At 45.9% G+C, this 1,153,433-nt stretch overlaps 4 protein-coding genes and 1 pseudogene across 7 annotated transcripts; 4 read left to right on the plus strand and 1 right to left on the minus strand.

Moving 5' to 3' along the window:
- Positions 1-244,677: 244,677 nt before the first annotated feature.
- On the plus strand, positions 244,678-725,584 carry GAB2 (GRB2 associated binding protein 2). Of its 2 annotated transcripts, XM_085623240.1 has the most exons (11): positions 244,678-245,118; positions 417,538-417,636; positions 575,000-575,300; positions 629,339-629,558; positions 675,114-675,697; positions 697,847-697,941; positions 705,054-705,342; positions 708,395-708,485; positions 718,066-718,168; positions 720,443-720,568; positions 722,397-725,584. In XM_085623240.1, exons 1-11 carry the CDS (start codon positions 245,047-245,049, stop codon positions 722,538-722,540), a joined length of 2,124 nt encoding a protein of 707 aa, XP_085479366.1. In that variant the 5' UTR covers positions 244,678-245,046; the 3' UTR covers positions 722,541-725,584. The 2 variants fall into 2 exon arrangements, with proteins under 2 accessions (XP_085479366.1, XP_085479367.1); XM_085623241.1 differs by lacking the exon at positions 417,538-417,636 and having other exon boundaries at positions 244,722-245,118.
- Positions 725,585-769,409: 43,825 nt separating this feature from the next.
- On the plus strand, positions 769,410-867,865 carry ALG8 (ALG8 alpha-1,3-glucosyltransferase). Of its 3 annotated transcripts, XM_085623244.1 has the most exons (14): positions 770,503-770,595; positions 779,969-780,047; positions 785,899-786,033; positions 786,148-786,341; positions 801,516-801,625; positions 802,446-802,513; positions 804,172-804,298; positions 812,290-812,393; positions 835,884-836,004; positions 837,258-837,397; positions 840,166-840,305; positions 850,738-850,835; positions 856,927-856,999; positions 866,180-867,865. In XM_085623244.1, the coding sequence occupies exons 4-14, from the start codon at positions 786,238-786,240 to the stop codon at positions 866,412-866,414; spliced, it is 1,320 nt and encodes a 439-aa protein (XP_085479370.1). In that variant the 5' UTR covers positions 770,503-770,595; positions 779,969-780,047; positions 785,899-786,033; positions 786,148-786,237; the 3' UTR covers positions 866,415-867,865. The 3 variants fall into 3 exon arrangements, with proteins under 3 accessions (XP_085479369.1, XP_085479368.1, XP_085479370.1); XM_085623243.1 differs by lacking the exons at positions 770,503-770,595; positions 785,899-786,033 and adding an exon at positions 769,410-769,428; XM_085623242.1 differs by lacking the exon at positions 785,899-786,033 and having other exon boundaries at positions 770,431-770,595.
- Positions 867,866-878,713: 10,848 nt separating this feature from the next.
- Positions 878,714-879,553, plus strand: LOC146805905 (uncharacterized; annotated as a pseudogene).
- Positions 879,554-918,003: 38,450 nt separating this feature from the next.
- Positions 918,004-954,198, plus strand: NDUFC2 (NADH:ubiquinone oxidoreductase subunit C2). The gene is made up of 3 exons (XM_085623245.1): positions 918,004-918,244; positions 945,554-945,697; positions 953,990-954,198. Exons 1-3 carry the CDS (start codon positions 918,112-918,114, stop codon positions 954,037-954,039), a joined length of 327 nt encoding a protein of 108 aa, XP_085479371.1. The 5' UTR covers positions 918,004-918,111; the 3' UTR covers positions 954,040-954,198.
- A 19,684-nt stretch (positions 954,199-973,882) lies between these two features.
- Positions 973,883-975,551, minus strand: THRSP (thyroid hormone responsive). Its single transcript, XM_085623246.1, has one exon. It carries the CDS (start codon positions 975,095-975,097, stop codon positions 974,711-974,713), a length of 387 nt encoding a protein of 128 aa, XP_085479372.1. The 5' UTR covers positions 975,098-975,551; the 3' UTR covers positions 973,883-974,710.
- Between the last annotated feature and the right edge of the window lie 177,882 nt (positions 975,552-1,153,433).

The raw sequence follows: 1,153,433 nt of genomic DNA on the forward strand, positions 1-1,153,433 counted from the left end.
TTGGTACGTAATGGATGATACCTCTGCACCTGATGGCATTGGCTGGCACATAATGGCTGGTATATGGGCAAGTAATGACGTTGCTAGCATATACATGGCACTTCATGGCAGTTACTTTCATTTAATGGTGACACCTGGGTATCGCGTTGTCATCTCAAAGGACATATTTGGGTACATGGGAGAAGTGTGGTGCAGCGGCCAGGGCAGCTGACTTCGGAGCACCGGGTTCAGGGTTCGATCCCCAACGGCAGCTCAGCTCAGCACCATGTAACTTTGGGCAAACCTCACTTAATTTCCAAGACGGCCCCTATCGCCTTGAGACCCGCAAGGGTGAGCAGTTTGCACTTTACAAATACGTATTTTTTTTAATTATTTTTTATTATACATGATGGCATTGCCTGGCACCTGATGGGTGCTCCATGGGCATATGATATAATTGACTGCCATATGAGGATACCTGGGCACATTATGACATTGGCTGACTTATGATGTTGACGTGTGTAGGTGACTCAGATCTGGTGGGGGAATCCTGGGTCCACTCATGGTATCGACTGGTGTGTATATGAGAAACCTGGGTACACTACAGCAATGACAGCCATATGATGTGATGGATGGCATTGGTCCTATGGGGAGATTGTCTGGCATATAAAGGATACCTGTGCACATCATAACACTTTTTGGCATATGAAGAGATATCACAGTGCACTTTGCGGCATTGACTGTCTAATGTGCTTAGATGGACATATATTAGGGCATTGGCTGGCTCATGATCGGTACATGGTGCCATAGATTACCATCTGTTGAGGATACCTGAATTGTGTCATTAAGTGGCATTTTGTGGATGCTTAGGGGGCATCATGGTGTTCCTGTACATATAATGGCAATTAGTTTGCAAAGTATTGTATTCAATAGCATATGATTGTGGGTACTTGGACAACCGATGGCGATGATTGACAAACAGTGGAAATGCATGCTCACATGATGACTTTCTCTGACTCATCATGATAGGTATGTGGGTGCACAATGGTAATGACCTTCATATGATGCAGGTACCGAAGGTCACAGTGATGTATGGGGATAGCATAGGCATATTAGTGACTAGACCTGTATATTATGTGGGATACCTTGACTGCCATATATTTGGTCAATCTTAACACTGTGTGGCTTAGTCTGGCATACAGCTGATACTTTGGTGTATTATGACATTGCCTAAGAAGATAGAAGCATTAACTGGCATATGATGGTGGATTTCTGGGCACATGAATGCATTGAGTGGCAAGTAATAGAGGGCATCCTGGTTTTCACTTGCAAATAACAGAGCATGTTATGGTATTATCTGATAGAGACTTCTAGCCACAGATTCCTTACCTTTGAATTTCCCCAGGCATTAGAATGGATCCGGAAGATTTTTCATGAGCAGTGCCCTTGTGCGCTGGTAGGTGGCACCAGTCTACTCCATGTGGCTTCGTCCGTGCCGGAAGTGACTTCTGTGTCAACTATATAGGCGCCACGAGGATGGATTCAACCCAGATCTATGACTGGGGGTGAGTGTTTGAAAAGTTTCAGGGCTCCGTCCATCGTCTCCTTGGATGTGCTTTGTTTGCCCTAAGTTGGCAGGGTGTGCTCAGACGTGGGTCCCTTGCTAATTTTGTCACTGGATTCAAGTTAGCCTGGCTGATGAGGGGTGTTACCCCAAAACTATTCCCAGGATGCTTGTTTCCTGTCCAGGTTAAGACCTGGCTTGGCAGTTCGGGCTGACTGTTACCATAAGGAACAGGGTCAAGACTGATTTACATATAGCTGGGTCTGAACTGGGGTGGCAAAGTGGGCTCATGAACCATTATGGATTCAACCCAGATCTGTGACTGAGGGTGAGTGTTTGAAAAGCTTCAGCCCTCCATCCACCGTCTACTTGTGTTTACTATGTTATAGTTGATACCTGTGCATAGGGTGGTAATGATTACTGGATAGTGGGGTACCTGATTTACTATAGGGATGCCACAGAACACGAGATTTAATTGTTAAAAAATGAAAGACGTGCTTGGGTCTCAAACTTAGCATGTTGCCTGATAATGACAGACTGATACTTGGAGACAGGTTCCATTTCAGAAATTAACATTGCTGTGGGCTTGCAGTGTCAGGCCCATGAGACAGCAGCACCTCCTCCCCTAGATGCCTGTGTTCTCATTACATAGCCTATATTCTCTCTGGAGAATTAAGGAATCGTATGAGTTCACTAGTGATGATCCAACTGTTTTCTGTCTCTGCCATCATCTGAGCAGAGCTCTGATAACAGGTGGACACTCCAAATATTCCCCTTTCTGAGTAAGAGTGGCTACTGGCCCTTCAACAAATGCTATTCAGTGACTGGCTGTGCTGACAGAAGGTTTGTAGTCCAGGGACAGAGGCCTTCATTGTAGGGAAACTGCCCACTCACTCTATCTTGTTAAAGGTCCTGAAACCTGTTCTACCTGGTTGGTGCAATGAAGTCATAGCCAATTCATTTGTCCAGAGTAGGTTTCCTCCAGTTTCTTGTTTTGATGCAGGTTCCTTTGCCGATGGGAACAAATACTGGTCTCTGAATTGAATACCAAGCTGGTCCAACCTGTAACTCTTGCCTTCAAAGCTTGTCAAAACTGGACCACTGAAGAATGCACTTCTCCATGATTTGAGGAATGTGTGCATTTTGTAGGTGAAAAGCTCTTAGTGTGACAGCTGTGCCCAGAAGTGGGTTCCATTACTCACTGGGACCAAGGCTAAATCTACAACTCACTGATTTGCCCGGTAAGACTGGAATATTTATGTGATTGCTTTTGTTCTTGTGTGGAAGTCATGTCATCCAGCATTTTGAACTGGACTGTTGCTACTGGATGAAGACCAACGCTCCATGCTATAAGGTTGATCCTTGTCTCCAGTAGCACAGTGAGCAAAAAGAAGAATGGGCTGAAATGTGGCTTGAGTAGTTGGCAGAGGCTGAGATTAATTTAAGCAGTGCACCCATCACATTTTTTGGTTTATTAAGCAATTTGTAAAGCACAAAGATTCTTTTTGGATCTGGCTTTCCACACTGGCCCCTGGATGAGTTTGTATACAGCCCTCTTCAGCCAGTACTTAGTCACTGAAGATCAGATGGACAATGAGGAGTCCTGCACACCATGTAAAAACAATACATCTGATCAGGAGTGGAACATCTGGGTTTGTACTCGGCATTCGGACTGAATGTCTTGGATGCCTATGTGAACTCTTGCTGTGGTCTGTTGAGAGAAGGAGAACTGGCCTGAACGTGGAAGTGGAGTGTGCCTATCAGGAGAAGCCAAGGAGCACCTGCATAAGGCACCGCTGACTGGAAGATGTGTGGAAGATGTCTTGATGGATGAGAGTCACCCAGGAGAAAGTAGATCCCTGCAGTGCAGCTGGCAACACTGAGAGTAAGTCCTCCTCAAGCACTTAAGAAGAAGGCAGTAGTCTACCTTCACATACCCATAACATCCACTTCTATTGGGTGAATTGTGTTACCTTTATTCTGAAAACATTTGTACTATAATTCTAGCTTGCCTGGCTCACAGCAGGAAATAGATTCTTTTTTAAATGGGCAGTCCATGCTTAACCCAGAAGTCCAGTTCTCTTTTGGGACTTTTGAAGCTGGTGACTGCAGTGGGTACCCTCAGTCCCATGCCTCCCAACCGTGTTACACGCCTCTGAAGTTTTTATTACCATTGGGATTTTATAATGGGTTCTTGCCCACTACATTTTAATTGTATTGAAAGCACAACTATCTGGTTTTGAATAGGTTGTGGGGCTCCAGTAACATTTGGACAGTGTCTCTAACGGGACACCAGTTGCTGTACTCGGTTCATTATTGCCTTTATCACTAGATCTTTAGCAGTATGATTTAATTTGTTTAGGATTTTTGGGGGACCTTAAAATATTGCAGAACTTGCGTTAGAATAGAAGTCACCAACTAGCTGTGAAGCTGGCATTCTTGCTATTTTTAACTCTTGATCCCTGAAATTCTCCCATTCGTTCTGGTTACTGTGTAAGGGGCCTCTAACCCCAATGGATTTACACACTGTAGATTAGGTGTCTCATGGTTACCTTATCCGAGTACTGATAGTAGAGACCCATTAGTCCCCTGCCAGAAAGAGCTAACTTTGTACTCTAGATCCAGCAGGAGCAATTAACTGTTCCACCACTGATGTCAGCCACCATCAACCACGCACAATAAGGGTATAGTGGCCAATGGTAGAAATGGGGTAAAGGGAATGGGATAAGACTGAAAACAGAGACACTTCATATCCAACTTGTCACTCTGCTATGCACTCATATCTACAATTTAAGAGATATCTAAACACCAGATTTTATACCTCAATATTCTGTAATTAAAGGAGAGCATCTAAAATTAATTTCTGCTGCAAACCATGAATGAGGCTTAGAGTGACCCTGGAGTGTCTACTGATGGTAGAGTGGATCTCAGGAATAATTTCTGGCATGCAGACAGAGCCTAATTGGTTTCCAGCAAGTAACTTCAAGATATTTTCCTCCCAGGATATTAGTACTGTTGAAGCACAGAAGGACATCAGATTAGTGCAACACTAACCGTCCAATCTTACTCCTTAACCTAGAAACAAAAATCTTCACTAAGGTGCTAGCAAATAGGCGTGATGATGTGATTACATCATTGGTGCACCTGGACCACAGAGGATTGATGCAGTCAGGATCACTAGGCATTCCATCAGTGGGGGTGTGGTGGAGAGTAGTAGTGGGGAGTGCAAGTGGTCTGGCCCAAGCATGTGAGTTTTCGGCACCAGTGCTTTGATGTTTGTGGACTTCAAAAAGCTTTAAACGCTTTCAGCTGGGCCTTTCTGCATCAGGTACTTCACCAAATGAATTGAGGCTTTTATTTGCTCACCAGCAACACAATCCTTTACAATAAACTGAGGGCTTGTGTTAGACTCTATGGAATGCTGTCTCCTTCCTTCCCGATTGGTAGGGGCGCCAGACAGGGGGCCCCTTGTAACCACTATTATTCACCTTGGCCATTGAACTACTTGCAACTTGGATCAGACATTATGCGTTGTTTCAGGGCTTTTAAAGGGATGTGGGGTATTGAGGACCATGCGTCTCTATACGCAGATGACATGCTCCTCTTCCTGTGATAACGTAGGTGGACTGGTCCGAGATTTTGGAAAAGATCGTCCGGAGTTACGGCGGCTCATTGATTTTGGAGGTTAAATGAAAAGTCAACTAAATTTCCAGTCAGTATAGGGATGGATGCTGTCAATTCGCAATCCACACTGCACATCTAAAGGGAAAGTTTTAAATATCTTTTGATTATTTGTAAACACAACCCAGTGCTCAAAGCTTAACTTGTCTCCCTAGTCCTGCCTTTGATTTAAGACCTAGCAAGTTGTAACAAACTGCTGATCACCATCTTGGGCACAGTGGCTCTTTACAAAATGATTGCACTTCCCAAGCTCCTTTTTGCCCAGAACAACCTCCCACATGGGATTGAACAGCAATTTAGTTTTTTGACAGGCAGCAGGTGAGCGCACAGACCTTAATTTGGGCAGGTGATTACCCACGATAAATTCACTCACTCTGTCCACAGCGAGGTACTGGGAATGGCAGATATTCGCTTGTACTACTCGGCTGACCAACTGGTCAATTTAAGCAACAAACTGTATGGGGAAAGGAAAGACCCAGCAGTTCGTCATGAATTAGATCTGTTTGAATGGATGCAGTTTTACTAGTTTCTTTATAGTGTTCCAGCACATAAATCCCTTCTCCTTCCAAGTGACAATAGTAGTTCAGTACTGCTGGTCCACACCCCTCAAGTGAATAGGGTGGCTGAACAGATGGACACTAGAGACTCCACCATGAACAGCACATGGCTGCTACACCCTGCTATTCTGACTGTTTTTTTTATTTGAGAAATGGGACTGAATAATGATTCCTGCAGTAGGAGATGTGCGGTAACAGACGAGGGGAAAAAGACAAACCCTAGGGAACTCGGAAGATAGTCAGTATTTTCTTGTTCCTGGAGATTCCCATATGAATGAACTGGTGTCGGTTGGATAACCAAAGAGAGAACCTGTGAAGGGCCCGTCCAGTGAATCCCAATTGAGACTTCCAGGTGTGGATGAGGGCAAAGAGTAAGACCATGTCGAAGGCAGCAGAAAGGTCCAGTGATAGCAGAAGGTAAAGTTAATCTTTTTCTCTGGTCTGGAAGGCATTGTCTGTGATTTGTAACGTACGGAGCTCTATGCTGCAGTGTAATCTGAAGCCAGATTGATAGTTGTGCAGGAGATGGATGGTGATAATATGATCTTGTCGTTTTGGTTAGACTGTTTTTTTTTCAGTGAACTTGTTGATAAAGAGTGATGGGCCAGTAGTAGGTTGCTTCAGGTGTATTAGAATCTGTCCTGTCTTGAAGGTCTTGTCGAGGAGCATGCCTTGATTGAGAAAGGTATTGACAGGTGAGTAGGGTTGAGAGGGCTTTTCCAAAAAGTGTTTTAATGAAGCATGTGCGGCTGCCTGAGGCCACCGTAGGGGGCCACTCAGGAGAGCGGCCCTGTAGTGGCATCGGGCTCCCCCCCCAACTTTCCCCCCCCCCTTTTCCCCGGGGGGGAGGGGGGTTGGCTTGGGGAGGAGTCCCCACCAGGTCACGGGTGTTCCGCGTCTTGTCCAGTGCGCTGGGCAGGGTGAGGGGTACATAAGTCCCCCCACCATCTTTTCTGCCTCTTGTGCACCGGACGTGCCGCGGACAATACGTTTCCTAACAAGGGCAAGCATGGAATTGGAGCCGTGCCAGCGCCCGGCAGACTATGGGTGTCTAATGGTTAACAATTTTCTCCATCATCCGCACGCAGGGTTCATCAAGATCCTCCCCAAGCCCCACGACAACACGAGCATCGCCAGGATAAGAGCGTAGCAACTAACAGGAAGTAAGTAAGGGGTCGATGGATTGGGACCGAGCGTCGAGAGCCAGGACAGGAATGTCGAACCGGCACCAGCAGCTAGGTCTATGGCTTACAGTTCAATTTCTTTTCCAGGTGGGCTGTCGCCAAACCGTCCGAATGAATAGCCAGGGATCCCCTCCGCTTTTCTCGCTGATGTCCCAGGTGGAGGATTCCCAGCCAAGAACCTCCCAAGATGCGCAGTTGTTGGCCGTTATGGAGATGGTCAGGGTTAAAGGAGTGGCTTGGGCCACTGAGCTATTGATGGCGCATAGTCCGGACGACTCTGGTATCGCCATGCCTGCCCCATGCACGAGTCAGGAACCCGCCAAGGAGAACGGTCCCACCAGATCTAAGAGTGTTCGCAGGCCCACAGTTAAAGACTTCCCAGCAGATCCGCTGCAAGCCAAGAGCCAGACCACGGGCAATGCGCGGACTGTGACCTTGCCGGTGGCCGATGCACCACTGCCCCCCGCAGTCGGACCGGTGGCTCCCCTGGTCAACGTAACGCCGTCGCCGAACTTTGCCACACGTGACGACCTGGGTAAGCTGACGGACACGTTATCGAACTTCATGACGGAAGTCAGAGCTGGCCTCCTGGCTGCTAGCAACCCCAGCGTGGTCAACATAGAGAACAGTGGCGTGGGGGTAGCTAGACCAGCACCACCCGCTCAGGCACTGGGTGGCCCATCGGTCACGCACGTTTGGGGTGGAGGCGGGGGGGCAGTCAACGAGCAGAGTTGCCACACGGCAGCCTGCAGCAGGGGGTCACTGTGCCAGAGCCAGAGCCCGGGGCAGTTGAGTACACACAGCACTCCTATGGGAGCCGGAGCATTAGGGGGGACCACTCCTGATCTAGGCTGCCAGCCACGGGCAGAGCCAGCCCTCCCGCCCACAGCCACATGCTCACCTCCCGTGGTTTCTGCTTCCGCCGCGACCCCGCTGCCCGCGTCCCCAGCAGCAGGCACTCCCAACCCCCCCGCTGCGACACCTCCCGCGCTCCCTGCTCCTGTGCCACTGGTCACATTGGCCCCCCTGATGTCAGGCCGGTGCTCACTAGCGTGGGAGGTGCCACTTGCGGCCAAAGAAGGAATATGGAGGAGGGAGTTCATCGATATTTTTACGCTGCTGTTGCACGGGGCAGAAGGGGTGGACAGCAGGAGAATGGGTGGCAAGAAAGAGGACAAGAAGGTTCGCTTCTAGGCATGGCCGGAGAAAACAATTAAGAGATGGGGGCAGGCCTTCGCTATCCTGGCAGCGGTGGTGATGGAGCGATACCCCGAACAAGAGCCTGGTTTGTTCCAATATGGCGGCATCATCACCGATGAGGCAGAGACTAACAGCGGGATGGGCTGGTACAAGTACGACTGTGAGTTCAGGGAAAAGATGGCCATATGCCCGGAACTGGGATGGGGCCAGTTGGAGGTGCGTCTCTGGGTACAGCACATGGGCAAGGGCAGGGTTGAGGCCGGCGAGAAGTCTAGCACTAACGTGAAGAAGGGGGAGACGAGCAATGGCCAGAGGCAGGACAGGAAGGGTCAGTTTAAGCAGCCCTTTCGGGGAGGCCGTGGTAGGGGGCAGAAGCAGGGACCCAGAAGAGTCTTCAGTGGGACGTGCAGGCTGTTAAACGCAGGGGCATGCTCCTGGGGCAAGGCCTGTCGATTCTCCCACACCTGCAGCAAGTGCGGCTCCTCACACTCGGCCACCTCTTACGACAAGCCCGAGCACGCCTCAGTGCCGGTCCGACACGACAAATAGACCTCTGGCCCGGCCTTCCTTGGCCAGGTCCTCCCCCCCCCTTTCCCTTCTGGACAGCCCGGCATGGTCCCCCCGGGGTGCCCCTACCGGGGACCGCCAGGGCAAAGGTCTGCCCCCCATTGTCATCTCCAACCTGCTGCCTCTAGTAAGGGATTACCCCAATGCTAAGGATAGAATGTCTCTAGCCCACGGGTTTTTGGAAGGCTTCAGAATTCCCTATCAGGTGCCATTGGTCAACAGGGATTCTGAGAACCTTCGGTCCGCCAGGGACCATCCTGAAGTCGTAGGGGCAAAGATTAAGAAGGAAGCGGCCCTGGGGAGGGTGGCGGGCCCCTTCCTGCAACCCCCTCTTCTGAACTTTGTGGTCTCTCCCTTGGGGGTGGTTCCTAAGAAGGAGCCAGGGGCTTTCAGGTTGATCCAACACCTGTCGTACCCGGATGCGGATTCAGTGAACCACTGACTGGAGGAGGGTTCTTGCTCGGTCTCTTACTGTTCGCTCGACATGGCAGTTGACATGGTCAGGAGGGCGGGCAGGGCAGCGTGGTTGGCCAAGGCTGACATTGAGTCCACTTTCTGCCTACTCCCAGTCCACCCAGAGAGTCAGCACCTTCGTGGATTCAAGTGGCAAGGGGAATTCTTCTACGACAAGTGCATGCCAATGGGGTGTGCGGTGTTGTGTGCCTACTTTGAGGCCTTCAGCTCATTCCTTCAGTGGGCACTCTCAGGGAGATTTAACGTAGAAGGGCTGACCCACTACCTTGACGATTTCTTGTTCAACGGGGGTGCGGGTACGCAGGAGTGCAGCAGGGGGCTACAATGCTTTCAGGAATTGGCACGACACCTTGGGACAGAGGGTCCTGCGCAGGTTCTCACCTTTTTTGGCATCGAGCTGGACACGGTGACGGGCATGTCTAGACTCCCTGCAGAGAAGGTGCAGGCTTTGCGACAGGACATCCAGTCACTGCTGGGGAAAGACAAGGCTCCTTTGGGTGTCATCCAAAGCCTCTTGGGCAAGCTCAACTTTGCAGCCAGAGTCATCCCGGTGGGGCGAGTGTTCGCCAGGAGATTAGCCAGGGCCTCAGCAAATGTGTCCAAGAAACACCACCTGGTTAAGTTGGCGACAGGCTTGAAGAAGGACCTGGTCATGTGGGGGGAGTTCCTGTCTCACTTCAATGGGACGGTCATCTGAAGGGCTCCCTGGCGGACAGCCCTGAGCTCAGCCTTTTCAAGGATGCATCTGGGAGGGAGGGCTTTGGGGCAATCCTGGCCGAGGAGAGGTGCGCACAGGAATGGACCAACGCCTGGCGCAAGCGCGGCATCACTGCCAAGATCACAGTTTTGGAACTTTTCCCCATTGTCATATCACTCCATCTATGGTCCGCGATCCTGTCAGACAGAAAGGTCCTATTATGGTCTGACAACATGGCGGTTGTACAGGCCATCAACGGCCAGACAGCCAAGTGCCCGCTGGTCCTCTGCTTGCTCAGGGAACTCGCCAGAGGGAACCTGCGCTGCAACTTTGAGTGTAGGGCTAGACACATCGAGGGGGTCAAGAATGTGGCAGCTGACGCTCTCTCTCGTTTTCAGTGGCTCCGTTTCCGGGAGACCTGGCCGCAGGCGAGAGCAGAGATGACCCCCTTCTCGGCATCCCTCTGGAGGATCTTGGAGTGGAACAACAGTTGAGAGCCCTGGGGAAACGGGCCTTGGCCCCTGGTACTAGGAAACGGTACCTGGCCCACATGACCTCCTTCAACAAAGTGGCGGATGCCTTGGGACTGCCCGGGCAACCCATGGAGGGCAAGGTACAAGCGTTTGTGGTATGTGCTAAAAAACCGGGGAAGAGCCACTCATGGGTTTGTGGGCATTTAGCGGCGGTCAGCCACGATGTTAAGCTGAGGGGAGGACAGGACCCAGCCAAGTCCGTTGTCATCAGGGCGGCATTGAAAGGGTGGGCCAGAGACGAGCCCCGGGTTCCAGACAGCAGGTCCCCCATCACCTTCCCCATCCTGCAGGCTATGTTAGATGTCCTAGGAGGAGTTACCCACTCGCCCTATGAGGCTTCCCTCTTTTCCACCGCTTTCTGCTTAGCGTTTTATGTAGCGTTCCGTATCAGTGAGTTAGTGGCCCGGTCCAAAACAGATAGGTCAGGAGACGCTTTGGGCATATTGGATATTGGGTTGGAGGGTAAGTTGACTATCCACCTCAGGAGGTTGAAAACGTACCAGAAAGGGAAGGGGGTGGAGGTGGAGTTAATGCCTTTGGGAGACCCCAGATACTGCCCGGTTTCCAAGGTCCGGGAATACATCTCACTTCGCACAGTCGCACCTGGTTATTTATTGATACACACCGACCTGGTTCCTCTAACCAAATTCCAGGTGGAGCGTGTAATGGGGGCTTGCTTTTCCAGGGCCGGCCTCCTCCAGGCAGATAAAAAATATTCAAGCCACTCTTTCAGGATTGGGGCAGCCACCACTGCATTCACATTAGGCTTGTAACCTGCACGTGTGAAAAAAGTGGGGCGCTGTAACAGTGTTACAGACGCTATATCCGCCCTTGAAGGCGCCTGTTTAGTGTAAATAGTGCTGTAGTGTGCAGTGTTGTGTGCCACATGTTTTATGTGTTGTGGTTTTAAGTGCAATGGCATATTGTTTGTGATTAATAAACATTTTGAGTTGAAATGTGTCCTTTGTTTCATCAGGGTCACGAGTATGCGTCATTGGGCACTCTGCCATCTCCCGGTTGGCCCGTTGGGCATCGATCAGGAACTGGATGCATCGATTCTCGCGAACAAAGTTTGAGTGGTTGGGTTTTCCAGGGATGAGAAGGAGCAGCCTCATGAACAGACTGGAGCACTCGCTAGCAGCGCTGGGTGCCCCGCCTAATTTTTGGGTGATCCACCTTGGGGTCAATGACCTTACTACCTCTGGGAGGACTTTGCTCCTGCATGCCATGAAAACTGACTTGGGGGGGAACTTTGCAAGCGCTTGGGTCAGTGCGAGCTCTGGTGGTCAGAGATTGTGCCACATAGGGGTGCCAGAGCCGAACCCCAGGAGCCTCATGGGAGGTTCATGGAATCTATGTCGGCGCCCCGTTAGTCCTTCGGGCGGTTGTGGGCCTGAGCAACCGGGGGCTTGCCTAGCTATGCTCCACCCCGAAAGGGGCGTGAGTATAATGGACCAAGGGCCAGGTGATCCGGGAAGGGGATCACCAGAAGGTGCAGTACAAAGTGGTTCGCCACGGTGCTGCTAGGCTCATCAGGCGGGCAGGTGGCGAGAAGGCTGCCTGCCCTTGGATCGCCCGTAAGCTAACCCACCAGATTACATAATATTGTATGTAATAAACCTGCAGCAGTGTTTTTCTCAAGTATAAACTTGTGTGGTGTGTATTTATTTGCGGGCATTCATGCTAAGGGGGGGGGGGGGGGAACTTTTGCCATGATGGTGCTGTGCGGCTGCCCGAGGCCACCGCAGGGGGCCACTCAGAAGGGCGGCCCTGTAGTGGCATCCGGCTTCCCCCCCACCTTTCTCCCCCCCCCCTTTTCCCCGGGGGGGTTTGGCTTGGGGAGGAGTCCCCACCAGGTCACAGGTGTTCCGCGTCATGTCCGGTGCGCTGGGCAGGGTGAGGGGTACATAAGTCCCCCCACCATCTTTTCTGCCTCTTGTGCACCGGACGCGCCGTGGACACCACGTTTCCTCACACGCTGTGTCCCACCCTACCGCTTACCCGGCGTGTTGGCAGTAGGAAGCATGGCTGAGACTTTGTAATGTTGTACTTTTTCGTTGCAGGCAGAGTTACAGGGCGATCTGGAAGCATATGGGTACAGAACGGTACCTCTGCGAACCCCAGGAGCCTCATGGGAGGTTCATGGAATCTATGTTGGCGCCCCGTTAGTCCTTCGGGCGGTTGTGGGCCTGAGCAACCAGGGGCTTGCCTAGCTACGCTCCGCCCGAAAGGGGCGTGAGTTTAATGGACCAAGGGTCAGGTGATCCGGGAAGGGGATCACCAGAAGGTGCAGTACAAAGTGGTTCGCCACGGTGTTGCTAGGCTCATCAGGCAGGCAGGTGGCGAGAAGGCTGCCTGCCCTTGGATCGCCCGTAAACTAACCTCCCAGATTACATAACGTTGTATGTAATAAACCTGCAGCAGTTTTTTCCCAAGTATAAACTTGTGTGGTGTGTATTTATTTGCGGGCATTCATGCTAAGGGGGGGGGACCTTTTGCCATGATGGTGCTATGGGTCAGACGTCTTTAGAGGGAGTTGGATTGCGGTAGTTGATGATGTTGGTTTGGTCTTTGAGAAACAAGTGTTCGAAGATGACCAGTGTGAAGAGCAGCACAGGAGTGGGTATTTGAAAAGAAGCATAATTGGTTGTGTCGATCTTCCGTCATATCTTTTGTGTTTTGTCATTTAATAAGCAGTCGATGAAGTGTGGGATAGGAGGGTTGGGCAGGGGATTGATGCTGTATTTGATTGTTTTGAAGAGTGTTCTTCTTTTATTGGCAGCTTAATTGATGATGGCTTTGGCTAGTCTGATATGTTGTTTACATTTTGTGTGGAGGTACTTCAAGTGCGGGAGGTTGTCTGGATTTTGTATGTCTACCATTACCTTGTCTGTCTGAAGACGAGGTATTTGTTGTCAGCGAGGTCTATTGAGTACCAAGGTGCCGAAAGGTTTGGCTTGCGCTTTTTGGATGGACATTCAACAATTTAAGGGGAGGATTGTTGCATTCGGATGTATTGTTATCTTGCATGCGCGCTCTGCCATGCTAATTGTATTCCAGTGCAGGTGCCATGTTTTCTGAAGTATGTATTCTGTTTTGATTTAATATGCAGTTCATCCTATGTAAGGCGTTCTAAGTTCCGTCGTTCGGTTACTGATCGGTTGTTCCCCGAAGGCACTCAGTTCCTGGATCGCGGAGATAGAAGTCTTAAGAGGATGGGCTTCTGGATCTGACATAAGGAAAAGAATAAATGGACTTACTTTACTTTAACACTTGTGGGTTCTTCTTCGTTTGCGAAGATATCGGCACCACATATTTATGACGACAAGAATGGTTTCCTTCTAAGACGGATTTTCCGAATCAGCAGGGCAGACTGGAGTTACGCACTATTGCGCCGCACCAATTGGGAAGTTTTGATGCGACGTATGATTACAGCGGCCGACGTCAGGACGAAAAGATTTCCTGAAGGCCAAGTGGGCGGAGTAATGCTTGTATACACTGCTGTAATTTGTGCTGTGCAGCGGTGACTTCTGTCACCTCATTTGCAAGACGTTATTGCTTGCATATACGCACCTCAGTTTCTTTGCTTGTGTTACTCCTTGTTGCACTCTGTTATGAAGGAATGTGCGTGACAGCTACTTAAATCTGTCATCTTCTTACTCGTCTTCACCTTCAGATTCATTTTTTCAACGTTGTCATCCTGCATCACCTGTTATTTGTTTTTTACTTTCGCAGTGATATTTTTAGGTCTCGCCTGACCCAGCGCATGCGCTGCTCTGGCGAGACATTTTGTGAGGGCTCCAAAAAGTGCTACCAGGCCAGCCTGGAGCTGCAGTGCATGTGCACGGGCACGCGCGTCGCGCTTTACCGAGATTACTTTCACTTTCACGGCCGCTTTGATGTTCTCGTGAGGCTTCAATAGATTGCAGCAGTTAAAACAAGCATTGGCATAGCCAATAGGTCTCGCTTTTGGGACCGTATAAGTGTTTAGTTATGCAACTGTTGCATGGCTAAACACTTATAAGGTCCCAAAGGCGAGACCTATTGGCTATGCCAATGCTTGTTTAAACCTATTTATTGAAACCTTATGTATACTTTATTCTAAACCAGCCTGGTGTGCAGTTTGAAGCATTTTTGAGCTCCTCTATATTATATTTTACAAAGTTGACAATCCAAAATGTCTGGAGGAAGTAATGCACATCAACAACCTCCTTGATTTTTAGATAGTTCTAGCAAACCAAATTTAGAATGGAGGTACTGGTTTTGGGTGTTCAAAAATTACTTGGTGGCAATAGATGGAGCGGAGTATAGTTCTGCTAGGAAACAAGCCATTTTGTACTGTTGTCTAGGTACAGAAGGACAAAAAGTGTTTGACAATTTGCCAGAAATTCCTGCTCCAGGGTGTTAGTCTGGGGATACATGGAATGTGTACATCGAAGCAGAAAAAAGACTAGAGAAACAATTTACTACTTAGCCTAACTTAGTTTTAGAACATTTTAATTTTTATTCCAGAAAACAAAATTGTGAGCATTGATCAATATGTGGCTGCTCTCCACATTTTGACTAGTTCCTGCTGCTTCGAGAATGCTAACGATCAATATTAAGAGATCGAATTGTTCTGAATTGTTATTCCAGAAAGGTACAAGAGCATATGCTGTGTTGTACTAATCCTACTTTAGAACAAACAGTTAAAATTGCCCAAGGTATTGAACGTTCTGTTCATTCCGTTAAAGGTTTAGCCAATGCATCTGCTATATCTAGCATTGTAAATAGCACAAGTGTGTTTGCTGTGAAGAATGTCGAGAGCAGTAAGTTTGGCAAATCTAGTGCATGTTACAGATGTGGGTCATACAATCATTTAGGCAATAGTCCAAATTACTCTGCTATGGGTAAAAAGTGCAGGAAATGCAGGAAAATTGGTAATTTTAAGAAAGTGTGCAAGTTCAGTTTCTAATGCAGTCAGAGTAAATTGTGTGCCTTAAGGTACACTGCAGTATTCACCGGAAGATGATGAGAGTGTTAACACTATGACCATTTTAACGTTGGAAGTAAATTGCTCTGATGTTGCCTCACTCTTTGTTGATGGTGATACTGGCAGTATTGCAAAGAAAAATGGACTGTTTTGCACAGAACAAATAGGGATTGTGAATTTACAGATTATGGTGGATTCGGGTTCACAGTTAACTATGTTGCCTGAAGAAACGTTTGAGCTACATTGGGGTGCTAGATTGCTTGAAGCCTCTGATAGTAAAGCTGTAACTTATGGGTTTTCTGAGATTGTTACCAGAGGGTATTTTGTTGACACCTTTGAGTTTTTCTGGAAGGTCTATTTCTACCAAGATATATGTTGCAGTTCTTGGTCATGACATAATGGGTTGGATTGATCAGGGGAGACTGGGTATTGTACTGAGACCCGGTACCAATGTTCCGGTCATGCTTGTAGAGAGTTATGCTAATGAGGTAGATATAGTTCTGTGGAAGTATCCTACTGTTTTCGCTGATTCTACTGGAACTGCTTGGGATTTTGAGAATGAAATAATTTCGAAACCAGGTGCTGTGCCTGTTAAGCACAAAGTCAGGGATGTTCCCCTGTTTATTATGAACGATTTGAGGCAACATTTAGATCAATTATGTGCTGAGAAGGTTATTGAACCTGTCAATGCTGCTGAATGAGTCTGTGCAGTTGTGATCCCCAAGAAAAAGGATGGAAAAAATCTATTTATGTGCAGATGTACACTCTTTAAATAAAAACATTTTAGTTGATTGTTATCTGCTTCCAAAAATAAATGAATTAATTTCTACTTTGGAAGGGACAAAAGTTTTTAATAACATGGCTTTAAAAGCGGCTTATCATCGAGTCTTGCTTAAAAAAGAATCTCAAGCTCTTTGTACCATCATTACTACTTTTGGAGTTTCAAATACTTATGGTTGCCGTTCGGTCTCGCATCGGCGGCACGTATATTTCAAAAAATAATGTTTACATTATTCAAGGATGTATCTTAAGTTTTAGCCTTTCAGGATGACATCCTTATTTTTACTTAAGATGTTTTAGAGCACCACTGAATTCTGGACAAAGTTTTATACATTTTGTCTAAGCATGGCATGACCGTTTCAAAAGACAAATGCACATTTTTGAGAGACAATGTTGAATATACAGGTCATTGTATTACTGCACAAGGTATCCAGAACTAAGGAAGACCTTATCAGAGCTCTGAAGTAAGCACCTGCACCCTGCAATAAGGATGAACTGAGATCCTTCCTCGGGTTAAGCGACTATTATTCCATATTTGTTTGTAGTTATGTTACACTCATGGAACCACTTTAAAAAATGTTGTGGAAAAAAGAACAATTTTGTTGGAGTACGGTTGAACATATTTAACAGGATATAAAGGACATGTTATCTAAGGTTCCTGCGTTGAAAACACATGTGAGTGGTCACAAATGCATTATAATTGTAGATGCCAGTGCTGTAGGTTTGGGCTCTGTTTTTTGTCAGAAAGTGGGTCCACCTGAAACAACTGTTGCTTTTGCTTCCAGAGTCTTATCCTCTACTGAGAGAAAGTATAGCATCATTGAGAGGGAGGCATTTGCCTGTGCATGGTCAATAGCTACATTTAGAACGTACGTATGTGGTCTCCCTTTCACTCTGTGCACGGATCACAAACCTTTAATGTATTTATTGGGTGATAAAGGAACATCATGTGCTTCTTCAAGACTTATCAGAATGTTATCTAAACTGAAAGAATATAATTTCAATAAGTATATACCTGGAATCACCAACTCTAGAGCTGATTGTTTATGCAGGTTGCCTGTACCAGAACAAGAAGGACGTTTTGGGGTTGAATTGTTTGAGAATGAGTGTTGTGGCTAGCATGGATGTAGTACATTTGTGTGAGGGTACGCTTACTGAAATGGAGTGTGAGGCTGCGTGTGATTCCGATGTTGTTCTGAAGGAGTTCAAATGCTTTGTTCAACAAGGTTGGTCTCCAGTTAAAAATTTCAAGGGGGATTTATTTGTATTTTGGCAATTAGCTGATAAACTTTCTGTTGAAAATAATATCCTCATGAGGGCTGGGAAAATTGTGGTTCCCAGTTGTTTAAGATCTAAGATTTTGGAATTTGCCCATAATGGACACTTAGGAACTACTTCCACTAAGAAAACGTCGAGGTGCTATTCTTGGTTGTCTTACATGGATTCAGAGGTTGACAAGTTTGTAAGTAACCGTCAAGAATGCATTTTATCCAAACACATATCAGCCAATACCAAAAGAGGTATTCATCACAATTGCTGATTGTGGTAAACGACTGGGAACACATGCTGCGAGACCACCCCACATATACACTGGAACGCACGCAATTTGAAAAGCGATCCCATATACACTACCTCTATGATGGGAAGGGCACTGCAAAACTTTTAATGGCCACACAAGTGGTGATAATAACGTGGCAAAAAGCGGAAAGGCAAATGAAATGGAATAACCGAGTCACAAGGGAAACCCCTCTCTGGGTGGGGAGGGGGGGGGGGGCGACTTAAAGAATTTATCAAGCTGACCGGATTTGGGAAATGGGACCTGCTGTGGATCTCGCAAATAAAAGACATATTAGACCATAATGAGTTTGCAACATTTCCCTTCCTACATACAGAATACAACATGCACCAGACACAATACCATAAATACCTGCAGTTGACACACGCTTGGAGGGCACAGGGTATAGACACAGACAATCTCCCTGAATATGCCCCGTTGGAGGGCTGACTCTTAATGGGTAAAATCAAGGAAAAGGCAGTCTCCTGGACATACCAAACCATAATGAATAACAAACCAGACTCTCTTGAAATTGAGAGCGAAATGGGAGACAGAACTAGGCGAGATTGACGACGTGGACTGGGAAATTGCACTGATGTACCCTCGGGAAGTGGCTATCAAGTCCCGCCTTAGACTGATTCAGTTTAAGTATCTGCATAAGACATATTATGACAGAGCTCGACTCTACCTTATAGGGAGGGCTAATACACCCAACTGCCTCAGATGTAACATGACCAATGGCACTTATTTCTACACAATATGGGAATGGTAACACATACAGAAATACCGGGCGACTCTACCGAAGGTTAGAAGACATCCTAGAAGATAAGATACCCTAAACCCCAAGTTCGTTTTGCTGGGTATACATACAGAAGTAGATCCCCCCCCCCCCTAAAACAAAGCTACTGCTGCCTAATTTGGGACTAGTGGTGGCTAAACGAGATTTGGCACATAAATGGGGTACACCACAAACCCCCTCAGTGGATGAGTGGAGAAGGGGAATGACATGTATATGTCAGGGGAGGAAACAACGTACATAGCTCAAGGCTGTCCCAAAAAGTTCCAGAGAATATGGAAACCATGGATAAAACATTATAGTCTCCTGATAAAGGAAGCGCGGTGAGCCACCAGGACGTGTAGTGGCTCGGGGGGGACCTGGGTGACGGGGGAACTGAGTTATCAACTCTGAAAACGTATTTGTGACTGTCATATATATTGCTGCCGTTAAATAACAATGTTAATGTAATGCTGAACGAGACTTTGCTCTGTGGAATTCTCCACTGTATCCGTGCTGTAATCACAAAAACTGCCAATAAAAATATATATATTTTTAAATGCATTTTATTTAAAAAGCATTGGAAGACCCAGGATACTTCTTTAGTCACCACTCCATTACCTCAAGGCCCATGGGGTAAAGTGGCACTAGATTTTGCAGGCCCTATCATGACGCTACCTTTTGATGCCAAGTATGTGGTTGTCATGATTGACTATTTTTCAAAGTGAATATACTTTGATTTTGTACAAGAAACATCCACCTCAGTTGTCATTAAATATTTGAACAACGTTTCTGCATTAGAGGGTTATCGTGAGGAATTAATCACAGACAATAGAGTCCAGTTTGTGTCTGAAACTATGGAGGATATAAAGCACTGCAATGTTGCACTGTAGTCACCTGAATCCAATGGTGCTGTTGAAAGGGCCAATAGACTGATCAAGGAGGGTATTCTAGCAGCTCTTCCATGCAATAAGGATGTAGTTAAGTTTGTCCAAGACACAATTTGTGCTTACCATAATACCCCTTATAGCATCACAGGAGCCTTGCCATTTTCCCTATTGAGAGGTAGACAATCTCTTACTGGATTGTGTCCCATTTGGTTGAAAGATAAGTCACCAAGTAATCTGGGTGAGTTTGTGGATTTGAAAGATATAGAAATAAAAAGTTCAAAATGCACAAATAAAAATGATGGCGTATCATGATAACAAAAAACATTTTGCACTGGTGTTGTCAATGCAGGATCTTGGGTCAGGCTGAAAAACATGAGACCTAGAAGGTCCAAAGTAGAGGTAAATTCTTATGGGCCTGTTAAGGCTATAAGGGTTGCTTGTTCTTCAGTTCTCTTGGAGGATGGGCGTTGGTGGGCAAGAAGAAATGTAATGTTATAAAGCGAGTTTCAAAGCACTGTGGTAAGAAACAATTTGCAGCAGCAACAACAACAACAAAAAACCAGTGACTTATTTTTGCCGTCATTGGATTCCAATACCACTGATATGCATAATAATTACTCTGGCAATCATGAATCCCAACCTGTAGAATCTAGTAGCCAGCATTCGTTGGTAGGGGATTCCGTAATCATCCAGGGAAATTCTAGAGTTCTCAGTGATACTAGGGAAGAAAAGAATTTTGCTTTTTATAATAAAAATGTTACAACAAAGAGTGTCAGGGTTTCTAAAAAACCTGTGTATGTGCAAGAATTTACTGTTTAATTGTTGTAAATGTTGTATGTGTATATATATATATATATATCCAGCACAACATCCTCCGTTTACTGGGGGCCACCGACTCTGCAGGGTGGGCTCAAAGGTTGCAGGAGCGGAGAAGCCTGCATATTCAATGCTTCAAAAATAAAGCCCCACTCCGACTTCTGTGCAAACACAAGACTTTATTCGTCTGAAGCAGCATATATATATAACTCAAGTCCTGACCGGTTTCGGCGTCACCACGCCTTGCTCACAGGTGAGTTCAATATTTACCATGTGGTCACGAGGCCATAGGATCAACTACAGCCCCCAGCATGCATCATCGTTGCTTTGTAATCACGAGGCATTGCTTAGTATTCATGTTTTGCCCAAATAGCGTTTTATGAACAATGTCCCAACAACGTACCAATTTGTAATGTGCACGCATTCCTTCTCACAGCAAGTGCACTTTTATGCTGCCTCTGTCCATGATAAGGGTTAGCACTGCGGAGCTTCCAAGAGGAGAAAACTCCCCTATTCCCTTTCTCTCTGATGCGCTACCAATACTTCTGGCAGTCCTTCGTTTGGTGCGCGAGAGCGTGTCATGCCCCCTCCATAAAATCCAGCACAACATCCTCCGTTTACTGGGGGCCACCGACTCTGCAGGGTGGGCTCAAAGGTTGCAGGAGTGGAGAAGCCTGCATATTCAATGCTTCAAAAATAAAGCCCCACTCCGACTTCTGTGCAAACACAAGACTTTATTCGTCTGAAGCAGCATATATATAACTCAAGTCCTGACCGGTTTCGGCGTCACCACACCTTGCTCACAGGTGAGTTCAATATTTACCATGTGGTCACGAGGCCATAGGATCAACTACAGCCCCCAGCATGCATCATCGTTGCTTTGTAATCACGAGGCATTGCTTAGTATTCATGTTTTGCCCAAATAGCGTTTTATGAACAATGTCCCAACAACGTACCAATTTGTAATGTGCACGCATTCCTTCTCACAGCAAGTGCACTTTTATGCTGCCTCTGTCCATGATAAGGGTTAGCACTGCGGAGCTTCCAAGAGGAGAAAACTCCCCTATTCCCTTTCTCTCTGATGCGCTACCAATACTTCTGGCAGTCCTTCGTTTGGTGCGCGAGAGCGTGCCATGCCCCCTCCATAAAATCCAGCACAACATCCTCCGTTTACTGGGGGCCACCGACTCTGCAGGGTGGGCTCAAAGGTTGCAGGAGCGGAGAAGCCTGCATATTCAATGCTTCAAAAATAAAGCCCCACTCCGACTTCTGTGCAAACACAAGACTTTATTCGTCTGAAGCAGCATATATATAACTCAAGTCCTGACCGGTTTCGGCGTCACCACGCCTTGCTCACAGGTGAGTTCAATATTTACCATGTGGTCACGAGGCCATAGGATCAACTACAGCCCCCAGCATGCATCATCGTTGCTTTGTAATCACGAGGCATTGCTTAGTATTCATGTTTTGCCCAAATAGCGTTTTATGAACAATGTCCCAACAACGTACCAATTTGTAATGTGCACGCATTCCTTCTCACAGCAAGTGCACTTTTATGCTGCCTCTGTCCATGATAAGGGTTAGCACTGCGGAGCTTCCAAGAGGAGAAAACTCCCCTATTCCCTTTCTCTCTGATGCGCTACCAATACTTCTGGCAGTCCTTCGTTTGGTGCGCGAGAGCGTGTCATGCCCCCTCCATAAAATCCAGCACAACATCCTCCGTTTACTGGGGGCCACCGACTCTGCAGGGTGGGCTCAAAGGTTGCAGGAGCGGAGAAGCCTGCATATTCAATGCTTCAAAAATAAAGCCCCACTCCGACTTCTGTGCAAACACAAGACTTTATTCGTCTGAAGCAGCATATATATAACTCAAGTCCTGACCGGTTTCGGCGTCACCACGCCTTGCTCACAGGTGAGTTCAATATTTACCATGTGGTCACGAGGCCATAGGATCAACTACAGCCCCCAGCATGCATCATCGTTGCTTTGTAATCACGAGGCATTGCTTAGTATTCATGTTTTGCCCAAATAGCGTTTTATGAACAATGTCCCAACAACGTACCAATTTGTAATGTGCACGCATTCCTTCTCACAGCAAGTGCACTTTTATGCTGCCTCTGTCCATGATAAGGGTTAGCACTGCGGAGCTTCCAAGAGGAGAAAACTCCCCTATTCCCTTTCTCTCTGATGCGCTACCAATACTTCTGGCAGTCCTTCGTTTGGTGCGCGAGAGCGTGTCATGCCCCCTCCATAAAATCCAGCACAACATCCTCCGTTTACTGGGGGCCACCGACTCTGCAGGGTGGGCTCAAAGGTTGCAGGAGCGGAGAAGCCTGCATATTCAATGCTTCAAAAATAAAGCCCCACTCCGACTTCTGTGCAAACACAAGACTTTATTCGTCTGAAGCAGCATATATATAACTCAAGTCCTGACCGGTTTCGGCGTCACCATGCCTTGCTCACAGGTGAGTTCAATATTTACCATGTGGTCACGAGGCCATAGGATCAACTACAGCCCCCAGCATGCATCATCGTTGCTTTGTAATCACGAGGCATTGCTTAGTATTCATGTTTTGCCCAAATAGCGTTTTATGAACAATGTCCCAACAACGTACCAATTTGTAATGTGCACGCATTCCTTCTCACAGCAAGTGCACTTTTATGCTGCCTCTGTCCATGATAAGGGTTAGCACTGCGGAGCTTCCAAGAGGAGAAAACTCCCCTATTCCCTTTCTCTCTGATGCGCTACCAATACTTCTGGCAGTCCTTCGTTTGGTGTGCGAGAGCGTGTCATGCCCCCTCCATAAAATCCAGCACAACATCCTCCGTTTACTGGGGGCCACCGACTCTGCAGGGTGGGCTCAAAGGTTGCAGGAGCGGAGAAGCCTGCATATTCAATGCTTCAAAAATAAAGCCCCACTCCGACTTCTGTGCAAACACAAGACTTTATTCGTCTGAAGCAGCATATATATAACTCAAGTCCTGACCGGTTTTGGCGTCACCACGCCTTGCTCACAGGTGAGTTCAATATTTACCATGTGGTCACGAGGCCATAGGATCAACTACAGCCCCCAGCATGCATCATCGTTGCTTTGTAATCACGAGGCATTGCTTAGTATTCATGTTTTTCCCAAATAGCGTTTTATGAACAATGTCCCAACAACGTACCAATTTGTAATGTGCACGCATTCCTTCTCACAGCAAGTGCACTTTTATGCTGCCTCTGTCCATGATAAGGGTTAGCACTGCGGAGCTTCCAAGAGGAGAAAACTCCCCTATTCCCTTTCTCTCTGATGCGCTACCAATACTTCTGGCAGTCCTTCGTTTGGTGCGCGAGAGCGTGTCATGCCCCCTCCATAAAATCCAGCACAACATCCTCCGTTTACTGGGGGCCACCGACTCTGCAGGGTGGGCTCAAAGGTTGCAGGAGCGGAGAAGCCTGCATATTCAATGCTTCAAAAATAAAGCCCCACTCCGACTTCTGTGCAAACACACGACTTTATTCGTCTGAAGCAGCATATATATAACTCAAGTCCTGACCGGTTTCGGCGTCACCACGCCTTGCTCACAGGTGAGTTCAATATTTACCATGTGGTCACGAGGCCATAGGATCAACTACAGCCCCCAGCATGCATCATCGTTGCTTTGTAATCACGAGGCATTGCTTAGTATTCATGTTTTGCCCAAATAGCGTTTTATGAACAATGTCCCAACAACGTACCAATTTGTAATGTGCACGCATTCCTTCTCACAGCAAGTGCACTTTTATGCTGCCTCTGTCCATGATAAGGGTTAGCACTGCGGAGCTTCCAAGAGGAGAAAACTCCCCTATTCCCTTTCTCTCTGATGCGCTACCAATACTTCTGGCAGTCCTTCGTTTGGTGCGCGAGAGCGTGTCATGCCCCCTCCATAAAATCCAGCACAACATCCTCCGTTTACTGGGGGCCACCGACTCTGCAGGGTGGGCTCAAAGGTTGCAGGAGCGGAGAAGCCTGCATATTCAATGCTTCAAAAATAAAGCCCCACTCCGACTTCTGTGCAAACACAAGACTTTATTCGTCTGAAGCAGCATATATATAACTCAAGTCCTGACCGGTTTCGGCGTCACCGCGCCTTGCTCACAGGTGAGTTCAATATTTACCATGTGGTCAAGAGGCCATAGGATCAACTACAGCCCCCAGCATGCATCATCGTTGCTTTGTAATCACGAGGCATTGCTTAGTATTCATGTTTTGCCCAAATAGCGTTTTATGAACAATGTCCCAACAACGTACCAATTTGTAATGTGCACGCATTCCTTCTCACAGCAAGTGCACTTTTATGCTGCCTCTGTCCATGATAAGGGTTAGCACTGCGGAGCTTCCAAGAGGAGAAAACTCCCCTATTCCCTTTCTCTCTGATGCGCTACCAATACTTCTGGCAGTCCTTCGTTTGGTGCGCGAGAGCGTGTCATGCCCCCTCCATAAAATCCAGCACAACATCCTCCGTTTACTGGGGGCCACCGACTCTGCAGGGTGGGCTCAAAGGTTGCAGGAGCGGAGAAGCCTGCATATTCAATGCTTCAAAAATAAAGCCCCACTCCGACTTCTGTGCAAACACAAGACTTTATTCGTCTGAAGCAGCATATATATAACTCAAGTCCTGACCGGTTTCGGCGTCACCACGCCTTGCTCACAGGTGAGTTCAATATTTACCATGTGGTCACGAGGCCATAGGATCAACTACAGCCCCCAGCATGCATCATCGTTGCTTTGTAATCACGAGGCATTGCTTAGTATTCATGTTTTGCCCAAATAGCGTTTTATGAACAATGTCCCAACAACGTACCAATTTGTAATGTGCACGCATTCCTTCTCACAGCAAGTGCACTTTTATGCTGCCTCTGTCCATGATAAGGGTTAGCACTGCGGAGCTTCCAAGAGGAGAAAACTCCCCTATTCCCTTTCTCTCTGATGCGCTACCAATACTTCTGGCAGTCCTTCGTTTGGTGCGCGAGAGCGTGTCATGCCCCCTCCATAAAATCCAGCACAACATCCTCCGTTTACTGGGGGCCACCGACTCTGCAGGGTGGGCTCAAAGGTTGCAGGAGCGGAGAAGCCTGCATATTCAATGCTTCAAAAATAAAGCCCCACTCCGACTTCTGTGCAAACACAAGACTTTATTCGTCTGAAGCAGCATATATATAACTCAAGTCCTGACCGGTTTCGGCGTCACCACGCCTTGCTCACAGGTGAGTTCAATATTTACCATGTGGTCACGAGGCCATAGGATCAACTACAGCCCCCAGCATGCATCATCGTTGCTTTGTAATCACGAGGCATTGCTTAGTATTCATGTTTTGCCCAAATAGCGTTTTATGAACAATGTCCCAACAACGTACCAATTTGTAATGTGCACGCATTCCTTCTCACAGCAAGTGCACTTTTATGCTGCCTCTGTCCATGATAAGGGTTAGCACTGCGGAGCTTCCAAGAGGAGAAAACTCCCCTATTCCCTTTCTCTCTGATGCGCTACCAATACTTCTGGCAGTCCTTCGTTTGGTGCGCGAGAGCGTGTCATGCCCCCTCCATAAAATCCAGCACAACATCCTCCGTTTACTGGGGGCCACCGACTCTGCAGGGTGGGCTCAAAGGTTGCAGGAGCGGAGAAGCCTGCATATTCAATGCTTCAAAAATAAAGCCCCACTCCGACTTCTGTGCAAACACAAGACTTTATTCGTCTGAAGCAGCATATATATAACTCAAGTCCTGACCGGTTTCGGCGTCACCACGCCTTGCTCACAGGTGAGTTCAATATTTACCATGTGGTCACGAGGCCATAGGATCAACTACAGCCCCCAGCATGCATCATCGTTGCTTTGTAATCACGAGGCATTGCTTAGTATTCATGTTTTGCCCAAATAGCGTTTTATGAACAATGTCCCAACAACGTACCAATTTGTAATGTGCACGCATTCCTTCTCACAGCAAGTGCACTTTTATGCTGCCTCTGTCCATGATAAGGGTTAGCACTGCGGAGCTTCCAAGAGGAGAAAACTCCCCTATTCCCTTTCTCTCTGATGCGCTACCAATACTTCTGGCAGTCCTTCGTTTGGTGCGCGAGAGCGTGTCATGCCCCCTCCATAAAATCCAGCACAACATCCTCCGTTTACTGGGGGCCACCGACTCTGCAGGGTGGGCTCAAAGGTTGCAGGAGCGGAGAAGCCTGCATATTCAATGCTTCAAAAATAAAGCCCCACTCCGACTTCTGTGCAAACACAAGACTTTATTCGTCTGAAGCAGCATATATATAACTCAAGTCCTGACCGGTTTCGGCGTCACCACGCCTTGCTCACAGGTGAGTTCAATATTTACCATGTGGTCACGAGGCCATAGGATCAACTACAGCCCCCAGCATGCATCATCGTTGCTTTGTAATCACGAGGCATTGCTTAGTATTCATGTTTTGCCCAAATAGCGTTTTATGAACAATGTCCCAACAACGTACCAATTTGTAATGTGCACGCATTCCTTCTCACAGCAAGTGCACTTTTATGCTGCCTCTGTCCATGATAAGGGTTAGCACTGCGGAGCTTCCAAGAGGAGAAAACTCCCCTATTCCCTTTCTCTCTGATGCGCTACCAATACTTCTGGCAGTCCTTCGTTTGGTGCGCGAGAGCGTGTCATGCCCCCTCCATAAAATCCAGCACAACATCCTCCGTTTACTGGGGGCCACCGACTCTGCAGGGTGGGCTCAAAGGTTGCAGGAGCGGAGAAGCCTGCATATTCAATGCTTCAAAAATAAAGCCCCACTCCGACTTCTGTGCAAACACAAGACTTTATTCGTCTGAAGCAGCATATATATAACTCAAGTCCTGACCGGTTTCGGCGTCACCATGCCTTGCTCACAGGTGAGTTCAATATTTACCATGTGGTCACGAGGCCATAGGATCAACTACAGCCCCCAGCATGCATCATCGTTGCTTTGTAATCACGAGGCATTGCTTAGTATTCATGTTTTGCCCAAATAGCGTTTTATGAACAATGTCCCAACAACGTACCAATTTGTAATGTGCACGCATTCCTTCTCACAGCAAGTGCACTTTTATGCTGCCTCTGTCCATGATAAGGGTTAGCACTGCGGAGCTTCCAAGAGGAGAAAACTCCCCTATTCCCTTTCTCTCTGATGCGCTACCAATACTTCTGGCAGTCCTTCGTTTGGTGCGCGAGAGCGTGTCATGCCCCCTCCATAAAATCCAGCACAACATCCTCCGTTTACTGGGGGCCACCGACTCTGCAGGGTGGGCTCAAAGGTTGCAGGAGCGGAGAAGCCTGCATATTCAATGCTTCAAAAATAAAGCCCCACTCCGACTTCTGTGCAAACACAAGACTTTATTCGTCTGAAGCAGCATATATATAACTCAAGTCCTGACCGGTTTTGGCGTCACCACGCCTTGCTCACAGGTGAGTTCAATATTTACCATGTGGTCACGAGGCCATAGGATCAACTACAGCCCCCAGCATGCATCATCGTTGCTTTGTAATCACGAGGCATTGCTTAGTATTCATGTTTTTCCCAAATAGCGTTTTATGAACAATGTCCCAACAACGTACCAATTTGTAATGTGCACGCATTCCTTCTCACAGCAAGTGCACTTTTATGCTGCCTCTGTCCATGATAAGGGTTAGCACTGCGGAGCTTCCAAGAGGAGAAAACTCCCCTATTCCCTTTCTCTCTGATGCGCTACCAATACTTCTGGCAGTCCTTCGTTTGGTGCGCGAGAGCGTGTCATGCCCCCTCCATAAAATCCAGCACAACATCCTCCGTTTACTGGGGGCCACCGACTCTGCAGGGTGGGCTCAAAGGTTGCAGGAGCGGAGAAGCCTGCATATTCAATGCTTCAAAAATAAAGCCCCACTCCGACTTCTGTGCAAACACACGACTTTATTCGTCTGAAGCAGCATATATATAACTCAAGTCCTGACCGGTTTCGGCGTCACCACGCCTTGCTCACAGGTGAGTTCAATATTTACCATGTGGTCACGAGGCCATAGGATCAACTACAGCCCCCAGCATGCATCATCGTTGCTTTGTAATCACGAGGCATTGCTTAGTATTCATGTTTTGCCCAAATAGCGTTTTATGAACAATGTCCCAACAACGTACCAATTTGTAATGTGCACGCATTCCTTCTCACAGCAAGTGCACTTTTATGCTGCCTCTGTCCATGATAAGGGTTAGCACTGCGGAGCTTCCAAGAGGAGAAAACTCCCCTATTCCCTTTCTCTCTGATGCGCTACCAATACTTCTGGCAGTCCTTCGTTTGGTGCGCGAGAGCGTGTCATGCCCCCTCCATAAAATCCAGCACAACATCCTCCGTTTACTGGGGGCCACCGACTCTGCAGGGTGGGCTCAAAGGTTGCAGGAGCGGAGAAGCCTGCATATTCAATGCTTCAAAAATAAAGCCCCACTCCGACTTCTGTGCAAACACAAGACTTTATTCGTCTGAAGCAGCATATATATAACTCAAGTCCTGACCGGTTTCGGCGTCACCGCGCCTTGCTCACAGGTGAGTTCAATATTTACCATGTGGTCAAGAGGCCATAGGATCAACTACAGCCCCCAGCATGCATCATCGTTGCTTTGTAATCACGAGGCATTGCTTAGTATTCATGTTTTGCCCAAATAGCGTTTTATGAACAATGTCCCAACAACGTACCAATTTGTAATGTGCACGCATTCCTTCTCACAGCAAGTGCACTTTTATGCTGCCTCTGTCCATGATAAGGGTTAGCACTGCGGAGCTTCCAAGAGGAGAAAACTCCCCTATTCCCTTTCTCTCTGATGCGCTACCAATACTTCTGGCAGTCCTTCATTTGGTGCGCAAGAGCGTGTCATGCCCCCTCCATAAAATCCAGCACAACATCCTCCGTTTACTGGGGGCCACCGACTCTGCAGGGTGGGCTCAAAGGTTGCAGGAGCGGAGAAGCCTGCATATTCAATGCTTCAAAAATAAAGCCCCACTCCGACTTCTGTGCAAACACAAGACTTTATTCGTCTGAAGCAGCATATATATAACTCAAGTCCTGACCGGTTTCGGCGTCACCACGCCTTGCTCACAGGTGAGTTCAATATTTACCATGTGGTCACGAGGCCATAGGATCAACTACAGCCCCCAGCATGCATCATCGTTGCTTTGTAATCACGAGGCATTGCTTAGTATTCATGTTTTGCCCAAATAGCGTTTTATGAACAATGTCCCAACAACGTACCAATTTGTAATGTGCACGCATTCCTTCTCACAGCAAGTGCACTTTTATGCTGCCTCTGTCCATGATAAGGGTTAGCACTGCGGAGCTTCCAAGAGGAGAAAACTCCCCTATTCCCTTTCTCTCTGATGCGCTACCAATACTTCTGGCAGTCCTTCGTTTGGTGCGCGAGAGCGTGTCATGCCCCCTCCATAAAATCCAGCACAACATCCTCCGTTTACTGGGGGCCACCGACTCTGCAGGGTGGGCTCAAAGGTTGCAGGAGCGGAGAAGCCTGCATATTCAATGCTTCAAAAATAAAGCCCCACTCCGACTTCTGTGCAAACACAAGACTTTATTCGTCTGAAGCAGCATATATATAACTCAAGTCCTGACCGGTTTCGGCGTCACCACGCCTTGCTCACAGGTGAGTTCAATATTTACCATGTGGTCACGAGGCCATAGGATCAACTACAGCCCCCAGCATGCATCATCGTTGCTTTGTAATCACGAGGCATTGCTTAGTATTCATGTTTTTCCCAAATAGCGTTTTATGAACAATGTCCCAACAACGTACCAATTTGTAATGTGCACGCATTCCTTCTCACAGCAAGTGCACTTTTATGCTGCCTCTGTCCATGATAAGGGTTAGCACTGCGGAGCTTCCAAGAGGAGAAAACTCCCCTATTCCCTTTCTCTCTGATGCGCTACCAATACTTCTGGCAGTCCTTCGTTTGGTGCGCGAGAGCGTGTCATGCCCCCTCCATAAAATCCAGCACAACATCCTCCGTTTACTGGGGGCCACCGACTCTGCAGGGTGGGCTCAAAGGTTGCAGGAGCGGAGAAGCCTGCATATTCAATGCTTCAAAAATAAAGCCCCACTCCGACTTCTGTGCAAACACACGACTTTATTCGTCTGAAGCAGCATATATATAACTCAAGTCCTGACCGGTTTCGGCGTCACCACGCCTTGCTCACAGGTGAGTTCAATATTTACCATGTGGTCACGAGGCCATAGGATCAACTACAGCCCCCAGCATGCATCATCGTTGCTTTGTAATCACGAGGCATTGCTTAGTATTCATGTTTTGCCCAAATAGCGTTTTATGAACAATGTCCCAACAACGTACCAATTTGTAATGTGCACGCATTCCTTCTCACAGCAAGTGCACTTTTACGCTGCCTCTGTCCATGATAAGGGTTAGCACTGCGGAGCTTCCAAGAGGAGAAAACTCCCCTATTCCCTTTCTCTCTGATGCGCTACCAATACTTCTGGCAGTCCTTCGTTTGGTGCGCGAGAGCGTGTCATGCCCCCTCCATAAAATCCAGCACAACATCCTCCGTTTACTGGGGGCCACCGACTCTGCAGGGTGGGCTCAAAGGTTGCAGGAGCGGAGAAGCCTGCATATTCAATGCTTCAAAAATAAAGCCCCACTCCGACTTCTGTGCAAACACAAGACTTTATTCGTCTGAAGCAGCATATATATAACTCAAGTCCTGACCGGTTTCGGCGTCACCACGCCTTGCTCACAGGTGAGTTCAATATTTACCTGAAATTCTAGAGTTCTCAGTGATACTAGGGAAGAAAAGAATTTTGCTTTTTATAATAAAAATGTTACAACAAAGAGTGTCAGGGTTTCTAAAAAACCTGTGTATGTGCAAAAATTTACTGTTTAATTGTTGTAAATGTTGTATGTGTATATATATATATATATATATATATATATACATATATACATACAAACACCAGGCGCATTCTCCCACTTCCAGGTGGGCGAAGAAGAAAGCACACGGACACCAAATCGTGCTTCGAAGGGTTTTAATAGAAGCCAGCACCAACACAGCACGTCATTACGCGTTTCGGCCACAGGGTGGCCTTGATCACATAAAGTAACCGCCATTATTAGTACCCTTATATACCTAGCACTCTATGATCATGTGATAGTTGTGATGAAGGACATAGAAGAAATCTATGGTAAGTAGTACTTATACAAAATATACTTGTAATTACTACGCAGAAAGTCTGTAACAGAAATCCTTGGTATGGGCTGCAAATTTGTCTTTCTCTTGCCATAATGAATTCATGGAAAAGTGCAAAATAGCATGAACAGTCTTATTACAAAGTGCAAATGCTAGTTGTGCAAAATACGCAAATTAAAGTGCAAGTTGCAATGGCATTGTTGTGCAAAATACGCAATGATAGTGCAAAATGCAAACACCCGCATAGAGTATATGCAGAGTGGCGATATTGTCAAAAATGCATCTATTTTTTGGTAATTGACATGAGGACTTACAAGCCAATTAAAGTGAAAACTGCAAAGGTTTTGTAGTGCAAAATACGCGATAATAGTACAAAATGCAAACAATCGCATAAAATATATACATGACAACAATATTATAAACCAAATGCAAAATGTTCATGAATACATTCAAAGACATCTCTCTGAAAGTTGGCAAGGAAGCAAGAGATAAAAAAGACTAGTGAGCAGGCCCAGGATTCTGCGAAAATCAATTGCAAATACGTCGATCATAAAAACATTATCAAAAAGAAGTGAAAAGAGTGCAGATGTGAATAATAAAAGGATGGAGAAAAGAGGGAAAAAGGAAATGTGGAAATGCTGGAGTGCATAGAGACAAACAGCATATGTGCACAAATTCAAAAGCTGATTTGACGTTCATGTGTAGAAACAGAGATTGTACAACTTCTGTTGAGGTGATCCCACATGGGACACGGCTGGCAAAAGCCGGAAGAGCCAAACTGTATGGGACATCAACTAAAGAAAACAGAAGTCGCCGGCACCAAGGAAAATATGAAAAACAGAAAAGGAAAGAAAAGAAGAGAGAAAATGAGCAAATTTCAACAATAATAAACCAAAGTTTCAGTTGTCAAACAATCATGGAATAAAAACATATTATTATGCAACATGTATCTTGATATGACCCCTATAATTAGTATGGATAAAGGACCAAGAACAAGGAACAGAAAACATCCGCGCGAGTTGTTGATTGATTGTCTGCTGGTATCTGGTGGAACACTAAAGGATGCTACATGTAGTGAACTGCCTGTTTTCAGATAACATTTTGTAAGTCTTCAGTATTGTTGAGCCCTGTGGGTGCTTTGCTGTCGAACTCAAGGATATACCTTGTTTCGAGCTGTCTGAGAAGCTTTTCTCTGTTTCCACCTCTACGTTGTACGGGAATGTTATCGATAACGAAATATTTGAGGCAGCTAAGATCATTGTTGTGGCATTTCTTAAAATGTCGCGCTACAGGGTAGCTAGAATCGTTGTTCACGATCGCTCTTAAATGTTGAAGAATTCTAACATGAGCTTGAAGTTTGGTGCTACCTATGTAGTTTAATCCACATGTGCAATTGAGGACATATACCACGAAATCAGACCTACAAGAGTAATGGCCCTTAATTTGCCTGATGTTGGGGCTAAAAGGAACAGAATATTCAGTGGTGTTCTGGCCAAATTTACAAGCCCTGCAGCTGGCACATTTAAAAAATCCATTTTTGGGTTTGAGCCATGTGCCGCTGGAAGAGCTCTCAGTATTAGACCTCATGAGTTCTCCTTTCATAGTCTTAGCCCTTCTGTACGTGAGAACAGGTTTAGAGGGTAACGTGGGAGCCAGAACACCACCAGTAAGCAAGATGGGCCAATTTTTGGTGACAATGGCCCGATTGTATGGTGTTGCTTATTGTAGATCGTGATAAAACGTGGTGCGTCAGGGAATGGGCTATTTGACCCATGGGCGGGCTCATTAAGACTTGAATTGTTGGCTTATCATTTAGCAGTGTATCTCTAGAAATGGATTGCACTTTTTTGTAGGCGTCCCTCAGAGTCTTCTCAGTGTAACCTCTTTCCTTCATTCTCATTATTGCTTCCTCTGAGCATTTAGCCCTCTCCTCCGTCGTGCTGCAAATGCGTTTAATACGGAGGAGTTCCCCGTAGGGGATGCTTTTTATGAGGTGCTGGGGATGAGCACTGCTGGCGTGTAAGATTGAATTGCCAGCAGTGGGTTTTCTATAAAGGGTTGTCTCAATCTTGTTGTCAACAATCATAACTTTAGTATCTAGAAACGCAACAGAAATTTTGCCAATGTGAGTAGTGAATTGGAGATTAAAAGCATTGTTATTAAAAATCTCGATAAAGTTCATCACACTAGTAAAATCACCATTCCAGACCATAAAAACATCATCAATATATCTGAACCACTTAACAATATTGGAATTAAACACATCAGCATGGGTCCCCATGAGAACCTGCTCCTCCCACCAACCAACATGGAGACATGCATAGCTGGGGGAGAAGCAAGCTCCCATGGCGACTCCCCTCTTTTGAGAATAAAGATCATTTCCGAACATAAAGTGGTTATTACACAAGGCCCACTTGATCAGTTCTAAAAGCATGGCGTTGTGGTTATGAAATTTGATAGGTCTAAGGTCCAAATAATGTTTGGTTGCGGCGATACCAGTGACGTGTTCGATGCTAGTATCAAGTGACTCAATGTCTAGGGTCACCAAAAGGAACCCCTCTTGCCATTGAATATTGTTCAGTTTCCTGATAAAATCCCCAGTGTCTTTAATGTAGGTAGACAAATCTTGGACTAATGGTTGTAAAAATTCATCCACATACCTACTTGTGTTCTCACTGATACTTCCAATGGCCGAGATGATGGGTCTGCCTGGTACCGGCTTCACTCCTTTGTGAATCTTTGGTATAAGGCGGAGCGTAGGGATGATGGGGAATTCATTGAATAAAAAATTGAATTCGTTGCTTGAAATCAGTCCCTGTCTTTTATAGGAATGCAGCATTTTCTTCAAAGACTCCTTGGAGGTGTTGTAAATCTTCATATTTATTTTTTCATAGCAGTCCTCATCGGAAAGCTGCCTTTTGGCTTCGGTCACGTACTCCTCCCTGGGCCAAATAACCACGTTGCCCCCCTTATCGGACGTGCAAATCATCAAACCAGGGTTGTTGTTTACAAATAAGATTCTTGTATTGTAAATCCTGTTGATTGGCCTTAACGTTTTTATGACTGGTAGCCTGATAAAGATTTTTTAAATCGTTGATGACCATCTCCTGGAAAATGTCAATGGCGTCCTTGGGCATCATGGGGATGAAACTTGATTTCCCTCTGAACGGGCTGAGACCAGCACATGAATCTGTGTTGATAAGGGTTGAGAGCCTGTCCTGTGAGGACCGTGTATCATTGAACCAGCTTGAAGAATCGGCCTCCGTGTTGTTAAGTTCAGCCAGGGTGAGGAGCAAATGGGCATCCGCTACTGCCAGATTATGATCAATAATGGCAGCCGTGGTTTCGGAGGAAGCGTTTGATTTATTGCCGCCTTTGATGGTAAAGAATTTCTTGAGTTTTAATTTTCTCGTAAAGCTGAACATGTCAACTTTGGTCTTGCAGTAATTAAAGTTACTGCCTGCACAGTAAGAGAGACCCAAGGATAAAATGTTCTCTTCTGCAACGGTGAGAGCGATTTTAGAAAGGTTGACTATCGTGTTGTTGTTATTGCGTTTGTTTAGCGTCGTCGCCATTGTACTTTTTTGCCTTTTTGCGCCATGGGCCTTTCTTCTGGCGTTCAGTTTCTTGTTTCGTTTGACCCTGCGGATGCTTGCGGATTCCGCGGCCTCAGGGTCTGGCGGCGGTCCTCGGCTATAAAATTTAGCTCTTCTCCTGGTTGCAAAATACTTGACATCATGTTGGAACCTCTGCGGTCCATTTCTTCCCCCTCACTGCCACTGGTCAAAGAAACAGAATCGACTGTGTCTAATTCTACCGGCGTGGAGTGTCCACTTGTGGTTGGTACATCCCGTATGGTGGTAGCCAATTTGTCAGAGCGTTTTTTTCTGGCATTGTCATAACGACGGGCGAAGGTGAAAATCTGCCCTAGCTCGTAGTCCTCTTTAATCCCTTGTGAATTTGCGTATTTTTCTCTGTTTTATTTTCTCTTGTTGTTTTTTAATTCTGTCATCGATCTCCTTTCTCTGTTTGAGAATTTCTTCTGTTTCAGATCGTTTATTGAGTTGCTCATTAATCTCCTCGATTTTCTTTAAAAGCATGTCACGGTCGATGCGGGCATATTTAATCAAAATTCTGACTGCATTCATGGAAGCGCTAAGATTGTTATCCGCCCATTCGACAAGCATTTCTGGATGGATGTTGTCAAAATTGGGCGCTAGCATGATCCTCAAACCACGTGGGACCCGACCTGCTTCCTCGTATTTGGTCAGCGAAATCTCCTCCCACCATTTCATCATTTCGCTTCGTTGACATTTTTCGAGTGCTTTAAGTAGGGTTTTCATATCAGGGTTGGGATCAATAGCTGCATTCATACCCTCATCCATCCGTCTCGTAGATGCCGTGATCAGATTTCTTAACAATTCATCATCCTCCGCCTCGCGTTCTCGTTGGGCGTTACTGGACATAGCTGTGTAGTGCTGGCGATATCCTCTTGGGCAGTCCGAATCTTGATTAGACCGCAGAAATAAAGAAACACTGCCTCTACACCCGTGTTCGTCTGGAATCTAACTTGCCCTTACGTGGAAGGATCACCGGGGAGTGCGTCAGGAGACAACATCCGGCAGCAAACCTCAGGGGAAGTCTGGGATATGTAGTCCACACGGGGGGCCGTCACGAATTTCCGTATAAGAAAAAAGTACATCGGGTGGCTGAGAGTGGCGGCCAACAAACGCCGAGGGGATCCGTGAACGGTAGCAGACCCACTACCGACAAAACGATGCAAACACCAGGCGCATTCTCCCACTTCCAGGCGGGCGAAGAAGAAAGCACACGGACACCAAATCGTGCTTCGAAGGGTTTTAATAGAAGCCAGCACCAACTCAGCACGTCATTACGCGTTTCGGCCACAGGGTGGCCTTGATCACATAAAGTAACCGCCATTATTAGTACCCTTATATACGTAGCACTCTATGATCATGTGATAGTTGTGATGAAGGACATAGAAGAAATCTATGGTAAGTAGTACTTATACAAAATATACAAACATACTTGTAATTACTACGCAGAAAGTCTGTAACAGAAATCCTTGGTATGGGCTGCAAATTTGTCTTTCTCTTGCCATAATGAATTCATGGAAAAGTGCAAAATAGCATGAACAGTCTTATTACAAAGTGCAAATGCTAGTTGTGCAAAATACGCAAATTAAAGTGCAAGTTGCAATGGCATTGTTGTGCAAAATACGCAATGATAGTGCAAAATGCAAACACCCGCATAGAGTATATGCAGAGTAGCGATATTGTCAAAAATGCATCTTTTTTGGGGAATTGACATGAGGACTTACAAGCCAATTAAAGTGAAAACTGCAAAGGTTTTGTATATATGTATGTTTTTTTTTTGTTAGAAAAAAAGAGAGATGTGTTGTATTCAGATTTATTGTCATCTTGCACGCACGCTCTGCTGTGCTAATTGTATTCCAACGCGGGGGCCATGTTTTCATTGCCATTTATTCTGTTTAGATGTAATATGTAGTGCATCCTATCAAAGACGTTCTATGTTCTGTCGTTCCGGTTACTGATTGGCCGTTCCCCAACGGCACTGAGTTACTGGATCACAGAGATAGAAGTCGTCAGAGGATGGGCACCTGGATCTAACATAAGAAAAATAATAAATTACTTACTTTACCGTTACACTTGTAGGTTCTTCTTTTGCGAAGAAATCGGCACCACATGGATGTCTTCCAGAGGGAATTTTAGAAACTTAGACTATTCACTCGGACATTGAAACTTTGAAGCGTCCTGATGGCACCCTCCAATAAATCTGTGATATCACTTATACCAAAACCTGGTAAGGGCCCTTTGTAAAGCGCCACCTTCCATATGATCTCTCTGATCTATGTGGATGTTATGCTTTTGGCAAAAACACTGGGGACCGAATTTGGGAAGGTAATACCTGACTGCATCCATGAGATTGAGGTGGTGATAATTCAAGGAAGGTCTTTGAGGAACCATCAAAGGATCCTATCACAACATGTATCTCATATATTACATATCCCCAGAAGAGACTATTGCCATGTTACTTGATGCATTAAAAGTGTCCTACCTTGTCAAGGAAGGGTCTCTTCTCAGGCCTCCTGATAGGGTGGCTAGGAGCAGGTGTCTATTTCTAAAATTAGATAGCTTTGTGATGCCCCACATGCCTAGGTAAACTTTTGAGGATTTTGATCAGAACCATTTCACATTCGAAGAGACACAAGACTGTGTTGCCACATCGTTAGATCTAGAACACCAATCTGCCTCCATTTATACAGAGGGCAAGATATTTCTTCTAGACTCTAGCTTACATCGAAGATGTAATTTTGACGTTCATCACATTGTATGTTTTTTTACAGTTTTATTTGTCTTTAGTTCTTGTCTCTTACCACTATAGATTAAGTAATGCTCCTTGGTGGCAGAAGATCCATTTCGATCCCAATCCGTTATGGTTAATCAATTATCTATGCACTGTGGTAAAATGGTGTGCCTGTGCCCTTGGTCAAACAGCCCCAAACAGGCATGCGCAGTGATGCTAAGCACCTATACAGCCAGTTTAGGGGCCAATTGCATTCTAATGATGCACAAAGTCCTGCGAATAGGCATTATTCTAGTTAATGCAGTCCTGCATGCAATGAACCTTGGAGGTTAAATAGAGGGAACTATGTAGCAAATGTAGTTGTGATGGATATATCTAGCCACAGATTACTCACATTATGAATACGCTTTAACCTCCAGACTTCATCCAGAAATGTTTCTCAGCATTGCTTGCCCATGCCGGCAGGTGGTGTTGTGTGGCCCCACATCTGCTTTCTCCAGCCCCAAAAGTGACATTGTAGCCACATTTCAGTGCCACTCTTATGTACTTCTGTCCGTTCCTTTATTTCCGCACCTTAGGACGCAGTTCTAGACCTCACTCCCAAATGTTTTCTTTATTTTTGGCTATATTTCCTACTACCAAAATATTCAACAGTACCCCAGACCTCCATTAGGCATGCCTTCAAGCCCCAAAGATCTGAGGGTACCTCCATACAAGTTACTGTTGCTGAGCCATCCTCAACACTGTCTGAGCCACTTGGATCTGCTGCAGGGTCTGCCCCAGCTCCGGAGTCTACATCAACCTTATTTCAATCCCAGCACCATCACCCAAACCAGTCCCTGCCACATCGGACCTATCATCTCTGACACCAGAGGACTCCTCAATTATTTTTTCCAACTCTGAAACTAATCTCACTTGACTGAAGAAAGTCACATCAAAGCCACAACCGGTCCAACCGCACCTCATTCAAACTCAGACAGGACACTTCCCTGACGGGAAATTGTCCACAAGCCCTCCACAACTTCTTTGGATCAGACTCTAACCAAAGCCAACAAAATATAGAAGATGACAAAGGAGATGATGGGAAGATGCCCAGTATTATGATGATGTTAATCTGTTCATGGATTTACAGGAGTACAATGGTCTGGGCATCTCCTCCTTTGACACTGGGTTGAGAAACCCCAACTGCCCCTCAACAGAATGAACAGCTTCTTTTGCTCTGGTCCTTCAACAGGCAGCTGAAGTTTGGACCTACAGCAACCATCCACTGAGGTCAAGAACAATGTGCTGACAGAAGTTCTGCAATCCGTAAAGGCATCTATGGAGCTGCTTCTCCTAGTGTCATAAAGCTGTTCGAGGATATAGCTGACAAGATCCAGCCCGGCATGGGGAGCGTGCTGCTCAGTCCCTTGACCCCCCACCTCACCGCTTCAGCTTCCAAATCACTTTAGTTTGCTCTCTGTGGCACATGGCTCCCCAGTAGGAGGCAGGGGATAAGTTATTACCTTCAAGGGTGACAAATGGGTGCTCAAAACCATTCAACAAGGATATGCCCTGCCATTCCTGTCGGTCCACTCACTTATCTCATCCAATTCGGAGTGGCTTTTGGAAGACCATTTTTCCATTCTCCGGCAGGAAGTATAACCTCTTTTGGACAAAGGAGTCATAGAGAGGGTGCTGATGCCAGAAATAGGGACTGGATCTTACTCCTGTTATTTCCTTGTGCCAAAGTAGGATGGAGGACTTAGTCCTAGTTTAGATCTCAGCCCTCTCAACAACTTCTTGAAAAAGGATAAATTCAGGATGCTCACACTGGCCCAAGTCCTATCTGCCCTTGTTCCAGGAGACTGCACGGTAGTGCTCTATCTGCAGAATGTCTATTACATATTCCCGTCTAGCAGCCCCACAGGCGTATTTACAGTTTAAGGTGGTCCAAGTGCTTTTGAAGTTTTCTGTGCTGGTTTTCAGCCTCAGAAGTGCCCCTCTGGTATTAACGAACATGATGGCAATGGTCGCAGCACATCGGTACAACTGGTTGTTGAAGGTGGGCTCATCATAGTCAATGGTAGATCACCTCCAAATGACGGCAGAGCTCCTAACATCTTTGGGGTTCTCGATCAACGTGCCAAAGTCACCTCTGACTTCTTCAGAGAGGCTCCCGTTCATAGGAGCCATTCTGGATACAGTGTGGTTTTGAGCCTTCCCTCCAGATCAATGAGTTAAGGACATTCAGGCTATGATCCTGACGTTTCAGTCTTGTTCCTGGCTCTCAGTGAAAGTGGTTCTTAGACTCATTCATCTCCTGCATGCCCGTTATAGACTATGCCAGATGGATGGCACATGTGGGCTCTGCAATGGAATCTCAAGTCTCATTGGGCTCATCACCAAGGGACCCTGTAAGATTGTATCAAGGTTTCAAAGCAGGCTGCAAAAGACAGGCAGTGATGATTGACCGACTGCAATTAGAGCAGCATCAGACCCATTTCCCTTCCCCACCCAGAGCTGACTGGTGACATATGCATCACTGCTAAGGAGAGGAGACTGCATGGGAGATGTTGAGGTTAGAGGACTCTGGTCTCCGATGGAGGTTTGGCTCCACATTAACTTCTTAAAGTTGCAGGCCATTCTCTTGACGTCTGTAAGGGCATGAACCAGCCTGCCCTTGATGATCGGAAGGAAGGCTTCCGATCAACAAGGGCAGGCTGGTTCATGCCCTTACAGACAACACCACTGCCATGTGGTATGCAACAAACTGGGCAGAATTAAGTCTTTCTTGTGCACGGAGGCTCTATGCCTATAGACCTGGGTGAGCCGTTGGGGCATTTTCCAGTTTGCAAACCACTTGGTGGATGTTTAAATGCCAGGGTGGATGAATACAGCCGCTGACGCCTAGCAGATCACAAATGTCAATTACACCCAGAGTTGGCACAGGGCAGCTTCCAGCAATACGGAGGTCCCTGGCTCAATCTTTTCTCCACTACCAAGAATGCACAATGTCAACACTTTTGCCCACTGGAGTTTCCAAGCAGAATGTCTCTGAGATGCGTTCCAACCTAGAGTGGAGCTCAGGACTCCTGTTTGCCTTCCTACCTCAACCTCGCCTGTCCTGAGTTCACAAGATGATCTGGTATGACTGGGCCTTGGTCATCCTAATGGCTCTGAATTGGTCCAGGAGCGTGTGGTATCCGGGCCATCTGGGCATGAGCATCTGTTCTACGATCAGGCTGCCACTTCGGGAGGATCTTTTGTCCCGGCAGCAGGGCGGGGTCCTGCACCCGGGCCTGCACAATGCACTTCTCCATGTGTGGAAATTAAACAGCAAAGGCTGCCTGCTTTTGACTTCCTTCCCAAAGTCGTGGATGTCATTCTAGTGGCTGGGCATCTAAAAATCTGTTTATGCTGGATGCTGGACTAGGTTTATCGCCTAGTGTAGTTCCTGCCATACAGATTCATTGCAAAGAAGGTTATACAATGTTTTGCTTTTTATGCTGTCTTTAGCCCAGCAAGGACTTGCCTTGGTCTCTGAAAAAAGGTTACTTGTCGGCCCACTTGGCCTGTTTGTTGTTGCCATACCAATTGTCTTGTTTAAATCACAAGTTGTGATGCATTTTCTTAAAGGATTAGTTCATATGTTCCCACCCACACCTTATGTGATGCTGGAGTGATGCCGTAATTTGGTTCTCACTGTAGGAGAGTAGGATCTGCTTCACAGGTTTACCCACACTTTTTGCTGGTGTTTCACTGGTTTTTGACTTTAGTCTGGCTGGGACCCTGCTATTCAGGGCCCCAGCCTAGCTGCTTCCTCACTAAATTGACTGCATGTACTTTAGGTAGACTCGATTGGATTCTGGGATTCTGTGAGTCCCTAGCATATGGTATACTATGTACACAGGGCATAGGTACCCCAGAGGCCTACCAGGGGCTGAAGCATATATTGTGCCACCCCTGGAAAGCCATGCAAAATGACACCACAGGTCTGCTACTGCAGCCTGAGTAAGGTGGTACATGCACCCCTTACTGAGGTATGGGTTCACTATACCTCACCTATCACTGCACATAGTAACCTATCAGTCACCCCTATGGCAGGCCTTATCAATCCTGAAGGCAGGGTGCTTGGTTATATGTGAGAGGGTGCCCAGGCATGAGCTGAGCCCCTCTGCAGCCTTCGGAATCTCTTCTACGGGGTTGTCAGTGGTGCAGCCTGACCATATACTCTTAAGAGCATTATATCTAAAACGGTTAATGCTAACTTTGGACTGACTGCACGGACACATGTCGTGTTTGGTGTCAAACACCTTGGAATCATACCCCCACATCAGTTCTTGATGTGAGGATATGATCCCACCCTTCTAGAGGGAGAGACATGGCAGTACTGGTATACCCGGTAGAAATCTAATAGAGCCCCGGTATCACAAAATGGATGCTGCAGCCACAGCCACTGGTCTGGCCTCCTGCTGCTGACCGAAGCTCCGGCAGGGGAGGTCTGGACAGTAGGTTTCCTGTCACAGGGAGGTGTAACCACCTCCCAGACAGGCTTATGTGTATTGGGGCTGGGTGAGAGCACTCTCTGAGTGCCTTGAAGTCCTGCACTGGGGGCACATTTGGTGTCCCTGTGCATAGTCCAGCTCAAACCGGTTCAGGGGCTTCCAGCCCCTGCTCTGGTGCGAAACTGGACAAAGGAAATGGGTGTAGCCACCCCTCTTTCCAAACCCTCCCATAGGTGGGTCCCCAGAGTTAGTCCAACCCCTTCCTTAAGTATAAGTAAGGAACCTCTGTAACCAGAACTTTAGATATCCCTGGACGAAACTCTGAAGCTGAATCCTGGAACTTCGACGCTCTACTAACGACTAGAGGACTGAAGAAATCTCTCTTGGGGTCAAGGAGTGACTCCCCTTCTTGGCAGGCACCAACAAAGCATTTTGCCAGTCTGCATCTCCGAAGCTCCCGCCGCACTCCGAAGTATTTGCAGCCCAGGAAGAGGATTTCCAAACATCTCAGAGGCCGAACCGAGTCCCCAGCAAAGCTGAGACCCGCTGCCCTCGTGAGTTGCCTGGAAACGGAACTCCTGGTCACTGTGCACTTTTGCAAGTGCATTGACTTCTCGACATCTCTTGAAGTCGTGCATGGGGTTACTTGTAGCCCCCACCTCGAGCAGAAGATCCATCGAAGATTGTCGGCCTAGTCACCCCGAGTGACCTGTGGGCCGCCATTTTGTGTTTCCTCTGGAGGTCCCTTCGCGATCCCTGGTCCGTCGACTGGTGGGTCCCTGAGGGGGTAACTTCGAATTTCCTTGGGCTTCCCTGGTTGCTCCAGACGTGCTCTGACTCCCAACCAAGTGGTGAGTCCCTCAGACCTTGCTGGTCTGCACCGAAGCATCTTTCTCCTTTCTGCGTGGGTTGCTGTTGCCAAGGCTTGTTGTGTCCAATCCGGGCACAGACGCTGCAGTACTCGGCATCCTTCGTGGGATAGCTCAAATCCAGCTCCTGGTCGTCCTCGACGCCTCCTGGTCCTCGTGGCTGAAGAGTCAAGCTTCACCTTCACCTGAAATCACCTGACATCGGTGGGCATCCGCCTATCGCCTTCCTGGTCACTGGCAAGTGACCCAGACTCTGTCCTTTCTGCTTTCAGGTTCTTCTCGACTCCGATCCAGGCTTGGATCTCTTTGGACACTTCGCATCTTCCCGGCAGCAGCACTTCTTTGCCAGTTCCCATTGAAATCGACGACGCGACCCAACACCATTTGACACCTATGCACCCGGCTTCCCTGGGTCAGGTAACTCAACTACTCCGGTGCTCCAGTGGGTGTTGGCCCTAGAACTTCCTAAGTCCAAAAGGGTTTGGTCCTGACTCATTTCTAAGTGTCCCTAATCTTTAAAAATCGAACCGCGACTTTCCCATAGAAGCTAACGGGAGCTCGCGGCTGTGTTCTCACACTGCACACGGCCCCGTGGGTCCCCTGTGTCACTACCTTGGGTGGTTCCTTGGGGTCCCAGCGATTCTACAGGCTCTAGGCCTTGTGTCTAGTTAAGTCGTGGTTCTTATACAACTATTTTAGTATATGGTTTGGCCCGCTCCTAGTGCCTGACATGTATTTGTGCTATTTTACTGTGATATTTGAAGTGTAACTTATGTGTTTTGACCTCTAGTCTCATAAAGAGTCTAGGAGGGTGTGTTTAGTAATAAATACATATATTTTATATATATACCTGGTGTGGTTGTCTTTCATTTAGGCACTCAAGAGATTATAGACTGGTAAAACTTGGCGCCCAAAAGAGCCCTGAAGTTGGGGGCTTGGTGAGCGGCCGAAGATGGTGAATGCGTGAGCGCTGAGCTCCGCATCGGTCCAACAATTATCCAAAACAAAACGGAGGGGAAAGCTTAGCCTGGTTCATTGGGCGGGGTCGCCCCTAATGCAGACTATTACGGTGCAGCGCAAGAGCTGCAAACGGGCGCCCTGACCCCGCTGCTGGCGAGAGGCGGCCGGGTGCGGTGGGAAGACCGGGAGCTCTGGCCCTGAGTACTACGACAGACCGGAACCTGCCCCGGACTCCCCTTTGCGAGTGCGGGCCTGAGGTGTGGAGGAGCTTCAGGCCCTGGCTAGAGACACACGAGTGACGGACCTGCTCGGACCGGGGGGCCGGGCGGACGGAGATTAGCAAAGACACCTGGGGTGCCGGCTGCCGGCCTTGGGACTGGGGCGTGGCGAAGCCCGCTGGAACTGCCTGCCGGAGACCACGAGGCGGGCTGGCTGAAGATCCTGGTGTGCCGGTGGTGCTGCGCTGAGTAGGACCCCACGGGGGAGCATTGCTGGGTATGGAAACTGAAAGTGCTGCCCCAAGTGAGAGTCCCGGGCATGCAGAGTGCCCAGCTGGTGTGGAGAACGGCTGAACACAATAGCGTGGCATGAGGCCCTGGCTTAGAGTGTTCGACTGAGGCGGGGCCCGTTGGATATATATGGTGGTGGACACGGCATGACTGCAAGGCCAAGGCTGACTGCAACAGGCCGGCTGCACCAGGGACCTAAACCCCAACACTGCTTCTGAGGTGAGGAACTGGCTGATACACCTGGGGGTGGCTGAGCTCGACCGGCGTCGTGTAGCATAGCTGGGAAGCAGAGCTCAGACCCCTGTGCATGGATTTGCGAAGCCATCCAACAGAGGCAGCCTGGCTGTGAGACTTGATCCTGGGGGGACAGGCCCATTGAGATCAGACCCCTGGACATTGCAGGGGGGGAACACTGACGGAACCCGGAGTCCTGCGGTGATAAATTAAACTGTGCAGCCTTAGGTAGCGCTGAGCTGCAACACGCGATTGAGTCTCCTGAAACGGAGCAGAGACTACCACCACACGGCGGACTGAGGGAGAACCCAGGGAGATCCCTGTTGTATGCTTGGTGTGCTGCTTTTTTGGTGGCCAGTTGGAACCCTGAGGCACGGTGCTGCAGCTCTGGTGGGCAGAAAGGTGGCCGAGACCTGAGGGGGACGGACAACACGCAACTGTGCATCAACGAGACTTACACGGTGGGCCATATTGAAGTACACTGGTTGCCGTAGCCCCTCCAATAGGATAGAGACCGGTCCTGGCAGCCCTACAGAAACGTGGGAACTTGGGTGAGAGACTAGGAGGAGCACGTTAGGGCGGCCTGGAGTCTGGAGGTGTGCCTGGCGCAATCTCTTGGCTCTGGTACCTTGGGAAGGCAGGCAGAATATTGGATATTGGTGGCGGCTGGGGGATTTGTGACCCAGTGAAGCCAAACTGAAGGCTTAGGCTGGGCGCTGGAGCTTGGAGCCCCACCCAACATCAGGACCCGTAATGATGGGGAAGACATGGGGGAAACAAACTGGCACTGCCCCCGAACACGAGGATGAGCGCTCCGACCGGCGGAGGTGTAGCCCTGACCCTCCAACACGACCCGATCCCATCCAGCAGCAACTGGCCAAAATACTGGAAGCCATTTCAGATACCAAGGCCACGCTCCATCAGGACATAAGTACGGTCTCAGTGGGGTTGGGCCTCCTCCGTGCGAAACACCACAAACTCAGCGAGAGGGTTAAAGAAGTGGAAACAGGACTTGGAGAATTGACACCCGAACATAAAGCTCTCTCCCAGCAGGTAACGGAACTTACGGATAAGGTCCACATTCTGGAAAGACGGGCGGAGGACGGAGAAGGTCGCAGCTGTCGCAATAATGTAAGAATTTTGGGCCTTTTGGAGGGGATGTGGCGTATCTTGAGCCGTGGCTCAAGGATGTGGTGGCCCCAGAAGCGCTGATTCAATTCTTTACACTGGAGAGGGCGCACCACGTGCCTGCACGCCTGGTGGCGCCGGGCCGGCCCCCAAGACCAGTGGTGGCTAGGATGCTCTTCTACTGGGATAGGGACATTTTCTTAGAAAAAGCCCGCACGAATGGCCCCATCATGGTCAACAACGCCAAGGTCTCCATGTTCCCGGACTACACATTGGAGGTCCAGCGGAAGCGGGCCTCGTACCTCGAAGTTAAGAAAGCACTCAGGGAGGAAGGGGTCCAGTACTCCCTCATGTTTCCGGTCAAGCTCTGCATTGTTCTTGATGGCAAAACTCCCTTCTGCGAAACTCCCCAAATGGCTTGGGATTGGATTGAGTCATATTGCACGGAAAAACCAGGCCAAGCTCCGAAACCCCAGTGGACGGCGAGGGCCCGGAGATCAGGAATGCGCTCCCAAAGACGATCTGAAGGAATAGGAGCGAAAAAGCCGAACTCCTCACAGACTGAACTTGAAAGAGCGGCAGCGCTGCAGGCGGTGGTGGAGATCACTCGCGGAAAGGCAACACAGTCGGAACAGGGTTCCAGATCTACGAAGGGGGCCGGTGACTCAGAATCGGAGTCCTCTGGCAAAGGTAGCCTGGAGCTCCCGGTGGTGACTCCGCACATGGCGGATGACATTATATAACTCAAACAGGCTGCTCTGAGTGATACGAGACTGGGCCGGTGCTGCGGATGGTGTAGTAGTGCTCCCAGAAAATGGCCTCTATCAAGTTGTGATAGATTTGTTATAGTAGCATAACCACGACCCCCCTAGAAGTCCACACTCCATATGGTTTGGACCTTCACTATTTTGAAGTTTTGATAAAGGGAAAGTTTGGGCAGATGGCCGTTGCCAGTATGCCCTGGGGCTGGGGAGTTGTTTTAAGTTTGGGATTGTTACAAATGGTCAGTCCTATTTTCAGTGCATGTGAAGGTGTCATATTGCTGACTTCTGCTGTCTTATGGGGGGGTGGGGGTGGCTGGGAATGGCAGCCTGTGAAATGTAAAGATATGCAATAGCGTAACAAGGGGTGAAACTGCTTACTTGGAATATCAGAGGCATGTGTTCCATGTCCAAATGTTATAAGATCTATAACTATTCGAAAAGATGGGGAGTGCAGATTGCTCTATTGCAGGAGACCCATCAGACCAAAAGAGAGGCTGAGAGGTTGAAACTGCAATGGCGGGAGCAACTCTTCGCTACTGGCTTCTCTGCATTTGCACGAGGGGTGTTGGGGTGGGTTCGATCGGGAGTTCCCTTCCAGACAACCCGCACCCTGATAGATATAGAAGGGCGGTATGTTCTAGTGGCGGGGCGCTTATTAGGACAGGAGATAACAATCGGTTTTTGCTATGCCCCCAATCACGATCAACTGGCGTACTTGACCTCCCTATCCGCACATATAGCAAGTATGGTGACGGAGCAGTTGGTCCTAGGGGGAGATTTTAATTGTGTGGCTGATGTCCAACAAGACAGGTCTCACCCACCCTTGATAGAACAGCAGTGGGGCTACGGGATTGGATGGCACACTGGGATCTTCATGACATATGGCACGTGCAGCACAGCGGGGTTAGGGAATATTCTTACTACTCGCACTAGCACCATCTTCACACGAGAATAGGTGCATTTTGGTGCTCACAGACCTTCAGCTCTCTCATCCAGTCTACTGAATATCTGGGCCACACGTATTCAGATCATAGCCCCCTGGTATTAACTTATTGCCCCGGAGGCGTAGACCTCTGATCCCCACATGGTGACTAAAACCTGTGGCCCTGGAGGACGTGCCCTTTGCGGAGTCCTTATGCACTACAGTGGACGCATACTTTACTGAAAATACGGGCACTGCCTCCACAGCATTAGTCGAATGGGAGGCTTTTAAAGCAGTGGTGAGGGGACATTGTATGGGACAAACCATTGGGATACAGAGAGAACTTTATAGAGAACTCACCGGGATTGAGGAAGGGTTTACAGATTTTGGATAATAAGCAAGGGCCGGGGTTACAGACTCGTGAGCAATTGTTGGCAAAACGAAAGCAATACGATGAGGCACTGGAGAGGCTTCGCTCACTTGACTGTAGAGCCTACATGGGGGCGGTTACCGGCATGGATCATTAGGCCTGAATCGTGGGGATCCCCGATCACCCACATCAGAATGACAGACGATAGGAATGAGTATGACCCAGATAAGATAAATGGAGCCTTCCAGACATATTATGAACAATTCTATACGGCCCCGCCATGCGCCTCACAAGACGATATTGACGCCTTCTTGGCCCCTCCGGCCCTGACGGCAGTTGAGGAAGAGACTATGGAGTAACTGGGAGGACCGGTCACTCTCCAGGAAGTCAGGAGAGCCTTGGCTCTGCTGGCTGGGGGTAAAACGGCAGGCCCTAATGGCCTGCCCGCAGAGGTGTTTGTGAAATATAGGTCTGTATTGGTCCCCTGCCTGGTTACTTTGTACAACGAAGCCCTTGAACTGGGACAACTGCCGCCCTCTACGCGTTCTGTGATGGTGATACCGCTCCCCAAGACCGAAAGCCCAGAGGCAGGGGTGAGGGATTATAGACCTTTGTCCATGCTCAACACTGATTTCAAAGTACTCAGTAAAATACTGGCGCTTAGATTGATGCCACATATGACAACTTTGATCCACTCTGACCAGAATGGATTTGTTCCCTTCCGAAACACTTCGTATAATCTGCGTAGTTTATATTCGGTGCTGTACATTCGGAGGCCCAGAACTTACTGCGAGCAGCTCTGCTGTCTGTGGATCTGGAGAAAGGATTTGACATAGTCAGCTGGGACTACCTCATAGGAGTTATGAAGAAAATGGGAATGGGACAGGGCTGGCAAAAATGGGTTCAACTATGTTATACCTCCACGACGGCAAGGGTCAGAACGGGCGGTACCATCCCTCCAGAATATGCGGTCTCCCGTGGGACACAACAGAGATGTCTGCTGTCCCCCCTGTTGTTTGCACTATTGGTTGAACCACTGGCGGAACTCTTCCGTAGTGGAGGAGAGGGACTTGGAATACAGGTGAATGGCAGAATGTACATAATCTCCCTATATGCTGACGATCTGTTGATCTATTTGAACGATGCCTGTGCAGGAACATCCACCACTTTTTGAATGCTCGAGAGCTTTGGCCAACAATCAAGGCTGCTAATTAATCGCCATAAGACACACCTGTTTCCAGTGGCCGGACCTCTCCCTAGGCCCAGAGACCTTCTGGAAGTCTATAATTGGTCCTTGTCCTCCTTTAAGTACCTGGGAATTCAGATCTTCCATTCTTTGGAGGATATGAGAGAAGGAAATCTGGGAACGGCGGTCTGTTGCTTACGGTCTAGTGTGGCCTTCTGGGGCTCGCTGCCACTACCATTAATGGCTCAGATCTTGCTGACCGAGATGGTTATGCTGCCTAGGTTATTATATTATTTCATAATTCTACCAGTGATGATGCCTGCAGGCTGGTTTAGACCCCTGGAAGCACAGGTATGAGATCTTATTTGGGCAGATGGTAGGCGTAGGGTTGCACTGCGAACCTTGCCACGCCCTATGAAGGAGGGTGGATTGGTGGTCCCAGACTTCGAATTTTACCAGCTGGCTGCCCAACTTCAGTGGGTTGCACAGAGGTTGGAGGGAGTGAATCAGGAGGGAACGTACCTAATGGACCCTGGGCAACACCCACGATTACTGCTCGCTAAGCTGTTAAACCGGCCACAAAAGTCCCTTACACCTCGGTTTTGCAGATTACGGCTTTGCAGTGTTGGAGAAGATGCATAGCTAGATTGCCAGTGGGTCCGAGGTACACGCTGGTGTTGCCATTGATAGGGCTACCATATGGTGAACGACAGACTGTTTTGGAGGCAGAACAGCTGCTGGCCTGGGCGGGGATTGACACAACTGGAGATCTGTTTCAGCAACACTGCTTACTCCCTTTTGCAGACCTGGTAGAGAGTTCTGGCCTTCCTACCGGCCAATTCCTTATGTACGAAATGCTAGTGAGGATGTTTGAACGGTTGTGGGGTGTGGGAAGAGAGGAACCACCTACACATGGGGTTCTTCACTCCTTGATAACACTGGGTACAGCTTGCCATCAAATTAAATGTTTTTATGCCTCTCTTTTAGAGGCCTCGTTGTCCCCGATGCTCGTCCTTCACGGGAAATGGGAGAGAACTCTTAACCAAACACTTACAGATGCAGACTGGCGCTGCGTGCTGGAATCACCTAAAAAGAATCCCGCAATACCCACCTGAAATATCTGCAGTTTAACTATATCCACATGACATATATGACTCGGCACCGCATACAAGCTGCATTCAGTGGGGAACCCAGAGAGTGCCCAAGATGTAAATACTTAGATGCTGACTTCCCCCACATGACATGGAGTTGTACGATTGTACAGAGTTTCTGGGACGCAGTAATGACTAAAATTAATAACACACTGGGGCACACACTAGCACACACAGCTGGGGTGTGCCTCCTCGGGCTCTACCCCAGACCACCCAAACACAAGGTGGGACACCGTTTCATTGATCTGTCCTTGGCATTAGCCAGGAGGCGCACTGCGATAACATGGAAATTGGCACTGCGACCACATTTTGGGGTTTGGAACCAGGAGGTGACGAGTTGGGCAGCGGCGGAGGGCAGAGCCTTACATAGAGAGGAAATAAAGGGTTTGCGCAGGCGCCCGATCGCTGAGGCGTGGAGGGAAGTCTTACACAATTGGGAACATCCGAGTTGCCCCGCCAGCGGCCATGAGGGGGAGGGAGCTACATCGATTGGCTCAGACTGATAAACCCTGTGGCAGGCTACTCCTCGCGCCGGGGTTCTCCCTCGCACCGCCCTCCCTTTCCCCCTTGCCCTTCTTAATCTTGTTAAAGACCAATGAGACCCGAAGGCATCTGCAACACCATTGATATTTAGATGATCCCCAGCCAACCCGGGCTTCCCTACTGAGAGTTTATCTTCCATTGTTGATGGAGGTGACGACAGAGACACCCACATGCACAGGCTGACACTGTTTTAATTGTTTAAGTTCACTTGTTTATTAAGGCACGGGCATACATAATATGATGAAGAATTACATTGATTACAATGAATGCACCACGGCAGTCCTCATGATCGGCCCCAGGAGTGAATAGTTAGAGACATAAGTTGCATGAGGGATAGATAAAAGAGCAACACTGCTCATACACAGAATACAATAGACCTAGCTGTTAACTGCATGAAGGAATGGAATGGACTGTGTATGACCTCTGGAATAGAATATACGTCTAAACTACTATTGTCTATATACCCATTGGCCAAATGTGCAGGAAAAATAACTATGTAATTGATAACCGTTATTTCTAGATTTTGAATATGTCAATATAAGAACGTATGATTACAAATGCCAATAAACATATTTACAAAAAAAAAAGAGCCCTGAAGTTGTACATGGATCGTACGGGGGACCATCAGGTGGATAATCAGCTCTGTGTGGGATTCTCTGGGACCATGAAGATAAAAGCAGTCCAGTCAAGGTCATACCGAGGTGAATAGTTGATATGTTTTGCATTGGCTAGCCTCCGTGGGTCTGAGGGCTAATTCAACCAGCCCTACCACTGCGTTGGCATGCTGAGCACCTACTTTGGGCAACTCTCAGGCCACGACGTGGGCATCAAGTTGCATGTTAACCAAGCACTTTGCCTTTGTGGTTTGAGCCATTTCACAGACCCGTCACCTTGAGAGGTACTGCTTTGATATCCATTCATAAGGTGAGGAATCTGGGGTTAGAAGTATCCATCAGAAAAATAACCGCAGATTCCTCACTGCAATCACACCTCCCATTTCTGTGGAATGGCCTCTTTTTCTTTCTATTATAAGGTCCCAAACTAGACATCTGCACACTGTAATATCTGTTTATTTATTGGGCTCCACATCAGAGAGCACGGATGGAGAAAAAAAAAACTGACTTCAGCGTGTAGGGTGGCGCTTCTCTGTGACTCACATGCCAGTGTGCAGGAGCAATGCTGAGAAAAATCTCTGAATCGAGTTTGGCGCCTGGCAGTATTCACAAGGTGAGGAATCTACAGCTAGATAGAATATCCCCCAGAAAGAGCATTATCGTAGGTAAATAACTTGTTGAGAAAAGAGATCACCTTTATTAAAACAAATTTAAAATAACCATAGCTGTGCACCAGTGGTCGAAGTGCATTTTAAAAAGTATGGGAATTGTGATCCGGCGTGAAATAGGGGTGGGGTGAGTGGGCATGGTCAAAGCCATGGCTAAATAAACCAAAATATTCTGTAACTTTTTTTGGTCTTTCGCCTTCAGGTAACTAGATATAAAATAACACTTAGCTTAAATGAAATTTAAATGCAAGTTATGTTAATCAGTGGGAACATGCACTATTGTGCATTATGAAACCTCTGTTAGTTAATACACTGCACCAGAGAGCCAGAGTGTATCTGTAGTGCCACAAGATCCAATTCTGTGACAGAAAGCACTGTGAAAAAATAAGTCATTTTTTTAATCTTGCATTACACACAGTATATGATAGGCTGCTGCGAAATGTGCATAAAGGATAAATATTTAAAAGAAGTGCTTCAAAAATATAGAATTTAGTAATACCTGGACTGTACATAGTGCATTTTTCTTATAATTGTCTTTTAAAACCACAAACTTCACATCTTAGATGGTTCCTCCCTTACATTGCCTCTCAAAAGTAAATGTGTGTCATCAGGAAGCTTTAAGGGATTCCACCAATTGAAGCCAATACCGGCTTCCAAGCACCCTTTACCTTTACAGAGTGACCAGTTGCTCACGTTTACACTTCTTTGAGGGAAGCAGGCACCCTGGCAAGAAGGCTTGTTTAGCTGTCTGCCCCTCCCTCGTTTTCACAGCATAGGAAGCTTACTGCCCTACACTTCAGCTGAAGCATTTTAAATGTCGGAATGACACATCCCTGGACGGTTGTCTTTTCACAAAAAGTGAGGTATCTGTATTTCTCAATTTAAAAAAGGATGGGAACGTCGTGCCCCTCAGATCCCCCCCCCCCCCTTCACTTCGACCACCGCAGTGCACATGAACATTGTATACTGCTCACCCTTGACTCGCCCTAAATAGCAAATCACAATAAAACATAAACAAAAATATGTGCTACTTCCTTAGGACAACTGTTGCTGTCGTCTGAATAGTTCATGTTCACCTGACGTCAGTAAAGATTATGCCCAAACTCCTTAATAATGTCCGTTCTAAGATGGCGGCCAATTGGCAAGTCACACTTTGCCTAAAGGCTTGTACAATAGCACTACTTCTACTACAAGCTCTTCACTTTCGACATATCTATGTATATACTTTATATAAATGTCAGTAAAAGACTTACCATAGGCAACATTGTGTAAGACTCCTTTAAAGGTTTCGTAATCTAGCCGCTCCCCCACCCAAGTGGTAATAGCTCCAGAAATAGACTGGCAAGATGGGAAGTTGAATCTCTGTTTCTGATTAAATGTTTGTGACTAGAAATGAGGAAGTTCCCCTTTATTTACACTAAATAAATTGAGAAATATGATAGTTTCTAATTGTGCAGGACGAATTCAAATTTTCCTAAACGTTGTAAAGACCTGATTGCATTAAAGACATGGAAGTTAGCATTTTCTTTCATTTTTATCAGGCATGGAGGTGAGTATTATGTTTACAGTTTTCTTTAATTTGAATGTTTTGTTTGCATTTCTTGTAAAGCACAGCCTTCCCCCAAATGTGACCTTTTGTTACTGATAGACTACGAAAAAAAGTGATGGGCGCCATGCTTAAAGGGATCTTAGCCACTGGCAATTACTCAGGACCACATTCCTTGTATTTGCTTTTATGCTCTCTGTGCCTCTGCAGTCAGAAAACCAGCATATGCAAATCAACCTGGATCCTGTAATATTAGGAAGAGATCAGAGTGAACTTCTAGGCCATGCCCCTCCTGAATGGGAACATAGGGCCAGGTGTACTCGGAGACTGATCACAAGTGGTCGATAATAGGGCACTGACTTTTTGTGATTTGTCTTGCAATGTGACTTATGTACTGATAACATCGCAAAACCACTGGCACATGAAAAACAGAATTGGAATCCGGAGGAGATGTCCACATTTTTGATTCTGTGTGAGTGACAAAACCCAAACTCACAAAATGGATGAAATACATACCTAAAAGTCGTTTTGAGTCTCAAACCCTGTGATTTTTGTCAGCTGCACAGTTTGTGATCGCACAATCTTGTCCCTAGAAAACAATTGAAAGAAATGTCCCTCGATGTGTTAGAGGTTGCTTGCTCTGGCTAACTTGCAAACTCACACAATTCAATGGGTTTTTGAAAGAGTAGATGTTCTTTATAACCTTGTAAATGATCAGATCCTGCTTTCCTGCCATGATAGGGCTCTGCTTGCTTTCTACTTCATTTAGGTGGAGCTAGGATGGTATCACCATTGCACAGCTGAGAAATTATGCGCCTTTTCTTTAGATGGAGCTATGCGGGCTAAATTAACTGGTTTAGGCAAAGACAATAGGTCTACTTTGCATTCTGAACCCTGACTTTTGTTTAAGCCTGTTGCAGTGGAAACACAAAACAAAAAACATGTCTCTATACAATGCATCAGTGACATAAATAATTTAGTGTTTGGTGAATCAGTGTAATTTTGAGATGGTAAAGAGTCTCCCATGCATTGCAATTCAAGAGGCGGAATGATAATACACCAAACAACTAGTAGCATGAGACAAGGGAGAAATATCTCCCTTTTGGAGCTAAAACCCACAATATATATATTTTAAAGACCAGGTAATAATAGGTCTGCAGACAGGTGCTCTGCTGAGCTAGACTTAAAAAGGCTCATTTGCATTTCAGTATGCATAGTGTAGAGAACAGATGATTCCAGTCCCCTGAGCGAAGATACGTTCTGGCTGGGGTGTTTTAAAGCCTTTCCATAAAGTTCAGTGGGTACAATGGTGGGCACAAGTTAGTCCCTTTGGCATAGATACTGCCACTACATTTTGAGCCTGCCTGGACAGTTCTCTAATGGAAATCTATTTGTAATGGCGGTATAGGTGGAAAAAGGCCAACCACAGTACACTTGCCACTCTTGTGCTTAAGAGATTCTTCTCCAGAAACATCAACTGCAGGTAAGATCACAGAACTGACAGCCATATTTGTTTATGTCAACACTATCAGGCACCCCTCTCGCCATTCTCTCTGTTGGTCTTTCATTATTAAATCAATGTCAAAGCAATTGTTACTCATCCATTGTGTTCCTTTCAGCTCATACATTGTGTTCCTTTAGGCTCCACCTTAAGGCAGTATTTGACTGGATGAATGCAAGCTGCTTGAAGCTTAACTCAGATAAAACTGAGATTATTTTCTTTGGTACCAAGGCCTCTCCTGAATACAGTATCTGGTGGCCATCTCAGCTGGGTACCTCACTCCTCTCTGCACCAATAGTAAGAAATCTTGGTTTGAAATTTGATCCAAACCTTACTTTTGAGCTCTAAATAAAGGCGATCCCCCTGACCTGTTTTGTCACTCACAGGACTCAATGAAGGATGTTTAATCTCATATCCGAGGAATTTCGTATAATGATTATACATGCCTTGGTTACGGCTCGGTTGGACTATGCCAATAGCTTGTACTTGGGGTGGCCTGTATTTCTAATCCAGGGTCTTCAAACTATTCAGAACTCTGCCCCTCGATTAATTCTCAGGATTCTTCCCCATGTTTCTGTGTCTGGTCACCTACGACAATGTCATTGGCTCCCAGTCAGTAAGAAGATCAAATTCAAGGCGCATATCTTTGCATTTAGGGCCTAAACTCACAAAGTTTCCCTCTATCTTAGGATCCAATTTAAGCCTTACTTCCAGGTGAGATCACTGAGATCTAACAACCTAAACCTCTTCCAACGCAGATTATTTGTTTTCCTGGCCTCCAAGTTGAGGGATGCTCTTCCTCTTGGATGGGACAAGTGTACATAATATTAACTTGGAGCATGTTTTCAGTACACTTTTGTGTCCTTTTTAGATATTTGGTAGACATGCCCCTTTCAGACATCTTTCTTAAATTATTTTTAATATTTTATGTATGTACCATGTTTTGTGACTTGTATATGTGTGTTGGTCTTTTTGATTGTAGTATCGCCATGTATTAAGTAACAATATTTTTTAATACACTGCCTCTCACTGTGGCGGGACGAGTAGCGATATCTAAGATGGTGATGCTACCTCGCCTGCTTTACTATTTTGTCAACATCCCGGTGATCTACCCCGCTTGGATCTTCCGAGAGATAGATGTACTGCTGACCTCGTTGGTCTGGGACCCGGGGAGGCGCATGGTGGCATTGGCTAAACTGAGACTACCGAGCGGCGCTGGGGGGATGGGGGCGCCCGACTTCAGGGCGTACTGCATTGCGGGTCAACTGCAATGGCTGGCCGGGAAGAACCTGTTTGAGATTGGCTACACCCCGTCACTGCTGGCACGCGGTGCATTGCAGTCGCTGTTGTGCCCCGGTGCCCCTAGACCATCGGATCCCCCGGCCCTCTTGAAAATAGCACTTCATTATTGGTCATCGGCATGTAAATATGCTAAGATTCACAATCCATATTCCCCTAACATACCGCTGTGTGGTCTCCATACGAGGCAGGGAATTCTGAGTGCCGGGCGAGTACGGGGTTGGGCACAGGGGGTGGAGACAATTGGAGCCTTTTTTCAGGAAGGCAGTCTGATGCCACACGTGGATTTTGTGCGGGTGAATAGGGTACCCGATACCCAATTTCTGCTCCATGCGGCGATCTCCCGGTACATCCTGGCGCAGTGGAGGGCGACACCTGCAGAACCCTCAACGTTTCACCTCCTACGCTCCCTGCATATCATGGGCCATGGGCGCTTCCTGGTTCGCTGGCTGTACCGGGGACTCCGGGACCACACACAGATCTCCTTGGCCCCTCTTAGGCTGCGGTGGGAAACAGATCTGTCCCGGGCATTTAGTGATAAAGAGTGGTCCTTTATTCTGGAACACCCCAGGAAAGTGTCCCGCAATTGCAGGTTGAAAACGATCCAATTATTTATCCTCCATAGGGCTTACCTTACACCCCATGCGCTGTGTAAGATGTACAATGCGGCAGTTACGGCCTGTCCTCGCTGCCCGGTGCCGGATGCGGACCTGATGCACATGCTGTAGCAGTGCCCGGAGTTGCGTGGATACTGGGGTAGGATAACACAAATCTTAAGTGCAATCACCGAGCGCCCCTCCTAGGACGTAGCAGAGGCTTGTTTACTGGGTCTTTTACCAATCCCCCTTAAGGCGAAACTATTGCGTTGTTTTGCCAATCTGTCACTCGCGCTAGCAAAGCGCCTAATAACACAGCGTTGGAAATCCCGTGCTCCGCCGCGGGTGGAGACCTGGGGAGAGGAGGTGTTGAGATGGGCGGTGGCAGAGCGCGAGGCCCTATACCGTGAGGCTGCGAAAGCGTCCTATATCCTTGGAATGGGCGCACCTAACTGAGCTGTTTTGGGGTGAGTTGGGGGAGGTGGGGGGGTCTGAGGGGGCCACCCCCCGGGATCCCCGGTGCCCCCCTGCGTGACCTGGGATGTATGTGGACGATTGGGTTTGATGCTTGCTGGAACCAGTCCCCTGGCATTAAATGAAGACGTATCCCGGCTGATGGAGGCCGCATGCAGGTTGGGGGGGTCGAGCCTCCTGCCTCCGGTCCCCCCCCCCACCCCTGGGCCCTCTGGGGAATTTTCATTTATCTAATACTCCCTGAATGTGGCATGGTGTGGATGACTTCCTTCCCCAGCTGCGGGCGCGGGATGTGGTTCCCTTCCCCTCTCCTCCTCTTCCCCCCCCTCCTCCCCCCCCCCGCTCCCCCTAGGGAAATGCCTTGCGGCACTCAGACTGATTTTTAGTAGTGGCATGTTTTGGTATAGTGGGTGGGTTTAGGGTGGGGTTGGGAGTTTCGGGGGTTGTGGGAATGTTAGACGGGCAATACCCCCCCCAATGGGTACGATATACTGAGAGATGGGTATACCATACATTGCAATGTACCAGGTTGCTGGACCTCCGGGGGTCCTGAGGTGATATGTGGCTGCAATCCCATACTTACAACATTTATTCACAGGTTTGACTTTTATCACCTGCATTTTCTCCCCTACCATCTATATGTTTAATGTGATAAATGCAATTTGTAACCCAATGCTCCTTCTCATGAAAACTTAATAAAGTGTTTTTAAAGAAAAAAAGTAACAATATTTTTGTTGCATTTGTAGCCTTTTACATGTTGTTTTGTCATTTATATGTGGTTATGTTGCCTGTTTTCAGCCTTGAAGAAGTTCCGTTGTGGAACGAAACGCGTTGGCTGGTTCTTATCTTTTGATACTAGAAGAAAATAAAAAGGATATACTAAAGAATACCTGCTTGGATTTGAACTTTCTTTACTGGTGCACCTTCCTCGTTTGCTTTTGTTTTCCTCATCTGACCCCCAGTGGAGTTGTTCTACGGCGTACTCCGGAAGACTTGTGCACAGGAGCATATACCACCTTGAGACTTTGGGATTTTAAGTGCTAAGCCAGTAGTCAGCCGTAGTTCGTTTGTTTTTAGCATTAATCAGAGAGAATCTGTCTGTTTATCTGGGCTCGCTCCCTTCCCAGTCCAGATCTTAATCCAACAAAGCAAAGGCCTGAGAGCAACAATGTCTCCTATATATTTTACACCAAGCTCGTCATTAACCGAGAAGGCCAGGGTTACTTTTCGGTGCGTGCACAATGCTTCGTAGAAACATATTGTCTACAAACTGGATCTTAACCATACTATATCCCCATACCTCACAGCCATATAGAACCTTGGAGACGCACTTGGCCTGATAAAGGTTGACTAAGGTGCTCGGAGACCAAGAGCCCAACCTCTGAGCAAAACTAGCACCGGCTTCTCAATCAAGGGATCCAATACTTATTCACATCAAATAGCTCCCGGAGGTAAGAAAAAGCTGAAAGTTTGGCCAATCTGTGATTTCCCACATTGAAAGTTTTAGAACTGGTGGACCGGGGACCATCTACCGTAACATAACATTTTGTAAAGTTTACTGCAAGGTCCAAACTGTCCATAAAAGAAACAAACTTGTCCAGTAATGACTGCAGTTCCACCAGAGTATACCATGAGGGCCACATCATCTGCGTACAATAAAACCGAGAGCAATCTAGCTCTCGCTCTTGGGCAATCGTCCTGCACTGAAAGAAGAGCATGTTCAAGCCCTTTAATATAAATGGTAAACAGTGAGGGGGTGAGTATGCATCCCTGACAGACTCCCCTATTGCTGCTATAATGCTGGGTGTGATCCACCCTTTGTGAATACCTCACCAAGGCCTAGGTGTTAGCATGCAAGTTCGATAAAAGTAGCACTATATCTGGGTCCACCCCCATTGCAAGAAGCAGGTCCCACAGCTTCCTGCGATTGACCTGTCAAAGGCAGGCATGAGATCCATAAATGCCAGGTGAAGTGATCATGGCCAAGCAACGGTATACGTGTTTATGATCAAATATAGATTTAAACTTGATCCTTTGTTGACTTGCCTGGCCTAAAGCCACTCTGGACCTCAGAGAATATACCACTCGCGTCTGCCCACAGCATCAGCCTGTTTAATAGTACCCTCCCAAGGACTTTCACTGCTGAATGAGTCCGTGATATCGGCCGATAACACTGGGGGTTGTCCTTGTCCCCCTTCTTAAATATCGGGACAATTATGGCAGTGGACCGAGAGTGCGGAGCACCCTCCCTCCCTGCGGCATTGAGTACCATTGTTAACGCTGGCCCCCAGATCTCAATGTTGTCCAGGAACAAATCTATACCATCGGGTCCTGGGGACTTGTTACGAGATCATGCCTGAATGACCTGAGAAACTGCATTTAAATAATAAAACACATTAGCTCTGCCCAACTATAAACCTCACTGGTCCTCCACAACTTCACGGAGTCCAAAGTTTTAGACCCCTTTAAAATGATCCACCCATTGCTGCTCTGAAATGTGACGACATAAAGCTGGTCCAGTTGCGTCAGCAAAGCAAGGTCTATTTATCACCCTTCAAAACAGAGAACTGTCTCTAGTTTCGCTAGCCTGGGATAAATTCTCCCACGCGCTCTTGCATAAGATACATTTGCGTTTTGCTATGGCCTTCTTGTATTCCTTCTGACAGGAGGCAACTTGATCCCTATCTATGGGGGCCTGCTTTAAGGCAACCAGTAAGAGACGATGGGTCTTAGAGCAGACTCGATCAAACCATTTTGGGTCCTACGAGCTAGTATTTGTCACAGAGGCCTTCAGTAATGCTGCCACCTTCTGAGAAATGCACGCAAATGCAGACAAGATAGCCCACCCCCGCCCCGAAGGCTTCAGATCTAAGCAAGTGAATATCTCCTGCCAGCACACAGTAAAGAGTGGCACTTTAAATTCCTTTGGCTGTACCTGAGATCATCTAAGTCTCTTACCTTGGACAAAAAGTTTGGGCCCACCTTGTATCTCAGCGCATGGCCTAATACCACCTGTTACTCCACCAATGGTTAAAGACAAAGGAGTGTGGTCTCTCAAAGGGCTTTGAACTATATTAAAATTAGAAATAAGCAAAAACAAAGGGGCTGATACAAAAATCAAATCTATAATGGACTCCCCCCCACCCCCTTTAAACGTGGGGAAAATGTATGGCTTAGCCAAGACGAGATTGTGAGTGCTTAGAAATATATTTAGCGCCATACCCTCTTTTGTGTGAGCCATATGGAGCCCTTTTACCAACATACATCTGGGTTTGGTGTTATCCAGCAAACCTGTCTTATTGTAGAATACTCACAACTACTAATTTGGCAGGTACTAAAACTATGATTAATAATTCCTTTATGTGGATTGGGCCAGACATGTTGACCTGCAAATTCCTTAGTCAGGCGGTTTACTGTTTTTTAAAGTCCTGAACTTATTTTGCTCAGATGGGTGAAAATTGGTTAACACCTTATTAGAATTTAATTCTGACACACGTGGCTTCCCCACACACTCGTCCCACAGGCGATCATTCTGAATCCCTTTATTTAGATGTAGTATCTTGATGTCTTCTATTCTCTTTACAAAGAAGAAACCTATTATATTGCATCACTCTTGGGTCTGCTTGATATCAAAGGAATTCAGCAACGCAAATTGATGTAAATATCTCATATAGGAAATTGTTATGTTCTGCATTATAATGTGGATTATATTTTCCTCTCTTTTAGGATCTGCAATTTTCGTAATAAATAAAAATTCAGACTTTTACAGTAGATATGGATTTCGTATCTACAGCCTGCAATATCCCGCTACTCTATTGCTGTTTGTCAATGAGCTGGATCAGTGCAAGCATAGAGTACCTTGTAAGAACAACAGGAGTATAACCCATAGACCAGGTTGAGATCTGGGTAGGTATGCAAAAAGAAACCACAATATCTCAACTGGTATGATTAAGGGAGTCAATTAAACAACACGAGTGTCACAGGGTCGGGGCTTCCAACCTCTGGGCTAGGATGCCGTGAGCGAGGATCGGCGTAGATGGTTCTTGGAGGCATGTGATTCTGGAGCCTCAGCATGCCCCAGGAATTGGGTGCGGTTGGGAGAATCGTTAAGTATGGAGTAAATCCAGCATGTAGGGCGACGCTCCGATGAGCGTAGAACCGCCACAGACGCCGATCCTCGCTTATGGCATCCTAGCCCAGAGGTTGGAAGCCCCGAGCCTGTGGCACTTGTGTTCCCCTCCTAAGGACTCCCTGAACTCCACGGAGCCTCCACGCATCAAACCGCCCCACACTGACAGCCTTCCCATCTGGGTTGTATCCTCTTCCCACACTGTGGACACAGGACTGTGTCCATCTCAGCCACTGGCTCGCCCTCACGCAGACGTTCGCTGCGCCACCTCTAGACCCCATTCCACCTTGTTCTCTCCACCCAGCCTGACCCTCAGCACTGCCCATCCGTCTACCTGGTCCTGAAGATGATCCTGATTCACTAGGATCGAAACGTCGTCGACTCCTCAGCGCAACTTACGGCGCAAAACCTCTTGTGGTTCAATTAAATCGCTCAGTCATTACCTACCCAACCATTGTAAATCATTCTTTTGAACCACAAAGTTCACTGTACATATTTCACAATTTTGTCACAGTGCGCCTTTTCGCGGATTTCACATTGTCACTTGCGTCGCCACTTATTTGTGTCACAAGCACAATTGTGCACCAAGTCCAATTCGGGCTGCCTTTGCATTCTATGCCTACAGTGCTGTTACAACTGTATCATTTCCATGTGTTATTTTAAATATATGATGCCATGTGCACATTTCAAAAACGTATCAAGAGTCTCCCTTCCTCTTTCCTTGTAATGTTTTGCACATACTTGTTTAATTGACTCCCTTAATGATACCAGTTGAGATATTGTTGTTTCTTTCAGCATAGAGTACCAGCATATTCCCCTAGATGCAGCTTTGTTCATGGGGTCAGTTGGACATGAGCCATCTTGGGACCTTAGTCGGCGGAGTAAGAGAATTCATTACTAAAGTAACTGTTATGTCTGGATGCGGCGATTTTTATTTTCCCAACGAGGTGGAGTTTCACTCTATTGATACCTCCAGCCCACAGACAGCACAATGTATCAGTGAACTACCTTGACACCACAATAGGGTGCTTCTGATAGACTTCTAGCCACAGACTCCCCACGTTTTGAATATTCCCTAGGCATCAGAGTGGATCCAGAAACTTTCCTGCAGTACCTCTGCACACTGGTAGGTGGTGACCTATGACTCCACACCAATACCGTTCGTGCAGAGCCTCTATATACACCACTTACATGTACTGATGTCAGTTCCTTTTTTTCTGCGCATCTTGGCGGGGATCTGGAGCTTTCACTGATCTCTCAGACACTTTACTTCTATATTTTTCTAAAATTCTCCAGTGTGCAAGGAATGCCACCCCTACTCTCCTCCCCCCAAAAAACATGTAGGGAGTTTCCCAAGCAAATGTCTGTGGCAGATTCCCATCAGGTGTGCCTTTGCTGTCTTGGGTTGAGACACGACTCCAAGGCCTGCAGTGACCGTGCATCGATGAACCCAAGACCATCCAGGACAGCTAGGTGAAACTTTACATCTCCAAGTATTAGAGGGCTCCTCACTGAAATGACGCTAAGTTGCGGTCCAAGTCCAAGGTTCAGTCCCATTCCCACTCCATGAGTCACCGAAGTGGCTTGTGGGGCCTGTCTCCCTCATAATCAAAATCATCTGGTAAGTCAAAAAAGAAGCATAAGATATCTAAGCGGGACTCGGACCCCACTTGCATTTGCATGAGGAGGCACGTGGGGAGTGCCTTTGTTCCCTACCTAAATCCCAGAGTTGGCCAACTTCAGAGCCGATCCCGCAACTGATTCTGGGGCCATCTGCCATCCCACAACAGACAAAGAGTTCCCCGCAGCTATGCTCTGGCTCTTTGGATCCTTGCCGAATCCCTCTGCCTTGCCTTTGGGCCCCAACGAGCCGAGAGGCCTTCCACTTGGAGTACCGCCTGTAGGTTCAAACTCAGCACCAGTTATCCCCTCTCAGTTCGTTACAACATCTTTGGCTCCAGTCCGAACCCTGCCACGGCTGCCAAAAGCCACACCAGTCCGCTGGAGTTCAATACCACCACCGAATCCATCAGTGCTGGACGAGGAGCTACCCATAATACTGTCTGACTCTGAGATGGAGTCGGTCTGACCTTGGCCAACACCGCTCCTGACAACAGTTGAGGCACCGCTACCTCCGCTTGCTCTGCCACCTTACGCCATGGTAATGCGTAGGGTGGCAGAAGTCCTTGACATCCCACCTTGTAGAAGTTCCATCTTGAAGGTAAAGCCTAACGTTTTGACAAAAGTTCTCAAGTGGGGCAAACATCTTCTGAGCTCCTCCTGCCATTTAACAGACACCTTATTGAAGGCATAGTCTAAACCATGCTCTGATCCACCAGCCAACCACCAAATTGCGTGACACTATCGCTGTGCCCTGAGCTATCCCATTTTTCTATCTCTGCACCCTTCCCCTGAAAGTTTGGTGGTGCAGACATCTGCAAGTATGACCAATCCCAACATGTTCCCAACTACTCCTCAAGACAGGGCATCAAAACATGTTAAAGACTTTGGTAAACAAGTATTTTCATCTACCAGCTTAGCGCTTAAGTCAGTGAAGGCCAGCTGCCTTCTGGGGTGCTAATCCCATGCCCTTTGGGACTCAGTGGCTAAAGTCCTCAGAGGTGTCCCCAAAGATCTCCAACCTGCCCTTAGCCATGCCATTTAGGACAGGCGGGATACTGCCAGGTTCACAGTTTGTTGTGCCTTGGACACCACCAATGCCATTGGTAGCAGTGTAGCCATTCGCCAACGCCCCTGGCTGCAGTCCAACAGTTTTTCAGATGATGTCCAGTTGTCCCTCATGGACATGCTGTTGAATGGGACTCCTCTGTTTCGGAACAAGGCAGTCTCCACTGTCGAGCAGTTTAAGGTGAGCAAGGGCATGGCACGCTCCTTGGGCTTAGTACCACACTTTGCCAGCCGTATCAGCCCTACCACTCCTTTTGCAGTTATGACAGGAATACAGGATACCTGATACCACCAAGTCAATCCAACCCCAGGATGGTGCCCACCAGTTTTCCAGCCATGGTGCCCACTGCCCTCGAGGCCAAGGACAATAGACTGCCCAGTCCCTTGCAGCCCCACCTACAAAACCCCTTTAGTATGCCCATTAGTGGAGCATGGCCACCCAGTTAGTGGCAGGATCCGACGATTCTTGCCGCATTGGCAGGCTATAACATCAGACATGTGGTTCCTGCAAATTGTTTGGAGGGCTATGCTCGTCCCTTCCTTTCTGCACTACCGCACCTTCCAACATCTCCCTAACAACTGATGGATGACCATCTTTCCATTTTGCTCAGGAAGTGAGCTGGAAATAGGAAATTATTGTTACTCCGGCTACTTCCTGGTACCCAAAAAGGACAGAGGCCTCTGGCCAATTTTAGACCCACGCCCCTTCAGGCCCTTCCCTAGGAAGGATACATTTAAAATGCTCAAACTGGCCGAGGCCTTGTCTGCCCTATACCCCGGAGACTGGGTAAAAGTGTTGGACCTACAGAGTGCCTATTTCCATGTAGTTGTCCTGCTGGCCCACCAGCATTTCCTGCGGTTCGTGGTGAAACCGGAACATTTTCAGTTAGCTTTGCTTCCTTTTGTCTCACCAGTGCCACCCTTGTGGTCACGAAAGCAGCTCACCTTCGGAGGTCAGGGGTGTCAGTCTTCCTCCTACCTTGACAACTGGCTGTTGAAAGCAGGCGCACTCCAGGCAGTCTTCAGCCACCTCCAGACTATGGGGATCCTCCTGTCATCTTGGGGTTCACTATCAACTGGCTGAAGTCATACCTTGCTCCTGCTCAGATGCTCCCTTTTATCGGAGCCATTGTGGACATCGTTTAGTTTTGTGCCTTTTCCCTGGGAAAGAGAGTCCTGGATGTTCATGTTATGATACCGATCTTTCAGCCTCAGTCTTGGATTCAGTGAGGTCGACTCTGAGGCTTCTGGGACTGATGGCCTCCTGCATGCTGCTGGCTGAGCACCCCCGATGACATAATTTTCTTCCACAGCAGTCACATACTTTTTCCTGCAGAGTGATAGAGAGAAAAGATTTTGGTCCTGATTAATTCCATTCACCTCACCATAGGGTTTCCAGATTGGCAGAAACAGTTGGACCATTTCATCACTAGTGGGCAGTGGCAACCAGTAGGTTTAGGAGGGAGGGGGGCGGGCGGCACACTCACGCACATGCACACATACACACTCACAGCTATGCATTTTTCATGCGCGCACACACACAAACACATCCATTCACAACACTCATTACCAAACATTCATACATACACGCATGCACCAAACGTTAATTTAAAAAACACACACACACACTTAACTGCGGCTCTGCTTAGGCAGTCCCAGAAGCCCTGGGACTGCTGCCTTCCCTCATTGGCTTACTAAGGTCAGCCAGTGAGGGAAGGCGGCAGTCCCAACGTCACCACAGCGTGGGATGGGGTCCGTGAGGCTGCTGACCCCACCCCACTCTATGACGAAGTGTTGCTGATTGACACTCGACCCGGGGCGCTTCAGGGCTTAAAACTGAGCTGCCCAGGTGCGAGGCAATCAGTGACGCTGCCCCTCGTCACTGAGGCGAGGGCCTCAAGGACCTTTGCTGAGGAGGTCACGCCCGCAGGAGCTGTGATTTCCTAAGCCCAGCAAAGCTCAGCTCAGACAGCCAGGAGCCTGCGCATTTAGCGCAGATCTGGCTCCTGGCTGCCTGACCTGATAATGAACAGTGTATATCAGGCTGACCTTTTTTGCAGCCTGACAGACACTGTTTGTGAGGGGCAAAAGGAGGGGGGGCCCTCAGCCCCAAAGAACAGAATGAGGCTACTAGTGCGTTGAAGTCGCATCACCCATATATTTTAATATACCCCTTGGGGACATACAATAAAGTTCTTACTTATTCCACCAAGAGGTATTCTTAACTTGTGCACTACCCACACTACACTCTGCCACACCCTACCCACACCTTGAAATGCACATAGTGCCCATCCTCAAATGAAAGACCATAAGAACTCCTTCCCGATCTGGGGAGTTGTAATCCACACCACCTACCTCCAGCAAGAGGTATGAGGAGGATCCCTATAATGAAGCATGCCACCCAAGGATGGGTGAGGGCTCTGACCTGAAAATAGAGATTTCTCTTAAGCAAGAGAAAATCAGTCTGCGATCTATCCAGAGTGACTGGTGCCTTTGGACCTGATGCATTCATTTTCTGTTTTTGTGGTATGTTTGTAGGAATGCATCACTGGTCTCTACATACTCTATACTGACCCTCTGTGTGATTTGATGACCAATTACTGCACCAGCCACCGGATAAGTGTATACCTAGGTTGTCAGAGGCTATCCGCACCCTGTTTGCCCTTATCTGGGATCCTAGCTCTTCTTCCTCAGCCCTTCTTCAATTATTTGGGTCTATCCTATCCAGACATAACTCTGCCAAGCTGTCATGTTTTCTCTTGCCTTTTCCCATCTTTCTTTCCCTGTTGTTTCTACTTTCCCGTACTATTTTATTTATCGCATATTATTTTGCGCTGCTCTTTCTGCCACGCGCCTAGGATATTTACATATGATTCTATAGAGAAACATTTGGCTGTTGCTGATCTGTGCCCATTCAGATGATATTTCAACAAGTCTGTCTCCTGCCAATCACCTCCGTGGCTTCATAAGCAGTGTTCATAAGAGCCAATTAAGTTCTGAATTGCACTTTTTACAAAGGAACAACTTTGCTTGAGCACTCAACATAATATGCTATAATAATGTGTTCCGAAAACAGTTTAGCTCTAGCTTTTTGCTAGCTTGAATGCAAACTCCTAACGAAATATGTTCCATTCTAGACGTTCTTTTGTGTGTGGGCTGACATCTCAGTCAGTCTTCTACGTCTATATGATTTCAATTACTTTTACATTTATTCTTTGACCTGTTGTGGGAGAGAGGATCTTGTTGCTCCCTCATTCCCTTTGGCAGAACACTAATGGCACCATTTTGAAGCTATAACATACAAAAGGAGAGAAAAAGGGCACGGATGGGCTCACAAATTGGACGAGTTAGGCTCACTCATGTAATGTGACATGCTTAATCATTTGCCACCTCGTCCCACCCTGGTAAGAGGGTACTACCAGGGCCGTCTCAACCCCAGGAGGGGACAGGCCTGATGGAGTTCTTAGAAATTATTTTATTTTTTCTGGATAAAATACTTGGATCCAGTTTCAAAGTTAAAAAGCCTTAGGATAAACCACAAAGTATCCTTTATTCAAGTGGTATCCTAGGCTTGTTTAAAACCACTAACAGGTATTATCAGGAGGCATATACAGTTATGATGACCTATATGCATCACTGAATTGGTTAACACTATCATGCCAACATGTTTCTGCATAAAGTTAGCCATTAGGCATTCGTCAGGGTCAAATCTATGTGTCCCTACACCACAGTAATGTCAGTGCAGACTCCCATAGAAGGTATGTAGAGAGACCCTAACTCTCTAATGAAATTTCCAGGTTATATAACCTAGTTTTAAAATGCTAGTTGCCGCATCGTCTGTTCGGGGTGGGCGTCTCCTATTGTCACACTTTCATCAAGGTAGCGCATCCACTATGCCCCAGAGAGCAGCCGTCATACCAGTCGGGACACATAGATTTGGCCCTAATGAATGCCTAAGAGCGTTTCGATAATATATAGACAGAAACATGATGGCATGATAGTGTTACCAATTCAGTGACGCATATAGGTCATCATAACCTTATTTACCTACTGATAATATTTCTTGGTGTTTTTAAACAACCCTGGGATGCCACCTGAATAAAGGATACTTTGAGGTTTATCCTAAGGTTTTTTTAAACTTTGAAACTGGATACAAGTATTTTATCCAGAAAAAAAATAATTCTAAGAACTCCCTCAGGCCAGCTCCCTCCTGAGGTTGAGTTTGGCCTTGTAGTACCCTCTTACCAGGGTGGAACGAGGTGGCAAATTATGAAGCGTGACACATTACGTGAGTGAGCCTACTTCATCCAATTCTTGGAATTGCCCTTAGTATAATAGTAGATACCATTTCAGAGCTCTCTTTGCGTCTTCATAGCCTTGGCCTGGCCCTGATTAGTGTATATTACGTGTCCGCTGTCCTGGATCTAACTACTTTTGCTGGTTCCATTCCATACGTATTTGTTTATTTTTGTGATTTTATATAGCGCAGGCATGTCCAGTAGGCATCAGAGTGCTTTACAATAAAGCAGAACGTATCAATAACATTGAAAATATACATGTACATTAAGGGTAGAGAGAACAGCAGGTTAGCCTCCCCATGAGGTAGACACCTGTTCATTGTAAAACATAGCATTAACAAGCAGGTGGTACAGTACCACAAGATGGACGTCATCGTAGGTGCTGGTTGAGGTTGGCCTGCTCTTAGAGAAGCGTGAGGGGGTAGAGGCAGATTCCGCCTGGTATCGTTCAAAGAGAAGAGCTTTGATGTCTTTTTTGAAGGTGACCTGACGTGGTCAAATGGAGGCTGGTCAGGGGAGGTTCCATAATCGTGTGGCTCTTCCGGGAAGGGTTGGCTCATGTATCGCTCGTGCTTGAGGGTGGGGGTTTCCAGGAGGAGCAATTTAGCATTTCATGAGTCTCGGCCAGAGCCTGAGATTTTCAGTTTCTCTGAGAGGTATGAGGGTAAAGCAGAGTGCAGAGCTTTATGAGTGACCCTTGCTTGGGACTTGTCCTCACTCTGACACTGGACTACTAGACCGTTTTTTTCATTACCTTTCTTGCTGCCGAAGTTCCTCCCCTCTTCATTAAGAGGAGGTTTTATAGGGTTTATTCATTTTCAATCCGCACATTTTTCAACTGATTTTGTTGTTCAGTTGTTTACATTAGTTGTAATGCTTTGTCTTATTACATGGGTTTTTACTGTTTTTTTATTCTGCTTTTCTTACTATATTCTTTAGCATACGTGGAGTTATTCATTGTATTTGTAACATCTCACTAAAATAATTGTGAAGTCCTTTATAGATGTTATAAACAAAGATTGTTCTCAGTGAGGGCCCCCCAATGTGTCTGTGTGTGTGGTGCAGCCCCTCGAAGCGCCTCGCCTCACACACCACAGGGCAGGACTGCATTATCACACAGATCAGAGTGACTTATGACTGCGCCTCCATCATGACTGGCTAAAAGCTGCCCCTGGGTGCCAAGCCGAGGTCGATAAGAGAAATGAACAAAACGCACAGGCAGGGAGAAGCTTACGTTACATCCTATCGACGAATCAACATGACAAGTATACTGTCACGGCCGTAAATAGAAAGGCAACGTTTGCTGTGATGTAATCGATACTTAGACGCATGCATTACAAGAAACTACAGTGCGGAGTTTACTTCCGCGAGACGCCACTGTAGGGGACGGGTTGTTTAATCTGTGTCCTAATCAATGCTAGTGATACTCAGTTAATGTCTCAATTGGTTAGGGTGTTAAATTGGGATCTTCCGCCCATAAAAGGCATATTTTTTCCGCGTGCAAGTTTCGCATACCTAGGGCACAAAAATCACGCAAGACACCATCGGGTGAACCTTGACATTGAAGAAAATGTTTCGCGACTGTGGCACGCACGGTTACCGCGGGACATTGTTTTTCCGACCCGGTCTTTCACAGCCAAGCCTTATGCAAAATATTATAGCAATGAAGAAAAGGTGAGGAAGAAACACAATCTACTGTAGAATTTCGCGAGATTACGCTTGTGTTTCAAAAATGTCGCCTGGGCCTAAGGAACTCTCAGAAGCAAAGCTATCTTAATTATGATTGGGGTTGCCTTTTTACCCAACCAGGGATAGTATCTAGTGTTAGCTTTTTATTTGAAATAGTACTGAATTTCTACCAAATTATGTTGAAGGGTGACTAAATTATGCTGCAGGAAAAGGCAAATTATGCAATATGATGAAGCACATTCCGTGTCAGTATTATTTCACTATTTTGACATTTTTACACACATTAATACTGTCTGGGCAAAGTTTCATCTCATTAGTACTGTTTAACACTTGAATACAGCAATTAGCCACTGGCAGGTGACTAGTTAATCTCTGCAAAGAGTTTGCCACTAGGCAGCACCTTGTGGCATTTTGTTGTAACCTTTGATGCATTTGAGTTCCAAAAAAAAAGGTTTTATTGAAACCTGCAATTTAAGCCGATGGTGAATTATGTGGCAAGTGCAGTCACTGATAAGTACGCAGAAAACAGTGTGGCTGCACAATCGCATAATTCTAGTCATACTGTTATACCTAGTGACCGAGAATACAATCTGTTGACGCTTCACTCCGAAGAAAGAGAAAGAGGCATTACTTATTGAATCAGGCGAGAATTGAAATTCAGAGAATAACTGAAATCCAGCTTCGCCATATGCTGCCACGAGAGGCCGCGGCACATGACTGGTGACTCGTGCTCCATGCAGTTAAATCCAAAATTGGGTAATCCATTAACTGAGCTAGGGCACCCTATTATTACCATCAGACGTGTTCCAATCCACCTTCTTTAGGGCATGAGTTGGAGATTCACCTTTCCGCTGGGCACCTCTGGTTTTACCCCAGGGGCTCGCTTATGTAAGGACATAGAAAATGTCCATCCATCAACCAGAAAAGTCAGTGTGGAGTGGCACTGCGTTGCCCTTCCGGGTAGCCTCAGGCATCTGCAATATTTGTCAAGTATGTTCTTTAACATAGCCCTTTTGGTCAATCGACAATGCCATTTGCCCTTGTAAATCAGACTTGGGAGTCCCAAGTATTATTATGTTTCTTATAGGTATCCCAATATAGGGTCAGGTAGCAACCAAACTTTTCACCTATATTTTCCCTGCCATTACACTACATAACGGTTGTTGGGACTGACCTTTTGCCTAGTTACGGTACTGCTTACAGGACATGGGGTTTTCCCTGAAAACTCGCCTCATTCATTATGCATGAGGATTCTTGGAAACTGAGCTGGACTACCTTCTAGTGCATAATAACTATGTATAAGGGTCATTCCTTCCGTCATCCTAAGTCCGACATGACACAGCAAGGTAGAACCCCTGGAGGTATCTTTTGGGTATATAAACACCATATCTTTGTTGGGGCAGGCAAAGGAGAAAGACTTCCATGCTGACACACTGACACGAGACGCTGAGGTTCCTGCTCGAAGACACTCCAGCACGCAGCGGTCTGACATCCCTTGCAGGGTGTCCATCTCGAGACCAAGACGGGGTCCCACAGTCTCACTTCAGGTAATGGGGTTGACATTATCCTAGAGGGATTCTTGGCTCTACACCTACATACATGCTAGGTACACTTAGGTACATCTAGTTAGGGTTGCGTCATAGGAGTACGCATTATTACTATCATGTATTTTTATACCTGCTTGTATTCATTGATTTAGCACTATGGTAGGAATCTACCATAATTTTACTCTGTTGGTCCTTATAATCATTTATATCTGTTTCTGTCTTATGGTTGTTTCCGCGCACCTACTTTACACTAGAATGATGCTGGTTCAATAAAATGCTTATTGAAAAACGTCCCCACCGTTTATTCTGTGTATCTCTCTGAGACAAAGTGAGCATGAGTGACTGAGCGAAAAGTATTGCACTGTTTCACGATCCCTGATGGGACAGAGTTGTCATGTTCGATAGTTGCCAAGAACTATTCTCTCCTTGGTAAGAGGAGTTTACAGTGGCACTGTGAGCTAGCTGGTATACAGGCAAACATACCCAGTGGGGGTGTCCGGAATCAGTCTGGACACCAATCCCACAGTCTATGTTGTCTAAACGCGCAGATCCTATATAGGGTTATAGGAACTACACGACAGCATGCTTTTACCTCTGCATGAAAGTGCCGAAAGTTGAATTTGCAGTCGTAAGTCATTTTACTCCTGTGTAATATTACCCGACGATTGTCGAGTACAAGCTAGTTCGAATTTATCCTAATGCCCACACTAAAGTCGAATCCTTATCTGGATTGAAACCAGTGTGTGGTTAAACCCCAAGAGGGAAAATGAGGAGAGAAAAGAGAATACACCCTTATCTCTCAGTCATGGCGAAACTCTCTAAGAGTTGAGTCAGCAGTATGACAGGTTGGTGGGGTTAGGCCACTGGAATTATCTGATTCTGCTGCCCTCACTTTTTTTTGCATAATTATGGATTTACTGCATTTGCCACATAACCCGTCAATTGCTGCATAATCTGCAGATTTTAACAAAAATATTTTGTTTTCTAGCTCAAACGGCAAAAAAGTATTTAAAAAACATTGACAGACATATTTCTGTGGACTAGAAGGCCCTCCACAAAGGTTGACTGCTGAGCTATCATTAGCTTGTTGCTTTAATTGGGAGTTAAATTGGTACTAATAAGGTCAAATCTTTTCCCAAACAGTGTTATAACCGGTGAAAAAGACTAAATAATGAAGTAATACTATCACAAAATGTGCTGCATAATTAGCATTTTCATGCTGCATAATGTTTTCAGACCTGCTGCATAAATTGTTCTCCTCTGTCACATAATTCCAGTGCCCCTGCACATGGCATAGTCTCATACATTAGGTACAATTATAATACCACAAGGAAATCAGATAGATGGAAATGGTATTATGCAGCTTGCCAGCTTCAAGATGCAGTCCCCTGTAACTAGTCTCCAAGAAGAACTGGATACCACCTCTGAAACGAAATTGGAGTCCTGTGAAGTCTGCAAAGTAATGGACACAGACAGGAGAGCATAACATGCTAAAAGCAGTTTATGACTACAGACATGGAGGCCAAACCCTAACCTAAAGGAATTGGAGATGGGGAAGAAAACGAAGGTAAGGAATGGAAAACGTGTCTAATAGGGAATAGCAATATATACAACAGCCAAAGTTGCCATACGCCGAGCTACATGCTGCAGTGCAATTTATGGTAAAACATCCCCTGGTTACCCGGAAGTGCAAGCATGACACATGAGTTTTCCTATTAATTCCCCTCATGTCTATATATCAGTCTGGAAAGTCATTAATATTCACTCATGCAACGTAGTAAACGAGTGTGTGCAGATGTATGACTTTAATTGTCAATCTTGTTTCAATAATGCTCGTAATGTGAGGGCATTAAAGAGAATTGTACATCCTTACAGGAAGCCCCCAAGAAAATTTACCTAATTGTTGAAACAGCATCAGTAGTTGATTACTGATGGCTGCTCCTGGCCGAAACAGGTAAATGAGATGTATAAATATCATCTGTGTTGCAAATAGCACCTTAATATGAAAACAAGCATCTTACTCGGTTTTCTTTCTGATTGTGTCCTGCATTGCAGGTGTTGCTTTAGGTCCATCTGAGATTAGCAAATTGAATTTACTATCTTTTTGTGTTTTGTGATTTGTACTATAACATACAAATCAAAGAAACAGACTTACAATAATATCTTCTATCTTAGCGACATTGGCATTTACTCTAAAATATTGATCTACCTAATGAAATATATATAGGTTGCGGTAAAATTAATCATATCCATATATGTAGTTGTTATGAAAAAAAAAACTTTTTACAAAGTAGTAAAGCACTGCCTTAATCAGAATTGGAATTTGGATTCAAAAGTAGTGTGACGGAACGTGGGTGATCCAGGCTGGATCGAGGACAAAGGAACACTAGACCGCTACCTATAGAAACACCAAGTGCAGTCTATTTGCCCTAGAAAGGTGGCAGCTAAATGTTACTTGAGTCAGAGTGAGTACAATTCTTTCACCGGCTCGTAGGTGACCCTGTGGAAATAACCCCTGGTTCTTAGATAGTTCATAAACTCAAAGGACCTCATTCACAACTGTGAAGGATTTGGAAAATCCTCAGATAGATTGAGAAATATCCACAGCCAGTGAGAAAATCCACACCATAGCTGCCAAGTAGCCCCATGTCATTCATGATACCATATTTATAATGTTAAAATTGAAACTATAAGTCCCAGAATGCAATGTGCTTTTGATATGCGCTCACTTGGCATCTGTGCCAGAGAGAAATTACTTCACATTAGGGATAGAATGGCAAATTGTCTTCAGATTTAGCCCTTCCTGCATAAACTGGATTTACCAATACCTCTAAACTCTAAAACAGACCCTAAGATTCAGGCTCACTCTCTGAGAGCTGCCATGTATGGCAACTAAAGAGTCAGTAGCTAATCCCTAACATTTTCTTCATTAATGGTACACTGTGTTACTAAATCTGTTGGTTTGATATGTACAATGTGAGTAACTCCCTAGCAGCAGTGTCAGCCTTCTTTTTCTTCTTGCACCACAGTGGGTTAAGAACCTGATCTTCTGTCCTCATCATGACTTCTAATCAGTAACACAATGATTACCAGACTGCCATTTGATGTCATCAATTAGTAATGCAATGACTGCAAGAGCAATCCATTTTCATCGATCAATGAGATCATGGCTCAAAAGGCAAATAATGTTTGAAGGATGAGTAGGACATTTTTATTGCAGATTTAAAAACCATGGACCAGGTCCAACGTGAGGCATCAGTGCAGTAAACATAGTCATCAACAAAATAGTTTGTAGATAATATATATGCATATATTTATACATATATTTATTCAATGAAAAAACAAAAGTTACAGGGACGTTATAGTTAGGCTCAAATTGCACTCGTACAAAACTGGTGAAATTCAGCAGTTATAGTTAGCTAAGGTAACTATAACGTATGCCCCCACAATGCAGTGCTTATAACCTCACATATTACATCACTTAGGACATGGTCAGTGATATCACTGATGACATCACTGGTGACACCATCCAGCAATTGTGAGTGTTTTCTAAATGTTTATGAGTGTTAAAGATATGTACTAAGGTACTACAAAAGTAAAAAATATTCCTTCTTTGTGTACTACTAATGAGTGATACTATTTCTAACATATATTATGTTAGTGACTGTGTGTATCCCTGTGTGGTGTGGTGTATGAGTGACTGGGTATGTGAATAGTTGTGTGAGTGGTTGTATGGGTGGATAAGTGGGTGTGTGAGTAGCTGTATGGGTGACTAAGTGGATGTATGCATATCTGTATGGGCAAGTGAGTGACTGTGTGAGTGGCTGTATGGGTGGGTGAGTGGTTGTATTGGTGTCTGAGTGAGTGACTGTATGGGTAAATGACTAGGGGTGTAAGTGGCTGCATGGGTGAGTGAATGGGTGTGGGAGTGGCTGTATTGGAGAGTGGCTGTATGAGTGAGTGAATAGACGTGTGAGTGCATGTATGCAAGTGTGAATGGGTATGTAAGTGGTTGTATGGGTGTGTGACCACCAGCTACCTGGGACTTAAAATTAAAAATGATATGGGGTGGCCGTGCGCCCCCCCCTGGCCCAGGGCTCTGGGGACCACCACCTCCACAACTTAAAAATGATATAGAGGTGTCGCATGGAACAGGCGGGCCATGCAGCATGCCCTCCCAGGTCATTTGGCCCTAAGGACCACCACCTTCCGGGGCATTCCTGTGTGCAATAGCAATACTGGCCCTCGCAGAGGAGCAGGCTGGGACCAGGAGGCCTTGAGGCTCCCCCATGGTCTCATAGTACACTGGGTGATCTGGGTAGGCTCCAGAGCACCCAGGGAAACATGATCGCGCCTCCTTACACCCTAATATAACCTTTCATACACCTACCCCAAAATACAGACTACCATTCTTGAAATCATACTCACACCAATACCAGTTAGTACATACCCACTCACTGATTCATAGGTCTACACGCACATCCACTCACCCATACAGTCACTCATACATGCAGTCACTCATCAATATAGCCACCAATCTATGCACTCATAAACCTATACAGATACTCACACACCGCCACTCACCCATTGAGTGACTTACACACCTAGTCAGTCACCGAAAGAATCAATCTCACTGCCATTTACTCATTATACAGTTCTACACACACCACCAAACATTAACCCATAAAGACACTCATGTAGCTATTCACCAACCCATGCTGCCACTTACACACCAACTAACAGACTGATACAGACATTCACACAAATTAGTCACTCACCTATGCATTCAGTAAGACACGTTTAATCACTCACTTATACAGTTAGTCAGGCACCTACTAAATCAGCCATTCAGTCACTCCTACACCCACTCATTCTTCAATACACCTTGGCGTATAAATATATATATTTATATATAAAACATATATTTAATTTTTTTCAGACACACACACTCGCTGGATGATGTCATCAGTGATGTTATTTGAGATGTCATCAGCGATGTCATCAGTGATGTCACTGGCCATGTCATGAGTGATGTAATATGTGACGTCATCAGCATTGCATTGCGGGGGGGGTGAGTTATAGTAAGCTCACCTAACTATAACAGCCGAATTTCTCTGGTTTTCTACGAGTGAAATGTCCAACTAACTATAAGGTCACTGAAACCGGTGTGTTTTTTCAGTGAATTTCTAAGGTTTTTTAAATGCTAATTTCTAACTATAACGTCCCAGAAACCTATGTTTTTTTCATTGAATATATATATATCCAACTCCAATTCCGAAACTGTTAGCATCCAAACAGTCGGACACAGACTCCAATTTTATACTTGCTTTTTATTTCTGTATTGTTGCCATGTCCATGATGCGTTTCGGCCGCTAACAGCGGCCTTGATCACATGTACGCAGCTCCATCATTCCACTTTTTTTTGTACATCTTAAGCACCACGTGATTATTACTCATCTACACAGACTATGGACATAAAGGAAAGACTACACATCCTTAATGAATTAAAAATCATCATGAATTCCAAAGCATACATACACTAAAAACCTTGTTTCAGAAAAATCTTATCGCCCAGTGCAAAATCAAAACATGTTTTTTCGATATTTTGACCATATGTAAACTTCAGTTTCCAAATTACTTATATGCATAGTCAAATCGATGTAAACTATTGCCCATTGATTCAAAGGTTACTGTCAATGTACTGGATAAACCATTTGCTTGATAGAATATGAATTCTAACTAATCTTTAAAGAAACTTTTTATATGTATAACCATTGTGCACTTATTATGTGTCAATGATCAAAATTGAGCCCCTGGTAGGCTTACAAACTCATTAACTAATGTTCTCTTAAGACTGAGGTATAGAATCATATAACAGTGTTATGTTTAAACAGATCGTATCTAATTCAAAATGCCATATCGACAACTCAATACACGTTGTTATATTGATAGGCAAATGTCAACGCTGTAACAATTTAACTAAAGTGCTAAATATATAAAGTGCTTCCATATAAAGTGCTTGTGCCAAATAAAATTAAATAGAAATAGAACATCAGCTGTGTCTGTATTTTCTGAATTCATATTGTAGTTAGTTTCCTAACTGTTCTCCCCCTAGCCCCCTAGTAATAGCCCATAGTGACTTGGCATAGACTGATAGTGAGTATAAAACCTGTACAACTACCCATCCAAATCAGAATAATTATAGAATAATTTTATAAAAAATTATTTGTTATAACAAAACTATTAACAAATCCTTTATTATTATAAAAAATTGTGCAAATCCTCGCTAATGTTAAGACCTTGTGGGGTTTTGGAATAAAGTTCTAATATGTAAGGGGTTTCTAGCTGTCGTTTGCCACCTCTTCTCAAACTAGGGACGTCATCAAAAACATAATACTTCAAATGACTTAAATTGTTATTGTGAAATTGGTTATGACGAGCCACTGGGTTTGTAGGATCAGAGTTGAAAATAGCTCTCAAGTGTTGTAATATTCTCAAATGTACCTGTAGCTTGGTAGTTCCCACATACCTAAGCCCACAGGTGCATCCCAACACATAAACAGCATACTCTGTCCTACATGTGTACAATCCACGGGTTTGGATCGAAATGGTGCGGTAAATTGGGTAGTGTTAGTCCCCAACCAGCAAGCCCTACATGTACTGCATTTGTAAAACCCCTTCCTAGCTGACAACCAGATAGTTTTAGTAATCATTTGAGGGCTACTTCTGACAAGTGCATCCTTCATCGAAAATGCTCGACAGAACGTTATGACTGGTTGTTTCGATAAAATGGGTCCTAATGTAGAATTAGTGAGTATTATTGGCCATTGCTTTTTTACAATAGATCTAATAGCTCTCTCCTGTTTCCTGTATATTGCAATCAGCCTAACTTCTAACTTGTTGATTTCACTGATTTCACTGGCATTTGGTGGATCCTGTTTTTGCTCAGCCAACTCCGTCTCCCCAAATAAGATCGATTCTCTAGATTTCTCATTTGCCTTCACAATTTCTAGATCGATTGTTTTATCCTTATATACATATATTCACTGAAAAAAACAGAGGTTACAGAGACATTATAGTTAGGCTAACATTTGACTCGTACAAAACCAGAGAAATTCAGCCGTTATAGTTAGTGAGCTAACTATAACTCACGCCCCCACAATGCACTGCTTATGACCTCACATATAACATCACTCATGCCATAGCAAACTGTAATGTCCTGGGGGTGGGCACCCCAGGATATTGCTGAAGCCGGCCCTGGGGTGTAGCGGTCCCCAGGGCCAAGAACAACACAGGAGGGGCTTCCCCCTCACTTTTTAAAAGAATTTTCCCCAAGGAGTTGGTGGGAGTCCCCGGGGCGCGAGGTGTCGCATGGGCACCTCCTAAATTACCACATAAACTGCCCGAGGGCCTTTATCTTCGTTTTTGCGGCGAGAGTTGCGGATCCAACGTGACTCCTGTTGAAAATGTTTCAAAAAATGCTTTTTGGACCTTGAGGCCCAGGGGGTCAGGGTGGTTCTACCCAGTCCTTTTTTTTGTTTTTTACCTTTTTTATTGTCACTTAGTTCAACTCAGTCACAAGATGGCTGCCAATACTTCCTGGTTTGAAGTGTTGGCAGTCAATCAGATCTCAGGCATGAGATCAAGACGGGTGGCGGATCCACCCTGTCCCTTTATATACAACTGGAAATTTCTTTAAATTTCTCAGTAAGTACTGAACGGATTTACACCATCAAAAAGGGCACTTTCTGGACCAGGAGTTACCTTTCTGCCAAATTTGGTGTAATTCCGTTCAGCAGTTCAGGCTGTAGTCGTGTCTAAAGTTTCCTATGGAAATTAACATGAAGTAAAAGCGTTTTGGGACTCCCTTTTTCTCGCCCCCTGCTTGACGGATCACTACAAACTTTTCAAGATAGCAGCTGAAGAGGGGAGGTTGGAAACCAGGGCAACAGACAATCAGGTGCTTACGGATTCGTAGCAAGGGTTAAGGAGGGATATTGGCAAAGTGGAATAGGGTATTAATCTGAACCTTCTTATCAGTAAATATACCATAGCCAAGCAAAGTCATATCCATCTTTGTTTTGCAGACTTGAGTAGTGCATTCGAATTTGTAAATCATGCCAAGTTGTGACAGACTTTAGCAAAAATGGGCGTCCTCCATAGACATTATCTCACAGTTGTCACAGCTGAATGACCCCTTGACTGCCTTAGTATGGTACAGAACAAACGGGTAATGTACATCAAGTTTCAGGGTCACAAGAGGCATCAGACAAGGGTGCGTTCTTGCCCCTTTTTTGTTTTCGCTTTACATTAACTGGGTGGACAAGATATTGCAACAGGTGAATGCCAATGCCCCAAGAGTTGACAAGCAACCAACCCCTGTCCTCCTATACGCAGACAATGCAGTGCTGCTATCTAGAATTGCACCTGATAGATTCCTTTGTCGCTCATATACAGGAGTAAAATTTGAAACTATATTTAATGAAAAACGTTATAATGGTATGCCGGAAAGGAAAACTAAAAAAGAAAACCCTTTATATTTTAGGTCATGAGTTAGAAGGAATACAAAACTTCACATACTTCACTTCTCTCACAGATGACAATGTGGCCCCCAGCTGAGAATTGTGAAATTGAAATTTATAAGGTCATCTGAAGCCCTTTTTAGATTTGCCACAAAAAGTGGTAATAAACCCATCAAAGAAATCTTGCAATAAAACAAAAGCAAATACTTATGGGGCGCTCTTGTGGGGCATGGCAAACAGTACAATTCTACAGATGCAGGAGAACCTCTTTTTGTGTATACTCCTGGCAGGTCCACGCTCAACATCGAGCTACATTGTTCACAATGTATTAGATGTAGCCTATCTATAAGAGGAAATTCAGATAAGTCTGATCACTATTTGGCATAGCATCTGGAGTAAGACAGGTACCAAGTTCATCAAGGAAATTATAGAAGACTGCCTATCACTTGAGTACAGTGCCAAGATTCCATGGCTGGCATATGTGAATGACTTATTAAAGGAGATCGAGGAATAACATTAGTATAGTGGACCCAACAAACGTTTTCTGCAGTGCGGCAAAAAGGAATTAAAAGTGGTCTTCATGGAGAAAAGGGAAGGCAAAAGGGAAATTAGAGAGAGACCTAAAACTACAGTTTTTAGATATCACTCAGGATGCGTACAACAAGGCATCCAAAGATATTTGATAGCTGTAACAAATATACAGAATAGATTTTATGTCACTAGATTACAGTTAGGCATTTTGCACTTTATGGTGGCCTTCCCCAAAATGAGGGCATGGGATGAAAAATTACCCAAATGCCCATGCGATAGGAAAACCACACAGTCTACATTGCCTTTTATCTTGTTCTGTAAGTTCTATAAATATATAAGGAAACATTATTTACAGCCAATATTTTTGCCATTAAAATGTGTTTACCATCAGGATGCTTTTATCTTTCTATATAAACTTGGCGATGCATGTAAATGTCACATAGTTTCCTCATACATTTTTTCTGCTATTAAGAGAAAGAAATCCTATTCACAGCTAGCATGCCTAATATATTTGGCTGAATAATGAAGACATTTCCAGCCTGTCCATACATCTCCTATGTTTTTTACCCTATCACTCACACGATCTTCTATATTCTCTTGTCCCTAAATGTATTTTACTTTTATAGTCTATCTTTAACTCTTGTGATTTTGTGCTTTCGACAAGGTCATTATATGAAGTTGGCAAGATGATAGTTCTGGAAAACATTTTTATATTCATTTTTGTTCCTTCAATTTTTTGCACACATGATTGTTGTGCATGACATGTCTTTTATTCATCCCAGGCTGATAATGTCTCTTGTTTCATCAATGATGACATGATGTCGATCTATGAATTCATATTGTGACAATGTTTAACCATGTGATCTGTGCACATGAGATAGTTTTGCACTACCCACATTCTATGTAAATACAGATTATTAAAATACTTATTTTTTATTTGATTGTGCTATGAAGCCCACAAGGTGTTAGATAATGATTTATTACATTGCTTTTATCTTTGCAATTCTGTGAACATGCTAGTGTACTGTACTTTATGTTATATATGTACATTATACCAATGATCTATAAATTCATATAGTGACAATGTTTTGTGACAAATGTATAGCATTTTTATTCTGGTTTTTTTCTTGTATTGATTCTTGTTAATCTGATTAAAGGTTTATGATGATGACGACTGCAGTGTTCAATATCAATACAATAGATGACAGAAAGCCAAAAAAGTGAATGTCAGTTAAAAAACAAATGCCCTACTATGGACAGCTTTTATCTGTATCAAATCCTTGACACTCCACCGAACCTGCATTGAAAAATGAAGTTGATATGAGCTGAAAAGTAGGTACTGTAAACTATTTTTTCCTCTATAGCGAGAGTTTACGCTGTATCACACTGTTTGCAGACAGTGAAACTCTCATGCGAAATGCAACAGAGATTATTTTAAGAAATCGATTAAGAACAGTGTACACTCTATGCAACAATTGTCAAAAAAACACCATTTGCTGAAAATAGCCACAATATGAAGGTGCTAAAGAACATACTACTTGTACCCTTCACACTGTGGTAGAAACTTTACAAATAGTTCATCTACTCTATCAAAACTAGCACATGTGCATATCTTAATTTCTGGTACACACAGTGTTCTATGTGAAGTACAAATTATCATGCTGACAAGATTATTTCTGATAACTCGAGGCAGATAACAAAAGTTAATATCTAATATGTAGAATCTTTCTCCTTTAGGAAACCTTTTCTTTAGAACCCAAAACCTTGTTTGAAACATAATGAACACCAGTCAACTGTCACCTGCACACAGAGTTACTTTTCAATAAAAGAAAACTATAATGTTTTCAATACCTCTACAGAGCTATGGTGCATTAGGAACACATACATTTTGTAAATACTTACAGGCATTAGCGGAATCCAAGCTGTACAAAGATAGGTAGAAAAGTAACATGACAGCTACCTGTCACTATGTAAACTATAAAACAAACTTGCACACTCCATTGGATGACGTCATCAGTGATATCATCAATTATGTCATTTGAGATGTCATCAGGGATGTCATAAATGATTTCATGGAGCATGTCAAAAGTAAAGTTGTATGCGAGTTCATAAGCAGTGCATGTCGGGCGAGAGTTATAGTTAGTGCTACTAACTATAACTGGTATTTTTTTAGTTAAAAATGTTAATATTGTCACTGAGAAATTCACCTAACTATAACATTACTTTAACCTTTGTTTTTTCAATGAATTTCTAAGGTTTTAAAACAAAAACATATTTTTATCACACCTAACTACAACATTACTTTAACCTTTGTTTTTTTCAGTGATTTCTAGTTTTATTTTTTTAAAGTTTTTTTTAAAGTATATGTATGGTAGAATAACTGAATAATATATCCTGTGTGCAGACATTATTCTGAACGGAAATTGCTTCCGTATTGTAACCTAAGAGTAAAGGGCGCACGCTTTGCAAGATGCTTTATAAAAAATGATGTTTGAGTATACAAAAAGAGTAATACGGCAATATGTGTGATGAGTTTGTCTATCTCCTCAGTTCTTCTGCCTCTTATATAGAGACATTTTACCGGCAAGTTCATTAGTATTGTAAAGTATACTTTTCATACCCTTTGTATGTGTTTTTACATTAAAGTCATAATTATAATTCAGATAGAGTATTCAGTTTGTTGAATATTGTATACTATAAAGTTTTCATTATATAAATCTATTTTTTAAGTGTATGATTACTCACTAGAGTTCTATATTTTGTTTTACTCTACTGTTTAGCGTTCTTTTTCATGTTCTCAGTTATTATTTAATGTAAATCTGTAAATAGAGAGTCCTTGAAATATGTTTGTAATATTCTTTTTTTTTTTAAAGATGGTTACTCTCGCGAGACGCTTGCAGGAGTTGAACACACAGTCCCCTGCATGAAAAACCTAGGGGGATGTTCTTCCTGGTTGGCTCTCACATACTTTTGGGATTAAGTTAAGAGCAGTGTTTTCCTGTAATTCTGAACAAAGTAACAGATTACAGAAGTTGATTATATTAGTATAAATTGATAATGATTTGTGCCAATGAATATATAAAGCAATAATATTTTTATGATCTCGCAATACGCTCACGGGTATCTCGCAAGACGTCCAGGAGAGGAACTGCACGCTAAGGAAGAATTGCGATTGGTTCTTATGGATGTCTTTATTTAGAAGAGGAAGATTCCACTCTTTTTACTTTGTTTCACTAGTGGATTTTTGTGAGAGTAGACATATTTGGCTTGCTGTCCTTTCCTATTTGCCTCTCTTCAGAAAGATGTCAGATTCTGGGGCTTCTGCACCAGCTCAGCCATCTCAACCACCCAAAAAATCCTTGGTGTGGCAATTTTTTGAAGTGAGGAAAGTTGCCAAGAAAGTGTCTGCGAAGTGCGTTACCTGTAAACTTGTAGTAAAGAGTTCAGTCGGGGGAGCATAAATAAACACTATAGCATGAGTACTACAGGGATGTGGAGACACCTGAGGTCATAAAGGCTTGCCTGCACAGAGTTGGCTTGTGCTGCTGAGCTAGACAACTCTACAGTGGCTTCAACATCATTTGCTCCAGGAGATACTGTCCCTGCACAGGTTCTAAGTGTAGAAGCAGATACATTTTTTCATCAGAGCCAAGCAGGTCCGTCCAGGAGAAGCTTATTCAAGAGCACAAATGCCTCCCCTAGGCAGTAGTTTATTTTTAACAGATTTTGAAAGTTTTTCTCCTTTTTGTTATTAAGGCGATGCTGTTGATATTCGTTTAAGACTTCAAGGTTATGTTTTTGTCATACACTTTAAAAAAAAAATATCAAAACAATAGAAAAAATATTGGAAAACACCAAAAAAGTTAAACAGCTATTTTCAGAGCTACCCTGTAGTTTTATGATCTATCTTGTTTTTAGTATGTTTCACTTTTTTCCCTTCTCCAAAGTTCTCGCGAGAGCAATGGAGGCAATCCTTTGTGTGCAGTCCAAGGGAGTAGTGTTTCCTATTTTGCACTTGTGAGCCTCTCGCAAGAGCTTACTTTTTATAAATGGACTTTTCATTTACACTGAATATATCCTGGTGTAGTATGTATAATTTGCATACACCAAAATAGTAACAATGTGTTTAGTTTAATGAAATGCAATTCATTACATAATTGTGTGGGAAAATTAATCGCTTAAATTTATGAAAAAAACACAGTTTTATCTGCATGAGACAAACATTGGTGCATAGCACACAATGATACTCATTTATTTGTTTTATGTTAATTTATTATTATTAGAAAATGTTCGATCACTACTCATTTTTTGATCCCACAAGAGTCTTGTGACATTGTAAATTAATTTCGAGGAAAAAAAATACACTTTTCTTTATTACAGTATGTATGCCTTTTATTTCCCACTGTTAGGATGTTGGACAAAAGTAGACTCTCAAATGAGACCTTTTCACAGTATAACAACAGTGAACGATAGGGTGTAAGGAGGCACTGGGATCACACTGATTCCACTCAACAGCCTAACAACTATGTATAGTAGACTATGGGGAGGGACTGACCTCTTCAGTGAGACCTTGCATGAAGGTAACCAGTGTGTAGAGTAGGGTATAAAGAGACACTGCCTTTCCACAAGCACCTTTCCCCAGACTCAGCAGTATGCATGGTAGGGTGGGGGAAGGTACACACTTCACATGTAAGACCTTAGGATTCCATAGTATGTATAACAAGTACAGGCCTCTCCACTGAGACCTCTCCCCAAGAAAATGACCATATATATTAGGGGTGTGGGAATTAATTTGACTGTCCAGTCACAGCTCTCCCAGGATGACAGACATATACAATAGTGTGTAGGGAAACATTTTCCTCTCCACTGACACCTATCTTCAGAACAACATGAATATGCAGTACGGTGTTGGCAAAGAGTGGCCTCTCTGTTGGCACCTCTCCCTAGACCAACCGGGATATGCAGTGGTGTCTGGGAAGGGAGTGACCTGTCCACTCACTCATCTTACCAGGGTGAGAGGTGTCTGTAGTAGGGTATGAGAAAAATTAATCTCTCTTCTCATACTGCTTCCCATGCTGACAGGTATGCATAGTAGACTGTGGGGAGGAAGTGCCCTGTTTGCTGACACATCTCTCCTGCATGATACGTCTTCCTAGTACATTGTGGTTATAGACCGGCCCTTTCCCTGTGACCTGTGTCTTTGATGATGGGCATGCAAATTAGGCTATGAAAACGAGCTGAACTCTCTGGTCACAGCTCTCCCCACGATGACTGATGTACAAGTAAGGTGTGGGAATGAAATTACCTCTATGCTGAGAGGTTTTGTCTTGCATACCAACTATGGAGACTATGATGTTTAAACGCACTGCCCTGTCGTCTGAGACATTTCCCCAGAAAAATATATGTGCAATGTAAGCTGTGGGTAGTAGCGTATAGAAAGTGAGTATCCTCTCTGCTCAGAACTATGTCAGGGTTGATTGGTGTGGATAATGGAGTGTGGGGACACTCACCTCTTTCTCAGAACTCTCCCCATCGGGAAAATAAGGCATAGTAGGGTGTGCACAGGGACAGACTACTACGTTGAAACTTCTCTCCAGAGTCACAAGAATATATGGCAACATGCAAAAGAACTGCCCTCTCCACAATCACATCTCCACCAGCTGATAGCAGTGCGTAGTGGAATATGAGGATGCGCTGGCCTCTTTGCCAAAACCTCTCTCTTGTATGAGATGTCTGTAACTACAGTGAGGACAAGGACTGATTTCTCTAGTGAGACCTCACTGTTGCATGACAAGTCACCATACCTGAGTATTCAAATAATTGTCTTCTCCATTAACAATTCTCTGTAGCATAAAAGATATGCATAGTACCACATAGATATATATACGTGCAGCAGCACTTCTTCACTCTCTGAAGATGGAACTATCAGTTTTAGTCAACATGACAATACTGTAACAAAATTCAAATCTATAATATCTATTAAACAAACAAATCAGTAGTAACTTTCATCTTTTTTATTACAAAACAACTATTTAACAACATTTTAAAACTACAACAACAACTACATTAACAAACTATCTCAACAATTCTAAAACAAACAACTTTATTAATGTATAATGTCTTACATCACATTACGATGAGCAGCCTGGTGTAGCTGCACCACTTCAGCCACCACAGCCTGGCAAAAAGTCTTTGGTATGGCAGTTTTTTTAAGGACAGCTAACAAAAAAGTATCAGCAAAGTTTCTCATATGTACAGTTTTTTAAAAGGAGTTCACAAAGCTAGCTTGGGCAGAGTTAGCTTGTGCTGCTGAACTACAGAGCTTTTTATGTGTTTCCACATCTTTCAACCTGGATACACTGTGCCTACTCAGGTACTCACTGCTGAACAAGACAATAATCCTGTTTGTCTAAACAAAGCTCATTTTTGCTGCTTATGTAAGCAGATAATTATTTCCTCGGAGACAAGTAGACCTACCAGCACAAGCTTGTGTGTGGTCATAAATGTCCCCTTATGCAATACAAATATTATCACTTCTCTAATTAATAGTTTGTTTCTCACTTTCCACAGAGTATTTATTTCCTGTTTTTTCAAAATTGCATAAGACTTCTTTTTCTCCTCCATTTATTTTCTCAGTTTTCTTGTTCACAACTTCTGTTTTCCATTTTGCTCCTACAAAAAGAAAGAATAACCAAAAAACTATAAAAGTCAATCTTCACTATATTCTGTTAAGGTTTCTACATCTTTTACTCACAATCACATGTTTATATCTAGTGTACCACTAACTAGTTATTCCTTTCTCAAGAAAACTTCCACACCCTCAGACAGTAAAAAATTTTCACAAACAAATTATAGTATGCCATCAAACCTGATTTCATACAAGTTTATAAAGTAATACCTTCCTCTAGAGACACATTTGCTAACACTGAGCAGGGTGTTTCACTCTAGAAATAGCAACATCACCACTCAAACATCTCATAGGACTAAAATGTATGTACAGTGGGGCTTGTATTAACACATTCAGCATTCTTTGTTTTATAATTTTGGAAACACTGCCCTTACTTACAAGTATATAGAGGTGGAACACTTCATTTTTCAACACAATCTGCAATACTTGCTAGTATATCACTACAGTCTAATGTCTAACTTTCCAAATATATATTAAGGGAGCAAAGCTATATTAAGAGATCTACAACTCCCCATACTGATTTTCATTCTGTAAACATGTTGTAGAATAGGTTTACCAACATTAGTACACTTACTGACACTTCACAGCAAAGTTTATATTATATATTATTAAAGACCTGAACTTGAAGTTATTTCTTAAATGCATATGAAGACCCCAAACTCTTTCAGCTCCACATTAATTCACTTCTGCTGAGCACAACTCAAACAGACTTCCTTCACCTCCAAAGCACCAAGGACAAACTGAGCAATCTCTGGTTCTGTACCCAATCACATCACAGCATTTATTCAACCATATAATAAGAATTGTAACTATTGGTTGACCCTTGGCCCTTCTTTTTTTTTTTACTCCTCACAGTACGATCTTGCGAGACTCTAGTGGGATCGTAAAACACTTCATTACAGGCTGAGAAATTCCCCATGCAGGTTTCTCGAGATGTCCGCAGGATCAAATTAGCTTCATGCAGCAAGCTTCACTCCCTGAAGCTTGCATTCTACTCTTGCAAGACTCTTGCGAGATCACAACAGTATCATAGGGAAATAGTAGTATATGGAAGGAATTACCTCTCCAATGACAATCCTCTCTTGCATAATGAGTGAGCATTAAAGGGTGTAAGGAGGGACTGCCCTCTTCTTTCAAACGTCTCTCTCGTATGACAGGTATGAAAAGTAGAGTGTGTGTAGGGACTGGCCTCTCCTTTGGGACTTCTCTCACAGATGACAGCTGTGCATAGTAGGGTGTAGGAAGACACCGGCCTCTCAGTTCAGACCTTGCTGTCAGATGATGGGTGTGCATAGTACTGTGTGTGGATGGACTGACCTTTCCTTTCAGACCCGCTTTCAAATGATGGGTGTGCGTAGTAGGGTGTGGGGGAGGGACTGGCCTCTCATTTCAGAGCCCTCTCTCAGGTGACAGGTGTGTGTAGTAGGGTGCGAAGAGGGACTGGCCTGTCCGCTCAGACCTCTCTCTTGGATGACGGATGTGTGTAGTATGGTGCTGGAGGGACTGGACTCTCCTTTAAGACCTTTCTCTCAGATGATGGGTGTGTGTAGTAGGGTGTGAAGAGGGACTAGCCTGCCCGCTCAGACCTCTCTCTTGGATGACGGATATGTGTAGTAGGGTGTGGGGAGGGACTGGGCTTTCCTTTCAGACCTCTCTCTGGGATGATGGGTGTGCGTAGTAGGGGGTGGGGAGGGACAAGCCTCTCCTTTCAGACCCTCCACTCAGGTGACAGGTGGGCATAGCAAGGTGCAGAGAGGGACTGCCCTGTCCACTCAGACCTATCTTGGATGATGGGTGTGCATAGTAGGGTGCTTGAAGGACTAGCCTCTCCTTTCAAACTCCTCTCTCAAATGACGGGTCTGGATAGTTGGGTATATGGAGAGACTGACCTCTCTGCTGAGACCTCTCTCTGCAATGATGGGTGTGCGTAGTAGGGTGTGGAGAGGAAATGGCCTCTCCTTTCAGACCTCTCTCTCAGATGATGGGTGTATATAGTAGGGTGTGTGGAGGTACTAGCCTCACTGATGATGCCTCTCTTTGTAAAGATGGGAGTGTGTAGCAGGGTGCGTGGAGGGACTGCCCTCTACTGTCAGACCTCTCTCTAAGACGACGGGTGTGAGTAGTAGCTTGTGTTGAGGGATGGGACTCTCTGCTGAGACCTCTCTCTGTAAAGATGGTGTGCATAGTAGGGTGTGGCCACTCCTTTCACCCCTCTCTCTCAGGTGACAGGTGTGCATAGTAGGGTGTGTGGATAAGCCTTAACTCTACTTATAACTCTTCCCAAGCCATTGGGCATAAATAGTCGTCTCCAGTAAGACCACCCCTTCCTACATTTCACGATCCTGCGAGAGTCTTGCAAGATCTTAACTTTTTAAAATAAGAATTAACTATTTACTCATCACAGTACTTATCTCTTACACACTTCCTCTCAAATCTAAAGACCAAAATATGCATTTCTACTAATAGAGTATATTGACAACTCATCTACTCCATTTTACTATTGGTTATCCCGCGAGAGTCCCTTGAGATCTTAAAATTTGGTTAAAAACAATACACATTTATTATCTTCACAGTAGTTATCCCTTAGATACCTCCTCTCAATGTCTACGGGATAGCATGCCTTTCTGCGGCCCCCTTATGAAGCGTTTTTACTTCATTTCCATAGCACCTCTAATTTTTCACAGTAAACAGTGATGGCGGCCATTTCATTTTTAACATTACAACAGCCAACCAAATAGAGCGCTCGCTCTCATGGGAGCCTCCTGCTCCCGCAAGAGCATGAAGGCTCACAGGAAAAACGGGCCTCTCGACCAATCACAGTGCTCCATTTTTTATTTTGCGCTCTTGTGGGAGGCTCACAAGTCTGTCGTAAGCCAAACTGCCAAAGTATACAATTATTTTCATCCTTCATTTATCAAAACTACAGAACGGATTTACACCAATTCACAAACAGGCACAATCTGCGGACCAAGGTCTAGCTTCCTGCCAAATGTAGCGTAATTTTGTTCACCAATTTTTGCTGTAGCCGTGCCTAAAGAAGTCTATGGAAAATGCATGGGGATTTTAAGTTTTGGGACACCCCTTTTTATCTCAGCCCCCTCCTGACAGGTCACCCCGAAACTTTCCAGGAAGGAGCTGAGGTTTATCAATGTTTGTTTTGGAAGGTTTCATGAACATTTGTCAAACTATAACTACCTAATGGTAATGATGGATATATATATATATATATATATATATATATATATATATATATATTTATTTTTTCACAAAAAAAACATAGGTTTCAAGGACGTTATAGTTAGTTGAACATTTGACTCATATAAAACCAGAGAAATTCGCCTGTTATAGTTAGTTGAGCTAACTATAACTCGCGCGCCCGCAATGCACTGCTGATGATGTCACATATTACATCACTCATGACATGGTCAGCGACATCACTGATGACATCTCGAATGACATCACTGATGACATCACTCATGACATCATCCAGTGAATGTGTGTTTCTATAAAATGTAAATATGTTTTATATATATATATATATATATGCCAAGGTGTATTGAAGAATGAATGCATTTACAAGTGCCTAAAGGAATTATTTCATATGTATGTGACTGACTGTATAAGTGAGTGATTGAATGTGTCTTACTGAATGCATGGGTTACTGACTAAACTGTGTAAAAGTCTGTATTAGTCTCTCTATTGGTGTGTAAGCAAATGTATGGGTTGCTGAATACCTACATGAGTGTCTATATAGGTTATTGATTTGTTGTCTGAGTATCTGTATGGGTCCCTGAGTGTCTGTGTGGATGGGTGGGTGTATGAGTCTGTGCATAGATGTCTGAGTGGGTGATTCAGTGGTTGTATGGATTAAAAAGTGCATCTGGAAAGGGCTGTATGGGTGAGTTAGTGTGTCTATGGGTGTGTTGGTGAGTGAATAAATGTCTCAGTAGTATATCTGTGACTAGCTACACATGTTTTAAGCCACTATATTTGAGTGTTGGAGTAAATAAAGGAGTATACGTGAGACTAAGTTATTTCAAGAGTGGGTGTATAAATAAGTGTCTGCTTCTATCAGTGATTGTATAAGACAGTAAATATGTGTTATATCTGTATAAATAAGTGATGTGGTATGTCTAAAAATAACGAATTTGGTGTGTATAACTGTATACATGATTAGACAGGTATGTGATTCATTCTTTGTATTACCGTGTGAGTAACTCTATGAATGACTGGCAGCATATGACTGCATGTATAGTCCTCTATTGATGAGTAACTACATGTATAAGTGACTGTATGTGTGTGAAGGCCTAGGAAATAGTGAGTGCTATGTAGTATGTGGCATTCTTCTATGTATGGGTTCAAAAATAGTAGTCAGCATTTTAGAATGGGTGTATCAAAGTTTATATTAGAGCATCGGTATGTGCATCAGATTGTCACGTGGATGATGTCATGAGTGATGTCATCAGTGATGTCACTGACCATGTCATAAGTGATGTAATATGTGACTTCATCAGCAGTGCATTGCGGGCGCGCGAGTTATAGCTAGCTCAACTAACTATAACAGGCGAATTTCTCTGGTTTTATATGAGTCAAATGTTCAACTAACTATAACGTCCCTGAAACCTGTGTTTTTTTCAGTGAATTTCAAAGGTTTTTAAATATTAATTTCATATTTTAATATTTATCAAACCTATTTTTTTCTATTATATTTTTAAATATTTTGGAACTCTATTATACTTCTTGTTTTTAACTTTAAAAATCATGTAATGTTTTATATCTTCCCCAAAAAATATGTATATTTTTTTTGGGGGGGAGAAAACTGCAATTCCATACCGGTAGCGTACCAAGCTCCATCACCACATGAATCCTATCCGCCATATTTCTAAACTCGTAAATGATGCGCATTTCGTATCCGACGAGTTCGTGGCACCGCGTCCCGCGTAACATCATTACGCATGCAGTCACTCCAGGTACTACTTTGGTATCCGATGGGTACTGTAACGCCCTGAACGTCTCAGGATCGTTTAACAGACACGATAATGAGGACGCAACCACTTGTGAAGGGTTAGTTATTTTAATGAAGGCAAAACTAATACAAAGAATAAACAAAAGTTATAGTCACTGGAATCCTCCAGGCTAAGTACGTTACAAACCCACAGCACGGATGGTCCTAACCGTCCTCTGCATATACGCCGATCCCGGCGTATGCCAACAGAGGGCAGAAATGAAATGGCCGACAATGCCAATCGGTAGGCTGTGAGGGGCACGAAGAGTGTTGGGGAGAATCGAGGAGTCAGGGAAACACCCAGCCGGGGTCTCTACCTGAAGGGAGCAGCCGCTCAACCTCTTCCTCAGACTGCACCGGGGCGCGGAGTCACCTCCTGGTGATGCGTCACCGATACCCCACTCAAAAGCAAGAAGACTGAACCGAGAGCAGCCGCTCGATCGATCCTGTGGACTTCCGAGTCTGTAACGCGGCAAACACCTCCTGGTGCGCGTTACAGCTGGCAGTCCCTGTATCTCTGGTCGGGCTGGGAGTTACGACTCCAACCAGCAAAAGCGCCACTGCGCCTTGACTCAGCCGAGTCAAAAAGCGAAGCTCAAAGGTTGACCGGTAGAGCTTCCGGGTCCTTCACAGGTGACGATGGGGCAAGACACGGCCCAGGGAGTAACGACTCGACCTACCTCCGTTCTTGCCTTACTGGAGCACCACTCCGGAACACTGCTCTTCACGAAGCAGGTACGTCGGTGTAAACACAATATCCGACAGCGTTGTACCTCCCGGTTCCTCCCTTTATAGGGCGTGTTTTCCTTGAGTTACGTAACAGCTCTCCTGTTTACATAAGGGAGTGTTTTCCTTGAGTTATGTAACAGCTCTCCTGTTTACATAAGGGCGTGTTTTCCTTGAGTTATGTAACAGTTCTCCTGTTTACATAACCTCTCAACCGCTAAGCATCCTGGGAGATGTAGTCCGTTTTCGCCGGTTACCGTTTTCCTCCCCTCGCATGACAGGAATTCTTGACAGTACATCCTCCCTCTCAGCGGCTCCCCACGGGTCCAGCGCTGGCAGGAAAACGCCGATGGAACAAGGAGACCAGGCGCGGAGCATGAACCCCTTCAGCCGGTTCCCATGATTGCTCCTCCGGGCCATAGCCCTTCCACGCAACCAGGTACCACAGCCTCCCCCTGCGCCATTTGGACGCCCGTATGCCCGACACTTCATACTCCACCTCCGACTCCACGCATACCGGCCTAGGTGTCCCAGACGGATTGGAGGGTGCTGGTTTGAGCAATGATACATGAAAGACAGGGTGTATCCGCAATGACTGGGGCAAGCACACCTTCACGTTCACGGGACCCATACACTTGGTAATTCGATAGGGGCCCATGTACTTGGGATGGAACACACCGTTCTTTCGAAACCTCATGTTTCTTGTGGATATCCAGACGTAGTCTCCAGTGCGGTACAGTGGCCCGGGCCTTCTCTTCCTGTCTGCCGCAGCCTTGTATCTTCTCTTGGCCTCTATTAGGACAGCCCTTGAGCGCATCAACGTGTCTTTTATGTGTGCCACCCTGTCCGCTGTGGCTGGAATCCTGTCCTCTCTGAACGGATGTAGAAATGGCAAGAACCTGGGATGGTGGCCATAGTTGCTATAGAACGGAGATGACTGTGTGGAGCTGTGAGTGGCGTTGTTATAGGCTATCTCTGCAACCCATAGCAAGTCGACCCATTCTTCCCTGCCCTGGTCCACAAAACAACGCAGATACTGTTTGAGCGTTTGGTTCAGGCGCTCGGTTTGGCCGTCCGTTTGAGGGTGGTAGCTGGTGGACAGGGCGGTCTTAACATGCAGCGCAGTGCACCAAGTCTTCCAGAATTGCGCAGTAAACTGCGACCCCCGGTCCGACACGATCACCCCAGGTAATCCATGCAGTCGTACCACATTCTTTAGGAGTAGTGACGCCAATTCCCCGGCCGTAGGGACTCTCTTGCAGGGGATGAAGTGCCCCATTTTCGTCAAGTAATCCACCACCACCAGTATTGCCGTCATCCCTTGGTCTACCGGTAGGCCTACCACGAAGTCCAGTGATATGCTATCCCATGGTCTATCCGGGGTCGGAAGTGGATGTAAGAGCCCTTGGGTTCGGCCATGGTCGGCCTTCATGGTAGCACACGTAGGACACTCCTGTCCCCACCTCCTGACATCCACTCTCATGGTCGGCCACCAGAAATGCCGTCCCATGCTAGCCACCGTTTTGTCAAAGCCCAAATGACCTGCGCATGGAGAGTCATGGCACCAGATGAATGCTTGTTTCCTTAGCCTAGGCGTGGGTATCAATAGGCACCTGCCCTTCAGGGGTATCCCGTCCTTCAGCTGCCATTCTCTGTGACTGAGGAGCCACCTCCGCCATGCGAATGACCTGATCCCTCTCTTTATTCCCCTCAGGAAAGTATCCGGTTGGATAACCCCCAATACCATCCTCGGGGAAATGATGGAACGCTCGGTCGCAGGCAATGGTTCACTAACTGCAGATTGACGGGACAGGGCGTCCGCCTTCCGGTTTTCCGTCCCCGGCCGATATGTGATGCGGAAGTTGAACCCCGCAAAGAAGATCATCCACCGCAGCTGCCTGGGAGAAAGGTGTCTTGTGGCCGTCATGAACTGTAGGTTCCGATGGTCCGTGTACACCGAAACCACATGTCTTGCCCCCATCAACCAATGCCTCCATTCGGTGAAGGCGTCCTTGATTGCGAGAAGCTCCTTCTCCGCAATATGGTAGTTGCGTTCGGCGTCGCCGAGTTTGCGTGACATGTACGCAACGGGATGAAGCACCCCTGTGTCGTGGTTGCGTTGGGACAAGATAGCCCCCAGCGCCACATCCGATGCGTCCGCTTCCACCACGTAGGGGAGATCCGGATCGGGGTGAGCCAACACCGGCGCCTTACCAAAGGCGCTTTTCAGGGCCTCAAAGGCTTTGTTCGCTTCAGGGGACCAGACAAACTCCTTGGACTTCCTCAGTAGCTGTGTGATTGGGGCCACCAATCCTGAAAATCCATCTATAAACCGCCTGTAAAAGTTGGCGAAGCCAATGAAACTTTGGACGTCCTTCACGCTGTGGGGCACCGGCCATTCTTTCACCGCCTTGATCTTTCGTTCTGCCATCTCCTGTCCCTCCGGACTCAGCATCACTCCAAGGAATTCCACGGATGTGACGTGGAAGTCACACTTGCTGAGTTTACAAAACAGCAGGTTTTCCCTCAGCTTTTGGAGCACAGCTTTGACGTGGTGTACGTGCTCCTCCACACTGGACGAATAGATGAGGATGTCGTCGATATATACGACCACGTAGATATCCAACTCCTCTCTGAATACCTCATTCAAAAAGTACTGAAAGGCTGCCGGGGCGTTGCACAGACCGAACGGCATGACGAGGTACTCAAAAAGGCCGAACCTGGTCTTAAAGGCGGTCTTCCACTCGTCTCCGTCCCTCATGCGCACCAGATGGTATGCCCCTTTCAAATCCAACTTGGTGTAGATACGAGCTTTCTTGACCTGTTCCAGAAGTACACTGATGAGAGGCAAGGGGTACCGATTTTTTATGGTTATCGCATTCAATGCCCTAAAGTCCACACAGGCTCTCAGCTCCCCATTAGCCTTCGGGATGAAGAAGAGCGGCGAGGCGGCCGGAGACTTGGACGGGCGGATGAATCCTAGCTTGAGGAGTTTATCCAGGTACCCCCGGAGATGCACGTTTTCAGGCTCCGTCAGAGCATACAGCCTGCCGCTGGGAACGCTGGCCCCTGGCACCAGGTCGATCTGGCAGTCAAACTGCCTATGTGGTGGTAGCACTTCCGCCTTCACCTCATCAAATACGTCCGCAAAACTGTGATAAGCATGGGGGAGAGCCACATCTTTTTCTGCCGCTGTAGCCACCGTCTGTCTCCCGCTCTCATCTGCGTCAAGGGATTCCGTTCTTATTCCACAATGCAAGATGCAATACTGTGACGTCATTTTGATGCGATGTGTTGGCCAATCCACAGCAGGGTTGTGTTTCTGTAGCCACGGCAATCCCAATATGACGCCATATTGGGGCGCTCGGATGATGTTAAAATCGATTTGTTCCAAATGGTTCCTCCCATATCTCATCGGAAGGACCCCCGTGTGTTGCCCGATGGGTCCCGTCACCAATCGCCTTCCGTCTACAGCATAGACGTCTTCGGGTACAGCTTTGGGAAGAAGCACTAGCCCTAGCCTGCATGCCTCGTTGTGGTCCATAAACATGCCAGTGGCCCCTGAATCCACCATGGCCACAACGGGTATCCACTGGTCATGCACTCCCACGTGCACCGTGAGAAACAGGTGTTGTTGTCCTTTCGAGACCGAGTTGGAAAGTGAAGGGATGGATGAGTGACTCCGAGATGCCCCTTCTTTGGTCTGGGAGTCCTCTAGTTTTCCGCCGGTATGTCCACCACGGCTGTTACCGACCGGTTGGCCCGATAACGTGACGTCTTCGGTTTGGCAGGGCATTCACGTACGTAGTGGCCTTTTTTGCCACAATATAGGCACAATCCTTGTTTACGGCGTGACTCTTTCTCCGTGGCTGTGAGGCTCGCTCGTATTGCGCCGATGTCCATGGGTTCTCCCTTGGATGCGGTGGAAGTTTCAGGACTTCCCACCGTTACATAGGATGGAAAGGATTTTCCTTTTCTCCCATGATCCCCCTTTCTTTCACTTAGCCTATGTTCCAGCCGTAATACCAGGTTGATAAGGCCCTCACATGTCTTGGGTTGAGGGTCAATATGAGCCACCGCGTCCTTGAGCTCATCGCACAGCCCTTGATGGAAGAGCGCCGTCTGTTTTGCAACAGGCCACTTGGTTTCCGCAACCAGCCTTCGGAACGCGTTGAGATACTGCACCAGGTCGTTGGATCCCTGTCTCAACTCAAGCATTTCACGGTCCGCCGTGTACGAGTCAGCCCTTCTGTCGAATACCTTCAGGAATTCCTCGAGAAAGGCACCCCAATCGCATAAGATGGGGTCGTCCCTGCTCACCAGAGGTACTGCCCATTGTGCCGCGTTTCCAGCCAAATAGGAAATAAGGAAAGCCACACGAGCCTGGCTCGTGGGGAACGCCTTTGGTTTGCACGATAAATGTAGCGCCACTTGTGTGAGGAATACCTGCACTGTGTTAGGATCCCCATTGTACCTCTCTGGTGTTGCCAAGGGGATGGCTACCGGCATTTCCACTACTACCGCAGGGGTCTGGTTCGTGAGGGAGGTGCTGGGCGTGAGCGGGTCCAATTGGATAGCATCCAGTCTGGCTTTTACATCGGCGGTTTCTTGCCTAGAGGCAGCCACTTCAGCTTGCACGGTCGCTAAAGCAGCCAGCACATCATCAAGTGTTGCCATGTCTGTTATCGACCGGGAGACAGTTAGTGTTATGCTGGTCGGATATTTTGTAACGCCCTGAACGTCTCAGGATCGTTTAACAGACACGATAATGAGGACGCAACCACTTGTGAAGGGTTAGTTATTTTAATGAAGGCAAAACTAATACAAAGAATAAACAAAAGTTATAGTCACTGGAATCCTCCAGGCTAAGTACGTTACAAACCCACAGCACGGATGGTCCTAACCGTCCTCTGCATATACGCCGATCCCGGCGTATGCCAACAGAGGGCAGAAATGAAATGGCCGACAATGCCAATCGGTAGGCTGTGAGGGGCACGAAGAGTGTTGGGGAGAATCGAGGAGTCAGGGAAACACCCAGCCGGGGTCTCTACCTGAAGGGAGCAGCCGCTCAACCTCTTCCTCAGACTGCACCGGGACGCGGAGTCATCTCCTGGTGATGCGTCACCGATACCCCACTCAAAAGCAAGACGACTGAACCGAGAGCAGCCGCTCGATCGATCCTGTGGACTTCCGAGTCTGTAACGCGGCAAACACCTCCTGGTGCGCGTTACAGCTGGCAGTCCCTGTATCTCTGGTCGGGCTGGGAGTTACGACTCCAACCAGAAAAAGCGCCACTGCGCCTTGACTCAGCCGAGTCAAAAAGCGAAGCTCAAAGGTTGACCGGTAGAGCTTCCGGGTCCTTCACAGGTGACGATGGGGCAAGACACGGCCCAGGGAGTAACGACTCGACCTACCTCCGTTCTTGCCTTACTGGAGCACCACTCCGGAACACTGCTCTTCACGAAGCAGGTACGTCGGTGTAAACACAATATCCGACAGCGTTGTACCTCCCGGTTCCTCCCTTTATAGGGCGTGTTTTCCTTGAGTTACGTAACAGCTCTCCTGTTTACATAAGGGAGTGTTTTCCTTGAGTTATGTAACAGCTCTCCTGTTTACATAAGGGCGTGTTTTCCTTGAGTTATGTAACAGTTCTCCTGTTTACATAACCTCTCAACCGCTAAGCATCCTGGGAGATGTAGTCCGTTTTCGCCGGTTACCGTTTTCCTCCCCTCGCATGACAGGAATTCTTGACAGGTACGCAGTACCAAGCCATGCGTTACGTCATGTACGTATGGGGTCGCGCCTGCTGCGCGTTGCGTATTCGATGAGTACATGCTGCCAGGCCCTGTGTTATGTCACAGACATATAGTATTGCGCCAGGTACGCCGTTCCCTTTTTTTTTTGTCTCAAAAGTATATCTAAATAACTTTAAACAGTATATGAGAGCACGCGAAAATCTAAATTATTTTAAACATTTATATATTTCTAACTGTAATAAACTTATATTATGATAAATATGTTTTGTCAAAATCGCGTCGGGTGCGGCCTCCTTGCGCGCTCGGTGCGCGATTGCCATATGACCTTAAAAAAAGCATTTGATTGGTTCATAACATTTCCCACTGTAACAGTTGTACGACCGTACCCATTTTACTCATTCTCTCTACAGCGTTTGATGAGAGACACCTCTTCTACTTAGAAAGCTTATTTGAAAAGTATTTTCCTGTGTACACATATCTTATACTACACACAACATGCAACGATCATCTTGATCAATATTCATGCTCTGTACATTAGCCTTCCATGTGTGACTGCCATGCATCTCAAACGTTCCATCAAAAAACAAATATGTGTTACACGATGCCCCAGGTGTGTGTGTCTGCACATTATTGTGCTGCCTTTCGGCCTGGGTATTGCTGGCTCTAAGGAGCATCATCAGCCACGGGCAGACTGCACATCCTAGATCACATGCCATCTCATTAACGATAGTTTCCGCCCTCCTGACACATGCTACACTAATCTAAATTGCACACTCTGCGAGGTCAAAACTACAAAAGAAACGCACATAAGTACACTTCCTGGCCAGGCAGGAACTGAACAACGCCCTAGGCCCCGGAATAATTATTCACACCCCTACGCTGGCCTGGCGTACGCAAGCCCAGCCCACTTTGCATATGTATAAATAGGATAACCACGACGCCACACGTTCCTCTTCTTCCACACTACCTCAAATGATTTGCCGCATCCACCTCGCATATCACAATGCGCAATAAAAAAAAGAAATGGATCCATGAGGTGTACTCCATCCTGCCAATCAAAACGGGCTCTAAATTGTGAGCCCTACTGCCCGTCGTCTACGAAAGGGATCCATGAGGTGTACACTCTACTGCAATCAACACTCCATCTGAATTGTGAGCACTGCTGCCCCTAGTGTTTGCTCAAACAACAATGACAGCAGGTAAGCAGAGCGGCCTGGATGCACAGGGCCTCCAATTGAGCACGCTGCGGCAAGAGGAGTGGGGTGCTTCAGCCTAGCTGCGCAGGTCTGAACAAACAATATTGCCATGTGTTATGATGTGATCTTTGACCTCATTCAGTCACATCTCGGTCTCATTTTAAAGACCTGCTGGACTGTACTGTAGGTCTGAGCCAGTGGGCAGCGCTGCCCTACAGACACCTCTTCAGCACGGTGCTGCAGGAGGGATGAGATGCATCAACCAGACTGCGCACGTGCGAATAAGCGATATTGCCATGTGTTAAGATGTGATCTTTGACCTCATTCAGTCACATCTCTGTCTCATTTTAAAGACCTGCTATACCATAAGGTAGACCTGAACCTACAGGCAGTGCTGCCCTACAGACACCTGTTGAGGGCGGTTCTGCGTGAGGGGTGGGGTGCATCACCCTGAGTGCGCACGTGCGAAAAAGCGATGTTGCAGTGCGTAATGATGTGATCTCTGACCTCATTCAGTCACATCGGTCTAATTTTTAGGACCTGCTGAACCGTACTGTAGGCCTGAGCCAGCGGGCAGTGTTGCCCTACAGACACGTGGCGTTGGATTTTAGGTCACTGTAGTGAGCTCCTTACTAAGTGTACATGCACACAGGCTCCCGCAACTGCATTACACGTGCACATTATGCTTCTAGGATGCGCTCTGTTCCTTTGTATGTGAACGTTGGCATAACATATTATTATTTAACCTTGTGTATTCTCATGCACTCCAACTCCTCTTTGAACCATGATTACCACTAACAGTTGGTAGATCGTACTTCAAAAACGAAGGATGCACTCAACTCCTATTTTCTATCAAGCTTGAAATAAACCTTCATTTACTTCCAGACGTTTCCACCATTATGTTATTTCTCCCTTTCAGACATTCCATTGATTGCCACAAGAAGGGAGGAGCGGGAGCTGACCCTGCATTCGGACTACCTTTCTTTTCCTCTTCCACATAGCACACATACTTATGTTTCATTTTTGTCCTGCAGGTTTCTTACGCTGCTTCCACTGGAGTCCAACCCACGTTTTTTTTTATTATACTGTTCTATTAAAGTTACATTTCTATTTATTTCTGTTTTAATAAAGGTTACTTATTTTTTCAAATAAATAACTGAGTGTATAGGTCTTCTTTTTCTAATGACACTTGTCTATTGTTTATTGTGAAAATCATCTGTTTATAGGAGATTTTAAGGACAACATTATTTAATATTAGAGTGCACCTACCAATCATAATCTAACTGACTATTAGACAAATGAAGCCTGGGTAATTGTACAACTGCAAGAGTTCTATGAGTGTATCACTTTATAACACCATAAGTACTGCCCGTGTTATTACAGAACAAATAAGGCACTGCCTAGGACCACCGAGACCTCATGGACTACCGAGGCCCACCCTGCATATTTAAATAAAGACCCGGAGTGTGGCGATCCCCGGACTTCAGTTGGCCTCGAACCCCCCGAACAATTGGTAAACAATACCCGGGAAGGTGCCGCTCCCCTAGGCTGCAAAACGTCTCTGTGCCCTTCCGCGCCTAATTTACATGTGACATTAAGATCCCTAGTCCTACAGAGACTCCGCAATATAATAATTGGATTGGCCACAGAACATTACCCACCCACACTGGGCCTCATTTAAAAGAACGGGTGAGACCCCGCTTTTTTTTGTTTGTTCTTTTCTCTCCATTTTTAACATCCGCATCCCCTCTATTACAGCAATACGAGGTTTTCCTCCTCTCGCTTCAAGTAGTCGAACAAGTATTTGCTATCACAGGGTGGAAACCATGCACCACCCTCTAATAGCAAACACAAATGTCCAGAGAATGCACAACCCCGGACATTGTATGAGCTGCGCCTGAGAGGTCGCCCTCCCTGCTACCATGATGCATTTGTTAGAATAAACGTATACTAACACTACTTACACACGTGTAGTACAGCGACCAGAATGTAGTGAAGAAGCAGAGGAAGCGCAAAATCTAAAAATATAAATCCTACCAGAATCCGGATGACATAGTTCAATGACTATATGACTTATAACTTAGAACTTAGCCCTGCTATTTTAGGGCCAGATAACGCCAACTCCCGCACCCTCGCCCAAATTTATTCTCCACACAGCTGTGGCGCAGCAGCCAGACCATCTCACTTTGCAGCACAGAACTCTCGCTTTGATCCCCAGCTCTACTCACCCATAGGGGTGAGTAGTTTGCGCTCTACAAATACCATATTGATTTACTTTTGCACTCCCTATACAACACCACCTAAGCACCATACACAAGCTACAATGTTCTAAACAAAAGTTCATCCAAGTACCTATAACTACATGCTGACACTACTTGCACAGATGTGGCACAGCGGCTTGATCACATGAATTCACAGCATATGACACACAGTTTGGGCTCACGCTTTAATCCCTGACTCCGGCAGCAGCTCAGCTTAGCAACATGAGACTCTAGACAATACCTCACATATATTCCGTACCCCAGGACTTTCATACCAGTACGGGTCAGTAGTTCGTCCTAGTAGTTATAAACACATCCGGACACTACTTCCACAACTGTAGTGCAGCGGCCACGGCACATGACTTCACAGCATAAGACACACAATTTGGGCTCACGCTTTAATCCCCGAGTCCCACACCAGCTCACCTTACCCACATCAGACTCTACCCAATACCTCACTTAATTTCTGTAGCTCACCACTTACACACCGGTAGGGGTAAATACTTCGCTTCGCACCCCCTCTATAGCACACCCTAAACACCCCACAGAGGTTACAGTGCTCTAACCCTCCTATTTCCCACTTCTTTCCCCCTTGTTTCCCCTTTTTTCACCTTACTTGCTTCAATGGAATCACAAAATGGTGGCCAACACTTCCTAGTTGCAACCGCTCGCACCGCTCGCAGCCAATCAGCAACAAGCTCAAGCTCGTGCTCGTAACGCCTCAGCCAATCATATGGCAGAATTCCCAAATATCGATATCTGTAAATTTCAATATTTCTCAAAAACTACTGAACGAATTTACACCAAATAAACAAAAGCTTGCTTTCTAGACCAAGACCCTCCTCCCTGCCAAATTTGGGGTAATTCCGTTCACCCGTTCGACCTGTAGCCTTGTCTAAAGTTTCCTTTGGAAATTAACATGGAGAAAACACATTTTGGGACGCCCCTTTTTTCTCGGGCCTCCCTTGATGAATCACACCCAAACGTTCAACATAGGAGCTGATTTCAACAAAGAATTAGTTTTGAAAATTTCGCAAAGATTCGTTAATCGACGCCAAAGTTATTGCGAATAGAATGTTGCAATTTTCCTATAGTAACTAGGTCCTAACTAAAACTACCTACTGGCGACCGCCAGTAGGTAATATATATATATATATATATATATATATATATATGTCCAAACAAATGAGCCCTCGAGCTTCAATAGGGCACACACGCTCTCCCCCACCATCCGGTTCTGCTCGCCTTGCTGATGCACGCACAGCAGCGTTCCATTCAGTAATTCTCGAGTCCGACGCGTTTCAAGGCTGTTCCGCCCCTTCCTCATGGACTGTGAACATGGGGACACCATTTCACACCACTGTATGTTTCCATCCTTTTATTAACGGAAGCAAACGCCCCAGGTGGGCGTGGCACAGTTTGAAGAACCCCCAGCAGCATGCTGGTAGTTGCGGTCCTTACAGGGTGAGTGCAATATTAACCTTAAGTAGGCTGGGTCCCCACGTTGTGGATTGCACATATTTAAAACCTATAGTAGGCTGGAAGCATTCTGGTGTGCGCGCTGTTTTCACCTGAGAAGAGCGTACTCCACAGATAGGAAAAGTTTCCCCTCTCGAGTCTTCCCATCCTCACTCCTTTTCTGGTACTTGACAAATCACCCCGAGACTTTCAGGGTAGGAGCGTTGCGTAGCGCCCCATTAGTTTTGAAAATTTCGCGAGGATTCGTCAACCGGTGCCAAAGTTATTCCAAATAGAATGTTGCGGATTTCCTATGGAAACAGGGTCCTAACTATAACTATCTACTGGCGACCGCCAGTAGATAATATATATATATATATATATATATATATATATATATATATACACACACACAAAAAAGAAGCAACACTAGATTTGCTCACCTCAAATATCTGCTTTTCTATCAAAGTCTTTAAGCATAGGACTAGCACAGTGCCAGCCATGCTGCGGCTCGCATTGGGGAAAAGAGGAGTGGAAAAGGGGGACTGCGGAGACATACGTTCTACATGAAAATCGTAAGGAGTGCGGGTAAGGCAAGCAAAATGGATGTTTTCCGCTGGCTGAAGGAGTAAAAAATGCATTGTGGGAAGGAAAAGTCAAGATTAAACAGGTTAAAAAAATGAACATTGCATTAACTTAGAGTTTTCATTTAAAAACATGATTGCAGCATTTTTGTGATAGTGAATGCATATGTTTAATCATGCTGCTGTCTATTTTTTTAAAAGTCACACCTGTTGGTAATTGTACTCTGGAAGATGACTGAACCGCAGTGTTAAATCACGTGGCCAGTCGAAAGGCAGAGACTTTACCAGTGATCAAGCCTCTCAAGAGGAGAAACGCGTTGGGTTTTCTTTACCTGTGCAGCTTTCCACATGGATTAAAGCAATTTTTAATAACCTCTAGCAGGCGTCGGTGTGCCTATCTTCAGGAAAAGGGAGGTGGTGGTTGGATGTTTCTACAGGGGGCTCCGGTCCCGTAACACTGATCCGCCCTGCAGGGTCTGAGGCTTATTTCTAGGAGCAGTTTTTGGTGGTATATATATATATATATAGATAATTATATATAGATATGTAGACTTTTATCTACAAGAGCATTTACAACAACTCACATCTTACATCTGGGACACGAGTGACTTTCTATACAAGATGCTGAACTTTACATGGCAAAGTGAACACCTACTTATCACCCTAGATGTGACTTCATTATATACATCTATAAATCATCAGGATGGGCTAAGGGCATTGAAGTACTATCTAGCGCGTAGAGGTGTCGAATTTACACAACACAATGTAATGTTGACAAACATGGTTGAATTTTGCCTTACTAACAATATATTTTTGCTTCAAAACAATTCGTACCAGCAACTTCGAGGCGTGGCAATCGGGGCCATCTTCTCCCCAAGCTATGCCTGTTTACACATGGGGTGGTGGGAGGAGCTAGTCCTACTAAAGGAACATACGACAATTGTGAAAAACAACATCAAAGCTTGGTGAAGATTTATAGATCTCTTTTTAATATGGCAGGGAACCAAAGAGGCTGCAGAAAGGTTCATTGCCAGACTTAATGTCAACCAGCTTAATTTACACTTAACTGCGACGGTTAGCACAGAGAGTGTGAATTTCCTAGATGTACAGGTCTTTATCAAAGATTGTAAAATAGAAACCAAAATTCACAGAAAGCTAACAGCAGGCAATGCAATATTACATGCGAGGAGTGCACACCCCCGGCATCTAATACACAATAATCCCTATGGGGAGAGGCTCCGTTTAAGACGAATCTGTAGCTGTGAGGAAGATCTGATACAACCACAAGCTAATAGCAGGAGCAGATTCCTAGATAGAGGTTATATGACCCACTGCATTGATGCAACAATTAAACGCAGCAACTCAGTCCCCAGGGAAACCCTCCTCAAGAAAACCACAGAGAGAGAAAATGAAAAGAAACAAGATGCAAACACCTTCAGGTTTATTTTAGGGTACATCAAACAAGAAAAACGGATCAGAAACGTCATCAAAAGAAATTGGCCCCTAGTAATAGGAGATCCCACAATAGGTCACCTACTTCCCAAGAGGCCAGCCATTACCTACAGCAGGACACCCTCAATGAGGGATGCCCTGGTACAAAATGACTGAGGCGGCCAAACCAGCGGGACTTGGCTTTCCCAAAGAAAAGGGTTCTTCAAATGTAAGACATGCAAGGCATGTCAATTTGGAACTAGTCGAACTACTTATGAAACACCCTTTGGGGAACAAGAAAGACCTATCAATAAGGCCCTTACCTGCAAATCTGATTATGTGGTTTATGTGCTGGAGTGCCCATGTGGCCTACAATATATAGGCAGTACTATACCGCAAGGACACAAGAGGGTACTCCAGCCCAGCACATAAGGGATCCAGCCTACCCGGTGGCCAGGCATTTCCGTGAATTTCATAATGCAGACCCTAAAGACCTGAAATACTTTTTGATTGGCCCCATCCCCCCAATCAAAAGAGGAGGAGATAGAGAGAAAGCCCTTAGACAATTGGAAACGAGCTACATTCTCAACCTCGATTCCAAACACCCAGGAGGTTTGAATATTACAGAGGAATTATACACTTGCCTGTAAACCAAATAAATGTAATGTAAGGCGGCTTTTATATAGCGCAGACTACCACTCCGTAAGGAGCATACTGGCTCTGAGTATTCGGAGGTAAGGGGGGGCCCTAAGATGACTAAATAAGAGAGAGGCACAATTTGTCTGGGGCAGCGAATATCCAAGTCTTCAGGGCCTTCCTGAATTGTGTCTCTGTATTCAGCAATCTCAAATGGAGTAGTAGTAGATTCCAAGCTTTGGATCCTAATACAGCCACTGTTCTACCGCCCCTAGTTTTGTATTTGAAGATAGGTTGTTTGAGGAGGTTGGCAGTGGAGGACCTGTGTTGGAAACCGGGCAACCGGGTTAGCAGTCACCAGGTTCCCAGCACAATGGTAGCTTGGCTCGAGCGGTCGGGGGTCAGGCACCGTGTTAAGCGTACGTCACACCCTCACAATAACCATGCGTTCATCCGTTCCAAAAACGACACTACACCGTAAAAATTATGAAAGAAAGTAGTTTGTCTTTATCTTATTTTCTCTTAGTTGCAGGTTTCAAAACACACATACAATACCATAAGACTTTTCTTGAAAATAGCAGGTCAAATAAATAATACCACAGTGGGGTTTCAATAAATAGGATCAGGTCATAAATAAACACGGAATAAATATAGGTGCAATAAATACAGATGGCAAATAAATACAGTCAGGAATAAATACAGTGGAAGACAATAAATAAAGCACCCTCGGAGGAGGAGCCTAGCCCGCATCCAAGATGGTCGCGTGAGCACAGGGCTCCCCGGACCCTCGCTGCTCCTCGGAACTTATCCTGACTTTATCCTGACTTGGTTGACGGATTCTGGAAGATGAACGTTGGCTGAACCTTAAACTCTTTTCAGAAACCAAATCGGACCTGGGAGACCTGATCTATGGTGGTTTGAACTTTTGAGGCCCGACTGATGGCTGTGCCCGGTGCGAAGGTGAACTGTGGAGCCGGGGCATAGTTGAACAACAACGGCATCGGGGCTGCGCCAGCGGCCGTCTCATCACTTTCGGTTTCACTTTTGGATCTCTGAGTGGCTGGACAGTGGAGTGGCTTTGTGCGGCTGGGTTTTCACTCGGCCTTCGCTTCGTGCCTTTGCCTCCGCCTGAAACCAGTGTGCCCATTGACTTTGATCCTCTCGCACCGCCACATTGCGGTCCCTGGTACGGCCCGTGTCGGCTTCGCCTGTGCCACTTTGACGCTTCCTCGGTGGTCCCCTTCGGCGAGCGTGGTTCAACATGGGAGGCAGAGGGGATCCCGAGAGGCGTAAGACCAAGACATCCTTACGTGGGGGACCGGTCCAGACCAACAACATGGACCGCTACACTCATGGGAAAGGGTCCCCTGGGACGGCCAGTGTTCTCCCGGATGACGCTGGGGGTGTTCCGTCATCCCCTCCGGATTTGTCACTGCAGGACATCATGGGCGCCATTAATGGCATCAAGGAGACCATCGCTAAGCAGTACGAGGCCTTGGCCCGTAAAATCGACACGGTGGCCATTGATGTTACGCTAATTCGGGCGGATCTCTCTAAGACCAATGAGAGGGTTCAATCGCTGGATTTGCGGACGTCCACCCTTGGTACGGATGTGTCGGATCTGCAGACTGCTCTCGGCGACCTCAAGTCGGCCAACGACCTGATGGCCCGGCGGCTGGAGGACTTTGAGGGACGGGCTCGACGCAATAACATCCGCGTCATAGGTGTTCCAGAGACCTCCGACAATCGCCCGGTGGATCTTGTGGTTGAGGAACTCATCCTCAAACAGCTTGCCCCCGCTGGCCTGAGTAAGTTCTTTGCCGTGGAGCGGGCCCGTCGAGTCCCGGGCGGTCGGCCGCGACCAGGAGCTCCCCCGAGGCCTATTGTCGCAAAACTTTTTCATTACAGAGACCGCGATGCGATTCTGCAGGCCTCACGGGTACATGGCCCGGTCCGATATGAGAACTCATCCGTTAACTTTTTCCCGGACTTCACCCAACTTGTCCAGAAACAGCGGATGGGTTTCCAGGGGGTGAAGCGCCGTCTCCGGGACCTGGGTCTTAAGTACTCGATGCTTTTTCCTGCTAGGCTCCGAGTGGAATACGAAGACCGGACTACCTTTTTGGACTGCCCTGCGACTGTGAGTGACTGGCTGGATTCTCTGCCGGACCGGGGTGACCGGCCTGGGCCTTCTGGTGGTGCCGAGGGTGGTGGACCTCCTTCGGAGTGACTTTTGGTCCTTGACTCTGACATTTTGTTTTGTTCGGCTGGGTTCTACTTCTTTTGTACATTTTGTTTAATTATGATCTGTGTTGGGGGCGGGCAGGGACGGGTCCCTTTCCTCCTCCGGGGTCTTTTCGTAGAATGGGGTTTGTAGGGCGACAGGCACACTGCAAGTTGGGGTGGTTTTCTGGACCGCAGGGGTGCAGGGTGGGGGGAGTTGAATTTGGGGGGGGGTTGGTGGGTGGGTGGGGTTGTTTGGATTTGTGTTTTTTGTTTTCAAGGCGAGGTATTGGCTCTGCTTCAGTTTCTGGTGTTGCGCTATTTGCAGGGGGACCCTTGATCTACTGGAGGGGATGGGGGGGACGGGTTGAGACCGATGTCGTGGAACGTCAACGGATTGGGGGATCGTATTAAACGGGGTGTTGTGCTGCAGTATTTGCGTCGTTTGACTCCTGATGTGGTATTCTTACAGGAGACGCATCTGGTGGGTAATGTTTGTCATGCCATGAACAGGGGGGGATACCGACTTGTGGCCCATTCCGGTTTCACCATTGGCTCTAGAGGGGTGGGCATTCTTCTGCGATCTTCACTTCCGCTAGAGATCACCAGGGTTGTCCTAGACGATAGAGGGCGCTATGTGGCTCTGACGGGGAGGTGGGAGGGACAGTCCCTTTCCTTGGTTTCGGTTTATGTTCCCCCGGGCCACCAGAACTCCACTTTCTCAGACTTGGGTCGTATGCTGCTTGAGCTTCCTGACAGTCTTTTGCTTATGGGTGGGGATTTTAATTCGGTTGTTTCGGGTGATTTGGATCGCCACCCGCCCAGGGCCCTCCCGGCTGCCCAGGCGTGGCTCGGCGGACTCTTGGATACCTTCGGTCTGGTGGATTGTTGGAGGTTAATGCATCCGACACAGTGTCAGTATACATTTCACTCTGGGGCCCATGGGTGTCTCTCCAGATTGGATTATTTTCTTATGCCCGCGGCCCAGACTGCCCGGATTCGAGAGGTGGAGCACTTGGCCCGGGGTATCTCTGATCATTCCCCACTGTGGTTGCTTTTCGACACCGGGATGCGGTCCGCTGGGCGGATCGCCCCTATTAACCCCTGGTACTTGCGAGACCCCAAGATTCGTGATAGCCTTGTTAAGTCGATTGATCAGTATTTTCTCGAGAATGAGGGGTCGGTGGTGTCCTCAGTGTCCCTGTGGGAAGCCTTCAAAGCAGTGCTCCGCGGACATGCCCTATCCCAGATAGTGGAGGCTAAGAGGGTTAAGAACGAGGCGGTGGTGAAGCTGGAGACTGAAATATCGGGACTGGAGGCAGCTTTGGAGACGGGGGTCACTCAGGATGGGCTTCATGCCCTCAGCTTGAAGCAGTTTGAATATAAGTCTCTTGTCACTGATGCTGCCAAGATCATGTATAGGGAGCAACAGGGTAGGTTGTATGATGCCGGGGACAAGGCGGGTAAACTGATTGCTTGGTTGGATAAGAAGGAGAGAGTGAACCGTGTGGTCCCGGAGCTTCGGGTTTCGGATGGAGTGTGTGTGACGGACCCTGGTGAGATTGTGGAGTGTTTTGCTGACCACCTCCGGGCGGTGTACTCCCCGGTGTCTGATAGAGATGAGGACGACTCTCGTCTCTTGCTGCGAGATATTGCCTTGCCCGGCCTATCCGTCGAGGACCGTGAGCAGATGGATGCCTCTCTGTCTGTCGACGAGATTGCTACCGCGATTCGTTCCCTTCGCTCGGGCAAGGCTATGGGCCCCAACGGACTGCCGATTGAACTGTATAAACTACGCCCGGATAAAATCGCGCCCTTCCTCCGTCGTATGTTTCTGGAGTCGCTCGAGCGGGGTTCCCTTCCCGACGACCAGCGTCTGGCTACTATAGTTGTTATTCCCAAGGACGGTAAGCCACGAGACCACTGTGCCTCATATAGGCCTATTTCCCTACTAAATGCCGAACCGAAAATCCTTGCCAAGGTCCTCGCTAATCGCTTGCTGAGAGTTATATGTGATTTGATACATCCGGATCAATGCGGCTTTATCCCTCATCGTAATACCGCTCTCAACATGCGGCGTCTACATGGCGTCCTCGCTAGGGCGGAGTACTTCTCTGAACCGGCCATATTGGTTTCCTTAGACGCCACGATGGCCTTTGATACCATCGAGTGGCCATTCCTTTGGGCCGTATTGGCGAAATTTGGCTTAGGGGAGGGATTTATTAGTTGGGTGAAGCTCCTCTATGCTGGTCCAATGGCTCAGGTTGTTGTTAATGGGCGGGTTTCTCGGCCCTTCGCTCTCGGGAGGGGCACTAGGCAGGGGTGCCCGTTGTCCCCTCTGCTCTTTGCTCTCGCCTTGGAACCGCTCGCTGCCTGGCTCCGCTGGGAGCCCTCGATCAGAGGGATCCGGTGGGCCCCGGGCTTCGAGGATCGGGTCTCGTTGTACGCGGATGATATTCTTCTGTACCTCACCTCGCCGCGGGAGTCGCTCAATGTGCTTTTTGATGTCCTTACTTCCTTCGGGAGAAACTCGGGTTTGATAATTAACTGGTCCAAATCTTGCGTGTTTCCTATCTCCGGTGGCCTTCCTCTCCTGCCGCCGCGGCTTCCGATCCAAACATCTCCATCCGGCTTTAAATACTTGGGGGTATACGTTTCGTTGGATCCGGCGGTCCGCTACGAGCAGAATCTCCTGTCTCCCCTCCGGCGTTTGAGGGCGGATACGGCTCGGTGGTGTACGTTGCCCTTGTCTCCACTTGGTCGCGCAGCACTGTTTAAAATGATGTCCCTTCCCAGATTTCTTTACGCACTCCAGAACTCCTTCGATATCATTCCGGCGGCCTACTTTAGGGAGGTGGAGAGTTTGCAGAGGAGACTGGTTTGGGACGGTCGTGCGCGTATCGCTTTGGCAAAGCTGACTCTTCCCTGGTATGACGGGGGCATCGCGCTCCCTGACATTAGAAGGTACTATTGGGCCTCCCAGCTGTCTGCCATTAACCATGCTATGTACGCTCCTGGCTCGAACCCGGCTTATGAGATGGATAAATTCCTGCTTCCCGGCGGTAACTATAACAGAGCGCTTTACTCCCGATCTGCCGGAGGGACCCTCACGGGCCCTACTAGGATTGCGGTACGTGTGTGGAAGGCGGCGAATGTAGCTGTGGGCTGGAGTGAGCGGTTGACGTGTGCTACTCCTCTGTTCGCCTCAGAGCGCCTGGGAAGCCTCTGGACAACGAAAGGCTTTGAGCACTGGGATACGATCGGCATTAGCAGAGTGGGGGACCTCTGGGTTAAAGGCGCGGTTAAATCCTTCGCGGCGCTTCAGAGCGAGTACGAGCTTAGTGAAAGGGAGTTCTTCCGCTATGCCCAGGTTCGGCACGCCCTACTCTCGGTCTTTGGGGAGGGGACCACGGTCCCTGTTTCTTCACCTCTCGAGGACCGTATACTCGACGGACACGTCCCCGACAGTACTATCTCCCTGATTTATAAAAAACTAATAAATAATCGGGCTGACCTCTTGGTGCGTCTTCGGGAGGCATGGACGGGAGATGGGGTTGAGTTGGACGACGAGGACTGGCAGTCCGCGCTGTCATCCCCTAAGGAGGTTGCCATCCCGGCCCGTCTCCGTCTGGTCCAGCTTAAGATTCTCCATCGTGTCTATGTGACGGGTCCCCGTTTGGTCTCGATGGGGTTTTCTGACGACGGGCTCTGTAAGCGTGGCTGCGAGCTCAGTGCCACCTTTCTCCACATCCTCTGGGAGTGCCGCGAGGTGGCGGAATATTGGCGCCAGGTGCATGATGTTATGAAACGAGTCACTGGGGTCGCTCTGCTGCCGGAGGTGCGCCGATGTGTTCTGAATGTGTGGGAGCCCAATGACTATAATGCGGCCCAGGCTCGGTGGGCGGCCCTTGGGAACATGATAGCAAAGAGAGATATTGCGCAGCTTTGGGGTTCCCAACGGCCTCCCACCGTGTCCGTATGGAAGGAGAACATGGACTGGTGCATGTTCAGGGAGAAGACGGTGTATGTGGCTCGTGGTAAACCCGGGGCGTGGGGTAGAATCTGGGGTCAGTGGAATGTGTATCGAGGGTCTATCTGTTCTCCCCCCCTGGTGGATACGTCTGATGTTGCCTTGTCCCCCTGATCCTTGACGGTTCCTTGCTTAATTAGTTCATCTGAGTATAGATTTGGTTTGCCCGTGGCCCCCCCCCCTCCCTCTCAGACCCCCCTTTTTATCGACCACCTTCGGGTGGTCCTGTGTGGAGTTCCTCTGCTATGATTAGACGCCCTTCAATGTTTCTCGCCTTGTTTTTTTTTTTTTTTTTTTTCTTTACTTTTGTTGATATTTATGTTAAAAGGGTGTATCCTGACTTCCTGTAGATGCAGCCTGATCTCCTGTCATTTAGCGGAGCCCCTGCGGGCCAGCCATTGTTTTGGCACTGCTTGATCATTTCTGCATACTAGCGGCCGGCCCAGGAGGTTGTAGGCCCGTGCTTGTACCCTTTTTCTCTGCACAATAAAAATAAAAAAAAATAAAAAATAAAGCACCCTCAATAACTTAAATAACACAATCAATGACAATTACAGTTCACAACCCTTTCACGAGGTAGTTTGGTTTCACTTTGCCCAAGTACAGGTTGTGGTCATCTGGATGACATGGGGGGTGTCCCACCTTGATTGGTCAAGGCTGGGCCTGAACTGAGGTAGAATAAGGGTAACCTAAGGATCTGGCTCTCCCAAAAATACACAACCCCTCACAGAGGTCACTGCACCAGTCTCAGTTCACCCCTGGCACTCCCAAGCTGGTTCTAACACCCCTCTAGCCCCTAGAATGGTCTTTTAGGGCTCCACGGGGCCTCAGACGCCCCCTCTACCACTTACTGCCCTTTTTCACGATGATCGGCTCCGCTCGGCGCCGGGTCGACGTCGCTGGACGGCTCCGGTTCGATGTCGCTGGGCGGCCTCGGTTCGGTGTCGCTGGGCGGCCTCGGCTCGATGTCGCTGGGCGGCCTCGGCTCGATGTCGCTGGGCTGCTCCGGCTCGATGTCGCTGGGCGGCCTCGGCTCGATGTCGCTGGGCTGCTCCGGCTCGATGTCGCTGGGCTGCTCCGGCTCGATGTCGCTGGGCGGCCTCGGCTCGATGTCGCTGGGCTGCTCCGGCTCGATGTCGCTGGGCGGCCTCGGCTCGATGTCGCTGGGCTGCTCCGGCTCGATGTCGCTGGGCGGCCTCGGATCGATGTCGCTGGGCTGCTCCGGCTCGATGTCGCCTTCCGGCGTCGCAGGGTCACGGCCTCCCCGCTTCCGGGTGTCTCCGGAGTGCGACCTCCACTCCCGACCTCAGGCGCGCTTCACCTCAGATTCCGGCGTCTCCGGAGTGCGATCTCCACTCCCGACCTCCGGCGCGCTTCACCTCGATCTCCGGCGACTCCGGAGTGCGATCTCCACTCCCGACCTCCGGCGCGCTTCACCTCGACCTCAGGTGACTCCTTACTCGACCTCCGGTGCCACTCCACGACCTCCGTCGGCGCCCTCTCTCGACCTCTGACGGCTCCGGGTACGACATCTGCTTTCTGTCAGCGCCGCTTCTCCTCCTCAGGCCTCAGGTCTCCAGGCTTCTCGACGTCAGGACTCCAGGAGGACACCGCTAAACAGGTCAGGAGCTTGCTGGTCTTCTTCTTTAAGGCCTCTTCACAATATGTAGGTCCTTAAGATGGTTTTTCTGGTCTTGGTCCCACACAGGGCTCTAGGCTGGGCTTGGTCAGTAGGGACTAGCATCAAGGGTGGGTTTCTGGACCCCACTCCAAGCACTGGTTTCCACCTCTGCTGCCTTACTCCGACCTCCTTCTGAACTGGTCCTCTCTCCTCTCTAGTCAGATGCCAACTGCCACTCTGATATGGCCTCCCAACATTCTAAACTGCCTCCCACTGTCACAGGGTTCTAGAATGTTCTGGAAACCTCCAGTGAGTTCTGGTGATGTCACAGGTGACAATAGGTGGCCACCATTTTGTGTCTCAGGCCCTCAGACAGAAGTTCCAGGGGTAGGGAAAATGGCTCCCTGACCCTGCATCAACACTAAAAAGTCTGGTGGTTCCCAAAAAGGAAAAATTATAACAGGGTTTGAGGCAAAAGTGGGACAAAATAAATAATGATGAGGAGGGACCACCCAAAGGGCTGACAGGTCTAACACGCGTCCCCCTCAGCTGAAAGTGGGGAGAGCTACCTAACCCCTTGGGAGTTCTCATCACTAAGGCGGAAATACCTTGAGAGACCGTCTGCATTGGCGTGGTCCACTCCAGGCCGATGTTCCACCTGAAAGTCCATTCCCTGTAGGGAGATAGACCACCTTAGCAACTTGGGATTCTCCCCCTTCATCTGCATCAGCCACCGAAGGGGTCTGTGGTCGGTCTGAACTAGGAAGTGCGAGCCAAACAGGTATGGCCGCAACTTCTTCAGAGCCCATACCACTGCAAAGGCTTCACGCTCTATTGCACTCCACTTCTGTTCCCTGGGAAGTAGTCTCCGGGATAGGAAGACCACGGGTTGATCCAGACCCTCTTCATTGAGTTGCGATAACACTGCCCCAATGCCATGTTCCGATGCATCCATCTGGACAATGAACTCCTTGGAAAAATCTGGGGCCCTTAAGACCGGGGCCTTGCACATGGCTTGCTTCAGTTTCACAAAGGCCTGCTGGCAAGCCTCCGTCCAGACTACCCGTCGAGGTTGTTTCTTGGACGTAAGCTCCGTGAGGGGGGCCACAATGGTACCGTACCCCTTCACGAAGCGGCGGTAATATCCGGTGAGGCCCAGAAAAGCTCGGACCTCAGTCTGAGTCTTGGGGGGTTCCCAGGCCATGATTGCCTCGATTTTCACCTGGAGGGGTTGCACCACTCCCCTACCCACCAAGTGTCCAAGGTACACTACCGACCCCTGCCCGATCTGGCATTTACTGGCCTTGATCGTTAAACCAGCGTGTTTCAGGGCCTGGAGAACAGCTTGCAGGTGACGCAAGTGATCCTCCCAGCTGTTACTGAAGACGGCAATGTCGTCCAGATAAGCAGCAGAGAAACTCTCCATTCCAGTGAGGATCTGGTTCACCAGATGCTGAAACGTGGCAGGTGCGTTCTTGAGCCCAAAGGGCATCACGCAGAACTGGTAGTGGCCCTTGGGCGTGGAGAAGGCTGACCTTTCCTTAGCTCCATCAGTCAGAGAGATCTGCAAGTACCCGGAAGTAAGGTCAAAGGTACTCAGATATTGGGCAGCTCCCAGCCGGTCAATCAATTCATCCGCTCTTGGAATCGGATGAGCATCAGTCTTGGTTACTGAGTTCAGTCCCCGGTAGTCCACACAGAACCTCAGTTCCGGTTGGGCCCCCGGTGGTGCAGCTTTTGGTATTTGTACCACCGGACTGGACCAGGGGCTGCTGGAAGGTTCAATCACTCCTAGCTCCAGCATCTTAGTGACTTCACTGTGAATGCTGGCCTTCACCTTGTCTGTCATCCGGTAGATCTTTGACTTCACAGGTGGGCTGTCTCCTGTGTCCACGTCATGGACGCACAGGTGAGTCCTACCCGGAACAAGGGAGAACAACGAAGAGTACTGCCCCAGGACCTGGCGGCAGTCCTCCTGCTGTTCAGGAGTTAGGGACGGGGAGAGAATCACTCCCTCCACCAACCCATCCTTCTCTTGAGACGCAAATAAGTCGGGGAGAGGCTCGCTTTCCACGTCCTCTGCTCCGTCAGTCACCATCAGCAATATGACTTCGGGCCTCTCATGGTGGGGTTTGAGGCGGTTGGCATGCAGCACCCGTAGGGGCTGGCGAGGGGTCTTCAGATCCACCAAGTAGGTAGCCTTACCCTTCTTCTCCAACACCTCAAAGGGTCCTGACCAGCGATCCTGGAGGGCGCTATGCTCTCCTGGTTCGATCACCCACACCTTCTGGCCAGGCTCCAACTCCACCGGGTGAGCATTGTGGTCATACCACGCCTTCATCACTGCTTGGCTGGCTTCCAAGTTGTCAGAAGCTTGCTTCCACAACTTAGCCATTTGGCTCCGGAAGGCCAGCATGTAGCTCACCACGTCCTGGGGAAGCTTTCTGGGAGTTCTTTCCCATCCGTCTCTCACCAGGCTGAGAGGTCCACGCACAGGGTGCCCATACAAAAGCTCGAAGGGGCTGAAGCCCACTCCCTTCTGTGGCACTTCCCTGTAAGAAAACAGTAGACAGGGTAGGAGGACGTCCCATTTCCTCCGCAGGCTTTCAGGCAGACTTCTGATCATGCCTTTCAAGGTTTTATTGAACCTCTCCACCAGACCATTGGTCTGGGGGTGATAAGGAGTGGTGAACCGGTAGGTCACTCCACACTCCTTCCACATGGCCCGCATGTATGCTGACATGAAGTTGGTCCCCCTGTCGGACACAACTTCCTTGGGAAAACCCACTCGGGTAAAGATTCCCATCAGGGCCCTAGCCACAACAGGTGCAGTAATGGTCCTCAGAGGTATAGCCTCTGGGTACCGTGTAGCATGATCCACCAGAACCAGGATAAACCTGTGACCAGCTGTAGTAGGCGGATCTAACGGACCCACAATGTCGATGCCCACCCTTTCAAAGGGGGTGCTAACGACAGGAAGTGGTTCCAGGGGAGCTTTCAGCTTCACCCCTGTTTTCCCACTGGCTTGACAAGACACACATGTCCGGCAGTAGGTGTCGGACGACACTTTCATTTGAGGCCAATAAAAGTGTGGGACAAGACGGGCAAAGGTCTTGTCTTGCCCCAGGTGTCCTGCCAAGGGGATCTCATGAGCCAATTCCAGAAGGAAGGCTCGGTAACGTTGAGGGACAACCAAGGCCCGTGACGATCCGTGCATGGGTGCCTTGGGTTCACTGTAGAGGAGGCCATCCTCCCAGTAAATATTGTAGTTGCCCTCAACGTTCCCTGCTGCCTGGGCTTCGGCCTGTCGCCTCAGTCCCTCAAGGGTAGGACACTCCCTCTGGCCCTTGCAGAATTCCTCCCTGGTCGGCCCTCCCTCCACGTGCCACTCGGCCGGGATGGGTAGGTTCTCCAGTTTGGTAACATCCCCCTCCGCGGACTCCTGGTCCACCACCTCCGGTGGCCTATCCGTCACACGGGGCGCGGATGCCGGGGCAGGCTCCTCCTGCCTTCGGTTCTTCCCTTGATCGGCAGCCGGCGGTGCCTTTGTTCCAGGCTCCCGCCTAAACGAACTCCCCCTCCGGGTAGTCGCAGACCTTGTGCTGACACAGGCCCAGTCAGGTGTACCCAGCATCTCAGCATGAGTCCGGTATTCCACCTCCTTCCAAGCATTATGCTCCATGTCATTCCCCAGCAGACAATCGACTGGCACGGCAGGGCTTACGGCAACTCGAAGTAACCCTGCAACCCCTTCCCATTCAAATGGAACCTCGGCCACCGGATAGTGGCCCATTCTGCCGTCAGCCATCGCGGTAGGGTGGAGTACATGGGGAATCACCTGCTCTGGAGACACCAGTTGACTACGTACCATAGTCATACTGGCTCCTGTGTCTCTCAGAGCCTCCCCTCTTTGGCCGTTGATGGTGACCCACTGCCCATACTTTGTGGTATTTGGTGGCACCTGGATCTTAGGAACCATCTCCCGTTCTCCCAGGGACACTAAAGTGACGCCCACCCACTCCCTCCCCTTATCTAAGGGCATCTCCTCCCCGAGCACTACACTAGCTACTCCGGGGGCCTTTCCTCCGATGGGAGGGGGTGGTCTTTTCGGGCACTTCACATCTCCCTTATAGTGTCCGACACCACCGCACTCAAAGCAATGGACAACCCTTGGCTGCTGACTCTGGCCAGGATTAGGGTTTCTGGGGGGGTTAGCCCTAGGGGTGAATCCTGTTCCCTTCCCTTGGGAACTATTTTGGGGGCCTTTAGAGAACTCCGCTTTCTTTTCCCCTCCCTCTTTCTTCTGGGGGGCGCCCTGTCCGGTCTTTTGAGAGTCCCCTCCGGTCCCCCTTGTGGACACCCGGGTACTAGCCCAAATGTCCGCCTCCTCAGCAAGCTTCCGGGGATTGGTCAGCTTGCTATCCACCAGGTGTTGACGCAGTTCAGGGAAACATTTTTCGAGCAGGTGTTCCTTCAACATTAAATCAAACAACCCCTCGTAGTTCCTCACCTCACTGCCCTGTATCCAACCCTCTAATGCCTTCTTTGCATAGTCCAGGAAATCCACCCAATTCTGTGTGCCCAGTTTGTGGCTACCCCGAAACTTCTGTCTGTACTTCTCGGGTGTTAGTCCAAACTTTCTCACGAGCGCCACTTTCATGGTGGGGTAGTGGGTCTGCTCATCCTGCTCTAGGGACAATAATGTATCCCTACCAGCCGGAGGCATGTATTTATACAATCCCCCACCCCAATATTTCTCTGGAACCCCATGGACTCTTAAAGAGACCTCATAGGCTGCTAGCCACCTGGCGATATCATCACCCGCACTATAGCTAGCTACTATGACTTTTGGCAAATAGGGTTTGGATTCCCTGGTGATTTCTCTTTCTTCGCTGCCACCATTAGGAACAGTGTGTGCCCCGACCCGTAGGATCTGGAGATCTATCTCCCTGAGCCTCAACTCGTGAGCCATCCTCCGTTCCTCCTTTTCTTTCTCCAGCTTCGCCAATTCCCATGTGAGCTGTCTTTTCTCCCTCCGGTCAGTGAATTCTGCTTCTAGTAAGCCGTGGCTAGAGACACTGCTGCCCTTCCTTGAAGGTGTTCTGGGCCCCGCTACTAGGTCCCCCACCTCAGGTTGGTACAAACCAGCCCCCTCGCTGTCAGGCTCTCCATCCCTGTCCTCCTTCTCAACCTTACTTTCTCGCCGTGCCTCCCCCCAAGCCCTCAAGCTGGTCTGGAGTTCACCCTTCTTTGCACCTTGGGGACAAAACACCCCCTCTCGCTAACAAAACTCCCTGAGTTGGGCCACAGTATAAGTTTCCACATCCTCCAATACAAACTCCATTTTGCCCACTCAGGTTAGAAGACAGTTGCTTACAGAAGCTATGCAGGGGGGTACCTTTTGTAATACCTCCTCCCACCACCAGAAGTAAATTTGGAAAAAACAAAACTCAAAATTAGGAAGTCCGCTTGGAGAAAACTCCCGGTGTAGGCCTATGGACTACCCACAGTTATTGTCGAGTAGACGCAAGCACAGCTCTATCCCACCACTGAACACCAATTTTATGTTGGAAACCGGGCAACCGGGTTAGCAGTCACCAGGTTCCCAGCACAATGGTAGCTTGGCTCGAGCGGTCGGGGGTCAGGCACCGTGTTAAGCGTACGTCACACCCTCACAATAACCATGCGTTCATCCGTTCCAAAAACGACACTACACCGTAACAATTATGAAAGAAAGTAGTTTGTCTTTATCTTATTTTCTCTTAGTTGCAGGTTTCAAAACACACATACAATACCATAAGACTTTTCTTGAAAATAGCAGGTCAAATAAATAATACCACAGTGGGGTTTCAATAAATAGGATCAGGTCATAAATAAACACGGAATAAATATAGGTGCAATAAATACAGATGGCAAATAAATACAGTCAGGAATAAATACAGTGGAAGACAATAAATAAAGCACCCTCAATAACTTAAATAACACAATCAATGACAATTACAGTTCACAACCCTTTCACGAGGTAGTTTGGTTTCACTTTGCCCAAGTACAGCTTGTGGTCATCTGGATGACATGGGGGTGTCCCACCTAGATTGGTCAAGGCTGGGCCTGAACTGAGGTAGAATAAGGGTAACCTAAGGATCTGGCTCTCCCAAAAATACACAACCCCTCACAGAGGTCACTGCACCAGTCTCAGTTCACCCCTGGCACTCCCAAGCTGGTTCTAACACCCCTCTAGCCCCTAGAATGGTCTTTTAGGGCTCCACGGGGCCTCAGACGCCCCCTCTACCACTTACTGCCCTTTTTCACGATGATCGGCTCCGCTCGGCGCCGGGTCGACGTCGCTGGACGGCTCCGGTTCGATGTCGCTGGGCGGCCTCGGTTCGGTGTCGCTGGGCGGCCTCGGCTCGATGTCGCTGGGCGGCCTCGGCTCGATGTCGCTGGGCTGCTCCGGCTCGATGTCGCTGGGCTGCTCCGGCTCGATGTCGCTGGGCTGCTCCGGCTCGATGTCGCTGGGCGGCTCCGGCTCGATGTCGCTGGGCGGCCTCGGCTCGATGTCGCTGGGCTGCTCCGGCTCGATGTCGCTGGGCGGCCTCGGATCGATGTCGCTGGGCTGCTCCGGCTCGATGTCGCCTTCCGGCGTCGCAGGGTCACGGCCTCCCCGCTTCCGGGTGTCTCCGGAGTGCGACCTCCACTCCCGACCTCCGGCGCGCTTCACCTCAGATTCCGGCATCTCCGGAGTGCGATCTCCACTCCCGACCTCCGGCGCGCTTCACCTCGATCTCCGGCGACTCCGGAGTGCGATCTCCACTCCCGACCTCCGGCGCGCTTCACCTCGACCTCAGGTGACTCCTTACTCGACCTCCGGTGCCTCTCCACGACCTCCGTCGGCGCCCTCTCTCGACCTCTGACGGCTCCGGGTACGACATCTGCTTTCTGTCAGCGCCGCTTCTCCTCCTCAGGCCTCAGGTCTCCAGGCTTCTCGACGTCAGGACTCCAGGAGGACACCGCTAAACAGGTCAGGAGCTTGCTGGTCTTCTTCTTTAAGGCCTCTTCACAATATGTAGGTCCTTAAGATGGTTTTTCTGGTCTTGGTCCCACACAGGGCTCTAGGCTGGGCTTGGTCAGTAGGGACTAGCATCAAGGGTGGGTTTCTGGACCCCACTCCAAGCACTGGTTTCCACCTCTGCTGCCTTACTCCGACCTCCTTCTGAACTGGTCCTCTCTCCTCTCTAGTCAGGTGCCAACTGCCACTCTGATATGGCCTCCCAACATTCTAAACTGCCTCCCACTGTCACAGGGTTCTAGAATGTTCTGGAAACCTCCAGTGAGTTCTGGTGATGTCACAGGTGACAATAGGTGGCCACCATTTTGTGTCTCAGGCCCTCAGACAGAAGTTCCAGGGGTAGGGAAAATGGCTCCCTGACCCTGCATCAACACTAAAAAGTCTGGTGGTTCCCAAAAAGGAAAAATTATAACAGGGTTTGAGGCAAAAGTGGGACAAAATAAATAATGATGAGGAGGGACCACCCAAAGGGCTGACAGGTCTAACAACCTGAGATTCCTAGTTGTGGTATAGGGAGTGAATCTTGCAGAGAGATACTTGGGTCCGAGTTTGTGCCTGGCTCTAAAGGTGATTAGAAGGATTTTAAAAAGAATTATTTTATGCACGGAGAGCCTGTGAAAGGTTTGTAGTGCTGCGGATGCTGAGGATCTTCGTGGAAGTTTAAGAACTAATCGAGCCGCGGCATGTTGGACGACTTGTAGCTTTTTTAAGGTAGATTTGTTGGATCCTGCCAATAGGCAATTGCAGTAATCAAGACGCGAGAGTATCAGGGCAACTGCCACTGATTTCCTTGCTGTAAGTGGAATTGGGTCAAATAATTTTTTTAAAGATTTAATAAGGCTGAAGCAGGTCCCTGCTACTGCCGTGGTGTGTGGGAGGAAGAAGAGTGCAGTGTCAAACTGTACTCCTAAATTTTTGGCTACATTGACTGTATCGGGGGGGGGTGTCCCTTCTGGCCACCATTTACAAGGCTGGAATAAGAAGTTTTTCCCTATGGGGAGAATTTCAGTTTTGTCTGTGTTGCATCTAAGATGGTTATCTCTCATCCACTGAATAACTGCGGTTAGGCAGTGTTTGAAGTTAAGTTCGGTCATAGTGGAGTTGTTATCCAGGGAAAGGATCATTTGGGTATCGTCTGCGTAGGACATGACTTCAATCCCAAATGATCCTATCAGGGAGATGAGAGGGGTCATGTAAACGTTAAACAGCAGTGGGCTCAAGGTTGAACCCTGTGAAACTCATGTGGTTATGTTACGTTCTGTTGAAAGGAAAGTACCCAGGGCAACCGCTTGTCTGCGGTTGGTAAGGAAATATTTTATCCAGTCCAGGACGGTGCCGGAGATGCCGCCACGTTCGAGTCGCTTCAGGAGGATACTGTGCGAGATGGTATCGAACGCGGCCGACAAGTCGAGTAGAATCAGAACAGCTTTCTTGCCGTTGTCGGCTATAGTTTTTAGTGCATCGGTTATTTCAAGTAGGGCTGATTCTGTAGAATGCTTGGGGCGAAAGCCTGATTGTTGAGGTGAAGGATATCATTGTCCTCAATGAATTTAGACAGTTCTTTATGTACAAACTTTTCTGTAACTTTTTCTAACAGTGGGAGTAGGGAAATAGGCCGGAGATTAGAAAGCACAGAGGGGTCAATGTTTTGTTTCTTTTTCAGTGGTTTTACGAGAGCGAGCTTCCATTCATCCGGGACTATACCTGTGCTGATGGAGGAGTTAACTATCTGATTTATCACAGGGTTAACTATATCTATTATTCTATGAAGAATCATAGGAGGGCAGGCGTCCAAGGGTGAGCCTGATTTGCATGCTCTTATGGCCTTGTAGGTCTGTTCTAGTGAAACTTGTTTGAAGGACCGAATAGAGTGAACGGACATTGGCTCGGAGCTAGCATCCTGATCTTGGGGAGGGTCCATAGGGAAGTCCTTCTGATTTTTTTTTTATTTTATCTTCGAAGAATGTTGAAATTTCATCACAGAGATTTTGTGAAAGGGGTATCTCTTTCTGTAGTGAAGGACTTTACGACGAGAAGATGATTTTTTGGTCTTGATTAGCCTCCAGAATTTTCTTGGAGAAGTACTCTTTTTTGGCGCATTTGATCTACTGATGATAGAGACAAAAGAAGGGGTTCTCCAAAAAGAGTGACTTTAACTCAAAATATAAAAATTAAAACAACTAAATACAGATCATCCAAACGCCACAAAACTGAAAACATAGTGGTTTTTATGTCAACCGCCTTGATAATTCCCCTAGTTTTTAAAGTTACACAGGATAGATAGGTTTTAACACTCAATTTTACACTAAGCGACTACTGCACTTATCACTTTAAAGTTTATATTTTGCACTAGCACTAATCACTTTCAGTCATAAAGTTTACATGTTAATTGTTTACATCATTGAGTACTGTAATTTGTACATGCACTGGTTATATTTCGTGAATATCAAAGATGTTAAAATTTGCACAGTCAAGTAGAGGTATTTACACCTGGACGTGTGCAACTGGCAATATATGCCACGAGATTCATTCATTTTTTAACGACTATTTGAGTTGTTTTTAAATGTCTTTTAACATCCAAATAGTACTGTATTTAACTTTATGGCCCTCTTTTTAGACTTTGGATGTATAGGTTCAATGACATGTATATTTTAAGGTATTCATACCTGGATCATCGCATGTATTTGTAACCCTTTACCAAGTCTACTGATTACCATTAAATCTGTTGTCTATTTCCATGTTTTTACCTTATGGCATCTGGCACTTTAAGTCAAATCACATGAAAAAATTGTTTAAAAGGAACCTACCTCCCGGTAAGCGTGTCATGTGATCAAGACCCTTGTTGGGTCGAAACGCGTCATGGCTGCCTAGGCTTCATGAGCTGTAAATAAAAAACAGATTTTCGCATCAAATTGTGGTCTGTGCTCCCTTCCCTGCAACAATTGGGATGTCAATGGAGTGTTGCTGATGTGTATGTATATATATATATATATATATATATATATATATATATATAGATAGATAGATAGATAGATAGATAGATAGATAGAGATAGATATATACATATACATACAAAAAAGAAGCAACTCTGGGTAGTTCTAAAGTTTAGGTAGAAATCAGCTCCTCTATAGAGCACCCTCAACACCAGCGACACTCTAGATTTGCTAACCTCATATATCTGCTTTTCAATCAAAGTCTTTAAGCATAGGATTAGCATAGTGCCATCCACGCCGGGATAGAAAGGGACAAAGTCTATTGCCATTTCTACAGCAAAGTCTTTAAGCATAGGACTTGCACAGTGCCATCCATGCAGCGGCTCGTATTGGGGAAAAGAGGAGGGGAAAAGGGGGACAGCGGAGATAAAAGTTTTTTTTACAAAAGAGGCGGGAGACTTCTAAGATAAAAAAATAAAACTTACCTGCTGCCCTCCAGCATCGATACATGCTCTTCCGCTCCTCTCCGCCGCTGCAGGCAGGCACATGCTCCCATCCTGCCCTACGGCCAATCCTGAAGCTGCTCTCACATGAGAGCAGCTTCAGGATTGGCCTGAGTGCCAATGATGTGCACTCCAGGACGGACTGGGAGTCTGTGCCTGCTCTTTCCAGCCCCAGCAATGCAGCTCAGGTTGGAGGGGTCACTGCGCATGTGTTTTTTGGCCGGTCAGCTGAAAAACACGTGCACAGTGTAGGTAGAGCACACCACTCCCCCTCCAGCCTATCATAAGCCTAGCTCGCCCCAAGCCCAGGCACAAGCTAAATTATATGATATTAAAACGGGTTTTTAACCCATTTTAGTATCATTTTATTTTTATATTTTATAAAGTGCTGGCGGGGGGGCGACGCTCATCCACCATATCGGAGGAGCCCGCGCTGGCGGTCACCAAAAAAACAAAGGTTACTGGTATGTTATACATAGTTTCAGATTTTACACACACAAAGAAATTCAGCAGTTATAATTACCTAAACTAACTATAACATATGTCCCCACAATGTCATAAGTGATGTATTGCGTGAGGTCATAAGTAGTGCATTGCGGGGGCGTAAGTTATTGTTATCTTAGGAAAACATAACTGCTGAATTTCAATGGTATTGTGTGTAAAATCTGAACCTAAATATAACGTCGATGTAACCTTTGTTTTTTTCTGTAAATTTCTACGTTTAAAAAAAATTCTATTTCCTAACTATAACGTCCCCTGTAACCTTTGGTTTTCTTGTGCATTCCACCTGTTTTAAAAAAAATATAAATGATCCTACAATTTCACCTAAAAGTTCAATTTAGTTTTATACATATTTACAAAGTTTATAGATACATTTTATTGACACATTTATTATTCTACAATTTAAAACAAACAATTAACAAATTAACATAACATAACTTATTAAACTTTTTACAAATGCAAAACACAAAGGGCCACATTTAGAGGCTTTTACGCCGCCATTGCATCACTTTTTGTGATGCCACACTGCGACATATTTACAATGGGACAGGTCTAGGCAGATGCGTCACTTTGTAAACCCCTGCGCTACATTATACCTGTGACAGGTATAATGTTTCGACGCAGAAAATCCTTGTAGAAGTAGTGCTGTGAAATCTATGAGATTTCACTGCGCCACTTCTATGGCGTCCCTGCGTCAAATCCTTACGCCTGAAGGGGTGACACAGGCCTTTTCACATGGGACATGCCCCATGTGAAATGACACATTGCTGGAGTTGCGTCTGTTTCCACACACACTCCAGTAATGCGCCATTTTTACCCCAACAGATACGTCCGGATTCTTGACGTATCTGTAAATCCTTGTGATATGGAGCGCCGTACAGTTATTATGGCGCATTCATGGTGTCGCAAGGAGGGAGCACTGAAAAGTGTTGCATCGCTGTTTCACCCCAGCGATGCAACAATTTTCATAAATAAGGTCCAAGTCTTTCTCTGTTTTCCATTCATTTTATGGATCCGCAGATTTGCTGCTATGCCACCAAAAATCTGGCCACCCTTCTACATTGAAAACCATATCCTACATCCCGTGATTCCTAATCTGTGCGCCGCTGCACCCTAGTGCGCCATAAAAACTAGCCAGGGGCGCCGCGCACCAAGCGCACAGTTTGGGAACTACTGGTGCCTTTGAAGAAGCCGTCAGCGCACTCTTAATCTGTGTTTTTGTGAGGTAAGAAATCTAGGAAGCTTCGGAGATTAAATAACATAAACAAAAACCATTAAAGGACACTTGCTCCTTCCTGACTTTCTGTTCCGATGTCACATGCTCCTATGTATGCATGTGCATGTGTTCCTCGATAGAGAAACAGATGTGTAGTTAGGCAGTCGCTTCCACACAACATGCTGAATGTTCGAGACACCTATTTTTAGACCACCGACCATTACATAGTGAGGCAGGGCTGCAAAGAGCAGTGTTGGTCCCTTGAGAAAAAAAACAGTTAAAATATTTTTTGCGTTGTCTTAGAAATAAATTCTGCCCAAAACTGGGCCGTACGCAAGCCTGTTTCTCTAAAAATTCGACATGCATTTAATTGTTGAAATCAGCCTAATTCTCTTTTTAGTCAGTTTAAGTCAAATCACTGCATTTTTGCAGGTAGGTGCCTGATTCAGGCCTTAGGTGCAAGGAGAAATTTAATTTTTATGGGAGAAAGTAAGGTAATATGGGGATTCTGGTAGTCTTTTTTGGAATCTGCTTTTGTAAAGCTTGTTTCTGCTGCTAGTCCTACTGTCTCTTTTCACATGCTACTCTGGAAAGCAGCAGAAGTGACTTTTATAATTGTGGCTAGATCATCCAGTGGCCTCAAAGCGTGAGAAGAGGGTGGCCAGGGCGTGGCTAGTTTATAGGCAATTTTGTCGTTCCCAGCGCTGTGGTTCTAGTATCAGTCCCCATGCCGGGAGTCTTACTAGCACCCACAAAAGACACACTGGTAGAGTCTGGATATTCATATTTATGTGTAGGACTTGTATGGCAACTCCACTTGGATCCCTTTTGTGGTTGCCACCATTCCATGCTTCCACAATTTCACATGCCTCAACATACAACCTACACGAGCACACTATTCAGCCAAGATGCCACATTCCCTTCATCTATGCAAACAATGCAGTTTGTTGCATAGTGCAACATATGTTAGTGACAGAGCACCACACACACATGCACGCATACATGCAAAGTCTGGTGTAAAAGCAATAGTTCTTCAAAACTCATTTGTGAGTGAAATGACTACATGCAAGTACTACCTCAAAGGTCTTACCATGACTTGTCACAAACATAATAGCCTACTATCGACACACTTTCACACCGTCATCACTCTAACTCCACGCAACATAATTTGAACATCAACACATGAAACTCCCTACTTTGTCAAACATGACTTGGAACAACCCGCTATGCATCAGCACAGGATACATACCATGCAGTTTCTCCCAACGTTTGCAGTAGAAAAAGTCACAAGAACTGGCTCTTACATTGCCTAAAACCACATTGCTGTGATATGCGCTTCACAATGGCAATGATAACCTGCAGCAGGTGAACTCCAAGCATAAATAATAAATACTTCACTACCCTATCACTAAAAGTAAACAAGCTGAGACTTACGCCAAATAAATCGACTGACTGTGGACACCCAGAGCCATTTAAAAGTTTGGAACCCAAGCTTTGCGCTGCTATCTATCAGTAGTCAAATATCTCACCAAGGGGCATATCAGCAAGGGCCGGCGATAATTATCGCTCAGCGCTCTGAGCGTGAGGGTAATTATCGCTGGCCAACTCTGAATTTTATCGCGGACATAGCGTGCTATCAACAACGCTTATCTCCAAAGCGATAAAATTCAGAGCGCAAGCTGCCAATTGTGAGATTATCGCTGGAAATACAGCGATAATCCCACAAGGTTTGGCGATAGCTTGCTGATAGGGATAGACATACTTGGCCATGATATCCACCTTACATAGGATATCAAGGCTAAGTCAGAAAAATACCAGACGTAAAAAAGCGTTAACCGCAGTTAGCGCTGCTTTTTTATCGCTAACAGGTTTATCGATATCCTTGATAATAGGAGAAGTGTCGCTTAGCGACATTTCTCCTATTATTTTACTCTGGAACGCCCCCTTTGCATCTCATTAGAGATGCAAGGGGAAGCGTAGAGTAAAAGGGTGCTAACATGCGAATTTGCATGTTAGCACCCTGTTGCTGATAGGGCGCTAGTTTTATCTCTGCTTTTTTGGCTTTTAAAGCCAAAAAAGCAGAGATAAAGCCCTTGTTGATAAGCCCCCACGTGTTTAAAATGGCTCTGTGACAAAGAAATGTATGACATCAAATCGTCATCCCTTAGCCATGCCCACACATCCGGAAGTCTGCCAGCAGGTCAGATGGGAGACTTGTTATCGCAGGTAGGTTGAGGCCTTCTAGCAACATCACTACGTAGTGTCCTCCCTGGAGACGCAGGGCTGTTAACAAGCGACAGTAGGTAGCAACTCTTGGCTAGGGCATAAAGGGAATTCCACCTCACTAGTTGCGGCATCTTTACACAACTCTCCTAGGGGCATATTAACAAGGTGGCGCTATAAAATTATCGCCGCTTTTGCGCCCGTTTTCGGCCGAAAAGCGGCGATAATTTTATCGCCTTATCAGCAAAGACACGCTATCGCGTCTTTTGCTGACTTACCGCCCGTTTCCAGGACCCCTAACTTTGCATCGCTAATTAGATGCAAAGTAGGCGTGGCTGTGAAACCAACCAGGGAAAATATCGCGAAGGCAGCTTCGGGATATTAACAAGGAAGGGTAGCGATTATTTAAATCGCGTTAAGTATGCCTTAACGCAGGAATTTAACGTCTGTTAAATTCCTGACTAAGGCATACTTAACATGGGGGGTGGATTCTGTGGCTAAGACCACAGGCCCTATCATCTAGGATATCGCTGTTTTCCACCATGGAAAATGGCGATATCCACACTATCTCTGGAATTTTTATCGCCTTGGCGATGCGCGTTGTTAATAACGCGCTAACCGGGTGATAAATTCCAGAGATAGCCGGCGATAAATATGCAAGCGCTAAGCGTGCTTTGCGATATTTATCGCCGGCCTTTGTTAATATGCCCCCTAGTCTTTCAAGAGAACGTGGGCTAAGGATGCTGTACATCAAGATATTCCGCGGCAGTTCTCACCAGGACCTATCCCAGAAGATCTGTGACCGCCTGGGACAAAAGTTGGACAAGGTGTTGCCCAAGACGTTCAGCAATCAAGAGACCTGGGGAGTGCAAGAGTAAACTGCACCAGCTGGCAGCTGCCAAGAGCAACTTGCTGTGTTTTTGGGAAATTAAATCTTTTTTTTCTCCTTGCCTGTACTGTCGGAAGATGGTGGCTGCAGCAGGGTTCTTCATGGCCCATCAATGGCAGGCGCTGCGAGTTGCATAAAGAGATGGCTGCTGATAAACGTGTGCTGTGGGTGTTTCCATCTCAATCCACTAACCCAGGGTTTTACTACACACTGAAAAAGTGCTTAGACGCCACGTCAGGGAATGTAAGCGCTATAGTATTTACAGTATAGTTACTACAAAGTAAACCACAATGCCTTTGAGAAGATGGCACCTTTTAGAGGAGGCGGGCCTAGGCGGACGGCTATCTGAAGAACCACAGAATGGGGCTCTGTTTGCTACTACTTCTTCGACCTGTGGGCCGGACCTGTCCAAGACTAGACGCTAGTTCCCCGTGGGTGTGGCCTTAGATTTGTGGGCATAATTCCAGAGCAGTCGGTGTGTTTCTAGGCTTTCAGGCCATAAATGATTATAATACCTTCAGCAGCTTCTCCCAATAATTTTCAGGGAGAAAAATGTAAGTACACCCGAGCCCAGTGTACATCCCCCCAACCCACCCAAAAAAAGTAACATAATGGGGAGTTTCAGCCAATGCCCAATAGGTCAAGGTAGCGGTGGACGGAAAAAGTTTGGGAACCCCGCCCGAAATCAGTTATTTCAGTTTCACATCTCTCTAGAGACACAGCTCCATCGTATTTCACCCTTTCCTTCAAAAGAAGAGAGTTTTAAAGTTAAGATCTCTTCTGCTGAAAAAGGAAGAGAACGGAAAGAGCTGGTCAAAGAAGAAGACTTACCACCTGCAAATAATTCCTCCTTTAAAAATATTTCTCCATTCCTTCAGAAGAAATGAAAGTTCTCACAAAAACTGTCCAATGCAATCTATGCAGCAATAAACTGTCAAGAGCTACTCTGAAGAAGTGGTCACATGGCACATCATCTTTTTCGAAGCACCTGAAAATGATACATACAAAGATGTATCAGAGGATGATAAGAGAGAGGGAAGGTGGTTCATCATCATCAGCAATTGGACCATCAGTGGGACCCTTAACACCTAAATTATAATGGAGAGAGGGGGACCAGGAGCTAGGTAATGGTCCAGTGCCTATGCTCCGAAAAGTCAATGAGGTAATCACACAGGAGGCACTGGTGAGTGTGGTCGAAGGACAACCTACACATACAATAGGGTCAGGGGTGGGAAAAAGGGAGAAGTTAGGTCAGGGACTTGGTACTTGAGGTGGGGAGAGGCATAAGTTGTCTCTTGTTGCCCTCACACACCCCGAAGGATGTCATGCTTCATCATCGGGCAGTTGCTCCTCGTCGGGCCGGCGGTGCAATGCCCTACGGGTCCCCCGAAGGGTCTCTTTAGCGGAGATCTTTTAGAGAACTGCCGATGGGTGCATGTGGGTATGTGGAAATAAGTACCAAATGAAAAGTGAAGGTAGTGCGTGCAGTGTAAGTTAAAAATACCTAAGGGTTACCAAACAATGTGTCTAGATTACCCAGACACATTACGTCTCTACTGGTAACTGTTAACCTACTGGTTTTTTACTTTACCAAGGGCACCTCTTTATTAAATAACTCCTCTGTGTTTGGTTTATAAGTGCCTGTCTAACTGTGTGAGTGGGTGCAAATACATACTATTAAATTACATACTGTAAGCAAGCACTCACATCTAATTTCTAACATATACATTCATACTGGCTTAATAAAATAACTATATTTTCAGTATTGCAAGTCCTCTTCCTCCATTGCTGCTCACTATATTTTTAGTTAATTTTCTCATCTAAGCTCCCTTCCATTTTGCCTTTTGCTCTAGTGTCTAGAAGCTACACATTTTCTTTCAGCTTATGTACACTCACGCTTTTTTTTTTAACATACTTTTTTTATAGTACAACCTAATACCAATACCTATAAAATCTCGTTGCCATCTTTTTGTGTATTATCTGTTCACATATGTTTTCCACTGAATATCTCAAGCCAAAATTATGGCAATCCTCCTCCACTCTCAGTAGAAAAGTACCTACAAAAGATGCCCTTTCCCATGTACTCTTACTCATACTTCTAATATTAGCAAATCACAGACTTCCTTTCATCTTTTATTTTTGTTGTACCACTCCTAAATGTGTACTATTTTTTAACCCTTTTAATGTTGGCGGTAAAGAAGCCTGATTTAGTAGGTTTTTCACGGATCCGCTGATCCACCACGGCGCAAAGCACGCCACCCCCATGTAAATCCACGGTGGATCCACAGATCCACACAGAAGCCCTAAAAAGCACTTAACAATCTGCTGTTAATGCTTTTCATTTATGTTTCATTTTGTAAAATATTCTCAATTACAAGACATACACTCTGTACTGAGCAATATATATACACCAGTCTGCTTTTCAGTTTCACAATGCAGTCACTTTTGATCCCTACACCCACACTCTTTTACCTCCATTTCCATAGTAATCATGTTTCCAGTAGTCTCTGCCTACCAGTAGGTAAAAAGTTCACAAGAATTTCTCTAAATAGCCGACTAGCTTCACATTAACTGTAGCAGATGTGGTTGACCTTTAGTAATTCCAAGCAGATCCCAAACAACATCACTTTTTTAAAATTTTCCAAAGCCAATCACAGAGGTAGTTACTATTTTAGGTCTCGCCTAGGCAGTGCATGCGCTGTCTCTTCGAGACATGCTGTATTCACTCTAAGGGCTTACAGCCCGTCCATCGCTTTTGATTATTTAATTAGACTGGTGTTTGCAAAGCTTGCTTCCAGGTGGTTAATTTGTTATATGTCCCTCTTTCTTGTGTCTTACTCCCTCCCATGGAGCACTGGCCTATTACGTGTATCAGTTCACTTTAGTGTATTTAGCTTTGTGTGAGGTTCTGTTTTCTTATGTCATATTGTTGCCGAAGATTGTGGGACATGGCTTCTAAGCTTTTTCATTTATTAAGTGTGCTTTATTTGTTTAGTAAGGCTTCCCCTTGTTAATGGTGTTTTTGTAATTTATGTGGGGTTTTTTTGCTATTTTTTTTTTGCTACATGCGAACTCCATCCAAAGGTGTCAGAGCGCTTTACATAAGCACCAGTTGCATTAGACACAGGGCTACATGCTCAAGCACTGAGAATTAACAGGCATGGAGAGATTTAGGGATTTAACCTAAGCACAGAATGTTGAGACTCCTGTAGAGACTCAAACCGATCTAGCCCTAGTGGCAAGGTCAGCCATTCTAGCCCTTATGCCTCAACCTCTCCCCTCAAGATCAGCATATAAGAAGGCTGACATTCCTTTGGAATGCACCTGCATAATGCATTCCCATTATGTGTTCCAAAGCAGCACCGGACATCTTATTTTCTACTGATGCAGCCGAGTTCAATAGTGTGTGTATGTTTCTTCTGGGTAAAAACCTGTGTACTCCAAAGGGGGAAATGGCTCTCAGTGGGATAGGTAAAGAAAAGAATCAGTAACAATGCCAAAAACATTTTCGTTCTGATTTCTAGACGAGACAACCCAGGCATCGCACTAGCTCCACACCCTAGTGATGAATCGTCAAGTGCAATCAAAATTAAACAATGGTCTTTACGGACCAGAGATTACTGGAATAATGGTAGATCTTTCCACATGACAAGCACTTTAAAGCTATGCAAGTAAATTAGTGAGTCTAGTTATGAGCTAAAGTTCAACCAGAGCCTAGAACTGGAGGCTGCCAGTGCCACAAACGGCACAGTAAACTAAAGACAGCCCTGCGCCCTGACTGTTGCACTAGTCTCTCACGTATCTTAACTGGATGCACACTGCCATAACCATGGCAACCAGTAAAAGCTTGAAAACAACACTGAAATGTATCTCCCGTCATTTACTTGTTTTGTTGCATCCACTAGCATCACCCCATTAATTGGACAGATTTGAATGCTTTCTTAAATATATTGCTGTAGTGTATTTTCTAGCTTTAGCTAACACCTCTGTGTTGAAATCCGATAAAATGTAATGTTTTTATTTTTCCCAGACAGAAACGTTCCATACAATTTTTGTTCTCACTCACAACACCTCTTGAAAACACTTAGTTTATTCAGTGGGGCTACAGTAATCTGGCATTGCTTTAACCCCTCTTGCAATCCGTGTGCTATCTTAGATTACCTTTATTAATTGACTGTGTGCTGGTCACACAAATCTCTTTGCGGCTGGCCCCAATGTGTCTTTCAGCCGCCTGCCCAGCGCTCCAAGTTCACTGTGTTTTGTGGATAGAGTGTATAACTCGGTAAATTATTTTAAAAAGCGTAACTGTCTGGATGTAGAGTTATGCATAGCTACATTTTCCTTTCATGGTATTTAAGCATCAGGGTTGGGTATCCAAGTTGGTCAGTTACTTAAAGTCTAACTCGTTCTTTTTGATGGTGTAATATTTTGAGTGCCTAGTGATCCTGGTTCCTTTGAGTTCTGTAACATTCAAACATATTTTATTAACACAAACTATCTACACTTAGTATCCACACAATTACTGTAGAAGAGAGAAAACAAAAATAAAACCTCCCGCAAAGACAAGACTTATTGGCTTTGTCAATGCTCTCTGTTAAAGTCACTACCTAATTTTAGTTACCGGCACATCTCCACCATACAATCAAATATGTTCTTTTATATTTTACTTGCTATCCTCCATTTGCACTGCCTTTCATCTTTAAAACTGTCTCATTCTGCTGCAGCCTTTTCCTGTGTGCTACTGCTGCTTGTCTCCAAAATGATCAAAGTCTGGATTGTGAGCTATAGTTTTGTGTTTTGGGCCAGAGAGAGTGCTAGATAGAGTGGCATTGACAGGGAGCTAGGTTTACCTAATGTAGACATACCTTAGTTTGGCCAGAGAGGTTTAAAGTGGCATCAATTGCTGCCTTTGGTTGAGAGCACTGCGGATTGCCAACATCCAGACCTCATGATAGTGCACTCTGGTGGCAATGACCAAGGCACAATTACTGGAGTAGGACTAGAAATCCTAATGAAGGATACTTTTGATAAATTAATGTCATTTTTCCCGCATTCTGCCTTGGTGTTCTCCAACATTTGCCAAAGACAGAAGTGACATTGGTCAACCTAATTTTGTCCAGTTATAGAAATCCAGGAAACATGTTGATAAAGCTGTTTCTGCATTTCTCCGAGATACAAAATGGGTGCTATATACCATAACAACTTACGCTTCGACATGGATGGAATATATCAAAAAGACGGGGATCCATTAGGATGTCGGGCGGTGGCACCACCGCGGTGCTGGCGGTGCGGAATTTTTTTTTTCCGCCCGCGAGCAGCGGTCCTCACGCCAGCCATATTAGTATGGCCAAACATAGCCCATTTGTCGACCGCCACGGTGCGACGCGCACCGCCATCAAAGTGTGCCCGCCACTGCGTAGGTGGGGCCAATGGAGACTCTCTGCTGTGCGGAATGACGTCCACCTGTCAGGTTGTAAACAGGCAACCCACTAACCTGTCTCTCCGAATGCAGCAGGAACGATGGATGATGCTAGATAACCCCGTCCCCCACCACGGAAACGCCCCCGAGGTTTCGAACACCCCTCAAGGAACGACTCCGCACGGGGGAAAGGGATAAAACGGGACAAAGGAAAGAAGAAAAAAAAGGTGCAGCTACTAAGTCCCACTCCAGGATGGGAATGAAGCGAACCTCCGTTGGTGTCGGGAGCCCCTGCCAGCTAGCCCTGTTTTTCCCTGCAGAGAAAGAAGCACAGTCACTCAAAGATCTTATTTGGCACGCAGGAGTAATGACACATACATAAGTCTACTAGGTGGCAGATCACTTACGGGACAGGCAATTGCAGGCAACCCAGTCTGAGACTCGAGCTCATGGAGGAGGAATGTTAGACACCTTAGAGCCCACACAGCTTATCATAGACACTTGTCCTGACTTATGCTTTCAGCAGCACGTCATTATCTATGTTCAGCATCAAACAAAAGAAGGCACTTAGCTGACGGACGGCAGTCCCGGAGTTCTCTGACGCAGTGTCCGTGCAGAACGGTCTCCGTAGTCCTACAGGCACCCAGCGCCTTTACTCAAGCACCACGCCTTGTGTCCAGCCTCTACGAAAGAAAATGAAGGAAGTAACGGGTCACGGGATCCGAGCCTTTCAAGCGGCTCGCCGACGAGCCGTTGCTCGTGAAGGAAAATAACGTGGCCGGTTCTCGGGGAGTACCACTGCGGACTCGCACCCGTGGAACCGGGAAAGGAACAGCGTTCGCCGTGTGCTACAGCACGGTACGTGAGGGCTGCACGGTAGCAGCAGCGGCAGCGGGTTCGGGTCTCTCGCACGGTTCCGTGCGTTCGGAATGGCAGTCGGCAAGGTTCAGTGACGCCCACTCTCGGAGCGCGCCTCGGTACTTCAAGGAAGGATTCAGACACTCCAAGGTAAGGAATCGTTCGTAGCCAGGAAACGGAGAGGTACAGAGCCTCGGGGAAAATGCTCGGGAGCTTTGATTGACAAGCACCGCTCAAGGGGGAGGGAGGTGCTTATATACCCTTCCGATGCCTGTGTTACGTGATGGCCGCTTGGCCTTATGGGAGATGGAGTCCGGAGAGGAGCAGCATTCATACGGACACTCATACTTGTCGATTTCCCCCCCACTACCTATGCCGAAACGTGACAGTACCCCCTCTCAACGACTGGCGACCCGCCGGTCCGCCAGGTTTGGAAGGGAAGCGCGCATGGAAGCGTCGAATTAGTACAGGACAATGTAAATTGCTCTTGGGTTCCCAGGAACGGTCCTCCGGACCGTACCCTTTCCAGTCAATGAGATAATAGACCCTCCCCCGCTGCACCTTGGAATCGAGAATGCGTCTAACTTTGTATTCTTCTTCCCCATCTATCTCTACAGGCTGCGGCCGAGGAGGTAGTCTTGTGCTGGGAAGGCAGGGCCGTAGCAGGGAAACGTGGAAGACGGGATGTATATGCCACGAATGGGGGAGTTTTAATTTCATGGCTACAGGGTTGATTACTTTATCCACTACATAGGGACCCACGTATTTCGGCTTTAGCCTATTACTTCCCCTGAGTTTTAAATGTTTTGTAGCCAGCCATACCCTATCCCCCACTCCATACGATGGTTCTGCGGAACGTTTCTGGTCTGCATTGGCCTTGTCACGGGATTGGGCGGTGCTTAGTTGTGTTCTAGCGGAGTGTAAGACCTTACGGAGGTGCGCATGATGCTCCTGAATGGTAGGGTGTTTTGACTGAGCAGGCCACTCGAAGGGTAATATATTCGGATGGTGACCTTGTAAGCAGAAGAATGGTGCACACCCTAAAGAGGAATGGTTGGCATTGTTGTAAGCGAATTCCGCAGTCCAGAGAAGTGTACTCCATTCCTCTTCGTGTTGTAGGGTGAAGCACCTGAGGTACTGTTCCAATGTTTGGTTCAGTCTTTCGGTTTTGCCATCTGTTTGCGGATGGTAACTCGTTGATAACCGGGCATCAATTTTCATGGATTCACAAAAGGCCTTCCAGAATCTGGACGTGAACTGAGTCCCCCTATCGGTGATGAGGACCGCTGGGATCCCGTGGAGACGTACAATATGTTGAAGAAACACTTGAGCCAATTCCGCTGCAGAGGGCACCTTGGGGAGGGCGATGAAGTGACCCATCTTAGTAAGGTGATCGACTACTACCAATATGGTGGTCTGCCCTTTACTGGGTGGCATGTCGACGATGAAGTCCATTGACAATGTGTGCCAGGGTGTTGGAGGCATGGGAATGGGCCGCAAGAGCCCACTAGGTCTTTGATGTAGGGCTTTTCCTTGAGCGCAAACCGCACATTCGGAGACATAGGAAGTGGTATCCGCTGACAAGGTTGGCCACCAAAAGTGTCTCTTCATTGCTTGCATGGTTTTGTGGATTCCCAAATGTCCTCCCAAAGGTGAGTCGTGTATCCATTGCATAGCTTGTTGCTGTAAAGGCCCGTCAGGCACAAATAAGTTGTCGTCCTGGTACAGCAGTCCATTTCTACTTGTTCGTCTTCCTGGTGCTTCGTCGATCCATGCTTGGGCATCAAGTTTCAGGACATGATCCTTTACTCGCTCTAGAAAGGCGTGGTGAGTCGTGGAAGCCAGGAACGTGTCTGGAAAGGAAGCGTGGTGTAGGATTACTGGGGGTTCTTCTTGTGGCACTAGATTCACTTCTGGTGGCGGAGTTTGCCGCAATAGGGCATCAGCCTTGCCGTTTTGTGGCCCAGGTCGGTACTTGATTACGAAGTTGTAGTCGGCGAAGAACAATGACCAACGGAGCTGTCTCGGCGTCAGTGCTCTGGCAGTCTTTAGGAACAACAGGTTTCTATGGTCCGTAAAGATCTCCACGGTGTGCTTAGCTCCTAACAGGTAGTGTCTCCACTCTTCGCAGGCTCTTTTTATTGCTAGCAGCTCCTTGTCAGTGATGCTATAGTTGACCTCGCAAGGAGTGAGTTTTTTAGAATAAAAGGCCACCGGGTGGAGTTGACCTGTACTAGGATGCCGTTGAGAGAGAATGCCCCCTATGGCGTAATGTGAGGCGTCTGTTTCCACCACAAAACGAAGAGCCGTATCCGGGTGTCTTAATACTGGGGCTTGGGTGAAACATAGTTTAAGTTCCTGGAAGGCGTGTTTTGCTGCTTCTGTCCATTGAAATCTGGCTCCTTTCCGGAGTAGAAGCGTTGGATAATGCGAGAGAATTCCTTGATGAACCTGCGATAGAAATTCGCGAATCCCAGGAAACTTTGCAGAGCCTTGACCGTAGTAGGGGATTCCCACTGCACTATGGCTTGGGTCTTTTTACTGTCCATACACAGGCCATGGGGTCCTATGATGTACCCTAAAAATTCCACTTCCTCGGCGTGAAAAAGACACTTTTCCAGCTTAGCGTACAGAGCATACCTCTGTAGTCGTTCCAGTACTTCTGCCACATGACGTACATGTTCTTCCTTTGAAGAAGAGTAAACAAGGATGTCGTCAATGTAGACTATGCATGAAATGTCTAGGAGTCCTCGCAACACCTCATCCATAAAATATTGAAAGGCTGCGGGTGCGTTGCAGAGACCGAAAGGCATGACCTGATATTCATAAAGCCCAAACTTTGTTCGGAAGGCGGTCTTCCATTCGTCTCCGCGTCGCACCCGCACCAGATGGTAGGCTCCCCTTAGGTCCAACTTGGTAAAGATAGTGGCTCCTTTAAGTTGATCTAGTAAGACGGGTATCAAGGGTAAGGGGTATCTATTCTTTATAGTCACCTTATTGATGGCTCTGTAGTCTATGCACGCCCGCAAGCCTCCCTCTTTCTTAGGTATAAAAAAGAGGGGGGAGGAGGCTGGAGAGGATGAGGGACGAATGAATCCGTTAGACAACATTTCGGCTAGATACTGCTGTAAATACGTTGTTTCCGCTTCCGTGAGAGCATATACCCGACTGCATGGTATTAGTGCTCCTGGTTCTAGTTCAATCACGCAGTCGTAGTTCCTGTGTGGAGGCAACTTCCCTGCCTCTTGTTTGCTGAACACTGCTTGGAACTGTAGATATAAGTGAGGAGGTCTTGTGATCCCTGTTTAAGGGTGAGCAATTCCTTGTCCAACGATAGGTGGTGTGCCTTGCGGTCAAACAGCTTACGTATGTCATCACAGAAGTCCGAATAGTTATACAAGACAGGATCGTCTCTTTCTATTAGTGGAAGGGCCCAATTTGCAGCATTGCCCCCTAAGTAGGACATGATAAAGGCCGTCTTGGCTTGGTCGGTGGGAAATACCGCAGGTTTGCACATGAAATGTAGTCGGCACTGACCCAGAAAAATACCGAATTTCTTTGGGTCCCCATAGAACCGTTCAGGAGGCGCCAAAGGCAAATGCATTGGCTGTATCACATGCACCGAGGGGATTCCCGCACCCTGTGTCCCCCCTCCTTGTGTGTGCGGTATGGTTCTAGTGGCCTGAGTGCGATCTGTCACTGGGGGTGGTAAAGTCCAATCCCTGGTGTAGGAACCATTCCCTCTACCCCCTGTAGGGGTGGTTCTAGTGAGCCCAGCTACCTCCCTTCTCATGGATCCCATTTCATTTCGTAACTCCTGATTCTCTCCTCTGAATGCATCTACCTCTAAACGCAAGGCAGTCAGGGTTTCTAGAACGGACGAAAGAATCGTGGATGGATCCATCGCTCAGGCTGCAAGCAATCGTGGGCTTGTCAATCTGTCAGGTTGTAAACAGGCAACCCACTAACCTGTCTCTCCGAATGCAGCAGGAACGATGGATGATGCTAGATAACCCCGTCCCCCACCACGGAAACGCCCCCGAGGTTTCGAACACCCCTCAAGGAACGACTCCGCACGGGGGAAAGGGATAAAACGGGACAAAGGAAAGAAGAAAAAAAAGGTGCAGCTACTAAGTCCCACTCCAGGATGGGAATGAAGCGAACCTCCGTAGGTGTCGGGAGCCCCTGCCAGCTAGCCCTGTTTTTCCCTGCAGAGAAAGAAGCACAGTCACTCAAAGATCTTATTTGGCACGCAGGGGTAATGACACATACATAAGTCTACTAGGTGGCAGATCACTTACGGGACAGGCAATTGCAGGCAACCCAGTCTGAGACTCGAGCTCACGGAGGAGGAATGTTAGACACCTTAGAGCCCACACAGCTTATCATAGACACTTGTCCTGACTTATGCTTTCAGCAGCACGTCATTATCTATGTTCAGCATCAAACAAAAGAAGGCACTTAGCTGACGGACGGCAGTCCCGGAGTTCTCTGACGCAGTGTCCGTGCAGAACGGTCTCCGTAGTCCTACAGGCACCCAGCGCCTTTACTCAAGCACCACGCCTTGTGTCCAGCCTCTACGAAAGAAAATGAAGGAAGTAACGGGTCACGGGATCCGAGCCTTTCAAGCGGCTCGCCGACGAGCCGTTGCTCGTGAAGGAAAATAACGTGGCCGGTTCTCGGGGAGTACCACTGCGGACTCGCACCCGTAGACCGGGAAAGGAACAGCGTTCGCCGTGTGCTACAGCACGGTATGTGAGGGCTGCACGGTAGCAGCAGCGGCAGCGGTTTCGGGTCTCTCGCACGGTTCCGTGCGTTCGGAATGGCAGTCAGCAAGGTTCAGTGACGCCCACTCTCGGAGCGCGCCTCGGTACTTCAAGGAAGGATTCAGACACTCCAAGGTAAGGAATCGTTCGTAGCCAGGAAAAGGAGAGGTACAGAGCCTCGGGGAAAATGCTCGGGAGCTTTGATTGACAAGCACCGTTCAAGGGGGAGGGAGGTGCTTATATACCCTTCCGATGCCTGTGTTACGTGATGGCCGCTTGGCCTTATGAGAGATGGAGTCCGGAGAGGAGCAGCATTCATACGGACACTCATACTTGTCGATTTCCCCCCCACTACCTATGCCGAAACGTGACACCACCCCACTCCACAAATTAGGATGACCCAAACAAGCAGACTCACCGCAGCGGAGAAACCGCCCAACCAGAGACGGCGGAAGCACGACAGCGGAGCGCGAAACCTGAGTCCTGGTCCACATCACCCGGTCACAACTGCCATGGACCCAGCTCTAAAAGTCTTTCCGGTGCTGTACCTGCTACATCACCAGGAACTCATAGACCGCCGCGGACGCGGCCGCAGGTATGCAATAACACAACACACAACACATGGGCTGACAAAGGGTCCAAATCCACGTCAGACACCATGATGGGGACAGGGACACATCCACAAGAGCACCCACACATCACCCACCTGCCACCAAGTCACCCCTCTGCATCCTGGACACAAATCTACCGCCACCATGCAGCAATGTCCCGGTCACATCACCGCAGCGGTGAACACAAGGAAATACATGCGCACAATGCAGAAGGCAAGGCCAGTGCCAGGCATGGGCAGGGCACAAAGACCACAGGGCCACACCCCCTCCTACCACACACTAGCACACCCCATGAAGGCACATGCCATGTGCCCCTCCTGTGCACCCCAGGCACAACAACAAGCCAGGTCAATACACATCCTGCACCACACAACAAACAATCATGTAGACAGACACTGCAGGAGTGGTTGCACAGGAACACACATCGCACAGTAGCACAGGGCCAGGGAAACACACACACCACCACAACACCACACTCAGGGAAACAAAAATGAGGACAAGCACCAAATGAACAAATACAAGGAATAAACATCTAAATGAACACACAGCCTGCATAGTCACACATACATACCACAGAGTGACACACAGACACATACACACCCCACATGCCAACAGCAATGGAGCACAACAAATAGGAAAACCAAAGTGGGATGCACACAAATGGAAGGCCAAGGAGACACACAACCAGCATGTGTACATCACATGCAAGACAAGGAACAGAGAAGAACACCCTCACACCATCAGAGCACACATGGCTGGTACAGTCAGTGAGGACAAACCACAGACATCACAGTGCAACAACACAGGGAGACAGCAAGGCAAACCATGTAGCGGCACAAGGATGAAAGGAAGGCCCTGAAGTCAAACTGTGAACAGCCACACATCTATACAACTACTTCACAGGAGTACACCAGCAGCACTACACACAGGGACTATTGACACATGCCATGACTGCCAAACACCAGTAGGAATCCACACACATACCCCCCTCACACCAGCAGCAAACAACACCAGTGCCAAACACACTGAAGGCTGGCAATACTTGCCAGTCAACACACACACAAACATTCACACACCCTGGGGGTAGCCACAAACATCACACACACACACAGGGATGCCACAACAAATATGTGCACAAAAACAACACACAAACACATGACCCAATAGAAACACACACAGAACAACAACAAGAACAGACACGCCCTGTACATCTAAACTGGGGAAAGGCAATGGGAGCACAGACACAACAGGAGGGCACAACATCATCACTCAGGAACAATGCACAGATAACATACCACAACACACACAAGAAGTGCACCATCACAGAAAAACACAGCCACATCACACAAACAACAGATGCACGGGCACAAAAATCACACAGCAAACACGGCAGGACATCAGGGGATGCACACCAGGCAATGACAAGGCAACAGACACACACAGCACTGCATGCACAACAAGCAGTGTGTGCACACCAGGCATACCAGCCACACACAGAACTCAGTGACAGAACAGCAACCCACACAACACCATACAGCTCAGCACAAAGACAACAGCACACCCAGGAAGTGAAGCAATAACACAGACAACACACATACATCCAACACAACACCAACAGATGCACAGGTATGGGACACAAAGGTGGAAAACAACTTGACCAGAGGACTGGGCAGCACACACAGTTGGACTGCATAGGAGCAACCATGACTACCAAACAGCACCAGCACATCACATACAAACCATTGGGGAAATGCCCTGAGTGACACATTGACCCTGGACAAAGAACTGCATCACAAAGCACAGTGGCACTAATGAAGTGATGGGGAGGCACACACACATTGAAACCAAGGGGACAGCTGACACCAAGGTGAAGTGTACTGCATGCCAGTAGGGGACATGGCAGGAGTGTACCATACACAAAGAGAGGGAGTGCAGACCCACAATGGGTAGGCATCTGAAGCACAGAAAGGGGATGGCATGACAACACACACAACATGCCACACTGGAGGCAAGAAGGCACCATCTGACAGCAAGGCATGAGAAAAAAACAACCACAATGGCAGTGTGGAACAGCAGGTCTGCACAGTCCCCACAAACAGCCACCAGACACATGGATGTGCAACAAAACACAACACCGACTCGCCAGTCACACACTCTGCATACTTACAAGTGACAAAAGCAACAAATTAGAGTCAGACAGAACTGCAAGGACACACCAACACACTGTACAGTGCACTACATACAACTCACACATGTGCATACAACCACATCCACAGGGCTGAACAATCAGAACAACAGGCATACAACTCCTGGGTGACGTGTGTAGTTCACATTGCAGGGGCATGCACACATCAACACTCCCCACAAACTCACCCCCTTCACACCGCACACCACCTGACCATCCAAGAGCACACATGGAAAGTAAGCCATGGGACTAGGATGACTGGCCATCACAAGATGACCACACACATACACCACTGGGCACACATAAAGGAAGAACACACATACATGATGACCCTGGACAGCGTGCCTGCAAAACTGTGTGCAGAAACCCACTCTGTGCCGGCAGTGCCCCCCAACCTGACATGTCTACAATATAGCCAACATGAACTAATCAAGTAAATGACAACTGCTGCACATTGTAAAATTACACCATTGCCCCCACAAGTATCTGGTTCAGGAAGAATTGAAGACCTCGTCACCCCAGAAAACTGATTAGTAAGTGAGCCCAAACATTGACCATGTTGAAGTGGCACGCAGAGCATGTGGCACAATTAACCATATACACACAGCAAAATACCTTTATTCGGTAAGGACACTGACAAAATAGACAACAGGAGCAACTGTCTTTATTCACATATTGCACAGATAGGCACCATGACAAGAGAAGAGCAAGGCACAAAATGCAGAGCATGTCCATGAGAAGCTGCACAGGCAGGGGGCACACAGCAGTGAACGACAAGGCCAGTGGCCAGGACAAAGTGCAGACTGAGTCCATGAGAAGCTGCACAGGCAGGGGGCACACAGCAGTGAACGACAAGGCCAGTGGGCAGGACAAAGTGCAGAGTGAGTCCATGAGAAGCTGCACAGGCAGATGGCAAAACACAAGGCCAGTGGCCAGTCCAAGGTGCAAACTGAATCCATGAGAAGCTGCACAGGGAATGTGTGCAACTGTACCTTTCCATGGTCAGCAACACAGTCAGGGGGTAACAATGTGCAGTACATGCCCACCTGTGTGAGAGAAAGGTGTGTGAGGGTAACTAACACTCAGACTTGGCTGTCAGGCGGACTAGGAGCTGAATGTGTCTTGGGGACTGTCAGGGCACCTGAATGGGGAGAGAGCAGAACAGCTGAGGTAGAGCTATCAGTGGCTTGGCAAGCTGGAGGGCTCCTTGGACCAGGTGGTGTAGTGGCACGTGGAGGTGGAGACATGCAGACGGGAGACACAGTGTGGCTTGGAGATTGTGGAGGGGTGCCTTTCCACTTCTTGGGGATTCTAAATGGCTTGCCTGACTTTGGATCAATGGGAAGTGGTGTGGGCACAACAGGCACACTCACCACCAAAGCTGCATCAGGTGCAGGCGCTGGTACCCCCTCTGGTGATGTGCTGGACCCAGCGGAACGCTTTGCCTGGTTTCGCCTCTACCCCCCCCCCCCCCTTCCCCTGTTTACTAGGTGTCACCCCTACAGTGCATTCCGGCCCCTGCTTCACTGGGCTTGGAATGGGAGTCGAGGTGTGGGTGAATCTGCCTTGGAGCCCTTCCTAGGTGTACCCTTGACATGCACCACCTCCTTGGTGGGCACAGACACTGTATGCTTCTCTTTACGTGATGCTTTAGGGGCAGGAGAGTCCTTGGATGGGGATGCCTCTGAAGCATGTGTGCCTGAGGCCTGATGCTTTGCTTTTTGTCTACTGGTGTCGCCTGACGGACTTTTCTTCCTGCGCTCTGGGGTGGCTTTGGTCTTCTGTGGGGATGGTGTCTGCGGCCGGGACCGCTTGGATTGCTGCTGCTGTGTGCTCCGTGTGCTGTATTGTGACTGTGATGTATGTGGACCGTGGTCACTATCGTCAGACGTGGCCACTGCCAGGGGGGTGGACAAAGGGACCGGAGCTGGACTGTGAGTATGTGCCTGTTGAAGGGCAGACGTCACTGTCGATGACAAAGCCTGGACTGTCTGGTGCAGCCCACCCACGTCAGAATGTATGCCCTCCATGAAAGCAACCACCTGGGCCAATTTTTTGTCGTGGTCAATGAAGGCATTGAGGAGAGCTGTCTGGCCTACACACAGCTGGTGCAAAAGGTCCACAGACTCAGCACTGATGGCAGCAGGGGGGACAGGGGCAGGGGCAGCGGTGCCAGGGGTAAAGGACACTCTTCCCCTCTTACTGAGGCAGACACGGGCAGCACCAGAGGAAGTGGCTGGGAGGGTGGGCACTGGCTGCTGTGTGGTGGAAGACGATGCAGAGTCCCCGTTCCCTGTGCCCTCCAACATGGATGCATCCCCACTGGTATCAGATGATGTGGTGCTTTGAGTCTCAGGCTGGGATTTCTCCAGCAGGCTTCTGTCCCCTCTGAGGTGCTGGTGACATCTGTGTCACTGGGCTCCTGTGCAGCTGTTGTGCTTGTTTCACCCCCACTGGTGTCCGTCTCCTGTCCCTCCGTGACCACAGGAGATGCTGCATGAGAGAGAGAGATGTAGGGTCAGGTCAATGACAGCAACAGCAACAGAACAAACATATGCAAGCAATGCATTACAAAAGATGATCACATATACATGTTGCACACCACCCTGTGCAATCACATCGTGCCAACTCACTATATAGACTCAAGCAGTGCGTGGAAACTGGACACACAGGCATGAGTGAGCCATGTGATGACCACACAGCACAACACCCTGCTTGTGGCTCGGTTCAACCAGACACGCAACTAGCTCGGAGCACACCAAGGGACATGATGGGGGCACACTACTTGTTGCCAATGGCAGATCTGGATGGAACAGGAGGGGACAACACAGACCCAGACTGCAACATGACAGTCCACAATTGACATTAGCCCATGCCACCCACCATGTTGTACTGTGGGGACAATAGAATGGTGCACATTGCTGTCAGATGTGTAGGCCTCCCCAATCTGGGTGCATGCAATGGATGCATTGATGAAGGCACAGTCAGATCGGGCACACTGCCGTTCCCTCCCATGGGATTCCCAAGACTTACCCAGTGCAGAAGAAACCTGAAGAGCACAACTCAGAATGGAATGTAAATGCACAGCATCCAAATCACCGTTGTCAGTACAGGTAGGGCAAATGCATGCCACCGGCACCCAGCCCAGCAGCCACTTACATGCCACAGCATCACACTAACAACATCACATAGGCCAGCGCTGGCACAGGCTCTTTACACATGCAGCCACTCCCAGCCAAAGTCACCCTCCCCAAATGCTCACCCCTGGCTTGCTGCTGATGCTTCTTCAAATGTGCATTCAGCTCAGGCTGTGTTACCGCCAGTGGTGGTGGTGGTGTCATGCTGTGCCGTGCCAAACGCCCAGTGCGAGGAAGCAGCCCCAAGGTCATCTCCGCCACGTTCTTTGCCAGCCGGCTGATGTCGTCCCACCTCTTGTGGCAGTGGGTGCGCCGTCGGTTTGAGACCCCAGAGCTCGAACATTTGCGGCAATGGCCCTCCACATGGCCTTACGCTGGTGTAGCTTGAGCTGCAGGCATGGGAGACAAGAGGGGGAAATGATCAGGGACACAGTGTTATGTACCGACAGCTATCAGTATTGCAGCAAGATACAAACTCGTCACTTATCCAACGATATGTCTATCAGAGACTAGAGTATATCTCACATGGTACATCTGCATGAGAAAAGCTGATGTGAATGCATGCAGGTTTGAGGGGGAACACAGTCCCTGCACATCTCACACACATGCAGGATGCCAGCACTGGAAAACCTATGTAGCCTGCCCACATCTCCAGTCCATTGTTGGGTTGACCAACACATACATCACAGATCAGCCTGTGGGGGGTGACCCACTATGTGCAGGACTGCGCAGCCCCAATGTCCCTGCCCTGTGAATAGATAACTGTGTCATGGATGTCAAATTGAGGGACATGATCTCACACCTACAAAATGCCGTTCACAAGGGAGGTTGTGTGCAATCTACAGTGCTGAGATGGCCCATAGCTGGAGTGCAATGTCAAAAGACTGATGTCATACGCTGTAAGTGAAGTGATATGTCCTTGTCTTTGTAGACAGGGACTGTGCTGCCCAGCTGGGCTCACACTGAGATGGACTACAGGGGAACACAGAGCCATCCAGCCAAGCAATCACTGTCCTGACTACAGCATGAACAACCTTCTGTGTCACTGTATGGCTGACAACACAACACAGGTCACTCATGCATACATGTGCCGGCAGGGAAACCTGTGGCATTGGGTACACACACCCTCCCCCTGGAGACAGCATGTCATGCAGTGCATAACACTACCCCACACTCCCAGGCACATACTACATCAGTCCAACTACATGTTTTGCCCCCCTGCCGACCCCGCTGTTGACGACTTACCACGACATTTGGGGCACCATATAGCCTTGGGTACTGTGTGAGCACCTCGTCCACCAGGACCTCCAGTTCCTCGCTCGTGAAGGGACTGGCACAGATCTTCTCTGTCCTTGCCATCACTGTGGACATGAGACAACAGCGGCGTAATTAGGTGGTGAGGGGTCTCTGGCAGCAGTCCCTGGAGGCAGCAGCAGGTGAGGGGTCTCAAGCAGCAGTCCATGGAGGCAGCAGCAGATGAGGGGTCTCTGACAGCAGGCTCTGGGAGCAGTGGAAATGTGAGGCTCAATTCCACACAAATATAGCCCTCTGGGGTCGTTTCAAAGGTGCCAAGCTGCAGCAATTGGTGGTCCAGGTCTGCCTCTTTCAAATGCATCCAATGACCGCCCCCGCGGTGGCGGAGCATGCCTACCGCGATTTTCAAAATTGCATCATGCCACCACTAAAGAGCTTTCCATTGGCTCTAGGGCAAGCTCCATGGCGGGGACACACCGCCGGGGCCCGGTGTGCTCTAGCGCTATGGTGCATCTTTCACATGCATCCAATGACCGCCTCCGCGGTGGCGGAGCACGCCTACCGCGATCTTCAAAATTGCATCATGCCACTGCTATCGAGCTTCCCATTGGCTCTAGGGCAAGCTCCATGGCGGTGACACACCGCCGGGGCCAGGCGCTAGCTACCGCGATATGGGTGGCGGAGCATGCCAACCGCCATCTCCCCATGTTTCCATGCCTATGACTACCGCACATGTGTGAATGGGGGTGCTGGTGACACACCGCCGGGGCCAGGCGTCAGCTACCGCGATATGGGTGGCGGAGCATGCCAACCGCCATCTCCCCATGTCTCCATGCCTATGACTACCGCACATGTGTGAATGGGTGTGCTGGTGACACACTGCCGGGGCCAGGCGGTAGCTACTGCGATATGGGTGCCATTCAATCGCAATGGTCATCTGGCAAACATCAACAGTGCGCACATGGTCAATGGCACATCATTGTGCACACAATGCCAATGTTCCATTTACTCCACTGATGGCTACACATGCCATGTTTTTGTGTGTGATTTCGTAGATTGGCCTGTACTCACTCACATGTCACTTATGGATTTGATGGTTGGGTGGGCAGGACAGTGTTGTTCTGGACTCTACAATGTTTACACATGTCAATGTGTTGAGGTGCAGTGACAATCACAGCAATGCTCGTCTTAATGAATGATAATCCATTTTGCATTGCCTCTCATGTCTGCTCATGCACACATTCGTCATTCCGGCGCCGACGGTGGTCATTGTGTGGTGGATGTGCGCCAGGATGTAATGACGCATTAAGGTGTGACAGGTACAGCAGCTAGGTATGAGACAGTGGGTTTGATTTGTTGCACATATGCTGGATGCTATACTCCCAGGCGTGCCCATGTGAAATGTAGCCATCTCTCTATGTGCATTCACATTGACCAAGGTGGTGTTTGAGGTACTTGTCTTGTGTAAGTTGACAGGTGTGCCCTTTGTGTAGCTGAAGGTGTCCCTACATGCAAGCTGGTCTGTAACTCAATATTGATGGCAGTCATTGTTGTCGTTGTGTCATCAAGAACGTGATATGCTGTGCACATCTCATGATGTATTGCATTGACATGTGTCCACTATCATCTCAAATAGGAGGAGGCCAAATTTGATTCGTCACTTGACGGTGCTGGAGGACATGGAGGATGTTGCGATCATCCAGAAATGCCGTCTGGATAGAGCCACCCTGAAAGCCCTTTGTGATCTGTTGGAGCCCCACCTGCAGCCTCGCCGGACATATCCAACAGCTTTCACCCCTACTTATAATGTGATGGCAGCCCAGCATTTTTTGCCACTGGATCATTCCAAGAGACAGTGGCCAGCGCAGGTGGGATGTCACAACCGATGTTCAGCATGGTGCTTCGTGATGTACTTTCCGCCATGATGATATACAAGGACAGATACATCCATTTCCCCAGGGGTGCTGAATTGCCAGCTGTGAAGGGAGACTTCTATCCCCTTGGACACATCCCCAATGTTGTTGGTGCCATTGATTGCACCCATGTCGGGCTTGTGCCACCACAAGCAAGTGAGCACATTTTCAGAAATCGCAAGCATTACCACTCCATAAATGTGCAGGTGGTGTGCCTGGCAGATATGATCATCTCCCACGTGTGTGCCAAATTCCCATGCTCGGCCCATGACTCCTACATCCTGCGGAACAGCATTGTGCCCCAGCTGATGGCTAATCTGCTTCCAGAGCGTGCATGGATTGTGGGTGAGTATGCCTAGTCGTATTGCGTGCTGGGTGTGTGAGCTGCTGCCCTCAGCCTCAGCGACACTGCAAAGTCTATTTGTGTTTGTCATACCTAGGTGACTCTGCATATCCCAACCGTTCCTGGTTGCTGAGCCCACTGAGGTATCCCAGGACCCCAGCTGATGTCCACTACAATGAGGCACATGGGAGGACACGTCGTGTGGTCTGCTCAAGTCACGTTTCCGCTGCCTGGACAAGACCGGAGGTGCACTGGCATACTCGCTTGGGAAGGTGTGTCAGATTGTTGTGGCATGCTCCACAACCTAGCCATTCGCAAGGAGATTCCCCTGCTCCTGGATGATGGTGAGGACACAAGGCCCCAGCCTGCAAACCAACCTGTGTCCAGTGATGAGGACAGTGGAGAGGAGGAAGGTGTTGACTTGCATCAACAACTCATCACACGCTACTTCACTTGAAGGTGGGTGACAATGTGCAACATACCCAAAGGGGCATGTGAGAATTGTAACAGCAGCCAGTTGTAGACCCAGCGGTGTTTGGCAGTGTTTCTGGGACAGGTCATTTGGGAACATCTACAGGATGTGTATGTTGACCCTTGTTGGCCATTGTGACGTGTGCATGTTGGGTTATCCTGATGGTAGGGGTTGTGTGATGCCTGTGATGCCTGTGATGCCACACCCAGACCAGTGAAAGTAGTTCTTTTGTGTTTCCCTAGATGCCTTCAACTTGTCCTTGCCTACATGCAGCCTATGCTCCTGGTACATTGTGATCATGTTGAAGGCTGTACATCCTGCAATAAAGATGGAGCAGACACAACAACATGTGTGTAAGGATATTTTATTTGCAATGGTGAGATGCGAGGGGGGGTGTTCATTTCCATGGTGGGGGTGGAGCAGTGAGTTGACAGTTGTGGTAGATGAGATAATCGAGTAGTCACCACATTGATGCTATTCACAAGGCAGTGTGGGGGAAGGACTGTCCAAAAAGTCAATGCAGTGATGGAGAGGGTTGCCATCATGGCTGGCTCCGTGACTGGCGTCTGGCAGGTGCTTTGCCTCCAGATACTCCCAGGGTCTTTTTGGGACGGCACCTTCGTCATTTGGCGGGGGCCAGTGGGGTCTGAGGACTCACCACTCTCTGTGGGCGCAGGGGAGGATGGCGAACTGTCATCCTGCGGCCCACCAGAGGGAGGTGGAGGTGTTGTCTGTGGCGCATGCCTGTCCCTCTGTACCACCACTTGCTGGCCCAAGAGGTCCACGATTTGTCCTATGTGGGTGTCGATGGACCTCATCAGCAGGATGAGCTCGTGCAACAGTTCATTCGACCGGCCCGTTCGTCCCTGGGCCTGTTTGTATGCGCCCAGGACTCTGGTGATGTGTTCCAGGGATTGGGTCCCAGCCTCCTGGTTTCCGTGGGTGACCCTGCCCCTCTCACCTGCCCTGCTGCCATGGACCTGTTGCCTCACCACTGTGGGAACCCGCATCCTCTCCCTGCCCTCCTCCATCGGTGGTGTGTGCTGGTCATCCTCTGGGACAGGGAGGGTGTCGCAGGCAGCACTGGTGGTGGTGGTGGTGGCCGCACAGGCCGTGACAGCAGGGGTCTGCTGTGAAGTTGTTGTTGCCGCAGATGTGGTGGGGGGACGATGTGGTCCTGGGACCTGTTGTTCCCTGGCACACCAGATGGGCGGGCTTCGAGCTCATCGTCCATGGAATCCTGGGAGCCAACATCCGAGAGTCCATGTACCGGGGGGGGGGGAGACTGGCTCTGCAGGTTGCTGGTGTTGTCCTCTGCAGTGAGTTCTTGGTCACCTGTGAGTCAGATGGGAAATGGTCATTTTAGTGCAACCGGCAAGCTTTGTGTTAGCTGTGTGTCATTCACTTTTTGTACACTGCACAATTGACAGATCATCACATTGTTTTCTATGTGCACTACTGTGCTTCCTGACATGATGCAGTGGTGCATGCAGTACTTGTCCATAGTGTGAGGTGTCAAGGCATACCATTCGACCCGTGCACAATTAAGGATTACAGGGACTTGTTGCCATCTAGGGCCTGGCACAACATGTGTTTAATTGAGAACTCATTGTTGATTTGTCTGACCTAGCAGGCGTCACATCTGGCCATGGACTGGCCATTGTCATCTCCTGCATACCTTTGTCCTGTCATGTGCATATCTTGATTTGTACCACCGCATATGCTTTCATATTTTTCGAATGGTCCTTGTTGCACATGCCCCATGGCGATGCACATGTAAACAGGTGCTGTGCATGATTGTGCCCTGACTTACTTCTACTTGTGCATTGGTGTGTCACACTTTGGTAGCTGTGACAGTTTCCTTAGCTTACCTGTGTGCACATTGCTTGGCAATTGGGTAGGTATGCCTCTTTGTGCAATGAGAGGGCTGGTGTTGTCATATGGCACCATTTAATTTATGACAAATGGGTGGGTGCACATACTGGCTACTTACCTGTAATGTGCCCACATTTGGGTTTGTTATGTCACACGTGTGTGTGCGTGGTGGCGGCTTACATCCTGCTCAGTGGAGTCACGGTCCAGAATCATATGTCTACCTACCTGTAAGTTTGTTTGGTGTACTGCAATGGCTTCCAACTTCTTCTGGGTGGGGTGGGGGGAGGGCTCCATCTTGCTGAGGTGGGGGGCAGGGGGCATGGTGGGAGTAGTGGTACAGGCCTCCCACCCACAAACACCCTCCCAGGGAAGATGGCTACCTACCTGTAAGTTGGTTTGGTGTACTGCAATGGCTTCCAACTGCTTCTGGGTGGGGGAGTGCTCCATCCTGCTCAGGTGTGGGACAGAGGGAATGGTGGGAGTAGTAGTGCAGGCCTCCCACACCCAGACACTCTCACTGTGAAGATGGCTACCTACCTGTTAGTTTGATGAGTGTGATGTACTGCCTTCCAACTGCTTCTGGGTGGGGTGGGGGGAGGGCTCCATCCTGCTGAGGTGGGGGGCAGGGGGTATGGTGGGAGTAGTGGTACAGGCCTCCCACCCACAAACACCCTCCCAGGGAAGATGGCTACCTACCTGTAAGTTTGTTTGGTGTACTGCAATGGCTTCCAACTGCTTCTGGGTGATGGAGTGCTCCATCCTGCTCAGGTGTGGGACAGAGGGAATGGTGGGAGTAGTAGTGCAGGCCTCCCACCCACAAACACTCTCCCAGGGAAGATGGCTACCTACCTGTAATTTTGATGAGGGTAATGTAATGGCTGACACATGCTTCTGGGTGGAGGGCTCCATCTTGCTGATGCTGTGGGACAAGGGGGCCTGGTGGGAGTTGTAGTGCTGTCTGTCTATACACATGCCCCCATGGTAATGTTGGTAGCTACGTTTGGGGTGAATGGGAGTGGATGAATGTTGGATCTGTGAAACACGTTTTTGTGAGTGTGGGGTGCAGATGGATGGAATTTGTCCTAGGTGGTGTAGCTCTGTTGTTGTGCGAGACAGTACATAGCAGAGTGGTGGTAGTCATTTGTTTGTACTTACCAGCCTCCACTCCCACAGCTACTCCTGTGAAACTCTCTGGATGCAGTATGGCAAGCACCTTCTCCTCCCATGGTGTGAATGGTTTTTGTGGAATGGGAGGGCCACCGCCAGTCTTCTGAGCCAGCTCACGGTTCTTGCTCCTCTCTCCTTGACCACTCTCTTCAGATCATGCCACTGCTTCATGATCTCCTTTTGGGATCTTGGGGTGGTCCCTACTGCATTGACCCTTTGGACTACCCTTGCCCACATTTGTGTCCTTGTGGCTAATGGTGTCTGTTGGACCAGGCTACCAAAAAGCTGTGGCTCCACTCTGACTATCTCATCTACCATGACTGTCAACTCACTCTCTGTGAATTTGGTCATTTTCTGTGTGGCCATGGTGTGTGGTGTGCAAAGTGCTTGTGGGTGCAGGAGTGGTGGTTGTGATGGTGTGTGTTGTGCAGGGGGTTAGTTGTGCATGTGTGGAACTGGTGGTGGTGCTGTGTGGTGTGGTTAGTGATGTTGTGTCCTTTGCCTCTCCTGTCAGCTGGGGTGTGTGTCCCTTCTCTCATGGTGTATTGCAAAGGATTATGGTCAGGGAAGGGGCTGGTTTTATACTCAGCTATGTGGGTGTGTCCAATTGGGGTATTGCTGTCAGGTGTGTTGTCCTGGGATTTGTATGTTTCTTTTTGCCACGTGGTTGTGTCATTGGGGTGTGTTTTGTGTATTTGGGGGGCATGGCTAGTTTTCTGTGTGCACTTTTTGGCCTTCTTGTGGGTTTTTTGCTTCGTCCGCCATATTTTTTACGGATCGTCCGAAGCGGTGGCTGTGCTTCAGCTCTTCCGCTGGCTCTCCCATTCATCCCATTGTGTGGCCGCGGCGGTCAGAGACAGCAGTACGTACTGCGGGACCGTCTGGGATATCCTAATTTCCCGTGCGGTGTCTCTATACTTGCGGCGGGTTGGTGTTTTTCCGCCGCGGATGCATTTTGGCCATTTCTGCCCACTACGGGCAGTTTTTCTTGGCCCCGTTCCGCCGCGGTCGGTGCTTTTTGGCGGATGATCCTAATTTGGCCGCCGGTTTTCCCACGGTGCCGGCGGGCGGTTGTTTTCCGCTTCCATGGCGGTCGGGGTGGTTTTCCGGCCGCCATCCTAATAGGCCCCACAGAGTCCATTTCACAGGTAACAGGGTATTCCTTAACAACTTAAAATACTTCATCTGTTCTATGTGTAATTATCATCTACACAACAATCAATGAAACTGAGCTTACTACCAAGAGTCAGAGCATCAAAATGCCCTTCTCTCAAGTTTTGCCATATTGACCCTGTGAGCACTGAAAAATGGCTGAAACATGTAGACCTAGAATGTGGGAGATCATGATAATCTCACATCACATCCACAATCACTATTTTTAATCTTAGCCAAGGTGTCCACGATTAAAATAGCTGTGAGGGGCGAATTACCTTGAGGTATTTTTTTTATTTACTAATTGTCACAAACTCACCAAAAAAAACGCTCCGCTTTTATTCTAGATGCATTTTGATGCTCTGACTCTTTGGCAGCAAGCTCGCTTTCATTGATTGTTGTGTCTATAAACAGAAGAGAAGCAAGCTTATCTTAAGTCTCACTCTCCTGCTTTATCTTTTGTTATCGTCTACACACTAAACATAAAGGCTTTTTTCAGAGTAAACCCTTTTCCCAAACATCGTTTTTTTTGTTTCAAATCCTTTTTTTAAATTTTGCTCTTGGATCTGTGGATCCCCCTCAGATCCCCGGCCAAAAAAGGGGTCTGCCAGCTATGCTGTGGCTGGATCTACGGATCCGTCTCCAACCAAAGGCACACATTCAGTACAAAATAATAGCACTTTTACTACAGTGGGTGTGTGAGTGGATGTGTGAGTGGCTATATGGGTGTGTGAGTGCCTGTGTGGGTCTGTAGTTGTTGTGTGAGTGTTTCTCTGAGTAGATGCATCAGTGACTTTATGGATGTGTGAGTAGCTGTATGGAGCTGTGACTGGATGTGTGAGTGTCTGTACGGGTGTGTGAGTGGGCGTGTCAGTGATTTTCTGGGTCTCTGAGTAGGTGTGTGAGTGGCTGTAAGGGTGTGTGAGTGTGTGATTTGTTGTGTGGGTGTGTAAGTGGGTGTGTGAGTATGTGATTGGTGGGAGTATGACTGGTGTGTGAGTAGCTGTATGGGTGAGTGAGTGGCTGTGTCAGTGGTTTTACTGTATAGGTGAGTGTATGGTTGTAAGAGTGGCTGTGTGGGTCTGTGAGTGGCTGTGTAAGTGGCTGTATGGGTGTGTATGTGGCTATGTGAGTGGGTGTGTGAGTGCCTGTGTGGATCTGTGAGTGGGGTCTGCAAGTAGATGTGTGAGTGATTGTATGAGTGACTATATGGGTGTGTGAGTTGGTGTATGAATGTGTGAGTAGGTGTGTGGGTGGCTGTGTGGAGGTGTGAGAGAGTGTGTGTGTGAGTCTGTGAGTGGGTGTATTTTTTTTAATTGGGTCTGGAACCATGGATCTGTCGCAGATTCACACGGGGCAGTGATGAGCACCGCGGATCATCCCCCAAAAAATGTCTTGCCCATGAGGGGTCCATCACAGACCCCTCCATCAGTCCTATGTGATCTGGGGTACCTCTAGTCTGACCTCATCTTTCAATTTTAACTTTTATTTTTCGCAACCCAGGACCGAGTCCCGATGCACAAAATGGCAGCCGCAACTTTTTTCTTTAATAACTCCAAAACTACTGAACAGATTTTCACCAAACTACAACAAGCATTTGCAATGCAATAGGTCTCGCATTTGTGAAAGCTAGAGCTCTTGGTGTTAAAAATGACAATGTTTTTTACTTTTTTTTTTGGTATGCAGTGGAGTGATGATATTAGCATAGCGCTATTTCCATTTGTATGACCTTGCGGCGCTGGAGAACCAGAAAATGGTGAATAGGTTATGAGGGAGGGGAGACCATAGTAATATGCTGGCCGGGAAAAAAAGTAACAACATCCTGGAAATAACAAAAACTCATAGGAAATGCAATATTAACTAAAGCATGTGAAATGTAAGCAGGAACAATATAGTTACCTTAATGCTTTTGTTATTCAGAAATCATTGCGTGTTTTTGCCTGGGAAGTTAAGAATATGACTACAGGGCTGGAAGGGACCTGCTGCATGCCTGGCAGTCAGATTAAATGAGAATTCCTTGTTAAGAATACTATTATTACAGTAGTCAGTCTGGCGGCCCAATAGCATTACTAAGAAGCACCTTTAATGTGTGGGCCCTGTGCCATTATTCTCATTACTTTTAAAACGTTTCTGCTCACAAAACCAGAACTTTCACCACAACTGCCATTTGTATGCAAGACAGATACCTCTTGCGCAGCAGAACAGGCAGGGCATCAAACGTCGGAACTGGCTGCATATTTCAAATGCAGAAATGCTTCGGTTCATTGTGCACCTGCAAGAACCCACCATTGTGTCTTGTGTTTTTTTCCTGTGTTTTTTCGTCACAGTCTTTGTGCCACAAATATGAATGAAAAAACTGCACCAAAAAGCGTCACGTATTAAAGCGAACTACACAAAGTTCTACCATGATCTGATTGGTCTCCAGCCTAGCCCCGTATTCTCCGTAGTGAAGACGTCTAGAATTTCACTTCAACTCCGATAACCCGATGAACTTAATTAACTCTGTTGGAGCAGACAATGAAGGTTTTCCTGTTTCACCTTCATTTTCATTCAAGTAAATGAAGAATTAAGCCACTAACCTCGGCGCAGTGGCGTAACGAAACTTGAGGGGGCCCCCTGCAAAACACATGGAGGCCCCCCCCCCTGGCGGCCCGGCACGCCACCTACCACTTTGCCCCACCACCCAAAAATCTGGCATATTTTGATTTGAAACCTCCAACGTTAAAATGAAATGCCTCTATAGTGTCTTTCTCAAAGTTCTAATGAGAAAGTGTGAAACCCTCTTAACATATAAGCTACGCCATTTGAACAATAATGTCAAAAGCAGGTATTTTAACTGAGGCACCAATCAGAACAATGCCTAAAAGCGATCCTATTGTCTCAGGAACTGCCTATGGCTGAAGAATAACTATGAAGGGTCTGAATTAGAATTGACATTAATGGACAATAACGTGAAACTTTGAAAGACAAACCAGAAACTGCAATTCCATAAAAACTCGACTGACAATATACATGAGAAGTTCTCAAGATATAACTCAGTATCCTGCAAAAGGCAAGACAAATAGACTAGTTAATTATCTGCATACCACACACTGGCGACTGTCAAGGGTTGTGTATGATAATAACGTGAACTGAGGAAGCAATTTTAATTCCTACAATCATGTATTTATTAGTAAGCATTACAAAGCAGGCAGGCAAACGAGCCTGAGGATGAAAACTGTTTGGATGCTTCAGAACATTGATGCAGATGTTGGTCTGTTTTAATTTATCATTTCTGTAGTATAAACAATGCTAAATACAAGATCTAAGGCACACATATTACAGACAAGTGCAAGCAACACCATAAGTAACACCACATGTAGAATAAAAACAAACCATATCAGATAGTACCTAATGACAATATATAGAAATTGTAGTTGGTAAAGCAAAAGAAAAAAAACAAATACCTATACCTCATGCCGGGAAACAGAAATCAAAGGTTTTTGCCAACCTACGGGTTGGAAGTGTGTTTTGTCAAAAGCTATTAGGAGTGTTTTAAAACACAGAGCAGCTGGGAACACGGTTTAAGCACATGAAATGGCTTGTGGTACACATCATGACCAGTGTGGAATCCCCCATGTTGTATGTGGGGGTAAAAGGAATATTTAAAACACCGCCTGATACCTAATCTGCACATTCCCAGGCAATTTTATGAAATACAAGATTGCTGCCTGCTGCAGAGGCGCCCCTAAGATTGCCAGCCTTTGCCCGCACTGGGCCCCCTCCCTGCCAGCAATCAATCAGGAGAGCACCAGGACTCCAGGGCCTCTCTCATCTTAGCTGCCTAAGTGTGACACAGATTCGCGCACGGACAGGCACCATACTGCATTATCCTCAGGCTGAGGCAGGAGCTGTGCAGTAATCTCATGGCAAAACCAACATCTAGTATGACTGTCAGAAGAGACCCACCTGTTTAAAATTATTACCCCAAGGATACAGCCGAAGCACGGCTGCCAGAAAGCCGGCTGCATTTGCCAACAAGTACTTGAACTAATGTCCACACGTACCTGCGGCATTGCTGCCAAGTTTTTAAGATTGCTTTTGTGCGACATTTCAATTGTGATTGCAATCGCAGAGCCCACCGAGGCACCAAAGGCATGTATTATGCACAAGTGGTCTCGGAAGTGTGAGAAAGTGCACATAACATTCCCAACTTTCAAGGTTGTATGAGGCTTTAAACATATCCCAGCTCTACACATTGTTTTTTCAGAGCGCAAAAAAGCAAAAATCATTGAGAAAGGCCTTTTCCAGAAAAGTAAGGGAAGATGTAGAGCTACCTCTTGTAAGCCTATCGCTTCAGTGAATCAGGTAAAACATCAGAAATTGTCACAATGCACAGGACCCTATCTATGTATGCTGTAAGGTATGTTTCTTTGGTGACTATGCGGCCGCCCATTATTTCTTGACTGGAGGCCCATATTATATGCTCTCACCTTTGATTATGTTTGCGGCTTGCACACTGTCGCGTGGCTGCAATAAATCAAAAGTTTTACTCATCATAATTGTGACAATCATCATGATTAACATTTTTGATTTATTGCAGCCAGGCGACGGTGCGCAAGGCGCAACCACAATCCTCGCACTGGAGCAATCGTCACGGTATCCGTCTCCGCTTGCAGAACGGAACCGGGGCCTATATGGCCTTTTACTTTTAATCCCGGCCGCCCGCCCGCCCGCCCCACGATGTATCCCATTCCACCTCACCCTCTGACACGGACTGCTTGCTCCTCGGATACGGACATACTTAAAAGAGATGTTGCTTGAAAGTGAAAGGGGGTGAATGGATGTAGATGTAATGATATAATGTAGCAGTAATATAGATTATGAGGTGTAAATTCTAATATTTTGTAGCAGGTATAAATATTGTAAGTAGTGTGGAAGTTATAAGTATTAAATTGCTTAGAAATATATTGTGCAGTAGTATACTACGGTAATTTTGCAGTCTACTGCAGTACATGCTGATGAGAAGGCAGTATTCGATTGGCTAATGGCTGTCTTTACAAAACGTAAAAGGTGGCTATGTATTTTTCAGCACACTTTTTCTGCGCTCTGGTATAGGGCCTTATATATAGGTACGGATTTGTTTTTATTGTTGTTCCCTAATGATAGTAATACTTAGAGTAATATATTTAGAATTTTTTATATATTTTTACAGCAATTTAGGGAGAACTGAATTTCTTATTTAAGCAGCGTGTTAATTTGTAGGTACTACGCCTGTACTCCATAGACATTTTTGTCTAAATTAGAATACGTAAAAAATTATAAATACACTGTGGTACGCTATGGGTGGGACATATACTCCTTTCCGCTAGCTGAATTGGTGGAATTTTGGCCACTCCACATTACGCTTGTAACATGGAGTTCCAGAAAAATTTCGCCAACAGCCATGGGGTGGAGTTTTTCCTCTCGCATGGCTCAAAAGTGGTAAATTGGCGAGCGCAAGTGATATTTGGCATCCTTCAGCGAGACTTTCGGTTGCTAGGAGGGCCCCTGGTAAGATGTCTCCAACGCAGGTGGTCACAACCATTCCTGGTCAGAAATCTGTTGCTTGAGTAGAAAATAAACCTAAGAGTGCGCCCTCTAGCGTGCTCATGGTGCTGTTCGCACTGATTTATCAGCTCTGAATGAGCTCCTGTCGCTACCTGACAATGCAAGCAGCGCAACGTGATTATTCTGCCTATTTGCGAAATTCCATGGAATCTTTTGGAGTTTTTGGTGTAACTCTGCCAGTCCCGTGTAGTGTAGTACTGTTTATTTTTAAGTTTTTTACTTTTTTTTTTTTTTTTTTAGGTACAGTGCTATTTCTTGGAAAGTACTGCAGTATTCCATACATTCTCTTTAAATGTATAGAAACGTATTTAAAAAATGGTGCCACTGACTGGAAAGAGACCTGGAATCGGGTGTCACGCCGGAGAAGCTCCATCTGCTGAGCCTGAAGCAGCACGACTATAAAAAATTGACTTCAGAGAGGGCCAGGTCCCTGAGCAGGGAGCGACAGGGCAGACTCTATGACCTGGGGGAAAAGGCCGGGAAGCTCATAGCGTGGTTAGACAGAAAGGAGTGGGCCAATCGATTGGTCCCGGAGCTTGGGGTGCAGGGAAGCGTCACAATCACTGAGCCGCAGGACATAGTGGACCGGTTCGCGGACCACTTCCGCTCAATATATACAGCGAATTCCTCCCACTCAGTGGAAGATTCTCAGAACCTATTGCGAGACATTAAAATTCCTTGTCTCTGCCCTGATGACCGAGATTTTATGAATAGCCCCCTTACTGCGGACGAGGTCGCACTCGCGATCCGCTCTCTGAAATCTGGAAAAGCTTTGGGCCCGAATGGACTCCCCATTGAGCTCTACAAGCTGAAACCAGATAGGTTAGCCCCCTATCTAAAGTCTATGTTTGAAGAATACAGAGAGGTGGGAATGCTGCCCTGGGAACAAAGGACAGCAACCATTGTCACTATCCACAAAGAAGGGAAAGTCAAATCCGACTGTGCTTCATATAGACTCATCTCCCTTTTAAACGCTGAACCTAAGATCCTAGCCAAACGCCTGGCTATCCGTTTGGTGAAGGTGATTGGCAGCCTGGTGCATCCTGACCAATCTGGTTTTATGCCGCACCGAAATACAGCCTTGAACCTACGTAGAGTCCATGGAGTCATAGCCAGAGCCCACACTCTTCGGGAGCCGGCCGTGATCGTATCATTGGACGCCACTATGGCCTTTGATACCATCGAGTGGCCATATCTATGGGCGGTCCTGGCGAAACTGGGACTTGGCCCGAAATGTATTCAGTGGGTACGTCTTTTATATGAGGAACCATTGGCTCAAGTCGTAGTAAACAATAAGGTTTCAGCCTCCTTTGTGCTTGGCCGTGGAACTCGCCAGGGTTGCCCGCTGTCCCCCCTTCTCTTTTCCCTGGCCCTGGAACTCCTGGCCCCCTGGATCCGTTGGGACCCAGTGATAAGGGGTCTGCGGTGGTCTCACGGCTGGGAAGACCGTATATCCCTGTATGCGGGCGACATTTTACTCTACTTGGCCTCCCCCAGGGGATCGCTTGCAGCGTTGCTTGACATTCTGGCAGTTTTTGGGAAATTCTCCGGATACTCCGTTAATTGGGGCAAATCCCTATTGTTCGTTCTTAGTGGGGACCCTCCAGTCCCTCCGCGGAACTGCCCAATACAAACTAGCTTGGATGGCTTCAAATACCTAGGGATCTTTGTTTCCCTGGACCCCTCGGTCCGTTACGGCCAAAACCTCATTCCCCCGCTCCGCAGACTTAAAAGTGACATCGCCAACTGGAAAACGCTCCCTATTTCTCTTCTGGGCAGAGCTACCCTGTTCAAAATGATGGCACTGCCGCGGTTCCTGTATGCCCTGCAAAATACCTTAGATCCAGTTCCGGCACAATACTTCAGGGAGGTTGAGAGTTTACAGAGAGATCTACTATGGGACGGAAGGCCCCGAATTGCCTGAATAAGCTCACGTTGCATTGGTATGATGGGGGCATCGGCCTTCCAGACATCAAGAAATATTATTGGGCCGCCCATATGGCAGCTATCAACCATGGCACGTATGGAAGGGCGGATGACCCAGGTTATGCCATGGACAAGTGGCTCCTTCCGGGTGGCACGTATGGCAGAGCATTATACTCCCGCCCACGGCGGTTCCAGTTAACAGGCCCCACGAAGCACTCGGTCCAAGTCTGGCACGACGCGACTAATTCTCTCGGGTGGAAAAACAGACTAACGCTAGCCACCCCTCTTTGGGATTCAGAAAAGCTGGGCGACTTGTGGAGGACGAAGGGGTTCGATAAGTGGGACATTATTGGGATCTCAGCGATGAAGGATGTCTGGGGGAAGGGGGAAATCAAGTCCTTCAGTGCGCTTCAGAGTGAATATGACTTGGTGGATGCTGAATGTTTTCGCTATATGCAAGTATCGCACTCGCTTCAGTCCCTATTGCCTAGAGGAGCTGATCCCCCGGAGGCCTCCCCCCTGGAGGATAGAGTCTTGGATGGATATCTCCAAGAAAAAACGATATCATTAATATACAAAAAGTTAATCAATCATATGGCAGACTCCCTCGCGCGTTTGCGCGAAAAGTGGCTACACTATGGGGTGGAGCTCGATGATGAGGATTGGCAAACGGCGATCTCCTCCCCTAAGGTGGTGGCCATTCCGGCGCGCCTGCGGTTGGTCCAATTGAAGATCCTCCATAGAACTTATATAACAGGGCCTAGATGGGTGCACATGGGGTGGTCAGATGCTGGGGATTGTAAACGGCGGTGTGGCCTAACCGGCACATTTCTGCACATCATTTGGGAATGCCCGCATGTCAGCCTCTTTTGGCGTCAAGTGAACGACACAATTAGTAAAGTATTGCAGGTCTCCCTCCGCCCTGAGGTGCGAAGATGCCTTTGGAATATCTGGGAGCCCACGGACCTAAATGCATCACAGACCCAATGGGCCACTCTGGGGTACATGCTGGCTAAACGAAATATAGCTCAACTATGGGGGGCAGCCCATGCACCCACGTTGGAGGACTGGGAGAGGAATCTCGACTGGTGTATGTTTAGGGAAATACAGTGTACTTAGCAAGAGGGTGCCCTAGGAAGTGGTCACTGGTTTGGAGCCCGTGGAATACCAGTAGAGTGGAAATATGCACGCCACCTCAAACTGTTGACCATGATGACCCTAGTTTGCCGTAATGTTCCACTCATATGTACGATTTGTATATCCTTCCAATTATGCACGTTGTAAAATACACACTGCTTGGCTCCTCTGTAATGTACCAATCTTCGGTTACTGTTCAATAAAAAGAATGATTAAAAAAAAAAAGAAAATTGCGCCACGTCGAATACAAAAATTGATGGAAAATGTGTTGGTAGACAAACGTGTTTTGTGACGAACCCACCCCTTTTTAGGTCTCGCCTGACCCAGCGCATGCGCTGGTCTGGCGAGACTTATTGAGAGGGCTCCAAAAAGTGCTACAGTGCATGTGCGCGGCCGCTTTGATGTTTGATCGTGATCGCGATCACTTTCACTTTTGCGGCCCCATGGCCGCTTTGCATAGCCAATAGGTCTCGCTATTGAGACCTTATAAGTATTTAGTTATGCAACTGTTGTATGGCTAAACACTTATAAGGTTCCAAAGGCGAGACCTATTGGCTATGCCAATGCTTGTTCTCTGTGCACCTCCTTGACCAATCACTTTCTTAAGCTTTCCATCCTCTATCAATGTAGAAAAAGCTATAGCTCTGGAAAGGTTGGGGAGATTCATCAAACAGGTGCAAAGTTATTAGCGGTCAAAATTCCAAGGAATTTTTACGCCTTGGAATCCTAACTATATATATATATATATGTGTGTATATATGAGATACTTGGGAGCCTCCGGTTCCCGTATAAAAGTCATCTGTATCTGTGAATGGGCTACACAATTTGCATTTTTGACATATAATTTAATTAACCTATAATCACTGTTATTTTAAATACATCTCTCATCACATATGCAATTTTATTTGGTAATTCAGACAAAAAAAAGACGAAATAGATCATTTGATCTGATGCATCACAAAAGCATGGAGACTTTTGCAAGAAGAGCTTGTCTGATCCTCATCTGTGCCCAGGGTTGGACTGGTCTTTAGGGCAGTCTGGTTGTGGGAGAAGGCTGGTCTGACAGTGAGAGAAGGGTGATCTACCAGTGAGCCTTTTTGGACAGTTATGGGGCCTGTTTTATGGTCGGGTGAGCCCGTTTTTATATTGAATTCCCTGATTATGCCAGACAGGTTGCCTGCAGCAAGCTGGAATGCCCGCAGTCTCCCAAACTCTGTAAACATCTGTACAGGTGTTATTACAGCTTCAAAACTGCTTAAAGTTGGCTCACTTTTTTAAATAATCTGATTCGCCTATGGGGGCACTTTTATCTAGGGCCATGTTCTGTCCCCGTCTGACCATGATGATCTCTCCTCTGATCTCCATCACCCACCCCCTCTTCCCCGCACTCGGTCCCGAAGACTCACTCACCGCAGCTTAGCTCATGGACATTGAGGCAAACGATCGCACAGAGAGGCCATCAAATGTTTGGTCATTGCTATCCACATGTTTTAAAATTAAATCCCCACCACGAAATAAAACATTTTTTAAAAAACATATGGGAATTTCTCGTGGAAGGGTACTCACCTCTCTCGGCCTTGGCTCTAGCGTCTCCCTCCCCTCTCGGCGCTTTAGGAATGATAGCTCACAGGGCAAGAGTGGAGTGCCAGCCTCTCTACCAACTCACCCACGCAGCAAACCATGGTGAAAGAAGACACAAATCTCTCCCTTCTTGTTGGCTACACCAGTGCGATGCGCTGTCATGCACACTTCTAATTGCGCGATGCGCATGACTGAAGACCGCTCAGCCGCGGACATGGAGACAGCTGCGCGCCGTGCACCAATATGTAGGGGACATGGTGAGTTGCTGCTGCAACGAACGATGGTGTTGCACCAAGCCTTTTTTTAATTATCAAATACCCGACGGATCTCTAGTGCTTGCTGGCTCCGCTGAGGGTGCACCTGGAGCGCGGAGCCACCCCTCAATGCGGGGCCTGTGTTACGCCCATGTCTGCGCTATCTTAGATGAGTCAAAACTGCCACTAGACAAAACTCCCATCTCTCTCCGACAGGTACATTATTCACTGGAGTTATTGTGACACTTTTATTGTTGCCTGAAAACTGATCAACATACAAGGATCTTTGTAGGGCTTTTAAAACTGCTGCACTGCTACAAAACTGCCCCCCACCCCCACACTTCCAGCCTCTTGGGGAAACGCCTGATGCCCGTACGGCCAGTCTGGCCTTGCCTAAACCTTGCTTTTCTTGGCTTCTGCGACCTATGTGAGGCAAGGTTACAAATCTGTGTTGCAAACCTTCATGTAATGTACACGAAATAAGTTTGGAGCACAACCTGTTAGCCCCATTTATTCGTGTGCCAGCATAAAAATTATTACAATCCACTTTTTTCCTGCACACAACTTTAGTCCATAAGACTGTGAGACTGTCTTTTCTTTGGAATGTTCTGAAAGAGCCCAGAGGCTGCACCGCTTGGAGCTGTGCAGGTAAGTGATGTAGCACCGTGTGCCCTTGAACAAGCAAGGAATATGGGCCCCTGGCCAATTGTCGCTTAGTAAAATAGGGCAACAATCAGGTTTCAGTGGCAGTACAGGCCCCGGCGCCACTGCGCCTGTTGCACCATTGACAGCAGCGCCACTGATGCGAATTGTTGGCAATGGACACAGATTGGTGATGGCGGTATTTGACATTGCTGGGGGTAATAGTTGTATTTTCGGCTGCTAGCTGTAAATCGCACACTGCTTGATGTTGGTGTCAGTTTTCTGACCACAACAAATATGGTACTTCTGATTTGACAACAAACGTGTTTGCCACTGAAACGTGATTCCGAGCGGTGAGAGGGACGAGACGCTTTCAAAAGCTCCTTTCCCTGTGCAGATTTCATGACATGAAACATGAGTGGCGGGAGGAGGGGGGGGGGGGTGGTCCACATGGGTGAAAAACATATATTAATCGGTGCGCGCTCGAAGCTCACATCCACTAACACAACCCTGTTCCTAAAATGCGACAAACCCCAGCAGCAACCAAATTCCCATGACAGTAAACTGCGCCATGTCCCCATGATGCACCGCGCTTGCGGCACTTTGGGGCGGGAGTCTGTTGAGGTGTAAGTTTACCCCCATACACGATTAAGTAAGGAAACAATCTACACGTGACGTGTGCCATCAGAAAACGCTGTATTTCTGATCAATCATCTTCTAATCGCTTTTTGCCATTAAAGTCTTTGCTTGTGCTTAAAGTCAGTTTTTACGGTTTCACCGGTTTCTTTGCTTTTAATGGACATTGAGGCAAACGATCGCACAGAGAGGCCATCAAATGTCTTGTCATTGCTATCCACGTGTTTTCAAATTAAATCCCCACCACGACATTTTTTAAAAAAAACATACTCGCACAACAATTCACGATCCACCACTTCTTTGATTTAGCAAAAAAGGCCACTTTATTAAGACAGGTGTCAAGTATATATTTTTCCTCTGAAACACAATTGCCATCATATGAATAAACAAATCCCAATTTTATCTTGACCTATCTATAAAAGCATAACCCCCAATATAGCCCCCAAGCAGAAACAGAATAAATGACTCCTGTTGCTAGATCCCCCTCATTCTCATTTCCCATCCCTGTGACTGAGCCCCCTCCCCTCCCCCATTGGAGGATGGACAATCCCGCTCCAGGCTGCCCACCCCCCACAAAAACCCGCCAACCAGGAAAACCGAAAGCGTTTTCCTGCCCCACCCAGTAGACAAATCAGGACTTTGGGTATGAGCACCAGATACACTCTTTCCAAATTTGAGAAATCAAGTCCCGTAATTCCAGTAAATAGTAAGCTTGCCCCATCGTAGCCAAATGCACCCCATCTTACCGAAAGAGATGCCCTTCAGTGCTCCGTATGTGAGAATGAGAAAGAACCTTTATTCCCATGCCCTCACAATAAAGTCTCATGGCTCTATTAAGCTTCCGACGCGCTCTTTCCATAGCTGCATGGTTTCGTGCTCCTTTCCAATGCAGCCGCGTTATGAACTCCGTCCAAACCACCGTGGTACCTTTCCAAGTAGATCTGATGACTGTCAAATCACGCTGCATCAACTGTATTAGAGTCAGGCCAGATAATGCAACTAGGTCCTTTTCACCCAAATGAATAATAAGCAGATTTGGCGGGCCCTTGTTGGAACACATCATGGATAAAAGGGAGAATAAACCTCCCCAGCGCATTCCCTCTTTTCCCTTCCATACAACCTCATGGCTAGCACTTTGAAGTCCAAGCGATCGCCCACAAATCTGTTGCTCAGCATACACAGCGGCCCACTTTACGAAGGAGTGTCCTACTATCCATGTTGTCTTTTTTTGCCAAACTCACAACCCCGAAGTCTTACCTAGGTAGAAAAACAAACATTAAAAAGGAGACACAGTATAACTGAAAATTATTTCCTAACATATTTCTTGCAACATTTGGATTTCCATCTCCCAATACAACGTATTTTGGACCAGGACCACCCCAAACGAGCCGCCTCTGTTGCTGCCCTAAAACGGAAAGAGTGAGTACCAAAGCATAAGGGATTCTCCCCCAAGATGACAAGCACTTTCCTCATCACGGCCAACAACTGTGCTACCGAAATCTGAGTCCCCTGAACATGGCGAAATATGGCCCCAGGAGAAAAGTAAATAGAAGCCTTGAAAACCTCCCATTCCCTCACCGGGCAGCATTGACCCACCCCACTCCTATTTAAGAAAACCCATTTACCCCTGCCCAACTGATCTGTTTTGGATACCCGCAACCAAAGCCTCAACCTGTGTTCTTCTAGAAAAACTTCCTCACCATTGATACCTGCCCTGTGGCGTAAACCCAAAAGCTCAGACGCCCTGAAAGCCCCCAAAAACAACCATACAAAACATAACCGAAACAAACCACATTCAACCTCATTATAACAGCAAGACGGCAACTGCAACAGCATCCTTTGCAACAAGTCAAAAGTCACAGGCCGACGCAACTGCTTGTTGCTGGCCTGTACCCTACTCAAGCCTCTCAGTACCCTCTTCACCAACACCTCCCCTACCGGGTCCCTCCCCCACCTCAACTGCCCATAAAAAGAAATCCCCGCCAATTTACCAGAAATGGTATTGTGAGAAAAACCTTTATCTATCAGGTGTAACACAAAACTTAATAAAAACTGCTCATCATCCATCCTCCCCGTACTCCCAGCACACATGTTGCCATAGCATAGGAACTCGCTCCATGCTTGCTGGTAGCTCTGCCGCGTGGAGGCCGCTACTGATTGCTCTACTAAGTCGACAATTCTTAGTCCCCCCACTCCCAGACACACTGCGGGACCTGAGTCTTGAGGGGTTCGGCCCCAGGAGCCAGTCTGCGAAATTTCTCCCACTGCAAACGAGATAGAGAGTCTGCTATACTGTTGTTGACTCCTGCAATATGTCTTGCCTTAAAAACAATGTTAAGCTGTAGACATTTGGGCATAAAGGCACGCAATAAACGTAAGACTCTCAAATCCCTGGCTTTCTGATGATTAATCAGCTCAACCACCGCTAGATTGTCAACATTAAACAGCACTGAACGGTTCTGAAATTCCGCACCCCAGACATACAAAGCCACTAAGAGAGGGAAGAACTCTAAAAAGGCGATACTGCGCCCTTGTAATAACCAACGCTCAGGCCAACTTTCCGCGCACCAACGCCCCTCCCAGAAAATGCCAAAACCTTTTGCTCCATACGCATCCGAGTAAATCTGTACCTGCCAAATCATGTCTTCATCCGCAAAAAACAAAGACACTCCATTAAACTGTTCCAAGAAAGTCAACCAAATGGCCAGATCAGCCCTAATGGCTGCAGAAAGCCGCACTCTATGGTGAGGGAGAAATGCCCAGACATAGCCATCCCCAGCCTCCTACAGAACGTTCTCCCGGCCCTGACGACCCTACAGGCAAAATTGAGGTAACCCAACAGCTTTTGCACCTTCCTGAGCTCCAAATTGCGTTCCCCTATCACAGAGGACAAAAATTCCGAAATCTCCTGTACTTTCGCCGCCGGCAACCGGGCTACCATCAACACTGTGTCAATTTCAATTCCTAAGAAAACCATTGTTGTACTGGGACCCTCTGTTTTATCTGGAGCCAATGGCACCCCTAGCTCCTGAGCCAGCCGCGTGACACTGCCCTGTGCTCTGACCTCCAATGAACAAGAAATCATCTAAATAATGACAGATGAGAGCATGACCTGTAATGTGGGTAAAACGCCACTGCAAAAATATGCTGAAGGTTTCGAAAATCGCACACAAGGTAGAACACCCCATGGGCAGCATTTTATCCACATAAAACACCCCTTGAAAATGCATTCCCAACAATTCAAAGTCAGAAGGATGAATGGGGAGTAGCCGAAAAGCAGACTGGATATCACTTTTAGCCAAGTGTGCAGCCCTCCCGGCGGAGCGGACTAGACGCAGGGCATCGTCCACTGACGTATAGGACACACAAAATCATTAATTGAGGAACCTTCTGCCCACGACAAGTGGTGTATCAAACCAAATTACCCAGGTTTCTTTTTGGGCACCACCCCAAGTGGAGAGACAATCAAATTGGGCATGGGACATTGAATGAAAGGACCAGCCACCCTGCCCGCATCCACTTCAGACCTTAACTTCTGCATAACAACCTGAGGGAACTCCTTGGCCGACTTCAAATTATCTGACCACCTTCTCTGACGTGGGTCCTGGTAACCAATCTTAAAACCCTCCTTGAAGCCCCACCATAAACGATTGGCAGCCGCAGTGTCCGGATACTCCTCCAGCCATTGTCCCAAAACATCCAACTTAATTGGGGTAGGATCCTTTAGACACAAACTGTAAAGCCTGTCCTCTACTCCGTGTGAGGGGATGTTTGCCACCACATTGTGAGCACTCGTGCTTGTACCTGCAAAACTGTCTGCTGCAAAAACCCCTGCTGAAATTCCAACAGGCCCCAAACGTGACTGACTGACCCCTGCCACTAAACCCCGCCCCTGGCTGAGCGGGATGAGATGGAAAGGGCCAATAAGAAAACGGTAACCCACTGGCAGTATGAGTGGTAGTCGGCGGCTGAGAAGACGTCATCCATTGCAACCATAGCTCGGAATCCACATCACCCCACGGTCTATCAGGAGAAACCCTCATACGAGCTCTGAATTCCTCGCCGTAGGACAACCAAGCATAGCCCCCAAAGTAACTCTGAGCCTTCCTGATAATATCCATGTACTTAAAAAGTGCTACCACTCTATCCTGAAATTTTTCACAATATATGCTAGCAAAAATAAAAAATGCAGAAGTTCAGTTCTCAATAGTTTTGGGGACCCTAGGATGCCGCGCCAACTCCCACTCCTCCTCTTTGGATCGTTCCTTGGCCTGAATATCCCGATGCAATAACTTAAAGACATCGACAAATTCTTGACGCCAAATTCTGCTCTTTGTCCTATCCGATAAATGCGAGCCTAAAGGCATACCAATTCCCATATAAGGCAGTTTTTTGTGGATATTTTTGTCTTCTTCTACGGGCTCCTTGACTCCCCCACCCATCTCCGTGACTGCCGTAGCACCTGTGTCAGAGTCGCCTCCCACCCGTAATGCCCCTTGCACATTACAGGGGCGTACATCCCCAGAAAGAACCGTCTCTCTCAATGATTCCCCCCCAACTCCAATGGACCTGGTTGATTTTGGTAGGTTACCCCCGTGGTGCCAAGCAGACCACCATCTTGTCGTACCTTTTTGCAACTGAGACGCTCTGTGTTTGCCGTCTTGCGGGTCGTCCCGTGGGCGAGTGTCAGATGCATGATCCCTCAGCAATGCTTTGTCCGCACTTGACGTCTGCAAAAGACTAAACACACTGTGTTGCCCCGGAACACCCCTCTCCTCCCCCAAAGCTGCCCCAAATTGTTCTCCTTCGTCCCCACCATCCCCTTCTCGCAATTCCCCTTCTTCAAGATCATCACTCTCGGTGTCCAATACCAAATCATCCCCACCGCCGCTGTAAGGTGGCCCACTGCACCCCGGCATGACCAAATCACCCCGTCCTCCAGCACCAAAATTCCAGGTAACAGGTGCCGCAAGTGATGGGTTACCTGTATGGGAAGGTAAATCCGCTCCAGATCGCCCTCCCTCTATAGGCCCCCAAGACGGAGCCGCAAATAGCTCTGTACGCGATACGCGCCTGCCAGCCACCTTTCGCTTTGACGGAAACGGCATGGTGGCACTCAAGCCGCTCTGACCGTATACTTCCTTAACTCCAGAGGAACTTCCACGGACCCCAAGCGCGCCACCCTGAGTCCCGCCATAGGGGCCACCGCTACCCACCCAGACCCACTGACCCGCCCGGGGCTCCTGTACCACCTTCTGGGAAGACCCCACCAAGCGCACTTCTGAGGTTACCGGCCCTACCGTGGGACTGAGCAATTGACGCGCTGCCTGTCCACTGCCCTCAGCCAGTGGCAACACTGGGCCCGGCACTTGCAAGTGGGGGGAACCTACACACACTTTAACCTCCTCCGCAGCGCTCTGCACCTTGGCCTGCATCACAGTGTCTCTCTGCAAGAATGGGGGCCCGGACACAGGGGTACCCTGACCCAAACTGCCGCTCCCTTGCCTCAACAGCCCTGACTGCTCCACCAATGGGGTCTCCAAAGGCACGTGGGAGGGGTAATCACATTCCACTGGCGGGGCAGGGCTCAACATATAACGCCGCCCGTTCACCTGAACCAACTGCGCGCCCCCTTGCCATACAAAACTAACAGGCTCTGTGTCTGGGGAAGGAACATGCCCTACAAAGGCACCGGAACTAGCACCCCTGCACTCCACGCCCGCTTCCACCCCTTGCCACTCTGAACTCTTGCAGCTGACGCCTCCCGGCTGAGCTGAGGGACCGCCCCCTCCTACCACCCGCTGCAGCGCGCCGTCCGCCTAATGCGAGATGGGCAGACGCACATACCTCCGAGACAGCTGGGGACAGAGCATGCTGCACGACGTGTTCCTCCGTGCCAGCCGCCCCAACTTCCGCTGTCCTCACCGGTACCTCCGCTGCACCTTCTGCACCGTCCGTGTTGTTGGGGGACATGCAGGCCGCTACCGCCCTCGCGACTCCACCGGCCGACTTCCTGGGCCGGCGCTCAAGGCCGACCCATGCCTGCCCCGGAACGCCCAGCTGTAACAAATCTGCTCTGCCCACCGCACAGAGCACCCAGACCGCCTCCCTGACTTCCGCTGGTGACGACATCCCCCAACTCCCACAGTACGGAGCTCGAAACAGTATAAAAATTGCTAAACCCCCTCCTCCCGGCTCCCCTGGGCGCAACCTCCTTCCTGTTCTAACCAGCCTCTATTTATAGGCTCGCATCTCGCGCCTCCCGCCTCCCTGATTGCCCCCACCTTCACCTGCGTGGCCGATCCTATTGTGTGAAAACACCCAGGGGGAGACCGGCTCGCGCCCAGCTCCCCCTGGGTCCCCCCTGGAACTTCTTGTGGAAGGGCACTCACCTCTCTCGGCCGTGGCTCTAGCGTCTCCCTCGCCTCTTGGCGCTTTAGGAATGATAGCTCACAGGGCAAGAGTGGAGTGCCAGCCTCTCTCCCAACCCACCCACGCAGCAAACCATGGTGCAAGAAGACACACATTTCTCCCTTGGTGGTCACACCAGTGCGATGCGCTGTCACACGCACTTTTAATTGCGCAATGCACATGACTGAAGATCGCGCAGCCGTGTACATGGAGACATCCGCACGCCGCGCACCAATATGAAGAGGCCACAGTGAGGTGCTGGTGCAACGAAGGATGGCGATGCGCTTAGCCTTTTTTTAATTATCAAATACCCGACTAGTCTGTAGTGCTTGCTGGCTCTGCTGAGGGGGCCCCTGGAGCGCGGGGGCTGCGGGGCCCTGTGTTGCGCCCCTGCCTCTGCGTTGCTCAGTGGAATACCGTGCAGAAGGCAGATCCAGGGCAAGCGAAGCATCTGGAATGAATGAAGGCTTTCTCAGGAGCTAACGGTGCTGAACAACTTTTTGCTGTGACGTCATTGCTTTTGTGACGTCTCTTCTCCTCCAGCAAGACTATACGAGGTCACTCTTGCTTTCTGGTGCATTAGCGCTAGACACAAGCTGACAGTACGCGGACTCCACAGTAATGAAAATAATTCATAGAAAGTGCGGAGGGGGCAGGCAGAGGGATTAAAAGAGATCACCTTCACTGAAAAGGGAGAGGTGTCAGGAAGTTGCGAGTTCTCTAAATATGTGGGAAAAGAGAGCATGCCTAACGGTAGAGTGGTGTAGGAGGGGTGGCAGCTACGCCAGCGCTGCACGCTTGGGGCAGACTATTCGCACAGAAAACACAAAAAACTGTGGGAGGTGCAAGGTACTAGAGATGTGGCAGGAACCGAGCTCGGGTTTAATGACGAACAAAATAACACTGCTCTTCAAAGTAATATTATAATATAATAATACAGACATGAGTAACACATTGTAAAATGAACTCGGAGGTCCAATGAAGGTGGCAGACAGGTTACCCGAAGGACTAGACTCCTTACCATGTGTTCCCCAGATTAAATACTGAAAAAATAGAGTTTACCGAGTGGCGTCGAACAAAAGAAAGGTGCGGCTCACTAAACTCTATTTTTTCAATATTGTAAGTTTTCGTAAGGAGCGCAGCACGCCACCTGTGCAGCGCTACATACTTAAAGCATGTAATATTGAAAAAAAAGAGTTAGGCTGACTGCGCCGTAGAAAAGAAATGCACAACTGCCATTGTTAAAGATCAAGGTGTGCCTCGCTGCTTGCAGTTAGGTCATGAGCACTATTTTATTAATGACTTTCTCCTAGCTGCTGTTACAGGCACAACAAGATTGTTGTGCCTGCAACAGCAGCTAGGAGAAAGTCATTGATAAAATAGTGCTCACAGACTGTAAATAAAACATACAGAGTAACAACACATGTTACTGGGGCAGTCCTTATGAGAGATTACAAAAGGAGAAAAGGCAGTATTAAGGAGGGACTACTAAGCCTATTCACGAATCAAAAGTCACCATTTACAAAGGACAGAAACCGGAGCCAATTGAAAAGATGATCGGAAAATGGGCGGAGTTTCAAGTCCATACCTGAATACAGCATGTGTTGAAGAGGCAGAGCAAGCACTGCCTAGTTGAGACCTAAATAGCATTTTTCTGGGCCAAGATCTACCTTTCTGCCAAATCTGGTGTAATTCTGTTCAACAGCAATAAAGTTATTTACAAAAAATGCTCTGTCTATGGTAAATTGGAGCCTCATTTATGGCATTTTGGTGTAGGGCAGTGCAGCAAGGCAGCTTGCTGTGCTACCCTAAGCCAAAGTGAAAGGGCAGGAATGCACTATTTTTAAGCAATACAGTGCATTCCTGTCCTTTCTGCCTACGCTGGAGACGTTTCGGCTGCCTTGTGCCAATGTAGAAACCCTTGCACCATGTTGCAAGGGTGCCTCCATTGCAGGCAGGATTGCTTTGTGGAGTAAGGGGTACCTTCTTGCACAAACACAATCCTAAGAGGTGTTTTTCTCTTTCTATGTGTGCTACAAAATTCAGCACTCATGGAAATAGGAGAAAACTAGGAGAAATGAAGTTATTTCTCCTTGCTACGCCTTACCTGAGGAGGCGTCCGGATTTGACGCTTACTTAGGTTTACATGCTTTAGTAAATCTGGGACAGAGTCAAATTCCATGGGGGCTGCATGGGTAAGCCAACTGTAACTCCCATGGAACGCCTCCCAGGCGCAGAGTAAGGCGACGCATCGATTTGCGCTGCGTCACTTTACTCAAGATTAATGAGACCATTCAAAGCCACACAGGGTGGCATTGCATGGCTTCATTAATCTTTATGAGAGCCCTGTGTCCCACATGTACCACTTTACATAGGGCAACTGTGATGCAGGGCTCTCATAAATAAGCCCCTACGTTCGAAGTCTAACTAGCTATGTATATGTGTGTGTGTCTGTGTATATGTATATATATATATATTACCTACTGGCGGTCGCCAGTAGGTAGTTATAGTTAGGACCCTGTTTCCATAGGAAATCCGCAACATTCTATTTTGAATAACTTTGGCGCCGGTCGACGAATCCTCGTGAATTTCTCAAAATAGGTGGGGCGCTACGCTCCGCTCCTACCCTGAAAGTCTCGGGGGGATTCGTCAAGCGGGGGCTGAGATAAAAGGGGGTCCCAAAACGCGTTTTTCCCATGCATTTTTCCATAGGACCTTTAGACAGGGCTACAGCCCGAACGGCTGAACAGAATTACTAGAAATTTGGCAGAGAGGTAGTCCTCAGGTCAAGGAAGTGCCTTTTGTAGGTTTGGTGTAAATCTGTTCAGTAGATTCTGAGAAAATAGCTTTTAAATCAATATATATATCTGAGCCAGCTTACGGTACGCTTACGGTACGCTTACCGTACGCGTACGGTGGCGTGCGCGAGCGCGATTCTGATTGGCTCTTAGATCTTAGTAAACATTCGAATCGGCCGAAACCAGGAAGCGGCGGCCGCCATTTCGTGTGTTTCACTCAGAAAAAAAGAGTGATAACAAGAAAAGGGGGCAAGGAGGAGAGTTACAGACCCCCTTACATTTGTGAGGGGGTCAAAGAAGGACAGAAAAGTACAAAGAAAACATTTATTGATTTAAAAAAAAATCACGGGGTACGCGTACGGTAAGCGTACGGTAACAAAAAAAAAATAAAAGAAATGAAATTCAGATTTAAGTGTTTAGTTATTAGGGGGCTCTAAAAAGAGCCGTTGTGTTTATAAAGTTCTTTTTTAGTGGTACCTACAAGTAAGTACCGATGCAGAGTCTAAGGTTCAAGAGGAAGACTCTGTTCCCTTCATCATTGAAGTGCACACCATCTCCTCTATAAATGTCTTGCATGTCGTAACGCAAGTTGTTGTGGTAAATGGAACCCATACCATAGTCACGGAGGAAAGCAGAAACAGATTTGTTGACGTGCTTTCTTGCTTTGTCAATCTGCGGACAGAAATGATTGGACCAGTTCCATTTTTGCCTTTGGCATATGTTGGAAAACACAAAGGCAGTTTTAGGGAAAAGTGAAAACAGTTGTGCAAAGGTGTCCTTCATAAGCATTTCCAGACCTACCCCAGTCAAAGTGCCTAGGTCATTGCCACCACAGTGCACTATTATGAGGTCAGGGTGTTGGTTTTGCATGAAGGATTTCACCAATGGCATCAATTGGTGCCACTTTAACCCTCTCTGACCAATCCATTTAATGTCTACATTTGGCAAAGCAAGGTCTCTCACCATACCTGTTTTCTCTGCAAACTTTTCACTCCAGAAGACATAGCTGTGCCCTACAATCCACACTGTGAACATCTTCAAAGGAGATCTGGATGCACTCAGGAGGTGTAATTCAGTAGAATGGTAAAAAGAAATGAAAGACAGTTTGGAAATGGAGGCATACATATTTTTTAAATAAAAAAAAGAACTGATTGGCTGTTTCATACCATTCTACACTAAAAACTAGGCTGTATGTGTAAATTTATAGAAGCATGTTTTGTATTGGTACAGAAAAATGTGTTACCAAAGAACAGTACTATGGATTTGCTGTTAGGTTTGAAAAGTCAAGCACTCTTGCTCTGTGGAATTGAAACATTGTTTGGTGAACTTCTGACCTGACTCCACACAGCAGTGTTCCATGAGCTGTTGCTATGGTAGCAGGCAGAAGTCAAGTTGGGGGAAGGGTACTAGGCAGAAGTCAAGTTAGGGGAAGGGTACTTTTGGAAAAGGGTTGGTTTTCAACCAATAGAAATGTGTGATTACATTTGAAAAAAAGGGGGAAGCACTGAGATTTGAAACTTACATGTATATGTGTGGAAAAATAGAGGGAAACTTTGCCATTATCTGGTTCTGCTGAGAGGAGAGAGGTGTAGAGAACAGAGATCCTGGCTCTGATAATCTGCTGTTTGAGTGCCACATTTCTTTCACAACTAACTAATTTTAAAGGTGAGGTTAGAGTTTGAGAGGAGATGTATATGGTAAATTAAGAAATGAATAATAGAAATGTAATTCTTTTTGTTGAAGTTGCGTTTATTATTTTCTGTTTTGGGAGAAATTTCAATGTGAGGAACATGTAAAATAATATGGACTATGTTTTCACGATAAATTAAGGTGTATTGGTATAAAAAAAGAATAGTTTAAGGGTTTGAGGTTGGACTCAGTAATGCAAATACATTCAGCATCACTAAGGCTGGTTACCCTTGGTGGAATGTAGGCAGTCACCCAGGTTACACATGTTGGGAAATATAGGCAGAGATTTATTGTGTACAACTCTGGTAATTTTATATTTGCATTAGTAGGAAAAAGGGGGAGCGATTTTTTGGTGCAGAAGCAGACTCTTAGCACACACCCAGCTCCTTTCCATGTATAATCATGCACAGTATTTACAAGCGAGTGGGGTTTGAGGTTTCAGTCTGTAATGCAAATACATTCAGCATCACTAAGGCTGGTTGCCCTTGCTGGAGTGTAGGCAGTCACCCAGGATACACATGGTGGTGGTCTGAAAAAGCAGTTTGGACATGGGCTTTTTTAAAAATCTGAAAAGTGGATTCATAATGTGTCAGTCTGTAAAAGTGATTATCACTTGCCAAAAAAAAAGAGCAGTAAGTGTGCATTCAAATTGGCAAAGAAATTTCGTTTTGTGACTAATGTGAAAACATGACTCTGTGTGCAAATAGGAATTACAGGCAGAGATTTATTGCGTTTTGCTCTGGTGATTTCACAGTTGCATTAGTAGGAAAAAGGGGGAGCGATTTTTTGGTGCAGAAGCAGACTCTTAGCACACACCCAGCTCCTTTCCATGTATAATCATGCACAGTATTTACAAGCGAGTGGGGTTTGAGGTTTCAGTCTGTAATGCAAATACATTCAGCATCACTAAGGCTGGTTGCCCTTGCTGGAGTGTAGGCAGTCACCCAGGATACACATGGTGGTGGTCTGAAAAAGCAGTTTGGACATGTGCATTTAAAAAAATCTGAAAAGTGGATTCATAATGTGTCAGTCTGTAAAAGTGATTATCACTTGCCAAAAAAAAAGAGCAGTAAGTGTGCATTCAAATTGGCAAAGAAATTTCGTTTTGTGACTAATGTGAAAACATGACTGTGTGCAAATAGGAATTACAGGCAGAGATTTATTGCGTTTTGCTCTGGTGATTTCACAGTTGCATTAGTAGGAAAAAGGGGGAGCAATTTTTTGGTGCAGAAGCAGACTCTTAGCACACACAGCTCCTTTCCATGTATAATCATGCACAGTATTTACAAGCGAGTGGGGTTTGAGGTTTCAGTCTGTAATGCAAATACATTCAGCATCACTAAGGCTGGTTGCCCTTGCTGGAGTGTAGGCAGTCACCCAGGATACACATGGTGGTGGTCTGAAAAAGCAGTTTGGACATGGGCTTTTTTAAAAATCTGAAAAGTGGATTCATAATGTGTCAGTCTGTAAAAGTGATTATCACTTGCCAAAAAAAAAGAGCAGTAAGTGTGCTTTCAAATTGGCAAAGAAATTTCGTTTTGTGACTAATGTGAAAACATGACTCTGTGTGCAAATAGGAATTACAGGCAGAGATTTATTGCGTTTTGCTCTGGTGATTTCACAGTTGCATTAGTAGGAAAAAGGGGGAGCGATTTTTTGGTGCAGAAGCAGACTCTTAGCACACACCCAGCTCCTTTCCATGTATAATCATGCACAGTATTTACAAGCGAGTGGGGTTTGAGGTTTCAGTCTGTAATGCAAATACATTCAGCATCACTAAGGCTGGTTGCCCTTGCTGGAGTGTAGGCAGTCACCCAGGATACACATGGTGGTGGTCTGAAAAAGCAGTTTGGACATGGGCTTTTTTTTAAAAATCTGAAAAGTGGATTCATAATGTGTCAGTCTGTAAAAGTGATTATCACTTGCCAAAAAAAAAGAGCAGTAAGTGTGCATTCAAATTGGCAAAGAAATTTCGTTTTGTGACTAATGTGAAAACATGACTCTGTGTGCAAATAGGAATTACAGGCAGAGATTTATTGCGTTTTGCTCTGGTGATTTCACAGTTGCATTAGTAGGAAAAAGGGGGAGCGATTTTTTGGTGCAGAAGCAGACTCTTAGCACACACCCAGCTCCTTTCCATGTATAATCATGCACAGTATTTACAAGCGAGTGGGGTTTGAGGTTTCAGTCTGTAATGCAAATACATTCAGCATCACTAAGGCTGGTTGCCCTTGCTGGAGTGTAGGCAGTCACCCAGGATACACATGGTGGTGGTCTGAAAAAGCAGTCTGGACATGGGCTTTTAAAAAAATCTGAAAAGTGGATTCATAATGTGTCAGTCTGTAAAAGTGATTATCACTTGCCAAAAAAAAAGAACAGTAAGTGTGCATTCAAATTGGCAAAGAAATTTCGTTTTGTGACTAATGTGAAAACATGACTCTGTGTGCAAATAGGAATTACAGGCAGAGATGTATTGCGTTTTGCTCTGGTGATTTCACAGTTGCATTAGTAGGAAAAAGGGGGAGCGATTTTTTGGTGCAGAAGCAGACTCTTAGCACACACCCAGCTCCTTTCCATGTATAATCATGCACAGTATTTACAAGCGAGTGGGGTTTGAGGTTTCAGTCTGTAATGCAAATACATTCAGCATCACTAAGGCTGGTTGCCCTTGCTGGAGTGTAGGCAGTCACCCAGGATACACATGGTGGTGGTCTGAAAAAGCAGTTTGGACATGTGCATTTAAAAAAATCTGAAAAGTGGATTCATAATGTGTCAGTCTGTAAAAGTGATTATCACTTGCCAAAAAAAAAGAGCAGTAAGTGTGCTTTCAAATTGGCAAAGAAATTTCGTTTTGTGACTAATGTGAAAACATGACTCTGTGTGCAAATAGGAATTACAGGCAGAGATTTATTGCGTTTTGCTCTGGTGATTTCACAGTTGCATTAGTAGGAAAAAGGGGGAGCGATTTTTTGGTGCAGAAGCAGACTCTTAGCACACACCCAGCTCCTTTCCATGTATAATCATGCACAGTATTTACAAGCGAGTGGGGTTTGAGGTTTCAGTCTGTAATGCAAATACATTCAGCATCACTAAGGCTGGTTGCCCTTGCTGGAGTGTAGGCAGTCACCCAGGATACACATGGTGGTGGTCTGAAAAAGCAGTTTGGACATGTGCATTTAAAAAAATCTGAAAAGTGGATTCATAATGTGTCAGTCTGTAAAAGTGATTATCACTTGCCAAAAAAAAAGAGCAGTAAGTGTGCTTTCAAATTGGCAAAGAAATTTCGTTTTGTGACTAATGTGAAAACATGACTCTGTGTGCAAATAGGAATTACAGGCAGAGATTTATTGCGTTTTGCTCTGGTGATTTCACAGTTACATTAGTAGGAAAAAGGGGGAGCGATTTTTTGGTGCAGAAGCAGACTCTTAGCACACACCCAGCTCCTTTCCATGTATAATCATGCACAGTATTTACAAGCGAGTGGGGTTTGAGGTTTCAGTCTGTAATGCAAATACATTCAGCATCACTAAGGCTGGTTGCCCTTGCTGGAGTGTAGGCAGTCACCCAGGATACACATGGTGGTGGTCTGAAAAAGCAGTTTGGACATGTGCATTTAAAAAAATCTGAAACGTGGATTCATAATGTGTCAGTCTGTAAAAGTGATTATCACTTGCCAAAAAAAAAGAGCAGTAAGTGTGCTTTCAAATTGGCAAAGAAATTTCGTTTTGTGACTAATGTGAAAACATGACTCTGTGTGCAAATAGGAATTACAGGCAGAGATTTATTGCGTTTTGCTCTGGTGATTTCACAGTTGCATTAGTAGGAAAAAGGGGGAGCGATTTTTTGGTGCAGAAGCAGACTCTTAGCACACACCCAGCTCCTTTCCATGTATAATCATGCACAGTATTTACAAGCGAGTGGGGTTTGAGGTTTCAGTCTGTAATGCAAATACATTCAGCATCACTAAGGCTGGTTGCCCTTGCTGGAGTGTAGGCAGTCACCCAGGATACACATGGTGGTGGTCTGAAAAAGCAGTCTGGACATGTGCATTTAAAAAAATCTGAAAACTGGATTTATAATGTGTCAGTCTGTAAAAGTGATTATCACTTGCCAAAAAAAAGAGTAATAAGTGTGTTTTCAAATTGGCAAAGAAATTACGTTTTGTGACTATTGTGAAAAGAAATGTAGTAATATATTTAAATAAAATAAAGGAATTTTTTTTAGTTTTTTTCAGGTATTGCTGAAGAGCAGTGAACAAAATTTAAGATGCCTACAAAATCCAGAGTTCAAAAAACTCACAAAAAAAACCTATATTTGAAGACAACTGGAGGACCAAAGTTAGTAGAAGATGCTCATGTTGGGAAAAAGAAAAAATCTTCTGGTAAGCAGAAAAAACAATTTCTAAAAAATATATTCAAAAGAATGAAAAATGTACAAAATGTCTGTACTGGAAAGAATGTTTTGAAAAGAAAAGGACAGGAAAAAATTGAGAATTTAGTTAATGCAAATATACCTTCTGCAACTGAAAAGATTTACATAAATAGAAAAACAGCGTTTAAAGAGATACGAAGAAAAATGTTTCAGAGGAGAGTTATGTCCAATTTGATAAAGGATGTGAAGAAATATAAGCAAAAGGCAAAGTTTTATAAGAGAAAAAAAGAAATTGAAGCCATTGCAGCAAAGGCATTAGAATTAAAAAGGAAACTATTCATTTTAATTTTGAATAGGATGCGTACATTAGACAAAATGGTTAATGTACTGAAATCACATAGCAAAAGGAAAAGAGTAGTGAACAGAACAAACTTTTGTAAAGTGTTTTTAGGAAAATGGATGCATAGTTCAAGTAGTGAACCTTTTTTTAATGAAGAGAGTTATTTTCAAAGTAATAGTTTGCTGCATGCAGTTGACACCAGAGGTCGTGCTTATGAAGTGAAAAATGGTTGCATAATGGAGAAGGAGATAATGGTTCCAAGAGATGAGGTACAAGTGATGGCGGATGAGGCTATGGGGAGACGTCCTAAAGCCCCAGTGTACACTTGGAATTGTAGTAGTATTTGCACTGTACGTCAGGAATCTATTGATAAATTTCGTGAGTTTCTAAGAGAATATAGCAAAAAAAGTGTGAAACAGAAGATTAAGGTGCTTCAAAGTCTAGATCCATGCAGAGTGAGAGAGAATACTGGTTTGCAGGGTCATTCTCTGGCTTGTCTATCTAGAAAAGTGTGTAATAGTGTTTTCCATCATTTTAGGATGCTGGCTGTTCATCATACTGAAATGAGAAAGTTTGTGAGACGGTTGTATTTTGCCAAAAGTCCAGCAATAAAGTTAAATGAATTGAATAGGGCTCTGTTCCGAGGAACGGTATCAGATGTAGAGAAGGTTGTTGATGAAATTCAGTTTTGTTACTTTGGTCCTGAACAAAACAGTGCAGAGAAGGACACAGTAAATGAGGAAGAAGTGGAAGAGAATGTAGAACCCTCTGTAAGTAACACATTTAATGATCACATAACAAAATTTGCAATAATCTCTAATGAAAGACCAAATTTTACTTGTATTTGTTGCCGCAGAACTCATTATAGAAAACAAACTAGGAATGTTGATCTCTACAGAAAGAGTGAAAATGAAGATAATTATAAGTGGAAGGATTTTGCCACATATATATTTCTTGAAAATTGTTTTGATTTGGGTGAAGATCAGCGTATTTGTAAATACTGTTACACCAAGTTAGAGGAAAATAGAATGCCGACCAGAGCTGTACATAATAATTTAGAATTGGATGCTATTCCTGCTGAACTTTCTGAATTAAATACATATGAGTCTATACTCATTCAATGTGTTCATCCCTTCCAGACCATAGTACGTATGGAGCCCAAAACTGGTAAATTACCTCCTTCAGATTTACTGAGAGGTTTAAAAGGTAGAGTGGTGTATTTGCCCTTGGATTTGAAAAAAAATATGGAAACTATTGATGCGGATACTTTGGAAACTGAACCATTAATTATTCTGGTTAATGGTGTACCTACAAAGAATAAGAAGATTTGGCAGGAGCTGGTAGATGTGCGGAAAGTACAAAGAGCAAATTTGTATTTGAAAAGGAATAACAAATGGTATGAATCAATTTATATAGAAGAAGAAGAAGAAGAAGAAGATTTACAAGAAGACACAGAAACACCAACTGGACAAATTGAAAAAGTGGACAAGTCAAAGGAAGAAGAAATTTATGAACATTTTAGCATACATCCTCTTCATTCAAAAGAAGTTATGGGAGACAATATTGATCTCTTTCAGATGAAGAAAGCAAAAGGAACTCCCGTGAGTGTATGGGAGGAGAGCTTGGAAGCTCGATGTTTTCCCCAGCTGTTTCCTAAAGGAAAAGGAGGACGATACGATGAACGTCCGGAACAGATTCCAGCTTCTGAGTATCGGACTACAAGACTATATGCTGAAGATCCCAGATTTCGACAAAGTATTCCTTATTTGTTCCATCTTTTATTTGAAAGCGACTTGTCTGCACTGTCTTATGCAGTAAATCACATTTTAAAAAGTGGAGTACATTTACAAAATGTGTCTGCTAAGGATTTTATGGAGAAAGTGCAGCACCGAGATGATCATTTGGAAACACAACTGATCAATCTGATGGCTTGTCAGCGTGGGACAAATGAATATTGGTACCGACGCCATGGTGAATTAAAATGCATGTTATGGAATTTAGGAACACCAACATGGTTCGTTACACTAAGCTGTGCCGAGTACGCTTGGGATGATTTACTGGATTTTCTACGAGAGGCAAATTCAAACATTAAAAACATCGAATACAAGACAGCAGGAGAACTGTGCTCATTGGATCCGGTTAATGTTTGCAGATATTTCAATCATAGATTTGAGGCTATGATGTCCTTCATCTGCAATAAAAAAAATCCACCTCTTGGAGAAGTAGTAGATTTCTTTTGGAGAAAAGAGTACCAGGCAAGAGGTGCTCCTCATATTCATATGCTGTTGTGGATCAAGGATGCCCCAAAGTTTGGAACAGATACTGATGAAGCAGTGTTATCTTACATTGAAGAATATGCAACATGTGCTATACCAAAAAGCACAGAAGAGAAAAAGTTAAAGGAGCAAGTTTTACGTTTCCAAAGTCATCGGTGTGGAAAATACTGTCGACGGAAATACAAGAGCAAAGATAAATACTACACTAAATGTCGATTTGGATTTCCTAGACCTGTTCTTTCAAATGGAAGAGTAAACAGTTTTATGTCAGCTGTGAGGCATACTATCACAAGAAAATCACCTAAGAATACCTACAACCTTAAAAGAAAAGAAGAATCAAAAAATATAAATGACTACAACCCAGTCATTTTATCCATGTGGAACGCTAACATGGATATACAGTATGTAGCTGACAATTCCATTGCTGTTGCTCGATATGTAACGTCTTACATTACGAAATCAGAAAAAACAGAATTGAAGGAAATGTGGGAAGAGATTTCTCACGAGAAGACTGTCAGTAAGAAGCTGTACAGTTTCAGTTTGAAGATGTTATCGCATCGAGAAATTGGATCCTACGAATGTTCAGATAGGTTATCTTCTGCAAGTCTCTACTCGAAGTCAAGAAGAATAATTTGGGCAAGTTTAGGCCTTGCAGCAATGAGAAATCGGGTACTAAAATCTGTTGGAGATATTGAATATTTGGCCGAGAATGACCCAGAAAGTACAGATATTTTGAAATCAAACATGTTGGACACATATTATCCCAAGAGAAGTCAACATCTGGAGAACATGTGTCTCTATGAAGTGCTGCAGAACTACATTTATTCACGGAAAGCCGCAGAAGACATCAACAATGGAAAATATAAAGTCATTGGTGAGGAAGGATGTTTGGTGAAGCAAACAAAAGGAAGTTTGATAAATCACAGGAAGCTGAGTTGCGACACTACTGACAAGAAGGAATTTTACTACTTGGCTCTTTTACAGTTGTTTAAACCATGGCGTACAGAGGATGAACTACTGGGAGAATTTCAAAGCTATGAAGATTCTTTTAATGCTTGCAAAGACACCATACAATGCAGTACATTCTCAAGTTATCTGCAAATGTTAAATGAAGAAATTGAACAGGAAACTACAATTGCAGCAGAAATAGCTAGAGACAGTTCTCAGGACAGCCAAAGTTCAGAAACACTTAGTCAAGATCCCCTAGGACAACCAATCGTTGAAAATGAAGCATCAATAGCCATGAATGAAGTGGAAACGGCTATGAATCAAGCTCAAGAAGAATTTATAGACTTACAAAATTTGGAAAGACAACTGAACGAAGAGCAGCAACAAATTTATGAAGAGATCAGAAACAAAATTGATCACGGATTTCTACATGAAAAAAAAGAGTGCTCATGCACATCATTTCATCCAATCAGGATGTATGTAAGCGGACAAGCTGGAACTGGAAAAAGTTTCCTAATTAAAGTCATCAGAAGCTACCTACAGCAAAAAACGGATTCTACTTTGTCTTGTGTGGTTACTGCTCCAACTGGGTTAGCAGCATATAACATAAAAGGAATCACTTTACATCGTTTGCTAATGTTACCAGTGGAGCATGAGAACAAAATACAATACAACAAGCTAACTGGAGAAGCATCCTTGGAAGTTTCAAGAGTCTTCAAGAAGATGCAAGTTCTCATTATTGATGAGGTGAGCATGGTTTCAAACTTAATGCTTGCCTTTGTGCATTTAAGAATGCAGCAAATTCTGAAGACAGACTATGACATGTTATTTGGTGGAAAACACGTCATAGTTTTTGGAGATCTTTTGGAACTTACTCCAGTTAAAGGACAACCAGTGTTTAATACTGTCACACATGAAGACACGAAGAAGTCATTGGGAAGCATCGGAAATACAAATATTTGGTCCTTCTTTGAGTACAAGGAACTTACTACTAATATGAGGCAAGCAAGCGATGAAGAATATGGAAGTATTCTGAAAGATATCAGAATTGGACTACTCACAGAAGTTGGCAAAAAAGCATTACAGAGTCGGCTGCTACATAATTTATTTCCAAAGGAAGAAATAGTTGCAGAGAAGATATACAAGAACATTGCAGAAAACAAAAGTATCATCTGCTTAATGCCAACTCTACGTGAATGCTCAATATTCAATGAGGAGCTTTTGAAATTGGAAAAGGAAGAGATCAGGAAATTAGAAGCAGTGGACAAAATTGAGGATGGAAGAATTACTGTCACATTAACAGGCACACTGAAAAATAAATTGGATTCACTAGAGAAGAACATTTCCAAAACAGCTGGATTAGAAAAAAATCTATATGTTTGCATGAACTGTAGAGTATTTTTAAGGAGAAATTTGGATGTTGAAAAAGGTTTAGTTAATGGAGCTATGGGAAGAGTTGTGGGTTTTATTAATTATCAGAAAAAAGATGGAATTGAATGTTTAAAAATAAAATTTGATCAGATAGAAGAAGTTAAAGACATTTGTCGTTGTTCAGTTCGTTTCATGCTTGTGAAAGACTTATATGTACGTAGGAAGCAGTTTCCGTTTTCGCTAGCATATGCTGTAACTATTCACAAGTCTCGGGGGGGGCGGAGCTTGGCTCGCAAAGAAGATGGCCGCTTGAGCTCGGAGCTCCGGCGAGCCACGTCCAATATCCATAAATAATCCTGACCCCGACGAGTCCCAGCGCAACGGTCGGCCTCGGCGGAACGTCCCAGGGTGCCGGGCAGCTGAACGCCGCGATTTCCGGCCCGATCGAGCGACCGGGCGACCTCCGGAGCCGGCGACTCGTGCGGCGTCCTGGGCCGCGGATCCCCGGCCTCGGGTGGAGGAGACAGCCGACGACGTAAGGAGACGTGCGGCCAGCGGACCTGGGGTGCGCGGCGGAGGACAGCGGCGACCAGAGGCAGGGTCCGCCGGTGCACACGGAGGCAGCGGACAGCACAGACGCCGATCTACTGCAAGTAAGAGAGACCCGGGTTGCATCACACGGCGCCCGCAGTGTGGAGGATCTGCGATACCCCCTGCGCGCCATACGACAGAGAGACTGGTGGCGAGGCGCGTTTGTGGCGCTCCTGGGCATGGTTACGGCGGCAGCCGGGAAGAGGGGCGCTGGTGAGCCCTGCAGCGGAGGTGCGGAGGAGGCAGCAGGTCGGGAGTCACCACTGGTGAGACGCCTCCGAGGCTGAGCTGAGCGCGGACGCCACGAGCTTGGTGGCCTTGCTGCTGGGACGGGGCGGACGGCCGGCTGGACGCCTGGAGTGGCCGTTGGCGGACTGGTGCGCCGGGTGAAGACGGAAGGAGCAAATTGACCTGCCGAGACGCCTGCGGTGGGCTACCTGCGACTGTGCCACGGCTGGGTGGTGCCGGGGGACTTGCCAAGCCGAACGGCGGCGCGCTGAGCGGAGTGGGGACACAAGATGGGCAAGGCGGATAAAACTCAGTCGAAACTAAAGTTTGAGCAGCGGCGCCCCCAGCCGCAGCCGCCCATGGAGGGTGCTACGGGAGGCGGGCCTGACCCCGCGGAAGACGACCGGGACTTGAGGGGCCTCTTGTTGTCCATGGAGAAGGGACTACAGAGCGGCATCACTGCCCTGGGCGCCAAAATCGACGCGCTCTCCTACCGAATGGACCGCATGGGAGAGCGCCTGGACAGGCATTCGGAGCGCCTAGACCAGGCTGACAGCCGCATATCGGAGGTGGAGGGCGCGCAGACGGCACTGGACAGTGACCACAAGAAGCTCGAGCGCCAAATGCAGATGCTGCAGGACAAGACAGAGGACTTAGAGGCCCGTTCTCGGCGCTGTAACTTGCGCATCACTGGCCTGCCGGAGTCCACCGCCACAGGCCGCATGGAGACCTTCGTGGAGACATTGTTGGTTACATTGCTGGGGAAGGAAGTGTTCTCCGGGATGTTCGTGGTGGAGAGAGCGCACAGGTCCCTGGGCCCAAGGCCCCCGCCGGGAGCACCGCCCCGACCGGTCATAGCTAAACTTCTGAACTATAGAGACCGGGATGCGGCGCTGAGAGTGGCCCGGGAAAAGAAGACACTGTCCTACGAGGGGTCGCCTATCTCGCTCTACCCGGACTTCACAGCCCGGGTGCAGGAGGCCAGACGACAGTTTGCCCCAGCCAAAAAACAGCTCCGGGAGCTCGGGGTGGACTATGCCATGCTGTACCCGGCTAAGCTACGAGTCAACCGACAGGGCAAGTCGCACATATTCCAGGACCCTAAAGCACTCCAAAAGGCGCTGAAGGGCTGGGCGAAGGAGCAGCGTCGGAGCCCGGCGACGTCACCACGAGGGGACGAGAGAAATGGCGCCCTGGACGCACAGGACTGACCAAGAGGGCAGGACTCATCTAGTTGGTATTTTGTCGTGACCTGCGTGGCAGCAGGGAGGTAGGATCTGAGGGGCACGGGTGGGGAGCGGTTAGACGATATGGTTATGGGGTACTGTACAACGTGAGATGCACTCCCCACCGGACTAGTCGCAACAGGGAGGCCCGTGGACAGCGACTTATCCCCCTGTTGCTTAGCTCCTTTATAGCATTATAGAGTATGCTGCTGGGGACAAACACCTGAGAACGATGTTAAGAAGTTGTATCAAAGTGCTGGGAGGGGTCGAGAGACACCATAGTGGCTCGCTGGACCGGGCGGCGGCTGTTGGGTGCTAGGTGCTTCCACACTAACGTGTGAGCGCAGAGCGACCTCCGCCCGCGTGTGCGTTCCACTCCGTTGAGAGTTCGACAGTTAAGGGTGGGGAGGCGGGAGGTATGGGGTGCCCAAGTTTGGGAATCTGCAAGGCCGAGTTGGGGAGGGTCTGCTGTGGGCGGGGGGGAAGGGGGGGTTTGAGTTCTGGGGGTTTGAGGTCACTAGGTTGGGGTGTGAGTGTGGCACTACTAGTATGCTCCTGCGCTTGGAGGCGCGCTCAATTGAGGGATTTGCGCCCAAGAGAAAGCTATGGCGAACACCGGAGCGGCCATGCCTGAGAAGCGCGACGCACTAAGAATCCTCTCTTGGAATGTACGGGGACTGAATGATTACCGAAAAGCCCGTAAAGTGCTGCACTACCTTAAGAGGCATGAGATAGATATTGCACTCCTGCAGGAGACGCACCTTCCCACTAACAGCCCTATCCTGCGCACCAGGGACCTGAGGGAGGCACATGCAGCGGGGTTCACTACACACTCTAGAGGGGTGCTTACATGGGTCAGCGCGCGGGTGGAGCACAGGTTGCAGTGCATTGCCACAGACAATGCGGGCAGGTATGCGCTCACGCGCTTTCAGGGAAAGGGCATGGATTTACTGCTGGTTAATTGTTATGGGCCGAATTATGACTGCCCTGAGTTTTTCACAGCGCTGGCGGGAGCGGTGGGGGATACAGGCGCGCGGCAGGTACTGTGGGGAGGCGACTTCAATGTGGTGCTAGACCCGGAGCTTGATAGGTCAGGAGGCCCGAACCGAGCGCACCCTGCGGCAGCAGGGGCGATCACGCGGGGTATGCTATGTTTGGATTTGGTGGATTTGTGGCGCACTCGTAACCCGGCAAAGGGAGGCTACACGCATTACTCGGCATACCATAACTTGCATACGCGGATAGACTACTGGCTACTGTCTGCGCCCCTCGCTTCGCAGATTCGCGAGTGCGCGGTACTCCCACGAACGCTTTCTGACCACTCGCCGATACTGCTCTCCCTGGCGACGCCCAGAAAGGCCCCCCCGCCGTTCCTTTGGCGATTCCCCCCTTACTCGCTGCTGGATCCTCTGTTCAAGGAGGAGCTACTGGCTGCGATCGAGCAATTCTTTGCCACTAATTTGGGCTCTGTGGAGGATTTCCAGACTGTCTGGGAGACCTTCAAGGTCCACATTCGCGGAGTGGCGATGGCTAAACACTCGGGGGTACTCCGGAGTATCCGGCGCCGCCTGGCGGCGCAGGAGCGTAATCTGGCAGCGTTAGAGACAAGACTGCTAGAAGAGGGCGGAGATGACACTACTGAGGAGATAAAGGCTCTACTAGCAGAGTATCACGAAACGGCCGATGCAGAGGTGTTACACCTGGGGAAGTACGCTACGGCCAGGGTGTATGGTGAGGGGGACAGACCGGGGTCGGTATTAGCTAACCTGCTCAAGGCTCGCAGGCGCAGGACCGCCGTCACGCAGGTCAAGGCAGCGGATAGCTCACTGCTCACAGAGGAGGAGGACGTGGTGGAGCGATTTCGGTCGTACTACGCTGGACTCTATGCTTCTAAACAAACCGGCATGGAGGACGGCATAGGGGACTATCTGGACCATATAAAGTTGCCGTTCCTCCCGAACGAACACAGGGAGTTTCTCTCCCTACCTATTGAGAGGGATGAAATTCTAGAGGCCCTTGCGAGCATGAAGGCGCAGAGCGCCCCCGGAGCTGATGGCCTCACCGTCGCGTTCTACCGAGCTTTCATAGACCAGCTCTTACCACACTTGTCGACGCTGTTTGACGATATGTGCACGAGGGGGCATATGCCACCGTCCATGCGCGAAGCGCTCTTAGTTGCTATACCGAAACCAGGCAAACCGCCCGAGGAGTGCAGCTCCTATCGACCGCTGTCGCTACTCAACGTGGATACGAAATTATATGCCAAGATCCTGGCCACGCGGCTGGCCCTTCTCGCTCCCGAACTGGTCGCCCCAGAGCAGGCGGGATTCATGCCGGGCAGGAACCTCACATATAATTTGCGGACGGTGTTTGGCGTCATGCAACACGTTCGCCCCGAAGCGCGCGCGCTCGCGGTGTTTCTCGACATGGAAAAGGCATTTGACTCTGTCGAGTGGCCATTTATGCGGCAGGTCCTGACGCGCATGGGGCTCGGTCCGATCTTCCTACAAATGATAGGAGTACTATATAATGGCCCCACGGCGCGAATACGCTTGGGCGACCGAGTCACGGACCCGATAACAATTACGAGGGGCACGAGGCAGGGGTGCCCCCTGTCACCTTTGTTGTATGCCCTGGTGGCAGAACCGCTGGCGTGCGCTATGCGTGAATACCACAGCCTTCGAGGCATCAATTTCCCTACTTACAGAATAACGATCTCCACGTATGCGGACGACACCCTGCTATATGTCAGGGACCCGGAAAATAACCTAGCCCCAGTGTTGAGGGAGGTAGTCCACTTTGGAGCGCTCTCCGGGCTGACGGTGAACTGGGATAAATCTATTGTGTTCCCGCTGACGCCAGTCACGACCCCCTTTGCTATGGAGTACCCGTTGCACTGGTCTGAGGAACCGGTTCGGTACCTGGGGATCCAGCTCCATAGGGACTCAGAGGTGGTGCTATCTGAGAATTACGGACGGGCCATAAGTAAACTGGAAGACGACGTGGAGACCTGGATCAAGCTGCCCCTTTCGTTATTGGGACGCATATCCATTATGAAGATGGTGGTGCTCCCTCGGTTCCTGTTTCTTTTTACGAACATCCCCATGGTGCTCTCGCGTGCCTTCTTCGCGCGGCTACAGGCAACATTGCTGAGGCTGGCGTGGGCTGGCAAGCAGGCGCGGACCAGCTGGAAAGTGCTGACGCTACCTTACCAGATGGGTGGCCTTGGGGCACCCGACATGGAGCTGTACTACCGAGTGGCGCAGGGAGCTCAGGCGCATAGCTGGATACACGGGGGCGAGGCTGTCCCGTATCTTAGACTGGAGACATTGTTTGCGGCGCCGTTGCCGCTCCCAGCGGTAATTTTTGAGCATCCGGACCGCCGCACGGGATTTCTTGATTCCTTGAACTCCACTAGGCATGCCTGGAACTGTATACTACAGTGCGACTCTGGGGCGCAGCTGTATTCACCGGCAATGCCCACTGCCTGGGCGGTGTGGCTGACCCCTTGCAAGGAGGAGGGAGTGCGGCGAGCGCTTAAGGAGATGGGAGTGCACACAATGGGTGACATGTTTGCTGACGGCCAAGTCAAAACGTGGGCGGCGGTGGCAGCCTCGGGCGCGGAGTGCACACAATTGCAGCGTTTTCAGTATTACAGAGTCAGGCAGGCCTGGAGACAGTTGTTGGGGAGGGATATGGAGGAGCCGGCGGAGGTTCAGGAACTGACATACATAATCAAGAATGATAGCCCCCGCGGGTTGATCTCTAAGTTGTACAGAATGGCGCAATCGCATAGAGTGCACGAGTTCGCAAAATGCAGACTGGACTGGCAAAGGGACTTAGGGATTACCATTGACGATGCAATGTGGGCGTACTGCTGCACGGGGATTAGACGCATCTCTCTGCATGGCAGACACCGGCTGGTCCATTTCAAATTCCTCAACAGGTACTACTACACGCCGGAGCGCTTGCATAGATATGGGCTGCGTGAAGACCCTGTATGCGAACGTTGCAGACACCCGACGGCTGACTTCCTCCACCTGGCGTGGCAATGCCCGGGCATATACAACTTTTGGGTGGCGGTATGCCACCAGATAGTGGGGGTGACGGGGGTGGAGCTGGCTCCGGATCCGGCGGTGGCGCTATTGGGGCATTCAAGAGGTGTGCCAAGGGCTGCCAGACGCCTGGTTGATATGGGGATGCTAGTGGCGAAACGACGAGTGGCGATGAGCTGGATGCGTGGCCCCGTGCCCACGGTGGAGCAGTGGAAACGCGATGTGCTGTACTGCTGCACCCAAGCGGAGAGGTTCAGCGAGTTGCTGCCGCCGCGTAGCAGGCCTAAAAACTTCTGGGAATTGTATGAGGAATACCTGAGCAGGCGGGGGGCTGCAGCAGGAAGCCCGGATGGGGGCCCTGACACGGATGTTGCAGAAGAGGGAGCTCCCGTAGGAGGTGTTCGGGCGGGTGACACTAGATGAGGAGGAGTGGCGGCTGAGTGCGGGATGCGAGCGATACTGCGACTAACTTAGGACCTCAGGGGTTTGGTTGGGGAGGGTGGGTTAGGGGAGTTGGGGAAGCGTGAGGGGAGGGAGGGGGTTTGGGGGTTTTTTTTTTTTTTTTTTTTTCTTTTGGCCATAAAAAAGAGTGACTGTCCCCTAAGCTTTGGGGAAAGGAGCGCGTTAAAGCCTGACCGCAGACAGGGGGTCTGCCCCGCATGCAAGTGCTGAGCGGGAGGGACACTCGGGAAGCATTAGGTGTTTATTCAGTTTAGCACGGTGATGCCCGGCCTCCGGGATGTGGGATAGCCGATGTAATCGATTGCGAGATGAGACAAAATGGCGGGCCTTGGGTTGATGGCACTCGGATCTGTATATCACTGTTCCTTGTATGCAGTCAATAAACACATTTAAAAAAAAAAAAAAAAAAAAAAAAAAACTATTCACAAGTCTCAAGGATTGACTGTAGATTGTGCATTTGTGAACATTGGTTCAACTGTGTTCAAAGAAGGTATGGCATATGTTGCTTTGTCACGAGTGAAAACATTATCAGGTTTATTCATGATAGACTTTGATGACTCAAAAGTTAGTGCTGATACAAATTGTGTAAAGGAGTATAATAGATTAAGAAGAAGCTATGCTCCTCATTTAGGTCAGAATCCTGTGTTGGAGAAACGTGTAGTTTCTCGTAAAAGGAGAAATGAGAATATCTGTGATGAAGATGTACAGAGGAGGAAAAAAAAGAGGAGTGATGTAATTGCAAGCAAAAAGAGTAAGGAAAAAGAAGAACAGGTTGTAGGATGTCATTTTGAAAATAGCTCTGGGGTCAACTGCTACGCAAATGTAGTGCTGAATGTTGCATTTTATCTGGAAAGTTTGCAAGAGCAGATAATAGTAAATCAGGGAAAAAGATTCTGTTCAGAGCTGAGTCTCCTTTTTCAAAAGCTGAGTAATGATAAAACTCAAATAGAAAGTGCTACTGGAATTAGAAAACTTTTAGATGTATGTTCAGGACGAACACAGTTTTCTCAAAATGAACAGCAAGATGCACACGAATTTTTGATGTTTTTTCTTCAGGTACTGGAAGAAGAAGAAGTTGCAATTGATAATTTATTTGGTCTCTCTTATAAATGGGAACATAGTTGTGAAAACTGTTATAATATATGTGGCTCTAATGTTGATAATGAAAGGTTTATTTTTTTGACATTGCCAGAGACTAAAACAGTCACTTTAGCTAAATTAGTTAAAGATGCTAATCATAGCATGCAATGCGGTGAGTGTCAATCTGACATGTTTTCAACATTAATTTTAAAGGAATACGGACAGTATGTAATTTTAATGATGCAACGATGTAGAGCTGATGGTTCAAAATTGGATACTTTAATAAAGAAGTTTACAGGACAGCAATTATCAATTTCAGGAAAAACTTTTGTAACTGTTGCAATAATTTTCCATGAAGGACCTACTGTTACTTCTGGACATTACACAGTTTATCTTAAATGTGAAAAAGGCTGGACACTGTGTAATGATTCCCAATTGGTTTTTAAGCAACGTTTGCCTTTTGATTTAGCAAATTCCTATCTAATCTTCCTGAAACCTAAATTTTAGAGAGACTTGGCAAGATCTGGACAAAACAATTTTACCATTTTATTGGATTACCATTGGAATTTTCAAAAATAAAGATTTTTTAAATTATCATTTGGCCTAATGGAAAGATAACCAATTGTAATGTGGACTTTTTTAATTTTTAATGAAACTTTCGAAAACCAAAAATTTAGAGAAAATCGGTAACATCTGCACAATTTAAATTTTGGAATGTTATTGGAGTGCCATTGGAAATTTTTTTTAAAAAGATTTTTTAAATTACTATTTGGCCATGTGGAAAGGTAAACAATTCTATTGTGGACTTAATAAATTATTAATAAATATTTAGGGAACCAATATGTTACAGAGAATCGGTGAGATCTGTACAAATAAAACTTTAGAATTTTATTGGATTACCATTGGAAATTTAATCAAAAAAGAATTTTAAAATTACTATTTGGCCTAAAGGAAATGGAACCAGATGTAATGTGGAGTTATTTGAGATATAATATTGTGATTATTCTTCTGAAACAAACATATCAGACGGTATTTTAAAGAAATAAGTATTGATATTAGATGATATTTTTTTAGAATATTATGCATTTCTATAATGTTAAGTTTAAGTAAAAAGAGATTCTGGGCTTTTTTAATACAATCTTTGAGATTGTTATTTTTTTTTGCCCGCTGTAAAATGATGAATGCAATTGCTTTCACAATTTATAGTGAAATGCAATATATTCTGAAAACAGCAAAAATAAGGCAAAAATATTTTTTGATAAATATGTAAATATGTGTACTGTATTATAAAATGTTTTAAAAATATTAATACTTTTTTCTTTTTTTTCAGATTGATATAGAAAATTTTCGAAAACTAGAACCATTTTTAAAGCAATTTTTTTAAAAAACAAATGAATAAATATTTTTTTGAGTGGGTATGGTAAGTCAATAATAATAATTGTAGTCTCTCAAAGACCTTGTAATGTGATAATTGATTTTTAGTGTTTTTTAAAAAAAAAATAAAAAAATACGCGTACGGTAAAAAAAAAAAAAAAAAAGTTTTTAAAAACATATATAAAAAAAAGATGAAAGATAAGGTTGGCTCTTAAAAGAGCCGTTGTGTTCATGCAGGGACAGAGGAAAGAAAGATTGGGAAAATTAGTCTCTGCGACAAGTGTGCTGATCTATTTTGAGGTTCACTAGGGAAACACTGGTCTCCCTATGACAAATTAGATCATGACAAGAGGCGCATCGAATATCAACCCTCAGAAATCGAGGGTTAATTTCCAGAGGGCCAGCAAAAGGAGATGCTCCCCCCACAGATGAAGGGCTCACCTGACCTGCAGAAGAAGGACTCAGCCCTGCAGATGATGGTCCAGGCTGAGCTGCTGTGGATGTGCTTGGTTGACTTACTGAAGGGTTACCTCCAGTAAGTCGAGCATGTGTCCTTTTGTGTACATCCTTGAGGTGCCTCATCATGGTATGATTCCCAAAGGAATACTTCCTATCAGGATTACCTCTTGAAAGTACACGCTGACACAGCTTACAAGTTACTAAGGGTGCATTTACCTTTTGCTGGCCTTCAGGAAAAGTAAAAATAATCCCATACATAAGAGGTCTTTTGTTTCCTCGCTCTCTGCCTCAAGGTAGTGCTGCTAGTGCTAGCCTCATTCTCAGAAGGGCTCTGCTGTTCTGCCATCGTATCACAAAGACAACCCAGCTCCTTCTCCTAAGGGATCACAAGCAGAAATGAGGGGAATGGGTGTGGTGTAGGAGAGTTCTAGAACTGAAAGTAGTTTCAACCAATCAAAAGTTGTGTTTCATGATCACATGACCTACCGTACGCTTACGGTACGCTTACGGTACGCTTACGGCAAAAGTACGCATGCGCGTAAAAAAGACACGCGCTTGCGCGCATGCGTTTAACAGTCACTCCCCGACACTTCCGCGTAACGTGCGCGTGTAGCGTACACGCGTACACGTCCCGCGCAGAGTACGCGCGGCTACGCAAATTGCGTAAATATACGCAAACAGCGTAGATAAATTACGGACGTAGCGTAAACCGTACGCTTACCGTAAGCTTACGGTACGCGTACTAAAAAATAAATTAAAAAAAAGGAAAAAATGTATTGCTAATAAATTTTACATGTTTATTTTATAAAATATATTTAAAAAAACATATTATAGAATTTTAAAAATTTAACCATAGTCTTTAAAAAAGGATAGAAAATTAAAATAAAAATATGTAAAAAAAAATAGAAGAAAAAAAACAAAAATTAGCATTTAAAAAACCTTGCAAATTCACTGAAAAAACCATGGGTTTCACACACGTTATAGTTAGGAATTAGCATTTAAAAAACCTTGCAAATTCACTGAAAAAAACATGGGTTTCACACACGTTATAGTTAGGAATTAGCATTTAAAAAACCTTAGAAATTCAATGAAAAAACCAAAGGTTTCACACATGTTATAGTTAGCTGGACATTTCACTCGTAAAAAACCAATGAAATTCCCCCGTTATAGTTAGTTCAGCTAACTATAACTCGCGCGCCCGCAATGCACTGCTGATGACGTCACATATTACATCACTCATGACATGGTCAGTGACATCACTCATGACATCACTGATGACATCTCAAATGACATCACTGATGACATCACTGATGACATCATCCTTGTGATAGAGTGGCAGACCACCTCTGCCCCTAACATAACCTTTGACACACACATTCAAAAATAGAAATTAAAATTTTAAAAACAATGGACATACCAATACCAGTTACAACAACCTATTCAGTAATTCTAAGATCCACATACACATCCACTCATTCACCAACAGTCCTGTACAGTCACTCATACATGTACTCACTCATCATATGTACTCATACATGTATACATCCTGTTACACAATGCCACTCATCCATAGAGGTACTCACACACATAGTCACTCATGCTAATAAAGAATCAAACATACATTTACTTGCATATACAGTTATACACACACCGCCACACTTACTTCTACAGAAACTTACACATACTTAGTCTTTTAAACAATCACTTATAGAAACACATACTTATTCATACAGGAACTCTTCCAATCTCTCACTCTCACATATACTCGCTTATATACACCAATTGTCACATATACTAGTTTAAAACATATGTAGTTACTCATAGAGACACTATTGAGACAGTCATTCACTCACTAACACACCCATGCACACACTCATTCACCCATAGAGTCCTGCACACATGCTGTCTTCAACACATACAAAGAGTGAGTCATTCATTCATGCACCTATGCACTACGTAATACCCCCCACCGAACCATACAGACATCAGACACTGATACTCAAAAAACCAACTAATAACCTATATAGACACCCATGTAGCTACTCACCAACCCATGCAGCCACTTATACACAAAGTGAGAGACTGATACAGATATTTACATATTTAAACATTACTCACTAAGCCATGTATTCACTAAGATACACTTAATCAGTCAGTTATACAATCAATTTTTCAAAAACAATTCATCCATTTAGACACTTATATACCCATTTATTCTTCCATCGACCTTGAGATATACATATATAAAACATATGTAATTTTCTGAAAAACACACATTCTCTGAATGATGTCATCAGTGATGTCATCAGTGATGTCATTTGAGATGTCATCAGTGATGTCATGAGTGATGTCACTGACCATGTCATGAGTGATGTAATATGTGACGTCATCAGCAGTGCATTGCGGGCGCGCGAGTTATAGTTAGCTGAACTAACTATAACGGGGGAATTTCATTGGTTTTTTACGAGTGAAATGTCCAGCTAACTATAACATGTGTGAAACCTTTGGTTTTTTCATTGAATATATATATATATATATATATATATCCTCCTTGAACGCTGCTCGTCAATTCCTCCGCTCTTCACACAGCGGGTGCAGCGGCCGCGAGGGCAAACTCGTGTAATAGATTAAAACTAAGTTCAGAAACGCTGCGCACTCTGGCTGCAATTTTTGATGAATAGTTATTGAAATAGATGCAAACTTGGGCATACTGACAAAAGCAGTTTCAGCCTTCTTCAATGTCAGTGAATTCATACAAAAGGCTGCCTTATAACAATTCATTTTATTGGTTTGCAGCAGAAAAGAAAGAAAAAGAAAATCAAAGAGGGGACTTAATAGTTAAACCACACTTCAACAGCAATTTTAACACTATAAGAATTTCATGGCAAATATAATGCCCAATGATACCCACATGTAGCGAAATATGTAAATAGGGGGTTCACAACATTTTGGTAGGATGGAATTCACATTATGGAAATGTTATGCATGATTCATAAAGGAAGAATTAATAGCCCATCAATCCAATATTATTGCAACAATTAATCAGCAAATACTATGACTTGATCCTACAATCAAATTCCATATTCCAATATGCCATTACCCCCCAAATAGCATCAAAGGTACAATAAAGCTCTGAATGAGCCTAGTTCACCAATCATAACAAGATCCTATCATTCTTTGAATAATATCTCACTGTCTCTATATGGTACGACAAGGTGGGAATTCATTGAAAGGATTAATTTGTTTACTTGAACTCAAGGGGATGGTTCACAGGCTCTATGATCTAACCAAGGTAAGACCACAGTTCTTCTTCACAGTTCAACCCCCACGGGACACGGTTGTGTAGATCCACTATATACTTGGCCTCTGTCTGCCTCAGGAGTTTGACCCTGTCTCCTCCTCTTTCTTTAGCAGCACCTCTGTTGGGGACCTCAGGGGAAGCCTTAAGTCCCCTGAGGTCCCATCTGGCTCCCTGCCTCCTGCGGGAGCTGGCATTGCTCTGACAGACAGAGATCTGCTGAACAGCAGCTCCCTGTGTGTCAGGGCAATTTTTCATCTGTTTCTCTGCACGCATATTTGCGTGCAGGGAAACAGATGAAAACTCTGCTTTCTACAAACTGGAGCTGTTGACAGTTCTGGCTTGCAGAAAGCGGAGTTATGTTTGCTTTTGCTTGGTGGGAGCTACAGGAGGTTTTAGCTCCCACCAAGCAAAAGCAAACAGCTACCTCCCGAGGGTGGGCACCTCTCGAGGTAGCAGAAGCTGGCCCTGGGATGTGGCCATGGAACCCTAAATGGTTCCACGAGGAGGGCCCTCCATGAGACAATTTAGCCCCAGAGAGGTGGTGGTCCCCGGGGTGTTTCAGCGGTTTGCCTTCCTCAGTGTTGGCGGCCGCCGCGTTCTCGCCTCTTTTATTCACATTACATCCACTATTTCTAGGTCAGGCAATTATTGCCTCGCCATCTTGGAATGGTGAGACATTACGACAGAATACATCATTGCTACGGCTTCCGCATTATCAAAGAGTTACACAGTTCACTTTTTCAAAACATGGCACTTATGATTTATATATCTTATATGTTTCCCTAACATTGGTGAAATTGAATATCTCTTTTCACGTTGCCGTCATTAATCTCATATCACTTTTGGTGCGGTGAGATAGAATTAAGCCCTGGATGGGCTAAATATACACATTCAAAAATTAGCCCCTAGATGGGTGCACTGTGTACGTTGATCACCCGCTAATATAGTTAATTAACCAGAATTCAGCAATCCTTACAATAAAATACATCATTGCTGCGGCGTCTGCATTCTCAAAGAGACTATCAGTTCAATCTCTCACAACATTTATTTCCCGATTAATTAAAGTCGCCCTACTATTACGGAAATTTCATATCTCTTTTCACCTTGCCACTTCTTATGGCTTGGTGACTTACAATTAGGTCCTCAATGGGTTGACTTACACATCATTCACCTTCTGTCTCCCATATAAATGACTGCCATATTATTGCGGACATTCCATGTTTTAACTCACTCAATTAATTATCCAAAATTGAGCCCTCGATGAGCCAACGCCATTCTGAACAGATTAATCTCTCACTCATTCATTGTAAATTCATATAATAAATTCAGCCCTAATTGGGCTAATTAGAACCACCTTATTGCCTTCTTTCATACTACTTACAGGTGCACCCCTAGTTCCTCCCCAATATTCAGTCCCAAATGTGATTTGGTTACCATATCTAGAATATATCGTGATTCCAATCTACACAACTTTTTTTCTCTCTCTATCACCCCCTCTTCGGTCTCATGGTACATGATCAATACAGAAATATTTAAGTACATTTCTGTTGCTATGATGATGAATCTGAAAATGTCTTCCGACAGGGTAGTCTTTATTTTGAATCGCTCTCTGGTGCTCTAGAATGCATACTTTCGCTGGATGAATCGTGCTGCCTACATATTCCAAATTGCACAGGCAGATTAGGCAATAGACTACAAAGGATGTATTACAATTCATGAACTTCGTAAAACGCACCGGGTCTTTTAGACCTTGAATTTTATACACAGTGACCTTGTTGCTATTTGCACATGCCTTGCACCTACCACAGGGGTAACAACCTGGTATTCCCTGTAGGCCTTTCTGCACTCTTACTGGTGGTAGGAAGCTTTCTTTTATGGATCGTGTCTTCCTGAAGGTCAGTGAAGGGTGGGATGGTAGATCCTGCCCTATCACTGAGTCTGATTTCAGTATGCAACACTTATTCTGCATTATTCTCCTCACGCCGCTGGCCGCACTCAAATAGTTTGTAATCAGCCTAAAGTTATCCTTCATATTAGGCTCTTATGTTTTGGACTCCTCTCTCAATAAATCTGTCCTGTTCTTCTCTTTAACTCCCTTCATCGCTTTCTTCAAAACTCCCCTTTGGTACCCCCTCACTTCAAATCTTTGTATGCTCTCCTGTGCGTCTTTCTGAAAATCTTCCTCCCTTGAGCTGTTCCTTTTTATTCGCAATAATTCTCCATACAGGATACTATTCTTTAAATTAATAGGATGGCTACTCTCCACATGCAACACCAAATTTCCTGCCGTTGAGTTTCTGAACAAAGCCGTATGGACCTCGTCATCCTTAACAAATACCCTCAGGTCCAAAAAATTGACCTCTGTCGAAGTGAACTTCAAGTTCAGATCATTACAGTTGAGGTATTGGATATACTCTTTGAATAATAGTTCAGACACAAATGGAAAAAGGAAATAGTCCACATATCTGGACATATTCTCCATCAAACTACCAATTGATTAAATTATTGGTCGTCCCGGTGGATTCAATCTGTTTTTATGTACATTCGGCAGGTGAGAAAATGTCGGTATTCGTGAATTCGGGATCGATAGGTATTTATATTCCTCTGTGGAGACCTTGCATACCATTTCGAAATCAAATTCTCATACTTTGTTATACTACTTGTGTATTCCGTGATCATGACTGGTAAATAGTTCTCTTGGTTGGTGAGTTGTTGATACGCCTCCTTACAATATTTGTCTTTGGTTTGCAACACTACTTTTCCGCCCTTGTTTGAGGGCTTAATCACAATTGATTCGTCTGCTTCAAGATTCTTGAATGCCTCTCTTTGTGCATAAGTGATGTTCAACGTGTTCTTCAATTTGTCCTCCTCCTCCCGTAGCTTGCGAAGATCCTGATTTACTCTATCTGCGAAGATGTCAATTGCATCTGTTGGTGTTACGGATAGAACTGTCCCAAAATCCATCACAGTACACAATCAACAATACTGAAGCCTGACTCTATGAAAAACTGATGTTTATTCAGTAATCCAGTGGCAGCATGTCCTTGTCCTGACGCGTTTTGGCTGACCTTCAGCCTTGTTCACAGGTGAGTCAAATACCCGGCCAATGTTCACGTTTTATAATCCTGTCAATATGTGACTGCCAAATGCTCCTACGATTCCCAAAATGCACTGGTGATGAAATAGCATAATTTGGAAGATTGCAGTATCAAAGTGTGTCACTATAATAGCTTCTAAATCAGTCTTTCAAGTAAATTCTAAATTCCAGTGCACAGTGTCAATAAATCAAAAGTCACGTGTCTTTAAAAACATTCCCGTTTTCTTTTGCTGTACTTATATTTGCTCTCTATATATATTACCATTAGTTCCTATGAGGGGTTGTTTTATTGTCCTGCCACTATTGTTTTCTATGTAAGTGTGTTGTAGTACTAGTGAGTGGCTATGCGTGGTTCTTGACTTTCTCCAAGGATTGACTGGAGTGCATTTACAGCTATTTTGACACCTTGAGGGCTGTACTAACTTTAGAAGTTTTGTCTCTGAATAGCAACGGTCTTTCCCTTTTGCAGATGTGTGTTTGTATTAGTATGTCTCTTCCTAAACCCTTCGTTAGATTTCCCTAAATCCTTATGAATTAAGAGTAGGCATTCCCCATTGTCCAGCCCCTCCTCTTTATCTCTCCTATGTTTAATACTGTCACATATACCTATGTTTGCTGTGATCTTTGCCCGAGTGACAGGGATTGCCACACAATAAAGATAGGAAAGGCGGATGCATTTGGGTTTGTGACTAGCATTTGGTAGTACATGAGTACTAGTACTGTAGTACTGTTTTACATACTACAGCATGCAGTGTGTGAATAGGCCCCATAGCATTCACGAATTATGTAACTATAACAACTCTTTTCAGAGTCTTGTGGCTCAATGGGACATGCAGTCCTTCCTGTCTTCACTCATGTGTTCAGTGTAAAGTCTCAGTTCATACATAAGTAGCATCTTTCCAGACGGTGGACACACTTTGTGTATGGGAGAGCTGTGGCGCAGGTGTGGCAGAGCGGCTAGCTCCAGAGCGAGGGGTGCGCGGTTCGATCCCTGGCACCAGCAGCAGCTCAGCTCAGCATCATGTGACTTTAGGCAATAGCTCATTTAATCTCCCTGGCGGTCCCCAGCTCCTGGATACACTTAGGGATGATAGGTTGCACTTTACAAATCTGGAATTATTATTATTATTTGTGCACCCTGATATCCTCTTCTGCTCCTGAAGTCGCATATGTTCAATCGATTCGGAGTGACATGTCTCCATTAAAATACAGCATGCAAAGGTAAGCATGTCCTGCATATTATGACAGCTCCTTTGAGATCTAATTTTGTGATTATCTTTGCATTATGGATCTGATACAACAAAAGAGATATCAATGGCAGTGGGTAATGATTCTTCACTAAGATTCAGTAGGGGACTCTATAATCTGTCCATGTTCTTAATTCACCCCTTTCATCGGAATACAACATAATGGAGCATGTAAGGGTGACTCTGAGTTTCTTATGAACCTTTTAGCCAGTCGAAATTCTGTTTTATATATACTTTTTCTGCTTAAACTTGATCACGTGTTATTGGTGAACCAGATTCCACTTTTGCTTTCATTTTATCAAAGACATCCCTGAGCCCTCGAAAGTAAGAGGCTAGAGAGGGCTATTGCCATCAATGGACTTTAGGGTATGCTAATGTCATAAAAAATCTATTGAGGATATCATTAAGAAAGACACTCCTGACACTTTGTCTTTTTCTGCAGAACAGAAAATGTTTTTTGTGTCAAGGTCTGGTCTGTTGAGTACCTTTATAGATTGGCAAAGGAAAGAGCAACTGATTATAGTAGCCACCATGCACAGAATAATATATGTGAAAGGTCTTATGTGTCTCCTTTACGGGTCACAGATACAGGAAAATTCACAAAAGGGAAAAAAACGTTTTTAGCAATCTTGTAAATTTTGATAAAGATGGAGGTTGCACTGGAGAAATCAACAACGCACCAAATTCCTCCTAATATCAGAAAGAACAAAAGAGCCAGGTTATGCCAAGAGAAGATTGCAGAAGGAAAATTATCCAACCAGCCTGAAGCAAAAATCAGGGACAAAAATAATATGAAGGGGTGAAAATAGCGACGGAAAATGAGGGAACAAATTTCATTGTGATACAACTTCCTCTCAGAAATCCTCCATTATATGTACTTAAAACAGGAACTGCAACATCTTGGACCCGGAGACTCAAACATCCTGCAATGGACAGACCACCATCATGGAAAGTACTATGTAAATGATTTATTTCTGCCCCCTACCCTGGAGCTCATGGTCTTCATTCAGATATGAAGAAAATGCTCTTTCGCGCTCTATGTTCCACTTATTTTGATAGATTGGAAAAGTTTGGATGTCATTATTCTTCTTCTTACTGGAATAAAGTGCACCATGAAGGGAAATAAATCCAGTCAACTGCTTGGCCATTTGGTTAATCTCTGCATTTCTGCCATTACCGCTGTTCTTATAACACTGCCATCAGGTTCCGTAGCTGCCACCAAGTCTGAAATTAACAATGCTTTTTATGCAAATTATAAAGAGCTCTATTGTGCCCTGATCGCAACTTCAGATATAATCATTAACATCTTCATTGCTTCGATTCTGCCACCCCCCCCCCACTTACTGAGGAATCAAGACAGGCCCTGGACCTACCACTTACACCGCAAGAGACTAAAAGGACAACAAGACCCCTGTCTGAGATGGCATTCCGACTGAGTTTTATTCAACTTTATACCCGCAGATAGTACCTAAATTATTGGTGCTTTGTGAAGCAGCCTTTAAAATGGTTGCCTGTCCTCCAAATATGAATGAAGCAATTATTTCCACTATGCTGAAACCCCTTATAGACCCTACAGACAAGGCTTCCTGTCTAGGGCGGGTGGAGCTGGTGAATCTCGCGTAGCGCGACTACACGGAGGTCCACGGAGTGGGGAACAAACTCTGTGGATCTCTGCTCCACTCCGCCACCCGCCTCCACCCCCCCAATAAAAAATATGTACAAATTAATGTAATAAGAAATAAAAAATACACTTACCTGTACTGCGGCGTCCCCAGGCTGCCCTCCTCCTCGCTGATGTCGGACGTACATCTTGCGAGAACTGGTCATGCGCGCGCATGTGCAGTTCTCGCAAGATGCCTTGCGAGAAATGCCACGCGCATGCGCAGTTCTCGCAAGATGTACGTCAACGTCAGTGAGGAGGAGGAGGCCAGCCCGTGGTCGACACAGTACAGGTAAGTGTGTTTTTATTTCTTTTTACATTAATTTGTACATATTTTTATTGGGGGTGGGGGTGGGGGCTGGTCAACACTGCTCTGCTGCGGAGTGGGAGTTTTGCTCCGCGTTCTCCGCGGAACGCGGAGTAGGCAAATCTCCGCACACTCCACTGGAGGAGCGGAATTCTCTGCCCACCCTTAAACTTGAATACAGATTACAAGATCTTAGATAAATTGCTAGCCACTCGTTTATTACCCATGCTTTCTCATTTAAAACACGATGACCAGGTTGGATTTATTCCTTGGCGTAATACCTCTCTTTACCTTCGATGACTCTGGAATATCAAGTGTGATGCACCTGAATTATTCCCAAAGGCAGCCTGCATCGCCCGTGATCTCGAGGAGGCTTTTGATTCTCTTCACTGGGCTGTCACCAGGACACCCAGGGATCCCGACATCCATTACACAAGACTGAAAGGGGACACGAGGTCTGGTGGTCGCCTACCATTGAAAGACTTGAACTGTCTTCCTTATCACAGGCAAGTCCGAGAAACATGACACAAAACGAGTGGGTGTCCCCTTTAACTAGCCGTATATCGTCGGAGAAAACGCCCCCTCAGATGATGACGAGGAAGCGGACCCAATCGCTGAACGAAGCGTCAACAGAAAAAGGGGAGGCGACCCTAGAGAGCCGGGAAACCCGGAAGAGAAGGAGAAAGAAGCGGACGTGAACGGAAGCAGACGAGAAGCAGAGGACTTCGACCAGCGGCCAAGACCCGGCAGACTGCACCAGGCGGAAAGAGAGCCAGGAGGCCAACGGTCCGGCGCTTCGCCCAGCCACACCTCTGGAGAGGTGTGGCTCTCTCAGGTACAAAGCCGCGTAGCGGGTTGGGTTGGGAGGCCGGCTTGGGGTGCGAAAGAGAAGCGCTAGCCCCGTAATCTCGCCTGCCTTTACACATCACGCCTGAGCACTCCTTTTGTATATAAGTGACAACACGGACACTGTGGTGATCCCCCCTCCCCTCACTACCTACCCTTGGGCCCCGTAACAGGATAGCTGTACCCGAAACTGACCCTATCCTTTCGTTTGTTTTCTTGTGGGATGTTCCCGCCAGACTCGGCCTGAATGAAGGAGACGCTCCCAGACGAGTGAGGGATACCCCGAGGAGGCCTCAAATCCAGAGACGTTCATTGCGCCCATACGGAACCGGGAGAAGATGACCCCACTCTAACCCTACAGACCGGGTCGGGAAGACCGGTTAATCGGACTCGGATATTGGAGTTTCCGTTCCATACCTATCCAGCTGTTGAAAACACGAATAAAGCATTACCAAAACAACTAGAACCGTACTCCTTCTTGCTACCAATACGATCCCCTCACCAAAGCCCGGTGACATGGGCATACATGCATTGGGTTCTGACTCGATTTGGAATAGGCTCCTTTTGGGGTAAATGTATTCAGATCCTCTATGCTAATCTGATGGCTCGAGTAAAAATAGACCAATATATATCAGACTCTATGGCAGTAGGCAGAGGCACTCATCAGGGTTGTCCCTGACCCCACTACTTTTTGCTGTCAATCTGTTAAAATGTAAAATCTTATTCTCTCGTTTTTTGATTAAGCTATACCTCTATCTTTGACACCGCATCTGTATAAACATGAGTAAAGAATCTAGATTGAGGCATTGTAGGCTGTGTATACATGCAGAGTCAGCGCAAAAGAACAGCTGGCGTCTGCATGGGGTTTTTCAGACAGTGGTAAAGCCTCAAGTAAAGTTTGCTCAGATAACATATCTTGTTGTGCAGCTTCAAGACGCGACACAAGGCACCAAGGCTGTTGATTCTTACTGATTGTTTCATTTGTGTGTTCTTCCCAAAGCTCTATTTACCTCTGGGCGACCCTTGTTTGTGATCTTTGCTATAAAAACCCATGTAACCATCGTTTGGTGTGCTCTCTCCTTGAGTATCTCTATGGTGCTTGTCGGACAGAGACCCATTCATGAATGCTAATTAAATGACATATGGTTTGTACTTCGCTCCAGTGTTGATTCTTCCTTACTTGTTAACCGCTTAACTGCGGTGCGAATTCCACGGTTTGAAAAAGTGGGTGGGGCGCGTTGGCCAACAGACGTGCGCAGCAATAGCCAGGTAGTGCTCGCGACAGCCGTTGGCCGATGGGAGGACGGAAGGGGTTAAGAACCCGTAGACTAAAGGGTGACCCTGCACCAGTGGGTTGTTAATAATCCACTTCCACAAATTGGTGCCCAAACGTGGGGCCCCATCAAGGGCTTGCAGTCGGACCAGGGGAGTAGATAGGGTCGGTAAGACAAACTTCGCTGAGGGGCGCCCCACCTGAAGAGACTAGTGTTGCTCGTGGTCCAAGGTGATTTTTAAGCTCTCCGACTCTGATCTTCCTGGTGGCTGCTGACCTTTACTGGGGCCCTCGGACAGTCATTCTTTTGGATCAGAGAGGATCGACAGGTGGAAGCTGAAGACTACACATAAGGTAAATCTGTATTGAACCGGTTCATTTGGTTGGAATTTGTTTTGTATTTGCCTTGGCATTTGTTTGGTATCCGTTCGGAATCTGCTTGGTATCTTGGAATTTAGAATCTGTTTTGTAACTTGCTATTTGTTTTGACTAACATTTTTTCTTACAGGTAATGTGAGAATATTTTTTATTTCTCTCTGTTTATAAGTTTTTTAAATCTTATATAACATGCCTGTGATTAGCACTCTTTGGAAGTTTTGTTGTTGCTGCTGCGATAAGCAGAGCATTTTGGAAGCAAGTCAGCCAGCGCCACCAGAAAATACGCCAAATTTTGAGATGTACATGAAATATGGTATTTGTCCCATCATGTATAATGCATTATGGAACAAATATACAAAAGGGGATCCCCAGTTGCAATGGCCATTAGAGGGAACAATGGACCCTCACAAACTCGAGTATCTAGAGAAACAATTGTTTTAAAGAAAGTTAGGCCAGCTATGTTTGACAGTTTGCGTATGTGGAGGAAAGAAGTGTAGGAGCGGAAGCTCAAGGCAGAGAAGGTACAAAGGAAACAGGAAAGGAAGACAGAGTATCAGAAGTATAAGGAATTGAAGGATGAGGAAATTCAGGAGAAAAAGGAATTTTTAGATAGAGAGCATAGATTATTAATATCTAAAGAATATATAGGTAGACCGACAGTAGCAGTTCAGGTACACCAAGGGGATGTGGATTCAGACATTGATGGACTATTGATCAAATGACCCCCACCCCCATATGTACCCTTAACACCTCTTCCCCCTGGACCACCAAATGTCGTTCCCCCTGTACCTCGGGTTCCACCTCCTTTGCCCGCGGTTGTCCAGCTCCCTATTTTCCAACCAGTATCGGTACATCCTCTACCCCCTCCATCCGAGGGACTGCGCCTCCATCCAGGCCACTGCGCCCCCATCCCAGGCCACTGCGCCCCCATCCCAGGCTACTGCACCCGAAATGACTGATGATCCTGTACTTTCTGTATCTGTCCAATTCTTCGTTCTACTGTATCTCAATCACGTCAGGATGCGATAAGATTGATGGTGTTAAATTGGTTGAGTGATCTAGAATTGGAGGTAGGAGAAATGATAGATCAGATACAGGGTTTTTCTGAGTGTGAGCTTCTTTGTCTCATAAGTAAGCTTTCTCATCAACTTATGGTCCAATGGGAGATGACTACAGGACAGTTTGGCCCTGATGATGTTAGAGCTATTAATCAACAGTGTCAGATAGGAGCCTTCACTGTAAGTAGGATTGCCACTGCCATAGCAACGATAATTGGATATCGTAATGAACTCTCTTTCTCTCCTCGAATAAGACCTATGAGGGAAGCTGCGCCACAGTTCATTCCTGGAAGAGGGAATGCAGATAATGATGACCCTAATAGTCCTGATGCTAGAGGTGGGACATTGGCGTTCCGAATGTCCTGTTTTAGCTGCTGGTGGGAGAGGAAGGGGACAAGTGAATGGTAGGCGGGGGACTTCAGCTTCCCGACAGCAGCTACAGCAGATTCAAGCTCCAGAGAGAAATAGGTCAGGAAATTATTTTGATCAACAAAATAATCAATATTCTATGGAGGTTGGGAATCGGAGGAAACTGTGGGAACACATTTTGCCTAGGGCAGCTTAGGACAAGGAGGACCAGTTGAGATACCTGTAGACCAGTCAGGGCCCTATATAACAGCCACTATCCTTGGGCAGGATCAGAAATATTTAGTGGATACAGGGGCGACACGTAGTGCAATATCTCAGAAACTGGTCCCTGGGACACCCTTGTCTGGCCAAGTGATTACATCAATAGGATTTGATGGAACACCAACTCCTAGCCCTGTGTCCCGAAAACGACCTTTGCAGGTTAAAAATGTCATCACTACAGCCCCCTTTTTACTTCCCCCACATGCTCCAGATAATCTGATGGGACTCGATCTTTTGAAATATTTCCATGCTACTATACATTGTTCCCCATCTGGAGTACGTGTCATTTTTGGGAAAAAGACATTGCCTAAACAATATAATTTTTCTGTATGTTCGGACCTTGATTCTGTCCCTTCATGTGTTTGGGCTACTGCTGACACTTATGTGGGAAGAATGGGCATTTCCCCAGTGCATATACAGGTTCGGGAGGATGCTTCCTTACCAAGGGTCCCGCAGTGTAAAATATCAAAGGAAGGTGAGGATGCGCTGATATCTATCATTGATGACATGATACGTGCAGGACGGGTTGAGGAAGCTTCCTCTATAGTATGCAATAGACCCATTCTCCCTATCTTAAAACTGGGCAATGGAACAGGGGATAAGATTTACCGATTCGTGATTGATTTAAGAGAAGTCAACAAAATAGTGATTCCTCAATATCCTTTCGTCTCTGATATTACAACCTTGTTGACATTAATCCCACCTACAGCCACTGTATTTTCCGTTATCGACCTCAAGAACGCCTTTTTCTCTATTTCTATACATGAAAACAGCAGATATCTTTTTGGATTTTCATTACGGGGCCGGTCATTTTGATTCTGTAGGGCTCCACAAGGCTATACAGAGAGTCCTAGCATTTACAGTCAGGCACTTAAACGACAGTTGGATGAACTTCTTTTGCCACCAGGAGTTACACTTGTGCAAAATGTCGATGATATTTTGCTAGCCGCAGACACAGTTGAGCATTGTAAAGAGGCCACTCTCTCCCTATTGCATCATCTTGCTGTTAAGGGACATAAAGTTTCTAAGAATAAGCTACAATATTGTCAGTCTGAGGTCACTTATTTGGGTCACCTCTTGTCTAAGGAAGGACGCACTCTGACTAAAGACAGGATTCAAACTATCCTAAGAATTCCTATTCCAAGTACTCAAAAAGAAGTCAGGGCACTTATTGGTATTACTTCCTACTGCAGACAGTGGATCCCAAACTTCTCACTTATCATCAAACCTCTTTTGTCCCTTGTTACTAAAGACACTCCCTCTCCTCTACCATGGACATCTGAATGTCAGGAAGCATATCAGCAGCTTCGTGCATCCCTTTTCTTCTGCTCATAGTGTTAGGCACTCCAGACTATGCAAAACCTTTCATACTATATGTACACGAGAGAAAAGGATGTGCATTGTCCGTCTTGACAACCATATGGTCATAAGCATTGTCCATGTGCTTATTTCTCAGCTGTATTAGACCCAGTGGCCAGAGGACTTCCAGGTTGTCTCAGGGCAGTTGCTGCCACCGCCATCTCTATACGACAATCTGAAGGGATACTGTTGAGTAACAAGCTTATGGTTATGGTACCACATTCTGTAGATGCGCTCCTGACCCAGACTAAAACACAACACTTGACTAGCGCTAGACTCACAGGATACGAACTTACACTTTTGGCACCTCATATCACACTCAAGAGATGTTTGACATTAAACCCAGCTACATTGTTACCTTTGCCAGCTGAACAAACTCAAGATTTACATGACTGTATTTTACTCACAGAAGAACAAACTAAGGGAAGAATAGATCTTAAGGATACACCTTTGTCAGATCCTGAGGGAGAACTATGGGTGGATGGCTCTTGTTTAAAACTACGTGATGGCACTACCCCTGCATCCTATGCTATAACCACATTGCAAACTGTGGTGGAAACAGCCTGTATCCCACAAAAATCTGTCCAAGCAGCTGAACTCATTGTGCTTTTAAGGGCTTGCGAACTCAGTCAGGGATTATCAGTAAATATTTATACGGATAGCCAGTATGCATTTTGTGTGGCACACAATTTTGGCAAACTTTGGAAGGAACGGGGATTCCTAACCTCCCATGGGTCTAAAATACAACATAGCGAATTGGTAAATAGTCTTCTTACTGCCTTGACATTGCCAAAGAGTGTAGCCATTATCAAATGTAGTGCCCAAAAGAAAATTACAGACAAGGTGGGACAAAGAAATGCTTTCACTGACGAAGTTGCACGAGATACTGCAAGTGAACTCACGAGTAAAGTATATGTACTACGATCCCAAGCTGAAAGATGGGAAAACATGTATACAGAAATTAAGGAAATACAGCAGTCAGCCACTGAACAAGAAAGGGCAGAATGGCAAAAGGAAGGAGAGTTAGATGATGAGGGATGTCGGAGGTCAAAAGATATGTCAAAATGCAAGTTGCCCTATGCCTATGTATTACCTTTTGTGACTATGGCTCATGGACCTGCTCACGTTAGTGCCAAAACCACCATCTCCCAACTAGATCAGGTCTGGGATAATCCACTCATTTGGAAACGGCTGAGCATTTGATTAAACATTGTATGATATGTTTACAGTAAAATCCTGGGAAGGGAGTATCAACCCCTACTGGTGGAATTTCTCCACCTCAAGTTCCCTTCGAAGCACTTCAAATGGATTATATTCAGTTAGAGCGCTGTAATAATTTGAAGTATGTGTTAGTTGTGGTTTGTTCCTTTAGTAAGTGGGTAGAAGCTTATCCCACCAAAGACAACACAGCCTTGACAACAGCTAAAGTTCTGTTGAAGGAGTTCTTCTCCCGTTTTGGAATTTGTAGAGTCCTATGGAGTGACAACGGCCCCCACTTCACTGGCCAGATAATAGAGTACCTAATGAAGGGTTTAGGGGTAAAACAGAAATTTCATGCTGCCAATTATCCTCAGGCAGAAAGTCTGGTATAAAGGTACAATGCCACATTGATGTTGAAACTAGCAAAGATACAAGCAACGACGGGCCTTAATTGGCCAGATGCCTTGCCTCTAGCATTGTTGTCTATTTGTTCCATCCCACATAGTAAGATTGGACTTTCTCCCTATGAGATAGTCTTTGGTAGGCCTATGAATGTATGGGGACCCCCAAGGCCAAATGTAATTACAGAAATACAGTACCCTGTTTTGAGTGATTACCTAAAAAACTTGACTGCGAAACTGTCTCTGATTCATCAGCAGATGCATGAGGCTATTCCAGACAAGTCAGAGGGTCCGGCTCATAGTCTTCAACCTGGTGACTTCGTCCTCGTAAAACACTTCCAACGTCCTAAAAATTTGGAGCCTCGCTGGAAGAATCCGGAGCAGATCCTGCTTGCGAGGCGAACTGCTGTCCGTGTCACCAACGGACGTCATTGGATTAATGCAGCACACTGCAAGCGTATCCCAGCAACTGTTCTCCAGCCAGAAGGCAGAAAGGATCTGAAAGACATCTTACAGACTCAGAAAAGTGTTGCTCTTCTGAACGAAGACACTTTATTTCCTGATCAAACTACCCCTTCAGCAACAAGGTACGATTTACGACCAAGGAAGGGAAGGAGCAGATAGAGATACCGGAGGACCGGTTTCAATTAGTGGAACAGTTTGGCTGTGACACGGTAGGATCACCGAATCGACTGAACTAGGTTCAGAGGGGATTGTGATACGTGTTCAGTGGTGCCTGGATCTCTCTCCGACCTGTGGTTGTAGCGATACCAAGAAGGAGAAATGCAGAAATTGGGATCCAAGTTGCGAAGTAATGACACGACTCTGTGTATTGTGACTCTGATCATATTGTTGCTAATATTGGCAGCAGTTTTTTGGACAATGGAGAAAGTGATTCCGGCTCGAACCCTATTGCCTGCTACTACTCCTGTCCCCACGGAACATTATTACTTCACTCTTCCCTATCATGAACAGAAACATTGCATGTCCTACCTCAATAACACTTTCATCCAAATGTTACATCATACTCATAATGCTACGAACACTACCAACTGCTGGGTATGTGGAATGATGCCAGCTCATCAGAAGAAGGGAGGAACACCTTTCATTCCCTTGCCATTTTCACATAATGGCTCCTGTAGAGCCTGGTTCGCACTTTTGTGGGCCTCTGCAATTAGTAATATCACTCAAGCTGATGTAGGAAGACTCAATGCCCAGCTAAACAAGGTTTGTTACCCTGATGAGGAAGGGGATCCACAATCCAAAGGAACTGTATGGGAAATGGAGGAGTATCGCAAAGGGAATTCCTCCACAAGATATGTTTTTCCCAACACTCGAACAGCCAAGGGTAATGGGCCTCCTGTTATCGCTGTAACCAGAGCCCGAGCTAACTTTGTGTGCGCAGTATTGGCAGTATTCCCGTGGGAAAAAGTGACTGTACTACAGTGTTGAATATCACTGGAACGAACAAAAGCAGTTTTTTATCTTCCCATAACACTTATTTCATTTGTGGAAACAAAGGTTATTATCACCTACCAGTCAGTAGGTCCGGCATCTGTTATGTGTCCTTTTTGCTTCCCCCTGTGTTCTTAGCACCTGCCTCTTATCACAAAGACCAGAAACTGTTTAATGACATTTCTTTGAATAGGGTTAAAAGAACTATAAATAATGATGAGGTAGATCAGACTGATACAGAATTACAGCAATACATTGATTTTAGTTTGGGACTCTTTTTCTTTGTTGGTGCGGCCCTAAATAGTAGAAAGATTAGACGCCTGACACGAGTGGTAGAAGCAGTGACTAATCAGACAGCAATGGCTCTAGGAAATATTACAGAAGAGTTCCAAATTACAAGGATTGTAACACTTCAAAACAGAATGGTGCTTGATGTAGTACTCTCCGATCGTGGTGGAGCATATTACATCATCGGTAGTAGCTGTTGCATGTTCATACCTGACCACGCCCCTTCTGTCTATGACTCCATTTCCAAATTACATAAAATAGCTACAGAAATACATCAATACCGAGGAACATGGTCCTGGTCTGAATGGTTACAGGGACTTATTTCCACTTGGAGTTGGAAATTATTACTGGGAATAGTAATTATAGGAGCCATCTTTCTCACTTGCTGCTGCTGCATTCAATGTGCTCCTATGATATGTACAGCTCGTATAACCACTTGTAATCAAATTAAACCTCCCCCGATTAATGTTCATGAATTGAATCGAGAAATTATTTTTTTTTAAATATATTTTTATTCATTTTGCAAACATAACAATCAGAGGCCTTTTACAAAAATGCGGCTTGCGTATCCACTAGCATATCATTTAGACAAGATCGGTGTTACAATCAGTCCATAGGAACCTAGTTTTCAGTTGGAAATCATAATACAGAGCATTAAGTCATGCGAATACCAGTTTTCTACAGAAAAGTCTGACCGAAAGCATCAGTCCAATCTCAAGGAGATCCATGCAAGGATCAGTGCGGCTCCTATACTGAAAAACCAAATCAAATGACCCCCCCCCCAGTCCGAACAGGAAATCCCTCCCCCCCCCGTTCCCTCCCTCCCACCCTACCAGACGTGGCACAAAACAGGAGAATCTATCAAAATAAAACACAGTAGCACCCGAAGACATCCTGGTGGTTTAATAAAGCACAGCGATAGAGCCCCCTGAATGGTAGCAGGCTCTAAAATGTAATAAGGCATGGCACCCAGCAATCCCCCAGAGTCTTCGGAGATACAGTACTTGAGTAATCATTAGGGAGTGGCAAATCAATCACTGGTAATAGAACTCGACTCCGAGCTCATTTCTGATGTTCTCAATAACAATGGAAGGGCTTCCCAAGCCTGGGCAGATTCTAGCACTGTTTCGCTCTGCGCGCGGCTTGCTGCTTGTAATCGCGCCCTGCCTCACATTCAGCCCATTTGGTAAAGACCACCATCTCTGATAGCTCAGGCCCCTCTTAGCCTTCCAATGTGCTGTTATCTCCCTTTTAGCCAACAGGAGTCCCAAATCCAGAAATTTACTGGTGACTTTCGTTTTGGAAGTGTGAGGAAACCAATAAAGCAAGCATGGGCCTGGGGCCAGGTCAATTCTGTGCTCAGTAACCTCGCATAACAGCTCTAACACCTCCGTCCAATATGGTCCCAACGTGGGACAATCCCATAGCATGTGTTTAAAGTCTGCCCCCTCTTTGCCGGATCTAGGGCATAGTGCTGTGGTCACTTTAAAGTACTTATTCATTTTTGCTGGAGTCAGATACGCCCTATGCAAGATAAAGAATTGTATCAATTGGAATCTGGTGTTCCTAGTGCATTTCCAGGGTCTTTCTATTAGTTCAGCCCAAACCTTTTTGGGATCTCAGTGCCCAAGTCAGCCTCCCATTTTTGTTGCAAAGTCGCTAGAGGAGCAAGTCTCTCAGACGTCATCCGCCTGTATAGGCACGTTACCGCCTTTATGGTACCCGCTGCCAATACCACATATTGACAAACCAGGGATGTCTGTAGCTCAGACAGGCCCTCCTGCCAATATTTTTGTATGGCCGTCACCAATGCTGAATGTATAAAATAGTCCCCTCGAGGTCAATCGTATTGCTCCCTCAGGGTCTCGAATGTTAAAAGGGCGTTATCTTCATACAAATTCCCCACTGATGTCAGACCCAGTTTGGCCCACTGATCAATCGCCGTCCAATTCCACCCGTGTGGGAGTGCAGCGCACATGGTAATGGGAATCTCAGGAGCATAGGGTTGTACTCCCTGTACTCTCCGTATGCTTCTATTCCAGCATAGTCTAAATGTCTTGATCTCCGTAGAGAGTGGTCCTAGGCGCATCGGCTGTCGTAAAATGATAGAGGCTAAGTTATGTCAGGGCATGCGCACTCCCCTGTACTCGCCCACTTGAATCGAGAAATGATGATGCACACTGAAATTTACAAACTTATGAATATCAACATTCAAGATTAATATATCTACTTTTTTAGAATGGATTCAGCATAGCTGAAAAGGAAGGACTGTTAAAATGTAAAATCTGATTCTCTCGTTTTTTGATTAAGCTATGCCTCATCCATTTCTCACCCCTGCTCTGCGTTCAGCATGGCTCTATCCTTGACACCGCATCTGTATAAACATGAGTAAAGAATCTAGATTGGGGCATTGTAGGCTGTGTATACATGCAGAGTCAGCGCAAAATAACAGCTGGCGTCTGCACGGAGTTTTTCAGACAGTGGTAAACCCTCAAGTAAAGCTTGCTCAGATAACATATCTTGTTGTGCAGCTTCAGGACGCGACAGTTACACAAGGCACCAAGGCTGTTGATTCTTACCGATTGTTTCATTTGTGTGTTCTTCCCAAAGCTCTATTTACCTCTGGGCGTCCCTTGTTTGTGATCTTTGCTATAAAAACCCATGTAACCATCGTTCGGTGTGCTCTCTCCTTGAATATCTCTATGGTGCTTGTCGGACGGAGCCCCATTCATGAATGCTAATTAAAAGACCTATGGGTTGTACTTCGCTCCAGTGTCGATTCCTCCTTACTTGTTAAGAACCCGTGGACTAAAGGGTGACCCTGCACCAGTGGATTGTTAATAATCCACTCCCATAAATCTAGCCCCTTGCTGTTCGATTACAACTCTCTGGAGTTCTGTAGGGGATACAGTTGCATGGAGTGAATCACACTGTATCATTATATGCTGATAATGTGTTGCTGTAAGTCATGTTGCAGAGGCTGCTTTGTCCCCTATTGCATGAATATTGAACAAATTTCTCTGGTCTCTGTGTGAATTTCACACATGATATATTTTCCCTTTAAGGTCAGGCTATAATCTCTCTTCTCTCATGCGATTAGATCCCAGGTTAAAATTTGAATCAGTATCATTTTGATACCTGGAGATCAATGTCTACCACTTACCTGAAGACCTACGGGATGGTAATTTGGGTACAGCAGTACGAGCTATTCGAGGACAATTAACTTTACGGTCCACTATTTCCATGGCGCTTTTGGTCGAATTGTCCTGATTAAAATGATGGTACTGCCCTGCCTGTTATATTACTTTACTAATCTGTCATTACTTATACCTTGTTCATTTTTAGAGACCTTGATAAGTTGCTTGGTGGTTTAATTTGGTGGGGTGACGCAGTACAGTGGCTCTATATACCCTTAAATTACCGCTGGAGGCAGGGATCTAGTCCTTCCAGAATTTGAACAATATTATCTTGCAGCATAGCTACAATGGGTTTCTCAATGACTGATAGGCCGTTCTCTTTACGAGACGTGGGTCGATCTATCTAAGTACAGTGATGGCTCACTGCATTCATCATTATTTTCCACCAGACATCCTCAGTTGTGGCGCCCCACAATACTTCGCATAGCACTATTGTGTCTTATTCTTACTTGAGCGATCACCAACCCAGTTTTGCCCTATGTCCCAGCAGTTCCTCTGCTAGAACTTTCCACACAGATTGGGTGGCTTTACCTTGGTCAGGTTCACTCCTGGAGTGATTTGTGTCTGTCCACAGTAAGGGATTCGTTTGTCAGTGATAAATTATTAGATTTTCCAACACTTATGGAGATCTATAATATTCCCCCTGGTGATTTTCTCACCTATGAGCACATCAAAATGAATACTCCAAAACCAAATTCAGGTATCAGAACCTATCACACATGATGTGTATCAGATATTTTACAACAGGGGGGATGTAAGTAAATTGAGTAAATGGATTTATAGAGATTTTGTACAGTTTACGTATGAGGCTAGAACACCCCTTCGACTCTTATGGGAGACGGACTTGGCCAGGCCATTTCATGACGCCGGATGGCTTAAAATTCTGAAAACTCTGCATGTGGTCTTACAAAATGCCCAGTTTGAGTATTCAATTTAATATCTTGATTAGAGTTTATCTGACCCCTAGATGTATTAACAGAATATTACCCGGGTGGTCTTAAAGTGCCCCTGTTGTCAACTATCGGATGTTGACCTTCTACACATGCTCTGGTCTTGCCAATTGCTCTTGGCCTACTGGATTAAGATTGTAGAAATGTTAATTTGATCGACAGGTTGCATTTTGGCAAACTCCTTGGAAGTGGTTTTATTAATTGGGTTTGTTTTCTCACCCTAAACTAGAAAATGCCTCCACCAAATTTGTAGATCTTGCTTTATTTCTGGCTAAACAGAACCTCACTATCCACTGGAAAAACCCAGGCCCCCCCTTCCATGCTTACATGGCTCTCAGTCCTGCTTCCTTGGTTAGAATTTGAAAGTATACTTCTGCACAGAGAAGACCGTGCTGGAATGCAGCAGCACTTTATAGCCCGTCTCCTGTGACATTTTGGTTGAATAGTTCGAAACCCAAATTAAAATCTCCCTCCATGATTTCACTCTCTATGATTCCCTCACTTTTTATTGTGTTTCTGATTTAAATGCCAGCCAAAGGTTTGCCCTGTATCTGTATTGTCTATTATACATGATGGCACCAATAAAACATATTTTAAAAAAATGAAGAAAATGTTAAAGTTTGACATCCTGCACACTGGGCACAATTCTGGGGTCCTGTTGCCGCCGTTCACATGCTACAGGAATCACAGAAAACCCCTCTAGATCATCCTGAGATTGGAAGACTGTGAAAGATACAAGAGGAGATGATGCTCAACAGTGGTCCGAGTGCACTGATGGAGAGAGCACACTACTGTTCCTTCTGAACACAGGTGGTCCCAGGCAAGCTCTTGTTATTGTCCTCTGTAAGGATGCCAGAATGAATGTAACTGTTGAAAGGTTCAAGAATGTATTATCTGTTATGTTATGTTACAGGGTTTTATATAGCGCTCGATTCAGCGCTGGCTGAAGCACTTGTTTTACATCTGCCTGATTATTCAGAGCCTTTTACATTGCATTGCTATGAAAGATAGCTCTTCAGTGTCAGAATGTTAATGTGCGACCATTGTGATTGAAGAAACCTATTGCTTATTTTTCTGCTGGTCTTGATGCTGTAGCAGCGGGGCTACCTCCATGTTTGCAGGCTGTGGCAGCCGCTGCCCATCACTTTGAAATGTACAAAAAGAAATTGTACAGCTCACTACTTTCTGTTGCTGCGCCTGTCATTACTTTATTGTTAACTGCAAACACACAACACTTTTCAATGTCCAGATTGTCAAGGTTTGAGAGAGGTCCTTTTCTTGTGTGCCACCCTCAATATACTACTAAGTTGCAGTGTTATATCCTGCCTCTGAGTGGTGAATGCCAAGTAGACCACTCAGTCAGTGTGATCAGGGTTCAGCACCATTCGCTTGTAGAATCCAGCCGCCACGTCTTCGCTTCGGCCGCAGGTAGCAGTGCGAGCAGTGTGAGCGGGAGGACACCGAACTGTTGCGGTCGAGACTCACGGCTCCCCGCCAACTTCAGCTCTTCACTGGGGGTTCAACGACCATTCAGCCGCAGGCCACAGTCAAGCGCGACTGAGTGTGTTCAAACCTCGGCCCTCCCTAGTGCTCCTGTTGGCTTTAATTCTTTTGGATAACCCGTGTCGCCACACTTACCCCCGTCCCACAATGTGTTGCAGCAGGAGAGCGGACGTAACCAACCGGCACTGGAGGAGAAGCTGTGTGCTTCGAGCCTCAAGCCTTGAGCCCAGGTGGGAACCCCAGTGGCAGCAGTGGATGCTGAGCACAGCTTAGCAGAAGGTGTTTGGTGTGGCTTGTGAGCGAGGCCGCCATTAGCTGGCGGCTGCTAAGAGTGAGCCCAGGGTGAAGCGGCAGAAGCGGCCCAACTAGGTTGGGTGCAGCTTTCAGCTCCACCCAGTGTGCCCAGCTCACAAGGCCCCTTCGATTTACCGTTTCAAACCATATTCACCCCACCCTCAGGGGGGCAGCAGCCACAGAGGCAGCCACCGAGGCACCTACACCACATTGTAGTGACAACCAAGGAGTGGGCACAGTTACGAAAAGTATCAGCAACTAGGTCACTGTGACACAATAAGCATCCCAGCGGCAGCATCCTGAGTGTGGTAAGGTGTGACAGAGGAAGCAGTGGGTGGTCGGCTGTGAGCGCTGCTGCCATTAGAAGGCAGCGGCTGAGTGCGTGCCCAGGCGGGGTAGCTGAAGCGGCCCAGCTAGGTCTGGGTGCGGCTTGCTGCCTCGTTGAGTGTGCCCTGCTCAACAGTGTCTCCCTCCCTCACACCAGTGCACCCTGTGCCAGTCATACCTCCCCTAGCCATAAAGTGATAACGCTTCCCTTAAAACAGGAGATCGCCACAGGCTTGGACTGTTAAACCGGACGAAGCAGTAAGGGTAGAAATTCACCATCTTAATCACTGTTTATTAGTCTAGGCTAGCCCTGCCCAGACACCATCAACTAGGCAAAGCAATGAGATCAGGCAGGACAAGGAAGAATCCACCACAACCAACAAAGCGGAATTATAAGTCAAAACGAAATCCCAAAGGACCAGCATCCCCCCAGGGTGGTTCACCAAAGTTATCGCGGAAACAAGGAGCAGCACTAATTTCACCAACCTACTCAATCTTTGGTTCAATGCATCCAACTGGGAAATTTACCTTTCTAAGGGATCCTACTGCAGCTATTTACTCTACGCCAGCAAAGGTCAATGGCCTCCTTAAACCACTGTCGCCATATAAATTAGTCTCCACACAGAATGAGGACAAAAAAGTTAATGCATCACACAAGGCGATAGCAGCTACTACGAAGGTAGCTCCAAGCATTACCGGGTGCAAAGAAGCCCTTTAAGTGACAGAAGGCACTGAACAGGTGGTTAAAAAACCGTACTGTTGGAGCAATAATCTGCAAGTAATTCAAGCGCAAGTACACCCAAAAACTGAAGTACACTTCAAGGAGGAAGTTTTAATGCATAGCAACAGTACAGACGCCATCCCGAGGACAGTCGATGCTGACCAAGAGGCTACAAGACCAAACTGCCAGAGCAGCTTGGTGCAAACAGCGCAAATGCACGCATACCTGCACATAGACCTGGACTCAATGTCCAGGACTGACGCAAGGTCTGACAATAGACTGGTTACTATCAGTGACGCAGAAAACCCTAAAAGCCACTCCACTCCAAGACAACAGTTAAAGCAAAACAAAAAGAATGAGGATACCCATAATACAGACAAATTCAGTGACTCTTGGGTGGAGTCTCAATCAATACTGAACAATAAGGATATATTTCAGGCAATAAGCATCACATCGAAACTTCCAATACAAATTTGTAGGGCGCCAACGCCTCAACCGGAAGTACAATTAACAACAGTAGAAATATTAAGCGCTATGGAACAGGCAAAATTAATGACAACAAACCAAACAAACAATTATACAGTACAAATACACAACAATAAACCTAGCAACCAAGAGAGGAAACCAGAGAAAGAAAGCAAGGCTCAGTCCACTACGTCAAGACAAGTAAACTTAGCACAAGAAATTAGACACATTGACAAGAGTCCGACGGAGGGTAACCTAAGGAAAGCATTGATACAGTGACTAATACAAAACAGTAAACAATAATCACTATATCTAGCTCACCTGAGCAGTCAGGAAAAGAGGCCTCTCATCAAGCAATCAAAGCTCATGACAAAAATAAAGTCACCAGCGAACAGAAGACCCACATGGAAAATATTGTAGACAAAAATAGCACCGCCTATCTACCCAGTAACGTCACGGAGCGGAACCATCAGGAGCATCATAATATTACTAAACATCTAATGGAGCAGAACCAAGAATTGGGAAAAAAAACAGGAAGCCCTTTCAAATCTGCATGTTTCCCTAGTGAAAGCGCTGCAAACATCAATTAGTGCCCTTAACATGCAGTGAGATAAACTTGACATCCAAATCAATCTAATGAATGTCATAGCAGAATACATTTCCGGCATAAACACCAAACTTGACTCCATGATGGGCCAATTATTTTCTACTAATCAAAATACAACAGGTTCAAGGGTGCAAGCTCTTAATTGTGCATGCTGCGCAATACTGGAAAAATTAAGGGATCTCCCAACAATACTAACAAGCATTCTTCGCGAATGCAAACAGGCAAATCATCTTCCTGAAATAGAGTAATCAACAAAGAGCCACTGAGTGGGGAAAATAGCTCCCAAATCATTGCCTTACCAAATAACCAACAGACAACCCTTTTGGCAACTTAAAAAAAGACCAAAGCTGTGGAATCAAGTGACGACTTAACCATTGCCGATTCATCCGCATTACATCCTGCTATCCAGATCAATGCCTCATGAACCCAAGTGGTCCAACAACCATCTATCCAAGCCAGCCAAACAATGAATCGCCCCCCACTCTCTTTTAACGAAAAGACAGAAGATACGTGCCAGGAAAGCAAGAGATCGTCCTCAAAAAAACAGTAAAGTATTAAAATTACAGGCAAAGGATAATTACACAATCTTTAATTTCAATGGCGGTAAAGACCGGTTATTAGCAGCCACCAGGCAGAATCAAGATCTCAAAGAGGAAGATGATGCATGCTGCACAGATCAGTCAGGGACAACCGAGTCACTAGATTCACTGCAAAGGGCATTGTCAGCGCCAAACAGCCCAGTTTCAACTATTCTGATCTTTGAGAACAGTGGCTTTTCGTCATCTTGGAAAAACATAGAATAACCCAAGTCTGGTGTGCATAGAGCTGGGTGCCCAGGGGATAATGCAAAGAAAACAAAAAATTCTAAAGGACTTACAAGCCCCCAGCCGAGCACAACCACAAGCACGCAGGAAAGGGGCTGCTCCTACAGGAGCCTAGGTCCTATCTTACAAACTCATACCAGAGACAAAAGAGGAGACAGGGAAGTCATCTCAAAGAAAGGCCAGCAATCAGGTAGAGCGAAGAGAGACCAGAAACTGATAAAAATAAACTTGCAACTTGAAAATGTGAACTGCAATGACGAGAGAAACTGGTAAGAAATCAAAGCTTCAGACAGGCATCAGCAATTCACTCACATAAAAAGAAGCCTAAACTAAACTTAAACAATAGGATCTATTTTAAACCACATTATTCCTCACAAGGACCACAAGATTACTTAAATAGAGAGAACATCTTGCGCCTCATGGCTGTAATACCAACTTTAAAAAATTTGACATCTACAGATTTGTTGGCAATAGAATTCATCAGCCAAGCAAATAACACCGGAAGGGAAAATACCCTAGTAACTTGGAAGACGGAAGAAATGGTGTCAGTCATCTTAAAAGATGCCCTAAAGTTCGAAGAGTGGGGTACATCTCTCTCTACTCCTTTGAAACAACGCTACCCGTCACCTCTTTTATCCTCAAACAAATCCTTAAATAACAATCCAAGTACAAACTTAGTTCCCTCGGTTCTACAAGGTGCAATAGGTGCAGATGGTAAAAACTCACAACAACAGAGGTTGCAAAAAACAACATAACAAAGTCTTCAAAGACCAGACCTGCAAGGAGAATGACGTGCAACTACGCAATGTACATCAGAGTTCCCCCCAATTAACATCTTGTCCTGGAACACAGCAGGAGCAAAGAGAAGCCTACTGGAAAATGGGCCTCCTGAGAACTGGGATAACTACAAAATCATTGCCTTCCAAGAAACATGGCTGACAGCTCCAGTGGAATTACCAGGGCTGGTCCTCCACCACGTGAACGCAATACGAACGCAGCAGTATGGTGGACCTAAAGGCGGCCTCGCCGTCTACATTTCCATGACAGTAAACATGTCCTCTGTCCAGCTGTCAACAACGACATCCGCTATGCAAATAATAAAAATGGAGTTGGGCTCAAATCTAGGGGTTAGCACCGTAATTTTTATCAATATCTATGCACACCCGAAACAAAAGATTAAGAAAGAACTTTTTTAAAAACTCATCGCCACCATCGCAGAAATCCGGTTTGAACGGCCATCCTGGGAAATAACCCTAACTGGAGATTTCAACTCAAATCTATTATACACTCCAGAAGAAGACGATACCATCACTGCAGCAAACGCAACCTGGGCAGTCCAAACACAATCTTTTTCCATCGCAAAACGAGCTGACAATGTAGGACAGCAGCTGGTAACAGACCTCGAACACCTAAGGATGCGTGTACTAAATGGCACACTACCGCACATAGCTTCGAGGGCGAAAAACCTGATGGTGACCCTTGAGTCACAAAAAAACTTGACGATTGAAACATGGATTACTTTCCTGGCAAGTCTTTCACAGTCAGGGGCATCGACAAAACTGCCAAGTAAAAAGAGGACAAATCATAACAGACACCTTAGTCAAAATGCCCGAACTATAAGGAAACAATTGAGAAGGGCAGTTAAGTTGACATGGCAACAAAGCCCATCCTCCACTACATGGGAGCAAGTACGCCAATTAAAGAAAAAATATAAAAAACAAATTTGGGAAGACAAAAAAACACAACATAATAACTTTTGGACAAAATTATTATATAATGCAACGCAATCGAAAGCAAGAGCTTTCTGGGACCAAGTGAATTCTCTAACTAGAACGCCGAAAGTCATAAATGCGACTTGTCACAGAGCCTGCTTGGGTACAACATCTAATCACCATGTTCTCAGTGTCAAACGAGGGTGGGGCAAACTCCCTTGAAACCATTTTTAAGGTAGAGCAAACAGCTTCAGTGACCCCAAATAAGCACAGCAAAAATTCTCCAAAAAACCAAAAACACCAAAACAACAGGAAATGGCATACCGCAGAATGGGGAAACACATCAGCCATACCTACCCTATTCTGATGAAGAAATCTTAAAAGTTATTGTAAAAAGTAGGCTTGATGTGGCCCCGGGCCTGTTCAATTTGAAATTTCATTTCTGTGTTGCTTAAGCCTGAAATGCTCCTCCCTTGCACTTATAAGCCATGTACCTCCTTATGTTAGCATTGATGGCGCCATTTTTAATTTGTGCCTTACTGTACTATGACTGAAGATCGAGCTTTCTGTCTCATGGTGCTTGCCTCAGCGGAGCTGCTGCTCCTGCCCCCTTCCCACCTCCTGTTACTCAAGGCTGAAATCTTGCTGCCCTAGTCAAAGTATTATCTGTTTTGCATACCTTTGCTTTTGGATATGTTCGTTCCCACATCTTACAATGGTAGGCCATAGCCGAGTGGTCTTGGGGTCGAGATAGCCTGTACCTGGCTATGTAACATGACCCTTGAAGGTGTATGCATGGTATAATTGTTATGCCCAAATTGGGGTTAGTCAGTCCCTCAGCTGTCCTCCCAGGAGACAGGTCAGACTGGGCTCCGTTGCAAAGCAATTACTAATAAAAGAGTGATTTGTATCCTCCTCTGTCTGACCAACTCTTCATTATTGAGAAGGCATAGAGGTAGTCCCAAGTGACTCAAATGACCCGTTTTTCGGTCATTTCCTTCATTTGGCACCCGAACAGGGACTCCATCATCCGGATCTCCCATCCTCGACCGTAATCGGGGGCGGTGAGCGAGGGGTGCGTTGGGTCGGATAGGCGGATCGGGGATTCCCACATGAATGAGCTTAGTTCTCGCGGTTGCCCCGCGTGTCTGATCGGGCGGTTCCTCGTCCAGTGGTCACCCTAACTGGAGTCCTGAAAGGCAAAATCCTGGGAGCTGACCGTTTGGTCCGGAGAGTCGGCAGTGGAGAATAGCTTTGTTCGACCTATGTGCACCAGGTGAGTTTCTTTTGGTCCTTGGAAAATATGGCGTGTCTGGAGTAGTTTGAATATGGTCGAGAGGCCATTTCTTAGTCTGTTTGTGAATGCGGTGGGTCTGCCGACCGTTTTGGGGAAGACAGGGTGTTGAGCACGGCCTTGGCCCTATTTTGTTTAGTACATTGTGGCACAAGTATACAAGGGACAATGCCGAGCTGCAGTGGCCCTTGACGGGCACTTTTGATGAACAGAAATTGAACGTCCTGCAGGACAAATTGTTTGCGAAAAGAAGTCGAGTGTCGATGTTTGATAATCTCCGAATATGGCAGAAAGAAAGTAAGCAAAGGCGGATCAGAGCGGAGAAAGAGGCAAGGAGGGGGAAGATGCAGACAGTCACACAAAAGGCAATAGCGTACGAGAGAGAGAAGGTAGAGAAGGGCATCAAATGTGTTGATCGAAGGCTCAGGTTGCAATGTGATAAGTCTTATGTCACTCGTGAAGACGGTGACCCGTTTGTGGAGGATTTGTTAGATGTATGACCACCACCTCCTTACGCCCCGCAAAGTGCAAATGTGGCGGCACCACCTGCCCCCCGTCCTGCTTACTCTGTTTTCCCCGCCCCTGATTCGGTCGCTCCAGATGGAGCAGTTTTGTTGCCCTCTCCACCCCCACCGACAGCGGTTGCCGGAAAAATAGGCCAACATGATGGATCTTTTGCCCCTGGTTTTTCCCTGTCCCTCCCCGCTACACCTACCTCCCAGTTGATATTTTTCCCATTACCCAGCCCCGGGACATCTCTGAGCGCACCCCCACTCAACTTCCTCCCTCACATCTGCCCTACGATGGGACACCGGCGAGGGGTCCGGTAGGGGGAGATCGGGAGGCGACTAAGGAAAGAATAGGGAGAGTGTTGATGCGATCCGATGTGAGTGATGTGGAGAAGAAGATGGTGGCTGACCAGGCCTCTCAGTGGGCCCGGAACACAATTTATAGTGTGGAAGATGTGTGGAGTGTTCTGAAGGATTATGAGCCGTTTGTGCAGCAGCATGCCCTTAAACACATGTCGGCCACTTTAATTGGACTATAGGAGCAGTGTTTCAATGGTGTGACCCCGCAAATTATTTATGACATTCGAGACAGAGTGTATGCAGCTGGAATGGCACCCAATGAGGTTTTTAGTAATGTTACTACCCTGATTGGATACTGAGGTAGATTGGTCCAACGAAACCCGATTGCTATTTCCCAGTTCCCCATGAGGGAAGTGCATCCCATTTATCACCCTGAAACACCAGAGCTCCGAGATGGGAATGATGTTATTAGGCAGAGAGTGGAAGCCCGTTTCCAGGAGCAATTGGAAAAGAAGTGAGGTTTTGACCCTTAAATCTCAGTTACCCGACCCTAGGAAGAATCCAACAGCATGTTATAAGGAGTTGACCGAGGCAGCGTCTTCGACTGTGATGAACCTGGCCGACATTGAAATGTTTTTTGGATTGCTAGTCCTGGTTGACATCTGGCAGCAGGTGCATATGTAGGACCATGCAGGGGAGTTAGGGGGTACATGGGATCCGATTATGGCATGGGACACAGAGTGGAAGCCTGGTGAGAAGCCTAAGGCTGAGATACTAGCCTTCCCGGGCAGAATAATAACGTATATGCACTCTTTGATCCCACCAAGGAGGGTGGATTGGGACAAGTTGGCGACATGCCACCAGAAGAAAGATGAAAGTGTGTCTGACTTTTTCACAAGATTCACAGGGGTGTTTTTGGATGTTAGTGGACAGGACTTATCGGTGGAAGGAGGAATTCGCCTATTAACAGATTTGTCACAAACTTGCTTCCTGAGATTGCGACTCCGTTGCAGGCTTCGGAGAGCACATGGATGACTTACTCTCCGTCGGTCATATTAAGTATGGCCCAATACTACGAGCACAGGGAGAATTAGGACAAAGAGAAAGTAGAGCAGAATAATAAGGATCTGAAGACGAATGTGTTGCTGCAGCAGGCGTCGAGGACGAATGGAAATGGACGGGGCAGAGGAATGGGTCCGGCCCGGCAGTTGCCCCGTACTACTGGGAACATTGGGCCCGTGGGGCCGAACCAATGTGTGTATTGTAAGGAGGAGGGGCATTGGCATAGCGAGTGTCCGATACTACTAAAGAGAGTGGAGGCGCCCCGTGGAAGGTGATACAGAGGACGAGGTGAGCGCAAGCAGGGACAGGCGGAGACAGGCAAGGAGAGGATGAGCGATCGGGTCAGTCTAGCCAGAATTATTTTGATGACCCGAGGGGGCACAGTATTACGATGACCATTACGATCTGGATGAGGTGACGGGATTCTCACATGGCTAGGACAGCCAGGGGCAGGGTGAGGGACCAGTCCAGATCCCTGTGGATCAGCGGGGACCATATGTTACTGCTGATCTGCAGGGCTCAACGAAAAAAAAAATGGTGGACACAGGCATAATGAATAGCTCGGTTTCTCGTTCACTGGTCCCTGGGGCAGCTCTGTCTGGCCAAACTAATGTCTCAGTAGGCTTCTCAGGCATACCGGTTGTGAGCCTCATCTCCAAGCCGCTGGGTCTGACTATAGGTCCTTTCACAGTGAATTTTCCCTTCTTATTGACCTCTAATTGTGGGGAGAATTTAATGGGTTTGGACTTGTTGAAAGAGGTTACATGCCACTATTTCATGCTCCTAGTGTCTACATGACAATCGGACCCAGAGTAGTGAATTACAAGCAGTGTTTTTTGAAGAATGAACCCCTACCTGCAGAGTTTAAGGCGGTGCCTTCAACATTATGGGCCACAAGTGACACAGATTCCCCCGTCTCCATTAGAGTGAAAAGTAATGCAGTTCTGCCCCATCTTCCTCAGTACAAAATACCTAAGTCTGGAGAGGAGGCGCTGTTACAGATTACACAGGATATGATTGAGTCTGGAGTGGTGGAAGAGACGGATGCCAATGTGTGCAACAGCCCCATTCTCCCCATATTAAAGAGGGCACCCTCAAGCTCCCCCAATGATCGCCCCGATGTCTACCGTTTTGTCATTGATCTGCGCGAGGTGAATAAGTTTGTGGTCCCTCAGTTTCCGGTTGTTCCAGGTATCACTGCCCTTTGGACAATGATCTCGCCCTCAGACACATATTTTTCTGTCATTGATTTAAGGAGCGCTTTTTTCAGCATTCCAATACACCCACAAAGCAGGTACCTTTTTGGGTTTTCCTTAGCCGGCAGAAGTTTTAGATTCTGTTGGGCTCCTCAGGGCTATACTGAAAGTCCCAGTATCTACAGTCAAACTCTAAAGGCACAATTGGACTCCCTGGTCCTTCCCTCAGGGAACGTCCTACTGCAATATGTGGACAATCTGCTAATTGCTTCTGATACGAAAGAGGGCTGCAAAGATGCAATGGTTACATTATTGCTGCATTTGGCAAGCAAAGGACATAAGGTGTCCCTTTCGAAATTTCAATATTGTCGGCAGGAGGTCACATATTTAGGTGACCTACTGTCGAAGGAGGGAAAGAGACTAACACCTGAGCGCATTTCGGCTATTACTAAGATACCCATCCCCAAGACGCAGAGGGACGTGCGGGCTTTAATAGGCATGTCCTCATACTGTCGCCACTGGATCCCCAATTTTGCTTTACTAACAAAGCCCCTGCTTTTCTTAACTACTAAAGATGTGCATGAACCCCTCCCTTGGACGCATGATTGCCAGCTTGCTTTCGAACAGCTAGAGGCAGCTCTTTGCTCTGCACCTGTGCTTGGTACTCCTGATTACGTGAAGCCGTTTGTGTTGTATGTACACGAAATGGCTGGTTGCGCGCTTTCTTTCTTAACACAGGCTTTTGGTGGTAAGCAAAGACCATGTGCATCTTTCTCTGCTTTGCTTGATAACGTCGCCAGAGCTCTCCCGAGCTGCCTCAGAGCTGCCGCAGCCATCTCTATCAGGCAATCAGCAGGGCTCGTCCTTGATACCGATCTCACAGTCATGGCCCTGCCTGCTGTGGACACACTTCTCAATAGGACGAAGACACATCACCTTACTAGTGCACGTCTGACCAGCTATGAATTGACCCTGTTTGCACCACACGTCACCATCAAAAGATGTACCACTCTGAACCCAACCACGTTAATACCCCTCCCTTCAGAGAGTGACGAGGCAAGATGTACACAATTGCATTTTCCGTATGGAGGAAGAGACGAAGAGACGGGAAGTCCTGACTGATGTTCCCTTATCTGAACCCCAAGGGGAACTATATGTTGATGGCTCTTGTTTTAAATTACCAGATGGTACGACAACTGCTGCTTATGCCATCACCACCCTACGCACTGTAGTTGAGACATCACAGGTTCCCTACATGTCAGCGCAAGCAGCGGAGTTAGAGGCCCTTATCTGGGCATGTGAGCGGAGTGAGGGACTGGCTGTGAATATCTACACTGACAGCCAGTATGCCTTTGGAGTGGCTCATAATTTCGGGCGGCTCTGGGCAGAGAGGGGGTTTCTAACATCACACGGTTCAAAGATACAAAATGGCCCCTTGAACCATAGACTCTTGCCGTCTCTGGCACTCCCTGTGAAATTGGCAGTGATAAAGTGTAGTGCACACAAGGCGATAACTGATGATGTTGGGAGGGGAAATGCATTTGCAGATCAGACAGCGAAGGAAACAGCTCAAACTAGGATGAAGAGGATGTTTGTAGCGGGCCCGGCTAGGTGGGTACCTGAGAATGGGATGTTTGAGGACACCCTAGAAAATGTGAAAGAGATTCAGAGTGAGGCGACAATTGAGGAACTAGCAATATGGCAGGAGAGCACAGCTAATTTGGATGAGGATGGGTGTTAGACAGACAAATCTGGGAAGTGGAGGTGGATGTTCCCAGATGCATATGTTCTCCCTGAGGTTACTATGGCACACGGACCCGCACACATTAGTGCGAAGGGGATCTGTAAGTTACTAGATCCCGTGTGGCGGAACGACAACATTCCCAAAGTTGCAGTGCACTTAGAGAAAAATTGCATAGTTTGTTTGATGCACAATCCTCCTGGAAAAGGTACCCCCACTCCTGTTGGCAGTTTTGCACCGCCTTCCTTCCCTTTTGAGGTTCTACAGATGGATTACATCGAAATGGAATGAGTCAACAACTTGAAATATGTGGTGGTGTCTGTGCATTCAGTAAATGGGTTGAGGCTTACCCCACCAAAGAGAATACCACCCTGGAAACGGGGAAGGTGCTCTTAAAAGAGTTATTCCCCACGCTGTGGTTTGCCCCGTTTGATCTGGAGTGATAATGGCAGTGACTTCAATGCCAAGGTCATCCAGTTGGTCTGTGAGCGGTTACATCTTCGACAGAAGTTCCATGCAGCAAACCACCCCCAGTCTGCTGGGCTGGTGGAAAAATACAACAGCACCCTCAAGTTAAAGATGGCCAAGATCAAAGAGAGTACAGGATTGCAATGGCCAGATGCCTTACCCCTAGCATTGATGTCTGCTAGGGTCACAGCCCACACTAGGACAGGAATATCCCCTTATGAGGTCGTGTTTGGCCGCCCTGCGAATGTTTGGGGCGTCCCGCGGCCTCGCAAATTCTCTGACATCAAAAACCCTTTCTTGATAGATTACCTTTACGAATTGTCTAAAAATCTCCGCTCTATTCATCAACAGGTTGCGGAGGTCTTACAGCCCCATCCGGAGGGACCGGGCCATCAGATACAGCCGGGCGATTGGGTCCTCGTCCGGAACTTCTCAAGGAAAAGCAGCTTGGAGCAACGCTGGAAGGGACCTCTGCAGGTCCTTCTGGCCACCAGGAAAGCTGTGAAAGTCTACAGTCGGAAGAACTGGATCCACAGTACCCATACAAAAGGGTCCCTTTCCCGCTGCCCTATGACCAACGGGTCGCAGACGGGATCGGGGATTGTAAAGGAGAGCAAGTACCTCGGTTCATCCCTTTCTCTGACGACACCTCACCTTCGTACCCACGGAAGAAGAAAGTCAGGCTGTGCTGAATGAGGCAGTGCCACCCAAAATAAAGGCCATCCAGGAGTCTCTGATTGTTGGTCCACCGGTGGTTGAGCCACGTTACTTTGGGTCTCAGTCCATTAATCAGTCTGCATCTAACCCCTTGCCTCTTGATCCCCTTGAACCCGACCCTGCTGTACCTGGAGCACTGAGGTACAATTTACGCCCCCGCCACAAGACTAATGCACCAGTAGGGACAGTTTAGTGAACAGGGATTGATTATATTCGATAAAGACTTGGGATGGACTGCATTGCTGAAGACTAGGATGTGCGTACCCTGCCCGTGGTGCGTGAAATAGGTTAGGGAGCAGGAGACTGGTGCAGTTCCCATTTTCTTTTCCTCTCGGACAGTCACTGATCAGGGCAAATGAACTGTGTTTTTCAAGAAGAAGATTTTTGCCCTGCTACGTGGGATAGGGATCTGAGCTGGATGAACAGCTCAACCGCCAGTGCTCAACAGCGCTAACACCCTATGAACATTAGATAGATTTTGGATCTTTTGTGGCTATTCCAGCTTGGTTCCAGGTGTAAGACTTTTCCATTGTATAATAAAATGTATCCCTTTGGTCGCCCTATCCATGATGAGGAGCAGCCTTTTGCGGCTCCACGTCCCGGTCCAGATGGGCCTGTTTGGTCCTCTTGGTCTACAAAGAGTAAGATAGTGTTTGTAGTAATAATTTTAATTTCCCTGATATTGGTACTTGGGGTGATGTTTTTCCTTGAAGAGAAATACCCTGTGCACGCCTGCCCCCCCCCCCGAGCATATTTTTGTCACCTTAGCACCCCACAAGTCTTATAAGGACAATGTCTTTATCCAAACCTTGCACCAAGCCCATGCTGCCTATAATACGACAAAATGTTGGGTGTGTGGTTTGTTACCCTCTGTAATGCACTGAAGTGAGAATTTGTTGCCTATGCCTCTGTCCTATGTTAATAGTTGTGAGGGGTGGTTCACTTTGCTTAGTATGGTCCGCTCGTTCCCTCAAGATGACAGCCTGGAACGTAAAGGTACTAGTTTTTGCACCCTGACACAGAATGTGCGTTTTCAACATAGGGTCCCATCTTGCGTTTCCCCTGGCAGTGAGCAGTTTAGTCGGTTGTTCTTGAGTTCTTGTCTCCAGGCATCAGACCAGGGAAAGAAGGGGAATTGGTCAGAGGTGGAAAGTGAAAGATTCTCGCAATTTAATGCATCAGAGTATTACCAATCCTTTCACGCCCGCAATGTCACAGAAGATAAGCCCATACCTCTGGCAGTGGTGGATGTCAGGGGACAGGAGACATGGAGGGGGGGGGGGGAGAGCCGATGCAACGCCACTTATACATTGAGGGTATCCAAAAGTCCACCCTTGATTCCGCCGCCTAATGTTTATTTTGTCTGTGGAGTCCATGGCTACATGTGGCTCCCTGAGGGCTGGTCTGGGCGATGTTACCTTTCCTACCTCCTGCCCCCAGTATATATAACCCCTCCCAACTACCACAAAGATCATTGCCTACGGCATAGAGGTGTTCCAGCCCCTCCGAGTTAAAAGAATGAATAACACAGAGGATATAGATCAGACAGACACGACCCTGCAACAGTTACTGATGCGAAGAAAGGCATTTTACCCTTCTGGGGCCCTATGGCCAACAGCCTCAATATTAGACGACTCACCAGGGTGGTAGAAGGGGTTATAAATATAACGGTGGGAATATTGACGAATATTACAGTAGAGGTCCAGGCCACAAAACTTGTTGCCCTTCAGAACCGGATGGTTTTAAACGTTATCTTAGGTGATCGGGGTGGGTCCTGTCACGTCATCGTAGCAGCTGCTGCGTTTACGTCCATGATCACGCCCCCACTGTGTACGCTGCCATACAGAAATTGCACAAGATAGCTTCAGAGATACATCAGGAGAATGGTACCTGGTCCCTTATGGGTTGGTTCTGGGGCCTGTTCACTACGTGGGGTTGGAAGATTCTCATTTTCCTGGTAGCTATAGCAGGCATTATCCTGACTTGCTGCTTATGTATCCATTGTCTTCCAGCTTGCTGTACCTGTTGTGTTTCAATGCTAAAAGTACGTCCCAGGGCACAGAGATCTGACTCAAATGCAAAGGTCATGATGATTCAGGGTATTCAGTAACCCTGGGCGTGGTTCACGTAGTAGTGCTACAAGTAGCTACGGGAAGTGCACTTCGCACCACGCAAACTACGCGTACCTACGCGAACTGCGTAGTGCACTGTAAAAAATGCTGTTCGCACTGATTGCACAGTGCCGGATGCTTGTCCGCACTGTGCAATCATTGCAAATGGCATCTTGCACAGTGCAAGCGGTCGTTTTCTGCCGCTCGAGTAGATGTGTACTCGAGCGGCAGTTTCCTCAACGCGAACTGGTAGTTTCTCAGCGCGAACGGTCGCGAGCATATGTGACCACTCGCAATGAGAAACCTGACCTCCCCGCATTGAGAATCTCGCCGGGAGGTTTATTTTCCACGCTCGCGATCGGCAACTTGATATTGCTGATCGCGAACGAGGCAAAAGTCTCGCCGGGATGTTATTTTGCTCTTTCGCGTTCGCCAACTTCACATTGAGGGCCGTGAGCAAGCAAAAAATGCCCCAGACGCTACGCATTATTGCACTGTGCTACGTGCAATTCGCGTAGCACGTAGTTGCGCAAACTACGTGAGCGTAGCGTAGTCCTACGCCCAGGGTTAGTATTCAGGACTTGCTCAACATTGATGAGGGTATTTTCGCGTAATAATTCAGTAAGTTGACATTTTATGGTGCTAGCCTTAGTAGACAGTTTCACTTTATTACTGATGACATATATGAATGTTTAGTTTTGATGTTTTAGAATTGTAAAGACCCTACCTGATGGCACTAATAAAACTTTTGCATGCAATGCCAAAAGGAGGGTCTGTTAGATTTGGAATTTCATTTCTGTGTTGCTTAAGCCTGAAATGCTCCTCCCTTGCACTTATAAGCCGTGTACTTCCTTATGATAGCATTGATGGCGCCATTTTTATTCGTGCCATACTGTACTATGACTGAAGATCAAGCTTTCTGTCTCATGGTGCTTACCTCAGCGGAGCTGCTGCTCCTGTCCCCTCCCACCTCTGTTCCTCAAGGCTGAAATCTTGCTGCCCTAGTCAATGTATTATCTGTTTTGCATACCTTTGCTTTTGGATATGTTCATTCCCACATCTTAGAATGGTAGGCCCTAGCCGAGGGGCCTTGGGGTCGAGATAGCCTGTACCCGGCTCTGTAACATGACTCATCCTTGTGTGCCTCTTTTGTTCATCCTGCGCTGAACTGGAATTTTCCAGCCTAGGCGGACCTTTATAGGTGCATGTATGGTATAATTGTTACCCCCGAGTTGGGGGAGTCAGTCCCTCGGCTGTCCTTCCAGGAGACAGGTCAGACTGGGCTCCGTTGCAACGCAATTACTAATAAAAGAGTAATTTGTATTCTCCTCTGTCTGACCGACTCTTCATTGTTGGAAAAGCATAGAGGTGGTCCTGAGTGGCCCGAATGACACGTTTTTCGGGTCATTTCTTTTAGGCCCGAATGGAGTACCCCAAGCTATTTATAAACAAGATCCCAATTTTTGGGCAACAAAGAAGTACTGCTTGTTTCATCTGGTAGGCACAACCAGCCACCTCCCGGAAAGCTGGAGAGGCTCAATAATTAATCGAGTATTTAAAGGAGGATATCACACAGACCCCGCCAATTTTATACTGATCGCGTTAATTGATGCCGAGGCCAAATACTATGCATCCTTGATTTTAGCAGACTTGACAAGTTGGTCTGACGTGAATAAAAAAATCCCCATCAACCAGTCGGTCTTCCGCAGGGGCACAGGTACAATGACAAATGCCCTAGCGTTAGGGCTAATTTCTGATAAAAGCCTACGGCAGCGACAAAAACTACATCTATGTTTTGTGGATTTTAAGGCGGCGTTCGACCGTGTCAGTAGACGCATTTTGTGGGGCAAATTGAAGCAACCAATGATGGATTTATATACAGACACCTGTATGCAGGTAAAAATCGCCTACGGACAGAGGCTCACCAGGAAGAGCTACACCAGCGAGGGTTTAAAGCAAGGTTGTGTCTTGGCCCCACACTTGTTCAACCTATTTATGGCCGACTTAACACCAAGGCTAGACGTGGTTAACTCGCACCCTCCGCGTCTGGGTACACTGTCATTAACCCACGTGTCCTATGCGGATGACGTCGTCCTCCTAAGCCACATGCGAATTGGCTTGCAAAGAGCAATTTACAAGCTAGCTGACTTCGCCAAAACAAACTCGATGGAAGTAAATACTACAAAAACAAAAGTCATGATCATAACCCACAGTCTTCATAATCAAACGATGTGCACAATCAATAACGTGAGGTTAGAAGTGGTGAGCAGTTATAAATATCTTGGGATACATTTGGATCGAAGTCTCTCCTTTTTAAAACAGAACGAGGCCATACAAAACAAGCATTTACAATGCAATGGTCTCGGCATTGTTAAAGTTAGAGCTATTGGCATTGCTCATGACATTATTTTTGTTTTTGTTTTTAAAACATTTAAAGAAACGGCATTGTTATTTACAATGTCAATAGCTTAATCACTCTCAAATGCGAGACATATTGCATTTGCACCCACACACAGAGCCACACACACAAAGCCACCCACACACACCGAGCCACTCACATAGCCACCTACACACACACAGAGTTACTCACACACAAAGTCACAACGCATGGAGCCACCTACAAAAAAAGCCACCCACACAGAGCCACACACACAGAGCCTCCCACACGCACACAGAGCCACCCACACACAAACAGAGCCACCCACACACACACAAAGCCACCCACACACACACACACACAGCCATCTACGCTCCCTCAGCCGGCTTGTGAGTGTAACGTCCCCTGTGCTTGTGCTGGCGTCACTAGGATAAGCTAGTCCACATTATTATTTTTTCCAAATGCAGCTTTTGGAAATAAGATGTCAATATTAGTAATAACTAGTCTGTAAGAGACAATAGGTGATGGCCGCTGCTTGATTAGCTCACGCCAGCACTGCCACACACACCACTAGACCACTTGGTGACACTTTGCAGGACCCGGGAGAGAGATATAGGCTGGGATCTGACACAGAAGGAGTGGGACAGGGTGCTTCTTCACCAGTGGAAAGTTTCTCGCAATGCCAAATTTCAGTATGTCCAGTCAATATATTACACTGGGTTTATTACAACCCATCCAGAATCAACAGAATTTCCGGCTCTCCTTCCAGCTGCCCGCGGTGTCACGCCCTGGATGCTGATATGGCACCTATGTACTGGCTCTGTCCTGTAGTTATGGACTAGTGGCGTGATGTAGCACAATACATTAGCTGGCTGAATGGGAAGAGCTGACCTTAACACCATGGCAAGCAATTTTTTGGGGCTGTTTAGGCGTAGGAAAGCGGGGAGCACTACAAATCACTTCTTGGACTTAGTGATGTTAGTGCTGAACAGGTTAATTGCCATGAACTAGAGGGCAGCCGTGCTGCCTATCTTGGATCACTGGCAGGCGCCAACACTTACATGGGGTAAGGCAGAGGCAGTGGCATTGCGTCGGGAGGAGGCATGCAGGTTGCGTAGGATGCCAAATGCAGTACAATAGGAGGGCTCGATGGACGAGCTACAGATGGCACATGAGGGGTCCTCTGCCCATAACACATTTGGTTTGTTATATACCTGGTTGCATCCTTAGAGACGTTGCATGTCCTCCCCCTCTTTCCGAGTTTGTTGGACTGGCGGTAAGAATTGTTGGAGGGAATCTGCGAAGTCACAGAAGTATGCTTGTGACCATAGAAAGGTAGTAGGCAGCGACTGAGTCATCCTACCACCTTATTACCCATAAGCTGGGGATCGGGGGGCGGAGCTAGCCAAGCCTGAAGATGGCTGAGAAAGCTCGAAACCCCGGAAAACGAAATCGGAACGACATACCTAACGATCGACCTAAGTTTAGTGAAAAACACTGCACGGGTAAGACCGAAACGGAGTTGAACGCTGTACGGCGCTGGAGAGGCCTGAACACAGGAGGGCGCAGCGCAGCCGCTGGCTAAAGTGAAAGCAGGCGGGGCAAGTAATCGGCGAACCTAGGTCACAGACAGCTGCAGTCGTTACTGACAGAGGCCCGTGAGAAGCGCAAGCAGTGTGGGAGGGAATGGAATGCTGCGCCCCGTGGACAGCGGAAGGTGAGCGGCACGCTTGAGAGCAGAGTCGGGGCCCCCGGGACCAGCGTCTGCACTCTACCACGGTGCGAACTGTGGGTTGAGGGCTGGTCCTCCTCCCTTGGCATCACCTATACCCACCGAGAGTCAGATTAGAGCGCCACTGTAGTTTGACGCCAAGGCTGTGCAGGCAGAAATTATCGAAGCGTGGTCAGGAGATTTCGCTCATCAGGCAAGTGCGAGAGTGCAATTGGGGATATACGCGGCAGCGCCAGGAGAGCAGCTGGCAGGCATACCTACAATAAAACCACACACTGCTGACCCACTGATACTGCTGCAAGATAGCCTGCACCATAATTGCACTGCCGCATCCCTGGATATGGCCCATTTGCACCACGCGAGTCTACAGCGTGTCTTGCTCACGCTGCCTGCACGCGCCAGTAGGCTCTCTGATTGGTTGACAAGGTCCACCAATCACAGTGCTTATTTGGTAGTTGCCAACCAATCAGAGAGCCGACTGGCGCGTTTAGGCAGCGTGAGCAAGACATGCCGTAGACTCGCTGTCTTATGGACGTGTTTTAAAAAAGCGAAAGATTTGAAAAAACACGCCCCCCAATCGCAAAAGGACGGGGCTTGTTTGGAGAGACAAACCTCTTCTCCAATGGCTGACCAGCATTTCAGAGGCCAGCCAATGGAGAAGAGGAGAGAAGAGGGGCGGGTTAAAGCCCCACTACTCCAAGTCATTAAATATCACGAGCGAGACTGCGCAAGCGCAGCCTTCGCTAGCCGAGACCTAAAAAGGGCAACGCCCTAACATTCGCATTCTGTAGTTTATCAAAAACCCTGAAAGGCCCACTGTTTACCCCATTACTAGCAGTTATCAAAGCTAAACTGCTTCCAACTATTGCATATGGAAGTGTTGTTTAGCATGGAAAAAATGCTGCAATCCTGGACAGCATTCAAACACGAGTGTACAAAATGGTATTTCCTTGCCATGTGACTCCTCATCAGCCCAGGTTCGATTAGAGTTTGGGCTGCAACAACAACTATACAGAAGGTATGAGGCGATTAAAACTTGGTATAAATTCTGGCTTAATCGTGGGCTTGAGATCAATAACGCGCTTTGGGACGCCCTGCAAGGTGACCCTCAGTCTGTCTACGCAAAGTACTTAGAGGCTTCGCTACAAATCACCAGGACGGCTGACCTCTGGCAGCGGAAACTACCTCTGACCTAGTTTCAGCTTATCATGAAAAAGGCGGTAAAAATGCACTCGCTACTAGAAGATAAAGCAATGTTAAGTCGACGAGCCCACGCTTGGATGGTATTGCATTCATATGCAAATCCTGAGCCAGCTGCATATCTGTGTCTTTCATTTTCCCCTTATTTAAAAACAAGTTTTTAGAGTTACGTATGGGGAAGTGGCCCTCCAACGCAGACCTTCCCAGCTGGAAGTATCAGGGTTCAAAGCATGTGTTTCTCTGTGGGTCACCAACACAGGATTTTATACATCTAATATGCATTTTCCCAGCCTTAGGTGCTCATCGCTGTCATCTGTTGAGGAGACAGTTCAACGAAAGAGGCATCCGCCCCTGTAGAACTGCCATATTAAAATGCCTTGACTCTAATGATCCACAACTCATTTGCCACTTAATAAAATTTTAATCTCTTATAAGAAAGTAATGACACAATGAAATTGATCACATAGTCGCTCAGTGATCACCCTTCTGCCTTTTAACAACAATAATACTGTAAATAGAAATAATCAATTAATTTTAATGAATTAAACAAAAAAGGTGGTGTATCACCCGGTCATATCAATCTAAACCTTTCTGATAGAATGTTTAAAGCAAAGGAGGTAATTATAAGTTTCAACATGTTTATGTGTCGGTGTGCTTTGATTGGCACAATGCATTGGGTGGTTTGGGAACATTGTTCTGTTTTTAATTAACTAAACAATAAAAAAAAATCAATTTCATATCCTGCCTCATTGGGCCACCCCTCTCACAACAAAGAACCACAATTGTATCTTCACCACTGCCCATGTTACTACCTTGTGTTGCCATCACTGGTGGCCCTTTGTATAATTGTGAGATTGTGTTTTATGTTGATGGATCTGTCCTGAGACGCAATGATGGGTCATTGGTGGCGGGAACCGAAACACGAAATAGGAGTCGATGTTTATTTACCTCAAGCGCACTCTGCTCAGGTCACTGAACTCGCTGCTGTCTCTGGTGCTTGAACTTTGGCTAAACAGAAGAGCGTCACTCTCTTTATTGACTCCAAATATTTTTGGGGTGTGGCCGCTCTTTGAGCTCTTCTGGATGCTTCCTTAAGTCCGCAGTTCCCCCGACCTTCTAATGGCAGAAGAGAGTTGATAAATGGTCTGGGGTGACCCTCAAAGGCCCGGCCCAAGCGCATTTGGTGAAGCATCCAAGAATCTTGGGCACAGGTGTGATGTGAGCCCTTAGGGACTCACTGAGACATGCCCGGGTAGATAAAGACGAGCTGCATGGGAACCGACAGAAAGAACGGTGAGGCGCTGCTCCACTCCAGGTTTTTTTCTTTTTAATTCTGCGATTTGCAACCTTGTAGATTCCATGATAAAATAGGAGAAGGTCCCAGAATGTAAAGGTAAAAACGTGGACTGAAGCAGCACATCACTCGTGGTCCTGGGAAACGTGGCAGCTATCGCTTCTTGGCTGCATTATTATGCTAATTTCTAATTTCTAATTTAAAACATTTATAAAGCGCAGCGTGCACCGAACGGTTTCTTGGCGCTAGTGGAGGGTATTGGCAACAGAGGCAAAGTAGGAGCCTGTGGTAGAGCAGGGGGGGGGGAGGTTACACAGGGAAGGCCTGTTTAAAAAGAAACGTTTTTAGTTCCTTGCGGAAGGACACATAATGGGTAGCCGCCCGGAGATGGTCAGGGAGGGAGTTCCAGAGAGTGGGGGCCAAGGTAGAGAAGTTGGTCCCTCCCCACTTTTTACGTCTGAAACGTGGGATTTGAAGGAGGGACTTGGAAGAAGAGCGAAGCTCTCTGGTGGGAACGTATTCTTTTAATAATGAAGAAATAAAGGCGGGGGCAGTGCCTTGACGGGCCTGGAAAACCGTGCAGGCGGTTTTAAAAAGGGAGCGTTCCTTGACAGGAAGCCAGTGGAGCTCCCTGAGAAGGGGTGTGGAGTGGTGGTAGCGTGGGAGACCAAAGACCAACCGAGCAGCCTGGTTTTGGACCATCTGGAGCCTCCTCAGGCTGTATGCTGGTATGCCGTTGTAGAGGGCGTTGGCGTAGTCCAGCCGTGATATTACCAATGCGGCCATGATCATTTTGAGTGCCTGGGGGGAAAAGAAGCGAGAGACAGTGCGGATAATTCGGAGGGTGAGGAAGCAGGAGGAGACTACAGAGCTGATTTGAGAGTGGAGGGTGAGCTGATTGTTCATTTTGACCCCCAATGTTTTGACCGTGATAGAAGGAATAGGGGCGGGACCAAGGGAGGAGGGCCAGAAGAGAGAGTTCCAGGGACTGGAAGAACCCCTGGTGAGAACCAACTCGGTTTTATCCGGGTTCAACTTGAGATGGTTGTGGTTCATCCAGTCCCTGATGGTGGACTGGAAGCTAGAGACAGAGAAGGGAGAGGAGGATAAGTCAAAGATGAGCTGGAGGTCATCCGCGTAATTGTACACGGTAACCTCCAGCTGCTGAAGAGCGAAAATGAGGGGAGAGATATAGAGATTGAATAGTAAGGGAGACAGAGAGGAGCCCTGGGGAACACCACAAGTGACGGGGAGTGAGGTGGTTGTGAAGTCTCCCAGCCGGACCGCCTGGTTACGGTCCCTCAGGAAGGAGGAAAGCCACACCAGGGCTGATCCCTCAATTCCAGCCGCCTTGACACGGGACAGTAAGATGGTGTGGTCCACCGTGTCAAATGCGGCTGAGAGATCGAGGAGTACCAGCGCCTGGTGTTTGTTATGATCCATACCCTTCCTGAGGTTGTCAAGGACTGATACCACGACTGATTCAGTCGAGTGCCTGGGTCGGAAGCCAGCCTGGCGGGAAGCCAGTCCCCCATTGGCCTCTACGTGGGCGCTGAATACCGCGGTGACATGGCGCTCCAGCACCTTGCCCAGATAGGGCAGCAGGGAAATGGGGCGGTAATTGGCTGAGATGGACGGATCAGCGCCAGGCTTCTTTAAGATGGGCACTATGGTAGCTGATTTGAGCGCAGGGGTCACTACTCCCTGCGCTAGAGAGCTATTGAGGAAAGTGATGGGGGGTTCAGGGCAAGAGGAGTAAATTTGTTGCAGGATTCGCGCCGGACAGATGTCTGCTGGGGAACCAGACTTAACTTTGGGGAGTATCTCCAGAAATACCTCCTCAGTGAGGGGAGGGATGGAGGTAAGATGATTTTGGACAGTAGGAGGAGAGGGATCAACAAAGGCAGACGAGGGGGGGGGGGATGTTGGCCTTGATGGTAGCGATCTTGTCGAGAAAGTAAGTGTTAATTTGGTTGCATAGAGGCTGGGATGGGGTGATTTGGGATGAAGCTCTGTCGGAATAGGCCAGGTCATTCACTATACCGAAGATTTCCCTGGGTTTATTCTCAGCTGACATTATTTTTGATGAAAAATAGGAGGTTTTGGCGGCAAGGATTGCAGTCTTGTATTCGGCAAGTGATGTAAGATAGAGGATTTTGAATAAGGGGCAGTAATTTTTTCTCCAGTGCCTCTCTGCCTGTCGAACAGACAGTTTTAGCTCTTTTAGGTGGTCATTGAACCACCTGTTCGACTCCTTGGGTCGCCGGACGGAAATGCGACGCAGGGGAGCCACTGAGTCACAACCTCTAGCCAACCAAGCATTAATAGTGTTGGCTTGAGAGTCGGACGGAAGACCAGAGAGGGTCGGAGTAGAGTTCCGAAGGTGAGAGTTCAGTGTGGGAAAATCAACTCTGTTCCAATTCCAATTCCAATTATGCTGCTGCCTGCCCCTCGCAGCCAGGGTTAGCAGGTGTCTCAATGGCAAAGGCACACAATGTCCAGCCCTATGAGTCCTTTCAGCAAATCATTGTTTTCTGTGCGTGTGTCGAACCGGTTGGATAGGACCGGAAGAAGACTACAAATCCCACAATGCACTGAAGTGCTCAGTGATAGTCCTTGGCTGGAAACAAGGAGCGTATGGTAAGCCTCCGCACATGTTTACGAATCTCTCTTTTCTCCCAATCCAACAGAAATAGTGCACTACAACATTTGTAAAATTACTAAAAAATATTACCACAATTCTGTGCTTATATAATGAAGAGCTGTAGTATTTCTACAGAGGGAGAGCGCCTGTTATCTAAGAGGAAATATATCTGATTATTTCCAGGGAGATGCGTAAAGAGCAGGCGCTGAGTCCTACAAGACGGGGTCCGCCCTGCGCTAAATCCTACGGGACGGGGTCCGCCCTGCGCAAGGCACCCCACGGACGCCGCTCTGCGTGTTTGTGTCTTTAAGAGTCTCTCGCTCGCTCCGGCCTCCCCGGGCTGGCTGTGGGTGTGGTGTGTGCGGAGCCCGTGCCTGGGAAACAGCGGAGCAGTTTCCTGCTTCAGCGGCAGCTGGGGGCTGAAAGTGCCAGACAAGAGGAGACAGTATTCGGCAGCGCTGTCAGAGGCCAGCACTGCGCGTAAAAATAAAACCCGAGGGAGAAACCCCCCGGGAGGGACTCGGTGTAGCGTGGGGCTGTCTGCAGGGCGCGGCGCACGGGGGGACCAGGGTGGCTGGATTTGACAGCAGCGGTGCCGGCTGCACCCAGAGAGCGCAGGAGGCTGCTGTGTGGAGCCCAATGGGTGGATTGCAGAACTGACACTAAACGGAAGGACCCCTTTTGTGTCCCCCCAACGCCTCGTCGGATGCCTGTGGATTGTTAAGGGGAGAAGCACGCACCACGGAGCCTGCAACATGAGCGGAGGGGAGGTGATCTGCTCGGGGTGGCTGCGAAAGTCCCCACCGGAGAAAAAGTTGCGGAGATATGTAAGTAGTGCTGGTTTCTGCAGCCGGTGGGGACACCGGTCTGTGGGGGGCGGACTTCACTGACTGTTCATCTGGCTTTCAGAGAGGTGTCGGTGGTGAGACGTGGTGGGGAGGTGCTGGTGGTCTGTTCGGTCGGATGCCGAGGGCTCTAGTCTGTGGAGCTTGCCATGCACTTTGGCGGACTTGTAGGGCGCGTCCCCTGGATCTGGTCGTCAGGTGTATGTCATTGGGGGCCCCGCTGCCCCCAGTGTGCAGTGGTTTGTGTTGGTGAAGTGCTCGCTGCAGTTGATGGTCTGTAACCAGGAACACAACAGAGGAGGTGGCGGCCTGCACCTGCCACCTACCAGGTGCACAGCTCCGGGGGAGGTAAACAAGGAGCCAGCATGTGCGGCGGCGCTGACAGTGAGCGCAGCCCTCAGTGTGTGACAATGTCAGCTGCACACTCGGGGATGAGCGCACCGTAAACTGCACGCACCGAGGGCTGCGCGCTCATTGTCACACACTGAGGGCTGTGCACACTGTCAGCTGCACACTCGGGGATGAGCGCACCGTAAGCTGCACGCACCGAGGGCTGCGCGCTCATTGTCACACACTGAGGGCTGCGCGCACTGGCAGCTGCACACTCCGGGATGAGCGCACCGTAAACTGCACGCACCGAGGGCTGCGCGCTCATTGTCACACCCTGAGGGCTGCGCGCACTGGCAGCTGCACACCCAGGGATGAGCTCACCGTAGGCTGCACGCACCGAGGGCTGCGCGCTCATTGTCAAACACTGAGGGCTGCGCGCACTGTCAGCTGCAAACTCAGGGATGAGCGCACCGTAAGCTGCACGCACCGAGGGCTGCGCACTCATCGTCACACACTGAGGGCTGCGCGCACAATCAGTGCGCAGCCCTCGGTGTGTGACAATGATAGTTAGCGCAGCCTTTGGTGCGCAAACTGACAGCGCACCTAGCCTTCGGTGTGTGAAGCTTGCAGTGCGCGCAGCACTTGGTGAGTGTAGCTAACTTTGCGCGCAGCCTATTGTAGACAGCTGACCGCGCGCGCGGCCCCTCAGTGTGTACTGCTGACAGCACGTGCAGCTCTGGTTTTGCAGAGCTGACAGCCCTCACGCCCCTTCTTTATGTTCATTTGCAGTGCATACATCTATCAGTGTGAAGAGTAAGGGGGGCATGCAGCCCTCGGTGTGTAATGAATATAGCTGTCAGTCTGCGGTGTAAGGCATTGTCAGTGCACCGACAGTGAATTAAACTCAAGATGCACTACTGAAATGCACACATCTCCCATACTTTACAGCTGAAAGGTCCTCGGTCTGTCACGCTAGTTGTACACAGCCCTCAGCGAGCCCCCCTGCCAGTGCATACAGCCATCAGCGAGCGTCACTGCCAGTGCATGCATCCCTCAATATGCACAACTGTCAGTTCATGCAGCTGTCGGTCGGTGTACAACTGACAATGTAGGCCTCGCTTTGCAGCACTGATAGTGTAAGCAGCCCGCAGTGTGTTCCACTGACAGTGTTCACAGCACCACAGTCAGTGCACTGAGCCTTCCGTGTATACAAAAGCTAAAAGTGCAGTCAGCCATCAGTGCACGGCGCAACCGTTCTGAGAGCACACTCGGCCCTTAGTACAGAACTGCAGATGACCCTTGACCACGCCTTCCGTGAGGGCGTGTGACAGTCGTCACAGCACTTAGTGAACACGCGCAGGCTGTGCACAGAGCCCTCATAGCGCACACGCAGAGTCAAGCACGGCAGAAGACACGCACATTCATTCTGAGTTAAGCGGGCAAAGAGTGCGCACCTCAAAAGTGCATCAGCAAAAACACGCACAGTCCTCAGTTACAACTGCCTGCATCACACGTACCCTTAACTTGCCGAAATGTGACCGTGCACCCAGTCGTGCGTGTACAGCAGAGCTGTTAGTACACAACATCGGTACAAAAACAGCAGAAAACCTGTGAGTGCATACACAGCTCTTGGCGTACAAAGGAGCCTGGGAGTGCACGCAGCCCCAGTGTGCAACAGAATCCCTGCCAATGCATGCCACATTAAATGTGCAAATATCTACTCACAACAGTCGGAGCACACATCGCACACAGCCCCAGGGTACAGCAGAATCCCTAACATTACACATCTCATTAAATGTGCAAACAGCTGCAAACTGAACACGCAAACTGTGCATGCATGACTTACAACTCTACGAAAAATACGCGGCCCAAGTCATTACAAAACCGTGTTTGTGTAACAGCACATACAATACAGGTACTCAGATGTCAGAACGCAGGCAGCTCTCCCAGAACAACACTATGCACTCTTCTAAGTGCCCCCCTCTGTCTGCAACAGTGTACTGTACACAGGCTTCTGTGCAGTGAGATCTGCCTTACACACTCCGTGTTCGTGAGAGTGCTCGTGCACTACATCAGACAGTGCTTGGCGTGCAGCAGCACACGTGGGGTCAAGAGTGTGCAGTGTGAATAGCGCTCCTCGGTTTGCGGCTCCACTTTCTCTACACAACTTGCTACGCGCAGTGCTTGAAATGGTCCGTTACTGTCATATGTGTAGTATTAGCCGTGTGAGCAGACAGTGTGCAGCGGCGCCTGCACCGTGCACAGCCTCGTGAGCAGATAGTGTGCAGCGGCGCCTGCACTGTGCACAGCCCCCTCAGCAGACAGTGTGCAGCGGCGCCTGCACTGTGCTCGACCCTTCGAACAGACAGCGTGCTCGCCCCCTGTGCGCATACTGTGCCGAGGGGTCTGCGCCGTGCCCAGTCCCAAAAGCAGCAGATAGTGCCGCACCGTGCACAGCCCCACGTGCAAATGCTGTGCGCTCCTCGTGAACAGATAGTGCGCTCTCCCCGTGTGCATCCGCAGCCCACCAGGCCGGCCGGGGAGGGGCGGGCTCCTTTCATCTCCCAGCCGGTCCCCGCTCTCACCTCCCCTGGGCCGCCCCGCAACTTGCACCGGAGTTCTATCGACTTTTTGAGTGGAAGCTATCTGATCCCTGCAGCCAGCGGTTATAAATAGCCGGGGAGGGGGAAGGGGGCCGGGCGGGAGGGGGGGGCTACAGACAACAATGGGAAGAGGAGCAATGGCTGGGCGTGGAGGGAGGGACAGCACTGCGGAGATGAGAAAAGGCTGGGAGTGGAGGGAAAGGGCATGGAAGAGGCTGGGCGTGGAGAGTAGGGGAGTGAGGGGAAACAGAATGGCGTGGAGACAGGACCACAATGGGAAGAGGAAAAGTGTGGCGAGGCCGTGGAAGGACAGGACAACAATAGGAAGAGGAGGAGAGACAGGGCGTAGAGAAACAAGACAACAATAGGAAGAGGAGGAGAAAAAGAGCGCGGAGAGACAAGACAACAATAGGAAGAGGAAGAGAGACAGGGCCTAGAGAAACAAGACAACAATAGGAAGAGGAGGAGAGACAGAGCGTGGGGGGACAGGACAACAATAGTAAGAGGAGGAGAGACAAGACAACAATAGGAAGAGGAGGAGAGACAGAGCGTGGGGGGACAGGACAACAATAGGAAGAGGAGGAGAGACAGGGCGTGGAGGGACAGGACAACAACAGGAAGAGGAGGAGAGACAGGGCGTATAGTACCCCCAGGGGCACCCCGCTGTCCCCTCTCCCCCAAATAGGTTACCCAAATGACACACACAAGACAGTTGGTGTTGGGTAACAATGCTGCAGGTTTATTACATAATTCCAGAATATGTAATGGGTGGGTTATCTTACGGGCGATCCAAGGGCAGGCAACCAACTGGGTCGCCTGCCCGCCTGATGAGCCGGGCAGCGCGGGAGTGATGCCCGCCGTTGCTGCCCTCCAGGTGATTCTTTCTACGATCACGTGCCGTTGGTAGTTATACTCACACCCCCCCTCTCGGGGCGGAGCGTCGCATAGCAAGCCCCCGGTTGTTCAGGCCCACAACCGCCCGCAGGACTAGTGGGGCGCCTACACGGCTTCCGGAACCTCCCTTGAGGCTCCTCGGTTTTGGCTCAGGCACCCCCTATGGTGCCGCGCCGAGGTACCCTTTGTACCGGCCTGCTTCCAAATCGCCCTGTAACTCCGCCTGCAACGAAAAAGAAAACATTACAACGCTCAGAAACCCCCCCCCCACCCAACGCCTACGCCGGGTAAGCGGTAGGGAGGGAAATGGCGAGGTGGGTGACAAAGAGGTCGCCAGGAGGGTGGGTGAAGGCTAAATAGCCTCCCCCTCACACCAGGGCCAGGAAGTGACATGCATTGCGCGTCACTTCCGGCCAGCCCAAGGAGGGGGGCTCCGGTCTGCGTCCCCGCCCCCCTCGGGGGTGTGGAGGGGTGACCGGTGCCCCGGGGGCACTAAGGCGCCGACCGCCGATTGGCCCCCTGTGGGGGCCGCGGTCAGCGGCAGAGAAACAAGACAACAATAGGAAGAGGGGGGAGAGACAGGGCGTAGAGGGACAGGACAACAATAGGAAGAGGAGGAGAGACAGGACGTAGAGAAACAAGACAACAATAGGAAGAGGAGGAGAGACAGGGCAAGGAGGGACAACGCAAGACAACAGGAAGAGGGAAGGGAAAGGGCGGAAAGAGGATGCGTGGACCGAGGACAAAGGAAGAGTTAAAGCACGCAGGGTGTGGACGGTGATGGGCATTCGGCATAAGCTGTGAAGATCCGGGGGAGAATGTGAAGAGCATAAGCAAGGGGTGATGACACGAGAACCATGGGATGAGCATCATGAGCAGAGCTAAAAGGTACAGGGGCATAAGAGATGAGCTGCATAGCAGCGCATAAAGACACAGGTGAATAATGAGATGAGCTGCATAAGCAGAGCATGAAGACACAGGTTAATAATGTACAGGTAAATAATGCGATGAGCTGCATAAGCAGAGCGTTAAGATGCAGGTGAATAATGTGATGAAGGAGAAAAAAGTATGAGCAGGGCCTGAAGACACGGGGACAATGGGAACAAGCATTTACAATGCAATGGTCTCGGCATTGGTAAAGTTAGAGCTATTGGCATTGCTCATGACATTATTTTTGTTTATGTTTTTGTTTTTAAAACATTTAAAGAAACGGCATTGTCATGAGCAATGCCAATAGCTCTAACTTTAACAATGCCGAGACTGTTGCATTGTAAATGCTTGTTCTAGCTCGTTTGGGGCAGCTTTAGGAAATTCCCCGCGTGTGGTGAACTTGTATCACTTTTTTGTGTTTCAAACACATTTTTTTAAAAAAATTGGTTGTCCCTAGCAAGTCCCAAGAGTCGATACAGTGCAATTTTTCCCAAAACAGACCACTCTTTTTAATGTTATACATTGATGAGTATCAGGTGTTGCATATGTGCCATTTTAAAACTGGGAAGAGGTATATATATTCCCCATTGACTTCCATTAAAGCAGAAGCAATTTTAGACGGATGACAGCTAAAGTAAAAGTCATTTGGACTTCAAAAATCGCGAATCCCCCGTTTGAATCGGTCTGTTGGGATGTAAGGTGTTAATTTTACTGCGTCGTTAACATACATTCAATATGAATTACTTATACTTTATAAGTAAAAGTGAAGCCCTGACATTATACCCTTCTCACCAGTTTTGGTACACCCCAGGCTTCCGTCCGGCACGTACAGCGTAGTAAAACATCCTGCCGAGCAGAGAGAAGCGTGAAGGACCGCAGAGAAGGGAGCAATAGCCGATTCTAGCCTTAAAGAAACTCAACATGGGATAAGATAAGAAGCACATGCATGTCCAGCCGCCTCTCTTACCACCCCTCGAATCCAGCCCAAACATCAGGTTAACCCTAAACGGCCACGCCCCCACGGAGATGGCGCTGATTGGTCCAACATGGTAAGGCCCGCCCAGATCTACTTAATCGTGGATTTACAACACAACCATTGAACACAGTATCGGCCATATTTGCCTAGTATTGAAGAGAAGGAGCTGGGTACCAGTCATGGAAACAAGTGACGATGACGGTCTAATATTGTTCCCAGTTTCAGAATGGTGTGCGCCCTGCGTCTTGGACATCTCCGGAGAGTTCATTTTTACTTAGTTTTGCAGTTGTATGTACCGCGAGTATGACTCAAGCATTAGAACGCTTTTACAAAAGAGTGGCAGTTCGAAACAAAAGAAAATCAGACATTTAAAACAAGCATTTTCAGTAGAGATAATACAACGGGATGAGGAATTGGGGAAATACATGGAAGAGACGTATTTATTTGTCTCAGGAATAGAAGAAATGTAAGTTTCCAGCTGTCCTAACGACATCTTGGTGACATTCGGAAACAAGGGGGAATCTACATACGAGGGGGCAGTGAGGGGGCAGTGCGAGAGGTGTAGCGGTAGGAGACATCCTGCTAACAAACACACCACCGCCTTTCTCCGAGGCAGAGCAGAAATGCCTCGGAGAAAGGCAGCGTCGTTTTCGGATTCGGGGGCGTGGTTTGCTGTTGTCTCCTCCTTGAGACTTCTTGCAAAAAACACGCCCCCCGATCCGAAAAGGACGGGGCCTAATCTGAATGACTGACCTCTTCTCCAATGGCTGGCCAGCATTCAAGAGGCCAGCCAATGGAGAACAGGGGAGAAGAGGGGCGGGTTCAAGCCCCTCTTCTCCAAGTCATTAAATCTCGGAGCGAGACTGCGCAAGCGCAGCCTTCGCAGCCGAGACCTAAAAAGAGCATAAGCAGAACCTGAAGACACAGGGAAAAACTGTGGAGAGCTGGGTAGGTAGCCCCTCTCCCCCCCCCCCCCTCCACACACACACACACACACACGGGGATTAGTGGGATTAGCAGAACAAGCAGGGCCTGAAGGCACAGGGGAACAAGTGAAGAGTTGCATAAGCAGGAATGTGGGTTTGTCGGGAAGGGGCACAGTGGGTTCTTAGACACTGCGCTCTGGTTACACTTCTCTATGGAATGGGGCACAGAGGAAGGGTTTGGCCTTCTGTGCGCTAGAATGAAGTGACGGTGGCACATTATGTGACGATGAACAGAAGTGGGCTGGCGTGGGGCAACCGTTGTGCATGTGCCGTGCAGTAGTCCTCAGGTGCAGGGCTGGCTAGTAGCCGCTTCCAGAAATGGTGCTGTTCAGGGTTGGCAGGTCTAACACAGTGGGGCGGGTCCCTCTAAGCCTCAGACCAGGCAGTACTGCCTTTGAGACAGGTCCCTATCATTCATGTCCTTAACTTTAGAGACAAAAACACCGATTGATTACTGAACAGTGATGGTAAAAAGCTTCAAAGTAACCCATGCCTGCTCTGTAGTCCCTGGTTACATGTCATGTTTTACTTAATCTTGCATTCCCCAGGAGTCTTTGCGTTATCCAGGAACTGTGTGTAGTGTGAACTGTCCCGCCTCTAGGGGCCCCTGTGAGTTCAGGTGGTGGGAGGGTGTTTATAATGGGACATGACTGAGCGCGCTGGAGTTGAGGCTGAAGGAGGTGCCAGTTTCTCACAGTGCCTGTCAGTGGGGCATGAAGGTGTTCCGAATACGTGCTCATCCAGTCCTTGGCCTCTCGGCAGAGCGCACCGAGCAATGGTCAAGTGCGCCAATTGTAATTGTGATTCTATGCAAAATGTGTGAAGGAGGCACTCAGCTGTCGAAATATTGGCAAAATGAGCACAAAAGAAAATGCAGTGCTTGCAGGAGCGTGGGAAAGTTCTGTGCGCAGGGGGATGACAAAGTGAAGGAGGTTCAAGAAAGTGCATGCAACAACGAGTGAAAAGAGGGTGCTGAAGAGGACAGAGAGCAGGTGTGAGACATGCAGATAAAAGATTTCAGAAGAATGGGACGCACATCCTCTTCTACAGACCTTATAATGTTTTAACACACAGTCTGTTTACAGAATTGAAACCGTTTCAATTCTAATTACTCCTAACAAAATCACTGATGCTACTGTTTTATCTGATACTGCTAACAAGCACTGGATCTGGCATAACGGCCAGAGCTGCCAACTTTGGAACTGGGGGACCAGGTTCCAGTCTCGGCGTCTGCTCAACATCCTGTGATTCTGGACAAATCACTTAATCTCCCCGTGCCCAACAAAAATGAATGTGTCCTTCTGTAATGTAACTGGTGCTCATGTAAAGCGCTCCAATACGTTCGAGTCGAGCTCCAACTATATCAAACTGCCCAAAAAAAAGCAAACCAGGTTGGCTTGTTTTAGGTACATGTCTATTACTGTGTGTTAGGCTGGATGGAATAACAGAAAGCTCACAGAAAGGGACCACAATACGGGTGGTGTGGTAGGGAAAGGGCGGGATATTAGTTTACATGTTTTAAGCCACACCCTTTTTGAATAGCCTATCGTAAAAAGTGCGACAAAACAAGCACTGACAGAGCCAAAAGGCCGGCAGCCAACACCAGACCTATTGGCTTTGCCAGTGCTTGTTCTTTAAATTAGCAACATGCAGAAAAGAATCTCAGCACCAGTGTTCGCACTAATCCACAGATGACTAAAGTTGCTGATGCACATGCACGATATTGCTCTAGGATGTCAATTTTTTTGAAGATACCTGTGAATGTGCTGCACACATTATTCAAAGTATATCAGCAGTTTAGAACGAACAAATTAATCTTATTTTTCTAAATCTGAATCTGTTTTTAGATTATCATGAATTTGTGTATTTTTATGCGCTGTTATGTGAATTGGGGTCTTATGTAAGAACACATTTTCCCATAGACACAGAATGGGCAAAACGCTTTGATACATCTGGCCCTTCCTCTTTTGTGGAAATGTTTTTATCCGAATAAAGTAATTGAATTGAATTGTAATTCTGAAGTTTGATGGAAACCTAGATTTTAATACGATAAAAACAAATCAAGGCTCTTCATTTGGTGATGTGCAAATGATAAATAGTCGTGAAGCCCGTTTTTCACACATTATTATGTGTGTGAAATATAGTTCTAAAACTGCATGTCTGTGCACATCAGTCTAGTGGGCATTTTGATGTAAAATGTGCTGTCGGTAAATGACTGTGCACTGCCACACCTTGGTGTGGTAACACAGGCTTGACAGTGTGCTCCAAAGTGCACCACCAGCTACATACCACAGCTCACCACTCCCCAGCGGAGTGGGCATTGCTCATTACTGAATGTACACTGTAGAAAAGAAGGTGATCTCCCCTCTCCTGCAAGCTGTCTCTCTCGTCCTCAGCAGTGTTTACACGGATCAGCTGCCGCAGACGGGAAGCGTGCTCTGGAGGGCTGGCCCCGCCCCCTTGCAGTGACACGCCCACCCAAGGGCACAGGCGTGGCAGTGAGTTCAGCCTCATCAAAGGCCTGGGGACTCGCTGGAGAGGAGACCACAGACCAGCTACTGCTTACAGGGAATCATGCAGTGTGGAGCAGGGCCGCGCCTCCCCGCAGTGCCCCACAGATCAGCTGCTTCTACCAGGGACTCATGCAGAGCAGGGCCCCAGCAGTGACTCACAGACCAGCTGCTGCTGACTATGCAGAGTAGGGCTCCCCCTCCCCATCAGTGCCCCACTAACCAGCTGCTTCTAACAGGGAATCCTGCAGTTCAGGGTCCCCCTCCCCCAGACCAGCTGCTGCTAACAGGGAATAATGCAGTGCAGGGCAGGACCCCCTTCCCCAGCAGTGCCCCACAGACCAGCTGCTGAAAACAGGGAATAATGCAGTGCAGGGCATGACCCCACCGGTGACCCCCAGACCAGCTACTGCTTACAGGGAATCATGCAGTGTGGAGCAGGGCCGCGCCTCCCCGCAGTGCCCCACAGATCAGCTGCTTCTACCAGGGACTCATGCAGAGCAGGGCCCCAGCAGTGACTCACTGACCAGCTGCTGCTGACTGTGCAGAGTAGAGCTCCCCCTCCCCATCAGTGCCCCACAGACCAGCTGCTTCTAACAGGGAATCCTGCAGTTCAGGGTCCCCCTCCCCCGCAGTGCCCCACAGACCAGCTGCTGCTTACAGGGAATCATGCAGTGTGGAGCAGGGCCGCGCCTCCCCGCAGTGCCCCACAGACCAGCTGATTCTACAAGCGATGCAGAGCAGGGCCCCAGCAGTGACTCACCACGGACCAGCTGCTGCTGACTATGCAGAACATGGCCCCACCCCAGCAGTGACCCCCAGATCAGCTGCTTCAACAGGGAATAATGCAGTGCAGGGCATGGCCCCACCCCCAGCAGTGACCCACAGACCCTCTGCTGTTAAAAGGAGACTCGTGCAGTGCAGCTTCTCTTACATATACTGTAATACATATCAACTTACGACCCTTGTTAAGAGCAGTCACTATTTGACAATAACTAATATTATTAGAATGTAGGAAAACCACAGAGAATAACAGTGAAATAAAGTAAGTTGTTCAGTCTACGACTAGAAAAAGTACGAACGGGGTAGTTAGGGAGCAACTTTATTTGCAGAGAGGGCTGCTAGTTATGCTGCTTTCGTATGCAGGGTGTACACAGTGCATGCCTACAGCAGAATAACACTTGCACGTCACTGCGCATGCGCGAGCTAAATTCCTCGATGGCTGCTTACAATCTGGATCCTTCATGTTGCTGTGACCTTCCTCGACCGAGGCGGCCCGTGAAGGGTTAATGTCGTCTACTCACTGGGGGCCTCGTGTGTTTGAAGTCAGTTCTGCTTTCGTTATTCCGGCGGGTAATACCCAAACCTGACAGTTTGCTGACAGAGGCCCACGTGCAGTGTAAACACGCTCCCTTTCTGTGAGCGGCGTGGCGGTGTTTGCAGTCCGTCTGGGATGATTCGACGGGGCAGCTGCCGCATCGCTGAGCAGCCGTGTGACCTTGTGCTTTCAGTTACCAGGTACCGTTGACGCGAGGCAGGCTGTCCGCTCCAGTCCTGTTTCACATCTTAAACCCCTGCATTAGTGCACTGATCAAAAATGCATCATCTCACGGGCAGAGGCACTTAAAGCAACAGCTTGTAAAATAAATACGTCCAAAAAGTTGTTTTTACCATTCCTCAAACAACGACTAAACATATTGACACCTACCTTCATCTGTTGAGATCCTGATTCCCTCCTCTTAGCCCTCCACACACCCCTCTCCGTTGATCCTCTCGTCTCCCCCGGATCTCCGTGTGTAGATGAGTTGTGGTGTGACACTTGTGTAGTGTACTGTCTGGTGTGTAGATAAGGGGCCACACAGGCCTAACTGAGTCACCGTATTGTAATGTAGTGAGTATGTATTCCCTCCTAGGTGTTTTACCGCTCCTTCTGGGGGCGCTTATCTGCACCCAAGCGAGCCCCACGTTGTCTCTCATTCAAATTCTCTTCTCTTGCTGTCCACACCCTGGGGCGGGGGAGGGGGGGTCCAGGGTCTAGGCTGTAAACCTTGGAGTCTTGTAGGGTCTTAGGAGGGTCGCCAACTGGCAACAAGGCACATTCTGGGCTGTGACTGCAACATCTCAGGACAAAAGTTACATTTTATGGACACACCTGAGGAGGTTGCACAATTCTAAAATAGTTGGATGACAGAAGGACTAGTCCAAACAGGCTTCTGGTCTTTGGTGTCTATAACACACATAGGAGTGTTAATCAAACCTGCACATTTAGTCCGACTTCGCTAAAGATGAAAAATCTAACAACCAGATGCTCCCAGGCATCAGGCACCGGAGCCAGAATTCTACCCCCGTACCACGAATGATGGCGCCAGGGGCAGCGCTCTGTTGGTGAACGCGGGCGGCACTCATTTTCATTTTGCTTTCTGACTGTAAACTTTTTATCAGTGTTTACAGACTTAACAAGTTCTCCTTTCTCGAGAGAAGTTGCTTGCCAGAGAGTTCAGGTGTCGTTAGAGTGGTCGGTGCGAGAGAGGGATGACACTGTGGAAGTGTTAGGTGTGAGATGGTGCAGTTGTTGAGGGCAAGAAAGTGCAGGTGTTGGAGAGCGATGACGTGGCGAGAGTGCTGAGCGCCAGAGTGCTCTAATGCTGTGAAAGTGTTGGGTGACCGAAAATGCTTTTGCTATGAGAGTGCTCGTGGAGAGAGACGCCACTGTGACAGCATCAGGCGAGAGAGTGCTCTGCACACAGCCAACATGTGCAGCTCTCACACCCAGATCGGCTCTCTCTAATGCTGCGCGTGAAAGTGTATTGGGTGAGAGAGCTGTACTCGTGTGTGTGCTGGGAGACATGGACCCCTTGCCCTGCCACCCCCCACACACAAACACTTACTCGCATACTTTTGCTCAACCTATCTCGGGTGGAACTCTGAAATTCCATATTTACTGCAAAGAGTGCTTTTTTCCCAGCAGACATGTAGGTAAATCCAAAATCTGATGTGCTTTGGGGACAGTGATAGGTGAGGGCTGATGGGCCAGAGGGTGCTAAGGGCACTTTAGCATCACCAGCAGCTGTGCCTGCTACTGCTACCACCAGTGCTTAATTTGTAAATAAATAAAGTGCCAGGGCCCTCGCCAGGAGGCCACAGCAGCTTGCACCACCCATTGCCCCTACCGACGCTGCCAGTGACAGTACCAACACAACTACTAACCATCACACACCTACAGGTTTGGCAATTTAAATGATCCCAGGCCCACACTGCTTCAACAATGGCTTGGGCTGCAGGTATTCGTCATTTTTTATGTATATTTAATGATGAGCAACAGTGGCTTTGCTGATCTTCAAATTAGACAAACAGCGCCACCAGGTGGAAGACTGTCAGAAGTGAAACAATTAACTTCCTGTGCCGAGCACCAGAAACCACCGGCTCAAATTAAGCACTGCTGGGAACAGAGCTGGAGCGCATCCTAGGACAGAGAGAAAGTGAAGGGAAGTATGGGATGGGCACAGAGGGCAGTGATAGGTGAGGGCTGATGGGCAAGAGGGTCCCGAGGGTTATTTTGCATCACCAGTAGCGGAGCCTGCTACTTCTACCACCTGAGAGGGAAGGTGGAGAACCTCCTAAGAGAGAGGGAGAGAAAGTGAAAAGAAGTGCGGGAAAGGCACATAAATGGTGTGGGAAATGGAGAAAGCGAAATGATGGTAAAAAAAGAGGCGAGTGGTCCATATACAGAGAGGGAGAGGCGCAAGATTTGAATTTTAAGAGTGAGAGAAGAAAAGCAAGCAGGGGGTCCGCCAGATGAGGCAGAGAAAACGGGTGGTGAAAGAGAGAAGAGCGGATCATAGTGTGTGATGGGGCAGAAAAATGCAGAAAGAGATACAGAACGATGCTGAGGGTGACAGAGAAAATAATGCAAGAAAAAAAAGTAGAGGGGCAGACAAAAGGCGAGGTAGAGGGAACAGAGAGAAAGAGGAAGCCTTTGGGAGAGCAAGAGATGCAGAGGTGGGACAGGGGAGGGAACAGATAGTGAAAAGGGAACGTGGAAGAGGTCGAAAAGGAAGTAAACGGAGAGATTATGTGAAGATTCAGTTTGTAAATTGCACTTCGGAGGTTAAAAATCCCAGCAGCTTACTTTGCCAAGGGAGCTGAGTGGGATAATGCACATGTATGAAATGAGACTTCTAAAGCGCACAGCTGCTCCCTGGAGTGTCCCGGCGCCGCACTTCCAGTTGACTGCAAAATGCAACCACATCAACTGTACTTTTCTTGAACAAGTCAGGGGATGCTACTGATTTTAGCTCCAAAGGGAGTTTATTCCAGGCCACCGATCCAAGATAGGAAAGAGTCCTTCCGCCCATTCTCATGTGCCGGACCTGAGGGATCCTTGCCAAGTGGCCATGGGCTGACCGTAGATTTCTGGAAGAGGCACAGAAGCTAAATCTAGCCCTAAGATATCCTGCCCCAGAATGGTGCAGTTTTCTATGGACTAGCACTATGAAGAGAATTCTCGTCTTTATCGGCAGCCAGTGTGGTGCACGCTGGTGCGAAGACACGTGTGTTCTTGGGGGCAGGTTAAGTAGAATACAGGCTGCCATGTTTTGGACCACTTCTAGCTTGTGGACCAGATAGTTTGGAAGACCTATGTATAGGGCATTTCCATAGTCCAGTTTCGATGTTATGAGTGACTGGATCACTACCTTTCTTGCGGGCAGGGAAAGAAAGTGTATAAACGTTTTCAAAGTCCGCAAGAGCCCAAAGCATGTCCCGACCACTGACATGATCTGTGGCTGGAAAGATAAAGCATTATCAAATTTGATGCCCTGGTTTCGACTCCTCCCCCCTGAGTCCCAGGGGGTGGGGCATCCTTGGGTCACAGCACCTGCTAGTCTGGGGTATTAGGGCAGAATAAGATCTCGGTCTTTTCTGCATTGCATTTTAATTGTTAAGGAAATCCATTGAAAGACCGAGGAAAGGCAGGTTTTAATGGACTCTCCCCAAATCCCCTCTCCCCTTCCACAGGTAAACAACAACTGCATGTCGTCAGCGTAAGTGGTCACCTTGGTACCCCGGGCCTCTGCCAACTGTGCTAGAGGAGTCCGGTATGCATTAAATAAAGTGGGGCTCAACGCCGACCCCTGCAGCACTCCTACGGTCAACTTGAATGCTCCCAATAAGTATGGGGAAACCCATACTTCCTGCCCTCTATCCTTCAAGAAGGAAGCTATCCAATCTAGAGCCACCCCAGCTATAGTAATGGCTTGGAGGCGAGCTAAGAGCATAGAGTGAGGGACCGTATCGAATGTTGCTGATATTTGTGCAGGGCGCTTCTCGGGGGTCTTGCATAGAGGTCAAAGTGGACAGCATCTACTGGGACCTCGAGCTTTTCACCAAAACAGTTTCCATCCTTCTTGCCAAGCCACTCTAGAATGGTTCATGCTGATCCTAAGTTGCCCCAGGGTGAAAGGCAAAGAGAAGGTCTCCTCTACTGAGAACCCAGAGGAGGGACAGATGGCCAAAGAACCAATCCTTCTCTCCAGGGTGCCTGTTACCTGAAAAAATAATAAATGTGTGCAATTAGTTAATCTGCTAATCTAAAACCTGCTGGGGAACCTAGCTTATAACGTGTGTGATACATTTGTTTAAACAGCAGTGGGCTATTTTGTAATGTGTGTTTTTTGTACTATGTAATCACTTGCAAATTCACAGTGCTTTCTGTCACAGGCTGGGACTTCACAGCACTATATTCATGTCATTATTCTTCAGTGCAGCAAGCTGGAGTCAAACCAGCGACTCCCCAGTTTGATACACAAACATTTGAAGTGATTGCATTATCTAGCCAAGCTTTCCTACCACAACAATACATTTACCATCAATTAATTTAGGTTATGTTTTCTTTTCATTTATGGTGGATGCATTATATTTAAGTGAAAGGCCAACCAAATAGATGCATAAAATCTTCTTTTTTTGGGCCCCGTTTTCCATGGCGCCCTGCCTGCTGCAGAATAAATACCATGGCTCCTCACAGGGGATTGGCTGCAGACCGGTCCGACACACTTCCTTTCCTCCTCTGAGCAGTGAGCTCTCTGTGCCTTTTCAAAGGTCCGGCCGGTCTTAGATCTGCTACTGCTCACTGCAGCTTCCATAAGCACAGACAAAAGGCGTCTGTAAAAGGGATTATGAATGATTAGGGCTCCTGGTTTTTATGTTTTTTAACATTTCCGTCTGTATTTATCCATATTTATTTTTGGGCCGTTTCATTGGTATTTATCCATATTTATTTTGTGTTTTGTGAACAGAGGAGGTGATAACTCATATATTTCTGCATTTATTTAACAGATAAATGTGGACTCATACTTTGATGTCTGTCAGGTTTTAGCACATTACACAGACAAAAATAATAAAATGATAAACCTACATTAAAACAATTGCGTAATAACTAAGGCTCCCTGTTTTCCGTTTTTACTGATTTTTACACATAAATACAGACCGAAAACATTTATTTTCTTGGCTGTATTTATTTTTAAATGTGGATAAAAATGGAAATTGGGTTGCTTTTTGAGTAATTCTAAATACTGTCTGCCATGACTGCTAGGCCAATAGCCTTGTGAATTGATAGGTGAGGGGGTTAAAAAAGAAAGGGATCTTAGCATAGAGGCTTTAACAGCAGTAGATATGCACAAGGTTGATACTGAAATGTGCATATTTTCATATATGTGCATTGATTTATCTTCTGCGGGTGTTCATATCACTGAAATCTGGCAGGCATTCAAGCATGAGTGCATATTTATTGGTTAAATAAACGTGGAAATATACTAATTTCAGCTTCATTTTTCCACAAATCCCAAAATAAATATGGATAAATACAAATACAATTAGCAAAAAATAAATATGGATAAATACAGATGGAAATGTCAAAAAAATAAATACCATAAAACCGGGAGCCCTAGTAATAACACATATACATGTTGAGATATGCGGTATTTAAATACATCTCATTGAGCTTTGTAGCTCCCTATGCTGTCATTATGTACAGCTACTGGCCTGAAAGTCAGTCATCTCAGCATGGTGAATCATTCAAAAGCAGCATTTTCTGTATTTTTCCACTTTTAAAAATAAATGCAGGCAGTAGAGACAGTGTTTTTTTGTCTGTATTTATCTGTAGAAGTCAGTAAAAATGGAAAACAGGGTGCCCTAATTATGATGGACAATGGACTTGAGTCAGAAATAATGGACACTCTATGAAATTTAAGGATGGGTGGGCATACTAGGGTCTAGTTTCCTCACAGCAGGACATCAAGCTTGCCCTCTGTTAATATAGTGTAAGCCCTAGGCCCCCTTTCACCTTCGTTCCCCAGCTGCTCTGGTCCACGTGCCTCTCCCACCTGTAGTCCTGCCTTCCACTGTGCCCTTCTTTTGTTTCCCGCTCTGCTGTTCTGTGCTCTGTTGCTTTGTAGCCGGGTTTGAGCAATGCAAGTCCCAGGTATCCCTCTCTGTATGCAGGAAGGCTCTGCAGATGTGGCGTGGTGCCTACTGAAAGGCAGGCTTCCACTGTTCACGCTACCATGATTATGCAAGATGTCCGCCCAGTGTCGTAGCTTCGGGAGGGGGGTTACACACCCCTAATAAATGTATCATTTAGTAAATAGCTGGGTACAGGAGCTTTCAGTCGGGTATGGTGAGTTGTCTGTCGGATTTCACCTGGGATTTTTAAAAACTCGCTCAGGCAAAAACACACATGCACACACACACACACACACAACCACAATCCCTCCCCTCGTTTTGAAGGTCTTAAAACGTGGTTATTTTACAAAATACTGTATTTTAAGTACTCCTCCTTTCCCTTTCCATTGACCCATAAGCCCTCCTGATGCGCTCCTTCTCATATCATAATTTACATGATCTGCCAGGGTGATTGTCGGAAACTCTGAAACTCACTCTCCTAGTCTTACTGACCAAATATGAGCCCTCTGGCTGTGTAAATACTAGATTTTGTGAATCGCACTTTCTTTCATTCACTCCCTCATCCTCACCTCAATCACAATACCCTCCCCCTTCCCTTCCCCTCCTGGGGCACTGTTTTAACACTGTGTTAAAAATGTTATGAATCATCGTTAGTCCAGAGTGATTAAACAACACTATACACGAAGCTTAATACGTCTCTCTCATCTTTTGCTTTAAGAAAATTGTTTTTCTTCATGTATATTCAATTGTTCACCGGGACCACTGTTCCAATGTACTGTTTGATACCCAGGTCCCAGTGACTTTATTTGAGTTTACCCTTCTAGGTAACTTTCAGTTTCAGGTCATAATTTCACCTCTGCGCTTTTTGTCTTAAAAAAAATAATGGTCCCCAAATTCAGGAATTTGCGCTGGGGTGGAAAAGGTTTTGTGATATGTACTGCTAAATTGTGGAATTCGCTTCCCCTTTATCTTAAAAATTCACAAAATCTTGTATAATTCAGGAAAGCCTTGAAAACATGGCTCTTTAACCAAAAGTGGTTCTCTACTCTGCTAGATATGGGTTATCTTCCCAAGGCAGCGCCAAGACACCTTAGGTTTTGTATAGCGCTCGAATACCCGATTATTATATAGCACAGACCACGTCAGTGTCTAGGACACAGCACTTTGCAGTGAAGAAGGCGGACATACAAAGAACTACTTTAAACCAAAATGTCAGCGGGTAAACGTATGATAAGAAAAAGCCATGGAGACAAAATTGAACAAAAGATAAAAATCAACAGTGAACATCTTACCAGCAGGGGCGGCGGGGTGGCCCCAGACACTGGAGGGGGCCCCTCAAGCACCCATGCGGTGCCAGTACAATCTGGCAAAATGAATAACAGCAAATGCTGCTCCTTATCAAAATCCTACCCGTGAGATGTGTTTGATTGATTGTGTTTCTTTCAGCAAATTGCCAATCAATCAATCAGGATTGGTAAAGCGCAACTACTCAACAGTGAGGGTCTCAAGGCGCTGGGAACTTTTATTGATTTATTGTTGCACTATAGAAAATCCCAGGGAAAAGGCACCGGTGTGAGTGTCCCTGTGTCACTTCACGTGTGAGGGAAAGTAAGAACAGAGTGAAAAAGAGGGAATAAACCCCCAGGGAAAAAGAAATGATAAGGAGAGAGAACATTATGAAGAGCTCAGAGAGAGTAAGAGAGACGCAAACTATAAAGAGGTGAGCAAGAGACAGCTGAGTGAGAGAGAGAGAGAAAGAGAGAGCAAGGTAAGGCTATAATGAACAAGCATTGAAAATGCAATAGGTCGCTCCTTTGATTAAGTTAAAGCCATTTTCTTTGCTAATGGTATTGTGTAGCAAAGCAAATGGCTTTAACTTAATGAAAGGCGAGACCTATTGCATTTTTAATGCTTGTTTTTAGCGTACGTGTTTAAGCCACGCCCTTAATCACATCGGCCACGCCCCTTTGAGAGACCCCTCCGTTTTTCCATCCCACATAAAGTCCTGCACAGGGCTACTGAGAATGGGCCATTTAAACCTACAGTTAAGCTGTGCTTTGTTTATGGACAGTTTTGTAGTACTGTCGGGGCAAGAAATACATTAGATACTGGACTGAGTTGGAACCCGTCACTAGGTACGAAAGGAATACTTTGGTGAGACTCGGTGCTTTCACTCTAATGAGTTATACTAACAACCAATGGACACGGTCAGAGTTAACCTTCCTGTGAGAAGCGGCTGGTCTTAGCATAAATATCTCAACTTACAGCTTCTGTACTCGCCTCTCGACTCGTGTATTCTTTATATCAAACGTCCTGCGTGGGAAAGAGTCTTTATTTCTTGCTTAGCAAGTTTCCTGTAGTCACTAAAGAAGTGCAGTGTACATTCAGGACTGCCAGTTTCAATAAATATAGCGCTGTGTGCCTTAAATGTGCCTGTTGCAGAGGCTGGGGATGCTTCAATAAGTGCGAAAGTAAAAGCATTTCGCTTGCGCTTGGAACAAGCCGCGCCAGAGAAATGCGCGGTAATACCAAAAAAAAAGTGCTTAGCGGCTAATTAAGAGACACTGTCTCCCGCCGCAAGTAAAAGATCCAATCCCGGTGGGCGGGGCCAAAAGTGGACAGGGTGGTAACCAGGAGGGACTAAAAAGCCTCCTAGACAATCATAACACCCGGTTTTGCATAATTGGTGACGCAAAATGATGCGCACCAATGGGAAACACGGGCGAAGCAGAAAGCGAGCTTCTGGAATCGTATTGATTCCAAGAAGCCCTCGCATGGCGAGAGCAGCGCATGCGCGCTGCTAACGCCAGACGAGACCTAAAAATAGAAACCTCACACAATTACACTACTATGCTGACCCATTAGAAATTATGAGTCAGATTTACGAAACCTATGCTGAAAAAAGACCGAAATTCGCTCTATCTTAGGTTTGGAATAAATGTGAACTTTTAAAAATATCCAAGAGATATACTAAGTACTCCCGAAAGCAATTGCTTTACTGCTTTTCTAAAAGCACGACATGTAACATTTACCAACCTTTGCATGCTTTACTTCCCCATTCAACTCTCGCACCCTGGGAGCACCCTTGTATTGTACTGTAGTATTTACATAGCGCTTCAGTGCATTTTTGGATGGGCCGCAAACTACACTCTGGGGGGACTGCACGCGATTGGCAGTGTTGCATTTATTGTGATCCTTTGGGGGAAGTGTTTGGTGTCATGTGTGCGTGACCAGAGAGGTGCTCTTATCTTGTCATAAAGCACAGCACCTACAAGTTTGATGGCAGAGGAGGAGGTGTAACAGGCACACATATCATATTTATAGTTAGGTCTAATACATATATGCATCTATGCAGCACCAGACTAGCCATAGTGTGTTACGTGAATGCACACCAAAAAAAGGGGATAATCAGAGAATGCTCAGCAATCCATATGGCAACATGTGCAAGGTGCTGTTAAATTAGTCAAAGAGCGCCACATCTAAAAGAATGAAGTTATTGGCATGAGTATGCACAAACTCCCTGTCTTAAAGGCAGGGATAGTGCCTTCTGATGTACAAAAACACTGTATGAATGTGGAATGAGGTGAAAGAGCAATCGAGGTTGAGAACTTGGGCAGAAACTACACAATCTTTATTAGGAGCAGGATATGTAAACTGGATTCCTCCTACACCTGCTATGCGGGAGGAAGCTAGAACTTTGAGCAGAGGTTTCTGCCTCAAGCCCCTTTCACGCTCCTGGCAGCTCTTAAGGGCAGAAAAGCACAAGCAGGCCACACTAGTGCACTACATGTAAGAATGACATGAAGCACAGAAGAGTAGTAGAGAGAGTAGTAGAGAGAAAGTAGTAGAGAGAAAGTAGTAGAGAGAGAGTAGTAGAGAGTGAGTAGTAGAGAGTGGTAGAGAGTGAGTAGTAGAGAGTAGACTGTAGTAGAGAGTGAGTAGTAGAGTTAGTAGAGAGTGAGTAGTAGAGAGTGAGTAGTAGAGAGTGTAGTAGAGCATGAGTAGTAGAGTAGTAGAGAGTGAGTAGTAGGGAGTGCGTAGTAGAGAGTGGTAGAGAGTGAGGAGTAGAGTGTAGTAGAGAGTGAGGAGTAGAGTGTAGTAGAGAGTGAGTAGTAGAGTTAGTAGAGAGTGAGTAGTAGAGAGTAGTAGAGAGAGAGTAGTAGAGAGTGAGTAGTAGAGAGTGGTAGAGAGTGTAGTAGAGTGTGAGTGGTAGAGAGTGGTAGCGAGTGAGTCGTAGAGAGTGAGTCGTAGAGAGTGAGTCGTAGAGAGTAGAGTGTAGTGGAGAGTGAGTAGTGGAGAGTGAGTAGTGGAGAGTGGTAGAGAATAGAGTGAGTAGTAGAGAGTGAGTAGTAGAGAGTGAGTAGTAGAGAGTGGGTAGTAGAGTGATAGAGAGTGAGTAGTAGAGAGTGAGTAGTAGAGAGTAGTATAGAGTGAGTAGTAGAGAGTGATAGAGAGTGATTAGTAGAGAGTAGAGTGTAGTAGAGAGTGAGTAGTAGAGAGTAAGTAGTAGAGAGTAAGTAGTAGAGAGTAGTAGAGAGTGAGTAGAGAGAGAGTAGTAGAGAGTGAGTAGTAGTGAGTAGTAGAGAGTAGCAGAGAGTGATTAGTAGAGAGTGAGTAGTAGAGAGTGGAGAGTAGCAGAGCGAGAGTGAGTAGAGAGTGAGTACATCAGCAGCAATTTATTCACTCACCCATCACCACACCCAATTACGCAAACACACCCACTGGTTAACACACAAAGCGCAATACTAGCACCAGAAGAGTACTTCACTGTAGACACAAACTGAACTAAACCTGAAGCTGTCTTCTGCACCTGCTCAATTTCAAACACTTATTTCAGATATGGAGCCACACTGCTTCTGGCCAATGCAAACATTGACTTTGAGCATTTTCATAAAAGGTACAGTTTAGATCTGGGTATTGCAGTTTCAGGTGTGTGATGAATTCGCAACTGATAAGTCACACTGAAAACTGAGCAGACAAGGATCATCTTTTACTTTGCAACCTGAGTTGTGTTTGCGAACCATGAATTCACCTACTGCTTGGCATGCTCTCTCCATGAGTCCGCACACTGAATCTAACACTTACTTACTAGCTTGAAACATAAGGAAAACCGCCGGAAAACAAAGCGCCGTGAAGTACAGCTTACAGCAAGCGAAACGGCTGGTTGAGGCTGCCCGCGATAACAAACGCATGCGATGTCTTAAAAAAAAAAAGTGCAGCAAGCTTACAATAAACCTACTGTGTCACGCCGCTGGTGAGAGATCCAATCCTGCAGGGCGTGGATTAAAGGAGACAGGGTGGCAACAATCAGCGAGTGGCATGCCTTCAGTGCAATCATTGCACTGCCTTTAGCATAATTTGTGACTCCAAAGGACGCGCACGAATCAAAACTTAAGGCGGAGCTGGGAGGAGGCTTCTGGAATCGTATCGATTCCAAGAAGCCTCGTATGACGAGACAGCGCATGCGCTGCCTACGTCAGGCCGAGACCTAAAAAGGTGAGCAAAGTAGCTGAATTTGTACATAGGAGACAGAATGGAGAGAAACACCAGAGAGAGAAGAGAGACATGCAGACACCTAACGGAGGGAGGGAGGGAGGGAGAGAGAGAGAGGGAGACCAAGGGATGGGCTCTAGAGAGACATATTGGAAAAAGAGCAAAGAGAGAGGAAGTGAAAGAGAAGAAAGGATAAATGTAATTCGGCCCTGATTACGAGTGCCCCAGAGGCGTATTCAGTATTTATTGCACCTGATAAAGTCCAACACCCCTGAGGACTGCTGTTGAATGAGAAATAACGTTTTTAGAAACATGTCAGAGAGAGGCCTTTTCTACGCTTCCTCCACATGGTAAAAGATGTATCTTTTCATCAATTATTTTCATGTATTAAAACATTAATGGTAATAATGTTTGTCGAATATCTTCTCAAAATAAAGCATTGTAATCTATGACATGTTTGGGTGCTGTTATTGCACACGTGCAGAGGGTTTAAAACCCATATTTCACAGGGAACTCCCAAACCACATTGCAGAGTTTTACCACTGTCAGGGTCACTAAACTTATGCGGCAAATTAATCTAAATTATGTGACAACAAAGTGCAGCACATTCTATTGCAGTATTATTGTAATCACTTTGAGTTTGGGACGCATGTTTTGTGAAAAGCTTTCAAATTTTGTGGCATATATACATCAAAAACTAAGTGGTAGAGGCTGCAGAATCTCATTAATTCATTGGCCCTCATCATTGTCTATTGTTTTATCAACAATATATTCATGGGGGGGGAGGAGCCTAGCGCGCATCCAAGATGGTCGCGTGAGCACAGGGCTCCCCGGACCCTTCCTGCTCCTCGGAATTTATCCTGAGAATATCCTGATGTGGTTTATGGAATCTGGGAGATGAAGACCAGCTGAGCACATATCTCTTTTCAAAAATCAAATCGGACCTGGGAATCCTGAGTTGTCGTCGTCGGAACTTTTGGGACCCACCCGACGGAGGTGACCGGGGTGAAGGTGACCCGTGGGGCCGGGCTGCAATTGAACAACAGCGGCTTCAGCGCGGTGCCAGTTGCCGATCCACCACTTTCGGTTTCGGTTTTGGACTTCAGGAGACCAGCTGGCGGGTGCGCTCGGGGTGGCGAGGTGCTTCCTGGGCCTCTGCACGAGGTTTTCCTCCACCTGCCACTAGAGTGCCTATCGCCTCGGACCCCCTATACCGACATTTTGTGGTCTTCTTGCTGGTGCCCTTACACCTCTTGATTGGAGGTCCCCTTTAGTGACCGTGTTCACATGGGGGGCAAAGGGGGTCCCGAGGGGCGCAAGACCAAGGCCTCCCTCCGCGGGGGAGCGGTCCAGAGCAACAACATGGACCGCTACACCCAGGGCAGAGGGTCCCCTGGCGCTGCTGGCCTCCCCCCGGACGCTGCAGGGGGAGGCACGAACGTCTCTACGGAACTTTCCCTGCAGGACATTATGGGCGCCATTGCTGGCATCAGGGAAACCATCGCCACGCAATACGAGGCCCTGGCCCGTAAGATCGACACTCTCGCGATTGATGTCACCCTGATCCGGGCCGACCTCTCCAAAACTAACGAGAGGGTCCAGGCCCTCGATACACGGACCTCCACCCTCGGTGCGGAGGTGTCGGATCTGCGGGCCGCGCTTGGAGACATCAGGGTGGTCAACGATCATATGGCCCGGCGGCTTGAGGACTTCGAGGGACGGGCCCGACGCAACAACATCCGCGTCATAGGTGTACCGGAGTCCTCCGACAGCCGCCCGGTTGACCTCGTGGTCGAGGAACTTATCCTGCAACAGTTGTCCCCGGCTGGCCTAAGTAAGTTCTTTGCCGTGGAGCGGGCCCATCGAGTTCCGGGCGGCCGGCCACGGCCGGGGGCCCCCCCGAGGCCTATCGTGGCCAAACTATTCCACTACAGGGACCGCGATGCTATTCTGCAGGCCTCACGGACCCACGGCCCGGTTCGTCACGAGAACTCGACCATCAATTTTTATCCGGACTTCACGCAACTGGTCCAGAAACAGCGGATGGGATTCCAAGGGGTGAAGCGTCGTCTCCGCGAGCTGGGCCTAAAGTATTCGATGCTCTACCCTGCAAAACTCCGAGTGGAACATGGGGATCGGACAGCCTTTTTTGACTCTCCTGTGGCCGCAAGTGACTGGCTGGACTCGCTGCCGGACGGAGGTGGCCGTCCCGGACCCTCTGCGGGCACCGCAGGTGACGGGTCCCCTTTAGAATGACTTTTGGTCCTTGATTTTGCCGTTTTGCACTGTTCAGTTGGGTCTTACTTCTTTTGTATATTGTGTTTCACCAGGACCTGTGAGGGGGGCGGGCGGGGACGGGTCCCTTTCCTCCTCCGGGGTCTTTTCGTAGAATGGGGTTAGTGGGGCGACAGGCACACTGCAAGTTGGGGGGGTTTTTTGGCCCGCAGGGGTGCAGGGTGGGGGGAGTTGGACTTGGGGTGGGGTTGGGGGGGAGGAGGGGCTGTTTTGTTGTGTGTTTTTTGTTTACAGGGCGAGGTATTGATTTTTGTCCACATCTGGGAACTGTGCTGCAGGCTGGGGGACCCTTGATCTATTGGAGGGGATGGGGGGGGACGGGTTGAGGCTTATGTCATGGAACGTCAATGGGTTGGGGGACCGTATCAAGCGGGGTGTAGTGCTGCAATATTTGCGTCGTTTGACTCCTGATGTGGTGTTTCTCCAGGAGACGCATCTGGTTGGTAATGTTTGTCATGCAATGAACAGGGGGGGATATCGCCTCGTAGCCCATTCTGGTTTCACAACTGGTTCCAGGGGGGTGGGCATTCTCCTGCGAACCTCCCTTCTGGTGGAGATCACTAAGATAGTCTCGGATGACAGAGGGCGCTATGTGTGTTTGATTGGGAGGTGGGAGGGGCAGCCCCTTACCCTGGTTTCAGTCTACGTCCCCCCGGGCCTCCAGAACTCCACCTTCACTGACTTGGGTCGAATGCTGCTTGACCTTCCGGACAGCCTCCTGCTCATGGGCGGGGACTTTAATTCTGTGGTTTCGGGTGAACTGGATCGACACCCACCAAGGACCCTCCCCGCTGCCCAGGCATGGCTGGGTGGGATGTTGGAGACCTTCGGCCTGGTGGATAGTTGGAGATTAATGCATCCGACCCAATGTCAGTTCACCTTTCACTCGGGGGCGCATGGGAGTCTCTCTAGGTTAGACTACTTCCTTATGCCCGCGGCGCAGACTGGTCGGATTAGAGAGGTCAGGCACCTGGCGCGGGGTATCTTCGACCATTCTCCGCTGTGGCTTCTTTTTGACACCGGGTCGCGGTCTTCAGGGCGGATCTCTCCCATTAACCCATGGTACCTGCGAGACCCTACGACTCGCGACAGCCTGGTTAAGGCTATGGACCAATACTTCCTTGATAACGAGGGGTCGGTGTCGTCTGCAATGTCCCTGTGGGAAGCCTTTAAAACCGTGATCCGCGGACACGCCCTCTCCCAGATAGTGGTGGCTAAGAAGGTCAAGAGTGAGGCAGTGGTGAGGCTGGAGACTGACATCTCGGGGCTGGAGTCGGCCTTGGAGGCGAATGTCACTCCGGACGGGCTCCATGCCCTTAGCCTGAAACAGTTTGAATATAGGTCCCTGGTCACTGACGCGGCCAAAACTATGTATAGGGAGCAGCAGGGTCGACTGTACGACGCCGGGGACAAGGCGGGAAAGTTGATTGCGTGGCTGGACAAAAAGGAGAGAGTGAATCGTGTGGTCCCGGAGTTGCGTGCTGCGGATGGTGTGTGTGTGACTGAGCCGGATGAGATTGTGGAATGTTTCGCCGACCACCTCCGGGCTGTGTACTCCCCAGTGACTGACAGAGATGAGGACGACTCTCGCCTTCTACTGAGGGATATTGCCTTGCCCGGCCTGTCCGTTGAGGACCGTGAGCGGCTGGACGCCCCCTTGTCGGCGGATGAAATAGCGACCGCGATCCGCTCCCTTCGCTCGGGCAAGGCTATGGGTCCCAACGGTCTGCCCATTGAGCTATATAAATTGCGCCCTGATAAGCTTGCGCCCTTCCTCAGTCGCATGTTCCGTGAGTCTCTTACGGCGGGTTCCCTTCCGGCTGACCAGCGTTTGGCCACGATAGTCGTGATCCCCAAGGAGGGCAAGCCGCGAGACCGCTGTACTTCTTACCGGCCTATCTCACTGCTAAATGCAGAGCCTAAAATCCTGGCGAAAGTCCTTGCCAATCGTTTGTTGAGCGTCGTGTGCGATCTTATTCATCCGGACCAATGCGGCTTCATCCCGCACCGCAACACCGCTCTTAACTTGCGGCGTCTTCACGGCGCCCTGGCCAGGGCGGAGCTCCTCTCCGAACCGGCCGTGCTGGTTTCTTTGGATGCCACGATGGCTTTTGACACCATCGAGTGGCCATTCCTCTGGGCTGTCTTGGCTAAATTTGGCTTTGGGGAAGGATTTATTGGCTGGGTGAAGCTTCTTTACACGGGACCCATGGCTCAGGTGGTGGTGAATGGGCGGGTCTCTCGGCCCTTTTCCCTCGGCAGGGGCACGAGGCAGGGGTGCCCGTTGTCCCCTTTGCTCTTTGCTCTCGCCCTGGAGCCACTCGCGGCTTGGCTCCGCTGGGAGCCCTCGCTTAGAGGGATCCGGTGGGCCCCGGGCTTCGAAGATCGGGTCTCGTTGTATGCGGACGATATTCTCCTGTATCTCACCTCACCGCGGCAGTCGCTCAACGTCCTCTTTGACGTTCTGACTTCCTTTGGGAACAATTCGGGTCTCACGATCAATTGGTCTAAATCCTGCGTCTATCCTATCTCTGGTGGTCCTCCTCTCCTGCCGCCTCGGCTTCCGATCCAAATATCTCTGAGCGGCTTTAAGTACCTGGGGATATACGTTTCGCTGGACCCGGTGGCTCGTTATGAGCAGAATCTCCTGCGTCCACTCCGGCGATTGCGAGAGGACACGGCCCGGTGGTGCAGGCTGCCCCTGTCCCCGCTGGGTCGGGCCGCGCTGTTCAAAATGATGTCCCTTCCCAGGTTCCTCTATGCACTCCAGAACTCCTTCGACGTTATCCCAGTGGCCTACTTTCGGGAGGTGGAGAGCCTGCAGAGGAGACTGGTGTGGGACAGGCGGGCGCGTATTGCTCTTGCTAAGCTTACTCTCCCCTGGTACGACGGGGGCATCGCGCTTCCTGACATTCGCAGGTACTATTGGGCCTCGCAGCTATCGGCCATTAACCATGCCACGTATGCGCCTGGCTTGAATCCGGCGTATGAGATGGACAAGTTCCTGCTTCCCGGCGGGAACTATAACAGGGCACTTTACTCCCGCTCGGCTGGCCGGACCCTTACGGGTCCTACTAAGATTGCGGTGCGGACCTGGAGGGCTGCCACTGCGGCCACGGGCTGGAGTGAGCGACTAACATGTGCTACTCCTTTGTTTGCCTCCGACCGCCTGGGCAGCCTCTGGACTACGAAGGGGTTTGACCAGTGGGATACGATTGGTATCAGCAAAGTGGGAGACCTGTGGCATAAGGGCACGGTTAAGACTTTCGCGGTGCTCCAGGCCGAATACGAGCTTACGGACAGGGAGTTCTTCCGCTATGCCCAGGTTCGACATGCCCTGCTCTCGGTCTTTGGGGAGGGGACCAAGATCCCGGTTTCCTCGCCCCTCGAGGACCGCATACTTGACGGACATGTCCCTGACAGTACTATTTCTTTAACTTATAAAAAACTGATCAATCATCGGGCTGACCTCTTTGTGCGCCTCCGGGAGGCTTGGACGGGGGATGGGGTGGAATTGGACGACGAGGACTGGCAGTCTGCACTGTCGTCCCCCAAGGAGGTCGCCATTCCAGCCCGTCTCCGGTTGGTACAGCTTAAGATTCTTCACCGGGTGTATGTGACGGGTCCTCGCCTGGTCTCGATGGGATTTTCCGACGACGGGCTCTGTAAGCGGGGTTGTGGGCTCAGCGCCACCTTTCTCCATATCCTGTGGGAGTGCCGCGAGGTGGCGGACTACTGGCGCCGGGTCCATACGGTTATGGGACAGGTCACTGGGGTTGTGCTGCTGCCGGAGGTGCGTCGCTGTGTCCTGAATGTGTGGGAGCCCAATGATTACAGCGCGGCTCAGACTCGGTGGGCGGCCCTGGGGAACATGATTGCCAAGAGAGATATAGATCAGCTTTGGGGCGCCCAACGGCCGCCCACCGTGTCAGTATGGAAGGAGAATATGGACTGGTGTATGTTCAGGGAGAAGACTGTGTATGTGGCCCGTGGTAAGCCGGGGGCATGGGGTAGAATCTGGGGGCAATGGAATGCGTATCGCGGGGGTATCTGTACGCCCCCCCTGGTGGACACCGATATCGCCATGTCCCCCTGACCCTTGATGGTTCCTGGCACCTTTTGGAATAACTACATATGGACGTTCATCTCCCTTGACCCCCCCCCCCCGTCCCCAGCCTCCCGGTACTCCTTCCTTTTGCCGGCTGCTTAATGGTCTGAACTGGAGTTCCCCGGAGGAAGCCTGACCCGCACTGTTTGCCCTTATGCCTCGCCTTTTGTTTTTCTTTTAGTTTTTGTGTCTGTTGGACTTAAGTCTCCTGTTCCTTTAGAACTATCCGGAGCCACTACGGGGCTGCGCCCCGGGAATTGACTGCAGCCTTGATAAATGTATATTTCATTCTGTACCTAGCGGCCGGCCCTGGTGGTTGTAGGCCCGTGCTTGTAACCGAATTATTGTTCAATAAAAATTTTATAAAAAAAAAAAAAAAAAAAAAACAATATATTCATGAAAGTTAAATCTAAACATTTTAATTCCAATTAGTGTCTGTTATCCCAGACTTTGACGAAAACAGCCTTTTCAAGTTAACTACCTTAAAATAGACGCGTAATGTAAAAAATGTGAATGAGTAATGTATAATACGGTTGCATATTGCCATCTCACAGTTCTAGTGACATTGAAAAACTAATCCGGCCTTCAGCTTTGTAGTTCTTGATGCCACCAGAACACCTCAATGGCAATATTGGACCAATTTATACGGTTATTGCCTATGTATCCTCTATGTACTGGTATTTATATTACACTCTCCTACTTTTTTTTTTTTTAACAAACTTTATTAGGTTTGTAAATCAAGACATTAGCAAACTGTCGATTCCTGGGTCTAGCATTCCCCCCCTATTATACCTTACATACATACAATGCTAGGTACTTTAATGTAGGCCCATGAATCGATACATTTCAATGCAACATCGCAGAATAGTTGACTGGATTATCAAAAAGAGTCTTTCTTGTCTCAAGAAAAAGTAGACGCGGATCAAGGAGAATAACCTCTAGCGCTTAACAGTGCCCTTAAAATATTTCTACTTTCCTAATCCTAACAAATCTAAACTAATACACTCCCAAACTTCCCTCCCCCACCCACCCCCCAGGCATGTCACTTCCAATTATATGCTGTACTATCAACAAACATAGCTTTACGTAGTTGTTGGGATTCATTATTCTAACAATGCGGGCATGTGCAGGTTGCCATTCCAGACGCACGTATCGTGTATGTAGCTAATGTGGTTTTATGATTACAGCTATGTGCCGTTAAGTGTCTATTCTGTCTCCGGTGCTCCCGGTTCAGTGTCGTCCTCACTATCCGTGTCTGGGTCTCTCAATAAGCCCACCAATTGCTCACATGCCCTAGCCGCCTCCAGCGCCCTCTCACTCCCCGTTCTCTTTGCTAATTGTAATCTAACTATCCCGTTGTATTCTGCCCATTTGATGAACTCACTTTTCCGTCTAGCTACGCCCGGGGACCTACTCGCTTTCCAAAGCATCGTGATTTCCCTCTTGGCCAACACCAGCCCCATATCTATAAACTTGCTGGTGACCTTGGTTTTGGCCGTATGGGGGAACCAATGCAGTATACAAGTCCCCAGTGCCAGATCCAGCTCTCTTTCCGTCACAGCCTTCAATAGTGCAATTGCCTCATTCCAATAACTAGCTAGTAATGAGCACCCCCAAATCATGTGATGAAAGTCCACCCCCTCTCCTCGACACCTCGGGCATTCATCTGTATCCGTATTGAAATATGTTTTAATTTTTGCCGACGTGAGGTAGGTGCGATGTAAGATATAAAAATGAACCAGCTGAAAGCGAATATTCCTAGTGCTTTTCCACAATCGCGCCACCACCTCGGCCCAGGCCCTAGCAGATATCTCGCCTCCCACATCCACCTCCCACTTTCGCTTAAGTACGTCCAAAGGGGGCATCTTCTCTTGAGTAATACGCTTATATAGACATGTGACTGCCTTATACTTCGCCGCTGCAGTTACAATATATTGACATCCTAAAGAAGCTCTACGTTCCGCTTGCCCTCTTTCCAGTGGCAAGGATAGCCACAGTAAGCGCCACGTGGAGCAAGAAGTCCCCCCCCCTCGTAAATCAAATCGCTCCTGCAGAGCACCAAAGGGCAGCATGATCCCGTCCTCGTATAAATCCCCAATAGTGGTCAGCCCCCTCTCATCCCAGTCACTCAGCTCCCGCCAGGAGCCCCGGTTGGGGAGTGTCTCACACATAACGAGTGGTATATCAGGGGCATATGGCACTTTCAGGCCTGCCCTCTTGAGATTCCGCCTCCAACATTGCCTCGCTGTCTTAACCCCTTCGGTGCTCATGACGGAACGGTTCCGTCATGAGCGTCGGTAGAGCTGTGCTCATGACGGAACCGTTCCGTCATGACCACGCCCGCGCAAGCAGCGCTCAGCACAGCGGGGGAATCCGCCCCGCATGGAAGGGGTTAAGGTCCTCCGGGAGAGCACCAATTCGAACCGGGTGGTCCAACAAAATTTGAGAGAGCAGCTGCAGCTCCGGGGCTCCCCCTCTTTCATCTTCAGGGCCACGCAGCCTCAGCGCCACTCTTGATATTCAGCTTCAGATACCATCCCACCCGTTCTAACCGGCGCCGTAGAGGACTTATAAAGTAGCGCCGTCCATGCTATAAAGTTGTCTCTCTGCCCAAATCGGGCCATGACCTGAAACTGGTAGGGCCATTCCAAACTGTCAAATGGCTTTTCTATATCAACAGCAGTGTCTTTGGGGTAAGAATCCACTTCGAGTATCTGCAGCAATCGCCGAACGTTTAAGGACGTATTCCGAGTAGGAATAAAGCCTGACTGATCCCGATGGATTATGGTTGACATGTGGGGCAAGAGGCGGGTAACTAGGATACGACTCAATATCTTATAGTCTGTAGTGAGCATGGAGAGCGGCCGGTACGCCGATCTGTCCCATGCCGATTTACCAGGTTTCAGGAGTGGAACGATAACCGCCTCCCTTGTGGATACAGGGAGATGGCCCAGGTGTCTCGCCCTGTTAAACAAAGCTACTAGGCGCGGTGCCAACTGTTCAGAGTAAGTAGAGTAAAACTCTATCGGAAGGCCATCCATTTCCAGCGTGCCATATGTTTAATACCCGCCCGCACTTCTCTCAATTCAATATCCCTGTCTAGTGCCTCCGCCTGATCGTCATCCAGTTGTGGCAGCTGGAGCTCGCGTGTAAATCCGCCTAGGTCATCCCCCGTTCTGACTGTCTTGCTCCTGTATAACTCCTTATAGAAGTAATGAAACAGCCTGTTTATACCTACCTGAGTGAAGCAAGCGTTCCCCCGAGCGTCCCGGAATAACACTCTCGTACTTGAGCATAATTATCTGTGTTCGCACCCGACTAATTCCAGTAAAATGGGTCTGAGTGGGGAACACGAAGGGGTAACCAATTAGTTGAGGGCATTCCCAATTTGGACTTATAAATCTATAGTCTATAGTGTCTGTATATGGTACAGGCTGCATAACGTTTACACATAACAAAGGCTTAAGCTAAAACATGTATTCTTGGTAGAATATGCAATATTCATATTGAACTAAAATGTAAGGTATATTGTATCATGTTCGAAATGGTGTGAAGATTGCTGCAAAAAAAAGTAGCTTTGCGATCAGGTAAATGAAGTAGTTTTTTTTATAAAAACAAGTAGTTAATTGCCAGTCCCTTTTGCATTCAGTTGGGGTAACCTTTTTTACAGCATAAATAAATAAATATATATATATATATCACAAGTATCCTTCCGTTTACTTGCCAGAAGTCCTCCTGAAAAACGGACACGGACCCAAAGCATTTGTGGAGGTTCATTTTTTCCTCATTCGTCGCCATTACGCGTTTCGGCTCGCTTGAGCCTTGATCATATATATATTCACTGAAAAAACCATAGGTTTCACACATGTTATAGTTAGCTGGACATTTTACTGATAAAAAACCAATGAAATTCCCGCGTTATAGTTAGTGCAGGCAACTATAACTCACGCGACCGCAATCCTCTGCTGATGCTAATACTGTATTTAGACACTTATTTGCCTATGTCTTCTTCCATTAAATTTTAGCTATACATATATTACAAATATTTTTTTTTCATAAAGACACATATGTCATCAGCAGAGGATTGCGGTCGCGTGAGTTATAGTTGCCTGCACTAACTATAACGCGGGAATTTCATTGGTTTTTTATCAGTAAAATGTCCAGCTAACTATAACATGTGTGAAACCTATGGTTTTTTCAGTGAATTTGCAAGGTTTTTTAAATGCTAATTCCTAACTATAACGTGTGTGAAACCTATGGTTTTTTCAGTGAATTTGTACGGTTTTTTAAATGCTAAGTTACTTTACGCCATTCGTGGCGTGCGCGCCCACTTAACGCAGTTCGTTCCGTGCGCGCACGGTGCGCTTCGCGCACCGTGCGCGCACAGTGAGCACGCGGTGCGCTTCGAGCACCGCGCGCCCACTTTACGCAGTTAGTGCCGTGGATGGGCCATGTACGCTCGATGCGCTTTGCGCACCGTGCGCACGTGGTGGACATATTATGCGCTTCGTTGTGAAAGATAAACATTTATATTCAGTTTAAATTATATATAATATGCCATGCACAAATGGTGCCCTTCGGGCATCATTTGCACACGGGGTGGGGAGAGTGTGGATAATTTTTTTTTTTATTAATTATTTTACCGTACGCGTACGGTAAGCGTAATCGGCGAATTTTCGTAAAAAAATAAAAATGAATTTTTGGCCTTGGGGGTTCTGTGGGGACACATTTAGCAAGCCGAGGTGGTTGGGAGCTGTCTAAACAGTCCCTTTACATGTTTATTCTCTTTGTTTTTCATCCCCCCCTCAGAGTCCGAGAGAGAAAATGGCGGCCGCCGCTTCCTGGTTTCGACCGATTCGAATGTTTACTAAGATCTAACAGCCAATCAGAATCGCGCTCGCGCACGTCACCGTACGCGTACGGTAAGCGCACCGTAAGCTGACTCAGATATATATATTGATTTAAAGGCTATTTTCTCAGAATCTACTGAACAGATTTACACCAAACCTACAAAAGGCACTTCCTTGACCTGTAGACTACCTCTCTGCCAAATTTCAAGGAACTCTGTTCAGCCGTTCGGGCTGTAGCTGTGTCTAAAGGTCCTATGGAAAAATGTATGGGAAAAACGCGTTTTGGGACCCCCCTTTTATCTCAGCCCCCGCTTGACGAATCCCCCCGAGACTTTCAGGGTAGGAGCGGAGCGTAGCGCCCCACCTATTTTGAAAATTTCGCGAGGATTCGTTGACCGGCGCCAAAGTTATTCAAAATAGAATGTTGCGGTTTTCCTATGGAAACAGGGTCCTAACTATAACTACCTACTGGCGACCGCCAGTAGGTAATATATATATATATATATATATATATATATATATACACACACACACACACACATATATATGTATAGTATACATGCAGATGCTCACGTTGTAATATGCTATTTGAGTGTATGAAGGGGCTACGCCTCGCGAGAGGCGAATCCTCGAGGGAATTGTGATGCCGCTCCGCCTTCCTGAACTAAGGAAACAAATGGCATATTATACTTTAGTGCATCTGCCTACGTGGTTTATGCTATGGCATTTTCCATGGGTTTCTGTTCGAACAAATGTATTTAACCAAAGCCAGGATGCAAGGGGTTAAATTTGTGCCGCAGGTAAAACCACACTCATGTGACTATTGGAGAGTGGTTTCTGGCGCAAAGTAATTGTTACATGCAATCTGTGAGGCAGTACGTTTTTTGTCATACTGTTTTGCAGACCTTGAATTTGACCTTTGCACTTTATTAATAAGTGTGTGAATGTGCGTTTATTAGTACAGTTGTTCTAAAAAAGTTTTATTTAGCCACATCTATTTTCATTGCTGTGGGATATAAATATATGTCTTTACAGCCCCTGGTTAAAATCTGTTTTTCCTTATTGATCCTGACAATCTATTGAAGGGGCGTCCAACATAGACCCAGGAGTGTCTGCAGATCCAGCCCTTATTTTCAGGGTGTTCGGTGGTTCTCCTGAAAATCTGGCGTGGATCTGCCCCTTCTGAGGATTCCTTTTGGGACAAAAGCTTCCACTTGATTAAACACTTATTTATGGAGTTCTGCAGGACAAAAAAGAAAAGCACTCTCTACCTAATCATTATCCCAAAATTGTGGCATGGATCCACCCCTGATGTAGAATACATTTAGCAACACGTTCTTTCTAAGACACTACAAGCACTTTCAGTACAGAATGTTTACTTTTCCTCCTTGACATTTAGTGAATACTTTCCAAATTACGCTAATTTAATTTCTTAGCGCAAAGTGCTTCAGAGATGGTCTTATTTTGGTACAAATTCAGTCACCACCAGGAGAGCCTATATTTAGGCCCATCTGCTGGTGCGCCCTATTGATCGGTCAATTAGAAGACTGCATGGGAGCTTCTGGGGAGGGGGAGGCGCTGGAGTTACTCTGTAATGGAGAAAACCATAGAGGATACGTAGCCGTCCGCGAGCTCCCATGGGCCAGTAAATGCATGAAGCGGCATCTGTGCAGGCTGCACGCCCCACATCACATAGCCTGTTTATCTCTATGACCGCTACCAGCCTGGTTCTTGCCTGACCTCCATTTTCTAACAAATCCCATCAAACCAGTTGTTCAAGGCCAACATTGGGAAGGACACACTATTGGTTTGGGAAGGACACACTATTGGTTTGAGTATGCGTCTGATGACGCACCACAAGACATTCCTGATTATGCTACTATTAATGAGGCTGCTGAAGAATGGTCATGTGAGGGTGAGGTCCTCAAACAGATCACATTTCAGCGTCTTGAGACCCTCCCGTGTGAGTAGCTGCGCTTAAAAAAACACTGTTTCATTGATTTCATACCAGACTTGCTGAGAAAGGGAGCTCCTCCCACAGTGATGTCAGAAATCAAATTTGTATTGCATAGTCGCGCCATGCAAGCCGGGCCCACTGTAGACATTTCTTTTTGCTTTCTGGTTTTTGGACAAAATCACCCGTCCTTTGGTAACTTGGGAGACGAGGCCTAAGTTAACCTAACTGCAACATAATTTTATCCTTGGAGAGTTGAAAAATCAGTGTCAAAGCAAATTGCAGTGGTTTTAATGCTTCCATTTTACTAGCAAAGAAATAAATGGCGGACATTGGCTTATATGTGCAGTTTCTATAAACTACGCCTTAAAGACATCACGAGCATAGATAATGGGTTTCAGTTTTTAAATACTGAAATGACTCACAATGACAAGCACATAACTATGTTATACAAAATGGTAGCAGATGACCTCATGTTGTCAGGGTCACCAGTGCTATGCTTTGCTTTTATGAATCATTGCCCTCAGGTGGCCCATCCCAGTTGGTTGGTTTGCCGCCGCACCCTCCGCTTGTGGCATGTGGGCCACATTGGTTCCTTGTGTGGTCAGTTTTGCTTCTCACATTAATGGCACCCTAGGAGGAATGCCCTGCTGTAGAACTCACCCTTTCCTTAATCTGAAAATTATGTTGTCTCATCACTGAATTGGGCTCCTCCTTGCAGTAGGTGTGGCTGATGACGGGTAGAAGATTCCACCTAATACGCAAGGTGCAGTGGTGACCAGCGGGGCCTCCGATGGTAGGAACGCTCTGCGACTGGAGTTTCTGCTACTTACAGCTACTGGGCTGATGGGACCACATCTGCAAGGGAGCATTCCCAGCGCTATTGTATCCCACCAGCAGCTTAGATTACTGGTCGGCATTACTGATCTCGTGGTATAAATATAAGCCAGCGTTTTGCATTCTGAATCGGGGGAATGTCCATAAAGGACTGTTATGTTATACAGATTTGTAGAGGGTTGTATCACGTTACAACGCATGCCATTACCTCGCATGCCGTTGCAACGCAAATCTTTACCCTGACTTGCTGTCGGGGGTGCGCTGGAAGCTGGAATAGTATCATTTACTATTCCAAATCCAGTATGTGCAACAGTAGGGAAGGTGTTGGAGTTAAATCCAACACCTTCTACCCCCTGCAACAAGCCTTTCGCGTTGTAACGACATGCAGGGTAATGGTATGTGTTACAATGCATCCGTTGTAAAGGCTGTTTCCCTTGTAGAGCACACCTTCACATGAGAGGGTATTCTGGTGCTGAGCAGGTGTGAGTCTAGCCACACCTAAGGTCTAGTGGGACTACTCGAAGAGCCAGGACTTCAGCTTAATGCAAAACTCAAGAAGTGAAGAGTAGGCTCTTATGTGTAGCAGTAAGTTGTTCCACGCTTTAGGAGCAATGACGGCCCGACCGCCAGATCCGGTTTGCCGTATGTGTGGGATTTACGCAAGTAGCAGTCTGGACGAGCAGAAGTGTCTGGAAGGTTTGTGCAAGCAGATGCGATCGCTGAGGTATGCTGGACACGTGTTATGTAGTGCCTTGAAAGTGGGGGAGGAGTTTGAGTTGTGCTCGTTTGTGAATGGGGAGCCAGAGGGGCTCCTTCGGGTGGGGTGTGATGAGAGCGCAACGTGGGAGGTTGGGACGGATTTTGGCCCTCTGAATAGTCTGCAGTTTTCTCGGGAGTTTATTGTCAATCCCGGCATAAAGGGTGTTCCTGTAGTCCAGTTTGCATGTGACCAGGGCGTGCATGAGTGTTTTCTGGGTGCTGATCGGTAGCCATTTGAAAATCTTCTTCATCATCTTCAGGGTATGGAATCATGAGGTGGGGACGACATTGACTTTGGCGGTCATGTCGAGTTTGCTGTTGATGAGGATTTCTATGGCACCCCTCGTTCGTCAGAATGTGGGGGAGAGCTACAAGTGGACCTATGGCTCCTCAGGGAGAAGAAACATATGATGTCATATGACATTCCGCTACACAATAGCTGGCTTGACGCGTTTCGGAATGACCCTTGTTCACAAGCCATCAGCTAAGGACAACAGGACGGTTTATGCCTAAAAGTGAGTGACTTGCTACAGCAGTGTTTTGACAATTTCCGCTGGCCCACTGAGGATTTTAATGCTTGAATATTGGGACACATGATAACACCCACTTGGGAAGTAATGGGGTGTTGAGACTGCAAAGACCACAATGCTTTGTTGCATACGCCCACTGAGGCAAAGGACATGCCCATCTGGGCTTGGTTCGTTTAAATAAACGCAGGTGATCTACACTCATGTTGCCGTGTTGTCCTTAGCCGATGGCTTGTGAACAAGGGTCATTCCGAAACACGTCAAGCCAGCTACTGTGTAGCGGAATGTCATGAATGCTGCAGTCTTCACTTTAAGAGGCTCCGGGAGGGCCTCCTCACACTGGGTAACCTTTTTTGACTATATATATATTCACTGAAAAAAACATAGATTTCAGGGGCGTTATAGTTAGCTGGACTTTTCACTCGTACAAAACCATTGAAAATCCCCCGTTATAGTTAGTTCAGCTAACTATAACTCACGCGCCCGCAATGCACTGCTGATGACGTCACATATTACATCACTCATGACATGTGTGACATCACTCATGACATCACTGATGACATCTCAAATGACATCACTGATGACATCACTGATGACATCATCCTTGTGATAGAGTGGCAGACCTCCTCTCCCCCTAATATAACCTTTGATACACACATTCAAAAATAGAAACTAAAAATTTCAAAACAATGGACATACCAATACCAGTTTCAACAACCTATTCAGTAATTCTAAGATCCACATACACATCCACTCATTCACCAACAGTCCTATACAGTCACTCATACATGTACTCACTCATCATATGTACTCATACACCTATACATCCTGTTACACAACGCCACTCATCCATAGAGTTACTCACACACATAGTCACTCATGCTAATAAAGAATCAAACATCCATTTATTTGCATATACAGTTATACACACACCACCACACTTACTTCTACAGAAACTTACACATACTTAGTCTATTAAACAATCACTTATAGAAACACATACTTATTCATACAGGAACTCTTCCAATCTCTCACTCTCACATATACTCACTTACATACACCAATAGTCAGATATACTAGTTTAAAACATATGTAGTTACTCATAAAGACACTATTAAGACAGTCATTCACTCACTAACACACTCATGCACACACTCATCCACCCATACAGTCCTGCACACATGCTGTCTTCAACACATACAAACAGTGAGTCACTCATTCATGCACCTATGCATTACGTAATACCCCCCACAGAACCATACAGACACTCAGACACTCATACTGATACTCAAAAAAACAACTAATAACCTATATAGACACTCATGTAGCTACTCACCAACCCATGCAGCCACTTATACACAAAGTGAGAGACTGATACAGATATTTACATATTTAAACATTACTCACTAAGCCATGTATTCACTAAGATACACTTAATCAGTCACTTATACAATCAATTTTTCAAAAACAAATCATCCATTTAGACACTATATACCCATTTATTCTTCCATCGACCTTGAGATATACATATATAAAACATGTGTAATTTTCAGAAAAGCACACATTCACTGGATGATGTCATCAGTGATGTCATTTGAGATGTCACCAGTGATGTCATGAATGATGTCACTGACCATGTCACGAGTGATGTAATATGTAACGTCATCAGCAGTGCATTGCGGGTGCGCGAGTTATAGTTAGCAGAACTAACTATAACGGGGGAATTTCAATGGTTTTGTACGAGTGAAAAGTCCAGCTAACTATAACGCCCCTGAAACCTATGGTTCTTTCAGTGAATATAAATAGAATGTTGCGGATTTCCTATGGAAAATAGGTCCTAACTATAACTACCTACTGGAGACCGCCAGTAGGTAATACGTGTGTATATATATATATATATATATATATATATATATATATATATATATATATATATATATATATATATATATATATATATTCCACATTATAGTTAGATCGGGTAACTATAACTTGCGCGCCCACAATAAACTGCTGATGACGTCACATAGTACATCACTCATGACATGGTCAGTGACATCACTCATGACATCAATGATGACATCTGAAATTACACATTGTGGATTGCGGTCGCGCAAGTTATAGTTACCTGATCTAACTATAAAGTGGAATTTCATTGTTTTTTTACGAGTGAAATGTACAGCTAACTATAACATGTGTGAAACCTATGGTTTTTTAAGTGAATTTGCAAGGTTTTGTAAATGATAATTCCTAACTATAACGTGTGTGAAACCTATGGTTTTTTCAGTGAATTTGCAAGGTTTATTGTGGGCGCGCAAGTTATAGTTACCTGATCTAACTATAACGTGGAATTTCATTGGTTTTTTACGAGTGAAATGTACAGCTAACTATAACATGTGTGAAACCTATGGTTTTTTAAGTGAATTTGCAAGGTTTTGTAAATGATAATTCCTAACTATAACGTGTGTGAAACCTATGGTTTTTTCAGTGATATATATATTCACTTAAAAAACCATAGGTTACACACATGTTATAGTTAGGTAGATATTTCTCTCGTAAAAAACCAATCAAATTCCCCCGTTATAGTTAGTTCAGATAACTATAACTCGCGCGACCGCAATCCACTGCTGATGACGTCACATATTACATCACTCATGACATGGTCAGTGGCATCACTCATGACATCACTGATGACATCATCCTTGTGATAGAGTGGCGGCCGCGCGAGTTATAGTTATCTGAACTAACTAAAACGGGGGAATTTCATTGGTTTTTTACGAGAGATATATCCACCTAACTATAACATGTGTGAAACCTATGGTTTTTTTAAGTGAATTAGCAAGGTTTTTTAAATGCTAATTCCTAACTATAACGTGTGTGAAACCTATGGTTTTTTTCAGTGAATTTGTACGTTTTTTTAAATGCTAAGTTATGTTATGTATTTTTTTTTTATATATTTATTTTACAATAAACTACGTATTTAAAAAAAATGTAATTATTTTTTTTGGTTTTTCACCATGCGCGTACAGTGCGCGCACCCCCGCGATTTAAAAAAAAAAAAATTACAATGTTTTTTTCTGCCTTCGGGGTTCTTCAGGGACCCCCTGACAAAGGCTAGGGGCTCAGGAACTCTCTACCCTGTCCCCTTTTCACGTTCGTCACCTTCCTTTTTCACTCTCGCACTGAAAACAAACAAAATGGCGGCCGACACTTCCTGATTTCGACCGATTCGAACGTTGACTAACATGTAACCACCAATCAGAATTACGCTCGCGCACGTTAGGGTGCTCGCACGGTGCGCGCACGGTGCTCGCACGGTGCGTGCACGGTGCGCGGCTATAGATATGTATGTGCTTTTAACTGCAATTTTCTCAGGAACTACTGAACAGATTGACTCCATATATGCAAAAGGCATATCCCTGAGCTGAGGACTACCTCTCTGCCAAATTTCAAGTAATTCTGTTCAGCCATTCGGGCTGTACCTTGGACTAAAGGTCCCTATGGAAAATTGCATGGGGAAAACGCGTTTTGGGACCCCCCTTTTTTCTCAGCCCCCGCTTGACGAATCCCCCCGAGACTTTCAGGGTAGGAGCGGAGCGGAGCGCCCCACCTATTTTGAAAATTTCGTGAGGATTCGTCAGCCGGCGCCAAAGTTATTCCAAATAGTATGTTGCGGATTTCCTATGGAGACACGGTCCTAACTATAACTATCTACTGGCGACCACCAGTAGATAATATGTTATAATAAACCTATAATGAACTGAATTTGGATATAAAATAACAATACATTTTACGTAAGTCAGTAGTAAAAGGATGAATCGTCTTTCTTAAGCACAATAACAATTCTGTTAAGTACAGAGACCTGTGCACTCTCACCATGAAGGTCATGACACATTGTCCTTGATAATGTTGGTTTCATTTCTGGCCACCAAAGCAATCTTTAAAGATGAACAATTATTGAAAAGCAAATAAATTATTGTATTTTCTGTTGCGTGGATGGTACTGGCTGAATTTCTCTTTATAGAAGTTAGTATTTGCTGCCTAAACACGCAAGCAATGTGCTCCCAACAGAGGCCTTCTCTTTTAGCCTAGATTGTTCTAGATTGGCCACACCTCTTCTTAGTTCACCCACTCCTAATTGTAGCTTTAAAGTCAGTGCAGTGCCCTGTATAACAAAAAATCCAAAAGGCCGCCCTGTGAGCCATGTGAGGGAAGCTTGCAAATATTGAGCGGCTTCTTTCATAATTGATTTAAGTTTCAACCTACTGGCAGCATATGTACAACTCTTAACTGTAAGGCAGTATTTGTCATTACTAGTCTATTGTTTATTTGCCAGCACATTAACTAATACACACATATAATTTCAATTAGAACTTTGGAATGTTGAGAGCTCAGTTCGGGCTTGTGGTCTAAGCCTTCTGCTCCAGCATTCCAATGTCTGTCTTTATAGTGCTTCTTTCTAATTTAGAACATTCTATCCTCAGTGGGTGGAATACAAAGTAACAAAGAGTGTTCTGCTAGCAATCTCACCCAGAGAGAACTATCCTCGGTGGGTGGAATGCAAAGTAACAAAGAGTGTTCTGCTAGCAATCTCACCCAGAGAGAACTATCCTCGGTGGGTGGAATGCAAAGTAACAAAGAGTGTTCTGCTAGCAATCTCACCCAGAGAGAACTATCCTCGGTGGGTGGAATGCAAAGTAACAAAGAGTGTTCTGCTAGCAATCTCACCCAGAGAGAACTATCCTCGGTGGGTGGAATGCAAAGTAACAAAGAGTGTTCTGCTAGCAATCTCACCCAGAGAGAACTATCCTCAGTGGGTGGAATGCAAAGTAACAAAGAGTGTTCTGCTAGCAATCTCACCCAGAGAGAACTATCCTCGGTGGGTGGAATGCAAAGTAACAAAGCGTGTTCTGCTAACAATCTCACCCGGACAGAACTATCCTCAGTGGGTGGAATGCAAAGTAACAAAGCGTGTTCTGCTAGCAATCTCACCCGGACAGAACTATCCTCGGTGGGTGGAATGCAAAGTAACAAAGCGTGTTCTGCTAGCAATCTCACCCGGACAGAACTATCCTCGGTGGGTGGAATGCAAAGTAACAAAGCGTGTTCTGCTAGCAATCTCACCCGGACAGAACTATCCTCGGTGGGTGGAATGCAAAGTAACAAAGCGTGTTCTGCTAGCAATCTCACCCGGACAGAACTATCCTCAGTGGGTGGAATGCAAAGTAACAAAGCGTGTTCTGCTAGCAATCTCACCCGGACAGAACTATCCTCGGTGGGTTGAATGCAAAGTAACAAAGCGTGTTCTGCTAGCAATCTCACCCGGACAGAACTATCCTCGGTGGGTGGAATGCAAAGTAACAAAGCGTGTTCTCACCCGGACAGAACGATCCTCGGTGGGTGGAATGCAAAGTAACAAAGCGTGTTCTGCTAGCAATCTCTCACCCGGACAGAACTATCCTCGGTGGGTGGAATGCAAAGTAACAAAGCGTGTTCTCACCCGGACAGAACGATCCTCGGTGGGTGGAATGCAAAGTAACAAAGCGTGTTCTGCTAGCAATCTCACCCGGACAGAACTATCCTCGGTGGGTGGAATGCAAAGTAACAAAGCGTGTTCTCACCCGGACAGAACGATCCTCGGTGGGTGGAATGCAAAGTAACAAAGCGTGTTCTGCTAGCAATCTCTCACCCGGACAGAACTATCCTCGGTGGGTGGAATGCAAAGTAACAAAGCGTGTTCTCACCCGGACAGAACGATCCTCGGTGGGTGGAATGCAAAGTAACAAAGCGTGTTCTGCTAGCAATCTCTCACCCGGACAGAACTATCCTCGGTGGGTGGAATGCAAAGTAACAAAGCGTGTTCTCACCCGGACAGAACGATCCTCGGTGGGTGGAATGCAAAGTAACAAAGCGTGTTCTGCTAGCAATCTCACCCGGACAGAAAGCACATTGGGCTGAACACCCTGCTGCTGCCATAGCACAGTACTTTAGCATGTTTACACCAAAGGAGGAGCAGTTAAAGCTATTGATGGGTAAGTTGGGGCAAGATATAGGTCATAAACACACCGCTATTATCCTGAATTATACAATATTGCTCCTACGTCAGTTTGCTGTGTACTCTCCCTGTTGTACGTTGTAATGCCTACAGCCCTCGGTTGCCATTGGCTGTCAGGCCGCCCTCTTTTGTGACTTATGTGACTAAACCAGGTCACTGGCAGTAATTAAGAAGATAGGCGTGCATTATTTCTTTTTACATCAAGTTGCTAACCACGCCATCAGTTTAAAGCTAATAACATCACACTGCATTTTCTTTTCATGGTTGACCCACCATGCCTTAAAGCAGTAGTGCCCTTTTAATTTCAGTTTGCATTTTCATCTACTATAAAAATATAAGTAAAGCATTGTGTATGTCTTTTGTAAAGTGCATATTTCTTTGCTAGATTAAGACCTGAATTTAGCAAAAGCCACGCAGCACCGAGCAGCCATTTAGGTTGCTGCCCTGCGTTGTGTGAAAGGGAGAGAGCACAACAGTGTCTAAGATGTGGTGGTGTTCACTCTCTCCCGGCTTTGGTGCTCTTTATGCAGCCATGCGCCAAAACTGACACCTTTGCACTAAGGGGTTCCCTTCCAGTACAAAACCTATGCTTTTTACAATCTCTGTGTGTGACGTACAGTGCAGCACACATGCAAAGTTGGAAAAACGTGGTGAAATTTAAATGTTTCCCCTCGTTGTGCCTGGCTCGAGGACGTGCGGGATTTTGGTACAAATCCCTGTCTACAAATCTTTGTCGAAAGGGATTTGCATCAAAACCCATGGGTGGGTGCATGGGAATGTCCATGCACCACCCATGGAACGCTCCCTTGACGCAAAGTAATGCAAGGCAGCGCGTTACTCAACTTTGCGTTACTTTGGTTACTGTCCAACGTAAATCACAATTTACGATGGATAGTAAATTTCACCTGAACACCTTGCATCAGGTTAGCATTAGAAAAGTAATGCAAACCCGATGCAAAGCATTTGCAAATCTAGGCCTAACCTTTTTTACATATGAGTCACATAAACTTACGTGAACGTAGGTAAACGGCAAAAAGTGACAAAGAGGGATTGAAAAAAGAAAGAGGACAGTGTTAATTGGCCACTTTACGCCCTGTCATTATCAACACCCCCTACTCCACTTTACTCCCTTTCATCATGACCACTCACAAATGATTGTCATCAGGGGCATTCGTCTGATTACTTCAATGGAAGCAAATTAACACTAACACACCCAGGCTATATCAGGTTATCACATAAAACCCCAGAATTGGAGACAATATCCATAATATCTTGGCGTAAGGCGGGCCCCCTAACCACGCAGAAATACATGACTGAATGGCCTGGCGCTTCTACAAATACAGAAGTATTTTGTCAGCTTGTTTAATTTCTCTGACCCACTGGTTTTCTAAAAGATGCTTGATTATTTTATATCTGAATGCAAGTTTTTGTACAGAAGTTTTATCTGTTATTCACAGTAACAACATGTTTTGAGTACTACGAGGTCCTGTGTCATCGATAAAATTGCTGCTCTGAGTCCTAGCAGGGTAATTGTTATACTTAATGTGATTCTTTGTATAGGTTTGGTTTTTTTGAACCAGTATTGAGCGTATTCTTTCAGAGGTTACAGAGCCCAACCTGTATGGAGCTGAGGGACCTTCCTGGGTGTTACATGAGATCAATCCTGGAGGAGGAATCTCCTGGGTTTCCTAGGGTTCCTCCTGTGCGTATTAAGCACTTGTAGTTCTTGTAGTTGGAGCACCTTATGAGGTGTAGTTTTCAGTTCTTCCTGATTGATGGAAGTTTGTTATAGGAGGGTATTGTAGATTTTTGGGATTGAAAATTAGAGCTGTGGGTGGTTGGTTCAAGAATAGTACATTTATGCAGTTCAGGTTTTAGTCCGGGGAACATAAAACTGCTTAAAATTGGGGGGGGCGGATTGAGTTCCTGGTGGTGAAATGGCTTTTGTTGTGGTGGTATCACAATGTGGTCAGAAGACACTGACCTCCATGTTTTACTTGTCTGCTGTTTCATTAGGTACTAGTCAACTTCACATGAAGTTGTGAACCTCTTTATGCAAAAAAGCTATGTTGAGTGAGATTTGTGAAAGGCTGCCCTGCTGTTTCCATGGCTTCACGGCGATGTTGTGTTCAGGTACCTTCACACCCTGGTCTCGAAGATGCCTTCGCACACTGGAGCCTGTTTTCTGTTTGCATCAGTAGGATCATCAGTAACACGGGTGTGGTTAAGATTACTTGTATATGATTGCTAGCTGGAGATCTTCAGCAGTTTGGGTGTATGCCATCTGAGCTTCAGGTGTGTGTATGAGGTCATTTCGACTATGATGTGCTTTGGGGGTTTTACGCTAAGTGTGTTTTTTAAACAGGATGGGTTGTTACTGACTGTGTTAATACATGATTCGTCAACGCACTCTTCATCGACTCATGAAGCATCACTTCCACTTTGAGTTCATTGAGGGCATTCTTACGTGTGCCGAAGTATAGCAAAAGGCTTGGTCTTTTGCAGTCTTTGATTTCAGGGAATTGGTACCAGATCTTCCCTGGAAGGTTGTGCTGAAAATGCGTGCATTTTTCAGGTTCTGCAAGTGTTATCCCAGGAGTTCTGACAACAATCTGCCTTACTCCCCAGTGTGTGGACCAAAAAGGATGCATCAGAGAAGGTCAAACAGCAGAGAGGTAGGGGAATGGCTGAGAGAGAGACAGAAGCTGCACGTCCAACTCTTCTTTTGTATGTCCCTCTCTGGTGTTGCATCTCTGGGCACCGTATGGATATTCATGGAGACTCTCAGGAGGGAGAATGACCCAGCAACCAAACGAGCATTGAAAATGCCAATAGGTCCGACTTTAAAGGAATGTTGTATGGTAATGTGAAGCATTATAAGTAGACAACATAGGAAAGTGTATGTATTTGTGACACTTTAGTAGCATAATAATGCCATGTGTGTGTCCCTGAAAGTTCAAGCTGAGGCAGCTGGATTGATAAACAAAATTATCACAGCTGTGTGGAGGGTAATCAAGTTTGTGTGGGAGCACACAACTTCTGCCCAATCCAAACCTGTACTCCTGGCTCCCAAAATGTGGGCGGAGTCAAAGCTTTTCTCAGTGCCTGACAACAGCTGCACTATCACACCAGACCGTAAAAAAGTACTGCAGCACTTCAGTGTGAATCAAAAATACTCGATGTTCCAATACTCAATTGTGTAAGGTGAGGGTATCCAGGTACGGAGGTCGAAGAATGGAGGAACCGTAAGAGGAGAAAATAAGAAAGGTGTGGAAGGGGAACTGTGGACAGACTAGCGACAGCAAAGACCCAATACAGCACAACGTTGCCCGGCAACTTGCTAGTGTCTTCCTGAAGTTGAAATACTGCTACTGCTTGTCATGACCCAGTAGTCCCGCCCTTGAGCCAGGCTATTCATGGTGCCCCGGAAGCCAAAGGCTGGTACAGCGAAGCCTTAAAGGGATATACCTCACCAGTCATTGTAAAACCCCTGACACCCTGCTGATTCCTGCCAGTATCAACACGTTTTTGTTTCTGTTTCCTTCATTGTATCTTGCTTGTTTTGTTCTGTGCCTAGCTGCATGTAGGCACAGTAAATCCATGTTACTTGACTGGACAATTCTGCCCTCATTGTGTACCTTCAGCACACTGCTGTAACTGGCAGACCCTTTTTTATTATTTCCCTTAGATGTTACATGATTTTGTTGATTCATGCCCTGCACATTATTTTCTGATTCTAGAAGTTTCACTTTAAATAAAATATTTTTACTAAGCATTGTCTTCATTGAGGCGCCGAACTTTGGGCCACTGCAGCCCTTTCTGTCTCTTGCAGCAATAGATCCTGGTCAGTGTTTTCATTGGTGCCAATATGTCGAGAGGAGTTAATATGTTGCGTTTCCCACATTGACTGTCATCATTCGGCCATCTTGATCTCCACGCCTCACTATATGACTTACTACTGCTCTACCATAGGTTGGTTGTCAGTTTTATCTCAGGTATTTTACTGGCCTTGATGATGTCTTCTTTCAAACCTTCAGGTCTTATTTCTGATCCAAGTGACATATTAGCAAAAGTGGACAAATAAGAGAGAATCTACTTTCTTTAATCCTTGGAACTCATGCTCAGCATGGATCCAGGACACGTGGCTGCAGAAGTTAAAATACTCCCTTATAGTAAAACTGTGTGGTGGATTCTGAAAAATGAAATATCTTGAGAATGATCTTTTGATTCAAGCTATTAATTAGATTTGCCTAAAGCATAAAAGCTTCAGTTTTTTCATTATTGAGAGTAGTTTTCGTGAGAGGCTTTAAACTTCTTCATTAGGAATTTTCGTACATCTTTTGTTTTTTACTGAGTGTGTCTCACTAATTCGCTTTTCCTATGCAATCTTTTTGGCAGATTCTTCTCAGTTCCTTTGCCACTGGCACTAACTGTGCAATACATGTTTATTTCAGCTATGCTTTTATTGTTTATATTTATGTTTGGGGGCTTTATAGAGCGCAACAGCTAATCATAGAGTGTCCCAGCTCTATAGTGGGCACAAATACTCGATATCGTGGACCGCAGTACGCAGAACTGAAAAGCCAGGTTTTGAGCAATCTTTTAAAAATGAAAATATCCTGTGCAACCTGCAACTACTGTGGAAGGGCGCTCCAGTCTTTGGTGGCGAGGTTTGAGTAGGAGCGGCCACCCCATCTTTTCCTTCTAAACTTGGGGATTGCCATCGAAAGAGAATTCGAAGATTGAAGGGATCTAGGAGGAAGATAGGGGGTGGTCCTTTTAGATAGATATTGGGGGCCCGAGTGGTAAAAGGCTTTATGGGCCATAATAAGTCCTTTAAACCTCACACGCTCTTTGATGGGTAGCCACTGGAGGTCTCTCAAGTGTGGTTGGGTGTGAGTCCTTCTAGGGAGCTTTAAGCGAAGATGCGCTGCCGTATTCTGCACCAGCTGTAATCTCCTAACAAGATAGGCCAGTAGACCTAAATACAGGAGCTTGGCGTACTCCAGCCTTGAAGTAATCAATGCCTGGATCACGGTTTTCTGCTGCTGGGTAGGAAGAAGCTCTTTGAAAGTCTGGAACAAACCCTGACAACACTCTCTCCCTGGGAGGCAGTTCTGACCAGTGTGGACCATCGAGTGTAGGAAAGCAGGTCTCTAAGAGGGCTGCTGGGTTGGCAGTCTGCAGGCCATTTCCTGCTGGTCAGCGGTGTTCTAGAAAAACTTTCAGTCAAGCCTTTGGTTATGTAGTCCATTGTAGACACCATGCATGACCCTGTCAATCATACAGCACTCTTGTGCAAATCCCTTAACAAGCTTGCTGTTGATTGACACCTGAATTTAGATAGAATTAGTGACAGTTGCAGCCAAACCACTGCTGTTTGCAGAGATCCTGCATCTGCTGCATTTTCCAGATGATCTTTGTCAATGATCTAGACATGGGGGGCACGGGGGAAGGGAGAATCTTCAGTTTACCCACAGGGTACCCTGGGGCATGAACGAATAGTACCCCGCTCGGAGGTGGGCTTTTTGCCAGTTTTGATTGGAGGGGACGGGTACCTGGCTAAAACAGCGATTGGATGCACAGCACATCTCTTTCCAGCGGTTGGGATGTGAGGCTAAGACGCTGTTCTTTGTATCTCAACCCGACACGATTGCTCAGTGAGTTGAAATGTTCACCTCTGACCTCTGCTTTGACCTGCAAGCCCTGATTTCGAATCCCAGAAAGGACGGCTCATCCTTTCATCTTTCAAGATTGGCCGGTTGGATTCAAATCTAAAAAATAATTATTGTGGCAAGTTAGGCTTCTGACCTGTAAAATAATAGGCCAAGTTTTAAACGTCGTGTCATTTCAGGCCTATTCTGAAAAAGCATCCATATTCACGTCCCAGAAGCCAGTGTCCTTCTGGGTGATTTTGCGCAGTTCCTTCTAGAGCAGCTGCACTCCATAATTGTGACTGCTACGACTTGAACAAAACACGAGCACATCTTTAACTCATAAGCAATTGGTAGGAAACCACACACCAAAGTGTTCCCAGAGCAGTTTAGTCCCGGCTAGAGCCGTGCTTTGTGCTTGTCCCCAGCAAAATGTAAGAAACCTTATGATCGTCACTTGCAGCAAGAACCTTGGGACACTTATAATCACCATATACTCCGCCTGCCGTGGGTGATGCCATTGGGCACAGAGGTCATGATGTGAGCCGAGGTCTGAGTATTTGTATTTGTATTTGTATTTGTATCTGGGTTTTGTATCGCGCCAACTCACCGACAGGTCTCAAAGCGCTACTGACCAAGTACAGAACAAAAATGGTAGAGATAGAGGGTGGCGGGTCTAGCAGTTCAGTTATTGAAGTGGGAACGCGATCTTGAAGAGTAGAGTCTTCAAAGACTTCCGAAAGCGGAGGAGATTGGGCTCTCTACGAAGTGCCTCTGGCAGCTTATTCCAGTTGATAGGGGCCTGCACTGAGAACGATCTGCCTCCTTTGGTTGTTAGCTTAAAGCGTGGTTGAGACAGTAAGAAGGAACCTGACGATCGCAAGATACGTTTAGGTTCGTGGAGCTCGAGCCTTTCCTTTATATAGGCTGGCGCCTGTCCGTGTAATGCTTTGTGGCAAATACACATGCTTTTGAACTCCACTCTCTGCAGCATGGGTAGCCAATGTAATCGATGGAGCAGGGGGGAGGCATGAGTCCTCCTCGGCACTCCAAAGATCAGGCGTGCTGCGTCGTTTAGAATGACCTGGAGACGGCTGATGGAGTACTTCGGAAGGCCGAGGTACAGCACATTTCCATAGTCAATTCTAGACACTATTGTGGCTGACACAATAGTTTGCAGCATATTTCTCGAGAGCAGGGGGGCGAGTTTGCGTAGTTGCCTGATTAAGTTAGTGCAGCAGCCAACTACAGCAGAAACTTGATTAGCCATTGAGAGATCTTGATCGATTTTCATCCCAAGACTCTTGACATTGGGGCATGATTTTGGGGCAGGGCCTAGCTCTTGGGGCCAGTATAGATCGCTCCAAGGGGACGCAGCAGTTGAAACAACCAGGACTTCCGTTTTATCCGGATTGATTTTCAACAGATTAGATGACATCCAGTTCACTGTGAAACGTAGGATGTCTTTAGCCACTGATTGTGCCGATGAAGTGTTGTCGATGCTCAGCAATAGCTGAGTATCGTCGGCATAGTTAAATACTTTGCACTTCATCTTTGCCAACGACTCTACCAGTGGTTGCAAGTAGAGGTTGAATAGGAGTGGCGAAAGCGCTGACCCCTGCGGAACCCCACAAACTAACCTGCCCACTTCTGAGACCTGGTCTGCCAATTGGATCCTCTGCGTCCTTCCTGTTAAAAAGGCTGTGAGCCATTTTAGAGCCTGTCCCCCTATCCCGAACCCGGCCAGCCTATCCAAGAGCAGTGCATGGCTAACAGTATCAAACGCTGCTGAAAGATCTAATAATATCAGCGCGCATGGCTTTTTACTGTCAGCCATGCATCTTAGCTCATCCAGTACCGACAGCATTACTAGCTCCGTGCTATGGTGTGCACGGAAACCTGCTTGCCGGTCATGGAGAAGATGGTGACATTCCAGGAAGGCTGACAAGGACTTAAGTACATGTTGTTCCAGTACTTTTGACAGGAATGGCAGCTGGGAAATTGGCCTATAATTCTTCAGGCTAGATGGGTCGGCTCCCGGTTTTTTTATCAAGGGTCTGACACATGCCTCTTTAAAGGTGGATGGCAGAAGTCCAGTGGCTAATGAGGTGTTTAAAAGATCTAAGATCTGGTCTTCAAGAAGCGGTATTGCCATCCGAAGGGTGTCAGGTGGGCAGGGGTCCGCGGGGGAGCCGGATTTAGTAGACGCTACTAGTTTCCTCAAAATACTAAGGTCAATGTGGGGAAAGTCAGTAAAGTTAGAAGAGGGAGAGTCTGAGAGGGGAGGTTGTTTGACATGAGAGATTGGCATGTTCTTCTTAATCTCAGTCAAGATGGTCGCTACCTTACCCAAGAAATATCCTTGAAAGGTGTCGCAATCAATCTGGGTAACAGTCTTTTCCTCTTTCTTACTTAACTCTTTCAGTATTTGAAAGGTCTCTCTCTGTATATTGGTGGCGTTGTTAATACGCGTCTCATAGTACTCCTTCTTTGTTATAACAATAAGCTTTTTGTATGCTTGGAAAGACTTTCGGTATAGCTCCCTTTCAATGGCCCTTTTAGATTTCCTCCAACATCTTTCGAGGTAGCGAAGCTTTCTCTTATTTTCGCGTAGACCTTCAGAGAACCAAGGGGCTCCTTTCTCTACCCCTTTTATTTTTTGTACCTTTTCTGGAGCTAGTTCGTCAATGGTTAACCTAAGGGCAGTTGTTATTAGATAGTACTTGGAGTCTAGATCGGTGCTATCAGCAGGGGATATAGAGTTCTGTATGTACTTGGGCATGGTCTTGGATAGAGTCTCGATGTTCACCCTTTTCCATTGGCGCACTTTTTTAGTTTTAATGGGTAGTTTAACCTGGCAGATGTCTTGCGGTAAATCATATAAGATGAGGTAGTGGTCTGACCAGAGGCAAGGTGAAACGCTGGTGATACATGCTTTTGGGGATGAAGACCAAACAAGGTCTAAAGTATGGCCTTTTATGTGGGTTGGAGCTTCCACTAATTGTTTCAGTCCAAAAGTAGTCATGATGGTCTGTAGCTTCTGAGCTGATAGGTCTTGAAGGCTTTTATCCCAGTGGACATTAAAATCACCAGTTACCAGAATGTTTTTGTAACGTGTGCAAAGATCAGAAATAATTGGATGGAAGAGATCGTTGAACCCAGGTGTGCTTTGGGGGGGGCAGTATACCGTTAAGATGATGAGACAAGAGTTATTCATAGTGATTTTTATACCCAGTAGATCAACGGTATTAGTTGTCTCGGCTAGGATCTTTGTTACCCTAAATTGCTTTTTAAAGATCGTTGCTACCCCCCCACCCCGGGTACCCTCTGGTCGGTTGTGCCAGACCATGTCATACCCGCTGGGAAGGGCGGCGATGATATCCGGGGAAGAGGCATCACTCAACCAGGTTTCAGTGAGTGTCAGGATATCAATGGTCTCATCCTGTAGCAGGGTAAAGATCTCTAAGTAATGTTTCTGCAGCGACCTGGTGTTAAGGGTCGCTAGCTTCACAGGGGCTAAGAGGCTATGGTTCTTATAACTAGAGCTATACAGGATGTTAAGTTCCTTGAGGGTGGCACCTGTACTCGGGGATAGGATATACCTGTCGGAGTTCAGTCCGAGAAGGTCCGCTGATGTATAACAGGTGCGTGTGCCAGAGTCCCTAAGCCCTAAGCCCGGTCGTGCGCGGACGGGCGCAGACGGGCAGGACTCTGGCACGACTCCGGCGCAGCTCCGGCGCGTCCGCTGATCGCGTCCGCTGCGCGGAGACATCCTAGCCCGTTTTTATAGCGCTGACGATGTCCTGGCTCACCTATCCCAACCCAAGATGGCCGCCAAACTCGACGCCCAGCGCTCTCGGCCTCGAAACTCAGGCGTGAGCGGGACAGGAGCTGGAGGGAGGGGGTAGGGGTGAAAATCCAGGCGCTGCTGAGCTCTCAGGGGTTATGGCTCATCAACAGCACGCCCGCCGCAAAAACATAAAAATTCACGGGACCAAACAATATCCCAAGGTGAGCTGTTAAAAATGATTCAAATTGTGGCAAGAATAGATAGGAGACCTCCCGGCTTCCGCCTCAGGAGGGAAAGGGGCGTACAATGTCAGGAATTGCTGTTGCTCTCTGTGGTGCGACACTGAGGTTGTGTCTGCTTTTAGGACTGTGAGGCAAGGAAATGTTGTAAAAAGTCTGATAAAACCAGGGCTTCCATGGACCAGGGCACTGCCACAGTCCATGAAAGATGAAGCCAAAATGTCGAGCTTTTAATAAAAACACTGTCCAGGACCTCCTCGAATGAAGTGAAAATCTGTTCCCACTAGCAGAGCCAACGTGTTGAAGGCGGGCTGTAATGACGGTTAATGTGTTTTTCTCCTCAATTGGTATTAGTCATACAGTCACAGACGAGAAGTCTGGGCCCAAAAGTTGCTGCTATCCCATATTTCCTATTAGTTCAAGGTTGCACAAGCCACACAAATGCAAGCATTCCCCTTTCAGTAAATAATACCTTTCATATTGTTTTCTAAATAATTTTCCAGAGTAGAACTCCTGTAAAATAGATTCTCCCTTCCTCACTATCACTTAAAAGAAGGATTTTATTCACACAAATAGAAGTAACATCACTTGGGCTAGTGACCTATTAAAAGAAGACCATCTTCTGGATATAAATAATGGTTTTAGAAAAGCCTCTTTGTCCTAGAGGACTTGGAACAGAAAGTCTTAGTTTTGCACAAGGTCGAAGGTCAGACGCAATTAGATGTGGACCAATACCCCAGGCAAGCAAAGCGACAATTCAAAAAAACTGGTGGTCGTTGCGTCTCCACAGACTGAGTTTTTCCGGATCCTTCTTGGGGGACTTTTAAGTAGCCGTGAAATCCGTGGCTTCAAAGGTCAGCTGGAAAGTCTGAAAATGAATGATTCTTTTATTCCTGCCCCCGCTTGATGATACGCAAGTGCGTGCTGTCAAAATGGCCGGCCTGATCTTCAGGGACACAGGATTATGGGCACTAGGTACTTGCCCTGTTCTCTTATAAAAGAGACAGGTTTGCCAGTATTCGTTCCCTCCTTGCAAGATAGTGTTTTTATTGATGTATAGTGTAGTTAGTCGGTGGGGGTAATAAAGCGCCTTGTTATAAGGAAGCCCCGCTGGTCATTCGATGTAACAAGAGAGCATTAATCAAATCTTCTCTTCCTTGTCCATGGTGATTATTCCTAGCTCCCAACATCAAATATTCTTTAGACTATTAAAAATCACACAGCTTGTCCAGCAGCCACCAGCTAAATGCACAGCCTGTGAGATGTTCTGATTTATGCACAGCCAATGCACAGCCTATGAGATATTCTGATTTATGCACAGCCAATGAGATGTTCTTATTTATGCACAGCCAATGAGATGTTCTGATTTATGCACAGCCAATGAGATGTTCTGATTTATGCACAGCCTATGAGATGTTCTGAATTATGCACAGCCAATGCACAGCCTATGAGATGTTCTGATTTATGCACAGCCTATGAGATGTTCTGGTTTAGACAGTGTCCCTATCCAGATTGCATTTTACTGTGACTTGACACTGCTTGCGGCTGGGTATCAGCGTGTTGTTTTTTTTTTTTTAGATTTAATAAGGTTTTATTTTGTGGTAAAGTGCAAGAAGCCTCTCTATGCGTGGGTCTCATCCTTTAAGCACTATAATTCTTTGTATGTGGCACTGCTGAGTTTGGAATGAGTTTCAGAGCTTGGCTTCGTGCAAGCAATACCCTATTTTAGCTACTCTTAAGGATCACGTCAGCACAAAAGCCAGGGGGTTTGTGTGATTTACATGAGATCACACGACGTCAGTGGAGAACTGGAACTTGAATTCGCACCTCCTTGTTCTACGCCTAGTGACTCAACCAAACTGTTGCGCACCATCGGTCTGTCTCATGCATGGAACACAAAGACAGGCTGCAGTGGCTACATGGGCCACCCCCTACATGCATCTAGCAGTCGAGTATGGAGCAGTGGAGTATGGATTGCATGGATGCAAAGCTCAACCAGCCCCAAGGTGTCGCAACCAAGATGATTCACACGTAACACAAACAAGCATTGGCATAGCCAGTTAGGTCTGAAGCTCATACTTCAGCTCTGAGAAAGACAAAAGAAATGCCTGATGCAGTGGAAAACAATGAATAACAAGATTTGGCAAAGCCAGTAGGTCTGGCATTGGCTGCCAGTCTTTTGTCATTGGTCAACACTTGTTTTGTTGCATCATTGCTTTTGTAATACTTTAGCTGCCGGGCACTCACCACTATTAAAAAATATAGTGTCTAAACGCAAAAATAGATTTTTGGTCTCAAAAAGCTTATATTCCCGTTGGAGCAGTGGTGTAACGAAACTTGAGGGGGCCCCTCTGGACTCAATCAGAAGCTCTACAGAGAAATTAACCAATGGCTGAAGTGGGCTGACTAATTACCCCACGACTCCTGGTGGCCGACTGCACTAGGAACAGTCCCAACACCCACCAACTACGCACGCAACCTAGGGGTCATCCTCGACTCCTCCCTCTCCATGACGAAGCAGGTCAACGCTGTCTCCTCATCCTGCTTCAACACCCTCCGCATTCTCCGCAGGATCTACAAGTGGATCCCCACCGAAACAAGAAGCACGGTCACCCAGGCCCTCGTCAACAGGAGACTGGACTACGGAAACACCTTCAATGCAGGAGCCTCGGCCAAACTCCTGAAACTGCTCCAACGCATCCAGAACGCCTCCGCACACCTGATCCTCGACATCCCTCGCCGCAGCCCCATCTCACCCCACCTGAGAGACCTGCACTGGCTCCCCGTCAACAAGAGGATAACCTTCAAACTCCTCACCCACGCACACAAGGCACTCCACAACACCAGACCAGCGTATCTCAACAGCCGACTCTGCTTCTACACCCCCACCCGCCAGCTCCGCTCCGCAGACCGCGCCCTCGCCTCTGTTCCCCGCATCCGAAGAGCGACCGGCGGCGGCAGATCATTCTCCCACCTCGCCGCCAAGACCTGGAACACCCTCCCCATCCGCCTATGACAGACCCAAGACCTACTGACCTTCAGTAGACTCCTCAAGACCTGGCTCTTCGAACAGTAGCAGCATTCCCCCCCCCCCCCCCCTTAGCGCCTTGAGACCCTCACAGGTATGTAGCGCGCTTTACAAATACTATGATTGATTGATTGATTGATATAACAGTATGTCTGTTTGCTATGAATGGCGTAAGCCCCATTAGAATTTGAACGTAAAAAGGCGTTTTTGTACTCTAAGGCAGGCGGTTTTCTAGGTAATACTTTAAAGAATATGCTGAACTGTAGTAGTCATGAGAATCGAGAGACTTTCAGAGAATTTGTTGTTTTTTCGTTTCTGTAATTAATTTATTTTCCACTCTGGAATTTGCATATTTAGACAGCCAATGTGTGTTCCGTCCTCCTGGACTTTGTCAAGGCTTAAAAACCCCATGCTATCTAAAGTTTCAGCATATAATTAAGTTAGATATTTACCACAAAATGCTGCCTACGTTTTGTTGGACACATCAGATTTAATGTATAAGAACTTTTGGGAAATGTAAATTTCACCAGGCTATTCCAGTTATTTTATTTTTTTCCAAGCAGTATGCAATTTCCTAGGTGACTCCTTTACCAGTGTGGTTTGCCTCTCGTCTACCCAATAGATGTTTTTAAATGCAAACAATACCTACAGTTCAGCTCCCTACCTTTTGTTTCAAGTGTACAGAGCTTTCTTTGGTGTCATTCAAATGCTTTCTCAAAATTAGATGGGTTACCACCAACTTCAAACTTGACATACCGCTCGCATGGACCTTTAATACACAGTTGTATCATTATAGGCCAGTAATAGGACTACAATCTCACCTTGGAGTTACGGTGTTAATGTTCACTCAGTGGCTCCGCCCCCACCCCTTTCCAAACCCCCATGCACCCCGACCCCTCAAAAACCTTGGAAATCACTTTACTGCTGCAGACTGGTTGGCCCAACCTTGCTTATTCTGCTATGAAGTCAGTGCTTAATTTGAGCCAGTGACTTCTGGTGCTCAGCACCTGTACTTAATTGTCAGCACCAGCACTTATGAAAATCTGCCACATGGTGACGTCTTTTGTCTAAGTTAAAGCTGTTTATTAATTCAGTATACTTTAAAATGACTCATTACTGCCACCCTTATAGCTTTGGGGGCCTGGAAAAGACTAAAATGTTACACTTGTAGGAGTGAAATGGTTGGTACTGTCATTGGGAGTGCTGGTAGAGGAAATGGGTGCTTCAAGCTGCAGTGGCCTCCTGATGAGGGCCCTGGCACTTATTTATCTACAAATTAAGCACTGCATGGAGTCCATAAACTGCAGGACAAAGATGTACCCTTGATTCTGCTGCAGAATGGCCATCAGGCGAGTGATTAACTTATGATCCATGTGCTGCTAATTAGCAGAACTCAATTGAGCCCTTATTTAATACAGCATGAGGGCATCACATGAGCATTACCCTGCTGCCGCCTTTTTGGCTTTCGGTTATTACCTGTAGCCTTCCTTAATCCCCAAACCTCCAGGCCATTAGGAACCTTTAAATTTAGAGCTGCTAAGGACAAGTGTGAATTTTACATTGTTTGTCATAGACCTGGGCGGCTTATTATTTATTCAGAATTTTCGTTCTTCGGATTGATGTTGATTTTTTAAATTTCATGAGAGTATTCAAAGCAGGTAGCGTATAGGATCTCGGAACTGTTTTATCATTTGTATGGATATTTTTGTGAAAAGCTGCTAACCAGGGCTTTGGGGCACGTTCACGGTTTACGTGAATGGATGAGTAGCCTGTAATGTATATTATACCTGGTTGTGTGTGGTCATTCGCCAGAACAATGTGCCAGGGTGCGCTGTATCCGTGCCTGGCCCTCACCCGCAAGGGTCGTTTCCCACTGTGGACACAACAGTGATGAGCGGAATAGTCCAAGATGGCTGCCACTCTGTCTCGCCTTGCCCAGGTCACCACAGAATAAAGCTGGCATGGGACGTGCTTATTATTTTGCCATGGACCTGGCCTTGATCACATGAGTGCAGAAGACTCCTGGTAAAGGGCTCTGTTCTTAAGGTATTTTAAAATATTTATGACCATTCTTAGGTTGAATTTTATTCGTTTTCCTTGGGATGGGGAAAATTATACTCTAATATCGCCCACAACACAAATCCTGGATATACACTAATGGGGTCTTTTACTTCCAGGCGTACGAGCCGTCCCTGCTATGTCCGCTTGTAAAACTTGTGCCAAGGATGTCCTTCTCCCTTCTTAAAAGTGGTTGCAAAATTCCCTATTTTGTTTGCTTTTGCAATATTAGTGTACAGCACTAGGATACTAAGATGCTTTGATGACTAGAATGGGACATGGTCTTTCTTTTTAAAGAGTGGGCTAAGCCGCACTCTACCTTAATGTGAGGTATACTGCTGGTGGTGCGTTTCCTTCCGTTGACCTTTGCAGCACTACACCTCTGACGGAAGAATCTGACAACCAGCGGCGGATGCTGCCAACCCGACGTGGGGGGTGGGGGGCAATCGCGGGAGATGCAATAATTGAAAAAATGAAGACCTTACCTTTCACCGGCCTGATCTCTTCCCGCGACACGCTGCTCCTGGCACTGTAATTCCCATGAGCCCAGGCTCCCAGACTCCCCACGCAATCCCAGTGCTGCCTTATGCTATTAATCCCATCATGAGAAAAGCACCGGGATTGGGCAGAGCCGGCTGGTTCCACGCTGCAGCACGAAACAGCTAAGAGATGTCCAACTACGCATGTCGGTTTGGCTGTCCTAAGACAGCTGGCCAAAACAAAATGCACACTTTCAGTGCCTACAGAACCTCCTCCCCCTGCTGCAGACGCTATGACGTGGCCCCGCCCTAGACTCGCGGACTGGAAGCGGAAAATAAAATTACAATAAAATAGTTTTGTCATTTTATTTTTCTTCTGTCTGCTGCCTTTCAGCAGTGAGGCGATGCTCCGCCGCCAGCGCGGAGGAGCTGCCCCTGCCGACAACGGTGAGGTGTAGACCGCGTGATGCAGCTTGTGTCCTTTTAACGGAAGGGTGGTGTAAGTCCCTCTGGGTAGTACCAGTGGCGTAACGATAATTCAGGAGCTCCCCGCCCTCAGTGCTGAGGGGGGCCCCTGGAGCTTGGGGCCCCCCGCACTGCGGGGGATGCGGGGGCCTGTGTTACGCCCGTGTGTAGAACCTCTTAGAGCCTGCATGTCAATGATAAAGGCATCTTTCTTTACTCTTGTTACAGGTATTCAGCATCATTTAATATGGCTATAGCTTTGGGGGGGAAACATCCTTAACCACGAAGGCTTTTCTACGCGTTACGTTTACAACGGTACACTTACCACGTAAACGTCTTTACCACGCGTATGCCTTCAACGACCGTCTTTACCACGCAAGCTGGACTGGATCGTCTTCATCTTCGTCCGGTTCAGTAGATTTTTTTATGTCGGCGAAGACGTGTGTTAAAGGGTAACATTAGAAAAAGGGGGTTTGGGGGGTCGCCCCCCCCCCAAAAAAAAGAAAAGAACCAGTTGAAACATCGGGAAGTGGTGACAATCGGCGTCATTTTAGAGGAAATGGAATGACGCTTTCTCTTTACGACGTAGGACGTCAACCAGGAAAATCGAGGAGAGGACGTGAAGAGGTAAGGGGAATAAAAGTATAAAAAATATATATATAGATTAAGGGTAACGCGCAGGGGTAATTATAATAAGGATTGGGGGGTCACATAAGGGTACAGGGGAGGGCTATAACCTTTACCAAGAGTATGCCATTACCATGCAAGTATGCGTGGTAATGGAATATTTGTGGTAAAGGTTGTCCGTGGAAAAAGCATTCCATTGTAACGCATGCGTGGTAAAGGCATGCGTTGCAACGGAATGCGTAGTAACGACATACAACCCTTTAGGGCAAATACAGTTTATTCTTTAGTTAGCCTTCCCTGAGAGAATGCTTCTCTCGTGCATGTAGGTGGTTCATACTCTCCTGAAACATGGAATAAATCCTACTGTTAGGCACTAGTTACTGGGCAGCCATGCAAGAGTCAGGCATTGAGCGAATGGGAGCGGCCTCCTGAAGCCAAAGGTCTTCGAACCCGACAACAGAATCGCCATCTTTGAACAGGACATCCACGGCCAGGTTCTCAGGGACATTTTGAATTGGACATTAAGTGAACAGTGAGTGTTCTGGTGTCCCCCACACCAGCCGCGCGAGTTTAAGATGCTATGAGCATGTAGTAAACAGCGATGGACACACAAACAGATGTGGTCTCTTTGAGGCTTGAAAGAAAATTCCACCAATCACAATTCACTGTAAATGCCAATTTTCAGCACCTAGAACTCTCTGCCAACATGGAGCGGGCCTGCTTATCCACAAAAGGAGGTTTTTTGAAAGGTAAAGGCCAGATATACGGAGCTTTATTCTATGAGTTAGTGTTAGTACGTCACACCTAAACACAGAAAAATATTTGTGAAACTGACTCCGTGTCCCAGGTGTGCACATAGGATGCAGCATGCTAGACAGAAATACATCATCAATTATGCCCCTGAACTCTATACATCATGTGAGTGAATCTGCTAAGTACATGTTCACCCAGAAGGTTATCTTGCCACCGAATAACAGATATTTTTTTTGTTATCCAACTGAATGGTACTGATGTTATTCACCTCAGAAGGATGAAAGGCTGAATTGACCCGTCAGTGTTTCTACCAGTGACGTGAAGACAAATACAGGCCCTTCAATGGATGCACAAGTCCACTGAGCTACCAGACCCGGCGATACTGTTGCTGTTTGGCTGGCTGCATCGTATCTGTGGCACACTTCCCTTCTGGACACACAATACTCACCAGATTACCATTTTAAAATCAATATTTTGCAGTCCGAGTTAAGTTATGCAGCGGGGTTGACTAAATTATGCTGCAATAAAAGGCAAATGATGCGGCATAATGAGGCACATTAATTACCAGAGTGTCTGTAAGAAACTCAAAAAAAAAATGCTGTCTGCGCCAGCCGCCCTTCACAGTTCACTGGGTGCGTGAGAACCAGGAAACCAGCACAAAAACGTATCATCTCCCGCACACGAAGGCAGCGAGCTGCGAGGGCAGGCAGCACGTCTGTCCCGTCACTTACCTCAGCTCTCTGGAGGTACCCGTCACGCTGAGTCATGTGCTGCTGCTGTGTGTGGGCATCCCTAGGGCGCTGCTGCCACACACGCAGGAGGGGTGCGCGCCTCGCGCTCCGCATGTCGTCACTTGCACGTGCGCCTGGCACGCTGCTCTCCTTGGTACTGACGAAGACTCCTGCGCAGGTTTTCTGATCCCACAGATCGCTAGTCTGACACACAGACAGTGGCGGTTTGTGGACTTGTGAAATAGTGGGGCGTAAACTGCCACACCAAACTATAAAAAGTGTGCAGGATCTAACCTGGTCATGTTATCACTCATTGGAGGCTGCTGACAGCCTCCAATGATTAACCTGAGGACCACAGCCCTTAAATAAACACGGCCATCACATGCGACACAACACCATAATGTGTGCAATCCTGAGATTAATAGTCTGAGGACATTATGGGTAAAACGTGCAAAACAAGGTTTGGCAAACACAGGAACACAGCATTAAACTTGGAAACCCAGAAAATAAGCACACAGAGCTACGTGAATGCAGCACACACAAACCAGAGAATACGTGTCAGTGGAACAAAACACTGCCACATACTAGTGCATTTGTAGTATCATGTTACAGTATAAACAATGCATCAATTAGCATATGAGCACAATACGTTTGTGCTCCAAATCCCCCGACTAACCATTACACTGCAGCACTTTAAATCCAGGGATTACTGCCGGCTCACCACACCGGAGAGACCCAAGCCCAGGTCTTCTATTGCAACAGAGATCCGGCAGGCTGAAGCAGGGCTATGCACCGCCGCGGCACTTGTGTGACACAAACCCAGCCCCAGTGTATGCTGAGCGCGCAAGTACACGAGTCATGACGCCTAGTGAAAACATGGCCCCGAGTAGTGCTGCAAGATCCCCGGCATCCACTAGTTTGAGCAGTAGGAGCAATATCTATTTGTATTGTAACTACCCTCGAACTTTTCAAACATTTCACTCAGCACTTTTCTACATATAGTAGTGCTGCGAGGCAGTCATAAAGCAAAGGACGGACAGCGCCATAAAAAGTCGCGGCCGGCATTATGGGCGGGTGGGGGGGTGGAAATGGGTTTGTCGCGCCGCGGGGGGAAGGCGGGAGTGGTTTAATGGAAAAAATATATATAAAATAAAAGTTACCGTCCCGCGCCATCTTCTGGATGGATCCTGACTCCTGCGTTTTCCAGTTCCGGGCCGGCTGGCTGCAGCTCTCCTCGCGTCATCAGGAAAGGCAGCCTCCCTCCCTCCCCTCCGCCACTCGGAACTGGTGAGGCGAATCTGAGAGCGCCCCAGCCGGGCCATTTTCTCTATGTAGGCTGCTGCATGCAGCAGGCTACATAGAGAAAAGGGAGAGTGGGCGGTCCTGCTCGAGGGCGGGGGGGAGTGGCTTGCCCACTGTTGTGGGTATTGACTGTTTGGTCGGCCCCAGGGTCGACCAAACAGTCAGTATGCACAATAGTGGGCAAGCCACTCCCCACCTGCCCTCGAGCAGGACCGCCCACCCCCAGCCAGGCACTTCTGCTTTCTCGCAGTGCGAGAAGGCAGAAACATAAATGGTAGTTATTACCATTTATGTTTCTGCCTTCTCGCACTGCAAGAAAGCAGGGGGGGCGGCGCCACTGCACACAGACCTATTTAAAAGGCCGGAAAATGACGCGGCCTAGATTTCCTCCTCAGATATGTATGGAGTTTTCAATTTTTAGCAAGTTTGCAAAAATCTCCAGGAGCAAATCTGGCCTACTAGGGTGGGCACTCAGCAGGAGTAAGTCTAGTGGCCCCGTGCAGAGATTATTTTCATAACCCCCATGAGATGCCACTTCCTAGCCTGGAAATGCATCTATTTTTTTTGTAAACAAATTTTATTAACTTTTCCGTTAAGCAATACAATAATATAACAGCGTGACATCACCCGCATCTGACTTTACCCAAATTAGCTTATAACATATATCTTTCCAAGGGCGATCACGCCAGAAACATGACTTTGCAACCTATTCCCATGTCCCCACTGCTAACTCAGTTGTATCTCACATATTCTCAGTATCCACTGTAACATTGCATACATATAAGTCTCATCACTCTTACACATTTTCTAAAACTTACCCCAACTGCACCCCTCACCCTACCCTCCCGCCCAGGCGTGTCCCTTTAGTCTTTTACCTACCCCGTCAGTCGCCGGGTATCATCGTTTGACTTGGACAGTTGTTAACAGACACTCGGGGGTCTTCCTCCCATCCCGTGGGAGTTTATCTAACATGGGGACTATGCGCTTAGTAGGCCGAGCGCAGGTGAATCAGACATCCTCATCTTGCTCTTCACCCTCCTGGTCACTTTCTCCCACAGCATCAGGGTTTTTTAATAAATCAAGCAACGCTGTCCATGCTCTAGCCACCTCCAGCGATTTCTCACTTCCGGTTCGTTTAGCTATTTGCAGTCTAACAGTATTTTCACATTCGGCCCATTTAATGAACTCTTTTTTCCACCTAGATAGACTAGGGCCAGTTCTCGATTTCCAATGGCTGGTAATATCTCTCTTAGTCAATACTAAACCAAGATCTTGGAACTTACTCGTTATCTTGTTTTTAGCAGTATGGGGGAACCAATACAACAGACAGTAATCTGGAGTATTCACTATTTCCTTCTCAGTTACTTCCGCCAATATTATGGTTACCTCCTCCCAGAAGTCCCCTCTGTTCGGGCATCTGCAGAACATATGCAAGAAATCAGCTCCTATTGTATGACATCGTGGACATGCTGCTGTTTGCATATTAAAATATTTATTGAACTTATCTGGGGTGAGGTAGGCCCTGTGTAGCACATAAAAGTTTATCAATTGAAACCGTGCATTTCTGGTACTCTTCCACGCTCTTTCCACCAGCGTCCTCCAATCCTTATCCAGGTCTGTGTCCCATTCTCTATGGATCTTAGTCAGGGGAGGGAGCGTTGTGTATGTATGACGCCTGCACAGACATGTGACTGCCTTAAAGGTGCCCGCCTCTGTGACCATATATTGGCATCCCATCGAGATTCCCGGCTCAGTGAGACCCTCCCTCCAGTGTTTCCTCATGGCTGCCATAAGTGCTGTGTGCAATAGAAAGTCTCCTCCCGGTATATCGTGACGCTCCCTGAGGTCATTGAATGGGATCAGGGTGCCCTCCTCATAAAGGTCCCTTCTCGTAGATATTCCCAGATCCGTCCATGCTCCCAACCTACGCCAGTCGTCTCCATAGGGGAGTGCCTCACACATAATCAATTGGATTTCCGGCGCATAGGGATGTTTAATTTTGGCCCTTTTCAGGCTTCTATTCCAGCATTTACGCGCTGTCCTTGGGGAGGTCTCTGTCTCGGCAAGGAAGTCTCAGAATTATTCTCGACAGGAGTCGCAAGTCTGGGGCCTCTCCTCTCCTTTCTTCTGGACCCCTAAGTTTATCCACCACCCATTATGTGAGCCATTGCAATTGCGCAGCTATGTAATAATGTTCAAAGGCAAGTGCTGCCAACCCTCCCTCTATTCTCGGTCTCATAAGTGTAGTGAGTGCTACCCTCCGTCTGCCGGGACCCCATATGAACGCCGTCACCAGTGAACTCAGTTGGGCGAACATTCGGGTTGGGATCCAAACTGGTAGCACTCCGTAATAATATAGCAGCCTCTAGAGCGTCACCATCTTTAGGTGGATAACTGTACCCGCTACCAACAAGGGCAGAGTCCCCCAAAACTTAAAGCTGCTTTTAACTCCCCGTAAGGCCCGTCCTATATTCCCTTCTAATAAGTCTTCAGAAGAGTGATAGATCTGGGTGCCCATGTAGGCCAAACAGCGGGATTGCCATTGTACCCCCTCTGTTGCTAATGGGACATCCATACCCGCCCTGATCGGCCGACTTTGCCCAGTTCACTTTTAAGCCTGCTACTTCCCCTAAACCATGCAGAAGACTCTTCGCCCCTCTAAGTGCCTCTCGCGCATCCGCCAGAAACAACAGAAGATCATCTGCATAGAGTGCAATGTGGTGAACCTGTCCGGTTACCTCTAACCCCTGAAAGTATAGCCCGTACGGGCTCTTGCTGGCAGTGGCTTCATGGCCAAGGCAAACAGGAGAAGCAACAAAGGACACCCTTGTCGCGTGCCCCTTTCTATTCTACAACTTCCAGAAATCAGTCTGCCGTCTTGACCCGGGCAGTAGACTCTGCGTATAGCAGGGCCGTCCTCTTAATGAATACTGGGCCGAGTCCAAATTTTGTCATCACCTCGAATAGGTAAGCCCATTCAAGATTGTCGAAGGCCTTTTCAATATCCGCTGCAAAAATGGTCTCACCACCCTCGCAGTCGGAACTCGCTTCTAGGATCCGAACAAGATGTTTAATGCAGTGTTTCTGGTGTGGACGAAGCCCGCCTGGTCCTGATGGATTAAAGTGGACATATGGGGGAAAAGCCGAGTCGCCAGTATCTGGCTCAAGACCTTATAGTACAGGTTTAAAATGGACAATGGCCGGTAGGCTGCCGTGTCCCAAGCTGGTTTCCCGGGTTTCAGTAACGGAATAATTACCGCTTCTCTCGTTGTACAGGGGAGGTGACCTTCCCATAGCGCTTGGTTATAAAGTTCTACCAGTTTAGGAGCGAGTAAATCAATATAGGTCAAATAGAACTCCACACCATCTGTACCTGGTGTCTTGTTTCTGGCCATGGTTTTCATGGCCCCTCTCACTTCAGTTAACCCTATTTCACCCCCCAGATCTTTTGCTATTTCTTCCGACACCACCTGTAGTTCCACAGCATTGACAAAGTTAGCCAATTCATTGGGTGTTGGCGACTGCTTGCTCTTAAAAATTCGAAGAATCATTTGTTGATGCCCTGCTGTCGGTACAGAGGTTCTTCACCTCGTCCCCTTAGTCCTAATATCACCGACCCACTCGAGCCGGATTGGCCAGCCAGGCCAGGGAGGCCCCAGATTTCTCCCTTTCAGCATGGGCCCTAGCTATATAGTATCTGGAAATGCACTTATGCTATGAATATGTGTATAGCTCTCTAATCCCCCGTGAGGGTATTGAGGCGCTTTGCAGGGTGTTAGGCAACTGTCTCCTTGGAGAGGTTATTCAAAAAGTCAGGTCTTCAGATTCTTGCAGAGATTAAGCAGCGAGGAGGTGAATCTGATGTGGTGTGGATGGTCGTTCCTAGTTTTGGGAGAGATGTAGGAGGAGGCGTGGCCTCCAGTTGTGGCTTTGCAGATGCAAGGTACGTTTGCTAGTGAGATTCCGACTGACCAGAGGTGCCTGGGGGTTGGGTGGAAGTGTATGGGTGCAACTGTTGACGTCGGACCGGCCGATGTTATGGAGTGCGTTGTATGTGTGTGTGTGTGAGCAGCTTGAACTAAGTGCGTTTGTGTATGGGGAGCCAGTGGACTTCTCTGAGATGTGGGGTGATGTGGGTACGGCGAGGTAGGGTGAGAATGAACCTTGCTGTGGCATTTGGGCTGGTTTAGAGCCTGTTCAGGAGCTTCTTTGTGATTCCAGCATAGAGTGTGTTTCCGCACTTAAGTCGGCTGGTGATCAGGGACTTAGTACACATTTTCCTTGTGTTGTCTGGTAGCCATTTGAAGATCTTTCACAGCATCCTCAGGATGTGGAATCAGGTGCAGGTCACTGAGTTTACATGGGCTGCCATGTCCAGCTTGTCATCCATGATGATTCCCAGATTCCTGGCATGGGTGGAGGGGGTAGGTGTGGGACCAAGGTCAGCTGGACACCAGGTGGAGCCCCAAGCAGAGGCTTGCCTTCCAAAGATCACCACTTCCATTTTGTCTCTGTTGAGTTTGAGGCCGTTGGATTTCATCCAGGTGGCTACCGCGGTCATGCAGGCGGCGATGTTGGTTCTTGTAGTGGGGTTCTTGTCTAACAGGGAGACTATCATTTGGGTGTCCTCTGTGTAGGACAGAACGTTGATTTGCTATCATATGGGGTCCACCAACGGGTAATGTAGATGTTGAATAACGTCGGACTGAGAGGTGATCCTTCGGGTTCTCTGCATAGGAGGCTCTTGGCCTCCGACATAAAGGGTGACAGGTTAACCTTTTGTTACCCTGCCCATTATGGAAATTACTTTAAATGTGTTTCCAGTATGCGAGCACCCATGCAAAGGGACTGTGAAAAACCACAAAGTTCCAGCTTTGTTGACATTCCAAGCGTTTGCACCTCCCTTTCTCTGCTCCCTAACCTTTAATGTACCACTGCAGAAATTGACCAAACTGACGTGTTACATAGAAGTGCATGGAACTCACAGTTGTAAAACTGTGCATATCTTGATTCGGGTCTGTTTTTAACCTTGCTTCTGCAGGTGGCGGAGAGTCTGCCTAGGGGCTAAGTTGCCGACTTTGAACCTGTGGACCTGGGTTTGTCTCCAGCGTTCTTTCTTGATTGTAAATAGTGTGGTTCTGGGCAAATCACGTATCTCCCTCGGTGCTTAATCTGGAGAAAAAAAATAAGTGTCAGGGCTCTCGTCGGGAGGCCACTGCAGCTTGCATCACACATTGCCACTGCCAGCGCTGTCAATGACCGTAACAACACAACTACTAACCATCACACTCCTACACGTGTGACCGTTCAGACTATTTCAGGCCCCCAAAGCTATGAGAATGGCTTGGGTGGCTGGTAATAGTCATTTGTAATGGGGGGGATAAAGAGATGCGCGTTGGTCTTTTGTGGAGCTGAGATGGTGGTCGACTAAATGTCTGTCTGCCAGCAGAACTGTGGCACTTTATCACCGAGAGCCCTCACCAAGGAGTATGCTGGCCTGATGGGGCCCCTTCTGGTAGACCCGCCCTCTGGAATGTCCACTGAGGCCCCAGCAACTCTACTTTACTTCTGCCTGCATGCACGACTCCCCAGCCCTCCACTTGTGTCACGTAGACCCGGCATTCCTGATGGGCTCCACCAGGCATTTCACTTTCCAAGTCAACCTGCATGTGGGAGAAGTTCACACTCCTTTCCTCTTGGAGCTTAAAGTCCCCCTGGCCACCAGGTACAGGCTAAAGTATCGGGATGACTTGTTTGTACGTATTGTGAGAAAGTGGGTTTCTGTTGCAGTAACCCCCCCCTTTTTCACACAATAGCTGATGCACTTTTCCTTGTTGTGCCCTGGGCTCCTGCCAATCAGGTGCCCAGGGCCTGTGTTCCTTCCCTAAAATACAAACTCCCAATTGGCAAACCCTGGCCACATGTCAGCCCCTAGTAAATGGTACCCTAGGTACCCAGGGCCTTGTGACCAGGGAAGGCCTCTAAGGGCTGCAGCACTCATTGTGCCACCCTTAGAGGCCCTGTACCCTTACACACACTGCCTTTGCAGGCTGAGTGTCTGGGCGCAGGACAAAACAAAGAGTCGACATGGCACACATCTCTGTGTGCCATGCCCATCACCTACACTGCCAAGGCATATGTCAGCCACCCCTCTGGCTGGGTGCCTTATGCCTATGGTGTGGGCACAGGAGCAGGAGCCCTGTGCCCCTACAGTACCCAGGTCCATTCCTGGGCACTGTAAGTACAGTGCTGCCATTTACAAGTACATGGTGCTGAGAGCTCGTCAAACACGAGCTCCACAGCACCATAATGGCAACACTGAAGACTGGGAAGTTTGGTATCAAACTTCTCAGCACATTAAACCCACACTGATGCCAGTGTGGGATTTAATGTACTAAGCACCCCAGAGGGCATCTTAGAGATGCCCCCTTACAGCTAACCTACAATCCACGTCTGCTCTGAGGCTGCCCAGGCTGCCACACCGCAGACACGTTGCTGGACCCCTGGGTGGGAGAGCCCCTGCTCTCCCGGGCCTGCAACAATGCACGTCCTGGGTGAGGTGATAAATCTCCTCCCCCAGGATGAGCCAAGGGAAGCTTCAAAGGCATGCCGCCTCTTGGAGATTCCCCAGGCCTCTGCAACCCCCCACTCTGGAGGGAAGCTTGGCCGGAAACCCCATACAAGGACAGGGAATGTGCCAGCCTGCCCACCCCACCCCTCAGGTGGGGGAGGCGAGGTGAAGCACATCTCCGGGCTATCGCCATCTTGAAGATGGGGGGCCCTACCCTATCAGGATTAGGCTACTGCCCCCCTCCCACAGGAGAGAGGCAGGATAGGGGGTGTACCCACCCCAGGACAAGGACCCATTGGTCCCTGGCCTTCACCTACCTGTAACGCCCCTAAATCTAGTATTTAGGGGCACCCTGAACCTTCCTTCGACAGATCCCAGATTTGAAACTACAAGAAGAGCAAGAAGAACAAAGACCTGCCCTGCAGCTGCTAAAAAGAGGAAGACACCAACTGCTTTGGCCCCAGCCCTACCGGCCTGTCGACCCTCGAACCTGCTCCAGCGCGGCATCGCTTGTGGCCAGCAACCTCAAAAACCCCGGAGGACCTGGCTACCTTTGAACTCTGATTCCCTGGGACTCCCATGAGTAGAGGCTCTACTCAGAAACCTATCTCTAACCCCTGGCAGCAGCCCGGAACCGCGAACCCAGCACACTCTGCACCAGCCAAGCCTGGCCAGTGCCGGAGTGAACAAAGACCCTGAGGACGACCCCACGGCGACTGTGACCCCGAGTCCGGCACCCAAGGACCCCCCTCGACATTCCTGAAGAAGCCTGCAGCCTCAGAACCAGGTGCCCCCCCCAACCGCGATCAACAGAGGGTAAGATTTCCCGACACCAAAAGGCACCCCTGCACGCGGCGCCCTGCGGCCCCCTGTGCCCAATCCCGGGGTACCCACCTAACCTACAACTACCCAACTTACCTCTCAAAGTGGTGGTGGCACCTGAAGCATCCTCGTCCCCGAGCTTGCAGCCTTTTTCCTAACCGGAACATTCCCATTGATTTCCATTGAGCGCCCGAAGGCTCAAAAGCACCCTGCACCCAGCCGCCCGAGTGGCCCTGGCAGTGCACTCTCTACACTAACCTACTGCCCCACTTGCCCTGAGTAAGTGACCAGGAGCCCAGCTCCCACAGCCGCGTGGCTTGCCAGACAGCAGCCACCAACCAAGGCCCCCCTATCCCTCATAGGATAACATTGGGCCTAACTCTCTCTGCACCCGGCCGTCCTGAAACCGCTGAGGGTGAACCAACTGTACCTACCTGACACTGGGGGACCCCTGAGTCTATGCCTGGAATTTCAACTCTGCCAGTCAAGTACTTACCCTTAAACCGCTAACTTCATTTTCCTCATAGGGTAACATTGACTGGCTTTTTCTTCAGAAATCTTCTAAGTGTGAACTTTTCAAAACTGCAAATATTCACCAAAAATCAGCCAAGTGACAAAAACGAATTTACTCACCTGCTCCTAGGTGAGCTCCCAGTGCTGGATCTTGGTGCCCAGCCCTGACTCTGAAAAGTGTCCACAACTATACTTACCTCTAACTCATTTTTCTCCCATAGGAAACCATTGTCTGCTTTTCTGTGAAATTTCTTCTAAGTGTCTACTTTTGCAAATTTGAAATATTCTTTTAAAATCGTACCATTTCTGCAAACGAAATTACTTACCTGTTTTTGATAAGGACCCCAGTCCTGGGTCTAGGTGCCCAATCCTGGATTACTAAAGTAACGATAAAGTACTCTACCTGCAATTTGAATTTCTTGCCGTAGAGATCCATTGAATGTTTTCCTTGAAATATTTTCTAAGTGCTAACTTTTGAAATAGCTAAATATTATTTAAAAATCATTACAGTTATTAAGTCGACTTTCATCACTTGATTCTGAATACTGACCCAGTGCTGGATCTAGGAGCCAGACCTGGAATTCCAAAAGTAATCTGAAAAGTAATTTATTACAAATAACCTGAATTTACCATTGAGCTCAGTGCATTGTTATGTTTAGGAAATAGGATTGTTTATTGCAACCAACTGTGACTGTTTATAACAATTTATTGCTCAAGACACAAGTATTTGTATTCAACCTCTCATTCTGAGAAAGTATATTTTTATCCCCTTTGTGGTTCTAAAAATAAAACAAGCATATATTTTATATATATAAACCATTGGCCTAGAGTTCAGTTATTGGGTGTGTGAAACCGTTTGCTGACTGAGTGTGTACAATAAATGCTTTACACTGTCCTCTGGTACTGCCTTACTGCTCGACCAAGCTACCACTTTTGAGAGTAAGGTCATACCTAACTTTGACCTCTATCAGCCTCTGGGGGACTGTGGACTCTGTACACCCTGTACCTATTAGGGAACAGTATATACAGAGCCACTTTCTCACACGTATGTATGGGTGTTAACATGCCATAACTAGTTAGTGAAGAGTGGAGAACTGTGGGTAACTGTGAAGGGTAAGGGAGTGAGTTGTGTTTGTGTACACTGTCAGAACCAATGTCTCTGCAAGGTATGGACTTTCCAACATTAGGTCACTGTGACCTCATATATCAGCGTAAGTTTAGCCGTGCAAGGAACACTGTGGACTTGATTCACAAAACTTTCTCGGTCAGAATGTTTTACTCCCGATAACACATGAGCGAGACTCACTAAAGTCTGGAGTAAGAACCAACTACTGGTTTTGTGTCCCCAGTAGTAAGTCGCCCCTAAGACAGGGGTAAGACATCTACTTACACAAACACATTTGAGAATTGTTCCCGAATCCTTTCCGATCTGTGTGTGAACCCTCGGTTGTTGACGTGTAGGTGTTCCCCTCCTCTCCACTGCATGTGTTGACACTCACCTGAAAACCCACACTTCTAAACGTCTCAATTAGTCATAGGAGCCCGGATGTTTTATCATGGATGACACACTGCCCTTCCCCATTTTCCAAGTCTATCAGACAGATCCTAAGAAATTCTTCCTTGCTTAAGTCATAGTTCACACCTACAAATATTTTCAGACCTGCTGCGGCATTAGACCGTATTGCTCATTGGTGTCTCCCCCAGAGTCGAAGGTGTAGCGTCTGTACCCCCAGGCCGGTCCTGTGACTGTCGAGCCCCGGGGTTTGGGGTGGGGCACCGGGGGCGTTGGTAAGACCCAACTAGAGGGGAGCATATTATGCGTGCTTGGCGAACAGGGCGTGCCTTAAGGCCATTTGTTTGCGAAGAGAAAATCGAATTTTGCTGCTAATTAAAAACAGACGTCTAACATCACTGTAGCGGATTACTTGTTTATGCCATACTGGAGGGGCGTGGCTCCGTACACGCACGAGCCCCGTGGGAGGAGTACGTACACATCTTCATGGACACTTCGTGTTCTCCTAACATTTACGCCTTTTTTAGAGGCCATCGCCCTACATAAAGGCTTTTAAATGGAGCGCCTAGAAACAGGACATAAACACGAACAGAAATGTTAGACATGGTGTTCACGGGGTCCTTTTCTGATATAGAATTAGAGAAAAGCTGAATTGGGAACTGGATAGAAAACAAAGCCTCCTAGCACTGTGTGTAAAATTTGGTGAGTGGTGGTGGTGTTTTCGCAGCCGCCTTTCTGACACCCTACCTTTAAGATGCATTGATTATGTCTCGGAGTAAAGACTGGGTTTGTCCATGTTGCTGCCCCTTATTGATGGCGGCACCTGTATCCTTTCTGCATGGCTTGCCCACGGGGCAAAAGATGTGGGCACTAACCAAGTGAGGCAGTATGTATGTAAGTGACATCACAGTGTATGACATCACGGTGCTTGACATCACACGCGGCATCCCAGGAGAGGCATCACAACCCATGACCTCAGAGGAAGTGACATCAGATCTTAATACCTCAAATATGTTTAGCAGTACTATCATGGGTACATTTGAGTGCATTACAATATTTCACAAATTAATTTTGCATTGGGGTTTTGCCAAGAATGAATTGACGCAACCCGTATGCACAATCTGGGCCTCAATTTATACATTTATTTTTGAAGAGCCTGCCACAAAGAGAAATGTGTTTCAACCAAAAAGGGGGGTTTGCCCTAATACTCCACACGCACCTGGGCAATATAAACAGCAAAAAACATTGAATAATGCGGCGGAATCGATCAAACAAACAAGGTAATTCTTAAACCTGAAGGAAACCTTAATTAATCCCTCAAGCGAGAAAAATTCTCTTCAAAACCATTTATCTTGTTAGAAAAGCACTTGCACCGGTCTGGGATCCAGATGTTCATCTCTGTGTATATATTTGTCAAAAAGCACATCAAATATCTACATTTACATACAAACAAATAAAAGAATAATACAAACAAATTAATACACACAAAAAATATGTACATATACGTTCAGCATACACAAATAATCATATAGTGTCTTCTGTCTCACAAACAGAATCCTTGTTGCCCAAATTTCTTAAGGGGCTGCGATAAACAATTTTTTCAAACAACTATAGTTCTCAACCCATATCATTAGCCGCTTCCGTGCTCATGACGAGCCCAGCTCGTCATGAGGCACAGTGGAGCTGTGCTCATGACAAGCTGGGCTCGTCATAACGGTCGCGGCCCGCTCACGCATGATTGATTCTCCCGCCTGTGCGGGAGAATCAATCAGTGGACGGGGTCGTGACGAGCTCAGCTCGTCATGAGCACAGCTCCACTCTGCCTCATGACGAGCTGGGCTCGTCACAAGCACAGCACCCCCCCCATGCCGCAGAGGATTTACCCCCGCGGCAAAGGGGTTAAGATAGCCCTTATATCAACACCAATCGGGGTAGTAATGAGTCTCAACACCTTTCTATATTCCATGGTGTTGTGAAATTCCTTTTTGTAAGAGTCAAAAATTGTAAGGGCTTCTTTCATCTATCAGGTCAAAGAGAAATGTGGCAGTATATCTGTTCTGCCTAATTGATTCCTAAGTCTGTATTTTAGAATATCGTATGGGGTGAAGGACCTGCTGCTGAGCTCTTTGTGTGGCAGCTACATCTCAGGGAATATTAATGATGGTAAGATAACTCTGAAGAGTAATGTATTTGCTGGAGAGATCCGTTTTTTGTCTAGTCCAAGTTTTAAATCAAAGTAGCATAGAGGGTTAACAAAGTCTCCTGCGAAGTACATTATGTAACGCACAGATGACAGATTTTTACTTTATGTAAATGGGTAAGTGGGTTACTACTTTTAACGCGGAGATTCTTTTGTTACTTGCAGTTCATAAATTGTCATCCTACTGCTATACCACAGTAAGCCATGAAGGACATGTGGCTGCTACACCTTGTAACCCTCACTGTCTAATGTAACACACCCTTTACTATAATTTATTGTCAGTTGACGGGTACGTGTGTGGTAAAGTGCTCCGACACCCTGCATTGATATGAGTAGTGCTAAAGCGCTATAAAAGAAATGAAACAAAATAGTGGTATTTCAGTTGTTATTTGCGTAAGTACTGGGACAGACCAACACATCTGTCAATCAGGATCTCTTATATACAGCGCTGAACAAAGTCAACTGTGTGCCTCTCTTAAATATCTGTGAAGTGATAAGCTGTGTGCCTTTGTTTCCCCACCATCGCATCTAGGTGTGAGGTGCCCCATAGCTCCCAGCTGGGATACTCCAGCTAAAGGAGGCCTGATGGCCCCTTAACGTTGGCTTTTTTTATGGGCGCAGCTGGAATCCGATAAGCCCCTTCCCCCACCTGCAGGCAACCGGTAGGCACTGCTGAAAGTATCCTGGTGTCTGAAAACTACACTGGGACAAGTTTAGCATATTACTGTGGGACCCAACCTGTTAGCCTTCCCCCTGTGAAAATAGTGGGTACACATCATTAACCCTTGTGTACCAACGACGTGGGCCCTGCTTGTATACCTGTGAGACACATGAGGATGTATCGTCCTTTCCCATTGGCTGACAGGATTGAGCTGTGCCGGTAATTGGACTCCAGGGCACTGGCATTATGCAGCAGAGGAGGACTACATTATGCGTCAAGAAAAGGCAAATTATGCTGCGTAGTGTAGCATTACTTGTACTAGTATTACCTCATTATTTTGTCATTTTTAAATATGTGAAGACTTTGTGGGCATAGGTTTTTCTTCATTATTGCTAGTCTGCCACACAAAAACAGCAAAAAGTAACAGAAAGATTAACAGTCCACCTTTGCGAAAGGCATTCTTCTGTTCGTCCACACAAGTTGCTGCTTTTTTAATAACGTTTGGACCATTTAAGGTAAAAAGTAAAAACCCCTGTTTTTGTTGAAACCTGTAGATTATACAGCAGATAATAGATTATGTGGCAAATGCAACATATCCATAATTATGCGGAAAATGCTGCAGCTGCAAAATTGCATAATTCCAATGGCCCTGGAGGGGACCTAGGCAACTGGTGGATGTGCACAGCTAAGTGATATGAGAGTCACCGGTGGGGGTGTCCGAACCACAAAACTGCAAGGAGCGAGGGTGATAGACGAAGGGTAGCATGGGAAGCTGGGTAATTGTTGTCTTCTAGATGAACCCCTATGTCTCTCTATTTCTTTAGAAAAGCCAGCAGAGGAGCAGTAGAGCACAGGCTGCATGGGCTGAGAAGAGCCACCATCGCCAGTGATGAACATATCATTGAGGCAGTGCTTAATTTGTGCTGGTGTTTGCCGGTGCTCGGCACTGGCACTTTTTTCTAAACACCAGCACTTATGTATCCACCATATGGCTGTGCTGTGTTCCTATTTTCTTATCAGAATTTTTCAGTTGTGATTTAATATTCTTTTTTAAAACCTGGCACATAGGTACTACTGTCACTGGCATGTGGCAGTAGTAGCAGGAGCCGGGGCGGCACCAGCTGCAGCGGACTCCTGAGAAATACTTTGGGACCTGGCATTTAAGTTTTTACAAATGATTGACTGCTTCCAGGATGATTTACGCACTCATCTACGTGGCCTCTTTTCGGGCATAGGGCCTCCTCGTGAATTGATAGAGCGACCAACTTTCCCCTCCTTGTTTCTGATGTTGATGGAAATCTCTCAATCAGAAAATGCAAAATGCTCTCCCATGCCAAAACGTAGGTTTCCAACAGGTGCCTGATACTGTTCCCGCTGACGGGGCTGGTGCTAGGACTTTCACCTTTCTATTAAAATGAGCTTTTTGACAGATATTGGGAACCAGGTCTGGTGGCTTAGTGGACTAATGTGCCCACTGTAAGGGCCTGTGTTAGACCTCATGATCACAGGTTCAAATCCTGATGGGCCCACTCTGCCTCTCATCCTTCTGAGGTCGATAAAATGAGTACCATTGAGTTGGGTAACATTCAACGTCTGTTATTCAGCATTACAAATATCAGCAATAACCAACTGAAATGTGACCACTCAACCTTTGCGAAGGGGCATATAGCAGTGGCCCATGCAGGTAAGAGCGATGGGGGGATTTCGACGAGGGAAAATTAATTATTTTATTTAATTTTCCCTAGTTTTCGTCCGTTGAAATCTCCCCCACCGAGCCCACCACGCTTACCTGCACGGGTCTCGGCTGGGGACATACACTGCGGGGCAACATATAGCTGCTTTTTAAACTAACTTTAGCTCCTTTGAGTTAGATTTTTTTTGTTGAAATATTAAATTACATAGCAGATCGTGGATTATGTGACATGTGGTATTTCCAATGCGGAAAATGCGACTGTCGCAGATAGGGTGACCAACCGTCCGTAAATTTCACGGACAGTCCGTAAAATGGACCTCACGTCCGTGAGGATCCTTTTTACGGACGCCTTTTGTCCGTAATTTTAGGCATTACAGAGAACTGATCAGTTCCACTGCGAGCGGCCTCAGCTCCCTGATGGGGCCGCTTCGCACTCCTCTGAGTGCAAGAGCAGCCCCACCCCGCCCATTGTCATTCTGTGTGGGGCTGATTGCCACACACAGAATGACAATGGCTCAGTCTGGGCTGGCACAGCATGCGGTGGCCTCCTCCAGCCTCGCTCCAGGGCAGGGCTTTCTGTCACCTGGAAGTGCAAAAACGCCCGAGCTACTGCTAACTGAGAATCCAGTTAATCGAAGGAAGGCAGTGAAAGAAGCTCAAAGGAAAGGATTATAGTTATAGTATAGCAGCCATGGTTGCTGCTTTTTTATTTTATGCAACAACCATTGACAAAGCCAATAGTTCTGGCTTGTTGTAGGTGTAACGTTACTTGTTCTAAGTGTAACGTTACTTGTTGTATTATATATCTGGATGCAATGACACAAGCAACAAAAATACCAGTCGGCGGCACATTATATTAAGCACAGATTTTTAGCTTATGTGTTTTAAGCCACGCATTTTATTACATTAAACACCCTTTTGGAGAGCCCCCCCTAGTTTTTACATCCCACTTAAAGCTCTGGAAACAACACCATGTCAAAGTCGCCCCACGTCCAGGTACTGTGCATCATGCATGACTCATGCCTTCCACTTTTTCAGATTGCCTAAGTGCAGGGGCATAGTGAACCCTGCCCCACCCCACCCCTTGCTTTAGGAACTGCAGCGAGGGTGGAGTTCTTGATGGGTCTCATAATTAATGTGAAAAGGTGAGTGAGTGAGTAAGTAAGGGATGGGTGGATGGATGGCTGGATAGATGAGTGAAATGATGGATTGATGGATGAGTGAAAGGGTGGATGACGGGCAAGAGAATGAGTAGATGGATGAGTGAAATGATGGATGGATTGATGAATTGATAAGTGAAAGGGTGGATTGCTGAATTGATAAGTGAAAGGGTGAATGGATGGACGGATGAGTGAAAGGGTGGATGTAAGGCTGGATGAGTGAGTGAAAGGGCGGGTAGATGGACAAAAGGATGGATAGATGAGTGAAGGAGTGAAAGGGTGGATGGATGAGAGAAAGTATGAATGGATGAGTGAAAGGATGGATGAATGATAGGTTCAATGGATGGATTCATGAGTGGATGACTAGATGGGTGGATGGAAGGATGGATGGCTAAGTGAAAGGGGAATTGAAAGTGAAAGGGGAATGGGTAAATGGATGGCTGAACGGGTGAATGGGTGGAAAGATGAGTGACTGGATGGATGAATGAGTAAGTGAAAGGATGGCTGGATAGGTAAATGGCGGGATGAATGAGTGAATGGATGGATGGGTGGAAGAGTGGATGGATGAGTGTACGGATGGATAGGGTGAAAGGGTGGACGGATGGATATTGGATGGATGAGTAAAAGGGTGGATGGAGGGATGGCTGAGTGAAATGATGGATGGATGGATAGGTTTGTAAATGGTTGAATATGGACATGGAGTGGCACACAGATGGAAGGACAGAATGAATGGTGAAAGACTGAATGATGGATGAAAGTATGATTACACATTGTAAGCCCCATTATCTTAAGCAACATTTCCTATACATTGACTTTCACATTTATGAGTGATTGTCTCTGTATAATATGTGTGTGTTGCAACGCACTCCAACACTCTGCCCCACAGACTTGGGATGATTAGCACTATAGAAGAAATTAAATACACATGAGAGAGGGTCTATGTGAAGATGAGGGGCGCCATTGGAGGGTGGTATCAAAGCCGGACTGGCCGGACCGGGCATCAGGCGTTTTCTCTGGGAGCTGGAAAGGTGGGGTGGGGGCGGTTTTGTTACCACAAAAAGACCTGCACATTTGCTTAAAGCTGCGCGCACACTGACAAACCATAAAGTGCACAATTGTCTCAACCTAATGTAAACTTATTTTCACTTGTACTTTAGAAGTTGTCTATTTACTTACTTATATACTATTGCGCAACCTTCTCTGATGTGTCTATAAAACGTACCTTTTGTCCTGAATTTTGACCTCCTGTCCTGAATTTTTGTCCTGAATTTTGACCCCTTGTCCTGAATTTTTACACTCACTGTCCTGAATTTGCACCCATGTCAGTTGGTCACCCTAGTCGCAGAATCGCATTAAGCCATAATGGCCCTGGCCTGAATGCACCTGCTTTGGCCTCATCTGCAGCCTCCCGCAGTTCTTGGGCGCACTGCTGCCCTTGTAGTAAAGGAGGCCTGGCTCTGCCCAGAGCCTAGCAGCGAGCTGCTGGGGGGCGCGTGCGTCTCACAGGGACGGATCATAAACACGGAATATGATATCCCCCATCACGGTGCAGCGGGTCCATTTTGAAGACCAGGCCGACATTAAAAATGCAGAGGCCATTTGTTTAGTCTGAGCAGGGTGGTGATAGGGAGTGAGGCGGCAGGACCCGCTGCTTGCTGGGAGCATGACTGCGCGCGCGGTTCGCGGAACCTGTTGTGGCCGCTGCTGCGTGTGACCTCACCGCGGATATAAATACTGAGGCAGCCGTGGCATGTGCTGAGAAGCCGAACCGGTCCGTCTGCTCTCGGCGCCTCGAAGGCTAGTAGGGCGCGCAGGCCTTCATGCACGGTAAACAGCAGGCACCTAAAAACAGTCGTTGCATTCGCCCCACCCACAGCAAACGTAATCATTATTATTATTTGCGGTTTAGTGCTGACATGGTCGGGGAGCTTCAGAGCGCTTTACAGGAGAGCAGTTACTAAACAATCACAGCAAAGGTAATCTTCCGGCACAGTACTCATCTTACCCATGATCACGAGATGTTTTTAAGTCACCAATACCTTGTCAGCAGTTTCTGTTTCAGAAAAAAATGTTTGTTTACTTCACGGCTACTTGTAAACCCAGCGCGTGTTTTGATTATTGGGACCTAAGCCACGCCCACAGCCACGCCCACACTCGTTCTGCTGGAAGATTGGACCTTAGAACTTCTGCTGTTCCCACGGGGAAGGGTGTGTGGGTGGCATCAGGGCCAACGGGGACAGCGCATAACAGCTGTTGACCGGTCTGAAAAAAAATATTATACAACCAACTCGAAACCAAATGTTCAATACAGGGGAATAGTTTGGGATTATTACATAGGTAGGGAATATCGTGTTGTGTTTAGTATTGTGCGTAATTGAAAAGGAATGCCAGATATGAAAGTACCTTCATTAACATTCTCTTGTGTAGTTACTGCTTACAAGCAGCAAGGGGTGTGTGTCAGAGGCGCAACTAGAGCCAAATTTCGGGGGGGGGGCTGAGCAAAAATTTCGGGGGGGGGGGGCTGAATCTTTAAGCAATAGGCAGAGTGGAGCTGCAGGGGCTCTTAGAATGGGTGAAACAACAGCAAGGCCTCATTAACATGCAAATGGTCTTTTAAAGACCTGTGAACTGCTCGGGTGCGGCTTCTTTTTTGCCCGGGAAGGTGTCTCATCCTGGGCTGCCACACACGAGGGGGGGGGGGCTGAAGCCCTGCGAGTCCAATGGGTGTTGCGCGCCTGGTGTGTGTGTGTATGTGTATGTATGTGTGTGTATATATCTATATGATATATGTAAGTAATACCCTTTCACCATGTGTGTGTGTATATATATGTAAGTAACACCCTTTCACCAGGAAGCTGCTTTACCTTTTATATGCATAGGATTTAAATAATGGGGCCCTAGCCACATATGGTATCAGGGCACTCTTCAAATGCATACCACGAGAATGCATAGAGCCACCGCACTATAGACGTCCGGCCATGATTGGCTGAAAAGAGCATGATTCTTGGTTTTAGCAGAATAGGTTCTCTAAATATTCCCTGATCAGGATAGTTTTTGGACTTGCCACAAAATTAGTTACTTTTATACTTTACTTATCCCTCAGCTATTTTATACCTTAGGGTACGACTTGTTATTGGGACGTAAACATATAAAGTTATTTATTTCAGAGTTTGAATGCATTGAACCAGATTGGTGAGCTATCACACAGTTATTACATTACTTGCGTTCAGATAGTCCCTAACGGTGCCCCAATCAAAGGCCTTCTTGCTGTAAAGTGCTATCTTGTCCCTCCTTCCTTTTGGTTGGAAGTGGACGTTGAACTCCGTTCCATAAGTGCAGTAGCCCAGGAGCAAGTTTAAGTGGCTTCTTTCTTGCTGCTCCGTTGCACACCTATTTGGTCTCTGGAAACAAAACCCAGTCTTGAACCTTGCAAGAATCGGTGGACAAGGTAATCTCAGGTGGCTTTCTAAGGCATCAGCAGACGGGGCGCCAGGTTGTCCACAGTGCATAAATATCAATCCATCGTTTTTTTTTTTCCACCATGCCACCCCAGTTTGGACCCAGTCATAAGCAAATCACTCTTGACCCTGCTACCCATGGGAACAGTCCATCCCAAACTGCCAGGCCTCCCCCTGGACCGGAAACCAGCATCGTGGGACCGGGTTTGAAGATTCACCCCTCATCAGCCAGGCTAGCTTAAACCCAGTGGCACGGTTAGCCCGGAACCGTGCCTGGGTAAACCCAGTGCACTTAGGGTAGCAAATGTAAAAACAAGAAGGTGATGGATGGAATGCTTGATGCTTGAATTATCCCAGCCACTGGCATTCGCTCAGGCCACACCCCAATCCATTGTTTTTTTACTCCCCATTCCACCCCAGTTTGGACCCAGCCATATATGCAAATCAGTCTTGACCCTGTTCCTCATAGGAACAGTCCAGACGGAACTGCCAAGCAAGGTCCTCCCTGGACCAGAAACAAGCAGCCTGCGACCAGATTTAGGGCGTCACCCCTCATCAGCCAGGCTAGCTTGAATCCAGTGACATGGAGAGCACGGGACCCAAGTCTGGGCATACCCTTCCGACTTAGGGCGACGAAAGCAGAAGGAGCAAATGATGGACGGTGATGCACCGAAACCGGTCCCAGAACGCTTGCTTCTGTCCATGGGAACAGTCCAGCCCGAACTGCCAGGCAAGGTCCTCCCGGGACAGCAGACAAGCATCCTGGAACCGGTTTACCATAGTACAGTAAAAATGTAAGCAATGCTTTGGACAAACAGTGCACATCTAAAATAGCTTAACTACTGTAACACTATAGTATTCATATCTAGTTTAGTAATGTTAGCAATAATAGTTTAAGGAGCTTTAAGGGGTGGGATATGAGAAACGGATCACAGATACAGAAATGTATTTAAAAAACAGAGGTTTCTACATTGACTTTAACTCCATAAAGAGTAATCTTCTTTGCAAAGTGTCTTTCAAACCATTGCAATTTTTTTAGAAAAGAAAGTGATTGTGTTGGCCCTTTAAGTGGGCGGGCCGTGCTCACCCACGTAGAAAGATTGAAAGCTGCCGCGGGCACGTGCAGTCATGTTTCCTGACCGCGGTATTGGATGTATTGACATTTAAGGCGAGAACTGGGGCTGAGGGCTTGGGGATGGAAACGAGAGAATGAATACCTCTGAGCACGAGCTGACAGTATGAATTCCAAACGCGAACTTGCATTCATAAATCCTGCCAGTTGCCCACCTACGTTGGATGTGGGCAGGCAAATGGCGGGGTGAATCCAGCCCACAGTTTCTGACTGCCGCGTGGTCACCGAAGCAGAAGAAAGATGAAGTTAGCTGTATGTAGTGGTCAAAGTGCATAAAAAAGTAATGGAACTGTGATAATGTGCACAATGAGGGCGGGGGAGTAAGATTGGGGGCAGGGTCATAGGCGTGGCCAAAAAACCAAATATTCAGTAACTTTTTTCGGTCTTTCACCTCCAGGTAGCTGTATATAAAATTAGGCATAGGTTAAATGTAAAATAAATGCAAGTTAAGGTAATCAGTGGGACATGCACTAGCCTACTTTATGAAACCTCTATTAGTTAATGCACTGCAGAGGTCTGTGTCTGTAACCAGAGAGCAGGGCCGGCCTTTAGCATAGGCGAGCTGGGCCCAGGGCACCGATATTCTGAGGGTTTCATGGAGCTGTTGCATTAAGGTTATGCCAACAGCAGTGCCCCTCTCGTCTTGCTCCAACCATGTCCTTGTCCCTGCCTGTTTGTTTCTTTCTGATTTGCCAGTTTAAAGTGGTTTTAGTCCTTCATTATCATATGGCGGGCAATGTTTTTAATACCCCTTTCGCCCCCTTCCTTGCCCCCCCCCTTTAACCCCTGGCACACATCAACAAAACCATCATCTACGTGAGGCAGCTGAGCTATCAGAGATTGAGGTGAGCTGGGGGAGGTTCTGGGATGTTTGTGTTCAAGAGCCAGTCCCTGCTCAGCCAAGTACTGACCAGCGAACACAAAAGGGACCCCCTGCTGCCTCATTTAATTCACCGCCATCAGCAGGGGCATCACATTTCTCTTCGCCCATGCCCAGGGCGATATCTTAGCAAAGGCTGGCTCTGCCATATAGCAAGGGAATTGAATCCTAGTCGGAGAAGTGGAGAATAGCAGAGGCATAACACAGGCCCCTCCAGCACCTGCGGCTGCTCTCACACCAGCTCCCAGTGGTAGTGCACGCAGCTGCTCTCACACCAGCTCCCAGTGGTAGTGCACGCAGCTGCTCTCACACCAGCTCTCAGTGCTAGTGCACGTAGCTGCTCTCACACCAGCTCCCATTGGTAATGCACGCAGCTGCTCTCACACCAGCTCCCAGTGGTAGTGCACGCAGCTGCTCTCACAACAGCTCCCAGTGGTAGTGCACTCAGCTGCTCTCACACCAGCTCCCAGTGGTGGTGCACGCAGCTGCTCTCACACCAGCTCCCAGTGGTAGTGCACGCAGCTGCTCTCACACCAGCTCCCAGTGCTAGTGCACGCTGCTGCTCTCCCACCAGCTCCCAGTGGTAGTGCACGCAGCTGCTCTCACACCAGCTCCCAGTGGTAATGCACGCAGCTGCTCTAACACCAGCTCCCAGTGGTGGTGCACGCAGCTGCTCTCACACCAGCTCCTGGTGGTAATGCACGCAACTGCGCTCACACCAGCTCCTGGTGGTAATGCACGCAACTGCGCTCACACCAGCTCCCTGTGCTAGTGCACGCTGCTGCTCTCACACCAGCTCCCAGTGGTAGTGCATGCAGCCGCTCTCAATCAGCTCCCAGTGGTAGTGCACGCAGCCGCTCTCACACCAGCTCACATTGGTAATGCACACAGCTGCTCTCGCACCAGCTCCCAGTAGACGTGCACGCAGCTGCTCTCACACCAGCTCCCAGTGGTAATGCACGCAGCTGCTCTCACACCAGCTCCCATTGGTAGTGCACGCAGCTGCTCTCACACCAGCTCCCAGTGGTGGTGCACGCAGCTGCTCACACCAGCTCCCAGTGGTAGTGCACGCAGCTGCTCACACCATCTCCCAGTGATAGTGCACGCAGCTGCTCTTACACCAGCGCCCATTGGTAGTGCACGCAGCTGCTCTCACACCAGCTCCCAGTGGTAGTGCACGCAGCTGCTCTCACACCAGCTCCCAGCGGTAGTGCACGCAGCTGCTCTCACACCAGCTCCCAGTGGTAGTGCACGCAGCTGCTCACACCAGCTCCCAGTGGTAGTGCACGCAGCTGCTCTCACACCAGCTCCCAGTGGTAGTGCACGCAGCTGCTCCCACATCAGCTCCCAGTGGTAGTGCACGCAGCTGCTCACACCAGCTCCCAGTGGTAGTGCACGCAGCTGCTCCCACATCAGCTCCCAGTGGTAGTGCACGCAGCTGCTCACACCATCTCCCAGTAATCGTGCACGCAGCTGCTCTCACACCAGCTCCCAGTGGTAGTGCACGCAGCTGCTCTCACACCAGCTCCCAGTGGTAGTGCACGCAGCTGCTCCCACATCAGCTCCCAGTGGTAGTGCACGCAGCTGCTCACACCATCTCCCAGTAATCGTGCACGCAGCTGCTCTCACACCAGCTCCCAGTGGTAGTGCACGCAGCTGCTCTCACACCAGCTCCCAGTGGTAGTGCACGCAGCTGCTCTCACGCCAGCTCCCAGTATTCATGCACGCAGCTGCTCTCACACCAGCTCCCAGTGGTAGTGCACGCAGCTGCTCTCACACCAGCTCCCAGTGCTAGTGCACGCAGCTGCTCTCACACCAGCTCCCAGTGGTAGTGCACGCAGCTGCTCACACCAGCTCCAGCTCCCAGTGGCAGTGCACGCAGTTGCTCACACCAGCTCCCAGTGGTGCATGCAGAAGGAGCCACCTGCCTGCTGCTGCCACAGACAGAGAATCCCCATCATTGACGTTATGTAATATCAACAAACAAATCCAGGTCCCCGCAGGCGCCAAGGCAAACAGGACGCTGCCGCTAAGTAGAGCAGGTTCTATTTATTTCAGCGCGTAGTAGCCTTGTGTCAGTCTGCTTTTACCGTCTGCCCTTCAAATGCAATTGTTTTTCCTACACAATACTACCAGGGCTTTCTTGTCCACGACGGAAAAGACAGAAACCAGCAGGCATGGGAAAGCGAGAAGGATGTGTTTGAGTCAACGACACGTGCTGGCTGCTCCACGTTTACAGATCGGGTCACCCTGGCAAGTATTTGTATGGCATCGGGTGTCAGACGCCTCCCCGAAGTGGGGGCATGTGGAAAGGGCATGCAGACGTGCTGAGCACAACTGTTTCATAGCCTGAGATGACCTGTAATGTGCTTACTCCAGACCCCATCTGCGCTGCAGTGTGATATTAGTATGGAAGTGAAATACTAATACAGACAGCACAGTGTAAACAGGCGTGTTACTGCTAAGACCGCACACAAGGCGCTTAGTCATGCTGACGGTTCTGCTAGTCCTGGCCCCTTTCCATACCGCCATAAAAAAAATTGTTGTCCAGAAATTTTCATTTTTGATTTGGGTTTTTGTATCATTAGAGAAGTAATTTAGCTTGCGTAGATATTGCTAATCCAGGCCAAGTTTTTCTTGGACGACATTTCTAAAAATGGCGGATGCGTTAAGTGATGATGTAATATTCCAGGAACCATCGGAGCTATATACTTCATTTTGGTATCAAAACATAGGTTCTGGGGGTCAAGTAGTCTTATAGAGACAGAAAATAACTCATCAGAGCAACCCTTCTGCCATTTTCCAAAATGGTGGCCCCGTAGTGATGCTTTCTAGCCATCATATTTGTAATTTATTTTATTATTGTTTTTGTTTCAGGTTTTCCGTTGATTCCAATTTGTAAACATGAGCGAAACAGGTGGTAGCAAAGGATCTTTACCTGGTGACAGAGTGTTGCTTACTTTAAAATCTGAGGACTCCTTCAACAAATTAAAATGTATCATACCCGGACTGGGATCCCAAAGCAGCCCTGGCAAATTTTGTCAGACCAGTCCCCATATGGTGTGTAGCGAGGGAGCGCACCCAGCAACCCTGACCACTACAAGTCGGATTGGGGGTTTTCTCGTCTCCCCACCCCCCAAGAAAATGTTGGAACAAAATTACAAAAATGGTGGAACACATTTTCATTATGTATTCAATTGTATTGGCTTTTAGCGCACAGTAAATGAAGACTTTACAGGGCACCAGGGTACGACAATCTTTGTTGGGGCCTTTCAATGATTGCCTCACCATCATCCTCCAACAGTGCCTCTCATCGCTCCATAGCACCTCTTACGTGTATTTTATTTGTTTTATAGTGCCTCTCATACCAGTGTAGGGTGTCACAGCACTTTACATCACACACACATACAGAGACAATGAATCATACGTGTGTAAATCAGTGTTTGGAAAACCTTACATAAGACAAAAGGGAATACAATGTGTAGGATTTACATGTATGTCATCGATACTGGTAGGCATTTGTTATGAGTGCTTGGTCTGGAGAAGCACACACTCACTATTCAAAAGATAACACAGTAGTTGGATTTACCAAGAATATATTTCTTCCCAAAACAAACCTACCTTAGCAACATTAGAATAATGAAAGACTGGGGAAAAAACACAATGTTCGAACCTATACCATGCACTTTGCACGCAGCTCTTTGGGGGCAGTTCACAGCTCACTGTGCTAAATTTATTACATTTGCAAGTTATGATTTGCAAGTAACTAAAGGATCTCTGTGACAAAAGCAGGAACCCACTGAGCTATGCTCATTAACTACAGTTCTGTGATCTGTATGGTACATGTTCTTTGCTGCAAACATATTAACCCTCTGCGCTGCAAGTGAAAACAAAACTCTGCTCTCTCCAGCAGGAAGCAAAACCAACAGAGATATCAATCTTTAAAAAAAAATATTCCACAACCAATTTTTAGTATGTTTTAGCAATGAATCAAGGATTGTGGTAAGAGCCCCCTTGAACATTAACAACACAAACTTGCACAGTCGGTTCCAATTATCCCACCCAAGTACCACATGCCACTATGAATGCCCTTAATCAGTACCTTGTGTCCTGGCAATTTTGACACTTGTATTGTTGCCTGAAAACTGCTGGGTATTCAAGGAACTCTGCAGTGAAAGTCAGAAGTGAGTCATTATGCTGGACAGTCCAGATGATTTAGTCACTGGAGGCCCCTAGTAACAAAACCAGCCTGCCACCCCTCCAGCCTCTCGGGGAAGCTCCTGATGCCTGGTATGGCCAGTCTGGCCTTGACCCAACTGCACTAAGGCGCACTGCGGTTAGCGTCACAGTCCGCACGCTGCACAGTGCTGAATCATGCTGACGGATACACCCCATTGCACTGAAGATTGCCAGAGTTAGCGTCGGTGTCGCCCAACTGCAATGTGCAAAGTCCTTCTGACCCATTGTGCTGAGGTGCACCTGGGCTAGCATTGCAGTCTCCCAACTGCAAAGAGCTTAGTTGCGACAATAATATTAACCCATGGCGCTCAAGCACACTGGGGCTAGCATCCCCATCAGCAAACTGCAAGGGGGTTAGTCCTGCTAACAGGTCTCTCCCACTGAACTGAGGCCCGCCAGGGTTAGCATCTCTGTCAGCCAACTGACAGCCGCTCAATCATGCTGACGTACCCACCCCCATTTTGCTGATGCGCAGAATGTTTTGCATCACCATCGCCAAATTGTAAGGTGCTTAGTCAGCGGTGTAGCCAGGAAATTAAGATACCCCCCACTTTCAACTTAAGCTCTGATGGCACCAAAAAGTGAGGCATGTGAGCCCAAAACTACCTAGAAGTGCTTCATTGTCTTTTCCATCCAAGATTCATCCTTTCACACTTCCATTCACACGCCGATATCCACCATTTCACTTTTACATTCTCTCATCCATGCATTCTTTCATCCATCATTCCATTTTTCAAGATTCCATCAATCAATCAATCAATCAATCATAGCATTTGTAAAGCGCACTACATACCCGTGAGGGTTTCAAGGCGCTAAGGGGGGGGGGCTGCTACTGTTCGAAGAGCCAGGTCTTGAGAAGTCTTCTGAAGGTCAGAAGGTCTTGGGTCTGCCGTAGGCGGATGGGGAGGGTGTTCCATGTCTTGGCGGAGAGGTGGGAGAATGATCTGCCGCTGGCGGTCACTCTTCGGATGCGGGGGACAGTGGCGAGGGCGCGGTCTGCGGAGCAGAGTTGGTGGGTGGGGGTGTAGAAGCTGAGTCGGCTGTTGAGGTACGCTAGTCCGGTGTTGTGGAGTGCCTTGTGTGCATGGGTGAGGAGTTTGAAGGTTATCCTCTTGTTGACAGGGAGCCAGTGCAGGTCTCAGTTAGGTGGGGTGTGATGTGGCTGCGGCAAGGGATGTCGAGGATCAGGCTTGCGGAGGCGTTCTGGATGCGTTGGAGCCGTTTCAGGAGTTTGGTCGAGGCTCCCGCATAGAGGGCGTTTCCGTAGTCCAGTCTGCTGCTGACGAGGGCCTGGGTGACCGTCCTTCTCGTTTCGGTGGGGATCCACTTGTAGATCCTGCGGAACATGCGGAGGGTGTTGAAGCAGGAGGAAGAGACGGCGTTGACCTGCTTCGTCATGGAGAGGGTGGAGTCGAGGATGACCCCTAGGTTGCATGCGTGGTCGGTGGGTGTTGGGGCTGTTCCTAGTGCAGTCGGCCACCAGGAGTCGTCCCAGGCTGAGGGGGTGGATCCGAGGATGAGGACCTCCGTCTTGTCCGAGTTCAGCTTCAGTCGGCTGTTCCTCATCCAGTCGGCGACGGCCTTCATTCCTTCGTGGCGGTTGGTTTTGGCAGAGTGGGGTTCCTTGGTGAGGGAGAGGATCAGCTGGGTGTCGTCTGCGTAGGAGATGATGTTGAGGTCGTGCACTCAGGCGACGTGGGTGAGCGGTGCCATGTAGATGTTGAACAGCGTTGGGCTGAGGGATGAGACCTGGGGTACGCCGCAGATGATCTCGGTGGCTTCGGAGCGGAAGGGGGGTAGGCGGACGCTCTGTGCTCTACCAAAGAGGAAGGAGGTGGTCCGGTCCAGGGCCTTCTCTTGGATCTCGGCGTCATAGAGGCGTGTTCGTAGTGTGCAGTGGCAGACCGTGTCGAAGGCAGCTGACAGGTCCAGGAGGTTGAGGGCCGTGGTTTCTCCGTTGTCTAGCAGGGTCCTGATGTCATCGGTGGCGGCGATGAGGGCAGTTTCGGTGCTGTGGTTGCTGCGGAACCCGGACTGGGAAGGGTCTAGGATGCTGTTCTCCTCGAGGAAGCTGGTCAGTTGTTTGACGGCCTTCTCGATGACCTTCGCAGGGAACGGGAGCAGGGAGATGGGTCGGAAGTTCTTGAGGTCCTTGGGGTCCGCCTTGGGTTTCTTGAGTAAGGCGTTGATCTCTGCGTGCTTCCAGCTCTCCAGGAAGGTCTCTGTCTCGAGGGAGATGTTGATGGCTTTCCGGAGATGGGGTGCAATGGTGGTGCAGGCTTTGTTGAAGATGTGTTGTGGGCAGGGGTCTGACGGGGATCCGGAGTGGACGGTGTTCATGCTCTTGATGGTGTCGTCGTCGTTGATGTTGGTCCAGGAGAGCAGGCGGTTGGTGCGGATGGTGGTCGTGGGGGTGAGAGTCTCAGTGGTTGCCGGGGCGGTCGCGGCGTTGAAGCTGTTGTAGATGTCTGCAATCTTGCGGTGGAAGAAGGTGGCAAGCGAGTCTCATAGGTCTTGCGAAGGTGGGACGTCGTTGGTGTTGGAGATGTGGTTTGGAGAGTTCCTTCACGATGTTGAAGAGCTCTTTGCTGTTGTGTGTGTTGTTGTCTAGGCGGTTTTTGAAGGAGGCTCTTTTGGCGACTCTGATGAGGTGGTGGTGTCTGCAGGTGGCGTTCTTGTGGGCTGTGTAGCTTTCCGGTGTTCGTTCACAGATCCAGTTCTTTTCCAGCTTTCGGCAGGTTTGCTTGGAGGCCTGGAGGTCTTCGGTGAACCAGCTGACTTTCTTGCTGGTGTGGCTGTTGGAGGGCATCTTGAGCGGGGCGAGGGTGTTGGCGTGGTCATTGATCCATTGTCTGAGGTTTCGAGCGGCGGCGTTGGGGTCGATCGGGGCAGTGGGTGGGCTCCGGGCGAGGGTGGCGGATAGCTGGTCTTCGGTGATCTTGTTTCAGTTTAAAAAACCTGCCCTGCATGCAGAGATACACTCTGGATAGGCATGCAAGACTCCCATCATTCCTAAGCAAAATTTGAGTATCCTCTGCATAGATGAAAATTTGTATTCCGGATGATGCAAAATAAAATGGATTTTTGGTATACAGGTAATTTTATAACAACTTGGTCTAATAGCTTTGGGAGTGGAGATGACTTGGGGAACAAAAATGAAGACATGTCCAAATATGTGTATCTAAGGTGGAAGGGAAACTGGGAGAATGAACGGGAGGTCCGATTCGTCAGAGAGTATTGATGGTGACATTGGTATTACGAAGGTAGTATTAGTGGTTGTAGTATTGTACTGATGGCGCTATTGGTGATGGTGGTATTAGTGATGTTGGTGGTGATGGTATTAGTGGTTTTGGTGGTGCTGTGGAATTGGTGGTGGTGGTATTGGTAGTGTTATCGGTGGTGGGTTTGATAGTATGTGGGACTGGTGGTGGTGTGGTATTGGTGGTTGACTGGTATTGGTGGTAGTTTTTATGGTATGTAGGTTTGGTGGGGGTGTGGTATTGGTAGTCGTGGTCCTTGTGGTGGTATTGATGGTGGTGGTATTATAGCGGTTGTATGTGTGTTGGTATTGGTAGTGTTATTTGTGGTGGTAGTGATATAGTAAGTATAGTATACATAATTGAATGTGACAAAAAAGTTATGGTGAGTGTACTCTTTAGATGTAAAATAGTCCCGAGATAAGTACAATGTAAGCAATGCAGGGGAGGCAGAACGATTCCTAATGTTAAATTCTGCTCTATGCATATTTTAAAGAATTGCTAAGGTCTGGTATGGAGATCAGGCTGTCCACAGGTAAACCTAAAATGCAGTGACCTGTAAAGTGAAATATATCTCAGGCATAAATAAGGAGAGCACCCCCTCCTCATCAGCTTCCTTGTGGAAAGAAGTGGGCTTGTTCCCACCAATGTGCTGCACTTGAGTGAAGACAATAACATAAAAAAGAGTGCTTCATAAATAATAAACAAAATGTTCATTACCAACATGGCACAGTATGGCAACTTTAAACCCAAGGAGAGGCAGGCTAAGGACCGTCTGTAGGAAAAGAGTGGAGTTGCAGCAACTCATTTCCCAAAAGGCACCCAGAAGTCTGAATCCGTAGGATCAGCTGTTGTAGGAAATGTCTGTTTTAGATTTTCATATGAGCTGCTGTGTTATTACCAGACCATATGCACTGGCATGTGGAAGGAATGGCAGCAGAGAGACCTGGGGCACTGTCAGCTGATTGTGGAGATGATACCCTCTGAGATGGGTGGACAGACTAGAGAAAGATACAGCCATTGAAAGTTATAATTGTACCTGCTACATGCGTCATTATTTTTTTACTTTAGATTTAATAGTATGGACTGTAGCTAAGTATAACTAAGACCATCAAGTCTGCTCCTGTCCACGCCACCTGTAAGATGCAGACCCTAGTTTCTCCCCTATTACATGTGAGGCAGAGAAGCATCATGTATTTATAGGAACCGTTAAACAGCGGTGGCTACTACGCTAAGGTGGAGGAGTGTCGCCCCCTCCTGCCAGCACCCTCCAACACCTGAAAAATAAAACGATAATTAAACGGGTTTTAAACCCGTTTTAATATCGTTTTATTCTTCTTTGAAGTGTGCCTACTCAAGTCTTGGGGGTGGGGCCAGGGGATGACAGGCACTGAGGGGGGAGTGGTAGGGGCACTGCCTTCAGTGGGCATGTGGGTTTGGCTGGCCGTTCCAGGACGGGCAAACCCACATGCGCACTGAAGCTGTCTCCAACCCAAACTGCATTGCCGAGATGGAGGCAGCAGTCACAGGCTCCCTGAGAGCCCAAATCGAGGGCGCTCAGGCCAATCCTGATGCTGCTCTCATGCTGTGACAGCAGCGTCAGGATTGGCCGCAGGGGATTCTGGGAGCCTGTCTGCAGAGGAGGTGTAGAGCGAGATGCGGCTGAAGGTAAGTTCTTATTTTTTATTATTCCGTTTTTTCCCGACCTAGACCACCCCTGCCCTGCCCTGCCACCTGCCACCACTGCTGTTAAATGCTGACTCCTCGGAGTGAGATATTTGTTGTGTCTTGTGTTGATGTGCATGAGGCCTCTAATGGTCTTTAGGAGACTCCTTACAAGTATTATGTAATCTGGTGGGTGAGTCTAGGTGTGGTTAATAAAGTTTGTGACGCACTTAACGGCTGCATGCTGAAGAATAAAGACGTGCAAACCAGAACTCCGTGAGTGGCATCGTCTGTTGCATGCTGCTGGGCTGGGGAAGACACTACAGTATTTACTGCATCTTGTAAAAACCTCTTATCCCGAGTATAAACTCTGAAACAGAGAAAATTCCTCATGTTATATCCCATTTCAGAGCTCAAACTTAATTACACTTGACAAATTTTCGGGGGGCATTGTTTACACACCCGATAATTACTGGTTGCAGTAAACTCTGCATTACTTGGAATTCCCATCTTAGTACAAACAGGGCTTGTGTAGGGATCAGAATTTTAGATCTCACTGGCGATGAGGACCAAAGACTCCAGTACCTTTTAGCTCCCAAATAGAGCAAGATTTTCATAAGGTCATGTAGGCAACCGCCTTAGGCAGTCAACTAGTGAGGGGGGGCTAATTGCTCCACAAATGTTTATTAATTGAAGTAAAAGTATGAAATATGGGTAGGACCAGTGCCTGCTGACTAGGCCCGGGCAAAATGTAAATTATGCCAGTGCAATTCATGTAATTTTAGAGATTTGGCATTATACTGGTTACGTAAAATTCCAGAAATTATGCCACGTAGCGTACTTACGCCACTTTTGTGGTAAAATAATGGTGCCGTGGACAACCGCTCTATTTATCAGAAGATAATTAGTCCCACAGATGTCCAACTTCATTTCGCGAAACACTGCTTTGAATTATTGCATGTTCACCGTAATTTTCTTTAAAAAAGGAATCATTTATTAATTTTCAATTTCTTTCAAGCATTACTACTTATTTTGTCATATTATGTGACTCAGTCTTCATAGTCCATATTTGTTCCATCACAAACATAATCCTTGTATAGTCCAGCTCATGGACTTTCCCCAATGCGTGTCCTTCTTTAGAGAGTTTTTATATTCCAAAATCTAATGTGCCCTGCTATACCCATTGGACCAGGTGAAACAAACGGAATTCGCCTGCTTAGGGTTAATCATGCTCAGACTGGTCTCATCTCTGGTTGCTAAATTATAGCGCTAAGATGCAGCAACAACACGAATGACCGGAACACGAGCTGTAGTTGTTCATGATTCTTGTGGGGGGGTTTTTTAGCACAAAATGCGCATTTTGTGCTAAAATGTAGCTCTAAGAGGCAGCTTTGCATTTTGCATAATTACGCGCAATTTCGAGTCATTTTTGTGAAATTTCACTTAGTTGTATGAAAGCACGAGAGGTGGATTTTTCACACCCCTATTGTTGACCCTGCCATCGGGTAGCCAGTCTGAAGCCTCTTGCCTCTGTAATCCACCACCTTAGTGCGCTAGAGCCTGTTGTGCGGTGCTAGCGTTATAAGTGCCTGCCTCCTAACTGTTCGGTTCCTAAATAAAAGTGGATAGAAGGAAAGCTCAGGCAAGGGTGGGGCTTCTGTGTAAGGTGTGAGTTTGACCCAATCAGCCTTCAGCTCCCTAACTAATCGCATCGACCCTGTGACTGCGCCATTCCTAGAGTGTGCAGAGCTGAGAGCCGGGGGCGTTTGTTTATAGCTGCCAGCTAGGTCCTGCTTTGCAGTGTACTGTGTACATCTTGTGACTTGATGCAGGCAGTGTTGCTGCTTTCTGCGTTGAGTTCTGTGGTAAAGTGACAGGCTTGGGCTGCACTGTTGTGATGTGCATGCCATGAATGCTCTATGAGCATGGCTGGACAGGCCTTTTATTCCACCAGGCATTTCCCCAGGGGGCTGGAGCTCTCAAAAGCCCATTGTCACTCCTGGTGCCTCTGTCACTTTCCCCAGTTCACCGAGGGTAATTGCAGCAGGCACGGGAGGCTTCAAGAGTGAGAGAGATGGATGGAGGGGGGAGTGTAGATAGAAAGCTGTTCGAGAAGGAGAGGAAATGGATGGAAAGAGAGAAACTGTGCAAGGAGAATAAGGGAGCTCAGCTGGTTTCAACATTTTTTCCAGGCCTTCTTTGGGTTCCTCAGTCCGATCCTGTCTGAGTGCCTGAGACGGGCGTTGCACAGACACACAGCATCTCCATCTGCCTATATTCAACCCGTCATGTTGGATTTGCTCTGGCTGGCCATTCACATACTCATTCCGTCCCATGCAGGCAGTCTTTGTTGTGTGCCAGGGGGCGCCCCCTCGACTTTCTTCCTTGTGAGCTCATCGTCTGTCCTTTCATTGCTTCCAGCATTAACTCTCTGCTGGGGGACCGATTCAGTCACCTGTTTCATCCCCATGTCCCACAGCGCTCCCTCTCTGGTCCCATTCTGGTGGGGCAGGCTGATGTGCTTGAATTAATGGTAAACGAAGACTGAGAAACCACATTGGAGGAACCCAAATAACGGGAACATTTTTTTAAGGAAAGACAAATTTAAGGAAATACAAAAAAAAATAGAAAATTAAAAGAAACCTTTTAAAGGAAAGATAATTTTAAGGAAAAATCTAAAATTATATTAAACTTAGGTGGAGTTTAGGACTACTGTGCTGTTTTTGGGTTCAGGGATGGATACCGTTTAGGGTGATGAGGGGTTTTTAGGGCTCAAGAATAATTGAAGTTCAGGCATAGAAAGGAGTTTTTAGGGTTCGGATATGAGTGGTGTATAGGGGTGTGAGTTGTTTTTAGGTTAAAGGGATGGGTGGTTTGTAAGGGTATTGTGGTGTTTTAGGATTCATGGATGGGTAGAATTCAGGGCTGGTGAATGTTTTTACGGTACAATAATGTTTAGGGGCTGGGGTGGTGAAGAGTTGTTAATGTTCAGTATGGAGTTTAGGGTGCTGAGGGGTTTTAAGGATTCAGGAATTGGTGGAGTTTAGATGGAGAAAGGATTTTTGTAGAGTTCGGGGATGAATGGTTTAGGGTGATGAGTCATACATGGCTGGTGTTTAATGGCAGTGAGGGTTTTTTAGGATTCGGGGATTGGTGGAGATTGGATGAGATGAGGTACTTTAAGGCATATGGAATAGGTGGGGTTTAGGCATAGAAAGAGGTTTTTAGGGTTCAGTAATGAGTGGAGTTAGGGATAGTGAGGGATTTTATGGTTCAGCGATGGTGGATCTTTGGGGTAGAAAGGGCTTTTAGGTGTCAGGGGTGAGTATAGTTTAGGTGTGGTGAGGGATTTTAGGGGGAAGGGATTGATGGTGCTTTGGGGTTGTGATGGGTCAGCGATGAATGCTGTTTACGGGTGGTGATGGGTCAGCGAATTAAAAAGCATCCAAAGTAATTGACAATGTAAATGATATAAATATGAAATAATGTCCTCTGAAATAGCACAAAAATAAATATCTGCAACAAAACCGTTACTGAAAGTAAGGCCTGCAACCATTGTATTTACACTTAAAAAATAAACAATCAAAAGCCACTTTGGACCAAAATGTCATTCTATGAATTAGTTTCTACGAAAAGGTAAATGCCATTCATTCTGAAAATTTCCATTAAACAGTTTAGATGAAATGGTTTCTCAGTAATGGTATTCCATGAAATCGCTTTTCTATGAATTCACATACAATTCGCACACTTTTACCCGATGCAGTGAGACTGCATCTCCAAGCCCATATTGCTTTTCCCTCCTGCATATGTGATTACATCTCATTCATTACCAAAAGGCTGAAGACTCAGTGTGTGCCCTCTGACACTAAATTAATACCTCCGCCTTTAATAGTAGGATGTAGATCAGCTACACATCTCCCATTTGGATGATCAACCTGTAACTGCTTATGGGAAAAGAACTATAGTAAATATTAGTGCTATTTTCCCTCTTTTTAAATTTTACAACACAATGCCCCTTTCTATGACATGTTGTATCTCTTCCTTTGCCTCAATGGGAAGTCTTTGCTGCTGATTTTTGTGTTGTACCTGCTGTTTGTGTCAAAATGTCAGCCCAGCAGTTTCTCTTCAGATGTTCCATGGCTCTGCTAACCTGGATGTAGTCACATGAGGGGTGGGCTACAGAGAGGTTGTTTCTGGACCCAAACCTCATGGACTGCCCTCTTGGAGTTTATCCACCGGTTCATCTTCTTCAGACCCCCGTGTGTCCTGCCATTGTGCTGGGCAATAGGACAGTGGAGCATGCCTGTTATTTTAGATGACTGTATTACCACTTTGGTGTGAATGTCTTCATTTGAGATCAGATTTGTTTGGGCAGTGTTATATAGTGCGGGCATTGGCACTGGAGCACTTTACTTGGGCACCAGTTACATTACACAAGGTCAAGTGTATGTTTGTATTAGACATAATTAGTTAAAAATCATAGCATGTTAAGCTGATGCCATGATTCGGAACCTGATTCCCCAGTTCCAAAGTCTTCAGCTGTAGCCGCTAGGCCACATCCTCTCCTGCATTCTACTCCACTCTCTTCCTCACCTTGCCAATTAGTCTTTGCCTCCTGGATACATGCATTGGCAAAGCGAATTGGCTTTGCCAATGTCTTTTAGCCATGTTGTACAGCAGCGTGACTGCTATTCAGCTTGGCTAAATGTTGTTGAGGTGGAGTGGAGTAGTGTAGAGAGGAGTGGAAGGGAATAGAGTAAAGTGGCGTGGAGTAGAGTGGTGTAGAGTGGTGTAGACTGGAGTGGCGTAGAATGGAGTGGCGTAAAGTGGAGTGAAGTAGAGTGACGCAGAGTGGCGTAGAGTAGGGTGGAATAGAGTGGTGACTGGAGTAGAGTGGCATAAAGTGGTGTGGCACAGAGTACAGTGGAGTTTAGTGACATAGCATAGAGTGGCAAGGGATAGAGTGGAGTGGCTTAGAGTGGCATGTAGTGGCGTAGAGCAGCGTGGTGAGGAGTGGCATCGAGTATTGTGGAGCGGCACAGAATAGACTAGAGTAGAGGTGAGTAGAGTGGAGTTGTGTAATGTAGAGTGAAGTGACATGGAGTAGGGTGGGTTAGAGTGACATGAAGAGGCGTAAAGTGGAGTGGCATAGAATGGAATGGAGTGGTGTAGAGTAGAGTTGTGAGGACTGAAATAGAGTAGAAGGGTTACAGTGCAGTGGGGTACAGTGGAGTGGCGCACAGTTGTGGGTGTAAGTAACTTAAACAAAGAGCCAAATTAAAAATCAACGCAATGGGATTAATGGCTGGAAGGCAACAAAAATAGGCGCTCAGTGGCAAACATCATGAAGATGCAAATTTGTTGTTAGTGTGGCATTTATACATTAGACCACGTAAAATGCCATTTTATTTTAGTTGTACGAGTAAGCCAAAAGTTACAGGCATGGATACACAATGTCCAAAAATGCCTTTGAAAACAGAACAAATGGAACTTGAAACAGAGGAAGTGTCTCGAAATGTTTAACTCGATCACAGCATGATCGGCGGAAGAACCCTAATTAAGTTGAATCAATCTGTGCTTGGTCCATGCTCCACAGAAAGAAAAGATAGTTATGCCTGGCGTGCGCTGGCCAGTTAGGAGGCAGCAAAGAAGTGTGACAATGAAGCCACTGAATGGTTAGCAATGAGTGGGCCCCAAGCCTTTTATTGTAAACAGTACCCCTTGCAGGCGAGAACGCTGTCACAGGCGCGTCACATCTTGAAATTTCGTTTAATTTCCACATTTTACAAAATTATCTAATCAAAACTGTGTTTGCCTATTTTATACGCAAAACCTAAAATATATACCAAACCTGCTGAGAGGGGCTCAATTAACTTCAGACACTTGTGAATATTTAGCTAATAACGCTTTGCAGTCTAGAGCTTGTAGTGTTGCTTTTCATGAAGTATGGACTGTAAAATCCTAGGAGCAAAGTACTGTTTCCCGATGATTTGGGACTAGCTGAAGACATCTGGCATGGAGCCACTAGAAGGCTATGAAACTCTATTTGCATATTTTGTAGGAGCCCATTATTTCATTCTAAAGGTGGGCAAACTCCAGACTCATAGAAGAGCTGAACCGGACTTTGTCTTTACCCTAGGAGCAAAAGAACAAGGCAAAAAAGCCCCAGTCGTAGTTTTTAGCTGGGTGATAACTCAGGGTGCACCCCATTTTTAGAGAGCAATTCAGTCGGTGCAGGAGCTGATTGCCTGAAAGTGATTAATTTGTTAAAAATAGAAATAATAATAACCACATTACCCAATGGGCTTTTAACTTATTAAGAGCCCGTCTACCCTGACCCTGGCTGCCAGAGTTGTCAAATACCAACCCTGTCTCGTCTTTTTTTTATCATATCTTTTTATTGAATACATGACATTAGAGAAGTAACATTCCAAACAGCAGTATCGGGCTATTGTGAACATACATAGTAGAAACAGACTCTTCCCTTTCCCACAAGTTGAGAACTCGACAGCATCACAGATCTACATCACTACATTCAATTGTGGCTACATTTCCGCCCATGGCGATTACAGAGGGTCTCCTCCCCAGCTCCTGCACATAGGCCACCCCTATATTCATTCCAGCGGCCCCAAATCTTTTCCCACTTACGGGAACAACCACGACTTTCATAGATTACCTTTTCCACCACCATACACCAGTCCATATCTCGTTTCCAGTCGGTGAGCTGTGGTTTGTAATTAACCCGGCCTAGTCTTGATTGCTTCTCATGACTCATTCTTCTTCCACCCTCCCCTTTCTGTCACTTAATGAAAGTGATGTATGTTCTCTTTCATCTCTGCTTCTCTTTTGGTTACTCCTTTCCTACCTTCCTCTTCTTCCTTATTTCTCCCCTTTCTGTCTTCTTCTTCATTTTCACCATTAAGATTTTGTTCCAGAGCAAAAAGAGAAGTACTGTTCCCCCAAAAAGAGTGGCCGTCCCACCCCCTGCGGCCGTCAGCACAAATTGAGCACTTTTGCCTGCCACATAATATATGTGCAGAAAGTAGCTGACTGTAGCAATGCTGTTAAATGCCTTAATAGCCTGTTAATTGCATCATTAAAGCCTTTCATCTATAACATCTCATAAACTGCTCACCAAATTCAAGAATGGATAAAATGCAAATTGAACTAACAAGGTTTAGAATAGACCGCTGACCTCGAGGCACTGCAAGGGGGAGGAGAGAGCCGACAGCTGTCAAGTGAAGTAGACTGCAGCAAGCAGTACTTAATTTGTAAAAAATATTAGTGCCAGGGTCCTTGTCAGCAGGTCATTGCAGCTTGTACCACCCATTGCCCCTACCAGTGCAGCCAATGACATTGCCAACACAACTCCCAACCATCACACTCCTACAATTTGTGACAATTTAGTAATCTACATTAAACAGGGAGCTGCTATACCTTGAAAAGCTGGCTACCCACCACGTGCCCATGAGGAACTTGAGAGGCAAGCGTGCCGGCCAATATGTGCCAAAACCAGTTGAGAGGAGAAAGGTTTGTAGGATGAACTCTCAAAGTCCTAGGATCCCACCTTTGAGACATACCGCATCTCTCTTGAGATGCCCGCCAAGTTACTACTGGTTTAGAAAAGACCAGAATACCAAACATGCTCTTCAAAGATGATTTGGCGACATTAATGTTGGCACAGGACCATCCCCTACCACACACCATTGCATTTAAAGGATAATTCCCCTGAACCTAGTACCTGCAACTTGAACACCCCAACTGGGAGGAGATGAGTCAACACCAGATCATGAACACCTTGAAGCCAAATGTCAGAGTCTTGAGGAACCATCACTAACTCAACCACGCTTACGGAGTGGGTTTTCTTGCAACGAAGGGAAAGATCCTAAACGTATCCGACACCCAGTGCTCTCATTTGGCACTGAGGTGCCTTCTAGAGATGATATCCAAAGCCTCCTAACTAATACATACATTTTTTTATTAGGTACTCATGAATGCCAATGATAAAACTCCGATTTACGCTTACCTAAAGGAATTAAGATGGATCACGTATGTTGTAGATTTAACATTTCTTTTGCAAAAAAGCATAATTGTCTGAGTATCACATTAATAATAACTCGCGGAGTTTGCAGACTTTCCACACTCCGCGTTACGCGGAGCTTGCAGAGTTTTTTTCCTTGCTCACGTTCGTTAACGTCAAGTTGGCGAGCAAAGGAAATCAACCTCCTGGCCAGAGTTTTCCTCGTTCGCGATCGTCAACATCAAGTTGGCGAATGCGAGCGTGGCAAATCAACCTCCCAGCGAGATTTCTCAACCCAAGGGGGTGGGGGGGTGTCAGGTTTCTCATTGCGAGTGGTCGCATCTGCTTGCGTTGAGAAACTGCCCGTTCGCGTTGAGAAAGCTGCTGCTCGAGTAAAAATCTACTCAAGCGGCAGAAAAGGAAAGCAATGACCGCTTGTGCTGTTCAAGGTGCCGTTTGCAATGATTGCACAGTGCAGACAAGGATCCGGCACTGTGCAATCACCGCAAACGGCATTTTTCTATCGTACTCTGCCGCTTGCGGAGCTCCACATAGTACGGCGGAGTATTTTTTGCACTTCGCAGAGTTCCGCGTAGTGCAACTCCGCGAACTCCACCCAGGGTTAATTAATAATATTTCCTCATCTATCTATAAACAACAGGAGGGCACCATGAAATGCGCATTAACTGAAGCAGGTGTCTGTGTCTGAGTGCAATGGTATGTCCTTGAGTTTAACCCAATTTGCTGGGACATCTTTAAGTTGAACCTCAGTTACTCAACAGCTGTCTCACCCTTGTGCCCTCTGCGGTGCTAGATGGCTCAACCTGCTTTTGAACCCGGGGTTTCAACACAGAGTTTGAAGAGTGGTTGGAAAGCGAAATCTACCTTCTCTCTCCCTCTGATTGCTGACAGTGCTATTAAAGCATTTAAGGAGCTGGTTAAAAGGAATTTGGCCAAGGAACTAGTTAGAAAGGATATGTGCCCAACAAAATATGTGGAACTATGTGCAGGCTACATCACATCCCAACTCATACCGCCAATCCACCACAATTGGGTACTTCCAAAAGCCAAGCCTTCTCAAACTCTTTCTTCGTTTCTGCCTGAAAATGACTTCACCCAACACTCAGTGAAGCCTGCGAGTATCAAAGGGGCCACTCTGGGTTTGATTATCACTGAAATAAGACCTTATATGCATTGCTGGACCCATCACTACCAAATCCCCTTTGACTTCTCCTCCAAATTTATAACATGTGGACAGGCCAAAGGCTACTAAATCTTGACTAGTGACAGTGAGAACATCAATGAAGAAGTCCTAGCAGTCAGGCTCTCTCACTCGGTGGAGCAGCTGGGCGTAAATACAGCATTTAATTACTCCAGAAACACCTTAACTACAATCATGGATGATGTTGCATCGCAGAGAAAAACAATCAATAGAAAAATATTAGAGCTTTTGTCCACCACTGAACTATGACATGTTTTAAGCTTACGGGGACTCTCTACTTCCTTTGACGAAGGTCGTGGAGCCGACTGAACGCATCAGGCTTTTCTGCACTGCAGCTTGCACCAGCACTTTATTGGACAAATGTTTGAATTGCTACCTTAACAAGGACTTCATAAAACTGGATGTATTCCTTTATATCCTGGCTTCCGGTGTGATGTTTGCCTCAATTACTGTCTGTGTTCTGGGGCTCAGAGCTTTGCCCATTAATGACTGGGTTGCCCTGGGACCATTGTTCTCAGGTCTTGAAAGCCATATACAGCAGGAATTGTGTTTGGCCCAAAATCTGACCCATCTTCTCTTTCCTTGAACTAAGTTTCCAGCTCTGCTTCAGAAGCTCTGGAGACCTGTGTGCGCAGGTCTCTGCTACCAATCTTAAGAGCTGCACAGACACACACACACACACACAAACACACACACACACGCATTCACTCACTCACACACTCACACACTAACTCACATACAGTGAGTTGTTCGATATAAACGCTCATAGAGCAAATCCTTGTAGCCGCACACAATTGACATAATATTGTATGGTACCTTAGAGTATGAAACTGCAAACTAGTCATCAGGTCACTCGACCAGATATAACATTCAGTTGATGTTTCTGAAAAGCAGCTACAATGCGGGCCACAACTCTCTTCAGGCAGTCGCGCGATTCGCCCACTTCTAGTCTGTACTGACACTAATTCTACGGGGATCCAAATTAAAAATGAATATTGAGAAGGGCAAACTCATCGCTCATTAGTGCTAATTATATCAGTGTTGCATAGAGGTGCCCACTCTCTGTACACGAGGGAGGACATGGCCTTTGAGAGCCAGGAGGCACTAGAACATTGCACTGTAAGTATTTCAGGCACTGAGCAGCAAGTGTATAAAGAATGTAAGATGAAGGCAAGCAGCTGATGCATCCTGGGTCAATAAAATAGCAACAATAAACATCTGTCATAATTATTTATTAGAGGCTTTTGTAGAGTGCTAGTAACCACTCATTCGGGACCTCAGCTCTTATGTAGTGCTTTAAACCCCATGTAAACCTATGCTTTACAAATACGTGTTGTGTTATGATATGTTATATTATCTTAACCCCTTCAGTGCCCATGACGAGATAGTCTCGTCATGGAGTGCGGTTGCGCTGTGCCCATGACGAGACTATCTCGTCATGAACCCCGCCCGCTAATGCAACGCCCGGCACAGGGCGGGGAAAGGGCGGAGCACTGAAGAGGTTAAAAACAGCATATTGTATTGTGGCGCCCACTTGTTGTGGTATGTTTTAATAGTGCAGGAGGGAAAACTTGCATCAACATGCTTTGCAGATACACAAATAGGAAGTGGTAGGGTAAGGGTCTGCTACCAGAGTAGAAAGGTTTTCTGGGAAATTCTGTTTCAATCAGACTTTTAAATGATGGTAGACTGTCCTCAAACCCCATTAAAAGGAGCATTTAGTTGCAAATTACTTACTGTTCACTAGAGAATCTTTGTTGCACCTTGTGTTTGGCACACACCCCAGTGAAACTGGCATTAAGTTCCAAGTGAGTTAGAATCTCTTTCCTCTGCATGTTGTACATGATGGGCCTCTCATTTTAGATGACCGGTTCCCCTCCACGGCACTGTTCAAGATGTTTCTCGACAGTTGGTGAAAGGGATATTACATTCCAAATCGCTGACCCCTTGATGGTCGATGGAGAACCTCTCTGCTGTTTCTGGTCCTGTAAACTACTAAAGCATCTCCTCAACGCTCGGTGAAAGAGGCACGAAGTTCTAGATTCTTGACTTTTGGATGGGGAATCCATTTTTTTACAGGTCTTCTTTTGTGGACATCTCAAGATGCTCAAAGGGTATACTCTCTGGCAGAACATAAATCTGGTGCTGAAAAGGAACGTCCTGATTGGCCGTTTTCTCCAGTTAACACTTACGCCACAGTGCTATGGAGAATTTTCAGGAGAGACAGATATATTCCCTTCGATCCGGCCAAGGTGGCAAAACATAAGAAACATGCGACAAACCTAGAGCGAGAGTTAACATAAGGTCACCATATTGCCAACTTTCTCACCAAAATGTCACCTTTCGTAGTCATTGCAGCGTTTGTATCAACCAGGGGCGCAGTTGGCAGTGATGTCAGAGTTTAAAGTTTGGACTTTGTGTGTGTGGCAACGCCTGTAGAATGTGACCTGATCTTGCTAGCATCAGTCAGTGTTGTTGCCCTTAGCTACAAGGAAAAGATCTCCTTCTGAAATGCTAATATTCAAAGAATTCGAAGAACCCTATTGCATTCTCTCCTGTGTCTGAGTGAGAGAGACCTTTGGTCTGCTTTTGAAAGTGGCGACCTCTGCAGAGAAACCAAGATGGAGTAGAATTTGTTGTCCTACTGGCTGTGGAACAGATCACATAATACACTTTTAGCATCACTGTATTGGTGTTGGATTTTTTGGAGGTGTTGGATTTTTTTTTTCTTTCGCTTTTCATTGTGCTTGGGTTTGTTCGTAGTTGTCAATTCTTGGAATCTTTCTTTATGAAGAGTCCTTGTTTTCTACCTGTATATCGTCTGATGCTCCCCTGCAAAGGTCTCACTAGCTAAATATTTTTTAGATAGAATGTAGTCTTTACATGAGCATGCCAGTGGAGTGGAGTGATGATTTCAGGCGTTCATGTAGTCATTAAGTGTGTTTCTGCTGTGGTGAGTACTGCTAGTTCGCCTTATTGTATATGCTGTACTTTTGACTCCAAGCCAATAGCTCCCCAAACCAATTAATGGACCTCTGAGCAGTTATTGAACTGCTTCTTGCCCAAAATGTGCTTGATAGGTTTATGGGTGACTCCAGTGTTTGCTGACACCATCCTCCTCCAGCCCTGATGTCATCGTTCGCCAGGGTTGAGATCACACTTCAAGAAATTGCTTATGTTGCTGTGTCCTGCTCTGATCTCATCAGTGATGAGCTAATCTGGTTAAGTGACTTCGGCTTGTGTTGTTTTTTTATCCTTAATTGATCTAATGAAATTGCCTTTCCTAATGTTCTGTCCTTTTCCTGCACTTAACTTTATTAGGTATGATGCTGCACCTCCCCATAATAACAATACCTGTCCCTGTCAACTCAAAGCATACCGCATAGCTTTAGACTGTTTTTAGATTTCAGTAGCACACAGTGAGTGAAGGTTGTTTCATCTGGTGCCTTGGAAAAGGGGAAAAGATTAAGTCTTAGATGCCTTAATTCAGAGTTTCTGTGGGATTCTCTCTCATATGTTTTTGTGTCCTCTTCTGATTGCTCACGGCGATTTATTTATTTGCTTATTAATTTATCGTTAAGTATTTGATATAGTGCATATCTGTTTCAAATGAGCACTTTATAGATAAGGTTGTCTCTTGCAGCAGGAGCACCTTAAAGCTGTACATTAAAGGGTGTTTTGGGGTGTATTTGAGTTGAAACATAATTGCAAAACCAGGATATGATTGGGGGACGAGGTGGGAAAATTTAACTGAAGTGCACAAGGGGGGCGGGATAGTTACTTTTACATTCTTCTTATTTATATAATTCCAACTTGCATCACAGGGAGATAAAATGATTCTCCCAGATTCACATGATTTTGGGCATAATGTCGAACTTAAGATTAGAACTCAGGTTTTGTAACTCTGGTCTTCTTAACAGAAGGGGAACAAGTAAGCCACTGTACCAAGCAGGGCCGGCTTTAGGGCAGTGCGACTGGTGCGGCCGCACTGGGCGCTGACCTGTGGAGGGGGCACCAACCTAAGGGTTGGGCGCTGTGTTTAGCAAAAATGTATGATTGGAGAGATGAGGGGCACTTATGCCCAATCGTAGTGAGAGAATCCGAGGAGGTGTTCATGTGGTGTGGAGGCGCTAAAAATTATTCTCGCACCGGGTGCCACCAGCGCTTAAGCCGCCCCTGGCACCAAGTTCCGGCCCTGCCAAAGTGGCTCCTTAGCGTTCCCACTTTCTTAGATGGTGCTAGACCTATGGGACACATAGATTTTCTGTGGTCTTATTAATGCTGAGATTTAGAGCTGAGGTTCTCAGTTTTTTGCTAGTGGTTCCGTTATAATTAAGGCTGCCTGTTTTCTGTTTTTACTGATTTTTACAGATAAATATAGAAATTGGGTTGCTTTTTGAGTAATTCTAAATACTGTCTGCCATGACTGCCAGGCCAAGAGATGTGTTGATTGATAGATAAGGGGGTTAAAAAAAAAGGAATTTTAGTAAAGAGGCTTTAACAGCAGTAGATATGCACAAGGTTGATACTGAAATTTGCATATTTTCATATAAGTGCACTGATTTATCTTCTGCAGGTGTTCCCAGCACTGGAACCAGGTAGACATTCAAGCATGAGCGCATATTTATCTGGTAAATAAATGTGGAAATATACTAATTTCAGCTAAATTTTTCCACAAAACCCAAAATAAATATGGATAAATACAGATGAATTTACCATAAAATAGATATGGATAAATACAGACGGAAATGGCAAAAAAATAAATACAATAAAATCGGGAGCCCTAGTTATAATCCCGTCTTTCTGTCTGGCCAAACTGTGTGACCTTCACAAGTTGCTTTATCTGCCTGTAAATCACTCTCCTTACTTGCCAGTGTAGGAAGGCCTAGAAACCAGATACGAAGCTGCATTTGGCCATGGCATGAGGGTTATCTATAGACTGTCTTATTTTCACAGTTAACAGCACCAAGCCTGCTGAGACTTGCAGCTTCACTTTTCCCATCAGAAGTGTGTTCCTACAAGTTCGAGCATATGTAGTAAAGTTGGCTCAAAAAACAGAACTGGATAAAAGTCATGACACACAGCCAGATGACCTCTAGGTATATGAAAACTGGATAGAGAAACTGCTCCTCCATCAGTGTAAAATTAAGGAACAATATAGTTTTCGGCTACACCATTCATCCTATCTCTAACCTTTCTTCTGAATTATGGAGTTATTAAACACTGGTGGGTCTACTCACAAAGATGTTTGTTTGTTTAAATTTGGCATAAATATGTCAATAGCCTTTTCTAAATGTAAAAAAACTTATAAAATTCTCAAAAGTTGATTTTATAGTTGATCTTAAAAGTATTTGTTCGTTCAAAGGTTTCATGTGAGCAAATCTTCTCACAGTAGCGGGGAATGAGCATTCCAGACCTGGAGTGTCCTTAAGGGTGTGCACAACCACAAACCTATACATGTGTGGGTACTATCAAATTTCTCTCCAGCCCCTTACCACAGTGGAAAATTTGGAAATTTTACTTCTAACAAGGGCAGGAGTAAATCTCTTGAGTGTGAAGGGGAAGAGACTGCCCTAAAATCTATCTGGTGGAGGTTTATAGGAAGAGGTTGCTTCATGGAGTAAAAGTATTTTCACGGAAAATTAAAAAACAGTTAGTGTGTGCATTTGCACTTGCGAACCAAATTTGAGTATGAGAAAATAAATATGTGTTGATGGTAAGGTGGGTTCACAGCGGTCTTCCGGAAGTACGCTTTGAAGCTCGTAACTGTCGTACGTTTCTAGTTTCACTTCCAGAAATGTTTATGAATTCCTGAAAGTCACCAATATGTAGCATTCAAGACAGTTGACCTGTGACTGCTGATTCATGACTTTCTTTGAAAAGCTGAACCCCGTGTGCCAGGCGGTGCATTGGCAGCTACTTCTTCGGCTTTCAATGCCTACGTCAGGACTTCCCAAACTTTTGACTCTAGGGACACGCATATATTCATTGCTAGGACCCAAGGAGCCCCACTGAATCATTATTAGAATCCGGGGACCCACATTGTCGATGATTTGAACTGCAAAACAATACACAAAAAAGCATTCATCAAACAAATACACAAATGTTGCAACATTTGATTTAATTTGCAAACACATACAAATAAAATGTAACACTTTTAAGTTTAAGAGAAAGGTTGGAGCATTTCTAAATTCAATTGAGGCCACTCATCGTCCATACTATATTCTGTTTGATGCACCTCCACTGCTCTCACGAATCAATCTGAGCTACTAATTTAATTTTTAGTCTCCAGTTTCAAATTCCTTTGTGTTTACAGTATGTTTAAAAATGTTCAATTGTACATTTAACTTCTTTATTTATATACACTTTATTATTCTGTTCATATTACGTAATTATCTAAGTAGTCGGGGACCCCCTCAGGAGGCTTCGCAGACCGCTAGGGGTCACTGGACCAGAGTTTGGGAACCACTGGCCGATGTTATTTTCACCCTTGAAATATCTTCTGTGATGCTAGACTTCTTTTCAGCCCTGTTGATAAAGCTGAGAGCCACTCCGACCCCAGAGATTCAGCCATGATGGAGTCCTAGCAGGGTGCTTTTAATTGGCCTATCCGTGTAGGTTATACTGCATATATCAAAATAAATGAGGAATGTTGAGTCTTTGAATATGATGTTGGCATGGAAATTAAGGTGGACCTGGAGAAAGATTCATTTGTGTTAAATGAGTGCTGGCATGGCAAGGGTATTTTTGTTTCAAACAGGCATGTCAACGCCACCAATCAAATAGGGTAAAAAGATCAGTGCTTCCGCATGCCATTCGCTTGTTCCCGCCTCTTGTTCAAAATGTTTTCACTTCCTCTTAACCCCTTCTGTGCCACGCCCTTTCCCCCTCCTGTGCCGGGCGTTTCATTAGTGGGCGGGTGTCATGACGAGATAGTCTCGTCATGGGCACAGCGCGACCGTGCTCCATGACGAGACTATCTCGTCATGGGCACAGAAGAGGTTAACCTTCTTTAAGGCGCTGTCTTTGACTGCCCCTCCTTTCTGCTGTTATTGACTTTAAAGAATAAAGGCTCGTTTTAAAAGCTGACTTTTTGCAAGCCTCATTACAAATTGCTCACACATTGACAATGACAGCTAGATGGGGAACACCCTAAATTGTCCCTGTGACAGAATTAACTCCCTGGTTACGACACAGAGATGTACATGGTAATGGAACACTACGTTTCGTTTGGCAGGGTGTGTGCTGTGCTCACATTTTGTGTTTTTTCCAGCTGCTGATTTCCTAGAAAGTAGTTTTTGGGTGTGTCCTTATTTTATTATTAGTTTTGTTAGGAGTGAAGTGGTGTGGCTTATGGCACATGTTGTTAGATTCATAGGGTATGACCCACAAAAGCATTCCTGAGTAAGGGAAGTGCCTTTTATTTTGTGCTCTTACGTGCCTTCCAAATCACCCCAAAACATCCAACTGCCCATAGGTAAAAGGGCAAAGATTGCCCAGTCCTTTCTATCTGTTCTAATTGTATATGAATATTCCGGGAATATTGCCACAGTACTCCCATTTTAGATGTATTGGGACTAATTCATAAAGGCTTCTAAGAGGACAGTAAAAGTTACGTTAAAGAGTACTTCAGGAATACTACTTAAAATACTATAAAAAGCTTTTGTGAATAGGCCCCAAAGTCATCCATTTGTACAACACCTAGTGCTTATTTTTTTTTTTTTTTTTAAATGACGGGATCTCGTCTGGTGGCCACTGCCTCTTGCACCACACATTGCCCCTGCTATGCTACCAATGATAGAACCAACAAAACTACTAACCATCACACTCCTACACGTGTGACAATGCAAATTATTTCAGGCCCCCAAAGCTGTACGAATGGCTTGGGCTGCAGGTAATAGTCATTTTTAATGTATGTTAAATTAATAATTAACTGTTGTTGTGGTCATCTCTAAAGTAGCCAGACAGTGTCACCTTGTGGCAGATTGTCACAAGCTCCGGTGTTGACAATTAAGTGTCGGTTCCGAGCACCGGAAACCACCAGCTCAAATTAAGCAGTGACAACACCTTGCAGTAACTTTGAATAGGTCGAGTCAAATATGCCCACTTTGTTGGTTCCGTCCCTCTACAAATGGGACTCAAAGTCTGAATTAAAATCACAAAGTCAGTTGGTGTCCCCACCAGCGACATGTGGCTAGCCCTTTGTTGCTCTGGCTGTTGGCCTCATGGGCCATGGAGTCTGCATTTAGAGAAGAAAGTAAGCAAGGCTTTCTGTGTAATGTTTTCTTTCTAGAGTTCCCACTTCATTTCCTTACCTTAGACCCTAAGCAGCAATGGAAGGCTGTCAAAGGGTTTGGGGTGGAGTCAGTAGTCAACGGTGTGATGTCAGCAGCACTGGTGTAACGAAAATTGAGGGGGCCTCCCTGCACGGTATGAAGAGGGGGCCCCCTCCAGGCTCAATCAAGAGCTGTCTGGCCAGAGTGCAGTGCCGAGGGGGTCCCCTGGAGCTTGGGGCCCCCCTCACCGCGGGGGCTGCGGGGCCTGTGTTACGCCCCTGGTCAGCGGGGGTCAAAGTGTGCACAATATCACTTCTGCAAGCCTGGTATTTTAGTGTATTGACAAAGGCCGACTCAGTTACATTCAGTTATAAAACTAGTTGTAGGTAAATGAGTGAATGTATAGCATAAGGCCCTTTTCTCGTCTTTCCCTCTAGACTGCTGTGATACGATGCCTTGTAACTTTCTCCCTCTTCATTGTAAAGGAGGGAGATGTTGTAATTTGACACTCAGCCATTATGAAAGTAGTTTAGAAGGTTGGGATGTAGAACGTTAGAAAGTAAGCTGTTGTCAGTTACTGAAAGGACTGAGCACCATACAGGCTGCTCCTGGTGGGGCTCCCACTTATTCCTTATATAACTTATCTCCTAAATAAACCTTCCTGAAAATACCTTGACTGAAGAAACTTCATTTCATTACATTTGGTGAAAGACAGCCGCAGACAGAAAAGTTACAAGGCATCACATCACAACAACTGCTTGTCTGGAAGTGCAACGATACTTCATAGTCTCCATGCACACAGCAAAACCCGCCAGGTGATGATTAGATTAATTCAATAGATCACACTGAAAAATAAAACATTTACCAGGCTGTGTCTGTTATGCTATTTTCTGCCAGGAGTGTGGCATCTCAGCTTCACATCTGTAGGCCATGAGCCCCATAGCGGGAGATTTGATAAATGCCACCATGCCTGATTACAGTCACTGGCTCTCGGTCACTGACTTCGCAACTCATGCATTCATTTGTCCCCACCCGGGATCTCAAGCGCACTACCAAATACTTTACATTTGTTACTATAGCACTCCTAGACAATGTTACTTTTATGATCGATTCTCGGTTTTTATTACAGCTGCAATTGAAAGCCCATGTTGACCAGTTACAAATACTTTATTCCAGTGCAGAATGTATACATCGTGTGCTATTTAGAAAATTCCAGTTACAACTTGGAACCAGATATTGGAACCTGGTCCATTTCACTTGGTAATTCTATTTAATCTGTAAAAATTTCCACTTGATTTATACAGCCTAATGTCTTGAAACCTATATGCCACATCGGAATCCTCGAGAAACCATTAGCAATTGACCAATGGGTGTTTCCATCTGGAAAGACCAGCATCTTTAGAAATAAATATATAATGTCCATTTTTTTCATCAGGCATATTCTGTAGCTGCAAATAGAAAGGCACTTCGGATGAATGGACGTCTCGGGAGCTGCTTTATGCACAGCACAGACGGCCCGACGTACGGCTTCATTTTCCTGAGTGGTTGTACAATTCAATCAGCCCCTATAACAGGAGAGCGTGCATTTGCTTTGGGCAGAGTTCATTCACAAGTCAGTTTTCCCTCCCCCTGTCTGGGGAGTGATCTCACGCAATTAGCTAATTGGTTTTGGGAGGTGACCTGTCAGTGACTCCAGAAGGAAATCTCGGCCCCACTCTTGGACATAAAGAACATGTTTCAGGCCGCGCCTGACAGCTGAGCCATTACGTCATTTAATCGCGCGTTCGAAATCTTGTACAAGATGGGGGGGGCATTTTGGCAGGGCAAGAGCCATCAGGGTGCTGCAAATCCTAACCTAGGACAGAACAAAGTCTGAAGCGAAATTAAATATATCCATATTTTAGGGATTGAAAGCAAGGGACTTCCTGAATTAAAGAGCCTTCAGCCTGGCCTCGCCAAGAATTCTGGATTTTTGTCAAGTATATATATATGTTTTAATTATACATCTAGTTTGAAAATTAATATTTCATATGTTGCGTTCAATATATGCGGCCTGACTTTCTTTTCAGTTTTTCGTGAGGATCTTGTGTTTTCCTCGACTGCTCGCATAAGAGTGATATATTCTAAGCACTCATTCTGTGCCTCTGTGCATATTTGATTACTGACATTGCAGGGTTCAGTTTTCACTGGTTGCAGTCTTACTGCTTCATTCCATGTTCCACTCCTTAGAATGGTCGATTAAGTAATCGTTTTCCCATGTTCTGAGTTTTTTCACAATATTTGAGTTTTTCCATGCATACATTGTGTCAGTTTTTATTCCGCTAATTTTTTTCAAGGGGTGGGGGAATCTGCAATTGGGAGCAAGGTCAAGTCTGATTTGCATATCACCGGGTCAAAACTGAGGGGGCATGGTGGGCAAAAGAATGATGGGATGGAATGCTACCCGGAACAATTACCATTGGTTAGACTTATTGGAAGCATTCATCCCATCATCTTTTGCGTCTTTAAAGTTACATTGCTACATATCCTACTTTTAAATACCATGCACCCTGCCTTATGAGCAACAAGGCCTACATATGGGTCACTTATAATTATTTAAAAAGAAGGCTTTGATCTGTCAAAAAGGGTTATTTTGATGGGTTGAATTTGCAGTTTAAAAAAGCTGGGCTAGAAATGGTAGGCCTGCCGTCATGTTTGCACTGTCACTGCAATGGGTGGCACAATGGGTGCTGCATTCCAGTAGAGACATTTAACCTTCAGGACTTGGGTACACTTTGTACCCTATACTAGCGACTTACAGGTATGTTAAATATGTCAATTAGGTGCATGCCAATATCATTGTGTTGAAAGGGGGAGTGCTGGCACTTTATCACTGGTTAGCGGGGTGTAGTGCACGTGGTTCTACAGCCAGCAAAAATATAGGGTCCAGCAAAAGGCGAAAATCCAGGGTGACCCAGCAGAAAGGGCTAATGTCCTACAGTATTGCATTGAAATAGGATGTATATAGCGCTTACTACCCCTGATGAGGCATTGGAGTGCTTTACAGTGTTTAGCATGCTGCTCCAGAACCCAAGGTTAGTGGTTATCATTAGTTATTGGTTATTCTTGGTTAATGGGATTAGTATTGTGCTCTCAAAGAATTCACTCAATGAATTTGCTCTAGTTTCTTCGTGGTAGATTAAATGAATATGAGTTATGTGTGATAGTGGGTGCTGTGTGTGTTCTTGTAAGTGATTGGTGGGATTAATAGATAGGCTAGAATAGAAGATATTAGGCATTATTAGGTTGCATGAATATGGTTTAAAGAAGGGGAAGCTGTGACCTTTGAAATAATGTGTGGGCAATTTGCAGAAATACCATGAAAGGATCAGAAGAGAGACAAATATGTGAGTTAGAGAAGGGTATACTTCGAAAGACGAAGCATGCGCAGAGGGTGGAGCTAAGGAGAGGGCCATTCCAAAGAAAGAAGATGGAACGGTTGAAGTTTTAATTAAAGGTCAGGTTTTCATGAAGGGGTTTAGAATAAAGCAGGAGTTATTATGGACTCCAAGGAAGTCATTTACCTGGCCTACCCTCAAACAACCCAAACTATAGTTGTCTTGATTTGGTCACAGCTTGATTAAGCAAAGTTACTTTTTCCAAGTTTTCATTGTCCAGACTACGGATCACATCAGTAGAGCACTTCGTATGTGACCTCATGCTAGGTAATCTCACCCGCTGGCACATTAGCCTATCCACCTACTTCTTCATGACACCTACCTTCAGATCCACAGCCATTGCCAACCTTAAACTTGCCAGGGTTTGGTGGGTGGATACAAGTCCTACCCAGCGGCAACACCCTCAGTAAGGTCTATCCGCAGCACTCCTGCTGATCGGCCCTTCAGGGTTCTTCCAAGCGTTAACGCGCTGTGAGTCTTGCTCTAAACTGATGGCGTCTACTACAAAGGAGTCTGCAGCTCACACCACAACTACACATGCAGGGCACGGTGAAAAAAAGCTGTCTGTAAACATTTTATTTTTTTAAATAAAACAAGAAAAAAAACCTGCAACATAACGTTTTTTCTTCAAATTAGAAATACTTTTATAATATTCTTCCATGACGCAAGTTACATCTTTGCTCCCTCTAGCTGTCTCTTCTGATTTGTCTGCCTCCATAAGTCCTACCTCACCTGCTAATATTAGAAAAACATGGGTAGTTTCTGGGTGTGGTGCTGTACGCATTCTAGCCTACTCTTGTTTTCTGCGTTAGCTGATGTACCAAAGATCTTTGTTAAGGATATATATTTGTGTACAATTGAGTGAGTTTCAGCAGGTTATTTTATTTTTAACTTCCTCAAATGCCACAATAGATTATATAGAAATTATAAAGAGATATGACGGAAGAGCAGATGGCAATACGTGCTAAATATATGCGGAACTAGTTAAACACCAGTACACAGTTTTCTGAAAAATGTGCATGCATAACTTGGGTGACTGTCAAGTGTCATCAGATTTGAAGCGTCATCTGTAGAACATCTCGTCTCGCTTACCGATAAGGCATTCACGGCTCTTCCTAACACCACATTTTCAAAAGTGCACCGAAGACACGTGACCAGGAGGTAGGGCTTCTCCACTGAGGTTCATGAGGCACGAAGTACTAAAGTTGTTCTTTTTTTCGCTCTGGTAACACCTCCTTGAGACATGCATGGAAAGGGGCCATCTTTTGATAAGATGAGATATATGCAAGTGAGAGCAGATCTGGGGTCCTGATTGCCTCCTGTAAGTTTGAAGTGTAGGCAGATGGTGTGGTGACCTTCAGGTTAGCAGACCCAAGTGGTGTTCTTCTGAGTGAACATGACAAGTTTGGCTTCTTTGTACAACAAGGGTTTACTAGGGACACTAAAAGGTGCAGTGCATTGTGTATGAATATATTATTGACTGACTGTAATTTTATTTTTGATCATCTGGTTTATTTGCTAAATCTATACTGGGGCAGGGCACTGTGATTGAACAGCTCATTGACTTACATGTGTTGTGAAATATTCAAAACACAATACAGAATATTAATGTAAAGCTGTGACTATTGTAATGTGAGTTTGCGGTCAATCTCCAGAGCCAGGCAGAGAACCAAAGGAGACACTGTACTTGTCGAAACCCTCATGTGAATAGGGTCTCTCCTGGATGTATGACGTTACAACGCACACTTTTACAACGCATGCACTTACAACGCATTTTTTACAACGCATAATCCATTACAACGCATGACATTACAACGCATGACACTACAACGCATTTTTAAAAAATACCTTTACAACGCATTTCCATTACAACGCATACTACCTTTACAACGCATACCATTACAACGCATAATATTAAATTACATTTAAGGTAAGTATTAGATAGTATAGGGGTCAAAGTTACTTTTCTAACTCCAGGGGGTGCAACAGTAGGGTAAGTGTTGGATAGTATAGGGGTAAAAATTACTATTCTAACTCCAGGGGGTGCAACAGTGGGGTAAGTGTTGGATAGTATAGGGGTAAAAATTACTATTCTAACTCCAGGGGGTGCAACAGTAGGGTAAGTGTTGGATAGTATAGGGGTAAAAATTACTATTCTAACTCCAGGGGGTGCAACAGTAGGGTAAGTGTTGGATAGTATAGGGGTAAAAATTACTATTCTAACTCCAGGGGGTGCAACAGTAGGGTAAGTGTTGGATAGTATAGGGGTAAAAATTACTATTCTAACTCCAGGGGGTGCAACAGTAGGGTAAGTGTTGGATAGTATAGGGGTAAAAATTACTATTCTAACTCCAGGGGGTGCAACAGTAGGGTAAGTGTTGGATAGTATAGGGGTAAAAATTACTATTTTAACTCCAGGGGGTGCAACAGTAGGGTAAGTGTTGGATAGTATAGGGGTAAAAATTACTATTCTAACTCCAGGGTGTGCATCAGTAGGGTAAGTGTTGGATAGTATAGGGGTAAAAATTACTATTCTAACTCCAGGGGGTGCATCAGTAGGGTAAGTGTTGGATAGTATAGGGGTAAAAATTACTATTCTAACTCCAGGGGGTGCAACAGTAGGGTAAGTGTTGGATAGTGTAGTGTAATATTATACGTTGTAATGGTATGCGTTGTAATGGTAGTATGCGTTGTAATGGAATGCGTTGTAAAGGTAGTTTTTAAAAATGCGTTGTAGTGTCATGCGTTGTAATGTCATGCGTTGTAATGGATTATGCGTTGTAAAAAATGCGTTGTAAAGGTAGTGCGTTGTAAAAGTTGCGTTGTAAAGGTTGTTCCCCGTCTCTCCTATATACATGCGCTTTGATTTTTGGTAGGGTTTACACTGTGGGCATCTAATTCTTAAATGAATCGCGAAAGGAAAGCAGCAGATATCTTGCCACGTCTTAATTCGCTCGCCAACAATGAGCGTTCCATAATGCTCCTTTGTTCCGTTACGTCTTCTTGGGTTTTGATATATAGTGTTACATCATTCATCGGCTGAGCCCTTTAAACAATGCCTCTATTCCATTCGAAGATCTAGTATGCAGCTACATGCATCGCCCATGCACATGGATACAAGTGCAGGTTGTATTGTGCACACAAGTGCCAAGTTTATTAGTGTAGGTCACTTTTCTGAAAGCTGCACTTACTTACACACTTGTAAATCCAGCAAACGGAGGATGCTGTCATTCTAGAAGCTCAGTGGGTCCCTGTTGGATGCATATACACCAATGAGTCACACCTCTCTGGCGGCCTATTTGAGAAGGTGCCTCAAAGTAATTCTCTGCTAATACGCACATTCCCCTTGATTTTGGGCTGTTTGTAGTTGGTGTGGTTTACGTCACAGTGGAACATTATGCTGCACTTTAGCCAGTCGCCTCTTGCCTCCTAGTATGAGAGAGCTGTTGAACCCTCAGGATGCCAGCAGCCACGTGGGCCGCAAAGTCAATACTGTTGGGTTCCCGTCAAGGTCAACTTGGACAGATGTACCACATAGGCCATGGCAGGAGCTCAGCGCAGAGGTGTAGGAGGAACATACATGGCTGCTTCCTCCAAACATTGTACAGAACAGAGCCTGTGAGTGGCCAAATGCAATAGAATGTGTGTCCCAATCCTGGGAAAGCCGGCACCTCGAGTGGACAGACCAAAGGTATCCAGAGTAGGCTTAGGGAAATAGTATCCATCCCACGTTAGTAGAATATCAATTTAAGATAAACGTGGATAGACTGAGTCCAAGTAGACCTTTTGCTTCCCTGGCGTAACAATGTCGGTAACTGAGATGGTGTCTGGTACGCCATAAGGTGACAGAGAATTTAACTCCAAAGCACCACGCTTACTGTATGCATCAGGAAGATGGAGCTATGTTTAGAGCTGAGAATAGGCAAACTTTACCAGAGGAAAAAAGCCGTATTAAAGCCAACATTTTAAAAATGTTTGTATAGCAGAAAGGAACCACCCAATGGTAATCACTCTTTGCACAGGCCCCCAAAATGGGCGGTGTGGCCCGAACGAATAGGCCAGACCCCCTGCTAAAACATGCTTTTGGTTGTTTGCGGTCATATTTAGGGTGGACTTAGCTCAACAGTTCCGGCTAGGATACAGGCATCCAAAATGCGGTGCAGCTAGTAAATCAGTGTGTTTCTCATAGAATGCTCTGTGCTACTAATGTTGGTTTTCCTGGACTTCCGGGTTCATTTGTCTCTTTTGCATGTTTTAGGCGGGGCGACGTGATGGGTGCCTCAATGTTCAACCTGGATCTCTTAGGTGCCCAGTACCACCTGCTTGATCTGACCTCCAGCATAATAGATAGGTGTGCAGGGCATGGGATCTGAAGAGGGTTATCTTTAAATGAGGAAGTTGGCAGAATAGTCTATTTCATTACAGGACTTTTATACCCTGGTGGCAGCACCCCACATTAGAGCGGCAGGACTTTCCTGTACGCACCTGCTTTCGTGTCTGCAGTTTCCACGCGTTGACCTATATACTACGACTTGCAAATATATCTAGTACTGGTACTAGAGCACCCATCACGTGATCGGGACATGATTGTACGGAGGGTGTTTTAAATAGAAACGTCGAGCTGATTCTGGCGTTTGGTTGATCGGACGGGAGATAATGCCTGCTTCAAGTATAAGCTGAATTGGACACTGCTTGTCTCTTCTTTGCTATATTTTCATATTGGAATTGCTTGGCTATACATTGCCCTAAGAATTTGGTTATCAAGTAATTTTTTGCCTTCGGATAGCAAAGTGCCAGTGTAGATGTGTATCTGACATCCTTTATTTATCTATGGATCTTTTGAAAGTATCCTCAATAGAAACCACTGGGTTATTAATAGAATCTACGCATAAAATTGCTGCGGTGATATGGATATACAAATACTTTGAATCAAGTGTGGCAGGTGTGCCACTATTTTGCTCTGAAGAAGTCCTAAGTCAACAGGACAAAACGTGTCGGCTGATGAGAAAAAACACCGTTATTGACTAAAATGAAACAATAAAAACAGAAGAACGAAATGACAAGAATTTAATTTACTCTTACTATTCCTGCATGATCACAGATTTTGATTCTCTGTTCTGTGGATGATTTGTGGTGCTGAAACCATATTTGTGGTTGTTAGTACTGGAACCTGTCTAAATATCTGGGTGCAAAAAGGGGGCCCGGAAATGGCTGGAATGGACACACATCAGAATTTACTTTTCTTCCTACTTCTGGCGGGTTGGATATACCCCTTGACAAAGTCACCAGGACAAAAAACATAGGATATTTCTTGGTTTACTTAAAAATTCGCATTTCACTTTTTTGAACCACTTATCCCAAAAAACAATTTCCTAAAATCTTTCTGGAATCGGGAATGCCAGTATGGAATGAATCCTGATTTTACTTACCTTCATTCTCAAAATGATATGCATGTCTTCACTGAGGCTTCTGGTTGTCTTGGGTTTTGTTGTTCCAAGAAACTTTTCTTTCAAGATTCATTATATTGCTATTGCGTTGAAATGCATGCTAATTTAAAGTTAGTTTTTTGCTTCAATATTATCAATGCAATAGATAGGACAGGTTTACATATAACCTATCTCACAAATAGGCAAAGCCTGCACAGAGTACACCCAAGAGGGCTCTCGTCCTCAAAACTCTATGCACGGTAATCGGAGGACTGGTAAGGTTATAAGACTACATTATTTACTTTTATCTGCTGTTGTATCCTCTATTACAGCGGTTCTTAAATTTTGACTCCGGTGGATTCCCATTGAATCATTACTGGAATGCGGGGACCCCCACTGAGTCCTTATTAGAAGCCAGCCCCCCACGTAAACCATTTCGATAACTTGAATCTTGTCATATTTGGTATGTGTTCAAAGACAAACCAGATGTCAGGCTAAGTCTTCTGACAAATTTAAAATAGAGAGTGGTGTTTACTTTTCTTTCTTTGACTGCAAAGTTAGTAGATTTTGTAAAGCAAACCAGCTGACAATCTTGCTGGCACACGGAATATGAAAGGAGATGCAATTTTTTTTAATAACGTTTATTACACAAAGACATTTAAATGCCTGTAAATGAACTGTACATATATTTTTAAAACATAGCAGTTAGGAAAGCACAAATGTAATTCTGTAATTTGTTTTATTCTGAAGTGCGATGAAAATAAAGATTCAATAGGATCAAAGCAAACCAAGACTTGGTAATGCACAAATGATAAATATTTGCAGAAACTCGATTTTGACACGTTATCATTTATGCGCTATATAGTTTTATCAGAAAAACTTCGTCTGTGTGCATTTTTCACAAGCACTATAAATTTGGTGATGTAACATTGATGACCGCACCCCCACTCTGATAACTGGCCCTGATGTACCAAAGGGGATATGATGTGGCTTAACGGCTAGAGTGGCTGACTCTGAAGTTGGGAAACCATGTTCGAGTCTGGCGGGAGGCTCAAATATCCTGTGATTCTGGGCAATTCACTTAATCTCCCAGTGCCTAAAAAAGAAAAGAAAAAAAACGTGTCCGTCTGTAATGTAACTGGTGCTCATGTAAGTGCTCTGATACCTTCGGGTTGAGTTTGCGCTATATTAAACTGCAACAAAAAAAAAAGGTTTTTACCCATTTTTTGTGTATGGGCAATGCCCTGATACTTAAGGGCATAGGTTGTTTCAGGGCAGAGGTGAGTCCGTTCCAACAGAATATTGTGGCCGTGGAATGAAGTTGTCAAATTTTTATGGAAGTAATATAGCTGAAGAAGTGATGTTGTAGTAGAAATTTGCAAAGGGCTCTGATTTATACAATTGTGTACTCTAGTTAGGTATTTATATGGCTCAGTGGTTAATTTGTAAAAAAATAAGTGCTGGGGTTCTCGTCAGGAGGTAGCTTGCACCAGCCCATTTCTACTGTTAGCGCCACCTAAAACAGAAACAGCTACTAACCAGCAAAGTGGGGAGAGGATGTGGCGTAATTGCCAGAGCTGCCGGAGCTGGGGAGCTAGGTTCGAGTCTCGGTGTCTGCTCAACATCCTGTGATTCTGTGCAAACCAATTCCTTTCCACAAAAATGAATGTGTCCTTAACTGGTGCTCATGAAAAGCACCGTTTTTGGTGATTAAGTGCTGGTGCTGGGCTCCGGAAACCACTGGCTCAAATTAAGAACTGATATGGCTGTATCTTTTTTTATCTATTGATTTTATTACAAAAAACTCTACTTTACTTTGGGTCTGGTCAGGTGGGGGGAGCCTGTAGGCTCTTTGAAGAGTTTTAGCATACAGCCTGATGTGCAGAAGGACAATGCACACCTGTTTTCTTCCCCTTGGGCGACCTGTTCATGTTGAGTGGGTTGGAGTCTGGGGAAAACTTTCCTCGATACCGCGTCTCCTCCTCGTCTGGCGGCCAGAATACCCTCTAAACACAAAATGATTTTAATTAAATCAATAGTAAAAGGCCGGGATTCTAGTCACAAGCTTTTAGGAGACCGGTTCTCGGAAATATAGAATGTAAATAGAAGAACAACTTATAAATAAAGATTTCCTCTGCCTTGCCACGTCACTATTTGTACTTCAATCTTAATTTGATTATATTGAGAAGATGAGGCTGAAACCAAACTAAGTCAAACTGTGAGGTGGCAAAGTAATTTTCACATTTGCTGTATAGTGAGTAGTAGTACTATTCCACTACTGAGTAGTACATTTCCTGCTCAGCCTTCCTCGCTGCACTCTTTGACGCCGTCCACTCCTGGTCACTTGGTTGAGGTGCAAGAAAACATACAAACATGGTAAGGAGGATAAAACTGCAGGTAAAGGCAAATAATCTCTTGTAACCTTACTGTAGAGTTATGTGTGTCCTTTGTGCTGGCTTTGCCCATTTGTGAGATGCGTTGTATGCAGGGCCACTGGAATTATGCGATTGTATGGTACCGAGTGTTTTTCGCATGATTATCGATTTGCCACATAATCCATCATCTGCTGTGTAATCTGAAGATTTTAGCACACAAAAAAACCAATTTTGTTTCTAGCTCAAATGGTTCAAAAGAAACTAAAAACGCAGTGAAACGTGTTGCCACACAGGCCCTTTCTAAAGGTTGACAGTTCACCTTTCTGTTGCTTATTGCTATATTTGGCTGTTGTACTGGTACTGATAAGGTGCAACTTATGCTCAGACAGTGTTAACAAGTGTAAAAATTACAAAATAATGGAATAATACTATCACAAAATGTGCCACACTATGTCGTATAATTTGCCTTTTCTCGCCACATAATTTACTCGACCCTGCCGCATAATTTGGCCATCCCCTGCCACATAATTCTTGTGGCTCTGGTTATATGTAAAAATCTCCTAGCTGTGGCACTGATAATCATAGGAAAAAACGAAGTTGAAATTAGCATGCGTTTTAATGCAAAAATAAAAAGAATCATAATGAACCTAAAAAAAGAGTTTCTGACAACGGCAAATACCAAGACAAACAGCTATCTTAGTAAAGACATGCATATGATTTTGACAGTGAAAGTAGGTCAAATCAGGGAATTCCGCAACCCGTATACTTCTGTACTTTCATAAAAATTAAGATGAGGAAGTATCCCATCTGGGCACCCACTGTCGCAAACACTGATTTTTAAATAGTAGTAGTTTTGGCAGAAATGCAGCGGAGCAGAAAAGAAGTAGCTTCAGACCAGGAATCATGGTGTCCCTCTCGCCAGCCAGCTCCTAAATGACAAAGATGGAACCACACTAAGTCAGAGTAGAACAGATATTTCAAGAACTCTTCACAAGACCTACCCTTACATGTAACACTTTGCACAAGCATCAAAATAAAACAGGAAAAGTTAAACTTCCCAACTCCCTCAAAAAAATAAGAAACCAGAAGAAGCAGCATGCACATCAACCCACAGGGTTGTTTTACACAAACCCCTCGTTTTCCTGTCGCTGTCACCTAACTTCTGTTTTGCTTCTGACCTATCCCTCTGTGCCCTGGAAGAATCTTTTTCTCAACTTCTGTTGGCTGGAAGAAGAGAGATTTCCCTTGAAGACAACTATTCACTTCAGCCTCTGCGATGACTCATTGAAATGCATAGTGGAGGAGAAGGGAACCCCTGCTGGGAATTTATGCTGCAGGTGTGCTGGTTGGCAAGGGGACGTGGGTCTCCCCATGGCATCCAGAAAGGGTTCCTGTTTGATTTTTTTTGGTCTGGCTTGACTGCGCAGCTCTCGCCAGACAATTAATTGAGCATCTCTAGAGAAGGGCTTTGACTCTGCCCCCATATTGTGAGCCAGGAGTACAAGTTTTGATTGGGCAGACGTCATTTCCTTCTATCAAAGTGCTTTCCCTCCACACAGCTGTGATCATTTTGTTTATTTATCCAGCTGCCTGAGGTTGAACTTTCAGGGACACACACAACAATATAATGCTATTGAAGTGTCTTAGATAACTAGATAATATATGGTGTTTTTCTCTGGCAGCAGAACAAATGGTAGAAGGGCAGTTCTTAACCTACATTGATTTTTAGGTCTGGATATATAGTGCATTCATAATCCATACCTATTGACATCGCCAATGTTTTTTCTTTTTTAGTAACGCAATTCTAATATTTTTCTTATCTAAATAAAGCTGACTATTTTTTATTTAGTATTTTGTTGTTTCCTTACCATTTCCATATTCTATATCCCGTGAAAGGCTGGATATGCTCTACTGCGATTAAGTTTCTGTAACTGGCCTCTGCACTACTAACAACATAGAACAACTCAAATAAATCCTGAATCCTGGTTGAGAACCTTAATTCCATAGGCCCTGATTAGTAATAGGATAGATGTAAGTGCAGAAACATTTGGGACCAGAATTTATGATTCCGGGCATTGTCTCCACACCTAAATCCATCTATCAAGAGATAATCTCCATGGATGGTGATACCCTCGGGTCTGGCTAGCGCTATATAAAACTCCTTAATAAATAAATAAATGAATGGTGAATTTGAGGGTTGTATTGCCTTTTGCATGGGATCATTTACTACTTGGTTTGAGCAGGTGGTAAATGAGGCTGGGTGGGCTTGTGCAGGAGGTGCTCTTCTGTGCCTTCAAAGTGGGTCAGGCAAGACCAGAGCTGAACTGCCCTTTCAGCGCAATAACAAAAAATCACTTTACCTGTTTTGTGATGTTAAAATCGGGCCCAGCGTTCCTTCACCTAGAAAATTGAACCCTACCCTGCTGTGCAAACGCTGCATCATTCATTCTTTTCACTCTGAATACAGATGATAGCCAAGTTTTTGAAGGAGAATTTCCTGAAACAGGAGAATAAATGTGTGTGCATAAAGCCAAGTCACAAATTCTATTTATCAATTAAAATTCAATGATAGAATTATAAACAGGACATCTGGTAAAGGAAATGTAGTCACCATTCCCTGTGTTACAGCTTCGTGATTCATCACTTGTCGCAGCAGCAACAAGGGAAAAAACATCAGATCTGTAGAGAAGAGATTTAATTCAAACAAATAGGCAGGTATCTTTGCACTTCTTTTCTAGAAATTGTTTACAGATCTCTTTATGCATCGTCTAAACTGCGTGAGTGTCACTGGTCTGGATGTGAACTTGACCTAAATGCAATTAAAACTCTAGCAACCTTGCCCACATGCAGTGTATCAGCCCAGAATTGAACATTTAAATAATACTGAATTGTAACTGATAATCTCTATCAAAAGAAAATATTTGTGTGAATTAACCAGTTTAAAACATGTAGTGTGAGAAAATACCAAGACACCTTTGTGATTTCTTGAAGGTTTACTGTAGGGAACATAAATCACAATTTCCCATTCTTTTTAACTTCTCCTTGCCATCTCACACTATCTAACCTCCACCACCCTATATACTCACCCCTCTTTTTACACGTGCATTACCTCATCTAACAATTATACCTCATTTCTATTAATTTAATGCACCACCACTTGAAAACGGAAGAAATTCTTCAGTTTCTTTAGATCACAAGACTAACTCAATAACCAGCAAATATATAATAATTAGCAACCACTAGATTAACTACTAACGTTAGGCTGCAGAGCACCGTGATACCCACCATAAAGCGCTCAAACGCCTCATCAACGTGAGGAAAACAGATTAAGCAGTCTCTACCCACTTAAACTAAGATTTCAGTTAACTTTCTAAAAAAATGTTGGCCTTTTTATCACTTTAATACAGTTATGAAAAAGGATGCTCTAACCAGACAAACAACAGATTCAAATGACAAATTTCACAGCAAAAGCAGCCTGCCCTTACCAACTTTTCTCTGCTCTCTGGGCTGCTTAGATCTGGGGGCACAAATTGAAGAAGGTTACCATTGGTTCCCTTTTCCCAAACCTAAGGTAAGGGATGCTCAGAGCCGAGGGCATCAATTGAAGGTTCCCTTTCCCACACTTAATGTAAGGGCTGCTCGGAGCTGGTGGCATCAATCGAAGGTTTCCCTTTGGTTCCACTTTACCAAACTGTAGGTAAGGGCTGCCCAGACCTGCGGGCATCAATTGAAGGTTCCCCCTTTTCAAACATAAGGGAACATGAAAGGGGGTAGGAAGGAGGAAGGCCTGATTAAGGTGACTCTGGGCCCGGCTCAATGACTTGGCTTCCAACTGGTGTGCTAAGGAGTATTGTTATACTTTTATTGGAAGAGTACCCATCCTTCTCATCAGCACCGCTTACACTCTCCGCATATGATGGTTCTTTCAGAAGGTAGTGGGGTGCGGCAGAGTCAGTTACAACTCAGGTACAACTTGCATCAGACAGAGGATCTATCAGCACTAGGGTGATTAAATGGACAGTGGTCTGTCGCAAAATACGGCATATGGAGGTGATGTGCCTGCTGCAGAGATGTTTAATCTGCTGGTACAAAATGTCTGCACAAATGAGTTAGTGGAGTCGGTTAAGGCTCCTGCTGCAGAGAAGTCTTAACGTTTCACATCGCTAGGTTGGTTGTAATATGTTCAGGGAGGCGGTGACCACACAGGGCTGCTAGACGGCTTCACTGAACAGCAGCTAAAATTGTTATGGGGCAGCCCCCGCACTTCTTGTCACAAGTGATTTGCTGCATAGTTGAATCTTTCCTTGGGCTGAAAATCTCATATTTAAAGAATGAGCTGGAAGGCAAGATGTTGTGGTGTCAATAAACCAATAATTAATTGAATAACAATCTGCCGCATAGCTGAATTTCTCACTGCCACCGGGTGCGCGTGTTGTTGCTCAATACAAGTGACGAGTGAAGCCTATTGGATTTTCGGTGATTGTTTTGATTTGCTACAGACTGTTCCTTTCTTATATCATGTGCCTGCTGTACCCTTAAATCACAGAGCAAGGACTCCACACACACATACATATTCTCCCTTCCCCTCGGCTGCTTCTGTAAAGGACAACTGGGGATCAGGACAGAGGCATCTGATTTTGTCCCCACTTCCCCCACTCCAGGATGATGGGCATAAAATGGTGTGGTCCTAAGAGGGTGAACTGTGGCTAGATGTATGGATTTTATTTTAGGTGCGGACAGGTGCTGGTGATCTATTAATCGTTAGGGAAGTATTTAAACATTTTGTTATTTTTGATTGTTTCGGAGGGAACTGGAGGGCCTATCTTTTACCAACTAGCTGGTGGGGCATGACCCCCTTTGCACATAGGATCTTGAGGACTGGTAGGTCCAGGATGGGCAAGAAGCACAGCAGATCTTGGATACTTGACCAGTTGGTAACAAGTCAATTGAAAGTCACCAGATGGGGATAGTAGGTCTGGGAAGAATGACTGGTAAGTCAGATGGGGTGGGATGTCCATTTCAGTGGCAAGGGAAGAGAATTACTGCAGTATGTATCAGTTTCCCTGACCAGGTCGTTTTATAAGCAATGGACTTGGTGGTAGCAATCTTTGTAAACTCAGACCAATCAGATTAAAACTGCCTTTATAGGTATGTGGTTTGCCAGACGTTGATTATACCCTTTCACGTATCGAGGTTGCCACGATGGTGCACCAGTAAAATTGGTGTTTGAGTGGGTGACATTTCTTCATGGTAAAGTGAAAGCCCATGACAGTTTCTCTTTGTCTAAAGTTTTTTTGCAATAATCCACTTCCTAATCTGCAGCATGAGTGTGAAGTTCCACTATTACCCCTTGTAGATAATAACACCATTATTTGTAATGTGTTTAGGTTTGTCTTGACAGTGGAGCTGTCTGCAAGAGATACTTGGTCTGTTGTACTTGGAGTTTTTTTCCTATCTCAGCCGCTCTAAATTGCTCAAATTCAGGGCTGGCGACACCAACACTCCTTGTACTAAACCCATTGTACAATTCTTAAAAGTTTTCCTTATCACAAAATGGATTTAGAAATGGTCTCTGATTTTGTTTTCGGTGTGCCTTCCAAATACCAGACTGGGAACCTGTGTATCAATAGTTTGCGACCGGAATTCCATTTGCAAACCATTGATAAGTAACTGACTCACAAGGTGGAGTGGTAACTCATTTGCAAAAGGGGAGGGGTCACTTAGAGACCCCTTCCCCTTTGTGAAATGGGGTGGGAGTTTCAGAAGAAATAGGCAGTGGCCCAGGGGACCACTGCAAGTCTCACTTAAGTTTTCAAAACGGATTTTTTTTTTAACGCATGCTCAGTTCCTTTAATGAAATCGGACTGCTTAAAGAAATAGTTTTCAGTTTTGAAATGCAAAAACAGGCATGGTAGTCTGCTGTCCGTTGTGGGCCACCATCCCTACATTTCAGGCAGACAGATGGAGTTGTATATTGCTAATCATTTCATTAGGCAAATCATTCTGTGACAGACCCCCAGATCATTATTTTATTAACTGACCTATCAGTACATAGCTTGGTTGGCAAAATAATTTAGTAGTTCCAAAATGTGGGTATGCAAATTGTGACTGCTTTTTGCAACGATTTTAATACTTAAGCCCCATTGTTGCCAGTTCTTTCAAATATACAAAGTGATCTTTGGCTCTCCCAGAGGAGAATTGCCCTCTCACCTCATGCATTGGCTTTCTGGAGTATCTACGGCCTTGCATAACGATGAAGGGCGTCCTGGACTGCATGAGGGGCTATTTTACATATAAAAAGTAGACTCCATTAACTCGCTATTTGTCACAATCAGTTATTTATAATCTATATGACTTCTATACACAAAGCAATCTGTTTTTTCAACTCCTCCACCCCCGTCCCGTCCCCCCACCCCCCGCAATTTCAAAGTCAGTATGGCAGGGTGTGCACAACATGTCATATCAAGCCAGGCATATTGGGTTTGGCAGTGCTTGTTTAAATCCCGACATGTCTGCAGCTGTGGGGATTGCCAGCACAAGCCAGACTTCAGTTTCGTTTCGTTGTTTGCATACACCTGGCGTGGTGCGTGCAGGCCTTGTCATTCCAGTTACAGGCCCAGGATGGTTTGTGACTGGACTGGTTTTACCAGAGAGCCGCGCGGAGCCAGACGTTGACACAGCTTTGACTTTGCATCTTTTTAAGACGGGGGTTTAGTGAAGCGCTGATGACTATCGGAGAAGCGTGGCTGCTATTGACTGTACACGCAGCTGTAATAGCAGGGGCGGATGGGCAGGCCGGTGTTTCTTCCAGAAGGGTACTTGGTATTCTCTGGAGGTGCCGCAGCTCGCGAGGGTTTCCGATCTTGAATCTTGTCCAGTGCAGCTGCATGGGCGGCAGATGAGTTGCGGCGTGCACGTCGCACGTGCGGCAGCGGCGGCGTGGTGGCGTGCTCGGCGCACGCGGGCAGTGCATTGCCGGGGTTATGCGCTTCTCCTTGATTTTCAAAAATATCTGCAGGTTCTGCAGAAAGGTACATAGCCTGAGACGGGGGAAAGGTGGGCACAAGCAAGTGCAAGGCCTCCAGGTTAGACCAGTTTGATTAAACTTATAAATCGTTCGTTTTTAGGTCTGGCTTGACTCCACGTCTGTGTAATCTATTGTTACCAATTATTTATATTATAGACAGAGGGGGCATTGACTCCACAAAGAGGAGTATTTTATTTCTCTCACCACATGATCTTGGTTGTTTGGTAAATCATTCCGCCGCTTTTGGACTCCTTGTATTGCAAAGCGTGAGGGACTGCTTTGCTTCTGAAAGTACACTGAATCATCACTTTAAATTCTGTATCTCAAAGTTGGAATGCCTAAAGAAAGTAATAATTTCTTACTTTCTTCTTCACTGCAGCAGTCTTTTTTAATGTGTTAGGACAGAATGCAAGCCAGAACTGTTGGCTTTGCCACTGCTTGCTAAAAAAGTAAGCAACTTGGGGTGAATCCGCACTGGTCATCACACATGACATGGAAACACTTCCCACATAGGATCAAAACAAAGACAGCATCCTTCTAATCACACGCCCCACACAGTGTAGCGTGCCACTCATGTAGGAAAGCGCTTCAGCACCCCACTTATGTGTAGTAAGAGCTATATAAATGCTGCAGCACAATACCATACAATACAGTTGATCCTATAAGGATCACTTAGGAGATTGGTCTTTGTCCTTTATTTGGGGATTAAAATGACTGCCATAAAAAGCACCAGGCAGGTTGCAGGTGCCCATCAAAGTTCGAGCTCAGTAAAAATCATTGGAAATATTTTTTGGGGGCGGGTGGGTAGGGTGGGAGAGTTTGGGTGCAATTATTTGTTTTTTCAATTGTATTTATATAGATCTTATGTACATTTGTACAGCGCTTTGCCTCCTTTTGTATGGTCCTGTCGCACTTCCGGAATCTGAGCATCCTTTCCAGTTCAGGGCTATTCGTTAACCCTAGTCAAAGTGGTCCTTTGATGCCTTAAGACCATTTCTGAAAACAGCTAAATGTGAACTTGGCTGCAATTTCCTTCATTTTGTGAAAAATGCCAATGAGTAATATTTGTGAACATTAATAACGGACGTTCCGTTTCGCATTTCTTGTTAAAGTGAATTATGAGCATGGCAGCTTTTTCCATAATAATCATTACTCTGTCCACGCACCTTGTTCCGCAGGAGGTTCTGTAGAAACTTAGTGATGGAGCTCCGTGGAGGCAGAGGTACAGACTGATGACTGTAGGCTCCCGGCTAACGGACGTAGGTGCCACCGACAGAAATTGATTATACCAGATCTCTCCACTGCAGGAACGTGTGATTAACTATTCTAGATTTGGTTGTAAGGTGTTCCTAGGCTGTACATCTTAGATCCTGGTAAGTCCCAAACTCCAGTGGTGGATGGAGGCTCTATGCAGATCAAACGTGGTCAATTCCATCTTGTTAGAATTAAGCTGTAGCCAGATTTCCTCTACTCACATTGTAACTGGTGACTGCCATTCAGACAGTGGCGTAAGGAGAAAGTGTATCTTTGTCATCATATACTTTGCCGCTGGATAGTATAAATGGCATAAGAAAGAAACAAAAGGGGGAATGCAGCAAACCCAGTTACCTTCATATGTCGGTGGGCACCTCTGGACACATGGTCTTTCCCGTTAGGTTTTGGCTTATGGGGCTGATTGATCATACCTCTGGGGACACCCCAAATACCATAATTCCGTTACTAGGCTCTTGCTTACAAAGTTTATTGTTCTTACTCTGGGGACACCTCGGAAGCCGCAGTTCCATTGCTAAGTCCTTACTTACTGTGTCATTCATCGGTCCGGGGATGCCTCCGAACCCATAGTCCCATTGCTTGGTCCTTGCTAGTTAGTGTCTTCATTCATAAGTCTGGGGACGCCCTCAGAACCCATAGTCCCATTGTTTGATCCATACTGATAGATGTCATTGTTTAGACTATGGGGATGCCTGGGAACTTTTAAAAATGTTATGTTTATTTTTTTAATTGGATTCCTCATACATGCACCTTAAAATAAAACTTCTGCTTATTTGCACAGTTCCTTACCTGCCTTGCGCTCTTCCTGCTTTTCTCCCTGGTGCCACAAGGAACCGCCATCTTGGAGAGTTGGCGGTCTAGTTCCTCTCGCACCCGGGGCTATTTTAATGCGCGTCAGCCGGAGGTGAGCGTCGTAGGGGGTAGTCGTGCCTCGCACTCGCTTCACGCTGCTGCTGAACGTTGCTAACTTTTAAAAATTGTATGTTTATTTTTTTAATTGGATTCCTCATACTTGCACCTTAAAATAAAACTTCTGCTTATTTGCACACGTCCTTACCTGCCTAGCGCTCTTCCTACTTTTCCCCCTGGTGCCACGAGGAACCGCCATCTTGGAGAGTTGGCGGTCTAGTTCCTCTCCCACCGGGGCTATTTTAATGCGCACTGTTCGGGCGCTCCAAAGGCGTGCTTAAGGCAAGCCCGTCTGCGTCCCGAAAGTGGCCAGCGCCAGCCATGCTGCCCGGGAGCCCTCAGGGATAGGATGGAGAAATACGGTGGCAGCTTTACGGGCCCTTGACCACACCAAACATTGTCATACAGGGCGCTTGGATCTGGCTGAGGCATCAAAACATGCTTGCTATTTTTGTGGGTTTAAGCTGTCACTGGGTCAGGTTCCTTCAGATGAGACTGGCAATTTACCTGAGCAGCGGCCACAGGCTCCCTTAATTCGGGCTGCCTCTATCAACGTGCGCTCTCTTAGGAAACATCATGCAGAAGTCTTTGAGCTATTAGAGTATCACTCATTGGATTTATTGTGCTTAACTGAATCCTGGCTAGATCCCTCTTCCGACCCGATTGTCACACTGGCAACACCCCTGGGCTATAAAATTTCCCGAGTTGATTGTCCGGTGGGGCGAGTGGGTGGAGTTGTGATTATATATAAAAATAAGTGGGACTTGCGTAGGGAAGAGGCCACTTCTTGGGGCAGCTGTGAAGCCTTAGATTTCAGCATTCGGCTTTCAGCGCATTTTACTTTAGGAGGCTCACTGATCTACAGGCTTCCGGGCCCAGTGGGGCCTTTTCTCCAGGCCTGGGGTGATGCAGTCATTACTAGGGTGGTCAGACTTGTCCACTACATGGTCCTGGGTGACCTGAATATACATTTTGACCAGGCAGATAGTAAGGACACGCAAGACCTGCTGGATGGGCTACAACTGGCCCAGCTTAATCAGCATGTCAGCTTTCCTACGCATCAAGCTGGTCATGTTCTTGATCCTATTTGCACTAAGTTCCCGATTTAATTAAAGGACCCTTGTCCATTCACCTGGTCGGACCATTTTATAACCCACTTCTCTTGGTAAGTGTCCAAGGCGGAGCCTTTGGCACACCCTGGCTACAAATCAGCCTCTGGCAAAATTGACCCTTTTGAGTTTAATTTGGCCTTGGCAGCCTCTAAACCTAGACTGGTAGAAGAGCTTGAGGACCAGGTTGCGGGGTTTTCCAGCTGGGTCTCGACTGCAGTTGCTACGGTGGCCCCCCCCACGCTCTACCAGGCTGGCTAGAGAATCTCCGTACAAACCCTGGTTCAATTCTTCTCTTAAAGATTTGAAGCACAACTGTAAAATCCTTGAGCGGGCGTGGAGGAGGAGTGGCTACTGCCCAGTTGAAAAGAGCAAGCTTGGAGATAAGCAGAAGACATATTATGCAGCGATCAAGTTGGCTAAAGGGCAATTCTACTCAGCCCGTATTGAATCTGCCAACAATAACTCAAAGGAAATGTATGCGATTGTCCAGAGTTTCATGCCTCCTGTGGCCCAAGCAAGCGTATTGCCATCTTCACCTTCTTGGTGCAACACTCTTTCTCGGTCTTTTAGAGGTAAGATTTTGGCAATTCAAACAGCCTTCATCCCCTGCAGTATCTACTCGGAGGCATCTCTGGAGTGTCCACCGGCTGATATAGGACCCTTACTGTCTGATTTTAGGCCAGTTGATCCTCTGGAATGTTTCAAAATTCTTAAAGGTTTAAAATCAGGTTCACCTTCTGACCCTTGTCCTGCTAGGATTCTGGCAGCGGTAGCTGAGGTTGCTAACGCAGAAGTGAATTCCATCATCAATCTATCCCTCCAGAGAGCGGTGGTCCCTTTGGCTTGGAAGGAGGCCAAGATCTTGCCTCTCTTGAAAAAACAGTCACTTGACCCCCTTTGCCCGGGGAACTACCGGCCTATCTCCCTCCTCCCTGCATTGGCAAAGGTGTGCGAGAAGGTGGTAAACAAACAGCTCACCGATTTTGTGGAAAAGGAGGTGCTCCTACACCCAGCTCAATGTGGGTTCCAGGCGTCAAACAGCACTGAAACAGTACTGGTTGAGGTGGCGGAAGCTATACAGGACTGTCTGGACGCGGGCAGGAGGGCGGCGCTAATCTGGTCTGTCGGGTACTGTGTGGGGTTGATTCCGTTCTTTCTTGGAAAGGCGGTCCAAGCAGATCTGGATTCCACCATCCTCCTCCTCTCCTCAGCCGGTAAAAACGGGTGTCCCGCATGGTTCTTCCCTTAGTCCCCTCCTATTTATTATCTATATGACACCTCTGATAAACCTGGCAGAGGAGCTGGGGGCTAAGGAGTTGGCTTATGCGGATGACACCCAGCTGCTTTTTACCTGGGTCAAAGGTGCAGACTCTGAACTTCTGGCCCAACATTACCTTTCATCAATCTTTAAATGGCTGGCGGAGGCACAGCTCAAGTGCAATGAAGGGAAATCGGAGATTCTGCTCTTCGGCACATTTCCCTTGAACTTCAGAGAGCAGCTCTGGCCTCCTGAGTACCCACGGCTGACCTCAACTGGGAAGCCAGCAAAAAATCTGGGGGTCTGGTTTGATGAAGACCTTTCCTTTTCAGTACACATCAAGAAGCAGGCCGGCGGCTGCTTCGGCCTGCTTAAATCTTTTAGAAGATTTTTTCCCCTTTTGCCACCTGCGGCGAGGCAACCGATCACGTGTGCGTTGATCCTGTCTCGGCTGGATTACGCTAATGCCCTTTTTGCTGGCATCCCGGGCTACCTGTTGAAGAAGTTACAGGTAGTCCAGAACACTGCAGCCAGACGGCTATCGGGCCTGTCGGCCAGGGACAGTGTTCATCACTAGTTGCACTCTTTTCACTGGCTGCCCTTGGCAGCCAGAGTGAAATTTAAACTACTGATCTTGGCCCACTGTTCACTTCATGGGTGTGGCCCTCTTTACCTGCAGAGGCGTGTTTCCTTCTATGTTCCTGCGTGCTCTTTGCGCTCTTCGTCCCTATGCTTTGCCCAGGTCCCATGTTTCAAGCGTCAGAGGATAGAGGGCAGTTCTTTTTCAGTTAAAGCAGCAGTTGCATGGAATGCTCTTCCTCTGGTCCTGCGTACCATCCAGGATCCAGTTGTATTTAAGAAAAAAATGAAAACTCATTTATTTATCTGAAGCCCACTGCCGCACCCTGCTGGTCTTGCTCCGGGACACTCACAAGTAGCCGTGCGCGTAATAAATTCATATAACATAACTCATAGTCCCATTGCCTGGAACTTGCTTATGGTGTCATTCATAGGTCCCAGGATGCCTCAGAAACCATAGTCCCATTGCCTGGTCCTTGCTTATGGTGTCATTCAAATATCCCAGGATGCCTCAGAACCCATAGTCCCATAGCTTTGTCCTTGCTTATGGTGTCATTCATAGGTGCGGGATTGCCTCAGAACCCATAGTTCCATTGCTTGGTCGTTGATGATAAGTGTCATTTTTCATACGTCCGGGGTGCCTCGGAACTCAGTCCCATTGTTCCGTGCTTATTCGTTATTATTATTCATTGCTCCTTGCTTATAGATGTCATTGTTTATATGTTTGGCGACGCCCTCAGAACCCATAGTCCCATTGCTTGGTCCTTGCTTACAGATGTCATTGTTTATATGTTTGGGGACGCCCTCAGAACCCATAGTCCCATTGTGTGGTCTTTGTTTATGGATTTCATTGTTCGAATCTCAGTGGATGCCTCTGAACCCATCATTCCCAGGTTAGATCCTTGGTTATGGAGCTCATTGATCAGATCCCCTAGAACACCTCAGAACTCATAGTCCTATTAATAATTAAAATAATTAGGTTTAATTTTCGCCTGGTTACTTCTTAACGAAGTGTCCCTGCGCTAAGGCTAATCACTCAGCTCAATCTCAACGACCCATTTTTTAACTTCCTGCAAAAGAGTAGTTCCGATCTTTCCTGTCTGAGTGATGAAGGTAAAAAATTCTACATTTTATCGGCCAGAAAGCTAAAGGAGAACCCTCCTGTGAGTACTTTTTTCACCGCAGGAATGCAGGCTAAGAGGGGCCCTGCAGACCTGAGATTTCTGCTGGGGAGATGAGGTTTAACAAAGGAACGCAGATAGCGAGGACCATTGTTATTCAGAATTCTATGACAGTAGCACATGGCTTTGAAAGACACCCTTTTTTCCAAGGGGAGCTAGTGCAGTTTAGAGAGGACAAGACCCGTGGGGGATCGCCTCATAAGATTCAGCAGCAAACGAGCTGCCGCATTCTGCACTCTGGAGTCTCATTAGTCTAGATCGTGAGACTCCCAGGTACAGGGCGTTGACATAGTCCAGTCTGGAAATTACCAGGGCCTGGACTATTATTTGGTCCTTGCTTATAGAGCTCATTGTTCATGCCTCGTTGGATGCTTGGGAACCCTTATATGCCTCATTAGACCCAATGCAAACTGGAAGACTGATGGGCACTACCCATGCAAACTTTTTCTTGAATGTTTAACCCTTTCTAGGTCGCCAACTGTACGTGTGATATTCAAACTCCCTTACACTCTAGCTTGTCTCGAAAATCTGTTTTGGTCACCAATAAACTGAGCCGGGCAGTACTTTAATACAGCCAGTTTTGTTCTCCCTTCTTAACGGTAGTTCCCAGGGACACAGAGGCACTTTGTGTATGATCGATGCATCTGTTGGCCCAGTGCTCTACCAACCCATGAGCTGGTGCAAGCGGAACTCCATGTTAAAGCAGAGGAAATATCATGGCCTTTGACTTAAAATTGTAGGGCTCTAGACTTTCAAAGATATGCAGCTCTGCGTGGGATTGATCTCACGCTGTTATTCTAAAAGTTGACCTGATGCATTTTTGGGGGGGAGTTTTATATAGCGCAAACTCGACCCGAAGGTATCAGAGCGCTTTACATGAGCACCAGTTGCGTTACAGACGGACACAGACATTTTGTTAGGCACGGGGAGATTAAGTGATTTGTTCAGAATCACAGGATGTTGAGCGTCCTAGCCGAGACTCGAACCCAGTTCCCCAGCTTCGAGGTCGACCGCTCTAACCTTAATTATGCTGTAGTTTGACGTGTAGTTTCTCTGTAAAGAGTAGAAGAGGTTATCTGAAGACAGTTCCCTGATGATTATGTCGAGACTTCACCATTCCCACCCTTCTCAGTTATGCCAGAAGAACATCACTGAATCCTCTTACGCGAGATTCGGGACCACAGCCCATTACACGAGGCCGATAAATCACCCACCCATCTCATCCATTATGGATGATACATGAGCTCATCATGTGCCTGAGCTCCCATAACCTGGCAGTGGTTTCTTCACAACCCTGGCTATAGTTTGTCAGACATAGAGACTTCCTTGTGTGCTGGTGATCAGAACCAGACTGTGCAGGGTGTGCAAAGCACCACGATTCCGCCATAATGTGGGAGCTTCCTAGAATAATGAGGATATGGTCCTGCCTATAGGACTTGATGGTCATGCATAAAGGAGATTTGAGTTAGTACTGCTGTTTGCCCGAGCTGCGGGGATTACCCTGACTGCCTTGTGCCGTCTTTACAGCTCGAATGCCATGAATGCAGATGCGCTGCTGCTACAGATTCCTGGTGCCTTATTACACATAGGGCCCAGGAGTGCGACGGGCATCTGCTACCACTTTTTGTTTTCCCAGGGCACTTTGGTCTTACAGAAGGGGTCACTGATGCTTCTGAGGCTCATGCATAATATATATTGCACTGGTGCAAAATTAGACTTTGCGATGAAATTTGCATGCGGTTGACAGAATACCTTCGCCTCTGCACCCAGATCATAATACAGATGCACACAAAAGGAAAAACAAGTCATTAGCTGGTACACTGAGGTGGCACAGTCAGTGCTCCTTCTGACAACTTCCATTGTCAGAGGGGCACCAGTCTCAGCGGTCCCCTAAACATCCTCCTGCAGACGGGTGCAGTCAAGTAGTGTATACGTATGCAAGGGAATCCCTGCTTCCTCTTAAAAAGTGAGGCCTGGTCCACTTCCACCGAAAGACAGACACACAGTTTCAAACTGCGGATTTGTCTTTCGCTGATGGTCTCTCTCACGGCCAGGCGCAAACGGCCTGCATTGGGATTCAGCATGTTTTTTGGCATCCGAAACACTCAGTGGCGGCTCTACCATTTGGGCGTGCGGGCGTCGCCTCACTGCTTTCTCGCCGTGCGAGAAGGCAGAAACATAAATGGTAATAACTACCATTTTATGTTTCTGTCTTCTCGCACGGCGAGAAAGCAGAAGTGCAAGTGCCTGGTTGGGGGTGGGCGGTCCTGCTCGAGGGCAGGGGGAGTGGCTTGCTCACTGTTGTGCATACTGACTATTTGGTCGGCCCTGGAGTGACCAAACAGTCAATACCCACAACAGTGGGCAAGCCACTCCCCCCCGGCCCTCGAGCAGGACTGCCCACTCTCCCTTTTTCTGTATGTAGGCTGCTGCATGCAGCAGCCTACATAGAGAAAATAGCCCGGGTGGGACGCACTCCTCTGCTCCTCACCAATCACAACGCTGCCATTGCAGCGTTGTGATTGGCGAGGGAAGGGAGGGAGACTGCCTTTCCTAGATGACGCGGAGAGCTTCAGGTCGGAATTTGAAAATGGTGGACGGCAAGTTTTATTTAATATTTGTCTTTAATTAAACCCCTCCCGCCTCCCCCCCCAATGAACCCAATTCCACCCCCACCCCCCACCCACCCGTCAGGCTGGCCACATGGAAACATGTTCAGTGATAACGTGCTGCGCCATTATTAGATGATGTGCTTAATGGGATGAAAGAACGAAGCAAAGTGAATTTAATGTACTCTGTGTGTGATTATAATGCTTCTACCATCTCCAGGATTCGGGGAAATTGATTGGTTGCACCATCAGATGATCCGCGCCGCCAAGAGAACTGCATTCAAGGACCGGCTGGACAACAACGCACACAACTGCAAGGAACTCTTCAACATCGTGAAAGAGCTTTCCAACCCCAGCGCAGGAAGCAACGACATCACCCCATCGCAAGACCTCTGCAACTCCCTCGCCTCATACTTCCACAACAAGATCACGGACACACACAACAGCTTCACCAACCAACCAACGCACACCACGACCGAACAACCACCCCCCACCTCCACCCTCCACGCCTGGACTCCAATCAGCACCGAAGACACCATCCGCACGATGAACTCCATCCACTCGGGATCGCCGACCGACCCCTGCCCTCACCACGTCTTCAACAAGGCCGACGCTGTCATCGCACCCCACCTGCGAGACATCATCAACACATCCTTCGACACCGCCACCTTCCCTGAGAGCTGGAAGCACGCCGAACTCAGCGCTCTACTCAAGAAACCCACAGCGGACCCCACCGAACTCAAGAATTACCGCCCCATCTCGCTCCTCCCGTTTCCAGCCAAAGTCATCGAGAAGACCGTCAACAAGCAGCTGGCCGCCTTCCTTGAGACGAATGGATCCCTCGACCCCTCACAGTCTGGCTTCCGAGCCAACCACAGCACCGAGACCGCCCTCATCGCCGCCACCGATGACATCCGAGCCCTGATGGACAACGGAGAAACAGCGGCCCTCATCCTCCTAGACCTCTCCGTGGCATTCGACACTGTCTGCCACCGCACCCTAGTACAGCGCCTCAGCAACGTCGGAATCCAGGAGAAGGCACTGGAATGGATCGTCTCCTTCCTCGACGGAAGAACACAGAGAGTCCGCCTACCACCGTACAAGTCAGAGGCCACCGAAGTCATCTGTGGCGTCCCGCAAGGATCCTCGCTGAGCCCCACCCTCTTCAACGTCTACATGAGCCCCCTCGCGGCCATCGCACGCCAACACAACCTCAGCATAATCTCCTACGCCGACGACACCCAGCTGATCCTCTCCCTGACCAACGACCCCGCCGCCGCCAGAGCCAACCTGCACGAAGGGATGAAAGAGGTAGCAGAGTGGATGACGACCAGCCGCCTGAAACTGAACTCAGACAAGACGGAGGTCCTCATCCTGGGCTCTTCACCATCCGCCTGGGACGACTCCTGGTGGCCTCCCGCCCTGGGCACCGCACCCAAACCGACAGACCACGCACGCAACCTAGGCTTCATCCTGGACTCCTCCCTCTCCATGACCAGGCAAGTCAACAACGTCTCCTCGGCGTGCTTCAACATCCTACGCATGCTACGGAAGATCTTCTGGTGGATCCCCACCGAGACCAGGAAGACCGTCACCCAGGCCCTCGTCACAAGTCGACTGGACTACGGCAACCCCCTCTACGCCGGTACCACCGCCAAGCTCCAGAAGAGACTCCAGCGGATCCAGAACGCCTCAGCCAGACTCATCCTCGACATCCCACGAACCAGCCACATCTCCGGACATCTGAGAGACCTACACTGGCTCCCCGTCAACAAAAGAATCACCTTCCGCCTCCTCACCCACGCACACAAAGCCCTACACGACCAAGGCCCGAGCTACCTCAACAACCGAATCAACTTCTACGCTCCCAAACGCCACCTCCGATCAGCCAACCACGCCCTCGCCGCCGTCCCCCGCATACGAAGAGCGACCACAGGAGGAAGGTCCTTCTCCTACCTGGCCGCCAAGACCTGGAACTCCCTCCCGACCAACCTGCGCCTGACCCAAGACCACCTCTCCTTCAGGAAGAAGCTGAAGACCTGGCTGTTCGAGCAGTAGCGGCAACCCCCTCCCCCCAGCGCCTTGAGACCCTACGGGTAAGTAGTGCGCTCTATAAATGTCTTTGATTGATTGATTGATTGGTTTGTGGCGTACTAAAAAGCGTACTTTGGGATCTCTAGAGCAGTATTCCGTTTTTTTTTTACTCTAAATACACAAGGCTTTTTCTGTCTTTCTTTTGTTGGAACGGTTCCTTAAATTAACATTTTATTTGGAACACTATAACCGACACCAGTGTGTTTGATTAATATGGATACTACAATCCCGTCGTACAAGACATATCTCACACTTCGGCATGCTGCTCCCACAGCAAGAACACGATAATGGCGTCACAAGTACATTCCTAAAATATTTGAATTTCGTACTCCTATGATCTGTGTCAAGGTTTTAGATGCAATAACACATATTGCGATTGAAACAATGCGTGGACCATTACGTCAGTACGTACCCATATAGTGATTCATGTGTCTTCATTTTACCACCTGTGCATTTCATGCCCTGATGTCGAATGTGTGCCGTTTTTAGGTCTCGCCTGACCCAGCGCATGCGCTGGTCTGGCGAGACTTATTGAGAGGGCTCCAAAAAGTGCTACCAGGCCAGCCTAGAGCTACAGTGCATGTGCGCGGGCGCGCGCGCCGCGATTTACCGCGATTACTTTCGCTTTGATGTTTGATCACGATCACTTTTACTTTCGCAGCTGAACGGCCGCTTTGCATAGCCAATAGGTCTCGCTTTTGGGACCTTATAAGTATTTAGTTATGCAACTGTTGCATGGCTAAACACTAATAAGGTCCCAAAGGCGAGACCTATTGGCTATGCCAATGCTTGTTTATACTTACCTGGTAGTGCCGGCATAGTGTGCACAATAATATTGTGTCATGATGTCTGACTGAAGCATAGGCCTTTCTCTTATTGCACCCGATGTGTCGTGAGGAGAAAGCTATGTAGCATTATGAGAACGCACTCAAAGTCCTGGCGCACGCTTTACATTGTCTGCACTTCCTTCAAATGCGAGAAAAGGCGCAGAAGACCTCAGTAGGAATGACGCCGTGGATTATTTGAGGTAAACTAGCTAGTGGGTTGTAAGGTCTCAGTCAACATCCTGTGATTCTGGGCAATTTTAATAATCTTCCTGTGCCTTTAAAAAACTGGTGCACTACTGTGTGACTGCAGATAGAAATGTTTCCGAAGGCAGTTGTTGGGCCCTGCTGGCACGCACGTGCACCTCCGAGAAGCATTGCAGCAGCGTGTATGCTTCTCGGTGCGTGCCAGCAGGGCCTACCTTCAGAAGCATTTCTATCTACAAGAAATGTTATGTACTGAAGCTATGGCCCTGCTGGCTGGCACGCTGAGAGGCATGCACGCTGCTGCAATGCTTCTCGGAAGTGCATGCCAGAAGGGCCATAGCTTCAGAAACATAACATTTCTTGTAGATAGAAATGTTTCTGAAGCCAGGTCCTGCTGGATGTGGCGTGCCGATATAGAATCAGCCACTACCTAAAAGAGATGTTTGCAAGATAACTGGCAACATAAAACATAACAGAGACTAACCCTTTCTTTCATGGTCCAATTGTTCAGACAGTCATGGGAGGTCCGAATTTACAACAGTTTTACTAGTCCTTGGCACAGAAGACCCTCCAAAAAAATCTAGTATTGCCTGTGTCCGGTCTTTTCGAGCTTGTATACCAATTATGCATTCTGTTGAAGGATATGAGAAACTGAGGTATCGTGATAGGCAGATCTTTAATTACATTTTTTAAATGCATAGGAGTGTGAGATCTCCCTATAAAAGCGTGTCACTTTTTAGGTCTGGCAGCTTTTATTTGTCTATTGTCAAAGCCTATTCTGCACAATACCAACGCTTAGATTGGTTTAGGATGAGCCTGTTACATTTTAGTGGTTGCCTTTCTTGTCAACTTAATTTGCCGTAGGGTTGTTCTGGCTCACTTGCCGCGGTGCACTCCTTCACAAATTTTACGCCCTACCACTTTCAAATGACACCAGCTGCCACTGGAAACACTGTCCGACTCTTTGCCAGGTGCATCAATTTTGGCATCTGTTGCGTCACAGTGTGGAACAGTGTGCTTCACACGTAATTCTTTGCCTAGGGTCTTTTTGCACTAATCAATATAAACGTCCGTGCATACTGCCACTAGGAAGAACTCAATGACCAAAGAAATGATGGGTTAAATGCGGTCAAGAGTAATTACTAGATGGATGAAAGTAACTGAAGCTTTCCACCCATCACTGTTTTTATTTTGCTAAGTGAGACGCCCTATGACTCAAGCTGCACCTCACTGATGAGACCCAACTAGGCCAAAGCTGATCTGAGGTCGGTTTTGTTCCTGTCCAGACGGGAGGTGGCTCGCGGTTCGCATATGATTGCTCTTATTGGAGCAGGACCAAACCTGTTTTGCATGAAGTTTATCCCGGTCTTTAGTAACACACTGAGACAAAAAAGATGGACAGGAATTCGGCTGTGATTCATACAAGATTCCACCCAACACTTTTATGTTTTTCTTAGTGGCCCACAGCGGCACTGCACTACTTTGCGCCTTATAAAATCTTGCCCCTGATGCCAGCCATAGTGTGGCACTGACAGAGGGCAGTAGACTGAGTCTGCTTGAAGTCTAGTCCCAGTCTTTTTTTTTTTTAAACAAAGTTTGTTAAGAAATTTGATATTCAGAAATTAAAATACATGCTTTATCTGTATTTTCAATGATTCAAGCTAGATCCTGATGGGTGTTGGTATAGCTGCTGATATAGCTGTTGAACAGGTTCCACATGCATTCCCTGGTGATTGGAGGTCGGTGGAATCCATATCCCATCTCGGGGTCTTCATCATCCGAGTGATACCCTAACATGGACAAAAGTATCAGCCTTCCAGGTTTTCGGATAAATGTGTGCTGTCATAAGCCACAATATCTTGTACTTTATAAAGTTGTTCCTTCTAGTGGGCATCATCTTATCCATCATGGCCATTTTTACCCACCTGAGGTGTAGGAAGGGATTCCGTGATGACGTCAGGTGTGGGCCAGAACCCGTCCCACTCCTAAGAGGCAGTAAGTACGTGATGCTTTTGTTTGTAGGTGAGCCTTGTGGGAATTTGTTGTTACCATCTGGGAAACTCAACAGTGGCATTAGCAGATCAAGTCAGATGGAAGTACTGTTAATGTCCCTTATCAGGGAAAGGAGTTGACTCCATGACGCCTGTGTGGGTGCGCATGTCCATCATACGTGGCACCAGGGTTTTTTAAGCCACCACTGCAAAACACACACCACACCCCCAGACACACAGTTACATTCTCAGCAGCATAAATGCTAATTTGAAAACTTGAACAGAAGTGGAGTTCTCAAAGGGATCCTACCCTTAGCCACTCCAAGCAGACCCTTAGGATGTTGGCAGTGAGGAGGCAAGAGTGGTGGGAGAGATGAATCAAGCTATCTTAATATGGCATCAGTGGCATCTAGTGCAGGCCAGTGATGGTGTGTTTTCATCCTTTGATTTTGTTTTGTAAGTGTTCAATTGCAAGATTTTGTCTCTGATTAGTACATCATCACAAAACCTCTCCACCAACTGAGGGGATAAACCGACCTAGGGCCGCAGAGACTTTCACATCACAGGGTGGGTTATTAAGGTAATATATGAAGACTAGGAAAGGGCAGTGGGTAGGTGACAAACTGAAGAGAAGGCCATAGCTCAGCATGGGTGTGAAGCAGAAGTTGCCTGCCTCCTTATCCCACAACATTTGAGATCAGATCCTTCTGCTGGCATTGATCAGCCATTTGTAATGCTCTACAGGGTAGATAGGAATTGATTATTGTTCTCGTAAATTGCTGCATTACCAGGAAGGCGCTGCAGCATGTTTATGAGCTGTGTGAGGAAGCGGGATGGAGAGGGGTGGAAATAAGGCATGTGTGTCTTAGTTCCGCATTTTTGTCTGCTATATGGGGGATATGAGCATCTCCCTCGTCTTTTTGTAGGGTCCGAAAAAGTACCATTGAGAGCCTGACTGATAAAGTGATGGTTGGTCATGAAAGCTTTCAAACAATGATGTTGTTAGCTTCATTAATGTATCTCTTAGGTGCTTTCTTTCGATAAATGATACACGTGTATATAAGAGAGAAAGCAAACAGGCACTTTTGCTGTTGCTGCTAACTGGTCCACCAGGACTGAATGAGCTATGGGGTCAGAGGCTACGAAGAGCGTGAGTGGTCAAACAATAACGAGAAGTGGACCATCGTCATCTGTCTGGACCAAGATGTACTCCAAGAGAGTCATGGTCCAAGTCCATGTTCTGGAGTCCACTGTTGTTAGTAAACCACAGCAGCGGGGGGAGGACTATCACTTTCCTTTACATTTTGGAGACAAGAGGTAGGTTATCAAAGGAGAAAAGGGGGGTGGGTAAGAAGTCGCAAAACCAGAGCTTTGTTAATAAGGACCATTTCCCACCTCTTGGTAATGGTCACGCTTTTCCTTCCTATGGTGGAGCCTGACTTTGATCGTAGAGTGTGGGTCAGCTAACATGGTTTGGGGGCGTTCTCCCACAGATGAAAGGTTTTTTGCCACAGGAGCTTTGTGAAGTAGGAATGCCATCGGAAATCTAAATCCTTGCCTTAAAAGTCTTGGGCTATGTACAGATTGCAGATGTGTTCCCTGTAACTTTTATACATCTGGCACAGTCATGCTCACTGATCGCCACATGGTGGTCGAAGGTCTATAAAGACCTCTCTGACCTGATACAGGTAGACAACAAACGAAGCCCGTTAATAAGCCTATTAGGATACATACTGATGCTACCGAAATAGTTCTGCAAGTTAGCCACAATAGCCCTTCCCTTGGCCAAGAGTGGAGTGGCTTATAGATGGACTCGGGGTCCATCTCTAAGTAGCATAGACTGGCATAATCATTTACTCTACTGTAACGAAAACAGTCCTAACAGTGCTAACCTACAATCTCCTACATCTCGAGCTAGAGATATATGGGACCCCTTCCTTACTACTTTCCTCTTACGAACGAATTCTCCGAGCTCTATCCATGAAGATAGACTCCGGGACTCGGCTTGGAGAGCTGGAAGTGTTGCATCCCAATGCAGCACCCCATCGTTTTACTCTTGGAATAAGTTCAGAAACTACAAATTGGATTTTTGGGGGGGAGGGGGGGATCTGGGTGGTTGTATTTGCTCAGGAGGTGCATGTACATTGAAGAACCATACTCCAGATAGCGATGGTCAAAAAACGTAAGACTTTAAGGTCCATGGAGGACCCATGCACTATTGAAGAAGCATCTCTCTGGCGCCCCGCCATCTCTGCCCAGCTGCTGGGCTCACTGTGGTACCCTGGCATCCATACACCAGCAACTGTGTTACTCAATTCAGAGGTACAGCTGATGATGGTGCATGAGCCGCGGTCTCTCTGCGGTGATGAGGCAATACTTGCGAAATTTTCAAAGTTTAATCCTGAAAATAAATCTTGCGAGTACGTTTTGCTGTGCAGGGAAAGTTTTTTATTTCATTGACCTTTTTTGACTTGTAGGGTTATATTTGTCAGCGCCTCTCCTCCCCATGTTATTGTCAATGATTTGCTCAACTCTGTAGAGATTTCTTTAATAATTAAAAACAGTTCTGTTGATATTGAGCTTGAGAGTGGTGTGCAACTCTTGTTGCTTTTGCTCCACCCGTCATAGTCCCAGCGGTTGATGCAATCTCGTGAAGTTCTAAAAGCATCTGTATTTTAGTGAGCACAGCATTTACCTCAGGGATGTCCCGCCTAGCTCCAGGAGGTCAGGATCCATGCCAGATGTTGACTTTAACCACAGGCTGTGTGAAGACTTTCTGTTTAGCTTAGCTCCGTGTATTTTGAGTGGAGTTCCTAGAAATCTGTTGGGTCTGGCCCTCCTGGACTTATACTGGACTCCACTGTGTTACCTAATTTACCGAAGGATGTTTTATTAGAGCAGCCCACCCGTCTGGTCGGTCCCTGTCTGCCCCGTTCGTTGAGTCAGTTGCCCTCTGTCCCCCCCACACCGGAGCCACTTCTCTGCGATCCACATCTACCCTTCTACCTATCCCTCTACACCACTGTCTTCCATCTGCCCTTACATGCAATTTCCACCTACCCTTCTACCTCTGCCACTGCCCCACCATCTCCCACCTGCCCCTTCACCTGAGACACGTCTCTGCAATCCTCTCCTGCCCTCCTACTTATGCCACTCCCCCATCTCCCCCTCACCTCAGACACTTCTTTTCAGTCCCATCTACCCTCCTAACAATGTCTCTTCCCCACCATCTCCCATCTGCCCCCTCACCTCAAACACTTCTCCACAGTCCCATCTACCCTCCTACATATATCACTGCCCCTTACCACAGACACATCTCTACAATCCCCGCCTGCCATCCTACCCATGCCACTCCCCTATCTCCCATCTCCCCCTCACCTCAGACACTTCTCTGCAGTCCTATCTACCCTCCTGCCAATGTCATTCCCCCTCACCCATCTGCCCCTTACCTCAGACACAGCTCTGGAATCCCCACCTGCCCCCCTACCTATGCCACTCCCCACCATCTCCCGTGTGCCCCTTCAACTCAGACACTTCTCTGCAGCCCTATCTACCTTTCTACCTGTGCCACTCCCCCACCTTCTCCCGTTCAGCCCTCACCTGAACGGGAGTCCGCCAGTCTTCCTCCGCCCCTTACCTATGCCACACCCCCACATCTCCCATCTCCCCCCCCTCACCTTCTCCCCCAGTTAACTGGTGTCCATGCACATACAATAATTTGTGGGCTAAAATAGCTCAGTATCAAGGTATATTTTACACGTTGCCTCAATGTAAATATATTGCATGTCGAACAACATATTAAAGGTAAAGAAAAAAGTAGAAGTCAACAATTGAGAATCTGTCTGTTCAGGGTCGGCTTTAACGCTGGTGGCGCCCGGTGCGAAATTGTTTGTTGGCGCCCCCCCAGTAACCTCTTCGCCTTTGATTACCTCATTACCTAACAGTGCCCCTCAAGTCTCCATAACCACCCTCTCTCACATGCTTTTCTTTTGTTTTATAGCTCCACATATGCCAGTGTAGGGTGTCAGAGCACCTTACATCACACACACATTACACAGAGACAATTAATCATACGAGTGTGAATCAATGTATAGGAAATGTTACATCAGACTGAGGACTACAAGGTGTAGGAGTCACGCATCATCCATACTGGTAGGCAGTATAATGTAAGAGTGCTTGGCCTGGAGAAGCATAAACTCCGAATTTAAAAAGTAACACCATGGTTGAGAGTTGTCCTTACTAAAAATTGATTTCTACCCAAATTAACCCCTTTTGTGAAATTAGGATAATGAAAGGCTGGGGAAGAAAACATAACTTTCCAACCTATACCTTGCAGTTTGAATGCAGCTACTGAGGACAGTTAATAGCTCACTGTTCTATGTTAGGATTATAATTAGGGCTCCCTGTTTTCCGTTTTTACTGATTTTTACAGATAAATACAGACAGAAAACACTGTCTCTACTGTCAGTATTTATTGTTAAAAGCGGAAAAATACAGATAATTTAGCTTCTTTTGAGTGATACATCATGCTGAGATTAATGACTTTCAGGCCAGTAGCTGTACATAATGACAGCATGGGGAGCTGCAAAGCTCAATGAGGTACTCAAATTACTGCATATCTCAACATGTATATGTGTTATTACACTATTTTTTTTAAAGTGGATTTATTATTTTTGGCTGTGTAATGTGCTAAAACCTGACAGACATCAAAGTATGAGTTCACGTTTATCCGTTAAATAAACGCAGAAATATACAAGTTATCACCTCATCTGTTTACAAAACACAACATAAATATGGATAAATACCAATAAGATGGCCAAAAACGAAATATGTATAAATACAGATGGAAATGTTCTAAAAATAAATACCATAAAACCGGGAGCCCTAATCATAATTTATAAGCTGCACGTAACGAAAGGGTCTCTCTGACAAAAGCAGTAATCCACTGAACTATTTACATTATAGGCACTTTGTGATCTGCAGGGTACCCTTTCTTAGCAGCAGGCATATTGACTCTCTGCGCTACCTTATGATGAGTCAAAACTTCTACTAGATAAAACTCCATCCCCCTCCTGGAAGAACATTAATCACTGGAGTTGTCTTGACATTTTTATTGTTGCCTGGAAATGGCTGGAGGCAAAGAAGCTGCAGCAGGTACTTTTACATCCAGAATATATTTGAAAACGGGGCACCACCGAAGCCAGCACCCAATGCCCTGGCACTGGTCGCACAGCCCCAGGGCCGGCCCAGGCTGTTTTTTTCTGCAGGGAGGCTATTGGTTTGAAGACACCCTGAAGCTGCCTCCTTGGTGGTTTGCTGGTGCTATTTCAGAATCTCGCATACATAAATACCTGTGAGTAAGCTTTGAATAATTCGGAATCTTAGAAATGTTGGAGCAAATCCCGTAAGTAGGCTTCATACAGAGCCTTTTTGTCCAGCTGATAAAGCTCCGTGTATTAGAATTCTCAGACACACTCTGAAGATTGCATTTGCTTGTGTTTTGGTCCCTGGCCTGGTGCTTTGTGCCTTTCTGTCGGTTGTATCTTTTTCACTACACATCTGCTGTGTCATGTTGAATGCCAAATGTCATTGGTAGTAAGCATTCACAGGGTTAGCATCATACCTCGTGCTCACATGTTTACTGTCAATCTAAAGGTAACACACTTGTTTTCTGTTCGAAATTTCTGTTGCATTTTGTGTCTTTTTTTTTCCCCATGCATGAGCTTAAGGGATCATCTACAAATAGACTTCGCTCTTACTAAAACTGATATTAACCAAACGCTGGGACTGGATTACAAGTGCTGGTGCAATGCTTGCAGGTGGATCAATAAACTTACTGGAAATCTGCGAAGATCTATATTTAGCTCTGAGAAACACCCCACACATTGAATGATGTGGAACTCGCTTCCTCTTTCGCTGCGCAGCACTGTCAATTTGTTCCAGTTCAGGAAGAGCCTGAAGACCTGGCTTTTTAATCTTTAGGCTGTTCTTATTGCTTCAGTTTCAGTTCTTTTTTTCATTTTTTTGCTGTGTTGTGTTATTTTTATTCTGAGATGCAGGTGGAAAGCGCCGGGACACTCTTTTCGAGTAGCCGTGCGCTATAAAAGAATGCTGTAACATAACATAACATAACATGTCTCATCAACCAATATCATAGATTTGTAAAATCCAAATGTATTCCTTCCCGTCAAGAAACTAGCGATATTTTATAAGAGCACCATGGAATTGTAATTTAGGGCCCTAATTCAGTCATTATGCAAATGTGAGAGATATGTCTTGCTCATTATGCCATCTTCCCGCGCATTTCCCAGCGGCCGGAAGAAATATTTCCGGTAACCAATGTAAACAGCGATCTCTGGAAGGTCAGCCATCTTGTCTGTGAACCAGCGCGCTAGGGTATAAGCTTTTTGCATACATGCCAACATTTCAGAAGAGCAAAGTGGGAGATTTAAAAAAAAAAAATCGGGAGGATGGGGCCTTCAATTGGGTTTCAGTCATGTATGGACTTTGGAAGTGTGCTGCTGCAGGATCGGACATTTGAAAGCAAATTCACATGTTTTTTTTATCACCTTTCAGAAGCATGGAGCGCAATGGCAGGCAGAGAAAGAGGGGGATGCAAGAGTCGTGCACTGGCCTGGCAGGTTGCGGTCAGTGCAAACACCCCCCCTCCTTCCCCCGTCAGCCCGGGCTGAAACAGCTTCCGGGCACACACACAGCCGCCCCCCCAGTACTTCACAGGTGTTTAAAAGACCATTCGGTTGTTAATGGGGCTTTGTTGGTTTTTCACCCCTTCTAGAGCCCCTGCATCGCCATTCTGACTATTGCTGGAAGAATTAGCACGTTACACATTACCAAGCCCTGTCAGCTGAAACCCCGTGGAATCGGGTTTTTGCTTGCAGGAATCGGGAGGCGGGAGACTAGCCTTCAAATCGGTAGTCTCACGCCTGAATCGGGAGTGTTGGCATGTATGTTTTTGTGATGCTATATTTTCTTTTAAACGAGATGATGAATGAATGTTGGTTCCCCCGTGTGCATCATTATTTCAAGTGGCAAGCCACTCTGTAACCAATTTTTTTTTAAGTTTGTCACAAGTATCTATTAAGAAGATGGTTTTGCATAACAGGTTTGCGAAAAATACTAGTGTACTCTTGTGCTATGCCATTGTGCATACACATATGTTGCAAATGTAAATTTGCAGTGAAGAATTGGGCAAACTTTTGCCAGTTTGTATAGCAAAGCTTTGCAAAAGTTAAACTTGAACAAGAATATTTCCCTATGGTTTGTTCTCCTTGCCTCTGGACGCTAGAGTAAAAGTTATCTCCGATGTGCAGCCTGCCAAGTGCCACGCATTGTAAGTGACACTAACAAATTTCAGCGTTGGTTCCCACATCACTGCATTTAAATGCATTATCACGCGTTTACAGCTCTTCTTTGCCCCTCGGAGTTGCTTAAGGCCTTCTTAGCCCCAGGGCTGGACTGGGAATGCAAACCAGCCTTGGCAATTGGGTCAGGTTGGCCGCGAGTTGGGATAATAATAATAATAATCCACATTTGTAAAGCGCAAACAATCATCCGTAAGGGTCTCTAGGCGCTGGGGGCCGTCGGGAAGATTAAGCAAGCTATTGCCCAGAGTCACATGGTGATGGGTTTATCTGCTGCCGGCGCCGGGGATCGAACCGTGAGCCCCCGGGTTCTGGAGTCAGTCACCCTGGCTGCTGCGCCACACCTCTTCCCTTGGGGGGCGGGGGCAGGGAGGCGCGTGGAAAACACTGCAGCTGCTTTTGTTTCAGGGGGGCGATATTGCAGCTGTGCTGCAAACCGGCCCCCGGTAACAAAACCGGCCCCCACTCTGGTGGTCCACCTGGGAAACGCCCGGTGCCCGCTACTGCCAGTCCGGTCCTGCTTGGCGCGTCGGTGTGATTCCCACTGTATGGTATGATTCCCAGTATCAGTTGTGAGCCTGCAGCCCTGGGTACACTGCCTGAGCCTCCGAGCTCCAGAAAAGGAGAGGTTGCCATGGATAAACTGACACCTTGTCATGAAACGTGGTGGTGGCTGAGATTTTGGCTCAGTTTCTCCCTCTTCGCTTTATTGCTGGCCAACTCTGGCAGTAGGAATTCATAAACATTGCAGACTCCTTTGGCCTTTGTGCACACAAGGAACCTGTGCTCTATCCCTTGACTGGCTGCTACAATCCTAGGATCCTTTGTTATACGTGTCCTCCAGCAGTTACAAAAGGCTTATACTTAAAGAGGAGACTTCTCATGTAAGTGGCCTAGATTTTTATTGTAGATGGGGCAAAATGATATTCCATTAAATAAAACCAAGAACGTTTTTGTACAGCGCAGATTATGAACGCACATATTTGAAGAAGCTCGAATATGTGATCATGAAGAAAAAGGAGTAACAGTGATATTAAGTATTTGCTTAGGATCACACAGTTTGGTGAAGTTGGGAAGCCGGGATTTCACATTGCGTAATTTAGCCACTAAACAGGGCTCATCCAGTGCTTCATAATGCTCAAATGGGGGGAGTTTACACTGTGTGTCTGTTTTAAGAGACTTCATAGTTTGGTTTACTTGTGTTAAAATGTCACTTGACATGTCACACATTCGGCAATGGACGGTCACTCATATGTACACTGAAGTCATGGAAATGTCACACATGAGCAGTCTGAATACTTGGCAGCTGTGCATGTGGTGAAAAGTAAGTCAGAAAATAACTTGCCTCGTGCAAAGGTGAAACTTTGCAACTTTCACATAAACCGAAAATCAGGAACTTCTGAGGGGGAAAAAAACCAAACTTTGCGCACCCCTAGACATAACCCCTCACTGAAGAGGAAATGCCCTTATGGATTCATTAATCAATAAGGAGTGGCCGAGAGGGAGGGAGTTTCCTGCGAGCTAATGGCTGGCTTGTGTTGCTGCTCTGGCCGGGCATTAATTAACAGGAAATGCCGATCGTGAGGTCATTTTCCGTAGTATTAGCATCAAAGCAGATATGAAGCAGCTATTTGTGTGTGTTACAAAGGGGCTGGCAGGAAACCCTGATCTCGAGCACGGCGTCTCGCGGATGAAAAGACATTGCACGCTGTGCTGTGGGCGCGTGAGGCTGAGAGCGGAAACAGGCCGCTGTCCTCGCGCGCTTCCTACTTCCCATGGACGCGCCAAGGGCCCCCATTCCAGGTGCGGAGATCAATTCCAACGAGTTTGCGCAGAGATCAGAATTCAGAGCTGGGTGTTTAAATTGCACTTATATTATATAGCGCTTACTACCCATGACGAGGCGCGATAAAGATAAGAAACCTGACCCATTTCACCAGGAGAAACACGGCAAGCCTTTGGAGAGGGTAAATGGCCGATAAAAAGGAGAAACAGGCAAAATTCAGTTGTGGAAAATGTCAATTTCAGACGTTATGCCTCATTCAAGGCATAAACTCAGAATGGACATCATATACCGCCCTGGGTAAATCCTACAATTCCATGGTCATACTATTTACAGGTTGGAGTAAATACAGCTCCTGTTTCGCAGGGCCTACAATCAGAGGTTTCCTCCATTGCTGAATTCCTGTGATTATTTCCCAGTGTGATTCTGGAATTCTGGATAATTTCGAAACAACGGCCCTTACCAAAAATTGTCGATTACTCTGAAAGTTGTATGGAGAAATCGTCAAATCAACAGTTATTGATAATGTTGCAATCTTAAAAGTTCTTTGGAGGGAGGAGGTTATTTTTAGAAATGGGCTGTGACTGCTAATAATGCTTATGAGATTTCAATGTTTACTTGAGCATATATACACCTGTATATTTGCTCATGCGAAGAGGCCTGCTTTGTGTAATTACTAATTTTTTTGTTTTTTTCTCAATTTTTTTCATGGACAAACCCCTTCCCCTAAATTCCACTAATTTTGGAGGTAGGTGTTCCCTTGCTGGTCCCATTCGAGATGCACATTTACTTCCGCCTTTCACAGGAGTAATGTTCCTACAGTGTCCAGCGCTGGAATGGGCTGTGAAAAATGTTCTGAATGGCTTCAAACATGTAGGTTTTTGGAAGATCTCAAAGTTCCTTGGTCATTACCGCCCGGCAGCACACATTCCCTACCCCTGGGAGCATATTTACTCAAATGCACAAATACATATGAGAAATTATTTTTACGCGTGCGAACCACGCTTTGTGAACCCCAAACACGGATTCCTTTACACTTGTAAAACTGGCCATTTATTTGAGTACTTGTGTCCTAGTGCGATTAAGGTCGGTGAACAAATGTAGCCTTTTGTGAACTGTGCCCTTACGTTTTGTGCTGGGCCGATTGCCAGTTCCCAAGCTTGCTGCTCCAGGTTTAATAGTAATCCTGCGTGGGCGTGGAATGCTGTGCCATTTAGTGGTCGTGCTTTGCACCTTTCCTTGTGAGAGATGCAGTTTCTGTGACTCAGGTGTCTCAGGTGAGGGGGCAGATGGGAGTTGGTGGGGCAGTGGCATAGATAGGTAATGCTAAAAGTGTCCGAGGTGAGGGGGCAGGTGGGAGACGGAGGGGCAGTGGCATAGGTAGGAGGGTAGATGGGACTGCGGAGTGGTGTCTGAGGTGAGGGGGTGATGGGAGATGGTGGGGAGTGGCATAGGTAGGAGGGCAGGTGGGGATTGCAGAGAAGTGTCTCAGGTGAGGGGCAGATGGGAGGTGGTGGGGAAGAAGCATAGGTAGGTGATGCAGAGAAGTGTCTCGGGTGAGGGGGCAGGTGGGAGACGGTGAGCAGTGGCATAGGTAGTAGGGTAGGCGGAATTACATGCAGAGGCGCAACGGGGGGGGCTAATAAAAATTTGGGGGGGCTAATTCTTCCAGCAATAGTCAGAGTGGAGATGCAGGGGCTCTAAGAAGGGGTGAAAAAGCAACAAAGCCTTGTTAACAAGTAAATGGTCTTTTAAAGTCCTGTGAATGACTCAGGTGCCGCTGCGATAAGACGGACGCCAGGCCAGCCCACAGCAGCTCAAAAACGATCCGCGTGTGTGCCCGGGAAGCTGTCTCAGCCCGGGCTGACACACACGACGGGGGGGGAAGTTGAGCCCTATGGGCGTTGCACGCCTGATTGCATGTAAGGGCAGATGGGAGACAGTAGGGTAGAGGAATAGGTAAGAGGGTAGACTGGGGTTGCAGAAGGGTGGCTCAGGTGTGGGGGACAGAGGGCAACTGACTCAGATGACGGGGCAGACGGGACTGACCAGAGGGGTGTGCTGCTCTTATAAAACATCCTTCAGTAAATCAGATAACACAGTGGAGTCTAATGTAGGTCAAGGAGTGCCGGACACAACAGATTTCCTGGATCGCCACCCAAAATACATAGAGTTAAGCTAAACAGAAATCCTTCTCACAGCCTCTGGTTAAAGTCAAACTCTGGCATGGATCCTGTCCTCCTGGATCTAAGCGGGACATCCCTGAGGGAAATGCTGTGCTCATCAAAAAAATAGTGAGGCTTTTAGTACTTTATGAGATAGCATTAGCCACTGGAACAATGATGGGTGGACCAAAAGCAGCAACGACAAGCGTTGTACCCCACTCTCAAGCGCCATGTCAACAGAGCTGTTTTCATTAATTCAATAAATCTCTACAGAGTTGAGCAAAGCATTGACAATACTATGGGGAGGATGGGCGCTACGGAATAGAGCCCTACAAGAAGAAAAAAGGTCAATGGAATGAAAACAATTTTCCAGCACAACAAAACATACTCACAAGATTTATTTTCTGGTTCAAACTTTGAACATTTCGCAAGTATCTGATCTGTATAGCCAAAGATCCCATGGGGAGGGGGGGGTGGGTGAGGGGGGTCCAACTTTGGTATAAGAGGACTAGGTCCAGGCCACCTTTTCAAGCTAACCATACAGACTGTTTAAAGATTCTGAATTCGTGTATATTATACTATTTCATGTGGATATCCTGAAAATATGGTGTGGACCAAGGCTGTACACCCTTGGCTTACATGTAATTAATTTAATTATCCACCTTACCGAAAGGTTTCAGCCTTTTCCGGTAACTACAGGGGGTGAGCAAACACATTAAAAGGGAGATCTGAGCCAAGGGCCTGGCTTGGCTCTTTGAGTTTGTGCAGGAGCCAAGCCCTGAAACGTTTGGCATGTAAATCATGCATCAAACATCATATAAAAATAAGATAAACATATCATGGTTCAACCACTCTATGGGGATTAGGGAAGCGCATTACAAGATCGCATATGACTGGTGCCTTTACCCCACCAAGCTGCGGACGATATTTCCAGAGACCTCAGATTTGTGCTGGCGGGGCAGTGGACTGCAGGGAGATTTCGGACACATTTGGTGGGACCGTCCAGGGATCCGCCCGTTCTGGGAGGAAAAACTGGCCCATATAAAAGACATAGGGCCCGATGTAGGTAAAACCGAAATACTAAGTCCTTAATAGCGAATTTTACCGATTCGCTATTAAGGACTCGCAAAATTGAATGTAGGTAGGTATCGCTAAAATATTAGCTATTCCTTAACATTCCTTAATAACGAATCCCTAATTGAGATTAGCTAATAAAGAATACCTACCCATTCATTCCTATGGGCTAGGAGGCCCATAGGAATGAATGGGAAGATATTCACTATTTGCGATTTTGTATTAAAGAATGGCAAATATCGGACGCTATTTCAAGGGTGCCAGGGTGTCAAAGCACACCCTGTTGCACCCCAGAAATGTGCATGTGTGCACATGTGGCGCACATACATGGCCTAAGGGCATGAATGTGTGCCACATGGCACTTTAAACAAGCATTGGCATAGCCAATAGGTCTCGCCTTTGGGACCTTATAAGTGTTTAGCCATGCAACAGTTGCTTAACTAAATACGTATAAGGTCCCAAAAGCGAGACCTATTGGCTATGCAAAGCGGCCGTGAAAGTGAAAGTGATCGCGATCAAACATCAAAGCGGCCGTGCGGCCACGAAAGTGAAAGTAATCGCGGTAAAGCGCAGCGCGTGTGCCCGCGCACATGCACTGTAGCTCTAGGCTGGCCTGGTAGCACTTTTTAGAGCCCTCTCAATAAGTCTTGCCAGACCAGCGCATGCGCTGTGTCAGGCGAGACCTAACAAAGCAACAAAGAGCTTTTTTAAAGGAAATCGCTAATTACCACCAACTTGAAGTTGGTGGTAATTAGCGATTCCTTAAGGCTAAAGTGCACTTACTTTTGTGCTACTTACATTGCATTTAAGGAATCGCAATTACTGATTCCTTAAATGCAAGAGCAAAATAAGGAATTGCAATTTTGTGATTCCTTATTTTGCTAGTAGGTTTGAACTCACCTACATTGCACGCAGCCAAATAGCGATCGGTAATGCTGGAATTCTGCTAATTTCAGCGTTACCAATCACTATTTGGCCACCTACATGTGGCCCATGCCGGATTATCCATGACCGGATACAATAGGGTGCAAACTACTGGGACTTTGGGATGACTCTTAAATACCAAACTACTGGAGATCGATCTATCCTATGGCTCTGTCTTGGGACGGTGAAAATGGCAATAGCGCAGGCCTGGAAAAAGAAAGAAGCCCCATCATTACTTCAATGGCACGCTAGATTGTGCCAGGCACTCGCAATGGAGAGAAGGGCAAGCATTTTTATCGACAGCTATACGAGTTTCGAATATACTTGGGGTCTCCAGAGGACTGCCTTTCACGGCATGCCCCCCTCGCAGAAGAGCGCTTCACCTCTTCCAATACTGAGAGCCTCCCCATAGAATCATCTTAGACCTTGTGAAGCTGGTAGTCTTCCCACCACATGACCCCGCCAGGCCTAGGCTCCCACATCGCTCCACACCAACTTGATATGTATAGCTAGACCATCCCACGAACCAACTGGTTAGGACTTTATTTTTAGGTCTCGCCTGACCCAGCGCATGCGCTGGTCTGGCGAGACTTATTGAGAGGGCTCCAAAAAGTGCTACCAGGCCAGCCTAGAGCTACAGTGCATGTGCGCGGGCGGGCGCGCGCGCCGCACTTTACCACGATTACTTTCACTTTCGCGGCCGCCTTGCATAGCCAATAGGTCTCGCTTTTGAGACCTTATAAGTATTTAGTTATGCTACTGTTGCATGGCTAAACACTTATAAGGTCCCAAAAGCGAGACCTATTGGCTATGCCAATGCTTGTTTTATTTTGGGAAGGGGGTAGGAGGGAGGGAAATCTGAAGACATACAGATGTATTGATCACAGTTGCCACACTGTAAATGCAGGAATGCCCACTGAGACTTGTAGAAACTGTATCTGGAAATGGACGTGTGTGCCATCTGAAGAGGGCAATATATGATTAAGCTGTGACGATATAGCTATGGAAACTAATAAAAACAAGTTTGACAAAAAAAATAAGATAAAATCTCTTCCGAAGTTCAGTTTAGAAGCTTTACATCTTAATATATCAGACTATAACACAGCATTGAGAAGCATTTATTAAAAGCATTGGTTTTAAAACATGAACTTGCAAAACATGACCGTGCACGCTTTCGTGTCCTGCCCTAAACACCATGCCATTAGTGAATCAGTGGACAAGCCAGTCGTAAGGTGCACCCGATTTGTGTCCTAGATTCTTCGTATACATGGAGCAACATTACAGTCTACTAATTGAAACACACAAGATATTTTGTGCAGCACACCCCCTGAACTCGTTATTTCAAGATGCTCTCATATGCAATAATGAAGAAAAAAGGCAAGGTGTATAATATATTTGCAGAGGGTCACACAGTTTGGTAAAGTTGAAAAGCCGGGATTGATCCCAGGTTTTCTTGCTTCACATTGTGGAATGCAGTCACTAGAGGGGTAGGTATTTAATTCTCTCTCCTATTTTTCTTCAAAGGTTAAGGTTTGTCTTCAATTCTCAGTGCAGGAGGTTAGAGCGTGGGTGGCAGGCAGAAGCAACATACAAGCTCGGCTCGTTTTGTGCTTGAAAGTCTAAGAGGAGCTCGAGCTGAGAAAGAGCCAGGCAGCTGGCTGGAGCCTTTAGTGGTTTGCCCACCTCTGATCACAACAAAAAGATGCCATGTCTTTCTATGTAACTGGTTGTGTGTCCTTAAGAAGATGAGAATCGTCTTTATGTTCTTATCCGCTGAGTTACATTTAGGGAAAATGTTGTGTGTTATATTTTGATCCTTTTGTAAACTACATGCAAAATATCAATTCTGCACAGGGATCATCGGCTGAAGATGGCGCGACCTCCTCTCAGCCGTGTCGCACTGGGAAGCCGCCAAAAATTGGCATGTGGCGCTATATACAATGTCCACGTGAAGTAACTATTAAGACACACACATTCATTTTGTGTGCAGTGTACCTTCACGCAGGAAACTGTTATTGTAATCTACCTGTTCATGTAGCAGTATCAGAATGCTGAAAGTGAGTGACAGGTTGAAATGAACCTTCAAGAAAGTGCACAGCTCCATGAAGTCATAGCAGTGACAGACGTGTGCTATATATAGAAATACAAACCCATAGAACAGCGTGATTTTATCATACGAAACCTCACATACAATATGCTTTATATCTGATGGCAATGGTTAGCAAGACCATTTTCTCATTACACTGCTCATAATTGTCCTTTAGGCCTCGTTCTGTTGAATGGGCAAAGTGAAAAACGGGGTGCAAACACCCAGTTTTTCACTATGCACACATTGCACGTGTATTTTCCTCCAGGTCCTATGTGGAGGAGGTTGCACAGGCACTCCCGTAGTAGGCAGAATGCACAGCGACAGCCCTAAAGTTTCCTTGCCCCACGCTTGAGTAGCTCATCCAGTCCAGGCGTTTTAAATCCATTCTGTGATTTTGAGTCCCTCCCTCTGGACTACAAGTCCCAGAATGCAAAGCGAAAAAAGCTGGTCTGGATGAACTACGTCTACGACCATGGAACAACTTTATTCATTTATAAATCCGGGAGCACCTGGTGATGCAAACCATAGCTAAACTCAAACAGAGAATGCGCTGTGATGCCATAACCAATGGTAGATAGCGCTATACAAACGCAAATAACGTAAGTGATCAGTGTGAAAAGCAGTCAGACCCAATCAGTGATTCGATTGGTTGCGATGACAGGAACATAGAAAACGCGAAATGAAAACAAAAATGCGCCTATTTTCGGATAAGAGTGTCATCTGCTTTTGACCCAGTATTGCAACATGCCTTCGTGTGGAAGCAAACCGAGGGCAAGAACACGCCAGCTGAGAGCCAGACTTCTGCTTCAAAACAGGTTTGAAGGCTGCCAGGAATGAGGCCCAGTCGCTTGTGGAGGCCGCTGGCCGGGCCTGTGGTAATCTCGGTCTCACGCGCCGAGCCTCGTGAACCCGGGTCCCCTCTGCCCTGACGCCACATGGTCAGTGACTGGCTACCGCCCTCCCCCTATGACCACACCACCCCCGGACACAGCACCCAGACGTGGTATCTTTGGAAGGCGGGGGGTCGCGAAACCCCCCGGCCGTATTTATTAAGTACAAAAACAATAAATTTCAAACTTGCATGATAAACGGTTATACAAAATTCAGCAGGACATTAGATACATAATTGTCAACAGGTGTGAGTGTCTATCCTTAACAAAGACTCTAATACAAATTGTTTCCTAACCGAATCTAACATCCTCCTCTGCAATTTTGTATACTAACATTTCTGGGCCATATGGCAAGGTCGCTAACCGGTGTCAGGTCCTACTAGCTGCGCCTCCCCTACAGGTGTGCGCATGCGCAGCCGGGCCCGGTAATTACCCGGTCCACGCCGTGAACTTCATTTACCCACTAAAGGAGGGCCCTTACTCTGCGCCATCCGGTGACGTCATGAGTATGCGCGCGCGGGGTGGCTACCAGCCTAAGGAAAGCGTGACTCCCCAACCCGCGCCCCTTTGAAGCACCAGTTACCTTGCCCCTGAAGTTCTAGGAGGGGCCAATGGCCCCTCCCCCTGGGCGGGCACCTCCGTAGGATGATGCCCGCCCCCTCAGACCTTCAAATAGTTGCTCACCGGTCATGACCTTACCGCCACGGGCCAGCATTGTTAACCGACGATCTGGCCTCCCCCTCTACCCAGACATAAACCAGGAGCGCGCCTATTTTTTAAAAACCCCTCCAACCAGGCCCAGACATTATTAGACCACAGGACATTAGCTGACTCGGTCAAGTGCACCCCGTCCCTCAAGTAAAAATGCTCGCCCCAGATACACCCATGTGGAATCGTCTGCAACTGGGGGGTCCGAAATAATTTGTCCAACTGTGTGTTGACCCTCCGTACCGAGTGATTCAATGCCCTGACCGAGACCCCCCCTCGCCACTGCCACCGAGGAATAAGTTGCGACCAAACTACTGTGGAACCCGGGCAAGCCCTGGCCACCCACCCCGCAGTGGAAATGATCTCCTCAATGAGCACGCGCCTCCCCAATTTCGCCAAATCATTCTCCCCCAGGTGAAGTATCACCACTGACGGGGGGGGCCGCTGCTGAGCTAAGATTCCCTGGAAGAAACTCCGAAACTGGCTAAGGCATAAACCCCCCCTCCCGAAGAATGAGATATCCAACCCCTTTTGCGCTGCGCTCATCCTACGGTCTCCTGAAAGAAAAACATGTTCCGCGCGCCTAACATAAGAATGGCCCACAATCCAAGTCACCAGCTTCTTGTGTCCTCCGTGCTGTGCCGATGTCGACCGTTGTCGCCCGGTGACGAGTTCCTCCCCTGCGTGACAGGTTTGAGAAACTGTAAACAAAAGAAACATACAGGGCGTGAGCACCATCATGTCACAACATGTCAATTCGTACATAACTCTTGTAACGTTCAGACGACCATCTTCCCAGTGTCTTCACACTCTCCACTGAGAGACCCCTCGCCACTGCCTCGGTTGCTGCCCCAATCCTAAACGAATGGGTGCCAAATTCCTTTGGATCGAACCCTGCCAGACTGACCGTTAGCTCCAAAACTCGCTTAAACTGGTACCTAGTCAATGGTGTACCATCGGCGTGACACAGCAGTGTGTCCCCCGCCGTGCACTCCCGCTGCCTACAGAAAGCCTCCACGTGGGAAACCGGGCAGCAGGGGTTGGCCCGCGCCCGATGGAGCACTATGGTGTGACCCCGAGAGTCCTGATCGGTTTTTGATTTCTGAAGTGTTATTCGCATAACGTCTTCCTTGATCTCAACCCCGGCCCGCTGTAGTCCCCCCACTTTATCAGTTTTTGACCCAGCAACTAACTCCCCAACCCTCAAAGCCCCATAAAAGGCCAGGGAAAATGCCACCTTGAACAAGATAACCTCCCACTGGGAGCTACAAACCGTTTGCAGTGCCCCCAATAAAGCCGTCAGCCGTGCCAATCCAATGGGCCTTCTCCTATCGCCCCGGTAACCCTGTACACGGCGCCAACCCCTCAATGCCTTGCGCACCAGAAATGTGTTAGTGGGATCCCGCATACCCCTACTCTGCGCAAAGAAGGAGATTGCCGCCCTATGTCTGTTCGCAGTCGCAACTGAGCGCCCTTCCTTGTGCATTGATTCTAGGTAAGCTGCGAAGCTGTTCTCCTGCGCCCACCTAGCCTCCCATTCCCGCCCCAAGAAAGCCCGATAAGACAAAAACGCCCCTTCGTAAGCTGTCTTGGTCCTGGGGGCTAAGCTAGCGACCACGAGGTCCTGTAATCTGGGGCACCAATCTGCCAGAGTACTGCCGGGAATTGCGCCGGCTGGGGATCTGCCGCCGGAAGGTGTTCCCTGAAAACCTGCATTTTAAAGCGAGAAAGGGAGTCAGCTGCATTATTGAGGATGCCAGGGACATGCTTGGCTCTGAAAATTACATTCCATTTTAAGCATTGCAACACAATCTCCTTCAGTAAGCGGAGTATGAATGGACAGCGTGCCCCCTGCTGATTTATGCATTCCACCACCGTCATGTTATCCGACCAGAACACCACGGATTGGTTGCGCAAGTGTTCCGGCCAGACCATCAACGCTACCCATATCGGAAAAAGCTCGAGAAAGCCAATATTGGTAGTCAGACCCTGTGTCCTCCATTCCGCTGGCCACCGCTGGGCGACCCACCTGGTACCCAAAATGGCGCCGAAGCCGGTACTCCCAGCAGCGTCCGTCCATAGGCCCAATTCCGCCGATGTGGAGGGAGGACCCGGCCACACTACTCTGCCATTAAAATCCTCCAGAAATGCCATCCAAATGAGCATATCCTGGCGAACCTCAGATGACAACCTCGTGTGGTGGTGTTTCTCCCGTAGTCCTCTCATTGCTTGGGCAATAGAGCGTGAAAAAGGGCGTGCCATTGGGATAACCCGAAGCGCAAAATTCAATTGCCCCACCACCTCCTGTAGCTGTTGCAATGTAACCTTGTCTTTGCGTAGGCATTGCCGTAGGGCTGCTCTGAAGCTAGCTACCTTAGCCCTGGGTAACCTGAAGCATCCCTCCACGGAATCAATTTCGATACCGAGGAATTCCAAACAAGTGGACGGGCCCACCGTCTTCCCCGGGGCTAGCGGGACACCAAAAGCCCGCATGAGCGCGCAAAATTCCTGCAACGCCCAAGCACACTCCTGAGATCCCGCCGCACCCAAGAAAAGGAAATCGTCCAGATAATGCATCACCTGCCGATGCCCCGTCACCTCCCTCATGACCCATTCCAAAAATGAGCTAAACGCCTCAAAGTACGCACATGAGATAGAACAGCCCATGGGCATACATTTGTCCATATAAAACTTGCCATCGAAAGTGAAGCCTAAAAGGTGATGATCCAGAGGATGAACTGGGAGGAGGCGGAAGGCAGATTCTATGTCAGATTTTGCCATCAATGCCCCTGGCCCCAGTGCCCGCAATAAATCCACTGCCTGGTCAAATGATGCATACTTGACGCTACAGATTCCCTCATCAATCGCATCATTCAGTGACGCACCTCTCGGAGCCGACAGGTTGTGGATCAATCTGAACTCACCCTTCTCTTTTTTGGGTACCACCCCTAGTGGAGAACACACAAAATCGGGGACAGGCACCTCCTGGAAAGGACCAGCTATTCTACCCAGGGCCAGTTCCTTGCTAATCTTAGCAGCCACCACTGCGGGGTTATGTTGCACCGACAGTTGGTTCCTGCAATGCGTGCTACCTGTGTAGCCCCCTGCCGGGATCCTAAAACCGTGAGAAAAACCTTCTTGCAGTAGAGTGGCCGCTGTGTGATTCGGGTACCTATTCAACCAAGGGATCATTGCCAAAACATCTATAGGGGTTACGATATCCCGAATATCGGCCCTACACTGGCTTCCCCCTCCCCCTCTGGCTGTGGTTGCCCTGCTTGGACCTGCAAGATGACTCGGGGTGGGAGGGATGACCACAGATCGCACATGCATGTCTAAATTTACAGGTGCCCGGGGCCCTCGTGCAGGTACGCTTATTAAAGTCCCAACACACCCCTTTTCTCTCGAACCCCCCCCCCCCTACCCCTACCCGGGACCTCACTCCCCTGAGCCGCCCGAAAGGGGTGCTGAGGTCTGGTGAAGTATCCCCTGCCCGCAGTGGCAGACTGTAGTGGGGCAGAGCTCCCAGAGAACTGCCTATGCCATGACACAGAGTCCACCTTATCCCATGCCAATGACGCGTCAAATTCCCTAGCTTTCCTGAAATTCACATCATACTCCTTCCAGGCATCCCCCGGGTACTGCTCGCTCCACCCCACGATTCTACTCTGGTAGCAAGCCAATGCCGCCTGCACATTAGGAGGCCGCTCGGCCATGATGGTCGTGAACACTGCAAAAGCCCTAACCCAGTTGAGCAAAGATTCTTCAACCCTAAACCTAGCACACTGTGCCCTCCACTCACTTGGAAGCATCCACTCCTTTAGTGTCTTTGCCTGGTCCATCTCCCTGTGATCCAGTAGTAATGAAAAAATGTAAACATATTTCCCCGCCCAAATGCATTCCTTCGTTGCCTGGGACACATGTTGTGCCAAATTCTCAGACCTAGAGGGCAATGACCCATCGCCCAAGAGGGGCAGTGCCACCTCCTTACCCTTTTCCTGCGCCGCGACCGGTTGACCACCATCTGCCGTTGGTTGGGCGGGGCTGGAACCTGTAAGTGAAGAAGAAGGGGGAACCGCAGCTCTATCCGCTGCCGCCGCTGCTTTAATCTTTTCAACCAACTGTGCTGCTTCAGCTGCATGATCTGATGACGCTGGTAAAACCCCCCCCTTTTTTAGCCAAGGTAATAAAGCCGCTATCTGAGATGCCAATTCAGGCGGGACCGAGTCTGGGCTATCTGGTGGGACTACGGGCCCCCCGGGAGGCATAGCCGGTGGGGCTGGCCTGGTAGGCGGTGGAGAGACCGGTACCGGCAGACCCGGCACTGGGATCGGTAGCATGGGCGGGGGGGTAAGCCCCCCAGGAGGTGGCGGCAGCGGCATGGCAGGAGCCAATGTAACGGGTGTCGGGACAGGTACCAAGGGTACTGAATCAGAAACCACGGGTGTGATTGAAACCGGTACCACTGGGGCTGGGGCACTGCGCCTTCGCTTCTTAGCCTTGGATGACTTGGGCGGGCTAACAAAATCCCCCCTGGACAAGGGTGCCTTCCGCTGCCGCGCGGGCCTGCCTGCAGACGCTGGGGGGTCAGTAAACCTTTCATTCAAGCGCGCTTCCAATTCATCCACTTTACTCAATCTCTTATTGATGCTAGTCATCTCCTGCATCATGGCCTGCAACATGGCCTCCATCCTGGACCCACCTTCGCTACCCACTGGCCCCGCCATGACTTGGGTGCACCGACCTACACTAATACCTTAATACAGGTGTCAGTACGCTTATTACCTTCACTAGATGGAGGATCTACAGGGGGCTGTAAGCACCATGCAACCGTAACCGCAACGCCCCGGCTTATCCGGTTTGTCAGGGGTGAGTAAACTCTAACGTAGACCCACCCGGCGGCTACCAGAAGCAATGTAATGCGAGCCCCCCGCTCTCCTCTTACCGATCGAATCCTGCGTACTCCCAGCCGGAAGTGAAGGTACCTGCGACCACCACCGCTGGCCACCACTCGGGGCTTACCACAAGAAATTACAGGGACGTAGAATAACACCTGAAATAGAAAATGTATTAAATCCCGGTAGGTATGAAAAGCAGCACCCACTTCCTTTAACTGCCTACCTAAGCAACCACCGGGCGCTTCAATATTAATGTGTACTACGAGTACATAAAACTGTGCTCAGTAACAGACTTATTGGCACCTATGATCGACCAATCCTTGCTTTTGTTATGCACGGGGAGATTAAGTGAGTTGCTCAGAATCACCAGAGGGCCTGTCTTCAAGTCGAGGCTAGGTAAAACCACCTTAATATATAGCTGAATGGGGTCCTGGTCGAGTAATGCGTATCAAACCTCCCCCATCAAACTCGACATTAATATATTGTCCCTCTCTTTCAGGCTCTCTGTACGTCCATTGCCCGCATTAATTAATGTATGTGAACCTCAGATTCAGGCCTGTTGGCTATGTCAATGCACGTTTAAAAAGAGGGCGTGTAAACTAACAAAATGTGCTTCCCACCTCTCTTCACATGCAATGTTACGGGGAAAATGTCCTTAGCTTTTTTTTTTTTTTTTTTTTTTCAAGTACACGTTAATTATTTTGCACCAGTTCAATCAATTCTCATTTCATAAATTTAAAGTAAACTGTCCTTCCCACTAAACATCAACATCTGCTCTGCGGCGTAACATTCAATTAAAAACTTATCCGCCTGGGACCTCACACGCACAGCGCACGATCGCAGGAGGGGCGTGCCACCGCCTCCCTGTACCTGCTACCTTCCTTGCACCCTGCCGACGCCGGATCACCGCTCGGTTCCCCTCTCGCGGACCACAGAATGCCTCCGTCGCTTCCGGATCGCGAGTTCGTCTCCCAGCAACACACGATGCCTCCTGGCAGACCGTACGATGCCGTCCGGCGATTCTTCAGGGCTTCCGAACGCTTCCTCTCTGCGAACGCGAATCCTCAGCTACGAACCTCCGTACCGGCGAACCTGCAGAGTAAGAAAAAACAAACGAAAAGTTATCAGCCCCGAGCGCCGGGGCACGTCCTATGTGGGGGAGCGTCCAGGGAACAAGGGGGTCACCTGGGCGCTCCCCACCGCTTTATCCCCCCCCCAGTGGCCCGCCCCCCTCCCTTCCGACCCGGATGTCGATTAACGACATCCGGGTCATCCAGGCAGCCAATCGGCGGTAGGGCGCGCCCCCTAGTGACGCGCCCCACCACCGAGTAGTCCGGGGGGAGGTCGCCGCACAGCCATGCAGGCGGGGGGGCCAAAAGCCCCCCCTTTCCATTTGCTCTAGTTTCTTTCTGCTTTGTTTTTGTTGTTGTCGCGCGCGCCCAGCTCTTGGCGGGAACTTGCCTGGCTCTGTGCTGAGTTTAAAGCCTTTCTCCCAGCACATTCTGAGTTTCAGTTGTTTCCCTGACATGACAGTGAACCGCAACCAAGTAACGCAAATAACGTAAGTGATCAGTGTGAAAAGCAGTCAGACCCAATCAGTGATTCGATTGGTTGCGATGACAGGAACATAGAAAACGCGAAATGAAAACAAAAATGCGCCTATTTTCGGATAAGAGTGTCATCTGCTTTTGACCCAGTATTGCAACATGCCTTCGTGTGGAAGCAAACCGAGGGCAAGAACACGCCAGCTGAGAGCCAGACTTCTGCTTCAAAACAGGTTTGAAGGCTGCCAGGAATGAGGCCCAGTCGCTTGTGGAGGCCGCTGGCCGGGCCTGTGGTAATCTCGGTCTCACGCGCCGAGCCTCGTGAACCCGGGTCCCCTCTGCCCTGACGCCATTTGCTCTAGTTTCTTTCTGCTTTGTTTTTGTTGTTGTCGCGCGCGCCCAGCTCTTGGCGGGAACTTGCCTGGCTCTGTGCTGAGTTTAAAGCCTTTCTCCCAGCACATTCTGAGTTTCAGTTGTTTCCCTGACATGACAGTGAACCGCAACCAAGTGACGCTATCCCACAAGTGACACCTTCAACCAGTCCTGGCTTTTGAGGCCTGCACGACCAGGGCATGGAATTAACTTTCTTTCCACATACGATCCTCTCCAGAACTGCTGTCTTTTAGGAAAGCACCGAAAACTTGGCTTTTTAACAACTAGTCTAAATTCTGGCATTTTATTTTCGTCCTTCTTTGTTAGACTGACTACTTTTTTTTTTTTTAACATATTTATATAGCGCGAACTCGACCCGGAGGTATTGGAGCGCTGTACATGAGCACCGTATTTACATTACACATTCAGGCACAGGGAGATTAAGTGATTTGCCCAGAATCGCAGGATGTGGATGCGACCCCGAGGCTCGAACCCTGGTTTCTAGCCGACCGACCACATCCAGTCACCTTTGAGCTAAGCGCCAGGACTCCTTTGGGTAACCGCTGCGTTCTATAAATTTATATAACAAAACATAACACTGTACATTTTAGTGAAGCTTTAACAGACCTGCCAACTTACACACTGCCACTGTGTGTCACAAATCAGCAGTCTTGACAGGGTCACCCAGCAAAGAGCAGATATCACATGGTAAACATAAGGACACCCCTGTTACTTGTAGTTTATAAAGGTACAAAAAGTGCTGCAAGTACCAGCATGCAAGAAATCTGGCTTCGGTGAGCTACCCATGAATGGACCTGAGAAATTTTAGAGCTCTGTCAAAAGCGGCATATGACCAAGGACCTCTGGGCTGTGACCGCAAAACAAATGCAGAGTATAGGTATTTTTTTTTAGTTCTGGGTATTGTTTGTTTAAAAACAAATATATCCATAATATACATACATAAAGGAGCTTTTGTTCAGCTGGCTTCATTCATTGATCTGTTAAATTGTCATTCACATTTTGCATCTGCCCGCCTCAGCATGTATTGAGGGGAAATGGGTCAGCTTCCTTGGCTTGGAGCGAATGCACAAAGCCTGTACACATTGTTCGCAGCCACTGAAAACAGTTAATTTCTCTTCAATGCTAAACCCTGTTCCACGTTTGCTTTTCAATTTGTTATTTTTTTTGTGTTAACTTTCAAAATTAGCTATTTATTTTTCCTGCACTCAGGTGGCCAGATAGATTGTCATTTATTTTGTGTCTACTTTTTTAAGTTGTTGAGGGCCCGATTACGATGTCAGGTGGATCGCAACCGAGCGACCGTTGTATGTGGTCCGCCCGACACCTGCCATTGCGTTCTGCCAACTGCACTACGATGATGCGGGCGGATGCATCGGGCCGGGGGACTGTCCACCACGCTTTGAGCCCTTCGGAGCATCGAAAACACAGATAATGACGGCGGTGCCAGCCTCGGCTCCGCCGTCAGGATTATGATGTCACTTTCCGACAGCCTTTCCATGTCGGCCTTTCCGACATGGAAAGCCTGTCTGAAAGTGACTTTGGGGGCCCCTGGTAGGATCCCCGTCCCTCCGAGGCCTCCGCAGTGGGGGCCCCCATAAACATCCCTGCACCATGTGGCACACGGTGAAGGGATGTTTAACATCCATTTTACAATGGTAGCTTGTGCTGCGAGCCTTTTCTGCCTGCCGCACAAGCTACCATTGTAAGATGGATGTTTCCGACCTCCCATAGAGCGGTTGCATCCAAATTGTGTGGTCGGAACCGCCAACCTGTGGTCGGGTGGTTCCAGTCCCCTACGGTGTGGGGCGGACACAACTCATCCTGACATCGTAATGATGTCCTAAGTTTAAGTGGCATTGTAACATTGCAGCTGCCTGTGATTTGAGGACTTGGTTAGGTGGTGATTTATTTTTGTCTTTTTCATAAATACAAATAATAAAATTCCTGGCACAACTGAAAGGCTTTTTATATTTATTAAAAAAATCAGCACTAAAATGACCATATTGGTGAAATATTTTAAAATTAAACAATTCCAATGCATACTTATGGTGGCCACGTTTAGATGGCCACATGTTTTCTTTTTTTCTTTTCTCTTTGTAGCACATTCTCTCCCCCCCCCCAAAAAAAAACCTAACCATTGCATCAGTTTGCCAAGATCAGATCTTCTGAATTTACCGGTGCTTGTTTAATTTGTAGTGATTTAGGCCCAGAAGGCTTTCATGGACAGACCATGTATCTGACTGGTGCTCTTGTTGTGTAAGTCGTATATCCACCCTAGAGGAAACAGAGCTGTCAGTCGGTCAAGTGGTTTGAACCTCTATTTTTAGTCTGTTTCCTGCAGCACTGGCTGTCAGGAAGTCTTTTTGTTTTTTAGGACATGTTAACTCATTTCCTGGACCTTTCCTTTGTGTGTTGTTTTCTTTTAGATGAACCAAACCATTTTTTCACCATTACTTTTCTTTATTTAGTGTCACTAAACTGCTTAGCACTTCTTTACTTAAACGTTTATTGGGCAGGATTATGGTTTTGTGTGTTACTGTGAGTGTCAATGACCGCTAGTACTGCTCAACTCTAAACCCTCTTTAAAAAGTTCAGTTTTAATGACAATTGGCTTCTTATGATGTAATTTTGGGTTTTTTGAATATTAGTAATGTTTATGTACATAACATTTATGAGAATGCCGTAGTCTTGTTCATCGGCAAAAATAAGGAAGTACTTAAATGCCGCTAATATAAAGGGAGTTAGTGGTTTTCCATTCATTTTGATTGGGTGAAATACTGCATTTTAAAGCATGCAGGGCCAGTAATATTAGTAAAACATCTAATAATGTTCATTGGTTAATATAAAGTACATTAAACTCATCTTCATTTCAAAGCTCAGTAGTCAATAATTTGGTAAAATGTGATAAGATTTAAGAGTAACTTTACAAGGATAATTAGGGATTCCTCACATTCCCCAGATAAAGCCTGGTGCCCGGCAACAGCAAATTAATATTCAGATGCCCATCCATAGGTATTCCCTATGTCCATACACCCAGCAAAACATAACGTTAGCCTCACACGACCAGCAGTAGGTTTAGCCAAGCTCTACATGCTCTGTACTATGTGTCGCGGCCTTCATATGACCTGTATCTGGATATGCCACACTCTGTGCCCAGCTACATGTAATACCACACACCACATGCCCAGCAAAAGGTAATGCTAGTCTCATAATACGGTCAGCAGTAGGTTTAGCCAAACTCTACATGCTCGGTACTATTTTTCAGCCTTCATATGACCTGTATCTGGATATGCCAGTCTGTGCCCAGCTACACGTAGTACCACACACCACATGCCCAGCAGCGTTTAGGTCCTGCCTCCTCATGCCAAGCCACAGGCAATGCAAGTGTCCTCATCCAAAAAACAAGTAGTGCCCAATAGTCTGAAAATGCCCAGCAACATGCATGGTCAGCCTCCACATGCCCACTAATATATGTGGTGGCAGCAGGACAGCAACGGGTAATGAGCAGTATGCCCTGCTGTTGATGTACCCATTACAAACTAATGGGGTAACCCAATAAACGTCAAAGGACCTGGGTATAATGCAATGCGAACAACAAGTGGTCCTAACCTACCTCCTCGGACAGACCCAAGAAGTTGTGACTCTCATAATTGAATTAGCCGATTATAGGCCATGCTTTGTCAAAAGCAGCACACACCTCTGAATGAAGTACATCAGAACATTTCAGCGTTATAATGTGGTAAGGATATTTCATATTTTAATGTGGCGCTGCTGCTATCTACTTTTTATATCCAGACTTGTACAAAAGCAGCACCCAGTCCATCAGAGTTGCAAATGAGGCACTACACTGTCTACTTACACTTAGTGGGCATGCTCCTAGTACACTGTCCACTTACTAGTGGGCATGCTGCTTCAATAACCCTGAGATTGGTGCCACTTGGAAGGCAATAGATTTGCAACAGAAAATACTGCAAGACTGTCCTTTGGTGCTCCACATTTAAAATAGCCTTCAGCACCTTCCATGTACTGTAAGCAAATCAAAGAGACATTCCATGTCAAAGAGGAACTGAAGAGAGATGGGTGTCGGCTAACTAATTTGCATACGAGAGCCCATGATCCTCTGCAAACATCACAATGTGATCGCTTCCTAGCAGTGCATGATGGTGTGTGTTATTGTAATGTAATGTGTGGGTGTCAGAGCGCGATAGCTAGTGAGAGAGTGTCTGCGGTGGCAGTGTGTTTGATGTTGCTTACTCTACGTTGGCAGGGGATTGCCTCTTAAGACTAGCTGGTTGTGGAACAGGTTTGTCTAGTCACATGTGTGGTTTTTGGGACAACAGCATTCTTTGCACAGACTAAACAACTCATTAGACAATTTTTCAGTCTGCTTGCCTCATGGGTGAAGGACTACCTTCTTATGAAAGCGCAGAAAGGGCGACTGAGCGGAGGCAATTAATAAACATAGAGTTAACATGATTGAAGACAATTTCTTCTCAGTGTTAAGCATGATTTTATTTAGGTCTGACCTTTCAAATGCAAAAATCTTAAAAATCTCTCTCTCTCTCTTTCTCTTTCTCTCTCTTTCTCTCTCTTTCTCTCTTTCTCTCTTTCTCTCCCCTGGCCCCCTCCCACCTCTTCATCCATTGGTTTGTTGTAGTGTCATTTATATTTTGTTTCCGCCTACCACATCAGACCGCATGGCACAATGGGTCAGTCCACTTCATCCATTGCCTCTCTTCACTTTAAATGATAGCATTTTGCCTGTGTAGGTGTGCGCAGCCACTCAAAAAAGAATACTCTTTTTTGCCAGGACTGGTGGGCCATGCCATTGTGTTTTCAATAACTGTTATGTGTGGATTGACAGCATATAATGTTGCTTTTAATGCAGACAATGCAGCTTTTCGACAAGATGCCATAACCGAGTATAATTAATGATTCTCCTCAAGCAACAGTTCCGTGTTTTGTTTGCCCATGCAAACGCTCGCATGAATTTCTAAAAAGATATTTCATTAAAAAACCTGTTTTAAATGTTCCTTTATGATGCTATATGGTGCTTTTTAGGTCTCGCCTAAGACAGTATATGCTCTGTCTGTTGCAGCACATGTTGTTATCTTACAGTGGTCTTACAGCCCGCCCACTGCTTACTACTGGTTGGCTTCATTGTCACTCATCTGCTTGCTTCTCATTCGTCAGCTTCCGAAAGCTTTCCTTCCTCTTCTTGACTTTATTGGAGTGTGGATGCATTACCTGTGTCCTGCCACTGCTATTTTTTAGGGCTCTACTTTTTTTGTTGTTGAAGTGCTCTATATGATGGTGGGTGTATTCCAGCTATCTCCCTTGTGTACTTCTCCCTCCCTCCGTGTTCCTCTTCCTTGCCCTCCCCAGATGTCATTCCTGTCCCCTCCTCGCCCACTTTTTCTTGATTGCCCATTGCCCCCTTGACTGTTTGCACCCCAGAGTTGTCCGCCCTCCCACCTTAGATGTCCGTTTGCTCACCAGGCCCTCTCGCCTCCATTGTTTGTTTCTCCGACCTCTCCCAGCCTCCCTCTGTTGTCTGTGTGCTTCCCAGCCCCGCCTGCCTGCTGTCCTTTGTCAGCTTGCTTCTCCAGCCCCAAACACCCACCCACCCTTGTGTATCTTCATTGTCTCTTGCATGTCCTCTCCCCCACCTGCGTTCTTTTCTCTTGCCCCCGGTTGCCTTGTCCTCCAACCACTTTTGTTTGTATTTTAACGCTAGCTGCATTGTATTACTTTAATAAAAAGTATTTTTAGCCATGCTGCGTGCGCAGCATAGCTAAAAATCATTGCCAAAGGAAATAGCTTTCACAGGCGTGACCCATTTGCCTTGTCAGTGCATGTTTGATATTGTGATACAAATATGATCTTTTATGTTTATTTCTGTCCCACCATCATTTCCGTTTTTTTGGTATTCATCGCTATTCACATTATTGCTTCGATCAATTGGATTACAGTTGAGATATATGTACCCTTGAAAAACCACTTGACACTAAGCACATTTTGGCTCCATTGGCAAATAAATCAACAAATATGTTTCAGAATAATTCAGCATTGCTTTCCTGCCTTTTTCTGAACTTTGCCATTGTTCTCTATGGCCCATCACTCCCGACACTCTAATTAGGCAAGTAAGGTTGAATAACAAATTGTGTTGATTTCTGTAGGCATGTGTAGTAGGGGAAGTAATGTCACCGCATCCTTGTCTGCCACAAGCAGGGGTTGTGTTAGCCATCCAATAAGGCTGATCCCATTTTTCTTCTAGATCAGAAGTCCGACTGCCAGTCAACCAGCAGCTCGCATTCCCGAATGTGATTTATTTGCTGTTCTGCTGCTGCCTTCTCACTGGTTTTTGGTAAAAAAGGTATGTTACTGATGGACAGTAGTTGGTGTTGGTGGCAAAGGCTGGGTATTCTGCTGGCTTCAGCTTATCCATATATTTTTGCTGAAAATGTCTTTCGCCTTTGGCAGAAGTCCTGAAAAACCTATCCGAACCTTTAAGGCAGGCATCCTTGCTTCTTTCTGCTTACCTGCAGCATGTATGGGGAGGCGTTGTGGTCAAGAAGAAACATTCACTTGTTTATCTATGGAGTCTCCCAAGCTGGAGAAAGTGCTCCCAGCCTCTATAACTTAAAGGCTTTCCCTCCATTTAAGATATTTAAATCTTGCCCTAGAAGCACCATCAGCACAGTCCTGAGACATGGCTGACAATCTAGACCTCTGGAGTAGCATACAGAAGAATCCAAAGCGAAATCCAAGCAAACAAGCATTTGTAATGCAATCAGTCACGCCTTTGGGACGTTATATGTATTTAGCTATGTAGCACATTAGCCTGGGTGTTGAAACATCTACTGTTCTTCAACATTGATGGAAAGTAAGCACCAAACGGCGTGACACGCCAGGTATGGGAACACATGGAGAGAAATATTGCCTTTCAGCTGGAAATGGTATAGTCCAAAGCTCTGTTTTTAATATAAAATCAGGGCCTTCGGTGGTCATATCACTGAAAATACAAGATTTGAAAAAAATATTATTGACTACGGGTGTTCGTGGAAGACAATTTCTATGGACTGGAATCTAGAGAGTGCTAAAGTGATTCTGGTATTTTACTGACCTCTGCTGGTCGTTTTCTATCAAGAAAGTTAAATAGAGGCAGTTGCCAGAAAAATAAAAAAAATTAAGATCCTCAGCAGAAAGCAGTTCTGGTATTTTACTGAACTCTGCTGGTCGTTTTCTATCAAGACAGTTAAATAGAGGTAGTTGAACTGAAAAAGAAGTCCCTAAGTGGAAGCAGACAAGTCCTGATCTCCAGAGCCCACAAAGTTCATATACATACAAGTATATAATAAGTATAGTATATACAGGAGGTCTCGATGCTCGACCTAAAAATGAGATCAGAATAAAACAGAAAGCTGGGAGCGATGAACCAGTTGAAAAACGACTACTACTGCATTTCGACGCAGAACGGTGTTCTAGAGGCATTCTTAAATAGGGCTATAGAACTGAAAGTTTCAAACAGAAAATGTGGCTGACATCTTGGATTGGTTTCATAACCTAGAAAATATAGCAAGACATCGAGATAGAATGGTTTGTTAGAAAAGAAAAATCTGGAATGGATTTAGAGTTCCATTGTAGAACTCTACAAGCTGCAGCTGCAAAATAACCAAGAGAACCCTCCCACTTTCCCTGCCATTGTTCACCCAGGAGTGACATTCTGCAAGAAGTGACATTCTCTCGAGGTCACAGTAGGCCACAAACCCACCCTAAGAGGAGGAACCAAACAGACACCATACACTTGCAGAATTTGGGGCAGCAGCAACAACCTGCTCCCTAGCTCGAAGAGCAGTGTGTCTTCTTTCTGTGAGGGTAGCACATCAGGCAGTGGCCGTGAGCCACCACCGCCGAGGCTTGACAGTACGCTTCCTCTTGCATAGTCAGTTGTTGCAGCAAATTAGCATGTAGGGCATACTCAGTCAAACAAAGTGTGAGTTTCTTGACATTTACCTTTGAGGACACAAAATGGGTAAACCCTTTGATACACCAGGCCTTTGTACACACTGCTTTTGTCCAAGAGTATGCCTGACAGTCTTTGAAACTGAGAAGTAAGTCATGAGTAAGTCACACCTTTCTACAGGCGTTATGAATCAGTCCCTCAGTAATAGGTCTCAAAATTCATTGCTCAGAATGGATTAATAATATGCAGAATTCCCTCTGTTCTGCTATGAAGATGTATATATAAAAACATCTGAACTCCACTGGAGTTCACTACGAAGTACCTGGAGACACTCGGAAAGCCTCTCTAGCGTACAGCGTGTTTGCAACAGGCGCAAAGTTTTGCAGAGCTATTTTTAGGGTTGATTCATAGTTTGTCTTCTGATGTCAGCCGCACAGATGCATTTCACTGTTGAGTTTAATACACCTAATTATTAAGAACCTAAATCTACAACTGACGTATGATGCATCAGTTACACTCCAATATCTCAAAGAGTGTAAACCGCATTGGGAGTGAAAGGGTTAAAAGGCAACGAAACATGGCATGCAAGTTGCTGTCAATTTGTATGCAAGAAATAGAAGGGTTCCTGAACTGCAAGTATTCAGCACAACTGCATGTACTTAATTAGTAAAATGAATGAACAATTAAATTAAAGGGGCCCAAAGTTTTTCTTCGGAGTCCATCTCCCATGCTGCCCAATGCCAGGGCTGCGGATTCCAGGGTTTTCTTGTCTTCATGCCACCTCGTGCCACTTTCTTCTACTGCCCTAGTCCTCCTAGCTCTTACTCTTGCCTCATTTTCATCCTCACGCTCTCCCTTTGTCACCGCTTTTCAATCTTTCTCCTTCGTTCTCCATTGTCTGCCTTTTTCTCTCTTACTCCAAGTCAATGTCCAGGTCCCCGAGCAAGTATGCCGGTACATCCCCGTGTAACCACCGGCTCAAATTAAGCAATGCAGCTGTACTGTTGTCAAGTGTTTGTTTCAGAAGGGCTAGGAACAAAGAAAGAAAATCCATGTTTGAAATGTGTCTTCTATAGGACAGCAGCGTGATTAGTGTCAATATGTTTGGGTTAAGTGCGTCAAGAAGAAAATGATGTTTTGTTGCAAAAATCTTATCTAACACTCCTATTGGCTGCTTGATTGATACATACTCATTAATAAGAAGGTATGGAAGCTGTGATGCAATATCCTTATTTCTGGAGCATTAAACTGGCGACTAATGCACATTTTAAGGATCTCCCGTTCTCCGCCACAGCATGATTAACTAATGAAAGCACGGCACTGGGTAGTTGAGGTAGGCAGTGATAGCCAGAAGAGGACATGAGATCACGAGTATATGTAATGCAGGATGGGTTAGCAGTTTTGGGGCCTGTTTTCGATCTTGGCGGACAGGTTGCTCCGTCACAATGGTGAAGGATACCCCGTACGCCGACATATAAATCCCATAGGTTATAATGGGATTTAAATTTCAGTGGATGGGATATTCTTCACCGTTGTGACCTAGTAACCCGTCTGCCAAGATCGAAATCCGGTCCATAGTCATCAGAATTAGTACCTACAAGCATAAGTGCCCTTGTTGGAATCTTTCTACATGTCAATAAAACAGGGGGTGGAAGGAGAGTAAGTGCATGATGAGTGGGAATAGAGTGGACTCAGTCATAGGGATGTGAGCTCCTGGTCTGAATATCATATCCGGTTTAAGCTTGCATAGACTTCAGATTTCAAAGGACAGTACTGCTCTCAAAACTTTCATTATTTGCAAACATTTGTTTCCTACTCCTTGTGTTCAATTTTCAGTATATATTTTCTCAGTCTTTGACTTGAATAAACACGCCGACTAGCTTGTACTAGTTGAAGTTGTTTAAAACAAATGTTTTGCATTGATTTGTAAACTGTTTTTAATTCAATTACTATTCTTGTATTGTGTGGTGGAATCATGTGACAGGACACAGGACATACTGCACATTCCACGCTCTCTGCATGGAGTCCATTCTGTGCCTCCCCTGCATTCCTCACGTCATTTGAGATTCTTTCTGGATAAAGTCTTTCCAATTCTGCTTTTTCTGGTGAGCTGTTTGCATTATATAAAATCAGATGTTTGAAAATACTGCATCTTGGCAGGCAGGCATCCAACCTTGCCAGCCAATATTCTTTACCCTCACCCTAAACAGGAGAATGTAAAGCCATGCAGCTGTGACGATGCCTTCAGGAGTTTAGATCAATTGATGAACTGAAATGAATTGAAAGATTCCATACTGGCCTCTAAACCAGCCTTAGGAAAGGAGTGGGTAATATTTATAGACCATAACATTGTAAGTCCTTCCTATTTCATTTGATGAAAATGCAGTAATCCTTTCTAATTGGAATTTGAACCCTATCTATTGTGTTTCAGTGAAATAAGGTGAATTATAACCTTTTCTAAATCAGGAGAACGGGCAGCATATTTTATCCATTTAGAGTGCATAACCAGCAGAACCTTTCTAGTTTGATGTTAAATAGTTTTTGTTATAATAATAAAAATTAAAATTTAAGCATTTTGTGTTGAAAACGAATGTGCAGTATAACTATATTCATAGGTGAGATTGATCACTCTTTTATTCTAGTTTCTGTAAGACAGTTACGCTACCGCTGGAAGTTGACGCTTTTATACGATTTCAATGACTGTATATGAAATTATAATGGTTTTAACAAAAAGCAATAAGCATTTATTTAGTTGGAACAGACTTGTCTTTTGTTAGCAGCTATCCAAAGGAAGAACATCAACAATCATACCATTAAGGACAGGCCTCTGCCCTTAAATACAAATCGTTTTTAATGGGAATGCAACAGTGTGAAATGTGTCGGTGTCTTGTGCCTTACTTGTGTACCTCAGTTGGAAAAGAAGAATTAAAGATTGTGATACATAAAGATATCTTACATAAAGGAGTGTTCTGCCTCATCTACCACCAGCCCTCCTTGGAAAGGTGGTAACATCTCCTACTCTCATTAGATCCTATTAAATTTATCTCCAAGGAGGTCTACCATCCCCGGGATATTTAGAGGCCTTGAAGCTCGGCGGGCATGGAGTTTAGTGTGGAGGAAATAAGTACCCCTCCCTGTTGTTGAGCATCACACCAAGAAAGCCCCTCCCAGGCCTGTGGTACAAAACAACAACTTAATATAGTTTTACAAAGTGATCAGGATTTTATGTTTTTAACAGAAAACTGGTTAAGGAACTACCCAGCACCTGATGTAGCAAATGCCATTCCACGAGGGATGTAAAACCCTTGATCTCGATCGAGCCAACTAGTTGAAGGGCGAATCGCTATATTTTATTACGAGCATTGGCAAGTTTCACTGTTGAATGCTATAAGGAAGAATAACTTTGATGCCATGGTGTGTGGTTGTGCTGTCTCGCCAGTGAGGTTAGTAAAATGCCCCCAGTCATGATATAGAGACCATATCTGAATTGACTGAACACATTTGCCAAATATTTCTCCTCTATTTATTTATTTGAAAGATTTTATATAGCGCGAACATGACCCGTAAGGGTATCTGAGCACTGTACAGCAGAAAGAGGATACGATTGGTCACTAAAAAGCAAAAATAATAAACTTTTGTAGTTAACCAACCCAGTTACAGAAAGAGCAAACCAAACATGTGGAAAAAGTAGCGTGAACATGAGTTGCATACAGAAAATGCCTCAAAGAATGAGATAATCCTGTTGTCAGTAAGATATTAAAGTTAGTTATGTTGTCATCAGGACTATTGTTACAGCTGGTTATTCAGGAGAAACCCGTTGACTTGTTTTTTGAATGAGGAGGTCGAAGGGTTAGAACGGATATCGGGCGGAAGAGCATTCCAAATTCTTTGGGCCAGACCCCAGAAGGCGCAGTTGTAGGTTCTTTTCTTTTTTAATGTGAGGTTTCAGCAAGAGGGTGCTGGAGCGTCTCAGAGTCCGATGCCTACCAAAAAGGTTGAGCTTTTTTGCCAGGTATGTGGGGATCATATAACGAAGAGCTTTGTGTGTCAGGCAGGCACTCTTGAACCTCATCAGCCAGTTAAGCAGTGATAGCCAGTTAAGCTGAATTAGGTCAAGTGTGATGTGACCATGTTTTCGTGAGCCCGTGATGAGTCTGGCAGCAGAGTACAGAGTGGCCCTGAAGGGGGGCCAGTCTAGCTTTGGGCAAACCAGCCAAGGTCCCAATTCCATATTACACTCTGGAGATAACTAGGGACTGGACTGCAAGGTGTAGGTCCACAGGAGGCAAGCACGGCTTGATTTTCTTAAGTGTGTTGAGATGGTGGTTGGCTCCCCTAGTTGTTGCACTGATGTGATCTTGCATATTCAGGTATTTGTCCAGCATTATGCCTAAAGATCTTGTGGAATCAACAACATGTGGCTCGCAGTTGAGAACTGTAAGTTGTTTGAGCCAACCTTGAATGGGTGTGGAGTGGGTGGGCGGGGCAATCGGGAGGAATTCGGTCTTGAGAGTATTCAGCATAAGGTGATTGTGAGTTTTCAGAAGAACACAGTTCAGAGTGTTGATGTCTTCCAGAGATGCCATTTTCATATAAAGTTTGCATGTCATCAGCGTACATGTGGTATTTTATGTTTGAACATTTCAGGATTTCTGTGAGGGGTTCCATGAACAAGCTGAAGAGTGTAGGTGAGTGTGGAACCTTGAGGCACTCCAATTGAGACCGGCGTACTGTTAGCAAGGTAATGGTTCACTTTGGTTCTTTGCGTTCTGTTCTGTAGGAACGAGGCAAAGCAATTTAAGACCAGACCCGCTATCCCCATCCTTTTTTCCAGAAGATCAATCAGGGTTTCGTGTGTGGCCGTGTCAAACGCAGATGATAGATCAAGAAGGATAAAGTAGGAAAGGATCGTTCTGGTCAAGTAGTCTCTAGGCGTCATCAACAATGTGGTTCTAAAACCAGATTGGTATTGGTCAAGCAACTGACACTTTTTGACGTGATTGCACAGTTGTATGTGTATGCATTTCTCAAGAAGTTTAGCTAGAGGCATGATATTGGAGATTGGACGGGAATTGTTGGGATCTGATAGGTCTACATTAGGCTTTTTTGGAATGGGTGTGACTTGTCCTATCTTTAGGCAGTCAGGAATCCTACCCTGTAAGAACGATTCATGGATAATCAAGGGCCAGAGTGGGACAATGGCAGATCTAAGCTCTTTGAATAATTTGGCATGCAAAGGATCAAGGAAATGATTAGAGGGTTTTAATGATATTATGATTTTTCGAAGCTCGACATCGTCAGGAAGTCTGAAGTTGTTCCATGATGCATTATTTTTTGGAGTATGGTCTGTGGCTCTGGAGGATGGAGCACTCTGAGTTTTGCCATGTCGATGTAATGGGCTTTATAAGAAGATTATCATTTTGGGGGATTTCAATGTACATATAGATGAGAAACATGATCACTTAGCTGAATGATTCAGGCCTGGCCTAGCAGCATATATCTTAGTAGAGCTAGTGGGCTTCCCAACCCACAGGATGGGGCACAATGTTAGACCATATTTGGACTTAGGAAGACCATATTTGGACTGTGGGAGAGATGCTGAAATCATGTGATGTTCTTCCACTTTCATAGACAGATCAATTTCCAATACATTTTGCCAGGGAATTTAAGAAAGCTAAACGGCCGGATCAGAGGACTCATTTAGTTCTGCTTCAGGCCTGAAAGAAAATTAATTTGAGATGGTTCATTGAAAGCCTTGATAGCGTTTAACTTATCCCCAGAGTTTGACGCAGTTACTAACACATTAAAGTGTTCCCACAGTAATCATTCAAATTTGTTGAATTCATTTATTACAGTGAAGGGAAGAATGTAAAATTGCATAAACCCCAAAATTAGTGGTTTACGAAATATCTGAGGGAAAGTCAGCTAGCTTTGGCGCAAGCAGAAAAAAAGCGGAGGTTGTCATATGATCCTAATGACGTATTAGCATATGAGGACAACCTCAAATCATATATGAATGTGTCCTTGTATAACTTATCTGGTGCTCATTTAAAGCGCTCTGATACCTAATACCTTCGGGTCAAGTTTGCGCTATATAAAACTCTGAAAAACAAAAAAAATGTATAAAAACGAACTTTTCACTGATAAATCATCCTAACTGAAATACCATCTTAGACTAATGTACTATCACTAGAGAACTCTTTGTAAAACTGTTGACCTAGGAGGCTCAGCGGTCTTGTTGCTGCAAAATCTATTTACAGCATTTGATAAAAGATTTTTTTGTTATGTTTTTTGTTTTTTTGATTGATTGCACTGAAATAGTAGCCTTTCCACCATTCCAGTCGATTCTTCAAGAAGTATGTAGAATGCCTCTGGCATCTACCCACTCACCTAGTTGTTTAATATCAATATGAGATTCTGCTACAGCTGATAAGATCTTTTGGTTGTTGGGTGATATCCAGCTGACGTCCATTTGGGCCAGTAAGGGTTCGCCACTGTGGAGAATTCAACAAGCTGAATTTCAGCAGTACACATTTGGGTGTCCTCTAAATCCTTCCAATCTAACGGTAATAAAACCAAAATTTTAGAGATGGTTAATAAAACTGAAAGATTGCAAAACTTGCTCTGGCATGGCTGTTTCAGAAAACTTCCCTAGCTGTCATTCAAGGTCAAGTCCATGGGAACTCTCAACTCCTTTTCTCTCTATATATGGAAAAACAGATGACTTGATCTTGTTTTTTCCACCGGAAAATATAAAAAAAGTTACTTTCTTTTTTACCTACTCAATACCACTCTCTAGAGGCTTCTGCCTGCATAATGGCCAGAGTTGACTACTGTAATTTGCTGCCTTTTGGTCTTCTGGAATCCTTTTTGTCGCCTCATCACAGGATTCAAAACATTTTATACGCCTCATTAATGGACTAGAGAAAAGTTAACGTTTCACAAGTACGCATGTCCTTTCGCTAGCTATCCATTAAGCAGGGGATTTTATTTTAAACCCTATGTTTTATGCATAGAGTCTACTAGAAGACTGAAAAATCTCCTTTGGTCTCTTGCTTCAGCCTCTGTAATCCTCGGCTTCATAGTTCCTATTTGTTTTACTCTGAGCAAGGAAATCAAGAACTGGAGGGAGTCCTTTTCTCTCTGCTCAATTTTAAGCTCCCAGTAGGGATTCAAGAAAGCACTAAAGACCTATGTGGTCTAACGGCGAGTGCTACTGTCCTTGGAATTTGGTTCAAATCTATCATCAGCTCAGTATTCTGTGATTCTCTGCATATTACTTAATCTCCCCATGCTCAAAAATGTGTAAGATCAGGTTCTCATGTAAAGCACTCTAACACGCCGGGGGCGAGTTTGTGTTCTATAAAAGTGCAAAGTAAGAAGGTTTGGTATTGTAACCTATGAGTATTCTCGTTTATTTAGCACCCAGATGCCAAGTTGGTGAAGCTCTGCTCCAAAAATAACCTTTTATTGTATTGGCACGTTGTGAAATATCAACCTCATCCACAAGAACATTGATCCATTGGAAAGTATCAGCCGCCTCCCATAAGCAAGCAGATACATACTAAAGTATCAACTCCTCTCATGAGCAGATTTATTCATTGTATAGTATCAATCACCTCTGATAAGCAGGTAGATACACAGTACTGTAACTGTTCAACTATAATTCTGTTAAAATATGCCACAGTAATTGCTTGATGTGTAGTTGATGGTGGAGAATTGTGGCTCATGGGGGTCATAGATTCTTAGCTGTAGTAATTCATGTTGTTTGTAAACTTGTGTGATTAACGAGTAATGGATTGTTAATTTGTGGTCTCTGAGGGCCCAATTCACAAGGATAAATATACCTCATGTATATTTACTTATGCATATACTACTACACCCAGGTGTAACTCCACACTTTTTTTTTACTTTTCACCATTTCTGAGTGTTGATTTACAGCGAGGTGTAGACTTGTATGTCTCCACCCCCTACAAAGAAGTGGGTGGACCCTCCTACAGCAGGATTTCCAAATGTAAAGTTACTTCTAGTAACTTGACACACGTAGGTGGAGATCTCTACCACAGTGGCAAAGATTTCCCCCATAGGAATGTAAAAGAAAAATTATTAATATTTATTATTCTTTAAAAATATGCAAGTATAATAGAATTGTAAATTAAGCTAAAATATTTATTATCAACCTAGAACTAATAAAATTAAATGTTGCCTCACAAAAGCCCATTACATTATTTGTGTTAATTAATTTGAATATAGTAATCTAATTTAAGATTACATTTGACAAAATAATTTTATTTTTGTTTACTATGTAGTACATTGTTTTAAGTAATGTGTTGAACTAATTTAAACAAATTTTAGTAAAAGTTTAAACATCTAGGTTTATTATTAAGTTTTACAACAATTAAAATAATCTATAATTATATGTGTATATAATTATAGATTATTATATATATATGTGTGTGTGTGTTAAAAAAAGAAATATATATATATATATATATATATAGATATAGATATATATATATATAAAAAACTTCAACTCCTTTTCTCGCACTCGCTTTCGCCGCTGCAGACAGGAGCTCGGACCACAATTTGGTGCTTAGAATCTTATTTTATTGTCTGCTCCAAAGCACAGCCATTACGCGTTTCGAGCCCAAAGGCCCTTGATCATATATACATCGTGTGGCTTTGTGTCTGGCTGCCAGACCGCCGGTTGTGCAGGTAAGAAGCGAATGCCACGCACACCCCTTTTAACATCCAAAACCTTCTCTCCAAATCCAAAAGAAGCCCACACTCTCGTTCAGTAGAGGATACCAAATGTATTTGACTGGCAGCATTTTGTTTTACAATCAACAGGAACGCGTTTTGGCTGTGCTTGTAGCCTTTGTCAACCTGAAGAGTGCACAAATTATTTCACATTTTAAATATATATATTGAAAAAACCAAAGGTTAAAGTAACTTTATAGTTAGGTGAATTTGTCAGTAACATTAAGTTTTGAACAAAAAAAACACAGAAATTTACCGGCTGTAGTTAACAGCGCTAACTATAACTTGTGCCCCAGGATGTCCTTTTTATGACCTCACATATTACATCACTCACGACATGTTCTATGGCATCATTTATAATATAACTGATGACATCATTGAGGACATCACTGACATCATCCAATGAGTGTGCTAGTTTGTTTTATAGTTTACATAGTGACGACTAAGACTAACCCTGTGTGCAGGTGACAGCTGGCAACTTGTGTCCATTATGTTCCACAAAAGGTTTTAGGTTCTATAGAAAAAGTTTCAACAGGGCAAAGATTCTACAGACAACATACTAAGGGCCAGATTTAAACAACACAAATCAAGTTTATCTAACACTACCGTTGTATAGTGTAGCCAGTCTATATATAAATGCCCATGTAGTAGCTCACAGGTAAGTAATCCAACAAGTCAATTCAAGTAAAAAAAACATTTTTAAAAACATTTTTTAATTTACTGACAATATTCCATTTCTATTTGTGGTGACCTCATATTTAGCAACACAGTCCAAGTATAATAACAAGCAGTTACAGGTGTTCTTATTTATAATTTCCCGGAGGTCCTGTTCATATAGCCTCTACGTTGTCTTTGATGGAAACAACCTGGCTACACTATACAACGATAGTGTTAGATAAACTTGAAGAGTGCCGAGGTAAATTTGTGTTGTTTAAACTAAGCATAGGAGTCCTTTGGTACTTCTATGGGTTCACATCCGTGGTAGCGGGGTGTTTCATATTCCCCTGAGTGGCACCAACACTGGTACGTGACTAAGGAATAATCTCAGAAAGACACTGTTTTATAACCGCTTCCATACTCTGTGCTTTGCTAAACTAGGGGCCAGATGTAGGATGCGCAAAATAGCGCCTCGCAAATTGCAAGTCTTTTGCGACTCGCAACTTTCGAGGCCTTATTATGCATGTACAACAGTGTTATTACACTGTTTTGCGATTCCCAATGGAGTTGAAAATTGCAAGGCTCATTAATATTAATGAGTCTCTCGCAATTTGCGAGCCCATTCGAAATGCCAGCCCTCCCAGGGATGGTGGCCCGCAGGGCTCAGCAGACCACCATGTCTGGGACTGCTTTTTACAAAACAAAATGCAGCCCGTTTTCCTTAAAGGAAAAAGGGATGCATTAAAAAAATTTAAAAATGAAACGTTTTTGTTTCAATTTTTTAAGGCCATGCAGTGGTCCCTGGGACCACTGCCTGCAAAAATATTTTCCCCTGCATTTGCAAAGGGGAAAGGGTCCCCTCGGCACCCCTTCCCTTTTGCGACCCCATTACCACCCTCTTGAAGAGGGTAGTAATTTGCAAGTGTTTTGCGACCGCAATTGCGGTCGCAAAACATTTGTGCATGGGGTTGCGCTCACTATTAGGAAGGGATCGCCCCGTCCTAATAGCGACTCGCAATTCCAAAATAGCGAGTCGCAAATAAATTGTGACTTGCTATTTTGGAATGGTACATACCCCTATTGCTTTTCGCATGCAAAAACCGTCGTACATCTGGCTCTAAGAATGGTAAGCACCTGTTAGGTATTAGTCAGAATTGTGTCAGCATGACCATTTCTACATAAGAAGAAGACTGTGTGCACCAAGTATTAAGCTATGTGCTCGTGCTTGTTTTGCTTCAGAAGATGGGTTTCTGTGAAGTTTGCACCTCAGTATGAAGGCTGCAGGTAGTATGATCTTTAGCACCTTCGGACCTTGGTCAAGTGAAGAGTTTTCTTTGGACAAGTTCTGCATAGAGTGTGCACTGTGCTTGGAATATTCTTTTTAATACTCTGTGGTGTATTTCTCATGAAAGTTTCACTGTCTGCAAACAATGTGGTACAGAGTAAATGCTCACCATAGAGTAAGCAGGGCCCACTTGTCTACTTAATGTCCACTTCATTTCTGAGTGTAGGTTCAGTAATTTCAGGGGTTTGAGACAGGTAAAGAGTGCCCGTAGTAGGTCATTAGTTATATAACAGAGCTTGAGTATCCTGAGGAAGTTGGTTTCCCCTCAGCAGTTGTATACAGACTGAACACAGTGTTCAGGATAGGTTACCCTTTCATCGCTGGTTCATAGGCAACATGAATTTGGCTACCCATGAAGTGCATGGTATAGGTCAATGTTGAAAATAACACAAGCTTCCTTTACTGCTACCATACATACAATCCCCATAGGTAAAGACAGTATATATTATTCCGAGCTATTTCCCATTTACTTTTATAGCTCTAATAGTGTACCCGTTAACAGAGCAATGTGTATAAAAAGTTTGGATGATGTCATCAGTGATGTCCTAAATGATGTCATAGAACATGCTGTGAGTGATGTCAAATGTGAGGTCATAAGCAGTGCATGGCGGGGGAGTAAGTTATACTTAGCTCTGCTAACTATAACTGGTGAATTTCTGTGTTTTTTTTAGTTCAAAAGGTTAATGTTGTCACTGACATATTCACCTAACTATAACGTTACTGTGACCTCTGTTTTATTCTGTGAATTTCTAAGTAAAAAAAAAAGATATTTTTATCACCCCTAACTACAACTTACTTTAACCTTTAGTTTTTTCTGTGAATTTGCACGTGCCCCCACTCTCCCGACCTAATTCCGCCTCAGAACCCCATCATCCAGAGGCTGGCATAATTGTGTGGGGGAGGGGGCACGCAGCCCGAGGACTCCATTCTCTGAAGCCACTTAATAAAATAAAGGAGAAGGGGGCCACGCTGTCCCCCTCCCTAAGCCTTGTTAGACCATGGGGACCCAATCCCGGAGGGCCATTTTGAAACGTTTCTAAAAATAAGGGGAGGTGAGCTGTACCAAAACTTTCCAGGAAAGAGGTGGATCAACTTTTTTGGGAAAGTTTTGTGAAGATTCGTCAAACGGGGCAAAAGGTATTAGCAAGCAAACCAAAAAATGCTCCATCTATGGAAAAACAGACCTAACTATAACTACCTAGTGGCGACCGCCACTAGGTAATATATATATAATATTTTAAATGTCAAAACAATTTAACTAATTTAACATTCATTCCTATGGAGTGTTATTTTATTCTCTGCCCCCTTGTTTTGCCTGGGAGTGTGTTGCAATACCAGTGGTTGTCCATGTGTGATGCTTGACTTATACCAAGGCTGGTATCTATTTTGACACCTTTAGTTCTTTGGTAGTTTGTGAATGGCAGTGATCTTGCTCTTTTGTTCCAGTGTTTGCAATACTATGTCACTCTCTAAACTCCTTACATTTTCCTGCCTCCCGTCCATTTAGTAGTAAGTATTCCCCATTCCCAGCCACTCCTTCTTGTTCTCCCATATTTACAACAAAATGTATACCTACATGTGTTGTGACCTCTGCCACATCGATAGAGCTCTCTTGAAGAAAAGATAGGATAGGTGAAGGTGAAGGGCTCCGGGCCGTAGGTTTGATTACAGCATTTTGTAGATTGTATGTAGTACAATGTTATATACTACAAAATGCAATTTGTGAATCAGGCCATAAAGGTCTGCAGAGAACCTCCGCCAAGCTAGCAACCTTGTTGTTGGGTTTGTGACACTTAGGACCACCAACAGGCCGTTGGTGGCGGTCCAACTGACCGACAGTCCTTCGGTCCGACTGCCAGATTACACTTGAAGTGGTCACACCCTAAACGATTGGGGGAAGACCGGCGCCGCCGCCTCCTACAGGATCAATGATCCCATCGGGGGCGGCAGTCGGAATCGCAATCATGAATGGAGGCGATGCCAAGGCAGGCACCGCCGTCTGGATTAGGATATCCTTTTCGGACAGACTTTTCATGTCGGAATGACTGCCATGAAAAGCCCATCGGAAACAGATTCTGGGGGACCCAAACAGGGCCTCCTTCTGTTGTGGGTCACAGTGGCCCAGGAGGCACATCTAGTGCCCCCATGTACCTCCATGCACTGTGTGCCATGCACCCAATGGGGCTTGGAGGTGCAGGAAGGGCTCCTTTACACTGCAGCTTGTGCTGCGCCGTTTTACTGGGCCGCAGCATAAGCTGCATTGTAAAGGAGCACTTCGCAACCGCCAGCCCGGCGGTCGCATGGTAATGCAGTAGTCGGACAGTCTTCTGACTGCCGCGATAACGGTCGGCGGTCCGACTGACCGCCATCATAATAAGGCTCTTAGTTACAATGAGATGATGCATGCAGTTCCTATTACATTTATGTATACTTGGTTGTGAATTCAATAAAATATATATATTTTGATAAAGAATCAGTGGATCTTTTTTAACATTTGATGAACAAATTTGCTAATGAAGGAGGGAGGAGTTTATTCTATGCCTCAGTTTTGGTATTTTTAGAAAAGCACAATCAGCCAAAGAAAATATAAACAAACTTTGCCTGATTGAGCTTCTCTTGTACAATTGGAATGGGAGGAGCTGAACAGCCATCTGTGGACCGACAACTGATAGAGAAGGGACTGAGGGAGGGATGCAGGAGGATGGAGCCATTCGTTTCGCCCAAGCATTAGTGTGGGAGGCTACTCATGACTCTGCAGTGCTTCCTATTTTGGGTGTGGTGGGTACTATTAATCTTGTAACCTCAACTGTAGTTCAATATCAGCTGGTAATTACCTGCAGCTTGGGCTCATACCTACAGGGAGTGAAACTTACAGCTGTTATTGCCTGGAGGTACAGGCAATAACACTAAATAAAATTACAGGAAGACACAACCAGTTTTTTCAATCAAATGTACAAATAAAGGCCTCTAAGTTGAATAGAGAACCTCTATACCCTGCATACACCTTTTATGGACATCCACTATGCAGCAAGTGTAAGAAGGTGTATGCCTTTTTAGGTCGAGGACTACCGGTCTGCCGAAAGGCAGAACCGGAAGTCGGAGATTTAATGACTTGGAGAAGAGGGGCTTGAACCCGCCCCTCTTCTCCCCTGTTCTCCATTGGCTGGCCTCGTAAATGCTGGCCAGCCACTGGAGAAGAGGTCAGTCATTCCTATTAGGCCCCGTCCTTTTTGGATCGGGGGGCGTGTTTTTTGCGAGAAGTCTCAGGGAGGAGACAACAGCAAAACACGCCCCCGAATCCGAAAATGCCGCTGCCTACAGCTCAACACACCAACGTTTACGTAGCAGACGACCCTGGTTTCCTTTTACAGATGTTTAAAGTGCACAGCTCGTTGCGGTGACATCCTAACAGAGGCTCACAGCTCGTTGCGGTGACATCCTAACAGAGGCTCTTGTTAGGAAAATAACATTTTCTTTTAAAAGAACGAGTTTTGTCTAAAACCACACAAATACGCTGGACAACTGTACTCAATAAAACTTATATTGGGCACAAGAGGTCTGACCTGAAAGAGGCACCATGTAAGCGATTACTGTTGCTGGCGACTATTCATAGCACTCCATCTCCCGTAGCATCTGTCAGTCCCTGGCTGCCATTCATTGATCTTCCCCGTCCCCTCTGCGGCACGAGCTGCCAGCTCCCGGGTATCGGTTGCGATGGTTCCGATGTCAACAACGATCACTTCCAACCTAGGGAATCTACCAGGCTCCGCCAATCTCAGCACTGACTCACAAAGGTTACGGGGCAGTGTGAAAATATTATATTGTAAACTGCAATAATAGAGAAATTGCGAATTAGGAGCTTGAAAGCGGCCAACTAGAATAGCAATTTTAAACTTCATTAGTAGCAACATGTTTTTAGGATCAGAAATAAAATGCACTTTCAAATTTAAAAAATAATATTTTACATTAGTTTCTTTAGAGCAACATAGTAAGTTAGAAGGCTAAGTATAAAAGAATCAAATTGTGTAAATAAGTGTGCTTGAGAAAGGTTGCGTATGTTTTCCCTATGATTTTATAATGAGGAGGACACCATCTTGAAGTTTCAAGATGGCCGTACTGTTTGACGATGTTCACCAATAAGGGGAATCCATAGGCTATGTGTATTTTCTGATCATTGGCTATCTTCGGAGCTCTGTCCGATTGGATAGCAGCTCCATAACCCCGCCCATACAGGGAGCAGTGTGTAAATAATGTTACTCAGTGCTGCTGCGCTTTGAGGCTATATGTCCGTCCCTTTACTGATTTGGATAGCCAACCAGTGCCATAAAAGCAAAGGTTTTAGATCGCTTACTGATTTGGATAGCCAACCAGTGCCATAAAAGCAAAGGTTTTAGATCGCTTATGTATGACATTTTCATAATTTCAGTGTGATTTTGAGTTACATTCTACAATTATGAGTGACACCATCTCGTAACCCAGCCTCATTTCATCACTGTACCTCACTGACTTACTCCGTGACGTCATGTCTGTGAATCTGTGCCGCGGGTGATTAGAAGACTATTGGGAAAAATACATTCTCCCGATTATGTTTGTCCCGCTTTCCTCCTCTAAAATGTCGGTATGTATGCCTGATGGGTGTCCTACTGCTAAGCAACTGTCTGTTGTTGCCACGCTGTAAGCTAAGAAAGTGTATGGACATTTTTACAAGTGACTGGATATACTTCTTGCGTAGCGCCCACTCGATAGCCTTGAAGCACTTCCTCCGAATATTCGAGTTGGTAGATCGGTACCTGGGAATTGTCCACACCAAGACAAGTTTGCACGTGCACAGCAATGTGTCAAAAGCCTTTCTAATGCTAAAACTCTACTTTCGGCCTCAGGATTACTCTTTTAGTTGTGGCTGGTTTTAGGTTAAACCTGGGCAGCGCCCGCTGCTCTGTGATGCCTGCAGTGGTCGAAGTGGGGAAAAACAAGCATTTACAATGCAACGGTCTCAGCATTGTTAAAGTTAGAGCTATTAACATTGCTCATGACAATGCCGTTTCTTTAAATGTTTTAAAAACAAAAACATAAACAAAAATAATGTCATGAGCAATGCCAATAGCTCTAACTTTACCAATGCCGAGACCATTGCATTGTAAATGCTTGTTTTTCTCTTTTACCGATGTACGCCTCTGCGGCTCAGATTAGACTGGAATTAGGGCTCACCAAACACCTAGTAAGGCAGGGTGCTTATATAAACTGTTGGCACAAAATCAGGAATCCCCCCCGAATCACTTTTAATGACCTACTTTGGAAAGAACTACAGCACCGAACGACATCCCTGGCCAGAAGCTTTTTAAATATAGTCTGACAACTACAGATCCCTCCCAACTCTGGGACACTCTAACCACGTACGCAGTATTTGAAACAACCAGTGCAAAGAGCCACTAGGAGCATCTCTTTAATAGAAGACAAAGCTGCCTTTACAAGAAGAAGCCACGCTGGGGATGACAATCAACGGTCACAAAACACCAGGGCCGGACTGGGAATCGAAACCGGCCCTGGCCAACTGCTCGGCCCACCCCCCCTGGGTGGGGGAGGGTTGGTGCGGCTGAGCTTTTTGCTAGGGCCATTTTCAGCCGATTTTGTTACAGGGGGCCGATATTTCCGGGCCCGGTAACAAAAACGGCCCCAGAGGCCCAACACCAGCCCCCACACTGGTGGACCACCAGGAAAATGCCTGGTGCCTGCTACGGCCAGTCCAGCCCTGCAAAACACTCCACATAAATATATTTCAGCCTAGGATGTACGAGGAACCGGCTGGGAAAACATTTCTAACCCTAGCAGAAGACAAACTGCAAAGAGCCTGCGTAGACATGTCCCCTTCTGTCCTCCTGGAATGAAGGTAGAGGCATGCCAAAATGAACTAGATTGAGACGGCTGTCACAGGACCCACTACTTTTAAATATGTATTATTATGCATTTAATTATCTGTTTTACTAACGTCTTAGCATATCGACTGATTATTTAAAATATGTATCGTAATGGTTTTAATTACCACATACAATAAAGGTTACTTACACACTTACTACAGGGAGGTACATTTACAGCTGGAGGTACAGGCAATACCGCTAAATAAAATTATAGGAAGACGCAGACATTTTTTCAAACAAATGTACAGAGAAAGGCCTCTAAGTTGAATAGGGAACATCTATTCCATGCATACACCTTTTATGGACATCCATTATGCAGCAAGTGTAAGAATGTGTATGCATTTGTCTTCTCTTTTAGCAAGCAGTATTATTTCCTTATCTGGATAATGGCACACAAGGAAAGAGACCTCGAGGAGGAAGCTTGTTGGGTTTGAGTCAGTATTTGACATGTGGAGGTGGCCAGAGGGGGGATTGCATGGGGAGATATAAAGCACGAAGGGCGAATGAACACTCTTGATTTTCTGTTCAGGGTTAAAATTGGACCTTTGGAGGGACAGACCAGTTTCTGCTTGTTAAGGGTGGCACACAGGACTAATTGATGATGTGAGTAAGGATGCACATATCAGTGAGTAGAATCAAAAAGATTTGTGAGTAGAGATTGCAAACACAGAGTGATGGGCAGGGAGGAGGGTAGGACAAGAGAGAGGGTTGGACATTTTGAGTAGGAGAAAAATTGCACTAGTTTGGGATCGAAGATTGTTGAATGTTGAGGGCGGTGATGGGAGATCACATTGAACACATGGGCAGCGCCCCTACTGGCAGGTGGAGGGATGCACATTGAGCGCAGGAGCTATTGAGGGTTGTATTGCAAGCAAGAGACGAGCGCCATGTTAAAACCCTCATCCTAAACTAGTGGCTCCCAGTGCCTTTCTCGTTTTGCTTGGAGGTTGTTACAACTCCAGTGCAAATAGGTGCTTGCGTAGTAGTGCCTTATAAAAGTGTCATCATTCACCCTTGGGAGTCAATCAGTCCAGCAGGTGCCCAGCCCTCAGGGCACCCCCTGCTGGAAACCCTTCAGCACAATTGAGCATTCGACATTGGCCCTTTATCTTTGTGACGGGCATTGGGTGGCAGCCGCCATGTACTCATCCATTTCCCATCAAAGGTTGATACCCTGCATGTTGTGGGACCAGAGTCAATGTTGATTTCCTGAAAGATGTCTAGCGCCACCAGGTTTATGCACCAGAGCTTGGAGGCTCATTGCATCAAACACTCCTGTGACTTGACTCATCGACTGGTACCCTTGGCCAACCAGTTACTCCCTTATTTGTGGTTTGTGATGAAAGTCACTTTTGGGCGTTCCTCTAATGGGTTTTGGGCATCATCACAGCACCATTAAGTCCTACTTCCCTACCTTACCTGCCTTCGATGAACACTGAGTAGCAAAGGAAACTAGAAGAAAGGGCAGATCTTTCACAGCATCTAGGACACTGTGTTACCATCCTTTCACTAGAGTGTATTGCATACAACTAGTATTAAGCCTCAAGGCTGCAGGAAATGAATGAAAGACTTGAAGTAATGCAGGCCTCACTGATCACAGTTCAAGTGTGAAATATATTCACTCACTATGGATGCAGCCCGTATCCACAAAATGACTTCAAACATTGGGCCTGGATCGGTATATAAAATGATTCTACCCTTTCTGTGTCTTTGGGAAAATGCACTTAATACATAAGGACACTTGTCTGTTTTCTATGCAACCAAGTAAATTAGAACATGAATCATGACTGGTGCCTCTTTAAGGTAGTTTTGATATGTACTTTAGCATGTCTAGGTGCTACATTGCACCATTTGAAGGTGGGTGTGCAGACATTTCCAGTGTCAGTAACAGTAAAGACGGCCCCAAAGTACTGTTGTAATCCTGAGATTGTGCAGGCATCGACCAGAATGCACCACACGAGACGCTGTAATTGTGCCTCATATTTTATAGTTTTTGTACAGAGGCGCTATCGACTACTAAAATAGCGACCTGCGCAAATATGGACTCCCCAGTCGCTACCACTGCTCTCTTGTCAAGGTAAGTATATACAGGGAAGTGTGGATTTATTATCCTAACTCCACCCCCACTTACATTGACGATATAGTGATAATTGGGTTACTGGACATGTGGGCCCGATTTAGACATCAGAGTACAGGGAAAGGCATTAATAGCAGCCGCCAGTCAAACTTTTAACACGTTTTTGTTCCTTCAAAAATAAAATCCTAAAGCGGGATTTTTAGTTTTTAAGAACAGATTTTATTTGTCTAATAACAAATATATTGCAGAGCTGTAACTCAACAACTCATGCATACAAATTGCATAATAAGATACCTTTGACAATTGTAATAATAGGACAGGACAATTGAAGAGCAATACATTAGAAATAATAACACAGATTAAAAGAAAACAAGCCCCCCTAGCCCACCCCCCGTCGCACTTACTCCTACTCCAGAGCAACACCATACAAGAACAGTCATATCAATCCAGACATAGTACACCAATATCCCAAGGGCGATAATACATATCGACTATAGTTGGAGGGACGCCAAGTCTGTAGATCTGGCTGCCGGAACTGGTTCTAGTTCTAGGCCACGGTACTCTGCCCAGCGCCGCCAGATTTTATAATGTTTAAGCGGGCATCCCCTGGCCACAAAAATGGGGATCTCTAGTCCCATACAGAAATCCATGCCATTTTTCCATACTGATACCGAGGGTGCCCTCGGGGCCTTCCAAGCTGTGGCGATATCTCTTTTGGCTAAGGTGAACCTTAGCAACATAAGATGACGTTTATATATGTTACCTCCCACATCATCCAGAACCTGCAACAGGACCAGCTTCGGGCAGCTGGGGAGGTCCCATCCCAGAACCTCGGAAAGGCACGACAGAACCCCCCCGCCAAAAGCGCGCTAATGCGGTGCAGTGCCAGACAGTGTGAAGCAGGGTACCCTCCTTGTGTTGGCATCGGAGACACACCAGGGAGGCCACCGATCCTGCCCTCCATAGCCTGACCCTCGCTAAATAGACCTGGTGGGGATATTTGAACTGGATAAGGCGAAGGCTCACAGCAATTGCCGAACTCCGCGGGGAAGCCAGGAGGGATTTTTAATTTTGTTTTTAAAACAAACGCTCATTGGAATTTTCTCCAATGGTGTGCGGGTCCTTTAAATGTTTTTACTCTCTTACCGCCACATTTTTCACAGCAGTAAAGGTGAGTAAAAACTCGCAATTCGGTCGACCACTCTCAATCAGGTTGGCAGTCGAATGGCCAAACTTTAGATAGCCCGTATTACAATGGGATGTTGGAAGAATATGTAAGCGCCAAACCTTGAATTTGGTGGAGAGTATATTCAGTCGCCGTTGTGATGGAGTACCCCATCAGCCAAACTCTAAATCAGCCCCACGGTTCCCTGTCATTACAAACTTTTTGGGTAATTACTACAAAGTGAACCAGTACTACTGCCTATTGTTTCTTTCCAGGCATGTGTCTGGTGTCTCCAGATGCTTTTGGATGCCAGAGGTGGCATAACCTGCACTTTGGATTCAAGGGGCTTCTAACTGCTATATAGCAGATACTTATTGTTACCCAACTCAGCAGCATTCAGTTTACCTCCTGGGATTAAAACCTGGGGTTAAATCACAGACCCATGTATAGGGTGCGTTCCGTGTGGCCACCAGATATATGGTTATGACCAGAAAAAATTGTGTTTTTGTCGGTTTAAATCTCTGGACATCTTTAGATTGTGTCAGAAATGGCATGGTATTGTTAATACTGGACTTCCCATTTCTTCTGTATTTTACGTGGTGGTCTACGCTGGGCCTGTAACTCTTGGTTTTAAATTAAGCACACCTTGGTTCTGACCCCTACTTTGCCACTTGCTCAAATAGTGTTTTCCTAGACGACCATCCCTTCTCACTTCCCCTTTTTTGAGCAAAATTGAGTGGTTATTTATAAAAAAAATCTCTAGTGTAAAGCAGGGTATGAAAACGCGTTTTTATGTAAATTTTTATTACGTTAAATCAAATGTGCTTTCAAAGCAAGAAATGGAAAAGGGAAATATATAACAACGCATACGTGTGAGCGCACATTTAGTGCACCTGCAAGCGGGAGAGAGGTAGATTTTGTGATAAATGTTCATTTCCTGAACTATCAATGGACTTTTTCCCCGACAGAGGAAATTAATGCAGATATGGTGGGCAGTAGAATAGCCAGTGTGTTATGGGCCCTAGTTCAAGGAAAGACGAGGGTCCCTGAGCTGCTGTTTGAATTATAAATTACAGCAATAATCAGAGTTCAGTGGACACCTCAGGCCTCCGGGCCCGGTGCCACTGCACCTACTCAACCAATGAAAGTTACGCCTCTGATGGTGGGGCATAATTCTTTGGGGGGGCATGTGAAATATCTTTACTTCTCCCATCACCAAAAAGTAGAAAATATTCCCGTAATGAGTTTTTATTTATTTTTTGGATTTTCTGTTAATGACTGGTTTTAAATCGCTTCAGGGAAAGCGCCACTGGGAAAGTGTGGCCAAGTTTCTCTTATGTAAGGCCGACATTAGATTTGCCCTTTTATTCTCCGATTTTATTTTGCATAAATCCAACTTCCTTCTTTATTTTAGAGAGGATAGTGTTCAGTGAGGAAAGACTAGGTCATAAACCACACAGTTTCCTGGTGTGTCCTTGTCTCTCAGCTCACCTCATTATGTGAGCCCAGTAGGTTTCAGATTGGAACCTGGAGAAGGGAAGTCACTTCACACATCTGCAACAGACTTTAAATCGAGGATGGAACAAAGATGACCAGCACTACAGGTGAAATATAATTTATCCCCATTAACCTTTAGAACAACGCATTACCAGTTGAGGAAATTAATCCAGCAGGCCAGGCATGAGCTCTTTTGTTGTTCAGTATGGATTTTATGTCTTAAAATTGATCATTTTGCAAAACTTCAGGCCAAATGTACGAAATAGTGGTTGCAAAATACGTGACCAGTGGGGAAATTTGTGGTCTGACGGTCATAATAATAGGTCGGTTTGCAAACCAAGCTTTTGGCCTATGCAGGGGACATCCTGGAATCTGCACGCTGCTTCTCAGATTCTTCTCTCAGTTACCAGGATTAAACGTGCTACGCTAGGGGCGGGGGGGGGGGCGCTGCTACTCCTACCTGGGTGCTAAAACCTGGAGCTCCCAGCCATCAGATATTGGGAAGATCTCTTCTCTCCTAATCATTAGTAAACATACATGGCTCTTCATTCTCTACGTCTGTGGCCTTCCTTCCACTGTACCTTGTGCTTCTGCTGAGCTGAGACAAGGGGTGTTTGCAAGCTTCAGAAATCCAACTTCATTCATGCAGACACAGACTTTCACAAATGCTTTTTGTAAGTGTTGCATACACAAATGCTGTTTATCAGAGCCCTTTGACTTGGCCAACTCTGAGGAAAAAGTAGCAAAAAAGTGTTTTGCATTGCTGTTTTATGATTTATGGATTATGCTCCTAATCATACTTTGCAAATATCAGTGGTTTTTCGGTTTTAATTCATAACCGTAACTGCACTTTAACTTTGGTTTGTAGGGGATTGTCTGAGTTTAAAACAAAACATTTGTTGAGTTGTTAGAACCAAAGATGACCATCACGTCACTTCAACTTTTGGTATTTTCAGTGATTTTTCTTTTTGGATCATGTACCATATACCACACCCAAGAGTTCCATGCACCCAACGCTCCGTGGGTGACCAACCTCCGCTGTGGCTGTGCGAAGCTGGGTTGGGTACAGGGCCTGGGCTCTGGTTAGGCCATGCCCCCTACCTTCTCTGGGCCCATGCCTCTGCAGCCAGCCATTCCCATGAGCCCTTTGACTGTGAATATTGGCAGGTTGACTGCACGGCTTGGACTGTGGGTAGGCCATGCTCCCATCCAGCGTGTGCTGCCAACCCCTGTGTATGACCTCTGGCCAAGCCCAACAGTAATGCACTAAACTTTCCCAATCTTTATTTACTGAATTTATTTACATCCTGAGGCCCAGTAGGAGCTGGGAGGAGGTCCAAGGTTTGTGAGTCTAGCATAGGTTTGTGAATCCTGTGGTAAAAATATTTTTTTCAAGTCATTTTATTCAGGAGCGGCCCGTGGAGGGAGTTCGGTGGGGAGGGGCAGGGTGGGGAACTGTAAACACCGGAATATGGATGAACACAGGTAAGTACACATTTAAATAAATATAACGAATTTCGTTCATCCATATTCCGGTTTACAATTCCCCACCCTGCCCCTCTCCTGCCCCGCCTCACTGCCCCACCGAACTCCCTCCACGGGCCGCTCCTGATTTTATTGCCAAGTGAAGCTCACTTTGGTGCTGTCCTCCTACATGGTCCTACAATTCAGGGTAGATTCATTCTGCCCGCGTACTCCCTTTTTCTCTTTAGTTGGTGTACCGTGTTGGGTAATAGCAACTGAAAACCAAATATTTCTGCGATGGCTTGCCTATCAGTGGATCCTTGAAGCCAATGTGGACAACAGGAGAAATAGCTCCAAAGTCCAAGAGTGTACCTTTATTAATATAATTGAATTTGCAATTCCCTGGTGGATTTAGAAGTTCAGATATCGCTAAAATGTAACCTTGTCATGCCCAAACCAAGCACCCTTTTAAATGCTAATTTCTCAAACACTGCTGAACGGATTTACACAAAACCAAGAAAAGGTACTTCTTTGAGTTAGCTTCTGTCATGCAAAATTTGGTATAGATCTGTTGGGCCTTTTGTATCGCATGGGAAATAAGATGGGAAATGGCACCTCCGATGACACCCTGTTCTTCTTCGCCCCTGCATTATGGATCTGCATAAATCTTCAAACCTACAAAAGGTGATGGGAGGAATGCTTGCAATAAGTCTAACCACTGGCAATTGCTGGGGATAGCATTCTGCCCCATTGTTCTTTTGCCCATCATGGCACCTCATTTTGGACTCAACTGTATGCAAATCAGTCTTGAACCTGCTCCAATAGGAACAGTCCAGCCCGAACTGCCAGGCCAGGTCCTCCCTGAACTGGAAAAAGAGCAAGCCAAGACACTTGACTGAAGAGCCCAAGTGAGGGCGAAACCGGTTTCGGGTTGCTTTGTGGAATGGTACCAATGTTTTTAAGAAAACAAAAAATGCCTTTACAATGGAATCTCTAATTTAATAATAACTACAGAGGAGCTATCATTGCCTCTGTAAACTCTCTCTTAACATATCTATCGATATATCTATATCTATATATATCTATATCTATATTCACTTAAAAAACCATAGGTTTCACACACGTTATAGTTAGGAATTAGCATTTAAAAAACCTTGCAAAGTCACTTAAAAAACCATAGGTTTCACACAGGTTATAGTTAGGTGGACATTTCACTCGTAAAAAACCAATGAAATTCCCCCGTTATAGTTAGTTCAGATAACTATAACTCGCACGCCCGCAATCCACTGCTCATGACGTCACATATTACATCACTCATGACATGGTCAGTGGCATCACTCATGACATCACTGATGACATCATCCTTATGATAGAGTGGCGGTCGCGCGAGTTATAGTTATCTGAACTAACTATAACGGGGGAGTTTCATTGGTTTTTTACGAGTGAAATGTCCACCTAACTATAACCTGTGTGAAACATATGGTTTTTTAAGTGAATTTGCAAGGCTTTTTAAATGCTAATTCCTAACTATAACGTGTGTGAAACCTATGGTTGTTTAAGTGAATTTGTACGTTTTTATTAATATATATATTTTTTTTAAGGTTTTTCGCCGTGCGCGCACCGTGCGCGCACGTTGGGCGCACCGTGCGCGCACCCCGCAATTTTTAAAAAAAATATAAAATCTTTTTTTCACCCTTGGGGGTCCTTCTGTGACCCCCTGACTAAGGCTAGGGGGTCAGAAACTCTCTTCCCTGCCCCCTTTTCACGTTTTCCACCTTTTTTCCACCTTTCCTTATCAGTGCGACAGACAAAATGGCGGCCGACACTTCCTGATTTCGACCGATTCGAATGTTGACTGACATCTAACAACCAATCAGAATTACGCTCGCGCACGTTAGGGTGCGCGCACGGTGCGCGCATATAGATATGTATATGCTTTTAAATGCAATTTTCTCAGGAAATACTGAACAGATTGACTCCAGATATGCAAAAGGCACTTCCCTGACCTGAGGACTACCCCTTTGCCAAATTTCAAGTAATTCTGTTCAACCGTTCGGGCTGTACCTTCGACTAAAGGTCCTATGGGAAAATGCATGGGGAAAACGCGTTTTGGGACCCCCCTTTTTTCTCGGCCCCCGCTTGACGAATCACCCCGACACTTTCAGGGTAGGAGCTGAGCGGAGCGCCCCATTAGTTTTGAAAATTTCGCGAGGATTCGTCAACCGGCGCCAAAGTTATTCAAAATAGAATTTTCAGATTTCCTATGGAAACACGGTCCTAACTATAACTATCTACTGGTGACAGCCAGTAGATAATATATATATATATATATATATATATATATATATATACACACACAGATATATATGCATACATGTTGTGTGTATGTATATACATATATATTTCTATATATGTGTATACACACACAGATGTGTGTGTGTGTGGATATATATATATATGTGTGTGTGTGTGTATACATACACATATCCTTTCTCCAGATAAACAGCACCTCAGGAGCAGTTTGATGTTTTAATATCAAGTAAAAAAAAAAGGGTCAGTGACAAATTCTGACACATTTCGACCCCCTAAGCTCTTGCTCAAAATTATTGTGTTGGGAATCATCTGGACTGGCTCACTCGAAACAGCACCAGCCTAATTTGTTGTGTACCCCGAAATATTAGAAGCCATACAAAACACGAATATATATATACATCCCTCTGCAATCATTGGTCTGTTCAGCTGTCATTCATGTTATGTGTCAGCCCACCGCAGGCTATTGTAAGGGGTTATGGGTCAGCCTACTTCAGTCAATGGCCCTCTTCACTATGAGTGATGGCATTTTGCTTTTGCACATGTGCATATCCACCTAAACAGTAGTCGACTTAGGTGACAGGGTTGGTGGGCGAATTTCTGCTTTCATTCAATGTATTTTTGCAGTGGGTTGTTTTTAGGTCCGGCATTAGCCAAGGACATTTACTTTTAGTAAAAAGATATGTACTATACACACTTACCTATAGGGGCTTTTAGTATGCCCTCTTCATCCATTGGTGTGCTGTAATGTCATTCACATTTTGCTTCTTCTATATCATACAGCATGGGCGGGGTCAGCCCTCTTGAGCTATTGGCTTACCTGAATGACAGCATTCTGCCTGTGCACAATGTGCACAATAAGTAGTTGCCTCAAAGGAACAACTGGTGCAATCTGTGCTTTTACATTTAAAATAAAAATTAGTTTTAAGGCAATGCTAGTTTGACTGGCTGCTTGGGTGTCACGTGTCTTTATTCCAAACCCTTCACATCAATATATGCATTGGCAAAGCCAAAAGGTGACGAGCCAATGCCAACCTATTGGCTTTCTGGTTAAACAACAGTATACCCATAGACCCAGTTGAGATCTGGGTGAAAGTCGTATGTAAGTATTTCTTTGTTCCCACTACAATGTCTCCACTTTGCGTATTCTCAATACATGATGCCTCTGGCACTCTATCCAAATCATTGAGTCTCCCTATTTGTTTTCCTTGCAACTAAATGTGCATGCTCATTTACTAGCCTACGAAATAATACCTGTTGAGATATTGTTGTACTTACAAACCTATTGGCTTTGCCAGTGGTCGGTCACTTACTTCTTTTTGCAGACATATGCACACCATCTTTAAACGTGGACATCATTGCTTATTAATTCTTTCACACTTTAATTGCTATAGGTTATTTTGAAAAAAACAATAAAACAAAAAAATGTAGCACATGTCTAGACCAGATCCAGTGGTTTTGCCAATGCTTAATTAAGTCGCATTGCTCGCTGATACAGCAGCTGTGGACTCTTGTCATCTTGTCAGCTGATGCATTCACTACCAGTCTGTGATCTCAGTGATCCCCTGAATGGCCCCATTGTCATGGCACAGTAAAAACGGAAATGTGTAGGGCGCTTCTCACTGCTTCTTTGTAATGTGCCAAGCAATGCATAGAATAGAGACCTATCCAGTGAGATCCACCATAAATCAGGGGTGTAGCTGCCATGCGTGCAGCAGGTGTAGAGGCACCAGGGCCCAGAGCTCTGAGGGGCCAATTGAACCCAGATAATTGCTGTATTTTACTACAAAGGGCCCATTTGTTTTCTTTGCCCAAGGGTCCCTGGCATCCTTGCAGCATTTCAGCCGGAAATGTGCTCCAGTGATGCAGTTATTTAGATACAGAACTAATACTGTGCATGAGTAAGTTAAAATAAACTAGGAATAACATATAAAGTGCTTCATACCACACTTAGAGAGTTCAAAGGGCTGAAAGTGCAGGAATAATTATTTTTTGTGGGAAACCGTTAGATGACAAGATAACCAACCGCCCAACCCGCCACGCATCTCAGGGGGCGTTACTGCAGGTTCGGCTGGCACAGGTAAGAGCGGTGAGGTGGGGTGGGGCAGGGCGGGGCAGGGTGGGGGTGCGGGGAAGTCGACATACGACGGGATACGTGAAATTAAATGTAAAAAAAATAAAACCACTTACCTTGCGCTCACTTTATCACCGACTCGGCGAGCGCAAGGTAAGTGGTTTTATTATTTTTTTTAATTTAATTTCACTTATCCCGTTGTATGTCGACTTCCCTGCCCCCGCACCGCCTCGCCGCCTCACTGCTCTTACCTGTGCCGGCCGCCACTGGGCATTGGCCCTGTTTATTTACGCTCTGAAGGCTTGTATTTGTAGCCCCTACAAGGCAATGGAAAAAGATAAGGTGCAACTTTCGGAATCCAAAGGTCTGTTGCTAAAATGGAGCAAGATTTCTACATGGTGGTCATTTCTCATTATAAACCTAACAGTCCTATTCCCAGGTTTCCAAAGTGTGTCTTGTGATTTAAATGTCTGTGCCTCCATTGTGTGGGTGGTAGAGAGGGGCTGAAAGCAAACAATTAACTCGTACGGTAATTGCATGTATATTTACACTTATCTGCAACCAGAATTACTGCTATTCCGCTCTGTTGTTAAAGTACAATGTTTCTCTGCCCCTAGGCTAGGTTAGCATTATATAAAAACTTTATGAAATGAATAAGGTGCTGCATATGTAGAGTCTAGAGTCCCTTTCAATCGAAATTGTAAAAAAATCCAACTTTAGAATAACATGATTGGAATAACTTGATAAGTAGAGCTACTATAAACAAGCATTGGCAAAACCAATGTCTGCCCACCTTTTGGCATTATCAATGCTTTTTTGTTTATCATGGTTTTCAGAAAACTCCTTTGTTGGGGAAGATGTTGGGCCCTTGCTAATCTTAAAAAAAAAAAAAAAAAAAAAAAAAAGATTGGCTAAAAGGAAAAATATCATTTTGGTCTCCAAAAGCACACATAGCCATAGTAGTCCTGGGCACTTAAGGGAACTACTTTGTGTGGATGTGCTCCTTGTGAAAGCGAAGAATGCTTTTACTCACAAAGAAATTAGCCAATGGCTGAAGTGGACTGACCCTTTGCCCTATGCTGCACGCTGTAGTGGGTGGACGTAAAATATGATTGATACAGTGACAGACCAATAGATGAAGAGGGCCGTCTGAATGTATCTATACGTAAGTATGTTCTACATTATAATTTTAGTAAAGTCAAAAGGTCTTGGATAACACCTGATCTAACAAGCATTGGCAAAGCCAATAGGTCGGATGTTGACTACTAACCTTTTGGCTTTGCCAAAGCTTGTTTATGTTCATCATATCTTTTGTAAAACTTTATTGTTGAGAGTGATGTCTGTTCCTCATCAATATATATATAAAAGTAGCAGTTGCAATTTTGAGCTATTGGGATTTAAAATACAATGTGTTTTAGCTATGTAATTTACAGGTATGCATACATATATGGACACCTTGCTATCCCTTAAACTCAAAACCGGAAACATGGAGCACTTGCAGCATTCCCCGGTTGCATTATTTTCTGCACAGTGTGTGATCTAGGTGTCTTTTATGGTATATTACATCAGTCATGTGGAAAGTTTAAAATGTAGCAAGTGAAATAGTGGGTCATTTTGAACCATCAGAAATAAAAAGGAGCCATCAACAAGTAGAGAGTTGATGGTAGCAGTGGGAAACTAACATTTGACAGGATTTACATAACATGAATTTGCTAAATCGGCTCAGCGCGAGCCATTTATTGGGCTTGCTGTATGTTGGCATGTTGCTTAGTTTGTTCTAGCTGGAACCGATTTAGAGCCCTTCAGTGTAATAGCTGACAGTCAGACGACAGAGGCGTCCATCTTTACATTGAAATATTGTTCTTAATAAAAAAGTCTATATTTTAATGCCTACATTTCTAATAAGTTAGAAAAATATGTGTTTTTTTGGGGGGGAGAGGAGTTGGCCTAACGGCTAGGGTGCTCGACCTCGGACCAGGAGAACTGGGCTCTAGTCTCAGTAATGACGCTGAACTTCCTGTGGTTCTGGGCAAATCACTAAATCTCCCCGTGCCTAACAAAAAATGAATATGTGTCCTCATGTAACCTAACTGGTGCTATGTAAAGCGCTCTGATACCTGATTGGATTCGGGTCAAGTTTGCGCTATATAAAAAACTCTGCAAGGATTTAATTGTTTTAAAATCATAAATCACAAAATGTTTGTAGATTATAGTTGTTAATTCATCTTTATTTATTTCTTCATTTAGATGACTCTCTACAGACTGATTTTTCTCTGGGTGTCCGTGTTAAAAGGAGTAATTATTCTAGGCGATAACCATAAATCCCGCGGGACAGTCCTCATCAGAGCTGCTGTATTTACACCGGGATGCACTTCTCAGAATATACTTTTTATGTGCGTCACACACTGCACAGGGATGCAGTGCCTGGTCACAACGACCAGGGTCATCGCCTTGCTTTGATTACACTGATTTACCATACATGCTTCTCTGTTTCCCCACTGGGGGCTTTCTGCAAAGGGGTCATTTCTGTGCACCATTGCTGTAATGCCCTCTTCTCGCCATGCTATAACATTCGCTGACTCTCAGGGTCTCCATATAAACTAAAGGAACTGAGTTTAATTCGAAATCGTCACAGAACTAAGAAGGTTTTTCAAAGCATTTGTCTAAAACGATTACAATCAGGAGCCAGTAAATTCAAGTACTAAAGATAAGTGTAGTCTCCGGGTTATTGGCGCAATGTGCCAATTTCCACTTCCTTAAAAGTGTTAGTTGGCTCTAATTTGGACCTTATTACTTTGTTAAATAATGAGTCCTCCCCTATTTCTGTTCTAGGTGCCTTTGATTGCCTGAATGCCTCCTTTAGATCTGTCATGTAAGAATTTGTCTGGGCCATGCCGGGCCACCCAATCTGGGTGGTTCGACAAGCATGTAGGGCGGCGAATAAGCACCTCCAGGAGGCCCTCAATGCTAGGCCCCGAAATAAGCAAAATATTGTGGCGGCTAGAGCGGCCTATAAGAAAGCCGCCCAGAGAAGGAAACTAAAAGAGGCATCGTGGGAGCCCCAAGTATCTACCTGCAAAGTCTGCAATTTTTACTTGAGTGATCTTTTGTGTTTTTAATTTTTTTTTTAATTATGTGTTTTTTATATTGTATGTGGATATCTTTTATGATTATATTTTATAATCGAATAAAGATTTTGTACTCATTCATGTTCACTCAAAGTATGTTATAAAAAATGTATATAATTATAAGGGTTTGGCTAACGTCACATCTGAAAATCATACTACTTGGAGATATATAGCGACCAATCTGAGCCCAAACATGTTCTGCCTTTTTCGCTTTTTAGATCTGTCACAGCTATCCTCAGGCTAGAAGAGAAGCAACACATTGGCCATTGGCTTGCTAGATTGCCTTGGCATCGGGTCCCTGGACCCTGTTGAGTATGCTCAGCCATGTACCCGGTAATTTCTAGGAAAATCCCTTCTTTTTTTCCATCAGCATCTCTCCCAAGCATCCATCCTCGCTTCCTATGCTCGAGAGGCTGTGATGCATGTGAAGATTCTAAAGGTTAGAATGGTGAAGCATAGGGTCCAAACAATGTGCCTTCAAGGCACTAGCCCTTGTAACAAACCACCACCAGAGCTGTACAAAGCAGCCGCCCATCTCAAATTCAGGAAACTGTTTAAAGGGAAATATTTTGTAAGGCATTTCAGTAAGGCCAGATGGGTGTGAGGACCACCTTTGGGCTGTTCGGTCTCACGGCTTTACACATCTGGCATGGGACCTCATCAGATATATGGCTAGGAAATGAAAATACGAGTAGTGAAGTGCACTACATAATGCATATAATTCATGGATTATTATTATTATTACGATGGGAAATGATTGGTTACGGCATTTGTTGCCTTGTGCATAGATTATCCACTTATTTGAGTATAGAAATGGTGTAATCGCAACGTGAATTCCTGTCCCAATTTCTACTGTTCCCACTCTACGTGTACCACAATGCAGTGCAGTAATTGACTAGATGGAAAAAGTCGTATGAAAATGCCTATTATAAATAATTTTAATATGGGTAAACTTCTGGAGGAAGCCTGAGGAATCCGGCAAAACGTTCCTGTTTCAGTCTACTTTTTCGCCACTTTTTCATGGAAGTTTGTGAGTACAAAGAAGAAATGTAACTTATTAAACACAGAGAGTTGTATTTTACAGTACAAACTAAAATTGAGTCTATGGGGCAAAAACAGTGAAAACTCTTCTGGGATATAAATTGTGCAGCCTTTGGGAGAAACCTTTTCATGTCTCGACAACCAAACAGCTTTTTAGTTGTCTATAGGAAAATCCTCTTGTGGATCACAGCAGAAACTTGCCGTGGGCTTGGAGCCCGCCCATTGCTTCCCATTGGTTGGCTTTATTGTCACTTGCATTTCCTTATTTCTTATTCGATGTCTTGCCTTCCTCTTCTTGGGTTTGTTCTTTCCATGAAGCATAGACCCTTTCCCGTCTTTTTGATTAGATGAATTGTATTCTTCCACCGCTCGCCTTCAAGAAACTACGTTTTTCTTTTTTATCAGGCTTCAGTGACCGAGGTCGTGTTTTCAATTTCTCCTTCTCTCTCGTGTGTGCTGCTTCCTCCCCGGAAACACTTATGCACGCTCTGTGTTGCTCCCTCATTACACCTCAAGCTTAACCATCGTTTTCAACACCCCCTCTAACTCCCTCGTTCAGACGGGCAGCATCAAATATCTTGCATAGAACCTCATGTGGAAAATGAATAGTAAATGAAAATGCGAATAGAATATATCACATTTTTGTCCCCCCAGCCTCCAGCACCTCTATTTCTCTCACACCTCCTGTCCACTCCCTGTTGCTTCCTCCTTGACCCCACCTGCTCCCTCTAGCTGCTCCTCCGTTGCTTCTCCATCCCCCATTTTTTGAGGCAGGCCCTGCCATTTGCTGTGCCTTACAAAAAGTTTTGTCTGTCAAATCTCAATTTATTTAACTGCACTTGCGTAATTTTTATTTATCCGTACAATGCTGCAGATCATCAGCCCAAAACTGTTTTTTTCTGATGGTGCACAGCATCTTCAAACAGCATTGACAAAGTCAGTAGAACCAAAAGGAGCGACCAATTGGCTTTGTCAATCCTTGTTCTATCCATTAAACATCATCATGTTTTTAAGCAGCTTTCCGCACACATGTCCATGAAAAGCATTCGTCACGTAGAATCTCCACACAGATATCCTTGTGACCTGCTTTGGGCCTGTCTAGTGATCTAAAAGATGCTTAAAGAGATATACCCTTCCTGTCATAATTGTTAAACACTAAAATCATACACCTATAGCTCAATAAAGAAGACATAGCCAACAAATCTAAAACAGAGCTAGAAACATTAACATAAAACATCAACACAAGCTGGATCGGTCTCGGATTACCAATTGTGCCAATAACACAACATCGTGCAATAAAAGACCTGACATAAACTACTGCCATAACTTCTCCGACTTCGCTTCATAGTTTGGAATGATCATTTACGTGAACGCCTTTTCATTTTTAAGATGAGACAATACAAGCTGTCAAAGATGCTATCTACTGTCTTCTTTCAGAGTCACGCGTGGTGCTCCTTCAGACATGGCACTGACCTGGCCAACCATGAAAATTACATCCTTAGAGATACAGCTTTGTGAAGGAATGAGGGTGTCTGGGAACTGCTAAAGAGACCACATCTGTGCAAAATCAGACCAAGCAAACATTCACCGGGTGCCCCAATCTTTGTGCATCTGTGCCTCAAATTTTGGCTCCTTCATGTAGATCCCTGCCCTTGTTCTGGCATGCCAGTGATTCCTGAATTTATCTGCATTTTTCTTAAGTCCACCAAATGTCATACTCTGGCACAAATCATTGAAAGTTAGGGATCTACCAAGTAGAACATTTTAATGTTGGACATTTCCAATTTCCTTGCTGACTTGTATGGAGCAAGGAAAGTATTTGGTTTCCCAGAAGTGGAAAAATTATATATCTTGAAGTTGAGCCAGGTATATATTTTTTTCAAATCCATGGCCTACCACAAAGCTGTTTGATCTGCAATACATATTCGTTGTGTCTTCGTTTTGTGCTGTGCTAGAATATTGTCAAATTGTTTCGGAATTTTTCGAAATTGCTAATTTGCAGCGATTTTCCAGTGGAAAGCACTGGGGAAATGAAATTCATATCTCGGAGAGAAGAAAATTACTATGATCTATAATTGGGCTGCGATGGTGCACCCACTGACTAGCAGCAATACATATGTGTGAGGACAATTCACTTGTGAACACTATTTACATATTTGTAGGTCATTGTGGAAACTCAAGAAAATTGTACTATTTAGTGGCTCAGACACCTATCCCTAATCTGCAATACATTGATTGACTTTTCTTGTTTACATGATGAACACAACCGTGTGTCGGTGATGAGTAATGTATGACTCAGAGGATGCAGAGTCTTAGTCAAAATCAACTTTCAGGGACCGGTTGAGTGGTAAGGGAGAACGTGGTTGGAGGATGAAGGCGGAAGTCCCGACGCTGTCTGGACAGTTTGTACTGAAAACACAAGAGACTTCTTTGTGCACGCCATCTTTCTCATTCAATGCTGGCTCCGCATCAAGGAAGTTATTGTTCCAACATTCCTAATTGATTGTCGCTAATGAGGCCAGGGAACCCAAACGACTATAAAGACATCCAGTGATTCTTCTGCTGGTGTGAAAATTCAGGGGTCAGTGCTGCTCACAGGCCGCAATTACTACAAACATCCGTTGTAGCGTGTGAGGCGCTACATATCAAAATGTATTGCCGGTGGGTTAGGTCATCCCAAATTTAGCTCCACTGGTTGGATTTAGTGTATTGTTATTTGAGTGATTTTGGCAAGATCCCGTGGTTGACATTCATATAGTTAAAGAAGGAGGTATTGATAGAAAATTGTTGCACAGCACTGCTCTTCAGCATTATCTCTGCACAGGGCATCACTGTGGGGGAGGGGATACACATTTGCACAACTGTTATATATATGGGTTTATACACCACTGCTTGGAATTAATTATCTACTGTATGTTGTCCTAATTGTCTCCCTTGACTTAATAAATGTAAGTCTTCCCGGGGTTGCAATCTGTACTGTTAGCCATAGCCCATAGCTCTCAAAAGCTATGATGCGGCTCACTTTCTAGGTATGGAAGTAAAAACAAATATTCATATTAAGGCACAAATGTCTTAGCAGCATGGTTGTTATGGATAATAGAGTCTACAAAGGATGAAATCATGGAGATGATCTGGATGTGTTGCTAAAAAGAATGTCCGCCCCTCCAGATGATCATTGCAGGATGATTCATTTATTCACCAGGGAGGCAGAGAACTCCACACATAAAGGTAGGACAGGCCTATCTTTTTATGTGTGGAGTTCTCCACTTGAGTGTGGACTCTCTGCAGTCGTAAAATTACTATTAAATTGTAGTTTATGCATACTACAAAAGAGTAAACTTTCACAAAAGTGTACGCTTACCTTTGTGAATGAGGCCCATAAAGACTTTCCGGGGCGTGACCATACGTGCACGTTGGAACAAATACTCGTATCCCTCCCCACTCAAGTCATCATGGGGGATCTTAAGAGATCGCACTCCCTTAGATCCGGACCGATTTTTAAATATACACTGACCCGGCTACCCATTCTTGGTGAACTATGTCTCCGATTTTGGAATCTGTTGATGTTGCATACAAATGCCCAATCTTCCACATGTCTGTACTGTCACCACATCTCCTACAGACTTTGTTTACTGCAAAGCACTGCTTGGGTTCTGAATTGATCTGAAACTTCCACATCTTGTACGCCCTTTCTGATATACATTGTTACCTATGCCGCTAGGTTTGTTGAACCCCCACGTCCCCTCTCTTATTCTATTCTATTGCCCCTTCACTACTGACAACATTCAAACCGCTTATGAAGTCAACAATTGTTGCCACAGCAACCTTTTTTTATGTTCTACATGTCCATTTCTCTCATGCAGTTGCTACATTCTTCCATATTTTTGTCAATTTCAGTGGCTTCCTCTAGGGTCGGGTGTCTTGCTGCCCACAATCTCTCCTGCATCTTCCTTCTTGAACATTGAATGATTAGTTGATCCTTTATATAAGTTCATCTGTCATGTCCTCAAATAGGCATTTGATTGCAATTTCACACAGCCTGGGGACAAACGTGTCTGCACTTGCATTATCTCATTTTTAATTAATTAATTTTTCATTCGGGGGTGTGTACAATTTATGCGTGATCATTGCTACATTATCAGATTTGCAAACCTGCCATCCATCCTAATTTTGGCTTTCCAGTAAACATTAGCAATTTCTTATCCTGGTTGATCTTTGGCTGTTGGCAGATCTTTAAAAATGTGTTGACTTTCTTGTGTCCAGTGCGCTAATTAAAAGAGCTTTCTTTCTGTTTGTTTGAATTAAAGTTGACACCATCAAGAGCAACCAGATAATTGTTTAACCCATTCTAACCAGCCTGTGGGTGGAGGACTAGATTGTATTAAGGCAAACTGTGCTTCTAGAAGACTCCACATTGGTACAGCAATATATAAGATAGTACATCAGGCAGCCCAAAATAACAGGAAGATTCCTGCAAGCTGCGAATTGCACTCATTTAATCATTGGTGGCTATGCAATGTCATCTTTCACTACAAAATAGCACTGTTGTCCGGAGTTAGAAAAACCTCCAACCAGCTAATAGCGGTACAGTGCAATGCAGTTGTTGGTTGGTGTATCCTTGAAAGAGGGCGTTTCCTCAGTAATTTGACTGACTGACTGACTGACTGAATGTGTGCTAGTGATTCTTATTTGTTTAAAAATGCCTTATTAAAAATATTGAAAGGAAATACAGCAAAATCTATGGAGAAACGTAACATTGAGATGTCATATAGAAATACGCATCAGTAAATGAAAGAGGTAAAATGTGCACAAAATCTTATTATGGAATATAAGACCGATCTCGTGAAGAAAATATAGAAAACAAAGTTGCAATATAATACAAATAGCATTTTATAAATTTGCAGATTTTTCTGTGGGGAGAAGGGTATAGAAAAAAAAAAGAGGGGGGACTAAAGAGTATATGAGTTATAAAGAAAGAGGGAGGATGGCAATGAAAGGAAAGTAATATGATAACCAGAGGAACACAAAAGGCTATATAAGGGAATAAACACATAGAAAAGGCAAAAATCGATTCATTCAAGGAGGTTTGGTTACTTCAACATGTTCAACACTAGGAGAGAGGACAAGAGAGATAGGAAGTGAAGGGGAGCCAAAATTAATCCCTCTGCATGGCTATGTGCAGTGAGGAGGAGTGGGAGGGATCCAATTCTGACGTGGGTCTTTAGGAGGTTCTCAATGCCATCAGGCATTAGGTATGCTTCTTTTAGGCTGGCCAACTCGCCGCCAAATTATGTAGTAAGGTCACAATGAGACAGGCTTGACAGTAAGTTTTTATTTACTTTTTGATGCACAGCAACAGATGGTACATCTCTCCTGGTCAACCAGATCCAGATGACCAGGTCATAGCATTCCATTCTCTCCTGACATCACTGATCATTCCTATAATCCCTCTTAAAGAAACAGTATTATTCAAATTGTACCATTCTTTACAGTATAACAAGAAAATATTTTTTTTTCAAGTCTCTAGGATTGGTGAAGTCCGCCTGAGGGGTGGGGGATGTGTAATATTGTACATTTATATTTAGAGCACTCTCGTGCCGATGGCACGAGAGTGACTCGAGCTGTTTGTATATGGTTAAAATTCATTCCATGATCGGGCGCAGAACGATGTGTGCCAGGATTCCACCAACGTTAATCAGTTGGTGGCGATCCTGGTATACAGCGGGAGCGCCTGGCTGTGGGTGTCAAGTACTTTGAATAAATTTCTCTACTTACCAGATTGCCACTTGTAAAAGTATTCTTACTTCATTTGGCGACGATCGGGAGTCCACCTGCGCATCTGACACCCACCAGCTGACCTCCGCTTTTCCTGGTTTCGGTGACCTGCACTCTCCACACGACGACGAAGGAGCGAAGGGCTGTCTTTCCAGAAGGGAAGACACGAGCAACCCGACTGCATCCCTGCGCGGATCACCCTGACGATCGTTTGTATATTTTATCGGCTTACATTGGGGATTGAAGGTACGTTGCGCCACCTCATTTGAAGTTATCTGCTGCTGCTGTGGACGCACGCTGTTCCCCTCAGGTGCAATATCTTTCCGACACCGCACTTTGCCTAAAGAGGAGGTTACGCTGCACGACTGCCAAATAAATTTTGATCTAAAAGGGCAACCCCGCGCTTGTGCTAGAGACCTCTCCAGTTGTCCATGATCAAGGCTTAACCTGCTTACAACTGAAAGCGGCCATACAACAACATTCAATCCATAGAGTTAAAGCGGCAACACTCCTGGGTCCCACAGACGCTCCTTGCCAATTTCACAGCTGATTCTGACGCAGGTGTGATCCAGCCTGTTTATTTACACGGTGACAGGCACACCTTTTAGTCTTCATTATTTACAGAATTTATTCAGCTTTTGACTATTATTATATGGTGATAGGCTCACCTTATTCATAATTTACAAAATGACTGTGTTTATTGAGCCTTCCCAAGGTGATAGGCTCACCCTATTTATCTATTATTTTACTGTTTACTCACATTGGAGCCTTCATTTTTGATGATAGGCTAACCTTCATGATATTCGTTAGTAAAATTGCATTTACAATAATTTTTACGTACAATTCACTTGCTCGTTATTGTTATTTATTGCTTATTCTCTAAAAGTTATGGCTAATTCTCAACAATTTGCTAAACCTCCTCCATTTTTTACAACATCCTGGCACACCCAGTATTCCTTGGCGTCAATGGGTTAAAACTTTTGAAAACCATATTGTTGCCATAGACGCTGTAAAATTTTCTCATGATCGCAAGGTTGCAATTCTTTATGGATGTTTAGGACTTGCAGCACAACGTGTGTTTGAAAACGTACCCAGGTTTCCCACTCCTCCTGGTGAAGCTGGGGATGCAGATCATTGGAATCCTTACAAAGAAGCTTTATCTCGACTTGCAAGACAGTATGATCAAGAACCAAACATTATGCTTGAAAGACATAACTTTCATAGAAGAAAACAACGCGAGGATGAATCAGTGGATGAATACATTGCAGCCTTACGAGTCCTCGCGTCAACTTGTGAGTTTGAGGCAGATCCAGAGATATATATCCGTGATCAATTTGTTTTCTCTTGTCATTCAAGAAAAATACAAGAGCGTCTTCTCAGCTGTAAAAAACCTTCTTTACAAGATACAATTGACATTGCAAAAAGCATTGAGAGGTCGATTGTTACTTTCAAAGTACTTCAACAGGATCAATCCATCAACTCTTTCAAGTCCACTTCATCCGATTATGGAAACTCCATCAACGTTGTTAACATGAACAAATCATTTAAACAACCTTTCCAAAAAGTGACCACAATTTGCTACAGATGTTGTTCCAGATCACATCTTGGCAACTATCCCATGTGTCCTGCCTCAGGAAAAAAAATTGTTTTTTGCAAAAAAATTGGTCACTTTCAAGGTGTTTGTAGATCTGCTAAGAGACCTACCAGAGTTAATAGTATGGAATTTACAGAGTCTGTTGAAGATTGTACAGAGCAATTTCATGACATGATTGTTTCAATTGAATGTAATTCAATTTTTAAAACCCACTACGTCAAAGGTCCATTAGGTGCATTATTTGGGAAAATTGAGATCCCTATTATGGCAGATTCGGGTTTGCCTATAACTATTTTATCTGATGTCATGTTTCTTGAGAAATGGCTAGGTTCCATTGAATTAACCAAAACTGACATCAATCCAAAAGCATTCGGAGAATTCGATATTGAAATGATGGGTTACTTTAATTCAAGGTTAGAATGTCTAGGAAGGTCCATCTATACAAAAGTCTATGTCGCAGTTAGAAGACGTAATATAGTTGGTTGGCAGGATCTTGCTAGAATGGGTTTACACCTTGTTCCTGGGTCAGACAACCCCATTGTACTTGGCGCTCCTCCTCGAGGTTATTCCCCAGCTGGTTGGTCAGAAAAGGAAGAAAACACATTAAATTGTATCAATAGTACTGATCATTCACACGATGTAAAAATAAAATTGGACTTGTTTCCCAATTTGTTTTCCAACAAGTTAGGCACTGTCAAAGGATTTCAACTTCAAAAAAAACTTAAGCCTAATGCCCAACCTTTTGTACACAAGGTCCACCCTTTACCCCTTAGTGCCAGGGATGAACTTAAGTCAGTACCAAAGAAATTATGTGATGAAGGGGTCATTGCACCATGTGATTCTTCAGAATGGGTTTCCCCCATCGTTATTGTCCGGAAACAATCTGGTGAGGTCAGGCTATATGCTGACTTACGCACCTTAAATAAAAACATTCTAATTGATTGTCATCCCCTTCCCAAAATTCATGAACTTCTGGCCAGCTTAGGGGGTGCCAAATTTTTCTCCATAATAGACCTTCGCTCAGCTTATCACCATATTCAATTGACAAAAGATTCACAAGATTTCACCACTTTCGTCACACCCTTTGGGGTCTACAAATACCTCAGACTTCCTTTTGGCCTGGCCTCCGCTCCGTTTTTCAGAAGATGATGGACAATCTTTTTCAGGACATGCCGGGGGTCCATGCCTATCAAGACGACATTTTAGTTTTTGCTAAAGATTGGGAAACACATTTGAAAAATCTTACTTGTGTTTTAGGCAAATTGAACGATGCAGGCATGACCATTAGATCTGATAAATGTCAATTTGGTACACAACAGTTAGATTACTTAGGTCATACTTTGCCATCTCAAGGAATCAAACCAAAGTCGTCGCTCATTAAGGCTATCAGTCATGCTGTTCCTCCTCAAGACAAAGATTCCCTTCGATCATTTTTGGGATAAGCAGAATATTAAGCTCGTTTTGTCAAGGGATATGCACAAACTGTTGAGCCTTTGTGTGCCTTATTGCGCAAGGGTTCGAATTTACTTTGGTCTGATGAAGTATCTTCTTCATTTGATCAAACCAAAAAACTCATTGTTGAAGCACCCGCACTTCATGCTTTTCAAGATGATTCCAAATGTTTCATTATGGTGGATGCCAGTCTCACAGGGTTGGGTGCAGTTCTTGGTCAGTGGGTTGCTGGAAAGGAACACACTGTAGCATTTTCACCGAGAATGCTCAAGTCTTCGGAGACTCATTATAGTACAATTGAACGCGAGGCACTCACCTGCGTTTGCGCAATTGAGAAATATAGAAATTCCATTTGGGGGCGTGAATTTGAATTATTCACCGACCACAAACCCCTTACACATTTACTCAATGGGAATGGGCTTGGGAGGACCTCAGCCAGATTGGTCAGGTTACTTTCAAAATTGCAAGAATTTCATTTTTCAATCAAGCATATTTCTGGTGGAAAGAATTTCAGGGCCGATTGCCTTTCACGCATGACATTTCAAGATAATTCAGATGTTGAAACTATTGACGACACAGAGTGTGTTGTAGCGGCACTTGATGCTGTTAGAGAATTCCCAAATATTTCTGAACAAGTTTGGTTAGAAGCTTATAGCAAGGACGATACTCTTAAACTTGTCATGCAATATATCGTTAAGGGTTGGCCTAAAAGCAGGAAACTTTGCAATGAGCTAAAAGCATTTTCAATGCTTGCCTCTGAACTCTCCTTGGTCAATGGCATGGTTATGAGACATATGTTTTTATTCCCCCATCAAGCTTAAGAGAGGACCTCATTAAATGTGCACATCATGGTCACCTAGGTATTTCAAAAACCTCGCAAATCATTAAGTTGAATTATTGGTGGCCTTCTTTAGAAACGCAAGTCAAGTTTTATATTGATTCATGTCCAGAATGCCTTTTGTCAGATAAAAAATGGAAAGCCATGAATACGCCTTTGCATCCTGTTCCATTTCCGAACAAACCTTGGGACAAGGTTGGAGTTGACATTTCAGGTCCATCTGACCATTTATCTCATGACTTAAAGTTTTTCATTTTACTGATTATCATTCCAAATGGATTTATCATATGTTTTGTGATTCTCCCAGTTCCACCAATGCAATACATTTTTTGAGGAAAGTGTTTTCCATTGAAGGTTCACCTTCCGTTGTGGTTACTGACAATGGTTCACATTTCATTTCTCAGAAATTTTCTGCATTTTTAGCAGAGAAGGATGTTAAACATTTTAAAGTTGCATTATATTCACCATTTTCAAATGGTCTGGTGGAAAGAGCAAATAGATTAGTTAAGGATGCCATTCAAGCAGCCCTTTCCTCAAGGAGGGATGTTCAAGATTTTCTTGATGGCAAGTTATGGTCGTATAACATTTCGCTACATTGCACCACTGGTCTTTCTCCGTTTTCTTTGTTAAGAGGTAGAAATGTTCACACTACTTTGTGTCTCAGTTGGTTGCAAAGTAAACATGTCAAGAGTACACCTATTGATAAACATCTTATATCTCGAGTTTTAGAGAAACAAAGTTACATGAAATCTGTTCATGATCAAGGGAAAATTTCCAACTATACCGATTTGAAAGCTAATGATGGGTTCTTATTAAAAATCCAAAAAAGTGATTAAGAGGATGTCTAAGTTTTCTTCTCCTGTACTAGTCACAGATGTGAGCAAAGGCTCTGCACTACTTGGTTCTAGGGGGTGGTGGAACAAGAGATCCCTTGTGCGGCTTTCAGACTCATAAGTTACCTCTTTACTTAAGTTATCCAAACAGGAAGTGGAACAATGTGACTGGTCTAACTGGTTGCATGATTCTTCATCTCAAGAGGATTCTGCGAAATCTACTGGTCAGTGTTTTAATATACAAACCACTTTGCATGATTCTACTTTTCTTGATATGACTAGGTTGGCATCTTCTTCACATGTTGATTTGAGTACTCGTCAAAGGACATTGCCTGCCAAATATTATGACTATGTAATGTCTTTAAAAAAAAAATTATTTTCTTGTTGTTACATTATTTCACTTTTATTCATCATTTGTTTTTCTTTTCAGGTTTTCGTTCAACTTTGCATTGTCATAATTTCTCTTGTTGTGGAAAGAGAGAAGTTGTAATATTGTGCATTTATATTTAGAGCACTCTCGTGCTGATGGCACGAGAGTGACTCAAGCTGTTTGTATATGGTTAAAATTCATTCTGCAAAACGATGTGTGCCAGGATTCCACCAACGTAAATCAGTTGGTGGAGATCCTGGTATACAGCGGGAGCGCCTGGCTGTGGGTGTCAAGTACTTTGAATAAATGTCTCTACTTACCAGATTGCCACTTGTAAAATTATTCTTACTTCAAGATGGGCACATGCCTTCAGTGGAACCCTGGCCTGGTAAATTTAAAACCACTTTCTGTCAGCTGCTGCTCTGAGCCCAGCTGGTTTGGAGTTTGGAATAATGTGTGGATGCACCTTGAAATTCCTTAGTCTAACCCTCAGTTTATGACTTTTAGTATTGTGGTGGTTATCTTGAAACTCTAGCATGGATCAGGCTCTCCTGCACTGGTCCTGAAAGCCCCTCCTTTAAAGCAGCAGAACCTGAACTCAGCTCATCTAGAGCTGCACTCAAGCATTTGCACTCACTGACCTCAACACAAACAACCAAAGCATTCTATGGCGGTGCTACTTGCTCAAATCTAACTGGCCTTACAACATTTTCCTCGACTATTTCGGTGCTTTGTATGTCACAAATTATTTCTTGTGTGTGTGGAACATCAAAACAACAAAAGATGGGTGGAGGCTTGAATCAATATCAGATATTGACAATTGCTTGGGAGGCATTCCAGTGAATCATTTTATTGCTCACTGCACCACTCCAGACAGGGAACATCTACACGCAAATGTTTCTTGGTCCTGCTCTAACTTCCAGGCCATGTCACCTCCGAATGGGGGCACGAGCAGCCCCGACTGGTTTCAGCCTTCTTGAGCCCCATCAGTGAAGTGCAGCATGAATCCCATAGCATAACAAGCATGGGACCCACGTTTGGGGCTACTTGTGGCGAGTAGGGTGTCTGCATAAGGGGGGCTACTTGTGGCATGTAGGGTAACTGCATAAGTCACTTTACAAGCAAACAACCTAACAAGTAAATGTGTGCAGTGAGCTTAAGTCTTTTAATGAGGTTGTCATGAGAGGCTGGTCAGGTGTTCAAACATGCACCTTCTGGGGTTATAAGACCACAGTTGAGATAAAGCCCTCAAAGACGTCCTGTGTCTCTGCCTCTGGGGTGGAGTGGTCCACCTCCAGCAGCTGGAGACCCTCCAGTTTAGTAGATAACTTAAATCTTATGTCTCTCAGGCTCCCATTTCAGTTTGATTCTAGCAAACCCCAGTTAAAATGGGTTGAGCCATGAATACCCTACCATCCTTAGGTCATCTCAAAAGCAGCTCTCGGAGGTGTTCGGCTTTTAATTATTTAATCCATAAAGAATTCAAAGTTTTTTCGGGCTTTATGTTATTTGGCTTTGTAAAAATGAACACTGGGTCATAATAAAATGTATAAATGCTGTATGTTCTAAAGAAGTAGATTTTATTGACTTACAATTTTAAGTTGTAATCAAAATAAATATTTTTGTACAAATCAGGTCTGTCCATCAAGGCACACTTTGAGTTTACATCAGTTTTCTTGTTACAGATTATTTAAATATTGATCAAAAACATTACAGACATATTGAATTGAGGGCAGTTCCACTCAGAAGAGGCAATCCTCATGTACACGTGCATTTTGTGAAAGCGAGCTTGAAAATATCCTGTTGCCTTGTTGGGGGGAGAGGCAGGTTGCCTTTCTGCTCCCCTGTCCCCCGTAGATGTTTCACTGGTCTTAGTTGGCTTACCTGTCTGCTGGCTAACAGTCCTCTCTGTAGCCAGCTTTATCCCTGGTACACGCTGGAAAGGAAACTATTTAAAGTGCACCTAATTCCAAGACTTTTGAATGCATGGGATGAGTCCCGACCTCAATCCAAATTTTAAAAACAAAAAATAAGACTTAAGGGCTTATTACGAATATGGCGGTCCTGGGACCGCAGTACTCGCTTTGGTGGTCTGACCGCCACCACCCTGGTGGTCCGATCACGGTATTATGAGTGTGCCGGTGGGACCGCCACAAGACCGCCCCCTCCCTTGGGGTCAAGGATCCCGCTGCGGCGGTGGTGCGCAAAGAGCGTGAATATGCTAGTGATGCTGATGCCGGCACCGCCGAGCATATTATGACCTGCTTTTCAAGACTTTTGAATCCATGGGATGAGGCTGGACCTCAATCCAAAGTTTAAAAAAAAAAATAAGACTTAGGGGCTTATTACGAATACGGCGGTCCTGGGACCGCAGTACTAATGTTGGTCGTCTGACCGCCACCACCCGGTGGTCCGCTCCCTGTATTACGAATGTGACGATGGGACCGCCACAAGACCACTGCCTCTCCCGGGAACAAGGATCCCCCTGCGGCCTGCAAAGGGCCTAAATATGCTAGCGATGCTGATGCCGGCACCACCGTGCATATTAAGACCTGTATTTCCACGGCCCATTTCATGTTGGGGATCCCGCCATGAAAAGGGTGGCGGAAATGCAGTGGGCCTTGTTAAGGAGCCGAATCAGGCCATGAGGGTGTGTGCAGGTGGGCACATATTGTGCCCTCCTGGAATTGCACCTTTGTTTGTGCACAGCGTGGCATGCACAACATGGTTGGTGCATGCCACACTGTGCTGCAGGCTCTCTCACGGTGGCGGTATGCTGTTTAGGCTCTCCTATGAGCCTAATATACTGCTGCTGTGAGACCGCTGCACCGTCTGTCCACTCTGGATTCAACTCATAATCTGGCGGGCAGGTACACCAGGGGTTTGGCGTTCTTCGTGGGAATGTGGTGTTTTGGTGTTTAGTCCCAGACAAAGACTGACAAACTTGTAAAAGGTCCGTACTCTGTTTTCTGACTGACAGCCAGCAATTCTCTCCTGGTGACAACAATGCATCATGCTTGCCTCCTACCCACCTTGCTTCTTGCCTCTGTTATGGTGCAATGTAAGGACCCTCCACTTTGCAGCCTTTTCTGTGCATGTAATTACCCCTTGCCTGGAAAATGCGGGAACAGGACTTCTTTCTTGTGTTACACCATCCAAGAAAAGGGGATTGGGTCTGGGCAGGGGTGGACCTCAAGCTTCTTTTTCAGGAAAATTGTCTTTTCCTGTTAATAAAACTCTGCCCATTTGTAATAATATTTTGCACGCACATGCCCCTGTATCCCCCCCATAGATGCCAGCTGCCACTGGTTATCGGGTTTTCTTGAGACCAGGTCCTTTGTCGTCAGTCCCATGACAGCACTGCTTCTTGCTCGCACTTTTCATTCAGCCTGCTTGGGAGCAGTGTGGTCTTGAATGTGTGCAGATGACTCTGCCCCAATGGAGAAAAATGAATAAAGTATGTACTTAACTTCTGAGAATAGTTTTTCTTTTACTCTAATCTGTTTAATGTTCTCCAGTCCTGACATTTGCACCAAGTTAATAGTTATTTATTTTAAGAGCATAATTTTTTTTAATGTGTTTTCTCACAGAGCAGTTTGTGATTGCATTTGTAATTCATTATGAGCTAACAAGTGAGAATTTCAAAGAGGGTTACAGAGTGGAATGTTTTCTGACCGAGGGCGTGATGCTGCTAAAAGCCCCCACATGGTTCCTTTTTATTATTCTTGCTCTAAGCTTTTAATAGCTCGTTCTGCAGCCCCTGTACTCATCAGAGTTCAACATTGTGTTTCCTCTAGCTTTTGGCTATGTATTTCATAATCTTCTTATTGCAGTTATTAAATCATTATTTGCTGTATTTGGCCCCTGTCGTCAGCCCTGAAAATATGCCCACCAGTCACACGTCCCTGTTAAGGTCTGTTTAAAACTGGAGTTCATGTGGTTTTATATATACAAAGTATATATAACGTTTCCACCGTTTGACAAATCTCCACAAACCTTTGCAGAGCTATTGCTGTTTCTACATTGGCAGACGGTGCACAGTTTTGCAGTTATTTATCAAGGGGGTGCAAAGAAAAAAAGATGGAGGGGTCCCAACACATGTTTTTCCACCAATGCATTTTCCATAGACTTGGGTGTAGCAGCAAAACAGGCAGTCAAATAACAATTAAATTTGGCAAGCATATAGTTTATGGCATGTAAATGATCCTTTGTCGTAGTAGAGGTAAGTATTGTAAAAGTTATACAGTTCTAAAATGTAGTGATATCACAGGCTACGGTATACCGTGATACTTTTGCGGTAATTTCACAGTACTTGTCGAAGACAAGGCAGTTTTAAATTGCCTAATGACTTCCTTTTACAAAAGTTAATGGCAGCCATGTTGCTTTTACCAGACCTAGGCTGTTTTCTGAATTAGGGCCTTAGATATAGGTAAGTAGTAAGTTTTATACTTTTCCCTACCTTTTACCACTTTCTTAAAATAATAATAAGTAGGGGAAATTATTTATATTTTTCGATATATTTTTTTTTAAAGTTCACGGCGTAACGTGGTACTATCTTGGAAGTACCACGGTACTAAATAAAAGTTTTAAAAAAATATACAAAAATGAAAAATTGACTGTACTACACTATTCTTTGCAAATACACTGTACTGTACTGTTTTTTTATTTCTTAAATGTGTTATTGTAAAAAAAAAAATAAGTACAGTGATACAACCTAGAAATTACTGTGCTATATACAAATAATAAAATAATTAAAAAACACTACTAGATTATATTTAAGGGGAAATATACTTAGTAAAGTGTTTTTTTTGTATTTTTCCATGTTTGTTTTTTAAATTTTACACTTAGTCTGCCTCCTGTGTTTTAAGGGGAAATATAGAGTTGTACAGTGTACTTTTATTTCTTAAATGTGTTATTGTAAAAAAAAAAATAAGTACAGTGATACAACCTAGAAATTACTGTGCTATATACAAATAGTAAAATAATTAAAAAACACTACTAGATTATATTTAAGGGGAAATATACTTAGTAAAGTGTTTTTTTTTTCCATGTTTGTTTTTTAAATTTTACACTTAGTCTGCCTCCTGTGTTGTAAGGGGAAATATAGAGTTGTACAGTGTACTTTAAAAAAATGTAAAAGCAAAAATAGGTTCAAAATGTGAACAATACTGTACTACACTATATTTCCCCTTAAAACCCAGAATGTATTCTAAGCATGATCTTAACTATGTTTTGCACTTTTGATTTTGGTAGGGCGAAATATTGTTTACAACACACTTGCTCTGTGTTCTGGGTTTGTATCTAAAAAAAAAGAAAAAACAAAGAAAAGAAAAAATATAAAATAACCGTGTACTACACTGAATTTACCATTAAAACCCAGAACGCATACTAAGTGCAGTCTAAACAATATGGTAGTACAGCAGTATTCTTCTAACTTGTTCTTAAACTATACAAAGCAATAGAACATTTTTACTTACCTTTACACACTTATATAAACGTACTTATCCCTTCCTACACACTTATAAAACATTAGAAGACTATATTTACAATTAAGAACCAGAACACAGCCAAAGTCTTATGGCTACCTATTACTTTGGTAAGGGCAGTCATTAGCCAATCATATTGTCATTTTCATGTACCACGTTTTACCTCAAAATTACCGTGGTATACCACGGCCCAATATATGAATAACTTTTTGTGACTTATGGGCCTGATTGATGTACACTTTTGTGTGTGTTTACCATTGTTTGCTATTCACAAAGGCATTTAAATGGTAGTATCTCTATGCCTGCGGAGCTGCAGCATATCAAAATATAGGACTGTCCTATCTTTTTATATGTAGTAACTCTGTTGTCTTAAAGACACTACTCGTAAAATACAGTCGTGAATATCAAAGAATTGTTAACTTATGCAAAAGTGCAAGCTTACCTTTGTGAATCATGCACTATAACTTTAAAACTACACTAGCAGTTTAGATCTACTACCAAAAAGGAGCCTTTACACCACATAATCTATATTTATGACACAATTCTTCTACATCCCCTTTCACACTAAATCTTTTTAAACAATACTCTATAACACGCCACTCCACTATATGACACGTCACTACACACTATAACACATCACTCCATTGTATGACACTCCATTCCACTCTACGACAGTCCAGTCCACTCTCTGACACTCAATGCTACTCAACTCTATGACACGACACGCCACTACACTGCACAACATGCCGCTCCAGTCTTCCACATGCCACTCCTCTTGATGACATGGCACTCCACTGTATGACACTCCACTATACGTAATTTCACTCTGTGCCACTCCACACTACGGTATTCCACTGTACACCACTCTACTCTATGCCACCACATGGTACACCACTCCACTGTACGCCACACCACTTTATGCCACTCCAATCTACGTTGTTCCACTCTACAGAACTACACTCAACTCCAATCCACTCTACGCTATTTTACTTTAAGCCACTCCACTGTATGCCACTCCACTCCATGACCGTCCACTCTGACACCATGCTCTACACCACTCCACGCCATTCCACTCTACGCTATTCCACTCCATGCCCCTCGGACTATATGCCACTACACACTATGGTATTCCACTGTACGCCACTCCACTCTATGCCACTGCAATTTATGCCACTTCTAAGCCGATCCACACTCTATGCCACTTCACTCTATGCCACTCTATTCTACGCTATTCCACTGTATGCCACTCCACTCTGTCACTCTACTGTACACCACTACACTTATGCCACTCCACTCTATGCTATACTACTCTGTTCCACTCAACACTACCCTTCTCCACTGTACGACACTCCACTCTACGCAATTACACTCTGCGCCACTCTACTGTGCACCACTCCACTCTACAATACTCCAATCAACTCCACTCAACGCTATTTCATTTTATGCAATTCTACGCCCCTCCACACTATGCTGTTCCACTCTACGCCATTCCACTGTATGCCACTGCATTGTACACTATTCCACTCTCCACCTCTCCACCACACTACTGCATGCCACTACACTCTATACCACTCCTCTCTATTCCCCTGCACTCTATGCCACTCTACACTACTCTACTCTACTTCATTCTACTCTATTTCATACTACGCCACTCCACTCTATGCCACCCCACTCTATGCCACTCTACGCTGCTCTACTATATGTCACTCCACTCCACTCTACCCTATTCCATTCTATGCCACTCTGCACTACACAATTCTAATCTGCGGTATTCAACTCTACGCCAGTCCACTGTACGCTATTCCACTCAACGTCACTCCAGCCTACTCTATGCCACTTGACTCTATACCACTATGACTTTCCATTCTACATTATTCCACTCTACGCCACTCTTCTCCATGCCAGTCCACTGTATGTCAGTCCCCTGTACTCCAGTCTACTGTACCCCAACCCACTATATGCCTCTCCACTCTACTCCATTGTATGCCACTTCACTGTAAACCATTGTACACATCTCCACACTACGCCACTCCACTCTTCGCTTTTCAACTCTATGGCACACTACGCCTCTCTACTGTACGCCACTGCACTCTATGCCACTCCACTGTATGTCCTTCCCCTCTAATCCACTGTACACCACTCCACGATTCTGTACAGCACTACACTCTACGCTATTCCGCTCTATGCCACTTCACGCCACTCCACTCCACACTATACCACTTCACTCTATGCCCCTCCACTCTATGCCACTCCACTCTGTCATTCCACTCACCGCTACTTGACTATATGCCATTCTATGCCATTCCACACTACGGTATTCCACTGTACACCACTCCACTGTACACCACTCTACTCTGTGCCACCATTCTACTATACGCCACACCACTTTATGCCACTCCTGTCTGTGTTATTCCACTCTATGGAACTACACTAAACTCCACTCCACTCTACGCTATTTCACTCTAAGCCACTCCACTGTACCCCACTCCTCTCTATGCCACTTGACTATACATTACAGTATTCCGCTGTACGCCACTCTACTGTATGCCACTACACTCTAATCCACTCCACTGTATGCCACACCCCTCTATGCCACTGCACTCCAATCTACGGTATTCCACTCTACACCACTACACTCAACTCCAATCCACTGTATGCCACTCTACAGCGCTTTATGCTACTCCACTCTATGCCACTCTATGCTATTCTCCTCTGTTCCACTCATCTCTACCCTACTCTATTCTACTACACTCCTCTGTACACCACTCTACGCTTTTTCACTCTATGCCACTCAAATCTACGCCACTGTACTTTACGACACTCCACTGTATGCCACTCTGCTCTTCCTTATTCCGCTGTACTCCACTGCACTGTACGCCACTGTACACCAATACACTCTAAGCTATTCCCCTTTATGCCACTCCATGCCATGCCACTCCACTCCACTCTTGCAAAAAACACATATACAGTGTGCCTTTACAAGTTCAAAACTGATTTGATTTGCTCATGGGGGGGGACACACCATTTTAGTTTCCTAATTCACTAATGGGGGGGGGGGGGCATATTGTTTTTAGCTTGGGCCTATTTTCAGTCCCAGTCCGACCCTGGACACTGGTCTACCTAAGTGAATGAAGGCTCCCTGTTCACATCTGGGTCTAACCCCATATGTCATGGCTTCTTAACTCATTAGGATCGACTCATTGCCATCGACCACCATTAAATTGACTTAAAACGGTTAAGTGCTATATTTGTTTAAACCGTGTTATTATAAAGAACACAAAACAACCAATTCCCTTCTCTGATTGCAGCAGTTGTAAGTTGCAAGTGTAACTCCGGCCGCATGCTGGCATAAAGTAAAACAGGGTAAATACATGTAGCAAGAGATAGTGCTGCGTAAGCTGCTGTTTTTCATGATGGCGGATGGCTTCCCCCTGAGGGGGACTGTTCCAAGGAAACAGGAAGAAGGAGAACAAAGGTTGCAAATGATAAAATTTGCAAAAACAACTTTTTTAAACAGCAGTGGGGCACAGTTTGGGAGGCACAGCACACCCAGTTCGGTGGGGGACATGGGGGAGATCTGAGAATGCATCGGTATCACGTTGACCCCTGCCAGGGGGCTGTGTTTATTCGATTCCAAGTACTGTTTTCCATCATATCATGGAACCCTTTCAGTCCAATATGTTGTTTTGATTTTTTTCCGACACAGCAGCAAGCTTTGAAGAAAAACATTACACAATGTGAAAAGTAACAGCAGGGTCAGCGTGGCTTTAAAGACGTTATCTTAAGCATTCCTGTGTGTGAGATATCTTGTGGGGGGCATGGGAGATCTTTTGTCAAAGGAACATCTTGTATAGACTGCCTCAGTAGATAATAAATCGTCTCTATTAAAAACACATCTATTGATCCACTCCAGAACCAACAAAGTGTTCTTGTCTGTCCAAACCACTGCTCAAAGTTTCCAAAAGAATGCCGTGTCCTTGCCTTGAGATGGTGGGAAAAGCAGTCTTATTCCAGTGACTGACTGTGTTGTAGATTCGCCAAAATATCAGGGGTAGCGTAGGTGACGTCACACACCCTGCGACTCTGATGACATCATAGGGTGTTCTACTAGCTCCATAGCAGTAGTGGCCAGTGGAAGGGCGGGAATGAAGCTCTGTTTCTTTTCTGTTCCTTCCCCTGTTGCCTTAATGACCACTGCTTGATACCAGTGGGGGGTGGAATTGAAAGAGGGCTTGGGTAACAAGAGCAGTGCCAGAGTTTCCAAATGACAACCAAGTGTAACATTTGGCTACCACTAATTGACGGCCAGGCTTTACTGAGACGGCAAGAGCTTATGGTAGTTTTTAATGGCGTAGCATTTCTTTTACGGCCCAGCAACGCTATGATCTCTGCTTTCGGAAGGAGCGCTTGAATGGTAGGTAGACATCCAAAAACAGTGGTGATAACAAATGTGTGTATCTCCCGTCACACCAGTATAAAGAGAATGCCGAAGTGAAAAACGACTTTGGAGCTTTTTACTACCAAGACTTGTAAAACTTAAATACACATGTCCTACTTTTTAAAATACCATGCACCCTGTCCCATGAGCCTTTAGGGCAGGGGTACTCACAAACTTTCTCTCAGGGCCCAAATTTACAGAGTGGTCTGTGGCCGAGGGCCGCACTGGTGGGGGCGGGGTCAGTGGGGGAGGGGGGCGGGGCTAGAGCATAAAAAACTGTCTCCATGAGGTTGAGCACAGACCCCTGCAGTGGACGCCTTTGTCCACTGAGCCACCAAACCTGGCATACGCACATCTCTCTCTCTCTCTCTCTCTCTCTCTGTCTGTCTGTCTGTCTCTCCCTCTCCCTGCCTGTCTCTCCCTCTCCCTGCCTGTCTCTCCCTCTCCCTGCCTGTCTCCCAGGCGCGCAACACCCATTGGACTCAAAGGGCTTCAGCCCCCCCCCCGTCGTGTGTGGCAGCCCGGGATGAGACACCTTCCCGGGCAAAAAAGCAGCCGCACCCGAGCACTTTACAGGTCTTTAAAAGACCATTTGCATGTTAATGAGGCCTTGCTGTTGTTTCACCCCTTCTAAGAGCCCCTGCAGCTCCACTCTGCCTATTGCTTAAAGTTCAGCCCCCCCCCCCCCCCGAAATTTTTGCTCAGCCCCCCCCCCCGAAATTTGGCTCTAGTTGCACCTCTGCTGTCTCCTTCTCTCTCTCCGTCTCCCTCTCTCCCTCCGTCTCCCTCTCTCCTTCCCTCTCCCTCCCTCCCTCCGTCTCCCTCCTTCCGTCTCCCTCCCCCTTCCTGCCTCCCTCCGTCTCCCTCACCCTCCCTGCCCCTCCCTCCGTCTACCTCCCGTCTCCCTCCCTCCCGACGTCTCCCTCTCTCCCTCTCTGTCTCTCTCCTTCCCTCTCTCCCTCTCTGTCTCCCTCTCCCTCTCTCCATCTGCCTCTCTCCGTACCTGTCCCTGTCTCTGCCTCTACCTGCCTTTGCCTCTGCCTGCCTCCTGCCTTTATCTGTCAGTCTGTCCCTGTCTATCTATATCTCTCTCTGTCTCTGGGCCTCGGGCAGTGCACACTTCTGTGTCTACACGTCCCCGACATCAGCCCAAAAACAGGCCCCCCTCTCCCTGTGTAATGTAAAAGCCAGCTCTCAGACCCTGCTGCCCTCCGTCACCACACCTGGCTCTAACTCCCTGCTGCCCCCGTCACCCTCTGCCATTTCACCCGGCTCTCACTCCTCGCTGGCTCTCACTCCCTGCTGCCCCCCTCACCTCACTGGGCACTCTCACCCTGCTGTCCTCTGTCACCTCACCCTGCATGTGTGGCAGCCCGGGCTGAGACAGCTTCCCGGGCTGACACACAGCCTCACCGGAGAACTTCACGGGTCTTTAAAAGACCATTTACTTGCTAATGAGGCTTTGTTGTATTTCACCTCTTCTTAGCGCCCCTGCATCTCCACTCAGAGGCGCAACTAGAGTCAAATTTCGGGTGGGGGGCTAAGAAAACATTTCGCGGGGGGCAGCTGATTCTTCAAGCAAAAGGCAGAGTGGAGCTGCAGGGGCTGTAAGCAGGGGTGAACACCATCAAAGCCTCGTTAACAAGCAAAAGGTCTTTTAAAGACCTGTGAAGTGCTCGGGTGCGGCTGCGTGTGTTCCCGGGAAGCTCTCTCATCCCGGCAGCCAAACACGACGGGGAGCTACAGCCCTTTGAGTTCAATGGTCGTTGTACGCCTGTCTCCACTCTATCCTGGAATCTCCCGGCCCCCATAGAGCAGTCTCTCTCGGAGTCCGGCGGTGTTTGCTGACACACTTTGAAAAATACAAAAAGCCAAGGTACGATGAATGCATGGTCCGCGGGCCACCAAGGAAGGCTTACCGGGCCGCTGGCGGCCCGCGGGCCGTACTATGAGTACCCCTGCTTTAGGGCCTACCTTAGGGGTGACTTAGTATTAATAACAAGCATTGGCAAAGCCAGTAGGTCTCGCTTATGCGAGAAATACTGGCTTTGTCAATGTGTTTTAGCCATTATGAACACCAGTGTGGCTGCTGTTTAGCGCGGCTAAAGGTTTGTGGCATGGAGTGGGGTTGGGGCAGAGTGGAATTGGGTGGATTGGGGTAGAGTGGAGTGGGGTAGATTGGTGTAGAGTGGGGTTGGATGGAGTACAGTGGATTGGAGTAGATTGGTGTGAGGTGGAGTGGGGTAGATTGGAGTGGTGGAATTGGGTAGATTAGTGTGGTGGATTGGAGTGGGGTAGATTGAATTGGGGTGGAGTGGGGTAAATTGGGGTGGAGTGGGGTAGATTGGAGTGGAGTAGATTGAGGTAGATTGGAGTGGGGTAGATAGGAGTGGGGTAGATAGGAGTACTATAGACCAGGGTATACTGGGATAGAGTGGAGTGTGATATATTGGGGTAGATTGTAGTGGAATGGGGAAGATTGGATTGTGGATCGTGGTAGATTAGAGTGGAGTGGAGTAGACTGGAGTGGAGTCTGGTAATTTGGAGTGGAGTAGATTGGGTGGGTTATAATAGGGTAGAATGGAATGAAGTGGGGTTAGATTGGAGTGGAGTGGGATGGATTTGGGAGTGGGGTAGACTGGAGTGGTGTAGGGTAGACTGGGATGGGGATGGGTAGATTGGAGTAGAGTGGAGTAGATTGGGGTAGATTGGAGTGGGGCAGATTGTATAGAGGTAGATTGGGGAAGAGTAGAGTGCAGTGGACTGGGGTAGATTGGAGTGGAGCGGGGTAGATAGAAGTAGAGTGGGGTTGATTATGGTGGAGTGGGGTAGAGTGGAGTGGAGTAGGATAGAATGGTGTGGGTTAGATTGGTATCAGGTGGGGTAAATTGGAGTAGGGTTGTTTGAGTTGGAGTGGAGTAGGGTAGATTGGAGTGGGATGGAGTGTGTTGGATTGGGGTGGAATGGGTTATGTTGGACTGGAGAGAGGTAGATTTGGGTGGCATGTGGTAAATTAGAATGAAGTGGAGTGGGGTAGATTTGGTAGAGTGAAATGGAGTGTGGTAGATTGGATCGATTGGAGTAGGTAGATAGGGATAGAATGGAGAGGGATAGATTGGAGTGGCGTGAGCTAGATTGGGGAAAAAGTGGATTAGAGTGTGGTAGATTAGGGTGGAGTTTAGTGGAGTGGGGTAGATTGGGTGGATTAGAGTAAGATAGAGTAGAATGGGGTAGATTGAATGGGGAAGATTGTAGTGGAGTGGGGTAGATTGGTATGAAGTATGGTAGATTGGATGGAGTGGAGTAGGGTAGATTGGAGTGGGGTACATTGGGGTACATTGGAGTGGGTTAGATTGGAGGGGATTGGGGTAGAGTGGAGAGGGTTTGATTGGAGTGCGGTAAGTGGCGTGTAGTGTGAGGCCGTGTAGTGTGTGGCGTCGATTCGCGTGGCGTAGAGTTTAATAGCATAGGGTGGAGTGGCATGTTACTGAGTAGCGTGGCATAGAGTGGAGTGGAGTGGCGTAGTGTTGAGTATGCATGGTGGGGTAGCACACTTTACTTTAGACTCATTTGTATGGCGCACAAATCATCCCAAGGGAGATCTCTCAGCGCCAGAGAGGGAAGGCTAAATGTAAAATAAAATCTTTAGAATAGCCAGGTCTTGAGCATTTTTTTAAATTGTGGAAGGTTAGGGCAGGCATGGATTTGTTCAGGGAGCTCGTTCCAATGTTTGGGGGCCAGATAAGAGAACGCACAACCACCTATTTTGACTTTCCTTATTCTCCTGCTACAGAGCAGGCTGCGATTGCTGGATCTGAGTTGTCGTCCAGGTTGATAGCGTTCAATTTTATTAGTCAAGTAAGCCGGACCCGTTACGTGCAGGGACTTAACGACCATGCATAGCAGCTTGAAGATAGCTCGTTTCCTAACAGGAAGCCAATGTAGTTGGCGTAGGAGAGGAAGGGAAGGGGTTTGTGATGGTTTATTAAGGGCAAGACGAGCTGCCGTATTTTGCACAACCTGCAGTTTGGATAACATGTCTTCCCTAATTCCTACCAACAAACAGTTGCCATAATCAAGGCGACTGATTAGGAGCGATTGAATGAGGGCCTTTCTGGCGTTTAGCGGGATCCAGGAGAAGATCTTTCTGAGCATCCGCATGGTCCGGTAGCAAGTGCCTGCAAGAGTCTTCACCTGTTCTTCCATTGATAGCTTATTGTCTATTCTAACCCCTAGGTTCTTAGCCCACCTTCTTGGGGAAGGAGCTTCTCCTAGTTCTGATGGCCACCAGTCAGAGGTGCACAGTTCTTCTGCCTTACCAAACAACAAAATCTCCGTTTTGGAGGAGTTACGTTGCAGAAAATTCTTCCTCATCCAACTTGCTATGCTAGTCATACAATTTATGAACTTAGCTTTTGTTACTGCAGGGTTGTTCTCTATGTGCACTATTAGCTGCGTATCATCAGCGTAGGATATGGTTTCAGACCCACAATTTCTGATAATTGAGGCCAAGGGGGCAACATATAAGTTGAATAACGTGGGGCTCAATATAGAGCCTTGTGGAACCCACTTATCCACTGCTGCTGTATGTGACACAAAGGAGTCCAACTGGACGCATTGTGTTCTGTCGGACAGATGATTCTGAATCCATTTAAAGGCCAGACCTCTGACACCAATCTCTCAAAGCCTGTTCAACTGGATACGATGAGAGATGGTGTCAAAGGCTGCAGACAGATCGAGCAGCACTAACATAACTGGAGAGTCCTTATCCAGTGACATCCTTAGCGTATCGGTAACCTCTAGTAAGGCGGCCTCGGTGCTGTAGGATGCACGGGAGCCAGACTGGGATGGATCTAGTATTTTATTCTGTTCTTGATAGCTAGAAGATGTCGGTTGATTAGTGTCTCCATGATTCTAGAGCAACAAGGGAGAAGGGAGATTGGCCTGTAATTCTGTAGATCAGTAGGATCTGCTAGAGCCTTCTTGAGCAAGGGCTTAATGCGTGTGTTCTTCCATTTGTGTGGAAAAGTGGCCGTCGCTAATGAGAAGTTACAAATGTCTGCAGGTGTGTCCGCTAAGACCGTGGTTAGCTCAGACATAACCGCAGGTGGTATCGGATCTAAAGCAGAACCCGATTTCACCTGAGATAGTAGAGCACGCACCTGCTCACCAGTAATGATGGGGAAACATTCTAAGCTCAGGGAGCGGGGGTTTCCCTGGAGGGGGCTCTCTGCCATTACAGACAACACATTTGCATTTGATATGACCATTACATTTGCACCGAAATATGGGTTTAATTGCACACAAAGGATAATGTATGCAAGTGTCATCATCTAGTGTATTGATGTGTTCAAATATTTGTTTCCACTTCACTTCAGAACTACAAAAAAAGTTGCTTCATATGTACTAATTCTGATAAATGCTGAAACATCTGCAGAGTTAATTTAAGTTTTTTTTGTTGTGTGCTAGAAAACAAAACATTATACACCCTCTCCTGTTACATGGATACTCAGCAGAATTGTCACATAAATTCTTTCACTTTGAAAGCAGAGAAAGAAAAGTAAACACCAGGCTCCCTCTGGAGAGAGAGCTTGTCATTTGACCTCTGTCTTTGAATGCAAAGCAAATGTGACAAGATAAGAACAAGATTTAAAGACCTGTTTACTTAAAGCAAATTTGTGGAAGAATACAGTAAACAAGATTTGGGCAATGGGAGGGACAAACTGAAGCTGGACAGCCTAAAGCAAATAAAACCAGCAAATAGAATGTCTGAATATGTGAGTTACAAACCACAAAGCCAATGGTAAGCAATGGGTGGAATGCATTCCTAGGTCTGCTTTCTGAATGTCTCAAGATGTCTTTAACAAACCAGACAGCTGCACTGCCTCGTTAGGTGCGACCTAAAAATTTACATTTAGGCCTGTCAGATGGTTTATTTTGTCAGGTGGAAATGGCAGTTTTAAAACTGCACGCACAGACTGCAATGCAGGCCTGGACATGTTTTGTTGTGCTACCTCAGGGGAAGGCACTCTAGTAGCATTTAATTTACAGGCCCTGGGTGCAAGTAATAAATACCATTTACTAGGGACTTATAAGTAAATTAAATGCACCAATCAGGACTGTACCAATGTTACCATGTTTGTACGGTAGAGCACAAGCACAATCACTGGTTAACAGGAGTAAACTGCACAGAGTTCCAGAGACATCAAAAACGGGTTTCAGCAAAAATCTGGGGGAATAACATGCAAAAGATGGTCATTTCCAACCCTTCCCACCAAGCCAATGGCCGATGGGATAAATGGCCAGTCCGGGCCTGCCCTTGTCGCTATTCGGTTTGCCAGCAGAGGTGGGATTCCCAGATGTCTAGTATGATGATGCACTTTACCTGTGTACACCCGCAGCACTTTCCGTCAATGTGCAGTGCGCATGCGCTCATGAGCCTGGCAGTCACACTGTGTTTTATTCTCTCATCCCTGTCCCCATAGAAAGTCTCGTCTCGCGTTCCCTCGGTGGATGCCCTCACGCTGGTGCCCGAGGAGCGTGGCAGGAGGCTGCATGCTGGCACTTGCCTCTCTCGCCTCACCGCCTTTCTTTATTTCTCTTCTGTTTATTTTCAACAGGAACAGGTTAAGTGGGTCAGCGAAGGGGCATCTGTTAATGCAGAGCACCATAATACATTTATCAGAATGGAATTTTAAGTAATGCAGGAAGGAAGGTGTCTGTTTACAGAACTGATTTTCACGTAGTCTTATTATAAAACCGGGGCATATTTGGTGTGCCCTATCAATGAGGGCTCTTCGAATTCAACACCATAAAAGCGTTTGGATCTGAAACAAGCAAGTGAGACTTGCTGATATCCTCGTTATGTTTTTGTTTGGTGGACAATTAATTCTTTAATAATACATAATTACATGGCACCCACAAAGGAATGTATAAACTGGCTGCAATTTAAAGGTGTGAAAATCTGAGGTGTTAGATTATTCACTTCTGCAGATACATATTTTTTGTTTTGACTAAATACTTTTTTTTAAAAACTTTTTTTTAGGGAATTTAAAGAATGCCTTTGTAGGGATTCTATCTGCCTTATCGGTATCCCCTTAAACGTTTTAACTTTCATGTCCCCTGATTTTTTACTCCAGCGTTCCGAGGCCTCCTCTCCTGTTTCCTCTTGTACATCACACTGGTAACACGATTGAAGCCTAACATACGTCAGCACTACTAATGTTGGCAAAATGACTTTGTTTGTAGTAAAAGGACATCTTTTTTGGTTGAGCCTACTTGACAGTGGAAGCTGTCTGGTTGCAAAAGAAAAGACATATTGTTTACTTACCAAGAATGTACTTGAGCTCACAGCCAGCCCTTTGCTTACCATTGGTCAGCTTTGTTGTCGCTCTCATTTGCTTGCTTCCTATTCGATGGATGTCATTGTTCCAGCTTGTCCATCTTGTATTTGCCTTCACCTGGGGCATAGCCTCTTTACCATCTCTCTGATTGGCTGGCTTCGATATTTCTCTGCGCCCATTTAGGGAACTGCTATTTTCTGTTTGCTTAAGCAGTCCATAAGAGTTCATGTACTTTCGGGCTCTCTCCCTCCCCAACCAAATACCTAAGCCCCTATGCTCTGTGTTACTGTCTCCCTTCTGTGTGCAACTATCCCTGGTGAGCTCCTCCCCGCCCACCAAACTCCCTGCCCCTGCGCTCCTTGTTGCTTTCTCGCTCGTGTGCTTCTCCTCCTCCTCCTCCTCCTCCTCCTCCATGTTCCTCAGCCTTGTTTCCTGCCTTTCCCCTCTACCCCACTCACCCCTTTTGCTTCCCTCAACCTGGCCCCCTGTTGCTCCCCACACCTAATGTTTTAAAAAGAAAATTGGGAGAGGACCAGGTGACAAATTACTGTTTTTCACTCTGCTTAACAAAAAAAACAAAAAACTTTTGTGCTACTTCTTTTTTCATCTTTTTTATTTACTGCTCCAACTTGGATCGGTCAATAAAAAAAATGGCTGTGTCATTTTGTAGGCACACATGTATAATAGCACATGCACGCGCATACAAAATGATGCAGCTGTCGTCGCTCCTTTTTATTTTTTATTTTAATTGATTTTTTTTGTTTACTTTTGAATAGTTTATGAAATAGTTTTTCATAAGGTGTTTACAAAAGCAAGTGTGTGCTATGGGACAGCTGGATATCACAAACAGAGTGGAATGAGTGAGAGCAGGAGGAGCAAGAAGAGAGAAAAGGACAGAAATAGTTGATCAGGTACTGCAATGCAAGGTCTTGCGTTACCAGTGAAAGGACACAACTCATCCAATCAAAACACAGTGAGACGGTACTGCTCCTCTGGGTCTGGCAAACTGAGGGCTAGACAGGAAATCAACCCAATCAACATATAGATTCCCTGATGTATGTATATGTGTGTGTGTATATATATATATATATATGAGAGAGAATATTAAAGCTATGTAACACGAGCAAGGGGAGGAGCCACTGTTGACTCTAACTACATTGGTTTACAATAGGTCTGTTACCAGTAGACTGCTTAAGTTGTCTAGTTGTCTGTAGGCGAGATGTAATGAAAAATAAAAATAACAGGAGCCTGACATATTGTAGGACGGTCAACGGCATAGTGTCCACTGCGAGACCCTCTCGCTGCAAATTGTCCTCGATCAATGTGACTCTTTCCAGTGTGATGTCTGTATGTGCTCATTGAGAAACAGTCACCACATGCCGTCAACACAAAGCAGCCTGTTCAGCTTCCAGATCTCATATGTGCGTCATGAGAACGTGAATAAACTGTTCCCACCAAAAAAAACGCTTGCTGCAACGAAGGCACAGTATTCTGTTATTTAGTCTCTGTTTGAGTACATTGTCGAGAAAGCATGAAGCCTTTCTTTTCCAGCAGGAGGCTTTGTTTTTGTGTTGGACATTTGGAAACTCTTATTTGTCAGCATTCTCCAACCAGAAACAAAGAGCCCGCTTCACAAAGAATCAAGATGACGTGTGGAAAAGCAGGCAGAGTAGATTTATTTGAATGAGTTGTGTAGATGTGTACTTGTCAGTAGATTCACAGAAATCCCCACATAACGGAAATTAATGCAAATCGTAGATTTCTCCGTAAACGCCTGACCATAAACTGGAATTTCAGATAGTGAAAATTTTGACCGGTTTGCCGCTGCATGTAAGATGGAAATGCAGCCTAACTTTCTTTTTTCCTATTACTATCCACACTAAAGTATTTTTCCTCTGAGAACCCCCTTCTCATGCAGTTCCCTAAAACAGAGGGCGTTAGTGTGTCCTTTTTTTAAATTTTTTTTTTTTTTTATTGTTTTTATTTGCTTTCATCATCATAAAATCCTCATATTTTGGCATATATTACATGGTTATTAACTGCCTGCCGCCCATTAATTTCAGAGTTGTTATCCATTCCAAACATAGTATTACATATTGTTATCTGGGAAGCCATTTACAGTTTCTCGTGGCGTATCAACAAGTTAGTGTGTCCTTAACACCAACTTCACACACATGCCCCAGACTTTGCCAAAACTAACCTTAATTGGGTATGAAAAACATCGGCAAAATTTGTGAATGCCCAAACAGTTTCAACTAAGATGTTGTTCGCTATTTCCCCAATGGCTCTCTCCCTCAAAACACCCATGTTCTTGGTCCTACCTCTAAACTTAGTACCGCAGACAGATTTTCACTCTCCTAAATTCAGTCTGCCGCTGTAGATTTCTGGGAATCGGGATTCTATGAATCAGGCTCTCGGAATTTGCCCTCTCATATTAATTTATTTTACGTCCAAGTTCATATTTAGTTTTAGCCTAAATATTTGTAAATCCGGCCCAAAGGTATTCCAAAAGCCTGTTTCTGGACTCAAGATAGAGCTTTGTTGGGGGATTATTTCACATCCCACCTTGGCAACTCGAGACTACAGCATTATCTCAAAGAGTAAAAAAGTAATTTCTCTTTCTGTTCGAAGTATTTTATAAGTGGTGAAAATGTCAAATTAAATTTGTAATCTTTAAAGTATGAATATTTTTGTTATTTAACCAATGTTTTCCTTACAACTAGATATACGTATGCATTTTTCACGTTAAAGCCCCTCCTTGGTGCAGATAGCAACCGTAGGGGTGCGCCTCCTTCTGGTACATCCGGGTTCACGCCAGAGATCCGGACATATTGCTAGACCTTTGTTAGAAGTTTGTGTGTCAGTTACTCCCTAATTTTACGTCTATCTTGGAGACAGTTTGTGTGTGTGTGTGTGTGTGTGTGTGTGTATATATATATATATATATATATATTCACTGAAAAAACCATAGGTTTCACACACGTTATAGTTAGGAATTAGCATTTAAAAAACCTTGCAAATTCACTGAAAAAACCATAGGTTTCACACATGTTACAGTTAGCTGTACATTTCACTCGTAAAAAACCAATGAAATTCCACGTTATAGTTAGTGCAGGCAACTATAACTCACGCGACCGCAATCCTCTGCTGATGATGTCAGATATTACATCACTGATGACATATGTGTCTTTATGAAAAATAAATATTTGTAATATATGTATAGCTAAAGATACAGTATTAGCATCAACAGAGGATTGCGGTCGCGTGAGTTATAGTTGCCTGCACTAACTATAACGTGGAATTTCATTGTATTTTTACGAGTGAAATGTACAGCTAACTGTAACATGTGTGAAACCTATGGTTTTTTCAGTGAATTTGTAAGGTTTTTTAAATGCTAATTCCTAACTATAACGTGTGTGAAACCTATGGTTTTTTCAGTGAATTTGTACGGTTTTTTAAATGCAAATTTTTTTTGTGATTTTTTTGTAAACCTATGTATAAAATAATATATGTACTATTAAGGGTGGGCGTAGTTCGCGAAGTAGCACTTCGCGAAGCTACGCAAAGTGAAGTTCGCACTACGCGAGCTACGCGTAGCACTTCGCGAACTGCGAAGTAACATGTTCGCACTGTGCAAGATGTTGTTTTCAATGATTGCACAGTGCGGACAAGCAACCGGCACTGTGCAATCATTGAAAATGGCATCTTGCACAGTGCGAGCTGTAGTTTTCTGCTGCTCGAGTAGATTTTTACTCGAGCTGCAGCTTTCTCAACGCGAACTGGTAGTTTCTCATCGCGAGCGGTCGCGAGCATACGCGACCCCTCACAATGAGAAACCTGACCTTCTCGCGTTGGGAATCTCGCCGGGAGGTTTATTTTCCATGCTCGCGATCGCGAACAAGGAAAAAGTCTCGCCAGGATGTCATTTTGCTTGCTCGCGGTCGCCAACTTGACGTTGAGGACCGCGAGCAAGCAAAAAATGACCGCAGCACTACGCAATACTACGCTACGCGTGTTCGCACTGTGCTACGTGCAGTTCGCGTAGTGCGAAGTAGCGCGAACTTCGCAAACTACGCGAGCGTAGCGTAGTGCTTCGCCCAGGCCTATGTACTATATCCTGCATTATGACAAGGTTTTTTTTTTTTTTTTGCATTTTTTTCCGTGCGCGTACGGTAAGCTGACGGTACGCGCTCCGTACGTCATAAGTACGGTGCGCGTACGTAATAGCATACGCGTACGGTAGGCTGACGCTACGCGCTCCGCACGTCATAGGTACAGCGCGCTTACGTGATATGTGCGTGACGTACGCGTACACGCGGAAGCAACGTCGCGGTTACGCAGGGGCGTGTAATGCGCATGCGCGAGTGCGTCTTACGTACGCGCTCCGTAAGCGTCACGTTTGCGCATGCGTACTTGTTTACGAGCACGTACCGTAAGCTTACGGAGCGCGCACGGTAGGTCATGTGATCCACAAAGAACACTTTTCATTGGTTGAAATTACTTTCAGTTCCAGAAACTTCCCACAACACACCCATTCCCCTCATTACTGCTTGAAAGAACACTTTTCATTGGTTGAAACTACTTTCAGTTCCAGAAACTTCCCACACCACACCCATTCCCCTCATTACTGCTTGTGATTCTCTAGGAGCAGGAGCTGAATTGTCTTTGGGATACAATGGCAGAACAGCAGACCTCTTCTGAGAGTGAGGCTAGCAGCACCACCATCATCCAGAGAAGGAGGAAACAGAAGAATTCTTTTATATGGGAGTATTTTACTTTTCCAGAGGGGGAGAAAAAGGTCAATGCTCCACTGGTCACTTGCACACTTTGTGACCGTGTTTTATCAAGAGGAAATCCTAGGAAAAAGTATTCCTTTGGAAATCACTCTATGATGAGACACCTTAGGGATAAACATCCCAGGACCTTTGCTCGACATACTGGAGAAAACTCTTCAGTAAGTCACCAGAGCCCAGCCTCAGGAGCTCAGCCGAGTACATCATCGGCAGCTCAGCTGAGCCCTTCCTCTGAGGTGGGAGCATCACCTTCTTCTGCCCCTCTGGATGTTAACCCTCGTTTTGGGAGGGTTGTAATGAGGTGTATAACATGTTCTGGTCTTATTGTTTTTGGGGAGACCAGTGTTCCCCTTATTAACAATAAGATAGACCAGCACGTTTGTAGACGCTCATAATATTCCCATTCTTTCTTTCCTCCATCCCTCTATGAACCCAACGGCTCTTTTAAGAGCCAACCTTACCTCACAATTTTTTTTTTTTTTTTAAGCTTTCCTTTTTGAAAAAAATGTTTTCCCGTGCGCGCACGGTACGCGTAATTTCGCGAATTTCGCGGAATTTCTCCGTTTACGGCGTACGCTACGCGCATTCGGCGTTTAAAAAAAAAAAAAAATGTAATTCATTTTTTGCCCTTGGGGGTCCTTCTAAGACCCCCTGACAAAGGCTAGGGGGTCAGGAACTGTCCAGCCTGCCCCCTTTTCACGTTATCCACCTTTGTTTTACACCCCCTCAGACTGCGAGAGACAAAATGGCGGCCGACACTTCCTGATTTCGACCGATTCGAATGTTTACTGACATCTAACAACCAATCAGAATCGCGCTCGCGCACGGCACCGTGCGCGTACGGTAAGCTTACGGTAAGCGCACGGAGCGCGCTCACAGATATATATATTGATTTAAATGCTATTTTCTCAGGACCTACTGAACAGATTTACACCAGACCTACAAAAGGCACTTCCTTGACCTGAGGACTACCTCTCTGCCAAATTTCAAGTAATTCTATTCAGCCATTCGGGCTGTAGCTGTGTCTAAAGGTCCTATGGAAAAATGCATGGGGAAAACGCGTTTTGGGACCCCCCTTTTTTCTCAGCCCCCACTTGACGAATCCCCCCGAGACTTTCAGGGTAGGAGCGGAGCGTAGCGCCCCATTAGTTTTGAAAATTTCGCGAGGATTCGTCGACCGGCGCCAAAGTTATTCCAAATAGAATGTTACGGATTTCCTATGGAAACAGGGTCCTAACTATAACTATCTACTGGCGACCGCCAGTAGATAATATATATATATATATATATATATATATATATATATATATATATATAGATACACAAAAAAGTTTGCTCTGAAGCAAGGACGCAACTTCCCAGCTGAGTTGCTTTTCAAAAGCCTTTACTGTTGAAAACCGGCATTTTCAGCTCCAAACATTTACAAATTCCTGACGCGTTTCACACCCCCCAGGCTCTTTCTTCAGAGGATGACACTGCCAAACTGAAATGCAAGGTAGGCACCATTAACTGCATGCATTACATATATACAGACCACGTGGGCTTCTCATGCGAGTCACAATTGCAGCATGCTGGTACCTGTAGTTTTGAGTCCAAACCTGAGTTCAAAGGGGGCCGAAGAGGTTTTGAATTTTGCAGAACTTTAGGAACAGCTGTGTCCTAAGAAAAAAAATGGAGATTCTATTCCGCAGCCCACTGGGGCTGTATAAAGTCAAGACACGGAATTGAACTGAACCCACTTGGGAATTATCACACTACAAGCACCAGCATGCTCTGACCGGAAACGCACCTGCTAGGTGCACTGGGAAAAATAAATTGCTTGCATGCAGTGAGAGGTGCTGTTTGAATAGTGCAGTTGTATCCAGTGTCACTCTCTGAGGAAGGAGCCCTTGCGATCTGAAACGCGTAAGAAAATGACTTTTATTGTTGGAGCTGAACTGCCGGTTTTACATTAAAGGCTTTTTAAGCATGCAGCAGTTTGGAGGCGTCCTTGCATCAGTGCAACTTTTTTTGTGGATATATATATATATATATATATATATATATATATATATATATATATATATATATATATATATATATATATATATATATGCACACACACACACACATACATTTGGATCAACACTCTTGATCCACTGATTTGTTCGACTGTAAATCACATTTTGCTTCTACCCACTACAGTTCACAGCATGGGGCGTGGTATCCCTTTTAGGTCTGGTTTTATAGACCGCTTTAGCTGTTTAGCCAGCCTCATAGTTTCCCCAAAACATTATAATAAAAGTCCCTACATGTATACATACTTACAGTGGCTTTCTGGTCAGCCTTCTTCATCTGTTGATCGGTTCTACTGCCTTTCTGCCCACCAAAGCATTCAGTATCGGTTAATGGGTCAGCCATCTTAAGCCATTGGCTCCCTTCACTGTGAGTGACAGCATTCTGCCTGATCCCATATTTTACAACTGAGTGAAAAGGAGTGTGCTTTAGTGCCAGTGCTGGTATGCTTGTGCTGATGAGCCATTCATTCATTTTTATATTGTTGATTTTTTTTTTGCATATTGAACATGCCTACATTTTTTTTTTTAAGCATAACAAACTTGCTAAATTGCAACCTATTGTCTTTGTCAATGCTTGTTTATTTTTTTATACTCGCCCTTGTGTATTTTAACTATGTGTGTTTACAGGTTCTTCATTTTCTTAGCACCAATAACAATCCCGTGTTCCATGATGAGTTTTAAAAGTAAAAAGGGTTTCTATACCTGTTCCAAGTACACCCCCCTGACAGGAAGAACCTCTACTACATCAAACGTATATGGAATGCTTACTTTTTTTATTTAAGAAAAAAAAAATGCAATCACATGACTGCCACATTTGGGCAGTGACTTGTGTTCTTTATCTTCTTGTTTTTATTAATGGCATATACTTGCAATAAAAACTATAAAATTAACCATTTCACCAATTTGCCAAGGAAAGGCATATTGGCTTTGTCCATGCCTTTTGTTTGTGTTGGCAATTAATGCTTCATTACCAGGAGGGAGAGCCAGTGTGTCTCGCAGGATGTCACACTTCCAAGACTGCGAGCTGCCATTGGTGTCCACAAAGTTACGTGTCGCTTGGCAGACTGTGGCGCCATGTTTCATCAGCGTCTGAAAAATCCTGCTGAGTCAGCATCTTCTTTTGGCAGAAGGGGATAGAGGCAGGTCCTGTGGAAGTATTGAAGAAAGCAACATCCAGGGAACAAGCTGTGCGTGCTTTGAAAGCCAAGGCCCACACATATATCTAATGAAAAGAAGCAGGGGTGCAGGGGGAATCGTTCGCACCCCACACAGCATGATGGGTGTGTTGCACTTGGCCTCTCCTTCCAAACTTTCCAAAGCAAGCCTGGGGCCCTCACCATGTGGTGGGGCTGGAGGGACTGCTAGGGCAGGCATAATCTCCTGCTAACAACCTCTACTACTGTTGTCTAGGGAGACTACATGCTACAGCGAAAGCCCTGTGTCCTCCCCTTGAACATAGTGTGCAATTGTGAGCAAACCACTTCCTTTCTCCATGCCTTACTACCCCTATTTGTAAATGCTTGAGAAAGGCTGAGCATCAGATGGCATATATCCAGACGTGTATTCACAGTGCAATCCTTTGGTTCTGTTGGCGTGTTCCATTGAAAGAAACCACTTCTCATTACATGCTGCCGCAAGCAGGAGGAAGCCGCCTCTGCTTCCTAGTGCCAGAGTAGTCTGTCAGTGGCGGCTGCTCCGCCTTAGCGTTGCCCCACTGTGACAATAACGTATTGTTTTTATCATTTTATTTTTCCTATTGCATGCAGTCAGTGGCCTGTGTGCGGCGGGGCTGGCCAGAACACGGGAGGAGTAGTTTGCACACCCAAAGTGCGCATTAATTGTTTGGCCAGCCCTCTTGGGCTCACCAAACAGTTCATGCGCACTTTGCATGTTCCCCACCAGGCTGCATTACACAGCCTGGTGAGGGACATGCACAGGCTCCCTGTTCCCATCCGAGTGCTGAACTTCGGCCCTCAGACCAATCCCAATTCTGCATTGCAACATTATGATTGGCTCAGGGGAGCCTGTGTGCTGGTTGCTTCCTGCTCACGGCTGGACTGGAGAAAGGAAGAGGACACAGGGAAGGCGGCAGCCAGCTGTTCCAAGGTACGTTTTTGTTTTGTTAATTAACACCTTTATCATCCCTCGCAAAACCCCATCCAGTAGCAGCCGCTACTGGTCTCTGTTGCCCAGCTTGCCAGGAGAAGCTATTGCCCTACCCCCACCTCTTCCTCACCACTTTAGAATCCTATCCACCTTCTTAACAAGGCCAACTTCGCCATAGACTTCAGTTGGATCAATTTTCTGAAGTTACCATGTGACTGCGTGTCTTCAGAGGCCCCTTTTAACATTCCTGGGCTTTTCGTTACAAACCTAATGCAATCTTGGTCCTTGGAATAAGAAACCCCATAAAAATGATTTGTGGAAGAAAACTTTAGGACTGGAACCTGGTGTCCATGATGACACAAAGTCACCTGGTAAACTTGTGCTCATGGTAAGCCCACATGACCATCCCAAAACGTTTGCTTCCATTGAGGCTGGGCGGATCTTTTAAACATCTTACGTGGTCTGTGACATCCTCTCAGAGTTGCCCAGTAATGGATAACACACATAAGGAACGCTTGGCCAGACAGGCAAGAAACGCAGGGTAACACCATATCAGTGCCACTGCCCGTCCTCTGGCTGGAATGATGGACAGAGCTAACGGGTGCATCAATGACCATCAATGCCTATCCCATTGGTTGGAGGGCTTCTTGCTCTGTGTGGCCTAAGACGCCAAACTGAGATCGCACAGTAGCATAATGATTCACTGTAGAAAATAATTTCATATCTAGAAATGAACTCTTTGTTTGATGCAGTTTTTCTGTAGTTGGTGGTTTTATCTGGGTTCACGTGGATGTGTCTGACAGTTGTTTTGAAGTGGGTGATCGGTGGCACTGCTTTAAGCTGTTTCTATAAGTCAAGGGAATTGTTTGTTCATAAATGTTGCGGAAAAGGTGGTGCCTTAGGGATCACTTTTCATGATTTATAGTAGGAGGTAAGTTGTAGAGTGGCTGGAAAGTGATAATTGAGGGTAAAATTGTGAACAATTAGTCTAGAACAAAGTTAAATGGTAAGTAGCTAGGTGAGAAGTGCTGAGGCGCAGTATTGACAGCAAAGTGCAGTTGTAGAGGTCACAAACAGTGAAGGATCTTGGCTCCTCATTGGCTAACCTGATATTATGCAGACAAGGACAGTGGAAAGGTTAAGAATGAATGCTGCATGGGGGGAGAGAGGTATCTGTAGAATTGGATATCATAGTGCTGCTCTTAGTAAGTAACCTTCTGAACTACTGCCGTAAAGGGCTCTTCTTAAGCATTATTCAGATCACCTCTTGGGCATTCCTCGGTGACAATGCTTCATCATTGTTGGGATCCACACACTTAAAGGATCAATTGGGTTACTGCTATCTTCACTGTCAGCAAAGAGAGGCATGGCAGCCATGGTATTGAAAGGCCGGGAGAGTGAGCATTGACCGTCTCCTAGCCCCTTCAGAAACCAATAGTTGATAGTCCAACTTGGATTGGATGACAAGGCCTCGTTTGTCATCACTTGGGTGTAAATTACATGCTGGTATCCAGCGGAACAAAAATACTTTGAGGCTTATGCACCTTGTCTATAATGGGATAATTTTTTATACACCCACATTCTACCTCTCCCTGTGTACAGGATCTTGGAACACATTTAATTGGAAACATTTGTTATCTTTCTTCCAGAGTAGCATGCTACTCGCAAAAAAAAGCACTTCAACACCTCATCAGGGGTAGCAAGCGCTATATAAATGCAAACCTTTTTATCTCTTTTACCCCTACGCTATTCTTCTCAATCCAAATAACTGACTAACATATCCACCACTCAAATTACTTTCATATTTTCACTATACTAATTCACTGCTAATCCTTTATGGATTCCGAAGAAGCGTGCTACTCGCCAAAAAAGCGCTTCAACACCCCATCAAGGATAGCAAGCACTAAATAAATGCAAACCTTTTTCCCTCTTCTATCCCTCAACTATCCTCAATCCAAATAACTGACTAACACATCCACCACTCAAATTACTTAAAAATGTCCCTATTCTTATCCACCACTAATCCTTTATGGGTTCCGGAGTAGTGTGCTACTCGCCAAAAAAGAGCTTTGGCGCCTCATCAGGGGTAGTAAGCGCTATATAAATGCAATTACAATACAATTCAATAGAATCATTGTTTGACAGAGTAAAGATAGCAGGTTATTTGCTGCTTTCATTTACAAGCAATCTATCATGGGTTCACTATGTGCTCTACATTCAAAGTGATATCTTTATATCAACAATCATCACCTGCCTTGGTGACCATTTGTTGGAGGACATTTACATCTTTACTGATCGACCATTCACACCGGTACCATCCAACAGTACATCCAGTCAGGCATGCCAGGTGGCCGTGCACTAGAGTTAGCCATGAGGTATCGGAGGGGGGCAGAACAGCATTCCACAAAACTGACATTCTGCATGGTTGCGTGCCTGGAGCTAAGATAAACTGTGAAAAAATGGTCCACCTACCACCCCCATGCTTCAGCTTTCGAAACCGTGTTGATGCGGTTGCTAGGTGACCGGTATGTGTACACATTCCCTGATAGTGTTCAACCCGATGCTCTTAAATCATTGATAAGGGGTCGCCTCTTCCACTGGAGAATGACCTTCTCTCTGGGCCTGGCTGAGGAAGAAAGCACGAGGCAGTCTGTGCTGACAGGTGCTCAAATACTTACTTTACCTCACATGCTCAGAACTTGCCACCCTAAAGACGTAAATTCACTGTATTGAATAGGTAGGATATACTGGCTGTTTAGGAACATTTTTATTAATCTTTCTTTAGGTTTATCAAAATCATAAGTATTAAGAAAATGCGGTGGCAACAGTAGCTATTGCTGGTATGGGGCCAACTGATCCAGAATTAACTCTTTCTCCGTGTTTGTAGAACATATAGAATTATAGATTGGTAACAGTGAATTGGGGGATGTTTTTCTCCAAGGGGTTCTGAGTGACATCAGATAGATAACGAGCGCAAAGTAATTCACTTTTTACCCATCTATAATTTTATATTATGTATGGCGCCCAAAGTCATCTGCCCCTGCTTTCAACTGCTACGCAGTGGCAGAAGAGAAAGGGGGGAGCCATACATAAGATGGACTCTGATGTGTATCCCTGTCCTTGAGCAACCCCCACCGCCTTCCCTGCCTTCCTTCCCCCTGCAGCAGCTGAGCTTTCTGCTTTCATTCAAAGCAGACAAACAAAGCTGTATCGGCAGGCTGTCGGAGGGGCCTGCCAGCCTGGCCTGGAGAGCCTTTATCAGGTAGCACCAGTGGTTAACCTCTTCTATGCCCATGACGAGACTATCTCGTCATGGACCCCGCCCGCTTAATACAATGCCCGGCACAGGAGGGGGAAAGGGCGGGGCACTCAAGGGGTTAAGGAGTTTTGTTATCAACTGATGCTACGTCATAGCAGTGAGTTATGACATTTAGGAACTGCAATAAACTATAGAGGTTCTCTGTGAGAGCCATACATAGGAATAGTATTAAAGGTTGTGTGCTGGGAATGCACTAGTGATTACATGCCCTCTCTCGTGTTATTATGAAAAACAACATTTTTATTATAATCAGAAAATTGGAGCATTTTAAAATGTTTTATTTCTAAAAGACCAGGCAATATGCTAGCATATCATTTTGACCCTTTTTGCTCCAAATGCATGTTCTCTTTTTACACCAATGCTTCAGTTGAGGACACAATCTGCCCCACTAAATTCCCTTTGCTGTACTTGCACTGCTCACACAAATCAAGATAAGGACGCCAACTTAATTATCTAGCCTCCAGTTTCAAATTCCTTTACATTTACAAAGTGCTTTAAAAAAATCACTTATTTTCTTTTTTGCCCATACATAGTTTATTTATCTGCTACTTTGATTTAAATTCCGAAACCATCTCAGACCCCCTGAGTAGGCTTTGTGGACCCCCGGAATCAATAATCGCTGATGTACTCTGTACGACACAACATCTGCTGGATACGGATAGAGAATGGTAAAGATAAGGTTGTGAGCTAACACTGAACTCTGACTACTTCTATGCACGGTAGGTGCACAGAAGCAAGCCAAGCCATATTTTTAAAGTGCTCCTGTCTAGAAGTTTGGTAGCATGTGCCAAGCTCAAGACTAACTCATATGGAAGTGCTGGTGAGTGCAAGAATCCGCGTTTAAAAAATAATGATAAAGAACGTAGGCTCTAAAGCATGGGTACTTGCAAATATTGGCTCAGTGGCCACAAAGTACAGTCTGTAGTGTGACCGAGGGCCCCACTGATGCCAGCAGAGTGGCGGTAGGGGGCCTGGGTGGGTCAGGGATTGTGTAAGGAGATCTAAAAAAAAAAATCAATAAATGGGCAAGTATTGATTTGCAGGTTAATAAATGCTTGCCCATTTATAAAAAAAAAAGAAATTATAAATGTTAGTGGTTAGTAACTAAACAGCAGCGTGCTGCTGTTCAACAGGGGGGCCGAATGTAAAGGTCAAGAGGGCCGCAAGTGGCCCCCGGGCCGTACTTTGCGTATCACTGCCTAAAGAATACTTTAATGATCTCAGTACAGTAATAACTGTAGAACAGAAGTATGAAGCCGACATTTGCAACATGAACAGTATGTCAACCATTGTCGGCTCCTGCTGTTGAGTCTCATTATTCCCAAAAGCAGCTGAGCTGTACTGATTTGGAACAGTTGCAATTGTAGTTTGTAATTGTATTTATATAGCTCTTAATAGGCAAAGACTTTTAGCTGGAGCCACCAAGTAAATTGCATTCCCATAGTACAACAGGGAATGGGCCAAGGCATTCCTAACCATCATGTGCAATTGTGTGCCAGTTACACCTAGTATGTTGTTTGGTATCTTGAGTTGCAGGAAACTCTTTTGGAGACCTTACGGACTTTATCACTGAGGATACGTCAGCAATGGCCTAGAGCCCTAGACGGTTGCTCCTGGGACTAAAAGTGACGCAGTAAGGGGCAGGGCTAAAGGGAGCTATGTGAACAATTGGCCACAGGCTGTGGAGGAGGTGTGGTGTGGTGTAAACATCTCCACACGACACAGCTTTGTGGGAGACCTTTTCCGTGGATCCTGAGAGTCGTACTTACAGATTGCCGATGCCCGGATTTTGACGTGGAGACTCTTTTCGTGTTTCCACCGTTATCTGTGGTGGAATCCACTGCCGGCCCGATTACATCGCTTTAAGGAATTTATCGTTTGTCTTCCAACTACACCCTGAAACATGAATTTTTAACATCACACCTGGCATTTGGCAGAAACATTAGTCTATCCAGAAGATCCTCATATAAAAGACACAATAGAGAGTGGACATTGTCCTCTTTCCACTGAACGTTTTGCGCTGTATCCATGGAGTTTCAACAACCTCTTAAAAACTATTATATTCACACACGCTTTTAGCTGTGATGAACTTCTAACGATTTTGTGACTATTGGGTGTTCTCTCCGTACTTAGCGCAGCAATCAGTTTCAATTTAAGTCCCATTGTCAGATGATATACCACATTTGACAAGATTTTATCAGACCAACATGGCTACCTGATGAAGGCATACCGCCAAAACGCGCGTAGAGATACGAATTACGTTAGCCATGACCACACAGTTTGGTTGTCTAAAACAATATATGTATTGAATTTTTTGCTTTGATTCTATTTTTATTATATAAGGTTACGTTTAAAATCACAATATCAAGTGTGACATGCTTCAACAAAATATGATGCATCATTAGGCCATGTATGAATGAATAAGTATGCGTGAATACTGTAAGCAACAATCATATATTCATTTTGTACTTAATACATAGGACAAGAGAGAAATTGCATGTCTATCAAAACTGTTATTGGTGTCTTTTTTCAATGTCTCTTTTCTTATTACATAAAAAGATAAAACATTTAAAACATTTACCACAAAAAAATGTGTTTTCCTAAATAATAAAAATTATATTTTTGATACTTTACCTTCTCTGGTCACATATTGTTTCTGTTCATTATAGGTCCACCTTTTTACTCATTTCCTAAATAGTTTATTCACATAAAAAATTAATAATACCTGCCTCCCCAGCCATTGCTTTAGCTTTTGGGACCTAGAATAATCTTAACTGTCGCACTTGCACGCAAGAGAGATTATTAGTAGTTGTTTTAGTACCATCACTGGCAGCGTTGACGGGCGCAATGGGTGGTGCAAGCTGCAGTGGCCTCCTTTTCAGGGCCCTGGCCCTTATTATTTTATACATCAAGCACTGATAAAAGACATCTTCTGGACTGTTCCGTGCATCATCGGGCCACCTGCGCATTAGAAAAGTTTTTGCAGAGAGTAACACGTTTCTGTCACATGAGTAAACTTCATCGACTTGTATTCAGATAAAACATATACATACTAGGTTGATTTTCCATGAATTTTAGCACCAGGCTCCGACTGACTATTTTCTGGTGATAGCCCTGGTCAGTTAAAATGTCAATTGTCCTTTATTTTTCGCTGTGCTGCTTGCTATTTTGCATCAAACGCTAGTTGGACTTTAGGCTTCCTGGTGTGTCACTTAGGTGATAGACAAGACGGGCTTCATTTGACATATATAACCGGTGGAAAGGAGGGTAGACGTTCAGGGGTGGGACACACGGGACGGTAAACTAGCATTGGCATAGCCAATAGGTCTCGCTTTTGGGACTTTATAAGTGTTTAGCCATGTAACAGTTGCATAACTAAATACTTATAAGGTCCCAAAAGCAAGAGCTATTGGCTATGCCAATGCTTGTTTCTGTTTATTACTGCTCTGTAGTAATGACGGTGCACGGGTGCCACCATTACTACATAGAAGTAATAAACAGAAAAAAAAATACTGGCTCACGGAGAACATCGAAGCGGCCGCGAAAATGAAAGTGATCGCGATCAAACATCAAAGCGGCCGTGTGGCCGCGAAAGTGAGGCGCTCGTGCCCGCACACATGCACTGTAGCTCTAGGCTACAGTGGTAGCACTTTTTTGAGCCCTCACAAAAAGTCTCGCCAGACCAGCGCATGCGCTGGGTCAGGCGAGACCTAAAAAGGGGGAAGGGGAGTGATTTAGTTAGCAGGTACTGGAGATATTGAGGGAAATTGAGTTGGGGGGCAAAATTGGGTTCCAGAATTGCATCTTGGTAGTGGGATGAGAGAGGTTAGATTAGTGTGTGGGCAGAAGAAGGAACTGATGAGGGGGAAGAAAGGGTGAAGGGTCGGTGACAGCCATGGAGACGTCTATGGTGCAGGCCTGCCTCGTTGGAGCGGCCATGCAGAGCAAAGGCAAGGATTGCTAGCGCAAAAGGTCAGTGGGATGGTGCAGACTTTGGTAGGCTTTCGAATGGCTTGAGGACACCTGTCTGGAGCGAGGGAAAGGTGTGGTGTTGTACAGCTCACTTGTCAACTGCGCCAATGAGGGGACAATATTTCTTTTCAATATGGAGTGTAAGTGAGAGGTGCCGAGAAAGAGTAGTGTGAGGGTGACAGGAACAATTGGTAGAAAAAACATTGGGCGGAACTGGGCCATGACGTGGGTGGGAGTCCAGAGGGTGAAAACAAGGAGTAGAGGAAGGTTAAGCTCCTTTTTAGGTCTCGCCTGAGCCAGCGCTTTAGCGCTGCTCTGGCGAGAGCTATAGAAAGCGGGATTTGGAAGTGCAAACTAGTGCTTTTCAGGCCGCCAACTACAGTGCACCATTTGTCAGCCTGCTGATCACTTTTGCGGCCGCTTTGATGTTCTCAGTGAGCCGCGCGGCCACTGAGAACATCAAAGCGGCCGCGAAAGTGATCACCATTTGCCACCCCCTCCCTTATCCCACTTCCTGCTTGTATTTTTGGGCTTACACTCTCATGCCCTCTGGCTCCTTCGTGCTGCTTTACCCTTCCCTCTGCTTGTGCTTCCTATCTCCTCCCACTCCTGCTGTTCTTTCTTTTTTTTTAAAGTCCTTTTACTAAGCGCCAACGCGAACTGAAGGTATCGGAGCGCTTTACATGAGCACCAGTTGAAGCACCAGTTAATTGTACAAGGATTTAGGACGGGTAGATTATGTAATTTGCTCAGAATCCCATTCTGTTTAACGAGCGCCGGGACTCGAACCTGGCTCCTCAGTTCCAAAAGCCAAAGGCAGCAGTTTTAGTGGTTACGCCACACCCTCACCCCTATGTTAGTCTTGTACATGAGAAGAACGCTTACCCCATTAAGCGTCTAAACGTTCCACTTCGGCTCATCCAATCCCTATGCTCAGGTAAAAATGTGCATTTAAAACAGATTCACCAACGTTTAGGAAGAAGTTGGAAATCTATCCCTCATAAATTGCAGCCCTTGATGTGCTTGCATAGATTAACCGAAATAACCGTCGGTGCGATTGAAAATCTACATTAATTGGGACCCACTCTGACCAAATGTGGTTTGTGCCTTTCATCCTTCAAGTGTCTATTGTGGCTTGTGGGTCTCGGGGAGCCAGCAATCTGATGAAGAAACAGATCGTCCGTTTTTGTGTTTTTATTCAGTGCTTAAAGCCAGTGGTTTCCAAGGGCTTGCAGTTTAGGCAAATAACGGAGATAAGGGGGAAAAAACGCGTATTGCTCAGGAGCACACAATTCAGGCAAATGGGACTTACAACCTGTGCTCCTTGTGTCATAGCGTGCGATGCAATAGATCTGAGCTATTGCCATTGTAAATGACAATGCCTTTTATTTATGTTTTGGTTTTTAAAAAGAAATAAAAGGCATTGTTATTTACAATGCTAATAGCTTAAACTTTTGCAAATGCGAGACCTATTGCATTGCAAATGCTTGTTAATGCTATTATCATTGGATGTGACTATGTACTGCATGCTGTTTACATACAGCAGGGGTATTGAGTTTCAAGGGTCGGTGTTGCTCATTACGTGGGATTTACGTTGTGATTACGGCTCCCAGTTTTCCATTTTTACAGATTTTTGCAGATAAAACAGGGAGAAACCCATTTTTTTTTAAACGTAGTTTATTGGTTTTTTGTTGCACAACCACATATAAAGCCTTACACAAGTTGTTTCACCATCCACCCTGCAAATTAGGCACAAGCCCCCGCCAATCCTACCCTACCTAAAGCAGGGTCATAAAAGGTCCCTCCCGGCCTATACAACGCATAACCAATAAGCTGCATAACAAAACCTCTATTTTCAGGGAGAAACCCATATATGTTCCAGTCTATTTATTTGTAATTTTGGATAAACACTGAAATTAGGTTGATTTTGAGTGATACTAAATGCTGTCAGTCATGACTGACAGGTGTGCAGATCGAAAGGGAGGGAGTTGAAAATGAGATTGAGGTTCCATTGAGTCTTAAAAAGCTGTGGCTTTCCAAAAGGCTGCCACTGAAATGTGGATGTTTTCATATGATTGCAATTATTTATCATCCATGGTATTCATATCATTAAAGTGAACGTGTACTTTAAAAATCAACATGCTGAGTGAGGACATAGATAACAAAATATCACTATATGCCGATGACATCCTGAAATATATGGCATCCCCCCGTTCTTCCCTTAATAGTTTATTTAATGTCATCACTAATTTCGGCAGGTACGCGGGCTACTCTTATCAGTTGGTCAAAGTCTGTGCTATATATGCTCCATGGTCCACCACCTCGTCTCCCTGGTGGATATTCAATCCAATGCACAACAACAGGTTTTAAATACTTAGGCATCTTTATCACACCCGACCCCAAACTATTCTATGAAAACAATCTCCTAGGCCCCCTGAAGCGGCTACAGGAGGACGTGCGACACTGGCGGTCGCTGCCCCTGTCTCTTCTTGGCAGAGCGGCTCTATTTAAAATGCTTTCCCTTCCCCGATTCTTATATGTTCTTCAGAACTGCCAATTCCCCATAGCAGATAGGTATTTCACAACCATAGAAGGAGAGCTCCGAACCTTGTTATGGGATGGGAAAGCCCCACGCATCGCTCTTCAGAAACTTTCCAAGGGATGGTATGACTGCGGAATAGCCCTTCCAGATCTCTGCATTTACTACTGGGCCTCCCAACTGGTACCCTCAACCACTGGGTCCATGGACCCCCGACGAACCCAGCCTTTCATCTAGAGAAATATCAGACAGGCCGAGAAGGTTATATGGGAGCTCTCTATAGCAAAGTCCGCAAGAGTCGATACGTGGGTCCCATGTCGCATACAGTAGTAATTTGGAACAAGGCCAATAAACGCTTGGGTTGGGCGGACACATTCACCAAAGCTAGGCCGTTGTGGTCCTCGCAGCAGCTAGGATCACTCTGCTTTCATAAAGGATTTGATAGATGGGATACTATCGGAATCACTCATTTGGGGGACCTAGTTGCCAAGGGTAAAATCCTCACATTCAAAGAACTGCAAACCAAATACTCGCTCGCACAAGGAGAGGTCTTCCGATACTTTCAAATCCGACACGCAATTCTCACTAATATATCCGACCTCTCTTCCCTACCAGATGCCTCCCCTTTAGAGGACCGCTTACTTAAAGAACCACTTCTGACCAAAGTCATTTCTTGCACCTATCGCAAACTCTGCAACAACCTACCTGACACTTTTCAAGCTCTGAGAAACTGCTGGCAAACGGACCTAGGGCAACTGGACGATGAAGACTGGCAAACTGCCCTAATGTCCTCCAGAGAAACAGCTGTGAACCACCGCTTCCGTCTCATACAACTAAAAATACTCCATAGAACATACCTCTCTGGCATCCTCCTGGCGAAAATTGGTACCAGAAATGATGCGTTATGCCTGAGGGGATGCGGACAAGATGGCTCCTTTTATCATATTCTCTGGGAGTGTCCCCACATAAGTCCGTTTTGGGTTAAAGCCACCACCAAGATGAAAGATGCTTTGAGCAAACACATTCACTTGTCGCCAAAAATGGGGCTCCGGAATATCTGGGAGCCTACTGATCTAACTGAAGTAGAGCAGCAATGGGTGGCGTTGGCATACTTATTGGTTAAACGCACCGTAGCAATGTCCTGGGGTTCCAGCTGACTGCCACTTACCCATATGATAGGTAGCAGAAATGGACAAATGCTTGAACGCAGAAAAGGAGGTGTACAAACGCAGGGGATACCCTAAGAAATGGGATAAAAAATGGGGAGGATGGAACGCCTTTAGGGGGGGTAATATGTACTTCTCCCACAGAAGATATGGTGATGAGACGGCCCCAGATTGACATTCCATGATGCCTTCAAGTGTGACATGTTCAATTTCAAATGCTGTGCTGCTTACGTGATATACCCCACAAATGTATTGTATTAATGATATCGTGTGTTGATTCTAATAAAGAAATTAATCCAAAAAAAAAAAACATCAACCTGCTATTTTATTTAGCAAATGAACAGCAACTAAGCAGCATTTTTAAAGACTGAAATGCTGCTTAGTGCTGCAAATTTATTCCAGATTAGCATGGTAACTAAAACAGCAACTGCAGTTGGTGACATAAGCAGAGTGGTCAATTTTCGGCAGGGGTTTAGACTCCACACTCCATTCATGCTTTTGAAAGTTACCAAGGGTGGACGCGCTCCAATTCTCCAATCTGGCCTGGGTCTACTCTCCAATCTGGCCTGGGTCTACTCTCCAATCTGGCCTGGGTCTACCCTCCAATCTGGCCTGGGTCTACTCTCCAATCTGGCCTGGGTCTACTCTCCAATCTGGCATGTGTCTACTCTCCAATCTGGCATGTGTCTACTCTCCAATCAAGTCTGGGTCTATTCTCCAAGCTGGCCTGGGTCTACTCTCCAATCTGGCCTGGGTCTACTATTCCTATCTGGCCTGGGTCTACTCTCCAATCAAGTCTGTGTCTATTTTCCAAACTGGCCCGGGTCTACTCTCCAATCTGGCCCGGGTCTACTCTCCAATCTGGCCCGGGTCTACTCTCCAATCTGGCCTGGGTCTACTCTTCTATCTGGCCTGGGTCTACTCTCCAATCTGGCCTGGGTCTACTCTCCAATCTGGCATGGGTCTACTCTCCAATCTGGCATGTGTCTACTCTCCAATCAAATCTGGGTCTACTCTTCAATCTGGCCTGGGTCTACTCTCCAATCTGGCCTGGGTCTACTCTCCAATCGAGCCTGGGTCTACTATTCCTATCTGGCCTGGGTCTACTCTCCTATGTATTCTAGGTCTACTCTCCAATCTGCCCTGGGTCTACTCTCCAATCTGTCCTCGGTCTACTCTCTAGTCTGGCCTGGGTGTAATCTCCAATCTGGCCTGGGTCTACTCTCCCTGCAGTCTGGCCTGGGTCTCCAGTCTGGCCTGGACCTCTCCAATCTGACCTTGGTCTACTCTCCAGTCTGGCCTGTGTCTACTCTCCAATCTGCCCTGGGTCTACTCTTCCAATCTGCCCTGGGTCTACTCTCCAATCTGCCCTGGGTCTACTCTCCAATCTGCCCTGGGTCTACTCTCCAATCTGCCCTGGGTGTAATCTCCAATTTGACCTTGGCCTACTCTCCAGTCTGACCTGGATCTACTCTCCAGCCTGGCCTGGATCTACTCTCCAGTCTGGCCTGGATCTACTCTCCAGTCTGGCCTGGATCTACTCTCCAGTCTGGCCTGGATCTACTCTCCAGTCTGGCCTGGATCTACTCTCCAGTCTGGCCTGGGTCTAATCTCCAGTCTGGCCTGGGTCTAATCTCCAATCTGGCCTTGGTCTACTCTCCAATCTGACCTGGGTCAACTCCCTTGTCTGGCCTTGGATTAATATCCTATCTGGCCTGGGTCTTCTCTCCCTGCAGTCTGGCTTGCATATACTCTCCAGTCTGGCCTGGGCCTCTCCAATCTGACCTGGGTCCACTCTCCAGTCTGGCCTGGGTCCACTCTCCAGTCTGGCCTGGGTCCACTCTCCAATCTGGCCTGGGTCCACTCTCCAATCTGGCCTGAATCCACTCTCCAATCTGGCCTGGGTCTACTCTCCAATCTGGCCTGGGTCTACTCTCCAATCTGGCCTGGGTCTACTCTCCAATCTGGCCTGGGTCTACTCTCCAATCTGGCCTGGGTCTACTTCCCAGTCTGGCCTGGGTCTACTCTCCTGTCTGGCTTGGGTCTGCTTTCTAGTCTGGCCTGGGTCTAATCTCTAATCAGACCTAGGTCTACTCTCCAATCTGCCCTGGATCTACTCTCTAGTCTGGCCTGGGTGTAATCTCCAATCTGGCATGTGTCTACTCTCCAATCTGGCATGTGTCTACTCTACAATCAAGTCTGGGTCTACTCTCCAATCAAGTCTGGGTCTATTCTCCAAACTGGCCTGGGTCTACTCTCCAATCTGGCCTGAGTCTACTCTTCTATCTGGCCTGGGTCCACTCTCCAATCTGGCCTGAATCCACTCTCCAATCTGGCCTGGGTCTACTCTCCAATCTGGCCTGGGTCTACTCTCCAGTCTGGCCTGGGTCTACTCTCCAGTCTGGCCTGGGTCTACTCTCCAGTCTGGCCTGGATCTACTCTCCAGTCTGGCCTGGATCTACTCTCCAATCTGGCCTGGGTCTACTCTCCAGTCAGGCTTGGGTCTGCTTTCCAGTCTGGCCTGGGTCTAATCTCTAATCAGACCTAGGTCTACTCTCCAATCTGCCCTGGATCTACTCTCTAGTCTGGCCTGGGTGTAATCTCCAATCTGGCCTGGGTCTACTCTCCAATCTGGCATGTGTCTACTCTCCAATCTGGCCTGGGTCTATGTGAGAAGTTGGCCTGGTATATGATGCTCACTAGTTAAAGTGATCACCTTGTACCATGCCAAGCAACCCTTATGGTGTGGTTGTAAGTCAATCTTTTCGGACTAGCTGCCCTAGTGGTAGCGTAGGCTAAGCAGTCTTTGAGGCTAAACTCGTGAAGCGTGTTAAGCCAGCTGTTTTACCAAATGCAACCCCCTTTTATACCAATGAAAGGACACCACACAGATATATATTCAAAATATATATGTATTTATTTCTCAAAGTAACCCCTAGTCTCTTTATGAGCACAGGAGCACAAATCGTCAAACAAGATTACAGTAGAATACACAGAAGTTGCACTTTATATGGATAGGCCCTGGTGGCCACTCAAACCATATACTAAAATAGTGGTATAAGTACCACGAACAGAAAAGGGAAAAGGCCTAGGGCCTCTAGAATCGCTGGGCCTACAAGGAGCTAACTTCAGTTAGTGACCAGGAGGTCCACGGGTGGCGTGTGCAGAGCAAATAGTCACACGCGTGCTCCCATAGGTTTCAATGGGTGCGTAAAAAGTACAAAGTTACTGCAAAGAGGATCTTCCGGATGGACTAGGAACTCAAGATTTGGAACACAGGCACTAGAGATGTAATACTACACTTGGGCACAGGTGTGCCAGCTTTACCTCACCCACAGGAAGCGGGTGCATAGGCCTCGAAGTGCGTCGGGTTTCTTCTATCTGTTCCGTGGAGCCTGAAGACAAAGATGCTGCAGGCGGTCGGTCCGGGAGAGATGCAGTGGATCCAAGAGTGGATCGGAGATGTTGAAGACCTGTAAGCAGAGGGGACAGTGTTCACAGTCACTAGCCAGTGACCGGCGTGGCACCAGGTGGGTACCAGGCAATGTCGGGTGCAAACAGGAAGAAAGGGGTAGCTTGTCTCTGCAGCCACGTGGTCCCTGGAGGTCGACGACGTCCAGGAGTCGGTTCACGAGCTGTCCCACGCAGGCTCTCGCTGTCGGCGGTGTCGGCGACTTGATCGAAGCAAACAAGCCTTGGCAAAAGCAATTGTTGTAGGAAAGGAAATAAGCTGATGGTTCTGACCAGCAAGGTCAGAAGGACTGCTCCTTTGGAGGGGAGCAAGGGCCAGTCTGGAGCAACCAGACCAGCGGTGTATTTCTTGAAGTTTGTCGCCAAGAGGGCTACTAGCCAGCGGCCAGCAACCGGTTAGGCGCGTCGAGTGGCAAAATGCAGAAGGGCCCCACGCAGATCGTGGAGATGCTGGAGGGCTCACCTTTGGTGCAGATGCTGCTCGGGTGTTGGGCTTCTCAGATCCCAAAGCACAACTTGGAGGGAGCCTCGGTTGTTGCACTTGTCAGCTTGTCGTAGTCGTTCCAAGATGGCCGGCTCCACGTGTCTCGGTGCCTCCACGGGTCTCCTCTTTTCAGGGACTGTGGATCGGGCGGTGAGAGGTCTGGAGGTCCAGGTCTTGTCAGTCTCTGGGCTCGGGCTCCGGCGGGAGGCGGCGGCAAAGCAGACGTTGATTCGCTGGATGGTGCTTGCGTTAGCAAGGTGGTCACTCCCTGACCACAGGGGAGATTGGCTTCAGTCCTCTGTGCAGCAGAGCGTCGAAGTTCCCGTCTTCTTCTTAGTGTTAAGTTGATTCCAGGATGTCTGAAGTCTTAGGACACAGCTCCTACCTTTAAGCGGATTCTAGGGGCCGGACTACCTGCTAGGTCCCTCCCTATGGGTGGGACCAGGAAGGGGGGTGGTTACACCCCCAATCCTTTTCCAGCTCGCCCCAGGCCCGGGACTGGTGTGCCCCAGGACCGGTTTGAACTGGCATATGCACCGAGGCTCCTTGTGAGCCACAGGCATGTCTGGTTTCTTTCAAGCCCTACCTGACCAATACACAAAATCCTGTCTGGGGTGGTGCACGCACCTCCCCTGGCAGGAAACCCTTTGTCCACACCTCCCAAGCTGGAAGGACTCCCAGCAGCAGGAGGGCAGACTTGTGTCTGTGGTGGCAGCATCCATTTTGTGGAGCTGAGGCTATGTCTGATTTTACCCGGGTTTCAGGCACTGTACATGTCGTGTCCCTCTAGAAGGGTGGAATGCTAACCCCGTCGCCAGAATTGGCGAGGGGTTAGTATTCCAATTCGTATGACACCTTACTCGACATGTTTTGATAAAGCCAAACCAAAGATAGCATTTAACCGCGAGGTTCATAATGCACTTAAGAGTATATGGTATGACGATATCTGGAAACAGTAGAAGGAAGTTGTTCCGACCACTGCAGACAGGCTCAGCTCATGCCAGAGCACCATCTCACATGGAACCACGTACTCTGCCTCCAGGATTGTTAAGGCCTGCCATAGGAGTGACTTATAGGTTACCAGGTGTCCCATTCAAGGTTAGGTATAGGTATACTACACCTAAGTAAGAGGTGATTACACCAACTTACCCCAGCTGAGTGATCAGCCAGTTGTGTCAAATTGTTAGGCCAAGCCTGGGGTGGCATAATACATGCTTCAGCCCTTGGCAGGCCTTGGGTACACCAATGCCCTGGGTACCTAGTGTACACTGGTACAGGGGCTGACAGGGTGATCCACTTCCAATTGGTTATGCACCTAGGGTGCATAGTTTTAATTTAGTAGAGAGAACAGCAGGCTGGGGGTCTGATTGGCAGGCCCACAGCCTCAATATGTCAAAAACCAGTGAAGCAAAAAGCAAAAATTTGGGGTGACCATAGGATAGCAGACCCTACTCTCCTACACAACCCCCCCCCCCAAACGCTGGGACATTAAACTAGCCTTGACCAGTCTCATCTTCATGTCCTAAGTGGAAGTACCTGGAGAGACCATCTGCATTCCCATGGTCAGTACCTGGCCGGTGCTCCACTGTAAAGTCCATCCCCTGTAGGGAAATGGACCACCTAAGCAGTTTGGGGTTTTCACCCTTCATCTGATTTAGCCACAAGAGGGGCTTATGGTCGGTCTGAATCTTGAAGTGAGTGCCAAACAAGTATGGCCTCAGCTTCTTCAGGGCCCACACCACAGCAAAGGCCTCCCTCTCAATAGCTGACCAATTTTTCTCTCTGGGGGTCAACCTTCTGCTAATAAAAGCAATGGGTTGGTCTTGACCATCTACATTAAGTTGTGACAGCACAGCTCCCACACCCAACTCAGAAGCATCTGTTTGGACAATAAACTCTTTGGAGTAGTCAGGACTTTTCAGGATAGGTGCAGAGCACATGGCCTCCTTCAGGTCATCAAATGCCTTTTGACAGCTTACTGTCCACTGAACCTTTTTGGGCATCTTCTTGGATGTCAGATCATTAAGAGGAGTCACAATGGACCCATAGTTCTTAACAAACTTCCTGTAGTACCCAGTCAAGCCCAAGAAAGCTCGAACTTGAGTCTGGGTGGTTGGAGGGGACCAGTCCTTGATGGATTGTATCTTACTCTCCAGTGGTTGAACTTGGCCTCCACCTACAAGGTGGCCCAAATATACAACCTTACTCTGCCCTATCTGGCACTTTGTAGCCTTGATAGTGAGGCCTGCCCTTTGCAGAGCCTCAAGAGCCTTCTTCAGGTGGATCAGGTGATCCTCCCAGGTGGAGCTAAAGACAGCAATGTCATCCAGATATGCTGCGCAAAAGTCATCCAACCCAGTAAGGACTTGGTTCACCAGCCTTTGGAAGGTGGCAGGTGCATTCTTCAGACCAAAGGGCATCACCACAAACTGGTAGTGCCCACCTGGGGTTGAGAATGCTGTTTTGGCCTTAGACTCCTCAGCTAATCTGATTTGCCAATAGCCAGCTGTTAAGTCAAATGTGCTCAAAAACTTTGCAGAAGCTAGTTTGTCTATGAGCTCATCTGCCCTTGGAATGGGGTGTGCATCTGTCCTGGTGACAGCATTGAGTCCTCTGTAATCCACACAGAACCTCATCTCTCTCTTGCCATCTTTGGTGTGAGGTTTGGGGACCAGAACCACTGGGCTAGCCCAGGGGCTCTCTGAGGGTTCAATGACACCTAATTCCAGCATTTTATGTACCTCAGCCTTTATACAGTCCCTGACGTGGTCAGGTTGTCTGTAAAGCTTGTTCTTTACAGGCAGACTGTCACCAGTGTCCACCACATGGGTACACCAGTCAGTTTGACTAGGTATCAAGGAAAACATATGTGAAAATGATTGTAGAACCTGTCTACATTCAGTCTGCTGATGGGCAGTGAGGTTGCCTCCAAGGGTCACTCCTTCAACTGAGCCATCTTCAGGGTTCTGAGACAACAGGTCTGGGAGAGGGTCACTCTCTTCCTCCTGTCCCTCATCTGTAGCCATGAGCAAGCCCATGTCTGCCCTGTCAACATATGTTTTAAGCCTGTTAACATGGAGTACCCTGTGGGGACTCCTGGGAGTTCCTAGGTCGACCAAGTAGGTGACCTCTCCCTTCTTTTCCAGGATTGTATGGGGTCCAGACCATTTGTCTTGGAGTGCTGCTGGGGCCACTGGCTCCAACACCCATACCTTCTGTCCTGGCTGAAACTCAACCAAGACAGCCTTTTGGTCATGCCAAGCTTTCTGTAAGGCCTGGCTTGCCTCAAGGTTTTTGGATGCCTTCTCCATATACTCAGCCATCCTGGAGCGGAGACCAAGTACATAGTCCACTATGTCTAGCTTAGGCTTTTTGAGAGGTAACTCCCATCCTTCCTTCACCAAACACAGTGGGCCTCTCACAGGGTGCCCAAACAACAATTCAAAGGGGCTGTAGCCAACTCCTTTTTGTGGGACCTCTCTGTAAGCAAACAGAAGGCAGGGTAGAAGGATGTCCCATCTTCGCCTGAGCTTTTCAGGTAATCCTTTGATCATACCCTTTAGGGTCTTGTTGAATCTCTCAACAAGCCCATTGCATTGTGGGTGATAAGGGGTGGTGAACTTGTAGTTGACACCACATTCCTTCCACATAGCTGTCAAGTATCCTGACATAAAGTTGGTACCTCTGTCAGATACTACCTCCTTAGGAAACCCCACTCTGGAGAATACTCCCAGCAGGGCCCTGGCCACAACAGGAGCTGTAGTGGTCCTAAGGGGAATTGCCTCTGGATACCTGGTGGCATGATCCACTACCACCAGTATAAATCTGTGCCCAGATGCAGTGGGAGGATCCATGGGACCCACTATGTCTATTCCCACTCTTTCAAAGGGGACCCCCACCACAGGTAGTGGTATTAGGGGGGCCTTTGTTGTGCCACCTGATTTGCCACTGGCTTGGCAGGTAACACAGGAGCGACAAAACTCCTTTGTATCTTCATTCATGTGAGGCCAGTGAAAGTGAGGGACAAGTCTGTCCCAAGTCTTGTTCTGGCCTAAGTGTCCTGCTAAAGGAATGTCATGGGCCAAGGTAAGAAGGAAGCCCCTAAATTGCAGAGGTATAACCAACCTCCTGGTTGCACCAGGCTTGGGGTCTCTAGCCTCTGAATAAAGGAGCCCTTCATCCCAATACACTTTATGGGTATCTTGAGCATTCCCAGCAGCCTCAGCAGCAGCCAGCTGTCTGAGGGGTTCAAGAGAGGGACAGGATAACTGAGCCTGCCTCAAGTCAGCCCTTGAAGGTCCCCCTGTCCCCAGAAACTCAACCTGATCAGGTTCAAGCTCTTCAGGGACAGTTCCTTCAGGGTCCTCTAGATCAGCTTCCTGGGAAGGCTGATCATCACTCTGAGGCAGGGGGGAAGGCACAGCCTTGACCATCCTGTTCTTCTTCTTGGTAGGTGCTTGGTCCATTGTTCCAGGATCCAAGACCTGAGGTTCAGTGAGGCACTTTTTGGCCTGTGACCTGGTCACAGCAAGGACATGTGATGATATACCTAACATCTCTGCATGAGTCCTGTACTCCACTTCTGACCATAGAGAACTCTCTAGGTCATTGCCCAACAAACATTCTACTGGGAGGTCTGCACTAACCACAACCCTTTTGAGGCCAGTTACCCCTCCCCATGAGAAGTTAACAACTGCCACACTGTGTGAAGTAGTGGCATTGCTGGCATTGGTCACCAGGTAGTTCTCACCTGGTATGTACTGTCCAGGGTCCACAAAGCCTGGTGTCACCATAGTGACACTGGCACATGTGTCCCTGTAGGCTTGAGCCACTTTGTCATTAATTAAAGGAGTCTGTCTGTACTTGCCCAGGTTACTGGGGCTCACAGTCAGGGACAAATCAATGTCCCCATCACAGATCAAGACTGCCTGTGTCAGGGTTCTGTCTAAGTCAGAATCTCCTTCAGTTCCCATAGTGATTCCCACTACACCCTTCGTCTGGGGACCAACACTGCTAACAGTAGTACTGGGAGCAGGTGCCTTAGGGGCAACAGTGTTGGGGGCTCCACCCTTTTTGCAATCACTAGTCCAGTGAGTTGTATTTTTGCAATGATTGCACCAGGGTTTCTTTTGACCTTCTTTCTTCTTTTTGGACTGTTGTTGGGACCCACCCTCCTTAGCAGTAGTTTGGGGCCCTGTTGAAGACTTCTGGTCTTTAGATTTCTGATCTCCACCCTTTTGGTCTGTTTTCTTCTGATCACCCCCTTGGCCCTGGTTCTGGTTCTTTTGCTTAACCCTGGTTCTGACCCATTTGTCTGCCTTCTTTCCCAATTCTTGGGGAGAGGTCAGATCAGAGTCAACCAAGTGTTGATGCAGTTGCTGGTTTTGACAGTTATTTAAAATCTGTTCTCTCATCATCAAATTATACAATCCTGTAAAATCAGATACCTTACTTCCCAGCAACCAACCCTCCAAAGCCTTAGTGGCACATTCAACATATTCAGACCAGTCCTGAGTCTGTGTCTTTTGGGTGTCTCTGAACATTAACCTGTACTGTTCAGTGGTTAAGCCTAACCCATCTACCAGAACACTCTTCAGGACTCTGTAGTTTCTGACATCCTCTTCTCTAACAGTGAGGAGTCTGTCTCTGCCTCTTCCTTCAAAGGAGAGCCAGAGGATTGCTGCCCACTGGTCTTCAGGAACCTGCTGTACTTTGCAGGCTCTCTCAAGAGCAGTTATCCATTTGTGGATGTCATCCCCACTTTTGTAGGGGGGCACAACCTTAGACAGGTTCCTATTATCAAAGACCCTATCTTTGTCCTTAGGGACAATGCTGCCACCAGTGGGTATAGACCCACTCTCTCTAGGTTGCCTAGCCTTGTTCAGTTTTTCTTCCATCAGGGCTACTTCTAGCTCCTGCTTCCTGATCCTCAGCTGGGCTTCCTGCATTCTGGCCTCATGTTCCCTCCTCTGAGGGGTGGTCATCCTTTTCCTGGAGTGACCTTGAGAGCCTCTAGAGCCATGAGAAGCATTGGAGTCACCTGAGCGATTCCTTTGCCTCCCAAGCCCTGTGTTAAGTCCACTGGGGAGATCCAATGGGGTAAACCCATTGTCAGTCCCCAATAGCCTTAGTTTAGCTGGGCCAAGTATAATACTTGGCACTGGGCTAGTTCTCCCTTCATCATCACTACTTTCTGTATCCTCACCACTTTCCTCCCCTGTAGTATGATTCTCATCTAAGGGATGGCTATTGGTACTGGGTACCTCTGTAGCATCTTCAGAAGGGGGGCCTCCTGTTCCTGATCCTAAGGGGGCTAACTGGGAAGCTTTCTTGAGTTCTCTCTGATTCTCATCATTCTGTAAGAATTCTCTGAGCTCAGCAGAGGTAGGGTTCTTGGGCTGTTTAAGGCCTCTAAGAGTTGCCAAATGCCTGAGCTCATTCTGATTAAGGGTAGAAAAGCTGGATGGTGCCCTCTGGGGGTCACTCTCAACAGAGATGGGTACAGTGGACCCCTCTGCCCCGGCCATTGCTCTTAAGTGTGGGTGGATGTGTTGCAATCTACCTACACTTGGGTTTACCTACTAAACCTATCTAGTAGTTGTAGTCAGGGTGTGCTACTCCCTTTGCTCTACAACAACTAAGTTCAGTAGAACTTATGTATATCTAATCTTGTTTTATATGTACCTACAGGTACCTATGTGATCTTTCAATTGGTAACCAAGAGATTACAATGGTAAAACACAGCAAGCTCAAATCCAACCGCTGCTCACCAATGTGAGAAGTTGGCCTGGTATATGATGCTCACTAGTTAAAGTGATCACCTTGTACCATGCCAAGCAACCCTTATGGTGTGGTTGTAAGTCAACCTTTTCGGACTAGCTGCCCTAGTGGTAGCGTAGGCTAAGCAGTCTTTGAGGCTAAACTCGTGAAGCGTGTTAAGCCAGCTGTTTTACCAAATGCAACCCCCTTTTATACCAATGAAAGGACACCACACAGATATATATTCAAAATATATATGTATTTATTTCTCAAAGTAACCCCTAGTCTCTTTATGAGCACAGGAGCACAAATCGTCAAACAAGATTACAGTAGAATACACAGAAGTTGCACTTTATATGGATAGGCCCTGGTGGCCACTCAAACCATATACTAAAATAGTGGTATAAGTACCACGAACAGAAAAGGGAAAAGGCCTAGGGCCTCTAGAATCGCTGGGCCTACAAGGAGCTAACTTCAGTTAGTGACCAGGAGGTCCACGGGTGGCGTGTGCAGAGCAAATAGTCACACGCGTGCTCCCATAGGTTTCAATGGGTGCGTAAAAAGTACAAAGTTACTGCAAAGAGGATCTTCCGGATGGACTAGGAACTCAAGATTTGGAACACAGGCACTAGAGATGTAATACTACACTTGGGCACAGGTGTGCCAGCTTTACCTCACCCACAGGAAGCGGGTGCATAGGCCTCGAAGTGCGTCGGGTTTCTTCTATCTGTTCCGTGGAGCCTGAAGACAAAGATGCTGCAGGCGGTCGGTCCGGGAGAGATGCAGTGGATCCAAGAGTGGATCAGAGATGTTGAAGACCTGTAAGCAGAGGGGACAGTGTTCACAGTCACTAGCCAGTGACCGGCGTGGCACCAGGTGGGTACCAGGCAATGTCGGGTGCAAACAGGAAGAAAGGGGTAGCTTGTCTCTGCAGCCACGTGGTCCCTGGAGGTCGACGACGTCCAGGAGTCGGTTCACGAGCTGTCCCACGCAGGCTCTCGCTGTCGGCGGTGTCGGCGACTTGATCAAAGCAAACAAGCCTTGGCAAAAGCAATTGTTGTAGGAAAGGAAATAAGCTGATGGTTCTGACCAGCAAGGTCAGAAGGACTGCTCCTTTGGAGGGGAGCAAGGGCCAGTCTGGAGCAACCAGACCAGCGGTGTATTTCTTGAAGTTCGTCGCCAAGATGGCTACTAGCCAGCGGCCAGAAACCGGTTAGGCGCGTCGAGTGGCAAAATGCAGAAGGGCCCCACGCAGATCGTGGAGATGCTGGAGGGCTCACCTTTGGTGCAGATGCTGCTCGGGTGTTGGGCTTCTCAGATCCCAAAGCACAACTTGGAGGGAGCCTCGGTTGTTGCACTTGTCAGCTTGTCGTAGTCGTTCCAAGATGGCCGGCTCCACGTGTCTCGGTGCCTCCACGGGTCTCCTCTTTTCAGGGACTGTGGATCGGGCGGTGAGAGGTCTGGAGGTCCAGGTCTTGTCAGTCTCTGGGCTCGGGCTCCGGCGGGAGGCGGCGGCAAAGCAGACGTTAATTCGCTGGATGGTGCTTGCGTTAGCAAGGTGGTCACTCCCTGACCACAGGGGAGATTGGCTTCAGTCCTCTGTGCAGCAGAGCGTCGAAGTTCCCGTCTTCTTCTTAGTGTTAAGTTGATTCCAGGATGTCTGAAGTCTTAGGACACAGCTCCTACCTTTAAGCGGATTCTAGGGGCCGGACTACCTGCTAGGTCCCTCCCTATGGGTGGGACCAGGAAGGGGGGTGGTTACACCCCCAATCCTTTGTCCAGCTCGCCCCAGGCCCGGGACTGGTGTGCCCCAGGACCGGTTTGAACTGGCATATGCACCGAGGCTCCTTGTGAGCCACAGGCATGTCTGGTTTCTTTCAAGCCCTACCTGACCAATACACAAAATCCTGTCTGGGGTGGTGCACGCACCTCCCCTGGCAGGAAACCCTTTGTCCACACCTCCCAAGCTGGAAGGACTCCCAGCAGCAGGAGGGCAGACTTGTGTCTGTGGTGGCAGCATCCATTTTGTGGAGCTGAGGCTATGTCTGATTTTACCCGGGTTTCAGGCACTGTACATGTCGTGTCCCTCTAGAAGGGTGGAATGCTAACCCCGTCGCCAGAATTGGCGAGGGGTTAGTATTCCAATTCGTATGACACCTTACTCGACCTGTTTTGATAAAGCCAAACCAAAGATAGCATTTAACCGCGAGGTTCATAATGCACTTAAGAGTATATGGTATGACGATATCTGGAAACAGTAGAAGGAAGTTGTTCCGACCACTGCAGACAGGCTCAGCTCATGCCAGAGCACCATCTCACATGGAACCACGCACTCTGCCTCCAGGATTGTTAAGGCCTGCCATAGGAGTGACTTATAGGTTACCAGGTGTCCCATTCAAGGTTAGGTATAGGTATACTACACCTAAGTAAGAGGTGATTACACCAACTTACCCCAGCTGAGTGATCAGCCAGTTGTGTCAAATTGTTAGGCCAAGCCTGGGGTGGCATAATACATGCTTCAGCCCTTGGCAGGCCTTGGGTACACCAATGCCCTGGGTACCTAGTGTACACTGGTACAGGGGCTGACAGGGTGATCCACTTCCAATTGGTTATGCACCTAGGGTGCATAGTTTTAATTTAGTAGAGAGAACAGCAGGCTGGGGGTCTGATTGGCAGGCCCACAGCCTCAATATGTCAAAAACCAGTGAAGCAAAAAGCAAAAATTTGGGGTGACCATAGGATAGCAGACCCTACTCTCCTACAGTCTACTATTCCTATCTGGCCTGGGTCTACTCTCCAATCAAGTCTGGGTCTATTCTCCAAACTGGCCCGGGTCTACTCTCCAATCTGGCCTGAGTCTACTCTCCAATCTGGCATGGGTCTACTCTCCAATCAAGTCTGGGTCTATTCTCCAAGCTGGCCTTGGTCTACTCTCCAATCTGGCCTGGGTCTACTCTCCAATCTGGCCTGGGTCTCCAGTCTGGCCTGGGCCTCTCCAATCTGACCTTGGTCTACTCTACAGTCTGGCCTGTGTCTACTCTCCAATCTGGCATGGGTCTACTCTCCAATCAAGTCTGGGTCTATTCTCCAAGCTGGCCTTGGTCTACTCTCCAATCTGGCCTGGGTCTACTCTCCAATCTGTCCTGGGTCTACTATTCCTATCTGGCCTGGGTCTACTCTCCTATGTGGTCTAGGTCTACTCTCCAATGTGTCCTGGGTCTACTCTCTAGTCTGGCCTGGGTCTACTCTCCCTGCAGTCTGGCCTGGGTCTCCAGTCTGGCCTGGGCCTCTCCAATCTGACCTTGGTCTACTCTACAGTCTGGCCTGTGTCTACTCCCCAATCTGCCCTGGGTCTACTCTCCAATCTGCCCTGGGTCTACTCTCCAATCTGCCCTGGGTCTACTCTCTAGTCTGGCCTGGGTGTAATCTCCAATCTGGCCTGGGTCTACTCTCCCTGCAGTCTGGCCTAGGTCTCCAGTCTGGCCTGGGCCTCTCCAATCTGACCTTGGTCTACTCTCTAGTCTGCCCTGGGTCTACTCTCCAATCTGCCCTGGGTCTACTCTCTAGTCTGGCCTGGGTGTAATCTCCAATCTGGCCTGGGTCTACTCTCCTTGCAGTCTGGCCTGGGTCTCCAGTCTGGCCTGGGCCTCTCCAATCTGACCTTGGTCTACTCTCTAGTCTGGCCTGTGTCTACTCTCCAGTCTGGCTGGATCTACTCTCCAGTCTGGCCTGGGTCTACTCTCCAATCTTGCCTGGGTCTAATCTCCAGTCTGGCCTGGGTCTAATCTCCAATCTGGCCTTGGTCTACTCTCTAGTCTGGCCTGGGTGTAATCTCCAATCTGGCCTGGGTCTACTCTCCCTGCAGTCTGGCCTGGGTCTGCAGTCTGGCCTGGGCCTCTCCAATCTGACCTGGGTCAACTCCCTAGTCTGGCCTTGGATTAATATCCTATGTGGCCTGGGTCTACTCTCACTGCAGTCTGGCTTGCATCTACTCTCCAGTCTGGCCTGGGCCTCTCCAATCTGACCTGGGTCAAATCTCCAATCTGGCCTGGGTCTACTCGCCAATCTGACCTGGGTCCACTCTCCAGTCTGGCCTGGGTCCACTCTCCAGTCTGGCCTGGGTCCACTCTCCAGTCTGGCCTGGGTCCACTCTCCAATCTGGCCTGGGTCCACTCTCCAATCTGGCCTGGGTCTACTCTCCAATCTGGCCTGGGTCTACTCTCCAATCTGGCCTGGGTCTACTCTCCAGTCTGGCCTGGGTCTACTCTCCAGTCTGGCCTGGGTCTACTCTACTGTCTGGCTTGGGTCTGCTTTCCAGTCTGGCCTGGGTCTAATCTCTAATCTAACCTAGGTCTACTCTCTAGTCTGGCCTGGGTGTAATCTCCAATCTGGCCTGGGTCTACTCTCCCTGCAGTCTGGCCTGGGTCTCCAGTCTGGCCTGGGACTCTCCAATCGGACCTTGGTCTACTCTCCAGTCTGGCCTGTGTCTTCTCTCCAGTCTGGCCTGTGTCTACTCTCCAGTCAGTCCTGTGTCTACTCTCCAGTCAGTCCTGGGTCTACTCTACAGTCTGGCCTGGGTCTACTCTCCAGTCTAGCCTGGGTCTACTCTACAGTCTGGACTGTGTCTACTCTCCAGTCAGTCCTGGGTCTACTCTCCAGTCTGGCCTTGGTTTACTCTCCAATCTGACCTGGTTCTACTCCCTCGTCTGGCCTTGGACTAATATCCTATCTGGCCTGGGTCTACTCTCCCTGCAGTCTGGCTTGTGTCTACTCTGCAGTCTGGCCTGGGCCTCTCCAATCTGACCTGGGTCAAATGTCCAATCTGGCTTGGATCTACTCTCCAATCTGACCTGTATCTTCTCTCCAGTCTGGCCTGGGTCCACTCTCCAATCTGGCCGCGATCCACTCTCCAGTCTGGCCTGGGTCTACTCTCCAGTCTGGCCTGGGTCTACTCTCTAATCTAGCCTGGGTCTAATATCTAATCTGACCTGGGTCTACTCTCCTATCCAGCCTGGGTCTACTCTCCAATCCAGCCTGGGTCTACTCTCCAGTCTGGCCTGGTTCTAGTCTCCAATCTGCCCTGGGTCTACTCTCTAATCTAGCCTGGGTCCGTTCTTCAGTTGGGTCTGTCTACTCTCCAATCTGGCCTGGGTCTACTCTAAGATTTGCCCTGTAAGGGTAATTATGCATTTATGTAGGTGCATGTCGACTTTTTCCACATCCAATGCTAGGCAAGGGTGCAAGAGTTAGGTAATTTGGCCTAGAGGCGGTAGTACGTGGGCATTTCACTGTGTACTTTCAGGACAAGAGTTTATTCCTAGGCACCCTTTTCAACAAAGCACCATTCGCGTTGTCTCATCAAAAAACACACAATGTATTGTTGTACGAACAGCTTAGGCTCAATGTTCGAATAGGTCAAGATAAAAAAATATGTTGTCTTTGCATCCTGTTTGATTCAATAACAGAGCGATAGTCTGCCAAGCCCCTGTGCTTTTTCCAAGGCAAGCAGCAAAACAGTTTTTTCAATTTAGACGAGTATGTATTGCAACAACAAAACATCAGATGGACTGTTTGAGATGGATTTGTGACGCTTAACATTTTTCCAAGACTCACATTCCTTCCTATAAAGCACATATCAGCTCTGATAAAGGTTTATCCAGAAAGACAGCGCATTGGCCCGCTGCCATGCATACTGCTGCAGTGAAAATGCCTTTTGGTGCATTTTTCAGAGGTTGCTAATCTGAAGTCCTGTTGTCACATCCCTCACAGCTCATCCTCCCCAGGGGTCAGTGCAGATCAGTCAGTTAAGTGAGAGACACAAATAATCTCGCCATAGCCATATGCGTGCAGACATTCCCTTTCAGGCATGGATTCAGCTGAGAGAGATGACATGTCAGCTTGGCCATACCACCGATGCCTCTGTTTCAGATGTGCTTTGGAGATTCAGGGCACTGGTTTATGTCTCTAGTTTTGGATAGATATATATGATTGTTATCTAATGTAAAGTGTGTCCATGTACTATTTCCTCATGCTGAAGATAACCAGAGAAAATGTTGTTCAGTAGCTGGTTTTATTGTTTATTCTGTTATTCAGTGTGGATACTGCTCATACGTGTAGGAAGAGAGCATTTTCCAACACACCACAAGTGCCATGGTCTTACCTCTCCTGACACCTACATTTTAAGGGAATCCTTTGTATTCAAACGTTTGTAAACATTTTCATCAATACATCATTTTCTGAAAAACATCTTTTACACATTTCCTATAGCCTTCAAATATGTCATGCAGTATAAAGTCAGTATATTTTTCTTTATATATGTGTTCGGGCTAGAACGTTCCTGTTGAACTAGGACCAAGACTGGTGTGCCTATGGAAGGTGTCTTTCTGGAGTGGCACAGTGGGCAAAAGATAATAGACTGGAATGTACCCCAAGTTATCGCCAATGGCTGATCACCTTGTTGTTTGTTGCAGTAGCAGCCATCAGTGTGATGGGTTTGCCTAGAAGAGAGTCCCTTCCTCGCGGTGCTACAGGACATAATCTATACCTCACTGGTGAGGCCTAAATATGACACAACCAGTCTTGGGTTGCTTGTGTTCCCATCTGGAGGGTGCCTGGCATTTCATGCTGGACTGTTCCTATTTTGAATATGGCAGGTCTCTGTTTAGAGTGGCACAGTGGTCTAAAAAAGATGGACTGAAATGTGCCTGATTGATTGCCAATGGCTGAGCATTCTTTCCATCACCTTGTTATTTGTTGCTCTCATACCTCTGTGGCTTCTCTTACAAACAAGCACTGCTGTTTTGTATGTTGGCTGCTGGGGCAACCACTTCATTAAATGTGTACCTGTACTGAGATTTTCGTAATCTTAATGCATCCCTATGGGGAGTGTGTGTGAATCTGAGCTCTTCGGTTTATCAGGGGTACGAGGCACCATGACAATACTGCAATGCAATACTTATATGGTTTGCATTGCCCAAGCCGCAGTCTTAAAGGCTGCTAAATAATTGTCTGTGCACTGTTGACCTTCCAGTGCAACCAAAATGTGAACTTCATATTTGTGCACTTGGGTACTTATGACCTGAAGACCCCCAGTCTGTCCCCAGCGCCAAGATGCTGCTCCTGCCGTTGCGATGGCCACAGGAGAAAAGGGGGTAGCCAGGGCCAGCACGGCCTAAATAACCCCCAGCCATCGTTGGGGCAGGGGTGTAAGTGACGCGTAAGTTGCTCTTGCTATATCTGCTTCCTGACACCTCTCCTGCGACATGTGAGATGGGCGACCGGAAGCCAAAAACCACCACCCCCCCACCCGTGGTCCATAGGCAGACACTTGCGTGAGCAGGAGGGGCGGCATGGTCCACGGTGGTTCCGGGAACTAACGCCGCACCCCTTTGAAGCGTGGCACTATGGGCATTTGGAAGCTGCAGTGGATAGGGTTTGAGGGTGAAATAAAAATTGCCATAGTTGCCCTCCAATTGCCCACACTGGCCCTCTATAGTATAGCATGAGAGTTGTGGTTGCTTGTACTCAAGAGCTGTCTTTCTTCTGAGATGGGGTACCTGGGCAGGGTGCACGGTGCAAAGAATGGTAAGTGAAGGTTCTCGTTTTCAGGCAGAGCTCGGCCTAGATGCTTACTTACTTGGTGTCAAAATGGTTGTCTTCGGTTTGAATTGTCCAGCGGGGTGTCAGACCGCATTGCTCTCTACGCGGATGACGTCCTGTTTTTCCTGACGGATCCCAATAGGACAGCCCCGAGACTGCTCCGAATCATGCAGGTATTTGGCAAGTCATCGGCCCTCTTGATGAATCCCTGAAAATCCACACTTTGGCCGCTAAAAGGTGCAGACGAAATAGGCTCCTGGGCATCGGAGGTGGTGAAATATCTGGGGGTCTTTTTGTCGGCTTCGCAACCCATTGCCATGCGAGAAGAATATCGCCCCAGTGTGGGCACGAGTGAAGGAGGAATTGAGGACGTGGTCGCACATGCCCCTGTCTATATATGGGAGAACAGCCATATTTAAAATGGTCTCTCTTCCTCGATTGCTTTATCAGTTGCAAAATCATCCTCACCTGGTCCCGCAAACATGGTTCAGACAGGTGAATGCGGCATTGGGACAATTCTTATGGGAGGGGGGTGCGGCCCGGGTGGCCCTGTGGACTTGCTACCAATTGACGTATTGCGGGGGACTGGCCACCGCGGACATTCAATCCTACTATATAGCGTCACACCTTCTGGTACTCAAACGAGTGGTGGTATGGGGACAGAGGGGACCCGGCATACGCAGTGGAGCGGTGGCTGATGGGACCCTGCACACTATTCTGTACTCAGGTCCGAACTCTACCACCCGCATCTCAGGAGGTGTTTAGGTTGTGGAAACAATCTCTCCGTAGGGTAGGATGGTGGGGCAAGCTAACTGGGGAGACTCCACTGTGGCACAAAGGGAGACTGCCACATTTGACTACACTGGTGGGATTTCGGGGCTGGGATAACATTGGAATTTCGACTCCTGGGATGTCATGAGAGGTTCAACACTGAAATCATTTCAGGGCCTTCAAAAAGAATTTGACATGCCTAGAACCCAGTTCGTCAGGTACCTCCAATTTAGACATGCTATCTTCCCCAGTATCGCGGAGGTAGACACCCTCCCCGAATACAGTCCAATTGAAGCGAAGGTGTTTATGGGGGACCTAGCCAAAATGTATCAGTCTCTGGCGTGCTTAGCGGAGGTGCTGGGCTGGGATATCCCTGTACCACCGAGATTAAGTATACTACACATTATAGAGGGTATTGGGGGAAACCTGTATAAACGCCACCTTTTATTGTTAGGGCTTACCTTAGCCGAAAGGGACATTGCAAAAATGTGGAAGGCAACGGCCGTACTGAAACTTTCTTCTTGGAAAAAGGGGCTGGACTTTTGTATGGGCATGGAGCAACCAGTGTTCAAGGCTAGGGGGTGCCCGCAGAAACATGCGAAAATTTGGAAGAAATGGGCTGAATACCGGGGCCTATGGTTGGAGCCAAGGGGGAAATGATGCTTTGACATGGATATCGGAGGATGCGGGAGAGAGTGCTGTGTGAAGAGTTCTTATGTGGCTTCTATGGGGTGGTTCGGTAGTTTAAGAGATTGGGGGAATGAGTCGGTTGCAGCACAGTGGGGGGGGGAGTTTACAATGGGAAAAGTTTATTGCTTTATACTTGTTTTATATACCAATATTGCAAACAAGATGTCAATTTCAATATATTGTGGTCTGATATATGTTGATGGCTTCCTGAGATAGGGAGCGCCAAATGTTATGTAACAATTGACACAATAAAATATGTTTCTAAAAAAAATGGTTGTCTTCTCTGCTGAGGTGTTTTTTGGGGACACTGGGTTTATGAAGGTTATCGGCCCACAGAGGCCCATTTAGTAAAGAAGGGAGATATTAGCACTGATAAGATGGTATTGTAAAGTTTTGATCATTGAAGCTGTTCTCTCTGATTGGAATAAGGCATTAATATTTTTAAACCAACGAGAAACTTTTGCCCTGTTTACAAATTGCCCAGGATTTTGAGAGGTAATAACTTTACCCTATAAATGCAGATTTTGAAAGGTTTGGTATTTCCGGGTGCAGTATTGCCTCTACATTCGAAGTTCTGCAGGACAGAATAGGGATGACATGGTAATACTGTGTATTTTCCTTTGTTCTGAGCTACAGAAACTCAGAATCTTGAATTTTTCCCATGCAGGTTTCTCTGGCTATTACCAGGCAAAATGTATGTGTGGAAAACCCACTGGGAGTAAAATGTATTCACCATTGGTTTCCTTTTTCTGGGGTTTTGTCTGCATTGCTGGGGGGCTTAGAATGAGGGTGTTTGTCTTTTAATCTAGCCAAAGTGTAAACATTCAGTGATACTGTTGACGAGGCTCAGGCTTTGCTTATGGAGCAAGCTTTGGTTACTGAGGTGGGGTATATGTTGTAGCTTCTCTAAGTGCATTGCAGTGCACAAAATGAGGGGAATTCTGGTGCCAGCTGCTATTTCTTAGTCGGATTGGAATCTGGGATGGACCCTGTGAAATATGCTGAATTTGTTTGTGTGTCATTTTCTTACAGCAAGACACGTTTCAACAGTGCCCATATGTTGTCTGCTTTCTATTTGGGGCAGCATCGTGCAGGTGGCGAGGGGGCTTTCTTATTTTCTTTTCCAAGCGGGCCCAAACCAAAAGCATGATTTAAAGGGTCACCAGCCCTTATTTTGTTCCGGAATAACCTTGATTGTGAGCTAACTGGAGCCCATCACCTAGACTCCAATGCAATGGAAGGAAACCAAGGCACACATCGTGTTATCACTTCACAAGCAATTTAGAGAAACTACAATTTGGAGGCAGGATTTTAACTTTGTTCAACCCCCCATTTAAGAGATATTTCTTACAGTACATAATGTCATATATATCTATGTGTGTGAGTAATTCCACAAATAATTTAAATGTCACTTACTAATTTATTTTTTAATTCTTATAGAGTACTACTTATCCCTGGGTCTGGTGTCCGAGCTCTTTACAGCACACACAGAGACATTAAATCACACAAGTGTGTTAATCAGTGCACAGGAAATGCCACTTAAAACAATGAGGATTATAAGGTGGAGGAGTCACATACATAACACAGTTGTTAGGGTTGGGTGTACTAACATTACTTTATTACTCCCCAAAGGAACCCTTCTATACAAACTTAAAATAATAAAAGATTAAGAAAAAAACAACAAGAATCTAAACCCATGACTTTCAGGTTGTGTGGAGCTCCTTGATGCCGGTTAATAGCCCACTGGGTGATATTAGAAGGATTACAACTTTTTTTTGGTAAAAGATTTTATTAATTTTTCACACCCAGGGTCCTGCAGACCAACATTACACATATGACCAGCAGACGAAGAATCCCCCCTCAAAATACACATCAGGAGAAATCCGTTCCACTGCATTCCTACCCTACATCCCCCACCCACCGCCCCCTCTACCCCCACCCCCCCCAGTCAGTGTGCCCGCAGTAATTCCTCATCAGCCACCTTCCATCTGGCCCTATGGCCTGAGACGTCCCAGCTCCGGGCAAACCCCTGCTAGTATTCAGCCCGAGAGAGAGGGCCCCGCCGTGACCTCCCTCCGCAGCCCTGTTCCCACCTGCGCTCTTCAACCGCTGCCCAGGTAGAGTGCAGATAGCAAGTCCTCCATGAGTGTAACTAAGTGACCCCGTCCTGCATGTACTCCCCCGTGGCCCCCACCGACCCCGTCCCAGGTTCCACTCCCCCAGCCACGTCTACAGAATCCCCATCCTCCACAGCCTCCACATTCCTCGTCTCCCAGGAGCGCAGCTCTTCCACCAACACCCCCCACGCCCTCGCCACATCCAGCGCCTTCTCATTAGCGGTCCGCCTGGCCATCTGAAGCCGAAGCGTCCCTTCGCTTCCCGCCCAGGCCAGGAAACTCCCCCTCCATCTCCGAAAACTCGGGCCGGGCTTGGCCTTCCAATGCAGAGTGAGCTCCCGCTTCGCTAGTATCAGCCCCAAATCGCAAAACTTGCTTGTGACCTTGGTGCGGGGGGTGTGCGGAAACCACAACAAAAGGCAAGTCCCCATCTCCACCTCCAACTCACGGTCAAGAAGGATTACAACTTATGAACTGGAAGTCTCGAAAGGATTTCTGTCTCAAAAGCAGTGACCCAATTACCTATTGACTTAAAATACAAATCTGTTATGTGCATTTACAAGATTGTAATCGAAAATGTTATGTATATAGCACTTACTACCACCGACGAGGCAAAGTTCTTTCAGTGAGTAGCATGCTACTCTGGAACCTTGGGTGGATTAGTAGAGGGAAAATTATAATGAAGAATAGGATAACGGAGCAATACGATGTGCTTTGCAGCAGGCATGTTAACCCTATAAGGTATTTTATGCATAAAAAATGTGACTAGACAAAACACAGATCTCTCCAGCAAGTTCATTAACCACCAGAGTTATCTTACCATTATTATTGTCCCCTGAAATTTGCTAGGCACACAAAGATCTCTGCAGCAGGCACTTTAAACCATAAGATATTTTAAACTGCACCCTCTTTGTCAATTAATTAAGCAGAACAGATTTATCCTCACATATTTCCTTATTGCCCATTTTTTGCAGCAGATTTGAAAAGAATAAATGTATAAGTTGACCTCTATCGGCTTTCATGATTCCGTCTCTCCCAACTCCATACCCTTTCATCTGCCACGCCTTGATCCCTAATTAGGTTCTCAATGCACATTTGTTCCAATTCCAACAATGGTGCATTGACATATTAATGCACATCTATTTATACAAAGATTCCTGCTACCAGCATTGTTGACCATTATATAATAAGCACAAGGTTTGTTCATAAAAGTGGACCGGGGACAGAGAGATTAAGTAGTCACCGACACATTGCCAGCAACAGCTTCAGGACCGGTTCAAGGCAGAGTCGCAGAGGATAAGACATGCATGATAGAGAGGAGGGAAGGCGTCTGTCAGCGAGTGCGCGCGCGCCACATGGAGAAGGCGGGAATCGAATGACTTGACTCCTGTCGTCCCAGGTAATTGAAGCTCGTTTCTTGGCGACTGTTTGGGCGCGCTGTGAGCGGAGTTTCATCTGAGGCGACACTTAATGTTATTAAGTTTGTCCAGTTGACCCGAGCGCTGGCGGTGGGAGGCGATGGGCCGTCGAGGGCCGATAAACATCACCGAGGGACAGACGTCCCGCCGGCGAGGCTTGGAGGGCTGCGTGGCCGGAGAAGGCCTCGGAGCCGCGTCCAGACCCACCACCACGGCAATGACATAGAATCTGTGCTCGTGGAGGGGGCGGAGGGCACGTTACAGCTGCCATTCGCTGATAATACTTAGGAAAGATACACAGGCGACAATTGGATAGGAAAAAGCCGAGCCGGCCCTATCGCGTCTGTCCATTATCAACGGCATTACGTGTGCGGCCTAATCACGCGACAGGACGTTTGTCGACGCGCTCTCCTCGGACCTCGGAGGATGTAGATTACACGGTGGGGAGAAAACAGCATTGGAAAGGTCATGGTATTTTGTAGAAGACGAATTATTCACGGTCACTGACAGCGTAGAACCGGTATGTCCTCAGAGGACCCAGGACCCCGTGCACAGATGTAGGAGAGAAACTGTGGACTGGCAAAAGCCTGAAACCGCCACATGTACGTGATACCCCACATAGGGCAGGCCACAGAGTTCAGCCCAATCCAACATGGATATTTGGCTTCATATCATCTCTTTTAGTGTCAACTGTTTTGTGCCACTCGCTGGCCCCTGTTTTGGGACGGTGGGTGGTAATTGTCCAAAACGTTTTCACAGTAATTTCTGCTTATTTCTAGCTTTCGTTTTCCTAATTTTACATATTTAACGGTTTGGACATTTTCCTGATGTTCAACGACTCTACTTTAAATGCGGACAAGTCCAGATGTGTTTTCACAGACGCGTATGGATTGGTTTTGTAAGTTTTCATACCTTTGATAAATCTGCGCTTCCTCAGGACATCTCTTTGCGTCCCCTACCTGCTTCCGTCACAACTGCCATTAAGTGGCGTAACGAGAGCTATGGGCCCTAGACGTCCTTCACATTTAACATGGGCTTCAATTGGAATTCCATAGAGCATATTATCAAGCTCATTATCGCCGTTTTAGCTCCGTTTTCTGCCGCTAAAGCGGCGATAATTTTATCGCCTGGCTTGATAATATGCCCCATAGGCTCCAAAATAAACTAGTTTGGCAGTAAAATTCTGTAGTAACTGGTGTAAAATGTGCCTCTACGTTTCCTGGTTCCTGCACCACTGGTAGCTGTGCCCTTGACATACATCTGCCTAGTCTCACCCAGGGACAGCACACAAACAGGAAAAGGAAGTAAAAAAGAACACTTGGCCTATCTAACACTCTCGCTGAATTTAGAATGAAGTCATACAACAGGAGTTAATCTCAGCATTCGAATAATTGATCTAGTTGCAGCATTCCATATGAGGTGATAGTCAAGCTTAGGGTAGTATAGGATGCAAAATTGGGATGCTCCTTGGCATTCCTCAGTGGGGAAGGACTGGCACAGTCACCTCCGTAAGAGAATACCACCTACTAGCAGTAACCCTTGCTCATTTTTCGGCTGCAGCCTGGTCACCAAGTATGTCCTTGGAGCTGCTGGACACACACCGGTAAATAAACCACCATTACCCAAGTCCCCATTTCTGCGCTTAAAGGTGTCAGCGATTTAAGGCAACTGGAGTGCTGCAAATTAAAAGTATTGCATCTAAATTTAGCAGCAATAATCTTACCATGTGTAAGAAACAAAATGGGATGTTTGACGATGTCAATGAGGTCTAATTTCCAGGCAAAATTATAAAAGTAAGTAAACTGACAAATAGTCTAGTTAGTGACCCACCACTTCTTAAGAACATGCTTGATACATGTTGATGAACTCAATTGCACTGGGTGGAGTCCAAACTCATTCTTCAGTACATATGAAAAGGCTCAGTATGTAATTGTTTTTCCATGTAATCACAAACATAGTGTACTTTTATTATAAAAGTTTTCTCAAGTTTGCTTGTTCCATAGTTCTGTTCAGGTTATTATCAGCCTTATTCTGACGCAAACCGGAAGTTGTGTGAACTTCTATAACACATGCATCTGTTTCTATACCACCCGAAACAGTGAGCTGTTTTAAATACTTCCTGTCAGCAGCATGAGCTCTACTGGGTATTTCGCCATATTGACTTCTCTGTGATAATCAGCTCTTCTGGACACCCGGACTGAGCTGTTTTTTCTATGTTTCGCTAGACAATGTTGTTCAGGGTGTTTTCCAACATTTTATTTAGCAGTTACGGGTGCCACCATAATAAATTGTTTTCTATACACCCCAGAACCCTTATGAACTGTTGCAAGTACTTGTCACCCATAATGCGCTGTTTAGGTTTATTTTTCTCACCATAAGTAGCTCTTTGGGTTCTTCATCCCCATCATGAGCTGTTGTGGGCTCTTCTGTACAGTTATGTTATGGGAACTTTTAGACCACACGATTACCCGGAGGTGTCCTGGCGCTAGTTACTACTCCTTAATGCTGAGCTGGAAAAAAAGAGGGTTTATTTATCAAAAAGCCAGGTCTTTAACCCTTTCCTGAAAGCTAAAAGATTGGTGGCATTTCTCAAATGGAATGGCAAGTCGTTCCAGGCCTTTGCTGAGCTTTTTTTGTTGGTGGAACTACGACCAGCTTAGCTCCCAGAGATCTAAGAGTTCTTGTGGGTGTCTACCATTGAAACTGGCGCCTTTAATGATCTTGTCCTAAGCCTTGAAGTGCTTTAAAGACCATGCAAAGAGATTTAAAATGCACCTGGCTCCTCACCGGGAGCCAGTGCAGTTTTTTTATCTCTTTGGAAATTGGGGAGAACTTGGATGTGCCCGTAAGTAATCTGTCCGTGGCATTTTGTAGCTGCTGAAGTTTATACAGAAGTCTTCGTTGTATGTTTAGAGGCTATTCTCCCTGTTTAATCATGATGAGCTGTTGTCTGAATTTTGATGCCATCATATGCTGTCCTGGTACATTCTCATACCACAATGAACTGTTCTTCTCTCCTCCCCATAGTGAACTTTTGCAAGTACTTAATCCTTACAAAATGAGCTTACCCTTATATGAGCTTCCAATCGCATTGCATTGAATAAAGCTGCCTATCTCCTCTAGAGAGGTTAAGCTCACATTTTTTGTTCACTGTAGATCTAGTTATGATGAGAGCGCAAACCCGTTGGTGTGCATGGCGAGAGTGGGCGGGACACCACATGGAGCCGTGCCCCTTCCCTGCTCTCACAACTCGCTGGCCCAAGGAAGGGGAGGCACAAAGGGGGGCAGAAGTCAGACATGAATACTGCATCACTTCCTGTTTGTGGTGTCGCTATGGTGAGGGGGTATTTATTATAGCCGATTCCCGACCTCGCCTCTTTATGGCGCAATCACAATGCCGTGACCAGGACCACCCCAGCCCCCTAAATTTACCCAGCCACCTAAGCTCTTTGACTGGTGGCGGACTTGCAGCACGCAACAGTGACTCCTTTCAGGGATAGAAAGCTTTCTGCACCAAAAATACCTCCTAAGACAGCATCACGGGGTTGGAGAGCAATACTTAGTTCTGTTGGAACATCCACATCAGCTTGTGGGCATAGCCTCATGGTCGCAAGTGCAGAACAAGAGGCTCTAGCCCAGTGGCGTAACGATAATTGAGGGGGCCCCCCTGCAAGGTATGTGGAGGGTCCCCCTCCGGACTCTTATCACGAGCTCCCTGGCCAAAGTGCAGTGCTGAGGGGGCCCCCTGGAGCTTGGGGGCCCCCCGCACTGCGGGGGATGCGGGGGCCTGTGTTACGATGCGGGGGCCTGTGTTACGCCCCTGCTCTAGCCCCTGTCCTCTCAGTCTACCCCTTTCGGCAGCTTGGTGTACGGGGGGGTGGGTACCATGGCAGGTGGACCAGAGCACAAGGCGTTGCCGCCGCCTCCCAGGTAAATAGGTGGTTTCACCTGTGTGGTCCAGGCAAGGATGCAGAATTCTAAGATATTATTGCAGTGAAAACTCAGAATGGCTTTGTTATAAATACATCATTGCTATTGTTTGCACATTTTTTCTTAGAAGTGTTATTCACACATTTTCTTGTATGCTCGTTAACTATTACCATGGTTCTCAGATTGTTTACATTTTGCTACTTGATTTCTATGAATGTCATGTTTCCGTGAGTTTGCTAATAAACATTACCTTTTCACCCATTGTTAAGTAATAGGATCTTGTCATTGATTCGGTTGAGTTGAGGGGCGGGGGGAAAAGGGTAATGGTCGAAGCTGGGTGGTCTCCGGGCACTAAAGTACCTACTGCTTTGGTTGTGAGTATGTAAAGTATGTTGCTTCAAACTACACTGCTAGTCCTCTGGCTTATTTTTTGCTTCTAAGTTCTAACTTGCTGATAAGGTTGCAGTGAAAACCCTCTCACGTTCATTCATAAAGCCTCATACTTGCATTCTCGGCTGTAGCAGACTTTGCAGTTGGCTTATATGGTGGCAGCTCAGTGCTGGAAGCAGGCTTTGTGGGCGGTGGCATGTTGGCATATTTAGTTTACCAGGAGCTGACACACTTTCTGGGGAACTACTCAACCTAGGGAATTCACTAAAGTTCTCCTTGTAAACCTCTCGGTATTCATAAAGTATAAGATAATGTTCAATTGCCACCAGGTATAAAAACATGCATTTTTCAGAAGTTACCACTGGCTGCACAATAGCAGCTTACGAATATTGTCACACAAGTAGCAGCGTACATTGTTGCCATGGAACGGATGAGGCTTGTTGCATTGCTGGGCACACAGCCAGTTGCTAAACTTATGAAGAAGGCTCCTCTCAAGGTCTTGTTCAGTTGTTAGGGACCATAATCCTTCATATTCGCTGTGATATTGGCCACATTTCTTTACCCAACTCTTCCATTACATGAACTGTCTATTATCTGTCTTTTCTAACTGGTGCATGGTTGCACTGTTACTTATTCTGGAGCGGGAAAAAGCCAGAGCCTGCATGTGTAGTTGGAGAGGTGTATGGCTGGAAGGTGCCCAAGGTTGGAAGATTTTGTTACGTTGCAAGGATGTCAAAGATGTTATTTGATCGTGTCACAGTAGACTTGTCTGTGGAGCTAGATGCCTCATGTGGCACTTCTAACCCTTACAAATGAGCAGGCTGGTAGAAAAGGTTCACAGGTGTAAACCTGTAAGGGTGTTTGTTGTATCGAGAGAGAGAGAGAGAGGCTGGTGAAGTGGCTTCCAGGTGGGATTTGCAGTATTGAGCAGTTGTGCAATCCTCAATGCCTTTGATAGTATCACAATCTGCCCAGCTATGCATAAGATCCTAAGAAGCTGGAAGCACTATGCTCTTGTCTACCCGTCCGGTCGACCGAGAGATAAGCTACAGCCATGGCTTGTGCTTGTGTTTCGGTGGTACAATCCTAGGTGGCCTTTTCTCCACTCGGTTGTGCTTCATGACAAATTCTGTGTAGCCCTGGTGTGCATTTCCATCAAAGAAACTGCTTTCAAGATGGCCTGTCTCAGGAATGCAGGCGTAGCGCATCTTAGTACACATCCGTGTCCTTTCATGGCTACTGACACAAATGCAGGCTTTCTTCCGTACATGAAAACAATGCAACCATTCACGCTCTGTGTAGTCTCTTTACAACATTGACGAATTTGGGTCTTTGAAAAGTGCATTCTTTGTAATATCTGCCTTGTGATTCTTGCGTAGTCCAATTAAAGTTATCAAGACCTATTGCTTTTGAATCACAGAGCTTGACTCACCATAGCAGAAGAACATGCACGTGGTAGTGACTGTTGAGTGATGTTTGCATGAGTATACGCATGCAGTGATGAGCACTGACTGATCATTGCGTTGATGCGTGCAGAGCTAATATGATTAGCTCAAAGATCTCAAGCACGCTCTCAGATGCATCAGTACCACCCCCAAGGCTCCCGTTTTCTTCCCCAAGTGATTAAATGCTGCAAATGATGATGCATCTCAGAGAAACCATATTATTGCACCATGATCTGTTCCAGTGTAAAATGATTCATCCATTCGGCGTCTCCCTGTGTCCCTCCTTTCATAGAGTGTACCAACAGCACCTGATTGTCAGAGCCCCGCACTCACGCCTGTCAGGCCCTTCGTGTGGCGGGCTAACACCTCATCGACCACTGCCGCCCACAGCCCTTGTAATCCATCAGCCTGGCAGAAGCTATAAGTGGACCTCGTGCCCAGCCTGAGGAATGCGCGAGCGCCAGGCTGCTGGAAATGCCCTGCCCTTCGTAATGGGACAGTGGCTGCCCTGCAGTGTCAGGATCGATGGGCATGTCAGCGATGCGCCCACTGTCTGCACAGCCCAGACGGTTCAATATGCGGCAGCAGCCCTAATGGGTTTTCTCTCCAGACAGGGGAGAGTCTTGCAAAGGCCTCGGAGCAGCATTGGAGGTCACAGAGGAGAGTTTATCATAACATGTGGGGGCTCAAACACTTACGTCTGATATGTTATGGGCTTGAAAGTGCTTTAAGGGGACGTACAGGCCTGAGTTTCTATACATATATATTTTACGTTTGGCTGCTCTACAGTGCGCTAACATTGATTTCTGCATCCATATTTACAGGGATGATGTCATACCCATGAATAGCTTCCCATCATCTACTGAATCATTCTGGAGAGTTGCGCATTTTATCCAGTTGGGGGTGGGGGAGAAAAAGCCCTACTCTGATTTCCTTGCTATCAGCCAATTAGATGGTGAAATAAAGTCACTCTGCCTAGCATCGCCCTTGCACTTTTTAATCCGCATAATCTTCAAGAAAGGTAAACAAAGTCTCAACCTTCTAGTTGGAATCCAGGCCCATTGTTAGCTGTACCTGGCAGAGAGCAGCCTGAAAACCCCCTCACTTCTACAGAATGGGCTTCTCAGCAAAGCAAAATATGTCTTCAGTGAACTCCCTGCAGAACAACATATTTAACAATTTATCTCTACTTTTTTACTACAGACGATTTACTTCTCAGCTAACGTTTCTTCGTAAAAACATAACGACATTCAAACTGCACCAAAGTAAACCTGCAATATTATAGGTGTTTCATTCACAGCATTTACTATGGTCCAACAAAGACAGCTCGTGGTTCTGGTGATGTTTAGAAAGTATGATCTATGAGATATATATATATATATATATATATATTCCTTCAGGTGCCCCAGAACATGAAGACGCCACTCCACGGAGGATGATTTACAAAACCTTTTATTGCAAACCACGGAAAGCAGCCCAGTCCTTGCTGTCCCTTACGTGTTTCAGTGTAACAAACACCTTAATCATAGGGGGAGGGGGAACTTGGCAAGATCCGGTGAGTACTTCACATCTTTTTATCCCATAGCGCAGTCACTTTCCAGTAAGTTGCATGCTGGGTAATGAAGTCAAAATTAAACCTTCCAGTAGGGTCCGTTTTCTTGCCAAAATGTTTTTAACCCCAAATTCTTTATCGTTTTGCACAGCCCTCCGGTGGGCTGCTGGGTTGCTTTCCTGATTCAATTTACGCATCCCTCGTGCTGTCATTACCCAGCAGGCAACTTACTGGAAAGTGACTGCGCTATGGGATAAAAAGATGTGAAGTACTCACCGGATCTTGCCAAGTTCCCCCTCCCCCTATGATTAAGGTGTTTGTTACACTGAAACGCGTAAGGGACAGCAAGGACTGGGCTGCTTTCCGTGGTTTGCAATAAAAGGTTTTGTAAATCATCCTCCGTGGAGTGGCGTCTTCATGTTCTGGGGCACCTGAAGGAATATATATATATATATATATATATACATTTATTTTATGACCTGTTAATTTTGATGTAATTAGTATAATTATTCTTTTTCACAAAAAGGAACATATGTGCTGCTAAAATGTAAATGTAGAAGAATAGACAAGTGTTGAAGTTTGTTGTGGTGAGGAGATGATGAGGTTGAAGTTAGCTCTGAGGATGTCAGTTTATAAATGATTGGTCATGCTCAGAGGCTGCTGGGCTTAGGAGAAGGCCCCTTGGACATTCTGAACTTCCTGTGGATGGTGAAGAAAGGATGCAAGGGAGAACAAGTAGGCACTGCTAGCAAAATCCAGCCACAAAATAATAAGTACCGCTATAGCACGTAATCTGTAGGGGAGAGGATGTGGTACAACGGCCAGAGCTGCCGACCTTGGAACTGGGGAACCAGGTTTGAGTCTCCCTGTCAGCTCAACATCCTGTGATTCTGGGCAAATCACGTAATCTCCCAGTGCCTACCAAAAATGAATGTGTAATGTAACTGGTGCTCATGTGAAGTGCTCCAATACCTTCGGGTCGAGAATGAGCTATATTAAAACTGCATCAAAAAAAAATCTGTGGGGAGGGCTAAGGTAGGAAAAGATTCGCTTAAGGGTCTTCGGGTGGAGAAGGCCAGTCTTTACCGCATTGAAAATCTGTGGCTTAAGTTTTAAATGGACATCTGTCACCACTCCAAAGTTTTTTACTTTCGGGAATGGGACAAGTTGTACCAGCCACCTACAGGCTCACTGCAAGGTAATCCATCTGATAGTGGCCCCGATTCCATGGAATTACCGATACCACGGGCATCGGTAACTGCAAGGGGCAGAACTACCATGGATAGAGGTCGCACTCAGAGGGCTTCCTTGGAGATGAGGAATTACTAGGAAACTCTGTAATTCTAGCCCGAGTTCCTGTGTTTGTATCTCATTTCCGGCCCTGTATTTCACTTGGAGACCCAACAAGCCTCCAGGTGAAAGAACCCGGACCTGAGGTGTTTCTGTGGGACTCATACATCCTGAAGAAGCCAGCGCCTGGATATCCTCATGGGGGACAAGTAGCGCTCTGCAAATCTACCGATTGATTGATTGAAGATGCCAGTAACTACGGAGACCAGTCTAATTGAAATTAAAAGGGGACTCCTAACGGAGCCCATATTGGGCCTCCATAAGGACCTGCCCAAGCACTGCTATTATTTTTTATCTTTATGGGGTTCATAATGGACATTGTACACTGTTCTTTTACACTTGGGGTAACTTAAGTTGTTCTGACGTATTTGCATACTTTGTTACGTTGTTGTTTTGCACCCTCACAAAGACTGCCACTTGGTGCAAATCAAATGTTGTGAAGGTGGAAAACAGTTAATAAATCAGGCCCCGACCTTTGGAGGGGCTGGATTTGATCTGGTGGGTGGAACTACACAGAGGTAGGTGGCAGGTGTAGCACCAGGGTAAACGGAGACAGAAACTATAGTTGTTCAGCATCACTAGGCAGAACTCCAGGCGGCAACCACCACGTCAGGGGGCAGCTGCCAACGGGCTGCAGACAAGACTAGATGTCGATATGAGCTGCGAGCACATGCCTCGGCCCCCGATGTAATATGATTCATGGCGCTATTTCAATGATAGCCAGGCTAATTTTAGATGCAGTGATTCGGCAGATTGGATTTCTTGTTATCTGCAGGGATACTTCTCGGCAGCAGATGGGACGCGTGCTCTGCCGTCTTCCAGTCCGTTTCTTAGAGACAGAGATGGGGCTATTGTTAGTGCCCCAGGTGCAGAAGCATGCTCTAAATGCTCAGGGTATGTCCAGACTTGGGTCCCGGGCTCTCAAGATTCAAGGTATACATCAAGGCCGAAACTGTTCTGGGGTTGCTTGTGTTTCCCCCTAGAAGGGGTCTTGCCGGGCAGCGTGGGATGGACTGGGTCACAACTGATTTGCATAAGGTGGGTCTCTGTCTAGAGTTGCACAGTGGGTGAAATACGAGTAAAATGATACCTATAGCTGTGTGCCCCAAACTATGGGTTGCCACCCAGTGGTGGGCCTTCTGCCCTTTTTTGATGGCTCACTAAAGTCCAAACAATAAATAAAGATGGCTTTTCTGTATTTATCGTCTCACATTTGCTGCACTTCAAAGACAGGGGTCAAATATCAGGTCACAGCTCCTGCTGCTTTTTTTTTTTTAACATGGGACTGGTATTTACAAACTCCTCTCACTTTACAGTGAGAGAAAGGGGAAAAAAAGTGAGTTATGTGTCATTTTGGCTTACAACAAAATCTAAATACCTGTAAATCAACTGTACACAGTCAGCAGTTGTAATTCTGAAGTGTGATGAGAACAAATATTTTAATAAGATCAGAGAAAATCTAGACACTTTACTTGTTGATGCACAAATAATAAATATTCACTGCAACCGGATTCCCACACATTGTCATTTGTATGCAATATAGTTTTATCTATAAAATTGTTGGTGCAAATTTAGTGATCATTTCAGTGGACAATGTGCTGTCTGCAAATAACAATACCTTACTACATGATGCTCTGGTTACTTTAAAAAAATCACACACCTCATGTATATTAAATCTAGGTGAGTTGCAAAAGTTTGTCGTACTAAAAAGTAGATCTTGGTTCTAAAAGGTTTGGAAAGAACTGACCTAGAGCAATTGCCAGTGGTTTAGACTCAGTGGCAGAGTCAGAATGTCATGGGCCTTAGTGTAAGGCAGAAAATTGCCCCCTACCCCCCGTTTAAATCGCAAAATACAGAAATAATCAGGGTTCAGTGACTCCACAGGTCTCTGGGCCCAGTGCCACTGCACGTGCTGCATCATTCCCCTGTTTAGACTATATGAAAACATTTCTCCCAATACCCCCTGTGTGTGTTTGTGCTGCAGTGCGTCCAGGGCCTATGGTCCTAGGGGGCCCACTGAAATCCAGTATGGTTGTCTTTTATAGCCTAAACGGAAGTAAGGAAGACTGTTTTAATACCTGTCCAATCACCCCCTTTTCACCCTCCTGATTAACAAAATGCCTCCGTAAACTTTAACAGAACTACCTACTTTTCAAATCTTTAGCACCCTCAAAAATGTTTTAATGCTCCATTGACCATAATGGTGTCTCCCTCTTAAACACCTGCATTTTTGGGGCTAGAGTTTGACAGGTATGCATTTTTCTGCTTGTGGTAAGGCCATGCCACTGTGCCACTGCTTGCAGAGGCACATGCATTAGGAGTAGACATTGTGGTAGGGTATCCTGGTTTTTGGACGTATGTCCCAGTGGCCTGATAGTTTTCTTTTGATAGTTTTCCTCCATCTAAATACAATCCCCGGTTTAGGAACGGGGTCAGGTCAGCCGGGGCTCTGCACTTGAAATGCTGCTCATAGAGCTGACCCTCTAATGATAATTCTTTCAGCACGTTCGAAAGGCAGGCATCTCTTTTTTTAGACATAACAAGCTCTGGAGGTCTCCCTGCATCCGCCCAGCTAACCTGCTGCCTGTACTTGCCTGATAGCCTCTGGTGGAGTGAGTTCCTGACCCCTAAGAGGTGCCCCTCTGGTCCTAACCCTTGGTGTAGCATCAGTTGACTTCCTCTCTAAAGAAAAGGAGAAATCCTGTAGCTTTGCATCTTCACGACCGAGATCTTGCCGCCTGCGCCAACCACCAACGTGAACTGACTTTCTGCTACAGCGACCGCCAGTGGTAAGCAGTATCGCGAGCTCTGTACTTCATGCTACAGCATCAACAGCCTCCGGTGACCGCCAACGCGAAGCTCCAGCAACGACCGTCTACAACGCCCGACAGGATCCTCATGCTACAGCGAGGACTGTCCGCGGCATTCTCCCTGCTCCTTGTGGCCTCCTCAACTGCAAACTAAACTTTTCGCACCGGACTTTAGAAGGTAACTTTTTAGCAGGACTAACCTGGTCCCTGTATCCAGCCCATGCTCTATTGCTGTCGGGCTGCACTTGTGAACCTCACTCAGTCTCACACAACCAAATAGCCACAAGTGACGCTTTGTGCCTTTAGGTATTTTACTTACCTGAAATCTTTTCAATTGAATAGCTCCGGTTCTACTGGTTGAATTTATATCATTTTGGTGCCAAATAATTTATTCCGTTTTATTCTATTTTTCTAAATCAGTGTGGGATTTTTCTTGTGTTGTGTTTTCACGTTATTACTGTTTAAAGTGCTGCATAAATACTTTTCACATTACCTCTAAGTTAGGCCCGGCTGCTTTTGTGCCAAGCTACCAGAGGGTTAAGCACAGGTTAATTTGGAGTTTTCTTGTGTCCCACCCTGACAGAGATTGTGTTTGCTGCTTGAGTATGGTTTCGCCCTCCTTCAACCAGTAACCTTAGTCATTGCCATCTTTTTATGGCGTAATATGATTCAGAGCATTTCAATTGATGTCCTCTCTGATTTCCATAAAAATGCCTGTCTAATATTATGTCATTAGTTTTGCTTTTAGTATAACCATCATATGTGCATAACATTGTATCTAGCTTGGTATGTTATTGTAGACAAGGGCTCTTATTATTAGTTGCACTGTACTGGGGTAAGGATAAAATCACATGCGATTTTACTGTTACCGAGCAGTAATTTCCCACCAGTACCATGGAACTACAAGTTAAACGGCATGGGGTTTTATTGTATACGTTTACCATCTGCTCTAAACAATTGGTAAAGATTTGTGCATGCCTGGTTGTGTGATAGAGGGCATGGGAGGGGTTAGGGGAGAGAAGCTGAAGCATTTTTAGGTTGCGACTCCTGACATCGCGAATGCGCTGTCTCGAAAAGAGACCTGTTGTATGTACTTTATGTGCTTCAGCCCACCCATAGGCTTGTCATTTGCTGGCTCCTTCGTCTATCCATTATTCGTTCTTCACATTTGCCCATGGCAATGATGTGTCATGCCTCTTCTCGTCTTTAGCACTCCTCGAGAGCAGCCAGAAATTACTGCTAAACATACGCCGGGTCCATTTTAAAGAATTGTTTCGGGACTACTTTTTTAATACTTTAAGAGGTTTTCTTCTGTTTTTACTTGCCGTTCTTTGTTTTCTTTTCGTACCGCCTTGTTGTTTCTTTATTTCTCTTTGCCTCTCCCAATCTTTCTATTATGCTCTCTCGCTCCCCGTTCTCTCTCTCTGTTGTTGCATACTTTCTCGGTCTCCCACTAGTGTTTTTTTGTTGCACTTTTGTTTTATAGTACTAACTCATTCCTTTCTTGGTAGCCCCGGTTAGTATCTTTGGTTGTCAATCAAGTTGTTCTTTCATATGAAAAGAAAATCCTTCCAGTCACAGATGGCCCCTATGTTCAATAATAGCTGTGCGCACTTTTGTCAGCTGCCTGCCACATTAAAGCTTGTTGTGGCTGATGTGTGTCTCACATCGCCTTCTGCCAAGATGGTTACATTATATACACACAAACTGTAGGATACGGGTCTGCACGGGTCGCGCTTAAGGTAAAGCGGTGCTAATGCACACCCACAGTGTCAACGCAAAGTGAAATCACAGACTTGCAGAATAAAAGCGCATCTTTTATTGCAGCAAGTGCAAACACTTGCTGGATTCAGCATATATTTTACACAGACTATCTTACTCTGGGATATAGAGGCCAGGGGTGTTGTAAATAGAATGTTCTTGTGCTTCCGAGCAAGACAACACCATTATTTGTGGTTAATAACCTTCTTAATGGAATTTGGTGAAAGAGTGCCCTTTCATTTCACAATCAAAGTTTGTATTTTGTATTGGGCTGGTATCCCTATTGTATCAGTGTTTGTTAATAGCACTGCCACAGAATCTGCCTCACAGCACTGCCTAAAACAATGTGTGTTAATAGTGCTGCCACGGAATCTGCCTCACAGCGCTGCATAAATCAATGTGTGTTAATAGCGCTGCCACAGAATCTGCCTCACACCGCTGCATAAAGCAATGTGTGTTAATAGCGCTGCCACAGAATCAGCCTCACAGCGCTGCATAAATCATTGTGTGTGAATAATCACAGAATCTGCCTCACAGCGCTGCATAAATCAATGTTTGTTAATAGCGCTGCCACAGAATCTTACCTCGCAACACTGCATAAATGTGTGTAAATAGCGCTGCCACTGAATCTGCCTCACAGCGCTGCATAATTTGCTTTTTCTTGCCACACAATTTAGTCAGCCCTGTGACATTATTTGATCCTTTGCTGCCGCATTATTCCAGTGACCCCCGTCCACCCCATGCTTGGTTCTGCAGTGACCTGCAGTTCTTGAGATGAAATCCCAGCTGGCTCAGGCTTTCGGCGGTTAGTAAATTAACACCTGTTATTTACAGTGCTAAGGGACAGCAGATGTTCAGTATGAAGCGCTTCATGAAAACAAATTCTTGTTCTAAGCAGGGTAGTCTGAGTATGGAAGAAGTCACCCAGGAGTGAGGTACATTTGCTTAATGCCTGCTCCTGGCTGCTCCCAGATGTTTCTCTGGTGTGTCGAGAGATGCCATTACTGGTGTGCTGTTCTCAGGGCACAAGTCCTAAAAAAGAAGTGGGGGGACGCTCGAGTTAGGTTGTGTCAACGGAAGTGACGTCACAACAGGAATTGTCACGAAATTTGCTGGTCTCCGTCTGAAATGCGTGAATACATACAAGATACAAGTAGAAGTATAATACTTCAATAAGTGGCAGTCACTCAAAACACAAGAACACACTATACACAGGACCCATTCCTCGGATTACACGGTTATTACAGACTCGGGCCGTAGGCAGTACGGGCATCTGTCGGGGTCCCTAGAAGTGACATGCTCGGCGTGTTGATAGCGCAGCTCCTTGAAGCCTTGGCGCCTCGGCTTGGCTCTAAGAAAGGCTGGCAAGGTGAGGGCGCGAGGTGGAAGGGGAGATTATTCTGAGCCTCGGGTGCATTTGAAAGGCATTCATTCGCACGTAGGTGCAGACTCGGATACCGGCTACATCTTTTGGGCAGGGGGGACGGCGTCCACCCGGTAACAACCCAGTAAAATAAGTGGGGGGACGCCGTCCACCCGCGTGGTACCCCGACTCGAGCCCTGGCTGTTCTAGAATAAACTGCAGACGGATCGGTGGCACCAGTGCAGGGGTCACTCTATGGGCCCCAAGTGAGAGCGAAGCTGCTTGTCCAGGGTGATGGGGAAACTTCTCCTTGACCACACGGGCCTTGTAACACTGGCGAGGCTCTCGATTCCCTGCTTTTAATGTGGCTCAGAGGACAGCGCAGAGGGCTCCCAGCTCGTCACTCTGGGGTTAGGGCTGGATCTGTATTGGCACAGTGTGTGCTTACAAGGCAGGAGGTGAAGGGTTCCTGAGGGCACTGTGTCCCATTCGGCGCACTCCGTCCACCTTTGTAGAAGTTTTCATGAGCACTCGAACAACGCGATGTAAAATGTAGCGCCCATTTACCACTGTAAAGGCTGCGTACTCCTCTCTAGAGTACAACACAAACTGGAGTAAATGTGCCCCCCTGGAACCGTTGGGTCCCAGACTTTGCCTTCGTGCAGCAAGCTCTTCAGCATTCTCTGCTTTGAGCTCATAAGCCTGCCGTTCATGCCCTGCAGTGAGCTTCTAAGAATGCCTAGTAATTTGCTTGGAAACGCAGTGCCCTGCTGCGTGCTGGTAAACGTGTTCCACAGCGTGCTCGTAAGTGTGCTCTGCGGCGTACTCTGTGGTGAGTCTGCAGTGAGCCTGCAGTGTGCTTAAAAATGTAATCGTAAGTGTGCTCTGCAGTAAACCTGCAGTGTACGGGTACGTTTGCTCTGCAGTGAGCTTATAAGTCTGTTCTGCAGTGAGCCTGCAGTGTGCTCGCGGTTCTTTCACTGTCTGTTGTTGCATCCTTTCTCTGTCTCCCACTAGGTTTTTGAATGCACTTTTTTGATAGCACTAACTCAACCCAAAAGGGTTGGAGCGCTTTACATTAGCACCAGTTACATTACTCAAGGATACATTCATTTCTTTGTAGCCCCGGTTAGTATCTTTGGTGATCACGTCGTTCTTTCATATGAGTAGAAAATCCTTCCAGTCACAGATGGCCGCTACGTTCAGTAATAACTGTGCACACTTTTGTCAGCTGCCTGCCACATCAAAGCTTGTTGGGGCTGATGTGAGTCTCACAGCACATCTACCAAGACGGTTACATTATAAGGTAAAGCAGTGATAATGCACACCCATAGTACAGACACAGGGCCCGATTTCGATGCAGTTTGGAAATCTTCATGACCGAATGGGTTTGGGAATGGTTTCCGGCCGACTCGGATAGGGAGAGTCCAACCTACTGAGTATGATGCATCCGGATGCTTCCAGATACGATTCGGTCGGACTCCGATTGACTTCAATGGGAGCCTAAGTTCCGACCCAATATATAGGCTCCCATTGAAGAAAGGGGTGGCTGGGAAAAATCGGGCACCCTGTGGCGGGCACCCCCTGGTGCCTGCCAGACTGTGCATGACTGGTAAGGGGGGGTCCCATGGGTACCCCCACGGGCCCGATTAGGAAGGCTCTGGGTGCAGGGGGGCCCGCTATGGGCCCCCAAAGTCTTATTCCAACTGCCGATTCAAATCAGACGCCACGATTCGGAAAGGCTGTCCGAATCCAGCTTCGTACTCGGTTGTTCGGAAACAGGGCCCGTAGAGACGTATGATTCTGCTCCATAGGGCTCGGTCATTCCAAATGCCGTTGGGTTCAGATTGGGATATTCCTAACGCCTAACTCGCATCGTACTTGGTTGGTCGGAAACCTTTCCGAGTCGGTCGGAAAGACACATTCCCGATCCGATTCGGAGGCCTTCCTAACCGCATCGGAATCAGGCCCACAAAGTGAAATCACTAGGATGCGCAGAGTAAAGGAGCGCACCTTTTATTGTGTGAAGTGCAGATACTTGCTGGATTCAGCGTATATTTTATATATTTAAGAAACCCAAGGCGGACCCCAAGGACCTCAAGAACTTCCGATCCATCTCCCTGCTCCCGTTCCCGGCGAAGGTCATCGAAAAGGCTGTCAACAAACAACTGACCAGCTTCCTCAAAGAAAACAACATCCTGGACCCGTTCCATTCCGGGGTCCGCTGCAACCACAGCACCGAAACTGCCCTCATCACCGCCACCGACGACATCAGGACCCTGCTTGACAACGGAAAAACCACGGCCCTCATCTTCCTGCACCTGTCAGCCGCCTTCGACGCGGTCTGCCACCACACACTAAGAACACGACGCCAGAATCCAAGAGAAGGCCTTTGACTGGACCACCTCCTTCCTCTCCGGCAGAACTCAGAGCGTCTGCCTCCCCCCCTTCCGCTCTGAAGCCACCAAGATCATCTGCGGCGTCCCCCAAGGCTCATCCCTCAGCCCAACGCTGTTCAACGTCTACATGGCACCGCTCGCCCACGTAGCACGACAACACGACCTCAACATCATCTCCTACGCCGACGACACCCAGCTGATCCTCTCCCTCACCAAACACCCCCACACCGCCAAAACCAACCTCCACAAAGGAATGCAGGCCATCGCCGACTGGATGAGAAACAGCCGACTGAAGCTGAACTCGGACAAGACGGAGGTCCTCATCCTTGGGCCTCCCCCCTCTGCCTGGGACGACTCCTGGTGGCCGAATGCACTAGGAGCCCACCGACCACGCACGCAACCTAGGGGTCATCCTCAACTCCACCCTCTCCATGACGAAGCAGGTCAACGCCGTCTCCTCCTTCTGCTTCAACACCCTCCGTATGCTTCGCAGGATCTTCAAGTGGATCCCCACCGAAACGAGAAGGATGGTCATCCAGGCCCTCGTCAGCAGTAGACTGGACTACGGCAACGCACTCTACGCAGGAGCTCCGGCCAAACTCCTGAAACAGCTCCAACGCATCCAGAACGCCTCTGCATGCCTGATCCTGGACATCCCTCGCCGCAGCCACATCACACCCCACCTGAGAGACCTGCACTGGCTCCCCATCAACAAGAGGATAACCTTCAAGCTCCTCACCCACCCACACAAAGCACTCCACAACACCGGACCAGCGTATCTCAACAGACGACTCAGCCTCTACACCCTGCCCGCCTGCTCCGCTCCGCAGACCATGCCCTCCCCACCATCCCCCGCATCCGAAGAGTAAGCGCCGGCGGCAGATCATTCTCCCACCTCGCCGCCAAGACATGGAATACCCTCCCCAGACCGAAGACCTCTTAACCTTCAGGAGACTTCTCGAGACCTGGCTCTCCGAATAGTGGCAGCATCTCCCCCCCCCCCCCCCCCCCTCCCCCCAGTGCCTTGAGACCCTCACGGGTATGTAGTGCGCTTTATAAATACTATGATTGATTGATTGATTACACAGACTATCTTACTGTGGGCGCCAGAGGCCAGGGTGGTGTAAATGTTATTGTGTGTCCAAGCAAGACTACACCATTATTTGTGGTGAATAACCATCTTAACGAGATTTGGTGAAAGCGTGCTCTTTCATTTCACAATCAAAGTTTGTATTTTGTATGGGGCTGGTATCCCTTTTGTATCAGTGTGTGTTAATAGCGCTGCCACAGAAACTGCCTCACAGCGCTGCCTAAAACAATGTGTGTTAATAGCACTGCCACAGAATCTGCCTCACAGCGCTGCAAAAATCAAGGTGTTAATAGTGCTGCCACAGAATCTGCCTCACAGCGCTGCAAAAATCAAGGTGTTAATAGTGCTGCCACAGAATCTGCCTCACAGTGCTTCATAAATCAATGCGTGTTAATAGCCTTACCACAGAATCTGTCTCACAGTGCTGCATAAATCAGTGTGTGTAGATAGGACTGCCACTGAATCTGCCTCACAGTGCTGCATAAAGTGCATAAAGCATTAGTCAGCCCTGTGGCATTCTTTGATCATTTGTTGCCGCATTATTCCAGTGACCCTCTGTCCCCCCCCATGCTTGGTTCTGCAGTGACCTCAAGTTCATGAGATGAAATCCCAGCTGGCGCATGCTTTCATCGGTCTGAGGTTAGTAAATTAACACCTGTTATTTACAGTGCTTAGAGACAGCAGATGCGATTTGAGGCGCCATATAAAAACAAGTCTTCTTCTAAGCACTGTAGAGTGAGGAGGGCAGAAGTCACCTAGGAGTGAGGCACTTAATGCCTGCTCCGGACCTCTCCCATATGTCTCTGGTGTGTCCAGAGATGCCTGCCTGATGGCTTGTGTGAGGTCAAACGGGGAGAACACTGTGCCCAGAGGGCCAAAGGCTCTCCCAGCTCACCGCTCGCTCTCTTGTTTTTCTCACCCTGACGTCGCTCCCTAACTTGCTCTCTTCTGCAGGGTCACACAAAGCTGCAAACTGCCGCCCACTGTGTAGAATCCAGGAGCGCAGCTATCGATAGGGCGCCAGATGCAGTGGCAACAGGGCCAAATGTTGGGAAGGTCCCACTGCACCCCTGTTGTGCCTCTCACTACCCTACCAATGAGAGAGGGGGTCGGGTATTTTACCGGCTTGCATTCGTGCCCTTGCTTCCCCAGTGGGTGAGTCTGTGCCATGTCACACAGAGCTTCCTGCTCTGTATGCCTCCAGACAACAACTAGCTATTGCTTCACCTTGATTGACACCGATGACGTCTAAGGCAACATGCGCTCTTCACAGATCCATGATCAATAATCTAATGCTGGCAAAAGGACATCAAGTACCAGGAACAAGAAAATGCACAAACTTTTAATTTTGGGGTCAACTGAAGTGCTGCTCAAAGGAGTCCACGTCAGTCGAACGAATAAAACCAAAGCCCACCTGGACAGGCAGACTGGTCTAAAACTGGGTGCAAACCAATGTAAATTGATACTTGTATAGCGCACTACTCACCCGCAAGGGTCTCAAGGCGCTTGTACGAATACTGCTGTGGAACCCATCCTGGGCACCCCCAAGGTGGAGGCCAGGCATCCTTAGCGTTGTGGGGGCCGTTGTGGAGATTAAGCAAGCTATTGCCCAGAGTTGCAAAGTGGGACTCCATGATTGGAATAGGCACCGAGGCGAGAATTATCAAGTCTGTGGAATTTTGAGCCCAAGACCCGCCGAGGCGGGGAATTGAACCCTGGTCCCGGGCCAGACCTCTGCATCAGGGTCTGCCGCTCTAACCATTGAGCCATACTTCTCCACTCAACCAATGATTGCTTAAGTCTTTTCTTCTTGGCTTCGAAGGGGTGATGCGATAGGACTTGGTTGTATACTCTAGTTTTGAAACTGATTCTATTTGGCAGAGAAGAGAACTGTCATGCTAGAAGTATGATGCTAAGCTGTTGCGCAATCTACTATATTAAGCTTATTATGTGACATTCAATGCTCGGCCAAAGCCCTGCTGCCAGAAAACGAACAGCTCACAGAGCGGAGACAGGCTGCAAGTAAAGCATGAAAAGGAAACCTTGGCAAAGCCAATTGGTCTCCTATACTTGTATCAAATTTGTAAATGTTTTAGCCATGTTGTACAGCAGCACAGCTGCCGTACAACATGGCTCAAACATTGAAAAAGCCAATACCTCCCGTAGGCGAGACCCAATGGTTTAGTGTCCAACGGTCCTTTAAGTCAAACCGAGTCACATACTGATTTGCATATGGCCATGTCTGAACTGGGGTGGCAGAGTGGGCTAATCATTTCCTTTGGTTTTTGCTTTGTTCGCCATAAGTTGGCAGGGTATGCTCAGACGTGAGTCCCTTGCTCACTTTGCCACTGGATTCAAGCAAGCCAGAAACCGGTCCTAGGAAGCTTGTTTCCGGTCCAGGGAAGACATGGCTTGGCAGTTCGGGCTGGACTGTTCCCATGAGGCACAGGGTCAGACTGATTTGCATATGGCCATGTCTGAACTGGGGTGGCAGAGTGGGCTAAAGAACGGTGATGGATTAAACCCAGATCAGTTGACTGGGGGTGAGTGCTTGCAATGTTCAACACTCCGTCCATCATTTCCTTTGGTTTTTGCTTTGTTCGCCATAAGTTGGCAGGGTATGCTCAGACGTGAGTCCCTTGCTCACTTTGCCACTGGATTCAAGCAAGCCAGAAACCGGTCCTAGGAAGCTTGTTTCCGGTCCAGGGAAGACATGGCTTGGCAGTTCGGGCTGGACTGTTCCCATGAGGCACAGGGTCAGACTGATTTGCATATGGCCATGTCTGAACTGGGGTGGCAGAGTGGGCTAAAGAACGGTGATGGATTAAACCCAGATCAGTTGACTGGGGGTGAGTGCTTGCAATGTTCAACACTCCGTCCATCATTTCCTTTGGTTTTTGCTTAGTGTCCAACGGCCCTTTAAGTCAAACCGAGTCACATACTGTTCGCCTCTTTGTTTCTCATATTTCTATGTTTGTTTAATTAACTTAGTTGTAATTTTGCACCTTCAAAAAGGCAATTATGTCCCTTTCAGTGTAATTCAACCAAATACTTTCTCATGACCAATCCCTTACTCCTAAGATTTGTGTCTCCCTGTTACTTTCTTTTTGCAGTTTAATGTTCGATGTTTCACCCCACGCATGTTTCTTTTTAACACTTGTTATTATTTAAGACACATCACTGTCACTGGAGCATCACTTAAGGAACCAAGTATGGCTAAAAGACATTCACTTTGACAGCACCAATAGCTTGGGCATTCCTGAGACCTTTTGGCTTTGCCAATGCTTGTTCTTGCATAGGAAGCATTGTATGTTGCTGCCTGTTAAAAAAAATGCAAAATAAAGACTTGGCTGCACACTCAGCCAAAGTTTTATATGATTTTTGTTCCAGTCTATTTTACTGACCAAAAACACCGCATTTGGGTCCCCCACACCTGGTAAACCGGGTGAGGAAAAACATTACAACTTTTAATTAGGTGACGTGAAATAAAAGCATTCGGTTATTTCGGTCGGCCTAGGTTACAATCCAGGGTCGGATTAGTAACACGGGCCCTCTGGCAATGCCCTAGGGGCCGGTACCCGAATTTCAGCAGTGAGCTGCTTTTTTGAGCAGCCTGGGGGGCCGATTTGGGCGGCTTCTGGGTTGTTCAGATGCCGCCAGTGGGACCGGAGTGGCTTTTCTGGAGGCAACTGGGCGTCCATTACCTCCCTTTTAACAACAGGCAGAGGCGTCACTCCTTTTAGCTCTCTGGGCCGGTCCATTAATATATGCATATTGAGCGGGGGCAGGGGGCCTAGCAAAAGTAGCCGTACTTGTTTTCAGGTGTGTTTCACCAGTGTAAACTTTTACAAACCCCCTAACTGCCCCCCACCACCACCTCCGCCCCCCCCCCCCCCCCATTTTTTCCGTACAATTTTGCCGAAGCAGTATTTTACGGAAAGGTAACATGCAAATGTGGGCCACTTTATAGAGGGCTATAGTGCCCTACTTCTATGTTTATTTTATATAGTGCTTGCATGGCCTATAGGCATCAGAGCGCTTTACAATAATGCAGAAAGTATCAATGTCGGTGAAATGTCCCTGTTTTTGGGTTAGAAAATCTGGTCACCTTACATTGGGGTGGTTCTGCGAGCGAAGCGGGGGTGTCTGTGTCGACTGGGTCCACTCGGCGCGGAATGTCCAGGGTTCGTCCTCTGTCGTCTTACACGAGAGCTGGGCTCGGGGCTGATAATAACTATATGAGGAGCGGCTCAGACTGTCTGGTGCACTCGGACGTTCCCACGTAACCCCCGTGCCCCGCAGGCAGAGATGCCTAAAAAACGAACGGCGCGCCAGTTATTTTCTCCTTAACGTGACTGGGTTTATTACTAAACCACGGGTCGAGCAAATGAATAGTCTGCTTCCAGGGCGAATGCTCCGCATTTCACCGCGGAGCTCTTGAGATCGGCGCGCAGCTGAGCTTCGGTTAACATGTGTGACCTCGGGGTGTGCTCCTGGCGTGCAGAAGTTCAAGAGTATGCAGCGTTTGTTAACGTGGCTTTTCAGTCTACAGGGGTCGGTAGCAATGTGCTACCAGAATATGTCTATTGATGGAGGTCATGACCCTGGGATGCAGCGATTTGCGTGCCGTACGTGCCACTCACTGTGTTGTTAGGCAGTCATGGCGCGCGCTTACAGAGGATATTAGACAGAGCAGCACGTGCAGTGTTCGGAGGCGCAGAGAGGTGTAGTGCAGCGCAGGGGAGGGGCCCACTCCTTCACGGGGGATCACCCTTTCAGGAGGGCATATTTAGCCGAAGTATTGGCATATTTGAGAGATATTGGTGACTAGGGGACCCTTACTATATTCCGCAGGCGGGCCACATCATTTTGTGTTACGTCACTGTCTTTTTCATGTGCGTGTGTTCGGTTGAAGTGCCTAGAAAAAGTGTGGGAGCACAACGGAGGTAGGGTCCCTGAGCGTGCGTACGTTGTCAGAGGCATCATTAAAAGAGCAAATTATTCAGTAAATTTACTGTTGGACTTTCACCTTGAGGTATAAATATATAATACACACTCCTTAAATGGAAAACAATAACTCCAAGTTAAACCAATCTTCTTAGTGCAGGTTACCCCCTTCCTTCTCTTCACCCTGAAGCAACTCATAGTCATCGTTCGTTAACCGTGCAGGAACGGTCATTCTGATGCAAAAACTTTGGGGGGACGCTGGTCCCCACAGATCGCACCCACTTCGACCTGTTTGCTCGAGTCATAGCTCCTCCAGCGTCACAGGGGTCGATAAACCACTCTGGGCATTTTTGTTTATTCATTTACTTTTGAAAGTCCACGGACATTTCTGAGCCCATGTTTTCCCTCTGAAAGTTTCATAACATAGCTGTGTACACATGGCATAATCAGCCTACCATCTGCATTCCGTTAATAACTTTTAGTACCAGATGTTGAGCTAACAATGATTAATAGGAAAGGGGTTTACTGTTTTTACTGTGCACGACACTGCAGTGCATTTTATTATTATGTTTTTTTTATTTGATTTATTTATCAGGTGGGCGCCACAAATTGAATTGCCTCCAGTGGTGGGAGGGGCGTTTGAGCATCCTGGCTCTGATGTCTGCATATTTATCCGGGTGTACCCGCAAGGCCCGTGGCTGTCGCATCTCGATTGAATAGAGTTCATGCACCGGTTATGAAAGGACAGGCATTTTCCCTGCACGCCAGCTCCTTTGTGAGATTGGCTCGCACAAACCTCGGGAATTGAAAAGAATGTCTGTCTTTTAAGGGAATGGGAGGGAAGTCTGTCTGGCAACTGTGCTGCAGGTTAAACAAACAAGAAAGAATCTGAAACTCAGCATCAGATGTAATTGGCATGAACTACTAAGATCTTCGTGATGAGCAGTGCTTAATTTGAGCCGGTGTCTGCAGGTAGCGCCCACCGGCATATACTTTTGGGGACCAGCACTTATTTTTGCTCAAAAAACTTTGATCAAGAGAACGAGAAACTAAAACGGGGGAGGTGGTTTGGGGGGAGGAGTTAGAGAAAGATGGAATACAGCATCAAAGAGAGAAAACGGGTGACAAACTGTAAGAGTGAGCTGGGGGGGGGGGGGTTCTGGTGGTGGATTAAGGACACATGAGGCAGTCTTGGTATTTTTTATCTCGATATTCGTCAGCGTCGGCTGTGGGTTTCTGAACAAAACGTTGGGTCCGGGCACTTATTGTTTTACAAATAAAGCTGATTATAAAGCTCCCTCCTGGCTATCTCGTCTCAGCGCTTTCAGCAACCGGTGAAAGTGTGTCTAACACTCTAATATCGTCATCTGTTAAGGCCCAGGTGTGTTTTCAATCGTTAAATGCTTAATTTGTAGACAAATATATGCCAGGACTCGCGTCAGGAGGCCACTGAACCACACATTGCTCCGGCCGTGCTGCCAATGATAGTAACACCATAACTACTAACCATGACACGCGTACAAGTGTGACGATTCCAGGCCCCCGGAGCTATAAGAACGGCCCCCCCCCCAAGCCATTCTTATAGCTTGGGGGCCTGGAACAGTCTGAATCGTCACACTTGTACGAGTGTCATGGTTAGTAGTTATGATGATACTATGAGCAACATTCTTGTCACAATAGACCTTTTTGGTGTAAACATTTTAAAGAATTCTTCATTGTTGTCCGCACAACAGAGCATTTTTAAGCTGGAGTTATTTAGCTGTTTGCTCTGGCAGGACAGCATGATTTATATTTCAGAATATTTGTGTTGTTCCTCATATCATTATTTGTGCTACTACAGTCAAAATAAATGTGGCCCAATAGCGTGTTAGTTACAGCAATTGTACAAATAAACTGATGTTCACACAATACTACACTGCAAAGGTAAATTTCCATGTTATCACAATACAGCGAAAATGCCCAACAGATTGCATGTTATAGTGACTTTACACAGGGCACCAGGGGAATAGGACACGTTACAACGCAAACATTTACAACGCATGCTTTTACAACGCGGTTATTACATCGCAACATCCATTACAATGCATGATTTTACAACACGTCATCACAACGCATTCCATTACAACGCATACCATTACAAAACCGAATACTTTTAGGGCAACAGTAGGGTAATTGTTGGATAGTGTAGGGGTAAAAATTACTATTCCCATGTACCCCAAAACCCATACCCACCCTAAAACGTAAAAAATCCCCATTACTTACCTTATAATGCGTTGTAATGGCATGCGTTGTAATGGCATGCGTTGTATTGACATGCATTGTAATGGCATGCGTTGTATTGACATGCGTTGTAATGGCATGCATTGTAAAGGCTGCTGCGTTGTAACAGCCGTGTTGTAAAGGTAGTGCGTTGTAATGACTGCGTTGTAGTGGATGTTTCCCCACCAGGGCTCTTCAAGATGATTTTTCTTTACTGCCTAAATCTAACTCCTTAAACCTCATTTTGTTTAAATATCTTTTATTTAAAAAAAAACAGAAAAACAGAAATAACCTTGAAAAATGCCATGGCATAACATTATACACTCTGTGCATCTGCATATATTGTTTATCTATTGCCATTGTTGGGGGAAGGGCGTCATGACCCCTTAGAGGCCTTGTCTTTCAGAAGTAATGGCCCCTCCCCACATTCAGCATTGATAATAAATTGTATATTACTAATTTTTTCACTCTGCTTCCACCTTCCATCCCAAAAATTGAAGGGACTCTTTAAGAACCTTAAACCCACCGACGATCCTATGGTTCTAGCCCTTACACGGGTATTTAGAGAGTACGCTCCCTTGTTTGCCCTCTTAATTCAACTTCTGATTAGGTGTTTGCTCCTAGAGGGCTTTATACCAGCTAGTCTGAAGGACTGCATCACTAAACTCCACCCTTATTAAAGAAAACGAATTTGGAACCTACTATCCTCTACAATTTCAGGGCTATCACTAATAGGTTGGTCCTGTCAAAACCATAAAGAAATTGGTGTTCGCCGCCTCCAACTATTTTTGGAGAAACAGAAGTGTCTTTCAGGCAAGTTTAAGGCCATCTGTGATGATGCTCCAGGGTGGATAGACAGGGGATTGGGTACCCTCTAGGCCATGGTGGGCTTGTCTTTGGCATTTGACACTGTGAATCACCAGCTCTTACTACTAAAGTTGAAAGAGGTGGCATGTGTTAGTCCATCAGTTATTAGCTTGTTTAGACCCTTTCTTAATAGAAGGACATAAATCATGAGTGCATTTTGGTTCCTTTGGATCATTACCAGCTTTCCATACCCGCAAAGTCCCTTAGGGTTCCCCGTTATTGACTATTCTATCTAACATCTGTACATCCTCGTCTTGGACCTTTTTGTCATCTCAGAACTCAAAGTACAAGCCTATGCTGACAATACTCATGTGTATATCAACAATTTCCCCTATTATCTGCTAAACTAAGAGCTTTAGTGGTAATTTGCTAGATCGGTTGTAGGTTGGATTATTGTAACAGCCTGTATTTCCGCCTACCATCTAAGACAATTTTCAGGCTAGAGAGGGTTCAAAAAGCTGCAGTTAGAATCACAGTAGTGCGGGGCCACAGAAACTATATCTCAGAGGCCATGCATACAGTTCATTGACTCTATGTTCTACCGTACTCGCTTCAAATAGTTTGTTGGAGGCATCCATTTTACCACCAACAGGGTCAATTTACTCTTAGGTCACACATCTTGTTACAACTAAGTCTGGACTCTTAGAGGGCCAATTATTGTTATCTGTTCCCAGATACAAATGCAAATTTAGAGGTTTCTCCATTGCAGACCCTTCTTTGAGCAAGTCTCGTCCTCCGCATATTAGAGAAATATCATCAGCTTTAAAAATCTGGTGAATGATGCCACCTTGGGTCTCAAACCCAAGCAGACATCTTAAAATAAAGGAGTGTTCTAGAACAGGCTTCTCCAACAAGTAGCTCATGCGTTACTGGTAGCTCTCCAGCTACCTGTACGTAGCTCTCCTGTGTGTAGCCCACTCTACTAAAATATAAACTTATGCTTTAGTGAATTTATATATGTATCCCAAAATTGAAAGAACTGTATTTGAGATGTAAATGTGTGTATTTTCAGAACTCATAAGATAATGTTTGGAAAAAATGGTTACATTTCAAAATAAATTTGAAGCTCAATATTTGATTCCTAAATAATAGGAGAGACTTATTGCTAACATTCTCTTGGTGCCAGCTGTGGGTGTAAGGTATTAGCCATTTAGAGGCATTCCAAATTGATGAAGGCTCTTTACAATATAGCTGGCCACCCTGCCTGATGCGCCAAGGCCATTATTGGTAATCTTGCATGCGGTGGCCACTTAAGTAATCTTGTGTGCTGTGGGCACTATTACAACAAAAACAAACAAATGGAGGAGTATAGTCAGAAGACCAATCAAGAGGTCTCCAAAAAGCTGGGAAAACAGGGCGCGAAGAGTTCTCTCTTTAGTGTGGCACTATTACAACACCAATAATTTTCATTGAACATAAGTAGTTTTTATTACAGAAAAGGTTAGAGACTCCTGTTGTAGAATGCCGATTGGTAGTGATTTAGTGATGCAGTGGTGGGTAGAGAGAACTGTCAGTGGTGGGTAGAGAGAGCTGTCTTGTTCCTCTGCAGTTATTGGCCATTTGAAGGCAGTACTAAACCCCGCCTGTTCTAGACCATTTAGAAGGTCAGCAGCAAGAGAGCGCTTAATGTGTTGTGCACACTATATAAACGTCCTTCTTCATTCACAAAGGGTTAAATCCGTGCACTGAGATACAGGCACAAGAACCAGGCCTTGTGAGCATGGCCCCAGTTGGTCTCGTCTGTAAAGTGATTGCAGAATGGAGTCGGTGACACACCAAGCACATGCGACTCCGTGTTACTTAATACACTTGTTCCAAATAACAAGTGTTATTGGATTGGACCGCACCTATTTTCATCAGCATGGCATACATACAGGCAGAGGCGCAACTGGAGCCAAATTTCGGGGGGGGGGGCTAAGAAATTTTTTTTGGGGGGGCTGAATCTTTAAGCAATAGGCAGAGTGGAGCTGCAGGGGCTCTTAGAAGGGGTGAAATAACAGCAAGGCCTCATTAACAATCAAATGGTCTTTTAAAGAGGGGGGGGGGGCTGAAGCCCTTTGAGTCCAATGGGTGTTGCGCGCCTGCATACAGGGCTTTAAGTGGGATGAACAAACGGAGGTCTCTCAAAGGGGCGTAGTCAATGTAATTAAGGGCGTGGCTTTAAAACACCTAAAAATCTGTGCTTAGCATAGTGGGCCGCCCGACTTGTATTTTGCTGTTTCGATCATTGCATCCAGATATATGATACAAGTAACATCATACCTATAACAAGTCAGGACTATTGGCTTTGTCAATGGTTGTTAGTTGCAAAGGATAAATAGGCGGCAACTATGGCTTGTATATAATATTGAAAAAGCTTCCACTTAAAAGTCCTGGTGACACTACAACAATGTTGCTGCTCCGGAGTTTAAAAAAAAGAAGGGAAATCCAGAGAGAAAATGATTCTCTTGAAAGGATTTCCCTTCCCCTACAACGCTCACCTGGCATCATGACATCATGCCGTAACTTCTCCACTAGTGAGAAGTGAGCAGTGTGAGCACACGCACATCGATGTGCCTGCTGTCTCTAAACGGGTCTCTACCAGGCTCTGTTTTGTGCCCTGGCACTTTTTACCGGACTGCAGTGACAGCAGACTGCTGTCACTGAAGTCCGGTAAAAAACAGACCTCCTGTGCCAGGGCACAAAACCGAGACCGATAGAGACCCGTTTCGAGGCCTCCTTTAAAAAACTGCCGGTGCTCAGACCCGGCCCACTGAAAGCCCTGCATACATATATGATATTATATATCCGCGCATACTCTTCCACAGACAGCAGGCTGAGAGAGGGGTGAGATTGCGATTCGTGGCACTACAACTGTTTATCTATCTGGAGCCGCCGTTCTGTTGACACAGGTAGTAACCGCGCAGGTGTTTGTTTGCACCAGCTGTGGCTGCTGGCGTGCGTGCGATCTGATTGGTTCTAGGTCACGTGGGTGCTCAGGTCACGTGGGTGCTGGAGGCCGCCTGTTTGCACACAGAGTCGACACCGTGTTTATTCTGACTTGTAAAAGCAGGAACTCGGGTGCATGCTTGACAGAAGGTGACTCTGTTCCTTTAATTGTAAAACGCGCGTCACCTTTCAAAACAGCAGCGCTCCTGCTGAGCAGGTGGCGCTTGTTTGATTTTCGTTCAGTTTTCTAAAGGTTATTCGCGTCGCAAATCAGAATCCGATAACGGTGCGAATATAACAGGCTGAAGTAATAAACAGGTGTTTGAAAACACAAATGTTTGCTCTGCGGGTATAGCACAGAGCCGTCAAGGTAGCTCGGTGAGTTAATCGCTTGCCCCCTCCTCCCCCCAACGCTTGTTGTGATCTTCAGGCCTCAACTCACGCCTACGGGAAAGGCGTATTCAGCTTTCCATCCTTCCTATGTCAGTAAATGGAGTACCATTGAAATCGGGTATTTGTAACACCTATTGTTTATAGTGCTTAGAAACGACAGGAACGTGGTATGACGCGCCATGTAAAAAAACAAGTTTTCATTATTGTACTTCACAGTTGGCTTGCGTTTAGATTGCTGGTATGCGGAGTAATCGTGTTTGGGGACAGTCACAAGGCTGGCAGTCTCTAAAGATGCTGCCGAGAGAGACATGAGTAATGAGGGCTCAATTGGGCGGGCGGGCTTTTAGATTTGTGGCAGCTAAACATTGGAACACTCTTCCCCTGTCGCTGAGAAGCTCCGGGGACTTTTCCTCTTTTAGGAAGGAACTAAAAACATTTCTCTTTCCTAGGTTTGATTAACTCCTTGTGACTGCTCTGTGTGGTGTTGGTATAATTGTCTGAAGCGCCAGGATACCCTTCGGGTGACAGCTTGCGCTATACAAATACGCCATACATACATACATACATACATACATACATGCAGCTTAAAGCGCGGTGCCAGAACTCTCCCACTGGACCTGGATGCAGAAATCCGTAAGACAACCTCCCTATGATGGAGAAAGAGGCGAGGAACCACACTTTATTTTGGTGTTCTCTGCACCTCACTTAATCGACCAAGGACATGATTAGAATTCAAAAGGAGTCAATTTTGGTGGGAGCGCGCACCTGAAAACTATTCAAATCCTCTAAAATGATAAATCATGTAAAGTCCAAACAAAAGAAACTTTAAAAATGTTATAAGTTTATAATTTGATGCCACTCTGTGGAAAACCAAGCAATAAGGTCCGTGGGAATCGAAGGTAAAACCGGAGAACAAATTGTTACTCCGTGCTTCTGTAAAACTTAATGGACATTGGGAAACTGACCAAGTGGGCATGGCCAAGAAAAAATGACCAGATGTGCCTGGACGTGGAAAATGACCAGATGTGCATGGTGAACCTTTAGTGCTGATGCTCTAAAGCTGAGCCAACTGGAAGGATATCTACCCAACCTGCTGCAGAGTGTGAGATGCAAGACAAATGTACCTTTTCTGGAGAAATGTGCCTTTGAGCAAGAGCTGTGCGCTGAGTTTGTTGAAAAAAAAAATAGCGTACCTATATATTCAGTGCTTTAAATGGGCCGGTACACACCGGTACGGAGAACCGTACTTCTCAGTGTTCTCCCCTTAAATATCAGAACTTCTCTTTCTGCTTGGAGAATACAGTACTCCCGAGTGGCAACTGGGCTCAGACTCTGAGGTATGATACGTGCAGCACAAGTGCTGCTGAAAACGAGGATTGAGCGAAGATTGTCTATGAGCTGCTCTGACTGTCAATAAATAGTCAGTGTATTCGGGTGCGGGGTTGCTGCTGCAGCCTTACATTTAATTGGCAGTGCATAAGGAATACATAGAGATGTGGTATAACGGCAAAAGCTCCCGACATTCAAACTGTTGCGCTGTCAGAGTGTGAGGTAGCATCTGCAACCCAGCGTGAGAATACACTAATATTGACAGTCAGAGCGCCTGATGCCCTTCGGCCAAGTTTGAGTCATATGTGGAGTGCGTAATTGGTACTTTTTGTAGTTTTTATATAGCGTGAACTTAACCCAATGGCATTAAAGCGCTTAACATGAGAAGCACATTTTCTACATGAAAGCATACTTTTTTGTTTTTATGGCATGGGGAGGTCAAATCCCAGCGTCTGGTCAACATCCTATGATTCTGGGCAAATCACTTAATCTCTCTGTGCCCTAAAAGCAAAAAAAAAGTATGCTTTCTTGTAAAACTTCTGCATCTCTTGTAAAGTGCTTTAATGCCCTTTGGCCTAGTAGGCGTTAAATAAACCTGCAAAAAACCTCCCAAGTACGTCTTGCATATATAAGCTGAACTTGGCTGAAGATCACTACAGCGCTTTACATGGAAAATGCTGATATTATTAAATGTCAGCCTCACAACATGCCCTCCCCCGCCCCCAAACAGTCCCCTACCAGACCCTTAAGACCCACCCCAATCAGTTTGGTGAGCACCTGCACGTCACTTTTTCCATTTGAAGCACTGCCTATATTGTATGCTTGTGGACGACCATGGTTGCCCATCCTGTTTTTTCATTCCCACATGGATAACATTAGATGGCCCCTGTCCTAGATCATCCCTTTTACTAGGGGTCGGGGTCAGGTTTCTGACAGGATAGAGATATTTGAAACAAGTGATTTCCCAGAGAGGGAGCTGGTTCCATGCAGCTCCAGCGCAGATGCAACATCCTCCACGTGTCCCTATGATGGATCTCAGCCAACCTCCATGTCCAGACATACATTTAGCGTAAGCTCAATCCATTCCTAATTTACGACCTAAATATCCCAAAATGTTTTTTTGACATTTACAATCTGCTGTGACTGGTTCAGGGGTGTACATTCTGCTATAGGCTTCAACAATCTGTAGAGTGGCCCATTTGTATGAAGAACTGGTGCTTCCAATAGCTCATTGCCCACACTGGCCTTCAGACTTACTATGTCGTGGTATTAGATTAGAGGTAGCAGAGGCCAGACTCTGCTGTCGAAACCACCAAGCACACGACAGTCCGCGCATGAGATGCCCCTCGTAAGGTCCAGTCCAAATCTCAAAGCTGCCGTCTTCACACCTTCGATGAGCTGCAGAAAAGCGCATCCACCAGTGATCCACATATGTATGTATGTAATGGTACTCGTACGCTGTGAACCTTGATAACAAGCAAAGGAGCTTTGAACAAAAGGAAGGGACCCAGAATAACAATACAGATGTTTACAGTGAGGCAGGGAATGCATGACTGCTACTGTATAGAGTTGTAGTGCTCCTTAAACAGCTGAGTCTTCAGATTTTGACAGAGTTGGAAGAGAGATGGAACATTCGGAGGCCCATGGGGATGATGTTCCGGATGATGTTTCAGATCTTGGGTGCAGGAATTCCTTCTTTCTGTTTTTTTCTTTCTTGCTCTAGTTTTTCCAGTCTGGCAATTTCATGGCTCCTGGCGTGGTGTTGTCCACTTGTGATGGTCAGTTTCTTGGCTAAGTAGGACCCATCACAAGGACAGGTTCAGTATTTCTTCCATTTTTATATGTAGGGAATGGTACCCAATGTGATTTATTTTCATTTTCCCTAAGAGACTGCGTAAACAAGATCCTGGAATCTTACAAAGCTGCCCTTAGCTTGAACGAGCCTAGCGTTCCTGTGCTGGAGATGGATGAGCTGATACGTATTAGAAGGATAACTGGCAAGCTTTTTTAGTCCAAGTCAAGACACTAGGGGATTCCGTTTCTGAGCATCCTTCCTGGCGGATTTAGAGGACAACAGAACATTAGTATAGTTGGAGGGTTCTAATCACAGGCTGAGCCAATCTAGAATATTTCTGTGGTCCTAGACAATACGTCCAGGGATGGGGAGGTAGGGGTGACTAACCTAAAGTTACACAAAAAGATACCAAAGCAATGTTTAGTCTACTCAGTTGACCTTTAGATTTTCTCCTGCTTCTTGTTCCCAGAGTAGACCGATCAATAGCGTTTGGTGGATGGAGTTTAAACAAAGCCACCATGATGTGCATTGAGCGATTTAATAGTTGTGGTTCCTATGTCTAAAGATGTATCGGTGTGAAGTTATTTTTGCTGCTCTGGTATCAGTAAGTAATGTTGTAAGGAAATGGCTTATTGGTCAAGGGGTGAGGGGGACAATCCATCTTAAGAATCACAACCCTTGTTTGGGTTAACCTTCAATGTCATTAACTTAACCTGAGCTCAACCACCTGTTAGCTATTAAGGAGCCTTAATTTAGGGCGGTGTGTAAAGTATTTATGCAGTACCAAAACAATAATAAAGTCATAGAGATGCAGAAGTCCACCCGTGGCATTTAACATCCAGGTCCTTGGTATGCTTTGCAGTTTATATAGGAGCCTATATAGCAATTAGTAGTGTGCCAATTCGACTATGTTAAAAGGGGGAGCGCAGACAGTTTACTACTTAATAGCAAGGAATCACAGAACAAATGTCAGTGGCAATATAGCACAGGCCAGCACCTCCGATATGTTTTTAAAAAAATACTATACTAAATATGTACCGTAGTGCTCAATGTGAAACACTGTGCCATTACCCAGTGTTAACATATACAGAGGAAAACTAGACTCACCCTATACTTTTACGCTACAAGATTGATCACAGAGCACAACCACAGAACTGTCAAGAAGATCTTAATATCAGGTCATTTTAATAAGCATCACACCATGAAAAATTGTAAATTATGTAACCATAAGAGTACAGAAACAAATTGGAACACAGATGTTCTTGGATGTGTTGACATGAAGTCTGAAGTGTTGCTAAAAGGCAGCCGACACGTGTTTCGTCGTTTTATACGACTTTTTCAAGGCTTTAGTAATGTCCAAAAAGAAGAGATAACAAATTTATACAATTCCTTGAATGCTTCGAGGTATAGAACAGCGATGGCAGAAGTCCGAAAAGTCCGGTAGTTATTCTAATATTCAACTTTTAGGTGGTAGATTTCAGTTGCACTTGTCAAGATAAATTAGGGCGCAAAAAGTCAATATTCTAGTAAAGAGTCGGTACAGCTGCGGAGGTTGTGGCTGTACTAAACCGGGCGTAAGATCGCGTGTCCTGCGCATCCGGAGAAAGCAGTTTTGAAAAACAAATGGTCCTTCAAAAACAATTCAAAGTAGGAGAAATAAATATAGACCAGAATCGGCTCTATATCAATGTGCAATGTCCAGCCGGACATTGGAATTTAATACTCAAAATGATAAATGATTGGACATACAAACAGATATTGAGTGGGACACAGTCCTGCGTCCTTTAACAAACAACATAGTTACGAACAATCACAAAAAACATTTTTCAGGCTAACGTGTGAAGCTATACGCCGATAGGGAATAAAAAGGCAAGCTTTCAAAGCAGTACACAATCATGCACAAGTTTTTAACACATGTGTTTAACATGCATGTATGTACAAGAGGTCGACGGCGTTTCGATCTATTCAAACAATATATAGATCATCATCAGGACAATTATATAACAAGCCTGAGAAAACAATTCCACGCGGTTTGACGGGCAGTTTCGTTGCATCCAACCGTGGGATAGGTTGGGCTTGCTTCAAGGAATTACGGCCTTGAGGGGGATTCAAGGAATAACCGTGCAGTAGGACAATTGTTCATGGATGCCGCGTCAATAAAAGGATTCGCGTGGCAGGAACCGACGCCGTTATAAGGTGCTGGGCGTCCGTATTGAGGCAACTTGTCGATCCAAGGTGTGCCGGAGATCCGATGTGTGTGTGAAAAAAACTGGCCTGGTCACTAGATTGAACTCCTCTTTGAAGGCATTAGACAAAGTTATGAAGAAGCTCACACTTTCAGTTCACTTTGAACTGCTGTGCCAACCCAAACTGGACTACCCAGGAAATAAAGTCAGTGGGCGTGATTCACAAGGCCTGTAGGGCCCCTGGCTTACTCTCAAATTAAACTAATGAGGAGGAGTCTGGGCTTACACCTGGAATTAATAAGTTAGCAGTGCTACACGATACTACTCGAGCAAGACACTTGGGTATACGTTTAATTGTATGTGATTAAAATCATGTTACAGTAATTCCAAATAAAATATTAAAATTGTGTATTACTGCAGCTCATACAATGTTTAAACCCAATACATGAAATCAAGAGATATAATTAAAACTCCCCGAATGTGAAACTTTCCAATTTCTCACAGCATGATTACTTTTTGTCTCGTGATCGATAATTACTACGGTATAGCTCTACATATCGGTAGTGAAAACACAAGTTCCTTTCTAAAATCTTTGGAGATTGGTTCTAAAGTCTTGGGAGGCAGTTGTGAACCCACTAGCTTCAGGTTAGCCAGACTTGAAATCCAGCATCAGGCCTTCTCTTTACTTGCTCCCATATTAAAAATAGGATGCAAGCTGTAAACCTTTTAGTGGGAATGATGAATTTAGATATAGCCTGTGCCATTGGGAAATATATAAATAAAGTTAAAGTGTTCCTCAAATGTAATGAGTACTGATGAAATTTAAGATCTTTTAAGTTATCAGGAGAATGAGTTATTAAAGGATAGAAGTATTGTGTGAGACATACTTGAAGGACTATGTGCCTCAAAAATGGAATAGTTGGTTTTAACAAATTTTAAGATATTTATCTCCTATTTTAAAGAATATGTGAATTATAGGCTTAAGAAGATGTATTACATATTCTATGATTCTGACTTGCTTATTTTATTTGAATGATATGCTGTTTATTGTATACTTTTATGGTTGTAAAAAACCGAATAAAGTTTTATTGACTGACTTACTCTGGAATACTCTCCCGTGCAGCTAAGACTCTCCCCTCCTCACAGAGCTCCAGGAAGGATCAAAAGAGTAACTTTTTCACCATCTACCGTCCCAAGTTCTATCACATTTTTCCCTTCATACCACACACATTCGTCTTTCTTTAACCCCTTGAGTGCCCCGCCCTTTCCACGCCCTGTGCCGGGCGTTTCATTAGCGGACGGGGCTCATGACGAGATAGTCTCGTCATGGGCACAGCGCAACCGCGGCCCATGACGAGACCATCTCGTCATGGGCACTCAAGGGGTTAAGTCTAACTTGCACACCACTGTTTTGTAAACATCCCTAGAGGCTTCTGAAATCCTCCTTGTGATGCTGGTATTCATGCTGTTTGAACTGGGCTGTGCTGCCCTCTTGGGGCGAGGTGGTGCTACATAAATACCCGCACCCATGCCCTCCAAAAAAGAATTCAAAATAAAATATCTCACTTATTTCGAGCATTCGATAGTCCTCTAGGCACTATTCTTCAGAGAATGTTTCTTTTATGGTCATCTGATCCATCAGCCAGGATTGGGCCTGGCACTGCTGGTACCGATGTACCTATTTCCTTAATAAATGATTTATTTGTACCGAATGCAGTTGGTTTCTCTTGGAAGACGGATGCGCAGCAATTTTTGCGTTTCTTCGTGTGATTGTGCCCACCAGCGCACATCTCTACCAGTTACAATAGATTGGCATGTTGGGACCACCTTAATGTACACAAGGTTTAAAAACAGAAAGAAGGAACGTGTCCTTGGGAATTGGAGCTGCAGGAGACAGTCTTCCAGCACACCATTGCCCAGGTGCTGGCCACTGGGTTGTGCCAGTTGGAGGTGTCACCGTTCTCAAGACTCAAAGTGGTTGGCATCAACTTTATCATCCATTACTTATACAATTGTTCCTTGGTACTGTTAAACAGTGTTACCAATACCATCCCCAATGGTTTTAATTTCATCATTTTTGGAAGGGTGACACTTGAGCCCTCTTGCCATGATTGACAAAGGGGCCTCCAGATCGCTCCCAGATCTCCTTACCAGTGCATTAAACTAGTTAGCTATCTTGACGACTATGAGTAGAGTTCCTAAATCTTAAGAAAGCACCAGAGGAGCTGTTAGTAAAATCAGTTTCACAGGATTACCCGTCTTCCCTTGCTTCCTCTGGTCTGGTGAAATGCTTTAATTCTACTTTTCGAGCTATAGTGGTTTGAGACGAGTTTCGGTTTAATTGCAAAATGTTCAAAGTGCCACAGAGGCTACTCACGATAGGGAAATATGTAGGACTACAAATGAGAACCATGCTACGTTATTGTATTGTAGCTGCATTCATATAGCGCTTACTCCCCCTGAGGAGGCGTTGAAGGGTTATGCATCGGGCAGCAGACTGCTCCAGGATCCAAGGTTAGTGGTTAATGCGGTGGTTATTGTTGGTTACTGGGATTAGGCTTGTGCTCTTGGAGAGAACATTCCAAGTATTTCCTCCAGTGTCTTTGTGGTGGATTAAATTAGTAGGCGTTAGGTGTGGTCATTAGTGGGGTAAAGGGGTGCGCGAGTTCATGCAGATGGTTGGTGGGATCAGTAGATGACCTACAGGAGATCAGGTATTGCTAGCTTGCAGTGAAGACTGTCAAAGAAGTGCAGGTTCTGATCTTTGAGATGAGATGGGTCATTAGGGCCAAAAGGCAGGCTCAGATGAGAGCACTGTGTTATATGACAATCTTAGTGTTTTTCAGGAATCGCAGTTTTTGCATGCCCCTTTTAATTTAGTGGGGCCGCTCTGCACCCTGGAGTTGCAGGGTTTTTTATGTGCTTGCTGGATGGGTGTAAGGGCAAAGACAGCCTCAAAACATTTCTTTTGGCCCAGGTGACACAGTAGGAAGTGACATCAAATAACAGGAAGTGCACCAGAATTCTCCCTTGGATTGGGTATTCTGAGCAGTTTTCCCCACCACCAACCCCCCGCTGAAAAACACCCAAGCCCTGGTAAATGGATGCAGCATCCAATCAGAGCCATGCAATTCAATGTAATATCTTCCTCCTCAAACTAATACTAATAAATTGAAGCAGTCAGGCAGTCGATTGTAGTTGACACGGGCTGCATAATAATTCCCTGATACTGCTTGACTCTCTTATACTCTGATAACATAAAACTCCTTTTGGCCATATCCTCAGGTACTGTCCCAGCCCACGGCAGGTAAACCACCCATCATCCTGTGAACAGGCATGAAATAACTGAATATCATCTGTCACAGCCGCTGGTCAATTTAGGACTTTAATTTAGTCCACCACTGCAGGTCACAAGAAGCTAAATAGTACAATTGCTATTTAACATATCACAATGACAGTCAGATATGGGATGAGGTTAACAAAGTCCATCCCAGCAGCCCTCCCCATCATTTCTTCCCTCAACTAATGCCTGCTCGGAACCATAAACGTTAAATAAAATATCTCAGAATGAATGACCCAGTGCAGTAACCCGCTAAGTGGACTATAGTCATAAGAAATACCATAAAGGGACCCGCTGAGCTGTTCAAAGTCTGCCAGCTTACAGAAAACCTTAAACAAAGCGTCTCTCTCCATCTCTCGCAAACTTCTTCATCCATCGAACTGCTGTGTCCCATACTGCAATAACAGCACCTCGGTGGTCATCAAGTGCACTTCCCACATCGATCAAAACAAAGACAACACACTTCCAACAATGCATCCTACACGGTACAGCCTTCTACCCATTTAGAAAAGTGCTTTAGCGCTCCACATAGGGGAAGTAAGCTCTATATAACTGTTGTAGTGCAGTACAATGCCCTATTGCAAACACAGTGCCCATACATTGCAATCAAATCACCTTACGTCCCAGCTCAACGCTTTATAATTGCAAGCTTAAAGCCTATATTTTAATACCCAGTCTACTAGAAGCCCAAGGTCACAGTGCCAAACTTCCATTTCTGCAGTTTGCAAATAGCAGCATATCACAGAAGGTTCATGATGCATCTGCATTATAGGTAAACGTATAGACTTGCTGTTTACACAAATACAAGGTCACCTTCTCCAGACCACAGTCTCAACCTCTGCAGTAGCTCTTATCCACTATATCTCCTGCTGCTGGTGAGCAAGGGTTTTGGAGACATGAAAGGCCAAATCTCCTAGCTTCCACCAGAGCCGTGGGGTTGACGGCCTGCGGAGGGACATGGAGGTGGGACGGCACGGCTCTGAAGTCTCCAGACTCAGTCTTCCGAGGGGCTTCTTGATGCCAGCTCTTGAAGGGATTCCAACCCTCCTCAAAGGCTTTCTTGTCCTCAGAGGCAATTCTGCCCATTTCGTGTACTCTGATAGACTGCCACCTCTTAGATGACTTTCCATACTATGGTGCGAATGATTAAAATGAGCGCATTTACTCATGTTTCACAACAAATTGAGGCTTTTCTGCTTATATAGATGGATTCTTGTTTTGTGATTTATTTTTTATATAAAACCCCGATCACCTCTTGTCATGCCCTGATATATCCCTTTTTCTCAATAGAGAGAACTAAGGTAAGAGCTTAACTCTGGTAGTAGAATTTATTTAAAAAACACATACATCCTGTCCTCTTATAAGATATAATTTGTCTTTGAGGACGCATTTTGCTTGGGCGCCAATGGAAGTCAGATGCCAAGTTTTATTGAATGAGAACTCCCTCTGCATTACCTCATGCGCTAATGCTAAAGTGAAACTACTGCCTGACATATCAGGCGGCAGATTTACACGTGCCATGGTTTTATGCCAGTCTTTATACTTCCCTGAGGCACGATAATGTCTTCTTTAATTCTCTGTCACATTCAAATTCTTGAGATGTTAACCTTCACTCCAAAAACTGACCCTAAATATCAACCTTACACAAATGTCTCCCTCAAAAAAATTGATCTGCGTCTAATCCCACTTCTGTGCATTTGGCCCATATATTGAAGGGTTGGAGTTGGAATAGTAAATTACTCTTGTGGTAGTACAGGCGGAATGCGAGTGTAGTTACATTTAGGAAGTAAATACAGGTCAAGATGTTTTGCTGGATACTTCTGTATGGTCGACATATCAACATTCTGTATTTTGGTGTATATGGTTTTTGCAAAATATGTTTTTGCATTCGGCATCTTCATATGAAATCATTGCACCATGCACAGGACACTCAAAAATTCAGCACTTGCTTAGTTAATGTATAACCTAATGTCGTTAGACACTTGCGCTGACCTTTCTAGCATAGACTTAGAAATAAATACATCTAGAGTAAAGGGCTTCATGTTGGTGTTATCCAATATAAGGACTACACCATTAGAACATTGATGGTCCATTGACGTCTTCGTGTCTGCCAATAGCAGCGCGGAGTCCCCATGCTTGCATGCTTCCTGAGAGCAGTGGCAATGCCGCTCCTGTTCACTACTCCAATTATACTAAAACCATCCTCCTCCTCCTGAGAGTCTCTAGCCTGGACCCGCCCCTGTGATGAGTGACCTGCCAGTTATACTATTATTGCAATTTATGGGTTTTTCTGCCTAGAGGAAGCTGGATTGTGAAGCCGGGGGAAGAGTGGTCACCGGCTTTATGTGAGCTGGGAAGGAGCTCCCACAATGCATAGACAATCTATCTTCTGCTCCGTAAACTGGTTTCTATGAGGCATAACTTGTCCAAATTCGTAGTTGTCTGAGGCAGCACGGGTTGCCCCTGAGAAAAGTGCACAAAGCATGGTGCCAATTTAACAAAACCGCCATGGAGTAAAAAAGGCGAAAGTGAAAGGTTCAAACCACATTGGTTAAAAGGATAAGACTTAGATAACAAAATGCCACCAAAATGTCATGTCGGGATCAAAAGGGAAAACCAGAATTGTAGTACAAAGCCAGTTTTTGAAGGCAGAACCATCCACATCAGTGTGCTGGCTGTGGTTCTCAAAACAACTTTAATTGTGTTTGGCAGTGAAAGAAGATTTTATTCCGGGCAGACATAGCTTCTTTGTCTCCAGGACCTTCTATGCTCCTCAGCCGCAGAAGAGACATGTCAACAGCAAGCAGACTCCCCTGCGCAGGTCGTGGACCACTTTGTGGCTCAATAAGACATTGCCTTCCCCAGCCCTTGGTGCAGCTTTGCAGCTCTAGAGATTCAGGGTAAAGCTGGACAGTCTCTCCTCTGTCATTTACCGGGCAGATGGGGCTTTTTCCCAGCAAGCAGCACATCACCTTCTTCTGTTCTGGTCAACTCTCTGCCTTCAACATGCTCTGCAGCAGGTTTTAAAAAGTGAACACAGCTGTGATTTGTAAACACACCTAAGTAACGTACTGTGTGTTCTTGCACTTCCTCTACATCAGTTTTAAAACAGTGCTAGCTCCTTCCTGCCACATACAGGGGACTTCTAGTAGCATCTGTCCCAGAAGCTTTGTGGGCCAGATGACAAAGATGGCAGACCTAAGCTTTCCCCAGATTTCACTCTGTCCACCTCCAAGCTCTGCCCAAGGCCGGTCCACTCCTGCCACGAGTAGACCAAAGAAAGCCCCCACCCCTTTTGGACATATCAGTCCCTAACTCATTCTCTGAATGGTTTATTTAAGTGTGGAAGGTTCCTTCTTGCAAAGAGAACATGGTTCATGGTTCCTATTGTCAGGGAGATGTTGCCTGGTCATGGGGGCCAGAATGTCAAGAAGCCTGTTGTGTCACAATCCTTTTAAGTAGCCACTTCACTTAACCACAGGGCTCCTGGACAACGAGGCCTAAAAGACAGCAATTATCTCTGAGCTGCAGTGAGCATTGAGGTGGAAAGGAATTAAAAAGCACACGTTTTATCGATTTTGTTATTTACCTACAGGCAGTAAAAATGGAGTTTGTAAATATTTATTAAGAAGAAGTTAGTGAAAATGGGTTTTAAACACAATGTTGCACATTACGTGGCATCTAGCTCTAGGTGCTTGCTCAAATATTGCTTTTTTAGCCGATACTAATTCGTTGAATAAAGGACATTTTAATTAGCCATATAAAATTGTTAAATCTTGCATTTTAATTACAACAATGGCGTTCTTTTCCAAAATAAACACAGGCTAAAGATGTACACGTGGCACAGTTTTCTCTAGATGTCAGTGGGGAACCCCCCTGCAAGCTTACAAGAGAGATTTGACCTTTGTGCAGCCTGCAACATTTATGAACATAGATTATTTTCGACATTGTAAATTAGTTAACTAACTACAAAATCGTCTTTTCATTTTAGGGAAGTGCACAGGCAAATAGAGGCAGTTTATTCGTGTCATTAGCCCAGAAATCCAAATACTAGATGTTCAGAACCCAAAGATAAACCAATTCGCAGGAAACACAGCAAGTTTCCTGCTAGGGCTTCCCATCCCTCACCATTGAGGCTAGGGGCAGGAAGGAGAGGTGAAGAGAGCGGCACCTCTCTTCTGTGTGTTTGATTCTGGAAACTTTGTCTAGAGCAGGGTTCTCCAAAGTCGATCCTGGAGGGCCTGATCCATGCCAGATTTTTGGCTTATCTCTATTTAGATAAATGTAGTTGTCTTAATAATCTGGCATGGATCCGGCCCTCCAGGACTGACTTTGGGGAACCCTGGTCTAGAGCGCTGCACTGAACTCAAGGCATGCACCCCTTCCATAACCCCTCACTCATTACACTCTCTCTTCAGTTCCACCAGTAGCACTGGTGCAAGGATATTTAGCACTCCAGGTAAAACAGACATTTCCCTTTCGTAGACCAGGTGTAGATTTACCTCCACTTTTATTAAACGTAATACTGTACCCAGTCAGATTTGGTGGATGCATTGTTTGAAAGTAGCTACTTGTTAGAGGGCCATGATCGTTCACTCACATGCTTTATTTAGGGTGGTAAACCGACCAGGATCCTGGTAAAAGATTAAAAGAAAAGAAAAGGTATGGTTTCCTGGTACTCTGCAGGCTTGATAGAAAACTGGCTTCTCTTAAAAGTATTGTGTTGTCCAGTTACAAATTTGAAGAGTCCTCTGCTAGAAGTCACAAAACGCACCATTAATGCAGAAGGTATTTCAATGCTCGTTCAGGTTTGGACTATAGTATCAAAAAGTTTATTCGTAGGTGCAGTGAAAATTGTATATTTCAATTATTCATTGATACTAAAATTCTAAAGTACTACAGTAAATTGAACCTCTTGAATCACAACTTGGTGCTCCAACTATAATTTTAGTTTCCCTTTTATGTGAGTTTGGATATACGGTAGTATACCAAGGCTGCACCTTAGCACTAAGGGTGGGCGTAGTTCGCGAAGTAGCACTTCGCGAAGCTACGCAAAGTGAAGTTCGCACTACGCGAGCTACGCGTAGCACTTCGCGAACTGCGAAGTAACATGTTCGCACTGTGCAAGATGTTGTTTTCAATGATTGCACAGTGCGGACAAGCAACCGGCACTGTGCAATCATTGAAAATGGCATCTTGCACAGTGCGAGCTGTAGTTTTCTGCTGCTCGAGTAGATTTTTACTCGAGCTGCAGCTTTCTCAACGCGAACTGGTAGTTTCTCATCGCGAGCGGTCGCGAGCATACGCGACCCCTCGCAATGAGAAACCTGACCTTCTCGCGTTGGGAATCTCGCCGGGAGGTTTATTTTCCATGCTCGCGATCACGAACAAGGAAAAAGTCTCGCCAGGATGTCATTTTGCTTGCTCGCGGTCGCCAACTTGACGTTGAGGACCGCGAGCAAGCAAAAAATGACCGCAGCACTACGCAACACTACGCTACGCGTGTTCGCACTGTGCTACGTGCAGTTCGCGTAGCGCGAAGTAGCGCGAACTTCGCAAACTACGCGAGCGTAGCGTAGTGCTTCGCCCAGGCCTACTTAGCACCAGTCCAGTTCACTCACACCCCTAAAGTTTATATTGACCTCAACAAAATCCAAAATGTCCATCATTGCATGACAGCACAGGCAGACACGAGTGGCCATTTTGGACGGAGTTTTCTAATAAAAGAAAACCATTCCAAGATGGCCTCTGATGCTCATTGAGTGACACATAGTGATGCATAAGTGCCCATTTTGGCATTTTTAAATTGCTGTTCCAACATTCATTTTAAAAGGGTGAATTAAAAAAAAACCAACATGCCAGCACTCGGCTAGAAAGAAATATGTGGCCTGGTGGCAGTGTGCAGCAGCCAGAGCACCACAGCAAAAAATAGAAGAATAAAATGTAAAGTAAAGCCAGTAATGGGGGGGGGGCATGGAGGAAGTGTGTGGGGGGCCCAACAGGCACAGTGGAGGAAGTGTCAGAAAAGCAAACGTAAGCAAGCACACAAGGCAAAGAGAAGGAAAAATGTATACACCCCCATGAAGTGCTGAAAAAAAAGGTAACTCCCTCATTGTAAGCAGTAGATGAATACCACTCATCCTGTCAGAAAACGTTGTAAAACAGGTATGCTCCAGGGGAGAGAAACACAAAAAGGGGAAGGAAAGCCATTGAATAAGAGGCAAAGAAAAGAAAATTGACAACAAAGCCAACCAATGATGTGCAATGGGATGTTCCTCCCTGTGTATTGCATTATATTCAATAGGTCTTAGCCAACAGGCAGCTGAAAGCAGTTTGTAGGCGAAACCTAAAAAAGCTCCTAAATTGTCCGTGCCAGGTGCAAGATATTGGGCCACTTCTTTTAACACACATGGTCTTACTGGTACTTGCAGTTCTACATTCCTCATTATAGATGCTGGACTGCAAGCACCAGCAATGATGCTGTTATGATGTAAGAAGCCAGGACTAGCCCAGCGTCTTTCTCTTGAGACCTCCGCACATTTCCTCCTGGCTCATCATACCACCTGCACATTTCCCTAGCCTTGTGGTTGTATCTATCTGGTAACCATGGATAAACCCAATCAGATTTCAAACATTCATGATGACCAACTATTTAGGACAGCAGTCTGTTTCCCCGCTCTGGATAACTCAAGCTTTGAGTTGGGGTTTGGCAAGAGGCGCACTGTGTAAGTGGCCGCACAATATAAAGGGAAGTGTTACTACTTTAAAAAATGCTACATACATAATAGCAATTACTTCTTTTTATTTAGCTTTTCATACCACTCTTCTACTGTTTCAAAGCACTATAATTAACAGGCGTTCCACCAGTAGCCTCAAAGGAGGATGACTAGTTTTTATACCTATTTTCGAGTTGACTTTTCAGGATGAAAATGATCTGTTTCTCAGCCGCATGCACCGAAAATTTAGCATCATAAGCATGACGCGACAAGCCAAAGGACACAGATACAGATTAAACAGAAGTGGAGAGGGGCAGCGCCCTGCAAGACTGTTTTGAATGGCATTGCAAAGGTCACAATCCAATGAAATGCCAATCCTGAGTCGCTGATCTCGGGCAGACGTGACAGCAGGAGTCATGGGAAAGGACTTCTTTTCCGTGGCCCATCCATGTAACAACTAATAAATCACGTGCTCCATGTCAGATCTTCATCTGTGGATATTTATGACCGCAGATGGAAATTGCTACCTAAACTATCTTTTATTGACGGAATTTCCAGGCGTTAATGTGGCACGACTGGGTCCTCTGCCATCTTGGCTGTGACTTGCGAGCATCTATATTCTAGGGGAAATTTCACGTATACTCGTGTCAAATAGTGGGCTAACCACCATCCATATTGGGTGTACATTTGCACTGGCAATGTACTCTCAAAGTGAAGTGGGATTTCCGCCGCCCATGCGTCGTGTGGATTTTCACTGATTACGTATTATGTGCTTTACATTCTTAGGTTTCCCAACATAATAGTAACACTGCTTACTTTTTAGGTCTCGCCTATGTAGCGCGCATGCGCTGCTTAGGAGGACCTTTAGCCGTCGTCGTTCTGCTCTTTTTCGAAGTACATACTCGTGCTTGTGGCGGCATCCACCTTGTGGGAGCGCGTAGGGGCGCGCCACACGCACGAGTATGTGCTTCCAAAAAGAGCAGACTGCGCGCGCACCACTCCCGGGCTCACCTCCTGCTCCCCCCCTCTCTCTTTCACGTGCGCTCCCAGGACAGTACTGATGCATACTACAAGCAGAACTTGGATTCGTGTCTCACTCCCGGGCTCCCGCTCTCTCTCTCCTCTCGCGTTCTCTTTCTCTCTGCCTCTCCCTCTCTCTCTTTCTCTCTCTCTCCCCCTCTCTCGCTTTTTTTCTTGGCCGGTGCATGCCTTAACTCTTTCCACCCAGTGCGTTACCTTTTCTGCGAGACGTTGCTGTCCCCCACTCCACCCTTTATCTTGTTCTGTTTGTTCGCTTTTTCTATGTCCCTGTCTGTGTCCATTAGTTCACATCTACCCCAGTAACCTTTTAACTGCTTCCCTCCCCATTGCCTCACCCCACCCCCATGCCTGTATCACTGAACTCCCTCTACCGCGCTCCCGCTCACCGTGTACACCCGTCTCTCGGCACCCATCCTATTGTGTATGTTTCACCAATCTTTGTGTTTCTTTCTTTGTATTCACCGCGGCACTTCCCATTCTCTCCGGGTTGTCCCTCCATTAGTGCTCAACTCTCTTCAGTTTGTCTCTTTCTTTTGTTCGCATGTCTTGCCTTGCTTACTTTACTCACCTTCTTCCTATTTTCTCTAGGCCATCTCCTGGTTTCAATTGCTCCCCTTTGATCTCCCTGGAATCAATCGGCTCATTACGTGACCAGTCCATTACATTTCCCTATCTGCGACCATCTTTAACAGTCCCCCCTAATCTTTGTGCAAAACAGCACTGTTGTCCGGAGAAGAAAGCGGAACACTTCGATGTGGTAGGCCTCCAGGCTTCCAGCCCACGGCAGCTCACAAGGGGCCAAAGGAAGGTCTATTAGCACAACAGTGGTTGCGCCGTGCGCCTAGTGCACGTGCCAATTCGCCTTGTGTTGAAGGTAGCTTATTTACAAGCCACTGCCCCGCAAGGGCGTCACTTTAAAATGGGAATAAGTGATGTACCACCGGCGCAAGGGACTTGTAAATAAGCCCCCATGTATTTAAAACGAAAACTGAGAAAACTCCACGTTTTAAATTAATATAAAAGCTCTGCGCTTTCCCAGCAGCACCATAAGCAGAACCCCGTGAATGGAACATTTATGATATGACGGGACTTCCAATGTGATGTCACGGGGTCCAGGGAACGTGCAGAAGGGGGGCCTCTGCCATAGCAGAGAGAAAAGGAGAGGCCACTGATGAAAGAAAGTCGGGTAGGATGGGATCGTCTTTTAGTTTCATCGAAGGATCATTTTGTGATTAAATAGTTTGTTTTTAGGAAATTTAATTCAATCGTTTCTTGCCTGCCCCCTCATTAAACAGAAACGTATGGAAGCACCCGTAAACCGATGACGTGTGAGGGATGACATGTTGAAAGTCTCCATTGTGACGTGTCCTTGGTATAGAAGGCTGGTAACCAGGCAGCTGCAGCAGTGCACGCATGGACACCAGACAGGGAGGATCACTGCTGGCGACCGCAGCTGAGGCCAGCACGTGTACGAATTTTGAGGCGGCAGACTACCCCCCTTCCCCCCCAAAAAACGGGGGCCAAAGTGCTAGCTACGCCATTGTTACGAAGTTGCAGGAGGCCGATCCGGCTCCAAAAAGGAAGGGAAAGAATGGGTTTAAGGGCACAAGGTGAGTACATAAACCAAACGAAAAGCGAACTAAAAACCGACATGAAAACGAACTGAAAACTTACTTGAAACTGGCTTGAAATTCCAATTCCCTTCCTTTTTCTTCAGATCAACTTCCCTGCACCCTCCCTATTCACTGCCCTCCCCTGCCCTTCTTTTCCCTCTTTCTATTCCCTTACGTTTTGTCCTTCTCTTCCTTACATTCTTATCTCTCCTCTTCTCTTTTCCCTTTTATTCCCAACCATTACTTTCTCCCCTACTACTTCTATCCTTTACTGTTCTTTCACACCTCCCTCACCTTACCCGTGCCTTTCGCTTTCCCTTCCCCCTCACCATCCTCCTTCCCTTCCATCTCTTTCCATCTTTGCCACCCTTCTTTTCTTTCTCTCCCTTCTCTTCCCTCACCCTTCCCTTACCTCACCGACCCCTCACCATTCCTTTCTCCTTTCCATTCCCGCTCTTTCCCCCTTCCCTCCCCTTGCCCTCACTTCCCCTTTCCTTCCCATCACCATTCCTTACCCTTCACCATCACTGCACCCTTTCCTTACCTTCCCCATTCCCTTGCCTTCGTAATCCCGTTCTCTTCACCACCCCCACACTCCACTTCCCCTCTCCCTTCCCTCTCCTCCTGCCCTTCCAACCCCTACCCTTCCTTCATTTACTTTTCCCTTCCTCCCCTTTCCCTTTTCTTCCCTTCTGTTCCCCTCCCCACCCTCCCACTCCCTATCCTCCTACCCTTCTTGTTCCTTCATTTCCTTCCTATCCCATTCCCTTTCCCTTACATTTTCATTACATTCCATTCCCTTCACCTTTTCCTTCCGTTCCCCATCCTTCAGCCTCCCTCTTTCCCTTCCCCATTCCCCTTCACCATCCCCTCCCCCTCCCTCCTCTTTCCCTTCACCCTCTTCCTTTCCCCTCCTCTTCTTCCCTTCCCTTCCCTTCCCTCTCCTTTCCATCCCATCCCTTCCCTTCCTTTATCCTTCTTTTCCCTTCGACCTTCCCTCATTCCCTATCCCTCACATTTTTCTTTCTTACCCATCCTACACCATTCCCCTTCCTCGTCCCCTTCCTATTCCTAAAAAAAAAACCTTCCCCATCGCCTACCCATTCCCCTTCACCATCCCCTTACCTTACCCTCTCCTTTCCCCCCTTCCCTTCCTTCCCTATCCTTCCTTCACCCTTCCACCTTCCATAACCCTCACTTCCTCTCCCTTTCTGTCCGTGACCTTCTCTTTCCATCCCCTCTCCTCCCACCTACTCCCAACCCCACCCCACTCCACACCTGCCTTCACTTCCCATCTTCCATTCACGTCCCCTTCCCTTCCCTCTCCCCCTTAACTCTCCATCACACCCTTTTCCCCTTTGGTTTCCATCTTCCCTCCCCCTTCACTGTTTCCCACCTCTTGCTTTCCCCTCTCCTTCCTTCTTGTTCCTTCAATTCTCTTCCACTCATCCACCTCCTCCTCATCACTTTCCTTCCTTCTCCATCTCTCTCTTCCATGTCCTTCCCTTCTCTACCCCTTATCCTTCCCTTCTCCTTTCCCATGACCATTCCTTGACCTTTTTCTTCCCTTTCTCTCCCCTTACCTCTACCTCCCCACCCCCCCTCCCTCTCCTTTACCCTTTCCTCCCCTTTACCCCTCCCTTCACCTTTTGTTCCACTAAACCTTCCCGTCTCTTCTTCCCTTCCGTTCTCTTCCCTTCCCCTACTCTCCCTTTCTGTCCCCTTCTTTTCCTTTCCTTATCTCCCCTTCATCTTTCCTTTTTCCTTCCACTTTCATCTTCCATTTCCTGTCCCCTCCACTCACATGTCCCACCCTACTCTTCCCTTTCCTTCATTTCTTCTTTTCTATGTCCTACGTTTTTCTTTCCATGCTCTTCCTTATCCACTTTTCCCTCTCTTCCTCAAGTTCATATCTCTCCACTTCTGTCCCCTTCACCCCCTTTCCATTTCCCTTTCCTGCCATTAGTTTTTTCCCTAACTCTTCTATCCTCACTCCCTCTGTCACCCTTTCCTTTCCCTTCCCCCAATCTTCCTTTCTCCTCCTCTTCACTTTTCCCTTCCCTTCCCCCTCCCTCCTCTCCTCTCCCCTCCTCTTTCCATTTGTCCTCTCCCTCCACCTCCCCTTCTTCCCTTCTCTACTCTTCCCTTTCCATCCCATCCCTCCCCTCTCCTCCCCCCTCCTCCTCTCCCTCCCTTTGTGTCAACATCTTCCTGTCCTTTCCCATCCCCTCTACCTCACTCCACCCCTGCCTTCCCTTCCCCTTCCCTTTCCCTTCCCATACCCTCCCCTCCTTCCTCTTTGACATTTCCCTTCCCTCTTAATGGTCTCTGAAAACAATTAAAACAAGCATTGGCATAGCCAATAGGTCTCGCCTTTGAGACCTTATAAGTGTTCAGCCATGTAACAGTTGATGATGTTGCACCAAGGATATTGTGCTGGATAACTAAACACTTATAAGGTCCCAAAGGCGAGACCTATTGGCTATGCCAATGCTTGTTAATGAAAGTCCCACACCCTCCTTATGGTGGTCTTTCATGGTACAGCCTCTGCCATACACAATGATGGGTCTGCCATTGCAGACAGGGGAGACCAACTTCCACCATCTTTGGTGCAAATAGCACAGCTTGGGAAAGGTGTTTCCCCCAGTGGGATGTTCCTCGTGTACAGAATTCAAACTGGTGGATAATCCACAAGAGGCGTGGGTGAAAATGTTGATTATTTGAGGCATCTTTCGATCACTCCTTCTTCTACTTAGGCCCACAGTAGCACGCAAAACTGACCAGCTTGTTGAATTACTCATAACTACGTATGAGCTCGGGCTTGAAAGGGTTTGAATAATTCTCTGAATCTGGTGAATTGCAAGAGGGTTTTAACTGTGGGAGCACAACACCCCTGAGGTCGACACATACCTTCTCCGTAGCCAAAAACGAGGAACCTTAGGAAGACGTATAGAGTATACGCTGTTTCTACACCCAACCCTCAATTGTGCACCCACATCTCAGAAGTTTGCACACACCATCCTTGAGAGGAGAAACCTGGGGATCTATTAACTTCAACATTGCTGTGATGCTGTTTTTTAAACACGCGTAGGAATCAATTTGTCAACCACATATCACCGGATCTTACATCAGAAGTCCAGGCATTCATTACCTTTTGGGGTATTCCAGTTTTCTTTGCAGACGTGTAACATCCATGCTCTTTCCTTGCAATGTACTTAAGTAACTATGCCTTCGACGCTTCCATGGTAGCGATGGCCCACTTGGAAGAGGCAAGAATGGGTGGTGAAGAGAATTAGTTATTAAATGTGTAGTCAAGCTGATGCCATGGAGAGAGATGCTCACAAATTCAACAATACACTGGCAGAAGGGTGTGGCACTGCTCAGTGTCCTGTCATCACGGCACCATCTTCTGGCCGACTGTCCACTCTTCCCTAGTAATGTCCGGCATCTTTAAGGATACGGTGCAGTGCAATGAAAATTGGTAATCCTAATTTTGCAAGTATCCGAGTCTACTAAAATTCAGTAATTGAATCCTGGGCAGGCACTTTTCTGGTTAATGTGTCCTCATGTGCAAGCACCACTATACCAGGGTATGCGGGTGTGTGTGCATGTGTGTGTGCGCACCTGTGATGAGTAACAACAATGTTTTATGTGCTAATACACAATCAGAGCATTCTTACGCATTTGGACAATCCTTACGAGTAAGTATAGACGAGGAGTATTGCTCATGAAAATCTGTGTCTTGCATAGGGTTCCGAGAATATTCCGACGGATTTTATGGAATCTGCTGAATTCTGCTCAAATCATAGGACTCAACCTAGACTTAAAATAAGTAGCTTTATGACATTGTAGAGATTTTTTTTTTTAATCTCTGCTCGTTTGATGACCAAGCATTCTAAAGGAACTTTACAACCGATAGTTTTGAATGGAAATAACTACATAAGCGCCCATGATACTTTGGGGGATTTCATAGATATTGCAATATAAGAATTACCAAGTGGGATCGAAGTTGACAAGAGTATCAATAATGGTTGCATTTTCAAATTTCAGCAGTCTCTAGCAAAGGAGAGTAATATTTTTAATTCAGTGCAAGAGCCTCGAAATGCAGCGGAAAAAAGATAAGAATTCATTGGGTATAAATAGTCCCTGCCAAGGGTTGGCGGAAGTGCAGAAGGTGCGAATGGCTTCAAGACTGAATTTCAGTAAAAAGTAAGCTGTATTCTCATTGCAGTATTTCTTTTTTTCAATTTATCGTCTAGATATTGTTCTCAAAAATCAAATTGATTGTCTCTTAATATTGAAGATTTAAAAATAAAAATAAAACTTCTGCTAGTGTACCACTATAAAAATCACAATTCTGATAAATCTTAGTTATAACGTTCTGGGAGCATTTCCCTTACTACATGTGTCCCTATTTCAACCTTTCAGACAGGTAGTAAGCCATCATGAAAAAACAGGAAGTGTGGTGTGCTCATAGCAAGTCCACAGGGAACACAAGCAGCGAACTGGGGTAGCAATAGAGAGCTACCCCTAAATGACGTGCTATGCTATTAGGCGCATTTACATAGGTTTCATTCAATAGCGCATGTACTCATTGCCAAACATGTATGTGTCAGTCACGCATGCACAAAGTCAGCCAACAGGGAGGAGTCTGCACTATTCTGTTTGTTGTGAGACGTGATGGCTGTGTCAGATGTCTGGTGGAAAGTCCACAAATGTTAACACCTGTGACATGTTAGCCTTCATTTCATAAAATCTGCAGGAGTTTTAAGAAATAGCTAGTCTAAAAAGTAATCTCAAATGTAAGTTTTTCTTATACCCACAGTACATGGGTAAAGTAGTGGACGGAATCTTGTTCTGGAGTGAGTCTGAATGGATTTGGGTGGCTCATTAGACCAGTCCAATTGGACCAGCGTTTTACTGGGCCGTTGAGGCTATTAAGGGTCTGCTGTCTAATCAGCTTGCTATGACGGAGGGCACTCGCAGGCAATAAAGCAGACTATATTCACCTTAAGTTGTAACAGGTGTTGTAATATATATCTACCAGCCAATCAGAATGTGACTTTCGCCTCATGTTCAGCTTTTGCTACTTAGCGCTTCTCAAAGTACTCAATATGATGTCACACGCCAGTGCCTGTCCACCAGTGTTGCTGAAAATGAAATTAGGCAAAAATACACAATTTATGTTTGCTTTTTTAAAATTAAAGACTCGGAGTTAGTTTTCTAAACTGCAGCAGCTTAGCATGTTCTAATTTCATTCTTGAACATTCTGTAGGGCATTATCATTGAGATAATTGCCCTTCACTCTTGTGCTGCCACATAGCTTGGAAGGAAATTAATTTTCTCCGGATAATGCCTTGGAAACTTCATTTATGCTCTGATACCATCTTTAGACTTGCATACTTTTTCAACTTAATGTAACCTGTTGTTTTTTTCTCTTGACTAGGCATGGAAGAAGCGTTGGTTTATCCTGCGCAGCGGAAGGATGAGCGGTGACCCCGACGTTCTCGAGTATTACAAAAATGACCACACCAAGAAGCCCATCCGCGTTATTAACCTCAGCTTCTGTGAGCAGGTGGATTCAGGACTCACCTTCAACAAGAAGGAGCTGCAGGACAGCTATGTCTTCGACATCAAGACCAGCGACAGGACCTTCTACCTCGTGGCGGAGACGGAGGAGGAGATGAACAAGTGGGTTCGCAGCATCTGTCAGATCTGTGGCTTCAACCAATCGGAGGAGAATGCAGGTACTGAGACAAGAATAGTGTAATAGCTCTTTCTATGTGAGCTCTAATCTTTGCTGGTAAATTTAAAAACAAATTTGCACAATGTGTACAAATGATGTCTTGGTGGACAACATCCTCTCCAATGCTTCTAAACTGAGATTGTTTTGCTAAAAAAAATCAGATTTCAGAGCCTCAATGCAGGTTGATTCTTTGGACCACGTTCCCTTTGGCTAACAGTATTTCTGCGTGGGTTTTCAGTTCTGATAACTATTTTGAAAAAATGTATTATTCACTCTAATGCATGGTAGGTCTGGTCCCTCTAGATATTATTGGGTTTTAGATGTGAGCTCTAATAGTTTTCATTCATTCCTTTTTGCTGGTAATAATATTTTTTGTTTTTCTTTCTCTTACGGTATCTGCATGGTCCCACTACTTAATTGCTTTCCTGTAAGTGTGCACGCCTAGTCAGTGGGAACCTGCAGCGCTTCTAAAAGAAACTAGCATTGGCAAGGCCAGTAGGTCTAGCCTTGGCAGCGTGGTGCGATGGTTACATTTTTAAAATGTTTTTATTGCAAGCCTAGGCCACACAAATAAAAACAAGGGAACAAAAAACCATGTTGCTGCCTAAACATGACAGTCCTATGCTTGTACTAAAAAAAAATTGTTTGGAAATAAAAACCATAGCATAAAATTTTAATAGAACAGTATTTGTGCTTCCTAGAGGCCATGTGTACTTAGAACAGATATAGAAATCCGTTTTAGTTTTAATGTAGAAAACTGAAGACTGTGATACTTATTGGTGTAAAGAAACGTTATTAAAAAGGATGATGAGTGGCAAGAAAAAAGCACTGCCAAATAAAGTTTTGGCCTAATATCCCTGTCACTGAAGGGCACTACTTCCTATTGGGCAGCTGTGCACATTTGATTTGGCAAAGTGCCATCACAGTGCAAGCTAGCCAATAGCTGCAGTGGGCTGAGCCCATACTGCATGCTATGGCATTCGAAAGGAAATGCAAGTAACAGTTGAGTGGACCAATGGATGGAAAGGACTGGTTCTAATATCCTCTCAGCCGCCGCCCGTGCGGGTAAGAGCTTTGGGGACTGGTTGGGGGGGATTCGACAAACGACCACAAGGGAAAATTAAATAAATAATTAAACTGCCCTCGTCATAGTCTGTCGAAATACACCTCCTCCACCCCAACTGGCCCACCGCTCTTTCCTGCACTGGGCATGGCTGCCTCCCAAGTCTTTTGATGTAGACAACAGTTCTTGGTGAATATATATCGAGAAAGCCATATGGCATCCTTGCAATATTAATGGCACTGACATTTTTCTCATGAATGTATTCTACTGTTCCTCTCGAACCTCTGCGTAAAACAAGGTAGCATGCACAGGCATCCTGCAGGATCTTGTAATTCTTTTGGGTAGCCTCAGGTAGGTTTAATCTATTAATCTCATCTTCTAGCGTTTCTATTTCTAGAAGTATATTGGCTCTCTTCCTTTCTGTGTGCTGGATTACAATAGTCATCATATTCTAGGATGAACTATGTAGCAGACTTTCCCAATCCAGTATTAGGTCCTTATCAAGGTCATCAAAGGAGGGAAAGATAATTCTTAACCCCCTAGGGACCAGCTTCATATCTAGATACTTTTCCAGAATGGTGTCATCCCACCAACGTGAAGATTCCTGTTTGCGTCATTTTTCTAGTTTTAGATCGAAGACCATCATTATTCTCCTTATTCCCTGTCATTCTATCAGATTCCTCCCTTGAAAGAGTTCCTCTAGGAGTTTATCTATGTCATCTCTAAAGTTGGCCATTAGTTTTGCCAAAAGGTACAGCTATTTAGCTAGTGAGACAGAAACAGCAATTATACAGTGCCTAATAGTTCAATCTTTTGTGTTGTTTCCTACTTTCTGGTAGTGCCTAGCAGACCATTATATTCAAACATACAAACATAGAGGATGACAATGGTAAAGCAAGGATGCCAGCACATACACAAATTCGGGAAAGTACAATACACACTTGTAGAGTAGGTGTGCTCAATGGGAGCAAGGACACTATATCACCCCTATAGTGTCAAGTATAGGAGGAAAAACCCATCTATACAGCCTAATTAAAAACAATGTCCAGAGCACCACCAGAGAAGACAATATGAAGGTCCGTCACTCTAACGGGTCCATACAGATAAGTTCAAAAACATGCACAGGCATCATGCACAGTGCATAAACATACCAATCCAATTCAGTTTTTAACGATAAGCAATCCAGTCGAGTGACACAGGTTGCCTTTCATGGTAGGGCCAAATGATGTTAGCAAATTGGGTAGAAAACTGTAGCCCTGGGGTGGCAGCCAGGGAATGGTACTTGCAGAAAAATAGATACGTTCTAGCCCTTTATAATTGATCAAATACAGCAAAGAAGGGATCTTGAACATGGGCAAAATGTGAATTCAAAATACGTTCTCAAACTGTAACACAATTGCATTCACTGTCCCTAAATTAACCTCACTAGATCTGTTTAGCCGAAGAGCCAGGTCTTGAGGGTCTTCCTGAAGGTGTTCAGGGACGGGGTGCGCCTGATGTCTGCCGGTAGCTCGTACCAGGTCTTGGCTACAATGTGAGAAAAGGATCTTCCGCCTGCTCTGGCTCTGTGGATGCGCAGGGTTTCGGCCAGTGCGAGGTTGGAAGATCGGAGGTTTCGTTTGGGTACGTGGAAGTTGATTCTGTTGTTGAGGTATTTGGGTCCGTTGTTGTGTAGGCATTTGTAGGCGTGAGTGAGGATTCTGAAAGTGACTCTTTTCTCCACAGGGAGCCAGTGGAGACTTCGTAGGTGTTGACTGATGTGTTTGTGTCGGGGGATGCCGAGGACGAGTCTGGCGGCGGTGTTATGTATTGTCTGGAGTTTGCGAAGTAGGGACATGTTGATACGGGTGTAGAGTGCATTTCCATAGTCCAGTCTGCTGGTGATGAGTGCGTGGGTGACTTTCTTCCTTGACTCAGGGGAGATCCACTTGAAGGTCATCCGAAGGATGCAGAGGGTGTTGAAGCAGCTGGAGGTGACGGCGTTGACCTGTTGGTTCATGGTGAGTGATGAGTCGAGTACGATGCCGAGGTTCTTGGTGTGGTCTGAGGGGGTAGGTGGGCTTCCGAGGTAGGTCGGCCACCAGGTGCTATCCCATGCAGAATGGGTGGTAACGAGGACTTCTGTCTTCTCGGCGTTGAACTTCAGGCAGCTATTGGTCATCCAGACTGCAACGTCTTGCATTCCCTTCTGGAAGTTGAGTTTGGCAGTGGTGGGGTCTTTGGTGAGGGAGAGGATGAGCTGGGTGTTGTTGGCGTAGGATACGATGTTGAGGCCGTGTTGTCAGACGATGGCTGCGAGGGGGGCCATGTAGAGGTTGAAGAGGGTGGGGCTCAGGGATGAACACTGTGGGACTCCGCAGGAGATTTTCGTGGGGTCGGAGAGGAAGGGTGGGAGTCTGATCCTTTGGCTTCTTCCGATGAGGAATGATCGGATCCAGTCCAGGGCTGTTCCTTGTATGCCTGCGTCGTGTAGTCTGGCGACTAGTGTGCGGTGGGTGACGGTGTCGAAGGCCGCTGACATGTCGAGTAGGATGAGGGCTGCGGAGTGGCCATGGTCCAGGAGGGTGCAGATGTCATCTGTGGCGGCGAGTAGGGCGGTCTCTGTGCTGTGGTTGCTTCGGAATCCGGATTGGGACGGGTCGAGGACAGCGTTCTCTTCAGTGAATCGTGTTAGTTTCCTGTTTGACTGTTTTCTCTGCAACTTTGCCAGCGAAGGGGAGAAGCGACATGGGCTGATAGTTCTTGAGGTCGGTGGGGTTAGCTGAGGGCTTCTTGAGAAGAGGTCTGACTTCTGCGCGCTTCCAATCGTCTGGGAAGGTGCCTGTTTTGAAGGTGGTGTTGATGGTGCGTTGTAGTTCGGGTACGATGGCAGCCGCAGCTCTGTGGTAGATGTGAGGGGGGCAGGGGTCGGTGGGGTCCCTCGAGTGGATGCTTTTCATGGTTGAGGCGGTGTCTTCGGCCGTCATTGGTGTCCAGTTGGATATGGTGGGCTGGCTGGTGTTTCTGGGGGTCGGGGGGCCATCTGTGGCGCCTGGTGGATGGTCGATGAAGTTGCCGTAGAGGTTTTTGATCGTGAGGTGGAAATTGGTTCCAAGCTTGTCGCAGAGGTCTTGGGATGGGGTGATATCTGTGGCTTCGCTGCGTGGGTTGGTGAATCCTTGAATGACACTAAAAAGTTCCTTGGACTTGGTGGAGTTGGCCAGGATTTTGTTGTGGATGAAGTTCCTCTTGGTGGCGCGGATCTGGTTGTGGTAGTCTGTCATGGCGTCCTTGTAGGTGGTGTGGTTTTCGGTTGTCTTGGTGTTTCTCCAGTTCTTCTCCAGGCGTCTGCAGGTGCGTCTGGCTTATTGGAGAGTGGTAGTGAACCAGGTGGCTCTCCTGGGGCGTTGTCTGTCGGGGTTGCGTAGCAGGGCGAGCTCATCTGCGCAGTCGGAGATCCAGGTGTGGAGTTCTCTTGCTGCGTCGGGTGCCCAGGTGTGGTTGTCTCGGGTGAGGGTGGAGTTAAGTTGCTCGTCGGTAACCTTGCTCCAGTTCCTTCGTGGTGGGCGTGGGGTTTGGGAGCCTTGGGTTTGTTGATGGCAAAGTGTACGCAGTGGTGGTCGGTCCATGGCGGCTGCGTTGCGTGGCTGAATTTTATCGCCACATTTGTGAATAAAAAGACACATTGATACTCAAAAATGTTTTATTGACTTTTGTGGGCCGTGTTTTTGAGTATTTTTATCATCCTTCTTGCCTATCCTTGTGAGATGCACAAGTATAAGATGACTATTACAAGATAGCGCAGTGAGTGCAACGTCGCACATAAAGACATCACCCACACGCCACCACACACGGGGTAAGGGCAACTAATTAAATAGATTGCTCCTCTCTCCTGTGATGTCCAAATCCTCAGGTCTCCCTCTTTGCGAGCCTTAGGATCCGGTGCCGCTTCCACAATGCAGGCCACCTAAGAGATTCCGCTCTGTGTCTGATTCCAATCTTGGGATTACGGGACGCCGGTGATAACGCATTGGCGTTCCATCTATGATAAAGTATGACATAATGATAAGCTCTGCCTTTATTATTTTCCCCACCATTTCCTAAGGTACATTGAAGGACTACTGAGATACATTTAAATAAAATACATACTCCATGTGGAGTGTTTAAATATAAGATACTGTTAAGGGCATAGATATCCCTGAGAAATTGAGTGTTTATGTACTTGGCATAACAAATAAACAAGCAATTAATAGTGACACAAATGGCATTCATTGATTATTTTTCAGTAACTTCTACCAGTGACAGATTTGTTTTGTGGCATTCTGAACCTGGTATGAGATTCCCCCATTGGGTTAGGGTAATTGTATACTTGCTATCTGTTTACACAAGACTGGTGTGTATATGTTTGAGGATTACCAGTCAGTTCTCTTGCCCCCTCATTTTTCAGATGCTGCTGAGAGGCACCTACAATAAACTGATTAGTCCTCTATTGGTGCTGGTGAAATTGACACAAGTTGTGTTGGCAATGGAGCATGTCGACCTTCATTAGTACAGGTCCTAGCAAGTCCTGAATCCTTTAACACATAGAAGGGATGCAATAAACATAAAAAAGGGATAGGCCTAATCCTAATCTATTTTTAATAGAGGTGTGCGAAATTTGCATAATTATGGGAAAATAATTTAGCTCTATATTTTAGCTCGACATGCGCCCGTGCATCCATTTTTGATGAAAAAAAGTATTTTGCATTTTTTTAAAAATGAAGGAGAAATAGAGGTGGGCGGAATTTGCGTAGTCGCTCTATGCAAAGCTCCGCGAAACGGCAAAAATCTCCGCGAGCACGCAACAGTTCCGCGAACACGCGGAATTGCTTGTTCCTGTTCGCGATGCTTTTTTTCCTATTCGCGAACACTGTTTGCATGCTCGGGGAGAAATATCTCACGAAGACGCAATTTAAAAGCACAAACAAGCAAAAATTCCGCAAACGGAATTTCCGCCCAGGCCTACGTAGAAACACAATTTACGCATGGGACAGCAGTTTGTGTTATTCCTTTGCCATCAGTAAATTTGTACTACGAATGGTGCGTAATTGCGTGGCATAATTTAATACATTTTGCATATCCAGGGTAATGCAAATTTCTAAAATTACACCAGTGTTTTTTTAAATATAAGTGAAGACACACACCATAGTCCAACTACTATCTGACCTTCGGAATACCTAGTAACATTAAATGGGGTGGTCTTGAAGGGGGGGTCGTCAATCTGAAAACAGCTACCTTATCCCATGGTACTCACACTAATCATGGTGTTGGTTTGACCTCAAGTATGAGTGAGGAGCAGGGATATGAAGCCAGGGACACAGTCCCACCTTTATCTGTTGTCCCTGTGTCCTTTAAAGTGTGTCCTCATAATCAAGTCAGCTGCAAATAGGGGCTGCTTTGTCCAAAAACTACTTCTACCCCTGGCGGATTGTTGGAAGGTGTACAATTAGATACCTCCAGGCAGTGACAAAGATGTCCAAGGCACAGCTAACTAGGACCTTTACTAGCAGCATTCTAAAGGGCCAAGACGTATCTGTTTTCTGTGAAGGGAGTGATCCTCTCCTGGTATTGTAAAGAACAGGATGAGAGCCATAGACCTGCTGGCAGATGTGTACAGGGCAGAGGATGAGTGTGACTTGGGTTGGTCCCAGTGCTTCTGGTGTGAGTGGGAGGCCTACGGTGGATGCTGCCAAGTTAAATAAATAAATAAATAAATACACAATGTACAGTTATCAGACACACGGCTCACAGGCAACAGACGCGTGGCTTAAAGATACAAACATGACCGGCTATACACCGAAATCCCACACAGCTTCCCTGGCTGAATCTGAATTGGAAATGGGAAGGTGTGACCAGAAGTGAAACAAAGGCAAAAAGCCAATGGTGTCATGAGTTGGCAAACCTGCAATTTTTTTTCTATCTATTTATTAGACATTAAAAGTGCAAAATAACTTAACGTGTAATAACAACTTAGTAGCAATGTCTAAAGGTGGCAATCATGTACTTGCCAAAAAAGTAAATAAAAAGTAACCTATTACAAACATGATATATTCGAAAAATAAATGAAAGAAGTTAAGTGAAAGAAGAAATACAAGCAGAGATAGGCTTACCTGCCCTAGTATTGAAGCAGAATACTCTGTAGGCGTATGTGGACATGTGGAAGCAAAGCTGCCGAAGTGGGCTGACCCATTGCTCAGTGCTGATTGCTGTGGAGGGGGGGCAGAAGCAAATTGTGAACTACAGACTACAATTGAGTAGACTAATAAGTGAAGGGGTTTTACTGCAAGCCCATGTAAGTATGTATGCATGCATGTATTTTACTATGCATTATTTGGAAGCTATGAGGCTGGCTATATTCTTAGAGTTGCCCCTAAGTCGGACATAAAAAGGATAAGAGTGGAAGAAAAAACCCTGACAAAGTTAAGTGCTAACCCATCTAACACTGGAGTGACCTTCTATTTAGCCAGATGTGCACATGAGATCAGCGAAATGTTGTCAGCCATTGTGCCTGAAGTCAATGGCAGAAGTGGGCTGACCCATTGCTCCAAGCTATTGACTACAATTGGCTGAAGCAAAATGTCGCAGGCTTATTGGACTGACCACAGCTGCGTCCACTTCAGCTTCAGAAGAACCACGACCCACCACCACGCGCAACAGGTTCCTCGCCGGAGCTGGAGCAAGATCACCACCGAACAGCTCACCACCTCCCTCAGCCGGAACCCTCCCGCCAGCACAATGGACCCCAACGAAGCAGCCAGCAACCTCACACAGTGGCTGACCGCCTGCGTCGACGACCTCGCACCACTGAAGAACCCTCACAGCAGACCCAGCAGCAAGAAAGCCCCCTGGTTCACCGACGAACTCAAGGACTCCAAGAAGAACTGCCGCACCCTCGAGAAAGCCTGGCGCCACGACCAGACCACAGACAACATGACCGCCCTCAAGCACGCCACCCGCAAGCACCACCAGCTGATCCGCACCACCAAGAAGACAGCATTCAAAGAAAGACTGGACAACAACGCCCACAACAGCAAGGAACTCTTCAGCATCGTCAAAGAGCTCTCCAATCCCAGCGCCGGAAACAACAACATCACTCCTTCACAAGACCTCTGCGACTCACTCGCCTCGTTCTTCCACCGCAAAATCGCCGACCTACACAACAGCTTCGGCACACCTACCACGCACCCAACCGCCGAACCAACGCCCCCCACCACCACACTCTGCGCCTGGACCCTGGTCAGCACCGAAGACACCACCCGCACGATGAACACCATCCACTCCGGATCTCCAACCGACCCCTGCCCCCACCACGTCTTCAACAAGGCCGACTCCATCATCGCACCCCAACTCCGGGACATCATCAACACCTCCTTCCACACCGCCACCTTCCCGGAGAGCTGGAAGCACGCCGAGCTCAGCGCCCTCCTGAAGAAACCAACAGCGGACCCCACTGACCTCAAGAACTTCCGCCCCATCTCGCTCCTCCCTTTTCCTGCCAAAGTCATCGAGAAGACCGTCAACAGACAGCTCGCCGCCTTCCTCGAGACGAACAGATCCCTCGACCCCTCGCAGTCCGGTTTTCGAGCAAACCACAGCACCGAGACCGCACTGATCGCAGCCACCGATGACATCAGATCCCTGCTCGACAACGGAGAAACAGCGGCCCTCATCCTCCTGGACCTCTCTGCAGCATTCGACACTGTCTGTCACCGCACCCTAGTACAGCGCCTCAGCAACATCGGGATCCAAGAGAAGGCACTGAAGTGGATCATCTCGTTCCTCGCCGGAAGAACTCAGAGTCTCCGCCTCCCCCTATTCAGATTCGACGCCACCGAAGTCATCTGCGGCGTACCACAAGGATCATCACTCAACCCAACCCTCTTCAACATCTACATGAGCCCCCTCGCAGCCATCGCACGCCAACACAACCTCAACATCATCTCCTACGCCGACGACACCCAGCTGATCCTCTCCCTCACCAACGACCCCGCCACCGCCAGAACCAGCCTCCAGGAAGGGGTGAAAGACATCGCCGAATGGATGAAGAACAGCCGCTTGAAACTGAACTCCGACAAGACGGAAGTCCTCATCCTGGGATCATCGCCCTCCGCCTGGGACGACTCCTGGTGGCCCCCTGCCCTGGGCACCACTCCCAAGCCAACGGACCACACACGCAACCTGGGCTTCATCCTGGACTCCTCCCTCTCGATGACCAGACAAGTCAACGCTGTCTCATCATCATGCTTGAACACCCTGCGCATGCTCCGTAAGATCTTCCGATGGAGCCCCACCGAAACCAGGAGGACGGTCACCCAGGCACTCGTCACCAGCTGACTGGACTACGGGAACACCCTCTACGCCGGAACCACAGCCAAACTTCAGAAAAGACTCCAACGCATCCAGAACGCCTCCGCACGACTCGTCCTGGACATCCCCCGACACAGCCACATCTCCGGGCACCTGAGAGACCTGCACTGGCTCCCAGTCAGCAAGAGGATCACGTTCAGGCTCCTCACCCACGCACACAAGGCTCTCCACGACCTGGGCCCCATGTACCTCAACAACCGCCTGACCTTCTACATGCCCACCCGCCAGCTACGATCGACCAGCCTCACCCTCGCCGCCGTACCACGCATCCGCAGAGCCACCGCCGGAGGAAGATCCTTCTCCTACCTGGCAGCCAAGACTTGGAACTCCCTCCCCATCCACCTTCGGCTGACCCAGGGCCATCTCTCCTTCAGGAAGCAACTCAAGACCTGGCTCTTCGAGCAGTAACGGACCCCTCTCCCCCAGCGCCTTGAGACCCTTCCGGGTGAGTAGCGCGCTATACAAATGCTATGATTGATTGATTGATTGATTCATAATGATACAGCAAAACAGACTTCTCTGGCTTTAGTGGCACTACTTGGTCGAATTTGTGTGCCACCTCTATGCAGATTTCTTCCTGTCCCATAATTCCTATACACACACACACACACACACACACACACACACACACACACACACACACACACACACACACACACACACACACACACACACACACACACACACACACACACACACACACACACACACACACACACACACACACACACACACACACACACACACACACACTAGGGTGAGGTTTTTTTCCACATCAGTGTAAGGGAATGCTTCATGCCCCATAAAGTAGTCAACCGAAGGCTGAAACAATACTTTATCTTTTGCTAATTGCTGGAGACACCTTTCCTCCCTTGACTGACTTTACATTGGACATCAAAGGTAGCAGATATTTAGTTCTGATGCCTTTGTGTCCCCCTCTGTAGGAAGGAGCTTTGTATCGTGAGGAAGAAGTGCTGAGCAAGCAGGAAACTCCATAATTAAATGTTTGAGAGTTAAGGTCCACCCAGCCTATATGCAAGTATAAATTATCATGTGGGTTCATTTGAGAAAGAAAACCCACAATAAATACTGTAATGAATTCATTGCACATCAGCATCAGCGGTTGAGAGTTTTCAGGCAGGTCATCATCTTGAAAAAGAGTTTCTGAGCTTCTCCTCCTCTGGGCAAGTTTCAGCAAGAGCCTGAACTTAAAACCATTGCACATTCCAAAACTGACATCACTGCTGCTGATGTTACCAAGTTGTAACTCCAGTCCAGCCGCCTGTGTTGACGTCAGTCACAACTCCTCAGAGGCTGCTTGTACTTTGCTATCTGTTGGCACCTCCCTCGGAGACTTTGTGTTCTGGCCCAAGTGCCTAGCCAGCTATGTTTATTGGAAACAGACTATCCCAGAAAATAGTATACAGCGGCATAACCACCCTTAACGACTAGGGAAATGTAGTTTGTTGTGTAACGGAGCTTCCCAAATAGTAATGAAATAAAAAGGATGTACATATTTTTTTTTTAAATCTGGACATTTTCTCTTAGAAAGACTGTGTAAAGTTGTTTTGTAAAATGTATTGCCAGCTCCTATCTGAACTCAACAAACCCGACTCACTAAGAGTTTGATACAGTTGTTTACTTGTACGCTGCTGTTGCCTTGAGAAAGAGAGACTTACTGAAATGGGAAAACGCAACTCTCAGTTATTTAAGGATGGGTACTGAGTGGCTATTATTGATGATTGTATGATGTGTTTACAGTAAACAGTCACTACTTCTGAAAGGGCATAACCGCACCCAAAGACAATTCCAACCACATATTATATAAGAGATAAAGTACCCCCTTACTTACATCATAAGGATATTACAAGTCACCAAGGAGTTGCATAACCATATAGAGGAATGAGGCCGAAGGCCGAGTTCCCTTATAAAGATATGAAGTCCCTTGGTATGGCAGGGAGTACTTTACCCTATGTAATACATGGTCACACCATCCCCTTTCTCACAAACCAATTGAAGCTTGGTGCGTAGCTCTTTCAGAAGAAGAGTGCATGTTTGCAAACATGAGGGATAGAAAAAGAACTTCCAGTGCACATTTAAACACATTAAAAACCTGTTAGATATTTTTTGCAAAAAGATATTTGAAATATTTCAATACATGTCAGCTTACAAAAAATAAAGAAGCTGCAGTAACTCGGAATGTGTAGAAACCTGCAGAAATATTCTAACTTTTCTATAATTATCTAAGGAGGAGAAATGTATAAACATGTTCTTTCTGCTTGTCACTGTAAGCCAGAAAAATAGAGCAAAACAACGGAAAGCAAAATTTTGTTTTAAACAGCTGCTTTAATTTTGCTCGCTGACCCAACCTTCCTTTCACCGTGGCTGCTGGCTCTGGCATCAGATATTATGATGTCAAAACTCGACTGTAGTAGCTTATTACAATTGAGTTCTGACATCATTTCTTTATATTCGGCGACTGGGTGCCTCACAAGTTAGAGACCAATATTTATGCAGGGATTGGTGAATCCCATGTATTGTTATGATCTAAAGTGAATAGACTTATTAATTCAGTGAAAAGTCTACATGCAAATTGTCTTAAATAGCATGTGAGAACAGCGGGATATTAGGGCACCGTAATAAACTCTGGCATCGGAAAAAACAGATCTTGGTAGCAGTAAATGGACCACTCTGACCTGTCGTCCCATTGCTGTGTTTGTGTTTAACCCGTGTTGTCCCTGTGTCTGAAATTTGGCTTGGTTTTGATTTCTGGTTATAAAGATTTGTCTGTTCCTTCTAGATATTGTGCATTGCAGACCTGTCAACTTAAAATAACATTTCACAGTGTGAAGAAAAGGCGTGGTCTTGAAAGGGGGTGTAGTCTGCCTCGTGCCAAGAACTACCTATGAGGCACTTCTTCCTCCTCCCCCACCAAACCATCCCTCCTCAAAAAAAAAGCTTGCAGGGGCTGGTGCCGATATTCTGGGATCTTTTCACACCCGTTAATGGACATCTGCTTGTCAAAGCCTCGAAGATGAGCTGGAAATGCACTCTTTACAGTGGTCTCATCTTGTTTTTCCTGCCACCATATGATATCAGCTGCTCACCGGGTCACCGTGTGAAGGGAGACGATATTACGTGACACACGGTGTCGCCATGTGAGTTGCTGGGTCTAGCGTTGGGTCCTTGGAATAAACTTTACTTTGTGTGTTTTTGTGTGGTCCACATACGTTGGCCTAAAGTTGAGGACCAGAAACTAGATTAAAATTTAGCAGCAGGGTGTGCATCCATTGGAGTTGGTGAAGTTCATAGTTCATGCTGCAACTATGACCAATCGCCTCGTTTACATACTTCAGACACACGTAATGGTCCAATCTTGTTCTCTGACATTGGCTTCACTCAGCGGTCGAAGTGCAAAGAAAAAGTATGGGAGCTGTGACCCTAAGCACAATGGGGGCAGTGTGAGTGAGCATCCACAACAAAAAGCATGCACCCTAAATGAAAAACAAACCCAAGTTAAACTAATCTTAGTGATGGAGATTCCCTCCTTTCCTTTCAACTTGAGGCACCTCAAGGTTGTCATTGACTGCGCAGAAATGGTTATTCTTTGAAAAGAAGTATGGGAACGTTTATAATAAAATAATAAAAAGTTTGGGAACGTTGTTCCCAATAGATCCCGCCCAACTTGACCTCTGGCTGTACTTACAGGCAAAATCTTCTGTATCCTAACATTTATCACTCGACTTTCAGCCACTTTTTGTCACCTAAATTGGAAGTTTAGTCTTGTTGGTCAACTATCGTGATGGGGAATAAGACAACTCATTTATTTGTGTTTTTGTTGACTGCAGCACAGGCCAGTGTATTAATCAAACTGGTGTATTTTTGTCATGCCACAACAATACATGAATACTAGCAGGCGCAGTTTGTAGTACTCGATCCTGCAGTATATAAGTAGCTTATAAAGATTTGTTGGCTAATAAGAGACCCCGGCCATGTAGGTGTCATTCAGGTATTAGAATTCTGGTCATCCTGCCAGATTACTTCTAAATAAATTCTCCTGGGTGAGGAAGGAGCAGTGCTGGAGTATCTCTGTCGCAATCATACCGTGGTGCAGATCTCCACCCGAGGGCCTGTGCACATGAAACGTATAACTGTTACAAACTGCTTAACGCTGCAGGTGTCTTGTGTCGCCTAAGTGTTAAACATTGTTACCTGAGGAGGAGGACCATAGTAAAATATCTAAGGAACATTTGTTAGACAAGTAGCCTAGATAATATTACATGATCTATAATTTATAGTTTTGGTGTAACTTCCTTCCTACAAAAAAACGAAAACTCTAAAAACGCTTTATTCAACATTCTAATTTACAAGGAAATTCAATGATAGCTTCTTGAGTCCTTTTTTAAAACAGAAATGGTAAAATTGTTCAACCATTTCCAGATACAATAAAAGATCATGAACTTGTTTTGCTGTTGATCTTTTTTCCTGAACAAATGTACATAATTATACTGCATACAAAACCCTTCTCTTAAGATTGGCGTTGCTTTGGAACACGTCTTACACACATTTAATCGGAATATGATGATGGTACAGAAAATAAAATTATAAGACCTCTGGATAGGTCAGGGTACATATTAATCTTCAAGAGATTAATACATTACAAAATATTTAGAAGCACAGATCAGATTAATATGATTAATGATTACACTGGAGGACTCAGTTCTTTGCAAATAAAAATGAAATCTCTGTAGTTTTAGAAGCCCACCTTGAATAGTTACTGTGAACGCGGAAGTTGTGGAAGTATGCTGGAGACCACATTGAAATTCAGTGCTTTAAATCAGTTGTCTGGAGGTCATTTGCAGGTATCAATTTTCTAATTCTGCATCACAGGTTTAGCTGAAAAGAGCTCCCTTCACTCCAGTTTGCTAAGAAAAAGACTAATTGCTGGTGGAATAGCCTGTTTTGAAGGTGGACGTACAAATGCAGAAATGTATCAAAATGTCAGAATTACTGTACTCGTTTGTTTACCGTTAGTGGCAGAATGGTGTTCATTCTTGGCAAGGGTACCGAGCTAATGAAGGTGAACAACCACAGATTCTTAGGTTTGTGGTAGTTTACACCTTTTTAATGCATGTACATTTTCTCCTACCCAAAGAGTAGGCATGTTTGGAGTTTGGGCCTGGCTAGGAAACACCTCCATATATAAACAGTGTGCTGGGCAAGGGGGTTCCAACAAGGAAACCACTTCCAGAGGGGAAAATAGTGTGTCATACTTTCACACAAATAATTTTCTACCTGGGGAATATTCTACAGTTACAAATGTCAAGCAGTATGCCGGGAAATCTACAACTGTGTTAAGTATCCTGGTATACACCTGGGATTCTTTGTGATTTCCCAAAAAGTCGGATATTTCCTTCAAACATAAGAATATTCCTATATGTGCTAATTACCAAATTTCCTCCTTTGTGAATCAGAGGCATTCTTTTGGGAGGATTCTTATTAGTTTAGTAGTCCTTTGAGACAATTGATGTACTTCCTTGATTAGATTTTGGCAAACAGTCAAATTACCCTGCAAAGGTCTGGCTGTTCCAGTGTTTGGTTAGCTCACAGTGGAAGTTAGGGGATTTGTTTTGGGCTTGGTTGATGTCTTTGATTTCATGATTATCCATATTTATTCTTGGGTCATACACGTGCGGACCACCGGGGAGCTATCAAAGGCAGTGTTTACTGGTTGATAATAGAGCACAGTTGTGTTATGGCTGATAGATGACTTGTATTGGTTATTTGTTCATATAATTTGTAAACAGGATACAGGATCCTGCCAATGTGTGGGTTTGAGGGCATATCGTGGTGCCCGTTGTTTGCTGTTATGCCTTTGGCTGATCGATTCTGTGTTGACTTACTAGCTTGAAGGAGGCATGTGTTCTTTAGTCTCTTGCTTTACCGTGTGGGATACAGGGGTCACAAGGCATTTGTAATAGGGTTAATATGTGCCACGGTTTTTACTTTATTTCCTTTTTCATTTAATTTTTTTCCCCTGTGTTCGTAGATTAGCTAGTGTGTGGTATTGAATCTCCTGTGTTTGTCTAGGCTGTAAATGGGTCTTTGAAGGTTTTCGGGGTTTTGACTTTTAAGACCAGCGAGGCTAGAGTCTGGTATGGAGAACCACTGTTGCCTCATTCCAAGAGGTCCCTAATTCCATGGTGGGGCCGGTAGTCTTGCCACCGGCCCTATTGGGATTACAGGGTCTGCAGCAAGCATATGTTTCCTCTGGAGATGGATGAAATCTTACAGACAAAATTTTAGGAGGAAATTGTGGGGGCACTTGGGAATTACCAGAGGATTTTGCAGGGTCTACCCCCCCTAACCTTAATGTGCCACCGGTATCGTTTTATCAAAGGGTGTGTAATTAATACCCTCGCATCCGGGGACTTTACATTGAGGCCTTGTGTGCTGTAATGGCACACAATGATTTGAGAAGTAGGGAACATTATAAAGAAAATACCTCTGCTGTCCTGTGCAGTGTAAACTTCTTACAGTCTTTTTCAACATCTATTTTTACTTTTCTAGCCTCGTGGTCTTGCTTCATCCTTTCACTTTCCTTTTTCTCTTTTATCTTCATTTCATTGTCCTGTGCTTTTTTTTAATCACTTTTCTTCCTTTCACTCTTTCACTTCCCATTTTCCTGCTCCTTTTTATTTCTCCATTCTATCTCACTTTTAGGCCACTGTCACTTTTTCTTCTTTCTTCTTTTATTGTATTGCATCCCATTGATTTACTCTACTTTTTGTTAAGTATCTTACCAGTTCATATGTCCTATGTTCCTCTCCTCTTCAGTCGGCTACAGTCATCATTTATTTTATTTTCTAGTTTTTCCTTTTCTTCTCACTCTCTTCATTTATCCTTTTTCATCACTTTAGTGCATCATTCTGTAGACAGTGCTATCATTTGTTCATTGCTGTTCTTTTATCTCTATATTTCTGAATGTTTGAGCTTCACATCTTGTTTTGGTTTTCCATGATGCTTCCCTTTACTAGTATCCGGATTGCTGTATACTTCTTATTGTTTTGATCTCTTTCCTCCAATCGTGGCTCAGCAAATATCTGTCCATGAGACAGCACCGTCCCCATGGACTGTAGCCCCAGATAGCCTCTACCGGCTGCCCAGCCACACCTCCCGTTGGCCTCAAACAGCAAAACAGAGGCTCCTGACTTATGAGTCATTAAGTGTTGTTGTGACCCAGTTCTTCTCCTATGAGCCTTCTGCCAGGGTGGACGGAGTATCGCCACCCACCTCCTCCTCCCTTTCTGAACCCAGCAATTTCCTTGGAGCTTGCACAGGCTGTGTAGACTCCTTCTGATCATAAGCGGGTGGCTTAAGGTATCGGAGATGGTTGCCTAATTCAAAGATGGGTATTAGGGTGAGAAACTCTGATCTCTTGGAAATGTTGTTTTTCACTATCTCCTATCCACCTCTCTTGGGAATTTTGTTTTTCGTAGGGAACTGTGCCACTAAAACGGGAGAAGTTGCTGTGGTTGAGTGAATTGAGTCTCTGAGATGTAAAAGAGACAATGGTCCTAGATATGTAAGCTGCCTTTTCATGTAGAAGAACTGCTAGAGGAAAGGATTGAAGTCCTCCTGGACAGGATTACTCATTAGGTCGAGGCTATCCGAAAGGACAATGTCTGTGGCGTTCCCTGCACCTCTCAGATGTCACCTCCACAGTTTTTAGAAAGGCTCTGTTGTATTGTCTACTAGCTATTTTTAGAGATATTGTATGGGAATTTTATGAATATGCATTAAAAGAAGAAAAAAAAATATTTTTAAGCAAAATTGAGCATGTGTGGATTGCTACATTACCGGGTGCATCATTCCACTTCTTTGTAAATTCTATTTTTAAAGATACTCGCTCTGATAGACCTTTAATCAAGCTTGTAACCTCTGTTTGCTAGTCTAAAAGAGGATAGTTTTAATTTCCTGCACAGGCAAATTAATTGTAATATCACATGTTTTTTAAACTGTTATTTTTTTTATAGCACAGAGAAAAAATGATTTCTGCCATTTTCTTACCAGTCTGTAGCAATGACATCTTACATCAATGATCAATTCTTCCCAATCCCGCCATAGCCCAGTGCGACCTGTCCCCGCGGCTCCTCGCCCCCTCCCTCATTCATGATATCACATGCTTGATCAAGAGTGGAGTCGACGGAGGAGCCAAGATGGCGACCGGGACGGCAGCGTAGACTCCCGGCTCCGTGAACCTCCGCATCCCGCACGGATATCCTGCAAGAGATCCTCAGTCTGCGCTATGCGATCGTGTTTGTGAATGAGAGTGGCACCCGATCGTGTGACTCCGAGGTTTCTGGCTGCGGTACCGCCGGAGAAATGTGCATTTGAACTTTGCGGCCCGTGCAGCCCTGGAGCCTGGACCTCGAGTGGACGCCTTGGCCGGGTGGCAGTTCAACAACAGCGGCCTGTGGTGACTGGGTGGAGTCGGTAGACCGGAGCGGTGCTAACCTCGGCCTGCATTTCGCCGTGATCGCTCCCACTGCTAAGCGTAGCGGACCGAGGGCATGCCCGGGGGTGCAATTCTCAGATTCCCCGGTGATTGCCCCTGCCTTTGACGGTGAGCTGCCCGGACGCCGCCCGTAGCTCGCCCTGATCCTAGCGGGCTGCTCCCGGATTTTCGCGGGAGCTGGTCCGTGGTGGGGACGACTGTTGCCCGTGACCACGCAACGGATAATTTTTGCCTGCCCCCGGAACCCTGTCTCCAGCGACGTGGACCTCGAGGCGCTTGTCCCTGGGTCCCGGCCCCAATACGGGTCGGGCCTCCCCGGCGGCCATCTTGTTGCGATGCAGCCTACCATCCTGTCCATTGGGTCGCAGCGGGATTGGGAGTGTGGGACTTTTGGGAGTGTGGCGGAGCGCTCGCGGAGAGCTGTGCTGGGGTACGGCGACCTCCTAGAGGCCCTTGGTGCCCTTCATTTCTCCTTGGTTCGTGGCGTCGGGGTCTTGGGGAGTAAGCTCGATGGTGTGGCATCAGTGTTGGGACAGTGGCGGCCTGCCTGTCCTCAGGTACACAGGGACTTCCCACACTGCACACAGGAGGACAATGTCGCGGCCACCCCTGCGATTAGTGCACAGCTGGACACTCCGGACAGTATGCTACCGTGTGATCGGCTGGCTGAGGGTTTGATCTGTTCCGGAGGTATTGGACCTGAGTGGGAAGTGGTGGCCTCGTCCCGTGCACGGCCTCCGGTGACCCAGGGACAATTCCGGCAACAGTTGTCTACTTTGGCTGATTCCGCCTTCCTGGACCTTGTGTGCAGTGCAGATCCTGGGGCAGCACTGGGAAAGACGTCCCTCCATGATGCGGACTGTGTTGGTACTCAGAGACTTCCACCCCACCTGTGTGCGTCGCTTCCCGGTAGTTTTTGGACACTTCTATACCTGGGAACATCGGACATGGCGCTGGGTTGAGGGGTAGGCATGGGCAGAATTGCAAAGAAAGGTCAAGGATAAGGCTGATCCTTCGGGGGTGGTCATCTAGTAGACGGGCGGACTCAGGGGTTGCGTACTCTCATGACATAGCTATTAGCATATTAGGTGCATATATGCTCCCCATCTCTCTTTGATATGGTCGCTTTTGTGCTGCTTATTGTTTGCTGTGGGGAGACCTCACCGTGCGGGAGGGAGAAGCCGGGGGTATGTTTTGAAGGCCCTCCTCCAGTTTATTATACTTTCTCTACCCCCCCGTCTGGTGGGGTTCTTTTTTTACTCCTTTTTCCCTGTTTCTTCTATATTTCGGGTCTAGTTCCAGGGCGACAGGCACACTGCTGGGGGGGGGGGCCGTACTCATTTGCAGAGGTGCAGGGTGGGGGGTTGGGGGAGGGGATTCTTTAGTCTTTCATCTCTTTTTCCATGGCCTCCTTTTTCTTCTCCGCTTCTTCTTGTTTTTTCCTTTTCTGGGATCAGCGTGGTACACCTCCTTTGTTGTGAATCGTTGCCTTCTCATGTGTGCCACAGTTTCCGGGGTGTTCTCTGGGCGTTAGGGCGGGGGCCTACAGGCGCAACTGTTTATGATATTCTTCCCCATCCTGAATTTTCTGTGTTTGCGCCATTGATCCAATAGATTGCTGTTTATTGCTTACGTCTATTATTCTGCCTGCCTCTTATCGCTGTTGGGAAATTGTTTGGCACCTGATCCTACTGTTTCGTTCCATTATAAAATGAAAAACCCTTTTTCTCCTGGTGTCCTACCTGGGCTGCTCGCTGGCTGGACTATACTAGCATGAAGACTCTGCTCTCCGAGGTGCCGCCTGTGTTCACATTTGATTTTTATTGTTCTGATTGCTTAGCGGCCGGCCCCGGGGGGTTGTAGGCCCATACTTGTTATTGATTGAAATGTCAATAAAGGTTTTTCACAAAAAAAAAAGAGTGGAGTCGACCAGAACCATCAAGTTAAATGGACCATTCAGTGTAGATATATTCATTTTTTGTCGTTCGAGTGAGGTTAAAAGATTGTATAGCAAATTTTATCAGAAGCAACATAAAACAAACAAGATAACATGTTCAAAGATTAAACTTTATTCAAGTGTATATTAGACACCTTCTCAGGACAGGAATATTAAACATAAGGGGAACAAAAAATAGAAAACTAGCTTTCCAGTTAGAAAAATACAAAAACTGTGGTAAAAGAATGATTTTTATGTACACCTCTGCTTGTTCCTTAAAGCTGGGAAGATGATGATATTGGCACAGCAAACATTTTGCTATCTCGCACAGCACAGTTTTCTGATATTTTTCTTTTTCTTTTTTTTTTTTATAATCAAATGTTGTTGTTTTTTTAACAAGGTACACCAGTAAAAATCAAATACAGCACATTCCAGTAATGATAGGTCGTTACCACATTATGTCTTTGGATGTTATATACTTTGCAGTCCATGATCCCATGAGGCCACATGCAATATACATAATCAGTGGAATGGAACATATTTATTCTATCTGACCCAGCCATTTGCCCCAAACCTTCTAGTGTTTAGCCAGGCATCCCCTGGCTTCGCACAGAGGTTTCTCTTGTGCCACGCACCAGTCCCCCCCCCCCTGTGCCATTTCGTTATACTAGGTGGGATAGGGTTTTTCCAGTTGTCAGCGGTCTCTTTTAGCTACCACCATGGCTGTGTTGAGGAGTTGCTTGTCAGCCCTGGAACCATCCAGCCCGTCCGTGATCCCCATGAATGTGTTCAATGGATTGTGTGGGGCCTCCCAACCCATGACTTCTGTGAGTTCCCTTTCTATAGACTCCCAATATTGTGCTAGGAGGGAGTACCATGTGAAAGAAGTCTGCCTGGTCTTGCTCGCAGCGAGTGCAGGATGCAGTCCGCTTCAGGCCAGCACTATGGAGGCATTTTGGGGTTAAGTAGGCAGCATGCAAGTAGTACAGTTGGACCAGACAGAGCCTGAATGAGGTTGTGACTGTTTTGGGTGCCATCAGTGCCTCCCTCCAGTCTTCGAGGTCTCCGCCCATCCCAAAAGAACTTAGTGACTAGACTGTCCAGCTCTTTCAACCAGGTCCTTGGAAAGTGGAATGGGGTGTTTTGGATCATTCTTTTTCTTTTTTAAATCTAAATGTTACTATATTTTGGATATTTTCTTGGTTCCCATCGTGGTAATCCACAAACCCTGGAAATCTTTAGAATTCATAGGAAGTGGAGAAAGAAAGGACACTGGTTTTACCTCAAAACCATTTGTGGGAAAATAAGTTATGATGGCTTAAGGGCAAGTTGCCCCAAACATCAAAAAAGGCTCAGCATCTGGTGGGAACCCCTAGCAGTCAAGGGGTCAAGAACCACCGCATTTTAGGACTGGTCAGATGTCTTCCCTTTACCTGGGCAGCCTAGGCCGGGGGCTGAAGTGTCATAGCACAGTAGAGCTGGTGATTGGTCCAGACTGGAAAAAACAATCAGCTCTGGAAAAAATGCGTAAACAGGTCCCACACCTCAGGTGGTCGCAACTAGAATGGGGACCTGGGGGCATGATTGGGTCACCCATCTCTAAAAGCAGCCTCTGACCCTGCAGCCCTGGGGAAAATCCCAGCGTGGCAGAATGAGCAACCCGGCTCTGCATGGCACCGGGGCCATGTGTAAATGACAGGCAGGTCTCTGGAACTAAGCGATTTTACAGCCACAGCTCTTCAATAAGGCAGAGGAGCACCGCCCCAATGTGCAAAAAGGAAAATTAAAAGGATAATAACGAAATATTATCATTTTATTTTTCCACTGAGGGAGGTTTTGCGGGCCCAGGCTGTGCTGTCGTCACAACCAGCAGGGGAGGAGTGGTTGAGGCACTTGAGTGCGCATGACGGTTTGGCCGGCCGTCTTGGGCCAGCCAAACCGCCATGCGCACTTTGCATGTTCTCCACCTGATGTAATGCAGAGCCTGAGTGGAGAACATGCACAAGCTGTCAGTCCCCGTCTGAGCGCCAAACCATGGCGCTCAGACCAATGACGATGCTGCTGTCATTGTGACAGCAGCGCCGTGATTGGCTTAGGGGAGCCTGTGTGAGCTTCCTGCTATAACAGAAGGGGACGGAGACGCGGCAATGCGGCTGCTGGCCGCCAGGTAAGTCAATTTATTGATTTTCTACCTCCTCCCCTCGCTCCACCTGGTAATTTTCACTGGCAGCCACTACTGTGAGCGAAGTTGAACTAAGGAAGCAAACAGTTGTCAGCCTCTGCAAATAAAGACATTTTGGACATTGGAAGTTAGAACACTATGCGCATGCAGCCGCCTGTGAAGCATCCCTGCTCTGTGGTTGTCAGAAGCGCTTCCTTTAACCCCTTCAATGCGAGTGACGGAGCGGTTCCGTCATGCGCGTCGGTTGCGCTGTGCGCATGACGGAACCGCTCCGTCATGGCCCCGCCCGAGCACGGAACCTTCAGCACAGCGCGGTAATCCGCGCCGCGCTGAAGGGGTTAAGAGAGCTCAGTGTGCCTCGAGGGAGTTAACATGGCACATCCTTTGTTAGCAGGTGTGCAGATGGCAGGTCAGACTTTTAAACGAGGCATTGTAAATATGAGGCAGGTTCACCTCCTTGGACTCTGACCTATTTACTAGGTACTGCCTTGGACAGCTAGTGTAGTAGAATGAGGCCGTGGCCCTTTGTTTACGCTTGTTATGAAACAGAGCATCAACAACCGAGCAAGTGGCTGTTCACCGAATATAAGCCTGACTACTTTCTTTTCAACTAGGGACTCACATGTGTCCCTGGCTAAGCATAGAGGGTTTCCAGTCCCCAGAAGTATTCCAGTTGTTTTTTTAAATGTTCATTGCGCAGAAATAACCTCACACAAAGTGTACTTTTCAAGACTAACTTGTCAGAGTGATGTCACGGAAGCCAAAGTTCAGTTATGGGTTTTGCAGCGTGTTGGGCCCGACAGCCTTAGGGGGGTCTTCCGCCCAGCCTTTTTGCCTTCCTCCTCCACTTTTCTGACCTTGTTTTGGCTGGTACTAGGACTCTGTGCACTTTACCACTGCTAACCAGTGCTAAATAAACTGCTTGTGCTCTCTCCCCTAAACACGGTAATATTGGTTCATCCCCAATTGGCATAGTTAATTTACTTATGAGACCCTAATAAATTGGTAATACATGTACCCGGGGCCTATAAATTGAATGTTTCTAGTGGGTCTAAAGCACTGATGGTGCCACCCACTTGAGGGAGTCCTTTAACCATGTCTCAGACCTGCCATTGACCTGGCAAAATAAAACTTTTATTACAACAAAGGGTCTGCAGTTCCTTATAGTGGGAAAAGAGAGAGAATATCTGGTCAGTCAAAAACTGGGGAGTCGGACTGGGGGGTCCAACACATAATAACTGCATTTACACCCCGGCTGTTATATTACTTCCGGACACTACCGATCTGGATCCCACCGACCACGTTTCGACTATTACGGTCAATGATAGTCGGATTCCTTTGGGGCTCGGGCCGCTGGCGGGTGGCCCTCAAGACCCTGATGAGGCCGAAGGAGGAGGGTGGGCTTGCGGCGCCGGACTTCGAAAAGTATTACTTAGCGGCGCAGCTCCAGACCTTCACCCAGGAGATCGCTCGGGAGTTCCGGGGCCCCGAGGACAGGAGGGGAACGGGTATGGCCAGGCATGTTCTCTCCTTCATAGTGATGAGGCAACGATTGGCCTTGCAGGACTTGTCCATGGAGGAGCGGACTGTTCGCCTGTGCTGGAACCGGGCTCACGCCCGGGGCCACCAGCGAACACCGTATGCACCCGAAATACCGCTGGGGATGCTAACGGCTTTACCCCATGGGGGTGATTGGTCGCGGCTGGCGACCTGGGAGGACGCCGGGCTGCAGCTCATCGGTGATCTCTACGAGGACGGGACGATCTTGCCATTCCAGGAGCTCATTGATCGCTTCGGGATTCCCCGCGGCGACTTTTTGCTGCACTCGGCCCTTGTTCGAGCGATCCAGGCGCACTGGAGGTCCGGGCAGGCAGAACCCCTTTTGTCCCCAGTGTGCCAATACGTGATGATGTCCGCGGGCACGGTAAGGGCGGTCACATGCCTTTACGGTAGACTGCTCAAGGAGGGGCTGGCTCCCCTCACCACCCTGAGAAACCGATGGGAGGAGGACATTGGCAAGGAGATCCCAGAGACGACCTGGGCTCAGCTGGTGCGGCGAGCCTGGAAGGGCACGCGCCACGCCCGCTTTCAATTAGTCCACTATTATGTGCTCCATAGAGCATATTTGACCCCGGTGAAAATCAGGCGATATTTTGCGGCGGCCTCGGCGGAGTGCCCCAGGTGCCCGGCCCAGGAGGCGGACCTTCTCCACATGCTGTGGGCCTGCCCGGGATTGTCGGCCTATTGGGAGGAAGTGGGGAAGACCCTGGAGGAAACGACGGGGAGATCCCTTTCGTTGGATGCGGCGGTGGGTCTCCTGCATTGGTTCCCTCATACCCCCAAGAATAAAATATCTAGTAAATTCATCGATTTGGGGCTGCTCCTTGCTAAACGGGAGGTGACCAGGAATTGGAAGGCACGGACCGGCCCGACAGGGAGCCGGTGGCACAGCGAATTTTTGAAGTGGGCGGCGGGGGAGAGTACGCTTAGATACCAGCTAGCTTGGAGGCAGCGTAACGAGAAGGCCGAGGAGACAGCGCTGGAGTGGGAGATGCTCGTGCAGACCCTTAGGGAGTATTGCGCCCCCGGCGATGCTGAACGTGAGGAAGCGGCGCGCCCTGAGTCCCGTTAGACGGTTGCACTTCTCAGCTTTATTGCTTTCCCCATGGGTCCCCTAGAAGATCCGGTTGCGGTTGATGCCGCGCGCTGATGGCGGGGGGGGGGAGGGTTTTTCTGGGATAGGGGGGTTTCAAGGGTGGGGGGTGTTTTTGGAGTTATAGGGTGGTTTAGAAAAGCAGATGAAGGACAACGAATCCTCCGGGCCGACCTCGACAACCTCCTGAGCCCCCATGGACTTTTGCCGCCCGACCCCAGAGTTGTGGGCTGAACGGCTGTGTAAGCAACTTCCGGAGGGGGTCGGAGGGTTGGGTTTCAACGCTCCGGCTTGAGATGTAATGCTGGCCGATTATGTAAAGATTTACTAATTCCTGCAATAAAAATAATTTAAAAAAAAAAATAAAAAAAAAAAAATAACTGCATTTACACGGTGACACGCCCCTGCAGTAAAAGCTATATTGGGATGACCACAAGACCGGTCAAAGTAAGAATCATGGAACATCGCAGCAGCAATCATTGCAAAAGAATTTGTACAAAAATGTGCACTCATTTCCTGACTGAAGAACGTTCACCTGTCATTAAACGGTGGACTGTCTTGGAGGCACACCCTCAAATGAACAACGATACCCTGTTTAGAAGGGAAGTAGGTTGGATTTTCCATCTGCCGAGTCATGTGAGTGGACTCAACAAGGACATTCCATGGAGGGAAAAGAATAATGGAACTTCCTATGACTACCTCCATGAGTGCCGTGTGGCCATCCACATATACACTCCACCCTCACTTGACTTTGTAATTCTGTTATTCAGAATAAGGGTACTAACAATATTGTGGCAACAAACACTGGTATACAGGCATTTGCTGAACACATTGCTCCACCATCTCTATGACCTCACACCTTTGTACAAGGATTGATGTGGCTAGTTATCCATTGGCTCACAATAAATTACAGGCCACAGACATTCAGGCTTCTAATAAGTAATTCGTTCCACCAGTTGCACAACTTCATATCTTGTTTAGATAGCCATCTGGTCCTGTGGCACACCCAGCAGCTGTCATTCAGGGCGAGTCCTTTGAAATTCCTTTTTAATCAACTGCCCTTTAGTCTAGTGCACTACATTTTTGTCGGTACACACCGACACCCACAACCATGATATCAAAAATACAGCTGTGTGTATATGATATTCTCTTATACTATTTTTATATGTGGAATTCCCCATGCCCCACAATCCGGTATTGTTTTCCAGTACACACTCAGACCCACGATCAAGATAACGTCAGTAACGCTGTGCTTATAATATTCCTATACATGGCATTCCTTTTAATTCTAGTTGTATTTGCCCAGTTCTAATATGGCGCTTATGGAGTGTCCGGTTACGCACTTTGACCATGGTGACACGCATGTGCGAGCCACGTGTTCCCGTTATCATGCTTTAGTCTATCAGTGGAGCCGGGCCTAGGAGTCTTGAGAGGTAGGATCACTTCACCGATCACTACCTTTTCCCGTTATTGAAATTTGAGCACCAACTTCGTCCTCTTAGCGACCACCTCCCTTTCCAAGATGGCGCTTGTACTGGCACTCCTGTGACACTGTCTAGTTGTTCCGTGATCTTTGACTAATTCCACCTGATAGTTATTAGCTACTGGTTATGGGTAGTAAGATGACACTCCCCAAAGGAATCCATGCCTTCACTTCTTCTAACAGAATCCATGTCTACACCTCTACTTTGAGGTGACTAGCATAAACTTATCCTTACCTCTCTATTCTAGCACGCTAAGTCAGCCTTAACTCTGCTTCCACTCGAGGAGACATTACTGCTACCCAAATTGGGTTCGTTTTTCATCCATTGTGACATAGTGTCTGAAATCTGCAAATTACCTATGAGTTTGTCACTTGCTTGCTGTATGTGTGGTATGTTTTTCACAGTGTAAAATGCACTTGCCTTGATAGCAGCTTGTTGAACTATGTCATACATGCCGCACTGGGATGAGAATATGCTTATGGCTACTTGTGCTACACAGGTGGCTTGATTTACGTTTTTAATGTCTATTACAGGATGGTCTTTTTAGAGAACACTATATGAAGATATCTACCTATACCAAATCTGGGTTACTTGTGATTGGATTATCCCTGGAATGACATTACCCCAGATTCCAACCACTGTGTAGCTTAGTGATAATTCATCCTGACGAATTGCAAACTGATCATTATTGACTTACCAATGGCAAGAAATATGTTGACCCTCTGAGCTTTTATAGATCATTGCCTCTCTTGATAGCTATCACGTATTTAATTGGACAAGTAGACTCACCTATTAAAATTCCATTTGAGGACCGCTAAGTCTATTTTAACATGCACTTTCTTCACACACATACACTCTCCTACACCAATCTACATGAGCAACCCTCCACCCACACGTCACATATGGCATTGGAGCAAAAGATCTCTGCTAAAGTACCCCCTTGGGGGGGTCCGTTGGTTATTGCAGTGCCAGCTCGATGAGCATGCCCTATAATGAAGCATGACACCCATCTGGGTGCATTAGGGCTCCTGTTCCTGAGGAATCGGACCCCCCCACTCCAACTCCCCAGTTTATGACCAACCTCACATTCTCTCTCTTTTCCCACCATAAGAAACTGTATACCCTTTGTTGTGATTTTTTAGCCCAAAAGAAGCATGTATGCTGGACCTTTAAGTGCTCCTGGTCCCTCTCTTTGAAAAATATAAAATAAACTTTTGCCAGACCCAAACCTTCCTTTTTTTATACATTTAAGTCTAAGGTAGGCACTGGACAACCCCTAGGGCAGAGTGCAATGCATTTAAAAGGCAGGACATGTACTTTAAAGTTTTACATTTCCTGGTAGTGAAGAACTCTCATGTCGTTTTTCACTACTACAGGGTCTATCTATCCCATAGGATAATATTGGGATTACCTTATTACATTGTATAAATGTAATTTCCAATTGAGAAGAGATGATCCCTTCAAGTCTGGTGTCTCTGAAATCACAGTTTTTAAATCCAAACATTGGGGAAGTCGGATTTTAAATAGCAATTCTGAAAATGCCACTTTTAGAAAGTTAGGACATTTGTCAGGGAAATCTCCGAACAGCTGGGGACGAGCCAACGGCTGAAAAATCGCCTTGTACACAGGAGTGTGAACAACCGAAACTCAAAGTGGAAATCCGTGAAAGAGGGCGGTTAGTCCAGTACAACTCCTACTCGAAAAGCTGGTGCTCAAGTAGTCATGCAACCCGATACTGAGTTCAGGAGAGGGGGAAGCCTCTCTGATCCAACACATTGTTCCATACAAATGCTCTTATTAGCTTGCAGCCCGCTCTGTTGGCTCGTCCCCAGACCCCACTGTTCGAAGATTCCTCTGAAGAAGGGTTATTGTTTATGCCCGAAAAGCATTGGGAATTGTTTAACCAACGTGGGAACTGAGTAAATACCATCTAACTCATGTGGAACAAACTTCCCTGTGACGTGCTTATGTTTGTACAATAAAAGATGAATGAGCTACATTCATCGCTTCAGTGATGATTGAATTATGGACTTTTGTACATTGGAATGTTGCTCTTGGTTTCAATTTTTGAACAAATAGTGTTTAAGCTTGTTTATTACCTGAATGTAAATGGTATACACTATTCGAGTAAATCATAGTAGTGCACCTTGTGTCTAGGGCATAGGTCCTAGTTTTCTCCTTCACTTGGAATTGGGTGGACGGGACGAGCCTCCTCAGAGGGTGCACACTTTAGAAATCTAGATTGTTTCTCCTGCACACATTGTATTAAACATTTGTTTATCAGAGTGCAACACAGCTGGAATTTTGCTTTTTTACTTGTAGTTGGCATTTTCTTGCTTTAGCCATTTGGTGCCTGTATCCTGTCTCTGATCACATGACTGAGTGTAGTTGGCAGCTGGGTTTTGTGTATTCCTCTTAGACAGCCACACACAATGGGATTTAAGGTGTACCTCGATAGACCATTTCTAGCAGAATGGGGGGGGAGCTTGACATAGCCTCACTTACATCTGAATAGGCTGTGTCCTGCCCACACTCAAAGGACCGCATATCCCCCTGTAGTGAGTCTGGAGCCAGGGCAGGAAGGGGGACCTTTGTGGACTTCAAAGGCATGTCTTAGAAGTCTCTCCCACTTCAGAGGCACTACTGGGTATAAGTTCTGGACCTCAGATACCAGCACTTCAGTACACTTCTGGATACTTTGCCAGGAGGAAGGACTGTTGTACTACTGAAGGACTGCCACTCGGCTGGACTGCACTCTGCTGGATTCCTGCTTTGCTGATTTGATGCCCTTTTGCCAGGGTGAGAGGACTGGACCTGCATCTCTTGACTCCAAGGGCTAGCTCGCTGGCCTCCTGATCTGAAGCCTCATGGACATAACAGGCTAACAACCTCTGCACCTGGATTCTGCCATCTGTGAGACTACCCTGCCAAGTGGTGCCACCCCAGCCCTGGACCCTTTGAAGTGGCCCTAAGGTGCTTGCCAGCAAACCAGTGCATCTTCTCTGCTGAGTGATGCATCCTCGAGCAGAACCGACTCATTGCCTCTACTTTGTGGATTGGACCCATTGCAAAAGACTTGCATTGCCACTGTCTCCTGCTTTTTGGGACGACGCATCGTCTTTGTACCTGCCACTGCACTACACTTTTCTCTGCATAAGCTCCTCACATCTCTCATGGACGGCAGCCTCGATGATAAAACTCTGCATAGCAGCTTTACGGCTCATCATAACAGACACATTGCTTCGCATCCTTGACACCGGCCTTTGAATCGCAAGCCCTGTCAACAGGATCTTTGATATCGATGCATCAGAACCTAGCGCTGCAGTCTCGCCACATCTCAGAACTGATGCATCGCCTCGGCTGCGCAAAGCATCTTCAGCGCAACGCTGCACACCAGGATTTAAGGTACCCTGTTCACCCGATCGATCTGAGTCCCTGTAGCAGACCTGCACTCCATTGCTTGAACTTGTGGCTTTGTCCCAGGGCGGCGCGACCAGATATCCCCAATAGACCTTTTTCTTTTTTGGCTCCATTTTTCACTCTAGACTTTAAAACTCAATATCTTCAGTTCTACTAATTGGATTTGTGTCATTTTGGTCTTGGTCTATTTATTACAATCTGATCTATTTTTCAAATTTGGTGCGGAATCATTTTGTGTGGTGTTTTCACTGATGTACTGTTTGAAGTGATGAACAAATACTTTCCATACTGCCGCTAAATTAAGCCAGACTGCTCTGTGCCAACCTATCAGAGGGTGAGCACAGGTTAATTTAGGTTAATTTCGGACCCTGACTAGGTTTGTGGTTTCTGCTTAACCAGGGCTCATACCCCAGTCAACCGACGACCCAATTTTTAACACAAAGAAAATAAACACATTAAAAAAGAAAGTAACCTGCTCGACGATACTTTAGGGCATAACTCACAAGAAGGCTGTCCCATGAGCTGAGCCTTAAAGGGGCGAACCAGGATTAGCACATTTTATGAGCTGACGTAATAAGAATGTTTTTAGTGTAGCCATTCTTCCTTGTTCTAAGTGTTATAAATAACTAGTGTTACCACCATCCACTTTAGTTGACCGTGTTGGGATTCGAACTTGTGAACAGCACATTACCACATATCTCAGCAGCAGAGCTGGCCCTTGCTTTGAAACCGCCCTGGGTGAAAAGAAATTTGGCACCCTTCCTGCAGCAAGTGCATAAAATTAGATAGCAGGGGGTCCATTTTGTATTTACAGGACATTCACACGAAGCAGTAACTGACCCCTGAGCACAAACTTCTCGGCACCGCCCCCAAATATTCGGATTCACTCAGTGTAGCTCGATCACACTAGTGCCAAGCTGTTGGTGGTGCGAATGGCAGTGTTGGTGTGTGTCAGCAGGGGGTAAGAGGGAGGTGGGAGGGAAGAAAGGTAGCTAATGGCGTGCAAAACGGCACCAGGAGCTAGAAAAAAAAAAAAAAAAAAGATTAAAAGCAATTTAGTCTGAATCATTGGAGTCAAGTGAGACGGACGGTGCCGACCCTGCCCAGCAGCGAGCGTCTTGCTCCGTAATCAATCCTGCTGGTTTAGCAGACCCACATCTACTAGTTCCTATTCACAGCACCACAGGGGCTCTCTTTCACATCCCTCCCTTAGGAGCCCCCGAGCTCCTTCAGTGACAGGGATATGAGTCTTGTGCCCAGCTGCCAGGCCCATGCTTCAGGTTCCAACTCCAGAAAATATAGTCCAGTTGGTTGCATCTGCAGGCTGTCCAGCTGTGGGCCCCTGCTAAAGACCCAACAGCAAGCGTCTCTGGCACTCAGTGCCAAGGGTCTACCACTTATGGTCTCTAGCGTAGCCCGAAGAGCGCCCTCTCCTTTTGATCGACCAAGTGTGTCTCTCATAGGAAGGGCCACCGGAAGTACTCGATGTTGACGCCGTGGCATTTTCATAATTAGCAGTTATCAACAAATTATCTCTTTTGTAGCTCAAATCGATCAAAAGTTAAAAAGCAAGAAATGGCACACTTGCAGAAAGTATGAGTGCCCCGAGTTGACGGACCGGAAAAGTGCCACATGAAAAAGTTATTTCTATATTTAAATGTAATATGACATGATATGTTGGAAATAATTCTTCTTACTTTGTCATGATGTTTTGTCTTGTTATTCGTGCAGATTCACGGTACACCACAGACACTGCTCTCAAAGCAGCAGTGAGTTCAATTGGGCAGGCAGACAATCCCAAACCTCTGTTTTAAGGTCTGGAGTCATACAGAGCCTTTTCGAGTGACCCGTTATACATTTGTAGTTCACAGTATTGCGTACAGAGCTTTTTATTCGTGGAAAGAAGGGCCTCTGCTGGCCCATTGTATGCAAAGAGAGTAAACTCAAAACCGAAGACAGCGCTAAAACATGAATGGAAGACGCAGAATGAAAGCGGCACAGCTTTTGTTACAAGAAGTGGTACATGGTGGCTTGAATTCTGCAACATTATATGTTTAACACAAACCTTTTGCACTGTCCTCATGCTGGGAATTAGAATTTGTTTCTGAACTTCCAATCAAAATAAAATCATTATCTTTTGGCCCATAACATTTTCAATGGGATCAGGTGATAGTGTATACTTTCTTGGCACTGGGATCCTCTCTGTTGCAATATATATTAGAATGGAAATATTGCAAGATAATATAGAATGTGGCGCTCCATGTCGTATAATGCCTATTAACATTGGGATATCGTTTCCAAGATATATTATATTTGTGAATGCAAATTGCATTTCACTCAGCCCTGGCAATGACTATTCCCATCATACCTCAGTCTTGACTTATTTATTTAGGGCACAGAAAAGAAGCCCACATCTTTAGACCTGCCAACGTGAATGTTCAAATGTATGTTGAAGTCACACCCTCCCTGTGATCTGGCCTGCTGACCACAAAAGCACAGCAGGTTTTTACCATTGATTGCCTCAGGTACAAAGACCTCCTACAGAAAGGACGTGTCTGTCCTGAGGGGCCTCTTATAATGCCCTTAGTACCACAGCCTGCTACAGAAAGGAACTCTCTGGACCTGAGTAACCTCCAGTAATGGCCTTTGGCACTGAACCTGCATCAGTAAAGTGCAGATGGCAGTTTTTCAAAACTCGTATGTGAATGCATTTGACTCAGGGTGGTTTTGTGTTCTGTGTCTTATGTTTGTGTCAGGCACTGGGTACAAAACATTAATTAGTGGGACTGAGCAAGGAATATGAATGAGTATTACTAAAGCCAATGAGTATGGACTGCATTTTCTTTTTTTTTTTTTTAAATCTTTTTTATTTATTAGGTTTAATAATTCATGGCAATACATCACAAATGTAGGTCAGTATGGTCCCGCCCCACCACTTTCCCGCTTGTACTTCGTCTGATCCATCCAATGGTTGCATATTCCTCAAATATGACCGACTATCAGTCCCAGCACCCTTCTATATCCGTCCAGCCCTGTATAGCCTGCATTTTCAGTTTTATGCTAGACCTATTGGCATTGACAGTACTTTGTAAAACAGAAAGATGCTGACCTGTTGGCTTTGCCAATGCTTCTTAGTTTTAGGTGGGGGAATTTCAATCTTTCACCACAATATTGTTACCATCATGGGCTGAGGGGTTCATCCTGGAGTCCACTGAAAGTTAGTTCATGAGCAGTGATCAGGCAGACACCCCTGTCACACTTGAGCAGTACCCTATTTCCTTTACATTTCTTTTACCAGATTACAACAAAACATGTTCTGTATGTAATGGTCTGGAGCGAGAGTGCAGCCTTGTTGGTTTTAGAGACTCACTAGCTGCTACTTCATTTTTTCTAAATGGATCAATCTATTCATTAATTTACTCCTTTCTGGCCAGCGTGGGCTTGCAGTCACTGATTTTGTTTTTCGTGTCAGTGCATGGCAACAGATTCCTTGTAAAATGCTCAATCTCGAATTTATTTCTTAATCCAGCCCTCTCTTTCCGAGTGTTGCCCACGCCTGCTCGGTGCGTGACGTAAGTTGATAAGAGGCACAATATTCCCTTTCAGGAGGGCATTGTGGAGGCGCAGCGACTTCCGGCAGCCTTTCCAAACATGGCAGAAGCATCCTTCGAAACACAGTCAACCCTTGTTGTCCTGCTATCTACAATGTGACCAATGGAGCTGATACCAAGGGGGCCTGGACGTCAATGAGGAGTGGCCAGGGCAGTGCTTAATTTGTAAAAGAAGGAACTATTGAATGTCAGCATGTGAAATACCAAGACTGCGTAGTCTTGATTCCACTTCTTGTCTCTCTAAAACACCACCAGACACTCCTTTCCCTTTATCTCACTCTTACAGGTTCTCTTTTATCCCTGCTCCATCCCTTTCTCATGATTTTTTCTCTGTTTCACTTCCATCTTTCTCCCGTGTGTTTTTGTTTCTCCTGTTCTGTGTCAAAGCCCGAACAGGGAAAGTAAGTGCTAGTCCCCAAAAATAAATGCCGGTGGGCCCCACCTGCAGCCACCGGCTCAAAATAAACACTGCACCAGGGGCAACACCTTCCGCTCCTGACTTGCCTCTTGGTACCTCTGACACTGCCCTTTCTACCATGGTCTCCGAGATTAAGAAGTTGATTTCATGTCATCTGATCAGATCAGATTCATTCAGGTCTTATCCCATTAGGTTTGATACTTTACTTCCGATGGCATTTAGTTCAGATTAATTGACTTGTGTTTAATTCGGGGCATGTTCAATTAGTCTACTTTGGTTATAGGTTAGGTTATTTTACATATACATACACACACCGCCCTGGCCATGATATGTCAAGGAAGTGGGCTGTGAGCAGAAGATTAACCGCTGATTGAGACGCTTTGCCAGTGAATGCAACAACCGCTGATCCTGCCGCAAGTAAGGAGTGGACAGTCTGGTAGCTGACGCCAGTCAAGGCATCATCGTGTGCACGGGCGGGCTATTGAGAAACGCCTAGCAGAGCATTATGGGCCTTGTAGTGTCCTTTATCTCCAAATGGAGCGCGCAATGTTGCTACTGTGACATTGAATGCCCCCAGATGGGCCTCGGTATGCCGGTGGATATGCTAAATCCGTTGCTGCCCCACGAAATAGGCCTGCTCGATAACAGACCGCGTGGCCCCCGCATCCTGGGGTGGTGCTCCTTCGTGGCAGGGTGTGCCTCGTATTTATCTAAGTACCCAACGTACAAGGAGCACTCGAGCGGCAACATGCTCCTAAAGATTCTTTATGGTATACAGTCCACCAGTACAACGATAACTTTCAGGCATTCCATGGCATATTGAACTGCTTAAAGTTATCATTGTACTGGTGGACTGTATACCATAAAGGCTCTTTAGGAGCATGTTGCCGCTCGAGTGCTCCTTGTACGTTGGGTACTTGGAGATATATATATATATTCTCATTCTCTCTCTCTCTCTCTCTCTCTCTCTCTCTCTCTCTCTCTCTCTCTCTGTCTGTCTGTCTGTCTTTCTCTCTTTCTCTCTCTCTTTCTCTCTCTCTCTCTCTCTTCTCTCTCTCTCTCTCTCTCTCTCTCTCTCTCTCTTTCTCTCTCTCTTTCTCTCTCTCTTTCTCTCTCTCTTTCTCTCTCTCTTTTTCTTTCTTTCTCCTAAACACTATTCATCCTTGAACCCTAAACAATCCTTACTGGCCATGTACACTACTCACCCGTCAACCCTAAAAGTCCCTTACTACTTCGATACACAACCAATCCCTGGAACCTAAAAACTCCTTACTACCGCTATAAGCTGCCCACACCTGAACCCTATAACAGCAGAAGGAGCAGAAAGCAAAGAGAGGACTTGTGATTTTGCAGTTTCCACTCCCTGTCCTTTTGTTTGATCGGTAAAAGGCTGTTGGGTGCTAAGTGAGCAGGAGAGGAGGGTCAAACCTGTGATGTCACTCAGGTTGTTTGACATAATCACGCATGCTTTTACAACGCGGGCAATACAACGAACGTGTCGTTAGCACGCGTTCCATTACAACGCAAGTCCTTACAACGACTTGTCTCAGGGACGCGCTGTACTTTGGAATAGTATATTTTACTATTCCAACTCTAGTCTGTGCAACAGTAGGGAAAGTGTTGAATTAAAATCCAACAATACATTCCCTAAAGCAAGTCATTGTAACAATTTGCGCAGCAATGGAACGCGTGGTAACGGCACGTTGGTTGTAGTGCTTGCGTTGTAATGGCACTGCATAGTTCTGTCTGCATTGTAAACGCTGTTTCCCGTTACTCGCAATGTGAGTTGAAGGATGCCTCATGGCACTCCCACTAGCATTGACGTTTCGACGGGTCGCATCCATGCTCAGGACACCTGCAAAGAGGATGTTAAAAAAAGGAAATGAAAGAACAAAGGGTGGCTGTACAGAAATGGGCTGAAGAGGCAGCGAACAGAGCAGTCAATGAAGAAGGCCTGGTCACAAGGTGGCACCAGGGATTGCGTCACTACAGCAGAAGACAAGGCACCCACACAACCCTGGGACAAGGCCTCATTGGCAGTGGGCGGGTGAGTTCCCTTCATGTGTCCATGATTTGCTATCCATCTGCACTATGGACCAGGGTTCGAGGATAAGTATTCTCCCCAATAGTTGATACTGCCCAATTTGCAGATGTCATGGGTTCCATCAACAGAACAGAGCAGAGTTCTGTTCAGGTCCATGTTGTTAGGCCTTTGCAGAGTTCAGCTTGTAGGGCTTCTTAAAATGTGCCCTCTCAATGCATGCATGTCTTTAGTATGTTGGGCTTTACTTCTCAACACGTTGAGCTGCACCCCTGTAAAGTGTTGTCACTCCTTCAAGTTTCCGACATCAAATGATTTCTAATCCACTAGAATTCAGACGTGCTCCCATTTGCACCCCACCCTGTGGCTTTTATAGTGCACAATATGTTGGTGTTTACCCTATTTCTAGGTAATTGAGAGAGAGAAAGTGATGTTCCCAGGATCACACAAATTCTCAAATGAATAAACCTGAATTAGGATCCACTGTTCATGGATCTAGATCTCAGGGTTCCACAGTGCTAGATGCAAGTTTCCAGGTTTGAGAAAGTGTTAAAGCGTGGATATCTTCTCCTCCCCACCCACCTCTGCAGCCTGCATAGGGAGTGGAGATGCCTCTTTGTAGACTAGGTCCACTGATGCACTGCACACACTACCCCTCTTGACTATGTTGACAAACATGAGGGTCAGTGATGTGCAACATGGCAGACTGAGGGCATCTGAGTAGCACCAACCCTAGAGCTTTGCTATCCACGGTGATAGTGCCCAGGTACCCCCCATGCGACACCACTTCTCCCTGTCCCGTCTTCCCCTCACACACATAATACACATAAAAAAGAAAACATTTTAAATCATACGGAAAGTAAAGCTTATATAGAATATTTTGCTTATATACGTTTAATTGCCTTCAATTGTGAGTATTCGTGGATTCTTTTTTTGTGGTGGATTAAAGTAAGTACTTTGCCTCCAAACTTCGGAAGCAACTTACAGGAGTAAATTGACTTTTTTTTTTAATCAATGGGAGTGCATGACAATAGTTGCAAAAGTGACACCACGGTAAAGATTACTTTCTCGTGATGGTTAGGTAGGAACGAAGGGCAGAACAGGTAGAGTCGGTCGTTTCTCTTTACTTGAGAAGACACCGGTGGTGGTCTTAACACAATGTTTTAAGTTTTTGATGTGTGCTTCGACCAAACAGGCTAATCCGCTTATGACTGGTCACTTATCTAATATACGAACAATATTCACAGTGAACCACATTTGTTTTAACGAGAGAAGGATGTCTCCGATTTTATGTCTTAGCGATCAGTTAACTTTCTGTTTCTGGAAAACGTTGAAATTGAAAACAAGAACCTTCTAGGCATCTGCATCTCACGTGCATCTCTAAGTGGTGAAATAGCAGCGCGTGATTTCCATTTACATATTGGAAGCATTTAATAAAAAGTAGTCCTCCTACCATAAATCTAGTGTCATTGAGCAATCCCAAGACAGGAACAGAGACCTTTCGGAGCACACTAATTCGAGAAGAGAGCTTTGCAATTGAAATGCTTCAGTGCAATAACTTTTTATATTTTGAGGCATCTTTGTTCTGGCAGAGAATTTAAATTGATGCTCGTGTGTTTTTTTTATTTAAATTTTTAAAAGAAAATCCTCCTCACAATTGCCTGACGTCCCAGGAGAAGTTTTACATTTTGAGAGGTCCAGTGTATGTTGGAATAACCTTGCCCGCCACTGAGGCACTTAGGTTCATTCATTTATTCACCCATGTATTCAGTGTCATTGGGTTGTCCTCTCTTGTTAGCCTCTTATATTAACGACTATTTTTCCTTTTGGGAATGTTTCCGCATTTTCCCATATGGCTCCACCCAATTGATGCGGGTTAATGGAGCTAGGAGATGTGTGTTATTGCTAAATTGTGCCACTGATGGATAGACCATCTTTGGAGCCTGGCGCCATGTTCAATGACTGCTAGATTGCATTGCTTGGTTAGAGAGGTAATGGTACAGTCATAGCTGCAATGAGGGGAAAATTGATAATCTCCCTTCCTACTGAATGTGGCACTGCACGCATGTTGCATTTGAACGGCGGAAATCCTGGATGTGCGAATGCAGCCGAGAGATCCAGTAGCACTAGGGCGGGAGCATTGCCTGCTCAGCCAATCATCTCGGGTCATTTAGGACTGACACCAAAGTTATCTCTCGAACTGTGTCTGGGAAGGATCCCAGATTGCACCTCATCAAAAATTCTGTCGTCTTCAAAAAAGATAAGAGCCGGGCTGGAAATTCACTGTATTCTTCAGAATGCTTATTGGTTAGGGTAGGAGGGAGATAGGCTGGAAATATCCCATCACGTTAGGGATCACATTTGCATTTTTCAACAGAGGAGTACACATTCCCTGCTTCCAGGTTTTTGGTACAACTGCAAGCTACGAATACTTGTTACAAACAGCCATCAGTGCCTGAAAGATCATGCTAGGCTCCTTCAGAATGATCTGGGGGGCCAAGGATCAAAGGGGGACTGTGAACCAGTCGTATGCAGAAGTTTAGGGAGGAAGACCAAGTTGACAGGCCCAAATGCCACCAGCTTCTGTTCCACATTCTCAGAGAGTTTAACAGTATATGTTTTATCCTCATCCAAGATCTGTTTCTGGAGGGAAGGCCTTGCATATGGTTCTAATTTTGTTCCTAAAGAACCCTAAGAGATTGTCACAGAACAATAATTTCTGAACTGAGAAAACTTCTCTTAAAGGATTTTACTCTGTTAAAATTATTTGAGCCAAATAAGAAGCCTTAGGAGCTATAACTTTCTTTTTATATTCCCTTAGATTATCTTTTAGATACCCCGCGAGGGGGGCGGGGGGCCTCCAGCTTTCGGATCTTTTAATGATTTCAGAACTGAGAAAACTTCTCTTAAAGGATTTTACTCTGTTAAAATTCTTTAAGCCAAATAAGAAGCCTTAGGAGCTATAACTTTCTTTTTATATGCCCTTCGAGTATTCTTTAACTGCCTTCTCAGCTCCGGATCAAGCACTCTGCTTTTTTGCAAACTAGTTTTACCATCCTTGGCCCCGCTGAGTGCCAGCGGCAAGTCGGTCTCTTCTGATGGGAGCAAAATTTAGGGGCTAGAAGAGTGATGTGACATGCAAAATGTAACAATCAATTACATTTTTCAACCTCTTGTTTCTGGGAGGGATTCTCCCAACTTTAGAAGCATGGCAGTAATTTTGGTTCCCTGGGTCCTTGCACTTGAACATATATGGCCTTAAACATGGTGGGGGCTAATGACGTGAGAGCAGCAGTGACCTCTGCTTGTTGCTGTTATAATGGCTGTGCTTTACTGAGTGGGTTCCCGGGCAGGGAGGGGGGAGAGTGTACCATCACGTCATCTACCGACATACTTCTATTCCAAACAACATTATGTTTCTGATTTATTTTCTATTATTTGATACTTTACAAAGAGTTAATGAGTCACAGGGATACAGATATTGATCATTTCTTTATCTATCCAGTGTGGCTAAGCAAAGATTACATTTTAAGTCAATTGAAATTGTGTATCAATCACAAAAACGAACCTTGTCTTTTTAATGGCTTCTCTATTACAAACATCGATGGTTTTGCTTTAAAGAACACAGGGAATGACTTATATGAACTCTTCGACAACCCATGTTGTGCAAAAGAACCCTGTAATCTTAAGTCAGTTTCTTAGAAACATGTGGCAATACTGCCACCTTACGGCAGCACCGGGACCACACCAAAGCGAGTGGAGTGTGGTGTGTGTGTGTGTCCCTCACCTGCACACCCTCGCCTTGTATGTGCGTCCCCTCCATGCGCCTCACTGTCGCTTCCATTTTTGCACAGGGACAGGTGTTTTTGTTTCACCAGGACAAATCTATTTTCACTGGTTCTGACATCACTAAAAAGAGCACTTTCTTTAAAAAAAAATAAAATATCTTTGACTCATCGGTTCTCTGCAACCACAGATCTATCACCCTGTGCCACTGGTTAGTATCTCGGGGGGAATAGTTGTAGTTCAGTCACAGAAGCTTCTCGACCCTACAACTGTCTGTCATCACTACAACCGGGATTCTGACCCGGACAAGGAACTGGGGCGGCGGAAAGATGAAGGTAGACTTGGCTGTTATTTAACTTCAATTAATCTGATACATTTTGATACATTTTTATTTCCAGTTAAGGTTGTTTAGATGTGGACATGATGCTGAATGGCGTTGCCTGGTGGTTGCATCCACCCTAGTCTCTGCGACAGGGGGAAGGATGTTGATTGGTGGACAAACTTGCACCGAAGACCCACCCTGCAAACTGAGTCACTCGTATGCAAGGACGGCTGCCACCGGAGAAGCCAGAGAACTTCTCTAAAGTGTAAAACAGCAAAATACACTGGGGTATAAGACGGGGTTTGCATACAACGATAAGCAAATAACCACCACATAGTGAAAACAAACACTGGCAAAACCAAGTGATCTGGGTTTAATGTGCTAAGCAAATTAGAGCCACATACACGGAAAGGCACCAACAGGAGCAGACCGTGAGAGCTATAGTTGTAAAGTAGTACCTCATGCAGTTCAATACAGTTACTCAAGTGCAGGGGAAAGGACGCTCCCAAACAACCAGTAGCATTGTGTGCAAGATGTGAATTCTCCACTGGGCTGAGCTCAGATGTGATTGACATAGTTTTAAGCCAAAGGCTAACAATCCAATGGTTGAAAGGGGTGGGCCCAAAGCCACTCCATGTACATTTTTACCAATAGGTCTGTTTTACAGCTGTCTCATCAAAGCCCAGACCTAAACAATAAAGGGATGATATGTTAGGTGGATGGGCGTGTCAGTGATCCAAACCTGAAAAGAAAAATGCAAGAGAGCAGAGACGGAATCCTTTTCTCTGAAAACAAAAACCCAATAATTCACATTTGAAAACAAATCTGATGTAAAGCCAGTTTTTGTCACCCGATGTTGCAACACAGATCCATTCGTCTCCCTCCCAGTAGAGTTCAAGGTGCAGAGCAAAGCGGTGACAGAAATGGATAACATTCGACAAAAGATGATTTCGAAACCATCATAGAGGCCACAGCTAGAGGTCCTTGGGTGAAGCACCAAGGTTAGACCATATTCTATATGTGTCTGGAAAGAGACGTTTTATATACGTCCTAAAGTTTTTTAATTATTTTGTAATCCCTTCCCACTGCAGGTACACTCATCTGCTACCTGGACACATAATTATTAGCTGTGTAAACTAAACAGTCAGCTGTACAAAAGGCTACAGACAAGTGAATACAATTATTGCTTTCTCTGTAATTGAGCAGAAATAATTTGTTCTAGGAAAATGGGGCAGGTGGGTGTATCCCTGAGCTCTGTGAGCAGTGTATACATTAAATGCATAGCTAGCCTTCGATGCCAAATAAAACGCTGTGCCTCGCCACATCAATTGCCAATCTAATGAGTGGGTTCAAATTTAAGTTAGAACACTAAAATGTAAACATACAAGTGACAGGGAAAACAGACTACTTGGCAGGTACAGGGTTTCTTCTCCAGCATTCTAATATGTTTTTGTTTTTCCCTTTTTAATTTCGAACAACCTACCCTCTGTGTGGGGTGGGAGAGTCTAAGAGCATTACAGCCCTTCGGGGTACAACGCAGTTAAAGGCCCTCTCCAATGTGCCAAGCCTTTGCCTGCAGCTCAGGCCTAAAATTTGGGGAGAGGGCCTTTAACAACTTTTACAGCCTTGGCAATGTCTTTAATGCTGTCTTATGTATTAATCCATGTTTGCTTAATTTTCAGCATGTGATATGTGTTGAGTTGTGTTCTGTAAGAGAAGGAATTGAAGTCGGTATTCCCCAAAAACGAGTTATGGAGAGTAATTCACTCTCACCCAGGGTAGCCAAAGCTGATGTAGGGATAATTCTGGGACAAACAGTAACAAGGATTTGCAATGCAATAGGTCTCGCATTTACGCGAGTTTAAGCTATTGGCATTGTAAATGACAATGCCTTTTATATATGTTTTAAAAACAAAAATAAAAGGCATTGTTATTTACGATGCCAATAGCTCAAACTTGCGTAAATGCGAGACCTATTGCATTGCAAATGCTTGTTTTTATTCTGAACACATTGAGCAAGGATTCTCCTTCCGTTACTATGCAGGAATATGTTGCTCTTGCAATGTATGTTATGGTGCAGGATAATTCAGTGACCCGCAGCACATGGCACTGCCCACGAGAGTGGCTTTGTAGATTTTGTTATTTTCCCGAAAAATCCCTTTATAGGTCCACAATGGGCGTTTCAAGAAAGTGTTGTATGAAGATGTGGACTTGAGTCAACCCATTGTGTACACCAGTGTTTTTGTATTAGGACTGTCGCATAAAATTAAGATTAATATGTTTGTTTTATAACGTTGAGTCTCGTTTGCGGCCTAATTTAAGATCGAGAAGGATTTTGCTTTTATGTGATGGAATATAAAAATTGCCGTCCCCCCTCACCTGCATTGGCACTTACATGACGATGTGACAAGGAAGCTGGAAACTTTTTTTTTTTTAACACCATTGCTGCCGCTTCCGGAGGCTGCGCAATTCATTTGAGTGCACTGTAAAGCTGAACCACCATTGCAGTGCCAGGAAATGAAGCATTACGTCTGTGACAGGTCGCGAGGAGGGTGGTTAATTATGTAACCAGATCATGGCAGCAGGCTGCTGAAACTGAGGGGTACAAAGTAAAAGCCCATGCATAAAGTTTAAAACGGGGGTGGGGGGGGGTCTCTTACCCTGTACGTCCAAGGTGAGCTTCTTCCAGATGGGAGCAAATTTCTGGCAGTGTCTGCACCAGGACGCGTAGAACTCGGCGAAGCAGGTGCTGCTGAAGTTGAGCAGGTGAGAGCGGGCCGAGTCGGAGTCCAAGATGACCAGCGGGTCTTCCAAGGAGTACATGCCGGCCCAGCCGGGGGCCCACAGGGCCCAGAGGAGCCACAGCACACGCATCTTGGACATCATTTAGAGAGAAGACATGTGGAAAGCGGACCGTGGGCTGAAACGCCGGAGGGAGGGACAGTGAAAGCATGCCATGCACACGTTGAGGGAGACGAGTACGCATGCACTGGCTGGGGGCGGCTGGTTCGTGTGTGTGTGTGTTTGTTGGCTCAGTTACTGCATGCAGCTGGCTTGCGTGGACGGAAGGGGGACAGGAGATGTGCACATCGCGTGTGTCTGTACGTGTGTGTTCACGGGCGCGTTCACATTTGCAGTCTGTCCTGCGCGTGCACATCTCCTGTCTCCCTTCCGAAGCAAGTCGGTAACAATAGATCTCGCTAGCGACAGCGCTTTGCGCTGCATCGCTAGGCGAGACCTAAACATTTCCTAGCACACTTATAATAGGCTCCTTATGGAGTGCTGACTTCCTGCCTTCACGGAGGAAGTGGGCTGTGTTGACTCCCGCTTATCCAGTGGAGGTGATAAGCCACATGCAGCTACCGCGTTCTGTTCGCTCCAACCTGGTTGGGGCTAACAGCCTAGAAATGGGTGGGTCAGAGGCGCAAGGAGCGTTGGGCATCTGATGAAGGTCACACTAACTGTTTCAAAGGTTCAGAGGCCAGTGTGAGCATTTTATTTCATCCTGCACAGGATGCTTCACCACTGCCACCAGCAAGGAATGACTTTGCGCAAGGCCAGTGGTGCCTTGCATCGCTTTTTGCCAGCTCTCTAAACCACCTGTGATGGGGTAACTTACCAAACGTACCATGTAAAACCCTCATGACGCCACCTGTGCGCGAAGCTTCCAGTCTTACAACCTGGCCTTGCTTGTCTTCTTACAGAGCAGCAGTAATGCTGTCCAGCCCTAGAGTTTTATACTTCATTTTAACATTTGATCTAGTATTTGTTGAGGTAACTGTCTTGACATTTTGATTGCTCTGTCTGCACCGGTGATCCCAGGCCTGATCCCAGGCCTGCTCTGGCCATTCCCAGTGAAGGTAAAGTCCGTGCAGTGTGGATTCAGAGAACAGGCTGTATCTGCATCTCTGAGTGCACGCCCAATCAGAGAGGGTCCTTGCCTGAGTAGCAGAAAGGAAGGAGGAATGGCTGGAACTGAACAGGCAGAACTGCAGCCTTCAGTATAGGCTGACCACTGCTGCCACTCAGAGTGCTACTTAGATTGTAATGGCCTCTTGAGTGAGTAGTAGACTCCTCTGCCTCAGACCAACAACATATCCTGCACTCCCTACCATTATTTCACTTAATTGGGGGATGAGGAGGTATGTGATGTGATGAGTGTGGGTGTGTACGCATTTGTGTATATGAAAGCTTTTTTGTGTGCGTGCAAATGTTTCCACTTAAGGTCACAAATATTCAATCTGAGCTGGTGTATCTGACAGGCGACAGTAGGTCTGGGTCAGGCTGCCCACTCTTCTCGTTGTGTATTTCCGGGGGAGAAAGGATGGGTGGCGAGGAGGGCCATTACACCAGGCTTCTCCAATGTGTAGCTCATGAGTTACTGGTAGCTCTCCATCTAAATGTAAGCAGCTCTCCAGTGTGACGCCATGCTTACTAAAATAGAAGCTTTTGCTTGGTTGAACTTCAAATAAATACCAAAACTGAAAAGCATGTATTTGAAAAGAAAAGGTGTTTATTTTCAGAAGTCTTTAGCTAATTGATGGAAAATATCAACTGAATTTCCAGTTGAATTTCCAATTCGACAATCCCAACCACTGAGTTGGATAATAATAAACATATGTTTTTCTAGCGTTAATTTACCCTTGATGATACATATTCGATTACAAATCCAGATTTTATTTTCTATTTAAAGCTAATATTTGAGTGATAATTCATGCAGCGTTGGCGGGCTTATTATTTCTATGGTGCCGGGGGCACAACGCTACAGCTGTTATGTATTACCCATATTGAGCCATTGGAAATTTACATTTGTTTTTACATTACTGCTGACAACCCTGCCTGATGCATTGAGGTGATCACTGCTGATAATCTTTATTTTTTTAAATTTTTTTTAAGTTTTATATAGCGCGAACTTGACCCGAATCGGGTATCAGAGCGCTTTACATAGCACCAGTTGCATTACACGAGGACACGTTCATTTTTGTTAGGCACAGGGAGATTAAGTGATTTGCCCAGAATCACAGGATGTTCAGCGTCATTGCCGAGACTCGAACCCAGTTCCCCAGATTCTAGGTCGACCGCCCTAGCCGTTAGACCAACTCCTCTCCCCAATCTTGAATGGCGAAGCCACCTATATAAACTTGTATGATGATGTCATTATTACAGCGCTAATTTTATTAGTAGCTCTGGAAGACTTTCAGTGAACTTAAGTAGCTCTTACGACAGAAAAGGTTGTAGACCCCTGCATTGGAGGCTGGTTTTTAAAGGCCCAGGGCTGCTTCTAGTCCTTCAGAAGACTTTCCTACTGTGCCTTCCTATTTATTGCAGCAGGCACAGTGGGGCAATTAAGGGGATGGAGGGTAGAGAGAACGGAAAAAGAGAGGGAGGGAGAAGAGAGAGAATGTATGGATGGGAGGAAGGGAGCGGGGGTGGTTGGAGTTTTTTTCGCCAGAGATACTACTGGTTTCCAGTTGGTCCTGCTCAAGGCGGTCTATAAGATGTGCCTGAGGTGGACAGAGAACTGGCGTTCTCAGAAAGCCTTCTTTCTAAGCATAAATGATGTTGAAAATAAACAGTGTGCCAATAGCTTTATTGTAAGTTGTACTCGTGTTTCAGGAATTACATTGAAAATAATTTGTATGCACTTTTACGGACTAATTAAGATTTCCCTGCAGTTTCAACCTTTTCTTCTCCCATAAATCTGAGAAGAACAAGTACTTTGCTGCAGATATAAACAGACGCTTGTTCTTCCCTTTTCCTTGGTGGGGCTTCAGTTTAGGACCGGCTTGACAGTGCATCTGCCACCAGAGGCAATATGATTGACCCAAAAAAAGAGCTTTCAGGAGCACTACAGAGAGGGGCTGCGGCTCCGCTTGCATGTTGGTAGCGAGGAGAACATGCCTTTATTGGACAGAAGTTTTGTGCTTCCAAAGAAAACAAGCATTTGTAATGCATAGGTCTCGCCTGTGAACTTTCTATGTATTTAGCTATGCAGCACATTACCCTGGGTGCTGAAACATCCTCTGTTCTTTAACATGGAGGGAAAGTAAGCACCAAACTGCGTGACACGCCAGGTATGGGAATACATGGAGAGAAATATTGCCTTTCAGCTGGAAATGGTATAGTCCAAAGCTCGGTTTTCAATATAAAATCAGGGCCTTCGGTGCTCATATCACTGAAAATACAAGATTTGAAAAAAATATTATTGTCTACGGGTGCTCGTGGAAGACAATTTCTATGGACTGGAATCTAGAGAATGCTAAAGATATTCTGGTATTTTACTGGCCTCTGCTGGCCGTCTTTTTTATCAAGAAAGTTAAATTAGAGGCAGTTGCCAGAAACATTAAAAAAAAAAAAAGCAATTCTGGTATTTTACTGACCTCTGCTGGTCGTGCTCTATAAAGACAGTTAAATAGAGGCAGTTGAATAGAAAAAAAAGTCCCTAAGCGGAAGCAGACAAGTCCTAGGGTTGTTCTTCAGAGGCCACAAAGTACATACACATATAAGTATATACTAATGTATAGTGGAGAGGTGTGGCTCACTGGTTAGAGGCGGCAGACCCGTAAGCAGAGAATCGGCCAGGGACCAGGGTTCAATTCCCGACGCGGCAGGGTTGTGGACCAGGGTCAAAACGGACTCGATAATTCTCGCCTCGGTACCTACTCTAACCAGGAACACACTCGGCAACTCTGGGCATTAAGCTTGCCTCATCTCTATAACGGCCCCCCACAGACGCCGGGGATGCCTGGTTTCACCTTGGAGATACCCAGAAAGGGACCTTCTCACAGGGATAGCCAGGACGGGTTCCCCAGCGGTCTATAGCGCCGGGACACTTCCGAGTAGCTGTGCGCTGAATAAATTAACATAACATAACATATACTAAAGTATATACAAGATGTCTCGTATGCTCGACCTAAAAAGTGCTTTCGTATGCAGCCTCACTACTACGAATACTTGCGATCCAGGCAAGTGCCAGTGGCCCATCACCCCTCTTCAGGAGGGCCACATCATTGTGTGTTACACCACTGCTACACACGAGCCCCTAGCAAGTCCTCCCCTATTCTTGTGTCAAAGCCCAGCGTCCTACATCAGTGTTTCCCAAACTTTGGGTGGCGTGCCGATTGGGGGGGTCATGAAATTCTAAGCAATAATTGAAGATTAATTTAAACTCTGTATTTAACTTGTCACATCTTCTGCACTTCAGAGACAGAGGTCAAATGACGGGCTGTGTTTTTTGAAAAATTGCTGCTTATTATTTTAACAAAGTGATTGGTTTTTACAAGCTCCTGTCACGTTGCAGTCAGAGAAAGAAAAGTAGAGTGAATTGTGTGACAATCTTGCTGAAGTACACAGAGTGTGAATGGAAAGGCCGTAGGATCTCTTTTTTTTTTTGTAACACTCAACAAAAAGTAAATGCCCGTAAATGAACTGTGCAGATTCAGCAGATGGGGAAGCAAAAATGAAGCACATTTTTCGTAATTCTTAAGTGTGATGCAAACAAATATTTTAATAGGATCAAAACAAATCAAGACACTTAGGGGTCTATTATAATGGCGGGCGGATCGCCACCGCCTGTATGGCGGTGGTGATCCGCCCGCCATTATCCACCGCCCGCATGCAATTTACCCTCCGCTTGATTATGTTGGCGGGGTGTACCGCGGCGGACGGGAAGACCGTCTGCCGCTTTTCCGCCCGGTGAGCCGACCTGGTGGAAAAGGTTTGAATATGGTGGCGGTGTCTGTTAGACACCGCCATCCATATTACTATGCATGCGGGGACCAGCCTTTACGTGGCGGAAAGGCATGCGGATTTCACAGTTGGGGGCCCGTTGCGGGGCCCCAGGATGTTGGTGGGGGGCACATGGGGGTACCTATGGTACCCCCCTGCATTTGCATGCACAACATGGCAGGCACCGCGCAGTGCCTGCCACGTTGTGCATGCAAATGCACAGTGTGCAGCCACAGCATTGTGGCGGGCGGTGCTGTGTGCACCGCCCACCACAATGATGTGGATGGGGGATGCTAATTGCCGGTGAGGGACTGCCGCACCACTGGCGGCTGGTCCCAGCACCGCAAGGGGCACGCCATCCTAATAGGCCCCTTAATTTGGTGATGCACAAATGATAAATATTTTCTGAAACTCGATTTCCGCACCTCATTTGTGTGCAGTATAGCTTTATCAGTAAACCTGCATGTCTGTGATTAGCGGTCATTTCAATAGAAACGTGCTATCTGTAAATGACAGTGCTCTCACTGCCACACAATGCTTGGGTTACATTACAAAATCACCCACCTCATGGCCATTAAAATTACTTAGGTGGGCCACGAAAGTCTGTAATTATGAGAAGTGGGTTGCGGTTCTAAAATGTTTGGATAGCACGGTCGTACACAATATTTTGATATCCGGGATTTGCTTGAAACATGCATCGCCTGTTCAGGAAGCGAACAATGCGCCTCCCGCCTGCCATTACAGAGCACATCCGCGCCGCTAATGGCACAGCCACGCGCCACTCCACCGCCATTAGAGCTGTCGGGGTCCAGGTCACTGCGGGATCTCTGTGATGGGAATTCATTTTGAAAATCAATGAAAGTGTCACTGAAAGAGCTTCCCCCAGGGAGGGGCCGCTGCACGCTTCCACTCTTGTCCGACATTGGCCTCATTTCATGTTCCGTCCCAGCCCAGACAATGGCCGCCATAATTACAAGGTAATTAATCCGGGGGCGCCATGCTTTTATTTTCTATCCATTTTGAAACTTTTCTATCAGATTTTGTTTTCCAGCCTCACAGTCCTTTATAGGTTCACAATGGGTTGACTTGTGTATGTGAGCGCCTCGTGCAGCATACACCAGCCTGCTGTCCTGGTAGCACAGCGTGCTGTGTTAAACTTGGCAATGCAGCCTTTAAGCTTTAGAAAGTTTACAAAGAAACAGGCTGCAGATGTTCCATAAAGCAACCATTTCCTTGTTTGGTAAAGCCTTCTTTTTAACGTTTCACAATACCCTTTTAAAGATAAAGAATTCTTGCAGGACATGACATTTACGGATACAAAAACCACATTTTTGGATTCACTGTTCCTCTGTAACTCTAACAACCCCTGCTGAGTTTTAGTCAAGGCCGCGTGAGAAATCTGGGGTACAGCAGAACAGATTCGACTAAATTATTTGTGATTGCATGCAAAACCATTTCACCTAAGTCGAATGGCAATGCAGTTATGTTTTGTGCATTAACCACATGCAGAATGTGGATTTATTCTCGATTTTACATGTATATACTGGCATGATGCTATTGCACTTCCTATGACGTATAGAAGGATGTTATTCTGGCTTTATTTCAGAATTGATAAAATTGTGGGAGCTACACGGCACCCCAAAATGTAGGCATCCCAAAATGTACCTCAATTAGAGTTCCCACATTTACTGGATCGGGTAAGTGTTAAACCTCAATTTCTTGAGGAAATGTGTCCCGCATTAACTCACCTTCCAAAGCTTCAAATTCAGAAATATCTATTCATTAAGTAAATAGGAAGAATTGAATGGCCCCACCCAATAACTGAGTTCTAGATCAAATACAAGATAAACGTTTTATAACAGAATTAAAAAATAAAGTGCTGCAGAGTCGATGCCATAAAGACTCTCAATTGAGAGCTATACAGAGAATGCAGAAATGATTCATTTTGCTGTTTTTTGCCTTGTTGGGAGGTGCTTTACCTCCGGACACATTACCTCATGAAAACAAGTTTTATCACTGTCTCCGATTCATCAACCCGTAGGTGTCCTGTTGAGGTAAACTTTTGAGGTGGTCAATGTTAGGATCCCCCGCTCCCACAGATTTTGATAGCAGAGAATGGATGACAGTTGAGAGCACCTCCTTTCTACTTTAGAAATGATCTTTTTGCCCTGTACATAGTATTAGTGCATTTTCCAGTGTAGATGTTCCTGATGGGTTTTGCTGAGTCCCTGACTTCCAGTGCTATTCCTGAACAGAGAGAATTGTAAGTATGACTAGGGCGGAACGATTTTGTTGACTCGGTGTGTTATTGAAGTCTTGTGGTCTATGTTGCGTGTTGGCTTGTTATGCTGCATTTGAAGTTTTCAGTTATGTGATGTTGATTTGTGGTTGCGATAGTGGCTTGAACACTGAATTTGATGTATTCTTCTCATTTGTGATTTGCATCAGATAGGTTTTGTTTTTATTATTGGTTGGTGAACTTGACTGCATTAGAGGTAGTGTGTTTTGCGAGGCGCCGCATTCGCACTGATAGGACTTTTTTCTGTTTTAACAGGTTTCCTTTCTAGGGTTTGCATGCGTAGTTAAGTTGATGTTATTTACTCTTCGGTGCGCTGGAGTAAATACGCTAGCCAGGAGTGGATTGCTGCTGGGCGGGAGTCTGCCTTAGTGTGAATGGAGTTTGAGAAGTGCTCTGAAGGCGCTAGTCTTATTACTGTCATTTGTGAGATTCTTTCATTCTAATTTGTTTATTTTCTCTCATTTAGGTTGAACAGACCAGATTTATTTAGGTTTATTAGTGTGCGTTCTTTGAGAAAGTCTCGCAATTGTTTTCCTATATACTATGATTGGTTAGTCAAAGAAGGAGTTGCGCTGGGATTGGTGTGACATCACTACAGTGTCACTCTGTCATTGGTTGGTTGCTGTCAACGTATCACTGTGGGTTGGCTGACTTTTGGCAAAGTACACTAGGGTGGTTGTTGTTCACTAGCTTGTTTTGTGTGGTTTTTGGATTCTTGTGCGGGAGAATAATGTGTTTTCCGTTAAAAAAGCCTAAAGCCCCTAGCGTACCTGCTACGGAGGTACAGAAAATACCTACAGAGTGTTCTCCTGCGTACAAGATGTTGAGGAATGTTGGGTTTTATATATGAACCTGCATTCACGACTGCCACCGCTGGTGGCGAGAATTTGCAATTTCCTTTGGAGGATACCATTAACATTAGAAAGCTAGATTTCTTGAGACATGCAAGAAATGAGAGGAAACCTAAACCTAGACCCACACCGTTTGAGGCATTTAATAAATTGGATCGAATGGCTACAGACAAGGAGAGGAGGAAAATGAAGCAAATAAAGGGTTCATTCAGACAGAGGTTGTAAGACAAGTCGGATCATCAGGAGAGGTGTTGCAGGGGAGGATATGTTAAAATGAATAGTCAAAGACACAACAGACAAAAAGAAAGACGATGATGGATAAAGAGAGAAAATCAGAGTTGAGAAAAGTATTTGTATGAGGAGGATAACTTTTTTAATGATCATTTGAATTCCAGGCCTCTTCCCTATACTGATGTTATCCAGAGACGGGTGCAGGGGCTCGCTGTACCTGATACGGGTGCAGTGGGAGAGGGTACGCGTATACAGGCACAGAGATTGGCCGCTCCTGCAGTAGTGGGTGTGTCAGCGAGTGCCTCATCTTCACCAAATACTAGCAGACATCCTTCTGTTGTCTCTCCAGTTTCAGATGACATGTCTGCTGCTGTTTCTCCTGAGCCTCCTAGAGAGAGATATTAATGTTAGGCTTTTAAAGATTGAATTTGGAGACATTTACTAGGGACAATTGATTTAAACAGACTGATGTCATAAAATGTGTATGAAATTAGATATTTGATCAGAGAAGCAGCATGGTGTGCAAATGGGGCACATGATAAGCTTTAGGAACTAGCTGATGATTGTGCGGTTGACATCAGTAACATGAGGAGTGTGGAGATAAATTATAAAATGGGTTTCACTACTGAGGAAATAAAAGAATTGGGACTGGTAACATTATGAGCTCACATTAGCGATCGAGTTGACAAAATGAAGGAAGGAGTTGGGGAATTTGAAGGAGTACATAGAAAGGTGGAAGAAGAAAGTTACAACTAAGAGAAAGCGAAGGGGTCCGTTAGCGATTCTGAGTTAGAGGCAGATGCATAATTTCGTTTGAGACAAGTACATGGAGGGAATTATGTGGCTGTGCCTTGGACAATAGGTGATCTTTATGCTTTTATGACAAATTTTCCAAAATTGCTAGAGAAACCTGAGAAGCGATATAAGGAAGTTCATATATTAACAACAGTTTTGAAAATGTTTGGGCTGATTTGGACACACTATTGGAGATTGCTGTTCATAGTGAATTATGGACTGAATGTAGAGTTGTGAATAATAATAATCAACGTAAGTAGAGAGCAGTGATGGAGCATTTGAAAAAGAAGGTGCTTACAAAGTAAGTTAACTGGTCTAAGATCTTGAGAACTAGGCAAAAGGTCAGTGCATGCTTATCATGAGAGGCTTGTGCAGATTTTTAAGGAACACAGCATAGTTGAAGATTCCGAGAATAAAGGTGTGAGTGATTTCATATCTGCCTTTAAAATGGGTTTGCATCCAGAGCTGGGTTTGCATACTCCATAGAGTGTAATGTGTTGGCAGTCTAAGGATATTGCCGAGAATACAGTAGTGACTGGCTCGATGTACGGAAGAAAAGCAGTTTTGGAGAAGTGGCAAGAATCAAATGATGGGTTCTGATTTGGGTTTTGTATCATCAAATTCTTTCCAGTAGTCAACAAGTGTTTCATCGGGTTTAACTACTTCATCAGGGCTGATTATCTCTCTGTGAACCAATAAAAAGCACAGCCGTGCTATATCAGGGAGGCCGAAAGACCACCATGATTCCTGCCTCAGAGCCGTGTATCAATATCCCAGGGCAATAACATAAATCCAATGGTATTATACTTAATTGAACGCCGAAGAGGTGACACAAACTGACCTGGCACAATTTTATCAAGAAATCTAGCATTCTACTTACTTTGGGCACATTACGGATGAGGAAACGTCTGGTCTTGAACCTGGACCATTGGATTGATGTTATTGCCCTGGGATATTGTTGGCTACTGGAAGGAATTTGATGTTTTGAAAACTGAAAAAGATCTATAATAAAAGATCTCTGGAGTCCAAAAGATTTAGATTACTATAAACTTTCATGTGGAAATTGGATTTACTCAAGAACATATTTTTGATGACCAGGACACTGTGAAAAAACTCTAAATATATAAACTGTACATAGTGTGTGCCTAAAGGGTTTTGTATGAAGCGCAGCAGCAGGGCCTGCTGCGCGGCCCTACGGCAAAAAACCCATGAATGAGGCCCTCAGTGTTTTAAATCAAATCACATGATACAAGAGTTCAGTTATTCCCAGTTCTGACAAAGAGTGATCTACCTCTGGATTTAAGATATACTGTCAAAGAAGAGGTATGGGATTTCACAAAAAAGGTAAGTGTATGCTTAGCATCTGTCTCTGAAGCATTACTTGAGGTCGCTTTCCAGGCTAGAGTAGTTTTTTTAATCAGATGTTTGACTTACAAGGCTGTGTGACCCTTGTAGCCCTCCTTACAAAGTATTACTTCTCACAATATTCAGAAGAAACAAGGGCCTCCGGAGCCAGAACAAACACTCCACCTGGAGACACCCGATCAGAAAACATCTCTGATGCTAGAACAGTCCCTCACAGGAGCTCCCTCCCTCCCTCAAGCCACAACCAGCTTATCACCTTCAGGAACATTTGAAAGCTCATCTATTTCGATTTCACCTCATATCATATTAAATTATTCACTTCCATGTTTTGATTTCTCTACTTTTCCAAATGCTGATCCGGTTAATGTTTCTCTCTAATTAAAAGGTCCATGTGATATCTCTGTATTATGTTTGTGCATACATATAACACTCGCTCATGTCTTTACAGGAATAGCAGTGCAGTGGAAAATTGGGAAAAAATAAATAATTGATAAGTTGTATAACTTTGAAACAATGCTTAATTAATTTGAGATGCTCAGGCAATGGCCATGTCCAGTAACTGCATAACGCTATGCATAATTATTAGTTGATTAAAGTAACCTATTGTACAGCTCTCAGAAATCTGATCTGGCTACCTATACAAGCAATAAAAACTGGCAATAAATGAATTATTTAACTGGTAAAATCTACAGCTTTCTGATAGTCACTATGGATTTATGCTAACGAAACATCTAATGAAAATGGCACAAAAGATAATAACAGTTGTTGTTTTTGTTACTGTTATTTTAAATGACCCCCCAGCCTCTTGCCAACCTCACAGACAATGAAAAAATATTGATGTCATATAAGGAATTACGTTTTCCAAGATAAATTCCTTGATGTATGTTGAGTTTTCACCATAGTCCTGTTTTATTCTTTCTCTTACTGATGCTATATAAAATGTCCCCTTAGTGAGCCATGGTCCACGATCCTCCCCTGCAGAGCTGAGCAGCTCCAACCAGCTCTTACTGCGGGAACGCAAGTCTTCAGCTCCGGCGCACTCCAGCCAGCCTACGTTGTTTACGTTCGATGCGCCTTCCAACCACATACACCAATCCACACTGTCGGCCAGCGCCCCACAGGACTATCTCTTCCTGCACCAGTGCATGAGCAGAAAAACTGAAAACACAAGGTAAGGAGTTTACTCAGGTCATACTCAAGAACATGTCCATCTGAGGTTGTGGATTTCCACCTCTTTAAACCAAGGATAGAGTGGATTGATTTGTGTAGCTGCTTCGGCTGATTTAAAACAATCTGCCGTGATACTTAATATCGGTGGTTTTTGTCAGTCTGAGAAAAGGCTAGAAACCCTGAATGTAATGATTCGAATGAAGTTGGTCTTCAAGCTGTAACCGTAATGCACTTTTGGGGAAATAACACAGTTATAGGCATTTAAGATGTATGTATGGACATTTAGGGCTTTATGCAGTATTAGATATGTTTTTATTTTGACAGAACTGAACCAACAACTAAATGGTCTGCTGACCCCAGTTTTATATCCCAAAGGGATTTTATCTCTGCACTTTATCTGAAAGGCAAAGCCATGGAAAAGATTCAGACAGACTAGATGATATACATAGAAATGATTCATAAATGTTTGATCCGAACGATTCATGTGGAATATGTCCACTCACATGTAGTAGTTTCGCTGGCAGGACTTTGCCTTGTAAAAAAAACTACTCAAGGCTTGCAACACATTTACAAATAGCATTTTGTATGTTGTGAACAAGTCACTTTATTCTTCGCACTTCAACATGAGTTGATTCCAGGATTACTGATTTTAACATGATTTTAAATTTGGCTTTCAAAAGGTGTATGGTTCAATGTTGACCTGTCCTCCTTCCACCAGACCTCGTAGGTCAAGTGAAGGACTAACATCAAATGTTTGACGGTTCTTAGGATCTTGCCACTGCTGCGTACAAAATACCAAATGGATCTGTACTGGGCGTCAATTCTTTTTTTGACATGGCTACTGCAGCAAAGTCCAGGCTGGAGCATCTACAAAGACATGTAAAAATGTAGAGGATCCCAAAAATAGGGACCCGGAATATGGTTCAAACAGAGAAAGGTTTATCACCTCATATCAGTGGTTCCTGGTGGAGGAACACATTTACAATTTTATACCTATTTTTAATGTCTTCATGAGAAATGGGCTGAATTACTTTGAAAACTGGGTCATCTTTACTGCTGAATTTTAAACCATCACATTATACATACTGTCGACTTTATATGTAGATATTGTCGAATGCATCATGTTTATAAATATCGGAGATGAAACTCATACTCATTAAATAACACTCGTGCCCATTAAATAATAAAACTCATACTATTAATCTCTCAATTGTTATCCTAGAGAGAGACCCTGTGGCACTGTCAAGAGCTAGAAGTAAGCACATATTGTTATCCCATTGCCCTTTGTTAACTTTATTAGCTGCTCTCACACCTCCACTAGGTACATCATAGTTTTTTCAACCTGTCCATTGCAAACTGCGAGCTCCACTTGACTATCATATGTCAACTATAAACTTGCCCTCACAATATCTAGATGTGTTCTATTTTTAGGTCTCGCCTGAGACAGCGCGCATGCACTTCTCTGCGAGACATTTAGCTAGGGCTTTAAATTCCAAACACACGCTCGTGCGTGTGTTTTTTTTATCACTTGCTATTGGATTTATGTGCTGTCTTTCTAAGAAAGCAATACCAAAGGGAATGATGGATGAAGCGTTTGAGCAAATCAAACACTCACCCCCAGTCAACTGATCTGGGTTTAATCCATTATCATTCTTTAGCTCACTCCACCACCCCAGTTCAGACATGGCCATATGCAAATCAGTCTGACCCTGTGCCTCATGGAAACAGTCCAGCCCGAACTGCCAAGCCATGTCTTCCCTGGACCGGAAACAAGCATCCTGGGACCGGTTTCGGGTTCATAACCCTCATCTGCCAGGCTATCTTGAATCCAGTGGCAAAGTGAGCAAGGGACCCACGTCTGGGCATACCCTGCCAACTTAGGGTCGAACAAAGCAAACCTAGGTCCTAGGATGCTTGTTTCCAGTCCATGGAGGACCTGGCTTGGCAGTTTGGGCTGGACTGTTCCCTTGAGGCACAGGGTGAAGACTGATTTGCATATGGCTGGGTTCAAACTGGAACGGCATGGTGAGCAAAAAACTATGGATTTAGGCCCAGATCTCTGTACTGGGGTGAATGTATGACATTGTTCTGCATTCTGTCCATCAACTGTTGTTTTTGCATTGGTCTTTCTAAGAAAGACAGCACGCAATTGGCCCAAGGCGGGTGTATGTCCCGCCTTCTGTGTCCTGTGGCCTAGGGTCCTCGGGAGCGAGCAGCAGCGCGGCCAGGTGCCAGCTGACTACTTCGTTGCCTCAAGCACTAGTCAATGCCAGCTCCTTCACCACGAAAATTCACACTTTTCTCTCTTCAGTGGTCAGTCTCTGTTCCTTCCGTTTTTTTTGTGAATGGGCAGTGTTGTAGCCCTCCTGCCAATGGCAAAGCCTGTCTCTGACAGCTTACCATTGGTCAGTGCCATTTTTCCACCCTACTAACGTGCAGGGCTTTTCCACCATGCTGCCACCACTCCCTGCCTCCACCTTGCCACCGTCCATTCCATCCAACCCATATCAAGTGCCTTGTGCTTCCCACAAATGGAACAAGCCGTGTTTACATATAGTGCTTTATATCTCCATGCTTGTCTTTCCTAAACTCAGTTCATAACAGATGTCACAATTACCATTGTAAATGTACTCAATGCCTCGATCTCGTTAGTATTAAAGAGGGAGTCAGCCCTGCAAGGAATAGGACTTGTGGCGTACAGGTGAGACATCTGTCAGCAGCAAGAGTGTAACTCTGAGCTATCCTGAAATCTGTGCCCCCTTCACAGGGCCCCTTCATCCTGCCAGTGTCCAGACTGCTCTTGCATTGCAGCCATAGAGTCAGAGTCCATATGCAAAGCCCTCGCTGTAGTGCTGAAGCCAGACAGGGCCTAGTCACGTGATCCCCTCCTGTCCGCCCCCAGACACACACACACCCATGCCCTCCAATGGAATGCACAGGTAGCACCTTCTTTGCAAACAGTCTCTTACCACTGCCTTGTGGGAGGCACAGGGTGCACCTGCACTGCAAACACCGGCTCCCTTTTATTTCAAGAATCACAGGGGATCGCATGGCGCGTGACACCAAGCACCGTCTCATCTTCAGAACAGACGCCGCCCCTGCCTCAGGCCACGTGCACCCATTCACTCCTTCCACCCAGAGCCACAGGCCTGCGCCACAAAGCACGAGGACCCCCCACACTTACTTGATGAAGTAGATAACCCGCTTCGGGGTGGAATCCATCTCCCAGCCAAGTGGCAGATCTACGGCACAAACAGAGAGAAGAGAGAACAACAGAGACACGTTTTAAAAAGCGATATATACAGCCAGGAGCACAGAGAGCAGTGGGGAAGGGATGGGCGCAGTGAGAGAAATCGGTGAGGACGAGATGCGTCACCTCTTCCCCATGCGCAAGTAGTATCTGCGTTTCCACCAGAGAGGCCCGCGCACCACTCAATGCCAACCTGGTGCAGCCCTGATATTGCAGATCTGGGCCCGCACACTACTCTCCAAAAGCACCTCTATCCTGACCTGCAGCCTGCTCGCTTTTCCACACTGCTCTGCCAATGCACCTCACTCCTGGCTGACAGTGTTCGCCGATTTGTATTTCTGGGATGCACTCACTCCCCCGATACTGACTAGACTAGAGTAGCCATTATATTTAAGTGCTATTAATGACAATAAACAGCTCTGCCAAAGCAATCCAACCCTCCCTTGAAGACCCCCACACACAAAACTCTGGCGACACAACTTCACCCGCACTCTCTCTGCTTTTTATCACCGCAAACTCACACATGGCTGGACCAGCGCACCTTCGAGCCAGACATGAGGCGCCCCCGCTATCGCCATACATGGACACACGCAGCTGTCGATGCTCTCAACTCCTGCCGTAGAGCACCTCCTGCCACCCGAATACTAGAAGCAGGCACAGCTCTGCCAAGCCACCTCCGCCCTGCTGGGCTGTAAATAAAAGGAAACGCTGCTACACTACAAAAGAACCAAGAGAGCTCAAAGTGTGTAGAAAAGTAAAGGGCATATATTTACAAGACTGTACAAAACTGATATACAATAAACAGTTAGATGCAACCTGGCCACATGCAAACTATTCATTTGAATTTGTAAGGAGAGTTTCCTTAAGGCTGTAAACGGGGGTAATGGGGAAGGGGAAATTGGTCCAGGTGCGGTAGGGGGTAGCGTCGACGTTTCGATCTGGCTTATCAGCAAAAGAGGGACTTTAATACCTCAGCTATGCGGATCTTCCTCCGGACAAGGGGAGGGGTGAAGTGAGCCTCATCAATCTTGCAATGCTCTATTGGAGTCCAAAACCTGGTTACACCAATGCCCGTAAAGTGGCAAGGGCCAACTAAGGACAAATCCCGTTATTCAGTAGATATAAACCATGGCGGTGTTGCCCAGACCATCCATGGAACGTAATATTCAGGCCCGTATGTGTGCCAAAAGTTTGCTGAATGGATCAGGCAGTCCAGGGCACAGCGTGATTTTTACAACTGGAGATGATCTGATCGACGTCCTTACTCCGTCGCAGTAGCTGCCAGATGGAGTAAGGACCTATTTATTGGATATCAGTTTTGTACAGTCTTGTAAATATATGCCCTTTACTTTTCTACACACTTTGAGCTCTCTTGACTCATATATATACACTTGAGCACTCCTTCGCACACGTTCCCTAGAACATTTTTCTACCTTCTTGACCCTCTAATGATTGTTCCTTTAAATGACTAAATAAATATATTGTAATAATACCTAGTGATTTTTCTGCACATTTATTTTCACGATTTACAGATGTTTGGAAGCTGATTAATGAAAGCTCAAATAAGTTGACAATTCTTTTAATCTAACTCTTCCTTGAATAATTGGTCCGGGACCATTGTTTCTTTATAATAACCGATACCCAGGTCCAGGGACCATTTGGGAATATCCCATTGTTTATAATGACAGTAAAAAAGAGGCCCCGCAGGCCACGGAGCATATATTACCCCCTCACAGGGGAATGGATAGGAGGTGCCGCCAGGGACTGGAACACGTCACCAGGAATCTGTGAGACTCCATGCTAAGTGGTACACAGCCACTGTTTTTTCAGTTTTGGGGGGGCTTTGCAACTCTGCTGTGGCTTAAGGACGGCTACACAGGCTCTTCCACAGTGTGCGTGGCCGCTCCTTCCCCCATCTTGCTCCAAAGCTATGGAACTCACTGCCTATCGAGCTATGGATGGTAGCTGCTCAGGAAACTGTTAAGAACATGGATATTTCCCAATTAATTAACATCTATTCATACGGATCCCTGCTCAGCACAGGTGTTCTAACTGTAGTTCGGCTAGTGCTGAGAAGCTTAGGGTAGCCATGCACTTTAGAAATTTGCATAGTATAGTTTTACTTGGAAGGCCGAGTCCTTCGCTGTCCGTGCAGCCTTTGCTGTAGCGCACCTGCGTCTAGGAGATTAGAGCAGAGAGCTAACACTGCACCGTGTATACAAAAAAACATTTCTCTGTTTTCTACCAAGGAAACCTCAACGAACAGCGATACCCTTAGCAGCTTTTAAAAAATATTCATCCACGGATTATTTTGCCACACTTTTAAGAACCCCTCTCTCTATTTATTCAGAAGGTGTTTCGTTAATGTGTGCAGACCAAAATTTCAAAACTTAGTAGCGATATACAAGTTAAAAATGCCAATTCTACTACAAATCAACTTTACATATGGCAACATTAAGGTTGCTAGAGAAAGTAAGGGCAGTTACAAATATCTACCGCTAGGGACTAGGAAACAGGATATACTGTGCTCCTAGTGCAGAACTTTGTTAGTCACGCAATATGCCAGGTCACTACACTGTAAATACATATTTCAGAAAGTAAATTAAAAGCATAAACTTCTACCCATTTGAAGGTGGAAGCTTGGGATTTCATTTAAAAAACCCATGTGCGTTTTACCTTGAACCCACACATTAGTAATTGGATTTAAGACTGCAGTTTTAATGTTTAATAAATGACCTGTGCATTCATTCATTACTTTCCCCGGATTAGCGAGGCAGTGGAATAATGGCTATTAGGACTGGCTAGAAGGTGAATGAGTCGAGTTGGTAGTATACCACTAGGAGCGGTACACAGAAGGCAGGATGGGCAAGGAACAGTAATAAACCCTGTGCTGATCCCTCTCCATTCACAAAGTCTGTCTGCAAAACACATCTCCAAAGGACTACTGGAGGGCGGCTAGTTTCATTCACAAGAATATGTGGAATGACTCTGATTCTTTGTGAGAAACATTTCGTTTTTGGGCCAAGAATTCCCCTTCGCAGTAGTATTACATTTCATCCTTTAACGGTTTTGCTCGATTTTTGTCATTTTTTTCTTAACATGTGATCTTTTTACTTTACTTGAACTAGGTGTGGACATTAAAAAAACACAAGCATTGCATAGCCAATAGGTCTCACCTTTGGGACCTTATAAGTATTTAGTTATGCAGCAGGTCCCAAACGCTAGACCTATTGGCTATGCCAATGCTTGTTCTCATTTCAGTAGCCTTCCACCAAAGCCTTCTAACTGTTCCAAACAATGGGGATAAGAAATAAATGTGTTGCAGGGGTTCCTTGACAGAAGCTTATATGGGCACACCATCTGATAATCCAGGACCCAAGTCCAGCTTCTTCTTTAGAATAATCAATAAATAGAGATATTCTTCATGCCCAAGCTAACCTTTTGATCCATGTAAGTGGTAATCGCACCCCCTGCGCTATCATTTGTTATCATAGAGCATTGTTGTATATCCCAGGGTGAAATGTGGGATTCCAGGCTGATCAAGCCAGTTGTGTGGGAAGGTTACGCGGAAAGGAGGGTGCACACTTTATTAATTCATTGGGCATCTATCTCAGTGAGGTATCTAGCTTTCCGTCCTTCACAGCGGTCTTGAAGATGATCTTGCTTACAGAGGTCATGCCCAGATCTACAATTTCTCTTGAGATGGGCCCATTAGGACGCACGAGTCTCAAGCCCTATCCTTCATTAGCAGGCTCCAGCTAGAGGTGACCTTTGCAGCCACAGAAGAGACCATTGTAACTGTTTGTACCCTTCGGAGTCTATGGCTCTTTACAATGTTTATGCTAACCTTTATTGTTACTAAGTGGCAGTCGGGTAACATACAAGACATAGAAACACCTGAATAAAGAAGAAATATACAAATCTTGAGACTTAACATATTATGACCTTTTCAGGTCAGACCTCGATAGGGAATTTTGATTTTGATATGGTGAATAATATATATATTGTATTTAGAGAGAGAGAGAGAGATTATTTAGAGGTGGGAAGTGAGACAAGAAGTCCAGGGCTCGCTGCTTTGTCCTCATAGAGCCTTTACATTAGAAAAAGTCTCTGTTTACAGGTACAGAGCACTTGATGTGTGTGTGCTATTAAAACCGTTGGCTCAGAGCCATTGCTGAACACGTAGTGCAGTTGAATGCTGGCCATGATTAAAATATGCAGCTGTACAACAACAGGGTTACTCATAGCGAAAGGTACCTGTGTCGATATGCATTTACATATTTACATAACAAGGAACATGGGTTCCATAATCAGATAAAATGTATTATTACCCAACGACATAGGCGTTTAGCTCCATATGTAATAAGAGAAAGACCCTTTAAGATCAGTCTAACACAGGACACATGAACACAGAGCCATGTTTGTATGACTGTATTTCAAGAGCATGTCATTTCATACATAGCCTCATAGAGTGACGTGGTGCAAACGAAGCAGTGCTAAGTGCGAAAATGGAAACGCATGCAATAAAATGGAGACCGCTGTTATTTAGAGAGAAGCTTTAACCCTCATAAAACAACACGTGGCAAGCTAATTTGAAAGAGCCCATTTGCAGCATGAAACTGTGGTGGCAATGGAAGGACAAGAGCAGACAGGGAGCCTCGGCAACCCCCGGCATTTCTAAAACCAGAGCTCCAGGGTAATCCCGGGTGGTGCAGCTTGATTGATACCACAATGTCTTCTAACAGAGAATGCCCTGCAAACCCTGAACTTTGGGTACAAATCCACATTTTCTTAAATGTATATGGTGGAAAATTCAAGAATTTGTGGTTCACAACAAAAGTCCTACCATCCAGTGTTCCCACATTTCTCAAATATAAACTGCACCTGACGTGTGGGTGGGCCTATCACATATGACAGGATAGGCTGAGACACACAGCACGTGACTGACAGAAACAGTGCTGTGAAAAGGTCAGTTTTTGCAAGGTTTGACAGCTGCAGTCTTCTGGGTTGTGGTTGGCGGATACCCAGGTAAACCTACCAATGCCAGGCTGCCACAAAAGCTGCTCTTGCAAGTAATTCACTAGCCTTGGAGACTTCGTGGAAAACTGTAATGAGCCATGATTAGTAAGGTCAGTTTTTAATCTAAAGGTAGGAAAAGGTTTGTGTAAGTGATGTGTGGGATGTCAGTTTATCTAGCAGGGGTAAGATGTGTGTTGTTTGACAGTGTGACATCAGTGGGAAGTTACAATTTAGTTGAAAGAGATTTTTTTTATTTACCTGGCCGGTTTTGAGAGTCCCCGTAACAGGCAGGCTATGTAGCCGGTCAGGGTGGATATTGGAGAAGATACGTGGGTGGGAAGGACATCGAAACAAAGACCGGTTCCGGGTCCATCTCCAGGAAGACCCTTTGCTAATTGTATCCTGGGAAACGTCTCCTTCACCCAATTGTAAAGCGCGCTGATACCCTACTAGGGTCAAGTTTGCGTCATATAAAACTTTATAAATAAAAATAAATCTCCTCCCATCCTTCCACTTTTTCTTTAATTCCCCCACAATGTGCACCTCCACCCCCAGTCGTATCATGGAATCTGTGAAGTCCCACCACACGCTGTCGGTCAAATGATCTGTGCTCAATTTAGAATGTATAAACTTGTATGGTTTGTGTACATACGGGCCCAGGTGTGGCCTATAGCAGGATGCCGATCTTCACAGCGCTAAGAAATTACCACAATCATCACAGATAAAAAAAATGACCTGCCGGGTGGGGGAAAAGGTTTTGACAGACGACGAGGCAAAATTATTTATGCATTTAATTTTCCCTTGTGGTCGTCTGTCAAATCCCCTCCCCCCCCCCCCCCAACCCGGCCCCACCGCTCTTACCTTCACGGGCTACAGCTGCCTCTATAACAGGCAGAAGCCTGTCCCAAGGGGGTTTTGGAAGTAACTGACTCAGTTTATCTCAAGACATCCTTTCTAGAGCCTCTCTTTGATGACTTTAGTTGGGGGGGGGGGGGTGTTGGGGGTTGGACGGCACTCTGCCACCTTGGCATGGGCCTACCCAGGGGCACAGCTATTAATGGTGCATTCTGTGCAGTGGTGCCTAGGCCCATAGTGGAAAGAGTCTCAGCCTGCCCTGCACTTAGGTAAGCATTTGAAAACTCCTATTTTGATGTGCCCCTGCCTCCTGCCTGCCTGTGGCCTGGCTCCCGGTTTGTTCTGTCGGGGTTAACAGGCTGTGATCCATGCCCGGCAGGTTCTGACCCATCGGATTCTGAGCCATTGCATGCGAGGGGGTGTATACTTGCAGAAAGAAGCTGTAAGCGAAGGCTTCTGCCCTTTGGTGAATGAGCTGATTTGTGATTGGCAGACTGTAGAGGCAGTCATCAGTCGACCAATTACACAGCAGCTCAGCGCACGAGAGCACGTTAAGGGACGGCGTGTTAACACTAGCACATAGCGTAGCTCACCTTGCGAAACGCGTGGCACCACTGAGAAATTCGTTTTCAAACTCCTAGAAGAAAAAAAAGTTGTCCTTAAGTTTCATGGTCTCAGCTGTCCTTTGGCAGAATAAGCACATTCTCCAATATATTCATGAAATCCATACAGCTGAAGGGATAATTATAGGTTTATGCAGTGGTGGAATCTAAACCCTTGACTATTGCTACCGTCCAGCTGGCACTGGCTCTCATGGGAACCACCGACTATAACGTGCGGATTCAGTCCTTGGCCTTTTCATTGAGACCAGTTCTACGAATGGGGTCGTTCGTGCAAACGAGGAGTCCAGGAGTGGCCTTGTGACTGTAAACTGTTCTTGGGTTCCAAACCAGCGCACGCAATGCACAGCACCACAACACGCCCTACAGCAAACCACCTGCCTAAAGGCGATTTGGTTTTCAGGGACCCAGACCAAATAAGACTGAAAAAGATAGAAAATGGAAAGATAGTTCTATTAATTAATGTATGAGCAGAACACTGTGTGTACCTTAAATAATATGTTTGAATTCTGGCATTGCCCACTCAGCCTTTGATCCTTGTGCGGTAGATAAAAGGAGCATTTGTGAGTTGGGCAATTGCTGTGTATGTGATTACAGTGCATGATTAAACAACAATTAATGCACTGTTCGCCTGATCCATATGAAATGCAGTGTTGAGTCACACCCCTCCCTGCAGGATGGGCCCTGCCTGGGAGCCTCCTGCTGGTTAATGGACTGCTGGAGAGAGATTGGAGGATCGGAGAGTGTTTAGGAAGGGAAGACAGAATGCACGCGCTTCACAGCAGGCACCTGGCAGAGCTGTGTGCATGTAAAAGGGCTGCTCTGTGTCTAAACAGCCGAGAAAAGGACAAGGGAGCCCAACTCACGAAGGAACCTGGGTGGGTAAATTATTGTCAGAAACAATGGTTTCTGTGGAATAATAGAATCATATATAGATAATAAGGTGCACAATCGCAATGGAAGGGTTACAATGATGTAAGAGGGCGAAGAAACCACAAACACCTATGATTTTGGTTTGATAAAATCGTATTTTATATTTCACAAACCAAATTCTATATACAATCAAAAAGAAAAATGTGTGTAGTGTCTCCAGTGAGAAACAGGAACTTAAAACATTGGTGACATAATTGTGACAGTGTTTTACAAGGTTTCCGAGGTATTCAAAAACGTCGACCATTTAGCTACACAATATACAGCAGCTATACACAATAATATGCACTGTTAATGGTTCGCTTTCTTTTGTTGCTGCCGACGTTTCAACCCTATACTTGATCTAGGGTCTCATCAGGACCTATGGATTTAGGGACATCTAGGAAAAGAAAAAATAATGAAATAAGCATATGGCCCATCTACCGGCACAAATGCGACCAATTGGATAAAAGGTCAGAGCATAGCGCATCAACCCTAATAATTCCTTCCTGCGCACATTTTTGGTGCAAATCACAACTGGATTAACTTGTGCGCTGGAAGGCATTATTAGCATTGATGCGCTATGTTCCCATTTTTAACAGAGTTCCTCATCACCGTCTTCATACACGTCTCTGTGTATCATCAACACAGTAACAGTGCTCAGCTACTCACAGAGTGCCAGCCTTCACTCTCACTTGGGGTAAGGTTTCCTTAGTGTTATCATTAGTACAGATGGCCCTTACAGCACCTCTAACATCTTACCTGCCGTCCCTATACTTAATATTCTTCTCTTTGTTTTTCTTCTCACATAATCGGTACCCGGCTGGGTGTCCTTGTGAGTATCTCGTTTTCCTCTTTCTCTATCACCCACTGTTGGCACGTACACCTCACGCGGCTGCGCAATCTACCCGTCAGGTACTCTTGAGTTTTATGACCTTTTATCCAATTGGTCGCATTTGTGCCGGTACATGGGCCATATGCTTATTTCATTATTTTTTCTTTTCCTAGATGTCCCTAAATCCATCCTGATGAGACCCTAAATCATGTATAGGGTCGAAACGTCGTCCGTAACAAAAGAAAGAGAACCATTAACAGTGCATATTATTTATATTGTGTATTGACTTACTAAATGGTCGACGTTTTTGAATACCTCGGAAACCTTGTAAAATACTGTCACAATTATGTCACCAATGTTTTAGGTTCCTGTTTCTCACTGGGGACACCACGTACATTTTTCTTTTTTATTGTATATAGAATTTTGTTTGTTAAATATAAAATACGATTGTATCAAACCAAAACCATAGGTGTATGTGGTGTCTTCGCCCTGTCATCATTTTTTAACCCTTCCATTGCGATTGTGCATCTTATTATCTATATTTGATTCTATTATTCCACAGGAACCACTGTTTCTGACAATTCTGTGTCTAAACAGCAGCACAGAGCTTAACTGACCTCCAGGAACACATGTGCATCCTTTGTCGGTGCTTTGAAAGTGTGTGGAGTATTCCCAGATAGTGACCTGTGTCCTGTTGAAGGTTGTGTATATCCCTGTGCTGCGATCTATGTGAATTTATTCAAAGTGGTGTATTGGCATCTCAGCCTGTAGGAGACTGTTAATCCCCCAGAGTTGGCAGTGCCATGGGAGAGTTTGCATACATTTGTCATACTTCAGTCGCACATGAGGCTCTGTATAACCCATCAGACTGAGGTGACTGCACGTGTGAGGTGATGTACAAGGTACTGTTAGTCCTCTGACTATCGGAGGTTCTGTCTATCCCTGCATGACTTTAAGTGACTTGTATAGTAATGTCTGAACTCCTAGCCTTTCGAGATGGCCGCCTCTGTGTTGAGGTGGCTGGAATTCAAAGAAATGTGTGCAAAGTGCGTTCAAATCCTCCTACTTTGAGGGTGTTCTTTCTGTTTCATGAAAGATCTATGATAAACGCCAGTTTATTCCTGGTGGCTTGTTATTGGTGCAGCCATAATGGGTGCACCAAGAACTTCAACAACGTTTGTTAGACAAGGGGACTTAAATCCATGCAAATCGCTCGCATCAGATAGTTGTGTTAAAACTACATTAAACCAGAGTACTCCCTACCATTTGCCTGTCCCTACATATCGCCCTCTGCATCAGACTGATGCTCCACTTCAGTGATTCTCCACTCTTGGCGCTTGGAATACCTCTCCTAGAACATCCTACTCTATTAACATTGTAGACGCCTAGGTCAACGTTTTGACCCTAAGGGACACATCAGCAGCTAATGGAGTTGAGGAGGGGAGAGGAGTTGGCCTAATGGCTAGTGCTCTCGACTTCGGACCTGGGGAACTGGGTTTGAGTCTCGGTAATGACGCTGAACATCCTGTGATTTTGGGCAAATTACTTAATCTCCCCGTGCCTAACAAAAAATGAATGTGTGTCCTCATGTAACGTAACTGGTGCTATGTAAAGCGCTCTGATACCCGATTGGATTCGGGTCCAGTTCGCGCTATATAAAACTCAGTATTGTCTGGAACCAGTGTTGTTTAAATAAGTTAATTTATTTAAGTAGAAATGACAACACACCATACGACAGGAGTTCTCCGTGCAGGTTGCTAGCTGGAACATAAATGTCTAACTGTGAAAACATAACTGTCAACTGTCACATTTAGAACGTATCAGCTGAGAACATTCCAGCTGATGTCCTAACGAGGCTCGCGTGAGGGCAGGGACCCACGAGAAAGAGGGAAGGATGCCTATAGTAGGAAGGCAAGATAAAGATAGGAAGGAACACGGGGGGACGCTAGGTGGCGCGCTAGCGAATGGACGCCTTCTTGTAGGGCTCCCGCAGTCCGGCGCAATTAATCCGTTAATTTATCCTTTTGGGCGCATACCTGGGAGCCGTCCTTGGAGTCGCGGGTCCAGTTGGTGGTCGAGAGTAACTGGTCCGGCGTAGAGGGCCCTGGCTGCTGGGAGACCGACGCGGGACCGCCTGCAAGCTGCGGCGGGAGCGGAGCTGGAGGCTGCCGTGCTGATGTTCCGGATCCAGCCGGAAGGCGAGGCCGAGGCTGGTGACGCGGTGCAAGGCCGCAAACGGCAGAGACGATCCGGGAGGCCCCTTGGAGCTCATGGTGACCTGGCTGGCTGAGAGAAGCGGATCGGACGGCCACAGCGACGGGTGAGGGTCCGTGGGGGGCTGCTCCTCTACCCCCCCCCACCCCCTGTCCCCCGAAGTGATTGCGAGGCCTGTGTGCCTGGGGCGGATCTTGTGCCGGCTTGTGGTGGTGCGGGGCCCCTGAGGGACGGCCATTGGTGCGCACGGCGGCGGCGGAGGCATCGATCTCTTCCCTCCCTCCTTCCTGGGGGGCCGGGTGAAGCGGAGGCAGTGCCAGCTTCGCGGTAGGCCCGGTGGGCTACGGCTGGCGTCGAGCGCAGACGACACCTGGAACAATCTCTTTGGGCTTGGAGTGCTACCCCCCCCCGGGCCGGAGGATCGCTGCTTGAGCCCCTTTGCTCGCAGAGTGGTGTGTTTTTGCCGCGTCCGTCCTGAGTGGCAGAAGTGACACTGGCACAGCGGTGAGGACGCATCACTCGAGACCTGGATGCGGTAAGGCCTGCCAGCATTGAGTGACGAGCACGGGGATCCCCCTGGACATCTGGAGCGGCGCAGGAAATAGCAGTGAGGGATCGTGGGGAGACGGCGTGGGGCCCACACCGGTGGTGTTGGAGAGCTCTGCCCTGGCACAGAGATGGGCAAGACGGACACTAGACAACCCAAGCTTTCATTTGCGGCTCCTAAGAAAGCATTAACGCCTGGGGAGAAGTTGAGCCCTCCGGATGGGGCGCCCGAAGCATCGGGGGGAGCTACGGAGGTGGCCACGAGTATACAGGCAGTGCTGTGTGAGGTGCGCCAAGGGTTCGCGACAATCGCGGACAAGGTGGATCGCCTTTCGTCACGTATGGATGCGGTAGTGCACAAGCTCGATGCGCACGAGGGTCGATTAAAAGAAGCGGAGCAGCGCATATCGAACTCGGAGGATGCGGTGACCCAACACTCGTCGCAGCTATCTCGAATGGATAATCTCCTACGGGTCATCGCCGCTAAGAATGAGGATTTGGAAGCGAGGAGTAGGCGGAATAACATCCGCATCGTGGGTATTCCGGAATCTACCAATGTGGGCAAAATGGAGGAGTATGTCGAGAAGATGTTGGTGGCGGCGATCGGCTCGGAGGTTTTTTCTGCACACTTTATCGTGGAGCGGGCGCATCGGGCACTGGGTCCCAGACCGAAGCCAGGGGCGACGCCTCGGCCGATCATAGCCCGGCTGCTGAATTACCGGGATCGCGATGCGGCCCTGCGGGCGGCACGAGGTACGAGATCGCTGTCGCATGAGGGCAACTCCTTCACGTTGTATCCGGACTTCACCCCGCTTGTCCAGGAGGAGCGTCGGAAATTCCTCGCAGTTAAGGCTAAACTGCGCAACCTGCAAATAGACTACGCCCTGCTCTACCCTGCTCGATTGCGGGTCACATACCAGGGCAGGCAGAAATTCTTCACCACTCCACAACAGGTGGAGGACTTTCTCAAGCAGCACAAACGGAATAGGCGGCTGGAGACGGGAGCGGACGATGATCTGGCCCCTGGTCAAGAACAGCTCGATGATGTGGACCCGTGAGTAAGCAGCACTGTTTATGTATATACACTCCTGGGTGAGAGGGGCCGTTGGGCCATGCTTGGACCTTATTTAGGATGGATATTGCCCTGAACTCCGGGTGGGAGTTGTAGAAGTGGAGGGTGGGGGGGTATCCTGCGGGCCGATCGTTGCCGGGATCCCCCCTGGCGTGGACCTCCTCTTGGCCTGCGCAGCAGAACTGTATTGTTGCACCTGCTTTATGGACATCATTGGATGTGGACGGTGTTCCTCAGGTTTCCGCTGTTTATGGCGCCGGACACCCCCCTCCTGGTTGCCGGGCTGGGCTACACAGGTTGTGGTTCGGACGGGCTTGCATGGAGGGGGTCATAGTGGTGCCACCTAGAACTGTTACCCGATGGGAATTACCCTAGCATACGTTTTTGGGGCTGAGGGCTGGTTTCGCCCTAGTTGTTGGGATTTGTACGGGAGGGATGGGGAGGGAACGCTGCTGGCAGGTTGGGGTTTGCTTCAGTGGGAGGGGGGTGGGTACAAGGGTAGTTGTGGAGGTGTGTGTGGGTGGGGTTCACAGAATGAGAGGAATGCAACCAAAAAGTACGGAGTGGGTCGGCCGGGGAGTAGGCGGGAGATTGCAGGGTACGGAGCTGCGGCTGCGGGGGTTCTTGGAGCAGTAGTGGAAGTATGTTGCCCGGGATTTAGCTGGGGTGGCCAATCCTTTGGGACATCGTTAAGGCTGGGTGAATGCCGCGTGAGTCATGGGTGGCTAACTGGGGATGGCTGACCGGGATCGTATCTCTCGACTAGCTGTTTTGTCCTGGAATGTCCGTGGACTGAATGATGCGAGGAAATGCCGGAGGGTGGTGGCCTATTTGGATCAACATCAGGTGCAAATCGCCCTGCTGCAGGAAACACACCTTAGCCCCCGGGCCAACTATACCTTTGCGAGTAGATGGGCAGGTGTGCGCTGTTTCTCCTCATACTCTGGATATGCCAGGGGTACGGCGATTCTGATTAAAAAAACTGTGCCGTTTGTACGGATGGGTGAACGCAAGGATGATGAAGGTAGATTTGTATTGGTGTGGGGTAGATTGGGCACTGATACTGTTACTATTGTCAACTGCTATGGGCCTAATGTGGACACTCCTGAGTTTTACACCAAATTGTGGGGCGAGATACTCAATGTGGGGTCCATGCATCTCGTATGGGGTGGAGATTACAATGTCACGCTGACGCCGGGGCTCGATAGATCGGATGGTAGCCCCCAATATAACAGAAAAGCGGGAGAAGCAGTGGAGGGTATAATGAGGGAGGGCGAGCTAATGGACAGTTGGAGGTTTATGCTTGCTGGGGTTCGTGAGGGGACGCATTTCACGGTGTATGCCAACACCTGGGCTAGACTTGACTACTGCCTACTATCCCGGGGACTGGCGGTTGACCTGGGCAGGGTGACCCACTTGCCGCGGTCCTACTCAGACCATTGTCCAGTGTTGGTGCAGGTAGCCATCCCGGGCTACGGCGGTGCAAGGTCGCGGTGGCGCTTGCAACCCACGGCACTGTTGGATCCATTGTTCCAGGCAGAATTGGGGGAAGAGATCGCGGACTTTTTTCCACGCAACAAAGGAACTGTGGCAAGTGTTGAGACCATCTGGGAGGCGTTTAAGGTTACGGTCCGTGGCTTTTGCATATCTAAGTGCTTTGGAGTTTTACGGGTCCTACGGGGCACACTCACCAGGCTAGAAGCTGAGCTTAAGGAGCTGGAGACTTCCATGGCCCGTGAGCCTATGGGTCCACTCCACAAGGAATTTAGGGAGAAGTTATCGCAATATGAGCGAGAGGCGGAGAGAGAGGCCCGCTTCAGGGGGAAACATTGGCAGGCCCGGCGTTATTGTGAAGGGGAGAGACCTGGGCGGGCATTAGCGGGCATCACCAGGCAGTTACGGGGCGCCTCACACATCTTAGCGATACGCACGCAGGACGGAGCTCTGCATCATGATACCCAGGGGATCTTACGCCGGTTTACTGAGCATTACGAGGGACTGTACACTGCCCGCAACGTGGGTGATGTCCAGTTAGGGACCTTTTTAGACGACGTGGCGTTATGCTGGCTGAGCGATGAACACAGGGAATTTCTGGGGGCCCCGTTTGAGCTGGATGAGATACGGGAAGCAATTATGTCATTAAGTAATGGTAAGGCACCTGGTCTGGATGGCTTGCCAGCCGAATTTTATAAAAGTTACATTGACATAATGGCTCCGGTATTACGGGAGGTGTATGAGGACTCTCTAGAAGCGGGCATTTTGCCGGGCTCGATGAGGGAGGTGGTGATTACCTCCTTGCTGAAACCGAACAAGGCTGCGGAGGACTGTGATTCCTACCGGCCGCTCTCCCTGATCAATTGTGATGCCAAGATTCTGGCGAAGGTACTGGCCACGCGACTCTCCCTCTTGATGACTAAAATTGCCCTCCCAGACCAGGCAGGGTTTGTCCCGGGTAGATCCACCGCTAATAATCTGCGTACGCTCTTCTCATTGATTCAAACGATCGCGCCGGAGCTGCCTGTCGCGGCAATATTCCTTGATGCCACTAAGGCGTTCGACTCAGTTGAGTGGAATTACCTGTTCACTATACTGTACCGAATGGGGTTTCCCAAAATCTTTGTCGCTTGGATAAAATTACTATATACCGGCCCGGCGGCTAGAGTATTGGTCAATGGGGAACTGTCGCTGCCGATACAGTTGACTAGGGGTACCAGGCAGGGGTGCCCGCTATCCCCGCTGTTGTTCGCCATAGCGATTGAGCCTCTGGCATGTCGTATCCGACAACTCCACAAGGAGAGTGCCTTCCGGTGTTGTCAGCGGCAGATAGATGTGTCCTTATATGCGGATGACATAACGCTCTATGTGGTGGATCCGCAGAACAACCTGAACTCGCTGCTCCGCGAATTTGTGGCGTTTGGGGGATTGTCTGGGATCCCCATCAACTGGAGGAAATCGCAATTTTTCCCCCTGACGACGGCGATCGGGCGCTATGCACTAGATTACCCGTTGGAGTGGTGTGACTCTGATCTCCGATACCTGGGGGTTCGTATTTCGACGAACCGGGAAGAGACATTACGTCTGAATTATGGTACGGCCATAGATAAGTTGTCGGATGATGTGTCGCGCTGGATCTCGCTGCCGTTGACGATGGCCGGCAGGGCCTCATTGATAAAAATGGTAGTGCTGCCTCGCTTTCTCTATTTCTTCCAAAATATTCCATATTACCCAGGTGCCTTCTTCTTCCGAACACTGCGCTCTGAGTTGCTGCGATTGTTCTGGGCTGGTAAGCAGCCCAGGCTGGCCTGGTCGACTATTACCTTGCCATACAGCAAAGGGGGATTCGACGTTCCCGACTTTCAGGTGTACTATATGAGCGCGCAGGCGCACTTTGCATATCATTGGTTTGTCCCTACACCCTACATGCCGCAACTAGCGGTTGAGGACTGGCTGGCGCGCCCTTTGCCGCTCCAGGGCCTCATCCATGGTCCAGTCACTGCGCTCGACACACCGCTCACCACCGTGACCAGCACGATTGATGCTTGGCAGCGCTTAATGCGCAGGCTATCGGCCGGTCTACTTTATGCCCCGCGGCTCCCGTTGGTTTATCATCCGGGCCTCTCTCTTTTGCAGGAAAGCGGGTTCCGGATGTTATGCGCTAAGATAAAGGTCAGCTGTTGGGGGGATCTCTTTGAGAATGGTCAGTTCAAGACAAAGGAACAATTCTTTGCGGGATATCAGCCGAATCCACTGGAAGTCTTTTATTATCTCCGGCTGCGGCAGGGGATGCGACTAGTGATACCGCACTATCCGGAGGAGCCCGAGGTGGTGCATCCGTTGCAGATCTTGCTTGCCTCTGCGGACGGAAGGCACCTGGTCTCACGGTTATATGGCAGTATTCGCGGGTGTGGTGGAGACGTCGGTGGCAGAGCGCTTCATGGCTGGACGGTCGAGTTGGGTAGGGCCATTACGGAGGCGCAGTGGGTGTATTGCTGTGAGCTCACCTCCCGGATCTCCTCCAGCTGCAGATTGCGTATTATCCATTATAAGTTTCTACAGCGCTGGTATTACACCCCTGTGAGGAAGTATCGATTTCGTTTGTCGGACTCTGATCGATGTGAGAGGTGCAGTTCGGAGGGAGCTGATTTCCTACATTTAGCTTGGCTGTGCACGGGGGTGGCTGATTATTGGACACAGGTCCATGCTGCTATTACGGCCATGGTGGGAGAAGTGGTTAAGCTTGACCCGCTTGTGATGTTGCTGGGTTATACAGCGTCGGTGCCTAAAGCATACCGTAAATTTGTCAATATTGTGTTGCTACTCGCGAAACGGCGAGTTGCGTGTCGTTGGGGCAGGGGTCGTGCACCTAAGTTCAAGGAGTGGTTGGGGGATGTTCTGTACTGCCAGGACCAGAATGTGATATATGCCGAAACGCAACCTTTGAAGAGCAGAGCCAAAGACATCTGGGATCCGTTTAAAGCGTATCTAGCAGCCCAGACTAGCTCCGCTGAGGAGGAGGGTTAGGTTACCGGGATGCGTTGCGTGTATGGTTGGTGTATCTAACCTAGGGGGGTTTGTTGTGGTGGGGCTGTATGGGAGACGGGGTGAATGGGGTTGTCTGCGGCTGGGTGAAATGCCGGCTTGCGCAGAGTGATTGGTGCTGAGATGACCCCAGATGGGCTCCGTGGTCGAGCTCTGCCCCCCTGCGAGGGAGGTGTGGATGGTATTTGACCTAGGTGGGCTTCCAAATTGCTCCTTCCCGTTATCCCTCCAAGCTAACCTATCTTCCGACCCATTTATGTTCAGAGGGTTATTTATACCTGTGCCGCCGGACCCCCGGGTTGTCGGCTAAATGGCTGTGTACATACTGTTTGAACTTTTACTACATGGTCTCTTTGAGCCGGCCGGAATGGTTGTAGGCGAATGGATGTATGGTTGCTGAAAGTTGCAATAAAGGTTTTTGAAACTTAAAAAAAAAAAAAAAAAAGGAAAATATCTATATGCACCCAGTACAGATATGGAAAGTAGGACAGAAGTATGTATTTGTCCCACCTATTTCCAAAATCTAATAAAAACGTTACTTACATTTGGAAAAAAAAAAAAAAAAAAAAAAAGATAGGAAGGAACACAACACAGCTCCTCCCCTTGAGGAACCCCATAAAGGGAAGCTATAAAAACTGGAGAATAAACAGTAAAAAGAAGGAATTACTAATCAAACAAAGTCTTTATATTTGCCAGGTTTAACTACGCTGCGACCATATCTACTGGTGCTGCATGCTTCCTCAATAGTGTCTCTCTCTGGAATAAGTTCAGACTCTGACGTAATGTTACTCTCAGAACCCAGGGAGCTAACTGTCTCTCTTGTGATAAGATCTCTCTTCTCAGCAATCAGTTCCAGCGATTCCTGTTCTTCCTCTGATACAGTAATACTACTTGCACAAGGTGATACCTCTGAAGTACCAGTGCTCAGGTCTCTGTATTCACCAATAGACTCTGAGTTCCTGGTCAGGACCGTCACTAGTTCCATTGCTACTTGATTGCATAAGTGTGCTATCTCCTTCTCCATCAGATTGCGATGCTTCATGGAGCAACCAGTCAAAGTTGTCATTAATACCAACATCCTCCTCTTCGTCGTAAAGCTGCAGTTTTGTGGTGTCTTGATTGATAATACGTACACTGGTGCCAACGTCGGATCTGGCACAAACAGAAATCACGAAGGCATGCCACACCCTCCCATCTCTGAGAAGGGCAGAGTTACAAAAGACTTATTCTACCATTAACGGCGCTGTAAACCTATTCTGTCCTTTTTCAATGTGGCCACTCCTTTTGACACTCACTCTATCTCCTTCCTTGATGTTGATTTGTTTGCAGTTATGTTTAATGTCAAATTTCTCTTTGCACGCTTTTTGTGCTTCTTGGATCCTTTCTCTGACCATTTCCGCCGACCATTCTGCTCTCCTAGCTGTTCTAAGCCATCCTATATTGTCTTTGGATAAGGGTGTCCTGCCTCTCATGATTTCAAAAGGGCTGAAATGAGTTTTCTCCCCTGGTGTTATCCTGTAAGCCCGAATCATTTTGTTCACTTCCTTCCTCCAACATTTCTCATTGTTGTTCGCCAATTGAATGGTGCCTTTTATTACCCTATTGGACCTTTCCACAGCACCGCTTCCCGCAGGCTGGTACACGGAAGTGGTTTTGTGGATAATTCCGTTCCTGTCTAGGAACTTTTTAAAGACATCAGAGGTGAACTGACTTCCATTATCGCTTACAATAGTTTTAGGTATACCTTCTCTCGTGAAGATGTTGTCCATGAATGTGACTAAGTCGAGTGCTTTGACCTTACGGCAAACTTTTATTTCAGGCCACTTCGAGAAATGGTCTACCATGACCAACATGTACACTTGTTCCTCCTGGAACCTTATAGGTCCCATTATATCAATCCCCACTCTCTCCCATGGCATGTCGGGGCAGTTCAACGGTTGTAGAGGGGGGTTTGAGAGTTTTCTGAGTTTTGTCAGAATTCTCACACTGTATGCAGCATCTTACTGCTCTTTCAATTTCAATATCACAACCTGGCCACCAATACCAACACTTGATTCTTTGTTTAGTTTTGTTAATGTCTAAGTGTCCCCCATGGCAAATGTTGAGTATTCTTTTTCTTAATGTAACAGGTGGTATGACTTTGCCCTGTCTCAAGATGAGGTTACCTTCTACGGACAACTCATTTCTCAGTTCCCAAAACGGTCTTAACTCTTTTTTTCACACTTTTCTTACTTGGCCATCCTTCTAGAATAAGTTTATGAACTTCTTGTAAGGTTCCATCTTTCAGATACTTATTCTGCCAAGCCTCTCTCTGTATGCTAGGGAACTCTTTGTTGAAGCTGGCAACGCAGAGTTCTTCTTCCTTTACTCCTCCCTCAATGTTTTGTAGGGGTAGCCTGCTAAGGAAATCTGCAACCACATTTTTGGCTCCAGGTAAGTATTGCACGTCGTAATTGTAATCCAAAAGTCTTATCGATAAACATGCCAGTCGGGGTGATGCATTGTATAATCCTTTAACTGTGAGTACTTTAGTCAGTGGTTTGTGGTCACAACGTAATATGACCCTTTTTCCCCAAATGTACTGGCGGAAGTGTTCCAGTCCCCATACGCAAGCTAAAGCTTCTCGCTCAATGACGGAGTATCTTTCCTCAGTGGGAGTTAATGAGCGAGATGCAAATGCGATGGTGACCTCCTTACCGGTGCTCCCAACTTATGTGAGGCCTGCTCCAATACCCCTTCCGCTAGCATCAGTAGTGACCACACAATTGAGATGCGTGTCAAACCCTTGCAGGGGTGGTGCATTACAAATTTCCTGCTTAAGGTCCTTAAAGCTTTCTTCGCAACACTGTGACTTGAACTTGTTCTTAGACTTCAAAAGTGTTCTTATGTTATAAGTTTTGGCTGAAAAGTTCCTTACAAATTTGGAGTAGTACTCCACTAGTCCTAAAAATGCCCTAAGTTCCTCCTTGTTATGTGAAACTGGAGCATCCCTGATAGCCTTGAGTAGTTCTTTCTTGGGTTTTATCCCCTCAGGTGTTATTTCGTGACCCAGGTAGGTGACAGTTTTATTACTGAATATGCATTTCTTGTACTCTGCTGTCATACAGCACTTTTCCAAGATTTTTAACACCTGTAACAATCTATGGTCGTGATCAGTCTGATCTTTTCCCATTACGAGAATATCATCTTGAAAGATGAGCAACTTTTTGACCCCTTTAAAAATTTCCTGCATAAGTTTTTGGAATAATGCAGCAGCTGACGCTAAACCAAATGGTACTTTTTTGCACCTGTAACACCCAAATGGTGAAATAAAGGCGGTGAGGTGTCTGCTTTCAGGATGCAAAGGTACCTGGTGGTATGCTGCAGCTAGGTCAATAGTAGAGAAAACTGTCATGTCTTTAGTGAGGGAGAGCATCTCGTTAATTTTTGGAAGTGGGTATTGGTCTATCAGGATATTTTTGTTGAGGTCGCGCAAGTCCATGCATAACCTCAACTTACCGTTGGGTTTTCTTGCAACAACCAAAGGTGCGACCCATTCAGAAGATTCTGTTGGTTCAATGATGTCAGCTTTGAGTAATTTGTTAATTTCAGTTCTTACCTCCTCCCTGAGTGTTAACGGAATGTGTCTTACCTTGTGTAAACAGGGAACAGCATTATCTTTTAGTCTAATTCTGTGTTGAAATCCCTTCAATTTTCCTATAGTGCTATTGAATACTTTCGGGAACATATCAGTCAGGTTAGTACTTTTTACCATGTCCTGCTGCATGATTAGTACAGGTTCTAAACTATTGGAGTTTAGCGTAATACCCAATTTACCCTGGTCCTTCCATCCAAGCACAGAAGGACCAGTTGCAGAGACGTACAACTTGCTGATAGTTTCTCTCTCCTTAAATGTAAGTTCCCTGAAACCCATAAGCTCAATAGGTTCCCCGTGAATGTTTTAAGTGTAATATCAGGTGTTTCCATACCCCTTCCTAAAGTTTGTTGGAATTTGTCTCTCCACACATCACGGTTGATTATTGTGCAGGGTGAACCTGAGTCAGCAACTATCTCAATGCTCACTCCTCCTATCTCCACCATGCACATGGGTTTCTTCGTTTTGCCTTTCTCTTTTTCCTCATTTTCTGTTCCCTCAGTCACATTGAGCACACACAAGTTGTACTCTGAGTCATCCGAAGAGTTCTGCTCTTGTTCATCCTCATTCTCTACAAATTTTACTTTCGCTTTCCTTTGACATGCTTTTTGGAAATGCCCCACTAGTCCACATTGTGTACACTTATTGTTCCTAGCTGGACATTTCCAGTTGTTCGCCAAATGCTTATTGCTACCGCAACAGTAAAATTTTAATTGCGCAAACGTTTTTACCCCTCCTTTGTATCCTGACTCTTCAGTGTCTCTGCTCTTATGAGCCATAAACTTCTTGTTGCTTCCGCTTATTTTAGCCACTACACTCGCTTCATCTGTTTTTGTTTTATTCTCATTGATAACAGCTTTAGCACATCTACCAGTCAATTCCGCTTTCTTCACAATTTCTATTACTTGTTGAAGGGGTTTCTCACCTTTGGCCCACAGTGCGTCTTGTATGTTGGAATTGGCAGCACACATAACAATCTGATCCCTAATAAAATCATCGTGCATGTTTTCAAATTTGCATGAGAGTGCTAAGTTCTTTAAAGCGGAAACATAGTCCGCTAAACTTTCCTCTTTACCTTGTTTCGTTCTGTAAAATTTATATCTGTGTACAGCGACACAGACTGTCGGTTCATAATAACCATCCAAGTTCTCCATTGCCTCAGCAAAAACATTCCTCTCTTCTCCTTCTCGCACCTTCTTAGCAATGTTGTTGTACACTTTTAAACCACCTGCCCCCAAACAATGTAGTAGGATTTTTTTCTTTTCCTCTGGTGGTAGCGGTTCATCTGCCTTATCAAAAGTAGAGAGATAGTTACAAAAGTACTCTCTCCATTCTTCCCATTTAACTTGAGGTACTCCTGCGACTTTTAAAAACGCTTCTGGAGGCTGTAAATTGTAAATGTTCCCTGAAGCCATTGTGTATTACACTAACTTTAAAAGTTCAACAGATATTCAATGTGTAAGTACACAGTCAAAACAGTTTTGTTCTAAGGTTTCTTTACAGTAAGCTGCCTTAATAAGATTTTTCAAATAATTTTTAACTGTAAATTTCACTTTTATACTTATAGAACTTAAAGCGCTCTCACTTGTATTGAATTCCAGCAAAATGGTCTTGCGTAGTCTTCTTTGTAGCGTGTGCCACTGAAGAGGTAAATTCTCCTGTGCAGCACTCGTAGCGTACAAGATTAATCAATTACTTATCAAGATGGCGGCACGCACGCTTCCTGTGCGTAAGAACAAAGACTAGACCGCAATATTTGCCAGTTCCAAAATGGCGCGGGGTGCATGTTATGCCACCGACGCACAGCAAGCAAATGCGCCACCACTTCTGAGGAGATTCTTATGATGCCGGTTAGCCGCTTACTTGGAATGTTGACAACCTTTTGAATATCTCCTGTCGTATGTTTCACTTCTGGGCGAGATGTACCAATTTCACATCCATTAAAGCAGTAACTCCTTAATCGCTTCTCTTCTGTAACTTCATCTGCACATTCACAAGACTTGCCTTAAGGTTTTTCTCCAATCGCTGTTGTGAAGTGTACCGTTAACATTTCTTGAATTCCCCAGGCTGAAAGTCTGCTTCCCCGACTTCGTTTCAAAGTATAAATTTCTTTAAACTTCTCGAGGGTTCTTCGGTGTGTCGTCCTGTTCACCTCGTCGCCATAAATGTAAAGTATTGTCTGGAACCAGCGTTGTTTAAATAAGTTAATTTATTTAAGTAGAAATGACAACACACCATACGACAGGAGTGCTCAGTGCAGGTTGCTAGCTGGAACATAAATGATTAACTGTGAAAACATAACTGTCAGTGTCAACTGTCACATTTAGAACGTATCAGCTGAGAACATTCCAGCTGATCACCTAACGAGGCTCGCGCGAGGACAGGGACGCGCGAGGATGAGGGAAGGATGCCTATAGGCGGAAGGCAAGATAAAGATAGGAAGGAACACAACAGCGCGGCCTGGCTTCTTGAATGGACACACGTTTTGAGACTGCTGGTGTTCATCTACTATGGCCATCGTTTGAATTTTACAGGATTACATTATGTGGAGTTTCATTATATAAAGGGACGTGGCAGTAGCTTTCAGGCGACTTGTCCCGGTGATACCCTACAAATATTCTTAGGGTTGAAACACCGAAACTTAGATCCTCAGGACTAGACCTTGTAATTTGTTGGAATATAAAACTTTGAATCATAACCGGATCCAACTTGATTGTTTAAAGAAGTCTGGCACTACCATAAAGAGCTGCTATTGTATTTATATATATTCACGTTGTGCACTTTTACACTGTGTTGTCTGCACGTTTGTCACTATGCAACAAGCTGATGTACCTACTTGATGATGAAATGTAAATATAAATGACTAATAGAGCAAAAAGAAGGCCCTGATATTGTATTAGAACATTGAAATGATGATAGCTCCATTGACAACAATGGAGTGCTCCGGGCTTCTAATGGCAAGTAGAAGTCCTGAGCTCCAACATTCCAATGTTTGTTCACAGCTGTTGCTGTGAACAACGACCCCACGGAGCCGGACGGGATTTCAGTCTCCTTGAGCTTTGTGAGGCCTTTAATTTTACAAATGAAAACATTCTGCCCTCTAGGGGCGGAATGTTCTAATAGCCTTCTAGCCCTCCATAGCGGGCTTTATCAGCCATTAAAGGCCTTCTTCATTTTTTAAGGCCCTCCCCTTCGGCTTGGGCCTTTAAGATGTAAGACCGTTCCCGGCATTTGAGATAGAGTCCCACAGGACCATTGTGTTTGTTCATATTAAAACGTCTCTGGTCCAGGTCCACACCCCGCCCCCAGCTGAGTTGTTCTAAGTTTCACAGGGGCGGAATGGCTTAATGTCAGCATGGCCGCGCTGTGCATCTCAAGGTAGTGTGTGGATTTCATAAGGTTTGTACAAGACTAGTGTGATTTTTGGTACTAAACCGAGCATGTTTTTACTTCTAAAATACATGCAGCCAAGGCCTTGTACATCCAGAGCCAGAGAACGCAGCCAGACACTGAGACATGTGTACTAAGTAGTCCCTTCTAGCACACCGTGAGCTCCATGAGGTTTACACACACTCTGGGTCAAGGATGGTGGACAGCAGTAATGTCAAAGATGCCTTGTGTAGTAAAATTGTAACAGTCTCTACTACCAAGAAAAAGTGCCCCTGCCAAAACGAATAACTAGCAAATTATGTCATCTCCGTGTATAGTTCGCAATCATTGTTGTGAAATTAAATGTTTCTATCAGAGTCAAAATAATACAGTTAATCGCCTCGTGTCTCTTTCCTTCAAAATAGTAAAGTGTGGGAATTTAACGTTTTTTAATTTTTCTGAGGGATTTTAAGGGCCAAGACAAAGACGGGGGCAAAGTCAGCGACTGAGTTGCTTGTCAGGAGAAGAAGCGCCTGAGACTGACTGGACGTAACACCCTCCCCCCCCCCCCCTAACTTTGGGAAAGACTGGCACGTCACGAAATCTCTGGATTTTCTTAGACATTTGTAATTCTATTAAACTTGTGTTTACATTCCAGGCAATCTTTGGATATGAGACATGACTTATGCATGCATCTCACAGTGGTGTGAAGTGGTGTGCTGGCACTATATGAAAGCTGACTGCAAAGAGTCCTCCTTTCCTGCCACATTTACGGACAGGTAGAAACTCTTGACCCGAGGGACATTAATCAGGGACAAATAACACAATTCACACACATTTGCCAATTCTACAAGGCAATGCTAAAATGTGTCAGATGTTTTACTAATGTGCTCAAATATATGAAGTTGGGACTTACTAAATGCTCGGACGAGGAATTTGGTGACGTAAGAAGGGTGGAGATAGGAAGGGGGAAGTAGTGAAACCGAATGAGAGTGAAATAGGGGCTGGCAGCCTCTGAGTCAGTCTTAGAAAGTCAGTAAAAGAGACCGCAAATGAAAGCAGCATACTGAGTATAGACTTATTTATGATTCGTGGGGCACATTTTAACTGATTTTGTGTTTATCCAAGCAGTTTGTTTTTTACAACCACTCATCGACAATTGGTGGCTCATAAAAAGCATTTTAATAGGCATGTAGAATGTTTGGTTTCGGACCCATTGGAGAAAAATAGCCTGGAGCCATGCTATTGACTTTGCCAACGCTTGTTTTTTCTGGCAGACTTCGTGAGTTTTTATCTTTAATCCCCTAAGTACAGGCACATTTACTTTCGGGATGATCAGAAACAATAAACCAGCATTGGCAAAGCCAGTATGTTTTGCCTAGGTGAGAGCTATCGGCTTTGCCAATGGCTTTTAGCCATGTTGTGCAGCAGCGTGGAGTGGAGTGACATGCTGTAGAGTGGCGTGTCATACTGTAGAGTGGACTGGGGTAGGATAGAGTGGCATAGAGTAGAGGGGTGTAGAGTGCATTGGCAAAGCCAGTAGGTTTCGCCTATGTGAGAACTATTGGCTTTGCCAATGTCTTTTAGCCATGTTGTACAGCAGAGTGGAGTGGAGTGGAGTGGAGTGGAGTGGAGTGGAGTGGAGTGGCTTAGAGTGGCTTAGAGTAGAGTAGAGTGGCTTAGAGTAGAGTAGAGTGGCTTAGAGTGGCTTAGAGTAGAGTAGAGTGGCTTAGAGTGGCTTAGAGTAGAGTAGAGTGGCTTAGAGTGGCTTAGAGTAGAGTAGAGTGGCTTAGAGTGGCTTAGAGTAGAGTAGAGTGGCTTAGAGTGGCTTAGAGTAGAGTAGAGTGGCTTAGAGTAGAGTAGAGTGGCTTAGAGTAGAGTAGAGTGGCTTAGAGTAGAGTAGAGTGGCTTAGAGTAGAGTAGAGTGGCTTAGAGTAGAGTAGAGTGGCTTAGAGTGGCTTAGAGTAGAGTAGAGTGGCTTAGAGTGGCTTAGAGTAGAGTAGTGTAGAGTAGAGTAGAGTGGCGTAGAGTAGAGTAGTGTAGAGTAGAGTAGAGTGGCTTAGAGTAGAGTAGAGTAGTGTAGAGTAGAGTAGAGTAGTGTAGAGTAGAGTAGAGTAGAGTAGAGTAGAGTAGAGTAGTGTAGAGTGGCTTAAAGTAGAGTAGAGTAGAGTAGAGTAGTGTAGAGTGGCTTAGAGTAGAGTAGAGTAGAGTAGTGTAGAGTGGCTTAGAGTAGAGTAGTGTAGAGTAGAGTAGAGTAGAGTAGAGTAGAGTAGAGTAGAGTAGAGTGGCTTAGAGTAGAGTAGAGTAGAGTAGAGTAGAGTAGAGTAGAGTGGCTTAGAGCGGAGTAGTGTAGTGTAGAGTGATGCACAGTAGAGTGCCATAGACTAGAGTGGACTGGCGTAGTGTGCAGTGGCATAGAGTGGATTGACAGAGAATGGAGTGGAGCGGAGTACACTAGAGTGACATAGAATGGAGTGGCATAGAGTGGAGTGCCCTGGAGTAGAGTGGGGTAGAGTCAAGTGGTATTGTGTGGAGTAGAGTGGCACAGAGTGGAGTGGAGTGGCGTGGCATAGAGTGACGTTTAGTGGAGTGTCATAGATTAGAGTGGACTGGTATAGAGTGCAGCGGCAGAGAGTGCAGTTGTGTGGTGTGGAGTAAATTAGAGTGGCGTAGAGTGCAGTGGCATAGAGTGCAGTGATGCAGTAGCAGCTGCTCCCGGACAGGGGTGGTGGAGTGGCAGTGGCGGGAACGGAAAAAAAAGAAAGACGAGGACTTACCTGGAACGGCTGGCCGCCACCTCTCCTCCGTCTATGTCCTCTTCAGCTTCTTTCTTCATGTCTCCAGTACCGGCCGGCAGCAGGAAACACCCGAGCACAAGGGCTCCCCCGAGGCAATCACAATGCTGCAATGCAACGTTGTGATTGGGCTGAGCACCGTGGTTCGTCGCTCAGATGAGGACAGGGAGCCTGTGCATGTTCCTCACCAGGCTGTGTAATGCAGCCTGGTGTGGAACATACAAAGTGCGCATGACTGTTTGGCGGCCCAAGAGGGACGGCCAAACAGTCATGAGCATTTAAGGAGTGCAAACCACTCCTCCCCCTGCTCTGGCCAACCCCTCCTGCCCCTGACTGCGATGGGAAAAATAAAAATGATAACGTTACGGTATTGTCATTTTATTTTTCCTTTTGACCAGTGGAGCGACGCTCCTCCACCTTTGCGGAGGAGCTGCCACTGCAATGGTGTAGAGTAGCACAGTGGCCTAGAGTAGTGTGCAGTGGCATAGAGTGGTGCAGAGTAGAGTGTAAGTAGCACAGAATGGTGCAGAGTAGAGTGCAGTGGTGTAGAGTGCATTGGTGTAGAGTGGTGTAAAGTAGAGTCGTGCAGAATAGATTGCAGTGGTGGAGAGTAGATGCAGTGACGTCGAGTGCAATGGCATAGAGAACCGGGTAGGGGTGGGAGGGAAAAGAAGCAACATGGAATGGGGAATGTGTCTTTACTTCTTCCAGGGAACCCTTTTCGATATACCAAGGAGGGTCTTTAAGGTCCTTGATTATCTGGTTATAGAACTGTTATGGGGCACGGGGAGACGTAGAGTCAGTTTAGCAACACTAAAACGTACGTGGAGCAGGGGCGGCCTACAGGTACCATGCTTGGAGTATTATTTCCTAGCCTCACATCTTCAGCATGCAGTACACTGGCTGGACGGGAATGAAAACTGGGAGCGCAGGCTACTGGAGGGTCTGTGTGGCGTATATTTCCTGCCTGAGGTCCTAATATTGGGATCTAGGGCGCCTACCTGGATGCCCCACATAGTCCGGATGGTTAGCGGAGTGTGGGAAAGGACGGTCAAAACGGTGTTGAAGAAGGCCCCGTTTGCATCAGAGTTGAACATCTCGTCCCAACATCCATTTAGGACCATTGGCGATAGCATGTCACTGCGCAGATGAAGGGAGGGAGGATGCGAAGACCTCTGGGGATCTTTATCCCAACAATCAGTTTATATCCAGAGAGGAGGCCGCTGAGACATTTCAGCTGGAGCAGGGGCAGTATTTGAAGTATGCCAAAGTGGCAGCTATTGCAAGAGAGATCTGGCTGGTATTTCCGGAAGCGCCTGGGGCCTCTCGAACGCTGGAAGCAATGCGGTCAATGGTCAAAGGCGGAAGATTGATCACCTTTATAGAGCCATGAGAGAGGACGCCCCCACGACAGTGCCTGTGGTGCAGGATAAATGGGAGTCCCATCTGACGGAGCCCCTGGGCGCACATGCTGGGGAACCAATACACGAAGGGGTTAAATCCACATCTACGAATGCGTGATTCAAGTTAATACAGTACAATGTGATCCACCAGGTCTATCTGACGCCTTAGAGGTTACAGACCATATACCCAGAGGGTCGGCGGGATGCCCCAGAGGTGGGGAACAAGATGCAGACTTTCTGCATCTGATGTGGAGATGCCCAGAGCTTGATGGTTTCTGGTGAGCTGTCATTCAGAGACTACACTTGGCTACGGGTTGGGGCATGTCCCATTCTGGAAAAAAAAAAGCTGAGCAGGAAGTTTCTTGTTTGTGGATTAGCCCTGACTAAACGTGGGACAGCGATAGGATGGTTGTCCCCTAAATGCCCGAAAGCGGGCGACTGGTTGAAAGATATGGCAGAGCGGGTCAATGCAGAGGGATGCCACATGAAGCTGACACGCAGGGGTGAGAAGCTGGAGGATGGCATGAGGGCATGTACGGCAATGCACACTGAACTGTTGATGCCTCCAGATGCAACGCCACCATAGACCATAACATCTTGAATGTTGAGCATGACTGAGGTATGCATGGCCAGAGAGATTAGAAAGTACATTATTAGCAGCTCCCGGAGGGAAATGGGAGGTGGCCCTGTCCTGAGCTGGTGCACGCAAATCAACTTTAGCAAAATGCTATTGTGTAACATCAGATCCGAATACATTGAGACGAGGGGAGGGAGAGGCGAAATCTGAAGGGAGATACTATTCAGAACTGATGTTACATGTGGCTCGAGTTTGTTGTATGTTGCTTATGTCTTCAAAATCCAATACATATTATATATTTTTTAAAACATGGAATGGGTAGGAGTTAATAGAAGCAACATGGACGGGGATGCGGAAGACTGATTGAAAACACAAGCACTTATATGGAGTGCATGCGCACAAGGAAAATAATAGCTCCAAATGGGTGCAGTGGATGGAAACAAGTAATTGGTCCAGGCTCCAAGGGGAGGAGAGCTAAACACAAGAATAGGACATGACACCTACAAGCTGTGAAAGACTGGGACGAAGGGAATAAGAGCGACGCTGAAGCTAACGACCCAGTTGCACACATCTCTAGCTTGGCGTCTTTGAGGGTCAGCGTGTCTCAGCAGACTGCGAGACAAGCTGCACGGCTGCTCAGGCACATGGGCAATACGGCAGAACGTTGCTAGGTGTTTCAGCAGCTTGAGATGAGCTCTTGTGCTAGCTTTTAGAAAATGCCACTCATCACTAATGTTCAGTAAACCAGAGCGGAGATTAAGGATAAAAGCACTGTGCATTATACTTGGAAAAATATCTTTCTTATAAATGGCACTCATAGAGAACCTTATTTCAGTTCCTGAATCGCATAATCAACAGTTGATAACTAAACTCATTGCCCATTGTTATGACGTCATAAAGGCCTTCCAGGCCAGGCTGACCGGGCTCTCTGAGAGCGCATCTCCGCACGACTGAGATCAATTGGCATGAATGTTACATTCTAAATGCGATAATTCACTGCAGCAACAGTGGGTTCTCGAGCTCATAACTCTCTCTCTCACTGTTGTTATGTCATAAATGAATTCCAGGCCGCTCTGTCTGGGCTCTGTGAGAGCCTGTCAGGCCAGCACAAGAATGCAGGGAGCACGGCTTCTGAAAGAGAGGCAAGGGAAAGCACGGAAAGTGGTGGGGGTGGCTGACAGGAGGTCAAGTATTTTTGTTTTTTATTTTGGACAGTGAGGAGAGACCATTTTATGTATGCCCCCACCCCATTATTCCCCAGCCCTTGCATAGCAGTTGAAAGATCTGGGGGGGCCATACATAACATAAAATTATAGATGGGTAAAAAGAGCACTAGAGAGAGGTTTTTCACCTCAGGTCTTGAGTGACATCACAGACTACTAGAGCTTCACTCTCGTCTATTTCATGTTACTCCAAACCCCTCGATGAAAAACATCCCCGTAAATCACTGTTACTCATCTGTAATTCTATAAATAGTCCTTTGCGGAGGAGATACCACTTGTCTCCCAGCAGCTTACAGTTAGAAGAGGGTCTTTGTGGCAGTGCGGGTGGCTGCCGGCATCTCTCTCCAGGTAGGATGGTCCAGGCAGAAGTGCTCTCCTCCCTCGATCATAAACTCAGCTCCCATGTCAAGGATCATGGTTGTCATTAACAACCTTTCAAAAATCATAAAGTTGACCTTGGAAGCAAATGGCTGAGAGAGAAACTTGGGCAAAATGTGGCCAGCCATCAGGTCTGGAAGAGGCTTGAGTGAGTTCAGGTTCCAGAACTGTCCAGAAAATACTTCATCATGCACGTTGAACACGTTGCAGGACCAATACTTAGCTCTTCCTTAATTCCTCCGCAGCATAATCAAACAAATGCACCTGATCAAGATGATCAATGTGTCCGGCTCACCTTCTTGTCCATTCTTTGATTATGCATTACTTTGCTTTTTTTAATTTGCCCTTTTTATTCTCTAAATTGTAACGCCTTACCTTGTTGAGTCTGTTTGATGCTCTGTATATATCTGTTGCACAAAAGGGTTACGCAACAGAAAAGTATTAAATACAACTTATGTTAAAATCATCAAACTGGTCTTGAAAGTGATCAACAGCAGTGGCACAAAGAGTGCACAGTGAGGAACTGAGCAGCTTTTCAACCGAGCATTCATCTCACTTCAAGTAATCGTCTCGCAAGTAATGGGCTTCAAATACGGCCACTAGGTGGCGCTGCTGCAATGCAAACAAACACTTTCAACTGTCGCTTGAATTTTCAGCGTGAGTTTACTCTACTTCCAATGAGAATTTCAAGTTGTATGAATCACGTCATCCATTTGTCAGTATAATTTAAGAATGTTTAGTCTGGAGAAGCACAAACTCAGGATTTAAAACCTACCCGAGTGGTTGGCTTTCTAATAAGATTTTATGTCTACCTAAACGAAGCCTTTTTAGCTACATAAGGATAATGAAAGACTGAGGAATATTCAATTCCAAGAACTTAATTCGGTTATAATACAAGAAATAACCATAAAAGTACAGTAGTAGAGCCCAATAATCGTTCATGAATAGGAAAAGAAAAAAAAAAATATTGTATATGTATAAAGTTCTTATCATAATTGATTTACGAGATTTAAAAATATTTTTTTTAAAAGCAATAACAGAGGCGATAATAAATACATTGTCTAAATTCTGTATCGCCAAAAAAGCAGGACGACACCCTCTTAATTCCAATCTTTTTAACACAGGGAGAATCCACCTTTTTCTGGGTATGGAGTAAAATTTACAAAAGAACATGTTATGTATGGACGACTGAGCTGAGATGTTTTCACATGGGCAGTTACAAAGTGGTCTTGACCAATCATTTACCTCAGGAAAACTTAAAGTTCTATGCAAGATGTTAAGCCTGAGGCGCATTAACATAAATCTATCAAAATCCTTGGTGGTTAACAAAATATAAGGCTGTATGTTAACAGTAATCAAGGTAAGGTGATGTGCCACCACCGTTGTTTTGGTCATTTCACCAGAAATTCTAGACTCGCTCAAGTAAGACATACATATATTTTTAAGGTCCTTTCTTGGTACCCGAAACATAGAAGATGGGTCATTAAAATATGTCTTGTGGCCTATTTGAGTAAGAAACTTCTCAACATAGTTTAGCCATCTTATCTTTTTTACCCCATCAGTTCTTAAAACATCCTTTAAAATGTGCCCGTTAAATGCAGACTCTTCACTGGTCCAAGCCCTGTGCCACAAAAGTACAGGCTGTATCTTAATCACATCTTCAAGATATGGGATACCCAGTTTAGTGTGGCAGGTAAGTGTAGAAGTACTTTCCGGTACTGCCAAAAGGTACCTGAGGAAAATGTTTTCTGCTACTTGGAGTGAATTAACGTTGGCATAACCCGAGATACCTGCCCATAAGTGGCAATTGCTACACATTTTGCCCTGTAAATACTGAACAGTTCCCCTTGTGAACGTCTGCTCATTTTCCTGCTAAAATTAATTAATGCCATTAAGGACTTAAAAAAATAGGAGTCTTCTAGCTTTAATTGCACTGCACCAGGAGCCTGTCTGATCAAATAAAATTCCTAGGTATGAGAATATATTAGTATTCTCAATTGGCTTAGAACTAATAAAAATGGGGATTTTTTTTTTATTTGCCCCTGGCCCGCATCTCATGGAAAATGTTTTGGGGCAGTTAATAGTTAAACCCAGATTTGTCATAAATTGTGTGAAGGTGGTTACAACCCTTTGCAAGCCGATGGGCGTGCGGGCCATCAGGACTGCATCATCTGCATAAAGGAGTGCAGGGATAGGACGTGTGGCTGCCATTGGCAAATCCCTGCACTCCTTGATTAGTGTACTTTCGAGTTCATTAAGATGTAGCGTAAATAGGAATGGGGCAAGGACACAGCCCTGCCGCACACCTTTCATGATCGAAACTTTTCTGGTACAGTCCCCATCCTGTCCAAAACGGACCCTTGCCCTGGCCCCCGAATAAAGCTGCCTTAAAAATAAAACTATGTTGTTGTCCCCCGCCCATGAGAGAGCAAGTCCCTATTCATGGAGTTCTTTTGCCTGGTATAAGTTTTTTTTTTATGTTGTTTTCTTTATAAAATAGTTAATAAGAAACCTTTCTGTAGTACAATGTTCAGTTGTGGGCGGCTGCGGCCGTTATGCGTGCGGCTCGCTCCGACTCCTGTGACTACTGTATTATTGTCTTACATTAGCGGCCGGCCCATGCGGTTGTAGGCCCATGACTGTGAATATTCAATGTGTAAATAAAGGTTTTAAAAAAATAAATAAAAAATAAATAAAACTATGGAGTCATCCACTCCCAGCCCTTCCAAAATCGCCCAGAGCTTTTCATGTACAACACAATCGAATGCTGAAGTTAAGTCAGCAAACGTTAAAAACAGCCTCTCCCTTTTTGCCTTTGAATATTTTTCGAGAAGAATATGAAGGTTTAGGCCCTGATCAATGGTACCTAGGCCCTCGCGGAAGCCGTATTGGAGATCACTTATAACGGAATGCTCCTCCGCCCATATTTGAAGTCTGTCTAAAATCACACGCCCTATGATTTTTACTGTGGAATCCAATAATGAGATTGGGCGATAACAGGCTGGGTTTGCCCTATCGCCCTTTTTAAAAATGGGAACAATAAGGGATTCGTACCAGGACGTTAAAAACCCTGTGGAGCAACAGGCGTTAAATAACTGCGTTAAGAGTGGTCCCCATAGAGCCTCATTGTTTTTGTACAGGTCAACCGGGACACCATCCGGGCCCGGTGCCTTTCCAGCCATGCTAGATTGTATAGCCCTAGTCACCTGACTCCGAGTGAAATCCATACTAAAGTTACGCAAGGTGGGGCAAGACTCTGGATCAACCTCAGTCTCCTCCGATAATTGCTCATCTACTATTTGGGTAGTATAGAGTCTCGAATAATGTAATACCCACTCATCCTCAGTAATAGCAATTTCTATAGTTGCTTTGAATTTGTCCGCGAAGAAGGGCACATTATCCGCCTTCCAGAAGGCAGCAGGGTCACGGTTTAATGAAGCCTCATGCAGGGCATCCCAGGCTGCCTCTTTTAGCACAGTCTTACTTACTGCGTGTGCCCTCTTATAGCTCCGTCTGGCTTCCCTAATAAGATCATAATCCTTAACTTTAGCTTTTAAGGCATAATGCAGTCTAGTATGGGCCTTAGTACAAGTGGAATCAAACCACCCCTCACTATATTTATCGCGTTTTTTTGTATTAATCCAAAGGGTTTCTTTAATATAGGCTAAAATAACTCTAACATTGTCTGCAATAGCTGGGTGAAAGGAATTTTCATCAAGACAGGCATGAAAATTCTGTTTACACTTCTTCACTAATTTTGTGAGAAAATCCTGTGGGTTCACCTTAATCCACTTCAGTGCATACCCATTTTGTCTACTCAGCAAGATATTATTTAAAAGCTCCCCAGATTTACCTTTACTATTAAAATCTTTATTAGACACCGTAATATCGATGCTTAGCGGGAAGTGGTCACTTAGAGCAATATCGTGTGTGATAAAATTCTTAACTCAAGAATAATGTCTGCTAGATATCAGGATATAATCAATTGTTGAGAAAACACCTCGACCATTAAAAGTTGGACTAAATAAAACCTCTGGTGAACATAAACTATTTGCAAACCCCATGTCACTGGTGAATTCAATATCATTCAGAAGCTCACCAAATGAAGAATGAGAAAAATGCGGGAAACTAGTATCTTTTCCATCGTTAATTCCACAGACCCCTTTATCCCCCTTGTGACATAAGAGACAATTAAAGTCCCCACCCCAGATAACAAAAACATCCTTAGTTTTCAAGCTTTGCAAATTATTCATTTCCCGGCTTAAATTTCCAGACAATTCCTCCATCATTCCCGAGGAGACATTATTATAGAAATTCAATATAATCACGCAGAGTTTCTGGTCCACATACATTCTAACAATATGGTAATAGCTATTGCTAACAACTAATTGGATTTTCCTAATTTTTAAGTAATTAGAGATATAGGTACAAAGTTCCCCTCTTGCTCTACCATGGGTCGGTCTAATTGCTGGGGTGCGAAATGTTTTTTAGCCACACAGATGAATTGGCTCCTTAACCCAGGTTTCTTGTACACAAATTATTTTCATACTTGTTCACAAAGTCCACCCACAGTTTGTTAGTAACTTTTGTTTTCAATCCAGCCACGTTCCAAACAACACTGAGGAATAAGCTATACCATGCAATCTGCGTGCAGCTCTTTGAGGACAGTTCACAGGTCTCTATGTTACACTGGGTGTGTAACGTAAGAACTGCAAGTAAACCACTTGTTATCTTGACATTTTTACTGCTTCCTGAGAACTCAGTGGCTTAGCTAGGCCTACTGCCACCCGGGGCGGCCCCAGAGTTTGCCACCCGGTGCAGGTAAGAGCGGGGGTGGGTGCGGTCTACAGACGACTTGTTCTCATGGGACCGTCCCAGCTACGCCCACTGGCGGCTGCCATGGATTGGGGGTGGCGGGGGAAGGGAGTAAAGGAGAAAAATTGAATCTTACCTCCTCGCTGTGTTGCCCCTCGTTGCCGTCCGTATGCTCTGGAACAGGAAGCAGCCAGGCTTCCAGGCTCCCCTAAGCCAATCACAATGCTTCAATGCAGCGTTGGGATTGGTCTGAGCGCCGTGGTTAGGCGCTAAGCCAGGGAATGGGAGCCTGGGCCTGTTTTCCACCCAGGCTGTAATGCAGCCTGGGTGGAGAACATTCATAGTGTGCATGACTGTTTGGCCGGCAAAATTCGTGGGCACTTACAGAGCGCCCACCACTCCTCCCCCTGCTCCCCAGCAGGAGCAAATAAAATTATAATAACAATGAGTTATTATCATTTTTATTTTTCCTTTATTTCCCCTGCTGAAAGCAGGGGGGCCGACGCTCCTCCGCCTTAGCAGAGGTGCCGCCACTGGCTATGCCACTGTGACAACTGCTGGACACATACAACAAACTCTACAGCAGGTGCTTTTAAGCCCATGTTATTTCTAAACAGGGCGCCACTCCCAGGTCAGTGCCAGCTGTGGCTGCACCAGATGCACCACCCTAAAACCGGCCCTGGCTACATTAATACATTTACTAACGAGTGATGTTGTAAAACGTCTAATTAAAGCTATCATTGTTACAGGTGTAACAATTAAGTGAAAGGATAAAACAGTTGAAAATACAGAATGGTTTAATTGAAGATATTTCTTTGCCATATGATTATTATAAATACATCAATAGAAGCAGAAAGATAGAGCAGATAATCAGACCGTCTTTTGTTGCCGGTCTACTCCTGAAGTGTTGTCACTGAGCATGACCATATGCCTTGTGATGCGCTTACGTGTTGCACTTACAATTAGCATGTCTTTTTTCGAGCCGCGTCCTCCTTTGAGCTGGTCTATGCTGGCTGACCACACGTAATACAAGCAAATTCTAGGCAGGGACTTTTTCCACATAATCCACCTGCTTTATAATCTGCAGATTTTCACACAAAAATATGTTTGAAGCTCTAACGGAGAACAAAAAAAGACTAAAATTGCAGCAATACATGTTGCCACACAGTGCAAGTCCATTTGAAAAGGTTGACTGGTCACCTTTCTGTTGCTTATTGTTCAATTAGGGTGTTAAAACTGTTACTAATGAGGTGAAACCTTTGCTCAGACAATATTAACCTATGTAAAAATTACAAAGAAGTACAATTTCAGTCTGGTTGTGTCTTCCCGGAGGAGGAGCATCTCTGGGAGGGCAGCTAAATGTGACCTGGAATCCTTCATGCATGCTAGTGCCCCCTTTTCACTTGGCAGCCGCGCTTAAACCCTTTACATTGAGTATTAGATACTTTAATGCATTGCTGAGTATGGAGAATCGTAGGGCTGAAGTGTTAAAAGGTGTCTCCAGACACCTCAATAGCTTGTACACACAATAATCGCTACAAGCTGCATGTTCTCCGAGCCGTCTCACTGGCTGCTGTCTCAGTAGCAGTGACTGATGCGCTAGTTAAGGTACCTGTAGGCTGACTTAGTGGCAGCTTTTTATAGCATCGGGTCATTAGACACACTCTGTACATCTAAAACACAGCATCAGGGCTCTCTTTTCTTCAGTGATTGTCCTAAGTGATTGTAAGGACATCTGCATCACGTTTCACTTTTTAGATCTCACCTGCACAGCGCAATCGCTGCGCCTGAGGGGCACATTGTTTACAATAGTGGGCTTCGAGCCCTCCCATTGCTTACCATTCGTTGACTCAATTGTCACTCTTCTATGCTGCCTTCTAATTGGCCTGCACGTTTTAGGCATAACTTCCTTTTCTTTCTGTGGAGCAAGGACCAAGAACAGATTGATTCAACTTAATCAGTGTCCGTCCGCTGATCGTAAGGTGATTCAAGTACTGTTTCTTTCTCTGCCACCACCTGGCTCCATCTCCTTTATCCCCAACTGCTGTGATATTTGTTGCTCCCATCCCTCCCTAAAATGCATTTATTTGTAAACAAACCAGTTCTCGCAGAAGCATTGTACATACTTGCAAGCTCCTGCATTGGATCAAAGGCATCAGGTGTTCACATCAAAATATGTTCATTTTTGGATAAACACATACTTAAAACTTTATCAAAAATTGAGCATAAAAAAATATAATATAATCTTTTTGGCAAATACAACCATACAATTGAACCTGGGCAGATAACTCTGCTCCACCAGCCGAGTAGACAGAGTTCCGTTCCGTTGTGAAAGCGGAGTTTAGGCAAAACTCCGACTCCGTGGCGGAGCGGAGTTAGCCGGCCCCTCCACCCTCCCAAAGTAATTATAATGTAAATAAAAGGCATTTACCTGCCGTGGCTGCCTCCTCCTCACCATGGCCGCTCTCCTTCCTCGTCCTCGCCATCCTTCTTCTTTGATAACCCCTACACTGTACGCATCCAGCAGTCCGTAACTTTTGTACCACAACCACCCCCCACCCCTTCCCTACTCTACTACAGATTGTATCAGTGCCATGAGTGTCACCGGCTGGTATGTGTGTGCCCGGGATTCCATATGGGAAGAAAATCCCTCCGTAAAGTAAACTAGACTCAGGCGCCTCAAACTATATTAAAAAAAAAAATATATATATATATATAATAACTCTAAGTCAGATGCGTGAAGCACGATTGCTGCTATCAAAGTATACATACAGACTGCAATAGAATTATTTATTCACCCAGCCCTACTGCCTCCACCCCTCCTCCCCCCGCCGCATCAGACCACCCACAGAGCCGAGGAACCACTACTGGCTGCGCGTGCCCCAGAGTTCAACGGTTCACGAGAGAACGAGCCGATTTAATCTGTTATTAGCTGCGCAGCTCATAACTAGGCCTGGGCAAAATTTCCGTTCCGTTTGCGGAATTTGCGATAATTTGGCATTTCCGCGTTCCGCGGAGAGCGCGGAAATGTCAAAATTTCCGCATTCCGCAGCTTTGCGATAATTTGGTTCTTGCTCGCGCTGTAAAATAATACATTCTCGCGCGCGCGCGATCGCCTTACCTGAATCCCCGCGTTCGCCGACAATTTTTCCCGATCCGGTCGCGTTCTCCATGAGATGTTGTATTGTTTTAGCCATTTGCACTGTCTCGCGACAGTTCGCGTCCGCAGTGACGTCATGCGTCGCGCGATCACGTCTTTCTTCTCGCGATCATGCACCGCGAGACAACTGAAAACAAGATGGCCGCGCCCGCGAGCAACCGCAGGGGTAAGTTAGCGACCCGCAACCATGCAGAAAATATCGCGAACGGGCGGGAAAATAACTTCCGCATCTTCGCGATATTTCCGCTTGTTTGCGGAGATTTTTAACATTTTCGAGATAATTTGCGAAAGTCGCTTTCGCAAATTCCGCCCACCCCTACTCATAACCAGATTGGATGGGAACGGAATAACCCCATAGACCAGCTGCCCGGGAGTCAAGAGTCTGAAAAATTACCAGGGGGGGCAGGGGAGGGAGCCCAGAGAGGTGGGATTAGAGCAGTGTGTCAAACGGCGGCACTCCCAGCAGCAGGCGCGGTGGGCAGGGGCTGGTAGCAGGCAGTGGGCTCATCGGGGCGGCCGGGCTCTCTCCAGGATATTTGACAACTCGCAGTACCCGTACAACTGCTTCAACTATGATGGAGAGGACTACCCGACGTGCAGCTCTGACGAGGAGAAGAAGTTCACCCGGCCTGCGTACAGGTATGTGTGTCACCTGGGTGGGATGTGTGTGAAGGTCAGGACGATACCAATGTGTGAGGGTTGGCGTGCAGGAGAGTTGTAGCTTGGCACTGAAGTGTGAGAAGGACTTTTTGTTTCTTTACCTAACCTCTGGCAGTGAACACTGACTATAATCTGAACTTTGTTCTGTGCACGTAGATATGTTTACTGCCTCAAATTATTTCACCCCTATACCTCTAGAGCTTCTACCTCCCCTACTCTTGTCCCGCTATTCCCACCGGACAGAGTAAGACTCTCAGAGTATTTCCCCACATGGTGGGATTAAAGAGATCCTTATGGCACCTCCAAGGCCACTATGAAGGGGTTACGACGCCAGCACAGTGGCATCACCTGCCGTAGTCCTTGATGTATTGATGGTGCTTCAGATGCCGCCATATTGCCGGTATCTACCTGTACCCTTGACGGGCCTACCGTGTAGGTGTATGCATGCCAACACTTTGTAGCAGGCAATTACAAGAATAGTTTTAACCCTGTTGTAGAAATCTGTAGTTGAACCCCATTACTGTCTACAGTATTTCGTTTTGCTGTGCTATGAAAGGACGTCTCTTTTTTTAAGCCAATCATTTGGCTGGGCAGTACTCTTTTATGCCTGATGTTCGACTGCTGAGTTCTGGATTTGTCATCTATCTCCCTGAGGTGCCGTTGAATCTTCTTCCCCAGTAACCGGAGAGTCGGTTGTGGAAAAGATGCACTTTGCCCTATTGAGCTGCACGAGGGACTACTTTACAACCTCTGAGTCCTAGTGTTTTGTTACGGGAAACAGCCTTTACCACGAAGCATTTTCTACGCGTTACGTTTACAACGGTACACTTACCTCGTAAACGTCTTCACAACGCGTATTGCTTCAACGACGTCTCTAGCACGCAAGCAACGTCATCACGGAAAAACGTCTTCCTGGTCGGATAAAAAAGCGTCAGTCCTTCGTTAGTGTCGGCGAAGACCTAAGAAAAAGGAAAAAAAAAGAAGAAAGGGGGCTTGGGGGGGGGTCTCCCCCCCCCCAAAAACGAAAAAGCTGGGTAAAGGCAAGATCGAGGTAAGGGCAATGCGAAGAAAAAACATTTAGTTGTAACGCATGCGGGGTAAAGGCATGCGTTGCAACGGAATGCGTAGTAACGACATATATTCTTTTGTTACAGCATAATCGGTACGAATCTAATTAGTGCGAATCTGATTTATTGTGCGGTTTTCGGGACCAATGTTAATGGCCGGGTGTAAAATAAACCCCTAACTGCAGAATTGCAGAAATAGCTGGCTTGGGGAAAGAGTGTCCTTTTGATACACCTTGCATTCACGTTTGTTCCCCAGGGTGCTTGTTTACCAGGTGTGTTGCTTTCTGATGAGGAACTCTAGCTATTCTCTTTGGCAATCTCTAGATTCCAGTCCATAGAACTTCTCTTCCACAAGCACCCGTAAACAATAATATTTTTTTAAAATCATGTATTTTCAGCAATATAACCACCAAAGGCCTGATTTTATATTAAAAACAGAGCTTTGGACTATACGATTCCCTGCTAAAAGGCAATATTTCTCTCCATGTGTTCCCATACCTGGCATGTCACACAGTTTGGGGCTTACTTTCCCTCCATGTTGAAAAACAGTAGATGTTTCACCACCCAGGCTAAGGTACTGCATAGCTAAATACACATAAGGTCCCAAAGCCGAGACCGTTTGCATTGCAAATGCTTGTTGTAGATAGGCAACACCTCAGAGACTTTCCATGACTTAGGGATTGGCACTCCCTTGCCTATAGCGTTGCTCAAGAATAGGATATACTCGACCCATTTTGCTTTTTCAAATAAATGGATCACCAGGGATGCCATCTGGTCCGGGGGCTTTCCCCGGTGCAGTTGCACCCATTGTAAGTTCTACATCCTGGAGATCAAATGTCTCCACAAGATCTGGTTGATCTATAATAATAAAGACCTGATCTTCTCTGATACTATCTGTCTTGTCTCCATTAAGTTTTGGTCTTATGTTTAACTGAGACCAAAACTGAGACAAAAGTCTAACTTTACGATTTTCGGTATTCACAAAGGGCATTTACGAGCAGTAAAGTTAGACTTTTCTCTCAGTTAAAGGTAAGACCAAAACTTAAGTTTAACTGAGACAAAAATCTAACTTTACGATTTTCGGTATTCACAAAGGGCATTTACGAGTAGTAAAGTTAGACTTTTCTCTCAGTTAACCCCTTCCATGCGGGGCGGATTCCCCCGCGGTGCTGACCGTTGCTTGCGCGGGCGTGGTCATGACGGAACGGTTCCGTCATGAGCACAGCGCAACCGACGCTCATGACGGAACCGTTCCGTCATGAGCGTCGAAGGGGTTAAAGGTAAGACCAAAACTTAAGTTTAACTGAGACAAAAGTCTAACTTTACGATTTTCGGTATTCACAAAGGGCATTTACGAGTAGTAAAGTTAGACATTTCTTTCAGTTAAAGGTAAGACCAAAACTTAAGTTTAACTGAGACAAAAGTCTAACTTTACTACTTGTAAATGCCCTTTGTGAATACCGAAAATCGTAAAGTTAGACTTCGGTCTCAGTTTACCTTTGTGAATCGGGCCCAAAATCTTTTTCAAAATGTTAGTTGAAGTCTGTTTTTTAAACCTGTATGATTTAAATTTTTGTTCAAGAACGTCACGAAATAGGTATGTGTTTATGATCGAGTGAATGCATCGTATAGACATTGCCATTAAACTAGTCACGCTGCGGCCTGCTGAAGTGAAAACGGCATAAACGGCAAGTGTGTGGCTGGACTCTGGAATTTGGCCCTCAAGTAGCTAGTCACTTATAGATAGCGGAATTTAAGGGCATCCGTTTCCAGAAGCTGAGGTAAGCCCTCCATCCTCAGAATAAACAGGAGCATGCACACCCATAACCAATAGAAAACAATCCTTAGCACACGTATTAATTACATATGCAAATAAGTATAGCGTGTTTCCACATAAGCTGCATACAGATACACACAAAAAAGGGAAATTTGTCCTTCTTCTTCTTGGTTGTTCTTTATTATGTGCAAATCTCCTCAGTTATTCTTTAACAGCCTCAAGCCAACACGTGTTTCGTCGCTACAAGGGAATGTTGTCCCGCGACTTTTTCAAGGCTAATTCCTGCTTTGAAAGTAGCATTTAATAAGCGGTGCTAATTCCAAACCGCCAATGGTTTCTGGTGTGGCGGCGTCACACGTATCAAAACGACTCTGGTATCCTGTCCCTGTGTTTTCAATCAACCTCTCAGTGCTTATTCGACTGATGAGTAAGTCCCAACGTGACGCCTGCCCATGATTTATAATGCCGAGTGCGCTGGTGTGTTTCATTTAATTACACCCATAACCAGGTATCTACAGGCATTATTGACTTTGTGCAGAAAGGGAAAATAGCAATAAGAGCGTGGTTTCTTGAGAGGGACTAGAATGGGTCATCGAGGGAGTGGTAGAAGGCTGCTCTCTATGACTACAGTGGGCCTGATTCACAAAGGTACCTACATATGGTAAAGTTACGAGTGTGGAGTCTCCACACTCGTGGCAGAGTCTCCACACTCTGGGAGAACTGGGGTGCAAAGTTAACATTACTACACGGAAGTACCTTTATGAGTCGGGCCCGGAGTATTCACATAATTTCTGAAAGTGATGAATAACAGTGATCTTTTATGCTCTTTCCTCTTCCAGGAGTGCTAGCTTCTCCCAAGCCACAAGGACCTCCTTCTTCATGAGAAGTGACACTGCTGTGCAGAAGCTTGCCCAGGGTTATGGACATTGTGTAAATGGTGTGGGGGGACACGTACATGGCTTCTACAGTTTGCCAAAGCCAAACAGGCACAATTCTGATCTCAGGGACAGCGCCTACGATCTCCCAAGAAGCTTTGGCTCCGACACGCCTAACAAATCCAGCCTTACCGGACTAGAATCCGAAAGTGAAGACATGCTAAGTAACTATAAAACCCCCAATAATGTGCTTTGGAAGGAGTTAAGTGAACTTTCTGCAGACTCCTATGATCTCCCCTCAAGCCCGCTGGCAGTTTACCAGATCCCAAGAACATTTACCTTGGACAGGAATCATAATGCATTGGACATGGCACCTAGTGACTCTCCCACTGCCCCTCCTCCTCGTCCCCCTAAACCCGGGCAGGCAGACTCAAGATGGGGGAGCCCACCGCAACAGACACACAATGGAGAAAGTGTGGACATGTTGTCGGTCACCAAACCCCGACGAAATACTCTGCCTGCAATGGATACTAGCAGGCTACATCGAGGTAAGGAAAACATAATTGTAATTCTTAATGGCAAATTGCAATGATATCGGTCTGGTACCCCGGTGGTCTTTTCTACCGTGGGCCTCTCAACATCCCGGTGATTGGCTCAGAAGTTGAGGTAAGCATGGAAAAGGTGTCTCTTTGATTGACAGGAATCCTGATACAATGGAGTTAAGATTCCGCTGCAGTATTGTTGTGTAAATTGCCGTGTCATAACACTGAAATTATTTATTTAGGATTTGTATAAAGTGCTATTGTATTCGGAGTTGTGTCAATGTACTTTACAAAGAGCAATTAGCCAAAAAGACTTAAGGGCAGATTTAGAAGTTGACGGATGGGGTACAGCCCACCAGGGCGGGGAGGACATTACCTCTGCCCTGCCGATGCTTCTCTGTCGGTCAGATTTAGAGGTGGCTGCCGGCCCAATGGTCATATCTGCACCAAGAAAGGAACCGCCGTCACAGGGGTTCCCTTCAAGGTGTAAAACATTTGGTGGAAGGGCACCGTCTGTTTTAAAGGGGGAAAAAAGCCTCAAACCCGTCTTCTCTAAATAGAGGGGAAAATGTGATGGCTTTACTGCAACAGCCCCTCCTTCGTCGAGCCGTTGGAATAGACTTTTTGTCAACAGCTCCGGCAATGGAAAGCGTACGATATGCCCTTCTGTACGTGAGGTGGATGAACCGAGAGTTTGGTGGACAGGGTACTCCTTCCCTTTTGCGGCAGTGTGCCCGGTCTGGCCAACTCAATATCAGCCCCTTAGCCTCGGTAACACATTAGGATATGTGAGAAGCGATAAAGCATTTAATGTGCAAATGTATAAAAACCATATGAGGGGAGCGGGGATGGGTCGGTGTCTGTAGGACGGGAAAACAGAGAGCAGACGAGCTCAGAAAGAAGTGTGGTGGGGGTTAGCAGGTGTTGATACATATTCATTGATAATGTCTATTGATTAGCCTTTGGGTGCAGTTCAGCACGTGATAAGACAGAATGGCATATCCAGGTGAAGTCCTATCGGTAGCGGTCCGGACTCTGGCTGCATGGCTATGCAGGTTTGTTCTAACTCTTGTTGGTTTTGCTGCCACCTAATGTACTTAGTACAGATTTTAATTACAACAGGGGTTTTTATTTTATATTGTTTTCTGGTGCCACCTAGAGAAATTGATCCTCCTATGCATCACCTAAAATTTTATGTAGATCTGGCTAGGTGTTTTGCATACAGCCACACAGAATGTTTTCAAGACAATTCAACCTTCTCTTGTGAAACAGGGCTACGCTCTCCCTACTAAAGCCATGTAGAAATAGAAAAACAGGTGCTTACTGCTATTTTAATCTGAATCAAGATGCAACCCCATACGTTGAAGAGTCCCTCTTTCCTGGAACAGGAGGTTTTCTGATTTGCTAGTTTACATTAACAGTTTTATTTTCTTTCTAGGTGTAATAAGAGTCATAGTCGCTATGACCAGTATGTCAGGGCCATTTGTGCTTAATTAGTATAGAGCAGGGGTCTCCAGCCTTTTCTGTAGTTAGAGCTACTTCTGATCAGTGAAAATCATTGGGAGCTACTGAAGGCCAAGCCCCTCACACAATGTTACCAGACACCCCCACACCCAGTTTCATCGAATCTAAGCCTAATGTCCTTAGAGCCAAAGGCGAGAGTTTGAACGAAACACTTTGCCAAGGGCACCTTGACCGGGCTGCCATTTGTGTCAGTGAGAGTGTGGTCTTTGGGGATGTATGAACATGTGTTCGTATGAATGGGATGTATGTGTATGGGTGAATGAGAGACTGTGTTGTATGTACTTGTGGGACAGGATATACCTTTCGCCATAAGTGGCACTGTTACACATAGCTGCCACGGTTTCAGATTGCCATGTGTGACATTTTCATAATTTCAGTGTAATTATGAGTGATATTTCAAAGACTGAGTGACACTTTCTCACAAGTAAAATTAAGCAGTGAATACGAGGGAAACATATATATATTAGAAATTACACCGGAGAGTGAGGCTGAGGCACGCATAGGTAACAGCCAGGCTGTGTTTTATTATGTAATACTAGTTTAGCAGCCTCAATCCCAGGGGTTCAAGTGGGTTGAAAAAACTGGGGGGCGGGCGTCTCTCAAAGGGGTGTGGCCGATGTAATTAAGGGTGTAGGTTAAAAACACGCAATGAGAAAAGCTGTGTTGGCACAGTGCGCCGCCCGACTGGCGTTTTGCTGCTTCTGTCATTGCATCCAGGTGAATGATACAACCAGTAACATTACTGCTACAAGAAGTCAGGACTATTTAGCTTTGTCAATGCTTATTAGTTGCATAAGATAAATAAGCAACAACTATAGCTTCGTTGTAAATAACATTGAAAATGCTTCTGTTGCGACATGGTGAGACTGTGAAATAAACATGACGAGTATCTTTGAAGTTACATCAATGTCAGAGAAGGGTGTTATTGCTGTAGAATTAAGATTTTTTTTCATGGTGACGGTAAGGGCAAAAATGATAGAGACCCGTCTCGGCTGCTTTTCAGAACTGCCCTAATAATCATTACCCCAAGGCGAGAGGTCTGCCTAAGGTGGCAAGTGGAGCCGCTATGCTCAGCCCTGCAGCAGGCACCAGCTCGCACCAGCCGCAGGCGGGCTGTCACAGAGCTACAGACAGTCTCTGCTGATAGTGATGCTCCGGCTCAGCGCTGAAAGCCCGGGCGACCGGCACCCAGGGCTAGGGACCCAGCACGAGGGCCTCAGACTCCAGATCCAGCCACTCCCAGCTGCACCATATTGAAAATTGTGTTAACACTGACACCATATAATTGTGGTAACACTGACAAACAGGGTGGCGGGTGGCAAGTGGCTGAAACCACGATCTGCCTACTTGCTGTGATCATTTTCAGCTGGAAGCGTGATTGGTATGTCAGTGATTCGCACTGCAACAAGGCTGCTGGGTGCTCATGCCACGAGTGAGCTACCACCATGGCAATCTGCCTTAGACTTCGGTCCAGGTTGCTGCTGTCCTCACGGAGACCTGTCCACTGCACAAATTCTCTCTGCCGGCTCCGAAATTGTAACTGAATGCTGCGGCGGCTTTGATTATAATGGCCTACAGCAGAGTGTGGCCGGGCCATCACGTGCAAGGACTGGCTCTGCCCCATAATTATTTGCGGCCGCCTTCGCGCCTTCCTGAAGAATAAACTCCCCGCTCTCGGAGATAGCAGGATGTGACATACCCCCGCGGAGCCCTAGCTTGGGCAACGGACGTGACGCCAGGCAGGCTGACACAGAGCAGCGCGGCCAAGACATTGTAGCGAAGAGCCCGGGACTGGCAGGCGCTTAGCTGGGATCACTGCCTCGAGAAGACCATGGAAGCAGCGCGCCGGCGCAGGCAGACCGCAGGCAGTGCCTGCAGCCAGCTGCCACACTCACGTTTGCAGCCATCAGAAAATGTACATACACCTGAGACTGCCACTATGCATTATGCGTGATAATGCATTTCAGTGCGGTGATGCGGAGCACCACACTGAAATGCGTTAGTGTCACGTCTGATGCGTGATACTTGGCAGGACTGCTGTTACATGTATAACACAAACATACAACCATTGTTTTCAAATGGGCGACATTTAAAGTGCAGAAAAAAAGTTCTAAATGTATTTTCATGATATTGAAAAAATGTCTGCACTTTAAATTTCTCCCACTTAAAAAAATGGCTTATCTTCAGTTATATATAGGGCACTGTGTCTACCAGCCACTGGGAGCAAGGTGCCTGCTATGTGTAAACGCGACACTTTGAAATGGGAGAAAATTAAACTGAAGAGAAAAATTTGTTTATGTAGATTCCATAAAACTCATCATTTAAATATTTTCCAGTTTCAAAGTGTCGCATTTACAAACAGCAGGCATCTTGCGCCCAGGGGCCTGTAAACATGGTGCCATATGTATAACGGAAAAATACATTCATTAAAAATTCAATAAGAGGAATTTAAAGAGAATAAACATGATATATAAAATATTAAGATGTAATTGGCTTAATTAAAAGTGAAGAGAAACACTGACTCAATGTTTCATAGAAATATTTTTATCCTCTTTAAATTTATCCCATTTGAAAAAAACATGCCAGTATTTTTCAGTTATAAATATGGCCGTGTCTACTGGCCACTGGGAGCAAGAGGCGTGTTCTTTGAAATTGCAACACTTTGAAATGGGATAAAATTAAAATAAATAGATAAATTAATCATTAAGTTAATTCTTCATTTTAATTTTCTCACATTTAAAAGCATTCAGAAACATCACTTTGTTCTCATTCTCCAATAAAGAGTTAACAAGGACTTTTATGTAAGATTTAAATACCTCAGTGTTTCGGTTCCTCACCTCTGTGCCCTGGGTCATAAATCTGACTCCAGGACTGCTCTTTACCAGGCCCTGCTATCTGCAGCCTGAAGACAATAATGTAAAATAAACACAGTGTTCCCTTAACTTTAAAAGGAAAATGGGACCCTGTGTTTATTTACAAATGAACTCAAGACTGTGAGCTGCTCTGAAGAGGTCTGTGAGCTGCTGGTAGCTCACCATTGCCTGGTATAAAGTTACTGGCCTCTACCAACAAGACTAGAGAAGCTCCATTGACAGTGGATGTACGCTTCTCAGAGAGACTGGACTACAAAATCCCCCGATATGTTCCATTAGGTTACATACCCGTTTTATATGGTTAAAATGAGAAAGCTACTGGTATAAAGGGTACCGTCAGGTGCTTGGAAAGCTTTAAACTGTATTTATTACAAAGGCCTGCAAAATGACTTAATCAAGTGTTGTCCAAGCCCTAAAGCTAAAACATTTTTAATTATGCATCCTTTTCAGAATGTTGCAGTTTTCAGACATGTCTGGTGATGGTTGGCCCATCTCCTTCAAACAAATGCATCTTAAGCTGATGAAAACTGTTGTAAAAGTGGGTAAACCTACAATTTCCAGGGTATTTTCAACAAAATCCTTTGGGAAGGGATGGCAGACCTGCACAGTGTTGCACGTAGGGATGCTGGTGTATGGAGGCTAGGGAGCATACCAAGCCATCATGTACTGTGGCTCTCCAAGGACCACAGATCTCATTCAGTATATGCGAGTCCAGTTACCAATGTCATCCTGAAACGTAGGGGCAGATTAACTTCCTACCTTGCACTCGCCACAAGTAATGAAAAAACACCCGCTTCAATTCAATGCTGTTTAAGCCAGTGACCTGCAGATCCACCATTGCCCTGCAAATTAAAGAGGATGAGGGAAGATGAACACCACAAAGTTACTGGGGCACATTTATTTCTTTGTGAAGCAAAGTGTCCTTCCTTACTGCCGCAAAATGGGAATCATGGTGCGAAGGCTGAGACACCCCTTTTTGTGTGGCTCACAACCATGAGGCTCACCAGTGCAGGAGCTTGAGTATGACTGCATCCTGCACCCTCCCGCCAGTCAACTGGACAAAGAGATCCTTGATGCTAATTCGACCTCTACGTGCTCCCCAAAATCCTGCAAACCGCTCTGAATCAATATGCAAGAACCCTGTTTATGTTGAGCTTGGTCTGTTGAAATGTAATCTGCAGTGGCCTCACTGAAAATCTCAAAGGTGCAAAGTCAGGCAGCTAGACTCATCCTTGATTAGATGCAGCACGCTCTCTTTTTGTATGCCCTTGAAGCCCTCTTTTGGCTTTCAATCAAATTCTCTACAGCGTGTAAGTGGGGTGTTGAGCAAGGGCTTAAGTTATCTGCAGAAGCTGGCCGTAGGCTGCATGTGACCCACCACCTCAGATCTGCAGACACACACACATCAATCAAAGGTTTGGTGGCCACAGGCTAGGCAACTCCTGATCGAAGAGATTCTGGTATCAAAGGTTGACCCTCGTACACAAGGACTTGGATTAGGAGGCCCACGTATGGCTGCCGTCATTGATCTCTCCTTATTACAGTCAAAGAGCTCTCAATTCCTTCCCTTTAGTCGGTTATGGTGAATGTGTAGAGGGTTAGGGAGATTCAGCCTGTACCGTTATCCAGTTGTTTGTTCAGAAATGTTTGCGGAGTGTATGGTGGCTTGGGGGCAGGAGAAATCAGAAAGAGAAGATGTGCTTTTGCATAGTAAAGAAAGGATTAGGATGGGCCATGCGCCCATGAGACGATATCTTAGTCATGTATTGCATGGGTTGAGTAACCTGGTTATCCTGAGTCTTTAAAGTATACATCCATCATAATTCTGAGATACATACCTGACCTAAAATGTCAAAAGAGGTGGGCGGCACAGACATAAAACCTTCTGTGTATCAGTTTGCCCATTGTTTTCATTTGGAGTCTTGATAAGCGTGCTTTGCTGCCCTGTACTGTGAGGGTTTATTGACAGTCAGCATCCCACATTTTAGCTTAGTTTGCCTCGATGATGGCAGCCTATTTTCCTATTTAAAACTGTAATAGACTTGCAGCAAATTCAGCTTTGAATGAATGAATGAATCTGCATTTCTAAAGCGCATGGCTACCAGAAGGCATCCCAGCGCTAGGAGCGGTGTCATCGTAGAACTACATACGGTCTTCAAGGAAACAGAAAAGTTTTCATAAGTTTTCGAAAAGTCAAATAGTTATCCTCAAGATGAATATGATTAGGTAGCTGGTTCCATAATTTTGCAGCATTGTAAGGGAACAGACGTCCACCCCTCTGGGACCTTTTTATCCTGGGAACTACTGCAAGATGCTTATTCCCTGAGCGCAAGAACCTATTGGGACAGCAGGGAGAGATGATAGACCGGAGAGTAGGTGGCCCCTTAGATGACATACTCTTATGAGCAATGCTTTAAACTGAACTCTTTCCGCGACAGGGAGCCGGTGGAGAGTGGCAATAGAAGGCCTTGCAGATTCCCGATTGGGGGCCTGCATAAGGAGGCGTGCAGCACAATTTTGTACAGTCTGCAATTTTTTGATAGTTGAACACGGAGATCCTAGATAAAGAGCATTGGCGTAATCAAGTCAAGAGAGAATCAACGCTTGAACCAATAGTCTCCTGGCATTGAAAGGCAGTAGGGGGAGGAGTTTCCTTATCATCTTAAAAATCCCATAACAACTACCTGCCACCATACGTGCTTGCTCCTTAAAGTTTAGATTGTGGTCCAGCCAAGCACCAAGGCTCTTGATCTGTTCTTTAGGGGGGAGCACTGGGCCCAGACAACTGGGCCAGAATGAGCTAACCTTCAGGGGGAGGCTTTGCCCAAGAACATCAGCTCTGTTTTAGCCCCATTGAGTTTCAAGTAAGAGCCTTCCATCCAGGCAGACACCCTTTCAAGACAGCCCACTAGATCAGATTCAGCTTTATCAGGTTGGTTGAGGGAGACAATCAGCTGAGTGTCATCAGCATAAGTGATAATCTGAATGCCAAAGGGCTTAACAACCTCAGCCAGGGGGCTCATGTAAACATTAAAAAGTGTGGGGCTCAGGGATGAACCCTGAGGAACCCCACATCTCAGTGGCATACTTTCAGAGATAAATTTATCCTCAAATACTTGAAATGATCTATCCTTTAAGAAGGACTCTAGCCACTTAAGTGCCGCCCCCATCACTCCTACCTCTCTGACTCTCCGGATAAGTAGTTGATGGTTAACCGTGTCAAAGGCTGCGCTGAGGTCTAAGAGAACAATTGCCGCAGAGCCGCCGACATCCAGGATTTTTCTGGCTTCTTCTACTACTACCAGCAGGGCAGTCTCCGTGTCCTGTTGGGGACTGAAGCGGTACAAAAGGGGGTGGTGATGGACGGAGCATCAGAACCAATCAAACACTCACACCCAGTCAATAGATCTGGGTTTGATCCATCACCGTTCTTTAGCCAACTCTGCCACCCCAGTTCAGACATGGCCATATGCAAATCAGTCTGACCCTGTGCCTCATGGGAACAGTCCAGCCCGAACTGCCAAGCCATGCCTTCCCTGGACCAGAAACAAGCTTCCTAGGACCGGTTTCTGGCATTTCAGCCGTCTTCAGCCAGGCTTGCTTGAATCCAGTGGCAAAGTGAGCAAGGGACTCACGTCTGAGCATACCCTGCCAACTTATGGCGAACAAAGCGGTACAAAAGGGGGTGGTGATGGACGGAGCATCAGAACCAATCAAACACTCACACCCAGTCAACAGATCTGGGTTTGATCCATCACCGTTCTTTAGCCCACTCTGCCACCCCAGTTCAGACATGGCCATATGCAAATCAGTCTGACCCTGTGCCTCATGGGAACAGATCTGTTGACTGGGTGTGAGTGTTTGATTGGTTCTGATGCTCCGTCCATCACCACCCCCTTTTCTACCGCTCTGTTGGGGACTGAAGCCAGTTTGTGAAGAATGAAAGCATTCATTCTTCTCCAAGAAAGCAGAAAGAATAGAATTGACATATTTTTCAGCAATTTTTGCAATTCCTGGCAAAAGCGAGATCGGACAGTAGTTTGCAAACACTTCTGGATCCAAATTCGTTTTTTTCAGAAGGGCTTTGACCAACGAGCCCAGTAGAGAGTGAGATATTAATCAAGTCCTATATGGTTTGGGAGACCGTACCAAAGGCCTGATTTAAAATGATGGGGGGGGGGGGCACATCTATGGGGGAGCCAGATTTCCATTGGTTGTGAAGGTTTTTTTAAAAATTCAAATCCATGGGAGGAATTTCCGCCACGGAGCAATCTTGGGTTGGAAGCTCGTTAACCGGAGGAAGAACATAAATATAGGAAAACTATTTTGATCATGCATTAGAATAAGAATGGGATTTACATGCAAACGAATCACTGCTTAATTGGTGAATGTAAGAAAGTAGATTATTATATGGGGTTGGCAGTTGCCCATTTTAAGGAATAAAACATTAACTTTTCACTAACTTGAAACCTAAAGTCACTAACCTGAGCTCAATCCCCTAATAGTTATGGTACAGAGTAGACAGACTTAACTAAGGGCAATGTGTTAAGTATTTATGCTGCACAAAAACAGTAATAAAGTCAAAACACCAAATAAAAAAATCCCAAACTGAATTAGAAAATAGAGTAAACAGAATGACAAAAAAATGAGAAAAAAATCAAATAAGCAGAACTAGAGATAAGAATTTGTAAAGTTTTAAATAAATATAGTGCTAAAAAGCACTAGTAGCCAGTGCTAGACTATGGAAGCAGTAGACCGGGACCTAGAAGTGATTTCAGGCTGTCCACAATGGAGTGCGAGTCCGACTCACCAAGTAGGTTCGTGCTGGTCAAAGATTTTACCTTCTGACTAAGGGCCTGATTCTGAGTTTGGCGATGTGGCAGCGGGCCGCCAGGTCAGCTCTCCGCTGCCACACTACTAAACCTGTACTGAGGCCGCCCATCACATTCCGACTGGAATCCAGGGTGGGCGGTCCTGCTTTGGCGGTCCCTCGGTGGTGCAGTGCTAAGGCTCATATGTGAGCCTTAGCAAGGCATCGCCTTGGGACCGCTAAAGCGCCTTCCTGCACGGCATGGACTCGGAATATGGCGGTCGGACCACCACCATGGGTTTGGCGGTCCAGGCCCTTAGTCTTTTTATGGAGATCAAAATTATTGAGCGGTGCAAGTCTGAAGTTGTTCCCAACGAAGGTGCATTGAAATTGGACTTCTTTGCTGTGAGGTCCCCGTGACAACTACAGAGATCTTGGAAGTACCAAAAAAATCTAAGATCCCTCCTTTCTGGGTTTCTGGAGCTGATTCTCTAGGTCATCTCTAAGGTTCACAGGACCTCAGGGACAACACTTGGGGGCCAGGACTCACTCCATCAGAGGAAACCAGTTGGTACTGGTCACTTCTGGAAAAAAAGGCCTCTTGCAGCTTGTTGTGTCCTTGTTGCCACTTCTTTGCCCTGGGTATAGGATGGAGAAGGTCCAATCCTTCTGGGCTTCTCGCAGCTTACAGGTAGCAGGTCTAGTTCTCTTCTGATCATCCACAGGTTCAGAAAGTGTTCTGAGAAGGGTTCCTTAGAGTGCCACATTTATGGTTCACACTAGTCATCAAAAGTACTTTATTTCGGTTTTACACTATAAAAGCAATAAACAAAATCCATAAGAGTACCATCGAAAATGTAATATTGCTAAGAATAATCAATCTGAAAACATACAGTGCCGTTTGGATGCATCCTGGGGCTTTGATACAGTGCACAAAGATTTCATATGACCATAAACCAAGTTATTCTGTATACAAAGATAAAAAAAAAATTCCAAGAATACTCCGACAAGAGTTCACGGAGGACTATGAAGGTTCGGCCAAGTTTGGGAGAAAGACACACTTATATACCCACAAATAACCTCTACATAAACTTTCAGCTGTCAAAATTTGCAGTTATTGTGCATAACATTTCCCAAACAGAGGTAGGCCATATCAGCAAACGTATACATTTAAAATTGAGCACAGCATAAAAAAACAAAGCACGTAAATAGACATGGGAATAGAATAGGGCCTAGACATGAATATTTCACATGTGCTGTCAGATGGACATAGTGCAACATTTACACACATTGGGAAAAAAACAGCCAGGGACAGAGCATGATCAAAACAATATGTGCTAAAGTGCGGAATATTCATGCCAAAGGGGCGCAAGTGAGTAGCTAAAAATACTGAGTGCAACAGGTTGTTGTAGGATTATAGTGTTCACACGAATCAATGTAACAACTTGGCGACAGCACACACTATTGCCTCGTTTATCAACACACAGCAACCTGAAAGCAGTGAGACATTGTCTTGTGCCAAGTTTCATACATATAGGAACAATCTACCTGTTCCTAGGTCCGATATAGGCTGTACAGAACAACAAGTAGTGAAGAAGTAGTGAAGGAGTGTCTACCTGGAAGCAGGCGGGACACGAAATGTCACACATGGGCTGGCTAGACCACTTTTGACAGGAAGATATCACAGGAAGGGAACCAATTCTGAACTATAAATATAGTTTTTCTGGCTGTCAGACAGATATATAGCCCAGGAAAGGTTCAGACCTGTAGTTATACTTAAAATGCATAAAATCAACAGTGAGTGAGTCTAGTCTCTTATCCCATAACTCCGTGCCCCACACATATGTCCAGTAAAGCTCTTTGAGATGGACCTTTGTCAGATTTCTCTTTGAGGGCTCCATATCCCAAATATCACCTAAGCCAATTTCGGTTAAAAGTGACCTGAGAGCGCCGTCTGAAGATGGCTGCGGAATAAACTAGCTCCGGGGACGAGGTTGACTCCCCTCACCATCCGTGCATGATCCGCGATATAATCCGCCCTTGAAGGTGACCAGCGCTGACCAGAATTGCCGGTGACCCGATCGGTCTAATTCCTGAGCGCCTGAGACACCAGAGGGACCGGGTGCGATGAAGCGGCTTAACCGGGAAACCTAAGCCAGTTTGGGAGGCAGTATATTCAGGAGCGGCTGGGAGAGAAACGGCCGCGACGCTGGATCCTGCAGGTTCGGTGGGGAGGCAAGCCCAGAGAAACTCCGATTACAGGATGGTCGTGTGCCCTGCTGATGCGGTGCCCCATGGAGTGAGAGGGAAGATCAGTGAGTGAGGGCAGATCGGGGGTGGAATCGGACCCCTGCCCCGGGTGGACGTACAAACTGAAACTAGCAGGGTGTTGTAGAAGCATGTAAGGGCACCCACCGGCGGAGGACCAGAGTTCGGTGGACATAGCGGGAAACCCTTCACCCCGGACCCCGTCAATAAGGGCCCTCTTCTACCTGAGCAACGTGGACCCGGCTGAGGGACACCGGGGACACAGGGGGCGTCCCTGAAGGCCAGATAAAACTACCGTCGCCACGACTGGGGGTCTCGGTATTGGCCTCGGTGTGTGGTGGCTGCACTGGCACGCAGAGAGTGCTGTGGTTTAGGCCGGAGAGCCCGGGCTTTTCTGCGCCCAACAACTGGTCTTGGCTGTCGGGGCGCCCGGAGCGGCTGTCGGGGGTCGCCGGATCGGGTGGAGTGACCCCCCCCACGTGGACAGTAAATTTAAAACTAAAACGACACCTTTGGCAACCAGATCCCAGCCACATACAGAACTCTGCGCGGTGGGAAAACCGACAGGCCGCGTGTGGAGGTAAGCTCCAACAGCTGGCGGCGGCGATTACCAACCAGCGCAGAATAACTCAGGCGTAAATGGGGGGCAGGGGCCAGCGCGCGGCCTCCCAAGGCAAACTGGACAAGTATGCTTACGTGAAAGACTCAGCGGACCGCAGGGAGGTGCCAGATAAAACCCCGGAGGCAGAGAACTCCAAAAGTGACGTTGGAAGACATAATGGCCGCTCTGGCCGATGTAAAATCAACGGTGGGCACCATCTCCACAGATGTCTCCTTTCTGCGGGCCGACTTCCAGAAAATGTCTGCGAGAGTCACGGAGGTGGAACAGGTAACGAATACCCTGGTAGGTGACACAGCAGCGTTAATTAAAAAAGTTATCCTCCTCGAGACTGAAAACAAGCTAATGGCGGAGAAGTTGGATGACCAGGAAGGGCGTTCCCGTCGCAACAATGTCCGTCTTACGGGTGTACCCAAAAGCGAAAGGGGCCCGGACATGGACCTTCATGTCGAGGACCTGATAAAAACAAGACTCCAGCCAAGGGGGCTTTCGGCCTGTTTCTCAGTGGAAAGGGCGCACAGGGTGCCGGGCGGGAGGCCTAAACCTGGGGCACCTCCTCAACCAATCCTGGCCCGGTTATTCAATTTCCGCGACCGGGATGCTATACTGCAAGCAGCAAGAGTGGCCCCACCACTTCGCGTCCAGAACTCTGTAGTCTCATTCTTCCCGGACTATACGGCGGCAGTCGCCAAGCGCCGTAGGAGCTTCCTGGAGGTTAAAAAAGAGCTTTGACGCAGAGAAGTTCCCTACTCCATGTTATATCCGGCAAAACTGCGTGTGGTGGCGGAGGGAAAGATCTGGTTTTTTGACACTCCGGACGAGACCCATGAGTGGCTCTAGGGATGGCGGCGAAGGGACGGATCCGGACGATCTGGAAGAGGTCAGCAACGGCGAATGACGGAGAGGCAACCCGAGGAGAGCAGTCAGGAACAGGACGAAGAAAGCGCACCTGGATTGGAGGCTAAAGACTGATCATAAGGGACATTACACGGATTGACACACCTGGCCTCCCAGGGGGCCCCCAGGGGCTAACACGGGGGGACGCAGCGGGGCCCGGCCGAGGGCCTGGCTGGGAGACGGCGATGAACCTCGGATGAACAATATACTTCAAGGAGGGGGGAGACTGCGCTGTTCCCCGGACTTCTCACCCCCGAACCGCAAGTACTGTTATAGGGATTGGGGATTAAGCGCTCTGCAATGTTGGGGTGGCGGGTAGTTCTAAGTCCGCTAAGCAGGGAGGCAGGGAGGGGGGTGGAGGGAAGGGGTTTGATGTTTTGGTTCCGAGTTTTGTTGGTAGTATGCACCACGCAGGCACAAATAGGTAACATTTTCCAAGGCACAGGATGGCAACGGCACGGCCCACGTAAGCTGGATACCCTCCATACACATGATATTAGCAATGGCGGCACCAGATACACGGACCCCTGAGCGAGAGCGCGCTCCCGGCACGCAGATGGCCACTTTGGCGCTGGTGACGTGGAACGTGCATGGACTGGGGGACAAAATTAAAAGAGGGTTAGTCCTGCAGTATCTTAAGCGCAGCTCCCCGGCGGTGGTCATGTTGCAGGAGACACACCTCACTGGCACCGCCTGTCGGGCAATGGACCGGTGGGGGTTCAGGATGGCAGTCCACTCAGAATTTACAACTGGCTCCTGAGGAGTGGGTATTTTAGTGCGAAAACAGTCACCACTCATAATACACAGAACGGTAACGGACAGGTGTGGTCGCTTTGCAGCTATTGTGGGACAGTGGGAAGGGCACCCAATCAATATAGTGTCAGTTTACATTCCCCCGGCGCTACATGCAGTTACACTCCCGGCACTCAGCAAGTTCCTTCTTGACCTACCGACAGGAGAATTATTAATAGGGGGGACTTCAATGCCACGATAGATGGGACATTAGACAGAAACCCCGCAAGGGACCAACCTCGAGGGGGGTCGCAGCTGGGGAGTTTTTTGGATGCATTGGGGTTGGCGGACGTGTGGCGGTACCGCCACCCTACGGCGCGTCAATTCACCTTTCACTCTAGCGTGCTTGATAGTTTATCCAGAATAGACTATTTTCTTGCATCCCCAGATAGTCTGAAGAAGGTGGACAAGATTGAAATTAGACCTCGGGGCATATCGGATCACTCCCCAGTCCTTTTAACTTACACCTATTGTCAAAGGGAACGGCAGCGTGTTTTCCCCATCCTCCCAGGTTACCTGGAGGTCCCCAAGATCCTAAAAACCATGGTCACTACAACGCGCCATTTCTTCCAAGAAAATGTTGCGTCGGTCCAATCTCCGACCCACTTGTGGGAAGCATACAAGACTGTGCTGAGGGGGCAGTCTATTGCCGCTATCACTGGACATAGACGTGAGCGGGAGCAAGAGCTCACTGCCATTGAATTAGAATTGCAGAGAGCTGACGCCAGGCACTCACGCAACCCAACTCCGGCCACAGCCCGGCACTTACAGCTACAACAAACGCGGCATAAGGAGTATCTCGCGGAGAGGACTCGCCTCCGACTCATGGCCACGAGACACAAGGTATATGAGACCGGCGACAAAGCCGGAAAGCCCCTGGTATGGCTCGATAAACGGGAGCGAGACCGAAAGTGGATAGCGCAGCTTCACACGAGCGATAACCTACCAGTGACTGATCCGCGTGCTATAGTACAAATGTTAGTGCAGCACTTTCGACAGGTTTACACGTCGCTCTCCGAGATGTCTGTGGAAGAGGCGTTGACATATATAAAAGATATAGCGATGCCCAAGCTAACACCAGAAGCGGCCCTTACACTAGAGGCAGACCTTACCACTGATGAGTTGCAGGTGGCAATTGGCTGCCTACAATCTGGAAAAGCGTTAGGGCCAAATGGTATACCCGTGGAGCTTTATAAAAGGCTGGCGGGGAAGGTGGCCCCGCATCTGCTCAATATGTACCGCAATTGCTTGCAGAAGGGTGAGCTCCCGCCGGATCAGCGTTTGGCCACAGTGGTGGTGATTCCGAAGCCCGGGAAGCCCCCGGAGGAATTCACCTCCTACCGCCCCATTTCCCTGATAAACGCAGAGGCCAAAATTCTTGCAAAGCTCCTCGCGATTAGGCTGACCCCACACCTTGCCACCTTAATTCACCCGGACCAGTCCGGCTTTATGCCCAACAGAAATACGGCACTGAACCTAAGGCGCCTGCACGGAGTGATGGCCCGCATACCATATCTTCAAGAGCCAGCCGTTCTTATATCGCTGGACGCCCGTATGGCGTTTGATATGGTGGAGTGGCCTTTTTTGTTCGCGGTGCTGACGCACTTGGGCTTTGGCCCAAAGTTCTGCGCATGGGTGCGTCTCCTGTACACAAACCCGCTGGCGCATGTGACTGCGAATGGTCACATATCCCAAGACTTCCCGCTGTCCCGGGGCACGCGTCAGGGCTGCCCCCTGTCACTGCTATTATTTGCCCTTGTCTTGGAGCCGCTAGCGGCATGGGTCAGATGGGAGCCAATGATCCGGGGTCTTAGGTGGACGGACAGCTGGGAAGACCGCATCTCATTGTATGCAGACGACGTCCTATTATATTTGACTTCACCCAGGCGATCCATTCTAGTGCTACTGAATATATGTGACCAGTTCGGCTGTGCGTCTGGATATACAATAAACTGGTCCAAGTCGGTGCTCTTTGTGCTTCGGGGCCCACCACCGCAGGTCCCAGGGGACTGTCCTCTACAGATCACGGATGACGCCTTTAAGTATCTGGATGTGTATGTCACGGCTGATCCGGATGACTTTCTAAAAAGAAATCTACTGCCCCCGCTGGAGCGCTTGAGGAGAGATGCAGCTCACTGGGGGACATTGTCCTTGACACTGCTAGGGAAGGCGGCGCTATTTAAAATGATGGCGCTGCCTCGGTTCCTGTACGCCCTAGAAAATACACCTTACCCCGTGCTGGCTGACTACTTTAAAAAGATAGAGGCCCAGGTCTCCGGACTGTTGTGGGGGAACAGGCCGGCGCGAATAGCGCAGCGTAAATTGACCAAAGGGTGGTACGATGGTGGCATTGCACTCCCCGACATAAAGCTATATTATTGGGCGGCCCAATTGAAAGTAATCAACCAATGGATACACGCCCCACAGGCAGATCCCGCTTTCAAGGCAGACAGGCATGGGCTAGGAAATGAGGGCATGATGTCTGCACTATATAATAGAAGACGATCACCGGCGGTGATTGGTCCCACCAAACAGACGGTCAATCTGTGGTATGAGGCACATGCCAAACTGGGCTGGAAAGGGAAGATAACCCAATTAACCCCCTTATGGGAAACACAACGTCTGGGCGGCCTAAAACAGTGCAAAGGATTCGACAAATGGGATGCCATTGGCATTTCCACGGTGGGGGACCTATGGCACAAGGATGGAAGAGATGCCCTTTGAGCACCTTCGGACGCAGTATGACTTAGTACCATCAGAGCTTTTTCGATACCTGCAAATCAAACATGCATTGCAGGCGGTCCTGCCGACCGGCACTGAGGTTTCGGAGGCTACTCCCCTGGAGGACAGGCTGCTGACGGACTACATGCCGAAGCGGGCGACCTCTTTGACCTACCGTAAATTCATAAATAATTTACCCGATCCACATGTAGTGCTCAGGGAGAGGTGGTCCCGAGATGTGGGAGACTTTGACGAATTCGAATGGAGGGAGGCGCTGGCGTCACCGCGAGAAGTGGGAATACCCTCCACACTTAAGTTGGTGCAACTTAAAATCCTACACAGAATCTACTACACGAGACAAACTCTTCACACGATAGGGTCGGCGTCGCACCCATACTGCTTGAGACGTTGTGGGGAGGTGGGTACATTCTTTCATACGGTGTGGGAGTGTTCTAAGATCAGGGACTATTGGGTAAAAGTAATGAGGACCATATCACAGGCGGTGGAGGTGTCTATGACGCCGGAACCCAGAAGATGCTTACTAAATGTTTGGGAACCAAACGACCTCACGCGCCCATTGCAGGAATGGGCCACGCTGGGGATGCTAGTAGCAAAGCGCAACGTCGCACAGAAATGGGGGGCGATGGAGTCGCCAACGCTGGCTACATGGTGTAGAGATCTGGACACTGCTATGATGGCCGAGAGGGCAGTTTTCATTCATCGAGGATGTCTGAAAAAAGGGAGCAGAGTGTGGGGGGCGTGGAATAAATTCAGGGGATTTATCTGTGAGCCTCCGGGGATGCGGGCGGAGGAGGACTCTGAAGACAGGAGCGAGGGAGAGGCTGAAGTTTGAGGGAGGGGACGTTGTTCACAATTGGGATGCCTGTAATATCCCCGTGCGGTTGCCTGGAAAAACAAAGATGTCTGGAGATATTGTCATTATGTACTGTTTTTTAGGCATGTGCCAAACTTCATATACAATAAAAAGTGTATAAAAAAAAAAAATGACCTGAGAGATGTCAACATTTAATATTCTTTCCCTTGTCCAAGGTCACTATCTCTTAGTAGCTTTCGAGAGCTGGGATGGGACTCCGTCTCCACCAGTATTCAATTAGCCTGAGTTTTGCTTTGTCTGCAATTGGTTTGACACCAGTTTCTCAATGAAGGGAGAGAAAAGGAGTGCTCTTAAGGAGGTCTAAAATATATCTTCAAAAAAATATCCCAAGTAGACAAGGGTGAAAGCCTCATGTGCCCTGATGGTTCGTCCCCATACAGAGCACTCCCCACTCTCTTAGACTGGTACATTTTAAGTGCTGGGGAAAACTGTTTGGTAGTCAGTGGGAGGGGGCGACTCCTACCTAACAAATGGGGTAAAGGTTCCCAGGGGCCCACATTTTCAGCAGTTCCTGTTTGCCCTTTTTGCAAACAGTCCCACAGTGGCACTCTTTTCTAAAATCCGTTATTCCTTGTGCAGATCTCGTGTGTCCACCCATAGTTGTGGGCAGGGAAATGAGCAGTCCCCTTGTTTGTTTCCACTTCAATCTAGTTCTATGAGTAGCTTCACTCCCCCCTGGGTTTGGAGCCTGTCTGGCTAGTGTGGGCCCTATACTTGGTCTATCCTGTCACTAGTCCAAAGCTATTGTTCTGCTCTGGGAACAGTTTTCACACAAAAAGGTAACTTTCTGAAAGCTACTTTCCCTAAATATTTATTAAAAATCTAAATTTGCCAATTAATTGGACTTCTATTGAATATAAAAAATAATCTTTGAATGACTATTTTAGTCGTTTACTGTCAAGTGTTACAGATTAAAGTTTATAATCTGTACGTTTACATTTTCTAGGATTCAAATAGCTCCCAGGTGATTTGCCGCGATTTGCCAATCCTGATTGATGCTATATATGCTGCCCATGTATTGTGCTGCTCTGGCACTTAAATGTGCTACAGTGAGTGTTTGGGGGGAAGATAAGTAATTGTACCTGAAGCTATTAGTAGTATTCAGCTGCATTTCAGTTGAACAGATTTATTGTACTTTATGGTTCGCTACTAACCACTAAGTGACTTAGATACTTTTACAGTTTAACTCTTTGTATTACTCAATAGGATCTTTCTAATCCTGAGTGAGACTCGTTGACTGCTTTTATTTTGTATCTGTGGCCTGTGTTATTGAGACATCATCCTTAATTTCCCGTTGTGTTCATGGCTGGTGTTGAGCCACCACCTCCATTTCTACAGCTAGCTGGAGAACCTCCTAAGAGTTAGTGCTACGGTTGGATGTTTAACTGGCTTATGGAGAAGTTGTGGAAGGTATGGACCGCCCAGCACAAAGAAAATGTTCTCTGAACAGACATTGTCTTTGGGGTGGTGGATTGCTAAGAGATCAAATTCGTATTAAATTTAAAAGTAATAAGGTTCAGGAAAGACTTTGAGCCAGCACAGATTTTTCTCCTAATGTCATCATTTATATTGCTGGAGGGGTTGAGAAAGCTGGGCTTAACCTTCACGAAATTTGATATCGACCAATTACAGAAGTAAGTATAGTTGACAAGAAAAGTTGCATTAAAACAAAAAAATGGGCAGTCCAAAGACAAAAGGATGGAAACTATAAATGTAGCAGTAAAAGTGATGTAGGAAATGTTAAGTTCTCTCCAGCTTCTCCAAACGTTGTGGTAAGAAGGAGCATTTTAGAAGAGTTTGTATAGTTCCTGTGTCAACAAGGAGAACTTAGTTAAAACTGAGGTGGATGAAGAGGATGTGTTTGGTCTTGATCCCATGGTAGTTCTGGCAGTAGGAGGAAAAAACTGAAAGGGCACATTTTTATCGCTGACAAGGAAAGGTTGGTTATGGTGGATTCATGTGCATGGTATGACCTTCTAGATGCATATGGTGAACATGTTGTCGAAGAACAGGAAACTATTCTTGACATGAAACCAGGAGGTTACACAGGGTAGAGTTGACTGGATGTTTTGGGTCAGAAATTAATCTCCAGGAAATAAGAACTAGAGGGAAACTTTACTTTGCCGAAAAAGGATAGGCCACTTTGGGATGGCTGCTTCAAGAGGAAATGGGCATCAGACTGGATCCTAGAGCAGGTCGCTGAGTGTATGGTATACAGTTGAAAGTAAAGGGGAGTGAACTGAAGGAAATGGAAGGCAAGGCAAAAGCACATGACGGCACATGAAAAACTCGCAAGGGGAAACAACATGAGAGTTTGTTGTGAGCAGTTGGGGAAGTCTGTCTTAAGCACAGGATAATTCTTCAGAAGGGTGATGTTCCTGTGTGACAAAGTGAGGAGCGTGCCCATAACATATAGAGTTAAGTTAAAGGATTTATTGACGCATTTCCATGGACAGGCTCTTTTAGAGCTGAATGAGTCCTCTTCATGGTTATCTCCAGTGGTGATATCCCCAAAAGTTCAGGAGATTTAGGACTCCATTGACTTAGTAAACTCAACTCAATCTGGGTAGAATAGTGAACCTCCACCAAGTATGCATGATATGTTGTCATCAGTGTGGGGCGGCGGTGCTACTGTTTTTGTCCCCTGGACATTGTGAGTGTGTTTCACCAGGAGGAACTTAAGAAGTGTCCCAGACATTTAAAAGCACTTGTCGGTCTGGAAATTTTTTAAAGAATTATTCTGGCAAGACAGAACCTTTCAAGAAACTAGTGAAGAGGAAAACAAATTCGACTGGGTGGCGGAGCAATCTAATGATACAGAAGGAAATTATGAGTGCACCATATTTGAAGTCATTCGAGAGTCATGAATGTGTGGTAACTGTGATTTGGGGGTTGTAGTGTTGCAAAGACATAACAAGGTTGAGTGGATTGTTTCATATGGTTTGAGGGCACATAGGGAGCACAACGTCATTATTTGATCACCAAGTGTTCTCTTATTAACATGTACCTTTGCTGTTGAACACTTAATAAGGTTCTTGTGGGGTACCAAGTTAATGTTGAGGACAGTTAATAAACTCCCTGTGAATATTTTGGTGCCAAATGTTGGTAGGAGTTTGGTTGGGAAGGCCAGGAACTTTTAGGTATATTGCTGAGAAATAACATAACTAGCAGATTGTATGCCCAGAGTACTTGCAGATAATAACTCCGCATGTGTGAAGAAGGATAAGCGTGAGGTAGCTTTTCAAAGAAAGCGATGTAGACTTGGGGGGAAATAGATGAAGCTTTCTTTCCAAAGAAAAGGTGCGAACCTAACATGAAGATAGGTGTGGAATCTGAAGAATGTTATAGGATAGCTTCAGAATAGATTCCTGGACGAATAGAAGTTAATTGGACAAGAGAACGTGTTTAACAAACTAGGGGATTTAACTAACAATTGAGGATAGAGTAGTGGTAAGAGGGGACAGAAATAGTCCACCCTTTGGGTTGAGGAGTAATATTTAGCAGTAGGAGCCATTGCCCGCAAGATTGGATTAATATACTGTATGCTTCTTATACACTGCTGACTGTATAGGGTTATGGGGGGAAAGGGCAGGGTTCTAGTTAGTCACAAGGATGGTTCATCCAGTTTCTTCCTTAGTGTACTGGAGAGAGATTTGGTTCCTGGAGGTGGACATTAAATGTGACCCAGGTGTCTGGTGAGATATGGTGTACGTGGACGAGGCTAGAAGAGTCAGAGGTTGAGGACGTTGCCCACTATATTTGCAGATCTACCTGTTGCAGTAGTTTTTCTGTTTTCTGTTCTAATTTGTTTAAGTTAGTTGTTGATTGTAGGGGCAATTGTGTGCGTACATGTGTGTATTTTGTATGCAAGGGAAGGAGGTAAGGGGTGTCAGATTTCTTACTGGCATAAGTGTGTATGAATTGTAGGTGAGTTATGGGATGTGTGAGGTAAAATGTTGTGGATTAAATGCATGGTCAGTTGGGTTAGCACTAACTGATGTGGTTGCTCTCTGTCACACCAGTGCACCTGCTGAAATCAGAGCCGGACTGGGAACAGCAACAAGCCCTGCTCGACCGGCCCTAGGAGCAGGGGGAGGGTGGGGGTGAGGTAGCCACAAAGCCACACTCCCGCTTTTTTTTTTTACAGGGGGCCGATATTGAAACTGGCCCCCTGGAAGAAAAGCGGACCCTGCAACCTCACAACTGGCCCCCACTCCTCCAGCACACCGGGGAAATGCCCGGTGCCCGCTATGGCAAGTCTGGCCCTGGCTGAAATAAGTCATCTCCTTTCAGACCTGTGGATGTCTTTGTCTTTTTTCACTGAAGACATGGTAGGGGTTGCAAGAAGATGGGACAATTTTAGGAAGAGAAATTAAATGGGGTAAATGACTGGAAAGGTAGGCTTATTCTGCTAATATAATAATGGCAAAGGCAAAACTCTTTGGATTTGACCTGTCACATCAAACAGAATCTGCTTTTTTATCACTACAGTACAGAATTGTAGTGGGCAGGTTGGCATGCCTCAATCTTTGAACAGAGTCAACTGGCAGGCATGGCACTCAGTATGATTGTCAAAATAGTAAGAAGGTGAATCAGTCAAAAGAGTGGACTCAGCTGCATGTGGGGGCAATCCACTAGGGCTGACTCATGTTCAATTCAACCAGAGCACCATAGAACCTAGAGTTCTGACGAATATTTGGAATTCTTTGAAGCTAAATGCATACTTTCACACCCTCCCTATTTATGACTGTTTCAGCTTCTTCATGTGAAAATTACGCCTACCCGCAGTATGGTGGCAGCAGTGTTGGGCAGTCAGTGGAGTCTGTCAATGATGGGTTCAACTCATACCTGGTAAGTTGGCACTAGCCATGTAACACACTCACACCTTTTCAGCCATACTTTTTCCCCCCCTAGCACTTGCAAAGCTAAGTGTTACAATAATGCAGACCATTTAAGATTCAGTTTGAGGTGCATCTGATTTGTATATATTGTTGCTGTTTTATATGGCGTGGGCTAGTTCTAAGCAGGCTACACAGTGCTTTACATAGAAACACGAGTATACATCAAGTGCAAACGTGAACATACAGTCAGTCAACAGAACAGCTCCAGGCATAGTGGCCAAGCTAGCTCACAACGCACTGTGACAACAAAAAGCAATGCACATATATTGGTTCATATGCAGTAAATGATCTTAGGTAGTTAAAATAATTTCAAAGAAAACAAGAAAAGCACATGCAGGCATTAACCCATAGCCATATAGATGACTAAAGACATTGCTACAATGCAAATGGTGGGGTGGGGTACTTTCATGGAAGTTGGACTTTATAATCATATTTACACACAATAGCAAGCCTCCATTGCAAGCTTTCACAATTGTTTTTATGAATGTTTAATACTTCAAATCTTGAAGAATATGTTGTCACCTTCTCATTCTACTAACAATAATAATCCACATTTTGTAAAGCGCGAACAATCACCCGTAAGGGTCTCTAGGCGCTGGGGGCCGTCGGGAAGATTAAGCAAGCCATTGCCCAGAGTCACATGGTGCTGGGCTAATCTGCCGCTGGCGTCGGGGATCGAACCGTGATCCCCAGATTCTGGAGTCAGTCGCCCTGGCCGCGGCGCCACACCTCTTCCTCAATGTATCTTTTAAAACAAATGCCGAACGATAAAGATAACAATGTACGATTGACACACTGCCTTTGAAACATTAATTGATGTATTCTTTGGTTCCTCCTAATTTAATTATGTGAAGGTTTTCTATGGAGGTTTTCTAGTGCATATGTATATAAAGACTTCACTATGGCAGGCAGGACCATCGTTGACATGAAGAGCTTCAAATTTGCAATGCTGTTGAAGTTACAGACATGTAAGTTCCTTTTTGAGCACCATTTGCCAGGTTATTTCTGGATGTTTTGAGGGCAAGGGGGTTCCTTACATTGATTGCAACCCCAAAGGTTTGCTCAGGTTTTCTTATTGTTGGAAGATTGGGTTTCAAGCAGGAGGTTTTCTGAGCTCTGGTGGGAGAAGGGATCTCCTGAGATGATCAGTTTATGGGCTGTATAGTTCAGGGTTCCGGAGTGGAAGGTTTGGTATACTAAAGAGGCCAATTTGAGTATGTTCTTGCCTGCAGTATTATATTGCACTATTATAGGGTGCCCGCGGGTATGCGGTCAAACCACCTGGTGTCGGAGACTAATCTTACTGCCACATGAAGGGCAGTCTTCAAGTGAGCCAGTGTAAGTGTGGGGATATATAAGTGTAGGCATCTGTAGTCAATCCTAGAGAACAATATCCAGGGCACAAGTCCTATAAAAAGAAGTTGGGGAACTGACCTAGTTTGGCAGTTTGCAAGTGACATCACGGCGCACGACATCATGGCGCACGTCATTCGGCGCACGACATCACAGGAATTTACATCATAGAAAGTGGCATCACAAGCCACGACTTTACAGGAAGTGGCATCACAAGAAGTGACATCAGATCTAAAGCCCTCACATATATGTTTAGCAGGCCTATCATGTGTACGTTTGAGCGCCTTGCGAGGATAATAGCACAATATGCTATGGAAGATGATGTGTGACTTCTACACCTTGCTATCCCCCAGTTTTATGTAACACATCCTGTACATTCATTTACAAACTTATATCATTTATGTACATGTAATATGCACGTGTTGATGTAAACGCTCTGACACTCTGCATTGGAATGAGTTGGGCTATATAAGAAAAAATAGTGGTACTTAAATTATTTCAACACCTCCTCAGGGAAAGTAAGCTCTATATAAATGCAATTTGCTTTGTGTAAATACTGGGAAAGGCCAACACATCTGATATTCTTACAGTGCATGCGTATCTCCTTAACAGGGACTGAACAAAGTGAAAAGCTGCCTTTCTTAAGGATGGGTGAAGTGCTAACAAGGTGTGAGCCTTTGTTTTCCCTCCTCTTCATTTGCATCAGGTGTGAGGCTCCTGACTGCTCCCAGCCATGAGACTCCAACAAAAGGAGGCCTGATGACTCCTCAAATTCACCCTTTGTTATGGGCCAACCAGGAGTCTTAAATAAGAAAGCCACGTCCCAGACTGCACACGTTGTTGCTTGCTGCAGATGGAAAGCAGACAACGTGCAGGCGCTGCTGAAAGTGTCCACGTGTTTGGAAATTACACCGGGACGAGTTCAGCACATTATTCTGTGGGACCCAAATTCTTGGCAGGGTGGACGGCGTTCATCCTGTGAAAAAAAGTGGGTGGACACTGCCCACACGCGTGTACCCCCAACTCATGCCCTGACAATATCGATTAACCACCATTACCAATAAACATCTGTTATTCAGCGCCAAGATACCCTTGGATGAACATGTGCTTTACAAATGCACGTTATGTTACGTTATTTCAGGTAATCATATAAAATTTAAGTTTTTCGCCCCTGACAGTCTGATGTGAGTTTATGCTCTTTTGGCAAAGCAGTTGGACTCGCAAGATCGGGTTTTTGCTCAGCATAAATCCTAGAGATTTCACACAATCAGTGATGGAGACTTTACTTTCAAACATGTCAAGTGAGTTGAGCCAAGTTCGCAAAGTGATAGTACATAGAGCGGGGAGAGGCGCTTAGACGGGACTCCATATTAATCTGATTCGTGTTTATGTAACTGGTACATATCCCAGATAGGCTCTTCGTGAGTATCGGGGTGAAGAACGCAATAACTTTAAAAAAAAAAAAGCCTTTCATATACAGATGGGTGTCAGCACAGATGAGGAAAAAAAGGTTGAAATATTTTTGGGGTCATTTGCTAGATGTCCTAGCCGTTGAATGGGTGTAGCGGACCTCCGACACATGTTTTGACCTGCCCAACATTAGCATTATACTGGACTGGTATATTTAGCTGTATTAAAGAGGTTACCAGCCTTGAGCTGGAGTCAAGTTTGAGGGTCTCCCTTTTGGGTCTCCACCCCAGATCAAAACCTCATAGGTTGATATACTGGTTTGCAAATCTTGCTGCATTGCTGGCTGAGAGGCAGATAGCAAAGTGTTGGAAGAGTGGTGCAGGCCCCTCCTTGATAGGTGGAATGAAGAGCTGTGTCAATGTGTGGACGTTGAGCCCACAGTGTTAACCGCGCTGGTGTAAATAGGGGAGTCACAGCAGAAAATCAGTGAATGTGACACATCTTTTACTAAGTGTAACAATACAAGCTATATCAGACGCCCATAAATGCTCCTGGTTACCCCGTAAGGCTCAGGAATGCTTCATACAAGGACGAGATCAGCTCAGGTTAATATCAGAGTAGAGCTCAATGCCAAGCTTGAAAAGGCCCTGCAAGAAGCATTAATTCATTTTAATCTCTCTTGCCTGCTTGTAGCACCATCGCCCATCACACATTGCTGTCCAGACCCTAACCTAAGCCTAAACTCAATTAGACCATTCCCTTGTTGTTGCACTCACCACTTAAACATGGGATTATCAGAATACACTCTTGTAAATCACTGTAGGGTGTGAACCAAGTGGGTGCCGCCTTCTCTCTGTAGTTCCACTGCTGCACACGCACCCTCATCTGTCATCTGCTGGATCCACATCCAGATGAATGCTGTTGACACACAAATCTATGTCTGGCTGAAAAAAGACTGCACAATGTTCTTCTAACAACTAATTACTTTGATTATACTCAAGATTGTAGGAATTAAATCTACCATTAGTCTAAACGGAGAAAAATCAAGAATATCAGTCCTAGCGAGGACTGAACCCTAAACTATTTCTTCCATTTACTTCTAGATTGGGATCTGCTCCCTCCAAAACTCACAAACTTAACACAAGAAAGGCAGATAACCTTTGACTGAAATCTTTCACTTCAGCTAAAATTAGTGGCGTGTTGTGGATGTTGTCATGCAAATAACCAAGCTTTAGAGACTCCTTCACTTCTACAACCCTCCAATCAGGCTGAGCTAAAATATCTCTTATCCTGGAGGATTTAGACTACTGCATTGCACTTTACGCAGCCCTCCCAAAGTATCCTAATGGCATGCTTCAAAGAGTGTGAACATTGGATTCATATGTATGTTCATGAAATAGGATAGTCGACCTTATAATGGATGGCACTAATGATAAATCTTCTAAACAGGAAAAATGTTTGTTTTGCTTTTTGATAATCAATATTTACCAATGGTTGAATGTCCTGATAATTGGTTCCTGGTCATAAAACCCATTAGTCCTGAAGGTGAAGAATAAAAGTGAGGTTGTTTTTGTTAAAAAAAAAAAAAAAAAAAGGACTGCTTCATACATGTCAGATTGATAATAATTTGAGGAGGAAGCCTCTCAAAAGGGAAGGGTACAAATGGTGTAAACTTTGTTGAGCTCTTCCAGATATGTAGCAAGTTTCTTTAGGCAGAGGGGTGCTATGTGTGTTTTTATGGACATGCAAGGAATACCCAAGCATTAAAGGGATGTTAATAACATTGGTCCAGTGTTAGGCATTAGAGGTTACAATATTTTTCAGGAAGTTAGCGCGTATTATTAGGTCCAGGAAGTGGGAAGAAGGTTTGAGCTTCAAGATAGTGTGGATGAGTTCAGATTGGGTGATTTCTCTTAAAGGCGACATCTAGTCAATTTCAGGTGGTTGGCGCCTGGAGCTCAGTCTGTTTTGGTTGGGATGAGAGAGAATTTTCCACATTTTCAATTTATTCTTTTGACACCTAGATAAAATAATAGAATCAAGAGGGGAGCCTGGCGATTTACCTTTAACAGAAAAAGAGGGGGATACGAAGATAATGTCTGAGAAGGGACAATTAGATACATATCTAAGTTTTATTGATAATTGTGTAAGTTATAATTGGCAAATCAAGGCATATTGCATAGATAAAAATAAATGTTTTCATAAGCTATCAAATCCCAAAAAATGTGGTACAGTGAAAAGGACATTCTCCAATTTCATTCCTGTAAAACACAATAGTAACACAACAGATCATATCATCATACAAAATATTACCCAACATCACACCATAACCCATGCTCCCTGTCCTATCCTCACTGCACAACCAAAACATATCACAATATACTATCTAACAATATCACACCTACTCATATGGTAGCAAACAACACAATAAAATGGGTGGTAGAGGCACTCCGAGTTCGTGTTTGAAAAAATGTTTTACTCGTTTAACACTTCTTTTGAATAGCGACACAATGGCACATCAGATTACATCCCTATACATATTAAGTTAAACTAATAACCATGCTACACTTAACTATATGAAACCCAGGAGCACAAACATAATACATAAGGTTACAGTATTATTAAAAAAATTAAATGCCTTCAACACCACTTTGCACTGTTGAACAACATGCTCGCCAGTCACTTCACACTACACAATCATGATATATCATCCTATCCAGCACACTTTAAACACTATATCATACTGCTCTCCATCTTGTCCAACCTACACCGCAAACCACACAGCATCCAGTGTGTCTAATTGAAAGATAACATTCTGACAAGCACACAGAGACATATCTCCCTGGTGTCAGAGGACTGCGTTGATAAAGGAACAATCTTCTCATCTCAATGGGCCTACGAGGATGAAAACATATACAAAGTCCTTGTTACTCATTCACCAAAGATAAATAGATCGATGCATATTTGACAGATTATCTGAAGAATCGAATGAGCCTACTCTTTCCTCTGCATTTATTAGTCTGCAATGCCCTTATCTAATTCAAGGACAATGCTGTTTACACTCACCTCTTTTAAAAAATACATCAACAATAATAGTTTTATGTAGCAATTAAACAGTTTCTAAGCTCTCTAAATATCTGAAGTTATTATTACACAATTTGGTGGTACTCAAATTTGCCAGCCTCTAGAAGGATAGAAGGCTGAGTTGACCTTGCCGGGATATGAACTGGGCATTCATTTCACTGCATCATCCCCCCAGCATGAGGACTACAAAACAACCTTAGTCAACCTTTTACAGGTTGCAGCAGCAGGAGGCCCATCAGCCCTATCCCAGCTCTGATCACTCACTGTTGTTGAACACCAAGTCTAATTCAGTGACTTCTACGAGGGAATTTACATGTGTGTTACCAAATAAAATTTAATTTTGTTAGGCACACACCCAGACCCACCCTAACCACCAACCATCACAACCAACCAGTCACCACATCCAATAACCATCACCACCAATCACAACACCCACCACAAACATCACCACCACTGCAGCAACCACCCAGGGGCACCAATTGTATCTGAATCATCTCCGGACTCCTGCTAGGGCTACCATTTAACTCTGTTTCAGAATACAAAGAAAGCTGTATATTGTGAAACCAAATGCAGGTTTTATTCTGGCCTGTAAAGTTATTCAACATTGGTAAAGCCACTAGAACTCTAATAATAACAGCGCACAGTCAATGAAATCCATATGGGACAATACCGGCCAGGCTTCCCTGTCACTGGACCAACTAACACTAACAATATTTTGCTATTTAGTAGTATTGTAATTATAACATGTTGATGTTATCCAGATCATGCAACTCATTTTATGAATCTTGGAAGGATGGGGGGCTGGGTCTCACCTGCCAGGATTCAAATCTGTAACCTTCCACTTGCATACAGAACTCACCACTAATGCTTACCTCGCTGTGCAGCACATTTATCTATCTTACTTGCATGATCACCCAATGTTATGAGCAAACAATGAATTAATTGCAAAGAAAAACAAATTAATGAATCATAATACATGACAATGTCAAACAACTTCATGCAATGCCTACGTTTCTTTAACTGTTGAACCATATGTGAAGGACCTGATGACCATGACATGAGTGAAGGCACTTAAGATATATCTTTGAGGATATGTGTAAAATTTGATTTTAAAAAAGTATTTCACAAAGAGACGGTAAGTGTTAAGTAGAATGGTGTTTATGCATGCATAATTGTTGACTCTAATTCTCCTGTCTTTTTTTGTTTCATGAACAGCAAACCAAATGCAACATTGCCTGTGCCGACAGCGCGGATTGTGAAGATAACTATGTCCCAATGAATCCAGGCTCCTCCTCCTCGTTCAGCATGGAGAGAGTAAACGACAATGCCCAAAATGTTTACATCCCCATGAGCCCTGGGCCACACCACTTCGACTTCCTGGGATTCTCCTCTGCGACGCTACCTGCCCGTAAAGGAAGCACCGTCTCGCTTTGCCACCGGCCTACGCGGATGAGCGAGATCCAGCCTCCACCAATAAACCGCAACCTCAAGCCAGACAGAAAAAGTAATGGAACTTGCATCAAATTGATAAGATGGAAGCACAGTTGTATTTCAGTTTCTGTTTGTCATTGAATTTTGTTCAAAGATTGCAATTCTGCCTTCTACTTAGGAGGGTAAATATGCCCAGACACATCATGAGCTTGTCGGTCCATAATAGGTTGCATTTGACACCAGAGTGGCCGAGACTTGATTACGTTTTACAGTTTTTTATGAAACCCAACATCAAAAGCGAGCAATAGATGCTATTGCTCCCTAATGGGTATTCATTGACATTAGCCTCTTCTGTGCAGATCATACATTGAAGCCTAGGCAGAACTGGTGGTTATTGCTCACTTTGGAGATTCAGGACACTTGGTTTGGCGACTGAGTACATGTCGAGTGAAGGATCAGTTGCCTAGGACTAGACACTAGTTTCGTGAGTGGGTCTAGTTGGACACAGCCACCCAGAAGTTCCTGGCCAGTGCCAGTTTCACAAGGTAGTCAGACACTTTCCCCAGTAGTCAAGTCAAGTCAGGGACATTTATATCGCGCACAAATCACTCCAAAGAGTCTCATGGCGCTTCAGTATGCAGAGAATTGACACCTGTGATCCATGACTGTCCAGTGTAGATAGGTTCAGGAAAAGCTTCCTGGCTCGTACTTTAACCGTTGCAATCAGCTGGTAATTGTTTTGGGGGGAAGGGAGTGCTGTATAATTATGTTGCGGTAATGTAAGGTAGTCATCGCTGGAACTAACAGTTCTACGTGATGGGTGTCCTGGAGGAGCAGACAAGATTTAAGCAGCTATGACATGTGAAATTTGTGTCCCCCTAATACCTCCCCCCCCCCCCATTTAATTAACGATCCAGCTGTGATGTATGTGTCCTCTGATTCCCAGGTTCTTACCTTTCTGTTTGAGGGTTCAACACACTTCTCATATATTTCCTATTTCCTTATGAGATACATGTATTGGAATCCGGTTTTGTGACATCACAGCTATTCTGCTTCTTTTTGACGGACTGATAAATACCATGTAGCATCCCTCTGGGTTGTTTAGGAATTTGTCACTCAATCATTATCCTCCTATAGTCTTCAGTTTACACACTGAAATGATGCTGCAGGTCTAGCACGGCTTTTGATGCTAATTAAGCTGAATTATTCTAGTTGAATTGTAGTACCAAAGTCCGAATGGGGTTGATTTTGGTGAAATAAGACTATTACTCCAAGTATGTAATGGTTGTTTAATGGCAGCCTGGTACTGATAAATTGTAATCCTGATGACATAGAATCATATAGCAACCTTAAGGTGGAGTGGAGTCAGAGGGTGGGGTCCCTCTACGCGCTGGTCTGTGGCTGCCTGGAAGGGCTCTTATCCTTGCATAATGTTGCTATTGTAAGATGCCTCTTGTAAGGTTTGAATGTAAAACAATATTACTTACAATGTATGTTTCCTGATCCTATTATTGGTGGAAGGTTACATAAAGGATGTCTGTGCTGTATAGCTTTTGGTGATGAGACAGCCACCATTCTTCTCCAGTTTGAGGTTACACTGACAGAAAATGCTGGTGCAATATGAAGTTTTTATTAAAATTCATGGATGTCAATTACTGTATGCATGTAATGTGTAGAGAGTATTTATATAGCTCAAAACTAACTGTAAAGCATATTTAGAGGGCTGTGCGGGTGATGAAGCCAATCAAGGCTAGCACTTAGTGTTGGGAGGTTCTCTTCATTGGTGCAGGCTGTTCATGTGGTTACTTCCAGGTTAGGTGCTCCTTAAAAAGGAGGTCTACAGCTTCTTCCTGAAGTGGCCACAGCTGTTGGGTCTGAGAGGAGTTTCGGATCCAGTGTTTGTTTCAGTATATGATTGTTTTCTGTTTTTCTCCTTCTTTCACTTCTCAAGGCTGGCAATGTCTAGGCTGCTCGTGTTATATCACCACCCAAACTCTTGATCTTTTTCGCTAATTAGAGTGGTGGTTTGGTGGTGGCATTTTGTGACCATCTTCCTCCACGTCATTTTGAAAGCTGATTTAGTCTTGGACTTTGTGTGTGATAACCTAATGTACTCTGGGTGTTGAGCTTTGTTAGGTTTCCCCTGAATTAATTAGACAGATGTTCCTGAAAACACTGATTTGTGGGTGAAAAGTCCAGGACTGGGAACAGTGTCCATAATGAACTGGAGTGAGGTGGTCACCCAAGGTGACAATCATTAACATGACAGGCTATTTTGAAGGAGCTTCTGGTTTGCGGGTAGAGCAATTGTAGTTCTTGTAGTATCCGGGTGAAATGCTTGTAGTTTGTACTCGATGAATGAATGATCCTTGCTGCTGCCATCAGGGCCTTCTTCAGTGACTTGAGCTGGATGTCAGGGGAACGGGTGAGCAAGAGCTTGCCTCCATTTGGATTCAACAGGACCCTGGATACGATGGCATTTGTTTAAGGGTGATAATTAAAATGAGTTTTAGATAAGGGCCAGACGCTTGAAAGTTTACCAAAACAAAACAGAAGTTGGTTAGTTGATTCCACAGTGTTCAATCTTCACAGTCAGGAGGCCCATGGATGTTCAGACTATGCCTACGAAGAGGCATGAGTCAGATTCTGGTTACTATCGACTAACAGCCAATGAAAATGCAGCATTTTGCTACTGCACAGCCATTCTATCTTCAATGTTCTAGGTATGTGCGTTTAACCACAGAGTCTAACCTAGCATTTGGTTTGTTCTATGCAGGGTTACCAAATATCAGCTTGACACAAATTTTTGATGCTTGCCAAAACCTTACTCAGCTGCATTATTCCAAGGCATCAAACTTCATTTAGTCCCCAACCAAATTTTGCACCAGACTTTGTTTGCATAGACACCTCTTCAATTCCTATGACCTATCCAGACTCCTGCACAGTAAGGACATGGTTGTGGTCAAGCTTTCTAAAAGCAAACTGCTGTGATATGGAAGAAGATTGATGCAATCAAAGGAGCCCTGCTAACTATTCTCCCTCTCGTGCGTTAACGTCATACTTTTCATAGTCTGGTGATGCATCTTCCAGCCTGTTACTGATAGAGTTTTTGGTTCCTCCTACAGCAAAGCCATCCCCTCTGGACTTGAGAAACACCGCAGTAATTGATGAACTTCCTTTCAAATCACCAGTCACCAAATCCTGGTCTCGGCAACTGTGAGTAGATATTATAAGTGCACGATTTGTAAACGTTCGAGAGTATAATTAAAACTATTGCAATAAAATGTATTTCAATGAGAACCTGCTGTGCTTTTAAGAAATACTTTTGATTATTTAGGGCAACCTTGTGAAAATAATGGTGTTGGTTATGAGGATCTCAAACTCGACTGCTTCAGCCAAGAAGCTTCGGGTGTATTTGTATCCACAGTTTATCTATAACTCCAGTGATTCTGGCAGTGGTGCTTAACCCCAGTTGAGCTGGTCTGGTGTTACTGCTTTGCTAAGTCCTGTGATGAAAAGTAGTTCAATGTCCATGTGTGACAAATATTAGTCTGGTTCTTGTTTAAAGATTCTGCGTTAATAGGGACACTGTAGGAATTGATTAGTAATCTTCGGTGCTATTAGGGAAATTGTAGTATTTAAGAAGATTAGCTTGGATGGAAGGGGAGTCATTCACTGATTCAAGCTCACTAAGGCGTGAAATCACAGTATCGCGAGGGGATGTTAAGGAGGAGAATGTGAGAAGGAGGAAGGATGGTTGAAATGGTGGGCCTTGGAGGGTGGAAGAATATATGCAAGGTCAGGACTTATAATAGATGAGAAGAGCTAGGAGACGCAAGATGAAAGATAGGATAGGTGCAGTAGAGAAATGCGGTCTGGAATTTGTAGTCGTGAGCAACTTGATGTTTGCTCTGGAGGTTTCAGGGGGTGTAAGACGTAGAGGAAGGACAAAGTTATAAAAGCAGAGAGAGCACTGCAGATAGGAATACGGTTAATGCCAGAAGAGCGGCCAGCAGGGGAGGAAGTAGTGGGTAGGGCAGAGAGAGAGGTCTACAGGGAGGAAATGTTAGTGTGAGATGGAGTGTGAGTGTGTGAAAGCAGGCAGATGGGGAGGGAGGTGTTAGAGCCAGCAGAGTAAGGAGGATGGATGAAGAGGTAGAGAGGAGGAGTGAAGGCTGGGTTTAGGTATAGAAGGGGCGATGGAGGGGAAAGTAAGTGGCATGCACTGAAGTAGGTAGAAAAAGTTTGCTGAGATTTTCTATAATGCTGAGATTTTTTTTTCCATATTTATATCTTGATGTTGACTTGGTTGGCAGTACACTCTGTAGCCGTGAGGTTAGCTTTCAAGTCCGGGGTAATTAAATGTAGGTATTTCTGAGAGGACCAGGTTGACACTTTGGTGAATATTCTTTGGCGTGCATTCACTAGATCTGGTCAGGCGGAAGCTAGGTGTCAGTGTCTATGGTGAAGGTTCTTACTTTGAGATGGTTAATGCTGGAGTGGCAACCTTCCCCCTCCCCCCCCCCATCAAGATCATGAGAAGTTCTTAAGAGCAGGCTTGATGGAGGTTAAGATTCTGTGAATGGGATGGTGATCTTAAATCTTAATTCAGGGGCTGTGGGATGTACGATACCAGGTTCCACCAGAGATCGAATGGGGAAAGTCTTGCAGTTTGAATTCACGAAGGACCACTATTTTTGTTGATTGTTTATTGGTAATTGATCAAGCAATGTTGATCCCAGTTACCAAAATAAATTTCACTGTAGTAGGTCTGCTGGTGAACCCAGAGGAGGATAAGGCAGTATTAAAAGGACACTAAGGTAGTGTATTTATTGGGGTTGAACCAGGACAGCTAAGATGAATGGCTTGAGAGTTCAGCAGATGCCACAGAAGTGGAACTGTGGTGATTAACGCATGAGCAACTGATACATTGCCTTGTCGTTCAAAGAGTTACAAACTGACTTGTGCAACAAATAGTATGCTCATTTTCAAAACCTGGCGTGATCTTTATAACTTGCTGTCTGGTTTTATTTTGCACTGCTTGTGCCGTAATATGAAGATGTTCGACTGCATGATGTTAATTATTGAATTGGAGCTTTTACCGGTTTGAGTGGTCGTTGGAAATCAGCACAAACCGATGTTTTGATTGGTGGTCCTTTTATACTATACCGTCTAGAAATAGGATTATTTCCGCGAGGCAGCACCTCTTCGATTGGCAGCAATAAGTATGGCTTTTTGCTAGTTTCGTGCTCCTTCCTGGTCGATATTAAAATTGTTGGCCATGCCTCATTTATCAAATTTACACAACTGCAGGACCGGAAAAATTTGATTGGCTGACTCTTGTGCTTTTTAAATGTTGAGTAAGACTTCATTGAGGAACTGCCATATCAACTTTTTTTGTATTTTTTCAATTGTGGACACAGTTGAATGTTTGTAGATAATGATCATAACTGTAGTGTCAATATTGCCCAGTGATTCAGTTGGCACACTGTCGACCTTGTACCTTTATTTTTCTCACTAAAGGCCATTCGTGCTTATGACCTTTTATGTAGGATGCTGAAAAGAAAGAACAGTGCTATGATGTGGTCAACGCTGGCCTCATCATAGCTCGTTTTTTTCTTGAGTTTAAGCCATGTTGCACAGCAACTTGCGTGGATGAGCAACATGTCAAAAAAACAATTGACAATGCCACTCGATCTCTCATAGGTGAAACCTGTTGGCTTTGCCAATGCTTGTTTTAGATAGCATCTTCCCACAATACCATGGCCTCTGGTACCCTGGTTATTCGGCCCAGATCTATGACTGAGGGCGAGTGTCTGAAAAGTTTCAGTGCTCCGTCCATCATCTCCTTGTGTTTACTTTATTCGCCCTAAGTTGGCAGGGTATGCCCAGACATGGGGCCCTTGCTCACTTTGCCACTGGATTCAAGCTAGCCTGGCTAATGAGGGGTGTTACCCCGAAACCGGTCCCAGGATGCTTGTTTCCGGTCCAGGGAAGAGCTGGCTTGGCATTTCGGGCTGGACTGTTTCCATGAGGCACAGGGTCAAGACTGATTTGCATATAGCTGGGCCTAAATTGGGGTGGCGAAGTGAGCTAAAGAACGATGATGGATTCAACCCAGATCTGTGACTGGGGGCGAGTGTCTGAAAAGTTTTAGCGCTCCCTCCATCATCTCCTTCCTTGTCAAGATGTCTCTCACAGACTATTCCAAATGGGAATTGAGCACGTTGGCATAGAATTTTGCAAAAGTTTTTACAATCTTCTCGTTCACTGCATCATGTGACCTTGCCTGTCACTAAATTCCTGTTCTTAGTGCCTTTTCTACTCTACTTGCCGTTTTCCTTTTTTCTTTTTCTAATTTCCTGTCTTATTACCTGATTCACAGTCATTTTAGTGACAGCCTTAATTACTGCCTAGATTCCTTCACAGCTAAATGTACTTATACATTGCTCGTTATATTCTGATGTACAGGGAGCTCTTCTAGGGACACCTTCATACAACTTCCCTTGCAGTGGCTCAGGGTCCTTTTGAAGATCACAGTGGACTTCTCTCTAAAACTGTCTCTCTGTCTTGGGAATCCTATATCCGTACCTTCTAATGAGAGCTTGGAAGACTCCCACAATGTAACTTCAGATGCCTAAAGTCACCTTGAAAAGTTATTTAATGTCAAACTTAACTGAAGTCAGCACTTCTGTATCCAATACATGATGTGCATTTTACAGTCATCTTTTCCTCATGTAGGGCCCCCAGTTAACATTAACGTAGGTAAATTATCTTATGTTCATCCGATTTGAATGTCCATCTCAGAATAACATGAGGGTTTGCGGTTAGGGTGAAGAAATAGCCTATCCCTGATAATGGACAGCACGGAGGGTGACAACGCTTTTTCTAGGGGGGTTCTCCTTATATACTGCAGCCTCATTTCATCAATGAGTTTGTTCAGTTTCTTACTCTGGCAGTGCCTGTCGCCATGGATCTGTCTTCTTCTTATCCATAACCTCACTGAAACTTTCTCCAAGTAACAGCCTCCCGACTGGGACTTCTGCCAGTAATCCTCCCCCACAGATAACACAGCAATGTACATACATTCAGGGTCATCCATTCTCCCCCCCGCTCAGAGGTCTCAAAGACCGTACCATACCTAGCCTGCCCAGGCTAGGTATGGTACGGTCCTTGAGACCTCTGAGCATGAGGTGTAACATCCTCGTGAGCACGAGGTGTAACATCACTTGTGTATATATCATCCCTCCTAGGAAATGACACTTTATTCACAACTGGTAGATCTGTTGCATCAGTGGATTTTATGCTTCAGGTTGCTTAATGTATTTGAATTACACCCCTCTTTGTATCCTGTCCCTAACACCATACACATTCCTGGGATATAATGGTCGCTAGGGTGGGCTGCCAAGTCTGCGGTACAATTTTAGCATTTTGTATCTCTCTAAATAGGCTCCTTTGTCTGGATTTTTGTCAGTCCCCACTCCAGCCTCTTCAACCACAACCTGTGACTTCCATTCTTATCCTAAAAATTATTTCCCCAAATTCTCCCTATAATACCAATGTACCAATTGATAAGCTCCTCGCAGCTTTGAATGCAGCCTCCCACCTCCTTCCACTCTAAGCTTCCAACCCAGAAGCACCTTAGAAACCCTATCAAACTAGTACATACTCAACCAGCCCCCTCTCCCCTCCACAGCCACCGATTCTTCTGCTGCAGTCTGTTTTCTGTTTTTGCTCCAACACATGAAACACATATCGCTCCTGGTGCCTTTTTCGCCAAAGATATTTCTCGTTTTCTAATACAGTTATACGGTTGCCGGTCTGATGTGTGCATTTCTTCACACATTGCCTACATGACAATTACAATGAGTACCATAATGGTACAAGAGCTTCAATGCCAATGAGCCTTACAAAGGAGGTGGAAAGTAAGGCACCAATGTAAGGCGTTCAATTTTATTTCCATTTACCAACTGATGCCCCCCGCCTCGGAGTTGATTCCCTGCTGCTTACATAATGGCTCGAACAACCTCATCTTCACCCCTCCGACTCCCGAGCTCCTATTGTAAGGATATCATTCCACAAATCAGTTTTAACAGTCAGCTTCAGGATGAGTCCCTGATTGACCACTACTGGTCTGTGCTCCGTTCATTTGGCCCCGTTCACGTCTATGTCAGGTTCCAAGCTTGTGCCTACTTAACTAAGATCTTTATTGAATCATGGTTTAAAACGGGGTGTGGCGTGGTGTGATTGGCTAGGACTAAAATGTTTGTTAATTCATTGTATTAAGAGTTAGAAATTATATTGGTGTTCATACAATGTGCTCATATGTTCTTTTTGGATGATAAGTCATGACAAAAGCTTGTGACTACCGCGTCTGTGCAGCTGAGTCGTGCTTAGTTATTGAGTGGTAGAGTTTTGTTTATGTTTATGGCTATGTAAACCACAGTCATCCTGATACCCACAAATCAGGATGCCTGTCTTCTGCTTGGCCTATGACAAACTAGGCGTTCAGCAGTCTGGGTTTGGAAGGGCAGTCACACTTCTGAAAGGTGTATCTTACCTCCCAAGGACACTCTCCTCACTCCTCCTCTTTGGAGGGGCCCTGGCCTTTACAACCAATGTTTATTTCAAATATAGCACCATTGATCTTCTATCCGCTTTATATTCATAGCGGGTGGTCAGAAACCTGACTAAAGTTAGTAAGGTGTAGGCCAGAGTTGCTTTGCCCACTTTATAGTAAGTTAGCTATATGTGTCCACATTCATGGTTCATAGGTGCATAATGTGAGAAGTTGGCCTGGTATATGCTGTCCACTAGTTATAGTGGGCACCTTGCACCAGTCCAAACAACCCTTTTTGATGAATAGGTTTATGACAACCTTTATTGAAAGCTATCCTAGTGGTAGCTATGGAGAGCAGCCTTCAGGCTAAGTCTTGAAGGAGTGTAACGCAGCTTGGTTTACCAGATTGTAACCTCTTGAATAACTAAATGAAAGGAGAACCACACAAGGTATATATATAAAATATATGTATTTATTTCTAAACATTCTCTACTAACCTCTTTATGAAGTTAGAGAGCAAGGCACACACTAATACAGTTATTAAACAACAGTAAATAGCACAATATACAATGGGCCCCAGGGGGAGACCAAACCATATATTAAGAAAGTGGTATAAGAACCACGACTTGACCAGACACAGTGCCTAGAGCATGTAGAATCGCTGGGACCCCAAGGAACCACCCAAGGTAGTGACACAGGAGACCCACGGGGGACGTGTGCAGTGTGACAGCACAGCCCCGAACCTCGTACAATTCAATAGGAAAGTCGCGGTTGGAATTTTAAAGAATAAGGACACTTAGAAGAGGACTTTGAGCAAACCCCTTTAGACTTAGGGGGTTCTAGGGCCAGCACCCTCAGGAGCACCGGAGTACTTGTGTTACCTCACCCAGGAAAGCCAGGTGCATAGGTGTCAAATGGTGTCAGGAATCGTCGTTGATTTCAGTGGTGATGTGCTGCAAAGTGCTGCTGCTGTGGGAAGGAGAAGTGTCCAGTGTGATCCAAGCCTGGATAGAAGATGTGATGAACCTGAAAGCAGAGGGGACACAGTCTGGGTCACTTGCTAGTGACCAGGGGCACGATAGACGAATGCCCACCAATGTCGGGTGTTTCAGGTGCGAAGAGGTGAAGCTTGACTCCACTGCCACGGGGAGCAGGAGGCGTCGATGACGACCACAGTCCGCAGGCGATCTGTCCCACAAAGGATGTCAAGTGCTGGGGGGTCAGTTTCTGGATTGGAGACCAAGAAGCCTTGGCAACTACATCCCACGCTGTGAGAAGAAAATGGCTTTGGTGTGGACCAGCAATGTCCTGTGGACTCCCCAAGCAATGGAGAGTCAGGGCACGTCTGGAGCAACCAGGAAAGCCCGTTGAAAGTACAAGTACCCTTCTCAGGGACCCACAAGTCGACAGCCAAGAGATCGCGAAGGGACCTAGAGAGGAATCACTAGATACCAGCCCAAGGGTCACTCGAGGAGTGTAGGCCAGCAATCTTTGGTGGAATCACTGCTCGGGGTCTGGACTACAAGTAGCCCAAAGCACAGCCTCAGGGATCGCCAAGAAGCATATGCTGCTGCAAATGGTCGCGGTGTCCAGGGGTTCTGGTTGCACGGTCCTCACGAGGTCTTTGGATCTCAGAGTTGCTGAGAGCACGGATCGGCCTCGGGAAAGCTTGGAAACCCACCTCCTGTGTTGCAAAATCGTCGGTGTCCTTCGGGAGCAGCGTCGATGCAAACCGGACAGATGCGTCTTTGGTGCCTGTTTTGCAGGGGAGTAACTCCTTTACTCCAAGGGAGATTCTTCGGTCATCCAACGTCGTGTAGATAGTAGAAGTTCTGGTAAATTTGTAGCAGAGTTTCGTCCAGGTAAATCTAAAGTCCTGTAGTCAGGGGTTCCTACTTTATACCCAAGGAAGGGGTGGGACAAACTCTGGGTACCCACCTATGGGAGAGTCAGCAAAGAGGGGTGGCTACACCCATTTCCTTTGTCCAGTTTCGCACCAGAGCAGGGGCTAGTAGCCCCTGCAACTGGTTTGAGCTGGACTATGCACAGGGACACCAAATGTGGCCCCAGTGCAGACATCAAAGCACTCTTGGAGTACACCCACCCGTCCCCAATACACTAAGGCCTGTCTGGGAGGTGGTCACACCTCCCTGTGACAGGAAACCCATTGTCCAGGCCTCCCCTGCCGGAGTTTTGTCAAGGAGCAGGAGGGCAGACTCGTGTCTGTGGCTGGCTGCATCCATTTTGAGATGCCAGGGTATGTTACGCTGGTACCGGTAGACCGGTGCGGTCATGTTTCTCCCTCTAGTAGGGTCGAATCATACCTCCCACACCAGTTACTGGTGTGGAGGTATGATTCCAAGGTGTTTGACACCAAGCACGACATGTTTACATGCAGCCATTCCAAAGTTGGCATTTACCGCGAGGTTATAATGCACTTATATGGTGTGTATGGTTTGGCTGCATCACAACCCACCCCGAAATAAAGGTTCTGAAAGCTGCAGAGGGGCTCTGCTCTTGCATTGGCACCCTCACACATGAAACCCAGCACCCTGCCTTCAGGATTGTTAAGGCCTGCCATATGGGTGACTGATAGGTTTACATGTGCAGTGATATGGAGAGATATTGGTAACCTATATCTCAGTAAGGGGTGCATACACCACCTTACAGAGGCTGCTGTTGAATGGCTTCCCGGGGGTGGCATCATTAATTTTTTTATTTTATAGATGCTGCAGCCCCTGGTAGGCCTCTGGGGTACCTATGCCCTGGGTACATAGTATACCATATACTAGGGACTTCTAAGGGTACCCCAGAATCCAATCTGGAGTGTACCTAAAGTACATGTAATCAATTTATAGGCGAAAGCAGATAGGCTGGGGTCCTGAATAGCAGGATCAAAGCCGGACTAAGTCGAAAACCAGCAAATCACTAGGCAAAAAGTGAGGGCAACCATACAGTCAGATTCCACCTTTTTTACCCATAAGGCATGCATGAATAGGGCCACTTTCACAAGTACGTCTGAGTATACATGCACAGAACCTTGTGAATACAAGAGGTGCACGTCCAGCTGAAGACAAATCAAGCCATATGATTTAGGGTGCTGTAGGAAACTGGCACAGCACATCCAGGAAAGGATGATGTAAGTGGTGGTGATATAAGTGATCCCAGAAGAATTTAGGGGGTATGCTGTTGTCTGATTGGCTCCTGTGCATGTAGCTAAATGTAAGTTGTGAGTGGAATTTTCCAGAGTGTTGTTTGACTGAGGGTTGGTTCACAGATCAAAGTTCTAAGCAGACGTTCCTGGGTGCTGCTGTTCGCCAATCTCTTTGGGACACTGCCCTGCCAAATTCAGCTTTGGTGGAACAGGTTCTCCGTCATCCCTAATGGGAAGGACCCCGGACCTTGTTCTGAGAGGAAAGACTTGCCCCCAAGGAATAGACGACCAAGCACTAAGCCTCACTGAACCTTAGGCAGGCACCTCCTTGTGAGGTGTGCCAAGGCGTAGAGAATGGAAAGAAGTTGCCATACCTACCAGTTTCTTAGATAAGCACAGGAGATGCTCAGCACGTTTTCACTAAAGGCTACCAAATCTCGTGATCAAGTTAAGGAAAATGGATGGGCAGTGAAGAAGGAACAGAACCTGCTCAAACTTTAGTCTGCAGGCCTCGCCTCTAGCACACATTTTCCAGACAGAAACCTTCTGCTTAGTCTGACACTTATTTGGACCTGAGAGAGTCTTATGGAGAGTTGATCTCACATCTGCTTGCAGAAGGTAGTTTATTTCTTGTGACTTAGTGAGCTACCACCCACAGAGTATATTTAGAACAGTTCAGGGTTTGAACCATCAGTGAGGGAAGAGGGGCCCATGATGGTGAGAGCAAAGATTGTTCCCAAATGCATGGCACCCAGCCAGATTTACATCTGTGATTCTTTATTTGGAAGACACACAATGGAGGTTTTCCTGGACCCACAAGCAGGATGGGATGCACTATAGATGTTTATTGTGATCTTAGTATAAAACCATATAGTATGTTACACAAATGGACCTGGAAATGAGCTCAGCGCTTTGCAGGTTAGGGCCAAACAGGCCTGAGAGGGGTGCACCAGAGGGGAAACCACATTAGGAGGTTCACCGAGAAGGGATTGCAGGAATGTTACAGAGGTGGAATAGAAAGTAACTGATGAAAGTTGGATGACATTGTAGCCTGAAACTATATGCTTCCTAACTGATTACAGGCACACTCTGAACTCCAGCTCTTCGCAATATTGCCGGCCGGTGTCCACACAGAGTATCACCAGTACCAGCTCAGGGGACAGTGAAGAAAATTATGTTGCAATGGTAAGTCTGGGGGTATGCTCTCAACTCTGTGCCAGTGGAGTGATCCGTACGTTTATGTAATGGCCTGTCTGAAACATACGTAAACATCAATTCTGCAATGTGTACGCCCTTGCAGTGCTAACGTTTAAGAGTTTATACACAAATGTATCTTTGGGAAACCTGCATGCCATCGTTAAATAAAATCAAATGACCCACGCATGACATTTTGAGATTTGGTTTGTTTTTTTCTACTAAATATGTACAGCACTCAAGAATAATAGTCGTGGCCTTTTGTCACTAACTCAGGCAAAGCACGATGAAAGTTTGCTATCTGAAGCTACTGAGAAATACCAAAGATGGCTCTAGAGTGTTCCCCATCCCTGCATGCACACACAATAGACCTAAGCACATCCAGTGACACTGTCACCTACTGTATATCTTTGGCCCACTGGTCTTATTGCTCATGTCACACCAAAAGATGACTGGTAGTCCACCAAGACATGGGTACCATTGGAACCGAAGTACCTTGGGAGAGGCGGATATCTGTCAAGTCTGTTGATTGGCTGGTTGTATATCTCGACGATCCAAGGAATGTGTGCTACAAGCTATGAGACAGTGAAGTTGTGTCATTCAGGGCTTGCCTGTGAAACACTAAGATATGCCGCAATGTGAGATGGCAACAGTTGAAAAATACTTTACTGGAATATTGTGGCAAACCTGAGAGCAAATAATGGTCAACAGAAATGCAGTCCTCTGCTCTAAAAGTACCAAATACCAGAGCTCACCCTCCAGACAACTCTGGTTACCCATAATTGCATTTTCTCCAGTAGAGCCATGGGCGTACACTCCAACAAAGGTGTGAGTTTACTGCCCACTATACCCCTTGCTGGTGTGTTCTTTGCTGATGCAGCCCCAGAGAAGCCAATTTCCACACAGCTGAATGTACTGTCCACCACAGCTCTAAGGGTACTCTGCACTGCAGCCCTGGAGATACCGCTGCCTTGGCCTTCTCTTCACCGTGGTACAACTCTTTCCTATGTACTCTTCACTGTACATATGAGCATGTGTGCCAATTTAACCTGGTTAATACTCTCAGGCCCAAGAATAATCTTCAGCGGCGTTTTATAGATGATCTACACTGCAGCCTTGGGCATAGTCTCCACGGCATACAGCGGCAAACAATTCAGCATCTGGTAAATTCTCCACTATGGGCCTGGGTGAACTTCCCGCTCTCTGGTTACTCTCTTAAAGTGCCGCAATCGTAGTTCCGATCATCTACCTGGGTATACTCATCACCTCAGGCATGGGTGTACTCTCCGCTGAAGCCACAGGCATAATCACCACTGTGGCCCTAAAAGCACTTTCGACTGTAGCCTTTACCAAACTCTTCCCTGAAACACTGGGTGTCCCCTCCAGTGCAACGAACGTGAGCCCTTTTGATACTTTCTGCTGCATCTTCGACTGAACTCCTCAATTCTGCCTCAGGTGTGTTTTTTACTGCAGTCTGGGTGCACTCTCCACTTTGGCCATAAGCGTGCTCTTCGCCATAGTGTAGGTTAATCCAACCACCTCAGCTCTTGGCATAGTCTACAGTGAAGCCCTGTAGGTTCTCTGCATGGTAGCTGTATGTGTACTTCAAACCTTGGGATACTCTGTGCTTCAGCCTTGGTTTTGTTCCCTCCGGCAGCTCTTGGCATAATCTACAGTGCAAACTGTGAATGTGCTCTCCTCTGCAGCCATAGCCAGGCTCTCCCTAGCAGCCTTGTACAATCTGCTGGAGCCCAAACCATTCACTCTGTTGCTTCCAGGAGTGTTCTCCTCCCTGCAGTCCTAGCCATACCCTCTGTTACAGCACTGTACTGTCTGCTGGAGCCTAAGCCATATGTCTAATGCAGACAAGCATGTACTCTCCACTGCAACCTTAATCACTGTCCCCCTCCACTCATGCATTTACTCTTCATTGTAGTTCTAGCCCCATCCCCTGCTGCAGCTGTGGGTGACCTCTCCTCTGCAGCCCTAGCAAGACTCTCCACTGCAGCCATGGGTGTGCTCTTCAGGCTAGCCCTGGTGGGGTACATACACACTTAGTCGCTGCCCTGCACATACTGTCCACAGCCTTCTTGGCATGCACTCTACTGCAGCTGTAGATATGCTGCTCTGTACAGTTCTAAAAAAACAAATGCATTGAAATGTACTAACCTCAGGGAGATCTTCTCTATGCTGGGTAAGTTTCTGCCTACTTCACTTTATGGATCGCCTCATCCTTTCCATTTGCTTTTTTTTCTCACTTATTAGCAAAATCCCGTGTCAGCCTCTCCAGTCCGCAGCGGCACTAACAGCCCGGCTCCGAAGAAGAGCACAGGGAGCGTGGATTACTTAGCCTTGGATTTCCAGCCTAACTCGCCTGGCCCTCACAGAAAGGTAATTATCTCAATGGTATACCCAATTTTAAAAATGCAGGAGTTGTCAGAGTCCGCTTCCTCTTCGGAGTACTCCTGATAAATCCTGACAGTCAGACCAATACACTGATCCAGTGCTTAAATTGTAACAATAAATAAATAATATAGTGCTGGGTTCCTACGGTTGTATTAGAAACCCACCATGCATGTCAGGGTTGTCCAACCCCAAAGATGTCTAGTCTTGATTCCACCTCATGTCTCTATCCCCATGGGGGGAATGGATTCTGGTGGGAAGGAGGTGGTAACCGAATGTATTCCTAATCAGTTTTGAGGGGGAATATTGTCTCAGACAGCAGGGCAAAGAAGTAAGTAACAGGCAGTCATTCCTTCCTACATTAGAGGGGATGATGGTGGCACTATGTTGCAGCGATTTCTAGAGGAAAGACTTGGATGCCCGGAGATGGCAAACAAGTGTCTCCCCGAGAGGTTATGTAAAATGCGAATGGATGAGGGAGTATGAGGGGAATTAAGGCAAGGACAGACTCTTGGAGACACTCACTCAAATCTATGTCAGAGTGGAGCTGCATTGGCACCAGGAATACAATAGCCTCAGTTGGCACGTTAATTCGGTAATAGAGCATCCACCAATGAGCAATTCCTGTGTCACACAAGTTTGCCCTAGTTGTTATAACATGCTCAGGCTGAGTATCAAGCAGAGAGGTAGTGGTGAGGCCAAGAAGGACGAGGAAAGAGAATAAGAACTTGTGTCTTTTTATGTAACACTTGCTCATTCAGAATGAACAGTTTTGTAGTGTTATAAATAAAAGGTCTCCCATTAACTATTGTAGTCAAACTTGATTTCATTTGATTAGGGATTTGTATAGCGCTCGAATGCCCGAGGGCGTCTTGGCGCTGCAATTAGCCAATTCGTCAGGGGGGTGGATGGAAGAAGGAGGAAGTGGGAAGACTGACATGCAACTTTGTAAAGAGTTTCTTCACAATAAAAAAATGCAAGTACAATTGAGTAGAAATGTACGCCCAGAGCTATTGGCCACACATTTGGACAGGAGAGGAGAGTAAGTTAGGGGAAATAATAGAAAATATTATATCACGGTAAGGATGGAGACAAAAATAATGAATTCATCCAGAAAAGCTTGGAACAGAAACAGGGGCTGAATAGTACTGTACTGTAAAGCTAGAGGCAGCATAGGGTCTATAAGTAAAGAGCAGGTCTGAATTTGAAAGGTTGTATAGCCCATCCAGTCTATATTTGATTAGTGGTGTCGAAGGGACATTTTGACTTTTCAGTCAATGTATAGCTAAAAAACATTGGCAAAAGTAACTTTTGAGCCACTTATTCTGTTTGCATTTTATGGCCCAAAATTCTTTGACCTAATGACTTTGTGTGTATATATAGCGCTGTGCTGTTTATGCACGTCTTGTATCCACTTTTTAAACGCTATTTAAATATAATATAATATAAGAGTAAATATTTGCATTATTGTAATTTGTTTGTATCTTGTGGCTGTAAACATTTGTACATGTTAAAAAAATAATTCTTAACAAAAGATTTAGGGAGAACCATTATTATTTTACAATTGTATACCCAGGTTCCGCTTACCCTTTGGGCCCCCATGTCCTAATACAGATATCCTTCGAATCCATAAGTGCCGTCGGCTTCTATGTATATGCGTATATAGATTAACAGTGACTATGAATATTATTTCTTTTATATTTTTTAAAGATTTGTAATGGGTTTGCTTAGGAGAGCTTGCTTTAATAAGAATGGTTCCTGATGGCATTTTGCCTTCCTGCATTTGTAATTGCTGTGTTCTTTTCCCCCTACCTAGCCGTCCACATCCTCCGTGGCCTCCGACGAGAAGGTTGACTATGTTCAAGTAGACAAAGAGAAGACCCAGGCCTTGCAGAATACTATGCAGGAGTGGACAGATGTCCGACAGTCTTCAGAGCCAGCCAAGGCCGTAAAGCCGTAGCCCGTTGGTCTTAATCAATACCCACTCAGACAAATAGACTTGCGAGCAAGTTGGACCATTTACGGCTGAGAGTCACAGCCAGAATACACCAGCTCAGTTTGCTGCTGACGCTGCTGCTTTTCCTCGACTGTTGTTTTGGTGACTTGACCTGTTACCTTGAGGAGGAAGACTTGCCTGACACTGTTCATCGGTAAAGGACCAAGGATGCTGTTCGCTGCCTGCATCGGTGCCATTACTTCCGCCACTGGAGGCTAGTCCGGGATCTTGAACTAGCAATACACAAAGGGGACTGGTACATTGATAATGCATGTTTCCTTAGAATTTTAACAAAGAGCAACCTTTTTTGATTGCTCGAACTGTCACGCAACACATTAGTACTTGCCCTTCCATGACAAATTCTGTCCCGTTCTACTTTTCCCCAGGAGGATCCGATCCAATTTTGAGAAACCTACAAAGGTGTTCATATCAAGAGTCGGCAAAAGGAACACAAACTGCTACTCCTTAACGTGATCATTATTGTATCATGCTCTCAACTACTCAGTGAGGCAGTTTGTAACTGTTAGCCATATTTCTCTCTGGCACTATAAATGGGAGGTGAGTTGAACTGGTGAGCTACATGTAAGCGATAGACCATTATTGGAGTTCTGCTAAATTAGCAAGTGTTCAAGTAGGATGGGAATATGTACGATATGACAAAAACATGACTGTTGTGGGTACCGGCTAGAGATCTTAAACGTGCTTTGAAGTAAGGGGAGGTGATGCAGGCACAGAGTATGGACTCCAGACAGGAGTGCTTCCTTCAAATTTTGAACAGCTGGATCGGCAAAAGCTGGCGACGTGTGAGATAACTGTCAAAGAGGACAGTTTTCCTACAGTATACCAGGAGATTCTGTTGATGACAAAATGTTTCGTTTGTAGGGTGGGCGAGATAAAACCCCGCTGTTGCAGTTATGTGGGTTGCTGGTGTTAGGGAGCTGTGGGAGAGTTGACACAACAAAAATTATAATACTTGGCTTTGTGTTGATGGGTGTTGAGTTGCACACATGCGTAGAAACTCCAGCATGCCAGTAGTCCTCTTCTAAACATGGTGTAGACTCCACCAGAAATCTCACCTACAATTCGGTAAACCATTGTTAACCCCACACAAAAAACATGATCTTAATATTCACGGCCTTTTCTTTTTTTTGTTAGATGATGTGCCTCATAAGCCTGTGCTTTATAATGCAACATCACTAAACTTAGAACATTTCAATTTAAAAAAAAGGTGTCCTAGTTGAAGGCAATGTTTCCAGTGAGCTGTTCAAGCTGAAAAAAGTTTGAGAAGTACCTTTGTTTATGTTTCTGCATTTGATGTTCAAATTGATATAGGCTGATGGTGTACTTCACAGTTCTATCACCAGTAAGTACAGTCTCTCCTATCATGCCATCACTTGAAGATTCTCAAAGGGTTTATCGCTCTGTGTGTTCCAAAATCCTCAGAGGGCACCAGTCGAGACAACTAATAATAGAGGCTCCTTTTCCTGTTTCTGAGGGTTAAAACTTAAAACTGGAGCATCGGGGGGAGCTATGAGCCTGGCCATAGCTGTGCTGACATTTTCCACTATTCAAGAAAGGAAGAAATAAGGAATGGGGCAAAAGTAAGCTGTGTTCCATTTGTATGTATAGAAGTCAGAAGAGGCACCAAATTAACATTATTCCTGTTTTGTGCATTGTTTAGATGTGTACACTGTAAGTGTTGGATGAGAAAGCTAAGCAGGTGACAGATATTTTAAAGATACATGTGGTTCTAAACCAAGATCTTGTTGTAGATAAGATAAAATATGAAAGAGGTGAAGTGATATTTAATCATGTTAGGGTTTGGGCATTTAAACCACTGTGGTATTGCTCCTTCAAGTACCACCCTTTAGTCTTCTGCCATTGCTCATACTCCTAGTTTTGGACTACTACCGATTCTCTCAGGACTTGTCAAAGCAACATAGTGCTCAAACAGACAACAGAAGTACAGTATTCATGGAAAACTGAGTAATGGGATAAAATGTTGTCTAAATATAGTCAATAAACATTAGCTTCTGGAATGAACGATAAAATGGGGTATTCAGACCAACAGAAATATTTGGGTGGTAGCTTGTGTCTGTTACACTATTAAATGCAAGCAGGCATTCCTGACTAATAGCAATGTTCCATTTTGGATTTGGAAGCAAAAAGCGTCCCCAAACGAATACAATGGTTTTCAGTTGTGAAATTATTTGTCTGAGCATTCCTGTTTCCAAGCTGTGCAACACCAGCAGCGTGTCACATTGTAGCTGACTTTAGGGTGAGGTATTTTATGGTACCTTATAGGTTTCAGTCAGTAGGTTCTGTTTGGTAAAACTGTACGTTTTCTAGCATTTAAAGTGAAGTCCACATCTGTAAAGACAATGTTTCTGATTATTTGGCGATTGTGATCACAGTTCCTGCGCTCTGCTGAAATGTTTGTAGTAGAATCTGGGCCCTTTCTGGATCTTGGTGTAGCTATATTTCAGAAGTTCCTCGTCTGAGAAAGTGTAAGGATCGGAGTAACTACACTTTCTCTTGTAATTTGAGTACTAGCCCAGTATCATACCTATCTATGTTCTGGGGGTATTTGCTTGGCTGGTGGATAATTTAGAAGTGTAAAGGATTCCTGCCTGCTAAGGAACGGGTAAAAACTCTGACGCCAAATTTTATACCAGTCTAGCTTTCTGACATCAGTGTTTGCTTTTTAAATCTCACTTTGGTATGTTTTTGTTTCTTACTTCCATGGTGTGACTTCCTTGGTATCCAGCTGAAGTAGAGCCCATTTCCTCACTGGGATACAGTTGTCTTGTAATGAACAGAATAAGGGCAATTTAGTGTTCATCTGACTTTTAGAAAAAAAACTATTTTGCGTTGCGCTCACTCCATAAAATGCAGACTAAACTGTGTAACTCACATGTTTGTTTGTGTAAGTTTTGTTAAAGTCATATCAATTTACCATACAATAAGGAAAATATACTGCTACAACTCACCCACATTCCCCCCAGCCCCAGGAGCCACAATTAAGATAATCATGTACGATGAGGAAGTAACTATTATTGGTTTAGCATTATTATTGTTAAATCGTATTCATGTTAACAGGTTGAAAGCACTTTATTTGCCCAAAATGTTGTCATTCACACATCACGATTAGCAATGGAGCTAGCTCTAAGAGAAGATTTGATCACAGAATCCTTAAAGAATGTTTTTATTGTTTCTGCAGCTTTGCTATACCATATATTTACCAAAATAATTGCCATAAACTTCTAGAATAGACCATCAACCTGCATTCGAATTGTCAGCACCATAAACTACAAAACTTTACAATGTCTTCATGGATGTATCTCTGCTCCGAGAACAGTGTTTTCTAAAACTGTACCCCAAAAAAGTCAAAACTCTTTCACACTGTATAATAGAGGTTCTGCTTCCAGAGAAAGTGATAATAACATTTGCTGTGGCGCTTAAACCCTAGCTTCTTTTCTAGAGCTTGATGGGTATGCTGGTCCTTCATTGAATCGGATCTCCACCAACTCAACTCTTCATGTTAACACGTCTAATTTAGAAATCCCCTGCTAAAACTATTTCATGTTTATTACATTAATCAGAAAACTGAAAACTAGTGTACGTATTTGCTGGGTCTTGTGTATTTTAATCAAACTGATGTTTACACCCAAAGCAATGATGCGTGAAATTCTCCTCAGAGACGTTGCCCGTGGTTGAGGTTCACGCATTCCACCCATCACATTTTAGTTTTTCTCACTGATGCTTACCTGGCTGAAATATGTTTCCCTCAATCTTCCCTCTCTTAAGTCAGGTACTATGTTGCAAGTTATACAATAGGATCTATACATTTTTGATATGTCTGTTCGGAAGTTTACTATTACTTAATATTTCTTATGATTCAACATGCTTCCCCCAAATCACTAACGAGTTGTATACTGAATGAAGTGACGTGCCAAGACCCTGGACCATACCCAAATCTTTGCCATTGATACTGTCCTGCTTAAAAGTGTACATTGCCATAGATCTTATAATAAACTTTCTACAGTTGCAAATCCGACATTAGACTGACATTAGAGGCATGTTTTTGAGAGCAAACCCTGCTGCAACCTGTGGAAGGAGTGTATTTTAAATTGAAAGGTCTTATAAGACTACACTGCTTCCTGCTTCCAAGAATTATCATTGTCAAAAGGCAAATACAACATAGGAATACAACACCCACTGCAGCAGATAGACGGATATATGATGATGTACTTTCTCTTGTGTTATTCTGCTGCAACTGTCAAACTTGCTTGAAATGAAAAAAATGAGTTCAGTGGTCAGTTCCACTTCAAACTTGAATACATTGGCTTACATTATCAATACCTGTAGTTGGGCACATAAACAACCAGCCAGGAACTTCGTCATTCTTACTTTGTCTTATTCCCACACAAATCTCTCTTAACTGATGTCTGGAGCAGGCCATGGTTTTGTAGCAAACACAGTAGACAAGTGTTTCTCTAAAAAGGGCAAGGCTCCTGGGTCAGATGTCCTTAGCACAGAACATTCAAAAGCGCTCTCCGTGCCTTAGCCTCAACCCGCTTCAAGAGTAGTAACATGCGAAAAACAAGTCATGCTTCAGAACCTTCTCAAAAATCCTGATTTAGTCATTCAGAATCGAGGCCAGTCTTGCAAATAAATCAGAAGGGCGCAGTGAGGCTCAGAATAATAAGGAGGTCAGGCACCATCCAGATCAGGCCAGTTCTTCCACATTAAACCTTGCTGCCTCATAGTTGAGCTAATAAAGATGTTGGCTAGGCCTGTTAATTCCATTGTCCAGAAAAAGTCTTTAAGAAGATGACTTAGCCTTCCTCTAGTTCAGGCCATTGCATTACTTGGCAAACACTAAAAAGAAATGTTCAAATCTTTCTAAACACACCCACCCACAAACTTGTGTTTATGTCGCTGGCCTAACATCCTTCCAAAGTTGTCCTCTATCTATCCATTTGCTGCTACAAGCACCTACCCACTTATATTTGGGGTTGTGTGGTGGTAGAAGACATCCAATCCCTAAACGGTATAAGCAAGCTACATTTGGAGGTGAATTGAAGGTTTTTCAGTCAGCATCTTTCTGAAGACCCATTCTCCTAAAATATATCAGAAACTACTGTTCAAAATATTAAGCAACACTGAAACAGAAGCGTGTGCCTTATTTCTATCATTCAGCTTGTACCGCACCATTACTGGCGGCCCAGTACTTGACTGGGGTTTCAATAATCAGCAAATGATGACCTTGTTCTAGGTAACTCAAGTATGTTACTAACAAATGTCCGCCAGCGCCGGGAAACCTTACAGGTAGCTATGCGCTATACAATAATTAATAATAATGATAATGATAAAAACATATAAACTAAAGATTATTTTAAAAAAAAATGGTTTTAGCCCTGTGCAACACATTTTAAGTGAAAATGAAAAGTAGGACTTCTGAATTCAGACAGAAAATGCTGAGAAGCTTCGGAAACTCAAACAGCCGAACATTTGATCGTGAGCAGGTGATCGGACACTTGTCCGACCACCCCGGGCCATATGCTTGTTTTCCTCCATGATGAGGCGTTAAGGTGGGACTAACCAACAGGAGAGGTAATGTTGATTCCACACCAGTAATGTCAAATCAGACAACTGAAATTTACCTTTTGGCCACAATTGCAGAAAGCACCTCACTCTGAGAACATACAAAACAGGAAAGGAAGAAACATTTTCTTTAAGTTGTCTTTAAACAGAACAGGTATAACCATTATAGTTCTAACCTTAAAGCCATAGAACGTGAGCCAACAAGCTTAGGGCTATGGATTGTACTCGAATCCTGTGCAATCCCGGGTAGGAATTGTGCCCTGTTATATACAAGGAGAATCTGATATCTGAACTGGTTACTCACAACTCGTGAGCCCTAACAGAGAGGCTCATGGAACGGGAATCCAGGGTACCAGGAGACTAATTACGGAGGCCAATAACTAAGGCATGCCATGTAAAAGGCCTAAAATGGCCCGAACTAGTGCCTGAAAGCAAAGCTGCTATTGCTGTGGAGTTAGACTCTGGGGTCTTAGCTTTCTTGAACAATTGGAGCAAGGACCACTGGAAATCATGTTTGATTTAACTTTGACATCGCTGAGCCACTCTTCAAGGCAGCTGTAAAAGCCTTGTGTTGTGCACCCTGTTGGGTCCAGCATTTTTGAGGAATTGGACACAGACGGCGAAGCATTTTCTGTGCAATACTGTGATACGTGCAGGAGAGAAAAGGTCTGTTAAAACAACATTGACCATACGCAAGTAGAGATTTAATGCAAGTAGGGACATGTCATGACTTTTGACCTCCGCTTTTGGGATTGGTCAGCAAATGACCTGATTAAATATGTTAATGCCGTGGTGTGTCTGGAAAGGCTTCCCGGATTTAAAACTTCCTGCAGGAATATCTGTAGGACAGGAAAGATAGTGATTGACTGCTCATCACAGACACCATTCTCTATTTCAGGGGCCATATTAGAACCTATTGTCCGTTTCAGTGCAAAATACTGTGATTGTCTTAACTTTAAGTCCCAGCACCAATCCCCATAATCGCTTATTCCTATCTCTTGGATAGGACTTGGATGGACTATTTGGTAGGATGCGCTGTTTTACCAACCAAGCATCAATCATTTCTTCACTAGGTTCTGCTTAAAATGTAGCTATATTAGACAACTAATGGAGACACATGTTCAGGTCTTTCTTTCTCATCAGTTGTATTATTGTTGAGCAGGCCAGGCAATAGTAGATGAGAAGTTGGCAGAACCTAGAGATGCAGGAGCGATTGCCCATGTTCCATTATAATATTTTAAGAAGCTATTTTTCTTGCACTATGCTCATCCTGCCCTTGCTTTTTGCTCTTCATTAGGTGAAAGTCAGTTTTCACTACATAATTCATTGCTTTGAAGGGCAGTGTAAACGAACAGCTTACAATAAACACATTGACAATAGGCGGTCTTAACTGGTATTCTTTAATACAAATACAACTCTTTCCATAATAGCATAAGCCGTTGCTTACAAAGGAACTGGGATAAAATTGATACATGACTTTCCGGGCATCGCAGGTTGTCCAGTGTCCAATTGATCTCCAGCCTTAGCAGAACGCACAAGGTCACCCACGCCCTAATAGAGGGAGATGTATTGTCCTTTCTATGAAAAGACTTTTTCAAGATTTATATTCTTGATTTATATTATTGAAAAAGTTGACACAGCTTTAACGTGTTTCTGGATTCTCGTGCCCATTTATTTGTTAAGGTGCTTGCTCTGCTTCCTCGGTTCCAGTCGCCTATCAGTGCCTCAATCTCCTTGTATTACTTTTGGCAGAAGATCCTTTGCATTTAAGAGTATACCCAATTGAATACCACCTGATCTTGCCAATTTCCTTACAGATCATCTCTTGGGCCACTTGAAATTTTTTATTTTGAAGAAAGAGTAGTCTGCAGTCCATACCCTCCACCCAGGGCTGTGGTTTGACATGGTAGATCATTCAAAGTCCTGTAAAATTTTAGCATCCTCAACTGTGCGATTTTGATTCATCTACTGTCGATGAATCTTCCAGTCACAGTGGGGACTTTCATATTTTTTTTTTGCCTGGCTGATGATGGTAAGCCGTGCGCACTGTATGCATACAGCATTTTTTAACAAATCCGCTTAGCTAAAACTGATATTTTATCAAATTAGTTAACATCTGCTAGGTAAGGCTGTATTTACAATAAGTATACAATAAAGGACCTGTTCCCACAGTGAGCATTTAGTTCATATATCCCTAGCAGTTGTCATCTGTTTTTAGATGAACTGTAGAGCAAGTGTTTCTATGTCATCTGTGCTACTTCTAGGTATGGCTCACTATTCAGAGAAAAGACAAGGTTATTCAAACGAGATAGAAAAGGACTGTCTTTTTATCCAACAATAATGTCTAAAAAATACCCACATGTGGAAAAAAAGTGTAGAAAAGGAGTGATGGCGCCTCACGGTAGCAACACCATAGAGGATAAAGCAGGAAGGTACTCGCCTGCTACCTCAAGATCTCATCATCAGCTGCCACCACTCCGCAGAAAGGAAACGTGTGTCAAAGAGTATAGACAAGAGACTGGGTGTGGCCCAGAGCGCAAAGACTGCTAGGGTGTGTAACAGAAAGAAGAAAAGCTGTGCAGAGAACCGTGCACCGTAATAAACCCCACAGTGTATGTACACAGAATTGAGTTGGTTCACACTGGCTTGCTACTTTTTATTCTGTGCTGTGTGACCACTCATATTTAAAATGCCGACATGTTTCATTGCCATTTGGAAAAACTCACGGCAACTTCTTCAGGGCGTGGGGTATTGTCATTTCACCCTTTAGCCTTGCTTGATCAGTTAAAAGCAGTTCAGGATGTTGCCCATCGTGGGCATACCTTTACCCTCGAGCTTGTGTGTATATGGCAGCAGTCCTTTGTTCAGGGCTCATCCCCTCGACTCCTATCGTAAGTCGTCGTTGTGTCCGTGTCCGGCGTTAGCTCAGCACTGCAACCTTTGTATTGTATTTACAATAAGACATCAGAGTTCCACCCTTCAGAGGAAAAAGTGCTGAGGGGTCCCCATACACCTGTGACGTGGATAAAAAAAAACATTTTTAGAAATCCTCTGATCCTAACAGTGTGCATTCTTGTGCCCTCAAATTATCAAACATCAGAGCTCTTTGTTTTTTGCTGAAAAGTGCCTGGAAACTATACAAAGGGTGTGCGCAGTTGTGTTTGGCACTAGTATAACCTGCTTCATGTTTGAGATAACGGTTATTACTATAATTGCTAGAAATTAATTATTCTTAATTGAATGTCTTTGCTATCATTATGTTCCACATATATATGAGTAGTGTCTTCTCCCACAAATTTGCCTCATATGTTTTGGATGCAATATACTTAAACAAAGTTTGTTCATCTATACATTCGTAAACGTCTCATAGATTGCTCCCACAAATTCTACCCATCCATTTTGGGCATTCTTTGCTCCCACTTTTTCCCCCATATCCTTTGAGCAGTATCTGTCATTCATTTTTGCTGAATGTCTGAGTTCTATTCAAGCAAGAGGACAAACTGTTTGGATTTCTGAATTCAGTTGGCTGACAAAGTGCCGATGGTGGAGGAAAGATGCTTCTGCAATTACTCATTTAAAGTTTTAGCATCTAATTCCAACTCAGTGCTTAATTTGAGCCGGTGTTTTCTGGTGCTCAGCACCAGCACCTAATCCTCGACACCGGCGGTTATAGCACCAGTTAAGGACACACTTTAGAATGCACAAGATTTTCCACAGAATCACAGGATGTTGAGCCACGCCGAGACTCAAGCCCCATTTCCCAGCTCTGAAATCGGCAGCTCTAGCCATTAGGCCAAGTTCTCTCCAGAATAACAAGTGCCGGGGCTCTAGTCAGGAGGCAGTTTGCACCCGCACATTTCTCCTGTTAGCGCTGCCTCCTAATGAGAGCCCAGGCACTTTTTATTTTACAAATTAACCACTGGAAGAAGTTTCTTCACTTGATCTTTGCTCCCGCTTTCATCAGGTCCTGTCTGCCAACCATCTTGTTGTTCTTTCTCCTACTCTCACATCAGCAGGCTGAAGGCTCCAATAGTTAGGTATTTCCCTAATCCTTTGATATATGAATGGTTTTTATGATACCAGTCTTGGTTCTTAATGGTTACTCTCATCTTTGGATAGAAAACAATATGGGCATAATGCAATTTACAATTGGAAGTGTTTTAGAACACAACCTATGCAGCAAAGAAAATAATGAATGTTGTGTTATTTGAAAATGCGGGGAAATCATACTTAAACAGACTTGGAACTTACCAGGAAAGTTATGCCTTTGGCTATGTGTGATTCAGGGAGATCAGTGGCAATGCCTAGGTAGGCGATGGAGGATAAAATATTTGAACATACACCTTTCACAGCACTTACGTGCCATTGATCAAGCCAGAATCCGTATATATATGAGCATAAAGGATACTTGTTGATGTATAATATTAAAGAATAAAAATACAGTGTGAATGAATCCCAGTACTTCCTGCTTGACCACAGAACGGATAGTGCCGCTGTGTGTATAGCTGGAGAAATTGTTGCATTTCCATCTTGCATTTTACTACAAATCTAGCGATTGATACAGGATAGGGACTGGATTCTAGCACTTACATACAGCTGAACATTAACTCCTTCTATTTAGAATGAGGATTGTCAGAGCTCAAACATCATTGGCATCTTTTATAGTCTATGTCCTGCACTGAAGTCCGCTTTGGTTGCTCTACTCAGGAACTTTTTGACTTGCCTTACCGTCCCTTCCTTTGAAACATGTTTTGGAAATGTTGCATTTAAAGCCAAGGGTATGCCTATAGTTTTACAGCTGCTATAAGTAAAAGGGATATACAATTTCTACCAAAATAAAATATTTCTTTCCTACTGTTACTGCTTTAGCATCTGCAGCATTAATCAAAAAATCTTTCAACTTTACTTTTGTGTTAGGATTTTTCTTAAATTCTTATATTGGCATTTGTGAACTGGCTTTACCACCTGCAATGGGAAAAGACTTGAGTGAAGATCTGGTACAACAGCAAAGGTGCAAACTAAACGGTTATTTTTTCTTATTGTTGGAAAGTTAAAGAAAATGCAATCTTTTACTTTGTGTACTTGCTGCTGTAAAATAACTGAACGCAGGACTTAATTCCAAAAATGTATATTAATCAGATCAATAAAATAAGATCACCTGAAAAAGAGTTTAAAGTGCTAAATTAGGCAGTTAAAATATTATTAAGGAACACATTTCTTTAAAGGGGCTGCATTGTTGAAGATTGCAGTAAAGTAAACTACAGTTAAAATACTTTTGTGTTTTATTTTTCGTTTTGACTTCCCCTTGTCCTTCTTTTTGATGTTTTGTTAATTTCTTGTCTGTGTGCACTTTTTGACTCCTATTCCATTTGTTTCATTTTACTTTTGAGGTTTGTTTTAATTATGCCTTTCTTCTCCCGTCACATGAGGCTCTTTGCTGGGATCACCGTGCAGTAAAATAGCCACAGGCTTAATCCATTTCTGCACCATGTGGTTCTTCCCAAAGCACAGTTTTAATGCATGATTCAGATTGGAATGAGGGCTAATGTGTGCAATTTAATTTACCACACCCCCACACAACACACATTTCCCCTCATTTTGGTCTGATTTTGTCACACAAATTCCGCTATATCTGAGGATTTCTTTGTTTGAAAAACACAAAGGTTGCAAAATTACAACACAACTTGCAATCCAAATTTAGGTCCAAACACTGTTTGTTTGCTCCCTAGGTCGAATTTACCCCAGAACTCAGAAAAGGGGTGTTAATATATTTTCACTTACTTTAAAAAAATGTAATCTATAAGAATACTACCTGTAGTTCCGGGCATTCAGAATTAAAACTGTTTTTGTCATGTTGGAGTTGTGCCACCCGCAGAGCAGCTCTTAAAATGTTGATAAGTAATTTCAAAAGCTCCTGTGTCCAGGGAGTTTGTTAGAAAGACAATTGACAGTTAATCTTAGAAATAGACATTAGTATTGTGCAACCTATCACAGGAATTGCACTGTTTTCCACAAGATATATACCGCTCCTTCTTCCTAGACTTTATAAGGCGTAGAGGAATCTTTAGCATAGACATTTAAGGCTTTTATGAACAGGAGTGTTTTGTATTTCCATACTGGGTGAGGCAGAAATAAAACAGAATGTAATGTATACCTTGTAGTTAGTAACGTGTTTTCTAATTTTACATTCATATTGTGAACAGTTAACCACTTAACTTATTAATTTATTAATTTGTTTTTTAAAGAGTAATAGTTGGTAACATGTATTTTATTTATGCTGTGAGAACAGAACTGTCTACAGCGTTTGAATCTGAAAGACACTTGTGCTAGCCTTTTTTCTCCTTTTTTGCTGTTAATAAAGATGGTACACACTGAAAGACTATCTTGTTTTTATTAATGCAGTGTTCCAGCCATGCTGTTGCAAAAAGACGTGCCTGGTGTCCACGAAGAGAGATTGTCTGAGATTCTTGTGTTTTTTGTAGCTGAAACCAGAAACTTTTTTAGAATCCTAAGTATAGCTATGGTGGTTCATTGATCTCATTATACTCGGCCTCCTTGAACATATATATTCAGGCCATGGCTGTGAAAATAAATGTGGACCCATAACATGTTATTTAGAGCAACTGTACTAATAAATGAGCATTCACACAGTTATTACTGAAGTGCAGGGTCAAAGTCATGTTTATTACCACATAACAAAATTGTTCAGAAAACACTTTTTACTGCTTATCAGATCCCATTTAACAATTACTTTATACAGTAAAATAACCCTCCTCGTATCTACAAGGTCTCTTGTATCCCCTTGGGTAAATATTTTTTCTTAATAAGTATATGTGAGAAAATACAATGGCATTCCCCACATATGAGTGAAACATACTATTTATTATCATTGTTGAAGGAGGGTAGGGGCATCAAGACTCCCTTGAGGCTTTGCCTGTCATGAATCATGATCCCGCCTAATACTCAGCAATGTTAATAAATAGCATATTACAGCCTGTGCACCAGCATATATAACATAATATACAGTGTGTGTGCATGTGCTATAAATATGGAAGAGAAGTTGGTTATAAGAGGGAGTTGTAACACTATCGTGGACTCGTCGATGTTAGGTCTGCAAGATCTTTTAATAGAACTACAGACAATAAGCTGGAACCCAAATGAACACCAAAGGATGACCATGGTTGCAGATCCACCCTTCCAGTAAGGAATATACATTTCTCCTTTGAAAACACGGACACAAGTGGGTCCTTTGACTTTTTGCCACCGCCCAACACACTTACAAAAATTAGAGTGGCTTGTGAGGGGAGCACATGGACAAAGCTGATCATTCACCAGTTCCACTCAGGGCCGGCTCCTCTGTAATGGCGCAGGAGCATCGCCCCACTCGTCCGCGTCAGTCAGAGAAAAATAAAATGATAATGAAACAATATCATTTTATTTTTCTTTGACTGATTTTGACATGCTTGCAGGGCGGGGCTGTGCCGGGCCATGCCAGGCAGATGGTGGCACTTAGAAGTTTGACCCTCCTAGGCCAGCCAAACATATATGCGTACTTCTATTTTCTGTGTTCGGAGCCAGGTTGGAGAAATGCCACAGGCTCACAGGCAGTGTCTGAGCGGAAGAGCAGGCCACTCAGACCAGTACTAGAGCTGCGCTGCTCTCGGAGAGCAGCGCCAGGATGGCTGACCAGCTTCTGTCTTCCCAGAGACTGCTGGGAGAGCCCCAAGGCTGTGGCGGCTGGCGACGGCGGAGGCTGCGGGGAAAAGGTAAGTGTTTTAAAATGATTATTTTTTATTTCCTGTCTCTCCCCCCACCCCCGCCTCCTCACCCTTGTGTTGTGGCGGCTGCCACTGGTTACACTGACAGTGAGGGCAGAGAACTTTAGAACTTTAATAATGATCAGTGGGGCATGTGTTAGAAAAATAAACAGAATGCAATTCACACCTAAATGAACAAATCTACACCCTGAAAAGTACTACTTATTTATGGTTGTCAGTTTACTCATCTTCAGTATTAACAAAAGTTCCCCAAGCTGTGTCTGGAAACTTGTCACAGTCAGAGGTTTATTGGAAAAATGTATGAATTCTCATTTCCCTACATGCAAAGGGATTTCTGCATAGGTAGTTGTAATTAGTGTAAAGCTGCAAATGGCTCCCTCATCAATTTTGATATTGTTGACTTCCCATTCTCACAGAGGCAAGGAATTCTCTCCTGTCCTTGTTAAAAGTGCCTTTCCAACATTTTCCAAGGTTGGAAGTGTTTTGAGAAGGCTTTATGAATACACACATTCATATAGGTTGGTAAGTATTTAAAACTTAACAGTGCATTCCTTCAATATAACCCATGCCTCTCTCCAGTTGTTTACTGATACAAAACTCTGTATGAGTAAATCCATCTACGTATGTGAAGCCAACTTTTCTAAATTAGAGAATGGCGAGATAGTGGTGCTGAGAGTGGACCTAAAACGTAATGAAGGGAAGGAATACTAGATAGACCATCATTGTAAAAAGACCTCTTAGAAGATGGTAAAGTTGGATTTTAAGTTTCAATTTTGAAAACGCCTCTTTTAGAAAGCTGCCCGTTTCCTGCCCTAGCTATTTGGTGCCTGCAGCATGTCCTAGTTCACATGAGTGGGTGTAGTTGGCAGTTGGACTATGTTTTTACCTCCCAGACAGCCACATATTAGAGGGATTAGGTATGCCTTAATGAGCCAGCAGCTGGTAGGATGGAGACACGGAGCTGGGCACAGCCCACTTGCAACTGAAACAGCCGTGCTCTGCCTTCACACAAATTACTTGCCACCTCTGCATTGTTCTTGCAGCCTGCTTGGGACCAGGGCAAGGAAATCATGATACTTCAAGCACGCCAACGGGAATTATCTAGAAACTTCTCCTACTTCAAAGAAGGCACCAGGTGCAAAAAATATAATTCTCAGACCTACACTTCAGTTCACTTTCTGGACCTGCGGAAGGACTCTCAGAGGATTGCCTGCTGCTGTTGCCTGCTGTGCACTCCACAAGACTGCTTTGCTGTACCCGGAAGAACTGCTTTAGGTCTGGTCTCCTCTGCCACATGGTGCCTTCCCAATTAGGTCCTCTCCCCAAGCCCCTGTGAAATTCCACTGGGGTCCGAGCTGTGGGGGCTGTCCTCTTTTGCATCTGGAACCATTCTTTCTGGCTCCATCTTGATTGCCTCGCCTCTCTATTGCTCCTAGACCAGTGACTGGGAGCTATTAACCCGGTCTTGACTTCCCTCACCCGGCCTGCATGTTCTTCTGGGAAGTAATCGTGATTTGGACAGTTGCGTTGTAGTCCTGGCTCAAGACTTTGGTCCAGCCTGGGTCCTCACTACGCATCGTACTTACCCTCTCTGGCATCAGTTGGTTTACTGGAGCAAAGAGCTTGCCGACCATTCCTATGGCCAGACCTTCAAGAGACAGCTTAGTTGTCTCCCTTTGGTCCAAATCTTCCCTAGCAGACATGAGTGGCAGCAATGAGCTGCCCTCACAAACATCGGGAGCCCTGTCCACTCTCCCTGTTGCAGGAATTCTGTTTGGAAACAGAACTATGCCTGGGACCAAAGGACGTCAGAATGTAGGAACTGAGTCACCATACCACATCAGTGCCTGTGGGCCCAAATCCGACTAGCTCATAGTGCCTTGCCTGCCCTCCTAAACTTCCCAGAGTAACAGGTAAATTGGCACCCCTGAAAACAACTCTCTTGTTCTCAGGGGTACCGTGGAAACAGATCATCACCTTTCGTTCTCTCACTCATGCATGTCCATAATAAACAAAAGAAAGACACAAGTAGAATTTACAAAATTTATTGAAACTTTCATGCTCCATTATGAAGCAACTGGGAGGCAATTAGAAAACATATGCAACTGAGCAATGTAATCAGCTTTACAAGTAAACTTTACACAATAAAAAGCCCTACCTTGGCGAATGACATATCTGCCTAAGACTATCCTCACTGAATGTGCACGGTGATGTATCAAAGATCTCTGGGATTAAAACGGGCTCCGATACCTGGCATTTGTAGTTAGATGGTCTGCATCTCAGATTGCGCAAAGCTAGCGCGTCTGTCCCAGGACCTTTCCCTTCTGCAAGAATCCTCCTCTCTGTTTTCAAAAGGCAAGTCTCGATGTATATGATAAGAGGTGCCTCACTTGAATACAGTAAATGTTCCTCGTGTTATGTCTAAATGCCAAGCTATGTTGCTAACCGATCACAGAATAAAACAGGGCACGGTGTTGTTTGACCTTGTAAGAAATGTACAGACTGAGTCTCAGTAAGAAGAACTGAATAATTAAAAAATGTGCAGTGTATTGCTAAAATACTATCGTGGCACAAAAACAATGGGCAGTGTGTAATGTGTGCAAAGCAAAGTGGCCTATAACATGCAGTTAGGCTAAAACAAGGGAATACTAAATGGACCCTAAAGGCAACTCCAACACCCCCTCCTTGGTTGGGAAATTAACTTAGCGACTAATTAGATAGTAAAAACATAAAGCACAAGCTAAGCAAATGCAATGCTTTGCTAATAAGCATGTAATACAAAAAAATTATAATGATAATAAAAAAGCAGAACATGTCAATTTCGAAAAATATGGCCCAGTTACAGTAGGGTAACACAAGCCCCCGCGGTGCGGGTGGGCCCCGAGCTGCAGAGGGCCCCCTCAGCACAGTACTCAGCCTGAGAGCTCCAGATTAAATCTGGAGTGGGGGCCCCTCCATGTACCTTGCAGGCCCCCCCCCCTCAACTTTCGTTACGCTATTGCCAAGTTAATGTGTGTCGGAGGTATCCATGATGTCTTCCATGAGTTCAATAGAAAACGAATCTAGGATGGACCCCAACTCCGCAGACAACGACTCCACAATTTCCTACGTTAAATCATCCAGGGAACAGACATGATCCTCGTTATCAGCCGATGCTGAGGAAGTATCCAGGCAAACCGCATCTGTGTTATTAGAGCCAAAGTTAAGGGAGAGGATGTGGCCTAATGGCTAGAGCGTTCAACCTCGAAGCTGGGGAACTGGGTTTGAGTCTCGGCAGGGGCGCTGAACATCCTGTGATTCTAGGCAAATCACTTTATCTCTCCATGCCTACCATAAATGAATGTGTCCATGTGTAACGTAACTGGCACTTATGTAAAATGCTCTGAAACCTTCGGGTCGAGTTTGCGCTATATAAAACTCTAAAAATAAATAAAAAATGTTTCATGTGCCGAAGCACTCATCTCCTCTGAAGGGATTGTACAGCAGTTACAGGCCATGGGACAACTCCGAAAATGGGTCATTATAGAACTCATAAACAGGTTAATGTCCACAAGAATGGGCATTTGCAGAGCTAGGCAAATATCCAGTGCCCATTCTAAGGGGCACTATAGGCATTGAAACACGGGTTGGACGCAGGTAAACCAAACAGGTCAGAATGTAATTGACTAGTCAAGATTCAGTGTTTGGAGCAGTAAGATTTCGAAGAGCGCAGCATTAGTTTATGTCACAGCTGGACCGGTGGTAGTTCCAGAGGGCTTCGAGACTGAACATGTATTGCGGAGGAGCAAAAATAGAATTAAAATGCTGTAAATGAGAAATAACGCCAATTTTATGCCAGCGAGCACACTGGAAAAAAGGGAAAGAATAAAAGGCAGTATGATTCCAAAGATTTTTGGGAAGTGACTGACTAAGCAGTATAAGACGCATTAAATATGTGATGGACTAATTTGCTGAAATGTAATGGGAGGTTGGTGTTTAACAAGGACTGTATGTCACTGGATGTCCTTGCAACTTGCAATTAAAAAATTTCTCGAGCAGATGTTAGTGCTACATCTTTTTTAAACAATAGTCCTTTGAGTCTGCTTAGCTTGTTAAAATGGTACAAGGTAGACATGTCACTTTGCATAATATCAATTACAGATGACACAATGTTATTCAAATTATAAATGCGAGAAGACAACCTATTAATACTATTATTAACAACAGCAAGCACTTTAGCCAAATTATTTTGATCAATTTGTCTGAAACGTGCGGCAACTTCCATGTGTGACAATTTCCAAATATCATTATATGTGGCATAATAAAATGCCCAGTTGCCTGCAGTGTCAACAATCAGTCCTGTAATTGTTCATTCAGTTATGGGCAAACTTCCCACTAATAGTGAAGAGATTCCATTTTGGTTCACCCAAAAAATGACCAAACTACTGTTTCCCTTTATGGGACCACAAGACAATCAAAGGTATTCTGCTTACCCCTCGGAATGGTTCCTGCAATAGGTGACTATAACACTTGGGGCACAGTCTTTGCCGCTGTATATACCATCAGTCATGGCACTCTGTCCATGTCAGTCTTGCGGATGTGTTAAAACAAATACAGAATGAACACAGGGCAACTGCTGCCCTGGATTTGGGGATGAAACTAATGGGAAATTTTCCCATAGTGTCCGCAGTGATTCTGTCTTACATTAGAGGTGAAGCGGCATCTCTGGCTATTTGCCAGAGGCTTGCATCGGTCGCACAAGCCGGCCGTGAACGTGAACTACCTAAAATTATTGCTGATGTATATAAATCCTTAGGATGTAATAATATGGGAACCAGACCTTCTAAACCACCTCTTGGCAAACCTAGTACTGACAAGGAGGCCAAGCAAAAGTGTGAGTTTGTTAAACAACCATGGGATAAATCTAAACAAACACAGAAGAATAAACCTCGCTGAGGTTCTCCAACCCCATTGCCCTCTGAGAGGCGCTACGATTTTCGTGATAGCACTAAAATCAAGGCTCCAGACAGGTATCAGATTTCTGAGACACGTTCTCCTCTTTCCTTGCAGAACTCATCTGAAAAGTAGTACAAGAGAAGAGGCGGTCCGAACACAGCCAAGAAGAGTATGTGAAGCTGAAAAGAGACACATAACGCTTGTCTGATGTGAATATAAAGAATGAGGAAAAATCTCCTCCATTCAAACCCAAATTTCAGAAAAAGAAGGTTGCGGCTGTAACCGCAAAATATACCTCAGACACTGAGAACCCTCCTCCTTAACAGGAGTTGGGCAGTGACTCTCTTCGACAGCACGGCAGAAGTCACTATAGATTGGTCTGGGGTCCAACATGATTAGTAAAATCATGGCCACATACACCGCGTCTACAGAAACTATCCGAGTTAATGGGCAGACTACACCACCTTTCACACTCTACTGGGGCGCCGGACAGGGATGCCTCGTACCCTTATTATTCACTCTAGTGGTAGGATCTTTGGCCATCCATATTAGGCAGGCTCAGACCAATGCAGGTATACCCTTTGATGGTCACAACCAAAAAGTCCTCTTTGCTGACAACCTGCTCATTACCTTAATGGAGCCAGAGTCCTCCCTCCCCGTGGTAGTGCAATGCCTGCAAGCATTAGAAGCAGTGCCAGGATTTAAAATAAACTTGGCCAAATCACAAGTTCTTAATTTAACTATCCCTCAGCAATTGCTCCCACGTCTGCAAGCATTAACCCCCTTCCAATGACCAGCTCACTGTATCCAACTAGCAATGTTATCAAGGCCATCCTTGAAGATAGCAGGCACTGGAAACCCTTCCACATTTCATGGCTGGGCCACATAAATGTTGTTAACAGGAATATTCTCCCTAGGTTGCTTTATCTCTTCTAATCGCTCCATATCCCTATCTCCTCCAAGGATATCACATGCATGCAGTGGGATGTACGCTCCTTCATTTGGAGAGGGGAGCGACCTCGAATGTCTTTTACCATGCTCATGCTACCAAGGGACTATGGAGGTTTTGCGTGCCCAGACTTTCTAGATTACTACTGGGCAGCTCACTTGCATTTCTTCTCGGAGTGGGTGGTTAGAGAGAGTGAAAAGCAATGGTTTCACATGGACCGTGCGGTGGCTTGTAGACCACTGTAGGACCTGGCCTGGCTCCCAAAACAGGAAATCCCTCGCAGTGCATATATAGTGACCAGGACAGTCCTGAAAATATTAAATAGGCTTGCCATAGTTAGAGGCCTGACCACATACCCCTCCCCTAATATTCCAATTGCACACAACACTGATATCACACCTGCACTTCTTCCGAGCTCCTTTCCAGGCCGGGAGAAGGGAGATTGCAGGGTCTTGCAAGATCTCTTCCAGGAAAAAACAATCAAGCTTTTTGAGCAATGCAAGGCTGACTTCAATATACCAGGCAAGCTGCGACACCAATATTTCCAACTGCGTTGCTGGGTGGTATTTCCTCCCAAAACTTTGACAGCCACCCTTCCCCTCACGCCTTTCGAAACTTTGGTCTGAAACTTAGAGGGTTCCAGAGGCCCTATCCTCAAGATGTATGGAGTCTTGTAAAAGTACCGCCTGCTCTCTAGTCATCTTTACTAAACAAAATGGGAACTCAATAGCATACACGGCATTTTGCAAAAAGCAATGGGAAACCCATTGCTGCAAGATACTCAAGATTCATAGTAGCATCCCCAGTGGGAAATGACAAACAAAATCATGCTACCATGGTACTGTGCCCTGTGCGCCTACACTCTATTTTTCCTGCAACTTGGCCACATGCTGGCGGTGCGACACACAGTTCGGTGATTCCCTGCACATATGGTGATCTTGCTTTCTCATCACCATTTTCTGGAAAGAAATTCTGGGACACATCAAAAACATTCTATGTTACCTGATCCCGGTAGACTATGACAGACTATGATACTGTTATTTTGAGAGTACACCCTTTAACGCTTGAAGCTATGACCTATGCCGAATGGCACCTTGTACGTCTTATAATGGGAGCGCCAAAGCAGGTCATTGCTTTAGCCTGGAAGTCCCCCACTGCCCCTCCCATAGCGACATGGTTCACATGGCTTTGGCTTATTGTGGCCATGGAGCATATGTCCCATAAACTTTCTCTCTCAGAGAAGTAATTCACACTCTCTAGGCATCCCCTTGTTGACTATATGTCCTGGATAGAGTACCTATGTTTGAATCTGCCTAGTCTTCAGGCCCTCCATCTGTTTGATTATTGAACGATGCTGTAGCACAGGATTCCCCCTGTAGTTTTGTTGGGTTGTGGCGCTTGGGACACCCTCCCTTCCATGCCACACCCTCCCTGCCTTCCGCGCCCACCTTCGCCCTCGCGGCTCCCTCCGCGGCACAGCTGGAGACATGTTTCCTTTGTTTATTTACATTTTTGGAGGGGGGCTGCGCGGCCCCCCTCCTCAGGCCATTCATGGCGCCGGGGACCCAATCCCCCGGGTGCGGCCTTTCCGTTTTTTTTCTTTTTTAAAAATGTATTTTATAATTTGGGAGGGGGGCCGCGTGGCCCCGCTCCCGGGTCACTTATTGCCCCAGGGACCCCATCCCCCGGGGTCGGCCATATCCGTTGGGGACCGTGGGGGGGTCCCCAATCCCCACACGGTCCCGCCAGCTCCCCGCGTCCTGCGTGAGCCGGCATTGCTTTTCCACATGGGGAGCTGCTAAGATGCAGCTCCCCGTGTGGAAAAGCAATCGTCTTTGGATTCCCTGCTCTCTCTTCCAAAAACCCAAGCAGTTTGCTATGACAAGGTGAGAGCCGTGAAGCTCCCGCCCTGCCATAGCAAACTGCAGTGTCCCGGGGGTGGGCATCCCGGGACACTGCAGGATCCGGCCCTGGGGGGTGGCGGTCCCCAGGGCCATAACGGGGCTCCAGGAGGGGGGCCGCGCGGCCCCCTCCCAACATTAGCAAAGCCCCGGGGCGTGTGGGGGGGACTCGAGCCCCCCACACAGGTTAGGGTTTTTTTTTTTTTAAATAAAACACAAGCCCTGGGGGGTGGCGGTCCCCGGGGCTGCGGGGGGGCATGGCGTCCCCCGCAAATATTTTCGAAAAGCCCTGGGGGGGAGGCAGTCCCCCGGGGCTGGGGGGGCTGTGAGCTCCCTCCGCACATATTTTTGAAAAGCCCCGGGGGGGTGGCGTCCCCAGGGTGGGGTGCCCCCCAATATAAAGATTGCCCCCGGGACTTGGCCCACCCGGGGGCTAAATATTAACAAAGCGCGGGAGCCCGTAACGGACCCAGCAATTTGCATACTTAGTGCCCTGGGGGTGGCGGTCCCCGGGGATTGGGGGGGCCTTCGAGCCCCCCACCCATTTATTTTAGAAGCCCTGGGGGGTTGGAGGTCCCCGGGGCTGTGAGCCCCCGCAAATATTTTCAAAAAGCCCCGGGGTGGCGGTCCCTGGGGCTTGGGGGGGCCTTTGAGCCTCCCCACCCATTTATTTTAGAAGCCCCGGAGGGTAGCGGTCCCCGGGGCTGGGGGGGGCTGTGAGCCCCCTCCGCACATATTTTTGAAAAGCCCCGGGTAGTGGCGGTCCCCGGGGCAGGGGGGCCCCTTTAGGCCCCACCATTACAATATAAAGATTGCCCCCGGGACTTGGCCCACCCGGGGGCTAAATATTAACGAAGTGCGGGAGCCCGCGTTTCGTTTTTTTAAAAATGTCGGCCGAAATTCGCGCTGAGTGTGCGAAACTCGCCAATTTTTGTTATAAAAAAAGGCTTTTTTTGGCCCTGGGGGTCCTTGTGGGACCCCCTGAGAAGGTCTAGGGGTTCAGGGTGTTTCTACCCTGCCCCCTTTTCGTGTTTCTTGCGATTCTTTTTCTTGTTTTCTTGTGCCTCGGTTCTACCGAGGCACAAGATGGCTGCCAACACTTCCTGGTTTGGAGTGTTGACAGCCAATTAGCATGAAGCTCGTGATCGGGAGGGTGCGCGGATCCAACGCGGCCATAGATATCACTATATTTATTTCTTAATTACTCCAAAACTACTGAACGGATTTACACCATTTTTTAAAAGGTCGCTTTCTGAGCCAAGCAGTACCTATTTGCCAAATTTGGTGTAATTCCGTTCAGCAGTTTTTGCTATAACCGTGTCTAAAGTTTCCTATGGGAAAATGATTTTTTGACCACTATTTTTTTAATTTCTCAGGAACTACTAAACGGATTTACACCATTTAGAAAAAGGGCACTTTCTGAACCAAGGGCAACCTTTTTGCAAAATTTGGTGTAATTCCGTTCAGCAGTTCGGGCTGTAGCCGTGTCTAAAATTTCCTATGGGAAATAACATGGGGAAAACGCGTTTTGGGACCCCCCTTTTTTCTCAGCCCCCGCTTGATGAATCACCCCCAAACTTTCAGGATAGGAGCTGACCAGAACGGGCCATTAGTTTTGAAAATTTCGCGAAGATTCGTCAACCGGCACCAAAGTTATTGGGAATAGAATGTTACGAGATATATATATATATATATATATATATATATTCACTGAAAAAACCATAGGTTTCACACACGTTATAGTTAGGAATTAGCATTTAAAAAACCTTGCAAATTCACTTAAAAAACCATAGGTTTCACACATGTTATAGTTAGCTGGGCATTTCACTCGTGAAAAACCATTGAAATTTCCACGTTATAGTTAGTGCAGGCAACTATAACTCACGCGATCGCAATCCTCTGCTGATGACGTCAGATATTACATCACTGATGACATATGTGTTTTTCTGAAAAAGAAAAAATTGTAATATATGTATAGCTAAAAATTAATGGAAGAAGACATGGGTAAATAAGTGTCTAAATACAGTATTAGCATCAACAAGGATTGCGGTCGCGTGAGTTATAGTTGCCTGCACTAACTATAACGTGGAAATTTCAATGGTTTTTCACGAGTGAAATGCCCAGCTAACTATAACATGTGTAAAACCTATGGTTTTTTAAGTGAATTTGCAAGGTTTTTTTAAATGCTAATTCCTAACTATAACGTGTGTGAAACCTATGGTTTTTTCAGTGAATTTGTACGGTTTTTTAAATGCTAAGTTATGTATTTATTTATTTATTTAAAGTTTTTTCACCGTGCGCGTACCATGCGCGCACGGTGCACTTCGCGCACCGAGCGCGCTGTGGGCGGAATTTTTCCGTTTCTACCATGCGCGTACGCTACGCGCACTCCGCGATTTTTCGTAAAAAAATTTAAATACATTTTTGCCCTTGGGGGTCCTTCTGGGACCCCCTGACCAAGGCTAGGGGTCAGGAACTGTCCAGCCTGCCCCCTTTTCACGTTATCCACCTTTGTTTTTCACCCCCTCAGACTGCGAGAGACAAAATGGCCGCCGACACTTCCTGGTTTCGACCGATTCGAATGTTTACTAAGATCTAACAACCAATCAGAATCGCGCTCGCGCACGGCAGCTTGCGCGTACGGTAAGCTTACGGTACGCGCTCGGAGCGCGCCTATAGATATATATATTGATTTAAATGTTATTTTCTCAGGAAATACTGAACAGATTTACACCAGACCTGCAAAAGGCACATCCCTGACCTGAGGACTACCTCTCTGCCAAATTTCAAGTAATTCTGTTCAGCCGTTCGGGCTGCAGCTTGGACTAAAGGTCCTATGGAAAAATGCATGGGGAAAACGCGTTTCGGGACCCCCCCTTTTTCTCAGCCCCCGCTTGACGAATCCCCCCGAGACTTTCAGGGAAGGAGCGGAGCGGAGCGCCCTACCTATTTTGAAAATTTCGCGAGGATTCGTCAATCGGCGCCAAAGTTATTCAAAATAGAATGTTGCGGATTTCCTATGGAAACACGGTCCTAACTATAACTATCTACTGGCGACCTCCAGTAGATAATATATATATATATATATATATATATATATATATATATATATATATATATATATATATATATATTACCTACTGGCGGTCGCCAGTAGGTAGTTATAGTTAGGACCACGTTTCCATAGGAAAACCTCAACATTCTATTTTGAATAACTTTGGCGCCGGTCGACGAATCCTCGCGAATTTCTCAAAATAGGTGGGGCGCTACGCTCCGCTCCTACCCTGAAAGTCTCGGGGGGATCCGTCAAGCGGGGGCTGAGATAAAAGGGGGGTCCCAAAACGCGTTTTTCCCATGCATTTTTCCATAGGACCTTTAGAACGAGCTACAGCCCGAACGGCTGAACAGAATTACTCAAAATTTGGCAGAGAGGTAGTCCCTAGGTCAAGGAAGTGCCTTTTGTAGGTTTGGTGTAAATCTGTTCAGTAGATTCTGAGAAAATAGCCTTTAAATCAATATATATATCTGAGCCCGCTTACGGTACGCTTACCGTACGCTTACGGTAAGCGTACGGCGGCGTGCGCGAGCGCGATTCTGATTGGCTGTTAGATCTTAGTAAACATTCGAATCGGCCGAAACCAGGAAGCGGCGGCCGCCATTTTGTGTATTTCACTCCGGTAAAAAAGAGTGAAAACAAGGAAAGGGGGCAATGAGGAGAGTTACAGACCCCCTAACATTTGTAAGGGGGTCAAAGAAGGACAGAAAAGTACAAAAAAAACATTTATTGATTTTAAAAAAAATCACGGGGTACGCGTACGGTAAGCTTACGGTAAGCGTACGGTAGAAAAAAAAAAAAAAAATGAAAATCAGATTTAAGTGTTTAGATATTAGGGGGCTCTAAAAAGAGCCGTTGTGTTTATGAAATGATTTTTTAGTGGTACCTACAAGTAAGTACCGATGCAGAGTCTAAGGTTCAAGAGGAAGACTCTGTTCCCTTCATCATTGAAGTGCACACCATCTCCTCTATAAATGTCTTGCATGTCATAACGCAAGTTGTTGTGGTAAATGGCACCCATACCATAGTCACGGAGGAAAGTGGGTGGGCGTAAAGTGGGCGCGCGGTGCGCGAAGCGCACCGCGTGCTCACTGTGCGCGCACGGTGCGCGAAGCGCACCGTGCGCGCACGGAATGAACTGCGTTAAGTGGGCGCGCACGCCACGAATGGCGTAAAGTAACTTAGCATTTAAAAAACCGTACAAATTCACTGAAAAAACCATAGGTTTCACACACGTTATAGTTAGGAATTAGCATTTAAAAAACCTTGCAAATTCACTGAAAAAACCATAGGTTTCACACATGTTATAGTTAGCGGAAATTTTACTGATAAAAAACCAATGAAATTCCCCCGTTATAGTTAGTGCAGGCAACTATAACTCACGCGACCGCAATCTTCTGCTGATGACATATGTGTCTTTATGAAAAAAAAATATTTGTAATATATGTATAGCTAAAAATGTATGGAAGAAGACATGGGCAAATAAGTGTCTAAATACAGTATTAGCATCAGCAGAGGATTGCGGTCGCGTGAGTTATAGTTGCCTGCACTAACTATAACGGGGGAATTTCATTGGTTTTTTATCAGTAAAATTTCCGCTAACTATAACATGTGTGAAACCTATGGTTTTTTCAGTGAATATATATATATATATATATATATATATATATATATATATATATATATATATATATATATATATATATGGATTTCAGGCTGCAGTTGACAGAATGGGATAGATCTGAGTCAATGAATAACACCAAAGTGGATTGTATGAGGTACTAGGGCTGAGGCAGAATCATCCCACAATAGCCGCTGCTCTTGGAAATGGAGGCACTGATTTGGGTAGCTGAGTCAGTGGCTATACTCCTTGAGTGTGATGCCGCTGGAAGCGGGTTTTGAAGTGTTTCAAAATGCAGGGGGGTTTGGGGCTGTGTAGTCGCATTAATTATAGGTTAAAGGTATAGCAAGTCCATGATCAGTTCTTATAATCTATAGATAGTGGCTGGTGTAAGCGTCGGATTTAGGCAGAATCAACTCACAATGGCTGCTCTTCTTGGACATAGAGTGCCTGATTTGGGTCAGTGGCTCCGCTCTTTGTATGAAATTGTGCTATGAGACGATTCAGTGAATTTTAATGCAGGTGGTTGAGTAGTGCCAGTCGCGTATAGGTGGGAAGTTGAATTGGCACAGGATCATAGTTTAAAATCAACAAACCGGTTGAGATTCCATTGTGATAGCAAAGATAAAGGTAGATCATAGTTTCCGATCCCAGCAATGTAGTTAGTAGGATGAGAATCTGATCAGACTGTGTTAAACCTACAATGATCGATTTTTTCTGAAGAGGGAGAGTGTGATTTGAACTTGCTGAGTTCGTTCCTTCCTCTCATTGGTTGCACTTTCTTCTGAGGGTGTGCTTTGCTGTTGCTGAAGATTTGACAACCAAGTCCTCTCTCCAGACGTGTGGTCGCAAACTAAAATGAGGCTAGTATCAATTTGTGAGCCTTTAATAAATTTTGATTTCAGGCTGCAGTTGACACAAATTGATAGATATGAGTTAATGAATAACACAACGGTGGATTGTATGAGGGTCTAGTGCTGAGAATCATCCCATAAGAGTTGCTGCTCTTGGAAATGGAGGCGCTGATTTGGGTAGCTGAGTCAGCTGCTCTTCTCCTTGGGTGTGATCGTGCTGGAGGAGGAGTCCGAAATCTTTGAAATGCAGGGGGGTTTGGGGCTGAGTAGTCACATACTATTGTAAGTTAGAGGTATAGCAAGTCCACCATCAGTTTTATAATCTATAGATAGTGGATTGTATAAGCATCTACGACTCTGACAGAATCTACTCACAATGGCCGCTCTTCTTGGAGATAATGGGCCCGATGTAGGTAAATATGAAATACCGATTCCTAAATACCAAATTTTACCGATTCGGTATTTAGGAATCGGTATTTCATATGTAGCTATAAATTCGGTAAAAAATACCGAATCGGTAATATTCGTTATTACCGAATAAGGAATCACCTTCCCATTCATTCCTATGGGCCTGGAGGCCCATAGGAATGAATGGGAAGCCATTCACTATTACAGATTCGGGAAATACCGAATCGGTAATAGGGGGAGCATATTCAAGGGTGGCAGGGTGTCACATTGACACCCTGGTGCACCCCTAAATCATGCATGTGTGCACATGTGGCGCACATACATGCCCTAAGGGCATGTATGTCTGCCACATGGCACCTTGAAAAAAGCAAATTATTGTTTTTTTTAAGGGTATTCGGTATTTACCACCAACTTGTAGTTGGTGGTAAATAACGAATCCTGAATGCAAAAATGCACTCACTTGAGTGCCTCCTACATAGCCTTTAAGGATTCGGTATTTTACCGATTCCTTAAAATAAGGAATCGGTAAATTACCGAATCCTTAAAACCTGCCTCCTACATTAGAGAGGGCTAAATACCGGTCGGTAATGGGAAAATTACCGATTTTCGGCCGTTACCGACCGGTATTTAGTTACCTACATATGGCCCAAAGTGTCTGATTTGGGTTGCTGAGTCAGCGACCTCGCTCTTTGTATGAGATTGTGCTATGAAATGATTCTACAGTGGTTTGTAATTTATGGGTTTGAGTAGTCCCAGTCGCGTATAGGTCGGAAGTTGAATTGGCCTTGTATCATAGTTTATATTCAATAAATAGGTTGAAATTCCAGTGTCAAGGCAGAGACCAAGAAAGATGAGAGTTCCACCTCCCAGCAAAGTAGTTTGTAATATGATATAGTGGTGAGACAGTTTCTAACCCACAATGATCGCTTTTCATGAAGAGGAAGAGTGTGATTTGAACTTGCTAAATTGTTTCCTCCTCTCATTTGCTGCAGTGCATCTGGGGCCAGGTGTGGGCTCAAGATGAAGGAAGCCTTTTGTGACTCATAACAAGAGGCCAGCAAACTAGCCCTTGCAAGTCACTCTGGAGGTCCTGGGACAATTGAAGATCCAGTCTTTGTCCCCAGGCAGAAGGTAGCAGAGCAGCAGGACAAACAGGGCAACAGTCTTCCAGAGCAGCAGTCCAGGACAGTAGCAATCCTTCCAGCAGCACAGCAGTCCTTCTTCCTGGCAGAATATCCACAGAGGTGTACTGAAATGTTGGTGTCGGAAGTTCTACTTTTATACCCTCGTGACCTGGTTCTGGAAGGTGGAAGAAGCTCTTAGACAGTGGCTTTGAAATGCATGGGATTTCCTGCCTCCTCTGCCCTGCTCCAAGTTGGCTGCAGTAGGAATGTGGGGTCCTAAGGCTATTTGTGTGAAGGCAGAGCACAGGCCATTCAGTTGTAATTGAGGCTGCGCTCAGCTTTGTCCCTCTTCCTGCCAGCAGATAGCCCATTCAGGCACACCTCACTACCGTGTGACTGTCTAGGAGGAATTCACAAAGTCAGTCAGTTATACCAAGTCACGTGATCCAAGACAGGTTACATGCACAAAAGTCAACTTTCTAAAAGTGGCGTTTTCAAAATTGTGATGAAAAACTCAATTTTACCAATAAATAGGGCTTTTCACCACAATTCCAAAGACACCAAACATGATATGGCTACCAGCTCCCAATTGGAAATTACAGCTTATTAAATGTAATAAGGAATCCCCAATGTCATCCTCACAGTAGTGAACAATGAATTTAGGAGTTTTTCACTACCAGGACATGTAAAACTCAAAAGTACATGTCTAACCTTTTTTATTACACAGCACCTTGCCCTATGGGCTACCTAGGGGCTCCCTTAGCGGTGACTTATATATAATAAAAGGGCAGTTTAAGGCTTGGCAAGGGAGTTTGAATGCCAAGTCGACATGACTGTTTAAAAGTGCATTTAGGCTAAAACAGTAGACCTCCGACATGTTTTAGGTGCTACTTAAGTGGGTGGAAAAATAAGTGCTGAAGACCCACTGGTAGCATTTAATTTACAGACCATGGGTATATGGTATACCACTCTACAAGGGACCTACAGGTAAATTAAATATGCCAATTGGGTATAAGCTAATTTAACCATGTTTTAGGGAGAAAGCACAATCACTTTAGTACTGGTTAGCAGTATTAAAGTGCACAGAGTCCTAAGGCCCAAAAAACACAAATTCAGCATACAGTGGACAGTAAAAGGCAAAAGGTTTGATCACCCTGCAGAGAGGGCCATGTCGAACATGGGGTATTTCTTTTTATATGTGCATGAGTCTAAACCAGGGCCACTGAAATTATACAGCAGGGGAGGGCCAAATCATGAGGCAGGGCTGAGTAAATTATGTGTCAAGAAAAGGCAAATTATATGGCGTAATGCGACACATTTTTACTTCATTATTTTGACATATTTACATTTGTTAATACTGTCTGGGAATTGGTTGCACCTTATTAGTACTAGTTTAACTCTTAAATATAGACATAAGTAACAGAACGGTGACCAGTAAACATATTCAGAGGGCTGTCACTGTGCAGCAACATGTAACTTTTGAACCATTTGAGCTAGAAATATGTTTTTGTTAAAATCTGCAGAATAAGCAGCAGATGTTTAATTATGTGGCAAATGGGGTAAATCTATAGTTATGTGAAAAACATGGTCACCACACAATCGCATATTTCTAGTGCCCTGGCCTAACCCATTTCTTTGCTTGTTGAAAAGCATTGAAACATAGCTTCCCTCCATTTACACTCTTCGGGTAAGGCTAATATGCCACAGAGGCCATCCTAAGACAAAGGAAGCACCGGGCAGACTGAAGTCCTTAGGGAGGAAGGCTGTCTCAACCTGCTTCCACCAAACAGATGAGTACACTGAAGCTCATTGCCAGATTGCTGCACTGCACAGCACTTGTAGACAATCTTGCAACAGAGACACACTGTCCAGACCACAGTTTAATCCTTGTCTACCACAAGTCTTCCTTGCTCTTGATGCAGCAGAAGATTTTCTCTGCTACCAACTTTTTCACTTCATCTGTACCGCGCCCACATAAGATTTTAATTCTTCTCTGCTCTATAAATCATACAATCAACTTGGTCTTCCAATGAACCTTGCTTGTCACATTAAAAGGTAGGGACTTTGGATACTCACTATTGGTTACACAATGAGGACCAGGAAGTTGTAACCGGTCTATAAATTGGAGATCTAATTTATATACACTATTGTCAGAACAAGGCTGTAGATATATAAAATGACTACACTTAATCCGAACCTCCTGAAGAAGTTAAATAGGGCAAAAATCATACAGAACAGACATTCTGCAACTGCAGTACTAAATAACGCTTTTCTGAAAAAAAACAATGATTCTCCTTATTATGCATCAAGATCTTGAAAATTTGTACAGAGTTTCTGAGAGAAAATCATTAATGAAGTTAGAGATTATGATTTAAATAAGTATTGTATTAAATACAGACACATCCGTTAACATCAGCATTTATGCAATTTAGTCAGAATTTGACAAATATAGCAACTACAATTCAAAATACAGATTTAGAGGAATAATTCATAATCGAGACAATCCATTTAAAGAGACAATGTACAAGCAACTCTGTAAAAAGGAATTTTTGGAAGCTGCGGTTAGGGATAGGGAGTCCATAGGAAGGTAATTAAGCTAGAATTTCCGCCACCAGGAAGAATATAAGATAGTTCTATGGGTTCTCTCAATGAACTTGGGATCTAGTCAAATGGCAAGAAAAAATGAAGGTACTAGCAAGCCTGCTAGCAAGGGGCAGCAACTACTCAGGGCAAGAGGAACAGTGGCGAAGCTGTCAGTTCAGCAAGTCCCCATAGTTCGCAAGGAGATGCTCTCCGCACCTGCTCTGTATCAGAAGTGGTACGAAGCAATGAGTCAGTGTTAGATCTCCACAAAAACAGAGACAAGCGGGCACGAAGAATAGAAGGACAAGGGGCTCAAGAAAAGGACAAACTCATCACTCCAAAAGCTTTGTCAATATATTTTAGCAAGTCCGGAGGCGATGTCAGTAATCACCTCATTATGGTACGACATTGCAAATGATGATCATCCGCTCATGAGGTGTAAAAGTAACAAGTAAAGTATATACAGCCTCATGCATCAAGCCAAAATCCAGTCGGTAAAATACCGATTCGCTAATAGCTCCCGGTATTGAGTTAAAAATACCCAATCCCTATGCATCAACCCAAAAGCAAAAATCGCTATTTAAGGAATCCTTAAATAGCGATTCCTTAAATAGCGATAGCATTTAAGGAATCCCAAATTGATATTCCTTAATTTAAGGAATCTCTATTTGGGATTCCTTAAATGCAATGCATGAAAGTTAAAAAATTAGCGAATTCGCTAATAGGGGGAGCAAATTACCATGAAGATGAACTGCATGGTAATTTGCTAAAAGTTTGAAAAATGCACTTCTGTGCATTTTTCAAAGTTTCCTGTTGCGCACACACATGCCCTTAGAGCATGTGTGTGTGCAACATATGTGCACATATTAATTTCAGGGGTGCAATAGGGTGTCATTTTGACACCCTTGCACCCTTGAAATTGCATGAGCAATTTGCGAGAACCTACTGGTACTCGCTATTTGCTCATGCAATCTCCAATTCATTCCTATGGGCCTGGAGGCCCATAGGAATGATTGGGACGGCATTCCTTAATTGCTACTCGCAATTTGCTAGTAGCAATTAAGGAAAGTTAAGGAATCGCTATTTGAATAGCGATTCCTACATGCATAGCCTTTTGCTATTCCTTATTAGCGATTCCTTATTTTTCGCTAATAAGGAATCGCAAATGGCATTGTTGATGCATGTGCCCCATAGTTCCATTCAAGAATGCATGAGAACCAGTTGTCTGTCCATGGCACACAGGTCATTGTACAATAGCCTATTGATCCACCAACTTTCTCTTGAGAAAAGAGCGAAAGTTGTAGTCCTATACAAGTGTTCTTCATAAGTATACAAAGGTAACAGTTGTCACAAGAATGTCCATGGGAAAGGAACAAAAGAGTTACATGGGGCAAACAGCGGTGTCATCGTTTCCATGAGTCTGAGAAGAAGGTGTAAGCTTTGCATTTTGAAGTTAAAGCTTTTAAGTCAGAATTCAAATTACATAGATATAAGTGTACTTTCAGAAATAAGCAATATAAACCAATTATTATAAATGTTTCATGTAAATGTCACTGTTGGAGAAGTGTAAAATTGACTCCACCCCGAAGAACATGATAGGAGTGCATTATAGCCAAATGTAGTCTGCACTCGCATATATTCTGTATGACTACTGGTAATAATAGAATTGGGGGTACGGCATATATAAAGATATCCCTGCAATGTAATAGAATTCATATGTGTGTTTTAGAAACGTAACTGATAGGATTGTGATTCTATGTGAAAATGTTTGTGAACATGTCCACAGGCAAGCTGTGTTTTCTAAGTGAACGTTCATGTGCTTAGAAACCCTAATTGAATAATCATGTTATTACTGTATTAACTTTAAATTTACGTTTTCAGAATTTAGATTTATCTATGTGTAAAGAGTGCACTTAAATGTAACCCATGCTCTTGTTAACTTAGCCTAACGTGTGGGCCTGAGATGCACTTGGATTCAAGCTCATGTTTCTGTTTTATATTTGAATTTGTTTTTTTCTTTGCAGTAGAATGTTGCATGTATTTTGTGTTCCCACTGTGGATGAACACGGCTTTGTTAGCAGAGAGAGGAACGGGTCTTGTTCTCAGTAGATAGTGAGGCATGTGAAGCGGCAACTGGTACAAGGAGAGCGATAACAAGATGGGAGGCGAGTTCTCATGGGAGTTGGAGACGAGACCAAGGATGGCTGAAATAATTGTGAGAATAACAAGATGGTATGAAGAAACCAATGTGTGCTGAAAGAATGGAAGAGTATTAACCTGATTTGTGGGATGTACCAATGATGCAACGTAGTGAGGGATAATTAGCATTCTGGCTTAGGGCCCCTTGTGGTACAGACCTCTTTTTTTGACATATGTGGCTTTATGCAACTTGACCCAAGTTGGAGCTCCTTTTACAGAGGACTCTGACAGCTGACACCCTTTTCCTATTTCTTAGCTTAGGGATGGCACGTTAGAGCAGAGTCGGGTAAGGACAGACAGGAGTCCATGTTAATCTGTAATGACAAATCTGATGCGACGTTCTGTTTCCTTATATCGCAGTTAATTAACTAGTGGTTTTCTTTTTGCTATACAGAGTGAATCGCTTTCAAAGATGCGGCTTCATCCTAGTTCTATACTATTAAGCTTACACTGGTATATATTAATCAATTTTTTTATTTGAATCTAGAATAAAACTTACTAACTTGAGACTTTGGTTTCGAACTGAGTTATTGTGTAACCACATTGGATACACTGTATTTGGATACTGGATCGAAATGTTTTTCTCCTCACCTCTCAAGTCACACAAAAAGACAGTTGAGTAAGTCTTACTGAGCATGCGGGCCCAGGCTCCATCACTATAAATTTTGGCCTATTACCACATTCAAAGTGTATACGTGGCAACTCTAAGTAAATATATAAAAAATACATTTGTTTTAAGAAATCTAAATCACTAGGGCTATAAAGAACACGTGTATGAATTTTTACATTTCTATCTCCTAATGTGACAGATTTGCACCAATATTTCAAATGGTCAATGATGCATTATAATGAGAGTGAAAGAATAGGCTTTGGGCCTTTACACATTAGTATTTATCATGGATTTTCACACAATAATCAAAAGGAAGCTTTATAGTGCATTATTATGTTAATAATTAATTGCTTTCATAAATGCAGAAAATACATTTTCATGAGTTATTCATTTCTATAAATTCAAACATGAATATATACTGTTAGGAAGTTAAGCACACTCTATTTCTTTAGTTCGAAAGCACACTTCTATGGTGTTTGAACTCCAAGTTTCTTCGCGTCTTCATTAACTCTTTTCAAACTCGTGCAAAGTGCACATGTGTTTTGAATATGTTTTCGTTCTGACATCCGGGATATATGTCATGAAAGGAGAAATCAGCGTTTATACTGCATCAATCTGAATGATGCTGAAGGAGAAAATTAAAAGCCTAAATGCACCTTGTGATGCGCATTCCCTACAACTGTTCCAATAACTTTCCTACTGCAGTAAGTTCTCTCTGTCTCATTGATACACATTTTAAAAGGTTGTGGGAGATGTGCTACCAGCTGCAGTGCGGTTTCAGTAGTCCTTTCCCTTTCCCTTTTAGCCAAAGTTCCTCAATAAAGTCTGGCACTGTCAGGCACCAGGTGTTTACGCACTACAGGCTTTTATTGCACAATGGAAAAAACAGACCCACTCATGCACAGTACTAAGAGGAGTCAGCCCCACATATCTCCTGTGATATCATGTTTTTAGGGCCTGTATAAGGCAAGAGTCAAATATGTCACTACCTTGCAGAGCGTACTCATTGAAGTAGACAAAGCCCATTCCTCTATCATGCAGCGGTGCCCCAGTCAGCGGCACAGTCAGACTCCATGGGGCATATTAACAAGCACAAGCGATAATTATCGCTAAACGCTTAGCGCGTTTTTGATTACCGCTGTGTATCATTGGTTTACATCGCCGTGTTAGCGGCGTATTTACAACGCTTAGCTTACAGGCGATGTCAATTCCAGCGATACACGGCGATAATCATCATTAGCGTGTGAAATCTGGTGATGATTTCACACGCTAATGAAAAGCTTGCGAATATTGGTGTGTGGACTTATTCTGTCAATCCACCTTCCATTAAAAGATAGCTAAGTCAGTATTTTACCTGATGTTAGATTACAGCGATAAACGTGGTTAGCGCAGCTTTTTATATCGCTTGACCCGCGTTGTTAATAGGGTGATGTTGCTTTCGGCGATGGATTCCATGTGGATTCGGTGAGGAACGCCTACTTTGCATGTCTTTAGCGATAAATATCGCTGACATGCAAAGTAGTTAATAGTGAGTTAAACAAATCGCCGCTTTTCCGGCGCTATGTCCCGGAAAAGCGGCGTTAGGTCTCTTGATAATATGCCCCATCATTTGTAATGAGATTTTTTGCTGGACGAGCTACTCACGTATGGACCTGGAAAACATGTGATCTCTGCATTTGCTCCAGGGCATAGTTAGACCCCAAACTTCTAGGAAGCTACCAGCATTGCAGACTGCATGACACACACCGACTCAGCTAGTTGTTTTCTGCATAACAGTAAAATGTTGAACACACAAGAGACAATCTACGTTCACACAGCTCTGCTTTGATGAATTAAAGTAATGTTATTTGAGAAGAACTCAGCTCTGAAGTGATTTTTTCATGAGCATCTATAAGTGCTGGACTGAGTGCCTATTTGAAACATGTTGTAGCCAGGACTATGCAATTGTTTATATAAAGGGAGGTTTTCTTGCCATTTGCTCTCTTCCCATGAGACAAAGGATGGACAAACATCACAGCTAACAGTCAGTGTGCATTTAGTTGTGATTGATATTGCTCAGGACATGCAGCATTGTCAAACTAAAAACTGTCAACAAATGAGAATTAGTGTTTTTTTCATGCTACCCCAAGGTTGTTCTGAAGGCACATGAGGTGAAGAACGGATGAACATACATGCCAACACTTTAGAAGAGGAAAGTGGGAGTTTTTTAAAAACGTAATCGGGAGAATGTATTTCCCCCATGATTGAATTCTACTTCAATTGAAGCAGAGACAATTTCAGGCGGGAGACAGCCAAAATAAAGTCGTTTTTGGCTTTAAACAAATCGAGTCTCCTGCCTGAACCTGGTCTATTGGTATGTATGGAGGAATTTTAGAAACCTACCTAGGTACAATTAGGAGTGGTGCACGTGTTTATGGGCGTTTCTATGCCTTTACCTACACATTGCACAAAAAAAGTGTCATTTCTAAAAGCTTTTTACACAGGCATAGTTAATTAGACTTGCAATAAAGTGTCACTCATAGTGTAAGGCAATGTACACATAAGCACATTTCAACCAGAGAAATATCACACATAAGCAAACTGGAGACAACTTGGCAGCTATGCTAGGGCTCAAGAAGACATACCAAGCTAAGGAAAAGCACTTTCCACACTGCAAACAAAAACTACTTTTCTACTCTTCCTAAAATACATAGGGGGATATTCTCAAGAACGTGTGATATCCATCGCAAAAGTTACTTAACGCAACCTCCAACATCGCAGTCTATCGCGGGAGATTTACGCTGTGTTAACCAAGTATTCACAACACGGCGGCACCATGCGATCATCAACGCCACGCCGCAAAAATGCAAAACACGAACGCAAATAGAGTTGCAATGAGGCCAATCGCGATACAAAAAGCAGCGAAAACCAGCGACAGGCCTGCAAATCCCATGCGTCTGGTGGGAAAATGCACTATAAAAGCTACAAAAACATGGATGCACGCTGACTGAGCGCAGAGGCCAACGCAAACCCTACAAGCCCCACAGACCACCAGCAAGGAACAACGGGGTCAGGAAAGGCCATGGAGAAGAGGGAGAGGAAGACGGGGTGCAGTCCGCAGGAAAACAAGATCAGCGTCACGGAGGTGACAGAACACTACCAGCAGCTGACCCACAATCAGACTACCTTGAATGCAGCCAGTTTCGAGGAGGCCAATGGAGGAGGCCAAGAGGCGCTGGCATGATGTGAAAACCTAAACCAGGCCCAAAGCCGCTGCCAACAGGAAGGCAGCAACGGCGACAGGAGGTGGAGCAAATGGAGGCCAGTCATCAGTGTGGAGACGGTGCAAGGAGGTGGGAGTACGGACACAGCTCGAGAGGACCTGACACAACAACAACAGGGTGAGTAACGAACAGGGCCTGGGGGGACGGGGGAGATGGGTACAATGGCTCACATGCACAATGATGTGTAGCACACTGCACACCCACAATTACCCAGGATCATGTCCCTCATCCCCGTGGCACACTGCAGCACACACACACATAGCAATCACAGCACATCCCACGACAATGTGGCACAAAGTGCAACACCGACACTGCAGAACAGTGGACACAACTGGGTCCGCTCATGTGCAGAAACAGGCCAATCACATTTGACAGAGCAGGGAACTGTGAGATGCATATGTACGGGTACAACCTCACATCTGTCATGTAGTCCAAATGTATATTGTCCCCCCTCAAATTGCCAGAACCGCCCAAAACAGTCACAATGTACATTGTCACACAGTCTGCATGTCTACAAGAACATTGCGCCAACATAAATGTCAACACAATGTCAACATGCATCTCCCCTTCACACTGCAGAGGGACAAATAACACCTCCAGCAGGTCAGACTAGACAACCCATCAGTGATGCCGGAGATGACCACCACACCTCGACACCGACGCCCTACAACAGCTCATGGACATTCCAGGCAACCCACCCCCAGGAGCAGGGCAGCCAATCTACATAGAGGAGACCCCAGCCCCTGCACAGAACACATAGCAGGAAGCACCGGCCACCATGGCTGGCTCCCAACACTCCACCTCAGCACACATCACATTCCAATGCCAGGTGTCAGAATGCCAAAAGGAGGTGGCCGAACAGGTGCGGGTGGGGTCAGAGCTCATGGAAGCTACATCACATACGGGGCATCAAAGTCCCCTCAGGGACCACCTACACCCCACAAAGGAGACCCACACTGCGACAGACACATGCATTTGCACATTTCCTGTACTGAACTACGCCCAGAGCCCAGTAATTACCATCCACACACCCACGCTGGTCCTCCGTACGATGGCCCAGTGCACCCCTCTTACGTATTCAGTGGCTGACGACAAAGCTACATCTCCAAGCTCTAACCCGCTGTCTGCGATGACATGGTTTGCATCCGCTGTACACAGCACAATGTAATGTTGTAGGGCCTGGGGCCCTCGTGCACACATCATGACCACACGGACGCACGCAGATAGTTTTTGCAACTGGCTACGGGCACATGCGCCTTTATTGGCAGGATCACATGTACAGTGACGTCTGTGCTGGATGTGTGTGGGATGAGTGCAAGCCAGCCCTCAGGGAGTTGTTGGTCCTGGAAACAAATACAACAGTGAACACCATGAATACGGAAACAGACAACACCAGCATTACAGGGACAACTGCGGAGCATCATGGAGGTAGCGAGAGCAAGTCCAGAGGTCACACAATGAGCAAACAGAAGGGTCTGTGAGTTGCAGTGTGCTGAGGTTGGGGCACTAGAGCTGAGCACGCTCATGTGACAAAAATGTCTAGGATTGTGTTCCTTCGGGACATTCCTAATGCAGCTGCAGTGGGGGGTGGGGGGTGTCGCACCTGCTTCATCTTCCTCATTTTCGTCCCAGGTGTCCCACACTGCCTGAGCTGACATTGCTGCGTGAGCTCTCCCCAGCACATAACCAAAACAGTAATGGACGATGATTCGTGGTGCACTGAGTTAGTGGCACCTGGAGTGCTGAGCAGGGGATCAGGCAGAAGATGGCATCCACAACAGGTATGAGCAACTCCGTCAGTCTGCCAGTACGACCGTTTCAACACTGACAGTTGGCGGTTGCAGTTGGTCCTGGCGGTGGTGGCGTGTGCCTCCTGCGGTGATGCGACGTCCGGGCTGGTCAGGACTTGATTTGATGTGTGAGCCCTGGTGGGCCGCAGTTGAGGCCGAAGGCAGTGGACAGCGCAGGGCCGCAGACACATGGTGTTGATGACCCAAAGGCCATCGCCTCAGAGGCCATCCAATATCTCAAAAGAAGGGGTCCCTGACCAGCACAGAGGTAGTGGCCCCTGGATGCACAGCGGCCGGCACAGGCACCCCGCCATGGGACAGTGACTCGCGGTGCACTGAGGTTGGGCCACGCGGACTAAGCGTGTCCTCATCGATGTCCGAGGTGAATGTGGCGGAGGGCTGCGGGGGACAGTGGAGTGTGTCCTCCAGGGCATGATGCAGAGGGCAGTAGCCGACCGGAAGCAGCAAATGGAGGAGTGGAATGCTGCAGCCTTGTTTTCACCACCATTTAGGTATCAGCTACATGACGATGATGACAACCACCAGTCCATAGACTCAGCCGCCACCAAAGTTCAACCAGAAAGTTTCCATGGCTGTCGGGGAACAGACTTAGTGGCACCCGGGCTGAGAGGGGATGCAGTCTGCGATGATGCCGGTACAATGATATGCACTCCGCCATTGCTAAATCAAGACTCAGTCCCAAATGTGTGATCTACATGACTGCAGTGTAGGCCGGAGGCAGCGGTCAGCAGTGGCCCACAGCCATGTGTCGTTGGCTAGCGATGCACAGAGTTAGTGACATCAGGGCAGTTGTCAGTAGTGTTCTATCACCTCCGTAACGATGATCCTATTCCCTCCGGACTGCAACGCGTCATCCTCTTACACCTCTCCTTGCGTGCACTGATATGTACTCTCCCATTGAAAAATCGATGCTCAGTTCCAATTGTGTGACCTACTCGGGCGCAGCATAGGCCGAGGGCAGTAGTTCGCGTGGGCCCACAGAAACGTGCGGTTGTGATGCACTACTAAGACCTGGTGGCAACACATCGAAGGGAGTATAGTGACATCAAATCAGCCATAATTGATGTTCCCTGCCATAGTGTAATCAAGACTCAGTTCAAAATGTGTGACCTACTAGTCCGCTGTGTATGCCGGTACAGTACGTCAACGAGAAAGGAGTACTGCGGGCCTTGCTTGCGGAGGCCGTGATGGTCATAGCAGGTTGCCAGTTTCACTGGCCTCAGGTTTGGAGCTTGCACCAACACGTGGAGGGCCCTCTTCGACACACGCCGGTGTCAGCAGGTGAGCAGTGAGGCCTGGCTGCGCAGGGGGGGGCAAGTCGAGTTCAGGAACCAGCGGCCTGGGGTGCAGCAGGCGCACAGGTTCGCAGGCAACACCGCTCACGGTGATGGCGTTGGCGTTGGCCTCGTGGCAGGCTGAGGGGCGCTGCCCTGGCAGAGACGTTGGGCATTCCGGAGGAGGACCACGCCCAGAGCTATGTTCTTTTTATTCACACCCCTACGCTGGCCTGGCGTACGCGGGGCCAGCCCACTCCGCTCACGCTTACAGGGGTTACGGGGGGACGCAACAAGCTGAATTTCCGAGATCTTCCCCACTGGTAGGGGTGACATGGTTGCGTCCACTGTCCACTACAGCCATACACCAGCGGTGGATGTCGACATGGTTATGTGGGCATACTGCTGTCTGGCCATCACATCCACGCCACACTTGGCAATGGGTACCTTCTCATTCATGGGTCACTTGCCTCCTTCGCACATCCCTGGTTACCACCTCTCAAGTTTATAACAAGTACTGAAACCTGTATTTGCTGCGCACAATTCACAAGGTGTTAAAACACCACTGTGTAAACATACACTTTCCAAATTTTTTATGATTTATTCCTGTTTACAATTCAATATCAACTCAAAAAATTCATTTACATTATACATAACATTTTTTTGAGAATGTTTATACATAGAGTCTCTTAGTATACATTTCCCTCATGTGCTTAAGACTCAGTAATACATGTACATATACATAATCATATACTGTTGAATGCTCATGCCCAATGTATTTCGGAACTTGAACAATTCCTTCCTCAGGGGCAACTCTTCCGCTGCATCTCTTGTATTTCAGAAACCTGCATTCCTAGTAAAATAAACTCTCAATGCCGTTTCCTAATAGTAATCTCATGAGCACCCACTGTAGCGTGTATCTGAAAGCGTGATGGTAATCGCCTTAGTTCAATTTCCGCATTACCACCTCTCCCCACATTCAGCTATTGTGTGGCTGAAGTGCCATGACGTTGATGGCTCATGTACATGGCTGGCCCAAGTTGCCACAGTAAGTTGTGCTGTTGTGTCTGGTTGGTAGGCATGTTGTATGTGGGTTTGTAATGTGTGCATTCCCAGTGGTGTGCGTTACATGATTGTGGAGTTGTGGTGTGTGTTGTGTTCCATTGGTACTTGCCAACGAGCAGTGCATTTTCTTAGGTGCCATCCTGGTAGCGCTGGTTGCTGATGGACTGTCAGGAGATGTCGGAGTCATGCACACTGCCTGGGTGGTTGTCGTCGACGTTTGTGGAGATTTCCTGGGGGACTGCTATTGCATGCACATTGATGGGATGTGTGCTTTCTGTTGTGGTTATTGTGTGCAGTGTTGCCAGGGGGCACCAGTAGGACACGTGTGTAGTCAGTTGCACCCACAACGTGTGGGACGCCAGCTATGGCCTCCAGGTGTTCCCCTGCAGTGTGTGGGAAGTATGGGTACTGGGGTGCCAAGCTGATGATGGCATCCAGGACAGGTTTGTGGAACTTTGATAAGGCTCCTCCGACTCTGGCAGTTGTGGTTGGTAGGTACCAGAGGCCAACAGGTACAGCACAACCAGCAGCTTTGTATGAGGTGGGATGTTGGTTGTACCTTTGTGCCTGTGGTGTGTAATGTCATTCTCTGGTGTTGGGTGTGTGAGGTTTGTGCGTTTTCAGGGGGTCGCTGTCTTTGCCTGCGCTGCCTCAGTGTTGGTCCGGAGGGGTGGGTGGTGGGGGTCCGGGGGGGGGGGGGGTGGGATGGGGTGTGGTCCTGGGGTTGGTGGCGGTGGGTGTTGTGGCCCTGTTGGGGCTCCAAGCTGCATGATCAATGGCACCATCGCATCTGTTGGTCTTCAGGTGTGGCTGTGGGCTGGGCTCCCTTTTGTGGTGCAGGCTGTCTTCCGAATTTGCACCAGGTCAGAGCAGGTGTTAATGTAGATTTTCCTAATAATTTATGACGGAAAGTCTTAATTTTATTAAAGACACGGAGGCGAGTATTATGCTTTTCTTTTCTTGCTTTATTCCAATAGCAGCAAGATAAAACTACTATTCCCAGAAGGCTTGGAGAAACAACTACCAGCCAATGGGAAACAAAGAAGCAAATACTGACCAATCACATCTTAGATAATAGTATAAGGTCTATCGTGACTGCGAACAGCCCTCTTTTCTTATGCGAGCAATCATAGAGTATGGAGAAATAAAGGAGAAACAGAGAACAAAATGCATAAAGTCAAAGTCCACGTAAAAAGTTCTTTTCCGAAGACCACCAGAGGAGAGTCGGAGAGAAGATCCAGTCCAAGGACAGAAGGTGACGTATCAGAAGGAATGATCTTGGTAGAATCCATGATGACCTCAGGATGATGCCGGTGGCAGCGCTGGAGTTCCTGTGGGGAGGGAGAACACCAGTTAGAAGTGTTGTGGCGGGATAATACTCGCCTCCGTGTCTTTAATAAAATTAAGACTTTCCGTCATAAATTATTAGGAAAATCTACATTTTATGGCAAGACCGGAGGCTCCTATTATGCTTGTTTAAAGCATATCAACCACCAGAGAAGAAGCAGTAAGAACAGGTTTGCAATAAAATGTACGGAACACTGTATCATTAGACCAATCTGCTGACTTCAGGATATCCTCCAGACGGGAGCCAGCCCAAAAGGCTTTAGAAGCCATGGCTTCTCTAGTGGAATGAGCTCCGAAAACGGAGACGTCAATACCGGCCAGGGACATGACCCAACGAACCCAACGGGCCAAGGTAGCAGCTGAAACAGGATGAAAGGGTTTACGAAAAGAAATAAGGAGTTGGGAGCTGGAGGAAGTCTTGAGAGCAGAGGTCTTACTTTCATAAACTTTTAAACATTGACCTACACACAATTTGGGATTGGAGGGAAAATAGGGATAGAACACAGACTGTAAATTGGTCTTGGTACGTTTATGAATATGAAACATTACACCAGTAGGAGTAAACTGTCTAGAAGAAACATCTAAGGCTTTCACATCAGATACTCGTTTAATGGAAATTAAACATAATAACATAGTAAGTTTAGCTGAAATCATTTTTAATGAAAGAGCAGAGTTATCAGGCCAGGTAGAAAACAACTGCAAAACCAAATTGACATCCCATAAACTAGAATACTTAGCCAAAGGAGGTTTTGAAAAACGAATTCCTCTTAGTAGTATGCATACCAAGGGATGCGCCCCCGCAGGTTTTCCATCAATGTGGGTATGATTGAGTGAAATGGCAGATCTATATAGGTTGATGGTACGATAGGATTTACCCGAGCTAGCCTCAGAGGCTAAGAAGTTAACCATAAAATTTAAAGAGGCTGAAACGGGATCGACAGATTTCTGCAGACACCAGCTTGACCAAAGAGACCAGGCGGACTTGTAAGCCTTGGAGGTGCCAGGGGCCCATGCTCGACTAATAAAGACTGAAGCTTCCTGTGAAATGACGAAATCAGAAGGGGAAGGCTGGAAATTTTCCAGGCGGACAACGTCAGAGACTGGTTGACCATTAAAGGATGGGGGTTGCCCTGAGGATCCGAGAGAAGATTGGGGAAAGGAGAAAGAAGGACGGGGAAGTCTACCGCCAATTCCAGGAGAGACGGGAACCAAATCTGGGACTGCCAAAAGGGAGCTACTATTACCAGAGATGTCATTTGGCGACGCACCTGCGATAAGACCCTGTTGATCAACAGAAAAGGAGGAAAGGCATAATTGAGGTGAAGGGACCAATCTTGGAGGAAGGCATCGGTCGCCAGAGTCAAAGGATCCGGACGCCAACTGAAGAAATGAGGCAACTGGGAATTGAGACGGGAAGCAAAGAGGTCTACTGAGAAAGGACCCCACAACTGAGAGAGGGAGAGAAACACGGAGGGAAGAAGCTTCCAGTCGCTGGAATCCCGGAGGAAGCGAGAATGCCAATCGGCCACAGCGTTGAGATCTCCTGGGAGGTATTCCGCAGAGAGCGATAGTCTGTTGGAAAGGCAAAACTCCCAAAGGCTTTTTGCCAGATCTGCTAGAGCCTTCGATTTTGTGCCACCGAGATGGTTTATATAACGAACCGCAGAAACATTGTCCATGCGTAGAAGGATGGTACAACTTACTCTGTCTTTTGCCAGACTCTGGATTGCAAAGGAACCTGCAAGCATCTCTAAACAGTTGATGTGCAATTTGGACTCCTCTTTTGACCATGTACCGCCAGTCGATATTGGTCCACAACGGGCGCCCCAACCCGTCAGACTTGCATCGGATTCTAATACAAGATCTGGGGTGGAAGTGAAGATGGTTCGGCCGTTCCAGGCCTCCAAATGGTTTAACCACCATTGCAGTTCCAGGTGAGATTCGAGATCTAATTCTATTTGATCGGAATAAGCGAGACCTTGCCGAAGATGCCTGATCTTTAGGCGCTGAAGAGCGCGATAATGGAGGGGACCTGGGAAGATAGCCTGAATGGAGGCCGATAAAAGGCCGACAATTCTCGCAAGAGTTCTGAGAGAAATGAGTGGACGGCGCAGAGCCTGGGAAATCTCCGTTTGAATCGTGGAGATCTTGGATTGAGGAAGAAACAGGGAAGCCAGGGGGGAGTCTATACGGAACCCCAGAAACTCCATGCTCTGAGTCGGGATGAGAGAAGACTTTTCTAAATTGAGGAGAAAACCCAATTCGAGAAGAAGAGAACGTGTAGTGTTGAGATCGTTCAATAATGCCGATTTGTCTAGATTCATGAGGAGAATGTCGTCGAGATAAATGATGAGTCTGATCCCCAGAGATCGTAGATAAGCTACGACAGGTCTCATTACCTTTGTGAAGCACCAGGGTGCTGAAGAAAGACCGAAGGGCAGAGATTGAAAACGATAAGTGACGTTTTGCCATTGAAATTGGAGGAACTTTGTGTGCGATTCGTGAATAGGAATAGAAAGATAAGCGTCTTGGAGATCTATGCGGACCATCCAATCGTTTAGACGCAAAGTGTCTCATAAGTGAAGGATCGTCTCCATTTTGAAGTGGCGATAAACCACGAACTGATTGAAGAATCTGAGATTGATCACCGGTCTCATCTTCTTGTTCTTCTTTTGAACGAGAAAAAGCGTGCTGAGGAAGCCTGAGGGATCGAAGGGGGAAACTAGAATAGCTCTTTTGGAGAGAAGTGCCTGTATTTCCGAGGTGACCAGCAGGGACATTTCTGTTGAGAACACTAGAGGAGAAGGAAGAACATGTTGAAAAGGAGGAGCGTAAAGCTCGATACGATAACCTTGGATGGTGTCGAGAACCCATGGATCTGCAGTGAGAGTCTGCCATCTGTGCAGGAAAAGAGCTAAACGACCCCCACAGGAATAACTGCACTCACCTTGTTGGGAGTTGTTGTTGTGGCGGAAGCCACGTTGGCCCCAGCCCCTGTAACCTCGACCTCTTTGGGGGTAAAACTGGGGCTTGAAATCCTGCTGGTTGGAGTTGAAGGCACCACGGGAGCCTTGGGACTGGAACCCACGGCCGGTAGAGCGGCTCCTGCCTCTTCCGGCCCTGCCAAAAACCCGAGAAGGAAAGACCTTCTTGATGGATTGCTGCGCCTTGTCCAAGGAGGCAAAGGTGGTGACGAACCGACTTAAGTCTTTTACTAACGAATCTCCAAAGAGAAGACCATCAGCCTTGACACCAGGATCAAGGGGGGCAAGGTTGGCAAGCTTGGGTACTAACTTTATTAAGAGACCTTTGCGGCGCTCATGAGTCAAGGCCGCATTAGTGTTGCCCAGGAGACAAAAAGCGCGTTGGACCCACAGCGAAATCTCCTCTGGATTAAGGTCCGTGCCATCCAGGCGAGCTGTTTCAGCTAAATCAAAGATGCGGGCCAGTGGCCCCACCAAATCAAGCAGTTTGTCTTGGCAGGAGGACCAAGCTTTGTCCACGCCTTTGCGCGGATCCTTGCCAAACTTCGAGAAGAAAGTGAGGAGAGGTTGATCAATGGCAGGGGTAGAAGTTATGTGAGAAGGGAGAGAGGGCTTGGGACACTCGGACTTTAATTTAGCCCGGACAGTTTTGTGTAAAGGGAGACGAAGTCTGGAGGTTATATACTCTCCGACATGGTCAATAGGGAACCATTCGGTAGAATTAGGATGCCTGATAGAAGCAGGGTCAAAAAGAGGGGTACCTTCAGGATCCAGCACCGGCTCCGATGCAAAAGCGTCCAGTTTTAATTTCTTAGGAGGGGATGAAGGATTTACAATATCAAAAATATCATCAAGGTCAGTGGCGTCACCCATATCATCATCTGTATCGTAAATTGTTGAAATGACCAATTTCTGTGGTACCTCCGGGTTGTTGGACTTAGCCTTACGTTTACCAGCTACACTTTTTAACCCCTCCTGAATGGAGGCCTGGGAGGAACCACGTCCTCTGTCATATGTGAGGAAGACTCACCAACCACTTTTGACGCCAAAGAAGAAACCTTGGAGTGTACCACTGTAAGTTTTCTGCTATCCCCCGCAGATTGGGCCATTGCTTTGGTCATTATACTTAAGAGAGAGTTCTCCATAGTCTTGGAAAAACACTTCATAGAAGCTTCGACAGAAGTCTCCACTGAGGAATTAATAAAAGAGCTCAAATCTTCCTTGAACTCTTCCCCTTCATTGTCATGAGGCTCATTAGAAACCTGCATTGTGAACATAAACTGGGAGCCTGCTCAAAACCTGACAAGAAAGGGTTAATGTGTAGAAATAAGGAGTGGGCGTATGAAAATGAAGAAACCCCTCCCCTTAGGGGGCGTGTGAAATATGCACGAGGGAATGAAACGAAGCGTGGTGAGGAGCCGGTAACAGCGCGTCGAGCTGAGGAGCCGTTCTGGAGCGCTGCGCCACAGTTGAGGCTTGGACCGGTGAGAGAGGCGTGCGAGGGGCAGGCAAAGCGTGCAGGGCGCGGGGGGGAACGAAAAGCTGAAAGGTGTATACGCGCGTGAGAGCGCGAAGAAACGGGAGCAACGAAGTTGCGCTACAAAGGCCAGTAGTACAGTAAACAGAACAATACCATGAAGTAATTCAAATTAATTCATATGAATGATAGAAAAAGGTACTTATCTTGACTGCGAGCAGCAAGAAAAGAGGGCTGTTCGCAGTCACGATAGACCTTATACTATTATCTAAGATGTGATTGGTCAGTATTTGCTTCTTTGTTTCCCATTGGCTGGTAGTTGTTTCTCCAAGCCTTCTGGGAATAGTAGTTTTATCTTGCTGCTATTGGAATAAAGCAAGAAAAGAAAAGCATAATAGGAGCCTCCGGTCTTGCCATAAAATTTCCTGCAGCTAACACGCCATCACGCATGTTTTGTGGACTTATCGCCAATCTGGCTGGTCTTTGAGAATGTTGCAGTGTGGTGTTGTCGTGGCTTTTTGTACGGGAACGCCTACTCTGCATCTCACTACCGATAGTTGCCGCGGGCATCTGTGGCGATGTTTTTTGTGGCTGCTATCGCAGGTAAACTGGTGCTATGGGCTGTTAGCACCGGCTTGTGAATGGGGGTGATAAATTTATCGCGACTTTGGCTGCGATAAAGTGCCGATAGCTCTGCGATAACTCCTTGAGAATATGTCCCATAGAGTATAACTTATAACGTTCCCTAAAATGTTCCAGAACTAGAAACGTGACAAACGCTACCTAATAAACTCCCCTGCTACCTATTACAAGAACTACAATTTGCGAGTGCATTTTCCATTAAAATATAATGACTATCGCTCCATATATTTTTTAATTTATTGGGAAAAAATGAAGACTCCAAATCAAGCAAGGATGACAACCCGCGGCGCAGATTGGGGTTAGTAGCAAAGTAAAAGCATGCATCGAGCTCCCCAGTCCAAGATGGCCGCCGTATTCGGACGAAGCAGCCTCAGGCAGTGTCAACGCTGCTGCAGATTAACTCCGACGTGTACGTCGCTTGTTTGAAATTGAAAGCGGTGATGGCGGTGTCCTCCTCGTCTGCCACAGGTGGCTGGTTTCTGACGCTTGCTCTCGGGGTGTCGCTCCTGAAGTGCCTGCTCATCCCTACTTAGTAAGGTTCTGCAAAGAGGTTGATGCCGGTTTTTTCATTGCTGTGGCAAAAGTGACCACGTACATCACGTGGTGTAGAATAGATCCTCCAGGCTGCGTGCTCACATTTAAACACAAACAGGAAGTTCCGTGCTTTTAGAGCACTCCTTGCAAGTTAGCTTGCACGTTTCCTCTAAGAGCCACAAGAGAATGCTGCAGCAGGGGTGCATTAGCAGTAATATTAAGAGATCACTTATATCAGCTAGACACCTGTGTGTCCAGTCTTAGTGTTTCAGTTAACAACCCTTTACAATGTTGGAATGGTAGTCCTCGTTCAATTAAATTAATTAGACTTAATTTATAAATGATGCTGATTTGTAATAGGAAAGATGCGGTAACCTTACTTAGAGGCAGACGAGCACAACAAGCTTCTGATCACCTTGATACATTTTGTCCTGTTCATTACATTATTTTCCCACCATAATTGTGTTCCCTGATACAAATTTAATGTCGATGATTTAGGGTGTCTCACTTGCCACTAACACTTCGCAGGATGATTCGTGTGCGTCAAGACACTGCGTATGCGGAGATCTCAGATTGAGTTGCATAGCACACTTGGAATTTCATTCTAAGCCCCCCACCCCCCTTTGAGCTTGGTCTTCTTAAAAGATATAACTCTGCTGGAGATTGACTTCATAGAATGTGATTACTGCTCATACTGTATTTGAGTTCTAATCCCTACAGTCACCTCCTTGAGTAAGCCTTGACTGCACACTATTGTAAATTTTGAGTGACAATTTTAGAAAATGAACAATTCTGGTATCCAAATGAATGGAAATTGTCAAGCTTTGAAGCACCAATGGTAAATATCAGTATCTCTCTCGCATTCTGCCACAGGCCCTGGTTCAGTGGGAACGTTTTAGCCAAGGAACTAGGATACTTGATGTCTAATCACGCCTACCATGTTGCCTAATTTATATGGTCTGGGCCATCACTTTTTGAGCCCATTTCTCTGCTCTCTTTGGCAAGTTTAAGAGTGTTTAGAATCGGTGTAAATGCTGCTAGTAGGTGTGTGGTTAAACAAAATGGACTCGATGGCGCCTCGTTGTGTCCAGTCTCATGGTATATTCACCAACATGCAATGTGGTGGTAAATGTATAGCTTTCTCAGAAAGCAGCAGTGTGCTGCAGATTTGGGTCTACAACTTTATCAAATTGTTCAGTCCTAGTCAAGGCGTAATCTCCTTGTGCCTCTGTCCACCTATGTGGAAATATGTCAGCACCATGTAACAAGATTAATGGGAGAAATTAACTCTAAGGGCATACTCCCAAGACAGGTCCCCAACATAGTGTATTTATTTACAGTTGATCTTCAGGTGGCTAGATTTGCCTCTCAATAACTGAAGGTGCTCAAGAAGCTGATTTGTGCAGGACCCCTCCAGTGTTCTTCCACCTTGCCATCAAAAGGTTGTTCTTTTACAGCTTGATAGAGCTTAATGAATGGGAGGTACCTGTCCTTTTAGAGGGTTAAAGGTGGACGGGAACCAAAATGCGGGACAATGGATGGCCCACAGTGCCTCTGTGCAGGTAGCATGGCAGGAGCAATGATTGTAGGACAAATCTGCAAAATGTGAGATGGTTGGCCACCCTACAATAATCACAATCTGGGTCCTTGTGCCATTAAAGTGCATTCATAAAACTTGAAATTATACCTTGATTATGCAAATTTAAAACTGTGCACTTTTGTTAAAACTCAGCAACACAATAGATACTATTCTAATACCAATTATCAATAGATCAACCTGGATGACTTTATGACAGCTGATAATCTCAACAACGTGATATGCCCTTGGAAGGTCACTTTAGGTTCTAACTTGCCAAATGTGAGTAGCTCGAGTCCAAGTTCTCTTGTTGCATGTTGAGATTTGTAGCCCTGTAATACCAGTAGTGCAAGTTACAGAATTAAAAAAAAAATCATGGAATGGCTGAGCTTCTTGCGTATAGATCTGTTAAACTTGAGAGCTCTGCCATTTTGCCCCACATCATCACCAATGCAGTATTTCCTAGTGGTGGTCATTCTGGAAGCTGTAGTTCTGTTTGCTTCTGGCAGGTTCACCCCGAAACTTTTTGCTTTTTATTGGTGACTTGGTGTAGTGATTTTTGGTTTCTGCGCACTTTACCGCTGTGTCCCAGGGTAAAGTGCGTGCGTGTTGTGAGGTTGGCCTGCCCTCCCATAGGAATGCATGGGGGAATGTATGTGTCCTGGTAGTTCCTGATGCGTGGGGTGTGCAGGCCCGAGTTTGGTATGTGCGGACTCGTGTGATTGAATGCTGCGCGATGATGTGTGCGGCGTGCATGTACCTAGTGTGGAAGTGCCACTTCTAGAAGTGGGCACTTCGGTGTGCAGTGTAAAATGTGTGGCTTGTCTGGCGATTGGCTTGTGGAGGTCATGTGACGGGCTAGGGATTCCCCAGAGTCAGGAGGAGTCACCCAGTGGTGAATGGGAGCTTAGCATACTGATGGCTGGGGAGGAGTACACCTGGGTCCTGAATAGGACAGGGCTTTCCCCACACAATGCTGGCTCCGGCCCCTGTGGTGCGTCTGATGACCCTGGCCCTGCCAGTGAATAGGGAGAGGGGCTGAGCAAAACAAAGTGCTCAGGAACCTGTTGTAACTGGTTCGCCCCGTCCCTGCACCTTCAGACAAAGACTTTTACTGTATAAAAAGGGGCTGTGTCCCCTTACAATTTGTTCTCTTGCAGGATCCACTTGAGGGGGGGCCTGCTGCTGCTGGGCGCCAGGAGAGACCGCCACTGAGGACTGCCTCCCTGCTGGAGGGCCCTGTGAGCTGGCTCTGGGCCCAGTCTTTGCCCCCCTGCTCTTTGAAGACTTTGGCTGGACTTGCTTTCTTGCCCAAGGGCCTGGAAGCGCTTTTTACATATAGCGCTAGGAGCGCTCCATTTGTGGCCCCAGCAGCGCTGAGCTGCGATCCCTGCCAGGGGAACCCCGACGTAGGGATTCCCCCGCTTGCCGATTTGAAGCGGGTGCCCACCCTGCATTGTCGTTGGCGGGTGCCCACCCCGCTTATTGGTTTATTTCGTTGGCGGGTGCCCACCCCGCTTATTTGTTTTGCTTGCGAGGGAGCCTACCCCTCTGACGGCCGAGAATCACCGCTGCAGCCCGGACCGGAAGTCAGGCGGGCCGGGGGCGGCCCTCCGGGACAACCGGAACGGAGAATAGGAGGGCGGGAGCCTACCCCGCCTCCTACGAAGTGTCGCGGCTGCTCAGGGCCCCGGAGCAGGCAGGAGCCTACCCTGCGCCCCGGGGCGCTCGGCCCAAGAGAGGAGTGCGGGAGGAGCTGGTGCGGAGGGGGCGTGAGGCACATTGTCGGTGCCTGCCCCTCTGCGTTAAGAGGAAGCCTTCCCCCCCCCCCCCCCCCCCCCTGCAGCGGAGAGAGAAGACGACGCGGGAGTCCCCAGAGGCAGCCCGGTAAGTGCAAAGGGCTGGGGGACTCCGCGCATGTGTTGAGGGGGCATTGTCTGGTGCTCAGAGCCCCGCGGCTCCAACGTGGGGGACATTGTAGTTTCTGGGCGCGTGGCGCTCCAACGTGGGGGACATTGTTCTTGGTTTCTGAGCGCGAGACGCTCCAACGTGCTGACAGTGGTTCCGAGCCCACGAGGCTCCAAGGAGGCCAGCAGTGGTTGCGCAGAGCGCTCAGAGCGCTCCAACGACGGGGCAAATATTTGTTCAGAGCCACGAAGGCTCTAGGGGGTATTCTTTTGGCAGAGCCCAGGAGAGGCTCCACGAGAGCAGCAGATTTGTCTTGAGGGGCACAGTGGTGCCCACGCTCATTCCTACAGCTGCCCAGCACTTAGTGGGCAGCTGCCACGTTTAGGTTGGGGGGTCTTTACGCTTTTGGCTTGCGCAGCTGGCGCAGTTTGACTGGGACAGGGCGTCCTAGCCCCGACAAGGCCAGTGGGCCTAGGGACTACCACAGGTGGTGGCTTATATGAGTTCTTGCGCAATTGTTCCTAACCTGCACCTCTGAATGTTTTTATGCATCATGTGTTTTGCTAACCTGCACCTCTGAATGTAATTTTTGATGCGTCATGTGCCTTGCTTTACACCGCTGAATGTATTTTATGCATCATGTGTTTTCCTTCCCTACACCTCTGAATGTTTTAGGCATCATGTGTAATGTGCGTTTACCCCTACAGGTGTTGTGATACTTAGGTGGTTGTGTGTTGTCTCCTAGTACAGGTGGTGCTAGTGAGGTCCTAGTTCCCTGCGTGACATTCTCCTAAGGAGGTTAGGGTTGCGTAGGTGGTACTTCCCCGATACCAGTAAGTACTGGTTGTGTGCTGTATATGTTATTTTGTGCTACAGTAATTTTATTCCTATGTTCTAAGTGCTATTTCTAAAAAGTGCTAATTCCTGACAGTGGTCCATGTGGCCCTGTCCCCTGTACATATAATCCCTTGTAAATTCTGCCCGTGCCTGTTGGCACATTGTAAAGTGTGTGTTTTTATCTAATGTGTTTTGTATAATACAAAGGTTATTTTTATAGAATACCTTGTGTGGAGTTTCCTTTGTGGTGGGCCTTGGGTGTTGTTGCTGGGTGCGCGCGCAAACGCTTTACACATCGCCTCAGAGATAAGCCTGACTGCTCGTGCCAAGCTACCAAGGGGGTGAGCAGGGGTTATCTTTGGCGTGTACCTTCCTTGCCCTGACTAGAGTGGTGGTTTCTGCCTGGCTTTGGCGCAAGCCCTAGCCAACCAGAAATCGCCAGTTCTAACAGCTTCCATTTAACTGATCAGAGTAACACGCACAATAATGAGGATTTGTAAATGAAACATCTATTGCATTGAAATGCAGTGATTATGATGACATGGAGTGAGGTGGGCTCCTTAAATACACACCCTGACTAGAAATAAGTGTTACCTCTGTGACCCTTTCCTCTTTAAGTTATCAGAGCCCTGTGCTGATCACTGGGCATGAACTGCTCGAAGAGCTTTCTCTGTCATGAAGCGGCTCGTTTTCTTGCTCCCCGCTGCTGTCCACTACCCCTATCACCATTGGGTGTAGGAATGCACACTTTGTTGCAGTTGAATATTCTAGATAGCTTGCTGATCGGTTCTTTGACCATCATGCCTCATTAAGGATTTTCGCCCCATCTCATTGTGACTCCCACTTTTAGAAATCATTCCCTCTCCAATATTGCACTAATTTCTAGAGCTTGCAGTTGTAACGACTGAATAGGTCCATGGCTACATTTGCTTGCTAGGCTTTTTGGGTACCTGGTTCCTAAAATTTTCTCTCCTGCCTATTACTACCAATTGATTAGTGACCTTGTTTCCTCATGATGTTAAACATAAAATAATGTGGAAATTGCAGGTCCGGTATTAATGTCACGGGCAGCCATTTCCACACTGCTTTAAAAGTCTTTGGAATGTTGGCAGAATAGCCGTCACTTGTTTCTCCTGTTGTTACCAAAAAAAAGTCCACAAAAGGAAACGGCTACCAAAGACATTTACAGAAATCAGTGGGATGTGTGCACTGTTACTGGCAACCACCCAGTACTTTTTAAACATGTTTTAATTCTCCAGAGAGGGAAATATTACTAAGAGTCTGATCACAGATTCACACTTTCCTGAGCAAAACTTGTATTTTAATGCTTACCGGCTTAGAAAGTTCTCCCTGCACTACCATATTATCTGTGCTCTATATTGCATAACTCTGGTTGATGTCCTGAACATGCTAATGATTCCCTGAGTTATTCATTTTTTTTTTTTAAAACATACTTTATTGAAACCTCAGCCATGGAAAAACAGGGCATTTGCGATACATACGGTGTTTTGTTTTTTTGTTCTCATTTTATATAATATACATATTTGAACAGAGGATAAGGACTGGTTTACAAATGTAAGTCGCCCGCCTTGCGGCATTGGAGATATTTTCACATAAGTGGCCAAAAACGTGACATCAAGATCAATAATAACATGTATCTTTACGTTCAAACTAACTCTAATTTACTAACTAATCCCAACCCCCCTCCCGGCCCTCCCCCTTCCTGGTCTGTTGTTCCTGAGTCATATGTTCGTCTAATATGGTATTACCCTGGTATCATGCATCCTCTCCTGTCTAAGATCCATAGTGTGTGGTCTGGGGGGAACTAGCAGTATGTCCATGAGGACTGTCATGAGATTATTGTGTGGGATTGTGCTGTGTAGGGATTAGGTCTAATTGTTTGAATTCCTCCAGCATAACGTCCCACTCCATGGAGATAGGCAGTTTTCGCAACCCTCTCGCCTCTTCTCGGCGCAGTGTCGCGCTCTCAGCCCCCCCCCCCCTTCATTGTATCATGTCATTCTTCCAGCTAGACAATGTCGGGCATCTAGGGGATTTCCATCTCATAGTGAGGGCCCTAACGGCTAGTAGAAGGGCAAGGTCCAGGAAACGTCGTTGGACCTTCTGCTTTTTGTTATGTTTACGGAGCCCCATAAGACATTCTAGCGCTTTGTCTTGAACTGTCATATGTGTGACTATGACTATTCCCTGAGTTATTCATACGTAAGCCAAATGCCGGACTTTTGGTTGAAGACGTCCCATGAAAGTCAAATCTGCTATTATGAGGTTATAATCCTTGTGGTTAACCAAGTGGTTTTTAGCGGCATCATCTTCCTCAAGCGCCCTGTATTGATAACTTGGGCATCATGCTGGAATGCCGGGTTGTTGCTTTGTATGCCATTTAAAAATCTTGTCTTATATGGATCGATACCAGCTAGTATACACTATCTTGGCAAATTGGCCCTCATAGGCACCTTGTAAACCTAGCGAGGCCAGCATAATGTCCACCCAAGTCGGTAGCCTGATTGTACCTATGCTCAACATTAGAGCCCTGCACCAAGCTGTGAGTTGATACACTTGGGTTGCTTCTGCATCAGCTGGTTTGTACCATTCCATCAGGATTGTACCACTAGCATGTTGTTGGATGTTGAAATTCTTTTAATTGTCACACCTCAAATGCAGAGGGTAAAGCAGTTTGCTGATTGGAAGGCACTGCCGTATTTATCATAAGCAGTGTTTTATTTGGGAACCAAGCTTTATTTATAGGAGACATTTACAGGGACTCCATTCCTTCTTGTAGGAAAGGGGCCTCTCATCTTCACATTAGGGAGTAAGCCAAAAGTGTCTTTGTAAAGGACTCCTATTCAGGTTTCTAGTGAAGGCTGCCATACTTGGTTCATTTCACAAGTCTGAACTCAAGGTGTTCAAAAATTCTTTCCTTGAAATTCGATGGCCCTACTCCTCTTGTGCCTTGTGGTTGAATTTGGTTTGAGTGATTATGTTCACTTTGTCTGATCTGTAGTTGCAACTGGGGGTGGAACATTGAGTCAGTGTCGATAGACATGATAGGCCGTATTACCTCTGTGCTTTAAGAAAGGAGGCAGCCATTCTTCTTTTTATTTGCTTCACACTGGAACCAAGTATATCTCTTTTAAGGTTTGAGGAATCGGAGATGATTTCTGTGATTCAGGCAGAGACTCGTTGCTTGAGACTTTATTTTATGAAGTTTTTGAATATCTTTCTTAGGACCCCATCACAGATTATATTCCAATTACCTAACCAGGAGAGCACAAAAGATGTAGTATGTTCAATGCAATGACTAAGCTGCAGTAGAGGAAGGAACTATTTCACAATTATAAGTTCATGTTTTTAACAACTGTGGTGAATTGGGGAGCAAACAACAGCTCTTCATCACACTTTGCCTGAAGAATAGTAATGATTGAATGAGGGCCAGTATCTACTATTTTCTCTAGCCATTGGATAGGCAATCCTTCAGCTCTACTTCAGCCATTTACCAGGATTTTGGTCTTCGCTGCCATTTAGATGAAGGTGGTTGTCCTTCATCCACTGTGTAGCATTTGAAACAATTTCTGATTCTTTTTAGAAAAAAGACCTTTTGCCAGCTAACCAAGAACTTCTAAGAACGTAAAGCCCGCCCATTGCTTACCATTGGTTGGCTTGTCACTCTCATTTGCTTGATTCTTATTCAATAGTTTGCCTTGTCCATTGTGTGTTTGTCTCTTCCATAGAGCATAACCTCTTTATTTGTGTCCTTCGACTGTGCGCTTTTAGGGAACTACTTTTGTATTTTTGTTTAGCTGCTTCATGAGGTTGCATGTGTTTTCCAGTTCTCTCCCTCGTGCGTTTCTCCCTTGAGTTCCAAGTTGTTCTCTTGCATCCATGTGCTTCTCTAACTCCCTAAACCCCATGCCCCACATGGTGGCCAGCATGAACAAGAGCCATTGGCACAGCCAATAGGCCTCAAAGGCGAGACCTTTTGATTTGCCAATGCTTGTGTATTACCGTGGTCAGTATTGCTACTTGTCAGATGTGGAGTTGTATGGCATCTACATAGATTTGGAATTGTTGTTGTTAGTACGTGCTGATATTATGTGGCAAATGTTGACAAAACAGTGATGACAAAGGGTACAAAGAAAGAGTTTGGATGAACAAATGCTGACCTATCGCCAGACGTAGGGGTGTTTTTGTGAAGGTATAAAAAGGTAAGGTATAAAAAGTGGGCATAATAGTATACAGGCAATCTTTCATCTTTTCTCAGACTGCTACTCCCCTAACTTAAAATAAGCATTGGCAAAGCCAGTCGGTCCCCTTTGGCTGCCAGCTTGTTAGTTTTGTCAATGCTTGTCTTGTTTTGCCATGTTGTTTTTCTTTTTTAGAACTTTATTGTTTTGGGACCTATTTACAAAAGCATTTTGGAGCACGTAAAAGGTCACTCATGTAGTACTCTTTTACATACTCTTGCATGTTTTTTTAAATTAGCCCCAAAACATCTAAAAAGGAAATAAAATGAGAATATTCATATACAGTTAGTACTAATAGAAAGACACGTCTTTGCACCTTCCCTAATAGGGAGTTGATGCTGTGGTCCGAAGAAGAAGGAGATAAAAAAACAGCATCTAAAAGTTTGTAAAAGAGTACCTCAGGAGTACGTTTTTATGTATTCCAAAGTGCCTTTGTGAATAGACCCCTTTGTGTGCAGATGCTCTTCGTGAGAGAACAGAATGCTGTCATTCCCAGCGAAGTTAGCCAATAGCTGTACTAGGCTTACCCACAGCCCCATGCTGGTGCTGCAGCGATTGCAAGAAAAATTTAAACATGACACAACAATGAAGAGGGCTGGCTGAAAGCCCTTGTACGGAACTATATCATGTTACTAGGTTTTGTCTAATGCCAGACTTAGAAAACAGTCACCACATATAAATTGTGAGAACTATAAAAACAGTGTCAAATTGTCTTCATTTCTGGATGTGTTTCATTTACTAAGAGATGCTACCCTCCTTGATTAGTAATGATGGTAATTCTATTACAGCCACTCTACAGATTTTGAGGTACATAGAAACTGGCTTGCCATCACTCACAGCCTACCAGTGTCTCAGTGGTACTATGAGGTAAGTCGTTTTCTTTGTATAATTCATTGTTTGTATTAGCTTTACAAAATCAATGTCTTTAGTTCCTTGTGATAAAGAATACGATATGCACCTATGCTTGATGAAGGGGATTACGTTGGACCTGGTGAAATCTAACCTCGTGCTCTCTTGCAGAGGAAATGTTGATATCATTTTTGCCCTATGCCAACTGCGATTGCCCAACTACCAGTCTGTATCATGCATTCATGATTTTTCTGATTGTAAATTCAAATTATTAGAAATAAATAAACATATATTTTTTAAAAGAATAAGAAATGCATCTCTTGCCTGTCGGTATGAAAATCCGACTTTTTGATTTGGTCTGTTTTCAAAGGAACCTGTTCATTGGGAACGGATGTCCAGTGCCAAAAATACAGTCCTATTTGTGTGGAACTCTGCCTCCTCTGTTTAGTTCTAAATGAATGTTGTGGTACTATTATGCTTACTTGCATATCATCATCTATTCTAGGGCACGTTTTGTGCACATTAAATGTTGCCTCTGAGGTACATAATACTGAAGCTTTGTCTTGTGGCAAATTCCTTGGGGTGTTGCATTAAGGCACTACTTTAATAAAGACTCATTGTAGGTGCAAAGTTAGGTCTGTATTTGGTGTCCAAGCTGCGACTGGCAAACATATTCTTAGTTTCAATGTATTTATCACATGAGGGCATATCAGGATGGTCTCCACTACCTCACTGCAGGGCCAAGTGCCTGTTTTTATGCACTTAAGCTGTGCAAGGTTGAGAACATACAATGGCTTACTGGATGGTCAGGTTTGTCCTTTCAGTATAATGACAAAGCAATGACTGATAAGCAAGAGGAAAGCGGTTTCCATAAATAATCAGTGTGACCCTAGGGTGTGTGGCAACGATGTTGGGTGGGGCATGCAAGGGAAGTCATGGGGCCAATACAGGTAATGTCTGGGCACTCACCACATAGTAAATGAACTAGAATTCAAATGAAGACTCCATGTATGTGGCGTGAATGTGACAGCTATATTGAGTAGGGAACGTCTCCTAAAATGGGAGATCATTAAAAGAATCATTGATAAGTGGACATAATCTTGTTTGAAATTGTCCTTATGATTCAGATATATAATCTCATATTGAAATAATTTACAAGGTGGTTAACCAAAGCAGGTTTCTACGTTCAGTCTGCAAAAGGCAAACTCAACCAAAGGTGAGGAGAGAGGTTGACGCATTAAGCCATCTTGAAAGTAAAAGAATTATCGAATAGTAATCACAGATATAAATGAAAGTTTAAGTAGTAGTGACAGCCCAGACACGATGGAAGATATAAAATTATACCTAAATTGCAAATTGGTGCTTTGATGTGATATCACCAGATAATAGTCACAGAGAGCTGAATAGTTGACATGGTGCCTGCCTCATGAGAAACCAATGAATGTACAGATGCTAAAGAACAAGCCACAGCGGGCAAAAATGACAACGCCCCCCTAGGGTGTGTACATTGGATGGAGCATTGTACTGCGATTTGACAGTGGAAATGTGGATGAACAAAGTATAATAGTTTGAATAAAGGGAGGAAGTCAATCTTCTCAGTTCAAGCTATGCTTGGTCGTGCAAGATCAAAAGATGACTCGAATGTTCAGCGTGTACTATCCTTGATTATATTGACAAAAAAAGAAACAATATAAAGAAAGTTAGGAATGAGTAGTAAGAGACAAAAATAGGAACTGAAGAATGCTGAACAGCACCACCTACTAAGGGATAAAAGAGCCACCACAAGCAGAAGCTGGGAAAAAATCGGTGGGCTTTATTAAGACGACCCATCCACCCTCAAGAAACCAGCAGACACATGGAAGCTGCATAGTCTTAGATAAGCATTCCAAGCCACCTTATTTAAGAATGGAATGTTGCTGCACAGAAAATGAAACCGCAATGTAAGATGTCACACAAGGTTAAGCTGATTTGAAGAGGTGTAATCAGAACGAAATATCATAAAGTTAAGAGAGTACTTCAATAAAAATGGAATTGTAATAACTGTTGAAATCAAAGATGACCTAATTGAAAATTACCTCCTTAATATGGACTGAAAATCGAAATTGAAGGCATACTTTTGTGCTAAGTTTTTTTGTGTGTGCATGTTGACTGTTGCTTGTTGATGACAGTAGAGAGACTCTCCTCCCCTATGTGATGGTATGACTGTATGTTCTCACTGTAATATTAAATAAATAAACCCGGTATTTGTAAAGCACGAACAATTACCCCTAAGGGTGTCAAGGCACTGGGTGCCGGTGGGAAGATTAAGCAAACTATTGCCCAGTGTCACATGGCGCTGGGCTAACCTGCCACCAGCGCCGGGGATCGAAACGTGAGCCCCAGTGTTCCGGAATCAGCTGCCCTGGCCTCTGCGCCACACCTGTTCCACACTCTGTCCAATAGTCGATGCTATTATGTTCCCTAGGGTAACTTTACTCCATATTACCCAGTAGTAGAGGAACATTGTTTCCCAGTATATCTTTGAGGAGCTTTATATGGGGAAAAAGACATGAGTGGGTCTCATCACTGAGGCAGTGACATATACTTGATGGATAACCTGGAGGTTAAGTCCATGATCTGGCTAGGGTTCAGTTCTCTGTTTAAATTATTTGACTGCGATAGCTAAAGGAGTGGTACCAGTAAGGATCTGGTTAGTGAATTTTCTCATGATTATAGTTCAGTGTTGCCTTATGTTATGTGTATCTTCTGCTTTGGAACCCTCCACCTCTCCTCTGTCCTTATAAGGGTGAAAGATGCTTCAAGGAATGGCATTCTTGTGGGAGTAGCAATAAACATTCATTGGGATGCCAGAATACCCAAACAAGAGTCCCAGGGAGGCTGGAGAGGTTGTACTGAATGAAGTAAGCCTATTTAACATTGGGCAGTTAGTAAGGGAAAGGAAGAAAATCGATGAGCCAGATTCACAAACTACATTTTGTAGTACATTAAATAGGTTTGTACAACAAAAGGCAATTCACAAGCCTAAGGCTGTAGACATTTCCCTCTCCTGTTTTTGTTTCTGCGGTGATGTCTGCCACAGTGGTAGAAATCTCCGCACATGTAGGTATACATGGAAGTAACAAGGGGTAGTGACTGAAAATGGGAAATAGTTAATACTAAATGGGGTTTAGGATAATTTAAGGAATGGGGTAAGGAGGAACATGCTAATACAAAACACATACCCACAAAGAGTAAGACAATTGCAATTCACTAAATACACTTATAAAGTTACTACAGCCCTAAAGGTGTCAAATTTGGCCTAACGGCTAGGGCGCTCCACCTCGGACCTGGGGGAACTGGGTTCGAGGCTCGGAAAATGACGCTGAACATCAATGTTATTCTGGGCAAATCGCTTAATCTCCCCGTGCCTAACAATGAATGTGTGTCCTCATGTAACGTAACTGGTGCTATGTAAAGCGCTCTGATACCCGATTGAATTCGGGTCAAGTTCGCGTTATATAAAACTCTGCAAAAAGAAAAAAAAAAAAATGAAAATGTACTCCAGCCCAGTCTTAGAGTAAGTCAAGCACCATGTATAGTCAATCACTAATAGTGCAAAATACTATCACAGACGTCATTGGAGGCAGAGCATTAAAATAACACCCCATAGGAACTAATGTTAAATAAATATAATTAGGTCACATCATCTATCTGTCTATCGATCTATCTATTAGATTACACATTAAAAAAATTTTTAATTATTATTTTCTAAATGTGAATGCTAAACTTAATTAAGAAATGACATTAAACTGTTTTTTAAAGGAGTAAAGCGTTTATATTGTTTACACATATTAAATACAAATGTTAATGAGGGTGAGTGTATTTTATAAATTATTATTTAAAAATTAATATTTATAATATTTATAAATGTAGTCGAGACCTGGCTTTCTCCGGAAGTAACGTGTGACTTCTTGTCCCACCACGTCTCGATAAGAGCTGTCCTGGAGCTGCCAGGCATTGAGACGCCACATAGGGTGGCGGGCACCACCAGCCTCAATAACGTGGAGTAGAATCTGGGCATAGTCAGAGATCCCACGTGGAAGTATCCGACCATTAGACACCAACAGTCCATCGGGAGTGGGCATTAATAGCAAGTCGATGCACACATGTGTATGGTAGGCGGTAGATGTCTGAGTGTACTGGTATTGTCTTGGATTCCAGATCCTCCACATGTCACACAAGCCCACCCATCCATTTTTGCAGCGCCCTGGCCCTAGCTGCTATGCCTGTCAGAAACCTGGCCAGTGGAGTTTATGGAGCGGTTCGGAACCATGTTAAACTCGCCCCAATAAGTGTCTGTCCCTGTGGGAGTCGCGACATCCAACTTAAGTGTCATCAGAAAAGTCTCCAATGCTGTAGGGCGTGCATACATACATACATACAAGATTCAGCGAATGGCCCTCCACCAACACAGTTGCAGCATTGTACCGACCTACAGAGTCGACCCACTATTGGGTCACTACCATGGGGAAAGTACGGCGCAAGAGGATTGCCACATCTCCAGAGCCCCGGTGAACCCAGCATAGTACACTCTGTCATAGCCCATTCTAGCTAAAAACTGAGACTTCGTACCCATGAGATGAGTCTCCTTCAGCATCAGGATAGAGGGGAGGAAGCACTGGGCCTTAAAGCAGCACCGCAGAACGCTTGATTTTATCTAGGAGACCATTGACATTCCAGGACAGGACACTAGGAATTTATGGTGGGGCATGTGATGTCAGTAGAAGCAGTAGCAAGAGGCCATAAGGGAACCATAAGTGAGGCCCGCATGGGAATACATAAAGGAAAAAGGTCTTGTGCCAATTATACAGAGCCAAGTTTATGTGACAACCTAAGGAAAAAAAGGCATAAACAATGACCAAACTAAAAACCAATATCTTGCATGTATCGTAGCATTAAACGCCCCTCTCCCCGAAGCATTTGCCACCCTACAACAATTACCCCAACTCAAACTTGGGTGTCTTGGATAGGTGTGGAGTGGCAGACCCCTCATGTATATAGGATCAGTGCAGCACAGTGCCTGAGACCACACAGCCAGTCATGAACTAGGTAACAAGAGGTTAAATAATGGTTGTATGCTAACATCCCAAGCCAGGTCAGTCATATTGCATTTAGATTAATCAATTATTCTTTTTAATGAAGTAGATATCAGGGAAAACAAATTGCAAATGAATGTTTACTTTCTATCTGTACTGTTGTAAAAATAGAATTAGAAACTCTTCTAGTAGTATACTGGGCGCTTTTTGTACTATTATTTAATTTGAAGAAAAGTAGTCTCAAATTGCTCATTGACTTTTCCGGAATGGAATTGTATTTTGTGAACAGACCTATGTACATATAGGTTGGTTAAAAAAATACCAAATCCGGAGGGTCTCAGAACTACCTGCCCAATTAATATTCATTAGTCAGTTTGCATTCACGATCCCCTGCTATTGGCCTTAGTCACTGGGAAGGTGGCATGTGAGGTTAATGCAGCTTTTTTCCATGAAGGAAATGGGACTTTGTTTAAAACAAAAAGTTTCATTGAGAGTCGACTCTCCCTGAAACTTTTTTCAAGATTCAGAAAGGTGAAGGGGTTGTGAATCAGTTACCACTCAAACTTGGGAGTCAGTAACTTTTCAGTATTTTGTGACTTAGATTATTGTTGCAAAACATTGATGTACAGTTTCAGAATCGCTATTTGATAGGGACACCCAAAACACGCGCCTTCCAAATAGAGATTCTAAAACCATTTTTAAGCCAGTTTAGTGATCCAAAAAACGTTTTCCAAATCACTGAATGAGTTTAGCTGAAAAGGTATATCAGTGTTTGCAAACCATCTCTTTTACAGATTCTGTTGGTTTGGGAATGCTGAAGCCCTTCATACTTAAGGCCCCTAGGCTTTACCTGTCCTAGTAGTGGGCTTGATAGTGGTTTTCTTCTCCAGAGGTGCACGTCTCCTAACAGCGGTGTTCTTCAAGCTCAGGTTTGATTACCAATCTCCTTTCTGATCAAAGCTTACAGTATGTCTCACAGTGTAAGTCTTCAAACATTCGCAAGATTGGAGCTCACTCACGCTTTGTCTCTCCCTCTCTGGCAGGCGACTTCCGAGTGGACGTTGGACTACCCTCCATTCTTTGCCTGGTTTGAATATGCCCTTTCACACCTGGCAAAATACTTTGATAAGGAGATGTTGGGGGTGAAGAACCTGAACTATGCGAGTACTGAAACTGTGCTTTTCCAGCGATTGTCTGTTATCATTACTGATATCCTCTTCATATATGCAGTCAGTGAGTAAGTACCTGAGCATCCATCCTGTTATGTTTCTGCACTGTATCAATGGTTACCGATTGTTTTACAGATTGACAATGCATATGTTCATTAACATTTTCCTTTAAAATCTAAATTAATATATTTTAACTTTTCAGGGCTTCAGACACCCACTGTTTCAAGTACTGAGGCTCTGGAGCTAAAAAAAACCCTTGTTTTCCAAATTGTTATAATCCAGGAGCAAATGGAGAGTGCCACTTACACTTCTTGCTCCCTTTTAGACATTGATAAGTATTGCTTGTTTTTGTTTGACTTAAACAAGCAAAGAAAAACAAACTAGTTTACAAGCATTTAATCAGAACTGCCACATTGTGACTGCCGGTGAAGTATTTACACAAATAAATAGCAAAGAATATCATGTTCTGTATTGGCCAAGTGCCTATCCTCTATAATCAGCAGATCGTGGTTAATCGATGTTTAATGTCCTTTCGTGCTCTGAAGTGACTACTGCTAAAAGGTGGAAACATCAGGCACTGTGTTTTCCCAAGAAGATTCATTAAAATGTAATCTTGCTGTGTTCCTGGCAGTATGCAGGGTGGTGTGGTATCTGGCTATTGTACCTGAAAACTGGAATGGATCTTTATAAGTTCTAGATTATATAAAAGCAAGGTTGCTGAATAGACCTTTGTCCACATTGAGCCCACTTGGTGTGATTTTCACCCGAATAGTATTGACTGCATTACAAGACTGAGCAGAAAAGATGAGATGCTTCTCTATGAACTAAGGGGTTTCTAGAAGAAACAATCTGAAATCTCGAATTATTGTATATTAGCAAGTGAAACATGTTTGCTTCTCAAGAGCGAGCCACCAATAATGCATGGGTACATGCACCCTGAATTTGTGTTCATCACTGTTTTCCACGCACTCTAGTACACACTGGAAAAACTAAGGGTTCAGTACAACATTCTGAGGGGCATTCAGTTGAACAGAGATCCCTTCATTGCCTGACATTTACTCAATCTGTTTATTGCTAACCTTCTCACAGAGTTGGTCCATACTAATAGATTTCCACCTAAAAAGCATTTTAAACAAATGTCTGTATTCTATTATGTAGATGGCATGATAACAAGAGGGCGTTACTCATTGACATTGCAGAACTTTCTGGATGTGGTTAGGGGATTATTGAGGGGCAAAACTTCATAAAGTTACCTACTGAAGTCAATATTAATGAAATTTGGATAGTTCTCCACAAGACTAGGATACTAAATGGTATATAACTTGCCCTTTACCACAGTACTGTCACCTTCGCTTATTAAAGGATGACTGATTGTTTTGGAAACACTGTCAAAGGAATAATGGAACGGCAAAATAGAATCAGCAAATTTTTTGGGAATCTTTCTTTACAGCTCTTGCTTATTGTATATAATATGATAGTTGCGTCTCTATATTAAATATTGGACATTTGTTTGGTGATCTGACCGTAAGGGGTATAATGGATGTGATTTGAGAATAACTTGTGAGAAGCCAAATTGAGCCTTCCAAAATGCATTCCCATTCAGGCCTTCTGACTGGAGTTGTCCCTATGTTCAGCAAAAGCCATGGCACATCAGTGATAGATGGGATTTCTTTATATAATTGACTGTTTCTGCCCTAACTCATCGTTGGGACTTTATGGAAACAATTTTGGCTTCATTAATGGGTTTATCAGCATCTTTAATCAAGGGGATGAATTGTCTGTCCACGATTTTCTGATTGGTGCAAATTTAACTAATACCAATGTAAATTTATTTAAATGTATTTTTACACCGGTTGTAGTTTGTTCCAGGACCCGTGCTTCTGTAGGTAAAAGTTCCTACATTGTGGACTTGGAGAGAGTCAACCCAGTTAGTGTTCCAGTTTATTGTGCTTAGTTTGACCTAGATCTTATTTAACTATTTTTGCTTTTCCATTTAAACCAGACCCCTGTTCAGGATTGCACTGGCTCTTGGTATAGCTCTCAGTGAAAGAGTCACCTTTATACATTTTTCAGATCTGAATAACGAAACGTCAGAGCACTGGCTTATTAACTTTAAATTTGTATAATCGGTGGTATTCAAATTTGTTACTTTTGTATTCTGCAACATTAATAAGAATGGGTTTGATGAAGTAATAAGAGAATCTTCCTTAATGGTAGATTTATATATGTAAATATTGCAATGTTTCTGCAGCATTGCCATGCCCTGCTCTGCTGTGTCCTTTCATGCCCCGCTGACTCCTGACACTGTGTTTCCCTCCCCGTCCTGCTCACAGAGGATATCTGCCCCAGTATTCAAAGCGCATGGGCCTGATAGGACCTGTCTACCTGAAAAGTAAAGTTAAAAAGATGCATCTCCAGCACACCAGTAGCTGTAAAGGCAATTTCTAGTACTGCAAAGTAGAGGTCCTGCACCGTGTTGGATTTGGCCTCCCATATCTTCCCGACTCCGGAGGGACATAGAGATTTTACCATGGGTCTTATTGCTGTGTTCTGTTCTGTTGTCTGTGGCTGGCCAATCTGATTCCCGAATCATTGAAATGGTTCCTTTGTCCCTTTTGGTCTGGAAATGTTTTAAGTCACAGTTGACATTTTATTTTTAAATAGTATTTGCGTGTTCAAAATGTGTGTCTGTTCCTTACCACCAGTGTTGTGGGTGCTACCACCAAATGCAAATGGTTTGTTTTGAGATATGGGCACCTGAAGTTAATTTCCCCTGTGGAAGCCTTGGAAGTGTCACCTTTGTAAAGACTGAGAGACCATATAGATCCTTAACTGGTCTCCTACATGTAACTGTGTACAGGGCACCGGACTATGTAACGATTGGATCTCCTGGTAACCTTGGCAACCAAGCACAGAGGCTAAAAGTGTTGGAGACATAGGTGATACCCAATTTAGTTTGAGCAGTGTTTGTTTGGGTTTCTGCATTGTTTGGGACTGTTTCATGTGAAAATCTGCAACAGACTTAAATCCACCATGTTGTCCCAACTTGCACTCCGTTCCACAGGGAAACTCGTACAGAGGGTAGATGGATTGTCTCAAACCTGATTTATGTATTTCTCTGTCTGGCACCTCTGCCCCATTAAAGTACTCTAAAAGGGGCCTTAAAGATGTTTAAAGAGGAATTAAAGCACCCTCCATATCTGACATATTAATATAGCATTACTCCCTCTGACTACAGCATATTGGGTATGCTGTGCTGTGACTGGTATGTATTGAGCCATGTACACTTGTGACATGTTGTTCTTTTCAAAAGGATGATCAATCCTTATTCAATGCTCACCCATTAGTTGTATGATTCATCACTGTGTTTGCTCATCAGTGGTGGACTGGCATACACTCAAGCTAGTGTGTGTACAAGGGTGACTGTAAAGTAAATGGGTCAGTCAGTTAAGTGAGAGACCGTTCCATTACTCGTGTCATGCCCAATGTAGCTCTAAGTGTATGAACTTCACTTGAATATATCACCTGAAAAATTGTGAGATGGGTACTAGATCATTTACTGGGACCCACCGCCACAAATCTAAAACTAGATGGGCATGTGTTACAAGCCCTACATGTCAGAAAGCATCAACATGTTTCAGCGTTTACAGAGCTCATAATGGTTACACTTATTCATCAGAACAAAATAATTTAAGGCGTCCTTTGACGATTGTTAGTCACTTACAAGTGAGTATGGAGAGTAAGCCAGAAAGTTATTATTTAGAGCATATCACATGATTCCAAGTCTTGATGTTGAGTGATCATTTGCAGAAACCTAGTGTCTCTGATACCCTACTTCTGTAATAGATAAGTGAGTGTTGCACTAGTCGTATTCACTCCTGAGTGAGCGAGCTGCCAGAAGAGGAATTCCTCCATCCTAGTGCATGATGTTTCAGCCTTTGTTACTGAGGAGGCACTGCATACCAACATAGAGACACTACACAGGATAACCGGTGTAACCAGAGTTCAGTAGTAGTGTTTCAAGTACCTTTGCCACACTGATAGGCTTGCATGAACAAAGAATGGGAATCCAAAGTTGTCCAAAGACAGTTAAGAATACCCACACCTTTCCCAGTAGGGGAATATGTTTGCCATAGAAACCCACATTCTAAACAGAAATTCTTGAGCTAAATGCTATTAAAAAAAAAGTCTAGGTTCATAGCTCGGGGCTCAAATTGTTCCGCTATGTTCTGTATTCCAACGATCCTATTTTACTAACCTATAAATAAGGACCCTTTGCTCCTATAATTCATACTTTTGATTGCACATTCAAGAGTTATTTACTGTCTAATACACGGTTTGATTTTCTATTACACTGCTGCCTCCTAGAGTGAGCTGTGGCTGCTTAGTTTCCCAACACCTGTAGAGTCCCGAGCCAAAAGAGATCAACCTACGTAACCAGTTGGACTGAATGAGCACTGGTAGTCCCTGGGAACCAGTAGTAATTTGCAAACTTTGTAATACTCTGAATGTGTTTAATAATGTTCTGTACATGTGGAAGGCCAGTTAAAAGATTGCTAATTTTCATCTGGGAGTGGTCAGCTGTGTGGAAGGTGACTGTAGACGAGCTGAAGAAAATATGTAACATTAATGTCTGAGGTCCTGTGGTCCGTTAAAGGACCACAAACAAGTTTGAGAGTTCTTCAGATGCTGGGAATAGTAATTGAATAGGTCCCTTAAATGTAGGGACCAGTGATAGTCCAGTCTCCCAGTGCCTGTATCCTAATTCTGCACCCTCCTTCTAGTATAAGTCTTTGGAATCCCTACCTTCCCTGGAGTCCCAGTTCTTATATCTGGGGATTGCCCTCCATGAATACAATCTGCATAGGAGGACAGGGTCAGGGGTTTTAGACGGAAAAGCTTAAGATTATGCAGTTTAACCATAAGTGGACCAGTGATAAAAGATAGGGAGATGGTAGAGAAGGAGACCATACATTGAGAGAGTTGGTTGAACTGGGCACTAGTTGAGGAGAAGCACAGCAATGCCATGAAAGCCAAGAAATTATAAACTGAAGACAGTCAGGGTAATCAAGGGCCCTATTATACCCTTTGCAGAATATCACCCAACCCCAGCTCACCCTATTGTCTCCTGCCAGATGGGGAGAATTACACCATAGGTGCAAATGTGCTGAGCTGGAAACCTAGTTTTGAGCTGGCTTGTTCCATGGAGAAGCTGAATGTAGGGGAGAATGAAGCATCACTACTGATTCCTCTTTCTCTTTGTGGAAATGAAGCCATTCTCAAGTTGGATGAAAGAGACCCCTTGCCCAATTCAATACCGTAAGAACTGTTGGAGATCTGGATGCAAGAGGTGAAGCAGGTTACAATGGCTGGTTGAAGGAGAGGACATCAATGAATTACAACTCTTCATACAGCCTATCTTGTAATGAATGTTACTTGCCTTGTTTGTGTTCTTTTTTTACTTGGACTTCTGACCCAAAACAACTGCTCATAGCTGTCGACAACTGATTAACAAATGGGAAAGTCTTGGAGTATTAGCAGCTGGCCAGACCTGTATGCGAAAAGTGTCCTCAGCAGCATAACCAGAAACCTCTGCGCTCACAGGCAGGACAGAAGCTCAAGCAGAATGGGTTCTCCAATCAGGGCCAGAAATCCAACTGGGGTAAGGATGCTTAATGCAGGGTAGATGACTGCTGTTTGAACCAATTTCTGTCTAGCCACATTAAGAGAGTGTCCGGTGCTCAATTCTAAAAAGTCTAGATAGCCAGTTTTCTATCCCACGTGGAAGAGTCCTTCCTGAGCCACCATGCGACCATACCTGGTTGCGTAGAACAGTGGGACTGATGAACAGATCCCAACTGTGTTTGTAGAGGGCCACCAACTAACTGTACTAATTGTACTCAGTGAAACTAAGACCATTAAGATGATAGTAGACAAACAAGTCATGGCCCTGGAGAAGTTCCACAGAGGAGTCCTGTGTCTGATAAGACTAGGAGTGTTGAAAACCTTTAGGCAGTCTCTGGCTTGGTGGTCACGGATACGTTTGTGAGGATCATGGTGAAAGTGAAAGAGCGTTTTGTTCTTGCACATTATTTCCCTGCATATGTGGTGCTCGAGCTTTGCATTGTGAATGCTGACCTAGCTTTGGCACCAATTGCCCCACCAGGACCATTTTGTAGGGGAGTCCTCATGACTGAAGCAGAAAATGAGTATCAAGGCAAAGTGCAGTTCTGACTTGGGGAATTTAATACCGTGCCAAAGAGGAACATGTATGCACACTCCACCGTCTACTCTAATGGATCAGTCAGAAGTTTGTGGGGGTCAGTTAGAGAGTCAGTCAAGGGGTCTCTAGGGTCCCTTGCAAAGATTTAGAGGGCTCATACCCTGTTGTGGTACTGTGAGGATGGTCAGGCACTACCGGAGCCCTGGCAGGAGGAACTACCTCTTGACGTTTTGGAGGATGGTGAAAGGTGGATAAAGTCTGGGTATCCCAATAAGCACTTACTTTGTGGATTAACATTACAGCATAGGCTGCGAACACAGCTAAAGTGTAAACCAGGTGGTATATTGCAACTCTGTGGCTAGACCAGAAGTGTCTCCCGCTGCAATGACTTCGAGTCTATTTCGTACACCTACCTGGGGAAATTTCTATTAAACCATTATTCAGTTCCCTATTTCTATTGTTTACTTGTGGTACCGGTTCGGTGACGAGGAAGTGTTGAAAGGTTGGAACACTTGATCTCAAGAGGCTGCTGAACACCAATAAATTCCGCTATAGGCTTTCACTTGAGAAAGCTGGTGTGAAAACTAAGACATCTGCTACTGAATAGGAGGAATATTTTAAGAGGCCTAGGAACCCCATGAACGTGGTTCAAAGATTCTGTCTGAAGCTTGTTAGGATTGTGAAGGAGCTCTGGTCAGGTTAGTTTCTCTCACATTTTCACTGCACTTGATCATGCTTCATTTGCTGATATTCTGGAGATGCCAGCTATTCTGTTTCACATTTTCATGCAACAGAATCCTGTCAAGACCTACTTTTAATTTGATACTTATGAGGAATTTTCTACTTCCAAATGGTTTGTCTCGATGAGACTGTTCGAGGGAGCGTTTTAGGGGCACAGGGGACCTTCACCGAATGTTCGAGGGAGTGATTTAGGGAAAAAAGGGGCACCTTAACTTGAGGCGGGGTGCCTGGGAACGCTCGCACTAAAAATGAAGGAAACAGATATGTGAGTCATGAAAACTAAGCCAAAAGGTTTAACAGATTTATTTAGTAGGTGCAACTTCAATAAACTTCAAGAAGAAGGCATAAAAATACAAAAATACAAATATAGTGACCTCGCATTCACAGAGAGTCATATGAATCAGAAGGCATTTCTACATGGAAGCATTGAAATCGTTAGAGGAGAGACATTTCAGAAAATGCAATTATTACGTGTGCAGAATACAAATCTCAAAGACATATTTACAAATGCACTATGAAAAACATAATTTAAATCAAGGAAAATGTTCCCAGAATGCAAAACACACTTGATCAAACATACTGAGAATACTCACGTACCAACCTAAAAGAAAGCAGCCTTGCAAGTGTAATATAAGCATTAAATTCTCAATAAGAAAACACCAATTAAGAGACAAAATAGCATACATAACATATACAGCAAATATATTGGCAAGTTAAATTGTATCTTAAAAACAAAAAACAAGCGCTCTTGGGGAGCACCCACACCCGCCTGCCATCTACTAACAGACGGGTGGGGTAGTCCGCCGAGAACTGTGTGGGCTTCCTTTTTATTCTCTTTAAGGCTATGAGAAGCGCCTACAGTAACGTCATCTCACGCCACTTCTACCTACATCACTTATACCTACATCACTTATACCATGGTTCGCACATTTATCAGCCGTGTCGTGTCTATCCTACTAAATGTGGAACGTAGACTAGGTGAAAGGTTATATTCTCAGGCCAAGCGCGTGTCGTAAATTGCATAGGGCAAGCAGAAAATATGTAATGCAAAGGAATAAAATATATATATCTATGGATATATGTCTTGGTTGCCACATTCATCACCCCAGCTTGACACGGCTTCGGTGGGAACTTCTCTATTCTCATGTACAGACCCAGGATGTGATGTGCTATGTCAACAGAATAGAGAGACAGTGAACTCTGCGCCAGTGAACTTTGCGCACACGGGTAGGGTGGGGGCTATCCAGGCTGGAGCAGAAGAGCCTCGCTGAGAAAGGCTCGCTGTGTTTTTTGGTCAGACAAGCCTAGAGCCTGGTGTTCAGTATAGAAGGGTGCAGAACTCTGGTCAATTTAACAAAAGGCCTACAAATTAGGCTGGCAGGGCCTACGTAGGGGTTCATACTTCAGGTGTGGGCAGAACGGGCCTGGGGTACCCTATGATAAAAAATAGACCCTCTCTCAAGACTTTGCATCATTTGACTCTGCTTGAAAGCTCTTCTAAGTCTAGCACTGCTTAATAGGCCATCCTGCTTGAAAAAACAACAAATGCATTCCTTTTGAACATTTACTTTTCATTACCAGTAACAATTGTGGTTTCTCGATATGCAGGGTAAGAAGTGCATGGCCTCGTTGATTTGTAAGAATATTTGTGTAAAGGCTCTCTTCTGCATGCAAATTGGGCAGGGGCTCTTTTTTGGTACAGAGTAGCAATGGCTGGACATTTTGCATACAACTAACCACACCACAGTGGGGCTGAGCAGAAAGTTACTTGCATACAGTCTGTTTCACAGGTGGACCATACCTCAGCTGGGCTGTTTAACAGTGGTCTTTTAACATTTTTACCTAGACCGTGGTTATTCTGACCATGGTATATTTCCATCCTTTCTGGATCTACTTTGGAGTTTTCCTCTCAAGCGATATATATGTATGCAAATTGCGAATTTGGCCAATATTCAGAAATTTGAAGTGCTTTGCTAGGCCTATATATTTTGAGAGAAAAATTGAATACATTGCATGGCACATTGTTCAGCTGTCATTCTCTTATGTTGGGGATAAGGGTGGGCTCCCACATTCTTGCCAGGCTTTATCTGAAAAGGTTGTTGATTTCTTAATAAGGACCTTTGGTTGTGCACTGAGGAAGAATGAGTGAGAGGTTTTTCATTATTGAATATTATGTCTTGGGTTTACAGCTGTAAATTCAAAGACTGATTGGCTAAAAGTGGTCTGTTTTCCAGCTTATCAAATACTTATTCATGTTTTTAGTTTTTTCTGTTTTACTTTTATTCAAAAATATAGTATGTAACAAAATAGAGTCACTGTGTCGGACCGCTAAAGTCAGGCCTATTGTTTCGAGAACATAATCATATATTTAGAGTGGACTTCACATGCAGAGTTTGCACCGGCAAAGTTATTTCCAACTCATATATTATAGGACGGGGAACTAGGCAAGGTTGCCCTGCTTGCCCCACTATTGTTTGCCATCGCTGTGGAGCCGCTAGCTGGCAACACGCGCTCGGGTGTGTAGATGTGGACTTACCGGGTGAGGTATCACTTCTCGAGCAATCTGAGAGGCATCACCTGGGAAGGATGTACTTCCGGCAGTCCCTGAATCTTTGTGTAGTTGAAAATATTGCAGTAGCAAAAATGGTGGCACTCCCTTGAATGTTATATATTTTTTCCACTCTGCTGGTCATTTTTCCTCCCCCGAATGTTCCAAGAATTTGATTCCCTAATAACTGAGCTAACTTTGACTGGTAGACATAGAGTGCCAATGTTCAAACTGTGTCGACCAACGACTGAAGGGGGCTAGCAGCACTGGATTTTGAGGCCTACTATCTAGCGGCGGTGCTCATGTGGTTCAATTATTGTATTTACTCGCAGGTGAACCCTGCCAGAGAGCTAACGTTGGCATCCTGAGCATCCAAATCTTGTTTTAGGTCCTCCTGGTGCCTGAACGCCCGCTTAGGGGAGAGCTCATGGATTTGTGGGTTGTCCGGCAGTGCTGGCAGTGCTTCCTGCAAAGTTCCCAGGCCCACTTGCCTTACTCACCAGACCTTTAACTGCGGGGGTGGGAGAAGGAGGAGGGGCACTGCAGGGGCTAGCTGAATGGTCTTCATACGGAGTGACGCTTGTAGGAGTCCTCTACAGGGACAGGGTGCTACTAACATGTGATTACTTTTAGGAGACCTTTAAAATCCCACAGGGACAGTTCTTGTTTCACCGGGCAGTGGTGGTGACGCTTTGGGACCACTGGAGAATAGGCACAGCTGACCCCCCAGCTCACCAATGTTGTCGGATTCTCTGCACTGCGAGCGGCAGGACCAAGGTAGTTTCGTGTCTGCAGGCTGATATTCTTACTCCATTAGTAGAATTTTGCCAGAAATGGGAGGAGGACCTTGCAATCTCAATCACTTTGGCAGAATGGGCCGCAATACTCGCTAACACATACACAGTCTCACAAAACGCCAGATTTTAGTTAATTAATTTTTACTTCTTGCATAGAGCGTACTTCACCCCTGGTAAAAGCCTTAGGACCTTTGGGGCAACTGAAGCATCTTTTCCCCCAGATGTAGAGAACACAGGACATCAATGCTCCATGTTATGTGGTCCTGCTCAACCCTGCTTGAATTTTGGAAAGGAGCAATGGAAGGTAGTAACAAGACCACCCGGAGAACTATCCCCTGCACTCCTATGTGCTGTTTGTTGGGGTAGCTTTCCATGTCCAAGTAAAAAGTAGGTTTATGGACCTGGCTCTGATTCTCGAGAAGCGAGAAATTACCATGGACTGGAAGGCTACCAGGTGCCCCGGCTGAGTAAATGGAGGGAGGACCGCATATTTTGGGCGGGGTACGAAAGCGCAGTGTTGTTCCAAGAGGTGAAGAGGGGTCGTGGTACCATTGACAAGGCCCAGGCGTGCAGATTGTCTGAAAGATCCTAAAGCGACTTCCCCTGACAGTTCCTTAATAGCTGTACACAAATTGGAAGAGGAACACAACTAGAAACAGTTGGCTGCATTTTGAGGTGAGGTACAACATAGATATCCACAGGGTGAAAGTGATATACAATGACCTGCGGAATGATCTGGACAGAGGCAAGTGTTGGGGGAGGAGGTTATGTAATTGTGGTTTTGTAGGGCTGAGTTCCTGTTCGTATTATGTACTCCCAATTATCATATGTCACTGTGATAATCGCATTTGAACAGAATTTAATGTACAACGTATGTCGATTCATATAACTCTTGGTACTCATGCCCTGAACTGTATTGTTTGCAATGATGAAAAATCATAATTCAATTCTGTTTAAAAAAATATATATTTATTTATATTTAGAGTGGGTCTGGGTCTGCCCCTTGCTCATAATTGGATGGCATTGTTGTCTGCTCTTCATTTGGTTTCACAGCATTCTGATTGTATGAGTTGTATCTTTCTTCTGCTAATTGAGGGACTTTTTTATTTTCATTTGTTCCATGGGAGTATACTTTGATATTTAATTTGTTTATTTTTGTGTTTTAACATGACCAGCCACAGTGTTAGAATGGTAAGTTAAAAATGACTGCTATGCGTCATTGTGCTGCAGATAGCCTTTTTCATTTACTATGTTATGTTGAGTTTGATGTAATTCTGCATGTATCTTCAATGTTGTAACAAATATGGCTCACTACACACGGCCACTGCACCATTTCATTCTCTGTGACTCACCCACACCGGAGACCTTTTAGTCCTTTTGCTGTTTCCATTTATGTACACAGTTGGGACCAGATATAGCCTCCCTGTCACGAGGCCTATGTACCTCCAACTTTTTATTGGGCTCTAGCTCCCTAAAGCGTGTTCCCATGCATTCAGTGTGCCCCACCTGGGAACTCCAAAATTACAAGAGTTCCACTTAGTGGTGTGCACAATACTTGTGCCTGCTTTCTCCACAGCGCGTATGTCTGAAACTACATGTGATAGCTAATTTCTGTGTTTACAATAAACAGCGGATTCACCCTTTATCATAGAGGGCAGCAAAAGCAGAAATGGGCTGCTCCCGTCCCATGCCTGCCCCATCTCTCCTAGATGTGTGATTGCTAAAGTCACACCCACCAGAGATCTGACATTCCCTTTCCAAGGACCTGCATTTAATAAGAAGGCTGCTGCTTTCTAATTCTAGCCATTCCAAGTATGTGATTTAACCTTGGGTGTGCAAGATACGTTCAGTTTTTTACAGAATGCATCACAAGTACACAGTGGAATTCTCTGAGTTCATCTGTGGAACTATGTAAGTTGGAGCTCATACCCACTTTGTGAAAAAGTCCAGTCTTTGTGAAATCCCTTATCACAGTCTTTTAGTTGAGAATATCCTCTGCATCTTTTTACGTTTCGCCTGAGACAGTGCATGCCCCTCTGCTTGTGAGAAATGTTGTTAGTTTACAGGGAGAGAATGTGGTCCGTCGGCTACACTGCTGACTTTGGTGCTGGAAACCAGGGTTCAAGTCTCGGGGTCGGGTCCACATCCTGCGATTCTGGGCAAATCACTTAATCTCCCCGTGCCTGAATGTGTAATGTAAATACGGTGCTAATGTAAAGCGCTCCAATACCTCCGGGTCGAGTTTGCGCTATATAAATATGCAACAAAAAAAACAGGGGCTTACAGCCTGCCCATTACTTACCATTGGGTGGCTTCATTGTCACTTATTTGCTTGCTTGTGTTTGGTCAGCACATGCCGTCTTCACTTCCTCTCTTTGACATTCCCCTCAAGCATGGCCCAAGTACTTGCATCCTTCTACTGCATGCACTTTCAGAGAAACTTTTTCTTTTACTTGAAGCACCCCATAAGGGTGCATATATTTGCAGGCCATCGCCCTCATGTGTTTCTACCCCACCACTTGTGTTGCTCTCTCTTTTACCTGTATGTTTGGGTACCCCTCCATGGTTGCTTGCCCATACCTGCTGTCCCTGCTGTTGCTTGCCCCCTCCGTGATGTTGGTTGCCCTGCCACACACCCTCCCTCTCCATTATATTTGTTGCTCCCTTTTTGTGATTTTACTTGCTGCCAACCCTCTCTTTACATTATTTTGCTCGTCCTCCTGCCCTTCCGTCCCTCTCTTGAATGTTGCTTGCCCCCTCCTGTCCCTTTCCATTATGTTGCTTTCCCATTCTACTTTTGGTATTACTAAAAATAAATATAAATTTGATATATCACATCTATATTTATTTTTAGTAATACCAAAAGTGCTTCGCTAACGCTACAACTAAAAAAAGAAACAATCAATTCAATAGCTCTAAAAAGACCCTGGCAAAACATTGCTTGTTTAAAGAAGCATGTATTAAGATTGAGCTAAAGATAGAAAAGGCATATATATATATCATCACTCATATAGTTGACAACGCTCTCACAATGCTTGACCTGAACGAATCTTGCCCACTAATACTACTCGACCTCTCATCTGCGTTTGATACTGTCAAACATGACAGTCTACTGAGCCTTTTCGAATGTAGGATGGGGCTCTCAGGCACTGTACTAAAATTGTTTGCTTTTTTTCTCAATAACAGGAAGAAGAGAGTCAAATCCAATCAAACTCTATCCAATTCCAGTCCCTGCATTCTGGGGTGCCCCAAGGGTCCTCGCTCTCCTCCATGTTTTTCAACCTTTTCATTGAACCTCTTACTGTAATCCTCAAAGCATCTAACATCCAATATCACATGTATGCGGATGACACGCAATTGTACATGAAAATCTTTTCCCCTGAAAATATCAAGATACCCAACGGAACCCTAGACAAAACCCAAAATTGGTTAACCACCAACCACCTCAAACTAAACGCCGTTAAAATGGAATTTCTCCTCTTCTCACCGACCAAGCAAGCCCCCACTGTTGAGAAATATTTTAAAAATATCTCCGCTCTCAACAGCACACCACACATCATAGACTCTACGAAATCGCTTAGAATAGTGCTGGATAAGAACCTAAACATGCAGGATCACATCAGCACACCTAACAAAGGAGCGAACTTCCAACTGAGCATCCTAAGGAAACTCAAACCCTTTCTCCCCAAGATGACTTCAAATGTGCGGTGCAAGCGTTCGTCATCTCACGGGTGGAATACGGCAGTACTACTCTCTGCGGGCTACAAGACACTAATTAGCCCCCCTCACAATCCAGCCACATTCCTCTGAAATCTCTTAACTGGCTTCCATTGAGGCAAGGATTCAATTAAAACTTGCATGTATGACCCATAGAGCTCTGCATTTCAACACTTCTCTGTACCTGGGAAATATGCTCAAACTGTCTGGTGGCTCCCGTTCCTCAAGGAGCTCCAGTACCTTGCTGCTCAAGCCGAAGAAATTAAAAAAAAATGAAAACCTGCAATCGTACATTCTCAGGTATTGCCAAAAGAATCTGGAACTCCCTTCCTGCAGAAACGAGACTGATTCCTTCAACACTTGCCTTCAAAAGGGAAGTGATAGCTTTACTGATGAGCAAGGCGCTGAACTAGAAGCTTTTCTCTTTTTGTCTCCTATCGTGTACAGCTGATTAATTTGCTACTTGGCAATTGTACAGCCCCAATGCCAGCCTCCATTATGTCATTTTGTACTTGATGTTATCTCTATATATATCATTACTTTTCTCCCACAATTATCTACTTATGTTTCCTGCAACTCATATGTAAAGCGCTCTGATATCCACCAGGGTCATGTTCGCGCTATATAAAACTTTTACAATTAATAAATATACTTGCTTATAGGGGCTTTCTACCATCCTACATCATCCATAGGTTTGTTGTTGGCATTGATATTTTTCTTCCGCTCACCACCGCTTGCAGAATGGGATAATGGTCAGCTAAGTTCACTATGAGTGACAGCATTCTGCCCTTTCACAAGGAGCCCATCCCCATATGAATTAGAGCCCTTCAGTGCCAGGGACTGCTGTAGGAATATGTGTTTTTTGAGATCAAGAAAATATTAATGTTTTTTGCAAACAAAATGGTTATATTGTTTGAGTGCCAGACCGCTCCTCCAAAAATAAAGTTTTGCAAAGTCCATGACAAAACAAAACAACCTTTGACAAAGCCTAAAAGCTGGTTGCCACACCAGACCTATTGGCTTTGTCAATGCTAATGTCTAATTACAGTTAGCAACATTTGCTAATGAATAGACATCCAGCTCGGATGTCCCTTCTGAATCTCCAGTGCCTGAAAGTCAGTGATGTGTAAGTGCCAGGTAAATCCAACATAGTTCCTTGTCACTAAGTTGTGGATGTGTGTTTACCTTTCTAACTTCCTCTTTTGTTTGGATGCAGGTGTTGCAAATGTGTTGGCAACAAGAAAGAGAAAAAAGAGGTTTTGGAGAGACCCGCCTTTGTCCTTGCTGCCCTGCTCCTGTGGAACTTTGGCTTATTAATTGTGGATCGTATCCTTTCATTTGACACAGGCAATTTATATTACAACACATTTTTCTTCAATCTGAAGATATATCTCCTGTGGTGAACTCAAGCCTTGTGCACTAAGGGATATTCCATTGGTGTATGAATTTCACAGTTCTGAATCTGGTTGTTTCTCTGGGTCAGCCCGTCCGTTGGAACTTAGGATCAAATTTAAGAAACCTTTTTGCATTTCCAAACAGCACATTTGCGGAATCAGGATGTTTGTGATAATAAAAAGGGCTTTTTATTATGTAGGAAACCCAAAAATCATCAATACATCAACCCGTTACAAAGGGCAACTCGAGTTTTCGACCAAATATTAATTCACTATTTGGAAAGGCCGTGTTTAGGGCGTCTATTTCAAAAACCGAATCACATTGGTAGGTAATAACACCAAAAATGTATAAGAAACCAGTCTTGATGAAAGCCCAGGACCTATAGAGGCTATTGGAAAGGGCTTTCCCCTGTGCACCCAGGATCTGGAATACCTTCCCAACCCAGAACAGGAAGACTTTTCCCCTTACCCTCCATTTGCATGAAGAAATGAAGACCTGTCTCTTCATGCACCAACTTGTCCTTGTGCATCCTCCAACATATCCACCTTTTTCTGAAATATTCTATCCTTCTGCCTCAAGTTTTCTCTTCACTTACCCCCCTATTACTTCCCTGTCTCTCTTCTGCTTAGGTGTCATTTTCCCAATACTTTAACCTATATGTAGCTTGCAGTCTGTGTTTTTGTAGGTGTGTGCCTTGAGTACCAATCACAAAAACTGTTTTTTCATGAAGATTTCCTTATCCGAATCCAAGATATTCACTTCCAGTATAATGGATTTTTATTTGGCTTGATGCTTCTTTCCATTGCAAGAATGTTCCAGGTATACATTGTGTATAATTCCTTTACGTTTATAGCACTTGACTATTGTGAGAAAATGTACATCACCGCTAGTGAGATTAACGCAAGACAACTGGAGATATTAGCACTCTTTCACATTAATTTCACCAAATGGGTTCTGCAATGTGCTCTAATGTAAGAAAGCTATTACAATCTGGTGACTTGTGGTAGGGCACCCAAGGTGTATGACTTGGTCATGTCTAGTGTACATGTCTTCCTGTTTGAGACAAAAGAATAAAAGTTCCCTGTCTTTTCACTTGTGTGCTTCTCCAAAAATATCCACAAAGATTAATTTCATTTTACAGAGCCATACTAAATCTTAATATAAATACAGTGTATTCGAACAAAGTGTGTATGTAGTATGTACTGTATGTAGAGGTAATTTCAGCCTCTTGGTGTTAAAGAAAGTATCCCAATAGAAACAATTGTAGTTTATTGTACTAGATTAAAACAACAGTCATTAGAGGCACTTATTAACACTCATGTAGCAGACCTCTGAAAGCCTTAAAGAATAGATCTGAACTAGGGTGGAGTAGCATGGTTCAGGGACCAGAATTCTATCACTCCCTGCCTTGTACATGTTCTGTGTCTAGGTTTTCAATTGCTCTCAGTACACTGATAATTTAGCATATATGTTTGCAAAGATTATATGTAATAAGCCTTGTAGCAGGAAGATCCCTTTTTTTCTAAGGCCAGTCAAATGCCTACATTTTAAGTGTTCAGATGCACATATCTGTTTCTTTGTATTGCCATATATGTTCCACGTAAGCCTACCCTTTGAAATGGGTAATAAGCAAGAGAGAGAGAGAGTAGAAAGAGTAATTTAAGAACATATGTGTGCATGCTGCACACAACATTGAACTGAATTACATTCTACAGCGGTGTAATGTCACTGTGTTGCACCAGTTGCACTATAGCTGGTTTAATGATAGAACTTGTTGCTGAGTTTTTGTGGAATGTGCATGTTGATGCAAAACCAATGTTGCAATCACTGAATGGAGAGAAGGTTAAGTTACTTTTTTTTAGCATGCAGACTTTAAAAAAAAAAATCAAACCTTATTGGTAGTTTGCTTTGTAAGTTTTAAAAAAGTGATCTCTTGTATGGACATGAGCCCGTTTAGGGCAGTCATTGCTTCTGAGATTTGTTGACCATGTGTGCATGTTTAATTGGATATGGCTGCTCGATTCTGTACTTTTGTAATCTTTTCATGCAAAAATGGAAACCTGTTTCCAGCTGTGAGGCTACTGCAGCAATAAGTAGGGGACTAAAGGCCCAAAAACGGGCTTCGCCTCTTGGTGACTGCTACCGCTCTTCAAACATCATCGTAGTCAGCAAACATCTCTATCCCCGAGTGCTGCAAAGGGGAATTGAAGGGTGGGTCAAAGCTAGTTTCAGAACTTAAACCAACATTTAGTTACTTTTTTGCCTAGTACAATGTTTTGACCACATGCTGTATGCTAGGTAATACACAAATACTCTTGAGCATGCTGGTTGGAGTAGGTCATTGCTCTGACCCCTGTCTGAGTCTTCCCTCTGCTCCTGCTTCTCCTCTCTATTTCATATATCTGCGCAATCTACTTTTTGACAATGCTTATTGTTGTTGTAAGAGAATAACATAGTTTTTTGTTGATCTGCAACAGAAAAGACATTTGGAAGGGGCCTTACTTTTTGCTGTTCTTCTAAACTTCAAGCATATTTACCTCTATATTGCCCCAGCATATGGAATTTATCTGCTGAGATACTTCTGCTTCACTGCAAATAATTCAGGTAAGTAGTATGATTGTGCATTAACATTTATTTAACAGCAAATACTTTTTTTTTTCATTTCAAAATATCTTTATTGAAAAGTTTTATGAAAACAAAAAAGAGAAACAGTACAGGAGTTGGGATCAGGGCGAGGGCCCCCGAATACCCATGACTGTGTTTCACCGGGTCAGCAGATAGCTGTCAACATTAGACGAACACCATACCAGTGATGTCCCCCCGAAAACTCCAACTCCCGAAGAGGGGGAGGAAGAAAAAAGAAAGAAAGAGAGAGAAAGGAGAGAGGGTGAATGGAGAGACAGAAAAGAGGGGAAGAAAAGAAAGGGAGAGTTATCCGGCGCCTCTAGCTTCACAATAATATACTGTGATGCAGCATCAAGTGTCCGTTCTAACAGTAGCCATGGTATGATGACAACTTGCGAATTTTCTTCTAGAGAATAAAGTCATGGCGGCTTATGAGAAGCAAAGTAGTCATCCAGGGTAGACCATATGTTCCTCGTGGAGGATTTCCAGGGTGACTGTTGTAGGACAATACTATCTGCTCCCCTGAGATGAATGACCCAGTTCATCCAGCACTTGTAAGAGACCTTGCTAGTGTCCTTCCAATTGGTGAGTATCATTTTAACTGCAGAAATCAACAGTAGATCAAGGAGATCACGATCCCCCTCCGAATGCAAGTCCTCCTGTAAAAAAGCAGTTACCACGGATGACAAGGACCTAGGAAGAAGACAGTTAAATAATTTATACAAAAACAGATAGACCTTATCCCAGAAGGGTTTCACAATAGGACAGTGCAGAATAAGGTGAGCCAAATCCCCTTTGTCTTGCTTACAATTCCAGCACACATCGTCATCCCGGATCCCCACGGAAAACAGCCTGGCCGGTGTCCAAAAGGCTTTGTGTAATAGCCAAAATTTCGTTTGGGAGAGGACTGGGGAAATCTTATTACATGTGACTGATCTCCATAACTGGGGCCAAGAAGCATCGGATAGCTGAGTATCAGACAGATCGTTCCAGTAGCTTACCACCTTAGAATTAAGCTTGGAGGATTTGGGGCGCAGAAGTCGATAGATTTGGGAGACTTGATGACCAAGCCTATTACGTTTTGCCACAAAGTTGGGAAGCGAAGGGGAGCTGGGAGACATTCTGGATTTCGTAATGGCAGCCCTCACTTTCAGGAAATTATAGAATTCGATATCAGCCAAGTGGAAGCGGGTTTGGAGATCCCTGAATGTCATAGGATATGTGCCATCCATCAATTGGTGTGGAAAAAAGATACCTCTTCTACACCAAGAGTCAAGGAGTAAAGGTTCGCCATTATAAAGGAACTTGGAATTAAGCCAAAGTGACTCCATATCGGATCCCCTCATACCAACCTCCAAGGACCTGTCCACTTTTAAGAGAGCCAGTTTAGTGTTCCTAAAGATGGATCTGGAGTGGGCGGCAGCAAGGCGGTTGGCCGTGAGAACTGACAGAGGACGTATGTTCTGTAAAAGAGCCCCTTCCACCTCCAGCCACACCGGCGTATAGTGATCAGGAGGAGAGACCCAGAGCAAACCCTGTCTCGCTAGTAAGGCATATTGGTATAAACGAAAGTCTGCAAGGTTAACGCCGCCCATAGACTTGTCAAGCCTCAATTTACGGATGCTGATTCTGGCTTTTTTACCACGCCATAGAAAGGACGTTAGAAGAGTATCTAGTTTATGGTGAAAGGAGTCGGTAAGTAGCAATGGCAACATACTGATGAGATAATTGACTAAAGGAGTAACCATCATCTTGATAGTTTCAATTCTCCCCCACCACGTGATGAATTTAGGGGACCAGGTTTCCAGGAGTGTTTTAATTTTCTGCAGGAGTACCTTCTCATTTTGATACAGGGTTTCCATGATGTTATTACCAAATTCAATCCCCAGGTATTTGATGAAACTCGATTGCCAAGCTAACCCAGAGTCCCCCAGTATGTTGCTAGTACAAAAAACGTTCAGTGGTTTAACCTCCGATTTATCTCTGTTAAGTTTGTATCCAGAGTGCAGAGAATACTCTGCAATCGTCTCCATTAGGGCAGTAATGGAGGAGTCTGGACGCTCTGTAACTATCAAAATGTCATCCGCGTACGCGGCCAGTTTGACCCGGATGCCGTTGATATCCACACCCGCAATATCCCTGTTAAGTTTGATAGCCTGAAGAAGGGGTTCTAGCGCCAGAAGAAAAAGTGATGGAGACAGAGGGCATCCCTGCCTGGTACCCTGATATAGGGGGAAGGGTTCCGAAAGAGCCCCATTGACAGCTATACGCCCAGTCGGTTTTAGGTAGAGTGACATAATCATTTTAATAAAGTCCTTACCCAGGCTAAAAGAATGCAGACAACGCTCCAGGAACGGCCAAGAGACTCTGTCGAAGGCCTTCTCGGCATCTAATGTGATGGCAATCGAGGGCACAGTTTTGGTTGCAGCGTTTTCTAATACGTGGCATAACAGTCGTGTGTTGTCATTAGATAAACGGTTACGGAGGAACCCCACCTGGGAGTTGCTTATCAATTTATGGAGGACCGAATTGAGTCTGACCGCGAGAATTTTGGCATAGATTTTGCAGTCAACATTTATAAGCGAGATTGGCCTATAGTTTTTTGGAAGAACAGGGTCCTTCCCCTCCTTGGGGATAACTACAATGTTTGCTTCAGTCATGGAATCGGGTGTGTGTCCAGTATCGGCCATATGATTAAAAACCTGCAACATAACAGGACCTAACTGGGTTAAGAAAGACTTATAAAAGGATGCCGTGAAGCCATCCGGCCCTGGGGCTTTATTTTCCTTCAAGGACCTGACCGTCTTATCTAGTTCCGAGCTACTGATTTTCATTGCTAGCATGGTAGAGTCATCGTCTGAAAGGCATGGCAGATTAAGATCACGGAGAAAGGCAGAACACTTCTCAGTGTCGAAAATCTGGTTATTTGAGTATAGGTCCTGATAGAATTGTTTGAAAGTATTAAGAATGGCCTTGTGAGATGTGTGGGTTAGGTTATTAGCGTCCTTGATGGAAGAGATTATGTGTTGATTTTGTCTATGCTTAAGGTATGAAGCCAAGAGTTTCCCCGCCTTGTTGGCCTCGCAGAGATTTAGTGCCTTAAATTTATTAATCCACACCCCCGCTCGTTCACTCAGTATCTTATTGTATTCATACTTCTTCTGTGTCAGAGTCAAGAGTAGATTGGAGTCATTCAAGGAGGCAATATGGGCGGTCTCTAAGTCTCTAATTTCCCGTTCTAATTGAAGGAGTCCCTGGTTCAATCGTTTATTTATTTTAGTTTTTATCGCAATGATTGTCCCCCGTATAGTGGCCTTCAAAGCGTCCCAGTGTGTGTTTATATTAGTGTCAGACACCTTATTATGGTCAAGGTATTCTGAAATGGCCTCCGTAATCTTTTTTTATCTTCAGGATCCGATAGGACATCATTGTTAAACCGCCACCGTTTGGTAGTTTGTTCTCTGTGGCTACCGGTCAGGGTGAGAGAGATGCAAGAGTGGTCGGAAATCAATCGTGGAGCAATATTAGAGGACTCAATGAGGCTGGTGTATGCACCGGAAACAAGGATATAGTCGATCCTAGAGTATGAATTGTGGGGGGGCGAGTAGAAAGTATAATCCCTTGAGTCTGGGTGTTGGAGTCTCCAGGAATCTTTAAGGTTAAATTTTGAGCAAATAGAGGTGAGCTCAGCATGCGCGCTTGTGGGGTGGTATTGGCAAGTGGACTGTCTGTCAATTATCGGGTCCAGGGGGAGATTGAAGTCTCCTGCCATTATTATCAAATCTTCCCGAGGGATACCATCAAGCTTGTCGGAGACGCCCGACCAAAAGGTGGGATCATCTGTGTTGGGCCCATAAATATTGATCACATGGAATACGTCTTCGCCCCTCCTCAAGTGAGTGAGCAAGAAACGGCCCTCATCATCGTGCTGGGAGGATTCTAGCGTGATGTTAGCAGATCTCGAGATCAAGGTTAAGACCCCTCGCTTCTTCTTAACTGCCGATGAGCATGCCAATTGCGAAATCCAGCTGCCCTTTACCAGATTATTGTCTACTTCGGAAAGCTTAGTCTCCTGTAGGAGAACTATATCACTTTTGGTTTTGGCTAAATACTCCAAGACCTTACGTCTCTTCACAGGATGGTTAAGGCCCTTGACATTCAGGGAAGCTATCTTCAGATCACTCAGAAGGATCCCCTGCTTGTCAGTGGTCATGAGTAATGTGTCTATATGGTGAATTCAACAAGTATGGGTCGTAACATAAGAACAAATGTGAAAGTTCTAATGACACCGGTGCAGGCCCAATGTGGGCGCCAATATAAACATACAACCATAACTGTATTCCACATCTGGAAACCGGACAACCCCAACCCGAACAAAGCATACGGTACATAGGCCACTTGTCATGTCTAGAGAGTAGGAGGCGCCAGATAGAGAGAGGAGACAGGCAGAAGGAGGAAAGGGAAGAGAAGAGAAGACTACAGGAAAGTAGAAGGAGAGCAATTGAGGAAGCAACTGTGAAAACCATCAATGGTCGTATAAACGTGGGCGCTCTCAACCCCAATCCCCCCCACACCCACCCACCCCACCCCACCCTCAAAACCTAGCATGTGGGAGGTGCGACGACAGAAGCGTCCACCCGCCCCCCAGGGGAAACAACATGGTCGAAATATATACATAAACATACCTTCCCAGTATCCAACTTTCAAAGAGCCGTTGGTAAGAATGCAATTCAAGTACAAATAACTGTTGACATATCAGCATGGCAAATCCCACAAAGAAAGATCCATACCACCCATAGGACACAAATACCAAAAGAGCCAATATATCCCATCGGAACACCTGAACCGGGCAATAGCAAAAGGAGCAGAGGAATCAGTACATGCGTCACGCCGGGCCCGGTGAGGATTTTCTCTTGCTGGCCAGAAGCTGCGACGAATCCATCTCCTGAGTAGGAGGGCCTTCCAAATAGGAGGCAAGAGCACCGGGGTCAGTGAAAAAGAGGTGTCTCCCCCCCTCGGTGATCTTGAACCTAGCCGGCCCTACAAAGGAGAACAGAATACCTCTGGATTTCAGTTTGTCTCTCAAGCTTAGGAACCCCCTACGAGTGTCCACAGTAGGTTTCGAAAAGTCTTGGGTAAAGATGATTTTGTTACCCTTCCAGCTGAGGTTGTGATTTTTCCTGGCATGGGCAAGTAATGCTTCTACGTGGCGAAAACGGAGAGGTTTACAAATGATTGGGCGGACACCCTGCCGAGAGGAGGATTTGAATGAAGGGATTCTGTGTGCTCTGTCCAATTCAAAGGGCTGGTCGAACGTTATGCCAGTGAACTTAGGAATCCAATCCTCCAGAAAGGCTAAACAGGAGCCCAGAGGATCCTCTGAACCCTCCGGAACCCCAAGAATTCGGATGTTGCCCCTACGGTTGCGGTCCTCCAACTCGGCCGTCTGTCTTAGGAGCATGGAGGATGTGTTCGAAAAGGCTTTCATCTCCTTACTTGACTTGGAAACAATGTCCTCAACATCACTGATCCTCTGTTCAGCAGCGGAAAGTCTGTTATTTACTGCGTTCATGTCTGCTCTGATGGCTGTTATCTCCAGTTGTATGGTGTCAGTAGTTTGTTTGGTCGACTTGGCTAAGTCATGGACGTCGGCCAGCTTTTTCAGAATTAGTTCCAAGGTGCTATTGATATCTGGTTTCATTTTGACAGGAGAGTCTGACTGTGCAGGTTCACCTTTGTTTCTCTTGTGTACCAGTTTAGATTCGCGATCAGCCATTCTGGAGGTCGTGGCAACAATTGGATGAGAAGCTGTCTTGTGTAGCTGGCTTGTGACCCCGGTCTGCAATATTGCAATATTGACTGTATTGACAAAATTGACTGTCGACTTCCAACAGCGCCGAGCACTGGAGAAGAGAAAGGCTGACTTTAAGGAAATCGCATATTATCCGTGGAACCTGCAGACCAAATGACCACAACTCTGCAATTGGTCGACCAGTCACAGGGGCGTAAGAGGGTAAGCCACCAAAAGGCCGTATGATGAAGCCTCTGAGGCAGCAGGAGCCTTAATGAGATGGTCAAATACCCTCAGCTACAGGGCCAAAGTCGCACCCAGGCCGGTGACCCAAGCCTACCCTCCGCTGTATCGCCGGTTGAATCGCCCCCAGAGCGCACGGGACACGGGACCCAGCGTGGCGAAGTCCGACTCACAGATCCTTCCCTCCCCCAGTCTCTAACCCTAGAGCGCTTCAAAGCTCATGAGACCAGGAGTGGGAGCAGTGGGAGTCTAGTTCCGCTGTTGTGCACTGCTGTCTGGGAGTGAGACTGGACAGACACAGACCGTGATCTGGGGCAGACTGGCACCGGGGTCGCGCTGGCAAATCTGTGGGCAACCTGTGGCAGGTTTTGTCAGAGTAGCGCTGGCTAAGTTGGTGAAATCCATGCTAGAAATGCTTATGATGATTAGGATCGCTCCGTCTCGCCGTCACCTCCGCCGCCATTTTAAGGTCAGGCATGCCGACGTAGAGACGATCCGCTCGTAAAGACAACAAAGGCGCCGATTAAACCGTGCCAGCAAGGCACCAACAGTGAGAACAAACAGCCATCCGATATAAAAAACAAGCAGGGTACTTGCGGGCAGACCACGAGTCTATCGTTCGAGGAGACTCCGCTCGGGCTAGCGGGGAGGCGCCATCTTGTTTCCTTTCCTTCGCTTCTCACCGCGAGGCAGGATGATTCGCAGATCGCCTATGGAGGGACCGCAGCTGGCGTCAAAGGGCTCCTCTTGTGCCCGGCATCTTGCGCGGCAGAATAAGCTCAACCTGAGTCGCAAACAATCCCCACAGGACACGGGAAGGGCAGCATCTTCCCCCGGACCAACGGAGCGACGGAGTCAGGCGGCCATCTCGACTGCCGTCCAAGCCACGCCCCCATTTAACAGCAAATACTGATCCTTTTCCTGGTACATGCAAAACAGTGTTACTAAAGAGTTCAATGTAAGTAGCTTGAGCCGGGGACTGCCAAGAAAATTTACCCTTTGTCCCCTTTACTTCTTTCTGCCTTCACTTCACCCCTATACTTCATTTTACCTTAACTTTGTGATCTATGCTATACTTTATGATACCGCTAACCGTTTCTTTCATTTATTTTTATTTCATTTTATTAGATTAAATTTCATAATACTATTAAACTAAACTTACATTAAAATAAAATATGTTGGCATACACGAACCACATCATAAATTAAATGACTTATGTTCTGGACTACCAACCCTAACCCTATTATATTAAATCTGTTTATGATATTAAATAGGTGTAGCATTGTTGAAATCCTAAAGCTAACCATAACTCTACAATTCTGTTTAAATAATTGAAATAAAATACATTTATATTGTCTGTAAAATAAATAAGAATTATACACTTTTTAACTCTAATGGTCACTCTCTAACCTAATATGTTATAAAATACATTTTTGTGATTTAATTCTAGTCAGTTATTTATTATTATATCTAAATTAAAAAATAGATTTTTAAATCAAAAATAATTAATCTGATAATGGTTTTTCATAGTATCCCTAACACAAATAATTTTTATTCAATAATCTTTCAAATTATTTTTAATCATCATCATGGGCTCTTATTTATTGCTGTAATCTTTCAGTTATTCTTAATCATCCTCATGGGCTCTTATTGCTGTAATGCTAATTCAAACCCTATATTAATAAAAAGGTATATTCATATAAATTCTTTACAAATTATTTTGTATTTTTCAACCCAAGCAGGGTTGAAAGGGATTAGCAAAGGGCTTCTGGGTTATTGCTATTCATGATTTTGATCCTATGGTGGGTCGATATTGCTGATGGGTAAGGGAAATCTGTTGTAGTATATGATTAACTACATTGTGAAAACTCAACAGTCTGCTTTCTCTATGCTTGAGTCTCAAACGAATGCTAATAAGCCTACACTTTTTCTGTAGATGGATCCATCAAGTGGAGCAGTTTCAGCCTGCTGCGATTGATTTCTCTAGGGATGATTGTCTGCGGTGTGTTTGCTCTTTCATTGGGACCCTTCATAGCCATGGTAAGTAAACGCCTGTTCTCACTTTGTTCAGTACTATGAACGTGACTACTTATTTTATCAAGGTTCATAACAGTATAAGTAAAATTACAGGTGTTTGATCTATTTTAACAGAGATCAAGTCAGTGTGCGTTTTCAGAAACATGGACCATTGAGGAAGGATCCGAGTAGAAAGAGAGGACTATTTCCATTAATTTGTGGAATTGTTTTGTTGTATTAAGAGTCAAATAAGTTTTATTTGGTTTGAACATAACAAAACATGTATATGTAAAGTGCACACGCTGAGCACTGAATAACACAAGTCTGTTACCAATTTCAATAAGTGCTTAGTATGTTCTGGAACTGGATTTTAGGGTCTCCAAAATGGGGCTTGGATTTCCAATTACTATCAGGACAAGGGCCTGGGATTTATTTCACTGACTACTTTAGTCATTTTGCATCAGTCAAACAGCTATTTAAAATTCAATACTGCTTCTCCCTGCCGTTATGCTTAGCTGGCTTATGGCCCTTTAGCTAACCCTCGGCAAAATCTTGATTATACTGGCTTAATTGGTGTCATTATGGTAATTTCATGTAGCAAAATGTACAAAAATGACCAAGATTTCACCACATTATGTAATTTCAAGGAAAAATGTAGTACCATTCAGATCATTTTTTAACACGAGTGCCATTTCAGGTAGATTTTTTTTATCTGTGCGGATCGTTCGGTTAATCTTTGTGCGCAGAACTACAAATCTGAAGGCAAACTGCAGTGTATTGAATGCTAAGAGCAGATCCGTTCAAATGGGTTATCAACACACATTTTAGGTAGATTTGTTTACCCTAGTGGACTGTTCGGGTCATTTTTTAGCACAAAACTATAAGCATGAATGCGAGTGGCAGTGTTGTGATCATGAGCAATCAGACATCAACTTGAAATTTCATTTTCGAAGTTTCATACACACTTTACCTTTGTTGTGTGACACCGCAGTCTTGGTTTTGCTCAGCACTCTGCATTGCGTGACGTGTAGTATGTATGAATAGTAATAAGTATATGTAGAAATGACCCCGCATGCCAGTCAGTAGCAGTTGTTGAAAAGTAGGACTTTTGGAAGAGTTTAAATATAACGTGGGGCCACTTCACTGTTGTGTTGTATTCACTGTAATTTGTACTTTACCACTATCCAGAGGATCACTGAACAATTGGCTATTGTTGTTCTGCTCACATATGTGAATTACATAGATGATCTGAGCTCTAAATTGTTAATTCAGAATGTCCCATGGATTTTTCTTACTTTCAGTACTTTTTTCTTTCACTGAGCTTTTCTCTGCATCAATCTTTTGTAATTTGTTTACTGAAACCCTGTTTTTCAGTGTGTTTGCTTTTGTCATAGAGATAGAGGAATGCCACTGTGCCCTTAATGTTTTCCATGCAGAGTCTGTGGCCTTTATCGTCCTAGTTTTTACTCCTGGCTCTTTGGGCACTGAACATTTGCTTATCTTAATTAAGTAGTAATTCACGCAAGCCAGCAGGAAAGCTGATGAAACTGAGCTGTTTAGGGACTCTTTATGGAGACATGAAGGTGTTCGATCCCATAGAGAAGACAGAAAAGACACCTGTAGGCAGCTGGCATTTAACTAATTACTTCCAGCTCTAACCTTTTCACCCTGAGTGCATTATTAAACTTTATGTACAGCATGCTATACCTAATCTACAGCTGGAATCCGAGTCTCCTGAAAATACAGATTTTGAAGATAATTTGAAATTATCCAGGTGTTTCTACAGGAGTAAGTGCACCTCTTCCTTTCAAAGAAATTGCCCTTTAAACTCCTCAAACAGTTTCTCTAAGTACGTCACTAGCTGCAGGCATGGCTAAGACACTTCAAAACAAATACTGTACTTTTGAAAAATCAGAAAAGAGGAAAGAATAAACCATGCCTGGCATATCATTGGTGAGTGTGGAGTAAAACAATATTCCCATGCGGGCAGTGTGGTTCTTGCTATGTCTTTTCTGCTAGATGTCCACCAAGCAAGTGTTCTAGGGGGTTAAGAATACCAGTTGCTATGTTGAGACGTGATTATAGGACTACTTTAAAGTCTCCTATTCTCAAATTCCGACCCCCTTTTTGAAGATTATTGTTTTCAATGTATCAGTAGAAAACCAATCTCTGCTGGGTGATGGGAGACCTTATTGACATTGCATTGATTTGCAACATGAACGCCCACTCCTCGCTATACGTTTTCCACTACAATCCCATGATTTTGGTTTGAAAGTTAGCTTGACAGTCAAGTAGATGCATACTTTTTATTTATTTATTTAAAGATTTGTATAGCTCAAACATGACCCCAGAGGGTATCGGAGCGCTTTACATACGAGTTGCGGAAGACATAGGTAGATAGCTGTGGGAGAAAAGTAGAGAGATATACAACAGGTACACAATGACATATTAGCGGGCGACATTGAGGCCGTAGCAATTGCCAGGTAGCAGATTATTCGGCTAAATGAGATAGGAGACAAAAGGAGAAACGCTTATAGTTCAGCGCAGTGCTCATCAGTAGAGCTTTCACTTCCCTTTTGAAGGCAAATGTTGAAGAAATCAGTCTTGTTTTCACAGGTCGGGAGTTCCAGATTCTCGGGGCAATTCCAGAGAATGTACGATTGTAGGTTTCCATTTTTTTTTATTTCTTCGGCTTGTGCAGCAATGTTTTGGAGCCCCTTGAGGACCGGGAGCCACCCAATAGTTCGAGCTTATTTGCCAGGTCAAGAGGAGTGTTGAAGTGTAGTGCTCTATGAGTCATACATGTAATTTTTAATTGGATCCTTGAACTCGAACGGAAGCCAGTTGAGAGATTTCAGGTTCGAAGAGATGTGGTTGGTTTTCTTGGAACCAGTGATGAGCCTAGTCGCAGCATTCAGAGATGCTGGAGGGGGGCTAAGTTGAGTTTCGGTAGCCCGCATAGAGTGGCACTGCCGTATTCTAATCTTGAGATGACTAGTGCTTGCACCGCAGATTTGAAGTCTTCTTGGAGAAGGTAGGGTTTGAGTTGTCTTAGGATGCTCAGTTGGAAGTTCGCTCCTTTGGTAGATGCTCTGATGTGATCTTGCATGTTTAGGTTCTTATCTAGCATAGTTTCCAGTGATTTTGTGGAATCAATGATGTGTGGTGTGCAGTTGAGAGCGGAGAGGTTTTTCAGATATTTCTCAACAATGGGGGTTTGCCTAGTGGGCAAAATGAGGAGGAATTCTGTTTTAAGGGCATTTAGTTTGAGGTGGTTGGAGGTTAGCCAATTTAGGGTTTTGTGCAGGGTTCTGTTGAGATCTTGCATGTTTAGGTTCTTATCTAGCATAGTTCCCAGTGATTTTGTGGAATCAATAATGTGTGGTGTGCAGTTGAGAGCGGAGAGGTTTTTCAGATATTTCTCAACAATGGGGGTTTGCCTAGTGGGCAAAATGAGGAGGAATTCCGTTTTAAGGGCATTTAGTTTGAGGTGGTTGGAGGTTAGCCAATTTAGGATTTTGTGCAGGGTTCTGTTGAGTGTCTTGATATCTTCAGGGGAAGAGATTTTCATGTACAGTTGGGTGTCATCCGCATACATGTGATATTGGATGTTAGATGCTTTGAGGATTACAGTAATGTAGTTCAATGAAAAGGTTGAAGAGCGTGGGGGAGAGCGAGGACCCTTGGGGACCCTTAGTGTGCAGGGACTGGAGTTGGATAGAGCTTGATTGGATTTGACTCTCTGCGTTCTGTTATTGAGAAAAGAGGCAAACCATTTTAGTACTGTGCCTGAGAGCCCCATCCTACATTCCAAAAGGTTAAGTAAATTGTCATGTTTGACAGTGTCAAATGCAGATGAGAGATCGAGTAGTATTAGTAGGCAAGATTAATTCTGGTCAAGCAATGTGAGAACGTCGTCCACTATATGAGTGATGGCCGGTTCAGTGCTATGGCCGGGACGGAAGCCCAATTGGAATTGGTCAAGAAGTTGGAATTCCTCAATGTGTTTGCGCAGTTGTTCATGTACATATTTCTCAAGGAGTTTTGACAGAGTAGGAATGTTTATGATTGGTTGATAGTTATTCAGGTCTTCAGGATCCGCCGTCGTTTTTTTGAGAATAGGGAGAACTAAGCCTGCCTTCAGGCAGTCAGGGATCTCACCTTGAAGAAGAGAAGCATTGATGATTTTGGACCAGAGCGGGACAAGTGATCTTATCATTACTTTAAAGATGTTAGGGGGGAGGGGATCATTGAAGTGATTTGAAGGTTTCAGGGTCGAGAGTATGTTGAAGATCGAAGTGTCGTTGAGGGATGTGAATTGACTCCAAGAGGCATTGTTTTTAGGGGAGAGACAGGGTGGAGTAAGAGGGAGCGTGGGTAAGGGGGAGTCAGGAGAGGGTGAGAGATCAATCAGGGCAGACTTTAGATCCGATTCGATCTTACTCACCTTTTCAAGGAAGAAGTCAGCATCGGCATCGCAGTTTGGCTGGGGTCAGATTTTATAGGAGTGTTATTGGATTGTAACTTAATCAACTCAAACAGCCTTTTCAGGCGACTTTTAGTTTTGTCAAGTTGGGATTTGAAGAAGGTTGCCTTCGCCGTTCTGATGAGTTTGTTGTATCTACTCCTTTTTAGTCTTAGGATTTTTAGTAGACCAGTGGATGGAGCGGATCTCCAAGCGCGTTCTGCTAATCTCAGGCTGCGTCTGTCAGCATTTAGGCTGCCATTGAACCATTGTTTGGAGTCTTTGTTGGACTTTCTTTTTAGTTGAAGGGGGGCAGTTGCATTCATGGCAGTCAACATGGAGTTGTTATAGTGCTCAGCGAGGACGTGAACGTCGGACATGTTTGCAGGCGGCGGTAGGGAGATATTGCAACGAGATATAAGCTAATTTACGTTTGTATTTTGGAGCGTTCTTTTTCAATGTTTTTATTTAATGGTTGTGATCTTTTGGAGTTCCAACTTTCTTGGATATGGAAGGTGATATAGTGATGGTCCGACCAGTCGCAGGGGAGAATAGATTCGAGCTGAATGGAGTTGTGATTGGAGATGATTAGATCGAGGGTCGAGCCTAAGTTGTGCGTAGGACTGTCACAGAATTGAGTCAGGCAGAGGTCAGTTAGGGAGTCTTTTAGACTGTTAGCCGCCTGATCCTGCGGGTCATTCCAATGGAGATTGAAGTCACCAAGGAAGAACTGGGGGCAGTGTTGACCCTGGTTGGAGGCAATGGTTTCCATAGTTTGTTCAATTAGAGGGAGGTTGTCTCCTGGAGGGTGGTAGAAGATGTGCAGGCTGCTTAAGGGTCTATGTTTGCTAGTGATGTCTATGCATAAATATAATCCCCTGTGGTAATCTGTTTTAATCAATGAGAACTAGTCTATTTAGATGTGTAGGGAAGTTGCAAGGGTGTATGTTTTATGATGTATGTAAAAGGAAAGTGTTTTTCCTCTTAGAGATCCCTGAACCACCAACCTAGTTGGTGTCATGCTTCATCATTGGGCCCACCCGATGACACCGACTGTGTCCCGGGTGTGCTTCTACGCCTGATTACAGCGGAGCAGGTATATTACTGAGTGTGCAGTGTTGGTGACGTGAAGAGTGAAAGGTTAAAAACTGTCCAGTGATCCCAAAAAGATTACTTTATCGTTTGGGCCTCTGGCAGCAGTAAAAACAAGGCGTTGGATGTGGGTGGAGTTGTATTTAGGGTACTCCTGCATCCAGTGGGTGGTCTACATGTTTCAGCCAGGCCTTGAAATGTACACTTTCCTTTTACATACATCATAAAACATACACCCTTGCGACTTCCCTACACGTCTAAATAGACTAGTTCTCATTGATTAAAACAGATTACCACAGGGGATCTGGAATAGTCCCTAATTCCTCTCTCTCCTCTTGAAATATAATATGCATAAATATTCACAGGATGAGAGATTTGCCGAAGGGGACTGCTTTGCTGAGAGCGAGTTGTGGTAGATACATGCTATGCCACTTCCAGTCCTTCCTCTTAACTCGATCGAGTCTGATAATGTTGTTGCTCGGAGGGACAAGAATGTCAAGGATGGGACCTGAGGAGTCGGTGAGCCAAGTTTCGGTGAGGATAAGGAGGTCTAGTTCCTGAACAAGGATGAGATTGGCAAGGTCCGTGTCATGTTTCACCGCTGATCTACAGTTGAATAACATGCATTTCAGGTGTGATTTGTGGTCAGTGCGAGAGGGCTGAGTAATGGGGATCTGCATAATGTTATTAATGTTTAAGGCATTAAAGTTGAGTCTGGGAGCTCTATGCAGGTTAGATGTGATGCTTTGTATAGCCTCTGTGTTGCCTTGCTTGGGATTAGTCGCTCCAGGAGCATTTAAAGGGGCGGTTTGAGAGGTTCCAGGAGGGACTGGGATTACCGTAAGAGAGGAGTTGTAAGCTCGAAGGTGGGAGAGAATATCTGGTTCTGATAAATGATTTTTGAATCTGACGGGTCTAGATGGGCCGTTAGGGTAGAGAGTGGTATTGCAGTTCTGGCCTGGGGGTTTCTGCCCGAGTTCACTCGATAAGATAGTGGGAGGAGATAGTAGTTTAGGGTGATGGTGGATCATATGCAGGATCTCCTGCGAGGTCTTGTTGGAAGAGAAGTCAAGGGCCAGCTCCGTGGTGATGTTAATGAGATTTTGTATGTCAGCTTTGAGGTTTAGAAGTTCCTGGTTTATTTGCTTGAGCTTAGATGCAGGACCAGATTGTGGTTCATAGCTCTTGTGGAGGGGATGAGAAGGGTTGTTCACTAGGTTGGAGGTAGGTGAGTCCCAGGAGAGGGGACGATGAGGAGGCGGTGCCGTCCTCTGAGGAGGATATCCGTCTCTGATGGACAAGAGAGCAAGGTAAGTGGGCGCTAGAATTGGCATGAGGTAGGAGTTTGGATGGAAGGGGGGAAGAGTTCAAGAGTTGAGGATTAGAATGGAAGCGGGGTGTCTTGGTGTTGAAGAGATTAGGGGGAACTGACTTCCGGCTGGAGAGTGGGTGAGCCTGCTGTGGAGAAAGGGAATTATCAAGGAGAGAGCCAGAGGAAGGGGAGTGAGGGAAGTGTAGGAGAGGTGGTCGGAGCTAGGGATAACATTCGCTCCAGCATTACGGGAATGGCGGTGGTCAAGTCTGGGTGGTCAGGAGACGGTTGGTGCGTCTGTGGAGCCCATATTTGGCGAACTAGGGCCCTATGAGTGTTGTTCAAGGTAGGCAGGGCACTCAACAGGTGTTTGTGGCTCATTAGAGAGAGATCATGTAGGGCCTGTGGCAGAGTTAGGGGCAGGTCGTTCCTAGTGTGATTAGGAGTGTTTCTTTGGTCCAGTTTTTTTTAAAATTTTTTTAAATGAAGGAGAATCTGTCATCAAAGATGCCCAGGTTCCGATCGGACGCTTGAATTAGGATAGTCTCATTGTTGTAGATGGATATGGTAGCATTTGCTCTGAATGTTGGTGACGTCACTGCTAAGAGTCTTAGGCCATGAGGAAATTTATTAGTCGAGGCGATTCTGAGTAAAGAATGGAACGCCATTCTCCACTGAGCTCTTCTTTTAGTATAAAAGTTCAGACAACTAGTAATAGCACCTTTTTTTGACAGAAATAGGGGTCAGAGGTAAGGGTTTCTGGGTTAGCTTTGAGAAGTCCATGTTTCAGAGATTAAATCTTGTTTTTGGAGTGATTGGGCGGATAAAATAATTATGTAGCTATTCATACCTAGCTTTTCTAGTCTGGAGCCCAATCTGCACTGAGCGAGGAAGGGCATGATGGCGAGCGATTAGATCGCGAAGATTAGTAGGCAGGAGTGGCCTGGTTCCCAGTGTAGAGGTCGATTGGATAGCAAGGAGATAATAAGCAATCTTAGATGGACGTCTCAGATTTGATTCGGAGGTAGATGGTGTTCACAGTCCTGATATGAGTGCCGGGAGTCCTAGTCAGGTGTCTGGAGGGGATAGAGCAGAACTAAACGATCATCATAGAGCTCCGCAGTCTTGTCTTAGTGTCAGTGTCGTGGCCGGCCCCCAGACCAGGGAGTTTGGAGCTCAGCAGGCGAGGGAGGACTCCAACCAAGTCTTAGGGCCTGAAGATGTACAAGTATTCAAGAAGCGGCCATTTTAGGTGACTCAAGATTCATGAGATGGCAGGCTCTAGCCCTGCCATCAGGGACTGTAAAGGAGCAAGATCGAGCAGGAACGAGTGAGCGTAAACCCCAGCTCAGCCCGGCAAAGATAAACAACCAATTAGGGCAGAGATAGAGCTCCGCAGTCTAAGCGTCAGAGATAAACTAGTTGGTCATAGAGAGAGCTCCGCAGTCTTAGTGACAGTGTTGTGTCCGGCCCCCAGACCCGGGAGTTTGGAGCTCAGTGGGAGAGGGAGGCGTCCAACGAAGTCTTTGGGTCAGAAGATGTACAAGTATTTAAGGAGCGGCCATTTTTGGTGACCCAAGTTTCATGAGATGGCGGGCTCTAGACCTGCCATCAAGGACTGAAGGGGAGCAAGATCGAGCAGGAATGAGTGAGCGTCACCCCAGCTCCAGCCCAGCAAAGATAAACAACCAGTTAGGGCAGTGAGCGAGCTCCACAGTGTTCTGGCCGGCCCCCAGACCAGGGAGTTTGAAGCTTAGCGGGAGAGGGAAGCCTCCAACAAAGTCTTTGTGCCTTAAAAAGGCATCCGCAAGCTGGGCTAGGCAATGCGGCAGAATCATGCAATCGACCATGTCATCCCCAAGGTTGGAGAACAGTGTGAGGGCACTTACCGTATCCTCCTAGAAGACTAGAAGTCCAACGGGCATGAAGAGAACGTAACCAGGCCATTTGTTGCATCGGGGAGGGAGGACATGTTCCACATACCGCCTCATCAATCGATAGATCAAAGCAGCGGTCTCAAAAACATCCGATCCGATGTGTCCCAGAAGGTTTCTGTCAACTTTCTGTTGAAGGATGCCACCTCCCATGGTTGATTGTACCAATTCCCCAGAGAGACGAACCTCATGAACTGATTCTTCGACGGCCAATAAAACGTTTTTTGTTCTTGAGAATCATGATAGACAAGTTTGCCCATTGCACTTAATGGACACACTCACAGAGTCAAAGCAATCATGATGTTAGCCTAGTTAATAAAGACTAAGATTGACCAATCTTAAACAGTTGTTTAGGCCGCATGAAACCATGTGTTGACAAGTTCCTCATACTTTTCCTTCTTTCCTCATTATTTCATATGTTTTTTATTTTTTTATTTTTGCTATGCCATGTTATACATATGTATCAAAACTAACACTACTTAAATATTTTTTATCTCAAATTAGGATGAAACAGATTATCATTATTGGTATAGCATACTATCCCGTGGTTATTCCGGGAATGTTGGTTTTAAAACTCATCTATACTGTTTGAAAAGCAGTTAGATTTTTTTAACCATGTGTTTTTATTGGGCTTTTACATTGAACAACAGAGGAGTGAACAGCCCATACACCATACAGAATCACGTCAAATCAGAAAGGCGACTGCCGGGTAATGTAAGACATTAGGGCACTGGAGGAGCAGATTAATATTTTGGGATACATGTTGAGGAGTTGAGGAGAGCAGTTTGGATGATGTGCCTAAACTGGATGCAGTGGGGGCATGTTCGTTAATTGGGGAGAGCTAGAAAACCTTGAAGGGAGGGAAAAAGAGGTGTAGGACGAGGGCGCCATGAAGTGAGGTTGTCGGTAAGGTACAAAGTGTGCGACAGGCAAACCGGTGTGGTTGCGTCTAAGTTGGTATTATTGCAGGAGGGGTCCCAAGGGAGAAGGGATTGGGGGAGGTCAGAAGGTCTAATGTTAACTGGAGTGAGTGGAGGGCAAGGAGTAATAAAGGGACAGCAGTAGTGATAAAGGGATCTATTACTGGAGAAGCAGGAAGTCAAGGTTCAAGGGGGTAGGTCTTCATTCCACGTTAATTGGAGAAAGTGGTCAAGGAGGGTGTCCTAAGCAGGGAAAATTGGGCGTTTACGCAGGTGACGGACTTCCTCAAAGGAAAGGGTCTCCCCCCAACTCCGCAGCGCTCCATACAAGGCTTCAGGTGCCTGACTCGATCTCTGGTGTAAAGTGAGGGTTCACTTGGTGAGTAGGGGAGAAAGGCTGGCACAGCATTCCCTCACCGCTATGCGCTTTCCATGCTTGAATATGCCCAGGGCGCAAACTTCTCAAGTGTTTGTCAGGAAGTTCTGTTACTTCCCGGAGTGGTGCATGGATCATGCGCGAATATGTAGACAGGGCGGGACATGACCACAACATGTGTTGAAGATCTGCTGTTAGTGTGTGGCAGTGCGGACAGCCCAGATGAGCGGCAGGGAAGAAGCTAATACGCTTTCAGTTGTTAAATAGGCACTGTGGAGAATAGTGAACTGGATGCTTTTGAAATGGGCATTTCAGAAGACCCGGTGTGGGAAGTCTAGTGCCCTGTCCCATTAGGTATCATGAAGAGTCCGCTCATGTCTGCTTCCCATTTGCCCCTCAGCGATGTCATTGAGAACCTAGTGTTATCTCTCACTACCGTTTAAAGCCATGTTATAAGATGACGACATGTTCCCATGTTTAGTAGAGTCTGTATATTTGGGTTTGGGGCTCCACATTTACTATAGACCAAAAGGTGGAAAATGTTTGGTGTAGTTGATGATGTATTAGGAATTGACCCCTGGGGAGGGCAAAATCATATGTTAGTTGGTCGAGAGACAGGACGTGGGCCTCTGCAAATGGGTCGCCAATGTTGGATAGAGTGCAGGCGAGCCAGGGTGCTAAGTCTGCTGAAGAATGGAAACCAGGAGGCGCGGGTTCGGAAAACAGTTTGACTTTTTTGCAAAAGCAAGATGGTGCTTGTGTAGGACGCAGGTGCGTATCGCTCTCGCTCGTGAAACTCCTGAGTGGCCAAAAAAGGAATAAGAGAACTTCGTTCCAGAGTATGATCTCTGGACCTTACCCTTACGAGCAGCTGCGGTGCAGCGCACCGGGAGCCGTGTTGTGGACGAAGCGAAGACCGCGGACGCCGGTCGGCTACACCTCAGACGCTGTGTGGCTGCTCACATTGGTTACGTGGCTCCGGCGCTCTCCGATACACTGTTGCAGCGGAGCTCCCAAACAACGCAGAATGCCCAGCCGTGGGTCTCGGAAAACCGGCCCGACTGCTGCATTGTCAGGTGGACTTCCTTCCTCCTCTCAGGACTGTGGTAAGGGGGTGAAGGGAGGGAAAAATCAACAAGGGGCTATGGAAAAAGGATATCCCAAGGCCAGCACTCTGGAGAGTGGAGCTAGGACCTGATTGGGGAAGACTGATGCTCCCGGTGACAGTAAAGGTGGTCAACCCCTAATTTCCACTCTGTTTTCTGGTAGCAGTAAGGTTACATCTATGGACCAGAAATCAAGCAAGGGGCAAAGGGCATTCTTGCCCAGCAGGGAGGCGGAGGAAAAGTTGGAGGGAAAAGCTGATTCCCCCTCACCAGGAGATCAAAAGGACATGGGGACACTGAATAACTCCAGTCCACCTCAGAGTGAGACACCACTCTCAATTGATGATCCCCAAATTGACTCCATAATCAGTATAGGGGTGTCTGTAGATGCAGCTCCAATCCCAGCGACCCAAGAAGGCATCAGGGGAGATGGCCCCAATAAGGTGAACACTAACGGTGGCCAGGGCCAGGACCGTACCAAACAGACGAAATCAAGTGATGGGTGCACGGAAGCTCGATGCTCGACCCAGTCTGCAACTGCAGTTCATCAAACGGCTCACACTGAAGATATTACAGGGCTTTCCCTGGAGCTGGTACCAGACCTGGGGAGGGTTGCTAACGAGTTGCCTCCAATGTGTACAGCTAGGTCTCCTGACACCAGAGACACATTTTTGTCACTTACGGATGAGTCAGATCTCTCGATTATTGGGGAGTCATCATCTTCCCTAACCAATGAACCAGTCTCAGAGTCACCCTCCAGTGATGCCCGGGAAGAAACTACCTGCGCAACCCAACGTAAGCTGTCTGGGAGAGGCTCTCGGGGGAAGAAGAAGAGCGACAAAAAGGGGAGCAGGTGGAAAAGCCTCTAAAGGCAGCAGTGGAGATGGCTCCTTGGGCAATCTTCACTGGGACTATTCTCAGTCTCGGCTGGCGTTCTCCGGCGACAAACCTGAAAAATCCTCAAAAGAAGGCACTATGGAAACATCTGGTATGCTTCCGCACTCTTCCTCAGTAGAGGGATCTCTGGCGACAATTCTCCAAACAATAAGGCAGGTTCAAGATGAAACTAAGAGCTCGAGTCGTCGCGCGAGGCTTGCTACTAAAAAATTGCACGGGACCGTGGAAAAAAAAAATCTGTAAAACCTGCTCAGATATTGCCGGCAGAATGACTATGGTTGAGGAACGAACCAAACATTTGGAATCCGATGTCAAGGCCTTAAAACCCGAAGAAGCATCACAGACAGCAACGATGGTCGATGTCCACTGGAAGCTTGAAGAGTACGAAAATAGACAGAGGGGTAATAATTTGAGAGTCCTTGGGATACCCGAGGGAGTGGAAGCCTCTGATGTACGTGCATATGTTTTATCTCTCTTCAAGGGTGCCTTTCCTGAGAAAACCCATTGGGACTGGAGTGCAGAGGTTCAACGTGCCTCCAGGTTCCCCCTAATGATGAAGAAATCTCGATCCAACGAAGCCGAAAGACCTTGGGTGATCCTGGTTTATTTTGGGAATTTCCTGTTGCGCTAAGAAATCTATGATCAAGCACGTCCCAACGCAAAGAAGGATTTTGGGGGTATCTCGTTTTTTGTAATACCCGATTTTGCCCATGCCACAGTAGATAGGCGATGGTGGATGCAGCAGTTGTTTGACCCCTTCCAGTAACTTGGAGCGGACCTTTATCTCCTAAACACTGCCCGCCTAAAAGTGACTTTTAAAGGGCAAACACGTAGTTTTACTTCAGAAATTGTAGCTCAGGAGTACTTAAAAGAAATCGGTGGAGGGAAAGCATGTGAAATATAGTGCATCAAAATATTTAGTGGTTGCTGTTTCTAGTTGCCGGGTTAAATATTAGGTGATAAAAACTGCCAGAAAGCTGGAATCACTTTTGAGTCTTGAAGAATAGCAGAGTCCTGATATATTTGGGCTGGAATGGAATATTTAGTCTAGAAGTTTTTGCTGTTTTTTTCTCTTTAGGGGGGTCACGGGTTGGGAGCGACTGGAGAAGCACACTTGCATAGGCACCATCATTCAGGCTTCTTGCATTATTGCTTATTTGATCTGGGGGTGGGGGGAGGGGACAATGGAAGGGGGTTCTGGTGGTGGGGACTGGGAGGGTGCTACACAAGAGGATAAATGGACATAAGAAAATACAAGAAGATATAGCGGAGCTAAGGACAGGAAGATGTTAATGGGTGGCTAGGGGCGAGTTGTTAAACGTGAGATATGAACAGAAAGTTTAGGAAATAGGGCCAATGAGTAAACTAAGAGTTGCCTCAGTGAACATTTGCGGTCTTAACGACAAGAAAAAGAGAGCTAGGATAACTTTGGAATTTAGAGGCGGATATAATATGTCTCCAAGAGACCCACATTGAGGGAGTGCAGCTGTCTTTGTTGGACACTCTGGTTTTAAACTGGTTGCGGGTACACGGCAAAACACGCGGACTTGCGGGGTTGCAATTCTGGCTAAAAGGGATTTGATTTCGTTTTTTTCACATGTTCGTACCGATAGTCTGGGGAGATGGGTTATTCTGGGATTTCGGTCAAATGTTTGTACTTTCACACTGTGTTCTATATATGGACCAATTCTAGATGATGCTGGGCTGTACGATTGGTTGAATAATGAACTGGTGTCCTGGCCGGCTGCCATTGTTCTATGCTGAGACCTAAACATTAATTTGTCTAATAGTTGGTCTTATGAGGAGCAATATAAATACTACAGCAGGAAACCCAGTATATTCCGGTCTCCTAAAAGTCTTTGTAAAGATTATACCCTAATGGATGTGTGGCACCCGGAGGCCAACCGACCATGGTTTTACCTTTTTCTCTTCACCCCATCAGTCACATGCCTGTCTTTTTGTTTCACATTCTATAATCCAAAACTCCGACATTGAAATTTTCCCCCGGGTCATGTCTGACCACAACCCGCTAGTCTTGGTAATCAAGGAGGGTGGGTCTCGTAGAAAGGGCAGTCTCAATAGTCCTTTATTCGGTACTTAAAAAATACCATAAAAGTACATATACAGTTAAAATCAGTAAAATACAGTTCATAACACATGGTTGGAGACAATTGGCCAACAAAAATTCATTCAACACCACCCTATTGAGTTCCTTAACCTTAAAGCAAACTTAATGAAATTCATAATGCAAAACAGAGTATGAGGATCATTAGCCCTTTGCAAGAATAATAAGGCAACCTTGGCATGTTTAAACTTTGCCTGTTTTAAAATTCCTACTAAAAAGCTACGCCTAGGTAAAACATAAAATGGGCATAATAGTACAAAATGAAGGGTATCCTGCGGAGACCTGTTGTCGCAGCCGCAGGAACCCTTCTGCTCAACGATTGAAGTAAAACCTGGTGGATCAGCCAATAGATGGTGTAAAAGGTTGAGCCTAAAACGAGTGATTAAAAATCTATCCTGGCCGTTCTACATAAGAGCGAGATAAGGTTCCATTCCTTCCTCTGTTTTCACCATTCTATGAGCACAGACTGAGGTTTTACTTTCTTCCGCAGCCGCTTTACGTGAGGCTACCAGGTCCAGGAAACTTTTTTTGACTCTCAATGTATCTTGGGGGATAATTTCCGTTGGATTGGTAAAAAGATCCTTACAACCAATTCCCTCAAGTGTGGACTTCACGTATTTTAGCCAGGGAATCCTCATTCCTTTGTCCCTTTCTGTACAGTCTCTAATAATTTGTCTGCTCAGGTCTGCCTCAGTATTGGACCAAATCTTTAATCAGGCCATAAGAGGTCTGGCCTTTATCAGGTCCTCAATGTATACCCTTCCTAGTTCTTCATGGATAATATAGGCGGGAGTACTTTGTGGGGGTTTGAGCACCGTTATCAAATATTTATTCTCCTCTGTCTGTAACTGCTGAGTGCTAACAAAACCCCAAACTTCAGACCCATATACCACTTTTGAGCAACCGATTGAGCTGTACAAGTTCATAACTTTTTCTGGCGACCACCGGCCCAGCCTGCGTCCATAATTCATGATCGCCCCCGTCGAGGCCACTAATTTGGAACACCGCTCTTCAATTAAAAATTTTAAATTTAAAAGCCCATCAAATAACAAGCCAAGGTAGGGGAAGGCCTTTACCTGCCCTAGTTTGTGTGTGCCTATTTTGTATGAGAACTTCTTACAAGGTTTGGTTCCAGCCAACATGTCATAGGACTTAGTCAGGTTTGCCGACAAGTCTAAGGTGTCCATAAAACTGACAAACCCGGGGCTAAAAGAACCGCATCATCTGCGTACAACAACACAGAGACAGAGCGGGAACCTACTCGAGGAGAATCTACTTTTAATTTGCCTAGTGCCTGGTCTAAATTAATAATATATAGGGAAAACAAAAACGGGGCTAAAAATACATCCCTGTCTGACCCCACTATTTCAAGCAAATGGTGCCGTAGTGCCTCCTTCCAAATTAAAACGCACTTTGGCAGTGGTGTTCCAGTGCAGTGCTCTCAGGATGTTAACCAGGCCCTGATCGACCCCTAATCTGGACATCAAGGCCCACAGCTTCTCTCTATTGACGTGGTCAAAAGCTGCAGTGAGGTCCATAAACCCAAGATATATAGCCTCATTGCTAGCTAGAGTATATTTTGCCACCAATAGATAGAGGTTCAGGCACTGGTCCGTTGTTGATCTCCCTGCCCTGAACCCGTACTGAGTATCTGTGATGATTTGATGTTTGTCGGCCCAGTCCGTGAGGCGGTTGAAAACCACTCGTCCCAACACTTTGGCCATCACATCGATCAAAGATATGGGGCGGTATCACTGGGGGTTATCCCTGTTCCCTTTTTTAAAGATGGGGACTATTGTTGCCGATGACCATGAACGCGGGAGGCCGGTTGCGACCGCCGCATTTATCACCCTTGTAACAATAGGGGCCCACAGCTCCACCTTACTTAAATAAAGGTCTGGTGGGATACCATCTGGTCCTGGCGCTTTGTTTTGCGTTAAGCCCTGGATACCCGCTATCACTTCCTCCAGAGAAAATTCAATCGTGGTAACCCACCGGGGTCCCTTCCCATCATCCTTATTATTCTCAGCGGTGTGGTTATATAAACTTTTAAAATGATCATACCATTGTTCTGGCAAAATGGTAGTACCAATTTCTGGGGCATTAGTGTCCTGAAAACATGGGTTATTTATTATTTTCCAGAACGCAGTTATGTCCCTTCTATTTGCTGCGGCCCTTAAATCTTCCCGGGCTTGTGATTGGAGGGAATATTTCCTGCGTTTAATCGTCTTTTTGTATGTGATCCTACACAATGCAATGCGTGACTTGTCCCGGGGGACAGTTTTCAAGCTAGATTTTAGCTCTTTCTGTGCCCGGGAACAATCTTTGTCGAACCATCTGGGGGTGGCGTTTACTCTCCCTTGCTTAGTGGTCTTTAGTAGCCCATCTATTAGATGCGCCACTTCCTCAAATGCTTTGACAACGGCAGGTCCCTCCACCGAAAGGTCAAGGCACGCCCCAATCACTTCATTCCCTGTCTCCATTAGGGATTTGTAAAAAGCATCCCCGTCCACTTTGGTACCTCTAAGTCGTCTCCCCTGATCCGTTACCCTCTCAATACTGGCTACCCCAACACCTCTCCTAGCACTTCTGGGGGGCAGATCTTCTATCTCCAGCACTAGGGGGTTGTGATCGCTGAATATACTCCATTCGATCTCTGCCCCTCTTATCCAGTCCTTAAATAGACTGGAGACCACTACGTAGTCTATGAAAGAGCGACACCCTCTGCCCTTGAATGTTGGAATGACCTCCCCTCCACTTCCTATAGCCACAAGGTCTATAGTGTGTACTAGGGCGTGACTTTTCAGGACCCTATCCAATTCCATCCCCTCACCGGAGTGCTGAAAGTGCGGACCTTCCTCCAACGTGCAACGAGACCAGTCCTCATTAACAGGTATCAGGTTGGGGCACAGGTGGCAATTAAAATCACCCGCTAAAACCACTAACTGGGCCACCGCTCCCTTCCTCGATGCTGTCTCTGCGCTTAATCGATTATCGAATTCACTTATTGTAGATCCCTTACCCTTGACTGCCACTGAGTTATACAAATTAATCAAAATCACATTTAGCCCATTAGTGTGGAACCCAAGGGCCTGATTATTATTTGTGAGCCAATTTAGGTTGGTCCATACTCCTTCCAGCTGCAGATCTACAAATATAAAAAGTCCTCCCATAGCTCTTCCCGAGGTTGACTTCTGTGCAGGCACAGAAAAACACTTATACCCCGCTAGATGAAAGGGGCTACAGTCTATCGCCCAGGTTTCCTGCAAACAAATTAACTGAAACCTGGTGATATACTTCCAACATTCCTGGTTATCAAATTTTGCTGATAGTCCCACTATATTCCATCTTACCAGTTTTAGCCCCTCCTGCGTTTGTGTCTCTCTTGGATATAGTGTAGCTAGGTTATTGTCCTCTATCCTTTCACCTTTTGAGTCCTCGATAGACCTGGGCTGATTATATAAATTCTCTGGTCGCTGAGGGTGCAGGAAGATATGATCCAGCCCCGCTACTTCCTCACTCCCTGATGACCTAACCGGTAGTCCTGGGGGTTACAATCCATAAGAGTCCCATCCGGGGACTGCACAACATAGCTAGTGAGCACATTCAATGCGGGGTGGTGAGATAAAGTTACAGTCTGGGAGATATTAGGGGAACAACCCTTTTCACAGAGTCGATTTGTGGGAAGGGTTCTATTGCTCTTTAGTCAGTCCTGCTCCTCTAAAGACATAAGGGGGTCAAATCTGTTCCTCAGGCTAAGTGCTCCCTGATTTCCAAGGGAAGCATATGGCATTGGACGGCAGAAACCCTTCCCACCCAAAGGGCTATCACTTCTGCTTCGGAATCCGAGGCCTGGACCAAAACACGGAGTTGCCCTTGGGTAGAAAAAGCTCAGGGGCAAAGATCTGATATTACTTGATTGGCTAACCGGTCCCCAGCTTAATATTTGGTCGACTACGCACTGGTTCCTAAGATTTACCACCACACAGTCGCCGGTAGCATCCTTTGACCTGTTCCCCAACCAGCTCACCCTACGGACAAACAGAATTTCGCCCTGATCATTCCCTGTTAGCGGCCTATTCTTGTTCAGCCAGAACATGATTTTGTTCTTGAGTTCATCTGTATGATCTGGCTTCAACCCCGGGACCCCCGTGAGTATAATTACGTATGAGGCCGCTTCTGGGGGTAAGTTTATATAGGGTAGAGGATCGCCTTTGGGGGTGGCCCTTCAGATTTGCACTGGGGTGGAAATTCTGGTGAGGGCTGCTTATGGGCTATAACTTGGGGGATACGTGTTGGTGGGGCAAGAGTAACATCACCTAAGCTCACAGTATAGCCATTGAGAACACAACTAGTGTGTGGATGATGGGGGTTTGGGGACAATAGAGGACGCTTGGCAATTGTGGATTGCCCTTCTGGGGGATTACTTGGTTGTGCAACTAACGGGATCGTAGTGATAGTCTCAGTGACTTTGGCAGTTGTTAGTGGAGGTGAAGTATTACCCGCCCCCACCCCCTTTGTTTTAACCAAGGTTACCACTTTGTCTAGCCGACTCAGAATTAGTTTCATTTGAGTGTTGATGATCTGCTCAAAATAATTCTGAAAGTCACTAATGATTTGGGATACCCAGTTCGGGGGTACTTGCGGTAACGACGCGTGCCCCTTGAGTTCCCCTGCAGCCACATTGCTGATTTCGGTCGGGGTGGGGGTAGTTTTTCCCCTCTTCTGCCTGTGTTTCTTAGTGCTAATTCTGTTTTTCCTAGCGATTTGTCCCTTCCCCCCCGCCCCCGCTATCTGTGTCTCTAAATCATCATTAGTCGCCAGCTGGGCGCAAGGAATATCAGTAGATGGAGAAACTGCTAGAGCATTTGGGGGGATTACAACCATGTCAGTCTCGGATTCTTGGGACAAGGGGGTAAGGTCGATTTGCGTGGTTAATGAAAGACGCCTCTGAGTGCGCTCGATTTCATTAGCAACCGCACCGATGGCTTTTCGCAACATTCTATCAATTGCGGTGGGCTGAGCAGGTTTGGTCGCAGAACGGGGATTAGGTGAAATATTCAAGCTCAGCTTGGATGACCTTGTTTGTACCGTACTAGCCATTGTATATGATTTCTACAGGTATAATGATTGATAGGCAAGCACAAGAGGTCTTCCCCTTCAAGATACGAGAAAAGCGAAAGCAACTATAGGGCCAATCAAAACCACCCCAGCTAATCGAAAATGAACAGTCCAGATCCGCACCCTACTTGAGTCTAAAACAGTGATCTCCCAGTCCAGTCTATCATATACAGTAATGCTACCTCTTCTCAAGTCCACAACTGGGTCCTTGATCGCCCTCGGAGTTCGAAGTGATCTTCACAGAGGGGGGCCCCAGTCCAGCCTCTACCGGCCCCTGACGGCCACAGACGGCTCGCCCTTTGCCCGGGCTTAGCCCAGCGCCCGCCTGCGCGTGTCCTAGGTGGCGGGAAGGGCTAATCTCTTTTAAATCTTCCAGTTACAGGGGGGAGGGGCTAGGTGTCCGGTGCCCCGCAGCGTCCTGGTCCTTGTAGTGCTCTTGGGCCCCCACAGACACAACAGCAGCAATACGAAGCGTCTCCCGCCGAGTGGGAGACGCGAGGAGTAGATGTAGCCCCCGGTTACAGGGGGGAGGGGCGAGGTGTCCGGTGCCCCGCAGCGTCCTGGCCCTTGTAGTGCTCTCGGGCCCCCACAGACACAACAGCGGCAATACGAAACGGCAATACGAAGGGCCGTCAATGGAGCTTCGAGCTGGTATTATTTGTAAATGATGAACATTTAACCCACATCAGAACCTTTATAGCAACGTTCCTTAGTGAAAACCTAAGCAGCACTTCTCTTGAAATAGTCTGGGATACATTAAAAGCTGGGATTCAGGGGGAAATTCTTCAGTTCTCGCTAACTAGGGTAAGGAAGGAAAAGCAAAAGATGTGAGAGTTATATGACCTATTAGCCCTGGAAGAAGATAAATTAATAACTGCTACACAACAGAAGGGTGATAGTAAAGAAGCGCAGATAGGGGTTATGATTGCTAAAGCAACTATAAATGACATCACGACAACAAAGACAGCAGCAAAATGTTTTGTTTATAAAGAGCAAGCTTATGAATATGGAGAAAAAGTTGGGTGTACACTAGCCATAAGGACTAGGCAAAAGATCGGCCAGAATGAAGTCGGTGAGATAAGGGATCCAGTCCTGGGCAAGATTTCTGATCCAGCGGCTATAAGATCAGCGTTTAAAAGATGCTACCAGAACTTGTATCTGGAAACTGGTACGGGGGATCAGGATGACATCCCTAATTATTTAGATCCAAGGGTAACTACGAAATTTGATGAAGAAGAACAGGCAGGGTTAGAAGGGACCCCCCCCCTGTGGGAAAAGATTCTAACAGCTATCTCCTTATTGGCGACTGGGAAGGCCGCTGGTGAAGACGGCATTCCGACAGAACTTTATAGAACATTTGCACAGGAACTTAGGGACTGCCTATTGAGACTGTTAACACATATATTTGAAGGTAATAAACCTCCCCCTTCATGGTCTCAAGCAAAGATTGTGGTCTTCTCTAAAAAGAAAAAATCAGTAAGGGAGCTCGGGTCCTGTAGGCCGATTATGCTCATTAATGGGGATTCTAAAATATATTCTAAAACCTTAGCCTCCCGTCTGTCCCCTATTATTAGTAAGGTAGTAAGTGGACGGCAACATGGATTTATGCCCGGGAAAAGTACTACGGACCACATTAGGCGGGTAATCACACTGTTTGATGCCGCCCAGGTAGCAGGAGACCCTATGGCCTTAATTTTGTTAGATGCCGAGAAGGCATTTGATAGGGTCTCCTGGGGCTACCTGTGGAAAGTGCTTGAACAAGTAAACATAGGGCCCGAATTTTTGCAAGCACTTAAGGCACCTATACTATAAACCAGAGGCCAGGGTGTTTGTTGCTGGGGATCTTTCGGAGTCATTTACAATCTTAAGAGTGACTAGACAAGGTTGCCCTTGCTCCCCATTGCTGTTCTCCCTCTATATCGACCCTTTTATTCAAAGGCTAGAGTCCAATGTAAAGATCTCCCCTATGACCTATAACGGGTGGGGTACCAAAATGCTCGCCTACGCTGACGACATCGCCTTAGTTACGCCCGAGCCTGCTACCACAATTGTGGAGATCGAGAAAGAAGCAGCGGAATTTGGACGTATCTTGGGCTACTCTTTAAATAGGGATAAAACTGTAATTTCGGTAAACAATAAGTTGTCTTGGCAGGATTCACGGGTGGCCACGAGTGCAACATATTTGGGAGTTGCTATCACGCCGATGTGGATCGTATTATTGGGGATAATTTTGAGCCTTTGATTGAAAAATCCAAGACAGATCTGCAAAGGCTAAATAATCTGCATTTATCCCTGGTGGATCAATGCAACGTTATTAAAATGATCTTTTTCCCCAAGAGTCTTTATTTTGTTTGGGCTATTCCCTTAGGGAAAGGGATTTTGTGGTTCATAAAGGTAAATGAAATCATTTGCCGATTTGTTTAGGCCTATGCCAAACCCAGACGGGCTATGACATTTTTGACTCTCCTAAAGATTGTGGAGGGTGGGGACTCACATATCTAATGCTGTATTATTGGGCTACGGTCCTACTGAATCTTGGGCCCTTATTACAAGAGAAAATACCGTGGCAAGTAGGAGTTGACTATTTTCCCTCTCCATTTGAGTTACTGATAGGTGAAGGGGTGTGGGGGAACATATGGAGGCAAATTGAGTTAAGCTACTTCAAGCGTGTTCGTTTTAAGACCTTACGGAACACCTTTGAAATCTGGACTACAGTCCGTAAATTGATGAGTCTGGGTCGTATTAATTTCTATACTCCTCTGAATGACAACATAAACCTCCCAGGAATTTTTTCGGATCAATATAAACAAGGTGGGCCTTTACTTTTCCACTAGAGGGATAAACCCATTTCAAGATATCCGAGATGAATTTGCTGTTAGTCATAAGGATATTTTTAAAGTGAATACAAGTTAGGGATTTTCTTTTTCGCAAGGCCGGAGGGGCGATTGGATTCCAACAGTGCGATCTGGTAGAGGCTTTGCTAGTTGAACACAAACCCTCAATTGGATTTATCTATTCCCTCCTTAACAAACATATGAAGGACAATTTAGACAAGCATTCGCAGAGATGGCAAAAAAATTGGCCATCTCAGATGCCTGCTTCCGGGAATCCTTTTTTCTTGCTCAGGCATCATTCATATCGTCCAAAATACACGTTCAATATTATAAAACATGTTTTAATTTATATTATACTCCAAGTAGAATTATTAAATGGGGGATGGTAAAGGCACTCGACGCCCTAGATGTCAACTCAGGGGGCTGATATCGTGCATATTTTTGCCACTTGTTCATCCTTATCTCTCATTAAGACCCAGATGATTGATTTTTTTTTAAAACAAATTGAATATTCAGGTAATTCTATCCCCTTCAGTGATCCTCCTGGGAGTATCCGAATACGAGAGAACGGAAAGAGGTAGAGAGTTGGTCTTTATTGCTCCGACCATCTTTCGTCTATGTATCGCCTCTGCCTGGTTAGATAGCAATCCACCAGTGTTGCAACAATGGCTATCCAGGGGGCTGGCTACCTGTAATTTAGATAAGCCAATCTTCTTAAGGAAGGGGATTCGTAATAAAAGGAAGGGCCTGAGGAGGTGGGGTCCACTATTAGATTGGATAGAAGTAAGGAGTGGTTGAAGTTGGACACAATGCACCTTAATCTGGCGTTTGTATAAGGCCCCCGGCACTTTGTTTGTCCCTAATGGATCTGTTCATATTTTCTTTGTTTTTTCTCTTTCTGTCCTTCTTGGTATTAACAGTATGAATTTGTCATGAAATATGTTTGCACCATTGATTAAAGATGCTGGTATTTAATTGTGTAGCGAGGTGGGAGGGTGTTTTTAATGGGGGGAAAATTATGGTTCCTTTTCTTGTTGTATCATATACTAAGTGTTTGCAATCGATAAATAAAAAATAAAAAAAATTTAAAAAATGTGACTTTGAAAATGTGTAACACTGCACTTTTTCCCACACCTGCTTTTAGCAGTAAGTTACTGAGTGTGAAAAAATCTGGTGAAAAAAGAAGTGCATTGTACAGTCAATGCAAAATCTCTATTAGTGTACTTTGAAGTCAAAATCCAATAGATTTCTTGACTCTTATCTTACTACTATTTCTTTGCACTATTGTTTCTTAAATTGAAATAATTCAATGTACTTGTTTTTCTTCATCAGGGTCAACTACCTCAAGTGCTTTCTCGGTTATTTCCTTTCAAAAGAGGCCTTTGCCATGCTTACTGGGCTCCTAATTTCTGGGCTTTGTACAATGCTCTGGACAAGACATTGTCGGTTATTGGTATGGTTCTTTCAAATATATCTATAAAATTGTTCGCATGTTTTATACTTCCAAGTAGTGCACAACATTGTGCATTCTATCAGAAGTTTTAGAATGTCTGTGCATGGTTTTTATGACAGTATTAAGGTTCCTGTATTCCATGAAAAAGAATAGTGACCTTGCTGTGATGAGAGACATAAAATAAGGAAACTATTGTACTGTGTATACTCAAATTATGCCATTTAAAATTCTAGGGATTTTACTGTTTACTCTGTGTTGAGTAGATCAGTGGGAAAGAGGGGTGGCTGAGCAAGGCAGATGCTCCCGGTGTTTTGTTTTTCTTTGGGCTGTAACAAATACCCTCAACTGTGTTTAATCAGGATATTGCAAGTCTTCCAATTAAATACTTGAATATATAGAGACATGTTCTCTGGCTAAGTGTTTTCCTAAGGTTCTAATACTCTAAGATGACTCACAATATTTTTAGAATGTGCGTACCTTATTCCTTCTAATACCGAGTGCTGTAAATACATAAAAATAGATATATCGAAGGCATTGATTATGCAAACTGCATATAGAAACAACTCGTACATTTGCTCAAAGTTTCTGGAAAACCTCAAATATAGCGACTGATCTGAGGAAAGCATTGGTTAAGTAAAAAAAAGATATTGTAGAAAAATAATATTTTTGGGATATTTGCCTGACCTCTTTATTGTATTCATTTAGTAAAATCTAGAAAATCATTCCATAAAAAAATTCCGAAAATGAAATGCAGATCTCAAGACTACTACTTTCTGCCCACTTGTCGGTGACATAAATAAGCATGACAGGGTTTTATAAAGCGTAGGCCTTGTTTTTCTGTTCATACTTTATGCAATGCTTTAAATGCTTAGGAAAGGGATAAACCATATGTTTATATCATTACCTTGCACTGGCACCTCTGCTGTCTAATATCTTGGGAATCTGGGGGACTATCCAGAGAAGCAGTAAATGCAACAAAATAACTGTTTGCTAGGTTATCCAAGGAAACTCTGTTGCTACTCTGTTAAGTTACAGTAGTATGAATTTCTGCATTTCTCATTATTCATATAAAAAAAGTTTATCAATAATGGTTAAGTGGAAAACGTTTTAATTATTGTTATTCATTTATACAATGGGGAGGATAAACAATGCCATATCTGAGTTATGATTTTATCCCCTGAACACAACTGTTATTCTACTATTGGTCTGGAAGTATTGTCATTTGAACGTTTAATGTAATATTTCATCTATAGGTTTGAAGCTAATGTGGCTTCATCCTGGAAAGATTCCAAAGGCATCCATGACTGGAGGCTTAGTTCAGGAATTTCAGCACACCGTTCTTCCATCTGTGACTCCATTTGCGACGCTTCTTTGTACTCTCATCTCTATATTGGTAAACCTTGTCGGATTTCTCTTTATTTGTACATTTTGATCTGATGCTAATCATTTGAGCAGATATTGCATTGCATTGCATAGAATTAGCTAGAGTTCAGTACTTTTGAAGATGGGATGAAAAATGTCTGCGTACCCAGCCCTACTGATAAATGCCAAATAGGATTATCCTTAAGTCAGAAAGCAGTAATGTCCTAAAGAGGAGTGCTCTTCTAGGTTTCGCTGATTTAAATTATTAGTTCCACAAGTCTCCACTGTAAAAGTTATAATCACTTAGATCAGGTGAATAGGCTCCAAAAATGTATGGTAAAAATTTCCCTATCCAAGATAGTAAGGCCACCTCTTCACGCCACACTCTGCCTGTTGAAACATTTTGCACCTATCCTGAAGAAAAGGGGGCACCCTTCATTTTGAATTAATTTCTGGAAGATAACGGCCTTCTTGATTACCTAGCAATAAAGTCATTGAAATGACCTGTTTAAAAATGTCTATACACACACACACTCCTTAGTAGTTAAGTGAGTTCATGCTTGGGTGTATATTATGAAGAATGTTTTTTGTTAAGATCACGCTTCATGTGGAACTTCAGGAACAGTGCTATGAAAAAAATATGATGGTGTGAGAAGTGGACATGAGAAAGATATACATTTTAATGTAAATTGGAAACATTGGCATTTTGAAGAGAGTCTCAGCAGCGCCACAAGGTATCAGCTCTTTGCTGTACTAGCTGTGCCTCTTGTGCCTAGTTTGTTTGGATGTATATGGTCAACGAAGTGTTATAAATGTAAGCAGTTTTGCGATCTATATTTATTTTGCTTTTTTTTTATAGTGTGAGCCTGAGAGCATTAGAGTGCTTTACAAAAGAACCAGACCTTACACATTTTTAAATGCACCAGGAAATGTGTGTTTGGATTTGAATCGAATTCTCCAGTTTCAAAGTTAGATGATCAAGCCAATAGACAACGTCTCCTCCCTTAAAGTTACAACTTTGTGGGGATTTTTCCGTTTTCACCATGATCTCAACAGAGAGATACCTGGGCGAGATATACTACTACTAGCCAGTATCTCCCTATGAGATAACAGGGGTTACAAGGAATAACATGCAGACCCAGTAATACTGGGTCCAGTTTCTAACGTTTTTCCCCTTCCGTGGAAAATAATGAGCCCAGATCTTGAAAAACTTACCACCTGGTTGGGATAGTTGTGTAATGTGTGTAGAATATGCATGCTTTACTTGCCAAAAGGTCTACCTCTAAATGCATTATGTTGCTTTGAAAATTACATACATATGTTAGGCATGCATACTTTTACTTTTTAAGATGTGTATCATCTTAAACATAGTAATAGTTTATTAAGTGGAACACTAAGGGGGTCATTATGATGTCTGGCGGAAACACTTCCGCCCAACACCGCATCGGTCATGGGACCGACTGACACCTGGTTGCACTTAGGATGTGACCGAACACTGCTCAGTCGCATTCCTACATTTTAATATTCCACGTCGGCAAGGCTGGCACAGAAAGGCTGCCGAAACCTGACATTGTAATCTCAAGGGCAGAAAGGCCTGCCCTTGAGATAACAGGATGGATTCCAACTGGTTCACTGGGCTATCCAAGCCCGTCGGAAGCCAGCCGGAATGACCGGCAGGTTTCCTTTACGACCGCCTCCATTGTAATGAGGCGGCGGTAAAGTAAACCGACCAGCCCATTACGATGCGGCCGTAAAGGCTCTGACCAAGGGTTGGAGCCTTTCATGGCCACATCGTAATCGGCCCCTGAATGTTTCCCATGTCTACAGCTTTGTTGAGAATGCTAAAAAGGCGAGTTACAGGTATGAACAAAGCTAAATCAAGTCATGGTTTTCCTAATAAAAAAAACACAATTTATGAGGACAGTTGTCATCTTAAGATGTGCATATTATGATAAGCATTTAAACAAATTGCGTTTGGCATAATGTATCATGGTCATCTGTTGTTAACATATTAGCACTCTCTAAAACGTAAGAAAGGCTTAAAATGTAAGTAAGAGAATTGTGTACAATTCCTTTATTTTCTTATCATTCACAGTCACTTGTGTTTCATGTTACCACTTATGGTAGTTTTCACAAAATGTTTCCCGCTATTCTACGATTGTTTTTCATTTAAAAAAACTCCCTTTGCTTATGGATGCTCACTAAATGCATAATTGACATACCTGATTATCTTGCTATTTTTCTATTCATGGCACATTTGTAACTTCAGACCTCAACTTAACAAGATAAATATGGAAAGTGATGCACCAAAATAACATGTTAACGGTTGCTATGGGCAGTACACTAACAGATTTATGAACTGTGCTGAAAATAAAAATGAATGCTACACAACATAATAAATTATAATAAATTATGTTTTAGCAGTCAAAGGATTTAAATAGAACATGAGCTTGGTTAGAGAGGTTAAGTGGTGCTATCATTAAACAAACTGACCTGAGATTAAAATGCTTCTCACGTCAATACTATTTGATTACTATAAGACCATCCGTCTTGTCTTCATTAACCCACATTTAATCTTGAAAAGTAGGTTCATTCAAAGAGAAGAAATAAAATAGCCCAAAGCAAAGAACATGAAAAAGGAGAATAAAATAAAACCGAGGGAATGTGCCTAATCTTAGCAAAGCAATATATGCCCAAATAATGTTTAAATGATCATACCTATTTGCTACATATAAGCAGTACTTTGCCTGCATTTTTTCTCTTGATAATTAGATCTTCATTTTAATCCTGTTTGTACAGCCTTCTCTCTGGTGTCTTTGGTTCAGACCCAGAGGACCCCGTGGGTTCCTGCAGTGTCTTACTTTGTGTGCACTGAGCTCCTTCATGTTTGGGTGGCATGTGCATGAAAAAGCCATTCTACTTGCCATTCTTCCACTAAGGTAAGCTGCCCAGTACAACTTTTTTCCTCCCCCTTTACAGCAATCCATTTCTACGAGAGAGTCTAACATTTCTCCGACTAACAAATTGGTCATGCAGCACTAACACCAGTTGCTTATAGGCAGATCTTTTCTGGTCCCCAGTACCACTAGTTATTGGTGTTGGACCCGGCCCTTCTGGCAGGTTCACCCCCGAGACTTTTTGCTTAATATTGTGACTTAGTTTAGTGATTTTATTGACTTCTGCGCACTTTACCGCTGTGTCCCAGGGTAAAGTGCGTGAGTGGTGTGAGGTTGGCCTGCCCTCCCATAGGAATGCATGGGGGAAGGTATGTGTCCTGGTAGTTCCTGATGCGTGGGGTGTGCAGGCCCGTGTTTGGTATGTGCGGTCTCGTGTGAGTGAATGCTGCGCGATGATGTGTGCGGCGTGCATGTACCTAGTGTGGAAGTGCCACTTCTAGAAGTGGGCACTTCAGTGTGCAGTATGAAATGTGTGGCTTGTCTGGCGATTGCCTGGTGAGGTCATGTGACGGACTAGGGAAATCCCCAGGGACAGGAGGAGTCACCCAGTGGTGAATGGGAGTTTTAGCATACTGATGGCTGGGGAGGAGTATACCTGGGTCCTGAATAGGACAGGGCTTTCCCCACACACTGCTGGCTCCGGCCCCTGTGGTGCGTCTGATGACCCTGGCCTGCCAGTGAATAGGGAGAGGGGCTGACCAAAACAAAGTGCTCAGGAACCAGATGTAACTGGTTCGCTCCTTCCCTGCACCTTCAGACAAAGACTTGTACTGTATAAAAAGGGGCTGTGTCCCCTTTCATTTGGTGTTCTCTTGCAGGATCATCTGAGGGGGGGCCTGCTGCTGCTGGGCGCCAGGAGAGACCGCCACTGGGGACTGCCTCCCTGCTGGAGGGCCCTGTGTGCTGGCTCTGGGCCCAGCCGTTGCCCCCCTGCTCTTGAAGGACTTCTTACTGGACCTTTTTGCTGATTTGCAGCGCCTGGGAGCGCTCCTTGAACTTTGTAGCGCTGTGCGCGCTGCTTCCCTGGACTTGCTATCTTTATAGCGCTGGGAGCGCTGTTTTGCTTTATAGCGCTGTGTGCGCTTTGATTTCGTTGGCAGGTGCCCACCCCGCTTATTCGTTTTGCTTGCAAGGGAGCCTACCCCTCTGACGGCCAAGAATCACCGCTGCAGCCCGGACCGGAAGTCAGGCGGGCTGAGGGCGGGCCTCCGGGACACCCGGAACTGATAGAAGGAGGGCGGGAGCCTACCCCGCCTCCTACGGAAGCGTCGCGGCTGGTCCAGACCTCGAGAGTGACGATCCAGGCGGGAGCCCACCCCGCACTGGACTGAGGAAAGGAGCGCGGCGGCAGGAGCTGGTGCGGAGGGGGGCGCGAGGCACCTTGTCGGTGCCTGCCCCCTCCGCGTAGAGAAGCAGCCCCGGAGTCCGCCGGGACCGAGGGCGAGCAGACGACGCGGGAGTCCCCTGAAGACAGCCTGGTGAGTGGTTAAGAGGGCTGGGGGACTCCGCGCCTGTGCTGGGGGTGCGGGGAGCAGTGTCCACGAGCCCCGTGAGGCTCCAACGAGGCACCTGAGTTTGCGAGCCGGCTGAGGCTCCAACGAAGGGGGGACACCCGTGGTTGCATACTAGGGCGGCCCCGGAAGGCAGTGGGTCGCCCCAACGTGTTCACGAGCCCAGTGAGGCTCCAACGTTGCAGTACATTATTAGTGCAGAGCCGGTTGAGGCTCTAGGGGGCATTTCGTTGTTTTAGAGCCCAGGGAGGCTCCACGGGAGCGACAAGAGTTGTTTCAAAGGGCACAGTGGTGCCACGCTCACTCCTACAGCTGCCCAGCACTTAGTGGGCAGCTGCCACGTTTAGGTTGGGGATATTTTCGCTTGAGCCTGCGCAGCTTGACTGGACACAGGGCGCCCTAGCCCTGACAAGGCCAGTTGGCCTAGGGACTGCCACAGGTGGTGGCTTATGTGAGTTCCTCGCTAATGTCCTACCTGCACCTCTGAATGTATTTCTGATGCATCATGTGTTTTCTTTTATGACACCGCTGAATGTAGTTTCTGCATCATGTGTTTTCTTTCAGAGCACCGCTGAATGTTTTATGCGTCATGTGTTCACCTGCCCGGCACCTCTGAATGAGTTATGCGTCATGTGCCATGTTCTGCACCTCTGAATGTTTTATGCATCATGTGTAATGTGTGTTTTCCCATCCAGGTATTGTGATACTTAGGTGGTTGTGTTCCCCTGGTACCGGTGGTACTAGGGAGGTTCTGAGTCCCTGCGTGATAGTCTCCTAAAGTGGTTAGGGTTGCGTAGTTGGTACTTTCTTGTTACCAGTAAGTACTGGTTGTGTGCTATATAAATGTTATTTTTGTGCTACAGTAATTTTATATTTGGTGCTAAGTGCTGAATATCAAAAAGTGCTAATTCTTGACAGTGGTCTATGTGGCCCTGTCCCCTGTATATATAATCCCTTGTAAATTCTGCCCGTGCCTGTTGGCACATTGTAAAGTGTGTGTTTTTATCTGATGTGTTGTGTATAATACAAAGGTTATTTTTATAGAATACCTTGTGTGGAGTTTCCTTTGTGGTGGGCCTTGAGTGTTGTTGCTGGGTGCGCGCGCAAACGCTTTATACACCGCCTCAGAGATAAGCCTGACTGCTCTTGCCAAGCTACCAAGGGGGTGAGCAGGGGTTATCTTTGGCGTGTAACTCCCTTGCCCTGACTAGAGTGGTGGTTTCTGCCTGGCTTTGGCGCAAGCCCTAGCCAACCAGAAATCGCCAGTTCTAACAATTGGTTTTTGCAAAGGGACTCAAATATGAATTGTTTGGGGGAAACTGTTATGTATGCGTGCAGCTTGACTGTCGTTTCTGTGTAATAAAAATTCCTTAACCTATATTTACTAGTAACATTTATTTTGTGGATGATTTTATTTCTTTTCACGATTTTCTTTTACTTTTCTTCCTTTGTCTTGTAATTGATGGAATGGTTTTTCTCCTCTCTCCTGCAACATTATCGTCAGACATGCTATCTTGTCTGCCTCTGTTGGCACTGGCTGAAGCCTACTGTTCTGGAATAAATGGAAAGTATATATTACTAAGGGCCTCATGTAGGTAGCCAAATACCGGTCGGTAACGGCCGATTTTCGGTAATTATACCGTTACCGACCGGTATTTTGGCTTTTGGTATGTAGGGGGTGAATTTCTGTATTCGGAATTTACCGAATCGGTAAAATTACCGATTCGGTCATTTTACCGATTCGGTAAATTCCGAATACAGAAATCAGGATGTAGGGGGACTGTGTGGGTGTTGTTTCGAGTCGGTATTTACCACCAACTAATAGTTGGTGGTAAATAAAGTATGGATGAGTAAAAGCATTTAAAAGCGCTTAGAAGTGTGCACATGTGGCAGACATACATGCCCTTAGGGCATGTATGTGTGCCACATGTGCACACATGGCCGAATCAGGGGTGCAACAGGGTGTCAATGTGACACCCTGCCACCCTTGCATGTGCTCCCCCATTACCGAATCGGTATTTACCGATTCGGTAATGAGGCATACCTTCCCCTCAATGGGAAGGTATGCCTCATTACCGAATCGGTAAATACCGATTCGGTAATTACCGACTCACTCCGATTCGGTAACATTTACCGAATTTTTACCTACATACACTTTACCGATTCTTAAATACCGAATCGGTATGATTCGGTATTTTAGAATCGGTAAAGTGTATGCCACCTACATGAGGCCCTAAATGTTTTAAACTACATCAGCTGCTACAGCTGCATATGAGAATGGGGGTAGTGAAATAGGCATTTTAAGCATTTCGAAATGTTAGTCCACACTAACCACAGAATAAAGGCATGTCATCTTGTAGGGGAGTCTGTTTTATTGAGCGTTCAAGTTCAACTTCAACTCTGCACAAGGGCTGCTGGCATTGTAGTAAGGATAAATAACAGTTCAGCCATTAGCTATAGTCCCATATCTATTGATTTTTTTCCCAAACATCAGTGGGGTCACCATCATGACATTTCTTCATCTGGAGTGTACGGTTCCCTCGGCACACCACAATTCTGACCAAAGCTTACCTCCAGTAGCATCTATGTTTTCAAATGTGCCATCTTACTCTCTGTTTAAAGAGATCTTGGTTGTTTTAAGACCTCTTTTTATTCCTTTTCATTTGCTTTTGTGCTTCTGTTGTACAGTGTTTAATGCTCTTTGTGTATTCACTGACATATCTCTGCATTTCAATTTTTGTTTACACTTTTAGTTCTTGGCATTGACCTGCAGGGGACTGGTGGCAGTAGGCCTTAAAAATACAAATGAAAGAGAATTCTCTTGTGAGCTATCCATCCCGAAGTCAAAAGTGGATTTGCTATATTAGATTCAGGGGGTGCTAACATTCCATTCATTATTTGACTCACATTGGATTGGTCCTGGTGCAATCATCAAGAGGTGCTAACCACCCTCACACCTGGATTGGACCAACCACTTTGTCATCCCTACCTCTATTTTAAGCATCCTACAAACAAACCAACGTCAATACAAAAGAAAAGACCAAACCTTCAGATCCTTCAAAGACTTCTCCAAAGTCAACCTAGAGCTTGAACTGCTCTCTGCCCCTGTCAACTCCACATCCAAAGGCAACACCTCTTCAACAGGTTTTTGGAAAGCTATGTAAATATGTTGGTCCCATATACAACATGCAAGTGCGAGCCAAGGCCTTCAGCACCCTGGTAGTTTAGAGATCTTGCTGAAAATAAATGATCCATCTACATACGGGAAGGAAAACGGAAGAAAAGCAGAACTTCAGAAAATCTCTTGATAGTAAAGTCCCTCCCCTCACCACATCTGCAAAAGCAAAGTACTATACCAACACTATCAGTGAAGCCACCAACAGAAGCAGAAGTCTGTTCAATACAATCAAACACTGCATCAACCACCTCTCAGACATTTATTCCTCACTCCACAGAGAAGAGCATTGCCATCAACCTCTTCTTCTGCGGACAAAATACAGAAGATCCCACACCACATCTATGACACCAAGCCTGCTTTGATTCTTACACCCTCCCCTGTCTCTAGAATCCCGCAATGGGCAGCCTTCAAAGCCCCAGATCTCACTGACATACTCAATTCCCACAATGCCATTTCCTATTTAGATTATGTCTTGCCATCGTGCTGCATCAAAGCTCTCTTTGGAGAGGGTCTCTTACTCCTATTAACCAGTGTTAATGCCTCCCTCACGCAAGGCAGCTTCCCAGAAGCTCTAAAGACAGTCCAGATTCTCCCACTACTTAAGAAACCTACACTAGACCCTAATGACCTCATCAACGTCTGGCCCATCACTCCACTATAATTAGTTCCACAGTGGCCCAACTCCCTCCAGACACTGCTCACGTTCAGGAACAGCAGGAAACTAGTTGCCAGGCTCTGCAAAACAATCCTCTCAATAGCAATGGCACCCATAAATCGTGTCAAATGGTAGTGGGAGGACACGTAGGAACGAGAACTGATAGCCAGGGAATGGAAAATGGCCCTACAGCATACACGCCAAGTTTCTAGAAAATACCGGATTTAAGTGTATCCCGCTTAATAACCTGCACACCACATACCTTACACCACACAGATTAAACGTTGTAACAGGAACCACCGACAAGTCATGCCACTGATGATTCATGGTCTGTGTCAGATTCATACACTGGTGTGGCACTGTCCGACGATCTCTGCCTACGGGCGCCAAGTGACACAAGATTTGGAGCAGGTCACACATCACCGTGGAGAAGTGTGGCTCAATTATTAGAGCGGCAGACCCTGATGCAAAGGTCTAGCCCGGGACCAGGGTTCAATTCCCCGCCTCGGCGGGTCTTGGGCTCAAAAATTCCACGGACCTGATCATTCTCGCCTCGGTGCCTGTTCCAATCATGGAGTCCCACTCTGCAACTCTGGGCAATAGCTTGCTTAATCTCCACAACGGCCCCCACAACGCTAAGGATGCCTGGCCTCCACCTTGGGGGTGCCCAGGAGTGGACTCCTCACAGGGAAAGCCAGGATGGGTTCCACAGCGGTATTCGTACAAGCGCCTTGAGACCCTTGCGGGTGAGTAGTGCGCTATACAAGTATCAAATTTACATTTACCCAAGACTCAAAACGTTAGAGAGATGTTTGCTGAGCCTTTTCCCCAAGAACTCCAGCCAAAAGGGTGGTCTTTAAATTTACTGACCTGGGACTGGCCTGACGATCGATCGCCTTGCTCTGGCGGTCACCAGATTGCCTGCCACACAACAGATGGAAAAAGGACTTTATAAAACAGCTGAGAGTTACGCATTCCGAGCGGAAGAACAACGTGACCTAAGATGTGAACTTATTGCAGCTAACAGGGCGACCATCATTGCTAACCTTTCTAGACAGGAGGGAGAGACACCCAAATAATCACCAATGTTTAAACACCATATGAGCCAACAGGACACACTCACCACAGGGAGTAGACCGCTAAACAAGGACTGAAAGACTGGGTGGGTGCAGTTTGAATGAGACACCAGGAAGGGATCTTGGACTACTGAGATGGAAGGACACCGACTTGGAAGGAACAGTTAATAGTTTTCTATTGTTTCAAAGTTGCAATTGCCAAATTTCTGCAATGAATAAAGATTTATTATGGGATGGGCAGCAATCATGCAGGCTATGCAATTACCACCTTGAGTCTTGTCTACATCTGCTGTGCTGCTGCCCACACTCGCCTCATAATTCCATTTTGCAGGGGCGACTCCCGTTGCAGGGAAGTATCAGACTTATGCTTCAGCAACAAAACAGCACAAACTCTCACAAGGCTGGAATAATTAACCAACACCATCCAAGCGGCACTGCACACAACCTAGCACTGCAAACATTGTTAAAGGTAGGAGGAGAGTTACTCCTGCGGAGGACCATCAAGGTCCTATTAATATCTGACGTGATGCGTATCCTGACGCACCACCTGTTAAACTCAATGAGCATTATAACTTTATATGGACTGCCTAAATTACACTTATACACTTTGTCTTATCTTTACGGGAAAAAAATCTACATTTATTATTTCAATAAAAAAACGATTTTAATGATTTAAAAAAAAAAACATTTTAAGTGTCTCTTATTTACTGACTGGCTATCTATTTTTATGGGCAATAGCGTTATCCTGTTTACCCACATGTAATGATTTTTATTTTTATTAATCGAACATGAATAAAAGTATTTGAATTATTTACTTATAGTCATAAAAGATGCTATCAATGAAGGGAACATGCATTGAATATAAGACACCGTGATCTTAAATGGCAGAAATGCTGTACCTTGAAAGTCTTTCGTTGCTGCACTACTGCATGTAACACAAGTCAACAAAAAGGAAGTAACTATATAGTGTAATTATTAAAATCAATAAAAAGATATTTTATTTTAAAACTACCATTCGTCAACAAGATCATTGTGAAAAAGTGGTCTACGCTCAACTCCAAGACCACATCAGTGCTAACCATCTCCTACATAACTACCAGTCTGACTTCAGTAACACTGCAGCACGGCTACCTTATACATCATTGTTGATACCCTCTTGACCACAGAGGAAGATTACCCATGCCTTTTAATACTGTTGGACCTCACAGCTGGCTTCCTCACAATCCCACCCATAAAGAATTATTCATAGCCTGATGTTTCAAATGAGATTCATTGGCATTGTCCTTTTATATGCTTCTCCTACCTATCCAACCAACACCTGGGCACCTCATTTTCACAAAAGATCCCTATCTTCATACTGTCTCCTGTCATTTTCATCCTATACATGGAGCCGCTTGGCGCTCTGTTCCCAGATAATTGCATTAAGATTCACCTATATGCAGTTGACACACAACTCTACTGAAAAGCCTTCACTGATTCAGACATCCAACACCTCAAATGCTGCTTGCACATCATCCTGACCTGGATATCAAGCGCCTACTTGAAGCTCAACCCAACCTAGACAGTATTTTCTTGTTATTTGCCAAGAACAATAATTAAGATAAAGTACAAAGATAACTTTCACTGAATGCCAGTTTCTGGACACCAACCTCACCCTAAGGAACACACTGCCAAAGAAACAAAGACCGCCTAGTACCAGCTCTCCCTTCTAAGAAAGCCAAACCGTTTCTTCCAGATAACAACTTCAGAACTGCTGTTCAAGCCCTTGTATTCTTGTATCTGGATTGTGGTAATGCCCTATGCTATGGCCTCCCAAACTTCACACTGGCACACCTTATGGGCATACTACATTCTGTAGCATGTCTTATCTATAGCCTGAAGATATATGATCACATCTCCCCCATCCTGTCGAAATGCCATTGGCTCCCCTTGCTGGTCCACACCATCTTCAAAACCAACTGCATCATTTACAAAGCTTCTCGACCAGCACCTCCACTTATCTTGCAGACATGCTCACGATCTCTTGTGGATCTCTGCACACCCAAACCCAGGACATCATCAGACTGCTAACTGTGATGTTTAAAAAAATAAAATAAAAAATAAAAAAAGACAACATGCTTTTTCTGTGTATCTATGAACCCAGGATCTGGAACAGCATCCCCATATCCAGCAGGACGTCCCAAATCTGCTAGAATTTAGGAACGGGTTGATAACTCGCCTCTTAAAAGAACAGTACATCCCAATGTACTTATTGTATCCTTCCACAACCCATGTTACTCATTGACTTAGACTCATTGGCTTGTCTAAGACCATGTACAGCACTCCCCTCTCTGTTGGCTAGGTTTGCGCTCTAGAAACACCATGTGCATACATACAATACTCGGGATAACGCATAGAAGTCTGACTTTCTTTTGATACACAGATAGCTAGCAAGCATTCATAATTAAGCAAGGCAATTACCTTTTCAGCAGAGAAGCATTTTGTTCTCAAGCAATTAGACTATTAAGTGCTAAAATCCATTCATTTTGGAGTGTCAGTTATACACTTTTTCTCAATGCAAGAGAATGGAAGAAAGAGCGTGATAGAAAACAAACTTGTTGTTTTACCCACCAATCATTCTCTTTCACACGTATATCAATATCTAACAACCCAAGCTATATCCGTTTGTGAGGAGTGCATGATACTTTCTATATTGCAAAAACTACTCATTCAACTAGAAGTAAACTTTTTTTTTTTTAAACTCTGGTCACTGATAAGAATGCATGGGTTTAGTTTTTATATCTATGATGAGGCTTCAACATTGATATCTGTAAAATCAGTCCCTTCTCAGCTCATTCCCAATATCACAAAGAGGGAAATGTGACTGACGCTGGGGTTCCATATAGTGGCCTGATTAATTTGACATCTTTTTTTGCCTCCAATGAAGCCCCACCATTCTGCAATGCGTCTTACCTCCATGCACGCACCACAATTGACACAAATGCCAGTCTCTTTTGTGGCTGTTTGGATGCATCTTATCTTATATTTGAGCATCCTTAGTTCCTGCATCCAGCTACAAAATCGTGAAACCTTTTTCTTTTCATCTTCAAGCCTTTCCCAATTCAGCCTGACTTTCCAACTTAATGTCTCTTGCTTTCTTCTCCTTATCTAGCTGGGCTCTGCTGCCTGATTCACTCCAAAAGCCACCTTTGCGGTAATTCCACACTTTCTAGCTCTAAATAAGAATGTACTGTGTTGTGTGCGCTCACTGCTGTCAATCTACTTTTTTTTATTTAAATTTAGCTTCTGCAATATTGTGGTTGTCTTATTGTAAGCTTCACAGTGGAACCAGATGTTTCCTACCCTAACCACTCTGCCTTTATGCACTAACAGACCAAAAATATGATTGTTGGGAACAATTAATAATCTTTTCTTCCTCCATTGACCGGGGATGGGGGATCAGTTGCTGTAGACCCCTAGTTCCATGCTGCCAGCAGCCACAGGGATGAATAGGGCGCTATCTTTCAGCCTTCGTTTAGGTGAGGCGGAGTCACTGCTTTTAGCTGTGCCTATGCTGCAGTACTCTAGGCCCATGCTGCCAGGGTCCATATGCCGTGGCCTTATGAATGAATAAGAGTCTGCCTTTCATAACATATTGAGGCGAGGAGTAGTTCTAATCGTGGAGCTGCAAATTTTAAGCGCCACCACAAGAGGATGAAAATCTACGTACTCTCTTTCCAACTAATCACTGTCGCTAAATGGGGAGAATTTCAGGACCTCTGTTCCCCCACCTCTAGGTAATCAATGGATCAGAAGCTAGTCAGAATGCAGCATCACATCTGGTTTTGAGTGTGTATAAATGTTTTATATGTAACAAAAGGGAGTTATGTATTTTCTAATTTGCTTTTTTTTTTTATATATAATGGGGTGTCTGTACTCATCCATTGTTGTCCATTATGCCTGCATTTCCTTGAGTGTTCGGCTATAGAACCATTTATATTGCTTTTTTTTTTAGTGTACTTTGCGTAAGGAGTGCCAAAGATGCTGGAATCTATCTAATTTTGACAACTACAGGCCACTTGTCCATCTTCCCTCTACTGTTCACAGCACCAGGTAAAACTATTCTCACGTTTTATCTTGGTTGTTTAAGCTGTTGCATGACTGCCATTGCTGTCCGAAAGCAGTGGCTATCATGGGGCTTGAAAGTTGATAAAATTGTCATTTGACACCTAAATCATTTCAAAATAACCCTTTAATTAATGCATTTTGCTTTCTTCTGTTATTTGTTGTTAATACTAATTAAGCTGTACACATTTCCCAAAATTTCTGCATTAATTTTGTGTTTACGTGTAATCCGTATGGAAATTCCACATGGGCCTCTTCTCCATATAACACACAGTGATATTGTGACCATCATGTAAGCATGAGAAAAAGGTAAATACATGCTTCATAAAGTTGGTCCTGGCATCCCAAGAAGAGAATGCAGGTTCATGAAAGGGCACTCCGATTGGGATAAAGGAAAAGTAAATAATATTACTGAGCCATATTAAGACCGAAACATGGAATACTATTAGTGTCAGTATCGAAATATTAACCAATTCCTTCCATGCAGTTAGTGGTTTAGTAGTGGTTTGGTTACTTACCAGTAATCCCATTACTCTAGTCCTTCTTAGTTCCATATCTTACAGCACCCAAGACCATAGCAAGATGACCCCACCTAAAGTCTTCATATTTAGGGACAAATGTGGATGGCACTGCCCAGTAGACTTTCCTAGGGCCCCCATCAAGGTAGCGGCCATATTTCATATTTAGGTAGATCTTACATGAACCAAGGCCTGATGCTTACAAGGCGATACATCACCCTGCACCTGAAGATTACCATTTGCATTCCTTAGTTTAAAGAGGAACCACCAAGGTGTTCAGATATATTTGCATTTAGACTTCTGTACTCAAGCTTTGATTTGATGCATGAGAGATGTGTTTGGACACTCCACCCACCATAGGGCGTGATGTTAGAATGTACTACATTGGGGGAGTCTTGGTTCTAACCCCTCTGTGTGTGACTGACACCACTTTGGAGAAGGACGGAGGTACTGTATTGGTCTAGTTAGATGCACTTGCTTGTTTAAATGGAACACTGAGGTACTTTAATGTTCAGAGTACCATGTTGTGGTTTACTATGCATTACCCCACTAACTTAGGTTCAACAATGCTTATTGGAGGGGATGTCTGTACTATCTTGACAACGGTGATTGGGCAAACCTGTCAGCTATTGACTGGTGATGCTAGCACTGGCAGTCCCAAGCCAGGTACACATTGCATTGTTTATCTGAGTAGTTCGGGCATTTAGTGCACCAGTTTAGTGTCCTTTTTTGGACTTAATTTTCTAATAAGGGGTGGAGTAAACTTGCTAAACGTTAGTTGATACATGCAATACTTCAGGGAATGTGGATGTGTGGGGGGGTGGAAGTCAATTTCAGGTGGGATGATGGGACTGAAACTCACCATTGAGCACTGATGATTGACAGAGCCTATCATGACTTGAATGATTTCCTGAAATATCAGAGGTTTTAACAGCCCGAGGAAGGCCAGGTGTGTGTTTGCATGCTTAAATGGGCAAGAGGTGAGTATACCTTTTCTGCAGGAGACCCACCCAACATCACCTACTGAGAGCAAATTTGATAGAGGCTGGAGATAACATTACTTCTCTTCATTCAATATTTTCCACTCTTTCTAACCAGACCAAGCTTTATAAACATGCTAATATAGGCGAAGAGATGCTACCTTGAACATGCGTATCATAATTCCCTGAGCCAAGGGGCAGACTTGATTTAAACAGTAACAAAAAAACCATAAGCAACATGTCATTCAAGGAAGCCTTTGTTATACTGTTTCCACTAAAAAGGCAGGACTGCGTATTAGGACGACAGAACTTCAGAATTTAGGGATTGAGTTCATCTACACCATCAGAGAATGTTGGCCCAATTCCTAGCTAGTTCACAGTGCCTCATCCAAACATCAAACCTTCCTGGGGTGGAATGACACTCTGATTCTCGAGGGAATTGTGGAACCAGATCTTACCCCTTTTGTTGTTTACTTATGCATGTGCATGGTAAACACAAGAAAGATACAAATAGAGTTTCCAATGCATTTATTGAAACAGTCGTAGTCTTGCATAGAAAGAATGAGCTGCAAATATAAGGCAGATAAAACAAAGTAATGTAAAAGCATTATGAACATGTTGAAAAGAACAAACAGTCCAACTATGGTAGTCCGATTTCTATATATTTTTTTCCTCTCACCACCCCACTTCTAAGCACATAGTGGGTGTGCCCGATCTCTTAGGTTAGCCTGAACTCCTATACCTGGACCACGTGACCAGGGAATCGGCCTGAAGTGGAATTGCCAATCCTTCTTTCAGCAGAGCTGCATGTCGAAAACAGGATTCGTTCCAGGACAGTCGTGACCGGAGTGCTCCTTTGACCGGTAAAAGGTCAGTGCAGCGTTTATATAATAAAAACCATACTGTGTTAGAGGTACAGCTCTGATGCAACGAATATTAGAAGCTGTCTCATAACAGGCAACGCAAGCACTAGGATATCTTGTTTTATGAACCTATCCTTCATTCAAGTGCACTGATTACATTGCGAGAAAGGCTATCTAAAAACAAGGAACCTGCACAACTTATTCTCAGACTAATATCGTGCAAGTAAAAATAACATTGCTAAAACGCAATATCTGCTAAAACGTGTAAAATATAAAACTAAAATGGAGAACCAAAGTGGGCCCAATAAGGCCTCATGACACCTAATATAGGGGCTTAAAAGTGTCCTGCAAAACAAACAAGCTAAAAGCACATAACAGACTTCACTACAAGACAAAATTAGCAGCAAACATCTAAGCCCTTGTTAACAGACTCCTGAACCCTCTGGTTAGAAGCTGAGAGGCCCATGTCATGCCACTTCCATAACAACTGGATAACCCATGTCAGTTTGGAGTCCCAAGGACATAACTAGGAAGAATCACTCAATGCCTCAAGAGTGATCAGTGGCTACTGTGCCCCTTCATAGTGTGTGCCAGGAATCCTTAACTGACAAAGCTGGTTAGCGGCACAGGCCCTGACTGCTAAATCTCCACCTGCCAGTTGGAGTATGGCCAGCACCGAGGGAAACAAGACCAGGGACAGAAAGTTACAAAAGGAGCAACTATTTGGTAACCAGTCGAGCCAGTGAAGGATGCAACCTCAATATCATCCCCATGAGGCAAACACACATCATTGCATCGATTGTCCTGGCCCACCTCTTTCTAGAATCCTGACCCAATTCCTTCCGTAGGATGGTTCCACATGTCTGTCCTGAAACCCTGTTGTCAAGTCCAGGGGAGAGGAATGAGTTTGAATTAAAGTTAATAACCTCCAGCAGACGTCTCTCCTGTTAGTGTACAAAACTGGGATCAGCAACGTGTATTCCTAGAAGACCATTTGCAAAAGCAAAAGGCATGTTGTGAAATAAGACCCAGTTGTAGGGCTACCATATTTAGAGGTGCAGTACCAACCCCCCAGATCCCGTAAACACTAATGATTGCTTCACTTGCTATGTCCTCCTTTGCCTGAAGCCATTTCCTGTCCATGGCGGAGGGGCCCTGATGCAAGTTCTAGAGGTGCCAACTAATTTCCCTGTCCTCTAGAAGTAAGACCGACCCCCTCCCACCCCCCAGGCCTGAAGCAGGTCCCGATCAACTAAATATCCTAAGATTTTTTAGGTGAGGCTTAAGCAGGTTGATTAGAAAGCTGTGCTCTCTCAGCAACAACTGCACAGATTTGTTTTAGCATAGGGACCCTGCTGCCGACGTTAACTGAAAGAGTAGGTCCCTGGCCCAAAAGAGAGAAACAAAAGTGTTGATGGGACAATAAGTGTCCTCCAATTCCAAAGAGGCTATGAACAGTCCTGGAGGTTGATGCAGAATGATCCTCTGATTTGTGTTCATCCTTAAATCATCATGTGAATTGTACGTACAAAGTCATTAACACCTCTAAGTTTGATGGTCAGACCAAAACCATTAGAGATGCTTGCACATATAAATTAGAAGATAGGCACTCCAATATTTTAAAGAAAATCATAATATTACATGAAAGGAGATTTCTTTCAACAGATCATTGTAGCTGTGATGGTTGATTTAATGTTTTTTCTTCTAAGTTGTCTTTTTAGAGAATTTGATAACAGGGAGACTTTTTTCACTGAGGACAGACAACATGTTTTACAGCTCACTGTGTAGGTTTTTTTTCAAGACAGTAGAAGTGGCGGTTTGTACTTAAGTAAACATCTGTAAGTAAGAAAGTGAGGCAGAAAGAACAATGGCTACAGTGCCTCATCACTTCAACCATGGACTGCATACAGACAGATTTCATAAATACTGCATGAGACACTGTAGCCGTCATTTTTTCTGCCTAACTTTTGCCTAGAGAGGTTTACATAGGTGCATAGCAGACGTTCTGTACTTACATATGCCTCCTACCCTCCTGGGGTACAGACCATCAACCAGGACTCTCCCGCCATCTCTGTCTTGGGCTTTTCTTTCGATCTTACTCCAGATGTATGTCATCTCCTTGCAGTCAACTTTGGGGCATCAGCACCAGGTGTTTCTTGGCCTTTCTCTTTTCTTTTTCCCTGGAGGGTTCCAGTTGAGGACTTGCCTGGTGGTGTTTGGTGCCGGTTTGTGAGGGTGTGACCTATCCAGCCCTAGCGTCTTTTCATGAACAGGGAGTTTGAAAGTCTGCTATCATATATTGTTTTTGCTGATGGTGTTGTGAGAGTGGATTTGGAGGATTTTACTCAGTCATGTGTTGATGAAGGGCTGGATTTTGTTAGTGGTGGTCACTGTTGTCCTCCAAGTTTCTGCTCCATACAGAAGGTCTGATTTTAGGTTGGTGTTAAAAAGCCTGACCCTGGTTTGTAGGGTTAGGTTCTTGGAGCTCCAGCTGTTTTCCACTGAATGAGGGCAGCTCTTGCTTTGCTATTTCTTGCCTTGATGTCAGCGTCTGTGCCGCCCTGCTTGTTTTTAACACTGCCCAGGTAGGTGAAGGCCTCAACCTCTTCCAGTGCATTGCCTTCAAGAGTGACTGCAGTTGTGCTGGCCGTGTTAGCCTTCAGGGTCTTAGTTTTTCCCCTGTCAATGTTGAGGCCAAGTTGTGCTGATGTGGCTGCCATATTGCTGGTCTTCTCTTGCATCTGAAGATGGGAATGGGAGAGTAGGGCCAGGTCGTCTGCAAAGTCCAGGTCATTGAGCTGTGTCTAAGATGTCCACTAGATCCCATTGCCTCTCGTTGCTGTAAATGTTCTTCATGAATGCAGTCTTTGGCCAGCAGGAAGAGAAAAGGCAAGAGCAAGCAACCCTGGCAAACTCTTGTCCGCATTTTGAAGGCTTCCGTGAGTTATCCTCCATGGACTGTTTTGCAGATCATTCCCTCTTTAGAGTTCCTGGTGATTCTTATGAGTTTATCTGGCGTCACAAAGTAGCAGAAGAGTTTCCAAAGTGTCTCTCTGTCCACATAGTTGAATGCCTTCTCATAGTCCATGAAGGTGAAATGTATATGTTCTCTAAAATGCAAAAATAAAATATAAAATTGGAAAGTATTACCTAAGCCCCAGCTCTTTCTCTCACCGGACGCCGCTAATTCAAGACTTTGAAAAAGTGGACATTATGTAATATGTAAGCTAGGATTGCTAAACTCTTGAAATGGCTTCCAAAGTCTCTGCTTGTGAATCCTTGTGAGAAATCCTTGCCAAGTCGCCTTCTGCCAAAAGCTAGAAAGCAGGTGGCAGCTCTTCCGCATATTCGTTGTTAGAGAGTTTGATGTGTATGCATGTTTTTCAGATGGAAAATATTGAAAAGCTGTCAAAGGAACACTTTGACCATTACCTGATTGAATAACCTGTCAAGACCTCAGCAGTAGTATGGATGCAACTTGACACACTGTGGCTTTCTCGTCTGATGTACAGAATGGGACTGGCTGTGCACTCCTGCTTCGGAAATACGACTAGTGGCCGTTCTTTATCTTTTTTAAACACCTGTCATTTGAAATAATGTTCTTGTCTTCTTTTCATACTGAGGATGAGTTGTTTCTTCAGAATCTTGTGTGCTCTGCTGAATGCTTTTCCATCTGAATGAAACACCTGCTTACTTAACAATGTGCTTTTGTTTTCAGAACTCCCCATCAAAATCCTACTCATGTTGCTTTTCACGGTCTTCAGTTTCTCTTCACTCAAGGCTTTATTCAGGTAAGGAGAGAAAGTTCCTTCACAATGTGGGATATAATTGTGGTTACCTCGCATTGCCTTTCTTGCAACTGTAGTTCTCCTTTGACCGCTGCAAAATCGAAATGCAGTTAGTGTGTCAGCGCAAAAAACAATTGTGATGAAAGCCTTCTTGTAGATACATGGCTGTCCAGCCTAAGCGTTTTAGTATTAAAAATTTCCTAGAGTGAATCCTGGACCTATCAGCACATTGTAACTAAGAGATTTGGATTAAAATGTGACCTAAGGTTTGTGTTTCACTAGGATGATTTGAATTTTTTACTACCGAGATAGCTTTTCGGTCCAAAATAGATGTTTTTTTTAATGTTAGTCTAATATCCTCACACAACTTAGTTTAGCACCCCCGTCTTTTTACACCACCCACTTAACTTACATTGGGGAAGTACAATTCAGTGTCATTAAATGGTGGTGCATAGTTTTTTTTCCATGGAAATGCTCAGAACTTACAACGTTTCAAAATGCTAGGCCTTTAAAACTACAAATAGTGTGTCATAGACACATGGTGTACCACTTGACATAATGAACCATGCTTACTACTGATGAAACGTTAATTCTTCTACACCTTACAAACTCTTTTGGGTAACCAATGTTCAGTAAATATTATGGGACTTGCTTTTTCCCATTCTAGCCAGCTATCTTCCAGTGTTTCTGCTTTTTTCTTTCCTCCACCTACTATCTCCTTAAAGAAGTACAGCATTCCTGCTGGTACCTTTTCTCTCAGCATGTCTACTAATTTCTGTTTCTCTCATATTCTCTGCCGTAGCCTCATGTTTGCCTGGAGATATATTTCCCCACCTCCTGCTTTCCTGAATTTTTCTTCCTGTCTTGTTGACCAACTATGATTTATGTGCCAATACCTTTCCTCATCACTCCCCAGATGGGTTCTCCTATGGGATTGTTTCTGGCTATGTTTTGATAGAAGGTAGCTATTCATTTAAGAGACAAGGGCTTCTCGCCTGTAAACTAATTTGTCCCATGTCTGTACTTTACAAGGTTTCTGTTGTTGAAGATTTCAGACATGGACTTCTACCACGTGCCAGCCAGTTTTGTAGCCTGTCACTTTTTACAGCTTACTGTAGCAGCCTAGATAAAGATGTTTAGTTTTGAAGAATACTTCTAACCACATTTCCTCACCAGGAGTCCGGCGGGATTTGGCAGCAGTGCTCCAGTGCTGGCTCTATACTGTCGGTGAAATGATGTAGCAGAGCTGCATATAAGTGTCATCCATGTGCACTGATATCAGGTCCTTTCTTTCTGCTCTTAGCTATTCAGATGTGGAGTTCCACTACCAGTTTCATCGGCCTTCCAACAACTAGAAAAACATAGTCCAGTATGTTAGGGAATTATGTCCCCATCTAACACAACAGATTTTGAACCATGCTGTATCTGTAAAAAAAAACAAAAAAAAACAGATGTCAGTCACAGCCCCCACAAGGAACATCTGAGGTATCTAGGCTTGGGTCACGACTAGAAGTTGTGCAGATAAATGCTTCCTCACGCACACGAAGGCCAACCGGGACACAGAAGTAAGGCTGTACATCGTTGAATATAAGAAGTCACAGCCCTCAAGTAGGTCACGCTCCCACACTAACTTTTGGAAATGAGTTGGTCCCACTCTCAAGGCCTTTCCTGTGGGTGATCAAGTTTGCAGTTGAAATTCTCTGGTAAGTCCTAAAACTAACATAAAGAAGCCCTACTCCTGCTACTTAGTATCCCAAGAGAAGGACATCATAATGTGAGTAGGTCTCCCTCTAAGTCCTGAGTTGCTGAGGCAATTCCTCAATTGATCCTGGTGTGCCAGAGTTCCTTGAGCCATCAGCAATACTGCAGCAGATTGAGGGCTTCAAGGAGTCTTTGCTGCAGATTTTTGGTGCTCTTCTCGGACCCTATGGTGTGCTGTGGGTCCCAAAGAAACCGCAAGTGCCTGAAGTCAAGTTACTACTGGCAGATCTGCCCTTGGTTCTGTCTGACCCCTTGGGACCTGCTTCAGGTCCCATTCTGACTCTGCTACAGGCATCCATTCCAGTCCAAGACCTGCACCAGGCTGTCCCACTTCGATGACAGTACAGACACCAAAGGTGCCAGAAGAGGATCTGGTGCTGATTCTGATGGCCGACACCGAACTACTTTGGCCTGATCTCGATCGACTCGTGCTATGAGATTACAAAAGCACAACCAGTCACCACTTAGCCTTACTCAGTGTCTCTACCATGGTGGACATGTGCCAGAGCTCTAGTATATTTTTGGCTCTGATGGTGAACAAGGATGGGGACGATGATGGTGGGGAGGGCATGGCTTTCTCCCCCTTCACTACCCAGATGATTATTACATTGATTTATGAGGAGCCAGTGGCTTGATACCTCCCCTGAGGCAGGGTTTGACTCGCCACTAGAGCCACCAACAGAAAAAAGTGCATCATTTGAAATGAGTGGTCTTGTGTGCTGTTGAGGTCCTAGATTTACAGCTGCATTTAGTCGAGCCAAAACTAACTTTATTACAGAATATCTGCAGCCTAAGCCAGCCATGTCTGAGCCCTTGCTCCACGGATACCTTGATAGCCAACGCCCTGTTCTTGCCTGCTGCTCATTAGTCAGGTGGCCCAGACCATCTCCTGATGGCCCTCATTTTCTAACTAAACATCCTACTCCGGAGAGCTTTGTGGTTTAGGCTTCAACCAGTAAGTTGAATCCCAGTTCATTTCCCATGACCCCTCCGGATAGAGAGTTTAAGTGGATTGAGGCATTTTGCAAACAGGTTTTCCTCTACCAGCCTAGCATTGGGATCAATAAATGATGTATGTTTATTCGGTCACTACACCCATGCCGTCTGGGACCTGGAGGCCTCTTTAGCTAGACAATCCATGATGGACAAGATGCAGCTAAATATGTTATCCAAGCTAGTCTAGATAATACCTGGGGAGGGTGGATGGCAACAGTGGTGTTATCCACTGACCTTTGGATGTGTATCAACAGGATTCTCCAAAGATGTACAAGCCTCTGTTATGGATATGCTTTTTGATTGCTAACGCCTTTTTAGAGAAAAGGCAGATTCTGCTTGAAGCTCTTTAAAGAGATTAGAGCCACGTTGAATGATTTGTGGGACTCATCTGCATCTGTGTATGGTGACCCCTGCCAAGCAGTTCCTGTATCATTTCAAAATGTTCAGAGGGTACTCCAGGGAGCTGTAATATATAGGCAACGATAGTCACTCCAACTAATACAGCAATCCTTCCTGTCCTTTCGGGGCTCGGGACCTGGGTCTGGCATTCAGCGTGCAGGTCAGTAGATACAACAGCCACTTAACTGCTTTGGTTTGCCCTTAGTGGCACATAACCATCCTGTGGGAGACCGGATACAGCACTTCCTTCCAGGATGGCAATTCATCACATCTGACAGATGAGGTGGGTCATACAAATCATTCAGTGCAGCTATGCCCTACCATTTCTTTTGCCCTGCCAAATCTCTCCTCCCCACATCAGAGTGAGTTTCAGAGGAGTATCTGTTTATTCTGTTACAGGAGGTACAAGTGTTACTTTCGTAAGGTGTTATTGAGAGGGTTCCAGACTCGGAAAGAGGATAGGGTTGTTACTCTAGCTATTTCCTTGTACCAAAGAAGGATGGGGTCTCTGGCTAAATTTGGACCTTTGATCTCTGAATGCCTTCCTGCAGAAGGAAAAATTCAGAATGCTCATCCCGCTCCGATTCTGTGTGCTCTGGATTTGTGGTTTGTCTGCTCTGGTTTGTGTCTTTGGGCCTGCTGGACACATATTTTCATATGCCTGTTTAGCAGTCCCAAAGACATTATTTTTGGTTCAAGATAGGCCACAAACATTTTCAGTTTGCTGTGCTCCCCTTTGACCTCACCAGTGTCCCTTGAGCGTTCATGAATGCAATAGTGATGGTCGCTGCCAACCTTCAGAGGTCGGAGAAACCAGTTACCTCTTACCTCAACATCTGGCTGTTGAAAGGGTCTTGCCACAGTCAGTCATAGACAACCTCCAGATGACGGTGAACCTCCTAACATCATTGGGGTTCACCATCAACAAACCAAAGTCGCACCTGACGTCTTCTCAGAGGCTCCCTTTCTTCGGATCTGTTCTGGACATGCTGGAATATAACACAGGACTCCTTTTTGACTTTGTGCCCTGCCTCCAGTGCTGAAAAGAAAAGGAACACCTGGGCACAATTAATCGTAGTGACTCTGTAGTAACCCAGGAGAGTGTGGTACCTGGAACTACTGAGCACGAGCATCTGTCCTCTGATCAGATCACTTCGGGAGGATCTTCTGTCACAGCAGCAGGGCAGATTCCTCCACCCGAATCTGCACAATCTACACCTCCATGTTTGGAGATTTGAGCAACAGTAGTTGAATGCTTTTTATCTGCTGCCTGAAGTGGAAGTGATGGATGTAATCCTTGTGACCAGGCACCTTCCATTAAATCTATTTATGGTGAGCACTGGGACACATTTTTGGCTGGGTGTGTCGTTTTGCAAGACTAACCCTTAAGAAGTAAAGCTTTCTGATGTTCTTTTGTATGTTTTATCTTTTGCCCACAAAGTCCTTGCAGTGGGCCCTTTTAAAGGCTATTTGTCAACCCTTTCAGCTTCTCTGCATTTTCCGAACCAACTGTTGTTGTTCAAAAATCTCTTTTGATGAGATTATTCAAAGGTTTGAGACATGAGTGTGTTCCCAACCATTGTGAGGCCAAAGTGGCACCTTAACTTGGTCTCGATGTTTCTCATGTGTATGCTGTTCAAGCCGATGCATAACTTCTTGCTGCGTCTCCTGACTTTAAAGACCACCTTTCTCATTTTGATTATGGCAATCTCATTGCTTGAGTGGACTTCAGGCACTGTGTGTGTGTGTGAGTGGAGAAGTGTGGCTCAATGATTAGAGCGGCAGACCCTGATGCAGAGGTCTAGCCCGGGACCAGGGTTCAATTCCCCGCCTCGGCGGGTCTTGGGCTCAAAAATTCCACGGACCTGATAATTCTCGTCTCGGTGCCATTCCAATCATGGAGTCCCACTCTGCAACTCTGGGCAATAGCTTGCTTAATCTCCACAACGGCCCCCACAACGCTAAGGATGCCTGGCCTCCACCTTGGGGGTGCCCAGGAGTGGACGCCTCACAGGGAAAGCCAGGATGGGTTCCACAGCGGTATTCGTACAAGCGCCTTGAGACCCTTGCGGGTGAGTAGTGCGCTATACAAGTATCAATTTACATTTACACTGTCTGTGCAACTGCCATATGCCACCTTTTTCCCCAGACAAATTGATGCAGAGGACTCGGGCAACTTCTCACCTAAATTTGTGATTACCTCTCAAGAGGAAGAGAGGCTCCAACCACTGGACTACAAAAGTTTTTACATTGATCTTACCAAGGAACACCGTGAGGAAGATCACCTTTTTGTCTGAGGCAAAGAATGGAAAGGCTGTGCAGAAGAGACCCTATAGTGGTGGATAGCCATCTGCTTTAAGTTATGCTGCACACTGACCAAGAAGCAGCCTCTAGAAGGTCTGAGAACCAATTCCATCAGATCTAAAGCTCATATTGCTGTGTTGGCATAAATAGTGCCTTGGCATCTGCCAGTGTGCCACATGGGCATCAGTGCTCCCATTCAAAAAGCACTAATGACTGGACAGCCAGGTTCGGCAAAAAGGGCATTTCGCCCGCTTAGTCCTGCAAGACCTTTTGGCCTGCGTCTACTCCGCAGACCCTCCATCTAGGGAGGGACTGCTTTGTTATCTATTCTAAGGTGAGGAATTTGTGGTTAGAAGTATCCATCAGAAAAACAAGTTACTTGCCATCTGGAACTCTCTTTCTGGTGGATACGCTATTTAATTGAAGATTAATCATCCCTCCCCGTTCTGTGGAGGGGCCTGTTTTTAACATCTAAAGAGGTCCCAAGTCAGGAATTAGCACGCGGATACCACCATTTGTTCATGTTCTGCCTTGAGGGCACGGAAAGGAGAAAGACAAGAAACTGGCGTCAGCGCACAAGAGTGACGTATATATGCTCCTCCGCTCCGGCACTCCCAAGGTGGTACAGAGCCAGTGCATAGCCCCACTGCACCACCTAGGGGCGCACAGGAGCATTGCTGAAGTAAAGTTTCTGGATCCAGTCTTGCGCATGGGAGCTATTCAGAGGTGAGAAATCTGCGGTTAGAGTACCCACTAGAAAGAGTGTTACCAAAGGTAATCAACCTCTTCATTTGGCATACTGGTGATTATTGTGTTGGTAGATTGCTTTTATATTATACAAATAGTGTAGCCATGGCAGTAAATAACAGCCTTCTTCCCGTAGCCTCTAAAAACATTTTTGAGCATCATGCCCAAGTGCACAGTGGTAAGTAATGGCATGTTGAGCCGGATTTATGTAAATTAGTGCAACATCTGGAAACTTTTCAGTGACATTACTGTAGCATAAATAATATTCAGTAAGAAGAAGGATGCACAGCATATGTTAAGCTTTTTCCTAAATATACAAAAGGGTATAAGTACACTGATTGAGTGGAAATGTAGAAGACGTGATAAAAAGACGGGGAGCTAACTACAGTTTGTTTATGAAGCCGATAAGGTTAAAGAAGCTGCTGAAAGCTTGAGAGGGAGGGGACTTACTAGTGACCGTGTCAAAAGCTCAAACTATAAAAACAAAACTAGCATTGGATTCCTCCTTAAATTATGTCATATTAGAAATGGCTTTTGCTTTCTATATCATTCTTAGCGCATGTAGGTGTGATGCCACGAGGAGAGCAATGTTGTGGATTAAGAGTATCTAATTCAGGCTCATTGAGCTCTCCCAGTCCTTTTACGCATTAGATAATCATTAGGTGTGAATTTATTAGTTGTGAAAATTACTGGATTGAGATTACCTAGCCGGGAAGTTCCTTGCACCAGTGCAACTAGTTCTTGCTCCTCACACTGCATCCCTGTGCCAGCTTTTTTCCAGTCTCTTTTTCTTGAAATATTTTTCAATCCAAACAGTCCAGTTTATGTTGCTAAACAGTCTATTTCCACCGACTACAATCTTTCTATAAATCCTATCCTTTAGCAGTCCCGAACATATCCAGTCTGCTTTCTTGTGGTCCTTGCTGGCTAGTACTGTGTTACACAATTCTGGAGTGGCACTTCATTAGAAATTGTATCCTGTTAAAAAGGACTGTTTGATGGGGTATTAATGTACTGGCAATGCCCGCCTTTTCCGATGGTTGTCTTGCATTCAAATGATTTTTGACCGAAACAATAATCCTTGCTATCATTTATAAAGAAACACAACTGCCTTCCATACAACTGTGCTGCTTAATTTGAATGGTGGCTTTTTGTATAGATAGCAGGCTCATTTTTATAAAACAAACACAAGGAGATGACGGACGGAGCGCTGAAACTTTTCAGACACTCACCCACAGTCACAGATCTGGGTTGAATCCATCATCATTCTTTAGCTCACTTTTTGCCACCCCAGTTCAGACCCAGCCATATGCAGATCAGTCTTGACCCTGTTCCTCATGGGAACAGTCCAGCTCGAACTGCTAAGCCAGGTCCTCGCTGGGCCGGAAACAAACATCCTGAGGAACAGGGTCAAGACTGATTTGCTTATGGCTGGGACTGACCTGGGGTGGCAAAGGGAGCTAAAAACGATGATGGATTCAACCCAGATCTGTGACTGGGGGTGAGTGTCTGAAAAGTTTAAGCCCTCCATCCATCATCTCCTTGTGTTTGCTTCATTTTTATAAAACACACTGTCCAAATGTATCTGTATAATCGTCTTGTTATTGTATATGTTTTTGTATGTGTGTGTTTGGGGCTTATCATTATCCCTCGTACATTGAATTAAAATTGATACATTATTTGCTAACTTGAGGTTGTTCAGAAATGCTAGATGTGTCCCCTCTAGTCTGCACAGAGGTTGCTGAGGCTTCAGAGTCTGATCGTGACATATGTACGTCTGGTTTCCTTTGCTAGTCTCTTCATTAGATGGCTTCAGTGAGTGTTGACAATTCAGTGGAAGTAGGTTGAGGTAAACTACCAGATGAAATCTTGTTCCGCTCATCGTATATTTAAAATGTACTACTATACCTATGGCATTCTTGGAGCTATTTCTTCTAGCATGCATCTGATTTATTCTTATTGGTCAAGGAGTTCTTTAATTATATTTATAGTACAATCTACATGTAGTACAATTTACATATAAATCAAAAATGAAAATACATTGGTCACTGGGCTCTACACATTTGTTTCTGGTTTCTGCCATTTTCTTTTTATGTGGGAGGATGACATTTATCGATTACTAGTGCGCAGTTCATCTTTGCCCATTAAATGCTTTAAAAAGTCTGAAAATGGAGAGCTAGCCCATAGTTTTGCAGGTCCAAAAATTGATACTTGCCAAACTTTACAGCTGAGCAGTTCAAACTTGAAAATACTGTAGGGAAATGTAGAATTTGACTATGCAAAAGGCAGTAATATGAGAGTGTAGTGTAAAATTAGAAGCCAGTATTGGTGACAGTTTGAGTATGACAGCTCAGGAATTAAAAGGAGAATACTAGTGCAAGCAAGGCATGACCTTTGAATGAGTGGAAGTGTTTTCACCATAAAATGCTGATATTTGGGGTCGTGTTTTGTTTCTGCCTGTGCGTACCTCTTGAAATTCTGGAATTTTGTTGCAGGTCCACATCAGAGTAGAAACACATATATGTGTTATTTTAGGTATTTCAAACTCAATATTACAATGAGGTCTTCCTCTCTTCTTTATTATCTTGCTGGTAGTTTAAAAAACACACATGACTTAGCTGAACATTGTAGTTGAGGTTGGAGGCAGCATTTTGGTCTCACAAGTCATTCAGGCTGGCAGATGTATCGTCATAGAAGGCGGTCCTCCTGTAGACCGCCAAGGAACTCTACTGAAGAAATTTCCAGGCTTGTCACCATCTCCAAGGGTGCAAGGTATGACTAAGTGATCTTGGCATAAACGCTGAAAGAAAAAGATTTTAAACTCTTTTACGAAGTGTTCTGGAAAGCATCTGCTCAGAAACGTAATTTTGACAAGGAAAGCACAACCAAAGGAAGAAGTATTCGTCCTATTTATTAATGTGCTTTTTTGACTATACTGTCTTTTAAATATCTGTTTGTCTGTTATTTGTATTACAGATCAGAGGGTCCTTTGCTGAATCACCTGGAAAAGCTCTACCTCTTGGGGTTGGTGCCTTTGGAGATCTTCTGTGAAATTGTCTACCCATTAACGCCATGGAAGCAAACCCTGCCATTCATTCCACTGCTGCTCACCTCTGTGTATTGTGCACTTGGTGTCACGTATGCCTGGCTCAGATTATATATCTCTGTGCTGACTGAATCAGGAACTGTTAAACAGAAAAAAGAGAAGTGAAAGGAGTAAGCAGGATGGAACAGTTGTGAAAATTGTACTATCATGGATCATGTAACCATTGAAAGGCTACTCAAAAGCACTTGCTGGACCACTGGGTGTTTTTTATGGTCATTCTGAAGACTCATTGTGTATGCCCATCTTATCTTCTACGGTTATGATAAGGATCAGTAGGAGATATTTACTTCAAGAGTGGCTGTAAATCCCAGATCAAGAATCAGTGCTACTTTGTTCGCATTGGTGCAGTGTTCAGTAGCTAGAAGCTACAGGCCAGCTGCCTGGAGCCCATTTTAAAGCTGATGAAAAGTTTGCTGCATTTTCAAGAAGTACATATATATATATTCGGGTGTAGATGCCACGTGAAGGTAATGGACTAGGAAATACTAGACCTACTGTAATCATGCACATTACCAGATTCTTTTCGGTTAAGGTCATTTAGCATTAATTTGGAGCATATTGAGAAAGCTTTAAAATACTCAGGAAATTGATTTTGTACTCATTATACACGCAAGGAAATGAAGACGCCATTGTTGACTTTAAAAAAAACAAGTGTTTACAAGACGGTGCCAGCCTGAACTTCAGAATTGTCTCTCAAAAAACTAAAGAAGAGAATGTTACATTTTTTGAGCATATTTCCTTTTAAAAGACAATGTTATGCTTCTGTGTATAACAATTGTGGGAAATGTAAAACAATGAGAACTGCTATTTGGACATCAATCTGAAAAAACGATAAATACAATTTAATTCACTTCCAAGAACTTTTAAGGGAAGCAACAAAAAGTGATCATGGTAATTTTTATTAATCAATTGTCGTATTTCATTTTTAAAATAAAGTCATGCACATAGATTTAGTTTCGGAGGCTATGAAATAATTTGGATATGTATGTTGGTACAAATTTTAGGATTGGTTCTCGTTTTGCGTCTAATGTTATATATCAGAGTCTTACTCTTTGGTAAGAACAACAATAACATCTACATAAAAAAAGAATGCAGTCATCGAGCATTATATGGTAAATCCCCAAAGTACTTGCTAAAATAGTAAGCTTGTTCTGGTGTATGATTTTTGTCTAGAAGAACAGAAAAATTCAGAAAGTATACAAAGCATCGATAGACTATGATGATAATAGCATTACAGAGGCGAAAAAACAGCCCATGGTATTGCAGACTGCTTCCTGCAGTAGGCTACATTGCGTTAATCAAAACTACACATTACATACATTTAAAGGACCTTTGTCTAATTTAAAAAACCATTAATAAATACAAAACAGGTTAAAGTCAAGCAAGGATGCTGCACCTCTGCATCTACAAAAGTGTAAATGCATGCAAGTAGGATACAATTTCCAAAGCCTTGGTGTGTTAAACAAATGCCTTTGCACATTGGAGAACATTTTGTAGAGTATAACCTAAATCAAGTTCTGTCACTGAAGCCCATCTGCACAATAAAAATCTTCAAAGTGGCCTTGAAATAGATGATGATGAATGGCGGGAGGCGGTTGCGTCCCCCCGGGAAGTGGCTATCTCCAACCGATTGAGGCTGGTCCAACTTAAGATCCTTCATAAGATCTATATCACAGGACCACAGTTGTTGCGCATGGGGAGAGAGGGTGGGAGTGAGTGCCGTAGAGGGTGTGGGCAGGAGGGTACGTTTATGCACATCCTATGGGAATGCGACCATATTCAGAGATTTTGGCAAGCTATACATCGGACCTTTAGGATGGTCCTGCATAAAACCATACACCCGGAAGCGAAACGCTGCCTCCTTAACATATGGGAGCCAACACCTCCGAGATAACTTGAGTATTCCTGGGTCAAGCAGTAGCAAAACGTGACACAGCACAGCACTGGGGGTCTGACATGCCACCTACACTATCAAAATGGAAACAGAACCTGGACTGGTGCATGTTTCGGGAAAAGACAGTATACATTGCACGGGGGTGTCCAAAAAAGTGGTCCTCCATTTGGAGCGCCTGGAATACTTAGAGGTTTTTCTGGAGGGCCTTCAATTAAAGCAGGTATCTAAGGACGTTAGGACCGAACTTGATGAGTACATTACTGAGGAGGAATTGAGGGACAAGATGGGGACATGCCTAGGGCCAAGGCACCAGGTAGGGATGGGTTACCCATTGAGTATTATCAAGCATACGCGGCGATATTGGTTAGACCTTTGTTACAGACTCTGAATGAGTCCTTCGACAGCGGAATATTGCCCCCTACGATGCGTGAGGGTGAAATCTGCTTGATCCCAAAGCCGGGCGGCGATGCACAGGACCCGGCGGCATACCGACCGCTGACAATGATCAATTCAGATATAAAAATATGATGTAAAGTGCTGGCTAACTGCCTGGGACCGCATATGGCCCACCTAGTCCACGAGGATCAGTGCGGTTTTATCCCGGGCCGTAGTACCTCCATGAATGTGCGACAGCTAGCGCACGTACTGCATGAGACGCAGGGGCGCCTGAGGAGATGGCTCTGTTGTCCACTGACCTCGAAAAGGCGTTTGATACAGTGGACTGGGCGTATTTGTTGGCAATCCTTGGCCAGCTGGGGACCGTGTTTTTGCAGATGGGTCAGAATACTATACATGGATCCTGTGGTGTGTGTGCGGATGGGACACACTAGGTCGGCGCAATGGTCGCTGGGGCGGGGCACGCAGCAGGGTTGTCCATTGTCGCCGCTACTGTTTGCTCTGGCTATAGAGCCTATGGCAGTCTGGGCAAGGCAGGAATTGGGCTCCTGGGGCATACAAATTGGGCTCAGTTCGCACCTCATTTCACTTTACGCCGATGATGCATTGTTTTATGTTACGTCTCCGGGCGAAGCCATACCACAATTGTTGGGGTTAATGGATCGGTTTGCAACTTATTCGGGGCTGCGCATTAACAGGCGCAAATCCCTGGCGTTTCCATTAGTGGGGATGAGAGAGAGAGGCTGGAGAACTGCCTGGACTGGAGCTGAGGTGGGAGACGGACCATTTCCGATACCGAGGGGTACAGGTGGCTCACGGGGATGCTAGACTGCATTAGTTGAATATCAATAGGGTGGTTGAGTCATTGCTGCGCTCCGGGGAATTCTGGAATACGATGCCGCTGTCATTATTAGGCAGAATAGCGGTGGCAAAGATGGTGATGTAGCCTAGATGTCTTTATGCTTTGCAGAATGTGCTGTGCCCGATTCCTGTGAAGGTATTTCGCCAATTTAATTCTCTCCTGGTAACTCTGCTTTGGGCAGGAAAGCTTTCTAGGGTTGCGCTGCGTGTGCTTCAAAAGCGATATGAGGAAGGTGGACTTGGGTTCCCTAGATTTAATCTTTATTAATAAGCGGCACATCTACAGCATGCTGGTCAGTGGCTAGATGAAGGAGATTGCTTGGAAAAGCGCCTGCTTGCTGGACGAGTGTTGGCGGAGGACCTACCTGTGGTCTTGATTGAGGGTGCTGGGGCAAGTGTGGAGCAGCCGTATGTGGTTAAACAAACAGCCTGGATATGGCAGAAAGTCGTTAAACGAGTACTGGGGTGGGCTCCTTTTCACCCGGAACTGTTCATCTGGCAGTTAGTTCCGATGCGTCGGATGGTGGACAACATGTCTTTTCAGGCATGGCGAGAGGGTGGCTGTATGGTGTTAGCAGACTTGTATATTGATGACACCTATATCACGTTTGAGCAGGCGTGTGAGGGATTTGGCTTGCGTCCGGGGCAATACTTAGAATATGCTGGTCTGATGGAAGTGGCCAAGATGACGTGGCCAGTGTACCCGGCCATGCCCCGGACCACAGAAACTCTAGATATATTGCTAACTTGTGGAGGTGGGCGCAGGTTGGTGTCCTTGTTGTATAAGGCTATGAGGGCTGACTCTAGCTCCTTGGCCCTTAAGGCGTGGTACGCGTGAAATACCGATTTGCAGGAGCCGATACAGGAAAAGGAGTGGGGTAGGGCATGTGCGCTAACGCGTAAGATGTCCTGCAACGCTCGGATGAAGTTGCTGCACTATAATTTCTTGCACCAGGTAAACATGACTCCGGCGCAGCTCCATTGCATAGATGCCTCCCGATCGCATGAGTGCCCTAGATGTCATGGCGTACATGTGGGTTTCATGCATTTGGCATGGGATTGCCCAGGAGTTCACCAGTACTGGATTGATGTAGTAGTGCGCATCCGCGGACGGGTGGGAATTGCGCTGGAGGCAACGCATAGACACTGCCTCCTTGGGTTTGAGAAAAATTGCAAATAAGCTTGTACAATTACCACTGGTGCTGGCTAAACGGAGGGTAGCCATCTGTTGGATGGGTGAGATAACTCCCTCTTTTGCGAACTGGCTAAGGGATGTAGCCGAGTGGTCCTTGGCTGAGGAGTTGCATATCAGGGCATGTCGAAGGGACGAAAAGCTAGATGAGGACATAACAAGTTGGAGAGAATTGAGCAGAGAACTGTTGTCAGCAGTGGAATCAGGCGGTGAGCAGTCTAGTGGGTCTGATGGGGAAAACAGTATGTGAGGTGCCTATGTCAGCCCTGATGTTTTTTGTATTATGTTACTGAAAGCGCTGCTATGCCACGGGAAGTGTAAAAGTACAATGACCTGTAATGGACGCCAGGGACTCTCATGCGTGAACTAAAGAATGTGTCGATAAGAACTGTCTCGAAGGATTCTGTAAATGACCGCTCAAGTTTATTTCTTCCATTGTTGAAAAACTACAAATAAAAGTATTTTAAAAAAAATATGCAAGTGCCTGCCAGTTCTGCTCATTAAATAAGATTTAATTTGCAGTGGATAGCTTTTATCATTGATCTTTTAGGAAAATGTCAAATTTGTTTTAAACATAAACTCTCTACATGGAGCCATGCATCACTTGATTCAAGGTAAAGAACTTTCATACCGTACAGTGCCATCACCATAAGTTTCATTTTAAAAGCTTTTAGTAGGAGGGTTAAGGTGAGGCCCAGAGGCCATGTGATTAAATCTTACTAACGATACTCTGATTTTTCAAGATTTTAGATGGTCACTCCAATTTAAGGACCTACTAAATAACGAACCTACATACTTCAAGGAGTCTACTTACTCCACTTTATTTTTATTGAGGAACAAAGTATTATTAGTTTTTCTGTCCAATACCATTTTTTCGTTTTTTTTCATTCAGAAAATGTACTTTATGGTATTCTGAGTGGTCATCCAGCTTTATTTGGAGACCCAGATCTATATAATCCAGCAAGATCAAATCGTCCACATAACGCTGACAGGTGATGGGAGCACCTCCCATTTTTGGAGAGAAAACACTTTTGTTTCCTTCAAAAACAGGTTGTATATCCGCCAAATATAATCCAGTGAGGGAGGCAGCAAGAACATATGCTTGGAGGAAGTCATTTTTTATTTTGACTCTCTTTGACAGTGACCTAAAAAATACAATTCTCATTGATCCCACTTTACTATAAGAAGAACTTTAGTAAGTGACAATAGGTTTTTTGAGCTCTGACAGGATTCTGGCTTACTCAAGAGGCAGCCTCTATCCACAGTATCAAATGCTCTTTGGAAATAAAAAACACAACATAATCTTTGATTTAGCTCCATTGATTTCCGACCAAGGTCCTGTATGGAAAGCCGTAATCAATTGTGCAATGGAGAAGGTTCTTTTCAATAATCCACTCCTCTAAGTGAGAGGATTATTATACCTTCAAAATGGTACCTATTAGTTGTATTAATCTGTCGTTTATTGATACCTTTCCATCCCGTCTTATAAATTGGTTTAATCACAACTCTATGCCATGTTTTGGGGGTTTTCCTTGTCTGGCCCATATACATTGGAATAAGGCAGATAACATCTCAGCCCACAAGGCGATATTTGTTTTGAGAATCACAGCCTGGGTATTGGCATGGCCCGCTGGTGTACTGAGTTTTAATGATCGTATCCTTTATTTTTACGTATGAGAAAGAGCTTACCAATTCAGAATCAAAAACATGGAGGAGTGCTTATTTTTAGAACACCTGTTAACATATAAGTGTGTAACTCAAATGTACTCTGAAATCAAGGATACCATTGAGGTAGGATTTTATGTGCGAATGTTATTGGCTAGTGGCCAATAGATTCTTTGATCACCTTGAGAAGCTTTCATGAAGACTGTTGACCTCTGGAGGAAACGAGCCTCATTGCCTGTGATTTCCACAAAAGCTATGAGAGAACCTACACTGGGATGGATCTTTCATTTTATCTCGCTATTTACTCTGTACTGCATTATTTGGTGCTTCATGCAGCTGATGTTAAAGTATAACTTGAAGCTTTTCCATGTTTGCCTTTTGATAGAAAGTACAAGAGAAAACATGCAGTGATGAAGACTCTCACATTGTGACCAATGAATGTCACCAGTGGTGCCGAATGTTATTGATCATTTATCAATAATTTTACTTGATTACCGCCTGGCTTGAATCCGGCGTATGAGATGGACAAGTTCCTGCTTCCCGGCGGGAACTATAACAGGGCACTTTACTCCCGCTCGGCTGGCCGGACCCTTACGGGTCCTACTAAGATTGCGGTGCGGACCTGGAGGGCTGCCACTGCGGCCACGGGCTGGAGTGAGCGACTAACATGTGCTACTCCTTTGTTTGCCTCCGACCGCCTGGGCAGCCTCTGGACTACGAAGGGGTTTGACCAGTGGGATACGATTGGTATCAGCAAAGTGGGAGACCTGTGGCATAAGGGCACGGTTAAGACTTTCGCGGTGCTCCAGGCCGAATACGAGCTTACGGACAGGGAGTTCTTCCGCTATGCCCAGGTTCGACACGCCCTGCTCTCGGTCTTTGGGGAGGGGACCAAGATCCCGGTTTCCTCGCCCCTCGAGGACCGCATACTTGACGGACATGTCCCTGACAGTACTATTTCTTTAACTTATAAAAAACTGATTAATCATCGGGCTGACCTCTTTGTGCGCCTCCGGGAGGCTTGGACGGGGGACGGGGTGGAATTGGACGACGAGGACTGGCAGTCTGCACTGTCGTCCCCCAAGGAGGTCGCCATTCCAGCCCGTCTCCGGTTGGTACAGCTCAAGATTCTTCACCGGGTGTATGTGACGGGTCCTCGCTTGGTCTCGATGGGATTTTCCGACGACGGGCTCTGTAAGCGGGGTTGTGGGCTCAGCGCCACCTTTCTCCATATCCTGTGGGAGTGCCGCGAGGTGGCGGACTACTGGCGCCGGGTCCATATGGTTATGGGACAGGTCACTGGGGTTGTGCTGCTGCCGGAGGTGCGTCGCTGTGTCCTGAATGTGTGGGAGCCCAATGATTACAGCGCGGCTCAGACTCGGTGGGCGGCCCTGGGGAACATGATTGCCAAGAGAGATATAGCGCAGCTTTGGGGCGCCCAACGGCCGCCCACCGTGTCAGTATGGAAGGAGAATATGGACTGGTGTATGTTCAGGGAGAAGACTGTGTATGTGGCCCGTGGTAAGCCGGGGGCATGGGGTAGAATCTGGGGGCAATGGAATGCGTATCGCGGGGGTATCTGTACGCCCCCCCTGGTGGACACCGATATCGCCATGTCCCCCTGACCCCTGATGGTTCCTGGCACCTTTTGGAATAACTACATATGGACGTTCATCTCCCTTGACCCCCCCCCCCGTCCCCAGCCTCCCGGTACTCCTTCCTTTTGCCGGCTGCTTAATGGTCTGCACTGGAGTTCCCCGGAGGAAGCCTGACCCGCACTGTTTGCCCTTATGCCTCGCCTTTTGTTTTTCTTTTAGTTTTTGTGTCTGTTGGACTTAAGTCTCCTGTTCCTTTAGAACTATCCGGAGCCACTACGGGGCTGCGCCCCGGGACTTGACTGCAGCCATGATAAATGTATATTTCATTCTGTACCTAGCGGCCGGCCCTGGTGGTTGTAGGCCCGTGCTTGTAACCGAATTATTGTTCAATAAAAATTAAAAAAAAAAAAAATAATAATAATTTTACTTGATTACAAGTGAGATGTCTATTCCTTCTGCCATGAGGCAAAATTGTCATCTAAGAATTTCTTGATCTTTGCCACATGTCAGGTCCAACATTTATGCATACGTCTATCTGGATAAAAATTGGTGACCAGGTTCACATGCAATGCAGGAATTTAACGAGTATAGGCAGACTGTGGGATTTTTACGTTTGTCTAACTAAGCCTTTCTTCACTGCTTATATATACTGGTTCTCAGAAAGAGCACAAAGGCCAAATTAGCTGCCTAAATCCTATTGCAGATGAATTGGTGAAGTGGCGCAAAGACATCAACCACCATTTTCCCAACACAGAAGTAGGGATCAGGATCACGCTGGAAGGAATATAACCGTGGAAAACACAGGAATTGAAGGCAAAATAAAAGCAGCTCTAACACAGAGTTCTCTCCAGTACTTCAGATGAAATTACTATGGACATGCAATACCTTAAATGCAAGGAGAGATACAGTTCAACACAGAAGAGCTTTGAATCAGGCATCTGAAACTATAGGATAGACAACAACAATCCCATCCCTAACCCAAAAAAAGAAGGTATAATAGAGGTAGCACACAGGTGCAGCACCCAACCTGAACACTCAACAGGGAGCGGAATTATTGTCAAGTCTTATGGTATACAAAAGCAGGGTTGGGGTCCAGCCATCACAGAAGAGAATTTGGTCCGCATTGGATAGTCTTATAGCTGCTTATGGATTTGCTACGGCTTAGACCTGTAAACCAAGATGGTAGGAATAAACATCTAGATCAAACCCGCCAGAAGGGGACCTCCATTTCCAGGTTGCAGTCGGCAGCGCTCTTCAGTTAGATGACACAGAGAGCAACAACTCGACTGGCATCATAGTGTTAGTCCAGTACTCACATATTCCTTCGAACATATGCGTTATTTTCCTCTCGCACTCCAATGAGTTTCCTTTCCTAGAAGGATCCAAGGTCATTGCTAGAGGTCTGGTTTCTTTGTGTTGTGGACAAAAAAAAAAGGGATATTTGGGAACTACTATTCTTCAGTTCTGACCCCCTCTTGAATAGCTTATTCACCTACTCCATTCTGACCATGCTACCTTTTAATTAGCGAGTGGGCAAGTACACAAATGCCGTCTTCTATGTATTATGTGAAATTAATAGCACTATTGTTGAATTCATTGTATGTTTCCACATCACATTTCCTTGCCTCCAGTGTGATTACAGTACAAAGTGTACAGGGGTATTATTTGTCTGTTCTCAGACCAATTCACCCCTAATTCCTTTACGCATATATTATTTTGCAAGCCCTAGGTTTCAGGTTCTGTTAAGCTGTGGGATTTTTGGTACCGTCCGCTACATTTCTCTGAGCCTGATAATTATCAACTCAAGAGTCTCTAGGAAACTTAACGATGTTTTGTTAACACCAGGAAGACTAGCGCAATTACAAATACTATGTAAGGCTAATTTGGAAATCGATGCACTGAAATTGATTGGAGATCAAGGTTGTCACTTCATTGTCACTAGCAAGGATTGTGAATGCAGCAGAAGTGTTTAGCTAGTCTAGAACCTTCAACTACCAGCAAAGAGGAAGTGGAATACACAAACCTGGAGCCACACCTCGATCAAGCAGGGACCCATAATTACAAGTTGGTGAAACTGAACTGGGACATTTCATAAGGCAATGATTCCAAAATTACTTCTTGGGCTGTTTGCTGGGACTGGGTCTGCTCGGGCCTTTAGATTCAGCTGCCCGCTTAGCTAAAATTGCTCTCCACACATGCAGACATTTCTACAAACCGGTGTATAATTTGACTTACTGCACTGGGTAGAAGGGTACTGTAGTGAAACTGGATCCATATTGCAGGTTCCAGACGGCCCGAAACTACTGGATGCAGACTGTATGGGGACATCCCTACAAGCCTAGCAGCAAAGATCTATGCTTCCAATGTGGCAGAGGTCACGCCTTGGTGAGACAGGAATGGTACTGGGAGCCTTGCAGTGGTGTGCGACAAATCAACGAAAGCAGCTCAGACATTTGCTACATTTGTGTAAGCCACCCAAAAGAGGTCTTTCTGATAAATCTCCTAGAGCATTTTATGCTAAGGGCAGGCTGATGGCCTTTTTCTTTGAATTGGAAAAACTGACATTTAACTTCTTTGTCTTGTAGGTTTATAGAAAGGGCTTACAGTTGTGGACTGCAAAACAAAATCACTCTCACTGCCCTTGAATGCAATACCCAAGGACTGAAGTACACAGACCAGAATTTGTACTTCTTATTTCTGAAATTATTCTGTGAAAGACGTGAAGCTGCAGAATTGATTCTAGTTTCAACCCTGCTCCTTCCTAATTCTATCATTAAGCCCTTCTCGGGTGGCCTGCCTTCCCACCAGGTTGGCAGAGGCCCTAGCTTCTGGTGGAGGATGACCTGCCCGATTGAAAGATCCCTGATGTCCTGGTGGGGATCTCCGATGAAAAAATGCATCCACAGATGCGGTGGATGCTTTTGTGCTACAGCTGAATCCTGACCTGGCTGCCTTGTTGATTTGGCCCAAACTGCATTCTCGTTTACATTTTTGAAAAAAACACCCAAAGTAGGGTATTATTTCTGAGAAGCAAACAAAAAATGTCCCTGATGCTCAGTAAGTTTTCTCTTTGCGTGCCAAGACTTTTCTTTCTTCTCCTTTTCTGCCTGGGTTTGCCATACCTTACCTGACAGTCCCAGACTAGAAAAATCAATGAATGTATGACACTGCAGCTGTATGGTGGCCTGGTCATTGGGTCAAATGTTTCTGACAGTTGAGCAAACTGAAGCTCTGCCGTTGGAAGCCCTATGATTTCCCCAACCCTAAATCGGCCGAGTTTGGTGGAGTAGAAGCCCTACACATTTCTGACACAACTCCCACTCCACAAAACCTTAAATGGCCTCCTTAGTTGTCTGTCATTGCATCTCTCGTAGATTCACGAGCTTGAATACTTCCCCATTGATAATATTGAAAGTGGAACCCGATGTAATTAATGTTCAATAGCAGTGTAACTACAAAAAACAACATTGGTAAAGCCATAGACGAAATAAAACATATTCACCTCATATTATGACCTGAAGTCTGGCCAACCAGAGGGACAGACACCCATCTCAGAAGGACTTCGCCTGCCAGAAGTTTCACAGCACATCAGTGTGATGGGATCTCTCAGGAGCTCTGCTTCAGCAGTTTCTTCAAGAATCTTAACACTTTTTAAAGAAATTCTGAAAGAAAATAATGTTTTCTTCGATTGAGGAGTTTGCAGCTGGCCACGTCACATGCAGGGCGACATAAGGGGACAGCATCTTAGTGTTGCTCCCCTGCTATGAAGGTAACTGAGCATACTGTGGATAGAGAGAGTTGATCACCCCTCTGTTTTATCGCCCTGGGCGTCAGGAGGGCAGGAATAAGGCCAAGTGGTCTTGTAAGGGGTAATTTTTCAGGGCCGGGCATCTTTGGCAAGTTTTCAGTGCTTATTCAAGAGTAAATTTCAGAAGGGCGTGAAAGGCAGTGTTGCCATGTCGTGTATATCACCATGTCTTTAGGGTGGTTTAGTCGAAGTGAGCTTCAGAAGGGTGCAAGCCCATTATGAATTAGAGACACTGCTACTACTGTTCCAATACAAATTTGCTGTACTTGTTGAAGGGCACACGCCTATTATGCAACTGCTCACAGCCAATAACCCTGATGACAAATTTCTTTGCACAAAAATGGTAAAGCTGTCCTCTATCAATTGCAGATTTATTTCTCTCACTCCCACGAACATTAGGTACGATTGAAGACCACTGTTCCTCATCTTTGTTTTCCCCTGAGGCTAACTAAGAGGGAGCCAAAGTTTGGGCTAATTTTCATGGCCATGGGGCAGGCAAAGGGTCTGTAGTGGGCAAGGAAGATGCTAGTGGCAGGGGAGGTGCAGCAAAAGTCAGCAACCCTTACAATGACAGACACTGAATGGACACTGCCATCCGACTCTGGCCTTGATGTCTGAAGCCAGGAAAGTGGCGTTCAGCCTGCCAAAAAGAACAGACCACTGCCGAGGGTAAACTGAAGAAAGACAGTGTTGATCAGGAATTAACTGAATGTCTTTAACTTCCTAACAGGAGAGCTGAACAAAGAGGGGCAGAAAGGACAGTGAAGAACAAGACTCTGTCGCTGGGAACAGAGTTCCCCTCACTGGGGAGGACATGACCCACTGAGTAAAATTCTGACTGCAAAGAGGCAGACCAACCAACCCGCCCAGAAAGTGGCCTCCGGCCTAACCCCAGGAGCATCAGGTCAGGTGCTGCAAGAAGTACTGGGTAAGATGATGGAAGCAAGGGACAGCTTCATGGCCTCAGCAAAGGTGTTGGTTGGGTGAAGCATGGAGGAACAGGGTTTCAGCTGCAAGCAAGCAGGTGCAAGTCAGGTGTTGGGGCAGGACAGCAGCCAACCTCTAGAGGTGCAGGGCAACTCTTCCACTTTGTTGACAGAGGGTACAGGCACTGGTCCTGCAGACATTGCCACATGTGGGAGCAACTAGGGAGCTTTGGTGAGGCCTGAGTTCCCTTAGGAGCTAGGGAGAGTATATGGAACAGGGAATTAATAGACCCTTTCTCACTGCTTACATTTGCCAAGGATGGTGCAGACATAAGTGTCCAGTAAAGATGTGGATAAACAAGAGGAAGGTTAAACCAGAGGAGAAAATAGACAACTGGTTAGAGGCATTTGCCATGTTATCCACAGTAATTGTGGAGAAGTTCCCTGAGCAGGGACCGTCTCTCTGCAAGTATAACCGAGGAATATAAGTGTAATGGGGGCACGGGTTGGCTGACGTATGACTGAGAGTTCAGACAGAAGATGAAGCAGGCACCCGAGATGTCGTGGGACTGTCGTGAAGTCGAATTCTGGGTGCAGTACATGGGTAAGGGCAACAGAGACAAGAGGGTATCCCTTTCATCAAGCACAAACAGACAAAGCCGTATTGATTTAAACATAGGTTTAGGCATTCCTTTCGGGGCAGGGGCACACAGAGGGGCCTATCATAATAGGAGCCACAACTCATTCAGGCTATACAATAGTGGGGCATGCTATTGGGGCAAACAGTTACAAATTCACTCACAGCTGCTCCAGGTGTGCCGGATGGTACCAAGCAGCTAATTGCAACAAAGGAAGTAAGTCAGATAAACCAATAGGTGCTAGCACCGGTGCGAAGCAGCCCTAGCAGTTCTGAGTCGCAACACTCTATGTTAGCACCATCTCCCATATCCTTTAGTACCTTGGCCCATATTCTTAAAAACTACCCTAAATAAGCAGAACATGAACTGCTGTTCAAATGTTTTAGTGAGGGCTTTAGGATTCTATATTCTGGACCCGCAGTTACAAGGAAAGCCAATAATTTATTCTCAGCCATGGAGCCACCGGGGGTGGTCCAGGAGAAGTTGGAGAAGGAGTACCAGTTGAGAAGGGTGGCTGGGCCTTTTGCCCTGCCATGCCTTCCACATTTCATTGTGTCTCCTCTGGGAATTGTGCCCAAAAAAGAGCAAGGCAAGCACAGGATGAGTCACGATCTCTCTTACTCCAAAGGGTTGTCAGTGAATGATTACCTAGAAGAAGGAGTGTGCTTGGTCTGTTACGCTTCTTTCAACGAGGCAGTCTACCTGGATCGGGCAGCAGGCAAGGGTGCTTTTATGGCAAAAGCTGCTATTGAGTCCACTTTCCATCTCCTCCCAGTCCATCCTTATAGTTTTCACATACTAGGGATGGCCAGTATTTCTACGATAAATGCATGCCCATTGGCTGTGTGGTGTCATGTTCCCTGTTCAAAACATTTGCATGCTTCCTGGAGTGGGCAGAGCGGCCCCACAGGAACTTCATTGCACTACCTAAATGACTACCTCCATCGGTAATGCAGGTTCCAGTGAGTGCAGCGAAACCCTTTCATGCATTTCAGCACCTCAGTCAATCATTGGGGTGCCCTTAGCACCAGAGAAGACTCAGGAACAGCCATGTGTTTGACATTCTTGGGCACTGAAATTGATTCTATTACAGAAAGGATTTGCAGACTGCCGGAGGATAAGGCAATGCTCTTAAATCTGATATTCTGCTGGTTCTGAACAGGAACAAAGCAACGCAAGCCACAATTCAGAGGCTAAACTTTGCATCTAGGATTATACCAGCTGGTAGAATCCTTGCGAGCTGGGTTAGCTAGGGCAACAGAAAAGGTAAGCAAAACCCAGCACTTAGTGCACCCTAATGCGGGACTAAAAGATCACCTGCACATGTGGCTGTCCTTTCTGAAGGAGTTTAATGGAGCGCTGTCCTGGCACACTCTGTGGTGCAGCAGTCAGCAGCTCCAGCTATTCACAGATGCATCAGGGAGAGCGGGCTTAGGTGTTATTCTGGGCAGGGAGTGGTGTTCAGCAAAATGGCCTAATACATGGAGGAAGCATGAGCGTACAAAAAATATCACTCTTCTGGAAATGTTCCTGTTAGACCTGTCAGCCCTTTGGTGGTTCCCTCCTCAATTCTTTTCTTTTTGTCCCTTCCTCTTCTCATTTGTTTTTCCTTCTCTGTCCACTATTTCTTTTTTTTGGTGTTAACGTAGAAGCCCTGGGTGCCCATCTTCACTAATTGAGGATGAGGCGCAAGGTGCTCCTCTAAAATGGAGGGTGAATGACATCTCCTCTACAAAATGGTGGCCTAAACTGTCACCTCAGAGCCTGGGCCATAGGCTGTCATGAGGGATTCCATAACCTTCTGGGTCCCTCTGGCTAGTCAGGGCCCAGGCTATATATAGGGGTGAGGGGCGGCGGCCATTTTAGGTAGATGGTGTGAGGTGAGGAGCCAGGAGGCAGGCACTTGCTTGGGGAGGAGGGTGCACTATAAGGGGGAATTGACCGTCCTTTGGGCCTGCTATTTTCCCCCCCGGTTGACACCGCCCTCTATCTAGTGACCTGACCCGACCGGTAGCCTCTGTCCTTAGGGAACAAGCCGTCAAGAAGGGCTAATTGCCTAGCCAGGACCCCTGAAGGGCATAAAGATAGGGAGTTCCCTTCACCGGTCCAATGCCCTATGCCTCTGTGACTACCCGGAGCCCTGGATTGCCCAGACCTTGAAACTGACCGCTGTTCTGGGCGAGGTGGGGAAGTGATCAGCGCCGCAGCCCCAGGAGAACTGGCTGTGTAGATGGTTCGCTCCTAAGCTGCAGAGCGCCCCCGTGACTTGGGCCGCCCCCGCTGAGGATTCCCTGAGGAGAATCGCCGTCCCTGTGTTTGGAGGCGCGGCCCTCTGAGAGGGAGAGGCGTCGCCGAGGCTTCCTGTGGGCCGCGCTAGGCCGAAGCTAAACACTCGCATCACCTGACGGAGGCGGGCTGCCAAACGCCGCCCCCGCCGTAGTGCCATTGGTTGGTTGGGCCGCGCCCCCGCCGTAGTGTCGTTGGCAGCTGTGGGCGCGGACCTCTGCATCCGCGAGGAAATCCCTGGAATCCAGCGGAGCTCCCAGGCCACGTCTGGCCCGTCCGGGAGCCCCGCGCCATCCCCCTTCGACCCGGACATCGCCGGGAGGGAGCCGAAGTGTGCACTGCCAAGACCCGCGAGGGTCGAAGAATCAGGTAACCCCTGGGGGAGGAGGGCGGAAGGCCGGAGAGAGGCCCTGGACTCGCCCCTCCCCCGGGGAAGTGCTCCGTAAGCTGGGCGGGCCCACACTGATCCCGATGAGGGAGTAGACCAGTCCATGCCCTCTGCCCCTGCAGGACTCGCTAAACGCCAGGTTAAGACTCTGACTGCTGGCCCAGGACCCTTGGCCCCAACCCCTCCAAAGCGCCAGATTTGAAGCGCTATGTTCCTGCGCCTTGGTTGAAGGGCCATATGTATAGCGCTACATTAAGTGACCAGATTAGGAAGCGCTATTAAGTTACCAGGTGTAGCGTGAGGGTAGGAGCTATGATCCAGAGGCGCTAGTAATCTACTAAGGGTAGCGCTGTGCCCACCTGCCATACTTTGAAGCATTATTAGTTGTTGTGGGCAGCGCTAGATTACTAGGGCCTGGTTTTCAGTGCTATCAAATTACTATATTTACAGTGCAATGTTCATGCTATGTGTGACATGTTATTTATTGACCCTATTTAAAGTAGTGCCCATGTTAAGTGCGGCCTTGTAATGAATGACTATCTTGACAGTGCCATGTTCATGCTATGTGATGCCTATTATTTATTGACCCTATTTAAAGTAGTGCCCATGCTAAGTGCGGCCTTGTAATTAATGACTATCTTGACAGTGCAATGTTCATGCTATGTGATGCATATTATTTATTGACCCTATTTAAAGTAGTGCCCAGGCTTAGTACGGCCTGTTATTTATTGACCCTTTACCAGGTAATGTCAGTATCATATGCGACTGTGTAGTTCTTCACTCAATTCAACATGCCAGGTCATTGTTATGTGCGGCACTAAAGCGACTGTCTCTATTCAAAGTGCTAAGCCACTGCTGTGGGTGGTGTAATAAATGATTCGTTCTGAAGAGAAAAGAAAAGAAGAAACGAGAAATAAGGGAAGATAAAGTTTTTCCACCTTTTCCAACTTCGTGGTGTAGCGTCATTTTTGGTGGTGGTGCGCTGGAGTGCGAGACGAGTGTGGTGCAAGCACAACATGTGAACGAGTATAGGCCTTCCCCCTTAAGCCAAGCTACCCCCGGATCTTAGGTCCAACAGTTCCCCATTGTTTTGTCACTCCATCTATGACCGCAAGTGCTAGATAACAGAAGGATCATGTTCTTGTCAGACAACATGGCTGAAGTGCAGGCCATTAATTGCCAGTCTAGGAGTTGCCCGGTCTTGGTGGGCCTGTTGAGGGTGTTGGTGAATGGTTGTCTGTTAGGAAATGTGGACTTTCGCGTAAGCCATGTCCAAAGGATGAAGAATGTAGCTGCTGATGCTTTTTCTCGTTTAGTTTTTTTATAAACAAATTTTATTGTGTTAAAGGTCAAGCATGATGCAGAGCTCCTTATTACAAGAGATATCTGCCATATTATACATTGTAGAGCATTGTCATTGACATTTAGTTTATATATTATCATAATCATGGTTATGTAAAACAAAACAACATGAACGTATTGAACCCCCCCGTTGCACTATTCCACTACTGCGTCTCGTTTGCCACCACATCGCCCACCCCAACAAATGAATGCCATCACTATGCTGTTGGTCCCTCACCCAGTAAGCCCGCATGGCAATACGGGTGCGGATGCATCCACCGGGGGCACTGGGTCCAGGTGTAGTCCCCTGTAGTCCGCCCATCTCTTCCAAATCTTGGGATGCTTTTGCGGGTATCCCCTGGCCTTAAGTATTGGTATCTCTAATCCCATACAAAAGTCAAGTCCATTCTTCCTTGCTGATAGAGAAGGTGGGGCCGATGCCTTACACACCCTCGCAATATCCCTTTTAGCCAATAGCAGCCCCAGCAGTAACAGGTGCCTTTTATAGATATTACCCATAAAACCCTCCATGATGAGTAGGATTACCAATCTTGGTGAGGAGGGGAGCTCCCACCCCAACACCTCTGAAAGACAAGCCAGAACCCCTCGCCAAAATCTTGTGAGTACTGTGCAATGCCAAATCGTATGCATGAGGGATCCCTCCTCTCGACCACACCATAGGCATATCGGGGATGACACTGGACCCGCCCTCCACAACCTCAGCCTGGTATAGTAAACCCGGTGTAGGTATTTAAATTGGATAAGACGCAGCCGCATTGCTATCGCTGCCCCCAGAGGGGAGGCCAGTGCATCCATCCAATCATCTCAATCTATTTGGCCCAGATCACCCACCCATGCTTCTCTAAGTTTGTCTAATGTGGTAGAGCTATTTGTCACCAATGACTGCAAAATGTTTGCGATTTTATGATCATGCAGATCGCCCATAAACACCTTGGCTTCAATAGGATTAAATTCGGGCAGAGCCTCTATCCCTGAAATGCTAGGATAAATGGCGTGCCGAAATTGGAGGTACTTATAAAATTGAGTTTTTGGCATCTGATACTCTTGTTGTAGGTCTTGGAAGGATTTCAGGGCATAACCTCGCATCACATCTCCTAATGTAGAGATTCCTACGTTATCCCACCTACGAAATACGGATAGCACAGCCAGCTGTGGCAGTCGACCATTATGCCACAGTGGGGTTTCCCCGGTCAACTTGTCCCACCACCCCATCCTACAGAGGGACTGTTTCCACAACTGGAATACCACCCACGTGGCCGGCGGCAGAGAGTTGCGCATGGGCGCCGAGTACAATATGGTAAGAAGGGTAGACTCTCCCATACACATTCGCTCCACTGCATATGCGGGGTCCTTCCTATCTCCATACCACCATTCATTCAGTACTAGCAAGTGCGATGCCATATAGTACGATTGGACATCCAACGTAGCCAACCCCCGCAATAAGTAGACTGAAAGCAGTCCGTAACGCAACACTGGATGCCCCGCCAACAGAAATCGGCCCATTGCCGCGATGACCTGGCGAAACCACGTGGTGAGAATCGGGTCTGGATGGTTCTGCAGTTGGTATAGCAGGCGCGGCAATGATACAATTTTTAAAATAGCCGATCTGCCATAGATGGAGGGGCATGTGCGACCAAGCTTTCATCTCCTCACGTACCCGCGCCCATATCGGAATAATATTTCTGTCCCATGCTACGCATGGTGTATCCGACAGGAAAACTCCCAGATGCTTTACTCCCTCCGTTGTTACCTGTAATGCCAATGCCCAAGGCCCCAATCCAGCCGTTCCCCCTATCACCCACAAGGTGGACTTATGGGGATTCATAAAAAGGCCAGAGGACTCCCCGAAGATTTGCATGATTCAGAGCAGCCTCGGACCCGTCTTGTTGATGTCACTTAAAAAAAAATAGAACATCATCTGCATATAATGCGATGCGGTCGCTCTTTCTCATTTTCTATGGGTGAAATGCTGGGCGTGCTACCCACAGGCGATGCAAGAGATGACACCTTTCAATGCAGAATGATGGTGAATGGTACAGTGGAACAGAGAATAGTGACATGAAGAGCGTCATCATTGGCCCTTGGGACACGAGCCAGATAACAAGTGTGTTGCAACACATTTACGTCAGTGACCTTTTATCTGGGATCAGGGAAGGGTCATGGTCCTGCCTGAAGAGTGCAGCAGTTTGTGCTCATGGGTTTTGAGACACCTGACAGCAATCGCTCTTTTCATGAAGCTGAAAGGGGAAGAAGAAGATCCAACGGCAGGTTTCCCAGTACGGGCAGTACTGAAGGGATGGGCTAAGCAAGAGGTAAAAACACCAGACATGGGGCGTCCATTGATTTGGACATGCTAAAGGGGTTGGTTGGGGAACTCGCGGTCATCTGTAGCTCACAGTACATTTTCACTAGACTTTTTTGGGGGTCTTCTGGGCTTCCGAGCTAGTGGCTAAAGCAAAGAATGACCCAGAATATAGGGCACTAAGGTTGGGCGAACTCAAGATGGCTACGGATATGGCTGAACTGATAGTGAATATAGGCTGGCCAAGTCCCTGAGGCGACTTGGACTGGAGCGTGCACTGCTCTAATGATGTTATATCAGCAATTTTAAATAAATTATGTTTAACCAGTTTACTAACGTTTTTTTCAAGAGTGTACTTTTTTTTACATCTTACATTTCAAATCAAAACAAACATACACATAACATAAACATACGTTTTAAATCAATTATAAGCATACAACATATGCATTTGATTAAATGAAAGGCAGGTGTGATAAGGCCCAATGCATTTCGGGAGGACTGTCCCTTCGTTAGGGGCACAACCTGTAGAAAATAAACAGTTTTCAGCACAAGGTAGGTTGAACGCAACAAGTCACCAACACTATTTAACAGCCGTTCACCAGTGTCCTCTATGAGAATGTCGCCATGCACACACGGTGCGTGAACCAAGTGTCATTTTACCCACAGACATTTTGCTGTTTAACCCTCTGACCATCGTGCAGAAAACAAACAGTGAACATGCCTATAATAAGTCCTTTAAACTCACCAGCAGAGTAATTCAACAAATATCCAACTGAATGGTGAATGCACCACCTGATGCCTGGAATAAAATGAAGACGAATGCGATTACTGCCCAAATCTCAACCACGTCGAGTCACCATCAAGTATCAAACAAATAGCCAATTACCTTAACTGATAGTGAGGCATTTGAAAACAGACCAAAAGAGACAAAGCGGAGTAGTCCGTTTGATTATATTGGAAGATCCCAAATGTTGCCCGATAGAGCTGCCTGGAACGTATATGGCATGCCACCCTAACATATAGGATACTTGCTGCTTCACCAGGATGAATAACAACGAGGGATTGGACTCCAAATCAGTAAGACTGAGCCTCAACTAGCCAATGAACAACAAAATGCCAATACTGATGAACACTTTTCCTTTTATACGAACCACATTGAAGTCAAACAATGTGACCACAAGACCTTTTGTCTCTGTTTGAATCAATCAAAATGTATTTATCCACATAGTCATTTCTATGGATTATTGAAAATCATTAAAATTCATCAACGTGCCCCAAACATTTTCAGAACACCACATGTCAACATATCTCTTACACCACCAACCACAACTTTTTTCAACTCACTGCTTCAATTTTTCCCAGTTCTATAGTCTTACCACACTCATTCCAGCAGCCTCACAACCATACTCACTAAAACACACAAACTCTCTACAAATAACACAAAGAAGTGTAAGCACAAGACCAAAGGTGAATTAGTTACAAAAACACAAAACAAAATTTAAAGCAATTTGCACATATATAAACACTCAATTGGTCACAAACAGGAATTAATCTGTCTCTACAGAAATTTACAGTGCAGCATGGATTGGGTTTCATCAGACATAGCCTGCTAAGTCCAGCTGGAGTACAATTGTCCGATGTGGGTACAGACATTTTCCTGCTAAACATTAGGGATGCCCTAGAAAAGGCAGGCTGTACTTATTGGTAATGTGAGATGAGCACAGGTCGGGGCCTCTGTTATTGTGAGGGGTCATTCCCTGTGGCTTGGCGGAGTTACAGGGTGATCCTAAAGCTTTAAACAACTAAAAAGGCCTCCAGATAGTGGATCTTGGAGCCAAAAGCAATCCCTCAGGTTACTGGGAGTCAATACAGCAAGGCCTGGGATGACGCAACAGCATTCCTTAATCCCTCAAGGGACAGTTGAAATCCTGAGCAACCGTGGAGACTGGCTGAGGTCTCGCCTGGACTTGCTAGTAGCTTGACACGAAAGTAAAGAGTAGGGTGGCAACCCACTGTAAACGAATGAGCTGTAAAGAATCTAATTGCGTTGGTGCTGAAAACACCAACAGGACAACTCTTTCTTAGGATCCGTGTCGGCTGTTCAAGGAACTCACCATCTACACTTGGATTGCCCGTAATCTAACCCAACCTGTGTAATCAATAAACTTGCCACACAATTTACACACAAAGAGTATCCCTGTCATTTATTATGTTGCATGGATTGAATTGTAATTTCATGGGTCCTCACATTCTCAACGGGCTAAGAGTAGCAAGTCTACATTATCTTGTAATGATCGCGGTTGTTTCGGCAGGAGTGTCCGGAACGTTGGAGAAAAGTCCACAGTCGTCCCCCACGTTCTTCCGACTCTATCAAACTCTAGAGTACGAAGGACCCGCTGGGGAAAACAGGGAAACAAAACAAGGATAGGTGGGGGAACACAGGCAGGTCTTGAAGGATGATTCTGGCAGCCGAAGTAGCAGGTAGGTGATGGTTCTTCACCGGAAGGAATGATCGCGCCCCTCAGCTGTAACACAAAGGTAGGTATATGAATAGTACTACAGCAATACACTGGAGCTTTCTTCACTTCATTCCCCTCCAGACACCTACCGGGATCAACGCCAGCCTCCTGGATTATGGCCTGCAGGAATAAGTAGGAATACCTCTGCACAACCCACTTATGATCGGTTCCCAGAGGAGGACTCAGTTTCACAATGTGTAAGTCACTTTACAGGCTGAGAACAACAAAGACAGGTTTCATAAAGGATGTAAGGATATGATTCCCCATATGCTCATATGATGTGTAGGAAGGTCAAGTACCGTAATACTTATGTAGGAAGGTGGAAAACCTAATCCACTGCTCAATGGTCCTCGCAATAATCACCCTAGGATGCCTGATGCGTTTTCAAGAGAACATAGGGTAGGGACAGGTAGTGGATGCGCCAATGAGGCCACTGATGCTTGCACTGGGGTAAGAGCACTAAGTCTAACTCCAACTAATTCACAAGACTTGGAGTCGCTCAAACAGGAGGCATAAGCACAACACAATACAAGCCTGATTCTGGAAGTAGCAGGCTGACATATAACACGACACAACTCAAGCCTGATATGCAGAAGTAGGATTTAACAGGCTTACATATAACACAACACAACTCTAGCCTGATATGCAGAAGTAGGATTTACCAGGCTTACATATAACACAACACAACTCTAGCCAGAGGGGTTAATTCTGGAGAGGGATATCAGAAAAGGGACTGTGCAGGCGAAGGGAATCACCAACCGTCAGCCAACCTCAATCTCCGATGTAAGTAGAGACGAGTGACGGGCGACCCCCGCACTGCTAAATAACACTTAGACCTTACTTGGCAAGGCGCAATACGCTCGGCCGCTCTGATGGAAGGAGCGCCAACACGCTCGGCCGCTCGGATGATAGGAGCGCCTCTACGCTTCACCAGAGGGAACTGCGGTAACAACCCCGGAGCCGGGACGCGTCTGCTTCGACTCGTCCGCGGCTTCGCACTGGAAAACAGGAAGTACGTGTAACCGGAAGTCAGGCAACAACAATCAAGACGGAACTGGGGCTCAGAGCTAGAACGCGAAGCGGCGTCTGCACGCCCTTCGCCGTTTAAATACCCACTGCACACAGGGGCCGGACCGCGGGGCATGACAGCACACTCCCCCCACAACGCCCTCCCCCAGGTTTGGGTTTATGAGGGTACCTAAGGTGAAACAGCCGCACCAACCGGGGAGCATGCACCTCACAAGCTGAGACCCAAGAGCGTTCCTCCACACCGTATCCTTTCCAATGCAACAGATACTGGAGGGTCCTACCCGCTAAGCGAGAGTCAATGACTTCCTCAACCTCATACTCGTCAGTATCTTGAACGGTGAGAGGAGCGGGCCTCTTGGGGACACGCGTACCAGGTTCAACAGGTTTGAGCAATGACACGTGAAATACAGGATGGATCTTAAGGGACGTAGGTAGTTCTATTTTCACTGCCACCGGATTGACCAGCTTCACCACCTTGTAGGGTCCGATGTATTTGGGATTGAACTTGCGAGGACCACTGAGTTTAATGTGTTTCGTGGAAAGCCACACCTTATCCCCTGGAGCGTATATAGGTTCCAATCTCCTGTGTAAATCAGCCCCCTCCTTGTATCTCACCTTGGCCAACTCTAGATCTGCCAACGACTGCTCATGTATGTCGTGTAATTTTTGTACTAAGTCAGTGGCAGCGGGAGTCGGGCTGTCAACAGGAATCCCTAGAGGTAATAACTTGGGATGAAACCCTTGTGAGCAGAAAAAAGGGGTCAGTTGGGTGGAAGAATGAGGGCTGTTGTTATACGACATTTCCGCCATCCATACCCACTCATCCCACGCAGCTGCAGATTGCAAAGCTTGAATCCTCACATATCGTTCGAAGCACTGATTGACCCTCTCGGTTTGGCCATCCGACTGAGGATGATGACTGGAAGAGAGTCTAACATCGATCTGTAACATCCCACAGAGATTCCTCCAAAACCGAGACACAAATTGAGCCCCCCTATCAGAAATCAAGACCGAGGGAAGACCATGGAGACGGACAATATGTTGCAAGAATACCGAGGCTAAGGCTGCTGCTGTGGGTAACCCCGTCAAGGGGATAAAATGAGCGGTCTTTGTGAAATGATCCACCACCACCAGCAAGGTGTTATTAAGCTTTTTGGTAAGCGGTAGTTCCACGATGAAGTCAAGGGAAACCGTGTGCCACGGGCCGGGAGGAGAGGCGAGAGGGAGCAGCAGGCCCACTGGGTGCAGATGAGAAATCTTGGATTGTGCACAGACATGACACGACTTCACATACTGTTCTATGTCCCTCAACATAGTGGGCCACCAAAAACGCTCTCGTATAACCCTGGTAGTTTTCTTAATGCCGGGATGTCCCGACAAAGGGTGTGAGTGATACCACTCCAATACCTGAGTTTGCAAGTCAGAAGTGGGCAACACCACCCCTCCCCGGACACACACAAAACCATCTGTATGAACCCACTCCTCAGCCCCCACAAAATCACGCATATTCACAGAGAGCTGACATTGACGAAGCCGATCCCTGAAGACATCCTCCTTGAACACCCCCCCTACGAAGCACCTCTCAGGGATGACCAGGGGCACGTCAGTGGGCACGTCGGGAGGCTGAAAACCCAACCGGGACAGGGCATCGGCCTTACCATTCCTCCTCCCAGGGCGGAATCTGATAGTGAAGTCATACTCGCAAAAGAACTGGGTCCATCGGAGTTGCCTCATGGACAGGGCTCTGGTTGACTTTAGATATTGGAGGTTGCGATGGTCCGTGTACACTACAACAGGGAAACGAGCACCTAATAGGTACTGCCGCCACTCATCAAAGGCTTTCTTGATTGCCAGGAGTTCCTTATCTCCCACCGCATAGTTATATTCTGCAGGAGTGAACTTGTGAGACATATAGGCTACGGGATGGCATACCCCCGTCTCCAGATCAGTTTGACTCAGGACCCCTCCCACTGCCACTTGGGAAGCGTCCACCTCGACTACATAGGGCAAGGCCGGATCCGGACGACGTAAGATTGGAGCGCGCATGAAGGCCTCCTTCAAGCTCTGAAAGGATGAGTCAGCAGCAGCCGACCAGACATACGGAACCCCCTTTCGCAACAAGGTAGTAAGAGGATGTGCCAGCTCTGAGTACCCTTGAATAAAACGCCGATAAAAATTGGCAAAACCCAAGAATTTCTGCAGGTCTTTAACGGTACCCGGTGCCGGCCAGGAAAGGACAGCCTCGACCTTAACGGGATCCATGCGAAGTCCCTGTGGGGAGACAATAAAACCCAAAAAAGGCACTTCACGTGTATGGAAGGAACATTTTTCTAACTTGCAATATAGGTTATGTGCCTGCAACCGTTCCAGTACTTGTCGGACGTGGTCAACATGTTCGTCCATAGACGCGGAGAATATCAATAAATCGTCTATATAGGCGATGACATGGCGATCCAGCATATCCCAGTGGACTTCATTTATGAAGAACTGGAACGCAGCCGGAGCGTTACAAAGCCCAAAGGGCATTACTAAATACTCAAATAGCCCGTATTTAGTACAGAAGGCAGTCTTCCATTCATCTCCCTCCTTGACACGCACTAGATGGTAGGCGCCTCGCAAGTCCAGTTTGGTGAAATATTTGGCATTGCGTACTCTGTCAAGGAGGGAGGTAATCAGAGGCAAAGGGTATCTGTTCTTAATAGTGACCTCGTTCAATCTCCTATAATCAATGCAACACCTAAGACCCCCCTCACGCTTAGGAATAAAAAACAGTGAAGAGGAGGCAGGAGATCTGGAAGGCCTGATAAACCCTTTCTCCAACATCATATCTAAATATTCTCGGAGATATACATTTTCCTTCTCCGTGAGGGCATACACTCTACTGCTCGGGATACGGGCTCCTGCCTCCAGATCTATTCGGCAGTCATATACCCTATGCGGTGGAAGAACGTCCGCCTCCTTGGCATCAAATACTGTGCTCAGATCACTGTAGCAGAGGGGTAACTCAGGTACGGGTTCTGTCTGATCTTCCTCTACGGTCGGGTGCACCTGAGCTGCCGCTATCCTAGAATCAGTGTGTGCGATTCGCCGAAACGTGAGAGTGGCGGTCTGCCAGTCAATTATGGGGTTATGTGTCTGCAGCCAGGGGATGCCTAGGAGCACTGGTATTTGAGGGGAACGGATCAAGTCAAATTCGAGAGTTTCCTGATGGTCGGGGTCTATATGCATGTGGAGACAGACTGTCCTGTGGGTTACCGGGCCTGAAACAAGAGAACGCCCATCTATAGTAATGACCGTAGTGGGCACCTCTTTCTTGATGCAGGGAACTAAATTGTCTCTTGCCCATTTCTCATCCATAAAATTACCCGAGGCCCCAGAATCTATCATGATGGCTACATGTAACCCTAGCTGTGCTACCGAGAGGTAAGCTGACACATATAAATGATTAACAGGTCTGGGTTCGAGTTCGGAGGTGGAGACTGTCAATTCAGATTTGCCCAGGATTCCTGTCTCCATGCATCCCAGGCTTTCTAGTTTCCCGAACTCTTGGTAGACGTTGGTTTAACAGGGCAGGACCGCATAAAGTGACCGGCCTTCCCGCAGTAGAGACAAAGTCTGTTGATTCGTCTTCTTTGTCTTTCCTCTGCTGTTAACGGCCCTCTCACTATCCCTATTTGCATAGGTTCGCTCTCATCAAGCCCTTTAACCGCCTCTACTACTTTGGTCCTGGTGGGAACATATCGTGACTCTCCCTTCCCCTTTTCTTGCTTCCGCTCCTGAATACGATGTTCTATTTTTACCACAAGATCTATTAGCTCAGGACAGGCTGTGGGGAGGTCCACTATTTGCGAAAGGGCATCCTTCAGATCGTCACGCAGCCCTCTGTAAAATAGGGTACCTCGCTTTTCCTCAGGCCAGTTAGATTCCACCACCAGTCTTTGAAATGTAGTGATGTAGGACACCAGGTCTTGACTACCTTGTTTCAAAGCCAGTAACTCAGAGTCTGCGGAGTGGGTATATGTGTGTTTATCAAATAGTTTGCGGAACTCCCTCTTAAAGGCTTGGTAATCATACAATAAAGGGTCATCACGGTCTACTAAAGGTATGGCCCAGTCTGCGGCCGCCCCACTAAGATAGGAAATCATGAACGCGACCCGGGCCTGATCAGTAGGGAAGCAGGTGGCTTTACAAGAGAAATGTAACTGGCAGTGACTGAGAAAGGCTGCGCACCGAGAAGTATCCCCAGAGAATCTTTCTGGTGGAGCCAATGGGATGGAAGTAGGGGTGGTGACCTGTATCACAGGGTTGGTGGCGTCTACTCTCCCTCCCGCGGCCCCCATGCCTTGTCTGTGCTGGAGGGTATCTAGTCTAGCGGACAGAGCCTGGGTTTCTGCTTGCAAGTTGCCGAGCATGCCGGCAACATCGGCAAGCGTAACCACACCTAGTTCCATAACGCTCGGGCAGAATATTCTATATGGCTTCGCGTTCTGTTATGATCGCGGTTGTTTCTGCAGGAGCGTCCGGAACGTTGGAGAAAAGTCCACAGTCGTCCCCCACGTTCCTCCGACTCTATCAAACTCTAGAGTACGAAGGACCCGCTGGGGAAAACAGGGAAACAAAACAAGGATAGGTGGGGGAACACAGGCAGGGCTTGAAGGATGATTCTGGCAGCCGAAGTAGCAGGTAGGTGATGGTTCTTCACCGGAAGGAATGATCGCGCCCCTCAGCTGTAACACAAAGGTAGGTATATGAATAGTACTACAGCAATACACTGGAGCTTTCTTCACTTCATTCCCCTCCAGACACCTACCGGGATCAACGCCAGACTCCTGGATTATGGCCTGCAGGAATAAGTAGGAATACCTCTGCACAACCCACTTATGATCGGTTCCCAGAGGAGGACTCAGTTTCACAATGTGTAAGTCACTTTACAGGCTGAGAACAACAAAGACAGGTTTCATAAAGGATGTAAGGATATGATTCCCCATATGCTCATATGATGTGTAGGAAGGTCAAGTACCGTAATACTTATGTAGGAAGGTGGAAAACCTAATCCACTGCTCAATGGTCCTCGCAATAATCACCCTAGGATGCCTGATGCGTTTTCAAGAGAACATAGGGTAGGGACAGGTAGTGGATGCGCCAATGAGGCCACTGATGCTTGCACTGGGGTAAGAGCACTAAGTCTAACTCCAACTAATTCACAAGACTTGGAGTCGCTCAAACAGGAGGCGTAAGCACAACACAATACAAGCCTGATTCTGGAAGTAGCAGGCTGACATATAACACGACACAACTCAAGCCTGATATGCAGAAGTAGGATTTAACAGGCTTACATATAACACAACACAACTCTAGCCTGATATGCAGAAGTAGGATTTAACAGGCTTACATATAACACAACACAACTCTAGCCAGAGGGGTTAATTCTGGAGAGGGATATCAGAAAAGGGACTGTGCAGGCGAAGGGAATCACCAACCGTCAGCCAACCTCAATCTCCGATGTAAGTAGAGACGAGTTGAGGAAAATAAAAATCTATGAGGCCTATGTGTCCCCATGTGCCCCCCCAAACGCTTATATGCACATACATGTAACCTATGTATTTCCCCTCCATGGCCTTTCTATCATGATGCTTATGCTATAACGTGGCCTGTCATCATCCAGTCTCCCATGAGAGAAACGACAAATCTGTATTGAGGCCTACACGTTTTTCATCATGTTTTCCTGCATTTTCATGAAGCCCATGTTTATGGCTCAGCCAGAGCCGAAAAGAGGTTTCATGCCTCAGAACGCTCTGAAAGCTACAGCTACGTATCCTTGGCCTTGCACACTTGGGCCTCAGCCAAAGGGGCCCCGACCGAGGTGCCGAGACAGTATTGAGCACGGTTATCTGCTTACTCTTACTGAAACCACATTCTTGCCTGGTGAAGGAGGAATGAACGCGACCCATCTGCAAGGAGGGAGCCCAGCCCTACTGTCTCTCTTTGTGAGATTGCAAAGCTCACGTCAGTAAAAAGCCCATAGCCCCCATGTAAGGCCTCTGCAGTAAATGAAGTAAATGAAGAAATAGATGCCACATCGGCTCTTGGTGATGAGCAACCTATGTCACAAATCAGTCCCTGCTCCAGACATCGGATATCAGATAATACAAGATGTGCTGGTCGTCCTGACACTGAAGGCCTCACTCACTGAAGGCCTCACTTCCAGACTTGTCCGGTTGCATAGCAACCCTCCCCACGTCAGTTACACGTCATGCTCGAGTTGAGCACAAGTAAGGCAAAGTTCCAGTACAATTCCAGCAGATCACGCAACCCCCTCCAGGTATCCACCCACACATGACAAATTACCCATTATCATCAAGTGGACGCCCACATGGACGCCCACCTTCACGCCTACTTACACGCCCACATGCTCTTATCTCATTCTCTCTTGCTCTTTTGCTTACGTACAATTGAGAAATGTATATATACTGTACTCTGTGAATAATGTTTTGAGAATATTGAGAATACTTTTGAGTCCCCTTCCAGATCCTTTTTGGTGATGGTAATATTCTCCCTTTGACTCGAGTTATTGGAATAAAGCCCTTTATGAACCTGATACCACAGACTCAGCCTCTTGCTTTATGCATGATCTTATTTATATTTTAAAAATTCTGAGAGCGTAATATTTTATTTACCACAGAGTGACGGCGACCCCCGCACTGCTAAATAACACTTAGACCTTACTTGGCAAGGCGCAATACGCTCGGCCGCTCTGATGGAAGGAGCGCCAACACGCTCGGCCGCTCGGATGATAGGAGCGCCTCTACGCTTCACCAGAGGGAACTGCGGTAACAACCCCGGAGCCGGGACGCGTCTGCTTCGACTCGTCCGCGGCTTCGCACTGGAAAACAGGAAGTACGTGTAACAGGAAGTCAGGCAACAACAATCAAGACGGAACTGGGGCTCAGAGCTAGAAAGCGAAGCGGCGTCTGCACGCCCTTCGCCGTTTAAATACCCACTGCACACAGGGGCCGGACCGCGGGGCATGACATATCTTCCAGCTACGGCTGATAAACCGTCAGGGAATTATCTATTCAAGAGGTGCTAGAAATGTGGAGAAAGGAAGATATACAGGGATGACAAGCATGCCCTCTGTACTGCTTGCATACACCTGGGCCATGACTCACGGCATTGCGAAATATGCTTTAACCAGCCAAGAAAGAAACTAAGGGATAGATAGCTGTTACCACTTGGCGCTGGTAGTGAAAGAAGACAGGTCTTTACCAGTCATTCTGGCACAGTCATAGAAGAAGGTGACTCTTGTTATTCCAGCAACTTTCAAGAAAGTGCAGAGAAGAATGCTGCTGCAAAGCCTGCACCCTCGGAGCCTACCCTGAAGGTTCAGACCAATGGCTCCTCGGGAAAAGGGATTAAATGCAAAAGAAAAGAGAAAAGAAGGAGATAAAGAGGAGTCTCATTTCTAACTTAAGATTCATCAAAGACCGTCCAGTCCTTTAAAACATGCCAAAAGGACGAAGCATTCCACTTCTGAATTGGAAATTCAGTTGGAAAAGTTAAGATTTTACTGTCTACAGAAGCAATGATTAGCTCCATCTATGGTAAGCCATTGAAATGTACATTTGCTGGCTCTATTGGGAAATGTCCATCTGTTGACAAAGTCAGCTGTGCATAAGACATCCTCTTCATCCCAGTCAAGTACAGTGTGTAAAGGTGATCATCAGTTGATGTACCATACTCTAAAACAGAATGATTAAAATAAAGTTAGCCTTTGTTTACGCAGGTGGTTTTTCAGATCCCAGCCATGCCGCCACTGACTCCGTCCATGAACCAATCCAATCTCATCAACTTCCCTGTCTTCTTTGCTCAGACAACAACCACAAGAGTGTTAACACAGTCATATTTCCATTTGTTTGTCACTGTCTCCTCAGCCATTGCCACATCTTTTTTTTGGTCTGCAGTCCCACTACAGTCATTGCTGATGTCTCCAGTGTCCTCCCAGCATCTAGAGAGGATTTGCAATATTCTTCTTCAGGGATAGAAGAGGAGGGACCAAAAAGCTTCTAGGAAGTATGGCCTCGTTTTGACATGGTGTTCTTCTCTGATGAGGATTATGATCATGAACAGATCAAAGAACGTACAACTGCAACAGCCCCAAGAAACGTGAATGTGCATATCACCTTTATTTCAAATGATGAGGAAGCTGATGGTGGTTGCAGTTGTTGTAGATGGGAGGACAAACCTTATTGTTGCCATATAAGAGTGAATATAGCAACTTTGATGCAACGTCCATGGCAAATTTGTCTGAACAAAAGTGGATATTAGTTCCTATTCTTACCTTCCCCTTCTATGAAGATGTGGAGCTCACTGTCTTGCTCAAAAACAGCTTTCTACACAATTCTTCATGTAAAATTGATGCAGCACTAGGAATGTCCTTCTTCAAAACATTAGGTTTGAAGATTTGAAGGGATTTTGAGGGTCAAATGGCAATAAAGGATGCCAATGACATTTGATTGTGGTACCTAATGTCAGAGCATGACATTAGGTTGTGTTTTTCTTGCCCCAGCTTGCATCACACTGCCATTAAGAAAAGGGAGACAAAATTCTTCATGGACCGGGTGCGTGAGGATTGTCAAGTTCAACATCTATCCTGGCCTAGATCTTCTTTCACCTCTTCTTGGAGGAGGAACCACAAACACAAGAAAAAGAAGCAGCACGTTGCTGCCTCCTCGAAATATTGCTCTTTCTCGAAGGTTAAGTCTCCGAAGCATTCTCTGTTCCCTGCGAATTGAAGTTGGTGATCCCTTTCTCCAAGGGGACAGCGCAGGCCATGCCACTGGCCATGGTGCTTACACCAGGACCTCTCCTGGTTCAAATCAGCCTTCTGCTTCTTCCTTGTCCTGCCTCACGCCTACCCTAGTCCACCTCAGGTCTGTCCTGAGTTCCTGGCTCCGGTTGAGGATCGTGCTTCTTTTTGAAGGCTATTTCTGAGAAGTTGAGGAATGCATGGATTCCCTCTGGGGTGGCTTTAGACCTGTTGGACCTTTTGGGGCCCTCTTCAAGTTCACACTGGTAGTTCCTTCTTTTGCGCTATTCGGGTCCTCTGTTCCTCAGCTTTGGTGCCACTCAGTGGTGCCAATGCTGGGACCCCTTCAGGTGTATCCTCTTCCAGAGTTGCAGCTGATGCTTCTCCTGAGGCCTCTGCCCCAGAGTGTGTTGCCACAAACTCCTACGACTTCTATAGGCCCCTTCTGGATGACAACATTGGTGCACAAGGCACATGATCTTTGTGTCAGATTCAGATCTCATTGACATACATGAGATGATTCAATATGAGAGTAGTGAGGCACCTAACTTAATGTCTCCCCTGTTCACTGATACTGCTGACTATTAACTCTGAAGAATGGAAGTGTGTCGGACACATTGCTAGAGATAGAGTTTCTTTTCGGAACTTCCCATCTTGAGGTGGCCACATTCCACTTCTTAATATATTAAGCAACAGACGTTTGGGAACTTCCATTGCCCATTGTGGAATGTAAGGCTAACCTAACTGAAGTGTTAAAACCTTCTGTGAAGGCTTATGAACTACTGTTGATTTTTAATTATGTAATGAACTAGTGAAGGCCACCTGGGATAAACCTCATCTGATGGATACTTCTAACCACAGATTCCTCATCTCGTGGATATTCCTCAGTTGTCAGACTGGTTCAGGAAACTTCAAAGCAGTACTCTTGCGTGATGGTAGGTCGTGTTGTGTGGCTTCTCGCCAACATTGTTCAGCTCTGGAAGTGACAAGTGGAGCGGCATATAAGCATTGATACTGGTTCCTTTCTTTCCGCACCTCCAGATACAGGTACAGAGCTACTCTTTAGTATTTTCCCTACTTTTGTTTATTCCTCACGTTTTTCACAAAGTCTTTCCAGTATGCAAGGAAAAATGGCAAGCTGTGCAGAGACTGTCACAAACAGATGTCTGTGACAGACTTTCACAAGGTATACCTATGTTGCCTGGGGTCAAAACACGATTCCAGGTCCTGCTACCACTGCGCTCAGACGAATCTGAAGGCCATACGAGGCTGCAAGCAGAAGCTTTATGTCACCAAACATTAGAAGTCTCCATGCCGTGAACGTTCGGGGTTGAAAGGAAGGTCCCGTTCCCACTTACAAAGTTGTTAGTATAGTTTCAGGTAAGTCCAAGAAGAAAGTAAGTCCAAGAAGAAGCATAAGAAATCTATGTGGAAATCAGCCCCTCCCCGCCACTCTCAAAAAGAGGGCATAAAAGCATCAATGTCTATCTGGTCTCGCTCCCCATCTCCATCATAGCTGATCCCGAGTTTACTCCTAATTCATCACAAATTTCCGGGTCCGTCGGCAATAAGCCAGCAAGTAAAAACCATTAGGCAGACCCCATTATGCATTTCAGCACTTCACCAGTTCCCTCTGGTGTACCTTTGAGCCCCAAGAATCTGCAAGGCCCTCCAAGAGTACATCTGCTAGCAGGTCCACTGTTGGCGCTGTCTGTGTTTCTTGGACCTACTTTGGTTTCAGCACCAGCTCCAATGCCAATTGCAGTTCCAACGCCACCTGCTGCACCAGTTCCCTTTGCATCAATGTTGGAGGAGGATTTGCAACCCATTGTGACCTTTGACTTTGAGAAGAATCTACCCCACCTTGACCAAGGCTGCATCGTGATCCCACCATAGAGCAGCCAGCAGCCAAACTTTCAGTTTCTGAACCTTGCCCTTACCATACAGTAGGGCTCAGACTTTACATAACCTTTTCAGCAGTGATTTAAAGCATATCAATTTCAATGAAGGAGATGATTTTGTTCCCCTAACATGATGAGTACAATTGGTACAAGGGCCTACAAGATTTTAGTGGTCTGGATACTTCTCCAGATAATTGTCTTGTTTCTCCTCTCTACCCCGCCACCGAAAAAAGTGCCTCCTTCGCTGTCGATATTCAAAGGGTAGCAGAAATACTGGACAACCAACTACCTATTATGGAGGTGAAGAAGTATGTTCTTACAGAGGTACTCCATTCTAGTCAAACACAGGTGACAAGCAGAATCGATACAGCTAAGTGCACTAAGAAGCTACGTGCCTGGTACTAGTTGCAGGTGGGCGGAGCTGGAGTTCATAGACCTAATCCATGGATGTCCAGGCTTCCAAATGGACATGGCTCCAGACAGTTCCATCTGTGAAGGTAAAGTTCAGCGGGACAAGGCTGCAAGCAGTGTCCATGGGAGGCGTAGTCATCAGGGTGTTGCTGGGAGAAATCGTGTTGAAGATTCCTACATTCAGACTTAGTCTTTTTTTGGAAGTTGAACATCTCAAGCGGACAAAGCTAGAAGCTGCTGCGACAAGAGTTCCATGAGGCCAGATACCCTTTTTGCGAAGGACCACTAAATAGGATTTGCTGCTGTGGAGAAGAACGTAGCAGGGGCTTCCGCAAAGGCAGGTCGACCAGCAATGCACCTTGGGTAGATAGACGAGCAGGTTGGTCCTGATCTCTTAGTTCTCAGTCCCAAGTTTTGGATTTTGGCTATCTGGGCACCTTTAACACCACCACAAAGAGTCCAGGACTGGAGGGGCAAGGCATGGGGGATTAGGACTCACCTGGCTGGGCCCAGGTGCGGGTTGAAGATGGTGGAGCCTTTTCTGACACTAAGGCTCTAATCAGGAAGCCATCCAACTAGCCCTTGAAGTCATTCTAGTAGTCCTGGATTCAAGAAGAGGAACAAGGCTCAAACAGAAGGGCAGGCCTCTGAGGGTTCAAGGCAGGCTCCAGGCAGCAGGCTCCAGGCAGCAAAGCAGTCCTTCCAGGTGCAGCAAAGCAATATTGTGGAGTACACAGCTGGCCACAGAAGCAGGCATTCCTCTAAGAGTACTTCCGCAAGTCCAGAAAGTGAATCACAGAGTGGGTCTGAGGATCCTATTTTTTTACCTGGTGCCTTCTTTGAAGTAGGAGAAGTTTCTAGAGACCTTACTTTGAAATCCTTAGAATTCCCTGCCTCCCCTATCCTAGTTCCAAGCTGGCTGCATGAACAATGCAGTGGTAATAAGTCCTTTGTGTGAAGGCAGAGCACAGGTCATTTAAATTGCAAGTGGGGCAGTGTTCAGCTCTGCTGCCCATCCTGCCAGTAATGGGCCATCCAGGCACACACAATCCTTTTATTTTGTGGCTGTGTGTTAGGAAAAAACCAAGCCCAACTGTCAACTATACCCAGTAATGTGAACTAGGAACATGCAGCAGGCACCAAATAGTTGGGGTAGAAAAATGCCAACTTTCTAAAAGTGGTATTTTCAAAACTGTAACTTAAATTCTGACTTTACATTTAAAGATGGGTTTAAATTACAACTTCTCAGACACCAAACATGAAATGTTTACCTGTTTCAAATCAAAAGTTAGCACTTAGTAAATGTAATAAAACAACCCTATGTTATCATATGGAAAAGGTAGGCCTTATCGTAGTGTAAAATTTATTTAGGGATGTCTCACTACCAGGACATGTAAAACTTAAAAGTACATGTCCAACCTTTTAATTAAAATGCACCCCGCCCTATGAGCCACCTAGTGCCTACGTTAGAGGTCACTTACATGCAATAAAAGGGCAAATTAGGGCTTGGGAAGAGGGTTATTTTGCCAAGTCAAATTGGCAGTTTAAAACTGAATTCAGGCTGCAGTAGCAGGACTGGGACATGTTTGAAGGGGCTACTTAAGTGGGTGGCACAATAGGTGCTGCAGACCCACTAGTAGCATTTAATTTATAGGCCCTGGGTACATGGTATACCACTCTACAAGGGACTTACAAGCAAATTAAATATTCTAATCAGGTGTAAGCCAATTTTAGGGGTTAAAATAAATGAATTATATGCAATTGTAGACGTAATTTTAAGTTATTACTGAACTGAACTGAAAATGATTGAAGGTGACTTGCAGAGAGGGCCCAGACAAAAGTATGCATTTGGATAAGAGAGATTTTCATTTGTAAACTCATCTCTCAAAGTTACAATAACAAGCAGGCTTACTCTAAGGCAGAGGTCTTCAATCTTTGGGGCGCGACCCCCAGGGGGGCCCTGGAGTCCTGTAAAGGGGGTCGCACATTCTCCAGCTTCACTTGTCCCTGCATCCAAAAGGTTTGCTTTCCTTTTGGAAAAAGATAGCTGCCCTGGGAGGGCTAATTCAGATCCTTATCAGCTGCTTGCCTGAATGAAATGAAAACCAGTTAATCTGCAAGTGTAAAGGATGAGCAGTTCTGGCTTTAATTGATCAAATAACTCCAAGGTTTGTGATGACAAAAAAGCAAATCTTTGAGTGGAAGTGCAAAGAGTTAACAATTGTGCTGGGAAGTGCTTGCTTTTCATTTTACTGCATTTAACAGCTCTTAGTACCCCTAAAGAGGTGTTGAAGGGACCGTTATGTAAAAAAAAAAAAAGTTGCATTACATACGCTTTAGTATTACTAAAATCTACATTTTGGAAGCACCATTTTATATTAATACTACTTGTATATATATATTTATTTTTCATTTACTCTGCCTGTTATTTTATATGTAGATAGCTGATGGTGAAAGACCTAAAAAACCCACAGAATATTTTGGTGCTTATTTATGAGAGGCTTGCATCGCCAGAGCATCACTTTTTTTTACGCTCCGGTGGCGCAAGCGTCTCAACCATACCTATGAGGCAGTGCAAAGTCACCCTGCATGGGTTTGCATGGCCTCATAGATATGGAGTAAGACAAACAGCGCAAGTCACTGCATTGCCTTATTCTGCATCAATGAGGTGTTCCATGGGCTTTGCGTGGGGTTCCCACACAACACCCATGGATTTTGATGCAACCCCATATTTACAAAATCATGTAAACCTGGGGCAGCTCCAAAAATGAACGCCTCCCCAGTGGAGGCGTAACGAGGAGAAATATTTTATTTTCTCCTTGGTTTTCCTCTTTCCATGTGCACTGCATTCTGCAGCTCTCATAGAAAGAGGAAAATGTCTCTCTGGAATGTTTTTGTGAAGAAATGTGCCCCTTTCTGTACAGAAACAACCCTGCCTATGTTGGTGCTAGGCAGCGATTTGTGCGCCAACCAAGGGAAAAGGATAAGAATGCACAGTATTTAATAAATATGGTGCATTCCTGCCCTTTCACATTGGCATAGGGCAGCTCCGCAAGAAGACTTGGGGCACTGCCCTGCGCCAATGCCTCATAAACGAGGCCCTTTACACCTTTGACTACACCCCCACGCTCACTGACAGTTGGTTTGCTAAACACTGTTTAATATTATTTCCCCACCGTAAACATTATTTGCTGTGGGAATTGGGGGCTTTTATGTTTGTTGATGATGAGGAGTACCAGGTTCTAGAAATTTTTGTCATAAGGGGGTCCTTACGTCTAAAAAAGTTTGACAAGGGGGTCTCTGCATCACAAAGTTTGAAGACCTCTGCTCTAGGGGGTGATAAAGGGATTGAAACTCGAACACAGTATGAAAAGTGCATGATCTGGAAAGGAACAGCCTGGAAGCAAATTGCAGCTATCAATCCTCCCAAGAAAAAAGTTAAACAAGTTGGAGTGGGGCAGGGGATCAACAGGACGCCATATAGAAGCACAGTGTGGAAGAACAGTGAACAAGGAGGTGTGGGAGAACAGTAGCAGAACAATAGCAGAATGGCCGGGGAGTGACAACATTTTAAAAAGTGATCAACCTGGATGGGAAGGGGCAGGGGAGGTTACTGACGAGCTGGGGTGGGTGCAGAGCGAGGTGCTAGAGTTGTACGAATCAGCACACGGGCAGAGAGCAAGATCCCTGAATCAAACTAGCAGAAGGATATGAGTTATCCAATCAAAAAGGATGATAAAAACAGCTATGCTCTAAGGGTGTGACAAACACAAGAAGGCCATCCACTGAATAAGAAGCAACCAAATGCGACTAACGTGAAAGCCTTCCAGTAATAAGCAATGGGCAGACCCACGGGTCACTATAAGTATTGGAATAGAACACAATAGGGGGCATATTTATGAGAGGCATGCATTGCATTTGCACCACGCATTGTGGTACACGCTAGACGCAAACCTCCATGTCAGATTTTTGAAGCCATGCACTGCCACTTTGCGTGGCTCTGAGTGGCATCAAAAATCTGGACTAACGCAGCTCAAATCACTACATTGCGTTACTCTTCCCTGGGAAGACCCACAGGCGTTGCGTTGGTGTTCCCACTCAACTTCCATGGATTTTGATGCATTCCCAGATTTACAAGAACTTGTAAATCTGGGAATGTGCCAAAATCTTACACATTACCAAGGGAGGCTTAATGAGGACAGATATCACTATTTCTCCCTGTTTCTTCCTCTTTTTATGTGACTTGTATTCTGCAGCACACATAAAAAGAGGAATATTCCTCCCAGGATTGGTTTGGTGCAGGAAGGTACATAAATGTGCTGTACTGCCTTAAATACGGCACATTCCATTCCTGCCCTTTCCCTGTCATGCAGTGCACTGCAGCAAGGTGACTTGCTGTGCTACACTGCGTCCCCTTCTCATAAATCAGCCCCTAGGTTTTTCAACAACAGATAGCTAAAGATGTCTATAAGCGACAGTCCTATAAAGTTTCCCAGGTCCTTGTCTGGGTCAAGACCAGGTTTTTACTTTGAATTTTACAATCATAGTATTGTTTATTCCATTTTAAAAGAGAATTACAAGTCCCAGAAATCTGGACTAGCAGGATACACATGGACTAGAAAATTTAGCAGCTATGGACGAATCCTAAACATTTTCCCAACACACATTCAGCCCCCACTTTCTCTAACAAACATCTCATGATGGCAGCACGTTCGAAGTGTACTTCAAAGTGAGAATGGAAAGTTGTCCACCCGAACTAAAGCCATGTTGTCCAGATCAGCGTTGCCCAAACTGTGAGATGCAAGTCGATTTTTTTTAGGTCGGGAAAGTCTGAGCAATAGATAAAGATGCTTTTAAATTCTGTGTTTATCTTGTCTCCTTTACTGGTGCTTCAAAGACAGGGGGCAAATGTCAGAATATGACTTCTGACAAATTGCTGCTTAACCTTTTAACATGGGGGATTGGTGTTTACTTTTCTTTCTCTTTTTGCACAGTGAGAGGACTTTTTAAAGTGACAGGAAAGTCTGTATGCACAATGTTTTTTGGCAACCCACGCCAAATATAAATACCTGTAAATGAACTGTATTTACTCAACAGTTGGGAAAGCAAAAATGCAGCACATATTTTTGTAATTCTGAAGTGTGCTGGAAACAGATTTAAATAAGAGCAAAACAAATCAAGACAATTTGGAATTGCCAAATGATAAATATTCACAGAAACTCTGTTTGCACACATTATCATTTGTATGCTATATAGTTTTATCACTAAACTCTATGTCTGTGCAAATGTAGTGGTCGTTACACAAACATTCCAACATTTTAGAAGAGGAAAATAGGAGTTTACATTTTTTTAAATAATAATAGGGAGAATGCATTTCCCCTATAGACTTCAATTGACAGACAAACAAAATTAAGCCATTTTCATACATGCCAACATTTTTGTAGAGGAAAGTGGGAGATTTTACAAAAATAATCAGTAGAATGTATTTCTCCCCATTGACTTCTATAGAAGCAGAGGCAATTTCAGCAAACATGCCAACATTTTAAAACAGCAAAGTGAGAGGGAGAATGCATTCCCCCCATCTACCTATATCGCAGAGACGATTTCTGGCAGGAGACAGCCAAAATAAAACCATTTGTGGCTTAAAGAATTGTGAGTCTCCTGCCTGACTCTAGTCTATTGGTATATGTGTTTCAGACAGGAGACAACCAAAACAAGCATTTGCAATGCAATAGGTCTAGCATTTACGACAGTTTAAGCTGGTTTCATTTAAAATGGCAATAGCTCAAACTCTCCTAAATGCGAGACCTATTTCACTTCAAAGAAGTGGCAGCGTTTGTCCCGGCTGCTTGAAAGTGAAAGCCGCGTGGTGCGCTGAATGCTGCAGGAAAGCATGTCGTGCCTGCAGTTGAAGAAACTCTCTGAAGAAAATAGTGCTTACAGACTAAATAAGACTCACCGTGTAACAACCGAAGTAAAAGGGCCAGTTGCCATGAGAGGTTACAAATGCAGACAAGGCGTTACTAAGGAGGGACTAACAAGCCTAATAACGACTTGGAAGCCAGGGTTTACAAAGGACAATGACACAAGCCAATGACAAATATGGGCGGAGAGTGGACGGGGATTCTAATCCATACTCCACTACTGCATGCCTCGCAGCAGCGCATGCGCTGCCCACGCTCGACCTAAAAAGCGATTTTTGGCTTATAAAATCAGCAGTCTCCCATCTGAATCGGGTCTACTGGGTTGGATGATTTTTTGCTTAAAAAATTGGGTGTTGTAGAGAGCCATCCGGGCTCTCTCCAACAATGTTGCCATATTACAAGCATTCATGCACCCCTTGGGGCGGGCTCGCCCCGAGGGTATAAATAAAGGAGGTCGAAGACCGCTCGGGGTCTTCCGGCCACACGAAGTGAACGGTGGTCCTGTGTCCTTTGTTATCTGCCGATATTGCCAACTGCGACACAGGCCCTGCCGAGCTACATTGGCGACGAGGCCGGTAGCACCCTCACGCGTGCCTTCCGGTCGCGTGAGGAGCCCACCCGCAGCGCTCACTCTCCCGCTGCCTACCTGCTCCCTTCTCCTGGAGCTCGCGGAGCCCACCCGCACCGCTCCGTTCGGGCCGCCTGGACTGCACGGCGGACCCGCCTTCTGCTCCCTGTGTTTCTCTGCCCGTCAGCGCTGCGCCCGCCCACGTGTCTTCCCCTGCAACGGGAGCGTGTTCAGCTGGTGGCGCTTCTGCGCGCTGTGAGGGGTAAGTGGAGTGGCCCCACTGCAGCGCTTCTCTGGGCGATGTCCCCGCTCTGGCTCCGCCTGGCGCTGGCTCCACGTTCCTCGTCAGCCGGTGTGATGTGGGGGCCTCACTAGGGCTGTTCCTTCCACTGCCTGAAAGAAAAATAAAACATTTAAGAGAAAAAACAGCAGGAGAGCATAAGAAGGGAATTTCAGTGGGCAAAAAGGGGGGAGAAGGCCAACCCAGGAACTGGAAAGTGGGTCCAGTGTCAACAAGCATTGGCAGCATCCAAGTGACACGTCCAATACATGCATCAGCCCATCACAATCCCACTTCATCAGCCTTTATCCAAAGGACAGTGTGGGCCAACCGAGGGCAGCAGGAAACGCCAGCAGGACTACGCCACGTGGGCGTCCCCGACCAGGTGTAGGGACAGAGCACACGCCCCAGAGCTACTCTCTGACACACAAGCCGCGCCCTTGCACCGGCGCGCCCCTGCCTGGCCGTGATGAGCACCGCACCTGCCGCAGGCGCAGCTGCCCAGCAAGATGGAGGGCGCAATCCAGTCGCTGGCGCCAACCTACCACCACCAGTTGTCACCCACACCGCAGTTGCACCGCTACCCCCGAACAGCGAGGCGTCGGACCCCGCCACTGCTGCGCCACGGTGGAAGGTATGGGTAGGTCGGCTGAATCATTATTTCAAGGGGACGCGTGAAACCGATGGAACGGTAAAACGATCACGCCTTATCTGCTATGGAGGAGCAGAGATTTACGACCTGTTTGAGACGCTCCCCAACACAGGGAATGAGGACGACTACGATGCGGCGGTCACCACGCTCAACAGACACTTCGACCCACAGCTTAACCCCGACTTCGAAAAATATAAGTTCTGGGGGGCGTGGCAGACCGAGACCGAGTCGGTCGATATGTTCTACGCGCGGCTACGCCGGCTGGCTAGCACGTGCCCATTCACGGATCAGAGGGAGGAAATCCGAGACCAGATCATCTTAGGCTGCCGCTCAAAGCTCCTGCGGAAGATGATCCTCCGACAGCCCGGAATCTCGCTGGATGAGATCCTGGTCCTCGCCCGCTCCCATGAACTATCGGATGCCTGGGCAGAAGAGATGGAAGCGGCACTACACACTCCGGTCGCCACGGGGTCGTGCCTAGGGCCCCGCACATCAAGGAAGAAAAGGTGGAGGCCATCCAGAGGCGTCCCGCAGTGCCTCGTCAGGCCTCCAAACCACCGCCAGGTGGGTCGTGTGGGTACTGTGGCGAAGATCACCCGGCAACAGCCGTTTGCGGGGCGAGAGGAAAACCGTGCTCCCGCTGTGGAAGGCTAAACCACTATGCCAGAGTGTGCCGCGGCAGGCGGTTCCGGCAGCCATCGTCAAGACCCAGGTTCGGGCCACAGCAGGTTCGCCAGGTCTCTCTCGCTGACCCGCTGCCAATCTCGGAAGACCAGCCACAGGCACGACACCCGATATACGAAGACGATGAGGTGTTCGTAGTGTCGTATGTCAGCCGGACAGGCTCCCGGCGAAGACCACCTCCCATGTGTTCAGTTTCAGTTGAGGTCACGGAGGTACAGGCCCTCATTGACACGGGTGCATCTGTCAATGTGATGGACTCCGATCAGTATGACCGTCTGTCACCGCGACCCCCCCTTGCACTGTCCACGGCGCGAATATACACGTATGGAGGCACAGATCCCCTGCCTCTCCGTGGTGTCATCCGAGCCACCATCGCTAGTGGGAGCTACTCTACGGAGGCATAGTTCCATGTCACCGAAGGCAAGAAAGGAACGTTACTCAGCTGCCACACAGCAGAAGATTTAGGACTTGTCTTCTTCACCAACCAGGTACACGACTCGCATGCGGAGGCAATACTGAAGGAATTCCCTGCGCTCTTCACTGGCTTGGGGAAACTCAAGGGCAAGAGGTTCAAGCTCCACATAGACCCCTCAGTACGGCCGGTAGCCCTCAGACACCGGAGGGTGCCCTTTAACTTACGCCCGCAAGTGGAGGAAGAGCTGCGAAAGCTCGAAGAGCTGGACGTAATCGAGAAGGTCTCGGGCCCCACTCCCTGGGTGTCCCCGCTGGTCGTGGCACCCAAGCCCAAACAACCGGGGGCCATCAGACTTTGTGTCGACATGCGACTGCCCAACACGGCAGTGAAGAGGGAACGTCACATCACCCACACGATGGACGACATCGTGGCGGACCTCAACGGGGCGAAGTGGTTCTCGAATCTGGACCTGAATGCCGGTTACCACCAGCTGGAACTGGATCCGGAAAGCCGGTACATCACCACTTTTTCAACCCATGTTGGCCTCCGGAGGTACAAAAGGCTCAGCTTCGGAGTATCATCAGCTGCCGAGGTCTTCCAAAATGCAATCCGCGAGACACTGTCAGGGCTGCAAGGGGTGATCAACCTCAGTGACGATATCCTTGTGTTCTCCACATCGCTCGAGGAACATCAATCCCACCTCCGGGCCACGCTCAAGAGGCTGGCAGACTGTGGACTGACTCTACACAAATCCAAGTGCTCCTTTCATCAAGAAAGTGTAGACTTCTTTGGGTACACGTTCACTCGTGAAGGACTCCTGGTAGACCCGAAGAAGGCTGAAGCCATCAGGGTGGCTAGCACACCTCAAAGTCCCACCGAAGGGAGGAGCTTCCTCGGCATGGCCACCTACTGTGGATGGTTCATCCCCAATCTTGCAGCCATGTCAGAGCCACTACGTGCCCTCACACGTCACGACCACAAGTGAGAATGGACGCCAGCTGCCAACAAAGCGTTCCAAGACATCAAAAAGGGACTACTAGACAAGATGGTCATGGCGTACTTTCACCCCAGACGGCGAACAGAACTGGTCGTTGATGCTAGCCCGGTGGGCCTAGGGGCGGTCCTCCTGCAGGAACATGGCCCAGAAGTGTGGAAACCCGTCGCATATGCCAGCAAAGCTCTCACGGACACCAAGACGAGGTATGCCCAGATCGAAAGGGAGGCTCTGGCCATCAAATGGGCCTGTCAGCATTTCCACCTGTATCTGTGTGGGCAAGAATTTCATGTTGTGACGGACCACAAACCGCTGCTTCCGCTGTTGGCTGGCTCATCTAGGTTAGCGCCACCGAGGATCGAAAGATGGGCGGTGCAGTTGCAAGCATACCACTTCAAAGTAATCTACCGTCCAGGGGCCCACAACCCCGTGGACTATCTGTCCCGTCACCCGGATGTCGTGTCGTGGTATTTCCAATGACGACAGACACCGTGATCGTAACTAACGGAGCTTTATTACACCTAACCTCTTACATTGCCGTCCCTATTCTAACTGCCCGCCTCAGCCGTCGCTCCTCCTTTTCCCTTTCCTCACGATGCCCCGCCCCTTCAACCACTAGCCTGCGCACGACTGCACATCTCCCCCTTTGTTAACAAAACAATGTGACATAAGTTCATATTTCTTCTATTAACCTCTTGGGCCGTTGAATTGTCTGTCGCGGTCGGAGAGACCGGCCTTCAGCCACAGTTCCGGCGGGGCCTCCATCATCCCCTTCCTGACTGGTGGAAGCCTCACCTTGTTCTTCACAGTGCTCAGTTCCAGTTGGCGTTGGCCCCGCCACAAGTGCTTCTTGCATGGCTGGACTGCATTTTTGGAAGTGAGACACGTTCCGCGTGATGCGCCGGTTTTCTGATTCCGCAGTCAGCATGGTGCCCTTTCGTCGAGTTATTGTTAAAGGCTCCGCTCTAAACCTGCAGTCTGTCTTTCGGCCTTGTTCTTGCTTGACCACAACACAGTCCCCTTCCTGAAGGGAGAGGGATCTGGCTCGTCTCCTGCCGTCAGCATATGCCTTCATGTTTTCCTTGCCTGCTCTGTCCGCGATTGCCACTTCGTGATGGATGTGGCTTGGGGACACTGATCGTAGAGCTCCTTCCCAGGTGGGTATCCGTGTTCGGATAGGGTGCCCTAGCATGAGTGTGGCCGGGCATTTGCTAGTGGTGGCATGGGGTGTTGTTCGATAGGATCTAAGCACATCATTGAGAGCCGTTTGCAGATCTCGTTTGTCAAGCGTGGCTTGCTGGAATGTCTTCTTTAGGGTGGCCATGAACCTTTCAACGATGCCGTTGGCTTGCGGCCATAGGGGCGTTATTCTCCGGTGTCTCACGTCCATTAACTTCACAAAGTCGCTGAATTCCTGTCCGTTGAAAGGGGGGCCATTGTCTGTTTTTAGTTCCTTGGGCACACCCCAGGCTGCAAAGACTTCGTCCAACACTTTAATGGTGGCGGCAGCGCTGGTGGATGGTACGAACTGGGCGATGGGGAATCGTGAGTATTCATCGATTACTACGAGAACATACTTGCCCGATTGCATTGGGCCGTAGAAGTCCATGGCTAATTCGTGCCATACCCCGGGTGGTAGTGGCGTCATCTGGAGTGGGGCTGGAGGATCCCCGTGTCCAACCACTTGGCACAGCGGACAGTCCTTCAGAGTGTGCTCCACCATTTTGTCAAGAAACGGGAACCAGACCCGCTCTCGGAGGGCCCTCTTTGTCGCAACTACACCTCGATGACTTTCATGAGCCAGGTTAATGACTCCTTGGCGCAGTTGGCTGGGGATGACAATTCGGTGGTCTCTCAGTAGCAGGCCCTCAGCGGTGACAGACAGCTCTCCGCTTACGTTTCTGAACGCCTGCAGTTCCTGATGCGTCGTCGGATCACTTCCTTCCTGGGGCTCTTCGTGCCTCCATCGATGTGTCTGCACCCTGCGGATCACCCCCTGCAACATCTCATCTTGTTACGTGGCTTGTTGAATGACCTCCAGAGGAACAGCAGGTGGTTGCGCTTGATCCACCACAAAGTGGATATACTCCTCGGCCACAGACGGTCTGGAGAGTTGGGATGCCCTGGGGTGTCGCGACATGTAGTCTGCCGGGTTAGCTGACTTTCCCGGCTTATGTACGATGGTGTAAGTATACTCCTGCAAGCGCAGTCCCCAGCGTTCAATGCGAGGCGGCATTTTGGAGCGTGGATTCCCGAAGATGGTAACGAGCGCTTGGTGATCCGTCACCATGGTGAAGTGTTTCCCATATATGAACACGTGAAAGTGTTCACAGGCCCACACTACCGCCAGACTCTCCTTTTCAGGTTGGGAATATGCCTTCTCTGTGTCGGAGAGACTCCTGCTGGCATGAGCCACTAGGTGACGTTGATCTGTGTCGTTGTCGTATTGCGCTAGGATGGCCCCTAGGCCGACAGGGCTGGCATCCACCGTTATTTCAGTCTTGCGGTCAGGACTGAAGTATGCCAGACTCCCAGCTGCTCCTACCGCTTGCTTAATCTCCTGGAAGGCGTGCTCTTACTCACGAGTCCACTCGAATGGCTGCCCCTGCTTGGTCAGTGTTCGGAGTGGGTGGCTGAGGGTGGCATAGTCTTTGATGTACCTCGAGCAGTAGCTTGCCATTCCCAGGAAGGACCGCACATTGCTAACGTCTCGTGGACTCTAGGTGTCATTCAGCGTGCTCACTTTATCAGGGTCGGGCTTCATCCCGGCCCCCGAGAAGACGTGCCCAAAGAACTTCAGCTTCGATCGGTGAAACTCGCATTTATCCTTGTTGAGCGTTAAGTTTGCTTCCAGAAGGGCATGGCAGACTCGGTCCAGGGCAGTGTCATGGTCCTGGACATTCGCCCCATACACCAGGATGTCGTCACTATAGTTCAGTGTGTTGGGGATGTGGTTGATGGTCTGGCGAATGGCCTCTTGAAATATTTCGGCGGCTGAGGAGATGCCGAAATTCAGTCTTTTATAACGGTATAGCCCCAGGTGCGTTGCGAAAGTTGTGATGTACCGAGAGCTCTCGTGAAGTTCCAACTGATGGTACCCTTTGTTGAGGTCGAGCTTGGAAAACACTCGAGCACCATTCAGTGCGGCTATCATGTCACTCAGGTGGGGGCCTGGGTGGCGCTCTCTCTCGATGGCGGCGTTGGGCATTCGCATGTCCACACACAACCGCACCTTTCCTGGAGTCCCTTTCTTCAGAACAATTACCACTGGTGATACCCATGGTGTGGGACCCTCCGTCCGTTCGATGATGTCGGCCGTTAGCAGATCTTGCAGTTCATCTTCCACGGCCTGCTGGAGATGGAACGGCACCTTCCGAGGATGTTGGGCAACTGGCCGGACCTGGTCATCAATGTGTAGACGGATCTGGCCCCTGTTCATTTTGCCGAGTCCCATGAACAGCTTTGGGAACTTGTGGACAATGTTGCAGTCATTGCTGACACGATACAAGATCTCTACCAACCGCAGTCGTTCGGCCGTCGGCAAACTAAGGAGACAGTCAGCCTCTGGCCCTTCTATGACATGTATCACGGCAGGAACTGATATCGTTTGGAGTCTAAGTACAGTTGAAAACTTTCCGAGGCAAGGAAGTGGTTTCCTGGACATCCAGGTGTAGACTCGGACATGTGCTGGACTTAGTCGAGGACGAGGCTTCATTTTGTTATACTCTGTCACAGGGATGTAGTTCAGTGACGCACCACTGTCCATTACGAATTTTGTGTTATGTCCAGTCGGGGATATTTCTTAAGTTGATCTGGGTCAGCGATCATGTTGGCATATTCAACCGAGTATTCCCGTTCGTCCGATGGTGATCTGGAGTCTCGAGATGGTGACCTCCTTGACCATCGCGATGTTTGCGACTCCCGGCTGGAGTGAGAGGATCCTGACGACGACTTTGGGCGGTCGTGCACCGCTCGCGCGTGGTGTTGGCGGGTGTCGCCGCGCGACGTCCTGTGCATGTTCTTGTTCTTCTCCCGGCGATACTCGCTGCACATGGCCTCAAAGTGGTTGCTCCGCCCACACTTGCGGCACTGCTGTCCCATGGCTGGGCAGGCTCTGGGTGTGCGGGAAATCATACCCGCATCTGTAGCATTTCCATGTTGGTGCTTTTCTTACATGATCCTGACGCTTGCTTCTCCGCCTTGCTTCCGGCTGACGGTGTCCAGAATAACGGCGGTGCGACGATGGCCGGGAGTGCCGCCCTCGCTCCCTGGACCCTCGGCGGGAGCGACTGGTCCGCACATGGCATACTTGTTCCCTGCGTTCCGTACGTCCTGCTTCCATGGTCCTAGCGTGCTCCTCAGCCTGATCGTGCACCCTCGTCATTTCTTCTATTTCATCAACGGTGTGACTTTTCTTCAACAGTTTTCTCCTGAGCGTCTCGGACTGGCACCCGTCGATGACGCGCAGCCGGATGGCGTCGTCCGTCGAGAACGCGTCAAAGTTGCAGTGGCGTGCTAGCCGGCGTAGTCGAGTTATGTATGTACCCATCATCTCATCTTTTCCCTGGTGCGCCCGCTGGAACACATACCTCTCGTAGTCTACATTCTTCTTGTGTAGAAATTTCCTATCCAACGCCTCTCGTACTTTGGCGTAAGTCCCTGCATCCACGGCTGGAATTTCCTTAATCATTTTGCTGATATCTTTTCCCACAAGGTTGCGGAGCGCTATGAGTTGGTCTTCATCACCAAGCACCTTGGAGCCTTTGATGTAGTCTTCAAATTCTTCGACCCATTCCTTCCATCGCGGCCCCATGCTACTCCCAACCACGAGCGCCAGAGGCTCTGGAGGGCGCAAGTGCGACATCCCCATCACAACGGGTTTCACCTCTTGACGTGCGGGCGAGCCGTGGTTTGACATCGTGCTTCTCTTGCGATCGTTTTAATTCCTACTTATTTGCTCTCCTGTCTTTACTCGGGCTTGATCGTTTTCTTGTAATTTGCTTATGCTTGTGCTTGCTTACTTCTCGTCTTGCCTTTGCTGGTGCTTGTCCAGTTCTCTTCCTGCCTTTGCTCGTGCTTGTTTGATTTTTTTTTCTTTCTTGCCTTGGCTTGGAATTGTTTAATTCTTTTCTTGCCTTTGCTTGTTTCTTGCCTTTGCCAGTGCTTGTTTGGTGCCTGACTTCAAAATGGCCGCTTGCTCGTTTTACAAAGGGTGTCCTGAAAGCAGCCGCCTGGTTTAAAGATGGCCGCCGGACCGGCACCACACACGGGGCTTGACACGAGGCTCAGCACTTCCTCGGGTTCTTCCCCACATGAATCACGCTACATCGGCGGCCTCACTCACCGGCTCAGCAGCTCCGTGGGACTTCATTCACCACAGGGTAGGCGCGCGCTGTTACTGCCACTTCTCTTGGCACGCATGTGACTTTGGCTTCACGCTGGGCTTGACTTCCACTCGGCGAATTGCTCTTCGCCTGAGATCGACGCTGCACCCTAGTCCCCGCAGCAGGGGTCAGGGCCGGGGCCAGGGTCTCGCTTTCACCCTGCACTCTTAGGGCACTTGATCCGGCACAGGCTCCGGTTTCAGCGCGGGCAGCGCTGCTTTCAGACTTCTTTTCTCGCGCCTCGCCCAGGGGACAGACCACGGTTTCTTCAGGGTTCAGGGGAGCATGCCGCTCATCCCACCCTCGTCGCCAGCTGTCGTGTCGTGGTATTTCCAATGACGACAGACACCGTGATCGTAACTAACGGAGCTTTATTACACCTAACCTCTTACATTGCCGTCCCTATTCTAACTGCCCGCCTCAGCCGTCGCTCCTCCTTTTCCCTTTCCTCACGATGCCCCGCCCCTTCAACCACTAGCCTGCGCACGACTGTACACCGGAGTCTGCGGTGACATCGGCCCCATCGGGGGACACCTGCAGCACTGAAGCGTTCGTCAACATGGTGTCGCAAGGGGCATGCCCCAGGGCCATGACGCTGGAAGAAATGGGTCGAGCAACTCGAGAAGACCCCACTCTCTCTCGCGTTCGGAAAGCACTGGGTAATAGTGGATGGGCCCATTTCATGGATGGAGCCCGTGCCCTACGGCCAGAGGTCAGCCATGCTCGCCAACAGTTGTGGCACGTCCGAAGCGAACTCAGTGTGGGGGAAGAAGGAGTCATCCTGAGGGGACACCTCATAGTGGGTCCGGAAAGCCTACAGAGAAGAGTCCTTGCGCTCGCACACGTGGGCCATCAGATGGCCAAAACTAAAGCCAGGCTGCGTGACAAAGTCTGGTTCCCTGCGATGGACTCCAAGTAGAGGAGATGGTCCGACAATGCCACGCCTGTACCATCACCGGAGGAGACCCTGCGCCAGCCCCAGTAATCACAGAAGAAGCGAGCAGGACTCCGCGGACGCATCTCAGCGTGGACTTTGGGAGTTTTCCAGACGGTCGCCACATGCTGGTCATGGTCGACTCGTTCTCGAAATTCCCTATCGTTGAGGTGATAGCGTCGACGGCGTTCACCCATGTGAAGAGGGTCCTGGACCGAGTGTTCGCAATGATGGGGTTGCCCGAGGAGGTCAGGTCGGACAACGGACCCCCTTTCCAGGGGCGAGAATTCCAAGAATACCTCAAATGTCTGGCGGTATGCCACAGGAAGATTACCCCACTATGGCCCCAAGCGAACGGGGAAGTGGAACGGCTAATGAGAACAATTAACCGAGCGCTGCGCATCGCCGTGGAGAATGGAGAAGATCCGGAAGCAGCTCTCGATCAGTTCCTCGGTGCCTACCGCCAGACTCCACACAGCATCACCAAGTGTGCTCCAGCCCACCTTCTGTTCAAGAGAGCCCCACGAGATAGCATTCCGTCAGATCCGATGTGGATACCTACTGAGCGGGATGACGCAGCCATCCAAGCAAGGAGAGAAACAACCAATCGGAAGGCCAGTGAGGCCCGAAGGGCCCAAGAACCGCAGCGGAGTGTGGGAGATCGCGTGTTGATCAAAGACTGGCCCCCGGGTGGAAGTTCCGGACCCCCTATGAGCCCGAGGTGTGGACCGTGGACAATGTTCAAGGGACCATGGTCACGACCAAAAGGGGACAGCAATCCGTCACCAGGAATGTATCGAGCTTCAAGAAGATCTCGGAGGCGGATACGGACCAAGATGGGTCCGGCTATCAAGGATCACCATTGAACCTCTCCTCCCCTGTGTCTCCCAGTGAGAGGCTCACCTCACCGACCACCCTCCAGCGAGTCAGTCAGGGCCATGCTGATAATGTTTGGCCAACCTGCCAGGACCCTGCCACCGAGGCGTCCAGGATTGTCCCGTTGGGCATTTCCCCTGAGCCTTGTGTCCGGAGCCAGAAGTATGGTCTCCGGCCGAACCCGGTCCCGAGTCAGAGGCTGAAGGACTTTGTATATACGTCCCCGTGACCGGGGAGAACGTGATGGCCCTGAACTGAAAGAAAGGAGGGATGTAGAGAGCCATCCGGGCTCTCTCCAACAATGTTGCCATATTACATGCTTTCATGTACCCCTCAGGGCGGGCTCGCCCCGAGGGTATAAATAAAGGAGGTCGAAGGTCGAAGGTCGAAGACCGCTCGGGGTCTTCCGGCCACACGAAGTGAACGGTGGTCCTGTGTCCTTTGTTATCTGCCAATATTGCCAACTGCGATACAGGCCCCGCCGCGCTACAGGTGTCCCATCTGAATCGGTTCTATTGGTATGTAATGTAATGAAAAATGTGCTGTCAGCAAATGACAATCCACTGCCACACAATGCTTTAGTTATATGAGCCACGTCTCATGTCCATTAGGTGGATTGTGAATGTTTGTTGTTCTAAAAAACAGTTCTTAAACACTTTGGACACTAGTCTAGATTAAAGCTTCAGCTCAATACAAAATATTTAGCACAATTTGCATATTGGTCACGTGACAGCACTAGTGACTTAAATGGTTTGCCAGTGTGCCTACCAACTAATTATAAAATGTATAAAGGAAGCATCTTTAAAACACGATTTTCAACCATCAGAAAAGCGTATCATAACTAATAAAAATTAACTCTCGTTATAGCCCCGCATAGTCTGGTAGGAATGTCTCCGTGTTAGTAACCACTATACAAACATTGATGTTCCAAGATGGCCGCCTCTTTCTCTCTGTTTCACTCTCGGCTGTCCGAGGGCTTTACCGTTGCTGCCTGCATAGCGGAAGTCGCGTTGCCGGACGGCTTTGGGTGAAGCACGCACAGTGCATCGCCCTTGTGGCTCCCTGGTGCTGTCCTTCATTCGAGGTTGAACGCCTCCGCTTTAGAGGGGATGGTGGTGGAAGAGGCGAAGCGGTTGCCCCCGCCGGGCATAGTGAATAGGAATTCGGTGTGGTGTGGCTTCATGGGCTGGTGTTCCGTCATCCTGGGGAACGCAATGAACCAACGCCCGCCCCTGTATTCAGGTGAGAGTGGGCACATTTCTGATCTGCACTGTAGTTCAACGCTGAGCAGGTGGCAGCTATTTTTCTTTGCACTCTGAGGCTGCATACATTTTGGAAATTACACAAGTAAAAGTTACAAATTGCAATGTGAAAAACCTAGAAAAAACATCGCCCATAACCTGGAACGATTTCTACTGCACTTAGGTAGAGGAAGAGGGAGGCGGATGGTCAATTGATGTTCAAAGTTTGTTAGAGTCCGGAAGGGGTACATTACAACAGCAAGAAAACATGTTTTACTTGCATTTCATTGTGTATGACAAAGGCTTTTAGGATTCTCCTATTTAAAAATACAGAGGAGGGGAGCAACATTTTAGTTTAAAACCCCTAGTCTTACGTGCTAAATAGGTGCCAAGTTTAACGTTTTCTAGAGGGAAGTGGGGCTCAGACGTACTAAGGCACACATTTCAGTATAAGGAGGGGCGCAGCGAGTCACTTCACACAAAGTGCTTGTGTGTCATAATTGTTTTGTATGATCTTTTAAGAAGAGATCACGAATTCCACATTTAAAAACAATCTTAAAATTTGAGCTAAAATGCTCCTAGTTGGCCCTGGAGCTGCTTGCGGCATGGGTAAGACCGGACCGATCTATACATGGAATGTGGTGGTCATTGGAGTGGGAAGATAAGATTTCCCTGTACGCAGATGATATTCTGCTTTATTTCACCAATCCGAGAGGGTCATTGATCTGCCTACTAGACGTGCTGGCAATTTTCGGGAGATACTCTGGCTTTGTGATAAATTGGTCCAAATCGGTGCTATATGTCCTTCGAGGTGACCTGCCGACAATTCCAGGTGCTTGCCCGATCCAAATTGCTCTTGAAGGTTTTAGATACTTCGGCATCTGCATAACATTAGACTCGAAACTCTGCTACACCAGCAACCTAAACCCTCCCTTGTTGAGACTTAGAAACGACGTCGCCCACTGGAAAACTCTTCCGCTCTCCATGCTGGGTAGAGTGGTGCTTTTTTAAAAATGATGGCCCTACCTCGGTTCTTGTATGCGCTCCAAAACGCTATGGATCCGGTCCCAGCGTCCTATTTCAGAGAAATCGAGGGTCTCCAAAGACAACTCCTTTGGGATGATAAACCCTGTATAGCGTTCTCAAAGTTAACCCTCAATTGGTATGACGGAGGAATAGGGTTGCCCGACCTAAAGAAATATTACTGGGCGTCCCAGCTGGCAGCTATCAATCATGGGATTTACGGTCAACCAAATGATATTGGATTTGCCATGGATAGGTGGCAGCTCCCCGGGGGAGAATACACCAGAGCGTTGTATGCTGGGCCCCGCAGCTTTCCGCTCACTGGACCCATGGCACATGCCGTCCAGATAAAAAATAAAATAAAAAAATGCTCCTAGCCTTGAATACGGGAGATCACCTTCACCCAGGGAACTGGAATATCTTCCGTACTCAGTCATTCAAGGTACATGTGTCTCGTCGTCTGTTATTTGGTGTCGTATTGCTGCCAGTCACCCGCCCCCCATTGCGTTGTTCTGAAACGTTAGTGGGGAATATTATTTACGAAAAGGACATGGCCCGCAGCATTGTACAAACTTTGATGGGATGTAAAGGCCTCTTGCAGGAGGTTTGTGGTTCATACCCTGAGGTCTTTTTTAATTTTAAATGACCAAGTAGCACATTTTAAATCACATTGTGGTAATTAGTTGAAAATGGTTATTTTAAAAGGATGTAGTCCTAATAACATTGGTTAAAACCTAATGGGATTAATAATTGATTTACAGGGACGTTTGATGGGATTATTAACTACTTTAGTAGGTAAGTTGAGGATCTCGTCTTTAAGGAAATTGGGACACTACTATGTTTGTTACAGCTTGAGGAATGGTGGCGGTGGGAGTATCGTTCAGTAAATCTTGTTTCAGAATAGAGCATTTCAAAGCGCACATGGCCCCCAACAGTGATGGTTTTCACAGTACTCCACTGCACATACTTGCATAGTTTGTACAATAATCTGGTAAGCACACACACAGCCGTCTTTATTAATTTTACGCAACCATCTGTCTTTCCGACCCCCCCACCCCTTCTCTGTTAGTCGCACTTTTTTTAGGTCTCGCCTAGGCATGCCTAGGCATCGCATGTGCCGTCTCTTCGAGACATGCTCTATTCAGGAGATGGGCATTAGGCTCCGCCCATACATTTTATTGGCTCCTTGCAGTGTCTTTCAGAATTCTTTTTATTTAATTGATTTATTTTGTTAGCAGTCCCTCCGTCTTCCTGTTTAGTACCTCTCTTCTGTTGTTACCTCCCATAAGTACAGCCCCTTTTACATGTAACATTACTCTAAGTTTTTATTTACAGTTTCAAAGCACTCTTTTGTTAATTACTTTTTCCTCGTAGCTGGCGTTGCATGCACAGCTGCGCACTTTCCCCAACCCTGACTGATCAGATGCTTCCGAGGGCATTTGCTCGTGCACTTAAACCCCCCCCCCCCTTCATTTGCATCTCAGTGTGGTGCACTTCCCACTCGTTTTCTTTTCTAAACATTGTGGTGTTTTTGTTATAAGTTTAATTTTTAACATAGACATGTTTTTTTATACAAGACTAGACCCTGGTTCCCCAGGGCCAAAGTCATCAGCTGTGTTTGTTGGGCTGCAAGCGCAGTGCTCTCATCATTGTCTGATTTGGGCGTGAACTCCACGGTTTGAGACCACTGGTGCTGCAGTGGTTCGGCGCATTACATTTAATCACTCCACTGCAAATAGAAACGCGAAAGTAAAAAAAAATGTCATTTTAAACACTTAAGAGGTAGCACTTTCACAAATGCAAGACCAATTGCAAATAATCGAGTCCAGCAGTTTTACATCCCATCTTTTTAGGTCTCGCTGAGTCAGCGCGCATGCGCTGCTTGGAGAGACTTTTGTAGATGAGTTTCAAACTGCTGCTGGCTGGCCTAGTGCTTGCGTTCACGCGCGCAGCCGGCAGCTTTACAATGTGTACAGCTAGCCGCGATCACTTTCACTTGCGCGCGCAGCCTACTTTCCCTTTTCGCGCGCACCACTCGCGTTTCTTGTTTCCTGCTAGTATTTGTGCAAGCGTCGCATTTTTTTTGTGTTCCTCGTTCTTTTGTGGCATTTGAACAGCAGTGTGTTTCCCCTTATGCTTTTGTGGCTGCTAAAAGACATTGTGCTTCTCCCTTATATTTAAATACTTTACATTGGAAAAGGGCAAGGTAGCTTGTGTGCACGTTTAAAGGTTTTACCCACCTCCTCCCTCCGTTTATGCCTGCACTGTCCACAAATCACTCCCTCGTCACTACTTTTAACCACCCTTTAGCCTTTGATGCCGGCAAATAGTTGTCATCTTTTTTTTTTTCTAACTGGCCTCCCTCCGGGTCGGTTCAGAGTCTCCGTGCAGACATGTTCATAGATGCGAAGCTCTTTGATGTTTAGCCTCACTCGGCCTGCATCTCGAGACCCAAATGTGGGCACCACAACGGGCTTCATGTTGAAGATCCTAATAGTGCATATTTCCATGGGTGGGTAGCGCTACATAGCCACCCTAGATGCGTGTGCACAGTGCTGGCACAACTGATTAATAACAATGTGCGCTAATATGCTCATTCAATTGAAAGGGCTAACGTGTTATGTATAAGTTTTATATAGCGCCACCTCTTTGCAGCCCAGCGCCTCGACGTACCCACACATTTACATTGTGGTTTAAGGAGAAATCTGGATACATGTCAACACTTCCAGTTACTGTCCTCAGTAGTGATCCATGACTGAAAGTTCTCAAAACACGTACTCCTAAAAATAAAAAAACAAGCATTTACAATGCAATGGTCTCGGCATTGTTAAAGTTAGAGCTGTTGGCATTGCTCGACATTATTTTTGTTTGTTTTTGTTTTTAAAACATTTAAAGAAACGGCATTGTTATTTACAATGTCAATAGCTTAATCACTCTCCAATGCGAGACCTATTGCATTTGCACCCACACAGAGAGCCACCCACACAAAGCCACCCACACACAGAGCCACCCACACATAAAGTGCCACTCACATAGAGCAACCCACACAGAAATAGAGCCACCCACAGAGCCACCTACACACACACACACACACACACAGTTACCCACACACAGACAGAGCCACCACGCATAGAGCCACACACAGAGCCTCCCACACAAACACAGAGCCTCCCCCACACACACACAGCCACACACACACAGCCACACACACACAGCCACACACACACAGCCACACACACACAGCCACACACACACAGCCACACACACACAGCCACACACACACAGCCACACACACACAGCCACACACACAGCCACACACACAGCCACACACACACACAGCCACACATACATACACAGAGCCACATACACACACAGTAAATAAAAGACTATGCCTTGGTTGAACCACGCTATCGCTGTTGTCTCTCTTTGGGAGTGGTTTCGGGGGAGGGTGGGGGAAGCCACTTGCACGTTGCGAGAGCACTATAAATTGGAAGCAATTAGCACTCTACGAAATTATTTAAAACAGGATACATGCAAACTACTCGTGTAATCAAATTCACAAAGGACTTGAAAAAGACTTGTTTCTGGTGTGAATCACACCCGGCATTAAACCAGTTTGCACATTGCATGCGCGGCGCAGATAAATGCTGCGAGTCCGTAGCCCCTCTTTGCTCAAAGAGCACGTTAGATTCGCCAGCGACAGCTGTCCACAGCACCTGAGACTGAAGGAGACGAGTCATGAGACCAGTCCTGCCTGGGTGGGTGGTGCCAGTGGAGGCTGTTGTGACGTCTGCGGGATCAGCCCCCTGCCAGGCCCAGCCACTGAAATGCAACACAAAGGACACCAGGAAGTAAAAGTGATACACAAAGCGATTGTGCTCAAGCAATACTGTTTGATTGTCACCCGCACAAAACCCAGTATTCCTGAGGGTAGCAGACCCGACGCAATCACGAGTAACTACTAGCGTAAGTGTATAGTGTCATAAGTATTAGGGTCTATGCTTCAGGAAGTCACCGGAAAGCAGTTAAGTGTATAACCTAAACCTTACAACAAACACAAGTTCGTTGATAGGTCAGCAGCGAGAACAGCGAATACTGCGATTGGTTGAATAATGTGCGATACAGATGTAGTGAGGCTAGGCGCTGTCTAATGCCATGTGTCCCACCTGGGGAGGGTGACAGGGGAGTTTGATGTGACCATTAGCGTACAATACGTCGTTTTGAGAGACCAGGAGGGGAGTGACATTAGATAATATTAAACGCTCTCAAGAGGCGCTAGGAGTTCACGCGTGTTATATCAGACTCTTAGAGGAGGTTCACCGGTGTTCTGGGCAACGATAGCGCCAAATTTATATAAAATGAAGTGTTTGTTAGGGGGCAATACAAATGCCAATGCAGGTGTTCAGAAATAATGGCTGACGCCCGAAGGACGAATACTATAACAAGCAAAGGCAGATAGGGAGAAACTAGAGGGCAAGTTAAACCCCCAAGGCACACATCTTGGATTCAGGCCTCTATACTACCCACATCTCACCTCTATAAATCGTACAATACCACTGTGTTCGGTACATGTAACACCCCCTCTCTCCCACACACAAAGTTGGAGGCAGACGCTCATAAGAACTCACATTGCCGATGCAGTCAGTCAGGTTGGGCGGCGGTGCCTTGGGCTTGGACTTGCCGAAAATGTGGTTCATAGCTCCTCTGCTCTTGCAATACTGGGGCTACAGGGACAATGGACGCAGTGCCGCCGCTAATGCTACTCCAGAACCGCACTCACGATGACCACGCCTCCCAGGGACGATCAGCTGCACTTACAGCCCATCGTGACGTCCAATCAGGGTTCGGAATCTTCTAGGAAGTGGGGCGAAAACAGCGGCCTGCAGGACTGTGGGAAACGGAGTGGCCATCTTGAAACATTAGCCGGCTGAAGGACATTATTCAATTATCTTTGAACAGTTGTTTTTAATAAACTGTAAATTATAGTAATAACGTTAGCAAATATACAAAAGCAACACCAGAATTTTAAATTGTATCAAGTAAGTAATAACACTGACACGATTTAAATCAACATTAATAAACATGAAAAATCCCTCCGGTGTCTTGTCAATTTCACACAACTGTTTTACGGTGGAATCGAGGAGTCCCTACTCTGAGAATCTATCTTCATATTTCCATTGGGTACGTGTAGGTAAAACCAGGAATACCGTAACGTAATCATGGGAGAGCCTGGCAGGCAGGCAGGATTTACGATTTATGACGTCTAGATTTACACTAGAGCTACAATAGAAGTCGATGTCCACAAATAGAAATCGAAGAAAAAAAACACATGGTCCTTTTTACCGGCCACAAGGTGCAGTAACGGTTTCTCGATATTGGATGCGTTTGTTACCATCGAAAGTATTCAATGCTGTGACTTGCTTTTTTGTTACCATTTTAGAAACGGCTCAAAGTAAAGATGGCCACCACGCTTGTCCTCGCTCTGAACACTTTTCGGGTTCCCCGGCTAAATTGAGAGCAGGCATTATCGTGTGCAAAAGCACTTTTGAAAGAAAGAAAAAGAAACCTTGTATGTGAGGTCGATCGAAACTCAGGGAGTGGAAGGAAGCAGCTACCTCGAAGTTGTGACTAATGTCTGTAACTGTGTGCAACTGACTGACGCAAACACACGCCGTTCCTTTCATGTTATTTGTTAACGCCCGTGAGTATGTTTTGTCAAATGCTGGGGCACGCTTACCAGGCAGGACTGACACCTTTTCCCAGAAATAAATACCGATCATTTGTACACGGTTTAAGAAAGGCCGGGATATGTAGTTAAAAACAAAATACCTTTTTACAAATCGCAGGAGCACGCCGACTTGGTAACCATGTTTCTCCAAGGTCAGCCAGAAATGCCTCGGAGAAAGGGAGCATCCTTTTCGGATTTGGGGGCGTGTTTTGCTGTTGTCTCCTCCCTGAGACTTCTCGCAAAAAACATGCCCCCTGATCCGAAAAGGACGGGGCATAATCGGAGTGACTGGACCTCTTCTCCAGTGGCTGGCCAGCATTTAAGAGGCCAGCCAATGGAGAACAGGAGAGAAGAGGGGCGGGTGCAAGCCCCTCTTCTTAAAGTCATTAAATCTCGCGAGCGAGACTGCGCAAGCGCAGCCATCGCTAGCCGAGACCTAAAAAGCCCTGCACCCCACTTTTCAAAAAGTGCACCTTGCACAGACCTTTCTCGGGAAACTCTTCAGGAACACACCTCTTTTCTGTCCTACAATTATCTTATGAAAACACACTGGTTCTGGAACTCCTTGCTGCAGCTGCATAACACCCTTTATGAGATCTATAAAGCTGGTCTTATGTGAGTTACGTGTAACACTGCTCCACAAGTACCCAGCTTCCCGTGCCTGATGCTTTACGTGCGCCTTTGCCTCAATTGCAACCATCCTCCAAGTGCCAATAGTTATGGGTAAACACTTATAAGGTCCCAAAGGTGAGACCTATTGGCTATGCCAATGCTTGTTTAACAGTCAGCTGGCATGCGTGATGGGTGTGGTTTAAATAGCAGACTCTTCCCGATAAGCTTCAAGTAATATGCTCACAGGCTAATTTGCTTGCCTCCCATAATTGTGCGAGTGCAGCAGGAGTTGGTACTGGCGGCTAGAGATGGGTCGGAGGTCCCAGTGGCGCGGGCAAGTACTCCAGATGGAATTAATGAATCGTATTGATCTAGTCATTTAATGGCAGTTGTTTTTCCTGTAAAATGGCGGCCCTGCACACTACACTTTCAAGGCTCTTGCAGCACCCGTTTCATGAGCGCCGCATTTTAACTACTTATTTAAAATGCCAACTTTCTAATTGTCACACTCGCAAAGTTTTTAAAGATAAAAAGCCTAAGCTATTGTTCTGCCGGCTTATGCACGGAGTGGCACCTTTGTCTTCACTAGGATCTCAGCCCTTTTCTGTTCACCAAACCCGGACATCGCAGGATAACACTCCCAGGATTGGGGAAACAGAGAGATGTTATCGCCAAGGGTTTGCCTTTGTTTGCTTGGTGACAGCTGGAAACTAATTGTTATAGGCCTGCAGCGTGATGCCCTTTCCATGTTGTGTGTGACCTCCAACTGCACAGGACTAGGTAATTAATTTTTAAGCATTTCTCTCACCTCTTTCTTCTCCTTTCTCCCTTTCTCTTATGTCTCCATCTCTCGTTTGTGTAGGAAGGTAGGATCCTTCTGCATGGTTACCCCCACATTTTGCCTGGTGTTATGGTTTCTGACTAGTCTGACTGGGATCCTGCTAATCAGGACCCCAGTCTCTGTGCCTTATCCCTTAAATTGGTTATGGGGTGTACTTGGATACATCCCAGATTGGAAACTGGTGTACCCTTATAAGTCCCTAGTATATGGTACTGAGGTACCCAGGGCATAGGTACACCAGGTGTCTCCCATGGGCTGCAGCATGTATTCTGCCATCCATGAGAGACCAATCAAATTGTGACTACAGGTCTGCCATTGCAGCCTGTGTAAGTTGGTTCTAGCACAACTTATAAGCTGGTGCTAGCACCAATTACGACAGCTATAAGTTTCTTATATCTGAGGTCCCTGCACTTAAAACCTACAAGTCATCCCAAAGGCAGGCCTTTCAATCCTGAAGGCAGTGCTTAGTTTTAAGTGTGAGGGTGCCTCTGCGTGAGCAGAACACCTGTACGACCATCGGAGTCCATTTTCCCGGGTTGTAAGTTCATCAGCCATTATGATATATAGAGCGGCCATGCGTCATAACGCAATGACCTTGTTTAAACTGGCTGGAGTGAACCCTGTGAACGGTGGTGGAGGTATGATTCCATGAAGTGTAATGCTGCTTCGGGAGGCCCTCAGTGCTCCCGGTATCAGTCTTTCAGAACCGGACAGCAAGCTAGGGCTGCTGTTCGGTTCTGAAACTGAAACGGAATCATGTCTCAGCAGCCAGCTAGGGCTGCTGAGACCTGATTCTGCCCTCCTGCTGCTGAGCCAAGCTCGAGCAGGGGAAGGCAGGACAATAGGTATCCTATCACAGGGAGGTGTGATCGCTTGCCAGTGCCACTCAGTCTGCTTGTGGGGCAAATTTAGTGCCCTCCTTGCATAGTCCAGTTCAAACCAGCTCAGGGAGTCGTTGGATCCCCCTCTGGAGCAAAACTGGACAAAGGACATGGGAGTATCCTCCCCACTTACCAATCCTTCCCGTGGGAGGGAACCCTGAATCGTCGCAACCCTTTCCTTAGGGTACTTAAGGGCTTACCTGTGGGTGGGTCCCTAGATTTGTTGTGGGACAAAATTCATATCAAAACACCACTTTATCTTCGACCGTCTGGGTACTCTGGACTTCGCTGGACTTTGCTCTAGGTATCGAGCCTGCAACTGGGAAGACTCCTGCTGCTCCTGGTCTCGTCTCCCTGCAACGTCTGCACCTGTGCTCCGTACGGGATCCTTCCAAGACCTGTGGGCATCCAAGACACCTGAAGGAATCTCCCTTGAAGTGAAGGAGTCATTTCCCAGCATCTGCAGGCTCTGCAACGAAGCTGACCGGTCTGCTGATCCTGGGCTCCCTCTGACTCAGAAAGGCTCAGCAACACAGGTTGTGGTTCTTCAGTCACCTGGAACTTGCTGGTCCCGACACTGCTCCATTTTTTTTTTTTGCTTTCCACATTGTCTGCAGTTGCCAAGTCTTGTTAATGCTCCCGACGGACACGACCCCTCAACTCTTGACATCAGACGTGGGACAGCTCGTGAACGGCTCCTGGTCTGCACAGCTGCAGCCCCAAGACACCATCCTCTCTCCTGCAACACACGACATTGGTAGACATTTGTCTTCTGTGCCCCCTGGCCTCTCCAGAGTGGCATAAACTCTGTCTCCTCTGCTTGCCGGTACTTCTCATCTTGAATTCACCTTTGGATTCCACCGGACACTTTCCACTTATTTGCCAGCGGCATCTTCCTGAAGTCCTCCATGGGGTTTGACAACAGTTTCGGACTCCACTTCGCACCTATATACCCGGCTTCCTTGTTGTAGGTATCCTGGTTCCTAGGGTATCCACGGTGGGGTGGCTCTCCAACCTTCTGTCTTCAACGGGGTTTCTTCAGGGACCACTGGGAAGGGTCCTTTTTAGGTCTCGCCTAGCGACGCAACGCATGCGCTGCTCCCCTTGGCGAGATCTATTGTTGTGGGTTTTGCGTCCGAAGGGGGACAGGAGATGTGCACTTGGCCGGACAGCCGAAGTGCACGCTCACGGTGTGTCTTCTCTGGCGATCTCCGGACAACAAATGTGCACGCTTATGGCGCGTTCTGATGTGCACTTGCCCGGACAGCCGATGTGCACGCTCACGGCGTGTCTGTCTTCGGCTACTGAAACGCGTGCTCTGCGCTGGGGAGATGGCTTCGCCTCGCTTCAAACGTGCAGATGTCTCTCCTCTGCACCGAGGCGAGGGATCACTCTAGCTTTATTCACAGCCCACCATGACAAATCTAGAACTGTGATGGGCGCCTAGACTCAAAGTGCCAAAGAACACTACAAGTGGTAGAAATGTGCTCTGGCTACTGAAATAACTCAATGGCCGGAGAGCGCCTGGGCACAGAAGACCCCCGGCAGTGGCAGGGCTCACCTTTCGAAGGCAGTGAGTAGGGGACAGAGTTATCCAAACCCTGACTTACACTGAGGCATGCACCCCTCTACCCACAAAGCTGAGCCGGGTTACAGGGTGCCAAGCGCTCCGATGAGGCGATGTGTTGGACATAAGTCGTGAAGTCTTCCCTCTCCCACGTCTCTGCCTCCCCTCCCATGGCGATACAGAGCCAGGCTTGCAATATTTAAACCCCAAATATACTTTTTACATAATTATATTTTCATTTTATATAATGAAACCGTAGCTGAAATAACACCTGTACTTCACTTGATAACTTATCCTCAATTCTCCTGCACGTAGAAGCATGATCACTGTGCACACGCTCTTCAGCCATCACCATCACTGGGAAGAGATCGGCTCAACCAACCAGCACGCGCTCTTCAGCCATCACTGTGAAGAAATCAGCTCAACCAATCAGCATGCTTGGAATGCTGCCACTAATACTGTCATTTGTCTGCATTATAGGCCCTGTGAGGGAGGAGCAGGGACATCGAACGGAAAGGAAGAGTGTGCCTATCTGGGTGTGGTAAGATGAGGGAGAAAGGATATAAACTTGTTTTTAACATGCCGTTGGGCATTAACAGTTGTTAATTGGCTGGCCCCTCGTTGCATTCCCTCGCCTTTTGGCTCTTTCACTTAACAGCAGTTAACATCTTTTGCAGGGGGCGTTAATCTTGTTTGTTAATGCCCTCAGAAGCAGGCGATAAGGCTTAAGGGATAAACTGTGATTAAAGCAAATCGCAAGTCCTCCCAAGAGGCTTGATACTATAGTCGGTCCTTTTCTTCCGTACGGCACATTCATTCACACATTCAATGTACACTTATGTCACTCGTGCCTTCAGTCATTCTACGGGGCCCTCGTGGGTAAGCTTTGTATCGCTTCTACATAGTGCAGGAATGTATGCCAATAATTTCTTGGGTATTTAAAAGGGCCACAGTTTCAGAGGGTTAGGTGATTCTTGTCATACCTACTCACCCGTATCTAGGTGCTTCCAGGCGCTACAGCAGGGTCCAGTTATTTTATTTAGCCCTTAATACTGGCCTTGAAACAACAGTTCACTGCATTCTGACAAATAAATATGCTAATACACAGGGAATAAACGCCAATTGCACGAGATTCACAAGATGTTCATCAAGTAATAGTAACAACTGATCTTTAAATAGCGCTTCACAGCGCATCAGTCATTGCTAAGCACTGCCAAGAACAGGTATAACCACTACGACATGTAACGAGGCACAATTTACCAACATAGGAATGATAAAATCCTAAATTGACCTTGCCCACGTTCAAACTTTTGGCCTACAGATCACAGTAGATCTCAAGAGTCAATCGCTCCGGCTGGCTTGGGAGGGGGAAGAGAATTGGTCAAAGGAAGCCGAATTTCACTGCTTGATTTGAGCCGTGGTTTCCAGTGCATGGCACCAGCACTTAAAGGTCAGCACCTACTCTAATACAGTCCACCACATGGTGGCGCTCTCTGTCTAATTTTGAGATGAGTACACCAGTGTTTACTAAGTCAATATACATACAAAAAGAACAATACCCGCTGCTAATGCCATTATTATAGCGTTGGGTGGCCTAAAATAGTCTGAATTGTCACTCTTCTAAGAGTGTGATAGTTAGTAGCTGTGTTGATGCTGTCACTGGCAGGGTTAACAGGGGTAATGAATGGTCCAAGCTGCAGAGGCCTCCTGACGAAAGCCCGGGCACATACTTTTATTTCCTTACAAATTAAGCACTGCCGACATTACAACGTCTCTTGGATAAAAAATCCTGTGAAAACTGAATAATGGAAAGCTAGACCCCGTTGCTGTCAGTCTGTAACCCAAGCCAGCTGTTCACCATCTTTAATGAGAGCTCACTACAGTACTTTTTAAAACCTTTGACCAGCAAAATATTCCAGCATCCTTCAAAATCTTTAATAGCCTGTTTCTTTCTTTTCTCTAGCCATCTGCTTCACTGTTTTATTTCACACCTCGCCTCACAATCCCACGTTTGGTGTGGATGTAGCTCTGAGTGGGTGTTTAAAGATTCACCGCCCTCTCTGATGTTTCTTTGCTGTCTTTTTGCAATAAAGTTTTAAGAAGTCTTTTTTTGTAACCAGAAACAGCCAGTCCATACTCACTGGTCAGAGAAGATATCTGGTGGGAGACTCTAGTGATTCCCTCTAAGAAACTTATATGTGTCTATCCGCTCACTGAAGCCTTAGAAACCTGAAAGTTTGAGCATTTAAATTAGTGGTAAGTGTTGACAAATTGTGCAGAATTTTACTTTTCTTTATAGTCGTCTTGGTTAATCAGGTTCAAAATAATTCGAGTTTACAGCCCCCTTGATCCAGCTAGACCAGTCTTGTAGGAGCAGACTTGCCTACTCAAATGCTGCCACCGTGTGACACACACTATTTCAGCCCCTTCACTCAGTCACCCAGTGTGGAGCTGAGATCACACAGTGGGATGGAAGAAAAAGCACTGCACGAAGTAGCTTTCCAGCTCGTCTTTGGAGGTTGTAAGCAGCCAATGTCCATTAAGGGGAGTGAAAACACCCCAGGAAATTGGGGACATCCTCAGGTTACTTTGTTTTTAGGTCGAGCTTAGCGGCAGCGCGCATGCATTGCTCGCTCTGCGAGACATGCAGTAGTTGAGTATGCTGTGTAGCCTTACCTTCTCTCCACCCATATTTTTGAGTGGTTGGAGTCATTGTCCTTGGTAAATGCTGGCTTCCGATTCATTATGAGGCATATTAGTCCCTCCTTGTAACCGCCCTGTCTCCATTTGTGACCGCCCATGATGACTGGATCTTTTACTTGGCTCCGTACACGGTCTTAATCTAGGGGGTGAGCACTCTTTTGTGTATGGCCACTTTTGGGGACAATTGCAGCTGCTACTTTTTTTTAATTTGTATCCTGAGCGCGCGCCTGCTTTTGGGACACCACGCTCAGTTTATTTATTTTAATTTAATACTGAGTGCGACTTCCACTTCTGGGACACCGCGCTCTGTTTAATTTGTTTTTTTTTTTTACTGTAAAACTGAGTGCGCTGCCGCTTCAAGGACACCACGCTCGGTTCCTTTATTTTTTTACTTTAACACTGAGCGTGGTGCCTGCTTCAAGGACACCGCGCTCAGTGTTAAAGTAACCAAAAAACGTTTTAAAAAAACAAAAATAGGCATTGTCATTTACAATGCCAATAGCTTAAACTTGCGTAAATGCGAGACCGATTGCATTGCAAATGCTTGTTTTAAAATTGCAACCGCAACTTGCCCATTGACTAGAATTGAGCCCGCGGTCGTGTTCCCACTCTGCACACAGCCTCCTGGGGGGGTTCCTGGTTACTTACCTTGGGTGGTTCCTTGGGTCCCCAGCACCTCTACATCTTTTGGATATAGTCTTGACTTGTCGTGGTTCACATCCTACTATTTTAGTACATGGTTTGGTCCCCCCTTGTGACCACTGTATAATACGTGCTACTTACCTGTTTTCATTGCAAAGTATTGTGTGCATTACTTATATCTCCGGGTAGGAGATATTTGTATGTGTTAGTGAGTGTCTTATAATTAAAACATATTTTTATGTATACACTGTGTGGTTTATTTTCACTTATTCTATACCATTAAGATTACGATCTGGTAAACGAAGCTGCTTTACACTCTATCTGGACTAAGCCTGAAGGCTGCTCTCCACAGCTGCCACTTAGAGAGCTATCTAAGGGTGTCTAAGATCACTAAAAGCACCATAAGGGTTGTCTGGATTAGTGCAGGGTGCTACACTTACATAAGTGAGCACCATATTCTAAGCCAGCCTCCTACAGTTTGCTTCTAGTGTATTTCGGTCTATGTATTTGTGTTGTACTCGGCCTAATTTTGCCTGATTACATTTAACCTGCACACATTACAGATCAATATGTACATACCAGCTGTGGTATATTCCTTACATGTGACAAATGTTATATGTATATGCAGCAACTGTTTAGTTCTTAATTCTAGTACTTAAATCTAAGTTTCCCTTTCAGTTTTAAGTACAGTGCTTTGAAAATGGGCTTTTTGGGTTTCACGTTAATATATAAGAGAACACGAAGCGTGAAGTTCAGGCATGACAGCTATTCATTCCCCCAACATGTTTTCAGTGAACACTGTGCTTGTATGACCCGAAGTAACCGATAACACCAAACACAAATGCGGACGAACGTTGGCTAACTAACCGCAGTTGTATTTTCACATCTCTACTCCTGTGTGTAGATGCAGAAATTTGACTATAAAGGCATGCCACTGAACACAAGTTAAGCTGTTTTCAGCTCATGCCCCCTGCCCAGTATGCTGCAGTGCTTGAAGACGGTTAGGCTGAATCTAGTTATCCCCAGTGAAGAAAACAGCCTTTCACTAACTGTACACTAGACACTTACAGTCAGGAACAAACAGGAGACGATAAGAGACTGAGCCTGTTGAGTCTCACTGATAGACCGAAATGAAGGAGAGCGGGAATGCTTTGAGTGGTTTGTGCTCATGTGCCAGAACTCATGATTCGTATCCCACTTCTGTGCTTTTAGTGGAATATAAAAAGCCACATTATTTAAGGACATATCCAACGTGATGTTATATTACAACAGGTTTACAGTAATGAAAGGGTTTGCATCCCTCCAAAGGGAAAGTTTGAAAAAAGTGATTAAAACAATGCTTAAAAAACTAAATAAATCCTGTGCAAATATGATCACTCCACTGCAAATAAAAAAAACATTGTCATTTTCAGCACCAATAACTCTAACTTTCACAAAGGTGAGTCCGATTGCATTTCAAATGCTTGTTTTCCCTCTGTTTACTTTAATTATTCCAACCTATCTGCCTTTCTTCCTCCTTCCAAGAGGCAAACCTGTTCAGAATGGCACAAAGGAAACTGTATGATTTAGTATAATTTGTGGATGGGTGAGAGTCCTGCACACGGCAGGGTTAGGTGGCCAGGGCTGTTCTGTACAGCAGTGGAGAGGACAAGTGACTTAAGGCTTTTTCAGTACAGACTGGGGCAAAGTGAGCACTACAAATGTAAGTCGGCAATGTCTTATTTTAGGCAGTGAAATCTCATTGTCACCCAATCACACTCTCATTCTCTATTACGAGATGTCACTATCTCAAGACATTTTTTGTGAGAAGATGATTTTGAAGGAAGTACATGCTTTGATAGGAAAGTAGGGGGAAGATCAGGGAATGGGGTAATGCGTTCAAATCTCCTTAGACTGGTTGTCATGTGAGCAGTTAAGTGAAAGATAGCTGTGAGATGGAGCCTTATTGTGAAGGGTTACCACAACCCCGTCTGAAAGTGATGGTAGCTTAAACTATGTTTCACAGGTTAGAGAATGGTTATGACGGAGTGGGGATTTCATATGCCAATCTTTGGCTTGAAACATTCATTTACCCCCGTTTCTGGTCGTATGGGCCTTTGTTTGTTGACAAGGAGAAATAAAAAAGACCAAACATCTACATTAAACGCATAGTAATACATCATTAAATGGCTTTCAGTGCAGTCATTAGAGTTTGAGTGAGTTTAAAGTGTTTTATTTTAAATTATTTTTATGATTTCATTTTTTCTTTCGTAAGAATTAATCTTTTAAGCCTCCGCATTAAAAATGAACATAATCCAATAATTGATATTTTAGTATAAGGTAAAATAGAATGTTGGTCAAGATTACAGTAAATATTGTAATGATACAGCAAGTGTGTTTTTTTTCTTGAAAGAAGTTCCCTACTCTAAATTAAATTGAAATAAGGTATAATAAGGTGTCAGTTTGGATACTCAATAAAGAGTCCTGATGAGAAAATCAATGTATAAGCATAAAGCCTCTGCAGGTCAAGCTGAAAGATATTCTCAGCTATAAATCAGCAGGCATCAAATAAATAGGCTTAGCAACCTCTCCTGTAGAGAGATACGAGAAATGCAGGGATGAATCCCCAGCCACTGTGAGTGAGAGAAGCTCGAAAGAAAAAGCCCCCCCCCCCAAGAGGAAAGCACTAATGTAAACCCACAAAATTCTAGGTGGCAACATATTTTCTTTCATTTCCTGCATCCCCCAGTAGTATTTCCGTAAACTCATGGGAATAAACAATCTCCCAATTATCTCATGTACGTACAATGGTCTGCAGACATTAAACCATAAAAAGAAACATCGTTCACATTCAGCAGTTCAGGCTGTTCTTCCCATGAATCATTCTTCCTGTTGCCTTCTCTCCTCCCAGTAAATACCTCGCTCTTTCCTAACTCTGCCTTTGACCTCTCTTCACATACTCCAGAATTTACCTTCTTGTTTTACAACGCTGTTCCCATTATTATTCACAACTATGATGGGTTTGCTAAATTGAGATTCATTCTCCTGAAAAATCCTAGTCTCCGTATACCTGCAATATTTCCAAATTAAATTACATTTAAACACATAATCAACTCTTTGCCCATCAACATTTTAGTTTTTCTCCTGACACTTCATCCACTTTCTTGTGGACAGAATCATCCCCCTTTACCAATACATTTTTCTTGATGCATCTAAGATATTGTTTGAAAGTAGTTTCTCTCCCTTTCAACAGCATAAATGGACTCACTTCTGTTGTACTGTTAGTAATAATTGCCTACAGTCAAATGAGGAAGGTCCAATTTTGGTATTTAAATCCGGTTTTCTCCCCCAAATGATCTTTCCAATCCAGTCTATTGGTTAAGGCACACAAGACTTTTCTTTTAAGCCACAGTAAAAAAAAGTAGTGGGGGTGGGTCAACTGCCAGCGGCAGAGCAGGTGATGTAAAAACAAAAGTCCGAGCCCAGAAGAGTATCAGGGAGTCTCTTACCCCAGGGCATGCATCAGATCGGTCCTGTCCTGGCCCCAAGCCGGCTGCCTCTTTCCCAGGTACACAGGAAATTCCAAAAGCGGCTGGCCACGAACAATAGCAGATCCAGAAACATTGACGGACCGCAATGGGATTTCACTAGAGTCTTACCCTTCAAAACAACACTTGGACTCTAAAATCAAGAAAATAAATCTAGCGGTGGCACAAGAAGGATGTCATCAGTGACAGGAGGGAGGGGGTGCGAGCGAAGAGGCAACAGGTGGCCAGAGATGGCCAACCAAAACAAGCAATCATTGATGTCTCCGGGGGGGGGGATCAAACACCCAAAGGCAGGACAGAGGGACACTGTTCACCAACCAGATGAAAGGAATTTGCACAGACAGGCCAACCAGAAGCGCAGGACGTGTTGAGAAGCTCATAGACTGAATACAACATGCCTCGCAGAGCAGCGCAAGAGCTGCCCAGGCTCGACCTAAAAAAACAGTACGATGTGACCAGTGCTGACAGTCGGGGCACCTTTTTTCTTTACTTTCTGTCATGCTGCTCCTCGGCCACGCTGCTTTGCAACATAGCTAAAATGGATTGACAAAGCCAATATTTGTCACATAGGCGAGACCTATTGGCTTTGTCAATGCCTGTTGCTTATGAAACAAGCAGACTCGTATCTCGAAAGGGCTAGATTGCATTGCAAATTTCCCAAAAAGAAATCGTCTGCTTATTTAGATTTTTTTTCTTGCAATCAATCGAGGAATGATTGGACCAGTTTATACTCTTAATAAATCCTAATCTGCCCAAGTCCACAGAATGTAAGCACAAGCATGTCTATTTCAGCTGACTACTGTCATGTGACCTTTTTTAGTGACCCTTTTTTGACATGTATTTGGCCAGTGGCCTTTAGGCCTCAATTGGTTCACTATTGATAGCACCAACGTATCCCTCACTCCTACACCCTCCTCTGCTCTACTTCGGAAAATGAGCCCTCTGTGCTATCCTTACCCCTCTCAAGTGGGATCTGAAAGGTTCTCCTCACACAAATTTTAATTTAGAAAAAGTAGCAAAAATATACATTTTACATTATTATATTTGAATTTTTGTGTTGCTTAAAACGTATCTTGACATCAAGAGGTATTAATGAGATTTTCAAATTTCCACAGAATTTGCTAGGGGAACAAAGGCATAATTTCTCCATAGCGGCAAACCATGCATATGTTGTTGAGAAAATTATCCCGCTTGATACAAAACACTGGGTGCACAGCAGATAATAATAATCCACATTTGTAAAGCGCAAACAATTACCCGTAACGGTCTCTAGGCGCTGGGGGCCGTCTGGAAGATTAAGCAAGATGTTGCCCAGAGTCACATGGTGCTGGGCTAATCTGCCGCTGGGGATCGAACCATGATCCCCAGATTCCGGAGGCAGTCACCCTGGCCGCGGCGCCACACCTCTTCCTCCTCATGACACTGCGACAAGGCATATCGCCTAAAACGGTTTCTGTTCCAGTTAATGGTTCATGACTGTCTGTGCCAGGAAAAACAATAGTGCTTAAAATGGGAAACATCCTTTACATCGCGGTTATTACACTGTGATGCCTTTAGAACGCTGCCATTACAACGCAAGCGTTACATTGACTTGCACTGGGGGGCGCTATAACCTAAGGAATAGTAAGATTTACTATTCCAACACCTTCCCTACTGTACGTAGACTGGTGTTGGAATAGTAAATCTTGCTACTCCTAAGTCCAGCACCCTCCAGCGCAAGTCGACTTGCGTTGTAAAAACTGCGATGTTACATACCGCGATCATTTTGATCGCGTTGTAACATCACATATTCGTTTAAAATTGATGCTGTTGCTTATCAGACTGCTGACGTGCCAGGGGCATCCAGTATATACAAGTTAATTAATGGATTCCAGGTTATGAAAAAACTAAATTTAGGATTCAGTTGAAACATTCAGGGGAGCTTTAATGTTCAGTAAGTCAGATTGCCAAGAGTGCTGTTAAAAATGTTTTTATTCATTGTGACCACCCAGGTCTACTGCACATGTGAGGACATTGAAATGAGCTGCACATAAACAAGCTGTAGCATGTGAAAGTGCAGCGGGTCTGTGATAATTGAAACATATCCTTGTGTTCTTGCTAATTCGGGAAGTGCGAGGGCTTTTAGACCCACAGGCGTTAGTCCAGATGTGCTCTGGAATGGTTGTTACAGTAAATTCAACCGTCAGTCCTCAGGAAGAGACTATTGTGACAATTGCCGCATTGGTAAGTGGTGGTCATCAACCGGTAAAAGCTCGGCAACTTTGAAAAACTATATCCGCCCTTGAACAAGACTGGTCTTGACGCTAATATGCCTGCCTAGTACCATCCCATCATTATCCTTCCATTATTGGGTAAAATGCTGGTGTGGGAGATCTTCAGGCAGTTACAAAGATACTTGAAGACAGCGAGTTTCATTGATGCAATACATTAGTGTTTTGGCCTTTTTCATGGGTTGGATTATTCTATTATCTGTCTGGCTCGCCCACGGTTACAGATAGGACATTTGGTGCAGCTAATGTCACGTTGAACTTTACAATGACTTTCAGTACAGCTAAGGATGGAATGGTCTTTTAGTACCTGAGACCTTTTAGTTATTAGAGCAGCTGCTTTTTTTCTTTTTTGCAAAGCACAATTTAACTCTTGACCCAGCCTGGCCAATTTCATTCCTCTTCTTATTTTTTGATTGTTTTGTTTTTACTCTATGTACTGTTTTAGCTCTTAGGTGATATTATCCTGTAGCTTGGTCTGATTTGTATGAATATGCTGATGAAGGTCCAATGTTGGTCATATTTCAAAGTAGCTGAGTGATAGTCTTCAATTTCCTGAGAGTCCACTTGACTGAAAGGATCACCTTCATGGTAAAGAAAAGTCCTGAAACTCAAATTTGGCAAGAAGGAACTTATTATTCAAGAATCTTGGAGCTGAAAGAGATAAGATTTTTGCAGTAGAAATGGTCAAGAATTGGTGGTGAATTAGGCATGTTTGTGTGCTGAACAAACCAAAGCAGCCAGGGACTCGAAAAGCAGCACCACCTGGAATAGTCACGTTTATCGTAGCTACCAAGTTGCCCTTCTCTAATTGCCAGCCGCGTATTGACCAAAGAGAGGCAACATATACAGTTTAGTATGGATTAGTTATTGGCATGAATCAAAACTCGTAGCCTTGCCAATGTGGTAGATCTCCTTTATTCAAATTTCTTCAACCACACTGTGAACGCGCAGCCAACATATTTCGCCTTACAAAAGCTTCATGAGGGTTGCAACTGTAAAAGACAATATTAAAACACAACACTACATAAAACAGCCATATAAATTCAAGGGTCTAGGACACAGGCCCATATACACACAAACAGGAGAAATTACTCTGTTCTCAATGTTTTGTGGGGATCCTGGGGTTTCCCACAGGTTTCTATACACGGCAATGGTGTGTGAGCTGTGATTGTTTTACCAACTTATTCACCTTCCCTGAAGCAGTGAAAATGTTCTGCACCTATATGCAAATGACATACATTCTCTGCAGGATATGTGATGCATCCTAGATGCATTCCTCATGTTAAGATCCGTCATTATTTCTTTTCTTTTTTTTAATTGCTTAATAAAGTTTTGCATCAAAAGCAAAATGCAGCCAGTCAGCAAGAGTTCCCAATGTACATTGATATGCTAGGAAACTGTGATTAATACCGATCTCAGTCCAGCATGCCTCGGCCCGAATGACCCGTAACAAAGCGCACACTTGTATCTGCCCACACACCCCTGGAAATACATTGTTACAGCATTTAGGCAAGTTACAACCACATATCCTCATGAAAGTCGGAAATATGTGTATGCAGCTGCAGTATTCTACTCCACCAACACAGGGGTCAGTTTCGATTTCCTTGCCCATACAGTCCACGCAGTGGTCTAGCAATGAGCCCTATAGTACCACCTCATGGACAAGTAAGTAGGCATGCATGGGGCCCCAAATCTTGCACGAACGAGTGCTTGCGGGATTGTGAGGTAGTAGATTTCCAATTGCTCATTACAATATATAACATTTTTTAGCTACAGCTTGACCGTATACGATAATGTATGGAACACTTCTTCCTAGAATGCGTCGTAAATGCAAGGCCAGTGCCAAACCATGTGGGAAAAGTCAGCCACTGGTGAATTGCATCTTGTGCACTGGGAATCTGCTTTCAGCTTCAGCTTAAAGAGGCAAAGAGAGGTGTGGTAAATGTGATGCAGGAGTGTGTAGTGCAGTAATTGGAGTTGGACATTAGGAGAGAGCTACCCCTTCCACAGTAAATCCCCTTTTTATTTTCTGATTATTGTTGCTCCCAAATCTGCCTCCCATTGTTTTTTAGCCGGGGTGGGGGGGGGTGAAGGGACCTCAAATTGCATAGTGGTATACAGCTTGATCACCAGATGCCTAGAAGTGATGGTTGTGCATAGCTAGGAGTCTCTTGAGGAAATGTAGGTTATTTATCTCTGCATTGTGCCCTAATCCAATAAGCACAGGGCAGAGAAGTTGATCTGGGCACATAGTGACATATAGTCTAAGAAAGCCCTTTCGGGAACATGACCGCCATCTTGCTAACTCCACATGCCCTGTAAAACAGCCTCTTCCTCTGTAAGGGTCGCCACAAGAAAATGAGTAATAGGTTGCTCTGGAGTGCATAGAATGTTATTTTATGTGAATTTGTAGTAGACTGCTGCTAATTACCTGTTAGTGTATACGGAATGGGGTATGCCAAACTTTGGCGGAGTCCCTCCCATGGTGGTTTTATACATTAAACTAAGTAGATTTCAGCACGAGGCAGTGGAGAATCTAGCCAGTTAAAAAGAGGATAATGCAGCTGTATGTGCAATATCATGTTCTATTACCAGCTGAGCTTTATATGGAGGTTGGCGCAGCCAGAAGTGTGTGAAGTGATCTTGGGCGCAGTAATAGGAGAGTTTAAAATCTGATGCTGCTAGTCCCCTTTGATCAGGTGGCAGGGTCAGCGCTTCCCAGTGGATGCAGGGCTCTTTACCGGCCCACACCACCGCCATCAGGTGCGATCTGACTGTCTTGAAAAAGTGTTGAGGCAGCGGGATGGAAATGTTTTTGAAGAGTTTGCGGAGTATAACCATCTTTATAAGCGTTATCCTGCCCATCAGGGATAATGGTAGAATTTTCCATTTATGGACTTGTTGTTCTATTTTGGACTTGGCTATTCCTTAATTTTCAAGAAGGTCCGCAATTTTATCTATTCTAACCAAGATTCCCTGGTACTTCAGGGACCTGGAGGTCCACAGCAAAGGAAAGTCTAAGTCCCTCATACTGGTGTCAACAGGAAAATAGTGGATTTGTTCCAGTTTATTGTAATGCCAGGTATTGCTTTAAAGAGTGTGAATTCCCTAATGACTGGGCTGAGGTTCCGGGAAGGGTCGCATAGATAGTTTTATCATCTACATAAAGGGAAACCGTTGGGTTCTGTGGTAAAAACGCGAGGCGGCGGTGGCCCTGCAGTTGATGGCACATGCTAGGCATTCTGAGGCTAGGCATAGAGCAGATGAGAGCGGGGGCATCCTTGCCCCAGAGCAGCCTGTTTAAGCGTGTTCTGGTGGTTGGGCCAGAGTATTTAAATCGTATTAGGTTTAGGAACGCTCCCGGGTGTCTCAGCCTGGCAGCACCGCAAAGTTAACCCCACCCCAAGAAGTCAACAGCTTTTGTGGCATCTAAAAAGACAGCCACTGCTTTTTGATATGGCTGGAGCTGCTGGTGTAATGCGAAAAGCATGCAAGATTGTCTTTCCTGGAAAGAACGTTATCTAGTCCGGCAGCACAAGGTCCGGGAGGATCAGTAACAGACGATTTGCAAGAACGTTTGCCAATATCTTTGCATCTGTATTTATGAGAGAGTGGACGATATAAATCTGTATGAGATGGCAAGTTGCCTGGCTTCAGGAAAGTGATTAATCCAGACTCCCAGAGGGACTGGAAAAGGACTCCCAGCTGCAATGCCTTTTGTATTTTTGGAGTGGGGGGGGGGGGGCAGAGTAGCAGCATAAGCTTTGTAAAATTCCGAGGGAAACCTATTGCTATCCTAGTCCTTGCAAGTGGGTAGACTGTCGCAATCTCACCGAGAGTGATGGGCATTTCTAAGAACTGCCACTGAGGGATCTCAATCCAGTCTAGTGTAATGTGCTCAAAATAATCTGTTATCTTCGATGTTCTAGAGATGCGGGATGCATAATGGCCAGAATATGCAACACATTCCCCTAGAATATCGTTGGCTTCGAAGAGGGTTTCACCCATTTCGGTCTCTAGCCGGAGAATTTGGCGAGACAGGTAGACTAATGTTCTTCTTGGTGTCTCTGCCTCTCCATATGTTTTGGCACTTCATTATTTCTTTCTTTAACGTGAAGTGTAACTGGACCTGGGATATATAGATCTATCAGAGTTATGCTCTAGTAATCATTGAAAGCTCCCCCTGCTTCCATAATGTCACCTGTATATTGGCTGCAAATTGATATAATATATAGGAAGAAATTATAATTGTCAACATAGGCATACGCGCTATCCAGATATGTCTTTTGTTCCATTGGATTTCACCACATTGATGACCTATCTTCCCTCCGTATTTCCAAGTATTCTGCGGGGATGTGGAATTCCTATAGCCCTACACCCAGGACATATTGTTTGGGGTCAAGGGCAACAAGTTTTTATGCGTATTTTGTCCTTGGGACAAGTAGGCCCAACCTCCTGCAGCACAAACCATTTGGCTGCCAGTTTGCAGTACCACATTATGGATCGGGGAAGGGCACAGTCTGCAGTTAAGGTAATATTTTTGTCAATATGTTAATACTGTTCAAACTTGCATTCATGGTTCATTAATTGAAAGCCTTTATTATTAGGGTGAGGATTCTAAGTAAATGTTGTAAGCTCTGACTGCACGATTGACAGTGGTTCCAGTACTCAAATATGTAGACCCGTTTTCAAAGTTTAGCAATATGAGGCTATGTATAATGCTCCCAGAACGCAAATATTTGCAGAAGCTTAAAAGCAAGATTGTTGATTCTTTGCTTTCAAAATTAAAATGTTCATAAAAAAATGAAAGCAGGAAAAAAAAATCGCTATACCACTATATAATTTTAGGTACCATTTCTTTGCCACATCATTTAGAAACATGTTGATGCATGCAAGTATTTCCTAAAAATATTTATAATGGAAAATCAGTGTCACCAGTTTCAATAAGATTATGGAAAACGCAAATAAACAAGCTGTGGCAAAGCCAGTGGGTCTGAAATTGGTGGTCAGCTTTTTAGTTTTGTCAATGTGTGACTTGTTTTGGCATAGATTTTGTAAAACCTTATTAGTGTGGGAGCTGCCTGGCCCTCACCATTATAACAAACATTAGCAAAAGGTGTTTTTGGCTTCAGAAAGCACACACTGCCACAGTAGTTACTGGCACTGAACAAAACTACTTTGTGTGCTATATGCTCCTTGTGAAAGAGCAGAATGCTGTCACTCACAGTGAAGCCAGACGATACAGAGAGAGAATGTTAATATACTCGAAAGGTGACAGTCAATGCCATACCAAATAAGAGGCCCAATTATTAAAGAAAGTCTCGAAAGTGCACCCATGGTATATATCCTTGCATTAAGTCCAGCTATACAGCTTTAGTGAATTTCCAAGAAGTAGGACAAGAAAAGCATTTTTTGTACACAATCAGGCAAGAAATGATCTCATACACTCAAAGACTGAACTCGGACCAATTGTTTGTATAAAAAATATTTCTTCGTTACGTTTTATTTTAGAACCAAACAGAACTTGGTACAGGCAAGTGAAATAGTACTTTTCAAGAATAATGCAGTTGAATGCATTTGGCTTTGTTACTGGGTTGTCAAATGTTCAGAAACAGTTGTGATCACTACGCAGTTACTTTGTAATAACTTTGTTTAGATTACTTTTCAGCTTACTCAGTGTGGTATGCCTACATACCACACTGGGACATTTCTTAGACAAAGGTTATTCAATTTGTCATCAAAACACACTGGTTTGAATTTTCATACAATTTTCAGCTCAACACGTAAACCTTTTCCACAAAAAATCATTAAATGCAGTCCTATGGGAGACAATCAGGTTATTGGTTTAAAGGTGAGTAACCGGTCTTGGGACTTCAGTTTCTGAGGTTAGAACCAAGGTTCCCCCAGGGTCAAGGATGCACTCCAGGAATGCAATCAGCGGCACTGGGGCAGCCGGGGGCAGAGTGCTGAGGCCCAGTGTTATCCAATGGGGGTAGGTGGGGAGACCTGCTCGTGGTGTTGGGCCACTAATTTGGGCCATGGGCTTCTGGTGCAGAGTTGTACAGACTCGCGGATTTGGCCGGAGCCTGAGTATGTTGGTGAGCAAATCCGGTGCTTACGGGAGACAGAATCCTGGTAGGGAAGGCAGGGCAGGTCCACTAGGTTCTGGAGGGCTGCTGGCTGCACAACACACCGGGATTCGGCTGAAGTAGGTCGAGGTCAGGACAGGCTGGTAGGGCTGGGGCCAAGTCAGTTGGTGTCCTCCTCTTCTCCCTTCAGCATGGCTCTTCGGTCCTTCTTCTTTCTTTTCTGAGGAGGCAAGGTTTAGGGTTGCCCCTAAATACTAAATTTAGGGGCTTTGCAGGTAGTTACAGGTCGGGACCAATGGGTCCCTCCCTAGGGGTGGGTAAACCCCCTAATATGCCTCTCTCCAGTGGAGGTGGGCATAAGCCTCACTGGTTGGTTGGATCTTGAAGATGGCGGTACTGAGTTGTGCTTCACCTTGCCTTCTCCACCCGAGCTGTGGGGTTGGCAGAGGTGGGCACACCTCTCCTATCTTTGATTTTCCCACCGATTAACCAGCCTAAAGTGGGCGTCAGAACCGGTGGTGGCCAGTTGCTGGGAGCAGCAAATGGCAGGGTCAGCTCACAAGGACAGCACGCCTTTGTAGCTTCCCTCTCGTGGACCCTGCCCATCCTGGGGGAAGAGGCACCTCTGCCCAGGATGTGCTTTGTTTCAGGACTCAGAGAGCAGGAGGGGAGCAGGAGTCCAGAAACCTGTCTGGGGGTGGCAGTTGGCGACCAGCCAGTCAGCCAGGACATTAGAGTTGGGTTTTTTTTTAGAGGGGCATCTCTAAGTTGCACTCTGAGCACGTTTGCCAATAAATCCCACACTTGCATCATTTTGGGTTTAATGTGCTGAGGAGTATGATATCAAACTTCTCAGATTTCAGTAAAGCCATTATGGTGCTGTGGAGTTCGTAATGACAAACTCCCAGACCATATACTCTTTGTCTTTGCTACACTTACAATGTCTAAGAACGGGATTAGACACTGTAGGGTGCAAGGCTCCTTCACCTGTACCCTCACCAGTGGTATAGTGCACCCAGCTAGAGGGGTGACGTGTGGGTGTGTGTGTGTAGGTATAGTAACAGGGCTTCTAAGGGTGGCACAATAAGTGCACAGCCCTTCGAGGCCTTCCCTGGTCCTAGTGCCCTTGGTACATAGGGTACCTTTTACAAGGGTCTTGCATGTGGCCAAAGAGTTGCCAATTGGGTGTGCAACAGTACAGTGTTAGGGAAGGGACATAGGCCCTAGGTATCTGGTTGGCAGGAACCCAGGGCACAGTCAAAGAGCATCAACAATGGGCAAAAAGTAGGGGGCAACCATGCAGAAAGGGACACTTTCCTACATATCTTCTTTTGCTTACTAACCCACCCATATCTGACCTAGTTGTAACATCTGAAAAAAGGCTAACTGCCTATTATGCAACGTGTAATTTTCTTTTTCTTCTTTAGGTGTCCATCGTCAGGCTCTGGCACTTACCATTGGATGGTTTATTGGGTATCATCTTACTAGACGTGAAAATTACCGCCATGCAAAACAAGACCGAGACATGTTTGAGTACATAAAGTTACATCCAGAAGATTTCAAGAAAAAAGGTATGGTAAAGAGCCTTTGAGTAATTTAACCAGTTTGCCTATTACCTCCTGTATGTAACTGTTATCAGTGGTCAGTCTTTTAATTTTTCTTACAGTGGTATTTTAGGTGTAGGAGTGAGAATTAAAATGTCAGAGCACATATACATAAAGTTCATTGTTTAAACAGCTGTTGTAAGGAATGAAGTTTGTGCATCTTTTTTCATAGTGCTGGTGGGAGAAAAAGTATTTATTTTCACTGAAAAATACAAAGGTCAAAGTAAATTATCTTTAGGTGACTGTCACTGACAACATTAACTTTCTGAACTAAAAGAAAACACAGAAATTCACCAGTTATAGTTAGCAGAGCCCCAACTTTCAAGATCTATAGATGTCAATCACTGGGGTCGCACTGTATGGTGCTGATTTATGGGGTGTTTGTGTCACTAGGCCCGTTAAGTAGTGGAAAATCGTTTTCTGAGGGGCTTTAACAAACTCCCACTAAGCCCCCCCCCTTTATCCATTACGACCAGATCATGTATTAAAGAGAGTTAATGACATAGTGGGGCTGAATCCTTGAATGTATTGGTGAGGACTATGGTCAGCCCCTAGACTTCTATTTCTCTGCGGAGCCCTGGAAGAAGTAGTGGGGCAGTTTGGGTCCAGCAAGACCTCCTGGTTTAGGGTGGTCAGGGATCGGTTGAGACATATTGGTATCTGGTCAACCCCAGCACTGGTTTCCAAACTGTCATTGAAAACAGCCTATTGGCAATATGTGGAGCAAAGCAGTTCCTCTAGGGCGGGCTCCCTCACTGCCTCTTTCTTGGAGTTCAAAATTGACTACTGCTTTGAATCATTTTTGGATGAGGTGGACCCAAATAACCCCCCCCCCCCCCACACCAATGCCAGAACCCTAAAGCCAATTTGAGCTGTCCAGCCTGTCATGATCGAAGGAAAAAGTGGATTTTGCCACTCTGTTACTCTGGTCTGAGGAATTTCAGCATCACCCTTAGAATACTCAGAAGTAATACAAGTCAGTCAATTCTCTTTGCAGTATCTGATGTCTATGTGGAGGTTATGACAGAAAAAGGTGACCCTCTAATGCTGCTGTGTACTTAATGTTTTAACGTATCTTATCCTGATTTTACAGTAATGTTTCGTCTGATCTTCTTTCTCTTTTATATGCTCTCTATTTTTAATAGTTTTTATATATTTCGTATTTATGTATTTATTATGCTCTTTTAGGCCAAAATCAAGATATTCATTGACTGATTTAGCAGAAATAACTGGAACTTGGGCCCCCGCCATGCATTGCTTATGACTTCACATATTACGTGTTCTATGACCTCATTTATGACATCACTGAAAACACATCCAATGAGTATGCTAGTTTGCTTTATAGTTTACATGGTTTCAGCTACCATATTATTTATCTACCTAATTTTGACCAGCCTGTGTCCCGTACTGGGTGTTAGTGTTTACAAAATGGATGTGCCTCTAATGATCGTACGTACGTGTGTGGAGGTATTGAACAAGTTTATTTCTATTGAAGAGTAACTTCATGCAGATGACAGTTGACGAGTACTGCGGAAAAAGTTTCCTACAGTGCAAAGATTTTAAGTAGTAGATACTAAGTATTGTAAGCAGCCTTGAGATATTAGACAGCATGGTCTCAGCATGGCAATTTCTACATAAGATAGAAGACTGTGTGCACTAGGTACTAATGTATGTACTTGTTTAGCTTTGGAAGGTGGTGTTTCTGTAAAAATAAATTTTTAAGCAACTAGTGTCTCTTTGGCCAAGTTTTGCATAGAGAGTATACTGTTCTTAGTAGATACTTTTTAATACTCTTGGGTGTATACTCATGAGTTTCACTGTCTGCAGTGTGTTAGAGTAAACTCTCTCCATAGAGCAAACACTGTTTACAGTTCCCACTTTTCTATTCATATCAACTTCAGTTCTCAAAGTAAGTTCTTGAGGGACTTTGCTTTCACTGAACACTTGTATACAGATTGAACAGTTTTTTCAGTAAGGGTTTCCCATATATCTGTTGGTTAATGTGAACTAGGCTACCCGTGAAGTGTATGGTATAGGGTTAATGTTGCACATAATCCATGCTTGCTACACCTAAGGGAGTTGTATCTGGGATGGCATTAAGGATGCTTCATATTATTCTGAGCTATTTTGTTATTACTTTCAGGCCGCTAATGTCATACTAGTTTATAGAGCAATGTGTGCAGAATCTTTGATGTCATCAATGATGTCATTTTAGATGTCATCAGTGATGCCATAAATTATGTCAGAGTATGTCATGAGTGATGTAATAGGTGAGGTTATAACCAGTGCTTGGTGGGGGAGAAAGTTATAGTTAGCTCTACTAACTATAACTGGTGAATTTCTGTGGCTTATTTAGTTTAAAACTTTTATGTTCTCAGTGACATATTTACCTAACTAGAACGTTTATTTAACCTTCTGGTTTTTTCAGCGGATTTGTAACTTTTTTTTCCTTAAAATCATATCTGTTTATCACAGCTAACGTTACTGTAACCTTTGTTTTTTCCAGTGAATGTTCACGGTTTTCTTAACGTGAAGTAATATTTTATTACTGTACATAAAGCCAACCCATGGCTGTGGATGGCCAAAGGCCCTGCAGCCAAATCCCCAGCAGGCAGCCAATCCCCTACTGCACACAGCCTTTGCTGTGCACAGCATAAGGTTGGCCTTCGGGCCCTGGGGTCCCCATCTGGGGCCAAATTCGAGAGAAAGGGGAGGGGGCCATGCAGCCCCCCCCCAGACCCTTATTTGGCCCCAGGAATACTATTCCCTGAGGCGATGCCAAGAAAAAGGGGGCTGTGTGCTCCCCTCCCTTCCCCCCCAGGGGGGCTAGGTGTTTTAGAGCGAAAGGGGGTCACGTGGCCCTATCTCCAAGCCTTAATAAACCCTTGGGACCTCATCCCCCAGGGACGTAATTTTTCTTAAAGGAAAGGGAGGCTGCGTAACCTACCCCCTCCCCATGCAATAAAAAGGACCGAGGACTCCAGCCCTCACCACGTTTTTTTCATATAAAGGGGAGGGGTACTGCACGGCCCCCCTCATTAGGCCCTGGGGACCCCATACCTAGGACCATATTTATTATGAAGGGGAGAACTGTGTCTCCCCCCCCTACCTGAGCCTCTTAAGTCCCTGGAAACCCCATCCCACCAGGGCCATTTTTTTTATTTTAAAAGGAAGGGTGGCCACCCCTCCTTATACTATAATGGCCATAAGGAACCCATCCCCCAGGGCCATCTATTTTATAGGGGAAGCTTAGAGCATACTAGGTTTCTGTTTCCCTGCCCGCAAAAGAAAACGTATTGCTCCAGAAGCAATATGTGGAATGTTTCCCTGTCCGCGTCAGTGTAGGGGCAAACGCAGGTTTCCTGGCCCATGCTGGTGCGGGTAGGAAGACCTGTGTGTTCCGGCGGTGGGTTTTCTCCAGACACAGCTAGTTAGCAGGGCCAGGTGAATGAGGTCCCTGGGGCCATTAATGGCCCAGGGAGGGGGAGGACCCCCCACCGTTTTAAAAAGGTTGTCCTCGGGGTGGACTCCTCTGGGCCTGCCATGGCTTGGTGAGGGGAATCTCGCGGACACTGGACATACCATGTAACACAGTAAATAACTAGGACTGGTTACTCTCAATAATCCGGGCTGAGGATCTATTTCCCACCAATTTGAGTTACTCCTTCACCCAGCCTCTATCTTCCTATTTATACATTATCTAATACTCCTGAACAGGCTTTTCCCCAAGCCTGACCGTACCGGCATTGTTATTATTCAATCCCCTTCTCTGCATTCTTGCCATCTGCCCCAAACTTCATTGAATTTTCGTAGGCATCCCCTTGAATTGTAAATTGTTTTTTCTATTTGCATACACCAGTCCAGTTTCTGGGTCCGTCTACCTATTGAGGGAACAGTTGCACCCCGCAATTTACCGAGGTCACAATTCGCCCCCATTACCAAACAAAAGATAATTTTTAGACAATATTTGTTGCCTCCTCATTCCCAGATGTCACCTGTGGTGTAGTCTCCACCTCCAGACCCAGAACTCGTGAGAGTTCTTGTCAGGCCCCTTCAAAATGGGTATATTTGTGGACAATCCAACAGGTTATGCATTAATGACAAACGGGGGGAGGTTAAGGTTAGGTTCACCCTCCTCACTGAATGCAGTTCCACAACATCCGGAAGACCGGAATTAGAAACCTAACCATAGGAAGAACAGGGATTCCACTGAACATGTGTGAAAAACCCTCTTTACAGAAAGAAAAAATCTTTTCTAGAGTCTCCTCACCCACCAGGGTTACCCCTAGATGGCATGCTTCATCATTGGGGTCCTATCAATCCGCTGCGGATTGAGGCATGCTGCGACTTGCGGACTACTTTGGAGTACTTAGTTTTTGGGAAATGTGTGGTGCAGTGGGAAAAAAATGGGTTAAAAAAACCTAGCTAATGAGCTAGTATTCTATTCTTGCTCCTAGTCGGTATGTTTTAAAATCGGGGGTTAATACTAGGGAAAGACCTAACTATAATGAGTATAGTGTCCCTAGTACTGGGTCGACATGTTTTGAGCTTCCCCATATGCTCTTTTTCAGGACCACACGAGGGCCAGCCCAGTGCGTACCACTCCTAATGCAAATTTCAGTGAGTGAATGAGATATCTTACTCACATAAGAACATTTGTCAGACATGTTAAACACATCTCAGCAGCAGTCACTCACCCATCTGCAGTGTTCCAAAGGGGTAAGAATGTGACTTGCTGCACCTTGCACGTAGATTTCTTCAGTGGTACACTAATCACCTGCCGTAGCTTATTTGGATGGGAGCCTGCGTGACCCACAGGTTACTCACTGAAATCTGCAACTGGTGCTCATTTGTCTCCCCTCGAAACATTGCTTGCGGATAATTTTATTCCAATTTTAGGCCAACCCAGAGGGGTATTTCCTGTTTGTGCACTTAATGCTAGAAGTTCTCGAAATATGAAGGGTCAGACAACCTGCTATAGATGTCGTTCTGGGAATCCTATGAGGTACAATACATCTTTGGATAAGCAGTGTAATAATTGGCAGAAGATAGTCCGCTTTCAATCTGTGTGTTGGGTGTCAAGTAAAAATATAAAGGTTATCCACATAAACATCTGACATTATGTAGACAGATTAAGTAATGTATTGTTAACAGTTGAAACACAACAGTATTTTTGAAGAAAATTAACAGATCATTATGTCAGGCAAAAAATAATGGTAGACCACTGATTGTTATGGCAGACTCGGGGGCAATAATCACTGTTTTTTGGACAAAGGTCAATTTTGCTGTTAAGGGATATTTTGAGGTGGAAAGATCTATCTAAATTAGATATCCTACTTTGTCCAGGGCATGAAAACCCAATTGGTCTTGGTGAAATACCTATTTTAGGTATGGATACCAATATAAATATAATTCAGCCGATGGTTACTAATTTTCCAAGTGTGCTTAAAAAAAAAAAATGAAGTTGGCACAGTTAAGGTATTTGAGCACTGTTTTCGATTTAAAGCAGAATGCCACTCCTGTAGTTTATAAAGTCGTACCATTCCACTTAGTGTCAGGAAGGATCAGAAGTGTTTGCTGGATAAGTTGTTTTGAAGTGGGGTTATACAACCTTCTAATTTGCCCGAGTGGGTTTCTCAGTTTGTTTTACCTAAAAAACACTTGGGTGATTTAACTTTGTGTAGACCTACGGTCTTTCAACCACTATATTCTGGTTGATTGTCAGCCATTGTCCTGCAACCAGGAAATGATTGCACATATTGGCGAAGCTGTCCTCATATTTTCCTGGGAGACAAATGTAGTAATGTTGAGACGTCCGCTGTGTACAAATTACAGTAACTGCTGGTATGTATGGTCAAACGTTAATAAAGATTTTTTTTTTTAAAGAAATTGGTGAAGCAAAATATTTTTCACTATTGATGTGATTTCCGCAAATCATCAAATTTCCCTGAGTAAAGATTCTCAAGACCTGACCATCTTTGCTAGGCCCTGGGATGCTTACAAGCATTTACAGCTTTATTTTGCACTGACATTGACAGCTAGTCTTTTGTTCAGAAAACAATTTGCATATTGTTTGGTGATTTAGACAAAGTGTAGGCTTTCCAAGAATCATTTTCACATAAGATAGAGAAGAACTTTAAGGGTGATTGAACACGTTTTTTGTATCTTGGATGACCGGCATGTCTGTAAGACTGGAGAAATATAAACTTATGGTCCAACAAGTGGATTATTTCTGTGGAGGGTATTAAACCAAATTCTCGCAACCTTAAAGCATTACAGTTAGCTCCTCCTCCCATAGATAAAGCTTTGCTGCGCTCGTTTCTAGGCCTGTGTGAGTACTATGCTAGATTTGTTCCCGAGTATGCTTTGACTGTATTACCTTTGAAAGCTTTACTTTAAAAAGGTCACAAATTTGAAAATGTGAGCAAAGCATTAAGATATCCAAAAACTATTTGTCAATGCTCCAGCTTTGAGCCCATGTGTTCGTGAAGCAAAGACTTTTATAAGGAATAGATGCCAGTCTCTGAAAGGTATTAGAGTTGTCGTTTGGCAACTTGCCCCCGGCAAGGAAATCAGGGTTGCTTTCGCTTCTAGAACACTCTGTAAAGCTGAGGTTAATTATAGTACTATTGAGCGTGTAGCTTTGGCTTATGTGTGGGCAGTACTCACATTTTATTACATTTGGTGAATTACGTTTGATATATACACTGACCATAAACCTCTCATCTTTTGGCTGATGGTTAGGGCCAAGCATCTGCATGGATAGAAAAGTTGTTATCCTAGTTACAAGAGTATCCAAGCTACAAGAGTATGACTTGTTAAATACATAGATGATAAAAGGAATGTTTCTGTAGATTGCCTGTCACATTTACCTTTGCCCACTACAGAACATCATAATGTTGGTAATGTGTGTAGTAGTGGCAAAGAATCTATTTCAGAGAATGATTTTCTGCAACTGCACGTGATAGTCTTGCAGAAGGTTTTTGAATTTATCAGAGATTGCTGGCCATACTGTAAAAGTTTAGGTGATTTGAAGAAGTGTATTCAGACTTAATGTGTGGAAATCAAATTTGTTTAAGGAAGGGCTTGTTCATACCACTGTTGGAGGTACATGGCCAAATGAGTGAATTGGCTCATGAAAGTCATTTCGATTTTTCAGCCTCTAGCAAAAAACAGACAATTTTACTATTGACCTTGCATGGATAAGCAAATTACTAGTTTCATAAATCAGTGTCCACAATGTGTTGTCTCTGAAAAACACGGGAAAACAGTTGTACAACCACTTTATTCTGTACCGTTAACGTATTAGCTCTTGTGTTCGAGAAGGCAGTCTCAACAATTTTCGAATTGCATGGATGAGGGATGGCCCGGTGAGTTAGAACGGTTACAGTGTTGGTGTGCTTTATTCTACGGCTCCCGAGTGGGAGTCCTAGGGCCACTCTTTTTTTTTTTTTTTACTTCCTTCAGAGGCCATTAATTTAGGTAATATTGGCAATTCTTAGAAATGACACGAGGGAACTTTGACCAGGTATTTAAAAACTAACAGTTGGTGTTAATATTGCAACATCCGGATCATTTAAAGACCTAAACTACGTTAATCCTCAGGTTTCAGCACTACAGAAAGAACTTCGTTGTTTGTATTCAGCAGATGAACTCATTTTAAGCAGCTTACCATAGAAAACCTGTTTTTTCCTTTCATTTGAAAGAAAATTGGGCATTGCCAAAGCCAGTGCGATGAAATGTAATGCGTGAACGCCCATTTCTGTGCTTTTGCTTTTTGTTTTTCCTTTTACCTGTTGCTTATTGTGCACTTGAGCAACACCACAAGCTTGAGGAATGAAAAACGGAGCACGGTCCTAGGAGGCGCACAAAAAAGCAGGTTACAATAATACTTCCAGGCACAAATAGCCTTTGTAGATGCGCATATGTTCACATGTTAGCATCTCAAACCCAAACTATTGACTTTGCCAATGCTTGTTTGATTTTGCATTGCCTGTTTCCTTGTTCAGCAACATGATTTATTTAATTACGTGCTAAAATCCACATCTCTCATCTTCTTTCCTTCCAATTGTCACTTCATGTGGTTGGATTGTTTACACTAATACTTCAAGAAGAAATCTGTAGTGGGTCTTGTAATGGACACCATGAGTAGCGTGCGAATATCCCTTTAATGTGACCATTGAGTTACGGAATAAGCGCTTGGATGGATTCTGGGGTCCATGTAATTTGCTTATGTTTTATTGTGTTTTCCTTTTGTAGAAAGAAGAACAATGGCCGAGGTGTTGGAGGACTTCCATCCCGTTCGTTGAGGAGTTTCCACCAACCACTCAAGTCCTGCCGAACCCCTTTTATGATTACAATTGTCACTGATTACAGGCCCTATTTTGAAAGTCGTATTTAATAAGCGGATGATGCTTGTCCATGTGGAACCAGCTGTGTTTGTGGCATTAAATTGACTGTTGACCACACGGTCTTTCTCTGGTGTATGTGTTCAATATAAGCCCACATCTTAAGAGAGCCTATCTTTTCTTTGAACAGGTAATTGAACCTGGAAACATGTGTTGAGATCTGCTCTGAACATTGAAGAGCAGTGACAGAGCTTTCACCAACGTGCCCTTCAATGTGATTGGTGGCATGATTTCACTTGGAAAGTTACGTCGCTAGAGGAAAAAAAGCAAAAGAGAAACGGATTATAATGCAGGGCAATGACCAGGGAAAGTAACAATGTTTTTTTCAATGGGTGGAAAAGTAACCATGTTTGTAGTAACCTGAAGAATTAACTAGAGTTCTACAATTAGGAATAAACTGTTAATTTATGTGGGTCGTAGCGTGCCCATCGTAGGTCCAGGAGGGCTGGGCCATGCCATATTTTCAGGACATCCTCATTAGATATATTTGCATGCAATTCATCCGAATGGAACTCCTTTACCGAGTGATTATCCTGACAGTCTGGCAAGGATTTGGCCTGCCTGCACCTACGTCGGTCAACTGCGTAATAACCATAGCGACGCGTAAAGGCTCAGTATTTTAACTTAATCACGCCTGTAAGGCAGAGAACTATGAGCAGCTCTTGAATAAATGCTTGAATTGCATGTGCGTGCCGGAGACTTTCTCCTGCTGAGGAGACACGAGTGAGGTCAGCAAACATTCGGTCCTTGGGAGAGTGAAGTGGATGAAGTTTGTGAAACCAAAAGGCCATAACGAAGACCTTTGAATGCTGAACTTGCACTGGTGTTAAGAGCCAGGTTGAGACTAATTTTGAGCTCTCACCATGAGCCCCGCTGCCGGGCATTGGTTGTTTCAAGAGGGATTCACAGCGCCTTAATTAATGAATCTGTTGCTTTATTAATGATGGCACATGCTGCTCGAGGACTGGGTAGGGGCATTAGTTTTACTTAATTTGTAACGTGTCTTCCTCGAAGCTTCAAGCAAGCTATGCACAGTTAGTGGACCATTACAAGTTACATCCATTCTTTCAATGGCGCACGTCCTAGGGCAGCAGTTACAGGACAGATGCAGCAGAAAAGAAATGCAGTATTATGGAAGTGGAGTACACTTGATGGCGCTTACACTGTGGACTTCTGCCCCCTCGAATGTCAAATGTAGGGTCTCGGAGGAGAGATACGATTGTTGGTGCAGCGTTGGGTATGAAGTGCACCGTGCTCTTAAGTGCACGCATCTAACCTGCTATGTGCAGCACTGAAAATTAACCCACTGGGGCACAAACCACGACCTGTGGTCTGCACCCTCCTTACACTGATTCAACATAAGCAAGATGAGGAGCGGATTCATTTGCCTCATATTGGAGAGCGAATGGGACACTGTGATTGGATGGATGGATGGATGAGTCTTCACTTAACAAAAAAAAAAAAAAAAAGTGGGGTCTCTGTTTAAAGGTTTGTCAATATATTTTCTTGGCCATTTGATTTTGTGTCTAAATTTGAAACATCCAGGTAAAAGGTTACACAACATGGCACATTTGGAGTGGCAGATACAATTTTAATATTTTATAGTCCGCCTTTAGAGTTAGCCAAGAAAGTGAGATGAAACGCATATATTGGTGAGGTCAGATGAGGATGGGAAAAGGCTGTACATTCATTTTGAAAACAGTAGCTGGGAAACACAATTTTAGACAAATTAAAAGGGAGGCCCTAAGTGTGTAGAGAATCGGGAATCCGCTGCATATGACTGGATAGCATAGTGCTTTCATAACGTGCTATGTTATTACTGCAGCCATGTGCTTTCCTGTGGTTTACTCTCAGGCATCAGCATGAAAGTATTACCTCTCCCCTCCCATTCCTCCTCCCCACCCCTGCCAGATCGGTTTAAAAGGAAATGGTAGAGACGAGTTGAAGGTGTGGTCAACAGGACATAGCTTGATTTAGTATCCAAACACGGATTGCAAACGGATTCTACATCTAATAAAACATTACATTTTATAGGTATTGCAGGACGCAAGCCTTGCTACACAAAGATTATTGGAAAAGTAAACGTTTCATAATCGTAGAGTGTGTATACACTGAACAGCAACAGGTCTCACCATTTTCTATTTCCATCCTCTATAAAGACAGACTCCTAATGCCAGCAATTTACACCCACCCCCCCCCCCCCCCCCCCCCCCCACTTCCAGGGGCAGGCATGTGACGCGCTGACAAAGGTATCGATTAAAGCCCTTCAATCTCTGCACTGTGGCACCTGATGGAATATGGCAGGGTAACGTGGGCTGACAGTAACAGTCACCAGGGAACCGCATATCGCACAATTCCTGCCAGCTATTGGTGTACAAGGGCTCTGCTTTAATAAATGGGTTTTAGTAGACTCCTTTACACACACGGTCTCATTCAATTGTATTCTCTCTCAACCACTCAGTCATACAATCACTCACACATGCACAGAGAGAACTACAGTAGATCGCCCAGTGCTGGACATGGGAGCCAGCAAGGCATGATTACCAACGTTGACCCAGACAGAGCAGCATGGCTAGTATAACAAAGTGGAAGGCCCACCTCAATCCTTCTCCCAGCGTCTTGATAGTACTGAAGCACTATCAGAAGCTGGAAGCACTATCAGAAGCTGGGGCAGTGCTCGTTAGTACTGAAGCACTATCAGAAGCTGGGGCAGTGCTCGTTAGTACTGAAGCACTATCAGAAGCTGGGGCAGTGCTCGTTAACACTGATGCACTATCAGAAGCCGGTGCAGTGCTCGTTAGTACTGAAGCACTATCAGAAGCTGGGGCAGTGCTCGTTAGTACTGAAGCACTATCAGAAGCTGGGGCAGTGCTCGTTAACACTGATGCACTATCAGAAGCCGGTGCAGTGCTCGTTAGTACTGAAGCACTATCAGAAGCTGGGGCAGTGCTCGTTAGTACTGAAGCACTATCGGAAGCCGGGGCACTGCTCGTTAGTACTGAAGCACTATCAGAAGCCGGGGCAGTGCTCGTTAGTACTGAAGCACTATCAGAAGCCGGTGCAGTGCTCGTTAGTACTGAAGCACTATCAGAAGCTGGGGCAGTGCTCGTTAGTACTGAAGCACTATCAGAAGCTGGGGCAGTGCTCGTTAACACTGATGCACTATCAGAAGCCGGTGCAGTGCTCGTTAGTACTGAAGCACTATCAGAAGCTGGGGCAGTGCTCGTTAGTACTGAAGCACTATCAGAAGCTGGGGCAGTGCTCGTTAGTACTGAAGCACTATCAGAAGCTGGGGCAGTGCTCGTTAGTACTGAAGCACTATCAGAAGCTGGGGCAGTGCTCGTTAGTAGTGAACACTATCAGAAGCTGGGGCAGTGCTTGTTAGTACTGAAGCACTATCAGAAGCTGGGGCAGTGCTCGTTAGTACTGAAGCACTATCAGAAGCTGGGGCAGTGCTCGTTAGTACTGAAGCACTATCAGAAGCTGGGGCAGTGCTCGTTAACACTGATGCACTATCAGAAGCCGGTGCAGTGCTCGTTAGTACTGAAGCACTATCAGAAGCTGGGGCAGTGCTCGTTAGTACTGAAGCACTATCTGAAGCTGGGGCAGTGCTCGTTAGTACTGAAGCACTATCAGAAGCTGGGGCAGTGCTCGTTAACACTGATGCACTATCAGAAGCTGGTGCAGTGCTCGTTAGTACTGAACACTATCAGAAGCTGGGGCAGTGCTCGTTAGTACTGAAGCACTATCAGAAGCTGGGGCAGTGCTCGTTAGTACTGAAGCACTATCAGAAGCTGGGGCAGTGCTCGTTAGTACTGAAGCACTATCAGAAGCTGGGGCAGTGCTCGTTAGTACTGAAGCACTATCAGAAGCTGGGGTAGTGCTCGTTAGTACTGAAGCACTATCAGAAGCTGGGGTAGTGCTCGTTAGTACGGAAGCACTATCAGAAGCCGGTGCAGTGCTCGTTAGTACTGAAGCACTATCAGAAGCTGGGGCAGTGCTCGTTAGTACTGAAGCACTATCCGAAGCCGGTGCAGTGCTCGTTAGTACTGAAGCACTATCAGAAGCTGGGGCAGTGCTCGTTAGTACTGAAGCACTATCCGAAGCTGGTGCAGTGCTCGTTAGTACTGAAGCACTATCAGAAGCTGGGGCAGTGCTCGTTAGTAGTGAACACTATCAGAAGCTGGGGCAGTGCTTGTTAGTACTGAAGCACTATCAGAAGCCGGTGCAGTGCTCGTTAGTACTGAAGCACTATCAGAATCCGGTGCAGTGCTCGTTAGTACTGAAGCACTATCAGAAGCTGGGGCAGTGCTCGTTAGTACTGAAGCACTATCAGAAGCTGGGGCAGTGCTCGTTAGTACTGAAGCACTATCAGAAGCTGGGGTAGTGCTCGTTAGTACTGAAGCACTATCAGAAGCTGGGGTAGTGCTCGTTAGTACGGAAGCACTATCAGAAGCCGGTGCAGTGCTCGTTAGTACTGAAGCACTATCAGAAGCTGGGGCAGTGCTCGTTAGTACTGAAGCACTATCCGAAGCTGGTGCAGTGCTCGTTAGTACTGAAGCACTATCAGAAGCTGGGGCAGTGCTCGTTAGTAGTGAACACTATCAGAAGCTGGGGCAGTGCTTGTTAGTACTGAAGCACTATCAGAAGCCGGTGCAGTGCTCGTTAGTACTGAAGCACTATCAGAAGCTGGGGCAATGCTTGTTAGTACTGAAGCACTATCAGAAGCCGGTGCAGTGCTCGTTAGTACTGAAGCACTATCAGAAGCTGGGGTAGTGCTCGTTAGTACTGAAGCACTATCAGAAGCCGGGGCAGTGCTCGTTAACACTGATGCACTATCAGAAGCCGGTGCAGTGCTCGTTAGTACTGAAGCACTATCAGAAGCTGGGGTAGTGCTCGTTAGTACGGAAGCACTATCAGAAGCTGGGGTAGTGCTCGTTAGTACTGAAGCACTATCCGAAGCTGGTGCAGTGCTCGTTAGTACTGAAGCACTATCAGAAGCTGGGGCAGTGCTCGTTAGTACTGAAGCACTATCAGAAGCTGGGGCAGTGCTCGTTAGTACGGAAGCACTATCAGAAGCTGGGGCAGTGCTCGTTAGTACTGAAGCACTATCAGAAGCCGGTGCAGTGCTCGTTAGTACTGAAGCACTATCAGAAGCTGGGGTAGTGCTCGTTAGTACGGAAGCACTATCAGAAGCTGGGGTAGTGCTCGTTAGTACTGAAGCACTATCAGAAGCTGGTGCAGTGCTCGTTAGTACTGAAGCACTATCAGAAGCTGGGGCAGTGCTCGTTAGTACTGAAGCACTATCAGAAGCTGGGGCAGTGCTCGTTAGTACGGAAGCACTATCAGAAGTCGGTGCAGTGCTCGTTAGTACTGAAGCACTATCAGAAGCTGGGGCAGTGCTTGTTAGTACTGAAGCACTATCAGAAGCCGGTGCAGTGCTCGTTGGTACTGAAGCACTATCAGAAGCTGGGGCAGTGCTCGTTAACACTGATGCACTATCAGAAGCCGGTGCAGTGCTCGTTAACACTGATGCACTATCAGAAGCCGGTGCAGTGCTCGTTAGTACAGAAGCACTATCAGAAGCCGGTGCAGTGCTCGTTAGTACTGAAGCACTATCAGAAGCTGGGGCAGTGCTCGTTAGTACTGAAGCACTATCCGAAGCCGGTGCAGTGCTAGTTAGTACTGAAGCACTATCGGAAGCTGGGGCAGTGCTCGTTAGTACTGAAGCACTATCCGAAGCCGGTGCAGTGCTAGTTAGTACTGAAGCACTATCAGAAGCTGGGGCAGTGCTCGTTAGTACGGAAGCACTATCGGAAGCTGGGGCAGTGCTCGTTAGTACTGAAGCACTATCCGAAGCCGGTGCAGTGCTAGTTAGTACTGAAGCACTATCAGAAGCTGGGGCAGTGCTCGTTAGTACTGAAGCACTATCAGAAGCTGGGGTAGTGCTCGTTAGTACGGAAGCACTATCAGAAGCTGGGGCAGTGCTCGTTAGTACTGAAGCACTATCCGAAGCCGGTGCAGTGCTCGTTAGTACTGAAGCACTATCAGAAGCCGGTGCAGTGCTCGTTAGTACTGAAGCACTATCAGAAGCTGGGGCAGTGCTCGGTAGTACTGAAGCACTATCAGAAGCTGGTGCAGTGCTAGTTAGTACTGAAGCACTATCAGAAGCTGGGGCAGTGCTCGTTAGTAGTGAACACTATCAGAAGCTGGGGCAGTGCTTGTTAGTACTGAAGCACTATCAGAAGCCGGTGCAGTGCTCGTTAGTACTGAAGCACTATCAGAAGCCGGTGCAGTGCTTGTTAGTACTGAAGCACTATCAGAAGCCGGGGCAGTGCTCGTTAGTACTGAAGCACTATCAGAAGCTGGGGCAGTGCTCGTTAGTACTGAAGCACTATCAGAAGCTGGGGCAGTGCTCGTTAGTACTGAAGCACTATCAGAAGCTGGGGCAGTGCTCGTTAGTACTGAAGCACTATCAGAACCTGGGGCAGTGCTCGTTAGTACTGAAGCACTATCAGAAGCTGGGGCAGTACTTGTTAGTACTGAAGGACTGTCAGAAGCTGGGGCAGTGTTCGTTAGCACTGTCAGAAGCTGGTGCAGTGCTAGTTAGTACTGAAGCACTATCAGAAGCTGGGGCAGTGCTTGTTATTCTGTTCCTGTTGCTCTGTGTGGCTCCTCACCAGGCTTGCAACACCCATAGGCCACCCACCCTGCACTCATTGCTCTCACTCTGTATGCACTCCCCTCACTCGGCACTCACATGGGCCCTTCTCTCCCCTTTCACTCATGTAGCTCGCCCTGCACTCACATCAGCAGTCTTTTCACCCTACACTCCCAAAACTCACGGTGCTTTCACTCACACTGTTCACAATCACCCACAATTTATATGAGCTCACCTCTTATGCTGCAGAGAAGCCCCTTGCTGTATAACATGTCTTGCAAGCTATAGTGCATGCACAAGCAGCACGTACTCTTTCATGGGCAAGACCTAAAAATTACCCAACTGTCATAAATATACACATTTCTACAAGGCACCTGCAAAATATATGTTCTTTCCGCAAAACTAAGGGCCTCATTTACAAAAAAAAATGGTGCTGCGCGCAAACCATTTTGCTGCACTGAGCTGCGTCATTGTAAAAGCACAGGGATACGTATTAACAGTACGATTCATCTGAGTGCTTTCCCCTGCGCTGGCGCACAATTGGCTGCCATGTGCCAGTGTAGGCACCCTTGTGTCTTGTTGCAACGGTGCCTGCGTTGTGGGGGTGGAATTTCTTTGTGCACAAAAACAATCATTGATGGCACGCACAGAAGGAGGAAAAAACAATGAGATATAAAAGTATTTCTCCTCGTTGCGCCACTCCTACACTTCCCCTTGGAGGCATAGGATTATAACTCATTCCCAGCTTTATAAAACTTTGTAAATCCGACAATGTGTCAGGTTCCATGCATGTTGCTTGGCAACACCGATTGAATGCCCCTTTCACACAGAGTAATGTGTGAAAGGGGCCCATATTTACATGAAAAGTCATGCAGGTTGACTGCGTGGCCTTGTAAATAGAAGGCACACTGCGCTGCGGGTGTGTCAAAACAAATGACGGACTGGTGGCGCAATGGCCTTGTAAATGAGGCCCTAGATACCCAGTCCATACCATCTTTAACTACGTGGCGGGTGCAAGAGGGGAGAGTGATTGCAAAAGGAGGGAGATCAGTGCTGAGGCTTTGTGGGATGGAGAGGTACTGAGGCACAGCCTGAGAGTGTGGGGATAAGCTGGGAGCAAGTGTTTGTTTGGTACAGGAGGAGAAAGCAGGCAAATGCTGCAGAAGTGAGGGAAGCAGGCACAAGAGGTTAAGGATGAAGCAATAAGACATGCTGTGAGCTTGTGATGGAATAGAGTGGGGACTTAAGTCAACTGTGCATTGCAGGTGGTGAAGTAGTACTGGCTCCAGATTAAATGTGTAATCCTTCACCTGAGCTCCCTTGGCCTGCAGAGGGAGCTGGTGTTTTCGTTGTTGCTGAAGCCACAGCGTAGAACAGAGCTTGAACCTGTTTGCCGGCATAATGGCAGAGCTCTGTGGCGGCTGGTACCACAGTGGAGAACTGTCTGAGGCTGTGCACACCAGCACCAGCTTCCTTAGGACACTTGGGTTCACAGTTCAACAATATTTCAGCTGAGTGGCTGGGACTTGTGAAAGCACACCAAACCTTCTGCTCTGTATGGGAACACAGGCACCAGCATTAAGGTTTTCTGTTCATCTTCTCAATTCAGACACGTTCAGTTGCTGTTACTACACAGCGTGACCAAAGGGTTGCAAGTGATGCTAAAGCATTGGTTCAATAGCCCCTTGGACCTGTCACTGTGGTGGGCGGTCCATTTTTAGCAAGCTTCAGTATTTTAGAGGTGCTTGAATTTTTGATATTTATCACTTGAATTCTAACATCTGCACATGACATGGAATCTTTGCACATTCGCCATTTCACTGCATAGCTTTTGATCGGTTCAAAAAAACATTAGGCCAAAAAAAAACACAAAGTGAAACTTGTTTACATTTCCGTAGTTGCCCGTTGTACTGTGTTTCACTTACAGCCATTCCTGGCTTTCCATTCACCACAATGCTTTCATTATGGAGTGTGTGTTTTTTGTTTCTTTTTTCATTGTATGTTGGGTCTAAAATACCAAGATGCAAAGTGTTACTGGATAAAAAATCATGTTTGCCAAAGCAGTCAATTCGATGCTGTGATATTAATTTGTAAAGAGGGGATTCGTTTGTTTCCAATAGTGTTACTACTTTGAAAAGAAGCACATCACAGCACTATACAAGTATCTTAATTTTTCCAGACTACTGCATGGAGTTGTCATGGGTTGCCATGACATAACTCATCCAGAAGCAGTGTAGTTGTTTTTTTTTACCCTCTCAGTTTTATTCAAAATCGTAGTGCCCATTTCTTTCCTCCCATGCATGTATTGCCAATAATCTTATACAATTGCTATATGCACCCATTTTGCCTTGGACTCATTGAAATCATAGTAAGTGAATGACAGTGGCTCCATGGAGCTAGGTAGTGCACAGTTGTCCTGTCGGACAATGCATTGGAATTATGGGTAGGTAGCAGGGAAAGCTGACTGAAGCCAAACTACCTGATGACTGCCTTGCTTCAGCAGAACCTGTCCCATGTGCTGTAGAGATGACCTGTGGCCTGAAGAGTAGACCCTGGTCAAGAGACCTAAATATGAGACCGATGATCTGAACAGGGGGAGATGACGATGGGCCTCTAGATGACATACCCACTGGAAGAGTTCACTGGTAAAAGGATCCTCTAACCACAGTAACTGTAGTGGCAGTACCTTACGAAATACTGATGGCTTGGCAAAACAGTCAAAGGCCTCTGGACTTTCTCTTGCTGTGTGCCTGGCACACCTGCATTAATTCAAACCTCCAAATTATTTTAGACCCCCCTCCATCCTTCTCCAAGGCTCAATCACAATTCCAACAGTGCTGCACAGTTCACTAGAAAACCAATTATAATAAAAACATTCACCAGTTACTCACTTTTTAACCTCCTGACCACACAGGACTTCAATAAAGCTACAAAAGTTTGTAGACCAGCACCATCACTGGTAGAAATATGTCCTGCTCATATATGCAAGAATATCCTCGTTAACGGCTCTGCAACAAATCTAGCAAGAACTATCAACAACTCCTTGGATCAAGGTCTCTTCTCAAAAGAACTCCCTAAAACAAAGAGGCTTTTAAACCAGGTATCCTAACTTCCAGACGATAACAAACTGTTTATAGGCAAATAGATTGAAAGCTCAGCATCATGACAAATAACTACATTCATTGAAGAACGTAACCTTTTCTTATATTACCAAAACAGATTCTGGTATGTCTGTGGCACGAAGGCAGCACTGACTTCCACACGGGTTGATTTAAACACTGGAATGGATTCAAATGGAGTACTGGCATGCCTGTTACTTGACCTCCCCCTGGTCTTTGTGCATCTCTATAGGGACTTGGACAAATCTTCTTAAAAATATTACTTTGTATCTGAAGTTAGCTATGCCTCTGCCATTGAGAGTGGCACCTCTGCCCATAATACTCCCTACAAATCAATTTTTCTACCAGCTCATCGACAACCGCCTGGTACATTCCTACTAAGTGTGGCTCAATAGGTTTACATTTATGGGATTTGTTCAATTTGGTGTGCCAACAATGACCATTTTTTGTGTACACAGCTGTGTGGCAGTGCATTTAAATGCAGTAATATTACATACTCATTGGCACACAATTGCAGAAGAAGGAATGGTATTTGGGGAATTAACCCATGATTTACCAGCTATGTACTCCAACTTCACTTGTGTTAACCCACAAAGCAGTCCTTGATTTATAATCATAAAGGCCGGCACCCAAAGTTGTGCTCAGGATCCTGTGCCTGGCAATTTCAAAAGTCAGGTGAGCTGAATACCAAAAATCCCAAGGCTTGATTCTACTTTGTGCCACTTTCATCTACCACCAGGCACTCCATGCCCCCTTATCTAACTTTTGCAGGTTCTTTTTAGTTTTTGCTTTCTCTTTTTGTCATAATTTTTCGATCTTTTGCCTTTCCCCTTCTTTGTTTTTCTCTCTCTTGTTCTGGAGCAAAGTCTGATGAGGAAAAATTAGTGCATGACCCCAAAAATTAGGGCAAGTGGGCTCCACCTGCAACCACCGGCTCAAATTAGGCACTGCCACTAAGCCTAATATTTTGAGACCTGCATGTAAGGGCAGCTTCACCCCTGAATATTTTGCAACATCCAGTTGGGTATACTAAATTATGCCTTCAGTTGTTTATGGGGCGGGAGCATATTTCTAGACTTTCAATTATAAATATTTCACAAGCACATTGTCGTGCACAAAAGGAATCGTGGAATTGGCAAAAAGAGTGTTGGTTTGAAATACCTTTGTGAAAACATGTATGTGCTTTGGATTCAACTTTATAGAAGTTGTTTTTAATTGCAGTGCACTCAATCTGTTTTTGAAACTGCACTGTGAGCAGCCTAGGAACAGTGTAATCTGTCTTTCAAAGATCACTTTGAGTTGCCTAGGAACTGTGTCCAATCTACAAAAACATGCTTGTTACAATATCAAGTGTGTCCAATATGTTTGAATTGAACAGTTTGTCACTTGTTATCCTTAAATTGGCTTTGAGGATAGCTCGTACTCCACTTCTGGAAATTTTTGTCCTGCCCCATTGCTGGAAGTATTAGGCCCGTAATTTGTCTCTACTTGCACCCCTGCTCCTCAGTTCCCTCAGGGTGCACTGATATGCGTCCTGACAGTCATATTTTAGCGGATATATTATGCTTCACGAGGCATTCCCAGTATCCTAAATAAAATGGATTGTACCTGTGTGATGGGATCATAGTTTAACTAAACAGGGCACAGACTTCAACGGTTATAACAAGAGAATGAAGGGGAGGGCGTGGTTTTGGAATGCACGGTAATGTAATGAAGTACCGTGGAAGCATGTGTCCGTCAATTCTTTATTATGTGACACAGAGGTACATCTAAATAAACTATTTTGCTTTCACCCTCTGTGCATAGGGTGACCAACCGCCCGTAAATTTCATGGAATGTCCGTAATTTGAACCTCACATCCGTTGACCGTGATGGATACCTTTTGTCCGTAATTTTGGGCCTTGCAGGAAGCAGAACTGTTCCCTTTCGAGAGGCCTCTGCTCCCTGATGGGGTCACCTCATACTCATCGTCATTCTGTATGCTGGCTGTTTGCCAAATGCAGAATGACAATGGGCATGTTTGGGCTGTTACAGCATGTCGTGGCCGCCTCCTGCCGCGGTCTATGGCAGGGCCTTCTGTTTGGGTTAGATGGAAGAAATGTACAAAAAAATGTACAAAAATGCCCATGCTGCTATTTGCCAGTTCATGAATAGAAGCTGGCGAAAGAAGTTAAAAAGAAGAGGTTATAGTTCTTACACAGTCCCATCATTTCAGAGCTGAAGCATTTTTAATATATACAACAAAGCCATAGTTGCTGCTTTTTAGGTCGAGGGACCATCCGGTCTGCCGAAGGCAGAACCGGAAGTCCGGAGATTTAATGTTTTGGAGAAGAGGGGCTTGAACCCGCCCCTCTTCTCTCCTCTTCTCCGTTGGCTGGCCTCTTGAATGCTGGCCAGCCATTGGAGAAGAGGATCGTCTCTCCGAACAGGCCCCGTCCTTTTCGGATTCGGGGGCGTGTTTTTTGCTACTTTCCTCATTATCTCCTCCAGCCAATGGCAAGAGGAGAACACGCCCCCGAATCCGAAAATGCCGCTGCCTTCAGCTGCTAAGCCCCACGGTGTCGCCCATCTGAAAGTAAGTTTACGCTCTCGATGACCCCTGTCCTTGACCATCCCAGTCTCGCTCTCTTCTACCGCCTCTTTCCCCTACTTCGTAAGTTTGCAGTGTAACTTGTCCAATTGTCAGCACTAGCTACGCTAACGTCAGCCCCGTTAAAAAGCGTGTTTTAAATTTGGAGCCTGCATGGACAATAATCTGCGCGTTCTCTTCTGTATTAGGCATCCCGTGCCATCACTAACACGTTAATAAATCAAGAAAGTGAGACTTGTGGAGCAGTCATCTGACGCCCAGGTTCAGGCTTAAGAGCGCACTCGTAATACGCAAGAACTATGCCTACGTACAGTGCAGAAGCTACAGCCAGTAGCGGCAGAGAAGTTGCATCTGGCAGCACACTGCCGTCCACTCACAGAGTCGATAGTGATAGTGAAGGGGCGGAGCCAACTAACTACGTCACTTTAGAGGCGACCAGTCTTGATTCGGACACTGTCTCTCCTTGTGGAAAGTTGGTTACTGTCTTTTCCTCCAGTTTTACGTGATCGGTTAAGGTAACTAACTTTTCGGGATTTGTGAGTGTGCGGGGTGTTTGCATTACATTCATCTGTTTGACGGTGGTCATGTTGTAGATAAAAAGCTAGGTCAATCACTGGTCATTTCAGACAGTGCTTCGAATTGAAATATAAAAATGCAGGTACTCCTCCCTCCCCAGAATACTTGGTCGCTGCTTAGAAGTCACTGTTCGGAACAGTGCTAAGAAGTGTGGGACTGTCTCAAATTACACTAGTGTAGGTACCGAGTACCTGACAGCACCCACTGGCTTCGGAAGAGCTAAATACTTCCATTGATTTACTTCCATTGATTCACGTGCCTTTCACGTGCAGGCACAGAGCTTTCGAGTTTCCTAGTTACGTGCGTGAGTAGTTCTTTTGCATTCTAGGACTTGTGGTCCTGCTTCATAATTGATAAATTACGATTACAAATCCTAGAATACAACGAAAAACCCAATACTGGTTGAGTTACTCATGCACAGAAGCGAGACCTTTACCAGTCTAGACCTATGCACAGGGATTTAGGTGGGATTAAAAAACCCGGAGTGCCTCTCAAAGGGGCGTGTCTTAAAAGGACGTAAACTGAAAATCTATGCTAAATTTAGTGTATCGTCCGACTGGTATTATGCTACTTCTGTAATTACATCCAGATATATAATACAGCAAGTAGAATTACATTTACTACAAACTAGTACTATTGGCTTTGTCAGTGGTTGTTAGTTGCGTAAAATACATAACCAACAACCATGCCTTCGTAGTGTAGCATATTGAAAATGCTTCAGGTCTGAAATATTGAGACTTTAAAAGAACTATAACGAATCTCTTTGAAGTTACATCAAAGGCAGTGAAGGGTGGTACTGCTGCAGAGTTAGGATTTATTTTTTTCATGGAGAGGGCAAAAAGGGAGAGCCCAATAGGGACCCGTCTCAGCACCTGTGTTTTTAGGTCTCGGCTCGAAGGCTGCGCTTGCGCAGTCTCGCTCCGGGATTTCATGATTTGGAGAAGAGGGGCTTGAACCCGCCCCTCTTCTCTCCTCTTCTCCATTGGCTGGCCTCTTGAATGCTGGCCAGCCATTGGAGAAGAGGTTTGTCTCGCACAACAAGCCCCGTCCTTTTCGGATTCTGGGGCGTGTTTTTGTCGAAGTTTTCTCTGGGCGTGTTTTTTTTTCGAGAGACAAAGAAAACACGCCCCCGAATCCGAAAACGCCGTTGCCTTCAGCTGCTAAGCCCCATGGTGTCGCCCATCTGAAAGTAAGTTGCTGGTCGCACGAAATTGATGGCGTTTGCGGTGGAAGAAATCCTCTGAGCTTGGAAATGAACACATTAACCACAACCAGCCTCTGGGGTGGGGGAGGGGGGCGCTGATGAGGAAGCGGGGGCTTTAACTCTTAGATGTACGGTTCTTGGGCTTGAACAGATGGCGTTGGTCCTGCTCGCAAGGGGCCGTTGATCTGTCTGCCTCTGCTGTCCACTCTTTCATTTGTGAAGGTAGACTGCGGGATTATTAAAGGAAACCTCCCCGCCCCCCCCCCCAGACGGGACTGTGAGTCTGGCTGGCCTTGGTGTTCTCGTGTCACAAGTGGTCTCCAGTGTAATGTGAGAGGGCGCACCGTGTCCTGGTGTGAGCTGCCCTCTGCTCTGACTGTACCCGCCGTCCTCCCTGTGCCCTCGGGGCCGGAGCCCGCTCAGATCTGAACGCCTCCTTATCTGCTGCCGCCACGCCATCACTTGCACAAGATCGCAGTGTGCGACGGGGGCTTGCTCTTTGAATATTAATAAGTCTGTGATCAGTCTCTGGGCACCCTTGGTGCCCCTCCGCTGTCCATCCCTTTGAACCCTCGCACAAGCAAGCCTTGGCTCACCACAGTGCAGTGGTACCCGTGCACAAGCACTGTGTGGGCCTTGGGGCACCCTGAGGGTGAAGCCTGTTCTGCCTGCCGTTCCAGCCCCTCAATCACAGGCCGCGCTGGGACAGTTCATTAAAGCTTCCCGGTCGGATCTGCCGAGGGTCAGGCATGGTGCCTTCTTTGAGGGTTAACATACTCTCCCTCACATGGGCAGGGACGACCTGCTGACACTAGCAGGAGGGTGGAGGTCTGCCAGCTGCTGGTGAACCTCTCCCTCACTGGAGCATCCCAGGTGGCTGTGTGCACTACTCCTCACACAGTGCTACCCTCTCACGAGGGGTGCCTTCTGTCCATCCTAGGTGGACGTGTATGCTGCCCCTCACACGAAGGGTGCCACCCTCTCACCAGGGGTGCCTGCTGTCCATCACAGGTGACGTGTGTGCTATCCCTCACACAGGGAGTTTCACCGTCTCACCTAGCGCACCTGCTGTACGTCACAGGTGGACGTGGTGCTATTCCTCACACAGGGAGTTCCACCCTCTCACCAGGGGTGTCTGCTGTCCATCACAGGTGGATGTGTGCGCTACCACTCACACGGAGAGTGCTACCCTCTTATGAGGGGTGCCTACTGTCCATCACAGGTGGACGTGTCTGCTGCCCCTCTCACAAGAGGTGCCTGCAGTCCATCACTGGTGGGTGTGTCTGCTGCCCATTACAGGGGGTGGAGGGCTGTCATCTGCTGGTGACACCGTCAAGAGGTGTATGTGTGCTTGCGTTAACTCTCACAAGGGGAGTGTTTACTACCCTCTCTCGAAGTGTGCTTGGGCCGTTAATTTCCCTTCACATTTCGAGGGGCTGCTGCCCTTCTCAGGGGAGGTGGTGCCTACTTCCAGGGAAACTGTCAGAACAACGCGGGCAGAGGCATTTTCACGCTTGCCTTAACCACAGTGCGCGGTCTAGCTGCCCAAATGTGCAGGAGCTGGGAGGATCGGGAGAGGACGCAATTAGGTAACGGGGGGTTGGGGCAGGGTTTTGAGGGGTGGGCGTCGTTTTTAACTGCTGGGTGTAGTTTTTAGGGCTGGCGGGGTTGGGGTTGTTTTTAGGGCTGGGGGGCGGGGTAGTTTTTAGGTCTCGGCTCGAAGGCTGCGCTTGCGCAGTCTCGCTCCGAGATTTAATGTTTAGGAGTGGGGCTTTAACCCGCCCCTTTTTTTTTTTACCTCTTCGCCATTGGCTGGCCTCTTAAATGCTGGTAAGCCATTGGAGAAGAGGTTTGTCTCTCCAAACAAGCCCCGTCCTTTTCGGATTCAGGGGTGTGTTTTTTCGATTCTTTCTCTCCTCTGGAATGTAAACATTCCAGCCTATGGCAAGAGGAGAGAAAGAAAACACGCCCCCGAATCCGAAAACGCCGCTGCTTTCAGGTGCTCAGCCCCACGGTGTTGCACATCTGAAAGTAAGTTGGTTCAAACTTGGGTGGGGGTAGACCCTTTTGCGACGTACCACTTTTGAAGATTTACTCTATTTAGACAGCCATGCTTACTATCGAGCTTGAGACGGTATGAATAAACTAATAGAGTGTAGTGCCTTCTTTAAACACATTGGCTTCATGGCGCTTAGGCCCTGGTCGCACGAAATTGATGGCGTTTGCGGTCTGAAGGCTTGAAGCCAAATACCATTGCGGCTCCTAACATGGCATGTGAATAATCTTCCAGCCGTGACATGGTCTGCCCGAGTGCTCCTAGCTCCCACGCTCTTTCACTGCCTCTCTACATGCCCATGCACCTCGCAGCCGCTCTCCAAGCCTCCTCACACTGCACACCCCTCACGCTGTCTCACTGTCTGTCCCCTATGCCTCGACTTCACACCACTTCACGCTGTCAGTTCTGAACCGCCGATCCCAACATGCCCCCACCCAGCGCCCCACGCAGCAGTTATCACCCTCTCCGCGCCACAGCAACCAAATCTCCTCTATCCAATCCACAAGCCCTGAATCTGTACACGTCAGCAGGTGCCCGGCGGAATCCTGGGAAGCCACACCATAGAGAGGCTGCATCCTTTCTTCTCCAGGTGCGCCATTGTTGAGAAATAATTAGAATAAATGGCAGGCCGGTATGTCTTTAGAAATGCGGAAAACCACATAATGTAAATAGGTCAGTGGGCTACTGCGTGTGTGTGTGTGAGTTGCTCTGTGGGTGGCTCTGTGTGTGTGGGTGGCTTTGTGTGTGGCTTTGTGTGTGGCTCTGTGTGGGTGCAAATGCAATAGGTCTCGCATTTGAGAGTGATTAAGCTATTGACATTGTAAATAACAATGCCGTTTCTTTACATGTTTTAAAAAAAAAAAACAAACAAAAAAATGTCATGAGCAATGCCAATAGCTCTAACTTTAACAATGCCGAGACCATTGCATTGTAAATGCTTGTTTATTAATTTTATGCAGCTAACATTCGTTGACAAAGCCAATAGTCATGACTTGTTGTAGGTCTAATGTTACTGGATGCTATGATAGAAACAGCAAAATACCAGTCGGGCAGCACATTATGCTCTGCACATATTTTTAACTTAGGTGTTTTGAGCCGTGCCCTTAATTACATCAGACACGCCCCTTGGAGAGACCCCTAGTGTTTTTCATCCCACTTAAAGCCCTAGAAACAACACCATGTCACAGTCCCCTCACGTCCTGGCACTGTGCATCATGCATGACTTCCACATTTTCAGATTGCCTATGTGCAGGGGCATAGTGAACCCACCCCCGCCCCACCCCTTGCTTTAGGAACTACAGCGAGGTTGAAGTTCTTGATGGGCCTCTTCTGCCTGTAACTCAGCAGACAAAGGCTCCGCTCATAATTTAATGTGAAAAGGTGAGTGAGTGAGTAAGTGAAGGAATGGGTAAATGGCTGGATGGATTAGTGAAAGGATGAATGGATGAGTGAAAAGGAGGATGGATGTATAAGGGTAAATAGATGGATGTACGGGTGGAAGGGTAGATTGATCGGTGAAAGGATGGATGGATGGATGAGTGAAAGGATGGATGAGTGAAAGGGTGGATGAGTGAAAGGGTGGATGGATGAGAGAGCTGATGGATAGATGAATTGATAAGTGAAAGGGTGAATGGATGGACGAGTGAGTGAAAGGGAGGGTAGAGGGACAAAAGGATGGTTAGATGAGTGAAAAGGTGGAAGAATGAGAGAAAGGATGGCTGGATGAGTGGAGGGATGGAGTGATGGGATTAATGGATGGATTCATGAGTGGATGAGTAAATGGATGAGTGGGTGAAGGGTGTATGGAAGGATGGGTGGCTAAGTGAAAGGGCAATGGAGAGAGAAAGGGAGGATGAGTGGATGGATGAGTGAAAGCATGGATGAATGATTGGCATAATGGATGAGCGAATGGGTGCATGGATGAGTGAAAAGAAAAATGTACAGATGGATGAGTGAAAGAATATGTACATGAGTGAAAGGGAGGTTGGAGAGCTGGAAGGATGGATGGATGAGTGAAAGTTGACTGGGTGGATGGATGAGTGACTAGGTGGATGGATGAGTAAGTGAAAGGATGGCTGGATGGGTGAAAGGGTAAATGGTTGGATGGATGAGTAAATGGATGGATGAGTGAAAGGATGGATTGGGTGAAAGGGTGGATGGATGAGTGAAATGATGGATGGAAGGATAAATGATGGATAAGTTTGCAAATGGTTGAAAAGGTTTGGATATGGATGGGCTCACAGATGGAAAGACAGAATGAATGGTGAAAGACTGAATGATGGATGAAAGAATTAATAGATTGACAGAATGTACATTTGAAATGGTGGAGATCAGGGGTTTGATGGGAGGATGAATGGCTAGATCCTTGGACAAGAGAGCTCTTCTGGGGAGGGTTGTAATGACTAACTTTGCTTTCTTGGTGCCATAAGAGCTTTAGTTAAAAGTGAGATGTATTTACATTTTTGGCCTGCTCCCTTGCTTATGTGTTAGTATTCTGTATTTGCTGTGTGCTTATGTGTGGGATCTATACATCATGCATATGGCATTTTGAGTGGGACCAACTGCTACATGAATGTTACACTAGTAATTGTTTGCATGTTTTGTTTTAGGTATAAGGTTTTAGGGGGAGCCTCATAGTGCCATGAGCTGTGCTTGAGATGTATATTGTGTTTGTAGCAATAGGCAAGGCGTCAATAATAAAGTACGTGATAGTGTATCGACAGTGCGTTTTTTAAGAAAGCTGCAGGGAAAAGCACCTTTGTGACTTCGGTCAGCTAGTGCAACTCTCTGCAAAGCCCCCATAAGCAAAGTCAGATTTCATATTTTAAGTTACACTTGCTGAAGCACCCATAATGCGTTTCCTATAGTGGGTTCATCACAGCAATCCTCCCTTTAGATCACCTAGGCGTGCCGCTTTACATCTCACAATGGCACTCCGATATGAGATGCTAGTAAAGTCTATCTGAGCAGATCTTCCAGACCACTTCTCTCACCAAACATGCCTGCTCAAGACCATGAATTGTAAAAAAAAAAAAAATCAGACTGGACAACACCATATAAATAGATTAGTATCATATGAAATACCACAAAAATACCTGCATAGTTGCTCAAAGCTGCGAGCATACCGAAAAAACATAAGTGCACGATTGTCTCAACCTAATATAAACCTATTTTGAGTTGTACTTAAGTGGTTGTCGATTTACTTACTTTTATACTATCGCGTTACCTCCTCTGATGTGTCTGTAAAACTTACCTTTTGCCCCGAAGTTTTGTCCGAAATTTTGACCATCTGTTCTGAATTTTTGTCCTGAATTTTGACCCTTAGTCCTGAATTTTTACACTTACCATCCTGAATATGCACCCATGCCAGCTGGTCACCCTACTGTGCATAACAGGTAAACGTAGGATAAAAGCATACTGGTGTTAGAATAATATTTTTTGCTAGAAGATAGACTCTTTTATGAGCACAGTTTGGAGTAACACAGCAGATAAGTGAACAGGCGGGACAGAAAAAATCAGGAAACAGGATTGGCTAAGACAAGTTGCTCCTGTACAATTTATTTCATTGATGCTTTCTCAAGTGACACCTCACTGCATCACAAATGCTGATACCAACAGACCATCTATTAACGCTTAAAAATACTTTGACAATCCAGCATTAGGGTTTCGTTTTTTTTTTTTTATACAAAAAAAAACAGTCTTGAAGGGGTTACTTTGCTGTGAATGGTGTCCTCCTTGGTGTTCTGTCTATACCATCAGAATGTGATAACAGCCTTTACCTTGAGGTACTGTATAACAAGTCCCTCTGGTTCGTGTCTCTGATTTTTACTCATGTCCAACTAAGCGAATGCAAAAGTATCGTTCGATACAGTGGCATTAGTTTTTTATGGAGCTTTAATCCAGGCCGATAAGAATCCTTTGCAGTGACTATAAATCCACTGTCCCTCCGGGCTTCCCTGTAATTGTAACATTGTCATTTAAGCATTAACAAGCTTGTTAGTGACCCCTAATTACAGAAGTAATTCCCGTCTCCAACCCCACAAGCACAAAGGCAAACACAAACGGGAGACTTTAAATCATGTGGCGCAGTGGTCTTGTATAAACATTTTTTGCTATGAACTTCATTCAGTTTGTTACTTTACCTAATTTTGGATACAGCACGGACCAAGGAAGAGTAAAGTATGATTTTTCCATAAAATGTACAGGTTAAAATAATCTGCACTTCTTGACAGTAGTTGTGGTGCCCGCTTCTTCGTTCGTCGGTGACAGTGGATCATTCTGTGCTGTTTGTTGTAAACCCTCTTCATTTTCAAGTTTGGTTGAGTCTTGGACCTTTGGTGCGATGCTGTGCACACGCAAGATGTCGTCAGTGAGCCATCCCCATCATGTCTTTGTACTGCCGGGTCAGCGCGCGGGCTTGGTTGGTCAGGCGGCTCAGAACGTGCAGTAGTCCTCGGGTGTGAGCCTGGAGCAGCACTTCCAGGTCAGGGCTCTCTTCCGTGTCTGGGTGCAGGTCTGTGTTGTTGGCCTTGCCTGGCCAGCCGTCCAGAGGGATCAGCCCAGTTTCCACCGTCATTCGGATGGACTTCAGCATGATGTAGCTCTGGTAAAGGTCTGACAAGCCGGTGCCCTGCGGCTGGTCCAGCGGCACATCGAGCAGCAGGCTGGGAAACATCACTTCTTGCTCCATGTTGCAGGCGGCCTCTGAGAACTTGGCCATGGCAGAGGCGAGGCAGTTTTTCGGGTGCTGCATCTCTGAAACCTGTGCAGAGGCCGCCTCGAGTCGCAGGGCAGTTGTCAGGTTGGCGATTCCCAGTGCGACTGGGCATCTGCTGGCATTTCAGGGGTTATATGGGCCAGAAGCTGGTGGCGTGACTTTTTTGTTGGAGCAGGCAAATTGCAACAGTGTGCAAAAGTTGGATCGTGCAGCCAGTCTGACCGGGGCAGACATACTTCCAGAGTTTGGTAAATAATCCCATGGGTTACATATCGACTGCCAGCCTGAAACTTGCTCAATGCAGCCCTTCGATTGCACTGCTCACTGGGTGAGGTGCTCGGATGTTGGCCAATGAACAAACGAGACGTTCCTTCTGTTTCGCAGTACGAATAACTCCCCTGCAGCCGGTCCAAAGTGAACCATGCAGACTTGAATAAATGCTTAATTCAAGGACAGTGTAAAATAATTTAATTAAAAAATGAAAAGATCTTACTGCAGTTTACCAGATTTCGAAGTTTATTTTTCATTGCAACTTTTGTGTAAACAAAACAGAAGTACTATAACATTTGAATAGTCATGAATATAATACAATTACAAGAGAGATATTTTTAATCGTCATGAGGAACTGTGCTTACGTTTTATGCGTCTTTTGTTGCATACATTCGTTTCACCCTTTTGCTTCAGTGCCATACTGTAAATAATTTATCATGTGAGCTCATTTAGACACAGCTGGTCTTCCATAAGACGACATGCTAAGTACTTGCATAAGACAGATTTGTGCTTTCAGGGTAGGGAACTGCAGCTGTTATATGGCGCAAATGATAAGCAGCATTGACAAAGTCGATCAGTCTCACCTACAAGAGCCGTTTGTAGCCCAGCTGTACAGTATGGCTAAAACTAATTTTATAAAAGCGCCATGAAGGTCAGCACTAAAAAAAAAGCTCATTATAGCGCTTTAAAAAAATTATTCTTAGCCGTGTGCCCCTTATTTTCCCTTGCATGTCCTTCCCCCCACCTGTGCCCTATTTTTCCCGCCCCGCTCTCGACGACAAATGTGTGACTGGATAGGGGGACAAAATAACACAGAGAGAAGGACGGAATTGGGTTGGGGACGAGGTAACACACGGAGCACAGGAGAGAAGGACAAATGGGGGAGAGGACAGGCAACTAAGGGTGGGTGGGAAGGGATTGGGCAAACAGACTGACACCGGATGGTGGGTGTAAAGGGCTGGGACAAGCAGACGTACAACTGAGGGTGTTTGGGAGATGCTGGGACAAACTGACAACGGAGGTTGGTTGAGGCAAACATGGACAACCGAGGATGGGCAGCAGGGGCTGAGCAAGCACATCCTGGACTAGCACATTGACAACAGAGGGTGGGCGGGAGGAGAATGGATGAGGAACATGGAGGGGGGAGAAGTACACAAGGGAGACAGATGGAAAATGCACCCACATTCGTAGTCCTGAAACAGGAAAAAAGTAGCACGTAAAAAAAAAGCAAGCAGCAGAAGGACACAGTAATGCGTCCATGCTCCGGTGGAGGAACACTGTCAAGTAGTAGAATGAAGCCAGCAAGCAAATGAGTGGCAAAGAACTCAACAAGTGGTAAGCAGAGGGCGGCCTCGAAGCCCACTCTATGGTAACAGAAGGTCTCATAAGAGACTGCATGCGCTCTTAGACAAGTCCTAAAAAGGTTTGTAAGACAGTTTTCAAGTGTGTTGCATGTTCTATCTCTTTTAGTAAGGCTTTTGAGGCAGCAGCATAAGTTACAACCAAATAATTATTTAGTACTTTGTCATTTCATTGGCACTTTCAGTTTTACAAAAATACCCGCTATCCTCTCACCAGGGCCAATTGGTAGCAAAGTGTAGGAAACCCAGCTCGTTCTACTTTTTCTCCCCTGTCACAATTTCCACACGTTCCCTTTGCCACCCTTCACAATAAGCTCTGCAGCCTGTTCCAACTTTGTCTCAGTGTTTTCTTGATATTGTGAAAGGCTTTTTACTTTACTAAATGAAACTCGAGATACTGGTACATTTGCTGTATAAATGGCTGTTTTTGATATAGATTAAACTTAAATTTGGAATGGTGTACATTCTAAGGGGTTTGTTCAATTCATGGAATTTGTATCCCAGATATAATCCAGTTTCCTTGTTCTAGAATGTGAAATGAGAAAAAAATTGGTATAGTACACTCCGTAACAGCTTTCAGCCCTGGCCAGCTCCAGGGAATGGAACATTTAAGCAAACCTGGTAGTGTTTATGCATGTGCATAATTTACACTAAACATGTGTAATCTTGTGTAATTGCTGAATTTCGCATTACCCAAAATGTCCTAAATGTAAACTGGAATTGTGTGAGTTTTGCCCACCAAATATTGGTTCCAGTAGATAATGTTGTTAGATAAAAATTTTCATCGAAAGAGTCTTGTTGGTCTCTTGAGTAACTTTCCTATGGAAGGCGGGCTGTTGCCTAGAAAAGTCACGTACGATACTGGCAAAAAACGTTGTACACATCTTCTGTATTTTGTGTTATTTCTCTGATATTTTGAGTGGAATAGATCACCCAAAATACATCTTCATGTACATTTTTAACCTGATAGTAGGTTTAAATTGCACGGCTGTGGGGATGGCATTCTACAAGTTTACAGGCACATGCATCAAAAGAAAAACCGGTCGCAAACGAGCAGATTCTCAGAATCTGCCCCTTTGCGACCGGTATCATCCCAAATGCAAAAATCGTAATTTAAGTAATCTCTAAATTGCGATTACTTAAATTGCGATTGCATTTAAGGAATCGCAAATTGAGATTCCTTAAATGCAATGCATTAAAGTAATAAAAGTAGCTATTTCGCTAATAGGGGGCGCACATTACCATGAAGTTGAACTTCATGGTAATTTGCAAAACCTTTGAAAAATGCACTTTTGTGCATTCTTCAAAGTTTCATGTTGTGCACACACATGCCCTTAGTGCACGTGTGTGTGCAACATATGTGCACAGGTCAATTTCAGGGGTGTCCTTTTGACACCCTTGCACCCTGAATTTGCATGCGCAATTTGCGAGTAACTATTGGTACTCGCAAATTTCTCTTGCAATTTCCCATTCATTCCTATGAATGAATGGGAAGCTATTCCTTATTAGCGACTCGCAATTTGTGAGTCGCAAATAAGGAATGTGTAGGAACCGCTATTATTATAGCGATTCCTACATGCATAGGATTTTGCGAATCCTTAATATTCGCAATTAAGGACTTGCAAAATCCTAGCTTGATGCATGTGCCAGTTAGTCCGTAGAGAAAATACTACTTCCTCTGGTTGCGGTAACTTGGAACCAGTGCACCTTAGCCATCATCTGGCTAGCGGGAACAGTTTTATTTCCCTCTGAAACATGATAGAGCATTACCCAGGTTACAACGAGAAAGCAAGTTATTGCTGCCCTCAACCTACTGCCAGTGCTTCATCTTTTTCTCTTCTGTTACTTGATGGTAATTTAGGAGTCCTCAAGGCAACAGAGCTACCGTATTTTGTGCCACCTGCAATACATTCGGCATTGTTTTACTGCCGCCTAGACATCAAGGGCTGGCGTAGTCCAGCCTGGAATCAACTCCAATTGCAGCAGCTCTTGGGGCAGGCAGAAGGAAGCTCATTTTTCTCAGTGCTGAAAAACAATACTAATGACTGAATTGGTTTGCAATGCTGTATTGAGAGATGGACTCTGCATCACCCCTTTAGGTTTTAATTTGTCTTACATTTTCCAGTCAATGCCTCTGCAACGTTTCTGTTTTTTGCACTATTTAATGGGTTTTTTTTCTTTCTAGAAAAGACCATGATATATCTTATGTTTGAGTTTTTTTTTCCACTGATAACCTCAGATATATTTTGTGGGCCTTTCCAAATCCCAAGTGCACTGAAGTAGATTTTTTTAAAGGAGCCTTATTCATGGACGGTCGATTTATTAGTTTTTGTGGATGGAAAATAATTGCATTCAACTGGCTTTAGACTTTCAATTGGAGGGAAATTTTAGGTTTTACACCACGTAACAATACGGTCTCATGCGTAGCCGTTAAACAGTTTGGGAAGATTTCAGGGAAATTTCAAATGTAGTGGGATTTATATCAGAGACAGCAGGCCAACTTAATTTCCTAGATGGTGGAAGGTCTTGGTGTTGATAACACAGGCATTTGCAGTCAATACAAATAGAAACAGAACTATAGGGAATCTTTAAAACGAGTTAACATTATACATAACACTTTGAATTGACAATTGAGTTGGTTCTGTACAAAAAGGAAGTAGAATTTGGTCCATGTAACCCAATTTCTTGGCTTTGAAGTGCTTTTACATATTTAGCCAGTTTTAGTTCGTGCCTAGTCCTAAACTTGAAGGGGAAGATAAGTGCAGGGTCCCAAAGTTTTTATTTGGAGCCTGTCAATGACCCTGACACATGCCAGTAAAATACCAACGCGATCTCATCTTGTTTCCATATCCTATCTGGTTTTTTTCTTCCAGCGTACACTTTGTGCCTCTTTAACAAGTTCATTTTTCCCTCTGCTTTCTCTCTGGCAATGTCCTAACAGAAATAAATAGTCAAAATAACCACACAACACAGCCCCATACTGCAGTGATATTGAAGCTGTATTTAACGGTAAACAACCATTACCACGAATCTTTTACCCCACATAACATCACCCCGCATACCATGAACACGCAAATACCATTACTCCGCAATGCCATTATAACGCATGGCATTACATTTTATATGCTTTTACCACGCATGCTTTTACATCGAAATTCGTTGTAAATGCATGAATGGTAAACGCATATGTTTTTTAAATGTAAGTATATGGTTTGGGGTGTAGGGTTTATGTTATGGGGGTTCAGGGGTAATTTTAGGGTTGTGTATGTTTGGGTTTTGGGGTGTAGGGGGTATTTTTAGGGTTCAGGGTGTGTTTAAGATTTTGGGGTGCAGGGGTATTTTTGGGGTTCAGGGGGCGTTTAGGGGTGCTGGAGTAAATTTAGGGATCAGGGTGGGTTAGGGTATTGGGGTTTAGGGGGTATTTTTAGGGTTCAGGGTGCTTTTAAGGTTTTGGGGTGTAGGGGCATTTTTAGGGTTCAGGGTGAGATTAGGTTTTTGGGGTGTAGGGGTTATTTTTGGGGTTCAGGGTGTGTAGGTTTTGGGGTGCAGAGGAATTTCAGGAGTCCGGGTGTGTTAGGGTTTTGGGGTGTAAGGGGAATTTTTAGGGTTCAGGATGCATTTGAGGTTTTGGGCTGCAGGGGTATTTTTGGGGTTTAGGGTGCGTTTAGGTTTTGGGGTACAGGGGTATTTTTGGGGTTCAGGGTGCATTTAGGTTTTGGGGGGCTGGGGTATTAGGGATCAGGGTGGGTTAGGGTATTGGGGTTTATTTTTAGGGTTCAGGGTGGGTTAGGGTTTTGGGGTGTAGGGGGAATTTTTAGGGTTCAGGGTGTGGATAAGGTTTTGGGGTATTTTTTGGGTTCAGGGTGTGTTTAGGTTTTGGGGTGCTTAAGGTAATTTTAGGGGTCAGGGTGGGTTAGGGTTTTGGGGTGTAAGGGAAATTTTTAGGGTTCAGAGTGCGTTTAAGGTTTTGGGGTGCAGGGCTATTTTTGGGGTTCAGGGTGTGTTTAGGTTTTGGGGTGCAGGGGTAATTTTAGGGATCAGGGTAGGTTTTGTTTTTGGGGTGAATACATAAACTATATCTATATTATCTACTGCCGGTCGCCAGTAGATAGTTATAGTTAGGACCGTGTTTCCATAGGAAATCTGAAAATTCTATTTTGAATAACTTTGGCGCCGGTTGACGAATCTTCACGAAATTTTCAAAACTAATGGGGCGCTCCGCTCAGCTCCTACCCTGAAAGTCTCGGGGGGATTCGTCAAGCGGGGGCCGAGAAAAAAGGGGGTCCCAAAACACGTTTTCCCCATGCATTTTCCCTTAGGACCTTTAGTCGAAGGTACAGCCCGAACGGCTGAACAGAATTACTTGAAATTTGGCAAAGAGGTAGTCCTCAGGTCAGGGATGTGCCTTTTGCATATATGGAGTCAATCTGTTCAGTAGTTCCTGAGAAAATTGCAGTTAAAAGCACATGCATATCTATAGACGCGCACCGTGCGCACAACGTGCGCGCACCGTGCGCACACCCTAACGTGCGCGAGCGTAATTCTGATTTGTTGTTACATGTCAGTCAACGTTCGAATTGGTCGAAATCAGGAAGTGTCTGCCGCCATTTTGTTTGTTTTCAGTGCGAGACTGGAAAAGGAAGGTGGCGAACGTGAAAAGGGGGCAGGGTAGAGAGTTCCAGACTCCCTAGCCATTGTCAGGGGGTCCCTGAAGGACCCCGAAGGCAGAAAAAAACATTTAAAACATTTTTTTTTAAATCGCGGAGGTGCGCGCGGTGAAAAACCATAAAAAAAAATAATACAATTTAATACATAGTTTAATGAAAAATAAAAATATATAAAAAAAAATACATAAATAACGTAGCATTTAAAAAAACGTACAAATTCACTGAAAAAACTATAGGTTTCACACACGTTATAGTTAAGAATTAGCATTTAAAAAACCTTGCAAATTCACTTAAAAAACCATAGGTTTCACACATGTTATAGTTAGGTGGATATTTCACTCGTAAAAAACCAATGAAATTCCACCGTTATAGTTAGTTCAGATAACTATAACTCGCGCGACCGCCACTCTATCACAAGGATGATGTCATCAGTGATGCCAAGAGTGATGCCACTGACCATGTCATGAGTGATGTAAAATGTGACGTCATGAGCAGAGGATTGCGGGCGCGCGAGTTATAGTTATCTGAACTAACTATAACTGTGGAATTTCATTGGTTTTTTACGAGTGAAATGTCCAGCTAACTATAAAATGTGTGAAACCTATGGTTTTTTAAGTGAATATATATATATATATATATATTCACTTATAAAACCATAGGTTTCACACATTTTATAGTTAGCTGGACATTTCACTCGTAAAAAACCAATGAAATTCCCCCGTTATAGTTAGTGCAGGCAACTATAACTCACGCGACCGCAATCCTCTGCTGATGACGTCAGATATTACATCACTGTATTTAGACACTTATTTACCCATGTCTTCTTCCATTAATCTTTAGCTATACATATATTACAAATATTTATTTTTCATAAAGACACATATGTCATCAGTGATGTAATATCTGACGTCATCAGCAGAGGATTGCGGTCGCGTGAGTTATAGTTGCCTGCACTAACTATAACGGGGGAATTTCATTGGTTTTTTACGAGTGAAATGTCCAGCTAACTATAACATGTGTGGAACCTATGGTTTTTTAAGTGAATTTGCAAGGTTTTTTAAATGCTAATTCGTAACTATAACGTGTGTGAAACCTATGTTTTTTTCAGTGGATTTGTACGGTTTTTTAAGTGCTAAGTTATGTATTTATAATTTTTTTTTCAGGTTTTTTACCGTGCGACCACCAGTAGATAATATATATATATATATATAGCTTAACCAACCACTTTTACACAGTTTATTACTTCACCACGCATGCATTTGCATTGTAAAGGCTTGTGTGGTAAAGTCATATTAGAAGTGAAAGTCTGCGGGGTAATGGTATCGCGGAGCAAATGCAGTTTCGTTGTGAAAAATGCGGAGTGTTGGTATGCGGGATGAAAGTATGCGGGATAACGTGGTATATTCCATTAAAATCTATGGGAGTTGCGTGGAAACACCCACTCAATGCCTTCCAAAGGCAGAGCAATGCAACGATTTGAACTGTGTTGCATTACTCCAGATGTATGAAGCCACTGGGAGCCACGCAAAGTGGCTTTGCGTGGCTTCATAAAGCTGACTTGGGGGCTTGCGTCGCGCATGTACCACTTTACGTGGTGCAAACGTGACACAAACCTCTCGTAAATATGCCCCATAAGGCAAAGAAAAAAGGAAGTGAAGCTAGACGGAAAGAAACGGTTCGAGGAAAGTACAGAAAGGGATAGAGAGGTGGTATTGTTTTAGAATGAGCTAGAGAGATCGAGAGAAAGAAATGTATTGAGAATGGAGAGGTACAAAGAGGAATGCCGTAGACAGAGCGAGTAAAGGGGAGATAGTGATGTAGAGGCACAGGAAGGTGGAGGCTGACGAGTAAAGCAGTGAGGACTGGTGAATTGTGCTTTTGGAATTCATTTTGTGGCCCAAACATCAACCACCTACCCAAAGAAAGTATGAAGCCCACCCAAGATGAAGAAACAAGTCCACTGATGTCCTTGTCCATAGACGGGGGGGTCATCTCCCGTGCAGGCACAGTCAAGTGCAACCGCTGGCTGTAACTCTTTTAATGTCTTGCACTGATAGTTGCTAATTATCGGCAGCAGAATTGACCATCCGGCACTTCATGGATCTTTAGAGAGGCCCGAGTTCTGGGGCTTTTCCACGAACCAGCACATGCTGCAGTGACACTTTGGTCACCAGGAGCTCACTTGTTGTGACCGATGCAAGTCTACCTTAATTCACAGTGGTCAATGCAATTCATCAGCTCCTCAGCTCCTTTACTGTTCTCTTCTATGCAGCTTCTTTCTAATTCAAGGGCACATCCAATTTCCCACCCCCACCCCACAACGGTAGCTGTGCTCCTTCCCGCAAGACAGGCTCAATACAGCTACTCCTGGTAGACTGTTGAACTTCCCCAGTTTCTGGTCCTGAACTTGGTGAAAGGAATTGGGATGGACACCCCATCCCTAGAACACAAAAGAGTTTTTCAGTCACCTCTAATGTTGGACCCCAAATTCTAGTATAGAAATTGTGGCACATTGACCCATCATTATATTAAAGAAGAAGATAGTAATTTTGTATTCCAACTGTCTGCTCTGAGACGGGTGCTAAACAGTCCTGGGCTTTTGCTTAATACACGCAGACTGGTACAGCCAATGTTTTTGTCACAAGGTGTGAGCAGGATGGTGGGGGGGAAGCTGAAAGTCTCCTATCAGTAGAAATCCACAATAAGGGCACAAAGGCAAGGCATCTGTCCCAGGTTAACTTCTTGGTAATCTGTGTGTGTGCTTAGCCCTTTAAGAGGACAATGGGCCAAGAAAAGGCTGGGGAAACTCCTTAACTTGAAAAGGGTCCTTTGTTTTCTTTCCTTAACTGTCCTCAGTTTTAAACAACAATACAAAGAATCCCCAGAATGTTTTTTGGGGGGGAGGGGAGGAGCACTATGGTTCACATCTGCTGTCTTGGTTCTCCCTCCAACATATATTGGGTACCGTTTGGGACAGAAAAGTCATCTGCATGGTATAAGACGTGCACCTCTGCCCTGAGTTCCCGACTTTACTGTACTGTCCGGATCCCTAATGTTGATTTTTTTTTTTGTCTTAGGCGAACATGGATCGTGTGTGCGCCTTGACTTAGGTCGGTCTCACAGATTGTGGTATTGGTGGACTGGGAGAAGCACCCAGAGCGCTACCCTCATAGTGGTGAAAGGCAACCACCTTCACTGGGAGTTGAGCACCATGAGCGCAGTGGTGGCAGCATACCATGTAGTGATCAGCAGTAGTGAGCAGGACCTTTTTACCCTGTGTCACTCACCTTTTTTAAAAGTTCAGCTGCTGTGTGCTTAATTCACCCTTGGCCTACATCAGGTAAGTTGTGGAGTGCTGCACAGCACAGGATTAATGACAGCGTTAGTTATATGTGTGCCTGGGACGGGTACAGTACAAGCATTGCGGAATACAGTGCAGTGCACTTGTGGTTAGTACATGTACTGTGTGTATGTAAGCCAAGAGTAATGCATTACATGAGAGATGTAGTGCTGTGCAGTAGATGTGTGGATAAAGTCCACTCTGAGTGTATGTGTGCTTGCATGGAGAACAATATGAAGGGTGAAGTGTGCAGCACACACATAGGGAGTGTGTGTGCTGTCTGTGTGTGTGGGTTTGTAAAGAGCACACCCTGGTTAAATTTAGAACAGCTTCAGTATTGAACAGTGTGTGCAGACACTGTGTGTGCGCTGAATGTTTTGGAACCTGTAAGGGTACACTGCATAAAGGAACTGTGTTGGACTGGCAACTGAACCATTTTCAATGTATACATGGCACCCCTCGCTCGCATCATTAGATCCCACTGCATCAACATTGTCTCCTACGCTGACGACAAACAGCTCATTCTCCCCTTCACCGACACAAACACCACCACCAGGGTTAACTTCACCTCCTGCATGACCAATGTGGCCAACTGGATAAAGGAGAACTGTCTAAACTCATCTTGGACAAAACAGTAATCCTGTTCTTCACAAACAATTGCTCCCCATAAGATTTCTCCTAGTGGGCATCCAAACTAGGTCCCACTCCCACCCCCAAAGATCACACCAGAAATCTCGGCATCTTCATAGACAACAAACTCACGATGAATATACAGATTAACACTGCGACCGCATCCTGCTGCCTCATTCTCAGAATGCTTTGCAAGATTTCCGAATGGCTCCCCGCACACAGTAGACACTTGGTCAACCAGGCCCTCATAACCAGTAGACTTGACTATGGCAACAGGCTCTATGTCAGCATCTCCAACCAGCTTAAGCAACAGCTCCAAACCATCCAAAATACCGCAACTAGACTAATCCTAGACGTCCCCAGGAGCGCTCACATCATTCCTTACCCCACTAAACTACACTGATTGCTCATCGAGAAACGTTTCCAATTCAAACTGCTCATCCATGCCTACAAAGCCCTCCACAACAGTGGACCAGCATGCCTCAATGACTGACTTCAACTCTGCCATCCATACAGACAGCTACGCTCTACCTCTCACCGGTCCCCCGCTTCCAAAGAATCTAGCCAGGAGGTTGCTCCTTCATCACCACCAAGAACTGGAATGAACTTTACCAACACATCAAAACAGCACCTGTGCTACTCCCATTCTGCAAGAAACTGAAGACCTGGCTGTTCAACTAGAGCTCTGCCGGCCTATGTTCCTGCTTCAGCACCTGGATACCCTCACGGGTGATAAGTTGAGCCACAAAAGTTGATTTACCATAACCAAGTACCGCCTCACAAGATTTGAAGCCTGGGTAGCTGCATGAAAAGTACCCTACACATGTCAGAATTTTCACAGAACTGATCCTGCATGTGCATAGGTGCTCTACAGAACCCCTAGTAGTACACCCTGTGTGTTGTGACATGTTGCTCTTGTAACCTTCCATCCTGCATATGTTAGCAGCTGCAGATAGAGAGCTTTTGAGCCAGATCAGTTACAAAGTGGCAGGGCCTCTGTGCAGCATCTGATGTGCTGACTTGTGAACAGTGGCCACACCAAATGCAGATTAAAAGATGCAACTAGTGCCTTAGCTCAATGTTCAAAAGTGCAAACAGAACCATTATGTATCTTTAGTCAGTCTTCCTTTTGAATGTATCTTATCAAACTTGTGACCTTCCATACTGCATATTTGAAGGCAGCTACAGATAAGAAGATAGCTTTTGTGTCTGAAAGTTATAGGGCCTCCTGTAGTGTCTGATGATGTGACTTATGGACAGTGGCTGCAGGTAGAGCCTCCTCACACGGAGCCACTCTTCACATAGGAGCATAAAATGCATGGTTGTTTAGCTCCTCAGACAGAACAATGGCACTGGTCAGAGCCAACAGGATCCTTATGCCAGGTGTTAGTATAGACAAGGATGGGAAGGCTACCTATTCCTAAATTCAAATACAATTACCTTTTTCCTCTAGAAAAATATGGTCAAGATACTGTTTATTAAAACATTTAATTTTTTTACTTCAAAAAATTGCAGCAGCAGCTGACTTAATTTACTTGCGTGTCTCCTCTGCATAAAGGTCCATCATTGGCTCTTGATTAGCAGGCCACTGGCTTTTGTCAAAAGCTCTGATGTTGCCCTAGGTCATGACACCCTGTGTCAATAAGTATTTTGGCAGCATGCCTAAACCAGGGTAGTGATGTGTACTTTGCTGGCCCATTAAGGTCCTGGAGAGCTTTCAAGTAAACTGAGAGGTCAGAATTGGCCCATAAGTGAGCCCTTTACGAAACTGGTTGCAGTGCAATACATTTTTCAATTTTTTTGCTTACCATGTCCAGTTCTTAAGACTCTCGTTGGTGTTCCTGGGTCAAGATGTAAAAGGAGTCTTGCAAATTTGTCCTTGGTTATCTGCAAGCATATTGGCATTTTGTAGCCCCAGACCACTGCACCATATAAATGAGCTGATATTACTTTAATTTTGTATGCAGTAGTGACTGCCTTGATTAATTTATTGCTGCATGTGTTGCAGGGCGAAGTACAGCACCATCATACTAACTAGTATAGAACTGCTTTTAGATATTTGTTCTGATCAAACTTGCCTAGGTTTTAGTCGTATTCCCACATAACCATAGAAGAGGACCTTGGTGGCTAAATGTAGATTTTAACCTTGTCTCCGTATTCCGTATCATGAACTTTGTTTTGTTTGTAGTGATTGTATTGTGTATTGTATTGTAATTGCATTTTTATAATGCTTACTACCCCTGACGAGGCGTCTAAGTGCTTTTTCGGCAAGTTGCATGGTACTCCGGAACCCATAAAGGATTAGTGTTGAATTAGTATAGTGAAATATGAAAGTAATTTTAGTGGTGGATATGTTATTTAGTTATTTGGATTGAGAAGGATAGCAGAGGGATTGAAGAGGGGAAAAGGTTTGCATTTATATAGTGCTTGTCACCCCCTGATGAGGTGTTGAAGCGCTTTTTGGGACCCATAAAGGATTAGTGGTGAATTAGTATAGTGAAATGAATTTGAGAAGTGGACATATTAGTCTATTATTTTGATTGAACAGGATAGTGGAGAGATAGAAGAGTGAATGATTCAGACTTTTGTTTGTTTGTTTTGTTGTGGAGGTCATAGCAGTAGGAGGAGGCTTGGGATGAGTAAACAGGGATGCGGAGGGGAAGAGTCAGAGGGATGAGATAGGAAAGGCTTGTTTTGGGGGATTGGTATAGTAAACGAGGTGTAAGATGATGCAAGGAAGGGTAGAGTAGGGGAAAGTCTAGAAAGGGTTATTTTGGGGATCATGGTAGTAGTATTGGGTTTGGGATGAATGAGAGAATAAATATAGAGGACATATTGATAGAGTCATAGGCTGAGAAATAGGGTAGTGGTTTGGAAAGAGTAGTAGAAAGAGGTTTGAGATGAGTCCGAGAGTTGAGGTAGAAGATATATTGAGAGAGGTATAGGGTGAGAAATAGGTTAGTGCATTGGATATGCTGAATTAGAAGGAATTAATAAATATATAGATCTATAAGTACCTGGAAAGTATATAGATGCATAAAGTAAGTAAGTGTATATATATTTTAAAGATATTGATGGAGATATAGAGTGAGAAATAGGGTAGTGCATTGAATATGCTTTTTTATGAGAAAAGTAATAAATGTATGGATCCAAGCACATGGAAGGTATATAGATGCATAAAGGAAGTAAGTATATGTAGATTAAAGATGCATTAGATAAACTCTGGTTTTCAAGTGTTGTTGTACTTAAAAATGTATTGTATTTTTTTTAAAACAATTATTCTACATGTTTCTACAAACCAATACACAAAGATAGGTACATATCTATAGTACAAATAAATGCCTATATACAGAGGGATATGCTGTATATTTATGTTGCATTTGGTGCTTATGTGGGGACGAGACAATTCTTGAGGAGTTTTCTGAAGATAAGGTGGTTGTTAGTAGATCTTATGTTGGGGGGGTAAAGAGTTCCATAGTTTAGCTGCTTCAACAGAGTAGGATGTCTCACCCATGTTTTTTTTCTTGTATACAGGGATTTGAGGCAAGGTGCCACTCTAGTGCGGAGGTTCCTTTGTTGAATGTGTTTGGTGATTTTATTACTGATGAAGAGTGTTCCCATTCCATATATTGCTTTGTGGGTGATACAAAGCAGCTTGAACGTGGATCTTCTGGCAACCGGTAAGCAATGCAGGGCTTTCAAGGCAGGTGAAATGTGGTCTTGCAGTCTGGCAGCCGAGTTCTGAATCCCTTGTAGTCTTTTCATGGTCATTAAAAGTGATTCGTAGTAGATGCTATTGGCGTAATCAAGTTTGGACAGAACAAGGGAGATGGTAGCTTGGACCTTGTGTGGAAATCCCAAATAGGGTAAGATTCATCACAGAGTTTTTATAGTAACAAATCTTGATCTTGCTAGTTTGTCCACTTGGGCATTCATCGATAGCTTGGAGTCCATGGTCATTCTGAGGTTTCTTACTTCCTTCAATACTTTAGGCGGTGATCCCAGTGCATCAGGCCAGGCGGTAAGCGGGTCATAATGTTTCCAATTGCCACACGTGAATATTTCCATTTTGGAAGCATTCAATTTGAGATGGCTCCAGGTCATCCATTGATCCATGGCTCTGAGACAACTGAAAATCGGCAAGTTTCCAATGTCTTTGGGGCATTCCAGTTGAAGGAGTATTTGCATATCATCTGCATAGTTATACCACGTGAGGTGAAATTGATCGATTAGTACTGGTAATTATTTCATGTAGATGTTGTGCTAGATTATAGAGCCTTGAGGGACCCCTGCTTTTGTGGAGTATGGTTTGGAAGAGAAAGGTGGGGTATGGATGACATTAGTTCTGTTTCGAAGGTAGGACGCGATCCAGTCTAGAACAGTCCCCTCTATGCCGGCTTTTTATAGTCTTTGTATTAGAGTGTCATGGTCAACTGTGTCGAAAGCAGCCGAGAAGTCCAAGAGGAGTTGCGGATAATTGTGTTCTTCAGGTCATCCCAGATGGCAAGGAGGGCAGATTCTGTGCCTCTTCCTGGATGGAATCCTGTTTGGAAGTCAGAAAGTATGGCATTCTCTTCAATGAATTGTGACATCGGAGCGAAAACTGTTCTTTCTATCAGTTTTCCCAGGAAAGGTCCATTTGTAATTGGTCTGTAGTTGTCAGGGTTCTGCGGGTCCAAGTTTGTTTTCTTCAGTAAAGGGCGTATGTATGACTTTTTTAGTTCTTCTGGAAATATTCCGGTAGTTAAGGAATCGTTGATGATTCTTCCTACTGGAGTGGCAGCAGAGGTTGTTAGAAGAATTGTCTTGAAAGTTTGTGGTGGACACAGGTCAGAAGGGCTGCCGGCAGGCCTGCTTGCTTTGACCAGGTCCATAAATTCATCGTGTGAAATGTGTTGGAAGGAACAGAGAGGCTGGGTAAGGGTATTCTTGGATTGTTGTTTTGTGAAAGGGTTAGTGCTGGTGCTTTGTCTCTGTTTTAAGTATGAGTACAACGTGTCTGCTTTGTCAGTGTAATGATTTGCCAGTTTGTCTGTGAAATCTTGAGTAACAGAATGAGTTCCTTCTAGGCAGTTTGGTTCACGAAATTCATTGAGTATTTTATAGAATTCTTTATTTGCACATTCAGCATTTTGAATTCTGTCTGAATAGTACCCTTACTTAGCTTTTTTGATAGCTGACTTGTATAATCTGTTAATTTTCTGTAGGCCAAGTTTTTCTTGTTTGTTTTGAGCCAGGCACTTTGCAGCTTTCTAATATGTTGTTTTATGTCTTTTATCTGTGTATTTCTCCAAGGTGCTTGTTTTAATTTGTTCTGTTGTGTGGTTTTAAGTGGTATCAGGATATCAAAAGCTTCCTACAGCCACTCATAGTTTTTGTACAGAATTTATTGTTTCCAGATCTGTACTGGATGTTAGTTGTGTTTCTATGTGTTTCAAATTGAGTTTGTTCCACAGTCGATAGGTGGATGCATGTTAGGTGGTTTTAGGTGATTCGCTTAGTGTTGTTTTATGTTGGAAAGCAAGCAAATGGTGGTCTGACCATGTGACTGGAGTTATAGTTTGAAAGGTAATTAGCAAAAATGACATCTAGAATGTGTCCAGCAATGTGTGTGGGTTTGTGGACGAACTGATGCAGGTTCAGTGACTCTAGGCCAGCGATTATTGTTTTTGGCTGTGTCATATTGGGTTTGTCAAACCAACTATTGAGGTCACCCAGAATACATAGGTTGGAGTGTTTTGTTATCAGGTTTGAAAACTGTGTCTACAAGTGTGTCTGGGAATGTCGCCTTGCTAGGTGGAGGTCTGTAAAGGAGCAGGAAGTTACAGGAGGAAGACAGTGTAGGTTTGCATCTGGTGAGAAGAGCCTCACAATTCTTTATGGAGATGTCGTCAACTTTAGTGATATTTAATGTTTGCCTAAACACAACAGCTAGGCCACCTCCTTTTTTGCCTATACGATTTGGGGTGATCGTTTGATAGCCTAGAGGAATGGCTTCATGAAGGACTGGAGCCATATCATCTCCAAACCATGATTCAGTTATGAATAGTATGTCTGATTTTGCGTCAGTGAGAAGATCGTAGATGTGATGTTTGTTTTTGGAGAGCGATTGAGAATTTATTAGCAGACAGTTTAGAGAATGTGCTCTGGTGTGTGTGAGACTTTGTTTTGTAGACGAGTGATCAGTATTGTGTGGGTTTGTAGCAGGTGTGTTTTTAGTGCTGGTATTAGCTGTATTAGGATAGCAATCGTGTAGCTCTTCTGTAGCATGGTCCTCGTCCAGAAGGCTAAGAAGGCATTTTGATGGGTCTGTGTGCGTAGGTGGTGGAGACAGTGTTTGAGAGTGAGTTGGTGTGCTGTTGTTTTTGTGGTGTAACCTTGTTATGTAGAAGACATGGAGAAGCAAAGTTGTGATGTATGGCATGTTGCTTATATTGTTTGCGTGTGTTTAGGGCAGAAGGTGTATGAGTTAGGGGTGGTGGTGCAGCAAGTGGGTCATGTAGTAAGGTTTTAAATTGTCCAATGGATAAGAGGTGGTTAGAAGAGAGTTGCTATGTTGCTGTATGTGTGTTAGGTGTGGTAGAAGAGAAAAAGCTTGGCATTGGAGTTTGTTCATTAGTGTAGTTTGAAAGGTGGGTGTATGATTGTATTTTGTGACTGTAAGTATTATGAGGTGTTGCGCTTGAGAGATTTTGTTGTGCTGGTGTGCGTGATATGTTTTGTTTTTGAGGAATAGCGAAAAGAGCTGCTGTTGTATTTGTTTTATGAGATGGATTTTTTTTTTTTTAAATATCTTTATTTGTTTTTTACCATAATTAACACACCCAGAAATCCCACCCCCCACCCACCCAGGTCAGACATTAGAAAATGTAATACAATACAAGCAAAATCAAGAAAAAAAAATGTATATGATTCATCGTCACAGTACAATATACATTGTCCCTATAGCTACCACTTATTATTAGATCATAAGATTAGCTAAGTTTCACTATATTCTCAGTATTGTTTTGGGACTGACACCATTCAATTAAGGGGGACCAAATTCTCCAACCTCTTATTCGGCGTACTCTCCCTTTCCGTTTATAGATAGCCGCCTCTAGATTAGAAATTGCGAGGAACCTAGCCAGCCATTGGTGAAAAGCCGGCGCATTGATGTCTAACCAAGCCGAGGCGATGCACATTCTTAGAACCGCCATGGCAATAAAAATAAGTTCCTGACCCGGCCTAGGCAAACTAGAATCTGTCACTCCCAATAGTATGAGTTCACTAGTCAGGACAATCTCTCTTTTGAGTATGGATGACAAAAACTTCTCAATATTTTGTTTTAGAGATGCTAGTCCATTACAGATGGAAAAAATATGCACACAGTCAGCATTGAATAGCATACATCTTGGGCAGCATGTCCCCTTACCACTTCCCCATTTAGCGATCCTATCTGGAGTGTGGTAAAGAGAAAAGCAGGTTTTATAGAATTGCGTTTGGAGTTTTGTAGACATAAGAGTAGTTTGAAACATGGCAAATGCAGAGTAAAATTTTTCCGAGGTTGTACCAATTTTCTCCTGCCACTTCTGAGATACTTTCTCCAAATCATCCGGAAATCGTGCATTTATAAGGGAGTAAATTCCCCCAATTGTGTTTCCCTTCTTATGTATTAGTGTTTCTACTAAAGTTATTTTATCTGAAAGTTTCCCTCCCCTCACCCTGCATATGAGAAAATCTCTAATTTGTAAATATTTGAAGAAGTCCCGCCAATCCAATTGATACTTTTCCCTAAGTTGCTCAAAGGATTGTAACCCTTCCGAGGAAAGGAGGCATCCGATATGGTTAATACCTGTCATCTTCCATCTGGTAATCTAATGATCTTTAAAGATCTCAGGTAAAACCGGATTATCACTTAAGGGAGTATAAAAAGAAATTCGTCCAATGCCCAGCAGTTTCCTCACAGCCTTCCATACCTTGAAGCTGTTGGTCAATGTTTTTAATTTCACTTTTTTATAATAGCTATCATGGAGGTGTCGCCAAAGATATCCATATTTCTTATTGCCTAAAATTAATTGAAACATGGATGGCAATTCGCCCTCGGGTATCGTTTCTAGCCCAGTATTTAGTAGCAGTTCCCTACTATATAATATCACAGATGCCCAATAATAGGCTTTTAAGTTTGGGAGAGCCAACCCTCCTCTTTCCTTTGCCAGGGTCAGAAATTTATACGCACGGCGTGGTTGTGCGTACGCCCACATAAAGCTTGAAAATGTGCGTTCCATAGATTTAAACCATTGTTCAGAAAATTCTAAGCATATTGCTCGAAAAAATATAAAATCTTAGGAAAAAACACCATTTTCACGGCATTGGCCCGCCCAGTTAGGGATAGATGTAATTATCTAAGCGGCGGAGATCTTTCTGTATGGTGCCCAACAAAGGTTTTATATTTACATCCACCAAAATCTCAAGTTTAGCTGTAATACAAATACCTAAGTATATGGCTTTATCAACAACTCGAGAGTCCGACATTTCGATTTTGTTATTCAACACGATCTGGGTCTTCCCTTGATTAAGTGCATATCCAGAAACGACCCCAAATATATTGGCCTCACATTCGATAACTTCCAAAGCCGAGCTGGGATCCGCCGTTACCACCGCGATATCGTCTGCATAGGCCAAGATCTTAGTTGGATATGCTTGTGATACAATTGGTGCTATTTCACAATTAACCTCTAATCTACGAATGAAGGAGTCGATATAAATCGCGAAGAGCAGTGGCGAGCAAGGACACCCCTGTCGAGTTCCGCGCGATATAATCAACTCCTTGGTGGGGCTGCCATTTACCATTACCATGGCCCTAGTATTCACATACAGTTTTTGCACCGCCTGAATATACCCACTATTAATCCCCACCCTAGACATAGCGGCCCACAAAAAAGGCCATGAGACCCTATCGAAGGCCTTCTCGGCGTCGAGGAGGACCAAAGCCATAGGGTCCCCGGTACTATTCATAGAGTCAAACAGGGTGATCACTCTCTGGATATGATTAATGGTTGATCTCCCTGGAACAAAGCCATGCTGATATTTGTCGATTACTTTGTGAATAATTGGGGCGATCCGATTTGCCAATAATTTTGAGTATAGTTTGGAATCTGCATTTATAAGAGTAATAGGGCGAAATGAGCCTAGTTGATCCGGAGGTTTATTTTTTTTCGGAAAGATAACTATCTTTGCCCTAGACCAGGAATTTGGGGGTTGCCCCCCAGTGAAAATGTGTACTATTAAATCAAATAAGATTTCTTGAATCTGTTCTATAAATACTAAGTAGAATTCCGACGGTATATTATCTAATCCGGTTGCTTTCCCTTTGGGTAAATTTTGAATAATAGTTATCATTTCTTCTTTATTGGGAATTTCGTCTAGGGTAGCCTGGTCCTCATTGTCAAACCGATCGGTACATCCTCCATCTAGATAACTCTCGATTCTATCTAGGTCCTTCCCCCCCTCCTCAGTGTAAAGGGTGCTATAAAATCGCCAAAATGCCTCTCTAATTTGTTCCGGGTCAGTTAATTGGCCTTCCTCCGGATCCTGTATTTCCCGTATCAGATTAACTGATGGATTTGTTTGTATAGTATTGTTTGCAAGTGGAAGTTGTAAGGTAAAGGGGGTGGTGATGTGTTTGTGAGTAGAGTGTATGTTGTGTGTAGGAGGGGATGAAGTAGAGTTATGACTGTCTTAGACTTGTTTGCTGCAAGAGTTAAAATGTGTGGTGCTGTGGAATGTAAGTGTTGTGTTATTGTGGTAGAAAGAAGAGGATGGTGTTGGTTGGACAAATGATGGAAGGCTGAGTATAAGTTTGCTAGTGATAAAAGGGGGTCTGAAAGGAGTAATTGGAGTGGGGAGTGTGTCTGGATGGGTTGTAGTTAAGTATGGTATGGATTTTGGTTGTGTTAGTGATGAGTGTATTGGTTAGTGGTATAGGATAGAGTTGAGTACTGTTTTTAGGTCATGGTGGAAATGTGTCGTAGCTGGGATAGAAGGGTATGTAGGCGTAGTTTGTGTGGTTTTGTAGTGTGTGCTGGTACATTGACTTGTGCATAGGGTTGGTTTGCAGTAAATGTGTGGAGAACATTTGGTGCGAGTGTGTTACTCTGTTTGTGGATGTGAATGGGTATTACCGAATGAGAAAATGAGCAGCATTTCTGGTCCTGGTCCCGACCAGTCTCGAACAGGCACTCACCCTTGTCCTCTCCACCCTTAGCCTTGACTCCCGGGCTGAAACGCCATAAACCCTGGCCTTTTATATCCCTAGTAATCCGGTGACCCCTTCATCCAATGGAAACTCTAGACCTAACCCTAACCAATCACAACACTAGCCCTAAACTCTAGAACCAATAGTAGACCAATACCTTACAGCCAATCATAGCCCTAGTCCAAGCACTCAATCTTGGTTGTTTTTGCTGTTACAAAATGTTTTCAAAGCCATCTTTTAATCAGTGCATTTCAATTTCTGTTAGTGTTCAAAGAACGGTGTCGTCTGTAAATAAAATAATCTGTTTTCGATCCCTGGCAATTAGCGTAACATCCAGGTTTAAAATGGAAAGTATTTTACCCTCATAGTTTATGAATAAACTGAACAATGCTGGGGTAAGGACACATCCTTGCCTAACTCCAGTATTTATGCTCCAATCCTATATACACATCTTTTAGAATGTACCATACTCTTGCTTTGTTACTTTTAAGGTATAGCAGAATAATTAGCAGCTTATCTAATAGGTTGTAAACATTTCTATCCACTGAATCAGAAGCAGGCTTCATTTCGATAACACCATCTATAGAGTTGAATTCTTCAAGATGGGTACTTTGCGAAAATAAGATGGAACCTCATAACCTGCCCAATAGTGCTTTGTCTTTTTCTGAAGCCAACTTATAGATGTCTAGGATCAGGCTGGCTTCCATCCAATTTTCAATACTTGTCAAGAGTAATTTGCCAAAGATTTTCCAACACTGTCCAATAGCAAAATCGGTTAACAGCTAGAGTGGTCATTTCTTCTATGTTGGCACAATGATGGCTGATTTTCATGAGCCAGGTATCTTCTCCATAGCCCAGATTGCTTTGACTGTAGCTGTTAATGCTGGTGTCCAATATGAGTGTTTTTTCTGCAAATATCTGATAGACCTCTAGCCAGACCTGGGGCCCTTGACGGTTCGAGTGTTAATGGCCTTATAGACCTCCTCGTCATTGAAGTCTTTGTGCTCTGTCTGCCCGAGAGTGAGTTTATAGGTAAAGAACCAGAGGGTTTTGCCATAATTTGGGTCATTCAAAGAGTTTGCGTCCGATCGAAAAGCGCAGCTTTCTGATATATAACAGAAAACTGCTGATCCTCCTAAAACTGATTGGAGGAAGGGAGTGATACCAGTTTTCAATCAATGTATAATGGAGGTGAAAGGGTAGGTGGAGAACCATTAGCTCAAACTTGACTTCAATAAGCTCAAGAGCCTATTGGCAGGAGAAAGGTCAGATCTGTGTAACTCTACAGTATGGCTCACTGTCTTAGGTGAATGCCGAAACCATAACGGGTGGTGGAGAACCTGGGATTCAAGTCCAAGGGAAACCTACTGTTGAAAAGCCAAATAGCAACTGAGACCTCATCATGTATGTTCAAAATAAAGAATTTGAGAAAAATATTGCCCTATTTTACTTCAAGTGGACATTGCGTGGAAGAGGCAGCCACAATAGAATGAATCTGTGACTGCAGCACTCGCATACTCAGGGTTGACAAAAACACCGGATGACAAGACTTCAAGCTGGTCAGCACAATGTGGCTATATTAGTGACTAATGCTCCCAGATTTATGCGGGCTTCGCCTCGTTTGAAACATCTTCTTTAACTTATTGTCTCTCTAGGGGTTGGCTAAAGTCCTTTGCCTTGTGGTGCATATAACTTCATATGGTGCTTTGCCCAAGATTTTCAGTTTTCAATAATTTGTATTGAGTTTTAACATGTGACCGTATTAGGAACTGCTGGCCAGACAATTGACTCATTTAACTATCCTCCCCCAATTCATCCTCTCCACTCCCCCCAATGTGGTCCTGACTTTCCCATACCATAAAGTAAACATGCATTTATCTCATGTAAACCCTACGTACAGAGGGATAGCTACAAGCATTTATTAAGGAGAGGATGTAGCCTTACGGCTAGAGCGTTCGACCTCAAAGCTGGGGAAGTGGGTTGAGTCTCCGCAATGACGCTCAACATCCTGTGATTCTGGGCAAATTACTTATTTCTCCGTGCCTAACAAAAATGAACGCGCTTATCTGTAACAAAACTAGTGCTCATGTAAAGCGGTCCGATATCTTCTGGTCTAGTTCGCGCTATTTGAAACTTTAAAACGAAAATAAATTGTCTTTCTAAGTCTGTTTTCAAGTAACTGGAGTACCCTTAAATGTGTGGGACAAGTAACACTTTAATAGTGTCTAGAGATGAACTGGGTACCGCCCCAAAAGATCTTTGTTTGTTGAACGTACCACAGTTTATGAAATGTAAGCATGGGGCAGGGGAAGATCCTTCTCATCGTTCCTTGTGAAAGTGTAGAGAATGCTGAGATCCATAAAGATGGCTTCAAGACATTTATTGAGACAAAGAGAAAGCCCACACACTGCACTACCATCTCCAGTGCGGCTCTCCACCAGCTGCCACCAGGGACACCGGCACAGAACATCCCAGAGACAAGAGAGCAGAACATGGAACACGGAATCCAGTAAAAGGTAAACCAAGGCATGAGGTAAATATTAAAGGCACTTAGTGGAAATACATGTACACAACCTTATGGTACACACAGATACTGTCTTTAAGAAAGCAATCAAAAACTACGCTGTTCTCCAGTGCTTAATTTGTTAAATATTAAATGCCGGGTCTCTGACAGGAGGCCACTGCAGCTTGCACCACGCAATCGCCCTTGTCATTGCTACCAAAACAACTACTAACTATCTCTCTTGCATGTAAATGAGAAAGTTCACTTTATTCCAGGTCCCCGAAGCTAAAGGAATGGCTTCGGAGGCAGGGATTAGCAATTTTAATGTACATTGTATTCCTAAACAACCGTTGTTCTGCTCATTTCTAAATTAGATGAGCAGCGCCACCATGTGGTAGACTGTTTTTAGTATGGTGTTGACAATTAGGTGCGGTGCTGAGCACAGGAAAGCACCGGCTCAAATTAAGCACTGCTGTTCTCAATCGGCACGTGTTTACATACCAGTCATCTTTTTATGTCTGGCTGACAGCACAGCTGGGTGTGAGCTATTGTTCCCAATTTTTGAAAAGAGACATTGAGTGAGCAGTGGCTCCGACCAGAGGAGAATTTCTCTGTCACTACATGCTATTGGCATCATTCTGCCACCTACACAGTACTTCCATTGCAATGCATAAGGGACTACTTTATACCTCAAAAGTACACTGAGCATTGCACATTATTTAGCTCAAAGAGGCATTGTGTGAAGAAAGCAATCGTAATTGGTTTTTTTTGTTTTAGTGCAACAGGCTATTTAAACGCTTAGTGACTGAAAATGTACGCTAGACTACTGGCTTTGCCAATGTTTGTTTTTCTCTTAGTGGCAAGAAACCTAGAGGGCCCAGTGGTCCTCTGATAGAAAATAGAAATCTGCAAAAAACAAGGAATGGTTCAGTAGATTTTACCTGTTTTCAGACACACAAACTGCACTCATTGTCTTGTGTTTTTAAAAAAAGTTTAAAAAGTAAGGCTTTCACGGGCTGGACAAACCACATCCATTCCTTTCCAGAAAATATTAAATCACTTTATAATATTTAACTCCCTTCCCCAATCTGTGTCTGTGATTTCAATAGATCTTAGTGTGGAAATCACTACACAGTGGAGTGGGCCATCTGCCTGGCCAAGTCATTAGAATGCTGATGACAGGTTCAGTATGTGATATGGCAAAAGTATGGACATTATGTAACTGAAAGTCTGTGAGACAGCATTGCATGATAGCTTGATATAGCCGCTTCAGTGCCAATTAGCTTGCTAAAAATAACCTAGCCAGACATGTATTCTCATTGTGCAATAATTTAGTCTAGACAGGTTTATCTATTTCTTTATAGTATGTCCAAACAAACCACTGTGTTTCGCATTTATTTGAGATCACCATTGTAGGAAGCTGGCTCTGTATATACTATACGAAAGTAAGGTATAGTGTGCACAGAGTCCAGTGAATCGCCAAAGGCTTACAGAGGTAAAAGTAGATAATTCTAATGCTCTCTTTTGTGGTAGCGTGAGCGAGCAGTTAGGCTTATCAGAGGGCAGTGCTAAGCATTTGTTGTACACACACAGGCAAGAAATTATTTCACACACCCAATGATTAAATCTGAGATGAATGGTTTGTAAAAATATTACTTTTAGTAGATTTATTTTATAAAACCAAAGATACTTTGTTGGCAGTAAAATATGTTTTGCAATATCACTGTTCTTCTATGTACTACTTGCAGGTGAGTAGCACAGTTTTGGAACCCAGTCTCCGGGGGTTAGGTAAAGCCAGGGGGAGCCACAAGGCAACACCAAACGTTTACCTCTAGCAGCACCAAACTTTCAGCTCCAGCAGCACAGGGCCAACACAGTGTTGGGTGCCAATGCAAACCAATGGGGAATCTTAACTTGGAAAAGGCTGCAGACTCAGGCCAGGAGGCTGGACGAAAGAAACCTACAGCTGCACAGGTAAGTACAGATGTACTGGAGCATCGGACACTGTCAGTAGATCTTCCCAAGGCCCTTGGCTCGCGGTCCAGGGGTGTCCTTTGGTGTCAGAACTCAACTTGCCAGTGTGGTCGCGGTTTGGGAGGTCATCGTGCAGAGGCTGAAGGCATCTGCGTGGAGTCCGGCAGGGGTCAACCCACGAGGGACTCTTGCTCAGTATCGCTAGGGATCCTTTTCTGGAATGGTGAGCCTCTTGGACTCGAACCTTGGGCTTCAGGTGCAGAGGTGGTCGGTTTCGCGGTTCCACAGGCAGAGCACTTTGTCTTCAAAGTCAGTTCAGTTCAGTTAAACTTTATTCGGTTTCATAAAATAAAACCATAAAAGTTGCATAAAAACCATCATACATTAAACATAATTTCATTAAGTAACACACTTTTTAAAATATAAGATGAACCCAGTCCACAGCCTTCCATTTTAATCATTGACAATAAAGGGCATAGTACCTTAAAAAACATCTCCCATAGGTTAATAATACTCTTCAAGGATGAGCTGGTCCTCCTTAACCTCTAGGTCCTTAATAAATCTACAAACAGATGGCTACTTATCCAAGCAAACCCTGGTTTTCATAGTGGATTTTAAGTAGCCAACAATGAAAACTATACAATCCTCCTTCAACAATTGAAGATTCATGAGAGCAGGATGAACCTGGGTAAACTTCTTCCTCTTTAAAATAGGGACTACAAAATACCTACGAGGAATCGCAAAAAAATTACAGAAAAACATGAAATGTAGCAGATCCTGCGGCGACTGACCGTCGCAGCCGCAGGGTGCCAACACTTGACCTCTACTGCTCCCTTTTGGCCTGGCTAGCAGGAGATGAAAAAGATTCATGCGAAACCTGGTCAATAAAAAACGCTTATGTATTGATAAAGACCCCGAAAGATAGGGCTCAGCAGAAGGAGTTGTTTTTAACGTTAAAAAAGTGCGAACACTTGGTTTCCGTAATTCCCGCTAGTCCCTATCCAATTTCGTTAGAGTAAGAAAGGATTCCCTAATTAACTCCACATCCTTTTTTACAATGGTTTCAGACTTAAAGTATAAATCAGCACGTCCTAACCCTTCAAGGCTACTTTTAATATACATAAATCACGGTATTCGGGAAACGTTGTCAAGAGACATGCACTCTTTTAAAATCAGGTGATTAAGTGGTAATTCTTGATTCAACCAACACTTCAGCCAAAACACAAGTGGCAATAGTTCCAGGGTATCACTTAAAAAGGGGACCCCCAGTTCCTCATGGGCCGCCAAATTAGACAGACCGCGTGGAACACACAACAGAAAATTATTCTCCGCCACCTGGAGAGAATCCACAGAAATATGCCCCCATATTTTGCTTCCATAACTAGCTATAGCCACGTTTTTTGCTTGGTACACTTTCAGCAAAGCTGCAATAGGTCTCTTCCCTAGTTTGTAAGCAAAATTTAAAATCGCTGCGTTCACCCGGGCCAAGTCCCCCCTTTTCCTAGTGATTAGTAGTCCCCATTTTATATGATCATCCAATAGGACCCCAAGATAAGAAAAAACGTCAGTACGGAGGACTTTAGCAGGGCCAACTCTGAATTGGAAACTTTGTTTGGGTCGGGACCCCACCTGCATTATATAGGACTTAGAGTTATTGATTGATAGGCCCCGATCCGCCATGAAGTGGGAGAAAGCATCTAACAGGGATTGCAGACCTAAAGCAGTCCTCGATAAGAGGACAGCGCCATCAGCATAAAGTAGGATGGGGAGACCACGCCGCCCTTCATGCGGGTAATCTACCCTAGTATCTCTTAAGGCTCTATCCAGGTCGTTAATATAAAGATTAAACAAAAATGGGGCCAAGATACAGTCGTGCCGTACTCCCCTCTTTATACCAAAGTCCCGTGAGACACGAAGGTCCTGGGAAATTGGCCTTTGTTGACTTGTGAAGGTCCTCTAAAAAATTAACAATGTTATTCTCTACCCCCATTGCCCTCATGGACTGCCATAATTTGACCCTGTTCACGCAATTAAATGCGGTAGACAAGTCCATGAAGGCTAAGTAGACAGTACCTTAACGCGCGACTGTGTATTTACTTAATAACATAGTTAAATTAGGGCATTGAGCCACAGTTGATCGCCCGGGACGAAATCCAAACTGAACGTCAGACAAGATCTTATGCTCCTCCGCCCAGGTGGATAATCTTTCTAAAAGTACACGGCCCACAACCTTGACCACTGAGTCAAAAAGTTAGATTGGCCTAAAGCAGTAAGTGCTATTCCGATCACCCTTCTTGAAAACAGGGACTATGGTAGAGGTGGCCCAGGACTCAGGGCAACCGTTCGAGGCAGCTGCGTTAAACACAGCCACGTGGACCAGTGCCCAGAAAGATGCATCAGACTTATACAAATCCGGGGGAATACCGTCTGGTCCTGGAGCTTTATTACTGGATAAGCCTGCGATACCCGCCTCCACCTCTCCTTGTTCAAAAATCACTACAGGGGCGTTCATATCATGACCAGGCTCACCAATTTGCTCCATTGGGCTGTCAATTATTAATTTAAAATGGAGCACCCATTCCTCCTCCGAAATATGCGAATCTAGAGCCCCCCCCAGCTTCATATTCAAAGAGTGGTCTATTAATGATACTCCAAAAGCTGGAGCTATTCCTCAAAGTACTAGACTCGATCAACTCCCTCCAACCCTCCTCCTTCAGGGCGGCCTTCCGTTTAGCCAATATTATTTTATACTCTTTGCGGCACACGCAAACCTGAAGTTGGTTTCTCGGATTAACTGACAGGGCTTCCTTAAACTTTTTCGCAGCCTTGGAGCAGAAAGAATCAAACAATCTGGGAGTGGAGGTCACAGTTCTGCGAGTCGGTACGCTTAAGAGTTCACCAACTTTGGTGGCAATAGAATTATAAGCACTGATGACCTCGCCAGGGGAGGTACCTGGAGAGGTACACACTGCTAACTCAGAGGCACAGGATTCCCTTACTGCACAATAAAAGTCATCTGGAGAGATCTGGGACCATTTAAGCCATTGTGAACCATCTGTTGGTCTTAGCATGCCCTTAAATACCACACTGCTAGTACGCGATAAAAACGGACCACACATTTGGACACAGAGCGGGTTGTGGTCACTATAGGCGCTTTCCTCAATGGTAAGACCACAAAATAAAGCTTGTAACGAGTATGAAATTAAAATGTAATCTATAAAAGAGCCGCTGCCTCTCCCTTTGAAGGTGGGAACAGAAGATGTACTATGCGAATCAGATAAGGACATCAGGGACATCAAATCAAGTTCATTTAATACATTATTTAATAGTTCCCCCCTGGGCAAGATGTTCAAAATGTAACCCCCTCATCCGAAGGGCAGCCTAGCTCTGAAATTCTGGTTGGTTGTCCTTGGATCTCCGGAAGGATGGATATTAAATTCAAAGTCGATTTTCTTCTGGACAGGTCCGCTGTCCACGGGAGAGTAGGAGTCCTTTTAGAAGGCAGGCAGTCTTTCATTGGTTCTGGAAGTCACTGGGCTGCGGGACGAGTCACTCCTCTGTAGCAGGGTCTTTGAGGGCTGCAGACAGGCTGCTAGGATTGGGGCCAAATCAGTTGCTGTCTTCGGTGCTGCACAGCTCTTCTTTGTCCTTTTCTTCGTAGGTTGTCAATAATCTGATGATTAAGATCCAGGGGGCCCCAAATACTAATTTTAGGGGAGTTACAGGGGTCAAAAGATAGTAGCAGATAGGCTACTTACCTTTAGGGTGCCGACACCCTTTGTATGTCCACTTCCTCTGAGGAGGGGGCATATCCCTAACCCTATTGGCTAGAGTCCTGTAAAGCAATATGGAAGATTCTGAAGGTAGGGGGTCACTTCAGCTCCGGGCACCTTAGGGGTGGCCCTGGCTGAGAGGGGACACACCTCTCTTTCTTGCTAATTTTCCCACTGACCTTGCTGCCAAAAATGGGGTTTGGCCAGGGGGGCGGGCATCTCCACTAGCTGGAGAGGTCCTGGTCAGCATAACAAAGGATGGGAAGCCTTTGAGGCTCACTGCCTTTCAATGCTGTTCCTGCTTGGGGGTAGGTTTGAACCACCTCCGCCCAGAGTAGGTTTTGTTTCTGACCCACAAGAGCAAAAGGCTCCAACCTCAGGGGGTCGAAAACATGTCTGAAGGTAGAAGACTAGTGGGGACCAGTCAGGCACACACTTGTGAGTTGGTAGGATTTCAGGGGGCACCTCTGAGATGTCCTCTGTGTGCATTTCTTAATACATCCAACACTGGCATCAGTGTGGGCTTATAAAGCTGACATGTTTGGTACCAAACATCATGGAATTCAGTGAAGCCATCATGGAACTGTGGAACTCATGATGACAAGCTCCCAGCCCATGCACCCAGTATGCAGATATGCCATCACATGAGGTACAACACACCCTGCCTTAGGGCTGAACGTCCTGCTGCAGTGGTGACTTATCTATGCCTCTTGCAGTGCTGATAGGCCTGGCACAGAGGGATGGGTGCCAGGTCTACTCTTCACTTTTATCTGCACCACGATATGCAGGCTGCAGTGGTAGTATGCCTGTGTTTGGCCCTTAGAGACTCTCTCTGGTCGCAAGGCCCTTGATACCACTTCTACTTGTTTTCAGTAAGTTATATGTGAGCCAGAGGTGAAGCAGATGTGGAAACAATGGTACCGTTTTGGGAAAGTACCCAGGCACTGGGATGCTGGTTAGCAGCAACCCAGTGCACACTCAGTCACAGATGCATCAGAATCAGGCAAAACATAGAGGGGTACGGCAACAGAAACCCACTTTCCTACACAAGTCCCCCCCCCCCCCAACAGCTCACAGGCCAGGAGACTCAGCCAAACCTAGTCTGTCAGGCGAGGAAGAGTAGAGGAAGTAGTTTGAATGTTGCAGTGCAGACTCTACCTTGCATCCTTCTGTCCAGGTCAGTCCCTTGGGGAAGCTAGCCTATGTCAATAGTTTCAGGACCTAACTTACAATGCCCCTTTCCTAACTCCTTAGTGTCTTTACCCAGTCTTTTTAGTTTGGGATCAGGTGTCCAGCTCTGCAAATTCTGACTTAGCCAGGGCAACACCCAGCTCACCCAAAGAGGCTACCCACAGTTTGGTAACCTCACCATGACCAACAGGGTCAGGGGGCCTAACTTATTTGACATGTGGTCAGACCCCCATGCCAAGGACAGTGAAGCCATGAAGGCTAACACCCAGCAGAGGTCACTGCCCAGAACCACACCTTTAGCTCTTCACTGATATGTGAAGGTGCTAGCTTACAGGCTCCTTTGGGTTCAGGTTGCCTGGCTGCTGTTTTAGAGGGGGGTCACTACATTTTGTAGGGAACACCCTTTTTCCATCCTCTTTTCTGTCAGCTGAGGAGCCACCATCTCAAGCTGAACAACTGCCTGAGGGATCAGGACTTCTGGAGTTTTCCCCTACTGGTGTAGAATCTCTTTGGCTCACTGGAACTGTGGCTAACAGTTGCACACCTTTACTACACTTTCTCTACTTTTTTTTTCTTTTGGGGCTTACCTGCACTAGGTTCTTCGCCCACAGAATCCTTGGGTGAGGACTGGCACTGGACCAGTACCTCACTTTGGCTCAGACCAACCTCTGGGTGGTCATTCCTAAGAAGACAGTCAATGGGGAGGTCTTAACTGACTACCACCCTTCTCCAACTAAGAGACCCAGCTATTTCTAGGGACAATGCAGCCATATGCCTAATAGTGACCTCCCCTAGGATAGCCCTTACTCTTTGTGTCTCACCTGGGATACACTGGTTTGAGAGTACCAACCTGTCAGTCACAACAGTAGACTGGCACAGGTATCTCTCAGGGCAATGGCTGGGATTCCATTCACCAGTATGTGGTTGAAGTGTATACTCCCCTCTGGAATCTTCAACTCACCTGTTGGGATCACTTTCAATTTGAAGGCAAGAGGACTTCCTCATCTGAGGAACCATCCGCAAAGACTACACTGGCAACCCCTGAAGTTACCCAAGGGGCTTGGTTTCTAGGACTTCAAGGGTCCTTGGATAGGTGCCCTGTTTTGTTGCAGTTAAGGCACCACCCAGTTCTTACTCTGGTACCCACTTTTATTTTGTGAGGTGTCTTGAGGCCCACCCTCCTGATTAGGTTTTGGGGGGCTATAGGAGACTCCTTACTTTTATCTTTTTCAGAGGGCCCTTTTGTTTTGGCTGATGGGGGGTCTTTTTGGCTTCAGTCTTTTGGTCACCGACACCATATCTAGTTTTGGACACCGTGGTTCTTTCCCAATGATCAGCCTTCTTCTTGGGAAGAGACTGGCCCCATGCCTACTAGACACTTATTCGACTTTACATTAATGCAATTACTTAAAATGTGTTCTTTCATCAGCAGATTATAAAGACCTGCATAGTCATGCACTTTCACTTGCAGTTAACCAGCCATCTTGTGTTTTTATTGAGTAATCTAAAAAAATCAACCCAGGACAGACTCGAGGTTTTGTGAGCCCTTATGAATATAAATCTATATTCCTCAGTAGTGAGTCCAAAGCCCTCAAGCAGGGTACCCTTCATGAGATCATAGCACTCAGCATCTGTCCCAGTGAGTGTCAGGAGTCTATCCCTGCATGTACCAGTAAACAGCTCCCAAAGCAATGTTTCCCAGTGTGACTTCTGCACATTTCTCCATGCACAGGCCCTCTCAAAGGCTGTGAACCATTTTGTAATGTCATCACCTTCCTCATATTTGGGGACAATCCCTTTGGGGATTTTAGGGTCTAAAGAGTTTTCTCTGTCCCTAGGCATTGTATTGCTGCCATCATTTATTGGGTGCTAGGCCCATATCTGCTCTTTCCTTTTTTTATAGCCAGGAGTCTATCCTCCAGGACTACTGTATGAGCCATCCTTTCCAAAAGGATATCTTCCTCATTGAGGCTGTTTTCAGTGTTGCTTGTGGTACCTGACCCACCTTTGTGGGAGCTAAGGTACCATTTGCACTACTCTTGGAAAGATGGGTGCAGGGACTACATCTTCTCTGTCTAAGTAAGGAGGTTGTGAATTGTCACCCTCATCACTATTTTCTTCTTCTGGGAGGAGGTCCTCTTCTTCAGAAGGGTGTTCCTTAGTATATTCTGCCAAAAGCTCCTGGAGCTTGGTCTTTGTAGGGTTGGAACCAGTTTTAATTTTCTTAAGTCTACAGAGGGTCCTAAGCTGGTGCCTTTTTAAAAGGACTAACAACAACGTCTAGGCACATTTCCCCATAAATATAGTAGACTTTTGGGGGGCGTGGCCAAGCCACAGACCGAGATGGCTGTGCGGCTTTGATGCTCCGCCAACCGTCCAGGCACTTGCACATTATCCCGCTATCCAGTGCGACCAAATCGACATGAATCCAGCTGCTTAGTGGAGGGAAGAGATTCCTGAACGGGCGCGGCCCAAAAGCGCCGAAGCCACAACGAGAGAACAATAGATGTGACAACGAAGCGGCCCGGCTGGGAAATTCATCATGGCAGCGGCCTGAACAGCGGAGGAGGTCCGGGTGCGGCATAGAAGCAGTGGCGCACACAGCGCGATCCCTGGTCAGCGAGGTGCGGTGAGTTGTTGGGGTGCGGGATAGGGCGCTGGGCAGCAGCATACCGGCAGACCCAGCGGGACATTGGCACAAGGCCATCGGCCTCCCGCGGAAGCAGAGAGGGGCTGCCCCCGGGCAGTGAACAGATAGGCGCAGGGACAGTGTCACGTCCACCAAGGCGCCCGCTGCACATTGCGCTTCTTTGACGAAAGCCGCGCTCCATCTCCGTGAGATGCGTGAGATATGGAGGGGTTTTCGGGCGCACTACAATTCCCGGCATCCCTGATCACGCGCTTGCGCAGGAGGCAAAGCAACGCGGATCCGCCCGGCTACGTAAGCCGAGGAGACTGATGGAATGGCGCAGATTATTCGATTCAGGCTGCCGAAGGCGGAGGACGTTCCAACGGCTTCGCTGCTTCACCGTTGGCTTTGGTGGGGTAAGGGTGTCAGTGACACCGCCAAGAGTCATACCTTGTATATTCTGGTAGTGTCGGCGTGGTGCCTCACTCCGCTAGCGCTGCTCTGGAACTGTTTGCTTTAGCGGACTTGAGTGACACCGCCAAGAGTCATACCCTGTGCTTCCTTGTATTTCGGCGTTGAGACTCACGCCGCTAGCGCTGTTTTGTGACTGTTGGCAATTGCGGACCGGAGTGACACCGGCAAGAGTTACTAGATGCTCTGTAGCATTGTAGGGCGCTGTTGAATACTAGCGCAGGATAAATTCATAGTTGCCTATTCTAAGGGCATTCAGGATACTTCGCATGGACTTCGCTGCTGTACCTCACGTATGGCTGGTATAACGCTCTGGTGTAATATGACGATATGAACTAGTACCAGGTGGTATATTACCATTCTACAACATTCAGCAACTTGTCTGCCTGACTTCAGTTCTCCAACATAATTGTTTTTTCTGTGTGTATTGTTTCGTCTTAGCAGGGGATGAGAGAGAGGTGCTGAGCTTAAGCGTAATTCCTTCTTCCCTTGTGAGGCCCACAGTCGCACGGGTAATGGTGGGTAAGGAGCACATGTCCTGGTATTATGTGGTAAAGACATAAAGAAAGATTATTGCTGATGATGTTTATGTATCCACAGTTCTCTGCTGTGTATCACGTATTGGTGGTACGAACAATCAGACAAGCATCCCATTTCTCTTAGAGGGTCAGATGATGATACAATCGTCCTCCTAGTTGTAGAAACATCCTTTGTTTCCTTTACAGGTATATAAGTAGATAGATATGAAGCGTTGGGTACTTCCTGAAAGGAGGGAGCTAAAGGATTGCAGTAAAGTCGGTTAAGTGTGTCTTAATCATCGTTTTTCTCCACAGATCTCCCTCCCCGCTGTTCCCTTCCTTTCCTTCCCCCGATTGACCCCCTCTAATGTCCGTGCTGTTATAGCATATCGGAAATTGAGGTTGTCAATAGGTGGACCCCATTGAGCAACGAACCGATCCTGAGAGGCCTCCGAGGGACCGTGACAGACAGGGCCTGCGTGTGTTTCCATCCATCCGCTGAAGCTTCTAGTTTGGTACAGCAGCGAGTGCCCGCGGGAGCGCTGTGAATGATATTAAGCCCGCGCCCGCCCGAGCCCCAGCCTTGCTCCCCCCTCTCTATGGTGCACTCCACACTAGCGCCACACTCCACAGCAGTGCCTGAGATCGGATGCAATCTCTCTGTGCCTCTTCAGCTGTGACAGCTTAGATGGCCCCTGCCTTTTTATCCCAGTGGTAGCCCTGCGATCCTGGAGCTTGTTGAATGTCTGTGTTGGCTATGTGGAGGTGTCTATGCCAAAGAGAAAAATTCTCAACCCCATGTGCTGAACTCTGTAACCAGGCCTCAAGCCAACATGACGTCATTCTGCCTGCTCCAATGCCTCCAGAAACAGTGTACGTGGCAGTGACGCTACTAATGACTGTTAAAGTGCCGAGATTGGCCTGACTGCACTATTCCGCACTCCCCCCTGCTAGTCCCTCTTTTTTTGTCACATTCCAGTGGCGCTCCTGCGGCATGGGCCGCAAAGACCCGAAACAACGTCTACTCCCTTTCGAGAAGGTTACTGAGTCCGCCCAAGAAGACCCTGGTACCATGGCAGAAGGGGGGCAAAAGGCAGCTGCATCTGACGATCCCACCAACCAGATGGCCTCTCTTCTACTAGAGATGAGGGCGGGCTTTAAGGCGCTAGATGTCCGCTTTGACACGCTAGACAAAAATATAGCTGATATGGGAGTTAAGATACAGGCACATGACAGGCGCCTTGACATGGTGGAGTCTCGCACTTCGGACCTTGAAGATGGCACAGCACAAATGCTTAAGAGGCTAGACCGCATCGAACATATTCTCAAGGATGTCGCAATAAAGAGCAAGGACTTAGAGGCGCGCAGTCGCCGAAATAATGTGTGCATTTTGGGGGTCCCGGAAACCACAGCCACTGGCCGCATGGACACCTTTGTGGAATCAATATTAATAGATCTGTTTGGTAGAGACTCCTTCACATCTGCTTTGTGGTTGAATGCGCGCACCTATCGTTGGGACCTCGGCCCAACCCAGGTTGCCCACCTAGACCAATCATAGCCCGGATCATGAACTTTAGGGATCGAGACGCTGCGCTCCGTCTGTCACGCGAGCGTGGTGAAATAATATGGCAGGGCTCAAAACTATCGCTTTTCCCAGATTTTACCATCATGGTATATGGTAATTTTGCCACATTCAAATTAAAATTAGGGTACTAGACAGATATTTTTGGTAATATATGCCAAGTGCCCTTGACAGTGCTCTATAGGAAAATCAAAATGACCTTACAAGAATCGTGAAGCTACTGACATGTAAGTCTAAACATTTCTCCTTCCTAGTTCAAACATACTTTGAGTTTCAACTTTTAACAACTACGCTGCTAGGCCTCTACCCCTCTTCCCCCCCCCCCCCCGTGCTAAGCCTTTTTTTGGCTATTCAGGGTAGTTTGTGATTAGGCCCCTGTAACCTTTTGACCCCATAAGGTATCTGCGCCAAATTTGCATCCTTTTCTTCCAACATCCTGGGGATTCTAAAGGTACCCAGGGTTTGTGGATTCCCCTGAAGGGGACCCAGAAATTATCCAAAATACAGCTACATTTTTTTTGGGGGGGGGGAAATGGGAAAAAAGTGCTGCAAATAAAAGCGCCTGGGTTTTTGCCTGCAAATGGTATCAAAAAACGGTTTGTGGGGCTGAAATCACAATTTACCCAGCTTTTAGGGAATGACAGACTTTTGTCAGAAAATCAAAAAATTTTACACAGTTGGCATTTTTCTGGGACATAGCCTATTTTTGCTATTTTTTGTGCTTTCAACCTCCTTCCAGTTAATGGTAGAAATGGGTATAAAAGCAATAATGAATCCTGGAAAGCTATACATTTTAGAAAAGTAGATAAAATTCTGAATTCAGCAAGGGGTCATTTGTGTAGATCTTTCAAGGTTTCTTTATAGAAACTGACAGTTAAATATAGGAAAAATTGAAAATTAGTTGTAAAAAAACAGCCTTTTGTGTCAACGTTTTCACCTGTAACTTCTTCTAATTATGACAGCTCTTTGAAAGCAATATACCGTTACATCCACTGGACCTTACTGGTAGTGGGGATACCAGGGGAATCCAGGATGGGCTGACTTGACTGGCTCTCACCAGGTTCTGTTACCCAGAATCCCTTGCAAACCTAAAAAATTGACAAAGAAAACCACATTTTCCTCACATTTCTGTGGTGGAAAGTTCTGGAATCTGTGTGGATCCACAAATTTCCACCCACCCCGCGTTCCCCAAAGTCTTCCGAGAAAAATGGTACCTCACTTACGTGGGTGGTTCAAGGACTCGCGACAGGCAAGGGCCCAAAACCTATTGAGGCGACATCAGAATTACCTGTAACAAACCAACCTGGTTTTGCAAGGGGGGGTCCCATGAGTTTTTGGCCCGGGACTCGGTGGCCATCTGGGGAAATCTACCAAACCCACACATTTCTAGAAACTAGACACCCGGGGGAGTCCAGCGAGGTATGGCTTGCGTGGATCCCCCAACAGCCTCCTACCCAGAATCCCCTGCAAACCTCAAATTTCGTTGAAAAAATCACCTTTTTCTCAAATTTCTGTGTGGGAAAGTTCTGGAATCTGTGTGGATCCACAAATTTCCTCCCACCCAACGTTCTCCCAGGGCTCCCAATAAAAATGGTACCTCACTTGCGTGGGTGGGACACGGACCCGCGACAGGCAAGGGCCCAAAACCCATTGAGGCGACATCAAAATTACCTATCACAAACCAACACGGTTTTGCGAGGGGGGTCCCATGAGTTTTTGGCCTGGGCTCGGCGGCCATCTAGGGAAATCTACCAAACCCACACATTTCTGGAAACTAGACACCCAGGTGAGTCCAGCGAGGTATGGCTTGCGTGGGTCCCCCAACGTTCTCCTATCCAGAATCCCATGCAAACCTCAAATTTCTCTGAAAAAATCACTTGTTCCTCAAATTTCTGTGTGGGAAAGTTCTGGAATCTGCGTGGATCTACAAATTTCCTCCCACCCAGCGTTTCCCCAGGTCTCCCGATAAAAATGGTACCTCACTTGTGTGGGTAGGCATAGTGGCTGCAACAGGAAATGGCCCAAAACGTACTGTGGAGACTTCAAAATTACCTATAAGAAAACAACCTGGTTTTTGGGCAGGGGCACCTGAGATTTTGGCCCCTGGCTCGGCGGCCATCTTGGGAAAGTACCAAACCCAAACATTTCTGAAAACTAGACACCCGGAGGAGTCCAATGAGGTATGGCTTGAGTGGATCCCCCAATGTTTTCCTACCCAGAATGCCAGGCAAACCTCAAATTTAGCTGAAAAAAAACACATACAGCCAAGCGCCAATCCAAACACACCGCGAGGCAAGCGCCAGTCCACGCACACCACCAGACAAGCGCCACTCCACGCACACCGCCATCACATTAAGGATTTTTTTTATACAAATAAGAAAACACAAACAAATTGCAAATAGATGCAAATCTACTAACACAAAATCTTAAACTAAATACGCTATGCAAATGTCAACCTTGAAACTGAACAAAAAATATTAAAACAATAGAGGCCAGGCAGTTCACTTTACCCCTCATGGATGCTCCCCAAAATTATTTTGCAGGTGGTACATTCTAAAACAAGCAGGCACACAGCCCAGGGTTAGAAGGACACTCGGGGCAGTACATACCAGTCTCCTTCCGCGTACCTCTTTGCCAACAGACTCCACATCTCCTACTGGGAAAGTCTTTTGAGGGTGTGGGAGGAATGTGACCAGGAAAGTGGCGATCTTTCAATCTAGCCACATCTTCCACCACTCCAACTCTAGGAACACTTGCCTGTTCAACTAAAACAAGTATGCCTATTACAGACTTCTGAAACTTAGCAAAAGTCATCTTTGACTCGGGGCAAGAATCCTTGAATACAACAAAACCATTAAAGGTTGCCAAGTTGAAAAGATGGATAGCCAACTTCTTATACCAAATGTAAGCCTTACGAAGAGCAGCGTAGGGTTCCAACCTCTGATCTACTCTGTCAACACCACCCATGTGCCTATTATAGTCCAAAGTGGACACAGGTTTGCGCGCTTCAGCAACCTGACCCCAAACAGTCACAGGAGAATTGCTTTCATCATGGATGGTAGTCAGCATGTAGACATCTCTCCTGTCTGAAAACTTCAAAGCTAGAAGTTCCTCGCAACGCAACGCACTGCACTGTCCCCACACAAGCTTTTGACAAACTAGTTCTTTAGGGAAACCTTTACGGTTAGAGCGGATTGTGCCACAAGCAACAATGTCCACTTTGGCCAATTCCCTGAACAACCACACACCAGTGTAGAAGTTATCTACATATAAATGGTGACCTTTGTTAAAAAGTCCTCCACCAAGTTCCCACACAATTTTCTCAGTCACTCCAAAAGTGGGCGGACAACCAGGCGGGTTAATCCTGGATTCCTTACCGGTGTACACCCTGAAATTAGAAACATATCCAGTCCTGCTGTCACATAGCATATACAGCTTAATTCCATAGCGTGCCCTCATACTAGGAATATATTGCCTAAAAACCAAGCGGTCCTCGAACAAGACCAAAGACTCATCCACTGCTATTTCTTTCCCTGGAGCATAGATCTCAGAAAATCGATCTACAAAGTGATCAATGACAGGCTGAATCTTAAAAAGACAGTCACACTCAGGGTGATCTCGTGGCAACGCTAAACCATTATTGACAAAATGCAGCATCCGAAGCAGAAGCAAATACCTATAACGACTCATGACTGCCGGAAATATATCCATTGCCATCAACGGACTAGTAGACCAATATGAAGACATTGATGGCTTCCTTAGCAAGCCCATCAAAAAAGTTAAACCCAAGAACTTCTTCATCTCTTCCAGATATGTGGGAGTCCACCGGGTAGCTCTAGAATGGGGCTTACGGCTGGCACTGTTGTCCCTCAAAAACTGTTCGGCATACAAATTAGTCTGCTCAACAATCTCTGCCAAAAACACATCGTCCATAAACAACTGAAAAAAAAACCCGGCAAAATGTTTTCTGTATTCACTCTACACCCTGGAACACCAGTAAAGTCTGGCAATGCTGGCTGCACCATGCCTGGGGCAACCCAGAGGTCATCACTTCCAACTGGAAGACTTGCAGCCTCAGGCTGCAACCCAGATGCCTCTTGCCGCACTATACCAACGGAAAGCCTTGCAACCCCAGGCTGCAGCCCAGATGCCTCTTGGCGCACTACCAGCACATCAATGTCCTCCTCTAACACAGGCACTTCATCCGCACTAAGAGTAGCTTCATCTGCACTGAGAGTAGATTCATCATCCGATGATTCCATGTGGAGAGAAAACTCACTGCCTGAATCATGTAGAGAAATAAAAAACATTTACATTGTACAAAAAAAAGTCTCTTACCAAACTCATGCAACTACACAAACCGCAGAACCACCAGTAACGAAACCGCAATCTGGAACAGTCTAAAGAGCAAAAGCCCTGAACTAGAACAAAAAGGGAGAAATAAAGCCTTACAATTGCAATTCACAAGAAATAAAACAATTAACATTATAACACGCTATGTCACTACCCAAATGGGGCCAGAAAGGCCCAATAAATGGGCAGAGCTGCCCCCAGCGAAGCTCTTCCGCTGCCATCCCCCTTTGTGGCAACATGTTAGACTGCCCATGGGGGGAGCACCAGCGCTCCTCCCATGGGTGGGTGCCATGACGGAGCGGTTCCGTCATGAGCACAGCCCAACCGATGCTCATGACGGAACCGCTCCTTCATGAACATCGAAGGGGTTAAAGAGGGGTCCTACCTCCACAAAATTGTATGTTTATTAGTGTAAGAGGCAATAAAGTTAAATCAAACAAGGATTGGCAAACTCAACATGTCTGCCTTGCATGTATGCTTGTTACAGACGTAGCCACAGGGTGGCGCCCTTATTCCATGAATGTTTTGAACTACATTAAACGGGCTAGTAACCAACAAGATAATGTAAAGAAAATTGTAACAAGCATTGGCAATGCCAAGAGGTCTGGCTTTAAAGGAATGTTGTATGGTAATGTGAAGCATTACAAGTAAACAGCATGGGGAAAGGATATACATTTGTACTGAAGCAAAGAACTGTTGAATAATACTAGTGTATGTAAAAAGGTCAGGTGACCGTTGCACTGTCAAGCCAGACCTAAACATCTACGTTGGTTAATTGTAAATGTAATTGCATTATATAGTGACGTCTCTCCTCCTGTCTGTGCTGCTGCCACTGAAAAACACAATACACTTCCTAGTTATCCAAGACACGTTTAGTAGCATTATAATGTCATGTGTGTGCCCCTGAAAAATCTAAATCAGGCAGCTGGATTTAACAACAAACTTATCACAGCTGTATCGAGGGCCAGCACTTTTATTGTGGAAGCGCACATCTTCTGCCCAATCACAACATGTACTGCTGGCTCCCAACATGTGGGCGGAGCCAAAGCTCCTTTCTAGTGGCGCTAACATGATAGGCTGGCGACAGCTGCTCTGTCAAGCCAGTCCATAAAACTGTAACAATTTGCAATATGCCTTGGATCTGTGGTCCTCTGTTAATGCCATTAGCTCTGTAACAGACAGCTAAATAAGTCTCTAGCCAGACGCCAAAAAAGGTTTAATGTGTTTCACTGGGACTAAAGGTGATACCTAGTAGTCGCACTGAGTGTATCACGTCTCTCCTTTCAAAACTGAGTGTATCACGTCTCTCCTTTCAAAATGGCAAACTATTTCTCTCATTCAGTCCAGACAAATGCACCTTTTGAAGGTCCTCAACCCTTATCACAGGCAACTTTCTACGGTTGCAGACACATCTTATGATGATTGAGGAAGTAAATCTGAAACTAAATGGAACGCCATTTTAAACACATGCTCACTTGGCCTCATTTTTTTTTTCTCATAAACCTTTTTTTATTGGTTTCTTTGCAAGGTATACAACAATGATGAAAAAAATGTTTAATCTTTGCATTACATTCATTGTTCACATTAACATAACAAATAAATTTCAGTCCTGTTCACTTGGCCTCATATTATAAATAATAGAGTAGTTGGCAGAAGAAACTGGATACAGGGTGTAGTCTTTGGCCATGCCCAGCACCCTGCCACCCCGCACATTTGCCCCAGGATAAAACCCGCTACAGTCTGTGGCCGTATGGAGAGGGCATTGCTGCAAGGAGTGGCATGCGGCTATGCACTACATCTATTCACAAACGGTAAATTTGATTTGTCAACTTCTGCCACCATTTTACAGTAAAAGTCGTCACTTTAAAATGGTAGCCGTTCACATAGGTGCTGGTAACAGGAGTGCAGGATTGTTGCACCCAAAAATAACCATGCTGAAGTTTAGAAGGCGTTATATAGCTTTTAACTTTTCACAATTGCTGTGCTTCAACAACAGGTCAAGTGCCAGTCTATGGGCTATATTCTCAAGGAGCTATTGGCGAGTTAATGGCACTTTAGTGCAGCCAAAGTCGCGATAAATGTATCAACCCATCCACAAGCTGGTGATAACAGCCCATAGCACCTGTTTACCTGCGATAGCAGCCACAAAAAACATCGCCACAGATTACCCTGGTAACTATCGCTAATGAGATGCAGAGTAGGCGTTCCCGTGCAAAAAGCAGCGACAACACCACTCCACAACATTCCCAACGACCAGCCAGATCGGCGATAAGATCACAAAACATGCGATAATGCGCGTTAGCAACAGGAAAGTAACACCTGCTCTGACCTGGTGCAAAGTCGGACAACAACCGGCAACAGACAAGGGGGCACAGCCTGAGCCACACCTGAAGAACAACGGATGCTCCCGGGCAACTGAACATGCAGCCCGGAGCCCCAATAGGGCAACAACATCCACCGCCACCAGGCCCCTGCTGAACCCCGCCTGGACCAACACTGAGGCAGCTCAGACAAAGACAGCGACCTGCTGAAAATGCACCAACCTCACAGACCCAAAACCTGGGAACGTCATTGCTCACCACAGGCTCAGAGGACAGCCATCCTACGCATCCTGACCACCATTGCCCATAGGCCGATGGTACCAACACAGCAGACAACCAACATACCTCCGCAGACAAAGCTGCTGGCTGTGCCGCACCTGTTGGCCTCTGGGACCTGCCAACCAACAACCGCCAGAGTCCGAGGAGTCTCACAGCCAGCCACATCCAAGCCCCCCCCAACTGTCTTGTATGCCATCATCAGCTTAGTACCACACTGCCTATCCTTCCCCCACACTGTGCAGGAACAGCTGGGGACCAAGCAAGGCGTCAAAGCCATAGCTGGATTTCCTCACGTGTCAGGGGGCAATTGAATGCACACATGTCCTACTTGTGCCCCCTGGTGACACTGCACACAATATCTGCAACCGAAAGCACACGCATACCATCACTGTGCAGGCAATAGTGGACCACCTGGGAATCTCCACCAACCTCGACGCCAACCACCCATTCCGAGTGCATGAGTCCTACATCTTCCGACAGCCCATCATCACCCGGCGCTTCCTGGCTGGCACCTACGGAAATGCGCTGCTTGTTGGCAAGTATCAAATGAACACACCACACACCTTAACTCCACAACCAAGCAACTCACAACACTGGGAATACACACATCACAAACTCACATACAACATGCCAAACAACATGCCCACCCACCAGACATGACAGCACAACTCACTCTGGCAACCTGGGCCAGCCATGCACATAAGCCATCAACTGCATGACACCTCAGCCACACGATAGCAGATTGTGGGAAGAGGTGGGGACCAGGCATGTGCGAATGAGGCAACTGACTGATGAATGACCATGTACACAATGCCAAGTGTGGCATTGAAGCGATGGCCAGACTGCAGTATGCAGACCACACACATATCCATGTCGACATACACCGCTGGTGTATGGAGTGCAGTGGACACAACCATGTCACCCCAGCCAGTGGGGAAGATCCTGGAAATGTTGCTTGTTATGTCACCCCCTGTAAGCGTGAGCAGAGTGGGCTGGCCCGGCGTACGCCGGGCATGCGTAGGGGTGTAAATAAAAAGCACGTCGCTCTGGGCATGCTCAACGACTCTGCCAGGGCGGCGCTCCTCACCCTGCCACGAGACCGACACCATCGCCGTGAGCGGTGTTGTCTGCGTTCCTGTGCACCTGCTACACCCCAGCCGCAGGGCCCCGTACCAGTCCTGCCAGTGCCGGTGCACCCAAGCCTCAATGCACACCTGCCAACACCGGCGTGTGTCGATGAGGGCCCACCAAGTGCTGGTGCAAGCTCCAAGTTAGAGTGCCGCAAACCTGGCAGCCTCCTCAGACCATCACGGCCTCCGCGACACCGGCCCGCTGTACTCCCTTCTCGTTGAGGTACTCCACCTGTATGCACAGCGGAAAAGTAGGTCACACATTTGGAACTGAGTCTTGATTACACTATGGCAGAGAACATAAATCATGGCCGATTTTATCTCACTATACTCCCATCGATGTGGTGCCACCAAGTCTGTGCATAGCAGTCCATCCACAGGTGTCTGTGGGCCCATGGGACTACTGCCCTCGGGCCACTCTGTGTTTGAGTTGTTCGCACATGTGGGACTGAGTCTTGATTTGTCAATGAATGAGTACATATCATCGCATGCAAAGAGAAGTGGAAAAGGATGACACGTTTTAGTCCAGAGGGTAAAAGGATCATCGTTACGGAGGTGATCGAACACCGCCGACAACTGCCCTGGTGTCACTAACTCTGCATCGCGAGCCAACGACACGTGGCCATGGGCCACTGCTGACAGCTGCCTCTGGCCTACAGTGCGGTCAAGTAGGTCACACAGTTGGAACTGAGTCTTGATCACACTATGGCCGAGAACATCAAGTATGGCAGATTTAACTCACTATACTCCCTTCGATGTGGTGACACAAAGTCTGTGCCTGGCATCCCAACCACATGTGTCTGTGGGCCCTTGATGACTACGCCGGCGGCCTACACTGAGGTCCAGCAGACCTCACCCCAATCCAATCCAGTCCGCACCAGGCAGGACACGTCATCGTCGCTGACTGACCACCCCCTTGGCCCTGGTGCTTTTGCCTCCGTCAACCACAAGTCACCCCCAAATGTCATGTTAACGTCGTGTGTTAGAGCTCCAGGAGGAGCCCGCTGGCCCGCGCTGACCGCTGTCTCAGGCCTCCACTGCGGTCGAGTAGGTCACACTATTCGAATTCAGTCTTGATTTATTTATGGCTGACTTGATGTCATTGTACAGGCCTCAACTCAGACTGCATACCCTTTCAGCCCCGGTGCCACTAAGTCTGTTTCCCGAGACCCATGGACACTTTCCGGTTGAACTTTGGTGGCGACTGAGTCCATGGACTTGGAGTTGTTGTCGCCATCATGTCTGTGATACTGACTTTGTGGCTAGAACGATGCTGTGGCATTCCACTCCTCCATTTGCTGCTTCGGGACAGCTTCCACCCTCTGCATCATGCCCTGGAGGACACCTTCCACTGCCCCCCGCAACCCTCTGCCACATACACATCGAACATTGATGAGGACCCGCTCAGCTCTCGTGGCCCATCTGACTGCACCGCAAGTCACCGTCCCATGGAGGGGTGACTGTGCCGGCCGCAGTGCATCCGGGGCCACTAACTCTGTGCTGGTCAGGTCCAGGACCCCTTCTTCTGAGATGTTGGATGGCCTCTGAGGCGATGGCCTTGGGGTCATCCACGTCATGTGTCTGTGGCCCTGCACCGTCCGCTGCCTCCGGCCTCAAATGAGGCCCACCGGGGCTCACACATCAAATCGAGTCCTGACCTGCCCGGACGTCGCATCACCGCAGGAGGCACACGCCACCACTGCCAGGTCCTACTCCAACTGCCAGTGTCGAAACGGTAGTACTGGCAGACTGACCGAGTTCCATGCACCTGTGGTGGATGACATCTTCTGCCTGATCCCCTGCTCAGCACTCCAGGTGCCCCTAGCTCTGTGCACCATGAATCATCGTCCATTACTGTTTTGGTTATGTGCTGTGGAGAGCTCACGCAGCGAAGTCACCTCAGGCAGTGTGGGAGACCAGGGACGACGATGAGGAAGATGACGCAGGTGTGACACCCCCCCACTGCAGCTGCATCAGGAATGTCCAGAAGGGACTCAATCCTAGACCTTTTCTTCACATGAGCACGCTCAGCTCTGGGGACCCAACCGCAGCACACTGAAACTCACGGACACTTCTGTTTGCATGTTGGGTGACCTCTGTACTTGCTCCGGCTTCCTCCATGTTGCTCAGCAGTTGACTCTGTTATGCAGGTGTTTTCTGTTTCCATTGCACTGGTGTCCACTGTTCAAGTTGTTGCCAGCACCAAGCACTCCGTGCAGGCTGCCTTATACTCACCCCAAACACATCCAGCACAGGTGTCACTGTACATGTGCCTCTGCCAATAAAGGGGCCGGGCGCACGTGCCCGTAGCCAGTTCAACATGATATCTGCGTGTGTTCCTGTCGTCTTGTTGTATGCATGAGGGCCCTGGGCCCTAGGACATTACATTGTGCTGTGTACAGTGGATGCAGACATGTCACCGCAGGCAGCGGGTTAGAGCTTGGACATGTAGCTTTGTCATCACCCACACTATTCATAAGGGCAGTGGACTGTGCCATCGTACACAGAGCCAACGTGGGTGTATGATTGATATGTGCGTGCCCCTGGGCGTGGTTCTGTACTGGGAATGTGCATCTGCATATGTCTCTATGGCATTGTGGGTCTCCTTTGTGGGGTATAGGTGGTCCCTGCAGGGTGATAGACACCCACGTGTGAACCAGTTTGCCTTCCATGGGTTCGGAACAACCCTGAAGATGTTGGGCCACCTCCTTTTGGCATTCTGACACCTGGCATTGGGGTGCCATGTGTGGGTCGGTGAAGTGTTGTGAGCCTGTCGTGCTTGCGGGTGCTTCATGCTGTGTGGTCTGTTGCAGGGCCTGGGTTCTCCTCTTTGTAGCTTGGCTGCCCTGGTTCTGGTGGTGGGTTGCATGGGATGTCCATGGGCTGTTGTAGGGCATCGGTGTCGAAGATGTGGTGGTCCTCTCCGACATCACTGATGTGTGGTCTTCTGTGCTCTTCTGGAGGTTTTGTGTGTCCCTCTGCAATGTGGAGGTGAGATGCATGTTGACATTGTTTGACGTGTGTTGGCACATTGTTCTTGTTTACATGCAGACTGTATGACAATGTACATTGTGACTGTTTTGGAGGTGCAGGATTTTGATGCGGAACAGTGTACATTTGGACTACATGAGGTTTTACGCGTACATTTCCATTTCACAGTTTTCAGCTCTGTCAGATGTAGTGGGCCTGTTTCGGTGCGTGTGCGGAGCCAGTTGTGTCCTGTTCTGAAGTGTCCGGGATGCATATTGTAACATATTGTGGTCAATGTGAATGTGCTGTTATTGCTATGTGTGTGTGCTGCAGTGTGCCACGGGGATAAAGGACATGATCCAGGGTCATTGTGGGTGTACAGTGTGCTCTGCTTATTTGTGCATGTGTGCCATTGTGCCCATCTCCCCCCGTCACCCCAGTCCCTGGTCTTTACTCACCCTGTTGATGTTGTGTCAGGTCCTCCTGAGCTGTGCCCATACTCCCGACTCCTTGCACGGTCTCGGCACTGTTGACTGTAGCCTCCGTTTCCTCCAGCTCCTCCTGTAGCGCAGGACTCCCACCTTCTGTCGCCGTTGCTGCCTTCCTGTTGGCAGCGCCTTTGTGCCTGGTTTAGGTTTTCACGTCATGCCAGCGCCTCTTGGCTTCCTCCATTGGTATCCTCGACACTGTTCCTGCATTCAAGGTAGTCTGATTGTGGGTCAGTTGCTGGTTGTGTTCTGTCACCTCCGTGACGCTGGTCTTGTTTTCCTGCGGACTGCACCCTGTCTTTGTCTCCCTCTTCTCCTTGGCCTACCCCGACCCCGTTAATCCTTGCTGGTGGTCTGTGGGGCTTGTGGGGTTCGCGTTGGCCTCTGCGCTCGGTCAGGGTGCATCCATGTTGCTACACACTTTGGCTTCTTTCTGGTGTGTTGTTTTTGTTGCTCTTCTAGTGCATTTCCATGCCAGATGTGTGGGATTTGCAGGCCTGCCGCTGGTTTTCGCTGCTTTTTGTATCGCGATTGGCCTCATCGCATCTTTTTGGGCGTTCGTGTTTCGCATTTTGGTGGCGTGGCGTTGATTTTAACGCGGTCAGTTGAGGCGTGATCTAGTGACTATCGCATGGTACCGCCGTGTTGTGAATACTTGGTTAACATGGCGTAAATTTCCCACGATAGACTGCGATGTTGTAGGTTGCGTTAAGTTACTTTTGCAATGATTATCACACGTTCTTGAGAATATGCCCCACTGTTTTCAGTCAAATTGCTGCTTATTCTTTTAACATGGAGATTGGTGTTTACTTTTACTTCCCTGCAAAGTTGAGCATTTTGTAAAGTGAACTGTATGACAATCAGGAAGTGTGAAAGAAAAGGCTGGAGGATGTCGTTTTTCCTAACACCCAACACAAATTAAATACCTATAAATGAATTGTACAACTTATTCAAAATATATAAGCAGTTAGGAATGCCCAAATGAAGCACATTTTTTGTAATTCTGTAGTGCAATGCAAACAAAGATTTAAAAACACATCAATACATTTGGTGATGCACAAATGAAATATTCGCTGAACTTGATTTCCACACGTTATTATTTGTGCAATGTATAGTTTTATAAGTAAAACTGCATGAATGTGCAACTTTAGTGGTCATTATAATACAAAATGTGCTGCTTGTAAATTACAATGTGGTACCACACCATGGTTTAGTATTAATTTGCCACAAGGTCCCCCTAAATGCACCACCAGCTACATTCTACACCTCTATCACTCTCCTTCTGAATGCACATGTTCTTTGGATTTTTCACAGTCCCTAAGACCTCAGTGAAGTAGCATTGATGGCAGCGCTCCCACTCTGAGACTTCTTCCAGCGCCAGCAGTTCGTGAATGCGTTCAGGGCTGTGGGAACCACCAGCCTGCATGAAGCCAGCACTGTTGTTCGACGGCTGGTTATCATTGTGGTTTCATGGTCAGAGGTGCCACGCTCTGGTCACAAGAGATGTAGTTGCACTATACTGTGTGGCTAGTGTCCCTCCTTAAGCACAGCCTGAAGTGTGCGAATTCATCGCATTTCAAAGTATAAAAGTAGATCAAAATTCAAGGTGATTTCCAACCAAAATGTTATTCCTGGTAATTCGCCAATGTGATAGACTCATTGTATTCATGAGTTAATCCAAAATCAAAAGTTCAACAATCTTGCATGTATCTGAAAGATAAACTCCAATGCATTTCGGGTATCATGGCTACCCTTCGTCAGGGAGATAGTTCCTGAAAGCATGAAGATAGGAGAGATTCAAGCGGCCTGCTTAGAAAAGCTGATGTTAGCTCATGCATGTGCTTTGTCTGAAAAAACGTTACTCCTGTGCGTTAAAGTTGTGAAAACGTTAAAGATGAAAAATAAATAAATAAAATAAACATCATCACAACATCAGTGGCACATTACTATTTGACTGGTCACAAGAGATACAGGTGGGCCAGAGTATTTCCTCTCCTGCGTGTGGCAAGGGGGATAGTTTGGAAGGTAGACACATCATTCACTGGCCTTTGGTCAAGGCATGTGGAGTGGGCTTGAAGCCAGACGATGGCGAAGAAAGCCTACACAACACCAGCCAGCCCTTAGGCAGACTTGACGGGGTAGGTTAAAGTTGAGAGACGGTTGATACAACGTGGTATCTTACGTTACAGAACCTGCAGAACATGGGCTTCTGTAACCACGTGATGATGTGCTGGTCTGTAACCCGCACATCCTCACTGGAATGTAGGTGGTGGAATTGTGAGGAGGTCAGATGGTGGAAGACTGTAATAGAGCTGCAACACTCCCTAGTTGTAGATAGGGTCTCTGTCCCTTTATACCTAAATAAAGGAGTTCAGTCTCAAAACCTGACGGTGTCATGGCTGATTTACCTGTTTTAACATTGGCGATGAGCGAGCCAACAAAAACCTAACGGGAGTTGAGAATAACTTGGACATTGGAAGACTTTGGAAGACATTGGAAGAAAGTCTGTGACAACATGCGTTCGTCCTTAATTTCAGCCTTTCATTCTAAAAGACAAAATGAATTCCAGACAGTTGAGGTAGCTCAGCTGAAGTAGAAAGGAGGGTCTCATGTGCTCTGATCCTGAGTGAGGGACAGTCAGATAAACAAGAAACAAGCCTTTTTGCCTCAGTGCCTGCTGCTTGAAAGAAATGTTAATGTGTGCAGTTTGTTAATCTGCAAATTTAGGGCCTGCTTGGAAGCAGTATAAGTGTTAATGAATGAGTCACTTCATACTTCCTGATGACCATGATTTATCCATTTGGAGAGTATTGTAAGGGTGTTACAAAGCTGCAGAGTGCGTGCTTTTAGTTATAAAAAATGATTGCACTAGGTACAATCTGTGTGTTAGTAAAGTTTATACTTTGGAAGTATTTATCTTTAACTAATTTTTTTTGTGCCTTTCGTAGCAGCCTATCTTATACTGTGTGTAATGCAAGTTTAAAACAATGACACGTTCACAGTGCTTTTCTGTGACAGGCAGGAACCTCCTAGCCCTGAAAATCCACAAGTCACAATTTCCTGCTACAATAACCAGGATTAAATTCCATGGGCCCAGATAGCGGTTTTGTAACATGAAGTAAAGCAATTTCCACCAACTAGATTAACTTGCATTTCTTTTTTATTTAAGCTGTGTGTTATTTTATATGTAGTTACCTAATGATGAAAGATCAACAAAATAGTTACAGATTATATTTGGTTCTTTTTGGACATGCCTTTGACTCCGCCTCCACGCTCACTGACCCCACCCTCATTGCACTCAGGGTTACATGATAGTGACTTTGAGAGCACTTTCAAGTTCTTCACTTCAAGATGGATCCTGTTTAAAAACCTCACTTGAATATGTTTTAATAGCCTGTGACGTTCCACGATCCATAACAGTAATATTGCTCATGATGTAAGGGACAGCAGCCATTTGGTTCACTTTGTTCACTCGTGGCGTTTTCAGGAGGGAGTGTTAGTAAATGTTTTAAAGGCCATGTTTAGAAACTTTCACTTCAAATAAACATCAATGCAATGCTGTGATCTAATGTACTGAATTGATTCCCTTCCATGTGTTAAAAGGCACTTTCTACATTTTCAAGTCTTTATCATGTTCTTACATTTAGTTTGTTGGGTAATATACATCCCAAATATTTGGAGGATTCTGCATGTTCTTTGGCTTGTAGGGATGAGTCAAACTACTGGTTCCATCTTGGCTTCAGAGCCATTTTAAGACCCAGGGAGTGCAATTGCCCATTGCCTGACCTTTTATGGACCCACCCCTGCCCATGCTCCACAAGCACAACCAATGAACCATTGCACCAGCCGAGTTTGCCAGGGTGGGTGGTGTTTTTTCAACCACTTCTTCTGTTTCTGGCCTCTCTGCTGAGACTACTCTCTGGGTATGCAATTCTTTCCAATACTTATGGGAGGCCCATCTGATTTTAGAAATAGTTCCATCTTGTTCTTTTCTTCCATACTTGTGCTGTTCTTAGCAATGACCATTGGAATCAGTTGCTGCGGAGCTCCCATCATCTCTCGACTTCTTCCTGCTCTTTGTTTGGTTGTCTGGGCTTCCATTTCTGAGATACATGTAGAGTCCCTGAAGCACTCTCTAATGCAGCAGTCAGTCCTTCTTGGTGCAGTGAAACTACAAACAACTTGTGGGTACTTCACATCCTGACATTAGGTGTGAGACTCACCCACAATAGCTGCTCTTGCACATTCATTTTTGTTTTAGGTTTGACATCTAGTGGAGGACAAGGTGAACCAGATGGTTTTGTTCAGCTTGCTTAAACAAGCAGAAAATGGAAAGTCACTTACATTAATGCTTCCCAAACTGTTGTGTGTTTTAAAATGTTTAGAAACATAATCAAAATGTTGCTGTTGCTTTCTCTCCAAGAACGATTGAGTAGATTTGGGTATGGGAGACCCCCTTGGCACCGCAGTCAAGGGCATCAATTTGCTATTGAACGAGGACATAATGTACCACCTCAATGTAGCCTATGAGCACAGTGAATAAATTGTGCAATATAAAGACTAGTAAATAAATGCACTATTCAAGTAGTGTGGAAGGTCCTCTGCTTGGATGTGTGCATAAAATTGATCTTTCATCCTGAATTCTTGTCCTGAAATTTGGCTCTTTGTCCTGATTTTTTATTTACTTGAATTCTTGTCCTGAAATTTGGCTCTTTGTCCTGATTTTTTATTTACTGTCCTGCCCAGAAGTTGCCTTTAGGGCAGGTGGTCATCCTACAACCTGGATATCAGGCAAGGTGCGGGCAGCCCCTGGGTGAGGCGGGTAGGGAGGTTTAAATGAAGAAGTCTGCCACAGCTTTTCCCAATCCTTTTCGAGAGCCATGGAAATTTCCAAGGGTGAAGTTAGCACATTATTCCCCAGACCTGCGACAAATTTTGAGTAAAATCTGTACTGCTGCACATCAACACTTTGGAAGACAGGGATATATCATTAAACTCCCCTGAGGCAGGCCAGGGGGATTAGAGAGTTAAGCCCTTCTTTATTGAAGCCCTTCTAAGTCATCAAGACAGGCCAGAGAGTGTTCTTGTAAAACTGGGTGGTCCATAGTCCCATCCCCTACTTATAACTAATGCCGTTTTTCATTCTGCAGTGCTTGCCTCCCACCATATGTTTGAGAAGAACTGGAAGTTTTTGTTATTCTTTACAAATAGGCCTCTTCGACCAAAAAGCTACATGCCAAGTCTTTGTTACCACCACTGGATGGTGCAGCATATTTACCATAGGGAAAAACATTCTATATTATATCCCTAAATTTATCAACAATCTGATGCTTTACACGCTAGGCTTAACTCAAGATGAAATGATTATTTTGCATTCGAACATACCATGCGATACATAATTTGTTTATTTTAATGCTGAAACTAGTTTTAAAAAAATGTTTGTGCAATGTATATTGTTTACATTTTCAGGAACCAGGACAGCAACAGCGTGTAGACACGCAAATAATTGCTGTGACTTTTAATATAAGTAGGGCGGTGCTGTACAATGCTCTGACCCTACAGTGGGATTTTACTATGGACACTGCAGTCTTCCAGCCCTAGAATTCCTGGAGGATGGATGTAGAGGGGACGGATGTAAATGGACCAGGATTTGGTTATGCGGTATAGACATTGAAAGTCTCTTTTGACGGTAGCCATTAAAATCTCTTTTGACGGTACCTTTTCAGCTTATTTCCACTTTTAATGTCTGCCAGGAAGTGGAACCCAACTGTATTGTACTCCACTTCCTCCCTTGCCTCATCTACTTGTGTGGTTTGAAAGAATGATATTTTCTGACATAATTTTGGTTCGGCTTTTGAGAGAGAAGTGTACAGAAGGTCTTAGCAGACACTCCCCTGAGCTCTGATTGGTGCACAAGCAGGGCTGTAAACCGCTGCTCTTCATGGTTCACTGACCCCTGGCAGTTCATTTGTAGGTTTTGTGGGCGGTGCATGGCCGTCAAGGGATCCCAGGTCACCATGCGGTTTTTTTCCTGCGGGAACGTTCCAGTGATGCTAGTGTGAGATGGCTCCAGCCTTCAAATACGTGTTCTTCCTATTGCACGTCGCAAGTTAGATCTCTTTAAGCTCTGACCTTATGTAAACAAGCATTTGCAATGCAATCGGTCTCGCATTTGCGAGAGTTTGAGCTATTAGCATTGTAAATGACAGTGCCTTTTATTTATGTTTTACAAAAACCAAACTTAAATAAAAAGCATTGGCATTTACAATGCCAATAGCTCAAACTCGTATAAATGCGAGACCTGTTGCATTGCAAATGCTTGTTTTTTCTGCCTTTAGAAAATGCAATACTTTGAAGTGCTCTGACAGGGCCAGCGGGTAAGAGGACGCAAAGTAGACGTGGGCAGTTGGCGGGTGGAAGCGTCCTGTGTGTGGGAAGCGGGTGCAAGTTATAACGGGTTAGGAAGGGAGAGTAATTGTTTAAAAGAAAAATGTACTTTAATTACATATTTATTTTCCGAATTTGGAAAATTCAACACTTTAAATTGCTCTATTGGGGGCAGCGGGTGGGAGGACGCAAAATAAACGTGGCCAGTGGGCGGGTGGAAGCGTCCTCTGTGTGGGAGGCGGGTGCAAGTCCTTTGGAAAATGCTAAACTTTATATTGCTCTATCGGGGGCAGCGGGTGGGAGGACGCAAAGTAAACGTGGGCAGTGGGCGGGTGGAAGCGTCCTCTGTGTGGGAGGCGGGTGCAAGTAAGGACAGGGGAGGGAGAGTGATTAATTTTTGAAATAAAAATGGACATTAGTACGCCAAAAAAAGTAGACGCTACACAATTGTGTGGTTATTGAAAGTCGGGTCAGAGGGAGGAGGGTGAAGACGGCGGACTGGCAGAGGGGGGAGCGCAGTAACCGGTATTTTTAGGAGGAGCTTGAGGGTGTCACAAAGCCCTCTTTACACAAACTATGTCGAGATGTTTCCTAAATCACAGCTTTAATGTTTCTGAAAACCCTGCATTAACACATGAGGTTCCAAATGGAACTTCTGCCCGTAATTAAAAGTCAGCCTTGGCTCAAGCTTAAACATGGTTTGAAAAAAATTAAAGTTAAACGGCTCCAACTTATCGCGCGACATACAAAGGCAGAAAGCTGACAAGGAGGGAGTGCAAAAAATAATGAAAGTGAATAAGGGAGGGGGTGGCAAATGGCGTGTACATTTCGCGGGCGCTTTGATGTTCGCAGTGGCCACGGCTCACTGTGCACATCAAAGCGGCCGCGAAATGTAAGTGATCGCGATCACACTTCAAAGCGGCCGTGTGGCCCGCGAAAGTGAAAGCAAACGAGTGCTTTCAGGCCTCCAAATGGTGCGCGCGCCCGGACGGCGCACATGCACTGTATTTGGAGGCCTGAAAAGCCACTGTTTGCACTTCCAAAACTCGCTTACTATAAGTCTCGCCAGAGCAGCGCTAAAGCGCTGTCTCAGGCGAGACCTAAAAACAAAAAATGACATCCTGAATGTATGATCGAAATGACTCTATCGCCTGTGTTACTCCATTCAGGCGCGCAACGCCCATTGGGCTCAAAGGGCTTCAGCCCCCCACCCCCCTCCCGCCTCCTCCCTAACTCCAGTACTTCACAGGTTTTTTTGTTTTTGTTTTTTTGTTGCATATTTATATAGCGCGAACTCGACCCGAAGGTATTGGAGCGCTTTACATGAGCACCGCATTTACATTGCACATTCAGGCACGGGGAGATTTAGTGATTTGCCCAGAATCACAGGATGTCGACGCGATCTCAATTATGTCCTCGTTTTAAAGACAATTTGCGTGTTAACGAGGCTTTGTTGTTTATTCACCCCTTCCTTTCCACTCTGCCTATTGATGGAAGAATCACGCTCTTGCAAGTGTGACAATTCACACTATTCCAAGCCCCCAAAGCAATAAGAATTGCTTGAGTGGCAGGTATTAATCAATGTTAATGTATATTGAATTAATAAACATCTGTTGGTATTCCCATACCTCAAATGGGCAGACACCACCACCATGTGGCAGACTGTCATAACCTCGGTGCTGACAATTAAGTGCCGGTGCCGAGCTCCGGAAACCACCAGCTCAAATTAAGCACAGTACCCTTCCCATGTAAATCAGATTTTAATCAGGAATTTATTGAACAAATCAAAAGCATACTCGAGACAATATTTAGTAATGTGTTATAGAAAACAAGGGGTAACCCAGGGACCTGGGCTGGACACATTTTATGAAAAAGGAGTGGTTCCCATCGGGGAAGTATGGCCTTGGACTTCTGTGGCAATAATATCTTACAAGGATTTCAATTATGCTTTTAAACAAATTTAATTCACATAATGCAAAAAATATATCTTTGACATGAGTCAAAACACACAATCAAAATTAAAACCAATCCACATATATTAATGTCGCCCACAACTTTCAGGGAAATTCATTACAAAGAAGGCTATGCCAGAGAAACACGCGTATGGAGTCAGTCTCTACCGCGGGAAAGAGACGGACCCAGTCTGCATGCTTCTTCTGCAGTACCCTCTTTGTGATTAATTCCTTTTGTGGGGCATGATTGTAGCGATTCTGTACTCGCAGCCCTGATCGACGTGGAAGCACGCTTTGAAGTTATGAGTCTTGGTGTTTTTTGGAAGATGCTGGTGATATTTTCTTGGAAAGTGTGGTTGCGATACTCTTCGCACTACATTTCCTGCTGCTATTTGTAGTCATTTGTTTGTTTCTTGGCACAAGCCATAGTGTATGGTTCTACCCTATCTATCAGTTACATTGATACAGTCCCCTGCCTCTCTTGAGGTTTTCCCTTGGTTTCGTGTGTGATACACTCTTAGTTGTGGGTCTCTTTGCCCCAACTAATCGGTGTCTCCATTACATACTAGTTTGTCCGGATGATGACCCTCTACTAAATCATTGTGTTTAGGGGTCGAAAAGTCAACATTAATATACGTGGACGGGTTTTAATTTTGATTGTGTGTTTCAACACTCATATGTTGAGTGTCAGTGGTAACATCATATTGTCACAATCAGTCACATGTATATATTTTTGTATATAGTACATGCGCACCTTTATGCACTTCACTTCACTTTCACTATGCTGCCACTTGATAGGAGCATCTTATGTTATTTGAATAAGTACGAAATTTGAATTATAATGCATAAATGAAATCCTTGTAAGTTATTATTGCTGTGGAAGTCTAAGGCCATACTTTGTCAACTGCAGAATCCTCGGGATCGGAACGATGCGCAGAATGGTCCACCTCTTATTAGCCCCAGGTCTGAAGTGCTGCAATAGCACAGACTGTTGAAGTGATCAAGCGAGGCAAAGATGGGAAGGGAACTGCTGGGATAGGAGACATCAAAGAAATTATATATATATATATATATATATATATATATATATATATATATCAACAAAGTGATCCTAGACTCTGGCGCACACTTGCAGCGGGTGCTCTGCGTACGGGCCGGATCCTGGCCACGAATTTTCACCTCTCCAAACCATTAACGCGGCACTCAGGAGGGGATATTCAAAATGTGTTTATTACGTACAGCTCAACCAACGCGTTTCGGCCCTCTCACGGCCTTGCTCACGGTCAGTGAGTCCTTTCTCCATTACACTCTATATACGCCCATGTGGCCTTAATGCGGCATTATGGGAGTTGTAGTGCATTAAGATACATAGTTACATTTTGACATGAAAGGAATCAATTTTACTGTTATTTACAAGACAGTTATTCATTGGAGTATTTATAAATCATTGGTGTAGTACCAAATAGATTCATTATTCTCTTTTGTAGTGTCACGTTCATTAATATATGATTCTCCTTTGTCTAGTACAAGAGTATTCATTAATATTGGTGACAAGTACATTTTGTGGCAATTGTCTCATATTTGCATAGTTCTGATAAGAAGTTATAAATGTGTAGTACATCAACAAAGAGTAAAGGGAAGAAAATAATTAAAAAATACAAAAGGGGAAAAGAAAGAAAAGGGAAAAAGAAAACGAAGAAGAGAAGAAAAAGGAGAGAGCAAAGGAAAAGAGGGAGAAGAAAAAAGAAAGAAAAAAGAGAAAAGAGAATAAAAAAAGGGGGAGAGAGAGAAAAAGAGAGAGAAAGAGAAAATGAAAAGGAAAAAAGAGAAAATAAAAGAATAAAAGTTTTTTTTCTGTTATCCTAGTATAGATTCAAGAGGTCAATAAGTTCATCAATGTCCTGTTTATCCTATATGTTGATGTTCACTCCAGATGTACAAACAGTTCCTCGTCATTATTCATTCCTCTCGGTGACTTGGTTTTGACTCTGATAATGTAACGGGATTTAAGTTGGCGCAACTTTTTGGTTCTATTTCCGCCTCGTTCATTCGGCATGATGGTATCAATTCCATAATAGCACATTGCTCGCCAGTTTCCATTCTGGCATAAGATCATATGTTTCGCAGTTGCATATGAAATGTCTTTGTTTTTAACTGCTCGAATGTGCTCGAGGATGCGTTTTTTCAGTGGACAAATAGTGCTGCCAACATATTTTTGACCACAAGTGCACTCGATGACATAGATTACAAATTTTGTAGTGCATGTTATTTTTTTATTTAGTATTATTGTGTTCCCATTTGGTTCAATGATGTTTCTTACATTTTTACCAATTTTACATGCCTTACACGAGTTACATTTTGTAGACCCATTTCGTTGTTCTGCTAGCCAATTTGTTTCTTCTTTTTGTACGAAGTGGCTACTTACAAGCATATCTTTTAGAGATTTAGTTTTTCTGTATGTCACATATATCTTCACTTTCTGTATATGTTAAGTACTATGTGTAGAGGTATTGTTGTCTGAAACACACATGTTTTTCTATACCTGTAAAATAAAGAAACAATACTCCACATTCACTGCTGTGGGATCACCAGATGGTAATAACCAAAATCCCTGGTATCGTATGCTCAAATGGAAGAGTAAAAGACTCAAATCTCACTGTACCTCTATCTCTTCTGGTAAATAATTATGTGTAAAACATATGTGATAGGAATACAAACAACATATCACCCACCCTGATATCTCAATGGCCTAGTATCACAGGGTTGGAGAGCAATAGATCCAGGAACTCTACATGTGACCCCTGTTAAAGGCGGCAAAACAAAATCCGCCAAAGATTACACTTTTGAGCGCTAGGTGCTTTTTAATTTCATAGCACAAGAAGCAGCTTCAACTAGGATTCAAGAGGCACGGGCAGTTCATCTTCATGAAAGTGTATCAGCCACACTCCTTAGACAAGGTCTTGCATATCAGTGAGTATCACAGAGAACACTGACATCCGGAGAGAATAAGATGAATACCACTGTTGGCTACTTCAGCTCATCTGAGCTCAGGAAAGGTAGACCTTATACCTACATAGCATTGTACACTTTTAGTATTCCAATGATAGTGCACCCATGAGTTGCACCGTAACCAACATTGGACACCTTATTCCTCTCCGCTTGAGTTCACAGTTGTGTGACTCACCAATGGAGGAAATAATTGCCAGCAGCTACACCGAACAGTACAGCAGGAATCACATCCAACAAGCATTTGCAATGCAATAGGTCTCGCATTAGGAAAGTTTGAGCTATTGCTATTGTAAATGCCAAATTGTGTATTTATGTGTTGGTTTTGAAAATAGCTAAATTAATAGCTTTGTCATTTACAATTCCAATACTTTAAACTTTCGCACCAAATACATAGCACCGACAAACATTGACCGAAAACAAAAAAAAATGCTTAAAATGCGTTTTGGAAACGTTTTGTTCCTATAACGTTTGTGACTTTTAAAAAAAGTGAAAATGCACCTACTGACATCGTACAAAATAGGGGGCAGTGTGTAAGAGGGCAGTGTGTGAGGGGGCATTGTATGAGGGCAAAGTGAGTGTGTAAGGGTGCGGGATGTGTGTGCGTGTGTGCAGTGTGTGTGGCCTAAAGTAGTGTAAGTGGGTAATGTGTGAGGGTGCAGAGTGTATAGGGCTAGTGTGTCAGTGGGGTGCAGAGTGTGAGGGGGGTGCAGAGTTTGAGGGGGGTGCAGAGTGTGGGGGGTGCATAGTGTGAGGGGGGTGCATAGTGTGAGGGGGGTGCAGAGTGTGAGGGGGGTGCAGAGTGTGAGGGGGTGCAGAGTGTGAGGGGGGCAGTGTGTGTGGTCTGTGTGAGAGTGATGAGTACAGGCCCCAGCTAGGCCCGCAGAATACAAGGGTTCGCTCTCCTGTAACAAAAGCTAGAAGGAAGTTGGCACGGAAACTGCAAATACAAAGACAGAATTTATTAACCCTTAAGGGTGGTCCTACAACCTACACAACACTCTTCAGTATTGCATAGAGTAGCACACTGAACTTACGTACACGGTCCCCTTTTATACACAATAGAGGGGCTCATAAGTGGGTGGATACAACATGGAGCAAAATTCATTACCATTTATGGACATTTTCGATACAGGATCAATATGTGGGCGGAGTTAACAATTTCCTGAGCCTGCGAAAACATGGTCAAACAAGGACTAACTGATAACAGATGTGGTCAAGTCTGGGCATGCGCCAGACGGACAAAGGAGCTATTTATAGACTGTTACTGGGCAGATTACAAAAGCAACTAGCGAAAAGATAGGACTCTTCTCGTGCAAAGCACGTGGAAACATGAGAATACAAAATGGAGCCCAGACATTAGTCAACATAAGACGAGAAGCATGTTTTAGCTTAAAGAGAATTCATGTCTTTAGTGAATGCTTAATCATCTCGCTGTTTTAGTTTTCAACAGACGACCCTTTCAGCATTTACTGAAGACATTCGGCTTATTAGGATAATCATCATATATGTCAATTTTCATCATCTCTTCCACCTCTTTGTTTAAATGTTTCTGATAGGTGACATTGGCAATAGCTTTCTTATCAGGAATACAGAATGACACACATAAGGAACAGAGTAAAGGACCACACTGAACACAGATGCAACAGGAAAACAGAACTGCTACAATAATACAGAGACCAGTTAAAACCTTCCATCCCCATGTAGTGATCAATGCCCAAAACCATCCAGAAAAGGTCCAAGTGCCATTTTCTGTATGAATCTCAGCTGCGATTTTATGCAATTTATTAATAGCGTTATAAACTGATGGCGTGTGGTCAGGAATGAATACACAACAACTACTTCCGATAATTTTACATGCTCCACCTCTGTCAGCTAACATAACATCTAATACCATACGATTGTGTAATGCAACAATCCAGTAATTTGTAATTCTTCCGTAAGATTCCCAAGAGCAGCAGCGGTTTGATTCGTCACAGCCTCTACAACTCTTGTTAACCTTCGAACCTTCCTACTATTTAGGGCAGCTCCAACAAAGAAGAACAATCCTAAGTTAAAATCAACATACTGCTGTAAGCTAGTATCAGTTTGATCAACATCATCAATAGACAGAGTACGTTTATACCTATTTACAGTCACATTGTTCAACAACTTCAAATCTTTATGATAGGATGCAGGTGCTAAGAATACAGGAGGTAATAAAAACGCTACATAACATACTCCGGACCAGCCGGGTGGTAAGCGATAATAACCCTTATTCCCACATACGAAGTATGTATTATGGGAAGCTAAGAAAGTACTATTATTTAATCCATCTATATTCAAAACAATAATACAGTCACTAACACCAACAGGAATATGGCCCACACTCTGAACACACAGGTCCGCTTGAGCTTGTGCCACTTGAATCACAAATTGTTCGTTCCCAGCAGTGTCTCTGGTGTTCGTGAAGATGTAGGGGATCGATTCATTGTCTGGTCGATATTCTTCCCACTCCCATATTGTCCCATTCGCTTGTGGATAGCCTTCTTTATCTTGATGACATTCCCTATTAAGTCTAAAAAGCATTCGTCCCACTGTAGGTTTTCGTGTAGCAAAAAGCAAAGTGTACCATGCTCTACAAGAGCCATTATGAGAGAAAGGAAGAGGTATAAACGGCGTTCCTCCTTTCTTCTGATGAGCTGGCATCATACCACATATCCAACAATTCGTAGCATTTGTAGCAACATGGGTATGATGCAACATCTGGATGAAAGTATTATTCAAATAAGACTGACTATGCTTTAATTCTTGATACGGAAGGGTGTAAAAGTAGTGCTCCTCAGGCACTGAAGTAGTCAAGACAAGTAACTCACGGGCAAGAGTCACATCCTCAACAAACCACGTAGTTATACCAACAATAGCTACAATGATAATAAAGGTTGTCGCACAAAGAATCTTCTTCTTCTCCATCTTGTAGAAAAAGTCAATATCTTCCGGAAACTAAAAGGTTGTCAGAACTCTTCCCCTTAGGCAGCCGTTGATTTCTTCACCAGCGGGCCAAGACGGGTGTCACTACACTAATGCAGGGCTGATCCCCCCCCCCTTGCCTCATTGGCTCTCCGTTTCACTAACCTAAGGACCGTTCTGACAACGTGTCTGGATACAGAAAAAATCACTTCCTCGGTCTGAGATGATATCTTCCTCCTCCAGGAATCGCTTGGTCCGGGAAGAGCTCCTCAGTGTCATTTGGTTCCACAGCACGGCCTTTCTTCGCGGTCATGACTTCTCGATGGTCGGTCAATACAGCAGGCTCCACTAATCCAGGCGGCACTCTACGACAGTGCAAGGAGTGGATCCAGTTCTTCCGATTGGAAACTCGCACAGCTGTCCTCGTTGCGAGCAAGACTTGCTCAGGACCAACCCATCTCGGCTCCAGACTGTTCGTCCTTTCGAACACCTTAATCATGACATGATCCCCAGGTCGGAGGTTATGTCCTTCACCTGTGGACCGATCAGGGAGCGCTTCTCGAACCTGTTGATGAATAGAAACCAAATTATCCGTTAACTGTGCCAGATAATCATTCATCATTACACAAGGTACGTCATACACTGACTTTGGTTTCGGTGGACCCCAAATATTCATTGGGCGTCCGAACACGATCTCGTAGGGTGTGAGACCGGTCCGAGAATGCGGTATCGATCTAATTGACAATAATGCCAGCGGTAAAGCATCTGCCAAGTCAAAGAAGTCGAAGCTTGGATCTTAGCGATCTTAAGCTTCAAAGTACCGTTATATTTCTCAACCAATCCCGCAGACTGAGGGTGAAATACTGCATGAAACTTCTGAGTAACTCCTAGCCCTTTCAGGACATGCTTGATAACGTCTGCTATAAAATGAGGTCCGTTATCACTCCACAACAATCTACAAACACCATATCGAGGGAAGAACTCCTTCAATAGCATCTTAGCTGTAGTCATTGCAGTATTGTCTTTCGTAGGGTATGCCTCAACCCATTTACTGAAGGCACAAACCACTACTAGAACATACTTCAGATTGTTACAGCGCTCAAGCTGAATGTAATCCATTTGCAAAACCTCAAAGGGTGCAGTAGGTGTTGCAAATCCTCCTGCTGGAGTTCGTGTACCCTTTCCTGGGTTGTACCTCAGGCAAATCATGCAGGTCTGCACTACCCTTTTTGCCGTACTAGCGATCTCCGGATGCTCCCAAACTCGTGTGAGTAATTTGACAATTGCAGAAGCTCCGACATGCGCTAGTCCATGTGCCATCTGAACCATAGGTTGTACGAAAGCGGTGGGTAACTTCCATTTATCCATCTGCTTACTTCTCCAACACCCTTCATCATCCAATTCTCCATCTTTGGACCATTGCTCCCGTTCCTTATCGGAAGCGGTCCTCTGTATCTCCAGCACTTCTCTCCTAGCATCGTGCCATCTTTCTGCCTGTGACTTTACAACATACATTGCAGTAGCGCCAGGCTGCATCGCAGTCTCTCGTGCCACCCGGTCTGCTAAAGCATTCCCCTCTCCAACTTTATCAACCACCTTTTTATGGGCACTACATTTAACTATAGCAATCTTCTTCGGATATGTTAATGCAGTCAAAAGGTTGTGAACTAACTCACCATACATTATCTGTGCTCCATGTGACGTTAGGAACCCTCTCTCCTTCCAGAGTAGGCCAAAATCGTGCGCTACTCCGAAAGCATAGCGGCTATCTGTATAAACATTCACACACAATCCTGTACTGAGCTCACATGCTCGTGTTAATGCTATCAGTTCCGCTGCTTGAGCTGATTTCTGCGGTATGCGTGATGTCTCCACTATTGTTTGTAATGTGGTAATTGCATACGCTGCTGAAGTCGTACCATCTGGTAGCTTCAGGCATGATCCGTTCTCCATCTACATCTGTAAAGGGCGTATCCTGGAGATCAATACGACCCTTTGTCTGTTCCTCAGTCACAAGAATACAGTCATGTGCTTTTCGCGCTTCGGACTGAGTTTCCGGGAATGGCAACAATGTGGCTGGATTTAACGTTGCACACCTCTTTAACGTAATATGAGGAGCCAAAAGCGTCAACTCATATCCCTTTAAACGAGCACTGGTCAAATGCTGCGTTTTTGTCTGGTTGAGCAGGGCATCAACAGCATGGGGAACTAATACCAACAACTTATGGGATAACACAATTCCCTCGCTTTGGCGTATTGACACAGCTGTCGCCGCAACCGAGCGAAAACAACCAGGCAATGCTCGGGCAACAGGATCAAGTACAGCCAAAAAATATGCACAAGGGCGCTGCTTGTCGCCGTGCATCTGCACTAAAACTGATAATGCACATCCATCTTTCTCATGCACATACAGTGAAAAGGGCTTCGTATAATCAGGGGTACCTAACACTGGTGCTGAACAAAGGGCTTGTCGTAATTGCTGAAAAGCAATTTCACACTCATTTGACCAAGGAAGAGGGATTGGTGTATCTTTTGTCAAAAGTGCTAACAACTGTTTAGCTATGTTTGAAAACCCCTATATCCATTGCTTACAGAAAGAAGCAAGACCCAAAAATGCACGCACATCCTTCTGTGTGGAAGGTACTGGCGTGTCCAAAATTGCTTGAATACGATCTGGTGTGAGTGCACGCCCCTCCTTAGACAAAAGGTGACCCAAATAAGTCACCTTAGGTCTACAGAATTGCAATTTCTTCCTCGACACTTTGTGATAGTGAGATGCCAAAAAGGAAAGCAAGGATAACGTACACTGCTCACACAGCTCAGGAGTGTCGGCCGCCAACAAAATGTCATCGACATATTGTATAAGGGCGACACCATCAGGCAGAACAAAGGAATCCAATTGTCTTTTCAATGCTTGACTGTAAATACTAGGGCTCTCTGTATAACCCTGAGGGACTCTACAAAATCTATAAGACCTATTATTCAAAGTAAAACCGAAAAGGTATCGGCTATCGGGATGAATAGGAATCGAAAAGAAAGCATTTTTCAAATCAATAACTGAAAATGTGGTCGCCGTTGGCGGGACCAAAGTGAGTAACGTCGTGATATCAGAAACCACTGGATACTGAGGTATCACTATCTTATTCACTTCCCTTAAGTCAATGATAAAACGATAAACCCTAGTATCGGTATCTTTCTTCAAAATGGGTAAAATAGGACTGTTGCAGACATTGTAGGGAACTTCCTCCACCACTCCCACCTTAATCAGATCCTGCACAATCTGTATGAGTGCCTCCTCCCCCTCCTGGGAAATACGATACTGAGGGAGGCGTGGTAATACCGCACCCTCCTGGACGCTAATGTGGACAGGCGGGATCACCATCTGTCCCACATCAGTATCCGAAGTGGCACACAAAGTATGAGGGAGAGAAGCTAATACAGTATCCTCCGCAACCACACACATCCGGTCTGCCATAGGGTGATTATCGTTTAATATCACACGTACTCCAGTAGGGGAGCAGCGGATCGTAGCTCTGAAGTGCTTAAGCATATCAAGACCCATAATGTTGTCAGGCGTGTTTGGGGCAAGCAAAAACGGACAGGGTGCAGAAAAGTGGTCAACATGAAATGCAAGGGGTCGGGATAGAGGCCTTCGAGAGAGTGTACCATCAAACCCTACCGATGTAACCATTAAGCCAGATGGGGGAGCCCTCGGAACCAATTGTTTGGACAGCGCACTGCGAGTAGCTCCTGTATCAACTAGGAACTGATCAGTAGAACCCAGAACATTTGCTGAAACATAAGGACCCCTCTGATCAACCGGCACTTCAACTGATTCCAACCCCCATCCAACGCAATCCTACGCATGCTGTGAATCATGGTACCCAGAACGGTCATTCCCAGACATTTGACCCTGATTTTGCCGATCAAATACATTAGGTCTATCTCGTTGCTGCACGTTAGGCTCAAAGCGAGCACGATCATTAGAGTTCCCTCTAAAATTCGAAAAGCCCCCTCTACCTCTCGGTGGTCCCTGACCACGTCCCTGACGGGGTGCATATAGTACCGGACAATCCCTGGCCCAATGACCCAACTGTTTGCAATACGCACATTGATTTTTATTAACATCTGACCGACCCGAAGGGGGACCATAGAATCCTCCTCTACCTCTCTCAACACCCCGACGAGGCGGACCATACACTTGTGCTAACATCACCCTAGTTTTCAAATCTTTCGATTTCTTCTCCTCATTCCCCTTCGCTTCTTGTTCCTGACGCTCATAATACTGAGCCATAGTCTGGAGGGATGCCGGAGACGAGGTGGACCAAGAACTTTCACTCGCCTTTAATCGAGCTGCTATTCCCGGTAATAAATTCGCCACATATTTATCAACAAGAAGGTGTCGACCCGTATCATCCGTAAGTGACTGACCACTGAAATCATGAAATGTCTCCTCAAAGCGCGTAAAGAAGTCTGAAACTGATTCATCTGGCTTCTGTTTACACGAGGCCAACATGTTCCAGTCAATCTTTTTAGGGGGGATAATTGTTTTCAACTTAGTCAAGATAGCGGCAGGGAGATCTAAAATAAGCTGGGGTGGTTTTTGCGCGGGCTTTCTCTCCCTATCCTCATCCTCAATATCAGACCACCTAGCCTTAAAAGCAGTAGCATCATCCACCTTCCGCACAGATCGCCACATATCCGGTGGTAAAATAAGCCCAAAGAACAAATCTATATCTGCCAAAGTCATGGTACAAGAATTCAAGGCCCCTTCGACCTCTTCGTAAAAGGCCGCTGGATTCTTGCGGGGGTCAGGCAATGCATTCTTTAATGCCATAACATCAGTCCTATGCCAGGGAGTATAAACCCAATTATACACCAAATATCCCCTAGCATCGGGGGAGGACATGTCTGAACTATTTCCTGCTCCTTTAGGAGGAACATACAAAGGTGCCGCCTCTCGCATCGGTTTAGCATGCACTAGTTCGCTCTTATCTGAATGGGAGGTAGATAATTGTGTGCCGCCGATGTGTGAATCCGATTGCTCCTTCTCCCCTGCTTTTAGGCGCACTCTCTCTTTAAGTTCAAACGCCGCGTCCCGCAATGCAAACAGCCGTCGGACCGCATCGGGCACCTTAGAGGGAGAAAAAACACCGTTACGTAATGCTTTAGCGTCTGCTACTACAGCATCAGGCTCAAAAACATCTGAATATTTCCGAAAGGCAGTAATCACTTCATCAGAAAAAGTTTCAACAAAATACAGCTTCTCTCTATCCCGCCAATTTTCCAAAGGTGCCAATAATTCAGTAAGAGATAGCTTGCCTTTTAGCGCACGAAGAGAAATTTTCCGAAGCTCACCCATACGCTCAGTCGATAACATGGACCGCGTGTCTACCTTATCCGAAACCGATCCAGAATCCTGTGACCTCGGGGCAGACGCGCCAACATAAGGGGGCGGAGAGCGATCTAATAAATGAAAATCATCTTCAAGATTAGTAAGGACAGGATAAAGTGGCTGGCGGACAGCATATTGACCCGAAACTTGCAACCTACGCTCTTTCTCTTGTCTCTCCGCCAGTTCTCTTTCCTCCCGACGCTTCGCTTCCTGTGCTCTCACATGATCATTTTTCCGTTGCTCTTTATCAATCAGCGCTTTCTCACGTTTCTCTCGCTCACGCACTTCCTTCACCCATAACCGAACACATTCAAACATGTCTTGCCGAGCACGCCGTTTACACACACACTGTTCCACATACTCAATCTTACGCATATCAAATGATCCATACAAAGGCCATCGTAACTCAGGATCCTTTTTGGTGTATTTCCTCCACACTGTGCTGTACATTATAGAGGAAAGACCATGCTTCACATACATATCCCTATTAGGAGTCCCCTCTGGGCGGGCTGGAGCAGATTCCTCGAGATTTAACCGGTTTCCAAAGCAGCAGCACCACTTACGGAGTGCGCTAAAAGCAGGCATGCTCAAAAAATAATGCAAAATATGCAGTATTATCAAAAAAATGGCACTTAAACTTTGCGCCGTTCAGATTTAAACACTCCGGAGAACTATCTCCACATTACCTGCCTATATGTGTTGCAACGCATATATTCTCACAGTAATCAATACAAAATATGACCGGTCATCACAAATCAAACTCAAATAGCCAACCCAGGCTTCAAAACTCGGAGCAAGGACCGTACAACGGTTCTTACCAATCAAGAGTGTCCAGATTCCAACTGCCAAGTTCCAAAATTCGCCGAAGAGGTCTCAGTCGAGGACCGGCGCAACCCAGATGGTCAGTTCGAAAGGGAAGGAAGAAACCTCGGGATGCCAGAACTAAAAACGCCGCTGGCAGTGATCACATCCCCTGCCAAATTCCTCACCTTCGTCACGACCAGTCCTTCGAGCATCTGAGTCGCCGATGAGCCCCACGTGACGGGCGCCAATTGATGAGTACAGGCCCCAGCTAGGCCCGCAGAATACAAGGGTTCGCTCTCCTGTAACAAAAGCTAGAAGTAAGTTGGCACGGAAACTGCAAATACAAAGACAGAATTTATTAACCCTTAAGGGTGGTCCTACAACCTACACAACACTCTTCAGTATTGCATAGAGTAGCACACAGAACTTACGTACACGGTCCCCTTTTATACACAATAGAGGGGCTCATAAGTGGGTGGATACAACATGGAGCAAAATTCATTACCATTTATGGACATTTTCGATACAGGATCAATATGTGGGCGGAGTTAACAATTTCCTGAGCCCGCGAAAACATGGTCAAACAAGGACTAACTGATAACAGATGTGGTCAAGTCTGGGCATGCGCCAGACGGACAAAGGAGCTATTTATAGACTGTTACTGGGCAGATTACAAGAGCAACTAGCGAAAAGATAGGACTCTTCTCGTGCAAAGCACGTGGAAACATGACAATACAAAATGGAGCCCAGACATTAGTCAATATAAGACGAGAAGCATGTTTTAGCTTAAAGAGAATTCATGTCTTTAGTGAATGCTTAATCATCTCGCTGTTTTAGTTTTCAACAAGAGGGGTTCAGTGTGTGTGGTCTGTGTGAGAGGGGGGCAGTGTGTGTGGTCTGCGTGAGAGGGGGCAGTGTGTGGGCTGTGTGCGAGGGGGCAGTATGTGTGGTCTGTGTGTGAGGGGCCAGTGTATGTGAACGACCAGTTGCAGGCGACTTGCGAGGGCAGACCGCAAGACACAGCGAGGCGCAACAGAATAAAAGTGCTGTTCGTGGAGAGAGTGATCTTCATCAGAATGTAAGCAGGAAAGCAAAGAATGAAAGTCATACAAAAGCATACGTGTTTGGGTGCGTAAAGTAAAATAATGAAACACACATTCAAAAGTAAATAAATATAAGAGATGAATGCAAAGCACAGAGGCAGGAGGTCAAGTAGTAAGTCACACAGAGCCGAGATTCCGGAAAAGTTGCGAGAAAGAGAAGGCGGGGCGGAACTACACGGAAGGGGAGAGACGCGTGGGCGGAGAGGAGCCTGTGAGAACGTGCTGCAGAGATCAAAGAAAAGGTTTGCGACCATATGGAGAGTGAGGGGGTGTGCAGCCTGGTGAGCTGAATGCGTGTGGCAACAGAGGGAGAGTGCGGCACGCGCACGCCACAACATTTTCAGACTGCAATGTCCATGTGAACTTTGTTTATTTGTTAAATAAAGTTAAACAATAATTCTAATTTAAGCTCAAAACACCTAGCACCAATAGACATTAACCGACGAAAAAAAACAAAAATCTACTGATGCGTTTTAGAAACGCTTTGATCCTGTAACGTTTTTGTTACTGTTAAATTTTAGAAAAGGCACCTACTGACATCGTATGAACTAGGGGGCAGTGTGTAAGAGGGCAGTGTGTGAGGGGGAACTGTATGAGGGCACAGTGTGAGTGTGTAAGGGTGCGGGCTGTGTGTGTGTGTGGGGTGTAAGGGTGCAGTGTGTGTGACCTAAAGTACTGTGAGTGGGTAATGTGTGAGAGCAGTGTATGTGGGGGCAGTGTGTTAAGGGGTCAGTGTGTGAGGAGGGGTCAGTGTGTGTAGTCTGTGTGAGAGGGGGCAGTGTGTGTAGTCTGTGTGGGGGGGCAGTGTGTGTGGTCTGTGTGAGGGGGCAGTGTGTCTAGTCTGTGAGGGGGGCAGTGTGTGTGGTCTGTGTGGAGGGGTAAGTGTGAGTGGTCTGTGTGGAGGGGTAAATGTGAGTGGTATGTGGGGGGCAGTGTTTGTGGTCTGTGTGAGAGGGGGGCAGTGTGTGTGACCTAAAGTACTGTGAGTGCGTAATGTGTGAGAGCAGTGTATGTGGGGCAGTGTGTCAAGGGGTCAGTGTGTGAGGAGGGGTCAGTGTGTGTGGTTTGTGTGAGAGGGTGGCAGTGTGTGTAGTCTGTGTGAGGGGGCAGTGTGTGGTCTGTGTGAGGGGGCAGTGTGTGTGGTCTGTGTGAGGGGGCAGTGTGTGTGGTCTGTGTGAGGGACAGTGTGTGTAGTCTGTGTGAGGGGAGCAGTGTGTGTGGTCTGTGTGGAGGGGTAAGTGTGAGTGGTATGTGTGAGGGGGCAGTGTTTGTGGTCTGTGTGAGAGGGGGGCAGTGTGAACTTTGTTCATTTGTTAAATAAAGTTTAAAAAAATCTAATTTAAGCACAAAACACCTAGCACCAATAGACATTAACCAACGAAAAACCCCAAAAATCTACTGATGCGTTTTAGAAACGCTTTGATCCTGTAACGTTTGTGTTTTTGTTAAAATTTAGAAAAGGTACCTCCTGACATCGTGCAAACTAGGGGGCAGTGTGTAAGAGGGCAGTGTGTGAGGAGGAATTGTATGAGGGCACAGTGTGAGTGTATAAGGGTGCGGGCTGTGTGTGTGTGTGTGGGGTGCAAGGGTGCAGTGTGTGTGACCTAAAGTACTGTGAGTGGGTAATGTGTGAGAGCAGTGTATGTGGGGGCAGTGTGTTAAGGGGTCAGTGTGTGAGGAGGGGTCAGTGTGTGTAGTCTGTGTGAGAGGGGGCAGTGTGTGTAGTCTGTGTGGGGGGCAGTGTGTGTGGTCTGTGTGAGGGGGCAGTGTGTCTAGTCTGTGAGGGGGGCAGTGTGTGTGGTCTGTGTGGAGGGGTAAGTGTGAGTGGTCTGTGTGGAGGGGTAAATGTGAGTGGTATGTGGGGGGCAGTGTTTGTGGTCTGTGTGAGAGGGGGGCAGTGTGTGTGACCTAAAGTACTGTGAGTGCGTAATGTGTGAGAGCAGTGTATGTGGGGCAGTGTGTCAAGGGGTCAGTGTGTGAGGAGGGGTCAGTGTGTGTGGTTTGTGTGAGAGGGGGGCAGTGCGTGTAGTCTGTGTGAGGGGGCAGTGTGTGTGGTCTGTGTGAGGGGGCAGTGTGTGTGGTCTGTGTGAGGGGGCAGTGTGTGTGGTCGGTGTGAGGGGCAGTGTGTTTAGTCTGTGTGAGGGGAGCAGTGTGTGTGGTCTGTGTGGAGGGGTAAGTGTGAGTGGTATGTGTGAGGGGGTAGTGTTTGTGGTCTGTGTGAGAGGGGGGCAGTGTGAACTTTGTTCATTTGTTAAATAAAGTTAAAAAAAAATCTAATTTAAGCACAAAACACCTAGCACCAATAGACATTAACCAACGAAAAAACCCAAAAATCTACTGATGCGTTTTAGAAACGCTTTGATCCTGTAACGTTTGTGTTTTTGTTAAAATTTAGAAAAGGTACCTCCTGACATCGTGCAAACTAGGGGGCAGTGTGTAAGAGGGCAGTGTGTGAGGAGGAATTGTATGAGGGCACAGCGTGAGTGTGTAAGGATGCGGGCTGTGTGTGTGTGTGGGGTGTAAGGGTGCAATGTGTGTGACCTAAAGTACTGTGAGTGGGTAATGTGTGAGAGCAGTGTATGTGGGAGCAGTGTGTTAAGGGGTCAGTGTGTGAGGAGGGGTCAGTGTGTGTAGTCTGTGTGAGAGGGGGCAGTATGTGTAGTCTGTGTGGGGGGGCAGTGTGTCTAGTCTGTGAGGGGGGCAGTGTGTGTGGTCTGTGTGGAGGGGTAAGTGTGAGTGGTCTGTGTGGAGGGGTAAATGTGAGTGGTATGTGGGGGGCAGTGTTTGTGGTCTGTGTGAGAGGGGGGCAGTGTGTGTGACCTAAAGTACTGTGAGTGCGTAATGTGTGAGAGCAGTGTATTTGGGGCAGTGTGTCAAGGGGTCAGTGTGTGAGGAGGGGTCAGTGTGTGTGGTTTGTGTGAGAGGGGGGCAGTGTGTGTGGTCTGTGTGAGGGGGCAGTGTGTGTGGTCTGTGTGAGGGGGCAGTGTGTGTGGTCTGTGTGAGGGGGCAGTGTGTGTGGTCTGTGTGAGGGGCAGTGTGTGTAGTCTGTGTGAGGGGAGCAGTGTGTGTGGTCTGTGTGGAGGGGTAAGTGTGAGTGGTATGTGTGAGGGGGCAGTGTTTGTGGTCTGTGTGAGAGGGGGGCAGTGTGAACTTTGTTCATTTGTTAAATAAAGTTAAAAAAAATCTAATTTAAGCACAAAACACCTAGCACCAATAGACATTAACCAACGAAAAAACCCAAAAATCTACTGATGCGTTTTTAGAAACGCTTTGATCCTGTAACGTTTGTGTTTTTGTTAAAATTTAGAAAAGGTACCTCCTGACATCGTGCAAACTAGGGGGCAGTGTGTAAGAGGGCAGTGTGTGAGGAGGAATTGTATGAGGGCACAGTGTGAGTGAGTAAGGGTGTGGGCTGTGTGTGTGTGTGCAGGGTGCAAGGGTGTAGTGTGTGTGACCTAAAGTACTGTGAGTGGGTAATGTGTGAGAGCAGTGTATGTGGGGGCAGTGTGTTAAGGGGTCAGTGTGTGAGGAGGGGTCAGTGTGTGTAGTCTGTGTGAGAGGGGGGCAGTGTGTGTAGTCTGTGTGGGGGGGCAGTGTGTGTGGTCTGTGTGAGGGGGCAGTGTGTCTAGTCTGTGAGGGGGGCAGTGTGTGTGGTCTGTGTGGAGGGGTAAGTGTGAGTGGTCTGTGTGGAGGGGTAAATGTGAGTGGTATGTGGGGGGCAGTGTTTGTGGTCTGTGTGAGAGGGGGGCAGTGTGTGTGACCTAAAGTACTGTGAGTGCGTAATGTGTGAGAGCAGTGTATGTGAGGCAGTGTGTCAAGGGGTCAGTGTGTGAGGAGGGGTCAGTGTGTGTGGTTTGTGTGAGAGGGGGGCAGTGTGTGTAGTCTGTGTGAGGGGGGCAGTGTGTGTGGTCTGTGTGAGGGGGCAGTGTGTGTGGTCTGTGTGAGGGGCAGTGTGTGTAGTCTGTGTGAGGGGAGCAGTGTGTGTGGTTTGTGTGGAGGGGTAAGTGTGAGTGGTATGTGTGAGGGGGCAGTGTTTGTGGTCTGTCTGAGAGGGGGGCAGTGTGAACTTTGTTCATTTGTTAAATAAAGTTTAAAAAAAATCTAATTTAAGCACAAAACACCTAGCACCAATAGACATTAACCAACGAAAAAAACCAAAAATCTACTGATGCGTTTTAGAAACGCTTTGATCCTGTAACGTTTGTGTTTTTGTTAAAATTTAGAAAAGGTACCTACTGACATCGTACAAACTAGGGGGCAGTGTGTAAGAGGGCAGTGTGTGAGGAGGAATTGTATGAGGGCACAGTGTGAGTGAGTAAGGGTGAGGGCTGTGTGTGTGTGTGCAGGGTGTAAGGGTGCAGTGTGTGTGACCTAAAGTACTGTGAGTGGGTAATGTGTGAGAGCAGTGTATGTGGGGGCAGTGTGTTAAGGGGTCAGTGTGTGAGGAGGGGTCAGTGTGTGTGGTTTGTGTGAGAGGGGCCAGTGTGTGTAGTCTGTGTGGGGGGCAGTGTGTGTGGTCTGTGTGAGGGGGCAGTGTGTGTGGTCTGTGTGAGGGGGGCAGTGTGTGTAGTCTGTGTGAGGGGGCAGTGTGTGTGGTGTGTGTGGAGGGGTAAGTGTGAGTGGTCTGTGTGGAGGGGTAAGTGTGACTGGTATGTGTGAGGGGACAGTGTTTGTGGACTGTGTGAGAGGGGGGCAGTGTGTGTGGTCTGTGTGAGGGGGCATTGTGTGTGGTCTGTGTGAGAGGGGGCAGTGTTGGTTAGTGGCTTGTCAGTAAACTGTATTTCTATTTTCTTTAAAGGCTGTATTAGTATTGGAAAAAAAATACACAATCTGACACTGGCTCACGTAAATGACTGCAGTGCCTTGGAAGTAAACTGTATTCTTATTTATTTGAGGGTGAGGGGGTGCAGAGTGTGAGGGGGCTAATATGTGTAGGGCAGTGTGTGAGTTGGCATTTTGTGGGGTCTAATGTGTGTAGGGTAGTGTGTGAGGTGGCAGTTTGGGGGGGTCTAATGTGTGTAGGGCAGTGTGTGAGGTGGCATTTTGTGTGGTCTAATGTGTGAAGGGCATTGTGTGAGGCAAAACAGAATAAAAGGATACAAGTGCTGTTTGTAGAGAGAGTGGGATTTTTTGTTTGTTTTGCATGAGAATGTAAGCAGGAAACTCAGACAAAAGCATACGTGTTTGAATGCGTAAAGCAGAACACAGAGGCTGGAAACTATTGAAGACGAGGGCAGACAGCAAAACACAGAGAGGCGAGACAGGATAAAAGTGCTGTTTGTGGAGAGAGTGATTTTTTTTCCGCATAAGAATGTAAGAAGGAAAGGAAACAATGAACGTGTTTGGGTGCGTAAAGTTAAATTTAAAAAATCATTCAAAGTAAATAAATATAATAGACGCGTGCAAAACTCATGGCACAAGGTCAAGTAGTCAGTCGCACAAAACCGAAAATCAGAAAAAGATGCGAGGAAGAAAACGCGGAGGGGAACTACATGGAAGAGGAGAGACGCGTGGGCGGTTAAAAAAACAAAAAACATTCAAGTAAATAAATATAATAGACGCTTGCTAAACTCATAGGCACGAGGTCAAGTAGTCAGTCACACAAAGCCCCAAAAAAAAAAAATGCGAGAAAGAAAAGGCGGGGCGGAACTACATGGAAGAGGAGAGACGCGTGGGCGGAGAGGAGTGCTGTTTGTAGAGAGAGTGATTTTTTGTTTGTTTTGCATGAGATTGTAAGCAGGAAAATCAGACAAAAGCATACGTGTTTGGATGCGTAAAGCAGAACACAGAGGCTGGAAACTATTGAAGACGAGGGCAGACAGCAAAACACAGAGAGGCGAGACAGGATAAAAGTGCTGTTTGTGGAGAGAGTGTTTTTTTTCCGCATAAGAATGTAAGAAGGAAAGGAAACAATGAACGTGTTTGGGTGCGTAAAGTTAAATAAAAAAAAACTTTGGGTGCGTAAAGTTAAATAAAAAAAAACATTCAAAGTAAATAAATATAATAGACGCATGCAAAACTCATAGGCACAAGGTCAAGTAGTCAGTCGCACAAAGCCGAAAATCAGAAAAAGATGCGAGAAAGAAAAGGCGAAGGGGAACTACATGGAAGAGGAGAGACGCGTGGGCAGTTTAAAAAAAAAACATTCAAAGTAAATAAATATAATAGACGCATGCAAAACTCATAGGCACGAGGCCAAGTAGTCAGTCACACAAAGCCCCCCCCAAAAAAATGCGAGAAAGAGAAGGCGGGGCGGAACTACACGGAAGGGGAGAGACGCGTGGGCGGAGAGGAGCCTGTGAGAACGCGCGGCGGAGATCAAAGAAAAGGCGTGCGACCATATGGAGAGTGAGGGGGTGTGCAGCCTGGTGAGCTGAATGCGTGTGGCAACAGAGGGTGAGCACGGCGTGCGCGCACAAAGTGTCTGGTAGAAAATGGAAGCTGTAAAGAATGCACGTGATTGTGGCAGTTGTTGACAATGCGCGTGATTGTGTTCACATGAACTGTACGCGATCCGCAGCTAGGTAGACTTTTCGGACTGCTTACTATAATCTCGCCGATCCATCCCTGCGGGATAGAATAGGCAAGACCTAAAAAGGACTTATGTCACCAAGTAGAACCAAATCACACACTACAGCTGCCCAAAACTATTGTGTGGTGCAAAGCACCCTTACCGGACTGTTCAACAATACCCATGATTCCGCAGCATTCAAAATAATCATCCTCATCTCGGAATGTGGAAGCGCCTTTGTAGGTATCTCTGCCCTACATCGACGCGCCTGTTCGCCTCACATCGCAAGTAGTCATGGGACGAGAAGTTCCAGTCCATCCTGATAACCACAAGTCTTTCTTCTCCTGTCTCTGGAGAGACTCAGAAATATTGCTGCAGAAAAACCAAGCAGCCTATTTATACATACCCTGACAGTGTTCATGCCCTGGTAAGCGTTTTATCCTGCCACCTCTTTGTTTGGAGTCCAACATTCCCTTTACTTCATATTCAACTTCACTGTTCACCCACATTGGTACAAGGGTTTAAGTAGCGACACATGAAAAACAGGATGGATACTTAAACTAGAGGGCAGCGCCAATATTACTGCTACAGGATTGATACATTTAATAACCTTGTGTGGGCCTATATACTTAGGGTTGAAAACGCTGTATTTCTTAAAATGGATCTTCTTTGTGGATAGCCACACAACACCCCCTTTTTTGTATGATGGGCCAGGTCATCTGTGTTTGTCCACATACCTTGTATCTAGCTTTAGCTAATCGTAGATGCGTTTGAGTGGTTTTTAGTGTTCTTTAAATATGGGCTACCCTGTCTTGAACTTCTGCTGTCTTAGGTGTATCTGTAGAATGCAAAAACAGAATGAAATGTAATTGAAACCCATATGTACAGTAGTGTGGTGAAATGTGCATTTAGCTATGTTTAGCGCTGTGGTATGCTATTTCCATTAACCATAAACACTCCACTCAATGCTTTGTGTTTTTGTCAACATAACTCCACCATTACTTCTATAGTTTGGTTGAGGCGTTCTGTCTGCCCATCAGTTTGGGGATGGAAGCTAGTGGAAAGAGCAGCAGAGATATTCGGGATAAACACCACACCTTCCAGAACTGTGCTGTGAACTGAGCCTCTCAATCAGACACAATAATTTTCGGAAGACCATGCACTCTGACTATGTTTACTAACAATAACTGGGCTAACTGACCTGCAGGTGGGATTTGTTTACAAGCTATGAAATGTCCCATTGTTGTTAAGTAATCCACTACCACTAAGATAGTAGTGCAACCATGGTCTCTAGGTAGACCAACAACAAAATCCAAGGATATGTTTTCCCATGGTTTTTTGTAGTGGGAAACTGTTGAAGCAGACCTTCTTGTTTCATTTGATCAGTTTTCATTTGCATACAGATCTCGCATTCCTTTACCCAGAGGACGATATGCTTCCGAATGTTTGGCCACCAGAATTGTCGGAACGCTCTGTCCAATGTTTTTTCCACTCCATGATGTCCAGCACTAGGCACATCATGGCACCATTGAAACACCTGTTTTCTTAAACATATTGTAGGTACCAGGACCGGCTTCCCTCTAGCAGGTATTTCTTGCCTTACTTGTTACTCCGCGTGCTGCTTCAGTCAAGCTTTCCGTTCGAATGACTGTATTCCGTGTGCCACTTTTCTGAAGAAGGTATCAGATTGAACCACACAGACTACCTTTTGAGGGTTTATAATAGTTTGTTCATGAATTGCTTCTGGCTCTCTTTGAAATTTTTGACGTGTTAAAGCATCCACTTTCTTATTCTCATTCCCTGGTTGGTACGTCACAAGGAAGTTGTATTCTGCAAAAAAACAGCATCCATCTCAACTGATGTGGTATTAAATGTATGGCTGCCTTCATAAATTGAAGATTCTGATGATTTGTAAATGACATGACCGCATGTTTAGTTCCCATTAGCAGATATCTCCATTCCATGAAAGCGTCTTGGAATGTGGAAGCGCCTTTGTAGACTGCACAGCCTTTACACAAGTGCGTGTGTGTTTGCCTCACACCGCAAGTTGTCATGGGACGTGTAGTTCCAATCCATCCCGATAACGACAAGTCTTTCTTCTCCTGTCTCTGGTGAGCCTCCGGAACATTGCTGCAGAAGAACCAAGCAGCCTATTCATAGGCACCCTGTCATTGTTCATGCCTCGTTAGGTGCTTTACTCTGATGCTCCATTACATACGTCCCCCTTAGGGACCACTCCTTTTTCATAATTATTTGGTAATGAGCAGATTGAGAGCTTCACTAAATAGGGTGTGAATGAAGTGTATTTGGGGCTCTCCCTGGAGGTCTGTGACCCCACACATAATAGTTCCCCACCAGTCATAGCGTCAAGCATTAAAGTCTGTTATCCACAATAGTGAAATGGGGCTCTTTACCTTCAGAGGAGAACCCCTCGATTTCCCCACTCAGGGCAATAATTATATAAATATTATTGACATCGAAAGTGTTGTTATAGAAGTTAATCAACAGTAACTTTTTAGATACAAACTCCATCCAAAGAAGTTGAGAGCAGGAGGAGGCTAAACTTGTTCTGATGACACAACCTGTGAAACAAATACCAGGGTTAAGAGCTGACCCGTCGCTCTCCCGGAAATACCCACGGTAGCTGATGTATAATATGACGTCAAACCCTGTATAGAATAGTGACTTGTAGCCCATTATCTCTTGTAATGAAATGATGTCATATCCACTTATAAACTCCAACCATTGTGGATTATCAAGGTTGGAACTCAAACCTGCAAGGTTCCAGCTGGCAATTTTCCCTGAAAATTTAGCGAAAGTATGTCTGCACTTGTTTGAGATTAGTCCATCCTGGTTAGCAATATAAGTGATGTCCGTTCGTCTAATAATGCCATAGGTGCAAGATAAGTCAGCGTCACCTTTGGGCTGTTTAGAAAAAAAGTTCAGACGACCTTAAAACCTCTTTGGGAGCACTTCCTGGTGGATTACCTTGTTTGTCACATTCATTTTTTCATAGTCTACAAGGCTGCACTACCAACTTATTTGATTCTGTCTAAACTCTCACAGAATCTTTTTAGTAGTTGAGTACATCATTGATTTGCCACCTAAATCCTGATAGTCTAAAACTATAATTGTTTAGTGTTCTCCTGTGAAAGAATGATTGCCTTCGTTTACTAACTGGCATGGGTGCTTCGCAGCACCATTTAGGGCTTCTGTCCTTGTAGGGTGAGTGCCTGGCTTTAGTAAATAAGGGAAGATTTGTTATGGGCCAACATAAAATAGATGTCCAAAACAACTCTGACAAAATGTGGAGGTGGGTGTCATGAAATATTTATATCATGAGGTAACCTTTATAAGGCTAAAAATAAGGAAACATGATTGCTCAACCATCAGGGGCCAGCAACATATTTCAACATTAAAAATGATCACGTGCCATCATCAAGTGAAAACATGCTTAAGGCTACTCACATCACATTAGCATCTTGTTCTGGCATCTAAACTCTGCTGGGGCTTGTACCTGTCGGAGGGTGTCCATGTTGGCAACTTCATTATGCTTGATGGTGCAAATTTCCAATGATCACTTGTGCGGTCACCTAAAGTGTAATCGCTGTACTCCTCTCCCGTTGTCCACTCAAGCGTGGGTGTGTTGAAACTCAATCACTGCTGGTATTTCTTCGGAACACGTATGAATGGATCACAGCACCAGGGGATAGCAGTGCAAGGAATATATCAGTGACGACTGCATAAATAATGCTTTAGCAAAGTTTCTATCTATGCCTACAAATCTTTAATCCTCGATAAAGAAAAACAGCCAGGAGGCATAGCCTTTCTGGATCCTTCTGTGCTTTCTACGATGAATACTTCTTTCCTTCGGAAATTCCATCGACACTGCCATAGAATGGCATGGCTTTTGGGTGGGGTGCAAGAGGCTGCCAACACATAAATAAATGTTCAAATTAACTGAATTGATTGTGGAAATATTCAGCATCCTTTATTATCCACTTGTCATAGCAGCTATAGGCAGTTCCACTCATAACCACAAAATATTCCCTTCTTGGAGCTTCACCACTCAGGAGATTTTCTGCAGTGCCAATAAACCACCCCCTTCTGTACTCTTCAGTTTTCAGAGGATTTAAGGGGGGATTCAAACAAATGCCCTCTCTTGAAGTCTAGCAGTCAAGCACCCCTTCCAATACGCTCACTCCTTAGGAGATAATGAAGGATAACAAACAAACAGGTTCTATAACAACCACAGGACAAGGAATGCACATTATTCGTGTTTTTCTCTGGGGAGCCCACAGCGGGTGTCTAAAAACACAAAATTTAAGCTCATCCAATTTAATTATATAGACATGATGACCCCGCACGGGTTGAGAGTCATGTATGGGGAGATGGCCAATACTGCCCTAAACGCAGAGAGCCAGGCGCAGGGTTTGCTCATATGGTATGGGATGCACGAGGTTGCTGGGCTTTTGGGAGTCGTGATAGCCTCCATTAATAGAGGACTAGCCTGCACACTCTCCTGCTCGGCGGAGGTCTGCCTGTTGGGCCTGTTTCTCAGACCCAAGGCCAGAAAGGTAGGATCCAGATTTGTAGACTTGGCCATGGTCTGTAGCGCGGAGACAGATAGCGCTGACGTGGATGGCGGGGATGGACCCTACGGTGGTAGCATAGGAAAGAGATGCTGACATGAGCCAAAGCAGTGGAGAGGGCTTTGATGTGGGAGGATGCCCAAGGGGGTTTGTCAGCGCCTGTTGGCGGGAATGTCGCCGGAGGTGCTGAGAGCTTGGGATAATAGAAATGTGGTGAGCTCAAATGACAGTGAGGATTGGATGGGCCCAACCGGGAATGCCGCGGTCACTCCCTGAAGCACTTCCTCAAATCTGGGAGCCACGTTTGGTGGGGGTATGAACCTAGAGGCGGAACCCTTTCTTTCCCCCATAGGACTATTATGATTCATAACAGGGTGATATGTAAGCTTCCCCCCTGAGAAGAGATCAGATCCTACAGAGGGATATGGCACATAGACCCACTGGATGAAACGCTGTTAAATTGTTTATAAAAGTTAAGTATCTATGGTATTTATATTGCCTGATTAATATGTATGTAAAATGTGGTATCCCTTGCGACTCCCAGAGGGTCCCTATATGTATATAGCAGTGGGATGTAGTACACTATACGGTAGTTACAGAGTGGATTAAAACAACTGCACAAGAAGAGCTGGCATGGAGACGTCACAGAAATGTATTTTGAATATCCATGTACAAACGACATACTATAAGTTTACTAATTGGAGTAGTTCTCCTGTAAATGCATATAATTATGTGAATAGAAATGCCAATAAAGACATATTTAAAACAAACAAAGCATGTTTCTCTGCAGAGGCATGTCGTGGAATGGGGCTCTCTCCACTGTGCTCGTGAATACGAGGCTCTATGGCAGGATCAAGGGCTCCCTCTGACTCTGTGCCATGCACTCCTGGCACCTATGGGAAGCCTGGGTCCAGAATGGGTGAGAGGGAGCATCAGCGTCTGTGCACTCTACACCTCTCTTTGGTTCGCATGCTGTGCTAATGTGGACTGGCCTTATTCCATGTGCTGCTCGTTTGGTGATTAGAACTTTGCCCTTTTAGAGCCAGAGCATGAGGACATTCATAGCAAGTTCAGAATTCAAGAGATTATAACCAAAACACCTGTAGTGTCTGCACATTTTGTAGTTTTCTTTCTTCTATGTCTACACTGTGTCTGTGATCTCCTAAGGAGACATTCACCGTTTTACCCAAAAAGAGAAAATATGGGCTATTCCTATCACTGCGAGCATCTTATTTCCTGGCCCAAGCGATGTTTTTGATAATGAAACAAACAGCATGCTGTTAATATGGCCGCCTCACATTTATTTACATGTCCATGGCATCGATGTGTCAAAGTTTTGATAAGAATCAAAGCACAGCTGCTTATCAGTTTGGCATAATAGGCCCAGCATTGCCTATTTGTGTTAAAGAAACAAATAAACTTTTTCAAGCGCACTTTTAAATAAATCATGCAGCACTTTAACTTCATGTAAACTGAAAGGACCGTACTTTAGTATTTATTTTATTGAAAACATGTACCATGGTATTATAAATAACACATAAATGCTGGGCAGCTGCCATCACTTTCAACCTTACAGGGGATCCAGAGTGATTGGATGTTGGGGGTGCAGGTGAACCTCCACTTCTGTGCATGGTCTTATAGCTTTTTATGTAGATCTGTTACACCGGCTTTAATTTTTTCAACGGTGTTCAATGTTTGAAGGGAGAAACCGAAAATGGCACTACTGTGAAAGACTTTATTCAAACATTCATTCATGGCAGGCCTGGCTTTAATATGCTCACCCGTGCAAGCACAGGCATGCTTTTATGCTGTTTGCATGTGTTAGCCAGACCTAATGGCTTTGTCAATGTCTACTTTATATTCCCCTTCATTATGCTTCAGTGTGTCCCTGCATGACAACATTTAGCACCCGCCCCCACCCCCCTAGTCTGCAAGGGCTTAGGGAACCCAGCATGACCTGATACATACACCCCTTAGTCTGCTAAGACAGTAGGGTGAGCATGGATGCATAACGTTGGACTCACTGGGGCTTCAAAGACATATGTGCACGCCTGTGAGTCTCAGACCTCATGGCAGCCATGCATGGCCTTTGCTTTGAACTCCTGTCAGGTGGCATGGGCCTCATGGTAGACATGCGTGACCACTTGATCTCATGCAGACCTGGGTGTGTACATACCTCATTTGGAGCCTGCATGACTTAATGTATTCTTCTTGATATGCCTGATCCTCATGGAGGCTGGCATGACATTATTCACACTCCCCTTGACAATATCACTGCATTACATTGCCCTTCCCTTAGCTGCACAGATCCCAGGCCCTGTATGACCACATTTTGCATTACCATTGGTCTTTATATCTTCATTACAATGCTAATACATTTTCAAAATGCTTTAATTGGACACGGTTAACATTAGGGCAGTGGAAAAACACACTATTTATTCAAGTGCAGGATTGGCACTTCAGCTACTGAATAGTGGTGTAGATTGCAGGTTAGTGGCTACTCAACATTCATACCATCACTGCCAAAACCGTTTCAGGATACGCAATGTTTTTTAGCGAGGTTCCATCAATGTAGCAGCGCTTGCATGCTTTGAAGTTGTTGTGTTGAAAGACAGTGTTTGCTGGGTTCCTGAGAATATCTTAGCCAGATATGCAGTGTAAATGCAAGGCATACTATATTATTCTTGAATGGTTGTATGTTAAAATATTGATCATGAAAAAAGCATGGTAATAAAATATTGTCAAAATATCAGCAGTAAAAATATTAACGTTACAGACAATTAGGAGTTTATTACGATGTTGGTTGGAGTTGCCTCCGACTGACACCGCCTTGGTCTCAGGACCGACCGACCTACCTCTGGTCGGCGGTTCCAACCACCTGATTACGATGCGACCGAACACTGTTCGGTCGCATACTCACTTTTCTCTATGGAAGCTTGTGTTACGGTCGTAAACCGCCCGTAATACAGGCTCCTATAGAGAAATGGGGTTGTGCATAAAACCCTGCAGCCTGTGGCAGGCACCCCATGGTTCCAGGGTTATACAAGGGGTTACCCTAGGTACCTCCTCGACCACCAACCATAGACCGTGGAAGTCGCTTTCCGACAGCCTTTCGGTGTCGGAAAGGCCGGCATGGAAAGGCTGTGGGAAACAGACATTGTAATCCCAACGGTGGAAACGGCGTCCATGGGGGATTACGGTGCGCTTCTGACTGTCTGGAAGACTCTGAGAGCCGGTTGGAACCGTGTCGGAATGACTGGACAGTTTATGTTTCCACCGCCGCCATCGGAATGGGGCGGTCAGACCACAAACCGACCGTGTCTCTCAGAAAGCCTCCGACCACGGTCGGAATGCTTCAGACTAACGGTCAGAGGCTTTCCGACCGACATCTTATTCGGCCTCACAATGTGAAATGCAAAAAAATTGACTGCCACAATATCGTGGTCTAAAAAAGCGACATTACATTGGACAGTATATGTATTTAATTGTAATTATCATTATTGTAATTTGAAAGTTAAATTATGTTTTAAAAATGTGATATATTTAAAGTACATATATAACATAAAAAATAAAATAAAAACGTTAATCATTAAAACATATTTTAAATCTGTTAAACCATTACAACTTATTTTTGTAAACATATAAAGAAAATACTTAGACCAATTACAAAAATAGAAAATAATTTTAAAAATACCAGAACAGAATAGAAAAATACTTTTTTTAAATCAAATAATTGTATAAAAATGTGTAATTTTAAAGTAAATATGCTCAAAATATCTTTAAAAAATCCAGAATGAAGTACCACGTAGCAACCTAACTTCAATCCCAAAAAATAAATGAGCACAAAAAAATTCAAATACACTATTCTAAACACAATTCTAAAAAGGCAGTGGAAAATGCATCGATTGTGGGGGTGGTGGAGGGCTCAGATTTACTATTCTAACTCCAGTTTAGCAAAACATTGGGGTATGCTAAAACATTGGGGGTAGTGTCTGATGTACTATTCTAACTCGAGTCTAACAAACATTGGTGTATTTTGTTTGGGTGGGGGCAAATACACTGTCTAACAAGCATTTGAGAAAGAGCAAACACTGTGGGCAGCAGATTATTGTAACTCTAATCTAGCAAACGCTGGGGAAAGTGCATACATTGGTGGCTGGGGCAGATTTACTGTTATAACTCCAGTGTAAAAAACATTGGGGCAAATACATACATTGAGGGGTTCATATTTACTATTTTAGCTCAATCCAATATTGGGGAAAATGCGTACACTGCACTGTGGTGTAGTCAGATCTACTATTCTAACAATCCAACAAATATTGGAGGAAGTGCATGAATTGGCAGAAACAAGAGGGGTTGGGTTTAAATATTCCAATTCCAGTCTACTTAACTTTAGAGAATGTGCATATATTGGGTGGTGGTGGTGGGGGGGTTCATATTTCATATTTTAAATCCAGTCTAACAAACTGTCAAGAATTCCTGTCATGCGAGGGGAGGAAAACGGTAACCAGCGAAAACGGACTACATCTCCCAGGATGCTTAGCGGTTGAGAGGTTATGTAAACAGGAGAACTGTTACATAACTCAAGGAAAACACGCCCTTATGTAAACAGGAGAGCTGTTACATAACTCAAGGAAAACACTCCCTTATGTAAACAGGAGAGCTGTTACATAACTCAAGGAAAACACGCCCTATAAAGGGAGGAACCGGGAGGTACAACGCTGTCGGATATTGTGTTTACACCGACGTACCTGCTTCGTGAAGAGCAGTGTTCCGGAGTGGTGCTCCAGTAAGGCAAGAACGGAGGTAGGTCGAGTCGTTACTCCCTGGGCCGTGTCTTGCCCCATCGTCACCTGTGAAGGACCCGGAAGCTCTACCGGTCAACCTTTGAGCTTCGCTTTTTGACTCGGCTGAGTCAAGGCGCAGTGGCGCTTTTGCTGGTTGGAGTCGTAACTCCCAGCCCGACCAGAGATACAGGGACTGCCAGCTGTAACGCACACCAGGAGGTGTTTGCCGCGTTACAGACTCGGAAGTCCACAGGATCGATCGAGCGGCTGCTCTCGGTTCAGTCTTCTTGCTTTTGAGTGGAGTATCGGTGACGCATCACCAGGAGGTGACTCCGCGTCCCTGTGCAGTCTGAGGAAGAGGTTGAGCGGCTGCTCCCTTCAGGTAGAGACCCCGGCTGGGTGTTTCCCTGACTCCTCGATTCTCCCCAACACTCTTCGTGCCCCTCACAGCCTACCGATTGGCATTGTCGGCCATTTCATTTCTGCCCTCTGTTGGCATACGCCGGGATCGGCGTATATGCAGAGGACGGTTAGGACCATCCGTGCTGTGGGCTGGTAACGTACTTAGCCTGGAGGATTCCAGTGACTATAACTTTTGTTTATTCTTTGTATTAGTTTTGCCTTCATTAAAATAACTAACCCTTCACAAGTGGTTGCGTCCTCATTATCGTGTCTGTTAAACGATCCTGAGACGTTCAGGGCGTTACAAAATATCCGACCATAATAACACTAACTGTCTCCCGGTCGATAACAGACATGGCAACACTTGATGATGTGCTGGCTGCTTTAGCGACCGTGCAAGCTGAAGTGGCTGCCTCTAGGCAAGAAACCGCCGATGTAAAAGCCAGACTGGATGCTATCCAATTGGACCCGCTCACGCCCAGCACCTCCCTCACGAACCAGACCCCTGCGGTAGTAGTGGAAATGCCGGTAGCCATCCCCTTGGCAACACCAGAGAGGTACAGTGGGGATCCTAACACAGTGCAGGTATTCCTCACACAAGTGGCGCTACATTTATCGTGCAAACCAAAGGCGTTCCCCACGAGCCAGGCTCGTGTGGCTTTCCTTATTTCCTATTTTGCTGGAAACGCGGCACAATGGGCCGTACCTCTGGTGAGCAGGGACGACCCCATCTTATGCGATTGGGGTGCCTTTCGCGAGGAATTCCTGAAGGTATTCGACAGAAGGGCTGACTCGTACACGGCGGACCGTGAAATGCTTGAGTTGAGACAGGGATCCAACGACCTGGTGCAGTATCTCAACGCGTTCCGAAGGCTGGTTGCGGAAACCAAGTGGCCTGTTGCTAAACAGACGGCGCTCTTCCATCAAGGGCTGTGCGATGAGCTCAAGGACGCCGTGGCTCATATTGACCCTCAACCCAAGACATGTGAGGGCCTTATCAACCTGGTATTACGGCTGGAACATAGGCTAAGTGAAAGAAAGGGGGATCATGGGAGAAAAGGAAAATCCTTTCCATCCTATGTAACGGTGGGAAGTCCTGAAACTTCCACCGCATCCAAGGGAGAACCCATGGACATCGGCGCAATACGAGCGAGCCTCACAGCCACGGAGAAAGAGTCACGCCGTAAACAAGGATTGTGCCTATATTGTGGCAAAAAAGGCCACTACGTACGTGAATGCCATGCCAAACCGAAGACGTCACGTTATCGGGCCAACCGGTCGGTAACAGCCGTGGTGGACATACCGGCGGAAAACTAGAGGACTCCCAGACCAAAGAAGGGGCATCTCGGAGTCACTCATCCATCCCTTCACTTTCCAACTCGGTCTCTAAAGGACAACGACACCTGTTTCTCACGGTGCACGTGGGAGTGCATGACCAGTGGATACCCGTTGTGGCCATGGTGGATTCAGGGGCCACTGGTATGTTTATGGACCACAACGAGGCATGCAGGCGAGGGCTAGTGCTTCTTCCCAAAGCTGTACCCGAAGACGTCTATGCTGTAGACGGAAGGCGATTGGTGACGGGACCCATCGGGCAACACACGGGGGTCCTTCCGATGAGATATGGGAGGAACCATTTGGAACAAATCGATTTTAACATCATCCGAGCGCCCCAATATGGCGTCATATTGGGATTGCCGTGGCTACAGAAACACAACCCTGCTGTGGATTGGCCAACACATCGCATCGAAATTACGTCACAGTATTGCTTCTTGCATTGTGGAATAAGAACGGAATCCCTTGACGCAGATGAGAGCGGGAGTCAGACGGTGGCTACAGCGGCAGAAAAAGATGTGTCTCTCCCATGCTTATCACAGTTTTGCGGACGTATTTGATGAGGTGAAGGCGGAAGTGCTACCACCACATAGGCAGTTTGACTGCCAGATCGACCTGGTGCCAGGGGCCAGCGTTCCCAGCGGCAGGCTGTATGCTCTGACGGAGCCTGAAAACGTGCATCTCCGGGGGTACCTGGATAAACTCCTCAAGCTAGGATTCATCCGCCCGTCCAAGTCTCCGGCCGCCTCGCCGCTCTTCTTCATCCCGAAGGCTAATGGGGTGCTGAGAGCCTGTGTGGACTTTAGGGCATTGAATGCGATAACCATAAAAAATCGGTACCCCTTGCCTCTCATCAGTGTACTTCTGGAACAGGTCAAGAAAGCTCGTATCTACACCAAGTTGGATTTGAAAGGGGCATATCATCTGGTGCGCATGAGGGACGGAGACGAGTGGAAGACCGCCTTTAAGACCAGGTTCGGCCTTTTTGAGTACCTCGTCATGCCGTTCGGTCTGTGCAACGCCCCGGCAGCCTTTCAGTACTTTTTGAATGAGGTATTCAGAGAGGAATTGGATATCTACGTGGTCGTATATATCGACGACATCCTCATCTATTCGTCCAGTGTGGAGGAGCACGTACACCACGTCAAAGCCGTGCTCCAAAAGCTGAGGGAAAACCTGCTGTTTTGTAAACTCAGCAAGTGTGACTTACACGTCACATCCGTGGAATTCCTCGGAGTGATGCTGAGTCCGGAGGGACAGGAGATGGCAGAACGAAAGATCAAGGCGGTGAAAGAATGGCCGGTGCCCCACAGCGTGAAGGACGTCCAAAGTTTCATTGGCTTCGCCAACTTTTACAGGCGGTTTATAGATGGATTTTCAGGATTGGTGGCCCCAATCACACAGCTACTGAGGAAGTCCAAGGAGTTTGTCTGGTCCCCTGAAGCGAAAAAAGCCTATGAGGCCCTGAAAAGCGCCTTTGGTAAGGCGCCGGTGTTGGCTCACCCCGATCCGGATCTCCCCTACGTGGTGGAAGCGGACGCATCGGATGTGGCGCTGGGGGCTATCTTGTCCCAACGCAACCACGACACAGGGGTGCTTCATCCCGTTGCGTACATGTCCCGCAAACTCAGCGACGCCGAACGCAACTACCATATTGCGGAGAAGGAGCTTCTCGCAATCAAGGACGCCTTCACCGAATGGAGGCATTGGTTGATGGGGGCAAGACATGTGGTTTCGGTGTACACGGACCATCGGAACCTACAGTTCATGACGGCCACAAGACACCTTTCTCCCAGGCAGCTGCGGTGGATGATCTTCTTTGCGGGGTTCAACTTCCGCATCACATATCGGCCGGGGACGGAAAACCGGAAGGCGGACGCCCTGTCCCGTCAATCTGCAGTTAGTGAACCATTGCCTGCGACCGAGCGTTCCATCATTTCCCCGAGGATGGTATTGGGGGTTATCCAACCGGATACTTTCCTGAGGGGAATAAAGAGAGGGATCAGGTCATTCGCATGGCGGAGGTGGCTCCTCAGTCACAGAGAATGGCAGCTGAAGGACGGGATACCCCTGAAGGGCAGGTGCCTATTGATACCCACGCCTAGGCTAAGGAAACAAGCATTCATCTGGTGCCATGACTCTCCATGCGCAGGTCATTTGGGCTTTGAAAAAACGGTGGCTAGCATGGGACGGCATTTCTGGTGGCCGACCATGAGAGTGGATGTCAGGAGGTGGGGACAGGAGTGTCTTACGTGTGCTACCATGAAGGCCGACCATGGCCGAACCCAAGGGCTCTTACATCCACTTCCGACCCCGGATAGACCATGGGATAGCATATCACTGGACTTCGTGGTAGGCCTACCGGTAGACCAAGGGATGACGGCAATACTGGTGGTGGTGGATTACTTGATGAAAATGGGGCACTTCATCCCCTGCAAGAGAGTCCCTACGGCCGGGGAATTGGCGTCACTACTCCTAAAGAATGTGGTACGACTGCATGGATTACCTGGGGTGATCGTGTCGGACCGGGGGTCGCAGTTTACTGCGCAATTCTGGAAGACTTGGTGCACTGCGCTGCATGTTAAGACCGCCCTGTCCACCAGCTACCACCCTCAAACGGACGGCCAAACCGAGCGCCTGAACCAAACGCTCAAACAGTATCTGCGTTGTTTTGTGGACCAGGGCAGGGAAGAATGGGTCGACTTGCTATGGGTTGCAGAGATAGCCTATAACAACGCCACTCACAGCTCCACACAGTCATCTCCGTTCTATAGCAACTATGGCCACCATCCCAGGTTCTTGCCATTTCTACATCCGTTCAGACAGGACAGGATTCCCGCCACAGCGGACAGGGTGGCACACATAAAAGACACGTTGATGCGCTCAAGGGCTGTCCTAATAGAGGCCAAGAGAAGATACAAGGCTGCGGCAGACAGGAAGAGAAGGCCCGGGCCACTGTACCGCACTGGAGACTACGTCTGGATATCCACAAGAAACATGAGGTTTCGAAAGAACGGTGTGTTCCATCCCAAGTACATGGGCCCCTATCGAATTACCGAGTGTATGGGTCCCGTGAACGTGAAGGTGTGCTTGCCCCAGTCATTGCGGATACACCCTGTCTTTCATGTATCATTGCTCAAACCAGCACCCTCCAAGCTGTCTGGGACACCTAGGCCGGTATGCGTGGAGTCGGAGGTGGAGTATGAAGTGTCGGGCATACGGGCGTCCAAATGGCGCAGGGGGAGGCTGTGGTACCTGGTTGCGTGGAAGGGCTATGGCCCGGAGGAGCAATCATGGGAACCGGCTGAAGGGGTTCATGCTCCGCGCTTGGTCTCCTTGTTCCATCGGCGTTTTCCTGCCAGCGCTGGACCCGTGGGGAGCCGCTGAGAGGGAGGATGTACTGTCAAGAATTCCTGTCATGCGAGGGGAGGAAAACGGTAACCAGCGAAAACGGACTACATCTCCCAGGATGCTTAGCGGTTGAGAGGTTATGTAAACAGGAGAACTGTTACATAACTCAAGGAAAACACGCCCTTATGTAAACAGGAGAGCTGTTACATAACTCAAGGAAAACACTCCCTTATGTAAACAGGAGAGCTGTTACATAACTCAAGGAAAACACGCCCTATAAAGGGAGGAACCGGGAGGTACAACGCTGTCGGATATTGTGTTTACACCGACGTACCTGCTTCGTGAAGAGCAGTGTTCCGGAGTGGTGCTCCAGTAAGGCAAGAACGGAGGTAGGTCGAGTCGTTACTCCCTGGGCCGTGTCTTGCCCCATCGTCACCTGTGAAGGACCCGGAAGCTCTACCGGTCAACCTTTGAGCTTCGCTTTTTGACTCGGCTGAGTCAAGGCGCAGTGGCGCTTTTGCTGGTTGGAGTCGTAACTCCCAGCCCGACCAGAGATACAGGGACTGCCAGCTGTAACGCACACCAGGAGGTGTTTGCCGCGTTACAGACTCGGAAGTCCACAGGATCGATCGAGCGGCTGCTCTCGGTTCAGTCTTCTTGCTTTTGAGTGAAGTATCGGTGACGCATCACCAGGAGGTGACTCCGCGTCCCTGTGCAGTCTGAGGAAGAGGTTGAGCGGCTGCTCCCTTCAGGTAGAGACCCCGGCTGGGTGTTTCCCTGACTCCTCGATTCTCCCCAACACTCTTCGTGCCCCTCACAGCCTACCGATTGGCATTGTCGGCCATTTCATTTCTGCCCTCTGTTGGCATACGCCGGGATCGGCGTATATGCAGAGGACGGTTAGGACCATCCGTGCTGTGGGCTGGTAACGTACTTAGCCTGGAGGATTCCAGTGACTATAACTTTTGTTTATTCTTTGTATTAGTTTTGCCTTCATTAAAATAACTAACCCTTCACAAGTGGTTGCGTCCTCATTATCGTGTCTGTTAAACGATCCTGAGACGTTCAGGGCGTTACAAAATATCCGACCATAATAACACTAACTGTCTCCCGGTCGATAACAGACATGGCAACACTTGATGATGTGCTGGCTGCTTTAGCGACCGTGCAAGCTGAAGTGGCTGCCTCTAGGCAAGAAACCGCCGATGTAAAAGCCAGACTGGATGCTATCCAATTGGACCCGCTCACGCCCAGCACCTCCCTCACGAACCAGACCCCTGCGGTAGTAGTGGAAATGCCGGTAGCCATCCCCTTGGCAACACCAGAGAGGTACAGTGGGGATCCTAACACAGTGCAGGTATTCCTCACACAAGTGGCGCTACATTTACCGTGCAAACCAAAGGCGTTCCCCACGAGCCAGGCTCGTGTGGCTTTCCTTATTTCCTATTTGGCTGGAAACGCGGCACAATGGGCCGTACCTCTGGTGAGCAGGGACGACCCCATCTTATGCGATTGGGGTGCCTTTTGCGAGGAATTCCTGAAGGTATTCGACAGAAGGGCTGACTCGTACACGGCGGACCGTGAAATGCTTGAGTTGAGACAGGGATCCAACGACCTGGTGCAGTATCTCAACGCGTTCCGAAGGCTGGTTGCGGAAACCAAGTGGCCTGTTGCTAAACAGACGGCGCTCTTCCATCAAGGGCTGTGCGATGAGCTCAAGGACGCCGTGGCTCATATTGACCCTCAACCCAAGACATGTGAGGGCCTTATCAACCTGGTATTACGGCTGGAACATAGGCTAAGTGAAAGAAAGGGGGATCATGGGAGAAAAGGAAAATCCTTTCCATCCTATGTAACGGTGGGAAGTCCTGAAACTTCCACCGCATCCAAGGGAGAACCCATGGACATCGGCGCAATACGAGCGAGCCTCACAGCCACGGAGAAAGAGTCACGCCGTAAACAAGGATTGTGCCTATATTGTGGCAAAAAAGGCCACTACGTACGTGAATGCCATGCCAAACCGAAGACGTCACGTTATCGGGCCAACCGGTCGGTAACAGCCGTGGTGGACATACCGGCGGAAAACTAGAGGACTCCCAGACCAAAGAAGGGGCATCTCGGAGTCACTCATCCATCCCTTCACTTTCCAACTCGGTCTCTAAAGGACAACGACACCTGTTTCTCACGGTGCACGTGGGAGTGCATGACCAGTGGATACCCGTTGTGGCCATGGTGGATTCAGGGGCCACTGGTATGTTTATGGACCACAACGAGGCATGCAGGCGAGGGCTAGTGCTTCTTCCCAAAGCTGTACCCGAAGACGTCTATGCTGTAGACGGAAGGCGATTGGTGACGGGACCCATCGGGCAACACACGGGGGTCCTTCCGATGAGATATGGGAGGAACCATTTGGAACAAATCGATTTTAACATCATCCGAGCGCCCCAATATGGCGTCATATTGGGATTGCCGTGGCTACAGAAACACAACCCTGCTGTGGATTGGCCAACACATCGCATCGAAATTACGTCACAGTATTGCATCTTGCATTGTGGAATAAGAACGGAATCCCTTGACGCAGATGAGAGCGGGAGTCAGACGGTGGCTACAGCGGCAGAAAAAGATGTGGCTCTCCCCCATGCTTATCACGGTTTTGCGGACGTATTTGATGAGGTGAAGGCGGAAGTGCTACCACCACATAGGCAGTTTGACTGCCAGATCGACCTGGTGCCAGGGGCCAGCGTTCCCAGCGGCAGGCTGTATGCTCTGACGGAGCCTGAAAACGTGCATCTCCGGGGGTACCTGGATAAACTCCTCAAGCTAGGATTCATCCGCCCGTCCAAGTCTCCGGCCGCCTCGCCGCTCTTCTTCATCCCGAAGGCTAATGGGGAGCTGAGAGCCTGTGTGGACTTTAGGGCATTGAATGCGATAACCATAAAAAATCGGTACCCCTTGCCTCTCATCAGTGTACTTCTGGAACAGGTCATGAAAGCTCGTATCTACACCAAGTTGGATTTGAAAGGGGCATATCATCTGGTGCGCATGAGGGACGGAGACGAGTGGAAGACCGCCTTTAAGACCAGGTTCGGCCTTTTTGAGTACCTCGTCATGCCGTTCGGTCTGTGCAACGCCCCGGCAGCCTTTCAGTACTTTTTGAATGAGGTATTCAGAGAGGAGTTGGATATCTACGTGGTCGTATATATCGACGACATCCTCATCTATTCGTCCAGTGTGGAGGAGCACGTACACCACGTCAAAGCCGTGCTCCAAAAGCTGAGGGAAAACCTGCTGTTTTGTAAACTCAGCAAGTGTGACTTACACGTCACATCCGTGGAATTCCTCGGAGTGATGCTGAGTCCGGAGGGACAGGAGATGGCAGAACAAAAGATCAAGGCGGTGAAAGAATGGCCGGTGCCCCACAGCGTGAAGGACGTCCAAAGTTTCATTGGCTTCGCCAACTTTTACAGGCGGTTTATAGATGGATTTTCAGGATTGGTGGCCCCAATCACACAGCTACTGAGGAAGTCCAAGGAGTTTGTCTGGTCCCCTGAAGCGAAAAAAGCCTATGAGGCCCTGAAAAGCGCCTTTGGTAAGGCGCCGGTGTTGGCTCACCCCGATCCGGATCTCCCCTACGTGGTGGAAGCGGACGCATCGGATGTGGCGCTGGGGGCTATCTTGTCCCAACGCAACCACGACACAGGGGTGCTTCATCCCGTTGCGTACATGTCCCGCAAACTCAGCGACGCCGAACGCAACTACCATATTGCGGAGAAGGAGCTTCTCGCAATCAAGGACGCCTTCACCGAATGGAGGCATTGGTTGATGGGGGCAAGACATGTGGTTTCGGTGTACACGGACCATCGGAACCTACAGTTCATGACGGCCACAAGACACCTTTCTCCCAGGCAGCTGCGGTGGATGATCTTCTTTGCGGGGTTCAACTTCCGCATCACATATCGGCCGGGGACGGAAAACCGGAAGGCGGACGCCCTGTCCCGTCAATCTGCAGTTAGTGAACCATTGCCTGCGACCGAGCGTTCCATCATTTCCCCGAGGATGGTATTGGGGGTTATCCAACCGGATACTTTCCTGAGGGGAATAAAGAGAGGGATCAGGTCATTCGCATGGCGGAGGTGGCTCCTCAGTCACAGAGAATGGCAGCTGAAGGACGGGATACCCCTGAAGGGCAGGTGCCTATTGATACCCACGCCTAGGCTAAGGAAACAAGCATTCATCTGGTGCCATGACTCTCCATGAGCAGGTCATTTGGGCTTTGAAAAAACGGTGGCTAGCATGGGACGGCATTTCTGGTGGCCGACCATGAGAGTGGATGTCAGGAGGTGGGGACAGGAGTGTCTTACGTGTGCTACCATGAAGGCCGACCATGGCCGAACCCAAGGGCTCTTACATCCACTTCCGACCCCGGATAGACCATGGGATAGCATATCACTGGACTTCGTGGTAGGCCTACCGGTAGACCAAGGGATGACGGCAATACTGGTGGTGGTGGATTACTTGATGAAAATGGGGCACTTCATCCCCTGCAAGAGAGTCCCTACGGCCGGGGAATTGGCGTCACTACTCCTAAAGAATGTGGTACGACTGCATGGATTACCTGGGGTGATCGTGTCGGACCGGGGGTCGCAGTTTACTGCGCAATTCTGGAAGACTTGGTGCACTGCGCTGCATGTTAAGACCGCCCTGTCCACCAGCTACCACCCTCAAACGGACGGCCAAACCGAGCGCCTGAACCAAACGCTCAAACAGTATCTGCGTTGTTTTGTGGACCAGGGCAGGGAAGAATGGGTCGACTTGCTATGGGTTGCAGAGATAGCCTATAACAACGCCACTCACAGCTCCACACAGTCATCTCCGTTCTATAGCAACTATGGCCACCATCCCAGGTTCTTGCCATTTCTACATCCGTTCAGACAGGACAGGATTCCCGCCACAGCGGACAGGGTGGCACACATAAAAGACACGTTGATGCGCTCAAGGGCTGTCCTAATAGAGGCCAAGAGAAGATACAAGGCTGCGGCAGACAGGAAGAGAAGGCCCGGGCCACTGTACCGCACTGGAGACTACGTCTGGATATCCACAAGAAACATGAGGTTTCGAAAGAACGGTGTGTTCCATCCCAAGTACATGGGCCCCTATCGAATTACCGAGTGTATGGGTCCCGTGAACGTGAAGGTGTGCTTGCCCCAGTCATTGCGGATACACCCTGTCTTTCATGTATCATTGCTCAAACCAGCACCCTCCAAGCTGTCTGGGACACCTAGGCCGGTATGCGTGGAGTCGGAGGTGGAGTATGAAGTGTCGGGCATACGGGCGTCCAAATGGCGCAGGGGGAGGCTGTGGTACCTGGTTGCGTGGAAGGGCTATGGCCCGGAGGAGCAATCATGGGAACCGGCTGAAGGGGTTCATGCTCCGCGCTTGGTCTCCTTGTTCCATCGGCGTTTTCCTGCCAGCGCTGGACCCGTGGGGAGCCGCTGAGAGGGAGGATGTACTGTCAAGAATTCCTGTCATGCGAGGGGAGGAAAACGGTAACCAGCGAAAACGGACTACATCTCCCAGGATGCTTAGCGGTTGAGAGGTTATGTAAACAGGAGAACTGTTACATAACTCAAGGAAAACACGCCCTTATGTAAACAGGAGAGCTGTTACATAACTCAAGGAAAACACTCCCTTATGTAAACAGGAGAGCTGTTACATAACTCAAGGAAAACACGCCCTATAAAGGGAGGAACCGGGAGGTACAACGCTGTCGGATATTGTGTTTACACCGACGTACCTGCTTCGTGAAGAGCAGTGTTCCGGAGTGGTGCTCCAGTAAGGCAAGAACGGAGGTAGGTCGAGTCGTTACTCCCTGGGCCGTGTCTTGCCCCATCGTCACCTGTGAAGGACCCGGAAGCTCTACCGGTCAACCTTTGAGCTTCGCTTTTTGACTCGGCTGAGTCAAGGCGCAGTGGCGCTTTTGCTGGTTGGAGTCGTAACTCCCAGCCCGACCAGAGATACAGGGACTGCCAGCTGTAACGCACACCAGGAGGTGTTTGCCGCGTTACAGACTCGGAAGTCCACAGGATCGATCGAGCGGCTGCTCTCGGTTCAGTCTTCTTGCTTTTGAGTGGGGTATCGGTGACGCATCACCAGGAGGTGACTCCGCGTCCCTGTGCAGTCTGAGGAAGAGGTTGAGCGGCTGCTCCCTTCAGGTAGAGACCCCGGCTGGGTGTTTCCCTGACTCCTCGATTCTCCCCAACACTCTTCGTGCCCCTCACAGCCTACCGATTGGCATTGTCGGCCATTTCATTTCTGCCCTCTGTTGGCATACGCCGGGATCGGCGTATATGCAGAGGACGGTTAGGACCATCCGTGCTGTGGGCTGGTAACGTACTTAGCCTGGAGGATTCCAGTGACTATAACTTTTGTTTATTCTTTGTATTAGTTTTGCCTTCATTAAAATAACTAACCCTTCACAAGTGGTTGCGACCTCATTATCGTGTCTGTTAAACGATCCTGAGACGTTCAGGGCGTTACACAAACATTTGGTCAAGTGCTTACAGTGAGGGCGACAGAATAAGATTTACTTATGTGACTCCAAGCCGACATATATTGGGTACAGTGCATATTTTGAGGAGTGGGTGTCACTTTACTATTCAAAATACAATCTTACTATTGAGGTCAGTGGATATTTGGGGGATGAAACAACAAACTTGATATTGTAACTCCATGCCTGGAAAACATTTGGAAAAGTGCGTACACTGGATGAGGGTCAGATTTCCTATTCTAACTCCAGTGTAACTAACACTGGGAAAGTGCATACCTTAGAATGGTCAGACTTAATAAACTAAAATCTCCAGTCCACCAAATATTGCAGAAAGGTATATTCGGGGGGCAGTGTTCGATTTACTATTCTGACTTCAGTCTAACAAACATTGGTAGTAGGTATTCATTATTTAAAAACACGACCTTCCAAGCCTTCCTATATACCCCAAACCCAGTAATAAATATGTAATAAATAATTGTCATAAATTAAACACGCAGTTATAACCAATTCAAAATGATAAATACAAACATTCCAGTTAAAATGAACAATTCAAAGAATAATAATTTATTATGAATTAGTATACATTTTAATTAAATAACCACCCAAGCCCCAATAGCCCCACCATCCAAAATTAAAATGTATTGCACAATTACATTACTTAAACATGTCAACAAAAATACCAACAATAAATATTAACACAAGTATCCATTAGCATTAACATTAATTAATATAAAATATAAAACACTACCCACCCGGCCCTCCAATAAAACCAACACCCCCAAAAAATAATACATAACTATAATATTTTTTGAAGATAATTTAATATACATTTCACATTAATATACATAATCAAATAAAACATAATGCAATAAAATAAAACAACATAATGAGTACTATATCATAATTAACAATATTTTAAACTCTGATATTATTGGCAGAAGGTTAAAATATGATGTGCTTACCTTCTATATCCTTATACATTATATTTTTGTAGTTGCAATATTTTGACTGCAATATTATGGTCAGATGATATATTGGATTCGAAATTTTGGTGGAATACCTCCTTGAATATTGTCTGTGATCCAACCAAAGACCATTATGAATGCCAGCCAGGCCATCCTTTTGATATGTGCCTAGGTTTTTAGTTTTACCTAATGCTTATCTTATTTTTTGCTTGAGAGATAGTCTTTCTTTTGGAAAGTCCCCTAGTTGAAGCACATTAAAGTCTCATTGATAAACAACAAGGCATTTGAGTACTTGCATGCTAAATTCTACAGTTTAGCATCTTCATTGCGCTTCGCCTGGTTAATGTCTCATATCATAGGTCACGTTCTGAAAATACAATGTAGAGTACATTGGTATACAATGAACATTTCACAGCTGCAACTTGTCCATTAATTATTGTTTATTTATTTGCTAGGCTAAATTAAAATAACATGCCTTAAATGTCAAACGGGTACATAATAAAAAACTATAACAGAAATGCCCTATTTATCGTACAAAGTGAAATTATATATCACACAGGAGTAAAAAACGGGGCATATCAAGGACAGCATTAAAAATTATCGCCAGTTTAGCGGCAGAAAACTGCCGCTAAAGCGGCGATAATGGGCTTGATAATATGCCCTTGAGAATTCCAATAGAAGTCCATGTTCTGGTGTGAACCTGGGCTTCTATTGGAATTCTCCAGGTGATATTATCAAGCCCATTATCGCCGTTTTAGCGGCAGTTTTCTGCCGCTAAACCGGAAATAATTTTAACGCCGTCCTTGATAATACGCCCCTACGGTCCTTAGCCCTTTCTCTTACCCATTACCATGATTTGTAGTAAAGTTCTGTACAATAGTGTGTTTATGTTAAGTCTGACACCCATCCACTTTCTCAATAAAACAGCAAGTGCAACACTTCATCGTAAATAGAGTAACCTGCAAACGTGCCCGAAGCGCTGCAATGTTGCCTAAGCTTTATTCAGGTTGAAGAGCTCGCTTGCCTCTCATTTCTCTTATACTAATGGAAACAGAACCAACATTATGGGCCTGATTTAGATCTCGGAGGATGGGTTACTCCATCACCACGGTGATGGATAATCCCATTATATCCTATGGGATGTATTTTTTAGCGGACGGGATATCCGTCACCGTTGTGATGGGGTAACCTGTCCGCCAAGATCTAAATAAGGCCCTATGTAATCATTTATGGCATGGTTTCTCCTGTCACTCTGGATCATTGCTATACTATATTCTTACACTGCAAACTAACACCCCATCCCAGCCCACAAAAGCATTGTAATGAGCATCCATGCTGACTTGAGTTTGATGCAATGATCCCGGCAGCCGATTCAAGTGAATCAGTGGCCATTTGTTGTCTTTACCGACATGATATCTACAAGGAGGGAAAGGTTGAACAAAGAAGGTTACTACTGAAGTGCACATAATATTTGTACAATTGTACCCACAGGGGAAAGGGGGGTAGAATAGTTCCCGTTCAAGAAGTTGGAACCATAGGTATATGACAGTGTAATACCTGTAATACGAAAGAGGGAATATACCAAGATATGTAAACAGTCAACACGATATACTGAGACATTTGATATATTACGTTCAAAATCCAATAAACTTTCTTTAAAAAAAAAAGCTTTGTACAATTGCATTGCATTGTGCTTCAGTATTACAATTCGACATAGGATTGCTTGACAAAAAAATGTAATTGATATAGTTTTTTGAGGAAAGACATCATTTCGCCCAACTCCATTCCTTTGCCCTGGACATCTGGTGTGTTTTTTTACTTCCATTGTGGATGCACCTCTCTGAAGCAAGCCTAGTGCAGGGGCAGTTCCTCCATTAGGGCGGAGGAGTGTCGCCCCATTGCTTTCTCCCAGTGCGAGAGCAGAAACATAAAATGGTATTTTAAATACCGTTTTATGTTTCTGCTTTTCGTGCTGCGAGAAAGCAGAAGGATATGCCTGATTGGCGGTGGACGGCTGGGCGGGGCGGGGAGGAGTGGCTTGCCCAATGCCGTGGGCCCGGCCTGTTTGGGCCGACCAAACCAGTCATGCGCACTCTGCATTTTCTCTATGTAGGCTGCATGCAGCCTACATAGAGAAAATGGCCTACACATAGACGTCCAGCTGGGCACTGTCCCCACCAATCACAACGCTGCCATTGCAGCATTGAGATTGGCTTAGGGGAGGGGAGAGTGGCTGCCTGCTTCCTGTGCAGCAGGAAAACGCAAGACCCGGCCAGGAGCGGAGGCGGCACGGGACCCGGTAAGGTGAGTTATTTTTTTTAAAATTATTTATTATACCCTACCCCCGCGCGAAACCCCCCACCCCCGAGTCATGCAAGCCGCGACTGGCCTAGTGACCTGTGCTTGGTTCAGAAGGACAATGGTTTTCAGTGCCATACCAGTGACTTGGTTAAACCAACTCTATCTGCTTTAATGTTTTGTGCTGCTGTTCAAAGTTCATATACAGGGTGCAGGCATGAAACAAAAAGAATTCCCTCTTGACCTTACAATGTAGCATGTGTCTTTAGAAGGGCATGCTTTCTGCTGCTAGGAAGCATAGCATATTTCCAGAGCCTCACGTGGATTACATTTTCAGTTCAGCAACTTTGATAGGAAAGTTCTATCAAAACCAACTATACATCACATTGGCAATCCATGGTGAAAAGGGTACTCATGTGGTCAGATCTGTATTCCCTAAAGTGTTTTATACCTTTTGGGAATAGTGAATCATTAAAAAAACTCTCTGATGTGCATGTCAAAAGGCATTCACATTCTCGATAGCTAGCACAACAAAGTAAACCTATGCAATGCCAGAGTAGGGAGGGAAGAGTACTCTCCAGGCCTTCAATGTCACATCTTCCTGTGATAACTTCTTGTATTTCTCATCCCCTGTGCTTGAGGAATAAAAACAGACCAGTGGAGCCCCAAACTTTCCCAAAGGGCTTGAGCAGAGGATTATCTGAATATGCAGATGTCTTTTGATGCTTGATGGGAAGCTGGCTTACGGTGAAGTTAGGAGTCTGAGAGATCTCTGCTCCAGGGAGCAAGAGAGAAGCAAGAGATTTAACACTTTGTTTTGGTGTTTTTTATGAGAGGCACGGTGGGCTAACACTGACCCTGGAACTGGATCATACTACTGCAAAATACAGGAGGGAGAAACCTGAGAATTCTAATCCTGTTCATTCATTGGTGATCGCTAGACTTTGCAGAGCCTGGCTTGACCCTCTCCCAGATAAGACCTACATGGAAAAGATGAAGAAAAGTAAACTTTCCAGCTTGCTTCACCAAAGAATTTCTAACTGGCTGGCAGAGACCTGTGACAAGAATTGTCTCCAGCTCTAATTGAAGCTCCAGGACCCAAACATGCTACTAGTAGTTACTTGGCTTGTCTCTTGCTCACCCTCAAGGATGCAGAAATCCAGGTCTTGGCCATGAAGGCCATTTGCCACTGTGGTATTTCTCTCCTGTTCCTGGAAGAAAATCATTGGACCAGTTACAATATTTCTCAGGTTTGTCTGTGGCTAGGGGATGCAGAATGTCCTGTCAATGAAGAAGCTGGTGTTATTGCCGCTGCAGAAAAATACCGATGACCAGTTCGAACTGGACCTTTTGTTGTGAACCAGAACTGTGGACAAGAGATGGAGTCATGGGAACTCACTTTTCCAACAACTAGTCTGATGCACCAATCCCGAAGATTTAGAGTCTGTTTTATTCAAAACATGCTCTATGAAGACAAGTAGGGGCATATTATCAAGCCTCAGCGATAATTATCAAGGAAATATATCGCCAAGCTAGCGCTGTATTATCAACGCTTAGCGCTATGGCGATAAGTATTCCAGCGATAGCGGGGTTTTCCATGTAACATCACTGGTTTTCTAGTGATGTTCCATGGAAAACGGCGATAAGCTTGATGATAGGCCCTGTGGCCTTAGCCCCACAATCCACCTCCCATGTTAGGTATGCCTTAGTCAGGAATTTAACAGACGTTAAATTTCTGAGTTAAGGCCGTGTTAGCGTGAATTAAAATATCGCTATGCCTCGTTGTTAATATCGCGAAGCTGCCTTCGCGATATTTTCCCATATTGTTTTCACAGCCACGCCTACTTTGCATCTCATTATCGATGCGAGGCGAGGCTTGTGAAAAACGGGAGCTAAGTCAAGGAAACACGCGCTAGCGTGTCCTTGTAAATGATGCAATATAATTATCGCTGCTTTGCGCCCGAAAAAAGGACACTAAAGCGGCGATAATTGTATCGCCGGCCCTTGGTAATATGCCTCGTAGTTCTCTACAAGTTAGCAAACCCTTTATTTTCCTAAAGATATTTTCTGTCACATTTTCTATCTCCTAAACTGGCTGCTGGGGCCAGAACGTCCTCCCAATGCCACAAACAAATGCACCGCTGTCCTCTTTCCCCCTGGCCATTTTTAGAATATAACTATTTGCTTTCTGTCCAATGCAGCTTTTTACCAATATATATTACAACAGTTTTTTGTTACTTTTTCCTGATTCCTCCATCAGAGTTCCTTCCATTTTTCCATGTCGTATTTACAAATCATTATCTTTTTAAATTAATATTGTTTAAATCTTTTACATTTATATTTTGTTGGGATGGAAAAGTTCCTCGTATAGTGACGGACGTGTACCCCTGCCCTGAGTGCCCCAGCTTTGGTGATATCTAGGCCCTGGTTAATTATTTTTGGTCATGAGCAGACATGAATCATGCATGTGACCTAGGCTTGTCTCGTGGACTGCGGTCTGCTTATACCAGGAGGGGCGACCAAGGCGTTACCCTCAGGAGGTCCAAGGCTACTGCCTTCATCTAGAGTTAAATAGCGTGAGAATGGGGTGGCAGCATGCCATGTTTATAGTGATTAGTAGAGTGAACAGGCCTGTTTTACCTGTGTCACTAAAAGTTGTTCCTCCAAACGCTCCACTGCTGTGTGCTTAGCTCAACTCTTGGCCTGCACTGGGTTGTGAGCAGCACAAGGATGTAGGTGTGCCTGAGAGATGGTATAGTAAAAGATAAATATTGTGAGTGGTTGCGTGTGAGCGAGAGGATGTACGTGTGTATGCTAGGATGTGTGTGTGTGCCTGCATTAAGGTACAACACACAGGAGACAGCGTGCAAGGGTACGAGTGTGGATATGTGTGTGTGCCTGCATTAAGGTACAACACACAGGAGACAGCATGCAAGGGTACGAGTGTGCTAGGATGTGTATGTCAAAAATACGAAGTGGAGGAAGGAGAGTCCAAGGTAATATTTAAAGACCAGCACAGATACCTTCCCTAAGAGACTCAGAAACATGTCCTGAGCTGTGGCCAGGTGAGGTGAGGTTCCTTACCCGTACAATAGGGGTTTGAACACTACACCATGTTCCTCGAACTGAGACGATTGGTGTAATTGGTTGTATCTGTTCCCGTTATTCAGCTACACCTATTTCTTTTGACACTTTTTTTCACTTAAAACGCAGTAGCTTAAACATTTTAGTTCCTGAGGAAGGCTAGACACACTTTAGGTCACAATAGCTGAATCATGTAGACCAACCCTCTAACTAGATAGTTGCAGTTATTTTTTCAAAACTGCTTTTTAATCCTGACATCAAGGGATACATATTAAAACTTGTTTCTCTTGGTAGTTAGTTTTACTTCACATTCACCACTTTAGCACTGCGCCCATCACTTAGTAACTTACTCCAGCTTATCATCTGGTGGATTTTAGTATATCCTAGAAATTATTTAAAACATCCCTGAGCTCCTCCCTCACAGTGAGGGGGTTGTAGCCCTCAGCTGTACTAGGAGTTACAGCCGGGAGGAGATCCCAGATGATGAAGCATGTCACCTTGGTGAGTGATGGGATCCCGTCCCTTAATTAGGACTCCCCTGTGTCAGAGTAGGTAGTATCCACTTGTGTACAAGACGCCCTAGGGCGCTGAGTAACACATAATAGACCTACAGATAATTTAGTGTGTTTCTTATTTATTTATTTATTTATTTATTTGAAGTTTTATATAGCGCGAACATGACCCAAGTGGGTATCAGAGCACTTTACATGACATTTGCGGAGGACATAGATCGAGAGTTATGGGAGACATTTAAGGCAGTATACACCAGTAACAACAGTGACAAAGTGGTAATACTGGTCCGTGACAGTGGCCAGTTAGCAATTGCGACAAGATACATAAGGAATAACAGTGGAATGGTGGCATGCGACAATGGTCCGTAGCAGAGGCCACGTGGTGACTAAGACAGTTAAAAACAGTCAGGGCGCCAAAAGGAGCAAAGCTTCTAGTTCAGTGTATTGTTCATCAGTAGAGCTTTCACTTCCCTTTTGAAGGCAAGGGTTGAGGGAATTAGTCTTATTTCGGCAGGTAAGGAGTTCCACATTCTCGGGTCAACTCCAGAGAAAGTACATTTGTAGGTTTTCAGTTTTTTTAATTTCTTTGGCTTGATGAGCATAGTGCTGGTGCTCCTTGAGGGCCTGGCACTACCAGATAGCTTGAGCTTATTTTTCAGGTAGATAGGGGTATTGAAGTGTAGCGCTCTATGGGTCATACAAGCAATTTTTAACTGGATCCTTGCCTCAAATGGGAGCCAGTTGAGAGCTTTCAGGTCAGGAGAGATGTGGTTGGATTTCTTGGAGCCAGTGACAAGTCTAGTCGCCGCATTGAGAGATGCTCTGAGTGGGGCTAAACTGAGTTTCGGGAGACCGCATAGAGTAGCACTGCTGTATTCAAGCCTTGAGATCACTAGTGCTTGTACCGCTGATTTGAAGTCTTCTTGTGGGAGGTAAGGTTTAAATTTTCTAAGGATGCTCAATTGAAAGTTCTCTCCTTTGGTAGAAGTTCTGATGTGGTCTTGCATGGTTAGGTTCTTGTCTAGTACAACTCCCAGTGATTTAGTGGAGTCAATGATGTGTGGTGTGCAGTTGAGAGTGGTGAGGTTTGTTAGGAATTGCCCAGCAATGGGGGTTTGCCTAGTTGGTGAAATGAAGAGGAATTCAGTTTTGAGGGCGTTGAGTTTGAGGTGGTTGAAGGTTAGCCAGTTTAAGGTTTTGTGCAAGGTTCTGTTGAGTGACTGGATGTCATCAGGAGAAGATAGTTTCATGTACAGTTGGGTATCATTCGCATACATGTGATATTTTATGTTGGAAGCTTTGAGGATTACAGTCAGAGGTTCAAAGAAAAGGTTGAAGAGCATGGGGGGAGAGAGGACCCTTGAGGGATACCCAGAGTACAGGGACTGGAGTTGGATAGAGTTTGATTGTTTTTGACTCTTTGTGATCTGTTGTTGAGAAAAGAGGCAAACCAATTTAGGACAATGCCAGAGAGCCCCATCCTACATTCCAAGAGGTTAGGAAGGTTGTCATGTTTGACTGTGTCGAATGCAGATGAGAGATTAGTATTAATAGACAAGCTTCATTCTGATCGAGCAAAGCGAGGGCATCGTCCACTACATGCGTGATGGCCGTCTCAGTGCTGTGCCCAGTGCGGTACCAGATTGGAATTGGTCGAGGAGTTGGAATTGCTCAATGTGTTTGTGCAGTTGTTCATGTACACATTTCTTGAGGAGTTTTGCCAGGGTAGGAATATTTGTGATTGGTCAATAGTTATTCAGGTCTTCCGGGTCGGCCGTGGGTTTTTTGAGAATAGGGAGAACTAGACCTGCCTTCAGGCAGTCTGGGATCTCCAACTGGGGAAGCGAAGCGTTGATGATCTTGGACCAGAGCGGGACCAGGGTTCCTACCATTTCTTTGAAGAAGTTGGGGGGAGGGGGTCATTGAAGTGATTGGAGGGTTTCAGGGTCAATAGTATGCTGAGGATGGCAGCGTCATTGATGGGTGTGAATTGGTTCCAAGAGGCATTGTTTTTGGGGGAGGGACAGCACGAAGTACGAGGGGGGAAGGTAATGAGGATTCAGGCGAGGGTGAGAGTTTGAATAGAGCCGATTTGAGGTCCAATTCAATCATATTCGCCTTTACAAGGAAGAAGTCAGCAACTGCATCACAGCTCGTCTGAGGGCAGGAGATGTGAGGTGATTGGCCGGAAGTGTTATTAGATTGTGACTTAATCAACTCAAAGAGTCTTTTCGGGCGATTTTTGGCTTTATCCAGTTGGGATTTAAAGAAGGTTGCTTTTGCTGTTCTGATGAGTTTATTGTGGCTGCTCCTTTTTAGTCTAAGAGTTTTTTAGTAGATCCGTGGCTGGAGATGTTCTCCAGGCACGTTCTGCTTGTCTAAGGCCGCGTTTGTTCGAATTTAGGCTGTCATTGAACCAAGGTTTGGAATTTTTGATGGGCTTTCTTTTTAGTTGAAGGGGGGCAGTTGCATTCAGTTGCATTCAGGGCAGAGAGCATGGCGTTGTTCTAGTGATCAGTGAGGTCGTGAACGTTGGCCATGTTAACAGGGGGCAGTAGGGAGGTAGTGCAGCGTGATATGAGCTCATTGATGTTGGTATTATGGAGGGATTTTTTCCAATGTTTTTGTTTTAGTGGTTGTGATCTATTGGATTTCTAGCTTTCAAGGATACGGAAGGTGATATAGTGATGGTCTGACCAGTCACAGAGGAGAATAGAATTGAGTTTGATGGAGCTGGGATTAGCGATGATTAGATCGAGGGTCACGCCTAGGTTGTGCATGGGACTGTCACAGTATTGGGTCAGGGAGAGATCATTAAGGATATGCATAGATAGTCGCAGGATGAGAGAGTAGCAGAGGGGGTCTGTTTAGCTGAGAGAGAGCTGTGGTAGATGCAGGCTATACCTCGACCCGTTTTCTTAGCTCGATCGAGCCTGATAATCTTTTGGCTGGGCGGGACTAGAATGTCAAGTTCCTGAGCCAGGATGACATCAGCGAGGTCAGTGGCATGTTTCAGATCTTCAGTTAAGTAGCAGGCATTTCAGGTGTGCTTTGTGTTTAGAGGAGGGTGGTTGTGTGATAGGTATCTGGATGAGGTTGTTGCAGTTGTGGTTATTGGTGTTGAGTCTGGTGGCTCTATGCGGGTTAGGTGTGATGCAAAGAATAGCCTCTGTGTTGTCTTCTATGGGCTTTTCCATTTCAGGGGGATTTATAGGGGTGGATTGTGAAGATCTAGAGGGGGCTGATGCGGTCGAATGGGGGGCATTGTACGTTCGGAGGAGGGAGAGAAGATCAGGTTCTGATAACTGATTGTTGGATCTGGCGGGTCTGGGTGGGGCATTGTGGTAGGGGGGTATACCAGTTCTGGCCTGGGGTTTCAGCCGTGGGTCGGTCGGTAGCATTGTATGGGGGGATAGCATTCTGGGGGGGTAGAGGGATAGGGTGGTGCTGGAGCGAGTGCAGGAACTCCTGCGATGACTTGTTGGAGGTGAGGTCATGGGCCAGGTCAGCGGTGGTGAGGATATATATGTCCCCTGTAAGAGGAACAGTATGTTGGAGACTGCACGCATGTAAATGCATCTGTGCGTAATGGTACGTGGGCGCTTGTGAAGAGCACCATGCACAGAAGACACCAAGTTCTATTTTGGGGGACCCAGGGCTTGCTGGAGGAGCAGGGCTAGGTTCCCCCAGACAGATTTGTGGATTGCTACCTTCCTGAGAGCTGGGTAAGACACACATTGGAGGAAGGGAGAGCCAGTCTTTTCCATGCGCATCAATAGTGGCTCTTGGATTCCAAAAGGTTGTCACTGTTCAAAGGGCCCTGGACACATCTGAGGAAGGAGATTGGGCTTATAAGAGAGTCATAAAGAGTAGGCTTGGAACCCTATGGTAACCTTTTGAAGCACATATCACTGAGGCTGACATCCAAGTGTGAACCTCTAGTCGCTCTCTCGGCCTTTGTTTAGAGCTAACAAGATTGGAGTCTGTCCTGCTGTGACAGACTGAACTCTGGAGGAAGAACTCAACAAAGGAGTGGGCACTTCAAAGTGAGCAACCCCAGAGCATGAACTACAAATATAGAGACACTAAATCACAAGTGTGTTTGGAAATGGATTATAAAAAAGGGAGCTTGAGACTTCAAAACTGAAGCTGTACATCAGCGTGGAGAAACTCAGCATGTTGTGACCAAGACTGAGGACTGTGGAGTATATTTACAAGAATTGCCACTAACTAGATTTTGCGTTAGTTAGCGGCAATTTTCTAAATGCTGTCTATCGCCGAAAACTACCGCTCTGTTATCAACGTATTTATAATACGTGGCTACATGGCGATAGTATAAGCTAGCTGCAGCGAATACTGCCGCTAACAATAGTGTCAAGGCGATACAAAATTTGACGTTAGCGAGAGAAAAGTGACAAAAGGCCAATTAGCGGCAAAAAAATTCAAATTAGTCATACCAACGTCAGAAAAACAATGGAATGCAGAATGGAGCAGCCAGGGTCAAGTTAAGCACAGGTCAACAAACCCTCCAACAGCCAGGATGACCAGCCAGAGTCCCTGGGGTAAAGGATATGCAGAATCAGGGCCTCATTTATGAAAACTGGCACATTGCTGGGGAAAACCAGTGATGCTGCACTGTTCATAGCGCCATCCTTGCAACATCATGGCAGCCGATGCCTGGAAGCGCGGAGAGTCTCCGGGGCCTGGAGGCCTCGCTGGGCCTGCGTCTGAGTCCCAGAGTGAGAGGCGGTGGTGCAGCGGAGTCGCATGCGGTCTGACGGTGGAGGCGGGCCATTTCGGGCCCAAGACTGTGGGCCGTGGCAGTAGCCATTGAGGTGCGGCGATCGCCCTTACCTGGTGGCGAAGTCTGGTTGGTCGCATGGAGACACGTTGTTGACCTGTGTGAGAAGACCACCTGGTGCCCCCTGGAGCTGTGGGAACATGGAATCTGGTTGCCACTGTTAAATCAGAGGAGGTGATTGGGTGGTGCTGCCTTTCCTTGTCCCCTGGTAGTGAGCTCCTGGGTGTATGGGGGATTTCAAACAGTGCCGCCCGAACGAAGATTCCTGGCTAGCGTACACCTGACTGGAGGAGAGGGGCCGGCTGGCCACACTGCACTGCACCACATGTCATACATAGTGCCTGGGCGTCTGGCACAGCGATGGCCCGCCTGCAGATGGGGTTGGCGTTGACATTTGACCGCTCCTCCGTGTCAGTGAACAGAGCGGCTGGGTATCGCTGGCCGCCGGGGCAGGTGACAGTTGACAGCCTGGACTCCAAACTGGACTCTGTCGTCGCAGCGGGTACCTCCCTCAAACAAACGGGCCGTTCCTTTGAGGGCCGCATAGACAAAATCACAGTCAACTTCACCCTGGAGTGCGCAGATCTTCAAAATCTGACTTACAAGGTACGCAACATTGAGCAAGAATTGGCCAAAGTCCCTCCGAGTACCCTGAGCGCAGCTTTGGAGGTGTAGAAGCTAAAGGCACATGTGAAGCCCCTGAAAAGAACAGTGGAGAATTCGGAGGGCCACTCCCAGCATAACAACCTGAGGGTGTTGGGTCTGCCTGAGGGAGCAGAAGGGGCTGATGCAATGGCATACACTGGTTGCGTGACCTACAGCCAGCAGGTGCACTCTCCCCATTCCTTGTTGTGGAGCAGGCCCATCGAGTGCCTGCGAGCCACACGCTGCCGGGGACAGGTCCTAGACCCTTTTTCTTCCGCCTCCTACAGGGATCATGACACTGTTCTGAGGGAGGTACGCAAGCTGGGGGATGTGAAAGTGGACACCACAGTTATTTTCTTTCCTGACAACACCACGGGGTGCAAAGGCAGAGGGGCTCGTCTCTAGTGGTTAAGATATGCCTTCGAGAGTTGGGCATCAAATACTCCCTCCTCTACCCGTAAAGGCTGCGAGTGATCTCAGATGTTGACATGCAAATTACTGATGCCGCTGAACAGTGCTGGACCTGGCTGCAATCTACTAGTCGCCAGGTGCTGTGGACCGGGAGTGAAGGGTCTGCGCAACACGCTCTCATCTGTGGAGCCAGTTGTACTTTTATAGGAGGAGCAGGCGTCCCCACCACAACTGCAAGCCACCCCCAATCTGCAGCAATATCACTCAGAGACAGGATCCTGACATTGCCCTGAACACTCCTCCAGCAACGCGGGCTCCACTGCGACGTGCTCATCCTGTGCAGTCTGTGCAGCCCCCAGATGTGACTCCTCAGATGGCAGATAATCTAATTTAATTTTGACTAGTTGTGCGTCTCTCCTTCTTCAACGGATACAGACAGCTCTGGAGAGTCTCTGGCTTGAGGCGGTCTCTGGACTCCAGCTTCCTATTGCTGAAGTTCCAGTCTACCGAGGTCAGCACTTAGAGGGGATCAGGTCCAGTCATCACCCAAAGGGAATGGAACAGTTGTCCAGGTGAGCGATGCATGTCAGGGGTGGTGGTCCCCTTGGTGCTCCTAGCTGCAATGACATGAGGTCCATGGCATTGTTGACCTTGCCAAGGATGAATTGTTTGAGTTCTTCAATTATCCAAGGGCCTCATTTTTGAGGCCTTAGCGGCACTCTTGCAACACTGTGATATCACGTGTTCAATGCTCCGGTTACGCAATATGCCTCAGCATGTTTACAAGGCCACGCAAAGCTACTTTACGTGGCCTTTCATGGACTTGTAAATATGTGCCCCTTTCACGCATTAAACAGTGTGAAAGGGGCGTTCCATGTAGTTGGCGGGCGGTTGTGGTGGGTTGCGGGAGGGCGGTCGACAGGGGTCGCAGGGGGGTCACGGTTGCGGGAGGGTGCGCATAGCAAAAAATATACATAACACAGCTTACCGCCGGGTCATACGTCTCTGCTCCTGCTCTCCGCGAGGAACAGGAAGCACAGCCAGGCCCCACTGACCAATAACAATGCTGAAATGCAGCATTGTGATTGGTTTTGAGCATCCTGGTTCGATGCTCAACCAGGGAATGGGGCCGTGGCATGTTCTCCACACAGTCTGTAATGCAGTCTGCATGGAGAACAGGTAAAGTGCGCATGGCTGTGTTAACCAAGTATTCACAACACGGCAGTACCATGCAATAGTCACCAGATAACGCGTCAAATGGCCGCGTTAAAATCAACGCCACGCAGCAAAAATGCGAAACATGAACGCAAAAAAAGCTGCGATGAGGCAAAATGCAATACAAAAAGCTGCGAAAACCAGCGGCAGGCATGCAAATCCCATGCGTCTGGTGGGAAAATGCACTATAAAAGCAGAACAAGAAAAACACACCAGAAACAATCCAAAGTGCGCAGCATTATGGATGCACCCTGACCGAGCACAGAGGCCAATGCAAACCCCACAAACGCCACAGACCACCAGCAAGGTACAACGGTGTCGGGGAAGGCCAGGGAGAAGAGGGAGAGGAAGACTGGGTGCAGTCAGCAGGAAAACAAGACCAGCGTCACAGAGGTGACAGAACAATACCATCAATTGACCCACAATCAGATTACCTGGAATGTAGCCGGAGTGTCGAGGAGGCCAATGGAGGAGGCCAAGAGGCACTGGCATGACGTGAAAATCCAAACCAGGCACCAAGACGCCGCCAACAGGAAGGTAGCAACGGCGACAGGAGGTGGGAGTCCTGTGCCACAGGAGGAAATGGAGGCCAGTCATCAGTGTGGAGACGGTGCAAGGAGGTGGGAGTACGGACACAGCCGAGAGGACTTGACAACAATAACATGGTCAGGAACGACCAGTGACTGGGGGGATGTGGGGAGATGGGCACAATGGCACACAAGCACGACGATGTGTAGCACACTGCACACCCACAATGACCCTGGATCATGTCCCTGAACCCCGTGGCACACTGCAGCACACACACATAGCTATCACAGCACATCCCATGACAATGTGGCACAAAGTGCAACACCAACACTGCAAAACAGGGGACACAACTGGGTCCGCACATGCGCAGAAACAGGCCACTCATATAGAACAGAGCAGGAAACTGTGAGATGCATATGTACGTGTACAACCTCACATCCGACACGTAGTCTAAATGTCCACTGTCCCCCCTCAAATTACCAGCACCGCCCAAACAGTCACAATGTACATTGTCACACAGTCTGCATGTCAACGAGAAAAATGCGCAAACATACATGTCAACATGCATCTCCCCTTCACATTGCAGCAGGACAAAAAACTCCTCCAGCAGGTCAGACCAGACAACCCAGCAGTGATGCCCGAGACGACCCCCACACCTTCGACACCGACGCCCTACACCAGGCCATGGACAACACAGGCAAACCAACCCCAGGAGCAGGGCAGCCAAGCGACATAGAGAAGACCCCAGCCCCTGCACAGACCACACAGCAGGAAGCACCCGCCACCACGGCTGGCTCCCAACACTCCACCTAGGCACACATCGCATTCCAATGCCAGGTGTCAGAATGCCAAAAGGAGGTGGCCGAACAGGTGCGGGTGGGCTCAGAGCTCATGGAAGCTGAACTGGACCACATACGTGGGTGTCTAAGTGTCATCAGGGACCACCTACACCCCACAAAGGAGATCCACACAGTGAAAGAGACACATGCAGATGCACATTCCCAGCACAGAACCACGTCCAGGGACCCGCACATATCAGTCACACACCCACGTTGGCTCTGCGTTCGACGGCCCAGTACACCCCTCTTATCATATCGAGTGGCTGACGACAAAGCGACATGTCCAAGCTCCAAACCGCTGCCTGCGGTGACATGTCTGCGTCCGCTGCACACAGCACAATGCAATGTCGTAGCGCCCTCATGCATATAAAAAGACCACAGGGACACATGCATATTTCATGTAGAATTGGTTATGGGCACGTGCGCCCAGCCCCTTTATTGGCAGGGCCACATGTACAGTGTCACCTGTGCTGGATATGTGTGGGGTGAGTATAAGACAGCCCGTACGGAGTGCTTTGTGCTTGCAACAACTTGAACGGTGGACACCAGTGCAATGGAAACAGAAAACGCCTGCATAAAAAGAGTCAACTACTGAGCAACATGGAGGGAGCCGGAGCAAGGACAGAGGTCACCCAACATGCAAACAGAAGTGTCCATGAATTGCAGTGCACTGAGGTTGGGCCACCAGAGATGAGCGTGCTCATGTGAAGAAATTGCTAGAATTGTGTCCCTTCGGGTTGTTCCTGGTGCAACTGCAGGGGAGGGTGTCATACCTGCATCATCTTCCTCATCGTCGTCCCTGGTCTCCCACACTGCCTGAGGTGACATTGCTGCGTGAGCTCTCCACAGCACATAACCAAAACAGTAATGGAATATGATTCGTGGTTCACTGAGTTAGTGGCACCTAGAGTGCTAAGCAGGGGAACAGGCAGAAGATGGCATCCACAACAGGTGCGAGCAACTCCGTCAGCCTGCCTGTATGACCGTTTTGGCACTGGCAGATGGCGTTTGGAGTTGGTCCTGGCGGTGGTGGCGTGTGCCTCCTGCGGTAATGTGACGTCGGGCCGGTCAGAACTCGATTTGACGTGTTGGCCCTGATGTGCCACAGTTGAGGCCGGATGCAGCGGACAGCACAGGGCCACAGACACATGGCGTTGAAGACCCCAAGGCCATCGCCTCAGAGGCCATCCAATATCTCAGAAGAAGGGGTCCCGGACCTGACCAGCACAGAGTTAGTGGCCCCGGATGCACAGCGGCCGGCACAGGCACCCCACCACGGGACGGTGTCCTGCGGTGCAGTCAGATGGGCCACGAGAGCTGGGTGGGTCCTCATCAATATCCGAGGTGTATTTGGCGGAGGGTTGCGGGGGACAGTGGAAGGTGTCCTCCAGGGCATGATGCAGTGGTTTGATGTCATCCTGAAGCAGCAAATGAGGGAGTGGAAAGCGACAGCCTCGTTGGCAACACCAATTAGGCATCAGCCACATGAGGATGTAAACGAACCCCTAGTCCATGGACTCAGGCGCCACCAAAGTTCAACCAGAGAGTGTCCATGAATGTCGGGAAACAGACTTAGTGGCACCTGTGCTGGGAGGGGATGCAGTCTGCGAAGATGCCGGTACACTGATATGAACTCCGCCATTGCTAAATCAAGACTCTGTGACCTACTGGACCGCAGTGTAGGCTGGAGGCAGCGGTCAGCAGTGGCCCACAGCCACGTGTCGGCTCGCGATGCTCAGAGTTAGTAACACCAGGGCAGTTGTGGGTAGTGTTCGATCACCTCCGTAACTATGATCCTATTCCCTCCGGACTGCAACGCTTCATCCTCTTACGCCTCTCCTTGCGGACAATAATATGTGTTCTGCCTTTGAATGTTCGATGTCCAGTTCCAATTCAGTGACCTACTCGTGCGCAGCGTAGGCCAAGGGGAGTAGTCCGCGTAGGCCCACAGACGTGTGGTTGTACTCCTATGCACAGACTTGGTGGCACCACATCGAAGGGAGTATAGTGACATAAACTCTACCTTGAATAGTGTTCACTGCCATGGTGTAATCAAGACTCAGTTCCAAATGTGTGACCTACTTGTCCGTATTGTGGGCCGAAGGCAGTAGTCAGCAGGGGACATGTGTCGTAGGAATGCCATGCACAGAGTTGGTGACACCACATCGAAGGGAGTACACTGACATAAGATCTGCAATGAACATATGTACTCTGCCATCGTGTAAGACTCAGTTCCAAATGTGTGACCTACTTGACCACAGTGTAGGCCGGGTGAAGCCGTAGAGTACGTTAACGAGAAAGGAGTAATGCGGGCCTGTGTCGTGGAGGCTGTGATGGTCTGAGAGGCTGCCAGGGTCGCGGGCCTCGGGCTTGGAGCTTGCACCGGCACGTGGCGGGCCCTCCTTGCAACAAGACGGTGTCGACAGGTGATCAGTGTGGCCTGGCTGCGCAGGGGCGAGCCTGATGGCTTCGGCCTCCAGCGGGCCAGGGTACGGCAGGCGCACAGGATCGCAGGCAACTCCGCTCAGGAGGACGGTGTCGGCCTTGTGGCGGGGTGAGAGGCACCACCCTGGCAGAGACGTTGGGCATTCCGGAAGAGGACCACGCCCAGGGCTGCTTGCTTTTTATTCACACCCCGACTCTGGCCTGGTGTACGCAGGGCCATTCCTACCCGCTCGCGCTTACGGGGGGAACGTAACAGGCAACATTCCCGCGTACTCCCCCACTGGCTGGGGTGACATGGTTGCGTCCACTGTCCACTACACTCCATACACCAGCGGTGTATGTCGCCATGGATATGGGTGTGTTCGGCATACTGCGGTCTTTCCAGCACATCTCCGCCACTCTTGGCATTGTGTACTGTATTATGTGGCTGGGGTGCCATGCAGTTGATGGCTCATGTTCACGGCTTGCCCAGGTTAACATTGTAAGTTGTTCTGTCGTGTCTGGTGGGTGGGCATGCTGTTTTGCATGTTGTATGTGATTTTGTGACATGTGTATTGCCAGAGTTGTGAGTTGCATGGTTGTGGAGTTGAGGTGTGTGGGGTATTCATTTGGAACTTGCTAGGGGGCTGTGCATTTCCCTTGGTGCCATCCTGGTAGCGCTGGTTGATGATGTACTGTTGGAAGATGAAGGAATCATGCACACTGCCTGGGTAGTTGGCGACGACATTGGTGAAGACAGTGGCGGCTGGTGGAATTTGAAACGGGTAGGGAGTAAGCAGAAAGAATCACCGTATGCGAGTGAGCGCAGCGAGCATGCTCCCAGCGGCAATAAGGGGGGTTCGGGGGGTTCTCCCCCGTGAAAAAATTGGCATCTTTTTGGTGCGATGTTTAGCACTATTTCCGTGATAAATGGACTAAAGATTCAGTTCTTCTAGACATTCATAAAAGAAAACTCATACATTATTTCAGAGAATTTCTGGGTTGCCAAGCAAGTCTGACTTCTGAAGAGGGCTAGGGTACTAAGCAAGACTGCTTTGGCTCTACCCTTTCCAATAGAAAACACTAGTTAGCGATGTGAACAAGTTCAATGGACAAATCTGGGGTCTATGGAGAAAGAAATTTAAAAAAGATTGGCAAATGGTGCATTTTAAAGCAAATGAATGTAGCGATAAAGCAAGGCTAATAAGTGGGTATGTATAGTCTTGAACTATTAAACACATTAAAAACTGCCCAGTATCTTCTTGCATTAATTTGTTCAACAGTTACTGTAATAGGTAAATTGTTCTGCATGACAACTTTAGCCCTTTAAAATGTATGCTTGCACTGCATGCAGCATAAACTTTGGAAAAATATGCTCTAACCAGACTTCAGGAAGCACCCACAGCTGCTGGCTGTAACCAGTCATATAGAAATATGTGCAGACCAGTCTTTAAGTGAGATTAAAACAGTGGGTGCTCCCTATAAAGAAACATGCCAAATACATTTCTGTGATTCCCTTAGTGTACTATCAGACCAGTAATTTGGTTTCTTTCTGAGATGTAATTATATCCGGATAAATGGCACAGCAAATGACATGCGCCTAAAGCCTGTCAGTATGATTGGCTTTGTCACCAGGTGTTAGCTGTTTAAGATAAATGAGTAACAACAATGATTTCTTATAAATAATTAACATTGAAAATGTTTAAATTCTGAAATAGTGAGTCTGTGAATTAAATAGCATTGATGCCTGTGGAAGGAGTTTTGGCCTTCAATTATGTGTGCTTTATGTTAGATATGTATCCTATTTTTCTCTGCATATCTTGTCCATCTGCACATCTACAACCCCCTCTCTTTCCTCTTCAGCATCCTCTTTTCACTCTTTCCCGAATTCCCTTCCTCACATATCTGTTACTTCACCGGCCAGAACATGCCCTGCACTCCCTCTTTTCACATCAGTGTACCCCCTTCACACACATTTCCATGCAAATAGAAAACACAAATATTGTTCTGTGTGCTCTGCAGAGAGGCAAACCCACTAACAGGCACTTTGTTTGGCTTTAGCCTTATCGCCTGCGTGCTCAATCAAAGCCCCTCATAAACACCTGGCATGGCTCAAGCCTCAAAGTATCCACAGAAAAAATACAGATAAACAACATTATAAAATAGCTAACTCGTGAGGAATGCAAGATCAAGTAAACATGTAAAATAAGAGAGGAACTAAATCGCTGAAATGCATTCCCTCAACGTTTTTAACATTAATTGACATGTTTTTGGCATCAGTGTTAACTTAGGGCATTTACACAGTGCCAGTTTTAATGCCATACATCAGAGGACTGGCCACTGTAGGCACGTTACACAGTAACACAGTAAGCACATATCTCTCGCTTTGGGCCTGACTCGGATTTTTGGATCCATTTCATAAGTGAGCAAATGCCGCAGCTCCACTTCTAAAGGAGCGAGCATAGTGCAGCGAGGGCCTGGGGACCGGTTGGGGACACATTTCACTGTTAGAAGAGTGAAAACAGCACAGCTGAAGGGCAGGAACGAACCAGGAACTTAGCACATGCCTTCAACATCTGTGTAACCGAAGGCTGACAGGCTTGTTCACCACATGTTCACCTACAGTACTAATGTTTTTCATCCATATAGTGACGCTTGGTGCACAGCTCTTCATGAGGAAACATCTCCCCCCGACTGGAGCGCCCCCAGGCCCCTACTCTCCATGAAGTGTCTCTACAAGTCAGCCAGCGCTACCCATTCACCCCAAAGCCCCCTCACACCGTACGCAGGCTCTTTCCACCACATGCAGTTCTACCCATTCACCCCGAAGCCCCTTCACACATTACGTAGGCTCTTTGCACCACATGCAGCGCTCCTCACTTACACCCGGGGACCGCAGAGTGTCACTTAATGACACGGTGACTTCAGAGCTGCTGCTGATTCACTACAACATGTACACACGATGACCATTCGACGAGGGGCGTTTCCGGCTCGCAGTCACGACGTGAGGTATGTACCTAGAGGTCCCTTAAAGACAGGACATATTCCTCGTCTGTGTGTTAGCTGTCGCCATACACAGCGTGTCTGTGTGTCAAGAGTCTGACAGAGTGCCTGGTGTGTTTGTGTGTGCACAAGAGAGAGAAGGTAGGTAAGTGCGTGTACACGTGCTGCGTGAGGAGTTGGTGCACGTGCATAGAGTACATGTCTGTGACTGTATTGGGGACCTGTGGGCAAGGGATGGTTATGTGAGTAATGGGTGTTCACGTTCACAGATTTATCAGAATGTGCCTGTGATAGTACTGTGCAGTTAGTGGGCAGCAGGGTTAGTATGGCCCAGGGGTCTCCAACGAGTAGCTCGGGAGCTACTGGTAGCTCACCAGTACCTTCAAAGTAGCTCTCTGAGGTGAAGTCAAGCCCAGTATCAAATTCAGAGAGTAAGTGCCTATTTAAGAAGGCAGCACCGATCATCTCAAGACCCTTAGAGTGACAGCCAGCCAAACCTATGACAGTAACTAATACTGACACTCAAACCCACACTATGTCGGCTTATAGGACCTGCTACATGATAGTCTGTATCCAATCTCAATATAATTAAGCCACAGGGAGATTGACCATGTTGAAGTTCCTCCTTTATCAGTCACAACATGTGTGTGAACAGTGCACCATCAAAAAACTATGGCAGCAGTAGCCTGAGCTGTAATCAGTGCTTACCCACCAAAGTGCGGGACTGCAGGAGTGAGAGTGAAAATGTGTCAGTTAGATGCATGATCAGCTCAAGACCAGAGAAGAACAGGGTATGATCCAGACCAGAAAAAATTAAGAGATTCATCAACATTTATGTGTGTGTCCATAATAAACACTATTGCTTCCTGAAACTATGCCTGGTGCCTAGAACCGCAAAATATATATATGCTAGCCCCCATCATAAGAGTGTTATCTTTGACATAATTGTGCCCATTCCTGGCATAAAAGTGCCAATGGCATAATAATGGCCATCCTTGACTATTTTAGTGTTTTTGGTCTAGTTGTGGTATACTGGCAGCCATCATAGACCTACTAAGAGCATGACTGGTCTTTATGTACCTATTTCTGGCATATTAATGGTCATGACTGATGTATGGTCTTATCCCTGATCCGTATGGTTTCCAGCCTTGGCACAACTGTGGCCCTAGTATAATGGTGGGCTTTACTGGCATAATCCAGGCATCCGTGGTGCTATGGTGAGCATCAATGGCATATGACTGTAATACGTGGGAATTCAAAGTAGTCTGTCCATATGAGGCATTTGTACATGGGAGTACATGATGAAAATTACAAGCTAATGTTTTGAGACTGTGCATTTCTCAAAAACTGAAAACTGATATTTTAAAAGCAGTTTTAGTTTTCAAAAATGGGTTTTCTTCTGGAAAATTGAGTTTGTTTGCCCACAGTGGAAAGAGGCATTTGATAGAAAAATTTGCATTTTTAGAAACTGGTGAATGATAATTCAAGCTGAGCTGGGGAGACGTACTGCTGTGCTTATGTCCTTTGTGCCACTGGGCATGTCAAGATTTGAATATTACTTCATAAGTCAAGGGGAGGCATGTAATATTGATGAGCTTTTCCCCAGCATTTCTGCTGGTAACCGTATTTGGTATACGTGGGTGGTAACTACTGAAAATCTTGCATTGGGTGGTCATAGTGTAGTCACTATTTTGCAGTTATAAAATTTGCTAGTAGCTCAGGAAAACTTTCCTTGAGCAGAAGTAGCTCTCACTACAGAATGGGTTGGAGACCCCTGTGGCCAGTGTACTGGCTCTGTCCATAGCTCACGAAAACAGTGCCGACTGTGTTAACTGGTTGTTATTGAGTAGGAATCCTCGATGTAGGAAGGTGGATATCTGACTATGGTTACCCCCAACTTTTTGCCTAGTGTCTAGCTGGTTTTTCGACTTAGTTGGCCTGAGATCCTGCCATTCAGGGTCTCAGGCTGTCTGCTCTCTCTGTAAAATGGACTCCATGTACCCTAGGTACATACACAATTGGTAAGGATCACCTTATTGGACCCTGTACAGTGTACCCTAGGTACCCAGGGCATAGGTGTACCCTAGGCCTCCCAGGGGCTGCAGCATGTATTATGCCACCCCTGGTCTGGCCTTCCAAACAGACACAACTGGCTGATCACTCAGCTGGGGCGAGGTCGTGTAATCACCCCTTGCTTAGATATAGTATATCTATATCTACCTTATATATAGACACATGTGTACCTATCAGCCACTCCTATGGCAGGCCTTAACAATCCTGGAGGCAGAGTGCTTGGTAACATGTGAGATGGTGCTCTAGCATGAGCTGAGCCTGTCTGCAGCTTTCGGAACCATGTCCTTATAGCTGTTCTATGATATAGCCTACCATATACTCTTAAAGTGCCTTATAATCTTAAACGGTTATGGTAACTATGGTTTGGCTTTATCAAAACATGTCGTGTAAGGTGTCTAACACTTTGGAATAATACCCCCATACCATTTCTGGTGATGAGGATATTATTCCCCCCTTCTAGAGGGAGAGACATGTTAAAATCCTACTTTGCTGGTTAACTCTAACCAAAGCCTCAGCATCACAAAATGGATGCTGCTGCCACGACACAAGTCTGACCTCCTGCAGCTGGGAGTGATCCCAGCCAGGGAGGCCTGGACAATAGGTTTCCTGCTTGGGGAGGTGCTAGCACCTCCCCAGACAGCCTTTAGTGTATTGGGGCAGGGTGGGCTGAAAGGAATGAGACATGCCTGGGGCACACAAGGTGTTCCTTGTATAGTCCAGTTCAAACCGGTGCTGGGGCACTCCAGCCCCAGCTCTGGCGCGAAACTGGACAAAGGGAAGTGGGTGTAACCACCCCCTCCCAGGTCACACCCAAAAGGCGTGACCTAGCAGGTATCCCAGCCCCCCAGATTAGTATAAGAGTGGGAGTTGGGCCTCAAGACTTGAGATTATCCTGAACCTGCAATCTTGAACAGAAACTCTGGACCTTCGACATTCGACGAAAGAAGAAGACTGAAGAATCTCCCTTGTGGCCAAGGAGTGGCTACCCTGTGCAAACAGGCACCATCAAGAGACTACCCTTTGCTTTGTGAACGTTCGACGAGGAACCGACTACAGAGCCCGACCAGAGCCTTGACTCTCAGACTTCTCCGACCCTCATCCACATCTGCAGCAGAGCTGAGATCCGTGGAGGCGACGAGCGACGTGGGACCGGCTACCTGGAAAAAGTGGCTAGTAACTTAAAGCGCAGCTTCTGAGGTACCCTCGAAGTTGTGCACCGGGGATTGAGAAGCCCCAACCCCAAGCACCATCTGCACCGAAGACCAGCCCCCCACACTCAACGAGTCCTGCGTGGGGCCCTTCAGCATTTTCCTGCTTGCCGCGTCTGTCCGGTTGCTTGCCCGCTGGCTAGTGGCCTTTGTGACGACGCATCCCGAAATCTTCTGCGCTGGTTTGGCTCCTCCAGACTGGCTCCTGCTTCCCTGCAAAGAAGAAGCACCCCAGACCTTCCTGGTCTGATCCTGAAGCAAGTCCTCTGTTCTTCGTGGGTTCCGCTTGCCAAGGCCTGGTGAGTCCTAGCCCAGCTTCGACGCCGCCGACAGCAAGAGCCTTCGTGGGACAGCTCGCCTCCTGGTCCTGGTCGTCCTCGACGCTTCCTGGTCCTCCTGGCTGCAGCGACAAGCTTCACCTTCACCTGCAACTCTTCACGACATCGTCTGGTTCCTTCCTGGTGCCACGTGGTCACTGGCTAGTGATCTTGACTCTGTCCCCTCTGCTTGCAGGTCTCTTCTCTTCTTGATCCCAGCCTTGGGATCCACCGGACACTCTTCACTGACTGCCTGTCAGCATCTTTCTTCAGGCATCCACAGGAGTCGACGACGAAACCCGACGCAACTTCAACCCTATGCACCCGCAGCCTGTGGGCTAGGTAACTTGGGTACTCCGGTGCTCATCAGGATAGTGACTATCCTAGTGTCTAAGTTTCAAGTCTCAACTTCCTAGCTACTCCGGAAGTGTCCTAAATCTATCTATTTCTAAACTGTACTATTGCTAGTGACTTTTACGCATTACGCGTGAGTGTTTCCACTCTGCATACGAATCCCGTGGGCCTCCCACTTCCTAACTGTTGCTAGTGCAGTGTAGCCCCAGCGATTCCCTAGGCCTAGGCCTATTCTATTTCCGTGACAGTGGTCCTTATACCACTTACTTAGTATATGGTTTGCGTGGCCCCTAGGGCCTAACTGTATTACTTACCTGTGTGACTTACTGTATGCATTAATAAGACTGTGTTGTACTTACCTCTAATCTCATAAAGAGTGCTGAGGGTTTGCTTAGAATAAATACACTTTATTTTATATATATATCTGTTGTGGTGTCCTTTCATTTGGTATTCAAGGGATTATATATGGTATCACAGCTGGCTTCACATGCCATTCAGAGTTTAGCCTAAGACTGCTCTTGTCCATGCTACCACTAGGATAGCTGGTCTATAAGGTTGACTTTACAACCAATCACCATAAGGGTACCGGGACTGATATAAGGTGTACACTATAACTAGTGACATCATACATCAGGCCAACTTCTCACATTGGTGAGCAGCGGTTGGGATCTGAGCTTGCTGTTGTAATACCATTGTAATCTTGAGATACTAAATTGAAAGATCACACAGATATTGTCTAGGTACATATTACATAGTTTATAATACTTAAGTCCTACTGGACTTAGTGGTTGTAGGTTGAAGGGAGTAACACACCCTGACTACAACTACTAGAGAGGTTTAGTAGAAACAACTAGTGTAGGTAGGTGCACACACCACACCCTCACTAGATCATGCCTCTGGGAGGAGATCAAGTAGATGCTCTCTCAGGAGGGGCAGGTCTGCAGAAGACCCCCTCTAGGTATGATACCTTAACATTCCAGGAGATGAGACAATTGTGTACCTCCAGAGGAATAAAACAGGGTGCAAACCCTACCCTTAGACAGCTAGTGGAGCTTCTGGAGGCCTATGATGCTGAAAGAGCTGCCAGGGATGGTGCCATAGCTGTAGATGGGGGTCTACCCACCACAGATGAGTCAGAGGAAGAGGTAGACAGCCAGGGCCAAGTAGGAAGACTTAGCCAGGCTAACCTAAGCTTACATGGGAGTCTGCATGGGGTCCCCCCATACAGACCCCCAAGTAGGTTTTCACAGAGAAGCAGGAGGGACAGATCCCCTTCAAGGGAATCCATCCACTCCCATGTCTCTAGCATCTCTAATGCTTCCTCTCACAGGGGAATTACTTCACCTGAGAGAAAGGAGCATGAAGCCAGAATGAGGGAAGCTAATCTGAGGATTCAGAGGGAAGAACTTGCCCTTGCCAAAGAGAAGCTTGCTCTGGCTAGAGAGCAAAAGTTAAGTGGGTTAGAACCCACTGGTGGCAGCAACATTCCTAGAGATAGGGATAGGTCTTATGACCATAGAAACCTAAGCAAGATAGTGCCCCCATATCAGAATGGGGATGACATCCACAAGTGGATGACTGCTTTGGAGAGGGCCTGCAAAGTACAGCAGGTACCCCAAAGTCAGTGGGCAGCTATCTTGTGGCTCTCCTTTTCTGACAAAGGTAGAGACAAGCTCCTCACAGTCAGTGATGAGGATGCAAACAATTACAAAGTCCTGAAGAGTGCTCTGATAGATGGGTTTGGCTTAACCACTGAGCAATATAGGTTGTTGTTCAGAGACACCCAGAAGACACAGACACAGGACTGGTCTGATTTTGTGGATTGTGCCACTAAGGCTTTGGAAGGTTGGTTAAATGGCAGCAAGGTGCAGGACTATACAGGATTGTACAACTTGATTATGAGGGAGCAGATCCTTAGTAATTGTCAGAACCAGCTTCTCCATCAACACCTGGTAGACTCAGATTTGACCTCTCCCCAAGAATTGGGAAAGAGGGCAGATAAATGGGTCAGGACCAGGATTAGGCCTAAAAATCAGGGTGGTGACCAAAAGAAAGATACCACCAAGCCTCAAGAGAAGGGTGGGGATAAAGCAAAAGAGAAATCTTCCTCAGGGCCCCAAAACTCCACACAGGGTGGTGGGTCCCAAGCTCCCTCCTCTACCACAGTTAAAACGCCTTACTGCCATGTGTGTAAAACTCCTGGGCATTGGAAAACTGACAGCAGTTGTCCACAGGCTAAAAACAAAACTGTTCCTCCAACTACTCCTGTCACACCACCTATTACTGTCAGCAGTAATCCCCCAGGTGGTGGGAGTGCCCCCAAAAATTTGGTTGGGTTTTCTTGGGGAACACAGGGGGATCCTGGCTTAGCCAATTCCCCTACAGCAGCTACTCTTGTCTGTGATGGTGGCATGGGGTTTGCCAACTTCACTGCCTGTCCCAACACTTTGGGTAGGTACAGACAGGAACCCTACATCAATGGTAGAAAAGCTGAGGCCTACAGAGACACTGGAGCTAGCATCACTATGGTGGCCCATAGGCTAGTTCCCTCTGAGCAGCTTTTGCCTGGTTTCTCATACCAGGTGACCAACATTGATGGCAAACAGAACAGTCATCCCATGGCAGAGGTATGTCTCAGCTGGGGAGGTGTCACTGGCCCTAAAAGGGTGGCAGTGTATCCAACCTTGCCTGTGGACTGCTTACTGGGGAATGACTTAGAACTCTCAGCTTGGGCTGGAGTTGAACAAGACACCCATTCCAAAATGGTAGGCCTTTCCCAAAAGGGTAGTGGGGTTGTGCCAGTCACAACCCCTGTCCAAGTAGCTTTCCTCCCTGAAAAGGTTGGAAGGGCAGTGGTAGCCACAGCCCAGGCACAGACAGACTTCCCTGTAGAGATTGGCAGAGCTGTGACAGTCACAGCTCAAACACAAACTGAGTGCCTTCCTGAAAAGGTTGGCAGGGCTGTAATGGTCTCAGTCCATACTCAGACTGACCTAGGTGTAGTGAAGCCTGAAACTATGGATCACTCCACACAAACAGAGAGAGGTGGGGAGGAAGAAAAGTCTCCCTCTCCCCAGACATTAGGAAAGGGTCAGCCTCCTCAGGGATCTGACCTCACCCCTTGTGAAGGAACTGCCCCAGAGGTAGCCAGGCCTGGCCTGGCAGAGCCTCTGATGTCAGTGGCCTCTTCCAAGGTGGGACCCAGTCTGGTGCAGGTAGCCTGCCTCTCTCTACCCTGCCTCAGTCAGCCCAGGACTGCAGAGGTCAGGGAGGCCAGTGGACCCCAAGAGGGCCCCTGTCCACAAGAACCCCCCCATCAAAAGAATGAGGATTGCCTGGTTAGTTGCCCTAGCCAGGTGATGGGTAAAAACATTCCTGAGGGATCCCCTTTACAGGTAGTTAGGGACCTCCCCCAGAGGGATTCTGTTGGGCACAGGCAAACATGGGACCTTAGGGCCCCAAACCTGACCTGTCCCTCCAGTAAGCCCACAAAAGGGACCCAGCCTCCAGCTTTAGGTAGCCAGAGGCTGACCCTGAGAGCACAGTGCAACTCAGTTAAAGAAAGAAAGGCATCCATGGTGGAGGATGATTGGAGGAAGCTGAGGCCTCACTTTGAGGACACTCACTTCAGTACTCCATCTCAACACCAGCCTTTTACTTTGCAAAGACACACCCAAGGTAGAGATTCCCTATGGTGGAGACCCTATGATACCTTTAGGATGAGGGATTGCTTAGTGGACCATGAGACAGGGGGTAACCATGCCAGTGCTGGTTCTTCCTTATATGGCCACTTAGGCAATAGAGGCTTACCTTGTCAAGGCCAGCCTTATCTCCTTTCGTTTGGGGGGGGGTTGTGTAGGAAGGTGGATATCTGACTATGGTTACCCCCAACTTTTTGCCTAGTGTCTAGCTGGTTTTTCGACTTAGTTGGCCTGAGATCCTGCCATTCAGGGTCTCAGGCTGTCTGCTCTCTCTGTAAAATGGACTCCATGTACCCTAGGTACATACACAATTGGTAAGGATCACCTTATTGGACCCTGTACAGTGTACCCTAGGTACCCAGGGCATAGGTGTACCCTAGGCCTCCCAGGGGCTGCAGCATGTATTATGCCACCCCTGGTCTGGCCTTCCAAACAGACACAACTGGCTGATCACTCAGCTGGGGCGAGGTCGTGTAATCACCCCTTGCTTAGATATAGTATATCTATATCTACCTTATATATAGACACATGTGTACCTATCAGCCACTCCTATGGCAGGCCTTAACAATCCTGGAGGCAGAGTGCTTGGTAACATGTGAGATGGTGCTCTAGCATGAGCTGAGCCTGTCTGCAGCTTTCGGAACCATGTCCTTATAGCTGTTCTATCATATAGCCTACCATATACTCTTAAAGTGCCTTATAATCTTAAACGGTTATGGTAACTATGGTTTGGCTTTATCAAAACATGTCGTGTAAGGTGTCTAACACTTTGGAATAATACCCCCATACCATTTCTGGTGATGAGGATATTATTCCCCCCTTCTAGAGGGAGAGACATGTTAAAATCCTACTTTGCTGGTTAACTCTAACCAAAGCCTCAGCATCACAAAATGGATGCTGCTGCCACGACACAAGTCTGACCTCCTGCAGCTGGGAGTGATCCCAGCCAGGGAGGCCTGGACAATAGGTTTCCTGCTTGGGGAGGTGCTAGCAGCTCCCCAGACAGCCTTTAGTGTATTGGGGCAGGGTGGGCTGAAAGGAATGAGACATGCCTGGGGCACACAAGGTGTTCCTTGCATAGTCCAGTTCAAACCGGTGCTGGGGCACTCCAGCCCCAGCTCTGGCGCGAAACTGGACAAAGGGAAGTGGGTGTAACCACCCCCTCCCAGGTCCCACCCATAAGGCGTGACCTAGCAGGTATCCCAGCCCCCCAGATTAGTATAAGAGTGGGAGTTGGGCCTCAAGACTTGAGATTATCCTGAACCTGCAATCTTGAACAGAAACTCTGGACCTTCGACATTCGACGAAAGAAGAAGACTGAAGAATCTCCCTTGTGGCCAAGGAGTGGCTACCCTATGCAAACAGGCACCATCAAGAGACTACCCTTTGCTTTGTGAACGTTCGACGAGGAACCGACTACAGAGCCCGACCAGAGCCTTGACTCTCAGACTTCTCCGACCCTCATCCACATCTGCAGCAGAGCTGAGATCCGTGGAGGCGACGAGCGACGTGGGACCGGCTACCTGGAAAAAGTGGCTAGTAACTTAAAGCGCAGCTTCTGAGGTACCCTCGAAGTTGTGCACCGGGGATTGAGAAGCCCCAACCCCAAGCACCATCTGCACCGAAGACCAGCCCCCCACACTCAACGAGTCCTGCGTGGGGCCCTTCAGCATTTTCCTGCTTGCCGCGTCTGTCCGGTTGCTTGCCCGCTGGCTAGTGGCCTTTGTGACGACGCATCCCGAAATCTTCTGCGCTGGTTTGGCTCCTCCAGACTGGCTCCTGCTTCCCTGCAAAGAAGAAGCACCCCAGACCTTCCTGGTCTGATCCTGAAGCAAGTCCTCCGTTCTTCGTGGGTTCCGCTTGCCAAGGCCTGGTGAGTCCTAGCCCAGCTTCGACGCCGCCGACAGCAAGAGCCTTCGTGGGACAGCTCGCCTCCTGGTCCTGGTTGTCCTCGACACTTCCTGGTCCTCCTGGCTGCAGCGACAAGCTTCACCTTCACCTGCAACTCTTCATGACATCGTCTGGTTCCTTCCTGGTGCCACGTGGTCACTGGCTAGTGATCTTGACTCTGTCCCCTCTGCTTGCAGGTCTCTTCTCTTCTTGATCCCAGCCTTGGGATCCACCGGACACTCTTCACTGACTGCCTGTCAGCATCTTTCTTCAGGCATCCATAGGAGTCGACGACGAAACCCGACGCAACTTCAACCCTATGCACCCGCAGCCTGTGGGTTAGGTAACTTGGGTACTCCGGTGCTCATCAGGATAGTGACTATCCTAGTGTCTAAGTTTCAAGTCTCAACTTCCTAGCTACTCCGGAAGTGTCCTAAATCTATCTATTTCTAAACTGTACTATTGCTAGTGACTTTTACGCATTACGCGTGAGTGTTTCCACTCTGCATACGAATCCCGTGGGCCTCCCACTTCCTAACTGTTGCTAGTGCAGTGTAGCCCCAGCGATTCCCTAGGCCTAGGCCTATTCTATTTCCGTGACAGTGGTCCTTATACCACTTACTTAGTATATGGTTTGAGTGGCCCCTAGGGCCTAACTGTATTACTTACCTGTGTGACTTACTGTATGCATTAATAAGACTGTGTTGTACTTACCTCTAATCTCATAAAGAGTGCTGAGGGTTTGCTTAGAATAAATACACTTTATTTTATATATATATCTGTTGTGGTGTCCTTTCATTTGGTATTCAAGGGATTATATATGGTATCACAGCTGGCTTCACATGCCATTCAGAGTTTAGCCTAAGACTGCTCTTGTCCATGCTACCACTAGGATAGCTGGTCTATAAGGTTGACTTTACAACCAATCACCATAAGGGTATTTGGACTGATATAAGGTGTACACTATAACTAGTGACATCATACATCAGGCCAACTTCTCACACTCGAGGACATTCTACAGGCTGTATGCATGGGGTAATAGAGCAGGCTACGTCCATGGCCTCGGCTTACAAGGGTCAGTGTGCAGTTTGTGTGCAAGGAGTGTGTATGCAGGATGTATGCAGTTCCTCAGTGTGAAGGTCATGCGAACAGGGTTGAGCGCGAGCACAAGCTCAGTGTGCATGCAAGGGGCCAAGGTGCAAATGTGTAAACGGGAATATTATGGTGGTTCACAGGGCAGGCTTGTACTCCGCAGGCACAGGTTTGAGATGAAAAAGCAGACTGCTTGTGCACAATTACAGTGTGACCGTTGCCTGCACAGACTCGCACACCAAGCAGCCAGCAAGAGCTGATTGTGTAAGGGGTTTGTGCAGGCTGTGTGCACGGGCAGAGCGTGCACCGGTTCATTGCGCAGGGCGTGTGTCCTGGCTGATTGTCAGTGTGCAGGCTGTGTGCACGGGCAGAGCGTGCACAGGTTCAGTGCGCAGGGCATGTGCACAGACTTATGGTTTGTGTGCAGGCTGTGTGCACAATTTCAGTGCGCAGGGCATGTGCCGTGCTGATTGTCAGTGTGCAGGCTGATGGCTAGTGTACAAGGCGTGGGCACAGAATCACGGACGGTTACCAGACTGTGTGGTCAGGTGTGTACAGGTTGTATGCCCAGATCATGTGCCCGGAATTTACTGTCACCCACGGCTCTGACCCCGGACGCCCCCCTGTCTCCTGCCCGTTAGCGCTCCAGTCCCACAGCTGTGCAGGTCCCTAATGCATGATCCACGTCTGCATCATATAGTCTGACCGTATGGTTGGTGAAGGAGGCACCCACACAGTCCTGCGGCAAGTCCAGCTAGCGGGACACATTTGCGCAGTTCGCACAATCGACTTGAGCTTCCCGCCGCCTGCCTGCAGCCTCTGCCTCACCCCTTCATAACTCATCATAGGGCAGGGACCGCCCCCCTGTGACGAATTGGGAAAGGGATTGGCTAGAGGGCAGAAATGCCCCCCTCCCATTAGGAGACGGGGTGTCGGGGCTGTTGCAATGAAGCAAGCAACCCTCGGGAAGGGAAGGCTGCGGCTGGTAGTAGTGCGCATGTTCGGGCTGGTGGTAAAAATGACCATGCCTAAAACCGTACATGCACACTATTACTGTGCTCATAGACAGACAACAACTGCTTTGTGTTGTCTGACTGTCAGTCACCACAAGTGGGCGTGCCCCGGGGTCAGGTGCCGGCCCGGAACAGCCGTGCGGCGCGACTCACTCGAGTTTCACTTTCAACACATCAGATTAGAACGAACGAGATTGAACTTCAATCTCGTTCGTCATTGAACGAATGATGAATGGGCTCTGGGGCCATGGGGGCATAGTGGCATGTGGGGCAACGCCCCAGTGCCCAAATGGACGCAGTGCCACTGGGTGAAGAGTCCCTGGTGGTCCGCTATTGACTGCACATTGATGGAATGCGTGTGCTTTCTGTTGCAGTGATTGTGTGCTGTGTCTCCAGGGGGCACAAGTAGGACATGTGTGCTGTGGATTGCCCCCGACACGTGCGTGCATCCAGCTATGGCGTATGGTCCTTGCTCGGTCTCCAGCGGATCCTGCGCATTGTGGTGGATGTATAGATACTGGGGTACCAGGCTAATGATGGCATCCAGGACAGGTGTGAGGGACTTGGATGCGGCGGGCTGTGAAACTCCGACTCTTGCGGGTGTTGGTTGGGGGGTACCAGAGGCCAACAGGTGCATCACAGCCAGCAGCTTTGTGAGGGGTGGGATGTTGGTTGTCCGCTGTGTTTGTGCCGTCTGCCTGTTGGGCGATGATGGTCAGGATGCGGAGGATGGTTGTCCTTTTGAGCCTGTAGTGGGCAATGGCATCCTCTGGTGTTGAGTCTGCGAGGCTGGTGCGTTTCATGTGGATCCGCTGTCTTTGTCCGTGCTGCCTCTGTGGTGGTCCGGGAGGGGGAGTTCTGCGGGGGTGGGAGGGTGGTGGGGTCCTTGGTGTGGTGGGTGTGGGTGTTGTTGCCCTATTGGGGCTCTGGACTGCATGTTCAGTTGCCCGGGGGCATCTGTTGTTCTTCATGTTTGGCTTTGGGCTGTGCTCCCTTGTCTGGTGCCAGTTGTCATCCGACTTTACACCAGGTCAGGGCAGGTGTTAGTTTCCTGGTGCTACCGTGCCTTATCGCCTGTTTTGTGATCTTATCGCCGATGTGGCTGGTCATTGAGAATGTTGTGGAGTGGAGTTGTCGCTGCTTTTTGCTCGGGAACGCCTACTCTACATCTCATAAGCGATAGTTGCCGGGGTCATCCTTGGCGATGTTTTACGGTTGCTATCGACGGAAAAATGATGATATGGGCTGTTTGCACCAGCTTGTGAATGGGGTGGTAGGTTTATCGCAAATTTGGCTGCGTTAAGGTGCAGATAACTCGGCGATAGCTCCTTGAGAATATGGCCCAGAGAAAGAGGAAATACCCTGGATTGATAGGTTTTGTGCAAGTAGGTGTCTCTTCCTGCACAACATCAATCAACTCCTCAACACAGTTACTCTTGCACCATGGCGCAAGGGTTCCTGCATTGGCGCATGGCAGCCATTGTGCATCAACGTATGTGAAAAATACACGGTGTCTATTCATGTTTCCCTTCCGACAGTTTAACGCCGCCTGTACGTCACTTTCTTGACGTACTTGCAGCGTGAACTTTGCACCACATTGCACCGTATATGTACAAAGTGACGCATCTAGGCATATGCGTGACCTTGTAAAGCTCTACGTCAGGAATGATGTATGCAGGGTGTGCGTTTCCATGCAACAAAGCCTCTTAGGAGTGGTGCAGTGAAATTTATCAGATTTCACAACAACAATTCTAAGATGCCACTGCGTGAAAACCTTATGCCTGCCTCATAGCAGGCGTAAGGGTGACATAGTGCCTTAGGGATAGGCTGGCCCCATGCATTTCTGGAGTTGCGTCATGCTTGAGACACAACTGCAGCAATGCGTGACTTTAGTGCTGACAGATACGTCAGGATTCCAGACGTTTCTGTTATTGATTGCGACATAGAGCGCCGTACAGTAAATAAGGCGCAGCCATGGTGTCGCAAGGAGAGCACAGTGAAAAGTGTCCAGCCGCTGGTTTATCACAGTGATGTGACACTTTTCATGAATGGAGCCCAGGAATGCGCCCTATCTTATTGATAGGGCGCATTCCTGACCTTTTGTTTTGGCGCAGGGCAGCGCAGCAATATTTCTTGCAGCGCTGTCCAGCACCCAGAAATCTTATATGTGGGCCCAAGTGTTTGCACTAATTTTAAGACCAGCTTTGTTCTGACCTTAAAAAACTTCCTCTAATTGGACTTAGCAGCAGTTTTGGGGGTTATCGACGTACTGGGATTTCCTTGTAAAAGTGTGTTTAGCTTCAGTTTTTTCACGGGAATGCCTACCTTGCATCTCGTTTTCGTTAAGTCCCGCTAACAGAAGTGGCGATCTTGAAAATTCACGTTTTTGTGGGGAAAATTGCTGCTAACTGCTGTTAGCGGCAACTTGTAAATAAGGCAATTAAAAAAAACAGCTGCAAAGTCAAAAAATTGATGCTACGGCAGTGTTAAATTCTTGTAAATATGCCCCTAAGTGTCTGACAGTCTTCCATGCTGGGTGTGAAGACATCACCCAGGAGGCTCAAGAACACTCACCAGCAGCCTGTAGTACTAGGTTCTGCCTAATCCAAGACCAGTGTGCATTGTGAGGTGAAGGAGATTGCTTGGTGGGAATGAGATCCAGTGGGGATCCCAGGAGCGGGGTGTCAGATTGAGGTCCGTCAAGCCCACCACACTGATCGGGCTGCTGGTCCACGTGCCAAAGTCTGCGATACCTTGAGAGGTGGAGGCTGCAGTGTACAACAAGAGTTACCACCGTTGGTGCTGCACTGTGAGAGATGGCTATTGCCGAATACAGCGATGTGACCCGAAGAGGACCTTCACCTTGTTCGTGCCTCCCACTACCCTCACATACCAGGTGGGGGCCACAGGGAAGAGAGAAAGCTGTCACCCTGTATGTGCTGCTGTGACCCTACCTACATGCCAGATGGAAGGGGTCGTGAAGGAGGAACAGGGCTCTCGCCTTGAACCCACATGCAGATGTGAAGGCAACGCGAGCCATGATCCAAGGAGGTTGACAGCAGTGACTTCACTTACCCCGTCCGGGAGCATCGGAGACTTGAGCCCAGGCCCTGGAGAGACTTAACACACCAGAGAAGCATCTAGGGCAGTGGGCATCGTGATCCTATCTTCCTGCCATCTGGACACGACCGGTTTGCAGAGGGACAACCGGGGGAATTCTGAACTGGCACTCTGCAGGAGCAGGTAAGACTGACAAATAGGCTGCCGGCCCCGGGGAAGTTGCTCTGAATTAATCCCAGCATGAGGACTCGGAGATCTTGCTAAAGAACCCCTATAAAACTTATGAGACTTGAACGCTTTAGCGGGCCCAGCTTGGATGCCATCATGCGTGAATGGGGAATAACTTTCAGCCATAAATGGGGAAGAGGGACTGGAAAGCTGAGCCAGGTAACGCTAGTGCGCTTGCCTCAAAGAGTCTGTATATCTTGTTTGCAGTGTGCCACGTTGTACTTTGTATTAGTAGAGAAATTAAATTTTTTTAATAAAAGCAAATATTTTACTGAACAGTAGTTTACTGGGGTAGCTCGATGCATTTTGAGTTGTGAGGCTGTGCTCGCCTTACACCGACCTCCTTCCTGTGAAGCCTTGGAGTGCTACAGTGAGAGTCAAGTGTTGAAGGGGTACTTGGCCCAGTTGCTCACGGCCCATAGTTGGCCGGTCCCCGGGACATCAGGAGGAAAAGGTCTCAACCACCAAAGTTGTGCCCAGTAATTCCTGCTTGTTCCGTGACACTCTGAATGGGGTTGAGAGAGGTGCCTTGTATATTTCTCTGAGAAAAACTTTGCTGCTTGGGCCAGGGATTCCTCACAGAAACCAGTACAAATGGAGAGGTCAAACGGTTTGGATGCGGGAGCTCAGTTATAATCCACATCACAACTGTGGCCGCTCTCTCCCATAAACCGTTGAGATCTTTCAGATCTGCTGTAGTGGCGACCTCATCCCCCTGCAGTCAGTGGTGCCTGCTGAATTCTTCCCATCTCTCCTCCACAGCGACTGCCAGTACTAACGGTTGTAAACAGACAGCACTAGAACCATGCTGAGACAGCCTGACTTCAGTGAACAGCAGCCTGGAAACACTGTTCAGGCCTGATGCTGAATGCTGAAATGTGTTCCAAAGCACTCCCGCTATTTATCAGAGCCACCCTCAGGGACAGATTTATCAAGGTTTTGCAGCGCCCTTGCAATACGCAAGGGTGTGCAAGGGGAACGCAAAATCTAAGTGAAATGTATCAAGCCTAACGCAAGACAGAGCAAATCGCTGCATTGCGTTACTCTGCCCCAGCGAGGCGTTCCATGGGGCTTATTTAAAGGTTTTTTGTGACGCACCGGCGGCGCTTTATGCTGCCCCATATTTAGAAGGACGCGAAAAGCCACTCTGCGTGGCTTTTCCTGTCCTTGTAAATACAGCCCCTTTACACAGAGCACTTTATATGAAAGGGGTGTTCTATGGGTGTTGCTGTGGGTGCTCCCACGCAACACCCATGGAGCCTGACACATTTCCAGATTTACGAGAAATCGGAAACCTTGAAATGCATCTGCATTCTACGCCTCCCTAGAGGAGCGTAGGGAGGTACAAGGAGGAAACATGTGTTTATTTCTCCTCGTTCTTCTGCATTCTGCTGCACGCATAGAATGAGGAAATCACCTCTTATCATTAAAAAAAATGATGTTTTACAAGTTCTATGTGTGCTAATGCAGCACACATAGAAGTTGAAAACGCCATTTCAGATTATGTATGTGCAGGAAGAGACACCCTCCCCATGACGCAGGCATCCTTGCACCATAGTGCAAGGGTGCCTGCATCAGCACATAGCAGCTAATTGTGCGCCAGCACAGGGGAGAGCAAAGGGATCCATCATATCCATGTAGATATGACGCATCCCTGTGCTTTGAAAGTGCTGCAACATGGTGCAGCCAAAGGGTTTGCGGTGCTGCGCTGGGGCACTTTCTTGTAAATGACGCCGCACAAGAGGAGCATGGATTTTGGTGCATTCCCAGATTTACCATTAGTGGTACACCTGGGAATGTCTCAAAATGCCACGCCTGTTCAGATGAGGCGTAACAAGAACAAATATCTTTATTTTTCCTCGTTTTTTTGCTCTTTCAACATGTGTTGCATTTTGCAGCACACATAGAAAGAGGAAATGCCTGTCGGGATATTCAACAAGTGTTGCATTTTGCAGCACACATTGAAAGAGGAAATGCCTGTCGGGATATTCAACAAGTGTTGCATTTTGCAACATACATGGAAAGAGGAAATGCCTGTCAGGATTTTCAACAAGTGTTGCATTTTGCAGCACACATAGAAAGAGGAAATGCCTGTCGGGATTGTTTTTGTGCAGGAAGGTGTCCTTCCACAATCCTGCCTAAAACGCAGGCGCCCTTGCACCATGATACATAGATGCCTCTTTTGGTGCTATGCAGCCAAAAGTGCGGCAGTGCAAGCAAAGGACAGGAATGCGCTGGATAATGTTAAATAGGACGCATTCCTGCCCATTCCCTTTCACACAGCGCAGCGCAGCAAGGTGGCTTGCTGCGTTGCGCTGCTTGAAAGTATGACAAATCTGGGCATCAATGTCTACTACTCTGAGGTCCATGAAGGGAACACTGATCCCCATTGTGCCACCAGCCAAGGACAGGCCCTTATGTTATACTCTCTTGTGTGTGCACAAGGAGAATGGAAGGGTGTGTTCGTGCAGCGCACGAGGGGCAATCTCTAGGCATCGCCAATGAGGGATTACGTGGCAAAGTTGCACACTCAGGAGCGTAATCTGGGCCTCTATAGATTGTTGAATTCCTGGAATCACAGCAGGGTGTCACAGGCATTACCCAGACCCGGCGGCGTGTCCAGCCTCATTGTGGTGGGTGCCACCCTCTGGTTCTCTCTCGGCCACCTAACTGACCTGGACATCAGCCAGGTGCCATGCTGATGCCCACCATGTCTATGCCACTGTACTCCACCTAAGAGGAGAAGCCTCTGGTGGTCTTGGTTGGATGATGGCAGGCAACCAGCTGCGTGCCTGCCTAGGGGCCAGGGGGTGGCATCTCTTTCAACTGGAAAAGGCCCCCAAGATCTCCTCTCCTGGAGGAGGAAGTTTGGAGAGTGCGTCTCCAGCTTTGCTCTCTCGCACTTGTCTTTGGTGAAGGTTTTTGTTCATCCAGTTCTCGCTTCCTCTGTGTTTATATTCTGGCCCGCTGCTGTGAGTTGTGGGTAGTCACGTGGGTCACAGACAGGCGCAGCTCCATGGAGTAGAAAGTCGGAGCCCTTCATAACTTTCATGCGATCTCTCCGGCATGTGAACATCTGCACAGAAGGCACCATCCAGCTGTTCCTCCTTGCCCACCCTCTTTGACTGACCAGCCTTTAATGCCATCAAAGAAGCACACACCCCGACAGCGTGGTACGGACGCGCTGTACATACAGCTGCAGGCGGCTTCTGCCCAGGCAGAGCATCCGAGGGCCTCCTTTAAACACAACTGCTGTGTGTGACACGAGTGCAAAGGTGTTTTTTAAGGATGCTCCGGTCTCACACCCCTCATCTTAAGTACAGATCTGAAGTTTCCCAGCCAGATGTCCTTGTGTGTCTTCAGCATTCTGGTACCACTGGTGCTTCCACATTTCTAAGAAGACATAAAACCAGACTGGAAAGTAAACCAGACTGCATAAGCCACTGGTCCTTGGCACCGGCCCATGGAGGCCGCTGTACCTACAAAGCTAAATACTCGACTAGGGAGGAGATTCCAGGTAAAAAGAGGGCGCGTGAGAACAAACGTTCTTTGGAATGTAGGCCTCATTTTTCACGTTTTGCCAATTAAGTTTATCGACCAATCACGTTCATGGAGACATTGTTTTTTCAGAGCTTCGGGAATCAATTGGGAATGAAGTCCTATAATTCCACGCCTTACATTTTGGAAGTCATTCCCCTTTTTGAAGGCCTATTGGATGCAGTACTTTTGAAATGTAGGGCCCAATTGAGATAAGTCCTTGTCTGAATAGATGTGACTTCATCTTGGAGTACTCTTGGTTAACCTCTGAATATCCAAGAGTAAGGAAGAAAGCTTTGAAATCCATGCTCAGAGTAAATGAATTCCCTGAGAACAGAATTAAGCTTATAGTTATAGTTATAGGTGGAATTCTGCTACCTTACGCCTTTCAGGCCCGAGAATAAGGCAGGAAGCAAGGAATAGCAAACAAGCATTGGAGCGTGAAGGTTGGGTGGTGGCAAAGCTTGATTATAGTCCCATGCATCTGTCATGCCCCCCCTCCCCCGGTCCCATGAGTGTGGCTACATCCTGGGAGAGTAAAGTGCAAGAATTGAACAGGTACAGGGTTTTCAAGTTTCTCTTTGGCAGAGAAACGTCTGAAATATTCAATGCTGTGGTGTCATTTTTCAATGAAAGAATGTAGAAGTAGTGTAATGTAGGCTGAGTGACATCAGGTTTTGTGAAATGAAGACTCAACGTATTTAGAAGAAAGGTAATACTGCGATATTTAGACGTGTATGAAGGTTTTTAAAGGACTTCTTTTTTGTAAAATGGTTAAAATAAATTGAATGTAAATAAAATAAACTGAATTGAAGTGGCACATATGGGTATGGTGTTGGCTGCCGGCCTGTTGGCTTTGTCAATGCTTGTTTTGCTATGATTTTTGCAAATCTATAATTTATTGTTGAGAGAGCTGCCGGACCCGACAATCAGAGAAAAAAATTGTCTAAAAGCTAAACATTGTTTGGCTTTGACAATGTATTTTTAGCCATGTTGTACAGCAGCGTTGAGTGGAGTGGAGTAGATTGGCTTGGAACAGTGTAGAGTGGCCTGGAGTGGCATATAGCAGATTAAAGTGGCGTGTATTGAAGTGGAGAGGTGCAGAGTAGAGTGGTATAGAGTGAATTGGCGTAGAAAGGCATACAGTGGAGTGGAGTGGCATAGCGTGGAGTGGCATAAAGAAGACTAGAATGGTATAGAATAGAGTGGATTGGAGTAGAGTGGTGTAGAGTGCATTGGCATAGAGTAGAATTGAGTAGCGTGGCGCAAATTGAAGTGTGGTACACTAAAGTGGTGTACACAGGGGTGGCATGGTGTAGATGGTGTGAAGTAGAGTATAGTTGCTTGGACTGGTGTGGAGTGGCATGGAGTTAAGTGCGGTAGAGTAGAGTTGCACTGTGTGGAGTGGAGTGGGGTAGAGTGGTACTGTGTGGTGTGGGGTGGCATGATGTAGAGTAGAATGGCATAGAGTGGAAAGGCATAGAGTAGAGTGGCACAGAGTGGCCTGGAGTGGCGTAGAGTAGAGTGGACTGGCATAAAGTGCAGTGGCATACAGCGCAGTTGAGTTGAGGGGTGTAGAGAAGAGTGCAGTACCGTACAGTGGTGCAGAATAGAGTATAGTGCATAGGGGTACAGTGCACTGGGGTGGAGTGCATGGAGTAGAGTGGTGCAGAGTAGAGTGGAGTATAGTGCAGTGGCACAGAGTAGAGTGGTGTTGAGTGTGATGGCTTACAGTGCAGTAGCACAGAGTAGAGTGGTGCAAAGTAGAGTACAGTGGCAAGGAGTGCAATGGCACAGAGTGCAGTGGAGTTGAGAGCAGTGACATAGAGTAGAGTGCTGCAAAATAGAGTACAGTTGCATAGAGTGCAATGTCATAGAGGTAGAGTGGTGCAGAGTAGAATACAGTGTTTTAGAGTTTGGTGTCATAGAGCAGAGTAGTGCAGAGTAGAGTAGTGTGTCGTAGAGTGCAGTGGCATAAAGTGTGCATTGGCATGGAATTTGCAGTGGCATACAGCACAGAGGCGTAGATTAGAGTGGTGCAGAGTATAATACAGTAATGTATAGTGTAGTGGCACAGAGCAGAGTAGTGCAGAGTAGAGTGTCGTAGAGTGCACTGATGTAGAGTGGTGCAAAGTTGAGTGCAGTGGCATAGAGTACAGTGGCAAGGAGTGCAGTGGCATAGAGTGCAGTGGTGGAGAGTAGAGTGGAGTAAAGTGCAGTGGAATAGAGTATAGTGGTGTAGTGTGCAGTGGCATAGCGTACAGTGGTGTATAGTAGGGTGCAGTGGCCTAGAGCATGCAGTGGCATAGAGTGTGCCGTGGCATAGAGTGCAGTGGCATAGAATAGAGTTGCAGAGTAGATTAGCGTAGAGGGCAGTGGTATAGAGTAGAGTGGTGCATAGTAGATTAGAATGGCGTAGAGTGCAGTGACATAGAGTAGTGTGGCATAGTGTGCACTGGTACAGGCTAAAGTATAGTGACGTAGAGTACAGTGGTGTAGAGTGGTGAAGAGTAGAGTGTTGTAGGGTACAGCGGCGTAGAGTGGTGCATAGTAGAGTGCAGTGGCATAGAGTACAGTGGTGGAAGTAGAGTGCGTAGAATGCAGTGGCGTAGAGTAGAGTGGCAAAGAGTAGTGTGGTGCAGAGTAGAGTGCAGTGGTATTGAGTGCAGTGGTGTAAAGTGGTGCAGTGGCATAGAGAGGAGTGGCATAGAATAGAGTAGTGCAGAGTAGAGTGGCATAGAGTGCAGTCGCATAGAGTAGAGTGGTGCAGAGTACATTAGAGTGGGGTAGAGTAGTGGTGCAGAGTAAAGTGGTGTAGAGTTGAGTGGTGTAGAGTGCATTGGCATAGAGTGCATTGCCTTAGAGCACCAGAGTGCAGTGGTGCAGAGTAGAATTATGCAGAGTAGAGTGGCAAAGAGTGCAGTGGACTAGAGTAGAGTGGTGTGGTATAAAGTGCAGTGGCATAAAGTGCTTAGAGTTTAATGTGGTAGATAGCAGTGGCATAAAGTGCACTGCTATAATGTGCAGTGATACAGAATAGAGTGGCATAGAGTGCAGTAGCCTAGAGTAGAGTGGTGCAGAGTAGGGCCCAGTGGCATGAGTAGAGTCGTGCACAGTAGAGTGTCGTAGAGTGCTGTGTCACAAAGTGTAGTGGCATAGAGCAGTGCAGAGAAGAATGCAGTGCTGTAGATTGTACTGATGTAGATCAGATAAGTGTAGAATGGTGTCAAGTGCAGTGGCGTAGAGCTGTGCAGATTAAAGTGGCTTAGAAGAATGCAGTAGGATAGAGTAGAGTGGCGTAGAGCGCAGTGGTGTAGAGTAGAGTGTCATAAAGTGCAGTGGTGTAAAGTAGAGAGGTGTAGAATAGTAGTAGGGTGTTGGGAGGGAAAAGAAGCAACATTAAAGGGGAATGGGTGGGAGGGAATAAAAGCTACATGGATGGGAATATGGGAGAAGGACTGAAAACACAAGCATGGAGTGCTTGAACACAAAGAAAAAAAAAGCTCCAAAAACGGAGGCAGTGAATGGACACTTGTACTTGGTCCACACTCCAGGGGAGGGTCAAACACAAAAAGAGGACATTTCACCTGCATGCCGTGACAAACGGTCCTGAAGCAAATGAAAGTGGTGCTAAATGTAACATATGGCAAGCTTTGGGAGCGCTGTAATCCCACTGTATGTAAACAACATCGCGCAAAGAGAATGCATGCGCTGTCTACGCGAAACCTAAAAATGTATATCATTGATTAAAATAACAAAATGCAAAGTAAGACTACTCCTATACTTGGACGTTGGAAGCTGCGAGTAAGTTGCTATTTATAGCTGTATTAAGAAGTTGCCAGAATAGGTGTACACTGTTTCCACTATCCTGGTGTCATTCGTCTGACCGTGCAAGGAAATGCAAGCCAATTACACATTGACAGAGTAGTAGTGTACGCCCAAGAGCACACCCTGCATTCCAGGTGCTTGTTTGACCTGCTGACAGCAGCACGGACACCTCTTAGACTGATAAGGAATGCACTCCACATTCCTCGACTTCTGTGCCTTTGTGTGACAGAAGGTGGAGTTGGTACAAGGCTGGAGTCCCCAGGGTGGAGCAGCAAGTCTCGGTATTTGCTCTGCACAAGGGAAGAATGTTTCTGTGTGATCAGTGACACACCGGGTCATCGGCGATATTTGGTTGCTAAAGCAAGGCATGACAACTATGCGAGTGCCCTGGTGGATGAATCACCTGAAAATGAGGGAGTTGGCATTCCTCACTCCTTCCTTGCGCTGTCAACCCATCTGCACAGAAAAGATCATTTGGGACGACCTATCACGTTGGCCTCTAATTAAACATGTTGCTCCAAAAATCCCCCAAAGAATGTGTTGAGTCTTTTTGGTGCAATTTTGAAATATATTTATTCGAATCTTGCCTCCCATCTACTGTAAGTGCTTTCGGCAGACCTTTTCGACTTTTTTTCTCTTCCTTTCAGTTCATACATGTTTGTGATGCTATCCCTTCCCTGGATATTCCAGATCCAGAAAGCGCGTTTTGATATAAAAACATTACTTTACATGTTTTAAATTAAAGACCATCTGACACGTTAAATCTGCCATCTTACTCGCGGCCAGTGCAAAACTCCTATATAATGTGATTTTCCTGTCACCATCCTGTCACCAGACCCTTTTTTTACATGACCTGAAACCAAGGTATCCAGTTTTACTCTCCCACCCCAAAATCTCTAAATTGATTTGCCTGAAGAGCATATTTTTTGCATGAAATTAAACCTTGGGGCTTTTCAGTTTGCCCTACCTCAGACGACCCTGTGTCACTAGGAGTTTGAGAGGGGCGAAGTGTTATTCTGGCCCTCCTAGCAGCCAGGTGTTGCCCCCTGATTGAGAAGACCAAAGCTTGTAAGGAAGTTCTGAAGACTGCTTCAAGAAGAAAGGGCTTTACTGTCGGAAGCAGAGATAGTTGCTGTCATTCGGTTTTTGTCTTTTGAGTAATGTGGGTCTTGAGGTTGAAGGCGGTGTTAACGTGGAAGCAAAAACCACATGGCGGTGTTGGCCAATCGGGGTACAAAGCCATCTAGATTTATTGATTGGAGCCAGTCCTGAATTTCTTGTATAGTCTTGGGTGCCATTTGGATGAATGCATGTCTTATTGTGATGAGTCTGAGGTAGGCTTTAGACATCCAGACTTGGATGGCACTGAGGTAGTTCTTCGCATGGTCGTATTTTACAAGGACGATTGTTTTGAGGCAGAGTTGTACGGTCTCTGCATATTAACCTACTGTGATGTATTGTTGGCCAGATACACTCCGAGGGCTTCCATGGAATCCATTTCAATGTAAGATTTTTGCACTGTGGCAAAACATATTCCACATCCATGAGGGACCACCCGTAGTGTTGTCCAGCCCTTGTAGAGTGCCGAGTGGTTACCAGAAGAGTAGAAAACTCTGGTCCCACACCAGGAAAAAAATTACAACAGAACATGATTCACGAATAAAAAAGTGTTTGCGATCCAGCAGGCTTCCAATTAGGTGCGGGACTCAACCGCCATTTTGTAAATAATTAGCAAATTGATTATGATTTTCGACTTTCACAAAGTGGAAAAAGAATTCCACAGCCAAGGATGCACACAATAACGAGTGTCTGACCCCAGGGCACAGGTGGTAGGGATGTATAGGCATGGAAAACACAAGGCGACTGATAGTGGATTGGGTGTCCAACCCCTGCTGTGCACCGTCGAAGACTGTGAGGAGTTGACCGCTAGCAGACCACACTCCAGTAGGCCTTCAGAGGCCGCTCGAAGCATTCTCAGAATACTGTAAGGCAATCGATCTATGAATAAATGCTTCCAAAACCAAGGTAATTATATTTTCAAGAGAAATTGCTCAGAAAACAAGGCACAAGTGGTGGCTATGCAGGGCCCAAGTAGAAGTGGTAAATGAGAATAGCTATTTAGGCCTCCTTTTTTAATATAATTCGAATTTTAAAGTTCATATTGATCAACAGGAACTAGTTCTAAGGCTATTGCATGTTCATTACAAAGACTGGACTTTGCTGGTGGGCATACATCCGTAGAAGTACTTAGAGAGACCTACAATGCAGAAATAGCAAATCTGCTTTTGTATGGTTGTGAGGTTCTCTCAGAGAAGAATACGGACTGATTGTAGAGTAGAAAAATTACCATCAGGAAAAGATGGCTTGGCCAACCCAGCTGGACAGTGAATAGTGCGCTGAGGTTGGAGTCAGGCCTTACCAATATAGGGGCAGATTTATGTTGCCTGGCGCATCTCCTCAAATCAGCAGGCATGCGCCAGGAAAGATGAGGCACGCAAGTTTACCCTTGCGCCACCATTTACAATGCGGCACATCATGGCGCAGGAATAAACAGATGCGTGTCTGGGGCGTAAAGTTGACGCAGTGCTGAAGTAGTGTTGCGTGCGACACGCAACTCCAGCACTCTTCCAACTTGCCCAATCTGTAACTTGGTGCGTCAAGCCTTACGCCTGCTTCAAGCAGGCGCAGGGTTTTGACGCATCAGCGTTGGAAAAGTGACTCAGTGAAATCTTGTAGATTTCACTGAGTCACTTTTCAGGGGCGTTCCTGCGAAGGAACGCCCCCCTTGTGTAGAAACGTCCACATGAAACCTGACACAGGTTTCATGTGGCGCAGGGCTTTACACCGTGACGCATCTCCATAGATGCTTCACGATGTAAATAGGGCGCAACGTGGCGCAGGGTTTACGCCGCCGCTGCGTCACAAAAGTGACGCAATGGCGGCGTAAAAGTGGCGCAAGTCCAACATAAATCTGCCCCAAAATATTTAAATACAAGCATAAGATTCTTAATGATTTGACCTGCCTTATTGAGTCAGTTGACGGATCCCAGAGGCAATTATTTAAATCTTATTTGCAAGCACTTGAAACCGGCCCATGGACAGCTAACCTTCATAAAATCATTGACTGTTTGGATACATTATTATTATAACACACTTAGGGGCATATGTATCAAGCTGTTTTGAGGTCACAAACACTGTGAATCGCAAAGAAACAGTGTTTGCGATTGCAAAATAGCCATCTCCAATGTATAACTGAAATTCGCAGTGCAAAATAGGTATTCGCAAAAATAGCGAATACCTATTTTGCGTGTATGAGAATCTGCAATTTTTTTGCGAAATCACAAATACCGACACGCTATTTGCGATAATCGCAAAATGCGTTATTGCAAATTGCGGTTTCGCAAACATATGTATGAAAAAATCGCAAATTGCGAATTCATGAAAATTGCAATTTAGCACCAGCAGTTTACCACCAACTCAAAGTAGGTGGTAACCAGGTGCAACCCATTTTAACAGGCCCACAATGCAACATGAACTTCCACAATGGCAACACTGTATGTGATAGCCAGAAGGATGCGAATTCAAGCTGCAGCACAGAGAAGGAGGCGACAGGAACGGATGTTCAGAGTGCGCATCACTCTGTTCCAGCAGACAGAGGAAGAGATCCATGAGAAGTATAGGCTGGACTCAGCTACCATTATGGACTTGATTGCTGAGCTCAAACCCATGCTTGACCACCCAACACTCAGGACCCAAACCATTCCACCACATGTGCAGGTCCTGTGTTCACTGCACTTACTGGCATCAGGGAGTTTCCAGGGGGTGATAGCAACAGCAGGAGGGGTCTCCCAGAGTTGCCTGTCGCGCTTCTTTCATGCATTCTTGGATGCAATGGTACAGAGGCTACATCATCACATTCAATTCCCCAACACACAACAGGCATTACAGCAAACAAAACAGCACTTCTATCAGATTGCCCAATTTCCCCATGTCATTGGCTGCATAGATGGAACCCATGTAGCCCTCTCACTCCCCTCAAACAATGAGTATGTATTCAGGAACCACAAATCATATCATTCCATCAATATACAGGTCATCTGCAATGCTAAATATATCATAATGGATATAGTTGCAAAATACCCTGGCAGTACACACAACTCTTTTATATTTAGACATAGTGGGATATACACACGTCTCACTGGTGGCGAATTTGGAGAGGGCTACCTGCTAGGTAAAGGCATGTCTAACACTCTAACATACAGTTAAGGCCTGAAGTGAGAGGACAGTGATTAACTGAATGTCTTTCATACTGTAGGTGACAGCGCATATGCTGTAAGAGATTTCATCCTCACACCGTACCTCAATCCAGCTCATCAAAGGGAGTGAAGATAAAATCACACACACAAATCAACGTGCTGTGTAATTGAGCGGACATTTGGGATACTGAAGAGCAGGTTCTGCTGCCTGCATAAAAGCGGAGGAGCACTACAATACAGCCCAGAGACCTGCTGCAAGATTGTGGCTACTAGTGCCATGCTCCACAACATTGCAACTAGAAAAGGCATACCAGTTGAACTTACTGACACAGATTCAGATTCAGATGAGGGACCAGGTCCACGTTGCAGACCAACAGGTGTTGTAGGGGCAGCAGTGGGCCGACAGATACGTGATGAGATTACACAAAACTATTTCTAGGTGAGTAACGATGACACAATGCAAATGATGATTTGTGCATGACTGTGTTTTATTTTCCCTTTACCTGCAGGATAAATATTAGCCACATAGCCTAAAAACACGCTTTATGTGTGACACAATCTGTTGCACATGTCGTGTCCACAGTGCATGAATGAAGGCTAAACAAAAGTCCACATGCCATGGGTTACTTCACCCTTTGCTGTGGTGACAGTTTATTTTTTTGCGTGCACGTTCTGTTGTTGCACGCTCAGGGTTCTGACTGCTCTCCCGTGAGGCATCCGATGGTGTTCCCTGCCTCACACTGCGCCGTCTGTTTCGGTAATTGGTGGGGTGATGCTGCTTCGGCTTGAGAGCTCCTCACTATCCCCTGAGTCCAGGAGACCTGTGCCACCTACGGTAGTTGTCTGCAGCTGGTCTACTGCATTTGTCTCCTGCACCAACCCTTTGGCTACATCCTGGCTGCAGTGTGCCATTTGTTAACTGAGCGGCGTTACAGCACAGAAGTGGCATTAGACAGGCGGTTGACTGCCTTGCTATGAGTGTCCAGACGGGTGTAGAGCCATTGCTTCCCCCTGCGTCTGGGTGCCTGGTCTCTTTTCATGGTGGCGCAGAGTTCTTTTATTGCGCTCGTCATTTATCTGATGCTGTCCGCACAGGCCTTATGTCCCTCATCTATTTTGACATTCATCTCTCGGATGCCCTCCTTCATGTCAGTCAGGTTATGGTTCACAAACACCAGCTGCCTGTCTATTGACCTCATTGATTTTGATTGCAGGCGCTGTACCTTACCCATGGTGCCTTCCAGGCCGGAAAACACAGTTGGAGCTCTGCAGCAACTGTACTGGTGGTTGCCCTTGGCCTGCGTCTCCTGCATGTTTCTTCCCTACGGTGCACAGGGGGCTGATCGTGGGCCTGTTGTGCACGCTGTTCCTGGTCTGGCTGGGCCTCATCCCCTATGGACTCTGGTTATCCCTCTAACAGTGGAAGTGGAGGCACAATCTGACGGTGTCTTCGTGGGACAGGTGTTGGCAGTGTCGTCTTCTCTGTGTCCTCTTGCCCTGCCTGGTCCTCTGTGTGTGCTGCCTCCTCAGCTCCTAAATTGCCATCCTGTGTTTCAGGTTGTGTGTTCTGCTTCAAATTCTTCACTGAATAAAGTTTTCAGAATTTAGGTTAGCTAAGTACTGTCTAGCGATTTTTTCCTTTAATAATTCACTTCTACTGATTCTGCATTGCTGTGTCTCATTGCTCCTCTGTATAATGTGTGTGAATACATCTCCCATGATGTATTGCTGGGTGTGCTGTAAGTATTGGAATGGAGTTGCATTGTTACTTGGTAGTTGGTGCATTCCCGAGTGTGTGATTGAGTTAGTAATGTGTTAGGGATGATTTGGCATGCATCTTACCTTGTCTGGTTTTGGGAGTGTTGGAGCTGTCGATGTCAGCCACACCACTGATACTCTCAGGCTGTAGGGTGGACTCCACCATCTCCTCAAGGGGCATGGATTCAGTCTCAGTGGATGTCCCCCCACCAGTCTTGTTTGCCTCCGCAAGTCTGGTTGCCACCTTGTCCTTCAACCTGGAGCTCATATCATACCAGCGCTTGCGTAGGCCAGCAACGGTGCGCTGGGTAACACCGATGGCATTGACCTTTGCCTGCATGTCCAGCCATATATTTCGTTTTTGGGATTCTGGCGCATGAAGGTATTTATTCCCAAACAGCAACTCATGGCTATGGACCATTTCTTCAATTAGAACCTCCTGCTCCCTCTCACTGAACTTATGCTTCCTTTTCCTCCCAGCCTCCTTCTTATCCTTCTTCTGGGGATCCATTTGGTTTGGGTTGTGTTGCAGTTCAAAGTGGTTTGCTTCTCCTCCCAGCCTCTCACACAGCCTCAAGAAATCAGGAACAGCATGGGCAGTCACACTTCCAGGGTGTGATGTCATCAAGCTACACCCGAATTGCTGATTCGCTAATTTTGCGATTTCTTTTTTTTTTTGTCCTCATTCTTTGAAAAGTGCTGTAAGTTCAAGAAAGTGGGGGCGGTCGAGCCGATGACTAAAAGCCCCAAAACAGACCCGGTCTCTTCTCACTGAAGGGTGGGTAGATTTAACCCCGGGAGCCGTTTTCGAGCAGACTCATCATGGTTGACCGTGACTCCTCTTCTTCTGCAGGCCGTTAACATCTAGCCTTAGCAAGCTTCCCATCATATCGGCCAGACGAGCAGATTCGTAATCATTGGACTGGTGGGTGCATCAAATTATATTTCTTATAGCAAAACAAGAATAAGGCTCGACCTTATATTAATCAAAAAGTGATATAAATAAATTAGTGTTCATCAATTTAGAGCAGAAAGATTTGAGACATATACTGAAAACCAACTATCCCATAAGTCCAAAAATTTGTTTTTTTTAACCCTTTTGCTGGCTCGGTCGAGATTAGAGATACGTTGGACTGAGCCTAACCATTCAATTTTAGTGGGTGAGACGGGTAAGACCCATTTTATACAGATCTCCCTTCGCGCCAGAAGTATCAAAACAAAAAGGAGTACCTTCTGGTTTCTTGACAGCGTTGGATTTTCCGTCTCATTTAAAATTACCCCAAAGATAACTGAAGACGCTGAAAGCCCAACGTCTCTACCCATAATTTCAGAGATGGTCTTACTCACGTGATCCTAGAAGAGCTCAAACGAAGGACACTGCCAGAACATATGTACTTCGTTTACGTTGATTTCATCACACTTCGGGCACTTCTTTATCGCTCCATTCTCCAGCTTGGATAGTTTCAATGGCGTCCAGTATGCCTTATGGACAGTAAAAAGGTGGTTTCTTTTTAACGGGGCAGCTTTCACATATGACCACAGGGTAGACATAGATACTTGCCCAGGGGTTTCGAGGTCTTCACCCGGCAGGTCCTTCTTCCAGCAATCTGTGAATGGATTCAGCTTTTACTCTCCAGTATCAATTAATAACCAGTACCATGCTGCTACCTCTTTTCGTGTTGATCTTGTGCAGATCCTTTCCACCAAGTCGCCATTCCCTGCAATATCTTTCATAATTGATTTTATCCAGCTTAGAATTTGAAGATATTTAAACTTTGAGACTGAGTTATTAGATAAAACAGAGAGACACTGCCATGGGATTAGCTCATTTTCCACTATTAACTCTCCCCACTTTAGTAACCCCGGCTTTACGTAAAGGGAGGGCAAGTGCATCTTGTAAACAAGCCAGAGTACCAGGAGAGTCCCAAATCGGTTTTTCTTCATTATAATAGGGTATATGTAGTAGTGCTCTCACCTGGACCCATACTCTAGTGGCTGCTAGAAGGGTCTTCAGTCTAACCTTTTTAAAAAATTTGGGATGGCCGAACTTTAGGAGAAAGAAGTCTGCTTGTGTATTATATGTAAATGTTAAAGCTTTAAAGAGTGGTGAATAGGTCAGGCTGTTATTCAATAGTTGGTGTGAGTTCTTCAAATGGAAAGCACAGTAGTATAAGTAAAGATCAGGGGTAGCTATACCGCCATTAGGCTTTTTCAACCTAAGCTTCCTCTGGGAGATTCTAGGATTTTTCCTGCCCCAAATAAAGGAAGAGAATATCCCTTGTGCTTTCCTGAACCAAGCTTTTGAGAATTCTAGCGGAATTGCGTTGAATAAAAAGGTGAATTTGGGTAGAATTGACATTTTTAGCAGGTTGTATCTACCTACAATGGAGAGAGGGAGAATCTCCCATGCCTGTAACTGCTGTCGCACACTGATGATGGTTTTATCAAAATTTACCTGGGCTATCTTGTCTATGTTCTTTATAATTTGGACCCCTGAGGTATCTTATAAGCTCCGTTTTCTGCTGGTTTATGGAGTATCAGATACTTTACCAAAGTTCTCCAGCTGGTCCCCGATCTCAGGTATTGCTTGTTCTAATTCTCCTGTCAGTATCATGAGGTCATCAGCATATAGACCTATTTTCTTTTCCCAAACCATACAGCTAAAGGGGGAGGTGGTATGGCATGATCTTAATTTGCCTGCCAGGGGTTCAATATACATGTTAAACAAAAGAGGGGAGAGTGGACAACCCTGTCGAGTTCCTCAGGAGATTTTAAGTTGTTTAGTTAGATTTCCATTGACGAGTACCCTGGCTGATGGATTTTTATAAAGGGTCCTTACTGCTGCTACAAAGGTATCTCCCAAGTTGAAGCATTGGATTGCTTTTATTAGAAAGGGCCTACTGACCCTATCGAACGCTTTTGCGGCGTCGAATGTCAGAACAGCCAGTGGGGTAAAATCGCCAAGTCTATTGCTCCGATTAAATCATGGGTTAATTCATGCAATTGCCTCCCTTTCATAAAGCCCTTTTGATCAGGGTGTATTATAGAGCCTGCGACTTTATGTAACCTTTTAGTAAGAATTTGAGTGTATAGTTTATGGTCGCAGTTTAAAAGAGAAATGGGTCTATATGATTCACACGATTGTGGATTTTTATTAGGTTTCAAGATGATTTGTAATAGTGGCCTCATTCCAGGATACCGGTAACTCCTGAGCTAAAGTAAACGCAGAGTTAAAGGGTTGAAGCAGAAAAGGTGCTAGTTCTTCTTTCAGGATGATATATATTTCATTCGGGATGGCATCAGGGCCCGAAGCTTTCCCTTTTTTTAAGGTTTTAATAGATTGTAAGACTTCTGCTAAAGTGATTTGATTACTAAAGTTATCACTGTCAGAAGCTGAAAGAGTGGGGAGTTGTAGGTCTGAAAAGAAGGCTTCCAACGTGTCTTCACTCCGAGTTAGGTCTTCAGAGTAAAGGTTTAGAAAATAGCAGGCAAAAGCTTCCTTAATTTCTGAGTCCTCTTCTATGATTCTCCCAGTGCTTGGGCTTTTGAGACTCTTCACCGTATTCCATACATGGTCAGATTTAGTTTTCCACGCTAGGAATTTACCACACCCCTCCCCGTACTCGTGGTGGGCGAGTCTACTTGCTTCCCATTTCCTTTTGTTTATTGCCTCTAGATGGTCTGATAGCTCATTCTTGGCTAGAGACAGTTTTTGTGAGCGGATTAGATCGTTTGGCGCCTGTTCTAGTGCTGCCTGTTTTTGGGCTATTATTGCTTCTAATGCTTTGATCTCCTCCCTCGCTTTCTTATTGTGTACTATAGAGATAGAGGTTAGTAGGCCTCTCAAGAAGGCTTTATATGAGTCCCAAACAATGTGAAGAGATGTTGAATTTGCGTTGAATAGAAAGAACTCATTTGTGTCTTTTTTTAACCTGTCAATGATTGATGGTTCAAGAAGTATTGCACGATTTAGGGTCCATCTATTCGGGGAGGGACACTTTGGGAGGGTGATTTCCAACAGGACAGCTGAGTGGTCAGACAGATGTTCTGGAAAGTGAGTGACTTTAAGCGTGTCCTTACTGGTTGTATGGACGACCAGGAAGAAATCAATACTTGAACGGTGGCCACACTTCTTATTATAAAAAGTAAAATTTCCCCCGATGACCCTGTAGAGTGTCTCTTTCCCTCCCATATGTCCAGTAGTCTTCCCTCTGACATTAATTGTTTCAAGACTTTTAGTGTTTTTTATGTAGTCCCTGCAGCTCTTTTAGACGTAGAGTCATGCTTAGGGTCTAAAACTACGTTAAAGTCTCCTCCCATTATGATTCGGTCATTTACATTTACTAAATGGAGGAACAAAGATTGTAGATGAATCGGGTCATCGATATTAGGACCATAATAGCTAACAAAGGTAACCCAAGTAGAGTTCATTCTTGCCCTGACGATTACCCATCTGCCAAGAACATCTGCAATCACATTCCCAATGACGGCTTGAGTGCTTTTCTTAAAAATAATGGCTACGCCTTTCATGGGAGCAGTCTGCATTGAGTAGAAGCAATGCTCTATCCATTTTTGATTTTTAAGTATTTCTACCCACTCTTCCTTGATAAGGTGTGATTCCTGAATGAGTACGACATAATAATTCATAAGTCGCAAATATTCCAGGATTCGTTTTCTCCTAGCAAGGAACCTAAGCCAATTCACATTCCAGGATAGGATTTTTAGATTCTGTAATCTATCTATATTTGTCATGACGTAAAAGGTCTTTTTAGGCGGTCTTTCTGAGATAGTGTCATCATTTTTGAAACCGTGTTTTGTAACTGAGGACAAACATTTAAAAAGTTTTTTTCCATATGCTCCCTCACCCTGTGCTTAAAAACACCCCTTGTGCTTTCTGTTTTTTCTGTTTTTTCTTGAAACCCCCCTCCCCTTCCCTCCCTGGGAAACTCTCCCTCGACTCTAGAGGCATATTGGGTGTCTCTTTTTTTGGACTCTCACCCTCTCATAACGGAAAAAGGATTGTGTGTTTTTTTTCTTAGTTGGATGTGCTCTTAATCTGGTCGATCCAAGAACTCACTTCCTCGGGGTCTCTGAAATTAAACATTTTGATTTTTCCACACCACCTTCAGGGAGGCGGGAAATTGGAGTTTTGCGGTGGCCCCCAAGTTCTTTAGTTCTTGAATCTGTTTTCCCAATTCCCACTGCCTATCCTGTGTGGTGCGTGAGACATCCGATCTAATGTGGAAGGACCAATCTCCCTTATTGTAGACTCCCTTTTTTAGTCCCCCTGAGTGGACAATTTCTTTGATAGAATACGTTTTCAAATTTACTAGAATTATTCTTGGGTTTTTTCTTCCAGGTCGTTTAGTGAAGGGGTCTCGATGTATTATTTGAATATCATTTTCTAGGATAAATTTCTCAATCTCAGTGTGAAATTCATTTAGGAGGTTAATTATAAAGGTTTTTATGTCTCCTCCCTCAAGGTCTTCTGGCATGTTTAAGATCCTAATATTATTTCTCCTGGCATTATTTTCTAAACTGTCCAGCTTATCTGACATTACTTTGTCTTTCTGGTTTAGTCTCCTAATCTCTACTGTGTTTTCCTTAACCTGCTTTGAAAGGTCTTCTACAGTAGCTTCTACTCCTTCCACTCGTCTCATTATTTTGTTTATTTTAAGTTCTAGTGACTCACAGGCCCCTTGAATCCTTAGCTGATTGTTCTCCGACGTTGTAAATTTTTCTCTCATCTCGGATATCAGATTCATTATTATTTTTTTTATTTATAAAGCTTTTATTGAAGGTTCTGACAATTCTACACAGCAGTGATTACATAGCTACAGCTCAGTGATGGATCAGGCAGTACACAGCATCCAACATCACATATTAAAACATCCTGCATATTACAGCAATATCGTTCTCAACAACATGGCATTTGGTTTGGTGCTTTGGTGTAAGTAAGTCCTGATGCTCACGCAAATATCTTATCAAAGGTTCCCAAATGTCCGAGGGCTTAGAGTTGGTTGGCATATAGCGAAAAATGATCCCTACAATAGACAGCATCTAAAATCCAGCTTGTGAGAGTAGGGGATGTCTTACTGTCCCAGTGCATCGAAACTCTGCGTTTTGCCAACAACAACATAATGGCTATCAGCTTCTTTTTTTTTGATCGTGCTGGTATATTAAGGCCCAAGAGGCAGAGGCGAGGCACACATGGCAGTGTACCCAGTACCAGCATTCCCAAATGGTAGGTTACATCTTCCCAAAATTTCTGTATCTTGTTACAAGCCCATGAAAGGTGGATAAAGTCTGCTTGATCAGTTCCGCATCTTTTACAGTGCGCATTATCACGTAGTCCATACCGACACAGTTTGGCTGGGGTGTGATATGTTTGATGTATGTATTTGAAATGTATGATGCAGAGATTTCCATTAGATGTGAGCAATGTAGTGAGCGTGCAACATGAGACCCAGTCTTCATCCGTTAGTGGAGTATCTAATAAGCTATTCCATTTGTCACATGCTTAATAAGTATCTGCGGCTATTTCCGTTTGCACCATTTTATACAGTCGTGAGATCAAGTTGGAGTGTGTGGTCGCAGCTATCAGTGTTTGTAGTGGTTGAAGGCTAAGGGGTTCTCTGGGAAAGGAAGAATATAATTCCCTTATAGCCGCTCTGAGCCTATGATAAGTGAATCTAAAAAGGAGCGACTGGTTTCGCACATACGACAGATCGTCAGAGGTAATAAACGTTCCATTAGGATATAGGTCACCCATCTGCGTTATTCCTACCTGCTCCAGCAACCCCATACTCTTTTGTTCTTGTGTGACAGATATAGCAGGGTGATGTGCTAGCGGTAGGTTCGGTGTATATAAAGGAGTCTTGCTCGCTAATTGACTGATGCGCTGCCATGCTTGCTACCTTGTGCGTATTGTATTGATTTCCTGTGATGTCAGGTGGGGTCGTGTATGCGGCAGTATTTGGGGTAGTGGTATCGGATCCGCATCGCCATCTTCCACCGCTAGGTGTGGGAGGTATTTAACTGGGTGATACCAGTAGTAGGCGTATTGTGCCTGGGCACATAGATAGTATATATAAATGTCAGGGACTGTAAAGCCACCAGCGGTGTATGGGAGTGTCATGGTTTTCAAGCTGATGCGAGCTTGCTTTCCAGCCCATATTAATTTAACAAAGGCTGCACGTATACTATTAAAGATTGGAGTGGGTGGCGGTATCGGTATATTAACAAATAAATATAACAATTTGGACAATAACACCATTTTTATTAACAATATTCGATCTGCTAATGAGAGAGGGAGAGTGATCCACCTATTTATCTGCATCTCCATGCGATCTACCACCACCCCATAATTGGATCGGAGTACGGTTTCCACCTCCCGGTGGATCCAGACTCCAAGATACTTATTTGGATCTTCCTGCCATATGAGGGGAAATTCTAGATTTGGTGCTTTTGTATTAACTGTCAACGGTATTACTGCTGACTTGTCCCAATTAACTTGCAATCCCGAGTGCCCTCCGAATTTTATATATTCTCGCAAAAGCGGTGATAAATTTTCTTCAGGGTTCCGCAAATATAACACCATATCGTCAGCGTATAGTGATATGCTAATTGGCCTAAGTCGGAACCGCAATGCCGTGTATGCATAGTTCTGCCGTATTTTACAAGCCAATGGCTCCAGTGCTATAGCGAAAAGCAATGGGGACAACGGACAGCCCTGTCTGGTTCCACGTTGTATGGGTATTGTGTCAGATATGTGTCTATTTACCTTAACGCGGGCAATGGGCTTAGTATAGAGAAGGGCAATCAGGTTGATCAGCCTAGGTGGTAATCCTATTCTATTTAAAATCACAAACATATAGGGCCACTCGACGGAATCAAACGCCTTAGCGGCATCTAGTAGGACGGCCACTGCCTGTAACTCTGGATTCAATTGGTGCAGTAAGGTAAATATGGTGCGCAGGTTATGTGCAGTCGATCGCCCTGGGATAAATCCTGATTGATCAGGCAGGACTATTGTGGACATACATGGTTGCAGCCTTGTAGCGATAATTTTGGCCAGTTCCTTAACATCGGTATTTATTAGTGAAAGGGGCCTGTATGATTCTGCTTTATCCGGGTTTTGTCTGGTTTTAATAAGGCTACTATAAGCGCCTCTCGCAGCGTCGGAGGTAGGATTTTTTTGTTATAAGCCTCATCATACATTTCAAGTATGTGTGGGACCAGGAGATCTGAGTATGCTTTATAAAATTCTCCAGTGTAGCCATCTGGGCCAGGTGATTTACCATTGGGCAAAGACTTTATAGCGAGCTGTACTTCCTCCTCCGTCACAGGTAGGGCTAGGTGTTCGCGGTGTGAATTCGACAACCACACCAGCGCAATATCTTCGACATATTTTTAGTATTTCAGACTCCAATACCGTATGTTGAGTGCTGTAGAACTCTCTATAAGTATCCACAAAGGTAGACAATATACCCTGGGTGTCACAGTGTATCCGTCCACTTCTGTCCTCTAGTCGTGTGACAGTGTGTTGTTTATGTTCAATGCGTATTTTGTGTGCCAACACTCGACCCGGCCTACCACCTTCGCCCAGCCTACGTGCAGTGCAGCGATGGCCAATGTATTTTATTTCATCCTCTGCGAGTTCGTTGTACCTACTTATCTCCTCGCGTAGGTTACCTAATGCTAGTGCAGTGTGTGTGCGTTCATATTCGGTTTCCAGGACCTTTATTCTATCCTCGCAGTTCTTCAATTGGGTTCTTATGTCCTTTAATATACCAGTATTTGTGCTGATGCATACGCTTCGCAACGTCGCCTTGAATGCCTCCCAGAGCACCCCAGCGCTATCCACCGAACGCCCGTTATCCGCGAAGTAGTCTTCTATCGCCTTATGTATCTCTTCTTTGTAAATGGGATCCAGCAGTGCGGCAGCATTAAAGCACCATACAAATGGTGCGGGTGTGTATGTTGGGATCAAGAGGGCTAATAGGACCGGTTTATGATCCGATAGTGTCTGGGGAAGGTGTTGCACATCCATTGTCCATGTGGAAGCGTGCTCAGTCAGGAGCCAGTAGTCCAATCTGGACCAACTGCTATGCACCGTGGAAGAGTGTGTACTCTCTAATGTAGTAGGGTGGTGTACACGCCAGATGTCACGCAGACAAAATTCCGTCATTCCATTTGTCAAGACAGATACTGCACGTTTGTGATATTCCGTGGTATTTGGTGATCGGTCCTTACTAGTATCTAATGTAACATTTAGGTCTCCCCCCCACATCAGCTCCAGCGGTGGCAATGTCCGCAACGCAGTAAATAATTACTGAAAAAAATCAGGATCGTCAGTATTCGGGCCATATACATTAATGATACCGACCCTAGTGCCCCCCGCAGTGTTCCTGTAATTATGACAAATCTCCCCTGCGGATCAGTAAGCGTTTCATCTAATACAAAATTGGTGCCCCTACGTATAAGGGTTGATACACCCCGGGCGTAGGATGAGTAAGTTGCCGACACTGTGAGCTCTGCCCATCTGAAGCCCAACCTTCCCGCCTTGTGTGGTGGCAAATAAGTTTCTTGAAGTAGTGTGTCCGCTGTTTAAATTCCAGGTGTCAAATATTGTAATGTCTTATTCCCAAATGGCGTGCTGATAACTTATGATGTCGAGAATGATGATGTCACATCACGAAGAGATGGGAAGTTCGCGGGCAGATGGGAATTATATAACTTTGTAAAATGTATTATCAACGAGCATTGACTGTTTCTTGTTTGTTCTGATGGGAAAATAGTAACAATTAGCAGCATGGTATGTATAGCATGTACTGTTGACCGGACCGAATAAAGAAAATTTAAAAAAAAAAAGTTTCTTGAAGTAGGACTATGTCAACGTGTTGTCTATCAAGGTAAGCCAATACTTGCCTGATTTTTTGGGGACTATTTAGACCCCTGACATTCCAAGTTAAAAAACGTATCGGCGCGGTTGCAGGCATGCTATGTGATATCAGTGGCTACTATCCTGTACAATTGGCCTGAGACCTTATATGTTTGTGCAATCTCCATGGCGCTCACGCCCGTCTTACTGAACAGCAGTGTCCACATACATGCATAGCTATCAGAACAGAACAAGCATTTTCTCTTGAATGCATCAAAACCTCCACCTCTCCCTCCCCCACCCACTTCACCACCCCCAACTTTGGCAAAGACAATCCCCATCAACAATTAACAAACGCGAATATTCCCCCCAAAACTCCCCCCTTGGATTAATACCCTCGAAACGAGTACAAAAGCAGTGGTGTACACAGGGGGGCGGTAGTTACCAGCTAATAACCTCAGCGATGCTCCAGCTGAGTGACCGATTCAACACAACATTCTTCATTGAAGCATTATATGTGTGTGGCACATCCTACTCATTACTATTCAATCACCTGCATCTTAAGAGTTCCATAACCTCCATCACATCTGTGATAATTCAGTCTGTATATATTTATCGCTACTTACATATCTGGCGATGATGGGTCTCGGTCGCGCTCCAGGCTTCGGTGGCGGTGCCAGGGATCTGTGTGCCCGCTCCACTATAAACACTACGGAGAATGTATCTCTAGCTAGTATCGTAATTAATAATGTCTCGACGTACCGTTACATGTTTCCTGTGCGAGTGGATTCTGCCACTCCCATGATGCGTATGTTGCAACGTCGTGATCTAGCTTCCAAATCATCAGTCTTTGCTAGGAGAGTCTGTAGAGTTTTTTCCGCTTTAGTCCAATTGCTGATGCGAGTCTTCCACGTCCGATATGCGACGCTCAGCTGTGTCTATACGTTCTGTATGTTTATCGAGACGTTCAGCCATATGGTCCACTCGGTATGTTAGGGTGTCAATTTTACCGTCTATATTTGATAGAGTGGTTGTATTGTCGCAAACATCGATTGAAAATCCACTGTCGCATCTGATCCCGTCGCGGCCGCAGCACCCATCGGGCCCCGCCCAGGTGTTTCAGCGGTCGTTTCTGGCACCTTCCGCTGCTGCTCAAAGTGCAGTTTTGGTTGATTTTTCTCCGGTTTCCCCATTTTCAATGGTTGTATTGGGTGCTGGTAGGACAGTAGTAGCGTCATCCCTAGGTTTGGTATTCACTGCCCCTTCATGGCCTCCCCTCCTGTTGGTATGCGAGTGACCCCTGGTGCCGCTGCAATCAAGAGTAGGACAGCTCTGTGCGTATCCCACCAATGTCCACCAGTGACAGCCCAGCCGGCAATCTAATTGACATAAGATATATGGAGACGCCGTATTGATTTGGCGCAAGGCGGCTTCGCTGATTACGCACAATGTCCGTCAGGCGTCCTGCACCTATAGACCGCAAAGCCCACTTTTCGGGGCTCTTTATACAATATTCAGCGCTGCACACTCCCAGGGTTTTCCAGGTGGGCAACAGTTCCCAGGGACGCCGGCCTGTAGGTGTTAAAGATGGACCCGAGGGTGCGGCAATGCAGGTGTTAGTTAGCTAGCCCATATATACAGAACCACCTCACCATCTGATCACAGTCACCAGGGCTCAACAAAAATATCCCACTTATACTCCTGTGCAGGTATTCAGCAATTCGTCACATGCCTGTATTCTCTGTTTCTTTTCTTTTTTTCCTTCCTCCTCCCCTCCTCTTTAAAATGGGGGCTAGATGTTCCACATGTGGCAGACGACACACCCACTGGGGGACTTAAGCTGTTTGTCAGCCCTCCCCAGTGCCCCGTTACAGTCCGACGTGCCTTTCAGCTCCTCCAGAGCTCGTGGCGCAGGCGGTCCCCTCCCGCGCCGGTAAATTTCAGTTGCTGATCGGGGTGCAAGAGCCCGCCCCCCGCCTACTCAATAGTGCCGTCCAGGCCCCAGCGCTGAGGATGATAGCCGCCGGCGCCGTCCCAGGCTGCCACGCCTCCGCGCCCGCTGCTCCGATCCCGCAGCGGGCCCTCTCACCGGCACATCCAGGGTCAGCGGAGCGCCCAGGGGAGCAACACCAGGCAGGCAGGGGTCTCCGCGCCGCAGCCACAGGCACCACCGGAGGCTAAGAACGGGCCGAGCACGCCCCAGACCCGCGTAGAAAGCTCGTCCCCACGTCCGGCGTGATGTGCTCACCCCGACCTCCCGGCGAAGTCGGACATCCAGCACCGCAGCTCAGCAGAGGAGTAGTCGGCAGTTAATTTGGACAGATGGTGTAGCGGTAGGTTCGGTTTTATCAAAGTTGGACGAACCCAAAAATGTTGGTACGATCACTGTCAGACAGTGCTAGGGAACCCACTAGGTACGTTAAAAGACCCCTCACACACCAACCTAGTTGGTGTCATGCTTCATCATTGGGGTCCCAACCTGGTGGCCGAATGCTCCCCGGTTGTGCTACAACGCCTGACTACAGCGGAGCTGGTGTGGTGCAAGAGTGTGATGTAGTGAAGGTTTAAAAATATCTCTGAGAGTCCTTGCCGTGGGAAGTTTATTGTTGGCGGCTCAGGATATGCTAAAATAACAGTATGTGATGCAACTACGAAAGAAATTCTTTTCTAATAGTTGTCAGTGTTGTAGGTCTACATGTTTCAGCCCTCATCGAGATGTAAGGGGCTTTCGTCAGGACCAGTGAGTGCAGTGAGTGGCAAAGTGAAAGGTGCCACGTGATGGGTGAAAAAATTAAAAAGGTTGATTACCTACACACTCGCTAAGGTGTGTGGACCAGGTGTCTGCGAACTTGCGGACACCGCAGCGAAAAAAGACCTGTGGGAGGAAGAAGACAGCACAGAAACATGTATAACAATAACATATTCTGCTGAGTATAGCAGCAACTATAAAAAGCAATCTTACGTGCTGTGAAGGAACAAACACTCTCGGATGGTCGTACCTGTGGTAACACACACACTGTGCTTGTGTGGCATGCTGCTAAAAAATGGGGTTTGTCGAGGGCAAATCACTAATGAATGCTATGAAGACGCAGGTCCCCCTGTTGACTCTATCGACCAAGTGGTGATAAGCAAAACAAAACAAACAATAAAACAAATAGGAGTGCAAACTATGCAGGCTGGATAGGTTCCCCACATGTAGTCGCTTGGTTATGGGGTATTATAACCTTATAGTGACACAGGATGGCTGCATTTTTGTTGTCTCGGTCAGGAGAGCTCGCCTACATGGCGGGCATTTCCCAGCGTGGCTAGCTCCGCCCCCCAGATATCAGATTTAATAGTAGATTTTCTGTAGTGGAGCTGCCCCCTGCAGCCTGTTCTCCTGGTCCCCCTCCCTGGTCAGAATGATTGGATCCGCGGGTTATCTGAGCTGATATCTATGGTGGGGGTTTGATTTGGGCAGGGAATAGGGCTAGAACCGGGGTTAGAATTAATAATAGCTAGGCTTTGCCTCATTGGGACTTGCTCTATGGTTTTTTGTTTAGGTACATCTGGTGAGTCTTCAACCCCTTCAATCCCTGCTAAAATGGAGAAACTTGCGCCTATTGGTCATTCATGACTGGTTCAATGGGGGCTGGTTGGAACCGGCATACAGGCTTGAACTGAGTGATCTGGGGCTCGCAAACATCCAGGTCATGATGTACGGGGGGCCCATTCCGAACCAACTGCCGGATGTGGCGCGCTCTGTGTTGTTGGCCTGGCAGGCATCGCTCCGTCACACCGGATGGATGGGGAGGTTAACCCAATGTACTCCCCTCTGGCATGGGGTTTGGCTCCGGGAGGTTAGTGGATTGCGGGGGTTCAGAACCTGGGACCTTATTGATATCTCCCAGCTAGGGGATGTATGGGCAAGGGGCCATATGTTGTCCTTCCAGGAGCTCCGAACTCGCTACTCCCTACATTCATCTCAGTTTTATAAATATCTGCAACTGAGACATGCCCTCCACATGCATATTACGGATGACACGAGGCTCCCTGAATATAGCCCCACTGAGGCCCAAACGCTGTTGGGAGACATGGGTAGGTGGGGGTTTTCCGCATTTACCACACCCTCATTAACAACACTCCCACATCCCTAGACAAGTTGAGGGATCAGTGGGTGGAATGGGTGGGCCCCCTTGACGAGGCGGACTGGCGTGATGTTCTCATGGCCCCCAGAATAGTCACAGTCTCTGCCAAACTCAAGCTGGTTCAACTCTACTACTTACATGCTGTGTACCTCACTCCCCTGCGCCTGTACAGAGCGCGTTTGCGCCCGGATGCGTCATGTGCAAGATGTAACTACGCCCCAGCCGACTTCTTCCATATGGTTTAGCTGTGCCCCCGCTTGGGCCAGTTCTGGGGATCCATTGAAGTGGAGCTAATGGAGGTATTGGGATGGGAGCTTTCTCATGACCCACGTCACTCTTTGCTGGGGATCACTGATGGGCTGGATGGGTCCAGGAATGATAAGTTGTGTTTTAACACAGCTGTGATGGTGGCCAAGCGGGACATTGCGGTGGCCTGGATAAGCCCTGACCCACCCACCCTGGAGAGGTGGCAAAGAGGGGTGGACTGGGTGTGCGACCCAAGAGAAAGCCGTTTATAAACCTAAGGGGTGCGTTAAGAAATACCGCAGAGTGTGGAGGGAAGTGGTTGGGGAACGTAGAGGGTCCTGATTAACCTGGTCCCAAATTCCGTCTATGTACTTTTGTGGGGAACGTGATTGGGGCGCAATGATTGTGCGAATGAACTCATACTTGTGATTTCCGTATACTGGCTGAATTTTTCCTATGTTTTTAAAATCAATAAAATTTGCTTATCAAAAAAAATTGAGAAACTATTTTCCAGTAAAATCATATCATTTTTGTGTTCCATTGCCCCTGAGATTCTCCTTTTGTTGTTAAGAGCACCAGCTCCTTCAGGAGGATTGTGGAGAGATATATCGTTTTCCTCAAAGTTTTGGGCCACCGGAGCACATAGAGGTTGGATTGGAGCCTGTGCCTGTGCCTGTGACTGGTCTTGGACTTTAAAGTATGTGCATAGGGAGGGAGTGACACGGGAGCTGGCTTGGTTGATTAACTTAGATTGTTTATTTTTAGGTTTTGAGTGCTTTTTCCCCTCTGTGTGGGTTAGTGTAGCCGCTTTGTCTACTTGTGGTATTTTCTTTAGCGGCGTAAGACCCTGGGGGCCTCAGTGGGAGACAAATCCTGCTCCCAAAGCCCTCTACTCCTTAGTGTATATCTGTTCAGAGTGTTACTTGTTTTGACTAAGTTGCTACACCTTCCCAGTTCCTCTTGTGCTTTTGGTCCCCCCGAAGACTGCTGTGCACCGGGGACTCCAAGCTTGCAATTGCCTCCCTCTAAAGCCTGCCCCGCGCCCCCTTCTCCTTCTTCTTACTGGGGTCATCGGGGGGTACCTCTCATTGCATAGAGTCTCGTTTCTGTCGCTTCCCCGTGTCTTCGCCTGCTCGCCGACCGCCGCGACCGGGACCGCGAGAGGGCTTCCGCCTCTCAGGAAACCAATTCTGGCGGCTACACGCCCACCTCTGGCGATTCGTAGCACTGCCTCCGCCCAGACTCCACCTCGCGGCGGACCGACGGTTTCCGCAGCCACCGCGGGGCCTTCGCAAGTGGGACCAGCCCAGAATTCCAGGGAGAGAAAATAGAAGAAAAACTATCAACATCCGAGAAAAAGAGATACAAAGTAAGACCTTAAGATTTATTCTCGCATTTGTCCTGCGCTCGTTCTTCCGTTTAGCTACATCCGTAGCCTTCTAGTTTCATCCTTCTCCGTTTGAGAGGAGAGAGACCGCAACCGCTCTAGCCAAAGGCCGCCATGTTTCCCCCCTAACCGCGATTTCTTATTTGCGAATTCGCAAATAAGGAATGTCAAATATGGAATTCGCAAATGTATTCTGTGAATTTTAAAGAACCGCAAATGTTTTGCGATTTTTTTATTTACATCGCATTTTGCGATTCTCAATTTGCAATTCGCTACAAATCGCATTTAGAGAATCGCAAATTGCTTTTAGTTACCGCCATGTTAGCGGCACTTTTCTGCCGCTAATGCGGCAATATTTATATCGCCCTATTAACAAGCTGTCGCTAACAGCCATTAGCGACAGCTTTCTGGCGATACTTGCCGCTTTCAGCATTGCCACCCATGTTTGCGATAACTATCACTAATGACATGCAAGGTAGGCGTTCCCGTGCAAAAACTCACGCTAACCCCACTTTGCGATATTTACAACGATCGCCCTAACCCGCGATATGTTAAAAAAAACAGCCGCTAAAGGCCGTTAGCGGTGGGGACTTAAGACCAGAAAAAAACTGGTCTTAAAAATGGAGATAACCCTTGGGGCCTCATTTCAGCAGGTTTTGTTGCTGGACCACGCTGCAAGCAATGTTGCTGCACTGCCCTGCGACAAAACTACAGGGCAGGACTGCGCACCATCAATAAGATAGTGCCCATTCCTGGGCCTCTCTCATGCAAAGTGTTGCAGCGCTGCAACAAGACAGCGTTGCAACACCTTTCACTACCCCCTTCTTGCGACACTACATATGCGCTGTATTTACTAGACAGCGCCCCATGACGCAAGTAATGACAGATACGTCTGGAATCCTGACGTATCTGTCTGCGCTAAAGTCACCCATTGCTGCAGTCCCGTCACAACCATGACGCAACTCCAGCAATGCATGGGGCCAGCCTATCCCTGTGGCACTGTGTCACCCTTACGTCTGCCATCATGCAGGTGTAAGGTACTGATGCAGTGCCATTCTCGAGGGGTGCGTGGGTGTCGTCGCAGGTGGAGATCCATGGGTGGCGGTTGCGCGCTGCGGTGTCCTCGTCTGTAAGCGTTGGTGGAGTGGTGGTGCTGAGGGAGTTGACGAGAAATACTTCGCTGGCCTTGATCTAGCTACGAGGGGGCAATGATGGCGGGTGTGTACGGTGGGCATGGTGAAGCCATGATGTATACAATGATGGTCGGTCCAGGAGAGTCCGGTGGTGTGGCTGTAGTTGAAGGTCCCGATGGCGGAGGAGACGTGCTCGACCGTGTGTCCTGCTATGTGGCTTGCTGTAGTGACTAGCTGCTTGAGTCTGATGTTGGGGAGCTACCCCAGGAGGGGTTGTCCAGGTGGAGCTTGAGTTCGCCGAGTAGTATGTCGTCGGTGAATGGGAGAGCCTGGTGTGCAATGAGGTCTACAATGGTATCAGAGAATGGGTGTCCATGGCCCAGGGGGCCTGCAGATGAGGGTGCCGCAGAGGATGGGGTTGAGGTTGGTCTGGATCTGGAAGTTGAGGTGTTCCATAGTCACCGTTGGGTCATTAGAGTGCGTGGTCAGTCCGGGACGGTCGGGGTGGTCCTTGCGGGTGATTTACTAGCCATCAGTGATGGCGATGGTGATGTACGGTCCGGAGTAGATGTTGGTCCTGGCAGGGGATGTGGTGTCCAAGGTTTATGGCAAGGTGGGTGCTGGCGCCGTAGGGTGTCCGAGTGTCCGAGAGGAAGGGTCCTTGGTGCTGAGCACGGTCCAGGGGCAGACGGACACAGACGAACTTGCCTATGGCTTGCCTTTGGCACAGGAGACGTCAATTACAATGCAGGCATTACTTCGTAATGCCTTTAGAACGCGAATCCAATAACGCAAGTGCCTTTACATCGCATTCCATTATAACACATTGTGAGATCAGCAATGGAGTATTTTTAATTTCTAGGGTGGGTATGGGTTTTGGGTGTCGGAGATGAAATGTGCGGTATATTATAGGGAAAAATGTGAAATTTGGGGTGTGCATTTGGGTCAAATATGAAATTTGGAGTGTGCATTTGGGTCAAATATGAAATTTGGGGTGTGCATGTGGGGGCTCAATGATGAATTTTAGGGTTCAGGGTTTGCTTTGGGGTGCAAGGGTCAGTTTATGGTTGAACTTACTGAAGTGGGAATAGTAATGTTTACATCTCCGCAATCCCACACCTTCCCTACTGTTGAAATATGTCTAGTATTAGTATGCATTGTAACAGAATGCAAATTAATGGTATGCTTCGTAACTCCATATATACCTTTGGCACACCAGTGGTATGCCTGCTGCGCATGGCCAGGGGGGACTGGACAGCTGGGAGATGGGAAATAACGGAAAGAACACTGGATGGGGCGTGGACGCTGGTGTGTGTGTGTGAGCAGGTGTTATAAATATTTAAATGAGAGAAATCTTACCTCAAGGCCGGGTCCCGTGTCTTCGTTGCTCCTGCTCTCCTGAGTCTGCTTCCAGGAACAGGAAGTAGGCAGCCAGGCTCCCTCCCCTAAGCCAATCCCAACGCTGCAATGCAGCGTTGGGATTGGTCATTGGCGCTGGAACGAAGTGTTCAGCCAGGGGCTGGAGGTGTGGGCATGTTCTCCATGCAGGCTGTAATGCAACCTGCATTGCGAACAGGACAGTGCGCATGACTGCTTTGTGCGGCCTGAGCGGGCCGATCAAACAGTCACTGAGCAAGTGAGCATGCCACTCCGACCCTGCCCTGCTCCGTGAGTGTAGCAGCCCCACCCACCCTACCACCCGCAAAGGAAACATGGCACGATGACATCAGGAAGTTATCATGTGATGATTGTTCCTCTTCTTGCACTGCTTGGAAGCAGTAGGGTGACGCTCTTCCGCCATAGCGGATGAGCGGACACTGGGGGTGCGTCATATACAGGTGCTAGGCCTGGGCGACTCGACCCCCCGGGCCTCCTCCACTATGGGGTCCACCTTCTCCTTACCTGGACATTGACACCGTGGTGTAATCCGCTAAACTCTCTCCAAATCTGTGACTCACCCAGCAGGAGCCTCAGCCAGGTGGTATTTCACCAGCGTGGGTACAGCAGTCGCCGCCAAGTCCGCTGGTGAACCTCCCGATGCAGTTGATGCAGCAGGGCCCCTTTAGGCGTGAACCTGCAGCGCTCCCACAACACAAGTTTGGCGCAGCTCTGGGGCCTCACCCTCCACAGTGTCCGGCCAACACAACCTCATCCATCCTGTGATGCAGAGAGGTGCCGCCCACCATTGGTAATCCTCTCTGTGCACCCCGGTGTAGTGGTGGATCATAGTACGCGATGCAAACCTCCCTAGGTTGGTGCGCAGGAGCGCCTCTACCATTCACAGCTCCAAGGGACGCAAGGTGGTCTTCTCACACAGGTCAGCAACGTGTCTCCATGCGACCGGCCAGACTTCACCACCAGGTACGGGTGATCGCTGCACCTCAGTGTCTACCACCACAGCTCATCGACTCCACAGCTCCTCTGCATGCCACTCCAGGCTCCAGACGCAGGTCCAGCGAGGCATCCAGGCTCCAGATGCAGATCCAGCGAGGCATCCAGGCTCCAGACGCAGGTCCAGCAAGGCATCCAGACGCAGGTCCAGCGACGCATCCAGGCTCTCATCCTGGTCATCCTGGATGTTGGGTGGCTTGAGGGGTTTGTTGATGTGTGCTGCACTTGGTCCTGGCTGCTCCATTCTGCATTTCATTTATTTTTTGGCCTATTTTCTATTGGAGGTCGACTGATAGGCTATTTTTTCCATTAGAGGCAAAAAAATACTCACGTTGGGCTGACTAACGAGAGTTTTTTTGCCACTAATGGGCCTTTCGTTGGTTTTCGCCCGCTAACACCGGAATTCCTATCGCCATCACGCTAATATTAGCAGCAGTTTTCACCGCTGATGCCTGAAGCTATCGCCATGTAGCGACGTCTTGTACATACCAAGGCGATAGTTTTCAGTGGTACACAGCGTTAAGAAAACTTCCGCTAACTAGCGTTAGAGGTAGTTTTCGCCAAGTCCTTTAACATATGCCCCTCGGAGTATGTCTGATGTCAGGGCTGCAATGGAAATCAATAGTGAAGTGTGTGACTAAAGAGAAATCTAGAAACTCTGATTTAGAAGACGTGGGGAGAGGAAACACTCTGCTCCATATATTGGACACAGGTCATGGAGATGATATACAATTATATTTGCATGATATAAAATCTACAGCACTAGAAAGTGGTGACTGAAGGTTTGCCTTGGGCAGGTGCCAGCCTTTGTAATGGGATGGAGCTGACATCTTCATTTGTCCTTTTTGTAAGTGCTCCCCAATGTCTCTATCTCATGTATTTGTAATTTCCAGTTATTTTGATTAAGAAAGCAGAGGTTTGTTACTCCCTGTTTTTAGAACTTTACGAGTGCACTGGGTTTATGATTTTGTGAATTTAATTTTACATTTAATAATATAACTGCAATTGGAGAAGCGCCAGAACATCCCCCGCGGAGCTTCGTCCTGACCCGGAGACCATAACCAAAGAACAGCAGGTGGTTTTGGAGTCATTAACAAGAGACTTTGCTGGTGCTCCAAATGTCATGATCCTGGCTGTGTTTCTACACTTTTTTATTTTAGGAGGGTGGTTCGGGCGGTGGGTGGGGAGGCAGGGTCCTCAGGTCATCACACGCCCTTCCAATTACTTCTCCAGTTGGATCTGAGACCCAGGACACTGACTTTACAAAATTATGTTTCATGGTTGTTTATTTTGTTTTCTAGTTATTATAGTTTTTTCTGTGGGCAATTTACTGATAGCAGTCTCACTCCGGTGTCTTATCAAATCCCATTTCAGTCCCTCTACAGCCTACGACGCAAGATGTGTCGCCAGACCTGTTACCTGTCCCAAGATGCCCTTATAGCAACTTATCCTACTCAGCCCTATGCACCATGACTTGCGGATTCTTACACCCAACATAAAGGTCCTCAACAATCCCATTAAAGGCCAGGGCAAACTCTCCTACTTTGAACATTCAGGTGCCTATATTTGCCTTTTGCAGGAAACTCATCTCTTTGCTGGCGATTATCATAGGCTATGCTCTAGAGACTTTTCCTAGTATCTAGTCCTTCCGAGGGGAAAATAGTTCCTAAACAAACTGAAATTTGGGGTATATTGCTTGCCCAATCAGTGACCCTAGGTGCCTATACCCTGACTCCAGGGACTATCTAATCCCCCAATGAAAGCCAAGAGCAAGTTTTACATCCTGCGGTGGCCGACGTGATGGCCACCCAGGACCGGTTAGGGCTTCTGGGAGGTGACTTAAACCTAGTCTTCGACAACAACCTTGACAGATCTGCCCAACGCCATGGTCAGACTGGAGCCCACTTTCAAGAAGGTGCATTGTGGCTGGAGGACATAAGGTTATGTGATATTTGGAGGGCTCTACATCCACAAACACGGGACTACACGTTTTATTCTCACGCTCATAAAACATATGCCCAAATTGATCACTTTTTAGGCTCATCCGGTATCCGGTCCTTGGTCTCAGCTTCGGAGGAAGAACCCCGTTCCTTGTCTGATCATGCCACAGTGTCACGCACCTTAACCTCCCCCCCGCTGCAACCCTCAACCAGAACCTGGCGACTGAGAGAAACCCTTTTACATTGCCCTGAAGTTGTTAAAAAAATTAAGTCAGACTCAGCGAATCCTTAGCAGTTATGGCCATCCAGTCACAACTGTCCGAGTGAACGGACTGTCCTCCACCCCATTCTCCATCTGCAGAGGCCCTGTTGTTTGCGTTATAAATGGAGTATCTAGCCAGAGAATCTGTGATAACCCTGATATTAAGGGGGATCCCATTTGGCGGAGAGGAACATGCAATCAGACTGAATGCGGATGATGTCATGGTGGCCTGAGAGGAACCGCCCACCTCCCTCCCGGCCTTCCACTCCAAACTGGAGATCTTTTGGATGGGGGGCTGGTTTTCGAGTGAATGTCCATAAATTACAGGCCCTTAATCGCTCCCTTCCACCAGAGACACAAAGTGCCCTTATGCATTGCTACTCAATACAATGGGCGACGACCTCTATCCCATATCTGGGAGTACAATTGACTTCTGCGGCCCAGACGACTGCTTCTCTTAATTGTAGAATTCTCTACCAACAGATTAAATCGGATTTAAACAGATGGAGGCCCTTTCGTCTCTCTTGGCTGGGCTGAGTGGCCGCCCTGAAAATTTCTATTTTACATAAAATATTATTTTTCTTCCAGGCCCTTCCTGTGAAACCACCTGTTCCACGATGTTGATACCCACATTGACTCCCAACTCCCTCGCTTTCCTGCTTATATCATTCTGGGGTTGCCCAATGCACTTACCTTCAATCACGTCGGGGAAGGCAGATTGGTTTGGCCTTGTGGGCGGCCCTGCAGAATATTCAGACACATTGGGGTGCGGGTCAGCTCTCTAGCTATCAGGGGTGGCTACGCGGTCTTTGGAATACATTGGGGATTGAGCGACTGTCCCTCACCCTCTCAGCACACAGCACCTGCTTTTCCGAACTCTGACGCCCTTTTATAACTTTACTATCATCAGAATTACATGAACTCACCTGCCCCAGATACCTCCGCCTTTTTCGTTTAACAGCGGTTTCTTCTGATTCTCAACACAAGGGCTCTGGTTAAATTATGATACTTGATCGTGAGAGACTCCGTCACTTTCTATCTTCATAAGCTGTGGTTCCCAGGGGGTGGGGGGAGTTGGGGGAGGTTATATTATTCATTCCTGTACTATTGATACCGGGCCAAAGGCTCACGCTATTGCCATTTTCTCTGTTTTGAAATCAATAAAGAGATTTGAACTATAAAATGCAATAATGTGAGATTGTGTCACATAGTAGGAAATGTTTTATCTTTTGTATCCGATCGGTTGGTCACTTTGAATTGAATGATTTTACTTGTAATATGGTGTTTTATTTGATTATTGGATATTATAGTGGGATTCTATGTTGGTTATGCCCCAGTTTGATTTTTATTAACCCATGTAGCATGAAGTTGGATAGCTATTTTTAGCCTTGATTCTAAAACAGATGTACAAGTCTTTTGACCTTCGATGATTGATTGAATGACTCATAGCCAATATATTAATCTTCGCTGTTTGGTTAAATAACGCATTGACAATAATTGAAGATATACTTTAAGTAATCACCAGGTGAAATTAAAGAGACAGACTTTAGCGATGTGTTCCAGTGGATTTTGATTTTAAATAATCACATTTATTGGAATGTGTGGTGGTTGTAAGGTATATTAAGTGTTTATATCAGAATAATTGTTTTAGGTTTAAGCAATGAAATGTATGTGATTGTTTTATAGATTATATGGCTAGAGTGTAAATGATTATTGTTTGTATTGTTATTGGCATAATATCAAACAACTGTTCAACAAAAAGGAGCATTAGAGGGAAAAGGAAAGAATCAAGCGCGCCCTCCACTCAAAATCAATACCACATACAGAAGCCCTTGTTTCACATCACGCATCAAATCAGATGCTTTATGGGTCCCCCACTTCTCTCTTTCAAGTGGAGGAGGTTTTGGTGCATACATATGAATTATCCCATTATGTGTATTGTCTTAACAAATCGAAACAGGTCCATTGCATTGTGGTCAATTATACAAATGCGAGGAAAACAGATAAAAATGTGTCTCACATAAGCAGACACCAAGGAGCTTTTGAGAGAAATTGTGAAAAAGATAGCCCCTTCCAGAGGACTGATGCCCATCAGTGCCACTGGTGGCCCTCAACATTTTGAACAAGTGCAGCACCAAGGCTGGAATTTCACAGCACCTGATGTGCATGCATTCAAAACCTTATAGAAGATAATGCCACCTGTGTGCCTTTATCGAGCATAGTCACTTAGGCTGTGGCCGGCCTACTCCAAGTAACAATGACCTACGATTTAACAGCTACTTCTCAATATGTGGAAAACTTAGGATTTTCAGGATATTGACGTGGAACATCATCTGAGAATGGCATTAAAACTCCCACATTCACTCACTCATCCATCTATACATACCTCTCAGTGAGTTAAGCACTCACCCCACAGACCTGTATCTAACCTGCTTATGACTCATGCCTTAACTGCACATGTTCTCAGACCAATGAAATCTTGTGCTAGCCTGCCCTGCTGGGAATGGAAGATGCACGTGCTGCCTTCTGTGAGAGTGGAAAGCTTGCTTTGCTACTACCATCCTGTACCAATTCTCTGAGGAAGCCTAACTTGCATCTTATTTCACCTCAATCTGCCCCCCAGAGGGTGCCCCCTTCAAGCTTTGTGCCCAGTGCAGCTGCACTGGTAGCATATTCCTAAATCTGGCACTGCTCTTTCTTCCAGGTGTGTTGTGCTTCTCGTATGTTGCTGCATGTTTACGGAGTGCTTACAACAGCCCTTTAAATGCTCTCACTCCCTCTTTAGTGTGTTACCTATCTGTGTTGTACCCATCCTGTATGTGTGAGATAATCGTGTGATGTTCCTCCTGCTACTAGCACTTTACTTATTCTTTGTTTTAGGTAAAGCTGTGCTGCTACTGTCATTGCTGGACCTTTGTTGTGTTGGGAAGCTTGGTATAAAATGTTCTACTTCGCAATAAACAAAACAATTCATATTGCTAATGCTCGTTTTAACGAATGATGTGAATCAAAGAGTGAACCCTCGTAAAATATGTGAGCAGAGTTTATTTTTGGTTTTATGTAAAATCATATTTTTAAAAGGACTTGTCACATTTCAAAACATACCTTTGAAGTTGCTCCTTGGACAATTATGGCATTTTAGCCAACATCCATTATTATTCCCAGGTTTTGAACTCATAAATTAAGTGTTAAGACAAAAATATAAACCCTATAATGAAATATGCTGTTGGCTGAAAACTGCGACTAGCTGATACGCCATAGTCAGGGCTACTGGAATTCTGAAATACTGCGGCTGCTGCATTTTCTGCACAATTATGGCTTTGCCGCATTTGCCACATAATCCATCATCTACTGCCCAATTGGTAGAGTTTAACAAAAAATATATATTTCTAGCTCAAATGGATCAAAAGTTACTGACATCGCAGTGAACCTTGTTGTTGCACACTAAAACATCCTACACAAAGGTTGACTGGTCACCCTTCTGTTGCTTAAAACTGTATTTGGATGTTACACTGGTGCTAATGAGGTGAAAGTTTTGTCATTTGTTTCACATGATCGCCGACATACACAACAGCTTCGGCGCACAGACCACGCACCCAACCACCGAACCAATGCCCCCCACCACCACCCTCTGCAACTGGACCCCGGTCAGCACCGAAGACACCACCCGCACGATGAACACCATCCACTCCGGATCCCCAACCGACCCCGGCCCTTACCACGTCTTCAACCAGGCCGACTCCATCATCGCACCCCAACTCCGGGACATCATCAACATCTCCTTCACCACCGCCACCTTCCCGGAGAGCTGGAAGCATGCCGAGCTCAGCGCCCTCCTGAAGAAACCGACAGCGGACCCCACCAACCTCAAGAACTTCCGCCCCATCTCGCTCCTCCCTTTTCCTGCCAAAGTCATCGAGAAGACCGTCAACAAACAGCTCGCCGCCTTCCTTGAGACGAACGGATCCCTCGACCCCTCACAGTCCGGTTTCCGAGCCAACCACAGCACCGAGACTGCCCTCATCGCAGCCACCGACGACATCAGATCCCTGCTCGACAACGGGGAAACAGCTGCCCTCATCCTCCTGGACCTCTCTGCAGCGTTCGACACAGTTTGCCACCGCACACTAATACAGCGCCTCAGCAACACCGGAATCCAAGAGAAGGCACTGGAGTGGATCATCTCGTTCCTCGCCGGAAGAACCCAGAGAGGCCGCCTCCCCCGTTCCGTTCCACGGCCACCGAAGTCAGCTGCGGCGTACCTCAAGGATCCTCGCTCAGCCCCACCCTCTTCAACGTCTACATGAGCCCCCTCGCAGCCGTCGCACGCCAACACAACCATAACATCATTTCCTACGCCGACGACACCCAGCTGATCCTCTCCCTCACCAACGACCCCGCCACCACCAGAGCCAGCCTACACGAAGGAATGAAAGCCGTCGCCGAGTGGATGAAGAACTCAGACAATACGGAAGTCCTCATCCTGGGATCATCCCCCTCCGCCTGGGACGACTCCTGGTGGCCCCCTGCCCTGGGCACCACCCCCAAGCCAACGGACCACGCACGAAACCTGGGCTTCATCCTTGACTCCTCCCTCTCGATGACCAAACAAGTCAATGCCGTCTCGTCATCCTGTTTCAACACCCTGCGCATGCTCCGAAAGATCTTTCGATGGATCCCCACCGAAACCAGGAAGACGGTCACCCAGGCACTCGTCACCAGCCGACTGGACTACGGAAGCACCCTCTACGCGGGAACCACAGCCAAACTACAGAAAAGACTCCAGCGCATACAGAACGCCTCTGCACGACTCGTCCTGGACATCCCCCGCCACAACCACATCTCCGCCCACCTGAGAGACCTGCACTGGCTCCCCGTCAGCAAGAGGATCACGTTCCGACTCCTCACCCACGCACACAAGGCTCTCCACGACCTGGGCCCCAAGTACCTCAACAACCGCCTCACTTTCTACACGCCCACCCGCCAGCTGCGATCGACCAGCCTCGCCCTCGCCACCGTACCACGCATTTGTAGAGCCACCGCCGGAGGAAGATCCTTCTCCTACCTGGCGGCCAAGACATGGAACTCCCTCCCCATCCACCTACGGCTGACCCAGGATCATCTCTCCTTCAGGAAACAACTCAAGACCTGGCTTTTCGAGCAGTAAACCCCTCCCCCCCAGCGCCTTGAGACCCTAGCGGGTGAGTAGCGCGCTATAAAAATTGATTGATTGATATGGCAACACTCGGCAAAGTTACAAAGTAATTCTTTCATAAAATAAGCAAACACAAGGAGATGATGGACGGAGTGCTGAAACTTTTCTGACACTCACCCCCAGTCACAGATCTGGGTTGAATACATCATCGTTAAATCCATCATCCTTCTTTAGCTCACTTCGCCACCTCAGTTCAGACCCAGCTATATGCAGATGAGTCTTGACCCTGTGGCTCATGGGAACAGACCAGCCCGAGCTGCCAAGCCAGGTCTTCCCTGAACCGGAAACAAGCATTCTGGGACCGGTTTCACGGTGACACCCCTCATCAGCCAGGCTAGCATGAATCCAGTGGCAAAGTGAGCAAGGGACCCACATCTGGGAATACTCTGCCAACTTAGGGTGAACAAAGCAAACACAAGGAGATGTTGGATGGAGTGCTGAAACTTTTCAGACACTCACCCCCAGTCACAGATCTGTGTTGAATCCATCATCGTTCTTTATCTCACTTCGCCACCTCAGTTCAGACCCAGCTATATGCAAATCAGGCTTGACCCTGTGCCTCATGGGATCAGTCCAGCCTAAACTGACATATGTCTTCTTGCAGGCGCTTCCACCAAACAGAATGGCAGCTAAAAACGTATCCTTTATTAAGATGGGGTCCTTCCCTGTTTCTACACTGTATATTGTTTTCCTTAACAAGTCTTTTTTTCAGGGCGACAGATGCTTCTGGGGTAGAAGTGTGGGGAGGGGTGGGAGTTGGGGGGTGAGATTTACTTACAGGTTGCTGATGTTTTAGTTCTTTAGTATGTATTGCATGTATGTTTACTTTTTACTTACCTTTTTAGGTTTTGACACACACCTCCACTATAGTCACAGCAGCGATTTTCCAATCAAGACTTCTTGTGGTGCCTTATTGGCCCATTCCCCACTCAGCTGCAGAGCCTTGCCAGGCCCCTTCCGTACACTTTCCATTGCATGTGATCATAACCATTCTCTATAGCAATGACCTTCCGAGTACACTCTTGGAATATTAATGGTCTCCTGGACTGCATGAAATGCTCCGCGGTTCTCACTTTAGCCCTCTGCCATCTGCCCTTTGCCATCTCCCCGGGGTACTCCTACTTCAAGAAACTCATCTGATGAGAGCTTGTTGCCCATTCTTGGCATGTAAGGGGTATGATAGGGCACAGGATACACCCGCGAGTACCGGGGAGTTGCTATCCTGCTGTGGCTTTCTTTGCCCCTTACTGTTTCCTATTCTTCATCGCCCTGCAGAAACATTGTAGGGCCAGGCTATCACTGTTGGGTGAGCCAATGCACCGCCTGCATTTCTTAGCATTTGCCTCAGAGACCTCTCCAAACTCCTTTGAGCCTCCCACAGGGTCTTATTTTAATTGGAGGCAACTTCAATGCAGTGGCGACACAGAGCTCGATACAACTGGGTCTCCAACCAGCTCTTGGCATGCTGGGGTGCATCATCTCACAGACTGGACTGCTACTCTTGGCCTCTGTGACATTTGGAGGACATGGCACTCGAGACTTCGGCAATTTAAACATACCTCAGCAGCCTATCACACTCACTCATGGATAGAGTTAGTCTTTTTACCCACCTTCGACCGTCGAGCGATTTGATAATTCCAAATATTACCTCATGCAATTTCAGACTATTCCCCTCTCCTTCTTCATCTTGGACCCCCAAAATCTGGCCAATTCCCTAAGTGGCATCTTAATGCTTGGTATCTCCAGGAAAAGGCCTTTGTTCAAACACTTAGTGCTGAACAACAAGCTTACTTCCACAGTAATGAGGGGTTGATTGCAAAGGTTGGCACTCTGTGGGCTGCTAGCAAGACAACTATATGGGGCTTTGCTAGGGGGCGTATTTGGGCTCAGAAGTGTGCTCACTCCTCTCATATTACCCAATTAGAAATGCGTGCCATTCGCCTGGAGCGATGCCTCGCATCTGATCCCCAGGAGAACATCTCGTGACAACTGGGTCACCTTCAAGAAGAAATCAGTCATCACTCCCTTGAAGCCACCAAACATCTATAGCTTAGGGGACAAAAATGGGAAACTGTTATCGTGGTTAGCCTCCCGTCAGCAGGTGAATAGAATTATATCCGAAATTATCAATGAAAGTGGTTATCCATGTCATACTCTTTCTAAGATTGCACAAGCTTTTGCCCGTCGTTATAAACACGGGTCCCGCGGGGGTGGGGACATTGATTTTCCTGGTCACTTTCTTGATGCAGTCACTCTTCCTCACTTGTCTCCTGCTTAAACTCGCATGCTTGACGAATACAGCCAAGGAGGTTGGGGAAGCGTTGAGTGGATTGGCGCCGGAGAAAACTCCCAGACCAGATGGCTTCCCTATGTAATAATGTACTACATTCCGTGAGAAAATAACTCCCCACCTCCTGTCCCTTTACAGGGAAGTGTGTCACACTGGCGCTTTTCCTCCGGAACTGGACTCGGCCACTATAGTAATGATCCCTAAGACACAACCTCCCTCCACATCATGTATGGACTACTGTCCAATATCATTCCTTAACGGAGAGGTCAAAATCTTTGCCACTGTGCTGGCTACCCAGCTCAAGCACACCTCGCTACGTTGATCCACATGAATAAATGCAACTTTATGCCAACCAGTAGCACTAGGCTTTGCCCCTGACAACTCCATGTGGCCCTAGCTCACAGTCATTAACTGGCACATGAGTTGCCTTACTTGCTATTGATTTTGAAAAGGCCTTTGACACCGTGAGCTGGCGTTACCTTCGGCTAGTGCTGACCCGGGCAGGCATCAGACCTCGTTTTTGTGGCATGGTTCGCAGTCTCTATTCCAATCCTACTGCTCGAGTCCAGATTAATGGGGTCCTTTCCGTAACTTTGCCCATAGGGCAAGGGACAAGACAGGGCTGTCCCCTATTCCCACTCATCTTTTTGCTTGCAATTGAGCCTTCGGCTCAACTCGTCCATACAGATGCCCAGGTTAGGGGATGGAACTGGAGTGATGGCTAGGAGGACCGCATAGGTCTTAATGTGGATGATGTCCTTCTATATCTTGCGAAACCCGCCACAAGTGGTCCCTGCTGTCTTCATCAGCTGAGATGCTTTGAGGCAGCCTCGGGTCTTAAAATGAATCCCTCTAAATCCGTACTGGTTCCCCTGGCCTCATCTAAAGACTGCTTTGACTGGCAGAAGAATATTCCTCTTCATCGGCTCATTTTCAAATATTAAGGCATCTGGGTTACTTTACATCCAGAACTCACCTGGACCCTTAATCTCCAACCCCTAGTAAAAAAGACAAAATATGATCTTATTAGGTTGCAATCCGTTCCTTTAAATGTTATGGGGTGTATAGCTTTATACAAGAGGAAGATTCTCCCACAGTTCCTGTACATTATTCAGAATTTACCACATAGCATAGGTCTCGACCCCGTCTTGCATTCATGCATTGTAAACGAGTTCCCTATGACGATGGCCTAGGAATGACCAACCTTAATCCTTATTATTTGGCTTCTCACCTCCTTGTTATTCACAATTGGTTCAAAGGGGAATGGTTCAACCGAGCTTACCAACTAGAACTGTCCTAGTTGAGTTTTCCTCGCCTACAGGCCCTGCTCAATGGCTCTCCAATCCCTACTCAAATAACTAGAATGCCTCAAATAACTAGAATGGTGTTCCCTAGCCTGGAGATATGTGCTTAGACATGTGCAATGGGACGTCAAGCTCACACAGCAGACACCTCTCTGACATGGCACCTGGTTGAAGGAGGTGGTAACGCTTCAAGGTTTTAAGGCCTGGGATCTTATTGGCATCAACCAATTGGGGGACATCTGGTCCTGGATGCATATACGTTCCTTCCAAGACCTTCAAGCCCCTTACGCCCTTGCAAATACCCAATTCTATCAATATCTTTAACTTCGACGTGGTCTCCACACTCATGTCCTGGTACCTGAAACCTTGCCAGAGTTTAGTTCCCTTGAAGCCAAACTCCTTATGGGAAACAGTGGTCACGGCGGAATCTCCAAGTTTCATCGTACCTTGATAATCAATTCACCCGGTAGGCTGCATCATCTAAGAACCCGGTGGGAGGATTGGCTGGGTCCCATTGAATATAAAGATTGGCGAAACGCCCTGATGGCCCCTTGAGAGCTTACTATTTCTACTCGATTGCAGCTGGTTCAAACATATTATCTTTACTATGCTTACCTCACCCTGACCCGAACGCACCGGGCGGACCTTTGCCCCAGCCCCTCCTGCCCCCGATGTGGAATAGATCCCACGGATTTTTATCACATAGTATGGTCCTGCTCTGTGGTTATGAACTATAGGACCATGGTGATTCGAGACCCATCAGATGTCCTTTGGTGGCAGGTTCCTCTCTCTCCCCCTTGTTGATATTGCTCAGTGTGTTTGAGGGCTCTGGGGGCACGAGAGCTGAGCGGTCGTTCCTGGGTATGACCCTTCTGGTTTCCAAATTAATTATTGCTGCTAGATGGATGTCCACTGATACTCCCATCCTGTCGGGATGGTGGCGAGGACTAGACTGATGCATGAAACAGGAACGTTTGGTCTATGAGGCCAGAGACTGCCCCCACAAATATGGGCGGGTTTGGGGGAAGTGATTGGGTCAATTTGCTTGAAATTTAACTGGAATAGAGTTTTGGATGGTGCTTTTTATAATTATGATGTACTGCTTGAGAGTCGCTGATTTGTGCAATTGCAGCCCCTTTTTCTGTATTGTAATGCATGTGTGTCACTTGTTCAATTTTACCACTTTCTGTGGTTTAAAACCAATACAATCTGTTTATAAAAAAAAAAGAATCTTCCATATTATGCACCTCATGGAAAGAACTGGACTGATACAGCACAGTTCACGTCAGCGATAAGGGATTAGGGGCCATATGTAGGAAGCCCAATACCGGTCGGTAACGGCCGATTTTCGGTAAATATCCCGTTACCGACCGGTATTCAGGCTTTTAGTATGTAGGGGGCACATTTCAGGATTCGGTAATTTACCGAATCGGTAAAATTACCGAATCGGTAATTTTACCGATTCGGTAAATACTGAATCCTGAAATGATATGTAGGGGGAGTGTGTGGTTGTTGTGGGGATTCGTTATTTACCACCAACTAAAAGTTGGTGGTAAATAACGAATAGCTGTAAAAAAGCATTTTTTTGCACTTTGAAGTGTGCAATGTGGCAGACATACATGCCCTTAGGGCATGTATGTGTGCCACATGTGCACACATGCAGGAATCAGGGGTGTAACAGGGTGTCACTGTGACACCCTGCCACCCTTGATTGTGCTCCCCCCATTACCGAATCGGTATTTACCGATTCGGTAATGGTAACTGGCTTCCCATTGATTCCTATGGGCCTCCTGGCCCATAGGAATCAATGGGAAGCCAGTTACCATTACCGAATCGGTACATACCGATTCTAAATTACCGACCCATTCCGAATCGGTAAATATTACCGATGGATTACCTACATATCATTTACCACTTCATAAATACCGAATCGGTAAAATTCGGTATTTATGAAGTGGTAAATGTTAGGCTACCTACATATGGCCCTAGGTGCTGTTCTGTCCCAAACATAAAGGTAACAAAAAAGATATCCACATTCGGTTTTGCCTCCAGAATCGTATTACAAAATGAAACAAGCATTGGCAAACTGAATAGGCCTCTCCTAAGAGAGCTATTGCCTTCGTCAATGTTTTAGCCATGTTGCACGTCTGCTGCGCAGTATGGTTGATGAAAGTGTCATGACGCGGACTGGCCTTGCTGATGTATATAAGAAGGCATCAATGGATATTAAACATACTCATTCCTCTGCCAAACTCAGGTATGACCTGAGGTTGATTCAAGGAGGGAACAATCATAAACTGCTGGTGGTACTTGTTCACTGGTCTGCTCACCATCCACCCCGGGTTTTCAGAGGTGAATCCGCTATCTGCCAAATTGCCAATTTACTGGTAAATGTCAATGTCATCCATGTGCTGATAACTCTGCAGAATAATTGTTGCAACATCCCTGCCCAGGACTCTGGGGGAACAAGAAGAGACTGAAAAAATAGAAGCATGAAGCATGTATCTAGAAAACAGAAAGAAGTATGTATCTGAAATATGCATCTAGAAGAATGAATCTAAAATAGAAGCAGCCCTTGACATGGTGGTTTAGGAGGCTGCACCTGAAAGAAGTTAAACCTGCCATGCTTATTCAAGCAATCTAGATTGTATCACTTGTGCTTGTCCTTCACTGCAGTGCGCTGAGACTTCATTCTTAATGCTAGGTTCCACTTGCCCTCTTAACAGACCTGTGGGTGTAGGGAACCCCTAAAATCATACGGTCTAAAAAGTCACCTCAACAACATGCCCAAGGGTGGATGAATTGGAGATGGTATTAAACCTCAATTTCATGGGGTAATGTATCCCCAAGACAAAGCACCACACACCTTAGCAAAATACAATCAATTAAGAAACAACAGGCTCAATAAGTGAGTTCCAGGGCAGAATTAGAAAACTTTATCTGCACTGTCACAGTACATGATTATTGATTCTGTTCTCTCTGTGGTAATGCCAGCCTCAGATAGCAGAACAAAGTAGTTACAAAAACAACAGTGAACTATTGTGAATAAATTCAGTACAGAAGGCGGTGGAAGAGACCTTGAGCAGGTGAAACATTACTGAGCCCATGTTGGAAAGGTTTTCTTTGAGACCAGGGAGAACAACATTTGAAAATAAAACAACATGACTTTGCTTGACTGTGTGCAGCCCAACTAACAAACAGTGACCTTGCAGGGTGAAACATCAATTTTGAACAAGATAGTGTCAAGGCCTAACTGAGGCTTAGTTAGCATAAACCAGAAAAAGGCACTTTAACAGAACACAGTATAATCGTTTCAAACCAATAACATCAGTTAAGTGTACACCTGTAA

Source organism: Triturus cristatus, chromosome 8 (genome assembly GCF_964204655.1).
Source record: "Triturus cristatus chromosome 8, aTriCri1.1, whole genome shotgun sequence".
Classification (NCBI taxonomy): domain Eukaryota; kingdom Metazoa; phylum Chordata; class Amphibia; order Caudata; family Salamandridae; genus Triturus; species Triturus cristatus.

Bases quoted from the DNA above. Each gene is read 5' to 3' on its own strand.
- NDUFC2 (XM_085623245.1), top strand. From the start codon at position 918,112: ATGGTGGTGGAAGAGGCGAAGCGGTTGCCCCCGCCGGGCATAGTGAAT. The intron at 918,245-945,553 runs GTGAGAGTGGGC...TTTCTTCTTTAG, and splicing joins ACGCCCGCCCCTGTATTCAG to GTGTCCATCGTCAGGCTCTG. The intron at 945,698-953,989 runs GTATGGTAAAGA...TTCCTTTTGTAG, and splicing joins AGAAGATTTCAAGAAAAAAG to AAAGAAGAACAATGGCCGAG.
- ALG8 (XM_085623242.1), top strand. From the start codon at position 770,504: ATGGCGGTGTCCTCCTCGTCTGCCACAGGTGGCTGGTTTCTGACGCTT. The intron at 770,596-779,968 runs GTAAGGTTCTGC...ATTCTATTACAG, and splicing joins TGCCTGCTCATCCCTACTTA to CCACTCTACAGATTTTGAGG. The intron at 837,398-840,165 runs GTAAACCTTGTC...CTGTTTGTACAG, and splicing joins GTACTCTCATCTCTATATTG to CCTTCTCTCTGGTGTCTTTG.
- GAB2 (XM_085623240.1), top strand. From the start codon at position 245,047: ATGAGCGGAGGGGAGGTGATCTGCTCGGGGTGGCTGCGAAAGTCCCCA. The intron at 708,486-718,065 runs GTGAGTAGATAT...AACTGATTACAG, and splicing joins AAATCCTGGTCTCGGCAACT to GCACACTCTGAACTCCAGCT. The intron at 720,569-722,396 runs GTAATTATCTCA...CCCCCTACCTAG, and splicing joins CGCCTGGCCCTCACAGAAAG to CCGTCCACATCCTCCGTGGC.
- THRSP (XM_085623246.1), bottom strand. From the start codon at position 975,097: ATGCAGCACCCGAAAAACTGCCTCGCCTCTGCCATGGCCAAGTTCTCA.